The sequence below is a fragment of the Bombus bifarius genome, unplaced genomic scaffold (assembly GCF_011952205.1).
Source record: "Bombus bifarius isolate JDL3187 unplaced genomic scaffold, Bbif_JDL3187 scf7180000009200, whole genome shotgun sequence".
NCBI classification, from domain to species: Eukaryota; Metazoa; Arthropoda; class Insecta; order Hymenoptera; family Apidae; genus Bombus; species Bombus bifarius.
The window spans coordinates 2,340,879-3,336,719 of record NW_022884965.1 but is presented as its reverse complement, the minus strand read 5'-3'; the positions used below and the strand labels follow the sequence as shown (position 1 = coordinate 3,336,719).

General features: G+C 36.1%; 81 protein-coding genes, 20 long non-coding RNA genes, 3 other non-coding genes and 1 pseudogene across 241 annotated transcripts; 52 read left to right on the top strand and 53 right to left on the bottom strand.

The window, feature by feature from the left end:
- Positions 1-18,007: 18,007 nt before the first annotated feature.
- LOC117214405 lies at positions 18,008-19,809 on the top strand. The gene is made up of 4 exons (XR_004488858.1): positions 18,008-18,029; positions 18,103-18,314; positions 19,229-19,382; positions 19,705-19,809. It is a non-coding gene; the product is annotated as an uncharacterized LOC117214405 (long non-coding RNA).
- Positions 19,810-19,827: 18 nt separating this feature from the next.
- Positions 19,828-20,920, top strand: LOC117214409. Its single transcript, XR_004488862.1, has 2 exons — positions 19,828-20,264; positions 20,568-20,920. It is a non-coding gene; the product is annotated as an uncharacterized LOC117214409 (long non-coding RNA).
- On the bottom strand, positions 20,909-23,964 carry LOC117214382 (cytoplasmic phosphatidylinositol transfer protein 1). The gene is made up of 8 exons (XM_033460477.1): positions 23,682-23,964; positions 23,315-23,463; positions 23,143-23,231; positions 23,034-23,041; positions 22,901-22,972; positions 22,738-22,836; positions 22,514-22,669; positions 20,909-22,434 (listed from the first exon to the last, which is right to left on the bottom strand). The coding sequence occupies exons 1-8, from the start codon at positions 23,730-23,732 to the stop codon at positions 22,183-22,185; spliced, it is 876 nt and encodes a 291-aa protein (XP_033316368.1). The 5' UTR covers positions 23,733-23,964; the 3' UTR covers positions 20,909-22,182.
- Positions 23,965-24,232: 268 nt separating this feature from the next.
- On the top strand, positions 24,233-28,544 carry LOC117214366 (protein SMG8). Its single transcript, XM_033460444.1, has 15 exons — positions 24,233-24,355; positions 24,546-24,690; positions 24,768-25,042; positions 25,127-25,357; positions 25,428-25,621; positions 25,686-25,789; positions 25,873-26,066; positions 26,126-26,365; positions 26,443-26,646; positions 26,733-26,842; positions 26,973-27,131; positions 27,193-27,403; positions 27,478-27,789; positions 27,945-28,124; positions 28,303-28,544. Exons 1-15 carry the CDS (start codon positions 24,315-24,317, stop codon positions 28,424-28,426), a joined length of 2,724 nt encoding a protein of 907 aa, XP_033316335.1. The 5' UTR covers positions 24,233-24,314; the 3' UTR covers positions 28,427-28,544.
- Positions 28,545-29,588: 1,044 nt separating this feature from the next.
- Positions 29,589-33,225, top strand: LOC117214372 (protein brambleberry-like). 3 transcript variants are annotated; one of them, XM_033460454.1, is made up of 9 exons: positions 29,589-29,817; positions 29,992-30,377; positions 30,853-31,038; positions 31,106-31,328; positions 31,401-31,697; positions 31,786-31,998; positions 32,068-32,301; positions 32,364-32,679; positions 32,753-32,861. In XM_033460454.1, exons 2-9 carry the CDS (start codon positions 30,006-30,008, stop codon positions 32,859-32,861), a joined length of 1,950 nt encoding a protein of 649 aa, XP_033316345.1. In that variant the 5' UTR covers positions 29,589-29,817; positions 29,992-30,005. The 3 variants fall into 3 exon arrangements, with proteins under 3 accessions (XP_033316345.1, XP_033316343.1, XP_033316342.1); XM_033460452.1 differs by having other exon boundaries at positions 29,589-29,906; XM_033460451.1 differs by lacking the exon at positions 29,589-29,817 and having other exon boundaries at positions 30,006-30,377; positions 32,753-33,225.
- A 58-nt stretch (positions 33,226-33,283) lies between these two features.
- LOC117214396 lies at positions 33,284-37,292 on the bottom strand. Of its 7 annotated transcripts, XM_033460498.1 has the most exons (7): positions 36,851-37,290; positions 36,055-36,348; positions 35,819-35,940; positions 35,096-35,222; positions 33,798-33,906; positions 33,600-33,722; positions 33,284-33,536 (listed from the first exon to the last, which is right to left on the bottom strand). In XM_033460498.1, the coding sequence occupies exons 4-7, from the start codon at positions 35,104-35,106 to the stop codon at positions 33,372-33,374; spliced, it is 408 nt and encodes a 135-aa protein (XP_033316389.1). In that variant the 5' UTR covers positions 35,107-35,222; positions 35,819-35,940; positions 36,055-36,348; positions 36,851-37,290; the 3' UTR covers positions 33,284-33,371. The 7 variants fall into 7 exon arrangements, 5 of the variants coding, with proteins under 5 accessions (XP_033316389.1, XP_033316388.1, XP_033316391.1 ...); XM_033460497.1 differs by having other exon boundaries at positions 35,819-36,348; positions 36,851-36,963; XM_033460501.1 differs by lacking the exon at positions 35,096-35,222 and having other exon boundaries at positions 33,287-33,536; positions 36,851-37,292.
- An 8,043-nt stretch (positions 37,293-45,335) lies between these two features.
- On the bottom strand, positions 45,336-49,296 carry LOC117214403. Of its 3 annotated transcripts, XR_004488855.1 has the most exons (6): positions 48,572-49,296; positions 47,746-47,775; positions 47,400-47,661; positions 46,844-47,001; positions 46,385-46,552; positions 45,336-45,919 (listed from the first exon to the last, which is right to left on the bottom strand). It is a non-coding gene; the product is annotated as an uncharacterized LOC117214403 (long non-coding RNA). The 3 variants fall into 3 exon arrangements; XR_004488854.1 differs by lacking the exon at positions 48,572-49,296 and having other exon boundaries at positions 47,746-48,424; XR_004488853.1 differs by lacking the exons at positions 47,746-47,775; positions 48,572-49,296 and having other exon boundaries at positions 47,400-47,733.
- A 5,189-nt stretch (positions 49,297-54,485) lies between these two features.
- LOC117214381 (heart- and neural crest derivatives-expressed protein 1-like) lies at positions 54,486-63,004 on the top strand. Of its 6 annotated transcripts, none has more exons than XR_004488844.1 (3): positions 54,486-58,473; positions 60,461-60,605; positions 62,992-63,004. XR_004488844.1 is itself a non-coding variant. In XM_033460475.1 (3 exons), the coding sequence occupies exons 1-2, from the start codon at positions 57,574-57,576 to the stop codon at positions 60,595-60,597; spliced, it is 993 nt and encodes a 330-aa protein (XP_033316366.1). In that variant the 5' UTR covers positions 54,486-57,573; the 3' UTR covers positions 60,598-60,605; positions 62,992-63,004. The 6 variants fall into 6 exon arrangements, 5 of the variants coding, with proteins under 5 accessions (XP_033316366.1, XP_033316363.1, XP_033316364.1 ...); XM_033460475.1 differs by having other exon boundaries at positions 54,486-58,429; XM_033460472.1 differs by lacking the exon at positions 62,992-63,004 and having other exon boundaries at positions 54,486-55,217; positions 55,306-58,429; positions 60,461-62,058.
- Positions 63,005-63,689: 685 nt separating this feature from the next.
- Positions 63,690-68,381, bottom strand: LOC117214408. Its single transcript, XR_004488861.1, has 4 exons — positions 68,254-68,381; positions 67,250-68,166; positions 66,371-67,087; positions 63,690-64,601 (listed from the first exon to the last, which is right to left on the bottom strand). It is a non-coding gene; the product is annotated as an uncharacterized LOC117214408 (long non-coding RNA).
- Positions 68,382-72,218: 3,837 nt separating this feature from the next.
- LOC117214387 (ubiquitin-conjugating enzyme E2 J2-like) lies at positions 72,219-75,273 on the bottom strand. The gene is made up of 5 exons (XM_033460483.1): positions 75,015-75,273; positions 74,624-74,904; positions 74,054-74,288; positions 73,854-73,982; positions 72,219-73,778 (listed from the first exon to the last, which is right to left on the bottom strand). Exons 2-5 carry the CDS (start codon positions 74,737-74,739, stop codon positions 73,566-73,568), a joined length of 693 nt encoding a protein of 230 aa, XP_033316374.1. The 5' UTR covers positions 74,740-74,904; positions 75,015-75,273; the 3' UTR covers positions 72,219-73,565.
- An 893-nt stretch (positions 75,274-76,166) lies between these two features.
- On the top strand, positions 76,167-77,982 carry LOC117214390 (transmembrane protein 98-like). Its single transcript, XM_033460489.1, has 4 exons — positions 76,167-76,637; positions 76,720-76,829; positions 76,907-77,039; positions 77,108-77,982. Exons 1-4 carry the CDS (start codon positions 76,482-76,484, stop codon positions 77,381-77,383), a joined length of 675 nt encoding a protein of 224 aa, XP_033316380.1. The 5' UTR covers positions 76,167-76,481; the 3' UTR covers positions 77,384-77,982.
- LOC117214373 (ATP-binding cassette sub-family F member 2) lies at positions 77,520-81,869 on the bottom strand. 4 transcript variants are annotated; one of them, XM_033460457.1, is made up of 9 exons: positions 81,851-81,869; positions 80,685-80,872; positions 80,197-80,600; positions 79,963-80,126; positions 79,654-79,881; positions 79,174-79,561; positions 78,897-79,088; positions 78,619-78,822; positions 77,520-78,540 (listed from the first exon to the last, which is right to left on the bottom strand). In XM_033460457.1, exons 2-9 carry the CDS (start codon positions 80,863-80,865, stop codon positions 78,400-78,402), a joined length of 1,902 nt encoding a protein of 633 aa, XP_033316348.1. In that variant the 5' UTR covers positions 80,866-80,872; positions 81,851-81,869; the 3' UTR covers positions 77,520-78,399. The 4 variants fall into 4 exon arrangements, with proteins under 4 accessions (XP_033316348.1, XP_033316346.1, XP_033316347.1 ...); XM_033460455.1 differs by lacking the exon at positions 81,851-81,869 and adding an exon at positions 81,756-81,790; XM_033460456.1 differs by lacking the exon at positions 81,851-81,869 and adding an exon at positions 81,498-81,654.
- A 482-nt stretch (positions 81,870-82,351) lies between these two features.
- On the top strand, positions 82,352-84,148 carry LOC117214385 (gem-associated protein 2). Its single transcript, XM_033460482.1, has 5 exons — positions 82,352-82,602; positions 82,691-82,775; positions 82,884-83,042; positions 83,111-83,398; positions 83,957-84,148. The coding sequence occupies exons 1-5, from the start codon at positions 82,496-82,498 to the stop codon at positions 84,047-84,049; spliced, it is 732 nt and encodes a 243-aa protein (XP_033316373.1). The 5' UTR covers positions 82,352-82,495; the 3' UTR covers positions 84,050-84,148.
- Positions 84,081-85,763, bottom strand: LOC117214394 (ubiquitin-like protein 4A). The gene is made up of 3 exons (XM_033460495.1): positions 85,476-85,763; positions 84,678-84,783; positions 84,081-84,602 (listed from the first exon to the last, which is right to left on the bottom strand). Exons 1-3 carry the CDS (start codon positions 85,521-85,523, stop codon positions 84,304-84,306), a joined length of 453 nt encoding a protein of 150 aa, XP_033316386.1. The 5' UTR covers positions 85,524-85,763; the 3' UTR covers positions 84,081-84,303.
- Positions 85,764-85,999: 236 nt separating this feature from the next.
- On the top strand, positions 86,000-88,154 carry LOC117214379 (ribonuclease H2 subunit A). 3 transcript variants are annotated; one of them, XM_033460468.1, is made up of 2 exons: positions 86,000-86,211; positions 86,783-88,154. In XM_033460468.1, exons 1-2 carry the CDS (start codon positions 86,053-86,055, stop codon positions 87,626-87,628), a joined length of 1,005 nt encoding a protein of 334 aa, XP_033316359.1. In that variant the 5' UTR covers positions 86,000-86,052; the 3' UTR covers positions 87,629-88,154. The 3 variants fall into 3 exon arrangements, with proteins under 3 accessions (XP_033316359.1, XP_033316361.1, XP_033316360.1); XM_033460470.1 differs by lacking the exon at positions 86,000-86,211 and adding an exon at positions 86,299-86,317; XM_033460469.1 differs by lacking the exon at positions 86,000-86,211 and adding an exon at positions 86,551-86,567.
- Positions 87,721-214,741, bottom strand: LOC117214383. 4 transcript variants are annotated; one of them, XR_004488846.1, is made up of 8 exons: positions 157,458-157,695; positions 94,452-94,657; positions 93,353-93,488; positions 92,573-92,712; positions 91,110-91,377; positions 89,948-90,136; positions 89,369-89,593; positions 87,721-89,150 (listed from the first exon to the last, which is right to left on the bottom strand). XR_004488846.1 is itself a non-coding variant. In XM_033460478.1 (7 exons), exons 2-7 carry the CDS (start codon positions 157,504-157,506, stop codon positions 89,083-89,085), a joined length of 867 nt encoding a protein of 288 aa, XP_033316369.1. In that variant the 5' UTR covers positions 157,507-157,632; positions 157,702-157,933; the 3' UTR covers positions 87,721-89,082. The 4 variants fall into 4 exon arrangements, 2 of the variants coding, with proteins under 2 accessions (XP_033316369.1, XP_033316370.1); XR_004488845.1 differs by lacking the exon at positions 89,369-89,593; XM_033460478.1 differs by lacking the exons at positions 89,369-89,593; positions 89,948-90,136 and adding an exon at positions 157,702-157,933 and having other exon boundaries at positions 157,458-157,632.
- LOC117214406 lies at positions 92,963-93,693 on the top strand. Its single transcript, XR_004488859.1, has 2 exons — positions 92,963-93,065; positions 93,196-93,693. It is a non-coding gene; the product is annotated as an uncharacterized LOC117214406 (long non-coding RNA).
- On the top strand, positions 127,845-129,175 carry LOC117214407. Its single transcript, XR_004488860.1, has 2 exons — positions 127,845-128,465; positions 128,520-129,175. It is a non-coding gene; the product is annotated as an uncharacterized LOC117214407 (long non-coding RNA).
- On the top strand, positions 207,971-217,101 carry LOC117214335. Its single transcript, XM_033460346.1, has 8 exons — positions 207,971-208,232; positions 208,606-208,811; positions 208,885-209,020; positions 209,394-209,527; positions 210,164-210,431; positions 211,517-211,629; positions 215,639-215,746; positions 215,822-217,101. Exons 1-8 carry the CDS (start codon positions 208,115-208,117, stop codon positions 216,671-216,673), a joined length of 1,935 nt encoding a protein of 644 aa, XP_033316237.1. The 5' UTR covers positions 207,971-208,114; the 3' UTR covers positions 216,674-217,101.
- Positions 211,298-213,686, top strand: LOC117214399. Its single transcript, XR_004488849.1, has 2 exons — positions 211,298-211,737; positions 212,118-213,686. It is a non-coding gene; the product is annotated as an uncharacterized LOC117214399 (long non-coding RNA).
- Positions 217,102-217,351: 250 nt separating the features above from the next.
- LOC117214388 (glucose-induced degradation protein 8 homolog) lies at positions 217,352-218,810 on the bottom strand. Its single transcript, XM_033460484.1, has 4 exons — positions 218,628-218,810; positions 218,294-218,498; positions 217,819-218,213; positions 217,352-217,662 (listed from the first exon to the last, which is right to left on the bottom strand). The coding sequence occupies exons 2-4, from the start codon at positions 218,412-218,414 to the stop codon at positions 217,486-217,488; spliced, it is 693 nt and encodes a 230-aa protein (XP_033316375.1). The 5' UTR covers positions 218,415-218,498; positions 218,628-218,810; the 3' UTR covers positions 217,352-217,485.
- A 229-nt stretch (positions 218,811-219,039) lies between these two features.
- Positions 219,040-221,847, top strand: LOC117214375 (parafibromin). Its single transcript, XM_033460463.1, has 4 exons — positions 219,040-219,223; positions 219,632-220,899; positions 220,987-221,128; positions 221,206-221,847. Exons 1-4 carry the CDS (start codon positions 219,093-219,095, stop codon positions 221,240-221,242), a joined length of 1,578 nt encoding a protein of 525 aa, XP_033316354.1. The 5' UTR covers positions 219,040-219,092; the 3' UTR covers positions 221,243-221,847.
- Positions 221,628-227,013, bottom strand: LOC117214378 (doublesex- and mab-3-related transcription factor A2-like). The gene is made up of 4 exons (XM_033460467.1): positions 226,676-227,013; positions 226,115-226,335; positions 224,071-224,307; positions 221,628-223,712 (listed from the first exon to the last, which is right to left on the bottom strand). Exons 2-4 carry the CDS (start codon positions 226,316-226,318, stop codon positions 223,068-223,070), a joined length of 1,086 nt encoding a protein of 361 aa, XP_033316358.1. The 5' UTR covers positions 226,319-226,335; positions 226,676-227,013; the 3' UTR covers positions 221,628-223,067.
- A 4,013-nt stretch (positions 227,014-231,026) lies between these two features.
- Positions 231,027-238,584, bottom strand: LOC117214392 (GTP-binding protein Di-Ras2). 2 transcript variants are annotated; one of them, XM_033460493.1, is made up of 5 exons: positions 238,247-238,584; positions 238,031-238,169; positions 236,929-237,138; positions 233,950-234,168; positions 231,027-233,386 (listed from the first exon to the last, which is right to left on the bottom strand). In XM_033460493.1, the coding sequence occupies exons 3-5, from the start codon at positions 237,064-237,066 to the stop codon at positions 233,153-233,155; spliced, it is 591 nt and encodes a 196-aa protein (XP_033316384.1). In that variant the 5' UTR covers positions 237,067-237,138; positions 238,031-238,169; positions 238,247-238,584; the 3' UTR covers positions 231,027-233,152. The 2 variants fall into 2 exon arrangements, with proteins under 2 accessions (XP_033316384.1, XP_033316385.1); XM_033460494.1 differs by having other exon boundaries at positions 238,031-238,165; positions 238,247-238,483.
- Positions 234,492-236,381, top strand: LOC117214401. The gene is made up of 2 exons (XR_004488850.1): positions 234,492-235,482; positions 235,624-236,381. It is a non-coding gene; the product is annotated as an uncharacterized LOC117214401 (long non-coding RNA).
- A 334-nt stretch (positions 238,585-238,918) lies between the features above and the next one.
- LOC117214395 (ARL14 effector protein) lies at positions 238,919-239,975 on the bottom strand. Its single transcript, XM_033460496.1, has 4 exons — positions 239,923-239,975; positions 239,604-239,773; positions 239,278-239,540; positions 238,919-239,204 (listed from the first exon to the last, which is right to left on the bottom strand). Exons 2-4 carry the CDS (start codon positions 239,676-239,678, stop codon positions 239,120-239,122), a joined length of 423 nt encoding a protein of 140 aa, XP_033316387.1. The 5' UTR covers positions 239,679-239,773; positions 239,923-239,975; the 3' UTR covers positions 238,919-239,119.
- A 123-nt stretch (positions 239,976-240,098) lies between these two features.
- On the top strand, positions 240,099-245,365 carry LOC117214365 (probable ATP-dependent RNA helicase kurz). 2 transcript variants are annotated; one of them, XM_033460442.1, is made up of 16 exons: positions 240,099-240,327; positions 240,395-240,574; positions 240,645-240,929; positions 240,983-241,588; positions 241,660-242,011; positions 242,090-242,360; positions 242,619-242,805; positions 242,882-243,114; positions 243,184-243,407; positions 243,495-243,740; positions 243,826-244,015; positions 244,091-244,231; positions 244,300-244,503; positions 244,571-244,789; positions 244,853-244,950; positions 245,026-245,365. In XM_033460442.1, the coding sequence occupies exons 1-16, from the start codon at positions 240,253-240,255 to the stop codon at positions 245,100-245,102; spliced, it is 3,588 nt and encodes a 1,195-aa protein (XP_033316333.1). In that variant the 5' UTR covers positions 240,099-240,252; the 3' UTR covers positions 245,103-245,365. The 2 variants fall into 2 exon arrangements, with proteins under 2 accessions (XP_033316333.1, XP_033316334.1); XM_033460443.1 differs by lacking the exon at positions 240,099-240,327 and having other exon boundaries at positions 240,450-240,574; positions 240,661-240,929; positions 245,026-245,167.
- LOC117214384 (thioredoxin-related transmembrane protein 2 homolog) lies at positions 245,124-247,127 on the bottom strand. The gene is made up of 5 exons (XM_033460480.1): positions 246,559-247,127; positions 246,292-246,472; positions 246,038-246,224; positions 245,763-245,958; positions 245,124-245,691 (listed from the first exon to the last, which is right to left on the bottom strand). Exons 1-5 carry the CDS (start codon positions 246,700-246,702, stop codon positions 245,593-245,595), a joined length of 807 nt encoding a protein of 268 aa, XP_033316371.1. The 5' UTR covers positions 246,703-247,127; the 3' UTR covers positions 245,124-245,592.
- A 566-nt stretch (positions 247,128-247,693) lies between these two features.
- On the top strand, positions 247,694-251,754 carry LOC117214334 (protein Red-like). Its single transcript, XM_033460345.1, has 7 exons — positions 247,694-247,973; positions 248,037-248,193; positions 248,269-248,494; positions 248,647-248,945; positions 249,213-249,462; positions 249,924-250,457; positions 250,527-251,754. Exons 1-7 carry the CDS (start codon positions 247,844-247,846, stop codon positions 251,583-251,585), a joined length of 2,655 nt encoding a protein of 884 aa, XP_033316236.1. The 5' UTR covers positions 247,694-247,843; the 3' UTR covers positions 251,586-251,754.
- Positions 251,755-252,885: 1,131 nt separating this feature from the next.
- Positions 252,886-258,302, top strand: LOC117214367 (cytosolic 10-formyltetrahydrofolate dehydrogenase). The gene is made up of 8 exons (XM_033460445.1): positions 252,886-253,059; positions 253,337-253,389; positions 254,202-254,343; positions 254,418-254,652; positions 255,033-255,712; positions 255,802-256,216; positions 256,326-256,984; positions 257,075-258,302. The coding sequence occupies exons 3-8, from the start codon at positions 254,208-254,210 to the stop codon at positions 257,650-257,652; spliced, it is 2,703 nt and encodes a 900-aa protein (XP_033316336.1). The 5' UTR covers positions 252,886-253,059; positions 253,337-253,389; positions 254,202-254,207; the 3' UTR covers positions 257,653-258,302.
- Positions 258,303-266,251: 7,949 nt separating this feature from the next.
- Positions 266,252-279,759, bottom strand: LOC117214360 (sex-lethal homolog). Of its 10 annotated transcripts, none has more exons than XM_033460425.1 (6): positions 279,458-279,759; positions 275,451-275,953; positions 275,200-275,375; positions 274,999-275,112; positions 274,042-274,202; positions 266,252-267,407 (listed from the first exon to the last, which is right to left on the bottom strand). In XM_033460425.1, the coding sequence occupies exons 2-6, from the start codon at positions 275,772-275,774 to the stop codon at positions 267,151-267,153; spliced, it is 1,032 nt and encodes a 343-aa protein (XP_033316316.1). In that variant the 5' UTR covers positions 275,775-275,953; positions 279,458-279,759; the 3' UTR covers positions 266,252-267,150. The 10 variants fall into 10 exon arrangements, with proteins under 10 accessions (XP_033316316.1, XP_033316315.1, XP_033316317.1 ...); XM_033460424.1 differs by having other exon boundaries at positions 275,451-275,757; XM_033460426.1 differs by lacking the exon at positions 279,458-279,759 and adding an exon at positions 276,853-277,259.
- Positions 279,760-280,233: 474 nt separating this feature from the next.
- Positions 280,234-282,525, bottom strand: LOC117214361. Of its 5 annotated transcripts, XM_033460437.1 has the most exons (5): positions 282,347-282,461; positions 282,102-282,268; positions 281,794-281,917; positions 281,387-281,727; positions 280,234-280,811 (listed from the first exon to the last, which is right to left on the bottom strand). In XM_033460437.1, exons 3-5 carry the CDS (start codon positions 281,900-281,902, stop codon positions 280,533-280,535), a joined length of 729 nt encoding a protein of 242 aa, XP_033316328.1. In that variant the 5' UTR covers positions 281,903-281,917; positions 282,102-282,268; positions 282,347-282,461; the 3' UTR covers positions 280,234-280,532. The 5 variants fall into 5 exon arrangements, with proteins under 5 accessions (XP_033316328.1, XP_033316327.1, XP_033316326.1 ...); XM_033460436.1 differs by lacking the exons at positions 282,102-282,268; positions 282,347-282,461 and adding an exon at positions 282,487-282,525; XM_033460435.1 differs by lacking the exon at positions 282,102-282,268 and having other exon boundaries at positions 282,314-282,465.
- Positions 282,526-282,816: 291 nt separating this feature from the next.
- LOC117214357 (histone deacetylase 3) lies at positions 282,817-284,689 on the top strand. 2 transcript variants are annotated; one of them, XM_033460419.1, is made up of 2 exons: positions 282,817-283,409; positions 283,487-284,689. In XM_033460419.1, the coding sequence occupies exons 1-2, from the start codon at positions 283,331-283,333 to the stop codon at positions 284,509-284,511; spliced, it is 1,104 nt and encodes a 367-aa protein (XP_033316310.1). In that variant the 5' UTR covers positions 282,817-283,330; the 3' UTR covers positions 284,512-284,689. The 2 variants fall into 2 exon arrangements, with proteins under 2 accessions (XP_033316310.1, XP_033316309.1); XM_033460418.1 differs by having other exon boundaries at positions 282,818-284,689.
- Positions 284,690-284,740: 51 nt separating this feature from the next.
- Positions 284,741-308,050, bottom strand: LOC117214353 (cytospin-A). Its single transcript, XM_033460407.1, has 13 exons — positions 307,997-308,050; positions 307,199-307,296; positions 303,210-303,353; positions 294,315-294,657; positions 291,527-291,892; positions 291,240-291,452; positions 290,708-291,163; positions 289,914-290,349; positions 287,847-289,643; positions 287,137-287,331; positions 286,883-287,056; positions 286,305-286,690; positions 284,741-285,976 (listed from the first exon to the last, which is right to left on the bottom strand). Exons 1-13 carry the CDS (start codon positions 308,033-308,035, stop codon positions 285,887-285,889), a joined length of 4,737 nt encoding a protein of 1,578 aa, XP_033316298.1. The 5' UTR covers positions 308,036-308,050; the 3' UTR covers positions 284,741-285,886.
- On the top strand, positions 296,350-303,785 carry LOC117214363. Of its 2 annotated transcripts, XR_004488838.1 has the most exons (3): positions 296,350-296,728; positions 296,868-297,217; positions 297,298-303,785. It is a non-coding gene; the product is annotated as an uncharacterized LOC117214363 (long non-coding RNA). The 2 variants fall into 2 exon arrangements; XR_004488837.1 differs by having other exon boundaries at positions 296,350-297,217.
- Trnac-gca lies at positions 305,736-305,807 on the bottom strand. The gene has a single exon. It is a non-coding gene; the product is annotated as a tRNA-Cys (tRNA).
- A 2,240-nt stretch (positions 308,051-310,290) lies between the features above and the next one.
- On the bottom strand, positions 310,291-311,088 carry LOC117214364. The gene is made up of 2 exons (XR_004488839.1): positions 310,637-311,088; positions 310,291-310,516 (listed from the first exon to the last, which is right to left on the bottom strand). It is a non-coding gene; the product is annotated as an uncharacterized LOC117214364 (long non-coding RNA).
- Positions 311,089-315,188: 4,100 nt separating this feature from the next.
- LOC117214354 (slit homolog 3 protein-like) lies at positions 315,189-322,104 on the top strand. 7 transcript variants are annotated; one of them, XM_033460410.1, is made up of 5 exons: positions 315,189-315,866; positions 316,039-316,522; positions 317,558-317,885; positions 318,326-318,928; positions 319,517-322,104. In XM_033460410.1, exons 2-5 carry the CDS (start codon positions 316,134-316,136, stop codon positions 321,050-321,052), a joined length of 2,856 nt encoding a protein of 951 aa, XP_033316301.1. In that variant the 5' UTR covers positions 315,189-315,866; positions 316,039-316,133; the 3' UTR covers positions 321,053-322,104. The 7 variants fall into 7 exon arrangements, with proteins under 7 accessions (XP_033316301.1, XP_033316303.1, XP_033316302.1 ...); XM_033460412.1 differs by having other exon boundaries at positions 315,189-315,749; positions 316,101-316,522; positions 319,517-321,052; XM_033460411.1 differs by having other exon boundaries at positions 315,189-315,749; positions 319,517-321,052.
- A 144-nt stretch (positions 322,105-322,248) lies between these two features.
- Trnak-cuu lies at positions 322,249-322,321 on the top strand. Its single transcript has one exon. It is a non-coding gene; the product is annotated as a tRNA-Lys (tRNA).
- A 302-nt stretch (positions 322,322-322,623) lies between these two features.
- Positions 322,624-322,695, bottom strand: Trnam-cau. Its single transcript has one exon. It is a non-coding gene; the product is annotated as a tRNA-Met (tRNA).
- Positions 322,696-323,029: 334 nt separating this feature from the next.
- Positions 323,030-324,927, top strand: LOC117214359 (titin-like). 2 transcript variants are annotated; one of them, XM_033460422.1, is made up of 3 exons: positions 323,030-323,881; positions 324,035-324,403; positions 324,474-324,927. In XM_033460422.1, the coding sequence occupies exons 1-3, from the start codon at positions 323,537-323,539 to the stop codon at positions 324,828-324,830; spliced, it is 1,071 nt and encodes a 356-aa protein (XP_033316313.1). In that variant the 5' UTR covers positions 323,030-323,536; the 3' UTR covers positions 324,831-324,927. The 2 variants fall into 2 exon arrangements, with proteins under 2 accessions (XP_033316313.1, XP_033316312.1); XM_033460421.1 differs by having other exon boundaries at positions 323,042-324,403; positions 324,474-324,924.
- Positions 324,928-324,963: 36 nt separating this feature from the next.
- LOC117214362 (leucine-rich repeat-containing protein 34-like) lies at positions 324,964-327,951 on the bottom strand. The gene is made up of 10 exons (XM_033460440.1): positions 327,297-327,951; positions 327,087-327,219; positions 326,880-327,014; positions 326,555-326,788; positions 326,265-326,494; positions 326,031-326,196; positions 325,732-325,974; positions 325,591-325,672; positions 325,279-325,527; positions 324,964-325,198 (listed from the first exon to the last, which is right to left on the bottom strand). Exons 1-10 carry the CDS (start codon positions 327,491-327,493, stop codon positions 324,990-324,992), a joined length of 1,878 nt encoding a protein of 625 aa, XP_033316331.1. The 5' UTR covers positions 327,494-327,951; the 3' UTR covers positions 324,964-324,989.
- Positions 327,952-328,110: 159 nt separating this feature from the next.
- On the bottom strand, positions 328,111-332,618 carry LOC117214355 (serine/threonine-protein kinase PINK1, mitochondrial). Its single transcript, XM_033460416.1, has 7 exons — positions 332,281-332,618; positions 331,003-331,283; positions 330,393-330,925; positions 330,116-330,238; positions 329,606-330,020; positions 329,210-329,308; positions 328,111-329,137 (listed from the first exon to the last, which is right to left on the bottom strand). Exons 1-7 carry the CDS (start codon positions 332,414-332,416, stop codon positions 328,883-328,885), a joined length of 1,842 nt encoding a protein of 613 aa, XP_033316307.1. The 5' UTR covers positions 332,417-332,618; the 3' UTR covers positions 328,111-328,882.
- Positions 332,619-333,093: 475 nt separating this feature from the next.
- On the bottom strand, positions 333,094-335,557 carry LOC117214358 (neurogenic locus notch homolog protein 1). The gene is made up of 7 exons (XM_033460420.1): positions 335,341-335,557; positions 335,150-335,261; positions 334,966-335,091; positions 334,718-334,891; positions 334,160-334,413; positions 333,806-334,028; positions 333,094-333,598 (listed from the first exon to the last, which is right to left on the bottom strand). The coding sequence occupies exons 2-7, from the start codon at positions 335,247-335,249 to the stop codon at positions 333,234-333,236; spliced, it is 1,242 nt and encodes a 413-aa protein (XP_033316311.1). The 5' UTR covers positions 335,250-335,261; positions 335,341-335,557; the 3' UTR covers positions 333,094-333,233.
- Positions 335,558-336,293: 736 nt separating this feature from the next.
- LOC117214356 lies at positions 336,294-339,728 on the bottom strand. Its single transcript, XM_033460417.1, has 8 exons — positions 339,245-339,728; positions 339,019-339,143; positions 338,676-338,936; positions 338,398-338,592; positions 338,222-338,331; positions 337,929-338,157; positions 337,505-337,833; positions 336,294-336,895 (listed from the first exon to the last, which is right to left on the bottom strand). Exons 1-8 carry the CDS (start codon positions 339,393-339,395, stop codon positions 336,772-336,774), a joined length of 1,524 nt encoding a protein of 507 aa, XP_033316308.1. The 5' UTR covers positions 339,396-339,728; the 3' UTR covers positions 336,294-336,771.
- Positions 339,729-340,581: 853 nt separating this feature from the next.
- LOC117214415 (E3 ubiquitin-protein ligase MIB2) lies at positions 340,582-345,744 on the top strand. Its single transcript, XM_033460514.1, has 11 exons — positions 340,582-340,853; positions 341,300-341,760; positions 341,838-341,953; positions 342,238-342,839; positions 342,895-343,063; positions 343,141-343,408; positions 343,494-343,805; positions 343,883-344,246; positions 344,422-344,633; positions 344,713-344,954; positions 345,194-345,744. Exons 2-11 carry the CDS (start codon positions 341,330-341,332, stop codon positions 345,505-345,507), a joined length of 3,030 nt encoding a protein of 1,009 aa, XP_033316405.1. The 5' UTR covers positions 340,582-340,853; positions 341,300-341,329; the 3' UTR covers positions 345,508-345,744.
- Positions 345,745-346,664: 920 nt separating this feature from the next.
- Positions 346,665-364,026, bottom strand: LOC117214416 (midnolin homolog). 3 transcript variants are annotated; one of them, XM_033460518.1, is made up of 7 exons: positions 363,711-364,026; positions 363,337-363,590; positions 362,791-363,267; positions 356,547-356,634; positions 350,618-351,682; positions 349,879-350,221; positions 346,665-349,284 (listed from the first exon to the last, which is right to left on the bottom strand). In XM_033460518.1, the coding sequence occupies exons 3-7, from the start codon at positions 363,237-363,239 to the stop codon at positions 349,028-349,030; spliced, it is 2,202 nt and encodes a 733-aa protein (XP_033316409.1). In that variant the 5' UTR covers positions 363,240-363,267; positions 363,337-363,590; positions 363,711-364,026; the 3' UTR covers positions 346,665-349,027. The 3 variants fall into 3 exon arrangements, with proteins under 3 accessions (XP_033316409.1, XP_033316406.1, XP_033316408.1); XM_033460515.1 differs by having other exon boundaries at positions 362,791-363,590; positions 363,711-364,022; XM_033460517.1 differs by having other exon boundaries at positions 350,648-351,682; positions 362,791-363,590; positions 363,711-364,000.
- LOC117214418 lies at positions 355,633-356,634 on the top strand. The gene is made up of 2 exons (XR_004488863.1): positions 355,633-355,856; positions 356,014-356,634. It is a non-coding gene; the product is annotated as an uncharacterized LOC117214418 (long non-coding RNA).
- Positions 364,027-364,543: 517 nt separating the features above from the next.
- LOC117214417 (ATP-binding cassette sub-family D member 3) lies at positions 364,544-369,054 on the bottom strand. Its single transcript, XM_033460519.1, has 12 exons — positions 368,846-369,054; positions 368,728-368,770; positions 367,975-368,165; positions 367,825-367,894; positions 367,579-367,676; positions 367,266-367,446; positions 366,981-367,193; positions 366,833-366,902; positions 366,284-366,756; positions 365,897-366,196; positions 365,660-365,821; positions 364,544-365,573 (listed from the first exon to the last, which is right to left on the bottom strand). The coding sequence occupies exons 1-12, from the start codon at positions 368,959-368,961 to the stop codon at positions 365,496-365,498; spliced, it is 1,995 nt and encodes a 664-aa protein (XP_033316410.1). The 5' UTR covers positions 368,962-369,054; the 3' UTR covers positions 364,544-365,495.
- Positions 369,055-370,187: 1,133 nt separating this feature from the next.
- LOC117214154 (TAR DNA-binding protein 43) lies at positions 370,188-384,369 on the bottom strand. 4 transcript variants are annotated; one of them, XM_033459989.1, is made up of 8 exons: positions 383,895-384,363; positions 381,264-381,433; positions 380,952-381,092; positions 376,566-377,241; positions 371,175-376,487; positions 370,605-370,777; positions 370,385-370,520; positions 370,188-370,295 (listed from the first exon to the last, which is right to left on the bottom strand). In XM_033459989.1, exons 1-5 carry the CDS (start codon positions 384,130-384,132, stop codon positions 376,387-376,389), a joined length of 1,326 nt encoding a protein of 441 aa, XP_033315880.1. In that variant the 5' UTR covers positions 384,133-384,363; the 3' UTR covers positions 370,188-370,295; positions 370,385-370,520; positions 370,605-370,777; positions 371,175-376,386. The 4 variants fall into 4 exon arrangements, with proteins under 4 accessions (XP_033315880.1, XP_033315879.1, XP_033315876.1 ...); XM_033459988.1 differs by having other exon boundaries at positions 371,175-377,241; positions 381,264-381,391; XM_033459985.1 differs by having other exon boundaries at positions 371,175-377,241; positions 383,895-384,362.
- A 658-nt stretch (positions 384,370-385,027) lies between these two features.
- Positions 385,028-388,076, bottom strand: LOC117214215 (bidirectional sugar transporter N3-like). Its single transcript, XM_033460117.1, has 6 exons — positions 387,541-388,076; positions 387,293-387,466; positions 387,102-387,226; positions 385,904-385,981; positions 385,444-385,726; positions 385,028-385,367 (listed from the first exon to the last, which is right to left on the bottom strand). Exons 1-6 carry the CDS (start codon positions 387,790-387,792, stop codon positions 385,152-385,154), a joined length of 1,128 nt encoding a protein of 375 aa, XP_033316008.1. The 5' UTR covers positions 387,793-388,076; the 3' UTR covers positions 385,028-385,151.
- A 2,448-nt stretch (positions 388,077-390,524) lies between these two features.
- Positions 390,525-396,076, top strand: LOC117214214 (DNA replication ATP-dependent helicase/nuclease DNA2). Of its 5 annotated transcripts, none has more exons than XM_033460116.1 (15): positions 390,525-390,666; positions 391,057-391,117; positions 391,253-391,805; positions 391,876-392,140; positions 392,208-392,385; positions 392,446-392,731; positions 392,815-393,225; positions 393,300-393,542; positions 393,609-393,755; positions 393,831-394,221; positions 394,456-394,649; positions 394,890-395,082; positions 395,141-395,344; positions 395,407-395,589; positions 395,661-396,076. In XM_033460116.1, the coding sequence occupies exons 1-15, from the start codon at positions 390,559-390,561 to the stop codon at positions 395,865-395,867; spliced, it is 3,624 nt and encodes a 1,207-aa protein (XP_033316007.1). In that variant the 5' UTR covers positions 390,525-390,558; the 3' UTR covers positions 395,868-396,076. The 5 variants fall into 5 exon arrangements, with proteins under 5 accessions (XP_033316007.1, XP_033316006.1, XP_033316005.1 ...); XM_033460115.1 differs by having other exon boundaries at positions 390,525-390,684; XM_033460114.1 differs by having other exon boundaries at positions 391,057-391,805.
- A 2,461-nt stretch (positions 396,077-398,537) lies between these two features.
- LOC117214288 (ubiquinone biosynthesis O-methyltransferase, mitochondrial) lies at positions 398,538-399,846 on the top strand. Its single transcript, XM_033460268.1, has 4 exons — positions 398,538-398,752; positions 398,866-399,358; positions 399,446-399,626; positions 399,706-399,846. The coding sequence occupies exons 1-4, from the start codon at positions 398,628-398,630 to the stop codon at positions 399,828-399,830; spliced, it is 924 nt and encodes a 307-aa protein (XP_033316159.1). The 5' UTR covers positions 398,538-398,627; the 3' UTR covers positions 399,831-399,846.
- Positions 399,847-400,495: 649 nt separating this feature from the next.
- On the bottom strand, positions 400,496-403,738 carry LOC117214473 (lysosomal aspartic protease). Its single transcript, XM_033460610.1, has 7 exons — positions 403,529-403,738; positions 402,729-402,976; positions 402,022-402,140; positions 401,572-401,771; positions 401,365-401,487; positions 401,044-401,290; positions 400,496-400,928 (listed from the first exon to the last, which is right to left on the bottom strand). Exons 1-7 carry the CDS (start codon positions 403,588-403,590, stop codon positions 400,767-400,769), a joined length of 1,161 nt encoding a protein of 386 aa, XP_033316501.1. The 5' UTR covers positions 403,591-403,738; the 3' UTR covers positions 400,496-400,766.
- Positions 403,739-405,965: 2,227 nt separating this feature from the next.
- On the top strand, positions 405,966-408,127 carry LOC117214475 (dynein light chain 2, cytoplasmic). Its single transcript, XM_033460613.1, has 3 exons — positions 405,966-406,159; positions 406,729-406,846; positions 407,015-408,127. The coding sequence occupies exons 2-3, from the start codon at positions 406,739-406,741 to the stop codon at positions 407,174-407,176; spliced, it is 270 nt and encodes an 89-aa protein (XP_033316504.1). The 5' UTR covers positions 405,966-406,159; positions 406,729-406,738; the 3' UTR covers positions 407,177-408,127.
- A 1,457-nt stretch (positions 408,128-409,584) lies between these two features.
- On the top strand, positions 409,585-415,006 carry LOC117214472 (intraflagellar transport protein 81 homolog). The gene is made up of 13 exons (XM_033460609.1): positions 409,585-410,168; positions 410,463-410,611; positions 411,226-411,337; positions 411,766-411,882; positions 412,174-412,233; positions 412,312-412,464; positions 412,760-413,038; positions 413,193-413,510; positions 413,602-413,752; positions 413,843-413,991; positions 414,125-414,205; positions 414,280-414,443; positions 414,503-415,006. Exons 1-13 carry the CDS (start codon positions 410,064-410,066, stop codon positions 414,597-414,599), a joined length of 1,935 nt encoding a protein of 644 aa, XP_033316500.1. The 5' UTR covers positions 409,585-410,063; the 3' UTR covers positions 414,600-415,006.
- A 138-nt stretch (positions 415,007-415,144) lies between these two features.
- Positions 415,145-423,118, bottom strand: LOC117214474 (lysoplasmalogenase-like protein TMEM86A). Of its 2 annotated transcripts, none has more exons than XM_033460611.1 (6): positions 422,960-423,118; positions 420,654-420,817; positions 418,252-418,445; positions 417,714-417,841; positions 416,738-416,848; positions 415,145-416,642 (listed from the first exon to the last, which is right to left on the bottom strand). In XM_033460611.1, the coding sequence occupies exons 1-6, from the start codon at positions 422,978-422,980 to the stop codon at positions 416,511-416,513; spliced, it is 750 nt and encodes a 249-aa protein (XP_033316502.1). In that variant the 5' UTR covers positions 422,981-423,118; the 3' UTR covers positions 415,145-416,510. The 2 variants fall into 2 exon arrangements, with proteins under 2 accessions (XP_033316502.1, XP_033316503.1); XM_033460612.1 differs by having other exon boundaries at positions 416,511-416,642; positions 417,726-417,841.
- On the top strand, positions 418,353-419,783 carry LOC117214476. 2 transcript variants are annotated; one of them, XR_004488878.1, is made up of 3 exons: positions 418,353-418,467; positions 419,002-419,094; positions 419,247-419,783. It is a non-coding gene; the product is annotated as an uncharacterized LOC117214476 (long non-coding RNA). The 2 variants fall into 2 exon arrangements; XR_004488879.1 differs by having other exon boundaries at positions 419,180-419,783.
- A 2,454-nt stretch (positions 423,119-425,572) lies between the features above and the next one.
- LOC117214343 (stomatin-like protein 2, mitochondrial) lies at positions 425,573-427,537 on the top strand. Its single transcript, XM_033460383.1, has 7 exons — positions 425,573-425,937; positions 426,017-426,133; positions 426,220-426,367; positions 426,438-426,686; positions 426,756-426,911; positions 426,989-427,233; positions 427,313-427,537. The coding sequence occupies exons 1-7, from the start codon at positions 425,863-425,865 to the stop codon at positions 427,490-427,492; spliced, it is 1,170 nt and encodes a 389-aa protein (XP_033316274.1). The 5' UTR covers positions 425,573-425,862; the 3' UTR covers positions 427,493-427,537.
- Positions 427,538-427,587: 50 nt separating this feature from the next.
- Positions 427,588-428,581, bottom strand: LOC117214344 (protein KRTCAP2 homolog). Its single transcript, XM_033460384.1, has 3 exons — positions 428,429-428,581; positions 427,959-428,177; positions 427,588-427,883 (listed from the first exon to the last, which is right to left on the bottom strand). Exons 1-3 carry the CDS (start codon positions 428,430-428,432, stop codon positions 427,711-427,713), a joined length of 396 nt encoding a protein of 131 aa, XP_033316275.1. The 5' UTR covers positions 428,433-428,581; the 3' UTR covers positions 427,588-427,710.
- A 1,518-nt stretch (positions 428,582-430,099) lies between these two features.
- LOC117214342 (phosphatidylinositol-binding clathrin assembly protein LAP) lies at positions 430,100-462,022 on the top strand. Of its 25 annotated transcripts, none has more exons than XM_033460357.1 (19): positions 430,100-430,751; positions 444,553-444,695; positions 445,733-445,808; positions 446,818-446,829; positions 447,514-447,616; positions 447,701-447,909; positions 447,984-448,090; positions 448,174-448,215; positions 448,309-448,403; positions 449,977-450,145; positions 450,652-450,780; positions 450,869-450,998; positions 451,194-451,280; positions 452,407-453,123; positions 454,561-454,744; positions 454,814-454,922; positions 455,673-455,735; positions 456,453-456,713; positions 457,550-462,022. In XM_033460357.1, exons 1-18 carry the CDS (start codon positions 430,622-430,624, stop codon positions 456,702-456,704), a joined length of 2,757 nt encoding a protein of 918 aa, XP_033316248.1. In that variant the 5' UTR covers positions 430,100-430,621; the 3' UTR covers positions 456,705-456,713; positions 457,550-462,022. The 25 variants fall into 25 exon arrangements, with proteins under 25 accessions (XP_033316248.1, XP_033316253.1, XP_033316252.1 ...); XM_033460362.1 differs by having other exon boundaries at positions 446,815-446,829; positions 450,025-450,145; XM_033460361.1 differs by having other exon boundaries at positions 446,815-446,829; positions 450,869-450,992; positions 451,236-451,280.
- On the bottom strand, positions 438,755-440,048 carry LOC117214346. Its single transcript, XR_004488836.1, has 3 exons — positions 439,959-440,048; positions 439,538-439,683; positions 438,755-439,469 (listed from the first exon to the last, which is right to left on the bottom strand). It is a non-coding gene; the product is annotated as an uncharacterized LOC117214346 (long non-coding RNA).
- On the top strand, positions 439,863-442,553 carry LOC117214345. The gene is made up of 3 exons (XR_004488835.1): positions 439,863-440,157; positions 440,222-441,228; positions 441,297-442,553. It is a non-coding gene; the product is annotated as an uncharacterized LOC117214345 (long non-coding RNA).
- Positions 462,023-462,725: 703 nt separating the features above from the next.
- On the top strand, positions 462,726-478,164 carry LOC117214341 (xanthine dehydrogenase/oxidase-like). 2 transcript variants are annotated; one of them, XM_033460353.1, is made up of 25 exons: positions 462,726-462,803; positions 470,402-470,451; positions 470,536-470,716; positions 470,820-470,951; positions 471,097-471,262; positions 472,107-472,323; positions 472,476-472,696; positions 472,760-472,862; positions 472,961-473,088; positions 473,173-473,295; positions 473,356-473,523; positions 473,604-473,885; positions 474,008-474,112; positions 474,354-474,567; positions 474,706-474,889; positions 475,134-475,430; positions 475,490-475,572; positions 475,657-475,850; positions 475,935-476,093; positions 476,226-476,354; positions 476,758-476,888; positions 476,966-477,218; positions 477,607-477,703; positions 477,782-477,892; positions 478,010-478,164. In XM_033460353.1, the coding sequence occupies exons 1-25, from the start codon at positions 462,778-462,780 to the stop codon at positions 478,075-478,077; spliced, it is 3,822 nt and encodes a 1,273-aa protein (XP_033316244.1). In that variant the 5' UTR covers positions 462,726-462,777; the 3' UTR covers positions 478,078-478,164. The 2 variants fall into 2 exon arrangements, with proteins under 2 accessions (XP_033316244.1, XP_033316245.1); XM_033460354.1 differs by lacking the exon at positions 462,726-462,803 and adding an exon at positions 467,476-467,513 and having other exon boundaries at positions 478,010-478,077.
- Positions 478,165-478,707: 543 nt separating this feature from the next.
- Positions 478,708-568,058, top strand: LOC117214247 (plasma membrane calcium-transporting ATPase 3). 22 transcript variants are annotated; one of them, XM_033460162.1, is made up of 16 exons: positions 484,462-484,663; positions 485,113-485,315; positions 486,992-487,346; positions 519,986-520,263; positions 520,352-520,549; positions 520,659-520,885; positions 521,156-521,291; positions 521,384-521,518; positions 523,141-523,176; positions 524,257-524,627; positions 525,078-525,562; positions 525,928-526,973; positions 527,787-528,001; positions 528,471-528,622; positions 533,011-533,143; positions 544,492-544,989. In XM_033460162.1, the coding sequence occupies exons 4-16, from the start codon at positions 520,107-520,109 to the stop codon at positions 544,987-544,989; spliced, it is 3,789 nt and encodes a 1,262-aa protein (XP_033316053.1). In that variant the 5' UTR covers positions 484,462-484,663; positions 485,113-485,315; positions 486,992-487,346; positions 519,986-520,106. The 22 variants fall into 22 exon arrangements, with proteins under 22 accessions (XP_033316060.1, XP_033316049.1, XP_033316053.1 ...); XM_033460165.1 differs by lacking the exons at positions 484,462-484,663; positions 485,113-485,315 and adding an exon at positions 486,568-486,739 and having other exon boundaries at positions 486,992-487,082; positions 487,209-487,346; XM_033460175.1 differs by lacking the exons at positions 484,462-484,663; positions 485,113-485,315; positions 544,492-544,989 and adding exons at positions 536,160-536,228; positions 540,409-540,493; positions 558,652-558,730 and having other exon boundaries at positions 486,569-487,346.
- On the bottom strand, positions 553,819-556,781 carry LOC117214249. Of its 2 annotated transcripts, none has more exons than XR_004488825.1 (4): positions 555,811-556,781; positions 554,804-554,991; positions 554,111-554,353; positions 553,819-554,038 (listed from the first exon to the last, which is right to left on the bottom strand). It is a non-coding gene; the product is annotated as an uncharacterized LOC117214249 (long non-coding RNA). The 2 variants fall into 2 exon arrangements; XR_004488826.1 differs by having other exon boundaries at positions 554,846-554,991.
- An 894-nt stretch (positions 568,059-568,952) lies between the features above and the next one.
- On the bottom strand, positions 568,953-572,098 carry LOC117214248 (CXXC-type zinc finger protein 1-like). The gene is made up of 6 exons (XM_033460182.1): positions 571,945-572,098; positions 571,624-571,745; positions 571,455-571,545; positions 571,170-571,390; positions 570,519-571,095; positions 568,953-570,058 (listed from the first exon to the last, which is right to left on the bottom strand). The coding sequence occupies exons 1-6, from the start codon at positions 571,972-571,974 to the stop codon at positions 569,546-569,548; spliced, it is 1,554 nt and encodes a 517-aa protein (XP_033316073.1). The 5' UTR covers positions 571,975-572,098; the 3' UTR covers positions 568,953-569,545.
- An 833-nt stretch (positions 572,099-572,931) lies between these two features.
- Positions 572,932-574,457, top strand: LOC117214228 (NADH dehydrogenase [ubiquinone] 1 alpha subcomplex subunit 8). 2 transcript variants are annotated; one of them, XM_033460135.1, is made up of 4 exons: positions 572,932-572,989; positions 573,082-573,280; positions 573,711-573,889; positions 574,096-574,457. In XM_033460135.1, the coding sequence occupies exons 2-4, from the start codon at positions 573,152-573,154 to the stop codon at positions 574,310-574,312; spliced, it is 525 nt and encodes a 174-aa protein (XP_033316026.1). In that variant the 5' UTR covers positions 572,932-572,989; positions 573,082-573,151; the 3' UTR covers positions 574,313-574,457. The 2 variants fall into 2 exon arrangements, with proteins under 2 accessions (XP_033316026.1, XP_033316025.1); XM_033460134.1 differs by having other exon boundaries at positions 572,986-573,280.
- Positions 573,607-588,977, bottom strand: LOC117214231. The gene is made up of 3 exons (XR_004488818.1): positions 588,843-588,977; positions 588,582-588,583; positions 573,607-573,618 (listed from the first exon to the last, which is right to left on the bottom strand). It is a non-coding gene; the product is annotated as an uncharacterized LOC117214231 (long non-coding RNA).
- Positions 574,753-578,409, bottom strand: LOC117214223 (alpha-1,3-mannosyl-glycoprotein 2-beta-N-acetylglucosaminyltransferase). Its single transcript, XM_033460129.1, has 11 exons — positions 578,158-578,409; positions 577,829-577,956; positions 577,667-577,772; positions 577,435-577,586; positions 577,133-577,363; positions 576,920-577,058; positions 576,616-576,844; positions 576,444-576,548; positions 576,288-576,378; positions 576,008-576,178; positions 574,753-575,598 (listed from the first exon to the last, which is right to left on the bottom strand). Exons 2-11 carry the CDS (start codon positions 577,931-577,933, stop codon positions 575,485-575,487), a joined length of 1,443 nt encoding a protein of 480 aa, XP_033316020.1. The 5' UTR covers positions 577,934-577,956; positions 578,158-578,409; the 3' UTR covers positions 574,753-575,484.
- Positions 578,988-580,856, top strand: LOC117214224 (histone PARylation factor 1). 2 transcript variants are annotated; one of them, XM_033460130.1, is made up of 5 exons: positions 578,988-579,148; positions 579,261-579,830; positions 579,893-580,053; positions 580,120-580,358; positions 580,430-580,856. In XM_033460130.1, exons 1-5 carry the CDS (start codon positions 579,017-579,019, stop codon positions 580,738-580,740), a joined length of 1,413 nt encoding a protein of 470 aa, XP_033316021.1. In that variant the 5' UTR covers positions 578,988-579,016; the 3' UTR covers positions 580,741-580,856. The 2 variants fall into 2 exon arrangements, with proteins under 2 accessions (XP_033316021.1, XP_033316022.1); XM_033460131.1 differs by having other exon boundaries at positions 578,989-579,148; positions 579,905-580,053.
- Positions 581,560-585,205, top strand: LOC117214218 (myotubularin-related protein 10-B). The gene is made up of 10 exons (XM_033460120.1): positions 581,560-581,622; positions 582,043-582,237; positions 582,331-582,486; positions 582,574-582,698; positions 582,777-582,929; positions 583,205-583,509; positions 583,581-583,727; positions 583,786-583,958; positions 584,027-584,197; positions 584,510-585,205. The coding sequence occupies exons 1-10, from the start codon at positions 581,560-581,562 to the stop codon at positions 584,978-584,980; spliced, it is 1,959 nt and encodes a 652-aa protein (XP_033316011.1). The 3' UTR covers positions 584,981-585,205.
- LOC117214219 (probable dolichyl pyrophosphate Glc1Man9GlcNAc2 alpha-1,3-glucosyltransferase) lies at positions 585,584-587,698 on the top strand. Of its 4 annotated transcripts, none has more exons than XM_033460122.1 (7): positions 585,584-585,796; positions 585,907-586,179; positions 586,261-586,429; positions 586,491-586,697; positions 586,754-586,993; positions 587,060-587,205; positions 587,272-587,698. In XM_033460122.1, exons 1-7 carry the CDS (start codon positions 585,648-585,650, stop codon positions 587,669-587,671), a joined length of 1,584 nt encoding a protein of 527 aa, XP_033316013.1. In that variant the 5' UTR covers positions 585,584-585,647; the 3' UTR covers positions 587,672-587,698. The 4 variants fall into 4 exon arrangements, with proteins under 4 accessions (XP_033316013.1, XP_033316012.1, XP_033316014.1 ...); XM_033460121.1 differs by having other exon boundaries at positions 586,488-586,697; XM_033460124.1 differs by having other exon boundaries at positions 585,586-585,796; positions 585,918-586,179; positions 586,488-586,697.
- A 99-nt stretch (positions 588,978-589,076) lies between the features above and the next one.
- Positions 589,077-591,220, top strand: LOC117214227 (NADH dehydrogenase [ubiquinone] 1 alpha subcomplex subunit 9, mitochondrial). Its single transcript, XM_033460133.1, has 7 exons — positions 589,077-589,187; positions 589,389-589,597; positions 589,662-589,955; positions 590,245-590,414; positions 590,508-590,633; positions 590,703-590,889; positions 590,974-591,220. The coding sequence occupies exons 1-7, from the start codon at positions 589,142-589,144 to the stop codon at positions 591,148-591,150; spliced, it is 1,209 nt and encodes a 402-aa protein (XP_033316024.1). The 5' UTR covers positions 589,077-589,141; the 3' UTR covers positions 591,151-591,220.
- An 826-nt stretch (positions 591,221-592,046) lies between these two features.
- On the bottom strand, positions 592,047-595,395 carry LOC117214226 (leucine-rich repeat-containing protein 15-like). The gene is made up of 5 exons (XM_033460132.1): positions 595,306-595,395; positions 595,033-595,236; positions 594,810-594,904; positions 594,542-594,652; positions 592,047-594,055 (listed from the first exon to the last, which is right to left on the bottom strand). The coding sequence occupies exons 2-5, from the start codon at positions 595,133-595,135 to the stop codon at positions 592,991-592,993; spliced, it is 1,374 nt and encodes a 457-aa protein (XP_033316023.1). The 5' UTR covers positions 595,136-595,236; positions 595,306-595,395; the 3' UTR covers positions 592,047-592,990.
- A 158-nt stretch (positions 595,396-595,553) lies between these two features.
- LOC117214222 (protein tramtrack, beta isoform-like) lies at positions 595,554-604,082 on the bottom strand. 5 transcript variants are annotated; one of them, XR_004488814.1, is made up of 5 exons: positions 603,141-604,079; positions 601,529-602,521; positions 600,697-601,157; positions 595,996-596,177; positions 595,554-595,748 (listed from the first exon to the last, which is right to left on the bottom strand). XR_004488814.1 is itself a non-coding variant. In XM_033460128.1 (4 exons), the coding sequence occupies exons 2-4, from the start codon at positions 602,490-602,492 to the stop codon at positions 596,146-596,148; spliced, it is 1,464 nt and encodes a 487-aa protein (XP_033316019.1). In that variant the 5' UTR covers positions 602,493-602,521; positions 603,141-604,080; the 3' UTR covers positions 595,998-596,145. The 5 variants fall into 5 exon arrangements, 3 of the variants coding, with proteins under 3 accessions (XP_033316019.1, XP_033316018.1, XP_033316017.1); XR_004488813.1 differs by lacking the exon at positions 595,554-595,748 and having other exon boundaries at positions 595,998-596,177; positions 600,187-601,157; positions 603,141-604,081; XM_033460128.1 differs by lacking the exon at positions 595,554-595,748 and having other exon boundaries at positions 595,998-596,177; positions 600,690-601,157; positions 603,141-604,080.
- Positions 604,083-608,378: 4,296 nt separating this feature from the next.
- Positions 608,379-610,263, bottom strand: LOC117214229. Its single transcript, XR_004488816.1, has 3 exons — positions 609,726-610,263; positions 608,598-609,568; positions 608,379-608,555 (listed from the first exon to the last, which is right to left on the bottom strand). It is a non-coding gene; the product is annotated as an uncharacterized LOC117214229 (long non-coding RNA).
- Positions 610,264-610,538: 275 nt separating this feature from the next.
- On the bottom strand, positions 610,539-611,100 carry LOC117214230. Its single transcript, XR_004488817.1, has 2 exons — positions 610,853-611,100; positions 610,539-610,617 (listed from the first exon to the last, which is right to left on the bottom strand). It is a non-coding gene; the product is annotated as an uncharacterized LOC117214230 (long non-coding RNA).
- Position 611,101: 1 nt separating this feature from the next.
- Positions 611,102-613,786, top strand: LOC117214221 (synembryn-A). The gene is made up of 9 exons (XM_033460125.1): positions 611,102-611,466; positions 611,552-611,691; positions 611,925-612,034; positions 612,114-612,567; positions 612,638-612,884; positions 612,956-613,100; positions 613,169-613,319; positions 613,386-613,505; positions 613,586-613,786. The coding sequence occupies exons 1-9, from the start codon at positions 611,389-611,391 to the stop codon at positions 613,710-613,712; spliced, it is 1,572 nt and encodes a 523-aa protein (XP_033316016.1). The 5' UTR covers positions 611,102-611,388; the 3' UTR covers positions 613,713-613,786.
- A 7,162-nt stretch (positions 613,787-620,948) lies between these two features.
- Positions 620,949-628,896, bottom strand: LOC117214217 (brain tumor protein-like). Of its 3 annotated transcripts, none has more exons than XR_004488811.1 (10): positions 627,146-628,896; positions 626,640-626,971; positions 626,353-626,557; positions 625,782-626,280; positions 625,501-625,668; positions 625,176-625,426; positions 624,744-625,101; positions 624,424-624,656; positions 623,588-624,282; positions 620,949-621,914 (listed from the first exon to the last, which is right to left on the bottom strand). XR_004488811.1 is itself a non-coding variant. In XM_033460118.1 (10 exons), exons 2-10 carry the CDS (start codon positions 627,824-627,826, stop codon positions 624,178-624,180), a joined length of 2,832 nt encoding a protein of 943 aa, XP_033316009.1. In that variant the 5' UTR covers positions 627,827-627,923; positions 628,011-628,896; the 3' UTR covers positions 623,156-624,177. The 3 variants fall into 3 exon arrangements, 2 of the variants coding, with proteins under 2 accessions (XP_033316009.1, XP_033316010.1); XM_033460118.1 differs by lacking the exon at positions 620,949-621,914 and having other exon boundaries at positions 623,156-624,282; positions 627,146-627,923; positions 628,011-628,896; XM_033460119.1 differs by lacking the exon at positions 620,949-621,914 and having other exon boundaries at positions 623,156-624,282; positions 627,146-628,406; positions 628,488-628,896.
- An 823-nt stretch (positions 628,897-629,719) lies between these two features.
- Positions 629,720-635,300, top strand: LOC117214433 (calnexin-like). Of its 4 annotated transcripts, none has more exons than XM_033460541.1 (10): positions 629,720-630,342; positions 630,436-630,688; positions 631,287-631,582; positions 631,710-632,369; positions 632,460-632,600; positions 632,752-632,877; positions 633,162-633,284; positions 633,528-633,689; positions 633,783-633,879; positions 635,120-635,300. In XM_033460541.1, the coding sequence occupies exons 2-9, from the start codon at positions 630,445-630,447 to the stop codon at positions 633,837-633,839; spliced, it is 1,809 nt and encodes a 602-aa protein (XP_033316432.1). In that variant the 5' UTR covers positions 629,720-630,342; positions 630,436-630,444; the 3' UTR covers positions 633,840-633,879; positions 635,120-635,300. The 4 variants fall into 4 exon arrangements, with proteins under 4 accessions (XP_033316432.1, XP_033316431.1, XP_033316434.1 ...); XM_033460540.1 differs by lacking the exon at positions 635,120-635,300 and having other exon boundaries at positions 629,720-629,937; positions 630,021-630,342; positions 633,783-634,123; XM_033460543.1 differs by lacking the exons at positions 632,752-632,877; positions 635,120-635,300 and having other exon boundaries at positions 629,722-630,342; positions 633,783-634,123.
- LOC117214432 (myotubularin-related protein 6) lies at positions 634,271-638,460 on the bottom strand. The gene is made up of 13 exons (XM_033460539.1): positions 638,282-638,460; positions 637,875-637,988; positions 637,628-637,790; positions 637,402-637,559; positions 637,196-637,321; positions 636,992-637,126; positions 636,756-636,888; positions 636,455-636,681; positions 636,110-636,360; positions 635,904-636,044; positions 635,710-635,836; positions 635,373-635,642; positions 634,271-635,304 (listed from the first exon to the last, which is right to left on the bottom strand). The coding sequence occupies exons 1-13, from the start codon at positions 638,303-638,305 to the stop codon at positions 635,161-635,163; spliced, it is 2,013 nt and encodes a 670-aa protein (XP_033316430.1). The 5' UTR covers positions 638,306-638,460; the 3' UTR covers positions 634,271-635,160.
- A 159-nt stretch (positions 638,461-638,619) lies between these two features.
- Positions 638,620-639,766, top strand: LOC117214440 (anaphase-promoting complex subunit 10). The gene is made up of 3 exons (XM_033460550.1): positions 638,620-638,803; positions 638,871-639,123; positions 639,205-639,766. Exons 1-3 carry the CDS (start codon positions 638,779-638,781, stop codon positions 639,494-639,496), a joined length of 570 nt encoding a protein of 189 aa, XP_033316441.1. The 5' UTR covers positions 638,620-638,778; the 3' UTR covers positions 639,497-639,766.
- On the top strand, positions 639,695-647,660 carry LOC117214431. Its single transcript, XM_033460538.1, has 15 exons — positions 639,695-639,868; positions 639,940-640,062; positions 641,710-641,861; positions 641,930-642,874; positions 642,943-643,354; positions 643,429-643,871; positions 643,956-644,095; positions 644,176-644,438; positions 644,539-644,794; positions 644,880-645,219; positions 645,299-645,551; positions 645,637-645,871; positions 645,958-646,331; positions 646,514-646,804; positions 646,904-647,660. The coding sequence occupies exons 1-15, from the start codon at positions 639,733-639,735 to the stop codon at positions 647,260-647,262; spliced, it is 4,722 nt and encodes a 1,573-aa protein (XP_033316429.1). The 5' UTR covers positions 639,695-639,732; the 3' UTR covers positions 647,263-647,660.
- On the bottom strand, positions 640,095-641,667 carry LOC117214436 (RWD domain-containing protein 2A). Its single transcript, XM_033460546.1, has 3 exons — positions 641,111-641,667; positions 640,583-641,029; positions 640,095-640,490 (listed from the first exon to the last, which is right to left on the bottom strand). The coding sequence occupies exons 1-3, from the start codon at positions 641,303-641,305 to the stop codon at positions 640,254-640,256; spliced, it is 879 nt and encodes a 292-aa protein (XP_033316437.1). The 5' UTR covers positions 641,306-641,667; the 3' UTR covers positions 640,095-640,253.
- On the bottom strand, positions 647,455-649,772 carry LOC117214435 (testis-specific serine/threonine-protein kinase 1-like). Its single transcript, XM_033460545.1, has 5 exons — positions 649,300-649,772; positions 648,801-649,104; positions 647,841-648,400; positions 647,665-647,754; positions 647,455-647,596 (listed from the first exon to the last, which is right to left on the bottom strand). The coding sequence occupies exons 1-5, from the start codon at positions 649,393-649,395 to the stop codon at positions 647,549-647,551; spliced, it is 1,098 nt and encodes a 365-aa protein (XP_033316436.1). The 5' UTR covers positions 649,396-649,772; the 3' UTR covers positions 647,455-647,548.
- Positions 649,773-649,833: 61 nt separating this feature from the next.
- LOC117214438 (40S ribosomal protein S2-like) lies at positions 649,834-651,232 on the top strand. Of its 2 annotated transcripts, XM_033460548.1 has the most exons (4): positions 649,834-649,954; positions 650,281-650,629; positions 650,715-650,915; positions 650,985-651,232. In XM_033460548.1, exons 2-4 carry the CDS (start codon positions 650,282-650,284, stop codon positions 651,207-651,209), a joined length of 774 nt encoding a protein of 257 aa, XP_033316439.1. In that variant the 5' UTR covers positions 649,834-649,954; position 650,281; the 3' UTR covers positions 651,210-651,232. The 2 variants fall into 2 exon arrangements, with proteins under 2 accessions (XP_033316439.1, XP_033316438.1); XM_033460547.1 differs by having other exon boundaries at positions 650,715-651,232.
- A 191-nt stretch (positions 651,233-651,423) lies between these two features.
- On the bottom strand, positions 651,424-652,078 carry LOC117214441 (probable DNA-directed RNA polymerases I and III subunit RPAC2). Its single transcript, XM_033460553.1, has 3 exons — positions 651,946-652,078; positions 651,752-651,849; positions 651,424-651,680 (listed from the first exon to the last, which is right to left on the bottom strand). Exons 1-3 carry the CDS (start codon positions 651,961-651,963, stop codon positions 651,470-651,472), a joined length of 327 nt encoding a protein of 108 aa, XP_033316444.1. The 5' UTR covers positions 651,964-652,078; the 3' UTR covers positions 651,424-651,469.
- Positions 652,079-652,103: 25 nt separating this feature from the next.
- On the top strand, positions 652,104-653,298 carry LOC117214439 (growth arrest and DNA damage-inducible proteins-interacting protein 1). The gene is made up of 2 exons (XM_033460549.1): positions 652,104-652,791; positions 652,869-653,298. Exons 1-2 carry the CDS (start codon positions 652,346-652,348, stop codon positions 653,209-653,211), a joined length of 789 nt encoding a protein of 262 aa, XP_033316440.1. The 5' UTR covers positions 652,104-652,345; the 3' UTR covers positions 653,212-653,298.
- A 366-nt stretch (positions 653,299-653,664) lies between these two features.
- On the bottom strand, positions 653,665-657,749 carry LOC117214434. Its single transcript, XM_033460544.1, has 5 exons — positions 656,950-657,749; positions 656,472-656,721; positions 654,400-654,648; positions 654,081-654,328; positions 653,665-653,991 (listed from the first exon to the last, which is right to left on the bottom strand). The coding sequence occupies exons 1-5, from the start codon at positions 657,602-657,604 to the stop codon at positions 653,786-653,788; spliced, it is 1,608 nt and encodes a 535-aa protein (XP_033316435.1). The 5' UTR covers positions 657,605-657,749; the 3' UTR covers positions 653,665-653,785.
- Positions 657,750-660,272: 2,523 nt separating this feature from the next.
- On the top strand, positions 660,273-662,085 carry LOC117214201 (protein ILRUN). 2 transcript variants are annotated; one of them, XM_033460087.1, is made up of 4 exons: positions 660,273-660,490; positions 660,780-661,030; positions 661,386-661,744; positions 661,821-662,085. In XM_033460087.1, the coding sequence occupies exons 2-4, from the start codon at positions 660,876-660,878 to the stop codon at positions 661,925-661,927; spliced, it is 621 nt and encodes a 206-aa protein (XP_033315978.1). In that variant the 5' UTR covers positions 660,273-660,490; positions 660,780-660,875; the 3' UTR covers positions 661,928-662,085. The 2 variants fall into 2 exon arrangements, with proteins under 2 accessions (XP_033315978.1, XP_033315977.1); XM_033460086.1 differs by lacking the exon at positions 660,273-660,490 and having other exon boundaries at positions 660,679-661,030.
- On the bottom strand, positions 661,813-664,926 carry LOC117214198 (thymidylate synthase). 3 transcript variants are annotated; one of them, XM_033460083.1, is made up of 5 exons: positions 663,614-663,806; positions 663,273-663,536; positions 662,928-663,190; positions 662,629-662,857; positions 661,813-662,302 (listed from the first exon to the last, which is right to left on the bottom strand). In XM_033460083.1, the coding sequence occupies exons 1-4, from the start codon at positions 663,804-663,806 to the stop codon at positions 662,648-662,650; spliced, it is 930 nt and encodes a 309-aa protein (XP_033315974.1). In that variant the 3' UTR covers positions 661,813-662,302; positions 662,629-662,647. The 3 variants fall into 3 exon arrangements, with proteins under 3 accessions (XP_033315974.1, XP_033315975.1, XP_033315973.1); XM_033460084.1 differs by lacking the exon at positions 661,813-662,302 and adding an exon at positions 664,788-664,926 and having other exon boundaries at positions 662,503-662,857; positions 663,614-663,792; XM_033460082.1 differs by lacking the exon at positions 661,813-662,302 and having other exon boundaries at positions 662,503-662,857.
- On the top strand, positions 664,474-666,216 carry LOC117214197 (peroxisomal membrane protein PEX16). The gene is made up of 5 exons (XM_033460081.1): positions 664,474-664,802; positions 664,884-665,130; positions 665,209-665,482; positions 665,563-665,666; positions 665,760-666,216. Exons 1-5 carry the CDS (start codon positions 664,673-664,675, stop codon positions 666,013-666,015), a joined length of 1,011 nt encoding a protein of 336 aa, XP_033315972.1. The 5' UTR covers positions 664,474-664,672; the 3' UTR covers positions 666,016-666,216.
- Positions 666,217-666,598: 382 nt separating this feature from the next.
- LOC117214199 (toll-interacting protein-like) lies at positions 666,599-668,571 on the bottom strand. Its single transcript, XM_033460085.1, has 6 exons — positions 668,494-668,571; positions 667,865-668,038; positions 667,620-667,753; positions 667,328-667,532; positions 667,067-667,237; positions 666,599-666,993 (listed from the first exon to the last, which is right to left on the bottom strand). Exons 1-6 carry the CDS (start codon positions 668,569-668,571, stop codon positions 666,883-666,885), a joined length of 873 nt encoding a protein of 290 aa, XP_033315976.1. The 3' UTR covers positions 666,599-666,882.
- A 718-nt stretch (positions 668,572-669,289) lies between these two features.
- Positions 669,290-674,395, top strand: LOC117214466 (twinfilin). Of its 4 annotated transcripts, XM_033460596.1 has the most exons (6): positions 669,290-669,686; positions 669,813-669,890; positions 669,968-670,627; positions 670,687-670,805; positions 670,897-670,911; positions 674,107-674,395. In XM_033460596.1, the coding sequence occupies exons 1-6, from the start codon at positions 669,662-669,664 to the stop codon at positions 674,275-674,277; spliced, it is 1,068 nt and encodes a 355-aa protein (XP_033316487.1). In that variant the 5' UTR covers positions 669,290-669,661; the 3' UTR covers positions 674,278-674,395. The 4 variants fall into 4 exon arrangements, with proteins under 4 accessions (XP_033316487.1, XP_033316489.1, XP_033316490.1 ...); XM_033460598.1 differs by lacking the exons at positions 670,897-670,911; positions 674,107-674,395 and adding an exon at positions 671,190-671,899 and having other exon boundaries at positions 669,292-669,686; XM_033460599.1 differs by lacking the exons at positions 670,897-670,911; positions 674,107-674,395 and adding an exon at positions 673,883-674,063 and having other exon boundaries at positions 669,293-669,686.
- Positions 674,396-674,673: 278 nt separating this feature from the next.
- LOC117214467 (RPII140-upstream gene protein) lies at positions 674,674-676,056 on the bottom strand. The gene is made up of 4 exons (XM_033460601.1): positions 675,646-676,056; positions 675,324-675,575; positions 675,004-675,255; positions 674,674-674,925 (listed from the first exon to the last, which is right to left on the bottom strand). The coding sequence occupies exons 1-4, from the start codon at positions 675,792-675,794 to the stop codon at positions 674,811-674,813; spliced, it is 768 nt and encodes a 255-aa protein (XP_033316492.1). The 5' UTR covers positions 675,795-676,056; the 3' UTR covers positions 674,674-674,810.
- Positions 676,057-681,386: 5,330 nt separating this feature from the next.
- On the top strand, positions 681,387-744,786 carry LOC117214465 (probable cationic amino acid transporter). Of its 2 annotated transcripts, XM_033460594.1 has the most exons (14): positions 681,387-682,227; positions 708,682-708,833; positions 710,215-710,368; positions 715,944-716,174; positions 727,639-727,847; positions 736,874-737,045; positions 738,129-738,312; positions 738,611-738,735; positions 739,130-739,383; positions 739,477-739,719; positions 740,130-740,274; positions 740,368-740,461; positions 740,549-740,676; positions 741,145-741,470. In XM_033460594.1, exons 2-14 carry the CDS (start codon positions 708,687-708,689, stop codon positions 741,468-741,470), a joined length of 2,412 nt encoding a protein of 803 aa, XP_033316485.1. In that variant the 5' UTR covers positions 681,387-682,227; positions 708,682-708,686. The 2 variants fall into 2 exon arrangements, with proteins under 2 accessions (XP_033316485.1, XP_033316486.1); XM_033460595.1 differs by lacking the exon at positions 681,387-682,227 and having other exon boundaries at positions 708,687-708,833; positions 741,145-744,786.
- Positions 721,699-722,312, top strand: LOC117214468. Its single transcript, XR_004488876.1, has 2 exons — positions 721,699-721,761; positions 721,858-722,312. It is a non-coding gene; the product is annotated as an uncharacterized LOC117214468 (long non-coding RNA).
- Positions 744,787-748,019: 3,233 nt separating the features above from the next.
- LOC117214254 (protein obstructor-E-like) lies at positions 748,020-757,563 on the top strand. Of its 2 annotated transcripts, XM_033460194.1 has the most exons (6): positions 748,020-748,185; positions 750,641-750,844; positions 755,278-755,481; positions 755,645-755,839; positions 756,489-756,687; positions 757,118-757,563. In XM_033460194.1, exons 2-6 carry the CDS (start codon positions 750,781-750,783, stop codon positions 757,188-757,190), a joined length of 735 nt encoding a protein of 244 aa, XP_033316085.1. In that variant the 5' UTR covers positions 748,020-748,185; positions 750,641-750,780; the 3' UTR covers positions 757,191-757,563. The 2 variants fall into 2 exon arrangements, with proteins under 2 accessions (XP_033316085.1, XP_033316084.1); XM_033460193.1 differs by lacking the exon at positions 748,020-748,185 and having other exon boundaries at positions 750,572-750,844.
- On the bottom strand, positions 752,368-753,298 carry LOC117214255 (annotated as a pseudogene).
- A 4-nt stretch (positions 757,564-757,567) lies between the features above and the next one.
- LOC117214253 (parathyroid hormone/parathyroid hormone-related peptide receptor-like) lies at positions 757,568-787,152 on the bottom strand. 4 transcript variants are annotated; one of them, XM_033460188.1, is made up of 13 exons: positions 786,454-787,152; positions 773,895-773,977; positions 769,805-769,904; positions 764,649-764,755; positions 764,262-764,420; positions 763,525-763,619; positions 762,640-762,992; positions 762,161-762,291; positions 761,881-761,966; positions 761,562-761,706; positions 761,106-761,370; positions 759,974-760,137; positions 757,568-759,672 (listed from the first exon to the last, which is right to left on the bottom strand). In XM_033460188.1, the coding sequence occupies exons 2-13, from the start codon at positions 773,904-773,906 to the stop codon at positions 759,547-759,549; spliced, it is 1,743 nt and encodes a 580-aa protein (XP_033316079.1). In that variant the 5' UTR covers positions 773,907-773,977; positions 786,454-787,152; the 3' UTR covers positions 757,568-759,546. The 4 variants fall into 4 exon arrangements, with proteins under 4 accessions (XP_033316079.1, XP_033316080.1, XP_033316081.1 ...); XM_033460189.1 differs by having other exon boundaries at positions 762,640-762,977; XM_033460190.1 differs by having other exon boundaries at positions 762,640-762,971.
- Positions 787,153-790,735: 3,583 nt separating this feature from the next.
- LOC117214283 lies at positions 790,736-795,757 on the bottom strand. 2 transcript variants are annotated; one of them, XM_033460261.1, is made up of 6 exons: positions 795,477-795,757; positions 793,931-793,996; positions 793,105-793,170; positions 792,508-792,670; positions 791,512-791,863; positions 790,736-790,950 (listed from the first exon to the last, which is right to left on the bottom strand). In XM_033460261.1, the coding sequence occupies exons 1-6, from the start codon at positions 795,598-795,600 to the stop codon at positions 790,771-790,773; spliced, it is 951 nt and encodes a 316-aa protein (XP_033316152.1). In that variant the 5' UTR covers positions 795,601-795,757; the 3' UTR covers positions 790,736-790,770. The 2 variants fall into 2 exon arrangements, with proteins under 2 accessions (XP_033316152.1, XP_033316153.1); XM_033460262.1 differs by lacking the exon at positions 793,931-793,996 and having other exon boundaries at positions 795,477-795,756.
- Positions 795,758-801,120: 5,363 nt separating this feature from the next.
- On the bottom strand, positions 801,121-802,496 carry LOC117214276. The gene is made up of 3 exons (XR_004488827.1): positions 802,176-802,496; positions 801,760-802,009; positions 801,121-801,566 (listed from the first exon to the last, which is right to left on the bottom strand). It is a non-coding gene; the product is annotated as an uncharacterized LOC117214276 (long non-coding RNA).
- A 1,505-nt stretch (positions 802,497-804,001) lies between these two features.
- LOC117214284 (thymic stromal cotransporter homolog) lies at positions 804,002-813,410 on the bottom strand. 4 transcript variants are annotated; one of them, XM_033460264.1, is made up of 9 exons: positions 813,200-813,410; positions 808,677-808,900; positions 807,800-808,030; positions 806,591-806,942; positions 805,840-806,235; positions 805,289-805,426; positions 805,020-805,103; positions 804,666-804,822; positions 804,002-804,576 (listed from the first exon to the last, which is right to left on the bottom strand). In XM_033460264.1, the coding sequence occupies exons 2-9, from the start codon at positions 808,686-808,688 to the stop codon at positions 804,465-804,467; spliced, it is 1,482 nt and encodes a 493-aa protein (XP_033316155.1). In that variant the 5' UTR covers positions 808,689-808,900; positions 813,200-813,410; the 3' UTR covers positions 804,002-804,464. The 4 variants fall into 4 exon arrangements, 3 of the variants coding, with proteins under 3 accessions (XP_033316155.1, XP_033316154.1, XP_033316156.1); XM_033460263.1 differs by having other exon boundaries at positions 804,465-804,576; positions 808,677-808,845; XM_033460265.1 differs by lacking the exon at positions 804,002-804,576 and having other exon boundaries at positions 804,662-804,822; positions 813,200-813,409.
- A 61,276-nt stretch (positions 813,411-874,686) lies between these two features.
- On the top strand, positions 874,687-948,035 carry LOC117214275 (netrin receptor UNC5C-like). 3 transcript variants are annotated; one of them, XM_033460248.1, is made up of 15 exons: positions 874,687-874,804; positions 875,308-875,376; positions 875,494-875,611; positions 938,078-938,316; positions 938,979-939,192; positions 942,523-942,861; positions 943,700-943,867; positions 944,135-944,299; positions 945,323-945,358; positions 945,426-945,696; positions 945,769-945,917; positions 945,998-946,731; positions 947,063-947,451; positions 947,527-947,628; positions 947,704-948,035. In XM_033460248.1, the coding sequence occupies exons 3-15, from the start codon at positions 875,587-875,589 to the stop codon at positions 947,873-947,875; spliced, it is 3,003 nt and encodes a 1,000-aa protein (XP_033316139.1). In that variant the 5' UTR covers positions 874,687-874,804; positions 875,308-875,376; positions 875,494-875,586; the 3' UTR covers positions 947,876-948,035. The 3 variants fall into 3 exon arrangements, with proteins under 3 accessions (XP_033316139.1, XP_033316137.1, XP_033316138.1); XM_033460246.1 differs by lacking the exons at positions 874,687-874,804; positions 875,308-875,376; positions 875,494-875,611 and adding exons at positions 934,887-935,105; positions 935,296-935,551; XM_033460247.1 differs by lacking the exons at positions 874,687-874,804; positions 875,308-875,376; positions 875,494-875,611 and adding an exon at positions 934,887-935,551 and having other exon boundaries at positions 938,102-938,316.
- The last annotated feature ends 47,806 nt before the right edge of the window (positions 948,036-995,841 follow it).

The following is a 995,841-nucleotide window of genomic DNA, read 5'->3' as shown; positions in this document are numbered from 1 at the left end:
GTTGTTTGCCAGAAAGTCGAGATCCAGCATTCAACGTACGCACCATACATTTCTGGCTCGTGTTCATAGATGAATAGAGTCTGATTCGGAAACGTCGTCATGTTCCACTGACAAGATTCATGTTTCTCCTCTGATTGTTCATCTTGAAATGTTCAAGAGAAATTGAATAGGATCTGCAAGACAGGTTGATTCAGAAACTTTAAGAAGCAATAAATGGAAGCTATTGGACAACTTGTACCGTTGAATTAAAATTTGGATTTTGTAAATAATATTTGCATATTAGTGGATTTTAGTATAATAAGATCTTTCGTTTTAGTTTTCTAACGAGTACTTTGTAAAACATATCAGACTTGTCTCTGAAAGGATTATTTTAAAATTTCCTAATTTCCTAATTTCTACATTCCCAGGTCTTCCCACTTCGCAGCTCCCTTCCCCAATTTCCAAGTTTCCTAATTTCCTAATTCTAAATTAAGTGTCCTAATTTCCTAATTCTAAATTAAGTGTCCTAATTCCCTAATTCTGAATTAAGTGTCCTAATTTCTTAATTGCTTCATTCTCAAGTTTCTCCATTTCCCAGCTACCGAATTTCTAAATTTCCAAATTTTCAGATTTCCCTGTTTCCAAATTTACAAATCATACAAATTTCAAAAGACCGAAGTGGAAAAAAAATGAAACTTAAAAGATTTATCAGATTTAAAAGGTTTTTAAAAACGAACATTAAACATGGAAAACATGGAATCCATGGGATTCCATAGCGTTCAATGAGGCAAGTTATTTTTTGATATTTCAAAATGAACAGAAAAATGGTGAAAAAACCCTCGAGAACAGAGAGAAATACCGGCGCGGCAGCGCGATATTCCAGTGAAATAGGTCAAGCAAAAGACCAACACGTATCTCTAGAACGAATTCAGCAATGGTTGAAATGACTCCCTTGAAAATTTCTCGCGAATTTTAACTTTAAATTCTTTTCCTTTAGAGTGAAATTGATTCTGTTTTACAGTCTTTGCTCGACGACTGCTCTATAATTACCTTTTCTTAATATACCTTTTTACGTACGAATTACTAAGAAATAAATAATAATAAATAAAAGGAAATTTATCTGTTTTCCCCTGCGTGAATATTTTCCTATTCAATTAATTAAAAGTTTTTATTAAAATCAAATAAAATTCTATTACACTTATATAACCAAAAATCTTGTATTTCTTCCACTAACAATTTTGCTATTCGCTAAAGTAATAAATATTTTTGTTTTCCCTCTCCTCACTATTATAAGAAAGGATCTTTTCTCTCATTAATATCCACACTAACAAATATAGTAAAACAAAATTCCCTCATTTCTTCATCAATATACATAGTCCTATTTTCTATCCTAACCTAAAAACCAGATGCTATAATGCTAACACGAACAACAGTTCACTATTCAATTAATTTTTAGCTTCAAATATGTCGTAGTATGTGTAACCAGATGTATGCACGCTTCCAAACGGTTCTCATTTCTACCTGTCTCTCCCTGTCTCACCCCGTCTCTCCCCGTCTCTCCCCGTCTCTCCCCGGAGGCAATCGAGTTATCAATCGTACCAAGAAAGTTGCGAGGTACAGATACGTCCTAGGATCACGTTGATTCCTCTTACGCTGTTTAAGCGAGTTTCATGAGCTGTTGAACCCTGCAAAACCAGCTAGAACACGACTACCTTTGAAATAAGAGAAACTTCAAAGATAGTGATTTTTGGAAATATTTGTGGAAAAGCTTGTAACGTTTGTTTAATTTTGTTAAGAATGGAAATAAGAAGAAGGGTACTGGAGCGATTGTACGTCCGTTTAGAGCGTTTTCGCACTCCCTGTTATTTATTTTCACGGTGGTAATAGAGCTAACATTTTCATTAAAAGAGACAACCATATCATAAAAGATTATTCATAATTAGAAGATAATTCATAAATCACAAATCTTTATTAAATTATTATTAAAAGGTTTTACAAAAAACCTTTCCATTCTGTAGTTGCACAAAAGATAGCTCAATCATCTGAAATATTGTTCTGAAATCTAAAGAATCCTCAGAAAAGAAAATAATACACGAAGAAATACGTTGTAGTGTAAGGAATTTTCTTACAATTCACACACATATAAAGAACCTTTGTACAAACTAAAATACCTCTCTTGAAATATTCACCAAACTATTCTCATAAAATATAGGGAACCGTCTGCGAATAGAAGAAAGGAAATTTAACGTAGAAAATCTTATCACACTCCAAGAAATCTTCCTAATCTAAAATTCTTTCTCTCTGCAGAAAATATCAAAAATCTCTTAATACAAAAACTCTTCTCGCGGCCCAAAGAATTGTCTAAAAAAAAAGTCTTAAAAAAAACCTCTTTACATAATATTAAATGATATTAATCCTGAAATATTCCTCTAAAATCTGAAGAATCTCCCTGTAAACCTTTAAGCTGAGGAATTCCTCTGTATTTCTCTTTGCTAATCCACCACCAAACTTTCATGGTTAAAACAGTCCTCCTAATAGGGGGAAGTATCGCGACAAGGAAGCAGGGGATTCTCTTCAATTAAGAAAGTTTGCTCCATTGAAAACGATAGGATCCATCAACTAAAAGGGAATCTCAATTGCCACTGCTTGATTCGCGGCTCCGCATCAAAACTTCACGTTGAAATGGGACAATCGATTGCGAGGAGAATAGTCGTGGCTGGCAAGGACAACTGGTTTTTGTAGGTCAGAAATCTCACTGTACGTTAACCGGCATCAGCTGGCTGGAAAAGTGAAAGAAGCACTTCTTTCTCGCCGGAGGAAGCTCAGCACAGAAATAGAAACCGCCTCGACATCCTCTGGTTATATTTATACCATTCAATTCTTACTTCTTCTATTTCTCATCAGGGTTTCGCGACAATCGTCAGCTGAGAAAAGATTCATAAAGAGGATGATGAACCATAGTGCAAGGAACTCGTCGGAGCGTTCCTTTGATATTATACAAATGGCACTAAAACATTGAAAACATCATGATCGCGTTGAAAGCTAGTAAGAGTAGGAACCGTGTTCGATCTGAATCTTTATTTTAATTACAAATTTCAACTACTGAAGTGAGTTATTGAAGTAATTTATTAATATAATTATTGGAAGTTATTGTTCAAATTGAACATTTCATTTAAATTGTGTATGTGGTATTTTGATGATGTTTGTATTAAGCACGGTGCATTGCCATTATGATAATGTAACTGACGCGACACTAACGCCAAATGTGTCACTCACTACCGTACAACATGCACATCTATTCATTCATTTGTTCATATATTCATCTATTCTATTTTTCTAATGCTGGTTATTAATGATTTATAATGGTTATTTCTTTATTACTTTTATCTTTTTATTCATAGGATATTCTGTTAGTTCTAAATTATATTTTGTTGACTTTTGAAGTAAAAATTCTAGGTAAATAAATTCGAGGTTAAAAAGCTGTCACAGTGCTCATAACGTTTCACACTTTTATCTTTAATAAATCGTATCAGCATGATTAATAACCATGTAGAGTGAAAAATTATTAAACGGATGATCCATCACGAAACTGCAATTCCAATTACACGTGCTGCATTCTCATGCATATAAAACGGTTACACAACGACGAACAATCGTTTCACATACTGCATCGTTCACTATACAACGGCGAGCGTTTTCGTTTGTCAAAATGACATACCATTGTATCCTTGTCAGTGTCGTCGCTTGGAAATTATTACTGTCTCACGTGTAAATGATCTTCACGAAGACAGGTTGAATAAATTCCTTTCTTCAGCTAGCGTTCAGAACAGTGTGTTTCATTCGTCTCACGAAACGTGAAGAAAGGCGCGGTATTCTGTCTTCTTTAAATGATTAATGAATTGCAAAAAATTTATAAAAATTCATATTCTTTTTTAATAACATGAAAGAAATAAAGCATATTCTCTCCGTTTACAAATATTAGGATAAATTTATGTATGAGCGTGACAAAACTTGCCAAACCTAACCTAAACCTAACTTAACCAAAGTAAAACTTGACAAGCAATAAAATTTGCTTTTGACCAAAAATAATTCCTAATTACCAGAAATAATGCATACGTTCTTTCAGGTAATTCCAAATAATAAATAATTTCTAACTAACTGATAAAGAAATTCTATTTACGTAAGAACATAGAAGAATATGGCAATATGGCAAAATATGAAAATATCAACAAAATTGATAAATACGGAGCAACGTTTACCTAAGAAGCCAATATAGTTTCAAATTCCACGCTAATTAGCAAGCAAGGTCTAAGATACACTCTGTTCGTAATCTAACATCTTCTAAGCCTAACAGCATCTTCATCATCCTGCTTAATTGCAGCACTGCACATTAGTTCGCATTATCGAGCATGGTAATTGCCTTTATGAACGTGCAACATGGATTTCGGAGTTGAAAATTCCATAGGGAATTCCAGCTCCGAAGCAACGTGCCAGAGGTCAGATGTTGCGTTTACTTAATCCAATGATCTACGTATGTAAAAGGAAACGCGAATCTACAATGAGAAAGATAGCGCATGTGAGAGGGTTCTTCTTGCGTGTTTATTTTTGAAATTTTTTAATCTCCTGGCATTTTCAGAATTTTCGAACTTCTTGAAACTGTCATAATTTAATCAGAGAGAAAGCTATTGTAATTTAATCACGAAGGGAATCATGAATTTAAATCTGCATTTTATAGTCTGAGTAGTACGACATTGATAAATGATTCTGTGGCGACTATTTCGCTTACAGTTTTAATAAAAAAATCACTTTTCTCAGACATAATATTCGAAATCTCAATAATTTACTGCCACCCTAAAAAAATATTTAAAAACTCCAATAAAGAACCAAAATTTTCATCATGTGTAGAGTATGTCTGCAATTAATTATTCGTACAAAAATTATCAAGTATTGAAGAAACTTATCACTTATCACTGAATGGTTAAAGTTTGTATTGGGAAATGTGGAAGGGGCAACAACAAAAGAAAAATGATTTTCAGTTTATGGAGATTAGAGGAGCGCATCTGGCGCGATAGATGCACAACTTTGTATGCCAGTCAACAGCAGGCCGAAACGGTGATTAATTAACGCGTAACAAAACAGTATTCAATCAAAGTATCATCCAAGAATTAAAGAGGATCCCATTAGTCCGCAAACTGAACCATTACGTGAATTACACAGAAATAATATTGTATTGCGATCCAATAAAATAATTAAAGTTCGAAACATTGAAATCTAACTCAACCACACATATATAGGTGTACCATAAAATAATTAATATCTCTTCTCTATTCCAATCAGAATTAAAGAAGCAAGATAATTTGTCCAATATTTCATTAATTTTCTACTTATTAATAGGGATTTTTTGAAAAATCTCTACAATATTTAAAAAGTCAAGGCTACAAAAATAATTGCTGCAAGGTATCTCTATATCAATTTAAACAATGCTTTTATGTTAGAGGATATCTATTCAAAATAATTGAATTAATATAATTATTTCTATTTTTGTGTCCATTTTATTACTGCATACATGTTATAAGAATTATTTAGAATAATTTTGATTTTATGTTCTAAAGATATGTAAAAATAACCTATAATTTAATTTTACTTATTATTAACCATGCTTTAATAATCATATCTTATATTTTAATTATAATTCATTTGAAACAGAATTATAGAATAATTAAATGAACACGAAAATGTAAATAATTACATTTCTTGGCAAGAACAGTGTATTTTGCAACTGATATAATTGTTTCTCTGCTTTTATAATGAAGATCTCGCGTCAAAAGTTGAAGGCCCATTAACTCAACTGAAAAGGGATCCTGTGAGGAAACAAGTTTCGTCTCTTTTACATCAACAAAATGTAACTCCAGTTAACTACTACTTCTGTTCATCCTTGTCATTTCTCATTCAAATCTCTTTGCTTAAAAGTTCCTTCGGGGCTCCCTTTGATAGAAATAAAATAGATCCAAGCAGAAATGTCAAAGAAATCTCATTTACTCCAGTTTCTTTAGTAAAAAGTCATCAGGTCGTGCAAGAATAATCATAGAGGCGAGTGACTCGGGGCGTTGAGGGATGCTCGATCCAATTTCTGATTTAGGATAAAAAGAAAGGATACGGAAGCCTTTTCACTAGTTAGAAGCTGGCATATGGAATAATTTCATGTAGTTGGTTGTGCGACTGTTAGAGGTTTTAACGAGACACCTCTCGAAAGTCGAAGCTTAATCTGGCTAAAGGTACTTTAACCTCAAAAGCTTCGGATTAGAAACGCGTCTAATGCTTATGACATCATAGTTTTAATGAATCGTGCATTTGGATTTTCAATATTAAGAATCTTATGTTTAGGTTAGAACATGTTTATCGATATTGATTCAACTTTCGATTATGTGTTTACATTATGTGTTTAGGTTTTTATTGTTTAAGTGCTTCATAGTTCTGTCTTTTCAATGTTAAGAATTTTTACTTTGCAGGTTAAGATTTATTTGTTGGTGTTAGCCAAACATTTAAAGTTATATAAGTTAGATTTTTGTTGTTTTAGTGCTTCGTGGACTTGTCTTTACAATGTTGACAGTTTTTAGGTTAGGATTTTATTTACTGATAGTAGATGGACTTTTGATTTAGTTAGGCTTTCAAGGTTTAAATGTCTCATGCTCCTGTTTTTCTAATTTTAAAAGCTTTTACTTTAGGTTAGGATATTTTTGTTTGTATTAAGTAAATTCTTTTTAAGATTTTAGAATAAAATTAAATCAGATGTCTATTGTTTAAAATACGTAATTTGTGTGATGTTGAATTAAAAATATGATGCAACAAGTATCTATAAGTATCTATCTTCTTATAGAAACTGGAATCTTCTTTCATTTTCTAAGAAAATTATTTTCATCGCAACCGTGTTATTATTTTCCCGGAATACAAGAACCACGCAGAAGAAAATAGGCACGAAATTGATTTGCGGTTTATAGGAGAGAATCTTTATGGGGATTATTGAGGAGCTTTGAAGTCTATCGTTCATGACGATATTTCTACTTTGTGGAATGACATGAAAGAACGAATTTAAAATCCATATTGAAATATGAATCATAGATATAAAGTAGGAATAGCATTCATTCATGGTTTAATCGTGGAAAACGACAGAAATAATTAAAAATAAGCTTGACTGCTTAAAATAATTTAATATTTAAGAATGGTACTATTTGTTTCGCTTGAGAAATCAAAGAATTTGGATGTACAAAGAGCTTTCTGAATAAAAGAACAGATCCACAAGGTTGGACGATTGTGTATTAACTTTTTAAAAATTGTAAGCTTCCTGTTATTGTATGTTAGCTTTAGAAAAGTACCAGCTTTTGGTTGCTGAGCATCGGCTTTCAAAACTTTAATCTCTTTGTTATTATGTATTAACTTAAAAAAAATGTAGCTTTTAAAATCAAAAGCTACTTAAAAGAACTGGACATCAAAAATTTTAAAATGTTTTATCCCATTGTAATACCATATCATACTTCGTATATCATTGCAAAGCCTTTTATTCGTAATTTCCTATTACATTAAATAAAAAGCAAATTGTATATAAAAAAGTATACGAATAATTTAAGAACTAAGCACGAAATATTGAAATGACTCTCTCTCTCTCTCTTTATTAAATCTAGTATAAAATTATAATTACTAGATATTCATTCACTTATACAATCTTTATTCTTTAATCGTTTGTATTTTCCATTACTACATTAATTCTATTATAACAATGTGAAAATTATCCATTCTATTGTGTTCACCAATAAAAGATGAAAAACGGGAGATGCTTGCTATAGAAATAAATTGTCAAACACATTTATACTTTTTCCCCTTCTAATCTAACCTAAATCTAATATTCTTTTCTTTCCTATCCGATGCAAACCTAATTTTCTACTTCTTCTGATTTAACCCAAAACTAATCTTTCCTTTTCAATATAATTCAAACCTTCTTTTCTTTGTAACTTAATCCAAAACTAACCTTTTCTTCTCAATATAATACAAACCTAACCTCTTTTTCTTTTTCGAGTGTTTTTAGGTGAGAAACATGAAATACGAATGAATTAGAAAGAAATATTCGTCGACTAACTCATTGTCCTTCAGCAACCATTAACGTACTGTATTTCTAATATAAAATGATTACTTATTAAAAAATTGTTTACAAATTGTTAAAAATGAAAACTCGCAATCTTATGAAATCTATATAGATTGGAAATTAATTCCCAAACAACATTTCTGTATATGAGCTTCTCATTATCTCATTATCTTGATGTATAGAATCACACCTCATAAACGTCGCCCACTTGGTGTTAGTGCTTCGTATAGTTCAGTGTGTTTTGCTATGTTCGATTGAAACCTTTTTGCCATAGGTCACAGGTAATACAATAGATAGAGAAACGATCGTCATCGAGGGATTTAATTCTACACTTAACTCAACCTAAACATTTGCTTCCGTTATAATTGCGTATTTCAAATTGATCACTCGATTGGATAAACAAGATTCGTTTAATTATGCATCATCTCTCGATGGTAACGATCATGATACGTGAGAACGCAATCGTAAATCGTCAGACCTAAAGCGTTTCGTTCTCGTTGATTTGCCTCGTGGCAAATTTTAATCTACGGAGTGACCCATGAGAATTTCATTTCTAGATTTATCTTACATCTAGAAATAGGTTGCCGTTATTAAAATGGAAATTATTTGGTTACCAAGAATTCTTTTACATAAATTTATTCTACTCTGTGAATAATTTGTTCACATGAGAAGACAAATAAAGAGGGAAAAAGCAAAGAGCGTATAGAAAACTATTCTTTCGTTTAGTGAAGTTTTTTTTGGTGAAAAAGAAAGCTAAAGATTGATTTAGAAAAATTGGATACTTGAGTTGAAAAATAGAATTTTCTTATAGATTACATTTTTTACGAATTTGTATGAAATTCAAGGAATAGCAGAAACATAGTTTCAATTTGCTTCAAATTGAAACAAAAGATTAATTTACCCAAACAAAATTCCAGTCTAAGAGAAAACAACGAGAAAATATACAGAATCTATCTTCTAGGGCTAAAATTACATTTTGATAACTTGCCAAGGACCAATAAAACGAAAAGATTGAAAATAGGAAGCACGAAACAGAACTGGAAAGTTAATCGATGTGCCAAACACATTAATTCCAAACCATTTCCAACTACTAACGAATCAGTAACTGCCTCCTACGCGTGTTGCATCGAATTCTCTGGCGTCGAGAACGAAACCGATCGTCAGCTATCGAGTACCTCTTATTCTGCAAACAAAAATAGCACCAATAAAATCCAACGATTTCCATTAGTACCGGCAAGACTAAGAGCAACATCGTTCCAAAAACAGAAACTACAATATCATAGAAAAATTGCAGGGAGTTGGGTTGGCAACTAAGTGATTACGGATTTTGTCATTAGGTGGTATTGACAAAATCCGCAATCACTTAGTTGCCAACGCAATATTTGCATGAAGAAAAACAACACCGTCACAGAGAAAAATCAACTATTCTTAAAACGAAGAACAAAGAAGTTTAAAAAATAACAGTATAATTTCGAAAGTGGTATATTTGACATAACCTAAAAACTCACAAATGAAACAAACCTCTATTTAGATTACGTTGCTTTCCTTATATCCACAAAAATATAAACATGCATAGAATTTTGTAGTTTACTCGTTATAGTATGTTCATTAAAAAGTTTCTATAAATGATTGAGATGTTCCCATGAACACACTGCACCACGTAACAAGCCAGGTGAAAGGGGAGACCAAGCGTACGATTCCGCGCTTCTTCTAAAATTTGCCCGCTAATTACCGCAGTATCGCGCGCCCATTGTTCACGAAAGCCTCGGTTACGAGCCCATCCGACTATCGAGCCTTGACCTGGATGAACGCTTAACGATTGGAACCAGCCTGATTCAAGACCCCCTGGGATTTTGGCGAAATTTTCCTCTGGACAATGATTTGAGAATTTAATGAGGAAAGGAGATTGAATTTTGTTTGGCAGGACGCGGCAGTTTGAATTGAATTAAACTGGAATAATCAACTTCGAGATTAATAAATAATTGGCTTTTGCTTTGGATTGGTTAGTATTTACGTTTTGTGGTTGTGCTTTGTTAGAAGGTTTCATTGGCCTCGGAATTTTGACAGATTTACATAGATTTACACAGATTTCAATTGGTTTGTTAAAAAGTTTTATTACCTTTGGAATGTTTGAGTAATATTAATATTGGTGAATATTAGTATTCACCATTAAATTAGATTTGTACTTAATTTTGAATTAAGACTTTAAAGAATTTTCATAATCTTGGAATTTAACAACTATTTCAGTAACTTTCTCAGTAATCTGATTAAATTGGTATAGGTACTCTGGCGTGTTATGAAAATGTTCAATTATATAAGAAATATTAATTCTATATTATATAATATAGAGGGTGTCCCACGCAATTAGATCAAACTACATCTCTGAAATGTCAGAGATGAAAGAGGACGATGAAAAAGAATATGAGGATAGAATAAAATGACAAAGAATGGTATACCATCGGAAGTTAACATTGTGCTTTTTTCTGAATATAGAAGGTGTAACTATTGCTTCATTTTTTAGAAGCAACCTTATACTGTCGAATGTGGATATTGCGTAATTGACCTTTTTAAGTATAATTGTCACATTTTCTCCCATCTCCATTAATTTTTTTTTTTTTTTTGTGAGAAAGTAATTTAAGAAGCAATTTAAACGAGAAAGAATATATCATGTGTAACGCGTAAAAAAATGTCGGTCTACCTGTTGATGCGCAAAGTGCTCGCGAATTTTCACATCTTTTTTCAAATTCGATAGTCTGAAACTACCGTGTGACCTACTGTGTACGCGTTTGAATCGTGGGAGATGGATTCGGTTCGAGCTATCTGTTATTCTGTGGGCGTCATGAGGCGGTAGATTACGCCGTAATCATACAGAGAGTGGTAAATGGTAAAATAGGCATTTGTAGTATTGGCATTGGCTAGTAGCGCCATCACCTGTCCTGCTGCTTGCAGCTTATAGCTCTGCACGACCACGGTCTTACGCGGATTTCTACGATTAAGACGTTTGTCAGCCGAATTTTATACTTTAGGTAGGTGGCGTTTTGTTCCGCAATCTTTCTTAAGGTTCCTTTGAATGTTCTATCCTTCCAGAACCTCTCAGATTCCTTGGGCCCTTCACGTTCTTTAAAAATCGAAACGAATTTTCCCAATAATAACGATAAAGCTATTAGCCATAAAAGTTGCATTGGGTCCAATAACAGTATATCCATGTCAATAGCTCGACGATGTAGTTAACATGGTCCAGTGACCACTATGATGCCAGAGGCACCCAGAATCGAGGAAGCCAGGAGGAAATTTATGGAACACTGGTTGCATATCGAAAGGATGAAATTATAGCGACGACCTAGTGACTGTTGCGTAGGCAGATAGTGGCGTATTGCATGCTAAACGAGAAGCCACAGTCCTGCAGACGTCTATAATCACAGCTCTTCTCATTCTAGGTTCGCTAACCCTCAAGGTCGAAGAACGTTGCAACGTTCTTAACGAGTTACCAACCACTGTTCGCTACAGTTATTTTCGACTATTCCAACAATTGTGGTTCCAGGATCGGATGAGAAATTCTAATTTTATCACGTGTTAGAATAGAAATACTTGGTGAAAATTTTAATTTCAGCGCTTGATGCAATGGAATGGAATGGGTATACTTTTTCCTGTTCATTCTTTATGAAAATGTAATTCTAGCACGTGGGTAGAACATTCCGGAGAATCATAATTTCGTGAAATAATAATAAAAATAGGAAAAAAGACAGTGACTTTTTAATACAAATAGAGAACCTGATTTTTCGCTGTTGATGAAACATCCTTGTGATAGAATGTTAATCAAGAAATTCTAATTTTCAAGTATACATGATTTCAGCTGTATTTCGTGGATAATAACAAATAAGATAAGAACGAGAAGGTTGCAATTTTTTGTAATGTAAAATATTCAACGAACGAAAATAATATAAAATAATAAAGGAATAACATTATCTAACATTAAAATTAAAATAAAGTTACAACTTGATATAATGAAGAAACCTAATCTTTTCCTATTGATGAAATTGTCTTAATTCGTAATATTCCCCAAACTATTCTAATTTTGAGATATTTTTCATTTCGACTTCATTAGAAATAAAATACATTTTAACCAATGGCTGTCGATATGAGAAAAGGTAACGTGTCTCTGCTTATCTCTGCCGAGATCCTAAGCTCATAACACTATTCAATCTAAAGGAAAACTCGCATCATTTTCTCTCCTCGATGTTCGAAACCCAATGGGAACAGAAAAAGATCCAATCCAATAAGCATCCAAGAGATGAATAAAGAGCAGAGTCGCTCTGACCGGAGACTTTTACTTCCAATCTTTTAGGCGCATCACGTGCTCTCGTTTCATCTGCAATTCAAGATGTTCCTGACTGACCAAGGAAACAGATTATCCACTCGCCATGGGAAGACCGATAGACAATTTTAAGGTATTCGTAGCACGACAAATATCGTTCGAAAGTAAGACACGCTAACTGAAACACAGAAATATATATGATATGAAATTAAAACAAATAAAAATCGTATGTTTGTGTTAGTATTAGACATAAGATGAGATACGTGTGTTTGGGGTAGAAGCGTGCACGGATGTTCCAAACAAAAGCTCTATATCCAAACAAAGCACGAGAATGAGAGAAATACGTAAGCAAAGTTTCCTGTGCGATGGAGCCAAAAAATAAATAAACACATATATATAGAATGCGTTTCACAATTGAACAGGGTTTTATCTCAAAGTCGGTGAGAGATAGAAAAAAATACCGTAGGGGGAAAAGTTGAATGGTATGATAGCATCTATATTCATAGGTACTCGCTTAGTTTATTTTTCTTTCTTAGTATGTAACGATGCACCGGAAAATTGCATTCTTTTTTTAAATGCGACTGTATAATTTTTATTCGTTTATTTAATTTCATTTATTATGCATTTTTTAATTCTCTACGAGAAAGTATTAAAATATTTGAATCGAAAAATGCTTGGCTTAAAGGATATTCCAATTTGTGAGATGTTGCAACTGCATAAGGAAAATAAGCGAAGATTGGTCAGACAACATCCAGCGACTTGTTCTAATGAATCTCCTAGCATAATTGTGTTATTCGTAGCGGTATAATGATGCAGATGAAATTTAATTGATTTCCAGTGAGAAATATATTCGACAATTAATTTTTATCTTGAAAGATATTAACATTGAATTGAAGCAATTAACGTAGCATTTGTAAATAAAATAAAGCGAACAAGAAATATTACAGGAGAAATATATTACTAGTTAATAGCAATAGTAACTAGTAGTAGTTGGTTATTGTAGTAATAGTATATACTACTCATAGTAATAGTATATACTAGTACTTATCTACTATACTATATTACTATCCTGTGTATGCTACTACCTCGTATTAGTATATAGTATAGACTAGTACTTATAGTAGTAGTATATTATAGTACTCTATTTTCAGTACTACACAATATATACTACATTAATATACTATATTACTATCCTGTAATTAGTATATAGTATAGTATTAGTATATAGTATAGACTAGTACTTATGGTAGTAGCATATTATAGTATTCTATTTTTAGTATTGCACAATATATACTACATTACTATCCTTTGTATACTACTACCTCGTATTAGTATATTGCTATTACTTAGTATATACTACTTATAGTAATAGTATATACCAGTACTTATAGTAGTAGTATATTATAGTACTCTATTTTCAGTACTACACAATATATACTATATTACTATCCTGTGTATGCTACTACCTCGTATTCCAACTTAACTATTTCTCCAGTCATTAAAGATATCATACGTCTTCCAACTGTACAGAACGATGAAAGAATAATTTTACAGTAATTTCTCCGATACGTAATATTTCTCCTTTCACAGAACGTTGCTGATGTTGTATTATACTATTATAGAACAACGCAATAATAAAGCTTAATTAGATTTAGTGGCCAATAGGATAAAATGTTTCTCGCGGGAAGGAAATAATTGGTGATGAGGGAAGGGACATCGAGGGGGTGGAGAAATGTCGAGGGAGTCGCGGATAATTGGAAATCGCGAGCATGTGTATTAACGTGGTGCACACGTGAATAATTACGCGTCGACGAATCGTCGATGAAACTGGAAGCAGCACTTTCAACGATATTGCATCTGCACAGGTCATTCCTTCCACTGGCGTCGATAAATAGAAGAACGTGGATGCCGTGGAATATCGTTTTTCAGTTAATGAGACGGAAGCAGTGGGAGGTGAAGCGATCAGCATCGTCTCTGCAGTTGCTAACAGCCTGGCTACAGTGATTCCTTTCCTCGCCATTAAGAAAGATGGAATATTTGAAAAAACATGTAAGAGTAGACGGAATTATTTCTTAAAGGGACAAAATAAAAATCGGTAGATCAAGAACAATTTTTATAATTATAAAGACAAGAATGAAGTCTAATCTAGAGATCAATTATGATGAATTTAATGATTCTTGTAATTGCTAGATATGATAGAATGCTTGAAGAGCCTTATGAAAACTGATATAGATTATGGAAGAAACTTTATCCAAGACTGAAGAATAAAATTTAATCTGGGATCAAGAACATCTTAATTACGTTTGGAGATCACAGTTTGGAACGATTTAACGATTCTTATAAACATCAGCAAAAAGGTAGAAATACTTGCAAAGGTAAACATTGTTTACAGAGGAGAAGAGCAAAACATATTTTACAGATCAACAGCTATATCGGATCTGAAGAGCACACTATTAAATAATTTAGAGGTAAAAGAATATGTTAAATAACTTTCAATCCAAGATTCTTCCGAGAAAAAAATTTATAACAAGAAACTATGCAGAGAATTTTACGAATAAAAAGCTTTGAACTTATCTCCTCCTAGTCACTTTTGGAAGAATCAGCGAAAAGCTTGATCAAACACTCATGTACACCATTCTCAACTACAAAGACAAAAATTCTATTGACACTTTTTTGATATTAAAATTACCAAAATTTTCCCATTTCCAAATTCTATCAACGATTATTTCAAATCACTTGAAATCAAACGATTTTATACTTAATAATAAATAATGAAAATTAAATAATTGAAACTAATTGTACAAGTATTTAAAATACCCTTACACGAATCATATTATATTTTACAAATCACTAATTGTACAAAATTTTAAAGTAAACATTCGCTTGAAGAATAGTTGCAAAAGCACGTTTCGAATATAATGGAAGAATCAAAGTAAATAACGTAATTACGACTAATTTCAGTAAATGGTATAACTATCAGCAATTATTGGACTGCGAATTTTTATGTATCCATAGAAAATTAGAAAATGCAAAATCACATAGAGTGCGGATTATTGCATATAGTATGAAGATGTATATACAAACTATACATAAAAAATATATAAACATTTCTATAATATTTGATACGTACAAACGTTCTATTTTTCTAATTGTATTCTTAGCGGTATTAACTTATCTAAAAATTCGCTATCTAACAATTGTAATAAATTATAAACAAATAATATAAAAAATAAAAATACATTTCAAAGTATTTGCAAGCCTCACCCGTGATACAATGCAAGGAATTAAGAGAGTCTTGAAGCGAAGACAAAATGCTCAGGATCACTGAGGAAAAGCAGTTCAAGTCTCGCGGTGGGCTTGTGACCACGATAACCGACGCGAACGTGACAAAGTACGCGCGGTAACTGTTCCGAACTGGCTGGAGACGCGTCTAGTAGCGCAAGGAATCGCACCTCAACCCCTCCACCATTTGTCCACAGAGTCGTTCGCGCCAGCGTGGATCCTTATTCGCGCGAACCAATTATACGCAACCACGAGGCTTGCGGTGACGTGAATCGTCCTGTGGCCAACAATGGACCTCCTGTTGGCTATTTAAGTCATTTCAAGTGAACTCTGCCTGAAATGTTCAAGACGTTCAAATGATATAATTTTTGGAATCAGCGGCAAGTCGTTTCCACATTGTATTAGGTTAGAGATTAAACAGAGAGTAAACATTGTATATAGAATATTTGGTAAATATCATCTATTATAAATTACAGGAATTATTTAGTAAATAATTTCAATTTTTTTACAGAAGAATCTTTTGAAATTCTTTTTTAAGAAATTGTCTACTTACGAATTTAGAAGTAAAGACACTGCAAAACATAATAGCGGTCGTTGAAAATGTTATATTTTATGGATCGTTGTGTACGAGGTGAACTGTAGATTTCAAGGAAAATTAAAGAACCTAATATAATAACAAGAGAGGGGCTGGGTAAAATAAATATGCAATAATAATAATGGTTTCGAAAGCTAACGTGACATTGCATAAATAAATAAAAGAAAAACAAAAGTAAACGATTTCAACCTTGTCGAAGAACCGAGTTCAACTTATCTTGGTTATAATTCCGGTTACGCAAACGCAAGGGCGCAAAAAGACAGGTAGGGTACAACATGTTAATTAAATGGATTGCCGATTACGAAACACGAAGGAGGAACAGATGTAGAAGGCCGTTAATTAATTCAGATAGTAGGACGAACAGTGTTGATCAGAGTGAATTTCCATTAATCCGAAAATACAATATCCTCGATTGGGTTGTTCACGTGTCTGGTGTCGACACTGTCGACCTCACGCGGCCCATAGAACACGTGACACACCATGGCCACGTGATAAAAGGGGGAGGAACTTATTCTTTCTTCCTTCACAGTGAGAAACGAGCCAGAAGCTCTTTCTTACCGCGTGGTTACGCTTTTAACAGCCTCGAACGTTTACATAACCGTTTATAGTAGGAAAATCCTTCTACCCTTTGCACGGAAGATTAACTATAGCTGTGGTTAACTGGTTAAGGATGAAAGACATTTCTAAACTTAATTTAACTACGGTCGATCACAAAAATACTGGGACACCAGTGCAATCTCACTTGAAAGTCACGTATTTTGAATATATATACAACCAGCAACAAAAATACATTGCATCATATATATCATCAATAATAATAATAATAGTCACCAATCCTCTTATCTTTTATAGTGTTTTTATAAAAGAATATATTGCTCTTCTTTGGTTATTAACAGTTTCTCAAGTTATTCCGTTGTAATATTAGATGTGCAAGCTGAATGTTGCGGACATTTGTACAATATCGGCTACAGATGTAAACAAATTTAAGGGGGATTCTTGAAGCTAAAATAAGATGAAAATCAAGAATAAAAAAATTGCGTTTTCGGCTTTGTTTTTTAGTTATTGACAATTAAATGTTAGCCGAAATATCCCTATGCTCGAGCAAACCTTCTTACACGAATAAAAGTAGGTCAGCCTGAGCAACGAGGTGCACAGGGATCCTCAAATAGAACGATACATGGGCAGCAGCTTTTTCCCGTAAACGGTTTTTCAATTCTTCTCTGCTATTGATTGGTGTTTTATGTGTGTATTTAACTGTGTATTCTGTCGGCCATTTTTGTCTATTAGAAAATATTTCAGATTCGAGTTCAATATGGAAAAATTGTTATTCGTATGAGTAGCCCCTCGTCTTTTACGATAAACATGTCTTTAAGATATTATAAAGCTTTTGCTAATTCGAGGATCGCGACAGGGTTAAGCTGGCTTTTTCGATCTTGCTGTTGAGACTTACTAGTAAGAACGTTCAATTACTATTTTTTTATATTCAGATGGTTTCCGGTTCTTTGGTAGATTAATAGAATTTCTTCGAAAATGTAGAAATTTGAGAATTTACATATAGTCTAATTGGACCACCGGTTGTTGCATTGGACATTTTGTGCTTATATTTATTTCAGGCAGAAAATTACTCATTGAGTATTTAGTTTGTTATTTACAAAAATTGAAAAAGATTAATTCATAAACAAGATTAATTTATGTATAAAAATAAAAAATAGTGAAATAAGGTAATTAAATCCAATTTTTTTAAGCATCGTTTAATTGGTTATATTTTATTAACAAAAAATTTAACGGTTCTAGAGATAAATTCGGCTACAATAGAACACAGTATCGACTCTGGGCGAACTATTTTACTATTGAAATAAAAAAGATAGAAAGAACAGAGAATATATCGGGAAAATGATTGCTTTCGCTGATCTCTTTTTCGAAAAACAATCACCGCGCAAGTTACAGCGAAATTTCTCTAAATCGGTGCGACATTTCGCCAACCTCTTGTACAGTGCTGTCCAAAAGTACGCTACCTTCTCCATAAAGCAAGCAACAAATAATTACATATATTATTTTATATGTTATAATTATAATAACGACATATATTATTATTATTATTTACTTTGTATTTCGGACACTTGTACTATTATTTTATTTTTGAAATTATTTGATAATGTTATGTCAAAAAATATTTAGAAGCATTAAGAAAGAAAAATTTCTATTTTGTAGATTTATTAAAAAATACACATATATAGAAGGTGAGACAGTAAGAATGAACGCTTGAAATAACTCATTACCTCTTGACTCAAAAAATGTTTGAAATAAAATTTATTGTATTGGAGCGCTCAATATACTTCTCTTATGATGTGGGTGAAATTAAGCTTGGGTGTAAACAAATTTTTTGAAAATTGGTGGGGTAGAAAAGGGGTAAAATATTTTTACACCATAACCGTATCTCTATGTCCACTGAAGGTAGAAGCTTGAAATTTGGCATGACCTTCTCCTTTAAAATAATCAAACACGTGTTTAAGTGTTTTTCGAAATTCAACCCCCAAAGAGTGTTCGAACAAAGGGTAATACACATAAATTGGAATACCGTGTAGGTGGCCAGTTAATAGATTGATATTCGTTTGTAGAGAATGTCCATCTGGATCGACTAATGGTACAAAATATATGGTATAAAAAAATTAATGGTATAAAATATAAAATATACACGGTGCCATTTATAAAATTCGAGGTGATCTGAACATCTCAAAAAACATAATAAGGTATTAAAAAATTAAACTATATTCACCTAATCAGGCATTTCAATACAATAAATTTTATTTCAGTCTTGTGATAAAGTCAATAACAAGTTATTCCTTTCTTACTAGCTCACCCTGTATATTTTTTATTATTATAAAAATTATTCGAACATAATTAAGTTCTATTTGAATAGGTATCAGAAACTTACTTGCAATAATTTACGTGGAGAAAAGTTATTATCAAAAGTATCATATAGTGATTGCATTAAACTGGTGAAGAAAGAAGTTTCCAAGAAGAAGATATATTAAAGCAGGAATAGGATATAGGAGAAATAAGGATGAAGATAGGTAATATGTAGCTGGAGAAGTGAGTACAAGGATGAGGAATAATCAAGTGGAGAAGGTGATAGACTGATGGTGGTTATGAAATGAAGTAGTAAAGGGAATATAATAATAGTAATCGATGAAACTGAGTAATTAAGGAAAGGAATTCCTGGAAAAGGAAGGAAGGAGGAAGTATCTATAGTAGGAAATACTTAAAGAAAATGATGCAAATGATATGTTTACGTGAGAAGGAGCACTATATATATTGTATAAATTTAAAAATCAAATAAATTAGAAATCATAGTACATATCGAAGCAATTTCGAAAATAATAGAAAATGTTATAGAAAATGTGCGGAATGTATCCATACAATAAAGAAAAACAGTATATACCATAGAAAATTCCTAACGATAAAAAGAAGCAACACAAGTATCAATGAAAAAAACAAAAACCCAAGCAAGAAAAAGAACCCAAAAAGAAAAGAACCCAGCAAAAAGGAGGTCGTTGATGAAGAAAAAAGCAATATAAAAAATTGTACTAAAAATGAAATTCCAATAATAAAAGAAGGCGATGAAAGAGGTATAACGAGAGGACAATAAAAAATTTCAATGATTAAGAGAAGACGCGCTAAAAAGAATTCTGGTAACAAAAAGATATAGAGAAGGGGGCGTGGTAAAAAGAAAACATTGCGACAATTAATAAAAATTAAAAGACACCAAAAAATAAATAGCAATTTAAAAAAACAGTGACAAACTCAAAATTTCAATAAGTAAAAAACACCAAAGAAAGAATTTCCACAAAAAGATATCAGTGAGTAAGATATCAATGGCTCTTACGAAGCGGTCTCTCCACTGATTTTGTTCTACTCTGTGTACGACTGCTGGACGAATAAGATAAAGGAGCAAGGTAAGAGGGGTAAGTGGTTGGAGTAGTGTGAAACGAGTCTCACAGTCAAAAATAAAAGTTTATTAATTCCATGCCGATTTTGAAGATAATTAAAAGTTCAGAACGTCTTCGCGACGCTCTTTTGATCCGGACAGTTACTTAGTTGCAAATAATATACCTGACTTCAGCAAATTTTCCTATTTCGTAAACCAATTTAATTTGCACCCTCCATGAAAAAAGTATAAAATGAAATTGAATATTTTGGAACTATTGTTGGATAAATAAATAGTTCGGACGCAATTTGATTTCTTTTTCCTTTTTTAGTGTTTCAATATGAAGATAAATAACCTAAGAAACAGTATATTGAGTCAAATATCATTACTAAGGTTCTTCATTTGATTTCTGACTAATAATTCTTAAAAAATCGCAGCCATGTGAAGTGCTTTGGTAGCACTGAATGTGTTAATGTAATTTAAACATTGTAATTGTACTGCTATGTAGTTTTGTAAAAATGAGTAAACATAGCTGTATGAAATGTATGAAAGCTATTCAGTTGGCTTTTTTGCTCATCAAACTGTTATGTACTTATTACACTTACTGTAAACTTAGTATTAAAGTAGCTGCTTGGTTGTAAATTTACAGACTAAACAATAAAATAACGAATCTTCTGAAAAGAATAGCTTGAAACGTTTATTTAAATACATATTCGTACAATAAAGAGGCAATTAAATGCTCTGCAGTGAGTACCCTTTTAAAAAAGAACACAATTTTAAACATGCTATAAGCAATGGAAATTAAGCAATGAAAAGATTCTTAACAATGAGATCGAACATTTTTCTTTCCACGGCACAAAATGCACATTGCAAATGTGTATAGCTGTAGTTTCAAGCTTTAATTTTATATAAAAATTAAAAGTGAATTGTTGTGCGTATGTATCTTTCCACCTCTTTTTGTTTTAAGGTCTGTTTTGGTCCCAAGAAAATTTTGGACAGCACATAATTATTATAAATTAGAAACAGCAGAGAATTCAGATGCTAACACAAAATTAAAAACAGATACTCCTGGTCCTTTTTAAAGCCTACAATAAGTAGAATTAATATCCTACCTCAGATAATTCTGTATGTACAACCTGCTATTCAATTAGAAAAAATACTATAGCTATCTTTAAGTTAATATAAACCTCATTATTAAATCAAAAAAAGAACACAATTCATTAGTGCCGTGAGAGTTCGTAATTGCATCAAGAAATAGTATACACATAGCATAGTATACAATCTGCTATGACAATTAATAATTCTTATGTTAAACACTAATCACTGATCTTTACAATATTTCACACATCAATATAGCTTAAGCCGGTGTGTATATAATACCAATAAGTATCCACTTTGGATGTACCATAGTGCCTTCCCTAACTAGGTCTAAGTTTCGCTACTACTTTTACGACATTTACAATGATTCAAGAACTACTCCTGATATCTTTACTTCCTGCCTTGATAAAATGACTTTATAAATATCTTTAACTTAAAATACAACAATATAATCTGCAATGAATGTTATAAAGGAGAACAAATACTAAAATTAACATAAGTTCGCGGGAAACCTGCACTTTTTAAAATACTACTTTCAGCTAGTCCTAAACTGATTAGCATAGACATGAATAAACTATAAAATTATTCAACATTGCATAGACGATAGATATTCTTTGTTTGATAATATTGCAGAAAAATGATCTAGAAAAGAAAAACAGATCAGGAACTCTGGTTCGCAAATCCTGTTGCAGGTACCTGGCTATAATGTACATACATATACATATACATACATACATACATATATATATATATATATATACACACACACACAGAATCGAAAGTGCCGATATTTATTTGCACAATCATAATTACGTTCCCTAGATAAGTTGATTACTCTAACAATATGGCTAAGACCAAGAGAACCATGATCGAGTGGACTGTGTAGGAGATTTGGGTAATGGTGAAGACGGCATTGATGAAGTTGGTGTGGTTGGTGTTGGTGGCTTCTCGTTATTCATATTTCTGAGTCGCACTTTCTCATTAGTTTCAGCTTGCATCTTTTGTTCGTACTGTCGAACATCCTCCAGTGTCATGTCATACCACTCATCAATCCATGCAAATGCTTGACGATGACCCAATAATAAAATATCTCTAATACACTGCAGATGTAAGAATAACATCATTACAGTTGTAAATTTCGTAATTCAAGTACTCTATGAATATTTATAAACAAATTACTCTATGAATGAAGTCTTCCACTCGAGTTTGCATACCCCACACTTCAAAAGAAGCTTGAACTAGCTTGTAAGAACACATTATAGGCTGTGTAGTGCCTTTCCACCCTTCTACCAATGGCCCACGACCAGTTCGTTGAGATTTAAAGAATTTTGGGTCCTAAAGTAAAGATATTCACGAATGTAAATTTCTAAGTCAAGACCTAGGTGTTATAATAATAACAATACCTCTTCCTCTTTATAGTGCTTCGCGGATAATTCGTCATACGCAATGTCCACAAAATCAACCTCACGATGAATCAATTCAATAGGAGACAGACCTAAACACTGTTTTAATAGCATTATATGTAACAGAACTGATTCTATTTACATATAAAACTCATTTACATACATTTTCTGTAGATCCATTGTTATCCTCATATCGCGTTTTTATTGAGATGTACAATTTTGGAATAAAAGAACACTAAAAAGTAAAATTTTATGTAACAAGAAACCTTACATAAAGCTATAATTTTTATACTTACAGTGTATTCTTAGTAGACCATAAGTAACATGAAAAAAAGCCACATTATTAGCTAGAAAGAAACATTTTTGGATTCTATTTGATGAAATATTAACTATATTTTAATATACCTGTGACAGTAAAGGGATAATAATTCCATGCCTTCTCTGTGACATAAAATATTCTAGGAATGAGAGATTGAATCCAATATGGCAATTTACTGTAATTTAATATAACAAATATGAGGCATCAACCTCCACAATAGTCTGAATTTAGAGATATAAGTGATGCCATGAAAATTACCTAGATAGATGGATTCGCTTCTCTGTATATTGACCCTTTCCGTGTTCTGGATCATCACACTCCACATTTTCAACAACCTCAACACCTTCATCATTATCTGATTGCTCATGACTGTGTCTAGCAATCATATAAAGTTGCCCTATCCGATACTACAAAGAATATAATCAATAATTGAAATTCTTTAATTCAACTGAAGTGAACCAAAGTTCTAATTGTGCTTAATCAAGAATTATGAGAAAATATTAACTGACAGAGTAAAAAATTATAACGGAATGTTAAAAACGAAAATTTCTAATACCTGTATATGGAAGGAATATTTATGCAAAGCTGTAGTAACAATTAACATTAAAAATTCAGAAAGATTTACCTCCCCTGTAGTAAGCGGCATACATATGCGATATTCCTTCGTTAATACCATATTGTAATGAAAACCAGACAACCTCCTACGACTGCATTAAATTAATATTCGCTTATGAGATTATAGCTCTCTCCTTAGCTAATGAATATGGAGCTGATGAAATTGTCATCCAAATAGCTATTTCACTACCTCCAAGCGATGAGCCAATAAACAATCGAATTGTATGAAGTCCGTCCACTGTTTCAAATCGATAATAATGTTTGACACCTTACGCAAACGATAGTGTAACTAGATATACCATAAAGAAAAAATCCCAATCATTTAAATTATTTAATGATCAATTGTAAATAACTAAATATTTTTTCTAGAGTGATTAAGAAAATGTATTTCCTGGTGTTACTAGGAATTATAACAACCTTCATCTAAATACATTTATTTAAAAAAAGTTAAGGTTATGCAAAAAGATATTGCTAAAAAATAAATTGCTTAATACAGAAAAATTACATTTATTCATGTTCCTGCAATTTTTTAGTAAAGTTTATAGCCTGTTGCAAATGTACTTCATTACATTACATTGTGCGCTGCTATCTTATAACTATAGCATGCAATAACATAACCTTTAAGTTGCCAAACAAATATACAATGCGACCGCAAAAATTCCGACTTCCATGCAGCGCAGGAAGGTAATTTAACGAAAAAAACGTTTTTACTTCAATAAAGAAAAAATTTTCTATATTCGACAACTATTTCATTGATGTATAAATTTATTAATTAAAAATAACAGTGAATGTGATATCTTGTATATAGAAATATTTTGGTATTTATCATGATACAAAAGCAAGTATTTATTTTTTCTCAATATTTTATTTTTAGTTTTGTACACACAGATAAAAAAGTAGTGATAGTATCTGTATTTGGAAAGTCACAATATAGTGCAAAAGGATGCAAGACCAACATGCTCAGTTCAATCCTGCAGGTGGGCCTCCTGGATGAACCAGAGGTAGAAGAAGAATCATTTGTAAGAGTTTATTTGAGAATACATTAGAATATCTAAAATAATTTGTACGAAAATAACACTAATGAAATTATTTCTAGTGTGAGATTGAGGGATACTACGATTCTAAAGATAGAACTATATACTTGCATTTAAGAGGATTATTAGATACACACACCCTTTTAACAAAATATGATAAGTTCTTAGAAAAACAGGACTGCAAGGATTTCCTTAGTGTATGGGCACACATGAGAGACAAATATGCTAAAGCACTACTTGTTTTATTTCACATATCGCATGTTATTATTCTTACTCATCCGACTCACACATTTGACTATAGTTATGTACATTTATTCAGAGCCATGGATATGGTAAGGTATACATCTAATTTCTTTCAATAAATATACTGTTCTACAATACAATATAGATCTTGAATACAAATGTATATTTTGATTTTCAGACAAAAGGTTTCTCCACAACTTTCTGATGTCCTAAGTTCCATATACAGTTTACCCAAGGACTGGGTATCAAATGTTAGACCCTGCTCTCCTAGGGTTTTATTCTATTTTGAAACTTGTCCCACTGTGTTTCAAGATCCTGCCAGTGGAGCTAATATCAAGAAACTGGAGCATTCCTTAGAAGATCAGATATACCAAGTATTAAGGAAAAATCGAATAGTAACCAATATTAGGTAAATATAAAGACTACAAAATTCAAACATTGTTTAATTTAATGTAAACAATATGTGGGTGAATTTTCAGTTCAAATTCACTGTTCGCAATTCCTGCAAATCAAGAATTCGTATATGTACACACTGGTACGACAGAATCCAGAGATATTCTGGGCTACATGGCAAAGAAGCTCATACAGAGTTGCAAAGTTAGCTCTGGAGGAAGTACTTCAAGGAGTTTGGCTAGTCAGGATTCCAATATTCAAATAGATGATACAGAAACTGGTAAGAATATTACTGAATTAAAACCACATAATCAAAATAATAATAACTCCATATATGTTCACAGAAACTCGTTCCTTTAGATCATTTCTACAACAGCATATAAACCTAGCCTTTGCAAGAGGTTTTGATGACAATGTTGGAAGACATTCTGTACCTGCCTATTTTGAGGTCAGACCAATAATAAAAACAACTAATATTAAATTACAATTTTACATTTAGTTTGCTTCTAACTTCAACCTTTTTTTTATCAGATACCTAATGTTACAATATTCTGTGAAGTGGCAAACAAAGTATACGACTATTTTATACATGGAACAGATAAAGAACTACTAACATTACACAGCTTGTTAGATACTGATGTAAAGTTCAGTAAGAGCAGATGCAGCAAAGTACTCCCACGAGCCCTCCAGGCTTACCAAGAGAACCTACCGCAACACTACACAAGGTATTCAAAGTTTCCCCAAGAAAAATTTACATAAAGTAATCCCTCAATATTTACACCAGAGCATATCATGAAACAAAATTGGCACATGCAATGGGGGTCTTTGAGATGCATGCACGAGGCCCTTTGTTTGAAGAGTTTAATGAAAAGCTACAGGCCGAATGCGAGAAGCACTGGAGATCTGGGAGGCAGATGTGCGAAGTACTGTCTCTGACAGGGAATCCTTGCACGAATCCAATACACAGAGGTGGAAGTGAGGGCGCTGGAGGCGGGGAACAAACGGAACAAAGAGAGAATGACAAGTGCGTGATTCAGGGAAAACGATTTATCTCACATTATTTATTATGTAATCTCAATATAATATTATATCACTTTACAGTGACTTACCAATTAGGGAACATTGTAGCGGAGTTCGATACATCTGTGCTTGTAATTGTGGTCGTTGTCAGGGTTCAAGGGAGGACCCATTCAGTCTGAGACAGGCCAACTATGATTATTTTCAAATGCTAGCTAAGCAATGTGGATGTGCTCAGTTAGAGAACATACAGTTTCCTGTTTTCCAACCAAGCACTCATAATTATAGGTAAAATATTTATAATAATTGTATATCAATATTGATAATAGATTTCTGTGTCTTAGAGTTTGAACAATGGCGTACTCTTATTACAGGCCTGCACAGTTGTTTTCTACTAAACGAGAGGACTCTTTCACTCATGCAGAATCTCCAACATCTGAAGGAAATACTCAAGCTTGCAGCTTAGGAGTTAACACTCTGAATGGTATTTTTGTTTTATTGTTCATAATTATTTACAATTCAATCCTGTGGTAAAGAATTCTTTGAAAAGTCAATTTATTGGTAAAAAAATTCTTTGAAAAGTTAAGTTTATGACATTAAGGTTATGACTTTAGATGATATTCGAACTCCATATGGAAGTGGAGGACAGTCACCTCCAACGAGTGAAACTAATGAAGATGTTCCTAAGCTCAGCAGTAAAACCAGTTTAACACCTAATGAAGCACATAAAGTAGTTATAGAAGTATCAGATAGTGATGCAGAAAATGCAAAAGGTAACTATTCTTTGAGAAGATTAATTATAATATTATATTTCAATATTCTTTAATTCTATAGAGAAATCTCTAGTCAGGCAGCCTTCAACAACAGAGTATCTACCAGGAATGTTACATACAGAATCACCAGCTGGTTTATTGCCACAATTCTCTAGCTGGTCTCTAGTTTGCCTTGGACCAAGTAGCCTATACTCTCATAATTTGGGTTTACAACATCAAGCTGGTGTTTTAGCCACTTCCGCTTTTCTTTTACCATGGGATGTGACTGTTAGGTAATTTAATAAACCAAGAAATTCAGTTTCATCATTAAGTTGGATTTAATTTTTACCGATTAATTTTTTATTAGACTAGAGCATCAAAAAGAAAGAGGCTCTTTGTGGCCTACTATAGGTGATCATGGAACCCATAACTATTGTCCGAGAGGAAAGAATTTTCAAAATATGAATACTATTCGTGGTCGGAAATCAAAAGGCGGAAAGGAATTTGTAGTGAAAATATTTGTGGGAGTGGAATACGAGTGTCCAAGAGGACACAGATTTATGGCGTCTGCGCCGGATAAGGTTCTGAAGGCTACTGGAAATGGGATTGTGAAGGACAGTGGAAATAAAGTCACATCCAGTACTGCGGACATGCCGCTCTATTTTCCCTGTCCTTGTCGGTATGTGAATATTTAAAAAGCAATTTCGATAGAAATCCAGATAATTAAATTTAATTTAAATCCAAATAATGATAATGACCATATGTATTTTAGCTCCAAATAAATGATATTAAATTAATTTTGAATTAATATCGAATTAACTTTTTAATTTTCAGGCAAACAAAGCCTCTAATAGCTCAATTAATGAGAATTCACGTAGTGACGCCAAAAGCACCTGTTCATGTTACAGTAAATCCTAGAGTACAACCTGGACCTCCACCTTGTCCAATTTTTGTCACTGGTTGCGATGAACCAATAAAGTTATCGCAAAGTGCTTACTGGGTCTTGAGATTACCGTATCCTTTCAAAATTAATATCTACATTACCTTTCGTATTATAACATAAGAATACTTAAGTAATGAAAATTGTAATTTCAACAATCTTTAATTTTGAAATGTGAATTTTTAAAGTATGAAATTTTAATATATCACAACGTTTATAAAAAATTTAAATTAATTCTTAACGAAAATTTAGATACGTGTATATGGATGAAAAGGGTCCATATTTGGCGCCAAAAGAACCAGTACCAACTTCACACGGAAGACTATTGGCGGGAATGTATGGAATTAGTGAAGTACTTCCGGAAAAGAAAATATAGTATTCAAATATTTCTAGTCAAAAACTGATTTGTACGAAATTTGTAAATTTTGTACAAATTACTTCTTTTAAATAGTAAATTACTTCTTATAAACATATAAGGATAATCAAAGTTTATATTATTATTTATAATTTCTAATTCCAATTTTATATAATAAAACTCAATTTGAATGTAGTCAATAAAAAGGATCTTTATAATTCAAAAGATGGCCTAAGAATTAGTTCTTATAATTATCATTTACTAACTATAGAAAATTATATATACGATATCATACAGAGTATTTCAGAATTTAACAGTCAAACTTTGTCAATATTTTTTTAATTTTTTAATACAGCTGCAAATTAGCTGTGTCCTTAACACTCTTTGCTTGATTTTATCCATACAATATACTGACAAAATTTGGCTGTTAAACCTTGAGATACCCTGTATAGCACTATATAATAGATAATATAACTTTTATGTATAAAACCTTTTATATACTAAAATTGAAATAAACAAATATGTATTAGAAACTACTTTTTTTTTCAAAACTTAAAATGCTACGAACTCTGAGAAATCAAAAAGTATTGCTTCGATAGCGTCCTTTATTTGATTTTATTTAATACAAATTTCAAAGGACACTATATGCACTACATATTTACTATTAGCAAATTATTCAATGAAAGGTAACTCAGAGTGACATTTATGTTTCTGACTCACCGAAACAGCATACAGCGTATTTCGAAAACTTCCACGATGCACATTTAACACTATTTTCGGCATAACTAACTTACAAAATTATGAATTTGCGACATCACAAACATATTCGCGGTATTGCAAGCAACGCGAGACCGATCTGCGCAAGCGATTCGATAGCCGGGAAATGCTCTGATTGGTTCACTCAAACTGCGCAGGTAACATTAATAAAAGTGGGCTTCTGATTGGTTGGTGCTTAAATCGTATCTTGGAAAAAATTCAAATCTCCCGAATACATACTTAGTTAATATGCTTCACAATTAATATTGAAATTCCATATGTATAGTATTTATATCATATATTGTAATAATTTTTTGTGATTATTTATATTGGAACGAGGTTAACTGGAAATTAAATAGATATTACCAAATATTATGTAAGAAAGTTTGATTTCACTTTCTAATTTCTCCGCCACTGAACTGCAGCGCTATAACCGTTGCAAAGTCCAAGCACAACGAGAATAAGTAAACGGTTGATTGTATCTCACCTGTGAAGCAGCTATTCTCGTTTGTCACCCACTACTACTATAAAATTTCCGGTGGAATGAATGAAGCACTCGGTTTTCTCAACAATAATGTTTTAATATTTTATAGCATATATTTTACATCGGTGAAGGTGATATAACATTGCGAAAGAAACTGAGTATTTTTAACGTCGTAAATCTAAAATTATGATTTTTAATTCTGTATTCTGATTATTTGCTCAATATCATTTAGAAGTCAATTTTTCTGAACTTTTATTTTAGGTAATTTAATACTGATAATCATTTAAAAGTCATTCAGTATTCTATAAATAATATCAATTGTTGAATTTGTTTGTCATCTTTCCAGAAAAACAAAGCAGGATGGTGTATATACATTTATTGGTTTTGTCACTTATGTCAATAACTTGTCAAGGCGATTATGCTTCGGTATTTAAATGGATTTGGGGAAAGGATACAGATGATACTACTGTCTTGGTAGCAGATGGTGTTCCATTGATTTCTATTCCTTATGAATCTATGACAGAGGATGAGAAGTTCCTTCAAGAAGCTGCAAAGTTTACAGAAATTCAAGTGTCATCGCCTTTAGAAACTTGCCAACACAAAGTTATTATGAAGATTAAAACTTCTTGCTCTGAGTTGAGTGAGGAACAACTTGCCAAACTGAGTGTTAATCTTTTGAATTGTCAGTCTGCAGTGGAGGGCAGGAAAATATTTCCATGTACTGAGGAAATGGTAAAATTTTATTATCTTTTTACAATAAATTCTTTATTTTTTATAGCAATGTAAAAATTGGAAGCTTCAACTGTTTTCCACTTTTAATTTCATGTATATAATTTCTATAAACTTTATTTTGTTAATGATATTATGCATTGAAGAAGGGGACTGAATTCAAGTATACAAAATATCTAAATATACACCACTGTCTGTGAAATTACATGTGGAAGGGTGGTATGAAACATGTTCAGACTTGCATTTCCCCCACTTACAAAATACATAGACCACCACTAAGGTCTTCCTAGTTTCAAGCTTCATAATATAAAGTACAGTCCCTGTTTGTACATGAAGCTAATCAGTTGAATTTTATGTAACAGTACTAAAAATTTAGTGTTTCTGTTATTTGTATATAGTGAAGTTAAAAAAATACGTAATACTATGGAAATCTTTTTGTTCAAAATTTATAAGGTGAATACAATTGTATTTTTTGCAGTCACTAAAACAATGTACCACAGATATGGATGCAGATATGTGGAATGCATACCATTTAATGAGTAACAGAGCCAGAGCAGTTTGTTATGCAGCTCGCAGTACTCAATTTCGTGCTCTTACAGAATTGACTGTGAACAAATTAATGCAAACTGCGCACACACAAATTAAGACACTGAGTTCATTAAAAGTGAGTGTATAAAATAGTGTATAAGCTCTGAACGTTAACATTATTTTATCATTGAATATTTTTTTAGGAAGGTCAAGATCGTCTAGAAGAACAAACTGTAGAAGCTCTATCGTCTTTGTCAGACGGTAATAAAGCGTTATTAGAACAGCAAAAGCGTTTAAAAGATGCACAAGCATCAGCTCATAATCTCGTGACAACAAATTTAAGAGAACTGAACAACGAAAAAGCTTTGATTCGATCTGGACACGCACAACTTGCGGCAATGGCGGACGATATCAGAAGGAAATTAGGTAATTATTTAAATGAATCAAAATCTAAAATATTTGTGATTGGTAACATTCAATTAATTTAATCTTTTGTAGAAGAGGCAAATAAAAATTTGGAGCAACAAGCTATCGAACGTAGCGAAAACCATAAAGAAATATTAGAGGATTTATTAAACATTCAGTTACAAGCACAATTGATCTGGGACAAAATAGAATCTAGTACAGATCGAATTTTCGCACAACATGAAGCAGCACTTGTTCAATATGAACAAACTTTACAAAAATTAGGTCAAATTAATGACACTATGCAATATATTTGGAATATAACAAATACTATGCGTGCAGAGATAGATGAGAAGCTTAATTGGTTGACCAATTACATTGGTGATACTGGTAATTATAATTTTGGAAACTATGAATATTGTAGCATAAAAAAAGGAAACCTCATTAAGATGGATAATTAAATTTTCTAACTTTTCAGGAGAACAAATGCATCAAGTATATCGTATAAGCTTGCACATTGTTTACTTATTATTTGCCATGGTAATTGCTGCATTCCTTCATGCACCACTGCTAACTAGAGTCACTATTCTGGGACTTGTACCGTTAAACTTAGTATCTTTCTTGAAACATGGCATGGATGCTTGTTTGGACTTTGTATCAATGAGTGTATTAATATTTTTAATCACAATGAGTATGTATTATACAAGAAAAATATTTATAGAGTCAATATACATTTTATTTTAATATTTTTATTTCTTAGTGCATTTCCTAATGGTTGGAATTCAACGTTTATTTGGTGCAAAAAGAAGAGAAACGCGGTCAGATCCGATTCAAACCGTCTACAAAAATGATCATGCGAATAGTACCGCAGAATATGTTTCTTCTTCTTACACTGCTCAATCACGTCATCTTCCAATATCTTTCTACACAAATTTGAAGAGGAGTACATGGAAAATTTATAGATTCGTCCGTTATCAAATAAACCGATCTATCCGTAAGTTCAAAAGTGATATATATCATATTTTCTTCATTAAAATAATTAATTGCAATTTTCAGAAAAGTTTAGTTCGCTGATACAAGCAGCAACTTCGTGGAGTAAGCAAACATCAATACCACGCGAGGAATTGTCCTGTTCGTACACTTCCTCGAGGAGAAATCGCGAAGACCTCGTTTGTAATTATGAACAAGAGTATCCAAGTATGTCCGAAGATAATACATACTTTGAACATTCAAATTTAATGAATGAAAACAACGGAAGTATCGATGACCTTGAACTTCTAGTCGATGCCAATGATCTAAGGCGAAGATTAAAAAAAGTTGAAAATTCTGTCAGCAGGTCTTCTTATTCTCGTCAACATTCACCCTCCAGAAGGTATCTCTGATTCAAAAGTACTAACAAAGTAGAATTTTGTTATCGACAATAAAATGATTCTTTTTAATCTTAGTATTTCTTCAACATCATCGAGAGTGATATGTAATGGCATAACACTAAGTGGCAGAAGGTGTCGGTTATATGCAATAAGTGGTCTGTATTGCAGCAAACATTCCTTTTGACACTCAATGGGTAACTGATAAATTTTTTAACATAATATTAGGTTAGTTTGTTACATTAAGTTAATTAAAATTACTTCTATCGAGAATTGAACCGTTTGTAAACGTAATACGTTAATCAATTAAACTAAATAATTAGATATAAAATTATTTTATCAATTAGACAATTTCTTGAACTTCATAAATGTCCGTAATTTTAACATCAATATAGTGCCTTTGAAGCATTGTCTTCTACATTCTCAACATGACAAATATTGTAGTTTATAAAAAGACAAAATTGTACATAATATAATGCTATGCACTTTATATTATAGTTCTTTGTAAGAAGCATGTATTTTGTATTAAATATAATTGTAATTTATTTTTATAAACTCTTTTATTGTAAAATCAACATTAATAAAACAGTAAAAATGTATTTGCAGCTTTATTTAAAAATATCAACAAATGTACGTATGTATACTAATTAAATGAAAACATTTCATAAATGGCAAAGAAAAGTCAAAGCAATATTTTTCAGCCACAAACTGCCATATTGTACTGTGTGCAAACTGCATTGCTTGTCAATTCCAAGAACTTTGAACTTTTATCAAAACCAATCTCGGTTACTAAATTATGCAAATTGCAGTAATTTGTGCCATAATCGAAAATCCTGAACCATTCATTTGACACGGATTCTCCCTTCAATAATAAAAAGAAATAATTTAAAAAATTATAATTCACGAGTTAAAAAATTAGATATACCGTTGCTACGCAAGTTTTGTTAATTTCATCAAAATCAATTTTGATGGTTTCCGTAGTCTTCAAATTTGAAGCAAGATGAATAGCTTTAATTATGTTACTCTCACTTGGTTTTGGTTCCTTGAGCTACAAAGCCAAAGTTAAACATTATACATTTTGAAATAAAAAATTATTAATATTTAAATAAAAATTATTTTTTACTGTATATAGACATCTACCACCACGTGGGCCACAATTCACACAGGACGACCAATTAAGTATCTGACTCCTAAATTTCTGCATAACATACTTGCATGGATCACCAAATTTCCTATAATAAAAAAAGAAACAAATTATTTCAAAATATCTTTTTCGATATAAGGCCGATAAGAAAAGTCGCTAGAAAATAATGACAAAATTTTCCACGATTATCCACGGAACTAGGTAAGGTATATTTAATCCGAAATCGACTGTTTTATTCGTGAAAATTTTTATCGTCTTTTGGCAGCGTGGAAGTTCAAAGGGGAGCACCGAAATAACACGCGCGACGTTCTCATGGGCTTGAAAAGTGTGGCTCGTATATTTTTCAAGCGGTGTCATCCAGCCAAAGAAAAATATACGAGCCTTACCATTGCTGGCTAATATTCAGTTGCTTTATGCACAGGATTACTTGCAGAGTAGACGTTATCATAAAACAATTTTTCCCAAGCTTTTAGGGTTATAGACAAAACATTTATGCTACTTCATTTAATGCAGCAGCACGTTTTCTTACAAAAATGAAGTATATAAAGGATAGGATGTTGGTGATACATGAACGATATATCTAATTAGTCAGAGTAAGAAAAATTTATAAAAGAAACATATTGGGACGAAATATCAATATATATGTATTAATTCCTTTTTCTGGTTGTTATTGCCAACTGTATATCAGTAGGAAGAATTAAAATAAAGAAAACTCCATAAAAAGAGTAAATTTTACTGAAATATTAATATAAACAAATTTTTATTACTATTACTTGCAAGCATATGTATAAAGAGTATATATGAAGAATTGAAATACCATTTTACAATACAAGAAGCATGCATAGGATAAGGGAACACGAGGCTGATCCAAACAATACAGAGGAAGCATATCAGGAGCCCACAGACAGAGTAGATAAAGTATTTACATTTTGGAAAGACACATACATCTCTGACTATCACTGTTGGTGAATTGTCCTCCTCTTCTACTTTGATTTTACTTAAACCTTTAATTTTTAAAGAAAAATTAATCTTTAAAGATGAAAATTAAAACTTGAAAATTTCTGTCAAGAATCTTTAAAATTTCTAAAATTATTAAATTGAAAAATTGAAATTTTAAGACTAAAACAGATGAAGAGGAAGATGAAAAAATATATTTGAAGTGAAGAAGGAATATTGTGGAAAAAGGACCATTTTGTTTCTTTGTCGTGCAGGCATTCTGCGAGTTCATGAACCTCTGTTCGTTATGCGTGTAAGGTGGTGATCGTTTCGACATTGACCTGAGCTCCATGTATGATCTTTGCGATGTCCTGACCTTTTCCACGTTTTCTTTCGACCTGACCGTCACAAATCGATCATCTTTCAGCAGAAAAGGAGAAAAAACAATGAAATGACGGTCCCTGAAATCTGTCAGAGAAAATGATGATATACGACTGTCGCGTTACATTCTCCGACAATTTTACTAGATACTTTAAAATACGAAAAAGTATAAAATATTGTTTTGACATCAAAATTCTACTTTTCTTTTTTTTTTAGAGTTGTGTAGAGTTCATAAAATTTTTTATTTTTTAATAAATTATTTCTTTTATAGAAGCTTATAGAATATATTTTTTATAAATATTTGATTATTTTTTTAAGCTAAAAAATTATTACTGTAAAAATGTTGCGTGTTATCGTTACAACTTTCTTTAGTTTTATTTCTATAATTATTATTTTTCTTCCATTTCCATTAATAGATAAAATAATAAAATAATTGCCATTAATAGATAATATAAGATAAAGAAAGCAAAATGTAATTCGATATTTCATTTTGATATTAAGAGATCTGCATCAGGCCAATCTTAAATACTGCATTGATTTATAGTCGCCTTTAGGAAGATCACAGACTTCCCACGAGTGTAGATCGAATCATTTTTTCCATTTTTTTTATCCTGTCCGCTGACGCGTATTCGGTGTCCCTAATGAATACTATCTACCAAGATACGACCCATAAATGTACTTACTCGACCCGACTACTGCTTCCTTTTTTTCCTCTTGATTTTACTTCTTACATTCAGTAACCAACCTTGTTACAACTTTATCAAATATCTCCTTCATGCAACATTAAAATAGGCATATTAAAATTCTGAAATATTAAATTATGATATAAATTCTGCAATATCAAAATCAGAGAGGTTAAAAAATATATTTCTGGTAACTCTCAATTTCTAATTCTTTTCACTTTTCTTATTATAGTTACATCTCTACTGAAAGGTTTCACTTTACGTTGGTTTCACTTTACTTTCCTCGAGTATAAAAGAAGAAACACATTCAGAGGGACGTCCGACAATGTGACGTGCTTTGATGTTTCCTAACATCCGTACAAATGTATTTCTTTGAATCGAACGTCGTCGGGGAACCTGCTAGTTCCGATTCGAATTAGTAAATTAGTCGAAAATAGTGACTGGACGTCGACAAAAATGAAACGGAAGAAAGTTGACGTGCAGACGAATGATCCAGTGACGTTGCGTCGCGTCGCCACTTATAAGGATCTCTGAAAGAAAAAATTCTAGTTAAGATGTTGCAAAAACATCAGAATTACTTTTTTCTAAATCTAATTTTCTAAATCCTCTTCCTCTAAATTTTCCAATAAGTATATCTAACAAATTCAATTATATATATTAAAAATTAAAAATAATTCTAGGACCTTAAATCTTTTATTTAATATCTTATCTATTTATTTGTTATTGTTGGACAACAACTGCTGCGGATCAAATATAATCACTTTCTTTTTTTAATAATTCTGTACAAAAAAATAAATTTAACTATATTCTCTAAAAATAGTTCTAGTGTCTTAAATCTTATATTTAATATTTTATCCAGTTATTTACTTTTACTTAATTACATACTTACATGACGTTACGAAACTAAAACAGCTTTCTTGCCTGAAAATAACTAGAACTAAAAATAAAATAACTGGAGAAATGAATTATCGATATGGTACCACTTTTTTCTTCGAATAAAGATAAATGCAAGGTGAAAAAAGTGATTCGTACGATCCTGAGCAAGGAGAAACGACAGATCAACGAGCCGTGGCTGGCTTGACTTATAGCTGATTGTTCGAGGGTAGAGAAGAGAAGCAGAAGAAAAGATAGCGACTTCTGCGAATGTGGGTCAGTAGAGAGGAATGAATGCGCACAGTGTTTTCCTGTTTACCGACTTACACCAACACTGTCACCGTACAAGTGTATTGCAAATTGAACGTCCTTGATAAGTGCTTCTCTGGCAAAAAGTTCGCGCATGAGGTGGCTCTTTCAGTTCTGCAAATGAAAGGTTATTTCATCATCCATCTCGTAACACTATTACCAGCTATTGCCAATAAAATGATGAAATTATCAACGAATAATCAATTAACTAAGATCAATTACGGTATAATGCAACAAAGAAAAGTGAACGAAGAAGAAGAAATTTGGTGATAGTGTCACGCACAGTTTTCAGAAAGCTCTTATAAAAGTGTAAAAAGAAGATCAAGGGGAGACAAGTGAGGAGACTCGTGTGAACCGGATCTTATAGTGGTGGCAGCTGTCGAGGGAACACGTCGACAACTTCTCTCCTCTCACACAGTAAGCTTGCATAAAAAGCTCACTGGAGGTTAGGTAAGTAAAATAGAAACCAATGGAATCTTTATCGCGATATCTGCAGTTAGATACTGTATTAAAGCTATGTTACAATTTATAACCTAAACTTTATTTTAATAATACATTAGTTTTAATGTGATGTAAATGTTTATAAAATTTTGGGATAAATCGATGAAAAATGAATTGAAAAAAAAAGGAAATGGATATGATTTTGCTTTGATGTGGCCGATGAAGCAAAATCAAGGCGGAAGATAGAAAAAGGAGGTCTTTACCGAGAAATGTATAATTCGAACCGCCTGTCGGCAACTAATTTCCTGTTTGGGAGGCGGGACTGAAAAGTCGGAACGGTTTTCTAACAAAGATCTGACCGACTACTTCCATTGCATAATCCACTTTCAATATTAATAAAAAAGGAACTTCACCTCAAGAAATAAATTTTTTAAGATACTCTTAAAAAACATAATTTAAATAAAATTATACGATTTTCAGTGAAATAATGATTGTTAGGTCTTCTTTTTGTTGCAAGTTCAATTTTCTTAAAAAAGGTGAATTTAAAAAACTTCTTTGCCCATTTTGGATGATCACTTCACACTCGTTTCTTTCAAAAAGCGACAGCAACCTTTTTTTAACCAAGGAAACAGCTGTCCAACATGAATAACGGCTTTTTCAAGCGATAGCGTAATGGGTCCACTTCTCTATTAAAACCGAAGGGCCGATTTTGTCACCTCTTCGATTCCCTAGATACTTTGCCGTCAACATCTGCACAGGAAAGGATTTTAGAGCTTCATCCAATAGAGAAGACAACTAAAAAATTCCACTTCTTTTTACTCCAAGACATTTTACATATTTTTTCTTAACTTAAAATTCATGAACGTAGCTTAATGTAAAAGAAGAAATGTTGCTTGTAACCAAAGATTGTTAATTTTAAATGATTTCTTTTGTAAACTGGGAGGGAACTGTTTCTTCCTCAATGTAACAGTATTTTTACCGTATTTAAAGATAAAGAGATTGAAACGATAAGCGTCGGATGAAAAGTCGTGAGAGATCAAAGTAAAAATCACGAGTGACGTTGACTTTTTCGCAAGGAAAATCTCATGTGCCGACCAGAGAGATATTTCCGGGGTGAAAAACAACACAGAAGAAGGAGAATAAATTCCATGAGTCTCTTATCTATGTCTTCTTTTCGTTCAGCCCTGTTTTCTACCCAGCTCTCCACTATTTGCGCATATAAATATTTTACGAGGGCCAGGAAAAAACTCTATTTTCGTGCAGGCAAACCCTATCGCCACCGTTCATAAGGAGAGATTTACGGCGAACGGAAAGCGATTATTATCTTCAGCACAGTTTCCACTCTTTCGACAATGAAAAGTATTTTTACCATTCGAAAACAGTTTCTTCCAATATTTTTCATCCTGAAACGTTCTTAAATAAAATTTACTCTTGAATACAAGATGCGTGAATTAATAACTGATTTATACTTCTCTGTATGAAGATGCGGGCATCTTCTTTGAATGAGTATTAATTCAAGAATGATATTGAAGAAATTAGAAGTATGTGTCTTTCTGGAAATAAAAGAAGATATGATTAATCTATGGTAGTTTAAATAAGTGTAAAACGAGTTACTTGGAGGTTAGGAATGAAGAGATTATAAAAAGACAGGAAGGTGTCGTTGCAGTAACACGTTCTGAGACTCGAAGGCAATAATTCTTTTTAATAGTAGGGAAAATGAATCACGAAACGATAAAAATAGCGGAAACGCGTCGAATTATATTGCCCCGGAGTGCAGCAAATAAACGTCCCCGCGAATTAAGAACAGTTACAGCCGTTCAAGCCTCTATAATACCGATTTACGCGACGTCCCTCCATTTTTCAAATGATCACTCCGTGACATAGCACCTCAAATTGGCTTTCCCCGGTAATTAATTGCCTAAAAATTCATAAGAACCAGAAATTTCTAAGCTAGTCTTTCCTAAAGAATCTTTAACAAAAGATTTTAAGATAGAATAGGAGAATTTTATATTGTAAATTTGCTTCATGATAAATAATCCATACTGATTGTCAATTCCCATTCTCTTCTCCTTTCTTCTTCAATTATTATTTAAAAAATTGTAACAAGATTTTAAATCAACTTCTGACCATTTTTCAGCCACTCTATAATTTTCCTACAATAAATAATCAATAAACAATTGACAATCGTGAATTAAAATTGCAATAGTCTCTTAATTCCAGTTATCTTCCTCTTTCCTCTTCAATAATTATCGCGTAAAACATTCTGAAATGAACTTTTAGTCGCTTCAATTTGAAAAATTCGGTTACTTGAGAGACACTGGATCTGTGTTGCACCTCGTGTCGTCAATGTTCCGAGGTTCCTGGAAGGAATTGCGGGATTTATGCCCGCTAGTCGAAAGTATTCCCGCTAATTACCGCAGGAGACGAAGATTTATGGAATTTTTCGCGGCTAACCTCGCCGGCAATAATTAAAATAGATCGGAACGTGGAAACAGTAAATTGTAACAGCCGCCACCCCCGCCGATGGATGGAATTTACTCAGGCGATACCGCGAAATCGCGGACCTCACAATACAGGCGCCAAGGAAAACTCGTTCGTTTTCGTACGGAGCAAAAAGACATCGAGAATTATTCCGGTGAAGTGTATAGTGCCGTGTAAACACATTTTCGAAGGCGAATGGGAAGCCCCGACGTGCTCTCCTGGTTTATTTCAGAACGGTCGAAAGATTTCTGATAGTCGAGATTGTTGCTCTAGTTGAAGCCTGGAAAAGAAGAAATATTTCAGTCGATATTTGGCGATAAAGGAAAGGAAATTGTTATTGGATAGTTTATTGGTAGGAAAAATAGAGAAAAAGAGAAAGGAAAAGATGCGATACCGATGAAGAGTTTTGGTAGAAGATTTCTGTTGAATAAAAAAATCTTTTAACGAATTATTCATCAACAAGAAGAATAAATGTAGCAAAGAAGAGATTAAATTGATGTTGATACAGGACTTTGTTGTAAACTTCTTCTTTAATCTTATCTAAAACTAAAAATTCATCTGATGAATTTCTTTAGCGTGGATTTTAATTAAAATCCAGCCGAAGTTGTCACATTGATAAAAGAGGATCAAGACTCTAAACAGAAAAGAAAACTATATTTCTTTTTATGAACATCAGAAGATATTCACTGTATCATTTCTCATACAAAAATACCCAAAAATCACTTGGCCTCAACCAAAAGTAAAAATTCATTCATATAACGAATTTCTTCGGCGTGGGTTTTAATTAAAACGAAGGCGAGGTCGTCACGGGTTCGAAAAAGATAAATTAGGACGAGTCGAGAGCGGGGCTTGAAAACCTGAATAATTTACGATTGGTGTTGCGGGGGCGTTAGACACCCCAAGGAATTCTATGGGCCACCCTTACCGGAAGCACGCTGTGAAACCGAAGGCGTCTGCGCTCTGGGTGCTGCCATTTGAAGGCGCCGCCCCTCCGCGACTGCGTGTCGTCGGTTTCAAGAAAAGAATGGGAGAGAAACGGATAGAAGAGCAACCCTCTACCTTTACATCCACTATCCAAACGCAAAGGCTGGACTTGCTTCGTTGATTGAATCTCATTGGTGTCCAATCAGATTACTATGATCAACCTAAAAATAGAAATATTTTATCAAAATTAAAATTTTATTGGAAACAGATTGTTTGAAATTTATAAGTTAATATTTATTGTTACAGTGTAATTTGGAAATTACATACTTAATTTTGTATCTTCATATATTTCTTCATATATATCTTCATATATTCATATATTTTGTATCCTCTTATATTTAATTATTGTTGTAACAAGGCAGTGAAAATTTGTTATAACGTTATTGAACCAAAACCAAGTTACTCATTATTTCCAATACTCATACCATTCCAATACCGATACTCATTATTTCTTAGTTACTATTTCTCCTACATGTAATGTAATTTCACCATAGTATTATTATATTCACAAAGAAAATATAAGCAAAGAATAAATGAACATAATGCAATTAAGCATAAGTATAGATTACCTAAAAAGAGTAGATTGAAGAATAATTTCAATATGGTACAAGTTTTAAGGAAAAACAACATGATGGTTCACATTAGGAGGATTAACCTAAAATCGCTCTACGTCCATTTCTCCTTCGAAAATAACGTTTGAACCACGTGATTTCATAGGGAAAACACGGTTTAAAATTGGGGGATAGAACGAGAACGAAGAAGAGGATTCTCTTCATTAACACATACTTCATCAGTGGCTGTTAATGAATCACGTGTTCATATATCAGCGTTGAACGACTCTCGCCGTGTGTTTTTCCTAGACTGTTGATTTATACCTCGAGAAAGCTCATCGCAGCGACCATTTTCGGTGTCCAAATAAAAAGGGGCCATATTCTAGATTATTCTAGAGGACCAACCCCTTTTACTTGCTCAGGGTGGCACATAGTACTTTGACCAAGGGAGACCCTTTTTTATGCAACGCTTTTAAAATCCCTGTTCTTCCTTTTTTCCATTGCTGAAGGCGGCTCCTTTGGTGGAATTCATTTTTTTTCCTTTAATCTATTATGGGAGTTCCCATATATTGGTCAATGTTAATATTCTACATATATAATAAGTAGAGTGAAGATCAATTACCATTTTTCAACTACAAATTTGCTAAGAATAATTACCTTAATTATGCTGCAATAATATTCACGACAGAATTACATTACATTGCTACAATAATAAGCAAGTGTATGAAGATGTAAAACCATTAAAAAATAAAATAAAAGAGAGAAAAGAGTATATGTGATTTTTTGTAAAGTGTAAGGAGAAAGTTCGTGTATGATTAAGTGAATGGTTAAGAGTTATTCATTCAGAAAAAATTCCTACTGGATCAGGTTCCTGAAAGTCCTCACCAGGCTGTGACACAGAAGTAGAGCCTTCTTGGAAGATTCATTGAAGAAATTTTAGTAATGTCTCTTCCCTTTCATCCACCATAAAATATCTACATAAAAAGAAAAGGCTAAAGTTAGAAAAAGAAGACATACAGATAAGGCATAAGATAAAACATAAAATAAGTCACACGTTAAAAGGGATAATTAAAGTAAAAGAAAGAAATCAATTAAAAATCGAGGTTAAAACTCTTCATTGTTGTCACTGAAATATTAACGATATTAGATATTATATATTAAAACTAGATACAATAATAAACTATGTTAACACTAGATAAAACATATTAAATACTAAATTTTGTATCTTTTTCATTATCTGAACGACAACAGTAAAGAACTTTTAGTAATATCTGAACCTCAGTGCTTGATATTAAAAAATGTCATGCTAATACATTATAGAGTTGTAATTAATATTCTTCCTTGGTATTTAGTAAATTTACATCTACCACTCTGCAAGATACTAGAAGAAAATTTATCAAGAGGCAAAGTTAAAATATTTCTGGCGATTATTCACTACTATTATTCAGATATTAAAACAAGCTGAAGAAAGATTAGAGAAAGGCGGGGATTCCTAGATTTCTAGGCCGATGTGATGGAGTCAGAAACGAAAGAACGAGGGGAGACACGGCCGATTATGAAAAGTTTTTGTCGTGTTGGCGCCAGCGGGTCGAACGCGACGCGTTCTCCTTCCTTTCCGCCAGACTTCGAATAGCTAAAATCATCCCGCGTGCCAATTTCAAAGCAGCGACCCGAACTGACTTCATGGGGAAAAAAGAAAGAAAGAGGGTCGGTCGTTTCTCGTTACACATTCGTGGCACGGTGCGTTTAGCGTGGCTGCTATCGAATACGACGAGTCCTATCGAAAGTTCACGAGCTCGACGCACCGACTGTTTGAGGTTAGAAAATAGAAAATGGAAAAGAACCTGGGAAAGGAAGAGATCAATTAGATTCACATTAGATTTCTATGCTTTTTAGTATATTAAAGAAAAAAGAAGATATAAAAAGAAATGTAGAAGTTATTAAGAGAGAGGAAGCTCAAAACTGTAGAAAAAAGAAAGCAACTGTTTTAGAGAAAAAATGCATGAAGTAGAAGTTGATTAAGAGCTTAAAGAAATAAAATAAAAGAAGAAATTTACTTTCATAGAGTTTTGCTAAAAAAAGAAGTTAAAATTGGAGGAACAATAGCGTAAAAACCTATAAAGCTAAGAAAATCAGAGCGAAAGAGCATTCTTCTTTGGAAAAAAATGTATGTGAAGAGAAAATTGAAGTAAATGCACTTAACTGTAATATTATGTAGTATGTAGTAAGAGCTACGGCTAGTTGTGAGTTGGTGCGATAGATTTCGCTGAATTTTAATAGCTCCAAGTCTGACATCGGGTAGGGACAACATCAGACAACAGCTGTTTCGATGAAACCTAGCAGCCATCCGTGTCCATGGCGTATACACCGTCAGGGATGCAAGTGCAAACGTCTGTCACACCTGGTCACAAATGTCTTATACATATATTTCCAGTTTCCAATACGGAAAAACCACTAGCTTACATCAATCTTGATAAATCCGTGCTTCTTTTAATTCAAGAAATTTTTTGCACTAGAAAAATGGAAAAATAATTAAATAATATAATTAAATATTTAATGAAACATTACATAAATTAGTAAAAATTGATAATTTATGTTTGAAAATGAAACAGAATACTTTCCTCTTCCCAGAGAGGATTCATTTTGTACTAGTAGCTCCATTACAGCTTAGTGGGGACACTTGCCTGTTACCTGCTCTTAATCCTCCAATAGGAGACTAAGGCACAGGTGAGAGGTAATGTACAGGTGAGACTCGTTTACAATTGGTCCGGACCAAATGAAGGGGATTCCAAAGAAAATGGCGTCGGTGATTTTCTCCACATACAACACACATTTCTTCTTTTTATCTTCTTATAAATCAAACTAAAAATATAATTATTGTTATTAATATATCTCAATATTATTGACACTGATATTTAATTTAATATTTAACATTTAATAATGTTTAATATTTATTAAGGCTATCCACATTTTTGTATGTTTTATCTAATATTTTTAAAAACTATATACATTGATATTATCAGTAGTTGACTTGATACTTTACTTATGTTATTGATTTTGTTTCCTATGTCATTTCTATTGTAAAATTCACCCCTGGAGACTGGTTTTCTCCTTTTTTTTTATCAAAGATCTACAAATTGCATCAGTTGGTAACATATACAGAGTCCGCTGAAACAGCAACGATGAATCTTTCACCAGGATGATTCCAGGGGCCCGTAGCAACCACAGGGTTCCAAGCAGGAGGAAAAAATAAGAAAGGGCACGCTTCCTTCGACTTGGGAAGTGTCGCGTGTCCTGATGGTCCTCTCCTTCCGAGAACCAGGATCATTTAGATTCAACTCTCGACCTCGACTGTGCCACGGGACCTCCTGAACGAATTCACCAGACCCTGCGAAATTTCCATGGCAATTAGTAGCCTCGACTCCGCCATTAGTTTCAACTTTCAACATTTGTTTCTCAGCTTTCCTCCTTTTTTACTTGGCTGCCGTGTTACTTCTACTTTTCTTCTTTTTTCAGCTTAGCTTTGCTGAGTTAAAAAAAAAACATTGCTCTCCTCTCTATTATTATTTACTTTATCTCAAATTACATACATATCCTTGCTGCATAATGGATCACTAGTTTCAAATTTCCTGGCTTTTCTTTTTTTTCATTATCACGTTGCTCCTACTTTTCTTCGTTACTTTGTAGTTCAATTCTGCTATAATTAAAAAGCATTAGAATAGAAAGAACAATTATTAAATACTTAATAGATATAGTAATGGACAAAAGAAAGTTTAAGATTGATACACCATAGATTTTAGTAACTTGTATATTAAAGTTTTTCACTATAATAGAAGTCTATTCTGTATATATATATATTATATACAATTGTCCATTGCTTTTATTAAATAGAAATTCCTTTCGTAAAATTGTAGTGCAACTTCATATTTGTTTCCCATATATCAAGTGTGATGTCATCAGAACTGTGTACATCCTTGATGGATGGCTTCTTGTTTACTTTGCCATGCAGCCATAACATAATTTCAACATAAAAAATGATACATCGTTCCGGAATGATGAGATTTTGAAATTAGTCAGCTATATATTGTCCAGCCTGTATTAGATATATGTAGATTATAGTAATTGTTAATCAATTATGTTAGGAAATACTTGCTCGATATGAAAAAGACTGGAGGTATGAGAAAACGTTGAAAGAAAGCGTTGAGCAGAGGAAACGACAATGATTCCTCCGGGATCGAGAGAAAAACGAAAGAACCCATCCGTGGGACCCCCACTGAGGATTCCAGAGGCCCAACCAGGCCACAACGATCCGTGAGGCCCTTTTTTTCCAATTCACGGCCTCGACATCGGGGACCACGGTATTCACGTGGGGCTAATACCTCCTCGAAGACGTTGATTCGGAAATTCAATCCGGAGTCCATGGTGGTCACCTCTGACCTCTTGTTCGATTCAAAAAAGTCGTCTACATAAAAATGATTGGGGTTAGTTGAAATTATATGGAGACCAATACTGTTTCATAAATAAAAGTATTAAATAAACGTATTATGAAAATAAAATATTTTACTGATAAGCGTAATACGAAAGACATTATTTAGGAAAATAAAATATAATTTCTTACAAAATCTAGCATCGAAAAATTCACTGCTATTGTTGTATTGTTATTATCTTGTAAAACTTTCAAGTCGCAATAATAACAATTTATGTATGTATAATTTAGAGAATTATCAAAAATGAAATTAATTAACCGTTAGAAGAATCCTTCTTGGAATTTATGATACTTTAATAGTGAAGATAAAGCATTTTTGTAAGATAAAAGAGAGATCTAGTAGAAAGAGTTCAAAATGTAAAAGTGCGAAGGTCAAGCAACCACTTGGGCAACCTGATGGCGAACACGTGTGTTTGAAGTAGGCATTTCTGAAATGCGTACAGAATCCGCACATGCACGGTAGGTAGCCGTGGCAGAACAGCGAAGACAATAAGTCCAGGGACTCTTGACGAGCTTCTGTGTTTGCGAACAGTGCCCGCTGTTTTCTTTCACTTCCGCTCTTCTTGCGACATCGACGTTCCCAAAAGATCGTACTTCTTGTACTTAACTCTACAAAAAGGCATCAAAATGTAATAAAACGAAAGCTATATATTTTTATAAATATCATAATTGTCCAAAAATTGTTGCCAAAAATGATCGAAGATTGTGCTAAAATAAATATGGAAAATTTAACAAATTAGTTGATCAACATTTTTGTAAAGAAGACATAATTAGAAGAATAGTATAGCAATTGTTTAAGAAAATGTGGTACATTAGTTCCTACATAAATAATGTTATTGTAGTGAAGTTATTAGAGAAGAATGTGAGATTCGCAAATTACAAGATAGAAGGTGAAAGCACCTCGTTGACACCGCGACAACGCTCGCTAATCCGGCTGTTAGCTTCACAGGCTGAAATTTATCGTGCTCATAATCCGGGAACAGATGTGACTATCAGACAACTGTTTTCCTCAATTTGTCTAGCCGACGGCTATCCATTTTCTCCGTAGGAGGACAACTCTGTTAAAAATTAGATTTATATTCCATTAATAAATAGACGAAAGATTACATAAATATTCTTCGTTATATTATTAATGATACTCATCTATTTATAGGAACATGCTTTTGAATCGTTGAGTCTCTTTCTTAACAAATTCTTATTACAGAATAGGTATATCGTAGTATAGTATATTGTATAGGTTACTACTATACATAAACAGTATTGAAGAAATATTTAGTAAGAACGAAAGATAAATAAATATTGTTCATTTCTAGGACATGTTCAATATTTGGTAAGATTGTCAAGTCAATCAGTATAACATTCATTATAATATTAATTATATATATATATATATACTAAACTTAGTCATTAATTGAAAATTATCTAATTAAATTAAAATATATAATTTTAGCCTCACTTGAGGCTGAGATGACGCCCTGGGGGTCTAAATATTTCCATCGACGCGAACATAAAAATATGTTTAATAACCCTTTGAGTCGAGCCAGCATCTGGAGAATTAGCGAGTTCGAGTTTCAATGTTCGACGGCGGCCAATGTCATGCGACGAAGGGCGCACTTTTTCCTAATGGATAAAATCCAATGGGGACATGTGTTCGCCAGACGATGTCTCCTCAAGGTGCATGGGAATGAATTACGTTTCATTAGGTCCGTCTTACAAGGCTGTAAAGAATCGACGTTTCACAATTTCTTCTCTTTACAGCCTAATCTCTTCTCTTTTTTACCATCTTCTTTGAAAATACATACTTCTCGAATTCTTCCATCGATATTATCTTCCTAAAAACAGATTCAAAATTTAACATACGAGGCAAATCTCGTGAAATCTGTTGCATCCTTATCAAACTTCATTGAGCATTACTATTATTAATTTTCTTCGTTAATAATAATGAAGAGCAACAGGATTAAGTAAAAGACGATCCAAAGAAGATAATACTGTTAACAATATTGAAGATAACTGCGATTATTCAAAGAACAAATGATTTTGGATGTAACTGGCACGTGAAAGAATTACATAATGTGTGAAACGCGGCATTAAACGGTGCACGGATCACCAGGGCAGCGATCCCTCAGCGACAATAAACAAACGGCGACGACGGAAGTGCAGAAACGCGGCGTCGTCGGCTGTTTGTTTGATTTTCGAGTCGACTTTCTTTCTGGCAGCGCGGCATCCACGACGCGACGTAGACGTCCCCGTTGACGACGCGTGCACCGTGTATACATCGGTTCCAGAACGCGGTTTCTCGAACCGTGAGAGAGGACCACCCTGATCGTCGTCATGACTCCCATAACGCGCTACTTATTATCTCTTCCCTTGCCAAATATCGTGAAAATAATTTAACAGTATCTTCAACAATTTCGCAACCTTCTGTTAAACATAACCTATACAAAAATTCATATCTAATCATTTAATCTAATTAATGAATCTGTCTATTGGGATTGATTAATCACTTAACAAGTTCGTCGAAGCATCTATTAATTATTCATATATTTATTAAATTATTCTATTAAATATAACCTATAAAAAATTCATCTAATCGTTATTACCTCTCATAACATAATATTCATTACATACCTCTTTTATCGCCAAATATCGTGTAGTAATAATCTCACATCACTTTAGATATATATATTGATAATTTTCTCTTTTGAACATCATCTTGAACAATTCATTTGATTATTTCTCCTCTTTTTAATTTCAATTATCATCTTGCTGCTTGTATTTGTAGGTTGATTAGTTATCCAACAAATGTGCTGAGGTTATACTAAAATGTTTCAAACGGTTGAATATCTAACTGAACGAAACGTAGAAAGTCTGGAACTTGGGGAAAACCAGCTATCATAAATTCACTTATCTGTACCTGCCACGTACCTATGGTCAGTTTTTAAGAATCTTTCTCTTTCTTGCTAACAAAACATAGCTGGATTAAGGAAACTTTAATAGCCGTTGTATACCAAAAGTAACGATTATGTGAAAGACGTATTTCCCCAAGTACCAGCAATTTATTATATTCAGTTTGTTTTTGTTTTTTTAAAGAATTTTGCTAGGACCTACTAGGGGAACAGAATCTTTTACTGATAAGTTTGAATTATTGCTTCTATGTATCTTATTCCTGGAAATTCTTAATAATATTTGGAATATAATATAGAAAATTAGACATGTTAAGAACCAATTGTAGAGAATGTTAATTAAAAAGTTAATAATCAATTGCTTTTCGTGACAATTGATTGTTTCTTTCTAGAATGTAAAAGCACGTAATCTTTCTGAATTTCATGTTTTCACAATTACTGAAAATTCTCAACGCGAGAATTGATTGTAATTTCAACAAATAAATAAAAAAGAAATGTTTTCACATAGTCCTTGCATGCACGCGTCGATAATCATGTAACCCTAAGTTTTTCTAAATTGGCCGTTATAATTTATGAGCTTAGGCCAACAAAAGCTTATTAATTGCCAACCACTACGAGGATAATCACTTTTATTGTTAAGTTTTCTGTAACATAATTGTTAGAGCTAGCGGGAGATCCTTCTAAACTCTGCGGATGATCCACCTTCATCAATCCTTAGATTTTTAAGAACCTGCTACAAAGAAAACAGGAACGTGAAAAATTATATGTAGGCAGTTGGATATTTTTACTACTTAATATTCTTCTTTACTCTGGAATTGGTATTTAATGTAGCGGAGGATTCATTTTTAATTTGAAAATATTTCGAAGTTAATATTTAATACTGGGATTAACATTTAACTGTGAAAAATATTCTAAAATTAAAATATTTAATTCCAGAATTATTCTCCATTCAAAAACTGTTCCAAAAAAAGGACAATATATAAGCTCGGTATTGCTGTTTAATTAGTAAATCATAATACTAGTAATCTCAATAATTTGTAATTAAAAATTATGTTCAAACGTACATTACCTGTGATTTTTCCAAGCACATCTCCTGCTGTTTATGTAAGCAATCTTCCTGCCGTTTCAAAAACACTTCCAGATTTTTGGGATGGTAGAATAATTGCCAAGCAATACAGGAAACATAAGCAACGTGACTAGAATTTCATTAAACCTGCACCGTACCATATGATCAGCACGTGTTTGCCAAATTTCTCCAGTTTATATGATTGGTAGAATCCTGACATGTGTTCACCAGGATTGCAGAAAGATCAGTGAAGGTAGGTCGCCTACTGCAAATAGGTAGCGCGAGCCGGAGAGAGAGAGCCAGTCTCTCGTGAAAAAGCTACCTTCGCAGAACCCATGATTCTAGGGAAACATCTAAAAAATAATAAATTAAATTACAATAAAAATTGTTATTCTGAGACTATGAGTCTGAGACTCTGGTCAATTGATTAATGTTGATATCTAACTTAATTTTGTCTTATAGAGAAGTATAGAAAGCTTAGGAATAATGTAAGGTAGAAAATTTTCATCTGTATACTTCACCGTGAAATAATCTTTATGAATAAGAATATCAGAAGAGGAGCAATATTTCTATATAGGCGTAGAAATAAAAAATTCTTTTTTACATAGGAATATTTCTTTATCCGGAGGATGCTTCGAATTTTCATCAGAAAGGAAGAAAGCAAGCAGTCTTGTTGAATAGGAGGCAAACAGGATTCAAAGGAGGCACGAGACCAGAGTCAAATGGTCTTTGTGATTCTTGAATGGCGACAAGTGCTTCTCACAATGCAGGTCCTCTTGACTTGCTAATAAAAGTGCTTATCCACGCCACTCTTCCTTTCATGGTGTGCTTCTATAGATTATACGTCATTATTGGCAACAAGTTATTCTGAAACTGTCATTAAACTGATCAAAAGAACATAAAATTATTTGTACTCTGTCAGTGAATAAATTCAAACTGATTGATAGAATGTACAAAATGTTCATAATTCTATATCCAATTGTATAAGCTGTTTCCTTGCGAAAAAGGCAAAGAACATTTCAGTTTGTGTCAAAGTGATATACAGGGTGGTTGATAACTGGTGGTATGTAGAATAAGAAATTTTTTTTTTTTAATTTTTCCATCGAGACAACGATCTACAGCGAGATCTGTTATAACGAGACGCGATAAAGTGCACGCGTACCGAGCAAAAATTCATTTTCTCGAAAACCAAGCCTCAAACGAAAAATTTTTATTCTATATTTTCGATTTCTTTTTTCACGTTGAATCACCCCCTTTCTGCTTGTACCTCCAGTTACCAACCACCCTATATGCATTAAGATATATACATAATGGTATACGTGAACATTAGAAAACCAATAGCTAATGATCTGCCTATTGTTCTAAACGTAAATATTTTTCTGGGCTCCTAATCTGAAATACGGACTTTTACCGATCACAAGTCCTTTCACCGTGACTTGCTTTAATATTTACAATCTACCAAATCTTTTCAATATACCTGCTGCTTCGTCTACGGTTATCATCAAACAACATCAACGGCGTCAATTTTACACATTGTTTTAAATTAACAAGATTAACAGACAAGTTAAATAATTGAAACGATATAATGGACCAGTATAGTTAATATGTACCAAGTTTGACAAATCTCTTCAGTATCAAATTTGACTAGTTCAATCTAGAATGAACTGTATTATTTCTAATATTAATTCTATCGTTAACACAGCCGCTATTTCCGATAACCATTGCTTTTAATAAACGGCATACTATTAATACAGGACTAAACTAATCAAGTTTGTTAGTGAAGAGATTCGTTAAAATCGATATTACCTCAGAAGATCGGACTTGGACAAAACCTACGATTCAGTAATAATAGAAATGTCCGAAAATAACTGAAGAACAAGCTGAACATCATTTTGAACATCAGCAATCGTTCAGCTACACATAGTAAAATCCCTACAACGTGGTTAAGTGCATCCACGATGAGGTTAATCACAATGAACGATAGACATGCTGGAAGACGAAGATCTTGATTCACGAACGGAATGAGTGCTCGTCGGTTTTCGGTCCGTAAACTTGAAACTTCTACTACAGCAATGTCTCCTATGGCTTCTCAGCCAACGTTATTGCCCATGTGCACAAAGTGTCCCTGGGACTAGGCCATGCGCATTATAAACGTTGCCTTTACGATCCACGCCGACAGATAGTTTCTACAATGTTTGCACCGGTGCCATCGTTTTCGCCATGTGTTGAACACACGGTACCGTCATCCGGAGTAACAGCAATAAGCCCAAGGTAGGAAAGTTGCATAGTCTTCGGGCACGTACACAATCTGAAAATTTTATAAGCTTTATGAATGAATTTCCTGAACATAGACGAAGAAATATAATCTAAACAATGATCTGTACATTTCACGTTCTATACATTTTCACGTTTTTTAAATTTCCTATAAATGCATGAAGATTGCCAGTCTAATTATAAGCACCAATTTAATTGATATTAATTCTTATTACACTGCTAATAAAATGACTGAGAAGTGATGCTTGGTATAATCAAACGTATATTTATTTGAAACTTTCCCAGATTAGTTTTTCTTGTAATGGTGATATAATATTATGAATCGACGATGGCCTCAAATTTGAAATAATCTTGACTCAATGAGAATAGACAATACTCAATACTCAATTATTATCACCAATCAATTGCATTTATTGCAATTATCAATTACACATTACCAATTGGCGGCTTGTCTGGATTAGCCATTAAATTAGTTATTTAATGTTACATTTTGCAGAAATTCAAGTACGAAGATATTATTCGTAACCTGTTCGTTAATTATACAAGTATGAATGGTCGCATAAGAAGATTTGAATGGCAGGAAAAACATGCTGATGTCCTGGGACAAGTTCTCGTCTTTTACCTTTTTCCCTGTAAGGAAACATGTGCCTGTAAGGAAACCAGGGAATTTTCGGCAGGTCGCAAACACATGTTCCGAGTTTCCGTTCTGCTCGTAAATGCAATTCACAAACGGCACGGTCGACTCGACGTAACGACACATGGGCCATTATTCCATGCCTATTGCCACAATGTACGCCGTCCATTCTTCACAGGCTAGCATAAACGTCCGTAGGCTTGAAAGCTATGTGTTATGCAACTTTTTTTTTTCTTTATTTATTTGTTGAAATTACAATCAATTCTCGCGTTGAGAATGTGTTATGCAACTTGGGAGAAGCTTTTTTAGAATAAGGAAGATTTGCAAAATGGAAGATTTCCTCGATCAAGTTAATCTTTGATCAATCACCTGCAGCAATAAGCATGTTTAGAAATATTTTCCTTGATATTTTCAATAAAAATCCACTGCATTCGCCTTCGCATAATTCACCTTTTTAAACACTAACCATCACTTCGGAATAAGCTTCTTGGGATTCCCCGTCGTAACGGCTAGATGGTCGTAGACGCACCAGCGCCGTTTTATGACTATGATGGAGGACTTGTCGAAGATGCTCGCCTCTCGCCAGGTGCTAATAGTTTTGCTGGTGGCTGGATTCAACCTGGCATACCGGAGATCTTAATCACTGCAAACTGCAGTAACTGTAAACAAGGTGACTCGTAAATTTCCACCAAATCGGATTTACAGCGACCGTGCGCCGCTTCCAAGGAATTAAGTTGAGTGACCCTTGTCTCTAATCAGGTACCATTAGAAACAGGTAGAAATAGCACGTAGCCGTTTATGTGAAAGAAGTTCCCTCTCTCCACGGAAATTTCTAGATCCTAAATCTAGATCATCTTGTGCCAGTATTGCTCAACTTTTTGGATATCCACTCCAATTTCTAACAGTTATATTACCTAAGATATTAACATAATTAAAAGGATATCAAGGACCTATCACAGTAAATACGTAATTGGAATGATATAAAACTTTTTTGCTTGTATTATTTGCTAATAATATAAAACGTCTTTGCTTACTGCAGCCTGATCTTGAAACCAGGAATTTTTAAATAATTTTTGAAGATGAAACGTAATCTACTTTTTAAATGAAACTTGGTATTTTCAAACAATTTTTTACATATATATACAGAAAAATATAACCGTCCTTCTTGAAGGGATAGGAAAAGATGAAGAAAACAAAGGAGAATATATATCAATTTGTTTTCTTGTTTCGACGAAGGCATGGGCAAGGAAGGAAGCCATAAAACGTAGTCGTTGGCAGAAAAAGGAGCCTCTGAAGACTCTTAACCTGCAGCGGTGCACGACGAGGCACACATTCGCATGTACACCGATTAAATGCGCCCCAGTACGCGCAATTAAGCCCGCGTTAATATCGTGAAACGGTGCGTGCGGCAGGAACGCGCACGCACGTGTACAACCCCTTGTGTGCTGCGTAGATGAGCTCTCCTCCTGGAGACCCTGAATAACGATGCTCGTTTAATTTCGTCTCCTACAAATTTTTGAAGTATCTTTTACTACATTGCGAAACGTGTATTCTCATTTCTAACTAATAAAAAAAGCTTCTAAGGAGAAGAAATAATAAAAATACCTTAATGTCTTATGATGTTATGTGACTCAAATTCATATTAATTTTTTCTCCTGCCTCCAAATATTTAAAATATATTTTAATCCTTTTGTTTCATTATAGATGGCAAAAATTCAAGTTCTAGATTAATCTTCTTTAACTTTCTGAAGTTAGGAACGTTTTAAACAATCTAATATTACTAAGCCATTATCTCGTGATTTCTATATACATCTTCAGATTGATCTCCTTTCGCCAATATAATCGACAGTCGTGTCTCTTTATAGCGATAATGAAACTTTACAATGTTTTATATAACACGCATAATAGGTGTGTACATAAATATTTTCTATGATAAGTCGAGTCCTTGTAATAATTCATACTTTCACGAGGCACTGTATGTATAAGCGTAGAAGTGTCAAAAAATCAGGTCGATTCGTGGCCAAACCCCTCGAGGTTTTCAGCTGCAAGGGAAGGCTAGAGGGGTCAGGAAAACGCCGCGAGTTATTCGACTTTGATCAGCAACGAGTATTATTTTGGTGTTTGGCCGCGTTATTTATCGGCCTCTTTATTGGCGATCTGATTTTCAGTTGGCCACGAGCCAGGATCCGGGATTTTCTGCTTGGTCGTTTCGCTTCCCAGAAGTGAACGGGAGAGACGATGAAGCCGCGCTAATGTCTTCACTTTCGATAAACGTGTTCCGACGTTGACGACAAACCCAGACGCTTGCTCTGAGACTTCCTCAAACGTTCGAAAGTCTCTCTATAGATTGCTACCTTGGTTTAACACCTATTAATGACGACATGGAAGTATTTTAATGTAATAATGCTTACTCTTTGAGGTTATGTTCTTGCAAGATCAGAATGAGATGAGAATTCCACTTTGAAATGAGAATTTTTGTTATTAGTTGTGAAAGATTGTAATGAAGGAAGAAATTGATAATAAACCTAGAAATTAAGTCTACAGAGCCAAGAATACGTACGTTTCACTGAAAATGGATCTTCGTGTACTTTTCATTGTAATACGTGTAACGATTTATGGGAAAATTGTATTCCATTTCTCATTCCTGTTGATGCCAGATCTTATTCATCGCTATATGTAAATCCAAACTGTAAACAGATGAATAACATATTAGAGAAAACAAAACTTTCGAACTTAGAAGAACATTACATGAACTGATTGTTACAGAGACTTAGATTGATATTTAAATTAAAAATAACAAAAAGACTATATACTTTAGTTATATGTAAAACATTAACCGAAACAACGTACAACGAGAAATATACGAATCATAGAAGAAATTTAGCGCAGTAAAAGTTTGGAATTAGCGTAAGCAGATTTTCCTGATTAATCTAGAGATTCGTTTGGCTTAGTCGCCACCCCCACAACTAAATTTTACACAGGCGTGGCTGGACGGGGAATGGTAAATCACGGCACCGGGTAGGAAAACCGTGGAACCCGTGGAAGCTCGAAACGCGGAATTTATAGACACCTTCAAAAGAGCTTTCGTCCGTCACAACAAACACGTCTCGGCAATCCAGCCTGGTCATCCATCACCCAACCTCGCCACGCTGGAGTTGTGCTCTTCCACGCGTGATTTTCAATCGTTCCACGCCTGATGCATTAATTTCAATCCGCGAAAACACACCAATCTCAGCATACCCTCGATTAAAACGTCTGCGAACCTAGGCGCCGATACTTGATGCCTCGAGTTACACCATTGTTGCTTGAGAAGATTTATGGTGCTTGGTTTATCCATGTATGCAAGTGGTAGAGCATGGAGGAGTATATGTTCAGGCAGCTTCCAGGATAAAACCAATATAAAAAGATGTATGAAACGGATTAGTAGAGGTACATTGATATTTTAGGGGTGGTTTATAATTAGACTGATCAGGATAATTAAACCTAATAAGGATTACGTAGAGAAATAATAAAAGAAGCAAATTGGGAGAATATAATTGTAAAAGATACTGAACTATGGACGCTAAAATTGAAAATAGATGAGATGAATTAGTAGAGATGAGTCGATATTGTATGATAGTTCATTATCATCTAGTTATGATTAAATGGGCATCAATAAATGATTTATGTATGGCGTTAAAAAAAAAGGGATCTGAAGAAAGATTCATACTCGAAGAAAGGAACGCTATCACAATGATAAGTAAACGAAAGGAAGCCGAGGAATCGCGCGTTTTCGCGCCAAGTGAATGCAAAGTTTCGCACATCGGAGCGTGTTCCTGGCTATCCCCCGCTTTATTCTCACTGGCTCCTCACGATATAAATATTCAACATGGGTCGTCCCTCGAGCCTTCTATCCTTCTCCATCATATCTCCCTTTCCACTCCTTCTCCCTACTCACAGCCTACCATCTCCCTCGCACACATCATCCAGCCAACTTGTACTCTCTCTTTCTAGCCTCTCCACTCTTGCAGATCAAGATCACCGAGGCAACACAGAGAGATCATCAATCATTCCGCATAAAACTTTATAAAATCTCCATCAACAAGATCTGAAAACCAAATACTCAGATGAAACAAACCTTTAAGTAGCATATCTCACAAATACAAAACTATACTCTCATGCACTCGAATCTCTTCTTTATACAAGAAGCGAAGAGACTTCGTTACAAAAAAAAAAAGAGATAAATCAGGGGAACTAAATGGGAAAAAAATATAAATCGTCTGAAAGTGTCCAAATTCCACTTTCACCCATCTCATCTCTCCCCTCCCGGGTCTGTCTACCTCTTTGATAATGGCTACAACTTTGTAGATGCCCGATCGCGTTCTCCAACCTCCCAAACGCCCTTTCAGTGCATCTTTTTCTTTCCAACAGAGGAATCTCGTGGGTGGGGACTGATGGACGCGACGGATAAAAGAAACCGTCCCAGAACGAGGGAGGGATTAGGTTAGGAAGACAGAGGGGCCAGGTAGGGGAGCAGTACGCGGTGAAGGGTAGGGGTACGGTTCTATAGCCGGAGGCGGGGTTCCTGGTTGACATGAAGAGGCAGTCCGAGGGCCGGTTCCTTCAGACGACTCTGAACTTTGGAGCAGAGACGTATGTTTATTGGTAACCTTAGCCACCAGTCGTTCCACCCCGTGTACCGTTATATAGCATCCTTTACAGTGTATCCAACAGTGGTGATTAGTTGAAAATAGCTGCAAAGTGGATTTCAAATATGCAACCAGTGAGTCTTCAGGCGCAGAGGATCCAAGGACTTTATCTACTAGATAACAACGACAGTTCTGGTATTCCACATAGCGCTGACAGCTCTGCTAGCAATTCTCCTCATCATTACGAGAGATTTTCACCTTCAAAACATTTGATGGATCTGAGTAGCCCTCCGGAACACAGAGATGACGAGGAGCTTGGATATCAAGCCCATCATCACCTTCATCATCACCACCATCAAGTGGTCTATCAAGAACCTACTTACTTGATGTATGAAAACTCTGACGAGAAAAGGTACCAGGAGCAGCATCCTAATGGCAAGATCTTGAGAGAGCTTCAGACCGATTATGACAGGCGTCCCCATGATAATTCCCCAGGATTCTTATCAGACCATAGCAGAGATCATGAACAAAGTCTTTATTTGACACCATCACCACAGATGTACTCCTCCGGAGGTGAAGAGATGGCACCTAGACAAGCACAACAGGGCTACCATCACATGGAGGCGATTGAATATAAGCCTGATATAGAGCAGAGGTGCAAGCAAGCAGAGAAGAAAACTTATGGAAGAAAAAGAAAATCTTGCAGTAGTGAAAACAGTGCTGTCTTGACGAGGAATATTAGAAGAAAGAGTGGAACTTCTGAAGAAATACACATTCAGAGAGTGATGGCAAATGTGAGGGAGAGACAGAGGACTCAGAGTTTGAACGAGGCGTTTGCTGCGCTCAGAAAAATCATACCCACGTTGCCCAGTGACAAGTTAAGCAAGATTCAAACGCTAAAACTGGCCACTAGGTATATCGACTTCCTGTTCCAGGTGTTGCACTGCAACACGGAAAACACCGATGGCGGCGAGGATGGTGGTGAGTCTTCTGGTGGAGTTTTAGTTCGCATTCCTTCAATTTATGTATGTATTTTGAAAGCAATTTGAAGTATGTAATCAGTATCGCTTTGTTCTTTTTATTCCAAACTCTTTGATTCTAACATTGAAACTCAGATATTGAAATAAGTAAAATCTTAGAATCTTCGGAGCTGAAATCTTAATAATCTGGCCCAATATAAAGAATTTGTTTTTGAAATAAATTAAACAATTGAAAGTTAACAAATTACTAAGAATATAGTAATATGACAATTTGATAATAAATCGAATTTTGCAATTTTTAATATTCTTTCAAACATATTCAATTTTTATGTGAAAATAAATATCGACTCGTTTCTTCTACTTGAGCGCTTCAGTTCCGATACAAAAACATTGTTATCAAGATGAATGGTGTATTGCACATCTCTAAACATATCCGAATATCGAAGTAGCAATGCTTGATAGCAAGTAGCAAAGTCTCCGTCGGTACCTTTCTTCAGCCAAGAGCACATGTTTATAGAAACTAGCTCGCGTTTGTTTAAAGTAGTCCCGTAATTAAACAGACCCCCATGAAGAAGTGGTCCTCCGATTCGAATGTCAGAAACCATGTTAAGTAGCTGTGTCATTCCTGGAGCTAGTCCTTCAGGTAAACATCTTTCCTCACTCGACTCGGTTTGTCGTCAGCTAAACAATGTTTATAAATTGATAGGTGAGCAAACAGGGGATCTAACGTTTCTACGAAGCTTCTGGAAGCTGCATTTGTTTACATGAAACAATTTATCTCTTCTTCTTTGTTCAGGTTGCTTAGTTTCCTAATTCATGTTTAGCACGTTTGCTGGATCTTTCGTATTATCTTGGATAAAGATGAGAATTGAGAATATTTGTGATAGAACATAGAAGAAATTATCATGACATGGTTTCTAAGGATAAATTAAGCTTCTGCCGTTGTTCAGTTAATGGAAATTGAGAGATCTGCGATGGAACCTAAAAAAAGTTTTATAGTAAATTAGATCATTCTTAGAATAGCTTATTAAAAATGAATGTTTAAGGTTTTCAAAGATAGATAAACCTGTCTTATTGTTCAAGCTGACTGATCTCTTATCCTAATTTCAACATTAATTTATACATCCATAGTCTTCTTAAACAAAGGTGAAAATAAAGTTGCCAATTTTTTGGTATCTCTCTCCAGCTTAAAATCAAAGTCTTTATGAGATTTATGATGGTTTCTCGGAGCAAAAACAGCTTCTGTCGATATCGTAGCAAGGGGGGAACGTGTCTTCGTTAGTTTTTTTGCATCCCAGTATCTTAGCCATGATTGACAGAGTACAAGGCGACCTAGTGCAAACCAAATGGCGACGATATACCATAACTTCAGGTGACTAAAGATATCGAGACACGCTAACTGTCCCGAACACGACGATTGGTCCGTTTTCAGCGCTGCAACCGCGAATACCGCTCTTCCATGTTTCTTTTTCACTTTGCTTAACTGATATCCCATGACGTTTCTCCCTTCGTCTCGACGTGCATTCTTTTTACTTGCTTGCGCCGGAACATGGATCCTTCAGCTCTCATTCTTTTACTTTTCATCCCAATGTATAAAGGCAAGCTTTGAAATTTTTAGTATTTCCTGTTACAATATTTGGAGTTTCAATAACATCGAGAATTCTTCTTGGGACTGTAAGCTTCTAGGATATTGAAATTTGGTATTACAAGCTTTGGAATTTCAATTTTCATTATTCTCAACTATGCGATTTTTAACTTTCACAATTGTAAGTTTTAAGATACCAAACATTTACAATTTTTACCTTTGAAATTCTAAGCTTTTACAATTCTGAGCTTTGGGCTTCCAAATTTTTGCAATCCTAGGCCTTAGGATTCTAAACTTTTCTAACAATTCTAAATTTTGCCATTCTTATCCTCGCGATTGCGACATTTCTCGTTCCAATACTCGGAATTTCATTCCTTACAGTATACACCGGTCCAAGGATGAAGTCCAGAGGGAATTAATCAAGCTCGATTTCCTGTCTTCTTCCAGGCGAAAGAAATCCAAGAAGCGCTGTCCTAGCTGCCAGAGAAATAACTTCGTCGTCGTGCAGTTACATGGCCCACGAGAAACTCTCATACGCTTTTAGCGTTTGGAGAATGGAAGACGACTGGAATTCTAATCTCTAGAGAAGTCTGTGTCACGCTCAACAAGGTAAAAGTTACTTAAAACCCTTAATCAACGCTTGGACACTGTGTAAATACTTCCATAAACCTCAGGACACAGAGCTTCGAGAAGGCTCGACGATTATTTAATCCCCATGCCGTACAATTTCCACGAAGTTCAAATAGCGTGTGGTAAACAACACAACAACGTTCGAAATTGTGTAAATCGTACAGTCGCCTCTGATATGTAAATGCATGTGTAAGATACAATTAATTTTCATTTGCAAGATGTTTGATAAGTAGTTACTACCGATTGAGCATTGAACAGGAAAGATTTATTATCTTGAAATAAATAATAAATCAATAACATCGATGTACTACGTCTCTCATACGTGTTATTTATGCTTGGCCTGATCGACGTAACACGTCTCTCGCACGTGTTGTTTATGTTTAGCCCAATCAACATACCACGTCTCTCGCACGATATTGTAGGTTAAGCAGTATAACATATTATCACAAAAAGGTGGAAATCACGCAAGTTCATTATAAAGTCAAGCGTGGATTTCTTATTTTCGCTGGCACGAAAATAACGAAATTACGACTGATCGGAAGAAGATAATATAAACTGACGGTTTGAAATTGTTTGTACACTGTGAATACTTGTATCTATAGGAAATTTGAATATGCAAAAATATACAGGATGCACATACCGTGCAAGAATATATAGAACATCCATAGCAAAAGAAGCATTTGTCATATTTAGTTTCTACATCTTTGGTTGTATCTATACAAATTTGAATTGTCGCGACCATCCAATCTAGTCTACCGATTAGCATCTTTCAGATCAAAAATTGAATTTTCCACTTCTCATATTACTATTAAATGATATATACTATATTCTGAAGCAATCTATATGGAAAAACCAAAGATTTGATGGTGAAGAGATGCTGTCACACTTGCTGACCGTTGTACATAAATAATTAACAGCAATTATTCGTAGTGGAGGGCCAGTGACGTGCTTTATTGACCGCTCTTTGAAATATAATCGCGACAGTCGACTTTACGCCGCTATAGATCAACGGTTAGGTCTATACGATATAATGTAAGCCAATAATTTACGCCTCCACGTCGCTCTATTAACAGTGGAGTGGCTTTGGCCGGCTAGCCAATTCCTCCGCAATTTCTGTACCGTGTGAAAGCGTATGGAGCATCTTATTAACTGATCTCTTCTCGCTTCCGTCAATGTGATGAGGTATCGTCCAAAATCATCATGTTGGTTACGTCGGTGATCTTGGAATTTGGTTAAAGAGATTTATTAATTTTAACGAATCTAAATGACGAAAATGATGAAACATGGTTCACAATGATCTTATAGTTACGTTAGTACCCTCGGTTAGTTAATTGGTGCTTTTGATATCTGTAATTTCATAGTAAAAGTAAGTCATTTATAAATTTTGATGAATCCAATTATTGGAAATATTTAATTAATTTGCAAGTTTGAATATTTAAGGATTTGATAATTTCCATAATAATTTTTTATTTTTCTATGTATTACTGTGATAAATGAATTTATCAAAAAAGATATAGTTAAAGTGGATACTTTTTTAAGATGTTTGCCTGCAAACATTAGGAAGAGGGCTCCTACGTACAATGAAGTCATTCAATGGCCGATTATTGCCCAGATTCCCGAAACGATTTTCTCTTGCTACTTTCATTACCTCTCGAAACGCTGGCCAGTCCATTAGGGTGAATTTATGGTTCTGGAGGCTTCTGCTTCTAAATGAAAAGTCAGCTAGGTCCCGTGTTCTGCAATTGCCAACTAGAGAAACAGAATTTCTATTCAAGTTTCTATTCAAACAAATATTGCCGATTTTTTTTTAATTTCTACTACAACTTTTAGTAATTTGTACAAATTCATACCAATGTAAATTTCTACAATACAATAGTCCCATCAACAATAAGGAGAAAACTTGTTGCATTTATAATGCATTTTCCTAACTTTTTAATTTTAACACAGAGTTTCTACCAATTCGTATAAATAATTTTTCAATTGCAAATTTCATTAAAATTATACGTACATCAGAATAATTTCAAAATGATACAGCAAGCACCAGCAGGGATTCCCTGAACTCGTCCGATTTTCCTTTCCCAGATTCACGATAGACAGTAGCGTCATTGCTACAATTTTACGAGTTTTTTTTTACGAGCCTCGATGATCGTGGCAGGCTAACGTCTCGACGTTGTGGAAACAAGCTCTAACTGCTCCGACGGGTAGATGAAACTTAAACAAAACAACCGGCAGAGAAGCATTAACGAGCATTTTGGCGCCGATAGGTCGGTCAGAATCTCATACATATTTCTTCTTCTTTTTCTTCATCATTCTCTTTTATTCCAAAGAAGAGAACAATTTTTGACCAGATATGTATCATACAGTTAGAATGGAAGTTCTGTTAGAGCTTTGTTTCTGAGTTTCTACGTGAAACGTTTCGAAAGCAAACAGTTATTTTAAACCAAGAAGGCAAGAAGGAAAAGTTAAGCCCGCGTTTGACTTGGTTAACGAAGACACGCTACGTTAAATCCGCCAGCGTCTTTATTGCCGCACTGAATCTTCGTGAAAAAAAGCCTGCCTCCAAACGAGGTGCCATCAGTGTCCCCCTTGAGAAGCTGTCAGAATGCTATTCTCCTTTCTCCGTTCCTTCTTTTTTCCTCGTTGAAAGACCATACCAGTTTTGGAAGATGTTTCATGCAAAAATACTTTTTTTTTTTTAAGATTTTTCTTAAAGATTCTTACTTTCTTTATTCCGTATAATTATATCTCTTCAAATTTCTGTTAAGAATTTGAATTATCGGTATTATTGGTTATTAAAGAATTTAAATGAGATGACAAGTATAATATCACAAAATTTCAAGATCCATATTTGATAGTGAAGAATATAGTATATCTTTCTCTTTGTAAGAAAGTGCAGATGTAAGTGATCCAGAATCCAAGCATAACATTTTATTTTATTCGCAATTAATCAAGAAATTAGCTTTTCTTCGCTATTCAAAAAAATCTTCTTTTTCTAGTCTTCAAAAATTCTACTAAAAAGATTTAGTACCTGTGCATTCCTTTATTTATCAGTAATAAAATTAGTCACCAAAGTCATCCGAGCACAATTCTCTCATTTCTTCTGGGCTCGATACTCAATATCTAAAAAATGATAGATTATTAAGTGGAATTTTCGACAGCGGGTGCAACAACCTACTTTTCAATTAATTCGTTTGTTAGTTCAACTGAAGTCAACTTTTCATAAATATTGAATGTTATATCCTGTGTTCATCCAGGCCTGCACAATGTTAATACCTTAGATCTGATTTTCTCAATTTAAAACAATATGCATCACGCAAATATGTACAATTGCAAATCATCGGTGATTGTGTCAGATTTTTATACTGTTATTTAGTTTTCAAGTGGGCTAAATGATAGAACCAAAGATGGATTTCATATACGTAGTTAAAGTAAGTGGCATTAGGCTACTCAATAACTTCTAATCTCATAAGAGCTACGAGAATTTTGAAAATAAAATTATTTTACACATATATGTAAAGTAATCTCGAGTAAGTTTGTTTGCAAAATCTATAATTATGTAAGGACTTTTGTTGTATTGTAAATTATTAAAAACTAACATTGATCATTTAGTAATAAGAAGGCACTAATTTACAATGTAAAGCTCGAGATTGCTAATGTTTTCCACGTCTGTATAAAATTCTTCACATAAATTGTACCTTCTATGATAGTAAGCTCCTTAATTATAAGCTTTCAAGAACATCTCGAGTGCCTTGAACATACAGCTAAATCTACCAAAAATCCTGTACATACTAGATTATGTAGACTTCCAAATTGTACATTCTCAACCAACGAGACAGTAATATTTATAAAATGCATGTATATTTTCTTACAAGTTCACTCTTAACTTCACTATCACAAGTGGCAGGAAGTCGCAATAATTTATTCCTCATCGAATTATCGCCAAATAATATTGTAAATACTGTAAATATTCGAAACTTATTAAATATTAGAATTTTTTTCTAACTTAGATTGAAGAAAAAATTCCTACGAAAAATTTCTTCTCATACATATATATAATATATTTATATTATCAGAATAGAAATTATAAATTAAAATCCTCGGTGGAGACCCCTCAGTTTAAGTCAGATAAAAACTTTCTTCCAAGTTTAACATTCTCTTTAAAATTATTCTAGATTTGTTGACTTATTCCGATTGGCCTTTTTAATTATACAAATAGCTACACTCCACTGGGATATTTATATAATTCTCGATATATTTTTATTAAGAATTAATATAACTTTACAAAAAAGTTTCCTATGACATGTGAACACTTGGATTTCCATTCCTTAAAACGATGCCAAAGTGCATTTTTTAATACTATCTATCAGCGTGCACTTGCACGACTTTCTAATGTACAGTATTTTTATATCTATTGCGAGAATTGCAATAAAATTGACTATTAAGTATATAAATCTCTCTTGTACCTTGATAATCCTTTCCCCTATTTTTCTCAATTTACAAATTTAATATATCAATGAAAAATGAGAAGAATAATTTCTTTAATTACAGAGTATTTCTCAAATACTTCATTCCATATACTAGTATATATCAAATATTTAAACATTATATTAATTATTATACTACAAACTGTACACACATACTACGAAAAATATTTATGTTAAGACATTGACCAAGAAGAGCATTGTGATTCCAAACTTACAACTCTAAATTTTGGGATTCTACACTTTTGCAATTCAAATCACCGATAATCGGAAGAATCTTAGAAATTCGCCAGATAATTCCAAGTATTTACAGAAATACTCCAAGTATTAAAATTTGACATATGCTTTCACGCTCAGTACCCACATCAGAGTTCCAACAACGCCGGAAGTTCTATCGCGGAAACAGGCGACGCTCAAAGAGCGGGGATGGTCGCGTAATGCTCAGCTGACGTCACGAAAACTCGTAACGAGTTCAGGCGCGAAATGTATGGATATTCCCAGATCGTAAATTCAAAGAAGCATCGTGGAAAGACGAGGAACGACAGGCGAAGCGGAGTAGGGACGGAATAGCATCGGAGGAGAGCCGATAAATAATTTACCAAACGTCAGCCGATGGCAGGCTTAATGGATTAGACGAGCCAGTGCAAATATTATTGCAAGGAAACGGCAACTAGCGACGCCCAGTTTGTCCGATTGGCTAAAAACGATGTCAACCGCCAGTCTTTTGGCCAATCAACATACACCGGATGTTCGTTTCGATCTTTTCGACATGTTATTCCCTCCACTATTCCTCTTTCATATTAGAAGGACACGCAGTCTTACTTCTTCTAACGGAATGTTCAATTCAATTCCTTATGTTTATTTCATTCTGATCTAAAGTGTTGAATCAAGAGGGGACTTTTAATAAATTTTGAATAATCGTGTTGTATGAAGAGATTAAGATTCGAGGACAGACGTCTACCTGAATGTGGTACCTAGTTTAATGCTTCCGTTGAGAAAATAGATCTCTTCCAGCCATTTGCATAATAATTTACTAACTGACCTGATACTCACTAGTCTTCACTATTTCCCTTTCATTTTAGAAGGGTATCTTACTTCTTCTGGCGAAATTTTCAATTCAATTTCTGACGTTTGTTTCATTTTCACCTATAATGTTTAATTGAGAGAAAATTTGAAATAAATTTTGAATAATCGTGTGTGTAAGTAGTTTAAGACTTAAAAGTAGGAGTTCAGTCCAATACATTACCTGATTCAATGTTCCTTTCGGGAGAATAAACTTCTTCGATGCTTTTATACTATAAGTCACCAATTGCATTGATATGTACCGGGTTCTAAATTATAAGTTTCTATTGGACAAACCGATTTTGCTATTACGCGTCAAATAGGACAGTCAGTTAGCTTATAGTTTATAAAATCCACTTGTCCAATGTTGATTGTTTTGGTTACCAATCTTATTACTACTGAATTAGGTTAATAATATTAATTCAATTGTGCAAAGGGACTTCGAAGCCGCGAAGGTAGTTATGTATTACAAGACCAAGAAAGATTCTTTCTTAGAAGGGAAAAGAGTAGCTGCTATCTCTTCACTTTTCTCTTTTTAAAACGCAGTCGTCAGTGAATTGGAAGCGTACTTGTGATCGTAAAGCAACCGACCGGTAGCTGGAAGACCTGTCACATTCTCCCATGGTGATCCCAGAAATCTGAGAAACCACCTAACCTAAACATAGCGACCCACCACGCTTCACCGGTTTATTTACGAACGCGAGAACTCGATGGAAATCCTGCCATCGGCGTCCGTGACTGTACTATGTTTTTCTACTTCATCTTCTTCTTCTGTTTCTTCTTCTCCGTTTCGTGGATAGTAGACTTTTTAATTTAATACACTGATAATGTTATATATTCATTGATGAAGAGAATCAGATAAGATTTAAGGAACTTGCTTTAGGCTTACGTTGATTAAAATCTGCAGAAAAGTATTTAGAATAAGTTTCAAGGTAAAATTCATGTGAAGATAATATCTACTCATTACATAATAAGATAAGTTTTGCATATAAGTATAAATCTTTTCCAATAAGTCAGTAATCAGTAAATTTCCAATAGATCACTAAGTTTACCATAAGTTTACCATAAGTTTCCTAATTTTGAAACTCTAATGTTTCACCCAGTATCTAGCAATTTCTCGTCTTGTCCAAAAATCAGCACAAGATAGATATATACTTGAAACGAAGAACGTTTGGAAGCTGACAAGGTGGACGGCGGAGTAGGCAGATAGAGGCTATGCAGGGGCTAGATACGGTGGAAAGGTTAAACATCTGTTCTCTGTCTTTTCCTACTAAATCACCGCAATTTCTGTCACTCCTTTCGTTTTCCCCCAGGATGATGAATCGTCCGTCGTTAGTGCCAAGTACGACCACCACCTCCTCCACCCTCCTCACTCGCACACCATGTATATATATCTGTATGGGGGCGATCCAATGGCACGGTGCTCCGTTTTACGCGGCCAGTAAACCGTTTTGCGACGGGCTGCGCCACTCCAATGGGACGTAGGTAAATACACCGGCAAAGGAACCACCCTGCTGGTTATACTTCGTCGCAGGCACATGTCGATAAAAATAGAAACCGGCGAAATTTTTATCCATTCTCTAACTGAACCTTCAATAACACAACGTTACTTAAAAGTTGCATATTCATGTATCATTGGGCAGACTGAAAATCATAGTAGTATAAGTCAAGGTTTTAAAATTTTCAATTTAGTTAGGTATTTTCAATCTTGCAAGTGTCAATTAATTAAATTATAACTTGTCAACTATGATCCGTATGTATGATTTGAATAGGTGGATATTTATGTAAACATAAATTTTCATAAGCACTTATAACTGAAAAGATAGTTGTATACTTTAAATGTTTCATATAATTTTGCATGCTATGTGCTGTCAATACATTTTTACACTTTCAAGTGCCTCATAAATACACAGTCTGCTAATCAGTCATAATTTTCTTTTATAGAAAAGATTAATTTCCTCATTCGGTATTTTTCATAATCTATAAAAACAGAAATCTAATTAGTCCTCAATCTTATTTTCTTAATAATATCTTATTAATATTTATTTATTAAGACATTAACGATACTTTTTGACCAAAGAAGCATTTCAGTTTGGGCGGAAAAAGTATTACAGGAAACGGTCGCAGCTGAAAACCGGAGGCGGGGTAACTCAATAAAAGGCGCGTTCTCTAAGCGGGAACATCGACATACATAATTCGGTAGCCGATTCAGTCAAGCTTTCCTGTGGCAGTCTCGAGGAACACAAATACCAGTGGCAACTAATTAAGCCGCGTAATGAGCTCGTCCCCGCCAGTTAATTATTTTCGAAATCGTTTTTTCGACTGCTCTGAGGAAATGGATACCAGGAACGGTTTCCTCGAACTGTTCCTAATCGACTCACGACCTTCTAAATCACACTGCTACATCTTGTACCAATTTATACAAAATGACCCTCTGAAGGATTGTTAACTGCATGCTTCCTTCTGATATAGTGTAATTAATAAATATTTGACGTCTTTTTACAAAATTGTGAACAGACTTGTTAATAAACATGAAAAGAATTATTTTCTCAATATAATTCTAGCTTGTGGTTGAAGTATTTTAACTGCAGATATTGTTATGAAAAAAAGTATAGTAATATCTAATTACAAATTTGAAAGTTTAGTAAACTTAGATTAAATCTGAGAACATTCTTTGTATGTAACTCAAGTCTAATCTAAATGTTAGCTGTATAAATGAATAATCCAAATTTACCAGAGAAATTCAAAGTTTATTTAGAAAAGAGAAATACCGAAAATTGAATTCCGTCTCGGAATAATGTTGGGTCTTTATACAAAATCCAATTGTCAGGGCACTAACAGGATGTTCTACGAAATTGCTGCGTAACAACGTTAGGCCACACATTGCTTCTATGACAAAAAGCATCATAATGAGTGTTGGTTGGTGTCTTGCAGCAGCCAACTTATTCACTAGACATTGCTCCTTCTGACTACCACCTTTCCGATCGATGTAACACGCCTCCTTATCCAATACCCACTTCCAATTAGTGGATCAGATACAAAAATGGCTTGAATCTTGTCTAAAGACGCAGCATTCTGCCGTGATGGAATTCATTACTTGCCTAATAGATCACTTAAAGTTAAACAACGGCCAATACTTTTTGTATTGTATCGTTTTTTAAATAAACTATGAGCTTAACTGAAAAATTTGGATTATTCATTAGTATACCTAATGTTTCAATTGCAAATATAGTAATCAAAAGAAATAGAGTAAAATCTAATTGCAAATTACTAAATCTAGTAAATTTAGTGATTAAATCTAAGGATATAGAATGAAATAGAGACACGTCGCGGACATGTGCATCTTATTTTCGCAGGATTTCAGGCATGACCAAAGTATCCTGGCGCCTGGTTCGATGATTTACTTGCAGGAGGCGGTCTCCAGGCGAAAAGCAGTCGAGAAAGGGGATGTTGGGATCGCTAGGGAAGGAGCGTATGAACGACTTCCTTATTATTTCGTGGTTAAATAAATTGCTGTTTGCTTCTTTTGCGGCATATTTTCATAGATTAAGGTGGATCTTCGTGAAACTAGTGTACAGGAAGCTTTCAAGGCAGCTGCACTATTGTTTGAACGCAAGGAACACGGGACGCCACAAAGATTTCTTGAAGTCATTAAAAATCTGTGACTTTGAGTGGAAAAGATGAAGTTAGAACATAAAAATAATATTTAATCTAGATGCATTTCAGTTATATTAGAAATTAGGAATTATTTATGTTGGAGAGAGGAAAATGTTGCGAATTACTTATATTGAAAGTTTGAAATTATTCATATTAAAAAATTAGACATTACTTACGTTAAAAACTGAAAACTTTTATTACCAGTAAGATAAGTATTAAAATAAAATGGTACCCGATTACGCAAAGCTAGAAAGATAAAAATACAAGATGTATTTGTTTCACTTAGAAATATAAGGTACATACACATTCAGATATTTTTAAGTAGCTAGTATATATAGTTACCGAATTTATAGATAGGTAACGTTTAAAAACGCAGTAGTCAGACGCCCACAGTATTTACAGAATTTAATGGTTATTATGACCATATACCATTTGCAATTAATAGCATGAATCGATTGAGACCTGTAAAGTTAGAATTGATTAAAGTTAAGGCATTTTAAAATTACAGGAATTCGAATAAACATATATATATGTATAAACATATGCATATACACATATACATGCATACGTTAAGACCAAACACAATACTCTCCTCCTAATGTAGTCAGTAAAAATTAGAAATCTAGTAAGCTTAACTGCCAACGCTCAAAATTAAGAAATGGCGGCCAACCTAATCTCAAACTTATTTAATTTCAAAACCAAATTACTTTACATTTCCTAAAAAAAAAAAATAGAAAATTGGTTAAAAAATAAAGAATTGTTAGTTCAGGCTTCCCTTAAATTATTTAAATTAATTATATTAATTCCTCAAATCATCATAATTCGAATATTCTTCGTTTATTATCCTAGTTGATATTCATTCATCTACGTTCGAATTCCGAGTACACGGCTCCAGAGGCAGAAACGAGTAAACGTAGAATCGGTACGAAAGTAAAAGACGGCTTCACAGGATGCATCCTTCCTCCCGACCGCACTCAAACAAGGGAGCATTGAAAGAAAATTCTAACTGTTTACCATCCCGGTAAACTGCCACTGCTCCCATTCCCTTTCTTCCTTTTCGATCGACAAACCGTTGAATGGTTCTTTAAACAATTCTCGAAGATGCTACATACACATACACATATGTATGTCGATCGAATTTTAATCGTAACCCATCAGGTGTATCGATAATCGATAATACTCGATAATACTCTATAAAATATTTAATATTATTCCAATGAACTTTATTCTGCAGAACACCAAATTTGTGATTTTTTTAAATAACTTATGCTAATTTTTAATAATCTTCGCGTTTTAAAACGTTTGATTTAGCTTGTCAAAAGCTATCATATCAAACTCAAAAGAAGTTACAAATTCGTTGTACCCCAAAACGAAATTCAGCCAAATATTCTTCAAATCGTAAATCGTAGCTGTAATTAAAAATACGATATTAAAATTAAAAAATTATTTCAAAAAGGATATTTGGATTCGAGAAATTCGATGTTTTTGAATATTTGAAAACTAATAATGAAATATAAATATTTCTTTCAAATTTCTCTGGTATACTGCATTTTTCTGCGTGTTCGATATTGTGACTACATAAGTCAAATAAGACATGTAATTGTATTAGCATCGTTGTGATATGCTTAACATATATAAAAAATTCGATGACGATTTCTTTATTTATTATAGTATATTATATGTCTGTATATAAAAAGGAAATAGATGATACACAAAGCGCAAATTGTGCGACGAAAAATTGACCAGAAAATTGTATCACGACGACATCTTAAGTGTCAATCTTAAACTATAACCACAATTTTTCGCTTAATATAAGGTAGCTATATTTCCTAATTATATATTATTTACACGTTGAGTAATAAAATAAAAGTAGTTTTTCATGTATACGAGTGAATAGAAGGTATGTAACTAATATACATTTGTAAATTTTATGTGGAGGCAGAAAATGATAACGAACGTCAATAACAAGTAAAAATACAACTTACTTCAGATTTTGTTTTACAACTAAAAGTGAATGATTTCCTCTTCTATCCATAATTGAACAAAATTAATCCAATTGGAAGAGAAAACGATCATTTCTTTATAAAAATACTCATTAGAACGTAGAAGTTGCTTTTAAACACATTGCGCTTCAAGATGGTGCGGGGACATGACGAAAAAGAGCGCGAAGGTTTCATTTTCAAATTCTGTTCGTATTTCAAATTCGCGTGCATAATTTTCAGTGCTAATAAATTATTCTGGGTGTATTACACTGGTTGTTCACTAAATTTGTTGTTAAAATATTGAAATTGAATACTTGAATTCTTAAAATTAAGTAAATTAATCAGCTTGTACATTAAATAATTAGAAATTTTAAATAATTTCCTTTTTCTTTCCTGTTTTTTTTTTTTTTTTACAAATATATCGAATAGCAAGGAAGCAAAAAATAGACATCTTTTTTCGTGTAGAAAAATTATTACATTATTTTTAATCCATAAATAAAACCGATGCAATTCCTTAACATAAATATCGTTTCACGGATTATATGTCAGTTCTGTTTCCATGAATATAGTTTCGTACACGTTACCAATTGTTAATTACTCGGTAAAGTATAATCGTAATGTGTTAATCTGCGAGTTACAATTAAATCTCATTTTCTTTTTTCCTTTTTTCAATCACACCGGGTGACAGCAAAAGTACACTACGTCCAATAAAGCTATGATAACCGATTCGAACAAAACTTCTGAGCAAGCTGAGAACACACAACATGTATATTCAAAGAATCGATTTCTCTAAAATTATCTCTCGAAATAATTAAACAATGAATACTGACACTGATCTGTTCAATTTCTTTGCTTTTTTTTAACTTTGTTATCAACTGATATTACACACGTCTTACTAGTCTACTACACGTATTTACAAGATCGGCACGTTTCATCAATGACACAAGCTATTCTCTACTAAGCTTAGTTCGATTCAGTTAGAAATTTTGACTTAGTTTCTCATTGGCACATCGCAGAGACGAACTTCTATTTATTTTTAAACGTATTCGGGAAGTGTTTTTTGTTGTTGAAGCATCGTGCGAAAAGTCCGTTGTGGATGTATGGAAAGAAAGATCAAGAATAGAAAGCAGTAGCAAGATTTGAATCTTCACTGATTTACTTATAGCATTGGGAAGCTCCCACGAATTTACCTTATTACTCTATCTCTTTCATTTTCCCTCTATCCCCTTCTTATATACTTATACCATGTAGTTACTTACATAATTGTTCAAATAATCGCTAAATATTTATAGTTCAGGTTAGTTGAACTACGCTTTGGAAATTCGCGCAACAGAACTTGACTGAAAGCCAATGGTGTTAATTCGAAATTCAATTCGAATCAATTAACAGCGTTATGATTTGTTTTTCTTCCTTTTTTCTCTTTACAACTGGATAAAGAACTCAGTGACATTTTGTTTGATGATAAACGCTCACAGGTAGAACCCTTTGGGGAATTGTTACCGTAGTTTCGCGGTTACCACATTTAAAATTTGCGAATATAGTACACAACTCGTATTTTACAAGTAACTTTGTTATAAAAATCTATCAAACGCCCGTGTGGTGTGGATTCGATGTGGACAAACAGCCCCAAATCAGTTTTTAATACCTTTCTTCAAGATCTGCACGCATCGTTATTACAACATCTTTCCTCGTTCTTTTTCCTTTATCGAAAAGTATGCTATGTATTCATTTTTCGTTCACTTATTCCATAGCAACGCTCCATAATACGTATTTTACTGTGAAAGCAAATGCTGCGAATCCTATAATGACAACAAGATTGGTGAGCACACTGTACAATGGACTTTGATCCCTTTGTAGTTGATCGCGTAACAGTGACGAAACTTCTGAAGCCGTGGTCTGATGCCTTGCCTGTTTTTCTAATTCTTTTCTGTGTTCCAATTCTGCTTTTATTGCCTATGAAACATGAATTCCTCTACTAATCTATTTGGTATGGATCAAAAGTATATCATTTTGTAATATTAATGATACCTCAACAGTTTCTGGAAAAAGTTCACAGAATAACTTGTCCTTTAAATTGTACTCTAAACTCTGTGCAGCAAATTGTTTTTTCTCGTGATCAGATGTATTGATACTACCCATGGTAGGGCTATTTTCAATCTATCATAAGACAATACATTAGTATTGGATATATTAGAACTTAATTTAATTATTAATAATTAATTACATACCATAAAACTAAGTAATCCTGTAAGAATAGTAGATACACTCCACGCTGGATTCCATGTATCAGGGTGGAAGTCAGAGATAGACAAACACAATCTTGTATTGACCTTAAATCTGCCATTTGGAGTAGTCATATAAATGCTAGGAGGCTGGAATGGAAATTCTACTGGAAATATAAGTTTTCCATGATAAAATCCTCCTTCATAGGGAGTTTTCTCTGGACCCTTCACAACATAATGCCTAAAAAACATCATACTGTATCTACATATAAGCATTTATAATGACTCACAAAAATATTAGAATGCTTACAGAAACTTTTTATGAATATGCTATGTTATACAAAACATTTTAAATTTTCTTTGGGAGATATATGTTTACATTGAATGTCTTATAATTTCTATGTACATTTTTTAATCAGTTTCAAATTTTATCACAATATTGTGAAATTTCAAAATGTTTTATACAACACATACAAATATACATAAAAGTTTCCTAAGGTAAATGTCTATATACTTTTATAAGTCACTATGTATAACAGATTATCTCTTAATATACAAAACATTTAAAACACATACCATTCTAATATATTCGAGGGTACTGGCTCTGCAACAACATATGGTACAGGATCCTTTTTAAGACGTAAGTAGTCTTGCTTCAGTCTCGCTGTTGCACTGTTCGTTGTCCTATTCATGTTGTATACAAAATGTTTTGTGAATTCTTTCTAATTCTCTAATCAATTGACCTCTTCTTTTACCTCTTTGTTTTAAAATATATTTCTCTGAACAATTTTTTACAAAACTTTTCTATGTTGACTCTGGGACAAGTGTGACACCTTTTGTTTAAGTTTCGCACTGAACTAAGAAAAGGATAAAAATTATGTTTCACGTGATAACTTGAAATGTCGATTTTCATAAATTTTTAAATGTATTGTATTGTTTGGATATCACGTTCAATGTATTACCTTACCTGGTAATCTGATAAAAAAGAAATTTGCAACTTTAAGAAAGATAGGTTATATTCTCTTCGAAATTCGGTAACTTAAATACAGACGAGAACGCAAGTTAAACAGAGTGGATTTGTCGCGAAATCGTTCGTGATATCTTTGCCTTTTCACTTACAAAATATTCACGAATGACACTAAATTTGACAGCAACTCTTTCATGACACAAAACATATGACTATGAAATGCACTGAATTATTTCATTTCGCAACAGTGCTGCCAAGTATTATAATATGATAATAAATATTGGCTGATCGATTTATAAATCATTTTTCCTTTGCTATTGAATTTTTTGTTTTATTTATTATTTCCTTTTCATTAGTTTATAAAAAAGTCATGATGATTCAAATTTTGTTATCAATGCTTTTAAGATTTCGATAATGATTATTTATTGAATGGAATTTTATAGAAAATATAATTAAAAAAATAAATTGCATTCTATATTTCAAAAAAATGTAATTATAAGGTTGTTAAAAAATATAGAGTAATTATACGTATATAAGAATTAAAATGGGAGGCATCAGGAAATATAAGTTTAAATGTTTGAATTTCTAAGATAATAAATTTAATTGATAAGTAATTACAGAAATTAATTGTCATTCTAAAACAAAAGTTTTTAAATTCCTACTTTCGAAAGTTATCTTTTCGCTTATTAATATCATAAATCACAAGATCGATCATTTCAAAAAATTCGATGAACTTTTAAACATCGATTAAAAAACAAATATACGTATTAATATTTTATAAATATTACTATTATCATTAAGGAAACATTGTTATTTAAAAAATGATCTTTCCGAAACTATAAAAGCTATGTTCGCGTAATAAATAAATGCTAAATATTTTTTGTAAATTAAATGGGATAACTGTTAACATTCGTTCATAGTTTTAATATTTGTTAGAACTCCCTAGATATTAACTTTCATAACAAAATAATTACACAGATCCAAAAATGTGTATACATCCATAAAAACATACTTCTAAAAATGTAATAAAGAAATTCCTACCAAAAATTCCTTCTAATTTTTAAATAAGCAAAATGAGAAAAGAGGAGAACTTGTTTAATACTTCATTATATAAATTTTCCTATATATTTACTTTCCACTTTTTACGGATTTACCGATTATGATCTTATTCTTCATAGATTTCCTCTGTACAGGCATGGAATAGTACAAAACCACTTGTTAATATAATTTCCGAATTACATAACGTGACTTACAAAAGCTACAATCAGGAATTATTTTTTATGAATGGAGCTTAAGATTCGTGACAGTCTCCGCCTCCCACCGACTGTCACCGGGAAACTCGACGCTGTTTACAGTTTTGACACAAGAAAAATAGTTGAAACAGTATTCATGAACTATTTAAAAGGGTTTAGTTAATTAAAAGGTTCATTTGAACAAAGTAATTGAATTGTCAAACTCATCTGAAAAATGAGTTCTCCGGTGTCCATAAGTAACGCTGGTCCCACAACTAGTGCTACAGGAATGGAAACAGTAGTAGCTGTTGCACTTGGTGCACTTGCTGCTGTTTTCCTTGGTGCACTCTTAGTATTACTTGTTATATGCAAAAGACAAAGATGTTACTATGTAAGTTATATACTATAAGTCATATATATATTGTTTTTTCTCTCTTATGAAACATGGTAAAATCTGTACAATTGCATTTCAGAATCAGAAAGACTCTCCAGATCTAAGCTCAGACTTGCTAGAGGGAGAAAATTTCTCTGGTTTAGGCTTAGATGTTTGGGAAAGCGAAGAATGGTTAGCTGGTGCAGAGAGGTATAGAGCGTTTGTTAATATCTAGAGATGAGACTCTGAATTAATTACTCAATGGTGAAATTTTATGGATAATACAGATGGGTTGATGATGCTACTGGTTTAGCTCCACTATGTATTGCTGTATTAAGATCGTGCCATGCTTTGGCTTCCAGTCTCACTGCTATTGCAGGCACAGTAAACAGTAAAACTGTCCCATTGGAGATAGTGGATGTAAGTGTATACTAACTTATTCCATAGTAACACTCAAAGCTAAGAATTTGTATATTTGTATTCATTAGGTTGCCAGACGTATTCCACCTCGAGTTGACGATGTGGTTAGAAGTTTGTATCCACCATTAGATGCAAGATTATTGGAAGCCAGAGTAGCAGCATTGGTACTGGCTGTTACACACCTGGCATTGGTGACTAAGCATGGAGTGTCCAAGAGTCATGCTAGGAAATTAGCATTTATTGATCAAGCTTTGAGTGATATGGATTCCCATTTATCAATCTTAAGGAATGCTGCACTGGCACAGGAGGTGGCTTGTTCTGTTCCAGCTTCAACACCCGTTTGACCTTCAGTTTATCTCCTGATCCAGAAAAATCTTCACCAGTATTTACAGTTTCTATGTTTCTCGTGGTTTTGGGTCCTTATACTAGGCTTTATTAGGCTCTACGTGAAATTGAAGGTATACACAGCATTACAAAGTGTTTCATATTATGTATTTCTTTTCCTTTTTTTATTATATCAAGGTCCAAAACCCAATAGTGCAACTTCGAGTTTTCTATCGACAATATTCAGTGTATTACATTTCATGTAATCATAGTTGTTACAAAAATGCATACATTACTTCCATGGCGTATTAAAAAATATTGTAAGATATATAATATATATAGATTTAAACATTTTTCACGACGAAAGAACCAGAGATATACTACTTCTTGTGATATGGATATCCGCGAGACTTTAGTCTTCCATGATGTTAATACTAGATCAAAGTATTTATGTATAATGTCAGATGAAAAGTTCTATTCGAGAGAAATCGTGTCGTTTTATCGATTATATTAAGTATTTATAACTGTTTGTACACATCCATATATTTTTTTATATACCAAGAATCAAATTAATTTATAGCTAAATACGACTTTATAATAAAGCTAAATTGCAAGAAAAAAATTCGAGTATTTGTTGTGTGTTAATAATACTTAAACGTGTTTTATTTCAGTAGTTCTCTTAAGTAATCTATTTATGTATATACATACATATACATATACGTATGTGTAAACACATACATATATGTATATACATGTGAAATATATAATTTTTCGTAGTACAGTAATAATGTCGGATCTCTAAATTAATAACATGGCAAATAGCCACCATGAATCGATATCGCCAGCTATTACAGAGTAATTCGCTGCTCATTATTTAAATAAATTAACTAAAAAATCTTCGATCGCTGAAAAACGCTACACAGCAGCGCAAAGTCAGCAATAGACACAAAACAACGAGGACAGATTACTATAATGGAGAGAGAGAGAAAATATACTTGGAAAAAAATTGGGCAAAGCATATTACACATTATTCAAATTATTTGCTTCTGTGCATCTCCTTTTGTCTCTTCTGGTTGTCACTAAGCACTTTGGTCTTCAGATGCTCTTTGTAGTCTAATATATTTCCACTCCATTTCGTGACTGTACCATTTTCACAGACCCAAATTTCCTCTGCCACCTAATAAAACGAATAGATATTATATAATCAAATGATTAATGGATTATATACCTAGTCTTTTTAAACGGCAGTATATACCTGATTGATTAATCTGAAATCGTGAGACACAAGCACCATTCCACCATCAAAATCATTAATTGCATCAGCTAATGCATCAATTGTCTCCATGTCTAAATGATTGGTCGGTTCGTCAAGTAATAATAGATGAGGCACTTGCCAAGCTAACCATGCAAAGACCACTCTACAACGTTGACCATCGGACAATTGCCTTATTGGGCATACCTATACACACAAAAAGAAAATATTACTTTTTGAACCTCAATGATAGATATTTAAGCTTTTATAAATAATTATACCTGCTGACGACCGGTTAATCCGTAACGACCAATGATTTTTCTCATTTCTTCTCGTTCTTTAACATCTGGGAAGGCTTTCATCATGTAATCCAAAGGCGACATATCTAGATCTAATAATTCATGTAAATGTTGGTGGTATCTCCCGATCCGAAGATGACTGTTCTTACGTATCATACCACTAGTTGGAACTAACTGTAATTATAAATTAATATGTAATTTTGTATATATAAATATTCCCTTTTTTAATTTCCGTACATGGTGGTTAATTGGAACTTACATCTCCATATAATAATTTTAAAAGAGTACTTTTTCCAGCTCCATTTGGCCCAACTAATGCAATTCTGGTGTCTAAATCTATACCAAATTCTAGATTTTTATAAATCCAAGGTGAATCTTCGTTGTAACGAAAACTAACGTTTTGAACCATAATAACAGGGGGTGGAATAGTTCCGCAAGAAGGAAAGTAGAAGTTCAGCACTTTGTCATTGACTACTTTTTCTGTGAGACCTTGTGCTACCATCTTTGCCAGTGTTTTTTCCTTAGATTGTGCTTGCCTTGCTAGTTTTGCAGATCCGTGTCCAAATCGAGCTATATAATTCTTCATGTGTGCGATTTGATCCTGTTCCCAGTTATACTGCTTCACTTGATTCTCCAGTAATTCCATTCTAACATAGAGAATTCATATTAATATTCTCATTTGTATTTAGCAAGAATTTAAGTTTCGTTCATCTTTTTGTTATGTCTAATTTCAATTTACCTTGTCTTCACAAACGCTTCATAATTACCACCATAATATTTTAGTTGCTTTTTATTGACATGAATGATATTTGTACAGATGCCATTGAGGAAATCTTGTGAGTGAGAAATAATGACCAAAATTCTTTTGTATGTTTTCAATTCTTCTTCCAACCATACACAAGCATCCAAATCTAAATGATTGGTAGGCTCATCCAGTAATAATAGGTGAGGTTTCACATATAAAGCTCTGAAACAGAATAAAACAGCCTTAGTAGATCATTGTATACATATGCAAACTCTTCTATTCACAGATAATTAGATAGTTAACCTTGCAAGAGCAATTCGCATTCGCCAACCTCCAGAGAAATCTTTGGTAGGTGTTTTCTGCATTTTTGCAGTGAAACCCAAACCATGTAAGATATGAGCAGCACGAGCTTCTGCCGTATCAGCTGACATATCCTCTAACCTTTCATAGACATCCATGAGTTGTTCCTATTTAGATAAAAACTGTTAAATATTAAGCGCCAGTAAAAAAAGCAAGATATACAAAGTAAGAACATACTTGAGCATCTTCTTCTTCACATTCTACTAACTCTTCTGCCAGTTTTTCTAATCGTATACGCTCCTCATCTACCTCCATCACACAATCTAAAGCTGTTTTATCGCTAGCAGGCATTTCCCTGGTCAGATGAAAAATGTCAATCTGATCAGGGATAGGAACTTCTCGATTTCCAAGTACAGCTAATAAAGTAGATTTCCCAGAGCCATTAAGTCCAAGCAAGCCATAACGTCTGCCGCAGTTTAATTCCAACATAGTATCTTGCAGCAGTTCACAGCCGTGGAAAGTAATAGAAAAATTAGATATCTTTATATCACGACTTCGGGGGTGTGAAGCCAATGATCCTGTACATGAACGTGCTTCAGCATTCAATCTTGCATCTGCTTCCAGTTTCATACACAGTGCCTCTATAATAACACCAATGAATCAAATTCTCAATTAAAAGACCTTAGATAACATTTTTGCCTTTTAAAGACAGTTTCTAATTTTACCTTCTGCACTAACAGGCAACCCATTGGTTCCATTTTGAATGATTCCCACTCCAGGACTGGACTCCTTACCATCCTCCACAGTCTTGTTCTGGTTATTCTGAGGTGGCTTCTTGCCTGATTGACGAGCTTTAGCTGCTTCCTTCTTTTTCTGTTGCTGCTTCTTTTTTGCGTCGGACGGCATGATTCGTCTGAAATTCGATTAGATACTTGGAGTGTCGTTTTAACGTGGTATGAGATATGTGGTATGAGATATGTGGTATGAGATACGTGGTACAAGATACGTGTTATGTAAGCCGGAGGTTAGGAACACGATCGCACGTGCGTTAGAAAGTAAGATCGAAGCGGAGTAATGTCAAATTCGAAAATTGAAAAACTTCCATTGCCGTAAACGGCTCGTTACATGAGCCAGCCAACGAGTGCGACGAAGAGGTACATAGGCAAGAGGGGGACAGAACAGAGCGATAGAAGAAGAAAGAGAAAGACACTGATAGTGGGCCTGGGATACAGAAACCGTGATTCTTAATGCATTTCTCGAATTTCTTCTACGGCCACATTTAAAGTTACCCGATAAAAATAACTAGGTTATTAATGTTGGTTGCGCAATAAAAATAAGGAACGTTTAACAGAGGGAAAAGAAAGATAACAGGAGAAAAATAGAGACGAAGCACCTGCAATTGAGACAAAAGAAACTTCGATTATTTTGCGACAGTAGTGGATGTTAGAAAAATTCTTAGAATTATTAGAAATTACTCGATGAGATGTTTATAGGTTATATTGAAGTAATGATTTTATAGTAGGTTCGAGATTTATTACCTAGTTGTGCGCCAAAAATCGAACGATCCGTGCAATACGCAAACACACGTGCATGGATAAAGACAAAGCCGTCAAAGCGACATCATTCGTCAGGTAGAACTATTTGCTGTGGCAACCTTCCCCACTCTGTCACCAGAGGTCTCTAGCATGCGAGACTTTTTCGTTAGTGCTTCGGCTCTAAGCGCTTCTTACAAATATACAATTTTATGTAAAGATACAATGTATACAACTTCCAAAAGACGTCTCCTTATCCCTTACACACTGTGAATCACAAGCATGACTATGATTACACAAATGACTCGATTATGGACCTACTCAGACGTACCCATATCTGTGGGTATACTTGTACCTACCGACCTGGCTTGAACTGAGACGGGCATATATATCTTGTATGATAAAAGACGTATGTTACCCAAACAACAATACAACATACATACAATACTCGTAATGTGTTAGACAATTTAAACAATATATTTCTTTTTAATGATTCAATCGATTTGGATAAAATATACATATATTCGAAGAAATTGAGGATCATGAATTCAGTTGCATATTTTTCATTAATTATGTAAATGAATGCAGGAAGCAAAAATTGGATTATTCATACTTTCTTTTCAAAAATTATAAAAAATAAAAAATTATAAGCAATTAAAAATCGAAAAAACCCAATGTATCAAGCTAAAAGTCTAATGTTAAAAATAAAAAGTTCCATTTCTTAGTATTCCTTCTGTATTAAATAAAATGACTGTTTTAACAAAGCGTTTATTGTCACTTTGAAATACAAAAATGCATAACTTTTTTACATTGCCTATATTGCAACTTTTTAAATTTTAGTTGCAACTGTCATGATCCTTGGTATTTATATTAAAGGGTGACCATAACCTAATCTGAAAGAAACAATATAACCTATAAATATACTAACACAAATGCTGTCCACGAATAAAATTAATCTTATCGAATGAAAATTGGAAGTACCTATCTGTTAAACAATAAACAAAATGACAGATTATTTAAGACAACTTGCTTTCGATGTTGGAGAAATTGACGAGGATATTAATTTGTCCTTGCCTCCAACTTCCGGAGAAGAATATATAAAAAGAGTAATGTAAGTAAATTTCCAGAAAATAATCATAAAAAAATATTTTTAATAATTAGTAATCGAGAATAAAGAATTTTATATAATGTTATTACAGGATAGAAACACAGAAATGTGCTGATATTGTAGTAGCTGATATTGATAGAAAACATTTTAAAAAACCTACAATTGATGTTGAACCTGTAAGTTTGCAAATGGATGTTTTAATATCATCTGTAAAAGAAGTATGAATTGTACACTAGCCAGAATTCAGATAATGTATAATAATCATGTAAACACAACCTTATAAGTTATCAGGCTGCATGGAGGCACCGCCATGGCTGGGCCCTACGCTTGATTGGCAGTTATGTCAAGTGTCAGACTTTTCTAATATCAGACTATACATAAGTCAATTGAAAGATGAAATTCAGACATTGAAACGTAAATGGAAACCTCCAAAGATCGATATGGTATATATTAAAGTACTTTTCTACTAGTTGCATGTTTTAATATTAATGTTAACATTTTAATCTTACAGCCAAGTATCGATGATGAGGAAGGTTGGATCAAATTCTGTTCAGGTAATGATGAAGAAAATATACGAGTTCCTCCAACATTGGATGTTATTTTTTCTTTAAACCAACCAATGGTAGAACAAATATTAGAATATTTAGTTGAGCACATGGAAACATTAAAAAAGATTGAGTACAAATTGGGTCAATGGATATATGCATTGCTAGTTGTTCTAGAAATGCCACTAACTCCAGGAACATGTTCTTGTTTGCGTTCTTTGGCTAGAACCTGTTCTGTCATGCGTGCAAAATCGGTAATAATGGATTACAAATAACACCATCCTTTATTTTTTAACAAATCAGTTTTATTGCGTATATTAAATTTGCCATTGACATAAATCAGGGAGTGAGTTAAAGAAGTAGTCTAAAAAGAAGGATACAATTATCATTTGTATTAAAAGAAAACATATAAATCGCTTACTAATTGTTTTGTAGTTAACATATCTTATAATAAGGAGAGGACCCCAACTCCAGTGTCGATTTAAATGAAAATTCTGAGTCTGCATATTTTAAATACATACTTCTAAATTAATTATTAATATTATTATAAAAATTTTAGGATGGTACTTATCATAAAGTGAATAATTTATATTTAATACATTGCATAAAAACTAACATGAACATCTGTTTTCAACATTTTCACTCTTTGTTGAATTTATTATTTTTGTATTTAATGTTTTCAATGAACATAGAAAAAGGAATTTATTACAGGCCCTAAAATTTCATTAAAATCAGACACACAAAGTTGAGGCCCTCTCCTTATTGATCTTAACTTTATCTGCTTCTTCCCTTTTTTCTATTTATTTTTTTAGAAGAGACTGGAAGTACATGAAATAGGGGCACTGAATTTATTTATATGCCTAGTTGCGCGATACTTTCGCCAATTGGACTTGGCCGATCCTTGAGAACTCCCGTCTATTTTTTTTTATTAAAGTGCAGTTACTATTAGTATACTTTATGTACGTTTTAATAAATTTAATAAAATCGACCTTTTAATACATCTATATGTTGCTCTTTACACGTCTTATTATTTACGATTATTTAAAATATACTACTGGTTATCAGGATATATGAGGCAACGTTTTTTTCTAATTAAATAAAAGTGTATTACAATAATCAAATAATAAGCAAGAGAAGTTGAAGAACTGAAATTTTATTCTTAGGCTATATTCTCTTGGTCCTGGAGAAGTGCAGTCGCTAATCGTTCTAGATCATCGTAACTAAGGTTATTCACTTTATTCTTTAGGTCTTTTATCAACTCATTGGTTATCGACTCAGTTTCTGACTCTGTATAATAATGCCTCAGAACTCTAGAAACTTCATCTCGTAAGAGATATATGCCAGATTTGCTGTGTGAAGCTCTTCCCTCACTAGACCCTTCTTCTGCCTTTTTAATAACCAAAAGATTTAACTTGCTCCCATCCTTAATTCCTGGATAGAAACTCAATGGATTTTCATCTGAAATATTGTTACGCCATTGTCTTAGACTGCAAACATAAAATTCAAATGTTTTGTTTATAGTTCAAATACTACCAGCTAATGTCTTGCCCGTAAGCAACAGTCTCTGGTGGGGAACATCTATTCCCAAGAGGTCACTGACTTTATGTTTTAACTGAAGAACTGTATCTGAAGGTGTAATCTATTAAAAAACAAAGAATTAATTAACAATTATTTAGAATAACATGAAACCTGTTTAATCAATGACAAAATAGATTACAGTAAAATCAATGACACAGGACTGACAAAAGCAATAACTGACAATAGCTATGATCAATATGCAAATTTAGACACCTGAGAGTTATAGTAGCATAAATCAATCCACTGTTAGCTTTCATAAAATAGTGTTCTGTGTTTATTATAAAAGATTGAGTACATTTCTTCAAGTCATAAAAATATATTGTGACAGAGATTAAAGTTGTAACTTAGTTAATTACAAAGCTAAGAAGGCAATATTTTTAAAAGCTGAAGTATATGCAATATGTGCAAATTCTCAAAATCTTGACTTACACCACTATGACTTTCAACCCATCATTAGTGTATATACCACTCAGAAAATATGTATGCCAATGATTATTATTGTCAGTCACGGAATCCTGATTAACGAAAACAGTTGGTGATACTAATGTAACCCTATTAAGACTACTCTAAATAAAAAAAATTCAAAAAGTTAATTTCCTAAGATGTGCAAAATATTCTATGTGTAGGTTAAAAAAATTTCTAGAAACATCGTCGACGGCTCATCAATTGAATGGATATATCGCGCGACGTTTCCCGTTGTAAATAGAAAAATGAAAAATGGGAAAAATGGAAATCAAGCTGTTGTCTACTCACGTCAACAACGCATTCTTTCCCTTGAAGCTTCTTCACGATAACTTTCATGGTGTAATGTGCACGCCGAAGCGTCCTCAGACCAACACGACTGTGTAAAATCAAATTCTTCTCAAGAACGAGACCTTTAATGATACCGATAAGGATTGGAGCATTTTATTGTGAGGTTATATTTTGCGACACACGATATTACTAACACACGGCGTCATCAACTATTTCTACCGAGGACACGCGTACACATGCACACAGGTAGTCAAAAACCCTTGGTGCGAGGTCGATACTGGGCGAATTTTTATCGATACATGAGTTTTATCGAAATAATTCTATTTGTTTCTTTTCTTCAAAATATCATTGAAATACCTAATCAAATATTTGTAAAATATTTTTAATTATTGTAAATTTCTTAAGTTTGACTAGATTATTCTCTAACAATTTAAAAATGTGATGCTCATTTGGATTAGAGAATTGTTTATCATACTTCGATACGACCTATCGATATCCACGTTTGCGATTTTGGCGGTTAATCTAAATACTGGCATTCGGTTTTGAGGTTATATTGGAGGAAAAACGCGTGAACGTTATGGAGAACGAAAAGGAAATGATAGATGAAGCTGAAGAAACGAAATTAGAAGAAAATTGTGTTAATTCTGAGAAAGATAGTAAGATTACCTGCAAAGAAAACCTAACCCCGTACTTCAAAGCTTGGGATCATAGTGTCAATAGAGTTCATTTGTCAGATGTATGTATATATAAAAAAGAACGATATGTTTTATTTACTCTAAGAGCTTCTGTTTTCTTATCATTTACTTCAATTATTATTTTCTTGAGATCATAGTGACGTATAGGTTATTGAATGTTAACTATTAACTATTAACATATCATCAATTTGACCTTCTGTTAATAACTAACAGAAGAATAGCATAATAGACTATTTAAAACAGCTTGCAACTGTTTTGGAATTATGTAACGTGTAGTTGCTCTTATGAAAACATAACCTAATAAAATTATAGAATCATTATTAGTGGAGCCTGAAACATATCATGTATTTTAAAAACACTTGTAAAAGCAGTGAAATTATACAAAATCCCATAAAAAGTATGATTGGAAAGGAGCAATTCAGTATATATATATATATATATGTATCCTACAATATAAGAATATAGAATAAATTTCTTACAAATAAACATCGTTTAATTGTTAAACTATTGATGATTTTAATAGTACACTCTGATAAACATTCCTTCATAGATAATTCATTTCTCAAACAAATCAAGTTTCTAACTTGAGTCCTCATTTGTAATTTCTTCTAGGTACCGCAAATGTGTCGGGATGAACCATGTCAACTTGGTATCGATGAGGCTGGGCGTGGGCCAGTCTTGGGACCCATGGTTTATGGGATTGCCTATGCACCTTTATCAGAAAAGCAACTTCTTGTGGATCTAGGTTGCGCAGACTCCAAGAGTTTGACGGAAGAACAGAGGGACGCAATTTTCGACAATATTTGTAAGCAGCACAAGATAATAGGTTGGGCTGTAGATGTCATATCCCCTAACATTATCGCGAATAACATGTACCGTCGTGTTAAGACCTCCCTGAACGAAGTTTCTATGAATTCTGCGATTGAACTAGCCAAACTGGTGATTGAAGCTGGTGCAAACATCACAGAAATCTATGTAGACACCGTAGGCGTACCGCAGAAGTACCAGGCCAGGTTGGAACAGATTTTCCCGGATATAAAGATAACTGTGGCAAAGAAGGCTGACTCAACGTATCCTATCGTCAGTGCTGCCAGTATTTGCGCTAAAGTTTTGCGCGATCATGCTTTGAAAGCTTGGCAATTTCGCGAAGAGTTGATAACAACCCAGTACGGAAGCGGATATCCTAATGATCCGGATACTAAAAAGTGGTTGTCCGAGAATGTAGATCCAGTATTTGGCTTTCCGCATATTGTCAGGTTCAGCTGGTCTACTGCTGAAAAGATTCTGGAGTCAAAGGCCCTGCCCGTTGAATGGGAAGAAGTGGAAGACACAGGGAATCCTGGGGAACAAAAGATTTCCAAATTCTTCGCCAAATCGCCGGTTAAGTCTTGCAAGCCACAGAGCAAGCGACATCAGTTTTTCACTGAAAGATGCCTTTCCAGTACTTCCAAATTATGATCTTCTTTGTTTACAATACGAATAGTACATAGACACGCAAACATAGTATCTTATAATTAAAAAGTTATTCTTGGATAAAACTAAGACTTATGTCTGATCCATTGAAGTAAACGCCGCTTTATTTATCAGAACGTTAAGTTAGAGATAAAAGTCGGTTCAATTTATGTACATATGTACAAAGTGCTCTTACAGTAAAATACGATATGCAGGTAGTGGTTTCTTTTTATACCACCCCGTGTATTTCACTTGTAATTAACAATTAGGAATGTTATTTAGCGCAAAATGTTCTTTGGTAAAACACACTCTACATTCACGCGCATACACACGGCTCACAATAACTTCTAGGGTAACATATCTCTGTTGATTAATAGCGACTAGATTGATAAAAGCTACGACGAAAGAGAACACTCTCACCGGGGCTAAAATCTTTGCTTGTTCTCTCGCGTGACTGGACGATAGAAACACTCGTGTACAATTAGAATATAAATATACTCGGCGTTCGTTCGCTCGTTCGTTCATTCATTCATTCATTCATTCCGGTTGATTATTAATCGTTCGTTTACGCTTGCGATTCTTTTTAATAGTAAGAGATGAAGGAGAGGAAAAGAAGTACGTAAGGGCTGCAATTTCGCACTCTCGAGAGTTTGAAGATGCTGAGATGAACGTAGATTTGTAAATTCTGCTCTCTGTGTTGTATCAACGATTGAATAGCTTCTTTAAGTAACCATGATCATGTTTTCTTTAACGAGACTATACATCTCTTTGCATCTTGCTTGAGAATCTGGGATTTAACACTATGACGCCGCAGACACGACATTACCTCCGCCATATGAGCGTTAACTTTGTGTTACTTTTTAAATTCTATTAACATCATACAAGATTTAATTACTTTTATTACGTTTCATTACTTTTATATTGACAATCAATTTTATATTATTGTCGAAATTAAAAATGCAATCGGACAAGAATTTTTGTGCATTTGTAGTGGTCATCTTGCATTTTGGGTTAGATAACTAAATCTATTTATTACTTTAATCGTTTTGTTTTTCATATATTTAAAGTTACTAAATTTTTCTACAAGTACAAAAAAACCATTGTTCGTCAATTTCGAAATTAGCCTTTCGTTATAGTGTTAAAAACGATTATAAGCTATAAGATAACGAAACATGGAAAGTATAAAAAATCCGTGCAAGATGCAGGGAGATTTACACACCCGATTCAGTAAGTACGAATTTATGCGTCCACCCATTTTCTAATCTCTAACATACTGACGTATATCTCTGTTAAGTATATTCTCTCGCCTATATCGTCGCTAACTCCACTAACTGCGATTATAAAAAATAGAAACAACACGGATAATTTAGTACACCAGTGGTCTCCATAACACTTGTTTTTGGAGGCCTGAAAAGGATGAGCACAAAAAAGGACGCGGCACCATGTTGTGTGTGTCCTTCTTATCGTAGAATCAATATACTCGTCATCAGCAGGAAGATACACGGCGCTAACATGCTGCTTCCGCTTCCTGAAACAGAAATGAAAAAGCATTGAACCACGATGAATCTCAACGAGCAATTTTTGTCGACGAACCAGGGACAAGGAAAAAATAAAATAAAATAGAGACAGAGAGAGAGAGAGAGAAAAGAGTAAAATGGACGATGGAAATCGAGTGAAAAATCGGAACGTATCGTCGGTTTAATTCGATCGATATTGGCGAGGGAATTGCATCCACAGGCTACTGACACAAACGTTTACTGACGTTCGCCAGGCATGTGACCATAAGTCAGCAAATTGTCGGCAAACGAACGTGTCTCTGATTCGTTGTCACAGTTTTTCCTAACGATATTTCGTCTCGATATTTCCTCGTGGACAGACGGTCCTTTTTCCTTGGCATCGATCTTAACGATTGATGTCTTGGTGGTAAAGGATCGTTTGTAGGTTAGGGATCCTCTCCTAGGGGGTGAAAATCTGTTTGGAAATGGAAAAGAATTAGTAGATGTCATGATAGACTTAAGATAGTTGTATTTAATTTGAAAAGTTATGAATATTTCTGGAAAATTATTTTTTCTTTAAAAGCAACAAAATTTCTTTTTTTCCTTACTTGGCTTAGAAGTAAAGTGGTTTGAAAATGTGCTACGTGCGCGTTTAACTTTCACCTGGATTATAGTTATTATAGCCATAATTTTTGTGGAATTTTTAGTATAATATATTGAACAATATACGAGGAAGTAAATAAAAATAAAAATGAAAATAAAAATAAAGTGTGGGAAACGATAATAAATTTTTTAATAACACTTTCAAATATAATTCTCCGATATTTACCCCAACGTAATAATAATATTTATCCCAGAAATAAAACTGTTTATATATAATCTGATAAAACGATAACACGCAAGTATATCATTAGAGAGTATAAACGTGAAATGTCCGTATCAAAGTTGACCTAGCCATCGCCATCCACAAATTCGCTGTCCAAGAGTTAACTGAAGTATAACAGCGGTTCTCATGTTTCTGCAAAAGAATTTAACATATCTAAACTAATTGTTCCATTCACTTCAATCGAAAAGGTTACTCATTAATCGATAAATTATCGAATCACTGTTTTCTTTACCGACAGAATTTTTTATCGATATATGGAAAATAGAGGCTTCAAAGCAAAGCACGGAAATCGTTGAATAATCTAAATTTTCAATAAATTTAATGTATATATGATACAATTCATTACACGACACAATAAATAATTAAGTAATAATGAAAAACGAACTAATATTTCACAAATTTCAAATAATTTTCTATCGAAACAATTTTTAAATGCATTTTCAACGGGACTGTATAAACGAGAAGAAATGGGAACCACTGAGGCTTTTCCGTCAAGTGCACGCGTCCTTAAGCGATCTCTCCGGAATGCTTTTCCTTTAGAATGAAAGCTTCCACGAAAAACCGCCGTTCTATATTTTCGATGCCTTCCGTTCCAAATAATAACTTTTTTTATGATTCTACTTCGCGTTACAACGTGGTATACAGTGGAGTGCAAAAGCTCCTAACCGAGCAAGATATTCGAAAAGCGATATATGAAAAAATGTTAGCTGGATATGTATATCTTTATACTAAATATCTTATACTTTCTATGTATCTCAATTGTTCTCGAATTTGTTTCAAGCCTGTACTGGTCACTATACTGCCATTCCAATTTGGAAATGTTTTATCTATAACGCATAATATAATGGCTACAAAAACTACTGGCAAACCATAGCATGTACGTACTAATTAATTAAATTAAAGTATGTTAAATTTCTCATCATTTAGTAATTTGATATTATGGAAATGAAATGTAGATTCTAACAGAGAAGCGCTTCATTAGAAGATAAGGGCATGTGTCAATTCCTTTTGTAGCTACTGTATACTCATGAAAGGTTTGACAAGTGATCGAATAATTTCGACAACAACTGTATACCGACCGAGCAGCTCGTGTTCCATTGCTTACCTCCTAAGATATGTTCCGCGTGCGTATGGCCTTGCGCCCTTGTCTCCCTGCTCTCCATGACCGGCATCTTGAGGGGCCTTTCACCCTCTATGCTGAGCTCGTTCGATTTCCAATATACGGTCGCTATCGTTGCCAGGCATTTGATCTTCAGGTCCCCCCTCTTGAAGTGCTTCGTACGCAGACGGAACTCCAGACCTAGCACGGCGGTTTCCAGACCCTCGCGATCCACCTCAGTGATGTGGGGCCCTCTCAAGTATTGCGTGTCGACCTGAATCCCACCAAAAATAACAAGAAAGAAAGAAAGAAAAAGATATAAAAGTCTGCTTCTTCACTTGCAGGTGTCTGCGTGTTTAGGGGAAGTAAGTCGAATTTGCAATTCTACTTTGGACGAGCGAGCCTGACCAGGATAAGTTACGGCTACGTTAACCCTGTGATCGAGTTGGACTGCACTCGAGGGACTGCAACGTTTCGAAAGATGGCAGGCACGTAAAAACGCACGGATGATTTATTAACAGGTGTTTGACCAGTACCTGGACTAGGTAATTATTTATAGAACAGATAATGGACGTCGACTGGAAGATTCGTTCAATTGTTCTTTTAGGAGAAAGACCGGGCTGAGCACAAAGAGAATGACGAATTGGATGAAGGGATAAATAATTGAGCAGTTCTCTGGAAAAAGAATTCACATGACAAAATTGGAAATTGGGCGTACCTGCTTTGGTTCTAGGTTTATTGAATTAATAATAGTAAGGATTCCTACCGATCTTTGTATTTTTTTATAAAGTTTTTATAGAAAAATTTCATAATAATTCAACTATCTGATTACGAAACCTATTAGGTCCTTTTCTCAATTATGTATTTACCGACTTTTTATACATAGTTTAGTGTATCCTTAAAGAATTTCCTGGTTTCCAACTAGAAGAAATCGAATTGCAATCTTCTAGATTCTAAGCAATCAAATGTCCAAAATTTGTGTTCGGAGCATATCGTTATACTTTTGACTTCTAAAATATCATTCGCTATCTCAAATTCTTGCATTAAAATTGTGTTAGATGCAGGAAATTCCTGAATCAATGTTTACCATGTATTGGAAACTAACGAACAAGGGATACTTGAGTTACGTAGTCATTAAAGATCCTCATAGATGGCGGTGTTCTAATAAAACGAATGTGCAACACGGCCGGTATCATTTATAACACTTCAATTAGCTGCTTTAAACGATCCGTCTCGGTTGTCCAATTAACGGAATACCGTTCCTTGATCCAACATCACGCTATATTCTGAAAATCAATATACTTGCGGTGGGCACCCAGTGGACAGTGTTGAAAGAAGTTGAAATTGATGGCAAGCGAGCAATTACAGCGGATAAGCAGCGATAAGAAAAATGTCGCACAGGACTTTTCCCACGGAATTTCATGGCTTCTGACAAGTACTAGGAACAGTTATAAGTATAAGTTACTTACAGGGTCCCCGTTGATGAACCAGCTGAGCATGGCAGCTGGTTTAGACTTCGCCGAAGTGCAATTGAACCGCACCACGTCACCGACTTGATAACGATGCCTTCCTGGCCTTCCGGTGATAATGGGCCCGTCTTCCGGTAGGGCTGCAAGTTTTTTACCATTTTCTTTTTTCTCTCGGAGATACTTAAATTCTTAGAAAAGTAAGGTTATGTAAAGGTACGTGTTTATGTAATTTTACGAAATTACAAGCCAAGTAAGTAAATAGAATTAATATCAAATCTCAAAATGTTTGCAAGAATGAGATATTCGTATAATATTAAAAAATTATCAGAAAATTAAAAGAAAATTAAAAATAGTTTCAGGCGATGAGATGATAAGGAGGAAAAATAGCCCTACACAGGGTATGCTATTTTACTACAAAGTTATTTACCTCATTCTTTATTGCAAAAAATAAAAGTCAACAAATTTTGTATCTAACGTTTCGTTTTTCACGATGGTAAGTATAAAATCAAGATGAAAATTATAGAAAAATAGTTAACAAATATTATGTTTATATATAAATCCTGCAAAAACAAAGAAGAGGAAGAAGCTACGCAGGTTAAAATTAACTTATTTTTTTTTTATAGTAAATGGGATGGAACTAATAGTGAATCTACGTGGACCTGTCATGCTAGAGGGAAGCAGAAAGGACGTTTGGTATTTTTGTTAGGACGTAAAAAACGTTTGCCGTGTGGTGGCGATGGGGAAGATCAACTGATGCAACGATCTGTAAACGTTTCTTACCCACTACCAGCATGTCCGAGTGATCGGAGACCGTTTGGAAGGATGGCGCCTCGGCTGACACCTCGCATCTGTATCTTCCGGTGCTCATTAGGTTCACGGAATAGAGAACGACCGATCTCTCGGTCGAATTGTGAATCTGAAAAACGACAATGATTCTCCCTGTAGCGCTATGGGCCAATTAACCCAATGCAATTGACCCCTGTACTATTCCTCGAATTAACTATCATGATTCCAGCGGTTTTCATAGCGAATTCTTGCCATCAACATTCTTCTGTGAGAGTTTATGAGGCTACCAGAAGCAAATGCTCAACATGTATTGAAATAACATTTTTTGTGATTGAGATATCCGGAGTTTACCGATTACAATATTTAATCCTTTGCACTCTGGCCATAATTTTCGTTCCTTTATTTGTTCTTTGGTACAACGTGAAGATGAAACTTCGAGGAAACATATATTTTAAAAAGAGCTTGAAGCTTTAGTAATTTCGTGCTATATAATCACCGAGTTTCTGTTCGAGTTCCCTCAGAGGGAACATCCGAGTGCAAAATGTTTATAAGCGAAACAGGTCTCTTCTATCTAGGCCTTGCTATTTTAATTATTCGTAGAAACAATTGCATAAATATCTATTTATCAATCATGCAAAAAAGAGCAGATTTTCTACGACCTAACAACTATTCAACCCTACAAAATGTTAAGGATCTCTAAAAAGAAATTCCTGAAATCCCTAGGATACTCAAAATAAAAAAGGTGAACAATATCGACGATGGCATATTACTAAACACCAAAGGCTAAAAGCAAGCTGCTAGCTGATAAAAAATTCGCAGACCCTAATTTCTCTTGTAAGAGAAAGATACGTAGCCCAAGGGAACAGGTGCAGTCTCGTGAAACAGCTGGACACTGTTCCCGACCGAATTTCGTTGGCCGTACATGGTGCAGGCCCGAAGAGAAATTCGTAGGCCGGAAATGAGCGAGATTGAATAGAAACGCAGGCGACAGAACGCGATAAAAATGAGAAGCGATGCGCTTTAAATAGAATAAGCTAGGCGAGGGGTGCATTGGCACGAGACGCGGTAAAAATCAATACAACGTGATTCTTACGTTCGCCGTGACACCTGGCAGCTGAAAGACGAGCACAGGCGGCATGTTCTGCGGCACGTATCGGTAGAACTCGTTCCCGTCTTTGTACCATTTTACCGAGTATAACGTCTCACCGTCCAGGTTAAAGTTGCACTCCAACTTGATGTTCTGACCACGGACCACATGCTGGGGGACCACCAGCTCCAGCATCCTCAACGCTACCGTGCCTGGCAACACAAATTGATGCTAGTTAGCAGACTGTGAATGTTTATGCAAATTATTATTAATTTTTAAAAAGTAACGAGACAGATTTCGACTTTTGGGAATGAGCAACATCGTATGAATGTCGCGATGCTAATTTCACACGTAATACAGTTCTCCCTTGATCTTATTAACGGGCTATGAGAGCTCTTCACCGAGCCATTAAGTTCTTTATACATGCGGTTCGCCATTCGCTGACCCTCCAAAACTCCACCCTTGCTTTTCCTGCCTCTTACGAGATTCGATTTGTACCTAATATTCATGCGGTCTCGAATTATGAGAGCGTTTTTGTCAGAGACATTCGTGAAGCGTAAAACTAGGGGTGTTAATAATACTGGAAGGACCAGTTTATTTTTATATATTCACATCGTTCGAAATTGCGCGTTTGAAGCGTCTCAATATTAAAACTACCGTCCAGTACCGAACAAATTATTTGATTAGTCGATTCTTCTGTCTAAACTGTGATTGATAATGTTGCAGAAAAAAACATTTGAGATGCGATAGTAGTCGGCGATAGTGCTGATGCTGGTTGTAGATGTCGCTAGTGGAGTACTGCTGCTTTCTTCTCATTAAGATGTCACGGAAGAAAAATCGGACTACGGGCACCGGGATTTGAACCCGAGTCTCGAACGTTTGTAACCAAAGACGCTAACCATTGCGCTATTGTCGTCCGGTCAAAGCTGTTGTCAAGTGCCGCTACACATTTACATGTGAGAATATAGATTTCTATTCGACGTCCAGATAAAATTTCATTGTATAATCTCTCCGAAGCGAAGGTGTCAGATTTCATGGTTTCTGCACCTACAAACACACACACCTACGAGGCTGTGACTGCCCAAATACTGTTTTACTTCAGTGGCGATACTCGGCAAGTTGCGCAACTAGTTGCAAGTGGGCAAGAGACCTAACAAATTCTCGTAGATTGGAAGGGGAAAACTGCAGCGTGACAGCGATAGTCGTATGAATCGTTCAACGTTGGGAACGTGAAGCCATTCTCACGCGTGTTTGCTCACTGTTCCCAGCAACGCTAGAACAATTCCATCGAATTGCCTTTTAACCTTCCACTGATACCGATGAAACGTCGCGTTTTTCCGCGCTCGCGTTCTCCACGCGATCGTCCGTGTTACATAGCACGCGAACCTCTTCCCAAAATCATTTCTTCACTCGTACTTGCTTATCGAAATTAATTATCAAAAATAAATACCAAGTTAAGTACAATTATATATTATAATTTAATATATAATAAATGTATAATAATTATTATATAATAAGTACAATTGTTATACGTTTGCATGGTAGGCGAATTGCTCAATTTTTCTAAATTTTTCAGGTTTATGAAAAACGGCGTGAAGCGCTTAAAGTCGTATATCACGAGAAAGCTTGATTTTTCGACGCAAGTGTCAATATCTTGTCGCCAATAAAAATTAGGACGTTCGAGAAATACTGTGACGAACTTGCACTATAAAAATAGAAACGTTACGAGGAATATAATTTCCTCAGGAAATTCGACAATAAATTTGTAATTATTTGAACCGGTAATTAAAGTACGCGAATGGTAATTACTATTATATTATATACCTTAGCTTCTAGAATTTATGTTACTTGATTCACGTGGAATAAATTATCGATCCGTCTGTTTTGATATTTTGAATCAATTTCGTATATTAATAATTTACCAACGTATGAATAATCGCTTGTTCCCAGAGGAAATTTCGGAAAATGAGAAAATATCTTGCAAATTAATTGTAAACGTTGATAGAAAATATTCTAAAACAATATGCTCGTTGAATATACGTTCAATATCTTCGCATTAACGTTACATGAGGTTAAAAAGGTCGTTATTTTTTTCGAAGACCTAGCATGCCCTTAAAAATAACAACCTTCTCGTCAGAAACAAAGAAATTAACATTGTCACATTTATTTATTCATGTAATACTTAAATCTATAATATTTCATAAGTCTTAAGTCGTCATTCTTTTTGCAGGGAATAATTTAAGTTCCAAAAAATTTTTCAAGCGTGTAATTCAGTAAATTCGTAAGTAAATTTTTAAATGATTTAATTTAGAAAATTTGTTTTACCATGAAAATATTTATGGTCGTAGATTTTCGCGAGACACGAGCTATTACAATTAGATAATCCACGTACAAACCAGTTTGGATATCAATTTATATAGTTCGTGGACTCGTTGTTAGTCAGTCTTTCTGCGAGAGGAAGAGAAGAGGGGGAGGGGGAGAGAGATAGTTTTCCAGAAATTACAACAGAAATAAAAGAATAAAGAACCGTTCCTGTCGTTTATCTCGTGGCACGCTTCGATTTCATTTTCCTCGACTTTTTTAGCCCCATTACTTTTAAACGCGACTGGCATTAACTGCGAAATCGGCCGACATTAAGGGCATACTCTGCAACAAAGAGAATTATCTCCTCTCGCAGCAAGAGAAAGAATCATTGTTAGGTGTTCCAGAACAGAGAAAAAGGGGGAATCTCGACGTCTGCGTAAATGCAAGACACTTTAATCTAAAGCCGAGTCCGTCAACTTTCTCTCTTTTCTTTCTACGACTGTTATTCTTCAACAATTTCTGCTCGAGGATTCTCCAATTCGCAAAGCGTATAATTATTGCTTTTACTTTGTAACGGAGAAAAATTTCATCGGAATGGATTTCGAACACTTTCCTTTGATTCCGTCGATAAGATAGTATACCGTCATTAGCGAGCACAATTCAACAACCTTAAAATGCCAAAGGGCACTAAGAACCATCGAAAAATTGTTAAAATTAAATTGGAATACTCTTTAATTACGTTAGCCACTTTACCGATTGTTGGTACTAAAAAAAACGATAATTTTCTAAAAAGTCCAAACAAATCGCATTAATTGCTTTTTAATACACGTTCAACGATATTCTCAATATCTAAGATATCCACAAGACAAAGAATACACCTTTCGTCTTTCTCATGGTTCTTTATTTCCGTCTTCAAAGGCCTAAACAAAGGTTACGAGGGAAGAAAGGACAAAGAAAGGATGACACGAGACTACGCGAAGGAAAAGAGTGGCATTCTCTGAAGATAAGGCAGCACACCGTGGTATCTGGTCCGGAAAAGTCGCGTGGACGGAAGAGAAAAAGTCTTGTTCCTCTGATTGTCGAGGGCCGTGATTCACAATTGCAAAAACCGATCCAATTATTCCACGAATGCCCGGGACGGGCTGCATTTATCGGTCCCGTTGATGCAGCGACCCAAGCGCCACGTAACGATTAAATTCGGTAACAAACGCAATTCTTTCTGTGATCAAACAGAAGAACTTCAATACGACATAGCTGAAAATACGAAACAAGACGAAAGGGAGATTTTACTATCTCAACGTGCGTTGTCCTCGTTTCCTCTTCTTTCACGCTCCACATAAATGGCCAAAGAATTCAACGAATGTCTCGTTGTTTTTCATCGGTCTTATTAGGATATCAAATTGCTTAGACGATTACAGCAACAATTAGGGAAATTCTGACAGGAAATTCCCCAGAATGTAAGGATGATTGTGAACTAGGCGCTACTGAACAGGCGACTAGATGTTTATGCATTCATAGGGATAACAACAAACTGTCTAAAGTATAAATCACTATATCTGCTAAATCGCTAAATCGCGTGCCAAACGAACCAATCAATCTCCTAGACACAAAAATTCCTCCACCCTAAATCTTTTACCAACCTATCAATAAAAAGTCGAATCTGTCAACCATGGTAGCCCCAAGAAAGCATCACACAACGAACTTTGAACGATCGACTAGAAACGCGGATATGACCGAGTTCCCGGGGTTTGTCCGGTGCTTTCAGTCTGGACCGTATTTAAAATCCCTAGGGACGTGTTCCTCGCGGGCGCTCCCCTTACAGCAAATATTTTCCCATCGGCCTGGAAGTCGCTTGTTACCTTGTCCAGTGGCTTCTTTTCGATTGACAAAGGGTTGCCTTTCGTTTGAATCCAGGGTTGAACGAGGGTGTGACTGTCGAAGAAAAGGGGGAGTGGGGGGAAAAAAAGAAGAGAAATCACGCGGTAGTGGCTACGCGTGGCTGTTGTCCGAGGAAGATAGCGGACGCGAGTGGTTATTAAAGGAGGCAGAAAGGGAGAGGACGATAAGAAAGAAGGGCAGGGTGGTCGTGAATGGCGATGTAAATGGCGTAGCGTCGCCAGTGAAAGGGAAAAGGGAAGAAAACCGTGATAAGTGTGAAGACGACGGAGGAGAGAATGAAAGAGAGATAAGAAGGTTCGATAACGAGCGGGAGAGTGAAAAGGGTGGGGGGAGGGAGAGGCAGGGGGTGGGGAGAAAAAAAGGAAAGTCGGCTACTGGGAGTAGAAAAGATACGGAACTGTAAAAACATTAGACGTTTCTTTGACGCCCGTCACTGTGTGCCACCAACGACGCCATTATTTCACTCTTGTATTTCCTTTCGTTCGAACCTTCGTTTGCCTCCTTTTGCTCGTCGCGTATTATAACTCTGAATTGCTTCTGAGAATAGATGAAATAACTAAAGGCCATACATATATGAATTTTAAAGATCATAGTTTTACGGGTAAAACCCATTTTTTCTTAAATATTTGTTTAACACAAAACCGTGTATTTCCAAAGAAATTCCCATTTCTTCATAACTTTCCAAGTTTTATTTTTACTTTTACTGTTTAAATACTTGGCTAAAGCATCACTTGAGTAGTGAATTAAATACTACAATAAGTACCTGGGAATTTTTTCAGATTTCCAAAGCCCAACACGATAAGAAATCAGGCCAGGGACTGAAAGACCCATGATGCTGATCCTGTTAATGAAAAAAAAGAAACTATATTGCCGACGGAGGGTTAAAAAGATTGCACTTGTGCGAGATTAAAAATATCCTGTGTTCTACGTGGGAAATAAAATTTCTATCAGATATACACAGTAACAAGTAACTATATTTGAAAAATATTCGACGCAAAAGCGAATAAAGAATACGATACGTGTCCATCATCTTCCAACGTTGCATACAATTATCAAAACTTCTCGAATTCCCGTTTTTTGGCAAAGTCATTACTTTGCGAATGGCCGAGAACGCCTACTCGAGTGCAATAATTTCGACGCTAAACTCCGTCAGTGGCTACGTGCTACGTGTCGCATAAACGTCACTTTCTAACCGAAAAATTCCTTTGTCAACAGTTTCTCGGTCGACTCCTTATCGAAGAATCAATCTCGCGTCCAAGTGTTCCCGTGTAAGCAAGAGGAAGGGTTCTCCGGTTTCACTTCGACTCACACCACCGCGGCACACGCTGTTGCCGCTCTCACGTCCCTCTGCCTGTACTAAACCAAAGAAGAAGTCGAAACCAAATCGTCGTACGCTCGCCTGAAAGGTTCCTAGTCCTTTAGGAGTCGAGGTTGATCGATCGTTTCGATTAGAAGAAAAAGAAAAAAAAAGAAGAAGAGAAGATAAAGAAGAAAAGAAAGAAAAAATGAAGAGGAAGAAGGGTGAGGTGAAATAACGAGTACCGGCTGAGAACGTCGCGAAATATGATTCATTCCTGTTCCGTTACCAATGATAACTCATGCATATTGAACGGCAGGGGGTCTGATTTGTTCTGTGAGTCAGTCATTGCACGCGTCGCGGCGCCTGCACCGTGTCACGCCGTCGCTCCAGGCTCGTGTATTGGTATACCAGGAACGGGGATGAATAAGGGCGCGCAGGGTCGCTTTTATCGAGCCTGGATCGCCTGAGCACTTTAACTTTCAAACAGAAAGAGAGAGAGAGAGAGAGAGAGAGAGAATCGGTGCGCCTCCGACGTCGTCGTTAATTAGGTCGGCGACGACGTACCTCCTTACCTAACCTTCGATATTATTCCAACGAACGCGAAGCAATTCCGATTTGCCTGATAAACGGTGAACATTGGCCGGAGCCTGGGCAAAATTCTCCTAATTACGCGTCCGACCGAGCCTATTCTACCTGTGGTTCGGATCGATTCTGATTGATCCTTAAACCGATAGGTTGCACCGTACGTACAGTGTAGTGTCGGTTATCCGAGTCCCGTTTAACCGAACTTCCGTATTATCCGAAGTGCCTCGAACTTTACCGTAGCTTTGTTCTTTCTTTGCTTTTTTTTCTTTTTTTCCCCCCACTTTTTTGTTCCAAATTTTAACACGAAAAGTATGAAAGCATAAATACAGTCGGGTATCGTGAAAGCGATTAAATCAAACTTTCAACCGATTGAATAATCAATTAAACCCAAATACACGATTATGTTATTAAAATGTTTTTTTACAAGTTTATTGTACGGTTCGTGGAAGCTAACAAAGTTCTCCGCATTATCCGAGGTAGGTACGGTCCATATCACTTCGGATAATAATCGAGCTTCTTCTCTACACGTGGATGATTTTCTCGATGGTCTATTACTGCCCTCGTTGCTCCCTCGTTTTGGCCTCTGTTAATGAAATAAACTCGGCTCCAGAAGATTCTGGAAATCCTCTCGACTATCGGATTTGATCATGTGGATTTTGGCTCCGGCTGTTTGACTTGGGTTTTGGCACGGGTGGGGTCCGTGAGCGGAGTGTTGGAATCTTTGCTCGAAGTCATTATATCAGGCAGAAGGCGAAGAAGGGCTTCTTCTTGCAAGCCCTGTTACACTTCTACGTCCTCAAATTCATTTACACAGCGGTTAACGAAACTTGAAATCCCTAATTTATACGCTCGAGACCAAGAACTTAGTCGTTTTTGCACTTAGGACATTTCAGAGATCTACTTTATCTGCCAATTATTGGACTGAAATTGAAATTAAGCAAAAAATGAACCAGTCATTTTATGGAAAAATAAATTACAGTTCTAGAAAACATTAAAAGTGCTAAAATTAAAGAGTTCTGATCTTTTTGTTGGAAAATATTCCACGTACCAATGAAATATGCAAATAAAATAGAAAAATGCAAGTGTCGATAAACGTTAGTTATTTGTCTCTTGACCCTTTGTCCATATGATCCATCTAAACGAATGGAACCCTGAGTTTTCTCTGCAACTAAGACGTGCCACTTACGGACTTTCTTCCAGATACATTTTTCTTTGCGAGTGAATTTTTGGAGAATTTTTAACCGGCAGAATGGTGGAAGAGGAAGCTTGCTTGAAGCAACTGACTTGTTCCGCTTTATTACCTTCATTGTTCGGGTCTCTGTTGGTAAAACAAACGCCGAATAGCGCGAATAATCCATTTCAGCTTGCACGAGGCCAGACCTGCTCTCTGGGCTTCTCGTGTGGATTTTGCTTTTTGCTGTTTGACTAGTCGCAGAGGACTTTTTCCATGGTAAATCTGGCGCACGAGAGCGAACATTGGAATCTTTGCTGGCAGTCATTAAATCAAGAGAGCACCGTGTAACACGAGTTCCTCCATCAAATGAGACAGGACTAACAGTTCCTGCGACTCCTGTTACGTTTCTGATTACCCAAATTCGTCCGCACAGTGGTTAACGAAACGCAGAATCTCTCGTTAATCGCGTAGAATTAATCTTGCAAGTAGATACAAAGACTAAGCGAAGCCAGCAAGAGAAAGAGACGGAGAGAGAAAGTTAGCTATCCGTAGCTAGTAGTTTCCTTTGTCATGCAACATCAAAGGTCAAACTTGCAGTTGATGGAATCTGTGCTTGATGTGGCCTCCAAGGAATTGTCATCCCAAGTACCCCCCCCCCCAACCCTGCGTCTCTTTCACCTACCAGCCGTTCTGATTAAGCGAACCATTCTGTCGACCAAAGTCAAGGGGGCTAATTAATCCATCGAACGAACGCGATAAACGCGGAGATTCGGACTGTCGACCAGCGTGGCGCGTCTCTGTTACCACGGGACAAACCTTTCGGATTATACGCGGATACGAGCCACACGGGCGCCATCTTAATCCAGGCTGGAGGCCTTTAAAGCGATCAGACACGGGTGGCACGTATCGAACGAGAGAAAAAAAAAGAAAGAGCGAGAGAAAAAGACGAGAAATCCGCGTGGACAATTGGATCTCTCCAGGATCGTGTCTCCCCAGAGGAAGCCCTGCTCTTTCGTCGAAGGGTCGGTGAAACGAGAAATGAAACGCGGCCCATGCACAGAATAGGGAAGCTGGAGAGAGAGAGAGAGAGAGAGAGAGAGAGAGAGAGAGAGAGAGAGAGAGAGAGAGAGAGAGAGAGAGAGAGAGAGAGTGTGTGTGTGTGTGTGTGTGCGTGTGTGTGAGAGAGAGAGAGAGAAAGAGAGAAAAAGAGTAGAAAGAGGGGAAAAAAGGAATCTCGCAGGTGTCATCGCGGTAACCCCATCGGTGTCTGGACAGTCGGTTAATTTCGTCGTGGTGTTGTTTTACGGAAATCGTACACGTACGTTCCATGAGCGAAGCCAACTAAATGCCAGCCAGCATCGGCTACCTGCTACCGTTTGGCCATTGCAAAGGGCAAACGGTGTCGTATGTCTTGAGTTACGAGATCGTGGCAATGAGAACCTTCGATGACAAAAGGAGACACGCGAGTGTTTACTGTCGGCGGTCTTCGACATCGTCTTACGTTTCCACATCGTGGCTAACAGCGGTATCAGGTTACTAAACGAGTTGTTTTTATCGTCGAAACGCTTCGGCTCGGTTCCATAAGGATGCGTCTTGTTTATGTTATTGGGTTGGCAACTAAGTGATTGCGGACAATATCATTTGGTGGTAATGACGAAATCCGCAATCACTTAGTTGCCATGCCAATACTATCGAATCTTCGATGGTCGACGAAACGAATGAAACGAATAGTCGTGGAGGACGGACGCTGTAAGTGACAGAATCGAATGGTTTTTATTGCCAACCCAATAACATCTTCGATAATCCGTAAGCATCGTCCAGCGTGTACCCACGCGGCTGAAAGTCTACAAAGTGAAAAGCTTGGTGACGACTGCGAGTCACAGACTGGGAGTGAGTGAATCGATCGAAGAGAAGAGGAGGGAGGTGTATCGATATCGGGGGAAACCATAAGTCGAGAGAGAAAACGAGAAGCTCCATCGGGTCTTTTTTACCCTCCAATTCGCCTCACGCGCCCTTTGGTCACGTGTGGCCGTGGAACAGGAAAGAGAAAGGAAGAAAGGAGACGTTTTAATAATAGTAATAAACGACACCAGAGATAGGGTGGGTCTCGGTTTCCTTCTTCGTTGCGAGATCGATGACCGTTTCGTGGGACATGGTAAATTTATGTGCGGCCATAGGGGAAACCGCTGGTGAACGTGCACTTTTCAAGCCAAATAAGCAGGTATGTGCTGCCGATAGAGGGAATGTGACGAGTTTATAAACTAATCCATCGAGTGGATCCCAAGGATTGGCTGTGTAAGATCTGATATAGTAATATCGAACGAATTTTATACGTTGACCAATCAAATTAGAATAATTGTTAGTTCCACATATAGTTGTACATATTTAGCAAGCTATTTTTATATTTTTTTTTTCTAGAAGTAACTGTACTTCTTAACACTTAGCCAACCGAATGGGGAGATCTTTTTTTTTACTATTATTATTATTTTACTATTGTTATTGTTTAGCTGAATTGTCCCCAGTTAATTGCGCCACTTTTTCTGCTTTTATAAAGTGCGGTATATAATGAAATACACCAATCTAGTGGTGTTAAAATTAATTAAAAAGTTACAATATCAGTTATGACTAAATAAAGTTATAACATAAACGATACTACACTGTAAAAAAATATTAAAATGCATTGTGAATTTGTAATTTCACGTTCAAGTCGTGTTATATATATTTATCATTGGACACTATACGAGTGGAAAGAACCAATGGCGATGTCAGTAGCAAACTTCCATCGTGTAAAAATACACACTTCGTTATCGTCATGTGAAATTTTTAGAAGCGGCCTGGTAATTATTATTTCGTTTCTACACTTTGTCCCGCTATCCAATTACTTCGCCTACTTAATCTCTGCTTCTCGATAATCTCACTACACGACTACACACAAAGGATCCTCGCTGTTCGTTCTAAAGCAAACGAATACAATAGAATTCACAACGAATCGATCGACTGTGACAATATCCTGAACAATGGCAAGGTCAAACTTGTCGCACGAGCTCTATCGATTCTTCGTTTATCTATCGGTGATCTAACTTGGATCGTGGTCGATTTAAAACACGGAACGAGAACAATTCCGTTGTACCGGTTGGCAACTAAGCGATTGTCATTACCACCTAATGATAAAATCCGCAATCACTTAGTTGCCAACCCAATAGAAGACACGTAAGCTCGAAGGGTAAAGTGTACGGAACCGTACGTTGGGGCACGCAGATTAGGCAGCAACGATTCCGCATACCGCGGCCTCGTTCTCCTGCAATAATTAACTCTTTAACTATGTAATTAGTTCTAGAGAGCAGCACGATACTCGATAACGCGTTACAACCACCGAGGCAACTTCCCTACCTCTATTAAAATAATATTTTCACCGATCTGTGTCAACCCCATCCTTTTGCTCGTTGCTCCAGCAACGACCAAGATCCCGCAGATTCGCATTCGAATCGTTTCCAAGCCGAAGGGCACGAGGTATTCGGGTTAACCGTCGCTTATCCCGCCACTGTTCCCAAGTGTCCTCTCATCAAACAGCTCGCAGCTGTTCAAAATTTGACAACGCTGATTTTTCAGATCGAAAATCTTCCGGTATGAAATTTTCCTCGGACCACGTTTCCCCGATAGGATTTCACCCAGAAGACGCAAGTTTTCGCGAAATCGACCAGACTGTTTCGAAGTTTTGGTCGCTGCCGTGAAGCGACGTTAGGCTACGTTGGTTGTAGGAATTTGTAAACGTAAAAAATTGATAGGATTCGACGACGCTGATAATTAGGTCGAAGGACGAACGACGCGAGTACCAAAACTGGTACTTCTCTTTCCGTCGGAAATCCTCGTTTCTATTGTTCGAATTATTTTGTAGGTTAGAAAGAAGAAGCTCGCGAACGATGACTCGAATTTCTTTTTTCTGTTAAATCTAATTGTTCTAATAGACAGATAATTGGCTATAAGGATATACATTGCTAGAAATTAGCGTAATAATAATTGCAAAAAGTAATTACGAACATTTATAAATTGCTCGATGATTCGCAAACCAGCAGTCTGTCATATTCGCTCAGCGTTGGACACGAAATTTGCAGAAATCTGCTCTCGTTAAATTTGTTAAAAAATTAACTAAAATTATCTATCTGCTATCGACTAATGTCCAAAGAATATAAAAGACGAATGAATATTCCATTCGGTATTCGAAACGACCATTAGACCATCTACTTCTGTTACGATGTATACGTACATTGGCGTAAAATGGAAGAGCGTTATGGCGGTTGTCGTGATAAAAGGGCAAGAAAACAGGGGTCTGCTCTTTTTTGCGGCTTCAGTTCGAATTCCATCGGGAAAGAACACGTTTTTTCACTTTTTTCTCTTTGTAGAATTTCTCGCTTCTGCCACCTAATATAGTTTAGCCTAACCTATACGAGGCGAATCGTACAACATAACCTCTTCCATTATTTTTGTTCTTAGCCAAGCGATCGATACGTTTTTTGCCACAAAATGATACGAGCCTGTCGACGAACCTCCACGCTGACGATTTCGTGTCCTTTCTTTTTATGTCCCTCTGTTAATATCGTAAGTGGGTTCCAGCGAAGTGTCTACAGTTTATGTTCGATATATCGGGTGTCCCGTTTGAAGTTTCGCACGCAGTTATCTTCCACGGAAGCTATAGGTCGTTTCAAAAAGTGTCTCGAACGAAACTTGACCTGTTTCGAGTGGAACGTCTTATGGTGGTTAGAAATCTCCTTTGGGCGACTGTGTTTCTCAGATTTCAGAGTGGTCTTTGTTTTATTTTTTATCCGTAACTGTATCTTTTTTACTTAGTTGTCTCGCGACGAGTTCATCGACCTACCGAGCAGAGTCGTGCAATACCGACCGAAATTAGTGCTGGCTTTTTACACTGGATGTTAATTAGCAACTTTATTTGAACGAACAAACGAATATAACAATTTCTTGTAACATATTTCGGAGCCATGTCGTTTATTTTATTGTTTTCGCTGTTCTGACACGTTAATCGTGTACTTTATATTGATAGTGCTATATCAGACTGTTAAAAGTTACTTTCTAGGGTTAATATTTTGTTCCTTAGTTAAGTAAGCGATTTTGTTCTATTATATAGTCTATTAAGTTTTGTTAGCAGTTTTGCAATTTTCTTTGTATATATATTATATATAACGTTCTACAACGTTCCCGCGTGTTTGTAGTATCGACTATCCAACCGTCGATCGGCACGATCGAAACCTTCTTTATCTGTAGGTTCAATCTGTTGGCGATTGAAATTAAATTAGATGTTCATTTAACCTCTCTTTTACCTTTCGCCAAGGAGAAACGTCTGAAATTTTAAAACAGAAAGAAGTAAAATGGGCAGAGGCGAACACGAATGCAGCTTTGAAGCTACTCGTCGAAAATAAAATGGCTCAGAGACGGCTGAACACCCGTCGGATGACCAAGAAAGTATTAATTATTTCACTTGCAATATATGTGAAAATAAAATTCGAATAAAAATCTGTATTTAGAAAAATCAACCAATTAAATAATTGACCGGTATTGGACGATAATTTTAAGCGGGACATTTCAAATGCGTAATTTCGTAAGACGTCCAAATATAAAGTAAATAACTTTTATCATCTTAATAATCTTTATTGATTCGTCGATGGACGAAGATCACGCAACTGGTCTTTCCAATATTAACACCCTTAGTTACGCTTCACGAATCTCCATGACAAAAGCGCTCTTATAATTCAAGACCGCATGAATATTAAGTAGTCCAAATCGAATCTCGTAATAGGCAGAAAAGCAAGGGTGAAGTTTCGGGAGGGGAGAGGGGGGGGGGTCAGCGAATGGCGAACTCGCTATATAGGAGCGTGGCACGAGGATCTCTAGAAATTCCGAAATCTCACTGTAGAGCACGTCCCATGTGTCGACGACCCTCGACGCGTTACGTGTCAGCTCGCAACACCCTTTATTACTCGTCACCGTTTAAGCGGTCGAAAGCACGCGACGTCTTCCCCGTTATTACCGCGAGACGTCGCAGGGAAAACTTTGGAACGCGCGAGAAATTGTATCGTCTCGTTGTGTCTGTCTCGTCGTTCGCCTCTTTCGAGTCGGAGAAAAATTGTCGTTCTTCTGGTGACTGGTTGCTTGTACAATTATATGAGATTTGTATAGGTTAGGTGTCGAACTGGTGGCGCCTCCTCCTCTTCGCGTGTTCGTTATTTTCACAACTCAATGTACCCCTCGTCGTGTGTCAAATTGGAATAATGGTAAAACGTCAATAAATAAAAGTATAAATAATTGATTTTGCTCTTTGTCATTCGCATACATTCACATTAATTTTCCTTCGGAAGTATCGGATTTCAATCGCACGTCAAAGTCGACAAGTTTCAGAAAAATTGCTCTATAAATAGCCGAATAACATAATCCTTTATCGGAAAAATCTGGCGTCGAATCGACACGAGAGACGAGTGAGACACACGTATATACAAGGTGGTTGGTAGCTGGTGGTACGAGCGGATAGGGGGTGATTCTAAGAGAAAAAAGAAGTCGAAAATATAGAATAAAAATTTTTCGTTCGAGGCTTTGTTTTCGAGGAAATCGACTTTGAATTTTCGCTCGGTACGCCTGCACTTTATCACGTCTCGTTATAACGGATCTCACTGTAGATCGTTGTCTCGATGGAAAAATTAAAAAAGAAAAAAAATTTTTTTTCTATATTTTCGACTTCTTTTTTCGCGTAGAATCACCCCCTTTCCGCTTGTACCGCCAATTACCAGCCACCCTGTATAATGGTTACTAGCTTGTTCATAGTGAGGTTAGGTTGGAGTTACGTATACTATATCTAGTAGTATAAGGGACTCATATCTTCATACGAGGGTCTTATATAGATGTGTGTATGTATATGTAGATGTAGCTAGCCTGCTCATGGTGGGGGAATCGGTTAACTGAGAGTAGGACTGACAGTCAGACTCCTGAATAAGCTCGACGCTTCTGGATAATCAGTGATTCGGTAGAAATTATCTGGTTGGATCACATTTTTAAACGTATTTTGGAACACGCAAGATCTATGTTAGAACTATTTTAATCTAGCTTCGACAGATTACTGCTGGAAAGTGTCAGGACATTTATTTAATTTTAGCTAGATGTACCTTTATTTCCAGAATTATGGACCAACTAATCCGCTATGACAATATATACATTGTTGAACATTTTGGAATAACAATTAGGTTCTAATATAGATCAGATATCGATCCGACCCAAAGTTAGTTTCTATAGATTTCAGAGCAACACAGACTTAAAGCAGACCTAACTGAAGATCCAGCTGAGATTCTATGTAGATATAATTCAGATCTGACAGCATATATACTTAGCTCTGTCTTGAAAATTCTAACGTGGATTTAATATAAATTTACCATAAATAACAGACTCACTATATAAATAGATATAATTTAAAGTCAAATCTAATATAAACTCGGTACAGGTTTATCCCAAACTTGAGTCTCTAACTTAGAGACTTACGCTAATAGGCGACTAATACAAAGCTAGTCATGAGTCAGATATAATTCAGACCAAATGGAACTCTAATTCGAACTTAACTCAAGCCTAGTACAGCTTTACACTATAATTTCGTGTCCGGAATAAACACGGCATAGCTTAACACTCTAACGTGGTCTCTAACGTAAACCTAACATCCCATAAACCATAAGTCTACCACTGTAACCCAGACCTAACATTGTGATTCAGACCTAATCTAGATCAAACATCGTAACTTGACCATTGAACAAACTCTAGATTCTAATCCGCGTCAATGTAAGTTACCTCGAGTTAAAACAAGACCTAATGCTACGAGACAGTGAAGTGGGCTAAGATTATTCGGTGGAACCGTCGGAAGAACTATTTCGATCGGTCGTGTACGATATTAAATGGTGGCTTCGTACCCGCAGCATTTATTATTCCGTGATTTTTATCGGTGTATAAATGACTCACTCGATACTTCCTAGCCGGGAAGGAGGAAAAAAAGGAGCGTGACTCAGCCGTGGCTCGTTTTTCCCCGCCCTGGCAATTCGGTCAGCCCTCCGGCGTTCCGCTAAAACGATAATAACGCCCAGTAAAAACGGCAATACCGATCGAGTATCGGTGGACCTATATCCGATTAGGTGTTCCGAGACGAAGTGCGTGAAACGACCGCTAGAAACGTCCAGTGGATCACGTTGCACTATCTCATAAACTAGATAAAGCATAGATATACAATTCTTTTTGTTCTTGTCCCATGGTTTCTAGGGATTTCGCAGTTTTTTTTCTACCAAGAGAAGTTTTTACAGGAATGTAGAAATTTGTTACCGAGAAATATTTTTATGGGGTTTCAGAATTTCTACGTCATTTCAACTTCGTTTTCTTCCGCTTTTCCTACCAAGAAATTATTTATGAAACATAAGGTTTCTTTTTTGAAGGTACGAGACCGCACACAGGTTTTGCGAATTTTTCATGTATTCCATACTTCCAATTTTTGTTTCACCCCAATCCTCCCTTTCTTTTCGGGTCGATTTGAATCCCAATACGAACGTTACCGCAGAATGGAATAAAATTTTTATATCGAGGCAGATTACTGAATTATAAACGTGCCGATATGCTAAAATATTCTTGAAATAAATATTGTAAATGTCATGTTATATGGAATATTAAATGTTACGAATAATTTATCAGAGAATCAGTACATGACGATCGAAAATCAGGTAAATCAATATTCATCAACGAAGAATAATTACGATTCCTATAAAAATTCCCTCCATAATAGGAAGCATAAATAATCTGTATAAATATTACCGTGCAAACACATTCGACGATTCATATATTCGAAAATTTCGCCAGAACCGTTCGGATATTTTTCAATAATTTACAAATCCGTTTCATCTTTGCTTTAAACACGTTGTTCGTGTAAAATCCCATAAAAGGCATTAAACGCAAGCTTCTTATCCAACTTACTAACATAGTCGTACCTAATTTACCAGATTCGAACCCGAGTCGGTCAATGTAGAAGCCTACTTTTGCAACGTACTAAGCTCCATTAACGATATATATATATATCAAACTCAAAGTATAGCGAAAACAGATTGGGGTAACAGATTTATCCGGCAGATTGGACAATTGTCGCGTGTTTGAATATGAATAAATATGGAAAATAGACTTAAGTCGTTTAAAGCCAGTTCGATCAATTTTCTTTTTCCCCTTCGATCCTTTCTTTTCCTCTATTTTTATTTAATTCCACAACGAATCTTGTTCTCTTTTTCTCACGGATTTCGCGTCCCTCTTTTACATTGGTCTGATATCGAATCACGCTGCCCATAAATTCCCCCGGCATTATTTAATTAAAGCCCTTGCCGCTGTGTAATTTATATATTTATGCTCGGTGCTTTTATTTAAGGGATCTTATTTATTGGGCCACGAGCTTGTAGGCTGGGAAAATTATCGATATTTTTTCATCCCACCCCTCCACCTTCACCTCTTGGTCTTTCGATTTTCGGTCGTTAAACGCTCGCCAATGTTATCCAATTGGGAACAGTCGTAACTGCGTAGAGTTTTCGAAACAAATCCAAACGCGCGAAGTAATTTTCGGAGGCTTCGTTATACGCGACCTCGTTTTTCAAATGTTTTTTTCATAGATTCCGCGGCGCGTTTGTTAGGTACAAAATTTGGTTGACTCGTTGAGCAACAAGCACTGAAACAATTTAGAACAGTTTGGAATACCCGGAAAGTCGTGTAAAATCTAAAAAACCGTGCGGTATTCATAAGAAAAAAAAAGTACTAAAATCGAAAGAAATAGGTTAATTATAAGAAACTATACGGCGTTTCTTTCATAGTAAAAAAATTTTCTTCGACCCGTACACTAGAGTACACTTCCGGTTGAGAACTTCCGGTAGGATAGCGCAAGGGTTAAGGATCGGTGGAATTCGGTTCGATTTAAATGTCAAATGAAACCCGGTAGCGAGACCGTCTTATCGGCTGATCCTTTAAGCAGACGTTTAAATCTCCTGTCTTTCGTATCCGGGGCCCGATTGTTCGGCTCTTTGCCCGTTGTTAGCTCTTAATCGCGCGTCTCGATTGGCCCGCGCGCGACTCTAAATCCCACCGTTGAAGAATTAAACCGTGACGCGTTTCCTTCGGGGGATTAATCCGTCGACCAGCTTTGCGAAAAACTTCAATCCCCGGGTAATCGTCCGACCACGGGACAGGCTACGACTTCCGACGAATTACCAACGAATCTTTACCCTGTCGGAGCTAATCGAACCTTAAGTTAGAAGTGAATTCACCTGGATCGATATCGAACGCTGGAAAAATTCACTAGATCAGATTACCGACCGAGCCTTCATAGGGATGTAGGCACTATTTGATCCTATTAGTTAATCACACTGCTAGATTATACTCTGCGCTAGTGGTTTCTAATCATTTTTGAATCACGTCACCGATTTACGAGAGCTAAATTGATTCATATTAAAGCGACAGTCAGGTAACCTAACCTAAAATTGCTGGATCATATATGCGGTAAGTCAGAGATATAAATGTAGTCCATTTCTTATACGATATCGGATACTGAAAAATGTCACTAGACTAGATTATCGAACGAATCTTATTTTTTCGAGCTGAAAACGGGAGGGGGGCGGCTTGTAACCTAACCTAATCTGATATCACTTTGATTAGACACTGTTTCTCAGACTAAAAAGATAGGAGGAAGTTTAATCTATGAAGAAACGTCGCAATCTTATTAGAATTTTGTCTGTACCTTCTACGGAGGAAGAAGATATTTAATATGACTTTAATACTCTCTACCCTTGGATTAGAAAAAAATGCCATTTTTCTAGATGAAAAGAAGGGAGTACCAGTGGCCATTTTCATCGAACAATTCGACGATTCCATCTGCCCCAGGTAGCCGTCATTCGTTCACTTACGGTGCAGTCGGTTTATCATAACAAAAGTTTCTCGATAAAAATTCCCCCAGGCGACGCGAGACTCGAGCTATCCCGTTTTTATTTATTCACAGCGTTCCCCCTCTAATTGCGCCTTCCTCGGATATTACGCATTCATGCCTCGAAAGATGCTTGGAATATCTGAAGATATCCAGAGATTACGCGATGCTGGAAAACGGACGAACCGCTCGACGATTCCGCGGCTTTAACTAATACGGCTGAAACCGTATTATCGAACCGACAGAACGGCAGGCGTCTTGGATTCTTTGAGAAATATCTGACGTATCATCGCAGATTTATCCGAGCATTGCTGAAGAAAAGATTCGGTGCAGCTTTACCGACGTGCCTGTACATCTACGAGAAAATTATTAGGAGAAATTGAGATTTTTGGTGGTTAAATTATTCTTCTTCTTTAAAGAATATTATATGTACTTGGATATATATATATAGCGTGTCTGGGAATTTTTTAATCGGAGGATTATTAAAAAATTCGACTTATATGTGACTTATTTAAATATTGGTACTTTTGAGGAATAGCTAGAGAAATTTATTTAGCCAGCAGAGGTTAAATTTCGGGGAAAAAAGAACGTGAATCGATAACGTGAATTGAACTCAGTCAAGCTTCACTGAAGGGGAAACCTCTAACCTGTCTAGGAAAAAATGAAAAGAAAAAAAAAACTAGACGTCGTTTTGAGCCCAGTCTCGAAATTAGGTTTCGTTTCCAAGTACAGCAGTGACAACCAATCGTCTTGGGACCGTGTTTGATAAGCCATCTAGAAAATCCCTAGTGTTTTTCTTTTACGTTAGATTTATACAAGACAACAAAGATCCTAACCTGACACGGAATATCGAGATTCCGAACTCGGTAGTCTGCCAAGATAATCATGTTATCTGTCACTCCACAAACCCACATTTAAGAACTCCTATATAGCTATATCGACTGTAAACTGACAAGGCAGAGTCTCAACCAGCTATCGGGGAATTCCAGTAGTAATTAACTCTCCGCCATCTTGAGGATTATACTTAGACGTTTTAAACCATCTACCCGGCCGAGACTCTTTCGACCATCGACAGAGGATCGTTTACAAACTTCTCTCGAAGTGAAACGAGGCTCGTACTCGAGTCTGAATAAATGCAAACCAGAGCTTAAGGAACTTTAGCTATAAATCTGAAAAAAAAAAGAACGTCTTCATTCGAGGTATCGCCAATATTTCTGAGGATGCTTCTTTCTGATTTTTAACGAAATCTGTCTGCTTGGATAATCGAGTGGCTCTTTAAAGAACCAGTACATTAGGGAAAGCTGGAAGAGAGGGGTGCCTAACCTCAAAAAGGGCTAGGTCTAAATTTGAATAAGAATGTTCGACAGTATCGTTAGAAGAAGCAAGAGGATTTTTGAAGGCGGAGAAGAGGTAGAATAGCGTGAATGGTCGACAATGGGGATCGATCGGAAATCGATAAAGACAAGGATAGAAGGACATATAACGTGTGTCGTTCTACCTGCGTGCGTCCATTGACGACGCGCGGCCGGCAACAATGCTAAATCACCGGATACGTCGCATCCGCCAAAACTTATCGTTCCACGGCCGGAGTTTCCTTCCTTCCTCCCCCTGTCCAACCTTCCAATCGAATTAGGATCCTATAATGGCCGACTGGTAAAACCTAACCTACGACCGTAATTTCGTTATACAGGATGTTTACGAAACGATGATCTATATCTCATTAAGGGCGGATTCTCGTGTAACAACAATGAAAGCTAGTGATTTTTAAGAATCTTTTCCAGACTAATTTTTGGTTATATTATATTTGATGTAGTGCATCCATTGTTGGTGTGCAGCGTAGCACCTGTTACAGTCATCAGAATGCAAAGAGCTAATTTGTCGTAAAAAAAGCCTTCGAGGAGACACGGATGAACCGCTAAAATATCGTGTTGATAGCGAGAGATGAAGGTAAAACGAACTGCAGGAGCAGACTCGTTCATCGCCTGGAGTTGCTGCTGGAATCGAGGCTCAATTTCTCGTCGACGGGAGAAGAGTGTGGCGCTCCTCGTTGCTGGCACACGTATCTATTTACAATGGCTCTTTTCTTTCCTTCTCTTCCTTCTCCGGCATTGTACAGTTCCGTTTAATCCGCTCGGTGGCGCTCCATCGACTTTTTTCAGCCAAACCACCCACTCACACTAGGAAGGAACGACGACGTTGGCACGTCGCAACAGCCGAGTAACTGCAACGTAGCGCCGCAATCGGATCGGTAATTAAACCGGCGAACCGGGTATCCACGGCAAACTGCAAAGCTTTTCCGGCTGGATGCCCATGGTTGGATGTAGGAAAAACAAAAAGGAATCTATTCCATTACACCGTCTGTTTGATGCCGGCTGGCTGTCCGCGCTAAATCGATCCCTTTGCTCCTTAGCCGTGTTCGTCGAAGTTTCCAAGGATCGAATGAGACCTTGCCTCGTGTTTCGCTAGATTCTCCCTTTTCTTTTAGATATTTTGACTTTGGTGATACGATTTTCTGTAAATGGTTTCCTTTAGCAATTATTGCGCGATAAATGGCTGTATACGAAGTGGACGATTATAAAAGATAAGATCTGTTGTATCGGTAGTTTACCGAACGATTATCATCCATCGGTAACAGGTGAACTTTTATTTAGACGGTTGAACAAAGAATTGTAAGAGATTGAGAAGCACTTTAAAGCGTAGTGTGAATTCGCACTCAACAAGAACAGACTAGGAAAGTAACGTATAGGAAAATCCCTAGTCTACACTATTCTAAACTATCAATTAGTAAATCAATTTTATTTTCGATCTATCCACTTTAAGTATCTTCATACAGCAAATTAGTGCAAATTAGGTACATCAAATGTGTACAAGCATAGAGACAAAAATACGAATCGATCGAGATGATTGCCAAGATGGTGGCCAAAGATGAACTTTGAGGTTAGGTGTGCTTCACCATCTTTCTCGCGAATAGTCCTTTTTTTCAAAGAATATTATTCTACTCCTTCGCGTGATAAATATGTATCGATAACAAAAGAAGGAAAATAAATTGTGGCAATAAATATGATTAATAGCGGACTTAATGTACCCGAGTAGAAAAGGCGAATTTTCACGAGTGGTAGTGAATGATATTTCACAGTTCTGATTCGTTTTAATGCATCGTGACAATGGTATACGCGTTTACAATAGAGCACGACCGTGGGGAGAATAGCCAGGAAAGCACAAAGGAAGCCACGGAATCACGTTGACGAAACGAGTAGGCTCGCTATATGGATGGCACAGACGAGTGGTCGAGCAGAGTTTGATTCCAAGTCCGCCACTATCTATCTCTTTTTCACTGGCATTATCATATACTTAATCTATAAGCTTAACCTGTCCGATGATGGATGGAAGGTCTAGTTACGATCGTGTCATTCGCACGGAACGTTGCAACTAGCACGGTACCACTTTCGTTCATTTACCGTGAGGCGCTATCTATGCGAACATGGTAATCACGGGAGTCGCTCAAATGGCAGCGGAGATATCGATCTGTAGATCTAATTATACAGTACACCTATATATACTACAACTAAAAATTATATGAACAGTACATGTTACTGATGTATGAATTAATGACAAACCAACGAATAAAACATGAATTATTAATACGAAACTTTTATTGAAAATGGAGTCTCTAATCCGAGTGCGAAATAAATAGGAACGGTCGGTATGGCAGTGTTCATCCTGCGTAAGATTCCCTAAAAAGTATTAAGTGATTTTGGATATTATTCTTTCACAACAGCCTCTTCATCCATTTGATAGGATCTTCTCTACTTTATCCATAGCTTGACAACGAAACGTGCCAATCTCTTTTATCGTACATCAACTTTGAGAAGTAAATTTTATCGAGCCATAATATTCTACGACAGCTGTAACGAAGAATGAAATTGCGCTGTAGAGAGAATAAAATGACCAAGAATCCTACTTTCGAGCGATAGTGTGCCTCGCTAGCTAGGGTAAGACAGTTGCACGTCAGATGTAACTAGTAGAGAAAGCTAATTAGTTAGATGTTACCAGCCATGTGATGGGATGTCGGTCTTTCAAATGAAATTGGCCACGCCTACCGGTCAGTCAAAGAAGCCTGCCTGCTCCTCGATATCATCAGAATGGATCGTACGTATACGTCACCACATAATCTCGATGAGTGGAGGGAGATAAAAACGGTTGAAAATGGTTGCGCATCAGTCAAGGCGAAATTAAACCCCCTGAAGCGGCGCCATGTCTCGTGGATCGTTTCAAGCGAACCTGACGCTGACTGAAGCCTAACATCGTTCGGGTGGGTCCTGTTTTCAAGTCTTTACAGTTTCACCCTACGATGACGATCAGGCGCGCTACAGCTTTCTCCAGAAGGAGCGCTTGAAAATCCAAACACGCCGGTGTACTTTGCATATATATCACAGCGAAAGGGACAAATTTTGAGGAGAAAAGATGCCTTAAAAATTTTGAGGTTAGTCGATAATCGAAACGCTCGTGGAAAGTGCCTTAAAAATTTTGAGGTTAGTCGATAATCGAAACGTTCGTGGAAAGTGCCTTAAAAATTTTGAGGTTAGTCGATAATCGAAACGCTCGTGGAAAGTGCCTTAAAAATTTTGAGGTTAGTCGATAATCGAAACGCTCGTGGAAAGTGCCTTAAAAATTTTGAGGTTAGTCGATAATCGAAACGTTCGTGGAAACTTTTACTTGATCGGAATTAAAAACGCACACTGTCACCGCATCGAGTGTCTGTCAGATTTGCGTAGAACGTAACTTGATTGATGACAGAAAATTGTAATTAACGTAAAATCAGGCTATTAATCATGATTACTGGTTATTTAATAATCAGATCTGATCATCGACTAACGAATGGGGAAAAAAATGAAAAATTGTAACCAATGGTCATGATTAAGTTATTAATCATTCATCGTGAAACGATCACACTTTTTATCATAATTTAATGTGTAATTTTTCAATGCTATAACAATGCTATGAATATTTTAGTTCTACCAAATCGCATGGTGTTAGGCAATTGAAATTATGCGAAAAAGTTTACGTACGAAACAAGCCATATTGGACAATTTTCAAAATGTACAGATGCTTATAAAATATAAATTGGCCATTGAATGATTTAAAAATTATTGATTAGAAATTACACATACGTAATCATGATTTATTTATCAACAACGGATTACCGTTACTATGAAAAATCAATTACGAGTAACAACTACTGTCCATCTCTCATCTCTGGATACTTAATTTGTTTATACGATTTCGCTAATAAAAATCTAAATGTCACAAGTTACGAATACATTTACCTACGAAGAAAATATGCGAAGTGTATAGGTATATTTATCGAATGGATACGTTCACTGTAACGCGTACAAAAGAATTTTCCTCTGCATGTTTCTATATCTGTCGCGGGATCCATTTCTTCCATGTTTTATAGGGGAAAATTTTCGTGGGTTGAGGATTTATGAGGGTTGCGAGCACGCGACTGAAACGCGGGTAGGGACGTTTTTACAGGGCCAATCGTTCGACGTTTTGTTTTACACCCGCGTTTTATGACCGTGGCACGGGCCCGTGTTTTTGTTGGAATTTTTTCGATCGATCGAATCCCGGTAAAGAAAAGAACTAGGCGTGACGGAGCGACGACAAATAAACGGGGCCGAGTACCCGTTAATTAATCACGTGGGGACGAGCTCGTAATCGAAAGCCAAAAGTTTCCATTTTCTTCCCTCTTGCACCGATTTAACCCTTTTACGAGCCTATCTGATCACGTGCTGCCTTTTGTTCCGTGCAATCGCGGGTTTAGCGAGAATAGGCTTACCAACCGTTGCCTACGGTCAACGTATCTCAACTGCAAGATAAGTTCTCTGTTATCTTTCGTTTCTTTTGCCTTCGAGATAAATAAAAACGATACGAACGTTCGTTGAAAGTGAATAAGTATAGGTTAGGATTTTTCAATATGTAATCTCAGAGGTTAGGTTTAAAAAGATTTTCCAATCGTTTTAACCCTTTGACGGGCTATTCGATCGCACAGTGGCTTTTGTTGGGCGCAATCGCTCCGTGAACGAACAGCATTGCCAACAGTTGTACGCGTTGAATAAATCTCCACTATACATACTTTTTTATTTTTTCTCTGTATCTGTTGAATTTTGTATTTTTCGACAAATAAAAGAGACGTTGTTTCGTATTTACTCAACGTGAATGAAAACAGGCTAGGAATTTCTGAAAAGTTGTCCTGGAGGTTAGGTCGTAGTTGGACGGCCTGTAGTTGCAGGAAACGGGAGTAATCCGGTGTAAATAAGCAAACGAACGGATTTATTCGCGACAGATAAGCCGGCCTGGATGGCCTCGTCTTAAATAATCTGAAATGCTTCGAGTCCGCCGCTCCAGCGCGCTGAAACTTTCGCAGAAACTTTTGCAACTTCGTTAATTTAAGGAACCAGAGTATCTCAAAAATTTTCCAGACCATTTAATTCAATAATGATTCGCCGGACGCCGCTTACCTCGTTCAAGAGAATTTCAAACTATCGTACAATTTTTTGAAAGATTTTCAAAAAGTTGCTACGGAAATTTTAAGACCAATCGTCGTTATCGTCGAGCTCGTTCTTCGCGAGAAATTGTATTTGAAACGCAAAATATTTTTTATACATCCTGGGGACTTCCATGAAAAAAGATTGCAACAAGCATCAGAGTGATACTGGAAACGTTTAAAGTTATCTTAAATTTGACTTTCACATTTTTAGAGGGTGGCAGATAGTTGGTATAAAAAGAAGGAGCCCTTTATTCGACGGTGGTGCTAGGACCTGTCAAAGGCAGGCCTGCCTGCGTGCAAACGATGACCGCAAAAAACACTAGATCTCTGTCTTTCACACTCTATGAACGCATCTTTCATCGAGTTCCAAGCCAATGATTTGCCAGATCGGTAAGATCTTTGTCGAAAGTTAATAGGTACTGCATTACCGACCAATAAAATTCCAGTAGAAAATTGCCGGGGATTCCTCGATTCACGAGATAAAAAGCCTGTGTAAACAGTGTTGCCACGCGGCGTCCACTGGCGCATTAGACCGAAGAATATCGCGATCATAGAGTGATTAATCACTGGGGCGCGGCGTTAAGCCGGCCTGAGCATCGCACACAGGGCTTTTCAGCGAATAGCATAGGACGGGCTAGATTATCTTCAAAGCTTCTGAACGTATCTTAATGTTTTCCATAATTAACGTCCAAACTCGAAAATTCCAGGCACTTCATCGCTTAAAGAAAAGGCTAATATAACATAACCTCTTTTCATACCGTCCAACGATTAGATGGTAGTTTTTCCTTCCTGTCGTTTATCTTAATTAGTGTCCAAGCTATAAAATTGCAGGCTTTAGTAACTGCTCTTTTCTTAGAACGAAGAAGAGCGAGTTAATATTTTATCTTTCGGAAGAAAAAAGAAAGACGATTTTACGGCGTCTAGAATATCTGCAGAATAAACAGTAACTTTTGTCTCCATTGTTAATCAGGATTCCCAACCTCGTTGATCGGGTCCGACACATCTAGGGAATAAATAGTAACTTTTTTCTTTGCATTCAAGAGAATCAAAGTTCCGTGTTTGAGCACACAACTTCGGGGCTACAGAGAAGTGGTGATCAAGTGAGAAATTTCCGTCTGATCAATCGACGTGCCGCGAGAGTGTATCTTTCTCGGCTATCTTCGCTTTATTTATCCGGATCAAGTAGTTCGCCCGTTTACCGTCTGATAGCGTCGCTCTGATACCGAAGTTCCGGCGGGATCGTCGTTCGTTTGCACGATAAATACGACGCGGCATCGAGAGGTCTGACCAAAGGAAACTGATACCAACTCCGCCGTGCAAATATTGGCTCCCGTGTAAATGTGCGTACAGCAGACAACGAGACGATGTCGTCGACGACGGGGATCAGCCTCTTCTCTCTGTTTCGATCCAGCCTCTCAGCGTTTCCCTTCTAGCCCAGAGCCGCGGGCCAGACAAAGAGACGAGCACGATTTATTTATGCGAGGACAAACCCTTAAGACGTCGAGCTTCCACGCGCCAAAGAGAATAACGGTCATCCAAAATCTAAATAGATGACGAGACTATCCTGCGCGTACTTTATTCTCAGTGAAAAGGATCTGGAGCGGTCGTAAATGAAAATGTTAAACGTGGACGTCCATCGATCATCCGATTGAGGTTAGGATCGCACATGTTGCATATACCAAGTTTTACGAACCGGGATCAATGTCGAAACAACTTATGAATCAAAATCCCGAACTCTGTTAGTATTTACATAATCGTAATCCTCGACATAACGATTTTGTTGTAGAAATATTCTAAGAAATACGACGTAGTCGTTAACAGGCGAGTGCCTAAACGTTGATCGCGGATGTTATTTCTCTCGAGAACTAGTTGCCGATGTAGGTCAGTTTACCTTCCAACTAAATGATTAACATGACGGAATTGTAGGTTACGAGGGTGCAAAGTTAGGTTAGGTTCAAGTTCGTTCAATTCAATTTCATGAAAATTCTAGCGTGCAAGTTGGCCAAACGCTCGGTCAAAACGATTCAACGTGAAATACTAACGAAGCTTCGATGTACAGAGCAGTTCTCTGTTAACCTCAAAAAATATAGGTTAACCGTAGCTACGTCGGCCATGTTCGTGTATCATTTCGGACAGAGGAGCCAGACATGGTCGTGCATTTGGATAAGGATTCATACTTCTGGTAAACAATCTATAGGGAAATATTCTCTCGAAATTGAAAATTAAATACCTTTCACTGACTTGTCACGCATAATACACAGTCTGGTCGGGTACGTTCCTGAAACGGTGTCTACAAGCGCGTCCAAGCGATTTTCTCAGCAGCTACGATTACGAAAATTTCGAACGTGCGAATTCTGTCGCCACTGAGAAGAAAACAGCGGATGCTGAGATGGTCGGATAAAGGGTTGTCGAAGGAAGGGCCACGCAAATTTCTTCATTGGAAGTTCCCGTGGCGGCCTGTTATTACAGAAATTTACTGGCTCTCCGTAAACGCGTTATCGACGGCCAGCGATCTGCAATTAGGTGGGAATTTGCATGATAGAAGCAGCTGGCTGCGAGAGATGTATCGTGATCGAATGCGCACGCACGTTCGCGTTTTCGTTCAAGAATTCGCCTAGTGTCTTCGGGACGAGACGCGGCGATCCTACTACGACAGGCGAATAATACTTGTCGCTTGCGCGCCGCGAGAATTTTTATCTCTGATTTTGTCGTCGTCACGCACTCTGTGTCCGGTTGTTGTTGTTGTTCCAGAGGTGCGGCGAGAACGCCGCCGGAAACACGGATCCCTGTGGGCGTCGATAAGCCGTGTCTCACGTGCAACACAGGCCCCTGACACGATGGAAAACCGCGTTTCCCACCTTTCGGTCTTCCCCTCTGTCCTGCGGTATAGTTCGCACGTTTCTTTTCCCAGGACGATTGGAAAATGCCATGCCGAGCACTTGCTGTCCCCGGACGTGTCTTTGAGAACGCCGCGTACGAATCTCACGAAATCTGAAGGAAGCGAGCTGCTGAATCACGCGCTTCCAAGGTTCCAGGTGAATTCCTAGTGGAATTCCGAGGGATCCTCCTCAGCCTATGACGGTTTACATCTTTGATCTTTTCCCTAATTAACCATGCGTCGAAATCTAGGAAGCCCTAGCTAAATTCGAATGTGATTCCAGGAGATTCTGAAAGCTTCTCTTTCATCTGCGGTTCTCCAGGTCTTCCGCCTCTTCGCTAATTAGGCAAATTTCTGATCAGGATTTAAATGCATCCGAGTAGATCATTTTACAGCCTGCACGGTGCAGGTCTACAGAGCTTCAGAGATACCCTGGGCTCTGCTGTGTGCAGGCTCGGCTCTTCCAGTTGTTAGTCAATTAAGCAAATCCTAGATACGAATCTAGGTGAGTTTGAACGAATCTTGGAAGTTCTAGCGAGTTTGCAGGGGACTTGAAGAATCATCGTTGCAATGCGCAAGTTCGGTTCTTCGAAACTCTCGTCAATCAGATGCGAATCTAGAGGAACGTCTAGGGGGATCCTTACAGGTCCTGAGGTTCTGAGCAGATTTCATGGAATTGCAAGTGTTTGGTCGTAGACCAACGCAACAGTTTTCGTCAGATTGGACCTAGATGACTCGATAGAAGGATCACGTTTGTATCCATCATTAGCGATGTTTATCATGTAAATGTATGAGCTATGTACATAAAATGAAATCCAATACCCGCGAACGAAGTGACGTAACACGAACCAAAGATATCATTCGACGTTTAACGAATCAATTAACGACAGCGATCGAAAAGCCAAATTTCATCAGTGCCAGCTAAACAAAATTGCTCCTCGGTCGAGATGAAACACCCCGAACTATATTTGCCTTCGTCTACCTCGTATTTCTGCTGAAACTGGTGATGTTATTACTTGCTTCGCGATGTTATTGTAGGGATTCATGCGAAAACGAAGGGAGACAGAGAGGGAGAGAGAGAGAGAGACATCTCGTACTGTTGTAGGAAAACACAGTGATAAATTCTCATTGTTATTCTAGATCCTTCTCTTCTGATTTTTCCTCGAGAGAACTCAATCTCGCGTAATCACATCCTTCAGCTTTGCTAACAAACAAACGATTTGATACCGTGTTAAATTACCTCCAACTGTTTTTTTTTTTTTTTTTTTTTGTTCCTATCAAAAGTAATTTCAAACAGGCTGAACAAGTTCATATATACCAGAGAAACGTTCAAATTTGATTTTATCCACCGCGTGTGAAAACATTTTATTTTATATCCGCGATATATTTTTTTCTATGTAGAATGAAACTTCGATAAAAATTTATTACCAGTATACTAATTTAATATATTTGATATATACGCAATAGTAAAAGTCTATGTTAATTTTATCAGAAGTCTCCGCATCTTTCAACGATTATAACAACGATTACGATTATTACATTTAAAAGAAAACAGGGACTGGTTATTTTAACGAATTTGGTAACACTAGTGTTAATCACATAATCCCGTTTGTTCAACCTATATCGATTTCCATGTTCCAAGGTACCGTGCACTTAATCTCCCCATATTAACGCTGTCTCTCTCTAATGATTATCAATGGAAAATTATGGCACGTAATTATCTAACCTCTACTCAACGAGGATTCGACGAGGTGTTGGTGAATAGCCAGATAACACTGCTAGGGAATTTATTGTGTAGTGGGAACGATCCTGGTGTTATTATTTCAGGGCTGTCAAGAGTTTGGTTATTTTTATTCACGCTATTGCGAGACTTAATGCAGAAAACGAAGCGGTAGAGATGGCTGCCGGGATAAGGTTAAGCGCGGCTTTCGTACACACGAAAGGACGATAGCTTAATTTCATCTGAAAACTTCATCAAACTCCGTCTTGCACATCGATGGGCGACCGGTATTGTCAATTGGCTGGTGCTTTCTCATAATCCCCTAACTAAGAACATAATGTCCGTCTAGGGATATTCTCGTTTTACGCCATACGGACCGATATTGACATTCCAGAGTGTACCTTCTAACTTCGTGCTGGTCCATACGCCACGCTAAACTTGATACTCTGTTTCGTTCAATTTTGTCGAAATCTTAGAATTTTTATATGGAAATTTCCACGAATCGAATTTTTTTATTATTCTCTATAAACAAATATGCGATACGATACTAAAATCTATGCGTATACACAACGATTATATATAGATTGCAAACCTAACCTTAAACCTAATCGAACTTAGCATTCCAAAATGTTAAAAACGATAACTAGCACCGACGTAACAGGTAGATCCGAATGTTCGCCGCTAGTAGACGTTCAGAAATATCGTTTCCACCAGATGTATCTGGTTGTACGTCTTAATGATAGGTGGCCACTTTTATCGGCCTGATAGTGTTCTCGCGTGGCAGCCAACTATTTGTCGCCACGCGGTAGGACACTGGCGTGACCAGGACCAAAATTCGAGACCGAAGGCACACGAGCGACCAATAACTCTTACCACCGATGAATTTCCCTTTCCAGGCCTTAAACAGCCACGCCCTTGTATGACTTGTAGCTCGCGTGGAAGCTTTCGTTTTTTTCCCCTCAATAGTCCAGACAGCGAGCGTGTGCAGTGTCGATTAGGCCGGTCACGTGACCCTGAGAATCCAGCCGCGAAAATCCCCAGCAAAAATCATTTTCTCACACGATCCGGTATGGTTCTACCGAGTTATATTGCCACGGTGTATCAGGTCTGTCGTATATCTTCCAGAAAGATATTACGCTATTACGTTTCGCGCACGTTACGTACCGCGTGTCCTCCTAAAAGCGCGAATATCAAGACACGAGGAGAATCCATTTTTCTTCTTTACACCCGTGCGAGCTTTTTTGCAACATCTTTCCTCCATTTTTCCTCGTTCATAAGCGAAGTTTCATCTAACGAGGTTAGGATGTATCGGACGACGGAAATTTAGCTGGTTTTAACGCGACAGAGATTGGTTTTGCGAACATATTATTATTCCACTGAATGAGATTTGTTTATTGGAATTTCTATTGGCTACAGTTTGCGTCTAAGCACACGGTACGGTTAATTATACCGTTGAGTTTATTTATTCTGTGCAAGTTTAGATTTCAATTAGGTTAGGTCAGACTTGGTTCGAATTACATTTGAACATGGATAGGTTATGTTTGAATCGTAGATTGTATTTGGATTGCAAATTAAGAATAATTTTCCAAATGATTGGTAAAACTGTTAGCTAAAAAAGTACCGCGAAAAAAGCAACCTTCGTGTTACGAAAGCGTTATGATCGAACTATACATAACAGATATAAAAAGGTGTAAGAAAGAAACTAGAAGAGTTCCCTAAGTAGTGCTGATACCCTAAAGCAAAATTTAACCTGCACTTGAATCTTTGTCTGTTTGATCAATGCACCGGTAAAGTGGAATGCATTGATTTATTTGGTTCGACAAATTTAGGACACCCTGTGCATGGCTGGCTTCGCGCTTATCATCGCGTTTCTCTTCTATATTTCCCGAACATTTACTTTCAATGCTTCCGCTACTTATCGGAAAATATTACGCGACAAAAGGTGAACGCGCAGATCGACTCTTTATCCCTTCATTTCTTCCGCGTCGCAGTCTCTATCGAGCTTGTTTCGTCTTGTTTTCAACGTTATGGTCCGTTCACACCGACTCCACCTATCTACTTTTTGCTTATTTTTATCCTATTGCTCCTACGCCTCATTCGTGCCAATAAAATTACTTCCTACTATATAGGTTGTCTCAGTCGGTAAGTGGGTGATTCTACGTGGAACAAAAGATCTAAAATATATTACAGTCGAACATCGATGTGTCGAACCTCAAAGGAAGAGCTAAAATCTTCGAGTTACACAAGTTTCTATTCGTCGAACAAAAATTCGACGTACAGAAGCTTTTTACGAAAGCAATTACGTTCACCTTTTCAGATGGTGTTAGCATTTTAAGCTTCCTCTTACAACTCATTTCATTCAACGTACATAAACGCAAAAGTTAAAGACGCGACAGCCGATGGCAATTATGCGTTCGACCGAAGAATAACGATTAGCTTTCATGGATATGTATGTGGTCGTCGTGGCCGAGGGGCGAAGAGGAAGCGATACGGCTTGCATCGTCTCACGTTACTCGAGACAATCCTAAAAGTTGGAAGAGAAGAGACGATATCGAAAGATTGGTTTACACATAATGTAGCTATAGCTACATCTCGACCTGCAGAAGTTGCAGCGATAGAAGTTCGACTTATAGAAGTAAACTTCGACCTGTCGAGGTCTGGCTATTCTAAATTCCTGTTACGAGGTAAAATAATGCATCTGAACACGTGGCGAATAATTCGAGTTAAGGTAAGTTTTACTTTGACTTTCAGAGGTTTTCGACTTACAGAGATACGAGCTATCGAGGTTCGACCGTACGACAGTTTCCTCGAAACAACGTCTCTGCTTTACTTTTAAAAAGTTCGGTTATTTTTGAGACAGAGCGCGTACTTCCATGGTAAACAAAATTTCTATATTTCTGGATTATGTAGCATTCCTTCGCGTTGCCTAATACAGATGTCTCTGTTTGCAAAAAAATCGAATTCGAAAATCCGTCTACTACGTGTGAACTTGGCTATACCATCACGAAATATACTACATGGGCCACTGTTCACCTGATCAGCCAACATGAACGATTACACGCATCAAAATAAAATTGCAATACGTTAACGCGTGATTGCCGAAAGCTTCGCGGCATCGACGTGCATAGCGCGGCATTCTGCGTTCCGTTCGGCGATTCCGGCTCGCGGACGATGAAAAACGTTCGGTGCATTCGCGGTACGTCAGAAAGAGCCGGCTGATTCGTGGAACTGGCGGAGGCGCAATGGCAGTGGAGGGGTGTAGGAGCGGTTCCGGTCGGAGTGGGGAGGGAAGAAACGGAGAATGTCGAGGAGAGGGGGAGGGGTATGTTGCAATCGTGACAAAGAAGGAAGATATTTCTATAGGTTTCAATGGTCGTGAAAAAATGGGGGGAACGTTCGAGACGGAGAGCGAATCTCTCGCTTGGCCAGGTATTTCGATATATGTAGAAAACCAGACAAAAAGGCGGAACGTATTTAAAAAGCGAACGTTGGGCCGCGCTCGTGCTCACCGCTCCGGGATAAATCGTTCCCGAGGACAAAGGAACGTTCACCGGCGACACACGCGTTCCCCCAATGACAATAATCGCTCTCGTTCCGTGTACACGGTAGTCCCTCTAATGAGCGGTAATCGCATCGCCGGAAAAACAATGCTATGCGGTTTGTAGGTTAGACGAGCGCGCGCCTGGTTTTAGTGGCTTTCAACGAGGCTGCGGGCTTTTTCCTCCTCGTTTCCCACTGACGAACTTCTTCGCACGATATTTCTTGAAAACGCCATGTTCTATCGACTCCCTATATAGGATGATTCACGAATGGTGCTATTCATATTTAGGTTATGGCAGTTTCTAACGTGGATACGTGGGCTTTTCCGACTTCTAATAGATGTTTTTGCTACAGATTTATCAGAATTTGGCACTCGTTCGATTATCTATACGTGGTTTCAGAAGTGGATTTATTTGAATTTGGTTATGGGAGCCTTCGGGGCTTTTATAGTTAGTTGCACGACATTTTTGAAAATACAATATTGTAATGACTCTCGTAGTTGTATCCGTAAATGGATTTATTTAAAGTTAGCTTACGAGGCTAGTTTTGTGTCTTTTAATGCGGCTCTAAACTCTTGTATGACCTGTAACGAGGATTTTTGTCCGATGTTTTTAGAAACTCAATATTAATGACTATATCTTGAACCACGGACGCTTTTTACTTGCATTTAGGTTATGGTAGACCCTTCAATAGGGTAACGTGTTCATTTATAACCTCCAACGAAGAATTTTGCACGATATTGCAGTCACACTGTTCGACCTCATCCCTACAAGGTCTAATACAAAAATAGACTTCTTTGAATTTAGGTTATGTAAGTCCTACAACATCATCCTACTCGGCTGCTTTTTAATTCTGCACGACATGCCTCAGTACCGCGCTCTATATCGAAAACGTGACTATGTCAGGTGATATCGAGACGATTGCACGGGAACGTAGACAAATTTCGCTTCTCTACCACGAATGCAATTTGCGCCGACAACTGATCCCACGTAGTCCCAATTGTTTCGAGCGGCGTACATAATTCATTCGACAATGGCCGCAAAATGGTGTCACTTCGTCGATGACGGAGTTATTGTTCATGTGAGATAATAGGTAAGCGCCTCGTGCTCCTTCTAAATCCCGGAAAATAATTGAAGTCTTCGACAGTAGGGAAAATAACGACTATGTGAAAGTCGTTGAGAAACACGCGTCTGATTCAGAAGAGAACACGAAAAACAAATTGGGGAGGGGGGGGGCAGGAGAGAGAACGCTTTAACCTATAGTCTGTTGCTGCTAAGTATCCGGACACTTTGGTCAACTTATTATAAACACAGTGTATGAATTTGACCAATAACTCTAGTCAGGAATGGACTTTAGGTTATGGCAGCGGTATCGTGGCTTTCAACAAAGCTACAAATTCTTTTTCGATTTATAGCGACGAAGATGATGAAGATTTTTGCTGGATGTTTTTGAAAATCCAATTGTTTCTATCTAATCGATTCACCATACCTTGATTCACGGTATGTGGTCTTACCCGAATTTAGGTTAGGTTGTACAAATTGATGATCAGCCGTGAAAAACAGCTGTAAGTGACTATAAAGAATAAAATCATTTTTAATTTCGTAATTAAAAATAAACAAGTGCCCGGATATTTTTTGTGTGGTGGAACATGTATGTGTTTGCTATTCCCGTAGGAGGATAAACATTTTGCGTGCGCATGCGCACACACGCGACGTTGTATATTAGCATTATTCTCCGCGTAATGTAAAATATTAAATTAAAAACAGACAAATTTTCCGGCTGTTTGCCAGCCGTGCTCGCGATGAGAGACTCTTGATTTATTTAATACCGGCTCCCCACGTACGTCGCTGTTACCTGACAGAGAAAAAAGCAAGCTAGATATCACAGGTAATATGTTTTACAATAATACGTAAACGACGCGCGACGTTATCGCGACCGGCAATGATGATGCATCGCGGCTATATACTTCTTCTCATTAACGTTAAAACGGACGTTTATTTTACATCCCTGGATCTCGTTCTAGCGTAAATATTTACTGGCTTGCGGAATACTCTGGTCAGGAAGCGGCCATTTTCCAACTTGATCAAATTTTTAAATCTAAACAACCTTCTTTTGTTTCTTTTATGCTTTATGCTTATTTCGAAAAAATATTTCCCTAGGGAAGTTTCTTGCTATCTAGTGTTTTTATTTAAAATGTAAATAAAGTATTTTTAACTAGAATTTTTCTCCTAGCCACCTCGGTGTTTCAAAAAGAAGAAAGAATAATTTCCAACTACAATATAAACGCTATACTTCAGTCTTCTTTTTGTTTTCAAATCCTTTGTTTTGAAAGAATATATTTTTGCAAAAAAAAAAATAATAAAAAAAAGTTTCTCTCCGAAATGCGGATAAAAAAATTTTCGAAAAATAACTAGAATCCTTTTGCAGCCATTTAAAGAGGACAAAAGAATGATTTCCAAGTCTAAACACCATTCGCTTATTCCCCCCTTTACATCAAAGTCCTTTGTTTAAAGAGAATACACTTTTTTGTAATAAAGGTAAATTGAGGATAAAAAATTTCTAAAAAAAAAAAAAAGATACCTGGAACTCGTTTTCAGTGCCGACGAAGAAAGGGAAGAACGATGATCTTTATTATTCTAACACTCGACCAACACATCAAAGCAAGGATTCTTGGAATCAGAAATAATTCCTTCTAGTTTTATGGCATTTGAGGTTGCTACCCATCATAGTGACTAGGCGACTAAATTTAGGCAGTGAAAGAAGATCGACATCGGTTGTTTATGAGGGGAAACCCGAGCAAACGCGTTCTGTTTGGCATCACGCTTTGGAGACAGACTTCGATAAGTTTATATGTATGAGACGCAGTATTGACATGAATTCTTAAGAGTCGTGCCCCATTTTTAGGTTATGTTCGTGAGAGTACATAAATAAAGAAGTCGAACTGTGATGTAGAGAGGTCTTTCTCTTATGAATATCTGTATCAGGAAATGTATCTGCTATTCAAACGCAGCTACCTCTTTCCACGTTTTAAGATCTGGCTCGATCTTTAATTCCGACTATCGGTAAGAAGCAGACCTGTTTTCCTTTCTCCTTTGTTCTTAATTACCGACGAGCCACGCTTACCTACGTCTGCTCTTACGATTAGAACAAAATCGAAGAGCGCTCGTAAACGACACTGTAAACGCAGTAATTGGATAGCTTTGACATTCTATGGCAGAAGATACAATGTCACAACGTCCATTCTACAGAGAAGCATACAAGTACCGATGAACAATTAGTCAATCGTTTCTTTGCTTCTATCTATGCCATCTATAGAAACGAATGGAACACCGAGTTTTCTTTACAGATACGAGCTGCCACATACAGCAGGCTTTTTTACCTTTCTCTCTTTCACGAATTTTGACTACATTAACGCACAAGTTTTCTTCTGCCGCTGAAAAGCTTGTTTCTTCGCACCTGCGCTCTTTTCTACAGGCACTCTTCAACTTTTCCTCTACTTCGTAATAATTCTTTAGTCGTTGAAATTCTAACTGGTAATTCATAAGGAATAAATTAAAGCAGGTAAATTTAGCCACAAGGTGAGAATTTGTAGAAAATGATTTTTTTTTTTTTTTTTTTAATTCTGCTTCTGTCAGTCGAGGAAAATCCTGCCTCTGTTAACTGGAAATGGCTAACGTTAGCCAGAGTGACGATGGTAGATTGGAAAATCACACATCATGGTTTTCTAGGTGAGAAGAGTCAAGAAGTACACAAGTTTGGTTAGAGGCTGACGTTAGTGACTGAACTATCAACCCTTAACCAATATTGGACATTGCTTATAGAGTGACTTGGGCCAACTTGCCAACTTGCAAAGCTAACTTAAAGGGAATCTTGCGAAACACATCTAACCTGAACAATCCAGACGCCATTATTAATTCCCATGCGTGACGAATATTTAACAACACCTCGTGAAATTACCATATGGGCCATCTCAACGACACCAGTTGCATAATCAAACATCGATTTTCCCCGTGATTTGACAATTTTATGACCGAAGGACATTCCTCTTTATTCGAATAGCCTACACCTGGCGCCTGTGCAACGGACCTAATCTAAACGAAATTATTAATAACACGCGACATTATCGATTTCCGGTAAGCAGACCATGGATTTTTATAATCTATGGGTAAGTATAATACCCGAAATATAACAACGCAAAAATACCTAGAATATCGAAAACGTGAACTTTGCTTTCTATTGAGTTGGCAACTAAGTGATTGTGGATTTTGCCACTGCCACCTAATGACAAAATCCGCAACCACTTAGTTGCCAACCCAATATCTCCACGGTACCATTTCTTCAGCTCTGTTCGTGATGATTCGAAAAACGCACGAAGATCTACGATGAGACAAGAAAAATATGGAAAAACTGACTTTCTGACACTATAACGTAATAACAGTTTCGCGTGAATGGAATCGTCAAGATTACCAGAGTCAGTTAACCTAAAAACCTGTACAGACTGCGGACCAACATGGCCGCGAGATCCTCCCGATGAATATTACTTTTGCGATTATGAATTCCATTAATACACGTGGGCCATTTTCCAGCGTTATAATACCATTCGAATTAGACTAATAAATCGTGCTGCTAATCCCGCCATTAGCGTGTACCGGGGACCGTTTTATCGACAGCGTTCCTCGTTTCGCGAGTCATTGTCGCGGAAAATAGCCGCTGCGCCAGCCTGTCCGACCTGTCTGGCTATTCACAGGCGAGAAATCTCGCGCGATACCACGATAGTGATGTATTGGCTTGGCAACTAAGTGATTGCGGCGTTTGTCAATAGGTGGTAATGGCAAAATCCGCAGTCACTTAGTTGCCAGGCCAATATTTCACCAGGTGGCAGGTGAGACAAATTTGGCCATTCGTCTTCCAGAAACAATGGACAAAAAGGTTGTACGAAATTTTCTATTTGATTTGCTGATGTCTTACTGACTGCATTTAAAGCAATTTAGTCTGACTGACTAAAAGCAAGCTTCATTATACCCTACAGGTTTGATCGTCGATACCCTTTGGCTTCTGTAAAGCTCCTGGGAACAATGTGAGCATAGAGGAGTGTGAATAAAGTGCTGGTTTCTTATCGCTGGTTCCGGAAAAAAATGACCAGAGCTGTAGAGTGCTTGGTGGAAGTTAGTGACGGGCTCAAGTACGCTGCAGGCAGGCTCAAACGTTGATCAACTATAGATTCACGAATCCTCTATAAGCATTTGGAAAAAAGCAGCGAAGTTTTCAAGTACGTTGGAGGCTAAACGCGATAGATTCCAAGACGCTGTATGAACACTTTAGGAAAATAAAAAAGGTCCCTGCAAGCAGAGTCGAACGCCGGTTGAGTAGGTCCGGAACTCGTGGAGCAGCTTGTTGGAAACTTTCCATTCGCTTAAGATCGCTTTTTTCTTTTTCTTTTTCTTTTTTTTTTTTTTTTTTGACTGTAATTCTGACATAATTTTGAAGAGTTCTGACTCTTATGATTCGATCTGATTGTAAGAAGTTGGTCCCAGTGACGGTTGTTAGATTTTCAACGCTAGGAACTTGAGAATATTCGTCCCGAGGTCCGAAACTTGCCTGTGATGATCGACTACTTGGCAAGTACAATGAAGGAACCGATATATGTTACACAAGGTATTCGAATAGGAAGCATAGTATGAGGACAAGCATGAATAGTATGGAGCTGTTATATTTGATTTATGATGTTACATATTGAAGTTGATGGGATCGTTGGTGGAAGTTTAACCGCGTTTGAATTACACGCCGATGTAGCGGAGTTGTTGAGAACAGTGATTTTTGAGCACAGAAGCAAAGAGGGCAGAAGAAGCTGGTAAAAAATTCTGTCTGCTTCTCGAAAGGTGCAGTTATGATGCACCAAATCCTTGTTAAATTTTCACATTCACGAGAGAACCTCGAAAAGCACAAGATTTCCTGCCTTCTCTCTGTGAACATCGTTCAGCGTGGTGGAACATTTTTTAAAGCTGCGGACCAGCGAGATAAAGGAGGATGGCTTTTCTCGCTTTCCAAGTAGCTTGTACGCGTGCGAAAATTGTTCAACACAGACTTCAAGTCAGCCCATACATTGACTTTTCTTTAGTGCGTTAGTTATTTGTTGACATTTAAGACAAACATAATTTAAAAGTCTTCTTCAAGTAGAAAATTAGAATTTCAACTAGTTTAATACTCTTTTAAATTACTCCACACACTTTTCATTTCATTATTTACACAAATTTCCACGTAGAACGTTCATGCATGTAACCCAAACATAATCCAAACCACTTTCAAATCTGGCAATTAAAAATAAGAAGAAGGAAACCACTTTCCAACATCTTCATACATCTTCAAATTATCCTAAAATCACCCTTTACATAAATTTCCAAGCAAGAACGTTCACACATTTATCCCAAACATAATCCAAACCATTTTTAGATGTAACAATAAATGGTGTTAAAGAAAGCAATAACTGTCCAACATCTTCATACATCTTCAAACTGTCCTAAAATCACCCTTTACATAAATTTCCACGCAGAACGTTCACATATTTATCTCAAACATAATCCAAACCATTTTTATATGTAACAATAAATGGTGTTAAAGAAAGCAATAACTGTCCAACATCTTCATACATCTTCAAACTGTCCTACAATCACCCTTTACATAAATTTCCACGCAGAACATTCACATATTTATCCCAGACATAATCCAAACCATTTTTAGATGTAACAATAAATGGTGTTAAAGAAAGCAATAACTGTCCAACATCTTCATACATCTTCAAACTGTCCTAAAATCACCCTTTACATAAATTTCCAAGCAAGAACGTTCACACATTTATCCCAAACATAATCCAAGCCATTTTCAAATCGATGAAAAATGTTAAAGAAAGCAATAACTTTCCAACAGCCTCGTACATCTTCAAACCATTTAACACACTCGCTAAATCAGTCATTACATCGGTTCCCAGGCTGATAGCTGGCGTACCTACCAATTTAGAACAGCCTCCAACACGGTGGTTCGATTAATCACTCAAGAGTCGAAGAAGCAGGACAGTCTGAACTCTCAGACCACTGGCACGAGGCAACCAACAAACCAACGGCTTCGAAACCAAAGGGAGAGTTCCAAGGGGGCTTGTTTGCAACGCGAAGGAAAATATTTAAACACCAAGGTAGGTCGTGGCACGCGTGTGTTTTCCGTCTGCAGGAGAACTACGGGTGCTTCCCCTTTCCCTCTCAGTTTATTTTCTAAACATGGAAGCAATCCTAACGAGGGGTTGATATCCCTGGTCCGATCTCTGGTCGAGTCTCGTGTGGAGACGTCTCCAACCTTTTCTCGATGAGCACACACGGCCACAAACGCACACATACAACTGCGAACACGTGCACGGGCGCTGCTGTTAAAAAGAGCCTCGACCCACTTACCACTTTTTCTCGCGGCACGAAAAACAAAACAAAACAAAACAAAAAAAAAGAAGAATAACATTAATAAAAGAGAAACAGAGAGGGACAGAGAAGAGGGGCATACTTGAAACTTTGATTGTATCTGTTCTCCCGGAGGAAAAAAAAAGTAATCAAGACTGTTTCCAACGGAGCATAGAATGTCGATGGTAGGCTAGAGAAAATGGAATTACGTGGTGGAAATCGAGTTTCCACGAGGATGCCTGTGTCTAGGTATCCGTACTACGTTCACGGTGATTTAGGGTCGGTAATATTCTGTGATTAAGTCTGCGGCCAGATTTTGGATGAGTTCGCCAGAGACACCGACGTCGAACGAACGTGCTGCCACCTACCTACACTCTGTCTCGCTTGTTACTAGAAACTGCAAACACTCATGCAAATTTGTATTTTTATAAATATGAACGAGGCACCGAAACCTCTTTGGGCTGAACCTCGTTTTCCAGGCACATCGAGTATCTGATTTGAAAACAAAATTTTTTCAAATTTTTTCTTCGTTTCGACAGATGTAACTTTCGACGAGTAAAATGGAAAAATATTAATTTTAAGGCAAAAAAAAAAAACAATGTCACAGGTGAATGTTTCCGCGAGTAAAATATTTTTTGCAAAGTCAAAGTCTTTAGGCTACTAATCGTAACCAAAGTACATAGAATGGCAGAGTAATTTGGCTGATGATACCATCTCATCACCTGGCAATATATTTGCTGCTACATCTTAAGCCAGATACCGTACTAGGTAAAATCATTTCGTGATAACAAATGACAGCAAATTTGCTGGCAAGCTCCTCTGAAATCCCTAGCTTGTCCACAGGCTTAATTGCAGAATATTACCTCCCCTGAACCACTCTATCTTGGCACACATACCAACTTAACATACTCCTTAATACATTAAGAGCTCCATATCTATGAGAGAACTGTAAAACCTCATTTCCATCGAAACCGTGGACGCTTAAGAAGCCACGACAAGATTCGAACAAAGGAAATACCCCTAGCACAATGTCTATTGTCTGCCAGGCGATATTACGTCAATAATTTGTTAATAATTTGACAATAATTAGGTCATAGATGTTCATGTGTTTGGAGGAAGAGGAACGTAAAAATTAATCAAAAAAATTGCTACGATATTATTTTTCATGCAAACTCGTCAAAGCGTGGAAATTACAGGACAATTTTCTACATATTAAATATGACTTTTTTCTGCTTATTTACTTTTTGGGAAAAAAGTACAATTGAGGTATATAAACGAATTAGTAATCAATTAACAATGAATTTTATAAACAATTACTAATTATTATTCAAAATAAATTCTAGGAAAAAATTGGGGTTGATACTAAAATGTAATATAACTGAAATTCAAATGAAATCTAAGAACAAAACACGACATTCCAAGCCCAATTAAACCACTAAAACCAAAAAGGACTAACTAAATTCCCAAATGCCTTTAAAATGTGAAGCTTGCCCAAACTAACAACAAAAGAATTAGTCCCAAGACGAACCAATAGCATAGCACTGGAGCCAAAAAGTAAATACGACACAATGGACCAGCTGGTGCGGTTCGATCACGATGCACGAAGGATCAGTTTCTCAGGAATAGTGAAAAATACAAAAAAGATAAAACTCTTATGATCATTCACAGCCGCCATTCACAAAATCGAAGCGAGAGCCGCGGTTAAACAAATTCCCAGGTTTCACGTGGTCGTTGAAGTAGTTCGTTCAGACGCGGGGTATGCGTCGTACCAACGAAACTACCCCGGTTAATGAGAAAAGGAAGCCAGGGAAATATTATTCGCGAGATCGGCCTCGTTAACGCTCCTTCGCTTCCATCGATCGCTCGTCGAACCGACCGCCGAACAAAGGGCTAAACAATGGTTCCAACTTGTCCAACCTGGAGAGAAGTTGCAATAACCGTGCGCGTATGAGAACGTGATTAATTAAAACTCTGGCCGGGCCCTATCGATGAAAAGACGCGTACACACAATTCTCTAATTCCTAGCAGTTTCTCTCGATTGGTTGGTGAGGCAAAAGGGTGAGGGTCAAAGAGCCAAGTAATTCGGTCTGGAAATAATCGGGCAAAACGGAAATTACCGTTCCACTTTCCCGCGATACTCGAAACGCCTGTCTCTTTGTTACGCGAGCAGATTTTCCTCAGCGTTGGACCAGTGTTTTCTAATTAACCTGCCACCACGTAGCTTCTTTCCCCCCCGCCCCCCCCCTCTTTTGACAGCCGAGAGACCGCCAACGCCTTCCCTCTCCCCTGCACCTCTGACACTTCTTTCGCTTTCCACGGACCGAACTTACAACGAACGCTGATAGATGGACTGTTCCCGTTGGGGCCAATTAACGGGACCAACCTCTCGGCAGATTCGTCAAACGTAAGTGGATGAAAATTTTCCGGAGAAAGAAAAATAGCGCGAGAGGAATACTTGACCCGTGACGAATGGACCGAGGGTGTTTTGCATCTGTGGGCAGCTAGACGATTACTAGGTGGCTATTTGGATATTTTTGGTATGGATATATTGGTAATGGACCTGTGCTCCAGTTGCATTCTCCGGTTTCATGGATAGACAGCTTCCTTTAGTATCATTTAACGCACTGAAATATTGGAAAAGCGAAATTTCCGCGAAGTTGAACGAGTATAGTAAATCTGAGAAGAGTATTTCTAAGATTTCAAGGTTATTGGTCGAGTCGTTTGCGGAAAAGAATGAAATTTTTACCCCCACTTTCATCATCTTGCAAGTGTTTTCGAGGAATTTCGAAAAGTCCCTTCTTAGTGGGTGGTTACATCGGTGAGCAGAAGCTTTTCTCAAAAGTTCGACTTCCTAGGTCGAGGAGTTTGGGCCGCGCGTTATTCTCTAAGTCAGTGAATCATTTAGAATTTCTGTATAGAAAAAGATAGTATACTTCGATTTATATCTCACTGTATTTCTTCCATTAAAAATATTCTATACGTTAAGCTTGATTTCAGTTCTAGTCTTTGCTTATATTATAACTGACTCGTACTACTTGTATCAGTGGTATAAGTTGTATACGTTCAAACGACACACGTCTGACCAATGTTTAACTAGTCCCTTAATGAGGCCTAGCTATCTGATACATTACAAAGAATATTCGTGTTAAACTTGATCTCATCATAGATAAATAATATCGTTTGTGTGAGTAATACGAGTAGTATAATCGTCCACCATCAGACAACACGCGTCTGACCAGTATCTAAGTAGATCCTTAACAAAGCCTAGCTATTTGACACGCTAAGAATGTCAGTCATGCTACACGTGATTCTACTTTTAGTCTTCATATATGAATCATACCATTTGCACGAGTAGTATAAGTTGCAACGATCAGACGACACGCGTCTGACCGATATCTAAGTAGATCCTTAACAAAGCTTATGTGATACACTAAAAAGAATATTCGCGTTAAACTCGATCTCATCATAGATAAATCATATCGCTTGTGTGAGTAATACGAGCAGTATAATCATCCACGGTCAGACAACACGCGTCTGACCAGTATCTAAGTAGATCCGTAACGAAGCCTAGCTATTTGATACGCTAAGAATGTCAGCCATGTTAAAGGTGATTCTACTTCCAGTCTTTGTCGCGGTATAAATGAATCACACCACTTGCACGAGTAGTATAAGTTGCAACGACCGGACAGCACGCGTCTGACCAATATCTAAGTAGATTCTTAACGAAGCCTAGCTATTTGATACGCTGAGAATGTCAGCCATGTTAAAGGTGATTCTACTTCCAGTCTCTGTCGCGGTATAAATGAATCATACCGTTTGCACGAGTAGTATGAGTTGCAACGATCGGACAACGCGCGTCTGACCAATGCGTCATCTAGTCCCTCGACGGATTCTAGCTACTTGACAGACCAGAGGTCCAAGACGGAATTGTGCCACACGAAAATATTAAAAAATTGCATAATGAACGACAAATTTTCGGGAATATAATAGTTGAAATTTGTAACTATTGACGGACGTTCGACAGGAATGAGAAAAGGATTTTCAAGTGGCGCTCCATTTTGCTAGCTATTCATGACACAGGGTGGTATTAAAAGGTAGACGAAGGCCAGCTCTCTTCCAGGAGGAGGATATTAAAACCGTGGCTGTACAGCTCGTATTAAAGCGAACATTCGAATAATCCTGGACGGTGTACCGTATATATTAATCATAAAAGTAGGTTATTGATCCGCGGAAACCGGCAGACAAATTACTAGTGCGCCCGTTACGAGACGCGTATGAATTTTCATAAAAAAAAAAGAAGACGAAAAAGAGAGAAAGAGATAGAAAGGAAAAAAATAGTAGGTCCATTAGCTGGCGTGCAATAACAAAACCGGTGCCATTTCACCGTTTATTCGACCCGCTTATTTTATTCTGCCAATCATCCGCTTTCAATTTCAGAAAATACATTTTCATAAACCTTCGTTGAAGGATCATTTTTTAAATGCAAACATAATTTTCTATTTTGACATATTTTCGATTAACGTAGTTAATTATACGGGGTGGCCCGTAATTAATGATACAATTGGACACGGAGGGATTTTTTCGAGGAAAAATAAGGCGAAAATATGGGATACGATATTTTCACACGACGTCTCGTTTCCGAGAAAATCGAACTGGAAAATTTGACAGGTATAGTGAAATAAAATAATTTCGGACTGAGCAAGGACAGACAATCAACAGGGGGTGTTAAACTACGCGTAAAAATAAGAGAAAAACGTGGAATAAAATTTCTTCGTACGATGCTTCCTTTTCGAGAAAAATACATTTGAAAATGTGCGCGTGTATCGCATCAGTTCTTAACAGACCATATTCAAACTTTATTTGCGTGGAAATGAGGCCACAAACGGAAAAACTTTACTTCACATTTTTCACTTATTTTCACATGTATAATTACCTGCTAATTGCTTACTCGTACTTAATACGAATCGATACTTAGCCAAGTTTAAGTATACTCGACAAGTTTTCAAACTCGATTTTCTCAGAAACGAAAAGAACTGTATTCCATATTTTCGCGTCAATTTTTCACGTACAATATCCAATTGTACCACCAGTTACGGATTATGATCATCGATGAACAATCATCGTACTCTTTTCAATTCTTCTCAATTTCTCTGCAACTTTTCGTTGAAAAATTAGCCACTTTTTAATGACAGATATTCGTTACCTTCTGAACCGATGGAAAAAGGATAGAGATAACTCTTCGTGATTTGATAAATTCGAAATATCATCTACGTAATTTCCAGTATATTCGAAGCTTCAATATAAGTCTCCTCGTGGGCTAATGGAACATTTTCTTGGTTAACGAACCAGTCGTCAACCACGTATTTTTCTTTCCGTTGTTTCTTTTCGTAAACAAAGTTTTTCCGTAGTAAATCTATGCTCGAGAGCAAATTCCTATTCACTAAGAATTCATGCTCTTAATACGCCAAATTTGGTTACTTGAAACTCCGTGTACTCGCACGTCTTTTCTATCGTTTTCTCTTTAATTAAAAATTTCTATATTACATTTTTCCCTACCGAACGTAGTCCTCTTCGATAATTTACATTCTTGCATAAAAAATTCGATCGAAGCGATTGCCAATGAAATACTTTATTAATTAAAATATTTCATGTTCGCAAAAGCCTTACCTGTCCATTAAAAGTGTGATATTATTTATACGTGAAATTTGATCAACCCGAGTCCCAATAGAAAATTTGTTTGCCACTTTGAGCTCCGTGTGTTCGTCCCTTTCTTTCTCCACCGTCTTCTTTGTAATTCAAATTTTTCTGTGGCAAGTAATTTCGCTAAAAATGTACTGGGTTGGCAACTAAGTGACTGCGGATTTTCTCATTACCATCTAATGACAACATCCGCAATCACTTAATTGCCAAGCCAATGTACATGTTTGCACCCAAAATTTCCCCCACCTGACAGTCAATAAAATATCATAATCGACTAAACTTCAATTTCTCTGTAATTTTACTTATTCATTTTATTCTACCATTGCATTAATTAAAAAGATTTTCCAGATTCAGATCTTCCTACAGGAAATTCAATTTTCTCGTTTTCGTGATACTTTTCACTTCGACTTTGCCTCGACAGAAAGAACACTGGTCGTATTGAAATTATGCTAAACGCAAAAATTAAATATATTGAATTTATAATTAATGGAGAAATTATACAAAATTCTCAAGGATTCTAAAAAGGTAATCCTCAAATAATAACAATGCCGTAGAAGAAATAATCCTTTTCATTTAACGATAATGAATAATATTCCTTTTAAAAGATAATCCTTTCTTTCTGAATCAATAAACCGGAATCGAAAATTACTTTCTACGTTTCGCTGCTAATCTTGCACATCCTGGATACCGATACTCGTCAGGGAACTGACTCGTGAGTTTTATGTAACAAAGTCTCCAGGTTCAGAGAGTTTCGACTGCACTAGGAAAATTCATGCGATGGTTAGAGTTAGTCCAGCCAGTCAGTTAGATAACTAACTTGCTTCAAACGGTTGTTCGTTGGAATATTATTCGCTGGAGTGGCCACATTCTATCTGCAATTTGCGGCAAGTTAGCCGAAATTGAAAAATTTCATCAAGGAGAATTGCAGTCTGATCGAGAGGCCGTGGAAATAATGGCTGTTACGTTCGTTGGCGAATTTCCTACGAGGGAAAAAAAACCCCTGGAAATTGAAGCACTTTCGCCGATGTATTCGATTAAATAACTAGAATTCATGATACCAAGCTTAGATTTCAGTCCATTCGATAAAACAGGGATAACACTCTGATGCTTCAATATTTATGGAATGAAAATAATTCCATCAATTATTGATTGACGCTTATATGGATAGAAATCCTTGACCAAGGTCAACGTTCATCGAATTTTTAAATTCTCCACTTTCAAACTATAAAAAGAAAAAAAAATTGTATGAAACATTCTTAGCTAATTTATATCGACCGATGAAACATTTTTATCAAAATAAAATCACTATTGACAATTATTGATTGACGCTTGTGGATAGAAATCCATGACCAAGGTCAACATCTATTGAATTTTTAAATTCTCCACTTTCAGACTATATATAAAAAAAAAAAATTGTATGAAACACTCTTAGCTAACTTATATCGACCGATGAAACATTTTTATCAAAATAAAACCACTATTGACAATTATTGATTGACACTTATGGATAGAAATCCTTGACCAAGGTCAACATCTATTGAATTTTTAAATTCTCCACTTTCAGACTATAAAAAGAAAAAAAAATTGTATGAAACACTCTTAGCTAACTTATATCAACCGATGAAACATTTTTAACAAAATAAAACCACTATTGATAATTATTGATTGACGCTTGTGGATAGAAATCCTTGACCAAGGCCAACGTTCATCGAATTTTTAAATTCTCCACTTTCAAACTATATATAAAAAAAAAATTGTATGAAACACTCTTAGCTAACTTATATCGACCGGTGAAACATTTTTATCAAAATAAAACCACTATTGACAATTATTGATTGACGCTTGTGGATAGAAATCCTTGACCAAGGTCAACATCTATTGAATTTTTAAATTCTCCACTTTCAGACTATAAAAAGAAAAAAAAATTGTATGAAACATTCTTAGCTAATTTATATCGACCGATGAAACATTTTTATCAAAATAAAACCACTATTTTGCAAACGTTTAACATCAACTCGTCCGTAATAGTCTTCGCGTATCTTACAAGAGCATCGTATTATTTAAATAAAGTACATGAAACATTTAACGACATAATTATTTTCTCACTCACAGAACGACCATAAAACACACACCCCTTCCACTTCTCCGCGTAAAACGTACTAATTGAGTAAAACAGTAAAATTTGATTGCAATAAAAATAGTGGTTTGGTAGCATATGTTCGACGAATTTTACGGTCCACCGTAATTAACTATATTATTCACTACCCGCATCTAATATACTTCCTTAATTTTCTGCCAGTGAATTGTAGGCTGGCATAGGGCCCCGAATAAAAGAATTGGAGGTGGTCCGTGAAAAAAGCCAGTTCCACTGGAAGCACACCCATGGCGGTTGTCATCTAACCGGATATTAGCCTTTTTTGTCCCAAGGCTGACGATTCCTGGTCACTCGACGTGACGTCACACTGTATTTTAAAGTTGCGGCCTGACCGTGAAAAAGATGCTCAAGTATCACGCACACCGATACCAGCTGACACGTAACCGAAAACCTCAGAATACCAACACAGACGTTGCACTGGCAAAACAGCTTCGGAATTCGTACGAATGGTATATTTCCAAATTTGCCTTAGAATTGGAACAGTGAACCTAACCCCAACCTAGCCCCGACCTAACCTCAAATCTATAGTCATTCTCTGGCAGTAAATGAACTTATGGAAGAAAGTCATTTGTTCCTTTAGAAACGAATGTTAATCGCGTAACGAAATTAACAAACTAACACAGAGCGAAGTTGGTTAGTTCTATATAGCGTTGTGCTTAGACAAGTGAACATTTTGTGCATGGTCCTAATTCAATGATCGGGGCCTGTAATTAGGGATCTTTAAGGGTTTGGGAAATTAACAAGCAAAGTAGAAAATTAAAAGGGAAAATGGAAAATTGAAAGGACTAAAAATTGGACAATAGAAAACGAGGAACATTGTGACACTTTGCCGGTCAGACAGCAGTTGTTAAATACTGTGCGTCATCCAATGGCGGTCTTCTTCCACGCGTAAATTGACTCATTTTCAATTAACGACGATTTTAAGCGATTAAAACGTCCCTTGGTGGCACGCCCATGTATGACGGGTACCATCTGCTGGTGCGTTTCAGTCGCACGCAGTGTACCGTGACGATGGAAAAATTTCACGTATGTCCCTGGCCCAGTGGCACCCAAATAACTATTTAGAAATAACTATTTTATCGTGCGTTTCGCCGAATTTTTATCCATACTATCCGTTTCTGCGGGAAAAAACACGTGAAAAATAAAGAGTGGTATTTTTTCGTAGAACGTCCGGTTCACGAGAGAATCGATACCGAAAATTCGTGGGTGAACGACACCTGGTGTCGGACAACCCATGAATCTTTGCCATCGATTATCTCGGAAATGGAAGGTCCAATGGAAAAATCTCTTTTTCCGACTTTTATCTATTTTTGCACCAGAATTCGAGATTTCAACGTTTCAGTGTATAAATAATGATATTTAAACTCTTATCATGTATAACACGTTATCGCGTCGTCAAGTGTAACGTGTACATTATAAAGCAAACATTCGTGTTAACGTGAATGTCCATGCAAATTTATACCTTAGGAAAGAAATGAAAAAATACAACTTGGACAGAAATTTGTTTTGCTTCCTAAATATAATACTACAGTGGGAATTTAGAAATTTTAAATAATTTAATGTATTTTTGTGTATTCCGACGAATGCCAATATTGTATTACATTTTTTATTAATATACAAATGCTCATATCATATTAAACACGAATTTACATTTTCATTCCTACTACAGAATTTTTCTTCTATCTCTTACAGTTCGAGCGTTAAGGGTACAAACATTCAAGGCACCATATTTGTCGCAAAAAAGAACGAAGAGAAAATATGACACATTTCTCGACAAGCTGTGATAGCCTCCATATGAAAAATGTAGATGTATGAATAATATCTTGGCCTATCCGGGCTCTAATATCGCCGACGAGAAATTTGGGAACCACTGACCTATACAAACCCGCCGTCCATTCACGGGCGCACGTGCTCGCTCGTGGGTGTATCGGTGAAGCGTCATCAGATGTGTTTAGATAGGCTTCCTGGGCCAGGTGAGGGTCAGAGGTGTCCCCATATGGGAAAAATCCTGACGGTTTATTAATAATGGACACGTTTCGCCCATTGAGCTGTGTTCATTTTTCCTGTGGGATTAAAAACCAATTTCCAAACCCGTCGACTTTTCCACGTTACCTATCGGGTTGGTCGAAAAGTACCGTCAGATTTCTACAATAAATGTCCCTCTTTGCTTTGTAGTTTTGTTCCAACCTCTGTTCCTTTTGTATTAACAAACACCTGGCTCGATGTAATGTCATTACGTTCAGCTTTCGCCTTCGTGATTTATTCTTGTCTTGATACTGAACAACGAGAAGTTGTATTTTCAAGGAAATACGGATTTTTGTAAAGAAAGGATGTGGCTCGACAATTTGAAACATTTGCTGGATAAAGAAACACGTTGCACGTGCACTAATCTAATAAAAAGTATCTCATTGAAGAACAGATTTAAAAAGTAGTTAGGAGAGGAAGTTTTTCAATGATAAAAGACTGGCCAAAAAAATAGTCGAAAAATAGTCGACGACTTAAAAGTTCAGCTTGGCGAATATGCACCCCGGAAAAGTTCATTCGGTGGATAATAAATCCATTAAATATTATTATCTTTTTCTACAAGCACACATGCTATTTGTACATACATAGGTTCTATTCGAGCCCCTAACTTTAAGTATACAGAGAGGGGCCACAAAAAAAGTACAGACATTTGAACAAAAGAAAAGCTTATATATCAAATTCAACTTTGGAACAGCCCATAGATAACATCTACTAAAGTGTATATGTATCAGTGTATATCTCTATTAACATGTACGTACAGTAGTTCCGGATATGTATATGGACACGAATTCGTCCGCTTATATGGCCTCGAGTTATCTCCACCAATTTCTGAAACTGCTGGCTCCAGCCAAACCTCGCTGTTATCTGTGATCCCCATCGACGTAATTCGATCCGGTATCGAATTACCGGAATAAGAAAAATCTAAACTTTTTCGTTGCTTGTTATACACTTACGAGATGACCCGAATCGAATTGTTGAGATTCGTACGAACAAAACGATACCAAACATGACTATATTTGACTCACAATATTTCAACGGGAACTAAAGAAATATGTAATTAAGGGAAAGAAAGGATCTGACTCTACGGTATCTTATAACACTCTACCTATTCTGTCTCACTTCCACTGCCTGCTTCTCCCTCCCTCTCTCTCTCTCTCTCTTTCTTTCTCGCGCCAGCCTTTGATGCACGCACGCTAGAGAACGGTAGAGCGAGCACGAGTCGGATAATTTGGCGCAATTCTTGGAAGGCCACCTCTCGGCAACTATGAATACTTCCGGTCCCGATCTTTGTCCACATACAACTGTGTGTAATATGTGATTAGAAGTAAGATATAACCTGACTCTGCAGTATCTTATTACACTCTACCTATTCCGTCTCGCTCGCACTGTCCCCCTCTCGCTCTTACTCGCGACGAATGCACGCCAGAGTGAACAGGAGTCAGATAATGCGAGCAAATTCTGGGAAAGTCACTCTTTCGGATCTATATGGCCAAACACGGTCCCGATCGGTAATCATATATCCGAATATTACTGACTTTTTTCGGCCCCCTGTAGGTATATATATTTCTCATAAAAAATTCAGGTACACGAACCTTTACACGCTTCCAACAACTTGTCCACTATTCTTCGAACCACTCCAATGAAACGAGAATGAACTTATTACTCAACCCAATAGTCAACAACTGCTAGTTAAGGCTGACGAATGCTCAGCCCTACGTACGAAGAGAGGTTCCAACAAGCGCGATCGAGAATTGGGGCGAAACTGGTATATATTGTGGATTGATCTCGCCGCGATAAATGGAAACAGCGTGGAGTTTCGCGTGCACCAGCGTTAACGCGACCACGAGTCGACGCTCGACACACCCACACACGCGTACAAACGCCTGCTTTCCCGATGAACAATTATCTTACGAAGCTTAGGCGTGCAAGAGAGTGTATGGATGTTCTCGCGGAAATGGGTCGTCGTGTAACGGCCGCGGCTGGATAAAGTCCTCGTGAAAGTTGCACGCTTGTCGACGGCCACGATACACGCGCCGGGCCACGGGCTCTGTTCCACCCCTCCCTGTTCACGCAGCTCACCCCATTCGTGAACGCCGGCTGACGCTGAAAATCGACGCTGACGCCCACTTAATCCTACCCGCTGCAAGATTTTCAGGAACACTGTGTCGCCGGCTATACGACCGCTTGAAATTGCTCGAAATTATCGTCGAGAAGGGCAATTCCGGCTACGGGATTTTCCAGTTTGGCTATTGTATTCCTCTCGGTTTTCCGAGCTCGGTTATCGTCCAATAACGAGTCTTTCATATTTTCGTCCAATTTAAGACATTCTCCGGGGGTAGAAAAATAATATACAGAATTATATAATGACAAATATAGAAAGTCGTGCACTTCGTATATTTTATATACTTTCTCGAAAATGATAGGAGTACGACGATAGGCGTATTACGATAATATAGAAATCTCAACTAATTTTTAGGAATTTTTAATACGGGAATTTGTTTTAACTTCTAAATATTATAATAGGAGCAGTATGACACGAGGGTGTACATGTAATGTACTCAGTGTGTACTCCAATTTAAGACATTCTCCGAGGGTAGAAAAATAATATACAGAATTATATAATGACAAATATAGAAAGTCGTGCACTTCGTATATTTTATATACTTTCTCGAAAATGATAGGAGTACGAAGAATAGGCGTGTTACGATAACATAGAAATTTCAACTAATTTTTAGGAATTTTTAATACGAGAATTTGTTTTAGCTTCTAAATATTATAATAGGAGCAGTATGACACGAGGGTGTACATGTAATGTACTCAGAGTGTACTCCAATTTAAGACATTCTCCGAGGGTAGAAAAATAATATACAGAATTATATAATGACAAATATGGAAAGTCGTGTACTTCGTATATTTTATATACTTTCTCGAAAATGATAGGAGTACGACGATAGGCGTGTTACGATAACATAGAAATTTCAACTAATTTTTAGGAATTTTTAATACGGCAATTTGTTTTAGCTTCTAAATATTATTAGGTGAAGTAAAAAGTTCTGAGCGCTTTTTCGCTTTATTTCGACGATGAAATTAACATAGTCAAGATTATTCGATTTAGATTAAATATGCGCCGTTTTGTTCGATTACTTTTGTCCATTTTGAAGGCAATTTCATAATTCCGCGGTTGAAGAAGTCCTCGTCCCTATTGGTAAAAAACTTGACCAGCTCATTTTCACAAGCCTCTCTTGAGGCCAGTTTTGTACCATCAAGAAAATTTTGCAAAAACTTAAAAAGGTGATAATCGCTTGGTGCCAGGTCTGGACTGTACGGCGGATGCGATAGAACCTCCCAGCCAAGCTCTCGGAGCTTCTGACGCGTCGTTAAAGATGTGTGCGGCCTGGCGTTGTCTTGATGGAACACAACACCTTTCCTATTGGCCAATTCTGGCCGCTTCTGGTCGATCGCCTGCTTCAGTCTGGTCAGTTGTTGACAATAGAGGTCCGAATTAAGTGTTTGCCCCGATGGGAGCAGCTCATAATGGATGATTCCCTTCCAATCCCACCAAACACACAATAAAACCTTCTTGGCCGTTAATCCACGCTTGGCGATCGTTTGGGCCGGCCCACCGCGATTGGACCACGATCTTTTTCGGCTGTTGTTCTCGTATGTGACCCATTTTTCATCGCCAGTCACCATCCGCTTCAAAAATGGGTCGATTTCGTTACGTCTCAACAAAGAATCGCAGGCATCAATTCGGTCCAAAAGGTTCTTTTGCGTCAATTCATGTGGCACCCATACGTCGAGCTTCTTCTTGAGACCAGCCTTATGCAAATGGTTCCAAACGGTTTTCTGGCTAATCTTCAGTTCCTGGGCAATGGAATAAGTGCTCACATGCCGGTCCGACTCGACGATTTCCATGATTTTATCCACATTTTCGACGATTGGCCTACCAGAGCGTGCCTCATCTTCGACGTCCATATTACCAGAACGGAATCGTTGGAACCACCGCTTTGCTGTTGCATTCGATACTGTACTGGGTCCATAAACAGCACAAATTTTTTTGGCCGCCTGCTCCGCCTTTTCACCTTGGTCGTAGTGGTACTGAAGAATGTATCGAATTTTCTCTTTTTTTATCTCCATTTTCGAACGCTGTAACACACAACTGGCTTCACCGAACACAAAACTGACAAAGAACCTTTTTGATGCGTAATATCACCTTGAAATCGGTGTATACTATGACTCGATGCGATGTGCACATCGTGAGATATGGCTCACTAAAGACATCTAGCGAAAAACGCTCAGAACTTTTTACTTAACCTAATATAATAGGAGCAGTATGACACGACGGTGTACATGTAACGTACTGAGTGAAATTTTTTTACATTTCTCGCATCTCTTTACCTACGGTATGTGTTAATGCTAGCGGCTTGTCGAAATTAAATGTTAGCTACAAAAATATATAGTAAAAAATACAGATTCCTGTTTACAAAATTTCATGTAACTTTCACGTGGCATTTCAAGGTCATCGCGAGGTAAAATAGAGAAAATCAAAATGCGTACCGTGCAACTTTCACCTGCAAAATCTGTTCATTCGTATTTTCCCAGATATTTTAGCATTTTCAGCCAAACATACTCCAGAATCGCAATTGCACCGCGATTACCGGAGCACCCTGTATCTGCCCCGTATTTGAGATTGATGAGACACGGTATAGCACATGTAGCAGAAAAACAGGTTTCAAAGAAGCGGTTCAAACGACCCGGTCGATACATTTCCCGATGAAAAACCAAGAGGTAGCACGCATCTCGATTAAAAAAGAGAACCACTTTGCCGGCCACGAGTTAATGACGTGGACGATTGTCCACGACGTTTTCTATCCTGCTTTTCAATATCCTGCGTCCCACTCTAACACGCGTTATTGAAACGGGAGGAAAGGTTCGGTTGGCCGATACATATCCTATTCTCGTGGCAATCCCATTAAAGTCGATGAAACCATCGGTTATTAAGCGCGTGTGCCATCATCGGGGCTCTGGCTGTTTCTCTTGCGACGTCGCATTAACGATAATGGGGGGAAAACGAGTGCCGTTATCGATTTCGCGGAATTTACGGGTTTGCGTCGATGAATTGCTCGTAATCGTTCTGTGCGATGAAAACAGAAATTCATTTGTCCCGTTTCGAGGCCTGCCATCCGCCTGCAAGGCAGACAGAGACGGCGAATAGCAGTCGGTGAAATGGTAATTTTTCAACGGTCCCATCGGCGCCACTGTTTTTCATCGCATGAAAATCCAACTGCCGCTTCCTATCCGTGTTTCCATCAACCGATCCTCGATTTTTGCGGGTTTCTAGCATTTTTTTGCTGTATTTTTTCCCCCTCTTTTTTTTTTTGGTTGTCAACGCGGACTCGTCGGTTTCTCTCGAGGCAGGTTATCCGGCAGTGACGGGATCGAATTCCACGGGCATTTATAAATTCTTTCGAGGCTCATTTCCTAGGATTCGAACGGTAATCGTACCTTTCTTTTTTGTTTTTTTTTTTTTAAGGATTTTTTTTTTAGGAAATGTTCGAGTTTATATTTGCTGAGGCCGCAGCAAACAGAGAGGGTGAATTTCTTTAATTGAAGGTTTCTCATAGGCAACGCTGCAAGTGCAAAAGTGAAAAAATGTTTTTTTATCGTATAATGGCCTGCATACGAATGGGAATACCGTAGTATAGAATTAAAGAGCAATTTTCATTTGTAAGTAATTGCTAACAGCGTTAAAAGGCGACACCAACGGTACGTCTAACATCGCATCTTGTGGCATTAAATGGTAAGTAGGTGAGAACATATGGAATATTATAAAATATACTTTTGTAATAACAATAGAAAGACCATCTTGAGAAACTATATTTGTTGTCTTTTAAACCAGCTATCTAGAGAAAAACAGAATTGGTACTTACAGTGCTTGCAAATTTAAATGAACGGCACGTTCAATTTTCTCTGCAACCAAGAGGAGACATTTCTACAAATACGGTCCTGTCTCTAATGAAATTCCACTATACTGGTAGAAAAATAAACAAATTTCGTGACGCACTTGGATTATCTTTTGCACACTCGCAAGATCTTATAATAATCAAAACAAATTAAATTTCAAAAATAATATCAAGTTTCGCTCTTGAGAAATTTGATGTCCGCCACTTACAGTGTTGTCTAGGAGAAGCCCTCGATCGAGCAGTGTTTATGCTTCAATTGTAGGTGTCAAGAAACAAGACGTTCAAGAGGAAAAGGAAACATATCCACTAACGTAACCTGAATTCGTAGAAAAAGAAATATATCTGGAGAAGAGCCATATAGTATGTGGCACATCTTGGTTGTAAAGAAAACTCGGTGTCCCATTTGTTTGGATATATAGCATAGACAAAAACCAAGAAACGATTAACTGACGTTTATTGACACTTGGGTTTTTCCCCATAGAGGCGACACTGTGACACCATCTTTTAGCATTATTAATGACTGTTCAGGAAGGGAAACTACACTTGAATTCTATGTTACAGTATTCTCGTCGGTATGTAGAACATTTTTCAATAAAAGATCCAAGTTCTTAATATGAGAAATTTCATAAAAATCAATCCTAATCTGTACTTGACAGTATTTTTCATCGAACAGTGATAGAACTTATTCTTATTACGAATCAAATCTAATTTTCCTGCTAATTTTCCTTCCCAAATATATGAAAGTATATTTTTTATATTTTACAGCTTTGTTTCGCTCTCTAAGAACATTATAACGACTATAAGTACCCTATGTATATTTGTCTTTATATATTTCTGCGTATTATTTTTCTATCCCCGCCAATTAAAATACCAATTTGGCCGAGGGCACGCGTTAAACGACGATTCTCTCTCTGTTAAGGTTAGAAATTACAACAACCGATATCGTTGTCGTTGGTGGCCTTAAGAGAGCGTTGAAATATACCTCTTTTATAAAGAATGATCGAAGAACCGATGAATAATAGCGAGTCTTGAAATTGAGGGAAACATCGAAGGCGTTTGGGTTGATGGCTCGATAAATTAGCCGGTGGCCCGTTTTAAAAACACTTGGTAAATTGAGAATTGGCGGCCGTCAGGCCTGGCTAAAGAAATGATCGAGGAGGAAGAATTCGTTTTAACTAGAACCCCTCGCAAGAAGTCCCTTCATCAGTAAGCAGAAGTTAGATTAATACGACTCGGTTTCGCAAGAATTTTTCCACGTCACTGTACTCTGGTTTTTGAGCCAATTAAAGTATCCTTTATACTAATATCCTTCATACGTCGCAATAAGCAGTCATAATGGACTGCGCGTCTAAGAAATACCGCAAATTGAAATTAAGTCCGAATGGAACCTAAATTAGGTTTAGGTTAGGACTAACATCAGACTTGAAATTCGTAGTAAGACTAAATTTGATCACTGTTTGGTCAAGAAATAGGACTAGGTATAGGTTAGGATTGGCCGTTTAGGTTAGATTCAAACTTCTTTTCACTTTGCAGTTACATTCAGATTAGTAGATTTTTGCGGATTTTTACGCGTTCGTAGAAAATCTGAAAGTACCACGGTTGCACATAATACAAAAAGATATACAAACTATCCGAACTATTGCGCTATCTATAATACTAGCTAGGCAAGACAATCTTCCACTCGGCTTGTATCTTTTTCATTACATTCTCAGAAATACGAATTCGCCCGCATAAAAGCCCTCTGTCTACAAATTAGATCCACGTCAAATTTATATGCTAGTTGACAAAACAAAAAACTCATCAAGCTGCCCCCTCCCCCAAGAAAAGGTGCAACTACAAAATCTACAAAACTAGAATCTACAAAATCCATAAAATTTCTGCAAAAACTAGAAATTGATAGCTTCGCCTGCGTTAATTCTATCTTTAAAGCGCGTTGTGCTCGCATGCAACCAGTAATCTCCCAGTCACGAAGAACAGCATCTTTAACCTTGCTAACAAGCGTTAATCCGGGCCTTCCCCGGCACGTCTCGAGACCCCTAGACGTCGAGACAGAAGCGGTAATTGAACGTTATTATATCCTCGCGCCACAACCAGGTCCACGATTCTTCAGGGTCCGTAAACGACTGGAAGAAAAACCTGGCTGTTGTCGAGGAAATAAACGTGGTTCGAGCACATTTCGCTCTCAGTTTGCATTTTTCGTAGACGGTCTTGGCCCTGTTTCTCTCTTCTTCTCATGCACACAAGGTCCAGGCACCGAACAGACAAGAGAATGAAATGGCAGAGAGGGAGTTTGTGGGCAGGGGGAGGGAAGAAAAAAGGTTGGAAGAAAACGAGAGAATGGCAGAAAAACGGGGGTGGAAAACTGGGAAAAATGGGGACGAGGGGGTGTTACGGGGACAAGGCAAGGCACGGAGGGGGTGGCCCTTTAATATTTGCTCGCTGCATCTCGCGGACTTTCCGGGCAAGATCGATGCGACTGTGACCTCCTTCTCTCGCCGGCTGTTAAATTAAATTATTATGATCGTTATCGTTAAGCAGCGAGAAGATATCGCGGTTGAATCGCGCGTGCCGACACCTGTACACAGGGACGAGTCTGCTCGAGCCCAGTCGGAGAACGGACGCGGCAAATTCTATACCGCTCGAAATAATTAGAGGTTCTCGTGTTACCCTGTTGTGCTAATGGATCTCATGGACGGCGGAGGATTTTTAGCCTGCAATTTTCCCGTGTTCTTCGCTGCTCGACGATTCTAATGGGAATTCGGTATTCAGAAAGTGGCGTTCATGCTCTTTGCTAAACTAGAAGCATTCTGCTGGGGGTTGAGTATCGGAAAAGTGGTTGTTCGTGCATACTTTTGCTAAAACATTTGACGAAGGTTTTCCTAGAATTCGTATTGCTAGTATTGGGTTTGAGAATAAGAAATCTTTTTCTACTGCTCTACGTTAGAAATCCGTATATTTAGGATGCAACTGTTGTACATCCTTTGTGGAGGATTCTGATGGGACTTGAGTATTCAGCAAGTGGCGCTCGTCGTGTGTCTGGTAGTATCTTGACGATAACTTGCCCACGCTTGGAATTCTTTAGGTTATGTTTGAGAATAAGAAATCTTTTTCTACCGCCTCGCGTCGCGACGCTGTTCTATCTGGAACGCGTGTCCCCTCTCTTCTTTGCAACTAGAAGATTCCGAAAGTAATGCTCGTTTGTATCCTTTTGATAAATTCTTGGCAAAAAATTCCCTAGAATTGGTATTGCTCGTATCAGATTCTATCTAGCCTGCAATTTTCCAATTCTCCATAAAACTGGAAAACTGTGATAGGAATTCAGTATCGGAAGAAATAAAAAAAAACATTAGACTATCGTGGTAAAGTATAGACGGTAGAATTTCAAAAGCCCTAATTCACTTGTCGGTCCTAACCTCCTAATTGACTCAACCTAACCTCCACACCGCGCCATAACTATCATCGTTCGATACGCACCAACACCGGAGCGCATCCATATTCATAAAAGGCTCTCGTGTGACACTCGTTAACAAGCTTCATCCAGCCTAATTCTCTCGCAACGGGAACGTACCAGCATCGAAGGTGTAGAAACGGAACGAGGCACCCTGGCTTCGCAGCAAGATCGAGCCACGAGATGCATAATTCTCCCGAGGCGCCATCAAATTATATTAATCCATTCCCATCAGGAAATTGGAGTTCGCAATGAGAGAGAAAGAGAGGGGACGAGGTCGACGCGTGTGCTCACGTTTCTCTTTGTTCCATCTAGACGCGATACTAGCGCCGCCGCTTATCCGCGATCTGATCGCGGATACGTCGCTGATCGGAATCTGCCTTCTGCCTTTTTCCAAGATTGCTTCAAGCTACACACGGATGAGTAGAATGGATGATGGGAGAGGGGGGAAAGAAAGGAAAACCGGGAGGAATTTCAATGGTTGGTAATTGGGTCAAACCCCGAGCTGTACAACCTCAGCTCGATCCGTTTTACTTGTTTATCCCCATATCGCGAAATGAGTTTTGGAAGGAGCAACGTCGAGCAACGAGAACGCTGGAAACGCGTGCCAACGACAAACAAGACGGATACAAGACGACAAACTCTCGACAGCTTGTTATCGCTGATGGAGTTTCGCCAGACTTTCCGCCCACCCTTCTTGTATAATTGATGGCATATTATTAGCGTTTTAGTCTTTCGCCGCGCACGTGACTTCTTCCTAAGACGTTGAACGTCGTGTTCTTCCGATTTTCATTTTCGAAATTTCCCAATCCTCGTCTGTTTTTTCGACGTTGAAAAATATATGGAGAAATTGTTATCGGTTTTCAATCTTGCGTTAAATATCGTCTAAAATCGCGTAGCTGGTTGATAAAATTAAAGCAACACTGAAATATCGTAATTCGAGAAGGTTAAAATAAGATAAATCTTACGGGCTAAAAATTGTTCAACCGTGCGAATGATTTAGATAACGTTATCAGGAAACAACGTGCAAATGCCACGTAATATTTTTCGAAGATTAAATGTCATGGTGTAGTATATCTGAGAATGGGTAAAAAAAAATTTTTTTTTAAATATGTGAAATTCGCGTGGCAGTCTACGCGTTAAACACTCTAGAGCGTATATTGAGATTAATAACGAGCAGATATCAAGTTTCATTCGAAGTAATCTATATCGCGCGATAAACGAGCTGCAGAAGTATCGCGAATATCGAAATACAGCGTTGAGAACTGTTTATGTTAGCTGCGGCGGTAACAATAGGTATGACGTCTCGATTATGCATCGTTCGATAAGTTAGAAAACGAATTACTTTTGAGACGAATTTCCATGGTGGACGAAAAATGGATAATTCGTGGTGACATAGTGCGAGCAAGATATCACAAGGAGACAGAGTCAAACGCGTTGAAATTTCCTCGATTTCCAGGAATTTCCAGGTCCAGATTATCGTTCAGGAAAGTATAGTAAATTCTGGCAGAATAGAATCGTGCAAATAATAAAACGACGACGAAAGATCGTAGATCAGATTGGTCGATACATGTTATAAATAGAGTTTTTTTCTTTTTCTTTTTTTTTAATATCCAAGAGAGGAAGACTGTCATTTGCTAATTAAAAATCGCTCAAAATCAGTAGTTTGGCTCGTTAACGAAGTAGGGATAATTATTATTGTCACGAGTTGCTGGCTTTTTAAAGGAATATTACTGCTTTCCTGTCTCTTATCTGAATCTCCCAAATAATAGTACATTATCCTTTAGCCATTGTTGTTAACGTACAAAAGTATACTTAAGATGAGTATCAGCTAAAAGAATCTCTGCTGTTTACAACTGGAATTAACAAGTCTGCTACAATGGCGGGGCTTCCGGTGTTTCTTGTTTTTGCCACTTACTGAATGCGCGCCAGTGTTCCTCACCAAATTAATAATACGATTGCCAAAGCGATCGAAATAACGTAATTGTTCGTCGAAATTTTAAAAAATTCGATATTACTGCGAATTTGAATCGTGAATAAAATACGTTGATATCTCGCAGAAATTTTATAGTTTAATTAACGATAATATTAGTACCAGTGTACTTACTTGCAGTATATTATTTTGATTATAATTATTTATATCTAGGTATAGGATGGTAAACTCTGGTGTTAACAGTGATACTAAATTCTTGTACACAACACTAACGAGTACGGTAAGATACAGTAATTAGTGTAATAAACAAGCGGCGTAAACGAATGCTACGTTTCGTAGCCTGGTAAAATAGCGAAATAAAACGAAATCTACAAATTATTATAACATTTATACAAAGATTGCATATAGACATTAAATTAATTCGTGTTTCCTTTCAATCGAATAAAAATAGAAATTAATTTAATTTAATTAAAACTCTTATAATAAACTGTTCCATAGTATATTGTTTCACCTGTTAAACATACTGATGTGATTAGTTAAGGAATTACCGTGCAATGCCTGGAAGCTATCAGTTCTTGGAACTTCCTACCATTCGAAGGTTGACTTTGTTTTGGTATGCTTATTGTGATCGATACCGAAACGCGGAGATTGTCGCAAAAACGTGTAAACAGTGAACATTCTGTTACAATAGAATACCATTGATTTACGAAAACAGCGACATAAAATAATTAATTGCTATGGATAAGTTGAATATTGTAATATAAAATAATAATGATAATATACAAATATAAAAGAAAATTTATCTACATAGGAAACCCCAGCAGCGGTTAAATATAATTATCCAATTCAAATGTTACACAGTTCTCGTTTGTAACGATCGAATCATATCTTGATCAAATGTGACTATATAATAATAAAACAAAAGATTTTGAAACTATATAATGATAAAACAAAAGATTAATAATTACATATAACATGTAATAATAAAATTGTCCTACATAGAAAGTCCAATAACTTTTGAAACGATAGTTAAGAACGAACCTAACTGTAAGAAAAATCTGTTCCCTATCATTATGAGCCCGAAAAAAGTTTCTTATACCTTTCCCTAACGAGCACAATATCCCTGTCAGTCATAACTTTTCTGGAAACCCAATCAAGCCTGGCCCCGTTCAGTCTATCCGCTGAAATTCCTCCGAAGAAAATCCGCGATGGCACCATCGCGCGTTTGGATACTATGTTCCGGCAGTTATTGAACAAACGACGGTCGGAATAGGTTGGAATTTTTAATACCAGCGAACGCACGCTACTCTGGCTGCGACTGCGGCACCGAGTGACACAGCGCTAAAGCCACCCTCGTAACACCCTACCACATACCCTTAATACGCATCTAAGAAACGTCCCCCTGATGAAAAGTCACTCACCGTCAACAAGAAGACAGGTCAACAACAGCAATCCGAGTCTCCAATCCATGGCCAGGCGATCGGTCAATTTATAACCAGTCTATCTTCTCGAAGAATCTTCTTTAATGCTTCACCACAGTCTCACAGAGAACAGCGTCACACACGGTGTCAGCTCACGAAAGCAGTAGTCCACGCACTGTATTATACCCGAGTCACGATTCAAGGCGGCAGAGTCACAATGGGAAAGAGCCGCGGCAACGAGCACCTTGACAAAAAGAAGGCAGCAGAGTAAGTACCGAATGGTTCGACAGGTCTGCCGGACTCCCCTTGACCTCCCTCACGATAAGTCGTACGCGTGACGATCGCGCGAAAGGCACGCGTCGCGAGGAAATAGCTGCAGCCGGTGAGGCATTTGGGAAGAGCGTGTGTATCGCGCGATGATCGCGTGTCCAAGTGCTGCGACCCTAGCGAGCTCATGCCGCCCACTCCACAGCTACCCCCACCGCGCGGTTCATGGCTGGCGTCGAGCGGAGCAGCAGCGTGGCCGAGCACCGCCGAAGACAACCGAGCGCGCACGATCTCGTGTTGCGCCCTTTCGTGGTGGCGTGGTGGGGGAAGCGGCGCGCCTGAGAGTAGGAACACGGCTCAGGGACGACGTATCGTGACCCGCACCCTTACCACCGCGTCCCGGAGACTGGAAGATTGCCTCGTTTCGAGTCAACGAGATTTTGTCCCCGCGATTTGCTTCCGAACGAGATCAACTGGTATTCGGTGGGGCGGATAGACGACCATAGTGGGGACTAGATGAAGGAGGCGGCTGTTTCGGAATTTTCCTGACGCATGCCGAAAGGGAAAGCGGCAAATAGTGGCGGGTCAGTGGTAATGATTGTGTGAGCGAGCCAAGCAATGGCAATTAGGGGGGTGGCGCCGCTACGATCGGTCCCCTACTTTTTTACTAATGACTTTATTGTTCCCCTTAGCAAGATTTTACTTCTTTTTTTCTGGTCGTTTGGTAGGTTTTCCGTGTTCTTGTTTTTTGGAAAGGTAAAATGGGTGGGTTTGTCGAGCACCAGCGGCGGAGCACGGTTGTAATTGTTGATGTTCCCTTTATTCGTTTGTTTTTCGCAAGAACAATTCCGTGGCAATTCCTCTGTATTTAAATACCGGACCGGCGGGAAAAAATTTCTAGCCGGCAGTGGAAAATTTGTTTCCCGCTTTTTATTCCAGCCCAAACGGGGACACGGTCTCTTGACGACTTAATTAGATTTTTGTTGTCCGACAGAAGCAAAAAGACAGGCGCAACCCCTTCTTGTTCTTCCTATCCTCCGCTCTCTCCCTTAATTATTTTTCGAATTAATCAACTCCCAAAAACCGAAAACGGAAATAGGAAAACGTTCGGTGATGTAAATATAGCATCTACTGGATTAATGCTATCGACCAGCGGTTACGAGGTATTCTTTTTGGCAAAAAATTATATCCAATTTTTTAAGGGACATTATTATTCATATTTGGATCATTGATCTCAAATCAAAAATAAAATTACCCGATGATATTATGTAAATAAAATAGAAAAAATTATCCTACTAATTATGATTTTTTAAACATCACACGTGATAACTAGAAGCGTGAGAAAGTCGTATATATTCGTCGGTCAGATCAATGGATCGACAGGAGGGTCGAGTTATCACGGAAGGAAGAATGGTTACATACACCCATAAACAAACGGAATCGCGTCAAACCGTGCAACCGCAATAACAAGCCGCTACAGTTATCGTCGCGTGTGCACTTGTGCAATTATTACCGCACCAGGGGTTCCCCTGACGATTGTGCTATCAGAACAAGTTCTCCTATGCACATACAGTCGTCAAACAACAAATACTTTCCAACTAATCTCTAGTAAATATTTTGCTTCAGCTATGGGCATAGACCATCAATTTTGGGAGATTCAAGGGTGTTAGGAGTAAGTGACTAGGATAACAGGTATCTAGCTGTTTCTGATGAACAGGAACATCGTATAATTGATACCTACACACGACCAATTGCATACCAACGAACTTGTGCGATTACCTGGTTTGCATCAGAAAAGCCACGTTACTCGCAGGTGTTACTGCCATGAAAATCTGCTATACGAACATGGACGAATGATAAGAGGAATTATAATAAGAGCAGAGAAATAATAAATCGCGATCAATGAAAGGTAACTCTGCAAATAATATAAAAATGAAGTTGTCGCTTGTCGATTTAAAAAAGCAGGTTATGTTCAGGAGATTAACTCGTCCGTTTGTTCCTAACCTAGAAATCCTCGTGTACAACAGAAGAGAAAATGAATAGAACGTAACAATTCTGAACAAAAGGGTTAAACAGGGCACTTGTAAATCTCTGTGCAGCGCTATCGGTGGGGAAAAAAAGAAACGTAAACGAAGCTAGCACGCCACCTGAGCCCCCGAACGGAAGAGCGACGCTCTTGAAAAATCGTGTTTTCCTAGCATGGCAACTCGAGAGGGTCGAAAATTGATTAAAATCGAGGCAGAAATCGAGCAGTGAGCGATTTTTCAACGTGGACGCGGAACAATGTGTCGCTATTTTGCCTGAAAACCGACCGAAGAATCGACGCGATAAATCTCGGCTGTCGGGGTCCGTGTAAGAGCAAAGGACACGCGCATGCGCAAAGACACGATTCTACGTTTCCACGCAAGAACGTCCCATTAGTGGCAAGCATTATTTCGCCGCACGATCGGCAATCCGCGCAACTCTCGCGATTTTCTGGTCGAGAGTGCATCAATGGATATCGATTTTTTCCCGTTATTTTTGCATTTCTATTCGAGCTCGTCCAAAATTTATCTCTTCCTCTTTCGTATGTCCATCAAGGAAAATTTGTAGATCGCAGCAATAGTATGACGAGTACGCGTTTTTCTTTTTTTGTTAATTTTTGGTTATTAGCGTCGCGCTACGAATTAAACTTTCATGCGAGGGCAGGCATCTACGATACTCGGGGCAAATATTTGTCTACGAATATTATGAAGACTTGGAAGGGACGAATGCGGAGAAAATTATCAACGTGCGCGAATTATGAAAGATGGTAGACGAGATATGGCAGGACCTCTCCTACGCTATACACACGAAAACATAGCAAACGCAGTCTGATCAACGAATGACCACTCGACTCAATGTTGAAGTAAAAAAAAAAATAGAAACAAAAATTACTTGTATTAATCGTTAAGATGTGGAATTTTTTTCTTTCCTTTTCTCTTGAACCAATGTACTGGAAATGTTAGTATTCGCTTTGGCGAACGTGGTTTCTGGGGAAAATGTTATTGCGTCGCGAATTAAGGACACTTAATAATGCCCATCGACGAGCTGACTTTATCGTGATGTGGCCGTAATGGAGCCGCGACTATAATCGCGATTTTATCTCTAAGGACTTTAAAACGATCGCATCTCGACCTTACCGCGACCCCTTTTTGATCGATGGGAACGTGCCTTAATCCTCCATAAATCATGACACCTTTGTTACCCAAAACGCCTGCACACAGCGATCCTCCGATAAGATTTAACAGGATCGATGAAAAAGGCGACCTAACCCTGCCGAGTTCCGCCAATTTTTCAATCTCGCGAGATCTTCGGCGACAAACCACACATCTTAATAGCCATCCCTTATTAAGTTAAGCTTCGTGACTAGCGACGGGCTCAAGTACGTCGCGAGTAGATAAAAAATACCCCGACAGATTCAGAAAAATATAGGATTCTTCGTTTCCTCGCTCCTAACATCGTTCAACGATAATGGAAAATTTTTTCAAAACTCTTCCGGGTAGCGTTCGAACTACCAGGCGATCGTTGGATATTGGATTTTACTCCGTTGTCCTCATCGCTTTGTATCTCATCGGATATCCTCTCTTCTTCAATTATTTCTTCATACGAATGATGCAGTGCACGAGAAGTACGGAAACTACGTTGAATAATAAAATTAAATATTTCGTGACTATTAGGTTGGCCCTATATATATATCGTAATAGACGATCCTTCGCAGGTAGTCAAATAAGCGTCACCCGAATATGGGTGACGCGGTCAGACCGGAAACTTTGCTATCGTCCGAATATAGCTGATGCTGTCGGATCAGAAACTTTGCTGTCACCCGAATATGGGTGACGCGGTCAGATTGGAAACTTTGCTATCGTCCGAATATAGCTGATGCTGTCGGATCAGAAACTTTGCTGTCACCCGAATATGGGTGACGCGGTCAGACCGGAAATTTTGCTATCACCCGAATGTGGCTGGTGCTGTCGGATCAGAAACTTTGCTGTCACCCGAATATGGGTGACGCGGTCAGACCGGAAACTTTGCTATCACCCGAATGTGGCTGGTGCTGTCAGATCAAAAACTTTGCTGTCACCCAAATATGGGTGACGCGGCAGTCAACGTGTTAATAGACAGAGAATAGATCTATATATGCTCATAGATATTATTATTAAAGTATACATAGATAATGATTATCTAATGACTAATATATATTCTAACAATATCTATCGAAGCATAAGATCAATTTCGGGTCATATAGACCCGAGGGAGACGGCTGTGTTAATTTGTATTTATGGCTATATACGTGGCGTGCTTCATCCCATTGCTATTTACAACGTGGCGAATCACGGATTTGAAAATTTCCGAAGGCGCTTCCACCGAGTGGAGAGCAAGCTCGTTCGCACGTGGCTGGTGCAAACCACCAGGAAGGTTAATTACTCGCGGGAGTTCATTTCGGGTGGGCCAGCAGAAAGCGGTAATTGCAAAACACAAACACTTACGCCATGGCGTTGAGCGTGCAAAGGGGGCACCAGAAGGGCCGCGTGGCGACCTTCTTCCCGGTAATTACGTCTCTTTTTTACATTTTCTTCCTTCTCTTCTTTCCCTCCTTTCCTTTTTTTCTTTCAATTTCACCGCGCACCCCGCCCCGTGTTTTCCTTCCCTTCGATGTACACACAGGGTATAAATAAGATAACCGCACACGATGCACTTTACGCGTCACTTATCCGGTAAAACCCACGTAAAGGCACCGTTTTCTATCGAGAACGCTACTTACTTAATTTTCCCGGAGAAAATATCGCTTTTCGAATCCACACGACTTTAATCGCGCAAGATCGCGACGCCGATAGTCGCACGACCCCTTTTACTCGCCGCTTACGACGAGCATGGCACACTGTCATCGTATTCTGGCCCCTGGCACATAGGGAGCTCTTCTGCTTATAGGGTGTCTTTAAAGGAGCCCCCGATACTTGAGTCAGGATCATAAAACCACCATGATCGAACCGAAAGGAGATCATTTGATTAGCCTCGATAACGTGATCGTGATTATCTACTATTGACGGTGAAAACATTTTCCAAATTCCATCGTGGTACAACATTTTTGTTGTGGGGAGCCAACGAGGTAACCACGATCAGTCATCGATCATGATCATAAGAGACAGAAGCGATACGGACGCATTGCACTCGTCTGATTCCTGCACCGATCGATCAGCGATGTACAAAAGTACTGGACCGGCAACTAAGTGACTGCGGATTCTATCAATGCCACCTATTGACAAAATCCGCAGTCACTTAGTTGCCAAGCCAATACACAAGACCTGAACAGGTAGAGCTATTGTAAAAGCTGGACTCTCGCGATTCTTGCAGCAAGGTGCTCAATGACTGACGCTATTCCTTGCTCTATGATCCCTGTCATCCACGTTGCCCCTGCATCCACGATACTCTTCGCCATGGAAGCAGCAAAATTAGACGTCGCGTTTGCCCCTTTATCGCTTCTCATCTTACGTCGCTAACCAAAGCCAGCGTCCTCACTGTGCATTAACAGGATGCACCGCACGAAATTCGCCTACCAAAATGTGCAAAAAGTGGAGAGTGCAGCACTATGAGGGTCCATACGCGTCGGCCACTATGAACGTACTAGATCCGCTGAAAACATCATCCACGCGTACCCTTCTCACTTTCTCAGCCAGGATACACGAAATTGAGAGAGTATAGATTGAACAACGAGGCCAACCCACCCCTTCTATTCTTATAGTGGTCGATTTAAGGGGTTCCATAAAATTCCCTGGAGAAGATGGAGGACCACGGGAGGAAGGAACAAATAACGGAGCAGGGAATCGTAAGGAATAATATACGATAAATCTGAACCGCGATGTTCCATGGTTATTCAAGGGGTTGAGGTGTGTGTGTGTGTATGTGTGTAAGTGAGTGCGCGCGCGTGCGCTAGTTCTCTTTACGCGTGTACTCAGGGCAGACGGCGAGTGTCCACGGCCCCGGGGTCTACCGAAGAAGAAAAAAAATATAATAGGGAGGCTGTGGGTCACGAAACGGCCGAGCATTAATCCTTTTATCGCGAGGCATAAATGTTTGGAACGGTGACAAACGTTTGCCCAGCCGAGTTTGCGTTTTTAATAAAGCGATATTTTTCTGGGAACGGCTGGCCAGGGAGCTGGTTATTTGCTTTCGAGCGGGTCTAGCGCCGCCGCACTTTTTAAAGCAACTACGCTGCAAGCGGAGCGATGATTTTTTAAATTTGGTTTTTATAGGGTTTCTTGCATTAGGTTGGTCAGCCACTGCATTTTCCCTACGGCTTGTTAATCACTCGCCGTGTGTTTTTATTTAATTTCAGCCACGGTGGTCCGAGTGCCACCTAACGAGATTAAGATGCGAGCAATAGCGATTTTTATATCAGTTTCATTTTCAAATAGTTTCTCTGCATTTACTGCAAGATCGCCGCACTTTGTTAATTGCTCCTTCGTTTGATCTAAAGTGGCGCACGTGCTGGTAAAATGACTACACGTGCGATTAGAAGGACACTGTGCATTAAAATGACCATAGGTTGGAATAATTAAATATTGCAAAATTTCTTCAAATTTTGTTAAATATCGATTTTGGATACAATTACTTGCTTGCTGGTTAACACATAATCCCCATATGGTGGTTTTTTAAATAAGAAACACACGAAATGGTTCATATACCATAAGAATTCTAAAGCTGAACACATATCAAAAAGTAGTCAAAAATATTGTGCGAGATTATCGATATCACGTATGATATTATCGTTACGAAAGTCATTACATCATTGCGGGGGAAAATATAACATGATTTTTAGTAGGAATTTTATAATAAAATTGTAAAACCAGTCAATTTGACTGGTGTGCTAATTCCAGTGTTAGTGTCTGAACAATCTTTCCCCATTAGGTTAACCGAGTTTCTTTGCCAGATTGTTTCCATTCGCTCGATAATTCCGGTTAGTATAAAGTTAGTCAGAGAGAGGCGATCCAACCTTACCAGTTCGATAGATAATACATTTACGTTCGTGTGCGTTATTTCTAGCTGCGACAAAAGCGCCCGGATATCGATGTTGTCACGTTCACAGAAGAATACACATAATTGCACCGAATCCTATTTTAGTGTCACTTGGACTCTGCTTAAGAATGATGAATTATTGATCGATTTATATCGAAATTAGAACGAGCAAGAGTCTAAAGGAAAGTAGACTTATCTAATGCAGATCTCGATTAAAATTGGTGCTGAATTTTATGTGTAAGAAATACGTCGTTCTATTGTTTAATCGTCGATTTTGCACGTTAATTAGAACCAAGACGAATGTAAACGGTAGGCGAGTTAGCAGCTTCAAGAAGCATCGATCAGCCTGATTTATCGATGGAGCAAATCGGTTATTCGAGTTGGTAAATGTTTATCGAATAAACGAGCGTGTTCGATTAATTAACACGGAGCCTATTGTTGCTGCTCGCCACGTCCACATGTTGCGCTCACAGGGGAGTGGCCAGAGTTGCCCGGAATAAAACGTTAATTATTACTTGACAATTAGCCGTCAATTAATGCTTACGAAACGGTTAATTTGACGAGACTTGGGCAAACTGTACTACACCTGTTGTCTGATCCACGTTCACTTTAAATGGCCCAACGACCCGGTCACTAGCTCGGAAATCGTAAAATAGGTGAACCTAATTGGTTCACCAACCTACTGAAAAATTCATCGAAATTGGGCCAAAGCCAAATTCCTCCGCCTCGAAAATGGCTAAATTATACCATAGGGCAGTAACTCCGCAGCTGATCGATGAAATCTGCCTACGTTGATCCTTCGCTATGTGCTGCCGTGCAATCGAAATATATTAAGTTACTCAGACAGGCACGACAAATTGCGTTCCATATAGTTGACAATCGAAAAAATGTTCTAGGTAGGATTCCTTCGCATAAAGGACATCTATAGAACCGATTTGGAACCAATATACGGTAACAGCTCTGCATATAGCAAATGTAATTCTACCAGGTAGCAATTTCGAAAAATCCCATTTCCCAAACGTACAAATTGCTAATTCCAAAAATTCTTAATTTCTAGTTCCAAGATTCGAACTGTAATTTAATGAAATTATCCAGGTGAATTATCCGGGGTTTGTATAAGTAGAACAAAGTCTCGTTCGAAAACAAGAGATCTCTACGTTTGAAACACTTTCCTAACCTAACATATTCCAAGGTATTTCATAGAACGTATTTCTCTCGGCCTAATTTCCATTTCATTTGTTTATTTGTCTATTAGAATACACGTATACCTTTGTTAGGGAGAACTAAAGCCTCTTTGTTTGCGATTAAACAAGAAAGAAATGTTGGTCGAGTTGGTTAGGTTACTAGGTTAGGTGAGAGTTAGGTTAGGTGTAGATTAGATCGGAGTTAGGTTAGAGGTTAGGTAGATGTTAACACCTGAGAAAATGAAAGCTTGCCTTAGAAGAGATTTCTAAGAAGAAACGGTAAGATACACTGTAATCCTTTTAGCAAAGTATAACGAAGATCAGGACGAAACAAAGGTTGTTAATCTGCGACTCCAGATAAGCGTCTTCTTCGTGATTGTATACAGAACCGCTCGCAATTATTCAAACGGCGCTGCTTTTATAGTTTACCTCACTTTTATTATAGAAGCATTTCCAGGTTATTGTTATCGTCGTAATTTATTATTCAAGCAATGAACACTTTGTTTACCGTATCGATTATCGATGCAAATCGTACGTGTCTTTGGTTGGAATTTACGTAAGCCATCGATTTTTGACGTCGTTCGAAATAATTATCGGCAGACCGTGCATATTTATGCATTCATGGGAAATATCATTGTTTCGCAAGTGTAGATAATAATACGCAAAAATATACAAAATATCCAAACGAAGTATTTAGTTAGCTATAGTTACTGTACTCATATTGTTTATAATTATATGAATTATTGTAATTTTAGAATCCAATATTTAACACTTAGTATATAATGGTGATCATAATCTTCAAATTTAACATTCCAAATCAATATCTGGATAACAACGTGCTATTTAAAGCTCTCCATCGTTGTTCGTGAAAGTCTAAATTTGTCTGGATATCCGCGGTCTAATTATAAGGGTGCACGTGTCCCAAGTGATAAATCCCGAAACTCAGGTTCATTGAAATTTTCAAACGTGTCCTTGCACTCCGGAGGTGGGATCTTTCGCCGTCAATTTTCTCACGTTGCTCGTAACTCGATCAGTCAATGGAAAACTTAACTGTCCATTAGAGTGGGATCGTTGCTTATGGTTCGTTTAGCCGTCGTCCAACTTCGTCGAATTTGATTCTTCAGATTGTTCTGGTCGATCGATTAACGCGCCGCAAGAAACTTTCTCTTCTCCTTCTTCTTTTTTTTTTTTTTTTCTTCTTCTTCCTCTTCTCGACGAGTTGAACGAAGACCCGGCCGGTTTGCTCGACAAGGCTACGCTTTTCGACGGCAACTTTTCCGCTTAAAATAACTCGCCTTAACTCAATTATTTCTCATTAAGTCCGCCGGCGCTGGGGCCACTTCTTTTTGTCCTCGCTAACTTTTCGCTGGGCCGCACAATGCTCCGTCGGTGGGAGCAAAGGGACGAGGTCGCCCTGTAACCCTCGCCCCCGCCATCGCCAGAGGCGAGCTAGACGAATGCAGGGCTTGCAAGTGTGTCGTTCGATTAATTTTTACGTAGACCTGTTTTTCTTTTTTTTTTTTTTTTCTCTCTATCGTCATTGGGCTGGCAGGATGCCTCTGAGCTAAGGCTGACGAAAGGACGTAGGAAACGGTAATTCGTGATAATTGAGGAACAAACTGTGATCTACTACGGACCTAATTTACTTTCAGTTACCTGGCCATAAATTACAATGTCTTGGATTAACGCTAGCCACTCGTGAGTTTCTCGACACTTTGACCGGTTCGCAGCAACAGCATGTAAAGTTGATCGAAATGCTACTGGTAGCTTGTTCGTTTCAGCTTATTAGCCCAGAAATTCAACTCGATTACACGGGTTACGATATACAATACACGTACGTTGCGCACATATGTACACGTCATCTTAATCCTGCGCTGCCCTATACTACCAAAGTGATAGTTAATCAAAATAGCTGATTATTTCGAAAAATATCGTTCTTCATTTCCCCTTCGAATAGAAATTCAGCCAAACCTAAGACAGTTGCTTCTTTTGCCGAGTTATTTCTTTCCAAGTAAAAGCATTGAATTAATAAAAAAAAATAGCTCTATCTCGAGTAATTAAAGTTTCATTAAAATCAGCAAGTAATCGAAGTAAATTTGATTTTCTATTGGAAATAAAAATACAAGCCGAGATTGGGTAGCGAAAGGGTTGAAAAATGCAAAGAGCCCCCAAGTTGCCTAATATTCCCTGGCGATGCCCGTGGTACCTATACCCCCCCCCCCACCACCCATCCCGAGGCTGTACGAAAGATCATAACCGCTCGAATAAAGATTCCAGACATCCTGTTTATCGTGGCCAGTCACGTAGACACGAATTCGTAGTGTGTCGCGTTTCGATAGCATTCGCATACACATACCGTTAGCATAACGTACGCGTATACGCGATACGTGTAACGTGGAGGGTATTTAAACGCATATGGCTGGCCGCCGGCATAAATATGGAGTTCTGTTGCCGGCTGGAATGCGCAACATACGGCCCTGCCGCCCGCCAGGATAATGAGCACGCGATCGTTACGCTATCGATGCACCACACGTTCTACCAGCTGCCCTCCCTCATCGTTTTGCGAAAAGTATCTTCGCCGTTTGTCACCATTCGCCACCCTACGCAGCCCCGGCCAGATCTTGTTGCAATTTGCTGGCGGTAATTAAAGGGGAGCAGTGGTGCTGCCACCTCGAGGGACAGTTCGAAGCCTCGGCACAGTCTTTGGACTCGAGCTATTTTCAACTGGACAATTCGATGTTTTGATGTTTGCAATGTTTGCAGGCTTCGAGGTGGACGCGAATGCTGGAATTTGTGGAGATCTAAGAGATAACGATAAGTTACGCTCGTCTTTCTCGAGTCTCCGATGTCCGAGATGGTACTCGATAGTTTTTGCAGCTTGGAATATCGGATTTCGTGCGCGACGATAGGTTAGAAATGCTGCAGCGGTTTACGAATTACTTTTTCAGCTAACAGTCGCATACTTTGCCTCTGCTTCGGTTTCTCGCATTAGAACTGCTCTCTCCTTGTGGAATTTCAAATTTTACACTCTCCGAGCTATCTCTGGATAGACAATCGAGTAACTCGATACTTCTTCGAACTGCCGGTGTTCTTTCTTCTTTTCACTTTCTGATGTCGGATAATGAGTCAGGCACGAAGTTTCCGCTTTAACCGATACGACACCGTCATGGAAAAGACGAGTTGCCAAAAGTAATTTTATTTTTGGCTCGATCAAATTTTAGTTCAAACGAAGGTAAAGAATAGAGCTATTTGCTAATTTTAGACCTGTGATATTGGCTTCCTAAATCAAATCAGGTTACTGCACCACTTCAACCCAGGTTACCTCGATTCACACGCCTTCCAACCGACTACATATTTTCACTCAGGGATCATAACTCGTTCCTCAGTCATACATCGTGCAATCTTGATCCGTACGGTCTTGATTTCTACAATCACGAACTTCCGCTCGTTCGATTAATCCGCGCGTGCTTTTCTTTCGTAACAATTGTAAAAAAAAAAAAATCCCAAGATTTTCTAAAGAGATTATTTAAAAGGAGATGCTCGATGGCTGGGAACGACGTTAGTATGAGAAATTTGTTGCAGCTTTGTCCGCAAGCTGGTCGTTCGGCAGAAGGAAATAGGAAAAATTCAGTGGATCAGTTTGGCTCGGGGAAAACACAGGGTATTATTTCTAAAAGCGAGTTTCCTAATTCCAGTAACACTTCGATCGAATTATTCCCCGTGAGTTCACGAATTCAATAACGTTTTACGTTCGTGGCTGGCCGATAGCGTACTCTCTCGATAAAATATTTGTACGAATATCAGCAGATCGCTGGATATACCGGTATAGCGACCATATATTCCTCGCCGTAGATGGCTGGAATTTCTAACCTTCGACGAAGTTTGCTCAGAGCGATGTACGATAAGCAGACCTTCGCAACGCTAATAACCAGCGAAAGAAATTTAAACAGGCGGAGAAAATTTAAGAAGACAGAGAAAAAATTAGGATTCGTGAAATTTGCCACGCTAAGGTACCTAAAGGATTCACGCTCACTCGAACCTGATATCTCCCGGCACGTGTATCCAATACTACATTGGGTTGGCAACCAAGTGATTGCGGATTTTGTCATTAGGTGGCAATGACAAAACACAATAATTGTCACGCGTAGCCTGTTCGTTTTATTTTAATTTTACGGGACTACTGACTTGTTTTAATCAAATTCAGCTATGGTACAGTCAGCTTCCAAGTAGCAGCGTTCCAAATTGACACACAGTCGCGTACGATAGAGCTGGGTAAAGCTATTGCTCAAAACCATTCCGCAGATTATCGTCCGTAATGCTGTTGAGAATTTCCGTCGTTTTCGCTTTTACGCTTTTCATCGACTAAAGAACGTGCAATGGCGCGGTTGAAAAACACAGAACACGCAACGTTCACCGTAAGCCTCGACCAATAATTGAAAAGACTGTGTGTCGCGGATATTCTCGGTTTAACGGGAAGCTTGATGTTCATTCGTTGCTCACTTTTGCTGTCCTACATTTTTCCACCGACCGAAGAAATATGTATAATTGAAGATGCATCCAGTTGCACCGAGTGCAGCGATCGAGCTGACTTTTGCAACATTGTTGGTAGACGAGACATCTTTCATAACCGTCTATTTACATTTCCCCTGGCATTCCTCGTTCTCCAGCTGTAAGTCCAATCTTCGTATTTTCTAACTGCCTGTTCTAACCGTCTAACATCGCGGCTCATAGTAGCTTCTCATGGTAGCTGACTCTGCCCAGGCTATCAAAGTGAAAAGTAGCTGTTGAAAATTGTGGATCTTTGAAGCCGAAATAATGTTATAGGAACACTAAGTTTATACCGAGGATTGATATTAAAATAACGAAATATTTATTTCGTGAACGATTGCTTATATATTCATCGATACGCACTTGCACGCGTCTCAGCACTTTCTTCTATACCCGACTGTTAACCGACTCTTAACCCACTCTTAACCGACTGGACAGTTTACATTGCTTTGTTTTCGAGACGCTTCGGACACACGTACTTCCACACACTGATATTCACATACAAGTATCTCTACTACGCATTTAACCTAGTCCAGCAGAGGAAATTATACATATCTGAACAGTAGCGAATTGCGATCATAAGCCAACGTTTTGACGCACTTGGTCCGAGCCTGATAACCCGACGTATTAGACAAAATACATAAAATGCTGACTATCGAGGTGAACGAAGGAAGAGTGAAATTATAGAGCGGTGACTGGGCCGCGAATTAGGCTGATATTCAGGTTGGCTGGACAGGTGGCTAAGAGCATTGGACGCGAGGGAATCGACGTTCTGTTCGTAACAGCCAGCGAGTCTAAATAGAGACAAGAGGCCACGTTTTGTGATTCTACGAGCACTTTAAGGATCCTTTTACTGCGGCGCAATATTTTATACGTCTATTGCCCGTATATGGGCGCAGGTCGATTGAAAAAAGTTCCGTCTCGCTCCTTCATCCGAGTTCCACCCGGTCTGTAACCCGGGCTGCTTTTATTTCCTACCCTCGTTTAGGCTTGCATCTCGCCGAGCCCGCATTTCGTACAATTACCCGGAACGTCCATTCGTTCCATTTGAAAGATTGGAATTTTTGGAAAACTCGGTAACTACGGTAACGCCAACCGGATGTGGATCGATGGTAACCGCCTGTGTTTGGAATCAAAAAAAAAATTTTTCCGCATAATTCACCTGAGACGAGTGGCCCCTGGGCCGACTTCCTAACGGCCGGCGAACTTTCGACCCGATAAAATTACCGATCGGAATCGGCAAATCCACGGCCAGCAAAGCTTTCCACCCCGGCCGACGAACAATCAAATTAAATTATGCAATTTTTATCGATATCGATAGAACCGCGATAGGAGATTCAAATTAAATTCAAGTTAAAACTACGTAGCTGAGTTCTGGTTAAAATTGAATTTCGTGTATGCCATGGAGTTGAATTAGGTTAAAATTAATCAGATCAAGACTCGTAATAGAGGCAGGTTTAAGTGCTTTGGTACTTAGGTAGACTTAGGTTAAGTTCTATTTAGAGCTAGGTTTCGTATAAATTATGATATACCGTTGAATTAGGTTAGGATTAGGTTTATAGTAGATCTGAGTGAATAGGGGGATTTAAGTTAGACAACGATAGATATAGATTTAGGTTAGGTTATGTTACTCGGATTATTTTTTCATTAGGTTTCGTATAAGTTACGTGTAAAGTATGGTATTAAGTTCAATTAGGTTAGGTCGAGGTTCATAGTATGTCAAAGAAGATGGCGAGATTGAGGCAGACGATGACAAATGTAGGAACTCGGACATTTTAGACAGATTCAGGTTAGGTTCAATTACTCGGATTAGTTTTACACTAGGTTTCGTATAAGTTACGTGTAAATTACGATATTAAGTTCAATTAGGTTAGGTCTAGGTTTATAGTACGTCGGGGAAAATATCGAGATGACAAATTTATGAATTCAGGCATTTTAGACAGATTTAGGTTAGGTTCAGTTACTCGAATTAGGTTTTGATTGGGTTTCCTTTACACTAAATTCATATTAGACCAATAGGTTAATTTCAGATTTCGATAGTTCTCGATTTAGGTTAGGTTTGAATTGAAACTGGATTCGATAGCAGATTGGTCCACATTGAGTTAGGTTCAGTTTGAGTTCATGACAGATTTCAGATAGGATTACACGAAACCTAATTAAGGCTAGTTAACTGTGCATTAAAATGGCAAATTCAGGTGAGAATTATATCAAGTTCATCGTTCAATCTACGTCGTGTCTACCGTTCAGCTTTTATTAACAGCTGGAATAAAGTTGGTACGATAAACTACTCATAAAACAATCACGTCGACTTTCAATTGGTATCGTGATATTAATAATCAATTTCCAATAATCTCCTCCAAATCGAATGATCGACACAACAAACGAATCGAGGATATCTGCAAACACGTAAAAATACTCGTGTTGCAGGACAGTGGTCAAACAATGCCTATCGTGTGAACAAACACGATCGTCCAAACATCGATGTCGTCCATGTGGAAACTATAATATCGTTTCAATCCTGATTCCAAGTAAACCCAATTAGTTAATACGCTCGTAACAGTAATCCTATCCAAAGGAGCGTGTCTGACATATGGCCTTGAGGAAATAGTTCAGAATGATTTCGCTAAGTACACCAGCTGGAACAATTCTAACGAGAAATATTCCACAAAAAGAACTATATTCGTCTGACGATGGAATTGAAAAATAGATTTTTCGATACAGTTTAAGTTGGGCATTGGGAAGCTCGTAAGAATATTTTCAGAAATATTCTACAAATTTTCGTTCGCCCTTCTTTCTAGCGAATCAGCAAAAACTTACATAGTCAAGAATTTGTCTTCCATTTGTTGATCGAAGATATAATATTTTTTGACGACCAACGCCTGCTTCTGTTTTGTTTGAAAATGTTTCAAAGGGTAAGGCGCGTTTTATTTCACAAAGACAGACCTGGCTGCCAAATTAATCGCAGCATTGTTCAAGGATTCTCGTCAGTTTCGTGGCGCATCTCCTGGAACCGCGTGTCAAGGAGTCTATGCGATTCCGATAACTGGCTCGTATTTCTTACTAAGTAACTTCCCTCTATCTGGAGAGAAGCTCCTTTTTCCTTCGATACGCATAATTCTGAGAGTTATTCAAGTCGATCTTTCTCCACCCTCTAATAAAAGCTTCACCCTCGGAGAACACAGTCCAATAGGAAGCAACTCTAATTCGATATATTGAAAGGAAGCTGTCAGGTGGAAAACAAAAATAATTCCTGACAGAGGGATGCAGCGTTCAACTAAGAAGAAAGTCTGCACTCAGCCAATCGGTTAACCGAGGAAGAGGAATTAATTGGCGACCCAAGTTTTAACCTCTAAAATCTATCGATTTCTTTATTAATAAAATTCTTACTTTTATCGGGCTAGTATTAAAACTGTATTCGATTCGCAATTTCAAAAGCAAATTTCAAAAACCACAATGTTAGGCATGCAGCTACCTACAGAAGATTCAAACGTGCTGCATAAAATTAGAGTGCATCGACAAGTTGGCAGACTCGTGGCACTTCGATCTTCTAATTACCTGAACGTTTTTACCGTCTTATTTCTCAGACGAGCGTAGAAAACACTGGATAACTGTAGAAAAATCGGCACCAAAGTGTTGCAATTATGCAGATGCAGAAACGATTGTATCGCTCGACACCGAGGTCTTGGGCGCGTCGATCGCGTAGAAAAGCGGAACGAAACTGAGAGAAAATCAAAATCCTCAATTTTCCGTGCGAGATTAATGAAACGTTTACCAACACGTTTGTCACACTTTTCTGATTAAAATGACACCAAACACGCTATAACTTGGTCCAATTTGCTTAGCAAATACACGACGAGTGTAAGTAAATACGATTCAAATTATACCGTGTCTGATGTCATGTTAATTACAAATATTTCGCAAATACATTGAAAGAGTAATTTAAAAAACAATCAAAAATAAAAGAAATTCGCTTTCGTATTGTACGTACTTATTGGATTGGCAACTAAGTGATTGCAGATTTTGTCAATACCACCTAATGATAAAATCCGCAATCACTTAGTTGTCAGCCCAATAGATACATCGTCCCAGCAACATCTGACGTTAGATTATGTCACGCTACTCAAACGAGCTTCACGGTGCGTCGAGGGAATAAACCTCGTAAGTAGCGGGGATAACGATCGTGCAATTATGCGGAGAATACTTTCGTGCAATTATTAGCGAATGTTTGCTGTATTCACAAAACCCATGAACAACCACCAACATTGTGTCTTACGATCTTTGTGAAGCTACAAAGTCTAAAATGAGAACGCATTCTTGCCAGACTATAGACGTTTCGATCGACCGAGGTATCAGTTAGAATCCAGTCCTAACCATCGTCAGATTACCCAAGATACCGTGTGGAACGAGCCTCCGGCCCGGATGTGCAGGAGCATGCACCGAAATCGAGGCAGGAGCATCGCGACCATTCGAACGACGAGAAGAATAACCGGCAAAAGTGATTTTTTGGTGCACGGCGAACACTGGGAATCGCGCGGCCTGTTGGGCGTGGATGGAAAGAGGAGAAACGAACGCATCGACGGGCTCCGGTAATTACTCAGGACGGAAGACAAACGAGCGCGGATTTCAATAACGACAGATGCACGGCGGGCGAACTAAGCGGATGATGATCGATAGTTGGGAAATCAACGAGGCGAGAAGCGGGATTCTCGATTTCTATGTCTCGACGTAGGAAATTGAATTTTTCTACGTGTACGCGGAGGCACAGATTCGCGAGTAGTCGTACGTTCCAGGTACATTAATTACGAGGGAGCGTTATAAATTAATTATGCGAAGGAATGGATCAGAGTGACGAGTGGTAAATAATTTTCTGTTGACGTATTTAACACGTGTTTCACGCGTTTAGTGTTCGTGACCGCTTGACCCATATGGGGGTCAGCCTGGTTCCTCCTGCTCAGACGCTGAATCATTCATCGCGAATAGATGAATATTTTTACACGGGTAACGCGAACGTTTCAATTGTAATCTCCCAATGATATTGTGTATAATATCTTCTTCAAGATATTAAATAGTAATCAAATTATAAAGGTGCAATACGCTTTTCTCTTTCGACTATCATCATCCGTGCTTGCCGTCTTAACCGAATATTTGTAGATAGAGTTACCTTGGTAATTATATTGCTGGCACAGCTTAGTAACTTGGATTCGCTTCATTACCCCAGCCTGACCAACAAACCCCGTTATTCTTATGGTCCATGTTATCCCTGTTATTGTTTCAAGCACTCTACAAGTGCTGATTGACCTAATTGACTATTATTATAGGAGTACTGTATCAACAATTTGCAATTAGTCTTTCGACGATTGAAGATATCTTCGCAGATTTTCCTATATCCTATCTTTTGAACGCAACTTATAACTCTTCCTCCACCCAACCAAGCTGTACGCGAAAGGCCAAGGCCATTTTTGAAAGGCAGCTCTGGAAATTAGGCTTGTACCCCCATCTATTGTCCCTCTCTGCTGCCAGAAAACAGGCGTCAATAGTATTTGGCTTGATTTATGGAGGGGTCTCCGTCTAAAGACGGAACAGAACCCTCCTCTTCCTCCTCCTCCTCCTTCCATCTACTACTCGTAGCTCGTTGTTGTTGCATTCGTCCTCGCCGGTCTCCCAGGGATTGCCAGGGAGAAACTTTATGCAAATCATCTCGAAGTATACATCAACGGCAGCTCTAGCTTCCTGCACGATGGTGTAGCCTTCCTCTTCGTCTCTCTGCCTCCCTGCATTGCTCTCTGTTCCCCTCTTTCTCTTACCCTGGTCGTTTTACTTTTGCATTTTACGCTTTTACGAACTTCTCTCTAGCCGAGATGACCCACTTCGTGTCTTTCCGACGGAAAATACAGCCACCTCGACTGGACCTGGACCCTGTCTCCTTTCTCCCTTTATTTCCTTTTATTCCCGACCGTTCCCTTCCACCCTCTCTATAGTTCAGTCTCTCTCTGTCTGCCTGTCGTCCTCTGTTCCCCTTCCACACCTTCCATCTCCTCCTGTTCTTCGTTCGGCTATTTCCTCCTTTATCTTTCGCTTTCATTTTTCTCTGCCTCGCCAACTTTTGTTAACGTGCCTCTTTGTTTGCAAGAGGAAGGGGAAGATCGGAGTTTCGCTTTGCTCGTTAGCACAGCAGGATAAGATTTCGTTCATCGCCGATGAGTAAAGCGGACACGAGTCCTGACGAGTAATTACGCCTGAGACAAGCGGCGAGGAGAACGCCGGAGCAGAGACATCCGCTCGTGGGAATGCAAGGGAAGGATTTTGGATGGGGTGGAGGTTCCCTTTTAACCGGGTAACGGTGTTACCGACGAGGAAAAACTGCGATGTCACCGAGCTGTCGTTCGGGTTCAATCGAGGGATCGCGCTATCGATCGCTTCCCACCTCTGTCCACCATTAAGCACTTCCACCTGCTTGCGTTATAATTTACTAAAATAATATCAACGACATTGACAGTTTGCGATTTATGGATTGGAAAGCCCTCTCTTACCGTTTCACTGTTTTATATTCTGGCGGATAATTAATTTACAATACGAAGACGATACAATAGCACGCGTCCAAGACACGTCAAAAATGTGTACATCTTCAAATATTACAGATACCGTGAAATATTTCATTTCGAGGCACTGAGGAATAGGGAGAAGCTAGTCGCCTGATTTATTGATACCAGTACGTCTCTAGCGTAAGATGAAACACCCTAAAAAACAACTCTCAAACAACATTGTTTGGATCCATCGTACCACCCATCGTTTTCATGTCTACGATTAACCCCATAAATATCCCTCGTATATTTTGTTAGTTACGATGGACCGGAGTAAAGTCGCGATGAAATATCGCTCGAATCTGACCAGCTATAGCCATCTTCGATGATCAAAAGCTTCACCTACAGAACTTCATTAGGAGGGCGAAAAAAAAACTTTGCAAAATACCAATTATAATAGAGAATAGGTCGGATCGAGTTGTTCGACGAACAAATCGCTGGAAATCCATGGAAGAATCGAGTCGAATGACCAGTAGTACCCTCTGTAATAGGGGAACAATTGGTGCTCCTGGTAGCCCCTCAAGTAGTTGTTCCCTAATTTCAACGATAGGACAATGGCACCGGTTTTGTCGGAGCTCGTTAATGAGATCTACAAAATCCTGGATAATGTTAATTGGGCCTGGTGACCCTCTACGCCAATTGACTTTCCACGTGCAGGGCCTGTCCTCGAAATTGGACAGCTGCTGTCGTCCAGCAGGGGTCACGGACAGAAATTGGGCAGATGTGCGCCTCGAGATAATTGGCAGCGTGGTTTTTCGCGTGGCTCGCGCCTTCTTCCAAACTAATACCATCATACCATTGTTGCTCGGTTATCTGCATCAACTTTCCAACGAATATGGGCCATTTGTGGTCGATACTTCATCGCGGAACTTATTCAGTAGGTTTGGGTTCACGCTTTAGTAGTACGTACCAGTATGTGGATTCTATCAAAGTGTACAGACCAACGATGCACCGATAAATCAGTTGTGATGATTTTCAAGAAGAAAACCATCGCATCCTGTCTATCAGTAATTTGCCAATTAGGATACGTATCGTGAGAAGCAAGCAAGTGCCTGGGTTACTTTCAAGGATCATTCCTTTTTCATCCTGAATCCTATGAATTTTCTATATTCCGGACTTCAATACTTCTTCCGGTTCTAACGAAGAAACGAATTCGATCTTTTCAGAAAAAAGTGATCAATGACTGCTTGAGTACTCGTGTATTAGGTTTTCAATTGGTATGATCGAGAGACCGAATGAAGTTAATAATAAGAGTGCAATAGAACGAAACAGTATAATCTGACAGGATTAACGTGGAACAGCGTGGAGGGAATTTTCGATACGTTAATACCTCTTGTCTCTAAAACCATCCGATAAGGGATGATAAGTTTCGTCGGTGTACGAAGTTGCTGGAGATTTTATTGATCCTTGTTCGCCGATTCACATGTTGTATCAATTTTGCCCGAGGCAATCTGCCGAAGAAGCCGCTATCCCGAGGACAGTGTTTTGAGTTATTGCCTTACTTTACGATCGTATTTTCGTTACAAGTTCTTAATAAAGCGTCCTGGGACGCGTACAACTATACGACAGGTTGTAATAAATTAAATGTAACCGCGTAACGGCTGCATTTAGCAAGCGAAAAGGTAGACGAGCAGGTTCGAGCAGGAATGACTTCAGAACGACGTGGCAGCCATTAACCTGACCGATAATGCCGCGTTAATGTAGCCCAGTCGATTCGTCGCGATTAAAACAACCGTTCGCTCCCTTCATTTACGGCCAATTGCGTCGATTCGTCCATAGAATCCGCGGTTTCGCGTATTTCGGCCATGGGCTTTACCGTTTCCATCGCTACGCCAAATAAATTCATTTCTCCCCCACTCGAATTGAGGTTATATTCAGCATTACCGTTCAAAACGAATATAATCGACTATCTAGAACTTTTGCATCGTTCATCGATCGTTTACCGACCGCTCGTTGATTGTTATCGATCATTTACTGATTCAGAAAACTCTTTTAACCAAGCGAGATGAAAGCCGCCAGTATTCATCAAGCAGATTGAAAATAAATATAATTGGGTTTACAAAACCTTTTCATCGTTCATTTATTCTTTGTTCGTCGCACATTGATCTTTCATTGATCATTCGGTGATTTAGAATTTAGCAGATGCTTTTCAATCAACGACCATAATTCAAGTCGAACAGATTGAAAACGTTTCATTAGTGAGGTTATGTTCGTTCAGACTACGTCTAGGAACGCCATGTTTGAATTAACAATAGTCGTAACCTTCATTTTTGAAAACATCGGATATCACATGCACAACGTGCCAAAAACGTAAGAAAAATTGTTCTATAAATGGCCAAATGGTGTAACCTTCTACCGGAAAAGTATATCAAATTGACACTAGGAACGAATGAGGGTTTATCACAAAAATTCTTGTCGTTACCTGAAAGAATTGCGAAACACTCTTTTGAGAGGTTAGCTGAAGTCCGAAACTGTATTTCATTTGGATTGCATCGATTTCCTGATACAGAAAGTTCTTTGGACGATTTAAAACAGCAAGAAGCCAGGATTCGTCGAGGAGAAGGATCTTAAGGAGCTCGAAGACGCTTCATTGTTGAGGTTATGTACGTTCAATTTTCTCTGACCAAAGGTAGAAAGTGGCTCTCGGCGATGCAGCGGAGCAGACGGTCGTACGAGTGTAAAACCAGCGTAAAACAGACGTTCTGTCGCTACGACTGGAACGTGAGCCTGCGAAATGATAGCCGGCGGAAGTGGGTGCGCGTTTTGACTCGCGTAAAAACGCGCCGGCTCGTTTACGAAAAAGCCTTGAAAGGTTTATAATCCCCTCTCGTTGCAATTAGGCGCGCCTAATGAGATTGCACTTAGGTTATGTGTGCAGGCGCGCGCGAACGCGAGTGTTGCTCTTTCGAGAAGCAATTTTCGAGTGACCTTGTTGCTCTCTTTCGACGAGTAATTAAGCAACGAGTCCGCTCTTTTTGCCTGAGAACGTCGAGGATACGCGTTAGTTAATTCGGTATATTGTTCCTTGATCGAGTGAAATATTATTTTCTTCCTTGTCAAGTTTCTGCTCAAACGGATTTTATCGCGCGTTTCAAATACCATCGTACGTCTGCAAATTTCCGTTTCCTGCCGCTCTTTTAATTTACGTAACCTATAACCTTAACGAACTTTAAGTTATTTTAACTTCACTCGAAGCTTTTACCTTTTAACTCTCACAACAGTATTTGGCAATTCTTTTAAATAGCAACAGGAATTTTTATTACAAACGTTTTAATTTAAAGCTACCATTAATCCAAATGCATTGTGGTACTTTTAGACATAGGATGAACGAACATAACCTCAACGATAAAATGCATTTTACTGCTATGCTAACTGCTACTGTATAACATGTATTGATCTATTTATACATTTTCCACGTTTTCTTATTTTCTCGTGTCACGTATTGTAGGTTAGATTAAAGAAGATCTTTTGACCAGTCAGCTGTTGCGACCTCTTTGAAAAATGTATACCTAAAATGTGTCGGGAAAAGTAAGCGTCGACGAGTATACTCGTCGAACACACGATACGCGTGGCTGTCATAACACAGAATTAAGTTGTAACGAAATCACTATTTTATTTTTTCATTCTATCACTGACAGGGCTCGCCATAGCACAAAACATTGCCATTTCTTCGTGACGAGTATACTCGTCAGAAACAGCCGGCTGGTTAAACTGATAGGTAGACACTCGATGTTGATACAACCAATGGAATTTAAATAGCAAATATTATTACGATAATTCAGATTTATAATCTGATCTATAAAAAGCAGCAAGCAATAAAAAACTTCTAACGATATTCAAGCAAAGTATAAAGTCGAAATACTTGCAGGCCACGCAAGTGGTCTTTCTTTATCCTCCAATACTGGAACGCACACTTATCTAAAGACCAGACAGAATTTGAAGGAACAGAGTTCAAAAAGCTGGTGGCGAAAGGGAATTGCCAAGGCCATGTAGCTGCTTCGTAACGAAGGATACTTTTTCAACCCTCTTCCATTATTGGGAAGAAGGAGAGAAAGACGAAACGAGAGAAGAACAGCAGAGGATCCAGACGAAGTTAGCGACGCCCAGGGCCGACGTAATTGCTTTATCGCAACGACGAAATCCCCGTTAACACGCTTACCTAGCGGCTTCCTAGAAGGAGGTCAGGACCCGGGAAAAATACAGCGTGTTATCCACGGCTCGACGTGTATCTCCCGTGGACGGCGTGGATCGAATTCGTGGAACGACCCTCCGGAGAGACCAGTCGTCACTGCATAAGAGAAGACGAGAACCAGCACGATAGGCTGGGGTTCGTCACGGAGAAACAGAACACGTTTGTTAATGATAGGAGATGAAAGAGAAATTCTACCGTTCAGAGTAAACACGTTATTAACGAGCTACTGCTAAGTAGATGGACGACTGTATTTATAAGAAATATGAAAATGCAAAAATCAGATAAAACAAGTTTCTAGGTTCCATGGCGAAGATAAAGTTGCTTATACAGTTGGATACAGATCGCAAGTTCAATTGCGAAGGGAAAATATCTGCGCGCGACAGAACTGATCCAGCCTCTGTCGACCAATGATTCAATAACAGCATAGTGTGACTATGAATTCACACAAAACTAAAACCTCAAATGGATCAGAAGATTTAGTTGATTAATTTGAACCCACGAATAATACTCTTCCTCGGGCAACGTTTCGAATGTTCGCGTTATCTTCGATCATTTCGTTGTTCCGTTCCACGTGACTGGCCTGGTGTACAGGCTGACGAAGTAGAGGGGAAGAAAAGAAGAAACAATCCTATCAGACCTGTGTCATCCTGTGGCTTTCCAACATGCCAATTTTAAGAGTCCAGCTAACGTTTGTCATAGCATAATTTATCACACATCCATGGGGACAGATGAGGATCGATAAATATTTATGGGGTGAGACACGAGCGAGGTTAGCAACTTGAACGCATCGCGGATTCTTCTATCCCGGATTCTAAAGGGTGTCGAAGAAAATCGATCCAGTTTGTTGAAATCGGTTTCCACGCGCTATTTTTTCGACGACCAATACACGTATGCGTATGCATATATATATATATAGGCACAGTGACCTTATACATCGTCGTGACGGTATTCATAGCGCGCGGATCTCTCTGACAGGGGAATAAATTCGATTTGAAATTGGCAGCCCTTCTGCGAGAGGGGAATCGTGTGGATAAATTTGATGGCGGTGAAGATGAATGAAAAGTTCCTTCCGACTAGGTGCAAGCTAGATATGTTGCTGGAACCAAGACAAGTCTAATTTTCGAGCCTGGCCCTGTTTCTGTGAATGAGTGACGTTGGGCCATTTTGGCAAGAAGGGAACCTAAGAACAGAATTCTTTCTCGGTACTGTTCAGGACTTCAGGCTAACTGTGATATGGCAATTACAGTACAGAACATAAAAGAGACATGCAATTCCATCTAATCTTCCCTCGCTGTCGTCCCATCTTCACAGACGACAGAGATCCGGTTTCTAGGAAAGAAAACGGGTCCTCGAGATGACTCACGGCAGACCTGATCGCTGGCGCTTATTTTCTTTCATAAAGTTCGTTCCTAATTAGACCCAATTTGTTTTTTCAGATCCGCTCTGCTCTCAGATCTTGGCCTTGTCAGATCTGCCCTGATCAGGCCCCGAGTTCTTTCAAGTCTGCCTGGATCAGCTTCCCATCTTTCCAGATCTGCTCAGATCAAGTCCTCATTTACTCCTATCTACTCTGATCGGATCCTTCAGGTTTCAGGTTTTCGGGAAACATCAGGACAAAGCACAAAGTGCTAACATGATACACGAAACACGAATGCTACTGACAAATATATCGTGTAACGATCGTGAGAGTTTAGAATCGGAGAAGGCTGCTCAAGACGAGCTAGTTAGCATCGGCAGTTGGCACCCGATGGGTTTCAGGTGGCGCCGGCGGAACATCGAAATAGAAGCGGATAAATCAATATCCTAACGGTGTTTCCCGTGGTCGGGAAAGCTTTTTACGGCGAACCGTAGTTTATCCTTTGGCTCTTCCCTGCCCAGACCAAGGACAAATCGGGGGGGACACTTTCCTCCCTCTTACCGTGGGACCGATTGAAATTAAAGTTCGATGAATCACGGCCGTGAAAAAGGGACCATCTCGAGACTTGTATTTCGTGTTTGAGACAGAAAGGGACGAAGGAGCGGCAAGTGGTGGACGTCGACTGAATAAAAAAATCGAATCAGGATTTCCCCTCTTTCGAGCGTGAAACGAGTCGCTCGGTGAGAGTAACATCTTCGTTGCAGGGGTAAATTATCGGACACGTGTACAGAGGGTTGGAAGTGGGGGAAACGTCAAGAAGAGCGCAATGACGGAGATTCCGCTATGAAATCTAATCCTGTCCTTCCTTTCCTCGTTTTTCCAGCTGATATACTGGGTGATTCAGAAAACCAGATATTAAAGAAATATATATAGCTATACAATATAACAAGCGTAGCTATGATAGGTACAACCATAAGAAAAGAGCGGACCACGCGGCTGTTTCAGGTGATAATTTCGTTATCGACGCAGTTGGGAAAACACGTTAAAGGAAAATGATTAAAAGTGTACTGTATATAGTAATTAATTAAGCTTTGAATGGAAATAGTCCTTTGCAGAGATCGGAATCTTTTGCTCTCGTCGTGCTACGAAATGACTCGGTCTTACTTTAATGTCTTTAGACGGATATTTCAGAATCACCCTATAGATTCGGCAACCTATATGCGTAATAAACACGTTAACGTCTGAAACTGTTCCGACAAGTGCGTCCCGATTCCCGATGCCGAGTCTCAACGGTGAAAAGTGACGCTTATATCCGCGGCTTGAAAGCTCCCTGCCATTTTCCCCGATAAAATAAAACAGCGCGCCATCCCGCCGCCATCTTCGTAGGTGGAGGATCGTAGGCAGCGGCTGTAGCGCGAAAATCGGGAAAAGATCGGCTCCGCTCTCTCGTTAGCCGTGTTTGCGTTTCAACACTGAGCAAATTTGCTCAGGCGAATCCGCAAATTTTACTTAGAACCGGTTAATGTACAGTTTGCTCGTTTGATTAAAAAAGTAGCGAAAGGGGGAAGGGGGGAGGGACGAAGGAGGAGAAAGAGAGATGAAGAAATAGGAAAACGAACCGCACCCGCTTTCCGTGATATTTTCCCTTTCTTTCTTTTTTCCATCCAGACGTACGCTACAGTTAGCTTGGATTTAGATTTCATCTCGGCTAGATTCAGGTTAGAATCTCGTTGGGTCTAGGTTAGGTCACAAACAAGTTCCAGCCAGGTCGAAAGTAAGTCAGCTGAGTGAGTTACGTTGGTCGAGTTTGGTCAGGTTTTTCGCGAATCTAAGTCCCCGATTTCTATCTTTATCCAAATCACTGGGAAAATTGAACCTAGAGTGAATTTAGACGAAGTTTTATTTATGTTCTATGTTCTACGATTTTGTCAATGCCAACTATTGACAAAATCCGCAATAAGTTAGTTGCCAACCCAATACATCGAAATCAAATCATTCGCAGATCCAAGTAACCGTAACTTGTTGTAGCAGAAATTTCAATGAAAGTACAACGAGATCTCTCTCGGTTAGTATTTCGCAAACGCATCCTCTCATCGAAACTACACCTTTAAACATACCTTTAAAGCATCCGCGAGATGATCGCGAATCCACGTTCACCAGGTAATAAACGAGTAGAAAGCGAGGTACGCGCATGCCAGGCGTTGTGTGTGGAGCGAGTCGGTGAAAAATGTCCTTCGTTCACTGCTGCCTTTTGTCTATCGCATAAAAGGACCAGCCGCGAATAGCGCGAGCCGCGTGAAACGATCAATTAAACGACACGTGCGGTACCGTTCTGTAATCGGTCGAATATTCAATCGGCCCTATCACCACCGACTCTCATTACGCATTCTCCCTATTGCATTTCCCGTAGAGACCATCGCCACGTTACATACACTTGCTCGCTAAAGTATTTAAACACCTGCCATGGAAAACTGTCGCGTATACGTTACATGTTACTATCTATACAACATTTTGAAAATTAACACCACGACAGGACACGACTGTCGAGCGACAAAGTTAAAAATCACTTGATTCTGGTTTGAATCTATAATAGATGGTTGGGTCATGAATTTATATGGAGATGCATGAAGCTATTGGGTTACGTTTGAACGAGGTTTGAGCTAGTTTGGTCAGGCGTAACAAAGCTAAAAATCACTTGGTTCTGGTTTCAATCTGTAATAGATGGATCATGAATTTATATGGAGATGCATGAAGCTATTGGGTTACGTTTGAACGAGGTTTGAGCTAGTTTGGTCAGGCGTGACAAAGCTAAAAATCACTTGGTTCTGGTTTCAATTTGTAATAGATGGATCATGAATTTATATGGAGATGCATGAAGCTATTGGGTTACGTTTGAACGACGTTTGAGCTAGTTTGGTCAGGAGTGACAAAGTTAAAAATTATTTGATTCTACAATAGATGGTTGGATCATGAATTTATACGGAGATACTTGGAGCTATTGGGTTACGTTTGAACGAGGTTTGAGCTAGTTTGATCAGGTTTGATTTAACCGCGGGTCAGACTTCAGTTAAGTGTGGATTAAAACCAAGCGTTAATAGGTTTAAAAATCATTTAATTTTCATTCAATTCAAATCACTCATGCATTCGTTTTAAAAAATAAGAGATATCGTACAATCGCTACATACATTTTCAGATTGCTTTCAAATTTTACCAATATAATCATGATGGTCGAGGCTCATAAGAGCGTCAATGAAACTTCAAGGTGTTTTCCCTAACGCGTGATATATGCACAAAAAATGTCTACCAGTTTTGCAACACTTTTGCGGGCATATGTATATTCCAACATATTCGGCCGTTCAGCCAATCGCTTGCGAGGTTAACCATGGAAATAATTCCGCATTCTATGATGGAGTAGCAGCCTGTACACGTACCTTCGAGAGGTCAGCTTTACGATAGGACCGGTCGGTAAATTATAACTCCGTCGTCGTGGTTCAACCGATTCTCTGATAGCCGCGTGCATAATTTCTCTACGGTGAAACATCCTTATGATAGGATCGATGTAATTAGGAAGGGTTGTATTAATCCGCTTAATGGCAAGTCCAAGTGTACTATCATCGTGAAAATATCGATCAACGAAAATGAGCTTAACACGTTTCCCACTCGAATAGATCTGAATTGGATCTACGTCTGCAGATAGTTTTAAGCTATGATGGGTTGAGGATTGCGCGTTTTCAACGTTACAACTGCTAGAATGGTCAATTCACAATTTTTTGCCGGAGCTTTATAAATGATGGATTGGAATAGTTCTTTTCAAAAACGAGAAACTAACTGTATAACAGTTTTTTTTTTTTTTTTTTTAACACGAACTACTAGTATAATTGATTCATAGTTTTTTACGAGAGTTTTTAAAATTTGCAGTAGTTTATTTTCGATGATTTAAATATCTCCTTTTTTCGTAAAACGGTTTACTCTTTCCACACAGCTTCCACTGCTTAATTTTTAGTTGCAGCGTTAATAAGTTCATTTCCTGTTTTACGTTTCAAAAACGTGCAACTCCTGCTTCTTAGTTGCTACGTATCCAAGTGATGTTCTACGTATATATACACAATACGATGCCAAGTCGTCAAAAAAAATTGCGGTCCAACAAACGCCACGAAGGAAATATCTAAAGATCCAATTCCATGTAATACTACATACAGAAACTAGAACTATGTTTCAAGGCAATAAGGTAGACAGTCTAAACTAAAACCAGCAACGTACGTGGTCTGAAACTTATGCACAGCACCGTGTGAAGTTTTACTACGTACAAGTAGATTTCGTATGAAAATTATTTGTTAGCGCATGGTATGGATATGCTATATGAATAATTCGATAAAGCTATCAATTTGGTTCGAATAAATTTATCGAGCAGTCCTCGAACTGGACCACGACCACGTTCGTCAAAAAGTCGATCGACGATCCAAAATCTTGAACGATCTTATGGATCTTATGGATCCAGGCATGTAGAGAAGACAAAATTTGAAAAATTGCCAATGAAATAAGGTTAATGATGGACAATTTTTCGCGTAGACAATTGACACGTTAAATTGCTAAGTGATACGTTAATTGGTACATTGTTGAGGCAGCGTGTACCACCGATGGTACACGCTGTTATTGATTTCTTTTTATGCTCAGAAAACACGAGTGGCTCGAATGAGAAGCTCACCGTAGATTATACGAGAGCCACGTGGCACAGAGGGTACCGAAGACGGAAGAAAAATTGTCGCAAAATGCTAAGTGGATTGAGTGAATTGAATATCTCGACGTGTGTCGACTAATGTTTCTTTGCACGAGTACGTGGGCAATTTATGATACAATCGTAACATTCGGTATCGATTCCCATTTAGCTAATCTCTATCGTCGATCGTCATTAATCACGTGGCAAGTTTTACGTTTCTTACTGCGTGTCTCTTAGTCTATGACTTTGTGTCACAATACGCACTGGTAGAGCACAACGGTTCCATTTCTAGCGAGTTTCAAACTATAGCGCCTGTTACGATATAATAAATTGAAAATAAAGGTGGGCTCCGATATTACGATGAAAATAAAATTTAACGATTCCTACAATATGCTATAAAAATTCATAACATAGACCAAACGTAACAAAATCCTATATCTGTTAACCAGTTAGCTGTCGCGACCTTTTTGAAAAGTGTGTCGCAAAGGCAAGCGACGACGAGTATACTCGTCAAACACAGGGTACACGTGGCTGTTATAATATAAAATTAAACTGTAACAAAATGATCGTTTTATCTTTGAATTTTATCGCTGACAAGGCTCGTCAGAACACAGAAAATTGCCACTTCTCCGTCACGAGTATACTCGTCAAAAGACAGCTAACCGGTTAAATGTAGATTTTGGATGGTCATGCAATTACCGACTGAGAGGTTAACAATCCCTTAGATGGGGCGATGACAGGTGAAAACCAAATTTGAATCGAGCAAAACACTGAACTAGCTCGGATACTCGAAAAACTGGCTGTCGAGAATCATCGATTTGTGCGGTTTTATAAAACTCGTCACTAGAATCCAGATTTTTATGAAGAATTGAAAAGTGCAAAACTATGGAAAATGAACGAAATGAGAGTAGAAAATGTACAAAATGAGCATAGGGAAGCATAAAAGGCATTCAACGCAAGTGAAACAAAGCTGTATGTCTACGTTCATTGCCTTAGTCACGTCAATAAAAATATGAAACTGCAGAAAAATCTGCAGTCTGCTATCTTTCCTACAAATTGGTCAATCTGTCCGGACAGTTACAAGTAGCCTGCGTAAGATCCACTTGCCACTCAAGATTACACCTGAGAATCTTCGTTCGTCAAAGCTGAGAACATCGACCCATGTCTGCTGTCCATTTCCTACGCCATTCTCGAGATCTTTGCGCGAATTCTTCTAAGTGGTTCAATCTGTTCCAGAAGGATCGGAACGAGGGTCCAGGATCGTTTAACACGTTGCGCGAATTCGTGGAACGCGCCAGAGCGACGTCTGACGTCGCAAGAGCGTCGATAGGTAGGCGAAGGCATCGCAGCGTTTTCGCAGGAAAAGCGGCAAGTCGAAAGAAATATTAAGCGGAGAGTGCGAGAGAGCGAGAGGTCGAATATCGATTTTCGGTCGCGCTAATAAATAAGCGCATGCGTCTTGTGCCGCGTTTAGACGTGCTGCCCGAAGAGTACGTACTCCCAGTGGATTCTTCACGCCTTTTACGCCTCGAAATTCTCCCATAGGACGCAACCATAAACAGACACCATCGTCACTGATCCGCTCGTTTCGCGGTTTGACTTTGGTCAGATCTTGAATTAGATTTTCGGTTTGTCTTGGGCCAAGTCTCAGGTAGGTTTCAACTATAGCAAGTTTGCATTAGGTTGCGTGTAAATTAGCTTTAGGTTTAGGCTCGCACCTTGATCAAATTTTTTAAAGATGGGTCTGAACGTTTGAACTTGGCTTGCTTCAGGCTCGAATTAGGCTGCAGTTTGTCTTATATCAGCTCCTTGTTCAGTTCCAACTACCTTTAGATTAGGTTCCTGTTCGGCTTAATTAGCTTCGCACAGGTTGGCTAGGTTCGGATTTTCATTGGATCGATGAGTTCGAAAGAGTCGAGTTTGCTTTCAACTAGGCTCCCTCCCATTAGATCCTAGATTCAGGCTTCGGCTTGAAAGGTGTCATCCGCTGAAGAACTTGGTCCAGTATCATCCGATTCCTCCAATTACCCGCACTCTGCCATCGGTCGACGAATGTAGGTCTGGGAAGAGTAGCATAAAACAGTCTATTCGTTCTACAGAAGCCAATTTATTCTTTCGTATGGTGAGAACATGTCCTGTGAGCTAACTACTCAAGCTACTAATCTAATTAATCGGATAATAGCGTCGACATTTGGGCTACGTGACTAAATCGAAATTCTGGAAATCTTGGCTGGTTCTATTTTCAGTGCAGCAAGCAGCCAGTGTATCTTAACCAGCGATCACTGTAAAAGGAAAACAGCTGTTGTGCGTAATCGTGGGCGTTAGTTGCGTGGGCTTTGAGCCGAGGCTTTTCGCGACCGAGGGTGGGATTACAGAGAACGTGATTCGCGAGAAGACCAAGGGTCAAAGGTCAAAGTAACGCGATGTTAGCCGGTGCTGTTGACCCGACGAGGCGGCGTTATTGACGACGGCCGATATTCGCGTAACTGTGAACGCGGCATAATATTATTTCACCGATAGCCGTATTATAGCAACCGAAACAGCAAACGTCGGTCACGGAACAAACGTGCGCGCATACGTTCGTGATCAACGATTTACGTTCGAATTACCAGAGACTCTGTCTGCTCTCTTCTCTGCCTCACGTGCAATCGCGTTCACGATACGTGAAAATGATATTCGTGTAAACGAGAATAGAAGTACGGTAACACGGTAGAGACCGGTGTAAATGCACGAGAACGATGTTCCATCGGATATTCACTGCGGGCTGATTCTTGATTACTTTTCGATACTTCAACGTTCCAGCCTGAACACAGCCCATGAATGTATAGAGAGATACGCGCACGTCGATATAGCGACGACCTGCGTGGTACGATGCTACAGATTTATAATGAAAAAAGAACCATCTTGCACGTATCCTATCGATCACACGGACGTGTATTATACGGAACATTCTAAAATTTCATTAACATTATCACAGTCGACTGTAGTAATAATATTGCTGGAGCTGAAACTTGATATTTTCTACAAGTCCTCCTTAACGTTTATTGGCTTGGCAACTAAGTGACTGCGGATTTTCTCATTAGGTGGTAATGACAAAATCCGCAGTCACTTAGTTGCCAAGCCAATAATATCGACATTAACATTTAATGCTCTTTATCAAACATTTAAATATTCGACTCTTTAGATTCATTCAGCGCTTGTTGTATATCTTAGACAATTTCACGGTGCATATTAAATTTTTATCTATACGTATCTAATAAATATTTTGCAATACAACGTTTTTAGAAGATCCTGGTGATTTGTATCCAATTGTATACTGAATTTTACCGCTTTTCCAGGTAGTTTTCATAGTACATTGATCAAACTGCTTGTTTTCAGAGCTGACACGATTTTAACGAATCCACGAAGGATAAAACTGTCGCTAGGTTTAGCGATTTTCGTAGATTGATGTTTTCGTGGCGAACAGACCGAGATACGTTCGTTGTGGCAGATAGAAAGATCATGAGAATCGTTATATACCGTTTGCAACCTTAGGCTGTGAAAAATTATTTCAAGCTCTGTTAAAAGTATCTCTGAGTTATGAATCATCATCTTTCATGAACACGTAGCAGCCAGTTAATTCTGTCACCTTTTACTAAATTTCCTATTTTACTCTACAAATTTCTACACCTTAGAATCTCTGGCCATTTCAAAGCACACGGACTATCATTCACCAATGTCTATCTATCTTTTACGTATCTAGGGATTTACCCCATAAAACCATCGGTCGATAAACATTTGTATAGTGACTTTTTCAATCTAGTAGGATTTATTCGTTTCTACCGGTGGCCTTGAAATGCACCTTGGCTGCGTCGCTCTGTGCACATATTCTTCCAATCTACGACTCGTCCTAAGTTCTTTTATTACCAATACCAAACTAAATATCTCTGCTTTTATCGACGATAATTGATTTTTTTGAAATTAAAGAAAAGTTTGCCAGCTTTTACAAGCTCGACTCGAGTCCAGCTCTGCCACAAGAATACGGAACAATAATGGCAACAAGTGCACGTTGCTTTGACGCGATTAATACAGCGGGTCGTTAAGTAAGACGACTTTATTTACCGACCCTGGCTTTAATTGGGGTACCAGTTGCACGTGTCAGGATGATTTTCATCCCCTCGAGCAACGTCTGGCTCGCAGGGCGATGCCGTATTCGTGGCGAGTCGCGACTAGGTACGTGGCGCGACTGTATAGCGTGACTTTTACGCCCTGGAACGTGCCTGCTTCCTTATTTATCGAAGTCTCCGACACGGTGACTCGTACTTTTCTCGCCGACCTACGCTAACGACTCTTCAGCCGAGTGTTTCCGCTTTAAGCCCGCCTCGTGCTGGAATTTCTTCTCTAACATCGGCCGCGAATTATTCCGCATGACTATCAACTTGGCCGAACACCGACGGCGATTCTGAATCTGCCGCAAATAGAAAAATACGATAGGAACGAGGCTGCAGTTCGAGCAAGTGGCGTAGTCTTCCATTTTTCCAGCTTTCTGTCTGAAACAGTATCGCGCGTATGCTTGTTCCTAGCAAGATTACGTAACTCAAGAAACCTTCGATTTATTATTATTTTGCCATTATATGCTTTGAATAATAAAAACACTGCCCTGGTGTCCTCGACGAAACACGTGACTTCAGCGTGGCAGTCAAAGTGTTGAGGAAAATCTGACGTGTTTTCGTCCGTACGTCGAATCAGTTAGCTCAAGCCAATCCGTTACTTTCACCCTCAAGACGATCGAACGTAAAGACCGCGGAACCCACCCCAGAGGTTCCTCGTTCGAGTGTGCCGCGTGAATCTCTGGAACGATGAATGTGCACGATAAGAGCCCTTAACGCACAATACCCACTCGGATAGAGGATCTCGCGAGGATAATTTTGATAACGCCTCCAGGGACACTACGATACGAATCTCGATGCTAGCGGATAATCCAGAGGGATGCGCAGGTTGCCTCGATCTCCACCTGATCGGGATAACGATGGAAATAATCGCTTGGAATTAACCTTGTTATCCGCTTTTTTATCGTACGGACGGTATATTACCGACCCGAAGCAGATCCTGACATCCAGTTAAATTTACGTCCCCTTTCACCTTAGGACGTTGTTCGTGAGGATCAGGATAGAAAAAAAGAAGAGAAAGGGTGGTCGTTCGTTCTGTAAAGACTGTTTACGATGGAAGTGAATAAATGAGAAATAAGGTTGAGTGCTATCGCACGATTGGGGGTCTTCTCAGTGAAATTTTACGAGTGGCAAGTTATCGTAATAATTATCAGTAGATTGTATTGTAACAGATGTTGAGTGTTTTTGGAAAGGTGTTCGATTATGGAATGATAGGAGTAGATTTTACAGGTGACAAATCAGGCCAAAGCAAAATTTTGTTTTTGTACGTATCTGACTAGATCGAGGTTAGATTCAGGCTAAGATCTGTCTATCGAGCTAACTAAGAAAAATGCTTGTAGGTAACACTGGACATTGTTTATGAGAATAATGTAACGTAAAATTACGTTAACCATGACTAGGTGCAATCTAGATCGAGTTGAGAACACAAATTCAGGAAACAATAGAAATTCTACTAGACTGCGATTATTGCATGGAATAGAATTGAAGCGATGTACCGTTAGATTACTAAGAACAATTGAAATATGTATGAAAGGATATGAAATAAAATATTTCGTATAATTAGTTTAGGTTTGAAATAAATCTACCATTAAGTTACTCGAAGGAAATTCAGATAATACTTGTGTGTACATAAAATATATCAAATAACGTGAGAATCTTCGTCAGTGGCCAATTACCATTTCTACAAGTGCGTTAATCAAAATTAAGACATTTGCCTGTTCATAAAATACATGAAATAACATTAGAATCCTCTGTCGTATCATCAGTGGTCAATTTACCATTTTTACGACTATATTAGTTAAAATTAAGATATTTACGTGTTCATAAAATACATCAAATGACATCAAGTGGCCAATTACTATTTCTACAACTACGTCAATCAAAATTAAGATATTTGCGTGTACGTAAAATATATCAAATAACATGAGAATCTTCGTCAGTGGCCAATTACCATTTCTACAACTACGTTAATCAAAATTAAGACATTTGCGTGTTCATAAAATACATCAAATGACATCAAGTGGCCAATTACCATTTCTACATCTACGTCAATCAAAATTAAGATATTTGCGTGTACGTAAAATATATCAAATAACATGAGAATCTTCGTCAGTGGCCAATTACCATTTCTACAACTACGTTAATCAAAATTAAGACATTTGCGTGTTCATAAAATACATCAAATGACATCAAGTGGCCAATTACCATTTCTACATCTACGTCAATCAAAATTAAGATATTTGCGTGTACGTAAAATATATCAAATAACATGAGAATCTTCGTCAGTGGCCAATTACCATTTCTACAACTACGTTAATCAAAATTAAGACATTTGCCTGTTCATAAAATACATGACATAACATTAGAATCCTCTGTCGTATCATCAATGGTCAATTTACCATTTCTACAACTATATTAGTCAAAATTAAGATATTTGCGTGTTCATAAAATACATGAAATAATATCAGAATTAAGATATTTACTTGTTCATAAAATAAATCAAATAACATCAGAACCCTCTGTCGTATCGTCAGTGGCCAATTTACCATTCCTACAACTACCTTAGTCAAAATTAAGATATTTGCGTGTTCATAAAACACATCGAATAACATCAAGTGGCCAATTACCATTTCTACAACTACGTCAATGAAAATTAAGATATTTGCGTGTTCATAAAACACATCGAATAACATCGGAACCCTCTGTCGTACCATCAGTGGCCAATTTGCCATTCCTACGACTACCTTAGTCAAACTTAAGATATTCGCGTGTTCGTAAAACACATCAAACGCATCAGTGGCCAATTGCCATCTCTACAGTTACATCAATCCTGGCTCCATTAAGATTCAAATACCGGTAAAACTTCTACCAGCTTACAATTGCAATGTTCGAAGATGGTATCCCACTGGGGGTAGTCATCCACATGTTATAATACTATATCACTAAGCTATGATACTTTACCAAATGTCCTACTGGACAAATTGTAAAATGTAAATAAATAAATAAATAAAAAAAAGAAAAAATTGCAACGAACGAATTCTAAATCTGAATGTAACCTGCGAACCTCCAACCCTTTATAGCATAATTAAAATTGACACGATATGATAAATCCTATATCTTGGTATATTTCAAAAGAACTTGTTATGGCTACCCTCTTTGTAAACCAGTTAACCGAGATAACTCGGTAGGCTGTATTTTATACGAATTGGTTATAGAATACGGAATCAGTGGTGTGCTCGAGTATATCCGCCGTTTCATTGATCCCTTCGAATTTCCCGTGACCCAGAAGGGTGAAACGAAATCGACTCGCTCTATAAAGGATACCGTAACTCGAGGACTTCCGCTGGTGATAATCGTAAAAACTCGTTCCCCTACGAAACACCTCTCTTCATTCATATAACCCGCTTCACTCTTTCCGGATCCCGTACGAAATCACTGCGATCTCTGACGGAGGGAGGGTGTGCGTTCCGTGCGCGCCACTTGTTGCGAAAATGATAACCGGCTGAGCCAGTTCTCGCGATCGTTAAGGGTTGTATCTAGCTTCCAACAACTCTGCACGGAATCGGGCATTCGTAACGAATATTCCTCCCTCTCGTGCCTCTCAAGTTCTTTGCGCGTTAAAGGCTAGAAATAGTGGCGGATAATTTGAGAAATCGTAGATTTCATAACGAGACTACAGCAGCTTTCGAGATTTCCCCTTTGACTCTGGGATCGATACCGATATTTTAACTTTGCCGATATATCTGCAAGTTCATGGAGAATCTTATAATCAACGCGTTATCGCCGTCTTAAGAAGAATTTTTATCCTTTCACGGAATCCTAACCAGTCGCAACGAGCGTAACGTCAAGTTACGACAGATACAGCTTCTAAGAGTTTCATCCACCGAATTGCGGGAATGTCACATTGTTGGAATATAGAAACGAAGCAAATAGGTCGATTTCATCTTTGTAAATAGTTCGTTATTCTCGTAGCGAACCGATCGAAATACTTTTGAACAGGTCACGAGAATCGTCGATCCGTTTGGAACCTTGGACTATGAAAATATCCTTAATCTGATAATCGATATCTGATCCATTTCTCAAGGGATTATTTAATCTGATTAATTGGCTAATTTTCTAAGAAAGTGCAAGATCGTCGTTAAATATAAACGAAATAATGTTACGTCAAGATCGATTAGCATTAGGCTAATATGGACGTTAGGTCAGTTACGCCCTTGTAGAGCCAATAATTAGAGAGTGGATCAATGTCAGAGATAATTAATAACAAATATTAAGACGTTGAAATGGCGTTTATTTTCGGGCCATTGTTAGATTGCCAAGTCAATATTACGATATCGGCAGACTAACTTACTGTTAACTAAGTTACGTCAATCTTAACGTATTAAACCAATATCACAATATTAAGTCAGAACTGGGACTTCACAGAGTGTATTTTCGACCAATCGCGAGGAGAGACGTCAACGGAAGTCGTAAATTTCCGTTACGATTATAATAACCGACACCACGAGTCGATCGATCCCCTGATTTCCGTTAAGATAATAGGGTTGATTCAGTTCGTACAACACTGTGATTCACAGAATTATGAATTATATATTTTTCCCACTTAAGTTACACCGTTGCTTAGAATATATGTCGGGTTTACATTAGAATTAGGGTTAGGGGCGTGAAACGAATCTTCGTTTGGATTACACGTTGTCGTTGTGCAATAGAGAAGACATCGACTAGTGCAAATACGATTATCACAGAACCGGATAAGTAACCGTGGTAATTAGATACTCGAGAAACTAATGACAATGATCCTAGGTTCAACAACGAATCCGTGGTCGACGGGATGATAGATGAACGTGCTCACAAAATCTAAGTCGGACGCGTAATATTTACTGGGCGTAGGAGTTACTCTTTTAGTCGATGAGATCGCGCGAGAGAATGACTTTCCCGTCCCGATGATGCCACAGAGGGAAACCATAATGGGCTGTGTCTAAGGACACGAGATCATCGGATTCGTCGAGGATAGCCTTCGTTCAGAAAGCAAGGGAAATTGGCGTTGCTGCTAATTGGTCAATCTCCATATCAGTCGTTAGAAAAAGATGCTAGCCGCCCTCGAGGGAAAGTTGCTAGTGGGGGACGTCGTTCGTTGAAAAATAGGTCTCCTCAATCTTCTCGTAGTCGGGACAAAGACTGTTTGTTTGAAGGACTTTAGTTAGATCTCGCGTGTGGCGAGCTACGGGACAGAGACCGTTGGAACGTTTACTGTCGATTGTTACAACTATTTCCTTTTTAAGGAGAGCTATAGAATTACTCCATGCCTTTGTTAGACAAAGCGTTCGTCCCGTGACCGCGGCTACGTTCGGCGACTGGCTGTCGCCTCGAGCCCAAGCTCATTATCACAACTCTCGAACAATTACAATCGGATTGAATAACTGCAATTGTTTAATTACAGTTATCGTAGACTCTAGATTACAATGTTGCGGGATTATCCAAAATTCCAGAGGCTCCGGTGTTCTTTCGTCTCCGATATGTATATCGTCGACAATGAGTTGGCGTATAGAGACGCGATACACTGGCACGATATTCGTTGAGGATAGAGCAAGGCTCTTGGAGTTTTGTTATAGTTGATTAACCCGTTACTGACATGTTCACTTTTCTAGCGGTGTAGAAGAAGTAGTTGACTTGACCCTCCTGATGGCGTAGGAGAAGTAAAGATGCTATTGTAACGTCGGTTCACATCAGAGACCAGGCCACACACCACGGACAGGGTGGCACCCAGATGTCTGCACATTCTTGGTGCGTACCCTCGATAGTCTTAAGTACCCACCAGGGGTCTTGGCATTTTCATAGTTAAGGTCCTTCGGACCAAGCGAGTATTTCTTGTCTTAGATTTCCCTTTACGTTTATTGTTTATCACGTGTTAGCCTAGAAAGTTGGTTTTCTTCACATCCGGTATGTTCCGTTAGCAACTTTCTCGCGAGGCCGGCTAAAACCCTTCCTGGTCCACCAACCGTCTTATTATCCAATCCGAGACGGTGTCTATTGCCCTCACTTCCTTAACCAGAATTGTCATCGACAAATCCGATAGTCCCGTGTCCTTAGACACACCCATCCCTACCCTTCCTCAGACATGGTATCGCCAGAAAGACTTACTTATTCTGTATCCTTAGAATAGTCAACATATCTTTACCGGTCTCTACCCTCATAACAGTCGCGTACTTAACGTATCGTTGTAACCAAGTCTCGCATAACGTGGTTGAAGTGAATTGTGATTTATGTTAATTCAGTGTGTGTTACATTGTGATTGCTGAATTCGTAATAAAGTTGAATTAAAACAAAATTAATAGTTGTGTTACGACTCAGCTATTTTATTTCATCAACCAACCCTTAAGTTTACGTGACACTATGTCGGAGGAAAGCTAGCGCACGGGACCATCGGATTTGTTCATGACATTTTTGGTCAGGAAAGTGAGGACAGTATACGTTGCTCCTGATTGGACAAACGTAGGCCGGTGGACTAGGAAGGGTCTTAGCCGCCCTCGATAGAAAGTTGCTAGTGGGAAGCATCGTACGTGAGAAAAACTAACTTTCCCGTGTCAAGCTGTAGTAGACAATAGTCTTTACAAAAAGGATTTGGAAAAACGATATTCGTTGGGTCTGAAGCACCTTAGCTAGCAAATTACTGGGGTTTATGATGGGTCCTTAAGACTGTTGAGGGCACGCAGCAAGGACGAGCGGTCATCTGGTTCCCGTCTGGCCAGCGGTGTATGACCTGGTCTAGATAGAGGGTCGCCCGACGTAACACAGAGCATTAGCTCAATCCCATAATTCAATTATCACGACAATGTTAAAATATCCGATATTAAAATAATATGTAAATGGTAGAGATAATTAGTAACAGATATTAGGGCAATATAATATTGAAAGGAAACATTGCGTTATTTATTGGAATATCGTGTGAGTATTACGAAACTAGCCTAACGTCATGACACCTAATTAACAGCGACAGATACACCGGTCTAGTAACTCAAAGCTGAACCATCAAAGCAATGTTCGTGTATCTAGCGTTCAAAGTGCTCTGAGGGCCAAATTCGTCAGAACGATGATAATAGATGGGAGAAGGGAAATTCGAATTTCTTCGAGGCGATTGGAATTCAGGATGACGCTCTGAATGGAAGAATCAGAGATCGAAACAGAGTCGGAGACAGTGGAGTGGAAAGCAGCTGGAACAGCGGTTAAACAACGAGGCAGAGTGGAAGAGAAAACCATGAGGAAGCAGAGTACGATATCGTCGGCCGTTAACGTAATTTCGTTTTCGAACTCGATCGAAACTCGCGCGGCACAGCCTCGAAAGTTGGCTCGTTCCCGTAGCAAGACTCGAGGATTCAGCCAGCCACGGATCGGCGCCTTTATTTCGATAATCCCTTTCGTTGAGCGGTTCAGAAAGGGTGAAAGGTAAAAGTCCCCTTGGGAATCGTACGACGATCCCGAGATCACCGTAATTAACCCGATAGAGGGCTAATTAAAAATTAAGGCCAATTATCAGTTGCCATTTGCCCCGGAGAGCTCTCTGCTCGCAACCAGATCACGAAAATTTTACCTTTCGGTAATCTCTTACGGTTGGCCGTGCAACGCGTCTAATATTAATCGGGCAACGACTGGTGTCAGCCAGGATTTAAAGGGATTTTTTTCGCAACCGTTGGAAACGAGAGTTTGTACAGCCGACTGGAAACGAGGAAATATCAGCGGATCGCAGTCGCTTCAATCCTCTCTCTATTTCACTGGATTAGCCGCGGAACCGTTGCCGTCTGTCCTTCTCCACTCGCCTTCCTTTTTCACGCGCAAGATTTCCATCGAGCTACGCGATCCACCAGATTCTTCGCCCGTTGTCCATGACAAAAGCGATCCACGGATATGCGTCGAACCTTACTCGTTAATTCCATCCGAGGAACAACTTGGCGCGAGATACACTCGAGCTCGCCCCTTGGACCCCAAGTTTCTCGCTATCGTTCGTTTTTCAGGGCATCGAGGGAACGCGAGATCCAGTCGACTGCCGCGTAATACTACGAGTAATCCCCCCGCCAACTTTACCCACCGAGTTTCGCTTCGCCCCTTGCGCAATTTATTTCGCTCTAACTAACTTATCGATCGGCCGATTTTCGCCTATCCTTCGGAGGAAACGGAAGGAAGATCGCGAATTCTACGTCTACTTGATCGCATAAACGTGATTTAATAGGTGAAAAAGAAGGTTAGATTCGCTGGAACTTTTGAAGCGTTCAGGCTCGAATAGCACCCTAATTTAGATCTCGCCTCTATGGATGATTTGCTTAGGTTCAGGTTAGGTTCAACTGCTTATGTTGGATCAACGTTACGCTCGCCTACTTATCTTCGATCTACGTTAGCTTCTGCTTCGCTTGTAATTGAATTTGATTTGGGTCTTGAGTCTCTGGCTGATTCAACTTGGATCTAACTGAGGATTCGACTTGAGCTTTCAGTCAAGCGGTCGGTCTAGTCTACAATTGTGCTTATAATAGTCTCAGCTAGCTTTACATCACAGGCCTAGACAATGTCTATGTTAGAGCATAAATCTGGGTTAAGATTGGTGGGAAATGTTATCGATACGCTGGTTAAGTTTGAACTAGATTCGAATACACGTACATTAGGACTGTAATTGTACTTATGTGGCCTGAGTCAGGTCCACGTTGGTTACCGTATTAAGCCGTGGATAACTCGGAAAGTCGTGTACTCGCTAGTTTTGCTCCCGTCACCTGACACACTTGACCTTCTTCTCGCGGTCGAGATATGCAAGAAAAAGGGTAGATAAAAGGGACGATAACTGGAAAGTCGGTTCACGATCACATAAGAGTGATTTCGCTTAGACCGTGCAAGATTGATCAGCGATTTCGGTGCTCGTTAGCACGGCCACACAGGCTTCGTCTAATTTCCGTACGATTATCGGTGTCGCGTTCGTTGTTTTGCTGTGTCTTAAGATCTTTAACGAGCACTCTTTTCTCCACAACGAGGGATCAAAGCGCTGTGAAACGTTCCGTACATCGCTCGAACGAGAAATTTCACAAATCTTCACGCCGTTAGTTCCACCGATGAAACAACTATTATTTCAACTGTACTTAGTTAGACAGGTTTTACTACCGACTGACTATTTTATGCTAAGCTAGAACACAGCATGTTCGGAGTTGCCACAGTATTATAATCTGACAAATTACGTATCACAGCGAACCGTGCATTTTTTTTCAACTTCCAACTAACGAGTAAGAGTGGATGAGACAATTTGCTACTAATGTGAAAAATTCAGTTGGAACCTGCAAGCGTGAAAATTACAGAAGCTTGTCCATGATGACCAATAAACATCTTAATTATAGGAATTGTCAGCTTGATATCATCTTCAAGAATATTCGAAATACTTCAAAACACAGGAAAGTTACTATAAAACAAGAGCAACGAGAAAACAAGAGGAATTCCTGGTGAGAAGTTTTCGATATGAAAGCGAACACGTTTCAGAGACTCGAAAGTTAACTGTGTCTTATTTCAATCCTCCTACTGTACCCGGAACTGTACCAGCCAATTGCAACTTCAGATTAATACAGCTTTTTTGTATCGAGCATTGCCAGAATCAGACATTTTCAGTTTCGTTGGCAAATTAATTGCTTACTAAACTTGCCAAAAACCTAATTACGCTTTTTCATAATTCATTTATTCTCTTGCTGCATTGCTGTTAAAACTGTCCTAGAGTACCTTACCTTGGGTCTGGCTTAGCCTAAGCTATGTAGGTCTCTGGTACTATGGATATCCGTAGCTATGGTAGGTCTAGGTTAAATCTAAGCTAACGTCTGCTTCGAAGGAATCTACATTTAAATTTAGATGAAAGTTTGATCATTTTGCAAGATGAGAGCACTCGCTGTTAAAGTTATTAGAGGAGAAGAAGAAGAAGAAGAAGAAGAAGAAACTACGTCAGCCGACGTGCAACAAAATTAAAATCCTATTTCAAAAAGTGAAGTCATACTTCGCGTTATGCATCGCTGCAGTCATCTAATTACACCCTCGACCATTCTCAAACTATAGTCCCACCCAGTTGCGTGATCCTTTCTATTACCTCACACACCTCGACGCCTCGCGCTCTCCTTCCTCAATCTTTTTTTTTTCTTCCCAAAGGAAGGTTCATCGGAAAAGCTCTCCCTGGCAATTTTCGAGCCTAGTTTTTCACGACCATTCGACTCAGCAAGGTCGTTCATCACCGGGCATTTTACGCACGGGCCAACTGGTCAAACTGACGCGTTGCTTTCGGCGGACGTCTCTGTTTGCCGCTGGCCATGCGAACGACGTTATTAAAATTACGCGCGGCCGAGCACGCGAACCCATTCCCTTTCGCGCCGGGAATTTTAAGTTCGACCACCGGGATTCCATGAATAACGCGGCCAAGCACGTAACGCGCGCGCGAGACCGGAGCCATGTCCGGAAAACTGCGCGTAAATGTCTCCGTGTGCACATGGCCCAATCCCGGATAAGTACAGATATTACAGGCGTGCATATTACACGCAGCTCCGTGCAGATGTATTCGCCTGATTTGTTGTATTCACGCCGGTCCAGCGCTGGATTCGCGTTACACGCCTGGCCATTCACGCCGCATTAATCGGCTGCAACCGGAACGCGCCGCGTTTTCCATTTAGTCGATAGACCCTGCAACGACGGATCACCATTTTTCTTCTCTTTTTTTCCACCGATTTTTTAACGTAGGATAACGTGTAGCGTCGAGGAAGCTGGGTCTAAAGCGGAATACGAGAGGCCAAAAAGCGATGTAAAAAGTTAACCTGTCATATTTACGTCTCGCTCTCGTTCCCAACACGGAATTCGTTTAGCAACGTGGAGGACTCGCTAGGTTCGGAGTAGCATTCGTCGAGAAGCAAGACGAAAAAACGACATGAAATATAACTAATGAAAGATGGCGACTTGGACCAAAGGAGGGAAGATCGTTGACGAAAAAACGAGTGAAAAGTGCCCTGCGAGCCTTTTACATGCGAGGCTTGCTCGCGGAGGAAATTGAATTTGAAAATGTTGGGGACTCCGCGCAAGTAGAATGGGTCTGTGTGGGGTCAGCCATGCAGGGAACCATCATTTCGTAATCGCCACTGTTCTCTACTGGGTGAATTAGAGTGGCTGTATTATTTATACGAAAGCTGTGTCCACATACTGTAGCCAGAACCATCTCGTGCAGCCCCGACCAACCGTATTCCTTAATCTTTTCCTCGATTAATGTTACAACGAGTCCAGACGGCGAATATAGCATTCCCGCTGCGCGAAATTCCCAGATACGTTCTACATCCTGCAACTATGAACACCAGGACGTACAAAAGGGATGAAAAACTGTTACCGTATGGTTCTACAGGCTGATCCATATACCAGAATCCTCGCGTCTTTCGTTCAAATAGCATTTGAAAATTTCCGTTTCTTCGCCGAGATCACGTTAGCTCGTTCAATCACATAATTCATAATCAGTGGAAATCAACGTCGATGAACGAAAGCAATCAGCCCCTTCTGCTACCATGACTGATCAATCCCATATCGTATCAGCCAGCCATATCATACCATGAGAGGCAACAACACATGGTGGAAGTAGGGAACGAAGGAAAACAATCAACTGGCAGCAAAAATCCGTATAATTCCTAGCGGAAGAGTCGCCGGGAGCGGGTCGCCCGGAGCGTAGCGTATTTCCCCCCAATTTCGTTAGCGCCTGCACACACGCAACGCAGCGAACGAGGTAGCCTCGCGCAGCGGCAGAGCGAGACGGAGAACTTTGCAGCGATCATCGACTTGGGTTGCTGACGCGTGCGCATTGGCCAAGGCACGAACTCGCCCTGTCTCGGTCGGTCGTGTCGGTCCGGCGGCTGCCTTCGTCTCTCTTCGCTCCTCTGCTCCCGGCCGCTCCACCGCCCTTCCCCTACCAACCCGCCCAACCATCCCCACCATCCAACCGTCTCTGTCGCTACCAGAGCAGCAGCACCAGCACCTCCAACCACCACCATCGGGCTACAACCACCACACTAGCAAGGGAGCATCATAGTGGTAGCAGCAGCAGCAGTAGCAGCAGCAACACACCAGCACCTCCAGGTTCCCTCTGCTGGTGTGTGCCGATGCCGCAGTAGCGACTGCCTCTCTGGCCCGTATAGATTTTCAATTAGACCGCGCGAAACGTGGAAAATAATGTGCCGCTCCGACACCTGCTGACCGTTCCCGAAGGTCGCTCGTCCGAGTGCCCCTGTGTCCGACGTACCGCACCTCTTCTATACCACGTCGTTGCCCCGAGATCGTAGTCGTCGTGGCCGAGGTGTACACCTGGTGGACGGACGGACAAACAGACAGAGAAAGAGGGAGAAAGACAGATCGATTTCAGTCTCGTGTGCGTGAACAGTGCCAAAAGACCAAGAGGATGGCCAGCCAGTGACGAGATCTTCGAATGGTCCACGGTCCATGGGGTCGCCAGAGAGGATGCCGTTTCCGGTGAACCACAGGACCCTGTTGTCCAGCCTCGTCGCGCTCTCCGCTTTCATACTACACTCAGGTAGGACTCAGTGTACCTATTGATGTCACGACGAAACAGAAAAAGCTTCTCTTTGATGAAAGAAGTTGGTCTATTCAAGTTGGTCGGTTCGTCGTCCGGTAATCCAAAACGGTATTCTCCGAGTTTCGACGATTTTCCAAGTAGACCGCGATGGTAGGATGTGGTTCCGAGGATGTCCGATGGATTCTTTTGTCGATGGCTCAGTGACGAAGAGATTCCTAGCATTCCAACTACTAATTGGTTAGAGGAATAAATATTTAACTGTGATCAATTGCATTCGTTGCCGGTTAAAGATATCGCCAGTCAATATTTGAACCGATAACCGGTCTCCACGCGGCTGTTCGCATTGTTTGGATGTTTGCACGACAACCAATGGGCCTCTGGCATCCGAGCCACATCGATTTCCGCGTTCCCCCCGTGTAATTTGCGTAATTCCAATATCCTAAACGCGTCGATCTTCCTTAGTCCACGTGGAGATCCCGGGACAATTCTATCTGCCACTCTGGTCATCAATCTTCGGTTCTGTGCTCGGGCAGTTTCGTGAAATCCATGGCCCTGACGTGACAGATTCCAGTTTTCGGTAAAACTCCGCGTCCAAAGATTCGATTTAGAGGAATCCAGTTCGAATGAACTGCAGCGCACGTAGATCGAAGATTTCTATGGTGGTAACATGTTCAAGATTTGCTCAAGACCTTCCCTCCCTTGTACGTTCAAATGAAAACCAAATTCGTGACAGGGCAAGTTGCTATTTTTGTTTGTTGATTGTTTATTCGTCGTTTATTTGACGTTGCCACGACGTTAAACGACCAAATGAGAATTAAGAGCCTATTTTCAACGTCGGTTTACCGTGTAGAGCGCCAACTTCCCTGAGAGAATGGCGGTAATATGGTAACCAACAGACATTTAGATAGGATCCGCTTTGTCGAGGATAGAAATAGGATTCCCGGGACGCGGAAGTCCAGCAGGATAAGCGGAAAAGTGGATAAATTCCCGGTCTGAATAAAACCTACCACCGAAACCATTTTTGTCCAATTTTTTAACATTACGTATACCAAATGTAACTTGTATTCGCATTCACACTTACACCATAACAAATTAGTTGTCAAGTTAATTCGCCTGATTCTTTCATTCGATTAACTGGAATTACACTCTAAATTGGAAGACGCGCCAGATCTAAGTTAAGGTCCAATTCCATTTTTTAGTGAATTCTATAGAAGCTGCGAACGTTCGATTCAAATCCAAAATTTTTATTCGAGTTCAAATGTCTCAAGACCGAGTCGAGTTCAAGCTTAACGAATTATAATAGGAGAGTTAACATAGATTCCAACTTAAATTTCCATCAACGTAGATTGCGTTTGATTTCGAAGAAGATGTTAATTAAAAACAGCATCGATTAGAATTGGCCCAAATTCTCGTTCAAATTTCAATCGATCAGATCCGAATTGCTGCAGAAAATATTCAGTTCATCCTAAAGCTAACGTGAAGTCGGAGTAAGGAAAAAAGGCATCGAACCTTATTTAAACGTATCTTGCAATTTCCAGCTGAACGAAGATACCACTTTTTTCATTCTAGCGAAAGGAAACATCAGTTTCGAGCTAGTCAATAAAAAAAGAGAAACGAAAGACGATACAAAGCGACAAGGTGCTGGTTGAACGAGGAAACGACCGAGTCGACAACTTCTTCCGGTCGTCGCGCGAGCATCGGTTAATCGCTTCCAGGACCATTGCCAATCAAGAAACGAGAAAATATACGGGCGCGTAAAGCGGTTCGTGATGTCACGTTCGTTTAAAGACGGGGGCCAACAGAACGACATAACCGTCGATGGCCTCGCGAAAGCGTATTACGATAGGTCGTTAACTCGAGTACTCTAATTGGCTCAATTTCCAATAAAACTCGCCGGTAAACCGGCGCTAGCTTTGAGTCCGTTTAAATAAAACAATACGCCGCGGCCACCCCCTCTCTCTCTCTCTCACTCTTTTGCTCGGCGCGCCCTCGTTCATTCATTCTTTCTCTGCCCGCTATCCTAACCTTCCTAATTTCAACAAGGAACAAGGAAATTACGCTGCAGCCACTACCTACCGGTCTGATTGCGTTTTCAGAACTCCTGCGCTTTTATACGCTTTTACAGTGGATAATTGTGGTTTCGTCGATACATAGAATTCTCTTGAACTTTGTCCGACGCATGGTAAATACAACTGTTGGGTTGGCAACTAAGTCATTACCACCTAATGACAAAATCTGCAATCACTTAGTTGCCAACCGCGTAGAACTTGTTAACCGTAGAAGGTAAAACAGCACAGACAGTTGGAACGAAGATACGTTTAGGCGAAGACAAACTTATTTGGTTGTTACAATCTAGCTTAACATCTGCATTTGGTCAATGCTAGATGCCGTGTAATTAAATTGGCGCCACATCAAACGTAGCATCAATCGAGCTTTCTGTTTGCTTGATTATGCTACATCTTAAATGCATTTGCACACAGGCTGTGGGAAATTTTAACCGCCTGACGTTCTTTTTATTTATCTCCTTCTTATTTATTAAACCCATAGAATCTACCGAATATACTTTGGTCTCTAAAAACTTAGACACTCTGTATATGGTAAAAAAATTGATGTTTTTCAAACATTTTAATTTTTATATCCACCTCTGTACATATAATCACGGCTACTAAAAGCTTCTTATTTTGGGAAATCCCGTGTATGTTAACATACGACTGCCGTGGCAGAAAATTCGATAATTCGAGCCCTGAAAAAATACGGTTGGAGCACGCAAGCTGAAAATTAACGCCGGTGGCCGTGTACCGTTTAATTCGAGGCATAAGCGCGTAATACCAGGCGATAATACAGTCGGTAAATAATCTGAGTATATACTCAGCTACTGATTAACCTCCCCTCTCGACAGGTTCGTCCAACCCTCGTCCGATTGCCTTTAATTAAATCGACCGTGTCCGTGTCCGTCACGAGCACGTGCGACCAGCGTCGTGACGCCAGGTGTCCACCTCTCCACTCGGAAGATACAACAGCCCTCTATAGATCGGAAATGTTTCTTTCGATGGTTAATCTACACAGCAAACTACTCCATTCTATAGAAAAAGTTTCATTTAACAATTTACTGAAATTGAGGTTTCATAAAATTTCGAGTATTTCCAACAGAGCTGTAAAAGGGATACGACATCTTATGGGCAATTCGATGTTAAGTACGATTCCCATCCTCTATTTCGTGGCTCGATCTATTTCAACCACGTGGAATATTGATGTTCATCGTCGAAGATTCCTTCCGTCGTATCCCATCTCGAATAGAAGGACGCGTTTCCAATAAACGTAGCCGTATCTGACGGAAACCGACCGAAAATACCGCAATTTATACCGGTCTGACCTACAATGTTCTCATAGCCCTGATCACACACGGCTGATAGGGGAGAAGCCTTCCTTATCGACCGGCAATACGTTCTTTTAAAAGATCCACAGATCCAACCAAATGGATAATCGAACGAATACGAACGCGACGAGATCGTCGTGAAAAAGGCTGTTTCCGAGGGGAGAAAAAAAAATATGGAGTGGAACAGGATGGAAGAAGTTAATTAAGGCCGCTCGAAAAAAAAATTACAACCAACGATTCTCGAGTGATGTTTAGTGGATTGGTAGCATTACCAGTAACGATTGAATAAGGAAATAGGCAGTAATAGAAAATGAAAGCTTCCTGCCGATACGGTTCTAACACTTCACTCGCTTTTGTCAATTTTCCATCGATTCAATCGACGAACAGAATGAAAGGAATAAGGAATATGATCTATTGAATATCTGACTGGAAATCGCTGATTTTTCACCATCAACAAGACGCAATATAATCGTCCCCTGTATCGTTTCCAATAACCTCTGTCTTTGTTGAAGGGAAGGAAAAGAGGAGAGTGGCCGCGATTAAATACCGCTCCAAAGAGAGAAGCATTTGCTCAGTTTCGCAACGTATTTTCCGTTCGATCACGGGTAATTTTAAGAAGCTTACCGCGTAAGAGGATCAACGGCTCGGCTACGGTGCAGTTACAGACATCCTATCGAAGTACCGTCGATGATTCGACAAGAAAAGAGTTTTGTTTCGTATCCGCCGATTGGTTTCGTGTTTGACCAAAGTGATCTACGTCCTTTTAGAGATGGGTTATACGAAATAGATTGGATTCTGCGGAAAGGTAGAGATTTGGACAGCAGATGGCGGGTTTGAGTAATATGGACTCGTATATAGTCAGACATATAGATCTTACGCTACCACTCATATACCGGATTCAGTAGTATACAACGCGTAGTCAAACATCTCTCGAGTATATTTCCGCTAGGTTTTAGATTAATTTAGATACAGTTTCGAGCATGAAAGTTACTACCAGGATATACCTCGACTACTTAATCGCATGAAAGAATATCCAGAATACATTTAGTTTCGATGAAGATTAAATTTGAATAATTTTTTAAGATCCGAGGCATATTCGCGTTCAAAATATTTTATAATTTTCTCAAAAATTTTCCTAAAAAAAGAAATACAACAAGCACGTTGAAAACTCTTCGCAGGTATCGTGGCTCTTCGTATGACGGCCCTACAGATACCACAGCACGTCGTTCTAAACGAAACTGTCCGTATGCAGTGCAACTTCAACCTGGACAAAGAGGTATTGTACTCGGTGAAATGGTACAAAGACGGCCATGAGTTCTATCGTTTCGTGCCGAGGGACGAACCCATGGTGCAGACCTTCCGTGTTCCTGGCGTAAACGTGAACGTGAGTATATCTAGCAGGAATATCCAATCGCTCTGAAATAAAGATTAGAATCTGTGACGATCTTCGGTTGCAGATACACAATTCCACCAAGATATCGGTAGTACTGAACAATGTGAATCTTACTAGTTCAGGGAGATACCGATGCGAGGTCTCTGCCGAGGCTCCCGCCTTTCAAACCGTGTCTGATCACGCAGACATGACGGTAGTAGGTGAGCAAATTTATTAATTCATTTCCGGCCACTTAACCATTCGATTATCCTCTTGAGACTAGCAGACCCTCGAAAATGAATTGTGCGTTTCTACGGTATCACGTGAGGCATACTATTTCTCCGAGGTACTTGCAGTTACTTATTTTTAACAACATGTGCTTTAATTACAAAATTACGGATAAACCGAATTTATTCCCTATAATCGCCATAATCGATTATTAGTTCGTCAATAATTTATACATAATGGTCAGATACAGATATCGTTACTATAAATCAATCAAAGTGTCCGGATATTTACGAGCGACAGTATATGTGAAAATAGATAGCTGAGAGCTTGGCTAATAGAAAAAGGTGAAAATTGCCCTCTTTACAGTTCTTCCTGACGAAGGACCACGAATAACCGGTGGTCGTTCACGCTACCAAGTAGGGGAGGTGGTCCGCATGAACTGCACATCAGCACCCTCAAAACCGGCCGCCCTGTTAACTTGGTTCATCAACGGCGATCCGGTAAGTACCTCGTAAAAGAGTCTCTCCCTAATGTCCTGCGTCTCTAATTCGGCAATGAAAACTCAACTACTACAGTCTATGGATTTATGAGTCTACAGGTCTATACGATCTGCCATAGATATAATTCGCCACATTCGCTTCAGAACTATCATAAATTACCCCGAGATATAAAACACTAGATCTGCCACTCTTATCTTCCTCGCTCTCCCCTTCGTTCTCTCTTCTTTGCCGCCACTTCCTTTTTCTTTCTTCCTTCTATCCCTTCCCCTCATCTCTTATCCCTTCTTCCTTTTCTCATTCTGTAGCCTTTTTCTCATTTCCTTTTTCTCTTCTCTCATTTCCCTTTACAAAATCTCAAACGATTATACATCGGATCGATATAAAATGTTTAACCATCTAAGGAAGCTTACACAGCAACATCTGTCGATCCACTTCCATACTAGACAATTTCTGCCTCTATGGCTAATCGCAACAAGCGAAGGATGTCTCTCATGTAACCGTGAGAAAAGCCGGCATAAAGGCGACCGATGTGAAAAGAGGGCGCATAAAGTGAACTCTAATCGCGCATTGTCGGTAAAAGCCGCGACTCTGCCTCTGTCCGTTTTATTGTTACGAAAACAATCAACGGCTTTTCAGGCCGATACCCAGTACCTGAAGGGACCGCACATTACCGCCGTGGACGAGAAGGGCCTGGAGACCGCGGTATTGGGCTTGGAGTTTCGCGTTGCCAACAAACACTTCAAGCGTGGCGACATGAAGCTCAAGTGCTTGGCGACAATAGCGACCGTCTATCTGCAGAGCAAAGAGGAGAGCGTGGAAGGAGACGAGAGGATCCTGAAAGCCCCGGTGATGGAGAGCCGCGAGACCAGGGCACAGAGCCACACACGCAACGATTTAATCAATGGTAAAATCCCCGGTGATTCTCCGTCGTTCGACCAAACATTTCGCTGGAAACAACCTAGATGTCACCACTGTTCGGTCAACAATTCGTAGATCCTTTCGATTCGACGTTTCAGACAATTCTATACGGGAAAGTTCAGAAATCAAGGATATAAGATTATACAATTGACACGGGAACGACTCTACGTGATAAAATACATCGAAAGTACAGAATACAATGTTTTGGGGATAGGATCGAATTTAAAAATTTGTTTAATGTACGTAAACTTGGGTAATTATAGAGTAAATAATTAACAGGGCATACATTCTACAATTGTGAAATGTGTGAATGTTATTATACTTTTTATTTGATTCTCCATGTAGAATCGTCTCTTTACCGACTGTAACGTGATTAATTGGACCTTATACTTTGTTTCTTCTTTTAGTATTGAGGACATTGCCAGGGAACATCGTGACAAATATTAATTCTATGGAAAAAAGAGGATTTACTCTACTAATTTACTTTAATTTTAATTTTTCTTTTTCTAATTTTACTTTTTTCTAATTTTACTTTACTAATTTAGGGACTACTATTTATAGTTGCATTACACGGGTGAATACTTAAACGAAATCCACGCAAAATTTACTGGCCGTTGTATTCGGTCAAGAGAGATACACTTTCAAATGCAAATAAATCGCGAAATTGATTACATTATGGGTTAATTGGTTGGCGATTAAACACTTGCCCGTTTGGGCTTGATAAATAATTCATCAATCAAGATGGTCAAGTGACAATTAACCTAACCAAAAAGCATCGAATCGGAAGGATTGATAGTGTTTATCGGAGAAACAAACCTACATGAATAATAGACACAACAAACAGAAGTCGAACTCGTCATAATTTCACATATATATCGTTTACAGAGAAAAATTCAAAAATATGAGACATGAAATTCTTAGCTATCCAACATCATTATTTTAAACTTGACCCAATTAGGCTGCTTGGAAGATAGAATATTTTTCAAAGTCAAAGAAATCCATTACAAATATAAATACAGGTACAAATTTATCATTACAAATCCAGATACAACAATTTAATTGATTGAATAGACAATGAAGGCAGATCAAGTCCTCTTGAAAAACTGTTTAAACAGAATAGCTTCTTGGAGAAGAAAAGTGCTATTGATTTCCTGTTTGCTTTGAAGTGTTTTATTGAAGATCAAGTAATGATGAATATGGCATGACGAAGAGAGTCTTAGATGATGAATGAAAGTAGAAACTTGATCTTGTTTGAAGAATATTCCTTTTCCATTTGCATTATAGAATCTTTGGTACGTTGATATAGATCAGAAGATTTGCAGTTGCAAAAAAGAAACATCGCTTTGATATTCTGAATAAGAGCAGTAGTAGGAAGTTAGCAATACTAAGATTCTTTTGCTTTTCTCCATCGTCATTTAAATTCTTTGCTTAGAGCAAACAAATATGCTTGGGACAACAATATTAGTTTTAAGTATTATATAGAATATTATTATAGAATTTTGTATATTGTCCATTTATGCCCAAATAATTCTGAACGGTTAATATTGTCGCTTTAAAAATCAGTCCATACAATAACTGAAAAGCATCATGTTCTAAAATATTCTCAGCTACTTAATGGTTGCAACTTATATTTTGTAAAGCGCATTCTAAGGAAAATTATTTTCTATTTCAGGGAGTGAGGCAACCAGAATATTCAATCGGATGATCATTTTTCTGATCACGGGAATCATCCTAGCTCGATAATAACGACAGTTATTTTTCACGTTGCTTCCTAAGAGTGTAAAACGAGTACGTTAGGAGATTGTTCCCATCGTATCTAACGCTAATTTTTAAGCCGCGTAATCGTAATTAAATATCATATCGATAAACATAAGGGTGACGTTCGACTAGACGTCTTCGTCGTACGAGTAGTGACAGATCTATCTAACTCTCTATTTCCCCCTTTTTTAATTTGTATTAAACCAAATTCGATTCGCTTACTGTCATTTAAAAGAAATTAATCTTGAAATTACCTTTGAAAAATTAAATTAATTCAAAATATTTGATTAAGAAGATTAAGATAAAATTTTCAGAATATTTATGTGTACAATTTCTCAAAGAAAGTTATGAAGAAAAATTCTTTAAATATTTGTAGATCTGCCACTAATAATAAACCAAAATATGTTCTAGGCTCTAAATGTATTCTCGCGTGAAGAAAAGGTTTCATTTAAAACATATCCATGGAACTACCAAAGAGAGGGAGAGAAAGTAAAAAAATAAAAGAAAATACAACACAGAACAAATTACTCAAAGAAAAGAAACCAAAGGAAGCATAAATCCGTCTCTCCATATGCATATATATATATATACATATATTATATATATGTTAGGTCGTCCAGAGATCTTTTTAACAAATGACAAGGAAGTTCTCATTGCTTTCCCATACATTGAAACAATATTATTTTTACTACAATTTTATAAGGGTACTTCTATTTTTATTGCATATCATTTTTTACATATTTGACAAAAAGAAAGGGGGAATCTCTATATGGAAAGCACATGTCTTTCCATCTCAAAATCTTGCTATTGTGTTGTACAAATGCAATGGAAAGCAATCAAGAACAATTTTTGATAGCTAGCTTCACAAACGGATGCTGGGTAATTATTATTTCCACTAAATTGATATCAATTCATTATGCCATAAACTGTATGCTTTTGTCGTCTAATAAGTCTACTTAAAGATATTTTAAATAACAGAAACATACAAATTTTAAGTAAATCTATGTCGTTATAAAGATAATAATGTATTCAAAGTTCTTTTCAATGAATTCTGGTATTAACTGAAATTTCAATTCTTGAAAAATGGAATACCCAGTGGTGACATAAATGGTGCATCTCATACAACGTAATCTCAGCTATAATACTTTAGGAGCGTATATTTTTATCTAGATTTTTACATTCAATGATCGTGTGACTTTATCACGTTTCAAGTTTTCCCGCGTAAATACGAGGAATTGAGAACAGTTTGAAAATAGGCGCCATCATATGAAAACCACGTTTTAAGCGAAACATTTTAATGCGGGGAATTATATATAAAAGTGTGTTATGTCAACATTTTAACTAAAAATATCCTCGCTTTCGTATGTTTGTACAAATTTTCATTTACGACTTTAGCTCAGGGCCCGGAGATTTAACGATCCACCCACGAAATACACATTTCAAAAATCCATCTTTCTTGTAAAATTGCTAGACAACGAAATTTCCAAAAATGATACTAACCCAAATTTTCTTCAAATTATTCTAATGATATCTTAAGGCTATTAAGCACTATTGTACATCTAAATTGTTTACAGTTGTCTTCCTGCACGAAGCAATTTCACAAGAAAGATCGTTAATTAAACATTGTTAATGCTACTTATCGTTATTTACTGCAAAAATTTTATTGGTGAATTATTTACATTGTTATTTCTAGACTACGGATGTTTATGCACTTTTCGAAAATGTAAAATTTCAAAGATTTGCAGAATGCATATAATATGCGATAATATATAAAATATCAAATTATTTTGATATATTTTATTGTAGTACAATAATTATATACATATATATATATATATATATATATATATATATATATATATATATAGTTTAATATTATAATATATTATTATATATTTCTATATATGTATATAAAATAGCATTTATTATAATATTTACTAGATAAAACAAATTTTTCTTCATATTTCATTATATTTATAAAAATAGAAAACAGCATAATCATCAGCAGTCTAAATATTTCTGTGTGCATGTGCGCGAAAATTCAAAAATTACTATGTTACTAAAGTTACTACGACGTGAACTTTTGAGTGCTTTCTCTATATAACGTACATTTTCTCTCTTTTATTAAAAGAAACTTTTACATTTTTTTGCAAATGTTAATTTTGAATATAATTAAGCATGAAAGAGAAAGAAAAAAAAGGCAAAAATCGCACACGCGTCGTCGTAATGTCTGATAATTAAGCTAAAAACGAATATGTGTTTCTTACATAGTAGCGTATCAAAATCCTGGTACATACTTGTCATATCATAAAAAGTGTTTAACGAAGCTGTAAATATGTACATAATTTTCATCGTTATTAAAATTCACTATTATAATACTCTTTCCGTTTCGTTTAATTCCTTTGTGGACGCGTAATTTAACCTAACCTAATTTTTGACGCAATGCTAATACTCGTAAACAATGTCAAAATCATTAAAAGTTCGATGTGAAAATATTAAAAATATATGGATTCACTCACCAATAGGAGCAATATTTTCTTTGGAAGAATGCTGTTAAGAAACCATGACACAAGGCCTGCCATACATCGCATGAAGAATGATATGTAAAATGTTCCATCTTTATAACTGTTCACTTTTATATGAAAATCCTGATACTATTTGATACACAGGATGTATACACTACTAATTTTCGAATGACATTAAAAATTTTTAATGTAAAATCTATTTGTAAAACGACGAACGCCACATATAAACTTCCTTCCGACGCGACTTTCAAGATGCAAATGGCGTTGCTACCGTATCACATGATCTCGCTGCCTCCTTTCCCGCCAAAAATTCTTGTACCGAAAAATAAAAATTGAAATAAAATAATTATCATCACAACGTTACTTTTTCCATGTATTTTAAGGCTTCATTAATAAAAAGTACACTAAAATTTCGAAAGTGAATAAATCATGACGATAAATGTTACAAGCAGTTTAAATAATTTTTGTCGGTTTTTCATACGATAGAGGAGACATCTGTAAGTAGAAATCAAATGTTGTTCGTTATTTAAATATCTAATCAAACGTTTAAACGGCTGTGAATATTTAAGTATTTATACACTGCGTTAAAAGTTTTTGGAATTTGTTCAAGTAAAAGTAGTAAGTGGTAAAGATAACATACCTGATTTTAAGTAATTTACATTGTAGGTGTGTACAGTTAAAAATTCTGTGTGTATAACCTCAACGGGCCAAAGTTAACATCTAATAGAAGAATATCTAAAGTGTATCAAAACAAACAACATATAGTCTCTCTGATTAAAATAAGAAATATATTAATTTTTATATCTAACACATAAGCAGTTAATTCTTTTTTGTAAATATAAATTGTATTAAGTACTATGGTACTCGATAAAATTTTAAGCAAATATTTGATAATTTCTTTTGGATTTAGATGGAACCAATGGCATTAGGATCACCTGTTGGAAGTCCAGTGCAAAGTCCTGGAAGTCCAGGAACTTCTGCATACCTCCCAAATTTCCTTCTAGGTGATTCTACAACGGTAAATAAAACTCATCAAGTTGCATTGCATAATATTGCGCAATAATTTAAGTAATCACTTTTATTAATGTTTTAGCCTGCCAAAATAAGTTTGATGAGCCCACAAGATATTCTGAAACAGTCACACATTGGTCACAGTGCACTGACCTCTCCACCTTCCCACTATGGTACTCCAGATTATCGTAGTAATCGTCAGAAAGCTGTGTTCGGAAGTGCTAATACTCCTAACACATCACAAATAGTCACAGAAAGCCACACTGGTGGACCTCCAACGAGAGGACTATTCGATACTCTAGAAACTTCTCAAACTGCATCACCCTACTTGTCAGCAACAAATCAAAGTATACCTTGCTATCAACCAAGACTTTTAGTGAATAGTATGAATACTTCTATATTTAACGATGGTGCAATGAGCCCTAATGCAAATGAATCACAAGGTCTTTTGCAATGGGTAACCGTTTTCGGTTTCTCTCCTAGTGATATGAATACAGTTTTAGCTCACATCTCGAGCAGAGTTCGCGTAGTGGACAAGCATCCTCCACCACATTCACAGAGCAACTGGATACACTTAAAATGTGCTTCAGAATTAGAAGCACAAAGGGCACTCTCGTGTAATGGAAATATAGTATCTGGATCTATAATGATCGGTTTGATCCCTTGTACAGACGAGGGTGTTATATTAGGGTCGGATAAAGAGAGTCGTTCAAGGATGAACGGAAGTACTAAATGTTTCTCGAACCTAGCAAGAGTCACTCAATCGCCAGAATACAATACACCACGCACACCTGTTAGGATACAAAATGCAAGGCCACTGGCAGCTGGTTTCAATCAAAATCCTAGTTCACAATCAGTGAGATCGCCTGAAAATGTTCCACAGAAATCTACAGGTTTAGTTTCGAAAGCAATGGAATACATGTTTGGGTGGTAATTTTGACTGAAGACAATTATACATGCTGTTTCGATAATGACAAATATTATTTAATATGTAATTCTCCTTATGTTCTTATAAAAATCGAATGCAATATAGACATGAATAATCCGAGAGAGGAATATATATATATATATATAAAAGATCCCAAAAATGTCTGTTTACGCTTCTTTACTATCGATGGTACCAAATATAAATCTTTATAAACACCAATTATCACATAATGCTATGTCTAAACTATGTATTTCTCTATTAGTACTTTTTTCTACTTTAAACTACTATCAATATTTAATCGGTTCTATCGTAATATAACACAGCTTATGATTAAGGGACGTTAAAATTACTTTCGCAATGTTGAATCACGTGTATTGCATAGATATTAATTAAAATGGTCCGTTTCTTAATATACTCGTGTTATTTAGAAAATATCGGTGAATGTTATGAATATTTTTACAACCCGATAATGAACTTATTTTTGATGTTACGTCATTGGTATAATACACATGACGAGACTTATGACAATGACTTCGAATGTTAAAAATTTGCATGATTACTGTGATCAGTGCATTCCTCTCTCTTGATTCGAGTCTAATACATATATATACATATATATATATATATATATGTATCATCGATATTTTATACATGTTTCTTATAGAAAATAATTAGTACTAAGACTATGTTAAAATGCTCAAGTCTGTTTTTTTCCTAAGCCCTGCTCACATTGTAGACACTAATATGGTACAATCATACGTTCATTTTCTTGTACTAATAAATACATTCATATTGTCCCACACTTCGCCTGGTTACAATTATTTTGGACTCTCAATAGTGGCACTGCCCAAATCCGTCATTTTTGGATACTTCACTTTTTTCTTTTCCAGCTCATCCTGTGCCCAAAGTATCATCTTCAGCAAATTATTTAATCGTGGGCTAGTTGACTCTTTGTGCTCCATCTTCAATATAGCTGCATTCAGCTCGCTTGCTATCTAGTTTTATAAAAAAAAAATATTTGTACTATTAATTATAAAAGCAAATATCATTATTGTTTGTAAAGAAACTTAGTAAATATAAATTCATAAATAAAATTATTATTGCAATCCATTGAAAATAAGAATTAAATATTACAGACAATAATTGTTTACCTTTTGCCTATGAGTTGGGTGAAGTAAATCACTATAAGGACTCTTATGGGGCTCATCAAAAGCCAATAGAGCTAAAGTACGCTCTAATTCACACAAAATAATATCGTCTGATTCTCCAGCTTCGCTCAGTCTATCTTGAGCAAATTGCAGAGCCTCCTCTATTTTTCCTGTACGAATCAGTTCAATTAGATGCAGCTGCTGCAAATGGAAGTAAAGATATCTATCGTTATCCAATAACTCTGGATGCAGCTGATTCACGAGATCCGTTGCCTCCTGAATACGACCATTTTGAATTGCTTCCCTGATACGAATCCTGTCATCCAAAGAGCTTAGATCTACTGTGGGCTCCACTCCAGACTCTTGTTGAAATTTTTCCGCAGCTTCTTTGAATCCCTCTACACAACAAAACTTGATTGTGACTGATTGATCAAGACACAACAGCTTAAAGTTATGTGTTAAAAGAGGAAAATCTAACCTGTAACTAAATAATTCATAATCAAATTGTTCATAGAAACACGTTGTGTGTAAGAATTCTCTTCCAGCTTGGCGACCCATTCATCCTTCGTTATGTTATCCTGTTTCTCCGGGTAGCTCATCGTTCTTTTACAATCAGCATAAATGTTTATGACAATCCAATATATCGTAGACTACTGTGTACCTTCAAACTCAATCGAGGTACCCTATTGACAGATATTATGGTGATTGTTTGACACAACAGCTGATTCTTTATTGTTTCGAAAGTAAATAAGTTAAAGATATGATCGTGGAAAGTGTGTCTTAAGAACGATTCACATCTCTCAAATACTAACAACTCGAGAAAAGTGTAAGCAAATTTCCTATGCAGTAAACTGGAAATATTATGTTGAAAGTATATCTTAATAAAGTTGTGTGGAGAAGCGACGAGCAACGAATAACGCTTCGTTCGATATTAATAGCAAACACAATCGAAGTATGCCCCAAAAGTTAACGTACACGAATGATGCGCGAGTGTGTATAGTAATTTATTTTTTGATTCACTTTACCACCTAAAGGTGGTGTTTGTGATCATGTGACTATCTGCATAACCGGCATTCGCCAGATAGTGCGCTTTCGATGAAATTATGGTCACGTGGTCACATTTCTTATGAATCACAGAAAAACCCAATAGGAGACAAAACCCAATAGGCGTCGGACCAACCAACAGATCAACCAATTTATTTAAAAGTCATTCTTTTCTATCCGCGTTTGATAAAGTAGGAGAAGTTTATACCAGCGTTCACAAAGATCTCACAATCATGGCGGACCCATTGAGCTTGCTAAGGCAATATAATGTTAATAAAAAAGAGATAATCGAACGTGAAAATCAAATAATCTTTGGGGAGTTCTCGTGGCCGAAAAATGTCAAAACTAATTATTTAACTTATGGGTAAGTGATTACTAATTTTCTAGAGAATTAATCGTGACAACTGTAACCTCAAACTTTCTTTCCACCATTGGACTGTCTTCTGCATTTTCTCCTTACCACCGATTAAATACTATACAGTTTGCGAAAAGTTTGTCAGTATCTTCAAAGATTGATGAATTAATATTTCAATTTTCAAAACTAGGAAGAAAAATCATTTTTTGTACTTTTTATTTTTGCAATGTCTTCCATTATGCGTATTGTTTTTTTTTTTGGTTATACAAATCAAAAAAACACCGCTAACATATCATCTTTTATTCTATTTTTTAAATTGATGTTGCTACCAATGTACTGTTTTATCTTATATACAGAAATTTCTGCGGACATAGAATATTTAAAAATAGGATAAATACAAAATTTAATTTTTCATAGGTCTGGCAAGGAAGGAACGCCAAAGGAATACTATACCCTTGAATGCCTCTTGTTTTTACTCAAACATGTACAACTTACACATCCTGTGTATGTGCGGCAAGCGGCTGCAGAGAATATACCAGTGGTACGAAGACCTGATAGAAAAGATTTATTGGCATATCTCAATGGTGAGACTGCTACATCAGCCGCCATAGACAAATCTGCTCCTTTGGAAATTCCTACTCAAGTTAAAAGGACAGCTGAAGATGGATTGGAAAGTGGTCCCTCTAAAAAGCCACGTTTTGAAGAGACTCATGTCCAGAAAGTTAAAGAGCAACTTGCTGCCAGGCTGGATGCTCCAAAGGAAGCTTCCGTCACAGTGGATAACATTAAATCCCTTTCTGAGGCAATGTCTGTTGAAAAGATTGCGGCTATCAAGGCTAAACGTTTAGCTAAAAAACGTACCACAATTAAAGAAAACGATGATATTGGAATGGGATCTGATTTGCGTGTTATATTGATGGATGTTGATGATACGAAAGACATAGTTTCCAGAGAAAGACAGTGGAGAACACGCGCGACTATTTTACAGAGTAGCGGGAAAATATTTGCGAAGAATATATTCGCAATTCTTCAGAGTATTAAAGCTCGTGAAGAGGGTAGACAGAAAGGTCCTGCTGCACCAACACCTATAGTTACTCCACGCTCCACACCCATGCGCCCGTTACCACAGCCAGCTGTTTACAATCGTTACGATCAGGAAAGGTTTATTAGACAAAAAGAAGAGACAGAAGGATTCAAAATCGACACTATGGGTACTTATCATGGCATGACTCTGAAGTCTGTGACAGAAGGCACTAATCCAGCTGTTAGAAAACCGCCAAGTAATCCTTCCACGACTCCTAGTTCTGGCTTGCTACCGACTTCTGCTGCTAAACTTACACCGCAGCAAGCGGCGCAGAATAAGCGTCCTAGCAGAACTCCTATTATTATCATTCCAAGCGCAAATACATCACTGATCACGATGTATAACTCGAAAGATATACTACAGGATCTGAAATACGTCAGTAACGAAGAAAAACGAGCACAAGGCTGTAAACGAGAGAACGAAGTCCTTTTGCAACGAAGAAAGGAAGGTGGGCTCACGGTACCATACAGGGTAGTAGATAATCCACAAAAACTTACAAATGCAGACTGGGAAAGGGTCGTGGCGGTATTTGTAATGGGTCCAGCTTGGCAATTCAAGGGTTGGCCTTTCGATGGTAACCCTGTTGAAATTTTTTCAAAAAGTAAGTTTACTTCCTTTGCCATATGAATAATACAATATTCATTATTACGAGAGCAAAATTTAATTTGGTTAATTTTTATTTTTATAGTTTGTGCATTTCATTTAAAATACGACGAAATGAGGCTAGATACAAATGTAGCACGTTGGGCAGTAACGGTGATAGAACTAAGCAGAACAAAAAGACATTTGGATCGGGCAGCATTAATGGTATTCTGGGAACATCTTGATAAGTACCTATCTATTCATAGAACCTTCAAATACGCATATAGTACTCCAATTACTTTAGCTGGTATCTTATTCCTTACAGGCATATGATTAAAAACAAGCCACATCTTCGATTTTAAACTTGATCCTGTTCAAGACCACGGTTATCGTTAACATGGGTGCACGATTTTCGCTAGGTTACACACTGAGAAATTGTATATATTACTGAGCAAATCAACATGTACATACATATATACAGATATATAAGTATTCGAAAAATGCGAAAATTTGTCGCGTCTGTACCCATTTGAAGAGTTCCATTACGAGAGCTTGGCAATAAATTAGAACTAATCCTCACATGTTCGCCCAATGAATATATATTCGAACTGGGACATACATGAGAAACAATTCACACGCGTAACATTGTTAATCTTTCGATTCGATTTTACAAAGTATTCTGGATTGTAAGATTAATATCCTCGTGTAACTTTCACGTAGTAAAGTTCTTACTATGGTATTGGTTACTTTAGTATAAACTGATGTGCCTATTATTAAGCAAACAACAACAAGCATTATTCTTAAATATATAGAGCATAAAAAAGAACGTGTTTCGTATATCCATACATGTACCACAACATGCAACACGAACGACTGGTAGAGAAGAAAAGGAAATGTTCACGGTGTGGTACATCCCGTGAAATGTATATTACAGAACCAAATAAAGAATAACTAGTATATATCGCTTGTGTATCTCAGTGTTTGTCTTTTCCTTCCGCTTACTGTTTCAGAGTGTAAATGAAAGAAAAATCCAAGAGAATTATTACTTCTCAACACGACGTCAAGTTCCTTGTAATTCGCTGCACGACGAATTGAGGAATTCCCTGCGGGGTTAACCTCAATGTTTCGCCTCCCTAAAAAGCGGAGCCAAAGTAAATCGCTTCTGGCCATCGACAGTTTCTCTAGGATATCCGTACTGTTTATACAGACAATTGAATCTTCCTAACTCGATTACTGGCGTCTTATTAGGTTAGCAGTTACGCGATAGCTGCCGCGAGAAACTTTCAAACCAGTTCCCGAAGAAATACCTAAAAAAAATATCTCCTTTATAGGGACTCCTGTTCTCAGTGCTACGTGTTGTAAATAACATATAAATAGGCGAGCTATTTACGTTGGAGGGTAAGTTTGAGAGCACTTTAAACTCTTGTTTACCTTTAAGTACCTTTGTAGCAAAACAAATAATAAAAAAGTCAACAATTAAAAAATAATAAATAAAATATTTTTTAATAAACTAAATTATTACAAAACGCAATTATAGAAAATAGAGAACAGATGTTTTTTTTATTACAAAATAACGATTTTAGAAAATGACTTCAAAATTTTCACAATAAATGTCAATGATACATGTTAAACATATAATTAAGAAAATTAACTATTTGAAGACTATTGGTATATACAAATTAAACCAAGGTGATCACTTAAAAAAATTTTTAAAAAACATCACGAACTACTGTAACAGATTGTATTTCACGCTCCACGATCAAAGGTCAATCGATAGAGAGACGAGTATGCCATTGGGACAAGCGATGCATGCTAGAAACACGCTTCGCTTGATCCGGCTGGTCACAATGAACTTTGAAGATTAAGGTCTGCCGATCACGGAAATTCCCCTACCCTGATAGCAACACCATAGGCCACGCGAACGCTCGTTAAGTTCACGTGGAGTTTCACACACGATAAGCTGATAACATTTTCAAATCCGTAATTAATCAGCCTTATCAACAGCGAGCACACGATATCCTAAGATCTAGAAATCTGGATCAGAGTCATAAATCATTAAATCCGTTTGAAATACAATTTTGTCTATATGAATTGTCGTGTTTCCTCATTCGAATGGTATTTAAATAAACTCTTCAATTAAAATAAACGAAATCAATCTACTTAATCAAATGAAAATTCTCCAGTTGCTTAGGGAAATTTGTAACTGCACTGAGTGCAATTAGGCTGCACGCAGGGGATACCCGGCAATACTGGTGGTAAATGAAGGAAACCAGGCCTCGGTGAAAGATGATCCGTAACCTGAGCATACATGTGATCTCTCAGCTGTTGTTGTACGCCAGAATTGAAGTAATTGTTATACTGAACGTTTAGAGCTACTCCCTCTTGCTCGTGTTGTCCGCTGTTTTTTATGGGTAACGTGGTGCAAGCCGTCGTATCTGCTATATTTTTGGGAAACTGATCGGGAACGATGTTCAACAAGCAGTAACCATCTCCGTAGAAGTTCCTGGACAGACTGGAGTATATTGGTGCCAACATCGTGCCTGCAATATGTTCGTTACTCCTGGTCTCGTTGATGGTTTGAGGTGGTCGAAACGCTGATGCGTAGGTGGTCGAGTTGATTCCGAAACTTTCACTGGCAAAGTACTCGATGGCTTTCAGAAGGTCCTGGCCGCATCTTTGCAACACCAATTGTAGTACTGAGAGCTTCGTGTTGGGAAAAAGTCGAGCTAACGTTTCCACCGAAGTCTGCGACACGCTGCTCTCTTTTGTCTCCTCTGAATTGTTCACGTTGAATACCAGGCTCTTGTACTTTGGCGGGTTCTCGTTGATCGTCTAAAAAGCATATCGACCAGTCAGATATTCAATATTTTTGCTACTCTTGATATTACATCGATCAATCATTCAGGCTGTTGCCTAAAAAATGACAATAGCGCTTCAAGTATCGGTACTTGTCTCAACTTTGTTTCGGTGCTCCAAACTTGTTAAAATGATATAGATATATTTAAATTAAGTTACTAAATGGTTACTAGGACACGGATACTTATGCAAATCTATATTTTTATGAACATAATTAAAAAGATGGAACTTGGTTAGAAAATTGTTTTAACTGTTAAACGTTACAAATATTATTTGCATATTATACGCATCTTTCTACAAATGCATCAAAATCTGCGGTCTAATGATTACATACTGATGAATCCTGACACTGATTGTTCAGAGAGTCGTCTTTCCTCGGATCTTCAATGTGTAAGCCCTCTTTAGGAGGAGGATCTTCTTCTTTGTTAGTATCTACAACTGACTTTGGTTCGGTTACTGCCATGCCAAATATTTTCCCTGGAGGAAGTCGATTGAATCTCTGTCCAGTCGCTACTTTAGCCATTTTTAGGGCGATAGCGTCCTCAGCCGCCTGTTGCCTCTTAAGGGCGACCTTTAAATCATAGAATAGATGAAATTAATTTCTGTGAATGAAGAAGAGAAATTCAGATATTGGCACATGGCAATGAAAAATGAAGTCAGATCGGATCATGGCTCTGAGCTTAATTTATAAATGGACCCGCCGCTTAGCCGATACTGCATATGTGTTTTCTTAACGGCCAATGTCAATAGAGATACATATGGGACCATTTGGCACGTGTTATTCCCGGCCGGACCACCCACTATATTGTTTCACATCGTCAGGATTGTTGAGGAAGTCTGACAGAGTCCCTCTTTTAGATTTTACGCTTCTTCCAAAAAGAATACGATTTTACCAAGAATATTCATTCCGAAGGTCCTAAATCAATAATTGTCAGATTGCTGGTGTTTATGTATTTACGATAAATTTAATATACAAAATACACACTGTACGCAGAAGTACAGGGCGTTCTAGTAATCATGGTTCAATTGTTTGCAATTAGCAAGGGGCGATTCTATGTGAAAAGATAAGTCAAACATATAGAATAACATTTTTCCATACGATGATTCATTTTTAAAGAAATCGAATCTGCGGTCTAATAATTAATTTTCTCGCGAAGAATTTATTACAAATTGATTCTAATAATAAGTTACGCTACAATTTCTGACACTTTCACCATCGTTGACGTATACGGTGAGATCGAACATTTGTTTAAACAATGCTACTGACTGCAATTAATGAATTTCTCACCCCATAGCGGAATTGAACATTAAATCATTCATATAATAATTGAGCATTTTTTTGGAAAAAGGTATAGAAGATTGCAAGATAAAACAACGTATCAAACAAATAGCGTTGGAAATGAATAGCCTTGCTTCCACTTTTTAATTTGATAATTACGATCCTTCAAGAATTTTGCTCTTTCTATATTCACAGAATAAAGAACAATTTTACAAAAAATATATATTCCATAGATCTGTAGGTTCTTTTTTCACAAGATTTTTCGCTAGATGCAGTAATATTTCTAATAGAAAACGAAAGCATGTTTCTCTTAGGGAGAAGAAATGGAATTTCAGTAGCAGTGTAAATGCCATTTACAATCCTCATATTTTCCAAACGTTGTGTTATAGTAGAATCATTAACGCGAGAGAAATCAAACAAATTAGCCGGCTGATTGGTGGAAGCTAAGCAAGCTCGATTCAGAAGCGAACATTTTCCGTGTTTCACGCAAGTTTGTTTGAGAAACCGGCGGCAACGTTTCCATCGAGCGGATCGAGAGGATGGATGAAGTATCGAGTGTCATAATGCCTATGCAAACAGAAATGAAACGCAACACCGAGCGTTAATGGATTTAATTCCTCTTCTCCCCCGTCGTTTGATCGACTCTCTTTCTTCTACCAGAGGAACAGGAGATCGAGTGGCACAAGTGCAATAGAAACTGAATATCACTTTGTCATTAGTTCCCCCTGACCACCTCTTTTTTTTTTTTCAAAAGTCAAGAACTTTTAACAATATTCCGCTCGTATGGAAAATGACGAAGGGCACTGATTCGTTTCATTAAATATCGAAGGTGACGAAGTTGACCTTTTTTTCTGCATTTCCATCTACTCGCAGAGGAACACGGGATGCTTCATTAATTATTGCCGATATGCCAAAAAGTTATTATGCATCAGCCACCGTGTAGGTTCTCGGTTTTATTATTTTATATAAATACGATGTTCGTTAGGTGTCTTCGTGAACAATGATAAATCCTCGAAATCACAACAAATAATAAAAATAAAATTAGTGGAATTTGAATTTATTTGAATTGAAATTGGTAGAAAATTAAAAGTACTCTTACCTGAGCAGCCATTACTCTTTGCCTCTCAGCAATCAGAGAACACTTTGGACAAAGACACTCTCTGTAACGACATTCTCTTTTGTGTCCCCTCAACCAAGAAATCAAGCCATGGTTTCTACACCGAGCACACTTTGGTCTCCTCTGCTTCAGCTCACCTTCATCCTCCTCGTTCTCCTCTTTACCTTTACTCTTTCCACGCAACATAGTCTTTTGATCACTCACTGATATCCACAGATTTAATCATTTTCAGTCATCCAACAGTAAACGGAACAATAGAAAGTATAAATAAAAGTGAAACTTTGTTAACACTACAAAGAAGTAATTACTAGACTGCAGAGTTTTACGCACTTATGCTAAATTAAAGACGCTGGAATGCACGCAATGTACAAAAATATATAGAATATACAAAAGTACCATACTCGTCACAATTTTTAAGACGCGAAACTATAAATTGGTAGGCAATTTACAAAAGTTACAATCTTCACTTATATAAATCTTCGTTTGGAAAAATCCGCAATCTAGCAATTAACGAAACAATCTATTATCGGTTCCCATACTAACACCGTAACAAGATATTAATTTCGTGCGACGATGAAGATACAAATTTGATTATGCGAATAAACAGCGAGACGAACGAATAAATTGCTAACTATCTGGCGTCTCAGGGCGATTGTTGATAGACGACTGAGTGGCCAGCCGGCTGAAAGAAATCACTCTCTAATCTTCTGCAACATTTGGATGTTTCCGTGGTGGCGCGCGATTGGCTCCGCACCGTGTACACGTTGCCTATCTCTACAGCGATTCCAGCATCCCTCCGGAGGAGCAACAAGACAAACATCCACCGGACCACCCTTTCTTCACGATTGGCCCGCCGATGTTTGTTCTCCTCCGCCACTCCTACCCGGTCACTGAGATCCTCTGCGACTTTACGGATCTGCTGACACTTGCCGATCACGGATAGTAACGAAATGTCCCATTCTTCATAGCCAATATGCCCACTGGCTTTTATACAAAGGTGTCTCAACGAGGTTCAACTAATTTGACAATTTTTGTGATACTTCTGGTTATGGATATACAGTACTCTTCTTCGTTCACTGGAAATGCTTAAATAAATCTTCTTCCTTGTTTGAATACTTCGTATAGTACATGTTTCTCTATCACCTTTGATCACTCAATGATGTGGAATTTTTCTTAGAAGAGATATTTGTTACATTGTAGCAATGTTGTCAGCGTGTTACATTCATGTCCATTAAAGCGGAAAATTTTGTACAAGAAAGAAACTATTCCCTTTTTGAGACTGAAAGAAAGTAAACAATGATTTAACAGTAGAATGACAGTGGTACGAATTTCTTTCTCATTGCTAGCATATATGTACGTCATAACCATTATAATACATTGAGGACTGAATTTTCTATTAAACAGAAGAAGCTGAGCTTGAACAAATCGACTAGTCTGATGAGACGTTTCAAGGTTCGACATAGTGTAGTATTAGAAGTGGATGTATCTGATGTAAACATTGAAAAACACAACATGTCATTCCCGTTGTGGAATAACTTTGTCCCTGATGTACACACAGTGGTTGCAACGAATATTGGCATACTACTTTTTAATTATAGCATTTACATACTAATTCGTTCAAATTGCAATTGATTCTTGTAGTAGTATTATTGTATGACTGCAAAGATTTGATACGGTGAAAATGAAACGTGGAATCTGCAAAAGAGACACAAATAACCACTTGACAGTAAATCATTTGGTAATATGAAATCTCGGTTAGAAGATATTTAAATATGTTCTATTGATGTCCATTGAAGTAGAAAATTTTGTATCAACAGACAGAGTTACTTTTATTATGAAACTGAAAGAAAATAGTGCAAAGTATTATTGAATGGGTTGAATAAAAAGTAGCAGTGTATTGAATGAAGGTGACCAAGACTGGAAATCTGCACTGAACCGAAGAATCTTATACCCAAAAATTATTTCTTCTTTGAAACTGAAAAAAAAACGAATAGAAGAGAATATCGTTGAATGATGAAAAAAAATATATAAAAAAGAAAAAAGAATATGATACTTATATTTTGAATGGAGATGGTCCAGGACTGGAAGTGGTGTGATTGGTTGTAGAGAACAAGCTTGTTGCCAAGAATTAAGATTGTATAATTCGCAGGTTTTATAATATTTTTTTCATTTTCTTCACGAGTACAGATTCGTAGCCGGTTAAACGGTTCTGGAGTGTGGATAATAATAATAATAAACGAGCCATCGCAACAATAAATCGATCATTGTCGATATTCGTAATGTTATTTAGTTTTTTTTTTTTCTTCATCTCTTCTTTCGTTTCGCTAAATATTTAAAACGTTCTTCGTGCCTTCCTAAAGACGCACACCCGCGAGTATACTGTGGAACGCGTAGCCATGATATGTGATTCCTTCGTTTCCGTCGATTTACGACCGATCAAAGGTGGGAGTTAACCAAATTTGAATAATCCCTTAAAACACTCACGGATCTTCTATTTAATTTGCACGATCAGATAGTTGGTTCTCCTTTTTGATTGTTATACTTTCTTCTCTGTTTCTATTTTATCTTTCGTATTTTCTGCTTCAACCTGAGTTATATGGATATGGTAAGATCATTGATATGATTATTTGTTGATATGGTAAAACTTCGTTGATTTTTATTTCACGATATCGATCACAGACTTACTTTTTCTCTAACACCCATTGTCCCCCCCTCCCTTCTCCTCCCCCACCTTCGATTCAACCGCATATTTTTATCGCCAGTTCCTTAAAACTCATTTTAAAACGCATCTCTTCTTTTTACACTGAAATTTCCGCAGGAAGCTAGGTGGACAAGCGTTAGCTTTTTTTCCTCCATCATGGTCGTTAAAAACACATATCATTTATGGTTCCTTCTCCTCTCCTTTCTTTCATAAAGTAATGAGAAGATACGGATATATTATCGAGAGAATGCATGTTTTTAAAATCGATCATCACTTAACAACAAGCTTAAGCCTAAGTAAATTTCCCATAAATAACGACAACGTATTCTTTGGAATTTTTAGCACGAACGACCCTGTATCCTTCTCTCTCTCTCTCTCTCTCTCTCTCTTCAAATACCTAATCGTAGAACTTATTATTCGAAGACGATCTCCTTTTTATCCGATGTTCTCGGTATTGTTCTTTAGTTTCACGACGATTATTCGATTTATTTTAAGTGACAGAGTCGATTTGACAGATCGACGCTCTATAATAAGTTCACTGGAATTAAATCTATGGAGAGAACGACGAAGAAAAATCGAATAGAAGATTTCTATCCTGAGCTGGACTCGAGCCCGAGTTCATTCGCGTACAAAGGCAAGCACTAGACCACTGCGCCATTATAGAAGACTCGTAGTGAAATAGTTAATTACTTACAGTAGACTATCTAGATCTTTACATCTTTAAGTAAATATATCTGTAATATAATAGACAATTTGTATGCTCATTAATATTGCACCTATTTGGATATTGCATCCTCCATATTTTCTATTTCTTATAGAAAAATTGAATCAAGCGTTCTAATCACTCTGAAACTTATTAGTTTCTCTTACAGTAATTATATCTATGAATTTCTATAGTAAATGCTTCTGATAGAAACGTTGCCTATTTTTTTAACGTTTTAATCTACCCAATACCGTCTTTTTAAGTATGGCATTTTTGTTTCAATTTTCGTCTTCGAATAACAGTCGCGATCAGATTATTGGAAATATCGTACATAGGTACATTCGTGGACACACAATAAAACATAAAGCGTAATATCGTAAGAGATCCATCGTGTTCTGTTATGTTTCGTGGTCGTGCGTGCCTTGGCAATTATAATACGATAAAAAATTGATGCTCTCGATGTATGCGTGTACTCTGTTTGGCGCGTATAAATATTTCAAAATTGAGCGGGCGATCTACCGCGCACGCGCGACGGACGCGCGCGCTCTTTGAACAAGGACGAAGTAATGCGACTTCACTGAAACAAATTTTCGCTTCGGCGTAACGTATTTTTATCGCGAGGAAGCTTCCAAAATTAATCCTTTGAAAATCACGATTCAATGTACGTATATAAGACGAAGCACAGTTATACAATGTTCTCGACGAATGCTAAAAATCGAACACCAACATCGGTAAAAAGGATCGCCTGATTTCGCAGATAGAAAATCGTCAAAAATCGCGGTTAGAGATTTTCCAACGTGATTAACAAAGGATTAAATCAGAAGTTATATTTGCGAATTGTTTGCAAACCCGTGAAAACAATAGAAATCGACCTACGATCACGCAGAAAAAGCTCACAATTTATACAAATCACACCGATTGGCCCCGAAAAAATCATAGAATACGATATATCGATTTCTAATTCGCATGTGTATGTGTGTGTTTTCCTCGTTTTCCCCTCCCTTCCTTCCCTTAACTTGCCACCCTTCTTCTCGTCGCTCAGCATGCTGAGGGTCGATTTCATAAGGTCAGATTCGCCTTTGACTAGACTCTTTTTAACCTTGCATCTAAATATAACATGCAGGTATGTATGTATATACAGACTCATGCACAGATACGCGAGAGCATCAGGCCGCCAAGAAATTAATGCAACACTGACCATTACATTGTGACAAACCTTTTCAACCTTGCAATAATTCTAAGAAAACAATTTTGACGTGGATGACCTTTCCAGTCACTAAAAGATATATAGGTAAACGAACCTTTTTTACGTATCAGTTTCTAATAAATTGCAGATTTTTATACAGTCACGCGAAATTTGAAATAACGTATAAAATAAATATATAAAATATTCAAAGAATAGTACTTTGCTATAATATTCAGTCAGTAAAAAAATTCGATAATTAGAATTTGCATAAATATCTACAATTCATACAATTTATCTACAATTCAAATTAGATTTAAACGACAATATGAAGTTTAAGAAACGATGAATCGACATGAAACCGGCCCTCATTCCTTAACTTGTGCACGCACGTACCTGATTGTATGTTCACGGTTACAATACAGGATATGTGTGTTCCTTTCGTGAAACAACCGCCCAGTAATTCGCAATTCGACAATAATAATAATGATCATGGTAATGTCATTGATCGTTTGTCTATCGTAATATCAGTGGGACAACGTATTTTATCCCGTTAACGCGTTAGACAGAATTACAGCGTTTGTTTCTTAAAGCTATCGGTACGATGATTGAACGCCGGCACGAGTAGACAAAACAACGACCACGTATAAAATGGCTGGAACCATAATTCGTTGATGTTCGCTGGAAACAAGCAGTTACTCTACCGACCAAATTAGAGACTAATTTATCACCCACTCGTGCCTCCATTGCGTTTCTTAAATGAAAGGAAGCTTTGGCTCCCACAGATACAGAGACGTCATCGAATAACAGTTAAATACAAAGGAAACTATAGTAATCGGTCGCTCCAACAAAGATGAGCTGGACAGTCAGGGCAAATTTTTCAAGCTGATAACACTCATAATGTCTACTTTTGAAGAAATTGGCAAACATTCCTAAAGTTTGTTTTAAGACATTCTCCTTTGCCCTCTCTATTTGTTTATCACTGATAATAATAGTAATACTGGAGGACAGAGATATCATAGTGAAAAAGTTTGCCCAAACTCGGTCCAGGAACCTCGGTTGCAACAATAAACGCGAGTAGCAAGATGAACGAAACTCGAGTCGAGGAACAAACGAGCTCTTTGAGGCGAGTCCCTTTAATTAGCGTCTCCTCGCAAACACTAATAGCCTACGTCTGTGCGTACGACATACAGGAGGAAAACACTAAAATTTGGGTCAACACGGGAAACGCATGGTGCCTAATGACTCTGTGTGTGTTCATGCGTGTTGGTACACGTATGTAAGCCCTTCTGTGTGTTGTCCGTGTATGTGTAAGTGTGTGTAAGTACATGTAATTGTATCAACCAACATGTGTCGAGTAATAAATCCTAATTAGCATCGTTACAAAAACCTTACAACTATTCAACAAAAACCAATCTCGTAACAACTTTTTATCTAATTTTGTCGTTTCTCGTTCGCATGTGTTTCACCCCTATGCTCCATCTCCGGATGGAGAAAACTTGTATGCGATACTAGTCCCAGAAATTGATCATCGCGTTAGTAGTCTCGGACAGCGGTCTCGGAAGATTTTCGTGAAAGAGCGTTGATTCTGTGTTGGATCGTTAAACCTGTTCGGTATACTTCTCATCGTACATTAATACATATATATCAAGAAACGTGGTCGAGACTATAAGCTTTGTACTGGCTGCTCTTTCAAGGAAAATCCACGTTGTTCCGTTGGGCACGAAAAGGACGATCGCTTTTTGTCAGATTGATTACTTGGTCTAGATCGGTTCTATGCCGGTCAGAACGATCGTGTCCCTTCCATATAGTAAGCTCGGGATAGTCGAGCGGATGGTCAGAATGTATAATGATCCATTAACGAGCCGACTGGTACAGAATGAAAAACGCGTCGTTGGTCTCGTGAAACCTAGAAGACGGACCGAGTTACGTCGCTCTGTATCAAAATTAAAAAATCTATCAATAGTATAGTAATACGGTTTGGTTTAGAAAGAGACTACAAAGCGGCCCTAATGCTCTGAATCGACCGTTGTAACAATCGGCACGTTATTATCGCTCTTACCGACGCACAACCTCACAATCTATCCGATCTCATGATTGGAGGACCCACAAACGTCCTGGAGAATTATTTATCTGCGCGAGAATAAGCTTCTTAATGAAAAAAGAGCATTAGATACACCCTGTACGACACGTAGTCTCACGGATATCTATCGTCCCTTTCGTTCGCGCAAAATCTAATCTATTCTAACTACTGGTCGTGTCGAGACTACCGTGGCCGATGCCACGCCGGGTCGAGAAATCGCCGACTGATTCTGTTACTTTTGTCCTTCGAATAACTTCTTCTTTTTCCTTCTTTTTCTTCTTCCTTCAGGTCGTCTTCATACACGATGCACCGTGACTTCTTTCCATTATGGCTGCTCTAATTCTGCTAGGTTACATTACGCAGCATTTTTCCTTTAGACTGATCGCATTGTTGCTTTGTACAGGCTGCAACGATACAGATCTGTTCTTCTCGAGCATCAGCAGGTCCCGAAATAATGCATTTACGTTGTGATTCGTCTTGGCTGATGTTTCCAGGAAACCACAGCCCCAGTTCGCGGCTTCTGCTGCTCCTTCGCTCATCGATACCTCGCGCACCGATGGACTCTCGTCGCATTTGTTCCCAACCTGTTAAACAATGAGAATCAAATAGAAATATCAAATTATATTGTTATTCTTTTATGCGAAGAATTTATAGAAAGATTGCTTTAAATATGAAAGATGAGAAGAAATGAGGAATGTCCATTTTTCCTGATTTTCCACTTTATAATACGTTTTGTTTCTGACAACTGGGACTAGAGAACTATCGAATTACAATGATTATAATGTCCAAAATGTCTCCATAAAACAGCGTTAAAGATTTAGAGTACTGGTTTCATTCTGCACTGGAACAAAACAAGGATAAAAATAATTAATGTTTTATTATTCATTTTTTACGATGTCTAAGGTATAAACTTCGTTTTACGAACAGTACAGTTAAATTCATTAAATGTTCTTCCTCTCGTGAACTAAAATATTAATTTTCTCGATAAAACTATTTTATGGCAATCCTTGTTTTCCCCCACTCTTCAAGTTATATTTATTCTGCAACATTCCTCGCTTCCTCACTTTAACCTTCATATTATACGTCATCATTTTGTTAGAAAGATATGACAACTTGAAAACGAGACAACCAAAAGAATAGGCCTTACCAGCATTATAGGTATCTGTGATACGTCCTGTCCCTTAAGCTCCCTAATAATAGCCCAGATCGGTCGTAGTTCCTCGAGGCTTTGCCGTGAGCACACCGAGTACACCAGGATGAAGGCGTGACCTTTGCTTATGGAGAGCCGTTGCATCGCGGGAAACTGATGAGACCCCGTTGTGTCCGTAATTTGAAGCGTGCATATGTTTTTATTGCAGCTTATCACCTGAAATATTCGTAGCATAATCGTCCCATTTCCGCCCGCTTGAATGTCTCTGTTTGTTCGCCACGCTTCTCGTCGCAAACACAGCACGGGTCTCAACAGTTCCACCAACGAAGCTTTTTTATACTTTCTTTTTCCTCGTTCCGAAACTTCTTCGATAGTTTGAACGAGTTTGAAACTGACATTGCATCAATCGATTAGGGAATAATTTAAATCTACTTACGATCACGATCGATGACCGCTTAATCGATGTTAGAAATTGAGCAAACAATCAATTGAACGGGATCGTCGATAATTTGAATTATCCACTAATCGATCGATCGCGCAATCCCAATCGCAACGCGATCCATAATATTCGTTATTAATGTCGGTAAGGAAAAGCCTCCATTAATATGTATATATATCACTCATCTACTGTAACAATGACATAACATAAAAATTATGATTTTAGAAAAAACTTAGTTTGAATGTATTGAATCGTTGTAACTTTGTAAGACCATATCTCTATGGTTAAAATACGACGTTAAAATTCATTGAATGAGCGATATATCGATAATCGACGACAACCATTAGATATCGATATACGATAACATAAAAAATGCATCAATTGAAAATTAATATCATTCATGTCTTAAAACATTCAGAACAGGAAGCATCGTTAATTATAAAATAATAGAGGGTTAATTTAAAAGTTAAACGTATTCAAATGGTATTCGAATCGTATCTCTAACCTAACCCTATTATCTTGCTTTCTGGCGAGTTATATAACAATGTCGAGAGAACAATGGATTTGAAATGCAAATAAAAACAGAGGTAGAAAACGTTGTTCGGTCGAGGAGATCGATTGTTTACTGGCAGTTCGATTCCATGTGAATCTCGTGATTACAGAACGAGATAATGGTTAGGAGATGAACGATTAGAACAATGATCTTGCATCATGTATGAATCATCGGTGAAGCATCAGCGATTTACGTCACCACGGTCCCTGTTACTTATCTGATCGGGAAAATCTATTACCTCTGTTTCATATACGACATACCTCTACTACTTGCATCGCCTGTCCGATCCAATTCTATACTACTTCCCCGGTTAATTATCAAACGTGCGATAGTCTCGATATACGAGATCGCGAAATCGATTTAAATGATAAGAAATGCATTAACGTAGTATCTAGGCTGTTTCGATATTGAAACACACGGAAATTGAACTGACCAACTCTATCGAAATTTACAGGTACATATCCTTGTACAACATGGTAGGCCTGCAACATTAGCTCTAATACGACTTGAGAATTGGGGAAATTCTACATACAACATAGTAGGCAATGAGAATTTTTAAGCGCAAGTATTATAATCAATATTTCTCGATATATAATCGATATATAAACTCGATATTTCTTACTCGAGCAAATGTGCAAGAATTTTGGAATACATACGGAAATTTTTAATTCATTTTCAGGACTAGCAATTCGGAGCTTTTCTGATGAAAAATCGATCACATTTTTTACAACAAACATAAATAGAAATCGTACATAAGTCAACGAAAATTAGAAGATGAGGTTATTTTGCCAGAAAGGAAATTGCCCTCGCTTACGTAATATACGTAATACGTAATTCTCTTAAGGTATTTCTCTTAGTTGTAAACAGAGAATAGTATACTTTTGTTAATTTTCATTCAGATACATTAAGATCTCTACGATAATACGGATTCGCATAACTCGACATATTTTTCGAATGTAACTATATCGTGTTATACGAGGGTACCTGTATTCCGTCTTTGAAACCTTAAATGCAAATGTAATATTGAGAACGTATATTGTCTTTAAAACCTTAAATGCAAATGTATATATCATAAATGTATATTGATAAAAATTCGTTGCAATTGATCAATTTTGCTTCTGATTAACTTAATTAAATAAATAGATCATCTGCTAAAAAAGACATTACAATATTTTACACACTAAATCGCTTTTGAAAGTATGGAAAGTAAAATTTCTACATTCCATCTCTGAAAAGTTAAATAGTAATCTAAATTCATACTGATAAAATTAAAACGTTCTTTAAAAATTTGCCGCAATTGATCAATTTTGCTTCAAATTGACTTAATCAAATAGATAAATGAATCATCTAATTATACAGACAATAAAATTTTCATGTACTATATCGGTTTTGCAAGTATGAAAAATAAAATTCGCGCGCAATTGAATCTAATCGATATCTAGATCAACCCTGCGGCTATATTATGAATAAGTTACGGTTTAAGTGCAAGTTTATGTATTCGCATAGGAAATTTAACATTGCACAAATATAGAAAATGCGCATAACATGAAAAAATATACAAAGTACGTATACAAATTATAGTACATATTACAATATTCAGTGGACGAGAGAAATTTCTGCTTAGATTCCACTTGTTCAATTTGTAAAAATACCAATTTGCGTAAACCTATATTTGATGCAACATATTATATTTCTTGGTCTATGAAATTTATCTTAATTTAATTATTCTTAGAAAATTGTAAGTCACCGATGACTCCCGTGGCAACTATCATGCCGATTTATAAAAATATCAATTTGCATGAAAATCTGCAATCTATAATTTTGGAATTCGATTTTCTACAAAAACGGAGCATCGCATAAAAAGACTGTATTATATATTTCCGATTTATTTTTTCGCGTAGAACCAATCCTTTGCCAATTTTACCATGATCACCGGGACACCACGTATAAAGTATACTAATTCACGCATCTTTCTCAGGCTTACCTGTCTGTACGTATCCTCGATAGTGGGTATATAGGACTCACGAAAGGTTCCTTTCACGAAACGCAGCACGAGAGAGCTTTTGCCGACACCGCCCGCCCCAAACACCACCACGCGATAGTCGTTGCTCTGCTCCGGCATCCTGACATCTGCCGTCCCGATGATGTTAACCCCCGCCAGTCGGGGTCCGTCCGTGATCCCGTTTAAATCTGTCTGTCGCACACGACGTACAAAAGCGAAATTGACTCACACGCCCACGGCTTTTTGCGTAAAGGCTGCAGCAACCCTCCGCCACCCCAGAATCTCTCCTTCCCTCTTTTTACGCCTCTGCCGGTTGCTGTTTACATTGACCAATATATGTACTCTCTTTATTCGACTCCCACGAGTGCGATGACGTTTAACGACTGGCTGATTTAATTACAAAGCGAACCACTTTGAGCATCGATCAAATTATATATGGATTATGACACTACTGTATCTCCAATTATCATCAAACGATTGAATCACAAGTTGAAAGCTTAATGAACAAAGTCAACGTGGAGTCATCAAGCTACTGCTCCACGTGCTATCTTTTTCGTCTGCAATTTTCCAATAGATTGTGTAATTTTTTAATAGAACTTTTTTCTTTTTTTTTTTTTTTTTTGTTTAGCGATATTGGATCGACTGATTACTCGACGAGAGAAACGACGGCCCGATATAAATGCCACTTCAAAATCCTCTTACGACCCGTAATCATCCCTCTATATGTGTATGTATTCAACAAGTGATGTTTGAGACTCGAGTCTCTTGTCAACGTTATCAAACAACGTTTTCGCTTCAATGGTAATATCGACGACGATTTAAGAAACCTGTGAATTCACATGGGTTTCAATATCAATCACTACCAATCACTCCCGAGATCATCTAAAAAGAACGAAATAAAAAATAATCAGTACAAACAGCAGAGAGGTAGCCGGGAACCCCGGAGCGAGATATTCTTGACCAATTACTGAACCACGACCACGGTTAAACGTCGACGCGTCACGAGTCGCATTAGGCGATAAGATCACGATCGCATTGACCCGGTGATGCGGAGGGTCTGCAGATAATAAAGTGTCTGGTGAACCTTGTGAGCCAGACGATACCGCCGTGCGCTCTCTTTTCGTCGAACAAGTCACTTTGACTTCCAGGAAACCAATATAGTTCCTGGAGAAGACGTTTCACTGACGAAGACGTTCCCCTGTGCACTTGCTTGCCTCTTCTTCCTAATTCAAAAATCAGTAATGAACTTCACAGACTGGAGGTCGAGCTCCGTTAAGGTTCAAAGGAATCCTTTGCCCACCGAAACAGTCAACGTGCTAGACCAAGGAGCCTTCTAGGAGCCGGGACGATAATAACTGGCCTGGCCAAGGATTCTCATCCAGTGTCGATGTCCTGGCGAAGCGGGTCACCTGTCCAACGTCCAAGTACCTTAACCACGGCAGTTAATTAGCAAATGATCGATCGACGGGTGTTGCGCTCGATTTCCACCGGCCACGGGATCAGCATATTCTCAGCACTCTCTCTTTCTATGTCCGGCCACTCGCTACCGTGAACTTTCACGATCTCGATGGAAAACGAAGCGCACGCCCTCCGCACCGGGGCTCACCCCACTCTGCACGGCCGAACGTGTGTATGTGCGTTAGGTACGTGCGCACTACGCCGAAAGTGCCGTGGAAAATCAATAGCGTGTCCGTGTGCCGGTGCACACGCACGTGCACCGTCAACTGTGCGTGATTTCCAGTCCCACCTACCTTGCTTTTGCAGGACTCTGCTTGCAACTCAACTCCTATTCTGTTCTCTCACGTAGTTCTGGTGAATTGATTACGTACAAGGATAATCAGAGTGACCAGCTATCAGGTGACAATACCGCTATGGTTTCCTAAAATGCTGATGTAAACATGATTGTGAAAGGATTCGACAGGAAGTGTTCAGTCTGAAAGCAAGGATATTGTAAAGAGACCAAAGACACGAATACACTTGTATATCAGTTTTTATGTTATGATTATTCTAATTCTAATACATATAACTTATATAATATTAGTAAAAGAAAGTAATACACAGTTTAAAACTCGATGAAAAACTTGGTGAAGTTCCTCTCTTTCCCTGTGTAGCACAGCCATAGAGTTTTTATAAGTACAGTACAATCATATCGTAGGTTAAAAGACTTGAAATTTCAAGATTCTTTTAATAAAGGATTTTTTATGATGATATCGCTGCCTTCGTTTTCTATTGACTCGTACGTCCACTTGCGATTATTCCTAGTAAAAATACAGTACTTAATGCTAGCTTGTGAAAGTTAGTGCGGTTATCCAGCGCTCTTTTATGTCAAACCTGCATTCGTGGCTACACTTTGGCGAAGAACATTTGACGCAAGGAAGATGACATCCTGCACAATTCAAATTTAAACAGTCACATAAATCATCTCCTGTTCGGATATATATGCCATTTTCGTTGTACAAAGCGTGTCTTTTGTTGCCTTGGTATAGTCGTCTATGAAGCTTACGTTTCTCCCTCTCACTGTGTTCTGGATCGAAATTTCGCAGGAATTTTTTCGTCACGCTGTCTACTGCTTTCTGACGTGATCCTCGAGTTCTCTGTAGCAGCATAGGTTATAAAGATGTAAAAAAATTAGAATACATATTAATCCATTAACTTACTCGTTGAGTAGGTGGAGTAGATTCTACCAGCGGGTGCGCGGGTGTTTCACTAGAATTCGAGTTTCCTGAATCCATATCTCACATTTGAATTTCAATAAAATATATTTGAAGCAATACTTAGTAAGTTTTGTTCTACATAACCTCTACCATATAGATTATGTTTCTGAAAACTTAATTTGAAGATTATATAAAAGCATAAATATTTATACTTATGAAAAATGCATGATGTAATTAAAAAATTGTTCGCTTTTTCTGTAATCAATTCTTTCGTGTTTAATTAGTATAATTGATAAAAATAAGCTATAGTTTATTTTAATACCATGCTTTCCCTCTGTATCAGTGATATCTGTTGAGATTACGAGAAAATATTTTTCTATTTATGGATCTGATCTTACTGATTGCGGATACTGTTACCGACTTATGGTAAACTATCGTAGACATCAATTATAAACAGTTATACATGCTTCATAAAAAAAGTGCTAGATGTCATTCTTTAGCTGAAGCACATGGTTAAAATCAACATAACCAAAGTAGCAACGTACAAATCCAAATAAAATATAAGATCAATCAATAGTTATAGAAATTCAAATTTTTTGAGAAACAGAACGCATTACTTTACTTAAGTTTGGATTCAAGTGTAAAAGTAAAAATGGGAAGGAAAAAGCATAATTGGAAGGCGAGAAATATCGCAGAAGTTGAAATTGACAATTCTGCGACTAAAAAGGTATTTCTGTATAATATTATACCCAAAAAATAATGAATAAGATTTAATTATACTCTTCTTTGAATAGATTCCTATAGATATAAAATATCGTGAAGATAATTACGATAACTGTAACGCGCTAGTGCTCCCAAATGAAAAAAGAAGAACAAAGAGCAAAGTTAAAAAAGTCACTACTACACGGTTATTATCCAAGAAACGTAGAAAACAATTAGAGAAAGTTGTAGAAAAGAAGAAGAAAAAGTTACGTGTAAGTTATAATATAGAATTAGTTTTTTCTCTTTGAGTATTCATTTTGCATATATTCTAACCTTAAACAGAGGACTGAACTTTTAGAGGAATTGGGGAAAGTTCAAGCACCGCAGGAAGAACTGAAGCAATATGTATCTTTGACCAGTGTACAAACTAAAGGACTGAAACGTCACTTTAGAGAAATGGAATTACCTGTTAAGGAACATATGATCAAATCAAATAATGAAAATGAGGACAACATGTCAGAAGTACCTGTAAATGCTATTAAAGGTAGCAAGAAGAGAAGGATGGCAATTTTGAAAGAACAAAAAGTACAGGATGCTGTTTCAGATCCAAACGTCATTGGATTTGATGTAAGTTAATGATATTAAAAGTTAATGTAAAAACTAATGATTATTTATTATAGGAACCTAGCAATAGTGAATCTGAATCTAATTCTGAGGATAATGAAGACAGAGAGGAGAAAGATGCAGCAGAAACTTCAGAAGATAATGAAAATATTCCAAGCAAAGAAGATAATATTCTAGAGAATAATATAACAAAAAGTACTGTGGGAGAACAGGAAAAGTCAATTGAAAACCAAACCACTATAAGTAAAGAATTGTTAAAACCACAGCAGCCAATAGAAAGAACACCTGCCACGTTTGTAGTACTGGAAAGGAAACCGGAAATCCAAGCAGCTAGATTAAAGTTGCCAGTGGTAGCAGAAGAACAAGCTATAATAGAAGCAATTAATGAAAATCCTGTCGTAATAATCACTGGCGAAACGGGAAGTGGTAAAACAACTCAGGTACCCCAATTTCTCTATGAAGCTGGCTATGCTCAAGAAAAGGTAATTGGAATAACAGAACCTAGAAGAGTAGCAGCTATATCTATGAGCAAACGTGTTGCCGAAGAGATGAATCTCACTGAAGAAGAAGTTTCTTATTTGATTCGTTTTGAGGGGAATGTTACATCAGAGACAAAAGTCAAATTTATGACCGATGGCGTATTATTAAAAGAAATACAGAGTGTATGTAATCATCTAGGTAAATTAAACAAAATACTTTGAGATAATCGTAATCAAGATTTCAAATATTTTAGGATTTTTTACTGACGAAATATTCGATAATCATCCTCGATGAAGCGCACGAACGTAGTGTGTATACTGATATTCTGATAGGCTTGCTATCACGAATTGTACCACTTCGAAATAAAAGGAAGAATCCTCTAAAGCTCGTAATTATGTCAGCCACTTTACGCGTAGAGGAATTTGTAGAAAATAGTAAATTGTTCAAAACGAAACCGCCTGTATTAACAGTGGAATCGAGACAGTTTCCTGTTACGATACATTTTAATAAAAGGACAAGCATCAATTACGTTTCTGATGCTCTAAAGAAAGCCATAAAAATACATACTCGCCTTCCCGATGGTGGAATCTTAATATTTTTAACAGGTATATATTTTGCAATCTGGAATTATTTCTAGAGCTTATAATGTTGTTGTTTTAAAAATGTATATCGTTAAAATTTAGGGCAACGGGAAGTAAATTATGTAGTATGTAAATTACGCAGAGCTTTTTCCATGAAGAATAAAAAGGAAATTGCAAACAAGATGAAAGAACCACAGAAGACTAATGATTCTTCAAAGAAAGAGGATGATATAAAAAACAACAGTGATAATGAGGACAAGAGTGACAATAGTGATCACGATACTGATGATGATTTTCGTTGCAAGGAAGCTATTCGTTACAACAAATTACGACAAAAGAAGAAAGTTCAATTACCAAATATTAATCTGGATGAGTGCGTAAGAAAATATAACAGTAATTCTTCCAGTTTCTTTATAGTTAGATACGGATATTTTTGGTAAATTTTTCAAGGTTCCAAAAATCTGCAAAATGCACATAATGTACAAAAATATACAAAATATCCAAAGTAAAGTATTTATTATGTGGTAGATAAAACAAATTCTTATTTAGGTTCCATTTCTTTATATATTTATAAAAATATGTAATTGAATAAATATCCGCAGTTTAATTAAAATTATGTATCAATTTCTAGTTACTCTGTGATTCCTACCGATGACACTCACGAAGATTTAATTGGCGCGGAAGATGACGAAGAAATACAATTAGACGAGGATGAAGATGAAGATGACGATGTAATTGACTTAAAAGCTTGTGCAGATGCACAACCATTGTGGGTTTTACCATTATATTCTCTGCTTCAGAGTGACAAACAAGCAAGGGTAATTAAGAAATGTTGAGAATAATTCACAAAAAGGGCAAGTGGGGAAGATAGTATTAAAAGTCTCTAATTCTTAGGTATTCGAGCCACCCCCAGAAGGACACCGTTTATGTGTAGTATCAACAAACGTAGCAGAAACTTCTTTAACTATACCTAACATAAAGTATGTAGTAGACTGTGGACGTTGTAAAACGAGAATGTACGATAAAGTAACTGGAGTAAGCACATACAGAATCTGCTATACTAGCAAGGCATCCGCTAATCAACGAGCAGGGAGAGCTGGTAGAACTGGTCCTGGACATTGTTACAGGTACTTATATCAATATACAATTTTGGAGTCATTGAAAGATCTAATTTCCCTATTGGATATTATTTACAGGTTGTACTCTTCAGCAGTGTTCAATGATCAGTTTGAACAGTTTAGTCAATCAGAGATTCAAAGGAAACCTGTGGATGATTTACTGTTACAGATGAAAGTCATGAATATTGATAAGGTTGTTAATTTTCCATTCCCAACTCCACCGGATACTGTACAATTACAAATTGCTGAAAAAAGATTGATGATACTTGGAGCTTTACAACAACAAACTTCCGGCAAAGAAGGTATTAACAACTATAATTATTTAAGTCAAACCACTAATTTAATCATTATCGGTTACTTATTCTTTACTATATTTATTTTTTATTTAGGTTCCTATAGTGCCAAAGTCACGCCACTCGGTCGCAGTATCGCTGCATTTCCAGTTGCTCCCCGTTATGGAAAGATGTTGTCTCTCTCTCATCAATATGACCTTCTGCAGTATACAGTGTGTATGGTGGCTGCACTTTCTGTTCAAGAAGTATTGATGGAAGCATTCAATATGGACAACGATTCTCGAAATAAATGGTTGCAAATGAGGCGCTTCTGGGCTGGCACCGGAAATAGCTTACTTCTTGGTAATTATTATAGAATTTAAAAAAATTAGAATAATATTAAGAAATGAAGATTATATTAACGCAGTGAAATGTATTCTATGCAAAGGCGATCCGATGGTCTTAATTAGGGCTGTGGGAAGTGCAGAATATGCTGGAACTAAAGGAAGATTACTTCCCTTTTGCGATGAGCATGGTTTGCGACACAAAGCAATTGTAGAAATTCGGAAGCTCCGACAGCAGCTAACGAATGAAATCAATTTGAATATTGAGGATTTGAATCTCACTATTAACCCACAGTACGCATTGCAGAAAGTAATTGAATTACATTTTACGTTTAATAAATTCCTCTCCTACTGACAATTTTAATTTAGGATGAAACCTCCAGCCGATATAGAAGCCAAATTACTCAGGCAAATAGTCCTTGCAGGAATGGCTGATCAAGTTGCAAGGAAAGTGATGCCAGATGAAGTTAATGAAGATCAAGACAAGGCTAAGTGGAAATATGCTTACAAGTAAGATATCAAAGACTCCTTGATCATTTAAATCATAGCCGAATGTAATTATATAATCTTTTATCCAGAACCACAGATATGGAGGATCCAGTATTTATACATTCCTCATGTGTTCTTCGAAAAATCTGCCCTGAATGGGTAGTTTATCAAGAAATATACGAGACGAATAAAATGTACATGCGCGGTGTTACAAGTATAGAACCCGAATGGCTACCTAAATTTGCTCCATCTCTATGTCAGCTTGGAGAACCTTTAACTGATCCACCACCAAGGTCTCTTACTCCAAACCTTACTTATCTTTTTAGTACATAAATTGCTTATGTCAATGTATTTGCGTAGGTATGATCCAGAAACTGGAAAGGTAATGTGCAGTATGGCAGGAACATTTGGAAGAGCAGGTTGGAAGTTACCAGTAATGGATGTGGAGTACCCACTATCTGTAGATGGAGTTAAATGGTTTGCATGTTTCCTTTTGGAAGGAAAAGTGTGTCCAAAATTGAAACAATTCGTTCCTTCATTGTTATCGACTCCCCAAAGTATTAACAAGACATGGGCTAAGTAAGATTTAAAATACATGAAGCTACTCGACATTGAATTAACAATTTTATATAATTATTTTAGATTAATACCACGAACACAGGAAATGACGCAGTTATTACTGTCCCGCGGAATTATGTCAAGAGGACAATTACTAGAAGCTTGGAAAGTAGATAAAAATTGTAAGCATGTTTTATAGCATGTGCATAGCTATAGGGTCGGAATAAATACTAAAAATGATTTATTATTAATTTCAGTCCTTCTGTCTGCTTATCAGAAATGGTTACCAGAATCAGCTCATGGACACGTTATGCTCATTTGGCCACCTGTATGACAAATTTAGTATCTGACTCTGTATTCACGAATTGTATGTATATTTTACATACCCGAATTTTGTAATATACAATTATTTAATACAGTGATATATTTCAACAATAGTTTATTCAATGAAACTGTAATGTCGCATACTATCTAGATTAACTAGAAGCTCTGCTTTGGTTTTTCATGAATTCATACACGTGGCACTTTATGTATCATTCCATTTCAATGATTGTAATAACAACTACTCGCTTTTAATAAATTACTATCTTAAACCTACATTAATATCCGATATTCACTAATAGAACACAGTGGTGCATAAAATGCGTACAATGATAGAAAGTATAATGAATATTTACAAATCTTTTGCAGTTTTGCTATAAATGAAAATTTGCGCGTGACACTAAACGTCCATTATTCTACACAGTAGAAGTAATTTTCATTTGAAATTGTTGGCAGTGCTATGACATCAGTAATTCAACAAACGTTTGGAAATGTTAATTAGGTCATTCTGCTTTTACTGCTTTCTTCTCTCTCCTTTTAATCGGATTTTTTTTACAATCTCTGTACACATTGTTCAGATCAAAAGCTGCCTTTATATTATCCTAAAAAAGCAACTATTTTGTTTGATACATACTTTAACGTTTTCAACTATAAGAAACTCTATCATACATACCAATGAAAAAAGAAATTTAACTAGTTTGCCCTTATGATCTGCATATGGACGTCTTTCTACCTCTTTCCCTTCCTTAAATAAAATTAAGGTGGGAAGCTGTTTGCTAGTGCTAGCATCACTTATGTGGTACTTCACTGCAGCATCTGGATACCTCCCTATATCTACTTTTCCGAATTTCAAATTTTCCAAAGCATATCTACAAATCCACTAAATATTACTTTCAATGAAAGGTTGTATAGTGATAAATAGTGCATAAGTAATCAATCATTACGAACTCTGCCGAAAGCTCGGAGAATATAGGTGCAAAGTTGACGCAAGCTGGGTTCCATGCTGTGTAAAACGCAACTAACCAAACGATTCTCGTGTCACGGTGCAATTCCTCCTGCAATCCAACTGCACCTCGTAAATACGTTACTTTCTCTGGACCTTGGTATGTTGGTTCAGGAAATACTAGACCGCATACTGTAATTATTAAATCATGTAATAGCATTCATATGAAGAATAAGTACAATATCAAGTCAACACATACAGATGAATACAATAGCAAATATTATTCCCATACGTATATCTGCATAAAACCAAAGAATCAGATTGGCAACTTTAGTATATACAAAACTGGATGATAAGTAGCTTATCATAGTTACACTTCCAGTCTTCCTTGTCCTTATCATTATGACTATCATAAGAAAAAACAGAATCTCTGTCTCTCTCTGAAACAAGAATATATTTAGTATGAAATATATATTCTACACGCATAGCATAATAAACTGTTTATCTTTATATTTAAATGACTTACCCCATCAAGTTCGCACTCAGCTTGTGCAAATACATAGTTACACACAAATGGAACACGTTTGGAGACAATATATGAGAGACTGAGTAAAATGTTTATAAAATAATAGGGCTTCAACAGAAGTCGCAAGTCTTTTTTTAAAGGCATTTTCTCTCTTTAAATGATCTGTATATAGGTTATGTTTGCTGATTAGGATAACAGCAGCTCCAAGTTTCGTGGAAAGATACTTTTGTCCTATTTTATTATATGTAGAGTGAGCTTCAATTAATTTATAAAGATGTTCTGAATAATTTGTTATAATTCAATTTTTCCTTGATGACAATAGACGAAGCAACAATTACAATTTACTCATGTCAACGAACCCTTCCATGTTTAGATGAACTCCAAAATATTATCAAGACTGTTTCATATAATTTCCTTATCGAATACAATACAAAATTATGAGAAGAATGAGTACAAACGAAGTATGATCTCTGATTTAAGGAATTAAATGGTAAATTAGCGACATAAGTAATTCGGTTGTCTCATTGGTCGACAAATTATAATAATACAAATCAAGCGAAATAAGTCGTCTAGAATTTTCCTATTATCTAATCAAATTATTTTAATGTGTGATATTACATTTTCCAATTATTTTTTTCACAATAATTTTTTTAAATAATCAATTCTCATAATAATTATTAGTAACAGCATTTGAAAGAAATTAAATTGTTTTTCTAAACTACTATTATTTGATATAAGTAACTCCTTAGTATTAATTTTCCGTTAATCTTTTGTAATTAGTACGATTTGGATAAGTCATGTTAATCATGAAAATAAATAAATTAATTAATAATCGTATTCGATAAATTTCTATGCATCAGACGAAACTGTACTACATAGGAAAATGCATTATAGATAAGATACGACTTAAGATTAATCGTAACACATTCATTGGACTCAATATCTCAAAATTTTCCATAAGAGGGGATACAGTTTTGTATTTTAATGTAATATAGTGTAACATAGTATAGTGTAATATGTAATATAGTATAATGTAGTGTATATAGAACACTACATTATATACATTTTTAGAACGATCTAAATAATTATTACATAAATTTGCATGAGAATGATCCGTTTGTTATGTTTAAAATAGGTCTCTGTTCTTGAGAAGCATTATGTTAAAACAATATAAATGTACATAGCCTGACATCAGAGAGATATATCCCCACTTTTTCTGCGGACAAAGATCATCTACTCTCAAATACTCCATACTCATCAATAGCTTTTGAACTAAACTTTAAATATGAAGTCCTTATTGATTGTATATTTGACTGCATACGTTTGGTTAACATTTTGTCAGAAAGCTTCAGCCTCTAATAAGAGTATTCCTCTGGTAGTCATTACCTGGGATTATAAGGATGCTGCACAAAGAGGTAACTACACATTTCTGTCTTTAAAAAGATAGGAACAATATTATAATGATAATTTCATTTCAGCATGGAATGTTTTGAACAATGAGAAAAGGAGTGCCTTGGATGCAATAGAAGAGAGTTGCAGTGTCTGTGAAGAGCAAAGATGCAGGAAAACTGTAGGATATGGAGGCAGTCCAGATGAATCTGGAGAAACAACTCTGGATGCTCTAATCATGGATGGGTATATTTTTCATTCATTTACATATATATTCTAAGCAAAATATTGTTTCTAATTGAATTATTTACCCAAAAACAGAGTAACAATGGATGTGGGTGGCGTAGGACTATTGAGAAATGTAAAAAATGCCATTTCAGTTGCTCGTAAGGTTTTAGAAAACACCAAACATTCTTTGCTTGGCGGAGAACTGGCTACAAAATTCGCTGTAGAGATGGGATTCAAAGAAGAACCTTTACAGACAGAAGAATCAAAGAAAATGTGGTTGGATTGGAAGTCAAATAACTGTCAACCCAATTATTGGAAGGTATATCAATAATCTTTCATCTAGGAAAGGGTCCAAGAAAAGAATATTTCTTTTCAGAAAAGAAGAAGCAAAGAAGCTGAAAATAAATCTCATACACATATATTTGTATTATATATAAATGTCCGCCTAAAATCATATATTTACTTTATCAGAACGTAGTTCCGGACCCAAAAAAGTCTTGTGGCCCATATCGTGTAGCGAATATCATGGAAGACAATGTAGAGGAGCATGAATCACATGTGAACGAAGAAAACCACGATACGATCGGAGTTGTAGCTATAGATTTGAATGGACATATAGCAGCAGGTACATCGACGAATGGAGCTAGAAATAAAATCCCTGGCCGCATTGGGGATTCCCCCATAGCTGGCGCAGGCGCATATGCTGATCAAAGGGTCGGTGCGGCAGCTGGAACCGGCGAAGGAGATATAATGATGCGTTTTTTGCCAAGGTAAGAAGGTTATTCAATGAACTATCATAATTAGGTATTTATGTATTTTTAATAAAAATATACAGAATATATAATAGAAAAAAATACTAAATAATTAAAAGATCTAAAGTAAAGTGTTCACTATGATATTTAATAGATGGATAAATTTAGTTTCCATCTCTTTAGTTACGTTCATAAAGATATATAATTGCGAAAACATCCACAGCCTAGTCAGAATGTAGTTTTGTTCAATTATTTGCAATTTTCAATCTGAGAATATTTTTTTAGTTTCCTGGCTGTAGAGGAAATGCGTCGTGGCGCGACTCCAACTGAAGCTGCCGCTACAGCAATTAGAAGGATTGCCGAACATTATCCTACATTCACCGGTGCTGTAATTGCAATAAACAAAGATGGAGAATACGGAGCTGCGTGCAACGGAATCACACGCTTCCAACATTACGTAGCTAATCCTGAATTAGGACAAGCGATGATGCGTTTCGTTAATTGCATAGATGCAAAATACGAAGTCTTTAAAGTCTAGAAACGACCGATTGTTTCCTTGTAATTTCTTTCAATTTTTGATACTTGTAATAAGTATTAGGAAGCATGTTCCATGAATGAAATAAAAGTTGAAGAATTGCAGAATATAATATAATATCTATATTATAATATATTATTATCTAAAATGAATATTATTTAAAGAAAGAATCACAAAGTAGAATTGCAGTTCGGATTACATAAGACTTAAGAAGATTCAAATTCAAAATACTTACGACGCTTTCCGATAGACAGCAGTACCGCTGCGGCATTTGTTGACGGAGGTGACACTTTTTGGATTATGATATCTGTCGAAACAGTTGAGCGATAAATGTCGATTTCTTTAAAATCAATATTATTCATTTCTCAATACTAGGTGTACGTGAGACACATACTTCAATCTACAATATTGAAATTTTAATTAGTTTCCGTTTTTTATAGAAATTTAATTGATGTTAATAACCTAACCTCAACATTTTAGAACACTCATATACAATAATTAAAATGCCAGAAACAACGGAGGAGGACATGGGAATGTCCGTTCGTTTAACGAACGATGACTTCCGGAAACTGTTGATGACACCAAGAGCATCTGTTCCATCTGCAACTCCAGCTTCTATACCTGGGACTGCTAGAGACGCCAATGCAAAGACTGCACAGACACCTAATGTTAGCGGTGGTAGCCGAGCAGAGTTGCGAAGGAAGAAAAAGAGCTTCTATGCCAAACTGAAAAAGCAAGAAGAGGATAAAATGGCAGAATTGGCAGAGAAGTATAGAGACAGAGCTAGAGAACGTAGAGATGGTACTAATCAAGACTATCAAGCAGAGGATCCAATGAACAGTGCCAGTGCATATCGTGCAGTTGCACCAGATTTAAAGTCAGGAATGGACGCAGCTGAACGAAGGAGGCAGATGATTCAGCAATCAAAATTCTTGGGTGGTGACATGGAGCATACTCATTTGGTGAAAGGCTTGGATTATGCTCTCCTCCAAAAAGTAAGAATCTACAATAAAAAATTATTTATAAGAATATAAATATATTAAAAAAGGTATTTTATTCCACAGGTACGTAGCGAGATAGAAGCAAAGGAACATGAACAAGAACAAGAAATGGAGAAGTTAGTGAAGCCAAAGGAAAAAAAGGATAAGAAGGAGGGAGAAAAGAAAGACGATGAAATGCAGTTTAAAACCAAGATAGCACGCAACGTTTATAGAACAGTTATGACCATGAAATCCAAACAGATCGAAAGAAACGAATTATTTACTCCTGGCCGCATGGCTTACGTGATAGAATTGGATGACGAAAACACGGATGTAGATATACCAACGACCTTAATCAGAAGCAAGGCAGATGTGCCCACCATAGATAATACCCCTACCTTAACAACAAACGACATTGTAATAAACAAATTGGCACAAATTTTGTCTTATCTTCGCCAAGGCAACCGTCATGGTAAGAAAGGAAAGAAGAATAAGGATGGAAGGTCTAGACCTGACGATATGAATGACATGGATATTGCTCCAAGACCACAGGATGAGAGTATTTATGGAGACATTGGTGACTACGTTCCGACGATTGGTAAGAAGGATCCGAATCAACCGAGGGAAAAGAAAAAGACCTCTTACTTTGATAAGCCTGAAGGTGGCTTGGACGCGGATGATAAAGCAAACACTCCACAATTACCGAATGTTGCACCTTCCAACTCGGATGGTAATGCTCCAAAGAAAGGAGCGCTTCTTAATAAACTAGCTGCCGAGCCCGAAGGGTATGCAGAATGTTACCCAGGGCTGGACGAGATGCAGGACGCAATAGATGATTCAGATGATGAAGTAGACTATACCAAGATGGATCTTGGCAACAAGAAAGGCCCCATCGGCAGGTGGGATTTTGATACACCTGAAGAGTACAGCGAGTATATGAACAATAAAGAAGCTTTACCAAAAGCGGCATTTCAGTATGGTGTAAAAATGGCTGATGGAAGAAGAACAAGGAAGTATAACAAAGAAAAGAACGAGAAAGCTGAATTGGACAGAGAATGGCAGAAGATTCAAAATATTATGAACAAAAGGAAACCCAGTACGGTGTTGGATGCTGCATCAGAATTCAAAGTCCCTAGATATTGAATGTTCGAGTAACTAGTATAATCTTGTTCACGATATATATATATATATATATAGATTATATAGAATATATATATATATGTATGTTGTAGTATATATTATATGATTTGTTTATGACTATCACTTGTACAAAATCGGAGATGCAATAAAAGACTGTATAATATTTTTAAAACGATGTTATCCCTGATCTCTCTTTATGAAATTGCGTTATTATTATTGCAACATAATTGAAGGCTTACATAATTTTTTCATTCATCACGGCTGGAGATCTAAACATTCATGACCTAAAACTAAATAAAACCAGTACAAACTTGATCATGTAAACATACTGTGACCTACGACCAATAGATAGAGGGGAATCTTTCATTAAAACTCGTTATAACTAGTTAAGACTTATAATTAACGATAATTTATTTTAAATAAAGCGTCGATTCACAACATTCTGACTTATCTAAGATATTGGAAGTGACGTATTTAAGACATTTTAAGATATTGAATTACTTCAAATTGGAACACTAAAGATTTTAATCCTCTTAGACTTAATTCTCTTTATTCTCAGAAGAGGATGATTTCTTTAGACAGTATTTGTTTACAATTTAAATAATACTAATTGTTTGTTCATTCACTATAATAAAAATATAATAAACAGTTTGAATTTACAAAAGATGTTACTATTGCACCTTAAAGACACGTATTACCTTTAAAATGATCGACTTCTTATCAAGAACAGACAATTACCAAAATTCTTATATCTAGATTACATATATCTAGATTTTCAAAATAATAATTAATCAAGCTAACGGTTAGTAATTACTATTATCTTAACAAAAACCGAAATACATCGATATTTATAGATATATATTTCGATATAGATAACCGAAAAACATCACATGTCCAAGTGATGGTAAACAATCAAATACTAGCTATTTGTAGCTTCACTAGTCTTTTCTTAAAAACTTGTTTACCTTTTTCGGTAATGAATTGCTTCTAGAGTATTTCATTTCTGGTTTATGCCTTCCGAATAAATTTTCTAAAAACTATTTGCACCGAACATTTCGTAGCTTTTACGTGTATTATCAGATTTGTTTCAAACTTTACGGTGCTAATGAAATTTCGATACTTCTCCTATAACACGTATAATAACTTGATATTTCGAAGCGAGAAAACTCATTAGGAAAATCCATGTAGGAAATCGAAATACAAATATTAAATGATCCGTATAGATAAAGAAAAGAAGAATTAAAAAACGATTCTTGACCCTGCCGGCTGATACAACCAGCTTATATAAACGTTGTGTGGTTTAACGCGGTTCAGTCGGATAGCCACAAGTGCCAGCCATTTACCAGCCGTCAGTAGCTGAATAGCAGTTGGCGAAGTGAACGCACTTGAATAAAACAGCCGGAGGACCGTCCACGTCGATTTTCTGATGTTGTTCCTAAAAAACTTCTTGTCGATACGTTCCTACGTCGTGAACACAGTAAGCCAATCATATGAAATTTGTAGATACCAATGTTTACACTGCTTTGGTATACGAATAATTCAAATAAATATAAATAGTAGAAAGTAGAATGATAATTCGGTAGCAATACAGCATATAGCATGTTGGAAATATCTCTGGTGATAGTAGATGGTATTGAGTCCATATAATTTTAATAACATGGTAGATGGAAGTAGAAGCCAGGTTTAGTTTTTCTTATTATCTTGTAGCATACTTTCCTTTCGCACAGCTTCCTCACACTGTCTTCTCTTTGCAGTTTATTTGAAAGTACAGTGAAAGTTAGAAGATATCGTTAAACGCTGGAAATAGGTATGTACAATGGTGTATACTATACTGTATTTATTACGATGCTTAATGTTTGGTATTGGGTTGGCTTAAGGATAAAGCCTTAGCAAGACAAGTATAACGAAATCAGTGATTATAGCAATTTCGTATATACCTAAAATATGTCACTATTCATTTTTCATTTCTCTATTTATTTTTATTTATATTCGCTGATATAATTTTTTAATTATTGAATTTCCATAGTTTCTATAATCTATGATTAATAAATAGTAATTTGTTAGTTATATAAAACTGATTTTTCTCACAATCCGTATCTCTTCAACATGCTGCTTACATTAATATTTCACTATACTTGTCTCACTAACAACGTAAAATACGTATGTGGAGGATTGGTCGAGAATAGATAGTACGAAATAACGAGAGCGAGATATTACTGTCGCAACCCGTCAAATATATTTCGGATAAATAAATAAATAAATAATTAACAGCCGTATACGTGAGTCGTTGGTACAAAACACTCGTTAATGTTCGTCGCGTAACTCGATAAACACTCCGAGATACTCTGTAGATAGTATTCGACACTCTATATGTACCGTGTCACTCGCGATCGCGCCCGTTTATTTATACTGGTCGGGGGAAAGTCGGAAAATTCAAATTCGTCTTCATTCGACGGTTACATGTAGCGGCAACATTGTCTTGCTCGGAGTTTATTTATTCTTACATTACTTGCAACCTAACAGTCTTGACTGCAACATGGGTTTGAATTGTCCTCTGACTCAGGTGTCGCTACATGTATATCATTAAATTAATGACAACTAAAGTATTTCAATATTTAGACGGCAATGGCAGAACTGAAAGTGGCTATAATTGGCCAGAGCTCCTTCGCAGCCGAGGTCTACAAGCTCTTGAAGCAAAATGGTCATCAGATCACAGGAGTCTTCACCATTCCCGACAAGGCTAACCGGGAGGATCCTCTAGGTAATTAATCCTACAAAAAATATTTACTAATCAGTTCTCAATTTTCCAACATCGTAACAAACATTCTTTTACAGCGACGATAGCGAAAGCTGATAATACTCCAGTCTTCAAGATCAAATCATGGAGAAGCAAAGGCGTGACCTTGCCGGAAGTCCTTGAAATGTATAAAGGAATCGAAGTCGACCTAAATGTTCTTCCATTCTGCAGTCAATTCATCCCCATGGAGGTCATCAATCGTCCTCGTCATCGCAGCATATGCTACCATCCATCGATACTGCCGCGACATCGGGGAGCTAGTGCTATTAGTTGGTCAGTTGCTCTGAATTGAAGTAACCATAATAACACTTTACCTGATTGCAGTTGACTAATGTAATAAATGAGAGCGTTCGCTGGTCATTGTGCGATTTTCTAGCTAGCTTATCTGCCGAACTGGTATTACTCGTGGCGGGAGAGGCGCGTAACAAGACGCTGACAACGTCAATCGAAGCGCACGCGTATCTTAGAACCGGTTCGACTCATTATCTGGTGCAAAATTATCGCAACACACGATACGTGTTTATTCGTGCCTTTCTCGTATCGCTGAATGTCGATAAAGAGACTGATAAATTGTCGGGCACCGTTGCGCAATCGTCGTTTTCAATAATACAATTTTCTTGCAAGTAATCATGATCTTCTTATGCTGTCTTTAGGACGTTGATAGAAGGAGATGACACTGCAGGATTCTCCATTTTCTGGGCGGACGATGGCCTTGATACAGGGCCAATTTTACTCCAGAGATCGTGCAAAATAGAGCCTAATGATACTCTGGACTCTTTGTACAGTAACTTCCTGTATCCTGAAGGTATCAAGGCCATGGCGGAGGCTGTGGATCTCGTGGCCAAAGGAACCGCTCCAATGATCCCCCAAAAAGAAGAAGGAGCCACTTATGATCCCATGTTGAACAAAAAGGAACTTCAAAAAATAGACTGGACCAAGCCTGCTAAGAAAATTCATGACTTCATTCGTGGCTTGAGTAGCACTCCAGGTGCGTGGACAACTATCGACGGCAAAGAAGTTCGTCTGTTTGGATCTAGATTGTGGATTGGTGATGAACTACCTCAACAGACTACTCATATATATGTAGAAGATAGACCAGGCTACTTGCACGAAGGTGGACTGCTAATTAGCACTATTGATAATCACTTTATCAACGTGGAGAGAATAAAGATTGGGAATAAAACCATTTGCGCCAACAAATTCGGTCAACAGAGTGAAAATACTACGCTTGAGTTCACCGAAGAAGAGCAGAAGAACGTAGAAACCTTAAAGAGTATTTGGGAGAGTATCCTGAAGACGGACGTTGACAAGGATACCGACTTCTTTGCCTGCGGTAAGTGGAAGAGTATTTCTATTAATATTTAAGAATTAAAACTTTATTAATAAAATTTAATTGATTGAATATCTGATATTTTCTTACAGGAGCAGGAAGTATGGACGTTGTGAGGCTGGTAGAGGAGGTCAAAGACAATCTGGGAGTGACTTTGCAGAATACGGATGTCTTTATGGCTCCAGTGTTCATTGAGTTCGCTAACACGGTAATTCTTGCAGCTAGAGGTATCTCTGCTACCAAAGAGATCAAGTATGATGCCGTGGAAATACAAGCAAACAACATGACCTTGAAGTTTCCTAAACAATTGTTCATAAATGGAGAATTCGTGAATGGTAGTCTAACGCCTATAGACACGGTTAATCCTCACGATGAGAGCGTTATCTGTTCGGTTGAAACAGCTTCTGTGGAGGATGTGGACAAGGCAGTTAAGGCTGCCAAAAAGGCCTTTGAAGAAGGGGAATGGAGCAAGATCAGCGCCAGGGAGCGTGGAGCTCTTCTTTTTAAGTAAATATTTTCCAAAATTTCCTCTGGTACATCTTTATCCTATAATTTAATGCATTATTATAATGTTATTATTTTATAATTTATTTTATAATATTCAACATCTTTTCAGATTAGCAGACCTAATGGAGGAACATAAGGAAGAACTAGCTACCATTGAAAGTATAGACTCCGGTGCAGTATATACTTTGGCTCTGAAGACCCATATAGGAATGTCCATAGAGACCTGGAGGTACTTTGCTGGCTGCTGTGACAAAATCCAAGGCTCCACCATACCAATAACTCATGCCAGACCAAATCGCAACTTAACATTCACGAGAAAGGAGCCCATTGGTGTCTGTGGTCTGGTTACTCCTTGGAATTACCCTCTCATGATGCTCTCCTGGAAAATGGCAGTTTGCCTGGCAGCAGGCAATACTGTAGTAATGAAACCAGCTCAAACTTCACCTTTAACAGCTTTGAAATTCGCAGAGCTAACTATAAGAGCTGGTTTCCCACCTGGAGTTGTTAATATTGTACCAGGGAATGGTACTGAAACTGGAAACGCTATCTGTGAACATCCTCTGGTCAGGAAACTAGGCTTCACTGGGTCTACACAGGTTGGACAGTCCATAATGAGGTGTTGTGCTAACAGTAACTTGAAAAAAGTATCTTTAGAACTAGGTGGAAAGAGTCCTTTAGTTATCTTTGAAGATACTGATCTTCAACAGGCAGTTAAAATTGGAATGAGCAGTGTGTTTTTCAACAAGGGAGAAAATTGTATAGCTGCTGGTATAGTATTCAAATAATTAAAAAAATAAATGTTCTTACAAAAACATTATTAGAATTTAAAAATGACTAAATTTCTTTTCTTTTAAATAGGTCGGCTATTTGTGGAAGAGACAATTCACGACGAATTCGTGAGGAAGGTAGTGGAGGAGACTAAGAAGATCTCTATAGGAAATCCTCTAGATAGAAGCACCGCCCATGGACCACAGAATCACAAAGCACATATGGATAAGCTCTTAAGCTTTGTGAAACGTGGAGTTGAAGAAGGAGCTAAACTAGTTTATGGTGGAAAGAGATTAGATCGCCCAGGCTGGTATTTTGAGCCAACTATCTTCATAGATGTCAAGGACGACATGTACATAGCAAACGAAGAATCTTTCGGCCCTATCATGATTATCTCCAAGTTCAGCTCGAAGAACATGGATGAAATGATTGCCAGGGCCAATAATACAGAGTACGGATTGGCTTCAGGTATCTTAACAAAGGATATCAGCAAGGCTCTAAGATTTGCTGAGAAAATAGAAGCTGGAACAGTGTTTATCAATACATATAACAAGACAGATGTGGCTGCACCTTTTGGTGGTTTCAAAATGTCTGGTTTTGGCAAGGACCTGGGTCAAGACGCTTTGAACGAATACTTAAAAACGAAGACCGTTACTATAGAATATTAGAAGACGTCATTATTAGCTTTATCTATTTTTATTGCACCTTTACGTTTCATAATTTATGCACCAAGAATATATATTTGTAAATTCTAGTATCCTTTTTTATTCATATATTTTTTAAATGTTTTTGATATTTTCGAGTTTAGAAGATAATCATCGAGTCACAAGATAATCAAGATTTCTCATCTTGAGAAACAGCAAAATCTTGCTCCCACGCAAGCGAGCTACATAAACAGTTTTTACACAAGCCCCTTCTAGTCCCTCTTTCAAAACTCCAGATGCTCCGGCGTGGTTTTTTGTATAGAGACAAGTGTGCTCCATTTCTGTGAGTAGTTGGCCGTTATACCATTATTTCCTTCTAAGATCTTTCCATGTATTTTTTTTCGGCAATTGATCTATATTCTCAGAGAATTCATTTTTTTCCGTCAATTGATCTATATTCTCAGATAATTCATTTTTTCATCAATTGATCTATATTCTCAGAGAATCATTTTTTTCAATGATCATAACAGATAGAATGTATTACAAAATGTTTGTTAAGATTGATTCTAAGCTGCTTATTAACAGATGGCTCTGTCTAGTTGTATAACAAAGTATTAACAAAGTGGATTATATAAGTTATTACAGATATATAAATTGCCTCTTATACAATTAAATGTCTTTCTTTTCTTATATTCCATCCTCTTGTTTTTATCAAATTTCCTATTTTAACTTTTATATTAAGATAGTTTTCTTTATCCATCAAATACTATAAAATTGAAAAAATTAAGAAAAATAGACTTGTAATCTTTTTTTCGCGTAGTCCTCAATTTCAATATTTTTATTAAAATTATTATTATTTAAAAATTTCTTCAAACAAACCCTAATCCCTTTATCCACTGATAAATTCATCCTAGACGAAGATTCTGTGTAGGATTACCTCGAGTCACAAAGAACAGACAGCTTCAAGATAAAGGAAGAAAAACTCCCCAAAGTTAATGGACACGTGTTGCTTCTGTGTACCTGAAGATCCACCTACTAATAAAAAGGCTTCTACGAAAGTAGGTGTATGGATGGTCAACAACCCCGAGGACAGGAACAGCTGTTCTCATAAACATTCCATCTCCCACTTCCTCCTCTTCATCCATTTGAAGCAACCCCATGAAATAGTTCTAGAATACTAGTTACAAGTTCACATCCTTTTCTACATCTCGTTTCAGAAAAAGAATTCCATTCGGTATGAATTTATGATGGTCCTTGGCTTCCAGAAATTATTTTATATCCTTAAAGAAGAAAGAGAGATAAGTACATGAAGAATATAGTGAATAAGAAGAATATAAAAAATACTATGAGTGCAATAAAGGTGTTACATAAATGAATAGCTGGTGAAATTCTTTCCGACGACCACGAACACGATTTCTTTTCTATGGCTTTCGAAACGAATAGCCTTTTCATTGAAATTTCGAGGATTATTGAATTAATTCGACGACTGGCTGGCCAACTACGGTTTTCCATGCGGCATTATTCATCGTGAACAGGAAATGCAAATTTTCCTCTGACCCGGCTCTGCTCCCTCACCTCAGGACGCTGCCCCCTGACCCTTTCCCAATCCCCGTTGCTTTCTCTCTTCCACATGCTTCTGTTTATCTTACTTTTCCGCCGCTCATCTACGCTTTTTTCTCCCCTTTTAGGTAGGTTCTGAACAACTTCAAAACGTTGATACATTTTCAATGGAAATGTGTCCTCTGATCAGACATTAACTTATATCTAAATGCTTTTCCTATTCTATTTCCTTTAAAATTTTATTTTCAAATTCATTGTGTTAAAAATTAAATATAGTAGATCTATATCAATATATATATAATTTTGTATTTTTATAAATGTACGTGAGGAGACGGAATCTAAATAGAGATTTATGTTACCTATTAAATATTATAATAAATATCCCTAACTAAGTTATTTAATTATTACAAATGAAGCCTTTAATAGCGTTAAAAATAAAATATAATGGATTGCTAACTACCAAAATCGCTAATTACTATGAATAGAGATTCCGGTTCACGGTAAATCCCTTTGATACTTGACTAATTATTTACAAACAGTATTTTCAATGCTTCTGGAAATAGAGCATACGTATTTCCTACCTAACAGCAACCAGTTTTACTTGCGAGGAGTGTGAAGACAATATCGATGAACCGATTAAGAGAGTTGCAGGTCTGAAAGTCGCATTGGCACTAAAATTAATGCGGTCAAAATTCACATAGCGATCCATTTAGCAATTACATTTGCCGGCCAACAGAGAAGAAGCCACGCATCCCGCGTCCAAATGTCCCCTCTTCACTCGGAGAACCGCACCACGTGTTTCTTTCTCTCGGAATCCTCCCTTCTCCGCAGCTGGTCTGCAAATCAAGTTCACTGTTCAGTCGCCCTCGGGACATCGTGCTGGATGGCTATAGTACATTGTGTCTTCATCAATTTCGCACGTTTTCTCACTCAACAAAACTGGTTCAAACCGTTTCAGACCGTGTAGTGTTGATGCAGTCTCTATTTACGTTCAGTTTTATGTTTCAGTTTCTGTCCTCTTAATCATTTAATTATTGTTTATGTAAAGAAGAAGAGGTTATTAGTTATTAGTTCGGTCTAATAATTCTTGTAGAACGAAATTGAAGAAAACGTATTCGTTAATATCATAGTGTCCGAAAGCTGCTATTGTAACCTTCCTGTGATCCCGTGGATATCGCGCTGGGCGGAAACGAATATCTTTTTGTGGGCCACGCGTGTTTGGTAAGCTGATCTATCGGGTGTTCCATGAAGCACGGATATGGGCCGCTGTTCTATCTCCTGGATCAACTGATTTTCATCTCTAACACCTCCAGTTACGTCTCAATACATGTAATTCAACTTCCTTAATTGTATCTGATATTTAGATCACATAGTTCATTACAATTTAACAGATTTTAAGTATTGTCAATTTTTAAAAGAATCATAGATATCTATCTATTGATAATCTAAGCTATTATATGTAGTAAAAGCTACAGATTCAAATTCAGCAATTTAGGATTTCAAAGGTAATATTAAACTTCTCTTCAGTTTCACAATACTTAGAATTGAATGGTAATCTAACAGCGGCGATTAAAATAGAAATTCAAAGGCTTTCAATGAAGTTATTGTTCGATATGGTTCCGGATGTCACAGCTGTCTCATATACAGTAATTATAACGTGAATGCAAATGGACTTTCCAGGCAGGTCAAGGCTTGGCTCAACTGGCTACGTTACTTCTAATATTCCTTTTTGGCTCCTTTTATTTCCAATCGATTACGTGTGACTTGAATTAACTTGACACAGTTCATGCAACTTAGAAACGATCGTTCAAAATAAAAATTAAATATTGGAAGTATATAATATGTACGTACATTCTCAGTTGCGCTGAAAAGTGATCTCAAGCGTATAGCACGGTGCATCGACGCTAGCTTGTTGATTCACTCGAGAAAAATCAACTACATACAGCGTAACGTGTATGAGTCATCCTGGGTCACAACAATAATACTACTCGGAAAGATTCTCGTTCCGCTCTGCCAGGGAATCTTCAAAGCGTTTCCGACTGAGAATTCAGTTGTTAGACCAGGTTCCGTATTCTGGTTTCATTTTCTTCAAATAATTTTTTTCATTTTTACGATCCCTATTGTAAACTTCCAAGTGTATTGCGATGCAAATTCTTCGTCAAATCATATTTCTAATTAGCACGATTTAATATACAGATCTAAAAATTAATAATAATAAGAAAATAAGATAATTTGGAAGTTGTGTTTTTAAAAGAATGAACTTCGCTTTTAAATTAAATGATAGATTAAATAATTCTTAGATTACTTCTTTTAATTCCATGAATTCGATCAAAACGTAGTTTTTCCATGTATTGTGATTCAATTATTTGTGAACTCGAGGCAGCTGAGGTTGTTATCGGTCTACTAGAAAAACATTCCAGGTGGTCCTGTCAAAGCGGGTCGACTGAATGCATTTCAAAGGCCTCACGTGGCCCTCATGATTGCGCAATCATTCGCTCTGTGAGCAGAGAAGTCGATGATGCTGAAGACCACAGACTACGTTGTTTAGCTACCAAGAAAGAAAAGACTTCTTTGTTGCTAATCTCTCCCCTCGTTTCTCTCCTCTTTTCAGTTACTATTAAAATTATTTTCATACCATGAAAATATTCTTCTCATTTTTCATATCTCTTATTGACAACTCAAACATGATTTCTGATATCAAAATCTTTTTTATTGCTAATGCTAAATCAAATTCAATTTCATCTCAAAAAATTACAGTGTTGCACTACTTAGCTGGAAAGATTATCGAAGAAATTATAATCTAATTGAATCTTTGCTTCAGTAAAATTAAGTCTAATATTAAGTTTCAAAATTTTCTTAGAGCTTTCATGTAAAGATAGATAATGGAAGAAAAAATACAGCAACACGTGGAACACTCATCCTCACCATGCGTGAAGCAGATGTTCATGTTTCACTTGATGCCAGCCGACGGCAGCGTTTCGAGCTGGGGAGTGCTGCCGGCTTTCCGCGGGTGTTGCCCAGGGAAAAAGAGGCAAGCAGAAAAACGAGGGGAGGGAAAACGCTTCAGGTCAAGGGATGAAGGTAATCATGGCTAACAAACTAGAAAAATTCTCTGTAATCGTGTCAAGAGAGAGACCAGTGACTCTGAGTTACCCTTAAATGTTGCACGTGTCAAAGGACGCTTACCATGCTAGGGCTTACTCTTCAAATCACTTTGATCAACATTTTATATCGATCCTAGACGATATTCATCTAGTTGACGTTTTCATATAGGAAAAAAAAGTTGTCGAGGAGGTCCTCTTCAATTTAGATTAACCTAACTCTTGATTAGCAGGGTTGCGAAGAAGATCCAGAATGGATTGGATAATTTGGTTCTTAAGAGGCCTGCAGGTTCAGGTTGCTTCAGGTTATTAACCCAGGTTCCTTAATGGTTTCTGTAATGTGTTTTCAGTGAATTAAATATCTGGATATTAATTGGTACTAATTGTGGTACTAGGATTATTGAAAAAAGTTGAAAAAACAATTGATTTATATTGCAGATATTGTTCTAAGAGCGTTCATTTAATATTTATTTTGAAATATTTAGATTCAGGTTTAAATTAGAGAATGTTATCTATAATTTATGCCATTTTATAGGCTTAACATACATATCAAACTTCCAAATATAATTTCATCCAATATCTGATGACAGGAGACTCGTAGGAAGAATTGCAGAAAATTGTACATTTTATTTATTTCAGCCTGGAATTTATGAAGAAAGAAATATCCATGTCTTTTGTTGTGCTTAGCTATAAATCTACCAAAAGTGATATCTTGTGCAGCTATCCGCCCCTTCCTGTTTCCTCTTTGCAAGTAGCTGGGCTAATCTCTAAACCGCAGCATCCTGTGGGTGTACAAGTTGAACAGTTATAAAATTCCTGCTCGAATCACAAGAACACTCAGTCAAAAGACAATCTCCCTAGAATGTACATCATGGACCAAGCTGATTTTTGTTTCTGATCCTTCTTCCAACATCTCAGTGTTACTGTGTACAATGTGACAAAAATCAATTCTACATAGCATGTAAAAGTGTTTAAGTCTGAATCTGGAATTTGAACAGTGACAATTGGGCATTGAATGGGGAATAATTTGCATTTACTTGCAGTATTGTCACAAGGAGTGTTCTGGAATTGTGGAAATGATCCTGAACTGGCTACGTTGCGGCTCGTCATCGGGCACTTTGCTGCTTTACAAACGCAAGCTGCCTTTTGAAGGGCAACACCGTACTCAGTGAATCGCATCAGTGAACATTTTTTCTTCTCTTCATTCACGTCGTTAACAATTACTGAACTTTTTTTTCATTGTTCTTTGTACATGGGTGTAGAAATAAAAAAAAAAGAAAAACGAGAAAAAAAGTGGTAAGTCGTGGCTTTAGGCGACCACAATAAATAATCATGCATTCTGAACAATCTGCTGACTGTTTTTTTTTTCTCGTCCTCTATCAACAAACACACAACCAGCAGAGCTCTCCATATTTCTTTTTTTACAGACATTTTATTTCGTCTTAAATAATTAGTTCTTATATAACTACCAATTAAAGAGAGAGGGAGAAAGAGAGAGAGAGAGAGAGAAAGACTGAGAGAGAAAGAGAGTATGTGATCGTATGAATGTTGTTAACAAAATGACATTAGCGATCATCGTGTTACGGAAATTCTAATGATTCCGTCGGTAAAGTAAAACAATTTCCTATGTAACGTGATAGCAATCTTTCCCTTTTTTTTTTTTAAAGAGATTACATGTTCGTCATCGAATAATATAAAGTGCAATGTCTGTTATGCCCGCGGTGAATGCAGTTGCAACTATAAACAGATTAGCTCCGTTTCTTCGCTGCGATTAATTTAAAAGAAAAAAAAATAAAACAAAGAGGAAGAAGAAATGAGAAATAAGAACGTAGAAGAAAAAAAAGAAAGATTTAGCGATTATTTTGCGATGATAATAATAAGGCAATTTCAATGTTTAAAATTGTTCGCGTAAAATTTGTCACCTATAAAAAGTCAGTCTCATTTTTGTCTACGACGTGCCGTGATAATGACGTAATTTCAATTACAAGTTATGTACAATTTGCGGCGATACAGTGGACAACGGTGGTGCTTTGCATTTTCTTTCTTCGTTTCCCTTTTTTTTTTTTTTTTTTTTTTTTTGAACTTTTTAAATATAACGATCTACGTATAAGAATGACGATCTACGGATCATATTCTTAATCATACAAAAATAAGCTAAGCTGTTTTTCAATATTTTGCCGGAGTTCTAGGAGGAAAATGAAACTAAAAGGCTTCGTTCAACAAAGTTATTTCGCAACCACCGTGGTCCAATGCCATTCGGAGCGTAGGAAACACAGTTTCCTTATACGCTGACTCCGATAAAAACTCTTTTTCTTAACGTTAAACTTTCGATAAAGTTTCAAGAGTTAGAACCATTAAAAAAAAAAATGTACAACAACACGTAGAACTCTTAGCTTCTGCCCTCAACGTGCCTCCCGTTTCCTCCTCATTTAAAAGTATTAAAACGTTCAACTATCAAGGAAAAAGGAGGCTTCTGGTTTAGCCAGCCTCTTGCTGGCTTTCATAGCACTCGAGCGATCGTGAAGCTGATCAAAGCTAAGAGAAACACTGTTTCACGAGTATCGTATATCCTTATTCAAATTGAACTACAATAAGAGGCACTCTGCTGGCCAAAAATACAAGAATTATCTGACTTGTTAACAAACTTGCAAAGATTCAGTTTAATGGCAGGTACTTGATTAGGATTACAGCAAAATAATCAACAGGTACTTGATTATCTATGTTTGTTAGCTTAACACTTAGCCAACCGAATAGGGAGATCTCCCCATTTTAAAATATGTCGCTGCATAACCGAACGGGGAGCTTTCTCATTTTGACCTTAATAACGTGTTTTCTTTTTTCTTTTTCTTGTGATCAATTATTGTTTACCTGGAATTGTTCTCAATTAATTGCGCCACTTTTTCTGCTTTTATAAAGTACAGTATACAATAAAATACACCAATTTAGTGGTGTTAAAATTAATTAAAAAGTTACGCTATCAGTTATAACTAGATAAAGTTATAATCGAATGATACCATACTATAAAAAAATATTAAGATACATTATGAATTTTTAATTTCACGTTCGTGTTATTTATCTTCAGTCATCTTTAATGTTTTTTATTTTATCTATATCTTTTTATACTTTCAATATGTACTCTTAATTTGATGTTTTATATAAACAATATGTGAAATCATTAAACAAAATCATTACCGTAAAATATAATTGACCACTTAAATAATTTTTAGACTTCTTTGTTTTTCAAGTAGTGAATAATAGTCCACGTTATTTGGAAAAATGCGCGATAGACAGCGTATAGGTTAGCTTGTCCATTACGGTGAGAAACGTATAGCTCGCTGTGGCGCGTGCGATTGATTAAGTGTTAAGCAAGGTAAGAATTCATTAATAGACTACGAATATTTATGCAAATTTTTATGAAATGGATTCTACACAGAAATTTCATTTGAGTACTACTCTTGACATTTTATATACTTTTGCCTATTATGTGTATCTTTGCATTCATAAATTTTCCATAAATGCCTGAATATTCGCAGTCTATTCATTAAAATATATGTTTACAGGACTCGAGTAAAAGTTGTAAGATTAGGTAGAACTTAATTGAAACAATCATTACAAGACTATTTGCAATTGAAACAGTTGATATGAACAGTTTCAAAGTATCGAGTACCAGTTCAGTTTGCTGTCCGTTATTGAAAACATCTTGGATTTTAGCCTGCAGTATACCTCACAACAATCTCCTTAAATGTTAGTCAGGATAAAAGGGTTGTTCGCATCGCGTTCGCGTTTCGAATGCAAGAAAGATAGAATCTCACGAGAATTCGTCTATCAACGGTCTCAGAGGTGCGATAACAGAGCTAATTTAGCACAGCGTAACTTTGTTACCGAGTCTCGACCAAACTCAGCGTAACATGGGCACAGACTCGATAACCAAACGTTCTTTTTCCTGTTTGTTCTTTCTTTCATTTTTTTAGCTTTCCCTTTGTACCTTAACGCAATAAAACATTCGAGGATCATTATTTTGTCGGCGGTAATGAACGCCAATTAATTTAAACGCACAATGGAACGAAGATATTAAAGCTAGATACGGAAAAGAGGGATAAGATATTAACGATAAAAAGCGACGTAGAAATAGCGATGGGTCCAGCATCATACTCTCCTCCTATCGTCATCAAACGTTCTTTCTGATATATATCGTTCCGAAATGTTCGCACTATTCCTTCTAGCGACTCTTGAATACCTCGAAACAAAATAATTAGCAGAAACTGATGGCGACACAATGCAACAATTACGATCTTTAACCTCGTTAAACACTGATGATTATGTTACGTTACTTATTTACGTTATTTGGAGGGCTTCGAATGGACACACAGTTTCGAAGCGTTCAAGACAACATCTTCGGCGATATGCAAGACCTCGAGAGACGTTCTTTTAACAAAGTCTAACGACTGAACACCCATCGCCGGATGTACAATACTAGGTGTTCTGAGCTTTGGTACAGGCACGTAGAAACATTAAATACTATGCGTAATAATTTACACATCCTTGATCAGTCAGTCCTCAAGCATCTCGAGCTGAACGTCGTTGGAGACATATGAGGGAAGTCGTAGTATAAGGACGCTAGGCTGCTCAAGTTATACCCTGTGTGTCTTTTTGTCTCTATACTGTTTAATCGAAGCAGCCTTTTATCGATCCTGGTTGCGTCTTCATGGTGTCTCCTTGATTTCACGATCGCTCGAGGGTAACGTATGCTTATTCGGCAGAGTTACGAACGACAACGGTCGTCGCTGCTTGGTCTCCGGTCGGACGAAGAAAGATACATAGTCGGTGCTGTCTTGCGAGCCAGATCGTCGACGACGCTAGGTCACCAGAAGTGGGACTGCACATAGCCGCCGCCCATACCGATAGGATTGAAGCGATGTGGGTGTATCTTCTCCATCCTCATGGCGCCAGGGCCGCCACTTCCGCCGAGGAAACTGCTGTGTGGCCCGCCACGCGGCCCGAAACCACCTCCCGCTCTTCCTAACATTCCTGGCCCACCTCCACTGATACCCATGCCCATTCCTGGTGGTCCACCAATTCCCCTGCCTCTTCCTCCACCTCCCAGGCCGCCTCCAGCACCTGAAAACATTTCACTAATCAGTATCATCGATAATTTTTTTAGAAATGAAAATTCTTCTTTTAATTTCCAGGTTAAGAATGGAATAGTTCTAAAGGAAACCGGCGAGAATATACATAAACAGGTAGATGGTGTATAGAATAAAGTGGACAGATGCTGATTGTTCGTTTCTAATCATTTTAATCAAATTTAACGAGCGACTACAGAATCACGTAGACCCGTGTAGCAACAAGGAATAAGAAAGGTATGAGATACTTATGCAGGGGGCGTGTCTGAAAAAATCTCGAGCAAACTTGTCGTGTTTTGTCCTGATGATGACTATGATTCCCGTTTGTTTATTCTTTTTCAAGCAATTCAAGTATCCTCTCTGTTGAGTGGGGTAATAATGATGATTAGACTGCGGATTTTTATGAACATAACTAAAGAAATGGTACCTAAATGGAAATTTGTTTCAAATGTGTACTAAATATTATAATGAATACTGTACTGCTTAATTAGCGTTTAAATACGAATATTCTATATATTAAACCATCTCATAAGTAATATGGTCGCTAATTTTTGTATACTAAATGAAAATAAAACATTGCATGATGGCAATTGACCAGTACAGTTAATCAGTATGATTTTATTTCTTATAATTCTTTATCTTTTTCTGAAGCTTTTTATCTCAATTTTATAAAACTTCAGTAGTAACAATTTTCATTCTTTTAAACTTAATTGTCAGAAAAACTGTGTTACTTACGAGGTAGCCCGATACTTTTGCATATTATATGCATGGTGTGCATGTTTGAACCTTCAAATCTTCCATAAATGAATAAAAATCCGCAGTCTAATGATGATATATCGGAATCAACTATATTGGATAAGTGGGATATCATCAGCACAAAAGCCATAAGTATGTTGTTAGGCCAGTTTCTCGATACGACTCGACGCACGTATTTCGTGCGTTGAACACACGTTTTCTTAAATGGAAATGTTCGTACAACAATTGTCGTTTAGTCTACCCATATACCACATAGTTGTAGTTCTCTACTATATCAATGTAACGTGTCCTGTGTGTGTATCATGTATGCGTGTGTCTCTTTACAGATGCGCAGAGTGAACTGGAAATCGAAAAGAAACGCTTAATTAGGTTATGTTAGAAATATCTTCTCCGCTTAAAACAATGAATTACAAGAGAAAAATTGTGCTTGGTAATTACGATCAGTTCTAAATAGTTGGGAGGGGGGGGCGTTATTTTGCAGATGATAGCGCCACTTCCGGTTCACTCTGCATCTTGCAAATATGTCGATCATTTTAAACGCTAGAATCGAATCTAATTTTCGGTAAAGTGAGATCAATTAATTACAGTAAAACGTTGATCGCATAACCGTGTTTTTTCGATTTTCTCTCCTTTTTTTAAATATTCGTTTCGGTAGAAGAAAAAGAAAAATACGATGATGAATATATTATTGGGAATGTCGCAGGCATTTTCAACCGAGACATAATTCTCTGTCCCCTCCAATTTCGTCGCTCTCAAGTTACTCTGTAAAAATCTTTCTAGATAAATGATAAATTCTTACGACATTTTTTCCCAATTTTTACTTCAAATTCCACATATTACAATTTTTCTAGAGGAATATTTTCACGTGTTCTGAATAAATTTTTGAAACTTTTAATATAGGAATTGGATGATGAATTTTTCTGGTGATTTTTCGACTCAAGAAGAAGAGAATGAGAGAGAAGAGAAAAAGCAAGAGAGCGAGGAAAAGAGAAGTAAGCTTTTATCCGTTGTATATCCCGGATACTCCACTTCTTTCTTTCTTTTATTCATTCTCTCGTTAGTTATTTCCTTATTCCATATCACAGCCATCGTTAGCACTACTAGACTTCGGGATTATAACCATTTTCGCACAATCTTCGATCCGTTAGACCTTACAATTTACTACTTAACATGTTAAGTTAAAAATTAGAATTTCGATTTATTTACACTGGACACTCGCGTCGTTCTTTCATCCATAAACGTAATCATTTTTATTGCTCTCATTCAATATTATTGCGACAATGGGAACGATCGTTTCTACTTTTTAAATTTTATTGTTATTACCAGAGTTCCTAGGGAATTTTTATATCTTTCTGAAATAATCTCCATTTTGATTTTTATTCCTCTCAAATGCTTTTTTCTTTCGGTTTCTTCTTCTTTCTTTTTTTCTTTTTTGGAAAGAACAACGTGAGATCATTTCATAACATGAATATATTCTAAAGGAATATTTGAAAATCTTACTCATTAATCCGACTAACTTAAGTACTAATTAAATTCTCGGTGTTAAATTATCCCAGCTTCCTATTATTTTACCATTCCTCTTTTTTCAGCCCTATCGCAGCGACCGATCCGTCTGTCTTTTACTTGTTCTTTAATTCGAATTTCGCAGCGATAGGAATTTTACAACAGACGCAATTGTGTGCAAAGGGCTCAAATACCAGCGCATTCGCAATATTAAATTCCTAAAGAGTTTCTATTTTCTAAATCCCAAATTTTTCGTCAATCGGGAATGCATAATCCTATGTATAAAGTCTGTCTTTCTTTTGATTATTATTTTCATTTTTCAAGCTTTTTCCAGATTTTTATTAACTCATTTTAATTTAATTAAATTCATTCTCGCTAGTCAAATCATATCTTATGTTTATCAAGTACATTACATCTGAATAATAATAATTGAAAAAATTAATTGAAAAATGTCTTATTAATCTGTAGAAACTGAACTCTAAGCTAACTTACTGAGAAGCCAACCATTCTAATCATTTCTCTACAGACTATTCAATACTAATCATATTTATTTATGTTAATCATCCACATTATTATTACAATTTCAATTTTTTATAACATATATAATTTTATATAAATAAATTTGAATCTTGTGTAAATAAAGAAACAATTTATTCAAGCGAAAAAAGATCATGCACTCCCGTTCTTGATCATGCACCTGAACGTGTTATTAATATAGGAGCAAGATGAATCGTACCTCCTACCAAGGGAGATCTATTATTTTCTAACGTCAATACGGACCATATATCGAAAGCGTCCACGTCATAATTATACTTCGAACAGTCGCGAAAAGTCGACTAAAAAAAGGAACGATTGTCAGGGTCGTAGGAGATACGTGTGTTTCTCATATATTTTAGCTAATTCGAAATTCACCATTTTTTCTCGACCGATTCATATATATATAATATATATTTATATTTATGTATTTAGCATTAAAAGGACGAAAGTTAGTAACAGCGAAGATCGTTTAACCTTATAACATGGAAAAATGGCGATCAATTCGAAAGGACGATTGCCATTTTTCCTTTCGTTCAATATTGTTGCTTCAGCAACGACATATCACCAAATACAATGCTTCTTCTCAAGCCTATTCGCTTGTCTACTGTTCGAATTATCTTTAGAAAGACAATTTTCGTCGGCAAATTTCATCCATTAGTTTTACAAGACGAGGTATAATTTATCTAATGAGAATAAATAGTCGCGATTCGTCTTACAGGATGAATGAATATACTGATATTCATATATATATATATATATGAATATATATTTACTATCTATACAGTCCACTGAGAAATCGATATCAGTGAACACAATGAACAAAGTATCGATTAACGGACAGTCGTAAAAATTGTGCAATCTTTGCAAGGAAGGACTCGTCTAGCTATTCAGAGTTGTTGAACTGGGCATTACTTAATAGTTCTATCTAAGTAAAACCCAGAAACGTCCTCTTTTTTCTTGTTCAACACATTGACCATCAAAATATTGGACACTACTATCCATTGTTAACACAGTTAATCAACTTTCTGAGCAGTTATCTTTGATACGATATAAGATTAATTAATGAGTGTCTTCTATATTTTGTGTCAAAGTGTTAAATCAAACTCTGCTAGCAGTAAAACCGTATCGTAAAGCTCCTCTTTATTGGAGGAGAGTCTTCGAACCACAGACTTCTTGCCTGATAGATTACAAAGTACTCGTTTACATTCGTTGAGCAAATTGTGTGGTTGTTTATTGAATTACAAACAGTTGTGCTTTGTGTTAAGATCAGGCTTAAGCCTGAGGAACTTTACATCTTGTTATTATAATACAAAAGCAAAGTCGAATAAAGTTAGGATTCACATAGAAAAAAAGAATTAATCCTAAAATATTGAATCAGAAAGCAACAGTTTGTTCCTCTTGACTAAGAATCTGTTTTCTCCAGTTACAATTAACGGTAGTAACAATTGTGCTTGGTATTAAGCGCACTTAATCATGCCAATCTCATTACACCAATAGGAATTCATAGTATCATAACTGCAAGGGTAACAACGAGTACCAAACAAGAAATTGCGTTCTTCTTTTAATAAAGGTAATGCGCATAACGCTGGTATTTATTCCTGGTTGGGTACAGACGTTCTCCTTTGTGGATTGGCGAGCATAGAAATGAAAATGATTCATGTTAAAGAGTTATACGAAACACTTGGAGACAAATGCAGTTGGACAAATAGTTTCATTAAAATAGGTGGACAGTGCAACACTTGTAAGCCTAAAAATTCTTTATGTCCGTTTAATTTGCGTATTATCCACCTAGTAAATTAGACTTAGACCTTTAAATATGATGGAATGTCAGATATGAAGAGGAAACTATTTATCTAAATACATCTGTCCACTACTGTATATGATAATCGCTTGAAAGAGGACACAGCCATGCACTGAGCAAGTTTTCTGTCAAAGCCACACGTTTCTGCAAATGCAATCTGTCCAGAACTAACCATAGATTAGCAACGACGCTCATTAAATAATAATTATTCGCAGGCATACAACAACTTATGTGACAGGAGAGCTGCGTGCTTTATACACCGCTCCAAATTCTTTTCTACAGGGAACATAATATTCTTTTGATGAATTAATTTATGTAGTTCTTTGATATTATTTCAAAAATATTCTTATTTTGAGCAGTGTATAAACAAATCGCAAAACATCGTGTTACGAAGAATCCTACTCAGAACGTACATATTTCCTTTGAACATACATATTTCCTTGTGTTTTAAAAAAACCTTAAGCCCTAATTAATTATAATTAGAAAGACAAAAAGAAAAAAACAAGTATCTCGCACGCACGTTCATCATTGAAGGATCATAAGAGGAAGCAACAAATATCTTCTTAAACAGAAAATGTATTTCCAAAGTCTTAAATAAGTAACAAAACATATATGTATATGTAATACGAAACGGTATGTCTTACCAAAAGAAAGTACAAAAAACAGCTTAAAGACGTACATAATTATACAATAATTTGCTGACACAAAAATGTATAGAACTAGGATGATGCTCCATAGCATGGTTTGAACAAATTTGAGAAACGATGAGGCAAAATCAACATAGTAACAGCAGCATCGGCAACTAGAAAAACAGAGTTACAATTTCGTTGACCAGGCAATGTCCAAAAAAAACAAACTTCTAAAAAACCAGCCTTGTGTGCAGAATACAACTTAGCGAGTGTTTCTCTTTTTTCTTTCAATAATCACAAGCTGCCACTGATTCTAGCAGGATACGACATATTTCAGTCTTTTTTTTCTTTTCATTTCTTGCTTTTTGTCCACTAAAGATCATCACACACAAAAACATTTCTATCACAGCGACACTACATGTTTGCATTCTTGTCTGTTTCATTAATACTGTCTTTTGGGTCCGTCTGCAAGGAGATTTTTCATTCTTTCATCAACTGAACACCACTGTCAGAAGAGATCTTCTATGTTTCTTACTTTTTTTTTTCTTTTTCTTTCTTTTCTTATTTTTCAATTTCACGTGAAACAATCTCATGCGCACAAAGTCAAAAAAACTTGTAACAAAAACAGAAAGAACACAGAGAAACAAAACAGGCGCGACAAGAAACGTGTCTCCACACATTCGCAGAGAATCTGCTGCATTATTCGTTGCGCGCATTAGAACGCAAACAGCATTTTCAATCTTCGCTGTACATTGATTTAGATGCAGCCATATCTGGCAAACAATTCAAATGTTAGACATGATCTCACATTTACACGCCGTCAATGATGCGAACGCTCTTTCGAAGAAAAATTTCAAATTAGAAGAGATCATTCGCATCCTGGACAACGTGTTTCAGATAGACATAGAAATTTTGTACACCTTGCAACTACGTTACAAAATTTGTTACAATGACCATTACCCTCTGTTCTCGCAATTACGCGCGTATCATTGCAAGAAAAAGAAAAGAAACGGAGAAAACTAACACGACAATTTGAAAAAATCAGGAACTAAGGAAAAAGTGAGAGAAAACGATAGAGACAGGAATAAATAGAGATGTGTTCTATGGAAAAATGATCTTTCAAAATCTTAGTGCTTCTACGGTTCAACAATATGCCGATAACAAAACAATGGTTTACTGCGATTTTAGTAAGATTCATAGAAAGCCAAAATGCAGATCTGACCTGTCAGTAAAAATCAAATATCATAATTATTCACAAATTAAGATTTATAATACATAATGTTCTTTATGAAATTTGTATTTTTACAATTTGTTCTTCAAGGAAGTAATTTCTACTGTCAGGTTGAGAACGAAAGAAACTCGGGCAAGACTAATTGTCTATCAAGAAAATCGAAACTACTTACCTCGACTCTGGTTATAACCAGCCTGCCATCCAGCGTAGTATGCCGCTTTCTGCTTTCCGTGTTCCTCCGCGATTTTTACGCTAAGTGGCTCTGATCCACCTTCTGGTATCGTACCGTGTAGTCGTGCGATTGCTTCTTGTGCTTCTTCCCGCTTGTCAAATCTATAGGGACACAGTAACCAGAAACAAACATTAAAAATCAACCAAAAAGGTTTACTTGGCAATGGACGCGAGTAACCCCTGCCAGATCTATGTAATAACGTATGAGGTTGAGATTGAAAGAACTATCTAGAGCGTGCTATATAGAACACGAGTTAACGAGTCCTTAAATCTGCCAAAATTAAGAAATTTGTCAAACTAGTTTCGATTCTATTTCCAGATGCTTGACACACTTCCCAGACTATTTTCCTACAACAAACCAGAAATCTAGTTGCATGCACAATTCACGATGGCTAACTAGGTCAGTGGTCGGTAAATCGAAATTATGCAAGTGAAACAAATGGCAGAGGAACGGTACAAAAATAATTTGGCACCAAAGATCTCGGAAAATAAATACAGGTATCCAACACGCGCGGATACGAATTGCATAATGACTAGGCAGTTTTTGTCTACTATGTATCAACAGCTGTATCTGTCAATTAATAACTGCTCCAATTTTCTAAGCACATGGTGTACGTATAATGAAAACAATAAAAATGTAATTGATCAACTAATACATAGAGAATACATTTCTATGAATACTTCCATCATAGTTTGTTACCAGCTTGGGATGTTATGTTACTAATTATGACAAGAATGGCAATGCGCCAAGGAGTATGAGCTTATATTTTTCATTAGCATGACAATTTGCCTTTTAATGCTAAATGGAACTGTCTCTTTGTAATACATTTTCACAAGACTACTTGATAGTACTAGATGATTTTGAGAATGGGATGCTACAAAAGTGAAAGAAACATACCTCACGAATGCTACACCCCTTGGTAATCCAGTGAGCTTATCTTTTAAAATGTTCTTTTGCACGATATTTCCGTATTTGCTAAATATATCATCAATTTGACTTTCAGTTATATTTCTGAAACAAACATGATGTAATATCATTACTATACGTTCCAATTTTTATCTACTAATAGATAAATTTATATTAAATATCATAATATACCTTGGCAAATTTGTTACATAAAGATTAGTTTCTTTGATCTCCTCACCAGATGGCCGTGCAAAAGACACTTTTAGCCTTTTATTCTGGACTTGGAGTCCATTTAAAGTACTTATAGCAGTGGCTGCATCTTCTGCTTTCGCATAATTAACAAAGCCGAACCCGTAACTATATCCTGTCTATAAAATAAAATGATAAATGTAGATTCTTGTAAAAATATATAAATTGATTATAGTTTCATGTAATGCACCTACTTTATAATCTTTCATAACACGACAAGATTCCACAGGTCCGATAGTTACAAACAAACTATAAAGATCTTTCTCTGTCATACTCTGTGGAAGATAATTGATGATCAAATTCGTTCTTGGTTCTTCATTGCCTTTGGTTTGTTGTTGTTGTTGCTGTTGCTGCTGTTGTGGCTGGGGTTGCTGCTCCCGTTGATCTGTCATTTTGGTAAATTCTTGTTCTATTTTCTGACTCTCCGTTTGATTCTGTGGTTCTTGTTGATCTGTTGTTGCTGGCTGTGAGTTCTGTGGCTCTGACTGCTGCGTACTCCACCTGATACGTCCCAGCATAATCGTTGATGGGGTCAGCAAATACAAAAAATATAAACAAAATCATTACTACGTTTTCCCCGTGCAATGCCATGATCGTTGCTCTGTCTGCGCTTTTGAATGCTCTCATTTTCTTTAAGCAATTGAAAATAAATAGAAAATAAATCTGCATATATACATATATGTATATGATGCCAGACCTGTGTGTCAGAAACAAACAAACAAAGGCAAGTAAGGACAAAACGGAACCAGCAAGAGTAGCCATGAATGAAACCAACATAAATCAAACCAATAACGTAGCATGTCAATCGTGAAACTAAACAGAAAGATATCACTTAGCTAACAAACAGCTACCAAAGTAACATATAATAGTTCAATTTCCAGATATAATGCAAATACTAGTGTACTCCTATATAAAATGCTTATGTATCATAACCTTTTTACATGAAAATGTAACAGAGGTGATAAATGTGTATATGAATGGACAAACTGACTAAAAAATTAGCTCCATTTTAATACGATTTTAACAATGAGTACCCGTGAAGGTGTCCTAGAACGAGGGTATCTATTTTTCAATGTAGCAATGTTTCTCTACTCGTAAGCACGTTCATCGAATTGTGAAAAAAAAGGGGGAGGAGAGCACGCTTCGTTGACGAGAACTTCCGCGTATTCGATCGCTTGTGTCTGGTTTTGTTTATTATTTACGCGCTCGTGCTCGATTTTTATTAGCGACTTGAGAACGCGTTTCTTCATTTCGTTGTCATTCATTAGCGAGTCAGTGATGAATTCTCTCGAGGTAATATAACGGCTGAGTCAACGCTAGAAGGAGATGGAGAAAGAAAAATAATGGAGGGAAAAAGAGAGAAGGAAATCAGAATTAGGAGTTGAGTGAGAGAAAGTAACCCTTTGGCCTTATTTTGAAGAAGCCCGGGGAAAAGGCCCGGCAGATTCGTGAATCGACCAAGCTGTCAGAATATGGAGGGAGTGAGAGGAAAAGAGGGCACCAGAGCAGGCGAAGGAAAAGGACAGACGGACCTGAAGATATAAACCTTAGTTTAATGAGTGGTTATATGGGAGTGTGGAAATAAGATATACATACCGAAGCGGGAAGAAGATGTGAAGAAAAAAACTGTCGTGTATAGTGGGAGAAGAGCAGCGAAAAGGTGCAGTGCATTCACTCTCACTTGTGTCACGCGCGTATATGCAACTCTCTGGCTTAATGCACGCCAACAATTATGTAAGCGAATCGTTGCACCATCACGAATAATGCACACACTTGATTATCATACGTCGATGGTCTTTAGTGTGGTTCAATTGATTTCACAGAGAAGGGCTCGATACATAGAGAAATGGAGTAGTTAGCGAGCGAAGAATCGCGGAGGAACGTAACACGATGCGAACGACACGGCGTACGCAAACGTACTGAGCCCCAGCCCTGACCTGCCTCGCGCGGCACCCTCTCGCGGCACGCTACCCCACTACGCTACTCTTACTCCGAACAAACTTACAGAGTGTTTCAATTCTTTGGTACATTTCAAATCTGTACCTAATATTATTAAGACCTTTCTAGCACAATAATTTACCGACTAATATTATTAATATATTATATAATTACATTAGATATAGTAATTATAATTATATTATAATACACTATGTACACGTTATAATTATTAGTACCAGAATGGAAATACCTCTCCGTTAGTACTAATAATATTAGTAAATTTAAAAATTAGAAGTTGTAGTTAGAAGTAAAAAATATTATTATATAAATATTTAATAATATTATATATGCTTGATTAACAACTTTTTTACAGTGGTTATATATTTCCACTGTAGGGGGCTGTCTTGTACGATTGAATTGATATTACGAACGCAATTTTACAAGTGCATACATATGGTGCAAGACCTCAATTAACTAATAATATTAGTAAGCTCACAAGTTAGAAGTTCTAGTTAAAAATACAAGACATAATTTATGTAAATATCAAATATATGTTATGTTTGATCAAAAATCTTTTCACAAAAAATTGTAATATTTTCTCTGTACAGGGCCGTTTTGCACAATTGATCTAATATTATTATCGAAATTTTACATGTATGCATATGTATTACTAGGTACATATATTAACTCCCTAACAAATGAAACGCCCAGTACAATGGGGATGCGCATGGAGCGGGACATCCCGCCTAAATTTCTGGCGCATGTTTACACGAATCCGGGGCCTATGCCAATTTCTCTTATTATTCTATTCTTTCGACGTCGATTTTTAAATAGAATAAATCTATGACTACTAGTTTTCAAAATTATTCTGTTCTTAATGTTCATTATAATCACTTAATACAGAAAATCGTTAAAAAGAATTATAGCCGCGATTTTATAAATAAAATTAATGTACCATTTCTACGCGAAAGACAGAAAATTTAATTTTTTGAACACTATTATTATATATTGTGTATGGATGTGTAACTAAATTTGCAAACACATTTTTGTTAAACATACCTTGGCAATGCCTCCCAATAAGGAACTGCGAACATCGCAAATGTAACGCGCGACTTTACTATGCAGCTTGAGTTTCACGTGATATTGAAAAAGCTTGTACAATCCTATCGCAGTAAGATTTTACGAAACCAGAACCGACATACTTTGTTCTTGTTTGGGTCGCACAACCGTCATTTTTCTTTTACACCCTATTTTGTTTCAGGAAACGAGGTTACTCTTTTAATCGGTGGAATTTATCTGCATTATACTTGTCCTATTTATACGTATATTACATATAAGAAAAGGGAAAAAGGCGATAACGCTGCTCAAAATAAGTACATAACGTACCTAATAACTAAATTGCAAATTTTTATGCAAATACATATTTTGGAGAAAGTAATTTAAAAAACTAGAACCTTGGTAGAAAATTGTTTTATCTATCAAGTATAAGAGAAGATATAGAAAACAGTATACTTATATAGGTATTTTTTCATATTAGGTATTTTTTCATAGATTCTCTGCATTTTTATATCTTAAAATACTGCATAAATGCATAAAAATCTTCGGCCTAATTATTAGTAGCTGTTTATGCATTTGGAGGAAATTTAAGGGTGCAAAGGTCTGCAGGATCCATACACTATGCAAAATTATGTAAAATATCTAAAGTAGGGTAATTATTATAATATTTATTGTTAGTAGATAAAACAACTTTCTATTTAAATTCTGTTTTCTTAGTTATGTTCATAAAAATATAATAGTGCATCAAAGCCCGCAGTCTACTAATAATAATTTTAAATATCAATATTTCGTTATATACGTAGGTATTCTGAAAATTCTAAAAATCCAGTCTCTCTTAAGTTCTCAAGCCACTGCATTGCGCTATTATACACTACCACCACAAGCCTACTTCCGGGAAACTTAACACGATGGTTCCTTCGGTTTATCTAAAATTCGATATTTCATCCAAATTATCATACACCAAACAAAAGTAGAAACAGCAATACAATAAATATCATCTAAACTTTCAAAAGATATAAAAATATAATGTTAAGATATGTAAACAACAGTTTTATGTATTAAAAATACAACGACCACAATTTCTAACCTCGATATAGATTCCATGACTAATAAAACGCAATAGATTGTTAGCAAGCAATTTTTTCGATCTTTTTGTCAACGTAAAATGTTTTCAGCTAAGAAAATCAAGTTTAAATAGGAAACTTACCCCGCTTGGGGATTCATACTGCCTTGCATACGTTCGTTTTGTTCGTGTGTGGCCATCCCGAGCGTACGCGAAACATAACACTAAGTGTTAGAGTATCTTCTGTCGTAGTGGGCGATTTTTCATTTTCGCGTATCGGTCGTGTCGCATTCACGATGCTTTTCGGATGCACTGGCGCATTTTATAGAAATTTCCTTTTTTCACGACTGCGCTACCAACATGCACGTGCGCACTAACTATAATGAAATATACCGTGGTTCCCGCTCCGAGATTGCTTCGAATTTTTTAATCAGCTTTGAAAATGCAATTCTAGCACTCCATGGAAAATTTTTTCTGCAAATTCGTTGCACAGATGATTTCGCTCGCTAGTGAGTTGAAATCGTTCAGGTTACTACCACCTGCGACGCTTTGCAATAAACGACAAACAAAGCACGAATAATGAATATGGGAAATATACGATTACAATCTCCTTATCCATGTCATGTTTTGTTTGAAACAGATGAGAAATTAAATACACAATTAAATGTAACGAATCGTAGGAAGATTGATAGCAGTTGATCGTAGAGGTTAGATTACTTAAGTTTCTTTTAGATGTTGATTTTTCGTAGAAGTTAGATTTCTTAGTTCTTAATCGTTTTGTTTTATTTGAAACAGATAAGAAATTAAAGTTCCTTCTGGAAGTTAAGTTCCTTCTGGAGTACTGATTTCTATTGTTTCTTAAAATCTTATAACTGAAAAGTTAAATATCTTGTTTAGATTAATTACTTAATACGTTTGACTTAAAGAGTTCCTTATGCTTCTTCTTTATTTGATATTGCAGTAATAATAATTATCAATATAAATATGTATAAAAAAGTATAAATAGATTATACATTACATGTACATGTAAAGTAGTTTGATATCATAGATAACATGTTAGAGAGATACAAATATGTCAAAGTAGATCACTAGCTTAATTAAAATCGAATAAATAATTCAATTGTATGTTGCACAAGGCACACAATCCTGAATGCATTGCTGGGAATTAAAGAGATCATTCAAGTAACATTTAAGAAAAGTATAACTAAAGAAAGAGATTTTATCTCAACATAGAGAATCCTTTAGCTCTGGTGAAACGGAATGGCCTACATTGGATATATCGTGTATTCATTCCTGGAGGAGTATGCACTGGTGTTTCATTGTTCTCTTTGTTCCACGCATGTCTTGGAGATTCTATGCCAAAAGGACTATAAAGCTTTGTTGGTGTTCTACCAAGGAGCTGGCGAGAACGAGTCTGGGGAGTTTGCATTTTACAAATGCTATTTGGAGATTGTTGCTCCTCCAATCTTTGACGTCTACGTGTGGAACTCTTAAACTTCTATGTAATAAATAAAATAATATTGATTTAGAGAATTCAATCATATTGTTATTGAATATAATATTGCTATTCTTTTATTTGAGTATTATTATACTGTGAATGTTTCTGCATTATGAGTAGTTTGCAGTTGCATATTTACCCTCAAACATCAAAGCAACAAATCATTCTGATTGTATACCATAGTGAGCTAATAAGCTTTGAAGATATTTAATAAGGAATACTTTAAAATGTCAAAAAGAAAATCATGATATGAACTATGGTGTGAAATCAGAAGCAATGATAATGAATTTTACTTTGACTTTTTAGACATTTCCCCTGATTATATTATTAGTGTTCATTTAACAAAAATAAATTTCACAGACAATTAAAATATAATAAAACATATACAATGAATATAATATACAAAACCATACAAAATATCTAAAAATAAAGTATTTATTGCAGTAGACAGAGAGATTAAACATTCCTATTTAAGTTCCATTGTTTTATATATATATATTTGTCAAAACATAAATATGCACGAACATCTATAACTTAGTTATTACTATTACTTTTTTCCTGAGAATTTATCTCACCTGTGAAATAGTTCCAAAAGTTGTACGTACAGAAGATATAGTTTTTGATAACTTTTCGGCTCCGCTTCGCAGAGCACGTCTAGAATCCGCTGACATATTTCCAAGACTTAAATTGTTCCAGCTACGGTCACCTGTTTGCTTATCTTTTGACATTTTCTCCTTACAGGAATCTCCGGGCTTTTCCTTCTCGAAACGATCCTGGAGGCGTCGTCTCAGCTTTTTCGTGATCTCCGGTGAATTTTTGACATTCAGAACTTCCCGGTGAAACGTGAACGAAACGCTACGTGAATCCGGCCGCATACTTTCTAAACTGTTATTACTTGGCCAGTCAATTACGGTTTCTAACGCATAGAAACGACTACTTTTTAAATGTTAATTAACACTCTGTGGATAAATAATAAAAAAACCTGCAGTATTCGATTCATCCCTTGGAATACGTTGGAAGCGTCGTTGCCAACCGCCAATGTCCCGAAAACAAGAATGGCTGCGGCCTATCAAATCAATTTGGCACAGCATCCATTTCAAAACATCCTGAAAATTAATGGAAATTGGCCTATTTATCCATCGTCTTTAGAATTAACTTGTAAATTGTCATTATTAGGATGCGGATGTTTATAGAGTATTACATTTTTATGAACATGACTAAAGAAATAGAATCTAAATAGAAATTTATTTCATCTATTAAATATTAAAATAACTATTCTACTTTAGATACTTTTATGTATTATATACATTTTGTAAATTTTTGAGATTTTAAATTTCCCAAAAATTCATAAACATGAGCGATCTAGTCATTGTACACTGCAATGAAATTTCGATTCACAGCTGATCAAATTTGAAAAGATGCCACTTGATTCTCTGCAAGAGTATCGATTTTTCATCCTAATAAAAAAAAATGTATAATAATGTATATAAGTATGTATGTACATTCTTTATTATATTTTAGGTTATCACTATTACACTGCGGATTTTTGTACATTTATAAGAAGTAGTAATTTGTCACAATGCACAAAATGCATGCGAAATGCAAAAATTATAAAATATCCAAATATAGTACTCTATAATATTTAGTAGGTAAAATAATTTTCTGCCTACATTACATTTTTTAAATTATATTTATAAAAGCACTTAGCTTAACTGAACTTAAAATTACGAGCATCACAAAAAAAATAAATAACTAACAATAAGTAATAATAAAATAATAATATAAATTTTTTAGGAAAAACATTGATAAATTCCAACAATATTCGTTTTACTGTAAGTATTATATGAAGTAGTATATTTTAAAAGAATGGGAAAGGTATTACAAAAGTATATGTTTGTTGTGTTTTTTTAAATATCGTCACATTTAATGAATTAGCATTTGGCGAGGTAAATAAAACCACGTGATCAAAATCTAGGGGAAAATAGTTAGAATTCAAATGCTTGTAAATGGAGTAAAAAAACTGTCAGAGCGATGCTTAAAAATTGGTTATGTTTGTGCATGCATTACAAGTGCTAATATTATAATTTTTAATCTTATCGGATTGATTGTGGTTCACTGTTCAATGGAAGTTGAACGTAAAATTCTTCGTGTTCTACTTTAGTCGATGGATCTTTTGACTGAAAAGATACTTGGGTGATATTTGATTCTCATAGCGTTACATTCTGACATTCTAAAAATAAGCGCTAATTATTACATATACAAAAAATATTGAAGAATTTTAATTATTTTGTCACTCATAACGATGTTGTAAATATAGTTTGATGAAGGAAAAATATTTATATTATATAAGTATATACTCGCATATTTTGATAACCTATCCCAAAAAACTAACCTCAAAATGAGTTACAACAAAAAGGTATCATACTTCTACAATCCAGACGTAGGAAATTTCCATTATGGCCCCGGACATCCAATGAAGCCTCACAGACTTGCTGTAATCCACAGTTTAGTATTAAATTATGGTTTGCACAAGAAGATGCAGATCTATCGTCCATATCGTGCAAGCACCCATGATATGTGTCGCTTTCATTCAGACGAGTATGTTGAATTTTTACAAAGAGTGACTCCACAAAACTTGCAAGGATACACCAAATATCTAAGTCACTTTAACGTAGGTGATGACTGTCCTGTTTTTGAAGGATTATTTGATTTCTGCTCCATGTACACGGGTGCTTCTCTGGAAGGTGCTACGAAACTGAATAATAATTGCTGTGACATTGCTATTAATTGGAGTGGAGGACTGCACCATGCAAAGAAATTTGAAGCTTCTGGTTTCTGTTACATTAATGATATCGTAATAGCAATCTTAGAATTGTTGAAATACCATGCTAGAGTACTTTATATAGATATAGATGTCCACCATGGGGATGGAGTACAAGAAGCATTTTATCTCACAGATAGAGTGATGACGGTATCTTTTCACAAGTATGGAAACTATTTCTTTCCTGGTACTGGAGATATGTATGAAATCGGAGCAGAAAGTGGACGATATTATTCTGTTAATGTACCTTTGAAAGAAGGCATTGATGATACATCTTATGTTCAAGTATTTAAGCCTGTTATATCTCATGTAATGGAGTTCTTCCAACCAACTGCTATAGTTCTACAATGTGGAGCAGATTCGCTCGCAAATGATCGTCTTGGCTGTTTTAGTTTGAGCACAAAAGGTCATGGAGAATGTGTGAAATTCGTGAGAGACCTAAATGTGCCATTGCTTACTGTTGGAGGAGGGGGATATACGTTGCGTAATGTCGCGCGTTGCTGGACCTACGAAAGCTCTTTGCTTGTCGATGAACAAATCAGTAATGAGCTACCCTACACAGAATACCTAGAGTACTTCGCACCAGACTTTACATTGCATCCTGATGTTGTAACCAGACAAGACAATGCGAATAGCAAACAGTATTTGGAGGCTATTACGAGACACGTTTACGATAACTTGAAAATGATTCAACACTCTCCAAGTGTCCAAATGCAGGATGTTCCATGCGATGCGTTGCCTCCAGAGGAAGAAAGGCAACCAGAACCTGACCCTGACTCCAGGCAAAATACACAGGACACTGATAAGATAGTTGAACCAAATAATGAGTATTATTCCGGAGAAAAAGATCAGGACAAAATGGACGTAAGTGAATCGTGATAAACGTCCGGACAAATTAAACATAAAATAGAAATAACGTCGTAGTAGGAAGCCGACTATCTACACCAGTATAAAACAAGAAAGGATTGAAAACTAATTTCTCTTGACGCGAAACTTGTAAATACTATACACAAAACTTGTAAATATCATCGATTCATTAAAAAGACTTTTTTCTTAATTTGTGCATTTACCAACTTTCTGTTATACGATAAGATATAATAACTCCCAATTTTTAAATAGTCATTAGGCAAGTTTATTGTTTTATGTCAGACAGCATATTGTCTACAATGGTACAACAATGACGATGAGGATGATATTAATAGTAGCAATAGTATTAATAATAATAATAGTAGCAGTAGCAGCAGCAGTAGTAGTAGTAGTAGTAATAGTAGTAGTAGTAATAATAATAGTAATAATAATAATGATAATAATAATAATAAGAGCAATAACGATAACGTTTCTATCTCTGTTTCGGGGCTATTTCGCTATATCACAGAGAACTTAATCTTCATGAATATTTTCGTTCGTTCTTTACTACACTCAGAAAGTAGAACTTAAACGATGCTTTCTCGTCTCTCTAATAAGTTTGCTGCTCGGCTTTCGTATAATATTATAATATATATATATATACTAAAAAACGTGACTAATACAATAAATTAGGTTTTCTCTTTTTTAAATTAAGGCGCTTCATTCTGTACATTCGTTCTTAAAACTTTACAAAAGTTTCTCGAAAAATAATACAAGTAGAAAAATACTCACAGTATGAGAGGAACGGAAATATTTACCTCGACACTTGTGTCAGTTACAAAAAAATGCAAGACTTACGATAGGTAGAAAAAACCCTCTTGCATATAATGGAATTAATGTATTGGCTTTGCAATGGAGGCACTGAAACATATATATGATACATATTCACGCACAAGAAGACTCGATAAAGCTTGCATTTTTCTATATTCATTTTTTTCTCTCTTTTACAGAAGCACGTCTCTCTCTAGTTACTTCCTGTTTTTCTTTATAAATCCCTGCCTCTATTTCTTTGTCTCCGGTTCTTAACATATATATATAATATATGCATGTATATTAAAAACATTCAGTCTCATAGTAAAAAGCAATTCCATTTGGTGTCAGATTTATATGTCCCATTGAAATCCACACTCTCGCGATCATACACAGGCATTAGGCGTAGGCAGTGCTATAATCCAGCGATTCTTGGAAATCCAAAAAGAAAAAAGTTCTTGGAAAGATTTTTGTCCTTATAGAAAATTTGTTTTTTAGATGACTAGATGATCCTTGTTCTTGATTCGTTCTCGGTCCAACGGTGAATTCTCAATGAGAGGAGGAACCGTCTTGATGACAGGAGACACCGAACCGAAAATTAGGTTTCAAAATGCTTGTAAATACTGGTCACATATGTCATAACTTGTTGCCAGTCAGGTCGCTCCAATTGACACATTTCCCCTATGTTCTATAAATTAAGTAACTTCTTAGTAAAGTCATTTTACTAAAAGGTACAACTACCACCCATAACCAGAGTGTGAATTTTTATGCATTTATGGGTAATTTGAAAGTGCAAAAATGCATAGAATGCATATGGTGTGAAAAAATATATATTTAACATATAGAAAGTATAATATCTGTTATAATACTTAATAGCTAAATTTTCTACTTAAATTTTCTATTTAAATATACTCGCAATCTAATCATAATTTTGAAAATACAACAAAAATACCCACCAAGTGTCCAACTACTTATGGATAGTAGTGTACATAACAATCACACGATTTATAACTTACCAACGTAGTAGATATCCCAACGCTTTCCGCAGCGGAGAAAGCAATAGAAAAGTTTCTTCTCTTTTCCACTGGTGTCAACGTATCGTATGGTACCTTGTGTGGGAGATAGGAATGGAGGATGGCGCAAAGAGCCAAACCGTCGTTCCACGAACTACTAAAATTCGTGATATCAATATTCCGGTAACCCATAGTCTTGTTTTGGCACCATTTGAGCAATGCGTTTCGTTTCGAGCCTCCGTTTTTTATCAATCCACAGAGAGGATCTTTGCGCTCTGATAAGTCCGTTACGCTGTTGCGACGTACAAAGTCGATTGCCTTCGCGTTCAGTGCAGCAGAATCTAGCAGTTCGCCAGGACTCAACACTACAGGCACTGTTGACTTTGTTTCTGTATTAATCATTGAAAAGTTCTATAACATTCAAATGCTTTTGCAGAACATTGGCTTTAGAAAGCAACAGTGTATGATTCAGAGGATTTTATGAATAATCTTGTTTCAAAACTTTTGAAAATAACATTTGAAAATAAATTACATGTCGTTACTTAGCATAGTGATAACATAATGTTTAAAAAGGAAATTACCTGACAGTGGTTTTCTAGTAATTGCGGTTTGGGTTTTATTATTATTTGTTGAGTTCGTTGTGCAGATTAAATTATTGATCTGCTGCTGATCACGAAGTGGGGCTTTTAATGTCATTATATCATTTGTTCCAATGGAATTAAGCGAGGACGTAGAACTGCTACGACTTCCAGGGCCTATGTACAAATTATTATATTAGAGTCATATGGAGATATATTAGGTGGTTAGAAAAATTCATCTATTATGTGTTTCATACCTGCTTTTGCTTGTTTTGTAGCATTCTCAATACTTTCTATTAAACATTTCACAGATAGCCTTGAATCCTGACGAGAAATATTAGCTTTCCGACGCGCGGCAATCTCCTGTTGAACGCTTGTCAACACACAGTGTTGAGTTTCCGTCGGTGTGCTTGCTGGCCTTTGTTGGGGTTGTTGAATCACTTTCTGGTTAGCTGAAAGATCAGAGAAAAACTGTACTACAATTGTACTTGAAGCAAAATCGCGTAACAAAAAAAAAAGCAATAAGCGCTATGTTTACATGTAATAGGAAAGCACAAGAATGACAAGAAAGAAATATCTAGAAAAAACCAATCACTTTTTTCGACTCGTAGTTCTAAGGCCACAAGTATATTTACATTTACTTTGTATTGAATGATACATAAATAGTTTGATGAGGGACGAAAAACATAAAAGCAAAATTTCAGGTCACAGACAAAAAAACTAGAGAACATAAATTAGAGATATATTGATTAATCCAAACAATAGTGAAAGGTGAGAGATTGGGGGAGGGGGGAGCTAGAAAAAGTACATTTGAGACTAGCAACGAGAAAGGGTGTATTACAAGTGTTTAAACACATCTGTTTGCTAGAATAAAAATCCAGGACAGATAACGAGGGTTTGAACTCTGCAAATACAAGCAATCACGTTTCCACACTACTTTTTTGCGACTTACGGTCGCGTATTGTACCTATTTGTCGGCCTGGTCTCAGTTCCACATCCTCAATGATCGTCTCAAACTTCTCTCTTAAAGACGAAGTCCTCCCTATCAGAGATTTATCCTTGAACATTGAATCGCTACTATTCTGACCTATTTTTAATTCCGAGGTTGAGCTTAAGCTCTCATTTTGTATCTTCTTTTCATCCGTAATTACCAAACTATTTGTCTGAGACTCTATAGTTGGTTCAGATTGAAACAAGTTCATGTTTAAGAATTTCATGCGTTTCAATCTATTTGCTTCGCAAAGAGTTAGATTCTTTCCAATCTCCCTTAATTCATTGTTGAACCCCAAAGCTCCACTAGTAGTCTTTTGTGTTGAAGTAGAATCTAATGCTCTGGTAGTTTCTTTTGAAAACGATATTAGATGTTCTTTTGGCGCGAGTCGAGAGGAGAATGGTGCCAATGGAGGATCTAAAGCAGATCTAGGTAAATTTTCCAGCGAAGAAAGAATAGAATATGTACTATATTCTTCTCTTTCTTTATCTTTCCTTTTTTTAATATTTGCAAGAACCAAATCTTCTGATTTTTGGGGTAAGTAAGGTTCAAATGGAAAACTTTTTGGTCTTACAGATATTAAATCATTGGTGTCTCTGTAACGTATTGCACTTTTGTCAATGTAACCATTAAGAGGAATCAAATCTTCCTTTTGTCTTATCTTCCTGATATTACTATTATCCAAATGATCAGCAGAGTAAGTTCGTAAATTTAGATTGTCTAGGGATGTAGAAAAGGTTCGATTTTCTAAAGTAGAATTGAAGACATCTTGCTTGCGAGTACTGTCTAAAAGGGAGTCCACTACTTCACTACCAGATCTGGATTCGCTTTTCTTCAGAAATAACCTAGGCTTTTTGTTTGAAGAGAAATCGCTCTTAGACTCTTCCTCCGATTCGTTAAATTTCGAAGTTCCGAACTGCGAAAGTAAAGAATTTTCTTTATCTCTTGTATCGGACAAAAATATATCTTTCATTTTAAACTCGTTTGTGTGTTGAGATTCTTGGTTGCTGGTTACTTCAGAATTATCTGTATTTATCGAGTCATTGCTTGTTTGAGTGCTTTCTTGCAACACTTTCCTCATTTCCGGATCTACCTCAAACTTTAAATCATCCATTGCATTTTCCAATCCGGAATACACGTAATTTTTAGGAACGAAAAATCGACTATTAGAAATTTGAATACCGTACGAATCTGTCCCGGCATTTTGAATGCCCTTTATGTTCTTCAATAAGGATGATTTTGCAATTTCATTTTCCTCTGATATACTTGATACATGAAGCTTTTGATAATCTTCAGAGGTCTTGAGAAACTTCTTTGATTTTGTTCTTTTAAAGTTAGAAGCCTCGATATTTAAAGCTTCGTTATTGGAATCTAATTCTATCAAAGGTTGTTTTTCAAAATCATCAACAAGCTCCAGTAAATTATCTTTTGATTCGAAGGAAGGACAAATCTCAATTTCTTCTCCAGAAATTAATTTGTCATTTAGTTTAATAGGATCCTTGGAATATAAAATTTCGCTACTAGCGTCGAATTCAATATCTTCCTGATGAATTACTGAATTTAACTCTTTCAAGTCATCAATTTGCAAATCCTCTTTTTCATTTGGATCCAACTCAGACGTTTTTTTAAAAAGATTGGGTTTTAAAGAGCCCTTTCTGCATTCATGCCGCCTCTTTATAATGGTACGACCGCGTTTTAAGATATTGTTAGCCGGCTTGCGAGAATTTCCAGCAGTGCTACCAAAACTCTTACATTGAGGAACTGCAGTGCTGCCTGACATCCGAATGAAATTGAAAAAAAAAAAAAAAGATAACATGCATTGTATTAATCACTGTACTTCTGTTCCTTGATCGTTCATTAGAAAGTATCTTGTAAAAGTATCTAACATTAAATATCAATCATCTGTCCTAATACACTGATTGAACTTTGTCTCCCTATTGTATCATCATAATCAATGTTACATTAAATATGATTGTTCTCTTTCCGTGTTTGATAACAGCAAAATGTATCTAAAATAAGAGATTCCAAAGGTAGTTCACTTACCTTTATTCAGTTTATCGAGCTGAGCTTCTAATGCTCTCAGTTTATCCCTTTGTGCTTTATTCTCCATCATAACTCGCTCCAGCTCACTCTGAGCCTCCGTTTTAAAATCGTTCGCCACGCGAACGGTCATCAGGAGGTCCGTTTGAAACTGTTCCCACTCGGTAGCCTGTTCTTGCCTCAACTTACGTTCTTCAGACAACGCTCGCTCTAATTCATACTGACGCGTTTGAGCTTCGCGTTCCGTTCTTTGAGCCTCGTTCAATGCGGCCTTTAGCTCTCTTTTATCTTCCAGGTGCCTTTGACATTGTGCCTGCAACTCCGCAAGAGAATCTCTCACGAGTTGTAGTTCTGCACTCACGGATAACCTTTCGTCCTTCAACTGGTTCAACCTGTATTCCAGGTCATCTATTGCTGACTTGGCATTATTACGCGCTACCTATAAAATATTTAATTAATTCTTTGCCCTTATACAGAATGCGGCATTTAAACGAGAATACGTATTTTATTTAATATAGAATATAAATAATCCTGATGTAGAAAATAAAGAAACATATATGACTGGTATGTAAAAACATATATGATTCCCCTATAAAAGGATACAGAAGACTTTGAAATCTTATAAAAAGAAAGTGGTTGCGAGAATAAATTTTTCCAACCATTACATCTACATCATGAAATGGTGTAATTTTCTCACAAGAATTCTTTTTATAAAGTTATAAATAAAAGTATTCTCATTAAAATGCTGCATATGTTGCAGCTCTATATGTTAATTTTTTCCGCCATAGTGAGCATACTTTGTATTCTTCTTGAAGCTGTGAGTATTGATCCCTAAGACGGTCATGATCGCAATGCGAACGCGCCAACTGCTCTTGCAGGGCAGCCGCTTGCGTTTCCAAAGTGTCTTTCTCTCTTCTAGCAGCATCCAAAAGTTCATCTGCCTCGCTTTTGTTTTCCACTTGCCTCGATTGTTCTAATTCCTCGATTTTCGCTCGAGCATTTTCCAAGAGCGTGGCTAACCTACTGATTTCTATATTCCGATTTGCACCCTCTTGCCTAGCTTCTGCTAGTTCCATGTCCAGTTGCTTCCGTTCGATACTCGCCGTCTCCACCGAGGATTCCAAAAGGTGTACACATTTTGTTAATCGCTCTGTTTCCGCAGCACTGACCTCTGCAGCTGCTCGAAGGCTCTTCACTTCAGATGTTAGTTCCTCTTGTTTCTGCAGCAATGATTCTCGTTCTTCTTGAGCACTCTATAATTAGTTAATTTAATTAATTAATTTAATACAATTTGTTATAATTTGATGGTTTAAAGCTAAGTGTATTTACTTTTAGAAGGTCTACTAATTTCTGTTCCCGTTCTGTATTATACCCTTTGGAAGATTCCTGTGGTTGCTCCTCCCTTAACAATAGACCTTGTAACGTGTCAACCTTGGAACGGGAGTCTTCGAGTTTCTCTGTTTGTCTACAGAGAGATTCCAACAGCACATCTTTCTCTTCTGTTAATCTTTCATTGTCAGCTTGTAGTTCTGTAAGCTGTGCCTATGAATAAGAGGAATATTATAATTACTATCTTATGTTGTTCTATAAAGTTTTTGGCTGCTAATTGCACATACTTGTAGATCGCTTAATTCTTGTATTGTTGCCTGTAACTCTTCATTTGTTGAATAATGCGTTTCTTCCATTTGCAGAATTCTATCTTGCAAACATGCGACAGAAACCTCTGATACAGAACTAGAAGAATGCTTGTCCCAATCTGGGGTGGTACACTGAGCACTATCTTGGGATATGGTGATCGGTGTGGATCCTTCATCTTGGGGGATTGCTATTGATGCTGGTGCAGAATTGTGTAATCTTGAGGCATCCAGAAGTAACTGTTGCTTCTCTGAATCTGACAAGGGAGAATGTGCAACGTCTCTGAGTCTTGCACGAAGAGCTTCGTTCTCTTCTGTAAGGCGGTCTAACTCCAAACTATGCTGTTCCTACAATTAAAAAAGAGCGAACCCTATTATTCATTACAAATTTTCAAATACACTTACTTCAAGCAAGTATATAAATATACGAATCATATTATTACGTTGTTATAACATATTTTGTCAATTTTTCTCTTTTTCTTTGCCGTTTTATTTATATTAAAAACACGATGCCAAACGCTTACATAAACGAGAATATGGTAACCGATAGTATTCTAATTACTTGGGCTGACTAGTATGATGAAACGTAATATGCTTAATCGTACGATATATCTGCTATGACAATGTTGAGAAATCTAAGTTTCTAATTCGAAGCGGACAATTCTTATTTCCTTCGATCTCTTGATTATGCGGCGAATAAGTGTCAACATTTTAGGTTAGGTCTACGAAATTCAACCAAACATCTCGCAACTTTCTAAACCAGTGATGGTTGCCTATTTATGACTCTTTGAGGAAGTGTAAACAATTTATAAAGGAAGTTGCTCCTTGTCGTTTACCGTAGACGTGGAGAAACAACGTTTTTTCATAGCGTTCGCGGTCGTTTCACTTCACAAGTTTCTTTCCTCCGTAAACATCCCTCTTCCTACGCCCTCTAGCTATCCTTTAAATACGCGGGATAATGTTTCAACCCCTTCATGAAAAAAACAAAATTTCAATACGAAACAGAATATTTATTTATTTTAGGAAGATCAATTTTTTCTATCATTTTTTATAAGTATGGTTAATGGATGCTTTAGTTTTCAGTGTCTTTATTTTATTAAATTCATTTATAATAAAATTGAATCTTTTGTTTTTTACAATTTTCTAATGCTTTCACAAAACCTTAATTAGCGGGAAAAATAATCCTAACCTTTTTTGGTAAGTATGTAATTACCACCTAGATTTATAAAAGAGGATCATAAATCATTTTTATAAATGATAATGTTTTTGATAGACTATTTGTAATTAAGTGAATCTGAAAAATTGTTGGGAAAAATAATCCTTACCCTCTATGATAAGTAATCATCAACTATATTTACAAAAAAGAGATCAACGATCACTTTCATGGATTGCAGATTGTATTTTTATAGATTATTCACTCAATAATCAAATATTATGTAATATTGAATAATGAATCTAATAAGTGAACAAGCGTGTTTAATTATTTCAGTCTTAAGACTGTTCTTAAATTATAAGATTATACTGAGTGATTGCATAACATCCGCTTTTCATGATACCAGTAAGCACGGCTAAAGGGTAAAAAAGGATCACCCACGTTCACCTTGAATCGTTGTTAATGTCGGTAAATAACCTGCTCCATCTCGTAGAAACCGCCCTCGAAGACGATCTCCTGTGTTTGTTTTCCTTGTAAGGTCAATGATGTTAGACGAGAATGGGGATTTAAGTGGGAGAAGTAGATCTACACGTGAGTAGAACAACGAAAAGAGAGGAGATAGAGAGAGACCGAAATGAAAGCAAATAACACAATAAACATATACACGAATCTTTCCCTTGCGGCATACAAATTTTTATCTATCAATTTTGTTCTAATGTAAATTTGAAAAATTGATATTTCCACCATTTTCAAAACTAACTTTAAATAAAACGTGTGTCTTGTTAATTACTGGAAATAGATGTTTGTTCAACATATCGTAAGTTCAACGCTCATTTATAGTTTGTTAAAACTGCTATTAGCTGATAGATATTTCTAAACGGATATGTATTAGATTGTTTAGAAAATCTGTAGCAAAAGTTAAGAAAAATTTATATATAATTCGAATTTTTACCATTTATAACTTCACAACTTCTTTCTCGAGGAATTGATCGTCTTTTCCATTTTCGAATAAATTTTGCAATGACTACTGTAAATAATGATGAAAATACTATGTTTGGTAATTAACTCAGATAGAGATGAACATTCCAGCTACACTTCAAAATTTGTTGGACATATAAGATACAACAGTATCTTTTCACTGGAAAAAAGAAACCTGTCTCATTGGCGAATTTTCGATAAATTTTTTTAATTTATTTTAATATCCAATTCTTCTTTGTTGAAACGTTTCATAATTTGATAGAAATTCATAATAAAAATGCTACAAACTTTTTAAATGACCCAAATAGATATTATTCAATCTAATGTAGATATAAAGAGTAAAGGGAAAAACAAAGAATGTCACAAAATAGCTTTATCGAGAAAATTAAGTTTTAATATTTTAGTCCACTAGGAAAGAAACAACATTTAATAAATTGAACTGTATTTTTCACACATAAAATGAAATTATATTTTACTTAGATATCGTACAAAAGAATGATTAATAAAATATTAATTAATTACTTTTACCTGTGTTTTGTTCCAATACAGAATAGACATTCCCTGTCTTTAACCAGTACACCAAATTCTTAGGGCTATCTTATACTCATTAGGAAGTTAAGATTAAAATGGGAAAATTACCTTGAGAGAGGTGAGTTCAGCGCGTAGTTCGTGAAGATGCTGAGCATCGCAAGATGCCTCACGTAGATTCGACTCGAGTCGTGCGTGGTCCTTGCGCAACACCTCGATCTCACGCTCCAGCTCCTGCATCCTGGACCCCTTGCCGGGTCCCTTTGGATTGAAGCTACCCTTAGCGTTCCCTTTGGCTCCTTCTTTACCGAGGGAGCCCCAGTTGCCTACCGATGGGTTTTCGTTCTTCGCCTCAAGCGAGGAGGCACTTGGCGCCTGACGCAGCGGGATCTGTTGCTGTTGTTGCTGCTGCGACTGCGTCGGCGGTTGTTGCTGGCCTCTGCGAAACAGCGATCTGAACTTCATCATGGTCGCTCTTCACACTTCACTGGACACTTAACCGAAATTCCAAAACCATCATTCCCGAAAACACGAACATTTATTATCCTTTCATCGTCCAGCTAACGACATTATCATAATGTTCAATTTATAATTATTATTCACCTTACAAATCGATTACGTTAGGTAAGATCATTGAACAAAATTATTTATACTCCTACAAGACTTATTTAAAGTCTCCATTGCATTCCATTTTACAGGTAACACGATCCTAATCGATAAGAATTCCATCTCGAGGATCTATCCACCTCACAAGGACAAACTTCATTAGCAACAAATATACATATTAGAGATAATCTAGATTCCCTATAATCAATGTTTTTACGTTATACACAAGAGCCTAATGAAAGAAATTTTTTTAGCATAGATGTATCTATACTAAGGTTTACGGTGAAATTCTACAGAATGCTTTGTAAGGAAAACGTGCCACTTTCACGTCGTTGAATTAACAACATCGGATTTCAAGTATAACTAGTATACACAGGGAAAAGTTTCCTCGACTTCTTTTTTCTCCAAACGAGCTTTCTCGATTCCTGAACGATGTCACTTGAAGTTAAGGTTACACGACGAGGGAAAGACGAGATCGTTTAGCAACAGCGTGTGACACGATCCCGAAAAGGAATTTGAAAATTCGTATACGAGATGCGACGACCTCGAGCCACTTTTCGAGGCCTATTTGTCTCTCACGAGCGTTTACGAATTCCAGCCGAGCACGTACGGAGGATTCGACTGGATCTTAGCCTCCGACGGCGACCACTTGTTGCATCGACCGGCCGACCTCCGTGGCGCGAGTGTATTTCTTCTCTATGTTTGTTCGGAAGATACGCTTGCATTCTTGAACGTTGAATTCGCCAGATAGGAACCTTTCAAACGAATCTCCGATGAAACCGAACGTCCAAGCTTCGTTCAAAGTTTGAACTTCAACACGTCGGTAGTTTAAAGCCACTTGCGAAATTCCAATTATTGATAATTCTATATGTATTATGGTATATTCGTTAGTTTTTGGATAAAAAATTTGAAATTCGAAACTGAAGCTTATTTGTACTATCGGTGATATAATGCTTTTTTGTATGATTTGAAGAACTTTCCTTTGAAGAACACAGAAAAACAACACACTCTCTACAGCGGTGCATCGAGCACTGAATACGAGTCTCGACTTGTGTCCCCTCCAGAATGGTCTACCCCACCACGGGCCCCGACCATTTTGCTGGACGAAGGGCTTGAGAACGCGTCTAGGCGTCGAATATATACTTAGAAGTTACTGTAGCAAACGATGATGCTGCTGATCCTTTTCAGGATCCACTTTCGATACACGCAAAATATGCTCTTTATGTAAAGAGCGATTATTCTCATTTTTCTGTCTATGACGAATCGTTATCAGGCTATCGCAAGGACATCATGATGTTTATCATACGGACGAAATATACTGTGCGACAGTAGTGTGAGGTAGTGAAATTTCAATTGCATAAGATTGATTCGGATTTCTCGCGAGATGAAAGGTTCATTGAGAATAAATGGAAGCTGTTTAAAGGAGAAAATTAAGAAATAAGTATGGAGAAGCACTGATTCTTAGAAAATATTTTACATAAAATATTCTTGGGAGAATTAGGAACTTCGTAGAGCCATCTACAAAGGTTGAAATGTTGAAATTTCACGCACTTTCAGGAAGGGCCCTGTTAAACCGATCGAGTCGCCGATGGGGCTTCGATCATTCGATTTCTTGTTCGATTTTTTCACAACGAAGATCCCTGTAACCGCAATAGCGAGAGAAGATGAAAGAGAAACAAAGATAATTGGCGAGGATCGTGGTGGGGCTTAAGACAGCCTGCGCCAACTCTCTGGGAACGAGTACATACGCCGTCGAAGATGGTTAGGCGAGTACAGAGGGGCGAGGAAGAGGAGGTAGAAGCTGCTTAAGGAGGCCACGGAATCTGCAGACGTCTCACCGTCGACCAGTTTTCTCATACGGTCGACATATGGTATGTACCCGGTGGCCTAAACTTCCACAGGATAAATCTCTACTTGAGGTGAGCCCTTGACCTGCCTTCTAATGCAAAACTGATTACTACAAGCAACATATATTATCAGATGTTAACTCAAAAACATTAAGAATGGCGTTCATATCATTTCTTAAATCCTTTTCTGGTTTCCCATGTATGTACATAGATTCTGAATTCTATAAAATAAGGAGATCTAAATACTACAGTCTAGACTAGTATGGCTGAATTAGTATACCAAGCTTGTGTGAGCTAAGTCCGATGACATGACTCGAGTCTTGCCAAGGTCTGGGTTAAATATAAGTCTAGGCTGGGTCTAGGTTGAATCTACTTATATTATCGAAATGAAATCTTATATTTCTACTAATATTTGTAATTTATGTTACGCGAGAGTTATCCAGAATTAAAATGGAACAAGATGGTTATTTAGAACGCGAAAAAAGGAAATCAGTCTCTTTGGAATGTCCGAATCGATGACTCGACTCTAACGACTGTAATCTGATAAGGATCGATTTCAAGGTAAGTTAAATAACGTGGACAAAATGCAATGCTGTGCATATACCTGATCACATTATAAAGCTAACACATTCGTAAAACAGGCTTATTATGGACCTATTTTCGCGGCACTATGCAACGTGTGCATATGTGTCATTATCACACCCGTATTGGCGCTTTTCTATTCAGTTTAGCGGAAATACAACGCGTCCACTTCGTCATCGCAAATATGTTCAGGCATATAGACGTCGAGGCTGCGGAAAAACGATCCAAAAAAAAAAAAACAGGCAGAAATGCGTCTAAATATACATGGTCGCGATGCGATGTTGGAAAGAATCCTGGCTGGCGTCCACTGGCGCCGAATCTAAAAAAAGTCTGAGGAATACGCGTTCGGCAGATTTAACATAATAAGCTCGTTGTACGGGGTGTTGCGAAAATTCCTATGAATAATCATTCGATTCACTGTTTCTTTTCTTTTTATATGTACATACAGTGAATCACAGAAGTATTCGAATATTTGTATATACATTTTATGAATATATTATGTTGAAATTTCATTAACACTGTCATGAGACTATGGCGAGTAATATCATAATAAATATAATCGATATATACATTCCTGCTTCACATTTTATCAATACAATCATGACAGTCGTTTTCATTACACGATAGTGAAATTTTAAACTGTTTTATAAAGTAAGTTCTCAATTTTTACGAGTTACTACATATCCATAACGAAATCTGAAAAAAACGTTTAATTAAAAATCAATTAAGATCTTTCTTCTTCTTTGGGTGGTATCCTAACCTACTTCACCGACACGTTACTTTGCTCGATCTAAATAACATATACTGGATTATGTGGAATACCTGTTGCACTTTATAAATACATACAGCCATATCTTTCCGTGGGACTAAAGAACAAAAGGAACAATGAGAAGAATTCAAATATCTCATCGAGCAATCAATCCGTTTGAATATTATGTTCTCCTAATTGTCTAGAACAACATATAATTGCGTCTAGCATGGTTTAACATTTCCCAGGCGTACGAAGGTGGATGCGTTGGTAATATCAATAAGAGAATGTCCGCTACGATGTAGACACGTCGGCTTGTCGATGCACTTAAACGTTCGCGCGTTGTTCATTCCCCGATTAATATTCCATATAACGTTCCTATGCAACAATTTACGTCATTGCGTTCCTCCAGACGCCAGAAGATTGATTGAACATTTCTTATCTTGATGGTTCTTCAGCCCTTCGATTTGTTCTGCTTCCCTCAACATTTGTTTAACCGACCTTGTAGTTAACTCTCGTCATTCTAACTTTGAAGAAAATGTATCAATTCAAAGGTAACAATTCTTTGGTTCGTTCTATTCGAATCAGAATATGAAAATAGAGCGAAATATAAGCCAGGCTGTTCGATAAACGAGATCAAGGCTGATTGAACGTGCTTTCTCTGAATCACCATGACATCAAGCGTTTAGCTTGATCGAACTAACGAGCTTATAAACCTCTTTCGTGAATTGTCACGTCCAAGGAATTGCGCCGCTTACGACATGGCCTTATCTGTGGCTCAAGGAGACGCAAAAGAGATATCATTATCGCCAGGTGTAAGTGTAGGAGGTTCCATCGCTCATGCATACTTTATGACGTGATCGATTCGTGTAATAGGATTCGGTCAGACAACGATTTCGGCGAATTCTTGTCTTCGGTGATTTGTAGGCAAGAGAAAGGAGCTATGGATTTCTTTGCGGCGACACTGTAAGATAAGGAACGATGTGAGATGCCGGTGAATTGGACAGAAATTTAAAAAGGCTGAACTTTGTTTTGGGACACACCGAATTTGTGACTTCATTTCTTATATCTTTTTATCATTTTTTAAGTTCCTTTTTAAATCACTATACATTTTACAAAACAAGATTTACTTACAACAAATATAAAACCCTATGCACGATGTAGACATGAATAAAGTATACTTAAAATAAACAAAAAAGTTGAAAAAACTTAGTGCATAAAATATATTGCAAAATAGAAAAAGCTTGAAATTGATACACTATGAATTTTAGTAATATCTGTATTAAACATTTTTAATTTTAAATGTCATCTATTCTGTGGCATTGCTCTTATTAAATATATGTCCATTTTGTAAAATTATGATATCTTTTTTTGTAATTCTTATTCTATAAACTTTCTTTTGACTGCCACTATATGATAAAAATACTAATTTTAAGATATAGGTATCGTTATTTTAAACGTTGTACATATATATGTATTCAGTGTGTTCCAAAATGACGCTCAGTCGGTAAAAATGATGATGATCAGTGACGACAGAATAAGCAAAGGAAGAAAAATACGCAGGCGTATTTTCGTCACGCGGCTGCGATACGCTTGATACAAACATTTATATCCAAAGCAAACAGCGATTGTTGCAGTCGCCTTGTGCAAATATTGAACAGGCAACGATTACAAGGCTGGAATGTGGGTTGTCTTCCATTTGGTTCGGTTCGAATTCTGGATTCTTTTTTGGAAGTGGCTGATGAACGATTACGAAGAATAGATAAAGGCCGTGATGCGGAGTTGATGTTGATTCCTCGGTCAGCTTACGCATGACGTCACTCTGTTCCCCGTTTTCTACCAATTGACTTTGCCCTTATTCAAAGGCCTTTAGAGCGTCTCGTCGCAAGCTTCTATTATAGTGATTCCATTCATAATAGCCTCTGTCTGTATCTTTTAGAAATATTCAAAGTTTGTCAGATCTAAGTGTACTAGTGTATATTCAGAAATTTCGAAGCGAAAGTTAAAGTAGGTTTAGCTAGAATAAACTTATATACATACAACATTTGAAGATATATAGAGTTGTATAAAATATTTTAAAATTTCATTGGCACTGAACATAAATAATTTACCAATTAATTTGATAGTTACAAGCTGTAGATTATACAGTTCTTTCTTAGAATTTTATATCAAAGAGGATAATTAGATAATTTGTAATTTGAAAGGATCTAGATGTTAAATCCGGTGGTTAAAGATTATGCGTGCCATCTGTTGCATGAGGTTCATTGATAACTGATGGCGAGTTAAAGACCTCACTAACGTGTTTACTCGGCTGAACACCGTTCTATGGTGGATCGCCGTAAATACAAAGAAGTTATCGGGCTGCAACGAGTAGCTCATTGACTTTTGATTCACTGGGTATGTAGGTCGTCCGACGTCGACCAAGTACCGCTCTCATTGTCAGAGTGGGTCGTCGATCCGTCGAGCAGTCGCCACTTTAGAGACCCCGTAAGAATCGACCTGTGCCTTTCTTCTCTCTCTCTCTCTCTCTCTCTCCTTTTCTCTCTATTAGCGTAAAGAGCCGCATCTTTAGATCTTAATTAAGAGACGACAACGAGCAGACATTGTCGACTGACTTTACGCCAAACAACTGTATACTCTCCAGGAGATATTATTCGCGGACTGCAACTTTACTACGGATGTATATTCTCGTTCATAAATATTGCTGGATTTATACGAAATATGACATTTAATCTAAGATATCAAGAAGAAAATTAATCAATTAGAGTTTTATATACATGCAAGATTTTAATATATTTAAGAACTCTTCAGGAAGTGGTGGTTATAGAAAAAAAATGAGCGTGACTTATCTGATGTAATGGAGAGGTTGATTTATAATCACCTGGAACAGGATTGGACCAGTTAGTAGGTTAGAATGGACCTCTTACGTCAAACAGCATGATTCAGAGGGAAATGTTAGAAGGAAGAAATGTATACAGGTTGGTCAGACTAACCAGATATCCCTGATAGAATAATGAATCGATTTAGTTACTATAATTTTGCATGTATGCGCGAGCAACAGATTAGAATATACAGTGGTTCATGAAAGTGTTCCGCCATTTATAGAAATTTTTTATGAATATATTATGTTATGACTCTTATGATTTTATCGGTAAAATTTGAAATAAATCAAAAAATATATGTATATAATGTGAAAATTATGCGTCCAAGTATGCATTGCAGTATAATGCAGTCCTAGAAATTGTAAAAGCATAATCAATTATCTATTACAAATAGGCTATTCATGGTGTCTACCAATTTTTTCACTAAATATACATTTGCAATAACCTCTATATCAATTTTTAAATTGATTCCAAATTTTACCGATACAATCATGATAGCCGAGTTTCATGAAAGCGTCAATGAAATTTCAGAATGTTTTATATAACACGTACATATAATAAATACATGAAAGTTTTCTATGATAAATCTTCAAAGACTTTCGTTAACTACTGTATCGATGTAACGATGTCTAATTATACAAGATCCAAATAAAACGTCCTGAAAACAACCATCAGGAGTAATTATGAATAACAGTCTATAGGAGGAACCATGATGTGAAAACACTTACTATCAAGAGAGCATAGTGTTCAAAAAGGTGGTCGATTCCATTAAGAAGTTGTTGGATGAAGTCAATGAAGTCACCAGGTATGGTGAACCAATCGAGAGTAATGTATAACCCCCTGATTTACATTCGCACGTGTTCTCAAGGCATCATGAGGTGATTTTTGGACAGTTCTCTCGGCCACTCAAGTCTGGCGAAGGTGTTGGCGGTCTCCGCCATAAGGAACAAGAGGAAAGGAAGGAAACTGCAGCTAGTGCAAAAAGGAACTGGTTTAAAGCGCGGTAGCGCTATCTGCGGACCAGAATTCGCCTACTTAGCAGCATAAAGCTATTGCACGTAACAATCAACTAGCGTATCTTGACAGTAGGAGAAAGTGTACTCTATACAGGCCCGGACTTCCACTTTTCTACCTCACGCAAACCAAATCTTCGCCTGTGGAAAACGCAACAAGTAAAGTCTGGCTTATACTAATTTTTATAGAAAGTAGAGACGATAGGAAAGTCAGAAGTGGCTTACGAAAGTATTCGAAAACTGTTAGAAGCTTTTTATGTATATATATTATGTATATATATTATACAAAACATTTTGAAATCTGATATGGATCAAATTTGAAATAGATCTGAAAATTATATATATAGAGGTTACAAGATACTTATTGGAAGCATATACTGCGCGTAAATTAGCAAAGTATTTGAAGTCAATTATTATTCATTATATTAATAAGCCACAATGTTTAGTGAGACTATCTTTAGTATTAATTGTACGTTTAAGACTATTATTGACTTAAGATTTCCACGATGGTTTTCTGAATTCATCATATTTGATCTTCAGGTTATCAATCGTGTTATATATTATTTTGTAAGCCGATCTGAAACTGTTTCCAGGTTTCTTTTTATGGCAGATTTCCATTGGCCAACCAGAGGCACTTTTTTGACCATAAAAAGCATTAACAAAATCTGAAAATACTCAGTTTCAGTATAACACTGAAGAAGTGAAATACAACGTCCACGAAACGTCGGCTTGCAAAGCAATATATAATATGATTGATAACCTGAAGACCAATTATGAATAGTATTTATGCTGTATACTAATTTTCTACTGAGTGTATATTTGCGATATATGTCTTGTAATTTCTATATACATTTCCAATTAACACATTAGTACAATAATTACGATGATCGTGTCTCGTTACAGTGTTAACGAGTTTTCAAAAAGTTTTGTAGAATGCATATAATATATTCATAAAAAATTTTGTGGTCGGTATACGAGTACTTCTGTGAACCACTGCTTTTTTGATAGAAAATTATGATAATCGTATGTTATGTTGCACATACATGTACGTTTAACAGCGTACAAGTAACATATGGCATCGAGAAATGATCGGGAAAGAAGCGTGTATGAGGTCACTGAACCTTCCTATGAGCTAACGACGCATCGTACGTATCCCTTTTCTCTCTTTTCGCGTTCGTTTCGGTTTTTTCCTGTTCCGTAAAAGAGAGGAGGCCGCCACACGCGCCTAACTGGCAAAACGTGTCACATGGCTCGCATCATTGTGAGAGACGCATGGTTTGTGGTAATGGTAATCCAATCGCCGGAGACTCGTTCGACTTGAAACTCACTTGTGGTGTCGCTCCTCTAGCTTCGCCTCGTGTCTGCCAGGCCGCTCGACTTTTCTGCTTGTTGGCCTTTTCGGGCTGAAAAACGACGCGACCACGTCCCGCTTTTTTCCCGTGCCGGCCGGTGGCTTTGGTTCGGGTTTCGATCTGAAATTTTCAATAAAAACGCTGTTTTTATATTTATGAGATATTACAGAGACGAGAATTTGTAAAATCGAGCAAACGCGATTCGAATACGATCTTTAATTTGTAACTGGATTGTGAGTATAGTAGTAATCTAAGTTGTAAATTTAACAAATTGAAATTTGTGTAGTTGTATTCTAAATTTGTATATTATTATATTTTTAACCTTGTATAATACATTAAATACAATGTATGTCACGGAGACTTCAATTACACATATATTACAAAGCCTATGGTTGATTGCAACAATCCTGTTGCTACATGCATTACAAAGTGACAAAGTGTATTAAATTTTCATGAGCGAAAGAGTGGACAAAAACGATGCATACGACATCACCGAATCACGTAAGATTTCTTCAAGAAATATGCAAATGACGAATAAAGGATTGTGCAACACGTAGGCGCGTTAACACTCCTACCTGCACCCACAACAATCGCACGAACAGCGAACTTATTATCGAATTACAGTGACGACGCTCCTTTACGTCTTTTTCATTCCTGTTTCTACATTTCTATCTGTAAAAATTCGCCAGTAACTATACAGTATACGGTTTAATCTTCCTAATTCTGGTTATTTAAATACAGTTCCTTTTTTATAAAAAAGATTTTTAACTCTTATCTAATCATTGACCCACTGGAAAACATAACAATTTGAGACAAAATCACATGATTTCTGAATTATTAACTTAATTTAGTTTTATTACTAATCCCTATCACAGTGAAAATACAAGTAAAATACAAAATAAAATGAAATACCCTAAATATAATATAGTAATATAATAGTAGTATAATAGTAATACAACAAATTATTAGACTTTACTATGCCCAATAGCACTATTTGGAGGTTAAATTTGAAATCTTAACAAAATCCTTTAAGAGTTTCTTTCTCGAGTTTTCTTGATTGATATTTTTTATTTTGCTAATGAAATGAAGTTTTTGGAAAAGAGACTAGATTGAAATTGTCAAAGTTAACTTAATATAGCGTAGAAAAGTAAACTTGTACTGTTATGGAATTCATGGGTTCAATTACTAAACCTAATATATATACATATATATATGTACTATCAGTTTGGTGAGCCATAAAATACAGAAACAGAGATGACAGATCGAAAAAACGTAGTAGGTTAGATCTAGTTTCCTTAAAGATCGTAGGATTTTCTTGTGTCGTTACCAGTTACGACAGACTCGTTCTCTGCAATTAAACGAGATTAATCTTTGACCCACTTAATCTTGAGCATTTAATGAATTGCGTGATCTCAACTACAATGTGTTTCCTTAAAAAAGAATGTGGAGGAACTTGAACGGATTTAAAGTGTCCAGCAATTATGACATGCATCGAGATGTGACCAGATGATGGGTTAGTTTCATCGCTGACCGCTGGTCAATGCCCTCAGTCGTTCGATCCATTTACTAAGAATGGGGATCTAGTAAATCGGATCGATTTCATTTTGTGTCTGTACTTGGCTAATGCTCTCTTAACATCTTACGTAAACTGCCAGTAACAAGTGGTCTTAACAAGAAAAACTGTTACTGGTTTCTCTACCGTAGAATATGTTTCTATATCTGGTCTGTGGATTCCTATACAAATTTATATTTTGATGGAAATGATATAAAGAATAGAATCTATTTAAAGATTTATATCACACATTAAGTATTGTCAAGGAATATACTGTATTTATGATATTTTATATACATTATATGCATTCTATGCATTTGTGTATTTTTAAATGTTCCATAAATGTATAAAAATCCGCAGCCTGCTTATTTATGCGCATAATCTGGTCTTACATTTGAAAATTGAAGGGCGTACGAGGAAAAACGGGAAATGTCCATTTTTCTTAATTTTCTATTCGATAATGCATTTTGTTGTGAAAACTATCACAAATCATAATAATCACAATATTCAAAATGTTTCCGTAAGATAACGTTAAAGATCCGGTGTATTGATTAAAAACAGGAAATGTCCACGCTGTACTGGAACGAAACACAGACAAAAATAATTAATATTTTATTAGTCATTTCTTTGTATGACATCTAAGTAAGGTATAAACTTTATCTTATGAACAATGCAGGTAAATTCATTGAATGTTGTTACTTTTCTAGTAGACATAAATATCAAAACTTAATTTTTTCAATAAAGCTATTTTGTGACATTCTTTCTTTTCTCCTTACTGTTCATTCATGCATATAAACTGGGCCTAAGATTATCATAAAAAGTAGACTTGATAAAGGTAGACTTATTAATACCATATTTCTCTTAGTCTCGATACCATATATTTGATATTATCTTATAATAATTTAGAATCAAGAAATTGATAAAAATTTTATAGCGAAAGAAAAAATTATAGGGGACACCCGGGTTTGAACCGGGGACCTCTCGATCTGCAGTCGAATGCTCTACCACTGAGCTATATCCCCAATTTGATCACAGTCTCCAAAATGGCGCTATACTTATTCCAACAAACTAGTCATAAATAAATTTTTCCCAATAAATTATACTATTCATCCAGATTACAGAATAACTGATTCAAGTATTTTCAGAAATCTGAGTTCAAATTACTTTAAAATATACTTAATTGAAATCAAATGAACTATTGTTAGTACAGTCCAGTAAAGCGATTTATAGAGAGAAAGCGACGCCAATGGCTGCGACAGGTAGATAACGGAATTTCTGGAAAAATAATCGCTCGACCGGTTTCTCGATGCGTAACAGACAAGGCAGGGTCTGTTGAAGGAAGCCATTACGATTGCGGTAACAAGTCAGGCTTTGGTCCCACGGCTTCCAATGTTTATTACATTAACCAAGGAGTTTACCGCCAAGCCGACTACATACTATCGCCATCTATACGTCAACTTTTCGTATTTTCATTGTTATCGACTTATATCGACAATATAGGAATTTTCAAAGATATATTATCGTTTGATCAAATGGAAAAATGAAATGAAATGCTCTGAAGTAAACAAACGCACGTATGTTTCGCAATAAATGGCAAAGTATAGAGGCGACTTATATAGGCGCCGAAGCAGAAAAAGCGAAAGCGAATTCTTAGTGTGTATATCGTTTTTAACTAGCTTTCACTCTAAACATACCGCAAATGAAAAACTTATCATAGAGGAATTACATATATTATGAATTGTATTTAGTGACTAAATCTCAATTAGTTCTAATATAAAAATTCATATCTTAAATTAAATGATTTTGGCAATGAATAACTAAATCTAAATTTGAAGATAACTAAAGAAGTAGAACTTAAATAGAGATTTGTTTACCAAATATCATAATAAACACTGTTTTGGATATTTTATATATTTTTGCATATTATGTTCACTGTATGTATTTCTGCACCTTCAGATTTCCCATAAATGTATAAAAATCTGCAGCCTATGAATAACTTATTATTAAAATTTTGTTGTTTACTTGTAATTATTATTAATTTGTGAAAATTAAAATTTTGTTTTCGGTATTGTTAACTTTACAATTAGTACTAGGTAGTAAATATCAATGACGTTAATAAAAATTGATGTTGGTTGAAAATAGCCAAAAATCGTTAGTGGTAACAAAAGAATCTTTTCGCCATCCGTAATAGTTAATGGCAACCAAAAACAACTTCAATCACCAGTCACAATTATGGTCACCAGTAACCAACAAAATTGTAATTATCTATAATAACTATTCTTAACTAAATTCATATAAACTAATCGTGGGATACGATTTTTTATGCTATGCCCGTTTTAAATTTATGTTATAAAGTTATGATCTCTGAATGTAATTGATTCTTATAATGGTACAACAAACAATTGGTACTCACCGGGCTTTCGTGGACTTGTTCGTGATTGGGATAGAAGTGGCTGTTGCCCGCTTAAACGGTGCCCGCCCTCCCGAACCCACGGACATTCCGCTTCGAGCCTGTGACAAACAGGAAAAGGCAACCAATTAATACAACACATACGATCAGATTTAAGAAAATATAATTAAACGGTACATCGTTCCCCCACTCGCCGTAAACCACTCTCGAGAGTATCTGATCCGAGTACATGTGAACGCACGCAAACGTCTTTGGATTAATAGTACAGGTGCAGCGTTGAAACCGCAAGTGTGACATCCTTGACAAGATATCTTCTCTTACGAACACGAATTCGATCTGTTCACGCAGTGGATACGTATTAACTGTGGCTACCAACGAAACATGCACTAAATAATTATAGAAACGAAGGCCGCCACTCGACAACGCAATACTGGCGCATCTAACATTTTCCACAGTACGCGAATATACATATATACGTATGAACTAGGTATACATATTTTGAGAAGGACGGAACCCAGAGGTTCTCTTTGAATATTAAAATTATACTTAAGTGGCTACAAAAAATTTTTACATATCATATCACGTATTTTTTATAGTATTTATATAATATGTCATTAATTAAGTTTATGTATATTAAATTATATCATTTAATAGCATGTCTAGTAACACTTATGAGTACGAAAATTTAGTACTATGAAAACGAAATATAGGATCTAATAAAAAGGCGTTTAACCAAAAAATAAGAGTATGTGGGTATATTCTTTTGTAGCCACTAGCCACTGTACGTATGTGCGTATGTACCGAGTTCCCTCCTAAAGCGTCCAATATTTGCCGAAACATGTTGTTTGATCCACGTCCACTATTAGAATCGATATAACTTTTCTGATACAAAAAGTCCCGATTTATTAGTTGATCACGTCACAACTTTCACCGGGATCACAAACAAAACATTTCTTAACCTATAACGCACGTAGTTCACCCATAACATCTTCCATTAGGACTACACTTCTCAAGTACACAGAAAACACGACGGAATTCGAGGTGATGCGATAAGAAGTAAATCGGCTGCGATAAGTCGAGAAATATCTACGAATACACGATGACAGATAATATATTGTATCGACTTGTTCGAAAACTATTATAAATTACGTTATACAAAACATTTTGAAATTTTATTAATATGTATTATATATTAACAAAATTTGAAACGGATCTATAGATTATGTATATAAAAGTTATTATGTCTCAGTTACCGAATATACATGTACATACTTACATTATTATTTATATTTATAATATAGTCTACACTATAATATAGAATATTTTGCATAGCAATCATAATATAATATATATATAGTTATAATACAATATTATAGTATTTAGGAGACTCATTCCAGGGTCATGGACAAAAAATGGAATACTCTACAAACTTGTAAAAGCTATTGAACGCAATCAATTACCAAAAAGGATGAAAAAGTTTTCAAGAAAAGACTGATGAAATCATACATACGTATATGGAAAAAGTTCGAATTCTAGATAAATCTTTCTTAACTTTCGCTAAATATTTTCCAAACCTGATACATATATATTTGGGAATATTTGCTAGCTAATAGATAAAGCAGCGTTAATATGTTATAAATGAGTGTTGAAGAAGTTAGTTACAATGTGTTGAAGAAATACCGGTTCCCAGGAGAACTGGTGAGACCCAGTGGATTTTCAGCGAATATGCACTTGGGAGAGTTTCAATCAGAAGGGTACACGTCCGTATACGTAGCTATAAAGGTTCATCGAACCTCGCCTCGCGTACGGGTTCTCGGCCAATAATAAAGATGCATGCCCGGTACGTAACTACGTTCTGTACATACGTACGTAAGTACTACCCTGCACCCGTGGCCGCTTGCTCGACGCGAAATACTCGCGGCGCACATACTAAACTCGCAATGCACACGCGACCCGTTGTCCATCCTTCTACAGGGTGTCCCCATAGAGAATACAATCAAATTCTAATCTTAATTTGAGCCCTGTGTACTCTATTAAATCCATTCAATACAATTTCCTGAAACAGGCGTCTTTTGCATAGTTGTAATAGTGGCTTCACAGATTTGAAACTATGATCATTAAATTGCAGATATTTATACATTTATGGAAAATACATAAGTGTAAAAATACATGCAAAAATACATAAAGTAAAATAAATTGCTGATTATTATTACATGTAGTTATATCCATATAGCTTTATCCTTCAGTTATATCCATAAGAATAAAAAACCGCAGTCTAATCATCATTCTAGAAGCAAGAATTAAAATGATTATTAGACTGTAAATTCTTATTTTATGAGAAATTTAAAAACGAATGTGGTATGCCAAAATGTAGTAGATCCGCTAAATTCAAGAAATTACGTTTCACATGCACCAGTCTTACATAAATTTATATAAATATTTACAGTTCAATAGGAACTAATAATGTAATTAGTCCCTTGTTAAAGCTACATTCATACATGGTATTACGTAACCTAACTTCTTCGGCTTTTAATTAGGAAATTATAATCAACTTTTCATGGGTACACAACTCATCAGAATGAACGTGCGGAGGTACTGTTTGATGGAAGAGCGTGATACATAGCGATACAAGATCCGTTTGTACATAAGGCGCATGTGCATGACCGGTTAGTCGCTGCTAACACTAAGTTGCGCGCGATTCCTGTCCGCCGAAGGAATTGAAATTCCTGCAGAAACGGATCGTTGCCCGGTGTTCTCGTGGAACAGAACTGGTCTTACATAATTGGCAAATTGACAGATTCGCCATTTGGACGAACGAGCGCGGACGTGTAACCCAATGGCTCGATAATCTCGCGTCTATCATTTACAGTTGATTATAAACGATCTGTACGCTCGTGTTCTGTAGTTTGTTTGTGTTTGTGGCAAGGCCAAACTTCTTCACTGTTATACAAGATTCTTAAATACTAATTTTTGGGGGGTCAGGATGGTGTTTAGGTTTCAGGTTAATGTTATGTAGATTTATAACAGCAGCAGGATACGGTTATTAGTTCTAAAACAGATGGAGATGAGGGAGTTAGTAATTAAAAAAAAGTAAATTAATTTAATTATTTAAGTCTTCAAGTTTACTTGAACCTCTGTAAGATATTTCAATAAATAAGCAAAATAGATGTAGAAGAACTCCAAGATATGAGTATGAAATAGTAGAAGTACAGATTGCTGAGAATACGTCACAGATAAAGTTTCTTTGGAGTCAGGATGATGTTCAGACTTCAGGTTAAAATTATATGGATTTAGCACAGCATCTGGATAGAGTTATTAGCTCTAGAACAGATATAGACAACATAGTTAGCAATTAGAAAAAACAAACTACAGGATTTTTTAAATATTCGAACTTAGTTAAATCTCTATAAGGTAGTTCAAAAACTAATAAATAAAACGAACTTGGAAAAACATCAAGACGTTGTTATAAAACAGAAGAGGTGCACAATGCTGAGGATGTATCGACAAATACAAGGTTCCATCGGATCTGGACGTTTTTCACGTCTGGCCGCAGGGTGTGGCGATGATAGGTTTGTTTCTTCGGCCTACACTTTGTCAACGGGAGCAGCTTGGACGGTACGGTCGCTCCGCTGGGAACACCAGACAGCCCACACACGCGACACCCGCGTAAACGACTCAACGGGTCGCGCGGTAACCTTTATTATCTCTTGCCTTTCCTCTCTAACGCCCTTTAAACCGACTTCGATAAGTGTCTCGTGTACATGGTGTCTTTATTATACCCTATTATACATAACTTTTTCTGTACATACACGTCTGACCAGAACCCCCAGAAACCCCACGTCTCTTCGTATATACGTATATACACTATAAAGTGTGACATAACCTCATCGTAACCGCACCTGCACATAGGTATCCAATTTTAGGGTCAGGTAGAAATGGCTGGTGGCAGTATCAACCGTAAACGGGCGTCCAGCGTGGCGAGGGAACAAACCGGTCACGAGAGAGAGAGAGAGGAAAATCGAAACGATCCGCGTGATTCGGCAGTTCAATGCGAACTGGCTACGTCCATGCCATTCCATTCCACGTTATTCCGCTGCTGTGACCTCTCCTGACTCTCCCTCTCTCTCTTCCTCATCGGCTCGTCCCTTCGCTAGGCATCATTCCGAGCTCGGCGTTCGTCACACGAACAATCGGTTCCTCGATTTCTGTCAATGGTGTTTGTTTCCTCTTTTGTAATTAACTATTATTATCTGTGTGATAACGTGAAGCGTCTAGTCAGAATTTCCAGAAGAGTTTCATAGGAATAGAATGATGCACGAGATTACTAGTAATGCATTAGCCTCGAATAAACCAAATTGATCATCAACTTCACTTTTTCTGTCAATTCAATGTAGATAATGCAATTAGTTTCCAATTCTTAAAAAATGATGATTTATTGATGATTTACTGCTTACAAGTAAATGATATGTGTAACAGTAAATTCCATCATAAATCTTTTGAATATTTGGTAAATGCCACTTACAATAAATTTCTCCTTCTTTGGTACGACTGATAATCCGCAATGTGAGAAAATTTAGTGGAGAAAATTGATCCAAATACGATCTATGACGGAATGATATTTCACATGCTCCAACCAAAAACAAACTACAAGATACTTAGTACAAATACATATTATCAATCATATTAATAAGCCTTAATCTTTAGCGAGACCATCTTTAATACTTATTATATGTTCAAGGTAGTTATTATGGTGTATACTAATTTTTTAATAAATGCTAAGTGTACCTTTGCAATAAATATCTTGCAACTTTTATATACATTTTCTATTTACATTGAAATTTTACCAATAGTAAAATTTCACAATGTTCTATACATAACACACGTCGTATGTACATCTCGTATCCAGTACATGGTAACTGTGAACAGATGGTACATCCATTTCTACTAATCCATTTCGTGACTAGCCACAATGTATCGAAGAAAAAATTCTAGTCATCATCGGAGAGATCTTCCAACATTCCATAGTATGACAAAAAATGCTGCACATGCGATGTCGTCACGACTTTTTACCTGTTAGAAGACACGCATGAACACATATGTATAAGCACCTATACGTGATCCATCGTTCGATTGGCTCGGTCGACCTTGGTACGCGCGAACTGGGTGACCTTCTGACCTAATCGCCGCTAATTTCATTTGCCGTGCGTGTGCATTAGGTAATATGCGAATCCCCGCGCGCATGGTGGAAGTCAGCTGCAGAGAACATTCTCCGGGAGAGCTCCTGTCGCGCTCCAAATACCTGTTCGTTTCTACCCACCTGGCGTGATTACGGCTCGTGGCGTCCCACGTAGATCTAACCATGGATCAAGAAGCTGGAGTCCTATCTGGTTGTCGTGAGAATCCATTTTTTCGCCTGTCACTTTTTCTCGCTGCTCTCGATTCGAACTCCACCCTTCCAGTTTCACCTGTAACCAATTTACTACGTTTCTGTCATCCTCTTTTTAGCCCTCGGACTCGGATTCAGGGTAAAGGTGGTGTCAACGATAAGCTATCGAAGTCTGCAGGCTGAATGCCATCGAGTTTTTCTGATTCCAATTTTTAATTTAAAATTGATAATCCTAATAGCGCTTAAGTACCAAGGCATTTGTGTGTTTGGTATATTAGAGTGTTCCTACTGCATTCTTTGGACCATTTCTTGAGCTTGAATCGTTGTTAATGCATAGAATTCTTTGTTCTCAATTTACGCTGAAATTTGTTGTTTATCAAAATAAGAGACATAATAATTCAAACTCCAATAAAGAAGCAAAAATCATTGAGATATTGATAAAATTATATTGTGTGGCAATTGTCATCTTTCAATTGAAAATTTATATTAAATCGCATTAGGTGTTATTTTTTCATATAATCGACGTTATCAAACTTGAAATCTACCGGCATTAAATGATAGTAATAAGCTGCAAAGGGGTGCTACTTCTGAGAATCATGACTTATTATGCAAGCACCAGTCCAGAACCGTGTAATAGGCCGAATTAGTCATTAAAATTAACGGTACAGGCAGCAGGGCAGTATTTCGTGGTTTTTAGCACGGTCAGATGCAGCTAGAAGTAATTACGTTAACAGTTAACACTAACAGAGGGACTGCGGCGATTAAAAAAATTATATGTTACTCACCGGATCCTACTGCAACACTTGATTCAAACTGTACTATCGATCGAACATCTCTAAATGTTGATCGCTATTTAATTAATTTACTATCACCTTTTTCTATCTCATCTTAAAACGCGATCTACTAATAAGAGGCGCGATCTGAAGGAGAACGAATGCGGAACTGCATGCGGCGCGAACGACAGCCCGCGAGAGACTGCCGGTTGCAATGACGATGCATCGTCTTCGACTTGGATGGGTAAAATGGATGGATGGATGGATAGACGGCGTAACAGCAACGACTAATCACCATGGAGCACAAATACCAATGCAACGTTATTGCATACGAATATAAATCCGCAAACCTGCAATTTGAAAGATCGTTAGGAAAAATTGACAAAATAATGCTTCCTGGTTTTTTATCCTATGTAGTACTGACTTTATGTATTCGTTTGTATAGATTATCTGAAAAAATATTTCAACATTCACTTGTTGAAATCTTGTTTATATAAGATTGTGTATAAAACTCATTGAAATTTCATTAGCACTGTGATAAAGCACAATTGTCACAATTATATGGATAAAATTTGAAACTAATCTGAAAATGTTTGTTGAATCTCTATTACTGTTCCAATACTTAACTGTATTGTCTAGTGAATTGTATATATTGGTCAGAACCATCCTAAATAAATTTGATTAAAGAAGAGCATTAGGATTGACCCTCGACAAATAGGGTGATAGGTTTTTTACGTAACTATGAGGGTGGGTCACTTTGTCCTTGAATGGAAGAATAGGTGGGACATGCACGTCAGGATGTTTGTCTTGCAATTAATGATATCTGACGATCAATATTCCATTGAAACTAAACGTTTAAGACAATAGTGTTAAATCAGATGAATCAGATATGACGCTTTTGGCTACCTATTGAGAGCCAAACTATCTTAACTATGTAGCTCAACATATGGCAATCAATTGGGCCAGATAAGATACGCGAGTAATAACTCATCGCCTAATTTATTCAGTAAAAATGGATCACATATTAACACCATAACCGTGTCGAAACTACTGTTACTTTAATAGTCTTTATATAATTAAAAGAAAACGGGACAACAGTGGCAAGGTGCCATTAAAAATGCAACAGTTTTGTGTTACGATGCAATGAAAAATAACTGACCATCATTCGAGTTGACATTGTGAATTATTACAGAAGCATAGAAACACCTTGAAAACTCATGGTTCAGAAAAATATCGAATACTCTGTAATCTTACTTTCAATTTTCTCTCAAATTATAATCTACTTGCGGCAAAAAAGAATATAGTGCATTAAATATTGGGTCATCTTTTAAGTGGTCCTTAAGTCATCCTTTATGTGGCTTTTCTGAAAGTCTGAAATTGTTTAAACGTTTAGTTTAAAGCTTAAGATTTAACACTTAAAGTTTAAAATTGGAATAGAAAACTTAATAGGAAAGGGTAAAGAATTATAAAACAAAGAACATGAGAAAATTCATCATTGATTAATTGTTGACTGTGGTAATTTATGCATTACATTAAGTATGCGCACTCTACTAATAATATATCTACAAAGTAGTGGCCTTGAAGTTCTACATTACCTGACCTAGACTTCGCTGTTAATTTGATCGACAGAACCATGCTCACAAAGAAGCAGCTGCAGCTGGAGGTACGGATGCGTCATATTCTGGCAAGTGCATCATAGTGAACGTGAGTATTCCTACCAAACTAGAGCGGCGTATGCTAAAGATAAGTCTCGGATTGGTGTATGTACCTACAACCGGTGCGGGAAGCAAGGGCAACCTTGGCCTTAGAAGTTTATATAACGAGGAAGCGCGAGGATCACGAGCTCAGTTGCGTTGATTCGTTTCGATCCACCGATACGTCAACTGGACAATCTCTCTCGACAGTCACGCTTTCTTGATGCACAGCTGCTTATAAACAACTTGGTCTCTTTTCAACTGTTCCCATGATAATCATCACTTTAATTATAGTTATTACATTGAACAGTTATTCCTTGGCAAAATTTCGAGTTTACAATTAGTGGTTTTAATTTAAATCTTAATTGTAATTGAAGATGACTGATCTCATTTCACAGCCAATATTTGGTTCTATATGCCACCTGGAAAACAGTCGACGATCAGTCTATGAAGATTAATGCAAGTGATTTTAACAAAAATGAAATTGTTAATCATTCAGTCAGTTATGGTAATACTTTGTTATATTGGAAATTTCCAATGTTGAAAGAATAGGGGATAAGCTGATCCGTGAAAAGTGTTCAGATCGGTGGACAATTCGAAAGATAATACGGAACGGAATAGTGTTTGTGGACCGTTGAAAGTGAAACGTAGAGGCGGTGGTGACGGGAGGAGCGCGGTCAGATCGTTTGAACGTGACCATGGTGAGTAGTGGCAAGTGGCGCTTCCGGTGTGCGGGGCAAAAATCTGCATTCGGTCCCTGGAAAGTGTAACACTGTACTTCCTGGTCTTAAACATAACCATCGTGTCGAAGTAAAACGGTAATATTATGAAGCTTGATAATTTTAACATTTACCAATTTTAAACTAGAAATGTTTGAAAATCGAAATAAATTGCTAATCCAGGATATTATTATCTTTAATAGAAATTGAACCTTCTTTGAGAATAGAATGATTATTTTATAAAGCCTATTTCCTGACGTACGAATCTTAGAAGTTACAGTGCTATTTCTGGAGGACGACATTGAGACTCTACTGCGGAAAATATATGTTCAGGTGACGCGGCAAATCTAGAATTGGAAAAAGGCGATGCATCTGATTTTACTCTGGGCGTTGGTCGCCCTAATTGGCCAAGTGGAATGTAAATGCAGCCTAGCACGGATTGTAAATGACGAAAGGTCGATCGCTTACGTTTGCACTCACGGCGACCTGGACGACCTTGACGAAATATCTAGTGATGCAGATTGGATAGAGTTTACGGTGTCGAGGTTCAGTCTTATCACCGATAATGCGTTCTGGCGTTTCAAGAACCTCCAGAGACTTTCTTTCTATAATTGTCACATCAATTTCATCAGTCCGGGTGCTTTTACTGGTTTAGATAGACTAGAATGGTTGATATTCCATGGTACCAAAATGCACGTAGCTAGGACCGCTTGGTTCCGCCCTTTGACAAACTTGCGGAGACTTATCCTGGATAGGTAATTTTTATTTTTAATGGTTACCTTGTAAGCAAAATAGCGTTAAACGATTTAGAATTATCTTTTATTAAACTAATCACAAATTATTCAAATCATAAAATATACAATGGCATACGAAAGCTTTCGTACACTTAACATAGAAATCTTTTATTTATGTATTGTGCGTGTTATATAAAACATTTGAGATTTTATTACCACTGTAGTGAGATAAGAATGTCATGATTCTTTTGGCAAAATTTGAATCCGATCTGAAAATATATGAAGAAGTTGCCAAGACATTTGTTGAAAATTTATATTTAGCAAAAAATTGATATACAATACGAATAAGCAACCGAAGCATATAATAAGAATGAAAAATAGTCACACTGAATATTATGATTAATTATTAATATTGTGGATGCTTGTCTAAAATGTTTAAATATTTGTGCGATCCTTGCAAAATATACAGTACAATATACAATACTTGTACTAAATATCATGTAACTACTGTATACATTTTCAGAATTGTTAAAAGTTTTACCAACACAATCACGATAATTGAGTGTCATTACAGTACTAATGAATATTCAATGTGTTTCATATAACACACGTAATATGCTCATAAAAGGAGCCAACAAATGTACGAATAATTCCCCGAGCCATTGTATGTATATGCTTTCTACATTGAAGAAGATAAAGTCGAATTTTGAATGTTTGAAATTACCTATGCTATTCTCGGGATCTATTTTGATTACGCGAATCAAAATTGAAGCCGCCGCTAGGACAAAAATGGTACCGGTTGCATAAAAACAACCCGATGAACGATGATCTGGTTGTCAACAGGGAACATAATTGAAAACATGATGTCACGATCTAAAAAGATTTCCAAAATAAGCATCGTAGGCCGAGGTTATTTGCAAGAAGAGACGTGGAAACGCGGCATTTCCTTCTTTGCGAAACGCCAGCGCTCTCACTGACTTCATTGTAAATCTGTTGTTACGTAAAAATGATAATAAACCTCTCAATCGGTACAAAGCACGTCGGGATTGTTTACAGATGCGATTTGGTGCACATAGAGCCCGACCTATTCCGCATGCTGCCCAGATTGGAAGTTCTTGGTCTGCGTGATAACGATCTCAACTGCTTACCGATCGACGAACTGCCTTATCTACGCATGCTCCGGACCGTACGAATCGATGGTAATCCCTGGCTCTGCGAATGTCGACGAAAACTTGATGAATATTTTCGATCTCGTTCTATCGTCCAGGAAGTCGAATGTTTAAAGCAAATTAACGACTGTAGGAAATATCAATGCATGACTCCCATTGGCTTCACTGTTCTTCCTTCTATTCTCACTACTCAACAATTACATGATTTTAATAGGGTAAGTACATGGTGGTCCATTACAATGTTAGTAAAATTAGAGAATGTTTTACTATACAAATATCGTACGCCCATTTCCTGCAAAATTTGAGCTTTTATATGTAAAAAATAGTCCTTGACTGTTTCTTGTATAAAAATCACATTTGTATCTAGATCATAATTTTGTCAAAAATAACATTTTTGTTTATTGTCTTTAGTCCATATAGAGTTATTTTTAAGAACCATGATCCCATCTTTATCATTTTATGTTCCTGAAAAGGAACAGTGCACAATTTGCATGCAATTTTATAATAGAATTATTTACTTACTTACTTATAATAGAATTAATAAATATAATACAACAATTTCTCAAAAATACATGCAAGTCCGCAATTTAATATTAAGCGTACTGTACGTAATTTCATTTCTTAATTTTCCTATTAATCTTGATCTTAATTACAGGATCGTACGATCATTCGTGGAAATGAATTTCAAACGAACGTATTCACTTCCCTGGACAGACTTCCAGATAAAACTACCTGGATAGAGATATCTGGTTTAAAGATAGACACGCTACCAAGGTACGCGTTCTTTAGATTTGGGAATAGTTTGAGGACCTTGGATTTGGTCGACTGTGGCATCACTACGATCGAAGATGGAGCTTTTGCAGGTTTGCATAAGCTGCAACGACTGTCCTTAGTTGGTAATAGGTTACCAGTTCTGAGTGTCAATTGGTTTCGAGACCTCGTCAGTCTTCAACAATTAATTTTGGAACGAAATGGCATAGAGAAGATTGAAAGAACCGCATTGTGGCACGTTGGAGATTCTTTGCGACATCTCGATATTCAAGATAACCTGCTTCGATGCATAACCACTGAGGAACTGGCTGAATTGACAAAGTTAGAGAGGCTAGACGCAATGAAAAATCCATGGCTTTGTACTTGCAGAACAAATCTACAAAACTTCCTTACCCAGAGAAACGTAGGATTCGAAATTAATGCAGGCCGGTGTTATCAGAGTGAGAATGAAATTCCAGATGGCAGAACTGGCTGGCACGAGCAACAGGTAATACGCTAATCATTTTTTCAACCTGTTTAATTTAAAATGCTTATCTCAGAAAACAAAGACAACATTCATTTAAAATTTTTACAAAAAAATCATTGAGAAAAAGTTAATTTTTGTCAAGTCTAAATGCAAGACAATAATCACTATATCTTCAAAAGATTTTTCAAAAAATGAACCTGATAAAAAGTATCAACTTTTCAATGTTTTGGTTACGAATAACCATTATCAGCGATGAAAGGAATTTTATTTCGTTTACCTTTACTTATTTTGATATCTGGTAGCAGTAACCAAGTAAATTTTAATCTCTTGCAATCGTTACTGGTAACCAAAGTTATTTAATCTATGATGTACTATAATTTTAGTTTGAGTTATAACTGGACTGCACTTTTCTATGTATTGATATAAAACTTTAAGATGCAGAAATTATATAGGATTTCTCATAAGTAAAAATAACTTCTACAGAATTTTATTGCTTTACTTGTATCCACAAAAATATAAAGGTGCATAAATACCCATAGTCTAATTATAAGATTATGATTTCTGGTTGATCTCAATCGAGTAAAAATAATTATCTTCTTTTATGTGTAGACCATTCAAAATACTTCTTTTACCACTGGAAAAGTGCAATGGACTTCTTTCGAAAACAGCCTCAATCAAACGAACATTTCCGTAATTGGGACACCTCCTCCACCTTTTGTAACTCCTTCGCCACCAGAAGTTCACATCGTTTCCTCTTCACCAACTATTTATACGGGTGCTTGTAATCCAGAGAAAACCAGCAGCAATACAGTCTACACTTGTCGAGCCATTACATCAATCGAGGAACTAAATCTGATACCTTCAACAGCTCGCGAGATTCGAATTATCTTATCGAACATCAAGAAGATTCCCGAGAACACTTTTGCGCGCTTTAACGGTTACTTATCGAAGTTAGAGCTTCGAGACTGTGGTATCGAAAGTATCAAGCCGCGCGCCTTTTCAAATCTTCGTAACTTGGAATACTTGTCCCTTCGAAGCAACCAACTAGAGTCCATAAATTGGGATATGGTCCAAGGTCTTCACAACCTAAAACATCTAGACGTATCTCACAACAATATATATAGAATTACGAACGATGTGTTCGATCATTTACCGTACCTTATTAGTTTAGACGTGTCTGATAACGCCATGAACTGCATCGGTATAGAGTATATAGCCCATCAATTACGCTACTTATCGTCTTTGGATGTTTCTAATAACCCTTGGAGTTGCCTGTGTGGGACCAAATTAGCAGAATTTCTCGACTCACGAGGCATACAGTATAATAGAAGTTCACTCCTTTTGAAGGAAGATTGTTACGCTTCTCCGGTACCAGAAGTTACTCATAGCCCGTCAATTTCAGTGACAACTAGCCCAACGGCTAGGAACGAAACTATAGAAGGAACCTGCATTATCATGGAAGATACAACCAGGATTCGATATCGATGTACGGGTGGTAATCTGTTGTTGCTACAATCAATAAGACAGGATGCAACATCGATTGAATTTTATGAGGGTCACCTACCTAGGCTACCTGCAGAGTCGCTCAGGAGATTTGTAAATTTACAAGAACTTGTTATTAGAAATTCCGAGTTAACCACTGTAGAGGAAGGCGCATTTAATGGTTTGAATAAATTAGAGAATTTGACGATACAGGACAATCCTCTGGAAATGGTTGGATCTTCCTGGTTTGCATTCCCAAACTTGGGAAGATTAGATTTGCGTGGTAATTCCATCAAGTATATCGAATCTGGATCGTTTCGATATTTAAAAAATTTAACATATTTAAATCTCGAGGGTAATGACTTAAGATGCATATTTACTAGTGACTTAAACGATATGCCTAATGTTTATATCGTTGAATTTTCTGGGAATCCTCTGAAATGGAGGTGTAGAGTCGAATTGGAGCAATTCTTAGAGGCTCGAAAGATTAGGTTTATCAAAATCGAGAATTCCTGCGAGGGTAAGACATTGGTGAGAAATCTTTTACTGGTAAATAAGACGGATGGATCGTTTGATTGTCCATCAGAGTGTTCGAAAGCTTCCATTAGTCGAAATTTGTTCGTTCTATTTATACTACCATCGCTGATAACACTAGCCTATTAAGTGACGTTAAATTCGATACCTAACTATGGTACAATGATATGTGTTCATTTATTGCAAAACGCATTTTGCACACCTGTTCGAATAATTAATAGAGACTAAATGTTTATACGTGTTAACAGAGATTTCCTTTCTGGTGATAGTATTACCTTCGTCGGTGAATTCATTTTAAGGCACGTCGAGTTTGCAACTTCTGTTTATAACTAGACTGCGAATCGTGTATTTGTGCAAAATTTAAAGATGCAAAAATGCATAGAATTCGTACAATATACAAGAATGTATGCAGCACCCAGAATAGAGCATTTCTTATGATTTCTAATAGGTAAAATGAATCTCCATTTAAGTTAGAACTTTTTAATTATGTTCACAAAAATATAAATTTGCATGAATATCTGCAGTCTCTTTATAACGTATGATAGTTTTTGACGAGTTAAACTTTATATGAATTTTATATACGCATAACTCTTCAAATAATCATTTCCGCGCCCCAGAATCAATATTTTTGGATTCAATATATCAAAAACCATCGTATATTATAAAACTAATTACAAATTCTGCGTATTCCTAAACGAAGTTGAATCTAATTTTTTTAATAATAAAGATACTTACATAATAAAGATACTTACACTGGAAGAGTGTTATAAAATTCTGTAACGCAGTGCTTAATAAGCATAACATACAATGATTTAGTAATGATAGCTGCTAAGAGGGACCATCGAAGATCGAGAATATGGAACATATTACAAGCTATAATTGCGTATATTTCTTTAATTTGCAGTTTAACTAGTTACTTATTAGATTTACGTGCCATATCGTATTTTATTAGGATATGAATATATTCTTGTAAAAAATTAGATTTTATTTTTTTTATAAATATCTTCAGTAAGAAAAACTGTATTACAGTTAAATATTTATTATGTTACAACTGTAAATAATTTAGGAGGACACGAACGAAAGCAGCTATGTAAGAAAGATTAAACCAGCGACGAATTAACTAATTTATGCTTGAATAGTTGTAATTTGCAATTGCACAAATAAATAATTTATTGTAAGCTAACCTAACTTTTATTTTTCGTCCATTAATCAAAAACAGTCTTTGAAACTATTACAAATTATGCGTTATGTTACAAATTATATCGATGTATTACAACAAAAAGATATAAGAACTTTCTGTACAAAGCTGCAGCACGTACTCAGAAGCCCGGCTAGCTCAGTCGGTAGAGCATGAGACTCTTAATCTCAGGGTCGTGGGTTCGAGCCCCACGTTGGGCGAATATATTTTTTTTGTTTTTCTATGATAAATAACAATATTTTTTATAAAACAAAAGAATAAGTGAATACATAACTCGCGAAATTGTAACGTACCATTTTCATCTTAAACGTGTTATCAATTATTTTGATAGATTACCTACATAGAGTGACTCATGAGCTATTATATCCTTTATATTTAAATAAAATAAATGTATTTAACTAATCTAAAATCCGAATGATTTTAAAGAAATGTTTTTTGTTAAAAAAATATATAAAATGTAAAAAGTCAGTACACACTATCATTCCTTCTACATTGTACTTCTTAGCAGAGCGTGGTTTCGATCCACGGACCTCTGGGTTATGGGCCCAGCACGCTTCCACTGCGCCACTCTGCTCTTACGATGCTTCTTCCTCATTTTACAATTCCATCTTCATATTAATTTTATTTTAAAAAAGCATTTTTTTATTATATTTTAATAATAGTATAGAGGGTTTAGAACTTAATTTACTCTGTTATTATGCTGTACAAAATTATCAGAATTACAATAATTATAAGAAATAACTCAAATGAATGTAAAAAAAGAAAAGATACTTCTGTTAACTGGGACGATTTCGAGTAAAGCATGTGTAGATTCAGCAAAATAAAGCGCAGTTGCGTTTACGCTAACTGACCCACATTCACTACAATTTGCAGTCTTGCGAATAATTTTACGAATTATGCTTTTGCAAATTATGCGAAACGAGTGCTTTAAAAAAAAAGGCGGTTCATTACGAAATGCGTGTAATTACGTTTACAATCTGATAAATAAATTAGAGTTATCATATTTATTTAACTTAAATAATATATTGACATCTGCTAACTAATATTATTTAAATGTCGTAAGGAGACCCGCTAAAAGGTATTCATATGTAAAGTATTTTTATGTGAATCCAATTAATTTATTATAAATTTTATACACATTTGAGCATCAATAGAAAACTTAATTTTAAATCTAATTCCACTATATAAGATATATATGTAAATATATATTAATGAAAATTTAATATTCAATTTATTTCTTTACATTGAAAAAGGTCATGTCCAAATTTTTACGAAACATATAGCGAAAAAATTCCCAGTCAGCACTCAACAATATCATACGTTCGTCGCGATGACCTCAAATAGAATTCACGCGACATGGGATCCCTATAAAAATGAAATTCGATTGAACGAGCCTCAATCGAAGTTTCTAAATTATGAAGGAAACAACAATGAAGTTCAACACGTGCCTCTTGTTCGTTTTGGTGGGTGTCACTTTAATCCACGCCGGACCAGCACGCAAGGCCATTGAGAAGAAATCACTGGCAGAAGATACGAAGATAGAGACCACCAAGGAAGACCTGAAAATTGAAGAAAATGATGAAGAGAAGGGTAGGACGAAGAAAGCTGCATTCTGTCTACAAATAGATCCAACATCACCGCAGATTGCTTTGAGCGATAATCTTGTTCAGAATATTCCACTGACGGTGCAGGCTCAGTCCGTTCCTCAGCCATTCCAAGCTCTGAACTTCATTCAACCTGCTCCTCAAAATTTACCTCAAGCGAATATAGTCGTTCCTCAACAAATGATCCAGCCAACTTTCCAATCTCTACCTCAAGTGGTCCTTCCTCAGCCAATGATCCAACCGATTCACACTGTACAAATTGTTCAACCTTCTTCTCAACCGTGTTCTGCAAGCCAGTCTACCCAACAGACTGAAGTCCCCCAGACAGTTCCAAAGCCAGAACCAACTCCATCACCTGAAATAGAAGTTGAAACTGTCACAGAGAAGTCAAAACCTATGCGTATTGAGAAGTATCCACAACCTTTACCAGTACCCCAGGAAACTTTCACTGTGGTGCCTTACGTCCCTACATATCAAGAACAGTTGATGTTTATCTCTGAACCTGAACATGCCACTTATGTCCAAGTTCCTTACACTCATCTCCATGGACCACTGACTGAGTGTACTTGTCAGAATATTGAACCAATGGCTATGAACATGATGCCAATGCCTATCATGCCCTATACATCAACGTTTCAACATAGATCATCTTTAATGATGCCTCATATTCATGGAAGTGTAAGTAGTAAATAGCAAACAATGAAATGATCGTTTAATATGATAATTAATATGTGTTAATTGATTACAGGATGTAAAAACAGCACCACAAGGTAAAACAAGAACTGTTATCAACATGGTTCCACCTTATGGTTACGATCATCATCTTCACGGAGCTCTAAACTTTAGAGGAATACACCATATGCATCCAGAGACTTCTCTAGCAAGGAAACACAATCTTCTTGGCAGTCCAGTTGCTTCTGAAACACATGATCTGCTACAGATCAATAAAACACCCCGTGAAGCTGATTCCAGTCACTTGTCACCAGAAAAGGAAGCAGAGACCAAGCAGGAAGAAGGCAAAGCTATGTTGATCGACGGTCGACGCAATGCAAGAAGTAGCAAAGAGGACACAAAGAAGCAGGAAAAGCAAATAATTAGAACTTAAAACATTTATACAAGATGTAAACAAATTCATTGTATTTTTTATTTTTATATCTTTCAAATCTTCAATCTATATGTGTGAAAGTATATAATTAATAAAATGGACTTTTAAAATCAGATAGTTTTTGTTGTTATACCTTTGTAGACAATTATTTATTTTTATTTAAACATTTGAACAGTAAACTAATGAAGAAGTTTTGGTACAAACATTTTTGCACATACTGTTTAGGTAAATAAAGTCATCTCTAGGTATAATAACTAAGTCCTTTGAAGGGGATTTTTGCAAATATTTCTGTAATACTGATGTGCTTAGCTGCATCCATGAACATTTGCATAAAGTAGTATTTTTTGTGCTTTTTCTTCCGTTTGGATCTAATTTCAAACAAAAGATCATTATGAATTATATACCACCTTAGTGATATACATAATGTAAATTTGTTATTTCATATTACCAATAAGTTTAAAATCTTCTTCTAAGATATCATTATTAATATTAAACCACCTTGAGATATCTTTCTTGGTCATAGAATTTACTCGTTTTAAGATATGTTCAATATTCTTCATAGGATCAGAAGGAGATACAATTCTATTTAAAACTGATTTATTTATAGACCAGTCACTACTTTCATCTCCCTTACACTTACAACAAGTGCAAGTATCTGGATGGTCAGCTCCTTTACATTGTTTATCGTAATAGGGAACTAAAAAAATTCTTAATCAAATCGTTTCTCATTAAAGAAAACAGAAAACAGTTATTTGATTACCCTCGCATTTGAAGCAATAACAACATTTACAGTCTCTTGCATGATCTGTGCCTAGTGCTGTAGAAGTGAAGGTTACAGCCGACTAAAACAGAGTAGTTTTTAATAAATTTATCATAAAAAATAATTATAAGGAAATCGTACATGTTGCAATTTAAATTCAGTTGCAATCGAATATGTATATTTATAATATTTTCTAATAGAACGTCTTGTTGGAGGAATAGTCCTTGGTGGTTGTGAAGAAAGATGATAGGGAACATCATGATAGTCTTTTTTGCAACAATCTTCTTCATATCTTGCAAAATACCACCAAAGATCCACTTTATATGGTCTGACATCTATATTTTTCTGATCCAACACTTGAGATATCAACATTCGTTTAACTATCTATAAATGATTATGACATATAAATTATTCTGACCATTACATACTTTTACAAGTACCTTTGCAGCTTGATGACCAATGCAATTGCCAAATATCCTTAACTGTCTCAACAAAGGAGTTTTCTTCAGCGTGTATAAGATATTCACTATTCCATCATCAGTGATTTTATTATGTGAAATATCGAGAAACAGAAGTTTCGAAAAAGGAATAGCACAACTCAAACTCCTAAAGATAACTACAATTAAAAGAAATACTTATTCTTGGAAAAAACTTTTCTGTAGTTAAATAAATACCTTGCACCATGATCAGTTATGATATTCTTACACAAAATTAGGGTTTTTAAGGCTGGTCTCTTTGTCAACCATGCAGAGATATGATCAATACCATGATCACCGATATTGTTACAGCCTAAATCCAACAAATGCAATGAATCATTGTGTTTTGCATTGGACATCATGATTTCAATATTATGGCAACTAAAGTTGTATTTTTGTAAATGTAATGCTCTCAGGGTAGTATTATACTGTAAAAAAAATCTTGATTAAAATAAGAAAATTTAAGAAAGCTAGAAATATTAAATTACTTTAAGCATGTGACCAATGACATCTGCAAAATGAGCAGAATCAAAATAATACATGCACCCCGGATTTGGTCCACTGATGTCTAAACTTTTTAAAGTTTCATTAGAGACTTCTTGGTCTGAGCTCAAAACCATCATGAAATATATTAAATCAGAAGCTGTCTGATTTACATCTGCAATATTTAAACTGCACATATGTTTATTTTCTAATAAAAAGAGTGCTATATTTTTTGTATTCTGTAAGAATTAATTAATTGAATTTTGATTAATAAATTGGAATCGTAAAATATTCATATATTTATTTATTTACATAAAAAATATCTTTTACCTGGTCAACAAATTTATTTCCTCTCAAATTAAGATTTCTAAGTTCTAAATTCTTTGCACATTCAAGCATGTAATCAATTCCATAGTTGGCAATATTATTATTTTGAACATCCAATTCTTGAATATTTTTATATAACTGATAGTAAGAATTGTGTTCAGAATACATATATTAATAATAATTCTTTTTTTAAAAGATATTTAACCTTACAAGAAGATGATCAAGCAAATTTATGAAACCAGTATCTGAGATATTATTGCTGGCCAAATTAAGATGAGTGATATCTTGATTTTCCTTCAAAAAAATTAATAAAACCGGGATGTCTATGTCTTGAAGATGTCTCCTACAATTGTATAGAAAATATGAAATTTAATTGGATAATTAGGAAAAATTTAAATGATAATTTCTATTTTTACTCACCCAAGTTTCTCATATACAAGAGGTCCACGCATATTAAGTATTTTCTCTGTACTGCAAATTGTTTTGCAGAAGCATTTGAAGAAACATAATGAGATTTGATGAAAATAAGGAGGTTTTACACTCTCCAATACATTAAATACATTAACTTTTCCACAATCTGTGCACGAGAGTGGACACTGATATTTATTGAATTTCATGATTCAATTCTAATACCTACTAATTTTTCAGAGAAAAGTTTCTTAAAAATTACGTTTACATATATATAGTAAAGATGGTAGTTGAAATGTTTATACTTCAGGTGAAGCCATTCATTGTGTTCCTATTCGTAAAAAATTTTGCAACAAGTCATCACATTATAATTTGTAAAAAATGACAGATGATTTTTTTCTCAAGAAAAAGAATGAATCAGAAATTGTTCCACTAGATGAAATGTTCAGGGGTAAATATAAAAAAATACAATATTCTTTGAGCTCAGTATCCATATCAAAATAAAACATAACAATTACGATATGGATATTTATTTTATAATTAGCATATTGTGAAATGGACCAAATTTCTTTTGAGCAAAACGTTGATCTATTACCATTATCACAAAGTGACAAATGGTTAATTTCTGCTCGTATACTCGATATGGTTACGTTAACGAATACAGACACTGGTCTTGCCTTTTTCAAATTTCGCAAAAGGGCTCTAACCTTTGAAGAATACTTATCATATTTAAAAATCTTGGCGGAATCTAAAAACTTAGACTTTGAAGAAATGAAATATAAAATGCAGATATGCGGGAAGCCCAAAAAAGCTACTTAATTACATCTACAAATACTAAATACAAGCTTTATTCTTTAACAATTGTTTACAGTATTGAAATTTGCACACATCATCTGTAAAATTAAGTCTGTCTGAATTATTATCTTGTAATGAATTGATTTGTTGAAAATATTTATAAAAAACAATATTTTTATCTTGATATTTGATTTCTCTTGTTGCTTCATTTTGCACGAGACTTTCGAACTCAAAAAGCAATGTCTTGTTTGATTTATAAAACCCATTTAAAAATTATCATGTGTCAATACAGTCGTAGTATCCCACAGTGAGCGTTAAAAGAATTATTTAGAACACAGAGCAAACTACTTTTGAGTTGAAAGATTGCCCTCTATGCACGTTAAACAATAAGTTCTTTTATCGATTTATTTATTTCTGACAAATAAGATGAATACAATAAAATTGCCAAAAATAAATAAGTTTTACAATACTTTCTAATATCGTTTAATTACAAGGCACGTCAATCACACAAAAATCACCATATCTTCTCGATAACATCCGATGGTCTATTTTTTACAGCGAAATAATCTATACAATCACAAATATGACTCTTTCGTGCCTCTTACAGTATCAAAAATAAATTAATATAAGGAAAGACAACTGAGGAACGTATTAACGATAATATATGATAAAATCAAATATATAAAATTATTTCAGTGATTTTCATTTCAACCGATAAATAACAGAACAGTTGTGTCCTTCGATATGCAGGCGTTAAAATACTTCTTTCTTATTATTTTTCATTCTCTTCGCGGAAAAGTATATTATACATTCTGCTGTATCCATTTTAAAGCAGTTCTAATGTTGCCAAGCGTTACTCTACCAAGGAAACTAGCGATTAATTGATATTCCGGCATGGTACGTCTTCCACAAGATTTTGTGGAAAAAGATCTATTATAAGAATTCTGTTTTCTGTCTTCCTGGACATTCTCATTTTCCAGTACTTCTGGTAGTTGTAACATGGAATTTCGCCCTTCGCAAAGTACTTTTGTAGTTAAGCACAGAAGCCATTGCATAATCTACAAAAAATATAAAAATATAATGGAGTTCATATAAATTTAAAAATTAATTTAGGAATGTAAAAATAATACTTCATTAGTTGATGGCAATTTCCATTCGCTCCTAAACCATGTGCTCGGTGCCCATAAGTGCAATTGTACTATGGTTGCTGCAGTTTCCGCGTCGAGTCTCTGAAATACAAATATTGCTAAAAATATCGTATATATACTTCAAAAGTAACATGGCTCAAACAGATTTTTCAAGAAAAGTGAGAAAATATCTAGAAGTTTACAAAAAATATTATATTATATATAAATATTAAACTATATAACATTATTCAGCTAAACGCGGACTTTAGGAAACAATGAGTAAATATTAGTTTGTAATCTTCCTTCCATGGTTTTGATATTTATTTAACACAGGACTGAATTATTTTGAGTAATGACACACTTTTAAAATACATATGCAATATATTCAGTTGTAAATACCTTATATAAGCTCCTCGACAATAAATTCTTAATGAGTGCAGAAATAATAGTTGGCATATGGTTAGGCAGAGGTTGCAGATCTGTCTCTTTATAATTGTGATTTTTAAGAGAAGTCCCTTCCATGTCGCTATGGAACGGATTTTTCATACCAAATATTTCATATGCTATGGTCCCAACTGTCCAAAGATCAGCTTTTGTGTAATTGATACTGGTAAATGGACCAGGTTCTGCTGTAATTACTTCCGGCGCCATTAGAGCTGCATTCCCGCCTTTGTCGATATCATGAGTGTTGTAAGGCAGGTACAACCCATGACGTTTATCCGCTAGGCAACATCCAAAATCTGTGATTACCAAAGATGGGCAATTCTCTGCTTCTTCTGACAAGTCTAACAGAATATTATCACTCTTCAGGTCACTGCATTTTTAGAACAAAAATGGTATATATGAAACATGATATAATCTGAAACATAATACAACGACATTCTGATCAAACAAACAATATTAGTTTACCGGTGTGCAATGCCATGTACATTCAAATGAGTTACACCCTCCAGTAATTGAGCCAGCAGTAGTATTGATTCCCTCATATTCAAGTTGTGATTGCTCAAATATTGTTTCAACGTAGTGTCATATCTGCAATTGAAAAAAAAGGAACAGTTAAATTATCTGAGATTCTAATCCTGAGAGAATTATCTGAGATTCTAATTTTATGAAAATTATGTAACATTTTAATTTTGAGAATCATGCGAGAGAGAATCGAAAAGTTATTTCTTGGAATATCAGAAACCTTTTCATTAGCAGAAATAGGCTCATGTTTCTTCCAGATCCCTGAGGGTTGATGCGTGCGGGTAATGCATCCGGATACATTCTCCAAGAACCAGGTAACACTGGTACTCTATCAGCAAAGACATAATACATCGCTACGACATTTGGATGCGGAGGCAGCTTGGTTTTCCTCTCGACCATTTTCATTTCCCAGTCAGCTAATTCCTCGTTTTGTAAATATTTTCTGGCTGGTACAGTTTCCCGATACATGGACCTCAGAATAGACAACGCATTCGATTCGGTATCATAATTGAACATCATTTTTAATGCCAATGGAAATGAAGTTATATCTTTTGTTTTATCGTCGATGTTTATCTGGTTTTCAGTACTTGGAGAATCGTTAAATCTTGCCGAGTAAACAACCGCGGAGCATCCTTTCGCGATTGCAGGGCCAATTATAAAGTCTTTTAAACTAACAACTTTCTCTTTGTTTTCGATTGTTTCATAATTTTTGTCATTTTGTGGCGTGTTCCATTGCAATTTTGATACAGATTCCTATAAATATTTTTAATATGTAAAGTTTTTCTTAAGTTTTCTTCATCAAATGAACATAAAAATAAACTGTTATTTACCCGAATTTCCCAGCAGACTCCTTCCAATTCATCTTCTTTTGTTAATATTCCAGTGCCAGATGCCAATGACACACCAACCAAAGCAAAAAAAGGAGCTGAGTCTCCACCAAAGACCAATCTACTAGCAGCTCTTCTACGCAAGTCAGCAGCTAAACTATTAGTGACTCGCTTCAAGATGTTATCTACAAAGATTCGTCGAGCATGGGCCCCCAAATAACCAAGGTGTTTTCCTGTGCTGGACACATTGCTATTACCCTGGGGCAACCAGCCCTGGGACTTGCCTATTTTAAAATTGACAAAGGTAAAGCTTTAACTTTTCTATATACATTCCAAAATTTTGATATTTCATCTATTTCATCTATACAACCTAATCCCACAATGACACACTGTTCTTTTGGACTATAATACAATTTGCCAAAATTTTCTTTTTCTAATTCATGTTCTTTTTTAGGATACAAATTTAGTTCATATCTTCATATCGAATTTACCTAAGTTAATCCATAGTTAGTCAATATAAAAATTTTGTATACAACAGAGACAATCATAGAAAATAAATAATTATTTAGGGAATTCAACAGCCAATCATTGTAAGTCAGTCTTCCATAAAAAATAATTTGCATCTTGTAAATGTCTTTATAGCACCAAAACTTTTAATTAACAATTATAATAACTATATAATAAAAATTATAATAACTAAATTAGAAAATGTATTATGATGATTAAATTGAACTGGATCGAAAGTTTCTATAACGACAGGATATAAATGAAAATCTGACTTACACTGATTGACTTCTAAATTATCCATTTATTTATTTACACAGAAAAATTTTCTAAAAAGCTCTGGTATGTGGATAAGTTTTAAACCTTCCTGAGGTCATGTATATGCTCAGAAACAACAGTAATTCTATATAGATGGAACAATACCACTACCCAAAAGATGGCAGAAGATTATTGAATAGAATAGTGCATATTTGGTTTAATTATATTATTGCAAGATATTAAAATACAGTTTATAACTCATACTAGAAAGTATTTAAGACTTATCCGTCAAACCAATACATGTATATGATGGTTAAATAACCTCAAAACTGGAAATATACTGAAACGTAATTAACATAACTTCTAATATGAAATACAATATACATATACAAAGATACCTAAATTGTCAAAAAAATATGTTGAATCAATCAACAGTTTCTGTTTTGGTTACTAACTGTGTCAAGGTCCTTTGACAACAGTCGACCATCCTGCAGGAATAAATTTCTCGAAGGAACTCACCTACTTGCACAACGTGTATCTTGTCGTGATAGTTCCTTTGATGGAAATTAGAGTAGAAGCACTCGGTATTTCTGAATGAATGCAGTAGAGCCCGACCATTTTGTACGAAACGATGGACTGCTGTCCGAATCGACATCTCTCCGCGCTTTTGGGCCGAGAGAGCCCAGCGGGCTAGCTCCCAAGAAAAGTAAACCTTCACCACCGAAGGCAGACTCGTTGTTATTAATTTGATCCTTTTTTAAAGATCCTCGATTAACTGCGTAGACAAGAATTGAACAATTTCAGCAAAATCACCCCTTTCCCCTGCCGCTGTCGCTTTCGCACTGCGCTGCCGAACTCTATCGGAGTGTCACAGAACACGTAATTACGAAACCGTAAACAGCCATATGTCATGAGAAAGAGCATAAATTAAAATAAAAATAAAAAATAAATGTTGAAAAGGAATTTAATATATTTGTAATTTTTATATGTAAATGCAGAAATATTTGCAGTCTAGCAATAATCTGTATATTTATTTAGTAAATATAGAATTTTTACGTACACTTAAATATTTGCAGAAATATTTGTAGTTTAGTAGTAATCGATGCGTTTATTTTTAAGATAAATTGTATTTGAAGAACGTTATGCGATTTGTACAGTTATCTGATTTTGGATCTGATAACGTGCGGAAGAAACGCATTAAATGTGTTCATTATGTGCATGGTGCAAGTTCAATTTAGAATTACTCACACTTCAATTTTATCTAAGCCAATGATATAATTGTATTTCCTCCAATAGGAAAAATAAATTGCGATTGAAGAACGGTGAACTTGATAAACTGCTTTGATCATGTTTATTTCATATAGTCAATTATGTACATTTTTAGTTTAACTAATTAATGACATTAATGAATATATACTCTCTTCAAACTTAACCCTGTAATAACACTATACAGGAAATATCCGTGAAATGAATTAATGATATCTATAAGCCCTGCCATAATTGTATACCGCTCTACTATCAATTGGATTGCAAGTGAAAAGAGCATCTCCACGAGTCCCATCCGGGCAAGTACACACCGCGATATGCCGCCTGGGTGTGCAAGTAGCTGATGGTCCACACTCTTTCCCAGTGCAAGGATTTTGGCAAGAGTAGTCAATGCACGCCTTATTATCTGGACATTCGCTGTCAGTGAAGCATTCTCCACGTTGACAACTAGTTAGAGCGTTCCCTATATATCCTGAGGGACACGTGCATATTGGTCTTTCCTTCCCAGTGTTGTCATGGCCAGGAGTACATATTGCATTGGTTCCACAAGGATTAGGTTCGCACAGATCTCCTATGGATATTAATAAATTTAATCATGTATCAATTCATATACATTTGCTAAATTTGCTTCAATAAATTTGCAATTCATATAAATTTGTTTCAAAAAGTTGAAGTAAACCTTGAAGAGTTTGAGTTTAAATATTTTTAGTTTGGTAGTGGAGATCTGAGATATTAACCTTGATTTTTTGGAACACTGTACACGATTAAGTTTACTTACGTGCTTCGAATAATCTACAGCTAACGAAAGGATTGCCAGTCATGTGTTTTGGGCAACTACAAACTGGAGTTATGCCTCGCACATTGCAATCTGCATTCACACCACATACTCCGTCACAAGGGTTCACGCATTTCTGATTTAGACAAGCTGGTTTGTTCCCTGAACACTCTAAGTGCGTGGTACATTCCGGACGACAGGCTACGAACGCATTTCCCAACCAGTTCTACAATTTTGCAAAAAAAGTAGTGTTACAAATGACAAAAATTCTAATTGTAAATATAAATCTTTCTCAATTTTCGTTATACATTGATCATTGAATAAAAAATAATCTGAAATTTGTCGAACAATACTCACAGTTGGACAACTACACATGGCTTGATGATTAATAACGTGACATTCCGCATTCTCACCGCATTGGCATGGATTTTCACATCTGAAATTAGACGAGCAGGCAAGATGATTCGGGCATTCACTGTCACTTTCGCACTCGTGGCGGCAACCAGTTAAAGGAGATCCTCTATAACCCGGAAGGCAACTGCAAACAGGAACCTCATTCACTACCTCGCATTTGGTATTAGCTCCACAAGGACTCGGCTTGCAGGCAGCCTCTAAAAAAGTTTCATTAATATTTAAGTCACACTTGTCTCGAAGGATATTCTGTTTCATGTATACCAAATACTGAGTGACGCAAAAGTAGGATTAATCTAAAATTTAAAACTTCTACAAAACAATTACTAACCGATATTCTCGAAAAAAATATTTTTTACATTACAGTCGCTTGTAGACATACAAGTTTTCCATCAATATTAATTTCTTTTTAAATCTTTAAACTTATATTTCATAACTTTTGTGATGTTTATAGTAGGAGTATAGTTTTATATGCATAGAAACATATACGAAAGTATTACTTACGAGGGTCAGCTGCACGGCAAGAAGTGAAAGGGTCTCCCATGTGCCCCGTAGGACAATAACACGTTGGAATGTGATTTTTGGTTTTGCATAACGCGTTCACGCCACACAGACCATCGCAGGCATCTATACATCTGTTATTAGTACATACTCTGCTTCCAATGCAATCCTCATTAACTAGAAATTAGGTACATAATTAAAAATCTTTTTTAATATACTTAAACATTCAAATCTTTTATATAGACACTCACTTAAACATTCCACCCTGGTACAGCGAGAAAGAGGGTCCCCCATGTGCAAATTCATACAAGAACAAACTGGTCTGCCTTCGCTAACAGTACATCTTGCATTAACTCCACAAGTATACGTTTCACAGCCTAAAAAATATTAAGATACTTTAACGAAACAATCTATAAATTATTTAGCTTGACTTACCAATATTGTCAGGTGACAATATCTTGGAATGATAATATCCACCGTTAGTGATTGCGAATAGCGAAAGAAGAAGTAAAACTGCGGTCTGTAAGTATTTCATTTTTTTAGTAGCCTGAAAAAGACATTTTCATTAAATTTTCAAAACTATGATGAATTCATTTAATTCATAGGTATAGTTAAAAAAATATTACCTCGAACGAAGAGTGACCGTGTTTGAAGACCGAACCAGGTGAAGTAACAGGTTCTCAGTGAATGTGGAGATAAGCGTGAGTTTGAATACGAGGAAAACCCCACCTCCTACAACCTTCAGTCCCAGTTTGAATTTTGCCTACGCGTGCCCCTGACGATCCTTCGATGGGTCTCGCCTACGCTAGACCACTTCCAATGTAAATTACTTCAGAAGATCATCTTTTTCTTCGAGTAAGCAAAGAAACACTCCGAAAAATATTATCTCAAGTTCATCCAACATAATCGGGAGCTATTTACTTTGCTAATTAACGAGGTGCAAAAAAAACAATCAGCAATGACTCCATCTTTATCCTAATAAAAATGACATATTTCCTTTTTATTTTTATTGGTACATGATATATCTCGTTACAAAATTTTCTTCTAATCAAATATAAATATATCGATCGTATAAATTAATAAATAACATCCTAACAAATTGCGGTAGAGTTCGATGCTTTAATTACATAATAAATCAACTATTCTTTTTTTAATAGATCGACTTTCATTGGTCGGAATGTAGACCCAATGACGGGATAAATATATTCGAAAAAAGCACCGTGTTACAGATTAAATACAGAGAGCGTGAGTAATCGTATTGCAAGTCTACTGTTCGATGGGCAATCATCCTTTCGCGCCAAAAATGGACCTGCCAGTGTCGCTGGTTCCACGTGCACATTACGATCATCGACGCAAAGGTCGTTATATGCGTAATCGTTTTAAAAAATCAGATTAAAAAATCGAACTCTCAAAGGTCGTCGAATTAAAAATCACTCGTAAGTTATAAAACTGTATTATGCAAACAAGGAAAGACTATAAACATATCTGCCCAATTATGATACCTGCAAGAAAATTAGTTAGATACCAAAATTCTCTTAATAATGATCGTAATAGACTCTCAAAATGATGAAGACAATGATTAATATTTTATCTTATTTGTTTGGCTGATTTATTACAATAATTTAAATAACTTAATAATAAACTTGTATATCATAGACAAATAGATTATACCGTCTTTCGTCCTAGGAACAAACTTTTGCAATATTCATTGCTAAATTTAAGAAACTGTGTGCACGATTATAAATGTGATACATGAGTTTAAAAAAAAGAAAACAATTTATTATAGATGTCTGCGCGAAAAATTATAATTGAAACGATATGGTTTCCTAGAGTATATTCGTAAATAAAAACTCGAAACCTAACTCGAAATCTATCCGATGATCTATTGTACAAATGAAAAAAAAGCTTCCGGCATACCATTCGATTTAGTCTGCGCTTCGTTTTACATTATAAAAATTTTCGGACGAAATTTAGGAAACCACCCTCATAGTACCAACTATGAGACGAAATTACACAATAATGACTTATAGTAGGTAACCATCATCGTGTGTCCCCGATTATTTTTTTGTCTGATTTTTAATCTGCTTCGGAAGATTCTTCAGAAACTCTTCGTATGCTGCATCCATGTCGTCGTCCTCCGACATCCATGGTTCTTCACCTTCATATCCCTGTTCCGATATGCTGTAAAAGTATTCATACGGTAAGGGACAAAAGTATTCGTCAGTCGGAATATAGAAATAAAATGAACAATATTTTTTACATTACTAAATATATTCAAATATTATCAATAATGCCAATATTTGTGTACATTTATTATACAATTTACAATTTATCATATAATTCAATTATTTATAAATGTCTATTATAATATACAATTGCATATGTTTGGATATATTTAATTATATAGAAAATATAAATCTTTTTATTTCTATATTCCAACTGTGGGAATACTTGTGTCTTTCACTGCATATATAAAGTGACTGTGAATCTGTATCTATGCGTGTGTATTGAAACAAAACTTGAATTACAGGCAGCTACAAGTCACATAACTAAATTAAGAGCATTAGATTGTAATTAATTCATCATGGTAAATTAATACACCATGGAATATATAAAAAGTTTAGAATTAACTCCATAACAGAAGAAATAGTATGTCAGAGTTACAAGATAAAACAATCACTCCAGCGACCTAACCAGAGAATTGTATGCAGTAGTAAATTTACCTAGAAAACTACACAATACTGCTAAAGAAAATATATATATAACATTTGATTAATTATATGTACATACATGTGGTCTTCTATGTTCATTGTGCTATCGGCAACTTCTTCTAAGAATTTATTTTCCTCCGGGGTTAATAGCTTGCCGTCAGGACCGTATAAAACTGGTTCATCGATGGCCTGGTTGGGATCTAATGGCTCTATTGATTCTACTGTCGTGGAATTATCAGAACTCTGACCCCAGTTTCCGTTTCTCAATTCGTGGACACTATGTACCATATGTCCTATGTGTGAATCCACTCTACCTTCCGTTACAATTTCCGTTAAAGCTCGCATCATGTTCTCCATCTCTTTGCGTCGACATTCAACTTTATCCTTTTCTAAAGTTTGTCCTGCCAACTGTAAACCATATTGGAAAAATTAACACAATGAATTCAAGAAAATTCTTGGATTCTAGATTTCTTACACATGTTTCTTTTTCACATGTTATATACCTTAAGCGCTTGGCAGATGTTCTTGACAGAATTCGGCGCGGGATTTTTTAATATAATAATAATAAACTGAATTAATAAGTTTCCTAAAGTAAACGCAGAAGCGTGATCCATTTGAGTAACCAATTCAGCTAGAAGTAATATCAACCCATGACACTTCTTCTGTTCTTCCTCTGTGTGATTCTCCTTCTGTTGCCAGTTGGAAGCTTGACTGTCTGTTTCACTTTTACACCTATTGCCAACTTGCACTTATTAAATCGAAAATTTAAATACTTCATTAGCATTTAATAACTCACAAAGTATACAAAGTCCATCTGAAAGATGTCTGTTCTATGGGAGTCAAACTATTGTCCAAAGAGGCGCAAAGTCGAGCACCACTGTACCGGAAATTACCCTCATTTATAGACTAGAAATAATTTCATGCATCAATACAACTTTCTTTTCAATTAATGAAAAAAGAACAAGAATATACCTGTTGAATTATTATCTTCATAATTTCTTGAAATTGACTAGGAATTAGTAAATAAGGCCTAAGATTATTTATGAGCGGTGGCACGATCAAAGTGAAATGCCCTGGATTTAATATCAACGAATGTATAACACTCATTAAATTCTGTGTTATGTTTGCAAATTCAATTAAATAATTATCGTCTTCTATATTCGAGTCCTATTAATAAACAATAAATAAATTAAATTAAATTAATTATTTGACTTCTATTAATTTTCGTAACATATTTTCAAAGTATGAACCTGATGTTTGTCTCTGTAATCTCCTGAACCATCATCAAAACGACCATAATCTTGCATATTTGGTCGCTGATCCTGCTCCTGCTGTTGATGTTGTAAAAGGTTATCAAACTGTTGAACTTGCTCTGCTTGCTGATAATGTCGAGAAGTATCATAATTATACGCAGGATTTTGCTGCATTTGTGCGTGGAGAGGTATTTCACGTGCCATTTGTAACCTATCTTGAACTGAGTGTTTATGTATATATATCTGTTGTTGATGACGCTGTACCATCAAACAAATACAAACATTTTTCACAGTTACTCCAATCAAATAACCAATGTAACCAATAGAAAATAAACACTACCTGCTTAACGGGATATGACTTTGGAACAAACTCAGCTGCATGAACTGACAATGTAGAGTTCTGGATAATATCATCGAAAGACTTATCCAATTTGCCCTGTTCCATGCTTCTTGATTCTACTGACCCTATAGTTAAAAAGCCACAACCGTAAAGCAATAAAGTACAAAGAAATCCAGCATAAATAGCATGACAACTTTGAAGAAGTCTTCTCATAAATCATAGCAACCTGTTTGCATTCCAGATGTAGCATGATGGGGTCTCCTTAAAATGGGGATATCCTGAGGGCTGGAAGTCCACGGACCCCTACCACGACCACGTCCGGTTCCACGTCGTTCTACGTCCCCGTCTCCACTTCCATCACCTGCCAAAGAATTCATGCTTTCCCCGGCTAAAATTTTCTTGACTATGTGGTCACTTTGAGGTTATATTAAACGACGACGATGGCACCGTACGGTGTGGGGAACCGTACCCGTAGTAAGATTCGAGACGCACACTTGGTGGTCGTGCGTATTTTACCACATAAGTTCAGTAATTCCGCTGAGTCCGTTAGGTCCGTTATTCACAATAAAACGCGTGCCGCCTCATAAACAGAACATCAAAAGTCGGCCTAACAAATTTATCCACAGCAAATCCCTCTTGTAATCGACTACGATCGATGGTAAACGCGAGAAGTTGGTTAATATCTCACCATCCGCTCTTCAAATTGGAACTATGTACTAACCAAACGTGAGGAATAAAATATGAAAAAAAAAGAGGAATTTGATAAAAAGAAAAATCTTTGTACTCCTTTTATATATAATTTCTTATCTTTAATAAAATTCGAGTTATATTTAGTCTCATTAAATCACTTGTGATAGAATATTTTTGAACGATATTTAGAGAATAAATCGTGTAATAGGTCTGACAAATAACAATTTCACGAAAAAGGAGCGAAATTCGCCCTAAATAATTCTTCGAATTTGATAGGAAAAAAAGGAATTATTTTTAGTATCGTTAATTAATTAATCAATTTGATAGAGTAAAATTATGAGTATCGAGTATAATGAGTGCCATCCTTTGGATATTTTATATACTTTTTTATATCATATACATTTTGTGCTTCTGGCAATTTTTAATTTACTGTAAATGTATAAATGTACGTAGTGTACTTTATGCAAATTAAAATTTTTATGAACATGAAAAAGGAAATAGAACCTTAGAAAAGATTTGTTTTACTCGCTGAATATTAGAACAAATACTCTACTTCAGATATTTTATATATTTTTTGTATATTATATGCGTTTTGTGCATGTTCGCAGTTTTGAATTTCCTATAAATGTATAAGAATCCATAATCTAGTTTATGCAAATTAAAATTTTTAGAAACACAACTAAAGAAGTAGAACCTAAGAAGAGATTTGTTCCCCTCTGTAAACATTATAACAAATGCCATGCTCTAAATATTTTATACATTTTTTTACATTTCTCATAAATGCATAAAAATACGTAGACATCTTTCAAAAAATCTCACATTTGGTATGCCACAGATATAGTTTAGAAAAAATGCCTGTCTCGCTAGTTTTCCATTAGCCTCGGCGATCACTCGAAAGAGGCGCCTTCGACTAGCCCCCGAGTTATGAGGTTACGATCGTTGACACGGACGCAGATTGATATCGAAATGAACCTTCGTGGTCCTTGCTAATGATGTTGTCGAATACGAGAAATCGTCGCCGAGTTCTTTCGTACGCGTTCGTCTCGTTGCATTTACTCGCTATTCGAGATTCACCAAGCTACGTGAAAAATCACACGCGTGCATATGATTCATAAAATATATTGTACTAGGTTTGACCGTTTCAGGTACGTGCGTATGCTTGCAACCCGAATGTATACGATTTCCAATTGTTTCTTTCCTTTTTCAAAAACATGCAATTTATCTTATTGCAATGACACACTGGAATTTTCCATGCACCGAGCGAAGTTTCCTATACAAATGAATAAATAATGATTCCTTTCATAAGTTTCTATTCTCTAAAAAATTTGAGTAATGACATATATAATTTGAAAAGTATGGTAAAAAATATGAGTTGCATTCTGAACAATAATAAGTTTAAATTAGTGTAACATATTATTTAACTGCTTCAAAATATAATGTGTTATTGCAGATTTAAAATTTCATAAAAATGAATTGAGTGTAGAGAAACTACAGTTATATGATAGGATTCTTCAATGCAATGAATATTTAATCTTGCATGATGAATGTATATTCTTTATAAAACAACTTGCACTTTATTAATTTTTTAGAGGGTCACATATAGTATCACGTGTACTTGGAGATGTTAGAAGTTGGCTTGAGGGTAGTTCGTGGACAGGATTGGAAGTGGGATGACCAAGATGGTGGAGAAGGTCATGCAGGAACAGTCGTAGAAATTGGCAAACCTCCCTCCTTTGGCAACTCTGCTTCCAGTCCAAATCCATCAGATAGGACACCAGATAAAACTGTCATTGTTCAATGGGACCATGGATCCAGAAGCAATTATAGAATTGGATACCAGGGAGCTTATGACCTTTTGGTATTCGATAATGCAGCCACAGGAGTTAAGCATGCAAATATCATATGTGATGGATGTAAAAGACATGGGATAATTGGTATTAGATGGAAATGCATGCAATGTTGTGACTATGATTTATGTACTCAGTGCTACATGGCTGAAGTACATGATCTGAGCCATTGTTTTGAAAGATATCAAACAGCCAACTCCGTGGGGTAAGTTTTTTCAAGATTACATTCTTATTTGATTAGATATACAAGCCACCTTATAAACTTAATTATTTGATATATAGAGTTCAATTGAATCCCAGAGAAGGCTGCACCAAGATTCCTTTAAAAGGAATATTTATAGGGGCCAAAGTTATTCGCGGTCCTGATTGGGAATGGGGAAATCAAGATGGAGGAAGAGGTATCACATATTTATGCTTATAACTACATTGTGAATGTTTATGCACTGTTAGGAAATTTGAAAGTGCAAAGATACACAGTAACATGCAGAAATATATAAAATATTCAAAGCATGATATTCATTATGATATTCAGTACCTAAACCAATTTTCTTCCTAGATTCCATTTTTCTAATTATCTTTGTAAAAATATGAATTTGCATAAATATCCACATTTGTATAAATATGTATTCATAACAACATTGTAATAAGGAAATCTTAGATACACAATATATTTGGCACTTAGGAAAAACTGGCAGAGTCATGGATATACGTGGATGGGATAACGAAAGTAGTCGTTCAGTGGCCACTGTATCATGGTCTAAAGGCAGCACAAACGTTTACCGACTCGGGTACAAGGGTTGCGTAGATTTATGTTATGTGGAGGAAGCTATGGCTGGCACATACTATAAGGAGCACCTCCCACTCCTTGGACAACCGATAATGACCGTACCGGACAACGGAGCCAACGTAACACCGACAAGGAATGGTGTTCCTTTTGCTGTATCTAGTCCACGCCACTCAACTTTCAACGTTGGGGACAAAATAAAAGTATTGGTTGCAGTAGAGACACTCAAAGAGATGCAAGAAGGTCACGGTGGTTGGAATCCACGCATGGCCGAATATATAGGAAAGATCGGCAGAGTTCACCGTATCACAGATAAGGGAGATATACGTGTACAATTTGAGGGGTGCAACAACAGATGGACATTTCACCCGGGCGCATTAACAAAAGTCACCAGCAAAGGCAGTTTTTCTTTAGGCGACATAGTTAGAGTGAAAACTGACTTATCCGCGGTTAAACTCTATCAACGAGGTCATGGAGAATGGATAGACGTGATGAAAAATGTAAGTTTATTGATTTTCTAATAGTCACTAAACTTTATAGTAAGAATATTTGTAGGCTCTAGGAAAAACCGGGAAAGTAATCAAAATATATTCTGACGGAGATTTAAGAGTAGCTTTAGATGGTCATACATGGACGTTCAATCCTTTAAGCGTCACATCCGTTCCTCCTGGAACTGAAACTGTTGCTCTACAGGATGAAGCGAATAGAAGTCGAGATTGGACAAGTACACTTCCATTAATCACAGATTATTTAAATATATGCGTATGTATAAGTATTGTCAATTTATTATTGCTTATATAGCTGAAGGTGTGGACACAGAGGTTGAAAAATTATTAAGAGATGCAGCCAGAGGTGAGGCTGGAGTCTCTGCAGTTCAAGAATTTCTCAAAAAGTATCCTGGTAGAGTAGATGCAAGAGCTGGCGGCCCAGGAGGTGGTAAAAAGACCTGTCTTCAAGTGGCGGCTCATCAAGGACAAAAGGATCTCTGTATTCTTCTCCTGGATGCTGGAGCTTCTTTACGAGCTGTAGACGAGGACGGAGACACGCCTCTTCACTATGCTGCTTTTGGGTTTGTTCCGAAATCAATTCAATCTAAAATAATCATATAAATTTCAAAATTATATTTTTAAGAGTTTTCTTGTTTCATATCATAGCAATCAACCAGAAATAATGGAGCTACTTCTATCACGTGGCGCAGCAATTAACGCTGTGAACAATGGGAAATGTAGCGCGCTGCACGTTGCCGTGAACAAACAACATGCTCAGTGTGTTAAAGTATTATTACGTCACCATTGCGACGTTAATCTGCAAGACTCGTACGGAGACACAGCATTGCACGATGCCATCGGGAAAGATGCACTGGATATAATCGATGCTCTTTGTTCGTGCGATAGGGTGGATTTCACCTTGAGAAACAAACGAGGCTTCAATGTGTTACATCATGCTGCCTTGAAGGGTAATGCTCAGTAAGTATACTAGATTTTTCGGCAACGAAACTTCTGGAGACTTAATTACGAAAGTATATGTGCATCCTTTGGTACAGTGCAACAGAAAGATTAGTGGCACGAGCAAGACATCTTGTAGATGTTAAAAAAGAAGATGGTTTTGCGGCATTGCATCTTGCAGCCTTGAACGGCCATAAAGACGTAGCCGCCATGCTTCTTTCTCCGACTGGTGGAAATGCGAAAGTAGATTTGCGGAACAATCGCCGACAGACCCCTTTGCATCTTGCCACTTCGCAAGGACATTGGGCTTTAGTGGAGTTTCTTGTACATCATAATGCTGACATTGCTAGCACGGATGCAGATGGAGATACGGTGCTACATATTGCTATAGTGAAGAGTCCCAATCAGAGTAACGTGGTTCCTACGCCTGAAAGTTGTCGGGATTCTCCCCTTATCTACGCGGTATGTTATGTTTCCTAGATTAATAATTATTAATAGGTTTCCCACTATCTATTTAAGTTCTATAGATTATTAATTATTAATTATTAATAAATATCTCACAATCCATTATTATTTGAGTTTTTCCTTTCTAATTTTCTTTTTATTAGTTACGTTATTCGAATAATGCTTACTATAGATATGGCAAAATTTGGCTCGCCAAGGCGCGAAGACAGAACTCGCGTTAGCTTGTTTCCTAGTAAGTGTGGACAGGAGTTGTACACTACTGAAACATGTGAAGAATTCAAAGAACAAGACGCCATTGGATCTTCTCGAAGCTGATTCCCAATTAGCCCCGCATACCGACTTGCTACGGTGTTACCAATACCAAAGTCAGAGTACTCAATTAGAGTAAGTAACTTGATGATTGATTATGAGATTGTATAACATATATACAAATCTAATTTATTTTTATATGAACTTGTTACAGAATAGAAAATACTCCTGCTTCTCAGCCTTCCATATATCAGATAGACACAGCGTTACAATCGGAAGTCGTGCGTGGAACGAGAAAATGTATTCCAGGTTCTGGTGACGCTTCTGAATGTCACAGTTGCTTAGGTATAGTGACAAACGCGATGAAAGATGGAAATAGATTTAATCCGGGCAGCAGTGTTGTTATCAATTGTGCACAATGTGGTCATGGAATTGCCAAAACGAAAGCTAATCAAGGTACTCTATATAAATATTATCTTCAACTCATTAAGGATCAAGTAATATGTTAATATGATCAAGTAATAATGTTATATTAACTTCAATTTCTTTAAATTTCATAAAATTGTAGAATTCAGGTTGAGGAAACATCATAATGCTAAAAATAAATAAATAAATAAATAAATTTAAAAAATAATAATGATATGTTCTATATTCCTATAAAAGTTATTAATTTACTATGTTGTGATTTGTTATAGATGGTCAAGCAACGGGAGATATTCCTTTAACGAAACAGGAAGAGAATGTGAAAGATAATGTATTGGATGAGAGGAAGAAGGAAGAGGATCATCAGGGTAAGGAAAGAGAGAAAGATAAGGATTTAGAACGTTTGCGTTATTTGGAAACAAGAGTGGCCGATCTGGAGGAAGCTAATATGTGTAGCATTTGCATGGAACGCCGTCGAAATGTCGCCTTCTTATGTGGTCATGGGGCCTGCGAGCATTGCGCTGCTCCTTTGAAAACCTGTCACATGTGTCGCAAAGTTATTACGAAAAAGATTAATTTGTATTAGACAATCAAGTTGGAAACGTTTGTTCGCCCTCTAGACTATTTTGCTTCCTAATATTCGTACGTTAAATACGTGATATTATTGGCATGTAAAATGAAATACTGAATTACAACTGCCAAAATATACAATATCCCCTTTTTTAAATAAAATATGTTTAATCAAGTCTCCATAACCGCACCAATGTTGTGCCATAAATAAAAATAAAATTTGGAAGTCATGTGGGTGAGTGTCACATTTACAGTTTTTTCTTGTCGAATTTGTAGTTATTTTCAACAAAATAATCACGTGCTTCTCTTTCTCAGATTACAAACGACACTTTGCCCGTTGTATCCCGTCCATTTTTTATCATTAGTTAAAAATAAGCATTTTGTAAAAACCTCCTTCTTCTGTACTATAGATATGGAATCAAACCATCATTGAGCATTCCAAAAAGTTCATAGAAATAGGATACATATCCTCTACACTTCTGATGAATATTTTGGGATTCTCTTTTTTGTTAATAATACATATTTGACTGAATAACAACACAACGCCATTAAGTATAATGGAGATTCATGTAAATGAACTTGCAAATTTTCATACATATCGTAAATACTTTTCCATAATATACAATGTATATTATTATTAATTGTAGAGAGTATGTACTGTTTCTATTATTTTGTATGTAATGTTGATGTGACATTAGTAGTAGTATGAAAATTTAGTACACACACACACATACGTACACACATTATATATATATAATTTTATATATATATATATATATATATATATATATATATATATATATATATATAAAAGTCGATATCAAAGGATATTGCTTCTAGCCAAAATTAATATAAAAAATTATACTTATTAATTTATAAAGTCCTTTTGTGATTATATGAATAATAAAATGAGAATAATAAAGATTAATTGACAAAGGTAGCTGTCCATTGTAAAACATGTGCCACTAATAGTACTGAATAGAACAAATCGTTTTATAGAACAAAAGTATATTGATAATATTTATACGAAAAAATCCTCTCAAAGAATGTGCGATACTATTGCTAAAGTTGGCATATCATTACTTCTGATTAAACTATAGTGGTCCAAGCGCAGAACTCCTTAGATATATAACCATAAAAATATACCATTGTACCAATTATACATTTTACAGATTTCTTCAAAGAAACGACACAATTTCTATATCATCATTGCATTTTAGAAATTTAATTTGGGACTTTACAGCTGACATAACATTTGTATTAATAATTCAATTTACTAAAAAAGAAAACAATAATTTTCCTTGTCTCTTTTTTTATAATAATAGTTGTATTGTCACGAAGTCTGTGTTGCGCGTAACTACAATTCATTATATTATATGAACTATGATAGCGTAGCTTTTTAAGCGTCGATAATAAATTTCTACAATTTTACGTGATTCAAGACATTATTTAAATAAACAATTTCAAAATGAATAACTTTAATCAATTTAATATTTTCCTTCTTCAAGGCTTTTCTTAAATCATATTTATATATAGTCTTACAAACTAAAACGAAACATATATTTCCAAAAAACACGTTTTAACTTAGAAATTAATAATAATCAATATAATAAATGTAGAACAAAACAGCATCGGCGATTCCTTTCCTTTTTTTCTTTACACAGGCAATAAACAATGATAACAATAATAACAAACACTCAACAGATGATGCCACATTCAAACAAGACTTAAAGATGGACTTCGTTCATTTTTTTTCTTAGTTTAGCAAGCAATCTTATTTATTTTGGTACTCGATAAAATTCAATAATCATATGTTACAATATTGAGCCAGTTTTTAAAACTGTAGCGATAGTAATGATAATAATATAATAATAGTAATATTTTTTTCTCCTAAGTAACTTAAACGCAATATGCTATTCTTTATCAGATATTATTATATTATTTAGTACCTAGTGAAACTTAAATGAATTCTGGCCGGAGCCATGCGATAGGATTATCTAATTCTAACTATAGGACCATTTATCCACGTGCTTCGAGTTCTTTCTTCCTTTTCTTCCTTTCTTGTTTGTCGAGAGCGATGATATTTATGACGATACTTGAACAGTGTAAGCAATCAAGCTTACGAGTCGACATTTTCAAGTTAAAAATCCAGTCCATTCTCGTTTTTTTATATTCATCAGAACTGATATGAAATTATCGAAGTATGAACTAGTTGATCCATATTATACGTTAGATTTTATGGATACGTTAACTACGAGGAATCGATGTCACTTTCCAAAGATACTTTTCTATTCCACAAAGACATATAAATCAGAGAAAGAACATTTTTTTCATTGTATGTTGAACTATTTCTAGCTATTCGTCGATAACGAGAAGTTTCTATGAATACACGGGTGACATCATATAAAGTGCACTTCTTGCATAAAGGTATATTTTGATACGGTTCAACCAGTTCATCGACAGACAAATATGTTTTTGCCAAGAGAAAAAAAAAAGAGAAAGAATTCTTCCTTCTTCTTGCACTAAGTTCCGAAGTTCTCGTGTTATTATGAGTAAACAGTTGTAACATTGCTTTTGTAACAGTCTTTCCTGCGATTCGTGAAAGTATATGAGTTTAAAATTGTCTACTCGTGTCTACTAAATTTGAGTATACGCCGATACCGACAGGAATTAGTAATCAATGATCAAAGTGACGACCTTCTTTTTACTCCCCTAGATTTCTATCGACAAAATTCTTCTAGCGAATTATTTTTCTTCCCCCTTTTCCATAGAGAATTCCACAGCTCCATTCGTTTGCCGATTTTTTCTGTATGTGCTGTCGCACCGTCAAGTGCAATTATTGTCAGCTATGATCAAGTCCTGAGTAATAGCCAAAACAATTCTTTAATATGATTTAATTACTTTTTATCTCTTTCATCTCTAATAAATATAGCATCAAACTTTCCAGCAGAGACGTACACATGTTTTCTGTGAAACTTCTATTTAATAATTTCTATACCGTGCCTAACATTGCACGTCCTTCCATTATACAATATTGCTAAGTTTTTTCTTTCGTTCGAGTTTTGCCATTGACAGGATTCTTTTAAAAGCTCAAACATTTCGATAGTATATTTGGACTGGAGGTACGCGTATTATAGGCAATACTGAAAATTATGCATGTAGAATGTCACAAGTGCACAATTATAGCTTACAGCTTTTCCCAACGGTCTCTCAGTTTTCATTGCAGTATTTCATTTATACCGCGAAGACGACCGCGCTACTTCCAATCCGTCCAATCCGTCCAATCCGTCGTTTTAAACGCATTTAAAATAACTCGAGATATTTCATCTTTTTTTCTCTGTCGCGTAAACAAAAAGAGTAAACTTTCGCTAATGTAGTACGTGTGTTGAAACGGAAATTCTTCCTGGCGAAAGGAAGCGTATACGCGGTGAGAAGTGATAGTTTTGCCCACTTATCCTTGAATAAATCAGTGCGCTAGTTAAAAACTGAATTTGCATTATACAATTACTACTCTTCGTATTGATCGATTGACAGGTTCAAGCTACGACCGGTTCAGGACTGCAAGGTTGCAGCTCGGGTTCGTTTTGAGGTTCTGTTGTATTTGTGGTGGCGGTACTGGCCGTGTTTGGATCATGATTTGGATCTGGATCTGGTGTTACCGCCGCCCACTGTGTGGTATATGGTGCAGCTCCTGCCTGTCTTCTGGCTTTTCTCTTTGCACGTCGTTGTTCCATCACTAAGCGCAGACGTCTCATCTTTCCCTTAGTTGCTTCATTCTCCTTTGACAGTTCCTCTATAATTATAAATAATAAAGTTACAGATCTACTTTTCCTTAATGTGTCATAGTCGATTTGTTTACCCTTTGAGTGTTTAGTAAAATAATTAGATATAGTTAAGAAAGATGTTAATTTTTCTTACTATACAATTATTTCTAATATCTTTGAATTAATATTTTTAAATATAGAATTTATGTTTTAATTTCTCTTAGACAAACGAATCAGTAAGTATTTCTTGGTATTGAGTTTCTGAGGTCACACTTTTGCAGAGAAACAACAAAGATTATACACAGATGGAATAATGGATTTATAATTTAATAATTTTCTTAATTTTCATTTTAATAATGAAATTATTGAACAAAATTGTATTATTGCAAAATGTCAGAACAAAGCTTATAATTTATGTTAGTAAATGTTTAAACCTTATTTGATAACTCAATATTTCATTGTTTACATATTTTTCTTTCCTCAGTTTAATAGTAAGATTTCTATAAAATATTTTTGCATGAATTAAAAATTGAACTAAAAATTCATGCGCTTCTGCATATTTCATATGTCCATACTACATATGGATTAAACACTCAAAGGGTTAAGCTGGATTTCTAGAGTACCAGTAGAGTAACCAGGATTGGAGGAATCATGACAACCAACAAGGGGTGTTGGGGCACCATTTATTGTGGTTGTCGTTCCAGTTGAGGACGGAGAAGAAGTTGAAGACTGCTGGCGATTGCTAGAGTGCCTGTGATGGTGCCTATAATGACCTGCAGTAGCAGCTGGTGTGGCACATAGCAAATCATTAAGAATGTGAATGATGGTACTTATATCTCTTTTAGGACGTCCGTGTCTATCTTGAAGAGCTGGATTTAAGGTCCCACTAAATGTACCAGAGTATACACCCTTTCCATGATGATGCATACTCTCTATTATTGCACCTTGCCTGCGTCTTGCATTTTCCTATGTCCCAAAAATTGTATGTGGTTACTCACTGCATTAATAATTTAATAAAAAATATTAATATTAATTTCACTGTGTGTTTCACATTACTTAGAATTTACACTGTATGCATTCGATTACAAAAAGACCATAGAATCACAAAAATAGAAAAAAAACTGATATTCTTCTAATCACAAAATAAACAAAGCAAGAAGAAAACACATTTAAGAACCTAAGAGAGTCTCTAAAAAATGCGCTTTACAATATATTTTTTATATTTATTATTATTTAAAAAAACACAAAGACGTTTGGTGGTTTATTTTTTCACATCTCTTAAGATCTTAACAAACACACAGCGCTAACGTATATACGAAATAGTGGTACACAGGGGGAACTGGCATCGGTAACAATGTATACCTCTGCGAGGTCGACCCGCGAGGTGAGTACCTCAGAGGAGAGCTGCTTAAGTTTCTGCGTCAAGTTACGAGAAGCTTCAGCTAGCGCCCTGGTGTCTAAGGTTGCGGCCTTGGAATTCTGCTCAGCCAACGAAGAGGTAGGACTCTGAGGACTAGCATCCCCATCCACAGCATTACTCCTGGTGGAATCTGTACTGTTAGCGGATTGTTGGCCATGGTGGTGAGTGGTGCAGAGTTTCTTTCTTGGCGGGGTTATGTCGTAGGGCACTGATTCCATGCATCCATGTCCAGTAGAGGTAGATTGTTGTAGGTGGTCCACGGAAGATGAAGAGGAGGAAGGTTGAGAACTGTTGGGCGAATTGATGGATTTGTTTCTTGAGTGGTGATGATGATGATGGTGGTGATGATGGTGGTGGTGGTGATTATGGTGATGGTGGTGATGATGGTGGTATAGAAGGCAAGATTGACAAGCATTGGAGTTCCCATTAGGTGACACTGAGCCGTGGCTGCTGCTAGTTCGAGCGGTTGGCGCTTGGCTAGCACAGAAGGACGAATGTGGTGAACTCGGCGAGTAAGAAGATGAGGATGAAATTGAGGAGGCAGTTGTGGTGCGGCTTGAACAGACTGGACTGGTTGTCGTAGTGGCTGTCGAGAGGCTGGTACTGCAGCTAGCTGCTGCGTGCAACGCCGAAGCCAGACTGCTTATCAAAGAAGATGTCCTCGCAGCCGCGGCTCCATTTTGTAACTTAGCAGAGGCGCTGCTGGTCGAACGCGCAGCCAGTACAGTGGACCGCCTACTTTGCAGGGAACTTGATACGTGGCTAGTGGGTAAATTAGACCCGTTCGAACTATTTCCACCGATAGTTAACCCAGTGGTATTGCTGGTCGCCTGATTGGCCGTTGGCGAGGCCGGAGTTACTGTAGATAGTTGTAGCTGTATCAGCATCATGTGATCCCCTAGTCGCATTGTGAGATTCAGGGGAGCCTTGCCGGACAGAAAATCGTTCACCTGAGAATCATTCAAGCTCTCCAACGCTTGCATCACGCTCTGCTCCGGTCGTTGTGCCTGAAAATATATAATATATCTTAATCAGAATCTAGCGCACAATTCAATTTTTATTAATTCATCCCATTCCATTAATCTGGGAACGAAATTGCGATATATGGACAGTTATTTCCATTCATATTCACAATATTGTCGGCTGACCTAATACATACTTCTTACAGAAAGAAAAGACTGACTAGAAATGTAACACAGCCGATAAAAATGCGTGACACGATTCGATCAAGTGTTTACCGCTAAACGGCGTTTAAATACTTTTACAGGATAAAAGGCAACAGTCGGAGAGCCGAGATGGAAGCCGTATACGACCAAGAACTCATTGCAGATTAGCCAATTCCACTCTACCAATTTTATGGCTCCGGTAGCAGCAGTCAAACATCTGAATCAGTCGCTTTTTGCATCCTATTTTATAACCATCATCAAACAGCTTTGATCTTATAGATCAAAGTTGATAAAGATAAATCTTTTACATAATATATTTTGGAAGATCCAAAACCTAATATATTTTTTTTTCTTTGAGTATACTGGCTTTTTTCGAGCAACTATACGCTCTTGCACGAGTCGAACTATTGAAAAATCGTGGCAGAATTGAAAGGGACCGCTGGTAAAGTGGCCTACGAAGTGAAACGCCAATATCTCATAACGCTGGTATCGCCTATTCATTCAGGCAAAAGATGAGGTTGAATCGATGAGCTCACGACAAGAGATGGAAACGCGAGAAGACCTGCAGAAGAGAGGAAACCTCGCGGAACCGAGGCTCAGACCCTAGACGGCACAGCTAGGCATCCCCCGGTACACCTAACGGACTTCCTTTCACTGACGGTCATCGTATATTCGGTAATTCGATTTACATTCGTTTTATGGGAAATCTAAACTTCGATGAATGGACCCTGCGTCATCTTAACCACGTAATGTTTCTCTCTTTCTCCGAAACTTCCACAAAACTACCCAGTTCCCATTAGTTCGAAGTTAATCAAATAAAACAGATTAATACTATATCAATAATTTTTTAACCAATTAGATTCAATTAGCGAATCATTTAGTAATTTATTATTGATTCAATTTATATATTTAATCATCTCCATTCCTTATTTTTTCCATAATTATTATTAATGATTTTATAAAATAGATAGCTTTTATGTTTCAACTATAAAAGATTCACGAATTATTATTAGAGGATCGCAGGGATTCCCATGGATTCTCGTTGCAATTACTACAGGTCAGAGAACCCCTGTCAATGCCACGGAGCACTGTGAGTGCCGCAGCGACCGTCGACGAAGCCAGTGGCGCCACGCTCGAAGCGCAACCTGCTATCAAGCCAGGAACGTACACCATGAATCGTAAATACCCGTGTGTCTGACGCCTCTCCGCCGGAGTCTGGTTCTACCCCACCATGCGTTGTGTTGCTCAGGCATGTCTGCGGTGGTGGTGAGTCGTATCGCAGGATAAGGAAAAAGTATTTACACTTCGAAAAGAGAACTTTGGGTTGCAACAGCCGATGGTAGGGGTATCGTTACACGAGGAACGCTTACGATTTATGATTTACGCACCACGCGTCAACCAGAGATACTGCCAGAAATTCTTAATACGATATAAATGACAAATTACGTTAATACCAGCGTCTCCAGTTGTAACGTCCGCGCTTTACACGTGTAGATAGATCTTAACCGCTTTTAAATGCGTCTTACGTAGAGTCTATCAGAAGATATATTATTGAGCAATGCTACATTGTAGCCAATTGTTGAATATTGGGTTGTTCTTAAAGTTCGTAGTGATTATATAAATGCTACTTCTAATTTGAATACTAAAGAGAACTGAGGAGAAATATCTAGGATCGTTAATAAAACAGGTTTCTGTTTTTAGCAAGATAGTGTTGAACGTCATATGCCTAAAAAATTTTGAATCGTAGCTGAAACATTCTGTTCTATTCATTAGTCACTGAATATAGTACACCTTCATTATTATTTATCCTAGTCTTTACAAACTTATTAGAGCGACATAAACAAGAAATAAAATATTATAAAAGCTTGCGAAAGCTTACATAAATGTTTCTTTACTTTCACTAGGAACTTTTTAAGCAACCTAATATTTTGAACCTCACAAAGCAACTGGAATATAGTTGCTTTCCCCTAACCTTGAGAATTTGCCTTTCCTTTGGTACATGTTTGAACCATCTGGAGATGGCAACTAAAATAGGAACTCTCACTCGTTACGACTTTCCAAAACACTCATCCAGAATTTCTCTACAATATGGTATAGACTTTAACAAAGGAGATTCATTTTATAACATTCTGCGTTCCAAGTATCACATTGCGGTTAGACTATCGGTGACTGGAAGATAAAAAATCGCGTCGCGATGCGACCTTATGACTCTTCTTTCTCTCATTGAAAGAAACGAAGGAAGAACAAATATGACATCATCGCATTCTTACGGTTTTCGTTATTCAAAGCGGTACAATTTGGTTTAAGACATGACAGTGTGATCAGCTGTCTTCACCCTCGCTTAACAATGTCTGCGATTATTAAATCGAGCCAGCTGCAAAAACGATATATTAACCTGGTCCTAGCGCGCTGTCCAATTATCATTTAACGCCCTTTGGATATGTTCTTCTGGAAATAACGCGGAAACGTCAGAGAAGCTCTGCTCTGTTCTGCAGAATTTCCACGGTCGATCAATAAAACTTCTCCACTAGCCAAGTAGATATTACCGGAGTCGCCTATCAAACTTTCAACCTGTCTAAAGAAGTCTCATTCCAGTACTACTATGCAGGAGTCTGTAACGAGTATGGCTATATATACGTTCTTACATTTCGTGATCGATATCGCCTTTCATTCTCTAGCTCAGGAGTTCACACATGTATACATATATTCTCCCAGGTTACTAATTTTCACTAAAACAAGAATATAATCTATTTGGTGAATACAACGTTTTTAATCTCAAAGGTTGAGAACCCTCAATACATAGCACCGGTTTTTTTCAAATAAAGGTCAAGAACCACCGCTACGTGCTCATGAATGAACAGTTAACGTAGTACTACGTTTTTACAGGTGCAACCATACAGAGCTATGTTCCTCCATACTCCTAGAGAGCCAATATAGGCAAGGAATACCATATATGGTATTCTATAGACAAAGAATACTACATATATAAGAGCAAAACTATAATGGCTACAAAAAGTACTTATAAACACCCTTATTTTCCAATGAAGCGTTTGCTTATTAGGTTCCACATTTTATTATCACAGTATTAAATTTTTGTAATCAAATGAAAATAAAATACAAATAACATGAAATTTAATACACTTGAACTTAATGAATTAGCATATAAATACTATAATTAATACAATGGTGTGCAAATACCTTTTGTAGTCATTATATATAAACAAAGAATAAATATTGGATCGGTCGAAAATTTCATAGCGTTTTTGTCATGAATTTCTATCAAATAATAAAACGTTCGAGCAAATACCAGAAAGAAAACGTATTAATGTTTTAAAATGTTTTATACGATACATATAATACACACATAAGAGTGTTTTTACGGGTTGAAGTTACAGATGAGAAAATTGAATTTTAGATAGATCTTTCTTCATTTCTGACTACCAATTTTCTAAACAACCTAATGTAAGGCGCGTGTCGATCCGAAGAGCCAGAGTAGAGCCGATTAGGCTGGCCAACTATGTTGTGCGAAACCGGCGTATGTCTCGCCCCGTTTCTTCGTAACCACCCACGAAAGAACGTCGGACGTGTATAGAGTCACTGTAGCAGTGATCGTGGTCGCGAAGCATAGCTACACACATATACACACCCTACACACGAGTATACTTTAAAATTGACTGCGGGTGACCGAGACTCGAGCGGGCGGTCCCCTTGACAGCCATGCGAACGAGTCTCGGTCGCGATAAGGACCCGTGTGCCAGCGCTGTTGCCAGTGCCTCGAGCACAGCCCTAGAGAGACTATTTCAATGAGAGAGAAAGACCGTGTATCCTTTGTGTATGCGCGTGCACTCGGTGTATGCACGGGCCAGCTTCGTTTTTATTGATTCAAACCGAATAACCTAGCGGAGATGGTTAGCTTGATTCTTCTGATTTCGTTCTCATGGAACATCGACCAAAGGAAATCTAAAAAGCCTTCTTCTTCTTTTCACGAATGTGGGATGATGTTGGGAACAAGAAGGTAGAACTGTAAGACGCATGAACAATTATATGGAAATCATTTAAAATACAGGATTGAGTAAATGATTTAACGTTATAGAATAATCAAATTGCAATAAGATAAAAATAAAGGTTCTGGATTGGAGGTGCTGCTCAGTTATAAAAAGGAATAATTACAGAAACTTTGTGACCAATGGAAATACCTGTAAGGTGTCACGACAATAGAAGGATGGTACAAGATGAACGAAGAAAAGTATGACGCAATAGTACTGGAAAATAAAGCACTGACGATACGGTGGCCGAGAAACCAAGTGACCCAATGATACACGAACCAAGTTAACGGCGTTTATCCGGATCACAATTCCACACATGTTTTCTATCTTTCGTGGGAACTCTTCTTCTATGGATTCTTCGTAGAGCGAAGAATAAGCAACATTTAAAAAAAAAAATCCCATGAGATTCGACTTCTGTTCAGAAATAATCTCATACAGCTTAGACCCTAAAGCTTACTCTTCCATTCGTAATTGACAATGGTAGTGATCAATAATCTATTTATTTCATAGAAACTATGCTTTATGATCTTTTGAAACCATAATTACTTTCTGCATTATAAAAAGAAGGAATTGAATTTACAATGAGATAACAAGTTGGTCTATAGTAATTTAGGTAGTTTTATTAGGTTTTTATCGCTAAAAATATGCAATTGACTTACCAATAGGCCGGTTTCCACGCTCGGCAGCAGCGTAAGCCGACTGCCATCTTGTAAACGATTTTCCTCTAGCGTTCCCTCACGCAATTGTCTGAAACACACAAATTTCCAGTTAAATTTGTCATTGAAACTTTACGCTAATAAAATCAGTGCCAAATTGTTATACATTAAGGGTGACATATGAATATCACAAAATAGTTTTATTCAGAAAATTAAGATTCAATATTTTAGCCCATTAAAAAGGAAAAAACATTTAATAAATTTAACTGTATTGTTCATAAATTGACATTTATATCTTATAGTATATATTATATTTAGATATTATAAAGAAGAATGATTAGTAAAATATTAATTATTTTTATCTGTGTTTTACTTCAATACAGAGTGGAAGTTCTTTGTTTTTATCTAATCCGCCAAATCCTTAGTATTATCTTATGGAGACACTTTAATTTAAAAATAACATTATAATTATTGTGACTCGATCCTGGTAGTTTAGCAGTTCCAATTCTCACAAATAAAATGTGTTATAAAGTGGAAAATCACGAAAAATGGGCACTCCTCGTTTTTCCCCTTAATCTCCATATGTTGTTTTGCAATACATTGCCTGATAATTGCGGGCAATTCCAACACTGAGGCGTTACCCTTATCGCAGGCAGTATGATGCAGTCATTTTTACTATTGTGACCTCTCATAATTAACTTTATCTCTGCCCATGGTCAAAGTTATATTTCATCGAAAACTGCCTGTAAGAACATATCGCTAATTACATGTAATTATTGTCATAGGAATATCTATTTATTTTTTATGTAAGATCTACGAATAAGCGAATGTGTAATCAATTACGATAATCAGTAGAAACTTCAATACCACGCAAAATTACATAAATTGTAGGCGTCAATGCTTTAAAAACCTCGTGACATTAGCGTTAATCATCATGCTGAAAGTAAGGGACAAGAAAATGATAACACAGCGGTAAGATCCGAGAGATTAGACAATACGATAAGTTGCTCTATCGCCACAACAGACATCGAATGAAGCCGCAAATAGCGTACAGGGAATTGATATCGACTGGCAATGTCGCCAGCCGCAAGAAACACTGTGCAACTCCTTCCGCAAAATGTTTATACCTATTATGTTTATACCTATAACACATTATTCCTATATTTCGTATAATTAGAATTGGAATTTTCCATGATTATATATAAAATTTCATAATTATATTCCATAATTAACTACATATATACATGTATATATATAAAATATAGCTTAACCTGTAATCTTTACAAAAAAATATATATATTAAACATTATAGGTTAAGCTAGGTTATATACTGTAGAATAAGCTATAATTAGAATATTGATGATTCATTTCCATTGCAGATAACGTACAAAAGAAAGATATAGAAATTTGCCTCATTCGTTCATTAAAACACACCTTGTAACTAACTTGTGTCTAAATATGTATTAACACTTAGGCCTTCCAACTAGTATTATTGAATTATAGATGACTATAATAATCTTATATTAGGTTACTAAAATTTAGGATATTTCATTTTATATAGAGATTTATATAGAAACAGATCAATAATAAAATTAAATTAAGTTAAAAATTTCAAAATTAAGTAATCTAGTTTAACCACAGTTAATTCCTGACCTAACCATATTTTCACTTTTTGAATGAACTGAATTGAAGTTGAATTGTAGGATTTTTGTTTCCAGTTGCGTCCTCAGATGGGAATGAGATAGATTTAGGGAATTTTTTAAGACTTAACCGACAACGAAGACCAGGTCAACGTTACGCCATTGTTACGTCCAGAAGCGGCAGCGGGATTATACAACGCGGGGTAACGCCCGATTGAAATTTATTAGCTATGTTTCTTCTAATAAGGAGATAGATTGTTCGTAAGACGTGTTTCTAAGCAGCGTTCCTTGTTATCGTTATAACATGGCGAAACGTATGTATTTACGTTCGAAAGTATTAACTAGTCACTGAAATGATTGCGAAAATACCAACATTCCTTCGTCAGCGTTCGTATAATTGACTTCAATTCTGCAAATGCATATACATTCCACGAACTCGTTCGGTACTACCTCCGTAAAGAATCCACTATCAATTAGAGAGACTTAAGACAAACCTCAATTTTTTAAAAATATATTTTAGAGCTTGGAGGATCCAAATATCAAAGCCTAAGGTTCATCTTCATACTGCGATTAGATTATTCCTTATATGTTACACAAGTTGTATTAAGAATTATACCTGCAGCCTTCTGCACAATATATGGTGAATCGACAAGTTACGAATTGTAGGTTATGTATTTATGTTAACAATTTCCCAATTTTACACCAAATAAGGTAATCAGGGAGAAACTAGACAACGGGAAACTGTTTCGTTATCAAACTCGTTACTACTGTGCAAAATAAATTTATTGACGTTAATAACCTGCAACTTGTAACTTGTAAAATTTCGTTAATAATAATTAGACCGAGGAGTTTTATGTACTTATAGGAAATTTGAAAGTGCAAAATTGCACAAAATGCACATAATATGAAGAAATATATAAAACACCTAAAGTATACTGCTTTCTATAATAATAAATAAGTAAAGCAATTTTTACCGAGATTATACTTTGTTAATTATATTCTCAGATGTGAATTTGTATAAAAATCTGCAATCTAATAGTAATATTAATTCAATTATGCAAGAGGGATCTAACATGCATTCTTAAATAAGTAAAAAAGGATTTCTTGTTCATAAATTGATTTAGAGCAGAGACATCTATCGATTGATCGGCATTGAAAGAGGAAGTATGAGGGTGGTGGATATTCGCGACCCTGGCGCCACTTGCGCGGTCTCCAACGGGCTTAACGGTTTTTCTGAAGATCCTGGTAAGATCAAGTCTTTGACCTGTATACGTTTCTACGATCATCTCGGATAAATATGTACCCTCTTTTTAAAGAACTATTACTATTATTGAAGCCCCAAAAACCTAAACTTATTCTTTCATGAAAACCAGGTATCAATTCTTTGATTTGAATTCTAACTGACAAAGTACTGGAACGTACATATTTGAAACAATGAGCATATGACTGGGAGGAAGTTTTACGACATAGATACGTCTTCTGAGAAGCTTTATCGGTTTCGGATGAGTCGACAAAAAACAGAATCGAATTGTTTGTTTGAATGGATAAGCATACACAGACGGTTGCAATTCATATGATAAATAAGTCGTTCATAGGATAAAGTGGATAACTCCACTATTTTAAAATTTTTTGGATTTTAATGCCAAAGTATTTGATTGATGCTTTAGATTGCGGATTTTTATACATTATATTTTTGGGAATATGATCAAAAACCCGGACTCGATAGACAATTGTTGTACCAAATGTTGTACAAAGAACTATATTTTAGATATCTTATATATTTTTTCGTATTATGTGTATTTTGTGGAAATTTCTTGTAGATGCATAAAAATCTACAGTTTATTTATATTGTGTAATTTATCAATTTTCTCTAATTTGTGTTTAGTGGCGTTAACTGCCTTGACAAATAAGCGGTTCAAATAATAAATGCAGTATCCACGATGATCAGCAATGTGTGTACACAAAATATAGTTAGGAAAACCAAATTAGCTATATTTTCAGTATGGACCTCTATGAATGAAAAAGAGAAAAGCGTGCTACGTGAATGGCGCTAAGAATAAATTACGTCTAAATTCGAACATATATAAATACATAAAGTAAAGGAATACTAAGAACATTCTTATCGCTAATGTGATAAATATTGTTTTCTCCTTGGTTACTCTCTAAGGTCATGAAACCTATTTGTAATGATACCGTTGTCCACTATCATTTCTCTTACTAATTACAAAATCGTAATTAATTATACATTTCTTTTATAGTAACGGTAAAAAATTCTTAAATGAATAGTAGTCGATGATAAAAATAATTGGATGGAAAAGTTTACTCCTTGTTTGTGCAACGAGGATGAGTAACAGGTATAAGACTCTCGATGACACATGCTTAATCGTGGCACAAAACGGTTAAGGTAAGGTTGCATTACACCTTGTTTTTTTACGTGATCCAAGTCGCAACCAGAAGATATATGTATTATCTTTTAGATAGAAAATCTATTCACAAACTTAAAAATAATATTATTTGTGATAAAGATTATGAATTTTCAACAACCATATAGAACAAAAACACAAGAAAATTTGTAAAATGATGAAAAGCAAATTTGATGAAAAAAGTACACGAGCACTGACCAATTCTGACAGTTTCACAGGGAAAATAACGCTAATACAGGCAAATTAAAATCGTCGGTCCATTCTGTAATTAATGCGATACGCATGAACTGAAGATGCAATAGAATGAAACAGAAAGAGACGAATGGGACGCACACGGCGAACGGGCTAACAATGTGCACGTGTCGCATTTACACCGACGGGAGAAGCGAGAGAGCACACACATTAACTACGTAGCGAAGAACCGGCGTGTGCTACCTGAGCCTGGAACTGGCCTGGCAGGCACAAGGGAACAAATAGCAATGGGTATTCGTTTCTCATCGATACAACTCTTGAAAAAGATACGATACTTTCGTTGGAAACGCTCAATTGCTTTACATGCAATTACAATTATATTTAATCTTGCTGTTCTCCTCACACCTTCCTTAGATATATATATATATATATATTAGAAATCTTTATTCATAATAAATGTGGAATATACAAAGCAATACCAAAATCAAATATTTAAGTAGTATCTATTCTTTAATAATATATATATATACATATATATATATAGACCTGAAGAGAAAAAGATTAAAATCAGGAAATTTCCAAAACTTACATCTTGTAAGCTACTAACTCAATACAGATTCTCAATTATTCAGTAATTTAAATTCGAATTTACAATATATGACTTTTCAAAGCCCTTTGTGATTTCTTAGAGTTAGAGATGCAACTGAAGAAAAAATTTAACGACAATTGCTATATAAAATCGAGATGCGAGAAATGGAAAGAAAAAGGGGAGAGGCAACTCAAGAAGAGGAATAAACAGAAAGAGAGAAAATTCCAGCGATATGTTGCGTACGGGAATAGCCAATCCTGTCGTCTTTTCCATCCGACTGTTTCTCTTTCTTCTTCTACCTCTCACTGCAGAGGGCTGTCACCGTTCCACTTTACGAGAACGCGATTCCCGAGATATTCTACCTACTACACCACCTCCACCTCCTCCTACTTCGAGTCTATGGTATGCCAACCTTCCTCTCCACCATGTTTCTCTTGCGTGCTTGTACGAAGGAGGAGGATCAGTCCGAGCGGCGGCCCCCACGACGCCTACGAGTATTATGCCCACTCTCTCTTTTTCGTTCAGAGCATCAATGCTGTTTTCGTTCTTCCTCTCGCACTTTTCAACCAACAATATCGTGTGCAGTAGTGTGCACACGTTCGCCTGCCATTTCTTTTTTTTTTCTTTTTTTTCCTATGAAGGGTCGTCATAGGGTCGTCATACACCTAATTTTCCCTTCGAAATCAAATCGTGAGAAAAATTCAATCGTCCGAAATCAATCGTCTGCTCCATCGATTTATCGGTAATTTCAAAGCATGTGATCCGAATATTTCTTGTATTATAATAAATAGAATATATAATATTCAATCAATTTATAATTAATATAACGTTTAGACCCATTATTTATGACAAACAGGTCACGATTCAAAGCGATAGTAACACGTATTATGTGTACATACAATACTGCCTTGGTAACTGGTCAGCTATCAAGGGAGGAGTCTACATGAATAAAAAAAATTCTGCCTCAGCGTGAAATGAACAGAGATACAGGCACTGATACCCGATACCTATCTCAAGATATAGAGATTCTTTCTTGCAACAATTTTCTTAAGGACAGTTAAATACCGAACACGCAAAAAAATGAAAGTTGTACGCGTGCAAAAGAAACGAAAGAGATAAATGTATAATGCTGAAGCTTCTCTTTATAAAGGCGCAAGGACTAGTGGGGATAGTTACGGTCAATTACCAAAGTAAACTTTCGGCTGGTTAACAAAATAGTATGTACTTTACATATGCTACTACCTCTAGAAGCCAAACTGATCACCTCCATTGCGCTCAACCACCTAGTTACCAAAAAACAAAACATCAATCGCATACTCTGTTACTAAAATTACAAAATTCTCCAAAAATCATTTTGACTTCTGGGACTCTTACATGCACGTATACTCTTTCGATATACGAACCTTTCCCGATGTAGTAAACAAATACGTTCCTTTGCGACCTTCAACCTCTTCGAGATGATCTTCTTGAGGTTCTCGACGGTGTCCGTCCGGTCGACCGTAAGGTCGAATTGCCCACCGGTAGTCGGCGTGATGCTGATGGTAATTTCGTCGGGCTCGAGGACGGTGGCAGCGACGCAGCCACACCCCGGCTGCGGTGGCGGCGGCGGCGTAGAGGAGGCGGACGACGACAACGATGACGACGAAGACGATGAGGAGTTCGTAGGAAGTGGAGAAGTGGAGCCAGCCCTTATCGAGCCTTGACCGCAATATTCCGTTGACTGGTCGCTCTGCATTGTTGTAGAATACGTGGAAGAGGTGGTGGCCGTGCCTGACGACGCAGACGAAGAAGCGGTGATGTCGTCGGTGTTCCGTTGGGTCTTCGATCTCTCGTCGTTCTCACTGCTGTCCATCGCCGTCACGTCCGACGGCGGACCCGTGCTACCGTCCATTCTGCCACGGTAACTAACGATACTGGTGGAACCGTATCGCCAACTTACGCGCACCTACCTCGTTCCAACCCACGTTCTCGCGTTCCGACTACTATGTAATGTGTATCATGCACCCGCACCTGCACCTGTGTCTCCCGGCGTCCTAGCTGTCCGAGACACACTCGTCCGCGTCGCACAACCGCAGTGTCGCCGAAGGTCTGGCCACAGTGTCTTCGGGAACGCGCACGCCACGAGGAACGACGAAGCGAATACCAACCAACGTAGGGAGAAACGAGGATGGGAAGGGAGAGACGAACTGAGGTGGAGACCAATCTGAGAAAAAAGAAAAGGAAATTTATGAGATCCTTGAAATATCGTATATAGGACTTGTGATTATATAGGTATGTATGATTCTATATAGGGATCCCTAGGAATTAAAAAAAGTTTTCTTACTAGGTGGTATTTTAGTACATCGGTACTGGAAATTGTTCTTAGGAATCGTTGGACACATATATGATAAGGTTCTGTACTTTTGGTCCGTTTTTGTGTAACATAAATATGCTCTGTGCTGCCTGATTCTTTGTTCTTATCGCGCACACACATATACACATCTGCACTAAAGACAAATTCCGCGTACAAACCCTGTGACCAGCCACTAGCAACTGAATAGCCAAAAGCCCAGACTTTTGCTAGCTTCCCAGACCGGGCCTAGCTTTTCCAACCGATCAACGATCAACTAACATAGCAGCGCCATTCCGGAGAATGTACGAATGTCCTCAGAGCGGGATATTTGAATAGGGAAAGATGTTTAGTTTGTTGTTCATGCTTAAAGAATTTATTTAATCCATTAACGCATTGACTGCCATGTAAATGTTATGTATTATGCTTTAAAAGTCGCAATAGATTGAGGTATATTATACTATAACATTGAACTTTTGCAAAATATTATATTGTATTTGCGCACCTTTTTTCTGGCAATGTTATCTAATAATAAGTCATTTATATTGTTGAAAATTTGTTAATCTATAAAATTTATCTCATTTTAATCATTCTAAAAAATATGGTGGGTTACCGATAACCACCATGACAGTCAAAGTGTAAGGTACTAAGCAATATCTTGTCAAATAAACACATAGGAATAGGAATTTATTTCATCTATTAAATATTATAATGTATAATTTTCTTCAGATACTTGGTATCTTTTTACATATCATGTGCATTTTGCAAATTTTGGCTACAAAAAGGAATTCAAAGGATTTGTTAAATATGTTGTACGTTTTTATTACTATTTTTTCCATCACCTAGATTTTACAACTTTATTAAGTTTGAAGAAATTGAGATATCTTATAGCACTTATAGCATGATAAACTACTTCTTTTTAAATTATAGAATGTCTTTTTATACCTCTGATTTGTGGGTTGTATAATATGTGTACTTATTATTCTAATACATTCTTATACTTTACTTTTATACATTACTTGTATATTTAGTATTCCAATTCTCATAATGGATATTCAGAATCTAATATTAACATAATACAATTTTCATCACCGAGTTTATTACACGTTCTTATTGTCCAGCAATTCGATATAAGTTCTGGTAATGTTTATTCAATGTGATCTACACATAACAAATCATAATTATTTTTGATCTTTAAAGTATAAAACGATTTAAACTATAGCTTTATACACATATACATGTACATTAGATTGTTTCTAATGTATATGTCACACATTTTAATATTTTATGATGTGGTGTAATCTTGAAAAACTAAGTATCAAAAATATGTTATTCCGATAGCTTAATGTTACACCTGAAAAATTTCTGTTCCCATAGCTTCCTTCTTTCTTCACAACGTAGTATTGGAAGAACACATGAATCGTGACAGTACACGTTAATCATTTTTTTTTAAACAAATCAATAGCATTAAGGCCTAAATTGCAGTGTACACTAATGTTCTTTCACACTATTCTACCCATTTTTTGTTATCTTTTTTGTTGTAAAAGACATTGATATAAAAATATTCAATATATAAAAATGTAATATATAAAAATATACAGTATACAATAATAAAGTATCCGTGAATCTAGACGATTCTAATACAGAGATACATATAATACAAATGTAGATGCGCTGTACACTGCATATTTATATTTAAATTATACGAAATTAGTTGAACAAAAAACGACAATCCCTTGCATTGTGGCAAGTATTATTAGATGCAAGGGTCATGAAAATTCACGACCCGAATTCTTCCGTATCCGGTTCGATAGCCTTGAATTCGTAATTTCCTCTTCCGTCCATTTGCAAATAATACTGAAAATAAACATAAATATAAATTGCATATAACATTAAATATAAATTAGGTAATTTTAAAATAACGAATGATTTTATTCCTAAACCTCGTGATGTTTCCAAAGGGATCGTCGATGCGATACTGTGAACAATGTAATATTTGCTTGTCTGCAATACATATACATCGAATCTTCGATGTCAACGCTAACAGCGCTTGTGCATTCGTCTAAAATTGCAAACTGTGGTTTATGATAAAATACTCGAGCCATCTGCAAGAATTCGCAACCAATATTATGCAAGTTTTATATTTTGTCATTTCTGTAATAGATGTTAAAATATCATACTGCTATGCGCTGCTTTTCGCCACCCGACAAAACGTCCATCCAGTCAGCCACGACGTCCCAACCTTGCCCCTCGCTATTTGTAAGATTTTCTCTCTCTAATAGATGGCCCAATTGAACCAGATCTAGCAACTTCTTTAAATCTTCGTCCGTCATATGTCCACGTCTTATCATTTCTGTCTTTGTATGAGGATAAATTACTTGATCTCTCAAGGTACCCAGAGTCATGTAAGGACGCTGAGGTATGTAAAATAATTTCCCTCGCGGAGGTTTGGTAACTGTCCCACTCCAAACTGGCCATAACTATGTTATCAATTTTCCATAATTCGAGATATGAATGAACATATGAAATAAGATTAAGCTATTATTGAAAAAGTTATAACGACTTACTTCTCCGAGTATCCTAAATAAAGAACTTTTCCCGCATCCATTTGGACCACAAACTAATACATTCATTCCCGATTTTACTTCAAATGATAGTTCTTTAATAAGAATATCCCCGTTAGGAGTTACTAGAGGTACACCATCGAATCTTATGACATTATCTTTGTTCACTATTCTTCCTTCACCCGGACTTCCAATTGGTTCGTCTTTAAAATCGGAAATCATTATTTTTTCGTATTTTCCTAAATTTAGATCGTCAAGGACGACCTTTATTTCAGTCACTCTTGCAGTTAATCCTGCTAGTCGCGTCAGTTCTCTCCCGGCTAAAACTAATCTACCTATGGCTTCTGCCAATTTTATTAACATACGACCGTAAGTATAATAACTCTTAAAACGATGGTTAGTGCTTTCTGTGAGCGCAGAGTTTTCCATGAAGAAAGGTATGCTTACTGCATAGAAACCGACCACAGTCCCCATATCTGAAATAAAGATCAAATTGAAAATTAGTACCAATGAGCAATTAATTACATTGTTAGATTATGGAGAATGTCTTACATTTGCCAACGAGATTATCAATTATTCCCATAAGAGTTTTAAACTCTTGACATTTACGAAGATGTGTCATCTGCAAAAGAAATATTGGAGTAGACTGTTAACTTACGTGTAACAAGTAAATATTAAGTATATGTATTCTGTAACTTACAAGTTTATGAAAACTACTAAGAACAGTTAATTTTTCTCTGTTATTTCCTTGATAAAATGCAATTTCCTCAGAATTAGTGATTAATCTGGAATTAATATGACGGTATTCACCCTCAAGACGTTGTTCTTTAACTGTCATCTGCCCGATGGGTTTACGTAAATGAGTTATTACTACACCAGCAAAGATGAGATAAGAAAGCATAATTAATGGTGTCTGTAAAATAGATGTATATTTTATTATTAATATATTGTATCCCTACATCTATAGGACTTTTATCTCACATACTTCTCCACCAAGATTAGTTGTAAGTCTGTAGACGTAGATAGCAATATCCAATAAAGGTTTTGTAATATTACTGTACAGGTTCGTGCAACTTTCACAAAATTTATCAACATCAGTGGTTAAAAGTTGATCTGGATTTGCAATACGACTATCCAAATTGCTCATTTTATAATAAGTAAAGCCTCTACAAAAAAAGATTAAAGAATTTATAATTAATTTCCATCTATTATTCCTTATCCTAACAGCATTGATCATTATCAATGCTACACACTTCATTAAAATATATGTTATGGATAGGACAAGAAATTTGACTTACTTAAGATAGTGATCCAATAAATTTCGTGTGATATTTGTACGTAACCTCAACTTTGTTTCGTATGTACTATATTTCAGTACGTTGTTCACAACAGATATCTAAATAAATATAATCATGGAAGATTATATCAATAATTTCTTCCAATTGGTAAGAAAATAAAGCTGCTTGGCAGCCTGAATGAAAAGATTTCATTAGCAGCCTATGAAAGCAACTTCTAATTTTTTTACATTGGATCTATCCACTTACCACTGGTATTAAACACAAAAATCTTAACAGATTTCTTTTGAATGATGGCTTATCCATTCTAAGAATTGACCTAGGAAAGACAAACGAAAACTTAATAAATTTTCATACCATACTTTTAAATCAAGATTGAAAAGAAATATCAAAACGTACGCATCTACTGAAGTGATCATGTTTATCATCCAAAAATCACAGATAGATTTTATAGTAAGTGTCCCTGCGATAAGGAGAACAAAAGCCATTTCAAGGGATACCACTGAAGGTATACCAATTTTGAGCAATTGGTACAATTGTCTGAAGAATCTAACATTGACATGAGCTCTTGGCCCTTTTGGTTTTTCCTCCTGCAAAAATTATTTCTTCAGTGACTCATGAAAATATTTGAACATTTATTGTTGCTAACTTTCATGTATATATTATATGTATATATTGTATAAAACATTTTGAAATTTCATTAGCACTATAAGGAGACATGACTATCATAATTATACTGATAAAATTCAAAATGAATCTGAGAATGTATACAGAAGTTACATGATATTTAGAATATACTTTGCAAAGATTATATAAAGTCATTATTCCCTACATTAATAAATAAACGGCAATATATAGTGAGACCATCTTTAGCACTAATTGTATGTTTAAAATTAATAACCATACTGTATATCAATTTTTCATTGAGTGTATGTTTGGAATAAATGTCTTGTAACTTCTATATACATTTACGGATTGGTTTCAAATTTTACTATTATAATCACGATAGTTGAGTCTATCATAGCGCTAACGAAATTTTAAAAAATTCCATATAATGCATGTATCATAATCATAAAAATTTTCTGTGGTAAGTATTCGAATACTATCGTGAATTATTGTATGTACAATGATAAAAATCATTTTCTTTCTTACCTCTTTAATAACATACTGAATGTCATTAGTAGACCAGGCATTTCTGCGAGATAAAGTAAATGTTCAATATCACAACAGCACCAACAATTGCATGTATACGTATGCACAGAGATTTTACCTGCATTTCGCGACCTGTTTCCGGTTTCTTTTTTTTAAAATCCATATTAACGCAGTTAAAGCACAAGCACCAGCTAATGTGCGTCTTGTAGCAAATTTGCTAAATGTCGGTGCCATTCTTTCTACTATGAAAGATCAAAAATTCAGTTCCGTCTTCCGTGACGGCTACAAGCTATAACGCTACAACACTTCTCCGTCTACTTTAAACACTGAGGTGAACAAGTAGTGGGGTGATGAATCAACTACATCGATAAGATTGCAAACTTTGGACACTATGGTCTACCACACATACTGTTGGTTACATTCAATGTTGCATTTATTTGCATTGCAAAATTGGTAAAAAATCGATTTTTGAAATTTTCCTTTATTCAGAAAATTTTCTTTCCTAGGAAGAAACGGATATATGATGAATTAACTGCGAATATTTTTATGCACATTCATACTACATTTTGGATATTTCATATATCTTACGCATTATATGCATTTTTGTATCTTCGAATTTCCAGAAAAGCATAAAAATTCCGCACTCTAATGATAAATATTTTAATGATGAAAAATATACATACAATGTTTTTTTCTAGATGTAAAATCTTATATAATTTTCAATTATACGTACGTAGTTTAGAATTTAGAAGTTAGTAATCATTTAACTTTACTTTCTTCTGTGCAACATAATTCTGCCCAAATTTGGAGCGATTATTCACAGGGTTGTGCTAATGCTATTACGATCTTCAAAAACAAGAAATGTATATACCACATTTATAAGAAATATGTTTGTAATATTAGAAAGAAAATTGCTGTTTCAGTTAATTTAGTTGAAAATGATATTCTTACGCTACTTCTTTTTTACAAAGATCGCTTGGATCTAAACTAATAATGCGGAAACGATTATACGATATGATGTAAGAATCAGAAAATGAAAATATTTTGAGAATATTTTGATAAAACAGGAGGATTATTTATAAGAAAAATGTACTAATTATTCTTTTTTGTCTGTACATTAGCTACTTCATATTTTGAAAATACTTACATTTATTACAGTCATTAAGGATATTTTTACACACTGTTCAAATGCACTTGTAAATAAAATGATGGAGATTGTTGATTAATATTGCTTGTTTATTGAATATTTAATAATACATCTTAATAAATACTTCATTGCATACTGTTATTACAATACAAAACAGGCATATATGTAAATACATATATGTATGTTGAGATTTTTATTAAATATTGTCATTGACTACAACTACTTTTATTAAATAATCAATAGTACTTTTACATGATGTGAGAAAATATACGTAGATTTAAAGACACAGGAAAGGCAAGTTATTCTTAGCTTCAAATAAAAATATACTTTATTAAAAGTTCTTTATACAATCATTATGTTTCCAAATTCGATTATGTAAATACTGTAATACTTCCCACTATTTTATTATTAGATTGTCTTCCTATATATAAATATTATTTATATAAGTTTACACATACTTTATTAAAATATTATAAATACAACCAGTAAATAAAAAGTAAACTTGAGCACCTTTTTACTTTGCAGCTGTAAATATGGTCATTGGTATGCAAAGGTTCGAAGTACTTCAGAATTCCTACTTTGAAAGTCAAATTATTCCCACCAACCAGTCACTGAATAATTAATTGAGTTCATCAATGAATGACTTCTACAAACAAAAACATCAATGAATTAATTTTTACCCACAGTAACATTTATCATCTAAAAATAATTCATTGGACAACTAGCTTACAACAAAACATGAACTTTTATCACATATTTTTTTTTAATGATATTTCACTCCTTTCTTTTGTATCTACTTAACACTTGTGTAACACGTGTTCGTGCTTCTCCTCTATTCTTTCATTATTCAAGTAGCATATATCGGTCCGTTTGAATTTATAGAGAATAATTCATTCATCTAAACTGCCAAAGAAAAATGTATCAGAATTAGTATACGTTTATAAGATGAAAAATTATAAAAATATTTAGTGCTATTTGATGATTTTGTACAGGTGATTTCTTAAATTGACACTGAATTATATCAATCTCTTTATATTACACATATTTCTTTAAATTATCTACTATATTTAAGAATGTGAAATATTAGAGGTCAAAAAGGTAAGAGTGATTCCTGAAGGTGAATAACGCATATAAGCAGATAAAAAGAGCAATTAATGATTTTAGTTTAAATGATTAATTTATTCCATAAAAGAAATGAGTAAAAAAATATGTATATATAAAAAATGAAAAAGAAGTATGAATATTTCGTAATATTTGTCCAATATATAGGCCATCAAATGTTAGAAATGTAATAAATTACCGGATTGGGTAATCCCATCATCCGTGCGTCGAAATAGTAGCGAGAATTATAGAAAATGGGAAGCGTCATTTGTAATGGAGACTTCAACCTTGAGTTGAGTGTTGATTTTTTAATGACGCAAAACCCGATAGTACGTAAGTAATACATTTCAATTCGTAATCACCTGTTGCGAAGTTTAGCCTCTCGTCTACTTCCCAGTCATCATCATCCTCATCATAATTATCATATTCATCCTCATCCTCATCCTCAACCTCATTACCATTATTCATCATTATCATCATCTCAACATCCTCATCATCACTATCATCATATAATCACCACTATCACCTCCACCACTATCATCATCATCATCATCATCATCATCATCATCATCATCATCATCATCATCATCATCATCAAGTTCATTCATCGATTGGACGGTAACCTGTTATGTAACTCACAAAAATGCTTCCATTCATGGTGTGATTGTCTGCGATAGAACCACTCACTCATTCCCTTCTCTCCTTTTCTTGTACTTTGACAGAGTAGTAACATGTGAAATTAAGTATATACGTGTATAGACTGGTCCAAGTGGTCGGGACTGATTTTTTGGAATGTGATGCAATACAGCAAGCTTTTCTATCTCTTAGTACCATCTTCAAGGTTTCATTTGATCACTAGTGGAATGTTCCTCCAGCATATCTCCAGCAAAGTTTCCTGTTTATCCAAGCACAAAGATTCATTAATTTGTTACTGATACTGGAAGAACATTCCAAGATTCTGAAAATCTATAAAAGTCTTTGATAAAATGTTAAGGGATACAAATTTATGTTGTAGTGTACTACAATGTATATACAATGATAAATTGCTAATAACTTTTATGAATGTTTAATCAAACACAGAACACAGATAAGATATATTGGTATATAAGCATGTAGACATATTTACTCCATGATAGATTCACACTGCAAACATTGAAGATTGTCAAGAGATACAACAAACTTGGATAACACACTGCACAGTTTTCCCAAATCTTGTAATTTTCATGTTGATCAACACATCATCTGCTAAAAATGTTTACAGAGTCACCTGAATGGTTCCAGTAATCTGAACCACCTTGTAACAGGTAACAATATACATTAGCATATAATTAAAGAAGGTATCACAGGCCTGAAATAAATTCGTGTATAAGAGGTTGTAAGTGAATATAATTGTCGTTGATTCCACATAAAAGAATTGTTAGCGCACATCTTTTTTCTATTTCCTCAAATGAAAAAGAGAATAGCTTGAAAAAAGCAGGATCAAATGAAACGCTTCTTAATTCGAACAATATCACACATACACACACACATAATACATACAACGAATTACATAAAATAAGCTATCTATTAAATTTTCATTATATGTTTTCTTATAATTTAAAAAAATGATGTGATATTGATCGAACACAGAAATAGGTGGTTAACAAGTGGTCCAGCAGAGGAATTTGAAAATGTGTATAAATAAACTACTGCCAGTGTATAGTTTTTAATCATCCTGTAATGAACTTATGTAATAAGAATCAATCTCTGCCACCTATCAAAATAACATTCTCACATGACAAAACTTTGATGTTATTCGGTCATCATCACTCTCAATATTCTCATTTGAAACGCAATCTCAATTATTAATTTACAATAGAGAACTGTCTACAACAAAATTCGTAAACGTCCACGAACGACATTAATGCTCCTTACGTATTATTTACACACTCGTCGTAGATCATTTCCAAATCGTTTCGCAAGGCATCTTTTGAGCAACAGTTGGATTCAACTGATTCATAAATATATGGATGAAGAATCCGCTTCGCGATGACTCTCTAAGGAGAGGAAAGCATTGTTTTCACCCTCGAAGAACAATATATACGTTATTAATTGCACGATTAGATTTATGTTAGATGTTCAACAGAAGAAATTAAACAAATATTTTTCTCATGGTGAATAGCGAACGATTTGAAATAGATCAGCCGGCTATAATAATGAGCTAGAAACGGTTCTAATGTCTGTTAAAAGTTGTCTTAAACTACAGTCTTTGTATATCGATTATCATTTACAGCAGGACGTCAATAAATAAACTTCGACGCACTTTCCATCAATGTTTTCTTTACATTATGTATAAACATTCTGGATTTCAATAAAGATATATATATCTATATATGCATATATATTTATATATATATATTTATCTATATATATATTCAGGCATTCAATAAACGACTGTGTTCCATCCATAAAATATTTTTTTTCATCTTTTGTTTTTTCGTAATTAATTACCGCTCACCTCACATTTATCAATGTACTCACTCATCATTATCAACACGTTGTTTAAGTTTTTGCATCAGACACATATAGTAATATCTATATGCTTTCGTGATCGTGAAACAGCAAGAAATCACTTCTCGATTAGACTTTCATGCCTGTAGTTCTTAGACGACCATTAACAAATACATTCGACCGCCATACACACACACAGAGAGACACGTGAGGTAAAACAATCCAATCTAATTGTCGATTATAATAATAATCTCCTCAATCCGTTAAATCAAAATAAGAAAAAAACAACGATTTTTTAATAAAATAGAAGAAATCGTTTCTTTTTTTTCTTTACACTCTTAAGAAGCACGGTGAGCCAGGCTATTCAAATATTTGATCAAATCATGCTAACACGTACTGCTAATTGCAAGTCTGACTGAATATTACGCAACTGGAAGTTTACATAGGTTTCTAGATAAAATTAGAGCTTTCTAAAATAGTATATCGAATCACAATTCATTAAATTACATAGATTATAAACTTATATACTTTTTTCTTCTCGAAATCCTTTAAATCCTTTAAAAGCCCTAACTTATAGAATTTATGAGTTTACGTTTATATAATATTTGTTTAATCTTACAATTAGGAGTACACGTTCAAAGAGTTTTGCTTAAATGATTTAGAAACATTTACATGGTCTCGTAACAATAATACATATTTATTAAGATGAAACTCGCATTACTCAATGATAATTAATAAAATTATATGCATGTCAAATACGAAACATTCTAAAATTAACATCATGCACAAAAGATATGATAACACAAGTGTATCTTTCACAAAAATCCTTTTCATATCCCCTTAATAATGTGTACTCATAATTGTTAATCTGGAAATATCCCACCTACATTAATTTCAATGCAGCGTATTGTTAATACCATAAAATAATTCAACTGCAGTTATCTTTTTCTATCTTCATTAAAAGTTTATCTACGCAAGAGTTTATTGGCTACTAAATATGCAATACGAGTGAATTTTTTGCCATTGTTTTTTCTAATCGTGATCTTTAGAAAATAAATACTCTACTCTCAGTTTGTAAAATATGTCAGCTTATATTGTTTCAGACTTATATTACTTTTTGTTTTTTTACTTGCGAAAAATATATTAAAAGCTTGCAATATGTCTTTAAAGTGAATTGAAAGGAGAAAAAAATAAGAAGTCGGAAAGATTAGAAATGCCACCTTTCACACGCAATCAATCAATGAAATATTTGTTACGCACCTATCATACCCAATGTAAAACACATTTCTCACATAAATCGTTCGTGTATACACGCGCTAGAAACGTTTTCTTTTTCCTTTTTTCCCGTTTGTTCTTTCTCTCCTTTTAAGGCAAAACGTTTAAAGAATTAATGGCATTTTAAATATCGGGTAGCTGCGATCAATCTGTATGCAACTTCAATTTCACACTTATTCTTTCCCATACATTCCAACGGTTTCTCATACGAAAAACGAACATTACACTTATCGTAAATATGTTGCTGTTGCAACATAAAATTGTTCATTAGAAATGAATAGACGGCCCCTTGAAACTTCATCTGCTTGATTAAGAAGATAAATTCAGCATTGAGAATATATATATATTTATACACTCACAATTTACTTGTAATAAAGACTACGAAGAAGTAAGTTAGAAAAAAAGAAGAGAAAAAGAAAAAGTAATAAAAAAGAATCAAGCAGTAAAGACTAAACTTCATTTTTATAACATAAGATAAATGCACTCCGATTTCAATATTCTTTTTATATAAAATTCTAAATTTATTTTGTTAGGGGATATATTATGCAATTACTTAAATAAAAATGAAATTTGTCTTTCAACTAAATCTTCTTATTGACCTTTCTTAATCACATGACCGTTAGTATCTTGCCTCAATTAAATCACAGTTGCAAAATTCAAATAGATCTATATTGATGATTCGATTAAAATGAGTATACCAGTGGCATTAATGCAACATTGTGTAATGACACTGGCACGCCAGCAAGAAGATCAAGATCAAAGTTGATGATTTTCACTTGACGAAAATCTTTAATCTCATGTTCTACAAACTCTATTGGACTCTGTGTACGCACTAAGTCCTTTAATTCTCAATTACACATTTAAACACACGGCACAAAACTTTAAATAAACATAAGCACATATACGTACTCCGCTACAATAAATCTCGTTCTTGTTCTTCTACAACACATCCACAATCATCATATATTATATATGTGCATATATATCATCATCACGATCATTATCATACCATAATCACCAGCAGCATCATCATCCTCATCATTGTCATTTTAGTACATTCTGTACATACTGAGTTGGTTAGACCGCACGCTTGAAATGAGATCATACAATTAGTATGCAAGTTCAGATGATCGAAGCTATCCGTCCTCTCTAAAACACGCACTTAAGGAATATTGTGCTAATTTCTCCATAAGCCAGTAAGAAAGTGAGAAAGAGAAAAAGACAGAGATGTAGAGTTAGAAATACATATCATTTTCTTGTGTGACGTGCTAAAAGACAGAAAGTGTTATTTCATTTTGTTTGTTACTTTTCTCCACGGAGCACACTATTTTATATGTATATGTATACATAATCATCATGATCAAATGAAATTGAATTTGAATAAAAGTAGAAAAAAAGGGAAGAAAATATATCATTTCTCTCTGTATGTCTGAGATAGTGGAACATACAGAAAGAATAATCATGGAACCCATTCTCCTCCATTGAGAGATAGAGGCTTTGGTTCTGTTCTTTATATAAATGAAGAAGATTATTTTGTACCTACATACACTTGCCTAGACTCTTGTCACTTGTAGTTAACGTGTGTCAGGATCAAAGGAACGGATTCGTTGCCCTTTCCAGCACTATACTGGGACCCTCGACGCAGCTTATTCGTACTTGAGAAAGGTGTTTGATTTCTGATCACGTTGTCCTGGATGATTCTGCCAAGCACCTTGGGATGCGTTTGGATTATTCGGGCCTGGACCACCTGTTCCAGGATTGCCAGTATTACCATCACCACCCCCTTGATTCATCCAACTGAGAAAGCCAGAGTTTCCACTGTTACCAATACTATTGTTGCCTGAAGGTGGTTGACCAGGTGGGCCAGGCTGGTTCGAATAGCCCTGATCGTTTCCCTGATTCTGCAAGTTACCGATCAGACCCCAAGATGCTTGGTTCAGTGCAGCTGCGACCAAAGCCGGGTTGACTGGTAACGCGGACAAATTCAGCCCTCCCATCGCCAATGGATTTGACATACCGCCACCGCCACCGCCGCCATTATTTTGCCCAGTAATACCCAATGCTTGAAGGTTAGGCATGTCCAGATTGCCCCGATTCCCTGGATTGTTCCAGCCATTTGGACCCATATTGTTACCTGAGTGGCCCATGTATCGGTTACCCTGATAGTTTCCCTGCACGTTATTCTCGACGGGACCTGGAGCGCCTCTACGCATGTTCGAGTTCACTTGATTATTGAAATTTTTATTGTTTCCCTCAGACTTCGGCGCGGCATTCGACACGTGTACAGACACTCCTTTAATAATGTGATCCTCGCCGCATAGGGACTGGGCTACCTCGGGATCTAAGAAAGTAACAAATGAAAATGCACGGAAAGGTTTTGGGATGAACACGTCCGTCACTTCGCCATATTTGGAGAAATAGTCGCGCAGATCATCAGCAGTTAGGTCTTCTGTACAGCGTCCCACGAATACCTTGCAGGGTACTTGCTGAATCATTCCCTCCTACGCACAAACGCACAATCAATCAATCATGTACAACAGATTTTCACAGGTTTTTGGTAATTTTTTGATTTTTTTTGTTTTTGTTTTTCTTTTAATATTATTCAATAAAACTTGCGTACAGTGCACATTACTGTTATAAATGTACATATAATAATGTATCATTTATCAAAAATAATGGTCAAATACACACTAACTTTATTATTTAGCTTAATTATTAAAATCTTTGATTGAATGTCCAAATATTTCGCATAAAAATAAGTAAGAGAAGAGAAAAGAATGTTAATCTGCACTAACGTCAAGTTTTATAGAAAAATCTTTTTGATACACGTCTAATTAACGATTTGAGAAAAAAGGTATCGCCTGGTCAATTTACATTTTTTATCCCCATGAATATATATATATATGTAAATATAATATAATACTTAAGCACTATGGCCTTTTTAAAATCCATGCATAAAATCTGTACAATCTCCTTTTTCTCTGTATATATTCGATGTAAAATTTCATGCTATATATATATATTACATTATCTTAAACTGAATAAGCACAATAGTTTGATGATAAAATGTAGACAGTTATTCAAAGCTATTGCTAAAAGTAAATAACATTTTTTTCTTTTTTTCTCTATTTTTTTATATTTGCAACAGAGATCACGAATCAAGGGGAATATATATAATTTACGTCTTTATAGCGAATACCATGTGACTACTTATAGATTCAAGGAAACAGAAATTCAAGAGATTCGCTTGTTAAACCGAGATACATTCTCTTTCACTTAGTTTTCATCGAGAAATGTCTATGTTCAAAATTTTCGTTCGTATTCATTTATAACCAATGATGGGTGACAGATATTATTAATTGTATTAATAAATTAAATCAACGACCCAACAGGCTAATAAAGAGAAAATATTATACGAGGTATAAGAGCAATTGAAGAGTTAAAACAAATTACAAAAGAACACACATCGTGAAAATTCTTTGTCGCTTGAAGGTATCTCATACAAATGATGAACTGAGCGTTTACAAGCAATCTCCAATCATGAAAATCTCTATTCCCATTGAAGCGTGACACATATGTATTTAACGATAGTAACAAGACTCATCAGTATCTTGAGGTATCAGAGACATGGTGATCCCTCGATGGGCGATGCTTGTAATAACGGTCGTAATAGTTCTCTTTAGCCGGATATCTTGTTGTATCTGTAAACCTGGCGTCTACTTCCTTCGAATCTGGCGGATATCTGGCGTCTACTTCTCTATTCTCAATAGCGTATCTACCATCCGGGTCCCTACCATCGACAGCGTATCTTCTATCCATATCACGATTGTCCACCGGATATCTACAATCAGCTTCTCTACTATCAGCTGGAATTCGATTGTCCGCGTGTCTGGTATCTGGATATCTGACATCCAGTGCATATCTACAATCCGTGGATGCGTAACGACCATCCGCCTCATAATAGTTTCGATCGTAACCATAATTATATCTGGCTTTCTCCGTGTAGTCCGGATTTTCCATGACCGGGTACACAGCACGTCCTTCGTAGTTGGTGTATCTTGTATACTCTGTGTCGGACGGATATGCGGCGCTGGGATTCGGGGCTGCTGCGGTTGTATGCTGGACCATGTAATTACGTGTGTCGTACCCAGGATCCTCATAGGATGGGTAACTCGGTTTCTCATACGCATTATAGTTCTGGCCCTCGTACTTGTACTTATTGTTATCATCGTATGGATAATTAGGAGGGTACGATGGATAATGCGTTGTTTTATAATCGTACTCTGAATCGTACCTAGGTGTATTAGCAGCTTCGGATGTATTTAAGTTGATATACGGTTTCGCCACAGGTACCCGTCGACTACTCGGCGTATGAACCGGTATAGGGCGGTAGCATTCATTGTGTTTGCTCGTATCATACTGACGAGCCATCATTAAGCCATCAATATTCTGCAACCAGATACACCAGCCCTCGACAATCACATACAATTTTTATCTATTATAATTGATTGAATCACACACATATACGCACTCTCATTCATTAACATACTTTTTTTTCTATATTTTTTCTTTTGTTTTATTTCTCTTAGGTTTCTTTTTGTTTCAACGTGTCATACCACATACCAATTATAAAGTTTCAAACTATCATCGTAACACGCGCTAATAGAAGATCTTTTATAGTAATAAGAACGGCACGACTTTTAGACATCACGCGTCTTTCATTCATCTACGAACTGTACACTCTCTATTTGTTCGTATCGTCATCAATACCATTTTACAAGTATTATATTAAATCGATTGTAAAAGACACCATATACTGAATGATTCTATACTTGCTGACGTTTTATGTAAATTAAATCTAACCATGACCTGGAAGTTCTCTTCGCAAAATTCAGTGCTCACTTCAAGAGATTATAACAATTTGTTACATTACACACCTTCGATTGCACACACTGTCACGCAAACCATACCCATTACAATATTTATCATTTTCAAAAAGTTACACATTTAACCAGTACTCGACTATTTTATCATTTAAAATTCACTCCCAGTGCATAACATACGTTTTAACATGAAAAAAGATCGATCTCTCTAAATCTCGTCCCATAGATGCAATGATACTTTTGTTTAAATTTTTCTAACAAGTTAACAGCTGCACAGTACACAGAATTCTTATGAAAATTTCGCACTAGGAAATCAAGTTCATAAAATAGTAGTCCTACATGTTGCAACTAATCTGTCCTAAGTTCTGTATAAACCAATTGGGTATGTATTTTCAAATTTCCGTATTTATTTGTCTGACAGTGGTACGCTCTCATAGCATATTCGTGAAATTTCCACACTATTTAAAGAGAACACAAACATACCAATGTTATTTACAAGGGCACGCAAGCATACTTTCTTAAAGTATCTCACTTTGCATTGTACTACACTCATTAAAGCATTCACACACATATATCACATTTCCATTATAAATATGCCACTTAATCGACTACACATTCATCTATTTATACCACAGTATACTTTCTCCTCAAGAGATATATATAAAAGATGACGTTCAAAAATTGTAAATGGAAACCAATTATATGTCTTATAGTCATTGTGCAAAGATCCAGAATAGAGAAAAGAACTTTTTCAACCAAGATTCCATCCACGTCTGTGCCTTAGTCAGGCCTCTTAATCATTCTTTTATCTTTTTTATAATTCGTACTGTTGTTTATAGTTCGACTAATATCTTACAGCGCGCATCATAGATCTATACAAAATATATATAGAAAAATCATTCTTATAAAGATATTGTCTTTCATTGCAAGAAAGTAATTTTGCCGTTTACTTAATTAACAACTTTTTTGCTTTTATAATTTTTGGGACATCTTTTTTATAATATGCATTACTTTATTATATTTACTAAATCACTTTAAAGAACAAAGAAATAGTACAAGATTATTTTATATTTGTATTATTTCATAGAGAAATAAATGAAGAATATATTAATTTTTGTGAATAATTATTTATCAGAAAATTACATTATTGGTACATGATAAATTGAATAGTACGAAACGCGGGTACAGATCTACGATTCGCATGCAAATAACCTACATATATATATTAAGATCTTAAACAATTGTTAAATAATTAAACATTTCATAGCTACTTGCAGATACATGAAGAAACAATTAATGTTTTTCAATGAACATAATGATGCTCTTACCTTACTATTGGGAACCTTGACATCACACCATCGCCCATCAATCATATGTCGCTGAGCAAGACATCTTAATTGAGACTCATAACTTCCAAATCTAATAAAGCCAAATCCTTTGCTCTGTCCTGACTTTGCATCTTTTTTAACCTACAACAAAATTTAGATTGAAATGAAATTTTAATCTATAATTATTTTCAAGATTTTAATTCACTATTCGATACTGAACTATTTTTAATACCCTCTTTTTTCATGTTCTTTAGGAATATTTAAATAAGAACAGAAAAAAGAAAGGTGAAAGGAAAAAATTGAGAAACTCACTTGTGCCATGAGTACTTCGCCAAATGTTTCAAAATACTCTCGCAAGTTCTGCTCGGTTGTTTTCCATGGTAAACCAAGTACGATCAAGTCTGTGCAACGCAACTTTGTTTCCATTCTTTTAGTCTTAGCTGTGGAATTTTCCAAATTGTCATCAGATTTACGTTTGTTCTCTGAAAAGATATAAGTGTTCATGTCTACTAACTTTTTTTCATTTTACTAGAACTTCATCCGAAAAAAGTTTGTCATATCACAAGATTCTACACGTATATATATAATTTAAGAAAGAGAGAAAAAATAAATGCAACTGTAATAAAAATAATAATAAAAAAACGGAAGTATGGAAATCCAGTACAAATAACTACTTTTCAAAAAATACAAAAAATTTGTGTCGTACTGTATACGTATGTGACTATGGGTGTGTATGTGTGTGTGTGTGTGTGTGTGTGCGCGCGCGCACAATTATATTAAACATTCAGGTTCACATCTATGTATAATTTTATACTCTCACATAGATGTAAACAAACTTTAGCTATAAATATATAGATATTTATAGACGTTATTAATAATATGAGTTAAGAATACAATGCTAACATATTTATGATCCAGGTCTGTGAATGTTCATTCATTCAGTTGAATATTAGCATATGCTTACATTAATATCACTAGATGTAGTAAATGATCAAAGTTAATAAGAAACTAATTTTTTAAACTATTTAGAAATAAATATAAGTATTTGACCCTCCAATTCCCATATGTCCCTTCAACTGCTTTACAACATAAGCAAATCGATACTTTATAGATACTAATGAACTCTAATGGCTGCTTTGATATATTTGATTTTTCTTGTTTTTGTAGAGAAAATGTGTTTTGATTACTCGATCAGTTACAGTATTGCAATATCAAAAAAATATACAGTATGTAATTTGCATAATAAATTTATATAAAAATACTAGCTTTTTGATACTTGAATTTTTATATACATATGAAATGTAGAATTAATATTGCAATTCCAGGATTTTGTTATTTGCATTATCTCATTCTTTTTTTTATTCTATAGATAAAAGCTTTTGCTGTTTACATTAAATAATGGGAAAAGGAAATTTTATGTATATACTAAAATATATTTGTAGAGATAGAAATTAACAAATATTTTCCACATTGTATCCTAGTCTGAGTTATGGGAATCAGAGGATTAACAAAAAAGTTATGCAATATGCAAAAAGGCGAAGTTCTATGTTATTGAAAAAAAGTAAAAACAAAAAAAGAAAAAACATAAATCATGAAAAAAGGAAAAGAAGAGAGGACGGATTTGAAAGCTCAAAATATAACAAACACAAACACATGTACTGGACTTCGAAAAAGATAAGTATATGAGTAAAATGACCATTAAACTATGGATGTTTATGCATTTATAGGAAATTTAAATATAAAATTACATAGCATGCATTTTGTGTAATCTGAACAAGTATATGTAATATTCAAGCTAGTAGCTGTAACAACTTCACTTAGTTACATTCACAAAAACATAAATTTGCATAAACATCTGCAGTCTGATGATCATAATAAGATCAACATGAATTATTCAAGATCAAGCATTAGCAACAATAATATTACTAAACTCACAAGAATAAAAAAAGCTTCAATTTGTTATAAACAATTGATAAGTTTAAGAAACTTTTAAGTTTCACATTAATCAATATATAGTGATGATCAGAAATACCAACACATATTAAATTTAGTTATAAAATCCCATACAAATCTGCAAAACATAACTTTCGAATTTAAATCTTAAATATACATCATAATAAATAGTACAATAAAGATAAATAATAATAAATATTCCACAAACTACTTTCATCAAAACATACAATTTTGGAAATCATAAAATCAATAAAAGAATTGATGCTAGATCAGATTTAGAACCAAAAAAAAGTCATTTAAAAACAATATGAAACCCTCATAAGAATCATAACCAAAGTAAAAATTTAGGTTACATGTAACAATTTTTCTTGAAATTCGTATGAAAATTTTATGAAATAATGTTTCAAGAGTCAAAACTGATGTCATAATAATTCTCAACCCCTACTTTTTACATTTTACAAAAAAAAAAATTACAATCACTGCAAAATTACACGACTGCGGATTTTTATGCATTTATAAATTTGAAACTGCAAAATTGTACAAAATGCATATAAAATGGAAATATATATAGAACATCTAAATCATAGTGCTTTCTACAATATTTAAAAAGTAAACCAATTTTCTACATTTACGAGATTCTACCTTTCCAATTACATTCCCAAAAATACATAAATTTACATAAAAATCCATAATCTAACTACAGTTTTCAAAATTCATACAAAAGTTTTCTAAACCAATCTATGTGTATATTAATATTTCTGTTCCTCCAGTATATGCAAAAGCATACTATATACATATAGTTGATCTTGATTCGTGTGGCGTTAGTACATTTTTGAAAAGGAGTGGGGAGAAGGAGGGGAGGAAATAGGGGAGAGAAATATATATATATATATATATATATATATATATATATATATATATACACCAAGAGAACGAGAGAGAAAGAGAGAGGGCGATCGAAAAAGCAACGATTCATAGTGAAATAAGCACCTTTTGGAAAAACACAGAAGTAAATCGCCTTGCCCCATCCATTTTCCGGTGGATGAAGACGCCCGTCAACGAGACGAATGCCGCGCATCGTCCGAGATTCTGGATTCCGATATTTCAGGCCACATGTCCCGGGGAACTGGGCGGTTACGGTAGTCAATAAAAGTGTGCTATCGTCCTCAGTCGGCAATTCAATCGGCTCATCGCCTTCGTCCTCGGCAACCTGGATGTACGACGACATGATTCTTTTCTCTTCCAAACGTGCGGTCTCTTTCCCCCAAAAACAAAGATCAAGCGAAACGGTTTTCCCTATTTTCCTTTTTTTTTTGTTTTCCTCGTTTTCTTCCCAAATAAGAGAAGTACAAATTTGTTCCTCGTACAACACAACAAACACACACGCTCGGACTCGCAATCAGTCACGCAACACCGCACCTCTTTCTCTCTTCTCGCCACCACCTCTGCCAGTGCTGCCAACCGGCCCGCCCCGGAACTCCACTAATGTGTTTCACCAATATATACGTTCCGTCAACTTCCGCCTTTAAAGCAGCATTTTTAGGAGAAAATCGATTATCTTGAACGATATTATAACAGCAGAATGCGAGAAAGATTTTTTAGAATATGAGTAGTAATTTTGCAACAGTTAAACAATATTTGTTTTGGTATATTTAGAACAGATGTATGACTAATACGGAGTTCAGATGAAGCACTAATGTGGTTTTTAAGCATTATGAAGTTGTTTGTTTTTGAATATTTTATATTTTTATATTAACAAAATGTAAAAAGTATAATGATATATGCTCGTATTATCAATTAATATATGTTGAAAAAGTAAGAAAAGGAAAGTAATTTATAGATTTACTAGAAGTAGAAAGGAAAAGTAATTTGTAGGTTTAATACATGGAAAATAGTTTTTGTTATAAATGTATTATGTAATTTGTTTGGTTTTAGAAATAAGATATTATTTAATGCCATCGTTGCATTTTTATAAATTGTGTATTTATTAGTTCTTATTCTGATATTTAGGGAATTTTATAGTGCCAACAGAAGTGTTTGAGAAATCTCGTAGCAGCAGTTTTTAGCGGGAAGAAATCAAATTTGAAGAATATGTAGTGTTTTCTTTCAATTAAGAAGTCGACTAATTATTTCAAAAATATATTTCTCTTTGAGAGTACAAATCATGTATTTTAATTTATGATCAATATGTTAAAAAATATATTTATTTGTTTACAGTACATAATATGTGACATATATTTGTTAATATTATATTAAGTAAGTCTCATTAGATTTATCGTTATGATAAACTAAAAAGAAACAAAGTTGAAATGCAGATAATACACAGCCTAAGAAATTTGGTATTTGTATGAATCGATCATTAAGAAGGCAACCATATGCAAACCACTGACAAGAAACTATTAAAGAAGCCATGATAATGGGAAATGGTAAACTTTCTGTACTTTTAACTCTTATCACATGTGCCTAAAAAATATTTTATTCCATTATCTCTTCTTCAAGCCAAGCAATTATTACAAACTGAAAAAATTGGTAGACTTACCAACATCATTAATGGAGATGCAAAAAATAATACTGTTAATATACAACTAAGGAAACCAACATATTTTGCAGCTAATGCTCTGTCTTCCTCATAAAAACTATAAAAGTACACAACTCCAAGGAAGCAAGTTGCTGCAATCATTTGTTTTATTGGTTTAAATTTTTGTACACTATACAAAATAAATATGTAAACATAAGATGCTTGGAGTATGGAGCCAAAAACATTCACTAACAATATAAATCGATCTCCAATAAGCATACCGTATCTCATCCACAAGACACATCTGTAACATTTTATACAAGAACTTGACTCCAATAATAAACGTTAAGTAAATGTTTAAGAGTCATTAAAATGTTTATAAATTAAGCAGTATTATGAGGATCAAATGAACAATCATTAAGGGAAATTAACATCTGTTAGCAATAAACTGTTTTTAAAATCAAAAAGGTATAACACTTACGATGTATAACATGTTACAAATGCCAAGATTGAACTATTTCCTGTACTGCCATTTTTAATGATCTTTCTGCATACTAGCCTAAAACATACTTTTGTAACTTTCTGATTTCATTGTAAGACAATAGAATTTGTTGAGTGTAACAAAAGAGAATTAATGCTTATTTCTTTAGATTTTTTCTTATCATTATCAAAAGAAAGTTTTATGAAGTTATATGATTATAATTTGTGACCTTATTGTTCATGATTATGACAATAAATTATACAACTATATTTTAAAATTTTCTTCATAAGAGTAAGTCTGTTGAAGGCTCGTATTTTTACTTACACGCCGGCTAAAAATTGTAAAACCGTGCAAATCGAGGCGGTTGTGGCTAACGCGTCTCTAATCTCCGTCGAGAACATGATTTAAAATATTCATATTACTTCTGTATATCAACATTCATGATTTGGATTTTTAACCTTGAAATTCACTATAAAATGTGATCTAGTTTTATTATAAAAGAGAGTCTAATGAGATTGGCGAGAGAAAATAAGTAAAACCATGTAATCAAAATCTAGGGGAAATTACATCATATTCAAAATTCTGTGATATAAAATAAAAAGTTATTTTTCAAAACATTATCCTCTTAAGCATATTTTACTACAAGTTAAATAAATGTCATAAGTTCAGCCGCTCAATTAAAACAGTTTTTAAAATATTAATTAAAATCATCTCTGAAGATTACAATATACTAGCGACTATTAACCAATAAATGCAGCGTCACGTGATCATTTGTATATATTTATCTTTGAGTTCACGTATCTAAGAGAATATATATATATATATATTTTCTTTTACTTTCTATTAAATCATTTTTATTTATAATGTATTAAATAATATATTTTATATATGTACAATATAACTTTCCGAAACAGTTATGTACAACTGTATGGTACTAAGCATCACGTTGTGGTTGACATCTACATATTACTGAAATACGTCTGCCTTTTAGTATATGTTGTCCTTTAAAAAAAGATTCTTCATTTTTTAGAATTTCGTGATTATAATTGTATCTAGCTGCACCACTATAAAGCGAAGATAACAGATAATATATATGAATTAAAGTACATAATATAAATAATATATATGAGTTGCATTAATATAATATATAATAATATAATGTAAATAATATAAATAATTAAGGAATCACTACTCTTACCTCATTATATATAGAGATCTTCTTGGCAATAGAAAATCTTTATATAAAGTTACATTATCAACCATTTTTAGTCTCATTACGCTATCAGTTAATAAACTTAAACCAGTAATAATCTCTCCACAGAACTATGAAGAAAAATTCTATCTATGTAAATTCTGCTTGTGTTAGAAATTAAAAAGTAAGATACATACTCTAATGCTATCAACATGTGGCTTTATCCATCCTTCTGGTGCTAAGTCTAAAATATGTATCAGTGAAATCTGAGACATATCTTTAGAAAATGCTTTCTCTCGAATTCTATTTATTATCTTTGTATTATCATTGTTCCATTTGCCTTTTTCCGTTTCTCTATAATTATGTATTGCCTATAATAATCAATTTAAGGAAGTACAATTAAAATTTCATAGAAATAGTGATGGTTCAATTTAATTATACTAACATCATCCCAATGCGACTGTTCATATTTTAGTCTCCTCACATAAGGATCAATTTCTTCCATTAATGACTTTTCTTCTTCAACTGTGATAAAATTTGGGAGAACTTGCATCGTTCTCTCTAGCTCTTCCTCCCAATTTTTAAAATTAATCTCCGTCTTATCAAACAGAGTTTTCGATTGCGAATAATATTTCACACTATTGTAATTGAAATATTTATTTATGAAATAAACGAATAAATTCAATTTAACTTTCATCCTTCATTCACCTTTTTCAATAGGTTAGGATCCTATAGACTACGAATGATAAAGATTTAATATACATTAAAGTTCAATCGATCACCTAAGAGAGATGGATATTCATCCAATGTTATAGTCCTTAGGTCATTTGACATATGTAAATACATATACCACAAGATGAATATAATTGTTTCAGAAACAATAATATTAATACATAAAGAAGTAATTTTCAATCTACATTGCTAGGGATTACTGGGTACGATACTGACTTTTATTTAATAGAAGGTGAAAAATATATTTATTAATATAAACAACATACATAATACAATATTTAAACAAGATTATAGTATACAAATATTGAACAATTTCACAATTGCAGTGTAGCTTATTTAAATTGCATAAATCGTCTTGAATGACTTCACTTTTAGTTTTCACCAGTAGGTAGCGTAGCAGCATTACTGAGCATGTGGTGTTTTAATTGTTGGCGGGTAATCGTTAATTATAAATCATGATCATGTAATATGGTTGTTTCACGGATAGTTGTATATCATCAGATATCATTGTACAACAAATTTACATTGAGTTGCCTCCCGCTTAAAAAATTAATTTTGACAGTTCGTCTCTATTTTACAGCACCTTAAAATTGAAAGCCTGAATTTATTCCAAATTCATATTACGTTGTCTCATTTACCTCTCCTGATTATATTTAAATTTGTATTATTTTACACATCCTGAATATAATTACATGTTATGTAGTTAATTATTTGAATTTCAAATATTTATGCAAATATAATATCTGTATCAGCTATACAGGGTGGTTGGTAACTTGTGGTACAAGCGGAAAGGGGGTGATTCTACGCGAAAAAAGAAGTCGAAAATATAGAATAAACATTTTTCGTTCGAGGCTTTGTTTTCGAGAAAATCGACTTTGAATTTTCGCTTGGTACGCGTGCACTTTATCACGTCTCGTTATAACGGATCTCACTGTAGATCGTTGTCTCGATAGATATTATCGCAGTTTAAGTTTGTTTTTGCCGTAATGGAAAATTAGGAATACATAATGAAATAATATGAAGTAATCATAAAGTTTATTATTACAAAAATTGCTGAAAATGCTGCCCATTCTGCCGAACACATACTTCTGCTCTTCTAATTAAATTTCTATGAACACTTTCTAACGTATTCGATTGTTTTAAAGTATGAAAGGCTACAATAATCTTTTCTTTCAATTGCTCGCAACTTGCGATTTCTTCAGAATAGACAATTGATTTAATATTGCTCCATAAATAAAAGTCAAGCGGAGTTAAGTCAGGAGAGCGTGGTGGCCAAGCTATTGTTCCAGCACGACCAATCCAGCCTTGGTAATGTTGGTTTAAAAAATCTCTCACATGACGACTAAAATGTGGCGGTGCATCGTCTTGTTGAAAAATTAAATTTCCTCTAGTTCTCAGCGGTACATCTTCTAATAATTCCGGTAGTTTGTTTTGTAAGAAATCGAAATATGCTGCTGACGTTACATTTCCTTCGAAAAAATATGGCCCAATAATTAGATGTCCGATTATGCCAGCCCAGACGTTTACGTTCCATCTTACTTGAAAATGTGTTTCAAGAATAGAGTGAGGATTTTCATTTTGCCAATTATGCATGTTATGGACATTGAACATGCCGTCTCTTGTAAATTTCGCTTCATCCGTCCATAAAATTTTTAACAGAAATTCTGCATCGTTGGTATGCTGTTGAAGCAACCAATGACAAAATGCCTTTCGCGAAATCTTATCATGAGGCATGAGTCCTCTGGTGATATGATAAGCATGTAAGTTGTTTTCGTGTAAAATTCGAAGAATCGTGAAGCAACTAAGATTATACCGCAAAGAAAGTTTTCTTGCACTTATGTCAGGATGTTCCAAAACGTCCTTTACTATTTGCTCTTCAACATTTATACTAACGCGTCGTCGACGACCACCATGTCGTCTAAGTTTTTCAAAAGAACCATATTCGCCGAGGGTTCGTTTTGCTCTTTGAATAACACGTCTGTCAGGATGTCGACGATTGGGATACCGGTGTCTGTAATAATCAGCTGCGGCTGATGCGTTACCACCACACACACCTAACGAAAGTATCATGTCCGTATATTCCCGATTGCTGTATGTAGACATGGTGGTAGACTAATAGGTACTGATAGTGGATAGCGATAAAAGTCGGATAGTAAGTTAATAGGTAGGAAAACACTTCGGTCACATTGGAAGTGTTTATCAACATAACGTCAATCGAGACAACGATCTGCAGTGAGATCCGTTATAACGAGACGTGATAAAGTGCACGCGTACCGAGCGAAAATTCAAAGTCGATTTTCTCGAAAACAAAGCCTCAAACGAAAAATTTTTATTCTATATTTTCGACTTCTTTTTTCGCGTAGAATCACCCCCTTTCCGCTTGTACCACCAGTTACCAACCACCCTGAATAACTATATAGTTACTATATAGCTACTACAACTATATAGTTATATATTCTGATAGTATGCATAATAATTATACATAAATTTTACTATAGATTGAAATATTAGTAGGCATTTTCATTATTAAACACTTTCTTTATTCTGTACAACAAATATCATTTTTTCGTTTTTATGTTATATTTCTTTAAAAAATAAAGTATGTTTCTAAATTCCCTATGTGTATAGTTCCTCTAGTCACTATAGAATACGTTTCCATATCTCCTCTTGTAATTGCATGATTCTATGATTCCTAATTCCTTAGTAGAAATTGCGCGCGAATTGATGATGAATGATATTACGGAGTTTAGAGCAGATTATCCATTATTTGAGTTTGATCTTTGTGAACAATCTTGCATTGAAAACGAAAGATCTGAATATTAGACTTACAATGAAGAAAGTAAGTCAATCTGCTAAGGTAATATATATTTATGGATATTTATGCATATTCATATTTTTATGTATATAATTAAAAAGATAGAAAAGTAAAGAATTACTTTATCTATTAAATCCCATAAGCTAAATGACTTAAATTTGTTAGTGGCAAATTCAAGTAATAAGCAATAAAAATAAATAAGTATATTAAATATAGCAAGTACTATATTTTGAATATTTTTATATGCATTCAGTGCATATTTGCATCCTGAAATTTATCCTTCAGTAAACGAAACCAAAAGTAATATACAGCTTTTATCCAACAATTTTTCTTTACTATTTCGCTTTTTGGTCGCTAAACATGTAAAATTCATGAACATCTTTGTTTTATCAGTGTGATTTTTTTTTTTCATAGAGCTACTCAAATAATGGCACAAAACTTTCTCAGAAGAAAATATCAGTTTATTTTACAAAAGGTATAAGTAATAGCAGTACAATGAATAGTACAATTGAAATCAATGCCGTAAATCGTGAAACACCAAGAAAGAGAAAGATTTCAAAAGATACAGATTTAACACGAGTTAAAATTGCAAAATGTGATAATATTTCAGATGCATGTAGCATAAAAAGCATACATCAAACTCCAAGAAAACAAAGACTTGCAATTGGAAATAAAGACAATGTAATTGATATATTCAATAGCTCTGGTAAAAATAACGATACTGATATGGCTATAAATGAAACTATATCTGAAGACATTTTTATAACAGAATATGATTTGAAGGAAAATATAGGTACCAATGAATATATAAGCACAACGTGTAAATCAAACAAAAAACAAATAATGGAAAAGAAAGCACTATTACAAGAGATTCAGCCTGATAACCATCTGATAAAAGAGAACAAAACAGATCATATGAAACAATCTGTGTTTGGTGATAAAAAGCATGAAGGAATTCATTCGGAAATAGAGTCATTTTTTACAGATGATTTTAAAGATTGTTTCGAGGAAGAATGGTGTTTAAATACTAGCCAAATTAATTTTAATTCCTTGCAGAGATGTAAAATTATTGATGTACAAAGGGAGTACAATAGCATATTGTTAACTGTGAACCAAGAAGACTGTGGAACATCTGATACAACCGTTAGATGTTCAGGTTTCTGGTAAGTAGCACAATTACAATAGTATATTTAAAATAGAATATTTAATTCAATGCCTCGAATTGAAATTTAGGAAGGATGCTCAAGTACAAAAAGATGACATTGTTGTTATTCAAGCTAGAAAAGAAAACAACCAATGGATTATAGATAACAGTAGTGGCTTTCTTATTGTTCAGCCAGATGCATTAATATCTGGGACAACAGTATCTGGTGCATTATTTTGTAAAAGAAAGGCAGTTTTAAGTGAAAAGTTTAGAAAGATGGAGAGTCTGCCTCCTTTCATGGGAGATTCCACACCATTGGTTATTGGAAGTTTAGTGCATGAATTATTGCAAACCGTAAGTGTAATTTAACATTCTTTCTGAATTCTTCTAGGATTTTATAAATGAGGTATTAATATTCCAGGCAATAAGAAGAAACATTAGTGAAGTAAGCGATATTACAATGTTAATGAATAGCATATTGCAGACCACAGACACATGCAGTTTACTTTATGCATCCAAGATATCTTTGGAGACCTGTAGGCAGCAAATTCTCCCATATGTCCCAAAAATACGAGAATTTATCCAACATTATTTGAAAGGTAGGTAAAATATATAATACACGATTTATTATTTTTTATTGAAAATATTAAAAATTTTAGATAAAACGCAGCAAGGTATAAGTAATATAAAAAATAACTTCAAAGGTAGAATAGCTCAAATTCGGGACATAGAAGAGAATATTTGGCTGCCTAAATTAGGTCTAAAAGGAAAGATAGATATTAGTGCAGAAGTTAAAGTAAATTGTAAACAAAAAATTATGCCGCTCGAAATTAAGACAGGGAAGCCTTCATTTTCTTTGGAGCACAGAGCGCAAGTTATTCTTTACATCATGATGATGAGTCTTACAGGTCAAGATACGGATACAGGTCTTTTACTTTATCTTAGGTAACTCATCAACTTACCAGAGCATATTAAAGTTTTACTAAATTAGTTATAATTAGTTATAATACTGATACATTCTATTACAGGGAGAATAATATACAAGAGATTAATAGTAGTCATCCTGAAAAAAGAGACTTGATACTATTAAGGAACTCCTTAGCTAGTTATTTTGTTCCCAAATCGAGTGAAAAATTATCGAATCTAACTTCTAAATCAGATTTGCAGATGTTGGATTTACCAGAGCCAATTAATCATCATAATGCCTGTTCGAAGTGTACTTACAATACATTATGCTGTATGTACTTGAGCAAAGATTCAAGTATACAGTTATCTGAGACAAACCCACTAGTGGAGTTAGGGAAAAAAATCTTGGATAAATACAAACCTAGTCATATCGATTATGTGTTGCATTGGATTTCTTTATTACAGATGGAAGAAAGTTCGCAGTCGAGTAATAATGTAACGAGATATCTATGGACATTAAGTCCAGAAAAAAGGTAAAAACCCGCATCATCATTTTTATAAAATTATATTGATCTTTTTAATTAAATTGATTACTCCATTTCTCCAGGGAAGCAAAGAAAACTTGTATATGTAATCTAAAAGTGATAGGAAAAGTTACTGATTGTGATACAAAATACAGACATACTTTTGTTCGCTCAAATCTCGACACACAATTCTCAAATATTAATATTCCATATATGGAATTTTCAGATAATGAATATGTTTTAGTCAGCACAAATACAAGGATAAATTTATCTGCAGGATTTATAGCACAAAGGAAAGAAGATTCTATTACGTTAATATTAGAAAGGTACATAAAAAAGAAAGTTTTTTTGTTGAACATTATGTTGAATTATAATCTTCTATTTGATTTCAGAGATGTTACCAAGTACAATATAAACGAATTTTTCCACATAGATAAGTACTCGTCTTCCAGCTTATTTTCCGGCAATCTTGCGAACGTAGGAGGTCTAATGAGTGACAGTGAAATTTGCGAGAAATTACGAGATATTGTGATAGACAAGTTCGTAGAATTTTTATCTTTATATCTTTTTATAAATCTTTATATCTTTTTTTGTTGAACTTGTCTTTTTATCAGGAAACCAGCATGTTTTGAAAAAGGTTTGCCATATCCGATCATAAAGGCAAGTGCAAGGATATTACAAAATTTAAATAAAATTCAGCAAAGAGCAGTTTTAATGGCAATATCTGCGAAAGAATATCTTTTAATTAAGGGAATGCCAGGTACAGGAAAAACACAGACACTAGTTGCTCTAGTAGAAGTCCTGCATAAACTAGGGCATTCTGTGTTAATTACTTCACATACAAATAGTGCTGTAGACAATATTTTATTGAAACTGTTACACAAGGATATTGACTTCCTGAGATTAGGATCATCGACCCATCCATCTTTAAGACATAAAAGTGAAGCATACGCTACAGCAAATTGTAATACACCGAGTAACTTAGAGACGGTGTATTCTAGTAAAGTATGAACTATTTCTAAACATGATATTTTCTATAATAAAATTATCATCCTGAATACCTCTAGGATTATGGTAATAGGAAAAAGTTTTAAAATTTACCTAGGGGTAGTATTTTGTAAATAATTTTATTTAAAAAAGAATTTTTCTTTTTGTAGCATTAGAGGTATTCATATAGCACTAGAGATATGGTGATTCCTATTGTAATTAATTTTATTAGCTATCTTTATAATTTTATAGAATATTATCGGTGTAACTTGTTATGGAGCCCATCATGCACTTCTTGGAAGACGTACGTTTGACGTATGTATCGTGGATGAAAGCACGCAGGTGTTGCAACCAACTGTATTACGTCCTTTATACAGTGCAAAGAAATTTATTCTTGTAGGAGATCCTGATCAATTGCCTCCAATTATTAAGAACAAGTTAGCCAGGTATCTATCAAAATACTTTTGAATGTATTATATTATAATTAGGCTTCGAATTTTTATGCATTTATGAGACATTTAAAGATGTAGAAATGCATAAAAACAAATCTCTGCTTAGGCTCTTTCTTTTAGTTGCATTCAATAAAAATATAAATCCACATAAATACATGTACACATAATGATTACAAAGAAAATATTTTTATGCTCCTTATTCATTATAAAATTGTAATAATCTTCTTTTCACAGAAAACTTGGTGCAGATGAATCCTTATTTGCTCGGTTGGATAGCGAAAATAATACTATTAAGCTAACAAAACAGTATAGAATGAATAAAAGTATAATGTACTTAGCAAATAAGCTTACATATAATGACATGTTAGAAGCAGGTGATACTTCTATAGAGAATGCTACTTTCGTTACACCATCCAAAGAAGTAAATGTAATAAATAAAACACCTTTCAATGTTATATTTGTAAGCTAATAAGATTATATTTCAGGTTTTAACAAAAGAAGAAGAATGGATACAGAAGGCATTATCATCTGACATAAGTGACTCCATAATCGTATTAAACACAGGATGTACCAATAAATTAAAAGAAAACTATAACTTAAGTGAAAAAGGATATCTAGATAGCGACGAAGTAAACTCAAACATTTGGGAAGCTGTTATAGTGTCTAAACTAGTGAAAACATTTTTAAAGGTGACATTGAATAACATTTAAATTAGCCACTTTTATAGTAAATTTATATTGGAATAATTTAGGTGAATGCGAAACTTGAAAATATTGGCATTATTGCGCCATTTAGAGCGCACGTTAGTTTATTGAAAAAAGTTGTTGCAGAAGATATAGAGATAAATACTGTTGATCAATATCAAGGACGCGATAAAGAGATCATAATTTATTCATGTGCTAAAAGTATAACTAACTTTAGTGATATAAGAGAGGTAACATATTTAAGTTTAATAGATTTATATAAGTTAAAAATAATGGTCTAATTAATATTTTTTAAACATAGGATTTAGAAGTACTAGGGGACCACCGACGATTAACTGTGGCTATAACTAGAGCAAAGCATAAGTTAATTGTCGTAGCGGATAAGAGAACGATATCTCAATATTCGGCCTTCAAAAAATTATTTTATTTAATTGAAAATAAAAATATAATAGATTTAGATAATAGCTATAATGGGTTTTGCTGGAAAAATCTTCTACGTATTTTGTAATATATTTTATTACCTTTTTGTACGACAAATTTGTTACGGCGAAGAATTGCATAAAAAAATTTGTTGATTTATAAAAGGAAGCTGCATGAATATGGATGATATTTCAATTTTAATAAGATTTTATGTCTACGTGGAATGTTTGATGTATTATTTTATTTTATACATGTATCATGAAGAGTTGATAATTAAGATATGTGTTTGATTAGAAACTTATTGTTTTTACGTTTACCTTGATTATAGAACAAACATCTTCGATCATACATAAAGTTATTGACCTTAACGGAAATCAATTGAGATAACAAATAATGTGTTATTTTAATTATAAATATAGATACTATATCAAGAGTATTAGATATCATGATAAGATAATGATTTCAAGATATTTAATGGTTCAATAAGATGTACAATCGGTTTATTTACATATTGTCCAATTCATTTTTTGAAACTTAATGTTATTCGCTAAATAATCAGTAATCTTTTTAATTAATCAGATTGTAATATAAGCAAATGCATGAATTTCATTAGGAATCAATGTCTGTCTAATGAAAAAAGCTTGTATCTACTCCAGATTAGAATAATATCTAATGCAATTGAAGATCAATGATTGAAGATTACAATTAAAATATCTTATAATATATATTATAAATTATATTATGTAAGTAATATATAGTATAATATTTATAACATATATAATGCAATAATGTATAATATATATATTATACTATATGTATTTATAAATAACTTACACACAATCGCAATTAATGGTTACAATAGACATTTAATCTAAAAAGTTATATAGTTTTTTGAGAAGTTTCAATGCAGGTTCAGATATATTCGTGAGCTGCTGCATACAAAAAGGTCTAAAACAATTAAGATAGTTCTTACAATAAAATTATCTTTAATTTTTTTAACTAGCTTTTCTTCTTCTGTGTGTTATTTTTTCCCGAAATAAAACATTCCTGCAATTTCTTCAAACATGTTCTTTGTATAACTATTGATATCACAACGCCACAATATTCAATATTTTTTCCAATGACGCAATATTCGACATTGATTAAAAATAAATGAAAATTATGGTCGTTACTGCTACCATTATCGTCGATAGCTAATTGTTGAAAAATTATATGTCAACGTGATAAGATGTGTAATACAAGTGTAACAACGCAATTCGGAACTCTATGGAAAATGGCAACATAGTCACATGTACACATACTACGCAATCGAAACATTATATGCCCCATCTATGATTGTTGCTGCTAGAACTAGTGTGAGTTATAGGTGAGAATACAAAAGGAGTTTAATGTCACTGGTCACTATCGCGAAGCGTTTATACAGGGTCATTGGTAATTGGTGGTACAAGCGGAAAGAGGGTGATTCTACGCGAAAAAAGAAGTCGAAAATATAGAATAAAAAAAATTTTTTTTTTTTTTAATTTTTCCATCGAGACAACGATCTACAGTGAGATCCGTTATAACGAGACGTGATAAAATGCACGCGTACCGAGCGAAAATTCAAAGTCGATTTTCTCGAAAACAAAGCCTCAAACGAAAAATTTTTATTCTATATTTTCGACCTCTTTTTTCGCGTAGAATCACCTCCTTTCCGCTTGTACCACCAGTTACCAATGACCCTGTATATTTGAAAAATAATCATTATACAATGTCACTATTTGCATTTTTACAGGTATCATGACCTCTTTTTCACTTCATTCGATATTTTTCGTTCTTAATGATCATTTTCTGCAAATTGACTGATTACATATAAACTTGATTTTAATCGTTCTGTTATAAATATGTATATCGAATACAAGAATGACAAATAAGAAAGCAAGATGCAGCAGGACGCTCAAAATTCATTAGAAGTTAATCGCATAACTAAAAAGATATTTAAAGTACTTTCTAAAATATTTCAAAAACTAACAAATGGAGAAATGATGTCAATGGGTGGTCTTTTTTGAGCGAGGAATATGATTGTATAAGCAAATTTTTTAAAAATCCATTTGTTTAAACAACATATTATAACCTGGTGCTATCTTGGCACGTTCAGAAAATGTCGAGCGGTCTGGCTCAAGTTGGAAAGAGCCGAAAAGAAAGAGAGAGAATCTTTTGAACCGTTTGGTATCAGGCAACTCAAACATTTGGGTGGACTTGAAAAAAGTCGAGCAGTCTTTCAATCAAGTGGTAATTTTCAAGTATATAAATGTCGTGTGCTATTTATTTAAATAACGTTTATTAGACCAAGATATATTTTAATACATTTGGGTATTCACAATAAATTATGAATTTTGATAAGATATGTTAGGCAAAAGTACCGATACGCGACGGTATGACCTAGCCATACTATGTTATGTGTCGGCGTTTTACATTTTTTGTGTTTTAGTATATTCTTTGGATTTAAGCCGCTGGGGAGCGGAGCTTTTATGTGATTTTGTTTTTAGTTGTTTTTCTGTCCTGAAAACTTGGTCGCAAAACAGGATGCTTCGGTAGTCTACTTTTTGGGTGCTGTGTAACTTTGCGGAGGGGCGGGATGAGGGGGAGGGGGAGGGGATAAATGTCGTGTGCAATAGTGGACCGGTGATACTAAACTCCCTTTTTGTTTTCGCCTATAACTAACTCTAGTTTTATCAGTAACTCATAGATGGCGCGTGTAATGTTTTGTTTATAAGTAAACGTACATGTGGCATGTTGTCATTTTGTACATTTTCAGTGGAACGAGTTTGGAGTTACGTTGTTCACTCTTCTACACTTCATTTGTTTCTACATGTCTTCAAAGTTACCTCGCACTCTCAAAATTCTTTATTATGATTTTTATAGAATACCAATCATGAGAACCACAAAAGTTACTCCTTTACGGCTGATATCCACCGGCTCTACTTTTCGAAACCGGTAACTAAATTATATGTTTGATATTTTTGATATGTATATTAAAACAAAAGTTCATTGTTCATTAATATTTTTTCATGATTCATTACAATTCAAACATTGATTCATAACTTCAGGTTATCTGAACATACCGAACAGTTAAAAAAATGTGATCCAGTAAAAAGATCAACAGTTGATCCTGCAACAGTAGAGTTTCATTCTAAAATGGGCAGTAGATGGTGGGACACTAATGGTGAAATGCATGCTTTGCATTCGTTAAATCCTCTTAGAGTACAATTTGTTCGAGATGGTCTAGCAAATACAGGATTCAAAATAAAATGCCCTTATTTGCCATTAGAAGGGATTAAAATATTGGATGTTGGTTGTGGTGGAGGATTATATTCGGAATCTTTAGCTAGAACAGGAGCAAACGTGACTGGGATTGATGTTTCTTCAGAGTTAATAACGGTTGCAAAAGGACATGCTGCTTTGGATCCTAGTTTAGATGGAAAATTAAACTATGTTCAGACAACTATTGAAGATTTTGCATTGATTAATAAAGGAGTATTCGATGCTGTTGTTGCTTCAGAAGTTATAGAACATGTAAATAATAAGGAATTATTTTTAAAGGTATAACTTTTTTTTATAAAGAAGAAAAAGTTAATATAATATGAGTAAGATTATGTATATATGACTATACTTTTGTGCTTTTCACAGTGCTGTGTAAGTGCTTTAAAATCTGGAGGATCAATATTTCTTACAACTTTTAATAAAACGTTATCTTCCTGGCTTGGAGGCATAATCACAGCTGAACATATTTTAAAGCTAATACCAAAGGGCACCCATGATTGGAATAAATTTGTCACTCCTGCCGAAATGCAGTCCATATTAGAAACATGTATATTATCTTTCATTGATAATATTAAGGGGGTTTGTTTTACAAACTTCTATCAATTAAAGCTTTGACCCTTTTTTAGGTGGTAGCAAGACAAAATTGATTCATGGACTATTTTACAATCCTTTGAAAAGAGAGTGGTCTTGGAGGGCCTCAACAGCGATAAATTATGCACTTCACGCGGTAAAGAGAAAAGAAGAGAAATAAATGACATATTCTATTCTTTCATGCATTATTATTTATATATTATTTATTGTTTATTATATTATATTATATATACTTTTATATGTTGGTATTTATATACTTATTGGGGTTAGTTCAGTATTTTATATACGTATGTATATATTGTAATTTATATATTGATATATGGCACTATTATTATTATTACTATTATATTATACTTTGTGATATATCTAAAAACTATACCTGACCTAAAAGAATGAGGCTTGAATAAGAATTTGTATCATTTTTATATTTTTGCGTTATATACACTGTGTGCGCTTTTGCACCTTCAAATATTTCATATGTGTATACATAAATTATAATTCACTAATTTTTACCTATGACTTTATTCGCGTGGACTGCTTATAAAAGAGCTATATTTTAGGACAAACACGACATAAACCATCGTTGTTTAATATCTACCAAACATGGGAGTGTATATAATTCAGATTCCAGGCTATTTCTCAGCTTCTGCAGGACAGATCGAGATTATGAGCTGCTTCTGGATGACTATTTTATTTTTTTTTTTTTTTGTTTAATTTATAGACACAATCTTTCTACTGTCTTGTTATATGTATAGATAATATTTTTGCGGATGTTCGGATTTTAGTGGTCATTATTGACCGTTAATGGAGAAAAAACGCAAGGAGTAATATGAAAAAGATTTATTATTTTCGTCTCCGTAAAATATTATACCTTTTGTTATAAGGCAGGTTTTGCATATTATTTATGTTCATGACGACGCATTTATTACATTTATTTTTATCTCGTAAGGCTATAATACATATTATACAGACGATAAGCAGAGAAATTATTGGAAATATTACAGAAGACGTATAAACATAATATGACGCTAAAATGGATATATAAGAAAAAGTATATACTTTAAAAGCTTATCTTAACATATCACATTAGATAAACCTATTTTGCCTTTGCAAAACCGACACGGTTATTTCCCATATCGAATTCGGTATAATAACGACCGATGAAAACGTCTCCCAAGATCCATAGTGGGCCGTTTGGCTCAGGAATGTCCATTCCCATGAATCCGCTGAGGCAGACAGTCTTGCCAAATTGTGTAACCTTTGATAGAAAAAGCAAGACCATTATTAAATCATTTCAAAGTTGAAATTCTTTATATCATGAAGTTTTCTTGTAATACTTGATAGATATTTAGATTAAAAGATATTTATCTTACCTTCAAGACATAGTCCTTTCCAGTTAGAGGGAAAGATCGGCCACCCAATACAAAATTAATTGTAGGCAAGTTAGGAATGGAATTGCAGTCTACCATGGCTTCTCCAGCTGCAATATTAGTAGCACCAATAGCACTGTTGATGGCTTCGACTTCTTTGACTGGTCCAGCGATGAGGGAGGTACCTGTGTCAGCAATGGCTTCGCATCCTTTTTGGCAGATTGCCAAATGTTGGGATCCTACTTTGATTCTAAAATTCGTATTATCGTTAATCACATTGTTCTCTAGGACTACGAAAGTTATTTTCACAAATTTAATAAATACCCGTCCATCCTGAATTGCCAGTATCCTTTTCTGTCAACTGGTACATAGGTGAATGGACCTTCATAATGATTTGGATCCGAACCTCCCAAGATCAATTCTCCACCAGCTTTGTCGTCAGGGTTTCTGAGATGAATTAATAAATAAGATTTTTATTTTTTCATTTTCCTCTGTGACATTTTGAATAATTTCTGATTTACTTTACGATACCTGTTCAGGTAGAAACTGAAAACGGGCTGAGGTACCAATCCTTGTTTGACCATGTTGTAAAAGACAGGTGTTACGCCATCGACAGCAATTCTAGAGTAGGCCATACCCAAGATACCATCGAACTTAGCGGCGACGAAAGCCATTCCCGGTTCGCTCAAAGCTTCAGCGAAAGTCTGATCAGAGACTTTCAATCCAGCAACCTGTATCAAACATTCTTCAATTAACTTCCTCTTTTAATTCGATTAATTTGATTACATGCAGCTGAGTGATAGACGTAAATATTCACAAAAAAATATGTGAGGATATAGAAAGTTAGAAGGAAATTAAGTCACATGATTAGGCGATATATTTTTTAGTTATTTATAGATAATGGTTGGAAAATCGTGGGAAGCAAAATCAATAGTTGTAAGAAAAGAATAAATACTCTGTTATCTGCATGTAAATACTTACATTCACAACATCAGTAGACAGATACCCAGAGAGACTTCCAGAGCCATAACGGATGGCAAAATCAGTACCATTCTTCTTGTACGTGGACGATTTGGTATTATCATATTTATGATGCAACTCTGAAAAAAATATATGGTATTTGTGTTAAATTTAAAAAAAACAACAAATTTAAAAGAGATAACACTATCTTAGTCACATAAAAAAGTTTTTAATTCTGTTACTGATTTATAAACATTCTATATGTAGTAGTATTATTATCTAAAAGATAAAATCTTAATTGTGCTAATGATAGTGATAGCATTATTATAAAAAGAGATAATTTGATCTTAATCGTACAGAAGAGTTTTTGATTTCGCAATTAATTTATAAATACTTGAAGTGTAGTACTATCATTATCTCAGAGATAAAGTTGCACTTCATAATGCTGATATATTATGTTACAGTACTATCATATCCATTCTTTTTAGATATCTAAAATCTGTTAGTAGTAATAATAATTTATAAATTACTCAATATTATTATTACTGTTTCTTTATCATTTAACCTACAAGTTAAACTTTCAGTTTTATATATATAATTTTCATAATATTTTTAAGTTATGATCTATCATACGCCATAGCTTATATAATTCATATAAATAAATTATGAATTACAAAAGTGAAACAAAAGATCTTTGAAGTTTTTATAAGTTTTGACAATATACTCACTGCAAGCGATATTGGTAAGATGACACTTCTGGGAAGGAACCCAGAGGTTTGAGGAACCAGTATCAAAGATTACTTTGAAATCTTGTGAGGGAGTTCCAATGCTAATGACACCATAATATTGAGCATCCAGATAGTTGGAAAGGGGTTCTGGCTGAGGGAAACCTCCTTGCACCATGTGTGCTTGGTATACTTCAGTGTTATATTCTTTGAATTGTTTCCTAACACTGTCCATCTTATGCAGAGTAATTCTTGAAAGAAACAAAAAATATATTTTTGAAATCTACATTAGCAATTCCTAATTAAGTCTATAAAGAAACATTGTAGTCTCCCGCAAACAAATTTTTGCAACAAAATTTTATATAAAAATAAATAGCAATTTATCATTAAATAATAATTCTTTATTTTTTGAAAAACCTTTATATTGATATATAACCTAAGTATGTATTAAAGTATAAGGGAGATTCTGATTCCGATAAATTTTTAATGTTCAAGAATATGAAAAACAATGTGCAATGATACTAGAATAAAAAAGAGGATAGAAATGTATCCTCTTTAGGGGGATAAAAGAAGACCACAGAAAGCCAATTTATGAAAATCATTGAAGCTATACTTACAAAACATCACACATCAAATACATTTCGAAAATGATTATTCATTTTATACAAAAAAGTACAATTGGAGGAATATGTGACGATTATTAAATTATTTAAAAATTTGCCTCGGTGTATGATAAACAATACAATAACTGAGCGAATTATAGAAAGTCATGTTCTTTGTTTAAAAAAAATTGTTATATTTACCTCTGCAAATCAGCATTGGCTAGTGCTATGCAAGCACAAAGGCACAAAGCGGCACGGTACATTTTCAAACAAGCTTCTAACTCTTGTTTGAAATAGGAATCTTATCAAACAAAGTTCAGAAAAGGAAGTTCCTTTTTCCCGAATTTTCTGCGTAACACTACTGGCAAGAACAACACTGATGTATCATCGAGTGAAAGCCTCCCTTAATAAAGGATTCTCCGAGATTATCGGGAACTTATTGCGCGTGCGCATCTTGGACCAGCAGACGCATGCCAATATCACGTATATTGATACATAAAGTTAGTTTAAATATAATAAGTAAAAAGTTTATATAAATAACTCAAGACTACATATATTCACAGTATATACTTTACAGTAAAAATTTTCATAGATATTCATTGAAATATAGCATCACAGAAAAATCGAAAATTTGAAGAAATTGTTAAGCTGTAGATACGTCCCTGTTGTCATAGTCAGCTGATTGAATACTTGCAAATACATAAAACGAACTACTTGAAGAAAGATATCGCGCTTAAGTGGCGTGTATGTATATGAAGTAGGATTATGTTAGTGAATGTATTATGTGTCTTCGTTGTGGCGCTACCTTGTGAGGAAAGTAATAATTTAATTCGTTTCGACCCAGCGCCACCTTGTAATGAACCTAGTTATTCAGTTTAAAAAAATTTGTTTGGAATCAAAAGGCATTATATTTTTATGTTAACAAATTTAAATAACTTTTGTGTACATAAAATCATCAATAAACTGTGGAATTTTATGCATTTACAGGAAATTTAAAAGTGCCAAATTGCATAGAATGCACGTATAAAATATCCAGATTATAATGCCTTCTATAATACTTAACAAGTAAAACAATTTTCTAGTGAGGTTTTACACTTTTAATTATATTCTCAAAGATATGAATTTGCATAAAAGTCTGCAATCAAATCATTAGGAATATTGAAAATTTTTTGTGTGATCAGGGATTTGATACGTTTTCCATCTCGTACGATCGAAAATAAATAGCAAAGACAAATACTTTTCATTTACAAACACGTTATTTATTGACATTATTGATATCGACTGGCAAATTGTCTGTAATTTAGCTTTGCAAGGGTATTATAATAACATTTTCGCGTGTCGTGCATGTCTCCGTCGATATTTCGAAGTACTGTATATTCGACGAATTTAAAATATCGCAAAATTCGCATAACTTATTTCAACTTTAGAACAATATTGTATTAGCGAATTCACAAAATTTGAATTCTAGAAAAAAAATTTGGTTTCTAATTTATGAAATGCGAGGAAAGAAAAAATTCAATATGTACTTTTATTATTGTAATTTTACAGATTTTGGAATTGTTGACTATCTTGCGAAATTTGAAATTTGAAAGCATTTCAGACAAAAATAGATTATTCTTTCCTAGTTCAGTTCTTAGTTTAGAGTAGATGTTACTTGTAATAAAATGAACATTTAGTAAAATTGAATTTCTTGTTTTCTACGGTTGTCTATACATTTATGTAGATATACATATAGTAACTGGCGAAAATATTTGGACATTTACCTTGTAAAACTGTTATTGTTTCGTTTTTTGCTTTGAAATTAGTTGTATTCAGATTTTCTTACAAAATTCTGTAGAAATCTGTAAAACATATGTAACTTTTGAATTTAAATATATCTGAACATATATTATAGTTCATTATTAAACTGCGGATTTTTATAGAATTAAAGTAATTCTATCTACCAAATATTCTAACACTATACTTCAGATATTTTATATATTTTTTTGTATTATGTGCAATTTTACAAATTAAAAATTTCTTATAAATGCATAAAAATACACAGTCTATTCATTATCATTCAGTGGATATACAATATAACTGAATAGTAAAAAACATTCTATGTTTTTATCAAAATTTAAATTTGAAATATTGAAAAATCGATACAAGAATCGAATGTTTCGAACCCATAAACGATAATTTAGGAGCGACATGAAAACCACTATAGAAATTGTAACTGAAACAGAAATATCAGTTTCGTGTAGCAGATATTCAAATCCAAGGTTTTATTTAATTTGTTTTTAGAATCAAAATCAATGTCATCATAATTTTCAACTCCTATTTCTTACATTTTACAGGGAAATTGAACAAAGAACCTTGTCTTCTAAATTCTATAAACTAACCTAGTTCATCCTAACACTTTTATTTATTACTGTATTTATAGCTTACTCTATACAATCTATAATCTCTCTAAATTCAATTTTGTAACAGGAATAAAAATCGAATCGATGAAAAACAAAAAAAAGTATCGCCGTACGATTGTAATTTTCGTTGAAAGAGTTTCCATATCGATTACTCGAATTTATGTTTACGCGGGTTGCTACCAGCAATGCATTCTGGGTTGATAGAAGACCGTGATAGAAGACCCTAATCGCGGGCCAATCAGTGGGCAGGATCACAGTACGGGCACTTCAGTCTTGAACTCAATCGAGGAATAGTCGGTGTCGGCTTGAGCGAGCTAAATTTTTGTGAAAATCAGTTCACATAGAAAAAAATAAGTACACATTACCGCCGGGGCCAGAATATAACGATCGTTTTCTTGTGTATCAGTTGGTGAACGTGTTATTTGAAAAGGTATGTCGATGTGTTATACAAATGGAAAATCTATTTTTTTTTTCATATTTTAGACCGGAACCCATCTCTTATGTCAAAAGTCAACTTTTCTGATTTCATCTAATCATCGTTGTACTTAGCGCGATGTTAATTTTCAAATAGCCGCCGTTATCATGGCCTGGTTACGATGCATTGCGTGTAAACGAATTATTATTCTCGTTTCGTCGCATATCGATAAAACATCGTCCTCCCGCGTTTCGCCACCGCAACTCTTTACTCTCCGTGATTATTTTGTATCGCAATCATTACACATCTAATCATCCTCTGGATTTTCTAATGACTGCCCAATGGATTATTATGCCGGCTAATGACATATATGCTACTGTCAAAATTGCGCGCATTCCTTTTCCCAGGTTCAATTTATAGTTCTCTCAGTAACCATAATTAGTATTTTCTTTTCATCCTTCAGTGTAAAGAGAGAGAAAAATTGCTAGCCTCTTAGCAATTTTTACATTGAATGTTTTCCAGTGGAAAGATGCGTAGAAAGGTGTATTCAGGTTTTTTCTTTTCTTGCTTTCTGTATGTTTCAGAGCTATTAAAATGTCAGACAGAAAGGCTGTAATAAAAAATGCTGATATGTCTGAGGAGATGCAGCAGGATGCTGTTGACTGTGCAACTCAAGCCCTTGAAAAGTACAATATAGAAAAGGTATGTTTAGATTCAGACTTGAATGGTATCACAGATATTGCGTGTATGATGAGAAATGGTACACGTATCTGAATTTGAATATAATGTACTTTATTTAGATATAATAAATAAGAGGTAGAGAAATAAATGTGTGAAATGTAATGGATTAATTATATATTTTTATTTCAGGACATTGCAGCCTTCATTAAGAAAGAATTTGATAAAAAATACAATCCAACGTGGCATTGCATCGTAGGCCGTAACTTTGGAAGCTACGTAACACATGAAACAAGACATTTTATCTATTTTTACTTGGGTCAAGTAGCGATCCTTCTCTTCAAAAGTGGATAAATTGGAATCTATTCTGTAATCACAAACCTTTCTTCCTCCCTTCACACACGCTACATGGAAATACCTTAAATCACGTCACCGTCTGTAAGAAAAATTACAATATTGTGTATAATGGAAATTTGATTTCAAGCAAAAAACACGCACTCCCAGTTAAACAAAGAAGTATAAAAGTATATAATGATCATCGGTACTATTGACTTTGCTGTTTTACTTATCTCAGGAGATAAGACAATGAAAAATTCTGTAGAAGCTACGGAGAGAAAAAAAAAGGGTAGGGAGATGATTAACTGAATGAGAAGAAATGAAAAAAAAGTAAAAGAAAATCAATTGACATACAATCTTACATGTTAAAATGTATCATGTATGCCAGAAAATTTGTTGTGTTCTTGTTTTATATTAGGTATATATAATGCGAGGTTGAGTTCAATACTGGCGATTTTAAATTAATAAATTTTTAGTGTTTAATACACTAAATGCACCTAAGTATAATGTAACATTCATACAAATTCATGTATGGTTTTTATTATCTTACTATGCTTGAGGAGAACTGTATTCAGTAGTCATCAATAATGAATCTAAGCCAAACCTTGATTGATTGCTGCGATCATTATTATTTTATGTAATGTTGTAAATTGTCCCTTTATTCTGTGATGCTGTGCAAAACAGAAGTGGTTAACGAAATCATCTTTGATTCGTTTGAATTCTGTGACACTTCTGTAAAAAAAAAAATCTGGAAGTGAGGCTGACGAGAGAGAAAGCTTAGTTATGGACCCGCCATCGCGTTGATGATAAATTTAAACGTAACGATTATTTAAATTTACACAGTGCTAAGTAAGATGTTGCATAATATTCAAATCGAGTCATTGTCATAATTCTAGTTTTTTTTTATATTGTGCACACGGAATTTTGCAAAATGTATTATTCTTAAGGCAATATACATTTAGGGAATTATTTTCTTTTCCTCTTTCTTTCTTTTCCTCTTTCTTTCTTTTCCTCTTTCTTTCTTTTCCTCTTTCTTTCTTTTTCTCTTTCTTTCTTTCTTTCTTCCTTCCTTCCTTCCTTCCTTCGTTCCTTCGTTCCTTCCTTCCTTCCTTCCTTCCTTTCTTCCTTCCTTCCTTCCTTCCTTCCTTCCTTCCTTCCTTCCTTCCTTCCTTCCTTCCTTCTTTCTTCCTTTCTTCCTTTCTTTCTTTCTTTCTTTATTTTCTTTCCAAAAGAAAAAAAAGAGGAACAGATATATTCAGCTCATTAAATTTTATCCTTTATGTAACACCCAATACCCAATATTACGGTACTTATATATATGATAAAATATAGATTATACATATATATTATACTATTTATATATAGTGCAATCTTAAAACGATTTTTCATGCAGTATTTGATTATCACAACGTTGCTACATTGTTCAAATTTTAGACTGATTATTAAACATCGTCACAAGTATATGACTTGCATGGTTCTTTTTTATAATAATACGCATTTTTTATAATAATACGCAATATTATTATAAAAGTTTAACAGAGAACGTTGCCCTTTAAAACGACAAATTACATCTAAAGAAGAGAGAGAGAGAAAGATAGCAGAAGCGGGACAGAATTAATTACACGCTTTTTGATTATAATCCAATCTAAATGTTCAGGTGAACGTATTCCCTTTGGTCTCATCTTCGATGTATCTTCTTTTTTTTTTACGTGTTAACGCACATAAAGGCGAATGAAGAATAGTGGCATCTGTAAAGAATACATTGAGAGAAACTGATACACTTATTTAGTGTTTGAAGTTTGTTAAATAGGAGAATTTGAAAAAGTGTAGTATTGCGAAAAAAAAGCTGTGCTCAGATCAATTCACACATTGCTGATGAACCATCAATTCCCATAAGATTTCAAATATATATATTCACTGTGTTATTAAACGTGGAGTGAATAATTCATCAACCAATTCCCAAGTTTTTTTATGTATATCAGGACTGCGTGATTACCGAACAGAAAGAAAAAGAAAAAAGTGGAAGCACTTGCAATTTTATATGATGAAATTGAAGAAAGAAAATTCGTACGTTATGTTTGAAAATATATCTAAAAGAGAAACGAAAGAAAAACGAGGCAATGCAATCCTCGTCGCTGCTAATTATAATTTTGTGTGCCTCGACGTCTTTTTTTAAAATAAAGCTAATTATGATTCTTAAACTACATTGAGAACATATTCTATCTGTTTATTTATAATTATATTATAATATTGTTTGTATCATAATTATTTACTATAAAACATTAGTAAAAAAATAAAAAAAATTTCTTTTCTGTATATAGATTAGAATATAATACATAAATATGTAATAACGTTATTATTATTATATAACAATTATTGTATATAATATTATTATTATAATACAATAATTTATTAAATAATAATTTTATTATATTTTATTATTTGTAGTTGAAAGTATTCAATATTTTGTAAAATGTATTTAACGATTAATTGTATCAATTTTATCGGTTCTTTCTATACATGCTATCTCCTTATTGAATTATTAATTAATCCGTAGCGTCTATTAAGTCAGTAAAATCGATATTACATACAAGAGTTGCATCAAACAATTACACTAAGTTAAAAATTAAATGATCTTTCGAGAGTCATCGATACTGGATCGTGTATCAGATTTAATTAGCGACTAAATTCGAGCGGAAAGGTCAACGCAGAAGCTTCACCTGATACGAGTGTATACCATACCAAAAGAATCCCTCTACGTATAGTTTTGCATGCTTTCAGAAGAAGAGAGAGCCTAGGTGGCACAGTTGCCAGGACGACAATCAAATCACAACAAAACATTTCTCCAGTTGCTCCCAAGTTTTGAGTAAGAACTAAAGGAAAAGGAGAAAAAGTTTGGTACATAATGAGGGAAAATACTAAGTTCATTGTAACTGAGGTGAACAAGCTGCTGGGACGTAGTTACAGTGTCATTTATTTCAATTCCTTAAGCTCAGAGGAATTGGTTCAAGTAAGAATTTAACTGCTCAGAGGTCATACCAATTGACTCCATAAATTGAAGGTCATAGGAAAAACATTAAGTTTATGTGTTAAAATCAATACTAATTTCTATGCTACTTGATGGCTAGAAGGTAGTGTTTTAGTGTACTTGAGCGATTGTGGAACTTACAGAAAGTTGGTAGAGTTGATCAAGTTGACTTCAATTGATAGTTCAATTCGTTATTTGATTTCATAAGATTTCACTTTTCAATTAATTCAAATGATGTTATCAATGATTGGTTTGTTCATGCTAATTGCATTGTAGGTGTTGAAAGAAGTGTTGATTAAAATACAGGATCAGAATGTCGATGCCAGTGATACAAAGAATGAAACTCCCGAAGAGATCTCCATCTATATCCTGTCTATTCTCCGTATTCTTCATTATCAGCCTCAAACAGACCCTGTGACCTTTAGGCAAGAATCTTTATCTTTCATTTGGACAAAGTTCTTTAATCCTACTATTCTCTTTGCTACTTCAAGTATCTCCTTTTAAAATTTCAAACTACTTTCTACTACTGTATTCTGAAACCAAATCTTTAAATATTTTATATATATTTTAATAGCATTTTTTGAATTAGTATTAGAGTAGAGTGATTTGAATTAGAGTTACTGGTATTTATTGAACTGGAATTTTTAATTTGGGAAAGTGTAGATCCAAGGAGAATAGCAGGGTTAAGATTTAATGTAGCTAATATTAAAAAACTATCTAGACTGTGAATATTTATGCAAATTTATATTTTTGGCTGATTACAGATTGATCATTTTTTATATGAATATAATTCATAGAATTGGGATCTGGATAAAGAATTATTGTACTCATTAAATATTATAATAGATACTATACTTTGAATATTTTCTATTTTCTTGCATACTATATACAATTTATTGTTATTTACTTTTGCACCTTTAGATTTCCCATAAATGTATAAAAATCCACGGTCTCACTCTTTATCATTTTGTCTTAGGAACTATTTTCTAAAAGACTACTTAAGTACTTCTATTTATGGTGGTTTCTTATATGTATATAGGCAGGGCTTGGTTCGCGGAGATCCTGATACCATACACCCCATCCTGACCTGGCTTCTGTCTCACGTAAACGTAGTTCGAAAAAGAGCTTACTTATCACGTTTTCTAGTGAAGGTATATTGTATCTTCATGTACAAGGTGTACTAGAAAAATAACACGGCTGATTTTCTAAAAATATTTATAAATATCAAGTACAAACAAACTTTGTTCCCTTTAAAATAGAATCCTTAGGAAGCTAATACATCGTTGAAGACGCTGTTCACATTCTTGAGAATCAGATAATCATAATATATATATATATAATACTATTATATAATATATACTATTCAAAATAGTCGTATATGCTAAAGCTAGTAAGTTATAATTGATACAAAAGCTAAAGTATGGATGTATGTTATGGCTTGTAAAATTGAGTTTTGATGATTATTAACAGTTTCTAAGAAACGAGATCAGTCTTATTACTGTTTCGACACACCGTATATGTATGTGACCTTGTTTTCTTAAAATTATTTCCACCGAGTGATTTCATTATCATTAATTAGTTAGAGGTTCCTGCTGAGTATTTAGGCGATCCAGAAGTCTCCGCTTTGTACGAACAATACACAAGTTTGATCGATAGATTCAAAGCAGCGCACAAGGAAAGGGAGATCGGAAGGAAGGTAAAGGATCTCGATGATTAAACTGCGGATGTTTATGCATCAATATATTTATGAAATTTAAAGTAAAATATCGAAAATAGAGCAGTCGATCTGATATTCAATAACAAATCTACATGTATGTATTTAAATTCTGTTTCTTTAATTGTGTTAATAAACATATAATATAATATAAATAGTCGCATAAATATAAACAATTGTATAAACATCCGCAATGTAACAATGATATTATATTTATTTCCCGTTGATGAAACATTTCTAAGATCTTCCTAATTTTTTTCCCCATGAGTTTAGAATTTTGAAAATGCTAGCGAGCTCACTGCTGATTTAAAAACGATGGAGAAGGAGAAAGAAGTAAGAAAATACTTATTTGTAGGTTTTTATTCGTTTATTTTTATTCTGGAAATTAATCTCAATTTTGTATTAATTTAGGCGGTAACTATACGTATAGAGAAGATGAGAACGAAAGCTGAAAGCGGAATACACTTGTTGGATGCTGCTCGAGCTTTGCGAGTAGAGAAAGACAAGGAACGCGATTTTGCGTTGCAGGAGGAGCAAGAAAAAGAAATAATATCCAGATTACAAGTAGAGACACTCAATAATTCAGATTTATAACAATACTTATAACTCATATAATAAGATTATTTTATAATTCAGCAATGGTGTCTTACTAATCATAGTATAATTAACAAGAAGATTAATTTGCATGAAAAAATAAGTGGAACATAGAATAAAATTTTTCCATGCCACACTTTATTTTCACGTAGGATCATTCGATGTACAATGATTAAAATTACGATAGTTACACACGGAACATTGTAATTTAATATATTTAATGTAATTCTAGTAGAAATTTTTAAATAACGAATAACAATTTTAGACTAACTTACAAAGATTGGAAAGAGAATTACAAATTCTGAAGAAAGATGAGAATGAAATTACTGTTCAGTCATTATTACAACATTTATCTGAGGTGATTACCGTTCAAACTATAGTCACAGATGAAAAGCTACCTGCGGAAATACACACGAGAAAAGATCACATAAAAGCTTTGAACGCAGTAAAACAGTATTTGTATTTGGGTCCGGATCAAATAACGGCTTTACGAAATAAATTGGATAGTATAGGCAAAGAGATTCAGAATTTGATAGAGTTTAAGGTAAAATAATACATAATTCGTTTCGTGGATAAATCTTTTATTTATCAATATATTCGTAATTTATAAAATTATAATTCTTAGTCATTAAATTGAACAAAAATAAAATTCATTTATTTCTAGTTATAAGTTACATTCATTAATAAAATTTCTCTAGATCTCGAAAAGCAATATTGATAAGATTGAACCATTTCGACAACAAGCAGCCGCAGTTGCAAATATAAAAAGAAACATCCTTGAAAAATTAGAGAGGACGATGAGTTCTTTACAAGAGCTGCAAGTAAAATTGGAAGAGAAGCATGAGCTGTCAAAAATGGTTGTAGAAGATGTTATTCCTAAAGGGGAGGAGTTAAAAAAGTATATAAATCGTTTAAAAACTAGAGGAACGCTTTATAAACATTGTAAGTCCGAATTGACATGGCTTAATGCAGAAAACAGTGTTTTGCATCGAACAGCCGCCATCTTAGAAAATCAGGTATGTACTTTATCATACGATTTTTAAAGAGATTTGGATCATAATCAGTATAATATCTATTATTGTATTAATATAATATTGATATTATTAGTATAATCAATGCAATCAGGCGAGAGAGAGACTGGAAACTGTAAAAAAAAATATTCCAGTCAATTTCACGGAAGAAAATGCATCCTCAATGAATCTTCAGTTGGGTCGGGATGTATCTGCTTTTAGAGCGAAATTGGTCCCATTAATAAATGGTAAGGAAAATATATATGTATAACAAGATATAGTAAAAAAGAATATAAAATGTACTAAAATAAAGTATTCGAAAATCTTTAATATTGTAGAAGTGCAGAGTTTGAGACAAAAGTGTCGAGAATTCGAACAACAGCAGGAGAAAGCGAAGAAAGCTCACAACGAAGTAGAATCAAGCATGAGTAGCTCGATTAATAATTTACAATCTGAAGTGCAGAGTAGAAAAAACAAAATAGCAAAGGTAATCGATTTTGTATTTACTGTATTAAATATTACTTTATTATTTAATAAATATCAAATATTTATATCTTTATTTTCGCTGAATTATCACATTGTTATTTAATTATTCTATAAATATTAAATGCATATAAAAGGATATTGAAGAGAAGGACAAACTGCAGAATCTAATAACTAAAATGAAGACTATGGAAGAAAGAATAAAACGAGACATAGAGGTTTGTTCAATTTTTTAATTTTTCATGCATGTTTCGTTATTTTTTATATTTGTAAGTATTATTGTATTATATAGGACCCAACAGTTTCTGATCCTGGTAAAAAGATAAAAGAGGAACTAAACTCTGCCATCCAGGCGGAAGAAACAAAGTTAAAAAATTTAACGATGGAAAAAGAATGTTTAAAAGAAACCACCGTGGTAAACGAAAAACAAACGCAGATGTGGAATGATATATTATCGTAAGTAAAATACATAGTGTATTAAAAAAATGACGTGTAAAAGTACATATCTTTTTTAGAGTGTTTAAATGTAAAATAAAATGTGCCGAGGATAGTAAACAATCGAATGGAATCGTCGTACGACGAGGAGGAGCAGAAACGTTGGTTTTACAGTAATATATATTCAGGAAAAGATATTCAGTGAAATTGTCGGCATTGGAGATATGTATATCGAATTAACAAAATTTTAATCACATAAAAAATACAATTTAAATTTACAGATTTTCGTGATCGATTCGGTAATTCAAAAATTAGATTGAAACAGTTACATATATTCAAAGTAGAATTGAAAGATATATAACACTATATAACTTTCATTCAGTAACATTTGTTAACGTTAAATTTATAAACACTAACAATTGATTATTTTGAAGAAAGTATACGCTAAAGTATTTAATATCACACTTCTACAAATGTTTTGTTTCTGAAATATGTGTTCTAAAGGTATTTCACGAAACAATATTATGCTATGCTTGTACATGTCTTGTATTAAAATACAACATTAAATATATCTTTTTACAATATGTGTTGAAAGAGCTGAATTTAATGAAGTTGTAGCCGAGAAATAATAAATGTTAACATTTTTTCAACTTTAACAAAAGTCTCATTCATACCTCGGTTGTTTTATTTGAAATTTATTCTTTTTTGTTTTTTTAATCAAGTTCATTTTTACTCAGCTCTAATTATACCTACTAAGGAATTCAGGTTCTTTTACGGTTTGAATATGATTAGTTCAATCATTAATATTAAGTGATATGTCATCGAGATCTATGAGTGAACGTGTACTAGTCAATTATTACAACGTCTAGGATATAAAATGCGCATTTTTGTCCGAAGGGAAAATCCTATTTCTCCTTTGGCATAGATATATAAAACATAGTTTCTTTGAAAAAATAATATTTTAGTTGTTCGAGTCAATATTCTACTTGGTATCTATCATAATTAGAATAAATGCAATACTATTGTCTAATACCTATAATAATAATGGTAAATGCAATAGTAAAATAATATATGATATATTATACTCTTACGTGAAGTTTCCAGTTTTAGTAGTAGAAATTCAGCTACAAGAATAATTGCTAAAGGCTTTTAAAATCCTCAAACAATTTTCTTCTCTCTCTTTTATATCATTATTCGAAACAAGAGAACAGTACCAAAACATCTAGAATTTCATTATTTACTTTAGTAAAAGTAAGTCGTTCTATCTGTACACTTTTAACTAACATTCAACTATTCATGAGATATTTAGCATTTTTACTTACTACTGTACAAAGAAATACATTTTGGTTCGTAATATGTATCACGAGATGATATACAAACTGCGCGTGTCAACATTTCTGCGAATATTTTACTCGAGAAGTTTGTTTCGAGTTGACAATTATATAGAAATACTGAAATCTTTCGTCTCTATTAATATTCAACGTTCATAACGGTATAAACCAACGTGAAAGTCTGAGTAAACATTATACGTTGAGCATATATGTAGTATTAATTGGAGTAAAAAGAATTCTTGCGATCGCGAAGAGCATTCTAATTGTTGCTAAATAACATTATACGATTATACTTAATAGTTCACAGCATTTCAAGTATATATGTATATCTTTCTTTCGATTCGACGTTCACGTCGGAGAGAAAGGGAATGAATAACGTTCATCAGACGATCGTTAAATGCAATAAATATCGACTACAATGAATCATTGAATGATCAGGTAAAAATCCTTGCCTTAAGAAAGTGGCAGTGTTTATGACTTCTAGATTTACGATTATCATAAATCCTTTAACGAGGTGCATTGTACCTATTTCAAAACAACGATTACGCTAAACTGATCTATGTGGTCTCTAGTCGTAATATACTGCTCAAAATAGCTAGATTATTATCTACATATCGACAGCTATCAACGCTGTGGAAACTAAACTTTCCTAATATCTTATAGTATTTTCATTCGTGCCTAGGTTTCGAATTATTTCGAGCAGTATAATGTAATTCACAATATTTATAGTTCTATAAACAGAAGAGGAAATTCCCTCTTAACCCTTGACAAAGGCTGTGTCAGTTTTATCGTTGCTAACATTATTATTATTGTTGTTGCTATTTTTAGAACCAACTGCGCTCAAAGCTATTCCCAATTGAGCCGCATAGTACGTTAACATTATAGAAACCTGAAAAATACTTTGACGAGTTAACAAAAAAAGGACAATAAAGAAAATCGTATTGAAAATATGTATAAAGATATTATGTATCAAAATCATTATACCTGAGAATAAGGTAGGGGAGTATGAAAATAGTGAAATCCGAGCAGCGTATCAGATATGAGGAAACATATACTACCAATGCAGCTGCATAATTTAGTCCACGTCCATAGCTCCTGACGAAGAAATACGATTTATTCAATAGATCGTGTATGATGAAAATAGTGACTGTACTTTACAGCACAGTGCTTTCCAGTCGTATTATTTTTGCTCGGAAAATTGGTAGCGAAAGTTAAGGAAGATTTATCTAGAATTCGGATTTTCGTAATCTGTAATTTTACGAGTCATTTTTTGGCAAATTTCTCGTCTTTCTCGATAATGAATTTCTTCGAATAACTTTTAAATCATAAATAAGCTACGAATATATTTATGCAAATTCATGCTTTTATAAATATAGTTGAAAAAGTGGGATTAGATTTGTTTTACTAAATATTAAACCGGTACTATATTTTGGATATTTTATATACATATATCTTTGTATTATATGTAATAAATATATAAAAATCTGCAGTCTAATAAATAATAACAGTTAATCAATTTAACTACATGTGTTGGATAGAAATTCATAATAAAAACGTTACGAACTTCTCGAACGATCTAATATAATCCTTTCATGAACGGATACATCTCCTTTAATCTGGGTAATTGAATAAAAGCCTTCTTAAATTATAATTTATTTATAACACGCAGCCTCGTCCCTTTCGACGTGATGAACAAGGAAGCATGGTACGTAGATGCACGTGGTCAAGGTGTAGGCCATCTCCTACCCATCTTGTTTTTACATGACTCGTTTCACCCTTTAGTTGGATCAGTGGATCGTGTTACACTCAACGTAACAAAACATGTAACTCAATTTATCTACAGCTAATCTAATTTTCTGCTAGATAAAAGGCAGGAAGTGAGCCAAACGATCCATGAAAATTCCAAAAGACTGGAAAACACCGTGTGTAAACAAAACAAAAATTTTCATTTTTTTTCTACTTTTCTCTGTACTTTGTAAAATTGCACTCTAGAGATTGCCCTCCACGCCATGGTGGTTAGTAACACCGTGTAAACAGGAACCCCAATCACCAGAATTCCATTCAGACCAGGCATTAAAGCGTATATGACTGAAAAATACGACTTTTTTTTTTATTTTTCCAAAAGCTTGTTTAATTTTTGTATATGTAGGATGTTTCGATAATCATGGTGCAATCGACAGGAGGATGATTCTACGTGAAAAGATACGTTGGAATTGTAGAACAAAGAGTTTTCATACAACAAATGTGGAAATGGTTATTGAGACACCATATTTAATCAGTATGTTTATTTTTATAATGAGGACGGAGGATTATTCGTAGACTACGGATTTTTATGCAAATTGGTTTTACGAACGCAATTAAACAAATGGAATCTAACAGTAAGTAGAAATTTCTTTCATTCATTAAGTCCTATACATTGGATATTTCGTATATTTTTTTGCAATTCTAAAATCCCTATAAATGCATAAAAATTCGCAGTCTGATTATTCTTGACTTACCTAGCGAACACAACGCGTATAAAATTGTACCTAACATTATGTTAAGCGGTATAAAACCGAATGCACTGATGTACATGATTTGGGCCAGGGCAAACATGCACATCCCTGGCGTGAAACAACTAGGCCAAACCAATAGCGCATCTCCTATGCAACTGAATATCAACCCTGTCAATATTCGTCTGGAGAACCTGTATCTGAAAAATAAGACCGTCAATCGTAAGTGTCTCTCTCGGAATATTCAATTTCCAAAACTAAATAGAATAGCGATGTTTAATGTTAAAACAAAAGTAGCAATAACAGTAATACTAGAACTACCGATTTTACTTAATTTTTCTTAAAAATTGTATGGCAAATTTTATTAAAAATTTTATGAAAAATCTTTAGAATTACAATGGTGCATTCTTTGGCCTTTTCCTGAGATTTTTTAAAAATTTATGGATAAATCTAAATTATACCTTATATAAGTTATAGTTCATAGGTAGTTCCAATACTAAATAGGTTCCATAATAGCTTTATTCATAAATGTATATTATCAGCTATAAGTATCAACACTAATCGACAAATACATTTAGCCAAAGACATTACTTCCATCATGGCAGAAATGGGCATATATATTTTATTTAACAAATAAATTTTACATAATACGACAACATTATATGTTAATAAAATTATTCGTTATTTATCTTTTTATAAGTATTTGAAATGATAAATAATTCTATTATAAATAATTAATGAAACTGAAAATTTCAGATGATTATTGCCCAGCTCTGATCCAAGATTCCAAGCAAACAAAAGCACAGAGAAGCAGTGAAGAAATATTCTAGCGTACACTTACATTTTCAGGTGACTTTTTCGGTTGTAATATTTTTCAATCAATGTTCATCTTTTATAAAATGATATAATTTTTTTTTTGTTTAAAATATTACAGAAATATCGTTAACATATATATTGCCGGCTGTCGAAACGTAATAGCGATCATTTCGTACGTTACATAGGAAGAAGAGCAATCATCGGTATGTACGTCACAAGGCCGACGCAGAACGTTATATTCTGCCTCGTAATAAATCGATCCTCTTCTTTGTTTCCAACGGAAAATTTCTCTTACGAGATCAATCGAGAATTTCACGCGATCTGTGGAGTGCGAAAATCGTTAAAAAGAACAAACTTGGCGGAACGTTTAAAAATATGTGCGTTACCGATTAGGAAAAAAAAGTGACCTGAAAATAAGCATGTAAGCGAGGTCGTATGATAAATGGCTAGCACCTACCAGTAGCCACGGAAATGTAACATTGACTCGATTAACTCGTATCTTCCGCTCAGTTAAACGCTTGTTCGTTAGAAGTATCATTTTGTAGATATAATATGACATATGTATAGTAACTCACAAAACTATTTAAATATCTATAAACATTCTGTATGAATATATTATGCGTGTTATATATTACACACGTTTTCTAAACATTTTCGGATTTTATTACCACCATAATGAATCGTGACTACCATGATTATATTGGTAAAATTTCAGCCGAATTTAAAAATGGAAGCTACAAAATATTTAGTGCAAGTACAAAATATCTTGTAACTATTATACTATATACTATATACTATATATATTATAGTGTATCATATATTTATGCAGACAAAAGAGTATTAAATCAGAATTATTAGTTTTGCAGAGAACTACTAACAATATTTAAAGTACGATGTAAGATCAACTGTTAGAATATGTTTCATTCCATTGCACTTACAAAACATTTGTTATGTTCATTTAGATTTAGAAACATTTTCCTTTCTTCGAAATTGATGATCTATGTTATTTTGACCAAAATCTTCAGTTTGACTTATATTTATTTGATCAACCAGTATCTGACACAATTGAGTTTTACAAAAATGATTCGAATTAACCACAGACCACGAATAAAGGACATACTTATCCTGGTTTGGCTAAAATTTAACTTATATCTTTTTGTTCACCCATCATTGATATATATATTTTCAGATTGGTATTTTATCGATATAATCATGATAGTCGTATCATACTAATATATACATAAAAATTGCCCATGTTAAATGTTGAAGTGCTTTAATGAGCCACTGTAAACGGCAATAACTACGTTACGTCGTTAAGTTGATAATAAAAACGGAAACACGGAGGTCGATAAATTACCCCCGGTTAATACTTCTCGATTTTATCTCCAAAATGCATGGGGCGCTAGTGACACTACTGGTGCGATTTCTCATTTTCATTGCTTTCTCTTTACTTTTTCTTCAAATTTTTCAATGCTCGTATATTAATTTGAAATAAAAAATTGAAACAACCATTTAATAGAGTGTTATTGAGTTGCAGAACAAGAGGCGTGAGACAAAAAGGATCGGCACATGCAAAATTCTGTCGCACTTACTCCTGCGATAAACTAATTCCATGTAGAAGAACAAAGACGATAAGACTTATAATTGGCAAACACTTGAAACATGCCGTCAGCAGGGATGGCTGCTCGGCCAGTAATATAAAATACACGGACACGCTTTTAAAGAATGGGACTAGCTTTGGGCCGACACTTTTTAACTGGAACAGACAAAACATGAAATCGGAATCGAATGGCCGACCGTGAACGTGACTGACACCTTCTTAACCGAAACGCTATTGTACTAACAATAACGATCTTTTCTTAACACGTTCACTGACACACGAACTTTCTATATTTTACCCTGGAAAAGAGAATGAAATATACTTCATCGTAATATTGAATTTTTGCATTATATTCTTCCGCATTTTTATTATGCGCAATTGCGCATAATTTAATCTAAGTTATTCACATTGTTGAAAATCGCTTAGTGCGGAAAAATTTTTTTTTTTAATCATGTTAAAGAATTTGATGATCACTGTGACAGTAAACGTGTTAATCCATTTGAATGCTCTCGTTATCGACTACTAATCTTTTCTTTTTATTTTATTTTTAATTCCCCTTAATTATTCTCATTATTTTTATTTCTAGAATACGGATTTTTATGTATTTATAGGAAATTCGAAAATGCAAAATAATTTACAAAAATTTAAAAATATTCAGGTATGGGAGTCTATAATATTTAATAGGTAAAACAATTTTCTATCTAGGTTCCATTTTTTAAATTATATTTGTAATATTATACGAAATATTACGTTCATAAAGATATGAATTTGCATAGAAATCCGCAATCTACGTATTTTACTTTTGTACGATTTTATTATATAGCGTCTAACAAAAAATTAATGAATTTTAATTAATTTAAATCTTTCTTTTCTTTGTTTCCCTTCGATATTAAGTATCTCACAGTTAGTTTTATTTTGCGACATAATTAACATATATTTTCATAAACATAACTTATTTCGCAAGATAGTTATATATACCAAATTTTTCCGAAACGCATGCGGTGCGTCATCGATTTTATATGTTATATGTATAAATTACGCTTAATATGACACATTTATTATTTTACTCATTGAACCAGTCTCAGCAAACAGAGTGTTAGGGAAGAATAATTTTGTTAATGCGTCTAATTGTAAGTTATTTATGCGTGTGTAATGGGTGTTTGTTATTATAAAAAAGTTTAAGAAGTTATGTAAAATGTTTGAAAAGAAAAGTTAATAGTTTTAAGATACACATATCTTGTATGGAGCATGAAGAATGAAAGAAAGGAAAGATAAACAGATACAAAAGATAAGATAATAGAATAGTACATTATCATAATGTAGAAACATAATGGTTTGTTAATTGTTGCTCTATACCCTTGTGCAATCATAATATTTGTTTGAGTTTAAAACTCATGAAAGACAAACTAGATTATCATGATAAAGATAAACCGAAGAATAGTTCTATGCACTTTAAACTTGGTACTATATGCAAATAATTGGAAGTTATAAAAATTCCAATGATATAATTCCAATAAAACAGTCAATTTAAATGATGATTTGAATAGAATGCAGAATTGGAAGGAATTAATTTTCAAGGACTGATTTTATTCTTTGTCTGGGACAAAAATATATTTCAATAAAACATTACATGTACTGTATAACGTTACTTTATAATGTTAATTGATCAATTATAGAATCAGTGGAAGATTGCAGAGTAACTTAATCAGGATAGTTAAAGAGTATTCAGTGGCACTTAATTTTCATATCAATAAGAGCAAATTTAATTCATATAGTTGCAACAATGTATACTTCACTAATTAGATTATACGGTATATCGCGTTAAGACTAAGTATTTAAAACGTCGTACTTCCTATAACAAAAAACTGACAACGAAAAGTAATAGATCGATTTGAAACGAAGAAAAACGAACGAATCCTTTATGTTCTTATTGCCAGCTGGCGGAAATAAACGTAAAAACAAACTGACTCAGGCAATACTACCAACATTAGTTATTAATAGCCCGTAAACAAAAACGAAAGTCAGTCAGCGCTGAACGCAAAAAAGGTAGCGCTTGTTCAAAACAAAGAGAACAGCTGTTCAATGGAATGTTCTTTTGTAATTTTTGAGTTTCTGTATTTTACCATAATAAAAAGGAAGAAGAATCTTTCGAGGTCTTTGTTCTACGAAGGAGAAAATAACGAACCTGCATCTGAGAACTATCAAAATGTGGATAACAAGAAAAATATATAAATTCAACAAAGACTGTTGGAAAGATTATTTGGAATTGAAAAATCAATAAGAAGAAATATTGCTTACCACTTGTGCAGGAGATGACATTTTCAATTAAACCGTAATTTTTCGATCTGAATAATGGCATGCACCTACATACACGATATTTTCCACTGAACTGTCAGTTACCATACAATTGCCACAGTAGACTGTTCCCCCAACTGCTGCATTATTTCTCTCCGCGTGAACAACATCGTTTCCTATTGGTTGATCTTGTAACAATAGCTTACGGTGACCAATAGAGGTTAGGTCCTTTTCTTTTAACCCTAGAACAGACATGTTTCTAACACTGTCATGCCGCGGGCAATATGAAGATACGTCAAGTAGATGGAGTTTTTTGTAATCTCACATTGGCTCAGTAAAGTATGTAAACATTTATATAAACCTTTTGCGAATATAATCATGAATATATTTCTTGAGTGTACAGTGGCTCACGAAAGTGCTCAAACACTTTTAAAGACATTTTATGCGTATATTATACAAAACAATTTGAAATTTCGTTACTATAACGAAACACAACTATCGTGATTATATTGGTAAAGTTTGAACCGAATCTAACAATGTACTAGGTTAATACATACGACATGTCTTTTTTCGAGTTAGATTTTAACCTTACGTCGTAATTTTTCTAGAACATTATACATCTAATTATAGTAATTTCTACATGATTCAGTTTATGAAATTGATCAATGTGGCATTTGTATTGTTCAAATACTACCCCTAATTTGCATATTAAAGAGGAATAACAAAAAACGCCGAAGACTGTCTCATCATAGTGCTAATAAAATTTCAAAATGTTTTACATAACACTTGATATCACATACATACCCTACTAAATATGTTATACTAAAGTGTTCAAAGTTTTCCATACCAAGTGTTCAAATTTTCATAAATCACAAAGTTTTCTCTTTTACTAAATCTTGCATGTTAATACTTGAAGATTAAAATAAATTTTAGTAAATCAAATGAATTATATTAAAATTATATAATAAAAACTAACGAATAACGTGGTTCTTTCGTAATTTAAAATGTATCGAATCAGTCGAGATGACGTAACTCTCGATTGCACTGTTTGAAAACTTTCGACCTTGCATGATGGATAATAAATATATGTATTATCAAAAATTGGTATTATGAAAGATATTTACATATAAATATATATTTATTTATATCTAAGTATCGTCTTCTGAATCCAATTAAAGCGATTCGTAATAAATTACATGAGATATATAGAAATTAAAGAACAATCAAATTAAAGTCTTTTTGTAATTTGAAATATATCGAATCGATCAAGATGGCGTGAATCTCGATATTTTATCGTTACAAGGTTTTAAGTTTTGTGTAATTCGATAATAAATGTATTATGAAGGATGATTCAATTTTCCTATTCGATTTAACTAAATGGAAGGAAATAATTTATTGTAAGGTTATCGGATATAAAAGTGTTATGGCTACTTATAAATTATGATAAAATACTCTATATTATGCCTGACTGGAATACAATAATTGTACAATAGTTGAAGCACAGTAATACTAGTAATTGCTACAACAAAATTGAAATGAAGAAAGGTTTATTCTAGAATCAGAATTCCCCAAATCTGCCGAATGATATGTGAAAAGTACTTTATAGCAATATAATACCTATAGGTAAAGTAAATATTTTATTATCGACTTTCATATTTATTAGCAACCTGTATCAAATAGAGTCAGCGAAATGAGAGCACAGTTTCAAAGTTATAATATTCGTTATCTATTAAATCGAACAAAAGATAGAATGCAATTTATTATTTAATAATGCGTCGATCCGATCTGCTATCTATAACATTCGTTTTGGCAACGAATGATACAGTTTTCAAATATAACCCTGTGAATATATTGTTCCATTCTTCTTCAAGGCACTTTTGATATGATAATAAAAATCGAGGTCATCTGGACCATGTAAGTTAAATCTCTTTTCGTCTGTGAATATAACTTTTCTCTACTTTTTATTCTTCTTATTATAGAGTATATGACTATACTGCACAAAAAAATAAGATGAACTTCCTCGTTTATAATTTCACAGTGATATATAATTGTAACATTACACAAACAGCATTGTTAAATCTCATTTTAGCGCACTACAAACGCTATTTCAATATTTAAATGAATATTTTGTTACGATAACTTAATAATCTTATGGAACATGAAATGAATGATATGTAAATAAATTACATAATAATAACTATTATTGATAAATATTCAAATGAAATGAGAAAATATTTTAGTATTTTAATATTTAATAATTATTACTAAATATAAAAATTTAATCTTTAGATTAAAAGATATTTGCTAGATTGTGCGGTTTTTTAAAGAGTCAAGTATATTCACGATTAATTCATGAATTATTGAATATTCAAGAATAAAAAATTCAAAAATTTGAATAGTTCTAAATTATTGGTAGCATGAGTAAAAATAGGTGTATGATGTTTCTCAAGGAATAATTAAGATTGAAATATTGCTTACAGGTTGAAGAAATGTATTCTTTAGCTAAGTTTAATTGTATTCGATCAATTTTCAAATTCAATTTTCTGAAAAAAAAAGATTAAATGAAAGAAGAAAAAAGGGTCATATGAAACACGTTACTCTATATTTTTGACTTGTCGATTGTATCATGATTATCGGGACATCTTGTATAGCTCCGCTCAGTTGCGTTGAATATCTCGGTGTTTTATCAAATTTGGGAATGCGAAGAATGAAATATCATGGTTTATGACTGAAAAGATCTTTTTTGCGATTACTCGGGTATTGTATGGAAATATCCAAGTGGACGTTTGTTCAACGTTCCTTTTCTGTTAAAATTTCCGTTTACAAAGATATGGTATTACGTAGTTTAAACGCGTGAATCTAACCTGATACAGTATTGGAAAACATCTCTTGTGTCTGTCAGTACAATGTTGTTGCGAACGTACAAGTGGGGATTAAACTGCCAATTTAAACAGCTTGCTCGTAATTTTGGAATATTAAAGGTAATCTCATTTCTTAAAACATTATTCCTAAAATCTATCTTTGCAATCTTTTGCAATATAACCAAAATTTTATTTAAAGCATCAACCAGCTCTTGGATTTGAACATCATGTTGCTAAACTGCCGATAATACAACATGTTAGATGTAAATCTAACACTCCAATGAATACCATTATACTATTTGTTCCACAACAAGAGGTTTAGAATCATTATTATTATCTTATTATTATTATCTTTTACCAACTGAGAATTCATTTCAAATTTCTTTTAATAAATCTTTTTAGGCATGGATTGTTGAAAGAATGGGAAAGTTTCATAGGATTCTAAACCCAGGGTTAAACATTCTTACACCAATAATTGATAGAATTAAATATGTTCAGTGTCTCAAAGAAATAGCTATAGAAATACCTCAACAAACTGCTGTTACCTCAGGTACATTCAATTATATGTTTAAATATTACAGATATAAAATGGTATTAATTATATTGTTCTTTTATTGTAGATAATGTAACATTAAATATTGATGGTGTATTATACTTAAGAGTAGTTAATCCATTTCTGGCTTCATATGGTGTTGATGATCCTGAGTTTGCCGTAGTTCAAATAGCTCAAACTACAATGAGATCTGAGCTAGGAAAAATACCTTTGGATAATGTGTTCAGAGAAAGAGAAGGGCTCAATGTTTGTATCGTTGAGAGTATAAATAAAGCAAGTGAAGCTTGGGGAATAGCTTGTCTAAGATATGAAATACGTAAGGCTAATTGAAGAAACTTTCTCATTTGATATAAAAAGTTATTGTCACTTGAATTTCTTGTAACAGGTGACATAAGACTACCTCCAAGAGTACAAGAAGCAATGCAAATGCAAGTGGAAGCAGAACGCAAGAAGAGAGCTGCAGTTTTAGAATCAGAAGGAACTAGAGAAGCAGAAATAAATATAGCAGAAGGAAAACGTTTAGCGCAGATTCTAGCATCCGGTAATCGTAATCGTGTTTTTAGTCAACAATCTATTACGTTTAAAAAATTATAAATAACTTACACAATACCCTAACAGAGGCTATAAAACAAGAAGAAATAAATAAGGCGATTGGTACTGCACAGGCTTTAGTGGCCATTGCGGAAGCACGTGCAAAGAGTTTAAAACTTGTTGCAAATGCTCTCAATATGACAGATGCAAAAAATGCAGCAGCATATAGTATAGCAGAACAATATGTCAAAGCATTCAACAAATTGGCAAAGGTCAACAATACTTTGATCCTGCCCAGTAATGTATCTGATGTGTCTTCCTTAGTAACACAAGTATGTCACCCAAAAATTTGTCCCTGTGTAATTACTTTGCAGATTGTAAATTGTTGTATATGATTACTTCATCTTCTAGGCAATGACGATTTATAAACAAGTTATGTCTCAGCCTACTTTAGATAATCCTGATGCAAAAGAGAACAAAGATGCTCTCAGTGTTGATGACTCAGACGAATCTTTCGAATATTTCAGTGACAAAGAAGAAGCAGAGAAGCACAGAAGCAGCAAAAGAAAGCAAAATCCTAAAGTATTGTAAAATATTGTATACATAACATAAATATATTTTGATTTTTACTATGTATCTTTTGCAGTTCTGTCCTTATAGGGATGGGGGAAATAATTAATTATGAGTCAATAATAACAAAACAATTTTATGCAAAGATTCATAAGTTAAAATAGTTACAAGAATAATTAATTTTTTAAAAGTGCAGTAGTGTAATGATTGATAAATTACTCTGAGTTTCTATAATTCTTTTACTTTCTTTTCTTTGTGTGAACTGAGACTGTAGGTACTGGAACAGCATATGTTTCTTGGGAAATTCGATTGATATAGTATAATGCAACCATAGAAAACAGGAAGCACGTTGTAATTGCCACACGATGTACTAGACCTGATGCAATTAAACTGATTATCAATGAAAAGATAACTGTAACAAGGAAATTTGATTATTATCTTGAATTAGTGATATTTGATCTTTTAATATCAACATCAAGTAACATACCTTCAGGAAACAATTTTTGTTGAAAAGATTTACCAAATATTGTTGCTTCCAAGTTTCCTATTGCAGTTAATACACACAAAAACAATATAGATCCAATATATCCTCCCAATATTGTATAAACCTGTGACGATGCCAAGGAAGCTTTATATATTTGCATTCCCGAAAATACGAGAACTGTTAAAATAGATGACAACACAAACGATACTCCGCTACTAACAGCTGAAAAGTAAAAGAAAACATATTGTTTCCATATTTCATTTACTTAAATCGTTATTTTGAAGAAAATTAATTTACGTTAGAAGAATTGGGATAGGAATGTGACTATAATATTAACTAATCAGAAAGTCTAGTATACTATTTCTCTTAATATTTCTACTCAATCAATCTCTCAATCACTCTAATCAATATATTACGCAAAAAAGATTTCTATAAATGTTTTGAAGTATAGTGCTTTATAAATTTATACGTACGCATTTTTAAAGAAAATTTTTGTGGTTAGAACCGGTTCGAATTGATTCGTGGATCTTTCAATTTCAGCACAGTGCTATGTTGTCACTTTGTCACAATGTGCTAAGACATACCAACATTACTTGCATTAAAGTCCCTCAAATTTAAAATTTAATTAAATTAAGAAGCGTTGAACAAGCTAAGACAGAGGCTAGGACAATAATTAAGAATCTATATTCTCTGTAGCTATAGATTTCTTAATTAATTTACAATTTGTATAATTGCAGATTAATAATAGATTTTTAAGGAACGTTATTTCAAATATATAATTTAGGATTATGAAATTGAATGTTCAAAAAATGTGTATATAAGTCGTGTGAAAAATTCTGGAAAAATTCATTGGGATATTTTCAAATATCTATTTTCCAGATAAATCATCATTTATTTAAAAATTTAGCTGCGGTCGTGAAGAATTATGGTAGTGCAGGATTAAATAGTCTAGTGACATTTTCTCTCTAGAACGTGTCGAAATTTCTCTCGCATATTTAAATGTTTAGTTTGCTAAAATGCATCATCAAATTATACAGATATAAAGATTGTCGAAATATTTAGAACAAAGGACAATATTATTGCAATCTAATCATTGGTATGATATACATTAGATGGTTTACTTGGCAAGAAATATGCGTGCGCAGGGATGGAAGCGTTGTTATCGATTTTGAACTTGTTACGGAGACTCCCTTTTCGATCGATATTTTAATTAATAATTCTTTTACTATTCTTTCTTCATCATCCTTGTAAAATTCTGCAACTATTTCCAAATAAGAATAACATCTCTCATTTTATGTATAACTGTCATCAAAATAATGTATTATTCAAATTATACAGTATTAAAAATAACAAAATTGATCGAGAAAATAAATCAACCATAATATTCTATAAATATTTAAAATATTTAACATTCGAGTTAAAGATATCTTTTCATCAAAATTTCGCACCATAGCACTCCCTCATTAAGTGGCCAGAATCCTGCCTTGTAAACTGACTACTACTATCCCTACCACATGTTCGCAGTTTTTTCCATTTCCATCTCATTTCCAATCCCGACAATCAACTTAAACATAAATTTATATCGGATATCTTAAATAAGATATCTGAAATCAGATACTTCTATCTTTTTATCAATTTTATATTGATGTAGAATCTCGTAAGCTATTGTTATAATGAATGTATGCTCTGAATGAATGAAATATTTAAGGTTATGATTAGAATGGATGCGTTAAAATCGATTAAAAATACATAAATTTTTTGACAGAATTGCGTTTTGGTTATGTAACAACATACTTTTTGTAATTTTAATGCTATATTTTGTATTTTTAATACAATCAGATGTAAAATGCTAGGTAGGACGTAAAAAGTAAAGGAAAGCGTTTTTAATAAATACGTAAATGTGATTGTTAATTAATACGAAAAAATAATTTGTTAGCTGTGTCCATATTTCACACAGGCACGAGCATTATGAAGTTAATGAAAAGCTCAATCTTGTTTCTCAATTCAAACAGATGCTTCAATATCTGACCAAATTCCGTCTCAAGCTGCGGCCAGTTATCAAAGCAGTGTTGTATATGTTCACGGAAGTTGATTTGACTAGCGCAGTATGACGTCAGAGGTAGTAGGCCGTGTTCGCGGAGAAGGAGTAGGATTGGCTGTCAGGAGTGATCGGTCCGGCGAAGGAGTAGGAGGTCCGGGTCGCCATTTTGGCAGGTTGTGAGAGCCTTCTGTCGTCGCCGTGAGCCGAGCTGTCGTTCGCCCAGCTGAGCCCTTTACGCGCGCGCGAGAGAGCTCATTTGGCTCGATCGAATTCGCGACACCAAAAAGCAGAGGCCAGGCCGGTTGGTCGCGAAATCGAGGGAAATACTACTTGAACCAACGGGAACCGGCTCCACGCATGTATATTCGCAATCTTTACGTATATCGTTCTACACATAACTCTTCATTCCCTGTTGGTGCTCTCGAGTAGGTTTTACTCTCGTGTCGGTTGAAACGCCAGTTTGTGGTGGTGTGCGTGTGACACTATCGTCGAGGCTGCAGAACTGTTCCTGACTGTGATAGATAGTACGACACGAGAGACAGAGAAGGAGAGTAGTTAGAGAGTCGAAAGGTGCGTGAGCTTTAGAGGAAAAAAAGTTCGAGTGTGACAGAAGTACAGGGACAGTATGGCGGGACAGACGATCAACGACAGGCTATTGGCAGCCAGGCACAGCATCGCCGGTCAGGGTCTCGCTAAGGCTGTCTGCAAAGCTACTACCGAGGAGATGATAGGACCCAAAAAGAAGCATCTCGAATGTAAGTTCTCCGAAGACACAATTATGTGTTTGTAGACTAAGGAATTCTATGTATTTATGGGACATTTGGAAGTTGAAGAATGTACAGAATGTATATCGTAGGCAAAAATATACTGGGGCGTGTAGAAGTATCCGAACAGATAGATCTTTCACTTGGTATTTCAAAAGCGATATTTTAAAAAACTGTTAAGTAATATTGCATAACTATATAATGGTACTTGTGTATTGTAATACCTTCTTTTACCAATTTGCTTAAAATTACTTTTTGAATATAGAATTGAAAATTCATTCTGATCGAAGATCTTTACATGTCACTGTATGAAATAGGCAAAGGGCATCTGTTACGATATTCAGTAAGTAAGACATTTCAGTTTAGGTTTTGTGTTTGAAATTATATTCATAGGAATATGAATTTGCGTAAATATCCACGCTCTAGTTATTTGCATTGAAAGGATGGGATTAATGTTCTAGGTCTTAGGTGAATCGGATTTAGTCGAGGTGATTTTACATAGGATTTTCACGGTGACGAATGGTACATATTCGTTTAGCACGTTTAGTGTCACGATGGTCGTCAATCGCTTACGTTACTAAATTTTTTAGACCGATTAAAATAAGGTAAACTTCGTGAATTAATAAATTGTCAATAGTATGAATGATTTAGACAACACTGATAAATTTCATAGTCTAAAAAACTGTCAATGGTGTGAGTGATTTAGATAACGTTAATAAGTTTCATGGACTAAGAAATTTTTAGTGAATTGTCAGAGAAAAGTGTACAAATATAATATTTTACAAAAATCAAAAGTTACGGTATAGTATATTCTAGGGCAGAATACGCGTGGATTAAGAACGAATTAACTACTAACTATACTGCTAATTTTTACGAGGAAATATTTTTTAGTTTGAAAATTTATTTCTTATATCTTGTACACGCTATCTGTTTATTAATTTGATTAGAATGTATTTCAATTAGGTCTATAGATTAGATATTTTTTTGGCCTTCCTATTGCAAATAATTGTCTTGGCATGTTCACAAAAATTATTAACATATGCTAAGTTTTTCCGCGTGGTCCTAGTTGGAACGCTGTATTTTTAATAAATATTGTCAAATTATGGCCCATTTTAAAATATCAATTACCAGAAATAGATAACTAATACAGGAATAAGGGCCCTGAATAGATGTGGTTTAAGCTGTACATTAGGTTACACCCCTTGAGAGTCGTTTCAAGCTTAATCATGCACCTGCAAGCAAACAAGTCGCTAATATGTTGCTTTACGTATACGTAACCTATTTTAGAAATTCAAACTTTCTGCGATTCATTATCTGCATAAATTTCGAAATCGACTTTTAGCCAAATTTTCAATGCAAATAGTCCGCAATGTTTTGCTCGTTATATCATGACATATAACTAGGCTGTGAATTTTTATGTATTTAAGAAAATGGAATGTTATGAAGAATTTAAATTTATGGGAAATTTGAAAATGCAGAATTCGTAGAACGCGCATAATATGAGGAAATATATAAGATATAATATAGTGTTTTGTACAATATGTACTTGGTAGGTGAAACAATTTTCGATTTTTTCAAATGTATTCTCAAAAATATGAATTTGTATAAAAATTCTCAATGTTCGTATGACTTAATCGAGATATAATTACGCTATATATAGATATACAATATATATAATTATTATAATTAGATATAGCTAAATATAACTGTTTTGGATCTTCAACTTAACAGCATTTCAAACAATTCCGTTACATGAAAAAAGTGAGAGGATAGGTCCTCGGATAGGACCTTGTTCTGAAAACATTAGTCCTCGCATGGAGGAGTATCAGTGAGACGTACAGTTGCCACAAAAAGTATTGGCACATATCTTTCTTTCCCAAGAAAGCATTCTACCATTACTATACACTATACTACTATAATCTCAATTGATTTTTATACATTTATTAAAAATTTGAAGGTGCAAAAATCCACAGAGTGGACATAATTTGTAAAGGTATATAAAATATTTAAAGTATAATACTCTCTATAATATTTAGTAGGTTAAGCAATTTTCTACATAAGTTTCATTCCTTTAATTAATTTGCATATATATGTATTTCTTTATTGTATTGAGAATCAGCGTTTTTATCTCAATCTTTTCTAAAGTTTGTGCATGTATATTTTGTTTTTGTCTTAATTTAAATGTTGAAGCTATGTCATAATTTATTATATATTCATTAGAATATTTTGTTGTATTATTGTAGGTTAGGTAACGTACATATTCCCCAATTATATTTATAAGAATATGAATTTGCATAAATATCTACAGTCTAGCTACTATATTAAATACGTTAATGTACCAATGTTTCTTGTATAGCCAGCGTGTATAGTCAACTATTGTTACATACAAAGCGACTCGTAGACTGGCCGGAAGATGAATCACGTTCCGACGGGAATATCTGCATTTTTTTCTCGAGATCAAACGGTTTTTCAAGGTGTATGAACCTAAGCCAATGTCTGGGTGTTGACGTTACCGCATTAGTCACGTCTGATGTACGAGAAATGAAGCGCGCACCTTTCGTGTGTATGTGAGTGTGTTTCTGTCCGTTACACGTTAACGGGTTACTTTCCATTTCGAGGCGTTGCGCGGACGAAAGTGCCTTGATCGACAAGGTTTTAACGAGAGGAAGTCAAGCCATGAATGTGGAGATCCTTTTTCGAAATTTGGGATATTAGTATCCCAATATATTATATAGTGTGTTCCAGTAATCATAGCAAAATCGGCATAATGGTGATTCTACGTGGAAAAATAGGACGAAAATACAGAATAAAATTTGTCAAATACTTTTAAATTTCATTTTTTCCGAAACGTCGCGAGCTATAAAAAAATTGTATTTTATGTTTTTTCGATTCATTTTTTTACATAGAAATCATCTCCGTAACAATTGTATTGTGATTATTGGGAACATTGCATATGTACATATCTACTGCTGCAAAGCTCTAATAGGGTTTTTCAGATATTCGTGTTTGAGGCCTAGTGTATTTAATTCCATTCTATTCAGTTGTACTTTTTGTTTACTTTTTATAATTATATAAAATACTAATAAATATGTACACACTTTTTATTTGTCTTCTTCAATTTGGCACTATTGTTATAGCGTAATTAATTGTTATTTTATTTTATAATGATTTTAAAATCAAGCATGAACATTTCTAGGAATTATCTGCATTGTCAAAATTTCATTAAATTGAAATAAATTGTAAACAAAATAGGAATTTCATTTTCATGTATTTAATGTGTTTTATATAACTGAAACTTTGAACTTCTATATCGGGAAAATGACGACTCATTCTAAAAAAGTCCTCTAGCGCGTTATAAAAACCTTAATGGGTCATTCGACATATGTACAGACAGTGACAGACAAAATTGATATTCTTAATTGAATTCTAATAACTCTTATACTAAAAATCTTTCGTCATATTGGTAATCATATATTCTATGGAATATATTTTATTTATTTATTGTTCTTAGTAAATGTAAATCAGTTTTATAAAATTACGATTGTACCAAATTTTGGTACCTTTTTACATTTCTTATCTTATGAACTGTACATCACACGTGTATTGCACCTAATGTTAAGAACTTCTAAAGGCAATTTTCATATTTCATGCAGTTTCTATTCGGGGAAGTTAACGCCTACTAAGAGCTAGAAATTGAGAAATCGATTAGTCGGCTGAAGAAAGAAATGAAAATGCATGAAAATATTAATAGATGTTGAATGTTGGATAATTTCATGCCGCTGAGTTGAGAACTCGGTTTGCGTCATCAGAAATTTTGAATAACTATCACGGTATCGAGTTACGTTCCTTCGCGACCGTTACACCGATAACGATCGTTACTGTTTATTGAAAAAACAAGTAACTTGACTTAGTAGACTTTTTGCTCGTATAGCCACACCGCTCGCGAGTTGCTGGTATCGATTGTATAGTTTGTTGGCAAAGTACTTGCCGACCTATACACGCCCATTACAATTATGTTAACAGGAATAAGTGCCATCTATAACCGTGAAATGTTTGTATTAACAAAAATTTGCAAAATTTATGGAGAATTCTTTTTAATAATATGGAATTAACGATATAAAAGGCCTTTTTAACAACATAACCTCTATAGTTCAGAAACAATATAGAGTTCATATATCTACATACTAGGTTTAAATTGGTTTTAGTCGATCGTTACATGAAAACCAATATATGTACATATCGTTGCAAAATATTCGAAGGGAATTGATCGAGATTTCTAGTTAAGTAATGGTGAAAGTTTTTGAACGCTGGATCCTACTGATAACAGATGTTTCGTGCGAAAGTAGTTTCCGCCGCTTCCTGCGTGAAGTTGTTGTTACGATATTATCGGTTTATGAATGTTGCCATGAAGTCGAAGCTTGTTAGTGACATAACGTTCTTCGAATGTTGCCGGGAATGGGAACTTTATTATGTTTCTATGCCTATCAATCGTATCGATAAATACATTTCTTGCCCTTTTATAACCTCTGTTACATTTACAATGTTATTAAACAATGATACGATAGAATTCAAATTTCGTGCTAAAATCACTTTTTTTTCTTTGTTGATACATAAATCGTTCTAATTTCGACTACCGACTTTAAATTAATAGAATATACAGCTTGCTTACGAAAGTATTTCCCGCACTTAGTATGAAAAACTTGTATATATACATTCAAATAAAAATTGCTGGAAAGGAATTTAGCATTTGGTAGAGGCAGAGATTTTCTGTATTACATTTAAATAATCTTCTAATGTAATAATTATTTTAGAACAAACTTTAACTGAAGAAACTATGTATAACAGTCCTGTTATTGAATTTTAGAATTGATACAATTCTGGAACAATGAAACTAAACAGTTATTAGGAAAGAGTTTTGAATTATGAGAAAATTGGTTCGATTAGATACATATGTATATAACGTGAGGTTTCAGTACCATATGAGAAAAACCTAAGTAAACCTAACTTAATATGTGCATTGTCAGATTCGTTTAAAACTTTACCAATATAATCGTAAGGATCGATCTCATTACAGCATTAATGGAATTTGAAAATGTCTCGTATAACACACATGATATATTCATAAAGGATTTGTATAAGTGTTGGAATATCTTCGTGAGCCAGTGTATGCTGATTGTTTTAGGTTATGAATATGCATTCTAGATTATAAATAATAGTGGAATACGAAAATGGCCTGTGGAATATTTTAATATTAAGGATGACGTAGGATGACTAAGGGTGACGTGAATGTTTATAACCTGCGTTATGTCGCGTTCCTTCCATTAATTAGAGTTGGACAGTTACCGATCGTGTAAAAGTTTGGTTATCGACAGGAAAATACGCAATTTTATACGTGAAACGATAGGAAACCGCACCAGTTCCTCGTGATTATCGATTCTACTGTCGCATGGGTTGCATCAAGGTTTGTAGATATATGTGTAGGTGGTGTGACCTGTATCTGTTCCAATTTGAAAGCCCACCCTCGTCGGAGACCGTGACGTAGGGTCTTTGCACTTTTCAATCGTATCGAATTATTTCTAATTGATTCAGCCGAATTAAGAAAAGGAAGAAATATAGAAAGAAATTCTCGGGATATATATATATACGAAACATATATATATTTCATAACCATTGCATCATGTTTCGTTAATATAACGTAATTTGTTGCCTGTTTTTTTTATGGTCATTTTGTCTTTATGACATAGAAAATAAGAAACGTTTCAAATACATAATGGTTTTTTGGTTAATTAAGAAATTATGTACGTGTACACATATTTATTTATACATATAGGTAATGGCCACTGAATATGTTGTTGCAATAAATTTGGAACCTAATTTATATGTTATTAATACACCACAGACTTTTATGCATTTTTGGGAAATCTAATTTTTTAATTCCTAATTTTTATTTTACATACCTAAAGCAAAATACTTATTTTAATGCTTAATAAACGAAACAAATCTCCATTTAGAATCTATTTCTATAGGCATATTCGTAAAAATGTAAAACTGCATAGACATCCGCAGTCTAGTTATTAAATATGTTTGTGCGATATCATTTAAAACGTACAAAAAGAGGAAAGAACTTGAAAAGCACGAGTCACTCTTATTGAAGAAACCACTTTTGTAGGACAGAAATTACTCAAGAGAATTCGAGACAGCAAAGGAAATCAAATTACACAATATTTTGGAGAATAATTGGCATTTTTGAAATTTAATTTTTCAATTCTCTTGGATCACGATGCACTATGAATGATTTTGTGATACTTTGTCTAATTTTAACGCATTGCAAAGTTAATGGTCGTTTTATTATTTTACGTAGTAGCATTTGTTTCAGCCAACCCCTGGTGAGCGAAAACATTAACATTATATTTCGTTAGTAGTAAGAGCGCGTTTCCGTTTTAACGGAACGGAACTCGCAGTCTTTCTTCCGGTCTGCTAATTTAGATAGCGAAACGAATTCCTGTCGACTAAACCTTCAGCAGGCTCGAATTCGTCCTTTCTTTCGGAAAAATTTCCACGAACAACTGCTCTCAACAATAAAACTAGAAATTCACTTTTTTCTTCGTTTCATAACCTATTATTAAATTCTGGGTGATTATGCATTTGTGAAAAATTTAAATGACCAAACACGTACAGTATTAACGCCGTCGCAATAGTAGATTTTTTGTTGTCTTTAATTATAGCCGTAACTTTCGATGATACTAAATTTAGATGTGAATATGCGTGAGAGCTTGATAGTGAGGGGGTGAACAAGCTTGTATATTTACCACTTGTATATTTAAAAAGTATTTCATGAGACAGTATCGAACTTTTGACGATCCAGAAATATCTCGATTACAAACGATAAATTATTACTATGATTGTTGATATTTTACTGGTGAAAGGTTTCCGATAAAAAGAGAGAGCAGAAATGTGTGCATATTTCGTGTCTCTTGATGGCAAATTTCATCGACAGTACGTAGAATGGTGCTATCTTTAGCACGACAACTGATCATCCGTGGCCTCCGAATGGGCATGCAATCAGAACGATCGCGAGGTCATCGGCTGGTAATCGAGTGTACGGCCGATCGATAGACGGAATCTCGAACGAAAGCTACCCAGCATGCATTGCTAGTGGGCATGTGCGAAGTACCGTCTAGTCGACTATCTACATCTTCTCGGTTCTACGATCGATTCGATTCGATTCGATTCGATTCGATTCTTCCTGGTCCTCGTATGTCGTTTATAACTATTGACTCAGGGGCGGAGGGATTCTGGTATAGCAACAATAAAAGCAAGTATTCTTTATGAACTTCTTTTTACGCTAATTATTGGTTATATGGGGTTAGATCTTTCTGAGATGTAAATGGATAGTCTTGAAGTATAAATGCATCTTTTTTATTTCAGTTCTTCTTGTAATTTATCGTATATTATACAAGTTCTGCGGTCATTTTCGACAATCATTATTGACGTGTGGTACAGCGTCTGTCGCAGTCGTCAGAACGCGAAGGAGAAATTTTCTTAAAGTTCGGTGGTTTACGCTGGGATTGAAGCTATTATCGAAAGAGAAAAATGAAAAATTGGAAAGTTCTAACGTTCGAAAGAAAAATTTATTTTGATCGGGACAGACAAATTGAGTTAAGAAAATATTATAATGAACAAACAAAGAGAAATTTGATGTTCGTTCCTTGGAGAGATTTGTAATGAAGTGAATGGGCTTTGTTTGAAATTGATTGATCGGTTAGTCTTTCGTACATGCCAGTTTAAAGAGTTATTAAACCAGGTAGTTTAAAAAATTTATACGCAACAAGAAGAATTGAAATAAAGGAAATTAAATTTGTACTGCAAGATTATATTTGCATTTTAGATATTAAATAATTTATAGTTATGCAATTCAGTAACTTCTTCCAATTTTCGCTACATCAAATGTTGCTACTCTTTTTTGATGAAATAAGGAAAATGATTTTAAATTTATGTTCTTTTGCTTTATTATTTTTAACTATTTAATGGTCGGAATTTATTAAAAAAAAATTAGGTCAGGTTAGGTTAGATCAGATTATGTTGCGTTAGATTAGGTTAGATTTGGGCCAACTATTCTTTAAACGTAACGAGGTTACATACTTTCATTCATTCAAACGCGCGTTTAAATAAATTTACTAAAACTTAACCCAACCTTCTTTGGTAAACGTTAAACATTATGTGAATTAAACTTAAAAAGTAGCATAAGTACATCTAAAATATATCTTTATTTAGTTTGACGAAATATGGAAGAAATTTTAAAATTTGACTCTTCCTGAATAAAATAATAAAACGTAGGTTCATTTCTCGAGCTCCCTACCCATTGAAATTTCGTATTTTGATGATAAGAGAAAGCTTAAAAAAAAAAAGAGAATTACATAGTGAAAATTAGGGAAAGTCTATATAAACCGCATAATTATCAATCATCGTTCTTTCACAAGTTGCACAATCTGGATCCCTGTCCGTAGCTAACCAAAAAAACATCTTAGATAATAAAATTAAAATCAAAAGTAATACGTATAAGAATAACAAATTTTCTCTTGGCGATGAACATTATTTTGCCGTAGTAAACCAGTAATGCAATTACTGGCATGATTTCTTTTCCTGATTATAGCTAACCTCGCCTTCCTTCAAGAAAAGTCGATTATCAACGGCTCAGCCTGCTTTTTCCTAGGGAGAAAGGGGGATCTTAATTATTACGTCATGATTTATGCAATTTGTTAATAGAAGCTTCTTACGTAATTTCAACGTGATGAATAGATATTTACGGAGATCCCCGTGGTCGCTATCGTGCTCGTCGTTAATCACACCGTCATTCAGAAATTGAGAAACGAGAAATTAAGGTGATTCGCACCATTCGTGGGGCTTCTTGCTTGTCACTAAACTGGGGATTTTTATACGTTTATAGGAAATTTAATTTAAGATTACTTTTATCCTTAAAAACGAATTTTCCGATAAATTGCTGTTCATTCACCCGGGATAAAATCATTCATTATGGTAAAGACAGTTTACGTAATTCTCTTAATTCGACACGTAAACGTGCAGCAATGGAAAGTGCCTATGATAATCTATTCGAAGACACGTCAAGTCGTATAATTTATCTGCAAAGTGTAATTTGCTCGCGGGCATTGTACGACCAACAGTCTCGAAGATACCTACCATCGATATTTCCTGTGTCTCTTCGCACGCTCCTTTTCCTCCTTGGGTAATAATCATTGTCCTTCGGACAGTTCCATTTCGAATTCCTGCAATTATACGCTAGATGTCGCGATTGGATTGGACTGCACTACTGTCGCCGTTATCTACGTAATTCCTGGCAGCGTGATTATTAAAATTATGGAAGATCACCCTTTCTAAAGTAACTTTTATCAAAAATATTTCGTATAAATAGAATACAAATTATCGTTCGAATTTTATTGCAGAAACGATCACCGACGTTCCTGGAAACAAGATTGTACTATACTTTCTAATTATAGCAAGACGGCGAAAGGATAAGAGATATATATAAATGGAAACCACTGGAATTTTCTTTCCGATTATGTGGGATTTATAAATTTATGAATAAAACTGAAGAAATACGTTGTTACTACTAACGTGGATTTTTATCCTATTATCTGGAATATCTGGAAGCACAGGAATACACAGAAATCGCGTAATATGTACAAATGTATCGTGTGCTTGATGCAAGAAGTGGCATTGTCGTATTTTTGCAAAATTGAGTTAAGCCCGGTATTGAGTTTCTAAGCGATTATATTTTATATAAAAAAAACGACAGTTTCAAATTCTATCTAGGAATCACTATAATGGCATTTGTTGAAAATTTTTCATAAAATAAGCTATCTGCTAAAAATACCAAAGTCAACATAAAAAACACGAATAGCATAAGCTTTAAGATTGTCTGTTTTTGCATTAGAAAAGAAATTTGAAACAGCAGAAACTTTTCTGTCGGATGTTATTTGAACATGAATTTTTTAACGTATGTTTAAGTGTTAATATCTTAACTTCATAAATACTGACGTTGGTACTTCTTGCAACAAGCCACAAATATAGAATATCCATAGTACTCATTATGATATTTAATAAGTAATGGAAATCTCTGTTTAGATTCCATTTTTTCATTTGTCACCATGAAAATTTGCATAAATATCCGTCAGCCTAACGATCATCATAATCGAATCATCATAATCATCATTAGAATACTACCAAAATTTCAAAATGTTTCATACTTCATATGAACCAGCCTACTAATTCATACAGTTGGGGACAAAGCTAAGTTTCTATTCTTCTAATCTTCTATTTTTATTCTCCAACTGTGGACTAGATTATCCAAAATATGTATTTGTATCGTCGTTGAAAATATGAAACGCATCAGGAGCCGACAGAAAGTTTGTACAACGAAATGCGAGAAATAGAATGATGCAAGGTCGAGGTAACCAGATGTTCCTATTTTGCAATATATGAAAGTTTGTTCATTTTGATAATCCTCGCTTGTTGCAGCTATCGTCTTACCAAAACATGTTATCGGTGACGCCCCCCATTCGAGTCTGGACTCTCGGGAGAAACATCTCAGCATGCACACCCCTTCAACTTCCAGATAAATTCCGATAATGATTGCGTTCTTCGCTACATTTAACGACCAATCTCCCGTTCTTCTCAACAACTGTTCGATTCATCAAGTTCCCTCTGTTCCAACGGCTATAAACATGTTGTCCATCAACGATACCCGCCACAATGTGCTTCTCGTTGTTTATTTATAAAGTCAGTTCGAAAACAAGAGGCGGAATGGGTCTCTTTCTATCGATTTTTATTCGAGGCTGTGCATACATGGCAAGCTTTCCTTCCTAGGCAATTGCAAGATACTTGTAGATGCTATTTTGGTAACTTAAAACGTGCTAAGCATATTATATTAAGAAAATTCTTAGCGAAATTTAGGAAAGATCCATCGAGAATTTGAATTTTTGCCATCTGTAACTTCGTCAGTCTCTCCTACAAAAATTTCTCATCTTTTATCGAAAATTAATTCTTTCAAATAGCTTTTACAAGCTTCTAAAGTATTTCATTTCTTGTTTGTGTCTTCTGAATAAGTTTTATAAAGACTAGAACAAATAACGTTGAAATTGCGCTATGTTCAGTAACTCGAGATAAATAGAAATGGAAGTGAACATTCCATGACTCAAAATTTCCTGGATGTACGAGGTTAAGTGTTCATCTCATTGAAGAAAAGAGACTTATTTTATTAACAAATTTTCAGTTTGATTCTCTAAGGATAGTATTCGTATATTTGAATGTTTTATTATTTGATAAAAATCTATAATAAAAATTAACGAACTTTTGGACAACCCTATACTTAAACAGGTGTCTTTGGAAATACTTCTGAACAAATTTAAAAGAATTTTGTCAACCATAGGACTTAATTGAGAAGAATTAGGAAGAATTTCATAACTTCTATTCTGTATTTGCCTTACATATTGGTTAGCTCAAGTGTAGCTTTTTTCCTGGTTTGTAGAGAACAGATAAACAGTCGTGGAACCTGATATCACAAGTAGGTAGCGGTGCCTCTTCAAAACCTTGGACAACGATAAGTCTTGTTTCCTCTTTCCTTTAATCTTCTCGCGTTTTGCTAAATCCATTCAAATTGAATCTGTAACTATTCCTCTAACATGATTTCTATTTTAGGGAGCCACCTGTTTCCTTTCTAATTCAATTCGAAGATTCCTAACCTATATTTTGACTACTTTCTGGGGGCGGGTATAAGTGAGAAGAATTATATTATATTTCTGCAAATTCGTATTTTTATAAAAACAAGTAAGGGTGGTGTACTTACTAAATATTATATATACATAAGAATTCGTAGTTTATAGTAAATATTGTATCAGGTTGTCCCAAAGGTTTCTTTCGTTTTCTAAGAAAATAATAAATGCACAACATTCCTTGTTTATATTATTTTATTGAATTTTATTATTCCAATAGAACAAAATAGATCATAATATTCTATAATATTATTATTAGAAGAAGAATATTCTTTAAAGTATTTTATAATACTTTAATATTCTACATAAAACATTTTAAAGTGCAATGTAAGATCAGATGTCAGAATTTGGATATACTATTAGAATCTTAGGTAAAAGGCAGGGAAGAAATAAAATTGATTTGCACTGTTAGAATCATAAGGAAAAGACTGCAGTGTAGAGAATATTAGCGCATTTATCGTGTCGAAGATCTCACTTATACTCCTTAGCCTGCCTACCAGATTGTTACATGTACAATACATATAGACGAATGGCGTCGGTTGCACTTGTTACACCACTGGCAGAATGCAAACAGTAAACACTAAACTGCGTGGTTTGTGCCTTTTATAAATAGCAAAGAGCACTACTCAATGGAGACGGCTTGCGGTCTGTATTCGAGAGTACATTATTAGAAAAGAAGAAGCGTGACAAGGTCGGGCACTTGCCGAGACATGCTTTCCGTTTTGGCAACGGCTACGATGGACTTTTATTCGTTGAAAACAAACAAAGAATTTCACGCGAAAGATCGCGTCCAGCACTTCTGCGCTCTCAGATTACATAAAATCTAATCTAAACAATGATAAAAGTTGTGTAAGACGTTCGAAGACCTTTTACAACGCCGGAGAAAACAGAAAGTAATCGAAGCGGAAGATTTCGATGAGGGAAGGAAGGAACGCACGTGGTGTGCTCGATATTCTTAGAAGTCGGTTGCAAAACCGCTTGGCGATCTATAGCCCTTTGTCGGCCACTATACCTTCTTTCTTATACCTTCTAATTGTTATTGTGCCATTGGAAACCATCATAAAATGCGTTCTTGCCGATACGGACGTAGTGTTTTAATTTTAGATCCCTTTGCTTCCATACCAAGTGGTGGAACGGCGTCTTCTAAGAAAGATATTTCAGTTCAAATAAACGGATCGTTCCATTCCGTGTTTAGAGAATGAATGGGACGGGGAGACGCGGTTGGAAGCCATGAATCATTCGCGGAAAACTAGTTCTATGCTCTGTTCCGTGTTTCTTTACACAGATCCTATATATATATATGGGCAATGTAAAATAGAATAAGTGTCTCTTTCGTTTGAAGGTCAGTTTCTCAGACCGCGAGATTTTTCATCTGCTATGGTAGAAAACAACGGTTCGATCAATAGCGTAACCTGTCGGGATGAGAAAGAAACGATAGTACTCTGTCGAGATGGTAGATAGCCCTTGATGGTTTCACTGGAAACGGCTTGGAAGAGATAATGACTAATCTTGGTCTTCTTTTAATTGCTACTAGTCCCGAGAACAATGAGAAAGCTTATGGGTGGTCGTCCTCTCAGGGGAGAAGTAAAAGAAAATCCTTGGTTTACTATTTATGAAGATTCTTTGTCACGTCATCTTTTCTATCTTACGCAACTTTACTATGGTGTGCATATACTGTGTCTACTTCTAACATGAAGAAGAAATTATCCTCATTGAGCTAAACTAAAAACAGAAAAGAAAAAAGGCAGTCGATCTTCTTATCTGTATAAGTTCAATTTTCTCAAAAATGAAGCGTTATACGAAAAAATATTTTTGCCTTATCTTTTCACGTAGAATATACTGTATAATAAATTACTGTAATACATTATTGTAAATATATATTATTGTAATTAATACTAATGTATTTTGAATAAGTATTAAAAGTAGAGAAAGTAATCTTACTAGAAAAGAAGAAAGAAATTCGTGACTATAAATAATTGGAGACTCGTTATTGTCTGTTTCAGACTTGGTGCGGTGCACGAACGAACCCAACGTGTCGATACCTCAACTGGCGAATCTGTTGATAGAACGGTCGCAGAACACGAACTGGACGGTCGTTTTTAAAGCTCTGATCACGGTGCACCATATGCTTTGTTACGGCAATGAGGTAAAGGCCCCGTATCTGCAATGCAGAACAGGATTCAGGAGTACCCATGAGTGGCTCTCTCGATAAAGTGACTTCTCAAAAGCAATCAGACGAACTTTCTTTCCCTTTGCCTCTTGATAAATGCCAATTTAGGAACGATATGGTAGCGAATATCTGATTACTTAATTGTAAAACACGAGATACAATTGTACTTCCATATCCTTTTTAATTGGCTCTCCATTGTGATGATTTTCTGTTACTTGAATATTATACTCTATCTTATTCTTAAAGTTCACTGAATTTATGATAACATTTTATACTCTGATAAATTGAATAAATGTTTAAAGTCACTTAGCTTTTAACGTCCCAATAACCTATTAAATGTATTTATGTATTTAATATACTTAACATAAACATAATATTGTTTGCAATTTTTAAGGCTAAATTGGAAAGAACTGTTGGCATGGAATTTTTAATTGACAACACGAAATAGAATGTTTGGAGTATTATTTACATTTGTCGAGAGGTTGTCTAATTCATTTTGGTTCAGTAATGAGTTGAAGAGGGGAAGTGTCGTCGCCCTTGCCAGTCGCCTGTGCGTGAATGTGCACGGGGTCGAATAGCATGAGTCCGTGACCAGAGTCTAACATTTACGGTTTGCACATGCAATTCAATAGAACAGCAACTGTAACATAGTCATTTCCTTGGACAGAGCCACAACGGCGACAATAATGCTAGTAATGCGAGCAACGATCTGTTTTAAAATATTGCGTACATTGTTCGCCATAATTCGTCATGGAACTTTAATAGGATATACTTAATCAATTTTTTAATTATTTCTATTATCTTAATAATTTTCTTAGAAATTATTAGATATAAGGAATTATAAAAATTGCGTGTCTCTTTTGAAATAAAATTAGTTGGTTACTTTAACTTATGTATATTGTTAAGAGATGAACAAAGTGTACATAACAAAAAAAAATATATATATATATATATGTATATATCAGGTGATCCTAAAAAAAAAACTTACAAGTGCAATGACCTTTCTGTTGCAGAGGTTTACACAGTATCTGGCGTCCAGTAACAGCACGTTTCAACTCAGTAATTTTCTCGATAAAAGCGGCGTTCAAGGTGACCACAATGTTTAAAAGAATCTTCTTGCATTAACTTCTGCCGAGTGGTTCAATTAGATGGTCGATTCCGGTCATCTCCCTATCAATGTTCATTGCTCCTTATTCTTTTTATCTTGACAGTGATTTTAAATAAATTGTAGTATTTTATTTAAAACGGTCAAATCTCTTGAAAAAAGACATTACAGTATAAAGTATGAATATTAATAAAGTAATGAATAAGAATTAAATGGAAGTTTGCAAAAGTTGTGAAATAAAATTTTTGAATTATGTTAATACAAGAATGATGAGATGTAAAAAATTATGGGAGAATTATTCGAATTCCAGATATTTTAGAGAAATTTTTAATTGAATTGGATTTTAGCTATATACATTAACCGAACGATAATCGCTAAAACAGCTATTAACGAGTGAATTTAATTAATTGATAATTGTATGGTTTACTTCAAAATTGCAGGGGATTAATTTGATAAATTAAAATCGCGTTAGACAGTGATTTAATTGAACCATTATCCAGGTAGCATGAAATTATTTTTGTTGTTGCTTTCGTCTTATACAATCTGTATACTGTATAATCTATTAACAACTTTACCAAGAAGTAAAAAGGATACATCCGAATGCAGCATGCACGCGAGCACATTCGCACATAAAAATAGTCTCATAAACTTTAGCGATTCAACACCTTAATTGCAATATTTTATTTTAAAACATAATAAAAGATTTTTTCACTCCTTCAAAAGGATTAAAAATGTGAAAGCTAATTTGCAGCTAAAGTATTAACATAATTAATATCAAGATATTGTCAAAATCGAATAACTAGTTATATGTATACATATAGTTAAGGTATAACTGTTTCTAACAATACCATCGCCTTTATTCTGGAATCAACAATTTAATAATAAGTTCTTCCTGGCTAACTTCCTACCATTATGCAGCTATGTATGCGTATCTGGCATTCATCTATGATTTACTAACCTGGAACTAATTTTCTCTCTATTTGGGCACAGCAGGAGCTCGTATTGGTGAGTTAAAATATCTTTCGATTTCCTTTCTCTGTGAATGTTCTTTCTGTATTACTATCCCTAACGATAACTTAATATTCTGTTTAACACTTCACAAACAAATTGGATAATAAAGGAATTCTGACCAAATTTGAATCCTGAATAAAATTAACAATTAGTCTAATTCCTAGTTACTATTTATTGATGATGTTAAACTGTACAACAGGAAATTGAAAAATTGTATCTTCCGTATTCCAGACTACTATTTAAAATTTATGACGCCAGTTGTGTGATTAAGTATCATGCAATAAATTCCCTGAGGAAATCAACATTCTACTTGTGATTTCTAGCACTAATTAAATTGACATCATTGCACATTTCTGCTGAAATATGCGTTCAGGTTTCATGTAGGAGGTGAAGATGAATGTGTTTATAATTTGCGTGTCGCACACATTTTTCACGTTACAGACTGAAAGCGTGTCAAGATCGATAATTCTAACAAAGTCTATGCCCGCTTTCATTTGCATGTACTCAAATTTTTGCACTTGCACAATTTCAATTTTCAGTTCATCTTACCTCCTTTGGGAAAAGACTGGATGTTTATTTGTTTTATTAACTATATCCTGAAATTTCTTTGGATTCTTGTATAACAATATACACAAAGGATAAATTTATCTTCTAAACTGGTCTTTTTTCTGTCATTAGGCTATGACATGTCACCATTTATTAGGAGATACGCGAAGTACCTCAATGAGAAGGCTCTTTCTTACAGGACCGTAGCCTTTGACTTTTGCAAGGTGAAAAGAGGGTAAGCGATCAACTTTGATTAATAAAAATGAAAGAAAGCTACTTGTACTTGTAGCAAATGATTTATTTTAAAATTGTGTTTTAGGAAGGACGACCGTACTTTGCGCACAATGAACGCTGAAAAACTGTTGAAAACCTTGCCAGTTTTACAGTCACAGTTGGATGCTCTATTGGAGTTCGATTGCACCGCTAATGATCTCACCAACGGTGTCATAAACATGGCTTTCATGCTCCTTTTCCGGGATCTGATTAGATTGTTTGCCTGTTACAATGATGGCATTATTAACTTACTAGGTAGTATACTTACAATTTAATGTTTTCTATGTCATCTTTTGAGAGAAATACTTAATTGTTGGTCCTAATTTTAGAAAAGTATTTTGATATGAATAAAAAGCAATGTCGCGAAGCTCTGGACTTGTACAAAAAGTTCCTCATACGAATGGATCGGGTGGGTGAATTTTTAAAGGTTGCCGAGGTAAGTTGAATTAGCTTTTACGTATGAATCGCATAATTACGCTCCAAAAATTTGTTGAGATTAATTTTTGTGCTTCTCCTTAGAACGTTGGCATTGATAAAGGAGACATACCTGATCTAACAAAGGTAAGAAATATATCTCAATTGGACTAAAATTGTGTAACGTTGAGTTCCATAAGAAAGTATATTTGTGAAATTTTGAAAATGGACATTTCTTAGGCTCCTAGTAGCTTACTGGATGCGTTAGAGCAACATCTTGCCTCCTTGGAAGGAAAGAAGGGATCTGCAGCAAACACTCCAACACAGTCTGCAAGGTGTGTTAATTATAATTCGTACAAACATATAAAACCTATGTTAACGTTCAAAGTAGGATTAAATTCACTAATTCTAAGGAATATTTTGCGATTTGTCTGTTAACAAAATGTTATACAAGATACGCATATTGTATAAAAATGCTACGAATAAGGTATTTTCACTTGGAAAACAATATTTTCTATAGAATTATCATGGTTCAAGAAACACAATATCGCATATTTAGGCATCGAATCCTATCAGACTATTTCCTTTATTACTATTCTATTGCAAATTCAACGCAAAGATGCAAATCCCATTTATCATCCAATCGTTAATCATATTACTCTCCTCGCAAAATGTTTTGTAAATTGTAGGGTAAAAGGTAATGTTGGCGTTTCTTTTCTATTGCTTGAGAACGTGCGCTTCTTTTTTCGTTCAGGAGATTCTTTACTTCTTTCCTTCGTTTCCTTCGTTCTTCATTGTCTTCTGTTTTGCGGGCTATAGTGTCAACTATGTTTGGTATCAGATCAGTTTGTTATTGCTTCTTATGATTTCTAGAGATTTTGTTCCAAGTCTTCTACGGAAATTTCACTTAGCTTATTGCTCAAGAAATTACATTTTATCACAGGCATTTTTTAAAATAGTTTATCGCCGATTATTGCACGATTATCTATGTTTCTGTTGATTCACGGTGTGATCACCATCTCGGTGATATATATATAATTTTTAACCACTTGCGGCAAGAGCGCTTAATAATATTTTAAATCTCGTTTTCAATATAAAATTAAGATACGGTATTTTCCAGATAAATGATCGCATTTTTTATTAAGATTTCTATCCTGATTAACCGATCATAAATAGATCAGTTTTTGGATCATTTATTCGGAGACTATTTATTATGTTTTCTGTGTAATGAGCTACCAAAGTTCGTACAGCAGTAACAACCTTTATAATCAACATTTATTTCCAATTAACACATTCTTTAAACAATAAAATAGCCAATTTTGAATATAAAATGAAAAGCTAGGTGATATTTTCTTGCACATATGTCGTCTGTATATAAGCGTGCGTACCGTAGCAGTAGCAAACGAGAAAGTGTGTGCGTGTGTGTCTTTTTTTCTTTTCCCTTCCTTCTTTTTCATTTCTATTGTAAGACATGTTAGGTAGTATTACTCAACTTAATTGCTTGTGTGAGTTCATTTGAAAACGTATGTAGTGAAAAATATATATGTATAAAAAGAACACATTAATATCTGTGGATAAAAGAAGGAAAGCTAGCGTTACGCATGTACAATAATTATATATTTATGGAGCATATTTGTATGTACGTTTGGGTGAAAGAGCACTGAGTAGCTGAATTTTTTACACATCGTTGTTATCTTTATACGTACTACACTGTTTCTTTTTTTTTCTTTGTCTTCTCCTTTGTTTTCAATGATCAACGTTCCTTTTCGCTCCTTTTTCGCTCCTTTTTCGCTCCTATGGCCACACTTATCTTCGCTGCTGAAAATGGCTTTTCTTCCTTTTTTCCTCCTGTGTGAATCCACACCACTCCATCGACACACATCCATCGCCCAATCATTACCCGAGCAGCAATAGAACGAATGTAAAGTCGGGAGTGTCCGCCCTGTCTTCCACCAGTACTGCGTTTGGAACAGCAGCCAGTAATAATCGCCTCGACCACGCCGGAAATGGACATATCGATGAAGCACTGCGGCAGCAAGCCCTCGCGGAAGAGGAGGCTGCTATGAATCAGTACAAGGTACTGAAAGATTTTTTATTTGAAGACCACATGAGAAACACGTGATAAGCCACATTTCCTGTCTTTTATAGAAGAGCAATTTTATAATTCAATACGTTGTCAACCAATTCCACGTCAAAACTACCTTTTCATTTGATAATCCTCTTGAACATTTCAAAGATATTGAAGATATTAATTATGCCTCTTAATATTAATTAAGTTAAGCTAAGATAACAATTATATTAATATTATTCGTTTCTTATAAAACATTAAGGATTTATTATCGATTTTCGAAAAACTTATACTTTTGGATCTATCGTGTTATTCTCTTCTTCAGCTATTTCATATTAAAATACTTCTTTTTAACTACCAAGTGTCATAAAAGTCATAAAAACCAACAATTTTATATGGATTTACCATATTTTTCCATGTGGTCTTCATTTATTGTAGTTAGATTGTAAGATTAAGGGTCTCAGTTATTATAAAAAACTATTGGTTCCATAGCTGACCCGATTCCCTTATTCTAGGCGAAAGTGCAATCCCCATCGAGCGGACCTAGTACGAATCCATTCCTCAGTTCACCGACCAACAACGCTAATCAACCAATAGTAGATCTATTCAGTTCACCATCAACGACAACGACAGCTGAAAGTCAGGTAACTAGGAACTTTCCTCTTTTTAGAATACATAATGTCCTTTGCCTCCATGATAATTTCTTTATAAATTGCATTTTCTTGTTTTCAGCCGCAAAAAGCGTCAGACGATTTGCTCCAATTAGCAGGGAATCCTTTCGCGGATATGTTCGGAGCGCCACAGCCTGCAACTGCATCGACCACACAAACGCAGAACAATATGTGGATGACTAACGGTAACGGTAAATATGAGTATTTTATTTTATGTAATTTAATTAATTATGTTATTATCGTATCTTATAATAGCACAAAAACGATACTAAACCTTTTATTCTCTTTTATTTATTATCACTGTACATTTTTATTTGGCGATTATTGTACGATGATTATGTTCTTTATGTTATTTCATCGGTCTGTTTTTATTTTTTGATTTGTAGGTTTCGCCGCAGTGCCCCCAGCAAATAATAACTTTGTTACAGATAACAGTTTCTCTTCCGTATTTGGTAATCAAGACTCGAAATCTGGTGAGTACTTGATTCGACCTATCTCGCTGGTTTACGAGATAAAGATTTTTAATCTCTCACTTATCAAGTTAAATGCACTGTATCTTCTTTCTTTCACATTCACACTGTACATGTATATATTCATCTCTTTTTATGGTGAAGGATTTCTTGCTTCAGATTTTGTATCATACCTTTGCATCTTACTAAATCGTTTAGATTCATTGACGATGCCTGGGCAAGTTAATCCTAAAAGAAGGTTGTAGCAATATGCCAAGAACAATTCAATTAAATTGAATCTTTGGATACAGTGAGTAGTTTTTATTTTGTGATCAATCTGAAAATGAATTTTTTAAAAATCTTTGGGATTAACCTCTCAAGTATCATAGTATTGCTAATGTAATAAGAGGCATTGTTATTTAAAGAATATGAAAACTATGGAGAAGGAGTACAATAAATCACATTCCTGCTTTTTACAGGAAAGCAGTTTTAACATTTAGTATACTTTCATGTTACCAAAATTGTCTTTTCATTTGGTTCTGGAGTTAAGTATGTGTTTTTCATTCCTTTCAAAATTTTCGAAATACTCCTCATTGTAACATAAAAATATTGCAGATATGAAAATGTTGCTTCTCTTAATAATTACAATTTTTAACTCTCAACTTAACTTTGTCAACTTATTAGATACTTTTAAAGGATTAACATCTTTGAAACTAACAGATTGTTTTTTTACATTAATTCTCTTGTTTGATCATAAAGTGGCATTAAAATCAGAAATTCATCAAAATTGTGCTTATCGTGTTTTTTACCTGTGATCTTCATATACGAATAACGACCATGCTTCTTACTACAGATCCATAGACTACACGATGTAACAATAAAGTTTACCTTTTCATACAAAATTCAACAAGCTTTCATTGAGAAATATATCAGAGTATTCTATTAATCGGCCTGATTCAAGAACTTTATTGTCAGGCACGTGTACAGTCACCTATAGTATCATCTTCAATGCAGCGTGCACGTGTTAGGACAAGGCACGACAAGTAATGTAGTCAGAAAGCATATCAGACCCTCGCGAGTAATATGCAATTAACCCCGCATTGAGAAAGTGAAAACGCTAATAATCGATGCACCTTGATTTCTGCGCAAGCTGGTGCTCCAGGAACGGCCGGATCCGTACCAAATCCTTTTATGTCCGACTTCCCTTCCCTTGGTTCCCAGTCAACGCAGTCAAACGCAGCCGCTTTCGGTCTCTTCGAGCAGAGTGCCGCAAACGTTGCCGCTAATGTGAGCGGTGGCGATGGCCAGCAACAAGGGCAGATCGGCGGAGACCTGTTCAGTGCTGGCGGCCAGGCAGATCTCTTTGGGGGCGACTCTGCAGTGCTCAGGACCGCGGAGGGTGTCGCTGGGGACGCCGCCGCGGAGGCGGCATCCTCTGTGACTCTGACCTCCGGTAAGTCCACTGCCACGCCGCCTCCCAGACCGCCGCCTCCCGCGACAGCGATGAACGGTACACCTAGACCAACCTCGCCTACAATGTCCGGAGCGGCAGCTGGGAAACTATCCGCTGGAACGTCGAGTACCACCGCCGCCGCTCCAAGTAAGAGCGCGTTCGACGATCTGAATGATAGCATTCGTATGGCACTGGGCGGGTCTCCGTCAAGACCGGCACCTATATCTCAACAACTACCAACCGCCGCGCAACAAGCACAGCAACCTCTGCAGCAGGGTTTTGGCATGTTCGATATGGCTGCAAATATGGCTGCCACCGGGCAACCGGTCATGCCTGGAGGGCCGATGGTCGGCTACGGTATCCCAACCCAAGTCCCGGCGGGGTACGGTTCTCCGGCTAAGCAGCCGACCTCAGGTGACGGGAATGTATAGATGACTATCATCAGTTTGCATGTCAGAGGAATCAGTGATGCTTTCCAGTGGCCCTCATGAGCCTATGTACTCTTGTGTACCTTGTGATTAACTCTTTCACGCCAGATGTTACATATAAGCAATGTTGTACTTTAAAATGAAGACTACAGAAAAGCATGATAAGGTGAAATTCTATTTTTATAATATTTGTACAATTTTTTGTGGAATCTATATTTCATTATCAAGAATTTTCTATCAATATTGAATTTTACTAATTTTATGTACACTACCATCCACAAATAGTTGAACACCTGGCTTAAGTTGATAAAAAATTAATAATAATAATAAAATAATACTTTTGGAAGAATGATAGATATAACGGTGTTGTGATAAGTGCATCTATTTTCATTAAAACTGGTTCTAATTTTAATACGGTACATCTTCCTTATAAAGACAAAAAAGAATATTTTCTTAACGATTGACCAAAAAGATCTTTGCTTCTATAGCTTCCAAACATTTGGTTGTGAAAGGATTAATGTTTGCGATATTTTAGTGTAAAGAAGGGGATCTAGTAATTTAGAGATAATATAAAGAAGTGAACCAATCTTGCATTCTTAATGTTTTAAATTTATATAATGATATAATAATTCTGGAATAATATAGAGAGGGAAACCAAATTTGTAATACCAGTTTCAAATATGTCACAAAAGTACAAGCTCAGAGATATACAGCATCAGTGATTTGTGTATCTGTTCTTGGTTCGTGAAGTAGATTTTCACTGAGTTGTTCATAAAAGTTGATTATTTGATGCGTTTGTAATGCTTGGATGTATACCTGCTGGTACTGACATGATGTCTTTGGAAAATTTTTACAATTTATTTTTTTGGAGAATGTAGAGGTATATTGTAAGTACTACCTGAATTTACTATTTAATTACCAATGCGTAATATATCCAATAGATTGTGTATATATTTGAAATATTCCTTTTTCTTTACATTTCTCTCCTACTATTTTTAATTTTTTGCAGTTGGATATTAATAAGTCGATATTTCAAATTAAACTGCAAGGAATTAAATGACTATATATTGTAGATTTATTCCATATAATACAATGATAAATGAATGACCTTTAGTCAAGATAATGATACACGTATTCGCACTGTATACTCTGTTAAAGTAAAAAGCATGGCTTTTCCAGAGTTATGTACTTGCAAATGTTAGAAACTTCATATATAAAATTATAAGGGATATATTCTTTTATTTTATTATAATTTATCCCAGTTAATTGCAAGTAGTTCAATTTTACCATCTTGTTTATCGAAACCCATGCTTTTTTATGTTCAAAAGTTTGGTCCTTCTTTGTGTATCATTTAATGTGCAATAAGAACATGAAACCTTGGGTTATGCTTTATGGGGCTTTGGCTGATGTAGATGTTGCTTAGGTTTTGACAGTTTGGGCATGATGCTGATGCCTACCACTGTAGCTGGAGATAATAATATTTCAGCAGCAGGACAACAGCAGAATGCAACATCCACTGGCAAAGTTCTGACTGGAGATTTGGATAGCAGCCTTGCTAGTCTTGCTCAAAATCTGACAATCAACAAAAGTGCGCAGCAGCAAGTCAAGTAAGGTGTACAAAATTTTTTGAAAGCTTGGTCTTGAAGACAGGAAAGTAGTATTTTTGTTTCTTTTAGGGGTATGCAATGGAATTCCCCCAAAAACGCTGCTAAAACTGGTGGCCCAGCTGGTGGATGGACACCACAGCCTATGGCAGCTACGACTGGTGCTGGATATCGCCCAATGGTGAGTTCAATGTGGTGACCAGTTCTTCAGTGCTATATCATTATCAGCACGCTGTTGTTGGACGTAATATCTTTGTTGTCAGGGTATCACGACCCCTATTATTCTTATATTACATGTCAGATATCTTTATCTATTCTCGCCATTTGTTACTGAATCACTATCAGCATGCTGTTTTTTATCGTTATAGGATTATTATTTATTGTAAATAATTATCCTGTAACCATGTCTAATAAATTATCTTCGTCTTCGGACTTGCGACACGATCTTGTTTAATTCGTTTTATATTTCTAAGCATAAATGTAGTCGATAAGCGAGCTTAATATCAGGAAAACACTTGCGAGTAATTTACAACGTTTATATGACCGTAGATTATCGTAGCACGCTTGCTTTATCGCTCACTAAGCTTTCACATAATCAATGATTACGATAGATCCTTGTCCTTTTTAATACTCTGAAACACTTAGCTCGGTTATCGTGTTGCACGTTTGGATGCACTGTGCATTATTTTATATTCAAGTATCACTGTAACACTAAACACAATTATTGAAAGTTCACAAGATAAACATCTTAAATATAAAGTACACTAGACTTCCTTTGAATTAAAATACATTAGAATTGCAAAAAACGTTGACCACCTTAGTACAGGGTAAAGAGGAAATGAATATTAGAATATAGAAAACATATTCGTCGATCCATACACTTAGGTATACAATGCATGCATGGCATATGGCATGCTACCTGCTGTTACAGGGACAAGGAATGACGCAACTCCCTTCAACTGCTATGGGCTTCCCTCCCCACACTGCACCATTGGTAAGTTCTAGTTTCCATGGAATTAAATATGGTAAAAAAAAAAGAAGTGAACTTATCGCTTGATCAAAGGTTTGACTTCACATTGCTGTACATAACAAGTATTGTTACTAATTTGTTCCCTGAAAAAAAGTTATGCCATTAGATGATTACTGAATGTTTAAATATGACAAAGTTTTTCTTTAGTAACTGATTGTAGAGGAATAGTTCATAGAATTTTGTAACCATTGTTCTTATAAATGTATATTATATCCTTAATATTTCCCTGCTTTGCATTTATTTATATGTGTGATGCACCTGAGTGTTTGATTTAAACTACTTTCTCTAGTAGAGTCGTAGGTTTTTCATAAGTATGTTGTTTGATTATTGCATATGAAATACCCTATTGTATAATAAATTCAATGCTACCTTCATAAATATCTATTGTACACTAGACTCAGATTTGTAAAAATGTAAATACACTACTTTTGCTGTTCCATATATCCACACATGTGTAAAGTGACACAAAACCTACAATGCAAACTAAAACAACCCAAATACAAAATACTAAAACACAATGAGCTCTATATATATTGATCTGATTGAATATAAATGGTCAAATGTTGAAAGCATTGTTAACGAAGGGAAAACAATTACTGGAGATAGTTGGACTTGGAGTAGTAAGAATTCCAGAAGTACAGATACAGTGTATCTGACCAGTCGGCTTTCTGGTGTCCCTAGGGAATGCAAGGTGTGCCAATGGGCATGCAGGGCATGCAGGGCATGAGGCCAATGATGAGCACAATGCCTGGTGGTCCTGGTGGTATGATGGTCGCAGGAGGAACTGCATCAATGATGATGCCCAGCACAAATCCCATGATGAGTGCTAATCTTCAGCAGCAACCGCAGCCACAGCAGCAGCAACAACAATCCCAGGCTGTTCAACAGCCGCAAAATAATCAAGTCCAACTTGATCCATTTGGTGCCCTGTGAAGAGATTAGGTATCTATTTGCTATGCCCTTGTCATGAAGAGAAATGTCAGTGACAAAACTGTGAATTGTGATTGGAATTAAATAGACATTCTGGAAATTAAAAGGTCTCCTGATTTTTTACGGTGATACATAACAAATTTTATCCACTAATTCACCTAATTGAATTCTTGGATTTTAATCAATTAGTTTGTAAATAAAATAGAAAAATAAGCCAAATGTATAGACTTGGTGATTTTATTCTAGAGAGTTTTTGTTAAGAAGGAACAAAGCTATGCATATCAGAGCATATTGTAATGAATTGTATCTGTATATGTTTGTGATTAATATATAATATAGCATGATTATGCGAATCTGTCCAAAGGCAGCTTTGTTTGTAAATGATTAACAGCTGTTGAACAGATTTCATCTTACACAAGATACTTGTATAACGATGCACAGTTCCATCTGAAATACATACATAATTCCTATCAGGCTCATTTACTAATGGCACCGGTTTCTAGTTAACATTGTCTATCTGCACTCAGTCAACGATTCAATAACTTTACTCATAAAATGTAAAAATGAAGACAGCACATCAAGGGATTGCAATTTGATTATTAAACAGATACAGCATTTAGTAGCTTTTGGATAAGTGAAATGGTAATCAGTTAAGAAGCTATGAGGTAGCTTTTAATAGATACAAAAAGATATTGTATTATATAATATCATTTTTTATCAAACTTTATAATATTTATAAAAGACTAACTTAAGAAAACATGATCACATATCCAAGAATTACCATGTTTAATATTAGTAATGAATTTGAATGTAACCTTCATATGACTAAAAATGATTTTTTCTTGCAGGAATTCTGATTGGAATCGAGCAAACGAAGCACCAACTTTGTAAATACCGTGTAATATGCCTAGGAAATGTGCCCTGCTTGCTCTTGTTATTCTATGTCATCCGTAACGAATCGGCCCGTCCTCACGAAGAAAAAAGGAGAAGAAAAACAATATTGAAGTTTATCGTTGGATTGTTCTCCGGGAAACGCGACGGCGCCGACGGATTCTCATTAATATACATATTATATATATATATATTTCTACTGCTGATTGAGTATAATCGTATATACGGATTTGCTCAGTTTACGGCGGTTGCCTTACAGAGATACGCGTAGTCTCAGTGTATACATACATATATATACATAGTCTTGCGGGACGACTAAAAGAAACAAAAGATAAAAAAACGAAAAAAAAAAAAAAAATAGAGAGCTTAGAGACAGAGTTATGAAAAATGAAACATGAAAAATGAAAAAAAAAAAGATTGTACGAGCCGTATTACGTTTAGAATTCCATGAGGTACGTGGGTGCAACTATTCCGTATGAGTTGACTGTGATAGTATTGCATCGACATTGTAGTGTTTTCCAGTGATCGAAGGGAGAGCTGGAAGAAAATGAGGGAGAGCCTGAGAGAGCGTGTACATGTATATTTGAGAGCAAGAATGAATGGAAGATTGAACGAAGAGATGGAGTTATTAATGAAAGTGTTTCGGTACAGGAGGTAGGAGGTCCAAAGTAGTTCCATACAAGCTTTATATATACTGGAACGTGTATCGAGTTTAACTGAGAATCATCTTTCCGTATAATATAGAAAGAGCAACTATATTGAAGTTGGTTTTAAGTCATGTTGATTCTAAACGTACATACACATCGTGGAAAATTATACATAGTTGGCTGATGCATGATGTATCCATAGTAAAGATGTAAAGTACGTACGTATTTTGCGTATACATGTGCACACGCGCGCGCAATTGTGCAGGTGCATACGTACCCGACTATATTTCACAATTCGTGCGAGAAGATATAACGTTAAAAATATAAATATTATCTGAAAAAGAAAAATTATACATATATATATAAATGTATGTGTATGTATATGGCGTAATCTTAATAATGGCGCACCCGTGTCGCTCTGTTTCATTTTTTCGTACTATCTTTACCGGTATATATTTTGATTTCGACTCAGGGCGCTGAAGCAGTTACGACGTATCCTTTATTAAAGTATTAAATACTAAACGATATACATATATATATATATATAGCGAACGAGAGTGAGATTGTGCGAGTGAAAGAGATATAAAATGGAATGTTAGGTGGTCTCACTAATGTTCTTTATCCGTATACCGTTCCGAACTGTCTTAATTAGGTAATTAAAACGAACTATATATACAAGTTAAGATTATGATACTCATGCGATAAATTATAATGAATGTAACACGCGGATCTACGATTCAGTATGGTACTATTAATATATAGTCAATAATTCCTGTTCTAAGGTCTAATTCGGGATTCATTTCATCCCCTTGGCGCGTGCAGCTACCTCCATGAACAATGTTTGCTATATATTACCGAATACATTATATAGTAATATAAATATCTTCGTTCCTGTCTGGAATTCGCAACACTCGAAGAGGCTGCACGAGATCCTAAGCGGAGAGAAAAAAGCCCTGTAAATTGTACCAACTTCTTTTACTTTATTCCCCGTGATGTTGCATCTGTAAACATTCTTTCTGGCTGATTCGAATGGCGTTGATTAGAGGAACACTGGTGTATAGGAACGGAAAGAGAACCTAGAGAAACTGGAAGTGAGACTTGAATGCTTCGTGGTCACTGGAACCTACCTATTTGATACTCATTCAATGACCACTATGATTTGTGAATTAGCAGCGATTTTCGCTTTATTTGGAGAAATTTCGAACGATGTAAAGCAAGCGTTGTAAGATTCTACGAATTTTTACAAAAATTCGGTAAAACCATTTGACGAAATTGAAAAATATTCTTTGATCAATGAATTTATAAAACTACATTAGCAAATCGAGTAAAACATAGCTGTTTTCAGCACAAGAGGAGTTTCTTGATCAAGATCCCAATATTATGACTGCAGAAGAGAAGGTTGTAAGAAAGGAAGAGCGAATCAATGAGAATGTGAGAAAGTTTAGTTCAAAGTGTTGGACTTTGGGAAGTCAGGAGTGCACAGATGTTTCTTTCACATTGGACCACATGCATAAACCACATTCAAGATCCAAGAGGTAGAAATTATACTTGTTAAAGTTTAGTACGACAAATGATTTCTCAAGTAATGAATCTCTTTGTTGAAGCGAGGTTAATTTTCTAAACGTGATTATTCAAGGAATTTGTGCACTCCTGATGCGAAGTTTGTGTCCGCGACTTATTTAACTTAGGTGTTCTTGTATAATATGGTTCTCGCAGTTGGCGGAAGTAATGGCCATAGGAGACTAGATCATAAAGTACATGTTCAATTAACGACTACAGATCATGCAAGAAGAAAACTGGTCACCATTAAGTTTAAAAGGGTGGTCTCTGTGTTGACATTCTGCGTAACCTTGGAAACTTTTCTTTCGTACAGTAGAACCTCGTTAATCCGAATTTCTTGTATAGAAGAAAACTTATTTCGAATTAGTAGGAATGAGGTTTGAATTAATGAGGTTTATTTTCGGAGGAGGAACTGAACCGAAGAAGTTCTTGAATAAAATACATTGATAGGTAGAAAAGTTTTTTCGATTATATTTTTCTTAACTCTATTTGCAAAAGAAAGAGAGAAAGGAAAATATTTCTACGAAGAAACTTTTGAATCGAACGTGAAAGGAAATCTAAATCGAAATAGTTAAAGTGGAACATCCAATGGAGTTAGGGTTAACGAGGTCTCACTTCGCACAAAAGATGTGGAAACCATGATAATGCAGAACCTCGTTATTTCGGAATCGTCCAGAGTTGTCCAGATTAGTGAGATTGTACTATATTATCAACGAAAAGCGGAGGAGGAAGGAAATTGTAATTCTCTTTAGGCTTGAGAACAATGGAATAAATGTAAATTGATCTTTTTATACTACATGCTTTAGCTTTCTTTTCTTTCGTTCTGAAGAGGTTTGGTTGTACGATCGTGTAATGCGTTTAGAACAATGTTTTACATTGCAGTACACAAAAAACAAACGTTTGTGTAAACTTACTGGTGATCGAGTGTAACAGGACAATATTACATATACATATATAACACATATTTTATCGAGGATTATAGGGCAGTAGCGATCCATGTAACTCTCCCCTATAAGCTAGCGAAAGGCAAGGCGATATTCGGAGAGGGACAAAACGAGAAACGAACACTATATCAATATTTTTCATCGATCAGCCATTAACACGTTCAGTGTTATGAAACCCAAGAATGATCTCCTAACTTCCCTGTTCTTACTGCATTCCAGCGTCGTGGAATGAATGTTGAACAACACATCATTAATGATCACTAATTGACTGACAAGGGTCCAGTAGTATTGTGATTTGCAACTGGTAGAGTGGAGTCTGAGTGATACGTAGCTCAAAATGATACTCGAATGCTATGTAACTTAAGTATTGAGTGAAATTATAGTGTCTCCTTTTTTTTGTACCAATAATTACTTAATATTTCAATTATTTTGAGCAACGTAGTGGTAGTCAGCAGAAGTTGTGTACTCTATCTTCAGTCTTTAGCTAACGTTAGGTTAAATAGTCGCGGAATCTCTAGTAGACAGTAAGTTGAACTTATTGTCATTTAACTCTATTTCTCATTAATTTTCAAGTGTACAGCCTATTCCTGAATAGAGGTAAATATTTATATCCATGATTATTGTAAATACAATTAGATACTTAGTTAGATGAATTGTACATATCATTAATTTCTTCTGCGAGAGTCCATTCTATCCGATTGTAAGTTGATGTTAATACAATGTTTAACTTATTTACCAGTAAATGTACGGGAATATAAGATTAGTCGAGGGCACTGAACGTGTTAAAGAGCGTTCTTGAGGGAAATCCTGTGTAAAGTCGCTAGCCTTTAGCGGAAATATTTTGTTTAACGAGAAAGTAAAATGAGAGAGAATGAGAGAGAGAGAGAGAGAGAGAGAGAACTAAAAGATTGGACGAGCTCGGCCGAATCGATATATCGGTAGCAAACTAGAGAGTCTATAGAAACACGGAGAGAACCCGCTATTTTTTCTGATATCATCTAATGGGAAAAAGGAAACCATAGTATGCCATATTATACATCTCGTTTTTCTGTTCCATCTTCTGTTAGGACGTCTCTCTTTAACGTAAGTAGTTATAATTCATGCGCGTGAAATTCAAAACGGAAGAAGTACACCGACTATAAAATATATTAGTTGAGATGCTATTATTTACGGTTAATTTGTATTAATTGTCATTGATATCATTATGCGCTACGAATATGTTGTAAACGATTATTATGTAACACATGAATGGCGTTTAATAGAGTATTTATTGAAATTACTAGATGTGTCCATTCCTCTTCGTGAAAAGAGAGATAAACTAACATTTACTTTATCCTAGTACGCTTTATCTTTTCTTTTCTATAACTAAATATTTACTAACAATAATATATGGAAGGCGTTTAATAGAATATTTGTTAAAATTAGCGGATGTGAGACCACTCTTCTTCATTGTGAGGAAGAAAGAAAAATTAACGTTCGCTTCGTTCATTTGTTGAGTGACTAGATTACTTAAAAAATTCTTTTTACAGTTGTTCTAGAAATTTCTGTACTCTTTAGTTCTAGAGTTATTTCAAAAATTACTCTACTCTGTAATTACTCTAATCTTCTTCGATTTACCTTGCTATTTAATTGGTGGAAAAATGTCAAATTATTTTTAGCTTATCAACAAAAAAAAAAAAACAGCTTATGGTACAAAAGTACTTTGAAGTACTGTTAAGGAGATTAATTTAAAAAAGGAAGAGAGGGAATGCTATTTCATTATAATGATTCATACAGAAAAATACTATGCATCAAGCAGATAATGATGAAAACTAGGTTTGTAATCGAAACAGTCACAGACGTAATATTCCTCTTTTGTAACTATCTTTATTGTAGATGGTGGGAGAGAGTGATGCAGAAACGCTTTACAACGATCGTTTGGAAGTGCAGTCAATTTATACGATACCCGCGCGACGATTGTGTCGTAGAAGTTGTCTTACCAAAAACAATTACAAAGTTTGCTTCGTTGAATTTGCGGTTCGAATACTTGTGAACATGAATGGTATTCAAAGGAACATTAGGTAAGTGATTTCACAATTTAATGTAACGATCACTATATCAACAATTGTATCTACAATTTTATATAGAAATATCTATGGCCTTTTTATTATATAACTATATAACTATATATATATATTACAAGATATTTGCTGCATGTAATGAAAGATAATAATATAAAAAATGTCTTAAGTAAAACGTTTTGTGTAACATATAATATATTACATAATATACATAATTCACTGTAAAAAACTATTATATATATTATACGTTTTATATAAAACATTTTCAAATATCACTGCCATTTCCATGAGACACAGCTGACATGATTTATATTGGTGAAATTCTAATGCAATCCAAGAATGTATATGAAAGCTAAGAATTATATATCAATATTTAGCTATGAATTTAAAAAATATCAAAACTGAAAACCTCTGGTTCCCCTGTTGGAAAAGCGTGGAAAATTTCGAGAACTAAGAATGGAAAATTCCAAAAATAGTAATTACTGACTATTATTTTTCTAAACTATATCTCTTTTCCTTTTTTTTCTTACTTTTTGTTAAAATTTTGTGTTCCAATAAAATTGTTAAAATTAAATCATTTGAACAGCTTTGTTGTTACAACTAAAAAATTGTTTTCCACAAGTTGTTTATTCGTGGCAATTAAATAATCATTTTCTACGAGTTTATTATCTTTCTTACAACATAATAATTGTTTCGCAAGCTTCCAAACAGTTTTACATTTTCACTGAAGAACTTATCGAGGTCGTATCACTTTTGACAGAATAGTTGCTCGCACGAACGTTTAGAAGAATTAGATCATAGATGTCCTCTGCTTCTGCTTGTTCGAGCTGAATAGCGTGCGATTGTTGGCATAATTCATGTCTATAGAGGAGAAAGTTGAAAATATTGTTTGATTTCGTTAAGCGATTTCGTTAAGCGCACGATGCCAAGAAAAAGTGAATGACTTCTTCTGGTCCTACGATAAATTCCAGATCCTTTCACGAAAAGTGAAAGCCAATCGCTAAGAGATGATCGATGCTGCTGACATTTACAAAAAACAGTTGACATTTACAAAACCGAAGTTAAAAAGGATTATATCGAATAACAGAAATCGAATAAACGAGTTTCTATATGCCGTATAAATTGAACTTAGCAAATATTGACTGTTCACTGAAAAAAAACTACCATTTGTCACGAAACAAGTTTCAACACATTTCCTGTTTTTTATTTGTATATGTATTTACACGATTTATACATAATTTGAATCAAAGATAAATTTCTGCGATTTTGCATGTTTACTTCTAAATTTATTACCAATCGAGCGGTAGGAGAAAAATTTTATCTAGTTTCTCGATTCTTCAAGATCTCCGAATTTCATTGTAATTCGTGTAGTATAGATGTTAATTATTAATTTTTTCAATGTTTTTTGAATTTTTCCCTTTCCTATGCAGTCAAGGGATGACATTGATTGTCAAGTGTAGAGACCAGGTTAGATTAGATTAGATTAGATTAGATTAGATTGGATTAAAAATTGAATATAATTGAAATACAAATATAGAGTATAAAATTTCACGAGGAAAAATGTGATGTATCACGTAAGAAAAGTTCGAGACCATGTAAAACAATTTGCAACCTTTTCTAATTCCTCTGTATAATTTAACTGGTAACTGGTAACTGGTGGTGCAAGCGGAAAGGGGGTGATTCTACGCGAAAAAAGAAGTCGAAAATGTAGAATAAAAATTTTTCGTTCGAGGCTTTGTTTTCGAGAAAATCGACTTTGAATTTTCGTTCGGTACGCGTGCGGTACGTTATAACGGATCTCACTGTAGATCGTTGTCTCGATGGAAAAATTAAAAAAAAAAAGAAAAAAATTTATTCTATATTTTCGACTTCTTTTTTCGCGTAGAATTACCCCCTTTCCGATTGCACCACCAGTTACCAACCACCCTGTATAATTAAATGCAATTAAATATAATATTATAAAAATCTGCCTTTAATAATTAATACTTAGATATCATAATATTATATTCTTCTTAATATTAGATATAATATTATATCCAAATATCAATTACTAAGTAGAAGGAGATTTTTCATTGGTAAAATAAAAGTAATTGAAATATAAAATTAAATATAAAATTTCACAGGTAAAAAGAAATATACTGTATTGTATTTTATATTGTATTGTATTATATTATTGAGGCCTATGCCCATAATAATCTTATTACGTACGTGCAGTGTGCACGTTTGATGCGTTCTATTTCATTATACATCACTGTTTGGTATCGATAGTGGCATAACCTCCAACCACTTCAAATTTCTTTTTATTGAATACAAGGTCCACGTTAATCTTCTATTTTTATCATTTGATGTAATAAGTATTTAGTATAAGTATTCAGGCTGTATTTAGTATTTTCAATAATGTATACATTAATATGCCTCTTCTCTAAAATTTTCATTTTCTGTTATTATTCCATAAAAATATAAATAATTTAGATATAACAATTCGCCATTATGATCGCAAAAATGATATATTGATCACGTGAAAAAATTGCTTTTTACAGGGATACAAAATTAATGTTCGACTTACAGATAAAATATGGCAATGTACATAGGAAAATGCAAAGAAGCCGATAATATGACCTTCAATTATCCGAGTTAATTTCTTGTAAAAAAACAAGAAGCCATTATGTCATTGCAAGTACATACATGTATGCAAATCCCCGACATTTTTAACGAGGTGGATAATCAACATATAATTCACTACAAGTTGTTTAAAATTGAAAACCAGAGTATTACACTATTGCATAACGATTGACAATTGTTAATTTATTATCACGATGAAATATCATGTTTAAAAAGTGTTAATCATTTAATGATTTAATGACTTTTTCCTTGAAGTATTACTAGTATACAAAGTATGCAGTCTGACATAAGTGTTGCTTTGTTGATGACAGGTATATACAAGGTATCCCAGTATTAATGGTACAATCACCAAGAAGGCGATTGCACGCGAGGAAAACAAATCGAAGATACAGAATAAAATTGTTTTGTTACATATGACGCCTAATTTTCGAGAAGATCGAGTTTGAAATTTCGTCAAGTGGAGTTAAACTTGATTAATGTTGAACGGGACAGAAACGAATAACCGATAGCAAGTTATTCGAGTTAAAGTGGGTAAAAAACGTAGAGAAAAACTTTTACATAGAATCTTTCGCCTTTGAAAAAATAAAATTTGAAATTTGGTCGAATACGCTAATTTTCGGGCTAATTTTCTTGAAAGCGAAGCACTAAATGGAAAAATATTTTTGCAGATAGAATAATCTCCTGCTGATTGTTAACTTATATCTATATCACCTAAATTTACATACAGCAATGAAGTTTTTGAAGTCGATTTATTCGGCAACGTAGCTTCAGAGGTGAAAAATGTGTTGTATGCTGTAGACATATTTTTCATGTAGATTATTCCGTTTCCCGAATGTGCCCGAAATTTGTTAAAAAATAAGAACGTTAAATTTTATGGGAAAATAGAAGAATAGTATAGTAGTGTATACTATTATATAATAATAGTATATATTATTGCTAGTATATTACTAGTACCATCCGTATATTATTCAATGTTTCACGGATGTGATTAATAAAAATACGAAAGTACTATTAGAGTATAGGAAAAAGGTTATTATTATGCAAATATTCCATGAAATATCTTTCTAATTATACTATAACTTACTTCTAGATGAGATGAAAGATAAGATGGAGTGTATCAAATGTATATTCCTGGCCACGGTCAATTTCATCTGCATATTTCATAACTTTTCCATCACATTTGCCAGAAATGATTTTTAATATACAGGGTGGTTGGTAACTGGTGGTACAAGCGGAAAGGGGATGATTCTACGCAAAAAAGAAATCGAAAATATAGAATAAAAATTTTTTTTTATTTTTTTTTAATTTTTTCATCGAGACAACGATCTACAGTGAGATCCGTTATAACGAGACCTGATAAAGTGCACGCGTACCGAGCGAAAATTCAAAGTCGATTTTCTCGAAAACAAAGCCTTAAACGAAAAATTTTTGTTCTATATTTTCGACTCCTTTTTTTGCGTAGAATCACCCCCTTTCCGCTTGTACCACCGGTTACCAACCACCCTGTATACATATATAACAGCGCTAACGATTTTAATACTATTAATAGTACATATGATATTCGTATATTATTTCATCTACTAAATTTTATAATAAGTGTAATTTAACATACTTTTGCATAATGTATGCATTGCGTAGATCGTTGCATCTTTCCTTCAATTTCCAGTCTAACTAACACGTCTGAAGGATTATGATTACATAATGGCTTTTCCTTCATTTTGAATCGCGTTATGGCTTTATCGCTACTTGCGATAGCAGATACTGTTGCACATATGTGAAGGGCAATGTCATGTGTTATGTACTACACGACGTTCACTATAAAGTATATTCCTCTATAGCGTGCCATTGTTATCAATCAGAGTTCCCTCACTATTACCGTCTATTACATAAGATCATCAGGAATCTCGTTTTGATAACGTGTGGTATTCGCTCATTGCCTACACTTAGATACGTCTATTGTACATACAATTTGACTTGTCATTGGACTTAATAAGTGGCAAGAAATTCTAGTTTCACTGTCTTACTCACAAGATTATTTTTACATTTGTGTATATCTGAAATCATGATGGGTATCATTGTGGATACATTGTAATCTTCCTATAATTTTAGTAGATTTTAATGCAAAATCATTTAGTAAGATGTTCCATACAAGAGTATTTAATACTTGTATTAATATATAAATTATTTGTGCCAAAATCTATGTTAATATAGTTATATACATGTAAGAAATAATAATTAGTGCATCTACTCTGAGTAGAATATTAGAGTATTTACTACAATTGGAATATTTAATATTTTATTAGATTTTGATGCAAACAATTTTTATTTGGAAATACGTATTACGTAGTTCGGTAAATTCGTAGCGAAAGTTAAGAAAGATTTATCCAGATAAGATCTCTTTATCTATCAAAAATTGTTCGTCTTTTTCACTAATAAATTTTTTCGAAATACTTTTATATACATATAGTTCCTAGGTTATCTCATTTCTTGTCTATGTATTTCGAATAAATTTTATAGACATTACGATAACTAATGTAGTATATATTATAATATATTCAGTTATTCAAATAGATAGAAGAGAAAATTAATTACTATAGTTATTCTAATTATTATAACTACTGGTTATTCAGAATTTCTGAAATAGGGGTTCAATATTGTAATATCGAAAAATAAGGATAGAAATTTTTTTTTTCGATTACTTACAATTTATTAATATTAAATTGAATATACAGATATAAATTGGACAGAGAACGATATTTATTTAACGGAACTAAATGCAATACTCGTATCTATATCAAATAACTTTACAGTTATTTGATCACTCTCGTCACAACGAATCTAACACACACACTCTCTCTCTCTAACAACTCTATCAATTCTCACGACTCTACTCTTCGACGACTCGAAACCTCTAACGACTCTACTCTTCGACAACTCGAAACCTCTAACGACTCTACTCTTCAACGACTCAATTAGCTCTGCTCTTCGCCAATACAATCCTGCCCGGTCGTGCTCGCTCTTGCTCTCGTCCTCTCACACACACACACTTTTCGGCTCATATACTTTGGCCTCTCGATTCCTTGAAATATGAAACCGTACCTCTGTTTTGACACTGCTTATCCTTTCTCGCGTCGCAGTTACTAGGCGCTCTTGGATGTAAACAAACCACGAAAGACGATGTACACGGTGCTTTCTAATTTCAACCGATCTCTAATTCAAATCTATTCTACGATATTACAATATTATTTTACTAAACACAGAAGCCGATTTTAAATCCCTTTTAAAAATAGTATTTATTCAAACACTTCATTATAGCTTCAAAACTTTCCAATATTCTATAGGTTAGCCAAATAATTCTAACAATGATCTGTTACTGTTTGTAACAGTTTACCTTGCTGATATTGTAATTTATGTGCTCATTATAATTTCATTATAAATTTCGAATAATATTTCTTACCTCGCCGAAAGATTAGATTTCATTTTATTGCATCCAATTACTAAAATTTTTTAAAATACTATATCTGCTTTTTTACTTATTAGTATACACCTGTAATAGTTTATTTATCACACATACTTATCCCTCAAAAGATAGCATTTTTATGTGCAAAGATAGAACTTGCATTTTTATTTGCATCAAATGATCAGCTCCATTACAATAATAGAATGAACTGTTTTATTGCAGTATATAAAGTGAGCCCTCTAATGCTTTATATGATTCAGAACGAGTTTGTCTCATTAATGAGACAGCAGTGTTCGTTTCAAGTTTAAAAGAAATCAGTAAAATAAAATTAAACTAAATATGATGCTATGAAAGTATAATAAGTATAATGTAACATAATATAAAGATCATGTTAATATCGAGTGTGATGCCTATCGTCCTTTTGTTGAAATTAATATTAAATTTTACTATTCTGTTGTTCTATTATATTATATCATAAATAAAATATTTATGTAATATTTATATAATATCATTTATATAATATTATTATAATATTATAAATTATTTGTAATTACATATATATATGTCGGAGACGAAAGAACACCGGAGCCTTTGGAATTTTGGATAATCCCGCAACATTGTAATCTAGAGTCCACTATAGTTGTAATTAAACAATTGTAGTTATTCAATCCGATTGTAATTGTTCGAGAGTTGTGATAATGAACTTGGGCTCGAGGCGACAGCCAGTCGCCGAACGTAGCCGCTGTCACGGGACGAACGCTTTGTCTAACAAAGGCATGGAGTAATTCTATAGCTCTCCTTAAAAAGGAAATAGTTGTAACAATCGACAGTAAACGTTCCAACGGTCTCTGTCCCGTAGCTCGCCACACGCGAGATCTAACTAAAGTCCTTCAAACAAACAGTCTTTGTCCCAACTACGAGAAGATTGAGGAGACCTATTTTTCAATGAACGACGTCTCCCACTAGCAACTTTCCCTCGAGGGCGGCTAGCATCTTTTTCTAACGACTGATATGGAGATTGACCAATTAGTAACAACGCCAATTTCCCTTACTTTCTAAACGAAGGCTATCTTCGACGAATCCGATGATCTCGTGTCCTTAGACACAGCCCATTATGGTTTTCCTCTGTGGCATCATCGGGACGGGAAAGTCATTCTCTCTCGCGATCTCATCGACTAAAAGAGTAACTCCTACGCCCAGTAAATATTACACGTCTGACTTAGATTTTGTGAGCACGTTCATCTATCATCCCGTCGACCACGGATTCGTTATTGAACCTAGGTTCATTGTCATTAGTTTCTCGAGTATCTAATTACCACGGTTACTTGTCCAGTTCTATGATAATCGTATTTGCACTAGTCAATGTCTTCTCTATTGCATAACGACAACGTGTAATCGAAACGAAGATTCGTTTCACGCCCCTAACCCTAATTCTAATGTAAACCCGACATATATATGTGTATGTGTATATATATATATCTCGATTTATTAGTTAACGCAAAAATTATTGTTACAGGGATTCCAGGAAGGTTGTAGAATTCACCATCAATGGGAAAACTTATACAGGTCTGAATCCAATAATTAGTCAATTAAAATCATTCAAAAGCAGAATAGAAGCAATAATGATGTTGATGGTATGACCATTTTCAGTGACAGAAAAGATCCCACCTGGAACATCCTTGAACGTCTTCATCAGAGATTATGCAAAACTACGAGGAACTAAGGCTATGTGTCATGAAGGAGGCTGTGGTGCTTGCATTGTGTCAGTGGAAGTCAAAGGTGAGACAATGTCTGTGAACTCTTGCCTGGTACCAGTTTTGATCTGCAATGGGTAAGTTTCAAATTAATTATATTTCTTAAAATTAATATTCAGATCATATTTTTTGTATTGCTCACACTTTTAGATCTCATTTTAACATTTCTTTTTAATGCAGTTGGGCTATTAAGACGATTGAAGGTGTGGGTAACAAGCAAGAAGGCTATCATACCCTGCAAGCAGCATTAGCAGGCAAAAATGGCTCCCAGTGTGGTTATTGTTCACCTGGAATGATAATGAACATGTATAGGTATTTCTACCTTCTACATTTATATTCATTATATATATACATACAATAAGAATTGAAATGCTATTTTAATATTGTAGATCATTAATATTAAATAATATGTTAATATAAATTGGACAAGTAGGTTTAATTAACTTAATGTTTTCAGTCTACTGCAAAACAAAAATGGAAAAAAATTAACAATGAAACAGATAGAAAATTCTTTTGGAAGCAATATATGTCGTTGTACTGGTTACCGACCAATTCTGGATGCATTCAAGGCATTTGCGAGCGATGCTCCAAAAGAGCTTGTTAAAGACATTCATGACATTGAAGTAAGTCAGTGATAATATTAACATTAAGATGTGAGTAGATCTTGAAACATAATTCCGTATTTATTCTCGAGTATTAGATGTAACAGATATCTGTTATCTTACTGATAAAATGTGCAATCATTAATTTACAGAATTGTTAATATCAATTCAGTAGGAAATTTCATAAGAGAATAATGAATGCATCATTTTTTATCTGATAGATAGATATTCAACTTCATTTTGTTTTGTAAACAAACAACAGCAAAAAAATTGTAAAGAGTTTCAGGCGCCTATTGATGGGCAACTCATTACCCATTCGTGGTCTATCAGTAATAGATAGGTTGTATAAATTATACAGAGTGGTTGGTAACTGGCGGTACAAGCGGAAAGAGGGTGATTCTACGCGAAAAAAGAAGTCGAAAATATAGAAAAAAATTTTTCGTTTGAGGCTTTGTTTTCGAGAAAATCGACCTTGAATTTTCATTCGGTACGCGTGCGGTACGTTATAACGGATCTCACTGTAGATCGTTGTCTCGATGGAAAAATTAAAAAAAAAAATTGTTATTCTATATTTTCGACTTCTTTTTTCGCGTAGAATCACCCCCTTTCCACTTGTACCACCAGTTACCAACCACCCTGTATATTAATTTACATAGTATATACAGTCTATTATAGGTTTTATTAATGTATTATAGACTTAATTGAAGAAATGGAATCTAAACAGAAATCAAGTATCATATTTATATTTTCTGTGTATTTTTGTAAACAAACCAAAAAATTATTTCATTGCTATTCACCACCAGTTTATACTTCCTTCGACTTAATCTCTTCCCATCTTCCTTGACAAAAAATTGTTGTTGTCTAGGAATTATTCAAAATAAAAGCCTGCAAGAAAACTGGTATGCCGTGTGAAAATGGTTGCAATGGTTGTTACACACTCAGCCAGAATACAGAAGCTAACATTTCCATGAAATTGGATGGTAGTCAGTTCCATAAGGTTCTAGCAGTCGATGATTTATTCACACTATTCCAGAATAATCCAAATGCCAGTTATGTTTTGCATGGTGGTAACACCGCACATGGTAATGATCAATAACCATTATTTTACATGAAAACTACACATGAAGCTATTAAGTGATGAGAGTCAAATGAGAAATTATCACATTTTTTTGTGTGGTTTCCATATTATATTTATTTGTGCTCTATCTATATTAAAATTCTTTTTTCTTTACAGGTGTGTATCGAATGAAGACACCGGATATAAGTATTGATATTAACGACATACCTGATCTGCGTAATATAACAAAAACTGACGACGCTTTGATTATTGGAGGGAATATTTCACTTACTGTGGCAATGGAGACTTTTGAGAAATATTCAAAGGAACCAAATTTCGAATACTTACAACACTTAGCCAAACATATCGATTTAATTGCTAGCGTCCCAGTGAGAAATGTAAGTAAATATAATTAATAGTATACGATGAACTCAAACCACTGATAATATTTTATGTTGCAGGTTGGATCTGTAGCAGGAAATTTAATGATCAAGCACACGCATCGTGAATTTCCATCAGATTTATTTTTGATATTGGAAACTGCAGGAGCACAAGTGCATATAGGTAACTAAAAAAGTTCAAACAAAATTATTTGAAACATTTATGCATATTCTCTGTATTGATATAAAATTTATTATTTAAATATTGTTTCCTATGAAAAGTGGAAGCTGGTAGCAAAAAAACTAGTATGAATTTATTGAACTTCCTAAACTTGGACATGAAGCACAAAATTATATACAGTATAATGCTGCCAGCTCTTGGCAAGGAATACGAGTACAGATCTTACAAGGTATGCCTTTGTATCTTGATATATCTAGAATAATTGGATTACCTGGAATCATAGATTTCATTGGAAGATTTTATTGGACTGTAGATAATGCCACGAGCACAGAATGCCCATGCTCACGTGAATGCGGGGTTCTTGTTTAAATTAGATGGAGCTGGAAAAGTGCTTGAGAAACCAAACATCATAATTGGTGGAATAAACAAGGATTTCGTAAGTAAAACTACAGGTTTACTTAGCAATGTAGGTTTAAATCAAAATTAATTTTTCCAGCTGCATGCATTAGACACTGAAAACTTCTTGATTGGGAAATCCATTTTGGACAAAAAAGTAATTAAAGATGCTTTGGATAAATTAGACAATGAACTTCATCCTGATCATGTCTTACCTGATTATTCTCCAAAATTTAGAAAAACACTTGCGGAAGGACTTTTCTTTAAGGTACATTTCTGAATGAAAGCTATTAAAATTTTGAGTAAATGAATCTTTATGTCTGATCAGAGATGCAACATTTTTTGTAGTATATTTTAAGTATTAAGCCTGAGAGTGTGGATCCAAAAGCACGCAGTGGTGGAACTCTTTTGGAGCGTGGATTATCTTCAGGCAAACAGGACTTTGATAGTGATAAGAATTTATGGCCTTTGAATCAACCTTTGCCAAAATTGGAATCCATATATCAAACATCTGGAGAAGCTCAATACTCAAATGATATTCCACCATTGTCAGATGAAGTTTTCTGTGCTTTCGTTCTTACCACAGTAGGGGCTGGGAAACTGGATAAAATAGATGCTTCTGAAGCATTGGTATTATTTTCACGATTAATCTAATTGATCTAAAATATTTAAAAAATCGTCAATTTCAAATCTTATTACTTATTTTATTTATTACTTATTTTTATAACATAAATCTAAATATGTTCTTCCAGAAAATGAAAGGAGTAATTGCTTTTTATACTGCCAAAGATATTCCTGGGAAAAATGTATTCATACCAGGAAGTGCTCAAGAAGTAATGTTGAATTATGATGAAATAGTAAGTTGATTCATAAACAAGTATGTTATGAATACACTGTAAATATTTATGCAAACTCATATCTTTGTAAATAGAACTAAAAAAACTAGGACTTATATAAAAATTAGTTTCATCTACTAGGTATTATAACACATATTGTACCTTGAATGTTTTATACATATTTGCCATAAATGCATAAAAATCCGCAAACTATAAATGTTTAAAATTTATAACTTGTTCTTATTTGTCGTTGTATCTTAAGCTGTTTGCGGATAAAAATATCGATTATGCTGGGCAACCAGTTGGAGTGATCGCTGCGATAAGCTACGCGATTGCCAATGAAGCAGCACAGAAGGTACACATTTCCTACGTCGACTTCACGCCTGAAAAACTATTGTTAACGATTGAAGATGTGCTTGCATCCAAAAACCAATCCAGACTACTTCAATCAGCTAACGTTGAAGCGACGAACAAAGGTGTGTACACAAAATATTTGTGTTAAATAAAATATTTAATTAATATCTTCTTTCTTATAAATTAATGCATTTTATGATCATTTACTTATAGAGATTTTTACACAACTGATTATCGTTATTTTTTATTAAATATCATAGGAAATGATGTGAAGCACGTGGTTAAAGGAGAATTTAGATGTGGAGGGCAGTATCATTATACTATGGAGACTCAAACTTGTGTCTGCGTGCCAGTAGAAGATGGTATGGACGTTTATCCAGCGTCTCAGTGGATAGATCTGATACAAGTAGCCATAGCCGAGCTTCTCAATATAAAAAACAACAGGTAAGACATACAAAATATTGATTACAAACAGATAATATTTAAAATATTATTAGTCAATTAAATAAATCTTATTAAATAAATATTAAAAATTAAATAATATATAATGTTTTATATTTTAATGTAATATTTAATATTTATTTAATAATATTTATTTAAATGACTAATAATGTTTTAAATATTATATATATATATAATATATTAATATTAATATTTAATACTATGTTTCCTTAATTATTAATTACAGTATTAATATAAAGGTGAGAAGATTAGGAGGTGGCTATGGTGCAAAGATAAGCCGTGCCACACATGTTGCTTGTGCTTGTGCCTTAGTATGCTACAAATTAAATCGACCAGCTAGATTTGTTATGTCAATAGAATCTAATATGCAAGCTATGGGAAAGCGTTATGATACTCGTCAGGAGTACGAAGTTGGTGTAGATGATGATGGTCGCATTCAATATTTAAATGCAAATTACTGGAGCAATGCCGGTTGCAATTTCAACGAATTTCATGCACCTTTAGTTGCACTACATATCAATAGGTGAATATACTTGAACATATGTTATAATAAACAGTTTAAAATAGTTGATTCTTATTTAGCTGTTATGACTACTCAACCTGGGCCTACAAAGGCTTTGAGGTTAAGACTGACCTGCCTTCCAACACTTACTGTCGAGCCCCAGGTATTTCAAATTACTACGAATAATAACTTGTAATATAGCAAAAATGATGATAGCCACCCTAAAATTAAGTTCTCTAATTGACAGGTTCGACAGAAGCTGTAGCTATGATAGAAAACATAATGGAGCACATAGCAAAGACTATTGGAAAAGACCCATTGATGGTTAGGTATGCAAATATGCATGAGGACCATAAAGGTGCATTGCAGTCTATGATAAATGACCTATGTCAAAACGCGGATTACGAGACGAGAAAGAGAGCTGTAGATTCTTTCAACAATGTAAGGGAGTTCGAATATCCCCCATGATTTTAGTATACATAATATGAAATATTAATTAATTAAATAATTTTGTAACTTTTGTAGGAAAATCGATGGAAGAAAAAAGGAATATCTTTGATACCCTTAATGTATCCTTTACAATTATGGGGGCAATTCCATGCACTTGTATCAATTTATGCTAGGGATGGAACAGTTTCAATTACTCATGGAGGAATTGAATGTGGTCAGGGAATTCATACCAAGGTGCCAAAAAATATAAATATAATAAAATATCTTAATATTGTACATGTATTATAATAAATTGTTGGTAGTAATTATTAGTAATACATTTATTACAATAACAGTTTATTACTTACATATTTTTTTTCATTACAGGTAGCTCAAGTAGCAGCACATACTTTGGGTATTGATTTATCATTAGTTACCGTAAAACCAAGCAACAATTTAACATCTCCAAACAACTTTGTTACTGGCGGTAGTATTACTAGCGAGACTTGCTCATATGTAAGACTTATTTTCATTTATTAATACATTATACAAAAAAGATTACATATATAGTGTATCAGAGAAGTAATGAGTAGATTGCATATGCTCATGCATTTTTGGGAAATTCGAAAATGCAAAAATCTACAAAATGTGATCTAAAAATTTAAATGAAACAAATTTCTTTAGTTATACTCGTAAAAATATAAAAATGCATAAATATTCGCAATTTAGTAATAAGACTGATTTCAATTCTCAATAATTGGCAATATTATTAAAACCTAATTTCTCGAGGATTCTATTTTTGAGAGACCAAAATCCATTTATACTTGAGCTACATACAAATATTTTTAGAGGTCCCATTACTTTCCTGTCATCTTGTATTTAGGAATACCTATGTATATGTGTATTTTAACAATTTTAGGCAACCATGATGGCTTGCAAAGAACTGGTAAAAAGACTTGAACCTATAAAAAACGAGCTGAAAGACCCCTCGTGGCAAGAATTAGTAATGACAGCACATACGAAAGATATCGACTTGTGCGCCCGATATATGTATGTGTTTCCAGTAGTTAAATAGCTATAGAAATATTAATCTAGTCTTCCGAATATTTACGAAACATATTTTATAGGTTTACTACAAAAGATGATATAAAATCTTATCCGATATACGCGGCAACTATTGCGGAAATTGAACTGGATTTATTGACTGGACAGCACGTATTACACAGAGTGGATATAATTGAAGATGTTGGGAGAAGTATGAATCCAGAATTAGATTTAGGACAAGTGGAAGGCGCCTTTATGATGGGTCTCGGTTATTGGACCTCCGAGGATTTAGTTTATGATCCCAAAACTGGTCAGCTGACGAATTATAGAACTTGGGTATGTTGTTAAATTTGTTTAACCTAATATATGTAGGACTGAGAATTATAGTTATATAAATCAGTTTTTACTAGGTTTTATAAAATAGTGTATATTGTTTATTACTATAAAAAGTATAATAATATAAAAGATATCTTTTCAAGTCATGAAAGCGGTTCGCGGCAGAGAATAAAATTCTAACTTAATTAATTATGGAATGAAAGAAATGATACTTTTAAAAGTTGAGGTACATAATTAGATATAAATTCTCAAAATCTTAATTTACATCAAATTGGTTTTACCAGTATAAATTCTCAAAATTTTAATTTACATCAAATTGGTTTTACCAGTCTGCCATATTACACGTAAGAGGAATTCTTCAAAAATAAAAACTAAATTTTTTTTGCAGAATTATAAGCCACCCGGCGCGAAAGACATTCCTATCGATTTTCGAGTTTATTTCCGTAGAAATAATCCTAATTCGTTAAGCGTTCTTCGTTCAAAAGGTAAAACAACAAACTGAAGCAAATGGTTAATAACTCTAAATCCGAGATATTAAACTTGGTATTTATTAAATTCTATAGCTACTGGTGAACCACCGTTATGTACGAGTTATAGCGTACTTATTGCAATTCAAAATGCGCTTAAGTCAGCAAGAGAAGATGCTGGGAACAAAGATCCTTGGAACAGATTAGGTAATGAAAAATTATTAAAAAGTATATTCTTTTATTATTTTGTGTGTGTGTGTGTATGTTAATATAGCTTCACATAATTTTATATAATATAATCTAATCGTACTCTTTTTTTCACAGATGGCCCCGTTACTACCGAGAAAATTCTATTGAATAGCTTAACCAGCAAAGAGCAAATGATATTTTGAGATAAAAATTTATTTTTGAATAAAAGACATACTTTTGTTATCCCTAATCCACTTTTAATAATCATATATTATTACATACAGTTATTTACAATAAAGAAATGTAAAAATATAAATAATTATTTTTATCTTACAGCACTTGATATGTAACAATAATATAATAATAATATTACAATAAATATATTACAATAAATATTGAACTTGATATGTAACAATAATATAATAATAATATTACAATAAATAATATTACAATAAATATATGTTTCTAAAATTGGTATATCGATTACAGAAATTTGCACATATTTAAATTTCCACGTTAAAATGTGCAAAAATTTGCAAGAAATTACCCATAAACCACTATCCTATCGCACAGTTATGTATGTAAATATGTTATTCATGGAGGACTTGTAGAAAAATAAATAGGACGAGGTAGTTTATTAAAAAAAAAAGTTATAAACAAGCGTTATATATAGCTAAAAATATAGCAATTTTATCAATAAATTAATGCTATGTAGTATATATAAAATTATCATAATAATTAAAATTAAAAAAAAATTTGGTACCTTAATGTATACGACCCTGTTACTAATTGCGCAATAGCAGACTTTTCAATCACTGCGCAGCCTAGTAGGCTTTAGCTTCAGTTTACGCGCGGTAGTCCAGAAGTGATTGTTGTTATTTGCTTCTGCGTTTTCTTGTCGAAAAATTTCTGCAGTTTTCGATAAACAAACTAGTGTGAAGTGACGACATTTGTTCCTGTCGTGTGGAAATACTGGAAGACGTTACGGAAACATCGGCAGAGTGCATGTGGCCATGGAAAGAGCCCTGGAACGTCATCGGTGAGTGACGCTATCACTGACTATGTTGTTTCCATATAACTTGAATAATTACGGTTTCACAAATAATAAATTTAATTGTTATTAACAGACATAACCTCTTGCAACATTGAATTTTTTTAAATTACTTGCATAGATTTTAGATTAAATCTAAATTGTGATTGTTTTTACTGACATCTTGAATCTTAACCTTACTTGCATTCGTTCAAAATGGTGCATGCTCTGACATATTATCCCGCGCTGCTTTTTTGGCGGTTAAAGGGGTATCGCGAATTTTTAACTTAAATTTCTTAAGAATCAAACTTCAGCAAATTAATCAGAGTCATTTATGACTTCAGCAAAATCTTTTATGTACACTACCGTGCATAGGTACTTATACACTTGATGTAATCCAATCAAAACATTGATATTTTTATTATATTTTCACTTGTTAGTAGAAAAATGTTTTCCTATTGTTAATTCTTCTTGCCATAGCCAAAATAACCATAGCTAGGATCAAATGTTTTACTAAATTGAAACTAAGACAAGGGATATACTTGCATCAATCAATTTTTATATTCATCCCTAATAAATAGTTGACACCATATAAAATATATAGAAATTTTTAGGATATGGTTGGGAAAACATATTCCAATTCTAAGATCTCAACTTGAACAGATACACTTAAAATCATTTTCATAGATGCAATTTTCATTCACCTTAAATTATTGCTCTTTTATTTACACTAATTAATATCAATTATTGTTTTTATCAATATCTACTAACTGGTTTATATAGGCTATATATATGGTTGCTTGAAATGAGATCAGAAATGAAACTTTAATTACAGAGCTTCATTTGAAGTATATTTAATATACTTGCAATAATTTGGAAGTGTTGAAATACTTGTACACGGTAGTGTATATATAAACTAGAGACTAGATATTTGAAAGTGTTAGTGAATTTTTCCGAAATGTTTTTACGCGATGTATACGTATGAAAGTCATATATCATTACAAGATTATCTTTTTAATATAAATTTTTACAAATATTAATTTTTATATAAATATCCTTTCTTTTTTTTAATTTTGAAACAAATTTATGAAAGGTTAGTTTGCTTGCTGTATTGAATTCTTTTTATCAAGAATAACGTACTTTATGTTCTTGACAATTATCCTTATAAAATCGAATGTAGTTCTGATTCGTGAAGTCATAAATGCATAATTATGAATACTACTTATATAATATGTTAATATAACCGGAAGGCACAATTAAGTCATGCATTCAGGAATACATGTATAGATTCTGAATGTAATTATACAAATTAATCAGTTCCTGTATGTTTATAAACTCACATGGTCATGAAAGTCAATATTTCAAAATCAGTGTGATGGTAAAGAAGGAATCGCGAGTAAGTGAACTGCCGGGAGATTTGAATTATGTAATTTTGTTTTCCAAATTAGTCTATAAATATGTATGAAGTACTTTTCTCTGATCTGTATAGGCATATTTCTTCTAATTTCTACTTCTTCTACTTAAATTCTGTAGTATTTCTTTTCTTTTTTACTATTTTCCTTTTGCTGTAACTAACTTTAATTATTTACTTAATAATCTTTTCCTTAACAATAGAAGACATTGAAATTTTCACTGAATTTCACTTTGAGGCACATTGAATTCCCAATATTTAATAACACATGATGGGTTAGGTTTAATAAATATTGTTAATGATATAAATTGGCCAACAAAAAGATACTGGATGCGTAAGAATGCATCGGTCGGTATCGCGATGGTGACTTTATCCATCTCATTTTATATAGCAACGTTTATATGCAATATATGTATGTATATACATAAACTTTATATACGCATAACTTTTCAAATAATAATCTCTGTGCCTTAAAACTAGTATTTTTGAATAGTTAAAAACTATCATAATATGTTGTAAAGAAAGTTACAATTTCGGTGTGTCGCAAAATAAATTTCAATTTAAATGTTTATAATTATCAAACTGAGGAAAGTTGACGTAATTACATTAATACATATAGTTGTTCGTCGTACTGTTGATGATCGAGAAACCACATCGTTTGTAGGGTTTCTTTTCCCTTAGCAGGTCAGACTATTTATCTATTCGTTTTTTGCATTTTGTTCTCTATATATTCAATTATTTTTAAGCACCTGTTCATCACGCACGTCGTGTTTAATCCGAGGGTTATGGGGCTTCGGCAAAGCGATTTCTCCGTATGTCTTTTTCCGATCAAAAATCTTGTCGTATATAGGGTGTCTGATAAATAGACTGCGAACTTTTATGCATTTATGGGAAATTTGAAAGTGCATAATTATACATAATTTTTATCCACACTATAGTACTTTTTACAATATTTAATAGAAAGAACAATTAAAGAATATTGTTTTTTCTATTAAATAATTATAAATTGATTCCTTAATTATATTCATAGAAATATGAATTTGCATAAAAATTCAATTGCGTGGCCCGCAATACATTCAATACATTCCATTTCGTTTTAGAAGTAAGTTATTGTACAATTAGAAACACATTTCATGGAATATTTGCATTGTAATATCTTACCTTAATTTGTTGTGTTTTGTCGTTATTAATTATAACTTGAGCAAAATATGTGTTTTTAAATACTATATAAAATTTCCTTTAAATGTTTAAACATTGAAATAGCGTTTGAATTTTTACATTTGATGCATTCAGTTGGTTATGATTATTTGAAATCAGAATACTTTTGTGATACTTCAGGACGTGATGCCGTATTATAATTTTAAGTGCCTGAAGGGATACAAATCTATTACTGTTCGATTACTCTCCTTCGGTATATCAAGTGATATAGCTGCACGTACACCACAGTTCAGATTCCTTTCACTAGGTGGCAATACGTACGTACTTATATAAATTGTCGTGACAGAATCTCCGCGCACTTTTACCTTTGGTGAGACCTGGTATTAAGTAGGTTATGTCATGGCAGATGGAGAGCTCGTGACTTTTTGATTATCATTGATTACATAGACAAAGAGGGAGAGAAAAATATATAGAAACTATTTGATTACGTCTGGTATAAAAAACTGACGCTTTTCCTGTTTAGTGAAAACGAACGTATCCCCAATTGTGGGTCTCAGTCGTTTGACGTCACGCTCGTTACTCATCGTCGGTGATAAAGTAAAATTAATTGTATTAATTCCCCGCAATAAAATTAATCCCACCATAACCGTACACGCGTCGAAATTAGTGGTAGCACAATTTTGATGTATACGTTTAAACGACACGGGTGACGTCAAAGTACATCATTTCGATAGAAACCTGTTTGAACTGGAATTATGCGATAGCGTATCACCATTTTTATAGAATGCTTAGTTATAAACATTTTTTAGGCTCGTTCTTCGTGTTTAACCTCTGAAATATTCTAGAAAAGCGGAACATCGTTTTCCATTTACGTAACGGATATTAGTAGAAGGAACTCATATTGTTCATTTAGGTTATTTTTCATCTGTATTCAGAAATTATAGAATTTTCCATATGAACATCCCGTTAAGGTCTGTTTCTTACATTTAATCTTAAAATTATTTTATATTAACTTCATTTTTAATTTACATAACAAATATTGATAAAAGACGATTAGATTGATCATTTTGGTTATTTTTCATTTACATTCAGGAATTGTAGCATTTTTTACGTAAACATTTTTTCAGCTTTGTTTCTTACATTCAATTTTAAAAATATTTTAATATTTCACTTTATTATTCGAATAAGAGAAACATAATGTTGTTTTTAATTTATAATTTCCGTTTAGATTATTTTTCGTGTATATCGGTAGAGTATTGGATTTTCAAATACATGCTCAATTATTAGGAAATCAATTTGATGGACGATACGGATGTCCATAATTTATTAAGCTAGAGTGCATAATCAAATGGTTAGTCGCGTTCCGCCGTAGCAACGGAAAATATCGTCGAGGAAGGGGATTTGATGAATTTTTCTTGGCAGAAAATATTTTGAGGTTTTGGAAGCTTCGTTGGACATGCGCGGCACGAGTTCTGCAGAGGCAATCAAAGATCACCGCTCTTAATGCGGTGAACCGGCTGATTCCTTTGGAGAAATAGGAAACTCTAGTTCAAGAATCTAGGATGACGCATCGGTACTCCTAATTATCGTATGGGTCATCGTTACAAAAACAACTGTATCCCTTTACCACATTACCAGAAGAGTCTTTCGAATCTGTTGTTCCACTCATATCTGAGAATGGAACCAAATAACCTTTCAATGTATCGTAAAGCTATCAATTTCCCCAAAAGCAAAAAGACGCCTCTCGAATTTGTCATTTCGCATTATATTTAGAAATACGATCGCCTAACCTTTCAATGTATCGTAAAACTATTTCTGCCAAAACTGCGGAAGTTTTTCAATCGTTGCACGTTACATCTGAAAATGGGATCGATGGGGTAACCTCTCAAGGTTCACGATTGTATCATAAAAGCGATTGTTAGAAAAAGAAGAATGAGGTTAGAGATATTCGAAAAGTGGTTGGATAAAAGTAGAATAAGGAGTTCATACATATACGGGTCAGGGACTCGGAGAACTTAATTGTGCGATCTCCGCGGTATTTTCTCGGTTGGCGTGAAAATTCCGCGAATCTGATCGCCCTAGAAGCATCAAGAGTTATTAAGAAATATCTGGGAGGTGAATCGTACGGTCCTCCTTATACCGGAAGATTTTTAAGTTTTTTAATGTTTCTTCGAGTATGCGCGCTCGGCTGTTCCAACAAAAGGGTGGAAGAAGGGGTGGAAGCGAAGTATGACTGGTCATAGTACACATACATACACGCAGTGCCGGATTCAAGTTTTTAAGGCCTGGGACTATTGACCCAGCGGAGGTCTCCTTCGTAGAAAAATAGAGGACACGATCAAAGTGAAATAAATTTACGTAAATATGAAACAGAACTTATTTTGTGATAAGTTGTGTTTAACAAATTTTTTATTACGAATTTTTAAAAGATAGTCGGCTTATCTTTATTTAAAAAAAATTTTTTTTTTTTTGTAAGATTAGCGAGTGAATTACTCATTATAGTATATGCATTATAATTTTGTGATAAGTTATATTTAACGATTGTTGGTAGGCGTTGTTTAGAAATAATTGCATTTTTAGATCTTTTTACCATAAATGAATCGTAAAATAACTTGTATAATATTTTGCCTTGAGTAGGAAGATCCAGGGCTATAGCCGCCCTTAATCCGCGCCTGTACGACCATACCACAAAAGTCAGGCAAATACATCCTACTTTTATATGAGCCTGCGATCATTATCCTAAAATCTTATTAAACAATTTTTACGGAAAAAGAAACACTTTACTTAGATAATAAAATTTTCTAATGAGAATGATAACAATGAAAGGAAGGGGGTGAGAGGGAGGTAGAAAAATGGAAATAGTACAAAGACAAAGAAGCAAAAAGAAGGAGATAGAAAACGGGGGTAGTATGTTAGAGGGTTGGGCGGTCGGGGCGCCACAGTGTGCATGCGCGTAAACTCGGGACATTTCGGACAGCGTAGGTATGACAGTCGAACGGAGACCGCAGTGCCGTGCAGATCGGGCGCAGTGGCTTGCACCGAATTCGTGCGCACGAAGGACCTTCAGCCTCTCCCTGCCTCTCGCGCGCACTCTATCCGTGTCTTTTCTTCTCTTCTCTTTCTATTTTCTCTTTCTCTCTTGCTCTTTCTCTCACAACACATCGACGTGTAATACCCAGTTAGAACACACGTACGTACACAACCGTAAAATAAATATACTATTATTAAAAGTAAAAGAAAGTAACATTACACGCGCCTATGGACACCGAAAGCAAGCCAGACATACGTACACAGAAGTAGAGAGAAATTTTGACACACATTTAGCACAGAATAATTGAATACGTAATACGTATGTACAGTTGGTGACAAAAATAAGTGGTTAGGTAGTGGGAATAGGTATCGACGAAGTTTTGTTAAATACGGCTTGTTTACACTAAAATGTAAATCAATAATTTCGTTTAATTTAGGGTATATAATGAATAAAACTTAGGAATATAACGTAACACTGGTATTAGTTCGATTAAACTTTATCGATGTCCATCTACTTCCATTATCTGTCCGCTTATTTTTGTCTCCGACTGTATATAGCATACAGGGAGAGGACGAGAGAGAAAGAGGAATTGTATCTCGATAATACAGGCCTTGCGGGAACGAACGGACACACGAGGCCAGCGACATACTCGCAAAACGGAAGACACGCTCGCGTGCGCGCGCACGCAAACGAGGCTCGTCCATGCGCGGACGTTGTGTGGCTCGCTGTCCGCTGATAACACGCGATACGTCTGACCCGACCAGCCTGTATGAGAAACGGCACAAAGGGAAAGACATCGACCTGTATTTCGGTGGATATCTGTAATTTGTACCGGTATCGAATATTTCAAGTGATAGCTTCGAACAAGAAACATTTATATATTTTCATTTTCTTTCTTTTACTTTCAATTTCTCTCTCTCCTCTTCTTGTCTCGTGACCAACGAAGCAGGATGGAAAGACACGCGTATCGACGATAATAGTATACAGTAAAGTCTGGATAAGTGCTCGGCACGATCTATGCCGTAAGTGCCCGGTTGTCATCCCCAGCCATAGACATAAGAAATATAGAACGCGGGTGCTACGAAGAGCGTGGTCCTCGTTAAAAGAAACAGACATATGGAGTCTCTTTCAATGAGGCCCATTTCTTAAACATTGTGTCCGTGGTCTCTACACTTCTCATAGTTCATGTCGCCACCACTCTTGAAGCTCTTCGAACGTTCGGCCCCAACCAATGTCTATAGCTGTGCTGGACAAAGCTAGTAGTTATAGTGGATCCTTATTTGAGTAAACTGGTGGTTCTAACGAATAGGAGGAGCCATCTGAAGGCTGCGATGCATACGCTATTCGATTACTGTGACGTATCGAGTTCGTCAGAATGTCGATTCGTCCAAATACGCATCCGTTATAACCATATCCTAAGTGGTTAGCATGAGTCTCGAATTTCGAGCACTTATCCAGACTTTACTATATTACGAGTGCAGAAGTATTACAATATTGAGGGGGCGGGGAAGGGGGGGAAGAAAAAGACCCGAAAGCACCCCTTTTTACAAAGATACAAAAATCATCTGTACCGTAGAGACGCGATAAACTGAGTGTGCCTAAGGTTATAGGTGTTCTCCGTGTCACAGCGGAGACGCACAACGAGGAGAAAAGAGGAGGGGTGTCCAGGGTAGGGGGTGGCGGAGGGAGAAGTGATTTTCCAACGGTCGTCGGCATAGTAGTGCATGCGCGGCGCGTCGCGACGCGGCGCCTCGCGGAGAAAGAGTAAGAAGTAGCGATTTCGTCCTCTCCTCGGTTTCTTCCCGTGCGTTTCTCCTCGTAGACGTCGGCTCTCTGTGCTACATTCTTACGCGTTCCCTCGTTCTTGCCCGTTCTCAAACCGTTCGGATCCGTCCTTTCTTTTCGTTCTCTCTTTTCCTGTCCGTCAAAACTCTCCCTATTCCCCTTGATATTGCCCCTTTTTCTTCCCCATTACGACATACATATACATACATACATACATACATGTACACGTATATATACACTTACAATTACCGTATACTCCCCTGATACCTATCCCCCCCCTTTTACGCCCGTTCCCTGGTTCTTCTCTGTGTGTTAGAGTGTGTCAGAGATTTTGACCGGTGTGTCGGCTGGATTACTCGGTACGCGTTTTCTCGCGTTTCGAATCAGAGGAGGAAAGCTCTCCGGGGGCTGCGCGTGTATTTTCGTGCGTCGCGCGGGGTCTCGTGTCTGGTGGGTCGCGCCGCGCGAAACCTACGAGAGGCTGCTGTTTCTTCTCGCTTCTCTGTCTGTCTCCCCCTCGAAGTCTCTTCGTTTACATTTTTCCGTTCTCCCTTTCTCCGTTTTTCTTTTCTTTCTTTTTCAAACTTTCCTTTGGTCCAATTTCTGCCCACCAAGAAAGAAAGAGCCGCGTGTGTAATACATGTGAGAGAGGGAGACTCGAGGACCGTCTTTCTTTTTTTTTTTCTTGGTTCCTCTTGGCAGTCTTTCGTCGTCCTCGGCGTGCAGCAGCGGCGACAAGCGGCGGCAGCCAGCAACACACGGCAACGAGCGGGCGTCCGTGACACGATCCAGGGTAATCGAGCGATCCGTTTGTTCGTGGTTGCAAGTATACGAGTGCTTCGAAACGCGCGAATAAATGTGTCGGTCACGGTACAAGACGTGAAGCGGGGGAATACACGGCAAGTGAGTATATTTTTAGTAGCAAGCGCCAAGCGCTAAAGGCAGAGTGGTATAAACGGCGCGCAGTGGCCTGATGAAGCGGCGTATGTGACATCAAATTTCTCTCTCTTGCCACCTCGACGAGACACCGAGACATCTTGCAGACCATCAGCGCGCGGTGAGTATTGCCCCGAACCCTCAACCGATTGATTCGCCATTCCGCAAACAGCCGCTCCCCTGCCCCGCCTCCCTTTCGTCTATGTGTGCCCACCCAATACCATCTCCTCCGCAGGCTGGTGCCATCTCACCACCCCTCCGAATCCACCCGTACTTCGTGCTCGTGTGTCTTCTGCCGCACATAGACACACGTGTACCAACCATTGGATCATATATTTCTACTCACGATCGTATCGAATCTTTCTCCCTTGTGTCTCTTTATATTCTACATATACACCGATTCTCGTATACGCGCCTATTTTCTTAACCTTTATTTTTCTTTTACTTTAGCTCCGTCTCAAACACCCGTTTCTAATACATCAGTTTCATATAGTATGTCCCTTAACCTTTTTTCCTAACCTCAAATTTCCAGCTGAACTTCCTCTCCCCTGTGCCGCGAGACACATCCGTCGTCTGGACCGGATCGCATGTGCACGGATCGCCGCACAATAGTGACATTACGAAAATTATGTAACCGTTCGTCCGTCCGTTCGCTCGATCCGTCCTTCGTTCCTTCCTCTTGGTTCCTCTTCTCCTTCTTCCTCGACCTACCTACCCCCGGTGCGCGCCTCTCTCACGCTACAACCTTCTCCCACTCCGGTGCGACCGCCCCTACGCCGCTCCTCTCGCCCCTCCCATTTTTGCACCGGTCGCGGTTGAACATTATTTCGGGAGTGTCAGCCAGCCTGCCAGAACCCGCGTGCGATCGACAGAGACGCCCAGACTCGCCGTCCTTCTAAACGGTCTCTCTTTTCTACACCTCGTCTGTCCCGGGATCGGGCAGGCGCATTATCACGCGCAGCTTCTGCTCGCGCTGCATTCCTCTCCAGCATTGTTGCCTCCGCTTCTCTTCTTATTCTTCTTCTTCGGCTTTCACCCTTTCATACAGCAAGGTATACGTGAATGACGCGATAATGGCTCGTATGCTCTTATGGAATAACGCGATGCCTTGAAGTTTGTCCGTCTAAACGTACGCTATGATGAACTTGCCGATGCTTCTTTGATTATTCTATGCATATACGACACCTGAAATTCTTTCGATGTACCCACATACCATACCAAATAGCATTATGCCGTTAAGGAATAAACGTTGATCCGCTTAAATTTTGGATCGCTAGATTCGAGGGTTATTTGCATTCTGAAATTATGTACAGCGATATTTAGTCAAATTCTGTTAGGTTACGTAAGGAGAGGAAACATTGTTACACGCTGTTCTCGTTGATTCGAGCTAAACGGAATCGAAGCAGGCTCGAATTACACACTGGGAGAGCTGGTGAGGTAATCCTGTCCATGTGCACACGGTGTACGTGTATGTACGCGCGCGATCCGCTAGTTTGTCGTTTTTCGTTGTTACGACGTTTCCACCGTGCTACGCTGGAAATATTTATTTTCTCAGAACACGATCTCGAGTTACACAAACCTCGGCTCGAATGTAAGCACGAATTATTGAGACCCTGGTACACACTAATGGTACGCCTGGTACGTTTTCGAATGAGTCGTTGTATATAATATGCACGGGTTTAATAGTAGACCCGATGAATCAGAGGATTGATAACAGTTTAGCAGAGTCCGGGGCCGGTCTGATCTTGTGTACAGTAGAAAGGGTCGCGATTAGTCAGACCCGAGTAGTCGCCGTCCCTTTAACTCAGCCATTCTCGTTGAAATAATCGTGCATAAAATTCCTCAACCCCCCACTACTCGTATCAGCCCTTGGCTATCCCCACCACGTTGCCACGGGCGCACGCCTTTGCTCTCCCCGATTCGCTTTGTCCTGAAATACATCGAAGGCTCGTTTTCTCTCTCTCTCTCTCTCTCTCTCTCTCTCTCGCTCTCTCTTTCCCTCTCTAGCACACGCCAGCTTTCTGTCCTCGTTTTGTCCTGCTTTCATAGTATCGACCCAATACGGCTGACCTAGACTCACTTGCAAGGAAGTGTACTCAACCTTTGACACTTACTCGCGACGCTGACGAAACCGGCCGCGATCGATAGCCCGTCAAAACTAATTACGCACGTGGGGAAAACGGTCGTGTTCGGTGGTTGGCTCAGGGTTGGTCTTATCGCGCACCATTCTAACACCTTTTTACGGTGTTTACTACGGATTTATGTATCGCCAGGATTACCACTTTATTACGATCGAAGATCTAGGGAATTGTGAATTAGAATTTGGAGGCCGTAATAAAAGCGAAGTTGTTCGAAGGAAAACAAAGGTTGAGTTTCTTCGAAAGCAATTTCGTGCAAATGACGTTTAGGTTCTAGGGAAACATCCGTGAGGGGAGAAGGTGTCTTAAGAGACCAGCCGGCAAATCTCTGAGAATAAATATTTTAGGTAGATGTCGCTGTTTGATATATTTTTAAGATAAATGTAAATAAAATATTTCTTATTTGCTTGTTTTTTTTGTACTAATCAAAAATACTTTTACTGAAATCAAGATCTAGTGATTTTTGTTGAAACCTGAATTTTCTGTAATAGTATTAAGGGGACGATGCTGACCACTGTTGGTTAATCATCGTCCAAAAATTTCTTATTAGCTCATCATACCAACTTACAGGTATTTTTACTAAAATTAAAATCTAGTGATTTTTGTTAAACTCGAAATCTCCGGTACAGAAATAGAGATATAGCAATGTTGGTATCCATTAATCATTATTTAAGGATCCATTTGACGCATTAAATTTGATGTTACTTTTAACTAAAACCATGTGTACCACCAATGGTACACTTGTTCTACATGTGCTGAAAATATTAGCCGGTTGAATAGAAAGTTTAGTATGGATCATCATACAATGGCTGAGCAGGTTGAGTATGTAGGTTATCCGCGTTTTTCGGGATTTTCGAGATGGTTAAAAGCGAACCTATGCGTGGGTGGATATTTATAGAATAAATAGGAAAGAAGTTGTTTTACGGGCAGGTTGATAGTCTGCTACAGTTTCGTATGTCTTTCCGATGAAAGGTTAAGTTGTAGCCATGAGTATATCGACCTATCGACCTATATTAGAGACGGAGGTATATATGTGGAAAGAATTAAGCGGTTGTGTGTGTATCGAATGTGATTCTTGCTTGATAGGAAACCGAGGGGAAAATGTAGAGAATGTAGTCGTCGAGGAAAGTAAAACCAACCCTAGCTTCTTTTTCGTTCAAATATCATATTCTTTATTTGTACTGCATTCAGATGAAAGGAAGAATTTTTGGGAAACTTACAGTTTCTCGTGAACGACGTTTTTTTTTCTGAAAAAAGTCATAAAAATGCTGCGTCACAATGGTGATTCACAGAGATAATATTGGCTTACAATTTTTGGCTACTTTATTGTTCCGCGAATTAATTTTTTTAGGTTAGGACGAAACGGTAAAATGTTTCTTTTTTTTTTGCAAGTAATATAAGCTGTACTATTCCTCCTACTCTTGGTTCCTTTCGTCCAGTGATTTTATTGCAGGCGGGCACAATTCCCTCGAGGAAAACTTACTGTCGATTCCGTTTGCAACTTTCCTACCCATCAGCCCCGTATGACTTACGGTAGTTCGATTTGATTCCAACGGACATGTAGGTTTCGTTGAAACAAACGCGTCTCGGAGGACGCACAAGATATCGCAATCCAGATTCAACTTCTGTTATTCCATTGCAAATTCTACGCTTACATATCGAAAAGTAGGATTGTATATATATGCGACCATTTTTAAGCTAAAGTAAGAGTTAAACTTTTTGCATGTATCGTAACTGATATCACATATACGAGACTTAGCTTTCTCTGTTCCATTGGAAATTTACGCTTACGTATCGAAAAATAAAACTTTGTGTATATAACCATTTTTAATCTGCATGGAGGGTTATCTTCTTAGGTCATATTATAATTAATATCGAGAGAAGTTGCCTCGTGATAAATTACCAAATTATCAGATCGCGTTCTAAAAATTTATCGATTTTAGAGAAAAATCCAATCGCGGCAGTGTAGTGTTTCGAATAGAAATCGCGAATAGGTATGCGCGGCACGCATGCGCGGTATGTAACTTCGTGACCGTCACCGGTCATTCCATAACGTTTCTTCGTAGGCTATAATCGTGCAGCGTAGCGAGATAAAAGATGGTTTCGTGTTCGTGTGTCTGGCCACTAGTGCTCGATAGTAATCGCCGGAGAGACATCGGGACAGCCACGTGCCGACAATTTATCGACCCGTGATATATACGAAAATTTGACCAGGAAGTGTGCTGTTATGTGTGTAGTCCTCGTCGCGCCGCAGACGCTAGCCCGTCTCCGTCTATTCCGTGTGGCTGGTACGCATCATAGTGGATTAAAAATAACTAGACACGTGTGTGAAACTGGTCGAGCGTGCGCGGCGGCCAGAAATAAATCAGCGGCCCGTCGATTAACTTTTTCGAGGCGAAACTTTGCCGCTGGCCAATATGCATCGTTGCTAACCTCCGAGATGCTTTTTCTCTTCTCTTCCGCGAGCCTATAAACGACGACGGATATACCGTTGTTTTCCTGTTAACAGAGGACGCCGCGGTTATTTTAACGTCAGGCTAGCGGGCTCGTTTCCCTGGAAACGCTTTTTTGGAAACTGTGCGTGTACGGCGCGCACTGTGACTGGTTTATTAAGCCGTTCTAAAGAAACGATTTTTGCTGGCTTTCCGAAGTGTGGCGCGAGTGAGATCAGATCGAGGTTATTTCCTGGTGACTTTTTCATCGGTTGCAGCATCTCTCGAGCTATCCTTCGAAATTAAGGTATTTTTAGTTATACAGATTTCAGTTATACTAGATATATTGCTTGGTTTCCTTTTTACATATGTGTTTGGTAATCGTACAATTTAATTTTCATCTTGTCACTAGGACAAGAAATCATTTGGAGAAAGAATTAATGTACTTCTTATTACTGTGTTAAGAGAGCGTTAAATTTTATTTCTTTTTACTTCGTAATATACTTCGAAATATACATATACCGAAGAAGTTAGGAAGAGTAAATGAATTCTACGTTATTCTCGTGTAACTTAAGCCACGTGTGCTTGCTACAGTAGCCGACACACGCGCCACTTGTCTCATATAGATATATATTATATATATATATATCGGGAGATCCATGGTAACCCATGTAAGACTCAGTGAATACTTTTATCCTTTTGGCAGTGTAATGAAACGAAAAGATCGAAGTGAATGATTTACAATTAAGTATGATCGTTATTATTTCTTCGTTCTTATGATTATTGCATTTTTTATATCACATAGAAAAGATGAAAATTAAAAATTGCATTATAATTAAACTACAAATTGAAACTAGAAAATTCATAATACTATATAGCGGAGGTTACGCCGTGAAAGGATTAATAATTCTGTAAGAGAGATAGCGTAGAGCCCCTAGGGAATTTTTAGTGACGATAATCCTGTCCACCTCACCCAAATATCTCAACTTATTTCTCAGTATACATAGTTACCGAATAACCACGTATATCTCGAACTTCGTTTCTCTTCTAACCGTATTGGTTTCATTAACTTAAACTGTAAAATGGTTTTTAGTAATTTTTGGGTATTGTAGTTGGCGGGAGACGTTTATGGGGCAATCGAAACATTGTCTGTTTAATGTACAGACGCACAATACAACCGTGTCTCGGCCTTCCAAGGCAAATGGTTCGAAAGTTTCGAGATTCCATCGGAATGAAATATCGTTCTCGCTTTGGCTGTAAGCCACTTTTGTACAGAAAGGAGGGGGAAGGGGAGAGGGAGGGAGGTGGGCGTATATATCAGCAACAGAGGAGTCTTGCTCTTATCCAAAAGTTTTCTGTTCGTAAGTTTGCGCGTGGCAGCGACAGTTATCGTCGTGTACCGAGACCTTCTATTTTTCATATTTCCTCGCCTTTAAATCCCTGCCATCGTAAAAGCTTCCCCTCCACCACCGCGCGCCCCGGCAAATGGGTCAAAGACGACGTCGCGGGAATTATTTTCCGCGAAACATCCCGGGCATTCTTGCGCTCGAGATCTCTCGATTACAAGCTAGGGGAACTAGGGTAACTAGTTGTTTTTTTTTTCAACGCATTTAGCCTGAGAACATGGAGCTGCTCGCAATTTGAACGTTTGAAAGTCTCAGTTTGGAAACATAGAAACTAGGGAAATAGGGAAAATAGAAACATTTGCAAATATGGAACTTGCAATGCCGTTTACGCTCTTCAATTCTTCTCATTTAAACTTTTAATCTCTGGACATGCTCAGTTTAAATTTTCTGAGAATTTGCTGACAATTTCAATTTTCAAATTTGAGTTTATAAACTTCCGAGATTTAAAATTGAAGTTTTCAACATTTCTAAATTAAAATGTTAAATTTGAAAATATTTGAAATTTAAATCTAGTAATTTCGGAATTTTACTAAATTTTTAATTCTATAATAATAATAATGTTAGATTCCCCAAAAAATTTATCTGAAGTTTTTTATTTCGAAATTAAATTTCGGAATTTTACTAAATTTCTAATTGTATAATAGTAATAATGTTAGATTCCCTAAAAAATTTGTCTTAAGTTTTCTATTTCAAAATTGAAATTCGTAAGTTTAAGAAATCAAGAGATACGAATGATATCTAAAATTTACAATGCTTCGACTATGATAGCGAGAAAGAGATATAGAAACAGAGATGCCGCGTTTGAAATTCCAGCAGACAAACAGCGAAGTCGGAGTCATCCAGAATAGCAAATACGATGATTCAGAGTGGCGGGAAGCGTTCGTGATCAGTGATCATTAGAGAAAAGGTCGTCGCCGAACGTGATGAAAATTTTTCGCTAACGAAGTCGTGAGTGTTTGATAACGTGACTCGTAATGTTTCGAAATAATTGAACAGAAGCTAATACGTTGCTCCAAGCCATCGGGGAATCGCGTTTCTGGATAATGCAAGGAGATAAAACATACATAGTCGTAACCAAGACAACACATACTTAAACCCAGCTTAATACCATAATACACTTTAATAATGGCTAAGGCTCCACTACTTTAGTATTTTTAGGTTATCACACCACTCTACTACCACTATAATCAATAACATATTTCAAGCATGATAATATTAGATGAACAAATCTTGTCTTAACATTATATGAAGCGACACTAGCGTCACACGTGTGTTAATTTATAATTACAGTATATAATATAATATACACGTTCATTTATCCAATTATGGATTTGTAGGAAATTTAATAACGCAGAAACGCAAAAATATGTGAAATATCCAAAGTACAGTACTTATTAAGATATTCAGTGAATGAAATGAATTTCTACCGAGATTCCGTTTGTTTAATTACGTTTATAAAAATCTACAGTCCACTCGTTATAATATTCAGTTATATTCAGAATAGTAGGAATTTACAGAAATATTACATTTACATTTTTTAAATATTCCAAGTTGTTGAATTTTCTTCCAAACATAATCTAACCTATATGTTATTCATTTTGTTAAATTAATCACCGACTCTTAAGGCTAACTGATCTTCATGAAGGTAATGCATTTTTAATTAATTGGAAATTGCTTTTCAAGAATCTCGTGGATATTAATTTCAGCAGGAATACTTCTGATCCGTTATTCGTGTTATGTTTTCGCCCGATATAGTAGGAAAGTTACTGTTTTATCGACACGGATGGTTCCCATCGAGAGGTCAATGAAAAACGTCGTCTGAAAATTCGGGAACGCTATTAATGGAAAAATATTGGTCAATCGATGCCAAAAGGATTGATGTACGTCGACTCGACGTCTAGTCTGTCGGTACTTTGGCACTCTTCACCGGCGCAGACGCTTAACGTGACCGTCTGCCAAGTTTCTTGATTGCCGTAAATCATCGGAATCCTGTGTTTAATGTTTAGACATCCGGTCTCTTCGAATACATTGTTCTGGTTATCGTTCGTGTACACCTTCGATTGAAAAAATCTCCTTATCCTTTTTCTTTTCATTTTTCCTTTATATACAACATTTTGAAGTTTCATTAACACTGCGGTAAAATACGACTTTACCGATTACTTTAGTCAGATTTGGAAACAATTTGGAAGTGTACATAGTTGTACAAGCTACAAAGTATTTATTGCGAATTTCATACAAATTTAATATACCAATCATATTGGTTCAATTTGGGAGAATCTGAAAGAGTAAATAAAAGTTTCGATATACAGGGTGGTCGGTAACTGGTGGTACAAGCGGAAAGGGGGTGATTCTACGCGAAAAAAGAAGTCGAAAATATAGAATAAAAATTTTTCGTTCGAGGCTTTGTTTTCGAGAAAATCGACTTTGAATTTCCGCTCGGTACGCGCGCACTTTATCGCGTCTCGTTATAACGGACCTCACTGTAGATCGTTGTCTCGATGGAAAAATTAAAAAATAAAAAAAAATTTTTATATATGTGGTACAATATTATTATACAGCATAAATAGCCACCTTAAACATGTAATAACTGCTACAGATAATTCTACTGGAATATTGAAATTTATTAACACAATATCTCCACGTTAAGTATCTTATAGCCTCCATTAAATTGGCACATGCGAAATGTGGATTCTTCGAAGTTTCGATTTGGCGATTCTGTGTCATCTAAGTTTTGCACTAAGGATGAAATTTGGTATAAATGAGCAATCAAAATATTCACGTGACTTTGTTAGATGAAATTCAATTTGAGAAAAGTAAGATGAAAATTTCTGGAAACAAATGTAGCATTTGAGGTTAATGATTTTTTCTGTTCCATCTAGATGATCTTTTAACGCATAAATTGTCTTAAAAGGAACTATAACGGTTCCATTCTAAAAATCGTTGAATTCTGGTAATTTTTCTAAATCCGGAATAATGAAACTAAATAAGCATTGGGAAAGTACATGGAATTATGTGGAAATTGCTTTGATTAAATGTTTCATACGAACCTAACCTAATATGTACATATTACACACGAACGTTATAACGTGTACATTTCATTTTAAAAAACATTTGATACGATGTGTATGTACGTTTTCAGATTGCTTTCCGACATAATTATACTCGTGCCTCATTGCAGTGCTAATGAAATTTCAAAATGTTTCCTACATAGTCCACAACACACATAGTATATTCATAAAAGGTTTCCGAGTTTCTACATTATTCGAATACTTTCGTAATTACATGTGAACTAGTACTATTCGATCAGGAATGTTCGATATTCGATTAGGTTCGTCGTAGGTTGACTGTGTATCCTAGATGAAAAGTTAATCGAGCTTGCACGTGAGTAACTTGTGAAACGCGCCATAGTGGTCGCTTAAATCGCGCGAAGGCGCTTGACGAACTACTGCCACGCAATAGCTAGGTTCGTACTACTGAAACTTCCATCTTTTCCCCTATGTGTTTCACACCAGTAGATGTTGCGCTATACTATATATTATATTCTGCTATCTAGATGTGTTACTTATATTTCACGCTGTCCCTAACCTCAATAGGACTGCCACTGGGGTTTTTCTAAATAAATAACGAAAATATATAATTTCACGTCGACGCCATAAATTCCAGCAGAGCGCAAATCCATCCATAAATATTTTGAAAAAATCTTGCTGTCCCTAACCTTAATATGATAGTTACTAGATCATCCTTTTAAATAAATAAGGAAAATATTTAATTTTAGATTGAATCCACTTATCAGTATTTTAATAAAGTCACTCTTTTTTTTGTTTATCTTCTTTAAGTTCCTTTATTAAGTTCGTTATTAATCTTGTTAGTTTTTCGTATGAACATACATAGTACATCTTCGTTGTATTCACATTTTTAACGTTATTAGATAACCGCATCTTTTTGCAAAGAAGTACCTTTTCGAATTTATGATTTCAATTACGAGGTAGAATTACATGAATATAATTTTACGTAATAATTTCAGATAATTTTAATTTATAAAAGTTATTAACCTTCTGTATACTGTATCTAAATTATTAGATATAAAGTGGATATAATTTTATTGAAAACAAGATTGGGAGTCCATTAGGTAAATGTAGGGATCGGTGACATAATTGTTTCAGTGATATAGTGCGACCCAGTTTTACGGGGCACCGTATATATAGCCGACCTTCGTTCCCTCATTTGCTTATTGGCAAGGGTATTTTAAACGCGATGTCAATGAATGATCAATAAGCGAAATGTTAGTGATTATAATCGGCCGACGGGCAGAATTTCTAATATACTCGGAAGAAGCCGTGTAATTACCTGACTCAGATGTTTTCAAGGTTTCCTGAGTTCGTTGAAACGATTATGCCAAGATGGGAGAAGAATTCTATCAATTTCCCTTATCGTTCAATTTTATCTCGTTTCTCGATATAACCTCAAATTCGATTCAGTGAATTTTTTTGTAAAATAACATACAGACAAATCGTAACCTGTAACTAAGTTATACGTACTATATTTTCCAGTTAAAAATAAAATTAATCATTTTCTAAAGTATACGTATATCATTATTATATGGAGATCTATACCAACGTTACCAATTTATAAAAGGAATTTGTTAAAATCAAAGCTAGGTAACTAGGGTTTTCTCATAAGTACTTACACTTTAAGTATTTATTTTAAACCACGGTGTTCTAGTCTTTCAAATTTTTTAGAATCACTTTTTAAAATCTTTCTAACCTCTTTGACAATGTCCTCTAACGTTCGAATTTCTCAAATTCTGTTTAACCTTTCACATTAGTTTCTCTATAAAATAGCCATTTCTATGTCTAATGTAACATAGCATGTCTAACGTAGCATAGCTGTGAAGTTACATACTGATACATCAGTTTTCCTTCTATCTAATTTCATCTTTAGCTACATTCGTATCCCATCGTGATTCCAAGGTTATTTTATTATTTTAAGGTCATTTTCTTCATAATAAAATCTCCGGAAATTGTAAATTCATTGATCATGTATATCTAGAGGTTGATATTTGTTGGTTTCAGTTTACATATGTTTCTTTAAGCTCATAAAACATTTCTGGTTATAGAAGGCTAACCCCCTATATGAAAATGTACCTACGTAGTCGCAAGGCTTGATTAAAAATCATGGGATTGCATGAGGCTCAGATTCGCGGAATAACCGACTAGAACACACAATGTCGTTGAAAAATGGGTCGTGAAAGACAGCGCAAAAATAATTTCAGCTATCGATCCCTATCAACTATGTGCACGCGTTAAGGACACTAGTGCAGCCCGAAGAGGCCTCGAGATGTATTGGAAATTGCACTTTAGAGCTTGTTGTTTCTCTCTCGTTCTCTCCCTCTCGCTCTCTTTCTCTCTATCTATCTATTTATCTATCTATCTTTTCACACGGTGCTGTGAGTAACGTAAACCCGGGGTTTCTCGAGTTCCTTTGTTCCATGGATCACTTAAAGAGAGGATGACGAAAAGTTTACCCTGTTTACCGACGGAGCATCGACTCCATTCAAACAAAAAGCTATCGTTTTAACGTTTTATCGAACACGCCTTAATTGCACCTACTTTAATAGAATTTATTGTATAGTCAATGGATTAATTTTACGTGAAAATGGAATGAAAGATATGGATTATATGTTTTAGAATTACATATATTATCGTGCGTAAGTATGTGTATGCTTGGTGCAATCCAATTGAGAATTGAGAAAAATGTTTTTCTATCGTTAATTTTTTACTTCTTGTCGTAAGTGGGATCAAGTGTTCTGCTAAATTGAAGGTGAAACGAAGAATATATCTGTATCAGTCACGTTCCATATTCATCTCTAATAAACAGCTGACACTTCATAAAATCTATATAACTTTTAAAATGTGGTTGGAAACATATTTCAATTATTCTAAGATCTCAATATTGAACGAATACGCTAAGTCACTTATCTAAGTGTTATCGTAGAAACCATTTTAATTCACCTCCCGTTATTGCTTTTTTATTCATACTAATTAATATCAAATATTTTCATTAATATGTACGCTCTATATATGTTGGTGTCTGAGATTAGATTAGAGACGGAAGTTAGATTGAAGAGCTTTATTTGAGGTATACTTTATATATTACCAATTATTCGAAAATGTCCGAATACTTAAGCACGGTAGTGTAGATGTAAACATTAGATAATTTTAAAGATATAAATTATTGAAGACTTACATACCAGTGATACAAACATAAGGAGGACAAGAACCATCTTGTCTTCGACGTTTCTGTGGCTCCACTATCGCATCCGGATTCGTACATAACCTATTCTATGGAAGTCTAACAAAGCGAAATCAAGGACGCCGCTTATTATTACTAAGGGCTTCGATACCGATCAATACCGCATAATCCAGTAGCGTATAACGTTTATCTGCTCTCGACAGAGAGCACAAGTGGTATTCAACAACTTTTTTGTTCCGACAAGAGCGTATTCCTGTCCTAAAATTTCGCACTTTTACGCCATTTTGGAATTGTCCACTAACCTTAGAGAGTTGAGTTGTGACGTAGTTAACTTAAGATTCTATATCACAATGACAAATAGAGGTTATGTATTGTATGTACATTTGTTTTATTACAATTTATTAATTTGAAACCTCAGCTATTTTTGAATTTGAAAGTCGAATCGTCGTACTTAAAAGAGAATCAGGTATCTAGATACCTATTTTTATATTTTTTTGAAAAACATCTCAAGCTAAAATATACAACATGGATGAATGCAAAATTTTTATTTAATATCGTTCATTTATTACAAAACATTATGAAAGCACATGAATAAGAATTGGAAGCTTAAATATTAAAATTTCTTAGAATTTTCTATTACGAAAATATAAGTGTCCAAAAATAGGAATCTTAAAGCAATTTTGCAATATTTTTACAAGAATATCGAAAGTTGTTAAAGAAATGATAGAAGTTAGTGTACGGGTGAGGTTAAGTCGTCGCAGTTGTGACCGATTTTTCGATACACAGCTGTGTAGAGACTCGTCGAAAAAAGAAATCCATGTTAATTCAATATTCATTACCAACGGGGTATTTTAGGATACAATATCCGATAGTCCGGAGTAATTGCAGGTCCAAGGCGTGTCAAATTATTTATTGCATTCGTGTAGTGATATGTTAGTGTCATATAGGCCGGCTACAGTCGCGCATGCTTCTACACTCGCTTAGAAAATGAAGTGTAACATCGTGGCGCAGGAAGATTCACGGGACTTCGTATTGTTTGTCTGTAGATCGATTCCCAAAGAATGTCTCTCAAGTTGAGTTAATTTAGCCGGAGAACTGTGACTAAAAAAATAACTAGGGGAAAAAGAGAAAAGAATTTTTTTCGTTCGTTTAATACACTGGAAATTGCATATCAGTTTCTAGTGAATATTGTAGTAAACTTACAAGATGACAATAAATTATGTCCCACAGGAATATTGTAACTAGAGCAGACGCGATAAATATTACCAGGGAATTTCTGATATTCTCTAGACTCTCGAAAATCCTTTCTTGCAAATGAATTTCTGCTTGCAGGAAATTCTTGCTAAACTTCACCTACTTGATATAATATATGACGTTAACTTCTGGAAACAATTAATTACGATAGGAAATTCTTTTATTGTGTATTTAGATAACGTATAGGTTATCAGAAATTTTGTTAGATCACGATACCTCGAATAACAGCACCAATTTACGTCACATCGGCTCGATTTCTCGTTGGAGAGCGCTCTTTTCCAAGAAATCCCCTCTTATCGAATCTCTGCAATTCTATATCGATATCAGTATTATCTATCGGTTACTCTTAAAAAAGCGATTGATGTTCCAGTGTATATTTTTAAAGTAACCTTGCCTTTTAAATTACTTTTTTAACTTCAAAGTTGCTGATAATTACTTTAGAAGCATAATGTCGCTATTCTATAGCCTATATTTCTTAATGTAAATTATTAATATTTAGGGTTATTTAATTTTATTTTATATTTTACGTTCTTTATGCTAGCAATAAAATTAATTTAAAGATTCCAAAACAAAGTAATTTGGCCCTAAATTATTATGCTCTCTCGTGACCCAATGATATCAATCAAGAGATCAAACATTAAAATAAGCTATGATTTCTTATACAATACCTTTTCATTTGGATTATAACAGTCGTGACCTCTGTCATGGTTCTAACGTATCAGAATAGTCTAGCATATCCCTAGCGTAGTTACGAAGCATAACCGATCCAGGACCTGTCCGTCGAACCGCAGTGACATCTCACGTGATCAAAAGAGAGGTTCCTGGACCGTGGCAGTCCTTCTTTATCCTTAGATCGATGCGTATTTCTGCATGATCTGAAAAAGGACAAAGAAGTGTCACCGGGTGATTGAATAGAGGGCCCGCGTGTCGGACGCTTTTAATTTCCTGTTCATTGACGTCTGATGTGAATTAACCTTATTGGCAGTTTAACGGTTTATTTAGCTTTCTGGTTCTAATCTTAACCGGCGCATTAAATCGTGCATAATGGTGTCACGATTGTTACGTTCGTTGTAACACTTTCGCTGCGCGATGTCCGGTACACTTGACGCCTCTGAGTATTTATACACAGAATATGGCGGACAAGAGAAGGAAAGAGATAGAGAGAAGGTGGATGGGCTATATGGATGGCTTCAATAGGATGTGTTCCATCGAGTACGATATTGAATTAATATTATCCATTAGCGTGGTGACGCAGGAGATTCTTGTTAACCCTGGATTGCTTAACTGGGTTACAACAAACGTGGATACAGGACAATTAACAATTAATTGTCGTCGTCAGACGTGCTTCTACTGTTATTATTCCCATATGCCTCGTATCAAGCATTACCTTCTAATATTTGAACAAAGAGAGAACGTTCATTTTGTTAGGTTACGAAATGATCGATATTGAAATGATTGGGTTGGGAAATGATTCTTTTCCTCAATGAAGGGAAGGTTTCCTTAATGGTGTGCTGAAAGTCCTGCGGATAATTCCTATTCACTGAAGTATTCTTGTTATTCACAATTCTATCGCAACGGTGTACGCATATTTCACATACGGTCATTAACAAAAGTTTTCATCCTATGAAATGCATATATTTATTAAAATAAAATGTTATAGAATTCCGCTGCAAAGTATACTATGCTAGCCCAATTAGGAGCTGTTTTATTACTTTATGCGTCTAAATAAAAATGCCTTTTTGAAGTGAGTGACTATAGTATATTAATATTAATCTATATGTTATAAAATCCTACTATACAATTAGTATATACTATACTGAATCCACTAAGACCTGTTTCATTATTTATAGGTTAGGAAGTATACTTAAATAAAAATAGCCTTGATATAAAGTGTACATCATTAGAAATTTGTATATGCTATCGTCATTGTGTTATCCTACAACAAATTATTAAATCGAGATACTTTTACAGAGAAATAACAAAATATAAGAAATAATATTCTAATAGAAAATATCGTTAGGAAAATTACGTAGAACGATATTCAGAAGATAATCCCGTAAGAAATGTGTCCATGACTATCTCGTTAGATTTCTTGTCATGAAAACCGAGATGGACTATGGTTGAATTCAGCCAAACTTGAAAGTCCGGCTTTTTGTCGTAGATGATAATACGAGCTCTACGTATCGATCCCAAGATTCGTGACGTAATAACACTGTGTGCGTCACGATTCAGGAATACGAGATATCCTGGCTGGTCGATGTTTCCAGGTTCGTGTTTTTGCACATAACAAGTAGATATTCACTTTATTTGCATTTACAGTGTGTCACTTTGTCCTACAAATGAATCACTATTGGCTGTCGCTACGGGTCAATATTAACTCGTAGAAAGTTCGTTGAAAATTCGAACGATAGTCGATAAACTACAGTTAATTTGCTTGATAATTCTGGACATAGTCATAGGTCAACTATCTAAAAAACTTATTACATGATTATAAACTGTTGTCGAATGTCGCGGAAATTTTTAGGTTAGGAATGGTGGTTCCTCGCAGAATCAAGAAAGCAGATAATCGAAAGTATGTATCGATAATTCTAAACGTGGTTTTAAGCAAACAATCTAAAGAAATTGAATTCATTATATTAAATATAAAGTGTCAACGAATGTCGTGTTCAGAAAATACTTTAGGTTAGGAATTTGGGATTCATTCGAGGTTCAAACGAGCAAATATTTGAACGTATAAGAAAACGAAGATAATCTGAGAATATCAAAAATTCGTAAAATGGCAATGATTAATTTGAGATTCGAAATTTCGAAGTGGATATTTTGGAACGATTAGAAATGTTCCAATTTAAAGAGGGAATATTCGAACAGCTATCGGAATTTTATTTACGCTCGAGTGATGCCAAGGGACGTTTGTTTTCCCAATAATTAAATAACTATGAGGCGCGTATCGGCCCATGAATTGTTAATTTCGCAACAATTTACCGCGAGGAGGATGTTTTTCCGCCCACGATCGTAAGCAGGACCGATTTTGGGTGTGGATGAATGTGGGCGACGATTCAAACGTTAGGGCGACTGGATAAAAATAAACATCGCGCCTAATCTAAAGAAATTTTTGAATATTTTGCATTGCCTTTCAGTATTTCGTCAGAATATTTCCAGTAATATATTTTCGTAAAAAGAATAATAATTTCAACATATGATTACATCATACGTGGCGAGGATAGAAGGAAATCCGACTTATTCGTTTAAATATTATTTAATGATGACGAACAAAAGAAAGCTTAGAATTGATACATTGTGAATTTTAGTAACATTTGTATTGGAAATTTGTCATTACGTTGATCACAATCATCTATTCTGTGATATATGTTATATTTATTCATTACTCTTATTAGATATAAATTCATTTTATAAAATTATGATACTTTTTATATTTTCTGTTACTTTATAAACTTTCTTTTGTCCGCCATTGTAAAGTAAAACTAAAACTTTGTGGCCACCCTATATAATTTAATTAATACAATGTATTCCATTTCTTCTGATTTAAATACATGCGTCCAAAGATCCGGAAGGAGCGGGACATTCTCCTTAAATGCGTAACGCTATTAGTTACTACCTTGGTGGTAGGATTTTCGTGAGATTTCGTACGAAATCGTGGAACTTCGGTTTCCTCCTATGTTGCGTGTCGAGCCCGCACAGGCATAGGTTAACGCACAGTTCTGTGTCACAGATTCCAGGCTTCCAGTTATCCCTTTTCAACAACTGTTAGATATCCTTGCATCGAACGAAATTGCATCGTACGATGTGTAGATTAGGCGAGCAGCCGAGGAAGGTTAGAGAAGAGGGCGGGATCGTCGGCTGGTCCTGGATATCGTTCATAGAACTACAGCGGAGCGAAGGGATGCGAAGCGATAAACTTTCCTGCCATAGATACCGGACTTCCGATCGTTTCTTTGAAATAGGATCGAGGGAACGTCAGAGCGGAATAATTTGATTAAAATGCCTGAATACACGCGAGCGAACTCGTTCGGTAGTTGTGTTGCACTAACGGACTAACGTGTTTATTGCCGCTCGGGATACCCTCGGACCAGCAAAATAACCAATCCTTGCTTCATTTTTTTAAATAATATGCAAGAACACATCTTTCAAATTTGAATCCATTCTGTTGAATGTTTCAAAAAATGTTTTCGTACATACTCTATATGTATTTTCTGATAGTAGGAGTATAATTTAAAGATACTAGTTTCAATTTTGAACTTCTGGTTCGTAAGACACTTCTGTTTACACGTGCATTGGATAAATTTACTAAGTGATAAATCACAGCATCGAGTTTGTAGATAAGCGATGTTAGGTTATAGCGTTATATTAAATTTCTGTTAGAATAGGTTTGGCTTAGATTTCTGAATAGATCTTCTCCTATTTTAGTTTAGTCTTCCTAGATTCATATTTTTCCCTCTACTCGTCCACTAGTGCTATTGATCTTTACTTCAGATTTGGTTAGATCACGTTAAGACTAATTTGGTTTAGATTTATCAAACTCCTTTTATTCAAAATTCAATCTTTAGTTTAGATCAGATTAAGGTAGGTTAGGTTTACTTTAGATTTACGAAGTTTGCTTAACTCAAATGTATATACGTATATAATACTATTTTTGGATTCTGATCGGTGAATATTTTTAAAAAGAGATAAAAATTATTGGAAAATTACTAACGTCTTAACACGATGTTTAACCAACTTGTAACCCGATATAGAACGGTCGTTTCAAACATTGAATATGCATCTGTCTACGCCTACGCGTAAAAACAATGACGGTAGTGCCTAGCCAAGCCTGTTAGATTCTGCGATAGGAATTCTTTTCGGTTACGCATTCAGTGGCGTGCGACTCATGCTAACACTGTACACGGTGTATATACATTGAAAATCGTAAATGTCGATTGTTCGTTGGTATTCCTTTAAAGCGCATGCCCCTTCTACTGACATATATCCATCTCTCTCTTTAGCTCCAGCTCCTTTCAACGTTCTCCAAATATGTTCCTCCCTTATCTCCACAGCGCGAGTCAATATTTGCTGTGCACTTAAATGACGCGTGGTGGGAGTAGCAACCATCTCGTCGACCAACGGATTTTCCATTAATAATGTACATTAATGAGATCGAAACAATTAGTCAGTCGGTCGTTGAATTATGATTAATGAGAAAGCGAGGGAGAAATTTTACGCTTCCTTTCTTTTTCAATTTATGCATTTAATTACTGGAATTACTAACTTAATGATATTAGTTACCATTTTAGTTTAGTCAGTTTAAATAAAGAGTAAATTCCAACCGTCCTTTCCTTTTCAATTTATTTAGTTACTCGAACTACTAGCTGATAAGAATGCTAGTTTAGTTTAATCTATTTAAGTAAAGCAAATTCTCTTTCCTTTCTTTTCCAATATGTTTAGTTATCGATAAGCATACTAGTTATTGATTTATTTTATTTATCTGGTATTTATTTAATCGCTATAGGAAACTCTTATGTACATACTGCACATATGTGTTACATAATACACTTCGATATTTTATTATCGCCACAATGAAACATGATTGTAATGATTGTACTGGTAAAGTTTAAAGATTATATTGGTAAGATTATATCGGAGTCGGTGTACTTTCGTGCCACTGTATACACGAATGCTTACATTCGATTGTGTGCAAAATTAAATTAATTTATTAAAATTATACGTAAAAGGAAGAAAGTAATATTGCATAAATAAAAAAAGAGTCAGAAGTGAAGAATAAAAGAAAGTATATGAGGTTAGTTTCCATGTTTATTCTCTCGATAAATATTCTGTAAAAAGAAATGCTACCCTACTCATTTTTATCCGAATCTCGCGAGCAATTTCGTCTACTAAATTTTTTTCACAGACGGTTCAACTAGTGCATAACCTATTACTTCACAGCTGTGTATGTGTAAAACATCTACATAAATAAACTCAGTGGAGGAATAGTGAAGGCATAATAGCGGTCGTGCGGAGTCTATATATAATGCTCGGTCACGAGCATGCCTTCGTTCACCGTTTCCACGAAGGCGTCGCGTTTAGCGTGACGAATACTGATTAGTAATGTAACATCACAATGTCGCTGTGTTCATGTTGCATGAAGATCTCTTTCCAATTATGACGCTCGTTACGAAGAATCTGTCGTGTTATTGTTGTTCCGTAGTGAATCACGATCTCTGCACACGTGTATATGTATGTACCGGGGCACTGTGTGCTGCTATGTGTTTCTTATTTTCTCCGTGTGGCGCCAGTATCGAATCAAATCACCGAAGGTTCGTAAATTTTGGTATGTCTTGCGTAGGATTGTCTGTATCGTTTTACCGAAGGCAGATCCCGATTTAGTGGGAGGGACCAAGTTGAAATTGCCGTCATTTAACGGTGGATTCCGTGAATTGTCATTTTACTGCTGTCGTATAGCAAGGGGTCTGGTTTTTCAATCCTTTTTTCTCTTGTCAATTGGGGTTAGGTTACTGGCCAGTAACAGACTTATTGTAACTGATCACTAGATTTTCATACAAATCCATTATTTTATACATATTTTATAAATTTTATATTATTTTATACTACATTTATATTATATCGCGGATTTTTTTTTATTTACGTAATATTACTTCTCCGAGATACATGGTGGTTTACATGTACATTGCTCTTCTATATATACAGGGTGGTTGGTAACTGGTGGTATACGACTTTACTGATTACTTTAGTCAGATTTGCAAACAATTTGGAAGTGTATATAGTTACACAAGCTACAAAGTATTTATTGCGAATTTCATACAAATTTAATATACCAATCATATTGGTTAAATTTGGGAGAATCTGAAAGGCTAAATAAAAGTTTCGATATACAGGGTGGTCGGTAACTGGTGGTACAAGCGGAAAGGGGGTGATTCTACGCGAAAAAAGAAGTCGAAAATATAGAATAAAAATTTTTCGTTCGAGGCTTTGTTTTCGAGAAAATCGACTTTGAATTTTCGCTCGGTACGCGTTCACTTTATCGCGTCTCGTTATAACGGATCTCACTGTAGATTTTTAAAAAAATTAAAAAAAAAAAAATTTTTTTATTCTATATTTTCGACTTCTTTTTTCGCGTAGAATCACCCCCTTTTCGCTTGTACTACTAGTTACTACCAACCACCCTGTATATATAATTTTTCATATTATGCGCACTCTGTGCAATTTTGCATTCTTTAATGTGCCATAAAAATCCGCCGTCTAATTATTATTATTTTATATTTATATCGAACAGTGTTTAACGATCATTCACATACAACAATTTTAATGAGAGATTTATCGGAGCTTGTCTTTAAAAAATGCTATGATATCTCCCTTATCGAGAACATATCAATTAGATCAATCAGTTCTTACTATTTATTCTGTTGGCGAACGTGATTCGAGACAACAGGAAAGAGAGTAGTGTATTCTCTTTATCGCGCGATGCCAAATTTGAAAATGTGTACACGAGATAAAAAAAGAAAGAGATTTTTCACATAGCCGAGCGTTTATTGCAAATGAAATTCCGCGACGTAGACATTTTTGTGGAAATCTGTACTATAATAAAAAGATTTGTACGACTCCTTTTATCTAGCGTTTTATTACTTTATTTCCATCTACATTGACGTAATTCTGAACACTATCTCGGACGTTGCTCTCCCTTTGTGATACCCAGTTCAAGCGCTACGTTGCTCAAAATAATTGGGTCATCACCTGATCGTGCCATTTTAGCAACAGAAAGCCCAACATTCCGTATAAGATATATCACTATACTGTCATAGTTACATTACCCTATATAACTCACGGTAATATATCATGTTGAACGTTCAATTTTTTACATACAATCAGTCCACTGACGTGATATTCAAATCCTACGTTATATCTTCTTAGCTCTATTGTAAAATAACGGAACGCAATTCTAACCTAAAAGTGAAGGTCGTATATTTGATATTCCTTTCGTTTTCTTATATAACTACAGGTTGCTTATATTATCTACTACTAATATACTACTAATAACTGGTAATGATGATAAGAATTGCAAGAAGTCGATTCCTCGTAGAATCTAACCTTGTCGTAAAATAGGAAACCTCGTTAAAAATGAAGTTCGCTTATCTGATATTCTCAGTATACTCGACAAATCTTCAAAACTCGGCTCTTTCGGAAACGTGTCGTCATGTGAAAAGTTTCATTCTACGTTATCGACCTTTTTTTTCGCGTAAGATCACCTCTTTGTCGACCGTATTACGGTTACTGGAACAACCTGCGTTTACCAAAAAATATGTCGGTCATTTATTCCGTATCGCAATGGGAGTCACGTGACAGAGGTCGGTCCGAGGAGATCAGATCAATAAATTCATTCAAGTCACGCGGTGTGACTAACTTTTTCTCCATATAACGCGCCGACAACAGCACTGCGACGATTTTCCACGAAAGTACGAAATTCGAGCTAAATTCTCTTATGTCAGACGCTCTGTACATGTTTAATCGGTCTCACACCCCTCGTCTCTTTCACCTCGTATGTCTACGTTCACATAAAATGGCAGACAAAGATATTCATACGATTGGAATATGGGAATAAAAAGAAAAATATTTTCTCTGTTATTAAATATACTTAAATGTGTGTAATTATATATTGTACAGAAACAGTTGCAGTAATAAATGTATACGAACAAAGATGAATTCGCAAATACAATAAAATATTCTCAGATTTGAAAAATATGAAACTTCGGATTTCGCTAAAAACTTGTTACTTTAATAATGCGAATATTAATTACTAGTAGAGGAAGTAGTCTAAATATGATGTAGCATTTCTACTTCAGGATTTATTGCCAAATCCGTTCAAGATTTTTAAGATGGCAGTATATATGTCTAAAACGTGTTTGCTTTATGATATAAAGTTAAAAAAAACTGAACGAAGGTAATGTCTCTTTCAAATTATATATTTAAAATAAAAGTAAAAGTATTCGTGTTTAGAAATTCAACTAGCTCATATTTAAACTCTAGTCTGTATTTGGATCATCTCTTGTACTATATAAATACTTCTATCTCAATAATCAAATAAATTAATTAACAGTTTGTTCCTGTACATTTATTACTGTAATTATCCGAATGTAATGAAACAGACATATATTCGATTATGTTTAATAATATAAGAAATATTTTTTTATTTTTACATTCCAACTGTATTATTTAATACTTTTGTCTCTCACTGTATAGCCTGTGTGTGTGTGTGTGTGTGTTCCTGTTGCTTTCGCCTGCCGCCGCCGCGCCGCCCCTCGTCGACTCGATTGACGTCATTATACGACGGCGTGAAGCACATTAGCGTCATGAAACGTTTACACGATACTTTACTTCGACACGTTATCAATCCTGCCGGTTTACATCGGTCTAGGCCCCAATATCTTAAAATCTGCCAGGCTAATTATCGGCGGCTGGCTGCGAGAAGGTCGTCATCACCTCTCTACTTTTAGTTACTGCCACCACTACTTCTCTTTCTCCCCACCACACCACTGTGTGGTGCTAGTGTCGCCATTGAGTGGCGCGCACAACCAACTGGCCGTCTGTAAATTTTTTTCTTTCATAGTCGCGTTTCGCGAATTCGTTCACCCGGCGGAATTATAGACGCGAACCGTGCTTCTCGCGGAAGACAATCCTCTATAGAAGTTGCTCGTTGACCCTCGTGTGTCTCGTCCTACCGGCCTTGGGTTTATAAATATTCGGTCCAGTGTGAACGTGTGCGTATGTCTGTGCAGTTCGTTGTCAGTGTCGAAGATATGCGCTCGGCTTTCTTCGTAAGTACGCTTTCTGATATAATAGCCGGAATTCCGAAAGTTTAATGAAATACTCGTAGAATACTTGTAGAGCTTTTATAAATATATATTTCTTGTGTTATAGGGAACATTTTGAATTTTCACTAGCACAAGAGTGAGACACGTCTGTTACTGTTATATTGGTAACGTTTGAAATAAATCTAAAAATGTACATAAGTGCTACAAGACATATAATGATACAAGCGGAAGTATTTAAACAGTTTAATCCATGGTATTAACGAGTCTCCAATATTCAGCATTCTTAATAGACTGCGAATTTTTATGCATTTATGGGATAGTTATAAATGCAAAAATGCACATAGTACGTATAATATGCGAATATACATAAACGTCCTACACCCGTTACAATATTCAGTAGGTAAAACAAATTTCTGCTAAGATTCTGTTCATCTGTTTGTCTTTATAAAAATATGAATTTGCATAAATATGTGCAATTTACTTATTATAGAATATATTTAAACGTTAATTGGAGTCGCTGCGTCAGCAATTATTCCGAGTTATTTAGAATAAAATTATTTTATTTTAGAGAATTTTATATCAATTTATATTTCGTATTTTACGTGACAGAGACATTATTTTATTCTGTTATATACAAATAACAGTTACAATAATAATAATAGATACAATAATAATACAATAATAATAGATACAAATTAAAGTTAAATGTATTGTAAATTGTTAGCAATTAAATATGATTCAACGATATCAGTCGAGAGCTAAAATTGTTCGTGCTGTATGCTAATTTCTTACTAAATATATGTTTGCAATAAATGTCTTGTGACTTCTATGTATATGCATCGTCAGATTGATTTCAAATTTGACCACCACAATCGTGGCATATATGTGTATGACCAACATATTCAAAATGTTTTATATAACGCGCAATTTATTTATACAACGCGTCTTTAAGATACAGCAATGATGAATTTAAGATTAATGCCCTATATATTAATGAAAATCCGAAAAGATAGGACCAACAGGATTTCGTTAATAATCGATTCGGTGCAACCATCGAAAATCGATTGTACCGATGTCGATAATATTTAATAACCTCGTCGCTGCATTGATTCGGTTAAAATTCTGTAAAATAATAGAAAGTTGAGAGATGGTGGAGAATTCTGCAAAGTTTAATGAAACGTAGACTGATGTCTTTCTCTGGTTTTTTTTATATTCTACATGGCTCATCAGTCAGAAAAGCGCGAGTAATGAGATATGAAACAGTGAATGGTTTGTATGGCACTCGACAGCGCGCGCGCTCCATACGGGTAATTGCATACGAATGCACAAATGCATGCAAATCTTTCTGCGCTGTAAATCTCGCCTGTTCCGCGGGTTAATTGTCACTCTTCGCACCGGCTAAGGTCATCCCACTCTATTTCTACGCTACAGAGCTTGAATCTGACCGTTAGATTCATTTTTTATCTAAATCTATTTAATGAATACATGGTGACAATTATGGTCGATTCTCATTACTGGACTGCGGATATTTATGCGAATTCATACTTTTATGAATACAATTTTCGAAAAATGGAACTGAAGTAGAAAATTATTTCATGTACTAAACGTTGTGGAAAGTACTTTAGGTGTTTTATACAGTATACAGGGTGGTCCGGATAAAGTGCTACAATCCGTTTCCTTAGAAACTAATGGAGATATCAACTTCGTTTTTACTGTAATTAAATAGCGTACTGTTTTAGTGGCCAATTTATTTTTTGTGACCAATTTATTTTTTGTGACGAATCGTAGACTGAAAAAAGGGGCCACTAGAGATTTTTTGAAATGGAAGGTTGCATTAATTTTTTTGTGATTCAGATAACTCTTATTGGGTTACATCTAAATTACTATGCTAATGAAATTTTAAGATAGTTCATGGTATAAAAACAGAAAACAATATTTCGGAATAATACACGTAACGTGAGTCGTTAATAAAAGCGAAATTACAGTACTAGAATTTTTCTTCCAGAAGATAATATGGACGATAATGTTATTTAGGTTAGCTCCAGTTTAGGTTATGTTTGCATCGGTAGATACATATCGATTCGATAACGGTATCGATACGTATCGGCGCGTTAGATTCTGACCGATTTGCGTTATCTGTCATTAACGTATTTTTACAATCGAGATTTTGCAATCACGAGTATCAAAATATCATCCTTGTCGCAAGTGATTTAATAGATTTACATTTTTCCATCTAGCGGAACGTTATCTCTGAAATCATGACGTAAATCGAGTAATGAGCTCTTATGGTAAATTACGTGAGAAGATTAGATGAGAAATGAGAATAGAGAGAAAGATTGTATCTCTTTCTCCTCTTTCCTCGTACATTTCTTGTCGTTGACTTAAACTCACATCAAACTATCTATGTCGTTTCGTTTGACCTCAGCGAGTCAGTGTATCTAGTAAATTTGCTCGGATTCTTCGTTTCTTTTTTTAATAAAAAAAAAAACTAGAAATATTAATTTATTCTATTTTAGCTTTATTTCACTTTCAGTTTCAGTTACGTAGTCTAAATTATTATGTTTCGCTAAATTATTACGTTCCCTAAAGAAGTAAGTAATTTTGCGTATTATGTGCATTTTATACAGTTTCGCAGCTTTAAATTTCCCATAAATGCATAGAAATCTGCAGTACGAATGGTTATTGGGATTCCAGAGCTAATATCGAGTTTCCTATCTGTGTATAGTATTAGTGTGCTGTGAATCTATGGACTTGGTTAGATGATAAGTGTATGTAATACAGTTAATATATATATATATATATATATATATATATATATATATATATATACTGCAGGATATAGGACGTTATAAGTGTATGTGTTACAGTGCATGTAACACACTTATCCTCTATCCAAGTCCATAGGTACAAAACGACAGAAATAGTACACACAGATAGGAAACTCAATACATATTAGCAAAAATATAATTGGCAACCGACACGTGCGGTCATGGCTAATCCCTGAAAGATGGAGGTATGGTGAATTCTTTAAGGGAATCCAGAAATAAGACAGAGCGTGTGTGTATGTCGTTCAGGGTGGGCAACAGTACAGTTCAAACACGTGAAAACACTAAATATACACTGATCGTCCGTGCGGTAAGTCCGCGTCGAAATAGAGCAATTTTATCCGATTCAGTGAAAACTGATCCCGTGAGGCATTATAATTAGAGGGCGAGGAGTTATTGTTGGATTTCCCGGGATTATTGATGGATCGATTGCCGTTAACGTTTCATTGATCGTATTAATATTGTTCGTATGAAAAAAGATTCACATTCTCGAAAAAGTGCATCGCATAATACCAGAATCTCTCTCTTTTTCTCAATTATCCTCTGTGTGTGTGTGTGCGCGCGCGCACGAGCACGGGTGGCGCGTGTGTGTCATTCGCTGCTGAAAGACGGTGGAGTTTTTCATTCGAAGGTTGGTAACCCCGCGTGAACGCGCCCCTGATACGGATAGAGCGTGAAATTAATTGTAAAACAACGCCTGAAAATAAGGGCAGTTTACCATCTTTACGCCTACTATGGCAGTAGTTAGTCTTCGCATCAAATCAGTTTCTAATTAAGGAAGCCCACCCCCGGTCACAACTCTGCACCCATTGAACCTGTATAACTTACATGAGAGAAAAAGAGCGAGATTACACGATTTCTCTATAGACTTTGCGTCATTAGCACACGGGTACGAGTAAAGAGAGATTTTATCGCCTAGAAAATTGCCAGGCATAATTGCAACTGCAAACGCTATAAATCGAGAAATCGGAAATTTTATACGTTAGGTTTATCGTTGGTTCGTATAATATTATTAAAATGCCATAAACAACGATCAATGTAAGCTAAAATCGTTGAGAAATAAAATTACGATAATCTTTTAGTCTGTCAAATGATTCATGCGGTATATTTTAAGGTTATATACGTACGGTGATTCATGTGAATAAAAATCTGTACATCGATATAACTATTAACGTAGGATAAAATCGGTTGAAAAATAAAATGGTAATAATTTTTGAGGTTAAGTTCGTTGATGATTCATGCGATATTTTTTAGGTGTCATACACGTAGGACGATTAATATGAATTGAGATCTGTACATCAATATAACTATTAACGTAGAATAAAATTGTTGAAAAATAAAATGGCGATCATTTTTTAGGTTAAGTTGCGTGGATGATTGGTGTGAAATGATCACAAGACGTCGTGTACGACGATTAGCATGGATGAAAATTTATTGAAAAATAAAATTACGATAAACCCATCTCTCGAACAATAAAAAGAATTTTCGAAAGTTCGATAACAAGAATTTCTCCACGTTTTCTATCTCTCTCGACTGGAGTGCTCGAACGAGTGTAAACAATGGAAGGGAATCCGCGTGAAAGTACGAAAATAGTTGGAATTGGATGGTAAAAAGAATTCCGTTTCCTCTCTCTTTAGTAACTCCCTCTTCTCCTCTTGCTTTGCCGCTCTGTTTGCTCCGTATCGACTCTCGGCTCTTCAGCTCAATCAACAATATCGACACGTACTCTCGAAATATAGAGCACAGAGAAAATATCTCTTTCCTCCACGCGGCCAAGGAAATGGCCTCTGACCGCTTCAAACAATTTCTTTTAGTTAAACGACACTCTTTAAATACGAGTGGTTATTGGGGTAGAAAAAAGAGCGTCGATTACTAAAACACGATAAACCGTGGTGACTTCATTGCGAATGAAAAAATCGAGGCAATTGTTGCTTCCCGTTCGTCGAGTATCGGTATTACGTTATTCGATGATGACACCTCATTATTTTTATGAAATTTGTTACATACGACTTTTAGGAAAAAGAATAGAGTAAAACGAAATTAACGAGAAATTTATAAATCTATCCTCTTATTAGTCTAGGATTTTTAATTATCTAGCTTAACGTTCTTAAGGCACAGCATAAACATGAAAAACATTGAAATATATTAATAAATAAGATGACGTTATTTTCGCTTTTAAAATTAAAAGTAGAAAAACTAGAATTGGCCGAAAGACAAAGTTATCTGAGAAAGGGACCGACGAATTCATTTATAGAAATAGATATAGATCCAGTAATAGCATTTTGATTCTTACTATTGGTATAGAAATCCATATATATTATACTTAGCTCTTTTTAATCCAGCTATTTTATTCACATGTATCTGAAAGACTTAAAGGGTCAAGAGAAAATTATGAGAACCAAGTCATTTGTAGACTGAAAAAGTGTACACAATGCATATAATATGCAAAAATATATAAAATAGTTAAAGTCCAAGAGTATATACTGTTACACTTAGTTGATGAAACAAATTTCTATTTAGATTCCATTTCCTTAATTATACTCGTAAAAGTATGAAGTACTTAAAAATCTATGGTGTATATTATATCTTTGAAGATTCACAGTCGTTTCTCAAGATGTTTCATATTTCATATGAACAAACCAATCTAGTGATTTATAAACTAAATCATCCGAAATTTGTATGAAGAAAATATCGTTAGCAGTACAAAATGTACTCCTTATGATCTTCAGTAGATAAAACAGTTGTCTATCTAGGTTCCATTTTTTAAATTATATTCGTAATAATGCGAATTTGCATGAACATTCGCTGTTTAGTGATTTATCGCACAAGCAGTTTCTATAAGATACCCTTGAGGAATGCGATCATTTCGCTTAGATCATCGCGAATTTTCGTTCTCTCACGATGATGTCTGTCATACAGCAGTTGTTAATAGGTATTTAAGGCTGCGGTAACTAGTTGTTTAGCGGGAGTTCGTTTGTAATAGGATGAAAATAAAGTTGTGAGTAAAAATTACGTAAACGTGATGAATGAATCAGGTTGAACTTTCCAAGTAAAAATGTACGGCCAGGAGCGTTCAGTTGATTGCGAGACTCGTTATGTGATGTATCGACTCTGTTGTGTTGAATTCCGCCTCGTGTGTTCCACGATATCGTAAATTACATATTGCAAAACGCTCGCGACTGTTCGCATCTACGACACAGATTACAACCTACATATCTCGACTTACACGAATTAATTAAGTTATTTACCAAAGCAATTCTCTATGGATCGCTTCATTTGTTAAGAAGTTTCGGTATTACATAGCAAACGTCTCGTTGGAACTAAGAGTAACTGATCCGTGAAAGAGTTAACGCGTTTTCTACCGCACTGTGGTCATCGGTCACCTACGTCACTAAATTTTTTAGAATAATTAAAATGAGATAAAGATAAAGTTCATGGATTAAATAATTATCAATAATGTGAATGACTTGGATAACATTACTAGAAAAAGGAGCGCAAATATAATGTAATATTTTGCAAAAATAAAATGTTACGGTGCATTTCAATTTATTGTAGTTGTCATAGAGAATTATAGAAAATTCTATAGATATATAAAAAAATATATCGAAAGATTCATTGAATAAATGTAATATTATAAATTATAACTAGACTGCAGATTTTTCTGCATTTATAGGAAATTTAAGGATACGAAAATACATGCAAAAATAGACAAAATATATTACTTGTTATAATATTTAAGTTAAACTATTCTATTTTAAAATATTCTATTTTCTAACTAGATTCTGTTTTTTTAAATTACACTCATAAAAATATAAATCTGTATATATATCCACGGCTCAGTTATAATATTGGTTCATCTTTACCTTGCAGTGTCAGGTCTAGTAGAAAATAGTGGAATTTCTCTATGGCTCGTACATTTATTGGACAATTTCAATATTAAACAATTGAACGGAAGCAAGCCTCCTAAATCAAAATTTTGTAAACTTCGAACAGAAAGAGGTACAAATTTTACGAAATAAATCTAAAAACATTCTAGATTATAATTTAGAATGATGAATCTGTACAATGGCTCCAAAAACTATACGCATATTTACCACAGAAAATTTTTTTTACATTGTACGAAACTTTTCGAGATTTCGTTAGCACTGTAATGAGATAATATATTGAATATATATATACACACATTTTCGAATTGATTTCAAATTTATATAATATTCAAATATATATACACACACACACACACATATATATATATATATATATATATATATATATATATATTACAAACATATACTCAGTGAAAAATTAGTATACAGCATGGATAGTAGTCTTAAATATACAATTAATGCTAAAAATGGCCTCACTAAATATTGTGGCTTATTGATATAGTAAATACTTTGGTTGTTCAAATATTTTGATAATCTTCGAGAAGTGTATACTTTCAATAAATATCTTGTAACTACTATATACATTTTCACATGTGTTTCAAATTTGACCAAAATAATCATGATAGTCGTATCTCGTTACCAATGAAACGAAAGTTTCTGGATGTATTCTTTCATGAGACACATAACACTAGAAACATTACAATTTATAATAACGTTAGTTTCTTTTACGACATCATGGTTTAGAGCATCGAGCCGCAAGTAGAACCAGTGGAAAATAGTGAAACTTTGCGCAGTACGCGTGCGAGCAGCTAGAGGGCAACACGAATCGATTACTACTTTGCTAATGGCTTATTTCACTTAACACGCCTTTCCGTGGCGAGCAAGTTTGCTGCCTAGAGCGGTGTTCGTGTCGCGAATCAGGGTTTCTGCACGTTCTGTGATTGACAGGGAAGAATGAAGCTTCGTGGCCGTAACCAGTGAAGGGGAGGTCAGTTTGCATGCCAATTCGCGATCTGTTGTCGCCGTCAACACGTAAACTGTCACCAGAAGGTAAACGGGCTATTCTATCCCTCTGTGTTTCTCCCTATGTCTCTGTCGTCGCTCTGTCTCTTTTCCGCGATCGGTGTTATTTTTAGACAGGCTATATCGTCGATGTTCGTTCAATTGCAAGCTCCCGTTACATCGTTTCTTCGTTGTGACATCATTTCGGAAGAGAGTGTCTGCCACTTTTACTGCCGTCTCTCAGTAATGACTCATTTGTCAAGGTACATAACCTCAAAACTATGTCGGCGTTCGATGACAGTCTAGGCCAGGCCACTCGTGGCAGCCTTTTACTTTACGTCCATAGCGCTCTACGCTTATTTTATCGCATCTAACAACTCCTTTTTTGTGATTTTCCAGGGATCGAATGAAATTATTAACTGTTATAAATAAAAGTTATTTGCCGAACTTTTAACTTTACAGTTATTTCTTTTCTGTTTTATGTAAAACCCAGTTAGTATTGTCTAATTGTAGATAAGATTAAATTTTATTTTATTTAATTTTATTTTAGTTAATTTAACATATATTCTGCATTTTAAACGATGTAGGCTATCATTGGCATTGTGGAAGATGTAGAATATAAATTGTAATTAAATATTTTAAAGTTACGAAACTTAACTCTAATCTAAACTGAGTGGTTGTCTACTGCATAACTCAGGAATAGCAATTGAGGTTTAGGTTACGTGTGCGCTCAAAGTTCAGAGATTAGTTTTAGGAGCAATGTATTTTCTAAATTACTTTCGTTAGTGTAAGTCTTGAAGGCTACTAGTTGAATTATCAATGGCATGCCACAGAATAATCTGTTTTCCATAACTTGAATATTTTCTAAGGAGAATAGGTGTCCTAGCTTAATTACAACTCTTTTTATGCTTCCAAGAAAATAGAAGTTTCTTATTTATGTAAAAATGTATGGAATAAAAGTTTCAATAAGTTCATTTTATAACTGTTTTCTTGAAGTGGGAAGGATATTGATTAAAAAATTATATCCCGTTATTTCATAACTAATTGTAAATTTTAGGTTTTATTCAATTCTTGCGATTTTCAATGTTTGTACTTATCAGTCGATAATGTTAAAGTTCAATGACTTGTATTTCCTGTTGTTTGGATTTCCTCTCATCACTTGTATTGATTCTACCAAATAGGAGTATTATGATTTCTATTGTGATATATATATATATAGGATATATTTTAGAATATTAATATTTGATAAAAATGAATCTTTGATTTCCTATGATTATATGTACTTGATAATTTAGAGAAATTGCATAACTTTAATTCTTAGAAATAATAATGTCCATTGCCTATGGAAAAATTAAGGTGCCATTTGAACTGCATACATATATATAACCTTGAAATCTTTCACTATTGGTGATATAAAATAGAATTGCATTTTCATAAAGCTCTTTCTGTGTCAGACTTTTCAATATTGATAGTGTAGTATCATGAGATAAGGATATTTATCTCATTTTTTTTTACCATTTCATCAAGACCAGAAGTACCAATATAATTATGACATAATGACACATCTGTTTAAATAACTATGACTCGCATTGCCATTATCATATGCTAATAGCTTATTTTTTAATTAGCATTCATAACACAGCAATAAAAACCATGCATATCTTAGTTTGAGAATGGCAGTCCTTGATATAAGAAAGATTTGTTGAATGGAATGGAGTTTTAGGATGATTTTCTTATCTGTTGCAGCTGTTGGCCCTCCAATTTTCTGGAGGCCAGTGGTGTCAGTGACACCAGAGAATAATACGAGCTGCTAGCGTGAAGGAGTACAGTAGAGTTGGCTTAGGCCAACGTCGGTGTACAAAGCAAAATGGCAACAATAGATGGCCGACCAACCCAATATGGTATCACTCTTAAGCAACTTCGTGAGCTCATGGAGCTCCGGGGACGTGAAGGTGTCAATAAAATCAGTAGTTATGGTGGTGTGCAGGAGATTTGTAAAAAATTATACACTTCACCCAGTGAAGGTAAGATTCTACTCTTGTGTAGTTCTATGATTCAAAATATGCATGTACAAATGAAATATTCACAGAAGAAACTACTTTCACTGTGCAGGTCTCAGTGGATCAGCAGCCGATATCCAACATAGACGAGATACATTTGGTTCCAATCAAATACCTCCAAAACCACCAAAAACGTTTCTACAACTAGTGTGGGAAGCTCTTCAAGATGTTACATTAATCATCTTGGAAGTAGCTGCATTGGTTTCATTAGGTCTTAGCTTTTATCAGCCAGCAGATGATGAGGAGAGACGTAAGTATGAATTTTAATATTATTTCTTAGCTATTGTGTAAGCTATTCTGTATTATATTAGCTATTCTGTAAGATATAAAAAAATGCATTTTTTTATGAACTTTTACAGCTTTGATAGATGAAGATGAATCAAAGTACGGTTGGATAGAAGGAGCTGCTATATTTGTTTCTGTGATCTTGGTGGTAATAGTAACAGCTTCCAATGATTACTCTAAGGAAAAACAGTTTAGGGGTCTCCAAAGTCGGATAGAAGGGGAGCATAGATTCTCTGTCATTCGGCAAGGAGAGGTCAAACAGATCTCTGTGACTGACATTGTTGTTGGTGATATATGTCAGGTATGTGCAGCAGACTCTAGACTAGATTCTACTAGCAGAAAGTGTATTTCAAATGCAGTCAAGTACGACTTACGATTCTCTGGTTAACACGAAAGCCCATATTTGAATCAGTAACATGATTTAATCTAGAAACATTTGTACTTAAATTTGGCAACTTCTTGAACATAACGTTTTGTCTGAGAATTTGTCAATAAATCACATGCATCGAACATTACTTCGTCGAAAAAACATAAACGAGGTCTTCCCTAAATTGGGTAATCTACAATTCAGATAAAATATGGAGACCTGCTGCCAGCAGATGGTATCCTTATACAAAGCAACGATCTCAAAGTGGATGAGTCCAGTTTAACCGGAGAGTCAGACCATGTTAAAAAAGGAGAATCGTTCGATCCCATGGTACTCTCAGGTGAGGGTTCTGTTTCACAGATCGAACACCGATAATTAAATTTGTTTTCTGTGTTGGGATGGTAATCACAGTGACTTCTGACCCTTCTAAAGGTACACATGTGATGGAGGGTTCTGGGAAAATGTTAGTTACCGCTGTGGGCGTTAACTCGCAGGCTGGTATTATCTTTACTTTGTTGGGTGCTGCTGTTGATCAACAAGAACAAGAAATCAAGAAGATGAAGAAAGGTATGTAAACTCCATTTCAGTGGGGAATGGAACGATCGATGCAAGGTGTCCTGAATTAGTTCTTAAACATTTTGGGATAAGATAAAGTAGTGTAGTGTTCGGAAATTATCATTTTGAGAACAAAATATTTAAGGAAGATCATCGGAATTTAAAATGATTACCTTGGCATCTTGAAGGAAGCAAATATTACGGATAATTTTGTTTTCAAAATGGTAGGACTTGCCAAGTTCTCCCACTATAGTACTTTAAAAAATTAATTGGAACTCGCTACTCTCCCCCCTGTGGAAAATGCTAGAAATTTTTATACGAATAAATTACAAAGAAGTTTAACTACTAATTGTTTTAAGAGAGAGCAGTAGCGGGTATTACGAAACGCATGGCACAAAATACGTGAAAGAAAAGTAGAAAACCAACAATTGACGCATGGTGTTTATTTTGGATTGACGCGAGAATATTTTATCGTGAACTTAGTTTTTCCAGTTATTTGTGACACTTTCATTTTCCTTAGCATGTGTTTGCGGTACTTTTGAAATGACTCCTTGATCGGTATACTAATTTCTTTCCTTTGAAGAAAACATTTAGCTGATAGCTCACTTTATCGTCATTGCATTAAGAGTAATATTGCATTAAAGGAAGAAAAATTTTTTGAAAAATGAAGTAGAAAGTGAATGATTAGAATAGTACAAAATCTTGCAAATTCGTAGAAATTAAACTTTAAGTAAGCAGTTAAATATTTATTAGTATCGCACGTTAATTGCAGCTATTATTATTATTATTATTATTATTATTATTATTATTATTATTATTACTATTATTATTATTATTATTATTATTATTATTATTACTACTACTACTACTACTACTATTATTATTATTATTATTATTACTATTATTATTAGTTACTCACATCATGTGCCTTTTTTGAAATATTTATATTAGCCTGCATCTGGTTGTTAATGTTCGTATCTCTGTCTTATGTGTTTATGTATAAAAACCCTCCGTTGAATGAGTTAGAAGTATTTTTAGTGTTACTGTTACGTATAGATCAATTCTTACTAACTTTTTATAGAAGGTGGGGTAAGCAACTCTCTAATTTCCGATTTTTGAACAGGGATTCAGCTTATATCTTTATACCACCTTCTATTTCAAAAATATCAAACGTTAATAGTAAGAATCGACCTTAAGACTATTTACAAAGGATTAAATAGACATAAATCCAGTTTGCTTTCTTGTGATTTACGCTGTTGTGTGTTGTGTATGTTGCACAACCTGGAAGGCCCTTTAAGTGTTGTATAACATGTTTTTTTACACTGTCCCTTGAATACTCTGTTCAGATGAGGTAATTAACAGAATAAGAAAAGAAAAAAAAGACACTACAAATACATACAACAATAACAAAAAACGAAGCTAGCGTTGATGAGAGAAAGAAAAACCTTCTGGGCTGTTCATTTAGGATTACTAATTAGTATTATGCTAGAATACAAGAACCGAAAAGACGATAAAAATCGGGAGATTAAGAATGAAAGAGAATTTTCAAAAATATGGCATAACTTACGACTGGCATATTACATTTTTAGATAGACTGCTAATCGATTTTGTTTTGCATGCGTTTTTTTATCTAGAGGCTAAGAAGCAGCGGAAGAAGAAGTCATTAACAGGTGAATAAAGTACTATCATAAATCATTACTGTTCATCACTTTGATGTTCGACATATACATTAAATGAGCACGCGCGCGTATTTATTTATTTATCTTAAAAAATAATTTTGATCTTTTAATTTTTTCTAGATTTCTGTATATTTTTATTTAAAGTACGCACGCGTCACGAAAAATCTTTTAAGTTCTACTTACAGATAAATAGGATAACACTTTTAAGTTTGAACTTTTGTCCTTTATGTCACCACTCTGTATGTTTCGTTCACTGCACTCTCTATATTATACATTTATGTATATGGCCTCTGTAACGTGAAGACAGAAATTTGTTGTCAAATCAATCTACTTTTTTCTTTCACTTCTATTGTTCCTATCTTGTCTTCTTGATCCATTTGTTCTCGTACAAATTAAGTGGGGAAGATTTATGAAGACAGCGTGAAAGAGTAAAGTTATGTCTCATCCGTGCTTCTCTGTACCTTTTGTTATATTTGATTCTGTGAATGCTTCCAATAGCAGTGGTTCTATGCATATTTGAAGAAGAATCTTAGCCGCTATTAAAGTTTTGTATAGCTTCTGATTATTTCTGCATTTATTTCAATAGCGCCCTGTCTCTCTTTTTCTCTCTTTTGTACACTTTATAATAATTTTACTCACCTCTATTTCATAACATGTAACTGTTATGCTTTTCGATTAATTCTTGATTATATTCTCTCCATTTTGCCGGCTTATTGGTACCGTTTACATTTCTTTTTCTTTTTCTTTGATAGATACTGATTACTAACATTAGTCACCAGTATCATAATATTAGTTAGAGTATGTAAAGCAATGTAGTTGTAAATGCAGTACGAGGAAACTCGATTCCACTGGTCATCTAATTCCTATGTAATTTTGGACAATATTGCTATATAAAAATCCAAAATCAAACAATGTATCTGCACCTTCTTAAATATTACTACTTTCAAATTGTGTTATTTTAAAGTTAGAATTAATTAAAAGACGATAAATCAAGAAGGAAGAAATGGGAATCGAGCTTCAGACGGTGTGGTTATAGATGAACTCAAATGAATCTGTATGTTGCTAATGAAGGAGATGAAGCTGGAGAAATAACTGGAAACAGCCATGTGAGTGGAGGCAAGCACGAGGCCGGGGAGAACCATCACGCAGCCAGCCATGCGGGCGGAGCAGAAGGGAAGAAAGAGAAGAGTGTTTTACAAGCCAAGCTAACTAAACTCGCCATACAAATCGGTTATGCCGGCTCGACCATAGCAGTGCTTACTGTTATCATTCTAGTCATTCAGTTCTGCGTTACCACGTTTGTGATAGAGGGGAAACCTTGGAAAAATATGTACGCTGGTGATCTGGTGCGGCATTTGATCATTGGTGTAACGGTACTCGTAGTCGCCGTTCCCGAAGGTCTTCCTCTAGCTGTCACCCTCTCCCTCGCTTATTCCGTTAAGGTAACTATTCATCAATTTCATTCTCTCAGAACTTCAGAATTAGTAAAATAGTTTGAAAAAGCGTTATTGTGTTTCTACGAACAAAATGAACTCCTGTTCTATTTATAAATCTTTAAAAGTCACTGTATCCTCACTGTAGAGAGGAGCACTCTTGAGATTTACTCTCCGCGTTAAAGGTTGTAGATTTCTTAAGACTCTATCCATATTAAGTTATCGGAATGCACTCAACAGCTTTCTACTTTGTCATAAATATTTCCTTTCTATTTTGTTTCTAAATTAATAATTAAGATGATAGAGAAAAACAGGGAAAAACAAGGAATAGAGTAAAGTGATAGAGAAATATTAAAATTCTGTAAATTCTTCATTTTATTCCTTGTTTGATATTAAAATTTTATGAAGGAATATTGTTGCTGTATGAGTATACAATTATGTATGATTCTCTGTGTATAGAAAATGATGAAAGACAACAACTTGGTACGTCATTTGGATGCTTGCGAAACTATGGGTAACGCCACGGCAATCTGTTCGGACAAGACTGGTACCCTGACAACCAACCGGATGACCGTCGTTCAGTCGTACATATGCGAGAAAATGAGCAAAAAGGTCCCGGAGTTCTCGGAGATCCCGTCGCACATCGGAAACTTAATAATTCAAGCTATCGCTGTTAATTCGGCGTACACATCCAGAATAATGCCCCCGCAGGAACCTACAGAATTGCCGCTTCAAGTCGGTAATAAAACCGAATGTGCCTTACTTGGATTCGTAGTAGCCCTGGGCATGAACTATCAGACGATACGAGACGATCAACCTGAGGAAACCTTCACACGGGTGTACACGTTCAATAGCGTTAGGAAGAGCATGTCTACTGTCATCCCGAGGAAAGGTGGTGGATACAGACTCTTCACCAAGGGCGCTTCCGAGATCATTATGAAGAAGTATGTTGTTTTCTTTCCTGAGCCAATTATAGTTCATAGATCAAACGTGGAAGACACTTGCTGTATTACAAGTCGATGTTATTGTGAAAGAATGTATTATTTACCATATAATTGTTACAGACTTATTGTTTTTCATTTGAAAGCAATTTTAAAATTTAACTCCTTGTCAACTGGTCACATGTCATCAAAATTTTTTATTAAATTTTTCGTTACAGAGGTCTCTTGAAAAATATTTACTGTTCCTCTTTTTTAATTATGTTGTACTGAAATAGATCTTTTTAATCGCTGAATAATATAAAAATTAAGAGATCATAAGAATTGTACTTATATTCTTCTTCTATAATCTTCACGTTTTATTGTTTCAGATGTGCCTTTATATATGGTCGTGAAGGTCATTTGGAGAAATTTACCAGAGAGATGCAGGAGCGTCTGGTAAAGAACGTGATCGAGCCGATGGCGTGCGACGGACTCCGTACGATCTGCGTCGCATATCGCGACTTCGTTCCCGGCAAGGCAGAGATCAATCAGGTTCACATCGACAACGATCCGAATTGGGAGGACGAGGAGAACGTCGTAAACAATCTCACGTGTTTGTGCATCGTCGGTATTGAGGACCCGGTACGTCCGGAGGTGCCGGACGCGATCAGGAAGTGTCAGAAGGCGGGCATCACTGTGCGAATGGTGACTGGAGACAATATAAATACTGCGCGTTCCATTGCCCTGAAATGTGGGATTTTTAAGCCGAACGAAGACTTCCTGATCTTAGAAGGCAAAGAGTTCAACAGGAGGATCCGTGACGCTAACGGCGAGGTACAGCAACATTTGCTGGACAAAGTGTGGCCGAGGTTAAGGGTGTTGGCTAGGTCGTCGCCTACAGACAAATACACGCTCGTGAAAGGCATAATCGATAGCAAAGCGAGCGTGAGTCGCGAGGTTGTTGCTGTAACCGGTGATGGAACGAATGACGGTCCTGCTTTGAAAAAGGCGGATGTCGGCTTTGCCATGGGCATTGCCGGCACCGATGTCGCTAAAGAAGCTTCTGATATCATTCTAACGGACGATAATTTCTCGTCGATCGTGAAGGCAGTTATGTGGGGTAGAAACGTCTACGATAGTATAGCGAAGTTCTTGCAGTTTCAATTGACCGTCAATATCGTCGCTGTTATAGTTGCTTTTATCGGAGCATGTGCCGTGCAAGATTCCCCCCTTAAAGCGGTGCAGATGTTGTGGGTGAACTTAATCATGGACACATTAGCATCTCTTGCATTGGCCACCGAAATGCCAACGTCTGACCTTCTTCTTCGTAAACCGTACGGTCGCACGAAGCCGCTCATCTCCAGGACAATGATGAAGAACATTCTCGGCCAAGCTGTCTATCAATTGTCTGTAATTTTTATGCTTCTTTTCGTTGGTAAATATTCTTGTTTTTCGCTCATTCATTGTATGAGTCCCTCAGGGAATCCATGCTGATCAAACTGGCCATATATTGGACAATTACAAATATTACTTTCTAAAATTTAGCTTAGAATTCTTTTTCTAAAATGTTCAATCTTAATATGATCAGTTTGGCTTCTGGGAGGTTCATATATTCTCTGTCATCTCTAAATTCAAAAAAAAAAAAAAAAAAAGAAAATTGTATATATAAAAAGCTCGAATATGTACTATTTGAACCATTTAGAAACCACATTGGTCAACTTTATAAATTGGAAAGTACAGGAAAATGATAACGTCGCAAACACTGTTTAAATTCATCTTAGAATTTACTATTATTTATGTCACCTTCTTGTGATAAAATAACTTATGGAAGTAAATCATTTGTTTCTTGAGAAGTAAATATTAATCGTATACTTATTTAATGAAATTAAAAAATGAATAAAAAATAGAGTTCATCGGTGTGGTTTCTGAGAGACTTGTTCGTCGCGTAGAAAGCGACATTTGAGATTTACATAAGAAATCTTATTTCTTTTTATACACACAACGCGTGTGTCTATTTTTACGATTGTATTGGATCTATTGGAAATAACCAGTTAGGTTCGCGTTCCTTCCAAGTGTCTTCTTTTAAGCGATGAACTACAATAATATTAAAGAAAGAGAAATAACAAGAAATAATTCGGATTATTGTCAAGCGTAATAACTTCGTGAGAATGATTTTGTTTTTTGATTTCGAGATGACTAAACCGATCAAAACAAAACATTTTTTAACAGTGAGCTATTTGATTGATAGGTGATAAGATGCTTGACATCGAAACAGGCCGAGGAGTTGCGCAGACTGGTGGCGGTCCAACGCAGCACTTCACCATCATCTTCAACACATTCGTCATGATGACTCTTTTCAACGAATTTAACGCTAGGAAAATCCATGGTCAGCGTAATGTCTTCCAAGGAATATTCACCAACCCCATCTTTTACTCTATCTGGATCATGACATGTCTAGCGCAGGTAGACCATATTTCTTACATTATATCATATATTTCTTAAGAATATTATTAGAATTATGATTATGTGTTCAACAATATATTCGTGTTCGTTTTCAATATCTTGATATATGGGACATTAGGGATAGAAATTGTCAATATAGTAGAACATTAGAGAGATTAAATGTTTCTCTACTTATTTAATAGCCAAGTCTAGTATAGTATGATATATAGAATTTGAATTTGCAATGGAAGAATCTATTAATATTTATCCTTAGCTTTCTATTCTATTAATAATAAATAGTCAGCTAATAAATAGCCCTTAGATAGAATTTCACATTTCCTCACTCTCAATTAATTAGAAGATAGGTTTAACAAAGGGAAGAATTCCAGCCAAGGAGAAACGGACACGAGAGAAGCTCTTTAACACTTGGGTGACACCGAAATTACCATTTCTTGTGTCTCCTCAATAAAATCCTATGTCTGTTTTCTAGGTAATTATCATACAATACGGTAAAATGGCGTTCAGCACGAAAGCTCTCACATTAGAACAATGGATGTGGTGCCTGTTCTTCGGAGTCGGTACTCTATTGTGGGGCCAAGTAATTACGACTATTCCTACGCGCAAGATTCCTAAAATCCTTTCGTAAGTTATGAACATATTCATGTAAAAAAACTACCCTTTTTTTTAATGTGTAGATGATGAGAGATACTTCTGTTCGGTTTAGCGGGCGCAACTTAACTTAAAAAAAAAAGAAAAAAGAAAAGAATACAATAGTCACGCCCACGTGTTGCGTTCTCGTTGAGAAAATATTTTGGAATAATATTTTTTGTTACATGTTCTTTTTTCAGTTTCTCTTTTGTTCGTATTGTATAATTTTTGTCTTACTACTTTTTTTCTTTTTTGTAATCTTTTTCTGATATAAACTCAAAGGCGAGAATGCCGGAAGTCAACGTGTAGCGACTACTCAAAAAAAAAAAGAAAAAAAGACATCTAGAAGCTATGAACAACTAAAGCAGCCATATTGCACGCATTACTAAGTAAATCAGGAGTATGTAAGATGGGAGAATATTGTAAATATTTCTTGCTTTCTTGCATTGTGTGACGCGACAGGAACGCGTTACATCAGGGATGCTACATTGTTTAACTAAAATGCATAAAATAATGTAATTGGGAAACTTCTTTAAAGCTTTGAGAATGAATCTGAAAAATACGCTCTCATGTATGTTTTGTCTTGTCTTGTCAAACTAACTAGTCTTGGAAATTGGAAGCGCGATTATATGAATCTTGATTGAAGTTCTAACGTACGAGTTGTCATACGTAGCTTCTATGAGTTTTTATTGAGACCCTCCTGGTACACGATAGTCGCCTTTGCATGAACCTCTTTATCTTAATCGAAATCTCTATTGAGAAAGATTTTTCATGTATATGTATTTATATATCAATACTTGGAAGTTGTATTTAATAATTGAGCACGATTAATTCAGCGTTCGTCTATTGTACGAGTACGGAATCTCTGTTATTGGAGAATATATTGCCTCTTGACGGTGGTTGATAGTTGTATAAGGATGTATTGTTCGAATTTTGTATGTAATTCTTAATATTAAGATCGAGAATTTTGTATTAACTATTGTTATATTTTCCAATTCTTACAATTTATGTATAGTTATTCTCGATATTAATTTAAAGAGAATTTTGAAGTTACATATATTGTTCGCGCAGTATTTCCTATTATATAACTAAACCCCATCACTATCATACAATATACAAGATATATGCGTGTAGCAACATCGAAAAGACGGTACCATTTGAAAGATAAGTATCATCATAATCGGTATCGTGTAAAAGTGTAATAGAAGGGAGGCATGCATCGTGGAAATCATATTGATTACTATTATTATTATTGATAGCTGTATAATCGTAGCGCTTCTGTTGGTTTATGTTCTCGCTTCTAGCAATCCTTTTCTATTGCTTTTGCCCGTCATATGTTTCTCACTCCACCATAATAACGTATTGCTTTATGTAGCATGCTCCCTAGACGCCCAGATATTAAGGAAACCCAATTAAAACCATGAATATGCAAACACTGTGATCTGAATTGAACACATTGGACAAGAATGATAGCGCGTGCTCAGCTGTTCCCTCGCTCCCCTTTTTTGTAATTGTACATTAGCGCTGGCCAAGTAATGAAACGTTCCAGGTTTCTTCCATGGAAGAAACTTTGAACGTTTGGAGACAAAGACAATAACAAAACAAGAACACAGTATCTAAATATAGGAAAGACTTTATATATCTTTGAATTATTGTTTCATGAAAATTGAAGAACCTGGAGATTGGTCGATGGAAAACTGAATAAATTCTGGAAAACGTTTTTGAGCTGAGAATTATGGAAGAAGTATGTTTGGAAGATTAAAGGAATCAAGATTCAAAGATATCTAATCATGATGGATCTGGAATATTCATAGGAATTTGTTGAATATGTATTTATTTGGATACTGGAAGTATGTAGAGTCTCCATCGAAAAAAACGAGTATTAGTTCCCTTGGTGGATATTATACTGTTACTCGTTTCTCATTTGGTAAACCTGGACCTCGTATATTAGGCTTAGCCGTTGCATGACTGAAGACCCTTCTCCGATGTCTACGTACTTGTTTGTGTAAAAGAGTAACCAATGAAAACGGCGTCCTAATGATTCACTATACTCTCACGATATTATCTAAACATACACTGTATTTTGTAACATTTGCATTTTCTGTTTGGTGCAAGGGATCTCAGTAGCGCGCTTGAACCGAGTTCAAGTTTGTGAACTTTTGGTTCTGAAGTTCTCACAGAGCTGAAAATTCGGACTAACTAGATACTATTATTACAATAAGTGGTAACTTTTGCGCTTAGCGCTTTATCTGTAATCATTCCGCTCTCTCGCTGGAGCTGTTACGACTCTGTTTTTTCAACAACTTTTAACTGTCTATCTGTCTTTCTTTCTTTCTGTCTGTCTCTCCCTATCTGGTTTCGTTCTTGTACTTTCTCTGTCCCCATCTTTATCCATTACACGCACGGAGCCGAACTTTCTCCTTCTGAACCGGTTTTTTTTTCATTCTCTGCATCTGTTTCTCTCTGTCCGCTTAGGCTATGCCTCCCAATTCGCAAGTTGAAAATTAGGGGACGAGAATCCCTTGCGAATTGGGACCAGCGATTCTCGCTGCTCTCGCGTCGAGCGCACTAAAAATACTAAAAAGAAAAGAAAGAAAAAAAAAAGAAGATAATCGAAGATACACGAGCAATAATCAGATAACAAAATATGGTCATCATCGATACAGGATATAATATACGTATGCGTATTGTGGGACGCTTCTGTGTGGTCGTCCTGGTCAACTATACGAACACGATGTTATTATGATCACGGGAGGCGAAACGAAAAGCTATATACATAACAATATATGGGGTTCTCACACGTTTTTATATTAATCTTCCGCATTCGCTTGTTAAAGCTTTTACTGAGCCACTTGTCGTAGGACACATAGAGAAGTAGTGGCGGTTTTTTCTTGAGCTTTACTTGCAAAATTTGTCCCTCCTGAACAGGTAAGGGAGATCTCGCATCTTGCTGGGCGACAAAACGGCACACGTTGCAGAGGATACCGGAAGTTATATATGTATGCCATTCAGACTCGTTAAACCGTGCGAAAAATGAACTGAAAGAGAAAAGAAAGAGAAAAAGATAAAAGTGCAACCTGTCCAGAGGAGAAGGGAAAATGTACGAAATACCAAAGATCTCACACCCAAAGTCCTGAAATTTACCAGATCACGCGTGCATCGTTCCCCAGAACGTGTTGTTACATCACTTAATCCTCCTCCTCATTGTCATTGTGTTTTTTGTTTACTTTAACTTCTTTTTATTGTTTTCTCTTTTTTTTCCCCTATCAGCTCTGTTCATCGCTGTCGCCCTTCTCCTAACAAGTACAAAAGTATCTCTTTCGTCATCATACACGCCATATACATAGACATTATCCATTCACACATGTACAGTCGTTTCTTCATCTGCAGAAAACTGCATTTTATCGCTCACTTTGTCCGCATTGCACCTCACATCGCATCCCCTCGTTCGTTGGCTCATTCTTTTTACACGTCGCAAAACATTTTTTCTTGTATGTGTGTATATATTATTGGCTGTTTCGCAGTTGCAGGTTTCTTCTTTGAATGCGTTTGTTTCGCTGAGAAACGCGCTGCTCACTGGAAGTACAATTTTCTAGGAAATAGTGGTGATCTTCTGTTTCATGCATTCGAATATTCTAGCGACAAAGAAGACATAATATAGTGGTGGACAAAAGAAAGTTTAATCTCTGTAAATGTCAATAGCTTCTGTATTAAACATTTTCTACCTTATAGGTAACGGTAATCTATTTCAGGGTATATATGTTACATTTATTCATTGCTTTCGTCAAAATATAATTCCAATTCATACAATTCTGGCCTTTTCCGTATCATTTATCTCTTAAACTTTCTTTTGTATATTATCGTAAATCAAAGACCAGGATATAAAATAACGATAGAGAGGAAAGGTGAACGTTTGCTTCCAGTAAATAAGATTTAGTTCATTTACAAAACACAACAGGATCACATTGAAACCCAAGAGTAGCAATATCTCGTGACTGTGAAACAGCCTGTACGCCTCTCTGTCCGTCTGCTTTCCTTTCTCGGCCACTTCCAATCACCGTTTATGCCACCGTCAGTCGATTTTCCTAAAAGAAAAAAATTGAACTAGCCAGCGTCGTCGAATACCGTTAAACAGTTAGCGTGATTAGGTATCCAAGCTAAGGAGCGAGGGGAAAAACCATAGAACAGAGAAAATTTTGGGTGCAGTGCGTCGAGGAGCCGGTTCTACGCGTCATCAGTCAGCCAAATAAAAAAAAAATTTTTAAATCAAAATCAAAGCTTCCCTCTTTAAAAAAAAAAAAAAACAACCTACTTTGATTATAGACCATGTGTGTAACAGGGATCGAGTGATGAAGAATTGGTTTCATGTTTTTTAAAAACAGATGGGGCCGCGGCCAGCCGGATGATATCGGTGCGATCAATCTCGGAGATGAGAAATTCGACCCTGACTCGGATAAAAAGCCGCGCGCAGGACAAATTCTATGGATCCGTGGTCTAACACGACTACAGACACAGGTAACTATCCCTATCTCTCACTCTCATGTCATCACTCGAAGTCAGCGTTCTCTCGGGTTCCCCTCTCCCCGTCCCCGAGATGAAGTTAAACAATATCAAATTAATATGAGAAAAAAGAATAATAATATAGAATTAACGAGACTACTTGAAATAGCCGCGCACGCGACGCTCCGATTGCTTTCTCTAATTGGCCTTGGACCGACGAGTCTCCCCCGTCGTCCTGGCGTCGATTTTCTAGGTCTTGTTTCATCATCGAATCGGTTGTGTTCAACGTTCTTTGTTGAATCACGTGTATTTTGCCATCGACTATATTACAACGCCCAATATATACCATATCATCGCAGCGACAAGTTGTTCTCTTTTTTAACCATGACCGTGTGCGCAGATTGGCCACTACACAGTGAATGACTCTTCACAGACAGAGAATCAGGATGAAGAAATGACAAGAGAAACACTGAAATTAGCCTGGATTTTGCTTGCTACTGATTCCCAGCTGCTTTTCTCGTTCACGAGAATTCTCTCTCACAGTTTCTGAATTGTTTTATTGGAAGAGACGAAGCCGTACAAACTCTTCAATTTGTCTAGCAATAGAGGCAGTTAGGATCTAGAATTATGATCAAGTAAGATCCACGTTCACGAACCAGTTTTTCATTGATGTTTTTGAATTCTGAATCTACCATGAAGGAGTATTTACGTGTAATGGTATAGTCTAGGCAGCCACACAGTCAGAAAGTATATACATGTACGTTATATACTTTGTTCCATATATATATATACGTACGTTTTTTAGTTTCTCTCATTTGGTTATTTTTTTTCGTTCGAGACCGTTGTTTACCTTGGTTTGCATTTTCATTTGAGTTCTTTGCCGTGTTACCTCGACGATGCGTACCTTGCGTTTTTGCCCTCTTGATATTGCGATATATCTCGCATTAGCCACAGAAAGAAAGAAAGCTCGACGATCTAAACAAAACATGCGCCCCTTATATTGAGAGTCACATGATTGACTTCGACCCGATTGATCGTCTTCAGGTTGTTTTCCCTATTTCAGTGCTCGTTTCAGCGACTGAATCTTTTTTATGGGGTCTTCTGAAGCTCGTCTAAATTTTTTATAGTCTATTAGGTACCATTTTTTGGCTCTTAACCCTTTATAAGACAAAATAAAATTGAACTGAACGGAACTACGTAGACTCTTCGAAAAAAAATTTATTCAGATACTGAATATTCCTACTTTTAACCAGAATTTAGTTATTTTCCAAGGAAAATGCGTTTAATGTTTCTTTGTGTTTTTTTTTTCAGATAGATTATGTTCCACTTTCTTATAGTTGGCACTGCACCCCTTATAAAGGGTTAACATACTCATTGTATGTAGCAGTCGGTTTCAGTTACTCTTTCCAAAGAGAATATCTTCAAGAAGTGAAAAATATTTGGACACTATAAGCTACAAGTGTTACTATTGCCTCGCTTAACCTCTTCGACATGGTTTTCTCATTCGCAACTTTTTCTTTTACAGAAGAATCTGCTGCTTTTCTCGAATAAAAAACACTTCTATTTCATCGAGATTCAAGCTCGAAGAGGTTAAATCGAAGCACGAGGAAGTCAATTAAGACTTAATTGAACGACTCGAATAATTGACTTTTGCCCATTTCTTAAATATCTACTCGGGTCTCTTGGCATCTGCCACATTAATCGCCCATTTTCAACCAGCTCAGTCAAGAAATCAGCTCCAGTTAGACAAAAATTGCATTGTTTACTTAAGGGCGATGAATATAGTCAGGGATGAGTAAGGCGTAGAGAGCTATAGTAGATCTCTTCAGTTTGTATTAACTTCAATGATGATTGCTTGATCGTTTGTGATCCATAGAGTCCAAGCACGTATTAGATGGCTAGTCACCAGATCTACATAGAAGCAGCACAGATCTGATTATTTAGGACCAACTTATAGTAGTGGTCTAAGTAGTCAATGCTCCATTTCATTAAGTCATATCCTCTTCATGGACTAGACTTTACTTCTTGCAGTCAGGAATGGCCATAGAACGGAAGGTACAAGTGCCTTCTAGCTCCTTGTAGAGATGAATCTGTAGAATTGTAACTAAGGAATGTAGTACGAAGGAAGTTCATAAGTTTGTTTTCATACGTTTTTGGAATATAAATGTTTTTTTAACCTGAGAACCAGCATTGAGGCTCTCTAAAGAAAAGACTGAGACTCAACTGGGACCATAAAGTGACAGATCTTTTTGTGGATATAAATTTTTTATTAATTTAATGATATATTAGGAAGTTAGTTCTGGACAGTTGGAGAATTGTTCAGCGCTTGAAGACTTAGGAATCGATACCCGAGCGAGAGTCGGAAAGGAGAAACAAACAGCCCTTCGTCGACGACGCCTCTCGTATTTTTCTGTTTCTTTTATTTTCATTCTTTCACTTCTCTCGATGGGAACGGGTTAAGGCTGATGAAGCTAGCGCATACTTGACCAACACCGCGGCTCGCGATGGTGTAAATTACTTATTTTATGCCATCACGATGTTACTTCTGCTATTTTATTGAGAACGTCTCTTGACTATGCGACAAGAAACCATCATTGACCTTGCAATACCAATTGATTGCGCTTGTTATCTAAGAAGTAATAAAAGAAATTGATGGAATGGTCGCATAATCCAAGGTGCAAAAAGGAAAAAGAGGAGTAAAGTTTGACCGAGATGATTTCCACTTTCTTTATTCTGTTGACTTATACTTCGCTTTCTCTCTTATTTCCTTTCTTCTTACTCTGATAACACTACCTCATGATCTAGCACTGTCATCAACAAAAAAAAAAAGAAATGATTTTTTTATGAAGCAAGATTCACACATATATACAGATTTAAATCTACACAAGAATATCAATGTGTCTATGTGAAACTGTATATTTTAAGTTACTATAGAAACAAACAAATGAAAGAAAAAGAAACAAAACAAAATACTATAGATACCCACTCAGTTAAGCTAATTATGTAAATTGAATATGTAACCTACTTTCAGACGAGCAATAGAACTCTGGTGCAGAATGTATCTGTGACAGGCAGATCCCCCTCTCAGGATTACTATATGGTTAGTCCGCAAGTCCAATCTCCGCACTGTTTGACCGTTCTTAAATATTAATTCTTTATTATGATTACCATTTGATTACTTTTTTTTCTCAATGGTTTTGTTTTTTTTCTCATTAACCAGTTTGAGTTTTCCTTCTTACTGGTGCTTTCTGTTTGACGTACTTAGTTCCTCTCTTATCCATGCCTATACTTTTCTGCCTCTCTTAATAACTTTTAACATCAACTCAAAGCTTACTTTGATTTACAATTTCTAATTGGTCTTGAAAAATATATTCTAACATATTGCTTTTTTTTTTTTAAAGGATTCCATGTTTCCTTCTATTTCAGTTTCATTTTATTCAACCTGAGTTTATCTCTTCCAATTGTTTGCCTCTCCAACGTGTATATCTCTCGCCTGTTTTTCATTCGTCGCAGTTCTGCTTGCAAATCGCAAGCTTCTACTCGCTTCTTTCGCGCAGATCGTGCTATTTTTTAGTTTATTTTTCACGAACACAGCGAGGAGACATACGACCCGTTGGATAATCTTTTTGTCCTCTATTTTGCGCCATTGTTTTTTCCCAACTGTATATTTCTATTTCCTACTCTCTGTCCCCTTTCTTTCTTCATGTTATTCGGATTAAAATTTTGTTCCAGTCGGGATCCACATCATCCACTGCTTGAAGGGAAGAGAGTTCCTCAAACACGTCCAATCCAGCCCCCCTTTTTCAACTTCTAACTTCAGTATTCAATTTTCCTCATAAGTATCTTCATAATATCAGACATAATATTCAAAGGATTACCTAATCCAGATTTCCTTGATATCTTCCAACTGTTTGAGAAATATTAATATTTAATATCTCTAGAGAAAAATATTTTCTATCTAATAATCATGTGCTTCATCTTGCTTCATTTTGTAGATACAAAGCTTTGAAAACTGCAAATTTTAGAGCTTTGTTGCTATGAAATAAAACAGGAGTCGAAGGTTGCTTATTAGATAAAAGATATTCCTATCATTATCCTTTATTGCAATTTTTAAATATTGTAAAGATAATATATACATAGTAATGTAAAGATATATTACTAATCACTATGGTTCTTTTTTAATATAGTCACTTAATAATACTTATCAATTTAATTATTTATCATGTACTTTACTGATGCAATTATGCATCCTAAAAGTACAGTATATATGTATGTATTATTTTTGCACTCAAGCCTAATCTCTTCTCTTCAAGTAAAAAATACCTTACATGCTTATTTTTATTTACATTGGATATATTTATTTCTTAATTTCTGGTTTCCTGTTCCCATAAAGTAAAAGCCAACCTGATCTTAAAGTTGAACTGGATTTCCTTATCTTCCCAATTTTCAAATTTTATGCATCTTTTTGTTTTTTTGTTGTTTTAACTTTATTTCCTTTTCCACTGATTCTAAGGTGTTGCATGCACATCTGTGCGTATGTATGTACGTATATAAGTTGCCCGTATATACGTGTCATACGTAGATATATGTATATATACACACGTGTATGTAAAATGCATCCGCGTATGTGTACGCGTATATGTATGTATATGCGTATATATGTGTGCAGAACACACATACACGCGCGGCAAGGTACGCTTTTGCAATTCTTTTTTTCTTTTCTTTATTTCATTTCATTTTTAAAAACACTGTCGGTCAATCTCCTTAATTATATATACATATATATATGTATATATGTATATGTATTCATTGGCAGAATCATCGAAGTGATCTTTATTTTTAGGCGATATTGAGTTTTATAATGCATTCACTTTTATTAAGTTCTCTTAGAAACATGTTTTTTTCTGTTTTAACTCATTATTTCTCTCTTTCTACTTCTTTTATAACACAAGATTTAATTTCAGGAGTTGCTCTGTTTATAACTTGTGTTACCAAATGATTCAGTGATTCCTTATGATACAGCAGTCTTTTTTCGTTGAGCATTGAGAATGAATTTTTACGTGTTTTCGCTGTCTGCTTCTAAAGTACCTCTCTTTTTCACTACTTTTTTATCAGACAGAAATTTATCAATAGAAAAATATTTACATAACACAATTATACTCTCAATATGAGAATTCTATATCATGAGGATAAACGTATTCGCCTTTTTTCTTTTCTTTCTTTTTCTTTTTTTTCTTCTTTTATTTAACAATCTTCTGCCATGAAAGATACATTGGGTATTATACATATATCTACATATATATGTATATGTATATATATACATATATATATTTTGTCACGCTTCAACTATATATTTCCAATCAGTCTATGGTTAATGTAACAAGAACATTCTTCAATGCCTCATATCTTACTTTACTTTGCTCATTTCTAGAACATTCTTTATTTTGTCCAAAAAAAGTAGTCTCAGTAACTGAGACAAAGGGGCACAAGGAAAAATTTTCCTATTTATACTCCAATTTAGCACCACCCACACAAGCTGTATCACTTCCATTATTACTATCTTATAAAGAAAAAGCTACTTGTTTTCCAACAGCTTGCCTCAAGCTCTATTGTTGTCACTGTCACCATCGTCATTCTGTATACATATGTTAACATATGAGTAACTATTATGCCCGATACAGAACAAAGCAAAGAAAAAAGCAGCAATGATGATTCTGAAACTCTCACAAAGCACAGGCAATCTTTCTCTTTATGGAAGCTTTCCTAAAACTCAAACAATTGTTAATTCACAAGAGATGCACTTACTGAATATAAGCAGCCCCAGAGTACCTTGTACGTGTGCTATGCGTGTGAACTGCATGACCAAGAACTTATGGCAGGAACCTTAAAGATGATACATGTAATATGGACAAACAAAGTGTCAACATTGATTAACAACCACAAGCCAACAACGACACGCTGTTGCATCAGGGAAACAAACAGTATAATAATTATACTCACTAGGTGTCTACAGCTCTGTGGACACCTGAGGTTCTATTGGCTGATATCTGCTCCTTTTTATTTCTTATTTGTGTTCTTTAATCGTTGCAGTGTGTGCCAGTCTTGCTGTGATATATTATACCATACCACTTAACATTTATATGGTGGATGATACATGGCCATAATGCATCGTGTGTCTCTCGATGTGCGTGTGCTGTTGCGTATATAATGAGATGTACGTGCACAGTTTGTCTGTTTATCTGTCTGTTTGTCTGTGTCTGCTGTGTACACGACAGTCGAAGCTCTTATTGATAAAGAAACCTTCAAGAAAACTGGCAGTTAACTCATACCTGTACATACACACATAAACAATGTCACAAACATATAGGGATTTTTATCGTTTTTTGCAAGCTTGAGGCGGATGTGCATTTATTATACACTTACTTGTACTTTCTTTGGTTAGAAAGGGACGAAGCCTATCAGAGAATAGTCTTTAAGCCAAAGGAAGCTAAGAATGTTTTAATACTTAATGGTCTTGGATTTCAGGAAATCCTTAGAACTGTGAATAATGGAAGAATAATGTTGATATATTGAATATACATTGTTTTTGATGACCTGCTTCGTTGAAAACTTGAAGAATGTTTTATTCATAATTCTAAGAACATCACTACCAGACCACTGATCACATTATTCTGGACTTACAGAACCTGCTGGATATACTTTATTTTTTACTACTTTATTTCACATAAGAAAAACGCTTGCATGTAGCAATTGAACGTTCGACTCTGGTTCTATGCAAGCTTTCAAGCTTTGCTAATTCTCTTACACAAAAGGTTCGAGTTACTTTGTATATTGATGAATCTTGAGGTTATTGAGGAAGATTTTAAGAAGCCAAGAGTAACTTTGCAAATTTAATTAATTTCCGAAACATTAAGTTGATTTTTAATACTCAATTCTTCAAGAATATATCCTAAGTGATCTTCGAGCCTCTTGACAACTTGCACGAAGTCTCGAGCCCTCCAGAACTCTACACACCTACACTTTCACGTACACACCTGAAAAAAGATTCATTAAGAAGATAACTGGGAAACTTTTGACTAACGAGAATGAAGAGTCCAGCAACAACAGATACAAAGAAACAGAACTAAAATATAAGATAACGAGACACATATGCCAGTGTAAGCAGGGATTAAAATACTGACGCAAACGCCAAATAAAAAAAAAAGACACGCCTAAAACAAGTAACGATACTACGGAGAGAATAGAAATTAAGACTTATGGTATGATTTGTGGTTTGTTAGCCAGCGGAACCCATTCGGGAGACTGAGGTATAACGGGGCGGCAGTCTTGCCCGCCGCCACACTTATCCTGTCGGAGTACAAACAAGTACGTAGCTCACGTAGATCGCCTGCCGTTTATAATACGTTGTATCGTCAATTCTGCCATACGTACGCATACACAGGACGGATCGTCGACGTACGTACGGTGTGCTGAGTGAAACGTCGCCATCGGACCTGTTCTCAATAACCGGTTACATTCACCCTTTCGCTACTTATTACTTGCCACTGAGAAACCAATTTCATAAAAGAGAAGAGTAATTGTAAATTATTCAGAGAATATAAAACATTGTATTGTTTAGTGTCGTAGCTGATTTCAGAATACTACAGAATGACAAATATAACTGAAACAGAATAACAAAGAACAGCAGATATTTAAGATGTTTAATTTAAGAAGAACACAAAGAAAACGAAAAAGTAATTCTATTTCTATTTTCATATAGGTAACTATTGACTGATATTCTGCATTTATATTAAAATAAATAAAGAGGTATATGAGCAAAGTTCATTCATAGCGAAAGGCTGGAAAATCTAGAAAATACGGGACTAGATAAAGTTGGAGAAATTATCCAAGGACGAAGGCGACGATTCCTCAGCGCGGATGCAGTGAACGATGTTTCGTTGCACTGTGTTTTTGTGTAGTGGGTGTGAGTTGGTCGGTGGAATCGATGGAAGAGCCTCTTGTGTTGGTAGACCACCGTCAGCCCTCCCGTCTTTTTTCAGTAGTGTATAGCTGTCTGACATGATTGTGTGCTGCGTGTTTTTCCCCCATACTGTATCATTTTCATACTTGTTCATATGATATAATACCGCGACTGTTAGCATCAAAGAAAAAAGATAAAAGAAAAAAGCATTCTTTTTCATGGCGGCCGTGTGGAACTTGTTTTTAACTAAACACGACCATCCCTCTTTTGGTATCGTACGTACACTCGCACGAGGACTATAGAACTGCCTCGACGAGAGAGGCAATCTTGTCCAGCTTTTTTTAAAAAGCTCTGCCTGGTCGAGCGGAGATTCTTCCTCCTTGCTGCTTGCGTTTTCTGTTTATGTTTGTCTCTCTCCCCCGCATTGTGTCTTTGGCGAAGGATCTCAGATCCAGCACCCCGTGAAAAGTCTTCTTTTAGAACGTGTTTACAAGCGTGTAATACCGTGATAACCAACTTTTGCCTTTCTGTTTTTACAGATTAACCCTAGGAAGACGTTTCACGGCGTGTTATCGTCTGAAAACCTCCTACAGTCTCTTCAATCTCCTATCAAATTATGGTTTCTCCAACCTCTCTCGTGAACGAATGTGTTTCTCAGCTTTTCTCAGTCTCATATGATTCCTTGCCTTTTCCTGTGCCACCTGCTGCTCGTAGCTGGGTTATTGTATCTAATTGCAGGTGGACTTACTTCCCTTTGTTGCTTCACTCTTTACTGAGGATCTGTACTGTATGTGTCAGCCTACAGTTGTTGGTGAAAGTGAACACTTCTTGCTTAAATTTTTTTTTCTACTTGAAATCGATAAACTTGGAGATTGGTGGATATTATGTTGAGACATAAATCAACAGTAGGTACGAAGATTCAAAGCAAGAGTGAAGTAAAAGTAAACTGAAAGAAAAATTATCATTTGATTTATGGATTACTTGATTTATGGCTTTGGAATCAAGTACACTTGAATCCTAAAAGAAAGTTCATGGCATGTTCACTTCTCTGCAGCTTCAAGGAGACACTGTGTACTTGAATCATCAGTTTCTAAGCTGCAAAAGGAAATAACTTAACTGAAAGCGATGATAACCCTACACAGATGTGGCATATGGCATTCCTCTGTATAAATCCGTTTAATTTGTTTCTTTGACGCGGTATGCGAGTGTGCGTGTGCACGATTGCTCACGTTTGCATCGATTTTGTGTTTGCCCAATCTCTAACACGGTGTTGCGCGCAAGTGGCATAGAAAGGTTGAGTTTGTTTGGCAATGGTTTGTGCGTTCTAAACCAGACAAAAAAAAGGGTTTCGTCAAAACAGGAGCTTCTAGTGGCTACAATTACTATAATTATGATGTATTGTAACTGCTATTATAATTGCCGGCATGTAAATCGTCCTGATATCTCCACGTTCTCAAACGAACGTATCTCAAATTCATCAAACTGGATTGTGCATCTTTGACTCTAATTTTCTAATGACTAAATCTCAATACCGCACGGTGCGCCCTATAGTGAACTTGGAATTCACCAAGGCAATCTATTTTAGGATTCAATAGCCAGCAGAATTTGTCTATTTAAGCAAAAGAATGGTGCACTAAGGCATTATCCCGTTTATAGTATTCCAAAGTCAGGAAATATGCAACTATTATCAGAGTTCAAATACTGAACATAAATAGATCCATTTTCAGCGCTATTTTGGGTACATGTTGAGACTAAAGAACCATAAGTCTCGAACAGTCCAGGTTTCTAATTACTCTGCTGATTATAAAGATTGTACTGACAGAGTCATTAGACTCAAAGGAATGTAAGAACGTAGAATAAGCTTATGGATTATTGCTTGTCATTTAAAACAAGCAAACTACTTTATATATTAATTCATAAAGTGAACAATTTGTATTTGGTATCCAGAAGAGAGAGAAACTTGAATCTGCACAAAAAGATTCCTTAAAGGAATCAGTTAATCGTCATAAATGTGGAATGCAAAGTTATTTGAGTAGCATGATCACAAGAAATTAGTATAAAGTCACAACTGTTCACCAGAATGCTCTCTAATTTATAGAACTTTCCTTTCATTTCTATCTTCTTCTCTTTCTCTTCCTCTTTCTCTTCAGAATGTATACACACTCTTTGCTACACTGTTGTACACTGTGTCTCTTTGTCGCTATTTTTATCTTAACTTTCAATTCCCTACGCTTGACTCTCTCCTCACGGTCGCGGTTCAAGCGTGTGCTTCATCAAAACTAGCCTCCATTGTCCAGCTCTTGGTCCAAGATTTATCTTTTCTAATTGATCACTAGGAGGGCGTTTTTAATATTTCCAAGACACCAAATTCCTCATTCGAATAAGGAATTTCATGCTGTCCCAAATTGTTTCAGCAACCTGACATCTTTATTTTCATCCTTGAGAATTTTAATCCTATTACTTTGGTTCAGGACACATTTAAACCAAAGATCTTTCTGTGAGTATCATCCTAATTTTTTTATACCATTGTAACTGGACTTTGGCGGTGAAAATAAAATCCAATGAAATGATCCATTCGATGTCCATCGTATTTACTTTTAGAAGAGGCCAACTGATCAGAAGTAAGATGCGAAGATGATTCTGCTTTTAGAAATCTGTTGTTTGGTGTTTAGAATCAGCTTACCTAAGTGCAGGTGTAATCTAGTAGTACTCTCTGAGTCTGTGAGATGAGAAATAGACTCGTCCAGTCAGATTCGTTCTTACTGAGAAAGAATTGAGTTGTCACGATGATACGTAGTGAAGCAAAGAATTCCTGATTATTTTTATTTTGGTCCCTTTGAATACTCCCACGGCTTTTAGCCAGAATAAATAGGTACGCACAGTAAATATAGATGCGCGCATGTACGCTTGGCGATAGAGCCATGCCCCAGAACGCAATCATTTAAGTCTGAATTCGGGTGAAATGCAACCAGGTCCACGACGAAGAGAACAACCCATCAGTGTATGCACACGAGACATATACATATATACAACTACACGAACATCACACGATTAGAGAAAATCCTATAGAGCTGTACACCCAAATTATCCCCGCAAGAGAACCGGGTGTCTCTCCCTGTGATTAAAGGGAGAGAGGGAAAGCACAAGTATACACATCTATAGACCAACAACTGAGTAATCATAAAGCTCTACCAAAATTGAGAAAAGTATATATATATATATACACGTATATTATCTGTGTATATATGTATATATATATAGAGAGAGAGAAAGGACAATCTACATGAGAAACATATGATGTTTGACACACACAAAATGAGATAAATACAAGTATGACGTGCTTGTGTGTCGCTAGCTTGCCTCCTCGCTTCCTGATAGAACATCCTCTTCCCTATTTTTACAGCTACGAGTAATAAGAGCGTTCAAGTCGACTCTGGAAGATTTGGAGGAGCGTCGCTCTGTCCATAGTTTACACAGCTTACACAGTATGCGCAGCTCACGCAGCCACACCGGGCCCCGACCACTATCTGACTTCACATACATTGACGAAGACCCGACAAACACCGCGCTGAACGCCAGCAAGGGCAATTTGCCGAACAAAATCGCCGACCAGGACCACACAGCCGCCAGGATGAACAGCTCTACGTCGCCGTTGCTGCTCAGCGTCACGGGATCGGGGAACGCATACAACCACCATCATAATACCACCATAAACACCACCAATGACAATAGATCCTCGTCCAATAGCGCCCTAAACCAGGCCCAACAACCCAACCATACGCAGATGCAGAGTAACAACAACAGCAACAGAGACAGCAACACAGGAAACTCCCTGCTTCTCAGCTCCAATAATCTGGCCCTCCCGGAATTGACGAAGCTCGTGCATGAAACCAGCATTTAAAAGGCAGCTTTGCGTGTCACCACTGTACATCCACAAATTCTACCCTTTTCTCTCGTCATTATTGTTACTCTCACTTCACCCTCTTCTTTCTTTCCTCTATAACAACATAGTCATGAATCGTTTTTTCATTTATACTCTTTTGTATTTCCATTTCAACCCTCTCTTTCTCTTACTCTATGTTTTAACTAGGAGTCAGAACACTGTCCTCGGTCCTAGACCATCTGCCAATTTTGGTTCTTGCCCGAGCCACTGTTTTGTGGCAAGACACGTTCATAAGTTTTCTTCTCTTGTTCAGCTACTTACTTATGGTAGTCATTTAAAATGATAATCAATAACCGGGTCGTAGATTTTCATTCATGATTTTTCGATGGCTGGTAGCTTCAAAGGACTAGCAAATTAACTTCCACCCACCATTGTTAAACTTCTTTTCTATATATGTCGTCTTTTTTCTTCTCTTTTTCTACTTCTTACAAGTACAATTGATAGAATCGTCGTGCGGGTTTTGTTGTCTATTTTATAGATATTTTATCTATCTATTCTCTGTGTCTACGTTGGAAGCCATAAGGTATTAACTCCTTGTCAGTTGTAGACTGACTCGTAGTGGATTTTTCTTATTCTCTGCATTTTACTGTCCCTTCTCTTGCATCGAAAGTACTTTAACTTGTTATCAAGGTTTTACTTTTTTTTAAAGTTAGGTTTTTCATATTTCATCATAATTTTTATTCTAGCTCTCACAAGCGATTGCTTTTTATCCGAGAGACCACTGGATTCTCCATAGTACCTTCATTCCTGCTGTCTTCTCTCCAAGGAAGAGCGTTTTTATTCCAAGACATGATCTATCCTCTTCTTCTTTCTTTTCTTCTCCTTTTTTCTCCTGCGGAGTTAGAACGAAATGCTCCTTTTATTAAAGATGTTCGAAACAGTCAGGTGTCGCTTCTTTCGAATTCTGGGAGAAAGAGAGAGCTGCAAGTACTTAAGGTTCGTTTTGAAAACAGAGGCCTGTTCAGCCTGTCCGTCCGAGCTTCTTCACGAGGCGGCCCAATTCATCGGCTCTAGAAATGTTTGTTCAGCCTCTTTCATGTTCCTCCTTAGGAAACCGAGCACAGAAAACGAGACAAACAATTTACGTTCAATCAAAGTCATTATTCTACTTTAACATCAATCAAAATGAAACTTCAGAAATTAAAGATTGCTTGAGATTCCTCCATTTAATAGAAATTGTTATTACTTCATAAATTAAACTATATTAAATATTTTAATTAATTTTCGGAAGATATATTTATTATATAAATGGATGTATATATATGTATATTTATATATATGTATATTTATATATATGTATATATATAAAAGAAATAATGTAAGATGGAGGAATCTGGAACTTACTATTCATGCATTTAATGTTCCCTGTGTCAACAAGTGTCTTCACTCTTCTATTGTACACCTTCGCTCATTTTTTTGTGCGCAAAACTTCGTGTGTTTTATTTAAAGCATTTTAAGTTCAATGTGCAACAGACGATGCCTGATAATAATCCATTAAAATGTTAGACTGGCTGTCTACTGTCTGCGTGCACGTCGGTCCGGCTTAAATGTTTGCTTGCTTGACTAATATCTTTTCACACGCCATTCATTCGTCATTTACATTACCGTATTCGCCTACTTAACTTTCATGGAACTTGATTCAAACATATCGAAACAGTTTTCATCCATTTCTGTCAGTAGAAGCAATTCCATTTGATTTTCATAAGAATATTACTTTATGTATAAAATACTCTGTCAGGGTGAGTTGAAAGATGCATTGGTCTCTTTTGGAATCTTCCCAAAGTCTGTTGTTTTAACAGAAAATGTACTTATCTTTTCTCCAGAAGCCTGTATATATAGAGACCATTATTGTCTATCATAAAAATGAGCTTCTATAATCAGAGAAAAATTGATAGCTGTTTTATTCATTTCATTCTGTTTTAAGGATCAATTAGGAAGCATAACATATCATCAAGACCTAACACATTTGACTTGTTCATCGTCACTATCTAATGTTCATTTAGGAAATCGTACAGGGTGTTTATAAAGTCTGTGTTCTTTCATACCATATATTAATCTTTTGTACAATTATCAGGAATCCTATTGTCTTGTCTTTGTCTGTTTGATTCCACTGTGAAATGTAGCGAAAAAAGCTGCGTCCAGAATTATTAAATCAGTGTCATCTGTCAAGCTTGGTGGTGCATGATGATATTGATATCATACTGTGCTCAAAGTAAATTGGAGATTAAAGCAACGTGAAATTCTTAAAATTATTTAATGAAATAGAGTCTCCGATGAGATTTTGAGCGGAGTATAATATAAAATTAAATAAAGACAAATTATATAGATGGAAAAAGTTGTATTTGCAAGGATAATTCAAGGACTTAAAAGACATTAAATTGAGTTTTTAATTGACAAATATACTCATAATTCTATTATTAAGCAATTTATATGGTATTCTAATTAATAATCCACCAAAATGATAAATATTCAAAAGTTTCAAGGATTTCAGCAGTAGATCAAGACTCCATAAACACCCTGTACAAACTGCAATATTTCACTTTCGCATCTGAGGGGAATCTTTCTGTAGCTCGGTTTCTCTAGAACCTGTGTCTCCGTGAGTCACCCAAACAGGTTTTCAAATACGTGGGACAATGTCAGAGCACGGTAAATCAAGAAAACAGAGCTAGCAGTCATGAGACAATCGATTTATAGGCCGCCATAGTCCGCCAATAGAATCACGAAGAGCACGATTCGTTTCTTTTCTCAACTCAAAAGCACAAAGGACCTACCGAGGAGCAATCAATGGAACGACAATGGCAAAAGGAAGTACTTAATCGTGAGATCGGATCTCGTCGCTGTCCTCTTCTCCCTCCTAGCTTCTTCTCTTATTCAGAAGCATGATAAAATCTTGATTCGTCTATTTTGGAACATGGATAGCTGGACAATTGAAAAGATTCAAAGTTGTAAGTTTTTAATTCATGACAAGAAAGTATTTAAATATATATTTTGTATTGCTTATTTATAAATTCTAATTTATTTTGACTTTTATGTTACAAAACATTGGAAAATTATTATGCTATAAGACGGAAGAAAGTCAAAAGTTATAAGGAAGTTCTGAAAGGAGGGATCAAGGTTTCATTCAGGAATTGTATCATAAGCTATCAGCAACATGATCGGCAGGGATCAGAATTTCTTTTGCGCTCGGATAGCGAACGAGAAACGAGGCAAACTTACTTTTTAATCCGATTCAGATCGACGGATAGAGTCATATAGTCAGTTTATCTATTCCATTTTGTAATCTCTTAAAACGTTTCGCGCACCAGGTGTGTGTCAATGTGAAACACATCGACTTAAAAGCCGATATCCACTGCCAGGATTGCGAGAGAAACGAAAAATGAAGCAGAAAAGCCAAGGGAAAAAAAGAAAGGCTATGATATTAATATTTCGTGAAAGAGCTGTAAGCGAAAGCGAGAAAGGAGAAAACAGCTACTCAGCGTTAGGTCTTCTCTCCTGGTTGCGATGATGAGTCATAACATCACCGATCAAAAATAACCACGTTACTGGTGGATAGTTTAGAAAAATCCTTCTCGTGAAACTACCCAGTTTAAATTCCAGTTGCGTTGGTGAAATACCAGATTATTCTGTACATAGTATTCTATTGCAACTAAGCTTTGCTGGACTACTGGTTCTATAAAACGTGTTTCTGGTACTATTTTAACTACCCATGCATAGAGTGGGACGTTGGAAGAAGTTAAAGACTTGAAAAACTCGAATCTGAAAGCTTGAATTTTAATGCGACGCAGTGTGCTATCAATTCATTGATGACTATACAAAAATTTACACGAACTGCGATACATTAAAATGTTAAATAAAATCTCTTTTATAAGAAATATACATATATATATATTGTACGGTTATATCGAACGTTTTATTCTAACCGCTGTACATAAATCTGCCTCTTTTATGCTGGTTTTATTTTCACATGATCATCTGTCTCATTGATACATAGAACAGAAAGATCTACTTTGTTCATGGGGCATATTCGAGTTCTTCTAGAAAAAAAGGTTCAACTTCCAAATGTTCCAATTGTGGAGTTCAAGTTGTCTTGTTCTTATCTCTTATCCATTTCTATGTTAGGGTTCTCTGTCGTGATTCACCTGTTTGATTCGGGCTAGAAATCACTGCACATTAAATATACATACACAGATTAAAGAAAATCTGTGACACGTTGTGAAAAAAGGAAGGAACAGGCGAACTTTGGTGTATTTGCAAATCACCATTGTCAAGGGATTATCTGTCTAATGCAGACTACAAACGTTTTTATGCAAATAACAATGAGAGAAAATATGTTGCAATCGGGAGAAGACGTTCAGTTTTACATATTGACGCATTAAAATTAGTTTATTATACGGGAATGATGAAAATGATTGACTACCAATTATAACGATACACGTAGAGAATATAATATATATATATATTAATTTTTAATTAATTATTATTAGCGACTATTATTATTATTATTGTTATTATATAAAATAAAGTTTAAGACACGTTATCCGAATGTTATATTTGATTGAAACCGGTCAGCAGAGGGTGCATGAACATTCTTAGGTATATCTTTAATATATTGGATTTTCTCTTCTTTCTTTCATGTCGTCAAAAATTATTTGTATTACGGTCGTTTTCACTGTGATATTAAACCTCTGCATTCACATTCTTTATACGAAATGTGTGATTATTTTTAATGCGACAAATTTGTTCTATATCTGATTAAATATGACATAAAAGATGTTGGAGTGCATGTACATACATACTGCGTCATAAAGTTTCATTCTATTTGATAGCGCATAAATACTCAGTGTTATATAAGTTCTCTTTAAATTATTTCTTACCATGAAGAGAATTTTCTTTGTGATCCAGTATTCAATATAGAAAATAAGTGGAGAGACAAATGAAGCTGTAAGATTTCTTTAAGTTCTTGTATACGAGTGATACTTGGGAGTTTCATTCCAAGAAAAATTCAAAAAAGAAAGGATTATGACAATGATAGACTATTAAGTAAAATATAATGAAATAATAGTTATTATTAAGGAAATGACAAGTTCAAATAGTTAGCGTAATTGTAAATATTGTGAAATTAATTTAACTAAACTATTGCAGAGGATTAATTATTCGATTTTATAGTTCATTAATCCCTCTACTGAACGGAGAAAATAAGAGCGCGCGTCATAGAAGTCCGTTTCTCGATTCGCGTCCTTATAAATGGAAAAAACAAATCTGCACAATGACTTGGTGAATAAAAGTAAATAGTGATTCTTAAAGGCAACCGATGCTGGTCCATGTGCATTTTTCTATGAAAATCTTTCTCCCATGTGGATTATTTTCTATCCAATTATTATATATATATCTATAACTACTTACTCTTCAAGCGATGCCATAATATTTCTATTTTTTTACTCACTATAGCCAAACTTCTATATGTCTTTTCATATTATTCTCAGCGTAATAGAAAGTATTAGGAGTCTTATCAGAATCAGAAAGAACACTGCGAAAGAGACTTCAAGGAAAGTATTGTTGACTGCAATAGAGAAACTTTTTTATTTTGTTCACTTCTTATTGGTATTGTAACTTACACTGTATCTGCTTGCACTTTGTAAAACTCTACAATTCAACATGAGTCCACTTTGTCTATATTGAGCCTTGTTTTTGATCTGAATCTTTCAGACCAAAGAAATATGAAAGTCTGCATTCTGATTAACTTCTTAGGCACTGCATTTCCTTAACTATCTCATTATGTGAGAGATCAAGGATGAATGTAGAGAAATTAAGAGAATTTGAAATGAAGATGAGTGCCTGAAAAGGTTGCGTTTTATTAAGTATAAGATGAGAAAATTACTTAAGATTGTCCACTGTATGCTCACACTGAAAAAAGCATTTCTGTGGTTTCTATGCATTGCTTGCGTTAAACCGTATTCTGCTGCACGAACACGCGATGTTCCTTCACGGTCGAGGAAATGAAAAGTGCAAAGTACTCAACTGCTTCTAATGTCCATCTTCTCCTCAGAGATTTTTCTCAACGATAGAAAAAAAATAAGTTGCGAGCTTGTCAATACAGGCTCATTTAATGAAAATAAATTTCTGCTTTCTCCGTCTGACATAATAAGAACATATATTTTTCCCAATTGTCAATCTCTCTATTCGCATTGAAAAAATAATGGTTGTATCACCAATGCCATGTGAAACTTCGAAACAAATACATTTCCGGAAAGGTACACAAGAGCACTGTTTCCGGCTGTGAACCAAGGCACATCAGCTTTCACTTTATTCTGTTTTTCCTCACGCTCACCTAACATTTCTGTTCGTATGTTTCGTAAGTCACCACTCTCGCTCGTAAATCGATTGATTTTACGGGGATTCCAGAGCCTGATTTTATTTTCAAAGACCATACTAATGCTTTTGCACTTTGTAATACAATAAAAAGAAGAAAAAATCAGTCGATGGAATCCTGCACAGCAGATCAGTTATTAAACGTATCGCTAAGATACGTCTAATTAATTCTATCCTAGAGTTCTCAAATGTTGGTTCTTCAAGGTCATTTTCGAGTAGTCACCCCCCACCTTTATGGCGTAACACGTAACTGAGCCGCTTGCGGTGTAAAATTCCCCAGGAAGGAGAGAAATATCTTTGTTTCAGAGTGTGAGCACTAAATTAAAGTAACGGTGTCAAAACTTTATTCGCAAGTTGAAAAAGTTTGAAAAATTATATCTCATAAAAATTATATATTATAATGATAGAGGAATTTGTTATACATAGACATATCTGAGGCATCCCCAGGTTTAACAGCCAAACCTTGTCAGTACTCTCTATGGATATAATCAAACAAAGGATGTTATATAAATATAAATCATTTGAAGGTATATTAGAAGTCCTGCTACTGGTGGACAGCACTGTAATTGAGGTTACTCTTCGATGGCCTTAAGACACTAATGTACATGAACTCTAATATAGAATATTTGGCTGAACGTTTTGGGACATACCGAATTTGTGATCCTTTTTCACAACATATGATAAGCTTTTAGCGAGTAGAATTAAAAATTCTCAGTTCTAAGAAGCGGATATCATTGTTTTGAGAGATATATATCCTGATTGATATTGTTTGTAGACACAAATGGAGGTAACCGTAGCTAGCTAGTAACTGGGTAAAGTAATTCTAGACTACGGTTAGTGGAATACACGCAAACTTAACAGATATACAATCTCAGTTTTTCTCGAAAACGGAACTCTATATGAATAACTCGTAATAATGTAACTAATATTTTTAAATTCTACTCACCAAAAAGTATCATACATTATTAAAAAAGTGACAGATTTGATGCACTCCAAAACGAAGTTAAAGTTAATATTTCACTGCGGTCCATCTGACTACTACTTACTACTAGCTGGTACTGTGCCAGTCATTGATTATTCTACTGTAGACTACTTTGTTACTGAACGGTGTTCTATATACTCAACTAAACACGCGGTACTCTATTGGGATGCATACAACTAGATGAGCAGTACTCTACTATATTGAGATTGAGTCTCTACGGAACTTTCTAAACTCTAATCTCGGATTTATTCTACTCACTCATTGTCCTAGACTTTCACCATTTCGTGACGCTATACAGAAGATACTCTATTATTACTTCATGTAATAAAGATCATTGTTATATATGTGTGTCTTTGTAACTCACTGGGTAGGTCTCGAGAAGTTCGAAGTGCAGAGATAAGTGGAATCTATGAAACTCGTCTCTCACTGGGTTAATTAATTAATTTGACACTGTAATAGGATTCACTCGCCGTAGGATTTTCACCTGTTAAGTTAATATCAACAAACAATGGAACAAGGGAAATACATACATTGCTAGGCATTTCTTACAACAGTTTTCGTTTAGAAATGATAAATGGAAAACATATCGTACGAGGGTGTATATCTTCAAGGATGTTATATCTTACGTTGCATGTATGAGCTATTCTCGGTTTCCACTTATGAATCTCTGTTATCTTTTTTATTTCCTTTTACCATATACTTCGTGCGATCGAGTGCCGCGAGTTTTACACATCCAATGATACTCACGCGAATAACATATACATAATGATTATACATAACCAGCAGGTTACCACTTTTAAGTGTACTTCTTTCTCAATAGTTATTGATGATCAGGCACTTTTTAGCTTCACTATCTCTAAATATCTGTTTCTGCTGTAAATACTCCTTACAAAACACCAAACAAAGTAGTTTCTAAAATAGTAAATTGGTATCCTGGAGGCCAGTTCAATCGTTTCTCGTATAATCTGCTAAACAAAATTTCCATGAGGGATGGTAATTATAAATATAGCTTTGGATTTATTCCTAGGGAAATTTCAAAGAGATAATTTCATCAGTTAAAAGGTGCCTACAGGCAGAGAGCGTGGTGTTATTCAATACCGGGACAAAGGTTCAGGAATGTTAAAAAAGAATTACTTTTTTTAGTACACCAATATTTCGAGAAATGGTGTACTGTTAAGTGCATTGACTGCTCGTTGTATCCAGTTATAACCATGATATTATCCTTTACTCTTGAAGGTAATAGGTGGCGAGTTGCAGGAACGTTTGATACCAGTACCCTACAGCAAGAGTTCGACAGACCAAGCTGTAAGCGCTCCTCTCTGCTCTATCTTTCACACTTTCGCTAGATCTTTATCTTATTTCTATCTGTCTGTCTGTCTGTCTGTCTGTCTGTCTGTCTGTAACTGTCTACTGTAACTGTTTTTACTCTATGTTCGCACACATATACATATAACATATACATACAGGCATACTTTTACACAGACATACATACATACAGAATTTCTATCTCTGTCTAATACTATCTCTTTCTCTCTGTTTCTTTCACACGCTTTTCGTTTTACACGCATTCTTTCTACCCCTTTTGTCTTCTATTTTTATTTTATAAGTTGGTATTGCTAATCTTTCCTAGCCTTTTCATTTTCCTTCTGACTCAATCTAAAATAAACAAAATTTTATTAATTATAAGATTTCTTTTACTATCTTTAAAAGAAATGTGATAAAAGTTACCAGAAATCTTAAGCAATGGAAAGGTTAGGGATTTTTTTTACTAGTGGTACATATCGACAGGTCCCTATTTCCCCTTTTTCTCGCTGATTTATGCGTCTGCGACATCCTCTAGTCACGTATGAATCTCCCCTAATGCACACACACAGCCATAGAACACTTCTATGATAGCGCGCGTGCGCACGAGCTATTGTTTGGCCGCTTCTGTTTCTCAAACTATTTCTCTTTCTTTGTGGATCTCGACACCTGGTGACATTTGATTACAAGTTAATTTCTTTTATTTTAAATATTAGATGTTTGAAAGTAGTCTTAATAGACTATGTTCTAGAACTGCTTCAGTTAGATTTGTAAGCAATTAGGGATGCACAGTATCCGTTTTACTAACGTAGTACTGTGTTTCTTTATCTTGGATTACGAAAAAACGTAGCACTTTGTTTCCATTAGTAACAACTATAAAGTTATTGGTACTATATTTGTTCATTATAGTAAATATATATAGCAATAGCTTTATTTTAAATTAACTAATGACAACTTTGTTAATCACTACGCACGTTAAATACTATTTACATGAAAAAATAATTGTTACTAAAACTATTATCACTAAGATACTATTATAATTTTGGGGATTTCACAAAATATCACTATATTTTGTGAAAAGAGTTCCATCAGAGATCATCACTGGTGTCGAGAACTTACTATTGTTTATCGATAGATCGATAACAAAGAATTCCTCTTAACCTTTTCAGTGGCACGCTGCATTTTTGCGCTCTGTTACTTCGTATCTCACGATTTTACCCTGTTTTTTCCAAGTCTTCGAAAATTATAGAAATTGCGATAAATCAATCGGTCTTTCTCGTTTCGATAAAAGACAATATTTAATAAACCTAAGATAAAAATACAATTCATTAATATACCAGAAATAGCTAGAACTATGAACATTATTAAATTTGAAATACTACTAAATATTCTCTGGAAACAAGATCTAGTAAGATCTAAAATAATATTTTAGAATTTGCTTTTAGTAACAAACAAATTTATTAAAAATTACTAAAATAATTATGAAAATGAGATAATCGAATATAATCGAAAATTTTTCATCGAAATGAAATTCTTTGTTGCGACATTTATTGATAATGGACATAGCTCGATCGAGATCTTTCTTTTATTGCTTAACAGGGATATTTCCCCTAATTTCACAGGACATTTGTCCATCCTTTTGAATAGATCTGAATTAAACATCTGCTATTTAATCAGTACCATTTGCTGCCCTGATAACCTCAAGGGCTCATCTTCTTTGTACTTCACAAACATTTTGCTGACCTTTCGGCTAACTATGCTTACATGCAAGCAAATAGTACCATACCTTTGATTGCATTTATGATACGACGTGGTTCGCGTAACTTCATCATCTCTTTTGTCGATTCTACTATTTTGTTTACAGAAAATGGTCACTATGATAAAGTTGACTGAACCAATGTACTTCGATCGAATATTAACTTCAAGTGTCGCTTACAATATGGCCGCAGAAGTTGGCCAATAGAAACTTTCAAACGAAAGTCAATGTACTACTACATACCACATTCACAATTTTTCATGATCCATACTTTTATTCACACGATCCACGTCGTGTTCGCAGGCACGTTATTAATGTTCCATGCATTACGACTATACCACGTGTTTTATAGTACATTTAATATAATTACATTTTTCCTAAGTGAACGTATTTCCGGTCGTTGTGTATAGAACACAGATCCACAAATACTTTCAAATTACAGTCCCTGGCAAAGCGGTGTGCGATTTGTATGTACTCCTTTGCAATACTGGATATCTTTATTCATGCAAGTTGGCTGTCCTGTGAAGGATCCTTAAAAGTGACACTCTTTTTCTGAAAGTTTAACGCTATGATTAGCTTACAAGACAGTTTCTACAGTCGAATTATACAAAGAATTATTTTTTTCTCTGGATACTCGATATCGATCGATCGTCAAATTAGAGAAGCGAAGATTCACCTTTGTAGAGTATCAGATAGAATTTTTGTTAGCTCATAAATAATTCTCCAAGTCAGGGTCAATTAATATTTTCTTTTTTTTTTTTTTTTTTTGTTGAATAACATAATGTAATCGAGCGATATATGATTGATTTTAGTACCTCTCTGATGATCTTCAAAGACGTGTTACGGTTTCTTTTTGAACTGATTGAAAGATCCTTCTTTACTTCTCTTTGCCACCATTCACCTTCTCTCTCTGTTTTGTAATAAGTTTGTACACTCTGGCTGATCTTAGCGGCACGATTGATGCGACTTCCCTCCATTTCGTCATTACTTATCAGCTGTCGATAAGTTTGCGTACTTTACCAACATACCAATTCCTTCAAGCTTTTGCAACAATCAAAAAGAGACAAGAATTAATCTTCTTCTTATCTCACTGCTATTTTTGTACCAACTTCAAAAAGGGTAAATTTAACCTTACTAGCGTGTCTCTCTCTATATATAATTATGAGCGGGCGTCTACGTAATTCAGTAATGAGAGTAAAGAGGGCAGACGCTTCGTTCGTGAAGCGGGGAATCACCAGACCATGTGTACTGACCTGTGAGCTGCTTAGAACTGAAAAATCGAAAAAAAAAGAAAAATGACAAACTGAAAAACACAAATTCAATGGGATGATCGTTGTCTCCCTGTGGAGGGGAGAATCGTTGATCAGCAGAGCGCATTGCGTGGTATAGCATGCATGTTTAAAGTACCAGAGAAACACATTATCTAAACCGGATATTCGACCAGGTTAAAGAGTCTGACTGTCTGCCTGGTTAGGGGACCTCTCTCCACGGCGCATCGTGTAAGTATTCCCTCAATGTTTTCTGTCAAACAACAATAAAAAAAGCAATCAGAAATGATTTAAGAAAAAAGAGAATCTAGAAAAATGAATTATAATATACACAGTGAATCATTAACGCGACACATTTTCCTGCCACCTCCATGAAAATGCAAGAAAGGAAGGAAGAAAAAAAAGAAAGAGAGATTTATTCTATGTGTATATATATATATATATATATATATATATATATATATATTTGATATTACTGTTATATATATATATAGAATATATTGTGATATATTTATATCGAGAAAAATAATAAAATAAACAAGTTACCTCTCGCGGGTGTTTTCAGATGGGGGTTGTTCTTTTTCCATCCGGGGGTAAATTTTTTGGCTGATTTGGATATAGCAATGTTCATCGGTTACGTGATACTACGCCAATGCATGCTAAGTTCTTGCAGTATGCAATCTGTCACGCTGTATTACAGCTCACCAAACGATGCAAGTGTATATGCGTGGAATTCCAATTTTCTTTCTTTTTTTTCTATCGCTATATTGATATTAAAAGCGTCCTACCAGCCTCAAGACGCGTATACTTTTGGACAGTGTGTTTTTTGCCAAAAACGTAGTATCTGTGTTGGCTTTGTTTAGAATAGCTTTATAAAGGACTCAACGATTTTTGTTTTTTGCCACTTTTTTCAAACAGAGGGATCTCTGATATAGACATAGTTGAGATTACGCTTAACGTAAGCTGGAGGTGAAGACGCTTTTCAGCCTCGCATATCCGCTTCCTGCATCGATGATCGCGCGTTGTCTGAAGCGGTAGTCGATCTTGTTACCAAAATGGAATATGGAAACGAGATACAGTGGAGGACTCCACGATCGACAGGTGCATGTGGTGTTGCGTGACATTGCAAGTATAATTTGAGGTGCTGACGTCTATGGGTCGTGGAATTAATTATTCTGTTGGAAGAAACAGGGAAGATAAGGAGAAAGAAAAAGTTAGATTAAGAAAATTTTGTGAGCAGATTAATCTGTTACTAAGAAAGTATTTTTAATCTATGATTTCTGGATACCATCGACGTCGCTCTTCAAATTCTGTTGTCTAATTATTGCCTTGCCGTGCAGGGTATCAACGCCCCGCTAGTTCTTCTAGTAATTCGTGTGGCCGCTGCTTTCTGTCTCTTTATACATACACATAATTATATTTATATATATCTACATAACTGTTCCCTAATCTGTTTCTGCGGAGGTTGATCATCATATCCGTCAAATAACGATTTAACTAAAAAATACCTAGACACTACTTGTTCCCGTGACTTGTTAAAAAAATCCTGCTTTCCAGCGTTGGTCACTTACTGTTGCTTTTGAGCCACATGCATTTTTCCCCTCGACATTCGATGTCTCAAAATCCAAGGAAGAAGTGATATCGTTGATCTTCTGAAAAAAAAGAATATAAACTTAAATCTAGGGGAAATTAGTGTTATTAGGGATCATTTGATTTTGTAAGTACTCTTACTAGTTTTCTTCTCAGATTCAAACGAAATAAAGGAAATTTGTTAGGATTGAAAGCACAAAGGAGAAACGAAAAGAATGTCGATGGGTATAATGGGATAGAGGATCAACCTCGACTACCTAAGTGGATTTATCTAACGGTGTATTTCTCCCAAAGCTCGTGGCATAGCCAGGGATACGAAGGCTCTGTATTGACAGAAAGGTTTCCGGTTACAGATCCGCGTAGTGAACGCATTTCGGCAGGGCCTAGACGCGCGCTACACGAGCGAGCACAGCACCACTACATTGGCGGAGGTACTGAGAAAACAGTCGTCCTTAAGTAAGCGGCTCTCGCAGACGAGCAGCATCGAATACGCCGACAACAACCCAGACGAGCTGACCATACCCGAGATAGACGTGGAAAGGCTGTCGAGTCACAGTCACACCGAAACCGCCGTTTAGAACAGGAGAAGTATGGCGTGGATCTCAGCAGCCATCACGACGACGACAGTCTTCATCAAGCTGTGTGTTATGTTCGATCCTCTCTGACGATGTGTAAAACACGACGAAAAATTGATCATCCTCATCCTTGTTTTTCTCGTGGCCAGCGCGTTTGGAAAAAAAAGAAACAAACAAAAATGAAAAAAACAGGACGAAAATCGTGTGCATTGATCTTCCTGGACAACAAAGGAAGAAAGGGGATCGTATTCCTAACCTAGTCAAACGAAGTCGAATGAAACAATAAAAAAAAATCGTGTTCGCGAGTTAGGTCCTCGTCATTTTCTCTCTCTGTTCGTGCTTTGTTATCGGCGGTCGATTATAGTAGAACGGACGATTTTATCGTATGTCGGTCATGCCGTGTTCAGTCTGGGAGAAGAGAAGGAAAAAAGCTATGAAATGGAAGATATAAAAACACGATGACGATGACCTTCTGCCCACGATACGTTGCCGCGGACATCTCAGTTGATCCGTGCGAAACACCAATTATAAAATACCAAAGTAACGCACCACTGCCTTTCCTCTGTTTAGTTGTTACTTACGTTTCCTTCATTTTTCCTTATTTCCCTCGCTCTCTGCGCATCTATCACTTTCTCTCACCGAATATTCGGTCTTTTTTTCAGTTTCATCCGTTTCATTCTTTGTTACGTCGTTTTCGTCCCATCGCCCCCCCTCTCCTACGATATTACGTGGTACTTTTTCCTTTTTTTTCATTCTTTTCTCCTATAATAAAATTGCACCGCATGAAATTGTAGCAGAGGTGGAGAGAACAGGGGAAGAAATACGAAAACGAACAAAGTTAGCTCGAAAGAAACTGTTTCCATCGACGCGACATGGGACTCGCTTAAGATCGCGTCTGCTGGGAAAACGGATTTTCCTTTCTTTTTGTTTGGAGTCTCGTGTCGCTGTTGGTCAATTTCCTACTCTTGACTTTTCTTCGCTCCCTTCGTCGTACGTCATTCTGTTTTTCATTGGCTTCTTTTTGCTCCTATCTATCGTTTCCCTTCCTAATCTCTCTTTCTATTTCTGCCTCGCACAATACGTATTCACTGTACTATTGTTCTTCTTGTTTTCTTCTTTCTCTGTTCTTTGTTATATTCGCTGCTATCTTTGTCTCTCTTCCTCGCGTGACTTAAACATGATCTAGTCACTAGTTTGTATTGCTAAATACTTCCGTGAATATACTCAGCACTGGGGGTGCCTTACCGAAAAACAAAGTTTAAGAAAAAAAATGGAAAAATATAAAAAGAACTGCGCATTGTCTTTTAGCCTTACTTCGTGTGTAAAACGAGATTTCATGATGGATAAGAAAGAAGAAAAGCGAAAAAAAATCGCAAAAGGGAAATGAGGTGAAGGAATGAAAAAAAAAGATAATTTGTCGCACCGATTCTTCTTTGTTACGTCCGCGTAATTGAAAGAAATGGGAGATTAACAGTAAGAATATTATAACGAAAGTAAAAAATGGGGAAACCAAAAAAGGTTGAACAAATGGGAAACGAATGCCACGACATTGCCATTATTACGCTTAAATCGATACAAAGATCCTGATAGTAAAGACGTTAATCACGCCACGGTACGAAAACCTGCATGTACTTTTAGTAATAAATATATAGCTACGATCCACCCAAAAGAGAAAGAATTATTAAACACGTTTTTTCAACGAGACACCTTTTTTTGTGTTCTCTGCTCGCCGAAGCATGCGTATATATTTATATATGCATATATATATATATATGAACAACATAAAAGAACGTGTCTGGCCATGCAGTTTTGAAATTCGCCGCGAATCTAACACGCATATGTATTCACTTACTTTTTTTTTTAAACATTTACATATTTTCCTCTTTCCTAATTTTACTTCACGTGGCTATACTGTAATTATTCTCAGGACCTATCGATTTCAATCGAGAACGAAGTGTGCGTGTATCGACCATCGGTCGAAATTCTGATCGATATATATATATATATATCTTGAATGACACCTCCATTGTCCGATGCTGTTCGATTGTGCCCGCGATCTTCGACAGCACGGATCGATAATCGTGTACGTCGCTAGAGGGACAAACTTCTTTTCGTTAATGCAAAAATCAGTATTCTTGCGCCATTGGATTACAATTAATATCGATAATCGATATTCACTCCAAACCGAGTACAATACATTATGCGTTTTTAGTTAACTGAGAAAGAAAGATAAGAAAAGAACTACATTACGGGAACCGCTGCCAAATAAGAAGAAAAATGGGGAAAAAATAATAAGAAAAACGTAATGTGTGTTTACCAAGTCTCCATGAAGTCAGTAGCCGATATATATATGCTTATAATATATATGTATATATGGACATTATATACATGTATATTTAATATATATATATATATTCGTTTGAAATATGTACATGTAGCTTTCTAAAAAGTTCGTTCGATGTGTGTGTGTGTGCTGATGTTAAAAAAAAAGAGCGCGGGCGGAGGGGTATGGCGGGGGAAACGTGAAAACAAAGATGGACGATGGGTATTCCCCTTGTATACGGGGTACGACGGTGGTTTGCTTTTTGCGCGCGCTCGAGTCACGGAAGCTCGTTAATTCGTCGTGTTGCGTTCACGCGGACAAATTTTTTCGTAGGTCCGTTTGGAAAATGAAAAAAATAAATCATAGGACTTAGTTTCGAAAGAGAGAAAAAAGTGAAAAAAAAGATGAAAAGGCTTTACAAGGCCTATTTACATGCACCGTATTCTAGTCTTAAGCACTCTATGCCTTACACTGCCAGTTATAAAGACGCGCTATTCTTATGGATATCTGTAAACGGTACACACACATATACGTATATATATATATACAACGATGCTATCGTCGCCGACGTCGTCGTCGTCGTCGTCCTCGCCGTCATCGTGTACTATGTTTGTCTCATGATTAGTCACCTACATCGTCATTCTCCCCCTCACAATTGTTTCTAATCTTTTTCTGTAAAAAAGAAAGAAAACCAATATTGATATCTACCATGAATTTTTTTATTACTATTATTATTATCGTTAAAATTATTATTATTATTATTATCGTTAAGTTTCCATCTTTATCTCTGTTTACTTGGTTTTTACAATCCGTTTCTATCACTCTGACTGTTACCTCTATGTGCTGTCTAATTTTATTCGCTCCTCTATGTCTCCAGCCCTAGTTTTCTTATCCTTGCCACTGATACTCATGCACGCCTATGTGTATTGTCTCTACTTTCTCTGTCTTTTGATTTTTTTAGTCAAAACTTAGAAATGTAAAGAACGAAAATGGAAACAGAATAACATATTTCATGGAAACTTATCCTTAAGAAAAGAAAGGGAAAAAAGGGAAAGGAATGATCGCTACTAATTTCACGCAGACTTTGATAGACACGATCGCGTCTTACGAATGGTGAAAATATTGCCCGCAATTAATTCCGTAAATTTGGAAAATCCGCAACAGCGGGAGATTAAAACAAGATAAAGCCGAACGACGAAAAAATGTTAGTGTCGATTGTTATAATTACGGTTGTCGTTAAAAGTGGGCATTGAACATCCTCTTTAAAAAAAGATACGAAAAAATCGAGAATCAATGAGAAACGGAAAAAAATACACACACACACATACAGGTTATCGATATCTTGCTGTTATCGAAGTTTCTGCATGCTCGGATCACCGTTCTCGTTATTGCCGTTTTCTCACCCTATTGTCATCCTCGTTGTATACCTTTTTACGTTCTTCTTGCCCGCCGTCGAGATCGCACGATCATCCGAGTGGAACTCGAAGAGAACAAAAAATACCGAGATAAAAACGATGAACAAAAATGCAAAAAAAATAGAAGATGAACGAAACTCGACTCGTCACTCTTGTCCCGTCCCTAAACTGCATTAAGCATCTTTATACGCTCCGATTGTTCTTACTCTGTACTCTATATTTAAACGCATTTCGCGACTATTTAAGATTGTGTAGAGTATAAAAAAACTAATGTCGTACACGGAAAGCAAAAAAAAAGGAGGAACAAATCGTGTAGTTTCGATATCCAATACAGAATGAGAGTAAATAGTATTGTTATAAAATGAAACGAGCAAAAATGCTGTCCTCTCTCGATACAGACCGATGTTATCGGACGAGTCGCGTGTTTATGAGAAGAGTAAGGAAGGGGGGGGGGAGAACGAACGATTCCACGGGGAGATAAAAGTACGAGAAGAGAAAAATATGGTCAGCTGACTGTGGTCAGCTCGATATTCCGGCATAGAAGCTGCTCGTGTGTAAGGTTTTATTCGAGGCCATTCTTGAGACAAAATATATAGTTGAGTTCTCGTAGCATCGAAGTTGATGAAAGAGAAACTGTCCTTGTATATACCTCGCGACGATCGTCACCGGTGCGAATCCTTGTAAAATCGGCCACTCTGCTCCGGGGACGTCTCTATACCTTTTGTGTTTCCTTTCGACGTTGCTACGAGCAAGAAGAAAAGAAGATGGAATAAAAGACAGAAGAGGATGAATAAAAGAAGAAGAGGATAGAATATAAAGTGTGAACTTAATCGACACGATGAAAGTGAGAAAAATCATGTTCGTGCAGCGGTATGATATTGCATCGATCCGTAAACGTCGTTTCCCATCTCGTGCTTCGAACTGATTATCGATCCTGTAACGAGATCGAGCTGTCTTCACCTAACGATGTAAATATACTATATATATATACTATATATATACTATATATATACATACAATAGTATTCTCGCGCCTTTAATCGGTCATCGATCTCTAGGGGCATTTATCATGCTCAAAATTTTTCGTTAAAATGTATAGGTTATGTTTGGCGTATAAAATAATTCTCAATCATTTACTTACTTTTTATAGTATTTTTTCCTTTTTTCAATCTTTTTACATATTTATGTCATTTGTTTTTGTTGTAAATATATATTATTATTGGTTAGATCACGATCATGATAATGGTCCTATAGATTGATCAAGCAATCCGATGATTTTGTTCGTTTTTGTTTAAAGGAACTCGGTGGAGACGAGTAGCCAGAAAACACTTGTATATCCTTGTAAAGTAAACCTAATCACTAGACAGCGGATTTTTATGCAAATTCATATGTTCAAGAGATACAATTAAATGAGTAGGACCTAGACAGAAATTTCTTTTACTTATTAAATGTTATAAAGGCTATTATACCTTGGATATTAGATATACTTCTTTATACTATACATTCTATACATTCTATGCATTTTTGTATCTTTAAATTTCTTATAATTGCATAAAAATCCGCGGTTTATTTATCACTGTATCAGAGAGTTAGAGGAACAGCGAGAGGGGGGGGGGCGACTTCCGGTGGCCCGTGACGCAAACTTTCTCGTAGATTTGACTAAACCGGAGATCGTCGTCCCCATCGCCGATCAAATTGTTTCCGTCGGTATTTCCAGATTGCAAGGTTAATCCTTTTGCGGCATTTAAATATTCTTACACAGAATTTATTGTTAACCGTTGTCTTCTGTCCTTGTTGAATCAATAATAATAATAATAATATTAGTGATAATAACGACGACGACGATGATGATGATAATGATAACGATAATTGAGTCTCAATATCGACTTCACAATAGATATTGATTGATATTGGTTTGCGAAAGAATTAATCTTGTTGGAGAAAGAGATTTGTGGCCCATGCGTAAACGAAAATTTCGAATTACGAATTCACGTGGTAATATTGCTAATATTGTACCATTTGTAATATCATTTCACGATATACCGAAAGAAGAAGGAGAAAAGAAGGAAATGTGCTGAGTATTTTCAAATAGTTGGGAGAATTTCTGTCGATCGATGGTTGCATAGCCACAAAAATTCTGTTTTCGAATCTGGTATCTCCGGTCTATCGTATAGAATCGAAACGTGCCACTGCCTGCGGTATCGAGACGCCGGATGTTGACACTTTCGTAATGGCATTTAACGTACACTGTAATTTCTCTTGATTTTACGCTCCGCCATTGTTCGATAATAATCGCGTTATGCATCTCCAGACACCGTGCATCGAGATTTTCTTTCCTCTACTGATTATCTATTTCCTTTCCTTTTAACCTAAAAAACATACCTAACGTAACTTAATTATTAGGACTTTTCCAATATGATACAGTTAAAGTTGAATAAGTGTTCGAGAAAAAGAAACACGAACTTGCATTTATCTAATAGACGGATGTATTTTCCATTGCAACAATTTTCAACCTCTTTTATCTAATCCTTAACAAACTAATACTAAGGCATGAATTAATTAGTAAAATTCTGCGGAACACCAAAAGATGTATTATATTTGGTTCAAGACAGGATATTCACACTGGGCGACTATTGTTTTGGCTGTCAGTATATTTTTATTTGATAATCTAAAGGAGAAGAGGTCAGTGCCCCTGACTAAATAATTAGATATTGCATGTTTTCAAAATTCTCGCGGTACATTGGTTGAAAAATGCTGATCTATTGGTCGAGACCAAACTTCAAAAAAGACAGTAAAAAAGAAAGAGAAAGAAATTCGAGAGAGGGAGGGATAATGACGAAATACGGAGTATATCGTGCCGCACACTTATCCAGCTTTCACTGTACATGAATTTTTTGTAGAAAGAATTAAAAAGAGGTTGGTAAAACTCGACTCATGCTGTCGGAGACGTTGATTTCACGTCTAATGACGTAAAAAAAAGGAAAAATAAAAAAAGTTGAATAGCGTTAATCGCGTCCTTGTACTATAAGCAATAAACAAAAAGAGAGAGAGTGAACGATGCGAGACGATTTGAAAGATCGATACCAGTGATACGTACGAGTGCTGCAATATCTTACTGCTGGATCGATCGTTATCGCGCTCGAAGCAGCGGCGAATTTTCTTCTTCGTGTTAAGAGGGAAAGAAGGATCCCATAGAACCGTGACGAACTTTCTTGAGGGAAAAAAGAGAAAAAAGTTGAAAAAAAGAGCTACTTTAGACGCGTCGAAACTTGTATTTAAAAAAAAACTATGCGGATCTATCGAATAATTATATTTTACACATCTAGCGACGTTTATTCCCGCCCCGTTGTTTAGAAAAGAAAATCTTGTCGTCTCATTTCAGTAATTAAAGTACAAGATTATTTACGAGATATATACAAAAAAGAAAGGATAACCTCTGTAAACTGTTCAATTTCGCCGACACTGTCGCGCCTTCGTCATTATCTTTGCAGCCATTAGGCAAACAATCATTGTTCTCTGCATCCATCTCCCGCCGTTTTCGCGTCCGATTATCGATCGCGAACAAATCGATTGTCGATCGATCGGACCTAGCTGTACTCTTTTTGAAACGTCGACTATCCTTCGAATCGCTTTCCATGATTATCCTTTTGAAAAATAAACAAGTAATTAACTAAAGAAATACAGAAAACAAAATCGATTCTTTTATAGGTTATGATCGTTTTCCAAATTTGGTACAGATTCGAACGAAGAACAAAATCGAAGTTGTCGAAATCTCAAATGCAGAAGTCGAAATTCTATATGTCATAAATGACGATAATTATTAATTTTTAATTTATTATGTTGTGTAATAAGTTCTTTCGCTAAAAATCGTTACTTTTTCATTTTTAATTACGTAAGATTCATTTTTAGCTACTAGATTTTAATTAAATTTTGCTCTATTATCTTCTGAAGATAAGTTAGGTTAATTATACATATATATGTATAGATTTATTAAGTAAATTTTGGTCCATTATCCTTTGGAAATAGATTATCTAACTTAAAATTTGTTTTGCTTTGTTAAAAAATTCTAATATGTATATTTTTACATACTTTAAATTATTTAATGAAAGAGATTCGAAATTTAATACCAAACGACAAACGAATTTGTTACATAAACCATACACGCGGCAAATTTGGTCGCTTAATTTTTTATTTTTAATTTAATTTAGCTCTTAACTGTTATCCTTGGGTAATATAGGTGACTACAAGTTTACGGTACTCAATATTAAAATATAAATTTATTGGAGAAAAAGTATCATTAATTATTTTTATCGCCTCAGACATAAATGTTTAAACAAATTAAAATACTTGACAAATAAGAATGTACTCTACTGCAACGATACCAGTTGAGGGTTAAACATATATATTTAAATATATGTATTTAAACATTTTCGAAAAAAATTACAGATTCGCATAATTTCGTCAGAAAAATGTTTGAAAAGAATGCGGCTTCCGTCGTGAGGACCGAGAAACGGCTGGAATTTCGAGTCCATGATCGATCGTTATTAGCAGGCTGCGGATTTTTATGCATTTATGAGAAATTTAAGGTTGGAAAAATGCACACAATGTATATAGCATGCAAGAATATGTAATATATTCAAAGTGAAAGCATCAAAATTATGATTAGATTGCGAATTTTTATGCATTTATAGCAAATTTAAAGGTGTAGAAATGCACAGAGTACATATTATATGTAAAAATCTATAAAATATCCAAAATAGAGTATTTATTGTATTTAGTAGATGAAATAAATTTTCACTTAGGTTACATTTCTCCAGTTGCATATGTTCAGAAAATTTTATGTATAGAAATCCGCAGTCTAGTAATGATATTTAGAAAACGGAACAAGTCTCTATTTTAAGTTCCATTTCTTTATTCATATTTAGAAAGATATGAATTTGCATAAACATCCGCAATCTAGTTATTAATGGATCCAGAGCGACACGAGAAAACTCACCATTGCGGTTGGGACCAAGTCTCGACGATCGTCAAGAGTAATTAGAAAGACAAAAGAGAAAAAAAAGAGTATTAAAAAGTATACAAAAAAAGTAATAATAATAATAATAATAATAATACCATTGAGCTAGCGGAAGAGACGATTTCTTTCGGCAGCTTAGTTGTGTCTCGTCGTTTATAAATTATACGTAAAAAGAAAATCCTAGCTACGTCGTGCGCGCGCTCAGAGCTGAAAGATTATAAAGTAAAACAGAAAAGAACAAAAATACGTACGTATACATTGATTATATTTCCATCGTTTTCTCAATTTACTGGATTTCCAGGCTATCGATCGCCGTTTCGCCGATCACGAAAGCCGGTGGCGGATAATGACAGTGTGTCAGAAAATGCACATTCAGTTTGCGAGTAAGTTCATGAAAAAAAGTGCGTGCATGTCTTTGCGTGTAAAGAAAAGGAAAAAGAACAAAAAAAAAGGATAAGAAAGGAAACAAGAGAAAAAAGATAAAGTTAACTCATAGATCATTTAAAAGAATACTAAATGCGTATACATATAGTGAGGAGACATTGGACACTGTTATAATACTAATTTACTGATAAATGACATAAGAAAATAAAAAAATGAAGAAGAAAGTGGTGAATGAAATTATAAAAAGAACTAAATTTTTTGGTAAATAAGCCTTCATTCCCAAGTACGAATCCTAGGAGTTACGCAGATTGTTTTTTGCAACTATATTGAGAGCAACACTTGGCAAAACACTAAATATATTAAGCTAGTTATTTATAGCGAGTTTCATCCAAAGCGTTTTTGGAGGATATTCGAAGTTTATTCCATTGTCAATGGGTTATTGCCGATACAGATGCCCAGAGAAAACGAGAGAGAGTGTGTTTTAATTCTCACAGTTTGCCTCAAAAACATACCAAGCAGCATAAAAAGATACGAAGGAAAGATGTGACATGTATAAATATATATACATATATATATATATAAATATATATATATGTGTGTTCAGAATATGTATGCGTTACTGATATTCAGAATATATATACATATATATCTATATGTATATACATGCAGTAATAAAAATTGAAGAGTTGTATTGTGCCAGAATATGTAATATCCTGTGTTATGATTGGAAACTTGTTGTAATTCAGAAGTATTTTGAGAGAGTATCCTTTCTAGCGACGAGTCGGAACTTAACTGGTTAAAATTAAGCAAGTAATATATTTATTGAAGTTAAAGTGTGGTAAATTTTAGAAACGTTGGAATTATGTTTCATATAACGAGTTATTGATTTGTTTCACATGTGCAATCATATAATGTGAAATGATATATTGTGAACACTAAAATAGATAATGAAAAATTATATTATAAATTTGAATTTACAAAAGTTTAATTGAACGTTATAAATAAAGAGAAATACACAATTATACAAAGTCGATCCAGAGGCAATTTTTCTATTTTTTTTTGCAGCTTCTTTTTTTGTAACTATACGCCCTTTGTTTCTCTAACTTGTAAATCGTTAATTTTATTATTAAGCGAGTCAACTATAATATTATTATTGCAAAAGTTTCATTGAACCGAGCATCTCCATCTTTTATATTTCTAACAATAATTTCTAATAATCTTTTCCTTTTCATTATGAATAATTTCATTCCCAATTAAATCTCAATAATCGAGTAATCATATTTCTTCAACTCATCCAAGAAGATTTTTTCATAATTCTTAACAATAACTATTTTACAAATTTATCATTTATTCTAGATCATTCCGAACCACGAATCTTATTTGCTAAACGTTATACGTTCCTATTTTTCGCTATTAATAATATTACTCTGTACAATATATTATTATAAATACGATATTGAACACATCATGGAGATATGTTATAAAATTCAACATACCATCAGCTACAAGACACCATTTATAGCAAGAACAATCATTATTCTGCGGTGTGCTCCTTTTGGAGCAAGCCGTACCTTCGCTGCAGTTCCTCTTCCATAGCTTCTAGCTGTTCTCTGTTTTGTTCTTGCGTCATTTGTTCCATTAATTCATGATTATATGTAGAATGAAGCATTAAAGCCAAGACACCAGCCCGAGTAGCCATATTCGCTCTAATTTGCCTCTCCTGTTCGACAAGTTCGTCTATTTTCAACCACTGTCTCACCCTCTCCATGTCAATTTCTGCTCGTCTCAACTTTTCCCAGACGTAATGCTTCACGCAGCTCTTCTTTGGCGCTCGACAAAATTCACCAGTCGTGTCAAACACGTTTGTAACCAACGGACAACCACACACTTCGGTTTCACTGATCTTTGGATCTTTGCAGTGTTCGGGGCAAAGAACCCTTAACCTTTTGCAATAAGTTCGATTCACAGGATTGTAAAAGTCACAGAACATTACTTGTCCTTCAATACGAGTTTTGAAGATTGAACCGAAGGATGCTTGAGATTCGTACTGAAAAATAAATACATATAATTTAATAAAAAGATCAAAGGGTAGATTGTATGGAGCTGAAAAAAAGTTGTAGACATCTTAGAATGATTGAAATATGTATTTCAAACCACATTCTAAAAGTTATATAGATTTTAGGATGTGTCGGCTATATATTAGAGATAAACATGGAACTTGATTGATGCAGTTATATTCCTTGTTTCAGTTTCAATTTAACAGAATACTTGATCCATTATGGTAAGAAGTAAAGAATTAAATTAAAAAGTAAAGTAAAGAATTAGAAAAACATTCTTCTATCACAATGTTGAAAATATAATAAAACTATCAATCTTTTGATACCACCAAGTATCAGTATACTTATACATGGTAATGTACATACAAATAAAACAATGTAGCAATGCTGGATCATAAGCAAGATTTCTTTTTAGCTCTGTAGTACGCACTATGTATTCTTTGAGTATACCTTATTGAAACACTTTTCCATATGCTTGATAGCAGTCCTCGAATGAATCTCATGGCCGCAAGTAATGCAATACATGCTCATTTCTGTGTCGTCATTGTCATCCACTTCTGTCTGAGGATCAATCATCGCGTGCTTGGCGCGTTCGATAATTCTGTCCAACTCTGCGTGCCTCTTATCCAGCTCCTGAAGTATTCTTCGAACGTCTTGCTGCTGTTTCCTAACTGTTTCTAATTGTCTTCTATTATTCTGCTCTGCTATACATGGCGTCAATGACCATTCTTGAATCCGTTGAGGTAGCACTTGGTAAATCCTGTTAGTTGCTAATTTCAAGCCACACTCGTCTGAGCAATATTTACTACCTGGTCGAGATTGTTTCGTACAAGCGGGTCCATAACAGTGTCGTGGTACTTCCAAATGTTCATTCCTTTCATTACTAGAGTCTCTTTTCCGTTTCTTAATAAATTTTGAGCTTTTGTTGAAGCTCTTTGATGGTTTCAATGGATCACCTAACACTCTGCAAGTTCTCTGTATACATCTGAGCTTCAATCTAACTGATGGCCCAAATTTTTTTAAATGTCTAAAAATTAAATGATTATTAGTGAGGATAGAACTAATTAAGAGTTTTTTTGTTTATATTCATGTTATGATTACCTGCATGCATCGCATTTTCCACAATTTTCTGTTCTCACACAACCTGTACATTCTCCACAACGTTTAGACGATTTCTTTATTGCTGTAGGATCCCAAGGTGCATCATACTCGTATCGATGTGCTCTTTCTTTCTCTTTATGCTTCTTGTATTTACGATCTTCTTGATCTGTTCTTCGAGGTTTGTAACGTGTTATTAGAGTCGGATCCTCTTCTCTGCAACGCTAAAAATATATTCGATTAGTACAACCTAATACAAATGGCTCACTAAAAATAAGTAATTCCTACAATACAAAAGAACTGTTTTATATGCTTGGCATCTTTCTCTGTTATATTTATGCAGTCACCATGATACCATTCTTCACATGCATCGCATCCTCTGAAATTAATATAAATTTCATTCAGCATTGATTTGCATTAGGTGATAAACAATGAATAATTTATGTTTACACTTTACATCATAAAACGCGAGCTATCAGAACTTCTGCAAATACAATATGCTTGTCCATCCTGTTTCAATAAAGTAGCAATTTTGCTTTTTCTCTCTGGCAACATAAACTGTTTTGCTATTTCTTCTTTCTGTAAAATAGAATCTTTATTTAGCAATAATGGAATTTTGTAAAAATTAGTTTAAAAAGATAGTAAATGGAGCATGTTTATTCAAAATCTTAAACTTAATAGATTTAAATTTGTTTTTCTTAATACTAAACTTAAATACTCCGAAAAATGGGTATCTTAAAATTATCATAAATATATATATTGTCCTACGAGTACGTACCGATAAATTCTGTTGCCTTTTATCACTCATGGTTGTAGATTATTATTGAGCACGATATTTACAGAATTTATTATTTAGAATGTCTTTATAATCTCTAAAATGCAGAAAATTTCATTTTTAACGGAACACAAAAGAACACTACCACCATGACAGAATAACTACTGCAGTGGTGTTCAACTTTCTCTGGTACGTAACTTACAAATTCGTTAAAGATCAATTACAGCATTAGCATTATCATCTTTTTGATGAAAACATATCTTTAAAATAGAAGAACGCGCAATCATATTCATAAATATCTTTCTATAATATTATTTACCTGTTTTTCCATATAATAAAATAATGTATTCTATCGAGTATAAAATGTATAATATATAAATAGACTGTGGATTTGTATGCCAATCCGTATTTTTATAACAAGTAACAAATAAAAAGGTAAAACTTTGGTAAGATCTATCAAACAACTTGTATATCAGAACGAATATTATATTTTCAATATTTTATGTATTTTTTCTTTTTCTGTAAATGTATCTTCAAATTTTCTATAAATGCATAAAAATCTGCAGTTAATAATGATAGAGCGTTTAATTTAATTGATATCTATATATCCAATAAAATTTAAGTAATGTTTTTTCATTTATATTTAATTAACAGTATAGTTTAATCGGAGGTTCCAAAGGAACCTGAAGTTGGTATGTTCCTGCACTCGTATCACTGCACATGCGCAGTATCTTGTTACCAAATGTTAGTAGCACGCACAGTAGCGCGAGAATCATTGTCAGAGATAATTTTTTCTAACCTTAAAATAACGCATTTCTGACACTGTATAGTGGCTAGTAACTCAAAGAAAAATTTATATGTTTGAAATATTAGTCAACGTTTCTAAAGGGTCTTTTTTCGCTGTTCTTCAAATACTTTAAAGGTTATCTAGGATTAATAATATATTTTTAACTTTTAAGTTTTTGAATACACCGCCATTACTTACATCAACAAAAATTAATATTGAGAAGAGGGCATCCAGATCCGCCTTCGAAAACCCAGTAGTTAAGTAATATCTACGTAGTGATATCTATTGTACTTTTACATCAAAGAATCAATGAATTAATATGTTGAAATGAATTTGTAATTGTTGTTTTTAGGATTGCCATCAATTAATTCATGAAACACGACATTTATCTCGTTATTATACTGTGATCCAGTAGAATACAGTATGACTAATTCGAAGAATTTCAAGTTCCCTTCGGACGAAGAATTAAATACACAAGAATTAAATATCAGTTGGCCTTATATTGCTGCCGCTGCTGTCTTTCTTGCAAAAAGATGCGAATGGTTTAATAATGTACGTGTTTCTTTTTCGCCTTCCATTTATTATAAAGTACAATATTGTTTGATATTAATCGCACAAAGTTGTGCGATTCGAAGTGCCTTCAAAGTTATATAATCTTAATGAAGTTTATGCAAATTAATAACAATTGTTACTCCCAATTTCCAATGTATGATAAATCATTTATTATGTATAAACTGTGGATTTTTATGCATTTTTATAATTTTATGAACATAACTGAAGAAGTAAAACCTAAAACAGAAAGTTTCATGTACTAAATATTGTAATAAATATTTTATTTTGAATATTTTATATATGTTTGCATATTATATGTGTTGTGTAAATTTTTGCAACTTCAAATTTCCTATAAAAATCTGCAGTCTAATTATAAATATATGAGTTGCATATCAATAAATTTTTAATCGAAGTAATATCCTGATTTTAGGAATTTATGCTATGTAGATATGAATTGAAAGATCCTCGTAAATGTCTGAAAGAAGGCAAAGAAGTAACCAAGTGTGCGATAGAAGGATTCCAGGACATTAAGAAACATTGTGGAAGCGAATTCCAAGCACATGTGGATTGTGTTATAGACACATCTCCAACAGCAAGCAATGATGAACAGTATGTAAAATATAGATACAAATTTTTGCACAGTATGTAAATATAAAAATTTGTTATTCTCCGTTGACGAAAAAATTTTACAATGAATATTTACAATTTTGATTACTATAATATTTAAAAAAAGAGAAAGATAAAAGGAAATGATTTACAATATGAAAAGATAAATTTGTTTTTACCAGGTTGTAACATAATTCAATAATTATTAGTTGCAGTAAGACCAGACAGGTATTTGATGATTGTATGTTAAAAAACTTAAAATTAGAACGACCACCTTTTGGATATTTTTGCGAAGCAAAAGTACATGATTCACCAAGACCAAAACCGCCACAAGAAAAACGAGAATTTCCAGATGCAGTGCCTCAGCTACCTAAGCCACCCTATCCCCCTCCAAAATACGGTGGACATAGTGGTTTCAATTTATAATGTTATTTAATATAATTGCAAGTTTTGTAGTCTAAATACACTACAAGTTTGGGAGAATGAATATTGTCATATAATTGACTTGTATTTGTTCTGTATAGGATTGTGAATAAATGCTTGCAAGCAACATGAATGCGTCGAAAATGAAGTAAATTATGAACTACCAAACATATTTAATCAAATAAAAAGATAAAAGTAAACATCAATATCAGTGCTTGCATATGATCTTTTTATTATTAATAGAACATTTGCTTGTTATTATAAGATAAAGAAATTATAATACGGAATTTATTTATTTTACATTTGTATATGCTTCACTGAAATCTTTTTAAATAATACCGGAAATAATTCAATGAAGTCATACCTTCTTGACTTTTCAATTATTACTTGATAGTAACATATAAAATTCTTTACGCGTCCCGGAAGTAAGCAACAAGAATGAATTCAGCTGAAACATTGGTTTCTTTTTAAATTATATACACCTGATATAATATAAACATTATGTACACAATGAAAAGACTTTAGGTTATTCGTGCAACACGGATCTATATATTAATGATTTCCAAATAAGTGGAATAGGAAATCCCACTGAATTACATAAAGGTTCAGAAACCTTAAAATATTACTGGAAGAGAATAGGAATTATTAAATCTATTCAAACAAATCATCCCATTTATACTTAGACTAGATAAAACGAAAGAAAAAAATGGAAGCGAATTAATACAAGTAAAGCCAAATTACACGAATAATCCAAATCTTTTTTATCAGTCGTTTTACAATTCGGTATACAATACTCCATAGACATGATATTCTGGAACGCTATTTTCACTTTTACGTTTATACTCGAAGTAGACTTTCCGTATACCATGATCTACATTGCACTTTGTGTACAAACGGTGGGTATGAGTTTTGAGGCACTATGCAAATCTCTTATTACGTAACAATATTTACCCAAATTTCGCTGAGGAATTTTCTATAAGAAAAATTACAAGCAGCCGTTAATCCTTGATGAATTCGTTGACACAAATTCGACTGGCAACACTTATAACTAATAAACATTCATGTGTCATGTGTTTTCAATGTAGTTAAAATATTCATTCGATTTCAACGAACGATCTTGTGGAAGCAATTAGTCGTTTAAGTCTAAAAAGGGGGATGTAATATCGAATCTTTTGTTAGCTCCATGTTGTGTCATAACCATTCCAGTTTGCACTGGGCGCTAAATGTACTCGTCGTCCCTTGTAATAGAACGTGACCACTCCACGATAGCCAGTCCTTGGTACACCACTCTACATAAAATGATGAATATCAAATCCATTGTAAATATTAATACATGAGTCATTTTATTATCACTAAACTACGAATTTTTATGCATTTATGAGGAATATAAAGCTGCAACAATGTACAGAATGCATGTAATAAGAAAAAATATATAAAATATCGAAAGTACAATATTCTCTCCTAATAGAGAATATAATATAATAATACATAAAATGCTCAAAGCATTTCTCTTTAAAGAATATAATGTACTTTGAGTATTTTATATATTTAGTAGCAAAAATAATTTTCCACTTAGATTCCAGCCTTTTAACTATATTTATAGAAATATAAATCTTCATAAATATTCGCAGTCTAATTATCATGCTATATTACGAACAATACTACAATCTATTTCATAATTTAAGAATTGTGTAGTACCCTGAAATCATCCATTAATCCAAACTGCTTGGCAGTGTTTTTGTACGCTTGTCTAGAATAATAAGGAATTCGTACGGCGCCAGGTGCCACAACTTTTCCACTTTTCAATTCAGAAAAACTCACTACCGTTGATTGGTACACTTCATTGACGAAATTTATATCATAATTGTCCTGAAAGATTTATTTAAAATAAAGATAAATTTTTTTTTAATTTTATATACCTTACACAATCTTAGAATTAAGCTATTATTAAATGCTATTAAAATGTACTTTTTCTTACTTTTAGTAAGTAAGTTAAGTTCATTTTTGTGAAATGCACAAATTCTGTGTTCAGCTTGATATACTTTAAATGCCTTTCATAGAACATTCCACTGCAAATAACATACAGATTAAATTTAAATTAACAGAATATGTTCCTATTAATTTAAGTACATACTTGCTCACTCCCGTCTTGCCAAACGTTCTAGTTCTAGATATTTCTGGTCGAATACAGGCTCTATTTCGACGTTGTTCAGGTTGTCTTATCCAATCATCCCAATATCTATTAAAATAAATCAATCAGTCTACCGATTTTAAATAAAAGTTCTTTAAATAAAATTTCTACTTACGATTTCGGCCATTTCGGTGAAAGTTCAGTCCATAATTGACGCGTTAACATCCAGCCTAATCCAGGGAAAAAGTCTGTTCTATATAATACATCTGCTGCATTGTCGTCGACCAAACCAGCTTTACCATTATCATTCCACGCAGACACACACCATAGAGAATTATCAGATACTAATAGAGGATATGTGCCCAAAAAATATTCAAAAAAATCTGGGGCTATGTCCAAATCATCTAAATAAAGTAATTGAATTTTAACAAAGTAACTTAATACAATCAAGATATAATTATAAATACAAAATAAATTACCTTCAACTATTATCACAGTATCATATCTAAGTTGAAAGAATACATAATTAAGAGCCCATCCATAATGGCGTGCAATTTTGAAATACCCTTTGAATTTCTTCTCTTTCGGAGGTACTTCGATATCCGATTGATCGGGTTGCTGGAAAATATTTTATATTTATGTTGTTAAGGTCATCTCATACACTAGAAAGAAAGATTAATATGATAGACTACTTGTATGTGCACTATTTGATTTCCATATCTGGCAATAACATCAGCAGTTTGTCGATGTTGACAATCTTCCGAGACAATAATTGGAAATTGCTCTACGCTGGGCCTGTATTTGATCAACTGATCAAGACACCTCTGTACAGTAATGCGATTACAAGAAAACACCAAAATTGCTAATATCGGAGATCCATTTGGTAGCTTTCCCTTCATAGGAACATTATAAGAGGCTTCACTCTGTTAAAGAAAGAAGCACATGGAATTATATTATTAAAACTCAACTGCGACAAATGTATTACAATACTTACTGAATACATAGGCTCTATTTGCAATTGCTGTGCATTTTTATCATTATTATTAATATCCTTTTCCTCCTTCTCAAAGAGAAGCTTGTCTTCGTTGACATGATTTATATCCTTTTGTTTCTCATCTGCATTTGTATTTACAATATCTACTTTTTCTATTTCAAATAAAAAAAAAGACAAATTAAGACATCATATTTTCAAGTGAAATTTAACGTTATCTGAACCATCAACATACTTTTACGTTGTTTATCTTCTTTGATATCTTCAAGGAGTTCCTGATTCAATGCTATTTCTTGCTTTATTCTCCTTTCCAATTTACTAATCTGATTTGATACTTTAGCCTAAAGATAAAATTATCGTTTAATCACAAGATCCAAATCTCAATTCATTGGCTTACCGTATCTCGTTCTTTATTCACTGGTTCATCAGAAATCAAAAAATATGTGATGAAGCCCCACAGAACAAGAGAGCCGAAAATAACAGTGACTAACCTGTTCCGCATGGCAGGACCAGGTGTCACCTCATCTGAAATATGAAATATACTATAAATATTTTCAAAATACATCAAATGCCATTAAACTATCCTCACTGATAGAGTTATTGATGAATTGTTATTGATGTATATAGAAATTTTTGCAGGAATATTGTTATGTAAAAATGCATTATCGATGATGATCAATAAGGAAATTTCTTTCATAAATGACTTTAACGTAGTAAATTACTTACCATTATGATACCCACGTAACCACTTATCGAGTATCGTTATACGAGAACGAGCATTTTCTCGTGGGTGAGAAACAAGTGTCTCACAATCTTATTGTCTGACAATCGACGAATTTTTGAAGTAAATGAATACGTTTAGCAAGTTTGCCGTTTTCTAGATGAAATTTTAAATAAAATCTGAAAATCTAATGCACTGACACCGTGTTATAAACTCCATTGTTGAGTTACGCGGCAGACGCGGAGAAAATTTCTTTTGGACGAAAACTATCGTTTTCCCTTGGGAAAATTATCAAGAAATCTAGATTTCAACCGTGCGATGGAGCCACGTAGATGTTCGTTGTGGCGCCCCCAAATAACCTATCAAAATTAAGAATTTCATTTTCGAAAGTATATTTCACGATAACAGGTGTGATAACCTTGATCTAATCTTTTATCTGAAGTACCGTAAGCTCTTTCTTATTTTGATACATTTAAATGATATTATATGTTGATGTAATTTAAAGAGAATTTTATAACCTATAAAGAAAATTATATGTATTTAATTTTATACACGCAGTTTTTGTGTGATTTGCACACAGCTTTATGTTTAATATTTCAAATATATGGAGGATAAAAGAGACAATATTTATATTTAGATAGAATAATAAGTATCTATTTGATCTAATTGAAGGAATATTATATAACCTGTAAAAGTAATTATATTTAATCTTATGATTTAGTTCCTCTATATTCAAGTAAAAGGATATTTAATGAAATTCATGTAATAAATTTAATTAACTTAATCTTCAATTTATTTATGAAATTCCGACATATACAATTTTCTCTTTCAGTTTTTTCGCGCCAAATTTAACCGAAAAAAAAGATGTCTGACAAAGAGAAAGAATTTAAAGCTTATAAAGAAGACACACGAATTCCCTGTCAATATGGAGCTAAATGTTACCAAAAAAATGCAATTCATCACCAAAAATATAAACATCCTCCTGCAAAAGAAACGGTATAAATTTTAAATTATTCTATTTCTGTTTCATATAAAAGTACTGCATCTCATTATATTGGTTATGTTATGAATTAATTTTTTATATAAATTTTTATTTAAAAATGTATAGAAAAAGGGAAAAATTACAAAACGAAAAATAATAAATAACAAAAGGAAACAGGAAGCTAATGATCAAGTATCAAGCATTTCTCCACAGAAGAAAATACAGAAAACAAATGATGAAATTACTGATAAAGATTTGTATAATGCTGTAACTAACATGGAGAGTAATAGTATTAAAGATGATGATACATCTTGTGAAGTTACTGCAAAATTGGAAAATTCAAATAATACAGAATCTGTGGAAAATTCAAATGATTTAATCACCATCGCATCACTGTTACATGGTGGTGATATTGAAAATGGAAGATATTTAAAAAATGATGAAATACTTCCATTAACTGCAAAAGAAATTATTTCTCACCTATTTTTTATAGAAATGCCAGAGGATTTCTTTCAGCTTTATGAATTCTGTAAGAGCATTTGTGAAAGAGATCCTTTGAATGCATTGAAAATTGTTCATTTGCAACTAGTTGGTCCTTATGATGTATTCAGAAAAGGATTTATAAATGCTAAAGTTGAGAATAAAGAAGCTCTGTTAAGGCATTGGAGGTATTATTACGATCCACCAGAATTTCAAGTAAAAGGATTATAATTTACAATATTTTATAATCACATAATGCTGATTAAATAATTACTAAGTTTTCATTACAGACAGTTATCAAAAGCAATACCAAGGATGGTTTGCATTTTGGTTATTGGAGGGACGATGTCTTTGAAAAGCCTGTATTTATGGCAAAGAACAAAGCAGCTGTGAATTGTATAATCGACCCTGTTGCAGAAAATATATTTGGTACACTGGAGTAAGTAGTAAAAGTATTTGTAAATTTATTAAAATATAATTGTAACTTTCATTTTACATTACATAGTGTACATTTTGAAGAAAAATTGAAGTTAGCTACTCCGTTTGAGAAAACTCCTATAGCACAATTGCGTCAAAAGTTAAAGAGCTTTGCGAAGGAAAGAAATATAACTTTAGAAAAAAGGGCAGAAAATATGCAAGCCAGAGAAAAAGAAACTGTTGCAAGAACTTTTCACAAAGCTGGCATTGTGGTGCCATACGATAAGAAAACTCAATTAGGATACAGAAACTTGGCTGTTAGTAATAGTAAGTAACTATATATTAAGAAATTAAATAAATTCATAATATATAATTCATAATGATTATTTGTACTATAGGCGAGCTACAAAAATTGTTAAAACAAATAGAAGATGCTCCGGCACCGGAAGCGAGGAAGATGCCAATGTCTAAACTGGATGAGGTGATACGATTAGCAACGATCGCAGCCGATGAATGTGATTTCGGCACAGTTCTAGAGTTAGGCCACGATTTGTTTTCTAGCGGTGCTTTTTCTGTTCAAACTAAAGTGCTAAATTTACTATCCCTTGCCTACAATCTCTTACAAAGATCGCAATTCCTGGAAATTGTTACATCCCATTTAAAAAACAGGAGGAGGAGCTTGGATCTGAGTGTTATTCAATTTGACTAAGTTATAGTTTATAATTGTCAATAACCGTAAAAATAAAACAAGTCTTTGCCGTATAGCAGTTGAAGAGTAAACAAGAGTAAATCTTAAAAGCACAGTGATTAAAGAAAGTATTTGTACACCATTGTATTTATTATAGTATCTATATACTAATTAATTAGATTTAGTATCATCTAGTAGTACTTTCATGATAATAGTTTCATCCATAGCTTCATTTAGTACTAGCTACAGAAATTTTAAATGAAATGTTAAACCTCATAAAACAACATTTCATTGGAGTATAAGAGTATGTATGAATACTTTTTGTAGCCACTGTAAATAAAGAACGAATTGTAATTATCTTTTTATACTTAAAATATGTTTTTAATCAATAAATATTTATTCTTTCATTATTCATTCTTCTTTTAGCTCTAATTCAATCTGTAAAGTAAATCATATCCTAAATAAAATTTGACCAGATAACGAATGTCCGTGTTACACGATGCAAAATTGTATGCACGGTGACAGTGACAAATACAGGCTGAAAGACTATAGCAATGAACGAACGCGAAAGCGACGGACGAAGAGGAAACCGTAGAAAGAATTATTCAGGATGGTTGAAACGGGAGATTCTATCATAATTTTGTTCCGGGTCAAGAAGTGAATCTCTCTGTATAAACGTAACAATGTCCCGCATTCAATTTACAATGATAATTCGCACGATCAGACGAGAATGGAATTAAGGGGAAACTAATAAAAAAGCAGGAATCGTGCACTGAGCGAATTTTTCATTTCTATGGTTTTAGTTCGCATCAATCGACAGCAATCGTTCAAACGTTTGCGATGGAAAGCAAAAGTTGCAATAATTTCATAAGTTATGTTGGTCTGGAGGAACATGAGATGCAGGTAATTGTCAGATACAATTTTATGTAAACATTCAGACATAACCTCTATCTTGGATACTGGAAATCAGGGCTGGACATTATTAAAATAAGCTTTTATGCAAATAGCTATTGAAATATAATTTCTATTTTATTTATTATTTGTTTTGTTACATTATCTTAAATGATTTTATTCAAATAACAACATATTTGAAAAATAAATTATTTTACTATTTGTTATCTTATTTGGAGTAATTATTATTATTTTTATTTGCTATTTTCATTTCAAAGAAACAGTGCCCAAGTCTGCTGAAAATATACAGGATGTTTTCTACTTTTCTAAGAGCATATTCTATGAATTTTCTTAATGACTCAATATATATTAAAAAACGTATTTACTTAATTTTTTATTGAATTTAACGATGTTTTCATGAATTATGTGCAGCCACTAGGTTCTAGTCGACGTAATTCTGTATCCGAGAACAATATTAAGTTGTTACCAGGTGAAATCTTCATCACCAAAGCACAAAATGTCCTTATGTTCTCACCCGTTAGTGATTTAAATCAAGGAACATCTGGCATTCTATCTGTTACAAATTTCAAACTTACTTTTGTTACGACTGATGAGACAAATGGAGATGTAAGTCAATTTTGGGAACTTTACAAAGTCTAAATGTATCAACATAATTGCGGTTTTCTTGTTAAAAGTTGTTAAGACGTATTTTACTTGCAGGATGTGGCTCGTCAACAAAATCATCTTTATGGGTATATGGACACATGTTTAACAAACATAGAAGATATTTATGTAACTGTAGGAGATAAGAAAAGAAAACTGATACCTGGAAATATTGTACCATCTAAAGTAAAAGGGATATTTATTATTTGTAAAGTAATTGTTTTCCATACATTGTTATGAACGATGCGTTATCTGTCACGCGTTCTTCATTTTAATCGAAAAATACGTTATGGGTTTTAGAATTTACGTACATGGTCCTTTTCTTTCAAATTTTCACCTATTGGAGATGGGAAGAATCTTCTGCAAGCATTATTACATCATGCTTTCCCTAGCAGACACCAGTTGCTATTTGGTTATGATTATCAGTTAGTTTTTCAGATAAATATTTTAAACTACAGTTTTGAAACTACAAAATGATTTATTCTTCTTTCATTTGATTTCAGAGAAGCTTATTATAGTAGTCTTGACAAAGCTGTTCGTTTGTTTCGGGATATTTCGGATTGGCATAACGAATTGGAACGCACCATACATAATGAAAAACTCAGAAAATTTTGGAGACTATCTACCGTTAATATAGACTTCAAGCTTTGTCGTAGGTAAATACAATTGATCATTAACAGATTGCGGAGTTTTATGCATTTATAGGAAATATGAAAGTGCAAAAACGCATAAAATGCTCATAATATGACAAAATAAAAAAATATCCGAAGTATAGTGCCTTTTATAATACTTGGTAGGTAAAACAATTTTCTACCGAGATTCTACTGTTTTCATTATATTCTCAAAAATATTTGCATAAAAATCCATAGTCTAATTATTAAATATTCTATCGTGCGTTGAACAATTCACAGTAATATAAACTTTATTATAGCTTGTCTCGATATATAATTATACCGGCATCGATTACCGATGGTCAGCTAATAGATGCAGCTAAGCGCTTTCAAGGTAACCGTCCACCAATCTGGTCTTGGTCGAATGCGCGTGGTGCAGCATTAGTAAAAATGTCCGAACTTTCGCCGTTAGTTACCAATAGAATACAAGAAAACATTATGTTCGAGAACGTTCGTAAAAGTCATCCGCAAAAAATGCCACCAATCGTTTTAGAGCTAAATAAAGGTATTAGCGTGAAGTTAATAGCATTAGCTTTTTCAAAATTTGTCAGCCTGTGCTCTCCAGGTAAATTCAATTTATTTATTGAAACCGTGAATTCTACAATAAGTATTGTAATTATTTATTATCTATTTCAGAAAACATTAGGCAGTTTTGGTTACAGGATAATAATTTTTATTCGTTAGTAGAGAACACAAAATGGTTAAAGCATGTATCATATTGTTTACAAAAAGCTGTTGAAGCCTGTGAACACCTTCATTTAGGATTCTCTGTTATTTTACAAGGTAACAATACAATATAATTCTTTTTTTTATCTTTATTTCAATAAGATTAATTTTTTAGAAGGTGCTGGCACAGACCTTTGTTGTATTGTATCGAGCTTAGTTCAATTGTTACTTGATCCTTATTTTCGAACCATAAATGGGTTCCAGTCTCTTTTGCAAAAAGAATGGGTTGCAGGTGGACATCCATTCTGTGATAGATTAGGACATATTTCTAAGAGGACTTCAGAGAAGGTAAATTAATCTGATTTTAATTGTTTATAAATCAAAAGATTTTATTCTTCTCTTTCTTTTCTCAATAGTCTCCGTTGCTCCTTTTATACCTTGATTGTGTCTGGCAATTGAGTCAACAATTTCCCGCGGAATTCGAGTTCACGGAAACGTACCTGACAACTTTGTGGGATGCTGCCCATGTTTCCATTTTCGATACGTTCATTTTTAACTGCGAGAAAGACCGAGTTGCGGCAGCTACGGTAATTTATTTAAAATCTTTTAGCATTCAATAACTATCTTAGTATTTAATATAGTATTTAGTATACACTCTGTTCAGAGAGTTGAGTTAGGAAACATAAATAAATATGATCAAAATCAACAATTAATAAAGGAAACAACAAACTTCTTAATTTACTAATGACTACTAACATAGTAAACTAGGTTTATTTAGATGTCTTCAACTCATTGGACAGAGTATAGAAATATTAATCTTATATTTAATATCTAACATTTTTAAGGAGTGTAAGCGTATAAGTAACTTCTTATTAATCTTAAAAATAAATGTCTTTTAGGATCCAGAGAAACCTCTTGTTCTAAGAAGTGTGTGGGATTGGAGAGAGCAATTCAGCGACCAAGATATTTTATTATTTGATAATCCCCTTTACAATCCCCGCGAGACAGACTCCAAGGAGAAATGTGTGATAAAACCCCTGTACAATGTTGCGAATCTAGAACTTTGGACTCAATGTTACTTTCGATGGATACCAACACTGGAGATTCATAATGGTGGTCGGAATCATATTGAGCTTTATGCCAGGCTACTACGGAATGATGTGAATCAGTTGAAGATGAACATAAATGGTAATTGCGGATCGCCTACTGGTAAATCAAACAGCTACTCCGTTCAGATGAATATCGATAGCTTCTATCCATTTTCAAATAAGAAATCTGGGAATATAGTGAGCACCCCAATCATGAACAGCTCCATTCTTGCTACGAAAAGTCTGTTAGAAGCGCAGTCCTTGATCACTGCGACCGACTGATGTACATATCTCGCTAACGTTTGTTTTCTTGACGTGTTAAAAGGAACAGATAACGTCTTTTGTAGTTACATGAGAATCGTCATGAGTATTAGGGAAAATTCTCTTAATCCTTTCAGTGCCAGATTTTCGTAGTGTTTACAAGCAAGTTATGACCGAAAAAAATAATTTGCTTGTTTATTTATATCATAAATTTCATTTGTATTTATGTTGTAGATATGTTCGGAATTTTGCGAAAAAATAACTTACACGGCAATCTAATGTGTTTATTTTGTAAATTATTACCGATCCATTTGGTTCAGTTCTTCCTAATTTGGTACTTAAAGGATTAAACATCGTGAAATTGCATTTTCAATATTACGAAGATTTCTCTTTTCTACATTGTAAGTTGCATTGTAAAATAGCAAAATTATGGAAAATTGATATTTAATAATACTGATGTTATAAATTAAATAACAATGGAACTATTTTTTGTAGAAAAAATTATCTATGGTCTAATGAATTCTTTCTATCCCTATTATTAAATCCCTTTTTTTTACTTATATTTCATTTCTATTTATGTAAAAAAATTACTATATAAGACGAACATTAAATCAACAATGGTTGGCAGCACTGAGTAACCGCTAAATTTGTCGACGTTGTAGAAAAATGCCACGTAAAGCCCTTTTTAATGATGGATATTTCGAGTAATAAAGATGTTTTTGCACCGAAAAAGGTGCAAAAAATGAATTCAACGTTGGAGGAATGGGACGCAAACAAAATTGTTTTTCGTGTATTACTACTCGTCTCGTGCCTCAAAGTACTTCTAATGCCTACATAGTATGTTTTTTTAGTGTTTAAATAAATTGTATACCTCTTTGATCACTTTTTGTTATCTGTATATACTTTGATCACATAATGTAACCATATATGCATCATTTGATTTTTAGTCATTCCACAGATTTTGAAGTTCATCGCAACTGGCTTGCCATAACACATAGTTTGCCACTCAAAGAATGGTACATGAATGCCAATTCACAATGGACATTGGATTATCCACCATTGTTTGCATGGTTTGAATACTTTCTCAGTCATATAGCACGACTTATAGATCATAATATGCTCAAGGTTGAAAATCTAAATTACGCATCCTCCAATACTATCCTTTTCCAAAGAGGCACTGTTATATTTTTAGATTTAGTATATGCTTATGGAGTTAAAGAGTAAGTTCTTAATGCATTATTATCATTCTTCATTTGAAAAGTAATATTTAAAATATATTCTATACTTTAAATTCTCTCTAGAGTTGGCAAAGTATTTTGTACATCCTTTGATGAATATGTGATCTTCATAGTTTTTTCTTTATGTAATATGGGATTACTCCTAGTGGATCATGTACATTTTCAATACAATGGATTCTTACTTGGTATTCTTCTACTTGCTATTGCAAATGTTTCTAAAATAAATAAACAGGTAAATATATAAGGAAACATTTTGTTTCTACATAAAGGCTAAGCAGTTTACTTTTTAGAAGGCTATCCTATTTGGAACACTGTGGTTTGCTTTGCTATTAAATCTAAAACATATTTATTTGTACGTGGCACCAGCATTTTTAGTCTGGCTACTGAGATCATATTGCATGAATGGAGGTTCATTCTTTAGACGTTTGTATATGCTTGGAAGCATAGTTATTATTACTTTAATAATTTCTTTTGGCCCATTTGCCTCACAATTACCTCAGGTAAATAATAATGTTAAATCATGTTCTTTCTCCTTAAGTAATTATGATTATTTTAGATAATTTCAAGACTCTTCCCATTCAAAAGGGGTTTAGTACATGCATACTGGGCAGCAAATGCTTGGGCATTGTATATAGGTATAGATAAAATAGCATCCTTAATTTTAAAGCAATTAGGATGGTTAAAAGTTACAAGATCGGCAGTCATGACTGGTGGTTTAGTGCAAGAACAATCATTTTTAGTTCTACCAACTCCTACACCAATTGTAACATTTCTATTAACTATTTTCACTATGATGGTGAGTAATAAACTTTTCAATTGTTGATAATATTATTAATAAATAAAAGTATTGCATATATTACAGCCTGCATTATACTACTTATTATGTAAAAAGGAGTATATGAATCCAAAGCAGTTTGTACGATGTTTAGTTCTCTGTGTTTTGTGTTCTTTCATGTTTGGTTGGCATGTACATGAGAAAGCTATTTTAACTGCTATTATACCACTGTGGTAAGTAAATGAAAAAGGAAATGAAATTAATTAAACATAATCAATTAATTCTTATGTATATTTTAGTGTACTAGCAGCAACTGATAAGAATGATGCTAGAATTTATCTAATTTTAAGCAGTGCAGGCCACACTGCCCTTTTACCCTTACTTTATCCAAGTAATTTAACTCCATTAAAGATTTTGGTACTTTTGGTATTTATGAGTGCAGGTTTTCTAGTTTTCTCTCGGAAGTTCAATGTAAACTTTCTTTACTTTTACGAATATATATATGTGATTAATTTGCCGGTATTAACAGTGTATGAAACCATTATACACAAATTAATATTCGGTGAAAAATTACCGTTTTTGCCTCTAGCTCTTACTTCATTATATTGCGCCATAGGAGTAACTTATTCTTGGGTGGTTTATTACTATATGTTTTTGCGATATAGTAAAATTAATAACTATAAAAATAAAATACAATAAAATTGAGTATGAAGTTTTTACTTGTTATATGCCTTTCGTTTTATACTCTTTGTTTATATCCTTCGGTATTACATTTACTAGATTCATTGCATTACATTTACTATACGCATTATATTCACGTTACATATGCCTTAGTTATAAATGTCAGTTATACATGTGTATGAAATATATAATACCAGCTTGTACATATTCCCTTTAAGAATATTGGTTTATTTAATAAATTTAGAGAAATACACAATAATTCACATTAAATATAATTTTCAATATAATATATAATCTATGATATGTAATAATACATATACGAAATACATCGCATTGGGAAAAAGTATTATTTACTTCGCGTTAAATTGTGTAAGATGACATTGTAACTTATATTGATACTAATAATACTGAGGTACTAATTAAATATTACATATGAACAGTATGATATAAAAATTTATTTCAATTATGCTGCGCTCAAAATTATTAGTGACTGATCGAAGAAACTTCTGTAATTTAGTTTCGTTTCTTTAGTTTTCCTTGCATGCTCTAATTCATCCTCGGCATTCACTTAATATTACTTAATATTAATAGGAAAAAATCAAATTACATTAACAGGACAGGACTCTATTTTGAATTTTGCATTTAAGCCAAATGAAACACAAATTAGTTTTTTTTTTTTGGACAAAGATGAGCAAGAAGATCGCGGAAGAGCATGAAAGGAATTCAACCAACATGTGATCATGTAAAAAATACGCTCTACGAATTACCGCTCCCCAGTGGTTAAATGCCCGAACTATACACACATTTTCTTAGATGCTTTTAGTGAGAGAAACATACGTATATTTGGCGAAAGGAGAAATGTGAGCCCGAACAGGGCTGTACGGAATGGACCAAAAATAGACGCTTAGTTCGATGCAGATAAGTCGACTTCTGTCCGCGCGATATCGTTGTAATGATATTATGTCTGTTTTCGTTGTTTTTAACTAGGAGAATAAGGAAAAGCATATGATCGTAGCGATATCATGCGGAAAAAGATCACTCGTTTGCATCGGGTCTGAAACGGGTGGGAAACGAGTAGCGAAACGCTGCGTCTAGCATGAGATTTTGATTGTCATTTTTAAATGAATTCCACTGGTCGAGGATACAAATGCACAAATTTTGGATACATACAACATAATACACAACATACACACAACAAGTGATGTCATATTCCAGGAATTTCCCAAAATTGAAATTTCGACAGAATTCTGCTTTGACCCTTATCTTTCGCTGATCCCCAGTGCGAAAGCACATTTCCCCTCTAGCTGTGCATATGTACATATTGTCCACCAAGAGCACCGGTTCGATTGTTTGCCGCTAAAGGTCCTTCCTATTAGATAGTATTTTTGGGCTGACGTTATTAATATTGCATTGGCGATCTCTCTACTGCTTCCTGTTAACGTAGGAAGCGTAACGTTCGTAATCTATGTATATCACTATTCGCGACAAATGATAAATATGGCGGCTTGGATTCCCAAAGTCGTACGGGTGACAAGTAAGTTTGTTAATTTCACATGTTTATCATTTTATTTCGATGACAGTTCAATAATGATAACATGCTAGCAATTTGAACAAAATCATTGTTTCAGAATCTACATACATTGTAAATGCATCATTAACTTATATTATACTTATGTAATAATACATAATTATATTATACTTATGTTGCAATAATGATTTAACTTGTGATACTTAGAGAATCAAAATGTGGGCCCTGTCACTTATGCAGTACAGAGCTACGATTATTCTTCACAACCAAGGGTTATTAAAAATCCTACTACAGCCAATTTGAAAAGGGGTACTGGCGGTCGTAGCTCTTTCAATGGTATAGTTTGTACAATATTTGGATGTAGTGGTTTTATTGGAAATTCCTTAAGTATCAGGCTAGGGAAAATTGGAACTCAGGCAAGTGAATAAAAAAATCTTTTAATTAAAAAATTCATATTTTATGTTAAATGCTTTTTTACAGCTCATTCTTCCACATAGATGTGATCCATATCACATAAAAGAGTTGAAAGTAGGTGGAGATCTTGGACAAGTCTACTATCATCCATTTGATCTCAAAGATGAGGAATCAATAATCAGGACTATAAAATATTCCAATGTTGTTATTAATTTGATTGGTCAAACTTATGAGACGTCAAATTTCAGTTTTGATGATGTGCATGTAGAAGGAGCAAGAACATTGGCTAGACTTGCCAAGAAATGCAATGTGGAGCATTTCATTCACATGTCATGCTTAAATGCGGAAGAGAAACCTACAGTAGGCCAATTGAATTAAACTATATAGTTGGTAGATAAGATGTAACAAAGTTATAAATTAAAGCATGATACTGTGATATTCAGGATTATATGCAATTTTTAGAATTATTTTAGATTGAAGTTTTTAGTTCTTATCTTCTCAATACTATCAATTTATTCTATAGAAGGCTTGGATATATATATATAATTTAATTTTGATATGTGATTTTCTAACTTTGTATCATTACTTTTATCAATTACATTTCAAATAATGATTTTTAATGATATCAGATTTTATTCTTTTCTTTAAGCCAATGATAATACAAGACGGTTCGAAGATGTTAAAATCAAAATGGAAAGGTGAAATTGCAGTGAGAGAAGAATTCCCAGAAGCTACTATAGTTCGACCATCAGTTATATATGGACCCATGGATAAATTTATCAGTCATTATATGAGTCCAGATAGAACGACCTTCGAATAGTATGTTCAATTATAATTGTTTATGACCTACATATATGTATAATAACATGAACCATAATATTATAATAACATGAAATCCGTTTTTTACAATAGCATACCATTGTGGCGCAAAGGAGAAAATACTGAAAAGCAACCAGTGTACATTCATGATGTAATTTCAGGCCTTGTGGCGATAATAAGGAATCCTGATACTGCTGGTAAAACTTACCAATTTGTTGGGTATGTAATATACATAATATTGCTAATAAAGCTTATATGTATAAAAATATAAAATATACTTTGTTTCAGTTCACAAAGGTACAAATTAAACAATCTAATTAATATGATGTTTGATATCAAAATGAAATACGTCGGAAACAACATGGTGATAGGAGATATGAAGATTAACCCATACTTTTGGATGAAAACTACATTTGCAGAATTGATCGCTCCAATACATCGTACTATAGATTTATCATGGGAAATATTGGAATTTGTAAGTATTCGAAACTTGTAATTAATTTAAATTATCAATAAGTGTATCCATTAAAACTAAGTAGAATATTTGTTAATTTCTTAGCATCATGCCAATGATAAGATAGACCCAAATTTACCAACTTTGGAAGATTTAGGAATAACGCCGACTGATTTTAAAAAAGTAATGGCATGGGAAGTTGAACCATATGTATCCAACAGACTTGAGGTTGAAGAATTACAGTTAGGTGTCCCTCCTGATGTGAAGTCTGTACCAAAATAAAGTGTTCACATTTAGAGCTTATAGAAAAAAACGAGTGTTCTGATTTAAATAAAGAACTAATATAAAATTATATTGTTATAATTGTTATAATTTTCTGTATAGTATTTGAATTCTGGTTATTACTTTTGTGTAAAAATATTTCTTTTGTACACACTGTATAGAAATTATATGTCACTACTGTCAGTCTATGCAATAAGAATTGCTGCAAATCTTTTTTTAATCATTTATTAAATGACAGATCTCTCTAACTACAATAAAAGGTTACAGATTATTTTTTATTTATTATATTATATTATTTTATATTATTATTTTTTGTTATACGTCATGTGGTTGATGTTGGTAAAAAATATAAGCTAGTTTGGTCCTCGGTTACTATGCTGACCGAAGGCCACGCAGACTTTACATTACAAATGACAAGAGGAAAAAACATTTCTCTCTTTTCGTTTTTTTCGTAGTTAAAAGCACGGTTTTAGACTTTTAGTTTAAACTTCGGTGAAACAATGAAATATTTGTAAATAGCCCTTATTCTTGTACGTATTAAAATAATACAAATTTATAATCAGTAAAAGGAAATAATTTAGGCCGCGAAATATATCTTATTTTTTATTAAAAATAAATAAAAATCTGAAGATAAACTATCCTGAAGAACTTCATATTACTCTTTTCAAATATACATAACAAAATCGAATTTTTTATTAGAGCGGTTTCTTTACCTAAGGAAGACTACGCACATGTAGAATTCACATGATTGGTTAACTCTCAGAGAATCGAGATATTTTCAACTAATTTCCCAAATTCAATAATAATAAATGTGGTATTCAATAAATGATAAAAAATACTGGTAAATGTAAAATATTTTGAGAATTCTACTGAGAGTTAACTTTTTCTAAGACAAAACACGAGTAGCGCTATTTATTTGCCTTGGGTTACGGAAAAACTTGACTCTTTCACCAAAGGTTTCTTACATAAGTTCACCTTATTATATCCTTACTCCCTATGTACTTTCATTATCATCGACGTAAATTATCTATTCAACTCTGGTTGTTAACTCTTTGCTTCATACATTCAAAGGTACATTAAAAAGTCGTGGCAGTACATATTATTCATATTAAGGCATTCAATCAAATTTCTTAAATAATTAACACATTCGAGGCGGACGCATCTTGTGCGTCTTGATACCAGTCTCAAGAAGATGCTAGTAAAATAGTTTTCTACAAAAATCAGATGGTGGGAAAATTGTGTAAGTATTGAAATAGATATTGGTTTAAATTCTGAGATAAAAAGGAATTTAGTAGGAACTTCAAAAGCTGGTCCTGCTAGTTCTTGGAAATTCTCTTTTAATAAGATTTTGGCCTCGAATGGGTTAAAAATAATTGAAAGAAAGCTTATATAAAACAAAGGGTTAACATAATATGACGTGATAAACGTGAACAAGTCACTTACTCGGAATCACCTTTAGTTTACGGAATAAATCCAAATGGATGCGGTTTCGCCAGCCCAGTTACATGGGCCAGTTAAAGCTCATAGTCGCATGCTTAAGATTGTACGAGTTATAATAATCGAACGATAGAAAAAGTTCCTTGATAGTGACTTCACGAAATGGAGCCGCAATGATATTTAAACCTCTATCGGATCTAGAACTGGTGTAGATCTATCTCGATGTTTTATGTGAAATAAGATCAAAAAAATGTATCAGTTTGTAGGTTATCTGTATTATATGCAACGATCTATTATGTGTATAAATACATAAATATTTAAATGAGAAAGAATTATAGGAAAAGTTTGGTATACGTTACTTTCGAAAATTCTCTTGTCTAACCCTTATGAAGCAGACCTGGGTTCACTGGAATAAATTCATGGGGAACAGAAGAATGAGGAACAGAGTGGTTGGCAGCGTGAAGATCCCAACGACGCCGGAGCCCAAGTTGTCCTGCACGACGTTGTCGTAGCATCTGGCGACTAGTCCGAAGTCTACTAGGTCCATGTGTTTCCCGTTGTATTCGATTGGCGAGATACAATAATTTCTCTTTTGAAATTCGCTAACAGTGCCATTGACAAAATCGCTGTCCAATACATTGTGAGCCTGACAGTCGCAGGGAAAGTGGTTATCAATGGCGCTGATAGAATTCACTTCCAGGTTGATGTCTTTGACATGTCGAGGCGCCTCCAATACGTGATTCCCATGAAATCTTAACATATCTATATTGTTCTCGTACCGTAGAAACAATTTCTCGATCAGATCGATCTTGTTATTTACGATATTCAGTCGATCAACGTGGGTGAGCCCAGTGAAAGCATCCTTCTCGACGATGCCCAAATCGCTTTCCTGAATGTTCAACGATTGTACATAGGACAAGCCACGGAATGTGTAAGATTGAAGGGAAGACAGGTCCATGTAGGTCAACTTTAGGAGACCAATATACTGGAGGCCATCGAATGCGTCCGGCTCGATGGTTCTTATTCCTGATGGGAATATCAGGCGAACCACGTTCGTCAAGCCTGAAAACGCGTGGCTTTGAATTCTGAGCAACGGGTTATTGCTCAATAGAATTAAACGGACATTGGAGGTCCCGGCGAATGAGTAGCCTTCGATGTATCGTATCTTGTTGTTCGCCAATAATAATAATGATACGTTTTGTAGAGCGGCGAAAGAGAATTTCTCGATGAATGGTAGAGGTGTGTGTTGAATGGAGAGTTCACGTAACTTGCTCAAACCTCGAAATGCGAATGGACGTATGGTTGAGATGTTGTTACCATCCATCGTCAGCTTTCGCAGCACTCTCAAGCCGGCGAATGCGTCGCCTTTTATTACCGGGAAGTTGTTCTTTGTCAGGGAGAGCTCCTCCACTGTTTGTGGCAGCTGCTGGGTAGGAATGTCTTTTAACCCACCTGTATTGCAGAGAACCTGTAAAATTTGTTGGTCCGTTATTTTTTGAAAAAGAAAAGAGAATTCTTTTTTTTTGATACTTTGAAAAGAGGATTCTCATTTTTAGAAAAGCCGTTTATGTTTTTCTTTTCGGTAGTAAATTATGTTACGATGCTGCATTTGATTTCTAGGTGGTTAATTAATTTCCTAGAATCCTGCTTTCCTCTTGGAATCCCTACGTGCACGACTATGTTCAGCTAGGCTTTGCCTTCTAATTCTCAAAGACCATTGTGTCCGCACATGGAGTAGTGTAGCATGCGATTGGCTGGTACTCTATGTAACGCATATCTCTTTCGGAAGCCTAATTAATTGCGGATAAACACGGAAAACTAATTCCTATTGAGCTCTTAATCCACGTCAAATTAAACTTCGATTTCTTTACCTTGTTATGTTACGAATTTTTAGTGTTTTAGGAATGATCCAATGAAATTGCCGTTTCCTGTTTTATAAGCATCCTATAATTACCTGCTTCGGAGATAGGCAAATGCATTCTGCAGGGCAGCCCCAATTTTTCACGGTACTGGTTTCCTGTTCTAAGGTAAGCGTCGCTGTCCACAGCAGGTAATAAATGCAGATCTACAAAAGCCATGAGAGAAAGTACAAACAGGGGTACATGAGAGATACCTAGATGAAATGGAGTGAGAGAATTCTTTTTCGAACATGCGAGTGTCGGCGTATCACGGACAGGAAGCGCGGATACGATCCACACACGCGAAACTCGTCTCATTTGTACCTGCGCTCTGCAATACATCAATTCCAGAGTTTTTAGGGCGCATGCCTCAGCATCCAGGAAAACGTCGCGAGCAGCTGCCAATATTCCAACGTGTCCTGAAAAACACCAAGTCCCAGAAAAAAAATATCTCAACACACACACATCCCGGAATTACGATTCGTCACTGGTTTATTATTTCAATCATCGCGTTGATGAATGAGAGACGCGAGATCGAAGAGCTTACCGTAAACAGGAAGGACAAGAGAGCAGGTTGACTCGGATGGAGGTCCTACGATTAACCGGGAGGACGAAACGGGCCGGGGAAATTTCGCAATCCGTGGCCGCATTCACCGCCTGGGCTCGAGGCTTTATTTCTCCTTAGCCACCTACCCCCACCCCCGGTGAACGATCTGCGCAAGCCCATAATTATTCTCTTGGTGCGCGTAGCCTGGAATGAGACTTATTAAACGTACAGAACACTGTGGAGCGCGGGATGACCAGGAGCAAGCGTACTGACCTAGGATAATCCAGCACAGTCTGTGGCTTTTGATCATCTTAGCGACTGGTCCAGGATGTCGATGTAGTCATGCAATTCCGTTTCTTTCTACTCACCCTACCTCTTTGTGCCACCTTTTCGTCTTTTTTTAATTAGTCTTATCCTTTTCTGATTTTTCGCTTTTCCTTGGTTCCCCTTACCTTTCCTTGGCTCCTGACACTTTTTACCATTCATTTCTACTCTTTTTGGTATCTCGAGCCATTTTAACCCTTCCTCAGTATCTCTACCCTATCCTGATTCTACTTAAGTCTTCCTAGCTCTCACCGGCTCTCCTTCTCCTATTTTGTTTCGCCTCTTCTTGTCCTTTTCTAGCGTCCTAAAGTTTTTGCTCCTTTCTTCAGTCTCTCTTACTTTTCTATTTGTCCTTAACTTTCCTCATCTCTTCCTGATTCTTTCTACAGTGGCTACAAAAAGATATTCATCTATCTATCATTCTCCATATCGATATCCATCATTCTATGTATTAAAGCCTTTACATATAAATCGATTAAGACCAAGTATATCAAATTTTGTATCATTTAATAGTACTTTCACATAACTATGAAAATTTTATTAACAAGCTAATTTCAAATTTGTTAACGCTAAATTGTCCTTTCACTTGTAACTGATAACGTGTCTTGCTGCAAAGATTTTGTTTTATCATTTAATTACCATACAAAGTTAATTCGTTGGTTGTTTTATAATCAGCTGAGGGCTGGTTGTCTCGTCGTTTGATTGAAAGTTTTCCTTGCGGGGATATTGGTGAACTGTTCCTGACACGACGACGATCAAGAAGGGGTTTTCACGTAGAGTGAAATCTCTTCAAAGATAAGTGGAACTGGTCTCAACGTTGCCTTTGAACAAGAAAAATATTCACTAAATATATTTTAAATTATTCATTGTTAATTAACTAACGAGGTCTTTATCGTTAATTTATAATTATATATATATAATATTTCGTTTCTATTCTCTGATCTACATTTTATTATTATAGTGAGTTAATCGTGACTAGTATCGATTTAAGTAGTCTAGACCATTTAATACAAATTAAGGTACATAATTTAAACAGGAAACAGTTTTCGATTGTTATTAGTAGAGTACAGACGAGTACTAATATTATCTTCTCTGTCGATAATGTAGGGAACTACATGTTATTTAATAATACAAAATATAGGACTTTGTAATAAGTTGATCAGATTGGTGGTTTGAAAAGAAATTTCTTCAACCATTTACCGGTTTATTGTTAAAAAATAAATCTTAAACATATATTAATTAATATACAAAGAAAAACCATTTTCTCAGGAGTTTCTCAGAGTAATATATTTTATAACAAACTTGTACAATCCTAGTAACATACATCCACATAATGGAAATAGAAAACTCCGTGTTTCAAGGTGGAAAGGTGTCAAACATTAGAAACTTACAATTAATCAAAAGTGCATTTTCATGTATACGTGTATATATGTATGTATGTATGTATGTGTGTACATGTACATAAGTGTACATTATTTTATAGCAGAAACGTCAGTCTTAAAAAATAATACGATGCTAAATGTACATGATAAAATTACTATGAAAAAAAGACAACATTCTATGCCACAAATTTGTTTAAGATGATTATGTACAATCTTAACTTGGCGATTATTGTAATTAAAATTCTTTATTTTAATTTCGTAAGGCATCGAAAATTTGCATTTATGTACCATTTAAAATTTATATCATATAAGTAAGAAAACCCATAACATTTTATGCTAAATCATTTTTATAATTTTGATCTAAACCATTCGAATGATCTTACAATTTTCTATATATTAATTATTATTAAATACGCTTCAATTTGTTGTTTTCTACCTCTTTTCTTCATTAAGTTCATTATTCTGTGCAGAAATTGTTAACGACATCTTCGAGCGCGAATTTTGAAATTCATTGATATGTTCTTGAGCACCTTGCACTTTTAATTTACAACTATATACTTTCTCTCTTTATTTTGAACACATTGTATAGTCTTTTAAATATATCTCAGTCTAAATATTTGCTTCGGTTGAACTATTTTTTGCCTGGTTAGGCATGTTATATGCATATCTATTTCGGCATTGTTATATATTTCTATCTTTCTCAATTTTAATATTTCTTTCTATCGCTACAATATGGCCTCAATATTTGTCTATATTGAAATCAGTCACTTTTGTATACAAGGTGTTCTAATAATCATGGTATAGGAAGGGATACTACGTGAGTCAATAAATCGAGAATATGGAATGAAATTTTTTCACATGGTACTTTGTTTTCAATAAAATCAAACTTCAAAATTCGATCATGTGAACTTGGCTAATTACCGGCTGGTTATGAGTAAACAGTCAGCATTTATTCTACGTGAAATAAGTTAGAAGCATAGAATAAAGTTTCTCCGTTTATAGATTGTTGGTTTTTATGAATTTTTGTATTTTTATAAACATAACTATAGAAATAGAACTTAAATAGGAATTTGTTTCATCTGCTAAATATTAGAATAAATATTCTATTTTGGATATTTTACGCTAATATAATTCACATTACTGTCATTTGCTTATCATTCTAATAGTACATTCAAAATCTAACACCTGGCCTTATATTGCACTTCAAATATTATAAGTGCTTCTCTGGAAAACTAATGATTCTGATTTATATTCACTTACCAGCTCACCAAAGGTATATTTCTGTATATCGTATGCATTTTGTGTATTTTTGCGCCTCCAAATTTCTCATAAGTGCATAAAAATCCGCAGTATATCCACTTAAGACCACAATAAATTTCATTCAACATTTTCGACTTATTTTCTATCTTAAAATCGCCGCCTTATTATCATTGTGCCATGATTTCTAAAACATTCTGTATAAACATTATTTTTCTATTTTACAATCGCATCGCGATCAGCGTACAGGTACAGTGTGATAATTTTATTATATGCAATAGTAACAAGAAATTGTCATTTCATCTGACACTCGAGTGCTTTGAGACACTTGATTGTGTTCAATTTTTCATTATTCTACAATTCTATTGTTATAATAATAAAATGCTATAAAATATGTAAAATGCTGTAAAAATAGAAAGCAAAATATTCAGGTGAAATTACAATTTCGTGTTATTCGTCACCACTATTAAATAATTCTCCAAACAGCACATACTACTACCAACTGCGCAAAGTTGTTCTCCCGCGAAAAAAGTAACCAATAACAACCCAGTGCGGGAGGACAGAAAAATTTCAAATGGTCGTTTGGCGCTATAAATTTTTAAACAAATCTATTGAAATTGTTATGCAATTGATATTTGTTGATTTGGAATAATTATTAAACATATTATTCGTCACACATTGGATATCACTCATTCACGCAACTTTTTTCTATGAAGTACGGTATTCTCTTTGAAAATACATTGCCTTGTGTTTGCATTTTTCTCCATGTTCACTCAGGATGATTGTTTTATCAAATTCTGTTTTTCGTTCTATTTTAATATTATTGATAAAGAAATGAATACTTTCCAAATTTTTCACTTTGCATTTTGTATTTCAGTAACATGTTTCAGTGAAAAGAATTATAACTGAAAAATAAAAAGTGCTTAAATCTATTTTCAAAAAGAACATGTGAGTCGTAACGCATGTTTTAAATTTATTACTTCACTATCTATACGTAGGTAATATGATATAATATAATATAGCAGACAATATATATAATAATGTAGGTTCGGCTCTATCAGTCTTAACGTTAATAATGAACACTATTGTTCGTTGTACAATGAGGTAGTTCGTTCCGTGTAATTATGTATTAATATTTCGAGGTAGTATTAATCCATGTTATTATGGATTAATATTTAGAGGTAATTCATTCGTATGTTATTATGCATTAATATTTAGAGGTACTTCATTCGTATGTTATTATGCATTAATATTGAGCAATATTGCAGCTGTATCCCAGGGCCATTGATCCGTAACGCTAATGTATTCTTATAATTAACAACAAATTAACAGCGATATCATCAGTCAATAACACGAAATTATTCAAAGTGTATAACTCCATCCTTTTTTTCTCTTTCTTTATGCTTTTTCAGAATATATATATATGTATGTATGTATACATGTATATAATATATAGTTTGTATATATAATCTATGTCTTAGTGACAGCATTTAATGCTAAAGATAGAAAATCTCTCTTAAAAGAAAAAAAAGAATTAAAAACAAAATTATTAAAACAATATACAATCTCTTCACCTTTTTGTTTCACGCGGCATCTATATTCTATAAAAGTCAATGAAGATTATAAAATATTACTACTATGTAGATTGCTAGATGAGAAAAAAACGAGAATATCGAATCACAATGATTACACTGAATTAAAAAAAAAACAAATATATATATTCAATAGTTCAAAAGTGTTTAAAGCTTAATGCGATTCGAAATTAGTTTGTAAAATCTTGAAGATCTTTCGCGTATCATCGAAAACCCGTTTCTGCGATTAATTTGATTAAAACTCATTTCTTCAAGACTTCACAAATTAAAATAAGCTAAAAAAACAAAAACATATATATATGTATATATAAATGTCGTCAATTTCATTAAATATTCGAGTAAGAACATTTGCAAAGCTTTTCTTCCTTTTCACTAACAATTTTTAATGAACTACTTTCTTTTAAATTGTTAAAGTACGTCAATATGAGAAGGCACTATACTCCTTATTAGCATTAGGCTTTAACAACTTCGGAACACAATCGTTGATTATACTTCAGTCTCTTGAACTCATAACGCATGAATCAGTCTTGTGCAAGGTAATCTGAGAAGAACCTCATATACCAGATTCCTTATGTATATACGTATGTTCTATGACTTACTTTTGCGACGACACTCTATTATTGATCCCTGAGTCATTTGTTAAACGTTGACTTACTTAATTGGCTTCTGTTTGGTTGCGTCTTTTAATCCATTTATATCGCCTTGTTGCTCTCTCTGAGGCACACACAAGTCTGTGATTGTCTCTAGGGGGATCTCCCGTGAAACGAACAATCAAATCATCGTCAAATATAGGATAATTTTTTAAATTCGTTATATTACGAAGCTGGAACGTATTTTCGTTTCACGGGACACTACGGGTACTTGCGTATAATTTCTTCTAAAATCCAATGCCCTTAAATTATTTGGAAACTTTTCGAACAGTTCCCATGTGATAACAGACTGAGTAATAGTACGTTTAGTATCTGTCAGAGGTATAGCCTGGTAATCATGAGAGATAAGATAGTAAACCTAGGTTAATTGTGACTACACGAATCAGAGCCAATATCCTCCTCGTCCTTGATCACTGAGGTTGGTGGGACTATCACACGAACATCCGACTTACGACTTATAGAGAGATCTTCGACTTGATCTTCGTTGTTCTGCTGTTTCACGGAATGCACTATGGGGCTAGAGGTACAACGACTGGCGTCCAACATCTCCCGGTCTACAAGACCGTCTCTCGACTTATATGTATCGAGGATAGATCCAGAACCCTCGATCACACTGCCACTCTCGTTCTCGTTTTCCGAGAGGGCACCACTGTAGATGTTGCCATTTGCGTTACCACCGATTCCGTAAGGAAAACAGGCGCCACTACCATTCGAGCCACGTTTAAATGGTCGTGATGTTGTGATTCCTAGTTTTTTCACCTTATCGTAAAGAGTTCGAGAGGGTACTCCGTACTTACGTGCCGCCTGGAGGGCACTCATTCCCGAACGTACTGCCTCGATCGCAGACATTATGTCGTCCCTCGTGTATTGCTTGTACCGTTTCCATTCTGGCTTTTGCGCTGGTACGTAGTTAACCATCCCTGTAACAAAAAGTATTAATTGTGTTTAATATTTGATTTATGATATACATATACATTCTTCTATATTTAATGACAGTAATATATAGAGTAATAGCAAAACTTTGACAGTACATTTTACAGGTATATTCAAACACAAAATGTTATATAAACATAAATCATTTAGAACTTCTGTCAATTCCACGCTACTGAACTTTTTTGTGTGGATAATTTTAAAAAAGAAAAATATATCAAACAGGTATTAATACTGAAGCTGATTGGTTCATTAAAATGAAGCAAACTCAAAATAAGTTTTATAGTATAACGTATTAACAAAGTTCAGCTGCTAAATCATAAGAAAATTGAATTTTTTATATTAATTTCTTTTCTCTTGCCTGGTTTAACGTCTGGAATATATGACTGTGGCGATGCTTGCTTATCGTCTTCATCCATTATAGACACATCAGTATAAGGACTATGTGCAGGATCCCCATGAACTACATCCGTACTACTGCGCCTGTCATTCTCATTTGAGGAGCCATTACTGTTGCTCCTGAACTGATTTTCGTGGCTATCCGGGTGCAAGAGGGGAATCCCTTGGGAACTATCCGCGTGACCTTGACCCAGCACCGTTCTGAGAATCGGCGTGTCTCTGTTCATTAACATATTTGAGAGTTTCCTGCGTTTCAATGGAGAAGTCTCAAAACCGGTTAAAATGGATGATGACCCGCTTAACATGGCAGAATGTTGATGTGTCGCCGTCTGGTGACTGGAGCTGGAATGAGTGATAGGAATCCCTGGTAGAGGCCACATTGGCAGCGGTAAACGGCTACTTCTATCAGCTGGTGATTTGCCATAAATATCATAAGTAGTCCCCGTAGAATGTGGAGGAGACGTATGATCACTACTGTGAGCTGCGCTACTGGTTGTACTGGTGCTTATGGCTGGAGGAGGTGACATAGAGGTTTCAACCTCGTCACGACGACCTTGGGGGCCATTTTCTTCAACCAACCCTTTCACCTTTAGTACTTCCGCGACTTTTAATAACCCAGCCAATTGCTCTTGAGCCACGTTTACTTCGCCTCGGTACATATACTCCAGGATGGCTTTGATCTCAGAATACTTCACGTCTTTCAATACGACGATAGGATGCTTGCATGGCAAGTCAATGAACAGAGTTTGGAAGTAGGAGGAACATGCTGCTAGGACCATCTTGTGGCATTTGACAGACGCGCCTCCGTCAACTGCCAAAGTCACGTCAGTGAATGCCTCATTTTGCAGCAACTCATCGAACACTGTCAGTAAATTAGAGCGGTGATTGTTCCAACGCAAACAGTACTGCTGCGAGGTACTCGCCATCTCGGTTAACTCAATCAGCAAAGCGGGTTCTGAAAGAAATTGCGAATAATGAGGTTAACACTAATTAATTATTTACTATTATATGATTAGAACTGACTAATAAGCATCGAATACGATTAATTTTTTAATTTATAAAATTATAGAACACGGTAAACTGGAATTTACAAAATAAAAATGTAAAAATGTTTTAGGAGGTGCTTTTTACGCATCCTTTAACAATTGAACCGCTAATTGGAAATGAAATTCATGGGACATAATGTTTTACGAGGTATGAGTCATGCTTGTGAAACTACCCTCATTTAACAATCGGATACTGCGCATGTGCAAGACGCGTGTTATGCTATAACGCATATGCGGAAGTTAAAATTCGAGCAACATTGATCTTGCAATGAATAAATTAAGCTTTAGCCAGCAAAAACTAAGAAATAAAAAACACGTTAAAAATATGTAAACAATTATTATTACAAACATTATTATTAATAAAACTTACTAATGATTGACAAACATTAATCCACGATGCATACTACATGAAATATAAAATATTGTAAACATTGATAACGACAAGTCTACGTACGTATATAACAAATTAGAAAAGAATTTATTAGTATAATTCTGAAACATCTATGACATAGTATTCCGAAGACTTACATTTCCAAAACTCTGGCGTAGTACGGCGAAACTGTTCAAATGGCCGCCGAGTAGTACGTTAGGAGATGTACGATTAGTTAGCATATGTGTGCACTCGCATTGGTAACTCAATTTCGTTGAAGTCAGACGACAGAAACGTTGCCGTAAAGAATCCAACCCCTAATGACTGCACATAGCGCGCGGAAGCGCGTGTATACGCGAAACCGCCGATCAAAGCAAATCTCTTCACATCCCTTTAATCTTCACCAGTAATAGCCAATCATTTTGCGAACAGATCATGTACACGGTCTAATTTACAAAAACAAAATTCACCCACGAAAGTTCTTATCTTCGTCTTCTACTGTCGTCTTGGTTTTATCTTCTATTGCTATCCAAATGTTTGTCCTTGTCTTTCTTAACATGTGTATTGTTCGATATTTGTATATCTTCACTAAAGCTTTGTTTTCGCAATCATCACATTAGTTTCTTTCGAGGTTTGGTGCATTCCTGATGATGATTATAGTATCTTTGAAAGCAACGGTGTCGCTAGTCGATACGATACGAGTGCACACTCGTAGCAAAAGCAAGCTTTAACGTATTTAGAAACCCTCTCCCACGGCCTACTCGGCGACCACTGACGAGCCGTGCGTGGAAGACGCACTAGGCCGAGCTGGTCATGGCTCTCCTCGCATAGGGGTGTTCATACGTGTGCGTTCGTGCTTCGTCTGTCGTCATTGTGTGCGTATATCCAGTGGCGTAACTGACGTCCCTTTATGCGAAATATTCTAGTTAGGACTTTTAAATGACGTATCATTAATGAATGAAATGCATTAGCAAGAAATGAACGGTACCCGAGAACGATTAACGCGATTAACGAAATAACTTTGTCCAACAGAAACGAAATAACTAGGCGATTAACAAGTTTGTTTTAATGAGTAGATTATGCGAACCATAGTCTGTTCGTAACGAAATCTGAAGAAACTAATGTTCCATTGAATCCTTAGATATTTAACTGCAAATCTTGCTAGTTTTCAGAAAGCAAAATTTGTTGCATCTAACTATATATTTGATTATATTATTGTATTATTAATAACAAATAACAATTTGCAGTATGCTTCTATCACTACTCATTATCTATTCATTAAAGATGAATTAGTTTCAGAAATGAGCCAAATTGTATAATTAAGATATTATGAATGTAATTTTAAACTATGATAGTTTATATTGATAATGACTTGCAATTTTAATTTCATATTTTCTGTAATATTATACTATTTTATTGGTGTAAATTGTGCTATGTAGTATTTATACTATTGAAGTTCGGCTTCAAAGGGCGTAAAAGAGCTAAAAAACATATAGATGGCAAAGTTACGCCACTGAATAGCACGCACAAGGAGTCTTGCAGAGGCATCGTCGCCCCTGGTTGCATGATCGGCCAATCACACTGCGTCTAGGCCAATATCCTGCGGGGTACGATGCATACACATCTAAGTGGTGCATGCTTGCACGCGTGTGCGTGCGTGGATGACTATGCGGCATCGTATGTGTACACCCACGTCTTTCACCCGCGTATCAGCGCTAGCGATGGATATTAGATTCCCTGTTTCTCGCAAGTTTTCGAGCAACGGCTCAACTTTTTTATTTCCTCGAAATTTTTATCATGACTTCTCTACCATTTTGTATTTAAAAATTCTTATTATCTTGTTCAATTACAAAATTGCCTCTTCGTATTAGTTGACACTGTATTGTTTCAATGATCCTGAAATGAATGAGTATTTTATTGTAGTATTCCTGCATGAATATATTTCATTGCTATATAAAATACAAATTCATGATAATATGATGAAAATTCTATTTAGAAAGCAACAAATATTCAGTTTATTTAAGCCTTCCCTGCCTTTACAACATTAAACTTCATAAACTTTAAACTCAGTCTTCTCAGTTTACAAACTAATGGAGATAGTTAAGGAATAGAGCGACAATGTACCTTTTAGTAAAATTAAGAGATTTGTTGCAAATCTTCCAGAATTTATACGTATAGATAGAGAGATACAGATGTTAAAAATTGTGAAAACTGAAGAGGCATCTTAAGACAATCACTAATTATCAGTGGACTAATGTGCGGCAAGGTACAAGAAACCTGCGTGTCTATATGCGTTCCCGAAAATTGTTACCACGCCCTGGCTTCTATGCAACTGTCGATTGCGCTTGCGTCCTCTTATAAAATCTTCCAAAATTTTTCCCATGTTCCTGGCAAATCAAACCGTATTTCATCGTAACCAGCAGTATAACTTTCTATTCTTCGATTCAACTCTTTCTACTCTGTAATAAATTTATAGAAGTCCATTTCCATAGAAAATTAAAAAAATAGATCTACTGTGATGATTGCAATGAAAATTCATATAGAGAGTAAAATAGAAGGCTGAATGAAACATAGCTAAAAAAGCTTGCCAGTTCTCTCTTCTCTTCTTTCCCTCACGAACAGACGCACGTGGACGTCGTTTCCTGTTTACTAGGGCTCGCGAAGTGGCGCATTAAGAACGGGCCGAAAATATGCGGCTCGATTCCCACCTTATCTCGACCAGTTCGTACAGCAAAAGAAGAAGTAGAGACGATAAAAGCGGGGCACGATAAAAGAAAATCGTTTTCCTGCGTGCTCGCGTGCACGTATGCATAGTTTTACACTGACATCGATAGAATTGTGAATGTGTTAGTGAGTGCGCCATCGGACGAGACCCTTGGACGAAGAAAAAGACGAAGGAAAAGGGGGAATGCGAAGCTGTTAAGGTGAATCCTTGTATACCGTTGCGCCATCGAAAAAATTCCATATTCGATGTCGGCTGAACACACCGACCTCGACTAGACTCTTTCTACTTCCACATAGTGAATTGGTCTTTCGTGTTAATTTATAAAATTGCTATGTTCGTTCCTCTTTCAATAGGATATCTAAATCCAAATCTAAATTTATCTTTCAGAAAATGTCTAAAACTAGAGAACACTGTTTTAATTGTCTATTAATATTATTAATAATTTTCACTCAATCGTCGAATATCAATGAAATGGAGAATTTCTAAATTTAAAAAATTAACAAAATCTAAATTTCAACTACGCTATTTATAGAATTACCTAAAAATTGAAGATTTGCAGTTTATTGTACAATTTGAAGTTTTCTTTAAATCATAAAGTAAATTGGAATCATAGAATTGATCTTAGTTTATGCACAAGGCATTTTGGAATAGTTGCGGTTCCATTTAATAAAACAACCAGCCGGAGCTCCAGATTTAGCAGCCAGCTTACTCCCTCTTGTCTCAGGACGACCAGATTTTCACTAAAAAAACGCAGGACGAACGAAAAGCCATAGGCTGCTTCGTGCGTTCCGAAGGAGCCATTAAAAAGGAAGTTAGTGACTCCTCGAATAGAGGAAAGAAAGAACGAATAGGAAGAACATATTAGTGATAACTATAGCAACGTTGCACATTATCTATCGTGAGCAAAGCGATGATAGAGGGATACCAACTGTTTGCTTATCTACAGATAGCATAGAATTCTTGATTCCGTATTCTTGCGTATTTTGTCGCATCGTTCTAAAAATATTACTCTGACTACTTCTTCTTTTTTCTAGAAAACGAAGAGATAAAGGTTGTATAAATAATTCTGATAATTTAAAATAATATTAAATTGTGTTGATCACCGAAAATGAAATAAATGAACCGTTAGATATACACATGTGCATCCCACTTACGTAAAATACACAGAAGAATCATGTAGGTGTAGGCTATCTGTAAGGAAGGGAGCTTTACATGGATCTAGGCTGGTCTCATCTGAAAAGGTGCATGCAAGCGGCTTTTCAATCCCCTTGAGGAACCTGTTTCTCTTCACATACGCTTCTCGTCCTCCTGACTTCTCTAGAAAACTGTCTCGAAATTTTGCCTCAATCGTCTGAGCGAAAGAATAAAATTCAAATTCGTAGAACGTGATTATGTCATTAAATGCATATCAAATTATCTTTATTATTTAATTGTATCAAACTTAAAATGATAAACTGCTTAATCCTTCAATATAAAATCATTTTTTCATGCCATCTGATTTTAGAAGACTACATTAAAAAAGAACATTTTGCACCTTACTAATAAAATTAATTATTTCTAGTAATTATTTTTAGTAATAGTACTTTTTAATCATTTCTGTTGCTCCGAGATAGTACTTGTGTACTATAGAAAGAAAGGATGCACATAGAATTACTCGTAGAGGCCGATGACACAGGTGAATGGGGCGTTGCACCCGGTAGCTGCAATGAATGGCCATGCAACAAGGCAAAGCAGATATTGAACAGTAGGAACAAAGTGTACTCGGTTACACGGAATAATTGCACTTGACGCCGGAGGGTACCCACTGGACCAACAATACTTTCGCTATTGTATAGGCAACAATGTATCAGCAGGTAGCCGATCATCGATCGGGGATCCCTTCGGTCAATGGCCTTGCAATGCACGCCGAGGCCTTTACATGCATCTGTACGAGGTGTTAATGTAAGAATCAAACCCTTCTCGCGTGTTTATTTATTTGATAATAATTCTCGTTCAATACTCTTCTGATCAAACTTCAAGCTCTCCTCTTCTACAATAATAATACTCTAATGGTATTCTTCTATAGTAATAATATTCTATTTACGCGAGCACATTGGGGGATGGAATATAGTTCTAATTAGTGAAATGGAATTCTATGACGTTATTATAGAGTCATTCCTTTAGAACTCTAATCTGTTTCTGAAAATTGCTGCATAATCTAACCTGTTAAGATAGATTAAAAATTTAAATAACTACAAATTAATTCGTGTTCTAATGTTTGGAAATAGATATTATTTTTGAATGGTAGGAGTGATAGTATAACCAGTGTAAAACAGCAGCCATTTTGATCGTCCAATGGATTTCTATGCATCAGTGGTTAGAATATCTTCAGTGTTGCAATAAAAAGAAGCACAAGTAAGGTGTATGTATCCCATATGCAGGGCCAAGGTTTATCTGTGGTGGACGAGTGTCAGTGGGTCGACACCCGCAAACCGGTCCTGATCACGTGGAATGTGAGCCCGCTGTGCGATGTTGCCACGTATATGCATGATTTCCCAAAAGTGCATCTACCGTAGGCCTACTGCACGCAACACGCGTGCACGCACGCACGGTGCCCTCCCCTCTTACGACTTTCGTACGATTTCGGGAAAACTGACTCCAAAATCCGGGTTTCACAAACCAGCCCCTGAAATAATATTCAGATGTTACATCACTGCATTATATACACGTTGATATAAATTACATTTGTTAGCTTCCTTTTATTTCATTTATTTTCCCCTTTTTTATGCTTCCAACCTCGTATTTTGTCACAATAGCTAAAAATTTAACTTTGTAATTGATTTTAAAGTTGTATTATTATATGATCCTCCTTGCGCAATTAACCTAACATCGATAAAATCTTACAAGTCACAAACCACACTTTGACAAGGAAACAGATGAAACTTTATTAATAAATTTTACAAATTACAAATGATCTAATTATTCCATTGTAAATGTAAAATTTCTAAATTACAAAAAAGTAAGTAATAATATAATTAGCAACTTGTAACTTGTCAATTCACTAATATTATTAGGTGATAAATTATTATACAAGAGAGCCCTGAGTCCTGGAATGGATAGAAAAAATATGTACGTTCTATTTCCAGTATTAAAACAGAATAATTTCTTTACCAAATCAATAGACTTTTAATAGATTGAAGACTGGAAATAGAATTTACTATAAAATGTAGTGGAAAAGAATTCCTATTGTCGTTTAAAACTGAACAAGTTTTACCAGTATTATTAACGCCAAAAACCAGCTCTTCGAGTATTTTTTTAGGAAAGAAGAAAGATAGGAATACCATATTTCATTTAGAAAGTGGCGCATAATTTACGCATCTATGCGCGCGCTATTCCCGCTCGTTGGACAACCCTACCCTTCAAGGTCATTCCTTTTCTATTCTTCTGCGCCCTTTTTATGTCTGCCCGGATGGAATAGAAGAGTTTTTATAGCGGTATGTCCTTGGAGCTTGACAATGCCGGTTTCCTGTATGAGGCACCTGTTGTATCGCTGCTCTTTTCTTCGCCACGCCTAATGTGCACATCCGACGCGATCGAAGAATTTATTTCTCTCTTTTTGCCTTCTTTCTTTCTCCTTTCTCTTCGACCGTTACTTCGAGCCACAGTCAAAAATAACCGGAGACTAAGTGACGGAGAGTCCTTTTTAACATGAAGAGAACTGTGCGAAAGTGTGGAGGATGGGATGATAAGAATAGCACATAGCTATGGGGGAGAGACATTTTGTCTAAACTATGATCCCCTGTTTTCCAACTTTCGGTAATCGAGAAACTATTTTCCATGTTACAAAACTTCGACGAAATTATCCTTAATCAATAATGAATCCTATAAAAATTTACCTAAATTAATAGACTTGCACATTGTAAATAGATGGATATGAAACAAAAGTAATGAAAGTTTAATATGTATATAGTAACTGAGCATTTTATATAAATTGTAATTGGGAAGCCCTACGCCAATGCATGATTTTCCTAATACCAACATTTCTCCTGATATACGTTTTTGTGCATCATGGCGTCTCCTCCGGCGAAAAAACTTGGTGGCCGAGCGATTACAAGAGTGTGATGTAATCCGCGCGCGCGCACTAGTCAGGAGGTCAAAGAAATGCCCATAGCTTGTTTTGTACGCGGAGAAGAAAGTCGTTGAACCAGATCGCCAGAGCATCGACCACGGAGTCGACGGCCGGTAAGTGGAAGTCTCCGCGAATAGAAACCTGTTTCTCCTTGATCGCGTGTTCCACGCCCTTTCTCCTGGTCCTCGGTTCCCCCAGAAACGGCCCTTATGTATGTTACAGGGTCAATCTTCGATAAAATGTTGCGGGCTAGGAATGAGTAATAAGAGCTTCTCCTGCCATCTAAAGGGAGCTATGGCTAAATTCCGTGAGAAAGGTTAGATTATTTTGTTTCTTCGAAAGGGCGTTGCAAATTGTAAGCTTCATTTAGGAGTCTGAGAGGATCGGTATTATTAGTGGAAACTGTAATAAGAAATATATGAGTTAGTAGTGAAACTATATAATAATAACCAATGTGTGATAATAAGAACTATTATTGTATATTTATATTATTAATATTATATAAGACTATTTTATATTATATGATATAATACAGTTTTAAAGTTTCAAATATTGTTAGTCAATCCTATATTACCAAAACTGTCTTCTTATTTGGTATTAGAGCCGAATATGTGTTTCTTCATACTTCTCAAAATTTTCAAAATATTGCTTGTCACAATATTAGAACATTGAATGTATTAAAATATTACTTGTTTTTATTTTTACTTTATCAGCTATTCTTTCAGCTATCTTTGGACCTAACAGGCTGTTTTCATTTCTAGCCATGCTATATAAAAATCGTCTGAACTAACATAAACTAACACTGAAATCAGAAGATTTACAAAAATGTACTTACCATATGTTTCTTGTGTAACCTTCATATGTAATATAAGAATATTGACATTGCATTATAGTTTCAAAATAAAAACGTAGATCTAAATATTATCATAATTTCTTTACCCTCTTTAAATCATTCTCTAATTTTTCAATTTTCGAAGTTTTTAATTAAATTATTTTCATCCAAAAATCCAGAGGTATTTAACTAAATTTTTACTTACTCAATCTGATGTAATGTAAATCTGAATAACGTGAATTAATAATAATAAAATCTTCATTCATTTCTGGAGTCAATTTTTCAAACTCTCCATGCGAGATCAAGATGAAAGTGGTGCCCCGGCCGTTATTTACGAAATATTCGATTTCAAACCTCTTATCGATTCGATAATCGGAACCATTTTCATGTTTTTCAATAAAAATTATCGAAATTACCAAATCCTAACCTATATGATATAACCTCTATTACATAATATGAATAAAATTTGAATCCACTTTGTTTCCTTAATTGAAATACTTAGAAATGAGAAGATTGTAGCTCTCCTTGGGAAATTTAAGATTGATCTGAATTCTGAGATTTTGAAATGTTCTTTTTGAGTGCCTAGTTTCATAGAGATGGCGCTCAAGTTAGGTTACTTTAATACAGTGACCTCGATCCGTGTATAAAACGTCGCTTAGACGTTTAAAAATCGTCTGGAACGTCATTCTTATACGATATAATTTCTTTTGAATTTGACAAATATACTATGCGGATAGTAACATGGAGGCATTAGTGCAACGAATAATTTCAGATACAAGCGACGAATTTTCAAAAGATATAGCCATCTTTGAGGAAAATGTATGTTTAAATGTCTCAAAGATTTTTGTGAAGAGTTAATAACATAAATTGTTTTTGTTTGATATTTATTTTTATATTATTTTAGTATGGAAGCAGGACTGTATTCGAAGAACTAAACCACGATAAGTTACGAGAAAAGCTGTGGGAAAAATTGTTTCATTGTCTCTCAGATAATTCACAGTCATCACTTCATCATAATTGTTTATCTACTTTACGGATACTTAGGTAATACTATAACATAGCTGTGTGGGCTTGTATGAGATACAATATGTTATTGGATATGTTGTTTTATGTGTGCGGGGTATATATAAAAAAACTTTATTGAATAAACACATTTTTATTTTTAGCAAAACATTAGAACTTTTATGACAGCCACTTTGTGTTATTGCTTTAAATGTAGACCTATAGCTTTTGCTATTATTATTAAGTAATTCTATTGTTTTTCTCCATTAACGTAGCAGAGACAAAACAAAGCTATACGAATTAATCACAGGCGAAAGACTAGGTATTATATTAAATAATGCAGCTCTAAAGGACACAGGTGCAAAAGAACATATTTATACCAATGGTAAGCACATTACATTTAATCGCAAAGTGTTCAGATAAATATCAAATATTTGGAATTATTTTATTTATTTATTTTGCAGTTACTGTCGAAGCTCTCAAACTACTATGTAATTTAATATTCAACAGTGCAAAGGTACAGGAAATATTACCAAAAACACTTTGTTTGCAATGCCTAATTGAACGTATGAAAAAATACAATGACCACATTCCATATGAAGTAACATTATTCGATACCAGAATTGTATTCCTGATTACTGCCCTAAATGCTACCACCAGACATGTTGTCAAAACAGAATTAAATGGAGATGAGTGTCTGATAAAAATGTTGGAAAACATAAGCAATCAGTATGAACAAGATAAATCACATGATATCAAGGAAGATAATGCAACATTACTGTGTGAAATTTTAAAAGCATTATTTAATTTGTATATAAATTCAGATGATATGGCAGAAGAAGAGAAGAATAAGAGTTTAGTTTTAATTTTGAGGAAACTATTGTTATCTGGATGTAAGAAAGAAGATGATCTTCAGAGGTATTTATTACTTTTTACATTGCCATATATGTATATTATCTTATGTTGTTATACTATTTTTATATTCCAGCAACATCGCAAATCTATTAACTGTAATACCATATTACTGTTATTCAGTAATGATACCTCCTAGTAAAGAGAAACACAAACAAATATATCAAAATATGGACATGAGTGCAGTTTATGTTTTATTAAAATTTCTAGACAAAAGACTAAATTACAAAACCGATTTAATAGGAAATCTCAGTCCAATTGTTACTACTTTTATCAGAATGGTTAAAGCTGAGAGATTGATTAGAAAATATGCTAGGTTACAGGTAAAACTCTCTTCCATTTAGATGTTCCAAGATATTTAAGGTTATTGCATTAGTTATTGGTTTTTTTGCAGATCTTACCTCCCTTAAGGGACGTAATGCATCGCCCAGAAGAAGGAACTACTCTAAGGGCTAAATTGTGTAAATTATTAACTTCTCCTGTAGTAGAGGTACGAGATCTTGTTGCAGAGTTCTTGTTTATACTGTGTAAAGAGAATGGTAAGGCTACAAATATTTAATAAACTATAATATATATTTAGTTAATAATATATTCCTGTCATTTTTAGTTGTTCGCATGGTAAAGTATACTGGATATGGGAATGCTGCTGGTATGTTTGCAAATAAAGGATTATTAGGATCGAATAAAAAAAAGCCAAATTACTATTCTTCTGAATCAGAAGACAGTGAAACTGAGGAATACTTGAAACATAAGGAACAGTAAGTTTAAGCTTAAGATCATAATGAGTTTGTGTTACGATTTTAATAAAATCTGTACTTACAAAGGATCAATCCTGTGACTGGTTGCTTTGAACATCCAAAACCTAATCCTTTGGAAGGAATGTCAGAGGAACAGAAAGAGTATGAAGCATTGCAGCTTCTTGGTCTTGTTGATAAGTTAACGAGGTTTGTACTGTTATTCATTTATGAATATAACAATCAATTTGTTTTTGGTACAATGTTTATGATATATTTGATTATTTTAGGGAAGGTGTGATGCAACCTTGTAGGATTGGAGAAGACGGGAAACCAAAGCCGATCGAACACGTTTTGGAATTGCAAGAGAAACTGCCAAAACAACAATATGCCCATCAGGATTCTGATTCTGATTGAATGCTGAGAAATTCTTCTTATATATAAAACTATATGAAAGAACAGACATGAAATAAAAACATGTATGTACAAAATGTTCTTTTACTTTCGTACCCTGCTTCGTTGTCAGCCGAGTTCTTCATAATTCGGAAAATCCAATGGAGGTGAAATAGTCGTATCTTTAAATTGAAGGTCGTAGAAATATAAAGAGAACGATATTAAAGTTGGTTTGCTTACTTTATTGAAAAAAGAACAAAGAACAACATTACAAATTAAACAATTGGCAGGAAATAAAAAATATAACAGTTTCCAAAATCACATGAAATATTTTAAACATTACAATTTTGGTAAATTATGTTATGTGCTTTCGTGAGCATCACAATATATTTATTATTGCATTTAGTAAGCCTATACGCAGACAAGAACGTATGTTTCCTACATATTTGAGTAACTCTTTCTTTTTCTCTTTTGCTTGGAAACGAGATCCGCGCGGGGCGTAACGAAGTTGGGCGAATTGACAAAGGTAAATGGCGAGAGAATAGAGTCTTATACTTTTTTTTAAATACTTCTCACTTACGAGATTTCAAAACGAACAAAATGGCGTCTTAGCGCAATGATTATGCAGAATATCATTGTAAAAGAACTCTGAAAAATATATTCAGAGCAACAATCTGTTCCTCCTTCCTCCCAAGTTCTGCCCGTCCCGCAGAGGATACCTTTCCAAAGATTATATCGCGCGCGTGTACATTTGACAAATATATAAGTAGCAACTGTTTTCCACATATCTTTAAATACAATAATATTAATGTAATACGTAGATTAAAATATTTTACTTTTCATTTTATTTTTTTTCCATTTTATTATTGTTTGTAAAAGTGTATATAGAAGTGTATACGTATAATACCATAAATTTGAATATTCCATATAAAAATGAAACTAAAAATTTAGTAGGTACCGACGTAGAGAAGAAAAAAGGAAAAAAAGGAAGAGAGAAAAACATTAATAATAATAATAATATTAATAATAATAGTAGTAGTAATAATTAATATAATAATCAAGCGGAAATCCCCGTTGAAATGAAAGGAGAGACTTCGCATTTCTCCATTTTCTTTATATACACATATATACATGCGTACATATGCATACTGTGCATAATATACACACATATATATATCGTAACACTTATATGTGGTGTATGTGTGTATATTATATAAGACTAGGTTTTTAACAAACTTTGGGGAAATTCGGTAGGAGTTGATGGTTGGGCACGATGAGGAATTAAAATTAGAATCATCAAAGATATCGCTCTTTTTTTTCTTTTTTCTTTCTCATTCAAAGGACTTAATAGAGAAACGAATATGCATATATATCTATGTATTTTAATATGTACGTATATGTGTATATATAATATATATGTATATATATTTATATATATGTATATATATATTTATATAAATATTGAAATACTTTGAAAACGAAAATTCGCGGTTATAAATATATATATATATATATATATATATATATATATATATATATTTTTTTTTAATCTAAAGGCTGAGTAGTTTCGGGGGGAACTGACAATTCGATTACACGGTCGATATATGCATGTGCATTTCTCCCTTTTTCTTTCTTCTTACATATAACCGTACGTGTAACTCTCGCGCTAATTAATACAGTATTGATTTTTTTTTCAACGTTTACAACGTCACCATGCTCCTTGGCATCCCATTAGCATATATAAAAAATATATTTGGAATACACGCTTTCTCCATATTGCATTTTTACCACTTCTCCCTTGTCTTGTACTATCCTTTTATACAGTTTACAGTTTTGAAGTATTTACGCAACATGTCGGAACATCTTTCTTTTTTTCCCATTTCCGTGAAAAGTCTCATCTAATAAAAAATACCAATGGAGGTCTCAGGAAAACATGGTTTACGCATAGCAAACCGCGTGAATTTCTTTTTTCTCTGTCTGTTATCAACTCTTTGCTTCACTTACTATTTCTTTCTTATATTTCTATACTCTTTGTTTGCTTTTCTGTTCCTGTTGTATGGTGTAAACCATATGCCCAATATCTATTTGGATATTGTGCTACATTAAATTCTATCCTCAAAGACATTGTTTCTTTACTTAATTCCAGTATACAGGAGTATATGGCTCGGCGTTCTTTTCTCACACATTACTGTTCCCTTTGTTTTATCAGCTTATTTATGACACCCTGACCCTCCCTATGTAGAACAAGTTTTGATTTGTTTCATTCTCTTTGAAGACATTTTTATTGTGAAATTGTCCATAGAAGCTCGTAAACAGTTCAGATCCAAAACAGATCTGGATTTAAAGATTTGTCAATCTTTCTGGAATAAGCAAGTCCTCTCACAATGTCTTCCATGATAACAAGGAAGACTAACAAGTCCTAATAATCCATTAGTTTGAATTAAAAGCTCGAAGCTGGACCTCTTTTGAACCCTTTATGACTAGAATGTTTCTGGAGATGCCATTCCCAGGTACAAGATTTGGCGACTAATGAACAAATTTGAAGAAACACAATTACAAAAGACCAAGATGAAGGCAAAAGATAAGAAGAAATCCCTTATATTATATGAAATAAGCAAATTCCCTGAAAATTTTCTTATCTAAATCTGAAACAATGTACGAAGAGAAATTAGAATAAAATTCGTTTCCCTCGCCAACTATCAAATATTACTTACCACCTTCTTTAACGATACAGCTTACAAATAAATTACAAACTATAAATAACATGTTATTGCAACATTGCACGTGGGATAAGCTGCATGTCTCTTCTGTCATTTCCTACCTATTGCTTAAAACAGTATCACTTGAAATCTTTACCTTTTGTTACTTATTTGCTTCGGTTCCCTTCAAGATTTTTGTGACTGCTGGCTCAAGGAGGCATTCAAATGATAAAATCACAGAAATCCAGTTGTCAAGGAACGCCGAGCCAGACACTAAGCCAAGAATCATCCATTCAGGTATAATTTTTGTTGCTAATGAATGTAACAGGATTTATTCATAGAAGAACTGTTTCTCTATTTTGCATTGAGGACGTTTTTAAACCTGTCTTCCAGTCTAAAACTAGCTGCCACCTCAAAATTGAAGTGTACTTTTGTTGGAAAAGCAGAGGTTCCAAGTTTTTGTCGTTGGAAAAGTGAAAAAACACACAGAGAGAGATCACGGGAAACATCGAAGGGCGTGTACCTACGCCGATGGAATGCAACGGTTTCTTTATGTGTCCATTTGTGGTCAATTTGATATGTCAAAGAAAACATCTCCGAAAAAAAAAAGAAAAAAAAAAGGAACGCGTGTCTCGTTAAAATTAATATCAAAGTAAAATGAGGGTTTTGTATACATATTAGGTGTGTGGATATATATAATATATATATGATATCATATATATTATATATATATATATCATATGTTAATGAGTAGGAAGAAACGAAGAAAAGAAAAAAAAGAAGTCACATTTCTTTCTTTTTACTTCGCCCTCTATCAGCCCGTCCTGTCATTTTAAGTATTATTAAACGTCAAGTAACTAATGCAAATATAAATAAAGCTATATCAGAGGCTTAGTAAGGAATGAAACCAAGTTTATACGCAACTACGCGCGTTTTGCTCTCCCTCTCTTTCTCTCATCCCTTTCACGCTTGCACACGCACGCCTCCTCTCTCGTTTTTATACTTATTACCTAATCATAGAATACATTTAAACATTTGTACTTTAACTGACTAAGCAAGGATTTTTTTTTTATAATCGTTTAATATTTCTGTCTTTCCTCATTTTTTTTATTTTTATAATTGTTGTGTGTGTATATATATAGATATATTATATATATATATATAATAATTTCTTCTTTTCTTTCTTTCCTTCTTTTTTGCTCCTTTCTTCATATTTTCTTTTTTTTCCCTTATAACTCTAGAACCACTGATACCCCATGTATTCTTATTTTTTCTTTTTCACTTATTAATGTTTATAATATAAATGGAACTCAATTTGAAGAAATCATCATTAAATAAATATGAATGACAAATAAAACATAAAAAAAAGAGAAAAATTATCGCGATCGAAGTGCTTCTATTCCTCTTCGTTCCGTTCGTTAAATTATGCAGTCTGTCGTTCGCTTTTTTTAAACTTCGTTTTGTTACTTTTCTTTTACCTTTTTTTTTTTTTTATTATTTTATTTTCATTTTAGTCTTTCTTTTGGCACTAAAGAATTTCACTACGCGTAGCGAATAGTAAAAGTCTGCGGAGGATTTAAAAAAACGAAGGATAAAAATTAAAAAAGAAGATCGGCGGAAACTGTGCGGCCTGAACTGGCGAGAAATTCAAACCGAGGGCCTCCCAATTTCTTTTGTCGGATGAAGAACAATCGATATCTCGTTTCCTCTCGAATCGAGCCAACTAATAAAAGATTAAAAATGATTATTTAACGAAGGCGGAATGGGGAGAGAGGAAGTGGTATGAAAATAATGGCCGTTCTGTAAATTGAGAAACTTTCCTCGGCGTTTGTCTTGAGATCTACACATCGTCTTTTTTCAACTTGAAAAAGCAAAACACAAAAAATAAAAAGAAAAAAAAAATGTAAAGTCTTAACGATTAACTACATTTAAATTAATGCTACTATTAAAAAATAGTAATAATGGTCGCAATATAATAATATTAGAAATAATAAGTATAATAGCAATAATAGTAATAAAAGCTGTTCAAGAGCGTTCGCGCACTTATTTGAATTAAAAAAAAAAAAAAAAAAAGATGAAAAATAGAAATTAAAGATAAGTTGTCGAAAACTGGCGGGTCGAGAGGCAACGAGACGAAGGAAATCCTTTATGTCTTTCGTCATTTCGGCTTGAGTATTGGAGAGAGGAAGAAAACAAAAAAAAAAAAGAATATAGATTTGAATGATTAAAAAGAAGAAAAAGGAAAATAATACACATAAAAAGGAATTTGTTAATTTAAAAAAAAAAAAAAACGAAAATCGCGGGTCAAGGTGGTAACAATGATCGAAAAAAGTCAAGAAAAGGAAAAGGAAACAAAAATAAAAAAATTGCAATAATAATAATAATAGTAGTAGTAGTAGTAATAATAATAATAATAATAATAATAATAATAATAATAATAATAGCAGCAGTAGTAGTAGTAGTAATAGTAGTAGTAGTAGTATTCATAATATTATTAATAGTTGTAATAATAATAATGATATAAAACATCAAAGTTATGGGTGGGGGAAAGGAAAAAGAACAGAAAGAAAAACCCCACACGAGATGCCATATATTAATTAATAATAGAAAAAAAAATGGAAAACTGAAAGTGGTGTCCCCGTTTTATAATAGGTCCGTCATGTGTGAAATGGTAAAATGCACGCATCCAACATTTGAACAATGTGGAAAAAATCAACACGACAATATATACATATAAATATGCCCTCTTTTCCTTTAAACAACCGACACAAGAACACACATTAATGCCTCGACGAAGATAAAAAAATAGTTGTTTAACATTACTTAAAAACGACCTACAAGAAATGAGTAAAGCGAAGAAAAAAAATGCCACTTTAAAAGGAAGAAAAAATAAAGAGGAAAAAAGAGCAACAAGGAAAACGCACTTATTCCACATGAATAATTTAACAAAGATACGGTTCCTAAACCTTTGTGAACTCGTCTTCTGTTTCCTCTAATTCCTATGTCCGCTATATTTAGATCTTTGTACAAATACACGACGAATAATAACGTTCGAAGGAAAAAAATATATGTATGTACCTATGCATGTACGATTTCTCCTATTTCTCCCTTCACTTATAACATCTCCGTTCCATCCGTTTCCTTTTTTAAAGTTAATATTTTATAGTTACACTTTTAAGTCATGTTCGATAAAATGTCTCTCACAAGCAGATCAATTCGACCGCCAATTCTCATCAGCATAAACACTGTGAGGGTAATAACTTTCTTTATTTTATTACGCTCCTTTATGGCTATAGTAAAAGATCACGGTTCGACTTCCAGGATAGCCATGGATCTTAGATAGAAAAAAACTCGGTAATCGCATAAAGATAAAACCTTTCTTTTTCTTTCTGTTTTTTTCCACAACTCTAGGAAGACTATGATTAACCGTAGGCTAGAATTCAGTTAATGACGCAACCTTTTTTTTTTTTTTCATTTTAAATCCTATCGTTAATGTGTATATGTATATATCATATATTATTACCTGTGTATATATATATTATATATATATAAGTGCCCCCCGACGCGATATCCGCAAAAAACTCGCAAGTGTAATCTTATTTTTATTGTATCACTTAAATGTGATGCGATCTTCAAAATCAGGAACATATTTTATATATTTAATTTTTCGTATCTTTTTTCCTTGTTCGTAGCATACCCTCCGCTTTTTTTGGTTTTGACTATGCGACACAATTTTCCTGTTTTTCATCATCTTTTACGGCTGACAAACAACGGCTTTTGTCAGATGTATATATTTTTCTCTTTCGTACACATTCTTACAACTGCAGCAGCTCATTCTTGTACACATTGTCGATTAATAGACCGATCATTAATCAATGTCGAAAATATAAAACCAAATATTTACACTATAAACACAAGAATTTGTTCGAATGGGAATTTGAAATCACGCGTCACTTTTAAATCGCCAAATTATACTTACGAAATAAATGTTTCCTTCGTCAATAAATACATAGGAATGATGGAATCAATAGTTATGAGTCTTTACTACCGTATTAAAAATTTTTTAATCCTTCGTTAAATTAATTAAATTTGTTCCTCATTGTTATAAACATATCATAGATACGAATCGTAAAAACAATGGACACCTTCTTTATGAATTTCAATTTCTTTTTTCTCTCTTTCCCTTCTCTTTTTTTTTTTGTGTTTCTTTTAAGCTGCACATAGATAGCACGTCATTCGTAAACGAACACAAAGAACCATTACAAAAACCGAAATCGTGTCGAAGAAGTATATTTAGGTGGCATCTAAAAAGGCCTTGGAAACTGTTTTTATTTATATATATATATATTTTTTTTTATAGCGATAAAAACATTAGATCAGATAAAAGTATAATACGTAGAACATATCTGAATACGTTTACTTTAATAGACTGATAGTATATATATATCTTTTGTCTCTTATAAACTGCTTACAATAAGGTGATATATTCATTACTTTTTTGTCATTTAATAATTATTAGTTATTTTTCTTTAACAATGTAAGCAGAGTTTTCTTTATGTAGTTTTTATGTCGAGAGTGACTATTATAATTCTATACATATTAGGATAATAAGACTTTTGAGATTGTAAAAATCATCAAAAAATCTATCACAATTACCATTTACGTAACATGTAATCCCCGTTTCATTTTTTTTTCCTTTTATATTATTATTGTAATTTAAACATCAAGGCAAATAAGGGGTGAATTTCAACAGTGGCCTAAATTAGCCAAGTAGTCTTCCACAGATAAAAATATGTAAATAGAGTAAATCTATATACTAAAATATTCAAGTGAGCGTAATATAATAATTTTGTGAGGTAAAAGACCCTCTCATTAATGGTCATCCATTCATTACACTATGAGTCCATTTTTTATTTTCTTCTTCTTTGTCTTCAAATACGACTGGCAAAAATGTTTGCAACATATTTCTCTTTACTTTTTCTCAATATTATCTTTTTGCTTCTCTTTTCTTATATTCATATTGTGTATTGTGTATATAATTCATACATATCATTAGAGACCATTCGATGGCTTTGTATCGGGTGTTATTGTGCATTAAACAGAAATACACCTTCCACAAGGCGTCTCGCTAACAACATTTCGTTTCGGTACCTCTAATAATATTTACCTTGCAACGACATCAAAGACTCTGTAAGGACACAACTTATCCTGACGATACTATTATCACAGGCATTATTTATATAACTCTACTAACCATGACTATTAAATACTTCAGAATTACTTCTTTTTTTTTTTCTTTAATATATATAAAATTAAAACTTCTAATAATAAAAGATGATTACGACTTATTAGCTTAGGTGTACGTACGTAGGCTTCGTGCAATTTACTACAAATGTTACGCGCAGATTTATTATTTTTTTTCTGTTGTTTTGAGTAGCTCTATTATAGCGTTTCTGCAATTTCGCACTGTTCTCCTTGAGGTTTTAGACATATCCTCCCACTTTCCTCATTAACTAGCCATTCATCCCTTTAAAACCAATTCTATTTAGCATAGCCAATTTGTATGCGAAAAACAAATTTGTCAAAGCTATCCAAGTAGAAATATATATATATATATGGATGTGCTTTCTAACATTTGGTATGGCAAGATAGTTATTCACATTCAATCGTTATTGTAGGTAATTATAATACAATATATAGCGATCTGCCAGATATATCCGTATATATACATATATATGTGTATATATATACATATATATATATATATATATATTTACATATATGTGTATATATATATGTATATATATATGTATATATATATATATATATATATATATATATATATATATATATATATGTTGTATACACATTGCATTTATATTTTTGTTTTATAGTTTCAATTAAATCTTAAGGCTGATCATGTAAACAACCCTAAAAAATATGTGTATTTCTATATATATGTATGTGTTTTACATGGATTTTCATCTTTTTTTTCTTACGGATCATGTTTAATTATATATACATAAATAGAAGTTGTTTAGCAAACTGTACGTTGTTTTTTCAATTTTTTTTCCTTTTTTAATCTTTTTATACATAGATAAAGATATTATTCCTATGATACCGGTGGTATAATTTTTACTTATGAACCTTGTATAATATATTACATGATCATTCCACAGCATTGTTAAATCTCGGAACGATTCTGTAATTTTTGTAACAAATACATTTACATGGTATGGATATATTATTATTATTCTCTAGCACCACGAACCAATAATTCACACACGCATATATATGTATATATATTGTATTTATATGGTGGACCATAATAAAGCATCCTGAGTAAATATTGTAACCATTACGTGCCTCGCCTATTATATATTTTTTTTCTGTTTCTTTTAACAATGCACAAAACGGGATCTATTATCAGTGGCAAGTCTAGAATAATTATTTTCGATTTTTTATTTTCTCGAATGTAATTCGTGTACGATTCCTCGTCTCGCAAGACAATTATATGTTTGATTTTCAACGTATCTGTAATTCTATGCTTTCTCTCTCTCTCTCTCTCTCTCTACTTTAACATTGCCCCATAAAATTCCTCTTTTCTTTCTTTCTCTTTCTGAACTACTAATTTTCAAATGCACGGAGAAGTATCACCAGGAACATAGCTCGTATTATTCCTTTTTTTTCAGTTTTTGTTCTTTTTTCTTGTTTAAGCTTCGTGTCTGCCGTAACGAGGAGTACTGGATGTGTTTTCTGTTAGTTTTATTTTTTTTTCATTTTTTATTTGTTTGTTTTAAATAGAGATATGATATGATAAGAGCAGGAAGTACTACCATGTGTCGCAGCATGCAACATTTGTCTTCACCGCAACGTTAAGCACAGGAATTTGTATTATTATTTACTTCTTCTAATAACCGTAACCTTTTCGTATCTCAACATGCTTATTAGATTACTTAACGATTCTTAACGAAATCTTAGAAACTTAGTGTATCTACAAATAGATCTCGAAGTAACGTAGGGAAGAAAAAGTCTTATTAATTTCTCGTTTCCTTCCACTCGTTCTTTGTCGCCACTTTTATCACACATTTTCGTAATACCTCCAGATTAAAAATACACGTTGCTTCGAGTACGGATTGAAAAATCAGTGTGTAAAACAGTGCTCGTTAGAGACTAGAATAATTTGATTTATAAACATACCTAAAATACTGACGAAGTCGAAGATGATGTGACCGATTATGACGGAAAGCTACCGTTCTGCAACTTCCTTCCACATCTCCTCCTCCACTTCCGGTCAAAGCGATCCAATTCGGCTTTCTTCCAATTTCCTCTCTCTGCTACTCCTTGCCTAACTGTGTTTCTTTCTTTTTCTTCTTCATGTTAATTTTTCTTGGCAGTTTACCAAATGCAACTTCGCTAAATTACTATTTATACTGTTTTTTGGTCGGAGACGTACGTTTACCTAATTTTTTTTTTATTTTTATTTCTTCTTTCGAACGTTGTTACTTTCATAAAACAGGGACGCACTTATACTTGTTTTTCCATTTTTTTTTTCTTTTATACAGACTATTAAAGCTGCATGCTGCACTCGTTTGTAATTCTATTGCTTGGATAGGCCCAAATCTCAAAGAACTCAATGTCACGGGCATATTGGATATTTTTCTTCTTTCTTTCGTTTGTTTCTTCGTATTAATCGATTTGTTCTTCGTTGAGAGTAGAGCGACATTCACCAAGATAATTCCACTCGCTGAAGAAAGTTACGACATACTTATTTGGTCTGCCCCTTCGCTTCATGATATGTAAAGAGTGTTCAACACGAGGACGTGGTGATTATTTTTAGCCAGAGTTACAATATACCCCTCTGAGGTTATTTTCAAGCCACAACATCGAGAGACCTGCGAAATTCCGTCAGGTGATCGTTTGATACGAATCGTTTGAAAAGAATCTAACCTTTAATTAATCTCAATTAATTAAAGGTTGCTCTGTTCAGAAAAGAGAAAATTAATGGGACGTGTGATTAATTTTGGGACGTTTACCTTGACGTATGGACATTCGAACTCGGAAATCAAGGAACCATCTCTTGAAAAAACAGCCACGTGAAAACGGTTACCATGCGAGTCTCCTATTAATATATCTCCTGCATCGCTAATATCGATCCCATTTGGGAAGTTTGTTACATTGTCACAGCCAATACGACGCAAAAAGTTTCCCTCCTCGTTAAACACCACAACACAATGTCCCTTAAAATCACAAACAAAATATTCTTTACCTGAAAACAAAAGAAATTTATATGTATAGTTTACAAAAGCTTGAAACACACAATATAGCCAAACATAATTTGAAAGGAATTATTTACCACTAATTGCAATATCACTTGGTTCTCTCATATATTCACTGCAATCGAACCAGTTTAACAGCTCTCCTGTATCGCTGATTACAAACACCGTCGGTGATACGCTATCAACAGCCAAAATGTGGCCTTCGCTAGTCACAGCTAGGCCAGCTACAATATCGATGTAACGAATTGCTATTTTCTTGATAAAATGACCACTTTTTGTAAATATCTGCATCCTCGATCGTTCGTTCCCTCGATCACAAACAACAAATTTTCCACTGTTCTTCATCACTGCGATCTTTCTAGGGTACCATAATTGGCCCTCTTCCTTACCAGGAACACCAAATTGGAATTTGAATATGCCAGTCTTATCAAATATCTAAAAATAGATTTCGACTATTAATATGAGCAGAGAATTTAAACTGACTAATTGTCAAATATTGAAAAAAGTACCTGAATTCTGTGATTATTCGTGTCGGCAACAATAATATCTTCATCAGCACTTAAACAAAATCCATGAGGTGAGCTGAATTGACCTTTACTGGGACCTAACTGTCCAAATTTACACCTAATTTGCATAGGAGTTAATTTCGTGTTATTCGAACGCGGATGAGTATAATTTCCAGAACCGGAACCAGTTACATTGCCAACTGTATTTCCTACTACTACAGGCATGTTATGCATGGAGTCTCCTCTTAAATCATCTGCAAGAAATATCGTTATGTAATCAAATCGTTTTGACTTATTTGAAATATACAATAATCCAGAGAGATTTTACCAGCACCCTGTGAAAGTATGGTGGAAGTGGATGAAGATAATGATTGAAATCCTCCATTTAAAAGACTGTTAGCAGCTAGACTCAAGTTTGGTGTGTCCACAATGGCTGGCGAAGGACCTCTCCCTAGTACTAAACCACTACCACCATTAATAGTAGGATTGCCGAGATCTGGAAATAAACAAAATGAAGTAAATGATTACACTACATTTGACGCACCATACACACACACACACACACACACACGCACGCACGCACAATAATTCATATCAGTGACCCCATACCTTGATTACCAAGTGTGTTTCCTAATTTTGCAAGAGCTTGTAAATTATTGATTGCATGGCTGGTAGAACTCAGATCGCCGGCAAATAAATCTGCTAAAGTGAAAGACGGCGTTGGACTAGGATTCGAACTTGGCCCAACCACGTTCGTGTCTCCAACCATTTCGACTTTTTCCGCCAGACTAGCTAACTGCTGTAGATTATATTCTTGAATACTAGTAAGCCCATGAATAGGACCTGGAGGAAGAGATACAGAAGGTGGTGGAGGTGGAATACTTTGAGGGCTGGATGTTGGAGGTATAACAAATGAAGGGTCACCTTCGAAGGAGGATTGCATTGATGTAGGAAGGGAAATGGGAGACCTTGCACTAATAGAACGAGGACAGCCCATTGAAGTATGAACAACTTGTTGGTTCACAGAAACTCCAGACATAGTTGTAATTGGTTCTGGAGTGGATTTTGTTACTGGTGTGCTTTCCGTATGAAATTTACCAAAGACTTCCTACAATTATATATTTCATTAACGTATTTTTGTTCATTCAGATACAATTAAACATATGTAGTATAAACAAACCTTCAGTGCTTTTTCAAACTGGTTGTAGTCAGTTTGAAACTGAATAGAAAACGTAACATTTGGCTTTGGTGTGTTTTTTATTAAATTCATTAACTGTGTTCCTACGATACGACGAAGAGCGAGGATCTCCACAGCATCACCATGCTCAAGAAGTCTGGAGGTAAAACGACAAGCATCTTCTATCTTCTCCACTGTCTTTTCAACGCTGTAAACATGAACAATGATGTAGTAAATACATTTTAAAGATATAGACAATATTTGTTCCAAGTGAAGAATGTTCCTCTAACCTATGAAACGTGTCCATTATTTCTAATTCCCTATCTGAATGTAATTTTTCAAGCTCAACCAGGGCATTGTCTCGACATTTCTCTAAAACAGCCTTGTAACTCTGAAATGTCTCTACAATTAGATCTTTAGCTTGATCATGTTGTGCTTGTAGTTCACTAAGTGCATTTTCTAGTTGTGCAGATACTTGGTCACAGTCTGCTATTCTTGCTTTACTCTCATTCATCAATTTTATTAATTCTTCTTTCTGACGTGGTTCTGCATCCATTAGTCTTTCATACTGATGCTCTGGAGTTTTGTGTTCAATAAGCAAACACTCGTTGCATATAGGTTCCTAAATTGAACAATTAATAAAGTGGGTTTTATAATATTTGATCTTATACCAGTACTCTTACCAATAATAATACAATAAGAGGTTTAAGTCTATTCATAATCCATACTATGTATGGACTCTACAGTCCTCAATAAATTATCACAAAATCAAAGAATTTGGAGGCATGCTAATTACCTGGCAAGTGTAGCAGTAAAATTTCATATTTTCAGCAGGATGATATTCGCAAAAAATAGGTTTGTGTATTGGTATAGCTTCGTTGGATTGCTTTAAATCTTCAAAGGCCATGACCTTGTGACTTTCAAAACAACGCATGAACTGGTGTGCGGTGTTGCAATTCGGACATAAGAAGTTGGCACAGTCCGAGCAACGTGCAACCGCACTCTCTTTGGCTTTACACGAGGTACAGAGTACAGCCATGTTCTCAATCGCGGACATGTCAAGTATATTCGTTAGAACATAATCGCATGTCAATGACGCAGCACCCTTAGAACTAATGGAAGTTTCTTGTTGACAGAGCGGGCAGATTAGGACAGAGCTAACTTTAGAGTCACCTGCCTCGTCCATCAGAAGCTTATCCAGGCAAGCCTCGCAAAACACATGAAGACAAGAGAGCACTCGTGGAGAACAAAGTTTGCTCATGCAAATAGCACATTCCTGATCACCTGATTCACCTGAGCCACAATTTATTTCTTCCAAGGCATCACCAGGATTGGAGGTTTCGCTGCAGCTGGTAACAGTGTTTATGTTTCGTTCAGTAAACACATTCCCATTCTCCACATCTTCGTTTTGACTGATACCAGTTCCAGCTGGAACCGAAGCTGTTCCAGAAGGAACAGCCACCATAGACGATGCCATCTTTGTAAATCACTTCTTGTTTGTCTGCGAATATCTTCTCCTTTGTGGATAGTTTCTTTATTTCTTACAGACAGTCTTGCCGGGGTAACCGTGAGATCTAACGTTTAATGTTATTTAACTAAACATATCGTTCCAATGAACGAGACGAATAATTACGAGAAGAAAAAAAAGAAAAGCCACAAACCCCTTTTTCAGATCGTGAAACACGAGGGCCAAGACATCGTAGCATCGATCGTTTAATCAACGAAACAAAACACTGCTAGTCACGGTTGGCCACCACCAACGGGGATTTCTACTACCGTGTGTATAAAAATAATGCTTGTGGCGCACACTAATGAACGGAAAAAAGAGAAAGAGAAAAAATCAAATCAACGCAAGACGCTCGTTACGACGAACGAATTTTTGTCATGCAGCATTTCAAGCTCTGACATATTTCGTTTCCGTCTTTTTTTATTTTCCTTCTATCTCTCTCTCTTTCTCGTTTCCTCGTGTCTATCGAGATAAAAAAAATTCCTCTCCAAGTTTTACTTCTGTAGTCACACACACACACACGCGGTTAATTCGTTTTCCTTCCCTCTCTCTGCAAGAGCTTTGAATCTATTCTTCTTTCTATTTACATTTGTAACACTATTCTCTTCGTCACTGGTCTCGGAATGCTTACCAACTGAATTCGTATTAAATATTCGTTTTGAACAGGATCAACGTTTTGACTTGCGTATCGAATGTACTAAGAAACATTTTTATCGATCATCCACGAATCCCCTTTGAGTCGTTTACGATAGCGAAACGGCGATTGTTTCAATTTCAATTGTTATCCGACGCCTCAAACCGCGAATATTTCTGATTTTTTCATATGTAGAGCGGAGGAATAAATCATTCGAACCAAGAAGAGTTGACCCCAATGCAGGAGCCCTGCAAACAATTAATATAACGATGAGTGCACTTATAGACCCGTAACGCGGGACTTAGAAACTTCCCCAAGTTTCGTCGATGCAGCAAACCGGGCGACATCACGCGACTATGTCGAAAATTAGAGACGTTGTAAACTTTGAATGTCCTTATTGACCCAATTTTTCAATCTACAATGAGAACAATACAGGATACTTCAGGAATTATTAAACTGCGAATATTTATGCAAATTTGTATTTTTGTAAATATACTTTCGGTATAATCGGTAACGATTCCGCATAAAAAAAGCAAGTCAAACTATAGAATGTGTTTTTCATAAGATACTTCGTTTTCAAGAAAATTGAAATTAAAAATTGAAGAGAGAAATAGAAAATTAAATTAAAAAATTTATCTACCGTACCAGTCCAAACTTTATTTTCTTAAAAACGAGACCCTAAACAGAAAACTTTTATTCTATACATTTTTTACCTATTTGCGCATTATTTATCTGCTGATTGATGACGTACCTAACCAATAATTAGTTAAATTACTAACCAATTTTTTAAACTCGATTTTCACTAAAATTAAGCTTTGTATGAAAAAATGTTACTTTACGTTTTCGATTTATTTTTACACATAGAATCACCTCTTAACCTTGCATGATTATCTTTCAGATCGAAACTCTTTAAGTATGATTCTTTTACAGTATAAAAAAAGTGATTAAATAACATTTTTTAAATTTCGCGCACTTCATACTATATTTTCATGAATATCGTATAGGATTCAGAATCATTTATTAATAATAAAATGATAACATCATTATTTAAAGGATTAAAGAATTATTTGGCGTAAATTACGCAACATTAGATTCAGAACCTATAATTCTGTTATCATAGTAGGATTATCATCAGTGGTTTTCAATCAGCGACATTCGATATTTCATTACAACCTTGCCACGAAAAAAAGAAAAATATTACCAAACGTTCTGTTAGATTTTTTCCCTATCTTTACACAATTTACCAAAAACTATAATATTTAATAATCGTTTCAATAAAAAACAAACCCTTTTGCATATAAATTCCCTTTTACGGCTATTAAAGCAAAAATAAAATACAAATTATCGTTTATTAGAATATTTTCCCATTTTGGAGGATTCCGCATTTTGTATTGGGAATCACTGTGATGTGGTTTTACTGTACGAGGTTCAAGGGGATCAGTAATCGGTATGTTACATTAATATCACACGTCAGAGAATGTACGAATGGAAATACAATTTCCTTAAAGGTCAATCAATTTTCCTCTTCAGGTAAAAAGGAGATCTATAAGAGGCTAAATCGAACCTAATATTTTTAAATACGTCTCAGTCGAATTGTCATTAAGCTTTATTATTTTAATCCGCTGCTATAACCGCGGGATCATTTGATAATTCAATTAATTTAATTAAGCGGGGCACTATTTTCCATTGCACGCCTCGTTTTCGGTATTGTCGCTTTTTGAAATACAGCTACAAACGGATATTTTTCTCCTATATAATTGAATTACTATTATTACTTAATTAAATTACCCACGGAGTGACGTTTTTCTTTCACTCTGTTCACTGAGAAATCAATGCACGTCGACTGAATTTGGTAAGGGAATTTCTCTTTTCTATTCACTTTTTTATATTACATCTCGTAATCAATGTTTTCCTTCATAAAGTTTTGCATTCTTTTCATTTCTAGGAATATGAGATGGCCAGGCTTGTAGCGAATTTAATTATATATTTATGTCTGCTGTGTAGTATTATCAAAGCTAATGAGAGTGGTGATAGCAATGTTCAAGATACAGTGGCTAAGGTGGTTTATAAGACACCCGAAATTTCTGGATTCGCATATTTAGTAGAGACCTTCGACAACGAGGAGAAGTTTAAGAAATCTTGGGTCTTGTCAGAAGCCAAGAAAGACTCTGTTGATGAAGATATAGCGAAATATGATGGTTATAACCTCTTGTTTCTAGTTTTACTCATATATGTCTTCAGTTTACAAAAGAGATCAATGCACACATCCATGTAAAAGATGATCAATTTTAAGATATTGTGCATGTATTTAAAAAATTAACATAAGTCAAAAAAATTTTTCAGGTGAAGCGAAAAATTATTTGTAATAAACATATAACATTGACAAAAAGGATAGACTCTAGGAAAGAATAGTCAAATATTATTTTCATGCTTTTTCTTGTTATTAGTCCTTGAAATCTCCCTTTCATAGTTTTAATGTTACAATGTAGAAGTAAACTTTTTTGAGTTGTGACACTTTTGAAATATATAAATGATATCTGCAGAATTTAAACCTGGTAATGAACTATTCTCTTAGATGGGTGTGTCATTATTTTACCTAAAAATTACACTATAGTTATATATGTAGTAAGGAAAATGTTAGAATTAAGAGACAATTTTTGCTAGAAACCTTCAAAATCCAAGCTAGTGTAAAACATAACAAAGAAATTTGTTTCCTAGTTGTATTACTTTTCTACTAAACTGATGATATGTTTTGATTTTTATGACATGAGACTATAATCTACATTATTTTTGTAGGAATTTGGTCCATAGAAGAACCTAAAGAGCATGCGCAAGAGGGAGATCTGGGGCTAGTCCTTAAGAGTAAAGCTAGACATGCTGCTATATCCACTACATTATCCAAACCATTTTACTTCGGGGATAATCCATTAATTGTACAATACGAAGTAAATTTTCAAGAAGGCCAAGAATGTAGTGGGGCTTATTTGAAATTGCTTACCCTGGATGCAGAGCATCAAGATTTAAAGAAATTCCATGATAAAACTCCCTATACTATAATGTTTGGTCCTGATAAATGTGGAAACAATCACAAGGTATATATATATAATAATAATATAAAGAATAATATAATAAAACAAATAAAACAACAAAAAATAAATAAAACAATTTTATTTTTACAAAACTGTTCCAAAATTAATTAGTTGCTTTCCTCTAATGCAGCTGCATTTTATCTTTCGACATAAAAACCCTCTCAATGGTTCGATAGAAGAAAAACACTGTAAGAAACCTAGAGAGCGCTTGGAAGATTTTTTCAAAGACAAGCAGTCTCACCTATATACTTTGATCATTCGTCCAGATAATAGTTTTGAAATCAAAGTCGATAATAAGGTAGTAAATTCTGGATCTTTGCTGGATGATTTCACTCCACCAGTCAATCCACCTTTGGAAATAGAAGATCCTACTGATGTTCAGCCAGAAGATTGGGATGACAAGGAAAAGATCCCTGACCTATCAGCTGTTAAACCAGACGATTGGGACGAAGATGCTCCAGCACAAATCGTCGATGAAGACGACATCATGCCTGAAGGATGGCTCGAAGACGAATCACCTATGATTCCCAATCCTGACTCTGTAAAACCTGAAGATTGGGATATTGAAATGGATGGAGAATGGGAACCTCCAGAAATTCCAAATCCAAAGTGTGCAGATGCACCAGGATGTGGACCATACAAGCAAAAGATGAAAAAGAATCCTCGATACAAGGGCAAATGGTCACCACCCTTGATTAACAATCCTAATTATAAAGGCAAATGGAAGCCAAAACTAATTCATAATCCTAATTACTTCAATGACCAACATCCATTCCGGATGATGCCTATTGTATGTTTCTATATATTATAATATTTTACAAAATTTTGTTTTGTTGTTTTGTTTTGTTGAACAGAATATGTTTCATATTTGGATTTCTAGTTTGCTGTGGGCTTTGAACTTTGGTCGATGTCTACGGACATTCTCTTCGATAATATTCTTGTTGCTGATGATGAAGAAGTAGCAAGAAAATGGGCGGAAGATACATTCGAAGTACGTCGGGCTAGAATCGAGAAGGAGAGTGTAAGCAATTTTTCTTTTCTATCCAAAGAAAAATAGCAATCCAACATTTACTTGAATTAAATTTATGAATTAATTTATTTTTTAAAAGAGGTATAAGTTTAATGAGATGTGCAATATAATCAATATAATCAATATACGCTGTACTATGCAGGTAACTTTATGGGGTCGCATATTAAAAGTAACAAATTATAAACCAGGCTGGTGGGTGTTGTATTTTATATACTGTGCAGTACCAGTTGTATTATATATTTGGTATCTTCTGAAACGAGTTCGTGAGGTATACTTTGTAATTTCAAATGTGCAAATCGCTCTCATATCTGTAATATTGGTACCAAAGTATAGCAATATGATGACTAGACTTTTAGTAATAATGTATCCACATAGATCGTTTACATATAGTATAAAAATTGTACACATTTCTCAGCTATAAATTATACAAAATAGTAGTGAAACAGTTAAAGGAGAGATATAAATATTTAGAAGTTTATTAATTGATTATTAGTTTTTAAGTAAATTCAGTGTAAATTGTATGACTTGTAATTTTATGATTATTTTAAACAGTATAGTGTATGGCATCAGGTTGGCGTATTTGCTACGGAACATCGCTGGATATGCGGTACATGTATAATAATTCCTGGCTTCGCCATATTGCTAATAATATATTACTGCTGCTTAGCTTCTCAGGTATAAAAGAATCATCAAGCCTTATAAACTATTCTTTTCTAATATAGTAACTGTATAAAACATATACAGTAGTTTTAATTTTATAGTTACCTTACGCACTTTGTAACGATAGTATTACGTTAATTGCGATAGTTTGTTAATATTAAATCTTGGTTTTTTAAAAATATTTGGAAGTAATTTTTCCTATTTTTATAAAAGATTCTCTATCTTTGTAAAGTAAGAAATTTATAAATTTTCTTTTAGGATAAATATGATGTAAAAGATGAAGATAAACAACCTTTAGAAGCAAATGAACAAACAGCACAGAAGCAAGAAGAAACAGAAAATCAGCTACCTAATACTGAAGCAGAGGAAGAAATTGAAAAGTTAAACGAAAATGAAGAAATAATAGAAAGTGAAGATAATGTTAGTAAAAATTTCTTCCATGTTATGTTATGTTTCTATGTTATGATAAAAATGATTTTTTGAAATTTATTTTAATTTTTAATTTGCTTTCAGGATAACCCAGCAATAGGTGGTGATGGACCACGACGAAGAAAACCAAACAAAGACTAGAATGAATTAAGATTATATGAAAGGAATTCGTACTACTAAGGTATTTATGCAACACTCACATTCCACTTGACACTTGCATTGTAAACGTTAGAATTTTTCTCAGTATCTAATTATATATTATAAAATGTCACTAGAAGCCAGATTTTTATCTAAAAATTAGATATTTTGTTCTCATGTGTAATTTTTCATTAAGTCATACTTTTTAAGCAAAATAATTTTCACATTGAAGCATGTTTCTCACGCGTATGAGTGATACAAGTACTTCAAAAAAAAAAAAGAAAACAGTTTTGTAAGAATGATGTTTGATGTAATTATTTATGTCTTAATACTATATAGCAATTTAACTTTTGTTATTGTATATTAAGAAAAAAAAGACAAATAATAGAATAGATTTATTCACAGTTTCTGTATAACAGAGCGGATGACGTGTCTTTTTTAGAAAGTTCGTTGCTTGTGTCCAATAATGTTTTACACACAATTCATATAGAATTTGTTATTTAATATTACCAGTTAATATTTTTCATAGGCATGTATTATATTATTCAATGTAACGATTTTTCTTAAATAATGTTTCATTCCTTTGCTATTATGTTAATAAAGTATGCAATGTGACTGAAATAATTTTATGTATTATATTATGTTGTATTATTTATAAGTGATAAGTCTGAAATTGTTTAAAAATAATCAAACAAGTAGATTCTGAAAATCCTTTTCCTCCGTGTTCACAACAAAAACAAAGTAAATTTCTATTTAAATTTACGAAAAAATCAACACTTTTTAAAACAATTCAACTAAATTATGCTATTATCTTTTTCATTAAAAAAGTAAAATTAAAAAGAAGATTACATTGATATAATATATTATATAATATTTACATTGATATAAGCAAATGTAAAATAGTTAAATTTTATTTTTGGGAGACTCCGTTTCTGACCTTAAAAACAAAACATTGCGTTTTGTCATCTGCATATCTTATAATAGAAGTATAAAAAAAACAGTCTTATTTAAAAAGGTATGATTGTATACTATTAGAAGAATAGTTATTATAATACAATTTGCGGTGGATCATTAAAATAAAATTGTTTTTATTCGTAATACTCTCTTATGTTATATATCCTTTTTCTTTAAAATCGACATGCTTTGGTTCGAATACATATAAAAAAAAGAAATGTGAAATATACAATTCCCTATTAACAGTTTCCATCAGATCAAATTTTTTAGTTTATGTTACTATCTTATTTCTACCTTAATGTTATATAATCTAATAATATACATTTTAGGTACAGATTACAAATTTAAATAAGTGTTCAAAGGAATAAATTTAGGGACTAGTAGAAGGAATACTGGAATTCTGTGTACAAGACTTACAAGTAGGCACTGCACGTTGTGAATTATGTCCAGCAAGAACAGTGTGTGCACCCATGCATCTTGTGCATAATACCTCTCCACATGACCAACAGTGATGCTGAAAAAAAGAAGAAGGAAATATAATTCTAATTCTAAATTAAATCTTAAGTTATAATATACATTTACCTTTTTATTAAATGCGTCAAATGTAGTAGAACATGCACACTCTTCCATGTTACGGAATAACTTCCAGTCCAAGGAAACTGTTTTCAATTCGTTTTGTAACTGACTAATTTTTATCTTACACTTTGCTTTCTCTTCGTGAGTTGGTGTATTTTCTATGATGGTTTCAGATAATGGATCCATTGTGTATTTATTATCGAATTTTAGTTTCCCTTGTACTCCTTTTTTTTTAATGTTATTTAAATTCAATACTGAACTCAAAGAGTTAGCTCTCTGTTTAAAGTAACAAGCAACATTAAAAATCCAATAAATAAAAAAAATTGTCAAACAATATTTATACCTTTATGAGAAGCTTAACGTGATCTTCTAAACAACTGGTATGATCATGCATTATCGAAAGATAATCTTCGTACGTTTCTCTCGGATGAATACCATTCTCGAATCTAAAGTACAATCCTCGCCATAAACTAGAAAATTATTTTTTATGTAATTTGTAATTGTTGAATACGTTCACAAAATAAAATTATATATTACATAATACACTGTGGAGCCAATTTAGGTTGGAGAACAGGATTAGTTTCTTCATTGAAACGATTGCATTTGTATAAAGGATTTATATATTGGTGCATATTATTTGCAATGTATCCCCATAGAGAATATGTTCTTTCCGATACTCTAAAAATAATTAAAAATATAATAAATTACTTATGTAAGGATAAATTACTACTTGAAAATAATACCTGAGAATTTGTCTTTCTTTTTCTGAATTCCCTATAAAAGTACCATGTTGACAACTGTGTACATGATCATGAAGAGTTATCAAAAAAAATTCGTTAAATTGAAACTTATGGGGATACTGTTGCAACAGTTGATATGTTGCATCAACGAACTGAGTAAAAATTGGGGCTAATTCTTTGTTATCACAGTTAATGTGACCACATCGGTCACTAAACTTATGTCCAAACGATAACCAGTCTTTTTCTATCAATGCCTGAAAATGAAACAAAAATATTTAGTTCTGGTTTTGAAAAATTAAAAATTTATGATAATAATCATAACAATAATAATGTTCAATCATTTCTTACTTGAAAACCTTGAATTGTCCTGTAGAATGGATCCAGTAATAAAGCACTCAATGAACATACTTGAGCAGTGCGATCCCAACCATCACTACAATGCACTACTACGCTAACTCCATTTGAAACTGCTCTAGCAATAAACCAAGCAGTCTCTAAAATAGATCGTATATGTTTCAACCATCCACTGCTTTCCAAACCACTTAAAAATGCACTCATTGATGTCATCCTTTGTACTATACAATAATTAAAAACATGAAAATAATAAATATTCATAATTTGCGTAAAAAATCTAAAATAAAAGACTCACATTCTATTAATTTGTTTAAGCTTGTTCTCATTACATGAATATTTTCAATACCAAAGAAGTGAAATTTTATGTTGTCATAAAAATTCTCGTTCTCATATCCTTTTCCTGTAGCTCTATTAGCAAAGGCATTGATCTAAATAAATATTAAAAAAGTATAACGTAACTGATCTCTATAATGGTATTATTGAAGACGGTTTACAATTATAAACATTTTGGTGAACGTTTTATAGACTTACTCGTGGTCGCGTATCTACGACGTACATATATTTAGAATTAGGATTTGTTCGCAAAATATTGTACATCATTTGTTCGTCCTCGGGACATCGTGCACTAAATCCCGATAAAGGTTGACTACATCTGCAGATAACAGCCTGTAAAATATTTTACATAGGACCTGCTTATTTTTTTCATATTTTATCTATTTCAATAACTACGCATACCTTGTTGGAATATAAATATGTTAAAACTGGCAATCTTCCTCTACTTCTAAACTTTGCACTGCCTATCAAGATACTGTTGGCACATGTACTAGGTACATACAAATATTTTGGATAAGTATCACAAAGCTAAAAGTTGAATTAATATGTTTAGAACATCAAAACCTCACAATGAATATTAAACTTTAAAACAAATATAAAATTTGTACCTCGTAATTTGTATTTAAATACGTTAGAGACCATTCTTCATTTGGAACACCTTGCCTTTGAAATTCACTTTGTACATTAAAAAAATTCCATCCTGCATGTTGCGGTAAGGTGTCTTTGTTCTCTTGATAATGAAAACAATAAAGATCATCTAAACTTACTAAAAACAAAACATACAATGTTAGAAACTGATTTTTTAAGCTCTACTTTGTATAGAACAATGTTTACCTGGGCAAGACAATTTTGAGAGAGTAAGATATATATCATGGCAATCTCGTTCTTTTGGAATAACAAATGTTACAATGAAAAAGTGTTTACATTTAATACATAATGGGGAGCCTGTCGTAGTCAATGGCTGCTTCTCTATATTCGCAATGTGAGTATATAACACCTATGGTAAAAAGCTTTATAAAAATATTTATATTACTTGGGAATAAAGGTAAAACAAGTGATCGTAATAAAATTATATTCATACCCAGATTTTCTTTTTTCCACTTCGTTCTGTAAATATAAGATGTGTTACAGTTAAATAAAGAGTACCAACAGAATGGTTGTTACTATATTTATCTAAAATCCTCACGTTCCCCACCTGGAATTATAAATTTTGCATATCATAATGATGTTACTCCAATTCTTTAAATTCTAGATATTTATTTTATAAAGTATATATTTATTGAAAATAAATGCATACAATTTTCTACATTCATTCTAATACAATTATGTAAGGACAATTATTTTTTGTTGTTATTTTTTTTACAGACATCAATATGCAGTGAACGAAAAGACATATTGGTGAATGTCATATTGACAGATGTTCGTAATTGTGATTAAAAATTCATTCGAAACAGCTTTACGACAAATGAAAGGTGTTTATCACGATACCTTCGAGATTTTTATTTGATCCATTTCGTTCTGTTCGTTCACAGTTGTTTACACCTGATGAAGCATTTGACGGGCTGTAAATTGGTTACCACTGACTTATCAGACAGTAACAGGGGTTCTCAACCTATTTTTATCGAATATGAAAAAGATATATTCCCCATTGCCTTGATATACGCAATTAATTACTGATTACACGAACGTAGCTTGTCGAATATTTAGATGAAAACATTGACATTCATTTTAGTTATCGACACATTTCTGTTTTTTAAGTTTCAAATCTCTTATGAGTTAGTCATAGATGGCAGCAGAAGAGTAAACATCACATCTTTCTATCTTTGACAGAAACCTTTAAATAAATAACATTATAACTAATTCGACACCTAGTCCATTTGATAAGAAACTACTCAATTCTCTACTATTTTACGAAAAATTTATGTTTCCAGTGTATTAAGAAGTTTCTGTGATTAATCAAGTACCTATAGTTTAAAAAATTAACAATGAGTAACAAGACTGGTAATACAGGTAAATATCTTGCATATAATCACGTCTCGAGTGAAAGGTATTTGCTGTAATAGTTATGCTTTTTTAGGAGAAATAGATCCTATACAGGAGGAGCTAGCTGGTCGTGTGCGAGAAGTTGGAAACCATGCAATTTGGAGTCTGTCCAGTTGTAAGCCTGGCTTTGGCGTAGATCAATTGCGCGATGATATAACAGAGACATATTGGCAGTCTGATGGACAACTTCCACATCTGGTAAACATTCAGTTCAAAAGGAAAACAACGATTCGTGACATATGTATATACACAGATTACAAGTTAGATGAAAGTTATACTCCCAGCAGGTAAGAAATGTTGTATATATCTTTTGTTACTTGAAAGTAATAAATGTTAGATAATTGTTAATGTTATAACATCATTTTTAGGATAAGTATTAGAGCAGGTACAAATTTTAATGATCTCCAAGAAATAGAAGTAATGGATTTGAATGAACCAAGTGGTTGGGTTATCATTCCCATAAAGGACATAAATGATAGACCTATTAGGACATTTATGATACAAATAGCAGTAATAAGCAACCATCAGAATGGACGAGACACGCACATGAGACAAATTAAAGTTTATAGTCCCACACAGGATGTTCTTGGACCACCTGCTCCCTACATTGCAGGCCACTTCCTTACCAACGAGTTTTTGCGTTATGCTACAGTTAGATAAAGAAATAATCGTTGTGCAAGAAATTGTAATAACAAGGAATATTAATGAAATATTCATTAGAGTTCAGTTACAATGTAAAATTGTATGTTACACACATAATTCATATATATACGAATTTGAATTAATCCTGTTACCTGGAAGGGGAAAAAATGTAAACATGGAATGTAAAGACCACCTTTTCATCTATGAACTATTTCTAATTGTGAATCAACATTCTAAGTAACGAGTGTGGAAATATGATATTAAAGTTTTTCCTTATTTTAGTATTAATCAACACCGTGAAATGTCACGAATATACCGAAAAAAATTATGCATTAAATGCTGTACTTAAAGATACATCAAATTTCTTTGGAGAATTGAAGCTAGATTATGGTATGAAATTTCTAATGATAAAATGAAGTTAAATGTTATTTATATATTATATTTCGAAATCTAATTTTTAGCGTCGAAAAATTTAAATAATACATTAACTGAAATTAATACAAAAATTACGGAACACATTAAAAACACATCGAAAATAATTTCTATCCGCCATAAAAGAGAATTACAGGAGAATTCTGGAGAAGGTAAGTATTTATTAAAAATAATTGAAAAATAACAAGTATATTTTTTCTCTACAAATATATTTATTTGTTTAACAACATTGTTAAAGTCATGGTAGATATCTACTGTTAATTATTCAAATTATTTATCAATTTATTTGTACAAGATTGTTAAAGTCATGACAGATATCTACTGTCAATCATTAATCATACTATCAATTTGCCAGTTCATTACATTTAACTTCAACATCAAACAATTCCTGAAACACATGTTGAGATTTGTGTTCTATTAAATACTTTAATACTTGGTTCATATCATTATGACGTCCTGAAGTAGTAAAGAATATTTCTTGAAAATCTTTAAATTTACGCATTACATCCATCATATCTTTACAATCTTTCTCCTCTTCTATCAGTCTTAACAGTATTTTCTGCCAATTCATAGATTTGATCTAAAATTTTCAAAATATAAAATTTAGTTTTCTATAATTATGAAAATACAAAAAAAGAGTTTCTTGTTTATTTAGATTAAAAAAATTGGTACTTTTTGCCAACAATAGTTGCAGTCTTCAAAGGCACCTTCTATACAAATTACTCCAGGCTTTCCTGCCAGACAGAAACCCGTAAGGGAATTTTCTTCTGCCAAATCGACAATCTTCTTTCTTTTATATTTACTATATATATGATGACTATAAATCCAATATCTGGTAAAATCTGTTAAATTCTTTTGATCTTTCTTCCTGTGCTTAGGAGTGAGTTCTTTGTCTAGATTTCTGTTGGAATTTGTAAGGAAATTTTCGCCATTATCTTGCAGCCACAATACTAATACTTGAATGCAAGGCTCATTTTCTTCTTGATGTTCGAGAATATCGCTCAGTGTCTGGTTTAATAGCAATTGTTGAGTTCGGTTCAGAAAAGAGCTCCTCGCATAAACCTCAGGCTTTTCTTTAGGATAATTAGATGATAGACTAATCAATAATTCTATAGATCCCTGTGAATGATTAAATACCAGATTTTTAGCAGACATTCTACTGATATATTATATTGATAAAAATGTTTGTTTCAAACTTACATTGTCCAATGGAATTTCAATGGAATATTCCAATCTCCGAGGCAGTTCCTGCATCGGATTCTTGATGAATTCGTTAATATCAGCCAACACTCCATGATTTGTAATCCTTAATTCTTTTGGATAAATAGACTGCAATGTTTCCAGTTCGCAAACCTGAGTTGTTAAATTTTCTTTTATTTCTTCGTATGTTGACATATTGCCCGTTAAAACACATATGGATGTACACGTTAAAGTTATTTCTAATTTAAATAGAAAAAAAAAATAAATAACGTTAAGGTTATCGAAGACTCAGTGAGATAATAACACACGTGTGTTATTGCTTTGGTAATTGACCGCAAGTCATTCAATCGGTGATCCTGGTCAATTATCAAGGGAAGGTCTATATCACAATTACCACGAATCCTCTATACTGATACTTTTAAGAACTGATGGGGATAGCGACGGCCACTTAACCTGTACACAACATTGGCCAGTTAGTAAGACAGCGCCGTGATTTGAATCGATAAACAAAAATCGAATCGAATCACCAAATCGATAACTAAATCGTTTGTTAAATCGAATTTAAATTTAAATTTAAATTTCAATATTAATTTTTACAGGTATTAATGTATTCACTGGGTTTCATGATCTTAATCGACTCAATTTCGTAAATGTTCAAGACATTAAGTTCTTTTCTCTTCAAAATGAATTTGAAACAATCTGGTTTGCTGTAGTTTTAGATATTTCCAAAGTATCCTTCTACCAGATAAATGTAACATTCTATTATTTTTATAAAATCAAAGTGAAATGTTGAATTTTATAAATTAGTTTTCATTTCAGAATGACGTTTTTTATGACACAATCTCTTATCCTGTGATAAATGGAAAACAAATATTTGTAAATAGTTGTCCATATGGAGCGCTTCTCATTATCCAAAATCAAAATGGATCTGTTATTTTAAGTTTCACCAAAGTCCTAAACAACTATTATCTGCAGCCAGTTCATGATTTTGAGTTGAATGATATAAATCATCTAACAATTTGGAATGGAATGAATCGGTTGCATTTAGGCACAGTTTCTCATTCAAACATTTCAATTTACATCTGGTTTGATAATTACTTTGATCTGATACAGGTCATTGATGTTGGTTCTAAGAAATTAATTCCATTCCAAAGTAAAGGATTTATGTATTTAGCAGTGACTGGTTCTTCTACATTGATTTTTAAGTATTCCTTAAGAACCAATAAATTTGTAATGGTACAAAAATTGCCATTGAGTGAAGATGTCTCTTACTTTCAATTAACAGAAGGCCATTTCACAGAACACTATCTAACTCTATCAACAGAGTCTTTCACTGTTATTTATAAGGAAATACACGATCGTTTTATACCATTTCAACAAATTTCTTCTGGTAATTTTATATTACCAGTTATTTCAAGGAAAGCAATTATACTCTTAACTTTACATAAAGACACTATAGTAGCCTATCAATATAATGGCTGGAGATTCATAGAATTAAATGCAAAATTATCTGGAATCAGTCAATTTCGTCGAGTAATACTATATAATGAAGAATTATTACTAATGAGAAGCAAAGATAATAAATGGACATTGAAACAACCATTATGGATTAAAAAGAAATCTAATAAGAATTTACAAGAAGAAATAAGAGTATGGAACATTAATGCCAAGAATAGAATTCAGAGAGCAATGAAAGAAATTCCAATGCCAAAGGATCCTATCACAATTTTAAGTGGTCATATTGATCAGCTTTATGTTCATAATGTAAGATATTGCATCTTTAACAAACTAAATTAAGCCAAACCAATTTAATATTTTTATTACCTTTGCAGATAAACAGACACAACTTACAACAATTAAAAGATTTATATAAGCAATATAAGAAACTGACCTTTAGATTTCAAGCACAAAAGGTTGATATTAGTAACAAGTGGCATCCCAAAATTAAAACTATTTCTTCACTACATGCAAAAACAATTCAAGTGAATTGTAAAACAAAGTGTAAAATCAATCGATTGAATGTTAAGGAGAATATGAATTTCTTGACCAAGTTAGTAATGTCAATAAAGACAAATCAAGAATTAAATTTTGATGAATTAAGTATAGAAGAACTAAGCAACTGGAAATGTCCTCTCTTAAGTCTTCCAATAGAAGACATTATAGTTTCTGAATTAATTAATGGAATAACTTTAGGTTATTTACAGGAAAATGCTTTGAAAGTAACTGGTGATCAACTAGTTTCTGGTAATACATTCTGACTTTCATTTCTTAATTAACTGTTTAACTATAGAAAATAATTTATGAAATCTTTATTTCAGGAAAGCATATTTTTACTAACATGAAGGCAACAAATGCTTTTATGCCATTAAATATTGCCACATTCTTAACAAAGCAAGATGTAACAATAAAAGAGATGAAAGTTAAAGAATTGAATTTAACAACAGGAGGGATTTTATTGCCATTAAATGGCTCATTCTCAACAGTTACTGGTTCAATCAAAACACCTAAACTAAAAATAAAAAATATTGATGATTTAAGGGGAAAAATAGAAGGAAAATGGAAAAGATTGTCACCTACAATATTCGTTAGTGAGCCCATGATTTTATATAACAATTTCAATTTAGAAAATGTCAAGATTGATAATTTAACATCTACAGACTTAATTGCTAGTAAGACAGGGTCAATCAAAAGTACCTTGTCAAATGCAATATCTTTACACGATAATATATCAGTGTCCTTAATCCTTTCAAGTGAAAAAATGGCAAGTATAATATTTCCTACATATTTAATTTTGTAAATATATTGTGATATAGCAAGTAACAGAAGTAATTGAGTTTTATTCTAGAAATGGAGCAATATCACTGTGTATGGCTTTAAAAAATGGATTACTGTGAATTTCCAAAATATTAGTATTATATCAGGAAATAAACATTTTCACCAAAATGTAGAGATAACAAAGTTCTCTTACAATAAATTAAAATCAGAGTAAGTTTATTTAATATTTGCATTAGTAAAAGAATTAATACAAAACAAATATATTTAAGCAATATTTTCTTTATTTAAAGGAAGCAAGATTTATTTTTAGAGGATTCAACATTATGTGCCACCTCTGTTATTGCACCTGAAATTAAAACTACAACGTTAATAGCGGATATCATTGCTGTAAAAAAATTAAATAGTTCACAAATTGTCGGGAACTTGGGTGAAGATTATTTCATTGATAATTTCGCAGTAGTTTTCAAATCTATTTTGTCTGAGAAACTGTATTATCATAATCTCACCACAAAAAATATATTTACAACGCAACTGAATAATTTGAATTTAACAGGTAAAATAAGATAATTTTTTAAATATTATATTTCTATTTGATACTTCTTATCTTATTTGATACAATTTGTAAATTTATCAATTCTTTTTTAATTATACAGAATTGAAGAGGCTTGTGAATTCATGGATTGAACCTAATAATCTCAATACCTCTATAGAAGCAACAAACTTGAAAACAAATACTCTCAGATTACCTGTTCGATTTTACATAGAATTAGATAACAAGATAATTAAAAATCTAATATTAGAACAACATGTTTATGTAGATTACATTAATAATATTAATATGACTGATTTCTTGGATAATGCTATAAGGCTCACCGATATGAAATCTTTGCAAAATATAATATTTCGTAAGTTATAATTAATAAAAATTAATAAAAATTAATTAACGATATAACGTTTTTTATTCAATTTATTAATAGTACTTTGTTTTAGGTAGCGATTTTAGTACGAATCATATACATGCTTCTCATCTTCCATTTCATTTGATAGACACAGAGAAAGATCTTAATTTGCATAAAAAGAGAATTTCTGGTAATATAGAAGCAAATGCAATAAATTTACCATATTCTTTTAAAATTGCTGAAGATGAGACTCCAGTTAATATCTTTATTAACGGATCTGCACGATTTCCACTTGAACCAGCAATAACAAATGTAAATAATATTAGACTAGAAAAACTGTTTACAGAAATTTGGTTGACAACAAATGTTACAACACTTTATGGAAAGAATTTGCATTTTGAAAATATAGTGATAAATGGAAATGTTATTTTAGATGTGAGCAATGAATTATCATATAAATATTTTGTTATAACATTATAGGACAAATCATTATTAAAATAATAATCACTTTTAGAATGAAATAAGTACATTAAATATTGAAATGTGGAAAAACATTTCAAAACGTGTTTTAAGCAAAACCAAGTTACAGGAAATATCATACCCTGTGTCTTTGAATAATATTGAAGTTCCTTTTATTGTGGGTTCAAATGTTTCAAGACTAAAATCTTCACTATCAGATCTCAATGATATATTTGAGAATTCTTTGCTAAAGGATAAAGACCAACAAGTGAAGGCAAAATGGACATTCCATACATTAAAGGTCTTAGGTAATAATAATAAAATTGTGAGATAAAATAAAGGATTCTTGTAAAATATTTTTGAAACAAATTTTACAATATATGAAAAATTTAGGAAACTTGAGTGCAAAACATACGATTAACAAACTGGATCTTAAGAAAGATGTTATGAGATACGATTCGAGAGAAAATATTGTAACTGGAAAGAAAACAGTCATACGTTTAGCTGCAGAGAATTTGAATGGTTACAACTTTGATAAATGGGCTGCTAATGCTTTGACGAAGTTGAAGAAACATGCAATCATAAAGGGACAAAAAACATTTATCACTGCTACGTTTAGCGATATAGAGTAATTAATAAAATTAATCTATTTACCATTAAACTGGTTTAACTAAAATTAATATTCAACTGTTATTATTCATTATTATTAATTAGGGTGTCTGGAACTGTAATGGGAAATACTATAGAAGAAGTATTAACAAAATCTACGAACCAAAGAATTTATGGTCAGAAAAAGTTTCAAGGTTCTATTAATGCATCTGAGCTCATTGTTAGTGGTTTAATAAATGATGTGAATTTGACTGAGCTAGTAGATCATCAATTAAAGAAGAATAATCATCTTCAAACAATAAAAACAGAAATTGAATTTCAAAACAGCTTACATATTCATGGAGATCTTATAGTTAAAGATACTTATGGAGGAGCGGAGTTGAAGAACTTTTACACAAGTTATTTGAGTGTTTTACCCATTGCTGAAAAAATGAAGATATTTTTAGAGGCAGCCGAAACCATTAATACAGCTTTACAAAGTATTTCTTTTACTTTTTCTTTTTAACTTTTAAGAGGGCACACCACAATATTTTATGCATATCAAACTTAAAACTATATAAAAAGAATCTTTTCAATTTTTCGAAATAAAGTGGTATACCCTCCTTAAACAACAGGTAACTTTAATTATTATTATTAATACTTAAATATTTTATCATTATAGATCGAGCTGTTTATATAAATAAATTGGAAGTTGTAGAAGACACCATTGTTGCTTCTAATAAATCTGAAATTATTCAGCCAGTACAATGTAAATCTACAAACTCTTCCTCGCATTGTTTTAGTAAATCTGCACTGAACGGCACTGTATTAACATATCAAACAAACGACAGTGACTTTCATGTCAAAAAATTAATTGTCATGGACGAAAAAGAACTTATTGTATTTGTAAACTTTGATTCTGTATCCATATCTTTATTTAGTAATATAAAGAACGAACTTGTTCATTCAAAAGGTTTGTCCAAGTTCATTTGATGTTTCTATTTTATTGAAATGCTTTAATATTCAATAAGTAGACTACGAATGTTTATGTAAATACTTTCATAATTTGTAGAACTACACATACCAAGAATAATGGAAGCATTTGCGGAGCCAAGGATAGATACCTTGTGGATCATTCTACGACTGACCACACAGACTTTAGTCTTACGTTATCAGCCATGGGAAGATCTGCAAGAATATGTTTTGCCAGTCACGGACGTGTTTGAAATAAGTACATCTCCAAATAATCAGCTTTTGTTATTACTATCAGATGGTGTATGGGATCTTGAAGGACTAGCAAGTCCTAGAAATATTATTGGGATTCCCCTCAAAGAAAAAGTAGAAACGTTCGTTGATGAACATAATTTCTATGTGCAATGTACTTCAAAAAATAATACAACTTTAATGAAAGCACGATACATAGGAAATTGAAGATTGTTAAATTAATTTTCTTGCATTATCTCTGATATGTAACTGAGAAATTTAAACAAAAGTATATTAAATATTATTTTCCTAATATTTGGGTGTCTCAATGTACAATGAATGATGTGTGATTATTGTTATTCAGTATGAAGGAAACTAATAAAATAGAACCTTTAAGAGGTGTATAAAACTGTTCAAGATGTATGAAGGTGTAGAAAAATTCTCCTGACAGCAACTTGATGGTTTATGGTCATGGAGATTCATATAAAGCTCAACATACGTATACTCCTGAACGCTAAGAGCGTTTAAATATGGGTCCAGCAGCTACAGAAGACATTGTTACCTAAGCAGCAGAAATTATTATATATATTTCTTCAAAAGAAAATAAAAAGAATAAAATAAAATACAAACTCTGGCAGCTTTCTTAATCACGGTGACCTCTTCAGGTTTCGCATTAGCCGTGTTGTTCGTTTTCTTCTTTTCCTCCACTTTGAACAATTTCTAAAAAACAAATATTTTAATAAAAAAGAATTAAATTGCATATACATCCGCAGTGTAGTGATAAAAAAATAATCCTTCAGTCTCACAGGATCTTTCGCAGAGAATTTCTCTTCGATTTTCTTCCTCTCCTGCATTGCGTTGTTAAGAGCAGTCTGTTCAGCTGGTGTGAGTACCAGAAGTCTAGGATCCATTGCAATCCATTCACTGTGCAATGTCTGATCCAGTTTCCAGCGTTTCGAGACATCAGGTTCCAAAAGACGAGTCACTAGCTTCTTTACTTGTTCGCTTAAGGTTTCTGCGATTTTACTTCGGAACTTCCATTTGCGATTTGTTTGTTGTTCGTACAGACGTTTGATATCAGTGTCGTCAAAGGGCATCGATTTGTTTAAAAGAATGTAGAGGATGACACCAAGGGACCACAGATCCGCGATCTTTGGATTGTACGGGGAAGCACGAAGGATCTCTGGGGCAGCGTACGATAGAGAACCGCAATAAGTATCGCTCAGAACGCGTTTACCTCGATTATCTATCACGTAGCGAGCAAATCCGAAATCCGCAAGCTTGACATTGAAATTTGACGTTAGTAGAACATTCTCGCATTTTATGTCTCTGTGGGCAATCTCCATTTCGTGTAAATATTGAAGACCTGAAGCAAAGATAGAGTTTTTTTAATATAGAATAGTCATGATTTTTAATAATTCTCCTGATCTTATTTATTTCATCATGTACTGTATTTAAAGCAGGGACCAAAATAGTAATTGTTTTTAAAAGTTCTAATTCTTAAAAATCTTCCAAAAAATACATTTATTAAAAAATCAAACTTTAAATGTTCTGGCTCTATAAATAGTTATTATAGATGATTAAGACTCTCCTGATCAATAGTTACCAATAACAAAAAGAGAATGTTAATCTTAAAAAATATTAAATTTACTATGATTATTTGTGAGAGAAATCATTTAAACTAAAATATGAATTCTTATACTATAACTTCTTAAATTTAAGTCATAACAGATATGGTCTCTGATTTAAAGAGATATCGGTGTTACCAAGAGCAAGTTGTCGAAACCATACACGCGCCTGTCCCTCTGCAACCGCACCATTCTTCAGTATAAACTCCAGGAGATCGCCATTCTCAGCGTAACGCATAAATATGAAATATTTTGTACGTCTTTGGAATATACTATGTACATGCACCACGTGAGGATGATTCAATTTCACCAGGATGTCGAGCTCCCGGGGAAGAAACTTTCGGACGAAATCTTTCGGCGCTAGCCCGGTGTCTATCACTTTGCAAGCCAAAGTACTATTCCTTTCTGGATCTGATTCTGGTTTATACTCCGCCAGATACACCTACGATTAAACAAATACAAATTTTATGTTAATCAAAGAAAGATTGTAAAAAATGTGCATATATTTGATAAGTCCAAGTAAAGAAAACGATGTTACCGACCGATGGGAGGAATAAATTTGAATTATACCCCTCTTTTGTAAATCGTTTACCGTATCGTTTTATTATCTTAATAATTTGCGAGATGCTTAATTAACCTTCGCGTAAGCACCTTCTCCCAGCTTTTTTAGAAATTTATAACCGCGTGCTAATAAAACTGCCTCCTCGGATGACGTCTGACTCAAACTCGTCATGAGATTTCGCGATCCACAAGTGACATCCTACTGATCCTGTTATAATAATTCATAACTGATTAGTAGACTGCAGATTTATATGCAAATTCATAATTTTATAAATGTAATTAAAAAAACAGAACTATTATAATATTGTATAAAAGCTCTTATACATCTTATAGTAATTTAAAATTGTTTTTCCGCTTACTTTTATTTAACAATCAAGATTGCAGTGGAATAGAGTTCTAGCTATGAAAATATCAAAGTCATTTAACCATTTTGCCTAATTAAATATCATGCTCGATGTAAAACACGATGACAGAATTCATGGCCTACTTTATATGTATTTATATTACTTCAAACATTAAGAAAATGAATTTTTAAAAAATTAAAGGATACCAAAGAGATAAAAAGTTAATTAAAAAATTAGTTAAATGAAAACATTAAGAGTTCGTGTTTTATTGAAATGTATATTTAAATATCGGATGTAGCATCTAATCGAGATATATCGACTTATTCGACTTCGTGAATGTGAGAGAGGTGATGGACTTTCTCCTGTAACTCAGGAGAGAGGAGGAACGTAAGTATGCTACGAATAATTTTTTCATTTTCATTATTCGATTCTCTATAAAACACGTTTTTGTTACTTTTATAAATATAAAAAATCCTATAATTTTAATAAATATTGTAAAAATTAAATTTTGTATTTAAAATATCAATCTACTAGTCATCAGAGACACGCGTTTTGGGGTCAGTGTGGTACTGCCCCCTAACGAATAAAATATTTCTACCGTTCAAAAACATAATCCAAGCCTAACCTAACTATTTTATTAAATACATTATTTAATTATTTAGTTTTTCACTTAATAATCTATAAATCTTATTTCTTTTGTCAATGTCAAACAGAATGGCGGACACTGCTCCAGCCGCGCGTGGAGGTTTTCGTGGAGGGTTTGGTTCTCGTGGAGGAGGTGACCGTGGAGGTCCAAGAGGCAGAGGCCGTGGAGGCAGAGGTCGAGGTCGTGGTCGTGGACGTGGTAAAGAAGATAGCAAAGAATGGATCCCAGTAACTAAACTTGGACGCCTTGTTAGAGATGGAAGAATAGAATCCTTAGAACACATCTATCTCTTTTCCTTGCCTATCAAAGAATATGAGATCATTGACAAATTCCTTGGAGTTGAATTGAAAGATGAAGTACTGAAAATCATGCCAGTACAGAAACAAACCAGAGCTGGACAGCGTACTCGTTTCAAGGTAACTTTATATAGGCATAACTTCTCAAATGTTGATCTAGTATGATTATCACTAGAGATGATATTAGTAATTTCCCATTTTATAGGCTTTCGTAGCTATTGGGGATTATAAAGGCCACATTGGCCTAGGTGTAAAATGCTCTAAGGAAGTGGCCACTGCCATTCGTGGAGCTATCATACTGGCTAAGCTTTCAGTTGTGCCAGTACGTCGTGGTTATTGGGGAAACAAGATTGGTGATCCTCACACTGTACCCTGTAAAGTTACTGGCAAGTGTGGATCGGTTCAGGTGCGTTTAATTCCAGCACCGAGGGGTACAGGTATCGTATCAGCGCCTGTGCCTAAGAAATTATTACAGATGGCTGGTATAGAGGACTGCTATACCTCGGCCAGAGGATCTACTTGTACTCTTGGTAATTTTGCAAAAGCTACCTATGCAGCTATTGCCAAAACCTATGCCTACTTAACACCAGATCTCTGGCACGATCAGGCGCTAAGGAAAGCTCCTTATCAAGAGTTCGCAGACTATTTGTCAAAAAGCCACAGAGTTGTGGGCAGACAGAGGCCTGCTGAGGTTGCCTAAGAAATAAACTTCCATATAAATTACCTAATTCTGGTCATTTTCCCTTTCCTTTCCTATTTTTATTATATACCATATTTTGTAGGTAGACTGGTAAATGTTTATGCACTTATGGTATATAAAGATGCAAAAATTTACAGAACACACATGTAATATAAAAAAATATTGTAAAATATTATCTAGTTAAATATTAATATTCATAAATAATAATAATTATAAAGTAAAAATCAAATAAATTATATATTTCTGTAAAAAATACTACTCTATGTACTATCTACAAACATATCTCTAGAAGTCTTAAACTGTTCATAAGCATTGTTGAAAGTTTCTATAGTGTGATCACAAATCTTTTCAAAATCTTGTAATCCTTTTCTTAGTATGTCTATAGCTTTTCCGTTTTTCGCTTGGATCCTCAAGTATATGTTTCCTTCTGCTGGATGATTGACGAAACAAGCACAAAACTCCACATCAGGACTGTAATAAAGATGATTAATAATTAATGGTCTATTTATGGTTGAACTTACGTTCTAATTAATGCGGCGTACTTTTGCGAGATTACTGCTACTAAGGAATTTCCCAAAGTATAACCTTCACCCATGAATACAAAAGTTTTACATTTCTCGGATGATTGTTCGCTAACCACCTGTATATAAAATAAAGTATCGATAATAGGTTATGTTTTATATTTTACATTGCAAAACATATAATCTATATAATTTAATATTAATAAATATCGTACCTCTGCTAATCGACCCATTTTATCAACTATTAAACTAATTATTGTAAAATATATTATATTATTATAATATTAAATTCACAGTATCATCAACATCGACACAAACTCGTTGAACATACAGACGTTGTTATACTACATAGCCTAACCTGACATAATGTTAGATACATAACTTGACATAACCTATTTACTTTATGTTCATATTCACTTAGTGTATTGCAAGATAGATTTAATGATCTTAATAAGAAATATTAATTATAACTTTCATTAATTGCAAAGAACAATATAGTTCGATGATTTAGTTAAATAAGGGAAACATTTTTCATTACTTAATTCCAAAGTTGTTAATAATTCTGCATTATTAATATAATAAACAACGCGAAAATAAACAAAAGGAGGGCAAAAAATGTCTATAAAACAGCTAATTTTCAATGGACCATTGAAGTTAAGATTTCAAAATATTGGTCCAAGATATTTCTTTTCAAAGGAAAATAAAATTATTGAATCCGCTGAGGAGGAACCTATCCTTATAGAAGAGAAAGATTATGCTGAGTTAGAAAGAAAGAGAAATAAATCAAGACTTACAGAAGCACATAGGAATATATTGTTAGGGAAAAAGCCTTACAATACACCACAAGATTGGTTTCATGAGACAGTCAAATACAAGAAACGAATATTAGGAAGGTATGGAATGGAAGCTTTAGGAGAATCTGCAGGGTTGGCTTGGCCTACTCCTGAAGAAGTAGAAGACATGAAAGAATATGAAAGTCTTGCACATCCACTAAATATTCAAGAAAGATTACAACAGATTAAAGAAAAAAAGAAAATGGAAGAAGAAGCATTGTTAGCTAAGTATGTAAAAATAGTAACATTATATATATATATACTATAATATAGCAATAAATGTCTAAATATATATCCTTCTATAGGCAAGCGGAAATAGAAAAGAAAATGGCCACTATGAAGCAATTAATAGCTCAGGTACAAGAAAAAATAGCTCAAAAGCAGAAGGTAGAATTGGAAGCTAAAGAGCGAAGGGAACGTAAGATTGAAGAGATTAGACGTCAATTGATAGCTCAAGGAACTATGTCCGCAACAAAACTAACAGAGGCAGTGACTATGGCAGAAAAAGATGAGAAAAAGTTAAAGAAGGAACTGAAGAAAGCAAAGGCATTGGAGAGAGAAAAGAAAATAGCAGAACGATTGCTTAGAGAATCTGAAAGTAATAAAGCAGAGGAAGATGAAGATGAAACAGATTCTCAACAAAAATAATTAAATACCTACGAAACAGACAGTTTGATGAAAACGTGTTGTATTGTAAAATAATTTCTACATAGTAAAATGAACACTTTACAAACATTCATTGTTAGTTAAATTCCTACTTCTCCGTATATAAAATTTTCAAAGTAATCAGAGTTTAAAAGAATAATAATATTTACAGCTCGTAGTAAATATTGTATTTTCTTTTACTAATACAAAAAACGGTACATATTATTTTGTAAGGGCTAAAAGAAAACTATACTAATATGTAGTATTAAATGACTCGATAAGACACATATCCAGGCACAATTGGAGCAATAATATGCTGCATTTCATTCAACTTTGCTCACTCATAGGTTTCGAGAATCTTCAAAGGAATGTAATAACCATTTTTGCTCTGATCATCATATGAGACTTGCTGTAGCACTTTCGAAAAAAATCAGCTTTCAACCATTGATTCTTGAAATTCCTTTTCATCGATACCACTATGAATATCTTCTCCGTTTTCCACTTGATCGCAGTCCTGATTATTTTGTACGTGCAGCTCGTCAATTACAATTAATCGCAACTTGTTTTTCCCCATATGTCAGGCAGATTGAATTTGCGATGGAGATGACAATTCATAGAACTGGAAACTTAACTCCTCTCCAAAAAGATTTTCAGGTGTAATGATTTCTGGTTCAACCATGTTCAGGCCCAAAGTAGTAGGATTTAGATCTGTGACTAGATAACCTTCACTGATAAGTCCACATTCTTCTGCAACCACTTCCTTTGATACTGGGTTAAGGAAATCTACAAAGATATATTTGCCAACTTAATCAATAACATTCAAAGTTGAACTCTTATTCATAAAAGCTTCACTGTTTAATTAATTCGATTACCACTCTCTTTCACAGGATAATGAAGCTCCTGTGTTTGTTGATTGGATTGGGTTGATTCATGTTCATTGTTGGAGACTATCATAGGTACAAGATATTGTACCTCTACTTCCTTCTTGATACCACTAAGGATTTCTTCAGCACAGTGTTCTAGCGTCACAGAATTCACTACATTATCAGCCTCTTCTTCTGAAGACTGTTGTGTAATGCTGGCAGTTGCCGCTTCTACTTCATCTATTGAATTCATTTCACTGAAAATGTAAGTGGTTAAAGTAAATAAACATTCCATCATAAATTTTTTATCTAAACAGTGATTAATTACCTGATGTTCTTTCTCAGATTTTCAACTTCAAGAGTGTTCTTGCTCATTTGCTTTATGGAAGAATTAGCGTTAAAATTGTTAATGGATTGTCTAGGTCTAGGATCTCCTGAGCGATTCGCAATGGCCCATAAGTGACCAGCTCCATGCGGTGCCTTTGATCCCTTCCTGAAGTGGGGATTTATGGAGAGATTGTGCCGCACAGAATTTTTCCAACGGTCATCGTTGCTTTTGTAATAGGGAAAGTGTTCTCTAGATATAATAAGAAAAATAATTTATTAATTTTCCAAATATAGTAAACAAAAATAAGTAAGTTAGGCGGGAGTTGATAAATTTTAGAAAAATTGTTTTACAATATAGAATTTACTATATAGAAAAATTCTAATTTTGTCACTTATTCAATGAGCAATAAATAATCATGTGAATGTCTACATTTGCATAATGACAGACGTTTAAATAGTTCCTGTCACTTGTCGGTTCAACGTCGACAAGCGTGCTCACCCCACGAGAACAATTTTCTTCACCTGCTTGCGGCGACGTCACGGAGTGTTACACACTCCCCTAATTAATTCTCTGTCTTTAGGAAAAGACGAAAGACCCGCTGAAACGCCCCAAGCATAAGGCTTTAAATAGTAACTTTATCTGATCCAATAACTACATACATGTATCTAATGATTATGCAAACAAAAAAAGAACAATGCACCTTTACATTATAGATTTTTATTGATTTTCATTATGGTTGGTTTCAAATAATATGAAATATCACTTAATTTGAAAATTTGTTTGGTATATGTGACCTAATTACTAAAAATAAGTTAAAAATATCAAAAGCTATCCAAAGTATGAGTGCAAAATACCCAGAGTAACAACTGATTTCTTTCAGAAAGAATAAATTTGTTAATTGTTCTATACAGTAAAGAGAATTTTATATATCAGTTATATTTTATTAAACCATTTTGATCCTCTTCATTAAATAACCAATACCATTAATACATACATTAAATACGTAAAAAAGGAGAAATCAAAAGGGAGAAAATAAAATAAAAGATCAAATGTATCTATAAAAATGTCATTTTGTAGATTTGTAAGTATCGAATTCATCTGCCTGGAAGTGATTCATCCTAAGTGTACTATGTAATACATTCGGTATATATGGTATACATTTCCTTCGAACCGTAGGAAATGTAGGAAACGAGTTTCTACGAATTTACGAGAACGTGGTCCGCGTCGATGCGGGGTAGCTGGTCGGGGAGGGTCGCGTTCTTAGATGGTACCCCTTGGCACCGCTGCCCTCGCTACGCAGTGGTACCAGCTGGTACCGGCTCTTTTGCTCGTTTCAACCCTCCCTCTACTCTCCACCAACACGAATGTGCACAATTTACTGGTTCTGTGCTTTCACCTGTTCGATCGAAGGTTTGTCAAATATAGATAATATAGATAATCGAGCCCCTGAACTCATTTTCAATCCTCCTCTTACAATATTTATCTAGTACATAATTGTATTTCATTCTTATAGTTCTAACGTCTGTGAATTTAGTTAAAATTTTACGTATTCTTTTCCGTATCCTCCATTCTCGTATTTTAACTTAATTTCAATAGAACATTGTGGATTTTGTGTTCATAGAGAATTTGGGTCAAGGCTTATCACAGATAGTTTTCAACAAATAATTCTGATAATAAAGATTAGTGTCTTGACTATGAATGTTTCTAGGAAATTTAAATGTAGAAAGATTTATGAAATGTACTTGATATGGGAAAAGATGCAAGATATCCAAAGAAAATATTCATTAAGAAAATTCTATTTATGTTCCATTCATGCTTTCAAAAATATGAATTTGCATAAATACCTAAATTATTAATTACCATATTATTACTAATTATTATTTTATAAATTCAGTACCTATACAAAGTTCTAGTGGTTTAAATACGAAGTCTACTGAAAATTGTTCTATTAAAATGAATATATATATATATTCTAAAATGAATATATAATAATTCCTTTTTTCTACTTTCTTTTTCATTGAATTGACGAGTGTGGCTTCCGAGGGGTTCAAATACTCTTGGAAAGTACTCACGAGATCCACTGATAAATAGCTGACACCGTGAGCTCTCCCCTTTCCCGGAGAGCGTGTTCGATAAGCTCTGTGTACGTGAAAGGCGGCTTCTTTGGGCCGTTACATCGGGAAGACGCAAAATTTCTATTATCCAGGCTAGAGTAACTATGATTCGACTCCTGATGTGACGATCCGTTTTCGTTGTAACTCCTTTTCACGTCGTTCACGTAAGTAGACCCATAAGAACGTCCATTTACCCTTGTCTTATTCCCTGCGTAAAAAATATGAAACATATGGTTTCTTCGAACTATATTGATGAATAATTTTGTAAATACATAGGAACAACGAGCATGGCGCGATTTCCTGTGTAAAAGTGCGAAGTATAGAATAAAAGTTTCTCATTTTTTAGCTTAGTTTTGAAGGTAATAGACTTTGAAAACTTATCAAGTAATTAACTATTAAACATAAAGGTTTGACAATATCTTGAATAGCTGCACACCGCTGTGAACGTCTTTGGGCGAAGGTACAGTGGACTTTTCGTCAGCAGCCTCGATAAACGGATCCAACTTGAAATCCAGCAACCAGGAAAGGTTTCCAGTCTCCTGATCATCAAATTGTTGCTGCTGATGACTACTAGAAGACGCATCGGTCTTGCCCTGTTGCATGTTAGGCGATGGAACGGTAACAACTGGCTCCCAATAGTCAGAGCCAATAGGATAGCTCGTTTCCGCGATTTGGATCTCTTGGATCACTTGTTCTTGCCTGTGTTCGGACGACGAGGAGGATGTGGTAGGTGAAGCCGCGATATCGACAATGTTTTGCTGGGATTCTAGCTCCGAGACGGTTGTCCAGGTGCAATTAGTGCCGTCCACGAGAAGTACTTCCAATCGAGCGACTGGACACTCGTCGACGGCTTCCTGGGCCGATAACGGAGAGAATAGAGCCGCGGTGTCTCCTATTACTTGGTTGGAGGCGACTACTTCCATTGGAGCCTCGATTTCTTGGTACTGATACCGTTTGTGACCGTTCTGGACCTCCTCGCAGAAGCTCTCGATATCCAGATCCTCGAAGATGCGTTTCTTCCCGACACGGGACTGGTTGTCCGATAACTCGTGCTCAGGGACACCGCCCGTGCCAGAGGACGGCCCAATCATGCTGTCGAAGGCAAGTTTTAGTTCATTTCTTATACTAATGCCATGGTGTGCCAGGAAAGTAAATTGCGAATTTTTATGAACGTAACACTAAAGAAGCGAAATCTGAATAGAAATTTGTTTCATGTGTTAAATATTATAATAAATACTCTTCTTTCAATATTTTATATATCTTTGCATTATACATTATACACTATGTGCATTTTTGCGCCTGCAAATTTTTCACAAATCTATAAAAATCCGCAGTCTAGTAACAGGAATGTTTCTCGGCAAGTGGCAATATTATCAAAACCCAATTTCCATACTTTTCCATACTCTAGCTTTTGTATCAGTTACAGCTCACTCATTTTCGCTAGTACGTGCGATTTTATTTATAACGATTTATCGAAATACGTGTATTAGATACGCATCACGAAAATGTAAGAACCGCGTATTAAGCAACGTCCCTACAATTCTGTGTCAAACTTGAAGAAAAATGATAATTTGATAAATTTCATTCATTCTTCTCTTTTTACAAATTCATTCAATGTATTCGCTGTATACGATGTCGAATTGAATGAATTTGTTTCTTAAGGACGACTGAATTAAAAGATGAAGTTTAGGCGCAAACCAGCTGTCTCGTGAAAACTCTATAGAATTCACGAAAATATAAAAGTAGCGTAGATAACCCATTGAGAATCATAGTTACGCTAATACATTTCGTTTGTAATTTCTTTTAATTGATTTGCATTAGCAGATTTTATCGAATTTACATTGTATACTTTTGTAATATGGAATATTTTAATTTTGTTATTATTTCTTCTTTTATCTAAATTTTATACTTTCATAAAATTAAAAAAAAAAATTAAAGTATTTTATAACACTATGATGTATCATTTTTTTTCAAGTGAAATTCTTATCGTACCTTCGATTTGTGTAATGAACTTCTGTAATGTATCTACTATTTTAATATACGTTTTGTAACCTGATAAAACAATAACCTACTTTGTTTACGTTTTTCTAATAGCATTTACGCAACTTTTACGTATTACATGCATGTATTTTACTGCTTGGTCTTTAATGGGTTAAATAATGATACTCCAAATTGGCCACAATATCGAATCCACCTATACTTACCTTAATTCTCCCAATGAAGATTTCGACGAGATTATTATCACCAATTATTCCGCGATCGTCGAAACGGAGCTATTAATCGTAAAATAACTTCTAACTTTCATCACGATGTCCTAACGTCAATATGAAAGTAATTTTCCAAGGATTTTGAACGTTTCATCGATACACGAGCTCGCGTAAAAAAAAAAAGGAAAAAAAGAAAAGCTTGGGATTATCGGTGATGAAGAACTCGCGACTAATTAACGATAGCCACTGGTTCACACGGTTCAAATATGTCTCATTGCGAACTACACTCCCGTTTTCAATCGACACTCATCCCTTTTTGTCCACTTTGTACGCGAAATCACCTTGCGATCGGACGTTTTTGGAATATCTACATGATCAACTTCGGATCGCGACTGTCTTCTCTTTCGTATTTCAATTGTTACGCGGCGTGATGCGCACGCATCCTCGAGACCTGATGCAGGAGGGGCCGTAGGCGCATGCGCAGTGCGACAACAGAGATTTGGCGCTTAAGTGCGTTCACGTAACAAGAACAAGAAATGTTATTACACATACTGTAAGAAATAAAAGATGAGAATAGTTTATATTTTAATACTTACAAACTTATAAAATAAACTTATAAAATAAAGGTATATACGATTTTTATTTTGAATAATCGTTATTTAAGGAATTGAAACTTTTCTTCTCATTATAATTCTTATATCGGTTACTATATCACTACTAGCTTATTGCTTTGCTTGTTTCGATTCTTGTATCAATTTTACAATACATTAAAATAGTTCATTGTTTATTAGACTGCGGATATCTATTCATTTATGGGAAACTTCAGAAATGCACGTAATATGGAAAAATATATGAAATATTCAAAATGTAACATCTGTTATGATATTTAATAGATACAAAAAATTTCTGTTAAGCTTATGTATATCATAAATAGAGTTGAAGAGATATTTATGCAAACTATTATAATATTTTTAAGGATAAAATTTGAAAATTTTTATTTCTACATTCTCTCTTATTGTAAATTTCAAGAAATTGAAGTATTTATAACAATATGATTTGTAATTTCATATCTTTAATAATATAACTAAGAAAGTGGAAAGTGGAAAATAAAAATTTATTTCGTTCACTAAATATTATAACAAGTGCTTCATTTTAAATGTTTTATAATTTATATTTTTGTATGTTATGTTTTTGTACTATGTTCTGTTAGATTGTGAAAATATAAGTAATATAGTAGTTAAAGATATAAACAGTATAGATAGGAATAGAAAGAATAGGTTTAAAGAACAGATTTAAAAAATAGATTCAAGAAATGAAGAAATGCAAACCGGAAATCATTCTAAATTGAAAGGTAAAGAATAAGAATAATAAATAAAAAAATAAATATTATGTTCTTTACATATATTTGCATTCTGTGCATTCTTACATTTGTAGATTTTTGATAAACGCATAAGAATCTACAATCTACGATAAATTATGTTTTACTTGATTATAATACGCTAATAATTAAAATTCATTTGACCCCTACATATATGCAACCCAAGTTGCGTGTATGTAGGACCGCGTTGACGCTGTGGACGAGTTGATTTCGAGAAGGGATCGACGTCCGTTTTGCGTATTTATTTATTCGCTGTAGAAACACGGAGACTAGCAGCGTTCAAGGTCAAGGTGACATCACGCAAATAAAGGGATAGAAGGCGACAGAGTTGGATTTTTACCATCCACGGGGCTGTACTCATAATCGGTACATTTTTGGGTAGAGTGTGAAGTGTATGTATCCACTGCGCACAGATCATAGACATCAGAAGTATAGACCGCGGATGCCGTGTTGAGAAAATGGGCTTCGTTAAAAAAGAGATAGAGAAATAAATAACGCGTCTCTCTTTCCTTTTCTATGGGCGGAGCATAGTATCTGTTAGAAAGAGACAGTGATACCACGTTAGATATGTCTATCTCTTTTTTAACGAGGACCATGCTCTTCATTTGACACCCGCGGTCTATATTTTTCATGTCTATGGCAGGGATGAACGTCATGAAGAATGACATTTAAAATTTGCAGTTAAAGATCAAACGATAACAGAACAGAGAAGTCTCACGGACTCGCGGTGTGACAGTTCCCATTACATGGAGTATTGAACGAGGGACGAAATACATTATGAACATGGACAACGTGGACCACCATTTGCTTCACCAGTTTAGTTGTCTAGGCACCACCGACAGAGATGATCTGGTGAAGCAGCTGCAAAAGCTGCTGGCTGGCAGCCAGCTCAACGAAACTACTGCTGAGTTCTTTTTGGATATGAATAATTGGTGAGATACTCTCCCACTTGTAATCGTTCTACGTTGGTCAAGTTTAGTCCACCGACCTAACCCTACCGTCGCCATGTTTACTTGTTGTATTGCCTTATCCATCCTTGCTTATTTATGCGTTTATATCACTGACAACTCACACTCGCATAACATTTGCAATTTCTTCAGTTATTGTTCATGTATTACATAAATTGTTGTTCAATGGAGTAACTGCTACATTAGAATATCAACTTATTCTTTAAAACTATAATTATGAAAGACAAATATGGTGACTATTGTATAGACATTTGTTGATGAAACATAAACAAATACGTAAATGTATATGTACGTGCAAATAATCTACATAAAATTTTAGGAATCTCCAAGCGGCAATTTGTAGCTACTTTGACTTTGAGTCTCCAGTTCAACATAATTTTCCTTGTATGATGCTGATAAGCGATAGCACTATTGGCGAAGGAGAATCAATACCACCACTTACTAATTTTCGAAAATCATGGCATATACAAAACAGTGGTAGAGAAGCGTGGCCTGATGGAGTTTGCTTACAGTATATAGGAGGAGTGCAAATGGGTGAATGTACAAAAATACCAGTCCCATCTCTAGGCCCAGGAGAAATAACAGAGGTGAGCGTGGATCTTCAAAGTCCTCCACATTGTGGTACATTTCAAAGTAAATGGAGGATGATGGTAAAATCTACAGAAATCTTGTTTGGAGGTAAAATCATTTACCTTCTTGTTGTTACTCATCTGTGATATTATCTTTTAGTAATAATCTCTTTTTTCAAATTTAGATATTATTTGGATAACTATTACAGTAAGTGAAAGTGGCACTCTGGCCATTACTCAACAACTGCATCAATTAAGTACTTCATCGTCTAATGATACAAGGATGTGCTAGCCCCTAATATCCAGAGAATTTTCTTAATTTTCTTCACATTTTTTAAACGCTTTCGATTATTTTTTAAATCAACCAAATTAAATATGACATGTTCGTTTAAAATATCACTTTAAAGATACTAGAAACGTTTTTATTTCCTTCTACAATCACGCGAGAAAGTAATATTTTCAATGGATAATTATATATATGATTTAAGATAGTACTGGACCTAGACTCTGTATAGAAGTAAAATTTTGTTAAATTGTGAAAGTTGCTTACACAAGGCCTTTTACCGTCCATGCTTGTCAGTTACATCCTTTTGAAAAATCTTCTTTTACTTGATTGTTTCTGTGATGCAAAGTGTAGCGAAATGATTATGGTTTATACTTGTTAGAGCTGTAACAGACATGTATGGACCACTTTTGAAAATAATACTGATAGAAATTGATATAAATATAAATAACTAGAAAAAATATATATATACAAAAAATATATATATATTTTTTTGCGTGTATATGTATGTATAATTATTAAGATACGAGTTTATTAAAGATATGAACGAAAACTTTTTATTAGAAAATAAAGTATAGATATGGTTGAAATATAATAATGCTATATGAATATATATTCATTTACCAATTTAATATCAATCGAACATGTATTTTCTTAATGACCGAATCTTACTTCTAGATAAAAACGTGTACATAAGCTTGTGTCAGTACTCTGTGTTCAATTTTGTTTTTAAACAGCCATTGGCATAGATAACTTTGTGTGTGGGTTGTATCCGATAAGTTCGATATCATCTGCTGTAAAATCTTCTATGTTTTCAACGTTCCTAACGATTTTTAAATATGGGAATGGTTTTGGCACACGTTTTATTTGTTCCTCGAGTGCGGATATGTGATTGAGGTATACGTGACAGTCACCCATTGTATGTACAAATTCACCTGGCTAAAAATAAACAAAGAGATACAAGTTTCTGTTAAAAAATTTTGCCAATTTTCCTTTCTTGTAAATTTACCTTTAAATTTGAAATGTGTGCCAGCATATAAGTTAACAAAGAATAAGATGCGATATTAAATGGTACGCCAAGACCCATGTCAGCGCTTCTTTGATAAAGTTGACATGATAACTCTCCATTGTTCACATAAAATTGTACAAGACAATGACAGGGAGGTAGAGCCATTTTTGAAATGTCGCCTGGGTTCCATGCTGACATTATAATTCGCCTATCATTGGGAGAATGTTGTATCTTATCTATGATCTGTTTTAACTGATCTATCCCTGTATAAACAAACCTTTCAGTGTACTTGTAGATAATTAAATTTGTACAATTAAACATAGGAATATTCGATTATTGTCTTACCTTGTCCACTATAATCTGTATCCATATTTTGGTACCTTGCACCATAATGTCTCCATTGAAATCCATAAACAGGTCCTAAATCTCCTTCTTCCCTATCTGTGAAGCCACAAGAGTCTAGGAACTCACGTGAACTGTTTGCATCCCATATGTGGACATCCTTTTGACTTAATTCTTTGGCATTTGTCGATCCTCTAATAAACCATAACAACTCCTCCACTACACCCCTCCAAAATACTCGCTTTGTAGTTAGCAATGGGAATACATCTATGGTAATGATATCTTGTTATTGTAATTAAATATATAAGATATTAAACTTCTATTAAAGTATGAAAAATACTTACTGTCTCGTAAATTAAATCGCATCTGTGTCCCAAAAATGGACAATGTGCCTACACCTGTACGATCATCTTTCCTCGTCCCTTCTTTTATAATTTTCTTTATTAAATTTAAATATTGATATTCTTCGTGTTCTTCCCCGTTCTGAGTACATTTTTGAATTTCATTCGTTTCATTCGTTATTCTATATTTATTCATAATTCAAGAAAATAAAAGATTTATAATACTATAATAACTAATGTTAATGATTTCGTCGTATAACATGGAGTAAATTTTGGCGGTATTATGTAGCTATAGTAATAAAAATTTTTAATTTAAAAGCTTTTTAAATACGTTAAAATTTGTTAAGAATGAATTTTATTAAAAGCACAAAATTATTAATATTAATTAAAATTATAATATATTTCTTATTTTCATCAATAATTTACGAGAACTTTATATAGACCTGATAGGCGGGAAAATTAATTATATACTTGTACGATTGTTACATCGATGAATGAATTTAATTTGTAAATTTGTACATTTAACATAAGTTTAAAATGATAATAAAATGTATTATGCTAGCATGTTTTAATTTTTCATCATTACTAAATACTATTACGATATTAATATTTATTATAAAAACTAATTCTAATTACATGTGAAATTATTATATCGATAAATATAAACGAACTTAATATAAATTTAGAATAATTATAAAATATTGTATATCATACTAAGATGTTTTAACTTCTCGTTATTATTAGATATTATTATGTCATTAATATTCATTACAAAATATTTATACTTTTAATACATCTTACACAATTTCTCATACTACGTTGTATATATATAGAGAACATGTTTATTCTGACAAGAATTCTATTATATGATAAATTGTTATCACAACTGATAGAAAACAAAATTAAAAACAAATGTTCTTTGTTTGCCCGATCTATCGGAAGAGACCAATGATTTTTGTTCTGTACTATATATAGTGCATAAAATATAGTATATTAATATTGGAAGGTTAATTATTATTGATCACAAAGATCATATTTTATTAGATCGTTTAACAGATCAAAATGGTGTTGGGCAATGTAAATTCTTCCGTGTTGAAAATCATCGAACCATATAGAAAATGGGTTATAGAAAATCCACAATTGTTATCTGAGATTGAAAATACGGTCCATTGCTTACCTTACTTCACGGCTGGTTAGAAAAATTCGTTACTTTTATTCTTCAAATACGATGACTTTTCTCCTCGATTTTTATTCAGTAAACATTTTTTTTTAGGTCATTTTAATAATTCCGCCTTTTGGTCGGAGTTATTATACTCAGCTTCGAATTTGATAGTATTTTTCAATGATTTGTTAATGTGCAGCGGAAAATGTGTTCATTTACAGTTTCCTCAGTTCGAATCAAAAATTAAAATTTGGTTGACTGTGGTAGAATACACGGAGGCTCTTTTTGAGATCACTGCAAAAAAATTATGTGGCCAAACTGGAAGATGGTTCATGATCACTATGGTCCAAATATTTAAGTAAGTAGCATAATATTTCTGAAGTTTAGATTACACGTTCCTCTCAATTATTAATATTTATAAATGAATCCTTCATAGGACTGTGTTAAGACTTCTACTGATTCATCTGTATAAGGAACGTATAATAAAAAGCCCTCCAATACAGCCAATAAACAGAGAAAAGCTAAGCAACTCACATGATGAAAAATTATACGAAGGATTCAGATTGAAACGGTCTGGCACTATTGTTAGGAGTATAAGAAATATCAAGCATTCACACATGCGTACTTGGGAACCATTGTCTTCTAATATTGACAATAATGATAACTTAAATAGATCTTCAGTATCAGAAAAAGATTTAATATTAGCTGAGGTAGAAATGTATTCAAATTCAACTAAGTATAATAGCTCCAGAAAATACTTATTCATTAATATTTCTTATTTCATTTTTAGACTCTTTATATTTTGAAACCACTTTTTCATTTGGCATGTATATCTTTTACTGGAGAAAAACGTTGGCCACCATGGTTGTTATCATTTGCTATTGATTTACTCAGGTAAAAGATAAAATTTAGTACCAAACTTATCAAATAACTACATAAAAAGGGTTGAATTATATAATGATATAAAAACTCAATGTTATTTTACAGTTTAAATATAGCTAGTAAAAGGACAAAAAATATATCATTTAGCAAAGAAGAAGAGAAAGAATTCTTCAGGCGAAGACTTGCTCTGCTCCTTTACATATTAAAGTCTCCATTTTATGATAAGTATAGCTGCATTAGAATATATGCGACTCTAACTGCACTTTCCAATAGAGTACCTTTAGCAAAATTTTTAACAGAGCCAATAAAAAAGTACTTGCCACATTGGCAAAATACATATTTTTACATGTGGTCAAGTTAGTTTATGGAGTTATTAAATGTTTAAGAGAGTTATTGATACACCTTATTTTTGGGGGAATAGGGATTATAAAAGGAATAAGGATAATTTCAAATTTAAAAAAAGAATATTTTTAGCATAAATTTGAAATGACTGATTTTTGTCATAAATTATATAACTGTTGACAAATTTTTATTTATTATAAGTAAGGATAAATTAGCTCTACAATTTACTGAAGCACTTAACAATTCATAGATATATTATTAATATATTTTACATTTGATAGAAAAATTAGAAATATTGTTTTAACTCTATAGCAAAATTGAAAGCCACCATTCCATTTTTGCAAATGCTGTGTTTTAATCAAAATTAGATTGAATACTTTTATAGTATTTGTAGATATATTCTGTTTAAATATGCGTGAGTACAATATTTTTGTAATTCGTTTCCAAACACACAAGTAAAAATATGTAAATGTACACGTTTATTATTTTTTATAAATAGTAAGATCTAAATACAGATTTCTTAACGAATACGGGATCTCCAATGTGTAAATATAGAAAATTGAAATTTTTTATGTTATAGAACGAAACATATGTAGAACGAAACATATGTAGAACGAAACATATAGCTGTATATATAAGATGAAAACAAATGTAAACAGGATGAATGAATATATAAACGATTAAAAGAGATATTTCTTTAAAAATATATATATATTTCCCTGCCCAATATATTTTATGGATTCCCTTATATTAAAATCACTAAATGTTAATATACCATAAAATGCATGGTAGTAATTTGCAAATATATTACACATTCAAATACAATATAGCAAGAAAATACAAATATGGCCTTTGGAGTTAAATGACGAGTTGCATAAAAAGTTACTTATTCACACATTTGGAGTAATGAATTTATAGTTACATCTTTCTTTCCATTATTTGCATCATAAACTGATTTAATTACCTCTTTATCCACATTCGGGAACATCTCTGAAATCTATAAGTTATTACATTATTACAAAAGTTGTTTTATTGCGGAAAAAAGTGAAGCTATTATCTTCTTACATTACCTGTTTTAATATAACTTCAGCATCTGGCATAGAACTGGGAATAATAGGCGGCACTGCAGCTGTAGGAGGTGCTGTGTAGACATTTACTGGTGCATACTGTGTCATGCCAAGCATTGTTGAAGAAGGAACCATCATAATTGGAGGTGCACTCATGTATGGATGACACTTAGTCTATCAAAATGGATAAATTATTAAATACAGGTATTAACTTATTAGTAGTAGATTAAATATATTTTCTGTCATATTACTAATAACTTTTACCGTATAACTAAAAACTAAATTTATCATTCCTTCTTGATTGTCTCCTTGCTTTCCACTAAGCATGTACCAATCTTCGTGCATCTCCCCTTTCTGGAGGACCTTTGATGGAATATCTATGTGACCCCATGCAATTAATTCATCCATTACAAACGAACATTCATCATAAACTTCTACATATATTTGTGAGACTCCTGGTGGCAAGTAACTGAATAATAAAAAGATAAAAGAAAGTAATGGATGGAATAAGTATATAAATTTGATTTATAATAAATTTATTATACAAATTACATACCATTGAATAACTTTGTTCCAGTGTGGATTTTTTGCTCCGTTTGAACATGTGTGTGTTTCATATACAGCATGGCCTACTCTTAATCTCACATAAGGATCCATTCTTGTCATCCCATAGTTTTTTACAAGCTTAGCCTATAGGAAGTATCTTTTTGAAATTACGATTAAAATATTATTACAAAACATACACTACTACTTTTTAAAACTGAATTAACTCCTACATGTCTACTAAAATCATAGAATTACCTGAACAATTGTAATACTAAGTCTACCGACATGGGGTTCATGCATTGTTGGCATGTTCTGCATTTGCAGCTGGTGAAGAGCAAGTGCAGCCTGCTGATCTGCAGCTTCTTGCTGTTGTTGAGCATTGCGCTCTTCCAATCTAAGAAATCCTTGCGGGAGTGGACCTAGAAAAGCCTGGAACATTATTATTATTATTATTATTTCAAATCAATATTTATTTATTCATATATATTGTAAATTTTGCTGGAGGTATGACAAATTCCACTGAATAATTACATCTCATTAATTGGCAACGTTATGTTAATGCAACATTTTATTTGCAGTTTCTTTTCAATCAATTTGCATTACTAATTCTATCATTTAATATAGAATTCCAAGAATTTTTTAAATGTATAATAGTATAATAAACTAATATTGTTTAACAAATCGGCGAATGAGTCATCAAAAAATGAATATTTATGAACTTAACTGTTAATTAATAATAATTAACGAAATGAATCTTTAATTTTAAAATACTATACGATTTGCATTTTAATTTAATTGAATATTAAAAATGAATTGACGTGATGGTATCAGTACTTGATTTCAAAAAGAATTGCAACGTTTGTTGTAAAAGTTACATTATTTACCCGTCTTTTCCACTCTTCGTACAAATCTGATCGCCTTTCGGTTTCCCTAACAGTTATCCGAAGGTTTACTGAATTCATAATTTTTCCTTAATATTCTTAATATAATAGTATAATCGACTTCGATATAAGTGAAACCTGTCAAACTACACGTATTTTTTTTGCATCAGAATAATCATAACACACATCTGTCACGCTGATGTCACGACATCTTAAGAGAATCTTTCAAACACTCGAATTACGTGTACATTTCAAACGCGAATGATATTACAGAAATTCCAATTCCAAACGAAAATCTAGAAGATACGTGAGCTAATAATACAAATGATTCTTATAAAAATATATTTTCCAGCACTAATTAAAAATCTTGAAATAAAATTAAAATATTGTTGTAAGATATAAATCAATTATAAGTAAATATGTATATGTAATGCAATTAATATTAGATTACAATATATAGTAAAATAATAGACTGCATATTTTTATGTACTTATAGAGAAAAAATATAAGAAAGAATATAAAATATCCAAAGTGTAGTGCTTCCTATAATACTTTGTAAATAAAATAATCTTCTACTGAGATTTTATTATTTCAATTATCGTTTTAAATATGTATATGAATTTGCATAAAAATCCGTAATTTAATAATGTGATTAAGTTTGTAAATGGAACTGAAGATTTGTTAAAACAGATACACGCGAATAAAGGGCAAAAGTCATATTGCAAAATTTCAAAAATTTTTATTCGTCTTAATAATAATATTTGAATAAGTTGCATTTTTCGCGTTTGAAATAATTTTCTGTGGGTTTTTACGTCGCTTCTTTTTCAGTTAAGATTTTTTTGTTCACGATAATAAATTATAATCGCTTGGTTTGGAGCACGGTCGTACGGCCGTGATTTGGAGCATTCTTGACAGGTTCACTGGCGTGACGTACGTTTCTCTGTTGCTAGGATCCTCCCGAAAAGTTCTCCTCTAAATAGGTTGTGTATCGGTGGTTTCCCCTAATTTCGGATTCTGTTGCGATTTTTTTCATCGTGTTCTAGTCATTTGAACGGTCCGTTTGTGGTGGTGGTGGTGGATCGTTCGTTCACGATTAATCCGAAGAGGTCGGGGAGGAAGCGCGACTAATTTCCTACCATATTTTCAACAGAGCTCGAATTTTTTACGAACCATGTCACATCAGACAGGGATCAAAGGTACTCATTATTACATTGTAATATTGATTCCACATAACAATCTCGTAGAAAGTTCTACAATATAGGCCATTAACCTCAAAACATCTTTACAACAATAATGACAAATTAATGGTTTGGTTATTTCAGCGAACGATGCCCTTAAGAAATTGTTTGCTAAATGTCGAGATGGAAAAATACGAGTCTTGAAAGTTTCCATTGAGAATGGTAAGTTTGCCTCTTGCCCTCAGTGAGTGTGAATTTAATACAAGTTTCATGAATAAAAGTGTATCTTTGTTTCATAGAGGAACTAACACCTGCTGCTTCTTCAAAACCAGTGAACAAGTGGCAAGATGATTATGATAAGATGATCAAACCATTGATCATTGAGAATCAACCTGCATATATTCTTTATCGATTAGATACTAAGTCTTCTGACTCTGGTTATGACTGGTTATTTATCTCTTGGTCACCTGATACTGCACCAGTTAGGCAAAAGATGTTATATGCGTCGACAAAAGCAACTTTGAAACAAGAATTTGGAACTGCGTCTATAAAGGAAGAATTGCATGGTACGGTGCCAGAGGATATAACATTAGAAGGTTATCACAAATACAAAAGGAATAATGCTGCACCGGCACCATTAACCACTGCAGAAGAAGAGTTAGCAGAACTTAAAAAAAACACAGTTACTACAGATTATAGTGTAGAAACAAGGCATCAAACATTGAGTGGTGTTGCCTTCCCTGTTACGGATGAGGCAAAACAAGCGATCATGGAGCTTGGTAAAGGTATACATGAATATGTTCAATTAAAAATCGACTTAGAAGAGGAGAAGATACATTTAGTTATGGCTTGTGAAGTTTCACTGGATAAACTACCAACAAAAGTCCCATCTGATTCTGCTAGATATCATCTTTATAATTTTAAGCACACGCACGAAGGAGATTACATGGAATGTATAGGTATGTTCTAAAAATAAAAATGTTAGTCTTTCAATCAATAATGTACCTCTATGTTGCAGTTTTTATATATAGCATGCCAGGATACAGTTGCAGTATTAAGGAAAGGATGTTATATTCATCGTGTAAAGCTCCGCTATTAGAACTTATTCAATCACTTGGAGTGACTATAACGAAAAAAGTAAGTAAATAAATAAAAGTTCTTGATGTAAACCATATTTTCTAATTTATTTTGTTTCTATTGGTTTGTTTTTGCATGAATGTCTTAACAGGATCATTTAAAACTGGTAAATCATATTAGGATCTATACGCTTTTTGAAAGATAAAAATATTCAATTGTATGTTGTGCATTTTTTATACCAGTGAGAAATGTATTTCATATTTAATTAAAAAAAGATAGTTCTTATAGCGTGCATCGATATTAACGAATATTTTACCCTTTTAGTCGCATTGTGTAGTATTTCTTGCTTTCAAATTTCATTTCTCTTCATGTGAATCTTAATGTTGAAATTAAATTATTTCTTTTTTTCTTTTTTTATTTTCGTAAAAATTTGATAAATCCTAGTTGGAAGTAAATAGTGGTGAGGAATTGGCAGACATGTTGGAAGATCCTCCAACTATAAAAGAAACAGCTGCAATAACTCCTGCAACTCCATCAACGCCCTATGCTCCTCCTCAATCTATATCCGAGAAAAAGTCAAAACAGAAGAGATCTTGTATCTTGAGTTAACCGAATCTACGTTCTTTGTCTGTCATTTTTAAATGTTTCTTAAATGTTATAAAATATTTCAGATGTTTTACACATTTAATATCTTCCTTCGTAAATTCTGAATTTGTGATAATACGATATTAATTGATCGAATATGTTATGTAGTGTAAGATGGTGTAATCGGTTTTGAATAACTTCGACATTAGCACAGTATAGTTATGCAGTTATTATGGAGTGATTTAAATGAGAAAATGTTTAATGCGCATCTTTACAGAGATAAATCTTTTATTAATTAGCAATATATTTATTGATATTTAGTAATAATTGGTCAAAGTGATATGTATATCTATGTAGCAATTCAGAGTAGACCAAACAATGTATTTTTCTAAATTTTAAAGAGCAAAATTGTCATGTTAAGATCTTTACAAAATATCTTTTTGATAACTATGAGAAACTCGCAATGCATAGAATTCCCATGAGATGTAGTTCTTGTTGATCCAGTACCATAATGTAATGGATAATTGTTTATTCGTGCAGAAAATACTGTATGAAAAAGAACAAAAAAAGCAGAAAGATCATGAAGTGAGAATTAGTTGCTTGACATTGAAAGTGAAGCCTTCTATTGGATTTTGCATTTTTTTAATTGCGTTCCAATGTCTAATAAAAAATCTTATGAAGATATTTTTTTCTCTATATAGTTCCTTTAATTTACATCTTTTATAGTTTATATAATTCTTATGCTACTTTTAATGTTTATTGTGTCAGATGTGAAAAATAAACCCAGTGAGTTAACTGTGTGAATTAGTTCCTAGTCCAATGAAAAGTGATATATTGTATTTTTAAGTATTCATTTTTCATATATTAGTAATTTTATTAAGTGAAACTCGAAGGCTTGACTTTCAAATTCATTCGAACACTCATATAGGAATTAGTGATAAATAGAGGTAGAGTGTTTCAAACAAATATCTGTGGTAAAACCTGCATACCTTATGTGATTATTAGAGAGTTAGGGAAAATTCCATGTGCTCCAGTTAGCTAATGCCACTCACCTAACTTCTCTGTGAAATATAAATAAGAAGATAAATGGATAAGTGATAAACGTGCAAATTACCACATTAATTTGTGGATATATTTTCTTTGCACATGATTATCATTTTTGAACACAAGCTAGTGATAATACTATTTACTTTATATACATATTAAATTATATATGTATATATATATTTATATACATTATATTATATATGTATGTATGTGTATATATATATATATATATAAATATATATATATATATTATCATGTTCTATACTATTGTAAATTATACAAAACATTAGATTCCACAAATATATATATAAAGACTGAACTTGGTATGTCCCATTAGTTGTACAATCGGAAAAATTGTGCAGTGTTTGAATTTATATAGATAAAAATATTTGAACATTCATATACACGTATGTACGCACTTACCCATACACCCACACCCACACACATTCTATATACTTTACGGTTATTTTTTAACTTTTTATTACTTTCATTTTTAATAAAAGATGTAAGGTATAATAAGATATGTTTTAAATAAGAAAATTCATATATCATATTCTTATACGCTTCAATTTAATAATTTAAACTAATTAGAGAACAGCGCATAATGAATTGTGATAAGTTACTGTTATCTCTTTTAAAGTATTTTTAGATTTCTTCTAAAACATTCCTAATACGAAATGTATAGCAAATGGGACTATAATCTAGTAGCCAGCAAACAAGATATTCGAGAGGCATTCTATTTTTTGTGATCTGTATTTTTTTAACTCTCGTAGCTTTTTATAAACTTTTTAAAAATTTTCGTCCAAGAAATAAATAAAAAACTTATTGAAAGAGTTTGGCCTAATTTAACAAGTTTTATAATAATAAAAAAGTGTGTCAGATTCTTGGCATTTATTCAAATCCATTGAAAAATTTTTGTTAGTTTTCATTTGCTACCAAGTATATATTATTATACATACATTTACATTGATATGAAAGTTAAGCTTGAAGCATGAGATTTTTTACAAGAATTGGAAGTTCTTGAATATAATATACTCATAATTTATTAGTATTTCATTCCTTTATAGTTGTGTAAAAGCTTTTTCAGCTTAAATTCCTTATCGATGTTTTCCTATTTTTACATGTTGACGAACAAATAGAATTTGGCACACATTTCTATGTCTAGTTGCAAAAAAAAGGAAAGTTTTTCGCGAAGTGCTCAAAAACTTGTTAATGAATAATGTGTTCTATATTTAAACATAACGCACACTGTAGCCTGGGAATATTTCAATTTATAATATATTGTACCAGGCCTATTCTGTAAGTTTTTAGTATAATTCCGTTTCCAACCTGTTAGTACATAATTGTAGGTTCATTATGATCAAACAAATTGTGTATCTTGCCAATACTAAACACGCTAGAAATAATAAAGCATTATGCAATTTAATCTTACACTTTGTTGTGTTTTAATTTGCCAATAAGGTAACGTGTAACACTTCTTTATTTATCATGATTTATCTGCACAGAATTTAATAGGTTTCTAAGGAGCGAACGTGAATCAGTCGTTGGATGGGTATGTAATTATGATTAAGATTTTAAGATATGTTTAAGACATTCAGCTTACAGAATAGGCCTATCAAGTTAGAGTTTTATTTTTCATTTTTCATGTATTTTTTTCTCACAAAGTAAATGATGTTTCTAGTTTGTAATGCAATGTAATAATTCCCTTTAAAATATGTTGATTATATAGCTTGAAATAGATGATGGAAGAGAACTAACTGAAGAATTTTTACAAGAGGAATTACATCCAAAAATCAGTTTACATCAGCCAAAATTTGCGAAACCTAAGGGTCCACCAGGCAGAGGGGCAAAACGCTTAACCAAGGTTCAAGATTTAGGAACTTCGGAACAAGAGATTTAAAAAAATGTTTTTCAAATTTGTTGAGTTGAACTAAGAAGATATATAATATGCTCATCACATATACAGATAAATATATATTGTGTTCTCTTGTGTTAAAAGATGAAAGTTTTTTGTTTTATCTAGCTTTTTTCCTCATTAAGGAGGATTATTTGTTTTATAATTTAAGAACCATTTATATGCAGATACTTCAAATCTTAAAAAGAAGTTTCAAATATTAGGCCTATTCTGTAACTACGATTTTAAACTTGTATTTATACTACATTCATTTATAATTTAATGCACAGAGTATTATTAGGATGTAAATAAGGATTGTTCTTAATGACAATTGATTATATTACAGAATGATTTTTATTTATCATTCATCTTAAATATTATGGATAAGACCAGAATGATTTGAATATGTTCTATACATGTTTTGTATTTATCAAATATAAATATTATTACATAATATTTCATGTAATAATTACATAAATTAATAGATATATGTTAATAAGATATATACATTCGTTATTAAATTTTTATCTTTTAAATTCTTACTCTTTCTTCTCCTTATTAAGTGCTTCATTCGCTTCTTGATTCTTAATATACATCATTTGCAGTTCTGATAATTCGTTTGCATTCATGGACTTTGCATGTTCTTTTATTTTACTAAAAAATGGAAATTTATCTTTGGTATTCAAATTTGGAATGGAAAATTTTTAAGTTCAATTAATATAGCAAACATACTCTCGTCTTATGTTCATTAATTTGCTTCCAGCTTCATAAGCGTTCTCCATTTCAGATCCAGTTATCCATAAAAGGAATTTTGTGACAGAGCCATATAAGGTACCCAATATTGTACCTATTATAGTTCCTGAAATTAATCCCTTTATACCCATATTCATTTTGAATATGAAACCAGTTATAGCACCACTAAACGTGGAATTTATTATATCAAATTTGTATCCCCTATATACATAGAAGAATGAAGACATGCTCCTGATAAAGAATATTAGATTAATTTATATTTGTACAATATTATAATAGAAATTAGTTGCAAGACTTACGAGAATAAGAAACAAAACAGTCCAATTTTCATGGCAAATGGAAAACCTGCTTTAAACGTAACAATTTCAATTCTTCTTTGCAGATTCTTTTTATATTCAAACTTGTTTTCATATAATGTAGCTTGATTCTCATGTTTGAATGTTTGTGGCACGTCTTTTAATTTATATAATGCCCCCAAGACAAATCCTGTTGCACTCCCTGCACATGTTGCATTCAAGACTGATTGTACCTCTTTGGTTGGATACCCTTTTCTGTGCAAAGTAAATATTGTAATAATGTGTTAAATAAATGGATGAATATAAATTAAATGATTACTCTTACTCGTCATAAAAGTAACATCTGTATTTGCCTAAAAATCCTTTTACTTTGGATGTATCTATCCACCTATCATTGGAAGTGTTGTCGGACGAAGAAGCAAATGGGAAAAACGCAGTGCAGATTAATCTTCTATCTATTACTGTACGTAGCATGTTTCTTCTATATTTATCGCTTTCAGGTCATGTATTATTTAACATACATTCAATAAGCACTGATAACATGAAATACTATAAACTTATATATTCATAGTTTATTGGCAACAAAATTAATATTATTACAAACTAGATTTCAAATTCAATTATTTTATTATACAATAATTACTTTATAACGAAAGTGAGGTTAAGGATTCAATTTGTTAACACTTAGCCAACTTCGCGCGCCAGAGCGAGCTACACGCTTCTCACTGTACTGGACAACCCAACCTATAAGCTGTGCACCGTACATTTTTTCAAGTAACGAGGACTAATATTCACTACTTGAAAAACAAAGAACTCTAAAAATTATTTAAGTGGTCAATTATATTTTGAAATAATGATTTTGTTTAACGATTTCACATATCGTTTATACAAAACATCAAATTAAAAGTATATATTAAAAGTACAAAAAAATATAGGTAAAATTAAAAACATTAAAGATGACTAAAAATAAATAACACGACTTGAATGTGAAATTAAAAATTCGATATTGTTGATAATTCGGTATTGTTCGATTATAACTTTATTTAGTCATAACTGATAGTATAACTTTTTAATTAATTTTAACACCATCAAATTGGTGTATTTTATTATATACCGTACTTCATAAAAGCAGAAAAAGTATCGCAATTAATTGGGAACAATTCCAGGTAAACAATAACTGATAATAACAATAAAAAAAGAAGAAAACGCCTTACTAAAGGCAAAAAGGGGGATCTCCCCGTTTGGTTGACTAAGATCGATTATATAAATATCGAGAATTGTACGAATATAAAAATGGCAATATATGTATGACTCGAGAATCGAAATTATAAGAATCGATATATTAGTATTGCGTTTGAATTTCTCAATGTGAATTACGTGTACCTCGTTAACGTAATGTTTCCGTGTTTTATTCAGATTTATCCCGTGTTTATTCGTTTTCGTTACTTTCTACGTATCCTGAAAGCCATTAGGCATCAAAGTTATATATTTTCAACCGCCATATTCACAAATTATGTCGATCTTTAACAGACTTCGCTCCTCTTCCGTAAGTACTACATGAGAAACAAAAAATCGTAATTTCTATCGTAATTTCTAAAAAAATAATTAAAAAAATTTAGTTAAATTTCCGTGTGAACAAATACAATGAATGGTTTATTTAAAAAAATGAAGGTTTATGTTTATTAACTTAACCTTGAAATGATACTTTGGGGTCTTTTATAATTTCAACAGGATACTGGTTTTGATTACCGTATTGCAAAATAATTGCAAAAGAAGAAAAAAGGGTTCTTTAACTTTTTTGAATATTTGAATATTCGAATTTTATAGTTTGCATTTTAGGTATGTAAAGTATATTTAGTGAATTGGAATCCTATCTAAGAGAAGACACTATTTCTTTTAATAATCTTCTTAGATTGAAATTAATGATAAAAGCCCCATTAAGGAGAAAACACTATAATAGAAGAAACAAATTTTAAATATGTATTATATATTGATATTAATCAACACGTTTCACGCATAATTCATCACTATAATTATATCTAATTAGAAATAGTTATAGTTATTTTATATAGTTACAAAAAATAGCTTAAATATTACTATAAATTAATGGTTTAAATATTCTAAATTAATGTCACTATATAATTACAGACTAATGCTATGCACAAAATAGGTAGAATTATAAATGCATAAATCGTATTTAAAGTTATAAATATGCAATTGTCAATTCTTTAACCTATATCGGGTAAACTTAAAATGGATATGAGGATTTCATTTTATGAACTTCATTTTAGATCATACTGAACTTATGACTTCATTTTATAACATTTAATAGTTTTTAACGAAAAGAATATAAAAATGTATCAATTTTAAGACGTCCTGTAAAAGAGATTCGTATCATGACGATGACTTTGTCTACTAAGTCAATATGGCGTCCAACCGTGCAATATGATTTTTATATGCGTGTAACTTTGAAAGTCATTATTTTCACGCTTTAGTACCAATATTTTTGGATTTTACTTCTTAGAACTATCATATGTTATAATAAAAATTTTGTATATATCAAGAAAAAGTTCGACCAAAATTTACTTCCAACCTATTCGAATTAATCTCGTGAACGACATCTAAACCTAAAAGAAACGAACAGGTGCATCGTATATGCGCCGGCGTACGATGCTGTTCTGACGTAACAATATTACGTCAGAGCATGGCCTGTGATACGCAAGAGGGATAGTACGCGTGGGTGTGCTGGAAAAGATGAAGGAGGCGTGGAGGGAGAGCTGTGGAGGGGGTAGAACGTCAATAGGAGAATCCTTCATGCGCGTGGTGGGGGAACCAAAAGAAGGTGAGGGTGAACGTAGGGATGGGCGCTAGGGGTGGAACCAGGGCCGTACATTGGAGTAATATTGTAATTGTATTGTAAATATAATATGCATAATGTACATAATTTTTGTACAAAAATACAACATATAGATGAATAATTCAAATCTTTTTGTTTTATAAATATAATTTATTTGTAAAACATAGTTTGTAAAATCACATTATTATATCATTCACAATTAAAATATTTCTTCTATATTATAGAACGATATAGAGTATTTTTAAGTGGACCTTTAAGAGGCAATTATTTACATCTTCTCTTCGTTTTATTAAAATCATTTACCGAGCATTAACATCATTTATTTCATTCCTTCATCGAGTGAGTCAAATTTTCATTTAATAATTTTACTTAACTTTTCAAATACATTGGTATAAATTGTACCGTGAGATTAACTTGGATGGGCGATACTCCTCGTTTTACTTGCCGTTCTTGATTAGTTGTTTTTACGAGGCCGTGAATTTTTATCGGGCAACATTTGGGATTCTCAGTTTTCTTAGAGTCGCCCCCCCCTTGGTTTCTTTACGGCACTGTTGGGATCGTCACGCTTGGAGTGAAAGTTGGCACAGGACGGACAGGTTACGTTTCGCCTCGCACAGTTTTCTCAGTACTCGACTTGGAAGCCTCCGGGACCGAATAATTCAATGCATTTACTATAATTATCACGTCGAGATCTATCGATCGAACGATGTCTCGCTTTCACGTTCTACGTTCCAAACGTTTATGGGTCTTTCTCTATGAAAGTCTACAGAGAATTCAAGTCTACTGAAAATTATTAATCGAGTCTAATATTAATTCTTCGTCTGACCATTCTCGAAAACAACATTTTTTCGAAAACTTAAAGGCAATTGAATGGAGTTTAATTTCTCGTGTAATTTACTCAAAAAACGAATTCTCTCAAATACTTGACGAGACGAACATGTTCCTTCGTTCATTGACTCAAAGTCTCTAAGTAAAAAATGTTGGTTTTGAATAAAGAAACATTCAATAAGGTTTCTGCATGTCTTTATTTATTTAAATTTAATTTCTAACATTCTAATAAATTTTGTAGCGAGGCAAGGTTACATATTCTTGGTCTTTCAGTTCTATATTCTGAGATATCACAATTCATCGAACTTCATCTGGACCACAGTGTAGATACCTTTTGCAAAGCCCCGTAGCAATATCAGTTAGCTTCAGTCACTAGTCTTATAGGCTCACAGATCAAAACAAGTTTTGTCCATTTAACCAGGGCCAGGAAGGCAGACACGGTCTCTAGATAGACGTATCTAGATAGCACGTCTGCGTACACTATTGAGCCGGGGGTGCTCTTGAAGCCACGATGCGGCAGGGGTGGCTTGCTCGACGGGGATAAGCTGCCGCTTTTCTGGGGATGCCACAGACACGTACTGTTTTTTGGGTTCCATACCACTATTGTATTATTTGTATTTTAAATAGTTAGTTAGAAATTACTTAGCCAGCAATTTATTGTTGGGTCCAAGCTAGTCAATGTGAGTGATATTAAGGAATTTTAGGGAGTTCGTTTTTTGCATCTGGAAATTTGGAGATTTTTGGGTACAGAAATTGAAGAATTAGAAATTCAGAAATACCCAGGCCTGGAAGTTGGAGATTTGAAAATCTGCAGATTAGAAAATTGGAAATTAGAATTTCTCGAGTCTGGCAAATGGAAATTTGAAAATTTCCAAGTCTGAAGATCGGAAACTTCAACGTTGTCCGGTTTGAAAATTATGAAAAATTGGACATTTCCAGCTCTGGAGATTGGAAACTTGAAAATTTCCAAGTTTAGAAATTGGAAGCGTGAAAATCCTGAAATATGGAAATTGGACATTTTTCCAAGTCAAAAATCCCAAAATAATCGATCTTTAGATCACCGTAGAATTCTTCTATGCTATTGACAAAGGGGTTGAGGAACTTGATCGATCTCTTTGTTTCAAATTTTCCATCTTAATTATCTGAATTTTCTATCGATGATCTGGCAAGCTCAATTCTTCGAATTTAATTACTTCAATGCAGTCGCTCTATCTCGAACAACATCGAAGAGCCACCGTGTGAATATTTCAACAGTTTAAGTTTAAAGGGATTGTGAAAGTTTGGTCAATCGATAATCGTCGGGGGAGCGGGTGAATTTTGGGCCAGGATAAAATTCCTAGTCTAAGGGAGGATCGTCTGCAAATGCTGACAATCACAACGTTCAGCTATTTTAAAAATAAATTGCACCATGGTACCGGTTTAGTTATGCAAATATCGGGTCGTTTACAGGTTCCTATTTAGAAGAGGTTCCTCGGACTGGATGGTCGTTTACAGCAACTGGTGGATCTGACCGCTGGAATTATCTCTTTGAAAAGGGACTTCTCCGAGACGACTTTAGTAATTAATTAATTCCGAGGAGGTACCACGTTGCATACGAGATATTAAACTACTCCCTTTGTATAGTAATAGCTGCTATAATAATAGGCAATTATATGGGTACTTATGTGTGATTACGAATAATTACGTTGAATGGAAAAATAGAGGAAGAATAGAGTCATATAGATCTTCTCAGCTGAATGCTTCAAATAGTGCTTTCTAATGTTCGCAGGTCCCTATTTATTTGTACAGGAGATTTGTAGAATATTTTAGGGAACAGGGTGCCCCTGGAGATAGTACACTACCGGGTTTTATTGGTTTGTGGAGGGGAAGCATGGTGAGGCTTCAGTGGTGTATCATTTGGCAGGGGTGTTTCAGGGGGTGCTAGTGATGGAAATAACTTGACACACTCTACAATTTTTCTGTGGAACTATCATCCCAGTTCTAAAGAATAATGAACAAAAAACATACTTAATGCTAAAGTACTAATATACTTCTAATATTGTACTGAACTATTGTTATTTATTTGTTCAGTATACCATGGATGGTATTATAATACTAAAATACCATGCCATAGATATACTACAATTATAAAAGTTTACTTGCAATAATGTACTAATACCAAATCATTTTCCAGGTGTTCCTGTAGTACCAATAAATCCACAACAAACAATGTAGCTGGTTACACTACCAGGGGTCTGAAAACGATATTTTCATGAGCAAACCGATACCATGAAGAGGTCTAAACCATCATTACTATAGCTACCACCACCATCACCACCACTCTGTTGGGGGTGTATCGTCAGGGGGTTGCACGCAGGTGGGGATTCGCGATAGTGGGGTCGGTTGTCTAGGGGCGGGATAGAGGCTCGACCAAGGCGGACAGAGACGGAGGCAAGCTGAGAGAGAGCGCAGCCCCACGGAGTACCGCCACCCGTGTGTGTCGCACTAAAATGTGACTCTGGCCAACAGCATCGGGAGCCGTGTGTGAGCGCGAGCGCGAGAGCGAGAGAGAGTCGTGTGTGCCGGAATTTTCGTTAGTTTAGAAAGCGGCAGCTACGTTTTTCTCACTTAAACAGCCGACCAGCGAGCTGACACCAAATAACACCAACCAAGCAAGAACAAAAAGCTGAGGAAGAACAGAAAAAGAGGGCAAAGACAAGAAGAGAAAAAAGGCCCAATAAGGAAGGGAGGAAATCCGGCTGGACGACCGTCGTTGGTGAACCAAACATATCATAAAATATCATTTTCTCGTAGCTGTGGATCACTTAGCTGGTCTGAACTAGCTAGAATAGACGAAGCTGGACTGAATGGTGAAGAAGAAGAAGAGCCAGCGTACCTAGTGCAAGGATAGGAGAGACTGATGGGTCATATCGTGCGAGTCTGATCAAATCTAGACCGATAGGCTTATAGATAGATAGATAGATAGGTATATATGTGCATTTAGAAACGGAGAGAGTGTAGCTGGTTTCGTCCTCCGTTGTACCATCGTTATCCTCGTCTGTTCGCGTTCCCCTGCTACGTGTGGCAGCACAACTGGCGTGTTACACGTCCAGGATCACTCAGCTAGTTCCGATGACCGTTTTGGATTAGTGTACCAATTCGTACCACTCCACCGTGAACTGTGATTCCTTGTGGCGTGGACGCAGAGGAGGGTGACCGCGACGACGGGGTAGACGAGACGAGGTAAGTACCTTATTCTGTCATTTTCTATTAATTGGTTGTACTCTTTGTCGAATAGTGTTGGACAGACTTCTATAGACTTGGATCAGTTTTGGTGCTTTCTTTTTTAGAAAGATTACGAGTTCTAAGCCTCTACAAAAAGCTAAGTCTTATACGAGCTTTGTCTTATGGAGATCTTTCAAGTAGTTAATGACTACGGATGATTGAAAGGGAATGTGATAAAGTAAGACACACTTATTGGGGTAATTCTTGTCTGGCATAAGAAAGTTGGAATGTAGAGAAATGGTGTTGATAGTCTTGTTTGCTTAGCTTTGAGCTTTATATAGGATGGTCTAAGTGTCTCTAGAGGAGGATCCTGGTTTTTATATTTGTTCAGAGGCACTAAGGCCAGGAAACAAGAAGTTAGACTTTAGGAATCTTCATTGGAATAAAGATAGAGATATAGTCCTAAAATCAAGGGAAGAAGGCAACTCTTAACAAATTATCTGCTATCTATTGGAAATCATTTTAATTGCCAAGAAATTTCATAAATTTGATCACTATTTGTTTTCCAATTTCATACCATTGACCCTAATCAATTCTCTACAAAACCGCCTTGAAAGACATCCACTCAGTTACAACAATTCACAATGTGTTATCACAGAGGTGATATTTCCAGAAAAGAAGCAGTCCATCGCGTGCACTGTGATCTCCTTCGCGATGTCTAATTTTAGATCAGTAGTAAACAGTAGAAAAGAGAACTATTTCTCTTGCTTATGATCCTCTCTCCATTAACTTTGACGTTCCCTTGCTTTCGAAGACGTAGCACGAACCTATACATATATATAATATATCATTCTGAAATAAAGAAAGCTGGTTAATTTGCGACAGGCGGCGGCATTGCATGATCCATGAAACGGGAAGAAAGGGAATAATTGAAGAGGAGTTTCGATTCGAATTTAGTCTGGTCGGCTGATGAGGAACGACATCTTATTCTTTTTCCTTCTTACACGTCGATGGAACGAAGCATGTCAAACTTTCCTTAAGAACTGAGGCGACGGATAATAGAAGAAAGTGCAAAAGATCCAATGTTTCCCTCCGAGGGGCTAGAAACTTGTTCTTGTCGTTAATTTCAGATTAATTTCTTGAGAAATACACAGGAGAAAACCTTGTTCTGAAGAAATTTCGCTGGGTTTTGAAATTGAAAAGCTGTGAAAAATGACTTGATATCATTTTTAGTTTCACGGTTTATAAGTCTAACGTTGAGGAAATTTAGATGACTTTCATCAACATTTTTTGAGATACAGATCTTTTGGGAAAATATTATTAAAATATAGGTTTGAAGAAATATTGACAGCTTTTCTCATTAATAAGTAGAAAGTTATGGAAACGAATTAGATAATTGTTAGACTTGGTCTTTTTCTTCTATAATTCTTCCATTCACAAAATTTTATGTAACTACAGACTTGGTAATATTTGGAATTTATCTTCTGTCACTTTCCTTCAACTTAAATTATCCTATTTATACAAAAAGTAATTTCTTCACAGTCCTTGTTATGTCAAAGTAAAGCTAAAGTAAAGTTCGTTCCTATTTATTTAATTAGCCTTCAAAGTTATTATCTATTTTCCATCCTAAAAAGATTTTTCAAATAAGATACCAATTAGTGTGATAATTATTTCAGTTGTTCTGGGATCAAGTGTCCCAAGGCTAGGCAATATAACAGTGCTCTTCTCCTTCGCATATTCCCAGTGGAACATCTCTATGAAGGTCCTCTTCGATCTGTCCGATGTCTAGCACTCTCGTTTCCAGTAATACCTGGCAGTGACATTAAACGGCCCTGTCCAGGCTATCGTATTTCCGTGACCGATCGACCAAACAGTTAAGCCGCTCGTCGTAAACACGAAAGACTTGTCTCGATGCGTCGGGAACGTGATAAAAATGTTCCTTTGCACGCAACAGTAGCCTCTTTACATTTTGTTTATTTCAACTATGATCATTTCACGTTAAATGACAAATTTCTCTATATGAATATCTAAAGAAATTATTACTCTCTTTTGGGCTTCAAATTGAAACCGTGAATTGCAAAATAACATAAGTTCATCAACCAATATTTTGACAAAATCAGCTTTTTGTGCTTATCCTTTAATATATGTCAGGTTTCGTGTAGTAAATATCCAAAGGAATTATTATTCTCTTTTGGGCTTAAAATTGAAGACATGAATTGCAAAATAGGGCAAGTCCAATAATCGATATATTGAGAAAATTAGGTTTTTGTGCTTATCTCCTTAGAAGTCAGGTTTTATATGGTAAGGATTCTTCGCTTCAATTTGTCAGAAGTAGGAGCTTGTAAAGAATTTTTGCAATATTCAGCTTATTGATTTTCTGTTCAGTTTTTGAGATGTCTGTGATCTTGCTGGTCTGAAACCTGGAGACTCAAGAGGACTGGTTTATTTGGAATATAGAAGATTCATAGTGTGTACTAAAATATAGGAGATTTAAATCTAGAATGCAAGACTTCATTAGATGATTTAAATACAGAGATTTAGGAAATGCAAATTTAGAATATCAACACATTGCACATTTAACATATGAAGAAATTGTAGTATAGGAATTCTAAGCTTAGATTGTCCACAAAATCAATAACATTTACCCTATTGAAATAGCCTGAGTTTACATTAGACATAGAGGATCCAATTTTAGATCAAGGAGAATAAAATACGAAAGGTCTAAATTTAGAATATAGAATTTCTACCTTTACCATTCAGAAATTGAAACATACAAACTGTAAGCTTAAGATGTCAACAAAATCAATAGCACATTTATTCTATTAATGTAACCTGAGTTTATATTTTTAATACATAATTAATTGAATAATTATTTATATATATATATATAAAATAGAAACTTAAATCTAAGAATTAGAATTTAAATGCAGAATACATGTAGAACTCCTATTTTGAAACTACATCAATTTTATATAATGTCCAAGAAATTTCAACCAAACGATAACAAAATAATTTTATTTCTTCTATCATCCACATAATTCCCTGAAATGAAGAAAGTAGAGAGTAATATGCCACTGCCAGAATTTGGAACACAAAAACAAGGACAAATGGGGGGGGGGGGAGTTGAGAATATTAAGTTGAAGAGACAATTTTGCAGACAAGTTTTTCTAGAAATACCTCTTAATGATAGCTCATGCTTGTCGTTAAAAGTAAAAGAAGAGGAAAAAGGTCGATTTGAAAGAGCAACGACGAAGGAAACAGAAGTAAAAATGGAGAAAAGAGGAAGGTTTTTATCGAACGAAAGTTTGTTATATGACCGCTTGATTGCATCTCTGCATATATGCTTGTCAATTTTTTCCTGACCACGATAAAATAGAAGAGCAAACAAAATAAAGAAGCAAATGGTCCGTGATGAATAAATAGTAGATGGCATATTCAGATCTAGTGGGAGCACCAAATTGGAGTGATAAACTGGAAAGTGGGACGATAATGTAAGGATTAAATTGGTCCCTGGTCGTTTACAAAACGTGAAACATTTTCCATTGTGAAAGGCAACAGTTTTCATTGGTTGATGATCCAAATACTATGAAAGAGAAGAAATATGATGCAGAAACTGGCTTCTGTGGGATTATTTGATTTAATGGTTTATGATAATATTCGAATACCTATACAAATAATTTGTGAATATATTATATGCATTGTACACTGCAGGTCATAAGTATTAGGACACCTATTTGTTACATCGATTGGAGAACTCAACTAAATTCTATTTTAATAAGCTTTTTTACATTATGAGGTATAATTAGAAAATACAAGCAATGAAAAGAATGCATTTTTTATTAAATATTGTCAGGTGTTCCAATATTTATGGCTGGTGGTATATGTACAGTAAAACCATCTTTATTAGCATTAACTATATGTTTGATACTATTCATGCTGTATTCAAATATTTTACAACTACTATGGTAAATGTTCGAATACTATCGTGAGCCACTGTATTTTTTTTAAATGAACGCTGGGATCCAGTGCTAACGTGAAATTGCTCGGAGTACTCTACCTTGCTTCACGCGAAACCAGCCATTGTGCGAACCTATTCCTGTTAATTGACCGACTTCTCGAGTCTGTGCGATTATTCGAGGCAGCTATTCTCCTCAGCCATTTCCGGTAATCCGTATTTTCCTTGTTTATTCAGGAACCGTGTAACGGATACCTCCTTTTCTTACTAATTAATCGTATTCCATGATTATTATCCTAATATCTGCTTCTATGGATGATTTGCCCTATACTTAAGAGAATAATCGTCGATTGTCTGAATGGCTTGTAATGGAGGAACTGATAATGTTGATTCGAGTTTGGTGGATTTTCAATGGGTTATTTCGAACAGCAATTGCTCAGGCAATTTTATTTTTCCTAATCTAGAAATTGTTCAGTGGACTCTTCATTCTGTAATTTATAATTTGATTCTTATCTAAATTATCTTTACTAGAAACGTAAAGCAAAAGCTCCGTGAGAATTGTATACATAATAGTTACTTTTCTTAACCTAAAGATTCATCTGGGGACATTTCACTTAACCTTTTCTGAACATGAACTGTTTCTATCGCTCAGTTTATTTATGAATTATAGTTATTCTCTTAAGCCATTCACATCGGACTTTTATTTCATTGTGACTCGATTTGTATATGAAATATGTTCCAAATAATTATGATCGCGCAGAAATCGAATCATAAAGAAGTGAAAATTCATCGAGGCTACTGTGAGAAGTTGACTGAAATATTTTTAGGTTAGGAAAAGGTAATTACACAATTCTTTTATACTTGTGGGCCGAAGTGTTTTGAACAAAAAGTAGGATTCAAGGTGGAAGGGCGGGTTTTCAAAGAAAGCCACAAAATCCTCAATTAGGACCAGCCTAACGCTGCCTTCTGTGAATTTTTAGCAGGGTTTCTTGATTTTTATTCTTGAAAGACCGACTTCCAAGCGGGTCAAGTATGAATTCATGCGTCTGGCCGCGCACTCGTTCATACCCATTCCTGAATTAAATATCTGGTTTCATACCTATAACTATATAACTTAGTTATGCTGCTTAAGATAATCATGGAATCGCTACACTACTTCTTTATTTACTCCTACATCCATAACTATAAGAAAGCTTCGAATAAATAACACGTAGTGTTCCAATAATTATGGCGCAGCTGGCAAAAGGGCAATTCTATATGTAAAAATAAGTCGAACATATACAATAAAATTTATTCAGAGCACATTTCGTTTTCGATGAAATTAATGTTCATTGATTAAATTAATTTTAGGATGTCTGACTTTATTTTGTAAGCTGTACTTCGCAAGATAAAGGTTATCAAATGGTTCTTAACGTAAAATTAACCGAAATGACAAAGAATTGAGAAATAAGTAACCTAACCTAACTTAATGGTAGTAGATAAAGAATTAAGTAACCTAACCTAAGCTAATAGTATTAGGTAATTCTTAATTCTTTATCTTTTAGGTTAACAACACTTAACTTGCAAAGTATAGCTTACAAAATAAAGTCAGATATCATAAAATGATTAATTAATTGAATTTTTCATTCCTCAAATTTTGTTAAACTTTTGCTATAGCCATCCATCGGTATAATACTCTGAGCACTTAATATTACTGTAACTTTCAATGATACACATCCATTGAAAGTTAAGATCCCTAGTTGTAAATTAAGTACAGTCGAATTAGAATCAAAGACTGACAGAATGAAACACGATTGAACGTGAAGAATGGCGTAAGAGTTAGGTATTAACCACTTGTACAGAATCAGCGTTGAAGCTTTTCACGAAACTCGTTGAAATCTTCAAACGAGACGACGGAGTACGTGATTCTATCAAATCAAACTTATTAAACGAAACATGTTATTGGGTGGAAAAAATACTGGTACGAACCTGATACTAATTGCTTTCATTCTAATTGCATCGATGTTGTGACCTAACTTGTTAACTTTGCTAAGTCACAGAAGACAAAAATTATTACGAAAAATTAAGAGATAACTGTATAAAAAGATAAGATTTACATAATAAGGTGAGTAGAAACCGTGAGAAAGTTTGCGATACAATAGATCGAGGAGTGATAATTTCTCCTTCTGGTATCGATAGCACAAATAATTTCAATGCTTCGACATAGCAGATCCATTAAAAGTGGATGTCCTGTATAATCAGTGGCAACGTTCGAAAGTACAGGGGAGAAAAAACACGACGGAAAAATAGCGAAACGTTCCGGCATGAATATCAGTCGGTCGACGTGCAAACCGGAACAATCGCGTGCCACATACACTATCGGGTAAAAGTAGGAGGGCAGAGCTTAGTGCAAGCACTAAAGATCAATTTACAAAGCGCCACCGAAGCTATCTGAACGTTTTACAATATAACCTCTCCACTAAATCAATTTTACACACTTTAAATAATTTCACGAATTTCGTAGATACACACACAGATCAAATGTCTATTTATAGTGCTTTTAACGAGCACTATATACATATAGTGATTGATAAAAGTACATATATATATATATATATATATATATATATATATATATATATATATATATCTTACAACTACAATGGTTTCTTTCGGTTTTTTTTCTGCCTAGAAATAGGATTTGGCTTATACTTCTTCGCATTCGTTCTTTATTATTCATCTGCTGTTTATCCGCTTTTAACAGCTTTGCTAATTTATGAAAACCGGGTTTCTAAGTGATAAAACAGTTTTTACTGCTCGTTGAAATCTTTTCCTGTTCTTCTCTTTCATCCTTTCCTTCTTTTTTATGTTGATGATTGTGAAATTGTCGGCTGGAAGGATAATCTCCAGCAGCAGACTTCCGGTTGGACGGCTTTGCCTAGGCTCCACCCATTACCACGATGAAGTAAAACGTATTTCCCATTCTCTGCGATTATTTCTCATTAATACTTTTTCGCTTCTTCCATCTGGTTGTTCTCTTGTTAGCCAGCGAATGTTAGCCAGAGCAATTTGCTTCTAATCCGTTGTTACTCGGCTTGGAAAATTGTTGCCAGGCTTCCATCCACTTGTTCTACATTCAGGTTTTTAATCATTCGATGAAAAGTTAAGGATCAAGTAGTAAAATAACGTGTAAAACACAGGCATTGTGAAATTAATATACAATTTTATATTAATATATTTGTAAATTAGATATTTATATTAATATAAATATATAATTTTCAATTTACAAGTCCTATGATAAATAATATTTTTATTTTTCTCTCAAATTCTTGTAGTCTATATATTCGGAAAATAATTTTGTATATTCAGTGAAAATTTACTTGATTTTGCTGTCCTTGGTCCCAGGAAAATTGATAAAAATGAATTATATCGTGGAATTATCAGGATTGATGATAAAATAAAATCAAATTTGACAATAAAATAAGATACTGTGGCTTAAAAATTGCATAATAAGCAGAAACAAAGCGAAGAGATTAGATAGCGAGTCTTCTAAAGAATACGGATGAATGAAATTTTAAAGGAGGGAGCGTGGTAGAGCAACTGAAAGATACTCTTTGTTCTGCACAGTATGAAACAGCGTTACATCCTACACTTTTCCTCTGGAGGAACTATGACCATCTCTAGAAACTTCTACGCCCTGCCTCAGGCGTTTCCCGCCACGTTTTAATAGGTTTACTCTTTAATGCAAGTTAGATTCAATTTTTTCGCTCAACTTCCGACAAACCTGCGGTCTCGTAGCAAAAAATTGTTCCAGTGAAATTGCTTCTTAGCAACTCAGAAACCGTATAAATTCAGTTTAACGAGCTATTATATTGTAGATCTTTCGAGAAATCTGTTTTTACTCTCTTTTCTTCTTCGCATTTTCTCGAGAAATTGTTAATGTAGGACGCACCCGGTGCGTCATCAATTTGCAACAATTTAAGATAAATTAATTGACCAATTTACAATAATTTTCATTCATTCCAAGTGCATTTAATCGATAAAAATGATAAAGACGAAGAATTGGTTAACACCACTAATTTCTAGATTCCCGAGTTTCATTATGCATATGAATTAAAAAAAAAAAAAAAAAAACAAACGACCTGGTATCATAAATTCATTATTAAAATTCAATTAAAATTAACAATTAAATTCATTCTTAAAAAATGATGTAAATAATGGTAAAGACCAAGGCATATTTTAAAAAACTTGTTATCGCTATTCTCTATTTTCCAATTTTGGTGTTGATCGATGATAGCTTCTGAACGCGCGCTACTTGACAAATTTTCAAACTCGAGTTTCCTGATAACGAGGTCTCGGACCAACAAATTTTATTGTTTCTTCTCGAATTGCCAATCAATTGTCCACAAATCGTGATATACCCTGTACATTTTCGTGTATTAATAGATTGCGGCTAGGATTAGGCAGAAACGAATTCTTTTCGACACACTTAGCATTGATTACATACAAATTTTGCACAAAACTCGAGAAGAATTCATCTCTGCATTTAATATATGCATTGTTATATGTACATCTTTGCACCTTCGAATATTTCGTAAATGCAAATATTTCGTATCAATATCAGTGAAGCAGCCTATGAATTTTATTCCTATCAGTCCCTTTATAATTCTTTTGTATAATGACTATGCCACATAGTGTCAATGTTTAAAGTATACCTTCATCGGTCTTCTCCACTCGAGAGGATCTTCTTTCCCGGGTTCTTCTTTCGCACGAGGAGGCTTCCTGGTATTTCTGCCCGTTGCATTGCGGTAGATCGATGTACCAGAGTTCAGGGTTACGTTGTAAGGCCTCCTCGTCGCCAACAAAATCTGCAGTCGCGCGTACGCCGCGTTAATCAACGACAATGCGGTGATATTTCGTTAAGAATAATTCCTTGTAATTGACGAACGACAGCTTTCCTCCCGCGAGAGCTTCAGTAGCTCGAAAATCTACCTTCCTTCTAAAATGCACGCTTTATCTGGTATTATAAAACGTGTCCGAGACGGAATTCCTCTCTATATCGTCTAGGAATTTTTAGACTTTTATTTTTTGAACTTTATATTTTTAGAATCTTAGAGGCTTTGCTCCTTTTTGTGTCAAATTTAGATCAAATTGTGTTAAATTAGCGTTTAATTCTGCTAAAACTGCCAAAAGTTCGTTTATACTGAAATTTTCTTACAATTTTGTTGGAATTTTACTAGGCCTTGATTCCTAGGGACATTTTTAACGAAACTGCTCATAGTTTGATTTTGGCTAGCTTTGTTGTATGCTTGTTGCTAATTCTTTCACTAAGAACATTCGTTTTCTCTTTTATGGGAATCTGTTTTTGAATTGTTTTTGTTTGACGATTCTGATATTTTGGTGACGATTCTTGAAATTCAATTCCAACACTAATTATACATCTGTACAGGCTCCGGCATATTTTGTTGCCGAACTTCGTCCACAAATTATGTAAGGTTTTGATAATTACTGTTCGCCAGTTTTAGTTTCCGGTAACAGTTTCCATATCACGTGCACGCACACGAAATCTCACTCGTTCCACTTTACTTCTCATTAAAAGTTTCATCATTCAAGTGCATTTTCTCAATCGTAGTGAGAATTCCTCTCATCGTAACGTCATTAATAAATTTCTTTACCATTTTCTAAGCTCTATTTTGTAATTTAATATTTCAAAAATCAATTTTAATATTTAATCCCTTTTTCGAAATTTTGTTATATGGATCTTTATTGTCTTTATTTTCTTAAATTCTAATGTTTTACTAGAACCGCGCTTTTGTCAGTACCTTGTACTTTTTCAAATATTTTTTACCGTTTGTTATTCTTCAATTTTTTAAAATCTTCTATATTTTAAATTTCGAATCTTGTTTTTAAAACGAGCGAAAGGAACGAAACTTTTTCAACAGCTTGAATAGGATAGTCGAACTTAAGACCAATTGCAGACCGATTTTCCGCGGATTAAGCCTCGGCTAGAAATCGTAAGCCGATTTCCCCACGGTTTTGTAAAATTCCCGCAATCTAATTCTCCGTGGTCTCGTTTTGGACGCGTTCCAACCAGATAATCTCCCGAAACATCTGTTTGCCACCATTTCTCTTAACTCTGAGTAATTTTGATCCTGGTCTTGTCTTTGTTTTTCTTACTGACTGTCTAGAATTTCCAAACATTTTCCAGTTTTTTTCCATTTTTTTCTCAAACTTTTATTAAAGAGAATTTAGTTTTTAAAATATTTATATCCTTCCCTATGGTTTTCTCTCGTACCTTCAATTTTACGCTTTAAGTTTATCTTCTTTTATTTTAATGTTTTTTTAATGTTCTACATTTTGTATACAGTAATTTACATATTACTAACCTCGAAACAAATAATGTATCAAGGTCAATAGCAACTTAGAAATAGAAATCTACTAGACAAATCAAAGATATAAAAAAGGTTTCTAGATCTAGGAAAATTTCCTGGATGTACATCCTGCTTCTATTTCTGTTTGTTCGTCTAGAAGTTGGCATTGGCTTTTTTCTTGAATTGGAATGGATAGACGATTAATAGTTTCAAAATGAGAATTGTCGAAACAACACCTTCCCTCTACTCCTGTGATTTTATATATTTTATTAGATGAAATAAAATTAAAATAAAATTGCAATCGTGCAGGAAGGCTAATTTTATAGGGAATTTTCGTATCTTAACGAATATGTTTAACAGGTTTATTTTTTCCCTATACAGTCCATCCGGAATGGTAACAAACGAAGATTAGTGGAAATGGAATGAAAGTAATATCACAATCATGCAAATGAATACAGAGAATATGCCATACGGAGAATATTTGATTTCAAACGATGATTAGGGTAAATAAAAATGTAATCATGCAGATGAATGCACCGTATAGGGAATTTTCTATGGCGATCGATTTCTAATGAAGATTAGGGAAAGTATAATGGCGGTAATTAACGATTGGAAACGATAAATGGTATAGAGACCTCCAGCCTCATTGCTCGGTGGCATGCACGTGGAACTGGGTCACGTGGTAGGAGATAAAACTGTTCTTAACTAGGAAAAATCTAATTGTGAGCAAAACAAGTCGCATTCGTATTCTTGATCCATTGATTAGATAGCAGCGAAGCTTCAAAGGAATCTGCCAACTAGTTCTGTCGAATAACCAACGATTCCACGTGTGAAAATATAAAATTTTGGTGAACCTGGCTGAAAATAGAGGAATGCAAATTGATTCTCGCTCATAATTAAATTGTAAAGAAACAGAAGCTATGAATGGACTCCTGGAATAAAATATGGAATAAAAAGACAACGATTAATCCATTCAGGGTTAGAATAACCTCAAAATTTCATTCGCATTCGAAACCATAAAAATTCCAAAAAGACCACCTTTTGCCACTATGAGATATCGCTTCAGTTGTTTCCAAGTTATTTACACTTATTTTAATAACGTTTCAATTGACATAAAAATCTCACCTCTTAAGTACTTTTTAAGGGGAAAATTATTTAATGAAAAGTAAGTAATGTCAAAATTATTCACATACGAATTTTTGTGGCAGTAGTCTGATGTAGGCCTAACAATTTAAAAATGAATTTACAGTATAATATACATTTTTTATTTTACATTTTTCACTATTTTTGTGCAAAAATCATACGTTATTAAAGAAGATACGAGAAATCTGGTGTACCTTTAAACGAAGTTCAACCATTTAGAAGCAATAATTTAATGAGATTATAGCCAAGTGGAAGCGACATTAATGCGACCATTTGTTGCAATGAGCCACGTGGAGAAAAGAGGTGCATGATCGATGACCACGATGGCTGGCGAGCGTGCGTGTCAACGTTTTCACGGTACAGCGCCGTATTTTTTGAGCGGGCTCTTCGCCCAACTATTACGCGACGATCGATTTAAATTCGCCGATGAAGATAATAATCAACCGTATTAATTATCGTTGCTCGAGCAACGGTAGATTAATAAACTTTTATTGTTATTGTTAATTTTAAATTAACTAGGGCTGAACATGTTTGCCGGCTTCCTAGAAATCGTCATTTATTATTGTCCAAGAGGCGTGCGTCAATTTTAATTAGACAAGTGGGACAGTCATTTATACGATCGGTGTTTCACATAACACGACCCATTCTCAATGAACAGGTTGTACAAGCGAAAGGATCGTATTAATGAACTTGTCGTTAATTATCCGATACTTTTAATTCGATAATTTCAATTTAATTTGACTAAGAAAAGAAAATAGCCTTAAAGAAAAAAAAACTTTGTTTTTATATTAAAATGTATAAAATACAGTAAGAATAAAATTCAATATAATATGATAATATATATCGCAATGAGATGAGAACGGAATGAAATACATATCTTCGATGAATTTTCAAGTTGCTAAAGTTTCGAATGTTAATGCAATTTCACATTAGGGATTATAATTCCGACGGTGATACATTTAATTTGCAGTAGTAGCGTTTTCAAGTATATCACGAGAGGGATTAATAATAGCTCCGGTTTTATCCATTGTTTCGCAAGAAACAACGCGCAGTCGAAACAATCGAATTACATATTTCGCGTTGCCAATGGCTGACCCGCATCCTAACCTCATTTCAACGATATATACTATACGTTCCAATCCTCTGCTCAACACACTGTCTCTACCATTTTACTGGAAATACACGGTTTGTTCGTTGGCCACGACATTGGAAAAATAGAGGGGAAAAGGTATTGAATCCAGTTACATCACACAGTTATCGACCCTAATCGAAATGCAATTAGCGACGTTAACAGGTTTTATCCACTGTCTTCATTCTGCTTCGCTTTACACTCCCAGCTGGATGTCGATTTAATGAAATCTTCTCTTATAATCAAGTTTCTCCTAAACTTGAAATATTTTCGATTGTTTCAAATAAAACTGGAAATTTTGAAACCTATATTATTTTCCATGTGTTTCGAATCTCCATATTTATATTATTTTACGAATTTTTCAGATTTCGAAATTTATATTGCATTTATGTTACGAGTTGGTTGAATTGATAAAATGTTTCCTTGCACAAAATTTCCAATATGTTTAACACATTGCAATGAAATCTCTAATTTTAAAATATTCTCAAAATAAAGAAATTTCCCCGATATGGGTACTGCCAGGAAATGAAATCGTAAAAATAACAAGTCGCACCTAACCTAAAAAAATGGTCCGGTAGCCGTCTGGATCCGTTTAATTAAACGTGCCCGTGTATAATCATCATAGCCATGTAAATATTCATCCAGATCATTGGAAAATAAAGAATGGTCGATGTTTAACATTCGAAACGGTTAGGGACGGGAAGAAAAATCGTTTGGGTCGTTCCGTTCAATTAAACCGGTCGCTCGAAATGGTAATTGCGGCAGAACGCGATGTTTTTGACGCTGTCACAGTGAAACACGAGCGAACGTAATTGCAGTTCTACAAAGACACCATTTTACCTGGCGCATCCTGTCGTGTACACAACTGCCTGTCCGTTAAAATGTCAGCCCTTGCAGGGTTGAAAGAAATGTGACGACTGTAATTATTGCGCGGGCAACGTATGCTGTTATTTGTTGTTGGTATCTTCCAGTTCATTAGATGCTGGTGTTTCGTGTGTCACATTGTAATTGTTTTTAATCGCTCAAAGTTCCAGATCCTCTATTATAAACCCTCTGGAGGAATTACAATGGAACGCATCTTAGAAATTGTTCGTTTAAACTATAGCGGGAAAATGGTACATAGTAGGTTAGTAGTACGAGAGATTCATTTAATAGCATTAGTAGTAGTAGTTTAGTAATACTAGGGTCCTCATAGCAGTACACTAGGTCCCGGTGGAGGAAGTATAATGGAGTTTATCTTGAAATTGTTTGTTTAAAATATAGCGAGAAAATGGTAGATAGTATGTTAATTGTTAATAGTACTAGGTTCCAGAGGAGGAATAATAATAGACTGCGTCTTGGGATTGTTCATTTAAAACATAGCGAGGAAACGGTGGATAATAGATAGGTTAGCAGTAGCAGATTCCAGCAGAGAAATCATAATTGAGTTCGTCTTGGAATTGTTCGTTTAAAATACAGCGAGAGAAAATTATTAGATTAGTTTAAGGTAAGAGTAATTTCTATTATGGTCTCATTGAGTCATTCATGAATTTCGATGCAATAGTTTGAGGTTAGGTTACTAAATTTTAGAATTTTCAATTTTATTTTGTACTTTTTGCTTTTTACGTGGTACCGATGATCTTTATCATTACTTGCAAAGTATAAACCGAAATAAAAATTAATGGTTAGGTTTATATGCGTAAATTGTTGCATAATATGTTCATAAAACTTGTCTGCGAGTGTCTGAATACTTTTATGAGCTTGTACATATTTCCCATGGCTGTCTTTATCTCTGTTAATAAATGGAGTGTGATAGGTTAGGTTGATACAATTTTTTGTATTGCTGATTTGAAATTGCCGATGCATTCAGAATGTCCATTTGACAGTTAGATCAGAATGTAGAAACGGACTGATATATCGAATTCTCGTCGCTCAAAGGCGGGGCATATCCTCGTTGGATCAGGTGCGCCGAAACCGTATGAAAACCAGGTCAAAAGAGGGCCGTGCGACGAAATTAGACCGTGGTCCTTGACGCAAAAATACTCAATTCTATTATTGTAATACACGGTATTGAAATATATTTTATTTGATTATTCATAATCGTCCAAGATTCCCCTCTTGTTTTTAAAAATGTCAGGAACAATTGTGAAACTATTTCATATTCTCTTCGAATCTCAGTTCACTTTTCTCAAGCGAATGGAGCGAAATTTTATCACCTTGAATTTCTTTCCTACAGGTTTTATTCTTATTGAGAAAGGTTTCAAATATTTTGCTTCATATAACAATCGCATAACGTAACAGAGGCATTGATACGTACCTCGCAATATTTTTTGAATTTTTGAAGGTTTAAACGACTCCTGTTTGCCTATGGAATATGATCGACGCTTTCGCTATGACCAACGCAACTGTTGCGTCTTCACGCGTTTTGACAAAATTATGTACAACTAGAGATAGCAAGGAAGCAATAGATAATGTGTTTGTACAAATATATGTGTGAAACAAATTTTTGTTTAATTTTTGTTCCTCTGATTTTATTCATAAACACATGAATTTGCATAATCACTTAGTCTAATCATTTCTTAAACTAAAAGCACATGAAAAATGTATAATTCTATACATTAAATAATCTAAATCCAAAATTATGATATTTTGAATAAACAAATCTTTTCGTAACAAGCTATAAACATCTGACAGGAATCTCACGGATGTAAATCTTTTCTTTTACTTGGTTCTCGAGTTTGCCAACTGCAAAAGTTCTCAACTTTCAAGTCGGAAGTTTCTGTTCCATTTTTGATAAATTTATGCGGTGTTTCACGGTCGTACGCGTTTCCGTGTCAGAAGTAAAAAGATTTCTGTGCGAGTGTTTGACCCGGAAAGGCCAGGTTGAAACCGGATGCTCCACACTCCTTCACGTTGAATTACGACTATTTATACGACTTTCGAACGATCTCCAAATTATCTTCGTGTCTGAAATCGAAATTTCATGGAAGTAGAATCGCCCATAAAAGAAAAAAATCGAACGCGTGTGTGGTTACGTTTATCAATGTTTTACGAATATGTTATGCGTGCTATACGAAATACATAAAAATTTCATTAATCTTATTACGAGATTCTACCATCGTAATTGGATAAGCTTGAAACAAATTGGAAAATGCACGTAGGAAGTATAAGATATTTAGTGCAAGTATGTATTTCACAGGAATCACAAAAATATTTCAAGAATCAATTATCCATTGTATTAATAAGACTCTCCATATTCAATCATTTTAAAACTATCTATGCTCTATATTATACTCTATACTGAATATATGTTTGCTGTAAATATACTGTAACTCCTACGTACGATACACTTTTAGGTTAGTTTCCAACTTTTTCTCTCGTCATAATGTTAACGAAGTTTTAAAATATTTTACATAAGATGCACAATATATATATATACATGCAATTTTTCTGTGATGAATGTTGAGATACATTGACGAGTCACTGTATGACTACATCTATCAAACGAAATTTTGCTTAAGTTATTTATACAGTTGGTAAAAATAGAGAAACGTAAGGCACGCCGATACAGGATTATCTTCGTGAACTTCAAAGTCGAGAAATAATGCACGAGGGTTGAAATAGGCGATTGGAGAAGTTGGGTTACGCCCCCGATAGATGCGTCCCTGGGTTCAGGTCGTTCTCGGTGCGAAGGTCGACCCTAGAGAAGTTGGATGACAGCCAAGAACCGGCCTGCTAGCTATCTTCATAGGGGAAATAAATTCACGGGCAAGTGTGCCTTCGTTTTCTGCTGTTCCTGACACGAGAACGAACTGTGGGATGCTTTTCCCCTCTTCACCTTCCTCTCTCCATCCGATTTAATTGAATGAGGTCCCACCCCCGTTCCATCCTTTCTCCTCCTTACTCCGCTTTCGTTTATCGCAGACCTACTTTTTCACGCGTTCAAGTTTTTCTTTGTCTTTACACTCACCCTCTTGTGTTATCTTATTTTAGAAATGTCAAGATAATTTTTTTCTTGGAATTTTTCATCTTACACTGCTTTTACTTTTTATTTATGTTTCGTTCCTTTGTGAGACAGCTCCGTATATTTCCTCCCTTAACCATGATATTTTCTACGAATTTCTAATTCCATTTTTTACAGGAGCTTCGAACAGTGTTGATTATATCTAGTTTGTTTCTGGAAAACTAATAATATTTTTTGTGGGTCGGATTTTTCTCTTCGTCCGTGCGTCCTTCCGTGCCTTTTCCTTTACTTTAATTTACTACCTTCCCACATTTTCATTATCCCCTTTATCTCTATATTTTCCTTATTCCTAAAATATTTTCTTCTGATACTCAGGTTATATTTATATGTCCATTTTTCTTTTCGAATACCTATTTTCTTCTTCCTTTTTCACGCAACCTACTTCCTTTTTCCTTCTAATTTCCATTAGAACTTCTTTCCTTACCCCAAAGCTTTGAAGACTATTTTCCGCTCCGTTTTCTAGGAAAACTGCTATTTCCTCCCATTTTCCGTAAATTTGCCGCCACATTTTTCCCCCGTTTCCCCCTAATCAGTTTCCTCAACTATATGGCCATTAAAAATCTTGGAAAATAAATTTTCTTTGTATTGGGGATCCGAACCTTGTTCAATCTCGTGGTGGCCAACCATGTTACCCACTGAGCCAACCATTCTATTTTGAACCCTTAACCTATTTTCATCTATTTCTTCCATTCGAATCCATTTTGTCTTCACCAGTGGTTTCCAGATGAACAACGGTTCGCACTTTTCTCGTGATTTCCCTCGAAAATTGCTACACGTGAAAGCATAGAAGCATGCAGGGCATTGTTTATCGTGATTGAAATTAGGGTAAATAAAGTGTAATGAATTTTCTTAGGAGTCCAGCGGCGAATTATTAATGTTTCGCGACAGGAAATCGAGTTCTTCGTGTTACTGGCAGGTACAAGAGTTGGGCTTTGGAAAAACGCTGCGGGAAACGTCTGGATGCATCGCGTGTATACTAGCGCTCATAAGACTTTTCGAAAAATTTCCAATTTTTAATGTATTGTTTGATACATTTGTTATCATTATTGAAATATAGTTATTAAACTTAACAAATGGTGGAGAACCGTTCGAAACCGTGAAACATCACGTGATCCAATTTCGTTCCCACTTGGAAAAATTTTTAAATGATTCGCGCCGGGAGTGCTCGCGGTACTTTGTTGCCTTAAAAAAAGCATTAAGTGAATTTTAGTCGACGATGCTCTTAGAAACAATTTTCAGAGTATATAACTATAATGTGCGCGAAGATAGTAAAAAAAAGTCGTTGCATTGCCTTGCTCAGTGCAATTTTATTTTAACGTCTGACCATGTACGAAGTTACTCTCCTTAAAAGTTGGCTACCATGTATAATTCCGTTCTACTTGCCTGTGTCTGACTACAGTCTATTACATTCTGGGAACGCTATATTCTGCCTGTAAAATTCGTGAGACAGATTTTAGTCGATGATCGTATCACAAACAATTTTTGTAACATACAACACATGAAGTATAAAAGATATACACGAAGTATACTTTTACATGTACGATACTCACAAAGATAAAAAAATAAATTGTTCCATTATCCTGTTTACTAATCTTATTTTATGGCCTGTATGTGTGCTATAAAAATCTTAAAATGAATTTTCGCCAGAAATAATTATAATTAAAATATGCTTATAGTTAACTAAAAATACAGATTATTACAATATTCTGCTTACAGCAATTTTATTGTAAAGTCTGACCATATACAAGGTTATTTTTCTTAAAAACTGAATGTTACTATTATAATATTGTATGTACATTTCTCTTTTATTTGCTATAATCTGATCATAGCTTATATTCTACTTAGAAATCGTGTCATTCTGTCAAATTTTGCGAGACCATTGCGTGTCCGAGCATATACTGTTTAATTCCACTTATAGCATGTCTAGACGGATATAAAAGCTTTCTAATTTTATCCCGTTTTATTTCTATTCGATTTAACGAATATTTACGATAAAATGATCGATTCAGACATTGAGTTCCATATGGTAAACATTGAGATGTTGTTCTATTAGCTAAAACATGTTCCATACTTGCACAAGGTTACAATATTTTTTTTTATTCTTTTTTTTGATATTTTATGACATTTTTCTCCCAGTTCTGACAGAAAGAATGATATTCTATGATTTTGACTACGATTTTAAACTACCTGTTTCGTGTGGATACATGTTTTAAAGAGAATTATGAAAAATGCCTTGAATAAAAAAAAAAAAAAGAAAAAGTAGGGAAAAAACGGATATCGCGCTTTTCTATCGGATATTCAAGGGGATGCGGATGAAGAAGTGCGGGATGCTGGTCAGGACGTGCTGTAAATAAATCCATACCGGTGCAATATCGTTTCTTGCAGCGGCGACCTCGTTAAACGCGTAATGGATAACCAATAGCAGTCGGTAGATTAAAGGACTGATTCGAAATTGCGATCGTTGATCAGCTTAACGAGTCACGACATGCGAGAGGTCTCAAAGGCGTCTATCCATGGAATTGGCAAACGTTCTCTGTTTCCTTTCAGATATTTCCAAAAATATCCTGACCTGTATAGGTCTTCGCACACTGCAAAAAAGAAAAAAAAAATTGTACTTGAAAAGCAGAACTTTTTTCAAGGTCACTATCCATGAAGGAACTCTTGATATTCTTTTGCGAAAAATTTATACAAACTGATTTGATATAAGAATCAAAATTATTTAACGTTGATAATTCATTTAAAATAAAAATTGATTTGATACGTAAATGAAAAGTATATATCTAATTCATTAATAATTACTTCATTCCATAATACAATTTACCTTTTCAGCTAAAAATTTGTACACCATTGCATTATTACGAATTAAAAAGAAAATTGCTAATTATTCGAACTTTAGAAAATGAGAAAAATTAAAGAAATTGCTCAGATGTGAAAAGAGCCTTATATTTCCAGGATTACCAATAAGAAAAATGATTTTTTAAAAATTCTGTTCCATTGTGACTCCCCACCTGTAATAAGCCATGGACGTATTTAAAATTAATAGAATGGAAAGTGGAATAACAATCAGTATTGCTTTGGGTTATGGATACTGTGAAAAGAGACCCGAATAGGGAATTCCTTTGTCCCGGTTGTGCTGGAAGATGGAGGCCGTGATTGGCCGACCAGTAGCGAAGCACTTTCCTCAAAGAAACGTTCAGGTTCTGCTGAGTTAATTGTCCTCGAGCAGTTTCTCTACATCATTGGCCCGGCATCGGTGCCACTAGGTCATTTCACGGCTCGATTTCTCAAGGAAACGCCTTATGGTATTGTCAGCACTTCTATCGTCTGATCTACTGACTTCTGACTAGGGAATTTTATTCATGGCACGCATTGATGCATTGAAATTGTAATGCGATGGTATTTACAGATCTTTTTTCTTACATAAAAATGAAAAAAGCAAGAAGAAGGAAAATTTATTTTCTGGAGCAAGTAGAAAAATACCGGACAAATGGTTTATACGACGAAAAAATAGCGTAGATACATCGACAAAGGGATTCGATCAATCACACCAGGTTCTATTTGACAGGAACCAGTTACCACTTTCAGCGGACTGTAAAAATATCCACGGGTCATCTATGTCCATTTTCATGCCTTAAAATACAGCGAGTAAATCAATGGATGGGTGCAACGAAGCGTAAACGAGTATCCGTCGAACGAGATTTCATTCGCCGGCTGTTCTCAATCTGTCACGTGATTTATCTGTAGCAATGGCGGCAGCAAAGTTAACGCCATAGGGTCTCTGACCCCGCTAAGTTTTATTTATGCGTATTGCTAGTAACAGAATTTTAATTTGATAACTTCGAATTAGACAACTTCACACCTCTCCTTAGATAAAATTTCTAGAAAGCCGCAAAAAAAATTTATTTTTTATCTTGAATAAAAATCTCACTCCTACAAATATATTGAAAATTTCGTTACTTCACGGATAGGTTATGTACAAACTAACCTTCACAGGTTGGTTCATGACTGAAGAGCGTCTGAGGCATCATTTGTGTTGCGATTTCGCGTTGCGTTTACGCATCTCGGCTCTTCCATACGATAATTCTACTGTCTGGCATGAAATACGTCTGGAACGATGATATAATTAGCGGTGAAACTAGAGCACACATTTCTGACGGCAGACAGAGTTGACGTCTACCTGGCTGTCTAATTATAACCTCGCGTATTTCACCTTTTGTTTTTGTTTTCCCATTTTCTCTCGTTTTCCTTCTTTTACGACCGCATTACTTCTAATTGCTTCGCTGCTTATTACCTTCGGCGTTTCTTCTACCCTGTTCACGGTCTTAGTCGTTCTTGCTACTAGTTGTTTGCTAAACAATTATCGTTTGAGGTTAGGGTTAACCTAACATTCACAATTCACATTGTTACACATGCGCATGGTTCACAATGCGCAACTACAATGTTCACGAAACGTCGTAATTTTGTTTCTTTTGGGCTCGGCTCTTCCTCGGGAGCCTGTTCGACAAAATAGTGTTAAACATAATACTGTCAAGCGAATACTGTCAAGTGAAAGACTGTAACCTAACCTTGTTTTCCTCACTATACAAGGTATTTCAAAAATTGTGGTACAAATAGAAAGTGGGTGGTAATGTATGACAAAATAAAACAAAATTAAGTTGAAAACTGAAGGTATTGCACGTAAAGATACAGTTTTCAGTTAAACAAGATAGGAAATTTAGTCTTCCCAAATTTTTTTCTATAATTTGATCTTATTTGTTCAGAAGAAGCATACTCTTTCCAATTGAATCACAATTTCTAGGACACTTTGTATAATTCGAACTGTAAGGGTGATTTTATGCAAACTGTGAATGTTACAAAGCTTTGGAGGTTATTGTAGGTTAGGTTTTCTCGTTAAAGAACTGGAAGTGGTGAACGAAGCTGCGTTGAGCAGCTTATTTCTGATTAACCATCGCGATTCTCCCTTAATTACGAATTAAAAACGAGTGGAAAAAGAGTAGAATAGAGGAGAATGCAATTTTCTGAAAGTTTCGCAGAAGGTTTTCTTGGGGGGACACCTGTTCTCGCTCGAAAGAACTTAGAACCTCGTTAGGAATTAATGTGAGAACTTGGAAGTTTTTCATCTATCATATTCATCCGGTAGCACCTTAGTTGGCTTCTTTCATAAGTAGCCTTCTTCAACAAAGTTGATATTCTGATGTAATCTTTAGGTTAAAACTAAACTAACCTAATTTATATATTATTAACTTTGCTTTTTAACCGATATCAACCTTATCAATCAAATTATTTTCTAATATTTCGACTATTTTCTCTGTAAATTTGTTGCGAGTACATCCACCGGAAATCTCGCAAATCTTCAAAAGATATTTACACCTTTTTGGAGCAAAAAAATAGGTGCGTTTCACCTTGGCAAGCTCTTGGCGAACGTCTAGGTTAGGTCGTATCGCGCTTCTTCATGCAGAAGGCAGTTTAGTAACCGGCGGCCCCGTTTATCGCCCGTTGCGGATGCACCGTCAGCCATAAATAAACAAATGAATCGCGCTTCATAAATTTCCTCGGTGCACGAATCCACCATCAAAGTTTGGTAAAAGGGTAGAATTCTCGCTTCCATGCCTTTCGAAATGAATGGCTTTGGACGAGCCTCCTTTCGAACCATTAAAAGTTCGAAAAAGAACTTTAAACGACTTTATGGCGAGTTTGGCATTAGTCTTGTATCATTTGACACATTTGTTGCTATGAAAATAGCCAAGGAGGCGATACTACGTGAAAAAATATATCGAAAATATGGAATGAAATTTTTCTATCGCCTCTTTTCATGCTGCACACACTTAAGCCAGGTTCTCATTAATTGCGAGCAAGATTTCTCCGAGAATATGCACTAAATTAGATTTTCGTCTAGAGCTTGGAGAACTTGTTTGATCGTGGTACTTCCAAGTTAACCTCTTTCAAACTTTTCACTGGGGTGGTTAATGTGCTGTCTGGCGCCATGTTTGAAATCGTTCAACAGGAGCGAATTATCCGGGGCAAATCAGTTAATGCCAGATAATAGGTGTTCACGAAAAAAAATCTAAAGGAACCTCGTAATCTATTTTGAAGGTTTCGCAGTTCGTTCCACAAAGGAGGATGGAACCCTTTACAGATACCGAGTTAACTCTTAAAATAGTTCCTCTAAAGTGTGTTTTACGAGAGTGTACATGAGATAGGATGAGGTGGGATTCGTAATTTTGGAGGTGCAGAAAATTCACAGTGGTACGAAAATAAAATTTGCATGGCATCGAGAAACCTCTCAACAAGTTTTTTACCTAATAATCTTCGAAACTACTTGCCAAAATTTTCTTCTCTAAATATCGAAATTGCAATTTCTCTACAACGTTCTTAATTTTAATTTGTATTATACACTTTACGCCACTATGGTTTTTATCGAGTTAAATGTGAGGTTAAATTTGGGCAAGGTTAGGTTACAGTTGAATTGGATTTGGGTGAAATTTGGGTTAGATTACAGTTTAGGTTACTTTACGTTGTTACTTAATTTTAATTTGCTTGGTACTTGGTTACCTAATTTTAATTTATATCGTGCACGAGAATAACCACTAATGGCCTTCATCACGTTAAATATGAAATATCAAATAAAATTGTTGTGGTCAGCTATGATCCATGCCAGGATTAATAAAGCTTGATAAATTGCGGCAAGGTATACGCTTGGTAGTTTGACGTCAGAAGGCTATCTAACCCAGGGAGTTGAACGATATGGATAGTGATACAATTAACAACAATATACTGCAGTTTGGAATTTCAGACTCAAGGAGACAACGCAGATGAAAGAGACAACATGCACTGCACGCATCAGTCGCCAACAAACAATCGCGTACAGGCTCATCTCTCTGAAAGACTCGACATCCGGGACCTAGATTGCGTCGTGGAAATGCCACCTCAGAGACATTCCATTATTACTCATAAAAATTTCCTAATCTGTAATGTGCATCTTCCTTTTGGAAGAGCAATTTGGAATGAGCATTTTGGGAACTAATATTGAAAGCAAAATTTCGGTATGAAGTATTACTTTAGAGGTTAGAAATCGTTTGCGAATAACGATTAACCAATGAGTCTTAAAAATGATATATATTCTGTTCTCACAAGAATCCTTATTCCTTGTTTATTCTCGTCTACGATGTTTCCTAATCTCTCTATAAGCCTCTACAGGCCTCTTCTTGCTGGAACTATGAGCATGAACATTTTAGAAATTATTTAGAAGATAAAATATCAATACGAAATGTTGTTCTAGAGGTTAGGAATCGTTCACAAGTAATAATCGACATATTTTGCCCTCACGAGAATTCGTTTTGATTTCCTTCCTAACCTTTAAACTATCTTTTTGTATAAAAATGTCCAGAACGATTGTCTTTAGACGCCATTTTCTATTTTTGAGTGAACATTTACATGTAAACGAAACGCACTCGGTCATATAAGTTTTATTGAAGCGAAATAGAAATGTAAAATAGACAGAGAGAGGTTAGGTAGAAGTTTTATGAAAGAAAAATCGCGTAAAGCTTTCGAAAAACTGGTCGGAACTGTGCGAAACCGCGTACGTGTCCGTTATGACGGGAAATGCCGCGTCGCATACCGACGAACCACTTTTGTGGCTCGTTACCAAGTAACCGGAAAAATCACGTCCCGCCCCCATTGCGCTGAAAGCTCGCGATTATTTCTTGCACGCTCGTGTGCATGCCCGAACGTCATCCGTGAAATTGCGAAACTTTCATCCGCTATTCTATCGTGCCGCCATCTCGCCTTTAATTGGCATTTTCATTTCGCGTGCATCCTACCTCCGCGATGGAAACGCACCAGAAACAACCGCTATAAAAACTTGCTCGACGGAGAAATTCCAAAACAGTTTTGATACTTGGAAAGTAAATTGCCAACTTAAACTTGATGCGATTTAACTCAAACTTAACTCCAATGTAACTGAAAATTGACCCGGATCTAATTCAATTCTAACCTAGCTTTTCCCAAATTTCATTCAACCTAACATAAACCTAAATTATTCTCAATTTTACCCAAATATAGTATAAATATAACCTTAACGCTAACCTATAGGCGTGGTCACCACGATCCAATTATTTTAAATGAAATTTTGCTTTTACTCAAATACAGTTTAGATGTAATCTAACCTAATTCAAACCTAACTTATAGCTGTGGCCACCATGGTCTAATTATTTGAAATAAATTTCTCGATTCTCTCGTATATTTGGATACCATTTTAATATACAGATAAATCATTTATTATCAAATATTCAGCTGTATGGATTAAGGCAGTATTCGAATTGAAAGATGTCGGACAGCTTAAAATGTAACAGTTGATTTAAAATGGGCAGGATTTGGATGCAGTAGAATGGGTCTGTGAGCGATCGGACAACGTTCAGGAATTCCATTAGCATCGCTGAACGCAAGGGGCATTTTCATAGACGCCACTTTCGGAGCGTGCCTTGAATAATTTATCTGCCAGTACCCTTCACTGAGTGCACCTTTTTTTTCCTGAACGATTATCCTTCCTGTTTACACCCTTGCACAATCCTTCTTTTCTCTATTGCGTCCATGCTACTCTCTGGAACTACACTGGCGTCTTTCACTCTATTTTTAGTCCACTGTCTTTTTCTCCTTGAAAGTAGCACCTCCCTAAATGGAACAGTCTGTTCTAAAAATTGCTCATTTAACTTTTAGCAATCACTTTCGAAATATCTCAATATTCTCTCTTCTTTTATCATTTCTAATTAACTTCTTCGTTGCACGAGATATTTCTTCGATCTAAAGTTCTGATTTTCAACAATTACCTACGAAATATTTCGATATTTGTCTATCTGTTTCGTCTATTTTTTATTTCATTACTCTCATAGACAATGTCGTCGTAGTTTTAAGAAATGAATTTTTGGTTTCGTACAAAATTGAGATAAACGTTTGAAAATGGCATCTACGTGGAGAAAGGTTGCTAGAAATAAATGTTGATACGCTAGAATGTCCTGGTCGCGTGTTGGATAGGTGGTTTTCTGTTTGGCCGTGGTTTCCCCGGGGCAATATGGTTCCTAGCAAGTGACTAAGAGTGATGAGGTCGCGGGACGTAATTTTCTTCTTTCGCGTGGTTCTTTTTTTCCAGGGATATCGTGTGGAAGGACAAAAGACGCACGCTGCGCAGACGACGTCAGACGTCGCTGGATAATAAATCGATAATTCGCCTGTGCGACTCCCTAACCTTTCGAAAATCTATGAGGGACATTATCGAGCCCATCCGCGAATCTTCATGTCAAATTTTCATTCGAATCCAATAATTCGATTCTAGGGATTTTTTTTTCTTAAATTTGACCTCCCCATTTTTCTGTAGACTTTTCTCTTGTATACTAGACTTGCATACTAGACCTCAATTTTTCTTTACGAAATAAGGAAATATTTAAAAAATTGGCTTTTTCTTCATGAAATAATAAAAAGCGCAGTGATTTCTCGAGATAGTGAGAAATTAAAATTTTCAAGCAAAAAAATCTCGATAAATAAATAGCTAAAACTGGGAAATGTCTCTAAACTTGAATAAACGTGAATAAATTTAATTTTGTAAAATAGAAAGTAAAGGAGGGATACCGAAGTGCAGGCGTTTGTTAATTAGACGAAGAATAGGGAGTTTCGGAATGACGAATGTTGCCATTAAAGTGTCCCTGGTAGAAAGAAAAGTTGACATCGTGAAATATGAGTCAGCCAAATTTCAATTAGACTAGAACTTTGTGAGGTTGATTTAAAATTTTGTCGAGAGATTTCGACTATTAACCTTAACATTTCTTCTCTTTTTCAAATTTCAAGAGAAAGATGATCCTGTTCGTTGTTTGTTAAATATTTTGATGGCATTTTGTTGCAGGAAAAATGAAGCTCGAATTGATGAACCGAGAAAAGGGCCTGGAGCTCTTCGGGAAATTTATACGAACGAAGAATGTAGACAGTCTTCAGGGTGACCAGAGGAAAACTGGACCGGAGCCACTGCATCCGACCGATTCCAAGCAGAAATTACAGGCAAGTATCTTCTCATACTAGATCTTCATTCTCTTTTGAACTTCTTCAAACATAACCTCAAACAATCCAACTGAAAATGGGTTCAATTCTGTCTGTTGAACTTTTGATATTGTAAACAACGGTCCTAATTTTTCAGTAATTTCAATTATCTTAGCCCTCAGAAATATACGAAAAATTTCAAAAGGAAACTTGTACAGAACTAATCTTAATTTATCCTACGATTCCTTTTTTCCCATAAAATAATTCTAACTGCTCTTTACAATTATAATCGAATATTTTAACAGCTTTACGGAAGATTTTACCAAATATTAGTAGAAAGATACAAAGTGCCAATTTGTCTCATAGGGACTTTTTATTTTCCCTAGAAATACGATTCTTTCTGAAAGATTTCCCACTCGCACGGTTTCATACGATCCTCCAGCGAATCAGAAACTTTATTTATCTCATCGAATGGATGTTGGTTCGCGTAGGTAGGTACGTTCCGATAATAGACAAGGTGAAATAGAGTCGTGGAACAAATTTAACTCTCCTTTTTGTGCCGGGGAGCAATCTCCATGTTTCTTTCGACGACAAGCCGGCTGACATTAAGATTCTGGATTCTTGAGAGGAAGAAGCATCTGTGTACGTGTTATCCACCTGCACGTATCGATCCCTAGCTATTTTTAACAGGATTTTACAAGCCCTTGCGCTCGACTCCTACGCTACTTCAGATCTCCTGTTCTGGCTAGGTGATCAATCATCGCGATGATAGACCATGGGGAATTAATTTCTTTTCGCAATATGTTATGTCTTCGCTCCTACACATCATCTTTCTTGTCTGATAAAATAGGGAAACAGATTAGTGTCTTTCTATATTAGGACGTTCGGAAATTGTTTCCCTCAATTTAGTTATTTTTTTTTCAGTGGAAGTTACTTGATTTTTTTTTTATTTGAAAAATTGGGAAAGAGATTACTCTCTTCACGAGTTGGGATTGTTTGAAATTATCTAGTGAATTTTATTTTTCTTTATCACCAGATATGGTGAGAAGACTTGTAAAAATCCTCTAGATATCTTCTAGAGTTTATTTTTCTTATTTTGAGAACAGTGGAAGAAAATAGTTTCTTTACATTTTGGAATTTCTTGCAGTCACTAGAATTTGATGAAAAAATTCTTGGATATCTATCCGTATATTTTTCTCTTTTTTAATGAAATTCGACAGACAATTTTCTAATGTCAATGACATAATTCTTCTACAAAGGACTAAATATATTACTGAATATCATATGTATATATAATATTGCATTAAATATTGAAAATAATATGAGATGCAATGTTCTATTAAATATTATATTAAAGGAAGATTATAAAATAGACTGTTAAACGAAAGTTTTTGTGCTACAGAAGTGCCTGACGACTCTGGACCTGACGTCCTTGGGGGTTGGCTCCTGCGTCGGGACAGGGATGTACCTAGTCGCGGGGATGGTGGCGCGCAGCGTCGCCGGGCCAGGCGTCGTCATCTCCTTCATAATCGCGGCCATTGCTTCCATCTTTTCCGGTAAGTCAGCTCTTACAAGAATTTGCAAAATTTATACGATATAGAAGAAGCCAAAAACCTAAACATCAAAATGAAAAGAAAATGAGTATGAAACCATAAATTGCAAAAAGGTACAATTCCACCAATCAGTATTTTGACAAAAATTGTTATTTTTGATTCGTTATTGATCTCGCTCATTTTTTCTTAATATTTCAAAATATGGTTGCTTGCTTCTACCAATGACAACAGCATCTTGCAAATTTTCTGATATCTCGCTATTCCAAGTACAATTGTAAATACTGAAAAATGTAGCCAACATCCAGAAACAAAATATTGAAAATAAAATGAAATATTGTAAGATAAACACCGGCCTGTAATAACAAGTCCAAGGATTATGTGTTTTTCCCTCGAGATGAAGGATGTTTTAACCCTCTTGTGTGTTAGAGAAACGTTTGGGAAAAGTATAGTATACGCAGCTGTGGGAGCAGTATGTCTTCATGGGAAGCGTTGTTTTACCATCGCTGCCGGCGAGAATTCTCGACCGTATTTATCGTCGGCTAGATACGCGGTCGGATTAGATTTACGTTGTTTGTGTGGCGGAAACCGTCGAGAACGGTCCAAGGCGGTAAAACATCACGTGATCTAATTCTGTTTCCACTTGGAAAAATTTTAAAGTGGTTCACGCCGATCGTACACGCGGTTCATCGTTGCCTTAGGGCGCGTTTACATCAGACGAATGAATGCTCGATCGCTCCCCACTCTAATGAAATTATCCTCGTTTGAACGAGGATTCGGGACAAAGATCAACAAATGCATATAATCTTTAATGTATAATGTTTCTGAAAATCGATATCAGATGTTTAGAAGCCTGTTTATTAAATCTTTATAAAGCAATAAAATTAATAAGAAGTAAAACGAATGAAATTATCTTTACGCATTTACAGATGATCTCTATCTTATAAATAGTCGGGAAATCGCATATCATCGTTTCCTCTTTGTCATTTAGAATTAATCGAACATTTGCAAGCATACGCCATAAAAACATTCTTTCTCGTTGCTCATTCATTCTGTGACGAGAACAATCGAGGCTGTTTTCAAGCATTCGTAGAATATTCACAAGAATGCTCATTTTAAATCATAAGGTGAATTTTAGTCGATGACGCTATTAGACAAAATTTTTGGATGCGCAACTATAATATACGCGAAGATAATTAAAAGATAAATCCTCATATTGCCTTCCCTAGGGGAATTTTACTTCGAAGTCTGACCATGTACGTAGTTACTCTCCTTAGAACCTGACTGTTATGTATAATTCTGTTCTACTTGCTTCTGTCCAGTTACAGTCAAGTATATTCTACTTGGAACGTTGTATTCCGCTTAGAGAATTCGTAAAATAGAATTTAGTCGACGTGCATGCCAGAAACAATTTCTCTAATGTGCAATACATGAGGTATATCTTTACACGTACGACACGCACGAAGATAATAAAAATAAATTCTTCCATTGTCCTGTTTAGTACAACTGCATTTTATGGTCTGTCTATATGTGAAGTTACTCCCCTTAACATCTGATCACAGTCTGATCACAATTGGTGATATTCTACTCGGAACACTGTGTTGTACTTATCAAAATGCTGAAACGAATTTTAAATAGAAATAATTGCAATTAACACACACGTGTTAAGTTGATGAAAAATACAAATTATTATAATATTCTGCTTACCGCAATTTTATTCTAAAGTCTGATTACACACAAAGTTATTCTCCTTAAAAACAGAATGCTACGTATAACTCTATTCTACTTGCTGTACTCGGGATATCGCGTATATTCTACTTACAAATCGTGTTATCATGTCACATCTTAAAAGACTTACAAATGTCTGACAATGTACAGTCTGCTTCTACTTATAGGCTGTCTAGACAGATATAGCCTGACTATACTTTTCTTTGTCCGACCGGTGTATATCGTGGGATACTTTTTAACAGTTGTCTAATTAGTTATAGGAATCGTTGTTTCTTCGTATTATAAAGCAGAATCAACTAAAATCCTGTTTTTTAATTATTTCGTTTGAATTATTCTCTTCGAGTTTTCCTCATGGATTGAAATAAAATTTTCGCAAAAATATATCAAAATGAACGCGCGTGAAAACGACTAATTGAACAGATATTCGAAAATTTCAACGTTGCGGCATAGTGCTCAGATTCGTTGCTTAAAATTTTGTAAAATCAAACTTCACAGAGCTTTCAAGCTTATTTTCCACTTTGATGTCGTACCATAAAAAAATGTGCTGACCTCGAAACCTCTACAATATTCTCACTCGTAAATAGTCAGTCTAAGCAATTTCATTTTATCTGATAAAATCTTTTACCGCTTTCGTTGCAAAACTATTTTCTCAAAATTACAGTTACACGACACGTGGTATATAATCGTATTATCCATTTTCTCGTCTAACTTGTATCATCAAAACTTCCCTTGCCGCTGGAAAAACCCGTTTTCCTATTTTCCCTATATCGGGCCACCGGTCACGAATATGGTCCATGATCACCATGGTGCACGTGCTTCCATACATCTCTGTTTGCTGACACATATACGGTAGGACAGCTGCTATGGCTCGAGGCGAGTGGAAAAGAATGTCGGATTAGATTTACGGGCTGCGCATCGGCCTTGCTTTCCTGTAACCAGACGCGCGAATCCCATAACTGTACGTGGATTGCTACGTGGCGATCTTACATAATACGTTTGTCTCTCAGTTCTCTATGATATACAATAATAATGTATTATAAAAAGACATGTACATGATACATTGCATTATCTTTAAAATAGAAATATCTTCTGTATGAAATATATTCTTTTCGTTGTAAAGGAGATGCTCGGTGCTGCATCGATTAATTTTCATTTTCAATTTGCGAAAGTAAAAATATGAAATATGTTCAGTTAATGGAAATACGTTGTATATACAATATGTTGATTGATAAAATATGTTACAACAACACACAACACATTGTATTAATAAATCTCCAACTCGTGAAAGTTGAGATATTTTCTATGTAAAATATGTTATATCATATATAATATATAATATTCTTTCTAAAATATGTTAGTATCCTTTTCGAGGTAAAATACAACGTAGCTTGTCTTCTAAAGGTACAGCATATTGTATCTTCTTTTTTTTTTTTTTTGCATTGAAGAGAATATTTAGAGAAGATTTTTCAGTTTGAAGAAAACGTACGATATGTTTCCTACTTGTATCGAAGAGAATACTAACATAATTTTATACAGAAAATATTTTTGCTTCCATAAATTTGCCACAAGTTAAACAAAAACACAAGCTAATTATTCATTCTTTATTCTTACCATCGCGGCGTTATTTTGTCCGATATTTGCCGAGTTAAAATCCAGTTTCCAGACCGAAACTCCTACATCTGTACCGATAACGTATATCTAAAATACCACGGAAATTGCACGTTGATATCCTCGCGAAATACGCTAGTTTCATAAATAAACGAATTAAACAAACACGTGGTAAACGTGCTTAATTATCATGTCTGAAAATTATTCGCCGCCGTACGTCGAGATTATCGGCGATGAAACGCGAATTTTAACATTTTAATATTTATTTGAGCGAGGCACGTGTCACGGTCAATGAAATTAAAAAAAAAAAAAAGTGAAAAATCAGGAAGGAAATTGACGCCGTGAGGCTAATTAATTTAAATCATTGCAGGTCGTACTCGCGCATCAATTAGCGGCCTTTAAACGCGTGAAGCTTTAATCAGCTGTTACATCAGAACGTGGCTGGTTGTCCGATCGAATCAACCAACGGATTAAAACGTCGATAACTGATGTACGCCGGTGCCGACTGCTAATTTATCATGTCATATCGTTAATCGCCGCCTCTGCCTCATTATTCCGTTGATGTTTCTCTGGCTACTATCCATCGATTTTTTTTTTCCAACGCCAATCAAACGTTTCAGGAATTTTTTGCTATTTTGCTGAAACAATAGCTTGACAAAGCTTGTTGATATTAATGAAAAAGGGCGAAATGGCTTCGAGAGCTTTTGTGATATTTTCCATTGGAAAATGTTCTCAGAGGAATTTTCAATACGGTACGAAACTTTTGAAACTATTGAAAATGCGGACTTCTTGGTTGCTTTACTTATTAGTATTTTCAAAACATTTTTTATATTTGGTTGAAATTCAGGTTGGACAGGGGTTTTGATATTGTTGGAAAAAGAAAGAGAGAAAGAAAAAAGGAGTTTGGGAATTTGCGTGGTGTATTTAACTTGCAAGAATTTTCACAACATTTTTCATATCGTATTGAAAAATATTCTGGCTACTTTTTGTTCATTCTACGTAGAAATAATTTTAAGAAATTTTCTGGTATTTTGCTAGAGTGATGATTTGAACATTTTTTTTTTTTGATATTATGGGAAAAAAGGTTTTGCAAATTCTATACGTATCTTTAATTAGCAAGCAGTCCGAGAATGTTTTTTTTTTATTATATGTGAAAGAGTCTTGGAAACTTTTTGGATATTTTACAGACAACTCGTAGTGAGAAATTTGTCTATGTTAGAGCAAAAAGGTCTTTGAGTGTTTTTAAAATATTCCGAATTGAGCGTGTTTGTCACGTGAAAAAGCATTTTGGTAAATTTTGGATATTTTATCAACAATTCATATTGAGAAATTTTGTTACGCCTCAACGAAAATGTGTTTGCGAATGAACAAATTTTTCCTGGGAGAAGATTCCGAGCATATTTGTTATATTGTAATACAAAATATTTGTAGAAACTTTCCAAATATTTTACCAACAGCTTTTTACAAATTTTGTTGTATCATATCGAAGAAAGTTTCGAGAATTTTTCTCATATTCTCTATCGTGTTATCGTGGACAGAAATCTACATCGTGTGGCTATGCATTTGATTGGCCAGAAAGTTCGGTCAGTTTTTTATACGATAGCCTCCTTTTACCAAAGATAGGGAATTTTACTAAGAAATGTATGAACCAAGTTAGATTGCAATCTTTGAAATTCTACGTTACTGTCCAAACTAATATCTGCTCCTGTTGAAAATGCAACGTGAGTTCGCGCTCGCCATCTATATGCAGATGCGCTAGTTACAATAAATAGTAACTAGAAGATAGTTCTAGATACAATCGATAGATTTAATCGATAGGTTCAAGGTATTCTTTTGCTTTTTATCCCTAGTCTATGTAAGAAAGTGCAATAAAGGTTTCTCGGCTCAGAACGGTGTGATGGATTTATCCAAAGAAAAAAATAATAGCTTTTGTGATCCTACGTCTAAATATAGAAATAACAACAGGTTATGGGCCCAGGTTCAATAATTAGTTATTATTTTATCGAAAGTATTATTAATAGTAATAATATTGCGGGGCGCAGAAGATAACCTAAAAAAAAGATTCAGTGTAGAATATCATAATAGAATATCGCTTTATCAAATATATAATAAACGCTTACGTGATAATACGGTTATCAAAAGAATAATCCTGAAATGTGGGGGTAGGAAAAATTAGCCAAAGAAATAACAACGGCTCGTTTGGATTTTATTTAACTTAACACGATATCTCGTGTTGATGTTACAGGAGCATGTTACGCCGAGTTTGGAGTACGAGTGCCTCACACAACTGGCAGCGCTTACATGTACAGTTACGTGACCGTAGGCGAATTAATAGCATTCATTATTGGATGGAACATGATACTGGAGTACCTTATAGGTACGAGCGCGTGTGCCTGCGCTCTTAGCGCCTGCCTGGATGCCCTTACGAATGGAGCCGTTTCCGGAGCGATAGCCAACAGCGTGGGAACCATTTTTGGTGAGCTACTATCCCATTCAACCGTTTAACTACGTTCCTACCCTATCCGCTCACTATACCGCGACTACAAAATGTATACTGGAATCCGCTAATTACCATTATATTGGGACTTGAAATTTTTCATAATATTACGCGCAGGATAAACAAGTTCCACCATTGAAGTGAATTTATTAGAAACGATTCTGACATTAGTATGTCGATTGTACGATTTGTATTTATCACGAACTGTACACGTAACACACAACGTTTACACATTTATGCTACGTTGCTGACGAACGACTGTTTTTAGAAACAACGTGAAATCTATTTGAAAAACTTATCGACTGTTTGTTGGCTGTTTGCGTTTATTAGCTGCTGAGTATGCATCATTCTCACAAGAATAATGTTTTTCGAACATTCCAACGACGCATAGTCTTCGTGTTTGTTCCTGGCCATTACATATTGTGAAGAGTATATTTCGAAAAGATGAATTTATTTTTTACGATTTATTTACGTATTTTCGAAGAATTTTTGCCGAATTCCTGAGAATCTATTTTCGAGTTTGAAAACTTGCAAAAAAAAAAAAAAAAAATAAATAAAAATGAAAATGGGTACAGCTGTTGATTATTATGAGGTCATCCCTTACGATAAATTTCAAAATGAAATTTTCCCTCTGGGAAGAGCGGTAAAGGCTGCCATTATGACTAATTGAAAAATAGTTTCACGTGAAAAGATGTTTAAAAGATACTATATAATACGTTACTTGGTAAAAAGCGTTTCTTAAAGGAAACGGTTAGGAGATGGCATTATGATTCGCTGAAAAATTGCACCTGCGCTAAAAAGTACTAAGAGGTGGTACACTATCGCTTCTAGGCAAAATGGTAAAAAGGTAGCCACAGTGCTTTTATACAACAGGCCCGACAATTTTTTCCGTGATCCATCAAAGGAGCTGAAATGCATAGGCGAAAATGCACGAAGAAGAGAGATTTACATCGCGTACAAGCTCAAAGAAATTTCATTTGATAGTCTGTTCCTTTTACTCACGCTCGTCGTGGTCGTTAATACGATGTTTCACAAGTGGCAGTGCTGCGAAGACTGAGCATGAAGATTTCATGGCTGGTCCGATAAATCGTTGGCTCGTACTACATGCACATGTACAGGATGTCCAGATGTCATGGTACGATGGAAAGGAGAGTAACTCTACGTTAAAAAATAAATTGGAAATGTAGAATAAAGATTTCTCATACGATGCTTCGTTTTCCAGAGAATTGAATCTGAAAATTGAGTCTGAAAATATACTCAAACTTGGCTAATTTTCGATTGGACAGGATAAAATCATCGACAGGAGGTTATCGTACGTGTGGAAATATGTCGAAAATGTAGAATGAAATTTGTTCGTGTGACGTTTCGAGTTTGAGAAAATCGAATTTGAAATTTTGTCAAATATATTCGAATTTGGTCGGATCCGAGTTGGACAGGAGAGAAGAGTCGGCGGGATGTTATTCTACGTGTGAAAATTGATCGAAAATGTAGAGTACAGTTTTCTCACAGGATACTCTATTTCCGAGAAAATCAAATTTGAAAATTTACTTTTTTTACGGAATACGTTTTCAAATTTTATTTTTCTGAAAACGAGGCCTTTTAAAGGGAAAATCTTATTCCATATGTTCCACTTGTTTTCGTTTCAAACCACTAACTGTTTCTCTCGTATTCAGTCGGCAATTAACCAAGTTTAAATATGAAGGATCCACGAGGAAAAAGGGAAATGTCAATTTTAGCGAATTTTGAATTTTACATTTTTCCTACTGTGTTATGCTACCGTGTGTGCTCATTATCACGGGCTACGTCCTATTAATTTGAATGAAAATTTCCTGCAGTTTCATGGTAATTACAAGAAATTGTGGTGCACAATGTACTTTCCATTTTTCACACTCTAATTTAACGCATTATATATTACTTCGTATCATAAAGAAAAGTTAAAAACGGTGCAGAATAAAACGACGAATAAAATATCTCATTCTTATCTAACACCTATGAGAGAATATAAAATTGTGACATGATACATCGAAAAACAAGTGTTCGTTTTCTCAGAAATACTAAAACCTCCCATTTTTCCATTTTATTATGATACTCCATATATTTTGCATATTTTCCATTTATTTTTTCACGTAGAAATACTCTCTTTGTCGCCTATATCAAAATTGTTAGGACACTGTGCCTGCGGACTTGTGCTAGGATTATTCTACTGCATCCGATTATTACACGGTATGAATACGGGTTGATGAAACAACAAAGAGGAACCCGGGTAACTGGATATCCGGTCTCCCTGTTACGAGTTACATTTCTGGATGTCTGGCTACTCACGCGGCGCTTCTACTGGCGAACGCGAAAGTGGAACATTCTATTCGCGGTGGATCGATCGCGTACAAGGATCATTCTACTCGAGTGTCTCACCAGCGGCGGATTGTTCTACTTGAGAGTATTGGTTATGCATCTCGTATTTGGCTCGTGACACTTTGATGTCTGTATGAGTATGGGATTGTTCTACTGATACCGAGGCCTGTGTAAATGCATTCTTTCAGGACAATCGGACTTTAAATAATTTATAGAACATTTATTTAGCGAATGTTTAATAATTCATATGTTCAGTGTAGTTACTTCAATGTGCAATTTATCATTTATTTTATATTATTTTCAGTGTTATTTGTAGTTAAGAAAATCATGAAGAGTGTGCTCTTGTACGGATCGTTTAAAGCAATTAGCTTAGGTCATTGGTTGTCTGCAACGAAAAGGCAACAGTGATGAATTACAGGAACGAAAAATCCCGATTACAAAAGGGGATGGGAAAACAAATTTTATGTTCTAAAAAGTAGAATTTGTAATCGGTTTCATTATCTTATCGTTATTTCTTATCGTATTAGACGGGAGATAGTGATGAATTTTTCTATAAAAATAATCTTACTGCAAAGGTCAATAAAACTCACGAATCTCGCGGAAAATCTTCTAAATTAAATTATCAAATCTTCTAAAATTATTTAACTTATTAGTATTATTTAAAATACTTTATAATTTTATCAATGCTATACTTGATTTTCTCACAGAAACACACGTGTTATGTAAAGAGAAAAGAAAATAGAAAAAGCACTGCTGATCCGACCATTTTCTCGCTACTATCGCTAGGAAAGCAAGTGAAGCAACGAGAGTTGAGTTTGCGGTAAAATTAATTTCATGAGATCGAGTCGACCCTTCGCACCTAAAGGTTTGTTCTTTACCCCGCGACAAATACGTTGGTAATCTGATTATCAGATTTCTCTAGCGCGTAGAAAAGATTCTACGAATCCAGTTCGGATCTTCACTCGAACAATGCGGTTCGTTTCGCAATTTCTAACAAGCGCTGATTACGTCTAAATGCATGAGCGCCTTCCCTGTAAAGGTAATTGTGTAATACAAAAATCAAAAGGGTAAATTTGTTTGTGAAGATAGATCTTTGAACGTACGTTTATATAAATCTTTTTCATTCTTATTTGTCGTACAACCAGCTTCCAAAGTTAGTCTCGCATGTTCTATTATACCCTGTGTAATTTCAAAATAAAATCTAATTTCTCAATCAATTGAACAGCCTTTCTTCTAAATGTTTCATACAAGACACATAAGCTGTTCACAGGTGTTCCATCGCTTTTACGATCCATTATATCCAAATATATTTGTTGAAAACGTTGGCAATCTTGATTCAGCGAAACTTTTTTACGAGAATTCTGCTTTGTGGGTTGTGAAGAGCGTGGTTGAGGAGTTAGGGAAGTTTATGGTCAGACAGTTGGGACAGTAGTACGTATGGTGGAACGCGGTGCAAGTGGCATGAATTCGACCCTAGTCAGACCTACGGTTTAAGTAGCAAGTTTCAGATAGTCGGACTTACAGTTGCTAAAGTCGATATAGCGTGCTCGTAAAATCAATGGGGCGTTAAAGTTGACGCGTTTCGAGTGACGAAACGGTCATTTGAGGCAAATAAAAATCTTCAGTACAGTTCTATTACGAGCTTATGCCGTGTCCATTCCTAATCTTCTTCTTTTGTAATCGTTAATATATTGTAGGAAAATTTGAAAAAGACGCGATTTAGGGCATAGATTCTAAGGATATGTAATTTAATATTTTTTGCAGAACTTAAAAATGTCATAACGTTAGATTTTATAACTTTTATATTTGAATTTTTAATTTTATATTTTACCTTCTTCTCAGTTGTAACTTATTACTTGTTTTTTATTTCTATCATCTTGTGTTGTAGTATTTTTTTTTTACACTTCTCCTACATCGTCTTCTTTTTCACTAAAAGAGCTTTCCTCCTCCGTCAAAGTAACAATAAATAATAATTTTCTGAAAATCTAATCTTCAACTGACTAGCGAAAAAGACTGACTCGCCATTACTTTTAATTTTAACTTTAATTTCAGCTAGTTTCAGGGAGAATTCTAAATGAAATATACTGAAGTTGTAAATTTATAACACGATCGTTTAATTTATAGCAAATTATTCTATGTTTCATACAAGTGTACAAATTTACCTTGAATTTAATTCCAGGCAAAGAGTCGATGAAAATCTAGAATTCAAAAATGACTTTCTCGTTCAAAGAATCTACACGTTAGGAACTGTATAACATAGCATACTGAAATGATTTTAAACATATTGAAACGATACGTTGCAGTTCCAACTCGCGTTACAAAGGATCGATTAAAAAAATTAATTATCGGGAAAAGGTGAGAAAAAAGAGGGGAAAAATTGGAAAGTGGATTGCGTTTATGATTTTGTAGGATAGAATACTACAGAGATCGTTTAAAAATCCTCTACGAAAATAGAAAGAGACGAAGAGAATAAGAGATGAAAAAACAGACAACGCGTTTCAGTTCAATATTCCTGGCCACCATTTGTCTCTTTGTGAAACAAGCTTGAATTCCTTTCTTCCTTTCTTTGTTTCACTTTTTTTTCCTTCCACCATTTGCGAAGCCATCTGTTTCCAAATCGACCCGCCAGTACAAAAGTTCCAGCCATATTTTTTGTCTGTGTTCCAAATCCTTTTTAATCCCTTTTCCTTTTATTTTTATTTATTCGCGACGATGGTCAAAAATCTCTTGCCTAGCAGGCTAGTGTTTTCATATGTTGAAAATGGCAACACTAGTTCGTGCTCGCCATCCATATGTAGATACGCTAGTTACAATAAATAGTAACTAGAAGATAGTCCTAGATATAATCGATAGGTTTAAGATGTTCTTTTGTTTTTATCCCTAGTCCATGTAAGAAAGTGTAATAATGTTTTTTCGACTCAGAACGGTGTGATAGATTTATCCAAAGAATAAAATAATAGCTAATATGATCCTACCTTTGAATACAGAAATAGCAACATTATATGACACATATTATACAATAAAATAATTCAATAAATTATTTTCTCTATATCTTCTTGGAAATTTTTAACAAACAGTATTGTAAAAAGTTGCTCAGCCGGACATTGAAACTTCTATTAAATAGTTAATAAATATATATATATAGAAATATGTGATATAAAATATAACCTACAAAATCGAAGAATTACCATCATTCAGCTATCGTTGAACACAGGTTAGTTGTTCGTGAGACAAATAAGATGGGAAATTTCTCTATCTGAGAAAAGACGAGAGAAATATCGGAATTTCCCTTTTATCGGATCGTTTTCAGGAAAACTCGTGGTAGAAGAAACAATGGAAGACATCGGCATGGCGATTGAGCTAATCGAACATGGCAGTTTGATCTTCGCTAACGATGTTTTAGTCTGAAACAACATAACCGTAGAAACAACGATATAAAGGCCGGAAATTAGAAACCGAACGCGGTGAAAATATGAAATGTAAAAAGAGAGAAGGGGAAATGAAAGGAAACTGGAAAAGGTTTGCGCATAAATTAGTCGGACATTTCCATTGCTTGTAATAAATTAAGAATACCGGAATGCAATAAGTAACGATTAATAATGACAGGTTTATCAGCACATTCGATATGCGAAGTGTTCCGTTTTAATATCTCACAATTTTTCGCTCGTTCATGACGGTTTAATAAGGGAAGTTATTTGTTCATCAAAATTTATTTATGTAAATTAAGCTATGTCTGTTTAATAAAGGTTGGTTATTTGATATTTATAGCTGTGGATTTTTTTCTAGTAAAATATGGAGAAGAATGTTTGAGATTTTATGAACTACGCTTTTTCCGTGGAAAACAACTTTATTGTATTCGTAATTTACTTCTAAAGAGTTTCCTTTGAATTTTAATTTAGAAGATTAATAAAAATCTTATATTCTCTTAAATCCTGATATAAAATATCTGACGTATAATATTCTTGGATACTTTATACTTCCTAAATTATAATAATGTAATAATACTCAAACTACGTTTCTTTAATAAAGACTAGTAATATCGTATCTATTTTTTAGCTAGGGAATTTTTTCAATAGATTCGGGTTATTCAAACATGGTGGACAATAAACCGTTCCACGTATAGAAATAACCTAAGAATTGATACTTCGTTAGCTCGACGATTATCAAGTTAGGGCTCTCGAGTGCACGAGGCCAAAGGAATATTTCCTGGCAAACAATGAAACTCTTCTTTGTTTCCTGCCTTGAATTGTTTCAACGCAAAAAAGCTTAATGAGTCACGAAGACCTGCGATTTGCCGATAAGGCACGTTTTCCCGCTTTTTAATCGTCGAGGGTCGGTTTCATCGTCCAAGAGATACAGTTCTTAGCAAAATTTTAATGTCGTTGCAAATTTTTGACTACACTTTACGTTGACACACGATAGTTTCAATGGTTATGTCATGAGGCGATTGGAAAACTTGGTGGAAAAGCTAAGTTAGGTTATCTGTAATAGTGATAAATCTAGGTTTATGGGAAATTAGAATTATGTAAACTTAATCTACATAACCTCAAAGTATACAGATTTGTTTATTTTCACCAAGAAGTATTTCAAGATAAGGATAAATCACAATTTTTCATTAACTGCAATCAGTTTATTTCTCATAATCTTTGTGGCTATGTATAATAAAATATCGCCAATCCAGTCAAGTGTTTACTTAGAGTTCAAGTTTACGTTCGATCAAAAAGCATTTTTCCATGATTTTCCACCCAATTTTCTTCTCAAATCTTCAAATATACTTAAACATGTCAAATATTAACTACTATTATGTTGCTTCATCTTTTAGGTTATGTTTGTCTGAAGCAATAGTAATATCTGAACTATCTGACACACTTCCACGTAAAATATTTAGAAGTGTCTCTGTTCGCCAAGGGTTGCTTTAACCAAAGCATTGAAAAATCTAGTGAACACATGGAAAAGCGACATTTTGTGTATATTTCCAGCTGGCTGATGAAGGTTCCTTGCACGATGATCCTTGAATGAATTTCCTTAACGTCTTCACCTTTGCCATTTCATCGTCCCAGCAGATGGTAACGGTTCAGCCAGCTTTCTCAACGAAGCGTGCGTCCGCCATTATTCGAATGCACCACGTATACTTCGCTTCCTAGATACTTTGCAGCTGGGTCGTACTTAGGAGTCCCATCGGAGAACAAAGGAAGAAGTGCCAACTTATTTTCCTCGGTTTTCTTTTTTTCTTGGTCTCAGCCATCTAAAATCTACCGGGTGCTCCATAGATTTCGATCCACGCCATTACATTTTGTATTCTGTCATATTTTTCATAAAAGTATCTAATGTGTATTTTTATTCTTTCGTCATTAACAGATTTAAATTAGTTTTAGAAGTTTAAGTTAATTTGAAGAAGATTTATTTTGTAACAAGTTGCAATAGAATATAATCTATATTTAATAAGGCTTCAATTTGGGCTTAGGATGATCTTAGAATGACCTTAGAATGACAATTCTTTCAGTATTAATAAATTCCAAATGTTACCAAAATCCATTGAAGTCTCAGGTTATTCAAATAAGGTTTACTCTGCAACAAGTCGAAGTAAAAGCTAACCTATTGTTAACAGGATCCAATTTGGATTTAAAATCGCTTTAGAGTGTTCTTCGAAGTTGATAGAAAGACTTTCGATGTTAGTACAACAATGATATTTAATTGTTACATTTTTAATAGTTACATTAGACTTTAGTGACTCCATACGAACTGTAGTGCTGCTATAATTTGTCATGAAATTTGTATACTCCGATAAAATACACATACTATTTTTTACAGATGAAGTATCCTATATATATATTTATGAGCGACAGTGTATATTCAACCAAATTCAATTTATTCTTGAAGAAAAATAACCCTAACTTAATTATAAGCAGCCATATTTCAAGGATCCCCACAGGATTGTATCCAAAGGAGTAAATTGAGTTTAGAAATCAGATCTGCCAACTGCAGTGTTAGAGGTTAGGAAGAGATCAAAGGATCGATTTACAATAAGAGAGAAGACGAAGAATCCGACATCCGCCGGATGCAGAGAATAAGAATGGAGGAAGTGGGTTCAGGTGGGCAGGTTAAAGAGCATCGAAGTGCTCGGCTTCGTTTCGGATCGATGAGGTCCACAGGTGCTAGACTTGATCCGCGCAAGCGCCCCTCTCGCACCCCTTTTTGTTATCCCCGGGTTCCCTTCTTCCTCTGGGCGACCCTTCGCCGCTTTTTCCCCTCGTTTCGCAGCCAAGGATACACTGGGTGATCCATGATTCACGTATCCAACACGTACACGCTATTCGAACTTAATATTCATGAGGACAAGCCTTAAAGAGAGGCTGGATAACGTGAACTAAGGTATCCTAGGATGAAGAGGGGCTTTCGTAGTTTTCGCTGATTTCTCACATTTTTCTTTTCATTCGTTTTTGACGTTAGGTTTCATTTGTTCAATATTTCAGTAGAAAATGGAGAATCTATTTGATCGGTGATTAGAGGAATTTTGATCGATGATTGACGAGGCATCTATAGGTTAACCTATATTAATTTCCTATTTTGAACATTTTTCTTTATTCAAATTGGGTTATATTAATCTTCCTTTTTAAACATCTGTTCTTTCCATTTTCCTCTAATCTTGGGAAATTAGCTTCTAAAAAATGTAGCCATGAAATGGGATAAAAATGGTTTACTTCAATACTTGATAAACATATACTTTCCTAACCTTAATCTTAGTCTTAATAAATTCATCCCTAAAGGGGTTATGTATAAAATGGAACTGTAGCCTTTGTTTCACATGGAGAAATAAATCCTTAATGTTACTGAATAACAATATTGGTAAAATTCAAATCATGAAATAGATTCTCAATGAATTCGTACAATGTACAATTCCTAACCTCCAAAATACTACAGGTTCGATTCAAACCCCACCGATGTTAGATTTAATCCATGTTTCCAATAATGCCGAAAACTTTCACATTATCAAGTCTTCAGTTCCTCGAACGAGTACAATGGAGCACACTGATGATCGATTCGATTGGAACCTAGGAGATTCCCTCTGAGAATTGTCTTCTTTGTTCTATCAAGCGGACCAATGCGCCATTCGACGATATATTGTTCGATCAAACAGACTTCCAGTTCCGCAGGACGAACTTCCTAAGCTCTGCCAGGTGTTGCCATTATCATTGTTCGCCCAAGATGATCGAAGTCCTCTCTTTAACTTCGACATTTTCGCTTCTCCATCATACACATCGATTTTCTATATTTTTTTCTTTCACGTCCCGGTGGTTCGAGTAGCTTGATAGCTTTTTAACAATTCTTTTTCTGCTTTTTATAGGGTATGTGTATAGTGAAAACTATATGGTTTTCGATATTGGACACCAAGCCTAATACCAATCAGCTTTTAGATAATTATTTGAATATGTTAATTTTGAATGGGGGTTTTGAATTTTGGGGTTGGGAATCATAGTGGTGTAAGACAGTCCACTACCGCTTCTCGTAAGTTGGAATTAAATGAACGATTAATTTCGATAGTGTTCTGACAGAGAATTTCATTTCTTAGAAAACTCATTATATTTTTCCGAAAAAAGAAAAATAAGCAGGAAAGCATAAAGAGAAGAAGGAAAAGCAATTTTACCAGGAAGGGTCACAATGTTTCGATCTCGAGAAAAGAACTAAAAAAAAAAAAGAGGGAAGGGGAGAATAATGGAAAAAAGAAGTGAAAAAAGAATATAGCGAATCGAAGTTAATGTCTCGGTGGAAAACGGACGAGAAATAGAGCACAGTAAAATTCATATCCAACGAATGGATGCAAAATCGACAATAGTGGTGTGGATGTAGGGGGAGGGGAGGAAAAGGGACTGGTGAAATAAATAAAACAACGATCAAGGGATGAAGACGGTCAACCGCTGCAGGGGATGAAGATACTGGACGATTGAAATGCAGAAATTGATTTTCTACAGAAATCCCGACGATGAGGGAACACGTAAAGGAAACAATTCGGTATTAACGCCGCCACGACGGAAATTGAGATCCCTTCGACGCGTTTCCATCAATGCAGCGACTTTGCCTCGTTTCGTTCGATCGAAAATTATGTTTCTGTCGCGATTCTTCTACTCTATTTTTATATTGTTAAATTGTTGAAGAATCTTTCGAAGAGTATTGCCGTTGTTTCCGTTATTATGGTAACTCTTCGTATAAATTAGATTCTAGGGACTTCTTGAGGATCAAGTTGTTACATTTAGTATTATGTATCATGATTGCCAACTATTTAGATTCCAAGATCCCTTCTAAGAGAATATCTTTTTAAAATCGTAAAAATTGAAAAATTGTTCAGATATTATTGAAATTGAACAAATGGTATCATATTGTACAGGGTGTCTCAATAATCATGGTAAAATCGGTGAAAATGTGATGCTACCTGAAAGGATTTTTTCACTCGAATGAGGACTCGGAACAAAAGATACAAAATCGCACATAACCTGTATCTTTCCCGATCAATTTTCAAATTTCATTCTCTCGGAAGAAAGCGTCCTGCGAAAAAATTGTACTCAACATTTTTCACTTATTTTCTCACATAGAATCGTCGTCTTATCCATCATACCACGTTTATTACTATCTTTACGACACCCTATGTAATATATCTAACACTTCGTAAAGTATGGAAAGTATCGTGGTTGTGCATAGGAATGGTTCAGATTGAAAGCAATCGACTCTCAAAAAGTCAGAAGGGGTGAGATTTCGAGCTATCGAGAATGGTTTACAGAGACGAAGTGAACCGGAAACGTTCCACCAAGTCCGATATCCCTGATCTCGTTAGTCGATGGCACAAATTGGGTTCCGTTAATTAGCATGACACTTTTCAATCGCACATATTCCAAGCTTAATAAAGATGCAAAAAAATGAACAAACATTTCATTTCGATACCACGGACTTTCCTATTTCAACATTAATTAATTTATAACAATGATCTTTATGGTTTACGTATATATGCAACGAATTATTTTTGAGGAGAATTCGTTCGACGATCCAATGCGAAAAGAGTATAAACGACGACGAATGAGATAATTTTGGTTTGTTAAAGGTCGACCGCCCGATTTCCTCGCATTCGTCATCACCCTACTGATGATGCTGCTAATGGCCGCAGGCGTGAAGAAATCATTGGTGTTCAATAACGTGTTAAACGCCATCAATCTCGCCGTTTGGGTGTTCATTATGACGGCGGGGATGTACTACGTGGATACCGATAACTGGAACGAGCACGACGGCTTCTTTCCGTATGACTGGAGTGGTGTAAGTATTTTTAAATGCATATGCAAGTTAAACTATTACAAGGAGTGCATGTAACGATGGAAAAAACTTTCTTCGAGTTCATTTTGTTGAGGAGATTTTAAGGCCATCGGTAGCTTTTTTTTAAATAGAACTCTAGATTTTTTATTTTATACAGAAAGGTATTAAGACATTTGTGTTAGAAAATGGATAATTTAAGAGTTATTCGGCTTTTAATTTCATCGAATGTAATGCATGAAAGACAAGGTAAATACAAACTTCTTTGAATTTACTATATATGATACTATAAAGAATCTTAGCCGAATTGAATGAAAATTTAAGTAAAATTGCACCAAAAACTAATTTCAGTTTAAGCTAAACTGGATGCATGCTTGGTCTAACCTCAATAAACCTAATCACAGTCTTTGCTATGTCAAATTTAACTGGAATGTTACTAGGACTTTATTTAAAGACGACACGAACTTAATAACCAAACCTAACCTAAAGCTAATCACAATTTTAGTTAACTTAAAATTTCAACACAAAAGTCCAATTTTCATGCAAATCTAATTATAAATCAAGTCAAACTTAATGTGGATTGTACCAAATCTAGACCAGTTCTTGCATATGTTAGTACTAACCTAATCTACAAAGCTAATTTAACCTAACTCGACAGAAATTCATTCAGACCTAACTCTTATTAACTTCATCCACCAATTAATTCAATCAGACAAAAATATGGAAGCATCTTCTCTAAATGCTTGAATACCTTCAGAGATTAATCTTCCACAAATGAAAAAGTATGTATTCGATTTCTTAAATTATTCCTAACCTATACAGAATCAAACGTCTGTACACCTTTCAATTAAAATCCTCTTTATCCTTGAATGCTTTCAGATATTAGTCTTCCATAAATGAAAAAGTCAATATACAGGGTGGTTGGTAACTATAGAATAAAAATTTTATTTTTTTAATTTTTTTTTTTTAAATTTTTCCATCGAGACAACGATCTACAATGAGATCCGTTATAACGAGACGCGAAGAAGTGCACGCGTACCGAGCGAAAATTCAAAGTCGATTTTCTCGAAAACAGAGCCTCAAACGAAAAATCGTTACTCTATATTTTCGACTTCTTTTTTCGCGTAGAATCACCCCCTTTCCGCTTGTACCACCAGTTACCAACCACCCTGTATATTCGATTTCCAAAAATTCGCGCTACGAATTTTAAATATCGAAAAGTACGAATATTTCAACACTAATCGTACCAGGCCCGATCTTTAACTTCAACTTCATGTAAATTATTATAAATTTATGTAAATTATCATAAAAGGTATTTAACTTTATGTAAATCCTTACATTAACAAAAATCGAGATATCGATTAATCGGATAATATAAGAATTTGCACAAAGTTAGACGAACAAGAGATACAACAATGCATGTACAATTTTCAATTAAATTTTGAAACCGGCTGTATAATCCTGTAAAGTTAGCGTTAAATATCGTGAAATCTACGCGATTCTGTCACCAAATCGAATAGCTTCAGCATCTCGTCTCAGCGAGGGACAAAAGAAAAAGTGTGGGAAAGCGCGAGGTGTTTGAAAGGAAGCAGAGTTGCCGGTCCATTTCCGGCAGCTTTTCACTCGCGGTTCACGGAACAATGGCAAACTTGTTGCGTCGAAAGGGTTTCAACGAAATCGGTGAAACCGTACAGTGCATCAGGTGGACAAACGGAGAAAGGGAATTCGGATTCACGGCTCGCGGGGAATCCACGCTAGCCGGGAACCGTGTGACCCGTACGGATGGAATTGGATTTAGCACGGGGATGCATTATTTAGGTTTCAACGGGGATATCGTTCGTTAAGTAGTCGTTTCTCGAAAATCATCCGTAATCCTCTCATTTGCCAGGCGAGAAATCTGTCGAATCAGAGATTTCTTTAAATATTCATCTTATGCGACGTTAATTAATCTGTTCCACAGAATTTATAGTATTTTTTATCTCATCTCGAATTATAATATAATTATTATCTCATTTTTCTTTACGTTATTTATAATCGATTCCCCTTAGCCAGTAAAACCTCGAATTTTGTCGATCTTCATCTCGCGTTACTTAATTTGTTTTATAGAATTTCCAGTATCTATTAGTTTTATTTTATGCTATCTATAATCAATTCCTCTTAACCAATAAGATTTTAATTAAACAATATATCTAATCTAACAAGATCATCAAATAGACATTTACAAATAGACATATATATATATATATATAAACATTATTACATCTCACAGAAAATAACTCTTTTGATATAAGGTATTTCCTCATAGAAACGAGTCACATTTAAACCACTCCATTTTCTTCAAACCACTCGACAACCATTCTTCCACTCGAACTTCCTGCAATTTTCAAGAGCAAACTTTAGTAAAATTTCATTGTTCGATAACTCGATTATTTTACACGCATGGCTGCTCAAGTACGTGGCATGCAGAGTAGCATTTTTGCACTGGACCAAGGGGCAGATAGGAGGCAAACGAAAAAAGACAATATTCATGATACTAAATATCCCGTGGGTGCAGCGGAGTTTCTTCATCCCGAAGGATTCGCGAAACGTTTATTCAAAGGACGTCGGAGGTGTTGAAACGGGTAAATATTGGAATATTCATCTCGTTGAAAAGCAGAATAAATAGAAGAAAATTGACAACGCCCGCATTTTATCATTTTCAGGTTTTTCTATCTTCGTGTTTCTCAATGAAACGTTTCCATCGAAGAGAAATGTTCAAAAATGGCCAACTGTGGTATCACCCGGAGTTGAGAAATTCATGCGGTATCTTCAAACGTGTTTCCCAAGGAACAAAAGATGTCGCTTTCTGAACAAACGATGAGAAACTTGTGAATGATGAGATATAGTGATGGAGCTCACCTAAGCGTTATATTTTGCCCTTTTGTTTAAGATACTAAAACCGTCTTGAAAGTAGTTAGAATGGGAAAATTAGCGACCAAATCAATTGCAGATTGCGAATCGTGCGAATCCAAAATAATATCGTTGTCACATGCGAACAGCAACCAACAACGTGAACAACGACTTTGCATCCGCATGTGTTCGTAAGAATATGCTCGGGTTTTGGTCGATTTAAAACTTTACTCATTTTATCATCGATAACTTTAGTCGATTTATCAACTGACTTTCCTCGTTCATCTTTTTGAAAATCGTTCAATATCTGAAAAAGAGCAAGATGAAATATAGCGCTTAGGTAAGTACGATTACTGTCATGTTCGCATATTTGGATTTAATTTTTAACAACTTATCCATCGTTTCTCAGGGAAATGGTAAGAACGTTTCTTCTTCCTTGGGGAGACACAGTCTTAAGTTTGTGCATGAATTTTTCAATTCCAGGCGATGTGAAAAATGGCGATTTTCTAACATTCTGCTCGCCCTCCCTTTCACACTGTTTCAAAATAAAAATTAGATTCATCTGCGTTACGTGGCATACAGAATTTATGATTTCCTTTCATGACATATGATGTTGCTTTTTACGAGTAGTATCTAGAAATACTAGTTTCACATAAAGTGTAATATACAGTACAGTAAGCTATAATACATGCATTATTTTTAGGATAATGATCTTCGAGCCTTGAGAGCAGTCTTTTTGCATTTTACTCGTCGAAAATTATCCATATGTTATAAAAAAAAATATCACAAATTTGCCTCAAAACGAAGTTCAGCCAAACGTTATGTATTTAGTGTCGGTCGTCAGCGATCCAACGTGTCGACGGTCGTGAATTATTAATTAAAAAGAGAAAAAGTTTGCCTAGTCGTATTCTGGCATTTATGCACGCGATACTTTCCCTTTTCAACCCCCTCAGCAACCCCCATCGCGTGTTTATCGACGATCCACGATGAATATTTCCGTCGCCGAGACCGTGTGTGTCCCCTTGAAAACGTGAATTTTTCATCGTCACGTTTCCAACTTGCGTTACTTTCCCTGAAAAGCCTGTTCGTGCCTTGGAAAAACCACCCCATACCACTTCATTATTCGCCCCTACCGAGAAAGCAACCTTTCATTGACCTGATTCTACCATTTCTTCGATAAATATTCCAAGTTAAAACTTGTTTGTATAAAATTTCGAAAACCTGACGAAAGTGAAGTTAACTTTGCTGAATATGCATCCGTGCGGGTCGAAAATAAATTTTAGGGATAAAATGAACGTAGATTATCCGCTATAATTCTATTTTCTTTTGACGTTTTTCCGAAGAGATCCGAACGAGTCTTTAATCCCATTCTGTTAAATGTCCGATATTGTTGATGTTATTAATATTGCTTGGCTTTGTTAAATTAACACTTTCGCCTGCTAACGCAACGTATGCGTCATGGGTATTTTCTGTTAGGTGTTTAGTGACGTGACCTGTGCATCATAGGGATTTTCTGCGGTACGTCTAATGACGCAAACGATGCGCCATCAAGTTATTTTCGGCAAAACTTCATACTGAGAGAAATATCTTGCACATAAAGGGCGTTTATTATGTAATGATAATAATAACAACAATACCTATCGTTATGGCGCAATATTGTTCTTTCAAGCACAAAGCTGTATGCGTTAAATGGCGGCAAAGATATTAACTTATATGAAGGATTTTATAATAAACCTAACCTATAACAGTCTTATAGTACTTAGAATCATAAACAAATATAAAAGAATACATATTGATATTTAATTAGAGAAATTAAATTCAGAAATATAAATTAAGGAAGTTAACTTCTAATTTTCGACAAAAATTCTCTAGATCCTTAATTGTCATCAGAGATCTTTCAAATGTATCAAGTTTTTTTAACCGTTGCTAATCTATAAAAAACTTTCTTTTCTCCTCTTTCAATGAAAATCCTCGAGATTCTCAAACACCCTTAAAGATTATATATATTCGGTTTTCTGAATTACTCCTAACGTACACAAAATTAAACTTTTCCTCGAGTTTCAATTAAAATGCTGCAGATTCCAGTTTCTTCAATGCCTTCAGATATTAATCTTCTAGAAATGAAAGAGCCAGCGGTATGTACACACTAATTCGTTTGCCTAAATTATTCCTAACCTATTCAAAATCATACTTCCTCCTCGCCTTTCCATGGAAATTCGCCAAATTCTCAAATGCCTGGAGAAATCAACGTTCCAGAAACGGTTAATACGCGCATTCTATCTGACCTTAGGAGTATGCGTGGGTTTTCTGGGGGTGGCTTTTCAAATCTTTAGCGACCTCGTCCCTTCCTATTTCTCACCCCCACGCCGGAAATTGCTCGAGAGGTCACGGCAGACTGCTTGTGTCAACCTCTCGATTAATATTAATGCATGCGTTAACTACCTCCTCTCTCTTTGATCACACCTCTGAAACTACCCCTTTGTAAGGGCTGACCGTCGACCATCGAGCAATTTCGATTGATTATATTCCGTAATGTCCATCGAACAGTGACGCGGGAATTCTGTAGTTGTTTCTCTTGTTGTAACCTCGATCCCTGTTAAGGCCTCTTGCAAATACAACTGGGGATAAAGAGGTGCGTTGTAGGTCAATGGCCATCCGAACCGCCGTCATTAATTCGGAATAATAAGAATACGGACGAATCGCGATTCTTTAACGACCCAAAGGTACTTTGAAACTCCTCCGTTCAGCGTTAGGGGAAATTTTATTTCCCTATTAAATAATAAATAGAAAGTCAAAATAATGTTTTAATCGTGAATAAGAATTAAGTTTCTTATTGAAATAAAGATCGTTTTAACGATGTTAACAATAATTTATTTATTATTTATTATTTGCAAATGAAACTCTACCTTTTGACGTATTCATGATAGCTAACAAACATTATTAAAAATTACAAATCTTAATATACAGTCATCTTTCTGATTGAAATGTTATATTCGCGTAAAGATTAAAATCTTCTTTGGGAATATTAACTTTTTGGAAGTGGCTACCTCTTTGCCTTTGGCTTGGTATTCTGATCTCTTGTTTCGCTTAATTACTTCGTTCCCTAGCTGCTTAATGAGAATATATCCTTTTGGTTCGTATATTTTTGTAATAAAGATATTTTTTACGATAAAGCAACGTTGTCTACTCTACTTAAGACTGACAACATCAACAAATATATTTTTATACAATTTGATGCAACATTTTCTGCTAATTTAATAGAGTATAATTATTTAGTAGAATTTACTCTATTACTTTCTTTAGTGATTCCTCCTTTGTTGTTTCGGGCCTTGAGGGGCTTTGGTTTTACATCCCTATATCTGCCAATTTGCTCCGCTAAAAGCGAGCCATTTTGTTCGTTAACGTTCTCTTGTACGACCATGTATTTCATCGTGGTAACATTTGCTTCCAACATAACCTACAAATTTGCTCGTTTAGCTCCACGCAAAAAGCACGTAATAAATTTCAGAAATAAAACGAAGCGTAAGAAAAAAGAACGAAGGCTACAGGGCGAATGGTTGGAGGGGGGTTACGCCCGTTTAAATTCAGATGTCTGTGTCTTTTTAACGAGGAAATGCATTCTCTGCTTGGAGCATTTCCACTCGAGGCTTTACGTGGGCGGTGCTTGGAATATGGGGGCGTGAGAGAACTGCGGAGGCGAAATACTACAGGGTCAAGCGTGTATTCTCAAACATTCACGAGATTTTTCTCTTCCAAGAAAAGAAGTCATCCTATAGAACCTGTTAACATTTCAACTTGCCAAGTTCCTTCCTCGATGAACACTTTGAACGAATAAACCTGTCCGTCTAAACTAGTTTCCCTCCTATCTTTTACTCCTTTTTATTTCATTCGATCGTTCGGCTGGAAGAAACACGCGAAATGGCCGTAGAAAATAAAATTCCGATCAGTTTTTAGGAATCCCCAGTATTCTAGGGATTTTTACGGCGATTCGGTTAATAGGGAAAAGCTAGTTGCTCTGAATTACATTCCAATCTACTTCTATTCCCCTTCTATTCTTCCCGTCCTATCGCAGTAGAGAAATCCCCATAAAATATAATTTCGATCAATTCCTAGGGATTTCGTTTTTAAATCCGATTTTTAGTATTCCGTGGATATTCACAGTGATCCAGTTGATCGTGGTATTTCGTCTTCAGATTTAGTTCCTCTCAATTGGATTTTGATCCATTCCTATTCCAGCGAGAAATTTTTGTTATTTCATCTTCATACTCATTTTTTGTTCCAACATCTACACACTGCATCGTTCTCTTCCTTGTTTAAGTCTTTCCTCCGTTAAGAAGATTAAAGTAACATGTAGCAAACAAATACTATTACATAATATTCTACAAACATGGAAGAACGTTCGAGAATTTTGGGATTCGGATTTTCAAAGAAACCTATAAAAGAAATTGTATGGACTTAAACGATCCAATGTACAGACGACGTGACGTAAAGAGTCAAGTAAAGATAAGGTTACAGACGGAGCGTTAAGTATAATTTCTAGAATTCTAGAAGAGATCTCTAGTATTTTCAGAATAATTCGATCAATAGCGGTAGCCTTTTTTCACATCCAATTTAGTATCTAAGGTTTGTAACATTATTCCAGTTTACGATTCGTCACTTTTATGAAATAAAGATGGTCGTAATGCTCGGGTTTCGTTTCCTACGAGATTGAATTAAGTTTTCAATTTTATTCAGTTTCGTTGAAGCTGCCGACATCAGAATTCATAACGACATTAGGGGACCTTGAAAAATTTAATGGGCTACGGAGTATCCCCGTTGAAAGGAGGCCTGGAAGACTCTTCAGCTCTCAAAGAACGTTTTTATTAAGGTAGCAACTTAATTTGCCGATTTCTATCCTTCCCGTCCTGGGGATCTACTCTTCCCAAGTAACGAAATATCCTTTGCCATTGTTCCACTGATTTATTCATTCCAGTATCGGGTTATTTCAATCGCATAGTTATTTTATCCCTAAATAATTCTCTCATAGATTAATTACTAAATATTATAAAATTAATATATTATAATATTATAAAATTAAAATAATAGGTTGTTAGAAAATTCTTCAAAAAATCATTTCTTTTTGTTAATCATCAAGCGTCGAGTTGTCCAAAAGGCTCCTATGATTTTCACAATTGGAAAATTCCAGTGAAACCATATTATTAATTGTGAATATTATCGTACGGATTGTAGATCAGATTTAAATTCCTTGTAAAGTTATCAACGATATCTCATTGTGAGTTAGATTTCAATTCGTTGCGAAATAAGTCTCAGCCAGAATTGCAGGTTAAACGGTTGTGCAGAAAAGTTGCAACATGTTGATGTTAGTAACGAAACGAGCGCAACTTCTCGTTTGTCATTCTGCTCACCAGAACTCCAACCCTAACAGGCTGCAAAACATTTCTCATCCTCAATTATTCCCCCTTGTTCGCGATCGAGCTTCACCCAGAATGTGATCAGTATCTTATTTTAACTTTGCAGATAAATTTCCCATCACGTTGTACGAAGGGATAATAAATTTTCAATTCGACAAGATATTAATAACAAAATTCTGATGCAGAATTCAATGGATAAATCGTCTATTCGAAAGCATACAATTTTTATATCATCTTCCAGGATATTTATTCTATAAATTCTTAGTTGAAAAATATACCGTTGTTACAGAACATTTTGTAGACAAAATGTCGTATTCGGTGACATAAAGTTTCTGTAGAATATCCCCTGAATAAATTCTCAAATAAAGAATGCGGGGTTTTACCTAGAAAATTCTAAGGATAACCTTCTAAGTTAAAGAATATGAAACTCTTCAAGAATATTCTACGAATATTTTCATCATTGTAGAATGTGTCATTCTTTCAGAATGTTCTATCAATTATTTTCCAGACCAAGGGTACATGGAACTCTTTAAAAATTTATTCCACGGACAAATTCTCCACTTGGGGATATTGAAAGTATGAATTGCAAACTAGAACAAATCCATCGATAAATATTTCAAAAAGAAAAAACGAAACGATCGTGTGCTGTTGACACACGCACATTCATACACACGTCTGAACAGGAATTCCTGACTTTAACTGTCCTATTAATAGGCAATATACTTGTTGCAGGTGTTCACCGGTGCAGCGACGTGTTTTTACGCGTTCATCGGCTTCGATATTATAGCGACCACCGGCGAAGAGGCGACAAACCCGAAGAGGAGCATCCCCCTCGCTATAGTCGCCTCGTTAATCATAATACTCACCGCTTATGTCACTACCAGCATGATGCTGACGCTGGTTGGTAAGTACTTGTCCGGTTCCCTTTACTCTCTGCTGTTTCTACAATTTTCAGATTGCAAACAGGACCAAACATAGGAGACACAAAAACAGAAAGGTAGAAGAGTTCCAATTAAAAGATTAAGCTTCAATTTAAATTCACCCTTTCGTGGAAAGAAGAAATATTTGGAATTGTACAGCCTGTGTCTTCATAACAAATGACAGAACAACTGCCAATAATGAATATATATATATAATACTATTTTAGAGGGAATAAAGAAAAATGAAATTTCTTAATTTTAATATTTAAAAAACTTTATATAATTTAATAAACATTAATCTCTTTCTTCTTTTGTATCTTGAATTATAGAAAATGTGAACAATTGGATAAATACATTATGGCTTGCAACATGCTAAAGCAAGAATGTTAACATCGTCTTAATTTAAACTTTAAGTGCTTACATTCAAACAAATGGTATAAGTTCCAAGATGAAATATAATTGTGACAACAATAGTTTACAAGTGCAGCATAAGGAGTAACCAAATATTCGATTATTTTATGAATTCAATCTCTTAGTTTTATTAACATTGTTAACACAGAAGCTTGAAAATTATTCTAATCTCAATTTGACGTTTGCTTGAATTGCAACAAACAACAAAATAAATATAGCTACGAGAACAACATTCTATAGATGTTCTAGACTGAATAGTTGTTATTTAATGACGCTAGTTTAATTATTAACAGGCAAGTGATGGCATTTCCACAGATTATTCGCTTCAACTCTGTCATCCGTCGACCAAAAGGCCTTTGGCCATCCTTGACCTCCCTTCACGCATCTCTGGCCACCCTTCAACGACACGTGATCCTTCGCTTACCCTCGTCACACAGGCACGGTTCGTTATGCTTCTAAATAACGGACATAATTGATGCTTCTAAAAAGCCAACCTTTACATTTTTCGAACGCGAATACTTGGCAGTTCTCTTAACACAGTCTGCTGATAAAAGTCCTTAGAAAAACAGCCTAAAAAAGAAGAAGGGAAAAAGTAAGAAGAAGTAAGAAAGGTACTAGGTGGGAAACTGATAGAATGTTCTACTTCCTTTTTTCAGTGCCATACGATGAGGTAGATCAAGATTCAGCATTGGTGGAGATGTTTGGTCAAGTTGGAGCATACAAGTGCAAATATATCGTGGCAGTTGGTGCGTTGGCTGGATTGACAGTCTCCATGTTTGGTAGCATGTTTCCCATGCCTAGGATAGTCTATGCTATGGCCCAGGATGGCCTTATATTCAGGTAAGTTTGACCTGACAGCGTTGTCGGTAAGACTCGACTCGTTTTGCGTTTTTAAATCTTCTTCTATGTAAAGTTGAATTGGTATTAGTTAAAATAAATATTAATTGAAATTAACTAAATAAGATGAGAACAAAATAGACAATACATTTTCTAGAGATGTTACAAATTTCTATTTGAAAAATCCCAATATCGATCTTCGTATCTTTATTTAATTCATAAATATCCTTTTGTATATTTCATTAATGATCACTTTGTAAGATCTACACTTTCTAATGATGTATTTTTGTATGGTCACTAGGACTCTGAGCCAAGTGTGGCCAGCAACAGGTACTCCAGTCATAGCAACACTGACTTCCGGCGTGTGTGCAGCCTTGGCTGCGCTGTTTATTCAATTAGAGGTGTTGGTAGAGATGATGTCCATCGGTGAGTCCTATAAAAAAATCAGCTCTCCCTCTTCCTTCACACCGCAAAGAATCGAAGTAACCCGAACCAGTTAATTCTTTCAATATCGAGTCTTCTTTAAGTCACGTGAAATATTTCTTTTCATCGATTACTAACGATAGCGAGACGTATCTATCGTTATCTGGTTAATAGTTCGTTAAACTATAGTTAAAACACAGAGCGACTTTCTTCGCTTGAGGCTACAAAAAGGAGAAGTTGCCCTTGAAGAGTTAAAAATAAGAACGGTTTCCAGTCATTGTTTAGGTGGAAACAATGTTCAATCAGCAGCTTCTTCTTTGACGTCTCCAGCGAGATAGTCACCTCGTATATAGTATCAAATACATAGTTAAAATGTTCTTTGTCCTTGGATTTTTAGGTACTCTACTAGCGTACACTTTGGTGTCTACCTGTGTACTGATTCTCCGTTATCAACCTCACTCAACGAACCTTGTAGAGTTGCTACCACAGAGTTTAAGAACACCTTGCCGATCACCAACTAAAGAAAATCAGGGAAATGGTCAAGTGACTTATGGAAAGGAGCTGAGACCCGATCAGCTAACTACTGCGCTGAATTCTGTCCAGGCTACACAATCAGATCTTGCTGCAGCAAACAGTGGCCAACGTATCATGGTAAAGTTGCAAGAATAATGAACACTATTGTGACAATAATGATAAAAATGTTTATACGAATGAACAGTCAAAGATGAACTGCTTGTTCTTCAGGTAAGAAGAGTGAGGAGATGCAATAGTTCGTCGCCAGACTCGGACGACACTTATGGTGCAGAGGAGGATGAAGTTGGTCTGGGTAAAGATGACCAATATTTAGTCAGTGATAGAACTGAGAATAAATTCTACGGTAGTGTGCATGCAGCTGCAGCTGCCTCCGGTTGTGGCAGTACGCATCAGTATCCAGGAAATACGCCAATAATTGGACCACCTTTAAATTACCTCCAACGTCGGTTGCAGGTATAGAATTTAGAAGCTTCGAAATGTTTCTTTCTTTCTCTAATTATAATTCTGGAATATTCTTTACTTTCCTAATTATAACTCTGCAACATTCCTGTTTTCCCTGATTATAACGTTATAGGATACTGTTTTATTCTTCTAGCTATAATTTTATTTATTTTATTTATTTTTTGTTATACTCTATTAAAGTAATACATATTTTTTATTGCCAATTATAATTTTATTCTAGAATCTTCTTTCAGTATTTAATATTGAATTTTTCCCTTTTTTCTTAAATTTAACAATTAAATATTTTTGTAGTGTACAAAGTATATAGTATAAGTATAATAATTAATCTGTAATTTTTTCGTTTTTAAAATTTAATTTGGAGTTTATTCTGATATCTAATATAAAATGTCTTGTTATCTTAGGCAGCGCAATATCTCTGTCCTGCCATCTTCCCCTGGGTTGACAGAGGCCCAGCGACGGAGGCGTCTGGTCGCTACGTCATGAAATTAGTCGGCGTACTCTTTTTGCTGATCCTCATCTTCGATTTGATTATAGTTTGCGGCATGGGTGAGCCACAGAGAAATAAACCTTTAACCTTTCACCTTTCTTTCAACTTTCCAATCGATATCAATAATGTAATACTAACGTTATTCATTTTAGGAAATATGGGAACGTTCACAACAATAATGATGTTCGTGTTCCTCTTTGCCATAATTGGAGTGTTGCTTGCCATAAGTAGAAAGTCACAAAACAGGTAAATTTCAATTCGAAATAGAACTTTTACTTAAACTTTAACTAAATATTCTCTTACTCAGTTATTGTGAAATTGGAACATTTTTAGAAGTAGCGTAATGTTTATGACACCGGGACTCCCATTCGTACCGGCGATTGCTATCACTGTGAACATATACCTCATCTTCAAACTGAGCATCTTGACACTCGTCAGATTCACTGTCTGGATGATTCTCGGTAAACCTAACAAATTTCTTTTTTACTTTAACGCAATTTGAATCATAATTACTCGAAGAGATACTGCATCTTGTAAGCACCTTGTAAGCTAGTGCAATGCTAATGCAAAATCCAAATATAATTCTTATTAGATATCTGGTTTACAACCTGAAGCTTCCAGAAGTAATAATTTATGTAATATGTACAGTACTTTGGATATTCTAGTACTTTGGATGTTTCTTTATATTATTAACTGCTAATACATTTTTGTATCTTTAAATTTCCCATAAATGCACAGAAATGTCAAATTCCTATTAATAATAATTCTACTCCTAATCTATTTTATCCTATTGATTACCTAGAATCACTAATAAGAAACGTTTAAGGTATCCTAGTCTAAATATGTCCTAATAACATTTTAAACTTTCTCAAGTTTCTAAAGTTTCAAATTATAAAACCTAACATAACCTAATCTATAACCAATCCTAGGTTTCATCATGTACTTCTACTACGGTATCAAGCACAGCAGCCTGGAGGAGGGAAACACTTCGGAGAATCTAGAGGAAAGTGTGTCAGCCGGGAACATCGAATTGACAGTAACAGATACACAAAAGCAACAACCGCAACAACAACAAACGCATCCGTCGTACACGACGACTGATCGCAGCATCTATGAGGGCCAGCAACTAGATGCATTTGGGCAGCCTGTGTTCGGCAGCACGAACTTCGGTGGGACACCAAGTCAAAGGCCAGAAACTGCTGGCCAATCATCGCTGTTCATCGACCACGAAAGCTTCCCCACCTGGGACGATTGAGCGGCTACCAGCGCCGATATAAATATATATATTTGATGATATCAAGATAAATTATTATGCGAGCCTGACCGGCGTCGAGCGTTCATCGGCGTAAAAAAACGACCCTTTCGGAGCTCGCGGTGTATAATGGCCTTTGAGAGGTTATGAGGCGAGGGACTATGGAGTTGGTACTCGCGAGGCTATTCATTTATAATTTTTAGTTAGCTAATACACAAGTTAAATATTTGCTAAGTGCCATTATGTTTGAAAATATTTCATTGGTTTTGAGGTTTGGATGGTTCACAGGAGGAAGTTGGATAATTGTTTTTCAAGAAGGTTCTTTTAAGTTCATGTTATGATTAATGGAGGACTGTTTGAGATTATGATGGTTGACAGGAATAGGTCGGACAGTTGCTTTTCAAGGAGATATTTTAACGTTAGGTTATGTTATAATTATTGGAGAATTGTTTGAGATTAGAATGATTGACATAAATAAGTTGGATAGCTGCTTCTGAAAGGTCTTTTAAGGTTAGATTATGTTATACTTAATGGTGAACTGATGCATCTTACTATTGTGAAATTAGAGTTTCATTGATTGTAAGGTTACAGTGGTAAACAGATAAATTAGATAATTGGTTTTCAAAGAGATTTCTTTAATGTTATAATTTATATTATGATTAATGCAGAATATGCATTAATGTTTGATCTCGAATTGCTTTAAAACAATTTTGTTGATTTTAAAATTAGGGTGCCCGACGCAAATAAGTTGGAAATTTATTATTTAAGATGGCTGAAAGAGAATTGATGCATATGCTTCTTCGAGTAGAGTGTAATGATTTAATCATTTGTTTCTTCTATGAAGAATTAACGAGGAAATTTCACGAACTGGTTTTTTTTAAAAAAAGGATATGGAAACCCAGAATCTTTCTCGATAAGCGCTCGACGATTGTGCAGGAGGTGCTGCTTCGAAATTCTGAGCTTCCCTTACTAATTTCACTTCTCCACACTGAGAAACGTCAATTTCCAAATCCATCCTAATCGATCGTCGAGCATAATCCACCTTTTAATGATCATTCAAAAGAACCCCCTGAATCGAAAAAAGGTAAAGACAGAAACAAAAATAGCGGAACCGCGAGTCTCCGATGGGCGAACTTGTTGACTACTGTTTGGGACGAATGTAGCAAATAATTTTCGCGGCAATATTTATTATTCTAGTTGTATAAAAGTGAGAGAGAGCGCGAGAGAATGGGAGAGTCTGAGAGTGCGAGAGAATGAGAGGCAGAGCTGTCAGAGGCGGAATCATGAAGAAGAAGAAGAACAAAAATAGAAGTTGGGGGAGAGACCATGGCTAAACTTTATTTTGGAGCATTCCGAATTTTTTACCTTTTTAATAATATGTGGTAGTTTTCGACGAATAAAATCTGAAAATACCGTATTTAAAACGCAGAGATTATTATCTTTAATGTTGTCTATACATAAAGTTTATGAATATTGGACAGTTTACTTGGATATACATGTTTTATGACTCATTCAGGTCGAGAGCTCGATTAACTGAATAAATTGATCTTTGTTTGAGTTAGGTGTAAGTTAGATTTAATTAGTATTATTAAGAAACATGTTGTTCTTAGATAGATACCAGCAAACTGAAGACCCGCAAATGACGGGATGCGTTATAGAAGCCAATATGATAAAGACAAAGACCTTGCTGATCAAAGTCTAAACATCGTCCAAACAAACTGCGCAATGTGTTTGAACTTTATATACACATAATATATAAAATGATGATCCCTATCCATGAAAGTCATAGTTCTGCATTTTACTTCTCAAAAACTCTCATACGTTATAAAAATAAGTATAAATTTGGTATGCCCCAAAAAGAAGTTCAAGCGCAACCATTACCATTCTTAGGTGTAAAGCGACACTTGTGTTTTCCAAGAGAGCATTTTATCTGCTAAAAGATGCGTGTAGACGTGCAGCTAATTGATGAAGAGAGAAGAATTAAAGAACAAGACGATCGTAACGAAGAAACTTTGTTCCTGAGAGTTGAAGAAAACACGAGAGTAGAAGATGAAGATGGAAAGAAACAAAATGGCGGAGAAAATATGAAGAAAGAAAGAAACTGGATCTTGCCTAAATCTAGTCTTTCCCAATCTTGAAGAAAGCTTAGAATTATATGATTATAATCTTACAAGAGGAATTTTAATCTTATCTTGTACATTAAACTGGAATTGCGACGTGAAGTCGCGTTTCCATTGGACATATTCGATTAAAGATTGTTAGCCCCCTGCTAGACACCATAAATAGGGTTCTATGGGAGTTGCAGAGGGCTGGTATGAATCAACAAACAGGCAAATTAAATAAATAAATAGATAGAAAGACAGAGACACAGAGAGAGAGAGCAATATGTAGATTTGAAATTATTGATATTTTGAAATTGATACAAATTCTCAGCTCTGGGGTGCCCTACTGTGGAGCACCATAGGAAAATCGTATCTGTTATTTGATTATAAATGTTCTTCAGTAGAGAACATCCAGTTCTAATAATGACAAGTTCCTACAACGACTGTTGACCACTCAATTGTTATTATTTATAAATGGTTTTATGTATCTTACGTTCTAGAGTAGAGTTGTGATTGTTACTAGTGGATATATTACCGACAACCTTAGGTTTGTTTGTTTTTAAAATTTACAAAGAAGAGAATACTCTTGGAATATCATAAACGTCCATTCGATGATCGTATTTGTCACTTTGCTTTGGGAAACAAAGAGAAGAAATTGTAATGAGGAAAATTGTGAGAACAAAGGAAGCTGGTATAATCGTATGAAATGACAAGGATGAGGCTAAGGAAGATACTAACTAAATATAAAAAATATAGGAAAATTGGGTAAAGTAAGAAAAGTTGGTAAGTGAAAAAATTGCGAAACTGAATAGAAGCGTTAAAAAATGGGAAAATTGGGAAAATGAGCAAGTGGAAAAGTGATAAGGCAAAAGGGAAAGAAGAAATTACAAAGGAAAGACAGCTACAGGGGGCAGCTTGGGAAATTTACGTCTCTCCATTTATTCTATTCTCGGATCTCCATATCGGATCTACATATCGATCAGTGATCTTTTCACATATCAGTCTGCACCTTTTGCAAGGGAAAAACCGTGAAATTCTGGTAGTGGAACGAATGATCAAAGAAGAGAGCGCAAGAGTGGGAGTAAATGTCGCGGAAGAATGAAAGATTGATCTGAACATTTATCTTTAAGTATTAATGCGTCTGTTAAAAAAATTTTTCTAATATATATATATATATATTATATTATATTATATTATATATATATGTATCATATATATATATATGACGAGATATACTTTCTATGCGCGACCATCGATCTATAGGTTCGATCGCGGATCGATCGATCCAAGAACGAGGCTGCTGTATTAGGATTTTTTTAGTTTTCAGTTCCGACCCCTGTAACGTCGCTATTAGGAGCTTATCGGCGGATGAAGAAGAGTAACAAACAGTATTTTCCAAATATGACTTTAACTACGATATCGATTTTGTTATGTTTACTAGGTTAGGTTAGAAAGATTCTAGAAAAATTTACTTGAAAACAAAGTACAACCATATCTCAATTAAGATAATCTAAAAAGGAAGACCGATTAAGGAAGGCACGAGTCTTCAATGTGGACTAGTAACATAATTAGGGGAAAATGTCTTCTTCATCCCCCATATGCTTCGATCTAAGTTGAGCGGTGATCGCTGTTCCGAATATCCGCTTATTCAGCATTGATTAGCAATCTTTGAACATCCCTGACAACAGTTTTTGAACGAGTATCAATAACATCGAAGCACTTTTAATCCCTGGAACAATATTTGAAAAGGGAATTGCCCAAGAAAAATTCCTTAGAAGGCATAGTAATCAAGTTACTGGACATATTATCAACTTTGTTCGTCTAAAAAAGCTTTAATATACTCTGAACAGTTGGTAGCATTTGATTTAAATCCAAGTCCAACTATTTACCGGCTGGGTACATTCTCAGTTTGTGTTGTTAACCGAATACATATCACTGTGACTAACGTCCTAATAGAAGAATATTAGAAAAGAAAATGGTTAATGATTGTTGATACTCGTTGAAGAATGAAAGATTGGAAACCATAGCGTAATTATCGATCCACAAAACGAATTAGACCTTTGCGCTAGGGAAAAAGCCAGGAGTTGAAGTTGTTTGAAGATAAATGGTTCCATTTTGTGAAAGAACAGTGCCTGCACATCCACTTAAAAAATCCCTGGATCGTCAAACAAGGCTTAGAAATAACTCGAGCCCCAAAAAATAGAGAACTTTTGATCTTTCTTTTTTCTCGTGGAACGTAAAATTTCGAGAATCTCTTTTACAAACCAATGGAGAAGAATAATAACGGCAAAAGCGGAATCTCGACGCGGCACTTTGCTCTTTGCTTTTTTAGTTAGTCTTTCAAATTCTTAGATAGGAGGAAATGGCCTACTGCGACGTATGGCTGCTCGATGAACCTCTGACATCTTCCTACCAACGCGAATAAAATCTCAGAAACTCCCTAGAAAGAAGAAACTTTTATTTTTTGACAACATACATAAGAAGAGCATAAAATTACCAAAAATTCTTATCAAGTTGATTGACAATTTTTAAAAAGAAATGTTCTTGTGTGATTGTATAAGTATTGGAAACATAAGGCGACGTGTTGTTCAAATTTTTCTTCTACTCGTTCTCTCGTAAGGAAAACAGGCGAGAAAAATAATTTTTCGAGTAGAATCGACTAACGTTAGGTTCACTCAGGCTCATCAAGCACCATGCTCGAACAAAGCGTACTTCGAAATTGCGGTAAATTACTCCGGAACACCGAGAAGAGAGCGGAATGGTGTTAGAAAACTATAGTCACGTGTTCAGTGGCGCAGCTTACGATGAGAATTATCTTCCAACGCGTTTAACGAGCGAGAGGGATCGTGTGCGTCCATTTGAATAAACATTCGCTTCTTTTTCTCGTTTGCTGCAAATAGGGAAGTGACGCCAGTACGGGGAAGAAACTAGTTTTCTTCGTTTCCCGTTCGGTTTCTACCTCCAAGTGACCACAGAGTTCCCATCCAGATCCCTTTCTCTTCGTTCTCTACATATATGGACAAATTCTTGAAATTTCGTTCGAAAACGAGGGTATCTCGATGGAAACTCGCTTTTCAGAGTTCTGATCGTGCATCCTCCACCAAAAGTGGGGAATTATCTCGTTTGGTACATCGTGTGGAGCGATGTTGGTCCTTCCACACATTCGGTTGGATGATACATGGTCCACCCACACTCTGGACGAAACAAGAAATCAGATTCGTTATTTATTCAACTTTTATTCGGTATATTTAACATTTTACAGTATTATATATTTACAATTCTATATTGTTTTGAGGTTAGGATACGTTTCTTGTTACGGGAACGGATAAGGAGTAAAACAAAGAACATTGCAGGAAAATAGATAATCGGACAAAGACATATCGTTTGAGTATTATTTGGAGAGATCAATTTGATTGTTTTTGAATTGAATAATGCAGAAGCTTTTCGAGTCGTCTTTAAAGTTAATAATTTTAGAAACAATGTGAAAATTGAGTAATATGTTCCAGTGTGGAGGAGTGAAAAATGACAAACGATAACGGAGTAAGAGAGACAGAGAGTGAAAGGTTGAGCGTGAGAGGGAGAACTAGATCGGAGAATGTGTGAGTCGGTGTAATTATCGAAATACAAATTTTTTTTCTTCTCTCGGGGAAAATCGTGGTATCTTGGGAAGATATATGCGCACTAGGAAGACAGAATTTTCCATGTAATATATATACCCTTACGTAACTACGTTGTTTAATATTGATAAGGATCAAAAATAAAAGTGATTATTCAGAAAGTAACCAACTGTAGATTTATTTTCGGAAAATGAAATGTCTAACATTCCCGAAAGAATCTCGAAAAGTAACTCAGCTTGACTTGGGTGTTCTTATGGGTATCTGATAGTTTCCGCGGCTGAAGCCGTTGACGAATAGAGTCAATTATTATCATATGTAATAATTTTAGAAAAAGTGCAGACACAACGAGATTGAAACTCTGGTTTCGTGGTGGTAGCCGGCCACGTTACCGTCTTAGGCACTGGTCTGCCAGATTAATTCTCTTAATTTCTTAACTTTCTTTGCAAATGAAAATTTGTTTGATTTGTAGACATAGTGACTGATCTCAGAGCTACACACATCGCCAACTTTAGACCAAAGAAGTGCAGGGCAACAACTTCAGGCTAAAGAAGTTCCCTGCGTTATCACCCGCCAAAGAAATCTATGTTACTGATCAATGATAACACCTTGTTGCATATTATTATCGACTGAGGACATAAAAGATTGTGACATACCTACCTGCCAAAAAATCAGAGTGCTTTCTATACGAACTCGATTAAAAATGTAGTTTTATACCTTATTTGTAATTTCATAGAAAAATTCAGTTTCGATTCAAACCGCTACTCTACTGTTGATAACGTCGCATGCGATACAAAAATGATATGAGGAGTCAGGTGACCCCGAAAATGCAGGACATGAAAAAACATTGAACGTCACATCTATTCGGTACCTCGGCAGTGACATTGTTATCATATCACATTTTACATATATTTTAATTATTTTAATTTGTTATCAACATATTTCTTTTTGTAAATAATCGATTAGGGACAAGAGTTCGAAGCATTGAGACGTGCCGAGAAGGTAGGGAAATTTTAACGAAGTTTATTATAAAGTTTAGCTTCGATTTAGAAGATTGGATTAGGTTAAAGTGTTAAATAAATAAGCTTAGTTCCGCTTATATAAAAATAAAGTGTTTATTGTGTCCAAAGTGATTCTGAGTATTTGAAATAAGTCACAAGATCCTCACAGTGTCCATAAAGTGAACAAACCTTCATTAATAAAACAAAATTTAATTAAAGGGATTAAATTCAGCTTTCTCTCTATATTCCTTTTAAATCACGAAATATCTATATAAAGGTTTACAAATTCTAATCAAAAGATCGAAGTACTCATTTAAATAATATTTAATTTTTCGCAAACTAGTTTTAAACTATGAATCGAGATTGCACGTAGGCGTAATTGAAAGTATTTAAAAGGAAGCAGATTAGTTCGCTTAAATATTGTGGAATGTGTAATTAATACAAATGGAGGAGACTGAATAATTTAATGAACACGTATAATATAACCTTTACTCGTTTTAGATCGAATTATCCAGTATTATCATATTTAATCCAATATCATAATCTGGCAATGTAAAATATGTGTATTCCTATAACTTATCCTGGCTCAAATATGTTATTCAGAATAATGATAACAATCGACAAAACAAAATAAAAACTTTCATTATAAATTTCACAAATATTAATCAATTAATAAAGATTAATTAACATTCGTTTTATTAATAATTTGTTTTATAATGATAATATTCTTCATTGTATATCAGATTTTACATCTATTAAGAGGAATTTTATTATAATAATTTAAATGTATTTTATTAGTAAATATTAATTCATATTTATTATCTTTAAAATTTCATTGCCCACTCTACTTTACATAATATTAAAATACATCAAAATTTAAATAGGATATCTGAAGGTTATATTAGTTTTCCATATTGTTATCAATATTTATTATTTTATTTGACTTACTAAAATAATCTATAGCGTCCGGAATTATAACCATATGCTCCATCATGGGTAAGGAGATGCAATAAAATTTCATATCACGAGTCCCACGCATCTCGTTAATTTTTCAATTTGAATTCTCTCGTAAAAATAATGGTCAACCATACTATAAGGCGTAAACCAAAATCGATTTCACGTTATAATAACCATTGAACGCTACACAAAGGATCGTATTGAAACACTGCTGGGAACGAATTCTGCTCCAAGACCAGAGTCATGTAATTACTCGTTACAATGGCAATGAATGAAATGGTGCAAAGTCAATTCTTCCTCCTGCAAATTAACACGAAAAACAATTGCTTAAATAAATTAGAGATATAGAAAAGAATAGAAATTAATAAATTTAAAACAAAAAATAGAAAAAATAAAAATCAAAGTGTACAAATGCATTCACCTAAGTGCAATACTAATTATCTCGTAAGAGTTTTATCTACCATAATTTTGATTATTGATAGAACACATAAAACATTTCCAAAAAAAAAAAAAAATAATACAGACAATGTAACTGTGTTTACGAAGAGATTATGAATATTCAATTTCGATGATTCACTTTCACATGAAAGTGTAAAGGATACAAATCCTTTCGCGGAAGTACGAAAGAAAGAATTATACATATATAGAAGATATAGGAAAAAAGCGGTTAAAAAGATACAGGAATTTGCGTAACGTCGGACGATGTGCTAAGTTTCGCGATTGGAGAAGCCTCAGGCGTCCAACCAGCAGAGCCTTGACATTTTCTTCGATTTTTTCTACGTATCGCTCGTCTACAAACCTTTTCTTCGATACATTAGAAAAATAAGCTGTAAGATGGACAGACTCGGTTTGGAATGTTACTTTGCATTGCGAGCTCGAAGAAAGTGAGGTTAGGATGGCATTATAGACGCCGTTTTGAAGAATCAATATTTCAAATCGGAAGAACTATTTTTGAATAAGAAAGGTAATGCAATTGTATGAAACAGATTAATTTATTCATGCACATAGGTACGGAAATTTTTTATTTTAATTGTACCTATAGATTGAGATATAAAAAATATAATTTAAAAAAACATAATTATGCATTAGGTCATCGTTTCCATTTTGTAATATAGAAATACACCAAAATATAATTGGTGTATTTCTATATTACAAAATATAATTCCATAAATACAATTTTTGAAAAATAAATGAAATGTACACAATGCATACAAAATATGTAAAATATCCAAAGTAGATGAAACAAATCTCAATTCTAGGTCCTATCTTTTTATTTGTGTTTCTAAAAATATATATTCGCAGAAATATTTGCAGTCAAATATGATTTTATCTAATTAAACATTATTGAATGAAGTATAAATATACGATGCACTACTAATATACAATATTCTCATCCAATCTTCAATTTCTATCAAAATTCAAATTTCTATTATCCTCCCATAGTAATCCATTGCAAATCCAAATTTGTCTTATGTAACATAGCATCTCAAAATTTTGAGTGATCCCAAAAAACGTATGAGGGAGGAGAAGATCGAGAAGGAGCCGGCATGCGTGGTGGTAGAGCGAAGATCATAAAAGCTCGTGAGCAGGAGGATTCAGATAGTTTTGGTTTCGGAAGTCGAGACAGCAGGAGCTCGAGATGACCATAACAACAACGACCGTTCGTTTGTTGATCGCCTGCGGCGTCCTCGGCTTCGCGAGCTGTGAGTACTGTGACCAGTTGGAAAGTTTCGCGGGACGGCACAGGGGCAAGAGAGGGTCTGCCCTCTATGGCCCTTTTCACACGCGATACGTGTATCACGAACTGCGTATTGCGATACACGTTCGTGATACACCTCTGGAAATGAAACATACAGTCTCATTTGTTCGTGTATAGGTTGCCTGTGTCTATCGCCTGTGTTGATCATTCTTTGATCTACCGACTTCGTACGAAAAGTATCGCCAGCGGCGGAGGTACTTGGGATACAGGAAACCAGTAATCGCTATACTATATATCACGAAAATCGTCATGTGAACGCCTCCATTGGTATATACGTAGGGTAAGTGCTCCTAATATCGCCTAGGCGTAGCCCGTAATATCGCTCACCAGTAATATTTTGGGAAAAAAGAAGTAGGAAGGATTCGGCAACATAAATTCTACACAAATATATATATATATATATAAAGACGTATTTTATATTTGTACATGAAACGCAAATAGTATCTCTTTCGCTTGAGACCTTACCTTTTATTTGAGAACAACTGAAAATTTGGTAGGCGATGTTGGGGGCACTTACCCTAGATTCAGTATCTATCTGAAAGGACTATCGCTCACGTATTTTTATATCCGATATTTCCATATGTGGCACTTTCAGCCAATACGCGTGCTCCTCTTTATGATTGTGTTACGTCTATTAGAAATAACCAACCAGACTCGCATTCCTTCCAGAGGGCTTCTTTTCAACTCTCGTCTATACAAGATCGTATCTTCGAGAAAGCGAACGCCGTTCTCTTCATTTTGCAAAGCAGAATCGGTGACATTTCTTGTGTCTTATAATGCATGGTTCCTGAAGATATGTGTGCTCATCTGTGATTACTTATGAGAGACTCTTCCTTAGGGAGACTGTCTTATTCGTGGCAGACTGCAAAATGAAAGATATTATTATCCCTTGCAATTTAAATTATTCAAAATATATCGTTTAACGAAGAATACGTTTTATTTGCGAAAAGAAAAATATTATCACTTGTAATTTGCTCGTTATGATGGAATTTATTAAGAATGGATGATTGATAAAAAAGAAATTGTGTAATCATAGAAAAAAATCTCTGTTTTCAAGGATAACGTTTCTAATTTTTCAATTTTCTAATAAACTATGAAACTTTAAGGAATATTTTTAATAAATATCATATTAATTTCTGCCACAGGCCTTCGATTAATTAAATGTTATTTAATTAAATGCAAATACTAAGATATTAATATACGATGTTCTTATTCAAGCTAGAAGAATACATACCAATTCTTAAAACATATAGATAGATGAATATACATTTTCCAAGTTCAAGTGTCACATGATAGAACAGGTATAATTAGCAATTTTGTATTCAGTCAATGGAATCATATGATTATCACAGTTATTGCGATAATAGGGATTCCAGAATCAGTGTAAGTGCTAGTAATTGCAGTGAAGATAAAAATTGGCAGAGTACTTGTTGCAATGAAGTTTACAGCTCTTTAAAATCTGATCTTCTATAATACTGAATTCTATAATACTCATATTAGACATCTTCTATCATAATGCCCCATAAAACAACATATCTACAATAATACTAATGTTATCAAATATGTTATCTATAATAATACTACAGATTCATATATAATACAGAATATCCATAGAATATTTCCCATAATACTGATCTAACCGGTTCTTTCAAGAATCCAAGAATTACTGCCTCTTTTATGGATTCAGAATGCATTAAAAGATACTTCAACAGATTCTTCTGGTCATTATGTAGGTTTGTAAATTAGTGGAAACAGATGGAGAGAGATATTTCAATGGCTTCAGCTTGTTTGCTCATGTAAATTGTGTCTTGTTGCTTAGGTTCCAAATTATTCCATCGATAAAAATAGTCGTGTTTGTTAAAATTCATTGACTGTCCCGGTAAACCATTCAGCTTTTCATCATCATGTTGCATCACCACGTCACGTTTTGCACGACCATTCTCCCACGATAATTCTCATTATCGCTTTATGATCAAAATCACACCGTTTCTCATTCAGATACTCACTCGATTGCCAACCTGAGTGTTATTCATTATTCACGCTACAAAAGAAATCAATTTTTTAATGCCGAAGATTTATCTAGAAAAAAGGAAACTTCCAAGTTTTAATTCGCTAATACCGAACACATCAACTAAGAAGTGAAACATTTACAATATACGCTTGCAATATTTTCTAATCGTGTAAACAAACGGAGAGTTCCAATAAAGCATACTATAAATCATAGATTTCCGATTTTGTAATAAGTTACGTAAACTGAAGACGACGATCTCGACGCCCGAGGGAAGCTACAGCTTCCGCTAAGTGAAGCAGAGATGCCTAATCCTGAACTGGCATTAAGGTGGTAATTTAACAGTATCGTCACGCTATACTTTCAGACTTTCATACCTTCCCTGATTTTTACGCGTTTTACATATACACATATATGTAAGAAATTCTACAAAAGTTCACTTAAGTACTTTCAACCATATAGTTTGAATCTATAACATTTAAATTTTTAAAAAGGTTAAACGGGGGAATCCTTTTATTTGCAACTATTTTATATCGCTAACTACTTTTCCAAAATACTTTTCCATAATTGCATAACAATGTTTTATGTACGTCTTTTAATAACATTGCATTTACATAACTTTTACGAATTATTTCACTCCTTAGTTGCTAGTCAGTGAACTGAGCTGCTTATTTGCCAAATCGGTTAACTTCGCAAATCGTAAAATAGAGAAAGTTGATGAAATTATGTAAGATAAGCGTCAATTAAATGCTTTTCCATCAAGAAGTTTCAAAAATATCAAAAAATAGATTTAACCACTTCGAACGACTTGAATTAGTATCAATTTCTATTTCGGTTCGTATAATTGAATAATATTCGGTGTAAGATGAAGATAGATAGAGAAGTGCGGAGGTCAAATCGCATCCTCGAACTTTCTCCGTTCGAGAATTCGATAGTGAGCGTGAATACATGCGCAGTTCAGGGACCGGTTTCGTCTTCAAGGTGCTGCATTATGCAAGGGGCCAGGGTTTCCCAATTCGAAGGACCGCGAAAAGAGCTCTGCAAGTATTGACCATTCATTAGCAATCAGCGTCTTCTGTGTTTGTTTAACTTATCAATAAAGAAATAGAATGGCGTTAAGCGTAAAAGAGGAAGACATTTTTTAAAAGCTCTGAATATGTAAAACAGGAAAAAGTATATTACAGAACTGATAATTAAGGATATTTTTGATATTCGATAATAATAAATGAAAGAATTTGGAGAAAAGATTTTATGGGAAACTTGTGCAAAAAATGTTGAAATAAATTATGATAGATATATAAAAGACAGTAGTGAATAAATTCAAACAATTAATATACATATATACATAATCTTATATTGAGATTGACTAGTTGAAGAAGAACTAGACCAGATTTATAGAGAACAGATTATTAAATTTAGTAAAACTAAATCGAGTGGATAAAGATTGGATCAAAAATTCTTAATAAACTGTGACGAGTTACTTTTATCATTTAAAAAATGATAAATCACAGAATTTCTTAAAATCTACTTTGAACTGATGGAAAATGAAAACATTTGGCAATATCTATTCCTGGAAGATCATCGTCGTGGATCACTTCAGAAATTATGAAGTAAGAGGCACGGAACCAGTGCAAAATGATTCTGTAACAGAAGGTGAAGTAACTCGGACGATTTCATAAAACTCTCATCGAGAAACTCTGTCGTGAAATAATATTGGAACAGGTGTTTGACAAATGTACGTTGAAAAACCTGGATTCTCCTAACAGCTTCATCTTCACGTTCCGTAACAGTTACTTGCAATCTCAAGAGAATGTTCTTCTGTTATACTGTGACTGCTTTATTATTTTCCCTGAAATTCAAATTTTCATTATTAATTTATTTCATTATTAAATATATAACATATATGATATATATACTAAATATAATACATATTAAATTATTATTAAACAATATTACTGTTAGCATTACATATAAACATATTTTTTAATATTACATAGGCAAACTGGATCATTTAATATGTTTAGGACAATTTCCATCTATTACTTCAATTAAGAAATATATTTGGAAATTGCAAAAATATTAACAAATATATACTGCAACATATCAACAGAAACAGTTGTATAGGCTGCTGTAAAAAAATTCCAAAAGGGAAACCTAAAAGAACCATATGTTATAATGAACTTATTATTTCTCTGAACCAAATTGTTTCAAACGTTTTTCAATGTAACAATTCCTCTGGAAGAAAATCGAGGGTGGAATATTTACTGGATCATTAACAACCCAATTTTTCCCACAGAGTATGGAAATAACATGATTCAAGATTAAATAGAGTTAGCAAGTAAAGAAAGCTGTTTATCTTATTTTTACAGCGGCCAGCGTACACAAAGATAGCTGTCCTGAAAAGAATGGCCGATTTTCTGTGCCATCCCAATGTGACGCTTACATCGAATGCATTGATGGTATCCCGGAACACAAATTATGTCCTGAGGGACTCTTATTCAATCCTAACGTGAGGTTCGCCTATCCTTGTGAATATCCTGCCGGTGTGAATTGTGATGGAAGACCTAACCGACGTTAGTATCATGTGACAATAGTCTTTTCAAATTTGATCATTTTTTGTAAATTAACTCTGCAATATATTCTAGATACATATCTAGATATGTGAAGACAGCATTTAAATGCCTGAAAAATAATTTTATTGGCAATTAAATTAAAATAATAAAAATTAATTTTCAGAGACACCACAGCCAACGGATGACTGTCCCCATCAGTATGGTTTCTTCAAAATCGGAGATCAACAGAATTGTGGCAAATTCATGTCCTGTGTAGAGGGGAGAGCACATGTTTTCCATTGTCCCGAAGGGTTGGCCTTCAACTCTGAATCTTATCGTTGCGACTGGCCTGATCAAGTACCAGACTGCGATGTTGAATGTGAGCGGATTTTATATCTCCTCTTCTTTACATCTTTCAAACATGTTTTTTATCTTCTTTCGTCGCATCACAGCGTAAGGAATTTTTTACATATTAAAAGCATCATACAAGAGCAGGATTCCTACAGAAAGTGGAAGATGACGACTTAACCTAAACACATCATTCTTTTCACATTCTCGAATTCTTACAAATATATATATTTCAATATTAAAGAATTATAAACATTTACGACATTTGTAAGATATTAGTTTATTTTTAATTTTCAAGTTTATCGTCAAAATTTCAAATTAATGAAAGACTTGCCAATTATATTGGGAATAATTGTTTTTGTTATTGCAATTGAGGTGCATTCTGTAATAGGACAGATACACCAATTAATATTTCAAGAGAGTTAGATTTTTTGGAGTAAGTTCAAACAGGGTCTTTCATACATCTGTGATGTTGTTGACACTGTTGTCGTTAAGATACCCAAAGGAAAAGATTTTGATGTTATTTTAAATGTCATTAAATATGTCTAATTAGAGCGAGAACATTTATACCAATAACTTACATAGCATGGTAGCAAAAAGTGAAATTGTGCTGTTGTGTGATTCGTGACTTCAATTACACTGTTTAATTGTTAATTGCTGCTTTATTATTGTCAATGTAGCGTTCTTAGGACTACGGTGCCCAAGTGATCCTAACGATGAAAATCGACTGTACAAGTTTGAGTTCTACGCCAGTCCTTATGACTGTCAACGTTATTTCGTGTGTGTGAATGGTCGGCCACGATTGCAGGTCTGCGAAGAAGGAAAGGCTTTCAGCCAGCTGGAAAACACATGTCTTCCCGCGCACAACGTCAGTGGATGGTAAGCGGATTTATAATAAATTTCCAATAAATCTCAAACAAGAGATGCAATTCTGTCAACACTTCTTCACTCGCCTATTTGACTTATAAGTCCTTCACGTACAAAGGAAATTAAACATTATATAGTCTAATAGTTATATCAGATAATTAGTGTAGAATTCATAATAATAACAATAATAATAATAACAATTTTTTAATTCTCTAATAAATCTTTTTCACTATTTTGTATTGTTAAATATTAGTAATACAACTATTTGTCTACTTTAGTAATTAGGTAAATTTTGTAATTGGAGCTTCTAGGTAATTGACCAACGTATAGAAACACAATATTCCATTAAAGTCTTTCCTCCATAATTTAATATTACGTAATTCTTCCATAAAATTGTTCATTTTTTGTGAATTTTTATTTAATATGCCCTTTTTATTTTCAGTGAACCACTCGGTTTGCCGCATGAGAAAAAGAAAGTTCCATTAATAGGTACAGTTATAGAGGGAGGATCATAGTAATGACTTTAATGTACGAATGAATGATTTGCAAAGAGATACGCTCATTTGAGAGTAAAACTATCACGAGTTGCTTTCGAGACCATTTCTCGCAAATGGACACTATGTTCAGAATGAATATCCGTTTTGATAGTGGCCAGCATAGTCGATCTGAACGCAGTGTCCACTTGCAAGATATATCTCAAGAAAATAACACATGCAATTTCTATTGTGTGCCACTGTAGAAACTACAAGAAAATGAGTAGAATGTAATAATGTAAATACATGAATCATTGATAAGAACTATTGTAAAAATGATGTGCTTGTATTTAGCACAAAATTGTAGACCAAATAGTTTTCAAATAAAAAAATCTGTTAGGAAAATAACAAACAATGTATACATATGTTCCACTTTATTTCAATCAATTATGAACTTTTACATCGAATATACATATATAAGAGCTTCGACTTGATTTCTAAAATAGAAAGCTGTTGAGACAAAAGGTAATATAAATGTTTTTAAATATGGTACGATCCAATACAATTACGCATTTGTACTTTTTAACAGATATAGTACTTTTCCATGATTTAATCAGAGAAAATGTTGTATCAGAGACGCTCTCATACACTGGAATATTTCATGTATCTAAAAATTTACATATCAAAGTACTGAATCTGTTTATCAAGTCTTCATTTTAAATTCAAGCTACTACACTGATTTACTAATTATGATTCATTCTTAATATTGATATGTTCGTTCAATAATATTTTTCCAACGAATCTTCCTGGTAAAACAATAACAGCGAACAAGAAAGGAAACCAATAATTGACAATGAAATTGACATCGAAAAAATTCCACGTAACCCTCGTTAATCGGAATGTCTCCATACATCTATGTTTAATTATGAACAGTCGAGAACGTGATAACGGATAATGAATTGATTAGATTTGAAATACAGATAGGCAATAAAGCACGTGGAAAATTTTCAAGCGATCTCCTCGTGTTCGTAAACTGAATTCATTGCAAGAAATAACAACCCGAATACACACATACAAGAATACACAAGAATAAAAACATACATTTGCTTGCAATTGTACATCATAAATACACACGTCACTGACAATTATTCACATATCCTATGTACAAAGTGATAAACGACAAAGGACTACATCTTGACAGTTAATCCAGACTCATTGGGAACGGATATGGACATCATTCGATTTCAATCCGTTCCATATTAGCAAAGTACAAGTCTCAGGAAATCCACGTAATCCTGGTCAAATGAATTCTTTGCTGACACTAGTACTACCAACCTGAACTATTTCCTTAATCTTTTTATCCTGATAAGAATCAAGAGTAATTTCGTCAAACATATGTTTTGTGTTTTTCGCAAAACAATTAGTGGGTGGTAGTTCTAGAGATAATACGATATTCACAGACTAACGGTCGTTCACTTTGCTCGTTGACTACACGAAAAAATAATTGAAGATGGATGTACAATATATAAAGCTAATACATATGTATATCCAACTTGAATTATTATATATCTACATCCGTTTACAGTCGGGTTTAGCAGATTCTGATGCAGTATATATAACATCTACAGGTCAAAGGATAGAAGAACATGTATAAAAAAATAAACGTGTGTCTTTAAGTTTAAAATCTCCAGTTTATAATTTTAAAGAATCTGAGATATATTATTATATAAAAAAATAGCTGCTTAAAAGTCTTGAAAAACATTTGTCGTTAATAATTTATTACAAGTATATCCACAGTGCAATGTTAAACGAGGGAAGATAGATTTATTAGCCAATAGTTTCTTATTTTCTAGTCGTACAATAAATATTTCTGTAAAGAATAAACCTGTGTGTTTACAGTTAGCAATTTAAAGCAAAATGGTCATAGAAATACTGGCAAGTCATTTATCACTGTTACAGTTCAGCGTTAAATTGCATTAATTACCCTACGGTGATAATACTTGTCAATTAAATTGTTTCGTAAATCACTCTATAGTAAAACTCAATGAAATCCTTTAGAAACCTTTGTATAACAATTATAGTGCAAATAGTAACATCTACTACAAAAATAGAAATTTTGTAAGTCCATCTTCCCTCGTTTTAGCAACTTCATTATACAAAATATAGAGTAATACAAAAGCAGTAGAAGAAATGTGGATGTTGAACAATTCAAGACTTTTTAGCAGCGTTATGATTAAAACAATTTTGGCGGACCGTTGATGCATTTACAGTCTTCGTACGTTTTATAATAATCGTGTATAGTACACGTTCTTCCACTGAAGAAATTTTCTCATTATTTTTATTAGCTGTTTGCACGCAGAGTCTTAGTAGTAAACTGATTTAAATCTGATTACGGGTTTTATGAGGACCCATGATGTAAATTGTGTAGCTCGTAGGCGAGATGACAACACTCTGAATCACTCCAACAATGCTGCTCTCGAATTCTGTCTGTATTGAGCCCTGTGCAAGGCGTTACTTCCGAAACCTAAAATGAAATCCAATCTTAGAACATAGATTTATTAATCCCTAGTTAGCTGAAAGTTCATGAAAAAATACATTACCTCCATTTAATATACTTTTAAGTATATTATTAAATATTTAATTCATTCATTAATTAATTACATTTATTTATATAAGTAAATAAACGCTTCGATATCTTTGAAATTTCTATAACATTTTCAGAGCATAAAAAATTACTTTTATAAAATTGCTTTTTACACTTGATCATGTGAATAAAATGAGTGTAACTCCATCATGTAGATGGGTGGAGAAAACTCTGTACTCACGTTCGAGCAAAATGAAAGTAAGGATTGATCCGTGTATTTACTGTAGAGGGGTGACGTGTGATTCGCCTGTTGATCCTGATTTCCCGGATATGCGCTCTGTCCGTTCCCTGCGATTTCCAAGTAACCTCTGCTGCTCGCTAAACTACCTCCTCGCGTGCCAATATCTGAGAGAATGAGCAGTCACATTCCTTAACGCTTCGACACCCTCTTCAACTCCATCAGAAATACATCAAATATAAATAATCAGACCAATTTACATTGTAGCTCACGCAATTTTACAAACAGAATACTTTCAATGTTGACATAAACAAATATAGAATGGCAAATAAAATTGTTTAAAAAGAGTTTGAGAATTTACAATTATTCTCCCGTCTAAAACTCATTTTTTTGGTGACAACATTATATATGGCAAGACAAAGGAGCAATTTTGCATGAAAGATTGAAGAGGCATCGGTAAATCAACGTGGAAAGCATTGAAAGCGATATATCATACTATCTCTAAAATTTTAATATTCTTTCCACTTCGGGATGAAAAATATTGGAGATCTACAAGCAAGAGAGCAACTATTCTGTACAGAGATTTGCAAGGACAAATGCAGAGATTCGCTGCTTCTACTGAACCATAAATAAAAAAAAAAAAAAAAAAAAATGAAAAAAAAAAATAAATGGGAAGAGGAACTGCATCATCATCATCATTCACGTCAAATTATAGCAAATGACTGGTGAAAGTCTTGAGCACTGGAATATTAATAACCAGAAAAGAATATCAAGTTGACTACTAATGATTCTCGTTTTAATCACCAACTATTCTATAGATTCACTGTAGGATAACAACCTATTTCTCAAGGTATTATAATTTAATACGGATTGATATTTGCCGAAAGTAATGAAATAGCGATCAACTAGTCCATAATATCAAAAAAAATGATCCGATCACGCATACCAATTTTTAATGTTGGTGGGAATCTTTCGTCAAATTAAAATACATTAATTGATTAGAACATAACACAGAAACATGCAGACTGGTGAAGATATGAAAATGAAATGTCAAAGACGGTGTTGAAAATATAATAGCCAGCGGTATGAAGGCGTGCGTGAGAAAACGAAGGATTTGATAGGATAGAGAGGACACCTTGTGTACTCGCCATCGAGTGGGTTGAGCGTCGAGCTGTCCTGTCGTGAAGAAAACAGAGCCAAGGTTCTTTCCACCAACGTGGCCGCTTTGACCGTCTACCAAGTTTCGATGCATTGCAGCTGCACGTGCTGTTAGAGTGGGTGGATGGTCTTGAGTTCCACCTAGTGCGAAAACGAGGCAATTTCTGGCTCCTGATCGCCTTGGTTACCTCGGTTCGCACCTCACCGTTCAGGAAACAATACAAAACGGCCACGAAAAAACCCTATTACCAAAAAAAGAACAAGAAATTTAATTAAGAACCATAATTATAATGTGGCAATGAACAACTGACGAGGAGAGAACTTTAAGCCACAATGGAATGGAAAGAGCAGAGAGAATTGGACGTTGCAGATGAAGATATTATAAAATAGTGAAGTCGAAGAAAAGTGTGTAGAGACTCTCTAAGTCATATACCTGAAAAGAAGCGAACAGTTGGTCGCAGAAGAGCCACACAACTTCAACAGTCTCATCTACACCAATACTATAAGACATGCCTAAGAAAACGGTATAATGTACTCCAAAAAGTGGCACCAGGACCAATGTACTTTTCGCCCACCTTCTGCAAAGTAATTCAGAGTCTTTAACACGCGAAGAACAATCTACGCTCAAAGAGAATTGAAACTACTCATCTTCTGGAACGAGGTATAACTTGTAGGAGTTCTCAGAGAAACTAGGTTGTGTAAACAGGCGTATAACTCAAAGGACTTATCGGAAATTAGGTGGCGAAACTTACTTGTATCTTTGCGTCTCCTCCGATACTGTGGACTTGAGCTTCAACAGGAGCACTCTAACGATATTGACGAACAGCCCAAAATTGATCTGTGGAATTTGAAACCGGTGATTCTCATATTCGAGTCTATCGAAGTGATCAAAAAGTTTTAATGTGGAAAAAGTAACGAACACTTTTTCCAAGTTGCGACAAGGAGAGTGAGACAAAGTTGAACAACTTGAATAGAATATAGAAGATACACGATTATCTTGGAAAATTCCTTATATAGCCTGACGCAACTTACCAGAATCGACAGCATAGTCGGAACTCGAATAAGGAGGAAGAGGTTGGAATTTTCATGAGTGGTCCAGCAATACTTGTTGTCAAGAGTCACTCTCGCCACTATCCAGCACGACACGAATACAGCTGGCAGACCTGAGGGCACAGGCACGTAGAGAAACTAACTTTCCTACTTTACATGATAATTTCACTAAAGCAGTTTAGGAAACTCTAAGCAACAACAAAAGACAACACGAACGACAAGTTCACATCGCCACTGCTATCTTTCATGATGCAAGTCCTTCCAAAATTGATATTTCTTACCACATTAATATAAAAAAAAAAAAAAAAAGAAAGGAAAGAACAAAAACAGAACTATGAATTATGTATATCGTATGAATGAACAATGTATTTGATAAGATTTAGAGCAGCTCATCTTCAAGGAATCTGAATCTTCAAGGAATTACTACGTTACTCAGAAAATAGCTATTGAGAGATGCTCACCCCATCCGAGGCAAACGTAGCCAATGATGCTTGAGTTTATATCGGTGAAGAGTGCTAGAAAGACTAAGTTGTGCAAGTAGAGACCCTCCATTAGTATCCAAAAGTAGTTTGCAAGGATGAAGTATTGCCAGAAGCTGGTGAACACCTTGCACAGCCAGCTGTTTTCCTTCTCGTCCACTAGCCAATATGTGTTTCCATTTTTTATCATAACATCTGAGGCTAAGGCGATTCCAGAGACGAACAGTATGTCCTTCATCAGCGCCATGAACGCGCGGAGCATGAACGAGGCGAACAAATGCATGTGCAGCATATTCCGGGGGCACCTCAATTTCCTACGTCCAATTTGGGATAAACTTAAAGTAATGATTTGGGATTTTAAAGATCAGATATTGAAACATGTTAGTTAAAATAAAATTAATAAGTTGTTCCATGTGTTTGTATTTCTAATTTCTCTTGTATGGAATTATAAACAACACTAGCATTAAAAGCGTCTGGCGGATGCAGATGATAAGAGAATTGCTGAATAAGAAAAAAGGAGGATCCGCCATCAAAAAAAAATATAATTTCTCTCCGACTAAATTCTCTTCTCTACTCGATGAAATTGCAACGGTCGGATTACTCGTATTTTGATTTACCCCCAAGAAATAAAATTAATTCAACGTTATACTTTGAAACGCAGAATTTCTGAATTAATATATGGAAGTCAATAATTGTAAGTATTAGTACAAACTCATGGGACAACCTAATATAGTGAAAATGGAGGATTAGAAAAATTGAAATATTACAGGCTCCAACTCTAAGTAATAAAAATACCTTTTACCATAAGCTACTTATTAAAAATTGAAAAACAGGAATAAAAAGTAATATCCCTGAGCTGATACTTACTTGATCACAACCAAAATTAAGAAAGCTATCACCAGAGTGAAGAGAGAGACTGTATACCCGACTTTCGAGATGGTCTTTACTATCGGAAAAAATTTCTGAAACATAAGTTGCTGTTAGTTAGAATATTTATTAAATCTTGCAAAGGTAATTGGAGACATTACGAAGCACGGGGGAAATCAGTCTGCGCGAATGTGATCGATAAACCGCAGGTTTCAATCAAAGAGAGGCCACCGATATGGTTCACATGCTAATTTTGTTGCGAAAGCAAATTGGCCATGATACAATATTCTGTTTCCCCGTTTTTCACAAAACGATTGTAACACTATCGAATTAATTACACGTAATGGGACTTCACGTCGTGCTAAGCAATTCTGAGAATTGCAACAGGAACGCAATAAATAGTCTCTAATCATCGATTGCCTTTTGAAAAATGTTTGACCTCATTCGCGTAATTCCCATCGATTTCTATCTCCTCTGAACGAGTTTCTGACATTTCTGTTCCTTTTTCCACAGATTAGCTTTTTTTTTTTTCTCGTGATCAATGAAGTCTTGAAGCTTCAAAGTCGTCAAGGTTTCTTAAAGATGATAACAAACAAAACTAAGAATCTGGTTCCACAATAGTATTATTATTATATTTCCTAACGACCCATTCAATTAAATATGCTATCTGTGGATTCATTCTGGATGGTTTCTTATTAATGTCGCTGATAAATTTAGTAGTGTTCACAAGCATTTACTTTAATAAGAGTGCCGTTGTTCTTTTCACCACCGGGCAGTGCCACTACAACAGTCACCAATGAATTTCTGTAGCATTGACTGTAGTTGCTCCAAGTACTATTGGTACTACTATTCCAAAACCACTGGCCATCTGACATGCATTCTCTGGATGCATTCGCCTGGAAATTCAAATGTATTCGTTAGAACAGATCGTGAAGTAGAAGCGAAACACGCCATGAAAATTGGAACAGTTGAAATTCGTTATTAAAGCGTTAGATTTCCTGGTAACTTCAAATTCTTGTGACCCCTAATGATTCAATAATAGCAATACGACAATGTAATAGGCACCACTTCATTAAGTTTTCATTAGAAATTCCAGCAATTGTAATTTTAATTATGATAATTACCTGGACATCAAACCCAGTGATATAAGATGGACAGGGCAGGATGGCCAACTCCCCAGGTGCCGTTGATTGCCAGCACAATATCTCATCCCAAACTTCCGGGCACCAGCCTGCGCACCATGACATTCTTTATGTTTTTTGTTTTCATTTTTTACACGGCAGGGAAGCAATATATCACGCTATGGTATCGCGTGTGCATGAAAGAAAAAAAGCTGACCGGGTGGTTTTTATTTGATATCACTCATGGCAAGGTATTGGATTAAGGAGCTTTTTATCATCATCCCACATTTACTCGGCTTTCAAAAGTTCGTTCAATTTTGCTCTGATTTCGAAAACTCTTCATTTCGCCGAAACGTGACTCTGCTCTCTCATTTTCGTCAGAGGTAAAAGCTTTCAACTTTAAAGCAATTCCCGTTACACATTTTACATAAAATTCTCTACAAATATTTTAAACATCTTTAGACAGTTCTTTACAAATATATTTTATAATTAATGGTCCAGTGAAGTGGTGTAATTATAATTGTGTGATCAAGGTCCAATCAAATGTTTATAATTTACCCCTTAATTAAAATGTACAACAATATAATTTCCCTGAGAATATCGTTGGCTATGGTAACGATCGAGATCTGTAGAATTTTTACAAAGGCTCTTTGTCGAATATTTTGAATTTATTTCTTCATGAATATTTCCTAATTAAAATTTCGTAGCAACGAAATCTGAATAGATATCGTTAATTAAATTGGGGATTGGGTTCCTTGGAATTTCTTTCTGAGAATTTAAGACAGAAGTTTTAATTTGTTCCTCGATAAATAAAATTCCATTGGTTCGAGCCAGTGATATCATGGACAAAAATAATTTTTCAATGAAAACGGTTGTCGAAACGAACCGGGATTTGCCCGGTGTATTTTTCCTCGAATAATGGACACTTCGACATATCGTGCCGAGACATTGTGTCAACTGAACGATCTTGTCTGCTTTTTTATTCAATGAATTCTCTTGTGGCCATGCGCGACGTCAAACGAATGTTCTGTTTTTACATCGAACATTGTCGTATTTTAATTTTACATATTTCCATTATCTCCTACTATATCGTATTATTACTCTAAGTACAGCATTATGAGATATTGAACGAAATGGAACTACAGAACTGATGCAAACAACATTTTTTATCGCGTCAATCGATAACGCAGTCAACAAGCTCGTCGTGTTTGCCTTTTCTAGAATAAACATTCTTCCGAGCAATTTTCTAAAAAATTGCAAAAGGAACGAAACGCTACTGTACACGCGTAACGCTTTAATGAAATAAAATTGTAAAATCGAAAGAAAATTCTGCGTTTCCCCTTACTGGAACAAAGTAAACTTTCCAATCCTGCTTTTTACAATTAATGTTAAATTAACGTAGAATGAAATTAATAACAAAAAAAAAAAAAAAAAAAAAAAATGCAGAATGACTAAAATTGTAATTTCGCCAAAGTAGAAGCAAAGGAATTCGCCACTCTGGCTTTTCGTGACTTGTAAAAAGCGATATTGCATTTCTGACTCATCTGTTTCCTGAGGCACGCGTGGCCCACTTCCGGTACACGCTCGGCGAAGCTACTGAATCGAAATTCTCCATGAGTTGTTATCACCCCATCGACAGCCTTGTAAATTATCTCGACGTCAAGATTGATTTATCGGGCTCGAAGTTCTCGAAAAAAAGGGAAAGAAGGAGGAGCTGGAAACCGGAGTTAAAAGCGATACTTGCAATCCCTGTTGGTATAAAATTTCACGAGTTGAAGTAAAGTAACGCAATTGACATTCCAACGTTATCGATCATTCCAGTACGTTGAAATTAATCAACAAAAGTCATCTAAATGTGCCTTGTGCGATTTGGGGAAAATACGATGTAAACGAAATTTGTTTAATCTTTAACAACTTTTTAAAGAAAAAGTATAGCTTCCTTCTTGAGTAAGCTTCTTAATTCTTTTTTTTTTGACATATTTATTACAAAGGAAATTCAATATTTGCAGCTAAAATTTGTAATCATTGTATCGCTATGTAAAGTAAGAAAAAGTATAGGAAAAGAAGTTACACAATTCTTTTATGCAATTTTTATGAGATTGCTTTAAAGATGTTGTTGAAAGTCATCCGATATTTCCTTTCGTATCTTTTGTTTGATAAAACAATGTCAAGTGATAATTAAAATGGAAATTAATTCGTGATAGGCGTTTACTATATTGCTTCTTAACAGGGAGATCCGAAAAGGCTGGTTAACGGAATAGCTTTGTCACGAATCGATTTTTCATTAAGCGATTAGTATCAATATCAATATATGCTTCCTGTCACACGATGCCTCGTAATTTAATTATTATATCAGTCTGGTCGTTTCCTTTTCTTTCAATCCATTATCTGCTCGAGTTCTTTTGCTTCTACGGAGCTTGTTTTATTCAAGGACGAAGACATCCCCGTTAATTAATTAAACGGTCCACGCAGTTCTTCGTTTGAATTAAAATGTAAAACACGATCAGCTAATAACTGTAAGAAAGAAATTTCAATCCAATTAGTATTTTTTATTAAAATATATCATGTATCATATATATAATATGTATTACATATTAAACGAAGATATGTGTCTCACTACTCTAGACAAATTGCTCTACTCTTCATTGCACTCTCTATGAATATGGTCTTTTTAAATATTTTTTAACGTCCACTTTCATAATTTGTGCTTGCCGTTTTTATTTTTGTATAACTTTGATCTAAGTTAACAAGAACGTTCAATCGTTTTTTCTTGTTTATAAAATAGCAACGAGTAATGCATAACAGTAACATTTTCGATACGCTTTTTCATAAAATCTACTTCTCTTCAAAATTTACTAATTTCAAAATACTTTGCCAATTGGAAATTATTACTCAATTTAATACGATTCAAAATATACTTTGTTCTACTATATTACATATTATATTCTTGTCTCTTCAGCAGAGATATCAAAGATAACAAAGTGATTATTACAATCTTAAAAATAAGTCGACCCTATCGAACAAACTATGAAATAAAATCTATAGTTTTGATAGATTCGCTAACAATCTTTAATCCTATGGCAACTGAGCAACCATTACTGACTCGTGAAAGAGTATCATGCGTTGAATGGAGTTAAATCCATCAATTTCCTTCAAACGCGTGAATTTAAAAACCCAAGTTTAGCGATTACAGGACACGTTGAAAAAATGAACAAGAAGAGAAATAATTTTCCAGCAACAAGTACTACTTTTGCCCGCATCTGGCAGTGCTACAGCCATAATTGGATGAGGCAGCAAAAGCCCTCGACCGACGCGAAAATCGTGATTTGAATGCCAGTTCTATTTTCCATTTCCTCGGCCGCTTTTTCCTTGCTAAATTTTGCCCCGGCAGCGGCAAACGACCCATGAATTTCCCAAATCCTTTTACGATTCGAAAGGCATTTAAATTCACTGCATTTTTCCCCAGCCTGTTCTCTCGAATTACAGGCGGCACTAAAACGTGTGGGACAAATAGCCAGACTAGCACTAGAGAGCTGCTTGGGGTCGTATTAAATTTCCACTTCTAGTGCGTCTGTCGCGTTTCATAAATTTCTCGTTACAAACGGGTCATGGGAAATTCATGGAATGATCGTGAAATCCCCTAGCTCAAAGCTGATGAAGCAGTATATTTGTGTGTGTTACTCACGCTGAATGATTAATTACAGAATTGGCGCTGGTACCTTCGTTATCCAAACACGAAATTCAATGTTATATGAAATGTTATCTCCAGATGTTTCACAATTTCCGCGTATTTAACATTCGAACGTCAAAGGCAGCGTTATCGATATGAAAATAATTTTCACGCCGGACGAAAGAAAAATTCCACAAATTTTCGCGAGGGAAAAGATTGGAAGAGAAAGATGGTGTGAAGTTACGTTGTTCACTGTTATTTATTGTACGTAGCTCTCGTCTTCCTTTTATCTCATCTTCTTCGTTGGTCGTACTTCATCTACGCTTTCCTTCAAACTCCTATCGCATGCCTACAGACTAGTATAGCGTGCTATTGTATTTGTGAGATTAATCAGATGGATCACACTGAGAGATAAGGAATGCACGGAAATAGTAAGAGCAACAACCGAAAAATGTGGCAACTGGTATACTTCATAAAGGCAAGCGTAAAGCTTTCCGCATGGACAGACAGACAAACCAAAGAAACACGAAGAGAAACGAAATTCCAAAGACCGACGTAGATATATGGTATGTATGGCAATCTGTATAACAGCTCAAGATGTAGACGTACTTAGATACTTAGAGGATTAAGATCTGGCTTTAAGGAATGAACTAACGGTGCTCTTAGACGATTGGTAATATTGTCAACAAATACTGATGATATTGTATTGAAGATACATATTGATCTTTCCAGTTGAGAATCTTGAAATATTAACAATAAATATTGAGAATATATATTAATCATCCATAATGGTTATTCGCAACCGAAACTTTGTAAGTAAAGAAATTAGCTCTAGTGGTATAATTTTTCAAATTTATCTAACAGTAGTTACGATGTGTGCTTTAAATTAGACAATATTTCATTACAGGAGGAAAGATCGAATGAAGATATTACGATATAATTTTAATCAAACTACATCAGAGCGTGTCGAATATCCAAAGATAATTAGGGGATTTTCCATGGAAATGGAGAATGGCTTTAGAGGAGTAGCGTCAGCTGCCAAACGTAGCTACACTTCCGTAACTGCCGATCGTCTGATTCGATGAAATAACTCGAATTAAGCCGTGCCAAACCCCTTGGCTATCAGCTTAATCGACATCAAAGTCAGTAGTCGTTGAAACTCTCGACCTTCCAGTTCCTGTCAATTATTTTAGAACGTCATTCATATTTTCAGCATTATGCACAGCATTCGATATTTATTTCTAACTACAATAAGTACTAATTCGGCTTTATTTTTTTCTTTTTTAAGGCAATCTTTCAAAATTACTAAACGCATAATCGACATAGGGAGAGACGTAGGTCTCTAACAATGTTGCAATTGAAAAATGTGTACTATCGTATGAAGTGTGTTTTGTTAACTTTTGTTAAAGCGATTTCGGGAGCCTTTGTACAGTCTTCAAGTTTTATTCGACGAAGAATAAGAACAAAAGAAAGGAGAACAAATACTTACCAGACGATGAAATGTTGCCCTTATGGCACTGGTCAGCCTTCATCTTCAGGATTCGCTTCTGATCGCTGAGGCTCACAGGTTTGTTAAAGTCTACGTTCTCCTGAAAACAAAGATGAAACATTTTTTAAGACTGCTTTGTCTTTTCCTAACTTGTAAGATCTTTCTAGAAAGCATTAGAAATGAAGTTCCCAGGAGATGAACATGAGAAATTCGTTTTTGTAAATTTACCTAATTTCAGTGGTATTTGATATGGAAATAAAGGAAAATATGATAATTCAGATACTAATATCACGTTACAACTAAAAAGCCGTATTTCGATATAGAATAATTCAGAATGAAAAGAACCTGCGAGATACATAAATATCGTAGTAGCAAACGTATAATTGGAAAAACAAGCGATATTTCAGTATTCTCGGTATTTTGATATTACCACAAGAAATAGCTCTAAAATTATGGAAAAAGTGAATTTCATTAAAAGCATTAATCTTTTTGAAAGTTAATTAATTAATGGAATACAGTGTTTTAAAACTAATCCTTCATAAAAATATGACTTTAAGTTTTCTTCTGTCGTAGTCTTCAAATCCTTTTGTTCCTTAAAACAAAAGTGAAATTGGAAGACCATAAGAATTAAAAGAGTACAGCAGGGTTAAACTAACCAGAATTTGGAATTATTTCTGGACTAGGAAATCCCTTACGTTTGCTTGCACTATGATCTGTGTATTAATCTTCGAAAATAAACCAACAGATCTCCGCCCACTAACCGTTTCCACTGCAACAAACCAGCCCTATTCTCTCATCCAATTATTACCAAACATCAAACCTGGCTTGTAATAGTTCCAGAGAGTACACTGACAAGTGCACCGGTAATCAAGACAACGAGAGACCCAAATAAATTCAAAGACCAGGTTCTTTCATCTTTTACGGCTCCTATTGAGAAGAGAACCTGATATTTTTTGTTAATACACTGTGTGCTTGGTCACAATGGACCACCGACCATTGTTCAATGATCAACGAACTTTTCCAATAACTTTAATACCTTCATTTGAGAGCGTTCTTAACAATTCGTTAAGCTGACTTTGTATTATCTTTACATGCAAAATTCATTTTTTGTATCGTGCTCGATAAAATCTGTGACAACATTTAACAATAAATTTAATACACTTTATAAAATGAAATTAAATGAAATATCAGTAAAACTGTATAAAATGTAAATGTTATCCTATGTATTACAAGAGTATTTGTGTATTTCATACATATGAAATTTATATTTATAGTATCATACATTTCTCAATTTAATTATCATTCTGCTCACACAGTGATAACTAGTCTGCGGATTTTTATGCATTTATGGGAAATCTGAAAGTACAGGAATGCATCTGATGTATGAAAGAAGTATATAAAATATTCAAAGTATAAAGTAAAGTATAAAAATGTATATCATCTTCATACGACCTACGTGCATTTATTTACAGAGCAAATAATCGCATCAGATTATATCCCACTCGAAATCATTAAATTCTTATCCGAATATGTTTTCCATACAGCAACTAGTTTAACAATAATTCACAAGTATAGGTTAAAATCGGTCACCTTATATATCAACATACATACATACATAGAGAAAAGAAGACTTGTACATCAGATTATTTTTGTTCTACAACATGCCAGTTAATCTTAAAATATACATCAGCTGGATCATCGAACCACAGAATGCTATACTAGGATTCAGAAATCCAGCGGAAGCTTATCTAACAAGGTTCACGTGTTCGAAAGGGAAGCTTATCTCACGGATGAAACAACAGAAACGAGTTTTCCAAGTTTGTAGAAATATTTGGTGAGCAAACGACGGGTGTCGACGATATTTCCCATGCAAATGCGAAGGGTAACATATGTACATATATTTCAACATCTCGTAAGAAAATCGCCTGCAGCGTGCAATTCTTCCAGTTGCAATTGGAAAATCCTGGAAATTCAGTGGATGCCAGTAGCTCGTATGTTGCTCGACTGTGAAGTGCCGGGGGGAGCTGACTTCACAATTTTTTCCATTACTCGCATTCAATCGCTGCTATTTTCCACGCCCTTTCTCCGAAATGGAATTATAGTTACTTACTCGTAAATCGTTTTATCAAAGTATAAAAAATACAGAAATACGATTTGTAAAAGGTTGTATAAAAACATATATATATATATAACATTGTTGAATGACAACTTATACGCATGTTGTTTTGTGAAGGAAGGGAAACGTCTATGATATGATATGAATTTCAAAACAAGACAATTCGTAATTGTCCATTGAAATTCATCGAATTTATAGGATTCAGTTGGAAGAAGAAAAAGATTTCTTCCTATCAACACGTTATTTCATTACTTCTTTTTCATCTTCTCAACGTCAAATACCGAGACGTGGATACATAAAGACACAACAATCGTCTCGTCGGCATTGTTTGCAATTAAATAAAAATAATTGAATGACGCTTCTTGTTCATAGCAGCGAATGCGATAATCAGAACTTAAAAATAGCATTCGATAAGATAATTTGATTGGAAAAAATTGTAAACACAATGTGTGCAACTATGTACAAAATTCTATATGAGATGGAGTGTACATAAATTAAAGTAAATATAGGATTGGCTGCATGAAAAACAACAGTGATACGAGCAACGTGGAATTTTTATGAAATATCCTATTTTTCCCGCACGATGAAAGCTTATTTCATTAATTAAAAAAATATAACGCAATTTGCCCCTGGACAAACGAGTTCTGGATAACATGTGTATTTTTCAATCGATGGAGATGAACCAAGTCCCAAATAGCAGTTTCCGTTTTCCTGAGTAATTGTAATTACGGTGTGCAATATCTCGGTGACAAATAGTTTTCTCAAAAGAAGAAAAATAAGGATTTGCAAGGGATTAGTCGTTGGCTTCTGTTTTCAGTGTGCCGTACTAAAATATTTATATTAAAGCTATAACGATCTTCCTTCACATCGTAGAAGAATGTTCTTATACTTCAGATAATAAGTCCAAAAATAACAACCACGCAGGATGAAAATAAATAACTTTAATATCGGAGTTCACAATTTTGATATAATACCAGAGCACAATTTTTACTTCGGATAAGAGAATGTTTATAGAACGAAGACGTGTGTGTTTCAAACTTGACAGATAATAACATTATGGAATGAGAAAGAAATAAATTTAACAGCAGAGACCAGAAAAATACCGAAGATCCCTACATTGTTCTGTTTGAAGAAAGGGAACTGCAAAATTTAATGCTAACGATATTGAGAAGTTTAATACACACCCTGTCCAATTTCTGTTTAAACCGCATTTACAATGATATAAATTTGCATAAAAATCCATTTATACGGTCTATCGATAATTTTTAAAGAGTACAAATTCTATATGACATACATAAGGTAAATTTAATATGGCAGTTCCAAACAATATATTGACGAAGCTATATTTGAATAGAGAGGTGGTATAAAGGGGCTTGATTTTCAGGAGAAAATTCAAGCACCGTGATTGTTTTATTCCCAAGTATAGAGAGAAAACAAAAGATGAATGAGTAACAACTCTGTGACAAAGGGATTATCGATATTTACAGAGGATTTATATCGAAACAAGAAGGGATTCGTGACTATCTAGGAAGCTTCGATTCCACACTGTTCCTTCTATTTCTGGCTTTTCTTTCGGTGAGGAATTCTCCACCACGGTCATTACTCTCAACCATAATGTACCAAATATTGGTTCAAACATGCAAAACATTTTACTTTGAATATCTTAACGATTCTCAGTTTCACATTTCATTCTATACAAGTTAAATAATCAAAGTAAAATTCTATTTCTTTCTATTTTACTGAATTGTTATTATCAAAGCCAAGTACAACTACTGTAACAAACTCGCACGTTTGATGTAGTTATAATAAAACATAGCAAAATATAACGTGATAAATAACATACTATGAATTAACATAATGTAATATAATACAATATATCAAATAACACAATACAATAATAATGATAATAATAACAATAATACTAATGAACTTATTGTACTGTTAGTACGATAGTAGTTTGCCTATGGAACTTACGTAGCCATTCATATTTCCAGCTGCGTCTTATTCAGTTTGCCCTTTGAATCAGCACACCGTACTCGTGGTCTATTTCCCGTACCCTGAAACGGATTATATTTTGTCAATTAGATACTATAGGCCACGTGGAAATACCACATCTAACAAATTATCTTTCACGACACATAAATCGCATACAAACATACAAACATACAATCATACTTTCCCTAATCTACAGATAATAAAAAGTGAATTGATTTTCCTCATAACAATAATAGAACAAGGTCTAAGTATGTAACTTAATGCAATGTCGACAAGTATTTTGAGAAAGAACTTTTCTGATTCTCTTTAGTCCTTCATCAATCTTCTCGATTCTTTTTGTAAGTATTGTTTACACTATATATATCTTTACCATCTTTACATTTACAACACACTGTCCTCCTTCACTTTATGTGACTCACAATGTTACATGTTACATTTCCGTAAATGTTTTAAAAATTACATAGCTTTCAAATATTTGGTTATAGTATACAATATAGTATTACTACTTTTTATACATCCCACGCTTTTTACGAACAAAATATCCAAAGGAGAAAGATAGCTAAAAAGATACAAATGTGAGGAACGTTATCAAACAACCTGTTTCCGCCTAAAAAGATTTATAAATCTAAGTAGAAACTCGTAGATTCAATAACAATAATTTCACTTGCTATCGTACGGTAAAATTAGAAGCCCTCACAATTCCGACCTACAGAATCCCCCTGATAGGGTTTGTTCAATACTGGTAATTGAATTGGCCCTAACATGGTCAATCAAATCAACAAGATAATCACGATTTCGCAAACCAAGGCTGAAATGGACTCGTAGGCAAACCCAAAAGGCTACGTCCTTGTTTGTCATTTTATTAACTCTCTATTAGTGTTCCAAGAGTGAGAGGCCCAACCCTTTATGAGGGTTTAAACCATCAGTCACCTTCTACGAATAATTATCCAGCTCTTCTTCCAATCGATTTCTCATCTAATATCAGGTCAATTTTCCTAAACTCAATTTGTCCATTTGCTCGTTCTTTCCTTCTGCTCTGATAAATGTTTATTAATTAGTCATAATACAAAGTGAGAACTTGGTAATGTGATCTGAAACATTTTGAATCACTTCAATTGTGTATACGTGGTATTCGAGAAAGTCCATTATTATTATCTATTATTATGACTATTCTAAATTATAATATGACTACGAAAGATCGCAAGCCTAAAGATACCTAAAGATTGCAAGAATGTACAGTAGTAAATCGTGAGAAACAGAGTAAATTACACGATTGAAGTAACGATCCTCGTGTGTCATCGACTTCTGGGTCTTGATCCTCCACGTATTACTGACATCTGTTTTCATTGGCATGAATAGGCTATCCATTTATGGTTGCCTTTGCACCACGTTCCTTTGACGAATTTTTTTGCTTTCCAAGCTTCGACGAGATTCGTTTCGTTATTGGCAAGAATGCCAGGCTTCCACAAAGAAAATGGAAATGCCAATGGCAATGGCGAGGGCTCGATGTCCTGAGAACTCCGAAATTGAAGTTACCTTACAACCCTCGCTTCCTTTACGATGAAAGGAGAAGAGTGATCCCGAGGAAAATTAGGGAAAAGAGTAGCTGCGATTCAATTATTTGGCTAATATTAGATCAGAAGCAGAATCGCTGCCCTTTTCTCGATAAATACAATAATAAATATTATTATTTATTCTATTAATATTATTGCTGTGTTAGGCACCGAAATTATAAAACAAAATCCTCGCATCGAATTGTTTTTTTTCTTAACGATTCTGACATTTCTATAGACTTCTGTCTACGAATCGTGCGATGGAATTAAGCAGAGTGTAGAAAAGAATGGGAAATGGAGAGTTTAATTAGTTGTGGAGATAGATACGTGAGAAAGAATATACTGGCAGGTTTCTGGGAAAAATGTTACTTTTAGTATCTCCTGAGAGAATTGTCCCATTTGCGGTGCGGACGATAGAGTTTTGATTAAAGAAAATGTCCAAAATAAAAGGAGCGATGGTAACAGGCTAAAAAAAAGTGTACTAATAACGCCGTAATATTTAAAGAAATCATTATAATAAATAATAACTCAGCAAAATTGTACGATTTCCTGCAATTAATCCCTTGGAGATATCACTTTATGAAAGCATCAAAAGCTACTCAAATGAAGTAATTACAATCATTCTAACTGGAACGACATTGAAACTCCAAAATAAAAATCTTTTATCCAGCAAACATACACAAGTAAAAAGATTCTGATTAAAGAATACTCAGATCCATATAAAAGATTACAACTCTTGCCAAGTAGAATAAAAATTTCAAATTGCACACCTCACTAAGGGGTGCGACGATAAACAACAAATAACATATGACAATGATCTCTCGATTGAAATATTTCTACCCTTAATTCACGTATTGTACGCTCTTAAAGAGATATTTAAATCAAAGAACAATCAATTAAACATCCATTGAAAATAAAACCGAAATTATATTTGCGTTAGAACAGCTCTTAAGTCTCTGAGAAGAAACGAGAGAAGATAAACGTAATCCAGTATATATTGTAGGCTATCACCGCCAGGTTCTATCTTAGAGTTTGACGAGGTATTCAGAGAGGCCAACAGATTGTCATGAACACGAGAACAATGAGGAGTCTTCTTTGCAGTGACGATGGTCTCGTAAAAGACAGACTCGTAAAAGCCACGGGCGATAATAAAATACGGGTAAACGGCGATGAATCATGAATAAATCTGGCCTTATCCTAGGGATTTGCAAGCAGCGGATTCGCGAAGCCGCGGACGACACACTTGAAGGCTTCCCGGTTACGCGACACAACCAGAAATGGGGTCACGCACGCGAATGCCATCTCACCAGCCAAGCCTTTCATCCTTAACGACATAATTGATGATACTCTATGCTAAAATCCATCCTCGATTCCTACGACTGAGGATTTTTATTCATCTGTGGAGATGTTGAACATACATAGATGTACGCAATGCACAAATATACAATATGTCCAAAGTAAGGTGCTTATCATAATATTGATAATCAGTGGCTGGTGGATTTTACACTTAGCTTGGTGTATGTCACATGCACGTGTAATCATAAATGAACAGTCTCAAATTATTAAATTGGCTGGACGATTTCTTTTAGCTGTGAACACGTCGGTAACTCTGCTGTTGTATATGGAGTTGCTTTTCTCTCCTTGGTTATCCGAACGATAGTCAAATCAGGAGTCTCCAGTGTTTTAATTTGAATTTTTTTTATTAAAATGGTCACCTGGAAAAAGGGAAAATGCTCTTAACAAGAAATCCAGGGAATTAATTTTTAAGAATTGGTATATTCGCGTATCGAATTAAGATTCGGATTAAATCAATACAATGGAGAAAGGAACTTTTAAACGTTCGCAGCAACCACAGAAAAACGAGTAGAATAAATGCTTTTTGTCGTGATTGATTTTATACGAACGACGTATTTGGCTACTTTTCTCTATTATTAGACCTCTATTATAATACTATGTATCATATCAGAAAACATTGCAATGTACATATGGTGTAACAAATATTACTATTCTATTTATTATTTTATTTGCAATGACGTTTGCTTCCTGGTTTAAGATAACTTCCAGCTCACAGTATTTATATCATAAAACACATACTAGTGTTCGTAAAAATATGAATTTGCACTGATATCCATAATAAGGCAGTCTGTTTATGGTATGTCACCAAAGGAATTATTTTTGGTCCGTCATGCAGAAAATTAAGCTGTTCTTTCAGCTCCTTTTATATTTTCTTTTTTACGTTTGTTTGACTCTTTGTAGTGCATTTTAAATTATAACTACATTTTATAGCAATTCTATAAGGAATTTTTATGAAATAATAAAACATTTGAACAAATGTTACTCTTATTTGGAAAATCAAAAGCACTAAGGAGAAACATTGAAAATTCGTCGATGAAACAGGTTTCATTCATTTAGTTACACAATGTTGAACATCGTATTCTTTAAACATTATTATTTCTTGTTATTTCAATCCTTGATAATTTCAAAGTAGTAACAGTCTGAACCAATTTCGTAATAATGCTCCAAAATTTGGAAGTAAGTCAGTATCAATATTAATTTTTTCATAACATTCAAGACTAGATCTCGTAGATACATAGTATTTCATTTAAATTATAAATTCTCGCATCTAATAAATTAGACAATATCAATTACTAAAGTCACTTTTCCAAATGAAGATTGCTATTCTGCAAGCCAGACGTGCATTAAACTTGTACAAAAGTTGGAAGATTTATAAAGAAGTAATAATTCAAGGAAGTTATACATTTTCATCCTTGTAGTTTACTAATGAAACAAGCAGGGGAAGAAAGATTCTCTGCGCAAAAACTGAAGAAAAAGAGAAATGAGGGAAAAGAAAGTTCCGTACTTGAGTTTCACAAACATAGAAAAGAGCATCCCTTTTTATATGGCTTCTACGGTCTGTTCGTTTCAGATCATTTCGATAGTTGCTACCACCTACCACCCTACACTATTTCTCTGTTTTTATCTCCGCAAATTGATTGCAATATTTTTCCTCTTGTCAATTGTAGCTTGTTACATTTTTTGCAATTACATCATATGTTTGCACTTTTTCTAGATATATATATATATATATACTATCAGCCAATTGACCATCTCTTCATTTTCCTTTTCGGTTGAACAGCATGCAACCATGTGATCAAAGACGTCAACTGCATCTTTGATAAGTGTTATAATCTTCAGCTGCGAGTAGCTTTCCAATTCCTTTGGTATGGTGGAATGTTCTTCTCTTCTTTGAGTTTCTCGGTTTTAACGCCTGCTTCTGCATTTCTATTTCAGTTATAATGAATTGAGCCGGATGATTATGTTGTAAATATGCACTGCGTTAGATTAGCCGCATCTTTTCTCTAAGAAAAAGATATTAATGAGTATTTCCATCTCTAAAAATTAAATTATGTATAATGACTAAATAATTGAATCATATGATAATACATTAAATAACGTGTCATAAACATTTTAAAACAACTGTAAGAAAATCTACGACACAAATATCTTAAAGAATTGTGGCTTCGTTTTACGATCTATTCAATAATTCAATTTCTGAATAATACTTTGGCAGACCTCCCAACAGAATAACGTCTCAAGCGAGAGAAATGAAATGTGGTTTTATATACAAAGTATTCCTATTTCTTTTATAAAAAAAGAGAAGAAAACTAGATAATAAACGAAAAATGGAAGTATACAGGAGCGGCTTCCTGGCTCGTTAGTGGTAGAACTCATCACTCATAGCTGAAGCTTGTTACGGAGCACTTGTTCAAAACAACCCCGCTTTTCGCATGTTACTTTGCTAGCCCACGTTTATTTCCAGACTCAGCAGGGTCACCGAACTTTAATCTAGCTGCAATTAAACGTACTATCGAGCGGAGAAGCTGGGAACAGAGCTACGTAAATATCAGTAATTTTCGCCGGACTGAAAATGGTCCACATAGTTCCTTGGACTCTAGCAACTATCATCTCTCGTTTTATATTGTAAAACAGCGAGACGCTATGGTGCAAAAATGCCTTTGAATGACGATGAGACAATAATATTGTGGTAATTAAAAGACAATAGAATTCTACTAATGAAGTTACAATTCCAGTAGTAAATTTTCAATTATAATAATAGAATTATAGTTACTATTATTATTAGTATTACTCATAATCTTTGCCTTCCGCCTTAGGATAGCTTTCAGCTTATACTTCCTCCTATTTTCGTATCTCTGGAATCTATTAAAATTATGGCAATTAAAACTGACACAATCTTTTAATTCAATAATATTCAACATAGCAGAGAATACTTTCCAAGTTATCTGCTATTATAACTGTCGTTTCTCAAGGGAAACTAGGTCTTCAATTTCTTCAGTATCTTACACATACCCATTTCTCATTCTACTCTGACAACAGAAACAACTAATTGTTCAAAATTTTATTCGAGGCTCGTTATGAACACAAGTCATAGTTAGGGGAACATTTGACTAAAAGGATATTCCAGGAAGAAATATGTAAATGCGTTGTTATTATATGGTATATAATATCTATAATATCAATAAGATTGTATTAATATTATGCGAGAAATAATGAACATTGGACTCACACAATAAAAAGGGAGAGGAAAATGATATCTGTGCAGGTTGTATAATGCTCTAATGGAACTTTAACAAAATGTGCAAATTAGTTAGAGGTATAAGGGTGCATCGAGGTTAAACTACCGATTCCTCTGAATTGACAAGCAGATTATTAGCCACGGATAACGAACCACCTTGTCTGCAACATTAATCTCTTTGAGAGATTAATTCTCGATACACAGAGGAACGTTGTAGAAACAAACGATCAGATAACGTGATTACTGTAATAGTGATCGTAAATAACAGTAATTAGGAGGATACAGAATCACGTACGGTCGTAGCTGTAACTCTCTGAACGACTATACAACGAAGTACAATAATAATTGCAGAAACCTATCCTTGACACTGGCGGCATAACAAAATTTTCATAATTATTATTCTAGAAATATCGACGTTTATTGAAGAGGTATGTATGGTATATCGCATTAGAAAATTGTAAAAATTAAGTTTTTCTACATTCAATAACGTAGACATGTTAATTTTTACATATATAATACATTTTTCTTAATTAGTTCACTTAATTTTCTACAATTTTATTGTATCTTTGTTAAATTATTAATTGGAAGAAAGACATTTTTTCAAGAAATTCTATATGGAGCAAGTGGGGTATGGAATAATAAAGATCTGGAAATAGTTCCTAATATCATAAAGAAGATCTTGTTTGATCATGGATGGGCATTGTGCCACGTTTTAATAATATTCAAGGAGAAATCAACATCTGTCAGCCAATGGAGCACGAAAAATATTGAAGATGATTTACAGATAATTGCAATTTTAGTAACACTTTGAAGTGAACACTGTGTATCATGTTGCAATAATGTTCTCAGACAAATCAACAATTGTCAACCAATAACAAAAATTTCGCAGGTATTTACTTAATTTATAAGGAACTATCATACTTTGCTGATCAGCAAGCATTGCGCTAATTTTCAGTAAGTACAGATGTGACTCGTACTAATATAAAATTAAAAGAATTATATTGTAGAGCTACATTGCAATTTCAAAATCAGAACAAGAATAAAATTGATGAAATAAAATTAGGAAAATCTCTTAATGAAAAAAAGATGCAGTCTATAAACCAAGTAATCCGAAATCTCAATCAAACTCAACTCTCATTCGAATGGCCCATAACTTAAATTACAATTTTGTTCAACACAGACACTGCACAATATGATCCACGCTAGAAGTCACGAGAAGGAAGTTAGAAACTGGCAAGTAAACTACAAAGGGCGATGGGTCTGTGAAGTTGAGCAAATCTTCAGTGAGAATTTTTATAAAAAGTAAACAGTATTTGTTTGCATTTGTCCAATCACAATTTTCATTTGCCCACCCCTTCAGAAAAAGATTATCAAGAAATTAAAAAAATTTGTTATCAGCACCCCCATGAATTATATCCCATTTACAAATCAATGAAACATCTTCATGGTGGTACTGCTAACAAATTCCTTAATTTGGTGGTAACCTTTAATTGAAGTGTGGACAAATAAACATTTTGATTAGGCAAATGTGAAATGTGGCCAAATCGTGGACAAACGAATACTGTTTGATTGTTACAAAAAAAATCTGCGCTTGGGAATATCAACTTCACAGACCTAAGGAATATCTTTAAACGGCCTGATGACACCAAAGACCATTTCAAGAGATCGATAGAGGATCGTCTCATGGAAACCATACATACATATATATAGAAGATCGTACATACGCAGAAGGCAATAGGTTGAAAGTAAAGTGGGGCCGATGTCACGCTATTAATTGGTTTACTCCGCAATGTGTCATCTCTGTAATTAATGCCCCGAAGGGCCAACAAAGGCGCGTTTCTGTCTTAATACGATGAGTCACGTGCCGAATGCCGAACACATTGTGTGACGCTACGTGGAAGCTTCGTGACGCTACGAGCTTCGTGATACTACGAACTTCGCAAATTCCAAAAAGCTAGGCTTCAATTTCTTCGAAAGGTCATGACAAGAAGTTCGTTCTGACGGAGAAATTGACAAGCTGTTAAATAACTTTTTGAAACTTTTACAGTAACTCTGTGACAAGAATTTAATCAGCTTTTTCGAGGAACTCGTTTAGAAGTATTTAATTTTACAATTTTCTAAATTTGCAGATTATGGAAAGCAACGATTATCGAATTGAAGATGTTAAATCTGTGAAACTTAGTAGCGATGTAAAGAAAGTTTCAAGTAAACAATATTAAGTAACTAGCAACGGTATAAACAACTAATTCACAATTTCGTTGGTCAATTAATTCACATTTCTTTTTGTCAATTCATTCAAAATCCCAATTTCATTTAAACACGCTTTTAACCTGAGTTTTTTGAAACTTCAAACACGCTTTGATCTTTCACAATGGCCTGACTATTTCTACCAAAATTCCTATAGTATCACTACTATACTACTGCAACAAGGGGGAAGAATACGCTGGCACTTCGGCTCTTCTGAGCCACTGGACCCGGTAATTAAGTAACACACTGAACTTTGCGAAAATTGAGATAAGACTTTAATTAAAAACTGTGAACATAAAAAAAAAGAAGAAACATATATAAACGGTAAACAGTCTATCGCAAAGATTGATTAAACAAATCAAATAGTTTTGGCAAAAAAGAGATACAAATTCTGAATGAGATAACTTTACACTGAACTGAGCATCGAGGAAAGTTGAAACAATCTCAATAATATCGATAATAATGTAATTCATGAACTAAAGTCTCAAAACTAAAAGGGAGAGATGAAAGAGACAAAATTCAATCTCAAAAGGAAGAATTGAGAAACATGTCGTCAATTGAGGACATTGTCGTGTTAAAACGCAGGGACGCATATTTCAAAATCGATGATGAACAGCAATATTCAATTAACACAGGTATATGACGTTTACAATTAATTTCACATCTTTGATAATTATTTCTTTTCAGCAACGCGTCGCTTCTGCTGCCGCACGGGATGATAATGTTTATCCAAGAAAATGCCGAGAATGGTCAGAGTTCCTCACGCTGTCTCTGTTATTCCAAATTTCCACAAAAATATCCTGAAACATTATCCTTGCATAACATAGGTGTAATATGCCCGAGAGTTGTAATAACAAAAGTCCTTAACATTTCATCCGTGATGGTATAGTGTTCTTAATAACGAGAGTACAAAAACAACGAATTTGCAAGTTTTCCCTATACAAAAATTTAACAATGTTGAAAGATCAAAGGAGCTTTTAAAAATGTGGGAAATACACTTGAAATTAAAGTATTTCGATATCTCATATAATGCAACTATAATTATCCATAAAATAAAATTATATCCATGTTAAAAAAATTACATCTAAAGCCAAGCCACGCCAGTCACTGAATTTTCAGTTCCAAAGTCTTGAAGTTAAAATGTTAAATAGCAAACCTGAATGGTTACAGTAATTTTAAGTTAAGGCAATCGAATTAGAAAAATTAAATAATTAAATTTTTCAATGGATCTCCCGATTCGACGAATCAAGTATATGCAGAAACAATGTAGCATGGCCACGCTATTCAAACTACCTTTAATCATGATAATGTGTCTGACTATACATTAGGTCGTTCTACTACCAGGCTTGAGAATAAGCTAGAAATTCAACGCATATGCCTCCTAATCAACCATCAAAGCTAATAAACTTCCATATACCAAATTATCTGCTTCCAGTCATATACTGCAACAGCCAACGAAAACCATGATAAACGTTTCTGCTCCATATGCAGACACGGCACCAAAAGAACGTAACAGAATTGTAAAAAAAATATTTTTCTTCTGACATAAGCCAAGGTTTATATGTATAACGTAGTAATCCACACGTGAATGTCCACAATTAAAGAAAAATGAATGTATAAAAATATCATTTAAAAGGTCTCAGCGTAGAGAACTTCTGAGTGCAATGACTATGCAGCGTGGAAATTCTAAAACTTCTCCTTTGTACTTTCAGGCACTTACTTCCAAACATATACAAAATTTGTTAAGTAGTATTTTTTAAATAACCATAACCGGAAAACTGTATAATCTTTTTTAAAATAATCAAAATTTACAATTTCTACGGATGTATTCAGGATACTTTTTATGGATGTATGCAGAAATTGCAGATAAAGATATTAAAATTTCCGATGATGGATATTTAAAGGATACTAATTAACAAACTTTTTACAAATTCCATAATGAGTGTTTAAGAAATATAAGGGAGAAATTTCAAAATTTCCACATTATATATTTTATATATCTTCATTTTATAGAGAATACAAATGGAAAATTTTACAAATTCTATGATTTGTGTTCAGAAAATACAATTAAAAAATTGTTAATCTCTATTGCGAGAAAAATTGTGAAATCTCCATAAAAAATACAAATGAAAAATATTACAAACTTTTAAGTAAGAGGTAAACCTTTCAAGACAATATCGAAGGATTCTGCAAATTACTGACACAATGCTGTAGGTATTACAAAAAGTCCTAAGATCTTAATGTACATGAGTGAGAAAACGAAATGAGAGAGAGCTGTATCTTAAAAGTGTTCGTTACTCCTTATTCTTTCCTCTGTAATAATCTTCAAGAAAGCTCATTTATAAAGCCGATGTGCTGCATTACAGACATCGCACAGCTCGCTACTCTTTCTCTCAAGGGTAACTTTAATTAAATTCCCTATGTGACACATTTTTAATACGTAAATGTTGGATTTATTATGAAAATACATAAAATAGTTGGAATATTTACGCCTGGAGGATTAGACCAAACACCCTGACTAATTAATTACTTAACTTATAACAGTATGAAACTATTAGACGCTTGTTTCAGTGTCTCGCTAGAAGTATTATCTTCTGTTAATTAAATTAAATTTGCTTTATTAAACTTCATAGAACATCTAGGAATATTCTATCACAAAATCAAATTTTCGAACGTGACGTGGAAAACAATTTGAGTCAGAGCTAATTTTCACTTGATAGAAGATAGAACAATTGGAGATAGAAAACGAATATGAATGAAAAATATTATCAAAATATCTTCCTTCCTTCAATACTATTATGTATAGGGAACTGATAATGTAAACGATAATTCCTCTTCCTCTCTCTCTCTCTCTTCTCTTCTCTTTTTCTCATTAGTTCTTTATCAGTAAATCTACACATCGATGAACAGAAACCGCTTAATTTTACCGAACGTAACTAGAAAATATTTTCTAATTTTTCGTTCTTCTATCTTATCAGATTACAAGGGAAACAGTAAAAATTCCGGGCAACGTTTATCAACAGCACTCTTGTTTACTACAAAATCTTGCTTCTCTAAAATCAAAGAATAATTAATGGCCGTAGCCAGGAATTTATTTGATTTAAAGAAACTAGGCGCATCAAACATTTTCCTACTTTTTCCTCGACTTTATATTTCATCCAACTTCAAGAAAAATAACAGCAATAAGAACTGGTAGATACGTTTATCAACAACGCTCTTCCTTGAGCCAAAAATCTGTTTCAAGTACACAGATTGCTATCGGATCGAACGACCAAGTGGAGCAATATGGTATTAACACCTGGCGTCTAGTTAATTAAAACTCACTTTACTAATGTTTTCCTGGGACGATTAGAAACACCAGAAACGGATTCTGGAGTTTATTTATAAAAGCATCAACTGCCCAACAGGCGATCCAAAGAGCCGTCGTTTATGATAGTATTTATCTAGCAGCATGGATTCGAGAACATTAAACTCGTCTCGAGCTCCGCGAATTTCCACCGACGACCTTAATAAATGCCGCTTATGTGTTCACTCGCCAGATTCCGTACTTTTTTCTTCTGTTTCTTCTCTTTCACATTTTTTCTTTTTTTTCTTCTTTTTTTTTTTTAAGAACATAAAATGCGAAGGAAGTCAGCTTCAAGGAAACATAATTGCCATGAATATTTTTTGGCACATATTTTCATCTAACCAGCCTCCTTAGAAATTTATTTGAACTTTGAAGTTTAATAATCAACTGCTCTCATACCTTAGGCATTAAAAACCTACAAATAATTTTTCTATTGAATGCTTTAAAACCGTAACAGCACTATTTGGAGAGTATCGCATAGAAAGTTATCAGAAATTTTTTAATATTCTTCTTGCTCTGAACTCTTTCGGGATGCACTTTATTTCTGAGAAGCTTTATGCAAATAAATATTGCAGCGGCGGTGCTGAAAAACTGCCACAGCCCCTGACTCCTTTTTACAAAAATATTAAATATTCTACACGCGTTATTCTAAAACTTTGGCAAGTGTTTAATCAATAACTACTATTACATAATGATTTGATAAAAATAGTTTGCACACCTCTGTATTTCTATTCAATATTAAAAAATTGCACTCATTCTACAGAAGGCGTTATACAAATTTTAAATATTGTCACTCACCGGAAGCTGCTCGGTGAAATGCAAAAGAAGCTGGCAAAAGATGCGTAAACACTCCTTCGATGGATCCAAAATTGATCAGAATCGTTGTTTTATTCCACATAGAAGTTCTGAAGAGATACTTCGATAATCCTCAAAAGCGTTCTCCTATGTCACAAAATGCAAAAGTGGTGGAAATCTTCATGAAGAAAGTTCAAAGCACCATCCCTGATTCCCATCATTAGTAACCCCAACCAAAGATTTATCCGCCCATAAATGACAATAATCTCTTCTTCTCTCTAACTGGATCTTCCTTTTAAGATTCTTTTGGTGAAGAGGTAACTGTTCCTTGGATAGATTGGATGATCGACTGTCTCTGACGACGCACTAACACGTCTGACGCTGGGCGCCGTTTAAGCGCGACTGTCTTCTTCTGGTGCTCTATATCGTCGAATCTTACGCATGTGCGATTTCCGATTTGCTCTCTCTCTCTCTTTCTCTCTCTCTCTCTTTCCACGCGAGCTATACGTTCTTGTCACAACAATACTCGGGCATAGTTATTTCCTCGTCGCTCTGAAGCTCCGCCAACTGTTGCTTTTCGTTGACTCCGGTCACGAGGTGAAAAATAGAAGAGCACACTGCTGTCCTGACAGAGAAATACTATTTCCTGCAAACTGAATTGATGGCGAAACTGAAGGGATGCTTCGGGCGGGGTTTTTAAGCCTGGAAAAGAAATTAAAATATAATGAAATTTAAGTTGAAATACAAAGTCGATAATTTCACAGTGGACGAAAAATAGAAAAGAATTATCGTTAATCAAAAACCAAATGAACAAGTAAATTTAATATTTCACTGGACGTTACAGCGAGCTACAAGGAAAAACTAGTTTTCAAATTTTGGCAACAAGATCGCTACCACAAATTAAAGAGTAACACAGGTCGGTTTTGGAAGAGGATTTTGGAGTTTCGATTCTAGTTTAGACCATCTATTACTCATCGAAGAACCATTCTAAACGTCCATCAAACTTCACGGCGGTGAAACTTTGTTTAACTGTCAATCATGAATTTGCTAAATTAATTATTAAATTATTAAATTGTTAAATACATTATTCGTTGCACCTTTTCTCTATGAACTAATTAACCGATTCAATTCTAATTATGTGAAATAAATTTCTATAATTGATATATATGTAGCCGAAACAATAGCAATCAAGTGAATGTCTGCAGTCTTATTCATCTGAAGGCACATATGAAATATTTCACCCTGTTAGAGAACTAACAAAGCAATTGCAGTAGGAGAACAGACTACTCTTCAAGAGCCATTCATAACAAAAAATACAATGTATCAGATAGTCTACAATATACATTTCATACCTTGCTTCCTTGGGAGAATTTCTACTTGTAATTGCAAATTGAAAACGTCAATTTCTAACTAGAAGATGATATAATTGATAAAAATGGAGGAAACAGATGTACAAATAAGAATTCTAATTTTGGAGTTAATCGATATTGATCATTGAGATAGAAGGGTGAAAAGGGGTCAAAAAGAATTATCTTCCAAACGGGTCACTCAAAATATAAAAGAGATGGAGCACGTGCAAGTATTTGGTGATTGACGATAACGATATTGTAAAATAGCGTCGATAACGATGATAATGGACTCGCCGCGACTCGATCGCAATCTATTGTTAGCTAAAGCTTGGGCCGCTTTTATAGTTGGGGATGTTCAAGAACTAATCCAATATTTTGTATTTACAGTAAAATCAGACAAGAGAAGAAGTGAAATTGACAGGAATTATTTCGCGTTCGATCTTACTGAAATTCATGTAAATAAAGAGCGATAAGACAATAGAAATTTTCCTCTTTATTGGAATGTTTCTAGAAACATGAATAATTCAATCTCTGAAAACATTCTAATTAATAAATTTGTCAAATCTAAAGTAACAGATGTGGAACAATCTTCTTTTTTTATTTGATTGAAAACATTGTTCTAACGAATAAAGGGAATGTGATAAGATTTGCCAGGACTGTGATTAAAGTACTAAATATTGTAATTACGAAACAGAAAAATTGTTATATAAATTATAAAATTATTGAAGTAATAAGTATTGAATTTTCATCGGTTCATAATTCTGGAATTTTCTGAGAAGAATATTCTGCTATTTCTCTAATAAGTTACAAAGTAGACTATTTAATCAAGTCGCTATGTCTACATGTTTATTCCCATTGTTCAATTAAGAAACAAACAGAATTGTCTTTGTTTAAGAGCAAAACGATAAAGGGAATATCAAATAGTGTTCGACTACATAGCATGCTATATGCGTCGCTTGATTTTTGTTCCTATCATAGGAGGCATAGAAAAACGCCACTCAAATTGACAAAAGCAATTCATCATCGATCTCTTTCAGCATGACTATCAATATTCTAAACCATCACATTCCAGTAATCGCTGTACAATCAACGTTCATAATAATCCATAAATTATCAAGCGTAGAAGCGTCTACTGTTATCGGTGTGGATTAAGAAGCAATTAACAATTATCGTGAAAATTTTCTTATCATACAACGAGATATAAATGGGAAGATAGGAAAAAGGAAAGAAAAATCATAATAAAAAATTCTTCGTTTAAAGTTTGAAGTACCTTCATAATGTTTTCCTTTCTTCAAGAAGGTATCACACGTTAATTAATCCGGGAAAATTATACCAACGAGCCGATAACTTTTTAATAAGCCGATAAGCAAATCTGGTTATTGGCCTATCGTTAATCTTAACGCGGCTAGTTATCATTAGCATCGATTATGAATGACTAGCCATTTACTTGATTATCATCGAATTACTTGCAACTGCGCAGTTCTTCTATCTTCCATCTTGATTCTTGATGTTGATGTTTTACGATCTCCCTGTTAAAAATTGACTAATTAGTTATGGTATTTGGAAAATTAATGAATAATATTTAGAAAAATCAATTAGTTGTGTTAACTTGAGTATATTTGACGATCGACGCACTTCAAAATACATTTTTCTTAATAACTCAAGTTACTTTTATCAACATAAACTAAAGTTATATTATCTTTAATTACGTTAATTTTTATTATTTGCTATACATATAATATGTATACACTATATACAATGTATATATATATATGAGCAATGTATTCTAAGCTACTAGAAGGTAATACGTATACACTACTACATTAGGAGTACCAAAAGAGTTCAAATTACTACATTACATTATTATCATAACAATAATTAGTTATGACAGAATTAATGACTTAGATAGTTAATAAATGATACGAGCAGATAATTAAACAAGATTTGACTCAAGGACCAGTCACTTTCACACTCTATGCCGAGAAATTAAGAATGCCACTCTCGGCTGGCACGTGAATCAATGAATTAAGCATGAAGTGTAGCAATTTTGTCCCTCGACGCAAATTCATTGAATCTGAGTGGAAAACTAGTGTCTCGTTTTACATTTGTATTGTTGTTGGTAACCTTTGATCCTTTAAAGGGCTCTGAATTTCTTTAAAATATTCTTTAATACCCAGTTTATCTTCATGTTTCCTTCGCGACACGACATTATAAATACTTTTCTACTTTTTTACTTTTATAGTTTGTGAATGATAAAAACATTAAACGTTCGATAAGATGTGGTGTGTAATATTCAGAAAGTGTATGGAATATTTGAAGGACTGGTGAAAGTGGCTAGAATACAAGAAAAGAGGCGAAAAGAGATACTACTCTGTATATATGTAATAAGAACTTGTATATTTCCCATATAGTGAAGTACAATTTTAAGAACACGTTGGAACATTCAGAACAACGTTATAACAGCACTACTAAAAAACTTAGACAAGTTTCTACAACAAACTACAAGATTAAAGAACCACACTCTACTTACCGCTAAATATCTCCAAAATTGTAAGAAATACAGACAAGATTTACTTCAAAAAAGCATACTTAAAGAAACATCAACGTTTGTACTGCCTTAAGAAATTCTATTTTTATATAACAAAATTTTCATATCTAAAATCATTTTTTAAAGAACCTACTTTATGATGCTCATAATTTATAAAGAATTTATTAAACAAATACTCCCAACGACTATTTTATTGAAGTGTAATTTCTCAAAATGTAATTATTGACAAATTTTGTAAGATCTTTCAAAGGAGGAAAAGATCTTTTAAAAAGAATACAACAAATGACTATCTTTGACTTCAAATTAAAAACATACTAAATTGAATTCTATAAATAGTTAAATATATAATTATATATATAGTTAAATATCGTTGATATTATTTTTTAAACTTTTTACAAATGATAGAATTCATTAGAAATATATTTAGACCGCAATAATATGCGTAAATTCTCGGATTTCGTTATTGCCCAACACACTAATTATGTCCTTCAGGGTGATTTGATGGACGGTCTCGTTAATTTTGCTACCTACATAACTCTGGATACCTGGAAGTATGTCCGGCTTGATAACTTCTATGACCTTTGGTGTTAACTCCTTAAAGACCTACGGATAAATGCATGCAAATTCAATTCCACGGCCCTTCTGCCCTACCAATTTGTTACATTCCAACATTGAAGTTAAATAAATAACTATATCATCTTGAATCTTCTGCTTCAACAACTTTTTCAACAAAACAAATATTACAACAATAAAAATTCGTAAGAAACATCGAAGTAAATAAAAATTGATAAGATTTTTACTACAAATTATTTGTATCCTGATCTTTTTGTTCTTTTCTTCAAACCATGGTACAGAAGATAAGTACTAAAATGTACTGTTTTCTAATTAATTTAATCTATCAGAGATCTAAAATTACTTTTCTGCTTGATCATCTTCTTCACACAGTGAATATAATAATAACAAAAATTATTGTGAATTATTGAAATATAAAATTAGCAAAGTTGGTTACAAATTATTTATATCTTAGTCTTTTTCTCTTTTTTCTTCAGTAGATGTTGCATAAGCTATATACTCAAATTCGAGTTTATTTCTAATTCAATCCGCTAAAGCTCCTAAGTTACAAACCAACCACTAACTATTGGTAATTTGATAAAGTGATCCCACCTTGTTCATGACGTCGGACAATTCATCATCATCCATGAAATTTCCCAAATTGATATCGATGGATCTCAATGAAAAGTCCATGTCGAAGGTCTTCAAGTACACTCCTTTGTGAAATCCCAATAAACTGTTCACATACAGTTGGAAATCATATATATTCGCTTTGAAAGACCCAGCACCTTTCAAATCGACTGTGTTCCCCAGGACTCCGGATATATTGTAAAGGCCTTCCGCGTATATTTCCGGAATAGAAATATTCGCCGCAAACGTTGGTCCGATCAAGGATAGTTTCGCCTTGTTGATCACGAAGGTCGACAAATTGTATAGCACGATATCCTCCAAAACGATGGATATGCTGAAAAATTCAACACAATGTTAGCCACTAATTTAAACAGATAGCGTGAGAATAGGTATTATATAAAAAGTTATTCTTCCTCTCATACAGGATGTTCCTTTTTATCTTGCTTTGGAAATATTCCTAACAATAAGCAGACGTAAAAAAAATGTTCAATATCTATGTATGTATTTATTTATTGCAGTCTGATGGCCGAGAAATTGGACTTGGTATTCCAAAACGGGTTCAACATAAAAATTACATTTTTTGAGCACTTAGAAGCTTTGAAATAGTTTGAACACGCGGTATTTGAGTACGTAAGACTCGCGTAAGTCAAGTTCGGCTGATTTTTCACACATTTGCATAAAACTCTCCAGCAAACGTGACTTCCTAGTCTCAACTTTCTCTATATGGAGAATTCCTAAACTTATCTGCCATATAATCTCAGGTTCTCACAAACTTCAGAATTCTGACAGAGCCATGAAGTCGTTCATTAGCGAACATACCAACAACTTCCGGGAAGTTCGTCGACTTCTTCCAATACCGGAAATGTGACAGAAATTCATTTGATATTCAAAGTACATCGGGTTAAAGCAGAGGTGGTGGTTTAGGAATTCTTCAGGACCTTCAACGTGACCAAAGACTTAATCAATCCTCTAACTTACTTCCCTATGTCCGAATTGTCTACATGTATGTCCAATTCATCAAGACGATACGGTTCCAAAGGTGGGATTCCAAGTTCTGGTATCCCATAGGGCATTCTGCTACGAAGTTTGTCTATGAACCTTCGAATTTTCAACTCCAGACCCTTCGAGGCTGCGCTGTCAACTGTCCTTTGCTCAATTAGTGTCGATTGCAGTAATTACATACACTGGCTCACGAAAGCATTCAAACTTTTCGTGAATACACTATGTGTGTTGTACAAAACCATGTGAAAATTTCATTAGCATTGTAAATGAAATTTGATTATCATGATTACTAGACTGCGGTTTTTCATGCAAATTCATATTTTCATACATGTAGATAGAAAATTCTCTTACCTATTTATAGAAAGCACTATACTTTGAAAATTTTATATATTTTTCCATATTATGTGCCTTCTGTACGATTTTACAGTTTCGAATTTCCCATAAATGCATAGAAATCCGCAAGCTATTAATTACATTGACCAAGTTTGAAGCAGATCTTCGATGTAATGTATTCGTGAAAAGTTTCCACAAGTGGTGCAATACTCTCATGAGCTTATAGTTTAGAGTACCTACTGTAACCAGTGGTGAGTTTAGTCGCGTTGATCAGAAGATTCCTCGGCGTCTCCACCGCGGTGTTAACTAAAACAATAAAAAGGTCCAGAGTTTACTTTTTATTTTTTTTTAATAATTACACTTACAAGAGCACTGATAGTCATAATAAAGCGATTTAGCGGAGGATGGAGATTGATGGTGATGCAGAAAGTATTCTTGTGAAAAATAGCAACTGGTAATGAATACCCATATCGTATTAGGAAGGTCAAATTCTACGGTAAAAAGTTGATTTCATTGGCTTTACAGGGAAAATAGGCCTGAGGGTTATCAACGTGCTCTGGAATTGCAATTATGGTTGCTGGCTGATGTGGTATTTTCTATGAGGTATTGCCCAAGCAGTGGTACTACCAAATTATCAGAAAATTGATGTTAGCCAAAGCAAGGATATATTTCAGAAGAAGCTCTTGAGATTTTCGCAACCGGTTGTTATCGCAATTGAACGATGTTGTTAGCAACTGAGACTCGCATTAGGCTTGTCCATTAAAAACGCTATTGCAGTCATGGTGCAATACTAGCTTTCTTATAGAGGCAACTTTCCAAGCTTCATTCCATTTTCATGATAATATCCTTGGACTAATTGTTGGCTATTACAAATCCAATTAACATTGAACTCAACTTTAACTGAATCTCGAGTAAACGTTAATTTAACGTGAATACAAATTTTGTGGTGAAAATATTAATATTGAATTGTTCCGAAATAAATATTAATAATGAAATGGAAATATAGCTGATGGAATAATTTGGAAACTATGACTGAGAGAACTGTTTGGATGAAAGTGTCACATACTGTAATTAGAGGCCGTGTCCGTAACGCGGTGTATCAATTCTTTCTGTCGTTGCAAAAGTCCTGACACTGCAACAAACGAGTAAACGCAAAGTTTCCAGTGAAACAAAACTCCTTTCCCTGACGAACGATCAACAAACGGTCGATTGGTCGTAAATTCAGCGTAGGTGCTTCTCATTTTCACGAGTGTACTTGTGACATTTGAACAAGGGTCAAACCGAGTTATTAACCACGATAATGGCTTCCAAATGAAAACTAATGTATGCAGTAGCGAATGATGAAGATTGAGTAACTGAACTCGGAAAATTAAAATACAGTAATAACACAGTAAGTTGAAGTATTTATATATAACAGCAACTGATAAATTTAATTTTAAAAAATCTAAAAAATTTCTGGAAATAATACATTTCTCGAAACAAAGTAATCATTCAAAATAATGAAATTAATACGAATAACTTTCTTAAAGAAAACTTGCAGATATTAAATGAAAACGTATTGACAATGTAAACATGACGAATGATGCAGTAAAATGATGCAGTAAAATGATGCGAAGAAGCGGAAAAAATGAGGAAACGATTGCTTGAACGCGATACAGTCACGAACATTGGAATGTACGTGTGATTTTTCAGATTCGCAGTAATTGAGTTTGTACAGCGTACAATCACGGGCATAATGAGACAATTGCTGTAGTTATACAATAAAAAGGATATACAGGTCTAGTTGATAATGATTATAAAATGACGCTCAAACTACAAAAAAACGTATGACTACTACTTGTTTCTGAATCATCTTATTATCTCACTGATCTTATCTGCGAAATATTAATTTTTTGTTTCTAAAATGTCTGTATGACAAAACCTTGATTTCTCCTCAGATTAACATATTTCTTCAAAGATCAATAACACAGCAAAAACGATGCTTATTTTACTTGCAAAATAAGTAATGCTTGTATATATCGTACAAATGACGAACATGAAACAAAAAAGATAATATTCATTATAATTTAAGGTACAGTGTAAATTAAGATACAGATTTCTATGTGTAAGACAAAACTTTCAAATCTAATAAAACTGGAGATGACTCTTTAAGTCAGATCACAGTATAATATCTAAGTGAAAGTATTTTCTTCTATGAACGAGTTAAAAATAATTGGACGAGGCTAACTTCCATAATTGGCTTTATATCTTGTTACACTTTATTCCATTTCCATAGTTAGAAATCACTTGATCTACAAATTGAAAATCAAATGTAGTAAAACAAGAAGTACTCTACTCTTGAAATTAAAAAATCGAACTAAGAATCAATTTCACACGAAACTATTTAAATAAAGAGAGATAAAAAAACAATAGATTTACAAATTGAGAATCAAGTTTAGTAAAATAAGAAACATTCTATCATCTCCCATCATTCTCCAAATTCCATTGAATTATTCAAAATTTGAAGAAGCAACGAAGATCAAGGCTCAAACTAAAAAAGAAACCCAGTATCAGTGTAAAAGAAAATTGTTTAAAGAAGAAATAAAACTAGAATTATTTTTAAAATTACTTACGAAAACTAGTAGCACTGTTGGCGACATTTTCAATTCCTCCTAAAATTCCTGGAAGACCTTCTGACTCAGAGGAAACCACTTGAATGGCCAGCACCACAATAATAATTTCCTTAGGCACGTGCATCTTCTTAATCACCTTTCTTTACTAATGGAAGGAACAACACTGAAAATTGAATTTTCATAAACTGAATGTTTAAAAGACCGATCACGCAACACACGTAAGACCTGCCATTCAAACCGCTCGCGAAGAAGCAGGAAGGCCGACTGACAACATGAAAGAGTGGCAATACGTAAGTAAGTCAGCTGGTATAATTGTGAGCGCAATATTTGAAATGTGTGAGTAATGCACGAGCAGGAACGTGTAGCGAAAGCGAACGCTACTCCATGATCCACGAATGGTGATCCAATCAATGTAAGACATACTACAAACTACATTTCGCTTGCATAATTGAATTAATATTATCAGTGAAAATTTATATGTCATAAATTAAATTATTGTGCATTATTGTGCACAATGCATAATAATTATATCAAACAGAAAAGCCGATGTTTAAACAATTCAGAATTACAGTAAATACATTGAAATGAAAAATTAATTCACAATTGAGTTGAACAATATAGAAGCATTAAACAGACACGTTACCTTCATGATATCTTCAGTTAAAACAAAACAAGTGAAACAAAAGTCTAAATATTACTCAAGAAACTAAAATTAATTTAAAAAGCAAACAAGAACATTGTCATTTAATCAATTAAAACGATGAATTTTGAAACAAAAATCTGAACGGTCACCAGTTAATAATGTAAAAGTAACAAATTTATAAATAGAAATAATTAAACTAGACATATATAAAAACAAGTAGATATACATATACAAATAAGTAAATATACATATAAATATATAAATATAAATATAAATATACATACATATAAATCTATATAAACAAACACAAGTAAATATACATATAACAAGTAAAATATTAACATATATTGTAATCATATAAAAAAAACAAAAAATAAAATATCCTTATAAAATGATAAAATAATTTCAAATTGATAAGAATGATCATAAACAATCATCGTCATGATCAAAAGTATGCGCACATATGCAGCATATAAAACGCGAGAAATTAAGAAAAAGAATATTTCTGTAGAGAATACTAAAATGCCATACTGTATCTCTATTACAGAAATATATATATATATATATATATATATATATATATATATATATATATATATATAAAACAGTTAAAACAGACGTAAAAATACATGTTGGAGAACATAACAATATAACATATACAAAACATAGATATAAAAAATATATAAAAGCATAGAAAAATATATGCAAAAACATATTAAAAACATAGAAAAAGAGAGAGATATATATATAAAGAACATACAAAAAGTACATATGTATAAACATAGAAGAAATCACCCACAAGTAAGCCGTGCTGAAGGAGGTATAATTTCAACTACAACGCTTGTGTGCCATTTTGTTTGCTACTTGTATACCATTTTTGCCCTTCCGGTAAAAGAAAGGTATCAAATGCTTATAATGCACTTTGTTTCGTTCCATATTTAAGAGCATATAAAATTAACAAAAATTAATGTAACCGAACCAAACTATTATATGATATACAGATTATTAATTCAATTATATCGATTCGAATTGTATAATTTGAAAACTTCTATTTGGAAAAAAGGAATTCAAAGAATCATATTCTTAAATGTAAAAACGAATTAAGTGTCGTGTTCTATGTTAATCTTTAGCAAATCACAACGAGAAAATTTATACCTGACAATTTATTGTAATATATATTTCGATAGTAACGACAAGAACGATATTTTTTACAGAAACGAAAAGGTGATTTACGTATCGCGTTCTACGTTAATATCAATTTATCTGTATTTATTAATTTAAAAATATTAGGATGAACATTTTGATAATACGAGGGAACTATATTCGAAAAAACGCTTTTCGTGTCGCGTGCAAATAACGTGGAATTTTCAACGAAAGGAAACGGTGGGAAAATAAGAAATAAGTAGCAATTTTTAACGTTAATCTACGTATTACGATATACATTAACTTTCCGAGCGACCCAGTATGAAATATTTTATCATATATCCACTTTCATCTATCATGAACTATCATCCGTTTTCATTGGAACTACCACTCACCAATAGTTTTACGAACATTGCAAACCGTGTATTTGACAAAATTACGGCTGTCTATTATTGAGACATAATATATCCTTCTGACGTAGTATAGGATGGCCATTTTCGTATTAGCAAAGAATTCGTTCTACCATAATAACGCGGATTCCCTTGCAGTTGTACGTTATTCATGTGGGACAAGTTGTAATCGAATTATATCGGTGTTCGTTTCCAATGAGTCCTTTTTATCGTTCATCGCTTTGCAAGAATAAATGTTCATGATGTTTGTGTTAGTACTGTATATTATAAAAATAAAAAATAATAAGTGTTTCCATACATATGTGTCGGTGGATACTTATTGTACGACTAGAAAATAAAAATTTCCAACGAAAGAAAACAGCGAGAAAAATAAAAAATAAGTAGCAACTTTTAACGTTAATATACGTATTATGATATACATTAATCATTTTTCTCTAATTATTCAGGGAGGGCTTGTGGGTGCATTTGAGTACAAAATATTGGAAAACAATGGAAAGAAAACATCGTCACCACTTACCTTTCGTTGATTTCCACATTACCTTCTGCCGTTGATTTGCTATGTAGAAGACGATGGTCGAACAAATTTTCCTGTAACAAACAAGAATTGGTATTAAATTGCTGATATTTTATAATATAGGAATGAATTCGTAAGTAGACTTACATACAACTCTTTCTTTTAGATGAAATCGTTTCCTACCTCGTTTATTTCAGAAATAATAGCTAAATAGGCATATGTAGAATGCGCGTGAATGAAATTTGTTAATAAAGATTATTAATGAAACTGGATAGCAAGGAACGAAAAGAAAAAATTTGTTAATTTTTTACTATATCAATGAAAAAGTTTCGCTACAAAAAATTGCACTAACTAGAAGTATATCTATAAACCTATATCAATGCACACAAACGAAGCTTAGAACTTGACGGTAGAAAAAGTTTTAAAAAAATATCACATTTTTCCAGTTGAATTTTCATAAAAGCTGCACATACAGAAGACAAGAAATTGAAAGGTAACACCACTTACCTTGTCGATATCGTTGTCGCGCGTTCTCTTCAAGCTCTTTGATGATATAGCTGCAATCGATAATCGACGCAAGTTTTCCTATAGCAGAAAAAATTTAATATTAAATTTCAAACGTAAAAGAAATGAAACAAAATTCTAATAATTTACAATTCGAAAATAATGTAAAAACAAAATATACTAAATTTTTAGTAAAAATAATATGTAAAATTGAGAATGAAAATACTTTCATCACAAGAAGATTGTTCCTTTTACAAATAGGAGATTCGAAAAAATTAACTTTTTGTGTCGATACTTCCTCTGGGACCCTGACATTATAAAAGACCATTGTTCATGCAAACTTGCTTGTAATATACGGAATTTCATATTAAATTTCTTATTTTTTACTAAATATTGAGAGTTCTGGTACACCTACCCACTCGAAAGCTAAAATCACGAAAATCAATTTTTCTATTAAAAATCCACTAATTTATTCCAAAATTTATACATATTCTACATGAAGAATCATTTATTTAATAAACTCACGTGAATTTAGTCAGAATCACTGGACTTAAACCGCGATTATCTTACAAAATCCACGTAAAAATTTGTATTATCCGACTTATTTTATAACAAATACGAAAATATGCAATATTATATCAATTTAAATTAAAATTTTGAAAGATCCGGTAAGATTAATGAGAAAATGTGATCTAAATCAAACTGTCGTAAATCTTCTCTAACATTTTATCGATCGAAAGCCAAGATCCCGAAAATTAAAAAATCTTTAATTTATACCGAAATTTATACGACTCTTATTATAAAAATCATTTATTTAATAAACTTACCTGATTTCAGTCAGGATCACTGTACTTCAGCCGCGATTTTCTTAAAAAATTCACGAAAATGTGACAGCACGATCTTAAAATTATTAATCAAACGTAACGATAATCTCGAATAAGCATAACCGGCAAGCTCCCTCAAATGCCACATTATTCTCCCCACAGGGGGGAGGGGCACTACAGTAGTCAATTATTCATACAAACAATGTAGTTTATCAAAATTGAGCCTTTTATATTTACTTCTCTCTATCTTAAAATAATCTGTCAATCATATCTAGATTTCTAAACCAAGAATTTCTTTTATTTCTTTCGTAATTTTCATTTTATATTTGTATTGTCGCTTACATAAAGTTATGGCTTGATTAGTATCCACCAATCTCCATTGTCTTTTTTAAAAAGCTTGTTTGTGATTGGTTGTTTGTGTTGGCGGTTTTACTTCCGGTGGAGAACATTGTTCCGCGATTCTTTTTAGTGCAATAAAGAATTCGAAGTAATCGGCCATTTTTAGTACGTGATTATAATGATTCTGTGATTTATGTAAAAAGTGTTGATAAATTAGTGCAAATTCATCTAGAAAATTGAAATTCTTCTCGTGTTTTCAGTTTTACAGATAATTCTTTAATTTTTTTTTCCTTTTTATTGCGTTTTTGGCACGAAAATGTGACGAAAAATAGATTAACGTTTTGAACGATTAACGGTTTCCATATTAATATAATCTGGAATGATCTAAACACGTAAAAGGTAGGAAGCAGGAAATAGAAAATAAAGAGAATATATTTCTTTGTAAATTTCTTTATAAATTTCAATTAATAAGATCGATCGTGTATTTTTTAAATATATTAATGTCATTGGTTCACAAATTATCACACAGAGAACTGGAGGAAATATACATTCAAAGAAACCATCTAATATTTATATGATACATAGAAAACACCATACTGAGTAAAAAAATTCTAGCAAACATAGGACGAAAATTTAACCATTCCCGAGATATGAGTATTTTTTATCCTAGCAGCATAATTGACTTACTACTGGTTACTTACTACTATATTTATAGAAAGTGTCCCCATGTCCTCTTTCCATTTCTATATACCCTTGACATTTTATAAAGTCGCGTACCATCTCGAAAATTTTACTAAAGTTTTCTTGCTCAGTATAGTGCGTCATATGTACCATATATTTGAATATTGAATGTTTTTTTCCTGAACACCTTGTATAATCATCAAACGTTTGTCATTTTCAAGATGGCTAAAGAAGCAGCGAAAAATAGAAGCCGTCATTAAGCAGTATCTTTTTACAACTCCTTCGGTACGTTTGAAATGAAGAACAAAGGAGCAGTTCATCGAAAGGTAAGTCTTTATTTCTACGACAAGATTCGTATCTTCATTGTTTAGACCTTTCTCGAAATTGATAATGTGTTTTAGTTATCGATAGCGTTTTGTGCAAAAGTAGAAAGTAACTTTTTGGAATGACATGAATATGTAATTATATTAGGAAAATGGGATTGTAGAAAAATTAACGCGTTAAATATTAATAATTGTTTTCTTTTAAATTGAATAATTTTTTGTTATAATTTTCTACATTGTTTCTTTAAACAAAGTGAATCAATTTTTATTACATATTTTGTTGTTTCGATTTTACTAGATTATAAATTGTTTGCAGTTACATAACACTCTGCATACATTATACAATCTATACTATTATATCTAACCAAACGCAAACCAAATAAAATCGTGTTTCGCTTGATTGTTTTCAATAGTCTATAATACTTCTAAAAAGTAATGACTGGCGAATTGGACACCCGATATTATTACACGTACCCGAGAAGTTGCTTTCTCTCTGTCTCTCTCTGTCTCTCTTCTTTTATTTCATTTGCTCCTCATATACAACACATGTGGTCTGGTTAGTAAATTGTACCTGACCATGGTTAACTCATGAATGACTTACAGTTTACAGTGCGTTAACACGTTTCATTTGCAATCTTCCTCTAGCCAACTGGCTATTGACTTTTATTGAATTCATATGGTACTTATTAAAATGCAGATTTTTATTCATCTATGATATAGAAAATGTAAAATTACAAGAATGCAAGAAAATATGAAAAATATAATACTTATTGTAATATTCAGTGGATGAAACAAAGTATTACTTAGATTGTGCGTAATTTGTTTCATTACGTTTATAAAGATGCGAATTTTTATAAAAAGCCACAGTCTGGTAACTATGGAAAGAAATTCCAAGAACTTACTAAGTATTTTTTCCTTGCTACATATTTCTTCTTCCACCTAGATCTTCCAACTTTATGATTTTCATTGATGAATTGGTTCGACCGTGGGTTTTGGATAAACCCATGGATTTGGTGCGTATGGTGGTCGCTGTGGTATAGGATACGCCGTTATGGCGCCTGCTGGACGGTTCGTTGTTGGTTTTGCATTTATTAAAGCCGCAAACATAGCTAGAGTTGCAATGAAGATAATGATGAGTCTTCTCGTTGAAATCTAGAAATAATTGCAATTTGTTAGAGTTATTGAACATGGAAAATTCATTTAATTTTTCAGAATTTCCGAAACTACTTTTCGGAAGCTTTTTATAATTCTTTCTAATTAGCAATATTCTATGTTTCTTCATACAAAAAATAAACAAATGTCTGGTAGTGTATATTACCATTATAGAAATCAGCTGAAAATCTTCTGATGGATATCTTGAATAAATTTTGTTCTTTTTTAAATAAATTTCACAAGTTGCTCTTCAGTTCGTGTTTAAGTATGAACAGGCGATGATTGCAGAAGCTGCAGACCTTTTATACCGGAGAGTTTTTGAGAGGTGGTTGTTAATCTGGGTCAGAGGTCTGCCACATGGCAATACTACCCGTATGAACAAAACAAGGAATTCCCGTTTTCATAGCCGCGTGTCACATACGCGGCTGCTAATTCTCATTCATACATGCTCTTTCATTTATTAGGTTCCTGAAGACACGCTTTCAGGAAATTTAACCGTTTGTATGTGGTAGAGCTACCAATGATTAAAATTCATAAGCTATACATGATTAATAAACTAAAATTTATAATTTCAACCAACGATACGTCTGCGTGTTGGAAACGTGTTTATTGAAATTATACAGTATTAATGTTAGAACTACTGTCGGCTAAAATTCATAACTTAGAAAATGAAAATTGTTTAGGAACAAAATACAACAAACATTTTATCCGTATATTCTAAATATTTTAACAAAGAAATGGCTAAAATTCTTCAAAGGATATAGGATCATAAATTTCCAGGATTTATATGGAAAATCATTTATTATTCGTTGTTACCATTTTGATCGGTTTGGGGCTACTGGAAGAAACAATCCTTAATTTGATACTGCTTTTGTGTCTGACGCGAGATCTTTATCTCCCCTAATATGTCTCAAATTACATAGTTCGACGGTGGAACGTTAATTTTAGCTCGTCGTTCGCACCTAACGTTTTGTACGAATTTCTGATGCTGAATATTTACTACAATGTAAAATATTCCTTTGTCAGTAGGACTAGAATTTTTTGGATTTTGCCGGGCTAAGTTTTATTAAATTTCTGTTTGAGATGTAAGTTATTTAATATCGTAGAAGTAGCGGTGCAATTTTTTTATACATATTGATTTTTAATTCTAATTAATTAAGGTGCACGATACACGAACTATAATACATAGATGTTTGGTTTGATCTAAAATAAATTTTTGTAGATATCGTTTGTTAATTCTGAAACGAAAGATATTTACGAAGGATTGGATTAAAAATATCTAATTTTCAAATGTATAATAATTTGGAAATTTTTATGTTTTAAATTAAAAAATATTTACCGGAAATATTTTAGGTAAAGCAAGGAATAACAAAAATATAGTTTTTGTTGATTTTCCATTGCCATCATTCGTCGGAAATATAAGATGATAAACAATGATCCTACATCCTTGACACGTTTGGTGTGGACACCTGATGAATAGTAATTAACTAATCGAAAGTTAGACGCAGCATGATTTTGCATTCACCAGATGGTGAATTATTCTCAGATGAGAACAAAAAAGCGAATGTAAAGATCGAAACGAAGTGTAAATATTAGTTGATCAAAGTGCACATTCCTTTTTTGCCATTAGTCATTGATTTGAATATTAAAACAGTATGATGCATGTTTATGTTAAATCTAATCAAACTAACGAAGAAAGAAAAGTATGCAATTCCAATTAATTCGCGTCACTAGACCAATTAATTTGCGAAGCAAACACAACACATTGTAACTTGTGACAATCGTATAATAACAATCTAATGAAATTTTTCAATATGGTCAATTCGCGTCACTAGGGATTAATTTGTGAGGGAAAAACAATACATTTGAATTATAATATTTTTATATAAATACAATTTATATAAAATATATAATATAAAATATATGATATATAATATATTAACGTATAATAAATACGATGTTGTATATTAAAAATCTAAGGAAATTTCTAGTAATAAAATATATCTAGATATCTAGTAATAAAATATTAATCATTGCACTACGGATACTTAAACATATTCACATTTTTATAAACACAGCTAATTAAATATAGGTCTTATGGTTTGCATCAATGAAATCTGAAGAAATTATTCTATACAAAATTTGTGACTCACAGAGGTTTAATAATACAGTATTAATCATTAGACGGCGGATATTTACACAAAATGGAAATTAACAATTAAAGAAAATATACAGATCATGGTTAGTATACGGATCATCAGTACACACCATATGTTTGAATCAAATCTAAGAAAATTTGTTCCCCTAGTATTTTACAAGTATCTCTTTGTATACTACATATCTTTGATTATATTCTATTAGAAATCAGCAGCCTATTAATCATATCTTACAAAATAAAAAGAAAATTAAAACTACATTTGTCTAAGATTCAACCGCATACATTTTCATTTGAAGATCATCTACTTGTGTTTTGTCTCATAGTAGGAGGTATTGAACAGTCAGTTTCATTATCTATATATTCTATGTGTTCTAAATGTGTTCTATTCTTCGTAGAAAATTGAATTATTCTGAAACATAATTAAAGTGAATATATGAATATACGTGTTAGTCTAATAAAATGCTTTATATTTTCATCTTATGAATTTTTTATACTCACAGAATAAGAATTAGAATGGACACTTGAGTGACAAAGGTCAGCCAATAAATTGAGCTAGGTGCTGAGTCTATGGTTGCATTATATAGCTGGGAATATAATATGCCACTGAACAAAGGCACTGCATTATCACAAACTGATAAAATTGCGAATACCTTCCCTGTGAATTACCATGAAAATTGTTAATATGAAATATTAAAATGAAATTGGTAATCTCAAGTTATCATGCGATAAATTATTTGAAAAATTAAAATTTAGCAAAGTTATGATTATATTCAAAATTATAATCGAGGGAAATTATTATTTAAAAAACTTATTCTCAATTTTGCGAGAAGATATCACAATTTATGTAAGTACCTCGCTCGTCCACAGGAACTAGTTTTGAGGTCATTGACCTCAGGACTGGTGCCACTATCGGTCCAAGAGCAGCTACAGCAGCACCTGAAATTATAAAATATGTTTATCGTACAATTATTCTCGAATCTAATTTCCAAAATCTTAATTTATTTTAAAAAACATAGAAATAGAAAATCAATCAAAATATTAAAAAAAAAATGATAACTATTTTTAGTCGCACTATATTAATTGTTGCATTATGTTAATGAATAATTGTAGTTTCTTATTACCAACATAGAATAATTCTGGTATCTCGGCTAAGACGAATATTACTCTTCCAGAAGCATGAGCAATAGCGCCAATGGCTACCATAATAGTATCCCTAATTCCCATCAGTTTGCTCATTACTGGCACGCCGATTAGCATCGCTAAAATAAAGATAAAGTTACGCCAATGCATTTCAGTGTCGTGATTATTCAATAACTGTTTCTCACAGAGAAAACCACTCTTTCAGCCAGTGAAAGTACTCTAATGGAGAATGCCAACTTTCACTGATATGAAACAGCATGGAAAATATTTGTCTGACTCGATGTTTAGCTTCCTTCAGACAAATTATGATGATTATAATAATTTTTAGACTCTATAATCAGTTGTAAGCTTCTCACAAATTTTTCGCATTTTATATAGGAATATTTTTATATAAGAATATAAATTCTTATAAAAATTTGTAAAAAGAAATTGCTAATTGGTAATCAGGCTCAAAACTTGTTCCTATGAAGGAAAAAGGTACATAATATTCGTCATAAATTTTTCAAAGAAAACAAATCTTATCGCAACTGACCTATCACAAAGGTAGCTGATTGGAATGTTCTGAAATTGCTAAATTTTCTCACGTCCCACTTGAATTTCAATTGAGTATACAAGAAACTCATAGGTTTCTCGTCTCTTTGAAAAGTATATAGCATCATGATGACCAGCAGAAGCCACAGGTGAAGCTTTCCATGATTTGGCCTGTTCTTGGTCATTGTCCTCACAGTTGCCATCACGTGCTTCTTATCGAAGTAGTCGGTTAACAAATTAGTACCTGCTAGTGACTGTTGCTGAGGCAGTGTTTGCCACTTTAGTCTAACCAGTGAATACAAAATGGCTAAGGCTAGTAAAGTGGAATTTATGCCGAACATTATGGTATAGGATGATTTGACAACATTTGAGTAAAGATAAGAGCCCAGAGCCACACCTGAAATAAAAAATGTATTATTTACATTTCCTCTTTTTTCTTCTAATATATATTTAATACTTTTACGATCATTAATTTGTCGCTTTTTATTAATAAATTGTGCATGTTCATCGTCTACGAGTTCTCTTCTGTCGAAACTTCTTTTCTGTCTGCCATAAAGTGGCCAATCTCTCAAGTATCTTGTCATATTGTCCCTCATCGTAAAATATCCATAATGAAGTTAGAATATTTAAGTCTTGTCTCTTTTCATATCTCCATAAACATATAAATTTACATAAACATCCACAATTCATTTATTAATACGTAAGTCTTCAAAATCTTTTCAGAACTAAGTAAAATATAGAATTTCATTTACCAGTAGGCATAGTGCTGAGGTAAACCACATCTAAAATGGTAATCCTTAGGGTTCTTTGCTGAACGGATGATATGTCTGATATATATGCAAAACAGGAACCAAAAATAGCGACATCTCCTCCTAACATGCCCATGGGAAGACTCGCTGTATATACTATAGTATTTAGATCCCATGTATCCATCATGGAATTGATTACAACCATGAAAGAATAGATGAACTTTCCTAGTAGCCCAATAATTAGCGGCAGTTTTCGACCACGTCGATCGCTCCAGTTCCCAAAAAATAGAGCTAGTATTATAGGGACTACATGGCCTGCTATGTTATTCCATTGATGGAAGCTTGATACTGTTACCTGAAAATGTTCATATTTTATTTTAGAAAAATATATATAGCGTGTCCCAAGCCTTAAAAGTTAAACCTCATCGATATATTCAAAGTATTTAATGCGTTTGGATCTCTGCCCATATATTTCTACCTCCCACCCGCTTGTCAAGATTCCACTCACATATCCCCTCTTATATCTAACATTAACAATTAAACATATATCTGGATTGGAATTTTTATATAGATGTAGTATGTAAAAATATTTAACAGTATAATAGAGAATTTGTTAAATTTTGTATTCATGGTACAAACCTATTTTGGAATAATATATCTTTATATGACATTTTTTATTATACATTTTGCTTGATTATACCCATGTTTGGCTTATAAATTCTGGAATGCCCAGTATACTAAAATATTCTATCTTTTATTAATATCATTTACTATTAATTTATTTAATAAGCAACATCATATTATATTTTATTAAGAATTTTTCCATTTTGTCACAATGTTATATATATATATATATATACATAAGATTAAACAGTACTCAATTTTGCAATCCCGATACCATTGAAAAAAAAATTAACATATTTCGATTAAAAAATTCGGGTCTTACAACATCGTCATATTTATCTTACAATGTGAAAAATGTTTGTTCTTCCGAAGTGCTTACATTCTTATCTTAAGTATTACGACAAATATATCGTTCATAAACCTTGTAAAATATATCGTCATTATTGCTTTCTTTCTCTCGCGTTCTATCAACGCAACGAATCTTAAAAATTTTTTTTTAATTATTTGAGCGAGATGGGTTTTAAGATACGTTCCTGCTCTTAATCTTCGCGGCTTTTTTAGATTACACAGTACATGTAGTATACATACTTGTACTTTGGTGTTTATCGTCGCATTATCCTTCAGATTAGCGCAAATTTCTTCCGAATAACCGTGATCCACTCGACACGCTTTGTAGACGAAAAAAGCTTGTTCCACGACAGAAGTGATCATGAATGCCATCATGTACAGCCACATCGTTGGCTCTACCGACACTTCCTCCATCCATCGGAAGTATTTTCTCCATTTTTGGCCGGGTGTCGTATCCTCGTTGAGGTTCAACTAAGAAAAAAAATATTTTTTATTCGCAATATTCACCATAATCTTCTGGATTTTCGTCGATAAAAAATTCGTCATTCGTTAATTTTGATGGAGGGACTAAAATAGCGATGGTGGAAATTCCATAGAAAAAATTTGGTAAAGTGTGGTCTGAAAAATATTACGATTAGAAGATATTCTCTTTACTTTGTTTTCACTGTGATACCGTTATCTGGAAATTACATAGCAATTGTACAAAAATTAATGGACTGTTCGACTTACTTGACTTAATTGAATTACTTAATTAAATGCAATTACTCAATTTTATATTGAATGAAATAATTGTATCTAATTAAATCAGTGGATTATTTCTTCAAATTGTACGAAGAAAATAAATAAAAAATCATAGTTGCACGGTGCGATTAGAAAATATTATAATTTAATTTATGAACGAATAAATGGAACGGTAATTCAAGATATTGATCCCACAATTTGAGAACAATAATTCATTCATTCTCTCAGGGATTAAAGATAATTATTACAATGGAATATTTAATAGTGTAAGTTATTTTGAATTGCTTTAAAATAAGGAAGAAAGCCAGTGATAAATATAAGAAATGGGAACAGAGAGGAAACGATAGAGAAATAGAAGTATAATTGATTTATTTACCTCACTGCCCATGATTATTGTTTATTTTAGAATGACGTTCGGTGTCAGAGACAAGCGCGCCAATTGAACCATTTCACGTGATCATTCTGACTTTCTTGCAGCTTGGTATCGCTTACGCTTAGAACTCTACGTCGAGATTCCGATTTCTTGCACTGAGATGGCATAAAAACTGCTAAGATAAGTAAAAACGGTGTCCCCCACTCCTTGCAAAACACCGACCCTCTCTGCAACGAATATCGTCCAATTTCCTTATTAGAACATTTAGCGAACTATAAAATTGTGTTAAAAGAGAAAAAGAAAATTTCCGGTAAGATTCTTCATAGAAGAATTTCAACGGCGTAATAATTATTTTCATTTTCAAAATCAAGTTGGACGAGATAATACGTGTTTTCTATAAATCTTCAAGTTAGTCGTAACATCTGAATTAAAATTATTTTCAAACGCATATCTCAAACGATTGTGCCTCTTTCAACGTTCAACTTGAGAGATTACTATCGTTACGTTTTGTCTGGCTCGTTTTGGTTGCGTTGCCGTTAATTTTTGAATTTAGATTAAATTGTAGTATTGTCTGTTATTTAATGCGATTTGAAATTAAACTGCACGTTTCGGCTAACCTGCTATGCGCAGCAGTACTGGCACGGGAGAGGATTAAAGTTGGTGAAAATAAATGTTCGCTTAATCCTGCTATATTATTAGACAAATATTCTTCACAAAAAAAAAAAAAATGTTTATTCGTATTCTAATTGGATATTGACAGAATAGTCGTTGAAATTTCGAATGCTCGGAGTTACGATCGTTCGCAATACGTTTTCGCTCTTATTAATTACAAGATTCTAATTTCGATAGATTTTCGATAGTTTAGAAATTGACAAATACAAACACGTCGATTAACAAGACTAACAAGAATTGGAAACTAATAAAACAAAGAACTAAAAGCTAAAGAACTAAAGGACTAAAGAACCTAAAAGCTGAGAGCAAAACTAAGAGCTAAAGGAATTAAGAGCTGAAAAACTAAGGAACTAAAGAATTAAAAAAAACAAAGGAATTGAGAAATTAAGAGCTAGAGGAATTAAGAATTAATCGCTATGAACAAGAAATTACTTGCCAAGAAATGGGAACTGACCGCCAAGAACCAAGGAGTTAATCACCAAGAACTGAGAAAATTAATCACATAAAACTGAGGAATTAACTACTCTAAAACTAAGGAATTATTATCGCTTCTTCTACGCAGCTACGCTTATTTATATTTAGGTCTACCGTGGAGGGGTTGTCGTGTGACGGGTTATTCCGCGGGGGTTGTGAGGTTCGAATTCGGTTTATATACAAATTGTTAAAATTTATTTAAATTTCAAATTGGAACCCGCACTCGCGCTATTGGTAGTTTTAGAATACGTTACGGCGCATGCGCAGCGCGGGACGTGACACTATTATTAACTTAGTATTAACCTAAATTAACCACGGCTTAACCCTTCGCACTGGGGAGGAGCCGTCGATTCGTTTCACTCAGTGATTCGAGCGCGCGACCATGTTTGTTTAGGTTTGATTCCTTTGGAACTGGAAGCGTTGATGCCAATGTAATAGGTTCAGTGGGTTACTAAACTTTTTATATATAATCTTACGAAGCGTAAAATGATCGACTTCAATTGGCTATAAGATTTTATTATCTCAAAATAGACCGCGTTCACGGATCGTGCTGTGTCTTCGGCGTCAGTTTAAGCTAGGCAGTCGATGGCAATATTTTCAAATTTGTCGAACCCTGTAAGCGTGGAATGCGACAATAAAAGCTCGCATCAAGCGAAGACGAGTTTGATTTTTCGTTATTTAAACGATAAAATTACATCTAGTAATGTCTCACATAGAATGCTTGACGATAGAGAAACAGCGATGAAGATAGCATTTGAGATGTAAACATACGTATAATATTAAAGTACAATAGTTTTATATGTTAATTTGTATGTGAAATTATTTTAAGTTAGCTGTAAGGAATACGACAAATATTACGGCAAATCGTCTCCATTTGTTCGATAGGCGAAAAAGGTCTCGAGCGCAAAGGGTTGATGTTAAAATATAAGTCGTATTAGAAGATTTCATTGTTCTATTCCAATTACATTTATATCTATTTTATACTTGAAGGATCGACTTTTGGGAAATCTGATTGGTTACCTGAATATCTACAGATAATCTTAAACGTGTAGAAAAAAAATATATCTTTATTTAATATAATCCTAAACAAACATGATCTTATAGTTTTAATACAATTGTTCAAAGTAATGCGAAAATCATTTTAGAAAAATTAAAGTATCACACACAATCGATATTAACGAACCATCGTCCTCTCAATTTCCCACCATCGATACGCAATTGAATTCTGTGTCTCGTTTCACGTAATTCACTTCCAAGAAATAGCATTCTGTTTCGGTTAAATAACCACTGTCCTTATCATCGTATATGTATCATTTTTTCGATCTACTAAACTCTAACCTTTGAGCGATAATCTGTTTGGAGGAGCTCCCCCCTCAATGGCCACCGGTCTTACGGGATATTTATATTTGTCGATGATAAAAATAAGCAATTTGTTTCGTAAAAAAATGATATAATACAGAGCCTACAGAAATAGTTTCAGAAGTGCTTTCGTACAAAAAGTGGCTGATAGTGGTACCGACAGTTTTTTATATTAATTAATATAGTCTTATAATGTACCGTATGAAAAAACCTACGTTATTCCACCAGCAACAGAATCGTGTCCTTGTTAGTGGTTCGTCCACTGGTCGAGTTCCTTTTTTACCGACAATATCGACGAAGAAGGTGATGGAGAAAGACGATGGATATTAGAAAAAAGAAGGAAACGTCTTGACCGGTCGTTGACGCGTACTTGTTTTTGCGTTTACGACGATTTCACCACTCGCGTATTTCGACACTCGGAAGTTACTATTTAGTTAACTGTTATCGGTTATCGCAGCTTATTGCGGTTTGTAATTAAAAATGAGAAAGCAACGTTCTCGATAACTAAAAGTGGTCATTGATTTGATATAGATAAGTGGTTTATCTGTATATTAATTTTGATTGTTCAAAATTTTAAGCAATTTTTCAACTTATTCGTAGCAAGACAGATTCGTAATATAACAAAACTTTTCCTGTTGCTTAATATGTACACAGTTGATTAGCGATCACTTAAACGAAATATACTATTGGCTTGGCAACTAAGTGATTGCGGATTCTGTCAATACCGCCTAATGACGATCACTTAGTTATCAAATCAATGCTTACGTAAGAGAAAAATTATTGAAGCAGATAAATAAAATGATTGACGTATTTCTTTTAGTCGTAACAGATAATATTTATGAAAGCGATAGATGCAGTAGAACCTGCGTTATATGAACACCCGTTATGTGGATCTTCCATCGTATGAACAATTCCTATTACAGTACTATATTCAAACATACCAAAAGCGTTTACATGTTTGCTTCTATACGATTTCTACTAATTATAGGTTTAATTACGAACGATGACATAATTAGAATTCATAAAAAATTGAGTTTACAAGACTGCCGTAATATGGTAGGGCAATGTCTGGTCGAGCATGAAAACCGAAACACTGAAGGAAAATGAGCATTGTTATTATAGAATTGAGTGCAAATTATTATATGTAGCCTTGTAATACGAAATTGCTGTCTAACGCAACAGAGCGATACCAATTCTAGTAATTCGATAAAAATTACAATAGCACACTTTATCGATATTTTTATTTATATTAATGTAAATACCATAAAACTAATTGTATCGAAGAAATTATGCGATTTAGCTGGCAAAAAAATTTCGGAGATAAAAAAGGAGGATTGAGAAATATCGTCTTTTTTATTTTGTATTCTACGTGTGAAGTTACTGTTCTATTATGAGGAAGTTGACGCGAAAATTTGTTTATGCCAACACTTTGGTCTCCTGGATGTTTTGAGTTTGGTACTTGATAGTAGCCAATTGCGCAAATCAGAGAGCCAAAAGCAACGTCTACGACTAGGAAATTAAAATAATTCATTGCGGAAGAGAACAATTTACCATAATACTACGAATACTTCGATTTCTTCAAATTTCATAAAACTGTAAGAGCAACACGAGAAAGAAAAATTTAACAGAAGAAATATTGAACAAAGCTTTGAAGCTTCCTTTCGTCACCATGGTGTAAAAGAAATAGAATTTAATCACATAAATTGACAAAGAAATGCTGCGATAATGACATATAGAGTTGACGCAACATTTGTCTTTAACGAGACATTTTATTAACGTACATACACTAGCTAGAAGGATTTTTATATCTTTATTTCCTAATGGAGTGTTGTTTCTTCATCAGATAATATACGTATCATTCTAATAATGACATGTAATTATAAATAATAATACATTTTTATAATACAAAATTTAAATTTTTATTCTAAATTGATCGCTATGTAAATGGTATAAAATATAATGTTGCATAAATATTTTGTGCAATCCTTCTACATATATTGTGTAATAGTATGCTGATTTACCTTTGTCACATGTTCACCAACAACAAGTCCAATGATCCAGTTACACAATAATGGTGGCACAACAACGATAATAGTGGTTCATAAGAAACAATATCTTTCCAATCATATCGTAAATAATAGAAAAGAAAATATATTAGAAATATATTAAATCATAGTAGCAGCAGTAGCACGATAACCACGTGCCGCTGCTAAGAACTTGAGAACTGCTATCGACCACGCATAGTCAAATAGCACTGTTGCCAACGTTTCACTTCCAACTAGCCCCACGTAACAAGGAACATTTAGCGCGGTAAAGACTAGACTTGATTCAGATTAGTAACTATGTACGCGTAGTTGGCTGAAAGAGATTCGATTCAGCCACAGCAATCATTTTCAACTTTCGCATCAACAATTTTACATAATTTTATATTGAGCTATATATAAATGGTACCTTTAGCATAGCTCGAGTGCTATTTCATTTGCACGTTCAGGGATTAATAAATATTGTTCGTAAAAGAGGATTAGAAGAAAGCGCGGGAAGTAGGAAACGGTTTAAAAAATATTATCGCTTTTGAGTGAAATAAAATTGACTCGTGTTGAACTGTAGAAAAGCTAACTACACTTCAATCTCGATGATTTTTGGCTACGTTGTAGAAATCGATATTTTCAATAATTTGATCCTATATACAGGGTGTTCGGGAAATTTAAGGGGTGATTCTTGAAGCGGAAATAAGACGAAAATCAAGAATACAAAATTGCGTTTTCGGCTTTGCTGTTTGGTTATTGACGATTAAAAATCGACGGAAATATCCCTGCACGCGAGCTAACCTCCTTACACCAACGAAAGAAAGTCGGTTTCAAGCAGCGGGCCGCGCAACGATCCTCACAGCGAACGACACACGAGCGGTAGCTTATCTCGTACAAGTTGCAGAGAAGTGAAAAATGATAATCAGATGTTTTGCAAAAGAAATGGCAGATTGAACGTTAAAACTGTTTACTCGTGGAAATCCATAAGAGGTTTGGATGGAATTCTATTGGATTGGCAACTAAGTAATTGCGGATTTTGTCATTAGGTGGTAATGGCAAAATCCGCAATCACTTAGTTGCCAGCACTGAATTCTTATTCATAGTAAGCAGCAAAAGTATTATTATTTTTATTAGTTACACTTCTAAATTATATCTGAATTATATATTCGCTAATGTAATATACCACAAACGCATTGATACGAATACCTAGTCAGGTTCGCAGCCAATTAGCTCATATTATTTGCCATATAATTAATAATTATATCAGTTATACATTTCATCGCTTCGCTGTATAGTGATACAATCAGTAATTGTATATCAAATAATACTGATTGCCCGGGTCTCACCACGTGGAGGTGCTGCGAGTGGAGACCCACCCTAACCGCGACCCATCCACCCTCCTTTTGCGCAAAAGAGTCTAAAATTGATTTATCGTGAAATAAATGCTCCTTTTGCTGTGCGTTTGTACAATATTCGAAACAAACAGCAAAAGGAGCTTCGAGATGAAAAACCGACGCGAGAACTAAACCTGACTAGGACCCATGCATCTACGAATCTAATCTACCCAACCATAAATCACAGCTACGTAAAAGTCTAAACATCTACTTAACCTGTCTACGTAATAATCTAAATGTAACAAAGGGAAAGGGAGGGGATAAGGTCAGAAGTATGAGAGACCTTTTCGCAAGAGATTCGATGGCACAAAAAAGGAGCTTCGCGAGAACTGGATTCTATAAAAGACTCCGAAAGAAATTCAATCTGCGAAAGATTAGTAAAATTCTATAAAATATGTATAATTATCGAAGACACTACGTGATATTCAATCTGAGACAAACTCGTTTGCTGGATTAGTACTTGGAAAGAGAAACTCAGACAGTCTTGAGATGAGAATGTTTTATAAAAAAGTGAAAAATAAAGTAATAATTGTCGATTAGAATAAATTGGTGTTGAGAAATTTTTGAAAAAAAAAATAGTGAACTGTTTTTATCTTTTTAGTCAAAGCTAGGAAATTTGAAAGCGAGTATTTTAAGTAATCGAGTTTCAAGTAATTGAATTTGGACTGAATTAAAAATTGAAAATCCGATTTGAATACAAAGATGAGAGAAAAATCGATCAATATAAAATCGCTTGCTTTTGCCTTTTAACTTGTAATGTCTGTTATTTCTATCTGTTTTTCTTGTTATTTATATTATTATTATATTTTTATTTATTGCTATATTATTTTTATTTAGTACAGTTAACAAACCGAAAGATGTGCACATAAACCATTTTGTGCAAAATTGTTGTTACAAACTAACGGTGATCGCGAATGAACTTTTGTTCCACGCAAATGAAATTCGAATATTTATAAAATTCTACGTGTCAAAAAAGATTGACAATATCGCAGCCGAAAAGATCATAAAATTTATGATTCTAAGAACGAACGATCGCCAGCATTAATTCTAATAGCAATGTTCATGCTGACAAAGCAATATGTCTTGTAGCAGTATTTTTTGTATTAAACGTAGTAATAAGGGGCTCATTAATAAGGGGCACGTTAATAAGGGCATTGATAAAGAGGATATTAAGGGAGATGCATTAATAAAGGAGACATTAAGGGATGCATTAATAAAGGGGACATTAAGGGGCGCGTTAATAAGGGGGACATTAAGGGATGCATCAACAAGGGGGACATTGAGTAGCGCGTTAATAAGGGGGACATTAAGGGACGCGTTAATAAGGGGGACATTAAGGGGCGCTGAAAAAGAAACAAAGCAGTAGCCAGAAGGGCTAGTAAAATTCGATCGCCTTCCACTCTATATAAACCCGATCAATAAACCGTGAGTGGAAGGGAATATTCTTATTTCGCAACGCTAATTTACTACTAATATTTCTGAAGCAGAAAATTCTCAAAATCAAACGCGACGAGTGCTTCGTTTTATATCTGCAATATCAATTAATCTACCATCAAAAAAAAAAAAAAAAAAAAATTCTGAAAATTCGCGAAATTTGATACGCAACGCTAATAAATATAAATCTACGCACTCGTATTTAAGCAATACGCAACACTAATAGCGAGTGATCGTAGTGCAACCATTTAGAAGGTTGCCGATCAATGATCACATTTGTACAGCTTTTGCAGCTGTACGTATGATCCAGTGTCCGACAAATGCAGTCGGAGGGTTTGGGCATTTCGTAAACGCAACTCTACTTAACAAAACGCGATCATTTCGTTATCGCAACGCTAACTCTTTTAAAGTGAATTCAATGAAAATTACTATTTACTATATGAAAAGGCTACTTTGAATATTCTGATATTGCTATTTGCAATACTATAAAATTAATTAAAAATCAACATTTTTATAATCTAATTTTAAACAATAGAAAACAAGATAAATTCTGACACGTATAATTCTCTAAGAGATTCTAAAAATTTATAATAAAAATTGCAAAAGACAATCGCGATATGGTAATTCACAACTCTAAAGCAAACGCGATTATCATTTTATCGCAACACTAATTCAAACCGTGATCATTTTCTCGCCACGCTAATGAAAGGCCGCGGTGTTATTTCGCAACTCTAATTCAACCCGTAATTAATCTGTCGCCACACTAATAAGAAATATCGCGATTTGCCCAATGGGACGATGGACCGATATACATCGGCCAAAAACTACTACTACTACTACTACTACAAACACTAAAAGCGAGCATAGTGACAAAGTAGTAACGATAATGACTTCCCATGCTCTGGATGACCCAGAGCATGGGTAGCCATTAGTAGTTGCCCTCTTGAGTGGCAGTTTGCCGGGCCTCTTCGGCTTATAGCCTCTTCTTTCTTCGGGCGCAATGCCCGCTGAAACTTAAATCTAAGCTCGAGACTTCTAAATCGCAAACAAAAAAAAAAACTTATAAAGGTGAAATAAAAATATAAACCGCGGAAGCTGATTGAAGTGCGCATGGACTGGCCAACGATCACGGCCGTGATCGTTGCCCACTCGCATGTGCGTGCTCGAGCGACAAACGTTCGTTTCGACCCATTCGCGACCGCGACCGCGACCGCGAAATTCGAAAAATCGAAAGGCAAAACCAGAGACGAGAGACAAATAAATGTACATATCTACCACAGCATTCATTTTCTACGCAACGCTTACATGAATCTATCCAAATTTTAAACAAAGCATGCATACACGCAATATCTACATCCTACACAATGATTACATCGATCAGTACAAATATCATACAATAAATCGCATCCCTACTGGCATCATTCGGTATCAAACACACATTTATCTATCTTGGAATGAAAAAAAGAATATGTAGCTACTGACACTGTATATACCATTTCGTGTCTTGCAGAAGGGACATACGAGTCGCTGTACTAAACGGCTTAACGTTCTACTTTTGCGACACTATAAGATATTGAAGATACTGAAAAGTTATAAACTCTAACGTGATCTCAATAAACTTCCCTTAAAAATGGGGAAAAAAGAAGATGCCCGATGAACGAGATTTTTCTTTCTTTCGTTCTAAGGTGGATAAATATCGTTGAACAGAATGAGCTCACAATGCACTTAACATAGGTATCTACCTTACGACTAATTAAGACTAAAACGCACGCATCCCACGGTGTCCCGCGATGTCCCACGGTGTCCCGCGATGTCCCACGATGTCCCACGGCGCCCCCGCGGGGGGGGGGTCTTAGTCCGGTCTAGATCACCAAAACTATTTTGGATGATCAAGACCAGACTATATTGAAGTAGTTTTTAGCTTGATATCGTTTCTCAAATAATAATACGAATATTCAAAATAGTACTTGGTGTATTATTATTTGGGAAACGATACCAATTACCGGGACCCACCACGAGGAGGTAACTACGCTCGGGTCCCATTTATATAAACAGTTTTTAAGCATTGGAAGCAGAGATGTAAAATTGTTTTATAATAAAGCGACATTGTAGCGGCGATATTGTTTTGCCGATTTAATACCATATCCATTTTTATCATTTTAATAGTTCCTGCAAACTAAGACTAAATGCACACTTCTTTAATACTAGTTTTCGACTATCAATTAGTTTGAACAAAATTCTCTGAGTGGCTTTTGGCGATCCAAACTGGACTGTTGCGTAGTTCTTGGCTTGGTATCGTTTTCCAAAAATTAATCAACTGATTAATTTGGAAAAGGATGCCAATTACCAGGTCTCACCACGAGGAGGTGACTACGCACGAGACCCGCCCATGAGTTATTCAACATTATGCATCGGTCTCGACATTCAACCTATTGGTAAGAATGTCGAGTTCTGACTCTACATCATGGGCCTGCGTAAAGAGATAGTTATTTCGTAGCATAACCGCGAAACACCTATCTCCTACGCAGCAGTTACACGAATCTTTACAAACGTAAAACAACATACATAACACACCATCTATCTCCCACACAACGATTACATCGATCAGTACAATAATTCGCAACCCTACTGGCTGCATTCGGTATCAAAGACACATTTGTCTAACTTGGAGCGAAAGAAACAATATGAGGCTACTACGGAAAAGGAGCCCCAACAATCAGACGATGAAAGAAAAACCGCGGCGCGCCCGGAACGAACGAAATCACGATCTCTCGAAAGAACTAACAAACCTACGTAACGTACCCCCGTGCACCGGATAACCCTAAGGTTCAGCGGAAAGCCCAAGCATTGACCTTCGCCCGATTCCTGTCACGTCGTCTGAATCTTATCACGGTCGATGGCACCAACCGATGATACTAGCGATCAAGCAATTAGGCCTGCGATTTAACACACTCCAACTGAACAAATGAAGGCCCGGGGAGGGACCGCTGAACAGGATTACAAAGGCGAGGCCCCAACTGAACAGTGGGGTCCACCCCCGCGGGTTCGTCACTTGAACAGGATTACGGAGGACGTGAAATGCAGGTCTCTGCCCGAGTACCGAAGTACCAATCGGACAGTATTGCGAATCGCAGGCATCACCAGTGCGATGACAACTCCCGTGATTCGAGACAAACGACGAGCAGTCGTCGAGTAGTCATCAAGACAGAGGTGTGCTTGGGGCGACTTACGAATCCAAAGAGTTGCCCAGTGCACGTTGACCCGCACGTACCCGGAATACGCGCGAGCGAGTACGTCACGCTACGGTTTGAAAGAACTGAGCGACCGTGAACCGATAAATCGTGGGAACAATTTTTCCAATGTGGTAAACGAGGGCATCACGAGAGACGAGATTTTTATTTTTCGTTCCAAGATAGATAAGTATCTTTGTACAGAATGAGCTTACAATGCACATAACATAGGTATCTATCTTAAGATTAATTATGTCTAAAACGCTCGCATCCCACGGTGTCCCGCGATGTCCCACGATGTCCCACGGTGCCCCCGCGGGGGTGTCTTAGTCCGGTCTAGATCACCAAAACTATTTTGGATGATCAAGACCAGACTATATTGAAGTAGTTTTTAGCTTGATATCGTTTCTCAAATAATAATACTAATATTCAAAATAGTACTTGGTGTATTATTATTTGGGAAACGATACCAATTACCGGGACCCACCACGAGGAGGTAACTACGCTCGGGTCCCATTTACATAAACAGTTTTTAAGCATTGGAAGCAGAGATGTAAAATTATTTTATAATAAAGCGATACTGTAGCGGCGATATTGTTTTGCCGATTTAATACGATATCCATTTTTATCATTTCAATAGTTTCTGCAAACTAAGACTAAATTCACACTTCTTTAATACTAGTTTTCGACTATCAATTAGTTTGAACAAAATTCTCTTTGAGGCTTTTGGTGATCCAAACTGGACTGGTGCGTAGTTCTTAGCTTGGCATCGTTTTCCAAAGATTAATCAGCTTATTAGTTTTTGGAAAACGATGCCAATTACCAGGTCTCACCACGAGGAGGTGACTACGCACGAGACCCGCCCATGAGTTATTCAACATTATGCATCGGTCTCGACATTCAACCTACTGGCAAGAATGTCGAGTTCTCACTCTACTTCATGGGCCTGCGTAAAGAGATAGTTGTTTCGTAGTCTAACTGCGAAACACATATCTCCAACGCAGCGCTTACATGAATCTTTACAAACGTAGAACAAAGCCTACGTAACGCAACATCCATCTCCCACACAACGATTACATCGATCAGTACAAATATCGTACAATAATTCGCACCCCTACTGGCGTCATTCGGTATCAAACACACATTTATCTAACTTGGAATGAAAGGAAGAAAATGTAGCTACTGACACTGTATATACCATTTCGTGTCTCGCAGAAGGGACATACGAGTCGCTGTACTAAACTAGTTATCGTTCTATTTTTGCGACACTGTAAGATATTGAAGATACTGAAAAGTTATAAACTCTAACGTGATCTCAATAAGTATCCCTTAAAAATGGGTAAACAAGAAAATGCCCGATGAATCAGACGATAAAGGAAAAAATCGCGGCGCGCCCGAAACAAACGAGATCGCGATCTCTCGAAAGAACTAACAAACCTACACGACGTACCCCCGTACACCAGATAACCCCGAGGTTCAGCGGAAAGCCCAAGAATTGACCGTAACTCGATTCCTGTTTCGCCGTTCGAAACTTACACGAGTCGCGGTCGATGGCGCCGACCGATGATGCTAGTGATCCACGGGTAATTCAGCCGTGGATCCAGCACATAGGCCAGCAACTTAACACACTCCAACTGAACATGTGGAACCCGGGGATGGACCGCTGATCAGGATTACGAAGGCAAGAGGCCTCAACTGAACAGTGGGGTCCACTCACGGGGAGGGACCGCTGAACAGGATTACGAAGGCATTGACCTCAACTGAACAGTGGGGTCCAGTCCCGCGGGCCCGAACAGAATTACGGAGGACGTGAAATTGCAGGTCCCTGACCGAGTACCAAAGTACCAATCGGACAGGACTGCAGATCCACGACTGAATCCCCAACAGATTCGCTAGCATCGCCGGCGCGACGACAACTCCCACGATCCGATGCGAACGTCGAGCAGTCGTCGAGCAGTCACCAAGACAGAGGTGTCCTTGGGGCGACTTACGAATCCAAAGAGTTGTCCAGTGCACGTTGACCCGCACGTACGCGGAATAGGCGCGAGCGAGTACGTCACGCTACGGTTTGAAAGAACTGAGTGATCGCGAACCGATAAATCGCGAATACAATAAGTACTGTGTGGTAAGCGAGTGAAGGGAGACGAGATTTTTCTTTTTTTCGTTCTAAGGTGGATAAATGTCGTTGTACAGAATGAGCTCACAATGCACTTAACATAGGTATCTACCTTACGATTAATTAAGACTAAAACGTACGCATCCCACGGTGTCCCACGGTGTCCCACAATGTCCCACGGTGTCCCACGGTGTCCCGCGGTGTCCCACGGTGTCCCACGGTGTCCCACGATGTCCCACGATGTCCCACGATGTCCCACGATGTCCCACGATGTCCCACGATGTCCCACGGCGTCCAACGGTGTCCAACGTTGTCCAACGTTGTCCAACGGTGTCCAACGGTGTCCAACGTTGTCCAACGTTGTCCAACGGTGTCCAACGGTGTCCAACGGTGTCCAACGGTGTCCAACGATGTCCAACGATGTCCAACGACGTCCAACGACGTCCAACGGTGTCCAACGCTGTCCAACGATGTCCCACGTTGCAGTCCAGTCTAGATCATCCAAAATTCTGTTTAAGGCTTTTGGAGATCCAAACTGGACCGACGGTGTCCCACGGTGTCCAACGGCGTCCAACGGCGTCCAACGGCGTCCAACGGCGTCCAACGGCGTCCAACGGCGTCCAACGGCGTCCAACGGCGTCCAACGGCGTCCAACGGCGTCCAACGGCGTCCAACGGCGTCCAACGGCGTCCAACGGCGTCCAACGGCGTCCCACGTTGCAGTCCAGTTTAGATTATCCAAAATTCTCTTCGTGGCTTTTCGTAATCCAAACTGGACTGTATTAGCGTGGTTCTTAGCTTGGTATCGAATTGTTGTGCAATGTTTGTACTTATCGATGTAGTGGTTTTCCAAAAGTTAATCGACTGATGAATCTGCGAAAACGATTACATCCATCAGTACAAGCATTGTACAATAATTCTCAACCGTACTGGCAACATTCGGTATCAATGATACATTTGTCTAACTTGGAACGAAAGAATGGAAATGAAACTATTGACACTGCATATACAATTTAGAATCTTGCAGAAGAGACATGCGACTCGTTGTACTAAACTTATGAAAATATCGAAAAGTTATATACTCCAACGTTACCGCAATATGCTTCTTTTAAAAATGGAGAAACGGGAAGAAGCCTGAACAATCAGACAATGGAAGAAATTCGGTATCTAGCATACATATTTAATATGCTATGAAATGTTCATGTATGTAATTGAAATCTACTTTCTGCTAATTGATAAATTTGAAACAAACTCATTTACTTGATTTGGTATATGAAAGAAACAGGTATCTTTAAAACGAGAACATTTTATACATGAAAAATAAACTACTAATAATGGTTAATTATAGATCAAATTACTAATGATTAAATTTTAGCAGATATAGAGAATCATTTGTATCTTTTTAATCGAAACTAGGGTTACGTTGAAAACAAGTATTTTAAGTAATTGAATTTAATCTGAATTAAAAATGGAAAAGTTCATTTGGAATAACTAAGATGAGGGAAATCCCGATTATTATAAAATCACCTGCCTTATCTTTTAACTTTTAACTTTTAAGAATATGTCTTATAGCAGTATTTTCAGTAATAAACGTAGTAATAAGGGGCGCATTAATAAGGGGCGCTGAAAAAGAAACATAGCAGTAGCCAGAAGGGCTACTAAAATTCGATCGTGTTCCACTCTATATAAACCCGATCAACAAGCCGAGAGTGGAACTGAATATTCTTGTTTCGCAACGCTAATTTACTACTAATATTTATGAAGCAGAAAATTCTCAAAATCAAACACGACGAGTGCTTTGTTATATCTGCAATATCAATTAATCTACCATTAAAAAAAAAAGAAAGAAATTCTGAAAATACCCGAAATTTGATACGCAACGCTAATAAGTATAAATCTATGCACTCGTATTTAAGCAATACGCAACACTAATAGCGAGAGATCGAAGTGCAACCATTTAGGAGGTTGCCGATGAACGATCACACTTGTACAGCTCTTGTAACTGTACGTGTGATCCAGGAACAGTGTCCGACAAATACAGTCGGAGGGTTTGGGCATTTTGTAAACGCAACTCTACTTAAGAAGACGCGATCATTCATTATCGCAACGCTAACTCTTAAAGTGAATTTAATGAAAATTACTATTTGCTATATGAAGAAGGTACTTTAAGTATTCTGCTATTGCTGCTTGCAATACTATAAAACTAATTGAAAACTAACATTTTTATAATCCAATTTTAAACAATAGAAAACAGGAAAAATTCTAAAAATTGCAAAAGACAATCGCGATATCGTAATTCGCAACTCTAAAGCAAACGCGATTATCATTTTATCGCAACTCTAATTCAAACCGTAATCATTCTCTCGCGACACTAATGAAAAGCCGCGATATTATGTCGCAACGCTAATTCAACCCGTAATTAATCTGTCGCAACACTAATAAGAAAAATCGCGATTTGCCCAAAGGGACGATGGACCGATATATACATCGGTCAAAAAAGAAAAGACTACTACTACTACTACTACTACAAATAGTAAAAGCGAGCATAGTGACAAAGTAGTAACAATAATGACTTCCCATGCTCTGGATGACCCAGAGGATGGGGAGCCATTAGTAGTTGCCCTCTTGAGTGGCAGTTTGCCGGGCCTCTTCGGCTTATAGCCTCTTCTTTCTTCGGGCGCAATGCCCGCTGAAACTTAATTCTAAGCTCGAGTCTTCTAAATCGCAAACAAAAAAAAACTTGAAAATAAAAATATAAACCGCGGAAGCTGATTGAAGTGCACATGGACTGACCAACGATCACAGCAGTGATCGTTGCCCACTCGCATGTGCGTGCTCGAGCAATATACGTTCGTTTCGAGCCCACTCGCGACCGCGACCGCGAAATTCAAAAAATCGATAGGCAAAACCAGAGACGAGAGCATGCTCTACTCGTGCCAGTTTCGCCGTCGATTTTTCAAATAAATTTCCAGAAACAGGTTGGTCACACGAAAACGCGCCTACCCGACCAGAGACTGTGCCAACCTGCCCGGCCCTACCTACTTATAATTAACAGACATACCAGAAAGTATACTACCTATCCTACCTAGCCCTATATTTAAAAATGGCAAAACAGGCACACCAACACACTCGCTCCACGGTTCTCACACAAACGCTCGGGCGCAAAGGTTCTACACTAGAGAGGACGTCCCGGGACGCCTCCGACACCCGAGCTTAACACACAGCATGCACACTCTAAGGTACGTACCGTTTCCCTGAAATCGACTGACGAAGGCTAGTGACCATTGCGTAAGACGTGATAAAACACGTCTGAGGAAATGATATCGTTAAAATAAATGTAGGTAAACTTGGAATTGTAATTGTATTTTACGGCAATATTAAAAGCATGGTTACACTTAATCGCGTGGGCGATATTATCACAAATTGTGATTGTATCGAGACGTAAATTGAATCGATATATGTTTCGACATTTTTAATATTTGATGTTTTAACGAATGAAAAAAAGCGACGCAGTTCCACGGCCTAACAACACACACACATAACGTGGAAAATACGTCGTGCACGGTACACTAACACATCGTCAGTCGCTGACAAATTATTACATTACTTAATTCTAGATCATCGTGCCCAGTGTCTTTCTCCCATTCAAGTAGCACCTGGGCACGTGAATGAGATCCTGACAATGGGCACGGAAAGGGTTAAACCTGAAAATCCTGATCTAAAAGAAATGATTAGTTCGTGTAATTTTTATTTAACGGACTAACGTTCTTTGATTTTATATTTTACTACTTCGTATCTGATGAAATCTACTTTATTAATTTAATAGTAACTAAGTAACTCTACTTTATTAATTTAATAAATCAGAACAAAACTTTAATATTGCAAAAAAGGTAGCGTTAATTGAAAAAGACTGAGACTCGATCAAATGGAATAATTGACTCTAAATATATTACTAAGAAAGAAATAATCTCAGGCGATCTCTTTATCAAAGCATATACTCGAAAGTGCAGAAGCAGTGTTCAAAATTATTGCTTTGATTCAAAAATCTGCCTGTCGCGAAGTGTCTTCTTGCACGTAAAATTTTACACATTTTTGTACGGGAAAAAATGAATTTTGACTCATATTTTAAATTCTAACCGAAATGAAATAAACGAACGTGACTTGATATTGTCACGATTAATTCATTGCTTAAAATCAAGTATGTTTATGTTAAACAGATATATTCGTGTACATATTTGCCATTTGCAAATATTTATACGGAATGTTAACATGCATATTTATAAATAACACGAATATATTCTCAAGTGTATGTATTTAAACTAATTATTATAATCGCGCTGTGCAAGAAGACCTATCCTAAACTAATAAATTTAAAAAAAGAATGTTACTACTCACGGGTATAAAAATACCCGCGGTCACTATGCTCGCAACAAAATTCTACGTAATACAACCGGTCACCCGTGCCGATTCGGACCTTTCATCCTACGACATGATTGAGTGACCGGAGGAACAAAAATGCATGCGACTCACCGTTCGATGCGGAGAAACAGAGGACGTTACCCTGGATGCTGCGGTATCCCAGCGAATATCATCAGGGAGACTAACATCAGGCAGGAACCGTGTAAAGTCCAGTGGTGGAAATGGTGGTTGTTTAAGGGCGGGTGGGGGGGGGGGGAAGAAGCGAAACTTCGTTTCGACAATTTTCTTCTTTTTCCTATCGAACGTTTATTTAGAAAATACTGCTATTTTTTTACGCTTAAAAATTATTATTAAGAAATTGGAACAAGTTTGAAAAATATTATTTAGTTGAAAATTGTGAGATATTTTTCGATGAGCAAATGCTCATGAATAACGTGAATGCGATGCAATCGTTTGCAAGAATAATATTGTTCGCAATTAGAATATATACTGTGAATTTTCGTTATTAGAATACGAAATATACATTCCAATAATACACTACAGTCGCGTGTTTTAAATAATAGAAAATATTTGCAAGAATTCAAAAGTTCGCCACTAAATATATTTAAAGAATACTGTGCAAACGCGCGCGAAACCTTGTTTCGAGGTATTTGAATCTACCTGTTACTAATTTGCAAGTTTATGACGTTATAACTCAATTTGAAACAATAAGATAATTCGTTAAAAATTGGTTTGAAATAAGAGAATGATTTCATACATCGGGATCTTTCAGAAGAATCAATGGACTCACGCGACGCACTCCTGTGCACAAAATAACCGCAAGATTCAGTGGAAAAAAAGGATAGATTTTTATATTTCGTTCCAAGTCAGATAAGTATCATTGTACAGAATGGGCTCAGAATGGATTCGACATAGCCAAGACATATCCCACGGTGCCCCACGGTCTCCCACGGTGTCCCACGGTGTCCCACGGTGTCCCACGGTGTCCCACGGTGTCCCACGGTGTCCCACGGTGTCCCACGGTGTCCCACGATGTCCCATGGCGTCCAACGTTGCAGTCCAGTGTAAATCATCCAAAATTCTTTTCGCGGCATTTGGTGACCCACACTGGACCGACGATGTCCCACATTGCAGTCCAGTGTAGATCATCCAAAATTCTTTTCGCGGCATTTGGTGACCCACACTGGACCGACGATGTCCCACGTTGCAGTCCAGTGTAGATCATCCAAAATTCTTTTCGCGGCATTTGGTGACCCACACTGGACCGACGATGTCCCACGTTGCAGTCCAGTGTAGATCATCCAAAATTCTTTTCGCGGCATTTGGTGACCCACACTGGACCGACGATGTCCCACGTTGCAGTCCAGTGTAGATCATCCAAAATTCTTTTCGCGGCATTTGGTGACCCACACTGGACCGACGATGTCCCACGTTGCAGTCCAGTGTAGATCATCCAAAATTCTTTTCGCGGCATTTGGTGACCCACACTGGACCGACGATGTCCCACGTTGCAGTCCAGTGTAGATCATCCAAAATTCTTTTCGCGGCATTTGGTGACCCACACTGGACCGACGACGTCCCACGGTGTCCAACGATGTCCCACGGTGCAGTCCAGTCTAGATCATCCAAAATTCTCTTAGAGGCTTTTGGTGATCCAAACTGGACTGTTGCGTAGTTCTTAGCTTGGCATCGTTTTCCAAAGACTAATCAACTGATTAATTTTTGGAAAAGGATGCCAATTACCAGGTCTCACCACGAAGAGGTGACTACGCACGAGACCCGCCCATGGGTTATGTAACACTACACATCGATCTCGACATTCAACCTGTTGGCAGAATGTTGAGTTTTGACTCTACTTGCCATGGGCCTGCGTAAAGAAATAGTTGTTTCGTAGCCTAACTGCGAAACACATATCTCCAACGCAGCGCTTACATGAATCTTTACAAACGTAAAACAAAGCTTACACAACGCAATATCTATCTCCCACGCAACGCAACATTCATCTCCCATACAACGATTACATCGATCAGTACAATAATTCGCAACCCTACTGGCCGCATTCGGTATCAAAGACACATTTGTCTAACTTGGAACGAAAGAAACAATATGAGGCTACTACGGAAAAGGAGCCCCAACAATCAGACGGTGAAAGAAAAACCGCGGCGCGCCCGAAACGAACGAAATCACGATCTCTCGAAAGAACTAACAAACCTACATGACGTACCCCCGTGCACCGGATAACCCTAAGATTCAGCGGAAAGCCCAAGCATTGACCTTCGCCCGATTCCTGTCACGTCGTCTGGATCTTATTACGGTCGATGGCACCAACCGATGATACTAGCGATCCAGCAAATAGGCCTGCGATTTAACACACTCCAACTGAACATGTGGAACCCGGGGAGGGACCGCTGAACAGGATTACAAAGGCAAGAGGCCTCAACTGAACAGTGGGGTCCACTCACAGGGAGGGACCGCTGAACAGGATTACGAAGGCATTGACCTCAACTGAACAGTGGGGTCCACTCCCGCGGGCCCGAACAGAATTACGGAGGACGTGAAATGCAGGTCTCTGCCCGAGTACCGAAGTACCAATCGGACAGTATTGCGGATCGCAGGCATCACCAGACCGATGACAACTCCCGTGATTCGAGGCAAACGACGAGCAGTCGTCGAGTAGTCATCAAGACAGAGGTGTGCTTGGGGCGACTTACGAATACAAAGAGTTGCCCAGTGCACGTTGACCCGCACGTACCCGGAATACGCGCGAGCGAGTACGTCACGCTACGGTTTGAAAGAACTGAGCGACCGTGAACCGATAAATCGTGGGAACAATTTTTCCAATGTGGTAAGCGAGGGTATCACGAGAGACGAGAGTTTTATTTTTCGTTCCAAGATAGATAGGTATCTTTGTACAGAATGTGCTTACAATGCACATAACATAGGTATCTATCTTAAGATTAATTAAGGCTAAAACGCTCGCATCCCACGGTGTCCCGCGATGTCCCACGGTGTCCCGCGATGTCCCACGGTGTCCCGCGATGTCCCACGATGTCCCACGGCGCCCCCGCGGGGGGGTCTTAGTCCGGTCTAGATCACCAAAACTATTTTGGATGATCAAGACCAGACTATATTGAAGTAGTTTTTAGCTTGATATCGTTTCTCAAATAATAATATTAATATTCAAAATAGTACTTGGTTTATTATTATTTGGGAAACGATACCAATTACCGGGACCCACCACGAGGAGGTAACTACGCTCGGGTCCCATTTACATAAACAGTTTTTAAGCATTGGGAGCAGAGATGTAAAATTATTTTATAATAAAGCAACATTGTAGCGGCGATATTGTTTTGCGTTATAAATTATAAGACGTTATAAATTAATAGCTTAAATGTTATAAATTAATAGTTTAAATGTTGTAAATTAATAGCTTAAGTGTTATAAATTAATAGTTTAAATGTTATAAATTAATGGCTAAATGTATAAAATAACAGTTTAAATGTTATAAATTAATGGCTTAGATGTTGTAAATTAATAGCTTAACTGTTATAAATTAATAGCATAAATGTTATAAATTAATAGTTTAAATGTTATAAATTAATTGCTTAAATGTTATAAATTAATAGTTTAAATGTTATAAATTAATAGCATAAATGTTATAAATTAATAGCTTAAGTGTTGTAAATTAATGGTTTAGACGTTATAAATTACTGGTTGCAATGTTGTTATTTGATATTTTTTTTTTTTATTTACCTTATATTTAAATTCTTCTTCGATGTTCACTCTCCGGAATTTCAAGCACAACAGAGCTCGCGCGCGACTTCCGTGTTCCTTATATACCTTGACAAGATGCCGTATTGTTAATCAAACGGTAACGATTTTTTGTCTTAGCAGGAGACGGTTTTTCCATTATAGCAAAATCAAATTGAACGATTTCTCAATTTTTATCGTAAATTGGCGCCTTCAACGATTTAATACGATATCCATTTTTATCATTTTAATAGTTTCTGCAAACTAAGACTAAATTCACACTTCTTTAATACTAGTTTTCGACTATCAATTAGTTTGAACAAAATTCTCTTAGAGGCTTTTGGTGATCCAAACTGGACTGTTGCGTAGTTCTTGGCTTGGTATCGTTTTCCAAAGATTAATCAACTGATTAATCCATGAGAATTCCATTTAATGGGAATGAAACGATAGAAAGAAAGGAATTTATAGGAGTGACATGTTATAAATTATACATACATTTGAATATAAATGAGCGCAGGTTGGACGGATTAAAAGGTGAAACGGAACTGGGTTGACCAACGATGGATAGAGTGAAACGAGTAATCGCGTGGCGACAGTTTTTGGCCCCTAAATGAAACTTAAATTCAATTTCGAACCGTCGCGTCGAGCCACGCTGTAACCGTTGAAACGTATTTATAGCGAATTATCGAAATAAAATCACTTTCTGAGGCAATTTCATCAATTTACCAGCCCGGTTTCCGCGTTATTCTCAATTCTATTGCGTTACAGGCGCGCGGAAAAACCGCTGAATTGTAATTGAGTGGTGCTGAAAATTAACACAATGTATCAAAATGATTCCATTGCTACAATTTTCAAGTAGAAGAACTTATGGACAACAACTTTATGAAGATTAGTAGTTCGGTATCGATTTTTAAGTCCGTTAAAATTATCGATCATGAAATGGGAATATAGCAAAATAATAATATCATTTTTTCGATCTCATTTTGATCAAATCTTTTATTTATATCTTACTTTTTACAATTTTATACCTTCCTATTCCTATCCTATTTCTCCAGCATTATCTTTTCCAACTTAGATCTTTTAGTCTTACTTCTCAGTCTCGCAATCTTGAAGTTTCAATTTACCAACGTTTGAATTCAACGTGCATCCATTCTTCACACCAAGATCATCCCCTATTATCGCCTAATCATTCTGTAACTCTAATTTCCAAGTCCACCCAACCCAGAAGTCAGAAGTTGCAGCAGCACAGCGCCTTAACCTGCACAGCAAGGCAACTGCAATCGTTAGGAAATTAAGCGGCGATTGTCCGTAGCCGTTCTCGAGTCTCGCGCAAATGAAAATATAATGCCGTGCTGGTCGCGTAGGCCGTCGCGAATTTTCGGGGTTAGGGGACCTTAAATCTCCCTTCTCAGCGGGTAGTCGGAGACGCAATCTCTTCCCCAGATTTCGCTTCTCTCTTTCTCCAACCGATCCCCCAGATACGAGCAAACGCGTGTCTCGCGGACAAAAGATTTATTGGAAATTGCCGAGAAGAAATGGAATAGCCCCGTCGAGGACACGCACCACCTCTTTTGCTCATCTCCTATCTCGTCACCATGACGATACGTTTCTAGTTTCTCGCGAGAGAATCGCGTAAATCGCGACGATTTAAGCCTGCTCTTTAAATTCTCGTGTTTCAACCTCGTTCAATTATTTCAATACACGAAATGATTACAAGTCCTTAAAGACTGTTGTGGCTAAAATTTTACCCCATACGAATCTTATTTTAATATCAAGAGTACAGAAGAAAAGCCCAATAAATCACATTTTTCAATAAAATCCTCCAACTTACCAATTAATCGTATAATATCAAAATTGTTTTTTTATTTGATTTTCAAGTTAAGCAGGTACTTCCCTACCCTATACGTAATTTTAAAACTACCAAAGATATTAAAATATCATTTGAAATATCCTTATGGTACCTATATCAACGTGATTTCTTTTGGCAGTAATTTTGAACGGTTAATAATTTCAGAAAACTTATGTGCGTGTATATAAAATCGAAAAAATAAATCAAGGATATCAATAACAATTGTGTCATATTTTTCTCAAACTTCATGGATCTTCTAACGTTGGAAAATGATGTAAAGGACGCAGCAGGGTTGAATGGCGCGTCTCGTAGCCCTACCACGAGCCCGTCGCATTAGAATATTACTTTCGCCGAGTGGCGATATAATATATTATTTTTGCGAGAGAGGAGAGGAGGTTCGTTGGAACGCGAAGTGGTACGCAAGCGTTCGGTCGCCGGTTATTGTGTCCGGGGATAATTTACAGGCGGAGGATAGAATGAAATTAGCCGAGTCGTTTGTATTTTTCCCGAGTCGTAAATTTCGCTGAAATTATTTCAATGTAACGTCCGTGAATCCTGCGTGTCTCCCTGTAAAACTCTCTGTAATTCCCAGGGTTGGTAGTGCTCGTCTCTTTTTCTCGTTTCGCTTGGATGGCGTGGAAAGTGATTTTAGATAATCTGTATAATTTGGTGATAAATTTTAAAGCACTCTTTGGCAAACTTGCTTTGTATGCTTTTTATTTAAAGGATATCAAATTTGAATTTCCTGTTCTTTATTTAGAATCTTAGTTGATTTAACGAATAAGAAAAGAAATATTCCATTACTTATCACAAATGCAGCTATCATTCGTTGAAAGCGATCTGTGGGCTGACAAATTTTATTATACTCTCCAATCTTTCCATTACAGTTCACTCTATTTCATATCCTGTGGAACGAATGGCCATTTCTTTTTCCCTTTTTTTTGATATTAGCCAACACAGCGACACAAATATTTAATTAACCTATTCAATTTTAAAATTAAGAAAATAATAATATAGTAATTTTGAAAATAGGAATAGAAATCTGAAGCAGCTACAAGAAATAATTAGATCCTATTTTCCTTTCTTAAAATATTTTTTTAAAGTAGCTAAACCATGTTAGAATTTCCTCGGTAATCGATCTTTTCCAAGTCGAACCCAACCATCCAGACCATCGCCGCAAGAAATCGCTTCTCGAGCTAATCCTTTAATAGACTATTCTCTTTCGCGTCTGGTTTACGCAGTTTAATTATCGAACAGGCAATTAGGATCTGGATTTTAATCACCAAACAACGTATCCATATAGAAAGAAGTTTCGTTACCAAGTTCCTACGTGCCTCTTCCTCTTCTCTCTTTTTTCTTCTTCTATTCATCTGCCTCGTCTTTCCTCTTCCCTTGGTAAAACGGGCCAGCAAATTATCACGAACCGCGTCGTCGCTAATGCACGCGAATGGCCGGCCTTGGAAATTGCCGCGCTCGGTAATCGGCAGCGCAAAACTCGCGGCGTAATCACGGATTCCACGGAAGGATGGATCGTCGAGCGGACGATAAGAAAGCAGACGCTGCTGATTGTGAAATTCGCCACGCTTCGTTGCTCGCTTCCTGTCTTGCCCGATGGAAGCCTTTCATATAGCCGGTCACACCACCTGTTTCTACCCTCGAGGAACGTCTAATCAGCCGGATATTACTTTGTCTTTGTCGTCTTGTTGCTTGCTGCTCACGCTTGGTCGCGGTCTTAATTGCGTTCAGAGATTAGGAATAGGTAGAGACAGGTTCTTGAGTCTCCGTGAAGCGAAGAAGTGGAGAAGAGCCAATTAAGGTGAAATATGTCGATCAAAAGAAATGTTGTTTAAATATTAGAAATTTTTCATTAAAATTTAAGTTTGGTCTTCTATAAAATAAGAGTTAGCTTAGAATTGGGTTATTTTAGAAAAGCCTTCAGTGAAAGATTTATCAAAATATGAAAAATAATTATTGACATTTATATTGTTAATTTCAAGTTACTGATAAAACTACCAACAAAGGATACGCTACAGATATAATTGCGAATGTGCTTACTAATGTTGGATATTTTTAATATATCATTTGTATAGAAACGTTGGTTATTTATTCAATGATATACGATTACTTGTAATTATATATATATAACTTTAGGGAGAAATAAATACATTGTTCAAAGTCTTCAAAGTTCACATGAATGAAGAAACCGAAATTGTAAAATACAGAATACTAAAACCATCGAAACGTTTGCATATTATTAGTTTTACAATGTTTAATAATGTACATAATTTTTTGCCAATATTAATATTGCATTTTTATTAAAGCAAAAATACGATTACACGCGTACCAATTCTTTTCGTGATATCGCTGTAATTATAATTATATATCTCTGTATATCTATATACACGTTACAGATCAGTAATTCGTACAATAACGTTCATTCAAATAGACTAATATAAAGAGTTCTATGTTTGTAGTATTAACAAACTGAAGTTTGATTGTTCCACGCATTTGTATAACTTAAAAATTCTATATGAAATAATTCGGTTTCAAATCGGGTTTCAAATGTTAAATGTTTATCCTGCATGATTGTGTACCGTGATTTTCATTGATTGGTCGAATATCGTCGGTACAAATTGTGTACAAACGGTCAGCAGGATAGGGTTCCGCTCGTTAAGCTAAACGAGCGAATAAATATCGCGGTGCGTTGCTGGTCGTTTCGTGCTTTTAATAAAAAATCACCACGCCCATTTTCTAGGTCCACGTTCTGGTCTTTCTATTTACGAACGGTTGTCGCGTCGCAATTACGGCGGGAATTTATACGTGCACGTCCCCAACATTTCACGAGATAGTCGCCCGCGCGCTACCCCGGTTTACGAACAGCACGTGAATTCTCGGTTTTGAAAATAACCGATTTAGACGATGCATAATTTCAAATTACTCGCAACCCGTGATTTGGTTTCGAGCTATACGCGAAACTAAGCCGTGTTCTTGCTTTCGAAACGGCCAAATGACAGACTCTATTACGCGGCTACCTCGTCATTAATGACCAGCGAAGCCAATAATTTGAAATTACTCGAACCGTCGCCAGATAGTATGTCTACGCCGCAATAATTTTACGATCTCCACGTGAAATACTACGAAACTATGCGACTGGGTAGCATATTTGTGCCAGTTATAAATGAAAACTAAACGCCGGAACACTTGTCGACTGGTCTCTAAACAACATTTTTTCCGTGTTCCACGATCATTAATCTACGTTCACCTTAATTGACTATTTCCATTTAACATTCTATTAAGCCATTAAAAATCCAGTAATGAAGTAATACGTAAAAATTGCGTAAATGCAATTGAGAAACATGGATAGAGTAACTCGCTTACTGTTTTGTCAAGGTAGAAAAAACGTATTGAGATAGTAGTTTATGAAAATCAGCTACAATACGATGATATAAGGTATTTTCAAAATTTATAGAATTATAGGATTCAGATGGAGTCTAGATGCACAGTGGCCGCACTGTTAAAAGAAAATTCAACGATGAAATTTATGAAAAAGGTAACGAATAAAATTTGTGTTTCATTAATGTATAACCGGAGTTCTCCTCTGTAAACATCCATAACCTAAATATCTTCGCGAAACAATCCAAAACTTCTTCGAAAAGAACCAAAGAAAAAGATATTACGACAAACTTGTTTAAAGCCTTCAAAAAGAAAGGATTACCACATTCCTCGCATAAATTCCACAGATTTCTTCGAACAAACTGAAGTTCCTAATACATGAAATCCACAATCTAAATATCTGTGTGAAATTATTCAAAAATAGGACAGAAAGAAATACGACGAATTTTTTGAGAGGCTCAAAATAGAAAGGATTACGACATCCTTCGCATAAATTCCTAACATTCCTTCAAAGCAACCGGAGTGGCTTACACATGAAACGCGGCACCCTCGATCACGCGTCGAAGTGCCGTCTTGGTTGTCGAGAGAGATTCGTGTCCAATAATAAAATCTCATGGTGTTTCCGTCAAACGATAGACCGGCGGCGAATCACGAGACGTCCACGCGCGTCCCGGCGTGCAACGCGTACGTGCAACGGGAATTTTTATGAGGTCCATCGGCAATTTACACGAGATACTGATGACAGACCATGAAGACATTTCACGGAGCCGGCCTCCGCTTCCAGCTCACGTACAGATAACGACCATAGATGACAATAACTACCAGCCCCGTCCACGCGGCATATCAATTTCCCCGATCCCTCTCTACGTACATGTACACCACTCTTCGCTTCGCGTATCATGAAAGAGCAAAGGAGAAAGAATATAAAAGAGGAAGAAGGGAAGATTGGTAATCATAGCGCGGCTACCTGGCCATATAACGGTGAAAAATCACCGATCGCGCCATTAACGACCGTAATTTCAATACGCTTGGCTTCCTGTGTTACGACGCCTCGGACAGGCTTCCGAGGCGACCGACGATTAACTTAATTGGGGTAAACGAATAACAGCCCGTGTACGTGGTGCGACTTCGTTCCGCGATTCTCTCCCCTCCTCGCGAAGAATTAGCGTAATTGCAGCCGGGGCTACCGGGTCGTTTGTAGGCTTCACGGCTGCTTCATTAATTTACGCAACCTCGGGCTGCTCTGGATTTCAGTTGCTCCTCGAATGGTCCTTGTTCCTTGCTTTTCGACCAAATGCAGCTGCAGTTTCGCGTGGATTTTTGAGCCACCTTTGAGACACCTGTTGCTGGAACATTTGGTGAGGTTGAAGATTGTAGATATTGGCTTGAATCCACTGATATGATATAGATTGTGTTTTTATTATTTTTTTTCTATTGGGTGGTGTTTAAAGATAGAGAAGCATACCACATTTATACTGACTTTCTCTCCGTTTTAAAAATTCTTCGGTTTGGAGCAAAGGAAGTATTAAATCTGATAATATTATGTAAATATGTACTCGTCGCGAGAAAATTCAGAAAAAATTCTAAGACACTGTATCCGAGAAAAATATGAGAGAATTCTTTCTTAGATTTTCTCGTTGCAAATCCCAAGTGTAAAAAGATGAAGTTGACTAGCTTAGCTTCGATAAATTGTCAACACAGGAAAGATGGTACAGGTCTGAAGCCTCTTACCGATTCTATTCGTTGAAAACACAAGAAGAGATTATCCGTAACACGCTGCACGCGTCAAGCATCGCGCGATGTGGCGTGCACGAGTTTCCAGGCAATTAATCACGAAACGCGAAATATTTGGCTGGTCGGTTTATGATAAATCGACGTTGGATAACCGAGGGACACCTTAACGCGCCAACATATCCTTATTCGGTAGATTAACGTCGAGACTTTAGCGGTTTCGAATGCGCGGCGATATATCGCCGCGGCGAGTTCATACGTAAGCGACCCTAATGCCTCACGGGACTGTCGGCACACGTTGACTTCGGCTTATCGCGATTGAACAGAATTAATGGTGATACCCGCGCTAATGTCTGCGTTCCATTTGCCCGTGTGCATTTCCTCGATTCGCACGGGTATTAAATCCGTTGCCGACTCAGCAACCCGGTCAAGCCCCCCACTTCTTCCGTTAATTAAAATTCGTTTCGTGTGCAACATCGCCGAAAATTATCAACGGGGATTAATGGAAAAAGAACGTATATTCGTTGGATGAATCATTGGATTGATTTTTTGAATGGCTGACGCCATTTGTGGTGTTGGAATTAGCGAGAATACGAGTATATTCTTATTATGTTCTACGTTAAGACTGTTTGTGTAGGATGCTTCCAAAGTGTGCCAACAAGTTCCGCTCGATTGATTTATGAATCGTTAACGGCTAAATACGTTATACTTATCTGATCTGAGGTTTGATATTATCGTAGGTGAAAAATGGTGACTAAAAAATTGCGGCGGTAGTTAGAGCTGGTGTGAAACTTCCTCTTCATCACGGTAATTATAAGATGACTGTGATTTCCAATTGAAAGAAGTAATGGAATAAAGAAGATATGGAGCAGGTTTACGGTAAGAAACGGTAAGGCTGGTGGTTATTATGACTAGCAGTATTATTTGTTGACGATACCACGAGAATGATCGATGTTGAAATTAAATGAAACGCGTAAATTGAATGAGCAGTTGTATTTTTTAATATACTTGTTATTCTACGTTGTTACTGTGGCATTAAAAATAATGGACGTTTTAAAAATATAACTGCTCAGTGATACAGCTGACACATAATCTAATTCTTTAATAAATTAAACAATGCAAAGGAGAAATGGAATTCTCTATAACGTTAAACATAAACCATTCACTTTGGTAAGAATAAAGTCCCCTAGAACTCATCTTCCTTCTTCAAAATCTCGCCCTTGCACCAATCAAACTTTCTTCGGCGAAGCGACGCGACCGTCGTTCGCACCCGAGGCGTCGAATCGTCGTGAAGACGTGTGCGTTTACTACGCGAAAAACCGATCGAGCGCATGCCACAGAAATTGGTATAATTTGCCCTCGTCACGTATGTCGAGAGCACACATGTGCGCGGGGCGCCACGTGTTACAGGCGCCGCCCCTGGCACGACTCGTCTCGACCCTCTCGAAAAACTTGTCGACGAGTTTCGATGCGATTTGACGCAAATTAGTCTTAATGACCGTGCCTAGAGAAAAAGAAAGAAGGAGGAAAAGAGAAGGAAAATTTATATCTTCTTTTTCTTGCTCCTCAGCATCGTCATATCTCTACCTTTCTCTCGAGTTCGTGGCTCACCACTCATTCCAGTCTCCCGTCGCTGCGATCGGCCCCCTGGGGCCCCGAAATCCCCGCGTTCCACCGCTGTCGGCCGATTACGAAAGAATCTCGAGGATTCGGCCGGCACGACTTAATAGCAGGCCGCGGGGCGTCCCGTAAATCGCGTGGCTGAAGAGCGGTTAGGTGGGATTTAATTCGTTTTAATTGGATGTCTTCAGCGACGAGCATTCCTCCTGGACCAATTTTCGATCGCACGGCCAGGTAAAGAGAGGAGCTTGCGCGAAAGAGCGCTTCTTTAGGATAAGTGGTTTTTTTTAGCTCCTTAAGGCTATCGTTCTATCGTATTCTTGATTATATGTAAAATTTTCTTAATAGAAGCAGCGGACTACTCTCTTCTCTAAAACTCTCAACGGATACTCGTAAATTCTATATGAGATATTCGTCGAGTTAGATTTCTGATTGAATTTCTGCAAATATAGTACAGTTCACCCTACTTTTCTAAATGAATTCTAATTTTACTTTCCAAATATAACATCAATTTATATATCACTGTCCTAGATCTATCGAACGAATTTTCGGGAATTTATTCTTATCAAACATTTAAACCGAAACTCAGATATAAATCATCTCTCAATAAACGATCACATGAAAGAAAACAGGCCACTTGACAACAACTACTATAATCCTACGTATTAAAAAAGGAAACAATACCTAAAACTCAGCAAACAGAAGTAGCCCGTGTTTTATCACAGGACGAGCAGGCAAAACAGAAAAGAAAAAGCGCATTTCATGTGCAGCGAAAACGTGCCACGTTCAGTCTCCACATCCTCCCCGTCTCGTAAATCAGCTCGGACCTCAGGGTTCGGCTATTTTTCCTGGCTGTTTCCCGGTATCTGTCCGGAAAAAAGGTAGCGCATGGTTCATTAAAAATCCATAGGGTGCATAGTTCCGAAACGTGCAGTGCATAGGCCGCAGCTAGGAGCGTCCTATCGGCGAATAACGTCGGAAGAAGCGATACCCATAAAACCTCGCGAGGTAAAACGCGGTGTCGCGTCTCGCCTCGCCCACGAGATTGGAACCACGACGACGACGCCACCGCCGACGGCGACGACGCTTTCCACCAGGACACGCTGAGAATAATTCAGAAAAGCCCCCTTGAGACTTCCACTTTTCTCCCCCTCACCTTCCCTTTATGTTATCCTGTTTAGTGACCAGAATTCGCGATGAAATATTCAATGAGGCATCTCGTTTACGAATTTTTCATTTACCAAGTGCGCGACGTTATCGCGAAGTATCGTTTCTTTAGCCACCTCGAAACTATCGCAGTTCTAGAATAGAAAGCGATCTATAAGAAATTTTGATCCTCCGAGTTGCTTTAATGGAAAGAGAAGGATGAAGTTTGGTGAAGTATATTTGGAAGAGAAATAGTGGCGTTGAAAGTTTCATAGTTTATGGAGGAAATAATCTTCTTTCGGAGGTTCTGTCTTATGGAGTCTTAAAGCTCTCGCTTCTGGTGGAGGACCTGTAGGGATGGACTTGTTTACTTGGTAATAAGACGATTTTGGTAAGCTCGATATTGCCGACGCCTGAGGAAATCTTCCTTCGGAAGACAGGAGACACATGTCACATTAATAATATTTATACTGATAGTATACTAAAGTATTTTATTCTTAAATAGCGACGTTCAAAAAAGAGGTAGTAGAGTCATGGACGAGTAAAATAGGAACAACAAATGGCCCGAACCAGTGTTTCATCTGTAATAGCTGTCAGAAGATCTTCGCGACGTTCTCCACGCTATTTTTACACGTGAAATCCTCCTACTGTTCCATTCTATATAAAATACTCAAACACTGATCCAGATATATCCTGTTCTGAAAAATTCCAATATAGAAAATCCCCATAAATTTATCATAGATGATATTTCTACCCCGTCTTATCCAGTTCGTTAAAAATTTATCGATACTATCTATAATTTCCCATCAAATCTCCACTGTCCTTGTGGAAGAAAATGTCGTGTAAGAAAATTGATCAACGCGTATAAATTGCACGAAGAAAGAGTTCCTTTCTTCGGCGAAGTAGTAGCCAAAGTTGAAGAGGTCAGTAACGGAAGTTGCTATTGTCTACGAAAGTCCTCCTTACGGATAGAAAATCGCAAGGGGACTTTCCGTCTCGGCGCGAACTTTCCGCTTTTAAGACCCTCTCTGGCTGTTCATCCGGGCGCATTGTCGGGAAGTTAAACAATGGCAGTTTTGTCATCGGTCGCGTTATTGCAGATGGAAGTTTCCCATCGGTCGTTCTTGCACCACTCTAGCGCGAGGAACTTTGGGAATCGGCCGTTGATTTCCGGGTTAATGAGTTCACTGGGATCTCATCGGCGGGTAGCAGGAGTTTCCACGAAGATCCCGGGGTCCTGCACTGAATGAGAAAACGTTCGAAGCGAGATTCGGCTGGAGAAGTTCGCGAATTAATGCTCTTACGCGTCCTGGAAACCGTTCCTCCGTGTCTTGCGATTTTCTACACCAGCGTCACTGTTCCTCCCTCTTCCGAAGGATCTTTCTTTCTCCATTTTCGGTGAAATTTCCTTCTATCGTACTTCACGAAGGAGAAACATTCAATGATCTCTCTGACTAAAATTAAAATTATCGAGTTCGGTTTTAAAGTTCGGACGACCGTTTCCTTCTCGTCCTTCCTATCTCATGAAAAAGGTACATTCAGCGATCGTTTCGTCTTAAAGTCAAGTCAAGAGAGAAATTGAGCAGTCCAACTTTTATGATTCAAAACTCTTATAGCTATTTTCTTCTCAGTTTTCTTATATGTATCAATTCCTTTATCTTTTAGCTGATGCAAAGGAAACTTGAAAATTTGAACCTCCCAGGAGCCGCACCGATCACCTTCGCTTTTTATTGATTTTTTTTAAATTTCATTATACGAGTACACGAGTAACATTCTATTCTCAAGGAACAAGTGACTTATTTCCGTATGTTCGTTTATCGCAAAAGAACGTCATAAATAACTATGAATTGTGAAATCACTTTTCAATTTATGCAACTGATCAACGTGCTTTCTGAATGGTCCAGCTTACGAAATTTCACCTCTTCACTCAGCGACAGCAAAATCAATTTTGCTCGCGTAATTCGAAATTTATCCAACCGCGATCAGCACCAGTGTACCTTTACCAACAAACGCTGATCGATAATGTATTACGCCTTGGATCAATATGCCGAGTACACTACACATCTCCTCGTGTCCCCGCGGATAATGGCGGCTATAAAATTAGAGTCTCGTTCCTCTCTCCGTGGTTATCCTCTACACTCCATTTCCCTACCCAGGATGGAAGTTTCGTCCCAGCGGTTGCGGGTCTTGTTTCTGCTCCAGTAAGCGATCACTGGTAACGGACATCGACTTTTACGGGGGCCATTGTCTTTTATGCGTTATGAATGCATTCGTCGAGCGGTAGCCGGCTATAAAAATTTCGAACGGAGATAAATGTAACGTTCCCCGGGAACAAAGAAACGCCTCGTGGCTGTCCTGGCGAACGAGACCTGCTTGTGTCCTTTCTCTTCCCTTTCTTTCGTCTCTGAATCATACATCTACGAATTACGTGAACGAGAAGACTGACTATACAAGTCTGCTCCATGGAGCTTGTTAGAAGAGATCCATAGCTGTAAAAGATGTATAGTAGTATATTTTTTGCTTCATCAACGAGTGAAATGTTCGAATTGTTAAATTATTGCTGTGATTTGTGAGAATAGAAAGAGCTTTGATGATCGAACTAAGGTCGTTGAACGAAGGTTGTGAGTCTTTTATGGTGCGAGAGATAAACGAAATAATTTTTAATAATTTTTCAGTTAAAGTTTTTTTGCAATGAAATAAAGATTTCTCAAGATAGTTAGATAGTAGATTATCTCAATTTGATACGTTATGAGTCGTCGTTCTATTGTATAGCATTGACATTTGATAGCATGGTATTCTATAAGAAGCGTTCATCTCAACGAAAGGGAAGAATAAAACGAGCGATTGCAACCACGTTTCCAGTAGAAGTAACGCTTAATGACTTTCACTTGCACGGAGTTGTACGCTACTGGATTAAGCTAGATACACGGCAGCGATCGCGTCACGAAAGCCTACGCGTTATCACGTCACGCGGAACAAATCCAGCGGCGCTATTTTATATGTTCGCCACTAAATTTACGTTGACCTCACGTGACACAACAGTAGGTCATGCCCTGCGAAATCTGACACTTTCTACCGATTTTATAGTCATGAAAGAATAAAGATATGGGATATTTATTATATAGTTGCTTCATCTTATAAATTCGTCCAAGGGATAATTCAATTTTTCCGAACTTTGTATAATCTTTCAGGGAAACACATATTCTTTTTATAATCTGTAAGCAAACTCTGTCATTCGTATCGATAATTAATTCACTGTTCTAGGCTATCAAAAAATCTAAAAAAATGTTGATATGCTCAACAATGTCTTTATTATATCTAATTGAACGTTAACAATTTTTTCAATGAAACTAAAAATTCTTTCCAAAGAGATTCAAGGATGAAATATCCTTCCTCAACGTTCCATTTTCCTATGAGAGTCTAAAATATCTCTATCTATTTAATCTTGTCCAAAATCGAGTATCGGATCTCAATCCAACGAATTTCACCGTTCAATCACGACTTGTCGTTGTTTACAAGCGAGAAAGAAAGCGGAGGAACTTTAAGGACGTTGTTCTGATCGCGTATCGGGCATCGTATCTGAAAGGGTATCCCCACGAGACGAACGTGCAACGTTTCGTCCCGGTATGACGGAGCAACGCTATCGAGGGACGATCCAACGAGAAACTTCGATGAATAATCGATGGGTATCGGTGACTGGCGCGCGGGAATAGCGGACAGAAGTCCGTGATAATTAATTCAAGGGACGTGGAAATAGAAATAGAGCTTGGGTCGCGAGTGGCTCGGCCGTAGGAATATACCTGGCTATCGTCTGTGCGCGGTGCAATGTCGTTCAATGATGCATTTACGTCGAAACCGTTCGATATGAACGGGGTATCTCGGCGCTCGTATAATTCCGACAATATAATGACGTGTGTAAAATTAGAATCCGATTCCCCCGTATCTCTTCTACTTGCTCTCTCGTCACGGGTTGTATTTCTGTTGGCCTCTCTGTACATTAGAGTGGAACGAAATATGGGAGCAAAATTTGTTTATTATTTATGACTTCTAATAGTGAAAGTTGTATCCTGTAGTCGTATTTAAGGTGTTAAAATCTTAATCCGATCAATAAATGTTCTGAGCTGCGGCGAGCCACTTGCAAATTATTTTTATTACTTTTATCAATTTGTCCTGATTTGAATAATTTATCTTTTTTTTTTTACTTTCGACGAATTATGTATTTCTTGCTACGTAACAGTATTTGTTGATAAGGTTTTGAAAGTAAATTAATAAAAGCTATATTATTTCATAAGAATTCTCTGTATAAAACTAATTAGAATGAAAATATCAGGAGTAACTCATTCGGCAGAAATTAATTTCTGCATACGTAATCTGGAAGAGAAAAGATAAGCGATTTTTTCTATTAGGAAATAGTTAAGTAGATTAATCCCTTTCTGTTCCATCCATTCCAACTACTATAATAGACATGGTTCGTGGTTCATATAATGCAACGTGCGGTCACTACAAATGACATCTTCCCCCGAATTAAATCGAATCGATGTTACAATAATAACAGCTCCATATTTCATGAATAAGAGATGACGAAATGGTTCGATACGTCGAAGTTAGTAAAAGGAAACGAAAATTATATTCCGCACAAGACGATCGAAATATGGAAATTGGGACGAATCGATCGTTACGGATAATTGTATCTTCTTTTCTGCTTTCTCTCTCTCTCTCTCTCCTTCTTCTTCCTATTTCTTCACTCTTATTGTGTATTTTTTGCTCTTTCTCGCTTTTTTTATTCCTTCCACAGTTCGTTGAATATTCATCGCGACCGTAACGATTGACCTCGTTGAAGTTCCTCCTCCGTCTAATCTGAACGCTTACGGGGAATGATAGCATCGTCTGGCACGAACGATCGCTCATAGCGATCGCGTTACCGTGCTACGCCAATCTGATTCCTTGCTTTTTTTCGCCGGATGCAAATGAAGATGGGCTGGGTGTAGGTCGAGCCATTTATCTTCGGTTTGCTTTCCAGGTGAACTTTCTTGTCCGCTATCCTCTAATTTCGTAGAAAATAATATACATGCCAGTATCCTCGATCGTTTTACGTAATTATCGCTTCACTTTGGACATTTGTATATCTATGAGAAATTTGAATATGGAAAGATGTATAAAATATACATTATACAATATGTATACATAGTACGTTCCATATGTAAAAATACAGGAGACGTTCGAAGCAGAGTATTCACAATACTTAGGAGCTAAAACGAGTCTCTGTTTAGCTTGCACTTATTCGTACGTTATCAACCAACTGTACGTGTCCCACGTAATCAAAGAAGTTAAGAAAACGCGAGAATTTTTATTCTGAAAAATGTTTTAGACAAAAATCATGATTAACGTTTTATGATATTAATTTGCAGTAAATAACAGAATCATAAAAAGTTCATTATAGGTATAACTGAAAAAATGATTCCATATCATTGGTCAATCGTTTGAACATCCATAATATACTTATTACAGTTCCCTTATAACGAATATGGAAGTAATAGACACTATAAAACGTTAATTTCGACTCACACATATTTCTCAAAATATTTAACTAATTTGTTATGCAAATAGCCTGAAAAGATAGTAGAAAGTATGCTTTTGAAGATGCTTTTTGTCCCACGTTGGTATCTCAATCCGTTCCGGAGATATAAGCCATCGAAGTAGCCATTTATTATGTATAGGACGTCATTCATTCGGGGTGACCTACTTTTTTCCAGGAAGCGCGTAGTAAATAGTAAAAAAAACGCAGACGCTGTCTAGCGCTGACCAGCGCAACGGTCGGCCGCTTGGGACAGGTCAGCGACGAGTGTACGAGAGAGAAGTCCGATATGTGCGACTGAGAGGACATAGTAAACCGCCGAAAAATTACGTTTACTTTGAAGGACGATATCTCGGAAACGGAAGCTCGTATCGGGATGAGACGAAAAATATTTAGAGGAGAGGCTTCAAGGTTTGCTACAACGATTGTTCGACGAACATTGCTCCACGGGGATACTTTTTATGATACTTTGAATTTTGAGCACATTTAATGTCTCTAATTGTGGTTGAAGTTACGTTTTATCGGTTTTATTTGTTATAAATGGTTGAAAATGTGTATGGGGCATTCGAAAGGAATGGGTTGAAAGGTGGTATGTCTATAACAAAGAAAGTCGTAATTTTAAAAGAGTATCTTTTTTGATATTTTGGATTTTTGGTAAGATCGTTGGTTAAACGTAACTTTGGTCGCCGCTATTAGTCGTAAATGTTTTAATACGAATATATCAGAACTGAAAGGTGTAAATTGGAAGATAGTATGTTTCCAAAAAGAAAATCGAAACTTTAGAAGTATATTTTTTATAATATTTTGAATTTTTAGCAAGGTTGCTGTTAAAGTTAATTTGTATTAATGTTGTTGATCATAAATGTTCCGAAACGTGTACATGGACATTGGAAGAAGTAGGTTTAGAGATAGCACGTCTATAAAAAGGAAAATTGAGTTCTACTGAAATATTTTTAATGATATTTTGACTTTTTGATTAAATTGATATCTTTGATCACAGTTGCAGTTCATTTCTATCAATGTCATTAGTCGTAGATGTTTGAAGACGTATACGTGAATATTGGAAGGAGTAAGGTGGAAGGTAGCATGTTTATGAAAAGGAAAATTGAAACTGAACAAGTAGGCAAGACAGGTAAATTATTGAGATAAGTGTACGGTAAGATTTCACGATACGGAGACTAATTCCTTGGCATAATTAAACACTTCCAAGTCAGTTATTATAAATTAATCACGTTGCCTAAAGGCATTAGCTTTAGCTATACGGCATGAAATGTGAACCGACGAGTAGAATGTGCACGCGAGCTGTCCATTGCCTCCGTGTACCAGTTCCTTGAGATCCTGACATTTTGATAAACATTTATCACGGTTTGAAGGTTTTACGTCAATTAAATATTCCGTTAATTATACTCGCGAACCTGCATTCTATTCTTAATATATCATGCGATACTTCAACAAGTATCGATTTCTAAATCGAAACAAAAATGTTAAAGGTAGTGGCGACTCTATTAGGTAAGTACGTATGCAGTGAAATAAAAAATACACATAAGAAAATGTAAACAATGATATACCACACATGATATCAATGAACTCAATTTAATATAAAATTAGTTTTCAAGATATTGAGAAGTTCACACGAAATAGAATTGATCAGTTTGACTTTTGAGAGGTTCGTTTTATTGGTTTAACACATATATTTTATACGCGTTGAATATATTACAATAAAATATGAATACACCTTTAACCAATTTCAATACCTTTTATTTGTATATCTGTGTCCAAATAACTCGTCAAACGTTTATAATCGCATCGATAAACTAAAAAACGCGGTCGTTTCAAACCGTGAAAGCCTGACGAAATCGTTCTTCGACAGGAAGGATACGGGTTGCGAGCATTCTTTGACAAGGACGAGGGAGGGAAACGAACGGCTTTTAGGACGAGCTGTAAGTGGGGCTTGCATAAGTAATGACGTCGTCGCAACAGGAGCGCTGCCACGGTTGGGATTCCGGACGACAGGCAGAGTTTCCGCTGCGGACGACAGCTGCAACCAGGCTCACGGTGGCTCAGGTTAAGCCGATCTGCGAAATCCGTTCGCTCGTCGTTACCCTTCGCAATACAGCCGCAGAATCCGCACTCTTGCGAAAGAATCAACGTTTTCGCTTTCTACGCCGCGTCCTAGTCTTCGTTCCTCTTCAATGCTACGACCTTTGAGGCTATGATGCTTCAGGAATCAAATTGCGGATAGTCGGTTCTTTCGCGTCTCTAGAAATATTAGAAATATTTTATATTTCTGTGAATCATTTGTGATTCATTTTGAGATCAGACAGGGTACTTAAAGTATAAAATTATGACAAATATGATAAATTAATACTGTTTATAGTATGACATAGATACGTGACTTCGTACATTGAAAGGTGACACATACGAAGACTACGGAAGATCAGTGACAAGATGAGAAGACAAGTCATATTTTCGATATTCTATAGGCAGGCAATTTAAAAATTCAGTACGTTGTTGTGCGCGTTACAAAAGCTTTCGAATAAAAGAGAAGGGAGAGAAAAATCGTTGTAGATAGACTGACGGGGATATGCGACACCAGAAACCATCCAAACGACGAGTCATAAAGCAGCAGGGCAATCGGCGCCTGGCTCGCCGCGATTATCTCGCGCGCATCTCGCGTAACACAATTTGTAACGGCCGCGTCGGATCGCGGCGTGCTCGCGCTCGCTTTCCATGATTAATGACGAGTTCCGATGATTTACTAGCCGGTGACTCGTTTTCGCGCGCGTTCGTCGCGTGACTCGGCGAAAGACTTTTGTAAAATGCGCGCCACCGATAACATTAACGACGACGATTCCTTCGAAAGTTGTATTCAAGGGACGGCGAAGGTACACGCAGCGCGTGTAACGTTCTCGTCACACTTGAAAACTTGCGTTTCTTATCAAGATCGAACCGAAACGACCGGTCGTATTTTACCGTTCTGCTCCTTTTCGAAAGAAATCGCCGCGCGATAAAACGTAATGGCTAAGTAATCAGCCGAGTAATTTGCCACGGGCTATACCTCACCGCTAACGAGGCTCTGGATACAGCTAATCACTGTAGGAAACTTCGTGTTCCGCAGATTGAAACGATGAAAATTAATTTGGAAAGAATTATAGAATTTTTTATATATCGCACTACTTGTTGGGGTGATTTATGAGTTATGTTTCATGTCGGGGGTGGGGAGAATGTACGTACATTTAATATACTTTTTAATCCCGCGACAAGAAAGCTTGAGTTAAAAACGTTAAAAATGTTATTCTCGTCTAAAACATTAATTTTAATCAATTAAAGAATTTGAAGATTCAAAAGTCTGAACGCTTGAAAGTTTCAATATTTTTAAAGTGTAAATGTTACAAGATTTGAGGTTGCTTATTATTCATCGCAAGTCAAATACTCTTTAAATGTTGACTTTGTAGTTTATGTTGATCTACGTTGGTTGGTGGTTAATTTACGTTGGTACGCCACAATTCGAAAGACGCGGCTGTCTCAGTGTCAACTTTCACTGCCACGAATTATTTTCCCTTTTTCTAAATCAACACCCGTCATGAGGATTAAGGCTCTTAATCCCAGCAAATGTGCCCACAGCTGTTCTCCGATCCGTTTCGTTCTTTGACGTCATAAACTAACGTTCGCCACGAACTTTCAGAATTTCCGGACCTCGAATTACTATTTTATCCAAAATGGAAACCCTGCCGACGATTTACGAACCTTATACTTTTCCCCTCGATTCACCTCCATTCATCCTCTATCGATAAAACCATCGCTAGAATCCATATCTATTTCCGAATTCCCAGCGAATATCCGATAAAAATCAGACCACTCGCAAGATTTACCATTTCATAATTTTCGAACTCGATATCCAGCGTGTTCCTCCATGTGTGCTCCATGATGCACAGTGTTTTGAAACGGTCTGTTCTGCCTTCTAGCTGTATGAAGTCATAATTTCCACGATCTCGATCTTTCAAAATTTCTAAATTGTCGAAGATCGGTTACAAGAAGCATAATGTAGAATATATTAGTGCAATGGATGTGTTTTCTTCCTGTAAGAGAAAATTAGAAAAATTCGGCGACGCTTCCAATAGTCAACCTTCGAATGCATACACCTTCGTTTTCTAAGTAACACAATGAATTGCTACGTTCGAAATTTCACCAGTTATCTTGTAATTCATCCTCGCTTCTTCCACTGTTTTAAAAATCAAGTGCCACTTTTCATAACTTTTTTCACGATTTCATTTTGAGCTTTGCGAAGGCTGTGCGGTCTCTTTTCCGGATAAGGAATCGCCGGTACTCTACCATTCCCTTTTTTCCATTTTAGTCGACGAAGCAGCACAGCAACGAAGAAGAATTCTTCCCTCCCTACTTCATGCTACTCGTTGGAACGTTTCTGGCGAGCCTACGTATTACGTAAAGTCCGTGGCGAGCGTGCACCACGGGGACTAAAGGGTAAAAAACAGCGAGGTGGCGAGGGAAGCACGAGAAATCGTGGTACAGGGAGGGAAAGAAGGGAGCACGTAAAGAACTGTACGTCCGCATACATTAGTCCTACGACCTCTGAGGTCATCCTTGCAATTTCGCGCTGGTGGGAACCCAAACCAGGACGACAGCTCCTTCGCCTCGGTTCCTTTTTCCTTTCTGGCCATTCCATTTCGTTTTGTTTTCTACCATTCCTCTCCTATCTTTTTCTCGCTCGATTTTGCTGGTGTTTTTTTGACAGAAAGCGCGACAAGGCATCCCTAATGCGACCGAGGGACGAGTTATTAGCGGTCATGGGATAGGAGAAAAACGTTGTAATTAGCGCGACCACGGATTTGAGAAATCACCCGCAGCGACGAGACTGGTAGAGAGGGTTGAAGGTTTAATCCGCCGTACTATGACTTCTTTTGTCGTGTGTCTGTGTTTCGTGTTACTGTAGCAAGTCACATTGACTGGGCAGGATTTTACTTAATTTTTCCTAACCTTGCGTAATAAGAATTTTATTTAATTTACGAAAAAAAGGATTTATGCGTGTGAGACAAAGTATATAATAAGTACAGTTTTGTTAATTTTCTGAATTATGTGCAGTTTAATGGTTGAAAGAGCGTACTTTAATATAATATCTCTTTAATACAAGTCTGTATAAAACATTCCTCTGTTTAAGCATAAAGTAACATTACAATTAAAAAATCAATAAGAATATACTTGTGATGTTTTTCTCCTGTATCTAATCTTCGTATGTTACAATAAATAACAGTATATATCATGCACATCGTGTAAAGAAATTTTCGTTTTAATAAAGCTGTGGGTAGAATCTGCTGTAATAAAGAAGTCCGCATGCTTCTCAATATTTATGTCATTCAATCTCGTTTTAGAGAAAAACGTATTTGTATCATCTTTTCATTCAGCTTTCCGTTTGTTAAATACACATTTTTGTATTTACTGTAATTTTACACCACCAGCCACAAAGTATAATGGGATATATTTCGAAGGTGTGAATAATAGATAAGTAGATTAATTCAACGATCGACTTTAGTCGCACGAAGCACGTGTCCGCGAAAGATATTTCTCGGTGGTTTATCGTTCCAGGACAAAGAACCAGTCCACAATTTCCAAGGTTAAATCGATCGAATCGTATGGAAGTTGGTGCATAAGCAGGCTGCTTCCATGAAACCGGCACGATCCCACTGGTTCGCCTGTGTGCATATTCATAAATCTCGTTGGACGTAAATTTCCCGGCCGTTACGTCCTCTTCGAGGCTTCCACGGTACGCCACAATACGACGGCATTTTTCAACGACGGAATATAAACTTCCTTTCTTCGCAGAGGACGTTGCAGGTGGCTCGTTTCATCCCCCTCCACTCGGTCGGCAAGTTTTTCTCGCTTCCAGCGCGAGGAAATCTCTCCCCTTGAGATGAACGAAAGACGGAAAAAAGAAAAGAAAAAGAAAAAAAGGTAAGAAACAAGAGAAAGACGTCTTAATCGAGGAATTCTCGATCAACGTCTACCGGCGGAAGGGAATCATATTTTCCGCGAGGAGAACGACCGATTCACCCCCGGCTTCCACCATGTTAACGGATTCCCTTCGTCCTTGTTTCTTTGTTTCGTCGCGTCCGCCCACTTTTCATCACGGAAACTTCCAGCTTTCGGATTGTTTTTGCACGGAATTTCTTGCGGTGCGGTTGTTGATCGTCCTCGATGTCCTCGTTGGGATTGATAACGTCGGAGAGCTCGGTATCCGGACGTCGATTATTGCCCGGTGCAAATACGTATGGTCGACGCCAGTTTCGAGGGTAGAAAAACGCGTGGCGATTATTCACGCGTAGCAATTATTCATACGAAACGGCGATCGTTAAATATTTTTTAATTTGAGCTTGAAATATTGCTTTAACTTTTGCGCCAGCCAAAAACTTAATCCTCGTCTGTTTCTTATTTTCGTCATTAAATTTGTTTAATTTCGTAATTAAATTTGTCCCATCGTAACAATTTCACACTATTGTACAAAATGAATATAAAATGATCGTAATCGATATGAAGACCACAGGGCAAAGACTTCCCCTTCCTCCTCAACCCACGGTAATAAAAATCACAAGCACTCTAAAAACATTCCTCGAGAATCCAAGCAACATAATAGTTTCTCTCGAACAGAACAACCCGAAAGAGTCTCTCAACCCAGCAGCAGGAAGAACCAGCGTCTACCTTACAGCAACAACATCAAACCGCATATATACATACATACGAAGTTGGGATGAATCGAGGGGAAGAAGGTGGAACGATAGAAAGACAGAAAAAGAGAAACGAGCGATGGAACCAGCCACGGGGTATACAGCAACCGAAAAAGATTCCCGGGGGCACGATGACGACGAGGAGCGGGAGTCACGAGCAGAGGCCGGATTAAAAGTTCGCCGAACATCGGCCAGCCCGATCGCCATGGTCGAGAGTTAATTAATTGCAGGAGCTTGGACAGGGTGCAAGCCAGTCGGAGCAACGAGTGAAAGCGAGAGGGTGGAAGGAAACCGCGGAGGATGGGGAAGGAGGAGGAAGAAGAAGACGACGTCGAGGACGCCAGTGAATGCTGAAGTTAGTCAATAGGACTAGGAGAGAGCCCGGTAGTCGGTTTACTTTTTGCCTGGACCTTCGCGACGTTCGCCTGCCCCTCGTATTCCTTCTGCTTGTCCTCGGCTCTCCTGCTTGTTCCTCCTCTTTCGTCGCTTTGGCTTCGCCTTCCTTCGAAGACAGTCCTCCACCCCAGACTCCGTAGCTCCCCGACAATGGAGAGCTCGTATTGTCTTCGTGGTTTATCGCTTCCTTCGATTGCCAAGTACACGCCGCCGAGTCGGTTCCTAACCCAACCCCCTTTTCTCCAACCTCCAAGCTTTTCTCCTCTCAGAGCACACTGTGCACCAGCTCGTTCTGTCCCTTCTTCCTTGTCCTGCTGCTCACCGTTGCCGTCGTCTCTACGTTCCCCATTTCTCTGCACAATTCCGCGTCCTTCAGGACTGGTAGCCGCGCGCAGTTCCATCGTGGAAGCTACGGTGGTCCCTGCTCGTGATCGTTCGCCAACCTGGATGGCAGCCACACGTTGTTCGCCCTTTCTTCGACGTTTCTGCTGCTCCCAGCGAGTTACGTGCTCATACTTCCAAGGTAAAAAGTACTAGAGATCGGGTGCTCTCGAATTGCTCAGGTCGAAGATCGTTTCGACGTGACACATCCACGTGATGCCACTTTTCTTTTCAGCGTGAGAGGTATTGGGAGAATTGGATTACGAAGAATGTAATTGAACGACGCTGGCGATGGATGTGGAGCGAGGATTTGGAGTTGCAAGGTTTTGATGGTTTTTACTTGGTAGTTTGTACTTGGTAGTTTGTGTTCAAGTCTTTGATCGTGGTATGTTCTTAATATCAAAATATTGCACGTAGATTTAATTTTTAAGATACTACTATTGTTCAGTTAACTTAGACATTCTACAATTTTTAGTTTGTAATGTTCTTGAAAGAACTAGTCATTCATTCTTTATGTCTGGTGTAAACTTAACATCTATTTGTTATTTCCATTATCCAAATAGAATAACTAAAATACTAGAATAGCAAAACTTCGAATGTGAACAACATAACCAAAAATTTTAAAATAGGATCAAAGAATATCTTCCAATCATCTTTACAAAAAAATAGCATGTCTTGTTTGATTCCATGAAGTATTACGTTAAACGTCATTAAACTGTATTCTACGAATCCTGGGCCTGTTAGCGTTGACACAGGAAATTCGACTGTTAACAATTCGACTTGGTCGAAGTAAAGGACACCGTCGTTTCGGCAGATCCCACGAGCGTCATGGTTTTTTCGCTCGGTGACATGTGTTGCGGACGAACCGATTCCGGGATTTCTAGAATCAGTATCGCGTTTTTCTGGCGCCCTGGTACGAAACGTTCGTTCAGCCGCGAGTCTGGATGGCAGCCACACGCGGCTGGAGACCGACTTTTTCGACAGGTTTCGACCGACCGACGTCTTCCGATAAAAACAAGCCCGACGATCTCTGCCCTCGCTCCACGAAGAGAACCTAAGCGTACAACAATGTCGGTCTCGTCAGATTTCGCCATTCGTCTTCTACTTCGAGGAATCAAGAAAAAAAGTACACGTATATAAGCTTCGAATCGTCTGGGGTTCGTAATAAATTCAGTTCCGTTGGTGATCATCACTCCGATAGATTTATCCTTTTGTAACGTTTGATTAACTATTTTCGACTTAGATTAGATCTGATCGTAGAAGATGAATGTTGCTATTAGAAATGCAAATTTTTTTAGAGTTTCGTGTGATAGATTAGATTCCTACGTCGTGTTAACGCGAGATCTTCATATATCAAGACGCTATGTAAAACATGTTATTGGTTAAAAATTACAGCCTTTTAAGTTTCTTTTAGCAAATTGTCATCACGAATACGATAACTATTTTCATTATTGTTCTGTATCTACTCTGTACACTAACAAATACACAAGTGAAACAAATAAACCAACAAACTCTCTCATCCATAAAGCACCTCAAATACACGAGGGGTAGCGAAGCATAAACGAATGGCGTAACAATATTTCTCTCAAGGGACGGCAACTCCAAAACGAAGCTCCAGAGACAGAAGCCAACATCTACCATTCCTATCCGCGTCTAATCCCTTGGAACCCCTTTTCTCGCGCTGTCGCGAGGAAGTTGGCCGATTAATTGAAACGACAGTGAACTTTTTGAAGTGTAACACTCGACCGGATACGTGAAGCGGCACGGCGCGCCATTTCCGAAAGTCGTTAACGAGCCTCGCTCGAATCCAATGTCTCTCTCGACGGCCATCCGCTTAATGAACCGTGGTTACACCACGCGTATCATCTTTTATTTCCGTTGGTATCGTCGCGTACCGTCTGTCGTTGCGTTTTTTGCGATATCAGAAGCTGCATACAAGCTCTGCCCACCCTTTTCGACTCTCCCCTTCCCTCTTTCTTGTCGGCGCAATTTGTATTTTCGGCGTCGTAAACACGTCCGTGGCGTATCGCGAACCGCGTCCTGCCGCGTATTTCGAGGCCCAGTATATAAATCCGTTATTCAACACGCCATTAAGTGCTCGACTCGTTGGAAAGTAGGGGTTGGAGTGAAAGAGAGGGATAAAGAGGTGGAACAGGGTTGGAACGAGGGAAGAGCGAGAGAAGGAGAGGACCACGGCTCGTAAATCGCAATTACGAAGCGGCGCGCTTGAGAATTTGTCGCGCGGGATCTAAGCGTTCCTGTGAGAGAGCTGGCGAGACCACGAGACCCGTCCGCGATGTGGACGTCCTGGACCACCGTCGAGAGTACACTGCACTACGTTTTTGCCGTCGAGAAGAACATGTATATATATATAACACGCTCTGTGCTTCCTACCGCGGAAAGATCAAATTTCTTGGAACGTTCACATTTTTGGACCATCCTGGAACGGTGATGATTTAGCGAACCAACGTCGTGTCTACGACTTGCGTAGCTTGATTGTTGTTTCTTTGTTATCGAGTTGTTTGTTGGATTATATAAAACTTGTATCGCAGGTGATAATCTTTCGGAGGAATTTGGTTGGATTTTCAGAATGATTTTTGAAAGATCTGGTAAGTGATCGAATTATATATATATAATGTCAAATGGCTTTTGCTTCGATTTTTTAAATAAGTACATGCAAGTTTTTATTGTCTTGTCTATTGAGGAAATAGAAATTCTTAAAAATATATAGGCGTACCGTTGATTATATTATATCAGTTTGATTGTAAGCATCTATGCATCGTATGTTTAGATGTGCATAAATTATATGTTACTAGCTCTACTGTGCATAAATTATACGTTGGTAATCCTACTGTAAGGTATCAAGGATGTACCGATGGAATTATACGCATCTATTCGTATCTTAATGATTCTAAGGAACATTTAGACACGTGTGTTATTAGAAATATCTTGAAATACTTAGAATAAAGATACTATAGCGTAGAAAATAAGAACGATATAATCCAGATCATTGAGGGTTAATGCCTGTAATAATGTCATGTGATAACCGATAGAGAGGCGTACTTGTTTTCGACGCCATTCTCGTCGTTAGAAATGCAAATTAATGGGGAATGTTAGCGATGATATAGAGTACTCGTGCACACGAGCTCGGGAAACAGGGCTCTTATAACCGTCTGATAGGCTGCAGCCACAAAGGGAATGCATTAAGTGCAACTGGCTGTGAAGTCTCGACAAAAGAATAAAAGATCACGCGTGTCTATCGGAGGCCTGTATTTCCGTTTCCCCCATTATTGCGCAATGTTGAAGTAGGTACATACCTTCGTCGTATCATAACATGCGATTTGCTCGACTATCTTCGTGTCTCCATGAAAGAACGTCAAGAAAGGGAATATATACGTTCTCAAGTACCATTATGTCATATCATTCGCGAAGAAATCTTTCTCCTGATTTTCCAAAATATCGCTAAATATATTAAATATCCTAAACTAAACCGAGGCAAGTTCAGTGTTGTTTAAAACTAGGTGCTCTCGCTGCTTCGAGAAATTGGCCAACAATTTAGATAAATTTATATTCACAAAGAAAAATGATCCAAGGGTCCTATTTTTATAGATCTTTTACATATAACATAAAATCATCTTTACGTATATATACAATTAATTCATATACATATATTTATATATCTTTTTCTTCATGGTGAAAGAGAATAAAAATTGCTTCAATTTTTATCCCAATAATGGTACTTTCAAATCTTATAATAGAATATCGTAACGAAGAAATTAAAAATATCACTAAAGCACTGAAGAGAACAATGTATTGAAACAGAATAATAGACAAATTGACGCAATCGTTCGTTCCTTTAATAATTATAAAATAATTCGTCGAAGTAATACTTCGTAGAAACGCGCTACTTATTATGTAACAGCCAAATATTTAATCATCGAATATCCCGTAGCCCGTAATAAATCTCTTCTTGTTCATCGGTTCGGTATACGAAGACGCGGTCTAGAAGTGGTCCCTCCGATAAACATTTCAATTAGAAACGTATTAGGGCCCGGCACGCGAGAGCCACCCACGTGGAAGGGTCCGCCCCCTGGGGGCAGTTCGCGGGCCAGTGCCCGTGTATTTTCGTGCCGCCACCGATCGAAAATAAAAGATGTCGAGAGAAGAGAGGATCGTGTAGACGCGAACGGACCACCCGCGAGTCAGCTTCCAGAATCGATAAGGTAGAGCCGTAGAGCGTGGCCTGGTTTCTTCGTCGAATCTACCCAGGTTCACTGCAGAGTCCATTTGTCTTTTCTTCTAACCCCTTTCCTTTCTCCTATCTGTCCTCGTGAACGTCTACCCTTTTCCACCATAGTCGACTTTAAGAACCACCGTCGTCTCGATCGGTCGATCGTAAAAAATTCCATCCGTAAGACAACGAAGGTTACGAGAAAATTACAGATTTAGAAGGTTTGCGAGTGCTTCGTTCGGGAACGATCTCCTAAATTAGCGGGTTGCATTGTTCGACCGAGGGTGGAAGTTTCGGTTGGAATTATATGAATCGTATTATCCGAGGCCTGTTACTCGATGGATGGGAACGGGACAATAATTTGGAAGATCGTGCACGTCGGCTGTTTGTTCGTAATAAATAACTGAACAAGCTTTTTTGTGCCGGAGAATTACTTTCATCCCGATCGATTATCGCGGCCAGATAGATTCTCCTGTCTGAAAGAGAACGAGCAACAATAGCCCTAGGGAAACTGGGGTGGATTCTTCCAACGTTTTGCTCTAACCCTCCCTCTTCTTATTTCCTCACGGTTATTATTTGCCACGGCCCCGTCGGAGGAAACAAGTGGCCGAGAACGACGCGAATCTTTCTTCCGGCTAGGCTACGTGTACCTTCTTTTTGGGCAGAACTACGTTGTTCATGCAGCAAGCACGCTTTATCTGGCTAACGAGGGAATTTTACAATCAACCGGAAGTTAATTTAATTTTCTTTTATAATGGTGACAAGACTGTGGTATGAATCCTAGTACTTAGAATTTTTGGAAATCTGTACTTATTTATTTATTTGTTTATTTATTTGTTATGAGGACATTTTTAAATACTACATATCTTACTATGTAGGGGAAAAGAGGGTCGTCTGTACAATTATTAATATGCTAAATTTGATTTCACAAAGTCGAATCTTTTAGCGGTTCTAATCTTCCGTACATGAAGCACAAATAGCAAAAATTAATATAATCTCAATTGGCTCATAGTTCGATATAAAATTATCTGAAGCAGATTATTCTTCTGATATCTAACAGCCTTCATAGAAAATTTTAATCTCCTCTTGTAAATTAATCTGTTGTCCTGTATATATCTCAATATTTGAGAAAATTTTCCAGGAGCGACGTGTTTGTGAAATATGAGTAGAATTTCGAATAGTAGAATCGAGATTGAAAAAATCTAGATTACGTCAGCGATGGGGTATCGCCAACTTTGGTGCTTTTTCGATGGATGTGACACGGAGGAACTCGTCGATATCAACGCAGAAAAATATCAGGCCGATACGCTCGAACGATCCCATTGTACCAACTATCCCGAATCTGTGACGAGTGCAACGAACATGGCAGGTCGAACCGATGACGAAAATGGCCCTGAAAGGATCGGTCCATTTTCACGAACGGAGTTATGAATCCGCGAATACCCTCCAGTCAAACCCTCTGCTTTCGCGTCATGACGTTGCTAGAAAGTTCTTTGATCTTTCGCGGAAAAAGGTCCATGGTTATTGTTTTCCTTGTGAGTAAAATCGATGAACGAGAAGACGGAACTTCCATTTTATTCCCATCAAATTCTCAAATAAATCTAGAACTCCTTTGACTTGAAAAATAAGGGAAAGAAATACGAGTTTCCAATATTAAACGTTATGAAGCAACAATTTGAAAAAGCAACTTGCCTTTTAAATATAATCCTCGCGTGTATTTTTCATTTGTTATTAAATAATAAAAAACAAATATCTTAATTTTCTTTCCAATATTCACGATCGTGCATACGTACTATAAAAAGGATCAAATTGATTCATTAAGTAGTTCTTCTATTGAAAATTCAGTAATTTGAATATATAACGATATAAAGCAAATTTACATTCAAGGATAATACATTCTAAAACGCAATTAAATTGAAAGATTCCTTTCCCTATTGGTTTATCAATTACCCGATCGCAATTTATAATTTCAACCGATTATCGCCACACAAAGCTCCATTCACCGAAGGATTTCACAATGCAACAGTCACGAATGTTAATCGAGGCATCGAACGCAGTGGCAATTTCCAGCTGTGTTTAATTTTTTCCAACGTTGTCGGGCATTAAACGCAACACAATGGTTAGAGACCGTCAATCCTTAATTCCAGTTTCCGAGACCCGTTTCCGTGCCACTTGTCCGCGATCATCGAGTCGCCTCTCTGTATTGTCAGTTTTCGCTCGGCAATTATTCCACTCCATTCCCTCGCGCGGCGACGTCGTTAATTTGCAAGAGGAAAAGCAACGGCGGCGGAAAGGCGGCACCGACCAAACATAAAAAGGAGAAAGGAAGAAGAAGAAAAGGAAAAAGGGGGAACAACGTGACGTAATTTCCACGGGCAGCAACCGGCGAAATCCATGAAGGAATGGTGTTTGCGCACGTTTCACGATATCGAGAAGCGGCCGAAAGAAAGGAACGGACAAGAACAGGAGGGCTTGTTTGGCTACAAGGAGGGAAGTCAAAGAGAAGAGAACCGCGATAGGGTGTGGGATGTGTGTGCGCGCGTAACTTGTGTCCGACTAAAGCCGGTGACTCCTATCGATCGTTCCATTTGATATTCCGCGTTGAAACTCGGTTAAATATTTGACATTCCGCGAGAGAGAGAAAGAGACAGATAGGTTCGGCGGAATGGGGAGAGAGAAACGGTGGGAACCGAGGGGTAGTTTGTAATATGTGCTGAGCAAACGGCGGCTCCGGCCCGGTAATCTGCAGCGTCAATGTAATATCCGCGAGATTCGGCTTGACACGGGAGAGTTAGCGGCGCAGCAAAGTTTTCAGAAGCAGCGCCAACCATCCTCAAGCCTAGTGGTTTAAGTAGCTTCCCGTTTGTTCCGCTGTTTGCTGCGCGGGACTATGAGAACCAACGTACATAGGAATGAATTTTGTCAACAGGGAATGGTACGGATAAAAGGCGACATTTTTGTGAAAGGATACGACGAAGATGAAAAGCGGAGAACCTCTGTGGGAAAGTTGAGCTTTTCTTGAGGATTTAAAAAGACACGACGATAAAATACGTCGTGTCTTGTATGCTTTAACAAAGTGACTTGGAAAGATAAAAAAAAGTATAATGAATAGTGTAATCGAATAAATATTATCATTGCAAATTTTTGTGCAATTTTAGAATCTAGATGGAAGGAGAAGATAATGATAAAACAAACGTCAAGCTAATCCTTTGAATTCTTTATCGTAATCACAGTGTTAAAAAACAGAAAAAAGTATATAAATTGATCAAAAAGTAGGTCAATAAATAACTGTAAAATTAAGCCACTTGTTCGAATATGGTATAGATACGCGCGATAACATTTATTTAGTTGAATTTTTCATTCGAAGGATCTAAAAACAATTTTTTGGATCGCTTTTGGAAAAACCATTGAAGGATCAGTATTTTATTCACTTTTTCCACGTGGAATTATCGACTTTTCGATAATATTGGCAACAAACGGCTATTGGAACGCGCGAAATCCGCGACATACCACGAAAGGAACATTCGACGCTCGCGTCTCGGTTTTTACGATCGAATTTATGGCTAGCTATCAAATATTTCGCTGGCCCGTTAACGGTTGCACGCGGATACACGCGCCCCGACTATAATATACGATTATTATAATTTATAAATTGCACGCAGGCAATTCGCGAGACCAGCTCTCCCCGTATTTCATCGGATCTATGCTGAAATTCTGTCAGACTTGTCGCTGCCGTGGCAATTAACGAGTGAAATATATTTTCACGGGTCCCGCCCGTTAATTGGACCTCGATACACGCTCGTGCACCGAAACGTTTACCGTAGCCGCAAAATATGGACGATAAAAATCGAGAGACTAGATCGAGCGCAATCTGCAGATCTACTGGATTCTCCGCTCAAGATGAATGATTGAGTTCTCTGAAACTGTTTGGTCACATTTCACTTTTAATATAATCTATGTTTCGGTAAATATAGCATTTACCAAGAGTCTGTATAAATTGGTCTAATATACTGGTAATACCAGTCATCTACGTTGTCAGGGTTTACGAACACTATATGAACGAATATTTTCATTATACAATGTGTTCCTTCTTATTACATAGATTCAACCATAGAAATTCCTGATCGAATATATTAAAAGGATCAATGGTCAATGTTGAAATGATACAATAAGTTCAAACTACAATCACTGCTATCATACTATGTTTGTTATGTCACACTCGTCGTTTTAATGTACATGATTATGGTTAAAAGAAGAAGATATTCAGTCTACTTTCTTACTAAAAAAGTGAGGACATTTATGATTTTGGTATAAGGAGAATAAAAAGGACAATAACAGATATTAAATTATTCTGCACCATCTCAACAAATTTTCATACCTACATAGACACAAATTTTATCCACTATACAATGTGAATCTTGCCGAACCAACCCGAAATTTATCGCCCTTCTAACGCAAGTAACAAACGGCTCTGAAATAAAAAAAGGTAGCGTTACGAGGCAAACAGACGTTTCCTAATCAGTTGCACAGACGAGGGAAACATTTCCGTTTTTACCTAACGTGACAGGCGAGGGAAGAACTTCGTCGGTTCTCCGTAACGTCACCGGAAGGAAGACGAGTCGTGGCGGTTGAGGAAGACGGTTGGGGTGGCGCAAAACGCGAATTATGTCAGTGCTAGCATTTCGCAATCCCCTCTGCACGCGCGAGTGTATCACTCGCAGCGCACTTAACTTCTCGTGAGGCTACGACGTGCCACTGGGCTGTTTGTTAATTCACGGGACGGTGTCATTGTAAAGCGTCGTCTTCGCCGACTGAAATACACCGAGCGCCGCCCTGAACCACAGTCGTGAAGTGTATTGCATCGCTTATGAGGTTTACACCCGTTGCTTATGAATATACTCGAGTTGCCAGAAGCTCGACCCCGGCTCAACGACGCGATACAACCGGAAACGCTCGAGTTCTTCACGAATCCATGTACTAACATACTTTTGCCACCGAATCTCGGTCGAAATTATGAGATATACGAGGTGAGGTATTATGTTTCACCCTAGGGTTCGAAATAGAGAATTGTGGCAACCTTTTTGTGAGTTCGTGGCGAAAAGATCAAATGTTAGGTGGATGATGTGGTCGGTTGTTTGAAAAATTAAGAGGTAGAGCGAGCCTCGTTATTTGTAATTGTAGTTTATGGTTGAGTTGAGCAACAAGATGAGTTTATGTTTAGGGGAAATAATTGTATGAGAACGATTGTAAGCTTAAATTGTATTACTGAAGCAATAGGTTTGGTAACATATGAAGTAGATACAAGAAATGTTTTAAGATTTAAGAAATAGAAATAGAATTAGACAAAAGCAACAATTGGTTGAATATGAAAACGCATGCCAAGTGAAATACCTATCGTTTTATTTTTAAATTGTAATTGCCAGATGTTTATACGTGATAGGATTTGTATTACATTCAAGAGTAGAGGAACGCGTATGAAGAAGAATCGAAGAGCTAGAAGAGATCAAGGGCAGCACGTTTACGTAGCACGCTTCTATCTTCAGGTGTGCGGGGTCTTTGCAAATATTTGCCGAGTCTTCCCGTACTATTTATTTATCTGACCTGTGACGGAGGGATTGCGCGTGACAGTGAACGAGTGTGCGTGACCTTGTGTTTGTGTACCACGATGAAAAGAGTAACAAAGAGTGGACAGCAATCTAACCGTGGCCAGGAAATCAGCTTTTGAGAGTACGCTACTGAGTCTAACCCTCTGAAACAACAAAGACGCGGCACTTTGCGAACGAATCATGGCTGACCACCTGGAAAACCTCTCTCGCAATATTTGTCCTGAAGAATGACCATCGATTAAAACGCTTACTACTTCCGATTTATTTCCAGTTCCTTTCCACCTGGTCCACTTTGAAACCTAAGTCTCTTCAACTTAAACCCTTTCACATTGAACGAATGACTTAGCAAATAATTCAGTAAAGATGTCTTTACTGTGAAGATGTTTAGAATTTTTAAAGTTAGACACGAACTTTTTATGAGAAATAAATTCTGGTAATTGTTTCATATATTGTGATTAGACTGCAGATATTTTATACAAATTAATATTTTTATGAAATAGACTTAGACACGACCAACGAAATGGAACTCAAGTAGACATTTATTTTATTCACACACAGGAAATCATGGCAATATTTTATATACCATTTATTTCAACTATTAAATTTTCAACAACTTCGCCACAAAAAAGAAAACCAGAATCATCGTTGTGAAAAAGATTCACAGGCAGACGTCGACTCCCATAGATTCACGAGGAATCGTCTCCATGTCGAAAGACAAACTTTCCTCTTACAAAAACGAAACGAAGACCGAGATTCGCCTACCCGTGTCAGTCCGCGAAATCGTAACTCTTTCGCGCTGCTATTTGACTTGGCGTGTTATACCTATACATCGTCGAGCACATCCTCAACCGAGACTTCCCGCCGGCGCCACGGGCGAATCAAAATTATAGCCGGATAATCCAAACTTCTCTTCGCGTAAAAACTGTGGAGGAAGGGAAACTACGCTTGCGAGTGAAGAAACGAGAAAAGCAGAGGCGCCAAAACGGTTCGACGCGACGAATGATCCGTGCAAAATGTGTCGTGAGCCGCGTGCAGCCCTGCCAACTGACACCAGTGCTGGCCGCTAGACAAGCATTTGATCAAGGAACGGGACGGCCCTCTAATGAAGACTCACCTCCATTGTTGCCGTGGTATCTCCATTATTTTTGCGGCGTTATTAAAAATCCAGTCCCGGGCGTGGGACAAAGAATTCGACAGCCATTGTCCCTTCGTCGTCCGTGCTTTTTGTTCGCCATGCTAAATGTCAATGAATCTTTCTCCCCTCTTTTTATTTTTTTTTCTCTTCCACATATTCTGTGTATTGGTCTGTTCTTGTACAGTGGCTTGCGAAAGTATTCAAACATTTATAGAAGTCATCTATGAATATGTTATGTGTGTTATATAAAAAGTTTTGAAATTTCATTAGCAGTGTAATAAGGCACGATCGTTTTGAATACATTCTGAAAATGTATAGAGAAGTTACAAGGTACTTGCAGCAAATATATGTATATTTATTAGAAAAGTGAATATCCAGCTTATACATGTAATAAGTGTTAAACTGATTGTTTAAATACTTATACGATCTCTGTGAAATATGCACCTACACGAAATACCTTGTAGTTTCTACGATATATACATCTTTAAATTAGTTTCAACCTTTTCCAATATAACGACGATAATCGTGATCTATTACGGTGATAATGAAGTTTCGAAATGTTTCGTACAACTCACATGTTCGAATACCTTTGAGAGTCACTGTAGCTTCTGTTTTACTGTGCAACAGGATGTCTGGTCGTCACGTTCGTTGTTCCTGCCTCCAGGTTCGTTGTCTATGTCCCCGAGGCGTCGCGAGAAATGTTTCGGTGCTCGAAACCAGGAGAAATCAATCGTACCGGACCAGAAAAAGGGTGTTGTCAACCCTATAGTCGATCCTGCAACGTTGACTTTTCCAAACAATCGCAGTCCCTTTGTAGATTCGGGGTTGTAATAAGAACGGGGGTGAGAAGTATGAAAACTCGGGGACAAGGTTCGATAGCGTTTTTGGGGAATTGTTATGGATGCAAACGATGGGACGTTGTGATTTCTGTACGTGGAGTATGGTAGGGGTTTTTTTAATTTTCGTTACTGAGGTAATTGATGTATAGAACAGAAGGGGATGAAGGGGTGAGATTAACAAATAGGAAAGGAGAGGTTCGTGTATTGTATTTGAAATGAAGTGACAGGTTTTAGGGAACGACTGTTAACATCGAAAGCGATGGGGTCTTTAATCTTTCATTCCTGGAATAATTGGAACATTTCAAAGGGGCTAGACAGAATATTGGAATATGTACATCTGGTTTAGAGAATTATCAACGAACAACCTTCGTTGCTCGCGATAAGAGGAGCTTTTCATTTTTCCTCTGTCCGAGCTGACACGTTACAGTTCGCCTTGACGAGAAACATATGCTACCATTCCAATATTGCTTACTTTTGACAAGATCTATCTCAATTACGAAATTGTAGATAATTCGAACTGTAATAATTTTATTCTTCATAACCATCTTAATTACGTAGGTATAATGAAATGTTGCGATTCGATTAAATTGATTTTTAGAAGCCAATATCATTTAAGCTTATTAACTTTATTAATTTATAACAATTATATATACCTTAAAAAAGTCACAGCTGACCAATTACAACACCCAACCGCACATTACCGTAAATTCGTAAAACCAGCCCGAAACACAGCGTACTCGCGCTTTAATCGCGCAGCAGTGGAGAGATCGAGCCCGATAACGAATTTAATTTGACCATACTGATGGAAATTCTGTATGGCAGGGCGTCAGGAATTTCTCAATGAATTTCCCATGAAATTTCAAACTGCCGTTGAAACGATTACACTGTGGCTATCCTTCCTCCAGCGAAAACTCGAATCCTGGCGATTCGAATTTTACCGCGCGACGATTTTCATTGCATTAATTATTAAATCCGCGTGTTATCGTGGCGAGTGAATAGAACGAACAACACGTTTCGTGGATCTTGTTCGGGGGAGCGAGGAGATTCTCCGATCACGGGATGCAGGAACGCGAAGAAGAGAGAAAGAAGAGAGCGGAAAATCGAAGGGTGGGCAAGGACGATCGCTGGGAACGCTCCATGGGGGTGGTTTCAGGGCACGGATACCAGTCTCTACGGCCACGGTAATGGTTATAGCACCATCGCGTGCAATCCCATTAGCACCGATGCAATTTACCCGATCTATCACACCCTATTAAGCGGCGCGCTTTCCACCCCCGCGACCGCTCGATCGCTTAACGCTCGTTTTAATCGAGTTTGCGCAACGGTGACCATGGTCCTGCGCCGCTTTTCGCTTCGGTCCAACAATGTTTTTCCTGGCTGGTGGAACAACGGAAGCTGGCTCGACGACGTTCGACCTCTAGGCGTTGCGAGAGTCCAAGATTTTGCTCCCGTGGAATGCGCGCGCCCACGAGCGCGATTGACGCCGCCGATGGATAAAAGAGCGAACCGAGTCAGCGAAACCGAAAAGGTTTCCGATAATTAAACCTGGTACCCGATCCCTGCTCGCTCGGTTCGCTGCCCTTTTTAACCGACTCCGTCGAGCGTATCACGATTTTTGCTGGCAGAATTACTCCGCTTACGGATCCGTAATCGATGTTTGCAAGACCATATAGTTTCTCTGATGAGGGAAACTAGTTTGTTCGTTCTGGATAGGGAGGCGGGCTGGAATTGAAAATAACTCTTTTAGTTTTAACATTTGATAAAAATGACTGTAGATATAGGAAAATTGGAATTTTTATAATTAAATATTAATTTACGTACGACAGAATTGTAATTTTATTTCGAAGAGGAATGTGATTCGAGAGTAATTGTTTCAAATCTATTAATTTGTATTTTAGATCATTAATCGCGTTAACCACAAACATAAATTATATCCAGTACATTGTATATTTCGTTGTTCAATGAAGTCGATGATTGCGTTGCATGGAAAATAAATATTCGAATTACAAATTGAAATATTAAAAGAGACAGAGGGGCGGAAAATATTTCTGCTATAAACCATATTAACTTAGATCTGCCTGCAATAAAAGCCAGACAAAATCACTCTATACCGGTGGTCTACCTCAACAAACAACTGTATCTTAGCCAATACTAATTCATAACCACTCCTTCAAGATATTCCTCCATCATCCACCATAGGATCATTTACCGAGAACCATAGAGAGCCTCAACTACCGTTGCCTTTAATAAAATTCCTTCGAATCTGAACAAACGCAGCAACCATAAGCAATTCTTAAATTAAATCCCATGTATCGTTCTCCTAGACGACTCTCAGTTTCTCCATCCTTAGCTGAGGTAAGCAGGAAATCGTCGTTGGAAAGGAAGAGTCGTTCGCGTCTTGGGGATCGCGTTAAAGTTGGCGTACCTAATAAGCGTCAACGCGCGAGGGCTCGAATCTACGTTTCAGCGGTGAAATCATGGATTCTACGGTTAGCTGACTACGGAACTTGATCTGCTAATGTACAATGCAACCATCCTATTGCCGGAAGCGTTATCACCGAGGTACCCGAGGGAGATGCTCGCAATTACGGAATGGAAGCTCATCGATGTATGGAATCGTGGAAGCTCGAAAGCTCTCGAAACCGAATGCTCACGAAACGGCTCTTTGCCGCCTGATACGAGATTAACTTGCCCAACGTCGGATTAAAGAGACGATGGATTCGATCGGCCCACCGTCGGCCATGCGCGACCGTTCTTTGAAAGGATTTCCGGTTGTTGGATTAATCATCCGATCATCCCAATTTTTTATTAATACTTTTAAGATGAACTGGTTGATGAATTTTTTGATCCAAGAATCCAAGAATCTTTTGTTTTTTGTATGTTTATCTTTTATTGTTATAGTATAAAAGTATATATATTTGGGATATGAGTGTGTTAGATGAACGTTTCAGAAGTGAAATTGATCAACTTCGCTTTCTACCCATTTTTTAATTTCATTACATTAGTGTACGATTAATATTTAATTGTGAAGGAACAGATTATTAATTGAATCGAGAATAAAATAATTCCATGACGCAATCTGGAACATAATTGAGAAGTGTCTTATCTTTTATTTTCATAACGCACTATTAAGAATCTTTTGAACTTAGAAGATCTCAATATTCTTCAATTCCAAAAAGCTACAGAAATTTCAAAACTAGAAATATAAAAGTACTGACTTAAAAATATTTCCCTCGAAATTTTCTTGATTCATGATCAGATCTTCCCACACATTATATGAAGCATTAAGTATATAACAGAAATTACAAAGGCGTTAGAAGCCGCGACGTCCTTTTCGCAGGAAGTTTAAAGCCGTAGCGCAGTATGTTGTTCGAAAAACAGTCTTTCGGCACTTAGCACCGCCGGCTGTTCGAACCTGTGAAGACAAGGGTGGCCTTGGAAGGCTATAAGAGTGGGTGTATCCGACTCCTCCTCGACAGGGTCGTAACGTCAGCTGGTCGTTGAGTGAGTTGCGACGATCCTGGCACGGGTCTTCGACGTCGATTTCGCTGAAACTCGAACGACGTAACCGAAGGGACTTCGAGAGGAGGGACACAACTCTCGTTCGCGCCAGCTGTTGCTATCCGAAAACGGAGGTTCTTCGCTTTATCCCCGAACCTCGTCGACAAACGATGATCCTCTTCCCTCCTTTGACCTGGTTGCCGTTCGCGAAACGTGACTAGGATCCGTCAAACAATCTTTGCAATCTATCGCGAGCGATCGACTGTGATTTATCGATTCGTGAAGTGGTGTACGCTATATTGATATGAACGATGGAAGCGACAAAATTAATTGTAGTTAACAAAATCGAGTTACTTTTTGCTAAGTATAATAATATATTTATTATTGGACAAAAGTTTGGAATGACAACATGTTTCATGGAATATATAACAATTTAGACGAAAAAATTTAATTGGATTCCTATTTTTTTAGAAAAATCCTTAATACTAAAACTACCAACGACTGAAATATAAGAAGTCAACATTTGAAATATATGGAGAGAAAACTTGGAATATATTTAAATTGATATAAAATTTGATGAAGATATTGATAGAACTGAAGAACTGATTTCAATCTTTTGAATTGGATTGTATTAGGAGAGAATTTCAACTTCATGGTCCACAGTGGAGGTCAGTGTTGGAAAGCAACAAATCTTGAGAAAAAGGAGTCCGTCGCCTCTGTGTCAGCTGTTTCTTAAAGGTTTCAGATATGAAAGTGGATAAAAGCAGGTTTGACAGGCACGAAATTACGATTGCCGATATTTCCCGATTTCGGTGGATTTCACGGATTCGGTTTCCCTTTGAAGTACTTTCTGAACAAGTTAGTATCGCTATTTGAGAAAAACTTTATCGTGTTAGCTCGTGGATTAACTTTTCCTTAGCTTTGCAATACTTTCTAGAAAGCTGACACATAATTTTTCACATTCTTCAAATAATCCTTTATGTCTTTACAGTATCTGAAAATACTATCTTTATTAAGTATGCTTTAAATCAAATATACATCGGACTTCGATAATACTTAAATATATACCCATCTATCTCCTAATAATTCAAAACATTAAAAATAAAAATTTCACGAGCTAAATCCTATTTATACTCCCCCCCCCCCCTAAAAAAGTTCCAAAAATCTTAAAGCCTCGTTCCTAAGAATATTCACCATCCGGTATTCACCCGAACAAAACTGTACCATAAAAATCCACTCTATATTCCAGAAACTTTTAGATCCTGCTCCATCTCCACCCGGAACACGTAATAAAACCGAGCTAGTGGAGTCCGTCAAATTTTGCAGCGAAATCCGTGGCCTGGTTTCCCAAGTTCGCGGGGCAGATTCTCATTCCAACAAATGTCTGAGACTTAGTTGGAGGATCTAGGCCGGTTTACGGTGTTCGTGGGCCGAGGAACGCGTACGCCGTCGGAATACAAATGCTGATTCGCCAGGACAATCCTGTAGCGGCGTTTACGCGACCACTTAAAGCGAAACTCGTGGATCCTAGGGGTGAAATCACGAGCCTGATATGCGCGCATTTTCCACGAGTCTGGGGCTGATCCAGGTTGGATCCCGAAAGCAGGCCTCGGTTGTAATCATCTCGTTATGGGCGCATTGTGCGTCTACGGTAAAACCGAGCCGCCCCCATGGCCCTAGCGCTTTTCGATGCCGCCCCTTGGCGTCGCAGTGCCGCCTGAAGCATCGTCGATGATTACACGGGACGCAGATGAGGCCGCGGCGCACGGTCCTAATCAGCTGGTGCATTGTGAGCCCGCGAAATTACAGGAGACGTGGTTGGATCACGAACGACTATGAGCTAACGACGAAGTACGAGGAAGCGTGTGCAGGTAATTAGTAGCGACGATGACGTACCCTGGTAATTCTCAGCTACCGATATCCTCCTCTATGTGGACAGGTATGAAACATTCCGCTGAATGACGTGAAAAGACAGCGAATCGTTGTTCGTTTCACGACGACGTGTATGCAGATGGAGAAGGAACGTCATTGGGGATCGATGCGTGATTTATCATTCAACGTCAACGGGATGCCCTTTCCTTCTCCCTGTTTCGTGACGTAGATCTTAGTGATCTATACGAAGAAGGCATCGACTTATAAAACATTCCTGTCGTGGATAGGGCTGCACCAGGCTATGTGGATGACGTCGCGATTCTCTAGAGTTACCATCTGGAGAAATAGCTAGCTTATCGTTAGAATAATTTATAATAATTAATGGTGTTCGTCTATAAGTAAAAGTTACGACGTCATCGAATAGCATGCTGTACAATAGTATTTAGACTTGCCGTCTGCCAGTTGACGCTTGAGATGGACAAGTCAGTTAACTATTTTATTTGGTATAAAATTGTAAAATTGTAAAACAAGAACCTGTAACTTACGATTCCTAATTTGTCAAATTATTGTGCGAAATAACCCCGTAAGTAATTGGATGTTTGACTGCAAAGATAGCTAAACAGGCAGTATACTATCTTGACTGCTATTTTCTGCGTCCCTATATAGCCATTTCATCCCTGCTTCTGAATGTGAGATTCCTCAAGAGAAATTCGACTCCTCACTTGAGCCTGGAATCGACGAACGATTAACTCGACTAATCCTTGTATCTGGGGTCGCTGTTCGATTGAAATAAAAAGGCGGAGCTCGCCCTTGGGCACTGGGTAAAGAGAAAGTCTATCCCGCAACAATCGGTGAAAGAAGTTTCGTTGCGAGGGAGATTCTAGGAATGAAAGGAGGCGCGGTAGATTTGTCCGATCAACGTGGTGCGTAAGCCGTGCTATTAAGGACGGCAAGTGGGTGCATCTGTCTGGGCAAACCTGGGCTTAGTTCCAAAATCCTACTGCAAACAGAGAGGCTGGTTACTCGATGACGAGTAACCCTCTATCCACGCCTCTTTCTAGGAACGAAACCGTTCGAATTTCAACCGCTGAGTGGCTGTTAGGTTAGAAACGATGCATGAGAATTGATGCTCTATTGTGAATGTGGAGAGATTAGGAATATGGTCGGCTTCGATAGATGAATTAAGTAGTATGTTGATAGCGATGAATAAATCACGAATGGTTAACAGAAAATGAAATATACTTTTCCCTATAATTTTTATTTCGTTATAACTCCCACATTTCATTATTTCTATACAATAAAAAAGGCCTCCATAAGATCTTCCATTATTTCATCACCTTTATGTAATGAAAGGTCTAAAGGCTTTTAGTAAAGATACGTTGTACTTGCATTTTCAAGGTGGATCGTTATTGAGCTGGATTCGAGAAGATACTCGATCAGAGATACTGTTCAAGGGGAACAGATTTCAGGTTGAGAAGATTTTTTTAAGGAGCACGAGATTTGTTACTGGAAAGTGGGCATGTTACCGAGATAAAATCGAGGGCGTTGGTGCAAGGTTGGCGAACGCCGCTTGGACGGGGCGCCGATAACGAGGACGGATAGCTCGTAAAGTGGTAGACGTAGAGGCGGAGGTGAATTCGCGATCTGATTCCGGATAACGTCTGGTTTTGATAAGTAAATAGCGACGATGTAAGTTGTCGCGGATAGGTGAGCTTGGAACGAAGGATGCTGGGAGATCGGTTGACACTTCGTGGTCAACGTGTGAATGTATGGGTTCATGAAGTTTCTTTTCTATACATTGGATGAAGAATTTTTTTTGGAACTCCGAGCAGGTGCAACTCGTGATGTATTTTTATTGGAGATTAAATTTGAAGGATAAAGTCGAAACGTAAAGTAGGAGGATTAATTTATCAATATGTCGAAACGTGTAACATGGGTAAAGAGTATTTATACACACTCTTATCGTATTATTTTAATTATAAGGAGTAAATATTTTGATTAAAATATTTCATAATAATTAAATAGTTATTATAGACTGATAGTTTTAGTGCCAACTTCAAAGCTTAATATCTATGAAGTTAATTAATTTTGTATTTAACGATACAGTATAATACATACAAGAAAAATTCCAACTATAATATGCTTAAAGGCGAAGGAATATTTTGTACAATGTTCTACACAGGTTATCGGATACTGATAACCAACGTTGAATAGGCGGTAGTATAATAACACGTCGACGTAGCCTTAACTAAAAGTAACGAGTCTCGCAAGGGGAAAAGGAAACATTAAGCTCACGTGTTTCGAACTCTAAAGCGGTTTTCAACCCCTGTTGAAGGGAAGGGGCCAAAGGCAAAGATGTTATTCTTCTTCCTTAACTCATACATATTTTGCGGCGAAGACGTTCCCTCCATAACCCCGCCACGAATTACAAATCATCTTGCACGATAATGCAAGGGGAATCCCCTTGTTCTTTGGAAACCATAAACCCTGCGGATCTCTCGAGTCAAGTATACAGCTGTTATACATCGACCACAGACTTTAAATTGCATCGATAATCCCCATGTTTCGAATACAAATTAATTCACTCATGATTTAAACAAAATTTTACGACGGAAATTATTAATCTCCTTTCTGAACATCTCGAACATTTGCACATTGAAATCTTCCATGAAATCATTATAAACAGTCAAAGGTACTTTACAAACAGCTGCAGTATCTTCATCTCCTTAATCTTTCGGCGTTATTGCCATCAACTGGCATCGGTACACCTTTTCTCAGCTCACTTTTACCGGGTTGGTTCGACGTGTCTTGGTAATTGGAGGAACTCTGCTGGAAATAGGTTTGTTAAAGTTCAGCTGGGGGTGGGGGAGGGGGCTTGGAGAGATCGCCGTGGAGACCGCGGGGACGATAAAGTCTAGGCGCACACCGAGATCTCGTAGATTCTGTCTTGTCGTTCTTCGCCGATGCCCCTCTGCACCCCGCCCGCGTGGCGGGAGTTTAATTAGGCCCCGCTTCGAGATATCGCGAGATCAGCAGCTCGTTAGCATGTTTTAATTGGCGGCTGTCAGTGAGATCGTTGCTCGCGATAAGCGACTCCTCTCTAACCAGTCCTCCAGCTCGGTGACAAGACTCTACGTGTAGCCAGGCTGCTGCTTACTACTCGCGAGACACACGGCGGACAGCCGGTTAGGGGAAGCGTATACATCGTGCCATCCGAACCTGGGGGCATCTAGGAAGCTGGTGGAGTTTGTACGGCAACTTTTTGCCGCTTAATTCTGCGGCGAGATTACACTCGAACAGAGACGTTGCGACGTAAGTTTATCAATGTGGATGAGACAGGATACGAATTTTCTTTGATGTGCGACTTTTTCGAGATTTTTATTGTTTGAGAATGATGTGGACATGGAGACGTGATTAGTGGTTGGAGTAAATTATTAAGAGCAATACGTCTCGACGTAATATTTCATTTGTAAGTTTCTCTTTTAGGAAATCAGTCTCATCGAATTCTATTTTTTGATCTGGTTATAAAGAGGAATTCTTAAGATTTGACTAATTTCCTTTTTCATTACTATTTATTTTCTCATGTTCCAAATTTTTGTTGAATCGTGAAAATTCATTATGTACCTCTAATTTGTATAGTAGGTTTCTATTATTCGATAACGATGCGCTTACAAGGTTTCATACTTGTTTCAGCGAGGACATAACTTTAGATTTAATTAAGCTCAATTCAAAGATATGAAATTATTTAACCTGGATTTCTAAAATCAGTATCTTGAATGTGAGAATCGTGAGATCTTAGAAAGCACAAATTCCTCGCGAAGACGGGTATCGTCATGACTAAGTCGAGATAGGCGAAAAGGGGAGAAATCTGCTTTCATACATGGCGTTTTATGTTCCCTGACGATGACCAGCGCGGATAGAAACGTGACCAGCGGTGAGATTAACAAGGTGTCCCGGCCTCATTGCTCGCTATTGATCCAGCGCGAACGTGTACTTTTTAACGAGGCCAGTTGGTAATGACGCTCCCGTAGAGTACACACGTGCCGAATGATGAAACACCTCTTCTCCCCTAGAGCGTCGTTTTTACCTTCTTTCAGCTCGGATTATTATTCTCTATATAAAAGATACGCTTTTCCCACCATAATCGTCTCGGATTCGAGGAAAGTTCCAACTTCAAAAAAACGAAACCAAAAGCATTTCTCTTAAACCGTAACGAGGAGACGTAAACTTCTTCTTTTTTTTTTAAGAAAAAAGACGAGGGAGGCTTCGAGAACTCGATGTTTCACTCCATATGAAATTTATAGATCAACGTAACAGTGAATTTGATCGATGATTTACCCGGTATAAATTATACTCCCCATCGCAATATATCGGAGTTATAAATCGTTCGACGATCGTACGTCTGTTTGTCGGTTCGAGTCTGTCTAGACATTTGACGTAAAAGTGATATACTTGAAGCGAGACATGGAATATGTATAACGAAAAGTAAATTTGATAGAATGTCTATGTGGGTGCAATTTTCTAGTTATAGCGAAACCTTCACAATCAGAAACAACATTCAGTATCTAGATAGATAGAGAAATTTAAACGACATTTGACAAAATCCATATACGAAAATTGTCAATTCTAAAATTTCATACGCGAAAATTATAAACGAATTCAGGTTCATATTCAAATTCAAATTTAGATAGAAATTCGCGCGTATACGAAATTTGCACTTACTGCGCAGCCGCGAGCGGAAAGGAAATCAGGCCCGCCGCCATATTGGTATTTCGCGCGGGAAAGCGTCTGGGCATAGTGTCACTTCCGTCGTGAGCACCGTGGTGACGAGTCGTATTATCCTGATTGTGGTAACGTATTAACTGCGTAGTATTTCCATCGTTATTCTAATTATTTATACAGTAGTATTAACCTCGTGTACTCATTACGCGTTTGCATAGTAATTTGTTAAACATTGTCATATAGGCGTATATATATTAATTGATCATATTTTGAAAGGTTAGTGTTACCGATACTGTGGATTATCATTTTTTGAGACAGCATTTGATTTCGATTATTGTTCCATTTCAATATACGTAATTTGGAGTGGTCGTGCACGTTATAAATTTTTCTTTTTCTTTTGTACAGATTAATAATTGTTGATTACGAGAATGACGACAGGAGTAGGCGTTAGAAATGTGAATGCCACGATGATTAATGGTCCATTCGATGATTCTTCAAACAAATATGGCAATGTATAATTAAGGTAGGTATATATCTACTTTTTATTGATAATGTAGCACACAATTGACATATATTCGATCAATATTTTATAGTATATGATTAATATTCGGAGTACTAAGTTCAAAGTAAAAAAGATTAAAGAAATCATTTTTTATTGCGAATAAATTTATTAGAAATAAATTAAAGAAATAATTTAAAGCCGGTTCATTAGATTTTGTAAATTCATTAAAATCTAAATAAGAAATTGAAATAAGTGTCCTATTTTTATACGTTTCGATCGTGGATTTTCTATACCAACGTTATGATTTTTCATGTTAAAACACGATTGGACACGTTATGACGCAGTCACGCGCTGTTGTTACGTAGTGTTGTTATGCCCCCAGGCATGTTTAGCTGTCGTGTTTTGATTTGATGCAAGCATTCTCGACTATTTATCAGGCACGACATAGTTTATTCCTGATGTGTATATTCTGATTTCAAACACTTTCAAGTGATAGTTTACATTCATATTCTGTTTTGTTACAGATTTTACACAACTTCTCCACTTTCTGTTATTCTATGGAAAGAATCTAGTCATGCTCTAAAAACAAGAATGTAAATATCATTGCATTTTGTATCTGCCTCAATTAATTTTATCTTTTATATCTTGCTTTAATTGTTATTGTTATATGTTTAAAGATAAATTTTAATACTCCGTGGTTTTTTAAATAGATTTTTTACAAATCCTACTTTCTTCTTGGGGTTTGATGATTCTTGCGAGATGACAGTTACTATGATGACTTCCTCTGGGACATAGCACCGTCGATGACAACGTCCACCGCATCTAATCGTGAGTCGCATGCGTTTTTGTTCCTCTGATCACTCAATCATGTCGTAGGATGAAAGGTCCGAAGCGACACGGGTGATTGGTTGCATTACACAGAATTGGTTGTCGGCATAGTAACCACGGGTATTTATTATACCTGTGAATAGTAACTTTTTTTTGTTCTGTGTCTGATTTATTAGTTCAGGTAGGTCTTCTTGCACACCGCGTTTTTGTATAACAATAATAATATAATATAGTTATTTATAAAATTAGAATATATTCGATATTTTCATATAAATAAAAATAATAAAGATTTCTTAGTTTTATCTTCTCTTTTATGATAATATTAAACAATTTCGATAGTTTAATTGAAATCTTTTCTGTTATAAATTTCAATATTATTTGACATGTAAAGATATTAATGTTTCTTTTTGTGACATATTAAATATCATACATAATCTATTAAATAAATGTGCAAGTAGAAATCTCGCGACCGGCAGATTTTGGAATCAAGGCAACAAAGTATGAACGCTGCTCCCGTATCTTCGAAAATGTGCTTTGATAAAGGAATCTCCTGAGGTTATTTCAATTAATATTTAATTTTTAATTAGAGTCAATTAGTCCATCACATTAAATCTTAGTTTTCTTTCTCATGGATAACTTACATATTTTTGCTCTTTGCCACTTATTTCTTTTGAATATTAGAGTTTTAATAATTGGTTGAGTTAATAGATTAGAGATATAATTTGAAATAAAATGAGAAAATGCAAAATTAAATTAGAATAACAATAGACCGTTGTACACAAGATATAATAATTACTTTTTTAGCTCAAGATTTCCAGGTTTCATCCTTCCATGTTCATTGTCAAGATCTCACTCACGTGTTACATAAGTGAGAGATGATGAGCACAACGATCATAGATTATAAGCTTAACAATGTCTCAGCGACTGACGATGGGTTAATATACTATACAAGATGTATTTTCCAGAATGTGTGTATATGTGGTTAGACTGTGGAGTTTTATTGCATATTAACAAAATTTATAACCAGTAATGGAATTTGAATTTATAATATTAATGCTAGATTCACTCTTACATATTATAGCTGAAGTAATGGATAAAATTAAATATATAGTGAGGACTATAAATAATAATATTATTAATTTTCGTATTAAATTCCAATAATGCTATTAAAATTTTGTGCTATCTATTCCAGTAATTTTACATCAGACATTACAGTTTAGAAAATATATGTACTTTACCTATTATAAATAGGCGTACATTTGTAATTAAAATTGAGATTTATACCGATATTTTTATTGCATCACGCAATAATTACTAGCCATCGTCACTCACTTTCAGGAAAATGATATGTAAATTAGCATGCAAGTTGTCTGCCAAACTTAGGTGTTAAATGAAATTGCCACAGGTGAGGTCGCGGTCACGAAGTGGATTTCGAAACGAACGTATACATATTACACGAGTATGCATATTACGAATAGGCAACGATCTCCTATGATCGTTTGTCATTTCCGTGTATTTGAATCAGCTTCCTCGATTTATATTTCTATTTCACTGTCGTAAGTTATATTTTAGTTTTCGATCAAAAAGTCTCGAGCCCAGATATAAGTTTCAGCGAGCATTGCGCTCGAAGAAAGAAGAGGCTACAAGCTGAAGAGGCTTAGCATATTGCCATTCAAGAGAGCAACTACTAATGATTTCCCATCCTCTGGCTCACCTAGAGCATGGGTAGTCATTCTTGTTACTATTTTGTTACTATGCTCGCTTTTAGTATTTGTAGTCGTAGTAAGTTTTCTTTGACCGATGTACGAGTCAGTTTACTGTCATATTAGACAAATCGCGAATTTTTTACTAATATTAGGTAGTTTGAATTTTGTATTTTCTATTAAAGTTGCGAATAAACGTTAATTTCTATTTAAAGTAGAATTTTGATAATTTCGCGATTTCGATGTAAATTAGTGTTGCGATAAAATGATGAATTTGACAGAATTTCGTGGAAAATATAGCTGTCCGTAAATGTATGCATATTCCTACCGCGTAAACATCGTTTTACGTACTACTACTTCAAATTTACAAGCAACACGATTTTCCAGTTAAACAAGTTAACATACAAACAAACACCTACCATACGAATAAGCTTCCAATTTACTCGTTGAACAATAATCACATTTTCCACTTTTTGGCTAGAAGCAATGTTCGGTTTCAATGCAATATCCGTGGTAGTTCCTGTAGCAACAAATCCATTCCATCTAACGATTGGCACTCAAAAGCGACTACAGTTTTTTCCTCTCGCGTTACAATCGATACTTAATCACTCCATTTCATCCGTATAAATATACATCCGTGTTTTCCACTGTCTAAATGCTTTCGAGCTCGTTCGTTGACGCAAACACGGCCAAGTTTCACGGTGTTTTGCACGATCCACCTGCGCGTGTTCGCCCTTAAGCCCCGGAACGTGACAATGAGTATTTGCGGTCGCGCTGCTGCTTCGCGAGAGCGTGATCAGATTAAACGCCGCGTGGATTTTATGGCTGAGCCGTGAACGATTTACGGTAATCGATTAATTAGTCTTATTCCGGGACTTTCCGATGATCAGCTTCTCTAGATTTGTGTCAATGACGGGCTGGATGCTGCTTTAGCTCCGCTAATTGCTGTTGACTGATAAACCCTTGTCGCGATACAGAACTTGATAAGTAAGATTCTGCTTAACATATGAAGAGGATCCGGCGAATTTTTGTTACAAGTTTGTTTTTAATAAATTTTGTGAATTTTCAAGTATGCTATATTGCAATATGGAGCTGTATTAAAGAATAAGAAATCTTAGATAGTTGCAAAAATGTAACGAAAGTAAGCTAGCTTTGGAATCTTCCATACGTGTTCTTCGAATTTTGATTCAATTTTTGCTATCCAAATGAAATTATTTTACAATTTTTTGAAGGTACATTAAAGCTCCTTTAAATCAAGAGACCCTTAGTTATTCCGAAGAAATATAATAATAGAGGGTTTCCATATTTATTCGTAGAAATAGCTTTGATTGAATTTCCATTCTCCAGGCAATATTATTTCACAATTGAATTAATTTGCAAAATATAATAAGTTTTTCTTTAAACCACAATAAATTTCAATTTGTTTCAAAAAATTGACAGAAAAACGAAGCTTTAAAATCCCCAAACTATGCATTTCGCGGAACGTCTTTGACCCAATTTCCACTCACGAAACATCACCGTAAGAAGGAGAGTTATCCAAGCAATTCAGAGAAGCGTGCAAGACGAAAGATTATCCAGCCACTGTAAACCATTCGTGGTTAGGAAAAGGGTAGATATAAACTCAGTGAAAAAAAAAGAAAAGAATAACACGATAACGTGGTTTGCACGCGATAGTTTTAACGACCGCGGGGGGTTCGGCCGAATTTTATTAAAGGACACTCATCGTTGGCCAACGAAGGGGTTATGCATATGCATGAGGGCGCGTTCGCGCGACGAACATGTTTATTGTAATACTGACATAGAGCGCGCGAAATTAGTGCGGGTTAAGGCGACATTTCCATTCCTGCGATGGAATATGCATGAGAAAATGCATCGTAACATCTGCGCGGAGCGTTGTTGCACTGGGTCAGCCGAGCTTAGACGGCTAGGGAAATATTTCATGCTGTCGAGTGGGACCCTCGGCCGACTCGCGTGGTCATAGTCCGTGAACGTAACTGTTTTCGCTTATGCACTTTGCCAACGGCCGTTCTCCGACCCTGTGAAGAGATAGAGAGTTGTGACGATGAAGTATTCAAACGGGAGGCCGGAAGTATCTTCCCTCGGTTTCCGCGTTTTCTGAAAATTGGATTCGCGAGACCGTTCCACTACCTTTTGCTCACGATTTTTCTCGGACCTTTCTCGGGATATAGCCCTGGCTTCAGTATTATGCAACTTTAAAAGGCTAAGCTACTACGCAGAGATTTTCAGAAAGAAGAATATTACCTCGTAAGAATTATATAGCGGAGTTTCGTTTGTCTGGATTAGAATAAAGAATTTGTGTTGTTGGGATGAGTAGAAGAGAGGCATCTACGAAATTGTCGATTCTACCATATATGCAAAAACTAATTCTAAAAATGGGTTATTTTAAAATCCTTTCTTTAATAGCGAACAGTATTTCTATCGTTATTAAAGAGTATTAGATTATAGGAAACTCTTCGTATTTTACTCTCCTTTCATATTGGACCAAAATGTAGGATATTTGCGCCTATTCAGAAATACAAAGAACCTCAGTTTGCAGTGTCTGCCTTTCCTCATAAATTGGTAGGATAGAAGGTAGGAATTGAGAGAATATTGAACGATATTTTATATTTATTGGCATGCCTCGATAGGATGCATATAATCTTAAGAAAAACCAAAAGAAGAGTAACGCGATGCAATCGGAAGGAAACGAAAGTGTGGATGATCGAGTCTATCTTGCAGTGTCTATCTTTCAGCCACGGTGCAGGATATCGTTGGCTGCTTATATCCATGGCAGATGCGCCCGGTCGAATCTAGACGGAGACAGAGAACGAACAACGCGGAGCAGACGAGCAAAGAAAGGGGCCACTTCGTATGCAAATCCGACTCCGCCCTGAATAAAATATTAACCGACCAATCGAGGCGCGTGGCGGGGGTAGAAGCACGCGAGCCTCCCTCGACGAGTTCGTTTCCTTGCCGAGGTCGCTTCCTTTTTTTCATTACCTTTCGCGTAGGCATCATGCGTGCAAATGCACTTACACATACCAGGATCTGTATGTGTACACATAAAAGTACACACTAGCAAAAATTTCTTTTGCATCTCATTTTTTCGCTGGTGGCTCTTTACGGCTTCTTTCCTCGTCGTCATCCAGCTAACCAACGCTATACAACCTTCGTGACGATGCTTCTTCTTCTTCGGTCCGTTCCCCGAGGTCTCTTTAAATCGAAGACCTCGTTATCTCACCGACGAACGGATTCTCGTTAGCGAAGCTTTAATTATAACCACTCTGCTCCGCAATCCTGATAACCGTCTCCGGTACTGGAGTGGCGACCTGCAGGAAAGCTGACGAAGGAGAAAACGAAACTCGCTCGTGTCGCGTCCAACAATTAACGCCTCCGTTATTATGATTTGTTCTTTCTCGGACGACAGTCCTGTTTCCCTTCTCGTTTGATCAGGTTCGTCATTTGTTACGGTTATGATTGATTTTGTTTGATTTGTTGAATTTCAGAATGTTTGCACGTTTATTTGATGGCCATGGTCCATTCAAGTATTCGTTGATAGGATAATAAGGAATGGCGAAAGTATATAGTCGTTGACAGTAGTTGCTTTATTACTTTGAATACTTATGCTAGTGTAAATAATACCATTTCATCACGCATTAGTGTATATATTATATATATTAGTGTATATAGCATATATTAGTATATATATATACCATCTAAAATCCCAGGGAATAATTATAAGGTGACGTATCGTATAAATATTGGTATTTAAAGGATAGAAATGCCAAATTCTATCATGACTTTCAAAAACAGCAATCGTTCCTAACTATGTCATAAAGTTTACCTAACAAAGAACTTTAATATCGTCAGTTTTTCCTTAGAAATCGACCAGTTGCGTCATCAGTCGCCATCGAAGACCTGATGGATCGAAAGGAACGAATGGAAACGAAAAAGTTCGAAGGAAAACGGTGGCAGCGGGTTTCCTGATCGTTAACAAGCATGGATCGTTGCTGGGTTTCTCTTCCGCATGAACAATTCTGCTTTTATTTCACGGCGACTGTTCGTTTCGCGTTTTAGAGCGAGCCGTTATAAAGGAATTCGTGAGAAACGCCCGGGAAGATAATAAGGAACAGTGAACGGGTAACGATCGAGCCACGGTTGTTACTCTTTCTCTCTGAATCTTTCTGTTCTTCCTCTTTCTCCCCTCTTCTCTTCATTTTTTTTTTCTTTGAACAGAAAAGAACGAATAGATTTTGTTTGGTTTTTTGCTCGTCGAGAACGAAAGCTACGAGTTTCCAGAGGAGAAAAATCGATGAAATCGTTAAAGCACAAAGAAGGTTTAGGTTAGGCAGTAGTCATGCTGCGCTGCTAGGCTGGTTTTTGTTATAGGCACTTTCGAGTAGAAAGAACACAGACATAGTCGCGGTGCAAGCGAATTGCCGCGTGTAATTAAGAAAGTTTCCTTGCGAAACCGCGTTCCCTATCTCTTTATTAGCTTTTACTCGCGCGCCTCTTTGTAAATCCTTGGCGCGAACAGTGTCAGAAACCGGTTCCGAAGGCATTAAAAGCGTCTTTGAAAATTCCCAGTTCTCCCCCCCCCCTACCATCGAAATTCCATCTTTGATTAAACTTAATGGCAGGCCATTACCACTATATATTATCTTGAATCACAACGTTGCAAAGCAGAGTCACTGGTTTTACAACCAGTCGTTCGGATGTTTCATTGTATTCCGAAGTTCACAATGTTCACTAAGTTAAATGACGAACAATATGAACCAAGAAATGAGTAGAAATTAATTCTTTCTTTCCATCGAAAGTCTTCGCTTATAGCACTTGCACCGTGCATCATTTCAACTTCTCAATTATCTCTCGTTTCTGACGAAAATCGTGGATGAAAAATGAAACTGAGGAGAAAAAGCGCGTAGAAAAACCGAAGACGGAGGACGGTGCCAGTGACGAGAGATAAGCGACGTGACTGCTGGTCACGTCGATTCATGATAACCCCGTTGCTTTTCACCTTTTGTCCAGGAGGCGCGGTTGGATCCCTGTTTAGCCAGCCGCGAAATTACGTAGCTTCGTGGTTGGTGCACGATGCCGTCTGTTCTGGGGAAACAAAATTCTAGCGAGACGAGATTCTAACGAGCGTACCCATGTAGAGCCAGAGAGAGAAAGAAGTGTGAGGGAGGGTAGTGTGGTTGTTCGACGCGAGATTCGAACAAAAAAGCCTGGGGACCTCGTTAGGGGACGAGAGCATTTCTGCTCGGCGCATCGTTATTTCGATTAATTATTAGGCGAGCATTCGTTGGCCGGTTATATTGTTCGCGGTCCGACGGCCTCGATCGCGTCCTCCGGGGGAAAAAAATGTCGACTCCACGAGACGCCGATTCCACCCTATTTTTCTTTTTTCTGCAATTAGCGTGAATTAATGCGACCAGGCTGTGTCGCGGCATCGTCCAACGTCCTGCTAAATGAGAGTTCTAACTAACAAACTATGGCAACTAAAATTCTGCTTTACGAGGATATCCTTCAATTGGGAATATGTAGTTTGTATTTTTAATATCGAAATGGAAGACAGAAATGATAAATATGTAGGAAGCAAGAATTTAATTGGAATTACAAAAATTGTATTACATATAAGCATATCTTATCTTCCTACATTTCTGGAAATAGCACAACAGAATACTCCAAAACACATGTAGTATAATCAGGACCCCGAAAAAGTTACTGTTCCATCATCGAAGCGATTTTCGAGGGTCGAAAATTAAACCGTCTTAAATACCACCGTCATTGTATGCTAAACACACGTGTGGGAGGTTCTATTAGCATGACGTACGTATAATTTCCGGACGCAATTAAGTCGTCTCGATGTTTAACAGCCCGACGGTTACAAGCCTGACGAGGCATTACCTAGATTTTTCATTCGTTAGTACGAGTCTAATCGTAATAACGATTAACTGGACGAGTCGTAATTAAAGATCCAATACAAAAGGGAAAAGGAGGGGGAGAGAGAGAGAGAGAGAGGGAAAGAGAAAGGAAGACATTCTAAAGCAACGGTGCACGCGACTCGATACCATCTCGAAGGATAATCTAATGAGCAGCGATTCGTGCGATTCATTTCGAGACCGGCTAGCCTATTCGTTGGGCTCGTAACTCCGGGATAATCAAGCTTCTCCAACAAGGAAAGAAATTGCATCGGATGAGGACGATCCTTAAAAGGGAATACTCCTCTGATCCGTTTTTTCTCGTCTTGTTGGTAAAGAGAGAGGGTGGCTAGTGAGAGAGACGCGGGGTGCATAGTGGCCCGGAATCGTTTTCGGTACTCCTGGGACCGATGACGAAGGCAAATTCTCGGAGAGATTTCCGAGGAACGAACCTAATCCTCCGGGGTTCCTATGGCCGGCGAATTGGGTAGTAAAGCGGCCGGTAACGGAAAAGGGGTGAATTAGTGTAAGAGTGGTGGGTTTCCGCTCTCGTGGATCGCTAATAGAAAAGCTCCGAGGCTGTTCTGAATTTTTTTTCCCGAAGCTTTTTGCTGAATTATACGAGCTAGATCGGGGGTGGATTTAGTGCCGGTAGGGTAATGGAAGAATATATGCGAAGGACGTCGGTGTAGGTACTATACGCTTTTACGGAGACTTATCTTCACCATGGCTTTCTACATGGTATTGTTTTTGCGTGAGCTTGTAATCAGTTAGGAAGATATAGTATGCTTTCCTGATAGTTTTGTTTTATGATATTTATTCTTTTGGTTTATCTGTTTATAAGAAAATTCTGAACAGTTTTATTCAATGATCGATATTCTAATATATCTCCCATTGATACATTAAATCACGGATAAATACAGAATGCGTTGAAAAATACGTGTTTATATAACAAAACGTGTTTATATATGATCACTGATGAAATTACGCAACCTTAAATCCTACTATACACGTTGATTGGAATTACAGATGAGTGGCACGATTACATAACAGGGATACACATATATTATATCTTTCATCGGGGGCGATTTCTTTTTCTTGATTCGCAGCTGGCCTAACGCAACATCGTTAAAGCGAAAGATAAAATGCACGGTCGTAATGAATTTTCTTGATCGTTCCACCAATTTACACGCAACTCTGCTATTCAAAGGACCGGCCCCGCGCCACCAACGCGTTTTCACCCGTTCATAAATTATCCGCTGGTTTTCATAGGCCGTGTATCGGCCAGAGCGATAAATATTTATAGTAACTCGCGATGCTCAAATAAATATTTATGAACGGCCTGATCGCGACTATAAATATTTATCGACCAGCCCTCCGGAGTCCGTAGAAACGCAACGCGTCTTTTCACGCGCGTCCTCAACTTTTAATCGTTTCGCTAGAAAAAATAAGGGGAAAAATGACGAAAAGAATAGAAAAAACAGATCTCTCGATGGATTTTCATCGCTTTTGCGCGAGTTCGCAGATGTCAATGGTCACAGACGCGAATGGACACTCTCTTAGTTTCCCACGATTGATATTCAATTCCCAAGCAAAGCAAATATTCGTCCATTTGTCGAATCGGTCAACAATCTCGTGAGTCCCTTTGGGATTATGCTTTCGGGGGATGGTTTCAGAGTCCAGGGATCAGGTTGGTCGAATTTTTTCCAGGGTTCCAGAAGGCTTCGTGTCGCACGAGACGGCACGAGGAAGCCCGCGCGAGCACAGGAATTACTGTCGACGCTGGTGTAATAATATCCAGCCGATCGTGTCTGGCCGGGTCGCGAGCACGCGCGATCTACTTTTTGCACGGCAGGATCGTTAATGAGAGAGTCACGCGACACACGCGAAGCGAATCACGACCGGCGCGATCAAAACCCTCCAGAAAAGGAGCTCTCGCACGTTTTTCTCCTCTCAACTCCAGCATACGTATGGTAGTTGTAAATTCGATAAATGATTCGCTAATCGATCCTATCAAGGTTTATTGTTTTAACAATACGTGTATTATATATTCCGATACTTAAATTGTGAAAGTAAGAAATTAAATTAGTTTAATTTTCGAATGAATCGAGTTTGAGCTTAAAACATTTCCAAATACCAATACAATAAATAAGAAAGTCCCTAACAAAATAAATTGCAAATATTTTTTAAAGGAAAAATAAAAGTCGTGAGAAAAAGGAATCGAACACATCAAAACGTCCACGTATAAAATATTGCATCTACATATAAACAATATCCAACAATACTGTAATCATCAGCACATAAATCATACCGCTAAATCACCTACCCCTTTTCCCCCGATTTTCTTCAAACCATAGAAACGCACCTTCACCCCCTGAAGCGTCACTGGCCGCCGCAGGACGTTTGATTAATTGCAAACCGGATCGGGCTGAATGTAAATCGCGATATCCGTCCGGGATTTTTGCGTGGAAGCGAATCCACGGGCGCGGAAGAGATCTATGGCGTCCGATCACGAAACGTTTCACGTGCGCCTACATGACGGACGCGCGCGATCGACACGGTGTATTAGTACTTGTTAATGCGTCGCTCCGCGTCGCTATTTATCGCCACCGTGCAGCTACCACGTCCGGTCCCCTCCGGAGAACACACACGTGGGCGTCGTCGGTGTCTCCTTTGAGCGCTCGACCCACCGGTTCCACAGATTTCTAGTTTTTTTTCCCCGTTTCATCTGATCACTGGCTCGCAGCAGCTTTCTCCCTCCGTGGTTACAGAGAGAAAACGTCAATGCGTTAAATTGAAAATAAACAGTCCAACACTCGCGACATTTTGTTTTTAAATTAAAGACAAATAAAGACTATTTCTGTGAGTGATTTTTCTATTGCTTACACGAGGTAGAAAGACAGGGTGGGAAGTGATCGTAGATTAATTGCTGCGTTGCGTCTGACTGATTTTCGACGTTCGATAGAACTGACCGGGGCTAATGGGGATTATCCTCCCTGCGATTGCAGGCAGGGAATTCTGAGTAATAGGGCGGTTCTTGTTAATATCGAAATTAAATCGTAATTGGAAGGTAAGATCGCTTTCTCGACATTACGAGGATAAGTAAAAAGTGGTCAAAATTACTGATTTGTAATTCTCCTATTCCATACAAATTTTATAGATTTAATATGATGCATTCTTTGGGATTTAATTCGAAAGAAGATTAAAACGTTGAAAGAAGAAGGAAATGTTGCATAGGACTCCACTAGGAAACCTAAGTAGAATAAAACGGAAGAAGTTCTGATCATTACGACGGGTAACTTTCATAGCTGGGCCGTAAACTCGAACAATTTCCGAAACTACCTCGTGAAGGTAACGCCGGGTCGCAGCTCTCGTGCGGTATGTCGCATGTATACGTAATAAGTCGTACCAGCTAAATTCCATGGATGCGGAGGAGTGGGCCATTAATACCGGAAGCGGGATCGTTTGCATGGAAACGACGTCGTGGAGGCGGTAACGCGGAAGAGTGTCGATTCAATATCCATCGAAGCTCTGATGGGACGAGGGTCTGGATACGAGCGCGAGGAGAGAACAGATACCAGTCAGGTGAAACGAGTTTCCCTGGAGGATCCGTGAGAGGGACGAATCGAAGGAAGGAAAGAGGAAGAGGGTTCGACGTAACTGGGGTAAAAGACTGGCTCATTTTCCATGGGGAATGACAAAATCTGCTACGATCACCGAAGGGCTAGAGAAGGCAGAGGGAGCAGTAGGAAACCTAAAATCTTGGTAGTTATCGTTCCGTCTCATGAATCGCGAGAAGAGAGAGAAAGGATGCGCGATGAAACAATATTTTTCTTTTTATAATAAGTTTTAAAGTCGAATCAACTGCACGTACGTGTACGGTTATTAGCAACAATGAAGACCATTGACGAAGATCAATGATGAAAATCAACGATGAAATACGTTTCTGCTGGTTTTCTGATTTTAACTTTGCTCTATGATCAGAGGATTTTGATACAAGATAATTGAAAATGAGAACGACCTGTTAGATCGAAAAATATGTCTCTGAGATTTCAAGACGACCTGTAGTTTTTTAAACGATACTGTACTTTCGTTTAATTCAGACTGTTGTCTATTCCATGACAAGCTCATTTAGTTCATTGATCTTTGACATGCTGTTGATCTTTCCAAGTACAATATCACAAGTTTGCAGATCAGACTTAGAAATTAGACGTGTAGATCTACTGTGACCAATCCCAAGTTAGTTTCATATAGCTTGTTTTTTACGGTGGAGATTTTCAGCAGTTAGATCTTCGTTGAGAGACAGACGATATTGAAAACCTATAAAACCCACCGTAATTCGATGGGTGCCGCAGTCCATTGCAGTTTAGCCGGAAATGCAATTTAAACAAATTGCTGGAGCGAGCACGGCGCCGTGTCGTCCCTTTCTCTCTTCGCGCGTCCATCTCTGCTCGGTGTCTCTATCTATTCATCCATCTCCGGCTCTGGAACTCCGTCCTCGTCCCTCTTCTGGGTCCGCGACGTTCCCCTGGTCGTCCGACTAGGCGCCTTGCTCGATTAATCGAAATCGAAACGAGCGCACCGTTCTAACGGACGTTTATCGCCCGTAGGGCAATAATTCGATTTTCGGTTAGCGGCAGCATCTCCTCTCCCTCTTTCTCTCGGCTTTCCTGGCGCGAGCATCCGCGCCGCCGCCGCTCATTGTTCATCCGCCGACACACGCGGCAAAACTGGCGATCAGAACCGGGGGTTTATGGATTTTCAGTTGGCGCCCGACCACCCTGTCGTGACTCGCAGCCCGATCGAGTTAAAAACTCGGTGACGCTGCACACGCTGTGCAGAACCACGTCTCTTCTACTCCGTTTCTCCCTTGCTTTTATGCCTCTTTTATTTTTATCGCCGTTTTTACGTGCCTTTTTGCCTTGTTTTTCCTTGCAGTTTGATTCTTTATGATATTTTGTTTGTTCTATCTGGCTGAGCTTCGATAGCCAGTTAGCAGAGAAATTTCCGCGGAGAACGTCCTGTTTGTAGCGAAATTTTGCCGCTAGAATTCGCAGCGGTTACGTTCTATAATACGACGTATGCTTTTAGAGTACTCGGAAAATAGTTCCATGGAAACGAGATATCGTTCACTCGTCCACACGTAGAACTCGGATTTTAAATATTGCTCTGGTTTTTCCCCTTTTTTACCGAACTGTTTTAACGGGACTTTCGTTTCATGAAGTCCGCCCGTCCACGAGTGAAATGAAAGCTGAAAGAGTCGCGCAACGAGTTCACGTTGAAATTAACGTGGCTCTGTGGATGTCGGATTGCGAATGACAGAGTTTCCGGTGTTTCAAATATCGTTTTGATATAGTGGAAAAATTTTGTCGGCCTAGAAGCATGGACTAACAAACGGATTTTAATAAAAATTTTCGTAAGAAATTCGGGTAATTGCACGTGGTACGCTTTTGATGGTAAGAGACGGAAACTCGTCATGTAGTCCGGAAATTCGACGTGTCACTTTGCGTCGGCCCGACGTTATCTGCTTCGAATAATGTTTAGCCGCGATTAATAACCTCTGTCGCGGTACCACACACGCACTTTCGTCGAACGGACGAGAGAGTGGGGGAGAAAAAAGCGATTTCTAACGGGGACTGTACGACCACTGGGTGACAACGTAGTTTCCCATGTTTTATGGTCAGTTCCGTGCGCCATGGTATCTGATTGCGTCATAAATCGAACGAGAAACGGGGCGAGGGTTGCAACGCGCGATACACGACCTACGAGATTTCGTTTTGCTGAAATTTAGCGGTCGTGTTCGGCCGTTTTTTTTTTCATTCCATCCCCTCTACCGCCTACGATATATTTTTTGCTCACTGCGAATAGCCCGCATAATTCTCTAGCGTCTCGTTAAAGTCGAGTTTCCTAGATTTTAGATTCGTAATCTTTATGTAAGTCGTTTTATGGTTTTCCTTTGTGACGTAGAATATTTAGCAATTCTCTGAAATAAAATGCAATATTTTTAGCTAATGTTCATGTTTAGTTCAGTTCTAGACTTTTATGGACTGATAGTTTAACCACACAGACACTTCAGTTACTCAGTTCCTTCATTACTTGAACAGATCTGTAATTAAAAAATAATCCCTAGGATATTTCAAAATCTTTTGATTACATATTTTTCTCTTTCCTGAAAATGTTCAGCTTTAAATCGTCTTTCATCTGTCCAACATTCTATTAAACCTTATTTATTTCAAAACTTGTCACTTAGAAAACAAATGGCGGTACCAGACAAAGGGGTTGGAGTGTAGAAAGTACAAAGGATATGTTCTCTGAGAAAAATTGATCCTCCAACACTTTCAATATCCGACGATCGAATACGTCGTAGGAAGGTTTCGAAATAGTCGAACGCTTTTAGTTCGTCGAACGGGTAACAGTTGTTCCATTAAAACGATTTGGTACTCGAGTGGCAGCAGTGAGTCAGCCGGCTACGTCGGTTCTTTCGTTCTGGAGAGCCACTCGAGAGAGACTCCGCTCTCTGTGTAATTAATTCGCCGTGAAATGCTACATTAATTCGTAATGGGCCATGTGTCGTGTATACCAGGTACCCCGGCTCGCTTACAAGTGCGCCGGATACGGCCTGCGTATTAATTGTTTCCCGCCCCGCGCGAAACACGCTGCGACGATGCAGCCGCAATTCCAACCCTTTCTTCCAGCCACCAAGATCGATATTCATTTGTCGGAATATCGACTACGTAGTTTGTTGTAATTTTAATAATTCGTTTCCATGTAATATTTCCATGTAATAATGTATTATTTATAAAATTAACAGTTCAATCTTAGAAACTGAATCGGGTGAAGACAAATGTGCCTGAAATTTACAGTTGGCCGAGTATATAAAAAATGCTCCTTGCATTGCTAGAGACCATTTCTTTGAATATAGCGTCGCTTTTTTGTCCATTTTTTGCATTCCGTATGTATATGCATAGTGTGATTGTATTATCTATTTTGCATTGTCATTTTTACGCTGAATATGGTATTGTTGTCCATTTTTTCATTGTCTCCTTTGCATTGAATACACGCTTTGTGTATACTTTGTGTATAACAATTGCGTTGTTGCATTATTCTATATTCTTAATATTCTCCGAATATATATTTCATTAACTATGCTGCACGTCATGCATTTCTTTTTATATTCCACCATTTTTCCTAAATATTTAATATAAACTTCAATATTTCCAACTTCTTGACCCTCGAAATTTAACATTTCGCCACGAAATTAAACTGCGTGTTCCTCCGTCCGCTTGATTCCCAATTTATAACGACAATAAAACCCCGGACGAATCGAACGAGTACGCCGAGAATCGAGAGGGCGAATATAACGAGTCGCGGGACAAAGAAATCCAGCAACCCGGAACAGATCGGGCAGCGGTAACGTTTAAATTACCGGCGCGCAGCTTAGGTTCGACGGCTGGCGAAAGGAAAAAAGGAATTGCCGAAGTTTCTTCAATGGAGTGCAGGTCGAACGAACAGCTACATTGTCCCCGTCGTTTAATCACGTTTTTCACAGTCTCACCGAAACCTTTTTACACAGTCAGCGACTATGGATAGAGCGAAAAGAAGATGCAGGGGTTGGTTCGATCCCCGGGCGAGTAAACTTTGTTTCCTTCTACGGGACAGATCCGGAGCGCTTCCGAGGAAGAGGAACGAGCATAGACAGACAGACGTAGAATTTGCTACGACGAAAGAAACCGAGACACAAGAGAAACCACGAAAAATGGCGAGGGATGCTGGTGGTAATCGCAACTTCCAAACGAGAGACACCCCTCTCCCCTTTCTACCCCCTTGCAATTTTACTCCGGTGAACTCGCGGGAAACTTTCGTCGTCCTCGTGTCGCTTGCACACACCGTGGAAATCGTCTCGCGACTGGTACCTGAAAAACTTTAACTTCATCCGCAATCCGGCAGCTCTTTTCCTGCCACAGAGCTTCTCGTGGATTTCGCTCGACTTCGTTCCGGGATCTTTCGCTCACCCCCGTTCCCACGAGGGGATCTCGCCGGTTGGCACGCCCGCTGAACAAAGCATTATACGTAGAGACGACTGCTCTCGCGAGTCGAACCGGTTACTGAGGCGGAGGTCGAAGGTCGCGGGGAGTTCGGTTTCTACCTTGCCTCGTTTCAGCGCAACTACATCGGCCGACTTCCAAGTGGGTCGAGTGGCGGCTTGCCTATCATTGCTGGAGAGTTTACGAGTATTTATTGCGAGCCGTGTCGTGGACCGCCGAGATCGAGCGTGTATCAAGGCTGGATCTTGAAATATCAATTCCGTGCCGTTTATTAGAGGCTCGATGCGCGCCATGCGTGATAGTTCGATTCGCTCGGCCACACACGTGGGTCGGTGATCGTGTGCTCCACCTGGAATTGTCTGCTCTTTGTTGTCTGTCATTTGTTTCACAGAGGATCGGAATAGGAATGTTTGTCGAACCTTTCTCATTTTCATTAGATAGACACTTTTTTATGACAATTTATCAAGTGATAATTTATTAATTACAAGTTTTTATTAATAATATTCGTTCAATTGTACAAGGAAGTTCTGTTCATCCTCTTTATTTTATACTTATTTTGTATCTCTATTTAATGCTATTTCCTGTCTTTTTCTCCAAGATTCATTTTTTTCGGGCTTTCTTCCTCTACTTAATATGATTTTCTGTAGAGAGTATCTTTTTTCGCAATTTTTTTTACTAGTGTCGCCTTGTTCGATAATTATGCTATGTTCATAACTGCTGTTTGAATACATCGAACTTTCGAAATATATTAACTTTCACAGAATCACTTGTTTCACACTTGCTCCGAAATTCCGTTTCGGACTAGGTAATTCACTTTTATCACGATCCATTCATCATACAAACCGTTCAAACTTCCACTTGCACACGCGGCCGATTCTACGTCAAACCCGAAACATTTTCAACTCTCCTCGATGCGCACAGTCTTTCATTCTAACCGGTGAAATTCACCGGTTGCTCCCCGAATCTGGAATTATCGCGGCGATTTACGAATTCCTCGTCTATTGTCTGGCCCCTGTCTCGCGCTCGTCGTTACTCGATCGACGTAGACGTTTCCGCGCTAGGCGAATTACTCGAAATTTTCGTCGGGACAGATTTCACGGTCTGCCTGAGACGTTCGAAAGTTTGGAGACACCGAAGCAGGCGGAAACGCACCGGTGCCAACGATAGAGCTTGCGAGAGATTCCGCTCGAAGCCCTTCCGCTTTTCCTTAGAAGAAGAAAACGACATGATCGAGCGGCTATGTCAGAGTAAGAGAGAAAGAGGCTGAATTTGATCGGGATGGGGGAAAATCGCGGGAAGGGAAAGTTTCCCTTAATAACTATGCCGCGTAGCTTGGCAATCGAGGCGTGAACGCGAGATACGGATTAAAGGGGAGAAGTTCGCGTCGCTGTTCCTTGCGAACCAACGAAATTCTGAAGCTTGTTTTTCGCCGAAGCTGAAGCTTGAAGGGCGTGAAAGCGCGTCGAACTTCCGCGACGGCGAACATTTTTACGTCGACGTGGCACCAACCACCGAGAAGATTCTGCCAAGCCCGTTAATCCCTGTCAAATGATCGTGCTAGAAGTTGCAACGTTTATAGAACGTTTTAGTGATTTTTTCTTTTATTAATCGTTTTGGGATATTGACTTCTTAGCGAGAGTGGTCTGATCATATTTTAATCGCCTTTGAAAAGTCACAAGTTACATGTTACCATTAATATATTAAGTTTAGAAATCAAACAAATGCAATTTGCAAAACAAGCAAATTTTACACATTATAGATTTATAAATTTATATAAGAAAATTTATAATAGCGTGGAAATGATATCCGTAACCTACAACTTATGACTTGTCAATTTACAAATATTATTAATAGCTGAATCATTGCATAAGGAGATCCAAACATCTCATCTAAAACGTCTTACGAATTCACAAGATACTTCTTTGGCAGATTCGAAAGGATCCATCTCTTCGCTTATTTCTTACCTTCTATAAGACCAAACTTCGATCAAACTCAATACCAAACTTCGATACAAGTCAATAACAAATTAAACAATAAACTCCATCCACTGCGTCAATTAAAGGAATTACGAGGAGCAGGTTAAAGTCGATTAAATCCTGGAGTGGAGTGCACACGAGTCGATTAGCGTCGGTTAGGGAAATTATCGGAGGTTGGAGCGCGCGGAGGAATCTCGTTTGAGACGTAACGAGGTCCAGTGGTGAACCGGAAGAATTCGATTTTCCTCGCGGCGGTATCGTTCCGTGTGTCGTTGTAATAGGGCGAAACGGGCCGGCGGCGGGCCGAGCTGTCCAATCAGCGACGCAGCAACAAGCCAGTTACGGATAGCCGAGCGTAGCAATTACATACGTCGCCCCGTTGCAGGTACAATGGAAATTCGCCAGACTGTTTGAAATTCGAATTACCGCACGGCTATCTTGATGTAGACGGTTATTCTGCCCTCTCTCCCGCTTTTCGGGCCGCGATTTTCAGATAAATTTTTCATTTCGCCAAACCGCGAAGAGGGTTCACTTCTTTGGAACGTGTACTTTAACCTCGGCGATAAAATCCTGTTTGGTTCTGCCGTGATTCTACATCATTAAGTTTTCATTTGCATGAAGTAGATACGTTACATGGCAGTGTTAAAGTAACGATAGGAACGAAAACTCTGAAAATGAAATAAACGAATTTTTCCATAATAAAGTAAAACCAGCCATGAAAATAGTTATAAAAACAGTTTTCTTATCGTAGCTGGAATTCATAAAAATCAATAAGCAAATGTATCGACTACATCGGCAGACGTCACGTGTAGGTGCATTCAGATTTAAATTCCAACACATTATTTGACTTACACCATTCCACTTCTCCGTCGAATAAAATTTACCTTCGCTCTACAATTCTCGAAACCATCACCACGAAACTGCAAATTCCCTATTCTCTCACCCGAGTGATCTCCATCTTCGATCCACCTCCCACGATCGAGCACATTCGTTCCGAACGACGAAACGCAGTTGCTTGCAAACCTCGTGACTCGTTCAATCAACCCGCTCGTGTTAAAAATCGACCCGCAATCTCGTATCGATCTGATTTTACGTGTGCAGTAAACCGTGAACCGTATGGAGGAATAACCTTGAACGAAAATCGATCTGGACTCGTATCTTTACGAGAAGATTACGTTTTTTACGGGATGGTATGAGAAATCGAACGTCCTCCCGTTACGTTACTATTGTGGTTCATCAGAAATCGTTGTAAAACGCGTGTCTATTGACGCAATAAAAGCCACGAGAGCGTTCCAATGATCAGAAGAGCGGAGACATGGAGTTCCTGGCGCCTCCGGCCGGAAACAACCCTGTTTATATCGGCAATTAACAAGTTGCCGTACGTTGGATAGGGTTGGAGAGAGACCAGAGTTAGTGCAACCCTTGGTTCGTGGTGCGCTAACGATCATGAGGGTGGCTACGATTTACGAAATTTCGCGAAAGTCACCGCGACGACAATGGCGGTTCGCTTGGGGCGCCACCCCTTTTAGTTGGGCGATAAAATTCGCGGACGTGTGGGCTCGTTTTAATGAACGACGCCTCTAATTTATCGTGGACCACCGTTGAATTAAACAGCGGGTGGAAAAAAGAGTAGGCAAAGGGGTGAATAACGAACGCGTTAGAACGATGGCCGATGTTCAAAGTTACTGCAATAATACGTTTTGATGCGAACAGAGGCGAATCGTATCTAGAATGGGGTAGAGGAGTCCACGATTCTCGACAAAACGATGCGCCCTCTCTTTCATTTAATTGGAGTGCTCCACTTCGTCTATTTCTGTCGCGGATCCTGCAGACTCTTCCGGGCCATCCACTCGTCCAGCTATAAAGTAATTAGTCAGACATTGTTAGCGATCTAGTTGAGCATTCTGGAGTCGATTGCTTCTTCCTCGACGTGTTTAGCTCGCTTGGTTCGGAATGCCTTTCGAGAGATCTTGGAAATCCAATAACGACCAAAAATGGCCTTTGTCGAAGAGTGATGCACGATTACTTCGATTCTATTAGAAACAAATTCTGTTTAATGTCGCGAGGGTGATGGAATTTTATCGATAGATAAGAGTCGTTTGAGAAAAGAATGATGGAGGTGTGAGTCACAGACATTTCTGATTCAGAGAGTTAGAAGTATGAAAAAAAGGAACCTTTGGTCAAATACTTAAAATTAACGTACATTGTACAGTTTCGATCATCCAAGATTTTAGGTGGAAGTGTCTGAATATCTTCGTGGAAGGGTTGCTAAGTCGAAGAAGACTGAATTGAACTCAGAGTTGAGATAGAGAGAGAATTCTCGAAAGGAGCAAAAGTTTTGAATGACCGTAGTTGTGTAAAACTTGCCTGCGACTCGCTTCCATCAATGAATTACCTACATCATACAGTAAATATCTATCAGTGAATCAATCGTACAAGTCCAGTGTAACACTCGCAAAGTAGATAAAAATTCTCGTTCAGCATTTCAACATTCCATTCTGCTCGTATAACCGTTCGTTATCGTTCTCACCGCACAGAAAGAAGTCAATACTTCAAAAGAATATTCAGTCGGCGATACGTAGCCATGCGGAAAACGGGCGAAGACAACGAAGACCGCAAAATGGCAGGTTTTTTCCGTTGAGAACTCGTTACTTTTCGGCTGACTCGCGGGAAAACCGAGTCTCGAAGGTCTGGACAGGCACCGGAGCCTCGGAAAAAAGGCGCTAGGATAAGGGTTGGCGCCGAATCCGCGAGAACGACGAAGGAAAAACGAGGGCGGACAGGAAATATAATTGCTCGGTGAGTCGTTCACGCGCGAAGCTTTTTGATATGCTCGCCAGAGCCCTGATTGCGAATGTGATTTCCCCGGGAAAGTGGATTACTGGATTAAGTTCGTTCCGGCCCGGAAGACCCTGGTCGAAGCGAAGGATAACGGCGTACCAGGCCGCCACTTCTGCTAATCGCAGCCCTCGCTGCTTTTTGTCACTTCCGAGCCGGCGATCTGCGCCACTGGATCCTTCTGAATTGAAGTTAATTGCCGCCTACCACCTCTTTTGATCACCTGAACATTTGCGATCATTTCAGACCCGGAATCGTAGTGATCATGCGTATAATAGATGTTATAAGAGAACAGTTTTGGTGGTTCGGCAAGGGTGAAGTTCGTTCATTTCGTTCGATTCTCCGTTTAGTATGTGGAAAAATGATATATGTGGTTTTAGTATTCTATTGTTTGAATGTGTTAAGATCTGATTATAAAATCTTTATGAATTTTACCATTGAAAGAGCACTGTCAATCATAATATTATGACACGTACTGGTTACATTTATTAGAAAACTGTATTTTTACTTTATTTAGAATTTTACATAATAAGGCACATATTACGTGAATGAAACAACGGATATTAAAGAATAAAAGCAGGAAATGTTTGCGCGGTTGAGATGTAGAAACAAGAAACAGCAAAATGTTACTATTATACGTTTCTTACTGTTTATAATACATTTCTTGGAACTTTAGTTTTCTCATTATCCAACTTTTCATACTTCCACTCATTATTAAATTCTTGATCGATCTTTGAACCCTAACTGACTTGAACTTGATCGCGTAAGTATTCACGGGTAGAATAATTCGTGCAGGAACAAGAACGAACTTGGAAATCCTGGGAGGTCATTGTCGCGACGACAAAGCCGCAGCCCTGGCTTCTGCAGCAGGATCGACGTTAAGGAGTCGACGATGGATCGTCGCGGTGACGAAGAGGCCGGGAATTTCGCTCGTTGAATATGGAGAGGCCACAGGCCTGTCGATCGCCCCTAAACGACGTGCATTCAAGCTCGCTCGCGTCCCGTTGTCATGGAAATCGAACCACGACGACGACAATTTCCTCGTTGGATCGCGCGCGACCGCTTTGCCCGAAAGGGACGACGATCACGATGACAAAAACGTTCTATGTCGTTAAATTCTTCGATGACAGTTCGTATGTTCTATCACTGGGAGTAGACGTTGAATAAAACAATGCGCTCTTTAACCTATGCGCACACGCGTTTCACGTTTTACCAATGTCTCGGTGACACAAAAAATGTGATTTTATTTTTGTTTTCCTTTTTTGTTTTGAAAAATGGAGACATCGAGCGTCGGTTAAATGTGAAAAAATCCGGCGTTTCGGCGATTTAGGATACCCATGATGAATGAGCGAACGTTTGCTAGTTTTTGAATTATTTTTATCGCGTTACGTATACATAGATTTATAGTTTATTGGCTTATCGAAATTTATCATCGGGCGTAGTTTGAATAAAGATAAACTTGACTGGATGCATGATTTTTTATTTGGAAAATATTTGCATAAATATTGGTCCTGTCACGAAAGATTTTTACTAACGGATAGATTGAACGTGAGATATTACTCGTGATTTTTATGTGTACGATCCAATTTCTAGCGATACGTGATTTTGTTAGTATCTTCAAGCTATAACGAGATAATAACGACACAAAATTTTTATTTCATAATGAATTTTATAACGAATTTTATAATGAGAATTGAGTACTGTACGTGAGGATTAAATTATAATATTAAATTTTATTAAATTATTTTCTAGCTATATATCTTCCTTTAAGTAAAATATAATAAAATACATCACTAATTGCTCATCTTTAATAAAAATGGAGAAGGAAAGTAGGGATTGGATTACAATTTATTGGAATTTAACAGAACAATATCGTATAAGTAGTAACAATGACAAGAATCTAAGATCCTATCTTTTTCCATTGAAAGAAGAGTCTCACTAGGGAGCATGATTACTCGTACAGTAAAGGGTTGGCTGCTCCCTCGAGTAATTAACCGACTTATCCAGCTGGTCTGATGCCTAAGGTAATAATCAAACTTTCACGACGAGCAGAATTCCGAGGTCGAAAAGCCGCGGTTTCCGAACGTACGCGTTCTTTATGCATACTCAATAACTCGTCGACGTAGCACGGAAATTCGTTCGTTTTCTCCTCGAATTCGTAGATTTACCGTACATCTCTCTTCTCGATTCTACGAGAACCGCTATTCGTCTTAGAAGCAGAAAAGCAAAAAGAAGGAAATGGGGTTGTTCGACGTCTCGCGATAGCGTCGCGTGCGTTTAACTCCCGGATATTCTCGGAGGTTGCACGCCCGGAGGCCATGCTACAACACGTAAAACGAAAACACGTGCGATCCTCTCGATGTTATCGTACGTTGGCGCCACGTTCGAGACACTTCCCGCTTGTTCTTAGCGGAAGTCCGCTCAGGGGAGGCGTAATTCGAACCACACGTCCACGTCAAGCAGACCTGTTCACCGACACACTATGTATGGTATCGTTTTGTGCGGTTCAAGCTTGTACGAAGACGAGTAGTTTCTTCTTTTCCCGGTGGTTCGTGCATTGGTTATCTCGTTAGAGAAGTCTGGCATTTAATTAACGCCATTCATGATGAATTATGAGGGAAATTTTCGGGCTTGTCTTAGCTTGTTTTCTGTATTAATGGCAACCTACGTTTGGAAATTGGAGAATCTGAAAGCTGAAAATAAATGTGGAAGCTTGAAAGTTTTCTGGAAATTTTTGTGTTCTTCGTTAGAACAAATCTGGAAACCATTAATCACGATGGTGATTGTCAGTTTATTTTTACATTTCTAACTTTTGTAAACATTTACCGTAATATTTAACATTGAATATAAAAAGTACATCGTCCGCGTGCTTTTACCGAGCATTTACCGAAAGTTTTAGAACGTAAGCTCAGAAGATATCAATAGAATCAATCATCCATCCCTCCCACAATTAAAATCTCTCTATTCTATTAATCCTGTGCACCCGAACAACGCGATACATACACGAAAAGAGGGTCGAAAATCGTGCACGAAAAGAACCGTCAGTCCGATCCACAAATCACTAGAATTGAATGGCTGCATCGTACGAGATCGAGCGGCGGAACATTGGAACGGCGGCAACAGCCCCAGAAGCGGTTCCTTCCGGTCTGCGGCGCGTGTAACGCGTATAAGTGCAATGAATCTGTCCGCTGGCCCGGCGAAACAAACGCGAAATCGGTGCACAGGTTCCGATTCAATGCGGCTCGTTAACGCGACTCTTAATCACGATCGTCGCCACGGACAATGAGCCCAATCGGGAGAAAAAGTGGTCGGCCCTGGCGGCAAATATAAATCTCCGCTGTCAGAAACAATGCGACGCGGAATACCACGGAACGAAAAAGAGGCGCGGGTATCGCCCACGCGACCGATCTCGTCGATACTCGGGTTCGAACGGCGGCCCTCATCGTCCCATTTCCGCTTTGTCTTCGTCCCTCTTGTTCGTTCTTTGTTTCGTCGGTGTACAGGCTGTTTCTCGCGTGTCTCGTCTTCAGGGCCGGGGGAGAAAAATCGACGACGATCAATTTCGGTGTGCCGATAAAGAGTACGTGGTTGTGGCTTCGATGCTTCGTCGCGAGAAAAATGTTGGCCTCGAGCGGCTTCGATGTACCGGCGATGGGAGAAAAATAGCAACCCTTTAACGCACTGATGATGCATCGACTTACCTGCGCTGTAACGTTCCTTTTTGTTTCGGAGAACATTCGAGATGATGCGGTCGTTCTTTGGGATGAAAGCTGCGACAAGTCACAGAGGGTGATAAGTCGCCTTCGGTTCATTTAAGAATTTTATATAGGCATTTACATGAATTAAAAGAGAGTGAACGAACATGAAAGGATCGAAAGTGAAGGCAAATTGAAGCTGTGAGTTGTTGTTGAAGGTTTTTTTTAATTGTACATATTTCAATGTATCAAAAAAACGAAAGTCGCATCGAATTGTAACTATCCATCTCGTTCTTTTTACAATTTTATGTACGTGAATTGAAAGAAGATAAAGGACTCTACAAAAATTACAAAACGTTGTCCATTTAACTCGAGTATCCAAGAAAGCTTAGCAACCTGCAGTCTCGGAACCAAATTCCACCCATGTTCCGGCTAAACCCGAAGACCTCCTTCGCGTTTTTAACACCGTCTCCGGCGTCCCGTTCCGTGAAACCACCTCGAACAATCTACTTGTTACACGAATCCCTAATTGCCGTTTAAACTTGTGCGCTAAACTCGTTTCTAGTACAAGAGGAAGCGGAAGCAAGAGCAGGCGGGTGGTGAAAAAGAAGTCCAGTTAGAGAGAGGGAGGCTCGTATCGTTCGGGAGGATAGAACAACGCGTTCTGAATACGGGCCAAAGTCATTTAAAGAGGCGGCTACGCACGGGCACGAGCATTAAGCCGTTACAGATCCACGAACTTCTAATAAATTGGCAACGCGGTTAACCACTCCCTGGTATTACTTACAATTAGCTAGAACGACGAAGCGGGCCCGTGTGCGCCGCTCAATTACGACCTCAAACAGCCCCGGTGAACTACGATACGCGTATACCTAGCGTGCGGCGCGGTATCGTTCAATTAGAAGCGGAGAACCGGTGGCCGAGAGGGACGAAGCGAGGCCGGTAAACTGGAACACGCGGCGGAGAACCAGTGTGTTCGCTCGTAATCGCGATTGCATCCCTCTCTCTTCCCCTCTCGTCAAAAGCTTGTCGGATTAGCGATTGGTTCCTGGCCTGTATCGGCAGGAAATTGTCTGGAGAGTGACCGGTTCGCGGAGAGGAACGCCAGTCACGCTGCGTGCCGATCGATAATCGATACTCTCTACCGCGGCACTACGCTTACTCCCCTCTACCTGCTTCAGATTGAATAGCGAACTAGCTATGTAATTGGCTCCAGTTGGGGATACGTGTCCTCCGAAGCTTGTACCAATAGGCAGACATCGATGTAAGGAGAGATTAAGATGTACTGAGAGGGCAGGTGTTATTAGGAGTTCGTGAATGGATCTTGAGACCTTTTGCGGTTTCGTGCAGGTGTTATGAGGGGCTGTTGAAGAGCAGCATGTTCTTTTGGGGTCTGTGCGAGGTTTCTTGGTGGTTGGAAGTTGTAGATGAAATCGGGGATAGATGGTGGAGAAAGAATAGTTTTGAAGTGAAGTTGAGTAGATACTTGAATGGGGCTTCTTTGAATTTTCTTTGCGATGGCTGTTGAATGATAGTTTGGAACACTGGCGCCGTGCGGGTTATAAATACTGCAGTGTGACAGGTTACGATAGAAACTGGTTACAAAGTTATTGATAATGCCATATAAAATAATAGAAAATGAATATGAGAAACGTGTAGGTCTAGTAATTTTTCCAGTAAAGACAAAATACAGTTAATATTAAATCACACAGTAAAAATGAAATCAGTACGAAACATCCAATTTCTCATCCCTATAGAGTTAGTACTCTGTTGAAAAAAAAGAGAAAAAAGTGAAAGGTTCGCAAGGAAGAAGAGGGCCACTCTCCCAACAGGACCGTGCATCGACGAGACAGGAAGAATTTCATGCTCTGCCAAGCGGCAGACTCTACCCGAGGGATTACCTTCAATTGATCCGACCCTGTTGTCGTCTTCCTCTCTCCTCCTTGCTACGTTAGAAAGAGACGAGAACCTCCCAGAGAGAAGTGAGTACTTAGCTCTGTGTGTTTCCTCCGCGGCCACCCCCTTCGTCGACGATCACGAGGCATTGTTCGCGCGAGAAACCGATAGCGGGAAATACATCGTTACGAGGCGACAGGAAGGAAGAACGAAGGACTGTAAGGACTATGGTAACGACTTCGACGTTGCCTCTTTGTGCCTGTCAACTGGCCTTGCACAGAGAATGCTCTATCACGCTTGATTTCGTTCTTTCCACGGACTGGCGAAGCTTCGGGCTTCTTGCTTGTAACAGTTGCTCTGTGAAGCGTTTCCACGGGACTTCCTGCCGGGAAGTCGACGATACGGAACTGTATCGCTATGAGATGGATTCAAATTGTGCTTGTTCCTGGACAAGTTGCAATGGAACGTGACTATTTCGTGAATGTTTCGGAGGAAAGGAATTTATTCCTGAATTTTGTTTTGTGTCTTCTATCTAGGAATTTTTTTGTTTCGATCGGAAACGAGAGTGATTGAGAAATATTTCTTCAGTAACAATATATTCGCTTTGAAATTTTATTCTATATACCTTATTGTTCCATCTGTATCTTTTATTCAGTTTATACCTTAAAATAAATTTATTCATCGGGTAAATATATCCTTCGTTTTTAATGTACATATTTATCTTATATTCTTTTTATATCTGTAATTTATACTTTTTACTCATTCTACTGCTATCTCAAGTCTAGAAGATTGATCGAATTGTATAATAATACATAATTTCTTATTCTTGACGTAAATGTATAAATATTTCCAATCTAGCCACAGTTATCGAATTGTAATATTGTATATTCCAAACCATTTGCACCAAATGAATTACAGTATCAAATATAACCTGTCACTCGATAAGCAAATCTAGAGACACAAGAGGCCGACACCGAGAGTACTCACGGAAGAGCACTCGCGCTAATCCTTGGCATGTGCAGGCGCCACTCCCGATGCTCTTCGCGTCTACCATGGTGAATCTTCGCGTCAATTAGAAGAAGTGACTCTCTCTCACGCCTGACGAAAAGCCCTCGGGCTAGGAGGAGCGCGTTGACAAAGTGACAATTACGCGGAATGCACGCACGCACGCATCCATAGGCGTCGAGTGGGAGAGGGTAGCCGAACGAACGTCACGGACTAACCCTCCACGTGTTTCCTAGTCACGTGCGGTCTCGTGTTACATTTTCATTCGGCTAATTGCCTTTTCATCGGATCCCCGCGGCAGCCAGGCTCTTTCTACGCGTAAAACTGCTCTCCCTGTTCCCTTGGCTCGTCGCGTGGCGTCGCGGCGGTGATCTCGTCGTCGTCAACGAGCTTCGAATCGCACGAGCCATCAGGGGAATAGGACCCTGATCGTCGAGGTTCAACGCAAATTGGAGACCTCCCCTTTTGGCCCCAGTGCCTTTCGGTACTTACGAAAGAACGCCCTTTACCCGGACGACGACAGTGGAAAGGATTGATTTACCAGCGGCGGGAAAATGCTTTCTCGTTGGCCCCGTTTTGCCTTTGATTGCACCGAGTCAATGGAGCTTGTCTTCGGTCGTTTAAGTCAAGTGGCTTGCTTCCAAAGAAAATAAATAGTAGCTGTCGGAGAACGTTCTTTTTTAATGAATGAATTAGGGAATAGCTAAAGATCGAACAAGTGGAGCCTTTTGTATTGGTAATTGAACGACTAATAGTATTAGTCTATTAATAGATTGCAGGTTGAATACTTCATGGTTTTCTTCATTATAATTTTGTAATCATAGGTCAAATAAGATAGTTAGATAAATTCAGCAGGTTTGAGACATTTTCAATGTGATATGTTACACAAAGTACGTAAAATCCATTTACAGCAGGAGAAACTACGTTCCCTCCCATCGGTGCATTTTCAATTACACGAGCAAACGTAAGACGTTAATTTAAACCTAGTATCGGGCAAACTCCACTGAACTCGAACACTTGGCTGGTACCAAGTTCTAACATTACTACTAGCAAGTTGCAACATCTACCCTTACTAGAACTCAACCTATTCCTCGGTGAATCATTTCTAAAGATAAAAAGCAACCTAAGCACTTGCAGCCTTCGCCTTCAAAGCATTGCTTCATTAACGAAGCTCACATATAAAATTGTTTGTTAATGTTCGAATGTACTGATAGTTTACTAATTAGACATCTTTATTCGTGGTGAAAATGTTGCTAAGGCATGCTTGGAATTCACGGACGATAAATTCCGGAGAATCCCAAAAGAAACAAGCGCAAAAAAGTGTCAGTATGAAACATCGTTCTCTTCTCCTTTCTCTATTTTTTCCGCCCTTTTTTTCACCCGAACACACTTGGTCGCTAATTGCTTTGTATTTTACGTAAATTATTAACGTTTTATTAAAGAGCCCTGGGCAAAGGTCCGCAATTGCTTGTCGAGGAGTTGTAATGCCGCTGCCCCTAGGGACATCGGCGCGTTCCACGCAAATTAATGCCGCCTAGCCTCGAGAGCGACGCTGCGAGCGCGATAATGAAGCTGCGACATAGATATCGAAGTAAAGCGATTTTATCGTTGCGTGCCAGCGAAACGATAAATTCGAACGGCGCCGTGGTTCGCTGCACTTTTGCCCGGTGATGCGACCAAGTCTGTAAAACTTCTCGTGACACTTGTTCTCTGTTTTCTTGGCTCGAGCGGCTTGTCTGTATTGTGTAAGCAGAATGTAATTGTTTATATTCGTGAATAGGAGAAAGTTCGGAAACGTGATGTGTAATTAACTTTATTGGCTTGACAAGTTGGACTCTAATTTTTTTTAGAACTGTCCTGAAGCTAATCTAATAAACTCAGACTTAATAATGACTTTGACTCGTGAACAATAGACTTGCTGATTTAAAAATATAATTTAAATAAGTTTTAATAATAGCATATAAGAATAAAATAAGTTTTAAATAAGTTTTTAAATAACTCCTTAATAAATAAGCTTTTTTTTATCGAGGTCTACATTAAATCTTCATAGTATCAAATTTTGCAGTTGTATGAAAGTATTAAATGACACGAAAATTATACTGAAGTCTAAGTCTATGTCAGGTCTCAACACGCTTTGATTATACCTTTAACTTCTTAAAGAGGAAAGAATTGACCATCCTCTTCTACAATTTTCCCCTAAAATAAATTTTCTGCCATTGAAATCTCCAACTAAAATTTGTACGATTACTCGATTTCCTCGCTCTATAAAGAAAACACCATGAAATGATGTATTTCTCAGGGAAAACCCACGGAAATCTACGTGTACGCGCGACGTGTACTCAAGGCGACTTCATCTCTAATTCCCTTGGCCCGCTTATGATCAAAGAACGAGAAAATATTCTTCTATCCACGGTTTCGTGTTGTGGCTCATGCACAGCAGAATATTACCTCTCCCTCGCAAGGTCAGAGAGAGGAAAAGAAACAAGCCATCAAGAATCAAGACGTTGCACGAAGACAGTTATCAAGTATCAAGGTAGAAGAGGGAAAAATAAAAAAACACAGACAAAGCCTCCCCTTTCAAGAGTCATCATGGTCTCTCCGTCTTTTCCTCTAGCTATAGCATTTAAACTTCTCTTTTAGCTTTGCGTGGACTCGATTATCTTCTCATTTTCGAGCGACGGCCCGGTTGGGTCATCGCCAAGACAATTTCGGCTTCGTACCAGCCCGGCATCAGGGGGTGGTTGCGGGATTCATGGGTAATAAATGCAATCTTAAGGTTCGTTTCTCTTTACCTTCAGTCTAGCCACTTAATCGACCACACAAGAGTGGTTTATTTATAACTAAACTGCAAATTTTTATACATATATGGGAAATTTAAAGGTAGAAAAATGCATAGAATGTACATAATAGGCAAACTAATATAAAATTATTATACTGTTTAATAGGTTAAACAATTTGCTGCTTATATTCTATTGTTTTAAATATATTCATAAAAAGTATGACTTTAAACAAGTATCCGCAGCCTATTTATAACAGTTAAATTTGTAACATAGCAGTATCCATGGTTTTAAATTTGCTGCTCGAATTCTTCGTTTCTCAACATTTATTTCAGCCAACGCTTTACCCTCCATCGAAATAGAGGCTTTATATTTTTCTCAATGTTAAGAAATTTTCTATCGGCAATAACCATGGAACGCCAAATGAACACCTATCTTTGAAATTTCATCAAACGTCGATGAACGATCAGTTCCCTCTTGCTTCTCCATTTTTACTCTCCTTTCTTCTACTTTCTTCTTCTTCGTGGAATACCGATATCTAGTAATTTAACGGAGGTCAAGAGCTCCGCGAATATCGGATACGCTGGCCCTGTCCCTCGAGTCACCGCACGTTTTAATTTACTATTATTACGAACACTTGGAGGATCAACGGGCCGGATGAAATCTTATTTACGTCGCGCCACCCTGGCCGACCAGCCACCCTATACGGCCATCCCTTGCAGCTACTCGATGCTCGCGACGTGAACCGAGAATTATCGAGAAATTGAGCGAACCGACGATCGTAGCTTGCGAACTCGTTCTGTAATTAACGGCAGTCTTCGGAATCGAACGCCAGCCAGTGCATTGGGAGGGGCACGAATCGATGCTGGGCGAGCAGGTGAAACGATCGAGCTCGTGGTCTGGGGTTAAGAACGGTTTAGTACGATGTTCCCTGGCCCTCTTCGACTTTTTTATAAAATGTAAATTAGAGGATCACTCGTGTATCATTGGAGATACCTGAGTAGATTCTATGTAGGTCTTGTTAGAACGGATTTAGCATTGGATTTTTGTCATACTGTTTCATGGGATGGTTGTACTTATACATTATGCAAGAACTTGATGCGCGATCTTGATATAGAAAAATGTGAAAGTAAATGATTTTCGGCGATTAAAATAAGATAAATAGAATGACGAAATTATCTGTACAAACTATGTGATGTCTGAGAACCTTTAACCAAGTATACCATTAAAAAATAAAAACAAGTTCTAATTCTTCAATAAGTTTTGGATGCAGTTGAAGACTGTACTTGAATCACTTAAGAACAAGATATACTAAAAGTAGAATAAGGAAACTGTCTTTACTTACTGAAAAATATCCGAAGATCCTCAATATCGATTAAACGAAACAGCTGATAGTAGAGAATAGAAACTAGACGAATTTCTGACGAAAGAATGATTGCTAATAATTGTACATAGTTATATAAAATTGAAGTCCTGTCTAACCAATAACGACGAATTTACTTACATATCCTAGCGAATATTTCAATCAGAGATTATAATTCGCTAAATTCTTCGACTTCGCCATCCATATCCCCTTCTTTCCGCATTTTTCCATATTAATTAAGAAACTTCGCAGTCATTCATACGCCACCGAATCTTTAATCCTTCTCTACTTCTTGCTCCGTCCACTTCGAAACTTCTCTTTCGAACAAGGAACAATTTTCGAGCTACCGGCGATGTTGGTGGTGCTTGGTAGCCGGTGACCTTGAGCGGTAGCAGTCTGGGGAAAGAGAGACAAAAAAAGGAGAAGAAAGAAGAAGGGGGAAGAAAGAGTTAGTTTTGTAAAAAGCGTTTAACGATCCCGGGCGGTTCGGCTGGCGGCGTCGTCGGCGAAACAACGAAAGCCTGGCGCTCGATAATTTGTGGCTCGCGAACCACCGGCGTGGAACCGGCCTCGGTGTAATTACCAAGGTAAATAATGCTCGCCGGCTGTCCAATGGCGTGGCTCGGCTCGCGAATAAATTCGGCCGCACATACGTGGCCGGAGTGCGGAATGTCGGTTTCCGGGGCCCCGGTCTTTCCGAGGAAAACGAAGAGATCGTTACGATAATCACAGATCGGTTTTTTGCCTAGCCTGAGATTTGTTTCCGCAGTCGGGATACGTTTCCGCCGGATCGCGGGCTGTACGGACGTTTTCTTAAAATATACGATCGAACGCGCGGATCGCATCCGTCTGGAGAACGGATCCGAAGACGAGAGCACGGTCATTCGTCTTCTTCTTCTTTTTTCGGACCAGTTCTTCCTTAGAATAATGGGAGAATGTGATCTGGAGCTAATTGGTACCGTGAATTTGCGAAAGAGCACAGAGATTCTGGCAATTACTGCTACTTTCTGCAATTAGATATGCAAAGGGCTTGCTCAGGCTCGTCCTTTCAGTTTCTGTCAGGATTATAAAATGGGTAAAATCGAATGGAGATTTTATATGTCTTTAACCTTTTTCTGCAGAAACGTATGGCAATGGTAGAATTTTTGTGAAGAAAATATTGTAGAAGAGACTTGGAAGTAGAGAAATAGATATTTAGAGAGTGGTCTGGATACTGTTCGAAATATGAAAGAAGAATATTTGCACAGAGAATCTGAGTTTATCGTCTGAATCAATATTACAGTCATTCATTTTGCATGGATATAGATTATTTTTTTTAGAAATGGTTACATTAAGCGAAGAAAGTAAAGCAATAAAAGCAGGGAGAATATACAAGTGAAAATGTAGTTGGCCAGGCAGTTAAGAATAACAGAAACTGTTATTCTCAATATTCAAAGTTCGCCAGAGTAATGTAAATTGTGTAGTTACATTGTTATTACAATTCCATCTCATTATTAACCGTAGTTCGTGTTGTTTTATTCTAAGGTTCCAAGTACTAAAAACCTTCCATATAAACATCCAATATTTTTCTAAGTTGTTTTATTATTTAGAAATATATGCGTATCCGTGAAAAAGATCTTGCCCTAATCTTTCTCTTTTATTCACCAAGGAAACATTTCACCCTCCTTTTTCACTCCAACAAATATAACCCATACAGCTTCAATTTTCAAACTCGGATAAAAAAATTCCTCCAAGATTTTCATCTCCACTAATCCACTCTCGAAGATCATCCTATTCACGTATTTTCATCTCATCATGAACTAATCCACAGTCACCTCAACAATCCATTGCGGTGTCTTGAAACGCGAATTACCACGATCCATCCTGAAAGAAATCTTAGCTCTGGAGTGTCTAATTCCTTCGAGGACAGTGGTCGATGTCGCGGGAAGACCCTGTCAACTGATCGCTGCAGGTTTTTGCGTTCGATCTTCGGTAACTCGATCCGGGGGCGCGAGAGACGCGAGGAAGTCTTACGAACACGCCTTAAGCTCGCCCGTGCCTCCTTCGTCCCACTAACGAGCCACGAACGAAGAAACTAGCTAGTCGGGTAATTGGATCGGGCGATCCGCTCCTTTATGCGACCGACTTCGACGGGCAAAAGCGGTCTTCCTCAAAACCACCGGCGTTGCGCGAGCCAAGACGAAGCCAGGGGTCACGGTAACGTTATTAACCCGTAATCGAGCTCCAGGCAAACAATGAGCCATGGCTGCACCCCTTCTCTTTCGTAGTATTCCCTTCTCCATCATACTACTCGCGATCATGCCCTCCAGGAGGTTAACCCTCCGCATGGCCAAACTTGGGCCACCCCTCGATCAAAAGTTTCGCGGGCCGCGTTATGCAAACTTCTTGTTTCCGGTGTGGGAAACCAGCGTCCGTTTCCGAGTCCCGTCGAATACCTTCTTAACGCTTCGACTGAGACGGTGAACTTGCTTGGCGAACCGTGCACGGCAACTTGTAGGCCGGACAGGTTTAATTTTCGTTGCTTTTCGCAGCTCGAGGGCGAGTTTCGGAGAAGGGATAGAGAGTAGTATTTTGCTAATAGCCTGTTGCGGCACTTCTGTATTTAGTGGCAGAATGATACGTGTTGAGACATATAATTCTTGGCTGTAATCGTTTTACTATCTCTTTTTGCTAATAATTTCTCTAACGTGAAGCTGAGTAAGGTTATTAACCCTTCGCCACAGAGGCTGTATTTTAAATTTGTCGATTAGGTGTGCCACCTCCGATCGCAAAGAGTTAACCAGTTAAGGACCTTCACAGCAAACTTCATTTGCAATTTCTTTCGCTTTATTTCTATTATCTAATTTTGTTTCGTCGGATTTACGTAACTCTGCTGGATTAATCGTTCCTTTCACGATCCAGATCAATTATAATACCTTATAGCGAATAAGCAAGTGTTCTGATATTTGTGAACAGAAGCGTGCAATATCTGTCTGACGGGTATATTAATCCCACGAATTCTACGCTCTCCCTCTCTAGTAGCTATCGATGTATCGATTGAAACGACGTCCGAATTGCACGTATACAGACGAGATAAAGGGGGGAAAGAGCATCGCGGATTCGACATCGTGAAACGCAACTGGTGCGTGTATCGCGGGCAATCAGGATGTTTCGATATTACGTCGCCGCGGCCGGTGAACACGGTTTTTCTCGTTATAACGTAGACGCGGCCCGGAATAACGAGATTTCGCGATTGACTTTGAACAGGGTTTGACGACAGGAAGCTGACTGGTCGGGAAACAGCATGAGCTGGCGCGACGGTGATGAGCCGACGCGCCGAAGGGATTTCCATAACTGAGTCGACCGGACGCGGAGTTGCCTTGTCGGCCGAGCTGTCGCTGCAACCGGTGCAAGCGTATTCGATTTTCACGGGTCACATCGCCGGAAACTTATTATTCTCGGACGGGGAAGAGACAGCCAGAAGTTCCGCAGGAAAGGTGGAAAGAGCTGGATATCGTCGATGGGAAAACGACCGTCATCAGAGAACCGAATATCCCCCGCACAGTTCGATCCGGGGAAAAAAAATAAAGGTTTGCTTTTTTCGAATGGCTCGATCGGGAAACGGCATCGCAAGTTATCTCTATGGAATAATTATTGTTCTGGTGTGACGTGGCTCTGCGTGTGCAACGTATGCGTTTACTTTTTTCTCTGTTTCATATTTTTGCTCAGGGATGATGGAGGATGAGATTGGACACAGGGGCTTGACTTTTTAAATACGATTTTTCTTTTGATCTTGGCGAGCACGCTTTATTTCTATTGATGGAAATAGCAATTTAAGCCTGGTAAATCTTCATGTTCCAATCTTGTTTCCAGAAATGAAATGACTCTGAATTTTTTGAAGAAAAGTATGGCATAAAACTTAAACGAAAAATCATGTAGCGCGTCAATGATTATTGTTGTATATTTTCTTCAAGTTTAACTCATTCGTGATATACCTTTAAGTAGAAGACAATCCTCAGGATAATTCTGATGGTTGTGGATTATTTTCTTCCTTAAGTTGAAATCACAATCATTTCTCAATTTCATATAATATTCTCCGTAATATTGCTCTTCGTACATCACTAGTTAAATTGAATAGACACTGAATATGTTTCAAGTGAATGAAAAAGTTCTCTATCTGTAAGAAGATATGATTGGATAAAAAATGAATCGAAAAACTTGGGTACTAGAGTTCAGAATTCAATACCACGGCCATTCTAGAGAGGATCGAAGATAAGTTTTAGTCGGAGGAGCTTTAAACCAGATTTAATTACTCCATCTTCTCTGCTTGGTTAGATTTCGTCCTATCGAAAAGCGACGGATTGAAAGAAAGTGGAAGGGGTTAATGTTACGGCTTCGTCCCAATAGGAACGGTTTTCTGAACTTTCTTAGTCATTCCTTAGTTCACGGACGGTAGGTGGCCGTCGTATGTCCCATTGTCGACGAAGAGATCACGATTTCGTGACTTCGTGAGCGTAGCTTCGTGAACGGTGGGCGTATCGATCGTTCGCTCTCGATGCCAATAAGATCCTTAGGTAAATCCTAAGCCGATGAGACGAAGTCGGAGATCAGCGAGCAAAGACCTAAAGACTCCGAGGCAACTGGCTAATCCTAATTGAGTCGCCTTATATAAGTCGAAGCATTCGCTTCTTCTCCACCCTGATTCTGTCCCAGACCTCTCTTCTCCTTGCCTGCCTCTGCTAATTCCCTCCCCCACTTTTGTTTTCGTTGATCATTCCATCTGCTTTCGATTGCTTTTTTCTTTTCTCACCGGTGACTCCCGTTCGTTCTTTTTATTCCTTTTTCTTTATTTATCCTTTCTCGTGCCTTCTGATGTTTTTGTTTCACCTTCTCTTTAAATTTGGTCTCGTAATTATTTCGAGGAATGGAGAGTATTTTTAAGACTGTAGGATTGAAATTTGTTTTTAAAAGATGGAGGGATACGAAGGTTAAATGAAAATAAAATTTTAGGAAAAGCTTGATACTCTTTCTAAATTAATAGAAATGTCGGATAGACCTTTTCTTTAATTCAAACTCCAGTTGAAAAGATAAAATGAGCTATTTCTACACTTATGTAATATTTTCCTCAAGCATGTCGAAGTTTTTCTTTGATATGAGTTATATCTTAATATTTCTAGATATATTTGAAATAAACTTAACCGAAAAGTAAACAAATAGGTGTTTTTTGAACTAAATGAATTCATCGTTGAAAAAGTTAATATCGTCAAGCTGCACGTTTATTATACTCAACGTAAAATAGAGCTCTGCTCAATAATATTTCAATAATAAGAGCTGCAACTAACAAACTATGGATAAATAATGAATAAAGTAACAAGATCGGCGATCAAATTATCTTCTGATTTACCCCAGACTTCCACTCACCAACTATCTTGTTATAATATTCCTAAAAATACACGTACTCTTAGATTTCTTCGAAAGCAGAAATATTATTAAAATATAAAAATTTGTCGAAGGTAAAAAAAATCGTTCAAAAAGAAAACACCCTCTTGCCAGTTCTTTACTCCTCCTTTCCTCTATTTTAGCCATTTATCTGCTCACATATCTCCTATCTATTGATCTATTTTCCAACCGGTGGCTCAGATCCACGCAAAAACAGCGAGATCTGAGTTTAGTGGCGAGTTCCAACGACAGATCCCAAAATTGATTTCACGGCTGTGCAGCGAGAAACGATCCATGGCCGGGCGTCGTACATCAAATCCGTGAAACGAGCCAATCGAACGGTCTGCAGCATCAAACTCTTATATCATCCAGTACGAACGATAGCGTCGCAATGCGTGCTTCGATTAAAGACCAACTCGACCGTGTTATCGAGTAACGTTTCACGCCGCTTTCTGTCATGTGTAGATGTCAGGAGTCTCGATAATACTCATTAAAGACTTTACGATGCTGAGTCAGAATATTGTGCTTTGATATTGTGCGGTTTAATATTTTACGATCTCCATGATGGATTCAGTTTCCAAAGTTTTCGCCACGTTTATCTCGACGAAGACGATCATTTGGACTATTAAGAGACGAATAACCCAGCGTTTATGTACGGGTGTTACTGTATTATATGATACTATGCTATGCACTTTCATGGTACTATTACTAGAAAAGACACGGAGGAGAAACGTAAGAAGTATTAAAAATTAGGAGAATTTTTAATTCTTCTAGAATGATATTCTGTTTAAATTGTATTAGAATTGGAGTTAATTATATTACATTTAAATCGGAGTTATTTACATTATATCGTATTTGAAAAGGTAATTTCCTACATTTTGTTTACGCTTATTGTTGTACTCCAAGAAGAAAAGATGTTAGATATTACATTAGGCGATATATGGCATCAGTGCTATTCTTTTAGAATCAAAGGCCTTTAGAAGAAGTCATCAATATATATGTCTTCCGATCCTTCATGTTCAAAACCCAATGAAGTCCTACTACTTCAAACTCTTCCAAACTGCATGATTGATGTCTCAATAACATTCGTGCTGTGAATAACCAACATTACAAATCTTCGATAAATTCCAAACTCCAAACTAAAATATTTAAAAAACCCACCTCTTCCCCCATCTGTTAGTACAATGGTATTTAATTCTTCGGAAGTAGACAGGTTCAGAGAGATCTCGATGGGAAACACTTGGAAACGAGCGACTCGTGTCCCGGTTGGTCGTTTGATCTTTCCAGGGGAGGGGTTTGGTGACAATCGCGTCGCGACGCGACTTTTCGACGTGCCCCGTCGGTCGGTGTTCCTTGGGAGAGCAGCAACAGCGGAATTTAAGGTCCAGGAGAGGCTGTGTGTGATCCTTTGATCCATTGTCTCGACGAAGGCGAGGAGAGGTGGCGTTGGAGAGCGAGAGAGCCTCCGGGGAGCGTCGCCGTCGCGCCGGCGGAAAGGCGAATTCTAATTTGACGAATGAGAAAGTTTCAAGGAAGAGCGATGTCTCGAAACTCGCGCCGCTGATGCGCGACAAAGGGCGTCAAAGACGGCAGGCCTGAGCTATTACGATATGTAAAAAAAAAAAAGTTGGCAAGAGAGAAAAAGAGAGAGAAAGAAGAGAAGAAAGGAAAATACGCTAACGTTCATCGAAGAGAAATGTCTGTGTGTCGGAGTGAAAGGAAAAGGAGAGAGGAAAGAGAGCTCGTTTTCTCTGTAGTCGAAACTGACTGAAGCAACGGGGAAGAAATTCAAAGGGATTCTTGAAAAAGTTGCTTCGAGTTTTGCGGTGATCGATGCACGATGTGGAAGTTCTCTCTTTCCCTTCGAGCGGTTCCAAAACGATGGAAACAAAAGGAGCGTTGTTCGAACGTGAAACGAAAGCCTGATCAAGATTCTTTTTTCCCTCGCTCTTCTTCTTTTGGTCTTCTTTGCATTTAAGGAAACAAGTAATTACTTTTCCATTTTAGAATTCTCGTGGACTGAACATTTCGAGATTTTGCAATAGCAGAAAATATTTTGATCGATTCAGTGAATTAGGAAGTTCGAGAAAGCGATGATGTTACAAATATTGTTTTTTAAATTTACCATAGAATTTATTTATGTCATCTTCTTGCAACGAGTAAAGCTACGAAATTAAATATTTGTTTCCCTCACGTTTGGATATTAATGATCAGTTAATGATCTGTTTGATTTCTGAGAAGTTCGATAGCTTTTTCGTTTCAGGATGTTCATGATCATGAACATGTCGAGGCTTTGAAATTACACAGAGGCCAGTTATGCACGAAATTTCATATATAATCACATTTATCGAGAATTATCGGTTAATCGCGTTCGATGTTATCGCAATTAGATGGAAAGCTTTTAATTTCATGGGCACTTGGGTCCGTTGAAAGAGCAGATTTTATAGCCGGGGCTTGCTTTCATCTGAAACTCCAGCGATATTATATTGCCTTAATTGTGTACAGATGATCGATATTAACGTGGCTAAACATCGAATCCCGCTGCTTTAAACGTAATCGCTTTTATCCAAAATTACAATATCGAATTTTCAAACTTTGCCAGATAATCGTGACTCGTCCCAGTCTCGTCGCACAAAGCGTTCAAGTTTTGCTGGTCGATCGGTTATATACCTTCGATATTTCCACACCCGTCCTTTCGATTCTATGTGTAATTGCTCTCCAATTTCGAACGTACAAATTCCTTTGAATGTAATATTTCATATTGTATTCACACATTTACATTATACAGAATTGCAAGAAATAATTAACAAGTAAAATCATTAACAAATTTCATTCAGAATATTATTCATAATAATGGAAGAAAATTGTCACCCTGTGATATCGTACTTACTCTATATACATTCCTGTCGATATCATTCTGACGAATTATAGACTCCATATATGAAAATAAATAAAGGTAGTATATAAATAGTTGAAAAGTATGAGCTTATTAATATAGCTCTCATTTCAAACAAGTTTAGATCTGATGTGAAATAATCTTGATTTATCGTGATAGAAAATTGCTAGGATAGAAATAAAAAAGCTGGGATTGATTCCATTTGTTCCTTCGCGTTCGTAAAAATACAACTTTGCATAAATATACATACTCTCCTTATCTACACTGCTATAATTAACCTCTAGTGAACGTAACATTTTAAACACGTAGCCATACGATTACAGTGAGAACGTGAGGGTTGAGTACGCCAGGAAAAAAAATGAGTCGCTGTTGGTAGCACGCGGGTAGAAAGACAGCGGCTGGAAGGAATAATTACCCGAGATTTTTCTCCGTTCTCGGTGAAACATTACGAAATCAGCTTTTCGACGGGGTTGCACGCAAGAGGTACGAAGTGCGAACGAGTCCAGGCGGCAAGGCGCCGTCTCAACGAGCGACTAACGACAGCCACTTTGCGACGCCCACGCCTGGTGCACGCTGTTCGAACGGTTATTAATTACGAGGCAGCGAGTTTTCGTGTTCTTCTCCGCCCTCGTGTTGCTCAGTGTCGTGTTCCCTTGGTCGTTCGGCGACGACGACGACGACGACAACGACGATGGTGCCGTTTTCGAGCAGCACCTCCGTCATTCTCTTGTCTTACACCGTGAAACGTTGCCCTGTTTTACGTTCTTTTTATTTTCCTCTGTTGTTCTCTCATCGACGTCGTAATAGCTCGATGTAGCTTCCAGCACAGTCTTTGACGTACATCTGCCTCTAGATGCTTAAATTTACAGTAAGAATTATGGGGAGTTAGAGGTACACTTTATGTATGTATCTTTAAAGTACAATTGAATAATAAGCATATATAGTAGAATAGCCAGATAGAAGATGAATAATGCAGATTTAGAATCAGTCCCATTTCGCTATAACGTTCCTCGATTTTAACCGATATCAAACTCAATACAATTTTCCATGCCATCAGCGAAACGAGAACTCTGTAATGGTAAAGCAACCCCCTTTCCGTACATCGTTACGCAGAAAAGCTCCACCATCCTCAAAACGAAATTCAATCCGCTTCATCGCGATCGAAATCGAAACGATCAGAATCTCGTTCCCTGCCCCATTTACCATCTTTCCTGATTTTCATACAACCATAAACAATGTGAACGTCGCGACAGTAAAGCGAAAGAGAAACGCGGAATGCGAAAACGTCAGAAACGAGGTGCCAGCGAGTGTCGCATGACTCGAACAGTTTCCAATAACATTTTGCCCGCGCTGCTCATGTTTCTTCCGTTTCGATCTTCCACGGATACTTGGATCGAGCTCTTTGAAAAGGACGACGGAGGACGAACCTCGTTCTTCCCTTCCCGAAGACAACGAAACACAGCGGGACCCGGGAAGGCCACAAATTGGACGAGACCAAGGACCAACGTAAGCGGCTTCCTCGACGACGAGGACCGGAAGAAAGGCGGCGGACGGGATTTCCGAGGTCGGGCAATTTCGCGACTCCCAGAAGATCGAGACCTCCAGATACTTCGATCGGATCGATGCCAATCGGCGAGGCATCGATGCCCGTCCGCCCGTAAAATTGATTCCGCTTCCATCGTCTCCCCAGGGTCGGTCGCGAGACGTAAAATCTCGTGGGAACCGAAAGGTGATTCCTTGCTTTTCTGTTCTTCCTTTTTCCTCTTTTGACTTTCTTCCATTCTTCTCAACGTCGATTTGTCTTCTTACCCTTCTTCCTCCTGTTGTTCTCCTTCTCATTGCTCCGACTGATTCCTACAACGGACACAGGACACTTTTCTGTCCTCTCGCGTTTTTTTTCTCGTGTTTTATTTCTTCTCGTGTCGTTCTCTCTTCTCCCACCCTCTTTGTCTTACGATATTTCTTAGTCTATCTGTTTCTTATTTGCCTCGGCTTTCTTCGCGGTTCTACGTCCGTTTTGAGGTTTTGTTTGCTTTCCCGAAAGCAAGCCGCAGTTTGTAGCCCCGGTTCGTCAGTCTCGATAAGATTCGTCGCAAAGGGACGACCGCGACCCTCCGGCTGCCATTTTAGAAACGATAAGTTCTGCCGCGGGATGACCGGCTATTTGCTTTTCCCTCGCTCCCATCGCTCACCTCACTTCGAGTTTGCTGAGACAATATACCTACGCTGAGAACGTTTGCCTCGTTTCGAACACCGTGACACCGTATCGATGATTCGAGGTACACCTACCTGGTTCAAACACAGTCGAGGACGCTTTCAGTCGCGTTACTTCGAATTTTGTTTGTTCTTTATAACGGGTATCCCGGGGTATTATTTGCCGTGCGAGATAAAATTGTTTAGTACATCTGTTTGTGGAATTATTTGGAGATCGGTGTATACTAGTGTTCTTTGCAGTTCTTATTAATATATACTTAGTGTCGTAAGTTTAACAGAATTGGAGTTTAGGATTTACAATAATTTTCTAAAGCGATTTTATGATATTCAATTATATATGATTGGTTTACACGAAGGGTGAAACGTTTTTATTGTTAGATGTTTCACTTTTAGAAAACCGACGATATTGACGAGCAAGGAAGCGTCAAGAGGAGCATAGATTATCAAGCCAGAAATTAAGAATCAGCTGCTGAAATGGCTCGTGACGTGGTTAAAAGAACGCGTTAAACGAGCGTGAAAATATCCATAAAGCCTGATTTTTCTTGCTTTTAACGCGCGAGGTGTCCGCTCGAATAGATTTCTCTGTTGGACTCAGTGGAAGCAAATTGGATTGTGCACGCGTCGAATCGGTCGTATCTCAAGAATACGATTCTCTAATGATGCTTTATGCAGGCTGCGTGTGCTTCAGTGGAATTTTCAATTGGAAAATGTATTACGCCGGAATTTGCGAGCTGTTGCGAACGCGCTGGTTATGCGTCAATAAAGAAACATTATTCGTCTCGAATGGCGCCACTTTCTCATCGTTGATTTCGAGTTATTTCACTTGCTGAAGTGTGTACGACCTTATAAAGATGAGTGCGAGCTTCAGAAACGAGATAAAAGCAAGCATTATCGTTAAAATAATTTATTAGGTAAAAAGCTATCTTTGATTTATGAATATTACAACAATTTCCTTTGTTCTGTTCCAAGTTAATCGCATTTTACTTTACGTTCCTGATGAATAATTAACTTTAACGAGTAACAATCTCTCTTCAAAAAAAGTCAATTATCGCTTGTTAACTTTCGAGAAATCGTCCCTAGGGAGTTCAATTTTAATGACCGAAAATACAATTTATTAAAAGGGAAATATTTAAAAAGAAGAATTGTAGCTAGAGACGAAGTGGGCTATATGTCGATTTTTAAATATTTATCAAAAACAAGAGCAACCTCCTCACGAGTTACAATGTCACGCCCTATCACCCTCGAACGGATCGTTGCTTTCAAAAAACGAGGATTCGATCGTGTCGTGAATCTTTATTTGTTTCGTTGAGTCTTCGCTTGTTCCGTCGAGTCTTTTTCTTTCCGAACGGTTCCTATGGAATACCGTGACAACACTGTGGAGACCGCAAACGTGACACTGGAGCAAAACAAGAGCAACTTTCGAGCTTCTTCGATCGTTACTTTCGCGTATACACTTGAGAAACATCCGGATTTACATTGAAAGAGATTCCTCCTAAAAAGAGCGTATATATTTTACGAAATATACGAAATGTATTACAATATTTCATATTATACATTTTTCGTTGGCAAACAGACGACTAATTTGCAATTTTATTGCAATACTCTTACGAATCATCGAGATGCATAATTTTAAATTTCATACATCATTTATATTTTAAAACACACTCTCATTATGGACACCACACAATTTTCTCATGCTAATTTTGAGGTGCCGCCGTCTCGTCACTCAGTCGCCAATAAAAGTTGGATAATCAACGCTTCGATCCCTGCGCGACGCATCATTAAAAAGAGAAAGGACTGAAATTTGCAACATCCACTCCCTCGACTTTCAGTCGAGAGCTGGTCAGTTCACCCCGGCGGTTCGTCCCGTGGCAAAAAAAGAGCTGTCCTGCATAAATAGAGGGGGGAGTTGGTTTCGAAACGCAGACCTTGTGGAAAACTGAAAAAAAAGAAAGAAATAGAGGAACGAGTTGAGAGGGGCGAATGGTCGGCTCGAAAGCAGTGCGAGCAAAGTTTCGCCGTGGCTAATTCGATCGGAAAAATTCCGTAGGGGTTCGAGGCAGCAAAACCTGGAGGGGATGGTCGGTGCCGCGTGAAACTTTTATTTTTCGTCGAGCCGATTCGGACGCTCGTCCATTTATATGATTAAATTCCACCTGATACGCTCCCGTTTCCGTCCAAAACTTTACAGACTACCTGAGAAACGAAGAGAAGGGAAAAAGAGGGGGAACAAAAGACGCCAGTGATGGTCCATTGTGTGGCGTATTCTTCATGATCCCTCGTTATCGAGATCTGCGACGCGTTTCGAGGCGATGTTAACGATCGAGATGTAAAATGCTCTTCGAGTAGTGTGACATGAGCAAGTTTCGCTTCTAACCAAGTGGTGAACGTCTTCTTGCGTTCAGTGTGTCGAGTAATCGTACACGGGGTGGTTGTTGAGAAGATTCTGCTTGCTGTTAAGAAATAAATACTTTTTCTTTGAAGAAGTTGTTTAAAGTGACATGCGTATAAAGAAATTCTGTTTTTTGAAGGGTCATATTTGTGTATTATTTGTTTGTTCTATTATATTTGTAATTCCCAATAGGTGTAATTGGGTTGTAAGCGATCTATAAGAGTAAGTTTCTTAATATTTGAACATGTTCTTTGATTTACTCTTGTTTATAATGTAATGCAATCACAACGTAGTTTATGATATGTCATTAGTGTTTCATGTGATAGATATCATTAGCTTCTTCAAGGAGGACATAAAAATGTCATGCCGATATTTCTCAAAAGATTAATAGCATTTAGCGAACGTAAATGATAGAATATAAATTAATATTAAATATCTTGAAATTAAATCAAAATATTGTGGTTATCAAACAATCATTGAAGGGTTAAATTATAGAGTATAATGGATGCTATAATTCCTTTGATGTCTGGAATATAGTTTCATACTGAACAACCAAACGATCCAACGTTACCAACTGCTCAAGCGGAAGCCAAGATGGTCATAAAACTTTAGGCGATAAGTTCTCTTGGCCGGAACATTGTGTTTCGGAAAAGGAAAGTTTACGGTGTATATAATGTAGAAGTGGTTTCCGCTAGTTCGATAAATATTGTATTTACTCGGTGTCGCTGTACATTTGAAAGTTTCACGACACAATCACAGCCAGAGAGAAAGAGAGAGGTAGAGTTATGAACCAATTACTTTTGCAGGGTAACAGTTGATAGTTTTCCCGGCACAGTGCCGCGGAAGTTTATCGTGTGCCCTCTCGGTTGCTTGTATTTTTCGATCTTGATACGGTTAAATAATAACACTGCCCGGAGTACAGCGCTGCCCAAAACGCGCCACAGCGAAACCTTTGCTCGCGCTTCGTCGATTTAATTGGCCGCGAGCACGGAGGTTACGCTTAAACCAGAAAAATATGGCGAGGCAGTAGGGAAAAGGTCGACTGAATTTTACGATTCGATATCCCAAACGAAACTCGCAACCCCTGAAAAATTAATATTTCATTCCCTATCGCGTCGTAAAATTTCTACATTTTACCTCGTTCAACGTATAAAACTCACAATATCCCGCTATTTTTCTATAAAGAAAACCGAGCCAGTGTGTTCAACATCCTTTATTCCGTGATTTATTGCGGAACAAACTTCCCCCTGGTTAACTCCACTCAAAAAAAGAAAGCAGAGAAAAATCGTCGCTCGTTAAACGCACAATCAACCCTCGAAAATACGAAATACGAGGCACGTCAAAAAACGATGCTCGCGCGTTGCTAAATAGGTCATTACAGCCCCCGGGGACATAAAGTGACGCAGCGGTACATCAAACCGCGCGACAGAACGGGGTGGTGGGTTGCGAGAGGGTGGCGCGGCACGTCCAGCGCAAGGCACGTTATATTTTCTTACGAGTGCACTCGCCTGTTGCGGTTTCCCGGGGCGTCCGCATCGGTAACGAGCTGCGTTATGGTCACCGGCCCCGTGAAACGAAGCTTTTGACGTAATTCACCGTCAAGAGGCCACTTTGCCATCGGCTGTGCCACCGTTAAGTTCGACCAGGCCACGAGGGTTGCGGTAGTGGTCGCTGCATCTCCCCGCCCAGTGGTTGAAGAGAGACGAAATCAACAGACGAATATCCACGGAAGAGAAACTACCGATACAAACGCAAGGTGAGAAAAGAAGATGAGAAGAGAGAGTGGAAGATCGCGGAAAAAGAGAACATCGTTGACGGCCGAGAAAAGCAGAACGGTGGAACACAGGGGGATGAACGATTCTACCGCAGGTTTTAGCATATCGTTACTTGGGTACTCGAGTACGGCTGCGTTTAACGACCGGCATCGCGGCGCCCCTCGTGCCAGCCGACAAAAAGCCTGCAACGACGCGGACCAGGGACGCGGAAGAGTGCTCGCGACGTCTCAATTGACTCGCTAACGGCTGATTTATAGAGCGATTCGCCGGCAGTCCGCCTCGAGTACCACGGCACACGCCGCGACGATTGTGTCGCGCTAGCGACGCGAATGGACCGGGCACGGGAAGTCGAATCGACACGGATTTATGGCGGGATACTGAGATTTTAAAGGAGTATTGGATTCCAAACTGGAGAATCCTTATGTGGAATCATACGCAGCGGTGTTGGGTTTTGCTTGGAAAATATTGCAACTCGATGCCAGAAACAATCATGGAATAGTGTGACGAAAAAGAGGAGAGGTATTCTCTCTTCTTTAATTTTCTGTAGATTATTATGTAGAAATTTTAATTTACCTACTATTTCTAGTAAACCTTTAAGCCACAATTCCATACGATACTATCTTGAAAGATCGTTCCGATCTTCAGGGAATTTGGTCGACACGAAAGATCATATTGAAAAGTTTTTCGTCGAAAAATCTGAGAGGTTCTGGGAGGATGGAGTATTCAAGTTACGTGAAGGATGGACAAAGGTTGTGGAACAAAATGTCACCTATATAATTCAATAAACATACATAGAATCGAAATGTAAATCGGAACAAACTTTCCGGGCGACTCGATATAAATTCAGGAAACAATTTAATAATACAAAGAGACTAAAGAATATAAAACTCGCTCGTACTTTTATACAAAAATCCCTTCATCTCTATACTTATTGTACAGATCATATAGATATTCATTATTCATCCACCTGTGCGTTCGATTTTTTCAATAGGTTACATGATAACTCACTCAATCTTTTTCTGCCGTATAACAACAATGAAACATTAATATTCTTTATACAACACATACGATGTAAAAATGTACTATGGTAAACGCTCAAACACTTTCATGAATCAGCGTAGACAGTCAAGGACAATCGGAATGGTTAGGGAAAGAGAACAAAATTCCTCTTTTTCCCGGAGCGAATTAGACGGCCGCGTCGTAAACCGAGTTTTTGCGAGGCGCGCGTCTTCTGCGAGGAATTACGAGCAAGCTTAGTTCAATATTGACCCGGGCAAACGTGTGGCGAATATTATTACACCATCTGCATAATTTCTGTATTCAGTCGGTACTCTCTGAAACGCGTCTGTAATTACTTCGGTTGCCGCGAGCTCGTGGCCGTCGTGGAGGGTGCCGATGCTCGCAAGCCACCGTTCGAACGAGGGATGGCGGTGCTTCCGTTGGTAGTGAAAAGCGCCACGCTGACGAACGGACCATGCGCGTTATGTAAATGCTGTATACGAGATAATTGAACGATCGTGCCCATCCGAAACGACGATTTTCTCGTCGGTCTCGAAGCCAGGTCGTGGTTTACCGAACATCACATGGCGGAATTGCCGCTTGCGATTCCGTTTCTACTGGCGGAAGGCTGTGTCAGACCTTCCTTTTGTACACCAACTTGCTACTATACACTGTGCAGCTAGAATTTCCCGCGTTTACCGGAGGACATTTTGGTTTAACATCCCCTAGATCTATGGGGGTGGCTTGTTTCGGAATAATGACAAGCAATCGGCTACGATGCTGTTTTGACGCGTGTAAACCTTCTCCAATGATTTGGAAATTAGTGGTAAACAAAAGGATGCTGAGATGTACGACGATGTTCAGTTTTGGGGTGGTAAGGAGAAATGTTTAAATCGACGGTAAAATAATTAAACAAAGTTTTATATTTCTGGAAACAAAATTATAAATTTATGGAAATATATAATTCGTTTGATGAAAGATCGAATCGAAATTATGCATATCAGTAATGAAATTAAGAAATGAGCAAAGATTAATCAGTGTGGTTTGTAAGAGGCTGATATATAAATCAAAAAATTGAATAGGTCTTTTCGTTTGTTCTGTTTTAATAGAAGCATAATTCGAAGAATGGTTGGCGGCAGTTACGCGTAGGCCGAAATTAACTCTGCATTCGCACGCAACTTCCTCCCGCGGCGGATTTACGCGGCGGGCGATGCTCACTCAATGGACGGAGGAGGAACGTTCACCGTTACAATGGAGATCGTGAACATTTTAATTCATGAACCGATGAATTAATCATTACTTGCAAATGTACTCTGTCTGGAATCTCGATTAAGGCCTTGGAGCTATTCTTGCCCCGGCTGCAGTTTGTCATACCTTCTCGCCCGCCATCCGGAACGCCCGATAATAAATTATAATAAATTTGGCGACGCGATTACGCGACAATTGACGCTTCTCACGGGTTAATCGCACGTCGAATGTCCTGTCTGAGGCCATTGAATAAAACCGACATATTTATCAGCCACGTAATCGAGTTCAAGAATTCCAATAAACTGGAGAATATCGCTAAACCCTCTGATTCCGTTTCCATACGTTTCCAAATCAAAAAACCATCTCCTCGCTCCACCGAGTTCCATCGAATAAATCGAATTCCCGTCAACGTTGTTCACCGGAGTCCAGTCCATAACAAAAAAGAATTTGCATCCGAATGGGACGCGTTCCCTCTCTATGCACATACGAAATAAAAAAAAGAGAACGGAACGGGAGGAAAAAAGAATAGAGAAGAAGCGGCGTGCTCCCTTTCTTCTTTACCCTTCGTGGAAATATTACGCGTTTAACACCGACGATCCAAGAATCATCCCGCCCCCGTTTCACGAATCGTGCGGCCTAGCGCAGAAAAAAGAACCGATTCACTGTATTGGGGGATCCCCGTGTGCGCTGTGCCACGACGACTTAATCGACGAAGAGAGGTGGTTTCCGTGGTGGCGATCGGTCGCGACGCGGAAAGTACGCTGATTGTGAATCGAGCTGATTGCCCGAGTGCCGGCGGCGTTCAAACATCGTCCACAAAGGCGGTAATACCAGGGCCGGGGCCCGGTGGCGCCCTCCCTAAAACGATTATCCACTCGACGAGCCCTCGCTCGCAGGGGAGGGTTAGCCACCACGTAACGACGTATTGTGAGGACCTCTCTGCTCGGGAAAAGCCTGCAGGGCTTTCCTCTACCTTCCACGCCGGAAAATCCTCCGGGAGTATCCTCTCGAGACCTCTCCGCGTTCCCTTTCCACAGTGCTCCTTTCTCGCTTGCTGACTTCTATCCTTCGCTTTACTTGCAACACCCCTACCCCTTTCTTCCACCCACATTCACCCTTGTGCCTCCTTGACAGAGTCGCCGGATACCGAGGACTCTATCAACACTACGATTCCAAGAGATCTACGAGCCGATTCGACGATTCTATGTCACCCACGGATACTCTCGAGGACACTTCACCAAGGTCAAAGGATTACGCTGCGCGACTACAGCCTCGCGAAACCCTGGGATTAATATCGGTTTGATTCTGCCGATTCTCTCTATTCCGGGGAGATTAAAAATGGAGGGAGGATACGCAGCTTTCTGCTGGTCCCTTCTGAGAGCCTTCAGACTCTTTACAGACAAGTTTCTATTTCTCTTTCTCCCTGCGTTTTGTTTGACGAAAGGTTGTATTAAGTTTTAAGAACCTTTTTCACTGAAGTTCCACTTTCTTTTTGTCTTGGTGGAAGATTGTGTTGCATGTTATGATAAACCTTTCTTTTTGACACGATTTTTTTAATAAACATTACGGTTGGTAAGATTGGTTTGTGACAATCAAGTGTCTCTTGTACTTTTACTTGTACGTTTAACATCCGATGATTTTATCGACTGGAAGCCTTTTACGAGGCTTCTGTTATGTGTGTCTCATATATGCTCACAATCATTCATTCATGGTTGTGTTTCGTGGAAGTACTAGATTCTGAACTCGCATACAGACTTTTCTTAAACACATGTACTTAATCTTTACACTATTATTGAGGGCTGAAAAGAGAGAGAGAGCAGAAATTACGCAGTTATAAAAAGGCTTGGAAGAAATATTGCACAATGTGACTGAAAAGACTATTTTCTATGACGCTAGAGCGAGAAAATTTAGAACGAAGAATCGTTCCAGGTCTCTACCAGCGTAAATAAAATATAGACCGATGTATCGAGAGCGTGTTCCTTCTGCTCCGTGCTTTTTTCTCTCGTTTCTCCACCCCGTTCTGTCCTTTCTGAACGATCGCGTTGCACGACAGACACTTTGTTCCCTTCGATCGTCGTTCGAACCTGCATTTTTCCCCTCCCTATACTCTCCCAGGCAAGAGGCAGAGGCACGATCCGAGGATATACTTAGACCGGTATCAGCTATAATAAATGAATGACGAGGCAATCGAGTGGTCGGTCATGCAAACGTACGACGTTCTATCCGGGGAAAAGTAACCCTTCCGTCCCGGCGTCTTGCGTGAATTTCACTTCCGTGTCGGCAGTGTGCACGTTCTTCCCTCGTATATCCCTCGATGAACGTGTATCGGCATACCGTGCAGTTCCGGAACGTTGTCCGTGAACCTCACGGTCGTCTCGTAAAATCTCCACGAGATCAGGACCGAGTTACGAGCGTCAAATGCCCGTGAAGCGACTACTAAAATCGACGTCGTTACTCTACCGACCGAAGTGTTCGCGATATTTTCGAAAACGTTCCCGTTCAGTTTATCGTCCAAAAATATGGGAGCAGATCGGACAATTCTGTCGTTTTGTTCTTTAAAAAGGTAGAAACCAATTTTAATTGAATTTTCTATCAGTTAGTATTCGGCATAATGTTCATCGTTACTTATAATCGTTCTCTATCTATCTGACAATTTATGTATTTCGTTGCTGCATTATAGTATTAGTAAGGTACATAATATAGACAGTGTAGTTGGTTTATATCTGTGCATTATTCATTACTTTCAATTAGGGTCGAATATTTTTCCCGAAGCAGGTTGTATGATTTTTTACGAGTTTTTACACGTTGTGTATTCCACCAATAATAAATGCTATAGATCTCCATAAATTGTTCTTCGTACTTACGGCAATCATAATTTTGTAACCCTCAGACTTCTGCATTATTCATCCACTCCTGTATAATTTTCCTTCGATACTTTTTGTCTATTATTTCTTCCTTCTACTCATTAAGTTCATGACTGTCCGACATACTTCATTTACTATACTCTACATTATCGATTTAGTAACAAACCGATACTTTTAAAAAACCACTGAAAAATTCCCACATCACTCTTAAAACAGTATTTCATATTTCCTTTATTCGTTTGCTGAATTAATCTTGAAATATTTACTCGACGAAACAAATCTCCATTTAGATTCCATCTCCTTAATCAAAAAATACGAAATTGCATAAATATCCATAGACCATTCATTACCAGGCATTCAGACACTAGTTAGAGCAAAAGCAATACCGCGGAATAATTGCGAGAATCCAGAATCTCCACCCCCACCTTCCACTCCCACAGGGAAAAGAGAGAGAGAGATAGAGAAGTCTTCGACTTAATGAAGCGTTTCTCGAGGAACAGGACTGTTCTACTCTTCGGACCGTACACGATTGTTAATCGTTCGTCTTCTTGCGTGAATATGCAACACTGTGCTGGTGGTCTCGCGCGTTCACGTGCAAGAACTTTCGCCATGAATAGCTGATGGCTAATAAGTGTCCCAGTGTAACGTTTCGTGGCCGAAACCGCGAACCCCTCTTAGCGGTCGTTGAATTAGTAATATTCGGCGACGCGTATCCTAAACGGGCGTACATCGTCGTCTCGGAACGTGAACTATCACCACCCCCGACGGAGTTCCTTTCCATCCAGTTTTGTCACCGTGCCGCGGAAGAGAACAGCCGGTTTTCTCGAGTTTGCGAAGACAACAGCTGCACGCTCGTTGAAATATTAAGGAGTTTCATATGGGAGGCAGCAGCGCCAGCCCTCTAAGAGAGGCATACAATCGATCGAACGCCACGACCAACGTCGTGCTTCCTTCGTTGATCGATAATACATCGTGTCGTCGGTAAATCGATGTATTTGTGCAGCTGTGGCTATACTCGCCGCACGAGGCAAAAGTAGAGCGTTCTGTGTAATGCTCGCACTATTTCCGGAAGAACAGGGAGGTATGAGTGACGTTTGAGCTTTTCGCGGAACGTTCTTTAACCTCTTGAGGAAAGTTGCGGATCCAAAGTGCAGAGGGGATGATTGAACCAAAGAGTTATATTGAGTTACGTAAGATGTTAAAAATGAGTTTCCACCGTTATGTGGTCCATATCGTGATACAGTAGAGTTTAGTTTGTTCGAGACACGTTTATTGGAATGATATTTTAGTCAGAACTGGATTTAACACTACAGTTACCGATCGAGTAGTAACGAGGATAATCATCGAAGTCTTATTAAGTGCATCCAGTTTTATTACACAAATCAAAGAATATATATATATATAGAAATCGATAGACCGCGAAAGACCAGACCACTCCAAGATACCAACAGCGGTCGATAAGCCTCTACCCCATTTCCGTGCAAATTGCACCGATCCACGAGCGGTCACGATAAGCGTTCTGAAACTCGAATTACAGCGAAAGCTGCTCGAACCTTCTCACTCCTATTTCATGGTACGATTCTCAGAAAGGAATTACGAAAGCTGATTCGCATGACTACACCTACGTCGAGACGAGTTAAATAACAATCGTGGCGCCCTATCGACGAAACAGGGCCAATAGTTGCTATTCAGCCTCTGGCAAATTTAACGTGGATATCTAGTCGAATTGTTAATGTTTTGACTCCATCCGCGTTACGAGGAGTAGTAAGTCTAACTTATTTCATTTTACGAAGCACTAAACATGCTACTTTTCGTTAAAAATCATTGTATTCTGTATTCCTTTCGTAGTAAAACGTACAAATGTGCTACTCTCGGGGAAGAAAAACGAAGTATGATATTCTGAATCACATCTGAGTCAAGCTTCTATTTTTTCGTAAGACAAATTAAATGTGCTACTTTTCGAAGCGCAGGTCAATGTTATCGTTGCTCCTACGATTCATAGATAGACCGCCACAATGTCTTTAACCTCTCACGCCTTCCACAACGTGAGTTTGGAACTCGATCGGGATTATCCTTGTTTAATGATGGAGCGGATCGTTACACGGTTTGTCATTTGTATTTTCCATGTTCCGTGGACACAATTAACGAGATCCGATTTAAACGAGATCGCCGATATGTGTGCTTAATGACGCGGAACGTCATTAAACAGTATAAAACCGTTTGTTTGCACGTAATCATCGCGCCACGTCTCCTGCCATACCCGATTTCAGTTATTTCGCTGTTGCGATCGTTTTGGCCCCGCCGTTTTCAGTTTCGCTTCGCTCGCACACGTCGGTCGAAGCGTTAATAGATTTTGGTTGTTTCATAATTTCCAACTGCGTCATGGGCTAAAATTAGTCGCGCGAAATTACGTAGCACGACCTGGCACCGCTTCGTGGCACCGGTATTAATTTTGGGTACATTGAAATTAGGAAGTTTTATAATTGGATAACTTTATTCCGTTTAAGGAAAAATTAGGAAAATTTAGATGCTATTGTAGTAGTGAGAACTCGTATGCACGGTAAATGAATGTTCGTATTAAGCTGTTGATAGCGAGTAAGGGATAATTTAGAGGATACACACGCAGATTTGACATATATAGTAGCCATGTGGAAGTTTGACCGCATCTGAAAAGAATGTGTGTTATCGTGTGAGATTTATAAGATATAAGATAGATCTAGACGATACGATTGAGAAGTGAGAAAGTTCTGACAATAAGTAAATCGTTGAAGAATTGAAAGAGAGTAGGAGTTCAGAAAGACAATGATTGAGGGAGTCCAATTGTATTAAGGGAGAGTTGTTGTAGAATTGAATTGTTATTGTACTGTTTGATTTTATTATTAGGATGTAACATATGGAATTCCTGGTTCATATTTCACTGGACCCAAAGGGAGATTCGTTTATATATGTAAATATAAAACTGCAATTCATATATGAAGCAGAAAATTCTCAACTTTGAAATGACGTACACGAAATGATAAAGATAAACTTATTTGTTAAAAAAAGATTTAAAAAATTGCCTACAAGATATTATTATTTTACTCATACGTAATATAGTTGTTATTTTATATTTAGTGATTAAAAGTCTTACAATCTAACATTTCTCCAATACGAGGTACCAAGTAAAACTTTGCAAAACCACCCTTCATACTTGCAATCTGAGCGGAAATCAAACGAGATCAGGAAAGGGATTCATTCCGGGTCACTGTACACCCTTCGCAGTGTTTCCACATTCCCGAGGCAAACAGCTTCCCTTTCAGACACGCAACAGCCCTTTCGCGAAACTTGCAGCGTTCGACGTCTCCGTACACCGGAAATGTACTCCACGTTTGAATATTTCAACCAACTGGCAAGAGGCAAGGCGTAGGCGACGAGGCTTCCTCGAACAAAGCCCAACATTACCGAGTCCTGCGTCCTTTCCAATAAGCAGTCGAACGCCCGTAAGCCTCGAGGCTTCGCGCCCGTTAATAATTCTGGCCGCCTCTTATCTCGATTTAACATGATATATCACATGCTGCACGTGAAACGAGCACGTGGTAATTTATTTAAACGCGTGCACACGAGCACCTTACCACCCACTCGCGAACGTCTCTCCTCCCGAGGAAGCAGTCGGCGATTTTTCTTCCTTTGTCCGTCTATGGAAGAACTTTTGTCAACGGTGTATTCCTTTCTTACTCGGGCGCGAAATTAGCGATCGTAATTAGTCGCGGCTGTGGAACGTGGCTAGTAACCGAGCACGGGCTTTCTTCCGTTGTTTTCCGCGTTCTAGCCGCGGGCTGGCACTGCCAGATTGTTTCCCTCGCCTCTATTCTCTTCCGTTGTCCTTCTATTGTCCCTTTTCTTCCTTGTGTCGTCTTTCTCTCCGTCGCTACCCCTTGTGCTCTAGTTCCTTCTTTCTTCTTTTTTCTTTTCAGTTCTCTTGATCCTGATATTTGCAGTGTACGGGGTGTAGATAAGCGTAGGATAAAATGAAGGATAGGGTCGATATATTTGAGATCTTTTTTGTATTTTTAGATTAATTTTGTAGAGGATAATTGAGTGTAGATTAAGCGTAAATTAAGTGTGTGAGCTTGTAGTGAGGTTGAGGATATTAATTTACTTTAAATACTTTTATAGGGTTTAGAAAAATGTATTTGTAGAATTTTCTGATGTAACGAAACCATAGCGAAATAGTAGCTCCATTAATGTGGAATATTCAAAGTGCGGAGCTTAAAATTTACAGTGCCTGATCCCAAAATGTAAGCGATCATCAGATCGAATTTCAAAATTTAACACACCTGCATTAGTAAGTATCTTAATCTACATATGCTTCCCAAAATTTATAATAAATGGCACTAAAATTTAGGCTATCGCCAGATTTGACTCCGAAATTTAAGTGGTCGTTAAAGTTACTTCAACATTTAACACACGACGAATTAATAGATAGCTTTCCTAATCTGCATATATCTGCCTTTCAAAATTTATACCAAATGATTTAAAATTCAGACTGTCACAATGTCTGACTCCAGAGTTTAGCCTCAAAGTACTAAATATCTCTATTAATCCATACAGATAGCCCAAAATTCACACGGTCGCCCTGTCTGCCCATATTCACTAATTCTACTTCCAAAGTAGAATTAACCTCCTACGCATCAGACCTCCGCTTGAATCGCAGTTCTCCAAAAGTCAACACTCCTTTCACAGACAAATCCTTCACTTGGCAGCGAGAACGTTGTACAAAGAGGCTCGATGATCCCAAAACGTCATGATCCATGATCACCCTTCCCTCGTATTCCGTTTTTCCCTTATTCCTCCTTTGTCACTCACCCTTCGTTTCTTCCCCAACTATGGATGCTCATTGTACCACCCTATTTTTCTCCTCTCTCCGCCACTTTTTCTTTCTTTCTTCTATCACTTGGACGGGTCGCAGGCGCTCCCAAGGGCGACATGAACCATCGGACAAATTGCTACGTGTGTTTACGTTAAATGGCTTAAGAGGCGACGTTGAACGCAAAAGCGCGCGATAGCCATCTGCGAGAAAGTGCAATCGATGTAAGTCAAGCTTCGACCAGCCAACGCGCTCTATTCCCCGTGTACGCGCATTTATCTGGATTAAGACAACTTTGTGTTCGTCTGGAATCACGTGGGGCACACTCGTGCTTTCGTGTGTTTCGCGCGCTCGCTAATCCGACGCGCGAGGGTAGTATTAATCGTGGAAACGACGGGGTGTGATTTTGTGGAGATTGCACCAAGTTGTTCTTGGGGAAGTGTTGTAATGGTTCCAGGAGGGTTGAGAAAGTTATGTGATGTGGAATGTTAATCGTGGAGCTCTTAGTGGGGATAAGTCATTGGATATTTAGTGAATATGCAGTAGAAATGAATTGATGTCACAGTTATGAAGTTAGGTTGATATTTATTAATGCTCGGGGATTTCCTGGGATTTTATTGTAGTAGGAAATTATGCGTATTGATGATGAATGTTTGTTGCATAAAGTTAATATTTATTAATTGTTACATTAAGAATAAATGTAATTCTCTAAGGCTTTGTCATGGTATTATACAAAGTATAATTCGGTGAATTATTTGTTGGGGAATCAGATCGTGATTCATAACATTGATATTTATTAATCGTTTATTATATTGTGGAAAAAAGTTGTAGTTCTTTAAGGTCCTACTAATAGAAATTTGATTACTTCATTAAACTTAGGCTGGTAGTGTAGGCAAAATGTAATATCCCTGATGATTTTTTATTATATCCTTTCCTTTTAATCCTGTAATCCAGTCGCTAACTTCAAGAACGAATTTTCCTGGAATTAAGTTTGGAAGTCGAGAATATCCTGTATTAAATTGCGGCTCTTTGATAGAATCTCGCCCAAGGGAGCTGCTTTGTTTCAACAGCCCGTATAAAAAGAGTAACGCGATAGAAAATTCGGGACGAAGTTCTTAAAACAATCTCGTAAAACGTCTGAGAAACAGCGCAATCATAATAGTGCGCTATAAATTCCAACAATGGTTATCCTATCTCATTTGCCACGGTGCAACATTCTTGTCTTCTAAACATGAAGTAAATCTCCGCGTTCCGTTGTAATTTACTATGGCCCGGGATTGTTCCATTAAGTAAAAGCAGCGTGATTGCAGCACAGTCCATTAGTACCGTTTCACGAGAACACCTTGACGTTGATCCACGCTACCAACTGTATTCTGTTCGAATTGCGAAACTGATTTCTCTGTCGTAACTCGAAGAATTTGTACCAGGTATTCAACTACATACTACTTTATGTCAGAGGAATCCGTGTACCCTATACTATATTGATCGAATTTATTAATTATATTCTAACAAAATTGCAAAATTGATCTTTCTGCAGTATTTAGTAGATTTTGTGCTAATATATACAGACACACGTAGAGACTATCGGTACAGTTCGTATACGTTGATTCATGCTCCTATCCATTTCTTTTCTTATAACTTAAAAAATGTCTATCAACTAGCAATTTCCTCGAAGTAATCAGCAAAACCAGCTTTTCTATTGTATTATGATTCGAAGAATTTCTATAGCCTTCCATTTCGTCGAAAGAATCGATGCAACCTTACGTTAATCCACTCTGCCAACAGTATTCCATTGAAATTACGAAACCGATTTCCCTATCGTAAATCGAAGAATCTCTACCAGCTATCCAATCATCATTTCACTTTCAAGGAATCTTTTCAACCTGTATGATGAGTAACCTGAGCCGATATTCTGTTGAACGATCACGGTGAAGCATCGACAAAAGTTAATCCAACGGACAAGACGGAACGGAAACAGATCCCCTCGAAGCGATTTATTTACACCAAGCCAGGTATCGGTTTCTTAGACGCGTAACCAACCGATTCGGAAGCTAGTTTACCGTTACATGCCGCCCTCCCTTCGAGAAACACGTCACGAGCATCAACAACGCCTCTAACGCCGTTCCCGTGGTTGGATCCGATTTCACGTTCGAGCGGATCGCCGATGATCGACCGCCGGAAATCCCATACGTTCCCGCGAGGATCCTCTTCGACGACGATCGACTCGTTCGCCAACCGCCTTCGTGCAACCCGACCGTCCTCTTCGATGACATTCATTCGATCCTTACCGGCCCTGATCAGCTGCCACACGAAGCCGCAGTAACAATGACCGCGCACAACATTATTTTACCGACAAATGGGTGGAAAATTGGATCCTCGCAATGTGTCAAGATCACGTTGCTAACTTCAATGAAGTTTATGCCAGTTTTGGATAATAAGAATTATCAGTGGAATGTTATTCTCTCTGAAGATTTTGTATGTACAGCACGTATATATGAACTTGTATAATCTGTGAATTCATTTTTAGAATTAATGTTTGGTCAATCTTAAAAGAAAAGTAACTAATTCTAAGAGGGAAAAGTTAACACTTTCTGAAAACGAATTCAACAAATTAAGCTTTAAGACCTATCCAAATCACTGATTGGATACACACTATCCCAAATACAACTTCACAAATCTCTCACAACCTTCCAATGCCTCCTCGTTCCATGCTAAGTATCATTCTTATATCGACTTCATTTTTTTCCAGCTAGAACCTCCACCTCGCCCTTTCTATTCCTAGGGAAATGTCATCCGCGTAACAGACTCGTTTGACCTGGAATTACCCACCTTCTACATTCTAAGTAACAAGCTCTAAAACCTTCTCAAATCCTCAATACCGAGCACCAATTTCCCAATACACATCTTCACAAACCTCTCACAACCTCTCAAAACCTCTTCAAACTCGACGAAACATCCTCCACGCATCATCTTCATTACTTTCGAAATCAAATCTCCATCTCACCCCTTCCACCTTCACTGGAACTTTGCCCGCGAAACCAACGACCACGACTCGCTGGTACGTTAGTCGACGACTCCTCGACTTTGAATTGCTCACACCCCCTGTGTCCATCGAAAGAAAATAACCGATAAATAAAAAGGATCGAGCTAGAGATGGCCGGCGCACGCAAAAGAGCGAGCACGCGTCTGATTTCGCCGCGACGGATGGTGGTTCGGCATTCGCGGAAGAAGGCGCAGCCTCCGGCATCCTCTCCGGAGCACTACCACCTCCGCGTCTCCGGCAGTGGCAGCGGCGTCGCCACCACTACCCCCGACGACAAGGGGATGAAGAAGAGCGACGCTATCGAAGCGAGACGTGTATATATGTATATATATAGAGGTGCGCGCACGTCGGCAAGTTCAGTCGTCTACCGCGTGCCGAGCGGCGAGGATCGTGCGCTGCCAACACTCCATTCCGAATTCCCCCTTTCGGCTAGCTCTTCGTTCCGTTTGTCGATCGCGCGCACACCGGGGGGTCTCTCGCAGCCGGTCACGTGTCCCTCTCTCAGCCCATCTTTCTCGTGCTACAACGCGGCACGCTCGAACGGAAGCGCAGCGAACCGTACCGCGCGCAGATTCGTCATGTAATTCGAAGCTGCGAACAATTAACGCCGCTTCAGTCTTCTCTTTTTTCTTTTGCCCGTGTCTTTTTTTCGACGATCAAAGAACAACTTCTCTCTGAATTCATAATTTTCTATTCTTCTGACATTTTGTTAATTTCTTTCTCTCTTTATGGTTTATCCGATATTTTGATATTTGATTTGTAATTCTTAGAAAGAAATTGAAGATGTGAAGAGAGAGTTTGATAATAAGATAGACAATGGGTGATAGAAGTTTTAATGAAGATTCATGAAGTTGAATGGATTTTTGATCGTGTAATTGAAGGGTGATTGGAGCGTAAGGTGGTCGTATGCTGTTTTTGTTCATCGGTGGTCGAGGGGAAACGGTTCAGTGAGATGTGAGCCGAGAATGGAGCTAAAGATCAGCATATTGCTTCTGGCGCTTTTACGCCTCGCCAGCACTCTCGAGAGTAAGGATGAGTTATTTTAACCACGCGGCTTATGGTTTGTAATAGACAGCATCGAACTTCGCAGCGGGAACATTTTTTCATCGTAGACTTATGAGTCCATGGTAAATAGAGAATTCGAGCTCGAGAGTTCGGAGTTTCGTGCTTGGAATCCCCGAATCAAACAACGCTCCTTGTCCATAGGTACGAGAGTTTGGTCTGGCTGTTCGATTGTTATGAAGTTGTTAGTGTTTGCTTGGTCGCGAACTTTTGTCGCGTTTGCATTTGTGTTTCGCCAGAACTTTGCTTATCGCGACACGTCTTGATGTGGTTGGAAAAACAGTCGAATAATACGACTTTTCTAACTATCGATAGTTCAGATAGAGAGTTACTGATGTTTCTTCAAAAATGTTTTACTATAATTTTCATTACTGAATGCAAAAAAGAAAGAAAATAATGAAAATTCACAGTTCAGGAAATTATAAAAATTCCAGCGAATTTCCATGCGCTGTTTTAACAGCGAGCGGGCGCGAAGATTAACACGTAACCAAAAACTGAGCAGAATGTAAATGAACTGGTGCGTTGATTCTCGCGTCCGCGACACCGGAGGCAATTAATCATATCCCGGAAAGAGGATCGCGAAAATATGAAGCGAGCGAATTAAATTCGCGAATACGAATCACACGTTTCCCATAAAAATCTCGACAGAATACCTATAAAAAAATATTCTCCGTGATTTTTATCGTGAAAGAAACATAAAATTTGTCAAAAATCACTCAGAATATCAAGTCAGCTTCTAAATATACGAAATTTTAAAAAATACCAGAATATTCAGAATTTGTAGAAATTTTATATATTTGTATCGGTGCATTTTTGGAGATAATTTTCTTTTTATCAAATATATATAAATTCTTGTTACTCTTGGTAATCTTACGTATTAATAATAATTTCCTCTACTTTTACGCTTTGAATTTTTGTCAAAAGAATTCCCAAAGATAACAGTATTTTATGCTGACTTCTCTCCAAATCCTTCTATTTCATAGAACATACAGTGTACTGAAACTTTTGGTTTAGCAGTGTATGTGGTGAAATACTAAAAGTAAAGAAACAATTTCGTCCATTTTACATTTCGCCGCCGCAGTGTTAACAACTCGCGCGAGAACTTTACACAGAGTCGCGTTCGAAGTGTCCTCGGACACGTCCAAACATCCCCCGGGCGACAGAGATAAATTCGCGGGTTGAATTTACTCGTGCAACGTTGATATTCTACAAAGCCCTGGCTCGAAATCGTGACATGTTTTCCCGCGAGTGTGACAGCGGGGATAATCGTCTCTCGGTTTACTGCTTCGAGTCAAACAAGAGTCGCGATCGCCTAGTCGTGCCGGGTAATAAAGTTCTGGCTGTGACTTAGAGTGTGTGCAAGCCGGACCGAACGAATCACGAGGATAAAAGAGAAAGATAGAGAAACATGGTATGGAGACCAAGTGTAAAGACTAAGAGATCTTAAGCGAGCGGATCCCGCTGACTGATACACGACGTAAAATCCCGTACGCATCGTTAAACCGAGCTTTACCGTTTCCATCGCGCGACGTCTAAATTTACCGTGGGCAGAATCGCGCTTTGGTCGAGGTGGGACAAACATTCGATCGCTCGAGAACAGACATCGTTTGGCTTGTTATCCGCAGCCACGATGATCGGGGAGGAACGGATCTCTCGGCGAGCACGGCTCATTTCACTCGCTGAATTAACGCTTTGCACTCCATGCACGTGTTACTCGGTTGCGACGTCCGATCTTTATCGGCTGTACGTGGAGTTATGCGTTAACTCATTAGAGACCAGATAATGAAATATTTCGTCAGAGTTGCATAAATGCAACAGAATTGAAGGACGTGGTACTTTGAAATTGGAGGAGAAACTGTAGATGAAATTCATGCGATTGTAATGGTATAAGCTTTTTTTATTAGAGAATTATAGATTTCTATTGAAAAATTCGGGGGTTACATATTTAATACTCTATAATTGGATTTTTTCATTAAAATTATAATTTTAATTTTGTTTGAATTGAATTGAATTGAATTATAATTTTGTTTGAATGTATAGGAACATGTAGTAACTGCTCTAGATAGATTTGTTAAGTCAGATAGAGGATGTTATGGAGGTTATAAGTGCTGTAAAAAGTAGAGAAGTGTGTGATTTTGCATTAAAGATTCTACGATTTCTTCTTGATTAGAATAATTAGATTACGAAAGGGAACACTAGTTGATTCATGAAACTATATGAAATTAGAAGCGTCCCTGTCTTTACACTGCCGCTTACTTCATTCTCTTTCAACTTTCACTTTTCCTCGCGTCTGTGGCGGCCAAAGTTAAGCGCCTTAATCATTTATTCATGGTTCAAGGGAAGTTCCCTCGGCTTCCTATAATTGGATTAATCATTTAAATTCCACTTTTGTCATGCTATTCCACTGATATCGCAGAGCATCTAAAATTGTTAATGATGGAGATTTGTTGAAACAAAAGATTCATGATATACATTTTACGTAAATTTCAGGTGAACTTCACCCTTTGCTTCTAGACACGAAGGAGGAGGAAGACGCGGAGGAAGATGACGAAGAAAATTATTCCGTAGATGACTACGATTATGGTGACTACGAAAGTGCAACTATAAACAGCGATATCGATCTTATCGCTGGTGGCTCGTTGCCGATCTTCCTAGCGGAACCCGTTGACACGTTCGTAGTCAAAGGGAAACCGGCTACCCTTCATTGCCGCGCAGCACACGCTCTTCAGGTACGCAAAATAAATCTGTTTTCTGTCGCAATCATACAGAGAAGGCACATATCGTTATTAATCGAAAATCTTCAGATGGCATCGTATTTCACTGCTAGCACAGTGAAGAAAAATTTCTTCTTTATGGAACCTACATCTCCCGTTAGTAATAGAGTATAGTGATAAGAGTTAAACTCCTCTCGCGTAACACTAGCATACCTTCTAAAAACGTGATAAACTTTAAAAAATTCAGCACATACCGCAGCCTACCTCCACCTTCCACATTTGTTCCAATTCCTTCATGAAGACTGAAAATTACAGTAGTTCATCGTACAACGCCTTTGCGATAAACGAGCCCCTTAATCTCTCCAAGTTACAGCTTCTCCATTACACAATGAAATTCGTAAAATAGAGCGTCGAAGAGGCGTAGTAAAGAGGCAAATAGTCGTCGCTTTTGCATCCAAGAGAAGGTTTTTGGCTCGGTGGGTTCCGTGTTTCGCACGTTGTTCGCGAAACAGGCCAGGTCCAAGCGCCGTCGCCCCGTCATTTTCCTCTTCACCCTTATTAACCACTCGAAAAACCTCTACCCACCACGTGGACGACCGTTGGTCTCTGACCCTTTTCACGCGCCGTCAATTACTACCTTATTCTAGTCGTCTTATTCGAACCGTGCTGCATTGCAGGTGTATTTTCGCTGTAACGGTGACCGGGCTGAACGTTCGCAGCACCAGGATTTTGTCGACCCTCGTACCGGAACGAGGGTCGTCGAGGTCGAGTTGAACGTGACGAGGAACGAGGTCGAGGAGTATTTCGGTAGGGAGAGGTTCAAGTGCGAGTGCGTGGCATGGTCGGGACCAGGTCAGATTCGAGGGCAGCCTGCTACGGTTGAGGTCGCTTGTAAGTAGAGAACACTCCAATCTATCCATTCGGCGCTCTCTCTTTTCCTCTTCGAGCTTTTCTTTGGTCACTCAGCTTTCGATCGTCCCATTTCATGTATGTGCCACTTTCCATGCTTGATTCTTCAATCCTGCAAAAGTCTTTGGGATTCCATTGAATCTTGCTTTTGGTAAGATATGGTTATGAATGGACCGTGGATTTTTGTGAATAATTGCATAGGAAAAGACATATCTCATCGGATATAATTCATCGAATTTGATATAATGCATGGATATATAATGTACAGTAGATACCGAATACGTAATTCGCGAGGGTAGTAACGCATAAATAGATGATTCAATACCACAAATAATAAATTTATCCTGCCTCAATCTGGTCAGTTCCTCGACGTTCTTCACGGTACCCCTATTTATTCCACTATAAATACAGTGCCAGCTCAATATAGGGAGAAGTAGATTGAGTCCGACAGATCAGACAGCCTCCAATCAATTTGTCCAAATCAGATATCTTCTTCCCAAAATAAGTTTCCAAGAAAGAAAATTTCTTTTTACTACCAAATTAAACTCTCGAAAATATATCTCTTGAAAAGGTTGATACTAAACTTTTACTGCTACACTGAGTTGTTCCATTAAAGACAGCATGTTACGATGTAATTGAAACGAACGTTCGTCGAGTAATAGTCTCCATAATTCCAATCATATGACGGAAAAAAGAGAAAAGATACGTAATGCAAAATAAAAAGGGGCGACGTGGGTGAACACAGAGAGGGTGAAAACGAATTAACTCGCAATTGTAGCGCGTATTCGAGCGAACGATGGAAGAAGGACTTAGGTCGTGCAGAGAAAACGGCCGGGAGCAACTAACACCTGGAATCGGCCATAAAATTTAACTTCATTAACCCGATTAGAGCGAGCCAACTCTCGAACAGGGGTTTTCGAGATACCCGCCGCGAAATTCACTCCCATAAGCTTCGCTGTCGGCGAGGGTTAGTCGGTAGTGGCGCAGAGGGATGCCGCGTTCGCTTGTTTTCATCGAATATCTCGTGACGCGTAAACCGAGCCCAAAATCTAATCGATATTCTATTGCAAACCAAACACCTGTGAATATAGAAACGTTGCGCTACCTTCCGACTACCCTTCGTTTTATCCTCTCTTTTCTCTTTTTCTTCTTTTTTTTTCGTGGGGGTGGAGAGAACAACGGTGTATTGTTACCATGCAAATTGGAACGGTAACCCATGAACCGCAATGACGCCAGATGCATAACAATGTGAGACGACTTGCGATTTTTGAACTGATTTTACTTTTGATGGCGATTTGATTGGTGATTTGATGTGAGGAAGATTTAGACGACCGTAAATGATCGAATGATTTTTTAAAATATATATGTTATAAGTCGATGAATTCATTTTACCATCAGGTATATTCAAAGCTTAATACAAAATATATGATTGCATCGAAGAAAGCAAAGATTACTTTGAAATGTTAGAGACATTTTCAAATATCTTTTTCTAGATAGCGTATTTCGTTCGAAACATTTGTTTTAATGACGTATAGTTTACAAAATAATTGGATGCACAGATTGAAATGAATAGATCGATTTTCATCATGGATGAAAAATAAAAATGGACAAAGGCTACTCTATTAATGAACAAACCTTTTGACTTTCTCAGTGCAAAGAGCTTCGCTATAGAAGTGTGTTGAAGTTGTTGATCATACGAAATAATTTTTTAAGTCCAAAGGGATAAAATCTTGTTCTTTCTTCATCACGCTATATTATATTTAAAACATTTGCTTGAGTACCAGGCTTCGCTATAAAAATATCTTGAATTTGGCCAATCCTATAGAAACATTTTTAAAGTGCAAAGGATTCAAATCTCACATTTCGTTTTCAAAACATTATATTGAATCTAAAATACTGTCTTGAGCACGAAGTCATGTCATGCTCTCAAACAAACAGAAGTAGCCAGTATCATCTTTCCAAAAGCAACCTCCAAGCTTCTCCCATCCTCGTGCTTCCTTCACAGAGATCGAAGATCTCTTCGCGCGCAGATAAAACCGAACAGAGGGTTGCCACAGGCGGAAGTTCAAGAGTCGAAAGAGCAATTTTCGCCAGACGCGTCGCGGTGCGCAAACACGCGAGAGACAAACAGGACGTAGAATTAAATTCGTATTTGCGAGCAAACAGGAAACGGACGTGCTTTCGAAATTGAATACGCGGGACGCTATTGATCGTGATGGCGTTTCGTCGCGAAACACGGCGTCGTTTCGCGCCGCGATCCACCTGAGGAAATCGAGCTTGGATTAATCCTGCGGTAATTTCGTTGCACGCCTCGAAACGATGATTCGCCGCGAGAACGCAGCTTAATTTCACGGCTGAAATTCCTGGAGAACACCCGGCGAAACCGCGTACCAACACGCGAGCATGGCTCCTAAGAAAATCGCCGAGGAAATTACGCGGAAAATCTGACAACAAGATCATTCTCTTTCCAGTTTGTCCGGACACGTTCGCTTTAAAAACAAAGCATTCTTTTAATGAGAGAGTTTAATCTTTATGGTAGTTCATTTTCGCACAATCAAAGCTGGAGAATCTAATTACCGAAGAAGTATTGTGTGCTAATTAAAATTAATGATTGAACGCTATGATTGATTCACGAGATCGTCTCATTTCCGCTTGTATGAATGTTATTACGATCTTTGTAACTCAGTGAATTACAAAGGATATGAACTTGTAATTCGTTCTATTTCTTCTAAAAGGCAAAACAATTTCTCGTATAATTTCGACTTAATTTAAATTAAGGAATTCTTCACACCCTATTTGCACCACGAATTATAACACGCCCCGTACAACGCAACCGCGGTCTCCATCTAATCGGTTCATACTCCCCATTCACGAGCGTACTAAAAGCATTCCTGATAGTGATACGGGGTCAAAGGTAGTCTAGACGGTCTGACAGAGGGCAAGAATGTAACCGGTGGATCGGGAGCACGCTCTTGCTTACCAGTCCCTCCCTTCGCGATATAAAAGCGTCTATTTTTCCGTGGATCCACAGCGAATAATATGCTGTTGGCTATCCAGAGTGGCAACCCTCGCGGATCGAGCAAAATCTTTCTCCTGACCGGTGCAAAGAGGCTCTGCTCGAGTGCGGAGCATAGAGTCGCGGTCCATGAAAGCGCCCTTGCATTTATATACGCGGCCTAATATCGCTGAGTGGCCTGCTCCCTCGCTGCTGTTTCCCCGCGCCCTTGTGTCTCGTCGAGTTCTCGTGTCTCGTGTTTCCGGACGAATATTAAAAAAATCCTGCCACTGGTGCGCGGTGGTCCTCGTGTGCAGACCTGAAGAAGCACTTCCTGTCGCCGCCGTACTCGCTGTCCGTGGAAGCTGGCCGAAACGCGGAACTTCGTTGCATGCCACCCTTAGGAGTGCCACAACCGAAAGTCTACTGGCTGAAGAATGGCACGCCTCTCGAGACAATGACCAGCTCCACTCCGGTCTCTTCTATGGCGGACAGCATCCCCAACGACGTGACAGCGGCCAACAACTTCGTTCAAACCGTAGATGGACATCTGATCCTGGGGAAGGCCGAGCTGAGGCATCAGGGGAATTATTCGTGCGTCGCTGAGAACATTGCTGCCAGGCGGGTCAGTGAACCGGCAGTGCTGACGGTTTATGGTGAGACCTCTTGCACATTCCGTGGGACCCATGAATATTGCATTAAATCGCGGATCAGAGCGAACGTAATTAGAAACGATGATCGCGTATCGAGGGATAATTAAGCGTAACGCAGATACGGACCAGGGAAGAGGGATAGGAGAATGAGACGGTGTCTGGGTAGACAATAAGGGGGAATCAGTGGTGCGTTGCGTGAGAGATTGTAGTCTAAGTTCGCGGCAGAGGACTGATGCTAATTGTTGTTCCTGAAGGAGTTTAATGAGATTCCTGTAATTTCGTTCACTTCTGTCGAAACGCTTGCTGACGTTCCAACGCGTTTATTGTTTGTTCCGGAACTTCCTAATCGGAGAATGTATCTGAAATCTCGGTAAGAAGAGTAAATACGAATTGTTTTCCATTCTATAGCTTTAGTTCTTTCGCCTACTACCTTAGTAAGACGTCGTTCGCTTCTTTTCAAACCAGTTCGAGGGCGAAATTTCTCTTGAGTTATTGATGATTTAGTTTATGTGCCCACGCGTAATTTTTATAGTTCTAAATTTTCAAAAAATTGGATACGAAACCTTGCTTCACTCGTCAATGATTCAATATGCTTAAGAATATCATTATGATTATTACAATTATAATGATCCATCATTTAATAATACGTATTACATATCTATCATCCTGCATATAAACTACATATGGTCAAGATTCGAAGAAACTCTTTCAACAATGGAACGCAGTAGGTTGAAACGCTATAGGGTTAATGCTCAACTACCATTTCACCTCGTCACTTTTTTTTGCAAACGCGACACCCTTTCCCAATACAACGTTTCACCCATTTTGAAAACGTTCCCAGTGAACGGCGGGTGGTCTTCCTGGTCAGGATGGTCAGACTGCAGCACCCGTTGCGGCCGAGGTGTACAAAAGAGAACACGAACGTGCACGAATCCCGCGGCCATGAATGGAGGTCAAGCCTGTCCAGGTCCACTGACGCAGAGGGTCGAGTGCAATCCCTCCTGTCCCGGTAAGACCGACAGAACCAACCAATTACAAAACAATTACAACGATACTACTCCATACCTGTGTTTCTATAACCAACTATGTAATTCCTCTCTGTAACTCAAAACAGTCTTGTTTCTTGTCCCATCGACGAAACGATCAAAGACGAGCCTCGTCGTCAAAAGCGTACACAGAACACAACGAGATGTAATCATTTGGTCCCCGTTAGCTGCAGGATACATCTGATAACCAAGATTTAATCGGGATTTTCAAGTTCACCCGTTGCTTTCAGCGGTCGACGGCAGATGGTCAAGCTGGTCCTCGTGGTCCGCATGCGGTCCCGATTGTTCCAGAGTAAGAAGGAGGTCCTGCAACGACCCCCCGGCGAGCAATGGTGGTCGTCCCTGTCAAGGCAAGGACGTCATCGTCGAGTCTTGTTCCATGGATCGATGTAATGGTGAGCTCCAGCTGCGTTTGCCTCCTTTTTTCGTTGCTTCTCTTCTTCTTTTTCGTTGTGTCTTTTTGTTTCTTGATATTCTCGTGACCGGGGCAGCAACGAACAATTTATTACGAGCGAACGGACTTCCCTTGTCCGGCGTCACGTCCGATGGTCGTCGTTCGCGGTTCCATGCGTGCCGCAAAGATACGATTTAAATTAATAATGACTCGCAGAAAGACCCTGGTCCTTTATTTGCTGGGGTCAAATAGGACGGAAAACGTGCGTTGTAACCTCCTTCGATTAACCGGTCGTTGGACGCAAATATTTCCATTGTTCAGTGACAGACGGCACATCGTTGGCAGAGGTCGAATTAAATTTTCAGCCGATGAATTGTCGGGGTGGAACGCGATGAATTAATACTGTAATAGAATTAACAGAATGGTCGAAATTATTAATTTGTAATTATGCATAGAAATTTTGTGAATTTATAATGATATATTCTTGAGAACTTTAATGACTCTTTGTAGAATTTTTCATGGCCGTCAGAATACTATACTGGAAATAACTATTCATGATATTATAATAATAATTTATATATTTACAATAAGGTAGACGAGCTATCCTTGTAAATTTGTTAGAAGAACTTTCGAAATTTGTGTTATGTAGCAGATGATGGACATTTTGAACTATTCTATCATTATTTCCCACGTTTCTTTTTTATTGTCGAAAATATATATTCCTAGTTTTCATCACTATATCTCCTGATAACTACGAAATGTGTACAAGAAAGTTAGATATATATATATTGTTTCTATTCTCTTACATTTTACTTTTTCATATACTCTTCATTTATATTTCTTTCGTACAAGATTTATGATCCAGTTGGCGGTACTTCTGAAAATAAGAACAATGGTACATCAACCGCGACTGTTCAGCTTATAAAGATCGCGGATAAGTAACTAGTTACTCATGTTCCTCAGACTTTCTCAGATCACGTCTGTCCGTTCATGAAATAAACGTTTTTCGTGCTATCACATGCAGCTTTGGGACAGGACGACCCGCGAGTCTTCAAGGAAGGTAAATTCCACTGCACAGAACAATTCTATCCATAGAAAATCAGTTTGAAAGTCGTTGTTTTCCTCAGCAACCAGGGCGATCGATAATAGTAACATACAGGCACTCTGGATCACTGTCTGCTTAGCAGCGATCATTCTGGCAGTATTAATGATCTTCGTGCTGCGCTTTTTGCGTCGAAAAGAACGAATGGGAGCCCTGTATGGGATAGCCAGGTTAGACTTCCGTCGTCCAGAAGATTTAGCTAAATCGGTCGTCTCGAAGAACGATCGTTCGGTTCTTTCTGTAGACAGGCGGCTGGAACAAGTGATAGACGAGTCAAACGCATCTAGGATGCCTAGGTAAACGACCCTCAGGAATTAAACCCATTTCGATGCTTGTCCCTCGTTGAAAGTCTTTCTGATGGTGCGCAGATCTTGCTCGGAGCACCACTACGACGTGCCGCAGCTTTCACTGCCCTCGACCACAAGGCCATCGCCTAGTTCTTCCGTCGCCAGGTCCTCCTGTAGGAACTCCCAGCGTGGCAAAGGCTTATCTGATAACGAGGAAGGCCGATCATCTCGTAAGAAACGAGTACCATCAACTCGAACACGACGATCCAGAAACAGATAGTAAACGGACCTGGTAACATCTGGTCTTTAGGTTCCACCTGCCAGGCGACCCAGGAGAGCAACAACGAGGACGACGACGACCACGACGACGAGGAGAGACTTGGAGAAGACGACAGAAGCCACGAAGATTCCGGTGGATTCATCGTGAGAGCTGTAGTCGATGATCAAGGCGCCCTTCTAGTGGTTCCAGAAGTTGGAGTTTCGATGTCCATCTCAGAAGGAGCCATTTCTCGTGGAAGAAGACACGCTCTACACTTGGCTGTTCTAGGAGACGATTCTCTGAGACCTGGTCTACCACCTGGTTTGACTCTACTGTCAGCAATAGTGGCTTGTGGTCCGAATGGAATCGACCTGGTGAAGCCTGTGATCCTCCAATTTGAACACTGTGCCGAATTGAGGACTGGAAACTGGGAACTGAGTCTCTGGTCCACGGATCTTGACTTAGAGACAAAGTCTAACAACTCGAGCAATTCGTCTACCAGTTCTAGTCTCGCTTCTGGTTCTATGTGGAGGAAGATTCTTACACTGGGAGGCGAGCCTATAAATCTTCCTGGGCAACCATTTGCACAATTAGATCATTCTGGAGTGCTTTTGGTCACTGAGAGTCCTAGTGTGTATGCAGTCGCTGGAGAGAATTCTGTGATCGCGCCTGGATTGGCAGTGAAGAGGATTTGTGTTGCTGTGTTCCTGTCTCGCGAGAAGGATCACATCAGGTGCCATTTAATGGAGGACACGAAGGCTGCCTTTAAGCTTGTAGTGGAACAGGTTGACTTTTAACATTATTTCTCACTGTTAGATTAAACTCCAATCATTTCATTTAGAAAATGACACTTTCCAAACCCCAAATTTGCTTCTACACATCGTTTCATTTGATTCAGACATGATCACATCTTTTTATCAATTAATTTTTCATTTTTTGCTAATTACTGAAAAAAATGACAGAAAAATGGAACGTACATTTATTTGGTACTTCATTTATGACACAATGTTTAATTCATATTTTCCATTGTTAGAATTCTTTTTAGGCGCCATTTTACTTTGTAAATAACACTTACAAATCATTAAGTGTTGCTTGAGATTCCTCAATTTCGTACAGGAACGACGATTAGGCGGTTCCCGAATCGACCACGGAGCGCTAGGCTTCAGAGCAGGTGGTTCACCACTTCGAATCGACTTAGAAGACAGAGAAAGCGGGTTCGTCGAGCGTCAAGAGGTTCCACATCGTCGAATCTGGTCGTCGACGAGAACCAGTGTGAGAAGATCCTTCAGGATCGAGAAAACCGTTGGCGATTTAAGGCTCAGCTTCGAGCTGCGAGTCTGTCAATGTGGTTTCGAAGAGCACGCGCTCTTCCTAAGAATCGATCTGGATTTGATGAAGAGAAATACTTCTAGTGGAAAGAGAGCCACGAAGTCTGAATCATCCATCGTTTTGCGTGGGAAGAATTCGAACAGGTCGACCGAATCAATTGTTCCCAGACCATTCAGGTATCACTCGATGTCCTTTCTATTTTCTTAATTTACACGTAGTTTAATAATTCTGGATAATTTTATTCGCTGAAGATTTTCTAAGACGCTAAGAAGACAGTTGTGTCAGTGTCTCGATCCGCCAAGTGTGCGAGGAAACGATTGGAGAATGTTAGCGCAGAGACTTCAAGTAGATCGGTGAGAGTTTGTTAACTGTTTTTGTGAAAAGATGAAGAAAGGCAAAAGGTTGCAATTATCGATGATTTTATGCAGATACGTTGATTACTTTGCGACAAAATCCAGTCCAACAGAGCACATTTTGGATCTTTGGGAGGCAAAACATCAGGAAGCTACGGCTCTCGCGGATCTTTTGAATCATTTAAGACTGATGGGACGCGTGGACGCTGCCAATGTCCTCGAAAGTCGCCTAGGTCCATGGATCTAACATCCATTGCCCATTAAGCAAACATTCGTTTACAATTTTACAATATTTTGTACATATAAGAGAGTCGAAGTCTATATTATGGATAAGAGGAATCGATGTAGAATCACGTTGTATAGACGCAACGACCGTGTTTGTACATAAAGCTCGTTTATAGTAAGCACTGGTTCTTACTACATTACAACCCTAAAACATTCCTATTACTGGTCTGTAACAAATTCCTTTTATCCCTATCTTTATTTGCAGTTGAGTTGACCGTATAATTTTTTTGGTGGCTTTCTCACTCACCATGAAGAGTACGTGACGAAGACACAATGCTTCACAAGCATTACTCTTTTCTACAAGTTCAATGAAAATTTTTCTTGGTATGGCTTGACTTCTAATCACTCCTTACCTCTACCAGTCCTTAATAGTATCATCTGTTTCAGTATTCTTCTTAACTTTAGCTTCAAGAATCTGCAAAATCTCTAATCCCTCACAAACACCAGTCTGAATAAAAGAAAGAAGAAAAAATTCTGTCATTTAGATTTCGTACTGGCCACTCCATTAAACAACACCTTTCTCCATTTATTCTTCAACACCGTCAGTTGCTATATCATTCGTATCGATCTTCCACTACAACGATTCTCAAGTACTTGATCAACGACAGCCATTATCAGCCTCCTAAAGCTAACCGATCCTAACGCAGAATCCTAGTTCACCAGTTCTGATCTACCGAAGATCCGTAAGATGTCAGTCCCGCAACAATACAAGAGGAAGATCGGAAGTAGCGAACGAGCCTTCACAGGGCCAATTTGCACCTGAATACCAGAGTCTGCGTTCCTCGAAGCGATGGTGAGGCTGGTGCCAGCAGAATACAGTCGCGAGTGCATTTAGCCGGCCATTTGGCTGCCATTCGAACACATCGTATCGCGTCGCGAGCATTTCAGCTCGGGGTTTCTACTAGGTATCGTGTCCAAGAGCAAGGATGCGTGGGATGCTCGAAACAATGGGCATTATCCGGCTAAACATGGGAGTGAGGGTCCTGGGATTCTGGCAAGCTTCGAGGAGCTATAGGTATGCGTGGATGCCAGCCCTCATATAGGTATGCATGTATCCCTTTACCTCTACCCTTCCCCTCATATCTCAACCCTCTTCCAAGGACCACGGACCAGCAGTGGGGGAAACCGTTTAATCACGGAAGGCCGCTGCTGGTAATTCCAGCGGACAATGGCTGTTAACCTGCGTCGTCGGGTATACTGGAGAACTACCCTTTCACGCTAATACCGTGAATATGGATTTGTCGCTCGTTCGACTCTCGCCAGATGGCTGTCTTCTTTGCGTTCATGTAAAAGTATGTATTGGAGGAGAGTGATGGATTGTGAAAGCTGAACGGTGTTACGCATCCCTGGTGATTATTGACTGTCGAGTACATCAAGGATGGTGATGGAATAGTAGAAAGTCCTGCAGGTTACTATTGTTCCAACTTTGTTATATCCAATGGGATTATTGTAAGTAGACTGCGAATACTTTTATACAATTTCACGTTTTCATATTTAGATAGAATGTAATTCTGCATAATTTTGGATATTATGTCTCATTATAAGACAGAGGAAATACTAAGGAAAGTAAAGTACGTGATTAAACAATTTACGTTTGAGATTCCGTCTAATGTAAGTTCTCTTATATAGTTCATGCAGGAGTTAACTAGAATCGACCAAATACATTTGAAAACTATATCACAATATCCACATCCCTAGAATTACACACACTCAAGATCAACCCCTATCAGTCTCGCCAAAGGAAATAGACAACCCCCGTCTCTTTCAGCGTCTAATTCGGAATTGAACCGCGATGCGGGGCGCAAGCGTCATTAATCTTCGATATGAACCAATCGTGGATACCTATCGGGTAAAATCGAGAAGTGGCGGGCGAGAGGTTTCCGCGAACGAGGATGCCTCGATAACGTCGTCGTAACGACGCGGTTATTGCCGCGCCCGGCCGGCCATCGTATATGCATAATCCACGTCAGAGTCGCATAAATTCCACATCCAGAACCGTATTAATTTCCCCGACTAATCGCGATTGGGATCTACAGGCAATTACGAGAAGGATGGGGCCAATCAGATTGGCGGCGGCCGCTTCGCCCGCTTCCGTTAACGCGAAAGGTCCGGTCACGCACACGCAACCCCTGAACGCAGTCGACGCCCCGCGTTTCCATCCCCTCGCGGCCATCGCACAGCGCGTGCAAAACTGCATGGCACAACACCATGGAGGGTGGCTGGCTTTATGAATTGTCCAGAGATATCGCGATCGAGCCGAGCTCCGAAATCGATCTGTGCTCTCTGCCCAAATTCACGATTCGATGTGACTAAATTATGCAACTAATTGCCGTAATTGCGGCCGATTATTGCTCGATCGTGTATGACTAATGTGTAAACATTGCATGGCTATAGTTGATATATTTGACGAATAGAGTATAGTATAATGCAGGAAGGATTACCGGAACCGAGGTGGTAATTGGTTAATTAGATAAGAGCAGTATACATTGATGAGTTTTGTGTTACTTCGGTTGTTTCGTGGCTAGTGTGCTTTGGTGGTTAGGTTTAGGTGAGCCAGTTTAAGCAGGGTTGAGTTTGGACTCGTGTTTGAACGGTGGTCGAAGGGTCGGTCTTGTTAAGGGAAATTTGACCCGATGAGTTTGATTTACTTAAATCGATACATGTATAGTTGGCACGTTCATCGAGTAGTCATTTGGTCGATGTTTTTGTATATTCTGCTTTGAATAGGAATTAACGAGCAGCAGAGGAGCCGGTAGAAGGGGGTGCTGCAGTAAATGCAATCAGTGTGTTACTGTATATACGCGTGTATGGATGTAATATTAGAAGCCCAGGGGTCTCTCGGATAATTACACTCGCTAGCAAAAGAAATAAAAGAGAATCTGCGATATAAGGAGAATGATGGGATCGTTTCGAGAGGGGAGAAGTTGCCGACGCGATGAAAAGAAGATTGTAAAGAACGAGATCGCGATTGAAATCGTATCGAGGATTATTCTTTAGTCAAGAATCGTATCTGTAACGAGCATGGACGTATTTGGAGAATCAAATTTTTCAATATCTTATATTGAATATGAACCAAATAACGAACGCTGTATCTCATTAGAGCGTCAATGAAACTTCAAAATGTTTTATCGTATACAATGTGAATATAAAAATGTTCTATGGTTTGAATACTCTTGTGAGATAGCGTACATAATAAAAATCATTTGTCACGTTCTAAAATTTCTATTTCATCGGCGAAATAACGTGGAAATATGCAGGAAAAATAGAAATGCCGTAGAAGAAGAGAAAAATAACGATTGAATCACGCAAACTACTGGCATGAGGAAACACGGATTATACGGAAATAAAAAAGGGACGAAAGCGTCTCTAAAACGGCGTCGGAAGGAACCGGCGTATTTTTCCGCTGTCGTCCGACCGGATTTTTGCCACGGCGCGGAAACAAAAAGCGTGGCCGCATAGTTTCGAAACAATTCCGTCGTGGAATTCCACGACATCCGCGGCTAAAGGGCAGTAAATTTGCCGCGCATTTTGCACACCACGCTAAGCATTCAGGCACGTACAGTCCCAGCAAGAACCGCGCGGTAACTCTTCAGGGATCGATCAATTAATTGCAAATGAGACGAAATAATAGTTTGTCAAGTGGAAACCAATTACTTCTCTCATTTACCTCAAATATGATGATACTTCTCCTCCATTCTAAATACAAATTTCATTGAATTTCCACACAGGATGTCCCATTTGAATCTTTAGACACAACTATTTCCTAAACTATGCGTTATTTGAACAAATTTCCCAAGTAGAATTTAACATAATAGAATTTTGAGAAAAGTATTTTATGAATATGAATTTTGTTTAGCCAAAATGAATTTATCGTTTAGCTAAATGTGCAATTCGTTACTAACCACTTCATAAACCTCTTATATGTTGATTTTTCAAGATTATTCGGGATCATTTTGTATGCTCTGTTCAAAATATTATGCATATAACATCGTGTTTGGAGAATTACTTTTTACGTGGTATTAAATTTTAAGTTCATAATATTACATACAGTTTCTTCAAAGATAATCACCCAGAAAGTTCCCAAGCTCTTAATTCATTCACGCAATCGAAAGAATTTCTCATTCGCAATGCGTACGAAATAAATTTCTTTCAAATTTGTATTATTTACATTCTGTATAAATTTTTCTTAGAATATGAACAATGTGCACAAGTAGCAAAAAGTTGAACCTTCATTCTACAACAACTTTCTACTAACTCAACATTCAAATACATCCATCGCTCTAAAATTATATCCTCCAAGATTCTAGAAACACCTCCATCCACTCGAATCTCGCGCACGCACATAATCCAACCCTGAAGCAGGAACAGTAGCCTCGATCACCGCGTTGCTCGTCAGGATCTAAACACAGCCCCAATCTGCATACATTTTCTTACGGCGTGTTGCTAGAACGGCAACGTTACCACGGCAAGATCGTAAAGCAGTGAGTTTCCCATTCGCGTCTCCACCCCTCCGGTGACTTTACAAATTGCGATGCAGTCGGTTACAAGTCACTGCGAACGAGCAAAGCCGGCGAACGAACGTAAATAGCGCGACGTCTCGCTGCTACACGCTCACGATCGTATTTGCCCGTTCACGAGGGTTGTCTCGTCTGTCGACGAATTTGCACCGTGTCCCTGAACCATTCCCGCCGTATCGATGCACCTCGATACGACGTCGTAGCGCGAATTGAAGCGGATTTCTTGGCCGTGTCTCGCCTAGCTTTCGACATTTGCATGGGAACGCCCGGCTTTAATCCGCGAGTCCGCCGCTGAATTATGCCAGCCGTACGATTTGCATAACGCTCGGCCCGGCGTGCGCCCGATAAATGACGATTTCGCGGCAAAATTGGCCGCCAGACTCGAATTAAATCCGTGGTTCAGTTAATTAAGTGAACTTTACAGCCACGTGACTGGACCGTCGCTCAGGATGATCCCCCGTGATCGTTTTCAACCTCGTTACACTGTGACCATCGTGAAGAGCTGACAGGTGATCATAAAGTACGTAGGAATGCGAGCAGACGCGTTATGTTTCGTTAAGATATGGGAATTAGTCGAGGGATCTTGTGGCGAGGTGATTTACACGAAGATAGGCTAAGGCGTGAGAAGAGTTGAGATGGTTCTCTGATCTGGAGATTTTAATGAGAGATTTTTAAGATTCTTCTTCATGAAAGAATATATATACATTAATAAATAACGTAATACTTAAGTGTTTATATCAACGATTATTAATCATTCGTCAAAATTCCTTTTTTTTTTTTTAATGTAGTGAAATCTAGAATTACAGCATTATTCCTATCTTACAGTATAATTTTCCAAGCGATACATCACGATAGTATAGCGATGGTAAACGAGAAGTTTTTACCATCTACCATATAAATTATCAAATTAAAACCTCTTACTTTCTTTCTGTCACACTCGACTAATTTTCCATATTCACAAAGAAACCATTCAATAAAAATGTTCATTTCAGTCAGATATCGAGAATTGCACCATGTTCGTATAAACTGAAATCTCTGCGTCAATAAAGAAAGCAAAGAAAAAAATGCAGAGAAAAATCAGAACGAGAGAATAGTAACAGACTAGATATCTCCCGCTACCACGATACTATGGTAGACCTAGATTCGAATCTCGAGCAGGTCCCCGGGGGCCTTTTCTACCCTTTTTCCACGGACCTACACGTGTAGCCGTCGCGGTAGACAGATGTATTGCACGCTCTCGAACACAAATCTTCGCTCGGTGCTCGCTTGATCGCGCAGCTGATTGCTGTCACGAACGAACGAGCCAGCGCTCTAGTCCTCTTGTATATTGCTCGGGCGTAACCAGTCCGTAGTATGGCAGTCCGTAGACAAAAGCGACGAAACACCTCGCGCAATAACCGATCGGCGACAAGGCTTCGTCGACGCAACAATTCTCGCAACGTGTTATCTGTGATCCTACGTTTGATCGCCGGAACGAGACTCGTCGAAAGCAGATTGGCGGATAAGAATATTTTTACTAACATAATGAGCAAACATTTTTGCAAACGATAGAAGATTTCTATATTAATGTAATAACAGCAAAGATACGAGAGTAGAGAAATTTTCGATCGTACAACTTTTGTGTCACCTTGTACCAAACTTCTTGACAAAATATCTTCTGTTCTGTTTAAGAGATTCTTATTGAAACCGATATCCATCAGCTGAAATCTATTTCTTCTCGATACAATGCCGATACGATCTTTTGTCTTATCTTTCCATCTAAATCTCGCTCAACAAAAGGCAATAAACCACTCGGTACTACTAATCAACAATTACTCAAGACTCGATCTTCACGCTCCTGTGTTTCAAGTGAAAAGATCGTGGATGCTCGCGAAATGTCAGAGCGAACGGAATCGCACGGAGACTGAGAAGAGAAAGCGCCGGCTCGGTGTTGCATGCATTAAGAGAAGAAGGCGAAGGTGTGAGAGGGTAATTTGTTAATACGATAAATTGCACCACCACGGAAAGTATCATGAGTGGGGAGAGAAAGAAGAAGGTTGAGCGAAGGGTGCGAGGTTCGACCACGGAGGTGAGAGGTAGCTTGGTGACGAGGCGGATGAGAAGGGCAGGGGGCGGACAGAAGACGGGTAATCGGCTTTTGATTCCACCTTAAGTTATGGGCCGCGTCGATCGTACGTCATTGCCATGATGGCACGGCGAACTATCGGCTACGTCGACGATTTATAGCAGATTCACGCGACCAACGTGGCCCCGTGAAAGGTGAAATAGAGTGAAAAAAGGGCGGAGAGAATCTCCGCCACTGTGATTACCGCCTTAATGACCGCGACGATTCGCCAGAGGATAAGAAACGAAACCACGAGTCCAGTCGATTCGACTCGCGTGGCTCTTCTGGTTCTTCGTGCTTGTTCTACGAATAGCCCTGGGGGCCGTAGCTCCTAAAACTCATCGTTATTTTTTTATCTCGAATTAATCAGCCCACTCGATTAACCTTTGAACCAAATTCATCTTCTACAGAGAAGAAAAAAATTGTTTTTTTTTTGCTCAGACCATAATACGTTAAAGCTGTTCGTTCTCTGACTGGGGGAAAAATCATAATTTTCGTTACTTTCTATTTTTATTTTACTCTTTTCTTAACTATCTTAATTAGGATTCTTAATTAGGATATTATTTACCTATAAAAATTACTTGAAACTATTACCTATAAGGATTATTTAGAAAAAGTAAATAGAATAACTATGTATATATATATAAAATAATATATAGAATAATCGAGTAGTCAAACGCGAGGCGATGCTAATCTGCAAAGGGAGTACGATACTTTTTTCACGGTCAGACACAGCCATTTGGCACACTACGAGTCGTGATGATAAAGTGATATTTTTCTTCTCTCTAGAGGACGAATGAAGTTCAAGGGTTAACCGAGTTGGCCGGTTGGTTCGAGGTTAAAAAATAACGACTAGTTTCAGGGGCGATTGTTTGGAATATAATTAGAAGGGTGGATGGGTTTATCTGTGGCAATTTTTCAAGATCGTCACGAACCATGGGACCTGGAGGGTTCCTAGAGGTTGAGATTGCCATCAGCATGTAAAACTTTTTCTCTCCTCCCCATTTCTATACGCGTGGTCGCAGCTTGTTGTTTCGCTTTTGTTCGCCACTAGTAATCGATTAGACGAGACACCACGGAGTATCTCGTTGCCTCGCATTGCTCGGCAGCTCGTGACGGCCAAGATTAATTACGCCCGCGGCTTGCTTTTGTTTTCCCGCTCAATTTAGACGGTGTGTCAATTATCTTGCGAACTATCGAACTTTGATTACCACAGTAGCTTTGCTCGAATTTGATCCGGTCTTAAGCGATTGGTCTCACAGCTAGGTCTTTATGGCTGTCGAGAAATGAGAACATACTGTCGTAATGCAGATTGAGAGGAATCTCGCGTAAATCATTTCTATGCAAATCTATATTCCTATGAGCACAGCGGGGAAGAAAAGGGAGAAATAAAGGAGTAAATCCAAGCTAAGCCAAAGTATTCGTTATAATATTTAACGAATGAAGCAAGTCCAATAAAAATGTGGAATTGCATAAAGGTCTGCACTCTAATCGTTAGCTTTAATTTTTCAATCTCTATCTTCCCTCGAAAGTTTATCATAAAAATGAGAAAAGCTTCTCCCTCACAAAATACCGTATCCTTTTCCTCAAAACGTCGTATCAGTCATCAAAATCTATCAAAAATCGTGTACTGGATCGGTCTACGCGAGACGGCAGAAGCAAATTGAACCGCAAATACTTAATCGAAGCAGGTTATATTTTAATAGGCGTGGCCATGAATATTCATTTTTAATCTGGCCCCGTGTCGAAAGTAAATTTCCTCCCTCAGCTTCGTCGTTCCTTCGACGTTCCTCGGCCGCCAGTCACGATCTAATCGGTCCCTTTACCCTCTTACCCTTCTCTTTATTGAACGTCGTATCGTATTAACGAATCGCCGCTATGTCTTACGAACTGCACACATCGTGCAGCTGAAACTTTAAAGTTCCGTGCACGTGCATGCTAATTCGGTTTGGCCGAGGTGGAGCAGAGAGTCGGCCACGTTCTGCTCTTTCTCTCCGCGGAACCGACCGTCCAGATAAACGGTTCTTACGAGCGAACGGAGATCGTTTGCATCGTTCCTCGCGCGATACATTTTTTACGACGATCCAATGGGACGGGAATGTGCACCGATATTTTATGCGCAGCTATCCCATTTCGTATGTGCGGTAAATTCAAAGCCAGATAGTGGATGTAACGTGCCTTTCCGGACATTAAATGGAGGAAATTTCAAGCGTATACCAGGCGAAGTAGCGAAAGGATGAAGTGCCTCGACTAGCTATTTTTTGAAATATTTTTTGAAATATTTTTGGAAATCTATTACGGCTGTTTCTGCTCCTCGAAAAGTGTGATACATTCTTTCTCGAGGCTAGATAGTGGATTGAACGTGCTTGCAGGGATATTAAATGCAGGAAGTAGGACGTTTATCGGGGAACATTTATCGTGGCTTTATATTTTGGGATATTCTTTAAAGTCTATCGCTGTTGCACGTGTTTTATAAAAGCTCTGTCTTTTTGATCACATTCTTCCTCGACGCTGAAATTACCGACGAAGCACGAAACATGTACCAAAGGGATGAAAAGAATACTTATAAATTATAATTGTCATAACTTTCAAAGGAATCAGTAACTCGTTTATTATAAATTACGATAAATTTGAGAATTATATTTGGACTAAGGGAGAACTAATAAACTTAATAGGATAAAGTAAGAGTTAATTATTAAGATTATTAAAATGAAATATAACGAGGTAAGAGGGGGACATGAGTATTTTCTAATAATTGAAAATTAAATGATTAAAATTTTCCCTTCGTTAGACGCCAAAAGCGACACCTGGGGAAGACGAATAATCGAAAGAACCGGGCGATCTGATGCTGACAGATGAAAGAAAGGCAAGGACCGAAGGAAACGGAGCAGCGATTCTACGATCCGGTATTGTATTGTCACGGCCGGTGACAGTGAAGTACCGTCCATCGTGCCACGAAGATTAGTCTCGGCTGTTGAAGAATCGGGCGTCGTTCGCCACACGGAGAGATCGCGCGGCTGTCGTTGAAAGCTTGGGGTGGGCTTGATGAAAATCGAATCTATGGGACCAGGCCATTCGTAAACATCAGGAACAATCCTAAGAAAGTGCCAAAGAAAGATCTTTGATGAATGACAGGGTTGAGGACAAAGAAAAGAGATCTTATTGGATCATCCTTTAAATAGAGCGATTTTTATGTGAAAAAGTATAACAGCATCGAATGTTTTTGCTACATATGTGTAAAATTATGAAGTTCAGGGAAATCTAACCCAGTTCAGTTTAGCATCGATCGTCGATTCACAGAGAATCACAAATATAGAAAATAGATGTGTTCAGTCTTCGATGAAAATTAAAAGGTCATCAAGAAATTAGGCATCTCCTTGTACCGCATTGAATTTTGATTTTTATGCAAATTCATATTTTAATGAACGCAGCTGAAAGAACAAGACTCGATCAGAGATTCGTTTCATTTACTAAATATTCTAGCAGGTACTATACCTTGAATATTGTATATCCTTTAACATGTAACGTGCACTTTACAAATTTTTGCACTCTTAAATTTTCCACAAATGCGTAAAATCCTATCCATAACATTAGCCGACCAAATTTCCCCGGATCCCTAAAACCAACAAAAGGGGAAATCATATACAAAGAGTTGAAACTTATTGGCCCACGGTGTATAAAGGAACTGTAAGGCAACTTCCTCCGGAGGCAGCGTGCACGTGGTCCAAAAATTGCATTCCCTTATCGCGGTGCAACCGAATGCGCTCGACGCGAACTTGAACGGCCGACTGCTATGGGGGCAGTGTGTTGAAGGTGCCGCTATAAATACGGCAATAAATCGCCGCCATAAATCGCTGGCTTTGTTACCGGCTGGTATCGATATCGTTGTCGCCTGTGCTATCGGTTCCAGCTTGAATCTCGAGCGAGCTACGACGAGGAACATCGACAAAGACGCGGCCATAAGCAGAAAGGAACATCGAAAGAGAAATAAGGATACAGGGTGGGTGAAAGGGAGCGTACCACCCCCGCTGCATGTAGAACGTCGGGACGCATGGGCGCGTTTCCATAAGAGGCGGCTACGGGGGTGGGTGTTCGATAACGCTCTTGTTACCTCGAACGCAGACACGTCGTGCCGCGTGTATCTTTTGGCCTCGAGGAGTCGGCCAGATCAGGCCCCTTGATCTTGTTAGCAGATAGGAGGCGACCTGATCCAGACCCCTCGGTGCACTCCACCTTGAAGATGGTCTGCCGCGGCGTGGCCACGTCCTTGCCGATTGCCAGAACTGCTGCGATCTCTCCCTCGATCTCTAGGAAACTTGGTGGCGGAGTAGAAAGGTGCATTTTTTCAAAGATTGATGGAGAAGAGAGTTTTGTACCTTTGTGGTTTCGTGGGGAGGAATGATGGCGATGATAATGATGGCAAGCTGGCTGGTAGATTTCAGGTAGATTCTTGAGAAATTTGCGGTTAAACGGAAGCCCGCTCTTATGATAATTGGGGTGCGTTCCGAGGTGGAGAGTTTGTTCGTGTAAGTTCTCCATATTTTTTGAGTTCTACGTTTGTTCCTTTTATTCTCTGAATTTGTTTACTTGTTCATTTTTCATGTTTGCAGGATCTCGTTTTGTGATAAACTGTTTGTTTATTTATATTCTACGTTCGTATTGTTATGTTATAGGCGTGACTGTTTGTCTTTCGCATGTTTTTGTTTGTTTATTTACCATATTTGCAGAGTTTCGATCTGGGATAGTGTCTGTTTATTTATGTTCTTTGTTCATTAGTTTCCAAGTTTGCTTATTTGTTTATCTTTTACCTCGTTTGTTTGCATTTTCCTGTTTACTTATTTCCATCTTTCTGAAATAAAACTCAAGTCTGAACATATGTATAATGTTCGTGATCCACTACTCTCTACGTGATCGGTATCCTAATGCCTATTTTACATTCCACTTTGAGAATTGACTTCTATTAAAAAAACTAATGTAACTACATTCATTCTAACCAATTTATGTTGAAGTATAAATCACCATACAAGGCCTCTATGCATAAGAAATTGGTCAGGCTCGGTATAACCGGCGATAAATATTACAACCCTAAATAACGCAGTTTACATCCATGAAATTGAAATAAATTGTAAAAACTGATACGGTATCAAATAATTTCCCTAAGCGGGACGTAACTTATCTGGAAGCAGATACGAGGGCGAGCAAAATTAGTGGATCCTTCACAGTGGTGAATTTAAGCATGATAACGGGCACTTTAGCCAGTTCAAACACACCGGGACGAACCGGACTCGTGACTAAAAGTGCTTCTTCAATGAATTCCCCTTATCCCGCGGAACTCTCGATTGTATTATCATTTGTAACGGTCGGTGGCACGGCTTGGTAGCCCGACGCTATCGTATTTTTTCGTCTCGACCAGATTTGCATGGCAGCGCGACCGTAAGCAAGACCTCGCGATACCACGAACGGCTTAATCCCTCGAATACAAACGAGAAATTATACCGGGTCCGACTAGCGGTGCTGCTTCTTGCAAGCCAGAGAATCGACGTGCTTCCCCGAAAATCGTCGAAATCACTGCTTAAGAGCATCCCGAATTATTTGATGCAATTGAAAGGGTTTAGTGCTTCAGATAAGTGGATCGTAAGGTACTTTACGTAGTCTAGAAATATAATTCTAGCGCTTTTAGTGGTGCAAATAGGTTCAGAGGATAAAATTACAGACTTTATTTTGAGCACGTCGTTTGGAGATCTTTATTAAGAAAATATTCTTCAGGTGTACGTACTATCGTTTAGTTGGTTAAATAATAATTTATATGCAGTAAGTTTAGTCTCCTATGCAGCGAACTGGACTATAGTTTTAAGCATTCAAAGTATCTGAAATGATGTAGGTATACATATTTGACACTTTCTTAATAAAAATAAAGATTAGATGGAAGAAATTTAAGGATGGCATTTGCAAATTGGCTGTCTTAGTCTGACCGTTCAAGTCTAATTTTTGTTATTGTTTCGAGCTATCGACAATTATGGGAAAATTCTAGAACACTCCTCGGCTCTCCTACTACGTCATTCCTTTTTTATAACCAGGATTTCAATTACTTAGAAACACTTGAAATATTCCGAACCTCGTTTACAAGCTTTGAATTGAAAAACTGAAAACATCCACACGCGTGCACATTCTGCACATATCTCATAATCCTATCTTACCAGTTTTGCGTAATTCCCGCTCGAGTAATTACAATTTTCCCCCGTGACCATTCAAAGATCTCCCCTTGCCCTCCGCGATTTTTCTCTCCACCATGGTTTCCAATGGTATTCATCCGGCCGAAACAACACGGAACAGCCGCGCAGAACGCGGAAGAAGCACGAAACGGCTGATTGAATGCGGACTCATTCAACGAGCGAATGGCAAAGTGTATTGATCGCGAACGAAGATAAATACGCGGCACGGCAACGGGAAACGATGAATTACTATTCTTTTTCTTTTTTTCTTCTTCTTCTTCTCGACGATGCGGCGTCGTCAAAGGAACGCGATTTATCGTTTCGTATTCAACGGATTAAGCCGTCGTTCGGGGCACGGTATTTCGTCCTCCTCGAACCGCGGGGCATGCAAATCCACCGGTCCAGACCGGCGAAAGAATACGGTGACGCGTCGCTTGAATGCCTCGAATGATAATACGGCTTTCATTGAAGAAACGCGTGCGTTTCCAGTGGCTACAAACGCGGCGCCGTTTGAATACCAAATTAAACGCGGTAAATACGCCGCGCGGAATGGCTACCGACCGATTCAACGTTTCCCTCGGTGGCCGTGAAAATGGGACGCGAGAGATTATGCACCGCTAGATTCCAAAGCTTTTGTGTTACTCGCTGGTTATTTTGGTACCGGTGCTGTTCCAGGATTTTGGCGCCGATTGTTCTCCTTCTTTTTCAAGTAGGATGACTTAGGATTCAAATAACGCGTTGAGCTTGGTTTTACGTTCCTAGTTTCGTTGCGTATTATTAACTTTTAAAGAGAGATTTCCTTCCTTCATCATTCTTGATCGTCGTTCTTAATAAAGAAAATTTGAAACATTTAAAGATGGAAATAAAGAGTAGTTATTTAACATCAGGTATCATTAGTTTCCGTTTTTTAAACAACATGTTTCTTAGTGAGATCTGTTGGTGAGTCAGCAAGGCTATTACAGCGAAATCAGAAGGCTGACACGTGAAGACTGACTCGATTTGTTAACATTTCCAAATCTAAGTACAGAAAGTGAAGAACGAGTTTTCCGATGTCCATCTGGAAGTACAAATTCTTGAAACTGCTCTCAAATGAATACAATATATCATTAGGTTCTACAGTAGTCAAAGAGTTCAGTCAGAGTCACTTGTACGAACGAATTGTTTCAACAATTACTTTAAAACATTGTGCATCAGATACCCCTCTACAGTGTAGCACCGAATATAGAATGGTTATCACACTATACGATCGACAGTTGAACGAATAGCTGAAAATATCGTTCCAGGAACTCACCAGTCTGGACAATAATTTCATGCCCGTGGTCGGAAATATCGTTCCGCGAGGCGAGAAATTCCCAGCAACAACTTGTTCACGTGGCATCCGGGGACGGCGGCGCGGACAAGGCATTAAAACGCCTAATTAAAATGACAAACTACACCGGCAGAAATTAGCCGGCTTCCCGGCGGCGACGACGACGCAGCGGTCGGTAGGAAACGCGTCGCGGCGCTGTTCCAGAGAAAAGGAGGATAACCGGTCGTACGCGCGTAGCCGCCTGGTATAATGAAGAAGAAGAGGCAACAACAGCGCGTCAGCCCCGGAAGAGGCAGCGCTCTCGTTGAACCGCTGTCCTCGTCTACGTGTCCCCGGCGTGTACACATTTGAGTGCGGTTAGTTGCGGCACGGATTAACGGTTACGGCTTCGTGTGCTTTGCAACGAACAGAGACACAGGGCGAAGAGAGGAAGAAGAAGCGAGGGCAGCCAGTTTAAACGCATTTGTATTTGCATTTACATCGGCCCAGCGAGCGACCAACACGACCAAGCGACCAAATTGCCACTGCGCGGGCTGCGCGCGCTGAATTCCTCGGAAATAACGTCGTAAATAAACCGTCCGCTGCGCGCCACCCCCTTGGTTCCTGGCATTTTTTCGCATGCTCCTTCTCGGCCCTTTCCGGGACGCGTAATCTACAAAACCCTCGCGGAGACACGCCTACGAGAGACCGGTCGGTGATTGATGGCGCGAGCTATCCCAACGATTCCGCGAGATAACGCGGTCCAAGAGCTTCCATGCTTTTTATTTAGGGCCCCGAGTTCGAGGAAGGTGACAGGAGTTGGGAGGTTTCGAGAATGGACAGTTCATACGATTTAAGATTGCGTTCTGACGGAAAGATTTAGAGAATAGGTACAATTGGAGGACGAACTGTGCTCTCAGAAGGTCAGAATTGGAAATTTCACGATTTCATTATATACGTGATTTACGTTGGACTTTTTTACAATAGTATATTTATTACAAATGTGAGTAATATCATCACCCTCCTCGTTCTTTTTATATTTGTTGAATTGATTAGTATGACTTCGGAGCAACTCAATCATGACTCTGGGTTTCACGTTAACCAAGTTTCGCGTGTTTAAATAAGAAATTGCTTCCATAAGTGAGGAACCCGTGGAATGTACGAACACCTCGACGAATCCACTCTACCCAGGGACGTTTCAATTATCTTTTCTGTGTCCCAAAATACTCGTTAGGCGAAGCAGGCGCCGAATTCTCTTGGACTGCCCGCTGCGATGTCGTATAAGCAAGCTATCGAGCGGAATCGCGGCGAATGTCTCCATGATTTACCAGCGACTTGACCACCAAGTGCGACTGGACAACAAATAATCGGCAATTTCGCCGAGTTCTCGGGGACACGGGAATCCAATTAACGCGACTGTGCCACAGCGATCATTAAAAGACCGTAAAAGCCATTTTTGGGGCTTCGATTCTCAACGTCGCTTTAACGAGACGTCGTCGATCGTTTCACGTTGGAAATCTGTCAGAAACGTACGGTCACCTTTTCCAGAAAGGTCGTTTTACCGTCACTTCGTCCCCACGGAAAGCTACGAAAGGAAACTTTCAGCCACCCCCGATGTGACACATCTCTCCCCTCTTTCCCTCTTCTCCACCTTTTTTCTTCGGAATACTCCGGTGAAAACGCTTCCCTACGACGCGTAAGAATCATAGCCGACGTGTCTGCCGACGACAGGATAAAGAGCCGCTCCTACACGCACTTACGTCACGTCCTTCGATTCTCTGCCCTCCATACCTCTTACGAACAGGGCAACTGGTGCGAGACCGTCTTATCGGCGAGGACGTTGCGAGCAGATAAGGCACGTCCGACGTGGCGCGCGCCCAGCAGCATAAATTGTTTCGAGGGCACTCGCCGATCTCGCGAGCGATTCGCGACCGGAACCAACCGACACCAGATACATCTGCTTTCACTGTATGTTGTTGTAAGTGTGTACGTGGTAGAAACACGAGGGTCGATTTTAAAGGTGATCGCAGTAGGAGGCTTAAGAGTTAGGGACAATGCGATTGAACGTCGACTTTGATGACAGAAGGTGGAGTGTTTCTTATCAAGTTGTTTAAGATTTTTTTCTTAGTGCGTATAATTGATACTTTGTAAGGATGAGGTGTCTTTTATTTCAAAGGTGAAGGGTTTTTCTGTATTTATAGGCTGGAGGCTCATGGAAGGAGAGGAGGTTGGAGATTAGAAGAAGCTTGAGGAAGATATTAGAGGAAATGAAATGTGAGGAATTTCCTCATAGAAACGATATGCTTTTTGACGACATCCCTGATACAAAGAACGAAGGATTTTACATTATTAAGATGCAAATTTGTTAGTTAATTTTAATATCGCTCAGTATACAAATTTGCATAGAGAGATCGTATGCGGAGCCAACGATCCTTGGACTCCTTCTGCTACCGTCGCAAATGTCTTCTTTCCTGTCTTGCAGTTCCCCCAGGTCTCTCTTCAATTCTATTCTCTCAGTACAGTCTCCCCCTTTCCGATCGTTCGCGAACACAGAAAGAGAATCTCGTCCTCACTACGCCTAACAGCACGCATTCTTTTGCCCCGGAAAAAGAAACGTCGAATATCCCGTTGCTGCTGCGCCCCTTTCTACGAAATCAATGGGGATGGTTGTTTATTTCTATATATACATACATGTAGGTTGCTTGAAGAAAATGTTGTTGACGATTTGAACAAGCACCAGAGCCGAATAAAGGTTGGAATTTTATTCGCTTTTCATCGTTGCTTGTGTCAATGGAAAAATATATAGAAAAAGAGAAACCTCTATCGAAGTGGATAGAGAAACAAGGGTGGCGCGGGTTCGTTAGCCGATGTAATTTCAAACTTGCTGACTGGCCACGAGTATGAATGGATCCAGCGATGTTGTAGGGGGTATAGGAAACGAGGAAAATCGGCTCGCGAAAAAACCCTCGTTATTATTGCCGCGTTTCGTTTTTCGTCCGAGTTCTGTACTATAGGATCAGAGGCTCGATTGACCGCGTAAGATTTTTCCTTCGTCTGGCAGGCCCGGTCGTCGAATTCTTCTTGCTCGACCCCTCGAAGAATGCAGCTCCTTTTCAGGAACCTTCCTCCGAAAAGTTTCCCTCTTCTTGCGCTCGTCCCGTTCAATGGCCGCGGAGATTTTCGCCGACTCGCTGGAAACGAGTTGCCGTAACGCGATTTGGATGAAAGACGATCAGCGTCTTTCAGTCAACTTCCTCGCTGGACGATCCTCCCCGAATGACGAGATCCTTTCTTCGGAGAAGACGTTTAATGTTTTCCTCCGAATACCGAATGCTGTTCCAATTCTGCTTGCGTTTCTTTATTAATTCGTCCCTTTCACAGTAATTTGTTAGAATGCCAAATCTTTCAACGAGAATTTTATGTATAATTTTAGTCCGCTTCAATTATATCAATCGTGTATGATGTGTTTAACAAGAATGCTAATAGAGGATTTACATTTGCATTATATAATCGTCTGCGATGTATTCGGTATGCACTATTGGTATATACTATTCCCTTTGGCTCTTTGACTACTGAATACTCCGGATATGAACGTTTCCTATAAACAACGCGTACTGTGTTATGATTATCATTACGAACACAATATTTTATGTAATTACAATTAAAAATAAATATAAAACACGTTATATTCAATCCCCTTGAGAAACATGATCTAGAAACTGAAAATGATCATTATCATTGAATCTTAAAAATTATCATTAATAGAATGATAATACTGCTTCATTCCTTGAGAAACCATATACTATTGTTCGACGTATGTACCCGTTTGACATAATTATTTTAAAACAACCATTAGCTTACGTAGCTATTTAATGTTGTAATATTCGATTTACAAGCGCAAAGCTTCAAAACTAAGCTTTTGCGTTATGCATAGATTTGCCTCTTAAAGAGTTAATGTAACGAGCGACACTTAAACATTGTGGCTAACCTGACGGCGCAAGAAATCACTTAATTTTTACGCAGCTCGTAAATCAGTAAGAAGGTTGCACGATCGCTACGCAGGTTTACGAGCGACCGTAAAGCCCTCGCAAGCTCGCATTAAGCTCGATCGCGATCAACGTCGAGATTAGGCCAGCAGATCCTTGCACGGAGTCGGTCGATCGATAAGCAGGACCACGGGTATCGTCCGTGTTACAGGGACACAGGACGAGCTCGCATTTAGAATCCGGCTATAGGCGTGGGCGACAAACAGTCCGGTGCTCTATCTCTCTCCGGGAAACCGCACGGAACACCCAATATGCGGTAAATTGTCTCTGACAACTGGTTCTCTAACACCTGCCAACACGGCGAGCGATAATTAAATTTGCCGGCCGAATTAATTCCAGCGTTAGCCGTGTAGCTTCTCAGAGAGTCAACTTGCTGATTACACGGATTAAATATCGTGTCTCGCGACACCGAGACCGACGCTGATTTTCTACCGGCAAGCTTGAAGCAGCCGAGAGATTATTCCACGATCGGTGGACTATTAGCATTCAGCTTTGGAATTATGTCGTTTCGAATGAAAGTGTTATTAGAAATTGTTGTATGCATAGCTTTCTGGTACTTACTTCTGCTAATTGCGATTATACGACGTAATGGTAAGTTTTATGTCATTTTTATAATTAATAATCGAGTTTAAAAGCAAGGTAAGTTTAATAGGAGACAAGGTTACTTTACACTACTTCTTTACATCACTGAAGAGCAAACTTATTTAAAACTATATGCTCCAAAGTCTTCCAAAGACATCTAGAAGTTATGGCAGGTCATCGGATCGTATCATTGGCAGTAAAAGTTATTCCACAGTTATAGAGTGAAGCCGATTAAATAGACTATATTCAGATCAACTGTTCGAAGCTCGATATCATTTAATGATAACAGTTTCAGTCACTATATTTGCATGCGAGATTACTTGGAAGTTACGCGAACTGGTAAACTTTATAAACCTAGCCGTGTAACGATAAAAATGGTTAAATATCGCAAACTATACACTTGCATTTACGTATAACCTCCTAGCTCGAACTTTAAAATTCTACTTGCTCAAAAGTGCAGAAGCGATTGTCGGTTGCACTGCAAAAAGTGGTCGGTTCTACCATCGAAACATGCAGAAAATCCAACCCTAACGATGTTTCGACGTTAATATGCAGCCGTTCTTAAATCTCGCTAACAACTTAGTTCTAAAATAAGCGCGGTGCCCGGCAGTCGGAGAAATTCTAGCGAAAAAAATAATAGGGAAGCCTGTAGTTGTCTACGTGAAAGGGGTTGGCGTGCCGCGGCGCGTTAAAGGCTGTCGTTACTCATAATTAGCGGCGAATCGCCGGGGCTTTTACACGGATGAAGGCCTTCTGAAACGACGGATTCGTGACGGCCGGCTGTTACAATAGATGGGCAGGCAGCCGTGGTATTACCGAGCCGAGTTTTCAACCTGCGTTCACTATGCCAAAGCCACGCGGGGAAAAATTGTCTGGCCGCGTTAGCAACTTCGAAAATTGCTTTCTCTGCCGTCGTCACCATGCCTCTTTGCCCTTTCTCATCGTGCAATCGATAATTGAGCTTTAAAACGAGTTTCATCGTCAATTATCCAGACTTCGTTGTTTGTTGTCGTCATATAATAACCTGTTTACTTTAGACGTGAAACGTGTTGCAGATTTTTAAAATTTTCCTAGTAAGCTTGATATGCTGTAATGGAAAAATGTTTTAGAAGAATGCCAGTAAAAGTATTGCTAAATGTTAAAGTGTAAAAACATTGTAGAAATAAGATGTAAAAATTGTATTTTGAGAATACAGCGAGCATTTCATTCTACAAGGAGTCTCAACCAGTATTATGCGATTTTCTTAAACTACAGTACAACTGTAGTACTGTGAATTGCAGTAGAACTCTATTTACATCAATTTAATTCATTCCAACAAAATTTTGTTAGTGGCCGATTATATGAACTCCAAAAACTCTTCCATGATTTTTGTAAGACATCCAAGCTTCTCGGTCATATTATATTTCCCAAATTTCTACAAATCTTCGCTCATTACCAGTACTCTGATACAAACATTCACTCGGGTTTTAACCACTCGTCACCCACACAAGTTGCACGATATGGCATTCAGTAAAGTCATTAATGTTCTACTTATTTGCAAGTAGAACAGTATTAAATATCACCAAACGAAATCACAGAAGAAAGAAGAAGCCACGATGAAAGAGAATAACGTTACTAGATGTGTGTAAAAGGAGCTGCAAGCACAGAAAGACAACAGAATAAATTACAGAGGTAGAATCGAAAAAAGGAAGCACCGGAAAAATAGCGAACTACTCGTGAAAGTAACCGCAAGGAGCAGCATCAGAAGCTTCCGTGTTGCAAGGGTATCGGTAACAACTGCTCGTTAAATGAGAGATCCCCGACAAAGAAGAGACAGTGGCAACTCGGTGGTAATAACTTTTCCGTGTCGCTGTTATCATTTCGCACGGGTATCGCGCCGCTTTGCCATACAAATGCCATGTAAATGAATGCAAATTAATCGTTCCAGATCTAGCCGGTCTCTCCATCTTGAAAATTTTCTTTCAAGAACCACAAAGCCGTCCGTCCACTCGTTGAACCGGTCGTTCCTCCGCGCGAATGCGTTTCCACCACGGCCCACCCTCTTATCCCTTTCTATCTTTTTTACCCCTTTCCTTTTCCTGCCCATGGAAATCCATCCGCAAATAAACGAGTCACGCCCAGCCATTTGCGAGAGGAACGAGGGCAGGAACAGCGCGAGTTGCAGTATTCATTAAAAGCCATGGAACAAATGAAGACGGTAAATTGGTCTGCGTGGCAAAGAAGCAGAGAAGTAAAAGAAAGGGAAGAAAAAGACGGAGGAAACGTGGCAGAGAAGAAAAAGAAGGAAAGGGGAAGGGAGAAAGAAGCATGCCCTTTCTGATTCTTAACTCTGCGGAATACACTGTCTCGTGTTTAATTCCGCGTTTAAGAAAACCGGAGTCACCATTTAATCGAAAGTTTGTCTCGCAAGGGATCAAGCGTGGCGGCAAACTCGTGTAGTAACGATAACCTGGACCAGGTTACTACAAGCTTCAACGTAATAATTCAGGGCGTTATCAGCCAGTTTTTGGGGATACGGAAGAGGGGTTGGAAAAGAGGGAGTTGGTTTTGACAAAGGTTAGCGGACGAAACAAAGAGGACGATTTCTAAAGGCGCTTCGTTACCTCGACAACGACGTCAACCACCGTCGACGTTCGCGAAAGGACGGTAACAAAGGAAGCCGACATCCACAAAGAGGAATATTATTCCTGCCGGGCGTAATCCTACGGGAGAGAGTGCGAATATTTATTACGTGGGCCACGCTTAAAACGGCCGGCTAAAGTGAAAACAATGGCGGATTTTCTGCAAACTGACTGGCCGGCCGCGAGTACACGCTCACTAGCCTGATTTAGGGTGTGTTTTCCTTTCCTTTTCCCTTGCGGCTATCTTTATCTTTATCTTCTTCTCGCTCTCTCTCTATATATATATTTGTATTTCCTTCTATGATACGTCCTTTCTGTCGCCATTTCAACCCCGACGCGGAAAAAAGTTTTCCATGCGGCTGGAACCAGCGACACCCGTCGTGAACTGTTGCATCGTAAAAATGGGAGAACCGGGGCAAGGCCGGTGGTGGATTAATAGCCGGCTGACTTTTTAATTCGCCAAGCAACTTTGTCGATTAATAATACCTGTCGCCGGCTGAATAGCAACCCCCGGTTATTATATTACGTTTCACGCGGAATAATTGAACAGGCAAGGTGAGCACGGCTGGTTCCTTCGGTTCACAATAGCGATGGCCATTCCCGCTATCGTTAAGAATCAATTACTTCCGTCAGACTTCTCGTTTCAGAACGCTCGAAAGCGTTCCAACGTCTCTATAACGATTCCCATCGACAACGCTTAGGAAAATATCGCCATCGAAAGACGGTTTTCCAGAGAGGCGACTCCTAATTTTAATTCCATCCGCAGACGCTCGCAAGAGAAACTTCTTCCTCAAAGAACAACTCTATCCAAGCGGCAGGAAGAAGTTGGTGGAGATTCATCGGTTCATCCGCGACGACGACGAGACATCCGTTTGGCATCGAGGAAGGGAAACGAGTCGCGAAGAAGTCGTTCTTGGCCCTTTGTCGTCTGGAACGGGCTCTTGATTCCTTTGGTAATGCGGCCTGCCCACGGAACGTGTATTCCACGCGCGCCACTGTCTTTCCTTCTCCGCCTTCATCCACCTCCGCGTGGCTCTTTTCCTCTTGTTTTAAAATATTTGGGCTTTATGAACGCGGCCGCGGGGTGCATAAATTATACGACGCTGTTCCGTGTGACGACGACGCGAAGACCCGCTATCTCCAGGAATATAACGTCCCGCCGGCTTTTTCCCCTGTTGAAAAACACCATCGAAAAAACACGATGATCGCCGGTACTGGATTAGTCGGTATTGACAAAACCCGTACTCACTTATTTGCCACCCTGAGCGGCGCACCGATTTAGTTGCCAGCCTGAGCGGCGCACCGACTTATGTGCCAGCCCAAAAATTTCCATATTTTCATGAACTTTGCCAAATGGATGACATCTTTATGTATTTTATGTACATTTTAATGTATATTTCTATGTATATTTTTATGTATATTTTATGTACATTTAACTCGCCGGACTGAGGGAGAAAAGTTATCCGATGAGTTGCCACGTCGCATCCAATATTCTTTGTATATTCTCCACCTATCTTTTATCGACTCCGAAAATGGCTTTATATCCCTTAGAGAATCGTTTGGTGGTAAATCGATCGATTTATGGTATCATAATCAGTAGGTGATTCTACTTGGATCCACGGTTTTTGTCAGTTTGGAAAAATATGTAAGTTTCTGTGCTTCTTTGGTCTCATTTATTTTCTAACCTTTTAATAAACAAACATTTTAGTATGTGAAAGAGCATTCATTTGAGAAGATTGCACGTGAATGTATCAGTAACTAATAGACTATATGCAATGATAAATGTCAGTCTACTATTGTAACTAGACTGCGAAATTCATATTTTTATGAACACAAGTGAAAAGAGTAGGTCCTAGTCAGGAATTTGTTTCGCTTAGCAAGTATGTTTTATCATGGATATTATACTTTATATTTTGTATATTTTTGCATGCTACGTATATTCCAATTATAACGGAAAATCTTGATTCATCTCTATTTCATTTCAAAACCGTCAAAAAGGGGTCAGGTGAGAAACTGGTGAACCGTAGAGGTCAATCACTCGTGAAACGTATTCCAAACGATAAATAAGAGAACCAATAGGGTCAAAGCATGATAGAAAGATACGTGAAACGTTGAGGGTCGTAGAAGTCTAAGCAGAAACAGAATCCTCCAGGGAGGATTTCGCCGTCGTAGGCGAGGGTTCTCTCGTTCGATCAATGGAAAACCCGACACCATTCCTGCCGATTTGTCGGAAATAAGTCGATCGACGTCCCAGGTGCACCATGGTTATCGGTGTTGGGTTATTCGTACTCGATTCACCTGAAACGAAGATAAATGCGTTTCGCCTGTTTTCACGTATGAAGCGAGCGCGCGCCTTTCCTTTCCAACCCCTTTCTTTCTTCTTCGCGCCTACGTTTCCCAACGTCTCCACCTTCACGCTTTCAATATCCACCTTTAATATCGACGATTGTTACGCTTGTTTATCGGTAGCAATCCCGCTGAATGTGCTCCACTATGCACAGCTTTTCAGTTTATGCGTCGTATGCTTCGAACAGGTTGAACGGCGAATAAAACGATACGATATCAGCCTCGGAAGATATTTAGGTGGAAGTAGATAAAAATCTGACTTGTTTCAAGACTTTTGTTGCAGCTATTATAAGTCGTATTATTTAGTTCTTCCGACATTTATAGTTTTATTAAAAGGGATATTAACTGAAGTACGGCTCGAGAGATTCAATATACTCATTTTAAATTCAGTAATCGTAATCTTGCTTCACGATGATCAAAATGACCATATAATTTAAGTGTTATAATTATTTTCAACCATTATGTTAATGCCAATACCATTAACATTTTCAGTGCGCTATATCGTAGTTTGAACTTGTACAATTCTTTTGACATACAATTCCCCTTTTTACAGTAAATCAGTGATGTTGTGCTTGATTAGCTTCAAACTCTATATTTAACGTACATGTGACAAATACCCAAGCTTTAATAGAACTTATGTGATTCATCTTGTGTAAGACAAGCTAATATCATCAATAAGTACACGAATGGTAAATAACATTAAAAATCTCTATTTAAAATCAATACCATAACCCTTCACGTTGTACCCTTCAAATACCATAACCGACGAAAGCAGCAACAAGCTGTGTAATTTCATTAAAAATTGCTATTCAGAACTTGCACTGCAAGACAAGTACCATACGTGGCTCCATTATGCAATTTCCACGTTATTATACCGCGGAACAATCGCGCGAACGACTTACATTAGAATCCAGAGGCCGGCACACGTACAGTGCATGCTTCTCGGCCTTATTCTTTTACTTTTGTTTACGGTTCTCCGCTCGGGATATTTAGAACGCTTAAAGGAACAATTAAACGGGGTTAAAACAGTTCGCGTCCCCGTGGCTCTATCTCGCTTAATTGCCGTGGCTTTTTTTCACCCGTACTCGCCGTTCACTCCGCCCTTCACTCTGCACGGAGAACATTCTTTGAAGACTGTGGCCAGAAATTCGGCTCGTTTTATTTCGGAGGTGTGTAACCGGCACTCGAGGTTCCTTCTTGCACGGCCGTTCCACCCGGGCGCCAGCTCATGCCGCAGACACGGTTATGTCTCGGAGATATTTTAATTGTCGCCTCAAAGCAACGTTCGCCCTGATGCGAGAATTCTTCGTCAAACGCGTGAAATATGAGGGAACTTGACGACTCGCTAATAACCTTGCCATGCCTGGGCTTCTAGCCCTTTCTCCTGCTCGATTTTAAAGTTCGCCGACCTTAATTTTTCAAGTGGCTCGCGTTTTCACGCCTCTCCAGCCTAGCGTTCGAGCATTTTGCAACAACGTGCTACGGCTTTTTTATATTTTCTCCGCGGAACCAAGGACTGCAGATTATTCTGTTCTTTTATATGAAGATCGTGTGTGTGTATGTGTATGTGCGTGCGCATGTTAATGCAGAGTACTTGAGAACTTTTTACGAGGTTCTTAACTTGATATTTTTTTTTACTTTCACGCCGGAGCTTACTCTTCAGTCCTATTTACATTTATACACAGGCTCGTGAAAATAATCGAACAGTTGTACATACAAATAGAGGAAATTCTAATATCAATTAGTCAGAAATGAATACATTAAAATTATAAGCATCTTGCACAACGGAGAAAGTAAGTTATGCTACATATTAGTCGATAAAATAATACATATTTCAACAGCTACGAATATCCTACATCGTATAGTGGAGAGAGGAATGAAAAATATTTTCCAGAGATTTTTCTCAATCGGAAAGCACTCTAGAAGGAAGAATAGAGACCGTATATTTTTGTGAAATATTCTTCCTGTGATCCACAAGGCAATCTGGAAAAAGGCATATGCACAAAGGTACAAAGCGTTCTGCAAACTTTCCCCCAAGTTTTCCATCCCTACCTGATATTCCCGCGAAACTTCGACTCCCTCGACCAGCGTAATACGCTTCAATCATGATAACTCGACTCTATTCCAACCGTTCGAATGAAGCCTGGCGAACAGTGACCGAGTAATTCGGCGAGGGTGGGCGACAGTCCCGTGATTTCATTTCGCGATAGTCACGCTTTGATTTCCGTGGCTCAGGTGTCTCCGAGAAGAAAGGGAGCTGGGGTGTGATCCCGGAAATTCGCGGCCACCCTCCGGAAAGGGTGACGAGGATCGTCCAAGTGCACCCTGTGGACTCTGAATCCTCGTTTGTTAAACATGTTCGTCCCACGAACGACTTAAATCACTCGAGATATCGAACGACGCAACGCCTTGACATCACTGGGAATTTTCCTTGGTTTGGATTAAATTGGATCGAGGAACAGCATGATGGGAAGAAACGAAAATTGGAAGTACAAAGGATGACGTAAATTCGACCGGTTTCAAACTGAGCAAAGTCGAAGTCTCACGGTGAATAACAATGAACCGGGATTTCGATTTACGCGATCGTTTCCAGAAACTTACCCTTGCTAAGCGGTGATAAATGTTTGACGTCCAAATTTTGTATTACACGTTTACACATGTTTATAGTTGAAAGCTTGAAAAATGATACAAATGCATCGTTATCAGGAAATAATACGTACCGTCAACCATGTTGATAGAATTTGTTTCTATAAGTAAGCGTCTTTGAGTTAGCTTTTAAAATGCAGAATTTTGCAGGGTGATTTCACTTCTGAAACTTGAGCTAGCGTAGCTAGAAAAAAGTACACACTTCGTGTAATATTTTTAGCTGTTCTTCAAGGCTACGAGGTTTTGCCCAAAACGGAGTCGGACCGTTGCCGACCTTTCCTTGTTAGAGAAAGAGTTACTTTAATATTGCGACTAGCAGCCACTTCGTATGCGCGCCATCTCCTGCCGTGTTTCCCCGCGGTCTCACCCTCTTCCTCCCTTTCTATCCTGTACCTCTTTGCTTATCTCTGGCCATCTCGCCGAAATAACCAGCGTTCGTAATCCTCGGACCGACAGGATCACTCGGATCGCGCTCGACGGGATGCTTTTGGGAGTTGCGTCTCGTAATTTCGCCCAAGTGATCTTCAAAAATAATGAAAACTCTTTTATCTAAGAAGAAAGTAAACAAAACTGCGAGTCGTGAATAAAAAGAAGACACTCTGTACGATTATTAAGTTAGTTATTAGGAGTAAGGGAATAAGTAGAAATAGTTGGGAGAAGGGGATGAAGATGGCGGAAAGAGCGGACGAAGTTTGAATTAAAATTGACTCCCAGGGAGTTCTTAATCATAGATCTCTATTTAACTTTCTTACGCCACTATTTAGTTCTGAATCTGTCTGCCAGTTACCGGATTCACGTAAAGAAGATTCGTGATTTCAAAAACGGAAATATCCGCCACGTGTCGAAACGGGTTTTCTCCCCGCGACTTTGTCTTGAGAATTGAAAGGAAAAAGGAAAAAGCATTTGGCAGATGCATCTGGGACTTTTAAAAGCGTTTCGTTCCACGGCGCTGCTCAGCAATGCAGATTGTTTGCAATCGATACGGAAAGATACGCTCCCCTCCGAGAGGGGGTTTAATAAATAATGGAGGGGCGAAGTCGGCTCGATCGAGTTTTAGACGTTGCATCAAAGCGTACGCATCCTTTAATAAAGCATACGATGCCAGCAGACATCGGTAAATAATACAGGAAGCTTTCTCTTTCTCGAGTACGCAGGGTAGAGGAATTGCGTCGGAGGTTCCATGAGTAAAGATGATGCAGTAAACTCCACTGTTATTGGCACTCTAAGCGCAGGTGTTCCGAATGATTTCTCCGGGGACCCAGACAGTCCGTGGGAGCGAGTCTCTGATTCCAGCGCGAACGAATCGCGACAGGCATAGGAAATCAGCCAGAAGAAGAATTAAACGCCTTGACTGGACGACGAAAGATTTGAATCCTCTGTAACTTTCGATTCGATCGCTTTACGTGTTCATGAACTTCGCTCACGTTTCATATTTTCAAGATTGTAAAAGTTCCGGCATTTCTGCTGGCAAAACTTTTAACTTGGCAAAGTTTAATACTATTTGCAATGCATCCTTTCTCGTAAATATCCCGATAGTTCGGTAACAGGTTATAAGTGGCTGCACTATCTGGTTGCACTTGTAGCGATACAGCGTGAGTTTTGTCAAAGCGTACAGATTAATCGTAAATTAATTTTTAAATAACATTACGGAATAATGGTATATGAGTTTCGCCAAGATGTATAAATTAACTGTAAATGAATAATCAAAGGCTGTTCGTGTCATTTTCTTACGAAATTAATTGTAAAGTTAGTAATCGCAAGTAATTTTTGTTATTGTTTATGGGACTAGGAGACACTAAGTTTAGATTGTTCATCAGACTTAAATTAGCTGCATGTATATTATAGTCAGGAATATAATTTGCCGGCGTATTGATCGATCTTATCATTGATTCCAATTAATTACGTATCTTTATATGTGTATTAGTTTCTTTATTATCTGTATATAACTTCGCACAGTCTAACAATTTTTGCTATTACATATCACTCCCTAAGAATCAATTTTACGGTACAATACTTTCCTATCATGGAGAGTAAAGTCATTGTACAATTACACCATGTTCTTACATTTCTATAGAAAGTAAAGTTAGAACTTCCAATCTACGCCGTCTCTATTACCTTTTACAATGAACAATTTGCAACAATTTGGCCGAGCATGAACTCATTCGCGAAACAAAGGAGCGACAGACAAAGAAGCGAGGTTCTGGGACATGGGTTCGTAACGACACAATTCATTCCGCGAATGAGCGTATCGCGTCGAGAATTCGTGTTTCAGCGTGGCGGGGTGCGTTAGCATAATTCGATAGAAGCCGGTAATCGAGAAGAATCGCGGGATGTGGCTCGAAGGACGCAGGAAGAAGGCTTGAACGAGGAGGAAAGAGGGGAGAGGGACGCGTAGGTAGGATCCGGAGCGGCGGCATTATTGCTTGAGCACGAGGACGATGTCATTTCGGACGATTCGTTGTCTCGTCCCGTTCGGCGTGGCGGGTGGCGAGGGAGAGACAGCCGGAGACGTAGGTGGAAACACGAACTTCCAAAGGAACACAGTTGGCGCGAGTCGTCCGCCAGTATAGACGAGGCCACGATCATAAATTCACAGCATGCGAGCACCGTGGTACGTGTCTTCATAAAATCTTAGATCGAAGATTGCCCGGTGGACGTCACGCTGCACGCGAAAAAAATAATTAGAGAGCGAGGGGCGAGCAGGTAGCGTTTGCTTTTTCGGTATGCATGCCGCGCCGTTGTATCGCGTGTGCTCGCTGTTTCGTATAAATTACGCGAATGTATCGCTAACGCCTCGCCTGGTTGCCTCGTTAATTGCTCCTGACTCGATTGAATTTTATACGATCGTGGCTGGATCGAGTCGCTTAAAAAAAAAAAAAAAAAAAAAAAACAGAGAGAAAGAGAATTAAATTCCTGTGACAAAATGGAGATTCACGTAGATGGGTTCACGTGGATTAATAACGAAGAGAGTCACGTCGGTGAGGATGATATAATTAATTGACATTCGACATTGCAGTTTATTTGCATTTGTTTTATGATTTTCTTTTTCATCTTTTTTATACGCGAGTGAAGTTTAAAAGATGGTCGTGAATAACTTTTGACGAAAGACAACGGGATCACAAGGGATTGTAATCGTTTGAATGATTCGGGAAAGTAATCACGGAAGCATCTTTCCTTTTGGCAACCTGGGCCCTGTAAAAATGTAAATCGCAAAAATTCGAATGTAAATCCGTGGAAACAGGTAGCGGGAGACGTAAGCCCACGAGGGATTACGATAATTTATTCTCACAGCCCATAGGGTTACTTTATCCCCGGGTACGAAATAAATTCGCGTCCCTTTCGGGCAGCGTGTAAGGCGACGTTCACAATGATTAGAGCCTCGTAGATGATAGAAAAATGGAAGATGTTTCATAGATATATTTTTGTTCCTTATAATGATACTGTTAATGAAATTGTCTCAAACACTCTCGAAGACAACGATCGATTAAGAATTTACAAGGAATAAAGTTAGTTAAAGATAATCAGAAAACCAGGCAGATTATGTCTCCATCTTCTTACAAGACTGTAACGCTTGCATATTTATAGAAGAATATTTATTCAACATTATGTGAAAGTTAACAAACGAGTGTGTCACATACATGGAAAGAAACCTCCAATGTAGTTTCAAATGTATAATGAAGGGAAAAGAAGATTCAAAGAAAGATAACGAATCTCCTTTGTGAAAAGCGACTACGACATATCTGTTTCTTTAAAAGACAACAAGTTAAGAAATACTACAATGTTACCTTAAGAGCTAGTACATTATAATGGAACTTTTGAAAGGCGGAATAATCGTAAAGTGCTGAACCAAGCTTAATACAACGTTGTATTCGTGTCGTGTTACCTGAAAGCTGTCAGAAATCCAAGGGATACGCGAGGGAAGGTCCCTAACAATCGTATATTCTCAAAGTTTCATCGTTTCCATTCTTCGAATTTCTCCGCTCAAAACACCCCTCCGTGTCAGCTGTCCGCGTACAAATTTAATGTTCCATTTCCCTCCATAAACGACACCTCAAAAATGCCATCGACCGCAAGACATCGTTTCCATTAAATCTTCCATCTCTAAAATTAGACACCGTCTCTTTCAATCTACAACGTGACCCGCGATACAGATTCAAATCTTCACGGTGTAACAATGGGCTATCTTGTATCAGCTACCTCTACGTTACAAGATTTTATCGAACTGTACAACCTAGAACATGATCTTACTGCCGGCATAATGCTATACGAATATCATCACTAGACTGCGGATATTCATGCAAATTCATACTTTCATAAATATAATTAAAGAAATGGCACTTAGGCAGAAACTTGTATTTCTTGCTAGTGTTACAACCAATATTATACTTTGGATATTTTATATACTTTTGCATACGATGTGTACTGTCAAATTTCCCATAAGTACAACAAAAATCCGCGGTCTAATCATCATGTTACATTGATTACCATACGTACGTTAATTACTATAAAAATTTATCAAATCTATAACTCGGAACTTTTCCATTCGCTAGTATCATCAATTAGTAAATTATTGTGCATAAGGATCGAAGAGACTTTCTATTATTAATTTTCAACTTTAAACTTTATTTTATTTAAGATCGGAGACAGCATTTCTGTATCAGCCTTCACAAATCCCATCTTAATTAATTTAGCAAACTAATTAGACCAAAGCACACGAATCTGGGATTCATTCGAAAAGAATTCAGCTTCGCGGAATGTTTCTTCTTAATTTTTATCGAGCGTTTTCAAACTCGAGGCCTCTCGTGCTTTCGCTTCTCGGTGAAAGTGCGCTCATATATCTCTCCTTGTTCAGGTGTCTTGCAGTTGGATGTGTTTACTACCCAGCGGCCCTCTTGCTCCCCCTTTAGCAGCTCGGGCGCCACGCCGATTGATCATCTTATCCGCACCACCCACGATTCTACCCCGAGCGCGCGTGCCTCGTGGTATTTTTCATGCGGCTCGAAATTGTTTCCGCGCGGCTTTCTTCCGATAAAACACGAACATTTCATTCTCTATAGCACGAAAGAAAGAGGGGACGACAATAGATGAATCACATGTATTTAATAAATCGAGTGAAAATTTTCCGTACGATTCCTCCAAGTTTTATCTCCGAATCCTAGACGAGTCCTTGTGAAATTATAAGATCAATACATATATTTCTATCTTCCTATTTATTTATTACAAGTCAGAATATATACGTTGATGTAAATTAGCTAAATGCTACATGACACGAAGGATTTATTCCATGTAAAGGGTACAATGTATCAATTTTTCTTTATGATCGAGGACAGAGGAACAATAAAAGGAAACAAGGTTGATGGTATGGAGGACACAATTCCAGACACCGAGGAAAGACGGCTGACAAACGACAACAAGATCACCGGAACCCTGTACAGCATGAGAACGCACTTTACGAATCAAAATCGACTGCGTGACTGACCGTACTGTCTCCATCCATCAAGCTTCCAAAACTTCTTCCCAAATCCTTCCTCCTCTGGTACTTTCTTGTTTCTTTGGATACTGATTGATGATACTGTTGTTTCGTCTTAGATCGACACAATTTTCTTATTAGGAGCATTCTGATCGCACAGTGTGTTAATTTAAAAGAATCTAGCAGATGTACATGTCATTCGTTCCTAAGTATCAGAATATTTTCAAGGACCTCTTGCGCAATAGTTTGCTGTCTAATAATATTACTGATATTATAGACTTCTGCCGTTTACTTTTACAATGAAATTTGCGGAATCCATCAAAGTATTCATGGGATCAAATGATAATAAATATAACAAGAAAATCGACAATACCTTGTTAGTGGAAACAATTTTCGAATAGTCCGGCAGATTCAAATACGAAAGAAAAATCGAATTACGTAAAGAATCGATTTATTCAATTTTCTAAATTTATACGCGTGTGTCCATGATAAATTTGCCAACAAATTATAAATTAGATAATTTATTATATTGAATGATTAATATTGTATCTGTGAAAATGACAAATTTTTATTCCAAACTTACCGAACATACGACATCTTTCAAATCTAATTAGTACAAGATTTCAAGTGAGATAATCACTCTTAAAAATTTCTTAATAATCATTCAAGTTCCCCTAATTTTTGGCAAGTATCCTAATATTCACCAGTAGCTTTGTTATGCATCTGCCAGTTTTCTTCTTCGCCTTTCTTTCCGTCGGAGGAACTGACTGCTGCTCCGTAGCTTCTTTCAATCAACGTCGATTAATCTCGATTTCGAGCAGCGTCTATCAGTTCCCCTTAACGTTCCCTTTTTCTCTTGTCCTTTCTTTTCGTTTCCTCATCGTCGTGGGGCTGACGGTGGTCCTTCTTTTTCTCCACGTGGAACGCTCGTGCACGCCAGACTTTCTCGGTCGCTTGGGGCCGGGACGGCGCATAATTATTCATCAGGGACTTTGCCTAATTCTCGCTCGTTAATCACCGTCTTCGAGAGACGCCGTAGATCCGGCCCAGTTCGGTCAACGACTGCCACGTGATCGACGGTTTAAGCTGTTTTATTGAATCGTCGTCGGTGTATCGCCGGTGTTGCTCCATTAAACACTGTACCAGGTGTTGCTTTGTTTTCTGACAACTTTATCCTGGTCAGGAAAGTACCGCTGAAAAGTGGTTCAACGTAGAATTGTGTGTAGACTTCTTTAATCTTTTCGTCTCCATTGTCGAGTACAGTTGTCAATCACGAAACAATAGGCTTTTTAAAATTGTTTCTCAGGTATTGCGATATCGACTTTACTTATAGTGATCGTCTATATTAAGTTTCTATATGCCCGATGAATGTATAACAATATTTGAACGCTGTTTCATCTACACACTTTAGATTTGAATATTCAACTGACGTTGCCATGAAGAATCCAAAGTCATTTGAATTGTAAAAATATTAAAAAAAAACCAATCCAATTTGACGACGTTGAATTTTTAAATGCGATTAAAAAGTATTATTTGATCATTTTATTTACCCACTGAAATGGATTAACAGCAAAATACGATTTGTGTTTAAACAGAAGGTGGACTTAAAAATTGACTTTAAACACGATTTAAAATAACAAAAATATGGATGCAAATAGTAGAAAAAGATAAAACTGAAGAACGTATCAGAAAGAAAAATTACAGAAGAAAATCTATTCTCACTTTCACGATCCTGAATAACATGTGTCTCCATACATATGTACTCCCGAGGCTGCATGGAGATGAAGAAAAGATGCTTGAACATAGAGAGACAAGTATGAATGTACTGGAACAAGAAAAGATACTGAAGACGTCTAAAGGAATCCCCATGAGAAAGTTTAGGATAAAAAGTAGGAAAGGATTTTAGAAGAGTAATTATATCGACCAACATGCGATGGCAGAGAGAAAAAATTTGCTTTTTTATTTAACAATATAATATTTTTATTTAAAATCTACAACCGTAACGATAAAATTTCAACATGAGTTTGATTTTATTGGAGGGGCATAAAATTTCCCTTTTTTTTCCTCTCTGTCGCTTTTTTCCCTGGTATACCGTAGAGCAAATGGTTGCTCGCAATTTTCCAGTTCGTGTGTAAAGCTATCTAGAGGATCGTTTTCGCGATTAGTTGGATCATCGGCGCAATGGGAGTCTATTATACGGATGGCTATTAATTGAATCCTGCGTCCGGTTCGTGTTATGTAACCGATATGCAAATAGATTGTCTGTTTCGCCGTGTGTCGCGCGCGGAATTAATTCCAGGAATTGTTTAACGAACGTACTACCGCGATCGGGAAGAGATGTCCGATAAAAATGATCGTGCAATTCAAAACCGAGGATTTTATTCGAAATGCAAATAAATAGTATGGTTTATAACAATGGATATAAAAAAAAAATGATTAAAAAGATATGTATCTCACGTTCATTTATACACTGAAAGATCCTTAAATCGAGCGTTAATTCGAAGCGTCAATGAAAAGAAACGAGGCGACGATATCTTCTTCCGTGACGATGGATGAAGGCAGATTCTCATCTGCCAGGGACGAAGATCCTTTATTGCCGCTGTCCTACCGTGCTACCGAGCCATTCCAACGATGAAGTTGGTTTCGAAAGGGCGGAGATTCGTATCGAAACCGGATCGAAACAGTCAAGACTGTCGCCATCGCGCATTGGAATAAAAACACGCAGCTTACGATTTCTACGTGGAGTTGTTTTTGCGCTTGAGAAAGGATTTTGTCCGCGTTTTATCCTTGGGCCGGGAGAATAACATTGGGAAGCGGTCGCAATCTCCGGGGAAAACGCGTGACTCGGTTGCTTAAATGCCCATTAATTATGCAAATCGAGCGATTGCCTCGTTCTCTTGTTTTCAACAAACTAGCGTTTCCATGGCGAATTTAGGATCTCCGTAATTACTTTTACTGTAAAAGTTTCACAGTAATCGTAGCGCCAAAGAAAAGATAAAAGGACAGGATAGAAATTTCTATCAAGGTTTCTCTTCGAATGGAAGCAACCCTTATCAATGAAGAAAGAATGCATCCTATCGATCAGCGTGAGACTTCGTTCAGTCTCGCGTTCTTCCCTGTCCGTTGTCCCCTAAATTCGCTTCTTCACTTTTATTTCGGCCCGTTCATTAAGCCGTCACCCGGAAACGTATTTCAGCGGAAGGTCTGCGGTAAATGATGCCGTTCGATCCGCCGATAGATCGCGGAGAAAGTCAAGCCCGCTACTCCCTCTAATTACCTTGCGAGACTCGATGAAAATGTCCTCGTTGATTCTCCTTTCTTCTGATGGATTAATTTCTTTCTGAATGAATCTGTATTTCCCGGAATTTAATGTATTTTATAGATTCGAATCTAAAGTGTATTTGTACGAACTGTCTGCAAGATAGAGTTTATAGATACATCAATCATGATCGAAGTAATGTAACATTTCAGTAATATTCTAGTAATTAATATAATCACTGAGAAATCTCCTTCAAAGAGTAAGAGCATATTAATTGTATTAAATATAATTTTCCTTCATAAACTTCTTCTAAAATGGATTAGTTTTCAGAGAAAGAAAGAGGTATCACCTCCAGCATCTTGCGTTAGAAATAATTGCTAATAGCTGGAACCAAATGCATGTATAATATTGTCTACGAATCGCTACAAGTCAGTTCTTACGAAGATCCTGCTTTGTCAAGGATCTTTTGGATTTTAAACCGTGAAAAGGTGAAGAGGGGCTGAGGTGGCTCTTTTAAGCGTACTCCAATTAGACACGGATACGTAAGCTTCCCCCGCGGTAAATTAACTCCACGAGACTCGGTGTCATGCGTGAGATTGATCGTCTCGGTCCTCCGGGCGAGACGATGTCCCGTGGAACAGTTTTCTTCTTGACGAGGATACAGCCGCGTGAAATGCAGAACGACGCTTTGTGCGACGGACAGCAGAGAAATTGTGCGTCGTGGCCGGGGGGACGGAAAAAATGGTCGCCGTGTGCGACGTAGGAAGACGTACGCTCGAGATGCGAGTATCGCGGTCACCGTTCCCTGGGACCATGATGGATTCACCATGGGAATCAAGTCGTTGTCTAGAGGTTAACCGCGAGTCAAGGAAATTTGGTTTTTAGAGTTTAACTTCTTCTGTGTGTCGTACTTTCTCTGTATTTGGTCCAATTATTCGCTATCCTTTTAACAAAAAAGCAATAATAATTATATTGCAAGTGGAAGATTCCTGGGGAACATATAAAATGTTCTGCATTTGTTATTTTGCTATTGTTTCTAGAGAACTCGTTTATTATGTTACATTTAATTTAAATGACAACGAGTGTTTGAAATATTCGGACGAGTCTGTCGAGTTTTTAAAATTAGAATGTATAATTAGTGAGAGTTTAATCTGCTTATTTATAATGAACCTTTTAGAACTAAAAAGATCTTGACAATATTTCTTGAAAGTACTCAAATACCAGAAATAATTCTGCGAAAATTCCTATCGATTTCTCAAACAGAGAACCACTCGACGAACATATTTCAACGCAGTAATTTCTTTCGTACATCTTGCGAAGAAGACGTTGCAAATTACGATAGATAGAGAGAGACAGAGAGACAGAGTAGCATAACCATAACCGGGAACAATGTCGGGAATTCCATTTCTTCCTTTCTCGATGCAACCATTTAGATGTGCGGGGACACGAGAAGCGTAGGATAGTACAAAAGGACTTGCAGCGTGTTTGGATGGCGACCGGTGTGTGTTCGTTGCACGAAAGAGAAGGCTCCATGGGAAGAGCGAGGAGTCGCGCAGGCCCTGATTACACCATAAATCGAATCTCGGCCGACCGCGCGGAACCTCGGATTAAATGAAATTCCTATGCCATCTCGTATATCTTTCGATGCGACGCTGGTGTTCGGTAACGAGTATTACGCCGATGTAACGTTTTCCATTTGGAATCGTTGCTCCTTGATCCACTACACGGTGGCTTGCTTCTAAGCTTATTCGTGTGCTCGTAGTAACGTCGTTGTTGCTGAACCGGTAATCGTACATTTCGCTGTCACGGTGTATTAATTAATTTAAAAGGCCATTCAAAGAGAAGAACAAAGCGTACGACAAATATACTACACATTCAGTGTTCTTCGGGAGATAGATGCTGTCTTACGGTGAGATTGGAATGGTTATTTTTATATGTATGCGAGAGGTAAAGTGATTCATGTCCTATTTTATTATTTCTCAGGAGAGTAGAAAGAGAAGTGCATTCAGACATTTTTCGTATAGAAATGTATTAACTATATGACTATATGTTGTAATACATTTATTTGCATATGTAAAAAAATTACTATTTTCTTAGTCGTTATAAAGTAGTTGAGACAGTTTGCAAGAAAAGAAAAAGGCAAAAGGAGAGAAAATATGGCTATAGAAAGTAACGTTCTACTTAAACTACTCTTAAACGGCATTAAATCTTCTGCATTTACAGCGTAACGTAAACAGATTTCTATTATTCTAATAAAACGAGAAGCGATAATGTACGTAATTCAATTTACAAAAACATGGAGTGGTTTAGCCTGGCTCTCAAATACAAATTTGTTCCGACAATCTGGCTCTTGCATCGCATCGGTCGATGTTATTACAGGAAAGAGAAACGCGTACACAAAGACAAAACATGCGCAAAGAGAATGGACGGAGCGTGGTCAGCGTGAACTTGAAGCGTGGGCGACTGGTTAAGAGATCTACAAGATCGATAAAGTCCTCTGGATGTAGCGACTGCCAGTGGGTCCATCGACAATGCGAGCCGATCACCTCCAACGATCGAAATCTGTCGTTCCAATTGGAACTGTGGCACTCTATAGAAACGCCAACGAATTCCTACCTTTCGTAGTTATTTTTAAACATAAAATTGTTTCATCAATCTCATCATTTTAATTCTCTATTGCGTATGAACATCGAAAACAAAAAGTGTGATAAAATAATATAATAAAAAGGCGATTTTAAAATTCAGCGTGTTCGTCATCCTTTGAAACGTTTAAAGAATATCGCTAACATTAGTTATATGCGAGTTAGACTAACGTAACAGCTAAGAAAATATTATTTGTTTCTAACAAAACACTGTAGATTAATCAAAATACTTCATTTTAGCTCGAGTAACGTAAAGGTTAAAAAATAGAAAAACGTGGGCTTGTTGAGATATCGACATATCTAGCTACTTAGATATTTTGACATTTAAATAGTTGCAGATTAAAATGTGGATGTGTCATACGATACAAATATCATTCGAAGAATTACACAACAATCTCCAGAACCCATCGACTTTTTACTTCGCACAATTCTTCTATACAATACACTAATACTTAAAAGTAATCGAGGAAATCTTCAATTTTCCCGCTACAAAGTAGCGAGTTGCGGGGACCTAATCCCGGTGACCGAGAAGGAGCTTAACGTACCTTTCTTGTCGCGGTGGAAGCGTCGAGCAAAGACGACATTGTACCACGAAAAGCTCCGTTGGCGAGCAAGTTCTCGTAACGAAACCGGAGAGAGTCCGAGTCCCACCGTCACGACGTCGCAGCGTCGGACGTATCTGGCTTTGGAAAGTTTTTAACGAGCTTTCTCGCTGGTCTTTTCCACGAGACTGAAGCCGGTGTTTACTTTGTCGAAGTCCAGGCGACGCTGGTACCCGTAGATGGGAAATCTTGCGGTATGCCGTGGCTTGTTATTTGTCTTCGTCTACTCTTTCTCTCTTTTGCTCGATGGCGAAAAACCGTGCTCGTGAAACTAAAATGCGCGTCGCTGGAAAGCATTCGGATTGCCCGTGTTTGACATCCCGCCTCTGGAGCCGATGTCAATTAATTCGCGAAATTGAATTCTGTCGAGTATTAGTGTCAATTAAAATTGAATCGCCTTTTGACGTTCATCGATGAACTTCTCGTTTATTAAACGTGTTGCAGATGCAATAAACTGTCGGACACTTCTGTTAAAATATCGATGGATTATCTGGAAAATCGATATTAACGTTTCGTGGTGAAGAAAGAAAGACGTGAAATATTTGGAGAATGTAAAGGATAAGTTCTGTTAACTGCTTGAATATCTAAGTGGATGTTTGTCCCGATGTTTTAATTGGTCCATGCAGACAGGGTACTGCTTACCGAATACAAGTTCATTTTCAGCAACAAACTACTTCCGGGCAAACCATGCCGAAAACTTTGCTCGTTATAAGAGACCAAATGGATATAGGAGGATTGAGGTATGACGTTAATCCTGTGACAAATCGCAAGTGCGAGTGCATGGAGCACGAGTTCAACCAAGGGAATCTTCCGTGTGTGTGTTCAAACGACAAAATACTCTGGCAAAGAGATATTGTAATCCTTTGACTTAATTGCGTATTGTTGCGCTGAACGAGAAGTAGAAGTAGGAGAAACAGAATTACTTAACTGAGTAATTAGATAGTCAGACTTGAAGAATTATAACTCAACTTACATCATTATGTTATAGACGACTACGAAAGAAAATTTCTTACCTCTAGAATATTAATTTCGCTAATATTAAATATATTACCATAAATGTTATCGATGACTTTTATCGCTTAAAATATAGAACAGGGAGTAAAATAGGGTTATTTGTGTCTAATTTCAACATTTTTAATCAATTTTATCCATAAATTTGCATAGAATAATCAAACTTGTATATTATAAAGCGCTATTAGTCTTTAATATGATAATGAAAAAACGAGGAAATATTGTACATTTCAAATTCAGCGAAACAAGATATTAAAGGGAAGAACATGATTGAAATAATTTTAGAATTACAGGCAGCATTGGATATAGAACGAGAGAATAATGCAACAACATTTAGTAAAACAATAGGAGTACGCTGAAACAAAATTGTTTAATTCGAAGAAATGTCGGTTTGACCTATGACCCAACAGTGTCAACAGAGAAGGATTGAATATATAATATCGTAATTCATCCACCGACAACAGATCGCTTGTCTCACTGTCCGAATCACGGAGTTTTGTCTTTTAATGGGGGTACGTTAACTCGTGACGATGAAGCTGCTACGTTAATCCTTTGACAGTTCGAAAACGACTATTTGTCGTGCTAATGTCACGCGAGAGAGCGGAAACTAGAGGACAGAGGCGAAGAAAAGAGAGAAGGAGAGGGTAGAAATAGGAGGATGACAAGGGGTGACCCTCACGCCGCTGTCCTACCCTTTGTTTAAGCTCTGTCAAGCGAGATACATTTTCCGTTTCGCGCGGAGGGTGCAAAACGATTGTTCGACGTTGGAAGCCCGCACACGACAGCATCCTTCGGTTACATTTACGCACATGACCGCGTCCATCTATCCTAATTCCTCCATCCTCAGGATTTATCCCTCAAAGAAATCGTCCCGACGGCGCAGAGATCATCCGGATCGCAGTCACGAAATGCCACCTACCGATCGCTTGCCCGTTGGTTTTGCTCCGTTGCGCTCCCGCGGACCCGACTCACTATACCATTTCTGTTTGCGACAGTAAACTTTGAAGCACCCCTATTGGTGCGTCTATAGCACTTGAAAGTGGGTGGAACTATTTTTTACGGATAAGTTGATCCAAAATGCGTCGTAAATAATATCACAGAGAAAAGTAGTAAAAATGGCAAGTTCGCGGAAGTATTACAGTTCAGACGATTGGTAGTTTGGTAAGATCGTTAGTGAAGCGATTTCTTACGGGTAAGTTGATCCAAAATGTGTCGTGAATAATATAATAGAAGTAAAAAATACAATTGCACCCTTTCGGAGATATAGTATATTTTGGATTATTCGAAGATGGTATGATCGAAAGTAGAACAAATTTCTTATGGATAAGTTGGTCCAAAGCGCATCGTAAATAATAGAATAGTATCTACTATATCTTGGATTATTGAAACTACATGTAGTACGATCGAAAGCGAAGCAATTTCTTTTGAATATTTCATCGAAGATACATAAATAATACGATCAAAATAGAAATATCTCCCTCCCGAGACACACTATATTTTATATATCACGATTATCCATGTTCATAACCAAATAATGAGCGAAGATCAGTATCAAATGATTTTAATTTCACATTTGAATTTAATCATAATTCCATCTAAAGAAAACTGTGGAAGGCCGAGTTCGTAGAACAACAGACGTACCGACATCTATGTATCGGACATTCCTGCGCAAATTTAATTACCGACTCTTTCGATAATCCGGATCCGATATTAGATGGATAAACAGGGCAAAAACGAGAGGGTATCCAGCAGTTAATACAGCGATTTTCTCCAACGACGCCTGATCGTGCTGCACCTGAACATTGGAGTCTCGCGGAAAGTGGGTGGTTGGTTAGGTGGCTAGATCGGCATGCAGGTGTAATCCGTGCCGCTCAATCGCGGCCCGACTATGGCGAGAATCGGTTGTAGCGGGAATCGGTATTAGCACTCCCCGATTATGTAAAGCCCGAGCGATTATGGAGATCGAATTAAGCTCGTGGCGTGCGTTCGCGCGTTCAACGAGCTTGACGCGTGAAGAGAGGGTTCTCCCGCCACTGGTCACGATGGGGATGGCGGTACAGGATAGAATGAGAAGGAATGGAAGGGATTCGTGAGTGCTTGCGGCGATGGTTGCGCGGGGGTGGATGGGTGGCGGTGGCAACGGTAGTAGCTGGACGCGAACGTAGTCGACGGTAGGGGATTGCAATTCCCGTAAATTAAAGGACAATCGAGCCGAGGTCACCCCCGTCTATTGTTACTAGCTCTGCTTCGAACGGTGCAACCGGACAATGCGCATCCAGTGAGTTTCACCCTCGTATTTCATGTAACTGCCAAACGCTCGTGGCTTCCGACACGAAAGAGAAACGGAGAGAGACTTTGCAGATAGATGGATAGATGGTAACCGTGAATGATGAAAGAGACGCAACAAGAATGAAGCAGAAGGCTAGAGTCGGAGGGGTGATAGTTGAACGACGACGACGACGTTATCGAGGGTTGAAGGACTAAAGGGGTGGCAGGATAGCTAGACCGACTCGTGTTTTAAGCTCGTTACACCATGGGTAAATCGACAAGTTCTGGAGTCGGCTTAACGCCACCACCTGCCACCTGCTGGGTCTTGCGTTTACACAGCCGAACCAGTCGGTTCTCTCTCAAGTTAGACTGGATCTTCTTGGTTTACCTCGGAATCACGACGGTTTGCCTCGAGTTACGGTCCCGCTTTGATCTTCGGCTTCGATAAGTCGCGAAAGGATCGTCGTCCTCGTGCCGATTGGTCGGGTAAACTTCGACAAGTTTCTAGGCTGGATTTCCGATGTCGTTTGCTCTCCTAGCTGGAGATCGGTCGGTAATATTTTAAAAGAGTCAAGGCTACGTAAACGCTGTTCTTCAGGCTTTCACCACGGTGGAGCGGAGGATTGCTTTCGACCTTATAGCTCGGGTATTCGATCGAACATACTTTGTAATTTATTTCCTCAAGTTAGAAAGGATTTAGTAATGTAATTCTTGGATTGGATAATGAAATTCTTGGATAGTAATGTGTTTCTTGGATTCAACTACTTACTATTTTCCTATTGTTAACAAATGTTTTAAGTTTAATGAAGATACGAATAAGTCCTTGTTACACAGCTTAAAAGCTGTAAATAAATAAATTCCAGAGATACGATTGTTAAAATCGATATAAATATCCTCAGATTAACGCTCTGGTTTCAATTCCATGTTACAAATTTTCTTGAAATATCAAAGCCCTTTTTGTGCACTTGAACGATCATTGATCAAGTTGGCTAGACAATGATTTATCTTCTCATCCAGTCATACATAATCATAAATATTAATTTATCTAGCCATGTAGCCAAATTAAATTCTCCAATCTCTAGTCTTATCACGTCTCGAAAAAACTCCCCTGTCCATGAAATTCCACCCTCCTAGCGAGCCTCTGCCCGCTATTAGAGCCCATCGAAGTTCTTGCGCGGCAATTAAGGCCGCGACGGGGCGTAGCCAGCCAATAAATCACTGATCAATAAATTAGCGGACTGGTTGAAGCTCGGAGGTGACTTTATCTTCGCGGTGGCATCTCGGCGGTGGCCGGCCAGGGATAGGTAAAGGAAAACGGAAGCTGGCCCCAATAAAACACTAGCCACCCGACGCTCTTACGTTCACGTCTACGTTCACGTACGGCACTCGAATCTCTCTCTTTCTCTCTCTCTGGTGCACGCGCTAATCTGCATTTTAAATGTCCGTACTTCCCAGCCCCGAGCGGCAACCGCCGATAACAGAGAGCCGAAACTCACAGACGCGGCCACCGCCTCACCACCAGCAGGGGTCTTCTTCGACCCCTTTCGGCGCAGGGAACGCCGGATACGCCACCGGATACTTGGCGAGTACGTTTTCGCGCCCACGAGCCAGAGATAAAAGTACCTAACGCCTGGACGAAGCATCGCTACGTCGAGAGCCTGTCCAGGCCAGACCTCCGTTCAACCTGACGCCATTGTTCGCTCCTCTTTTTCCAGATTTCGCCATCCTGGAGATATTAATATCCGGTCCGGTTACGGTCGAGCGTTATTTTCGAGTTGGACTGCCTCTCTCGTATTTTCGCGACATATCGTACTGGATTATCGCTTCCTTCGCTAAGGCGTACTCTCTCTGAACATCTTTTTTTTTTGCGGTTGAATATACGAGCACCGTGGTTTATTGCAATTTTTGTAAATTTGTTTCTGTCCTAGGTGGAGAGAAAATTGTGGGCGCGATTAAATCATGTCGTGCAGGAAGCGGAGAATGTTTCTGAAACGCAGAATTCTTACAGTTCCGACTCTCATAATTATTTTTGTTGAGCTATCTCTTTAAAATAGTAGGTCTATGACTGTGCTACTGCGTATGTGCATATACATTTCAAGATGAGTGACAGAGTTATGAATGATATGCGGTCGAGTATCGGACGAACATTCGATATGAACAAAACGTAACGAATAAATTGACAGGATACATTACGCGGGTGCTATATGTAGGTGCGCGGTGCCACATATAGATTTGACTATATGGGAAATGTTTTTACGAGACATCGAAGCATCTTGATTGAAACGTACAAATTGAAATACTAATTACGCACATATATTGGCTACTTAATCAAATTCATTCCATTTACTATCGACAAATGCACATATCTATGAGAGACAGTAAAATTTTCATGACGTGTAAAATAGGAATTGGTAATAAAGTGAAACCAGTTTGCTAGGTTTCGATCTGTCGCAAAGACGTACGTACAAGGAGGACGGCGGGAAACGTGGCCGTGGATCGGCGGAAGTGAGACGTCGCGGTGCTTCTCGCCGACATAAATCACCATTGTCGGTCGCCCTGGCTCGAAGAAACGCTCGATTTTACGGTCGCCTCGAACTGAATGGGACAAGAGTTACGACGACGCATCGAATGCATCGAGCAGCAGAGTAAGGGAGAACTCGACGAAAGGGGAAGATGACTCACAGCCAGCCAGCTCGTTGGCTAAATGGCCAGAGATCATGGCGTGCATGGTTGAAGGGAAAAAAAAGGTTCCACCCCGTATCGTCGACTTTTCATGCGTGTGCATCCGCCAAGCCGAGCAGATCTCACTCGGAAACGCGAGAGAACACCGTGTTTCACCTTTGTTGCGACACCCTCTCTCCGAACGTATTCAAAAGGATAACTCTGGATGTGTTTCACTTTCCCTAAAAATCTGGCGTCAGCTCCTCTTCTATGTCGCGCGAAATTAAATACTCCCGCATGATCCCCGTTGTACCTTCTCTCGTATACAACCTGTGACGTTGAATTATATCATTGTGTAGCTTGTAAGAGAAAAGAGCAGACGATGCTTGATTAAAGAAGAAAAATTTTTTTTATTCCTTCAAACACCGGTATGCTTCACTGTGAAATAAAAATAGGTGTTGATATTTTATAAATTTGGAAAATGATTTCATCTGACTGGTGTGATGCACGGTCATCAAACTACATACTTTGGGAAAGCTCTAAAATATCTACGTGAAAAATTTATTGAACTCGCATATACTACTATTGATATTTAAATTCGAATCAAGATGTTTGACAAAATAATAAGGATATGAAATGCATATAAAAAAAAAACGGTACAAAAAAATGCAAATTATTAACGGTCGATGAACTTTATTATTAAAACTCGCTCGTGTCTCTCAAGTTTATTAAAAATGAAACTGTGCGTGGAACGTGATTCGACTAGAAGTAACCTTCACGTTCCATAGACGTTAATACAGCTCTGAGCGCATTGTCCACTTGTCACGGAGTAACTGTAGCGTAGAGCAATGCCAAGCAAACGCGTGCCTACTGTTATTTCGTGACGAGACGGCAACCTGATGTTGACTCGAGAATGCAGACGAAATGCAGCTCGAGACGTGCTCGCGAGGTCAAGTCGCCGGTCGCGACGCATAGGACAGAGAGACGTGGCCCAGTGGCGGAAGCTTCTCGTCAGGTGGTGCGTCTCAAGGAGTCGAGTGTCTCTATTCTGAAAGCGAATAAAGAAGTCAGAGGTACCGTTACGGCTACTTCTATCGCCGGACGTTAGCTCGTTCGTTTTCCCTACGGTGAATTTTCGTTCGCGTCCGTAGCCATGCGACCGAACAATAGGTTTTCGCGAGCGACTGTTCCATACACGCGCGTCTGTGCTCACATATACTTGAACAAACAACACAAAAAATAAGAACACCCAGATGGAAAGGCCCTTTGTTTTCCACGGTGCAGCCGGTTGCTTTTGCAGGGGCCAAGCTTTTCGACGAGAAAGGATCCTGTCTCGCCCAGGAACATCTTCCCTCCCTTTGTCCTCAGTGACATCTACGTTAAATCGGAAGAAACAAATAATTCCGTAGCTCGTCTGCGCCTCTGAATGTTCCCTATAATAGCATCCTTCGTCCTCTTTGGAATCATCAGATTAAAACGTTCGAATCGCGACATTGTTCACGAAGCGAGGAAACTTGGAAAGTTCGCCATGGAAATTTTCCAATCTCTCGGTTTCTCTTCTGCGAACGTCTGTTCCTTTGACAATCCTTTTGGTTGTAGTTCGTCGAACGACACGGAAGAGAAAACGGAGTCTCGAAACTCTTTCGCGAACAAAGCTCGAGAGTTGAATCAGCAGAAAGGCCTAGTAGTGACGTTCTAATTTCTATAAAACGCGGAATGCAATGGTCGACCGGGGGAATTGTGTAGGTATATACATAATCGAGGTAGAGCGTTTTCCTCCGAAATCCGGCGAGTCGGTATGTCAGGCCTTGGAAAATTTATTAACACCCCACGTTGGAGGCGTCGACGAAGGGGATCGCGAACAAAGTAACGTGACGGCGTTTCCAGTGGCGCAGAGGCGTCATCAGATAGAGATACGTCGGAAGTTCGCGTCGCTTCTGTCTATCTGTCGCAGCCAGACAATGCGAGATCCGACGACAGACGTGGCCGAACCGCGCCCCTTTCATGTACCACTGATTGATACCCTTGGTCCTGTCCGATGTGGGGTTGCGACGGTAATGTCGTCCTCGTTGCGAGTCCCGCCACATTATCAACGCCGACTGGAGATCCGCCGATTAACAGTCCTCTCCGATATCGTGTCGATCCTGTCGAAATTGTTCACAAGGAGCCTACATGGCCTGGATGCGCTTCTGGTCGCCATCCACGTACATGCTGCTGTCATAGAATTATGAAAATCACCATTTACATCGATCTCCTTATTACGATTCTTAAGAACAAATATTTCTTAAGAAGAAGAAGAAAAAAAAAGAAGACGTGCTCCTGCCTCGCATCTTCGTTCTCAATTAAACATGTTTATAAAATGTTTATAATTCTCTCTTTTACTTGGTTTATGTTCTTCGAATTTAATCCCATGATGATATCCAAGCATTAATATATTCCTTCCGGAAATGTAGATCACATTTTATCAAAAGTAAATGAAGAATTACGCCGATCTTCGTATTTATTAGGAAACTGTGAATATGATAATTGTATAATGCAAGTGTTATTTAATATTGCTCGACCGTGATGATTGAATAAGCGTTTCTAAATTTTTATTTTTACCATACAACGTTTCACATTTTATCTCCGATTATCAATATTTATTTATAATTATCATTATTGATATGATTATCATTATTAATCAAACCCTTTTTTGAAAATTTTATTTCTTATAAAGATGGCAAGTACTTATATTCTAACTACAGGAACATTACTTCGTCGGATTATTATTATCAGTCGAAAAATTCGAGCAATATTACTACTTCACAAACATCTTCCGCAACAACCCCACGTATCACGAACCTCCGACAAAGACGCAATTTCCAAAGTACACGATGTGGCAGGGTTCGCGGCCGTTTGGTCACGAGATGACATCTCGTGCTCGCGTCAACAAGATTCACTGCCAGGCTACATTGTGTGGCTCGACCGCAAAATGACCCGCGTCAATCGCCGTCGGTCGCAAGAGCCGAAGCGTGAGACTACGCTCGATTCAGGCGACACGACGGTATGGCGCTCGGCGATACGCGGCAAGACAATCGCGCCCGTACGACCGGAATTTTTGATAAATGTCGTGTTTCGCCTCGATTGCTCTAAGGAGGAAGGTGTTTCAAAGGAGATCACGTAGCTATAACGGGAGAATCGGGACCGGCGAGTTATACGTTGCCTCTTGTTAAGAGCAATGCTCGCAAAGCTACGATCAAAGGGAACATTCCTCCGAGGCAAGAATCCACGGAATTGCTTCCCGGACGCGGTGACAAGCGGAGTGTGACGATTCCGCGAGGAAATTAGCGGCTACGATACGTCGTCGACGATGATACGCCGACGTCGACGCTACATTTTGCGGCGCTGATACACACGTCGGCACGTGATGCTGCGAGCAAGAGAAGAATGCTGGGCTTCTCCGATTACTGGTTCAGAAAGACGACCGAGGGTCCCGTAGAGAGAAGTTTATGGGTTCGAATTATTCTCGCTCCGAGAGTTTGACAGTTGATCGTGTTTTAGGAATTCTTTGTGGATCTTGATTAATTTAAACGAATTGCCATTCTTTTTCCTTCTGGATATAGTTAGAAAATATTCTGCAGGTAGTATTATTTTGTTTTGTGAGATTCAAGAAG

Excerpts from the sequence above, each read along its gene's own strand:
- LOC117214382 (XM_033460477.1), bottom strand. The coding sequence starts at position 23,732 with ATGGTATTAACGAAGGAATATCGCATATGTATGCCGCTTACTACAGGG. Across the intron at positions 22,670-22,737 it reads AGCACTATAAAGAGGAAGAG|GACCCAAAATTCTTTAAATC; the intron begins GTATTGTTATTA and ends TCTTTACTTTAG. Across the intron at positions 22,435-22,513 it reads TGGAAGACTTCATTCATAGA|TGTATTAGAGATATTTTATT; the intron begins GTAATTTGTTTA and ends TTACATCTGCAG.
- LOC117214366 (XM_033460444.1), top strand. The coding sequence starts at position 24,315 with ATGCGACCGCAAAAATTCCGACTTCCATGCAGCGCAGGAAG. Across the intron at positions 25,622-25,685 it reads AATAGATGATACAGAAACTG|AAACTCGTTCCTTTAGATCA; the intron begins GTAAGAATATTA and ends ATATGTTCACAG. Across the intron at positions 26,366-26,442 it reads GAACAAAGAGAGAATGACAA|TGACTTACCAATTAGGGAAC; the intron begins GTGCGTGATTCA and ends ATCACTTTACAG.
- LOC117214372 (XM_033460451.1), top strand. The coding sequence starts at position 30,006 with ATGGTGTATATACATTTATTGGTTTTGTCACTTATGTCAATAACTTGT. Across the intron at positions 30,378-30,852 it reads TTCCATGTACTGAGGAAATG|TCACTAAAACAATGTACCAC; the intron begins GTAAAATTTTAT and ends TATTTTTTGCAG. Across the intron at positions 31,329-31,400 it reads CGATATCAGAAGGAAATTAG|AAGAGGCAAATAAAAATTTG; the intron begins GTAATTATTTAA and ends AATCTTTTGTAG.
- LOC117214396 (XM_033460498.1), bottom strand. Across the intron at positions 33,723-33,797 it reads GTGGTAGATGTCTATATACA|CTCAAGGAACCAAAACCAAG; the intron begins GTAAAAAATAAT and ends TTGGCTTTGTAG. Across the intron at positions 33,537-33,599 it reads ACAAAACTTGCGTAGCAACG|GGAGAATCCGTGTCAAATGA; the intron begins GTATATCTAATT and ends TTATTATTGAAG.
- LOC117214381 (XM_033460475.1), top strand. The coding sequence starts at position 57,574 with ATGCAACCAGTGAGTCTTCAGGCGCAGAGGATCCAAGGACTTTATCTA. Across the intron at positions 58,430-60,460 it reads CGATGGCGGCGAGGATGGTG|GCGAAAGAAATCCAAGAAGC; the intron begins GTGAGTCTTCTG and ends GTCTTCTTCCAG.
- LOC117214387 (XM_033460483.1), bottom strand. The coding sequence starts at position 74,739 with ATGAATAGGACAACGAACAGTGCAACAGCGAGACTGAAGCAAGACTAC. Across the intron at positions 74,289-74,623 it reads CCCTCGAATATATTAGAATG|GCATTATGTTGTGAAGGGTC; the intron begins GTATGTGTTTTA and ends GATGTTTTTTAG. Across the intron at positions 73,779-73,853 it reads TTTTTCCAGAAACTGTTGAG|GCAATAAAAGCAGAATTGGA; the intron begins GTATCATTAATA and ends CATGTTTCATAG.
- LOC117214390 (XM_033460489.1), top strand. The coding sequence starts at position 76,482 with ATGAGTTCTCCGGTGTCCATAAGTAACGCTGGTCCCACAACTAGTGCT. Across the intron at positions 76,638-76,719 it reads AAAGACAAAGATGTTACTAT|AATCAGAAAGACTCTCCAGA; the intron begins GTAAGTTATATA and ends ATTGCATTTCAG. Across the intron at positions 76,830-76,906 it reads TGGTTAGCTGGTGCAGAGAG|ATGGGTTGATGATGCTACTG; the intron begins GTATAGAGCGTT and ends TGGATAATACAG.
- LOC117214373 (XM_033460455.1), bottom strand. The coding sequence starts at position 81,775 with ATGCTTGTGATTCACAGTGT. Across the intron at positions 80,127-80,196 it reads GTGAAGAAGAAGATGCTCAA|GAACAACTCATGGATGTCTA; the intron begins GTATGTTCTTAC and ends TTATCTAAATAG. Across the intron at positions 79,882-79,962 it reads ATGCGAATTGCTCTTGCAAG|AGCTTTATATGTGAAACCTC; the intron begins GTTAACTATCTA and ends ATTCTGTTTCAG.
- LOC117214385 (XM_033460482.1), top strand. The coding sequence starts at position 82,496 with ATGACAGATTATTTAAGACAACTTGCTTTCGATGTTGGAGAAATTGAC. Across the intron at positions 82,776-82,883 it reads CTACAATTGATGTTGAACCT|TTATCAGGCTGCATGGAGGC; the intron begins GTAAGTTTGCAA and ends CAACCTTATAAG. Across the intron at positions 83,399-83,956 it reads CTGTCATGCGTGCAAAATCG|AAGAGACTGGAAGTACATGA; the intron begins GTAATAATGGAT and ends TTATTTTTTTAG.
- LOC117214394 (XM_033460495.1), bottom strand. The coding sequence starts at position 85,523 with ATGAAAGTTATCGTGAAGAAGCTTCAAGGGAAAGAATGCGTTGTTGAC. Across the intron at positions 84,784-85,475 it reads GGAAAGAATGCGTTGTTGAC|ATTACACCTTCAGATACAGT; the intron begins GTGAGTAGACAA and ends GTTTTTTAATAG. Across the intron at positions 84,603-84,677 it reads TACGGGCAAGACATTAGCTG|ATGAAAATCCATTGAGTTTC; the intron begins GTAGTATTTGAA and ends ACAATATTTCAG.
- LOC117214379 (XM_033460468.1), top strand. The coding sequence starts at position 86,053 with ATGGAGAACGAAAAGGAAATGATAGATGAAGCTGAAGAAACGAAATTA. Across the intron at positions 86,212-86,782 it reads ATAGAGTTCATTTGTCAGAT|GTACCGCAAATGTGTCGGGA; the intron begins GTATGTATATAT and ends AATTTCTTCTAG.
- LOC117214383 (XM_033460478.1), bottom strand. The coding sequence starts at position 157,506 with ATGGATTGGAGACTCGGATTGCTGTTGTTGACCTGTCTTCTTGTTGAC. Across the intron at positions 94,658-157,457 it reads GACCTGTCTTCTTGTTGACG|GCACGGTAGCGTTGAGGATG; the intron begins GTGAGTGACTTT and ends TTGTGTTGCCAG. Across the intron at positions 89,151-91,109 it reads CGCGGAACATATCTTAGGAG|GAAGCGGAAGCAGCATGTTA; the intron begins GTAAGCAATGGA and ends TTTCTGTTTCAG.
- LOC117214335 (XM_033460346.1), top strand. The coding sequence starts at position 208,115 with ATGATTCGACAAGAAAAGAGTTTTGTTTCGTATCCGCCGATTGGTTTC. Across the intron at positions 208,812-208,884 it reads TTCCTGGCGTAAACGTGAAC|ATACACAATTCCACCAAGAT; the intron begins GTGAGTATATCT and ends CTTCGGTTGCAG. Across the intron at positions 210,432-211,516 it reads ACGCAACGATTTAATCAATG|ACAATGAAGGCAGATCAAGT; the intron begins GTAAAATCCCCG and ends TTGATTGAATAG.
- LOC117214388 (XM_033460484.1), bottom strand. The coding sequence starts at position 218,414 with ATGAGCTACCCGGAGAAACAGGATAACATAACGAAGGATGAATGGGTC. Across the intron at positions 218,214-218,293 it reads TATGAATTATTTAGTTACAG|AGGGATTCAAAGAAGCTGCG; the intron begins GTTAGATTTTCC and ends TTTGTTGTGTAG. Across the intron at positions 217,663-217,818 it reads ACCCAACTCATAGGCAAAAG|ATAGCAAGCGAGCTGAATGC; the intron begins GTAAACAATTAT and ends TTATAAAACTAG.
- LOC117214375 (XM_033460463.1), top strand. The coding sequence starts at position 219,093 with ATGGCGGACCCATTGAGCTTGCTAAGGCAATATAATGTTAATAAAAAA. Across the intron at positions 219,224-219,631 it reads ACTAATTATTTAACTTATGG|GTCTGGCAAGGAAGGAACGC; the intron begins GTAAGTGATTAC and ends AATTTTTCATAG. Across the intron at positions 220,900-220,986 it reads TGTTGAAATTTTTTCAAAAA|TTTGTGCATTTCATTTAAAA; the intron begins GTAAGTTTACTT and ends TTATTTTTATAG.
- LOC117214378 (XM_033460467.1), bottom strand. The coding sequence starts at position 226,318 with ATGTTGCGTGGAAAGAGTAAAGGTAAAGAGGAGAACGAGGAGGATGAA. Across the intron at positions 224,308-226,114 it reads AAAGAGTAATGGCTGCTCAG|GTCGCCCTTAAGAGGCAACA; the intron begins GTAAGAGTACTT and ends TATGATTTAAAG. Across the intron at positions 223,713-224,070 it reads ATCAGTGTCAGGATTCATCA|ACGATCAACGAGAACCCGCC; the intron begins GTATGTAATCAT and ends TATGCTTTTTAG.
- LOC117214392 (XM_033460493.1), bottom strand. The coding sequence starts at position 237,066 with ATGCCGGAGCAGAGCAACGACTATCGCGTGGTGGTGTTTGGGGCGGGC. Across the intron at positions 234,169-236,928 it reads TCGAGGATACGTACAGACAG|GTGATAAGCTGCAATAAAAA; the intron begins GTAAGCCTGAGA and ends CGAATATTTCAG. Across the intron at positions 233,387-233,949 it reads CACAGATACCTATAATGCTG|GTTGGGAACAAATGCGACGA; the intron begins GTAAGGCCTATT and ends ATTGTTTAACAG.
- LOC117214395 (XM_033460496.1), bottom strand. The coding sequence starts at position 239,678 with ATGGATTCAGGAAACTCGAATTCTAGTGAAACACCCGCGCACCCGCTG. Across the intron at positions 239,541-239,603 it reads CTACTCCACCTACTCAACGA|AGAACTCGAGGATCACGTCA; the intron begins GTAAGTTAATGG and ends ATGCTGCTACAG. Across the intron at positions 239,205-239,277 it reads AAGTGTAGCCACGAATGCAG|GAATAATCGCAAGTGGACGT; the intron begins GTTTGACATAAA and ends TATTTTTACTAG.
- LOC117214365 (XM_033460442.1), top strand. The coding sequence starts at position 240,253 with ATGGGAAGGAAAAAGCATAATTGGAAGGCGAGAAATATCGCAGAAGTT. Across the intron at positions 240,575-240,644 it reads AGAAGAAGAAAAAGTTACGT|AGGACTGAACTTTTAGAGGA; the intron begins GTAAGTTATAAT and ends AACCTTAAACAG. Across the intron at positions 243,408-243,494 it reads ACAAACTTCCGGCAAAGAAG|GTTCCTATAGTGCCAAAGTC; the intron begins GTATTAACAACT and ends TTTTTTATTTAG.
- LOC117214384 (XM_033460480.1), bottom strand. The coding sequence starts at position 246,702 with ATGCCTTTAAAAAAAGACTTGCGACTTCTGTTGAAGCCCTATTATTTT. Across the intron at positions 245,959-246,037 it reads TTCTCCGAGCTTTCGGCAGA|ATATGCTTTGGAAAATTTGA; the intron begins GTTCGTAATGAT and ends GTGGATTTGTAG. Across the intron at positions 245,692-245,762 it reads TTAAATTTCTTTTTTCATTG|GATAATATAAAGGCAGCTTT; the intron begins GTATGTATGATA and ends TTGCTTTTTTAG.
- LOC117214334 (XM_033460345.1), top strand. The coding sequence starts at position 247,844 with ATGAAGTCCTTATTGATTGTATATTTGACTGCATACGTTTGGTTAACA. Across the intron at positions 248,194-248,268 it reads GATGCTCTAATCATGGATGG|AGTAACAATGGATGTGGGTG; the intron begins GTATATTTTTCA and ends ACCCAAAAACAG. Across the intron at positions 250,458-250,526 it reads ATTATGCTCTCCTCCAAAAA|GTACGTAGCGAGATAGAAGC; the intron begins GTAAGAATCTAC and ends TTTATTCCACAG.
- LOC117214367 (XM_033460445.1), top strand. The coding sequence starts at position 254,208 with ATGGCAGAACTGAAAGTGGCTATAATTGGCCAGAGCTCCTTCGCAGCC. Across the intron at positions 255,713-255,801 it reads TACCGACTTCTTTGCCTGCG|GAGCAGGAAGTATGGACGTT; the intron begins GTAAGTGGAAGA and ends ATTTTCTTACAG. Across the intron at positions 256,217-256,325 it reads CGTGGAGCTCTTCTTTTTAA|ATTAGCAGACCTAATGGAGG; the intron begins GTAAATATTTTC and ends ACATCTTTTCAG.
- LOC117214360 (XM_033460424.1), bottom strand. The coding sequence starts at position 279,513 with ATGGCCACACACGAACAAAACGAACGTATGCAAGGCAGTATGAATCCC. Across the intron at positions 275,113-275,199 it reads TATGTAACAAATTTGCCAAG|AAATATAACTGAAAGTCAAA; the intron begins GTATATTATGAT and ends TGTTTGTTTCAG. Across the intron at positions 267,408-274,041 it reads TGGTTATAACCAGAGTCGAG|GTGCTGGAGGCGGCCTGGGA; the intron begins GTAAGTAGTTTC and ends AAATGTTTTCAG.
- LOC117214361 (XM_033460436.1), bottom strand. The coding sequence starts at position 281,902 with ATGCTGTGCCAAATTGATTTGATAGGCCGCAGCCATTCTTGTTTTCGG. Across the intron at positions 281,728-281,793 it reads GGATGAATCGAATACTGCAG|AAACCGTAATTGACTGGCCA; the intron begins GTTTTTTTATTA and ends TCTATGCGTTAG. Across the intron at positions 280,812-281,386 it reads CTTTTGGAACTATTTCACAG|AAGTTTAAGAGTTCCACACG; the intron begins GTGAGATAAATT and ends TTTATTACATAG.
- LOC117214357 (XM_033460418.1), top strand. The coding sequence starts at position 283,210 with ATGAGTTACAACAAAAAGGTATCATACTTCTACAATCCAGACGTAGGA.
- LOC117214353 (XM_033460407.1), bottom strand. The coding sequence starts at position 308,035 with ATGTTTCGGCAAATATTGGACGCTTTAGGAGGGAACTCG. Across the intron at positions 303,354-307,198 it reads AACAAGTCCACGAAAGCCCG|ATCGAAACCCGAACCAAAGC; the intron begins GTGAGTACCAAT and ends TGAAAATTTCAG. Across the intron at positions 287,332-287,846 it reads GAGACCAGGCCGACAAATAG|CTAACCAGAAAGTGATTCAA; the intron begins GTACAATACGCG and ends CTGATCTTTCAG.
- LOC117214354 (XM_033460410.1), top strand. The coding sequence starts at position 316,134 with ATGCATCTGATTTTACTCTGGGCGTTGGTCGCCCTAATTGGCCAAGTG. Across the intron at positions 317,886-318,325 it reads AATTACATGATTTTAATAGG|GATCGTACGATCATTCGTGG; the intron begins GTAAGTACATGG and ends TCTTAATTACAG. Across the intron at positions 318,929-319,516 it reads CTGGCTGGCACGAGCAACAG|ACCATTCAAAATACTTCTTT; the intron begins GTAATACGCTAA and ends TTTTATGTGTAG.
- LOC117214359 (XM_033460421.1), top strand. The coding sequence starts at position 323,537 with ATGAAGGAAACAACAATGAAGTTCAACACGTGCCTCTTGTTCGTTTTG. Across the intron at positions 324,404-324,473 it reads TGCCTCATATTCATGGAAGT|GATGTAAAAACAGCACCACA; the intron begins GTAAGTAGTAAA and ends AATTGATTACAG.
- LOC117214362 (XM_033460440.1), bottom strand. The coding sequence starts at position 327,493 with ATGAAATTCAATAAATATCAGTGTCCACTCTCGTGCACAGATTGTGGA. Across the intron at positions 327,015-327,086 it reads ATTTGCTTGATCATCTTCTT|TTATATAAAAATATTCAAGA; the intron begins GTAAGGTTAAAT and ends TCTTACTATCAG. Across the intron at positions 325,673-325,731 it reads CTGAATTTAAATTGCAACAT|TCGGCTGTAACCTTCACTTC; the intron begins GTACGATTTCCT and ends ACTCTGTTTTAG.
- LOC117214355 (XM_033460416.1), bottom strand. The coding sequence starts at position 332,416 with ATGTCGATTCGGACAGCAGTCCATCGTTTCGTACAAAATGGTCGGGCT. Across the intron at positions 329,309-329,605 it reads TGTCGAGGAGCTTATATAAG|AGACTCGACGCGGAAACTGC; the intron begins GTATTTACAACT and ends TTTGTATTTCAG. Across the intron at positions 329,138-329,209 it reads AATTGCCATCAACTAATGAA|ATTATGCAATGGCTTCTGTG; the intron begins GTATTATTTTTA and ends TATTTTTTGTAG.
- LOC117214358 (XM_033460420.1), bottom strand. The coding sequence starts at position 335,249 with ATGAAATACTTACAGACCGCAGTTTTACTTCTTCTTTCGCTATTCGCA. Across the intron at positions 334,892-334,965 it reads TACCAGGGTGGAATGTTTAA|TTAATGAGGATTGCATTGGA; the intron begins GTGAGTGTCTAT and ends CCTAATTTCTAG. Across the intron at positions 334,029-334,159 it reads CCATGTGTAGTTGTCCAACT|AACTGGTTGGGAAATGCGTT; the intron begins GTGAGTATTGTT and ends GCAAAATTGTAG.
- LOC117214356 (XM_033460417.1), bottom strand. The coding sequence starts at position 339,395 with ATGAATTCTTTGGCAGGTGATGGAAGTGGAGACGGGGACGTAGAACGA. Across the intron at positions 338,937-339,018 it reads AGTCATATCCCGTTAAGCAG|CGTCATCAACAACAGATATA; the intron begins GTAGTGTTTATT and ends TTGATGGTACAG. Across the intron at positions 337,834-337,928 it reads ACATCTGCCAAGCGCTTAAG|TTGGCAGGACAAACTTTAGA; the intron begins GTATATAACATG and ends TATGGTTTACAG.
- LOC117214415 (XM_033460514.1), top strand. The coding sequence starts at position 341,330 with ATGTTAGAAGTTGGCTTGAGGGTAGTTCGTGGACAGGATTGGAAGTGG. Across the intron at positions 343,064-343,140 it reads TAGAAGTCGAGATTGGACAA|CTGAAGGTGTGGACACAGAG; the intron begins GTACACTTCCAT and ends TTGCTTATATAG. Across the intron at positions 343,806-343,882 it reads GCCTTGAAGGGTAATGCTCA|TGCAACAGAAAGATTAGTGG; the intron begins GTAAGTATACTA and ends CCTTTGGTACAG.
- LOC117214416 (XM_033460515.1), bottom strand. The coding sequence starts at position 363,278 with ATGGACGGTAGCACGGGTCCGCCGTCGGACGTGACGGCGATGGACAGC. Across the intron at positions 356,635-362,790 it reads TGTTTACTACATCGGGAAAG|ACAATTGCGTGAGGGAACGC; the intron begins GTTCGTATATCG and ends TGTGTGTTTCAG. Across the intron at positions 351,683-356,546 it reads GCGTGGAAACCGGCCTATTG|GCACAACGACCGGAGCAGAG; the intron begins GTAAGTCAATTG and ends ATATATTTTCAG.
- LOC117214417 (XM_033460519.1), bottom strand. The coding sequence starts at position 368,961 with ATGGCACCGACATTTAGCAAATTTGCTACAAGACGCACATTAGCTGGT. Across the intron at positions 366,757-366,832 it reads TGATAATCTCGTTGGCAAAT|ATATGGGGACTGTGGTCGGT; the intron begins GTAAGACATTCT and ends TCTTTATTTCAG. Across the intron at positions 365,574-365,659 it reads CCCTTTGGAAACATCACGAG|TATTATTTGCAAATGGACGG; the intron begins GTTTAGGAATAA and ends GTTTATTTTCAG.
- LOC117214154 (XM_033459985.1), bottom strand. The coding sequence starts at position 384,132 with ATGTCGTCGTACATCCAGGTTGCCGAGGACGAAGGCGATGAGCCGATT. Across the intron at positions 381,093-381,263 it reads GCGAAGTACTCATGGCACAA|GTTAAAAAAGATGCAAAGTC; the intron begins GTGAGTTTCTCA and ends ATTTTGTTGTAG. Across the intron at positions 377,242-380,951 it reads TCAAGGTTCCCAATAGTAAG|GAGGGAATGATTCAGCAAGT; the intron begins GTAAGAGCATCA and ends GTTTGTGCGTAG.
- LOC117214215 (XM_033460117.1), bottom strand. The coding sequence starts at position 387,792 with ATGAAAGTTAAATTGAATTTATTCGTTTATTTCATAAATAAATATTTC. Across the intron at positions 387,467-387,540 it reads AACAGTCGCATTGGGATGAT|GCAATACATAATTATAGAGA; the intron begins GTTAGTATAATT and ends TGATTATTATAG. Across the intron at positions 385,368-385,443 it reads CATCTCCATTAATGATGTTG|GCACATGTGATAAGAGTTAA; the intron begins GTAAGTCTACCA and ends AATATTTTTTAG.
- LOC117214214 (XM_033460112.1), top strand. The coding sequence starts at position 390,559 with ATGATATTACGGAGTTTAGAGCAGATTATCCATTATTTGAGTTTGATC. Across the intron at positions 392,386-392,445 it reads TATCCAACATTATTTGAAAG|ATAAAACGCAGCAAGGTATA; the intron begins GTAGGTAAAATA and ends TAAAAATTTTAG. Across the intron at positions 393,226-393,299 it reads ACATTAAGTCCAGAAAAAAG|GGAAGCAAAGAAAACTTGTA; the intron begins GTAAAAACCCGC and ends CCATTTCTCCAG.
- LOC117214288 (XM_033460268.1), top strand. The coding sequence starts at position 398,628 with ATGTCTTCAAAGTTACCTCGCACTCTCAAAATTCTTTATTATGATTTT. Across the intron at positions 398,753-398,865 it reads GGCTCTACTTTTCGAAACCG|GTTATCTGAACATACCGAAC; the intron begins GTAACTAAATTA and ends TCATAACTTCAG. Across the intron at positions 399,627-399,705 it reads GCAGTCCATATTAGAAACAT|GTGGTAGCAAGACAAAATTG; the intron begins GTATATTATCTT and ends ACCCTTTTTTAG.
- LOC117214473 (XM_033460610.1), bottom strand. The coding sequence starts at position 403,590 with ATGTACCGTGCCGCTTTGTGCCTTTGTGCTTGCATAGCACTAGCCAAT. Across the intron at positions 402,141-402,728 it reads TCTTACCAATATCGCTTGCA|AGTTGCATCATAAATATGAT; the intron begins GTGAGTATATTG and ends TATTTTTTTCAG. Across the intron at positions 401,772-402,021 it reads TGTCTACTGATGTTGTGAAT|GTTGCTGGATTGAAAGTCTC; the intron begins GTAAGTATTTAC and ends TGTTTGATACAG.
- LOC117214475 (XM_033460613.1), top strand. The coding sequence starts at position 406,739 with ATGTCAGACAGAAAGGCTGTAATAAAAAATGCTGATATGTCTGAGGAG. Across the intron at positions 406,847-407,014 it reads AAAAGTACAATATAGAAAAG|GACATTGCAGCCTTCATTAA; the intron begins GTATGTTTAGAT and ends TTTTTATTTCAG.
- LOC117214472 (XM_033460609.1), top strand. The coding sequence starts at position 410,064 with ATGAGGGAAAATACTAAGTTCATTGTAACTGAGGTGAACAAGCTGCTG. Across the intron at positions 413,753-413,842 it reads ATTGGTCCCATTAATAAATG|AAGTGCAGAGTTTGAGACAA; the intron begins GTAAGGAAAATA and ends TTAATATTGTAG. Across the intron at positions 414,444-414,502 it reads ATGTGGAATGATATATTATC|AGTGTTTAAATGTAAAATAA; the intron begins GTAAGTAAAATA and ends TATCTTTTTTAG.
- LOC117214474 (XM_033460611.1), bottom strand. The coding sequence starts at position 422,980 with ATGTCATCTCCTGCACAAGTG. Across the intron at positions 417,842-418,251 it reads ATACGCGTTGTGTTCGCTAG|TCATATACGCTTTAATGCCT; the intron begins GTAAGTCAAGAA and ends CGTATTTTTCAG. Across the intron at positions 416,643-416,737 it reads CTCCCCTACCTTATTCTCAG|GTTTCTATAATGTTAACGTA; the intron begins GTATAATGATTT and ends AGTATTTTTCAG.
- LOC117214343 (XM_033460383.1), top strand. The coding sequence starts at position 425,863 with ATGTTGTTGCGAACGTACAAGTGGGGATTAAACTGCCAATTTAAACAG. Across the intron at positions 426,134-426,219 it reads TATTTGTTCCACAACAAGAG|GCATGGATTGTTGAAAGAAT; the intron begins GTTTAGAATCAT and ends AAATCTTTTTAG. Across the intron at positions 426,912-426,988 it reads AGCGCAGATTCTAGCATCCG|AGGCTATAAAACAAGAAGAA; the intron begins GTAATCGTAATC and ends ATACCCTAACAG.
- LOC117214344 (XM_033460384.1), bottom strand. Across the intron at positions 427,884-427,958 it reads ACAAAAATTGTTTCCTGAAG|TTATCTTTTCATTGATAATC; the intron begins GTATGTTACTTG and ends TCCTTGTTACAG.
- LOC117214342 (XM_033460356.1), top strand. The coding sequence starts at position 430,622 with ATGGCGGGACAGACGATCAACGACAGGCTATTGGCAGCCAGGCACAGC. Across the intron at positions 448,404-449,976 it reads ACTCCAACACAGTCTGCAAG|CAATAGAACGAATGTAAAGT; the intron begins GTGTGTTAATTA and ends TTACCCGAGCAG. Across the intron at positions 450,146-450,651 it reads CTGCTATGAATCAGTACAAG|GCGAAAGTGCAATCCCCATC; the intron begins GTACTGAAAGAT and ends CCCTTATTCTAG.
- LOC117214341 (XM_033460353.1), top strand. The coding sequence starts at position 462,778 with ATGAATGGTATTCAAAGGAACATTAG. Across the intron at positions 474,568-474,705 it reads CGTTGAAGCGACGAACAAAG|GAAATGATGTGAAGCACGTG; the intron begins GTGTGTACACAA and ends TAAATATCATAG. Across the intron at positions 475,851-475,934 it reads CTGTAGATTCTTTCAACAAT|GAAAATCGATGGAAGAAAAA; the intron begins GTAAGGGAGTTC and ends TAACTTTTGTAG.
- LOC117214247 (XM_033460167.1), top strand. The coding sequence starts at position 520,107 with ATGGCAACAATAGATGGCCGACCAACCCAATATGGTATCACTCTTAAG. Across the intron at positions 521,519-523,140 it reads AATCAAGAAGATGAAGAAAG|AGGCTAAGAAGCAGCGGAAG; the intron begins GTATGTAAACTC and ends TTTTTTATCTAG. Across the intron at positions 523,177-524,256 it reads GAAGAAGAAGTCATTAACAG|GAGATGAAGCTGGAGAAATA; the intron begins GTGAATAAAGTA and ends TTGCTAATGAAG.
- LOC117214248 (XM_033460182.1), bottom strand. The coding sequence starts at position 571,974 with ATGAGTGATAAAAGGCAACAGAATTTATCG. Across the intron at positions 571,096-571,169 it reads GGAAAATGCGATGCATGCAG|ACATTTAAAAAAATTTGGGC; the intron begins GTAATCATAACA and ends TTTAATTTTTAG. Across the intron at positions 570,059-570,518 it reads TGGAAAAGTGTTTCAATAAG|TACGAATCTCAAGCATCCTT; the intron begins GTATACTCAAAG and ends TTTATTTTTCAG.
- LOC117214228 (XM_033460135.1), top strand. The coding sequence starts at position 573,152 with ATGACTAATTCGAAGAATTTCAAGTTCCCTTCGGACGAAGAATTAAAT. Across the intron at positions 573,281-573,710 it reads GATGCGAATGGTTTAATAAT|GAATTTATGCTATGTAGATA; the intron begins GTACGTGTTTCT and ends TCCTGATTTTAG. Across the intron at positions 573,890-574,095 it reads ACAGCAAGCAATGATGAACA|TTGCAGTAAGACCAGACAGG; the intron begins GTATGTAAAATA and ends AATAATTATTAG.
- LOC117214223 (XM_033460129.1), bottom strand. The coding sequence starts at position 577,933 with ATGCGGAACAGGTTAGTCACTGTTATTTTCGGCTCTCTTGTTCTGTGG. Across the intron at positions 577,587-577,666 it reads AGAAGATAAACAACGTAAAA|AAAAAGTAGATATTGTAAAT; the intron begins GTATGTTGATGG and ends TATTTGAAATAG. Across the intron at positions 576,845-576,919 it reads TACTGTGATAATAGTTGAAG|ATGATTTGGACATAGCCCCA; the intron begins GTAATTTATTTT and ends TACTTTATTTAG.
- LOC117214224 (XM_033460130.1), top strand. The coding sequence starts at position 579,017 with ATGTCTGACAAAGAGAAAGAATTTAAAGCTTATAAAGAAGACACACGA. Across the intron at positions 580,054-580,119 it reads AATATATTTGGTACACTGGA|TGTACATTTTGAAGAAAAAT; the intron begins GTAAGTAGTAAA and ends TACATTACATAG. Across the intron at positions 580,359-580,429 it reads AAACTTGGCTGTTAGTAATA|GCGAGCTACAAAAATTGTTA; the intron begins GTAAGTAACTAT and ends TTTGTACTATAG.
- LOC117214218 (XM_033460120.1), top strand. The coding sequence starts at position 581,560 with ATGGAAAGCAAAAGTTGCAATAATTTCATAAGTTATGTTGGTCTGGAG. Across the intron at positions 582,487-582,573 it reads GGATATTTATTATTTGTAAA|AATTTACGTACATGGTCCTT; the intron begins GTAATTGTTTTC and ends TATGGGTTTTAG. Across the intron at positions 583,728-583,785 it reads ATTCTCTGTTATTTTACAAG|AAGGTGCTGGCACAGACCTT; the intron begins GTAACAATACAA and ends TTAATTTTTTAG.
- LOC117214219 (XM_033460121.1), top strand. The coding sequence starts at position 585,648 with ATGATGGATATTTCGAGTAATAAAGATGTTTTTGCACCGAAAAAGGTG. Across the intron at positions 586,180-586,260 it reads TATGCTTATGGAGTTAAAGA|AGTTGGCAAAGTATTTTGTA; the intron begins GTAAGTTCTTAA and ends AATTCTCTCTAG. Across the intron at positions 587,206-587,271 it reads ACTGCTATTATACCACTGTG|TGTACTAGCAGCAACTGATA; the intron begins GTAAGTAAATGA and ends TGTATATTTTAG.
- LOC117214227 (XM_033460133.1), top strand. The coding sequence starts at position 589,142 with ATGATAAATATGGCGGCTTGGATTCCCAAAGTCGTACGGGTGACAA. Across the intron at positions 589,598-589,661 it reads TAGGGAAAATTGGAACTCAG|CTCATTCTTCCACATAGATG; the intron begins GCAAGTGAATAA and ends GCTTTTTTACAG. Across the intron at positions 590,634-590,702 it reads AAAACTTACCAATTTGTTGG|TTCACAAAGGTACAAATTAA; the intron begins GTATGTAATATA and ends ACTTTGTTTCAG.
- LOC117214226 (XM_033460132.1), bottom strand. The coding sequence starts at position 595,135 with ATGCGGCCACGGATTGCGAAATTTCCCCGGCCCGTTTCGTCCTCCCGG. Across the intron at positions 594,653-594,809 it reads TGATGTATTGCAGAGCGCAG|ATCTGCATTTATTACCTGCT; the intron begins GTACAAATGAGA and ends TGGCTTTTGTAG. Across the intron at positions 594,056-594,541 it reads TTTGCCTATCTCCGAAGCAG|GTTCTCTGCAATACAGGTGG; the intron begins GTAATTATAGGA and ends CAAATTTTACAG.
- LOC117214222 (XM_033460127.1), bottom strand. The coding sequence starts at position 602,492 with ATGGCGAGTACCTCGCAGCAGTACTGTTTGCGTTGGAACAATCACCGC. Across the intron at positions 601,158-601,528 it reads TATTCCAGACGTTAAACCAG|GGATGGTTAACTACGTACCA; the intron begins GCAAGAGAAAAG and ends TTTTTGTTACAG.
- LOC117214221 (XM_033460125.1), top strand. The coding sequence starts at position 611,389 with ATGGAGGCATTAGTGCAACGAATAATTTCAGATACAAGCGACGAATTT. Across the intron at positions 612,568-612,637 it reads AAAGAAGATGATCTTCAGAG|CAACATCGCAAATCTATTAA; the intron begins GTATTTATTACT and ends TTTATATTCCAG. Across the intron at positions 613,506-613,585 it reads CTTGTTGATAAGTTAACGAG|GGAAGGTGTGATGCAACCTT; the intron begins GTTTGTACTGTT and ends TGATTATTTTAG.
- LOC117214217 (XM_033460118.1), bottom strand. The coding sequence starts at position 627,826 with ATGGCATCGTCTATGGTGGCTGTTCCTTCTGGAACAGCTTCGGTTCCA. Across the intron at positions 626,558-626,639 it reads ATAATGGACACGTTTCATAG|CGTTGAAAAGACAGTGGAGA; the intron begins GTTAGAGGAACA and ends TCATGTTTACAG. Across the intron at positions 624,657-624,743 it reads AAGTGATATTGCAATTAGTG|GTAAAGAATATTTTGTTTGT; the intron begins GTAAATAATTCC and ends TTTTGTTTTCAG.
- LOC117214433 (XM_033460541.1), top strand. The coding sequence starts at position 630,445 with ATGGCCAGGCTTGTAGCGAATTTAATTATATATTTATGTCTGCTGTGT. Across the intron at positions 630,689-631,286 it reads AGATATAGCGAAATATGATG|GAATTTGGTCCATAGAAGAA; the intron begins GTTATAACCTCT and ends TTATTTTTGTAG. Across the intron at positions 631,583-631,709 it reads AATGTGGAAACAATCACAAG|CTGCATTTTATCTTTCGACA; the intron begins GTATATATATAT and ends CCTCTAATGCAG.
- LOC117214432 (XM_033460539.1), bottom strand. The coding sequence starts at position 638,305 with ATGGATCAAATAAAAATCTCGAAG. Across the intron at positions 637,989-638,281 it reads ATCAAATAAAAATCTCGAAG|GTGGGGAACGTGAGGATTTT; the intron begins GTATCGTGATAA and ends TTATAATTCCAG. Across the intron at positions 637,560-637,627 it reads CTCAAAATTGTCTTGCCCAG|TAAGTTTAGATGATCTTTAT; the intron begins GTAAACATTGTT and ends TTTTGTTTTTAG.
- LOC117214440 (XM_033460550.1), top strand. The coding sequence starts at position 638,779 with ATGAGTAACAAGACTGGTAATACAG. Across the intron at positions 638,804-638,870 it reads TAACAAGACTGGTAATACAG|GAGAAATAGATCCTATACAG; the intron begins GTAAATATCTTG and ends ATGCTTTTTTAG. Across the intron at positions 639,124-639,204 it reads GAAAGTTATACTCCCAGCAG|GATAAGTATTAGAGCAGGTA; the intron begins GTAAGAAATGTT and ends CATCATTTTTAG.
- LOC117214431 (XM_033460538.1), top strand. The coding sequence starts at position 639,733 with ATGATATTAAAGTTTTTCCTTATTTTAGTATTAATCAACACCGTGAAA. Across the intron at positions 642,875-642,942 it reads ATCAGCTTTATGTTCATAAT|ATAAACAGACACAACTTACA; the intron begins GTAAGATATTGC and ends TTACCTTTGCAG. Across the intron at positions 646,805-646,903 it reads CGAACTTGTTCATTCAAAAG|AACTACACATACCAAGAATA; the intron begins GTTTGTCCAAGT and ends CATAATTTGTAG.
- LOC117214436 (XM_033460546.1), bottom strand. The coding sequence starts at position 641,305 with ATGTCAACATACGAAGAAATAAAAGAAAATTTAACAACTCAGGTTTGC. Across the intron at positions 641,030-641,110 it reads TTGAAATTCCATTGGACAAT|GGATCTATAGAATTATTGAT; the intron begins GTAAGTTTGAAA and ends AATCATTCACAG. Across the intron at positions 640,491-640,582 it reads GCAACTATTGTTGGCAAAAA|ATCAAATCTATGAATTGGCA; the intron begins GTACCAATTTTT and ends TGAAAATTTTAG.
- LOC117214435 (XM_033460545.1), bottom strand. The coding sequence starts at position 649,395 with ATGACGAGTTTGAGTCAGACGTCATCCGAGGAGGCAGTTTTATTAGCA. Across the intron at positions 649,105-649,299 it reads GAGAAGGTGCTTACGCGAAG|GTGTATCTGGCGGAGTATAA; the intron begins GTTAATTAAGCA and ends GTTTAATCGTAG. Across the intron at positions 647,597-647,664 it reads TGATTAAGAAAGCTGCCAGA|GTAACAATGTCTTCTGTAGC; the intron begins GTTTGTATTTTA and ends TCTGCTGCTTAG.
- LOC117214438 (XM_033460547.1), top strand. The coding sequence starts at position 650,282 with ATGGCGGACACTGCTCCAGCCGCGCGTGGAGGTTTTCGTGGAGGGTTT. Across the intron at positions 650,630-650,714 it reads GACAGCGTACTCGTTTCAAG|GCTTTCGTAGCTATTGGGGA; the intron begins GTAACTTTATAT and ends CCCATTTTATAG.
- LOC117214441 (XM_033460553.1), bottom strand. Across the intron at positions 651,681-651,751 it reads GTAGCAGTAATCTCGCAAAA|TCCTGATGTGGAGTTTTGTG; the intron begins GTACGCCGCATT and ends TCTTTATTACAG.
- LOC117214439 (XM_033460549.1), top strand. The coding sequence starts at position 652,346 with ATGTCTATAAAACAGCTAATTTTCAATGGACCATTGAAGTTAAGATTT. Across the intron at positions 652,792-652,868 it reads GAAGAAGCATTGTTAGCTAA|GCAAGCGGAAATAGAAAAGA; the intron begins GTATGTAAAAAT and ends ATCCTTCTATAG.
- LOC117214434 (XM_033460544.1), bottom strand. The coding sequence starts at position 657,604 with ATGATTGGGCCGTCCTCTGGCACGGGCGGTGTCCCTGAGCACGAGTTA. Across the intron at positions 654,329-654,399 it reads AATCTGAGAAAGAACATCAG|TGAAATGAATTCAATAGATG; the intron begins GTAATTAATCAC and ends TTACATTTTCAG. Across the intron at positions 653,992-654,080 it reads TTATCCTGTGAAAGAGAGTG|ATTTCCTTAACCCAGTATCA; the intron begins GTAATCGAATTA and ends ATATCTTTGTAG.
- LOC117214201 (XM_033460087.1), top strand. The coding sequence starts at position 660,876 with ATGAACATGGACAACGTGGACCACCATTTGCTTCACCAGTTTAGTTGT. Across the intron at positions 661,031-661,385 it reads TTTTTGGATATGAATAATTG|GAATCTCCAAGCGGCAATTT; the intron begins GTGAGATACTCT and ends ATAAAATTTTAG. Across the intron at positions 661,745-661,820 it reads TACAGAAATCTTGTTTGGAG|ATATTATTTGGATAACTATT; the intron begins GTAAAATCATTT and ends TTTCAAATTTAG.
- LOC117214198 (XM_033460083.1), bottom strand. The coding sequence starts at position 663,806 with ATGAATAAATATAGAATAACGAATGAAACGAATGAAATTCAAAAATGT. Across the intron at positions 663,537-663,613 it reads GCGATTTAATTTACGAGACA|ATGTATTCCCATTGCTAACT; the intron begins GTAAGTATTTTT and ends TCATTACCATAG. Across the intron at positions 662,858-662,927 it reads CACACATTTCAAATTTAAAG|CCAGGTGAATTTGTACATAC; the intron begins GTAAATTTACAA and ends GTTTATTTTTAG.
- LOC117214197 (XM_033460081.1), top strand. The coding sequence starts at position 664,673 with ATGGTGTTGGGCAATGTAAATTCTTCCGTGTTGAAAATCATCGAACCA. Across the intron at positions 665,131-665,208 it reads ACTATGGTCCAAATATTTAA|GACTGTGTTAAGACTTCTAC; the intron begins GTAAGTAGCATA and ends AATCCTTCATAG. Across the intron at positions 665,667-665,759 it reads TTTGCTATTGATTTACTCAG|TTTAAATATAGCTAGTAAAA; the intron begins GTAAAAGATAAA and ends GTTATTTTACAG.
- LOC117214199 (XM_033460085.1), bottom strand. The coding sequence starts at position 668,571 with ATGAATTCAGTAAACCTTCGGATAACTGTTAGGGAAACCGAAAGGCGA. Across the intron at positions 667,754-667,864 it reads TTAGTATTACAATTGTTCAG|GCTAAGCTTGTAAAAAACTA; the intron begins GTAATTCTATGA and ends TACTTCCTATAG. Across the intron at positions 667,238-667,327 it reads ATTTAGTTTTTAGTTATACG|ACTAAGTGTCATCCATACAT; the intron begins GTAAAAGTTATT and ends CCATTTTGATAG.
- LOC117214466 (XM_033460596.1), top strand. The coding sequence starts at position 669,662 with ATGTCACATCAGACAGGGATCAAAG. Across the intron at positions 669,687-669,812 it reads ACATCAGACAGGGATCAAAG|CGAACGATGCCCTTAAGAAA; the intron begins GTACTCATTATT and ends TGGTTATTTCAG. Across the intron at positions 669,891-669,967 it reads GAAAGTTTCCATTGAGAATG|AGGAACTAACACCTGCTGCT; the intron begins GTAAGTTTGCCT and ends TTTGTTTCATAG.
- LOC117214467 (XM_033460601.1), bottom strand. The coding sequence starts at position 675,794 with ATGCTACGTACAGTAATAGATAGAAGATTAATCTGCACTGCGTTTTTC. Across the intron at positions 675,576-675,645 it reads AGATGTTACTTTTATGACGA|AAAAGGGTATCCAACCAAAG; the intron begins GTAAGAGTAATC and ends TACTTTGCACAG. Across the intron at positions 675,256-675,323 it reads CTGTTTTGTTTCTTATTCTC|GAGCATGTCTTCATTCTTCT; the intron begins GTAAGTCTTGCA and ends ATTCTTTATCAG.
- LOC117214465 (XM_033460595.1), top strand. The coding sequence starts at position 708,687 with ATGAAGCTCGAATTGATGAACCGAGAAAAGGGCCTGGAGCTCTTCGGG. Across the intron at positions 710,369-715,943 it reads CATTGCTTCCATCTTTTCCG|GAGCATGTTACGCCGAGTTT; the intron begins GTAAGTCAGCTC and ends TTGATGTTACAG. Across the intron at positions 739,384-739,476 it reads ACAGTGGCCAACGTATCATG|GTAAGAAGAGTGAGGAGATG; the intron begins GTAAAGTTGCAA and ends CTTGTTCTTCAG.
- LOC117214254 (XM_033460194.1), top strand. The coding sequence starts at position 750,781 with ATGACCATAACAACAACGACCGTTCGTTTGTTGATCGCCTGCGGCGTC. Across the intron at positions 755,482-755,644 it reads TGATGGAAGACCTAACCGAC|AGACACCACAGCCAACGGAT; the intron begins GTTAGTATCATG and ends ATTAATTTTCAG. Across the intron at positions 755,840-756,488 it reads ACCAGACTGCGATGTTGAAT|CGTTCTTAGGACTACGGTGC; the intron begins GTGAGCGGATTT and ends TTGTCAATGTAG.
- LOC117214253 (XM_033460188.1), bottom strand. Across the intron at positions 763,620-764,261 it reads ACAACGGCACTCTTATTAAA|AAATTTTTTCCGATAGTAAA; the intron begins GTAAATGCTTGT and ends CTTATGTTTCAG. Across the intron at positions 759,673-759,973 it reads TACTTTCATTTTGCTCGAAC|GTTTCGGAAGTAACGCCTTG; the intron begins GTGAGTACAGAG and ends ATTTCATTTTAG.
- LOC117214283 (XM_033460261.1), bottom strand. The coding sequence starts at position 795,600 with ATGCACGTGCCTAAGGAAATTATTATTGTGGTGCTGGCCATTCAAGTG. Across the intron at positions 793,997-795,476 it reads CAACAGTGCTACTAGTTTTC|TGTCAGGACTTTTGCAACGA; the intron begins GTAAGTAATTTT and ends CGTTTGTTGCAG. Across the intron at positions 792,671-793,104 it reads TAAACTCACCACTGGTTACA|TTGACAGCGCAGCCTCGAAG; the intron begins GTAGGTACTCTA and ends AGCAAAGGACAG.
- LOC117214284 (XM_033460264.1), bottom strand. Across the intron at positions 805,427-805,839 it reads ATCAGCTACCTTTGTGATAG|CGATGCTAATCGGCGTGCCA; the intron begins GTCAGTTGCGAT and ends TCTTTATTTTAG. Across the intron at positions 804,577-804,665 it reads TCCATTCTAATTCTTATTCT|AATAATTCAATTTTCTACGA; the intron begins GTGAGTATAAAA and ends ATTATGTTTCAG.
- LOC117214275 (XM_033460246.1), top strand. The coding sequence starts at position 935,491 with ATGGAGCTAAAGATCAGCATATTGCTTCTGGCGCTTTTACGCCTCGCC. Across the intron at positions 945,359-945,425 it reads CCCGCGAGTCTTCAAGGAAG|CAACCAGGGCGATCGATAAT; the intron begins GTAAATTCCACT and ends TGTTTTCCTCAG. Across the intron at positions 946,732-947,062 it reads TTAAGCTTGTAGTGGAACAG|GAACGACGATTAGGCGGTTC; the intron begins GTTGACTTTTAA and ends AATTTCGTACAG.